At 46.5% G+C, this 1153433-nt stretch overlaps 1 protein-coding gene across 1 annotated transcript; it reads right to left on the minus strand.

Moving 5' to 3' along the window:
* Window positions 1–6987: 6987 nt before the first annotated feature.
* Window positions 6988–890200, minus strand: SPO11 (SPO11 initiator of meiotic double strand breaks). The gene is made up of 13 exons (XM_069201619.1): window positions 890142–890200; window positions 889105–889218; window positions 866121–866209; window positions 705748–705814; window positions 635664–635772; window positions 556720–556806; window positions 500211–500247; window positions 486025–486134; window positions 402491–402590; window positions 367943–367980; window positions 123365–123441; window positions 113974–114085; window positions 6988–7186 (listed from the first exon to the last, which is right to left on the minus strand). The coding sequence occupies exons 1-13, from the start codon at window positions 890198–890200 to the stop codon at window positions 7067–7069; spliced, it is 1119 nt and encodes a 372-aa protein (XP_069057720.1). The 3' UTR covers window positions 6988–7066.
* Between the last annotated feature and the right edge of the window lie 263233 nt (window positions 890201–1153433).

Consider the following 1153433-nt stretch of genomic DNA (forward strand, 5'->3'; position numbering starts at 1 on the left):
AGGTTTAGAGGAGTCTGCTCCCACGGAGGTGGGTGATTCTGGTGATATCAGCAAGAGAGCAAAAGCCTCTGTTAATATAGTAGCCTTCATATTTATTTTGAAGGCAGGCATGTTAGGTTGGTGCGTATGGTATGGGTAGAGCGAGGCCCAGGAATCTCTCTCTGTGCTCCTTCTATTTGAATCACACGAGGACAGTGTGTAGCAGAAGCTTCTGTTAATAAAATCAAGAACTTGCACGTTTTGAAAAACGGAAAGAAATAGTTTAAACCTTATTCCTTGTGCCACTGAGAGTAACTACATTTTCACTGAGCCAGTTCTCAGGTTGCAAATAAGGGAAGCATTAGCAAAATTAACTACTTTACATTCCTTGTTCAGCATTTAATCTTGCCTCCTTGAAAAACCAGGCCACCCAATTATCCAGCGTGTGATGTGGTCGCCATGGTGTTAATATAACTAGTTATTGCATGTGTTCATCCATAAGCTAGTTTAAGCAAACAAACAATATTCGTGTAAGCGTACACAGGCTGTGTTCTCTTTTTAAAAATGTTTTATTTAACAATTGCTCATTTGACAGTACAGTGGCGAAGAAAACAGTGCGAAATAGTGTAGATTGACTGACTGACTGACACAAAGTACAACCATTGCATAAATATTAGGATATAATATAACAAGGAACGTACTGACAGTTTGGAAACTGCTCCTCCCACAAGAAATGTAAACACAGGGATGACAGAATATTAGGAGTCGCAACAGTCCCACCCATTAAACAAACCCCGGTAGCTGTGCTACCCACTCCACACATTTTCCCATTTGTGAGGGCAGCATCTGCTGAGGTATAAAGTGTGTTCAGGCTGCTGGCAACAATCTAGGTCTGCTTCACAGTCATCCACACATGGGTGGAGAGACGGCACCCTAAGTCAATGCAGTATTGCGTGTGGCAACAGCCGCTGCTAGCACCAGCCAGATTCTTGGCTATCTGGACCAAGACACTCCAGGCCTGTAACCCATACCATTTTTCTCAATTCCCCCGCTCCCCAAATGCCTTGGATTACAGGGCATCCCGCAGGACATGAAAGTAGGTTCCCTCCTAGCCACATTCTTTCAAGCATAAAGAAGTAGCTGCTCTCCCCATTTGGTGTAGTTGAGGTCTGGAAAAGTATGTTCTATGTAGTATCTAACTGAACTAATCTAAAATGATTGCATATTGCAACTTCTCTGGGACCGTGGCCTCTACCCAGTCATCATCCTCAAGAACTCCTAGGTCTCTTTCTCTTGAGACCTTCAGGGGCTCTAGGGGACCTGGGGAGTTGTACACTATTTTCCTGTACATAGTGGAAATGGCTTTATCCGTCAGGGGATCGGACAGTAGATGGTCTTCCAATAGGGCAGCTGAAGGCAAATGTTCTCCCTCTACGATATGACCCCACAGAGCATGACCCATCTGCTGGTGTTGGAATCGCTCAGAGTCTCCCATTTCATACTCTCATTGAAGGGTCTTAGAGGACACGTATGTCTGCTCCCTCCACACATCGACCAAAAGGTCAAGATCAATCAACACCCATTTTGTAAAATCCTCTGAGGCCTCCCACCTCACCCAAGAGTTTGCTGTCCCATAGTGCGGTCATTTCCATCAGCTTACCCTCTCAGCTCAAGTACTAAGTAGCCTCTCTCCACGCCCTCACCACTCTGAGTGTGCGGGCAAATCTCCATCTTGCCTCCTGCGAGAAAAGAGAGGGGGTAGCTTAGTGCCCACAGCCATTCCGTCTACATGTTAGGAAGGCAAAATAGAAACCTGTGACTCTACCCCACTTTTTCCTTCACGAGCTAAATGGAACTCAAAGTTTTTAACTTGACCTAAACAAGAGGTACTGAGGTTTTGTCTGGAGTTGGGGAGTGGGAAAAGCACCATGTCCTAATTCCGCTCAGACGGTCGAGGGAGTAAATAGGAGCTTTTTGGCCCATCCGTGGTGGTTGAGGCCTTTTATAACTGATGTCCTAGAGCCTGACAATGAGCTCTGAGCAACTGGGCCAAGTACCCCTTCAGTACTTGTCTCTCAGTGGTAGCACAGGCTCATGTAGTCAAAAGCTTCTTGTGGAAGCGGTAGATACAAGGTTAGCACATGCCCAAGACTCCAAGTACACCCAGCAATCCCAATACATTATTTTCCAGTCAGATAACTTGCTTATAAGTAAAAAATAGTATTTATAAATAAACACAAAGTGAAATACGGCACACCACAAATAATATATGCAGTAGGTTTAAGGAAGGTAGCCTAGCGTTATCTGGGTCAGCTCTCGAGTTTGACTTTCCTATCAGGGAATTGTGGTTATTCCCTATTCATGCGAGGCAATACTCAGACAGGGCCCTCCGAGAAAATTCTAGTCTTAGAAGTTTCACAATGGCATTTAGAAAGTCATGTGTCCCCTCACCGTAGTGCTTCTGTTCAATCAACAAGGTCCCCCAGAGGGTTGACAACCTATAAGTCTTATGTGCTGAAGTTCAGAGTCCATGTGCACGTAGTCAGCCTGTCAAGGCTGCAGACATCCATGCTGCTTCTCTGGTCCTGCAGTATGTCTCTATCCCCGAGTCTAGCGACAAGTTTCAGGTACTTTAGGTTTGGGTGGTTTAATTAATGCAACCAGCAACTTCTTTGCTGCACAATGCCTCGAGGCCAACAGTGCCTTCAGATTTCCATGCTGCACGTGGCTACAGCTCCATTCTCTGTACAGTGGCATGTCAGTTTATCCGCCATTAACCTTCTCCATAGCCCTCACCTGCATACAGGGGTTGCATACACAGCACTCAAGGTGGTGTCTATCTTCCAGTCACAACACTACACAGGGCAACATCCCTAGCCTCCTCAAAGCACTGCAATATTGGGACGGTCCTTAAAATTAACTGTGCCCCCCCCCCACCCCCCACACCTGACATATGTGGGTTTGGAATAATGCACATGTGCAAACGGGCCAATCAGTACAGCGATCCAAATGGACCAGAATCTCACACTTGACTCCCAGGATCCACTTGGCAGGAACCCCTCTGGACTTCACTCACTGCAGGCAGTCTCCTTCTCAGAGGGTCCTCTGGTCTCGGGTAAGGCAGAAGCTGGTGTTTCATGGCAAGTGACGTCCCCTCAACAAGTAGGAGACTAGCAGACCTGCAGTCCCCGGTCCTAGACATAAAAGGCAGAAGTTGTGCTGAGTTTTTCTGCGCTGATGTACAGCTTCAGTTTGGTAGTCTTGTGAGGCTCAAGCTCCCCCTTTTATAATCCATTTTCAGACATAAATGGAATTTAGCAACTGTGGCTTTGAAGTTTGTGTCATGTGGGCTGGCCACTTTGAAGCTCCCTCTCTTCTGTATTATCCATCCTCTTCAGAACAGTGTATCACAGCAGTGGTTTCTCCAAACTTAGTGGTCCCAAAACACAGGCCATTGGAGTCACTACTAGATCATACCTGGATGTCAACCTCACTGATATGTTTATCAAAAGGTTAAAAAGGCCTCCTTACAAAGTCCTACAAGCATGCTCTTCCTGTAGGCCCCCAGCATGGTAACAAACCCAAACCATGCAGCTCAGAATGCAACCCAGATTCAGCACCACCCCCTATGTAGCAGAAGTGATGCCCTCATGACCTGCACCTTCTTGGAGTCTATCCTTTCCTGCAAACTGCTTTCTTCTGGTCATTGCAAATCAGGAATGGTTACAGTATCATCCTAGGGCTAACGTGGGGGCTGTTCACTGGTCAACACACCTGATGTGGTCCGAGCCATAATGACGTCTGGTCCTGATACCAAGCAAGGGGCAATCAAATCACTGCCCAAAAGACAACCAGTACCTTGCTTTTCCTTCACCCCAACACTGACCATGGTTGCCTTGCGATTGAGCTAAATCTAAACTCTGGCAAGTAGGCCAAGGCTGAGTTAAGCATAGACTAGTGGGACTTAACATAAATTAACCAATAGGCCTAACCCCAGTGACAAGTAATGAGGCCTGTTCACTCTAATAAGCATTATTACCTAAAACACTATGCTCGTGCTTCTTCACTCCCAGTGAAGGCAATAGCCTTCCACCACGTGGCATAACCATAGTCTGTGGATAGCCCTAGGTCATGGTGCACATGTAAGATCTATGTTCACTCATGACAAAAAATCAGCACATAAGATCAAGATACCACTGCTGCTGGGGCTCTCAGGGCATGGGTAAGGGTCTATTAACTTGTGAGACACTTTTCTGTCCCTACAAAGGATAGACCTGATAAAGGCTCATTATCTTTAGGGGACCAAATTTGTCCACCTCTGATGGACAACTAGTTTTTACATGCAGTACACAGGATTCTCTTCCTCCTGTAAAAACTTAAGCTTACTCGCCATGTAATGATTATATGAGAGATAGCTTCAGGCATGAGCGATGTTGAAAAGACTCATCGTCTCAAAATGAGGCAATGAACATCTCAAAGGAAGCAGGAATACCCCATTAAACTTATATGCCTAAACTAGTTGCCTTGCAGATGTCTGAACTATAACTGTTAATAAGGCAGGGAAGACTTTGGGTACACAAATCAAAACACATCTTCGATCTTATACAGGATCAGGGCTTAGACCACTTACCGAAAAACGTCAGGTAGGGTTGTAATATTTTACCCCTTTAAGAGATACAAATGGAACCAAGCAGCCTCTCATACATGGTAAATCAGTGAAGGGTTATGGTGGCAGGTTAAAATACCCACTTTAAGTAGTAACCAGCTGTTCTTCATACTGGAATTGTTTTGTGTGTGAAAAGGAAGTTCCTGGCTGGGGTAAAACCATGTCTCCAGAAAATTTATACTTCGATTTGTTATTGGATTGTGATCTCATAAAAAGTATCACTTAAGTCTTGTAATAAGATACAGTTTTTAATTTCTGTGTGGTTGATTGGTGTTTAATTCATCCTATTTTTTTTGGCATTCCTTGAATTAATACGCAGTGGGCCAAGTAGTGTTTTTCTTGTGCAACTAAAAACTCCTCATAAACTATATAAAATATGTCAAAAAGTGTAGCAGAAGTTCAGTTGAAATTACACATCTCAATATACAAACACCTACTTTTACTGGGATTCCTGATTCTAATTTAGAAAGGGCCTATGTATATGTCCTCAATCAATCTCTGACTCATACACTTCAGATCTATGGTTTCTTAGCCTATTACATTAGCACCAAACTGCCACATCCATTCAAAGACACATTCCCTCTGAGCCATGCCTATGAATAATTGACACAAGATTCACTATTTCTATATTTAACCCAAAATCCCAGACTATTTTTCCAGAATTGAGGCTTACTGCTTCAGTCCTTCATAGCACTGGCTAATCTCTAACATAACAACTTCAACGCTCACTTTCTATTTTTGCTTCCTCTTCTGCCAGTCTCAAACTATTTAATGTTTCTACCACATATCAATAAAGAGCCTTGTCCCAAAATATTATAACACAACAGAACTAGTTTTGTTTTAAGGCACAATCACTTGGATAAAACCATCACAAAAACTCATTGCGTATCCTAGTCATCAATAGCAATGTAAGACAAGAATCCTAACTCAACAGAAAACTGTTAACCAAAGCAGTTTCACTAAGATTCTAACTACACTATTCACTTCTTCAAATTTATTCTGCATAACTGCAAAGCAGTGGGTAAATACCAACTTAAAATTTCAGATTCAATTCAGGCCAACAACACTGACCTATAACCTGAAGCGTCAAACATTTCCTTAATGGAGCAGGCTTATCCAGTAACTTGCACAACCAGCTGTTAAATGCCGTAATAATGAACCTCACTACTGACCGGAAACCATAAAATTCATATAGTGCCTTTAAAAGGAACACCATATGCAACAGCTCAATTAATTTCTGGCACCAAAAAAATCAGAACACATTTCTCCCATCCTAATTACTCTCAAATGGCTTTATATATAAACCCGGAGTTTTTAAAATGGCCTGTATACAACACAAAACTAGTACTGCAAAAAGCTACTGTCTGATAAATTCTCTACCTCAGAGCTCCCCAAACACTCAGAATTTCCTCGGTGTGAAGTGGGTCCTCGCTAAATATCTTTAACAAGATTAGTAACATCCTGAAAAACTAGGTGGCCTTTGAAGCGCAAGTGTCTGTGCTAGGGTACTGTGGGGATAATTTTGTATAGCATAGGGTGTTTTTGGGCACCATTCTTGTTAGTTCACAGATCACATCCTTCAGGAGATCTAAAAACTTTCATACCTTAGTGGACTTATGTTTTAAATGTCAGTTCATTAGTTCACAGAAATAAATGTATTGTAATAATAATAGTTTAACTGTTAGTCTAGTATTTGGTGTAGTTAATCTTTGTTTATTGAGGGCTTATGATCAGATCATTTGTGCCCATTTTATCCACAATTGCATTAAACCAGTTGTTCAGCGGATTATTAAAAAATTCCTTGCTACGATTGAGTTTTTAATATTCTTTAGAATGCATATTTTCATATTTCATTGTTATTATGGCACTTTTCTAAATACTAAAAGTAAAAAACACTTTTGAAAATGAAACTAAAGAAATAGTCTGGTAGACAGATAGAAACTCTGCGTGAGCATGAGAAAATTGTGGCTTACCCCTAGAAGATGTTATTATTTGACAGGTATCCAGGCTAAATGCTACCGTTTATTTATGTGCAGATACCTTTTTCCTGCACTTCACCACACACTTTTATTTTCTCCATTTCTTTCTTTAGAAGTTTTTCCCACGCTCTACCAACTGACAACAGAGGGGTACTTTACAAGCTCACAGAGAAAATTAATAAACATGTGCATTGCTTCGTGATGGTGAACTTCATCAACACTCTCATGAAAAAGAAGTTGGAACTCTCTAGGATTTTTTATTTTGTTTTATATTCCCATGTCAGGATAATGCAAGATGAAACATTTTGAAGCATTTTCAACTTTATTTCAAAGATAACAGGATACACATTTATTTTTTCTCATCATTTCATAAATCTGGTGAAGCAAAAATAATTCCATGCAGTTTTTGCAAAGTAAGTTTACCTCAGACCAAAATGCATGTTTAAAGCCACCCACCAAATTGTAATTTGTTTGGCAGATACACTCTAGTGAGATAATCTGATGACAGGGCGGTCAGCGCTTGTATTTCTGCCTTCGTTTTGGAAGCTGACATTAGGTCCATCTGCAAAATAGCAATCCCACAAATTAGACAATACTGTTTTTTCAAGTGTTAACACCTAACATCTAACAAGGAAATAATGACATTTAGTGATTAATTATTTCACTATAGACGTTTAAGTTACACAGTAGAATACAGGTTTAACTAACTAATATAACAAGAAATGAAAATGATTCGTAAGGCCTGTATTTCTAAACTCCTGTCGATCTTCTCTTTAAATTAGTTTCAAACCTCACCCGTAAAAGGTACAGTTAAACAGAGAAAAATAATAATAGAAACAGAAAAACACATACTTTTATGATTGCAAGAAATAATCAAAATAGAAAGGGACACATATATGAACGTCAATGTATAAATTACTCAAGTTTAGGTAGGTGACAGTAGAGAGGTTTCAAGTTTGACACCTGAAGGTGGATCTTAGTAGTGGTGATGTGGTCACACTGGTCCTCAATCCAGTTTGCAACAGCATGGGAAAGTCCATGTATTTGAGATGAATGCAGAGAAAGTATATTCCAGGTAGATTCTACGTTGGAGCCCAAATTACACTGGGTTTTAATCAGTGCTCCTGAGGATGACGTGGTACTTTTTGAAACGTTAAAGCCCCACATTTATACAAAAAACAATGTTTTAACAGAACAACAGGTTTGGAAAACTGATTTCAAATAAACTGTGTGAAAGGAGTTTGACTGCCCTTCACTCAGATTCTTTATTTAGATATATTGCGAAAGCAGTAATACACATAATTCCTTAGTCAAAGCATGCAAAGTAGTATTCATTATTGAAAGCAGCAGACAACTGGAGCATTATGACCTTAGTGGGTCCGTGGAAACAGTTTCCAACCCAACAATGTTTGTGAGTTTGGCCTTTCTCTAGCTGGTGTGAGAAGACCACCACTTGATCGCAGATAGAATAGTAACAAAGCTAAGATAGTATAACAATGGCATAACCTTTGAACATTTTTCACTATTGCAGCAATCTCCAAACCACCTCAATGCCACTGGTGATAATGGAACTTTTCTCTTTTAAACAATAAAGTATGTTTCTTTGACTTTATGAAATTTGGGAATATTTTTTCCCAAGGCAGTTTACTATGTAAATGGAGATGTGCATTATGCAAATTTGAAAATATATAAAAAAAATTTAAGACTACTAGAAAAGGAAAATATATTTACAAATAAATCTTATATTCCATAATTGTTATATTTTGGAATCCACAAGCAGTAGAACATCTCTATGTACAGATACTGGACAACATATTTGTGAATTTGGAAAATATGTTAAAATAAATAAACATTCCAAGTAAGGTATACTTTTCAGGTTTTTGTTTGCTTTTGAAAATTGCAGACACCACACTGAGTCAATAATAAAGCACATTTTACTGAAAACACCATTTGTAATCATTTTTTTAAACTGGATTTTTTAAAAGTTGAAATGTACTCTAAAGAAAGCTGTCAACATAAAGCAACACTGACACTGCACCTTTATGAATTCCAGAAGTTTCCACTTTCACACAATGCCTGAAAGTCAGTCAGACAGTTTGAAGTAAAATAGTGAGAGTATGTGAACCAACTCAAATGTACTACTATGTTTTTTAGTCCACATAATGGTGGGAGCTGGGTATCTGCAGAGTCCGAGAGAATACCCATGTTGAAGAACTAGGATTACAGGTATCTATCTTTTTGTTATCAAATGTGAGTTTCTCTCTGATAGCCATAAACAGCACAATAGAGAAGCATGCATATAAGAAACTGAGGCTGAAAGGTGGCAACCAAAACATAGAATAGAGAAACAGCCAAAACTATTTGAAAAGGTTTCAGAGGATTTACCCTCATGGTATCTGTCTTGGACTTACAAATCAGTATAATAAAGTTAATCAAAGGTATGAACCGTCCTTCAAATAGTTCCCCTACAAATATCTGGATTAGGGAAATTCTTTATGATAGCAACTGTAACTACTTTGCCTGTGGCATATTAAGCCTTTGGCTTCCCAGGCAAAAGTCTGTAGGCTTTTTCTTTAGGAAGTGCAAATATATAAAATACTATGTTAAAACGCTTAGGTGGCATGGCTGTTAACCCCATGTGGCTTATTGGCACAAGTTACTTGATCACATGTTGTCTGCACAAGATGGAATAGAAGTTAGACATGACACAAGGTATCTTTTTGAATTGCAACAAATATTTTCTCCTTTCTTCACTAACCTCCTACTGTCTAATATATGAAAACTCCTCTTCGCTAGGTAAGAAAACTTAGGAACATTTTAAAAAGAAATCACCTAATTGTAATTGAAATCTCAGATAATTTTAGGGAGATAATCAGTACCGTCATTCCGGACAGTTTTATGAATGTCTTAGACCAGTCAATCAAAAGAGGTTTCATGCTCAGATAGGGTCTCTGGAAACCTGGATGACCACTCCCAGGGTTTTGTGTGTTCTATAATGATAAACGCGTTAATGTGTTATATTCCCCAGGAAATGAAGATGTTGGACAGAAATATGTTGCTTAGCACTCAGTGTAGTTCTTCCATGAGTTGATCTGTGTTCCTTCTCTACAGGAGTGGGCTAAACCACTGTAGACACAGTTTGGCATGCCTAGCTGGCTTAACCCCTCCCCCCTCCTAAAAGGACTCTGGATTTGATTAGCCCATTTTTGTTAAGGTAATACATCACAGTAGAGTTATCTGATTCACGAAAGATGGATGCTGATGAGATCGGTGGAAGAAAGAATTTGAAAGTTCGGTGAACTGCCCTTAGTTTCAACATGTTGATGTGACAATTTTCTTCTGGCGGAGCCCACTTCCCTGTTAAGGAGCCCACATGCACTCCACAAATTTTCTATTGATGCACCATCACTAAGGTTTGCATTGAAGAAGGTTTGTAAAAAGGAACTCACTGAAGCATGTTCTCCCTCGTGCACCCACATGACTGTGAATGAATCAAGTTATTGTTTTGTTAAGTTCTATCAAGCTCTCTATGTCTGCAACCACTGATCTTCCCAGACTCTCTTGAATTTGTTGCATGTGTAATCTGACATTGGGTCCTATGACAAGGCAGGAGGCCCTGCAGCCAAGAAGAGAGGAAACTTCTCTGACTGTCAGATATAGTCTTCTTCAAAAGTTAACTAATTTCTGGTTTAATAAGTCTGCCCTCCCAAGAAAATTTGTTTTTTGATTGTGTCTACTGCCAGCCACTCCAAAGCATTGGATAATGGTTCAGTTGATCTAAAGATTAGGTCTGGTAGTCTGACAGTTGTCTGGAGGTCCCGCTGCAGCTTGAATGGTAAGTTGACAACAGTCTTCTGGATATGGGTACACGAAGATGCACTTTTGCCAGTGGGTGATCACTACAACTGTCACGTACGAAGTGAATGCTCAGGGAGCAGACTTAAGAGTGTAAGGAAGAAATTTGTTCTAGTCATGAGAGTCCCCTTATCATAATCTTACTACTGTGAATTCAGCATTTAGAGATCTTGTAGATCGATTGAGACTATCCAGTCTTCCTGGTGTAGAAAATGTGAACAAGGGCGAGCATTCTGAACTTTCTACCTTATGAGCCATTTGTTGGAATATTTTGGATGTAGAATGAGACCTGACTTGTGTTTGGTTCTTATAGAAAGTGAAGATACTCTTTTCCTCCAATGTTTCCAAACATTTTCATCGGATCAGATGCTTTCTGCACCAGTGTATTCAACAGAATCAGCTTTGATAATGTTGATGATATACTGAGTACCGGATCTAGTATCTAGTATTTTGCTTGCAGTAAACGCCTGATGAAGAAAAGTATTTGCCGGGCCTAAAAAATAACTGCAGGTGCCCCCCTCTGGAAGCCACCTGCTCAAATTCAGCACTGGTGGGAGCACTGTTGCCCACTTTTGTACCTCTTAAACTGAACCTTTGGAATCTCCTTCTGTATTTCAACTCCTTTGATTGAGTGTGTTGCCCTCGATTTTCATGCATTGTATTTACCAAAATAAAGACATAGCTAGGATCTTCTTTTGTGTTTGGTCGGCAAGAAACATAAGCCAAAGCCTGCAGAAGCAACTCTTAAGAAGACCATTCACAGTGGCCTTGAGTTGATATGACTGTTGAATCTTTTGCACACTAATGAATTGGTCTGACGTGATCATTCATTCCTTGAGCAGTTCCTTGAAATCCTGTTGTGGAAAAAGGTTCCACAAACTTGCCATGGTATTCCATTGTGCACTCTTGTAGCTACCCAAAGTGGCAGAAGAGCTGACTGAACTGATGGAGGTGGCTGATGCTTGGACCACTTTTCCTTAAATAGTTGATCTTCATGCTCTTTCTCTGCAGGACAGAATCAGTGGAACATACCCCTTGTATCTCTCCTTAGCTGACATTTTCATATGCATTCCATTGGTTTAATGGAGAAAGGGGAAGGTCAGGCATCTTTGCCTATCTGGAGGGTGATGAGACGCTGGAGATTTTCAGGAAGGCAACTCCTTTCCAGATTCCTTGTAATATTGTCACTCCTGATAGTGAAATCAGGTGTAGTGTTCTTTCATCTGTTTCTTTCAGTGATAGCCTCCCAGAATGTTACTCCAGTGCATTTTATAACTATATTCCAATCTGTCATCTCTCCTGACTGTGGAGAGGGGAGAACATTCAGTGATAAAGGAGGAACGAATAAGAGGCTGAACTCTTACAGAAAAGAGAGACCCACAGAGTACTGCAAAATCTGTGAGTCTTCTACAGGTGGACTGGGGGGGAGCACTTCAACTGTGGGAGTCTTCATGCCCTAGAGAACTAGAAATGGTCTTGATTCTTTTCCACGATTAGACACGGGGTGATGCGTTATAACCCTGAGATGCTCAGTGTTCCAAAGGCAGACTCCTACAAGACACTGAGGCAATGAGTGATTAGCCCCAAAACAACATATATATCAAATGCCTCAATGTCTAGTGTCGCAGTGTGAATATTTCAACATTTCGTGCCTTAAATTGGACTAACAATGGGAGCCTTGATTGTATGAAGGAAGGACAGTGGCTCTGCATATGGTCAAACCTGGTCACGTCTATGGCACGTATGGAAAAAACTTGCTTCCTCTCCCTGAAGGAGTTGGTCGACTGAAATGGAACGTGGCCTACCCATCTATACCTGCTTCATTCTCTCTGTTCTTTATCTTTCTATATTGCATCTCTATGTGAATCTTAGACTTCATTATGGAGTAAGAATCTGATGGGCAGATAACATGTGAAAGTTATTTTTCTAGGACTCCTCAGCTGCCCTTAACAGAAGGACATTTATCAAAGACAGCAGGTAGGGTAACTGATGAATCAGATTTAGAAAATGTAACACCTAGGGAAAAAAAGGCACCAACCTCTATAAAAATTGGAAATCTACCAAGCAGGCATATAAAATGGAGTGAAAATACGTTGCCGAGTTAGTTATAATTATTTTTCCCAGTGCTCAAAATCAAACAGTGACACCAACAACATTTTCTCCGCAACACAATCAGAAATACTGTGTATCTTTACATATAACTGTCTCAGGTAATATCACTCCACAGACGTGTTGCAGGAATATAAAAGCAGTATCAATGATTATTTATCTTGATGTACAAACTCATTTTTTGTTGTAAGAAGTTATTTACCCACTGTTGCCAAACACGCTGGTGTCTGCTTACACGAAGCATTTACTAACATTTTCACAGAATACCGTCTTAACTTATAGCAAGATTCTTTTCATTTTTAGGTCAGGCATTAGCCAAGCTACTTTGAGGTCACTAAAATCATATGTATATAGTGTATATTTACTTATGGGGGCTTTATGCCAGCCTTATTGATCTACTGATCTTTCATTGTCGTTCACATTCTGCCCACTACAGCATACAGCATGGGGCGATGTGTCAGACCGCTTCAGGCATTGACTAACTTTGCTGTGATTGAGACATTCTGCCCTTTCACACATCCACACACAAAATAGGGCTCTTCAGTGCCAAGCACTACTATTACAATGTGGGCTTTTTGAGACCCAAAAATATTTTTGATTTTAGCCATCGCTTTTTAGGGTCGAGTCTGCGTTGCATGCGTATCGCAGCAAGACGATTTAGTGTTTATAAAAGGGCTCGGAGCCCTGTCGACCTCACGTCCGTGTTTTTCATTGGTTCGTGGGCTTGCCTATTAAAATCTGCTTGCTTTCATTAGTCTAAGGCATGCCTGCGTCATGCCTTTTCCAGTGGCTAGCCCTCCTCGAGCACATCGACCAAGTACAGAAAATATGCGAGGCTCGCTGTTTTCTGTCCGGCTCGTGGGCTACTTTTTCTCTAATTTACTAGCGCGATTTCGCTTGGCAGAAGTCGAGCGCTTTACATAGTTAATTGCACTTTTCCGGGTTACGTGCATAAATGCACTTTTGCCGATAGGTGAAAAGTCAGGTTATGAGTTTACAACACTATCACTATTGTTTAAATTGAGGCGAACTCGGCAGCCTCCACAACCATGTTTTCCAAAAACCACGATAAAACAAGCAAAACCAAAAGACTGCCGGCCAACACCAGTCCACTTGTCTTTGCTAATGCTTATTTTCAAGCTAACTATAAAGTGTAACTAATTAGCCACAAAGGTATTGTGTGCGTAAATGAACCCCATTACAGACTAAACACAAGTAGTTTTAGCTGTCGAAATTGTTTCTGAAAATATTGTATTTAGAAAGTTCAAACTAGAAAAACTATATAATATCTACAAATAACGCACAAAATAATCTGCATCTGCAGTCTCATTATAGGACAATAACACAATGCGTAGGTACAGACAACCTTCAGTGAAATCATTGTAGCTCTGTTGACTTTCTACATTAAAGGCATAAAGTATTCAATGCCCGTACCAATTTTTATCATCTTACATCAAAGAATCAAATTATTTTGGTAATTTTGTCTATTAGAGGGCGTTCATCTGTTAGATGCAACAAATCTTGCATGAAAGTATACCAAGTCAACAGCCCGTTCAGCGTCAGTCCGGATAATTCACATGTGTGTTTCCTCAGCAGTTTAGGATCCCTTTACATCTGCAGCCCAATACTGTATAGTCGCCGGGTTCCCCAATAGCCAATTAATTGCTATCCCACTTATAGAAAATAATAATCTAAAACACTACAGCTTTCTTCTTTTGTCTTTTTTTTGGTTCTAAATGGTGAAACCCTGATTTAACAGATTTCCGAATCATCTATAATGTCATATCCAACTTCAAGCGCTATATCTTCCCAAAATCGGTACATCCTGTGGCAGATCTATGTTAAATGAAAAAATATATTTTCCAGAGTACATCATCTGAGATATTGTGCTGACTTATTAGGGCCTATTTTGTCCAAGGTGAGCGGGCCATTATTTTTCCACAGACATGTTTGTACATGTATAACACCTATCTCTTGTCTTGTCTTGATGAAGATCCCAGAGGTCAAAACTTTTGACTTGCATAGAGTTTAAACCATTCTTTACGATCCTTTTCAGACCACAATATCCGAGACTGCCAAGTCTACACACTATTGTTTTGCTATCATCCGAATTATGGAACCTTTATCTAAATCAAGTCTCTAGGACCTGCTGTATCTTTTACTTGTACCTTTAAATGTGTATAAAAGTGGCAAAAGGTTTCACCACAAAAAAATCAGCTCACCCACAAACCAATTGTGGGCTTTCTTCATCCGATGAGCCATCACTGGGAACAATTTTTGAATATGAGAGCAGATAATACCAGAGTTTGGGAAAATTATCCACTTCAGCAAAAGAAATACATTAGAATAACCCATCACAAAGGTGCACTAAATGCAGTTTTACAGTATATTTATTCATGGCGTGCAATGTCTTTTTTCTGAGTAAAAATATAATATGAGGACTTTCTCCAAAAGTTTACAAAGAGAACATGTGAAGAAATAAAAAAAACTGAGTAAACATAATGGAACACATAACTTCTAGAAAGTCTCTTTGACTACCTATCAGTGGCATTCACAGCGCTTCGATACAGAATTACAAAACCAACAATAGTTAATCAGGACTAAGTCAGCAGCAGCTTCTCCACTATGGCAGAGGAGCGTCGCACTTGAGCTAGCAGCATGGGAGCAACATTAGGATTGGCCACAGGGCAGACTGGGAGCCTGTGCCTGCCGTGAGTGGAGCCAGAAGAGCGGCGATGCAGAGGGCGTCGGGTAAGGTTTTTTTTTTTTCTCCTATTTTTCTTGTCTTCATGTTTTGTGCCCCCGCCCCGCCACTTTGCCCGACAGCAGCTGCCCATGGACTAGGCGGCTAGAAAAAAGTTCAAATCAAATCTTTTTGTGCTGGTATATAAAGGTTAATGGTGAATAATCCCTGCTCTGCATTCTCCTCTTGAATAGAGTAATTTTCTCTCCAAACTCACAGTTTTGCGCAAAGCATTTCAATAACAATGTATACCTGATGGTGGAAACTTCTTTAGTGACTGCTGATGCCTTCCTGATGCTCATAAGGTGCAAATTTAAATGCACAGCCTGTAAGACATTTCTAGGCCTCCAGACCTGCACTTGTATGCGTTCCTGGTTCTTGCGATTAGCTATTGTTAGATCACTTTTGTTTCCAGCCGTTTCCTTCAGGGTCCTTGAAGCATTGTTGCACACGCTTTTTGTAAAAATTCAAGACAATCTACTGTACCACAAGTTTCAGTGGAGCTCACAAACATTTACTTGTTATCTTGCCAATTCTCTAGTGCAGTGGTTCCCAACCTGTGGTCCTGGGACTCCTGAGGGTCTGCATAGCCTTCTCCGGGAGTCCCGTGACTGCTTAGAATATTTCAAGATGTTAACGGATTAATAAAGTGTATATAAATAGTGTGTCTAAATGTAAAACTGAAAATTTTAAAAACATATTGTAAATGTCAAGGACTTTGAAATTAGAGGCTAAAAATTAAATTAGTATCCTCAGATTGATATGTTGGAGGAGTGCAGGTGCATCAAACAGAAAATACTAAGCATGGACTATGTGTGGCTTCAAATGAATTTAGAAAAGCTCCAACCTTCCTATTAAAATAACATTTTTTATGCTTTTTATTTAAATTTGTTTGCTAATCAAATACAATTTGTTATTTTTTGTGTTTGTGTTTGATGGAAGGCATGTTTCTGTATTTTTGTGTATTGTTTTGCGCTTTAAAACATCAACAATGTTTTGACCGGTGTCCCAGGATTCCAGTAATTACTCAATATGTGGGGGGTCCCCAGATTCTCATAATGATTCAGTGCGGGTCCATGGGTTCCAGTAATGATAAAGTGGGGGTCCACAGAAGTCAAAAGACTAAGAACCACTGCCCTAGTAAATATGGTTTTAATCAGAACTTAACATGACCAGGGTGGGTCCCTGTGAAGTTGCCAACTATGCTATGTTGTTGGGCTTTAGTTCTTGTTTTAATCATGAATTGCCAGTGATTGTGGGGAGAAATACAGGACAGAGAACTTGGCCATATCTATGTACGAACTGGTAGCTGGGTGTTGGCACTTTCAATGCTAAGAAAGTATCCCTTTTCGAAAAGTTACTGCAAACGTGATACAGCAGTCAGCAGGCATCCTGTGGGCACATTCCTTGCTATCCCAGGCATTTGTAGCTAAACTCTCTTAGTTTCTTCTTGGTTGCTGTTATTTCAAGACCGCTGCTGGTTAATATATATCAAAATGGCAGTCTTTGTGTTTGCCAGGCCCAAACCTTCCCTTTTAATACATGTAAGGCACCACTAAGATTGGCCCTAGGTAGGGTGCAGTGCATTTAAAAGGTAGGACATATATGGGTGTGTTTTACATGTCCTGATAGTCAAATACACCCCAATTTGTTTTACAATTTTGCAAGGCCTATCTCTCCCATAGCATGGGCATTGCCTTTAAATACCTTTTAGGTGTAATTTCCCACTTGGAGCAGATGTAGATATGGAGTCTCTGGGCTGACAATTTAAAAATACATCTTTTGGTAAAGTTGGTTTTAGATTATAAGTATGAAAATGTCACTTTTAGAAAGAGGTCATTTTCTTGCTTAACCATTCTGTGACTCTGCCTGGCTGTTGAATACATGTCTGGTCAGAATGCCAGTTGGGCTGTTTGTGAATCCACTCTAGACAGTAACACAAAGGGATCTGAGGTGTGTCCTACATAACCTGATCGGTGTTCCTGGACTAGAGTGGAGGGATAAGCTGACTCTTACACCTGAATAGTGTTGTGCCTGTCCTTACAGAATACAGTCTCCAACCCCCTGGAGTGTGTCTGGGTCCAGGACAGGGCCAGGCAGCGTTTGTGTACTGCAAAGTCTTTCCTTTGAAGTTTGCCTACTTCAAAGGCAGAAATGAATATAAGTTTTGGACTGCTGACCCAACAACTTGAGAACACTTCTGGAACAATAGGAACCTCTGCCCAGGAGAAGAGCTGAAGAGCTGTGAGGAGGAGTACTGCCCCTTTGCTGTGTGTGCTTTGCAGGGTTGGCCGCTTCTGCTTTGGAGAGGACAAAGACTGGACTTTGCTGTGTATCCTGCTTGTGAAGTTTCTCCAAGAGATTGGACTGAGCTTGCCTCCTGTTAAGAAGTTTCAGGGACTTCACCTACCAGTCTCTGGGTTCTCGTGCTCAGGACCCTGACTCGCCATGTGGTACCCATCCTAGTTCCTGGGCCCTTGGGAGTGAATGCTGACCTAAAAGCATGAAGAAACAGATACACCGACTCCGAATAACTGCAGAAATGGTGCCACTGCCCAACTCCGAGCCACTGCCTGTACCAAAGCTGTGGTCCCCGCTGGAGTGCGACAAATGTGACTGACCCCGCAGGCCCAACGCCTCTGTAGCACCTCTGATTTCCCACTACATCATGGATCCACAGTGCCATGTCACTGACATTCATGACACCCGACTCAGCCGCAGCTGTAGTGACTCCTAGTCTGTTTTAATGGGATAACAGGAGTTAGATTAGCCTCTGGCTTGCAGACCCGTGCCCCCGTCACTAGTAACTTTTAACCTACTTAGCTTGCTCTGTCTTAGCCTATTTAATTATTTAACTCTTCTAAGATAACTGCCTTGTTTATAGCTAGGCCACTTGTTATGCTTTGCATTATCAGTGCCACTGCACTAAGGCGTCAAAATCAAGCAACAAAGACAAACAAACAGTAGGTGTTCACACTTAGGGATTTTCCCTCTCTATACTTTCGAGGGATTGTTTATATTAATTGCCGTTCAAAGCATGTCTGTTATCTATTGTTTGGGAACACACCTACATCAGGGGTCTTGGTAGATCTGTATAAATACATCGCACTTTAGACAGATGATCAGAGGGATTCCGACCAGAGGGCATCACCACCATCGCTGATATCGATGCTGCACGTCGTCTTGACGCTGACCCAGTCTTCGTGTCCCTGCGGTGTCTGAGATAGAGACCTCATTCCAAGGTAACAAGGGTTGGGGGCTCCTCTCATGGACATGGCATTGGCGGATTAGGTTTAGAAAACCCAGCTCTCCTTTAGGTAGGAGGTTAGGCCTCTCACATTAGGGTATTAGGGCATATTACATCTTGTATGTCTTTCTTATGTATTGCAAGATGGTGGGGGTCTTTGTAATAATGACTCTCGTCTTCACAATTCTGTTTCTTGCAATATTCATTATCCTAATCATTGCAGCCCATGCAACATATGACAAACTGCAGCTGTGTTATAAATAAAAACTATTGAAACTTTACTGCTTCTTTGTCATTGCCTGTGTTTGTATGAGACATGATATATCTGTGAGAAAGGGGTAATTTCTGTTTAACCGCGACACTCCCTGACATGTCTTATTCTCGAGTCCATGCGTAAAGGCTGCCACAAATCACCTTTTACTATTGTGTTTCTAGTGAGGTGTTGCTCGTGAGCCGGTAAGGTTGGAACAACAGTTGCGACTTGTTGTAGGATAGGCATAGTCGCCTACAAGCAAAAGTACTGTCATAGTTTAACCAGCAGTCTTGCCTAAAGCAAGAGTCCAAACTACGGTATGGCGCCACGAACGATGGTGTTTAGGCACTAATTTACGGTACCCCGACTATCACTGTATCACAGACAACAGGTACCCTAAGTACCATTATACGGAGACGTCCGTGGTCTTTGGGAAATTCCTCCTCAGCTGAAAAGGTAACACCTGTTTAAGCTATAGGTTGTTCGAGCTCAAACTAATAAAAGGACTTATACTCCCCATTTTGGTGTTCGGTTTTCTAAACAACAATGGCTGCTGCCATTGATATTCCTGAAAATGCTAGATATGCACTAACACAACATTTATTAACGCATGGCCTCACAGATGAGGGCGGGGATGTTACTCGTATAATAGAAGCTAATGAAGCATACCAAACAGAAACATTTTACTGTTGGGTCACCTTTCCTGAGGTAGACCAAAGAACACATACATTTCACACACATGAAATTGCAAACGTACCTCCACGGTACCAAGCATACCAGTATCATGAAATATCGCTCACATACCAAGAGTACCAGAACTGGTTTGAAGGCGCCCTTCCACATGTACTACAAAGAGTGATGCTATGTCCCTTAAGCAATGACAGACCAACGTGGCTTATGTTTGCCACATACACACCTCACCCATGCATACAAAATATGCCAATAGCAGATCTGCGAGATTTATATAATGAATTAGTGACATGATATAGACGATTAGCACCGCCAGCACCTGGTGGTTACCAATTGGCTACTGGGATTTAGCCCACAAACAGTGCATACTATCATGGGTAAAGTACCCGCGGAACGGGGAAAAATAGCATTCTGGATTGCCCAGAAAACTAATCAGCTGGAAGCTGTGTTTCCCCATACGAGACCACAGGAAAAACATAGTCTGCTCACTATGTGCTTGCCCTTTGGGATGGTTCCCTCGTTGGATGACTGCGCCACATGGGGTACAGTCTTCACTGCCATATACACTACCACAAATGGTACCCCGACACTTGCCAATTTACCGGAAGTGTTAAAACAAATACAGAATGAGCACGGGGCTGCACCAGCCTTGGATTTGGAGATGAAATTAATGCGGAACTTTGACACGGTCTCCTCAATAATACTCAGTAACATTAAAGGGGAAGCAGTAGCACTGGCAATATGCCAGCCTCTCCGGGAAACTCCACACCAGGAACCAAGAAAGACAGCTACCGAAAATTATTTCCGATACCTTTACTAGTATAGGGCAGGATAGTCTGGGAGCCAAGCCAAAGAAATTGGAGTTGCAAGGTACCACCCATAAGGAAAGAGGGCCCTAAGAAGCGCTGGGACAAACAAAAAGATTTTAAAGATAGAAGAAATAAGAGAGCTGATTCTCCACACCCGGAGAACTCCGAATGGAGATACAATCTCAGAAATAGGGGGAACATTAAAACTCCAGACAGATATACTGATTCACGCCCCTCTCATTCTTTTCAGGACCCACCGGATAGACGTAGCGAGAGAGGGGGCCGTCCAGATCGACGTCCTGAATACGTGAAACAAATGAAAAACTAGCCGCAGTCTACCGTTAAAAAAGAAGAAAAGACTCAGCAAAAGCCACAGTTTAAAAAGAAAAAAGTGGCAGCACTGACAGCTAAAAATGCCAGTATACTTGAGAACACTGTTGAGGAACAAGACGTGGGCAGTGACTCTGTTAGACAGCGCGCCAGAAGTCACGATATGTCGCCAGAGTCTGAAAGATCATCTGGATGCGACAGCAACTAGCGATTACGTCGCAGTTGAAATGGCGGATGGCCGCGTTCTCCCCCCGATAGGGTTTATGATTTAAAAATTCAGATAGAGAGAGACGTGGAGCGCACTATTAGTGTAATATTTGGCGATGAACTTACTAGTGATATCCTATTGGCCGAAAGAGACTGGCCACCTGAACACGTCTGCAAGCTCCTGCATGGGGAAGATGTCATTTTGCCTTCTTTCTCCAATCTTGTTCTGGAAGCAGCAAAAGAAGCCTATGCTGCTGAATGGGCCTTAGCGCAGGCACCTGCGCTATACCGCAATCATGTAGGTTGGGACAAGGAGTCTCCTTGTCATATTATTCCCGTTAGGTCTACGCCCCAACCGCAGCCACAATATCCTGTAAAACAAGAAGCAAAAGCTCCAGTGAGGGAGATCCTCACCCAACTTAAGTACCAGGGAGTAATTGCCCGTTGCAAAGCCAGACCATTCATACAGAATAGTCATGATTATAGACATTTAAATAGTCATACACGCACATATGCTATGCAAAATTCACATAGCACAGCACTAATAAACAATATAGTGCATACAAAATATAAAACAACATTAGACATATCTAATGGCTTTTTCTGCCAGAACTTAGCACACGAAAGTTGGGACCTGAGTGCATTCTAATTTGGCTCTCAGAACGCTTTTGTTGTTTACCTCAAGGCTATAAAAACAGCCAGGGGCTATTTTCAGCCCGTGTAACATCAATATTGCATGATATTGATTCCGAGGCGTTATCCTACATGGATGACATATATTTCACAGACGGCGACCTCGACATTCATCTTGCAAGGGTCGATCTGATAATTTTGGGATTTGCAGACCTCGGTTACAAATTCAACTTTAAGAAAAGCAAGATCGCCTTTCTCAGCATATTATTCCTGGGATATGAGCTATCAAACGAGGGAAAGAGCCTGGCCCGCACTTTCTAGAAAAATGTGCTCAACTGCATCCTCCTAACACACTTAAGAAATTACAGTCATTAATAGGTTTCTTTAATTTTGGCAGAACATACATTCCAGATTATGCACAATGTATCAAGCCACTTTATGACTTTGTTCTGCCCAATTTTTCTAGCAGACACTGGACAATTGAACACACCCGCATCCTTACGGAAATGCAACAGGACATGCTAGAAACTAAACATTTACACACACGTGATAATAAAACAAATTTTGTCAACAGAATAATTGCTGGTGCCATTGGATTTACTTATGTCACCTTCAATGAGGGTGACAGGGTACCTATAGCATATAAATAACATTTATACTCCAATGCAGAACAGCGTTTTGCACCTACAGAAAAGATTCTGACAGCAGTTCAGATGGCCGTCATAAAAGAGAGGCCACTTGCCGAGGGGAAACTTATTGTTGTTGTCTCCCCGGTGCCGGCCTTAGAGGCTGTCACCAAAGGAAGCGTTCCTAACGCTATAGCATTACATCCACGTTGGATTCAATGGGCAACGTCTCTTACTGCCACTGATGTCGATTACATTTTTGATCCAAAACTTCAGCCACAAGAGTTTCTCCACTACGAACAAGAGTACCCCGCTCCTCTAAATATCTTGCCACTAGACAGATACCATACTGTCACATACACTGACGGTTCAGCACAACCGGCTGTAGGTACTAAACATCAATACTCTGCAGCTTGCGCAGCCGTGAGCGGAGTGATGGAAGATGGAGTCTTCCACCCACACAATACCTACATGCAGGCCTTAGGGGACTGCACAGCCCAGTTGGCTGAACTTAAAGTCCTTATACTAGCGCTCAAACATACAGAGCCAGGAAGCCTGACTTTAATAGTCTGTGACTCATATTACAGAGTTCAGTCATACAATGATTATCTCAATCATTGGAAGCTGAACGGGTTTAGAGACTCTAAAGGGAAAACCATTAAACACAAAATATTGTGGGGGAGGGTGGCTGATCTTAAGGATAAGCTACCGCGTGTCCATGTAGTACATACATTGGGCTACCAACGTGTAGGAGTACACGTTACTGGCAATACATTGGCTGATGATGCGGCCAAAGCAGCAGCAGCTACGGCTTTTGTGGCTGCAGTGACTCGTTCGCAAACAAGATTGGATAATGAACTACTGACTGCCGTGAAAGCTTTGGCTGCAGGCAAGCCCCTTCCGAAGGGATACCCTACAAACTATACTTACCATATCAGTGCACAGAATGTTGCCTACGCAGCAATTCCTGGGGTTGGAGATCGAGTGATCCCCAACGAAGACCAGAGATTAGATCTATTAAAAGCTTGCATGAGGGTGTCGCTTCTGCACATACTGGTATATCGGCAACGATAACACTCTTACAGAAATGCTTCTGGTGGCCTGGTCCAAGCAGACGAACAAAAAACTTTGTCCTTTGCTGTCACATTTGCCAGCAGATAAAGGGCTCTGATATCAAACGCCCACCGCAGACATCCCTCTTAGCGTTCAACAGGCCACTACAGTGTGTGTACCTGGATCATTGTGGTCCCTTACAGCCTGATGGTGCATACAAATACATACTAGTTGCTGTAGATTCTTGTTCTAGATTCCTGTGGGTATGGCAACAGCGGTCGGCTGACGCTCAGACTGTTATAAAAGACTTGCTGAACATTATCGGTACATATGCGGTTGCAGCATTCCATTCGGACCAGGGCCCTGCATTTGCCTCTAAGGCATTCAGGGACACCATGGGGACGATGGGTGTTGAACTCCATTACTCCTCACCATACCATCCCGAGGAAAATTCGGTCGTGGAGAAGCGGAATCGTGATCTAAAGCAGTCCTTAACAGCTCGAGTATTAAGTTCAAGCCGCAGTTGGTTACATCACCTATATGGGGTCCAGAGAGCACTGAATAATCTGCCAAGACGGTCCTTGGGGGGACGCACTCCATATGAGGTTCTCTTTGGGATACCTATGTATGTCCCAGATCTTGATGCCTCTGGTATGTTGGCAGCAGAAACACCATTTGACATGAATGAACGTCTCACTGTTTTACAGGAGCTTCAGCAATTTTGTGATGATAAATCATCTGCAAGTGCTGCCACCTTAGGAATAAGGGATTTAGCAAAAACTTTGACTGGCTGGATTCCTAAAGTTTGGGATCTGGTTTGTGAGAAGATCGCTGTGAAGAAGGAATTCGATCCATCACACAGAGCACCTGTACCGGTCTTGGGAATTCAAGGTACCAGGACTGTCATCTTACCACCGCTGTCTGGCTCTCGAACGAACAGATTTATCTCCATCGATGACATCAAATTACACCATGTGGCCGATCCTTCACAGTAGACCAAGAGGTCCCTTGGGTGGTTCCAGATCCCCTCTCACTATCCAACAGGACATACATCTACATAGTACGATGAACAACACTACTACGGACTATGCAACAATGTCCAATGCTGTTCCAGATACCTCCTCGACCATCAGGAGGGCAGAAAATGAACTCTTGCTAGTTCCTGTCACCACTTCAGTGACCACTCCTGTCCAAGATTTGGCTGTTTTTTACACAAACACATCACAGACTAGTGACACCGTCTACCAAGAGCCTCCACATGAAGTGGACCAAAGTACAGACAGTGCACCAGCTCCCGTGTTTGCAGAGACTACCTCTGGCTATTTTGTTGACATTGATGACTTTTCTTCAGATTCATCCTCTACTGTGATTGACAATGTTTCAACAAGAAGTAAGCTGTATCAATGGCTTAAAAGGGACTATTTAATATACCCATTGAACTATTTATGGTTCTGTTTGACATTTTTTGCATTATTTTTATGGATTGGCTTTGTGACTGTTTTCTTTTTGCTCATAAATGGTCACTATATTTCTGATTGCACCTCTGTTGAGCTTGTTGATGAAGTTTTAACTCCATATCATTTCTCACATAAGGGCCAAAGAGACTTGTCCCCTGTAAATGTTACAGCAATACCAATTTCTGATGGAATTGTGTGGGACAAAGTTCCATTTGATATATACGGGCCTACAGAAATTATTCAAATACCATATGTGTTCAAATTTTCTATGACAGATGTAATTACACCTGATGTTGTCTCTGATGATTGGGATGTCCAAACAGTTGATTCCATGCTCTCCGAAATGAAGGACTATTCTGCATTTGAAAGTGATGATGTATATGAACATACAATTAATTATAGGGAAATGTTCTGCTATAATAATTGGGGACATTACTACCTACACCGTGCCACTAGATACAGGCCAGTATTAAACTACACACAGTGGGAGCACTGTTATACACCACCGGTGGGGAGCCCAAAATACTATAGTGATAAATTTACATATTTTTCTGGGCATGACACAAAAAAAAGCAGAGTTGTATTATTTTAAAATACCTCCAGCACAAATTAGAAAACTTTTCCTAACTGACACAAAATGGATTTATTCAGATCCCTTTGTTTCCCGGCTCGCAGTTGAAGGTTATGAATACTGGAAGATCACTATTGACTTGAAAAGTGTATGGGGAACGCAAGATTGGCAGATACAGGATAGGGAAGCTTTATTTCGAGCATGCCTGATTCCAGTGCAAATGATTTTCTTAAATGACACTATTCAGCAGACATCCTGTCTGGGGTTAGCAAAAGTTAGACATGAATACACCCAGTATCCCCACTCCGGCAAGGTTTAAAGATTGGCAATATTTCCTTAATATCACTGGGGAAAAGCTGGATGCAATGGTCAAGGCTGGTACCTATAATTCTTCACTTTCCAGTCCCGGCGGGTGGTTAATATGGCCCACTGACACTGAGTGTCAAATGAGTTTTTTTTAACTCTTCAGAGGGTTTTTCAATTAACAGGCCAGACCCTCGCTTTGTGTCAGGTCAACATACAGGTATAGTTACGACATACAGTGTGGGTGAACTGTGCCAGCAATGGGTACAGACCAACACGTTAGCCGCAGTTAAGAAACACTGGAACACCCTCTCTGAAGATGTAGACTTGGAGGATTTTCTGCTGGGTCCTATAAAACAGCACTCGAAAAGGTACTATATGCTATGTACAATGAAATTTGGAAACTTTCACAGATTGAGGCTGCTGCGCGTTTAAGGCAAATGGATAAGGAAAATTTAGAAAAGGCTTTAGCAGTTGTCGACAACGGCATGAATACTCTGTCCAACAGAATTTATTAACTATCAAATATAGTGTTGTCTGCTATTGATATCACTCAGACAGACTTGTCCCGGTTATATCATGGGCGAACACAGCTATGTTCCATCATGCAGCTGGGTTGGACTTTACAGACACTGAAAAATGGCCGTATTTCATGGAAGTATATTAACAGGAGTGAATTCTTCACTGCTTTTAATTTTTACAGTGAACAACAGACAATGGCTAAAAGGGAGGCTAGTTTCACCATGCTTCACGTAGAAAAGTTAGATAAGTTGCCCTTCAAGGAAGCAGAGAGTCCTTCAACTATCTGGCTCTTACATGGCTAATTATTTTACCCATTTCAACCTTTCGTTTCTCAAGCTGCCTGAAACATCTTGCATTGGGGAGGTACGAGCAACTAGGAGATAGCTATATTAAGGAAGAGTTGGAGTTGCCCTTTGACTATAAATGTATGAACGGCGACACAGAGGTCTTTCTTAGCGGAAGCGAATGTGAGACTGCTGTTAGTCATTCCATGATATGTAAGCAGGTGTCCCTTCACGGTCTTTGCAATGCGGGGGCCGCGAACCTGGCCTGTTTGCTGAACGGTACTCATGTCCCTGTGATTCGCCCAGTATTTCATGTACTTTCCAATGGAAGTTATGTGGTACTGAACGATCAAAGTTGTTGCGGCATGCGGCCAGAAACTGCTCACGCAATCTCGGTCTTGAAGGTCGTTACGTGTTGTGGACATGTTTTGGTCCCCCCAACACGAGAGATAAAAGTATCTGACATGTGGCCCCACATAGATACTATTAATGTGAACTATGACAAGCTGTGCAGGCTAAAGGTGCTATTGTTTAAAAAACAGGTCACCTTGACATCCGCAAAGGAGACGTATGCTCTCCAGATTGCGAGATCATCAGCTGAGATACAATCCCTATTAAATACCAACTTCCCCAAGCACTTTGGAGAACTGGTATCCAGAATATTCAATGCTTTAAGCACCACTGGGATTGTTCATTTCCTTAAGGCTGTCGGGTCTGGTTTCGTGTTCGTCTTCCAGACTGTCTTAGGAGTCATCCTGTCAGCCATCCACTCGCTCTTTTGAGATGTGTTTGGTGGCTTTCCTATTATTTTGGCTTTGATTGGCAGACTACTACTGCTATTTCTTCTAATTCGCAGTGGTTGTTTCTTTCCAGCTACGCAGAGCAAAGGAGCCGCTCCCACCAACTCCACTGTGCTGTCAACGCATGGTTCGGATCTTCAGTGCAGCCTTGCTGGTGGAACTGGAGCATTACTGGTCATTGTCTTTTCGGCCCCTTCTCTGGTGCGTATAACCAGTTTTCTACTGCATATGGTGCCTCTTTGAACATCTGCCTATAGTCTGCCTTGCTGTTGCACCGACATCTCCTGTGGACCACACACTGCTAATGTCCCCGATGAGGGTTCATACACGGTCATGCCCCTTGAGACTGAGGTTGCTCCGCGAGGCCACCTATGAGCCTTCCGTTTTGAGATCTACCATGGACGATGGCACTGCAACGAATTATCCACCCAGCACTCGATTTAACATCAGATGATGTTGACTCATTTTTTAGGTCCTTGGTTGGTGACTTCGATGACACTCTTCAAGCTCATGCGTACAGCAAATAATCTGATGAAATGACTTGCCATTCCCGATGAAAAATTATGCATTTAAATTGACTTGCTTTGGCACGCTGTGCTCGTCATTGTTGACATTAACATCTCTGTATGTATTTTAACTGTTTTATTCCTTTTTTAACACATTTTTATGATTTTTTAGCTAGTTTTTATGCTTTTAGCTTCTTTTTTTTTAGTTCAGAGAAATTTTAGCATTTGGGTTTCTGTACCTTCGTCATACCTATTACGGCAATGGGGAGTTTATAGTTATGCCACTTGTTATGCTTTGCATTATCAGTGCCACCACGCTAAGGCGTCAAAATCAAGCAACAAAGACAAACAAACAGTAGGTGTTCACACTTAGGGATTTTCCCTCTCTATACTTTCTAGGGATTGTTTATATTAATTGCCGTCCCTGGCATGTCTGTTATCTATTGTTTGGGAACACACCTACGTCAGGGGTCCTGGTAGATCTGTATAAATACATCGCACTTTAGACAGATTATTAGAGGGATTCCGACCAGAGGGCATCACCACCATCGCTGATATCTATGCTGCACATCGTCTTGACGCTGACCCAGTCTTCGTGTCCCTACGGAGTCTGAGATAGAGACCTCATTCCAAGGTAATGAGGGTTGGGGGCTCCTCTCATGGACATGGCATTGGCAGATTAGGTTTAGCAAACCCAGCTCTCCTTTAGGTAGGAGGTTAGGCCTCTCACATTAGGGTATTAGGGCATATTACATCTCGTATATATTTCTTATGTATTGCAAGATGGTGGGGGTCTTTGTAATAATGACTCTCATCTTCACAATTCTGTTTCTTGCAATATTCATTATCCTAATCATTGCAGCCCATGCAACATATCACAAACTGCAGTTGTGTTAAATAAAAACTTTTGAAACTTTACTGCTTCTTTGTCATTGCCTGTGTTTGTATGAGACATGATATATCTGTGAGAAAGGGGTAATCTCCGTTTAACCACGACACTCCCTGAGATGTCTTATTCTCGAGTCCATGCGTAAAAGCTGCCACAGATCACCTTTTACTATTGTGTTTCTGGTCAGGTGCTGCTAGTGAGCCGGTAAGGTTGGGACAACAGTTGCGGCTTGTTGTAGGTTTGGCATAGTCGTCTACAAGCAAAAGTACTGTCATCCTTTAACCAGCAGTCTTGCCTAAAGCAAGAGTCCAAACTACGACACAGCGCCCGTGGCCTCGTGGTGTGACCACTACCCTGAGAGGACACCCCATCATGTCTTGATCCACCAGGATTCATCAAACCCACAGGATCGTAAGGAACCAATGCCTCATCACTGACACCGCATCACATCCCCTGGTAGCATTAAGGAAACACCGCCGCACGGGCTCAGGTGATGGCTCATGTCCCTGAGTCTGTGCAACGTCTTTGTTTCTTTGTTTTCAAAGGCACTGTACCTAGGAGTCCGTGTGACTCCGTGACTGGCTCGCACTCCCTCGTGAGTGGCGTCTGACTCTTGGGAATGACTATCATCGACGTCATGATAGCCCCAGTTGAAGCTATTGTGTTTCTAAGTGTTTTTATTGGGATTTAATCTCTTAAAATTCATATTTTTGCTTGTGTTTGTTGTATTTTTGTTGTTTTGGTCTTGTTTTACTTAGATAAATATTGGCTATTTTTCTAAACTGGTGTGGTATCTATTTGTGGTGTTTTCACAGTGGTACTACTGTGTGTGCGTACAAATACTTAACACATTGCCTCTGATCTAAGACTGACTGCTCGTGCCAAGCTACCAAGGGGGTGAGCAGGGGTTATTTTAGGAGTGAGACTCCCTTACCGTGACTAGAGTGACGGTCCCTTCTTGAACAAGGTGCAAACTGACCGCCAACTAGAGACCCCATTTCTAACTGGTACACACGTGATTTGCAGTTGAAGAGAAATATTGCTTCAGTCAGCATCTAAAGTTTTAGTATTGTTCAAGAGGATCACTTCAGAACTACATGTAAAGTCACCCGTTTTTTTAGGACATAATTAGAAAATTGATGATTGGCCCTTTTTCTAAGTGGTTATTTGTACAACAGCCCAATGATCCCCTCAAATGGGTTATTCTGGGATAAGGAACTAGTCCCTATGGCAACTATTAGTTTGTCTTTGTTTTGTGATAGTTAATGTTCATCCTGTTTGCTTCAATTGAATCCCTTCTCCACACAATGCCACTGCCGGTACTCTCCTACTTGCGTATTTCTGTTTTTCTGCCTGGTCCTGAATCTGCCAACCTCGTACTGTGGGTGCAACTCTGGAATGTATTATATTCTTACAGTCCTTCATATTGTCTTCTTCATTGGCTTCAATTGACACTCAGGACGCTTGAAGGGGATTCCAAACATCTTATCCTTTCAATATTGCCAGAAGGTACCTTGCCAATTATCCCATATTAATGTTCCCTTTTATCCAATTGAAGCACATTTTTAAGAATAAGCATCTCATAGTTAAAGGATATATGCTACTCAGTCCCTGTTCTGTAAAACCTGATCTTGTTTGGAAACAGATGTCTAAAATATTTCAATAAGATGCCACGGCTATTACAAAACCTTGTACCCACTGTCACCAATGCCTGGCAGATACAAAAGAGCTTTTCACATTCCTTGTGATGAACCAGTTTGGTTAAATACGAGACCCAAGATTGCATCACATACCACCCATTGCAAGGTCCGTACCTACTTCACTAAACGAAACATTAGCAAGTAAACCTACGTAGTGGGTGCTGTTTCAGTGTGTAATGGATCCATTTAAGTTATGGTATCATTCGCTCAGTGTCAGCATTAAATCCAATTCCAAAAATGTCCAATCTTTGCTACATACTGGAACAAGGAAATATATTCAATATGAAATTGGGGAGAGCACTGAACTTGGTTACATGGGGAGGCTGGTATTAAAAAACATATTTTACTGGTTCACACTCTCCAACCTTCCCAGTACTCCACTACTGGTGCGGGGTGCATCTCATGGTGAGATTTTGTGATAGTGCTCTCAGGAAATGCCACTGTGTTCGGACCGCAGGCGTTTTAAATGCAGTGCCCGGCACCAGCCTATTTTGGAACAGTACCCCTGAACACACTCACCGGCTCGTAAAACAGCGGATACATCTGTACCCCACGTTCCATTTGCTTGTACAGCTTACGCCCGACCCCGACAGAGGTGGATAAAACCCTTATGTAAACAGCTGGGTACTTAAAGACATTCCTCTGCTCTCAGAATTATAACAACGGACTCTCGCCCTCGGTTTGCTTCCTCAGTAGCTACATTTCAGGGACGCATGTGGACCATAAGAAGAAGGCCGATCCTTTCATAGCCGAAACAAGGGCGACTTTGGACTTGCACTTTTTTGTCTCATTGCAAGACTCCTTCTGCCTCTTCCGCTACTATTTTGTCGACTTAACTATGTATGATTATCTGTTTTATGTATTTAATTATGCTTGCTTGCCCAAATGACGTAAATATTTTTTATGGTTGATTCTATGCACTTCCACCATAGGCTGTACTGTGGTTTTAGCTCTTTTAAATTTGACCAACAAGATGTTATTTTATCCTATGATTTTATTTCTTGATTTCCGAAATAAAGTTTTTTGAACTGGAACAGTAGTAAAACAAGGATTAGCTGTCACGTCATGTTGTTCCACGGCTAAAACTTTTTGTCCACTTCCCCACATGGAGTGCTTGACATGGTGCTGTCTGCTCACGCCAGGTTTTTGTATATCACTCATTACCTGAATTTAGTTTTTCCTAAATTAGCTTACTGTTTACAGCTAAAAGAGTAATGCCAGAAAGAGAGTGTGAGGGTTTCCACTGGGCCTTGGGTCAGTAGTTGGCTATGGGGCAGTTTCTTTTGTGGATAGCTGGCTCAGGCATAAGATACTATTTAATACAATGATTTAGTTACTCCTTCTGTACACTTGTCTCATAAGGGGCCGTGATAGCAAGCAGTCCAGAATTACTCCAGAGAGGTGTTAGAAGGATTTATGCACCGATACATATGAAACAGTGATCCCACACAATATACTCAGTGTCATATTCATAGATTTTAATGAGACTAGGAGAATGAACCATGAGACGGCATTGTGGAATGAAATCCCGAAAAGGCATTCAGCGACTAGCAGTCCTTACACTCCCAATACATGTATATTGATGTCTCCGCGTGTGCAAAGTGCCTCCAAATAACATAAGTGTCCCTGGGAAGTGATAATGGAAAGTTTGGCTTCACATAAGAAACTCTATCAATGCTATAATTAGTAGCTTAGTTCTGTATGGACTGGTTTTCTTCAGAGCGTTTTAGAAACTCCCCGTATTTAAATACTATCAACAATCCCAGTTGTTGTGCTCTAAAATTCTTGTTAAATGATATGATGTGATAGGTGGCATGCTCATTCTTACGCTTCTCAAGGAACAGATTCTCTACACAGATTCCATTGCGGGGCAAGGATAGCGCGGTACACTAAAATAACAGCGAATTTATTTTTCTCATAAAAGAGTAGAGGCAACCCCTGCTGATAACTGAATGCCGCGACTTTTAAAAATAAGGCTGAGATTCTCAAAGCTGTAAGGCAACACAGCTCAGCACCCAAAGATGCTGCGCTGCTGTTGTGTAACAGAGAGGGAGCAGTAGAGCGCCATCTTCACATAGAAATTGCACTCTGCTCCCTTCTCCCTAGAGCAGGCGCAGATTTGTGCTGCTGTGTGCCACGCGCACACCTTAGCGCCTTAGTGTTAGGGGGTGTGTGTGAGTCTAGAGTAGGTTTTGTACAGGAAAGATATCTTTCCTGTACAATATACTATGCTAGACAAGTTTACAGCTGTTCCTACTTTGTATGTGTGCTGTACAGAGCAGCACACATGCAAAGTCGGAAAAGCATAGAGAAATGAAAACATTTCTCTGATTAACACCTGCTTTCGAAAGGCTTTAATTGTTGGCCCTAAACCCTGTCTACTAAAGTTAGGAGCTAGGGTTCTGTGTGAAATAGCATGGGTGGTTGCATGGGAAAGCAGATGTACCACCCATGTTACGCCCTAGTTAGGCAAAGTAATGCAAAGCAGTGTTTCGCGCTGCTTTGCATTACTTTTCCATACAAACCAACACAAATACCAATTTGCACTGGTTTGCAAATCCCTGAAAAAGTCTTAGCATCGGTATAGCGTTGAAAAAGTCATGTTAACCTGACACTAAAGCTTTGCGAATCTGGCCGTTAGCCTTCAGAATGTACCTATTGTCTAGGGGTGAAGAATGGCGAATTTCAAATACAACAGCATCCTCTAGTGGGCACTGAATGAAAATACATAATTTCTACTATAGAGGCTTATGCTGGCCTATTTATTGGCTTAGAATGCTAGTCATACTAGTGTTTAATAACACTTAGGAAACGATTGTAGCAAATCTAATCATACTTTGGCATTTTTTTTCTCCAAAATTCTCGTCCTCTATGATTACATATATTTATTCATGATTTTACCACACTACCAACGATGTCTGAATGCGTATGTGCGTGTTAAATTACATTTCTAGTTGCTTTTGTAGCACAAAAAGCACTTGTTTAAAAACCCACATTACATGCAGAAAGGGTTTTCGTTCATGGCTTCGACCTTTTTACTTGAACCCTGTATTTTATCCATCAGGAGCCTTATTAGGGCATAATTTCTATTAAAGACAGATGTTGGCTCATTAACCCCTAGGTATGACAGTGCATTCAAAATAAGGACAGACCAAAACTGTTCTTAAAAAACAAAAGTTAAAGAAAAGGTAAAAATGATGAGGGATTGATGAAGCAGAAAATGAAGGTTTTGATTTATTTACGCTTAAACGTAGTGCTGCAATAATCATGTGTGACTTTAACCGAACTAATAAAGATTGTACGGGGACAAAATGTGCCCTCAGAGTAGTTTGCCATCATTTATACGCGAGCTTTATATAACGTGGTGTATTAGAATTGCACTAATCCGACATAATCATAAACGTGTGCTACGATTTGCTTGTTTGAATTGCTTTAGCTTAGCATGACTTTAGCGGAGGCTTTGGCCTAGTTGCCCGGTCTCACGGTTTAGGTGCTCGTATTTTTCCACTGTGCTAATAAACGTGTATTTTTGCTTGAAGCTGTACTTTTCCACAGAAACTGTTCACATGCTTATCTTAAGGTTTCGTGCCAGCCTGGCATATTTTCTCCTTACTTCAAGGTCGATTTGCAGGTGCGGACAATGGAGGCTCTGAAAGTGAGCTAATTGGTAGACAATGTTGCAACTTGCGTACCCATCTCCAAGGATAATGTATGCTTAAGTAAAGGCTTGAGAACTGTTGTTTTTGATTGGTCAATTTGAAGCTAACCTATGAACCCTCCAATGGAAGACCCTACTGGACTTGAACTGTTGTCTATAAAAACCAGGTGCACGAGAGGAAACTCTCTCTATCATCGGACATCCCGCCATTTTGACTTCGTAGCTATTATGGCCCACTTTGCTGCGACGCCATTTTGAAAGAGACTTTGATTCTTTCTCTAATCGAGAGAAAGAGACTTTAAATGATTCTGGCCCTAGAGACTTTAACTTTGATTTGATCCCTTTGCATGAAGTAGTAGTTTTACCTTGCCGCCGTGAGGCAACTGCCCCGTCCACCCCTGCCCCTTTTCCCCGTCCTATGCTGATTGAAACGGTACCCATGATGACCGAAGAACGGTACCTGTGAGACGAAGACTTCCTTGTATGCTGATCGTAATTGGTAAATATGAAAGGAAATTGTAAAATTGCATTGTGTTTCTTTAAGGTAACCAACTGCTGATTTTGATAAGGTCCCTAGTTAGGAGTTTTTTTTTCTAAATTAATGTTGCTAAATTGTTTTTGCATGAAGTCCCACATGCAGATGCTAATTTGAGGTTAGACGAGGATTCCATATGTCGCACGATGCAATTTGAGATCTTGTTATGCTGACTAAATGTATGCGATTAGTTCATTACAGATTATCGTATTAGTGATTTGCATTGCTACTATCGAATGCCTTGTGATTCAAATGCTTCATAGATTGCACTTGTTTCGCCGATATGGACAGCTATTAATGTTCATTTATGTTTATCATTTGGTGTTGAGACACATTTACATTGTGCTAGCTTTGTTAATATAGGGAAATAAAATTAACTAACTTTGCAATAAACTGGTGTGGTTATTCCTGACTGAAAGGTCAGGGTTCGCCGAAATGTATTCTGGATTAATTGTCAAGTGTTATGTTGAACAAGGTATTGCTTATGTTCGTTATTGATTATTTGATTTGACTCAATTAATCGATTAAGAGTACAGAGAGTTCCCACTTAGTCAAAAGATTCATCGGCCTAAAGAGCGTCCGAACACAGGTAAAATTATTAGTATGGACCGCTCTATCAGTAGATGGTAGCAGAGGACGGTTTAGTCTTTTGGGACCTTGTACTCTTAAAGTACATGGTGTTGAATTAACGGTTACGCCTTTTTGAGACCCCATTCGAGAAGTTGAATTAGATTTTTCTTGAGTAAAACAGATTGACGGAATGATGATGGGCTAGGTCCACCGCGACTTTCCCGGGATCTCGGAGCTTGCGAATGGAGAGAACGGAGGCGTGGAAACAGCGTTGGCGGTACTAGTGATGGTGTGAGTGAAGTTAGGGTTTTGCGCTTGCACAGCTTATTGCCGCAGGGTGTGTGAAAAGGCTGCGAGGATCTTTCTTTTTAGGGAATAGCGGAGGTGCGACTCCGAGTGTAGAAGTAGAGAAGTCGTCGAACTTCATAGAAATAGCGGAGGTGCGGCTCCGAGTGTGAGAGTAGGGAAGTCGTCGAACTTCATGTGCGTGTGGCGCTTTGTGCATAAAAAGGTCCACGTGGTTGTTGTTGTTGAGACGGGCCCTGCGAGGTCAAGAGACTCCGGAGTATGTTGATCCATGTTGTGGTCTGGGCGGTTTAGTAGGTTGATCGGGCGTGGTCAACGAGTCGGTACGTGTGTTAGGGAGTGAAAGGAACTTCGACTTCGGGCTTTGACAAGATTCTAAGTGCACTAGAATGGGTCATTGACAAGTTGAGAGTAGGTCTGCGGGTCAGATTTGCTTGCGAACGTGGGGACTGAGAAAGACGGAATAGCGGCCGAGGCTAGTGAAAAGTCCCTAAGGTCCTGAAGCGATTGTGTTACCCTTCCTGTAGTAAACCGACAGATCTGTTTTATTTTTTTTGGTAGCTCGCAGTATATGCAAGAAGTTGTTACGAAAAGAGGTGAATGAAGGAGGACTAGCCGCGAGGCTTTGTCAGCCGCAGTGTGTGAGTGTGACGTCACTAGGAGCCGCGCTGGGATAGGTTGGTTGCAGAGAAGGGTCGCGCACGGATTGGACGCAGTCCGTGGGACTCGATTGGAAGGGGAAAGGCAAGCGAAGAGTATTCCGGGAATTAAAGTCACCCATTGATTACAAACTTTGTGAAATGAAAGATGAGAAAATGAAATTCTTTAAAGCATTCAGGAGTGCGATGAAGGGGGAGTCTTACATTAAAGCGAGCGTAGGAGAGGAGACGCCGCCCGAGGGTACACCAGCTTACATTGTAATGGAAGAGAAGGGAGTAGCTCCGTGCCTTTGGCTAAAGCAATGGCACAAACTGACAGAGAAACATGGGAGCGTAGCGTTCCCGATACATGGGACATTCAATATAAGGATTCTAGAGAATTTGAGATTCACGATGTACGACATGAAGGTGCCTCCAAGGCCAGCCCAGTTTGAGGCTCTAGCGATTTGGGAACTAATGGCCAGACAGCAACAGCAGAAGAAGTTCGAGACCAGGATGAGAAAGGTAGAAAAGACACTAGCGGACGCTAGGTGGGATAATGCACAGAAGGTGTGGAGGTCAGATGTATTGCAGGGGATAAAATTGTTTCCAGCAATTACTAAGGAAGAAGAGGAGACAGGTAAGAAAGCTACCTGTAAGACGGACAGGAAGTGTTCCAAGGATAGAGAGGACGAGGAAAAGTTGAGAAGAGAAGAGGAGTTAGAGGATGAGGAGTTGATAATGCAATTGCTGAACGACGGTCCACCACCTTATGCGGAGGATGGACAAGGTTCAAGTACCAGTTCTGCCCCTCCGGCACCGGTACAGAACTGTGAAACTCAGAGTTCAGGAGCAGCATCGGGATCTAAGGACCCGAGTTTACTGTTCACCCCGCAGATACCGCAGGTTAGGAGAATATATCCAGATGTGCCCATGTTGAAACCAGCAGAAAATTATCAGCCGCAGATGCCAGGGTACTACAGCAGTGACAACAGTGGAGGGATGATTATAGATCCAATTGTAAGGGGAGTACAGAATGGTCACAACCCAACAATGGCACAAGCTGAATCAACTCAGTTTTTGATGCCCCAAAAGCAGATGCAGGGGGGAACAGCACATGCTCAAATGACGGGGAGTCAGATGGGCATGCCGGCAATGATGACCCATGGTGTGGGAATGAACATGCCTCAGAACATGGGAAATGGACAAAACCCAGATGCGATATCGCTACCAATTACTGTAGGTCCACCGGTACCTCTGTATAGTCAGCCTAACTTAGGTATGAGCGGTCAGGGATCAATGCTGCAGAATGGGACAGAAAGAAGGTGCATAGAAAACACTCCAGGGATAACTCCGATAGCGGCTCAGCCAAATGGATCTGGGTCCTTGATGGAGTTTAGTCCCATATGTGCTCAGTCAACACTGGTGAGGTCGAGCCCCCCACTGATAATACTTCTAACATCGAATACTGAAAAGTTGCCGCAACCATCAATGGCAGTCGATGTGAATGCTACGCTGATGGGGTTGAATGCACAACAGCTGACACAGTGGTTCAACAGTCTGAATTCCACAAAAAGCTCAGCCGGTGGGAAGGGAGAAGATTATATGAATAGGATGAGGCTGAACATGGAAGCACAAGAATTGGTGGAAGGGACTATGGGTGTGAATAGGTTAGAGTCCTACTCGGAAGAAGAGCTGAGGTATCTATGTCCAAAGATTACGAAGGAAGTGAACAAGGTACATAAAAGTTTGCAGGAAGTAGCTGACAGAAACGGGGTCGACATAGACAAGATGAAACACTTGAGCAGAAGCTACAGGTTGGATTTTGGGGCCACAGATTTTGAACACATGAGGTCAGCAGGCATGAAGGCACACCTTAGAGAACTGCTGCAGAGTGCACAAGTGTGGAGGTGCTTAGACAAGTGGGAAAGCAGGTGGGTAAAGAGGAAGGAAAAGAGGAGGGACAGTGCTACAGAGCATAATGAGAAAAGACCACAAAGCAGCGAGACAGTAACCATGTTACCAATGAGGGAGACAGCAGGGGGAAAATTAATACATGTACCATGGCACAGAAGTGATATTCAGTCTTTTACGGATGATTTTCCAAAACTGAGAGAGAAGCCGATTGAATGGTATCAGCAGACTGATAGGTTTGTGAAGCTTGCAAAATGTCTCTGGGAAGATCTGAATACTCTCTTTGAGATTGTGGTTCCGGCAGATTTGTGGGAGGATTGCAAAAGAGCTGTAGGTTGGCCGACAAGTGAACCAGAGAGAGACAAGGAGACGGGTGCACCATCACCTATGGTGATGAGCTTGTACTACAAGGTGATTGAGCATTTGAAGACGAAGGTTGCCGCGAAAAATGTGGACTGGCAGAAGATCGATCGAACGGCCCAAGAGGCTAAAGAGTCGATTCATAGTTACTATGAGAGGTTGTTGAAGGCGTTCAAGAACTACAGTGGCACAGAGACAATAGAGGCGAAGGACATGCTTCATTTTGTGTTTCGATTTGTGGAAGGGCTGAGACCAGAGATAAGTCAGATGATAAAGTCGCATTTGATTTGCTGGCATTCTAAACCGATTGACGAAGTCTTGACTTATGCGAAATACTGTAGCGACGAAATTGAAGTGAAACAGAAAAGGTTGAAAGAGAAGGTGATGATGATGCAGCTTAAGGCAGCTCAGACAGGTCTGCAAGGTTTGCAAGGGATGCAAGGGTTCCAACAGCAGGTACCGCAACCGCAGCCGCAGTTGCAGGGAAATATGGCGTTTCAGCCACAGGCCAGAGGCAGAGGCAGAGGAGGTTTTGTGAATAATGGTCCGGATTTGAACACTGTTGTGACGGGTGTGCAGGCAATGAAGAAGGTGATGCCGTGTCACGTGTGCGGAATTGTAGGTCATTGGAAACGCGAGTGCCCGATGGTGGTGCAGGAAGGTGCAGGTGCAGGTGTTGGTCAGCAAAACAATGATGTCAATGCACTTCAGACAATGAGGGGACCGAAAATGAGAGGTCCAAGCCCAAATTTTCAGACTGTAAATCAGTTGCAGGGGTTACAACCTATGCAGCCGCAGCAGATGCAGATGCCTCGTATGCAGATGCAGATGCCTCGTATGCAGATGACGCAAATGCAGCCAATGCAACAGCAGTTACCTATGGTACCTAATCAGCAAATGCAATTACCCTTGGCACCAATGAGTCGGCAGCAAGTGATGGTTCCTCCACAGGTCTCGGGTCAGGTAATGAGTGCAAATGGCACAGTACAACAGTTCCCATTACACAGTGAGAGTGGAATAAACAATGTATGGGAGAGTGAAAGTTCAGAAGAAGAAGGAGATTGTGTGCTTGCAGCATCCCTGGAAGTTGATCAAAAGGGTCCGTACGTAGAGGGAAGAGTAATGGATCATCGTGTCTCATTCTTGGTTGACATGGGAGCCACACGTTCAACTGTTAAGAGCAGTGAAGTACCAAATTTGCCACTCTCAGGGAGGACAGTTCAAGTGGTGGGAGTAGCAAACAGGCATCTGACGAACCCAATAACAGATCCGGTACCAGTCAGCATCGGTAACTATCAAGGGGTACATCAGTTTGTGGTATGTGACTCAAGCCCGATAGCACTGTTAGGAAGAGACCTATTGTGCAAATTGGGTTGTTCGATTATGTGTTCGAACGAAGGAATAACAATCCAGACGAGCAGTGATGGGGAAGAAGAGGACAGTGTAGAGGGGGATGAGATGGAAACTGTAGATGAAGAGTATCCTCTGATTTGTCTTTTCCCGATGATAACTGAAGAAGATATTCCAGCCGAATTACGGGAGACAGTCGGAAAAGAAGTGTGGGACATGACAGGGAAAGAGGTGGGATTGATGAAAGGAGTGGAACCAGTGAAAGTGACTGTAAAGCCCAATGCGATCTTTCCCCAGACCCCACAATACCACATGCCACAAGACACCCTCATGAAAGTTGCCCAACTCATTGACGAATTTGTAAAACAAGGAGTACTGAAAGAGGTGTTAAGCAGTCCATGTAATTCACCAATAATGGGACTAATAAAGCCAAGTGGGAAGGTCCGACTTGTGCAGGACTTGAGGAAAATAAATGACATCATAGTCAAATGTTGCCCAGTAGTACCGAATCCAGCTGTGATAATGTTTCAAATTCCCTGCGATGCCGAGTGGTTCTCAGTCATCGACTTGTCACAAGCATTCTTCTCTGTGCCTCTTCATGAGGACAGCCAATTCCTCTTTTGTTTCAAATTCTTAGACAGAGTGTACAGTTGGTGTCGAATTCCTCAAGGGTTTTCTGAGTCACCGTCAATATTCAATCAGATTCTAAAGAAAGATTTGGAAGCATTAGAATTGCCGTTTGAGTCAACTCTAGTACAGTACATTGATGACTTACTGGTTGCATCAAAGACAGAAAGTGGCTGCACAGCCGATACCATTGCTCTGTTGAACCATTTGGGAAGGAATGGACATAAGGTGTCTCCTTCCAAATTGCAGTTCTGTCAGAAGAAAGTGAAATACTTGGGTCACCAAATAGAGAAAGGGTCACGGAGAATAATGAAGGAAAGAATAACAAGTGTACTTCAAATGAGTCCACCAAAGACAAGGAGGGAGGTGAGGAAGTTTTTGGGAATGGTGGGCTACTGTCACCAGTGGATTCCCAACTTCTCGACTCTAGCAAAACCTTTACTGAAACTGACCCAGAAGGATGCTTTGGATCAAATTGAGTTGAAAGGAGATGAGATGGATGCTTTTGTTGAACTGAAAGAGTGCATGTGCAGGGCTCCAGCTTTAGGTATGCCTGATTACACAAAGCCTTTCACATTGTTTTGCCATGAACGTGATGCATGTTCTTTGTCTGTCTTGACTCAAGCCCATGGTGGCGTAAACAGACCAGTAGCGTATTTTTCAGCTACTTTGGATCCGGTTGCAGCAGCACTCCCAGGGTGTTTGCGCGCCGTAGCAGCAGTTGGTATCAGCCTCACTCAGAGTGAAGGAATAGTGATGGGACACCCAGTAACAGTCATGGTCACTCACTCAGTTGAGATACTTTTGACCCGCTCCCGAACGCAGCACATGACTGGAGCAAGACTCACAAGGTATGAAACGATAATTCTGGGCTCACCGAACGTGCAGCTGAAAAGGTGCACTACGTTGAATCCAGCAACCTTGCTCCCTGGAGAAAATGCTGAAATTGAGAACGCTGAAGACGTCGAGCATGACTGCCTTCAGGTGACTGAATTTTGCACAAAACCTCGACCGGACATTAAGGATACTAAGCTTGATGAAAATGACCAAATTCTTTTTGTTGATGGTTCATGTCTAAGAGACGGGATGGGGATTTTGAAAGCAGGATATGCTGTATGTACTGTAACAGGTGTCTTGGAAGCGGGATGGCTTCAAGGAGTCTATTCTGCACAAGTAGCAGAACTTGTAGCCCTTACCAGAGCATGTCAACTGTCTGCATTGATGAAAGTCACCATTTACACTGATAGTCAATACGGGTTTGGGATTGTGCATGACTTTGGACAACTATGGTCACAGAGAGGTTTCCTGACTTCTTCAGGATCCCCAGTGAAGAATGGGGAAAGGATAAGGGAATTGTTACACGCTCTTCAAGTGCCAGCAGAAGTTGCAGTGGTAAAGTGCAGTGCTCACACGAAAGGACAGGACTATGTTTCTCTGGGAAATGCATATGCGGATCAAGTCGCAAGATTTTGTGCCTTGAATTGTATATTACTCAGAGATGAATGGAATTCGATAAGTGAACCAGAACTCGAACCAGCTGAAGCATTTGCCTTGAAGGTCGTAGATACAATAGATGAACTAAAAGCATTACAGAATAATGTCAGGGAGGATGAAAGAGATTCCTGGATTAAATCACAATGTATAAAAAGACCAGATGAGTTATGGGTTTCAAATGAGGGAAAATTTGTTTTGCCAAACAGTCTCTTATCACAGCTTGCGCGGTTCTATCATGGGCAAGCTCACCTAGGGAGAGATGCCATGATAAGATTGTTCAAAACTGATTGGTTTAACCCCAGATTTCGTCAAGCTGCAGAAGCAGTTTGCCATCGATGTGTCATTTGCCAGCAGATGAACCCAGGAAAGGGAACAGTTGTGAACGCGAGCCACATTGGTAGGGCAAGCGGGCCTTTTAGTCGTATGCAGATGGACTTCATTGAGATGCCTGTGCATGGAGGTCTGAAGTACGTGTTGGTGATTGTGTGCATTTTTAGTCACTGGATTGAGGCATACCCCACACGTAGAAATGACAGCCTTACAGTTGCAAAGCTATTGTTGAGAGAGTTGATACCACGTTTCGGATTCCCGATCTCTTTAGAATCAGATAGGGGAAGTCACTTCAATAACGAGGTGATAAAGTTACTCTGCGAAGCGCTGAACATTGAGCAAAGGCTGCATTGTAGCTATCGCCCTGAAGCATCAGGACTGGTGGAGCAGATGAATGGTACACTGAAATCAAGAATGGTGAAAATATGTGCATCGACAAATTTGAAATGGCCTGACGCATTGCCCTTAGTGCTAATGTCAATGAGAAACACCCCTGATAGAAAGACTGGATTGTCTCCGCACGAAATTCTCATGGGCAGGGCTATGAGACTTCCTGCAGTTCCTGCAAACGCGCTTTTGAATATTACAGATGATATGGTGTTAGATTACTGCTAGGGTCTGGCTGACGTGGTTCGCTCTTTCTCTCACCAGGTGGAAGCGACCACCTTGCCACCGATTCAAGGTCCAGGACACGCACTGAAAGCAGGTGACTGGGTCGTGGTAAAGAAGCACGTGAGAAAGTCGTGTCTGGAACCCCGTTGGAAAGGCCCTTTCCAAGTGATCCTGACGACAACTACCGCTGTGAAGTGTGCGGGGGTTCCCAACTGGATCCACGCCAGTCACACAAAGAAGGTGTTGTGTCCCACAGATGAGGAAGTTGAAGCGCTGAAACTGCCAGTGCCTGATAAAACAGTGCTGAGTGCTGAAACAGAACAAAACAGAACTGAAAGCGAACAGGCAGAAGCAGGAGAGAGAGGGATATTATTGGAGGGCGAAGAGTCCGACTCACTTGGGGAAGACCAAGGAGAAAGTTCAGACAGCGACGAAGAAGCTGAAGGTGACAAAGAGCCTGAAGCAGCTGAAGGTGGCAAAGAACCTGAAGCAGCTGAAAGTGATACAGAGCCTGACGAAAGTAACGGTGACGAAGGGCTCGAAAAAGGTGAAAAAGCAGGAGAGCCTGATCAGAGGAGGGCTTTCCCAGAAGCAGACGATACAGAAAAAGAAAAAGAGAACGTGATTGATTCCCCAGAAGGAGGGGACAAGGCAGGACAGAACGAAAAGGTTCAAGCCTCCACAGAAAAGGTCGCAGGTCCATCAAATGGACATGGTGCAAAGAGGAGACTAAGTATATCACCAGTAAAACAAAGGACCGAAGAAGGTTTGAACGACGGAGAAAGGCCAAAAGTGAAAGAGAAAAGAAAGGAAGTGTCTGTCGTGGTACCAACCTCAAGTGAAGAAAAAGACTTGACAAAAGAGGAAAGTACCAGCGAAGCAGAATCGAAAAGAGAAGCAAAATTGAAAAGGAAAAGGATACCGAACAGGAGATATTCCGGTCCTGAATGGGCATATGCAGTCAATGATGATTGGACTGACAAGTTTGTGTCTCTAAGCATCGAGAACGAAGAAGAGGAAGAGATACCAATAGAAAAGAAAAGTTTTATGGACAGTGTTGATTGAAAGGGTGATAAATGACATTGCTTGCTACAATCTAACGTGAAACAAACAACCAGCTGAGACATTGCTAAACCGGATGAGACATTTGCTAAACTGATAAAGACTGAGTTATTGCCGAAATTGAGACAAATGCTGCTAACCGATAAGTGACTGGCCTCTTGAAGAAAACTGTGTGAACATTGTGCTCGTTCAGCTTCGTAACTGAATTGCTAAATAGTTTCATTTATAGGTGCTTCTAGCTCTCTGATTCTATACAGATCATGACGCGAAACAATAGAAAGAAATATTGTAAATATGTGTGTATAGGCTTGATAATTGCATGTGTACTAATAATAATGGCAATTGTACTCGGAATGCATGGTAAGACTGAGAATGAGAGGATTGATGCTTCTACTTTTGCTCCTGTTACTGTCACTGAACTAACCGCATTGAAGAAACTAGCATTGGATGAGAGGCTCTTGCACGATAAGAAAGAGCTTTCGTATAACGTTTTCTATCGCTTGCTAACACAATATGTTGAGACTATGGATGCGAAAGATTGTTATGTGTGTACACAGATACCGACATCAGTGAAGGAAGGGGTGACATATCACCACATGCCTCTTACATACGGGATTACATGTAGTATAGTAATGTCTAGGTTTTATGGTCAAACTAACATACAGTATTTTTATTCAAATTATGATGTTACTTTTGCTTATGTTCCTATAATAGCGCAGCTAAGCCAGATCGCTAAGGATTGGGATGCTAAGATAATGAGGGAATTTTTCGAGCCAATGCAACCTTTTGAAACGGCTCACGCTCATAGGGAAAACCTTACCTGCTCGCTCTCTGCAGTAGAGATAAGCTTTTTAGATCGCACAGATGATAGAAGGGCACAAATGAATGCGAAATTAGAAAAAGAGCTACATAAGAGGGCTTCAGTAGATAATTATGATTTTGCTGCAATAAAGACACAAGGGAAAATAGCTTTAGATGCTTGGCATGTAGGGAAATTTTGTATATATCGAGGTGAATCTTATTACGACAATATTTTTGTAGGAGCGAGTGAGTGTAAACATACGTTTATTTTTAAGGCCAAATGGACATTCATGATGAACGGACTTGACCCTGTCATTCCAGGTGTATATTACATTTGTGGGTATAATGCCTATTATCGTCTTCCAAAGGGATGGTGGGGGAGATGTTATTTGGGTATAGTATTCCCAAAGGTTTATCAACTGGATGACATATCGATGATTCAAAAGACATCTGGATCCCATCGTATCCAGAAAAGAGAGACCGCGGCTGCTGTGGTAGGAGATATATTTGGAGCCATGATTCCTTCACTGGGAGTTGTGTTGAATTCCATCAAGATAAGAAAGTTGTCTACTATAGTGGATAACATGTTGACAAAGTTTTCAGGTGCTATAATACTGATAGATGCTGAACTTGCAGCGGAAAGGGCTATGACTCTTCAAAATAGGCTTGCTTTAGACATCCTTTTAGCAAAGGATGGTGGTGTTTGCAAAATGCTTGGTGCGCGACACTGTTGTACCTATATACCTGACAATAGTGTGAAAATTAAAACTATGCTTGCTAATCTAACAAAAGAAAGTGCAGATTTGAAGGAATTGAAAGAACCAGGAGTGTGGGAGAAGGTTGGAAAGGGACTTGCTTCAGTGGGACATTGGATTGGGGGAATTTGGAATGGGATACTATTGAAAATAATAGAAGGAATATTAATAGTAATAATTTGTATATTTGGAATTTGGGGAATAAAAAGGGGAATAATAATGATTATGGAAAGAATTAAAAGAAGAAAAGAAGAGAAAATAATGAAAAGAATGGCAGAAGAATACAAAGCGAAAACTAGGGGAACCAAAAGGAAAAGAGAACTGACAGAATTTTAATGGAATAAAATTTGTGGGCATAATTTGGTGTGATGACAAGTAGTCATCAGAGGAGGGATTGATGAAGCAGAAAATGAAGGTTTTGATTTATTTACGCTTAAACGTAGTGCTGCAATAATCATGTGTGACTTTAACCGAACTAATAAAGATTGTACGGGGACAAAATGTGCCCTCAGAGTAGTTTGCCATCATTTATACGCGAGCTTTATATAACGTGGTGTATTAGAATTGCACTAATCCGACATAATCATAAACGTGTGCTACGATTTGCTTGTTTGAATTGCTTTAGCTTAGCATGACTTTAGCGGAGGCTTTGGCCTAGTTGCCCGGTCTCACGGTTTAGGTGCTCGTATTTTTCCACTGTGCTAATAAACGTGTATTTTTGCTTGAAGCTGTACTTTTCCACAGAAACTGTTCACATGCTTATCTTAAGGTTTCGTGCCAGCCTGGCATATTTTCTCCTTACTTCAAGGTCGATTTGCAGGTACGGACAATGGAGGCTCTGAAAGTGAGCTAATTGGTAGACAATGTTGCAACTTGCGTACCCATCTCCAAGGATAATGTATGCTTAAGTAAAGGCTTGAGAACTGTTGTTTTTGATTGGTCAATTTGAAGCTAACCTATGAACCCTCCAATGGAAGACCCTACTGGACTTGAACTGTTGTCTATAAAAACCAGGTGCACGAGAGGAAACTCTCTCTATCATCGGCCATCCCGCCATTTTGACTTCGTAGCTATTATGGCCCACTTCGCTGCGACGCCATTTTGAAAGAGACTTTGATTCTTTCTCTAATCGAGAGAAAGAGACTTTAAATGATTCTGGCCCTAGAGACTTTAACTTTGATTTGATCCCTTTGCATGAAGTAGTAGTTTTACCTTGCCGCCGTGAGGCAACTGCCCCGTCCACCCCTGCCCCTTTGCCCCGTCCTATGCTGATTGAAACGGTACCCATGATGACCGAAGAACGGTACCTGTGAGACGAAGACTTCCTTGTATGCTGATCGTAATTGGTAAATATGAAAGGAAATTGTAAAATTGCATTGTGTTTCTTTAAGGTAACCAACTGCTGATTTTGATAAGATCCCTAGTTAGGAGTTTTTTTTTCTAAATTAATGTTGCTAAATTGTTTTTGCATGAAGTCCCACATGCAGATGCTAATTTGAGGTTAGACGAGGATTCCATATGTCGCACGATGCAATTTGAGATCTTGTTATGCTGACTAAATGTATGCGATTAGTTCATTACAGATTATCGTATTAGTGATTTGCATTGCTACTATCGAATGCCTTGTGATTCAAATGCTTCATAGATTGCACTTGTTTCGCGGATATGGACAGCTATTAATGTTCATTTATGTTTATCATTTGGTGTTGAGACACATTTACATTGTGCTAGCTTTGTTAATATAGGGAAATAAAATTAACTAACTTTGCAATAAACTGGTGTGGTTATTCCTGACTGAAAGGTCAGGGTTCGCCGAAATGTATTCTGGATTAATTGTCAAGTGTTATGTTGAACAAGGTATTGCTTATGTTCGTTATTGATTATTTGATTTGACTCAATTAATCGATTAAGAGTACAGAGAGTTCCCACTTAGTCAAAAGATTCATCGGCCTAAAGAGCGTCCGAACACAGGTAAAATTATTAGTACGGACCGCTCTATCAGGATCTCTAGTTGCCATCTTAGTACAAAAGCCCAAAAGACCAGAATTTCAAAAGTTAAGGAGTAACAGTTACCTATTTCCCACCCCAGCTAAATTAACTACAAAAACAACACAATTTACCATGTAGCTCACAACCACCATCTCTACCACCAACGCACGCAGACCCTACAAAATGCTTTCTTAGCCTGCTGGATGAGGAACACAATATAGAAAAACAACACTATTGTGACCCTCATACAATTAATATCAACACCAATGACACACCTGCAAGTTTAAAATATACTGAAAACTCCTCTACAAAACAAAATCACACCACCACCAATACATAATCTCTAAACTGCCTCCCCATAAATGCTCAATCACTCTCTAAAACAAGAACCACATCTACAACCTACTCACTGACACATAACCTGACTTACCCTTCATAACTGAATCATGCTTGGGAGATGACATGGCCCAGTGTTGCATGGAGTCGTTCCTCCAGGCTTTCAAACCATCACACAAAACATTATAGGCAAAAAAGGAGGAGGACTAGCTGTTATAATCAAACAAGCAATACATCTCAGCAAAAACAGACGACATCTCCATACAAGGTTGTGAGGCCCGCCTCACCAGATGCAACCCAACACTAACTTCCTCCTGTAACTTCCTCTTCCTTTACAGACCACCACATAGCAATTCTAAATTCCCCTGCACATTTCTAGACACAGTTGCAAACCTTCTAACACTATACTCTAACCTATGCATCCTTGGGGACCTAAACATTTGGTTTGACAAACCAAATATTACCCATCCAATAGCTATCATCACTGGCCTCCTCACATTGAACCTACATCAGATTATACACAATCCCACTCACATCCCTGGACACATCCTAGATGTAATTTTAGCAAACCTAGAACTAGTTACTGTTCAAAGCATCACACCAGTCACATAAGCAGACCACCATTTGGTTAAATTCCAACATAAAACACCACACATCAACACACCCAAGACCTCCTTATGTACATCAACCCATCAACCATGGAACAAACTTAATTTTGAACACTTAAAAACACAATTAACAGCCAACACAGATCTCAAAACATTAAATTCTGTTAATTTTTTTGCAAGTGGCTACAGGATGCTTTCGGTATCCTAACACAACTAAGAAAAGCTAAACAGGAGAAAAGAAAACAAGCACCTTGGAGAAATACAGAACTAAAAGACATAAAAAAAAACAAATCAGAAGGCTTCAACAAACCTGGCTCAAATCAAACAACATTCAAGACAAACTTCAGGTACGCAAACTTACCAGAATATACAAATCAACAATCAAAAATGCTATAAAAAAAAAAGGCACTACTCGGACAGAATTCAAAATGCTTTATCTGCAAATAAAGAATTTTATAAAATTCTCAACGAATTTGGCAAACATGAATGCATGGAAGGAACTAATTCCATTGCTCAAGATTTGGCAGACTAACTGGCAAGTCATTATACAACCAAGGCAAATACACTGGTCTCCTATTTAAAACAAAGGAACCACCAGGTCCAACCCATTTCCCAAAATTCCCTCCAGGAATAAGCCAACCCATCCTCTGCACTGCTTCAAACAAATATCACAAAGTGAATTAATGGATCTGGTCAAAAGCAAGCAGGCCTTCTGGTTGCCCTTCTGACCCTTGTCCATCACACATCTTCAGGGAATATTTTTTTATCTACCTCTGCTGCCACTCCCAGTAAGAAGAATCATCAATATTTCTTTAACTACGGGAATTTTTCCCGAAGATCTTAAAAAGGCATACATACACCCGTAATTAAAGAAAACAAACCTGGACACGAAGGACCTCAACAACTACAGTCCGAATACAAATGGTACTTTCCTGGGCAAACTGACAGAAAGAGCAGCTTAATCCCAGATGTCACACTTCATTGAAGATAGCTCCATACTTTCAGACTACCAAACTGGATTCTGCTCAGGAAGAGGCACTAAATCTGCCCTCATCGCCGTATGGGATGACTTTAAAAACACAACAGACTGCAAAGGAGTTGCTGCACTTCTTCTCCTGGACCTCTCTGCTTCCTTTGACACAGTTGACCATGACAATCTAATACAAAGATCCTGCAAAGCTGGTATAGAGGGGACTGCTCTTGATTGGATCACACCCTACCTTCAAAACAGATCTAATGTCATCCATATTTCCCCTTTCTCATCCAAACGCAGGGGTCCCTCAAGACTCAATCATGTCACCTGTGCTTTTCAACATCTCCTTGATGTAATTACCTGCAATGATCAGTGAATTTTAACTCACATGCTACAACTTGGCAGATGACACACAAATACTCCTTAAACTGGAATACCCCAAAGTCATTGCAAACTCACAAATCTTCATTTGCCTCAGAGCCGTTGATCAGTGGATGACAAGGAGCCATCTCAAACTGAATGCTTCCAAAACAGAAACTCTGCGCCTGGCCTGCTGATCTGGGACCACCTCCTAAACTATCTAAGGAAGTAAGAAACCTTGGAATTACCATGGACTGCAAGTTAATAGTTAATATTGAATGCTCAAGTGGACAAATTAGCAAGATCAAGCTTCCTCACCATGAAAACTCTGTGACGCATCTTCTCCCACCTCGGATTTCCACACAAGTTGCAGGCTACTATCTCTCTTGAACTATCTAAACGGGACTACACACCCACAAAGCAATACATGGAACAGGACCACTTTTCATCAGGAATAAAATCACCAAATACATTGAACAAAGAAACCTCCTCTCAAGGTTGGTGCCCCGCCACAATACACCGCCATACAAGAAAAGACAATAGGTGGCACATCTTTCTGTGTTCAAGTGGCCAAACTATGGAATTCATTACCCCTCAAATATAAGATCCACTGATAACTATATTATCTGCAGAACACTACTCATGAGTTGGCTCTTTCCTACATAACCACCATGCTAAAAAAGGTAATGGACTGCATATCTCCATGCATGTAAACAGGATAAAGTCTGATTATGTGTATGTATCCAGATATGTTTATTTCTTTGTACAAATATGTATAATAATGATTTTATCTTAAAATATATACATACTCGTTTAACAAATGTATACAAATGTATACTCGTATAACAAATGTACTTTAACAAATGTATATTTTCTTTCAATTAAATGTATATATGTATGTATTTGTAGGTGTAGGTGAATGTTTGTGTGTGTGTATATATATATATTATTGCTATGTGTATGTTTCGATGTATATATATATATATATGTGTGTGTGTGTATATATATATATTATTCTACACTTGACATGTTCATAGGTCACTGCATAGTTTCTATTTAGGTTGCTCGATTAGATTCTTATGAGTCTCCGTTTTTATTTTAGCTATCACAATAGGTAAATATTATCTTAACTATTTATCTACAAGCATTTCACTATTGAAATATTAAGGAAAGATAAAATGCTGTTATAAAAGTACACAAATAAATTAACCTCAAATACTGTAACTCTTGAAAGTCTGTGTTTATACGATACAACTTTAAATCTCAATATATTATATTCCTTACACATTTATTCCCTTGATTATGTAATCATCTATCTATATGTTTACTACTCTAACCCTACTGTACAAGAGAAATTTACTCTCTCAAAAGCTTTACTCTGTCTGACCATCAATCACCCTATACCACTATCAATCTATCTTCTATCTCCACTCTCTTACTCATCCCAAACACATTCTACTACAATTATCTCCAAAATAACCCTTCCCAGGCTCTTCCCTCCTTTACCCCTCCTGGCTCACCCAAAACCGCAGTTTACGACTGTGAACTCCCAAACAACCCTACTAAATTATCCTTCATTTCTCTCTCCTTTGACTCATCACAAACACCATTTAACCTCTATGATCGCCTTACTACCTTTCTACAGACTCTTACATCCTCCACCTCTCTTTAACTCACCCCAAACCTCATTTTACTATTATGATCTCCCATTTAACACTTTTGGATTTTTCTCTCCTATATCCCTCAATTATTTTATTCAAATTAATTGGCAGATTCACGTGTACTTGGCTCAAATTAACTCTTACCTCCTCATACTAATATGAATACCATACTCATATTTCCCTATACTAATCCACCACTAGAACTTGGGTTCTGGAATAGCGTGCTACTCGCCGAAAGCCGCACTGACAAGAAAACAGGGGAGGCACCCGTCCAGGACAGCTATCGCAACTTTGGAGGCACTGAGTGAAAGACTCGGAGGTATTCAGTGGAGCAGCCCCTTCACCGAATCAACGGGGAGCGGGGCCCGCCGACACAGTGAACAGTCGGCTCCAATGACAGGAGAGCCCTCTGTGCATACTTGAGTCTTTCTCGAGTCCCCAGCCGCCTGACTGCTGCCTGTCACCCAGCTGTTGTTTGGACTCCTGGATCCGGATCCGAGGTGGGAGCCTCCACACCCCTGCCTCCCTCCAGGCTTGAGGGCAGCCTGTCTCGCTGGAATCCAGCAGAGGCCTCCCTCCCGGCACCAGCTTCCTGGCCGCTTGGGGGCCTCCTCTTCCGTGCGTTCTCCACTGGGGGCTACTCCTCGTCCCCTCCTTCCTCAGTGAGCAGAGTGTGGACCGACGTCGGAGCGGCTGCTCCCCACCCCTCATCGAACAGAGTGCGGATGGACACCGGAGCAGCTGGGGAGGGATTCGTTTTTCGCCTTGCTCTTTTCCCGCCACACATTGTTCTTCGAAGGCCTTCCAGACCGCCTTCGGAAAGCGTGCTCTCCATTGCACTAATTTACCGGAGGACACCCACCCCAAACTTACAACGGAGTGGCTGGAGGGCAGTCAATTCTGTCCTGCCCCGGCCTGCCACTCACAGACTCCAAGACACTTTCAAGGAGCGCGCCCCAACACTGGAGGACGCCCTCACGCAGGGGATCAAGTTGAGAAACGTGCCCTCCTCTGCTCCCCCTCACTGGAGGACACCCTCCCCACCTCTAACTACCCCAATTTAACATCCTCATCCTGACCCTATAATCAACACTATAGCAAGACCAATCTCTGACCAACCAACCAAAAAAAAAAAAAAAAATTCCTTTCGGAGCCCCTTACATCCCAGTCGGGCATCCACTAATCTGGTCCCTCTCATTCCTTTCTCCTTTCCCCCGCCCCCACCTCCTTATTCTGCCTCCATAGCTCCCAGACAGACACTACAAACGCATCCAACCTACCCTACCAATAACCCCCACCCCCAACTATAAAAACCTAAGATGTTGATCCCCGCAGAACCCACTAACTTACCCATCTCCAGCTTTCCAAACCCGTGGTCCAAACTCTTTCTCCATATCCCTCCCCAACAACCTCTCTCCCACGGCGCTTAAAAACTTTAAGCACAAACTGATCAGGCAACACCGTGAGCTGCTAACTGCGGACACCTACATCAATGCCCATAAAGGTCCTAAAAGGACAGATCTTATCTTCTTCACTAAACGCCCAGCTAGATGGAACACTTTCCTTACCAGCTACCTCCTCACGTCCAAATCCACCAATATCCCCTATGGCTGCAAACTCACAATCCCCAGCTCACCCACATTCCAGGGGAATGCCATTATCTCCATCTTCAGAAACTGAACCATCATGATACAAGCCAATGACACTAACCTCTGGGCTTTTGAATCCATAATTCCCCACACTAAAGCCATCTCACAACCTCTATCCCCCAACACACGAGCCCCCCTAAGATCCCCAACCTCATAGAATTACACTCTACCCCCACTACCAACTCCCCCTCCAACACAACCCTCAACACCCCCTCCCCTCCAAAGGACAATCTCTACTACCTGAACGGCTCACTCCTTGTCACAAACACTTCTCCCCCTGACCCAGCCCCCAACTCCCTATACCCAACAACCATCAATCCCAACATCCTGAAAGGCTCACAAGCCTACACCACCACAATCCACTTGCACAAAACCACCCCTCTCCCTGAACCAATCCAAGATTCCCCCAGAACAGCTCCCTTTCCCAACCCCCCTCTCCTGGCTCACACAAACAGACAAGACTCAACTAACTGTAGAGACACCCATGTTCTGCCCACATCCTATGTCACATCTAATGCAGCCCGATGCCAATACTAACTACTCTACTGCTGTCTCCTCCCACATACCACCCAAAGACTTAGAGAACCATCAACCCCAATTGCTTCAGACCCCACACAGTAGGAAGCACATCACCCGCACCCCCCCTCCAATTTCACTCTCACATCTAAAATTAACGAACCGCTCACCAACCTAGAATCCCAACTAGAGACCATCATACAGAGCATCAACATGATAGCGAGAAGCCTTAACCCGCTTCGTTTCTGCACCCCCCCGATCCAGACCCACACTGTAGTCCCTGAGATAACTTCCCCCCAGAGTCTTAACTGGCCCTCTAGGCCCTACCACCTCAACGCCCATAGGCCAAAAAGAACAATCTTTCCACTGTCACACATTGAAGCGATAAAACTTGCCCAGTCTTACAACTCGCCCTTGCCCATACCTAACCCCCCATCCAATATCCAGGTCCTCACAGGTCTAGGCCAAAATCTCACACCCTCAACCTCACCCAGGCCTCCAGCCCACCTTGTCAACATCCCCCTGATCCCTTCTACTCTAGACCGCAAGGTCTATCAGCAAACAAACTGTATGCTCATTAACTGCAGATCAGCAGTTAAACATGTTGTGGATCTAGCTGATGCCATCCTTAATCACAACATTGACATTGCCTTCATCACAGAGACTTGGCTGACCGAACACCCTCAACCGATCATGGATACCCTTGTTCCGCCAGGTTTCTCAATTACCAACAAAGATAGAAAAGACCGCCATGGGGGGAGGCATTGCCATCATTCACATAAATAATATAAAAATAGAGATAAAAGACACATTCAGCTACAACTCATGTGAACATCTCAATGCCTCCATCAGGATGAGTGACAATTCTGATGTAACCTTCCACCTACTCTACCACCCCCCAGGCAACTCCCTAACTTTTGGGGCTCACCTAGCTGACCTAATAACGCACTGCTCCCTCTCATGCCCCAATTTCATCATCCTTGGTGACCTCAACCTCCAATGGAATGACGATAATAATGCTCTTATCCAATCCTTAAATGACCTTCTACATAGCAAAGACCTTGCCCAGCACTGCAAGGGCCGAACCCACGCCAAAGGAGCTGCACTAGATGCAATTATAGCTCAAAAAGATTCACTCACGATCGACGATAATCTTCCTGTCGACTGGTCAGACCATCACATTATTCTATTCCATCTTAATAAAACTCCCCAACACACCAACCACTCACAAAATACATTCAAATGGAAAAGAAACATTGACCAAATCCCATTAACAACCCTCAAAGAAAAAAATCATCTCCCTACTACTGCCCTCATCGGCCAACCTCTCAACTACTGAGTTAACCGCCCAGTACAACACAACTATTACTAACATACGCACCAAAAGTGAGAAACACACCATCCAGAGCCTGGTTGAACAATGATCTTAATTCATAAAGAAGAAAGCTAAGAGCAGCCGAAAGACTCTGGAGATCCGACCCTTCAACAACCCCCCTTAAACAACTCAGAAGGGAACGGAGAAAATACAAAAAACACATAACCAATGAAAAAAAATCCTTCTTACGCAATGCTCTAGACAGAGCCAGAAACCATCCAAAGGAGCTCTTCAACATCATCAAACAACAAACTACCAAACCTCCCCTAACCCCCCCGCCTGCAACCAAAGACACTTGTGATAATTTTGCGAACTTCTTCAATGACAAAATCATCAAGATTGAGCTTTCCCTTGAACCAAATACTCCACCAAACACAGTCTCTCCCGCCTAGCAAAAACAAAAATATCCATTGCCTACCTCCTCTAACAACTTGCCTTTTAGAACTGAAGTCTATCACCCTAACCACAAGCAAACGTCAACTCCCACTAGCTGGGTAGCCTTCCACCCACTCCTGGCGACGGATATCTCCAAACTTTTGTCCAGGTCCAAAGCATCCTCTCATCTGGCAGACCCCCTCACATCCTCCCTGGCAAAAAAACTCCACCAGTCCCTCACCCCTATCTGGACCAAGATCATCAACAGCTCCCTGCAAACCAGTGGGATTCCTGACTGCCTCAAATTGGGTCAAATCACACCAATACTAAAGAAACCAGGAGCTGACCTGAACAACCTTCACAACTACAGACCAGTCTCCAACCTACCCTTCCTTGCCAAAACTCTTAAGAGATGTGTTCTCCATCAACTAACCCAACACACAGATAACAACAACCTTCTTAACCCTCTACAATCAAGTTTCAGGAAAGATTGTAGCACAGAAACAGCCATTCTCAACATAGTAGATGCCTTTGCAACTCCCTTGACGCTGACCGATGCTGCCTTCTGATTCTCCTAGACCCAACAGCGGCCTGCGACAATGTTGATCACAAGCTCCTTCTGGACTCCCTCTAAAAGAGATTTGGCATATAAGGTACAATCATCGGCTAGTTTTCTTCCTTCCTACAAAACCGAACGCAACAAGTAAAAATAAATAACATGACATTGCCCACCTCAATAATCACCAGAGGAGTCCCCCAAGGATCCGTCCTCTCACCCACACTCTTCAACATCTACATTGACCCACTCACTACCATCCTCAGCCGAGCCAACATCCCCTTCCATCTTTATACCGCTGATACTCAAGTTTACATGGAAATATCCTCTATAGAAGACATACACCACCTGAACAGCACCCTTAAAGAAGTTCAATGTTGGCTATCCCACAACCACCTGAAACTCAACCAGGATAAGACGGAAATACTCCTCCTCTCAAAAATGAATCAACTCCCCCAGATGCAAGAATGGCTGAAATCCATCAGTGCTCTCAAAAGCAATCTTACCCCTACGAACACAGTCAAGTCACTGGGAATCACTCTAGACACCAACCTGACTATGCAGGACCATACCAAGAAGAACGCCAACAATGTTTTCCACAACCTAAAACTGCTGAACAAAATCAAATCTTTAATTCCCCAAGACGATCTCAAACAGGCCACACAAGCACTTGTGCTCTCCACACTAGGCTATGGGATCTCCATCCTCACCGGCACGGCCAAAACCCAACTTGCCCCCATGAGGTCCACCCTCCATGCAGCCACCAGATTGGTGACTGTAATGAAAAAATATGACCTGCCCTGAAGAGTCTATAATGGCTCCCAATTGAAGCCCGCTGCTTCAAGTTCAGAACTGCCTGCCTAACTCATAAAGCCCTTCACACCGGGAAACCAGAATACCTTGCCAGTAAACTCCTGAAAGCAGGTCAAACAAGAACACTAAGAAGCTCAAATACCTTCCTCCTCATCCTGCCCAAAACCCAGAAGCATAAAACTCGGATATGCTCATTCTTAAGCAACGCCCCTAAAATTTGGAACTCCATACCAGTCGACATCAGATCCAACCCTTCCCGCCAGATCTTCAAGAAGCAACTAAAATAATTCCTCCTCAACCAACCTTCACTTCAAAAAGGATCCTGAACCCCCACCCCACCACCGCCAGTACTCTATCTCTTTTGACCCTGTGAAACCTACATGTATAACTGTCTCTTTGAACTTGTTTGCCCATTAACTATACTGTTGTAAAGCGCTCTGATACCCTCGGGTCTTGTCTAACTGTCTAAATGAATAAATAAATAAGCGCTACATAAATACAATCATAATTACAATTACAACTTAACCTTAACACTCCCCAAGATCTGGGCACAGCTTGTGAATGGCAGAAATGAGATGCAAATGGGAGATGTAATGAGGATGTTCATGTATGCGTAAAAGTGTACATGATAGTTAGTTGCTAGAGTGACACTGAGCGTAACAGTAATTGCAGAATTTATTTTTTGTTCAGTAGAAATGTATTGCCTTTTAAAGACTACACTGGTTGTTGTGTTATTATGGTCAGCAGTTGTTATCCTATGTTGTAACTTCCTATTTACATGTGTGGTATAATAGTACACTGTGTACTGCATGTAGATATTACATAGTTTAGTTCTTCCAGATTTGGTTAACATCCATATATAATGAGTATAGATTAAATTCTGATTCTAGAGTTTGTAGATTCTGTAATGTGGTATTTTCAGTTAGACATTATTTATATTGGTGTGTCTTACTGACATTTCATGATGTTGCCTTTCTGCATTTGAATTGCTTCATTTTGAATCATTACAGATATAGGCCCTCATCACAACCCACCAAGGTTTTACTGCCGAGCAGCCACCTATGCAGCTGCAATCCCGCCGGCTGCATTATGACATCCCCGCTGGGCCGGCGGGCAGAAACATGAGGTCCATAGTTTAAAAAAAAATATTTTTATTAAGGTTTCGTTCGAGAAAACAAAGCTTCCTGAGGAAAGCAACAAATAAGCATTCTCAAAAACAAAATGCAGAAGGAGACACCAAGACAAAATGCGTTTTTCTAAAGATACTCTCAATAGAATAGTCCCCTCTAGTGGCAAAAAGTATATGGAACTGGAACTTGGGAAGAGATGGGTCTGGAGACGGTGAAATGATACTACGTTCTGAGCTGTGTGGTACATGGTGAGGCAGTCACACAAGTTTAAATCGCAAGAGTGAGTGGGAGAACTGGCCCGTTGTGTGGGTATGGCGTCAGTGTGTGCAAGGGAGAGGCGTAGTGGTTGTGCACAGAAGACTAGGTGGGTCATGTATAGCGCTTGATGGTATCACAGGTGGTGGGCTTGCAGAGTATAGGTATCAAGGCTATGAATTCCGAAGGTAGATCATCTAGGGACGTAAAGTGGAGGGACTGTGCCAGGAGTGCTTCCCATTCCAAGGAATTGGGATGTCTGCAAATGTGGGGTGTCTCGTCATAACAGTTCCTTCCAGCATACCTCATTTCCGTACTGTGCCCTGCCAGGCCAACAACTGTGAAGCAGAAGTGGCACCGTTATAGATACAGTTAATGGTAGTGGACATTGTACACTATGTTATTTTGAGTGTGAAACTATGTTTGACATTGGTAAGTGTTAGACATGTCATCTTTGACGTGGGTTCCCTGTCTATTTGCCTCTTCTTCCTGTGTTTCTGACTGTGTGCTGAACGACAGTGTTTTTGCTGGTTTTTAATTCTCTGGGCAGATAACCACTGCTGACCAGTGCTAAAGTGCAAGTGCTGTCTGTCTAAACTGTATGTGTAATTGGTTTTTCCATGATTGGCATATTTTGATTTACTAGGAGATCCCTAGTAAAGTGCATTAGAGGTGCCCTGGACCTGCAAATCAAATCCTACTAGTGGGTCTGCAGCACTGATTGTGCCACCCACATGAGTAGTCCTGTAAACATGGCTCAGACCTGTCACTGCAGTGTCTGTGGGTGCAGTTTTAATCTGTCAATTCGTCCTGGTATGTGTACCCACTTGCCAGGCCCAAACCTTCCATTTTTGTACATGTAAAGCACCCCTAAGGAAGGCCCTTGAGCAGGGTACGGTGTATGTTAAAGGTAGGACATGTCCTTACAGTGAAATACTGCCAAATTCGTTTTTCACTGTTGCAAGGCCTATCTCTCTCATGGGTTACCATGAGGACTGCCTTTTAATATCTTTTAAGTGAAGTGTCTCATTGGGAGCAGATAGAGATGAGGAGTTTGGGATCTCTGAACTCACAATTTAAAAATACATCTTTTGGTAAAGTTGTTTTTTAGATTGTCAGTTTGAATATGCCACTTTTAGAAAGAGGGCATGTTAGAAATGGAGTCTCTAGCTGGCAGTCAGTTTGCTCCCTCTCAAAGTAGAGACCCTCACTCTAATCAGGATAAGAGGGATACCTGCTCAGATAACCCCTGCTCACCCCCTTGGCATGAGCAGTCAGACATCTCAGAAGCAATGTCTAAAGCACTTGTACATAACACACATTAATAAATGAAAACACTACAGAAGGACACCACACCAGTTTTAGAAAAATAGCCAATATTTCTCTATATAAAAAAAGACCAAATCCAATAAAAATCAAACATACAGCAATAAAGATATGAATTCTGCAAGATTTACTCAAAAATACAGTTCCTTTAGGTCAATAGCTCTACCTGGGGCTATCATGGCATCATGATCAACAAAACCAACAGTTCAGGCCGGCCACGGCATCGCGGGCCAGCTATGGTGTCAGGAAGACCCGCAAACAGTACCTTTGGAATTGCAGGGCGGCGTGTTCCTCGTGGTGAGTTCTGGAGAGCATTGTTGCTGGCATTGCTGTGTTGGTTCCGGAGTCAGTGCGGAAGTCATAGGGCCCTTGAGGACACATACGGTGCAGATTGAACTCCGGACTGATGAAGTCAGGAGCGCTGGCGGGGATAGCGTCTGGCTGCAGTGCAAAGCTGGACGGTGCGACGTGGGGCGCCCACAGGACATGGTGCAGGCAGCAGCTCAGTAATGGCATCCAGCGGTGTTGGTGAGACCAGGACTGCGGTGCGAAGCGGGGAGGTGCGACATGTGGTGTCACCAGGTCATGGTGCAGGCAGCTGCGTCATGGTTGCTGAAGCACTGTCGTTGGTAGGCCCAAGCCGGCGGGGAGGGATGGTGCTTCTTGACCCTCATGAGCGTGTCTACAGACCATGGTGCAGGCAGGGATGCCTCGTGATGACACTGGAGTCCATGGTGCTGGTGTTGGTGGACCTGGGCTGCAGTGCAGGACGGGACGGCGCTTTGCGTACCCCATGAGCGTGTCCACAGGCCACGGTGCAGGCAGCGGCACTGGTGTCATCAGGAGCGCCATCATTGGGGATGCCCAGGCTACGGTGTGAGCAAGGCAATGCTGGAGCACGGGGCCCACAGGTCGCAGTACGAGCAGCGACTCAGTGAAGTCGTTTAATGACAGCGTCGGTGAGTCCAGGGTCACGGTGCGAAGCGGGCAGGGTGGCTCCGTGCAACATCAGCAGGTCACGGTGCAAGCCAGCGGCGTCACAGTGGGTTCTCCTCTTGAACAGCACAAACCACACAGTTCCCAGTGCTGCAGGTCAAGGAAACTGAAGTCTTTGGTGCCTCTGAGACTTCCAACAGGATGCAAGCTCTACTCCAAGCCCTTGGAAAACTTTCTCAAGCAGGACCCACAGCAAAGTTCCCCCTTTGCACTCTTTTCAGGCAGAAGCAGCAACTGCAGGCCAGTCCAGCAAAGCAACACAGCAAAGGAACAGTATTCCTCCTTCAGCTCTTCACCTGAGCAGAGGTTGCTGTTTATTCCAGAAAGGTTCGACAAGTCTGGGGTTTTGGGTCCAATACTTATAGCCTTTTCTGCCTTTAAAGTTGGAAAACTTCAAAGCAAAGTCTCAAGTATTTGCAAGATCCTTCCTTGTCCAGGCCAGGTCCCAGACACACACCAGTGGGTAGGAGACTGCATTGTGTGAGGGCAGGCACAGTCTTTCAGGTGCAAGCGACCACTGCTCCCTCCACTCTAGCTCAGATGGCTCATCAGGCTACGCAGGCTACACCCCAGCTCCCTTTGTGTCACAGTCTAGAGGAGAGGTGTAAACAGCCCAACTGTCGAACTGACCCAGTCGGGCAATCCACAAACAGGCAGAGTCACAGAATGGTTTAAGCAAGAAAATGCCTACTTTCTAAAAGTGGCATTTTCAAACTCACAATCCAAAAACTAACCTCACTAAAAGATGTACTTTTAAATGGTGAGTTCAGAGACCCTAAACTCCATATTTCGATGTGCTCTCAAAGGGAAGTTGCACTTTAAAGTTATTTAAAGGCAGCCCCCATGTTAACCTATGAGAGAGATAGGCCCTGCAACAGTGAAACCCGAATTTGGCAGTATTTCACTTTTAGGGCCTGTAAAACACCAGTACATGCCCTACCTTTTAAATACACTGCACCCTACCCATGGGCCTACCTAGGGCCTACCTTAGGGATGCCTTAAGTGTATCAAAAGGGAAGGTTTCGGCCTGGCAAGTGGGTACACTTGCCAGGTCGAACTGGCAGTTTAAAACTAAACACACAGACATTGCAGTGGCAGGTCTTTGCCATATTTTCAGAGCTACTTATGTGAGTGGCACAATTAGTGCTGCAGGCCCACTAGTAGCATTTGATTTACAGGCCCTGGGCACATCTAGTGCACTTTACTAGGCACTTACCGGTAAATAAAATATGCCAATCCTGGATAAACCAATCAACAGTACCAGTTACATAGGGTGCACTTGCCCTTTAGCACCTCCGGAGAGGTGGAAGCTCAGCTGCGGCCCATCGGGCCCAAAGAGGAGGGTGCAGATGCAGCGAGGGGGTGAGGCGGGGTACCTGCCCTACTCGCCCCCTGAAGTCACCAGAGTATCCCAGCGGCAGCTCCACTGATGGAAGGAGGTGAGGTGCTGCCGACACAGGGACAGCGAAGAGCATGCTGCAACCCAGTTTCTGTGGATGTGTTGCGGGCATTGTGGGGTGACAAGACCGTGAGAGGAAGGTGCGGCAGAGCTGGGCGGACACCCCGCCTGTGCCTTGGCGCACCTGAGGTGATCCGGAACAGTCCCTGAGGCTGGGACTGCCGCTCCCGCCATTGGAGGCTCTAGTGGGGACCCGCCAGGGGCCTGAATGGGGCGGTGATAAAAGCGGCATTGTGCTGAAGCGGCTGAGCTGGCTCCCAGAGAATGGGCCTTGCAGACCCCACTCCTCACCCCAGGTGAAGACACGGCCTACCTGTGGGAGTGCGACGGAGTGATCGTGACACTCCTGTTGCGACCACGCGGAACGAGGGGGTCTGAGGGAGACACCCATCTGTGACTCCCGCAGACATCTGCCCAAGAGGCAGTGGGCGAGGCAGGAAGATACAGCGAACAAGGAACCGATCGCTGAGACGATGAGCAGTATTCTTTGCTGCAGGGGTGCACAATCTCACATAGGACTAGCTTATGAACTGTGAGCAGTTACGAACACTATTCTACAGGGCCACATCATGGCAATAATGAGACTGCTTACCACGGAGTTAGTTTGCTAATTCCAGAAGCGCCGGGACAGCCAAGGCCCTGGACTTAACTATCACTCTCACACTGAAGTATGAGTTCACATGGCATGATATGGCTGTTAGCCACCCAATGCCAGAGGCTACTCCCACAATAAGTGACTCGTGCCCGCATTAAGATTTCACACCACTGTAACACTGTGTAAGATCAGACGAGCCCATACTGTTACTGACATCTGGAGAAATCCTAGCTGATGGCCATACATTAGGGAACAAGAGTCTGATAAGTCTGGGCACATATGCTGAGCTGACCTCTAGGCAGTGTGTTGTTCAGAATTTTGGACCAGGGCCCATACCCTCCAGTTGGAGCCACAGCAGTGAATGTCTCCCCGCCATACTAGCTCGACCGCCACACATGCAGATCAGATGGGGAACCCTAAAAACACAAGGCCGACTGCCCTGGCGATGGACAGCTCGGCGGCAGTGTCATTGTCATTAGACGACACTACTCATGCCCTGCAGCGTCTAGATTCTACCCTTCACATCCATTCCTCCCAAGTCGAGAGAATTTTGCAGGCCACACTAGACACTAAAATATCACTGGAATCCGGATTGATGCAGTGGCGCAGGACGTTAACCTACTCCAGGCAGACCATCATAAATTATCTGATAGGGTGGAGGAAGCAGAGTCTGCGGTGGCAACACTGCACGCATCTGTCCAGGACCTACAAACACAGATGAAGCAATTAACCACGGAAGTATCAACACTACAACAGAGGGTGGAAGATGCAGAGGGGCAACAACATCTGCTTCATGGGGTTCCCAGAGAGGGTAGAGGACCCCAGTGCGGAGCTGTTTCTGGAACAATGGTTGACGTCCACAGTGCTTCAAGATAAAATCCCGAAATTCTTTTCAACAGAGCCAGCCCACAGAATTCCAGGAAGGCCACCACCACTGGGTGCCCCTCCCGGGTCAATGATAGCCCACCTCTTCAATTACCGTGATAGAGACTTGATACTCCAACGCTTTCGCACACATGGATAGTGGAAATTTGAGGATGCAACCATTACCACCTATCCAGACTTCACAGCGGAGGTTAGGAAAAAAGGAACTCATTCTTCGTAGTCAAACAACGGCTCTGGGATAATAACATAAAATATGCATTGCTTATCCTCGTGAGGCTATGCGTAATCAATGATGCAAAAACACACATCTTTGCAACTCCTGAGGATTCTTGGACATGGCTTCATGCTAAGGGCCTATCCCAGCCCTCTAACGAGGAAGAAACAGTGGTACAGTGGTTATCTCCGAGGCCCAAACAAAAGCACTGCATGGGCTCCAGAACTGGTGCTACCAGGGAGCAGGCTGTGGAAGAGCGAGCAAAGGCACTGCTCGAGGCCACACAGCTCACATCGAACCCTTTTGCTACACTTCAAATGCCGTCAGAATCTAACTCTGAACAAGGAGATCACAGTGATTCAGCGGATACCTGCAATAAACCAATTTTTACCTCCTGTTCGGCTGAGGACTTATAATCATGATCAGGTCCAACAGGAGCAAATGGAGGACTATAACGGGTGTGCAGATACCTAGGGGTATGCATTGATCATACACGACGCCTTGTATGGACCAGAATATCTGGAATGGCAGACGGTAGGGGAACCGCGCTGCTGCTCATTTGATGAAGGAACTGCCTACTCCATGCTGGGTTACCTAGGTGGGGCGACTGAAGCCCATAGGCCAGGCTTACCGCCCAGGGTCCCTCTTGGTGGCAGGGGGCTAGGATCGAACACATATCACTTTTGCAAATGAAGATGACTGCCAAATATATGCAGCACTCTACATGCCAGATAAAGGATGCAAGCCAGTTCTTGGTGCCCCCACACGAAACTTACCATATGGAATTGTTCTACTTCACATATGTTTACTGTCTGCATCACCGATACGGATCAGTGGATGATCGTTGCCATAATGTGCTCTGTTTAGGCACACTGCCACTTCTGTTTGTTTTTTATATTGTTGTTATGAGTACAAGACCACACAATGCTATGGGAAAGAGGGGCGCAAGGGCGAGATCTGAATAGGGTGGAGTTATCAGACATACCACACACACATTCAACACAGACAGCAGGGTAGAGTATTCAGTTATTTACCCATCTAAGTGGCACAATCTCACATGAGTACCCAAACCACACCATCTCTCCCTAATTATAATATCATCACATGGAATGTGCGGGGAATGGCATCCTCATCCAAGCAACACCGCATACAAACATACCTAAAGCGTCAGAAGGTACAAAGGTACAAATAGCCGTGCTCCAAGAAACACACCTAACGGAGACTGGACTCTCTAAGCTCAATAGCAACTAGAGAGGGCAGACATATGGCACCACTGTATCTGCATTTTTCCGGGGGTGATAAGATGGGTGGCACCCAGCATCCCGAATGTGCCGGAACGCACTCAAAGAGACCCTAATGGTAGGTACGTGATCACAGAAGGCTTACTAGATGGAACGCCGCTGACCCTGGTGGGTATATAGGCTCCCAATTCCAACCATGGGGAATTCTTGAGTAGGATGACACCTGGCCTGTTCTGCGACCCATCAGAGACCGTTCTTTGGGGAGGGGATTTTAACTGTGTCCCCAACATAATCACGGACAGGATGCACCCACCATTACAAGGGGCAATGTGCAGGAAGACCTCCCAGGTATTCAAAAATTGGTGTATGGTAGGGTACTTCATGACATGTGGCGAGCGGGCCAACTGCTGAACAGCAAGTACTCTTTCTACTCCCTGGTCCACGACCTACATACCAGAATAGATTTTTTTCCTAGGGCCCAAGGCGTTATTACAGAGGAGAACGGAACCCGAATAATTAGCTCGCACCATATCTGAACCTTGCCCGTTGAAGATGAATCTACAGTAGGGTAGATGACTTACACGGGTCCCGACCTCGCGATTGTAGGTAAGGTAGAGACACTGACAGACCCTCCCTTTCACCAAGAATTTGCCACATGTATTTCCACATACTTTACACAAAATCATAAATCCACACTTCTTCGGGCTACTGAATGAGATGCACATAAAGTGGTGGTGTGTGGGTAGTGCCCTACTGCATCTGCAGGAGGTCCGCCGGGAATTACACCGGGAAGTGGCTGCACTAGAGGTTAAGCTTTGTGCAGCTGAGATAGCTGTAGCTAATAAAACAGCCAACCTGGACCTCCTTCGGGGCTTACGCGAACAGCATAAGGAGGCCGATGCGAGACTGTGCAAACATGACTAGCGAGACTATATGATGCGACAATATGCCGAAGGTGATCGATAATGCCGATTATTGGCATGGCTAGTAAAGAAGGCCCCTCGTCACACTCCCATTTGGGCAATTTAGCTAGACAACGGTGATGTGCTCACTACACAGGCTGACATTAATTGAGCATTCAAAAATTACTACTTATCATTATATTCGGTTGCCGAGCCACTGTCATCAACACAGGTATCCGCTTTTTTTTACCCTATTTCCCTATCCCAAATATGCATATCCCATAAAGAGGACTTAGACGCACCAATCAGGATGGAGGAAATTCACGCTGCTATAACCCAATAGACCCATAACAAAGCCCCTGGGATCAACGGCTTGCCGGTGGAGTACTACTTGTCATACTCATCCCATCTACTACCAACTATGCTTGAGAAGTACGCCGAGGCGTACTCGTCCAGTAAACTTCCATAGACACTATGGCCCTCATTACAACATTGGCAGTAAAAAGCCGCTTACCGCTGTGCAGAAGACCGCCAACACACCGCCGCGGCCGCGGAAATCCGCCACAGCTATTATGACCCACAGCACGGAATCCGCAAAAATTCAGACACCCACAGAACTTCGCCACACCAAAGGTCAGTGATAAAATGGCGAAAACAAATCCTCCACCGTCACACCAACAGAAATACGCCCACACTATCACAACACACAAATCCACGCGGCGGTCTTTCAACCGCGGTATTCCATTGGCGGTACACTGCGCTCAAAATACACACACATATACAAAACACAGCCACATTGGACAATTCAAAATACACTCACCTGATGCACATAGACACACCACTCCCACACACCCAATACAATATAAAACACACACCCACATCACCCACAAACCCCTATGACAAAAATACCGAAAGAAGGCCAGAGAGAGACACTACAAACTACTACCAAGCATCCACAGGCACACCATACCATCACCCACATAACTTCCACGCACCTCACACAACACACCACTACATATCAGCACACTTATCACCACACACACCACCCCACACATCACCCACACCACCCCATGGCACGACAAAGACACCCCAGATTGTCGGAGGAGGAGCTCAGGGTCATCCAGAGCCACAGCTATTCGGAGCACAGGTGCAGCACACCTCCATAGCTAGGAAGATGGAGCTATGGCGAAGAATAGTGGACAGGGTCAACGCAGTGGGACAGCACCCAAGAAATCCAGATGACATCAGGAAGAGGTGGAACGACCAACGGGGGAAGGTGCGTTCCGTGGTTTCAAGACACCACCTTGCGGTTCAGCGGACTGGCGGCGGAACCCCACCTCCTCCCCCACAACTTACAACATGGGAGGAGCAGGTCTTGGCTATACTGCATCCTGAGGGCCTCGCAGGAGTAGATGGAGGAATGGACTCTGGTAAGTAAAATCTTAACTATTACATCCCCCACCCTACCTGCATCACATACCCCCACCCTCACCCCCATCACTCCAACTCCTCAAAAATGTCCCAATTTCACAAACGACCCATCCCAACACCAAGCCCTGCATGCAATCCCAAAGCACCCATCACCAAAGCATGCCCACTGCACATACACATACACCCCCCTAAACCATCATCACACAAGGTCCCACACAGGAATACAAGCACTGGAGTACACGGTCACCCACCCATTGCACACCATGGCACACAAAGATGTAATAAACATGCTTTTATACCCCTGCAGGACCCCTACCCAACGTCACCGGACAGGAGGGTCCACACATGTCCACACCACCAACAGAAGAGGCCCACAGTGATGACAGCAGCTCTGTCCAACTGGATCTAGATGACCAGCCCGGCCCATCGGGGACCTCAGGACAGTCGGTTCCCATCACACAGTCACAGGCCACTACAGGGCTTCCACCCTCTGGAAACACCAGCACCTCACCCACCCAGCTGGCCCATACCTCTGACCCAAGGACACGTCAAGCAGCAGTGTGTCCACCACTACAGGGAACCCAGGCTAACCCACCACCCCAACAACAACAGGGACCTGGGGCCAGTGGTAGTAGGCACACGGTCCAGGGGACGGAGGCCTAGGAACACACAGGAACTGGGATAGCTGCTGTGCGACAGGGGGAGGACAAGCCAAGGGAAACCACTCTACACAAGGCCCTCTCCTCCATCATGGGAGCCTACCACCACTCCCAGGAGACGATGGCAACGGTACTGGCCAAGTTTCAGGAGACCCAGCACCTGCAGGAGGAACAGTACTTGGGCTTCAGAGAGGAACTCAGAACCATCAATTCCACCCTGGGCACCATCGTAGGGGTGCTGAAGGAAGTATTTAACACCAGGAGGGACACTGTGGCACAACAACGGGCCCCTGACACTAGCATGGAAGATGAACTGCCCACCACCTCCGCCGGCGCTAGTGGACAGGACTCCCCGCCATAGGACCACCACACCAGCACCCCACCCCCTGCAAACGGAGAACCACCCCGCAAACGGTCCCTATGATCCAGGACAAAGACAGAGAACGATGCCAAGACCCCCGCCAAGAAATGAGGCCACCCTGAATGTCATCTTTCTGTCCCACTTTGTCACCCTGTCCATCCTCAAACTGCCCCAGCTCCACTTCCTATGCCCATTTGGGCAATGCACCTGTGAGACTAATAGACTGGACTCTGCCATGGACATTCCTCCACCATCACCCCTGACCATTTTACAACCCCCTCCAATATTTAGCACTTAAATAAACACCCTTGACGCACAAAACATTCTGGAGTCAGTCTGTGATTTCAAAATAGTGTATTAGCAAATACAGTGACAAAATGCTCTTACAATTGTAATGTCAACATACCTATGTCACACAGCTCTAGTCCACGAGGAAACAAAGCAGATGTCACACAGTGGGACCCACATCTGTGAAATCGTAAGGGAAAGTGACAACTCAGTTACCATACACTGGGTGAAAACGACAGACAGTAGAGAGGTAGTAGTGTTAAAGTACATGTAGTAGGCAGGTCTGTACCTTACCTATGTCTCTCTGGAAATATTGCAGGATCACTGAGTTCCTGTTGTCCATGTCCTCTTCTTCTGCTTCCTCGTCTTCACTGTCCACAGGCTCCACAGCTGCAACAACACCACCATCTGGACCATCCTCCTGCAGAAAAGGCACCTGTCGTCGCAAAGCTAAGTTGTGAAGCATACAGCAGGCCACGATGATCTGGCACACCTTCTTTGGTGAGTAGAATAGGGATCCACCTGTCATATGGAGGCACCTGAACCTGGCCTTCAGGAGGCCGAAGGTCCGTTCGATAATCCGCTGAGTTCACCCATGGGCCTCATTGTAGCGTTCCTCTGCCCTTGTCCTGGGATTCCTCACTGTGGTCAGTAGCCATGACAGGTTGGGGTAACCAGAGTCACCTGCAAATGGCGAGGGACAACTGTTAGACACACACTAACCTGTAGGGATATCCCCAGACCCAGACAACCATTCCCACTGTCTTCCTTCCAGGTGCTCACCTAATAGCCACACACAGTGCCTCTGGAGTTGCCCCATCACATAAGGGATGCTGCTATTCCGCAGTATGTAGGCGTCATGCACTGAGCCAGGGAACTTGGCATTCACATGGGAGATGTACTGGTCTGCCAAACACACCATCTGCACATTCATGGAATGATAACTCTTCCGGTTTCTGTACACCTGTTCACTCCTGCGGGGGGACCAAAGCCACATGTGTCCCATCAATGGCACCTATGATGTTGGGTATATGTCCCAGAGCATAGAAATCACCTTTCACTGTAGGCAAATCCTCCACCTGAGGGAAAACAATGTAGCTCCGCATGTGTTTCAACAGGGCAGACAACACTCTGGACAACACGTTGGAAAACATAGGCTGGGACATCCCTGATGCTTTGGCCACTGTTGTTTGAAATGACCCACTTGCAAGGAAATGGAGCATTGACAGCACCTGCACTTGAGGGGGGATTCCTGCGGGATGGCGGATAGCTGACATCAGGTCTGGCTCCAGCTGGGTACACAGTTCATGGATTGTGGCACGGTCAAGCCTGTAGGTGATGATCACGTCTTTCCTCCATTGTCGACAAATCCACCAGCGGTCTGTACACCGGAGGATGCCGCCATCTCCTCACATGTCCCAGCGGACGGTGCCTATGAAGGACAAAAGCGAGCACAGAGACAATCAACTCAGAGGTACGTACCCACAGCTTACACAGAACACAGATCCTAATCCGAAAAGTGGCCTGTATGTGTGTTGAGTCTAGGCCTAGGTATGTGTGATGCAGTTAAAAATTAAGCCATGTGGGCCCCTCAAATGGCTGCTGCCTGACCTGTAAAGTGGGACAATGGGATGTGAGATAACTGCGCTGGCGTTGTACACCGTCGCGGTAGGCTGTTGAAGACAGCGGCGCAATGCTGCATTGGTTAACATTGGACCCTAGGGGTTCCAGGAGCCAATGATGATGTACGCTGACGGTGACGGTACGCACTGCCGCGGACGTGACCGCCATTTTCTATCTGTTCAATCACTCGATACCTGATCTTCGACAGGAGAGGACCTACACTGCAAGTGCTGCTGTGACCTCAGTCTGGAAGAGACAATGGCTCGAGTGTCTGGGGAAAGGGCCCCTGCCTTCAGCATGGAGGAGTTGGAAAAACTCGTGGATGGGGTCCTCCCCCCGTACACGCTACTCTACGGTCCTCCAGACAAACAGGTAAGTACACTGGGAGCATGCTGTATGGGCTATGTCTGAGTGGAGTGGGGTGGATGAAAGATGGGGGGGGAGATTGAGGCGTGCATGAAACGACGATGAATGCATGTGCCACATGGCAAGGGTAGGGATGGGAGCCAATGACTTGACGGTGCAGTTGGTAATAAAGTTTCTCTTCCCCCTGTACGATTCATGTAGGTCAGTGTCCACCAGAAAAAAGATGTTTGGCGTGCCATCGCCAAGGACGTCCGGACCCTGGGGGTCTACCACAGACGGAGAACCTACTGCCGGAAAAGATGGGAGGACATTCGCCGCTGGAGCAAGAAGACGGCAGAGGGTCAGCTGGGGATGGCCTCCCAACGTGGGAGGGGTGCCTGTCGCACCATGACCCTGCTGATGTTCAGGATCCTGGTGGTGGCATACCCGGAGTTGGATGGGCGCTTGAGGGCATCACAGCAGCCAAAAGGGGGTGAGTACACTCATCCTGCTGATTTTGCACGCAGTGGAGGTGTCTGGGTGGGGGAGGTGGGCTGTGGGTTTTCCTAGGCCAGGGCGAGTTTAGTAGGCAAGCTCCCTCCGTAAGGCAGGCCATGTGGCAACCCACCCCACCTCTGCAGAGTGCCAAGTACACCTAGTCATGCCCCTGTGTCATCCATAATGTCATCCATAGCCTTGTAGGCCATTTCCCAGGGATTGAACAGTGGAGCCCAAAAGCGCGGCGTAGTGCAGGGGGCTTCTGTGTCTGTCGTGTCAGCCAACGGTAGCGGTAATGCATGCACTCAACATGTCTTTCTTCTGTCGTCGTCCCCCTTTTTGTGGTCTCCCTGTTCTTGTGTGCATTAGCATCATCAGGCGGAGGAGCAGTGGCACCGGAGCACGAGGGAGCTGCATCCCACATGGCCCTGGAGGGCGACACTACGGACTCAGAGTTCACCAGTGGGACGGAGGGTTAGGGGAGCTCCACGGTGGGGACAGGAGCTGACACCAGCGACACGGACGCGTCCTCTGATGGGAGCTCCCTTGTGGTGGCGGCAATATCTGTGCCCCCCGCATCTACAGGTACAGCCGCCACCCCCCCTACCAGCACCGCCCTCCCAGCAGCCCCCAGCCTTTGCCCCGTGCCCGCTCACCCAGGAGGGTGGGCATCACCTTCGCCCCAGGCACCTCAGGCCCTGTCCCAGTCACCCCTGCTGCCCTCAGTGAGGAGGCCATTGACCTCCTCAGGTCCCTCACTGTTGGGCAGTCTACCATTTCGAATGCCATCCAAGGTGTCGAAAGGCAGTTGCAACAAACAAATGCATTCCTGGAGGGCATTCATTCTGGTCAGGCGGCCCTTCACCGAGCTTTTCAGACTCTGGCCTCAGCACTGATGGCAGCCATTGTCCCCGTTTCTAGCCTCCCCCCTCCAACTTCCTCTACCCAGACCCAATCCCCTGTACCCCAGCCTATCCCAAGCACACCTTCAGACCAGCATGCACACATGTCAACACACAAGGGAAGCTCAGGCAAACATAAGCACCACACATCCCACAGGCACTCACTCAAACATCACACACATGCAGACACACCAACATCCACTGCCTCCACTGTGTCCCCCTCCTCCTCATCTCCCTCCAAGTCTCGTCTACACTCACACCTGCATGCACTACATCTACAGCCACTACTGCCATCACCAGCACACACACCACCACACCCCGCTCACGTGCAGTCACCACCCCCACTACCATTCACACGTCCCCTGTGTCCTCTCCCAGTGTGTCTGTGATGCCACCTCCCAAGATACACAAACGCAGGCACACACCCACCCAACAGCCATCCACCTCACGACAGCCTCCTGCGCATGCACCTTCCCCCAAAGTCACCAAACGAACACCTCCTACAACCACAACCTCTTCCTCCACTCCCAAACCCCCTCCAGCTACCCGTCCCAGTGTCTCCCAAAAACTTTTCCTGTCCAACCTTGACCTCTTTCCCACACCTCCCCCACCCCGTCCGTCTCCTAGGGTCCGACTCTCCAGGTCCCAACCTAGCACCTCAGCCACAACATCTCCGGGACCAGTTGTGCCTGTAGTCACTGGAATCTGGAGTGCACCGGCCACCAGGGCTGCCAGTGTGGCACGGAGCCACAGCACGGACAGTCCCCCACCTGTCAAGCATCAAAAGTTGGCCAGTGCCCGGCGGGAGAGGGAGAAGACTCCAGCCACCAAAGCTGCTCCCAGGTGTCCCGGTGGGAGTGTGGAGTCAGCTGCAACACCTTCCAAGGTGGGGAAGGGCCACAAGAAACCCAGCAAGTCTGGGAAGAGCAGGACGGCGGAGAAGACCGCCATCATAGCCGCTGCCCAGAAGGTCACTGCCAGCATCTGCCCTGCTGCCCAAGAGGCCACTGCCATCATCCCCGCTGCCCAGGAGGCCACCACCATCATCCCCGCTACCCAGGAAGCCATCGCCATCATCCCCACTGCCCAGGAGGCCACGCCGGCACAAGCCCCGCTGAGCTAGAGAGGACCGCTAGCACAAGCCCCGCTGGGCTAGAGAGGACTGCCAGCACAAGCCCCGCTGGGCTAGAGAGGACCGCCAGCACAAGCCCCGCTGGGCTAGAGAGGACTGCCAGCACAAGCCCCGCTGAACAGGGAACCGCCGCTACAAGCACTGCTGAACAGGACACCGCCGCTACAAGCACCTCTGAAAGGGCACCGCCGCCTCAAGCACCGCTGAACAGGGCACCTTCCCTACAAGCACCGCTGAACAGGGCACCGCTGCCTCAAGTACCGCTGAAAAGGGCACCGCCGCCTAAAGCTCCACTGAACAGGGCACCGCCACTGCAAGCACCGCTGAACAGGGCACCGCCACTACAAGCACCGCTGAACAGGGCACCGCCGTCTCAAGCACCGCTGAACAGGGCACCGCTGCCACAAGCACCGCTGAACAGGGCACCGCAGCTACAAGCACGGCTGAACAGGGCACCGACGCTACAAGCACGGCTGAACAGGGCACCCTGTGCCGCTACAAGCCTGGGTGAACAGGACACCCGGTGCCGCTACAAGCACGGCTGAACATGGCACCGCCGCTACAAGCACCGCTGAACAGGGCACCACCGCTACAAGCACCGCTGAACAGGGCACCGCCGCCAGAAGCACCGCTGGCCCATGAGCGGCAAGGGCACTGACACTACTGAGTCCGTCACGAGCAGGATGAAGCACTCTGTACACTGTTCGCCCTCCAGAACCAGTGGAGACTGTCATCCACTACCTCTGCCCTTAGCAGGATGAAGCACTCTGGGCACCATGCCCCCTCCAGAACCAGTGGAACCTGTCATCCACTACCTCTGTCCTTAGCAGGATGAAGCACTCTGGGCACCATGCCCCCTGCAGAACCAGTGGAGACTGTCATCCACTACCTCTGTCCTTAGCAGGATGAAGCACTCTAGGCACCATGCCCCCTTCAGAACCAGTGGAGACTGTTATCCACTTGAGAGACTGTGGCTTTGCACTCACCAGGTTGAACAGTGGGCAACCCACCCACTGTATAGACTTGAGAGACTGTGGCTTTGCACTCCCCAGGATGGAACAGTGGGCAACCCACCCATTGTATAGACTTGAGAGACTGTGGCTTTGCACTCCCCAGGATTGAACAGTGGGCAACCCACCCACTGTAAAGACTTGACAGACTGTGGCTTTGCACTCCCCAGGATGGAACAGTGGGCAACCCACCCACTGTATAGACTTGAGAGACTGTGGCTTTGCACTCCCCAGGATTGAGCAGTGGGCATGTCCCTCTCATGGATTTGGCGTCATGCACTCAACCGGTTTAGGTGCCCCCCTTTCTCTCCCACTGAGGTGCCTGTTTTCTTGCTCTCTGATACCCCTGCAGTGTTCTCTCCGTCGTGGTCGGGGATCTTGTGTGGGCTTCGCCCATACCGTGTGGGCCCTGTGTTCCACAGACTCCATTGGAGCACTACCTGGACTACTAAGCTTGGTGTATATTTTGTTTATGGTGTATATATATATTTTTGAGAACTTGATTTTAATATGTTACAATGGTTACACTCATTTCCTTTTGTCTTTGCATTCTTCCGGGGTGTGGGATTGAGGGGGTGTAACTGTAATGTATCATGCTGTATTGGTGTGTGTGTTGTCTTGGGTGAGCGTGGGGGTGTTACGTGTTGCGTGTGTCCCTGTTTTTCCCTCCCCCCTCCCCTGTGTCGTAGGTGCAGTACTCACCGTTGTCTTCGCCGCCGGCGTTCGTGCTCCTGGTAGAGGAGCAAGAAGATAAGGACTGGTAGGATGTGCAGCTCTGGTTCCATGGCGTCCGGATTCCTCGTGGGGTGTGTAGAGGTGAGCGTTTTCCCTTCGAGATCCTGTTTCCGCCTTGTTTTTGTCCGCGGTGATTCCGCCCCGGAAAAGGTGGCGGATTGGTAGGTTGTGATACTGTGGGCGGTACTTTGTCTTCCGCCTGTCTGTTGGCGGTGACCGCCAAGCTGTTTGTCTGTACCGCCATGGCGGTCGGAGTGTTAAAGTGGCAGTTTCCGCCACAGTCGTAATTCCAATTTTTTTACCGCCGGCCTGTTGGCGGTCTTACCGCCGCTTTAACACCGTCCGCCAGGGTTGTAATGACCACCTATGTGAGGACCTCATTGTAGTCAGATCAAAACCCGGCCACGACCACCTAGATGTGAAATCCTACAGACCTCTTTCCATACTAAATTTGGATTGTAAAATCCTGGGGATACTCCTGACTTGATACACTAGGGTCAATCGGGCTTTATTCCTGGACTTAACACTTTTTTCAATATTAGAAGACTGCTCCGACTTCTTCACAACATGCCTATAACAACAGCGGGAGGGTTGCTGTTTCGCTTGGTATTGAAAAAGCATTTGATACGCTCAGTTAGGATAATTTATTTACAATTCTAAGACGCATGGGATTCGGGACTGGATTTCTGACATGGGTGAGGGTCGGATACTCTGACACGATAGCTTGTGTCAAAACAGGCAACATTATATCAGACAGCTTCCCTTTCCGTAGGGGTACTCGACAGGGCTGCCTGCTCTCACCATTACTGTTCGCATTGGCGATGGAACCGTTAGCGGCCCATCTGAGATAGAAAGTGGAACACTTGGGGATTCATGAGTCCCGAAGTTTTCATATATCACTTTATGCAGACAATACCTTAATTTACTTATGAGACTATGTAATGGCTGCCCCTGAGGTAATGTCCCTATTGGACACCTTCGGAACAATATTGGGACTGAAGGTCAACTGGTCATATTCCTGCATTTTCCCCATGTCTTCTGTTCCCCCGGGCGCCCAGCTGACACTGCCCCATTATTGATTACGTTGGTGTCACACTACATTTAAATATCTTGGAGTGCAGATATATCACTCCCTGCAAGACTTGAGAGAGTGCTATCTGGATCGGGCGGTAAGAGGTATTCGTGGCTCACTCCCCTTTTGGTGCTCGCTCCCGCTTTCACCAATGGGAAGAGTGGCCATAGCCAACATGCTTGTTCTCCGTAGCCTATTATACTATTTTGCAGCATTACCAATTGTTCTTCCAAAGTCCCTTTTTCAAACGTTAAATAGTTTACAAACTGAATTACTCTGTGGGAAGAGTAGGCAAAGGGTGGCCCTGAACACGACACAGCGTCTCATTGACAGGGGAGGTCTAGGCATGCCTAATCTCGAGCTCTACTATGACGCAGCACAGCTGCAATGGCGGCTGCAGTGGCTGAGTCCCAGAACCCAGATAAAGCATATGTGACAGACTTCCATGGAACGACCCCAGTGTATACCTGGTTGACAGACATGACATGCCCTACCACGTGCGGATCTCTACTATTAAATACGGCCAGATCCTGCTGGCACAGATACATACACAATACCTCTATACACATACTCTATTCCCTATTAATACCTATAGCGCAACTACCAGGGGCTCCAGATATGTTGAGACACCATGACATGGCTCCGTGGACGACTGCTAAACTTATGATGGTGGGCGACTTTTTTGCAGAAAGTACACTGCAGATGTTTTAAGAACTTAGAGAATTTAACGGCCTCCAGGCAGGATTATTTTTTTTCATATTGTGCGATCAAGTGACTTATGGAGAAATGGCAAATCGGAACCAATAACATTGCAAGTACTTACAATGATATTGTCTGACCAGGGGACCAGTAAAGCAATCTCTATATTATACACTGCCTTAAACATAACACACTGTACGGGGGTGGAAAACGCCCTCTGCCCCAGGGCTCATGGGCATCTGCATTGGCTGGGGTTGAAGGTGTATCACGCAACCCCAGGCTTCGATTCAGCCAATTAAATTACTTATACCAAGCTTACCTGTCCCCTTCTTGCATTAAACATATGTTCCCAATGTCTGATCCTAAGTGCCCAAGATGCGGCCTGTGCGAGGCCAGCTTTTACCACATGCTATGGGAATGCCCCCGCTACAGTCGTCCTGGTGTCAGGTGACAGAGACTACAGCTGACATAACAGATCACACTTTAACACCCACACCGAATCCTGTTTAGTGGGGCTATGATACAGGAAGCGCAGAGACAAACACCTACACAGATTTATAGACATGGCGTTTACTACTTTTAAATGCCTTATTGCCATGAGCTGGAAGGCGCCTTCGCCCCGGACATCACCAGATGGCTACATTCCCTGCTACAGCTAGCACTAGCAGAGGCGGAGGCACTAAAAGCACTTCTACCTTGGGGATTAGCATTAAGGGGTAGTGACAAATGGAACACATTGATCGTCAGACTAGAAGCCAAAAACGACACTCGACCTCCATGAACAAAAAATACTACTACACCCTCATCTATAAGTGATATTCTTTCTGCCGCCCTTAAAAGAATACTGAGACTCTGACCCCCTAAAAGACCCTTATAATGGTACTCTTCGCCCAGTGGTATCATAATGGGAAACATTCTCCGCACAAGGGAGCCTCCCGCAACCAGGATCAACTCAACATATGGCCCCATGACTTTGGCTACCACATATCCGCATCCACACTGACTTATATATCATCTCTTCTGCATGTAAGCTAGGTTGGAAAATACCTCACTACTGTGGTTCCTTGATTATACATGCTAGCAATGGATCCTCACTCTATAAACTGTGTAAGATGTTTTCATGTCTATAGACGCGCCAGGGATATAATGTGTATAATAATTGGGTCATGTTCCCATGGTCATTATGTCTAACCTGCTGTGTTCCCCCATGGTCCCATCCCCCAACCCCCTTGAGTCTCACATAATTGGTTTAAGAGCGATGCAAATGTAATTGTGCGGCTTCTGTTATTTATTTTCCCAACTCGTTATTTTTCTGTTTAATTTTTCTTACTGTCTTTTGTTGTTTGCATCAAGTGCATTATAACTCTCAATAATTTTTTTTTAAAAAAACATTCTGTGCCTCTGCCTGCCTGTGGAATCCACATCTGGGTCAGACTGACAGTTGGGCTCTAGACAGTGACACAACGGGAGCTAGGGTGTTGGCTGCATATCCTGATGAGTCTCCTGGGCTTGAGTGGGGAAGGAGGAGCTGACACTTACACCTGAAAGGCTGTGCCTATCCTCATACAATGTAGTCCCCAACCCCCTGGTGTGTGTCTGAAACCAGGCCTGGGCAAGGCAGGATCTTGTGAACAACAGAGACTTTCCTCTGAAGTTTGCCTACTTCAAAAGCAGAAAAGAGTATGAGTAGTGGACCCAAAACCCTAGACTTTTAGATTACTTCTGGATCAAGAGGAACCTCTGCCAAGGAGAAGAGCTGAAGAGCTGGAGAAGGCTTACTGCCTCTGCCTGTGAGTGTGCTTTGCTGGGTTGGCCTGCAGTTGCTGCTTCTGCCTTTGAGAGGACAAAGACAGAATTTTGCTGTGCTTTCCTGCTCGTCAAGTGTTTCCAAGGCTTGAACTGAGCATGCCTCCTTGTAACAGTGGGCCAGATGATAATAAGGACTCAGATGCTTGAGTAAGTGTGAAACCGTGAGTTTATTTATAGTTCTTATACTCTTTAGTTTTGCCAATAGTGTAGGGGTGGTGTGCTTCTTCCCATAGAGTGACTCTTCTCTCTCTTTTCCCAGGTCCCCTCTTGACCGGTGAAGATGTTCTGCAGTACTCCCCAGCCATACCGGAAAGAGGAGCGAAAAGGAAGGTGAGTCAGGGTTATATAGGTTGACAGTCTTAGCTGGAGTAGATAGGAGGGGAAGAGAGAGAGAGAAAAGAAGAGAGAGAGAGAGAGAGAGATCACCCTAGTGTGCAAGTAGTATTATATAAGAGTGAGTGTGCAAAGTCACCTCCTTGTACTTCACCCAGTGAATATCTCTTGTTTCACGTGCTGTTTATAGTACTTTGTTTGTAGGACATTTTATAATTCCCTGCCTTTTCTTTTATCCCCCCTCGTCTCCTCCCTGCTCCCTCCAAGCCTCTCCCCTCGCCCCTCTCGTACCGCCCCCCCCTCCTTCTGTAACCCTCGCGTTTCTTAAGAACACTGTCCTTTAAAAAGGACCGTACCTTTGTTAGCCACGTCCCTCCTGGGGCGTGGCGGTCTGCTCGTGTATCTCCGTTCTCTTCGGTTCCCTGCTGGTCGGCTGCTTTCTTGAGAACCGCGCTGTTCCCGTTCCTGCTGCCGTCGTGGTTCGTCTTCCTTTCCTCGTCCTCCGTGCACTCTCCTTCCTCCTCTCGTCCTGTACCCTCGGCGTCTTCTTCGTCGTCCATGTACGTCCCTCTGGGATGTCCGTCCTCTCTTTTAGGTCTGTCGGGAACCCGGATATCCGGGTTCCCGAGGGAGGTTCCGGCATCTCTGTTGCCAGGCAACAGGGCAAGCCGTCTTCCTTGCTGCGAACGCCGCGCAGCAGACGCCATTCGGAGGCGTCATGAGACGGGTTCCCCGACAACCGGCTACACCCCTGTTCTGAAGTGTCAGGGTCATCAAAGACTTCCTCTGCCAGCACCTGGACTCTCTTGCTGAGACTCCTACCCTGCCAAGTGTTGCCTAACCCACTCCCTGGGCCCTTGAAAGGAGAAGCTGGTGGAACTAAGACTGAAATTCACTCACAGAAGCCATGTGGGAGAAAAATCAACGAAGCGCCTGCTTTGCATCTGAAAAATCGAATGTACCACCTGCATCGTGGCTGGAAAATCAATGCAACACCTGCTTGTGGCTGCCAAAATTGATGCATCACCCACTCAGCGCAGCTCTTCACCAGTGTGCACCAGAATTTCACACGCATTGTCGCTGGGTGTCAAAACCACAGTGACCTGCATGGACCCGAGGTTGCCCATCCAGAAATTGACGCATTGCTCTATTCTGCGGGAGAGAAAAACAACGCATCGCCTACCCGACCGGAGATGAAATGACGCACGGCCTCACGTGCGAGTAAGGAATTGATGCATTGCTGACTTTCCTGATGCATGCTCGCCCGTATGCCTTTATTTTTTTACTCAAAACAGGTACTTTGTGTAAAAAAAACACATCCATTGATTCCTATGGATTAACACTCTTTTTTATTTAAAAAAGTCATGACTTTGCTTGTATATGTTGGATCTTTGTTGTTTTGGTCTTGTTTGATTTAGATAAATATTTGCTATTTTTTTTAACTGGTGTGTGACTTTTGTGGTGTTTTCACAGTTTTACTGTGTGTGTTGGTACAAATACTGTACACATTGCCTATCACATAATCCTGATTGCTAGTGCCAAGCTATCAAGGAGGTGAGCAGGGGTTCTCTCAGGAGTATAACTCCCTTACTCTGACTAGAGTCAGGGTTCTTGCATGGACTAGGACAAACTGACTGCCATCCAGAGACCCCATTTCTAGCACTGGTGATCAGCAGAGAGGATAGAACATGAATTTGTACTTGACATTTTGGCCCTCATTACAACCCTGGCGGTTGGTGTAAAAATGGCAGTAATACCGCCAACAGGCTGGCAGTAATTACCGCCAAATTATGACCATGGCGGATAGATCTCATATAGACAGCCACTTTACCACACTGATCAACAGGGCGGAAACAACAGGCACCACTGCAGTAGCCACCTACAGCCAGGCGGAAGTCAATGTTCCGCCCACCGTATTAAGAAATGGCAATCCGCCACCTTATCCGGGGGGGTACCAACAACATCAAAAGCCTGGCGGAAACTGAGCTCAGAAGGGAAAGAACTCACCATTGGAGACACAGGGAACAACCACGCCACCATAGAGCCCGAGCTGCATGTCTTCCCCATGCTCTTCTACGTGCTGCTCCACCACGAACACCAACAATGGCGAAGACGACGGTGAGTACAGCCGCCTAGCACACAAGGGAGGAGGGGAGGAAAAAGAGAGTGTCATACATACGCACAACACACATCCGACAAACACACACCATACACACAACCAGATGCACAAGAAAACAAGTTATTCCCCCAAAATCGTCTAAATAATGCAAGGATAAAATGAATTTACTAAAGTGAGTATAATAATATCAACATAGTATAAAAATAACTTAGCCAGTGTTACAGATATTTACAATTGTACAGTTCAATGGACACTGCCCAGTCCTCAGTTTGTGTGGGCTACATGGCCACAGGTCAAAGTTCAAGGTCCCACTTGTCACCTGCATGAACACAGAGAGAACACTGCAGGGGCATCAGTTGGATAAATAGGCAGGCACCTCAGGGGACCGGGGATGGAGGGGCACCTCAGCCAGGAGAGGGGATACAAGACCACTGGTTCTGGAGGGGGCAACATGCCCTGTGCTTGGTCCTGAGGAGTTCAAGGCCACAGTCTCCGAGTGGGTGACTTGCCCACATGCTCTGGAGGGGGCAACATGCCATGTGCTTGGTCCTGGGGAGTGCAAGGCCACGGTCTCTCAAGTGGGTGACTTGCCCACATGCTCTGGAGGGGGCAATATGCCCTGTGCTTGGTCCTGGGGAGTGCAAGGCCACAGTCTCTCAAGTAGTTGACTTGCCCACATGCTCTGGAGGGGGCACTGTGCCCTGTGCTCATGATCCTGGGGTTGGTGGGTGTCTTACCCACTGGTTCTGGAGGGGGAATGTGCCCTGCTCTTGATCCTGAGGAGGCTGCGGTTGGTGGGTGTCTTACCCACTGGTTCTGGAGGGGGCATCGTGCCCTGTGCTCTAGATCCTGGGGAGGCTGGGGTTGGTGGATGTCTTACCCGATGGTTCTGGAGGGGGCATTGTGCCCTGTGCTCTTGATCCTGAGGAGGCTGCGGTTGGTGGGTGACTTGCCCACATGCTCTGGAGGGGGCAACATGCCATGTGCTTGGTCCTGGGGAGTGCAAGGCCACGGTCTCTCAAGTGGGTGACTTGCCCACATGCTCTGGAGGGGGCAATATGCCCTGTGCTTGTCCTGGGGAGTGCAAGGCCACAGTCTCTCAAGTAGTTGACTTGCCCACATGCTCTGGAGGGGGCACTGTGCCCTGTGCTCATGATCCTGGGGTTGGTGGGTGTCTTACCCACTGGTTCTGGAGGGGGCATGTGCCCTGCTCTTGATCCTGAGGAGGCTGCGGTTGGTGGGTGTCTTACCCACTGGTTCTGGAGGGGGCATCGTGCCCTGTGCTCTAGATCCTGGGGAGGCTGGGGTTGGTGGATGTCTTACCCGATGGTTCTGGAGGGGGCATTGTGCCCTGTGCTCTTGATCCCAGGAAGTACAATGTCACAGTCTCTCACACAGGTGTCATACCCACTCGATTTGCAGGGGCCAGGCCGCACAGCAACCCATGGAGGCAGGACTACATACCGTCCGCTGGCAGTGATGGCTGCTCAGTGGTGGTAGTGGTGCTGCTGCTGCTGGTGGGGGGAGGCTCTAGTCCATCCCCTGCACCCTCGGATGGCTGCCCACTGCTGTTGGTGGTGCTGCTGCTGGTGGGGGGAGGCTCCAGCCCATCCCCTGCAGCCTCGGGTGGCTGCATAACCATGGTTGGTGGAGAGGGCTCGTCAGAGTTCCTACCCCAGGCCCCTTGTCCTTCCTGCCTGCTGGTGCTGGCTCCTTGGTCTTCCTGGCAGCAGCTGGGGCAGGCTCCTTGGTCTCCTGGCAGCAGCCAGGCAGACTCCTTGGTCTTCCTAGCAGCAGCTGGGGCAGGCTCCTTGGGCTTCCTGGCAGCAGCTGGGGCAGGCTCTTTAAGCTTGAAGCTGCCTGGTGCAGGCTTCTTCACCCTCAGGACATGTGCCCTGGATCCTTTCCTACCACGAGTGGGTGTGGTGACTACTGGGCTCGTGGACTGGGTGGCTGAGGTACTTGGCTGGGTTTTTGCCACCCTGGCCAGATGTGCAGGACAAGGGGAGGGGTAGGGAAGAGGCCAAGATGGCCAAGGAAAAGCTTTTTAGGGACATTGGGGTGGGAAGAGGGAGAAGGTTTGGGAGTGGAGGAAGAGGGAGTGGTTGTAGGAGGTGTCTGTCTGCTGATTTTGGGTGCAGGTGCATGGGCTGGATGCTGTTGTGAGGTGGGTGGCTGTTGGGTGTCTGAGTGCTTGCGTTTGTGTACTTTAGGAGAGGGGGACAGACCCAGTGGTAGAGGACACACAGGACGTGTGCATGGCTGTTGTGGAGGTGTCTGCCAGTTGGGTGTGTGTTCTGCTAGGTGTGGTGGTGATGCTGGTAGTGGATGAGGGTGTAGTGCATGCAGGTGTGAGTATAGATGGAACTGGGAGAGAGGTGGATGAGGAGGAGGAGAGAGAGAGACAGTGGTATGCCTGCATCTGGATGGTGTTTGTGTGAGTGCCTGTGGGATGATGTGTGGTGCTTGTGTTTGCTTGTGCCACTCTTGTGTGTGGTCTTGTGTGCATGCTTGTCTGCCTGTGTGCTTGGGATAGGTTGGGGTTGAGGGGAATGGGATTTGGAAGAGGAAGTTGAAGGGGGGAGGGTGGAAACAGGGACAATGGCTGCCATCAGAGAGGAGGGCAGTGTCTGGATTGATCTCTATTGGGCTGCCAAGCCAGTGTGAATGCCCTCCAGGAATGCATTAGTCTGTTGCATCTGGGCTGCCAGCCCCTGGATGGCATTCACAATGGTTGACTGCCCTACAGAGATGGATTTCGGGAGGTCAATAGCCTCCTCATGCAGGGCTGCAGGGTTCATTGGGGCAGGGCCTAAGGTACCTGGGGCGAAGGAGATGCCCACCCTCCTGGGTGATCGGGCACGGACAACTCGATGAGGGGCTGCTGGGAGGGTGGTGCTGGTACGGGGTGGCTGCTGTACCTGTAGCTGGGGTGGTCACAGAGGAGTCCGCCACCACTAGGGAGCTTCCATCGGAGGAGGTATCTGTGTCTGAACTGTCCCCTCCAGTCTCCGCAGTGGTGCTCCCCTCACCCTCCGTCCCACTGGTGCCCTCAGCATCGGTGGATGCAGCTCCCTCCATCGCCGGTGCCTCTGCTCCACTGCCAGATGATGCTAATGCACATAAGGACCGGGTGACAAAACAAAAAGGGGGGGGGGGACAAAAGATACACTTGGTCAATGGCTGCACCAACACCACCGTTGGTGTACACAGCACACTCACACACAGGGTACAGGCCTACGCACTATGCATTGCACTACCAGTGATATTGCTAGCCACCAAGGCATAGGGAGAGGCACACACCGGCAAATCCAGCACACCTTGGACCCACGCAGCCTTGACCAGTAGTGGTTGCCTACGAGCTAGGTAGCAGGATTATCCCTTCTGGAGCCTTGCCACCAGGGGACCTATGCTGCAATGTCAAGCCTGGCCTAGGGGCACCCACTGACACACATCCCCCACCCGGATACCACCCTACCAGGTGTAAATTGTAATGATCGGCACTGTACTCACCCCGTTGTGGCTGCTGTGATGCCCTCAAGCGCCCATCCAGCTCAGGATAGGCAACCGCCATTATGCAGGGCATCGGGGGGTCAGGGTTCGACGGGCACCCCTTCCTCGTTGGGAGGTCATCCCCAGCTGGGCCTCCGCTGTCTTCCGTTCCCAGCGTCTCAGGTCCTCCCACCGTTTCCGACAGTGGGTGCTTTGCCTGCCATAGACCCCCAGGGTCCACACGTCCTTGGCGATAGCACGCCATATACCCTTCTTTTGATGGGCGCTGACCTGCAGATGGAATACACACAGAAAAACAGTATTAGTCAGACAGTCCTGCCTGTTACACTTATGGCCCACCATACCCCTTCACATCGCCATTTACACACACATGGCCCAGCACACAACCTGTATGCCCCCTAGGGGACATCCACCTACCCCCCCCACATGATGCCTTCACACACCACTCCATGCATTCATGCCACATGCATTGTGCCAACAGTGTACTCACCTGTTGGTCTGGAGGCCCATACAGCAGTCCATACCGGGGTAGGATCCCATCCACCAGTCTCTCCAACTCCGCCGAAGTGAAGGCAGGGGCTCTTTCCCCAGTCACACGGGCCATGGCAGGTTCCAGACACAGGTCACAGCAGCACATGCAGTGGAGGTCCTCTCCTGTTAAAGGTCAAGTAGCAAGTGAGGAATATGATAGAAAATGGCTGTCACGTCCATGGCAGTGCATACCGCCACTGACGGCGTACATCACCATTGGCCACTGTACCCCATAGGGCCCAATGTAAACAAATTAGGAGTTGCACGGCGGTTCCCGACCGCCTCCCGCAACGGTGCACAACGTAAGCGGAATTACCTCACTTCCACCTGTCCCTCCACACAGGACAGGAGGACGCCATTACGGGGGTGGGGGGGCAGGCCCTGGATAATTACTGCGTCACTGTTTAAATTTTGACATACAGGACAATTCTCACTGACCCATTACAATTTGACAGCATGCATCGTACTGTTGTTGCCCCATTGTTCAGTTTGTGACCGGCTCCTCACTCTTTTGTCCCTTAGATTGCTACCGCTGCGGATGAATAGGAGATGGAAACATACCCCTGTGTACAGAACCCTGATGGACTTAGAAACAGTGGAGGACAGGCACATCATCCTCACCTATAGACTTGACAGGGCCAAAACCACAGAGCTGTGTGCCCAATTGGAGCCTGACCTGACATCTGCTATCCGTTACCCCACTGGGATCCCCCCTCTTGTGCAAGTTCTATCAGTGCTCCATTTCCTGGCAACTGGTTCTTTCCAAGTGACAGTGGGTTTGGCAGCAGGAATGTCACAGCGAATGTTCTCAATTGTGCTGACCAGAGTGTTGTCTGCCCTGATTAAACACATGTGCATCTACATTGTATTTCCCCAGGTGGAAGATTTGGCCACAGTGAAGGCTGACTTCTATGCAATGGGACATATCCCCAACATAATTGGTGTGATTGATGGAACACATATTGCATTTGTCCCCCCGTCAAAATGAACAGGTTTACAGAAATCGTGAGAGTTTTCACTCCATTAATGTACACATGGTGTGCTTGGCGGACCAGTACATCTCCCATGTCAATGCTAAGAATCCTGGGTCGGTTTCTTTGTCCTGAGGAATAGCAGCATCCCAAATGTGATGGCCCAACTACAGAGGCACAGGGTGTGGCTAATAGGTGAGCACTGGTCCCCACCCAGTATATGTTGGTATATGGGTTTAGTGTGGGCCATATGGGATAGTGTGTGGCTAAATGTTGTCCCTCAATTTTTGGAGGTGACTCTGGTTATCCCAACTTATCATGCTTACAGACCCCTTTCATATGTGCTCATTTACTGTGCAGTTGAATTGCAATGTTTGTACATGGTTAAACGTATACATATTTAAAAAATGTGATATACTCCATACTTCTATTTTTTTCAAGGGTGTATATACTGAAGTGCTAAGATATTAAGGGGCAAGTGCAATGGGATGGGGTAATGATGGAGGAAATTCCAGGGTATAGTTCCAGTCTGTAGCACAGGTGCATTGTCCATGGGTCAATAAACAAAGGGATAGGGAGGATTATTGGTCCAGTGTATAGCCTCCCAGTAGCTATGTAAATAAAGATAATACACTGTTCCAGTTGACGAAGGAAAGGATACTAAGCAGGGAGTCCTAATCTTTAGGAGCAAAAACCTCACACACCCAAAAGGGTGTCATGCTTCATCATCGGAGTTGCTCCTCGTCAGACTGGCACTGCAATGTCTGACGGGCACCACCCCAAACGGGGGGGCTCTTTGCCGGAGATCTTAATAGATGATGCCACAACCCTACATAAGAGCGTGAGGGGAGGAGATCAAAAAAAGGTGAAAAAAATTTAAGATTGACTCTCTGAATCCAGAAAAAATTATCTATTTAATAGTCTGCACGGAGATCAGAGGCCAAGATTAAAAATAGTGAGAGTGAAACAGAGATAATGGTCAATCACTCTATGATAAAAAAGAGAAGAGAGGGCGAGGGATTTCCAAGCCATCCCTCGTCAGGGTCAACATGTTTCGCGTCGCTAGTGGCCCAGATGGGTCCGGTGACGCTTCTTCAGGACCAATTAGCTATATGTATCTCCTAATCATAAATACCATGGATAATTACACACTGAAATTGTCAGTACAAGAGTATCCAGTCACTTACACTAGTATGTGGAGGAAATACTATTCCTATCTGTTGCCCTGTAATACAGAAGTTAAAACAGGTGAAGTATCAATAAATATATATATATAGTGACATATTCATCATCATCAAAAAAAGGGAAAGGATGGTAACTGACTAACGGTGGGGGCACAGTGACAGTGGTAACACGTGACTGTGCAAGTGCATGCACAAAAGTAAGGGCAAGCTTACCATCCCCGTTTGAGGAACGCGCTACATGGGACAACTCGGACCAGTCATCAGGTTCAAAACTTGTCTGGAGTGAAAGTTTGAAAAATGGTGAAATAAAAATACACCAATTAGTAACAGGTATGTTCTACATGTATAAAGTACCCAACATCCATGTAAAAACGAGACACACATACTAGAAATGTTGCTGTAAACACATATTGAGGTTCTACATAACAGACAGCTAGTGAGCAGAGAACAGTATCCGTCACTTAGAAGTGACCCTCAAGAGGTATACAGTTAGACAAGAGTATAGCTATCATACTCAAAAAATTACACAAAATAAGGTAACAGGTGTCCTAAAAGCGGGGCTCAATAAAAACCAATGCTCGGCCAGCTCGAGTCTGAGTAGCGGAGCGTTATGTTGCCAGGATAAAACGGAGTAGGTAAAGAGGAGCACTTACTAGTTGTGGGTGCTCCTGGCTGCGAGCGACCTACCCGGGTCCGCGTCTCCCGTCAGGATGGGGAGGCGCGGGGAAGCCTGGTTAAGAGGGCGCCAGAGCCGGAAGTCGGACTTACGAGACTCGGAAAATTAAACGAGTCACGTGGTACTTCGGGATATGTGATAAAGAGTGAAAACAAACTCACGTATCGGAGCCCCAGAATAATAAACATCAAAAACTGACTCATAGATTAGGATTTACGAGACTCTGGAAAGTAAACGAGTCACGTGGTATGTCGGGATTTGTGATGAAAAGTGAAAATAGACTCGCGTATCGGAGTCCTAGAATAATAGACATCAAAAACGGACTCTTAGAGTAGTCGAGAGTCAACTTAATGAAACTAAGAAGGGGGACTTCAGGCTAATGGACAAAGCTGGTCCAAGGGATGTCATCAATAAGACCACTGATGTGAGTGCGCAATTTAAACACCCAATGTTGTTCTAACTCAAAAAGAGAATTAGTATTAATATGTGAGTTGGTTTGGAGAACGACCCACCACATGTCGTCTGGTCTGTGTTTGACCTCCAGAAAGTGCATGCTCAATTTTGTGGAAGCGCGGCCATATCTAATGTTGCTGCGATGTTCATTGATGCGTAGTTTAACCGCGCCTGTGGTCATCCCCACATATTGTAGTCCGCAGGGGCAGGTGAAGTCCCCCTTCTTAGTTTCATTAAGTTGTCTATTTCTACTCCTTCCACCCATCTGTATTTCATTGACATTTTTTGCTAATCTTTGTTGACATTGTCCTCTGATTGAGATGAGGTTGACTATACCTCTCCCTGTATTTAATTGACAGTTTTTTGTTAATCTTTGTTGACATTGCCCTTTGATTGAGATGAGGTCGACTAGACCTTTCCCTTCTCTATGTAATCATATCAGTGATGATTACTTTTGACTCTCGACTACTCTAAGAGTCTGTTTTTGATGTTTATTATTCTAGGACTCCGGTACGCGAGTCTGTTTTCACTTTTCATCACAAATCCCGATGTACCACGTGACTCGTTTACTTTCCCGAGTCTCGTAAATCCTACTCTATGAGTCAGTTTTTGATGTTTATTATTCTGGGGCTCCGATACGCGAGTCTGTTTTCACTCTTTATCACATATCCCGAAGTACCACGTGGCTCGTTTACTTTTCCGAGTCTCGTAAGTCCGACTTCTGGCTCTGGCGCCCTCTTAACCAGGCTTTCCCGCGCCTCCCCATCCTGACGGGAGACGCGGACCTGGGTAGGTCGCTCACAGCCAGGAGCACCCACAACTAGTAAGAGCTCCTCTTTACCTACTCCGTTTTATCCTGGCAACATAACGCTCCGCTACTCAGACTCGAGCTGGCCGAGCATTGGTTTTGATTGAGCCCCGCTTTTAGGACACCTGTTACCTTATTTTGTGTCGTTTTTTGAGTATGATAGCTATACTCTTGTCTAACTGTATACCTCTTGAGGGTCACTTCTAAGTGACGGACCCTGTTCTCTGCTCACTAGCTGTCTGTTATGTAGAACCTCAATATGTGTTTACAGCGACATTTCAAGTATGTGTGTCTCGTTTTTACATGGATGTTGGGTACTTTATACATGAAGAACATACCTGTTACTAATTGGTGTATTTTTATTGCACCATTTTTCAAACTTTCACTCCAGACACGTTTTGAACCTGATGACTGGTCCGAGTTGTCCCATGTAGCGCGTTCCTCAAACGGGGATGGTAAGCTTGCCCTTACTTTTGTGCATGCACTTGCACAGTCACGTGTTACCACTGTCACTGTGCCCCCACCGTTAGTCAGTTACCATCCTTTCCCTTTTTTTGATGATGATGAATATTTCACTATATATATACTGTATATTTATTGATACTTCACCTGTTTTAACTTCTGTTTTACAGGGCAACAGATAGGAATAGTATTTCCTCCACATACTAGTGTAAGTGACTGGATACTCTTGTACTGACAATTTCAGTGTGTAATTATCCATGGTATTTATGATTAGGAGATACATATAGCTAATTGGTCCTGAAGAAGCGTCACCGGACCCATCTGGGCCACTAGCGACGCGAAACATGTTGACCCTGACGAGGGATGGCTTGGAAATCCCTCACCCTCTCTTCTCTTTTTTATCATAGAGTGATTGACCATTATCTCTGTTTCACTCTCACTATTTTTAATCTTGGCCTCTGATCTCCGTGCAGACTATTAAATAGATCATTTTTTCTGGATTCAGAGAGTCAATCTTAAATCTTTTTCACCTTTTTTTTTATCTCCTCCCCTCACGCTGTTATGTAGGGTTGTGGCATCATCTATTAAGATCTCCGGCAAAGAGCCCCCCCGTTTGGGGTGGTGCCCGTCAGACATTGCAGTGCCAGTCTGATGAGGAGCAACTCCGATGATGAAGCATGACACCCTTTTGGGTGTGTGAGGTTTTTGCTCCTAAAGATTAGGACTCCCTGCTTAGTATCCTTTCCTTCGTCAACTGGAACAGTGTATTATCTTTATTTGCATTGTCCATGGGGACATAGGAAGGGGAGAAATGGCAGTTCAAAGTGGACAGAGTGACAGAGTGGGACACAACGGTGACAATCAGGGGAGTCTTATTTTCTCGCGGGGGTCGTGGCAATAGTCTCTGGCTTCTGCCTGGATCGCAGGGAACGTTTGCAGGGTGGTTCTCCTTCTGCACAGGGAGGGGTGCTGGTGGCCTGTGAGTCCTGTGGCAGGGCCTCCTGTCCACTAGCGGCAGCCGAGATGGAAGGCGGTTCAGATGTCTGGCTAAGGGCAAGGGCCTGCTGTTGTGATACTGCCTCCCTCGTAATATTGGCCATGTCTGCCAGCACCCCTGCTATGGAGACCAGGGTGGTGTTGATGGCCTGCAAATCCTCCCTGAGCCCCTGGTACTGTCCCTCCTGCAGCCACCTGTTCTCCTGCACATTGTCCAGGATCTGGTGCATCGTGTCATGGGTTTGTGATGTGCCCTGGGGCCCTGTAGAGGTGGACACACTGCTGATTGACATGTCCTGGGGACAGAGGTGTGGGTACGCTGAGTGGGTGCTGTGGTGGTGTTTCCAGATGGGGGAGGCTCTGTGGTTGTCTGTGACTGGGCTTGGGTAACCAACTGTCCAGAGGTCCCTGATGGGCCAGGTTGGTCATCCAGATCCAGGCAACCAGAATTGCTGTCATCACTGCGGGCCTCTTCAGTTGGAGGACTGGATATTGCTGGCACCTCCTCTCTCCAGTGACATTGGCTGGGATACCTGTGGGGATGTAAAAAATGTGTTATTTTTTCTGTATGTGACATATTGTGTATTGGTGGCTTGCCCTCTTTGGTTGTATTTGCCCTGGCAGCTTTCACTTGTGTAACTTGGTATGTGGTGAGCTAGCTGATTCTCTCTAGTGTCATGCTTTAGTGATAGGTTTCCATGCAGGGCTGCATGTGATGTCCATGTATTGGTAGGGCATGCATGGCTTGGCATTGGGATGAGTGAGATGTGATGGTGGGGTGTGTGGGGGTGGTAGAGTGATGGGAGTGAGGGTGAGGGTTTGTGATGGCATGCAGGTAGGGGGGGTGATAATATTAGAGAGTTGACTTACCAGAGTCCAGCCCTCCTCCTACTCCGGTCAGGCCCTCAGGATGCATGATTGCCAAGGCTTGCTCCTCCCATGCTGTGAGCTGCGGGGGAGGAGGTGGGGGTCCACCACCAGTCCTCTGTATAGCGAGTTGGTGTCTTGCTGCAATGAAACGTACCTTCCCCCGTAGATAGTTCTACCTCTTCATGATGTCATCCCTAGTTCTTGGGTGCTGTCCCACGGCATTGACCCTGTCCACGATTCGCTACCATAGCTCATCTTCCTAGCTATAGATCTCTGCTGCACCTGTGCTCCAAATATCTGTGGCTCTACCCTTCTGATTTCCTCCACCATGACCCTTAGCTCCTCCTCTGAGAATCTGGGGTGTCATTGTGGTGCCATGGGTGTTGTGTGAATTGTGTAGGTGAGGGTGTGTAGGGTGATGTGTCGGGGTGTGTGATGTGGGGTGTGTGGGTGGTGTATAGGTTTAGGTAGTGTGTGGCTCTGGTTTTGTCTGTGGTCGTGGTGTCTGTCTCGTGCCAATGGTTTGTATTCGTAAAGGGTTGTGGGTAATCTGTGTGTGTGTGTTTTATAGTGGTGTGGGTGTGGTGTGTGTATGGGTGTCAGGTGTGTGTGGTTTACTGCCTTTGAATGTCCGCCGTGTTGATTTGTGGGTCATAATGTGATGGGCGTTGTTCTGTTATCGTAACGGTGTGGGTTTGGACACACAGCCAGTTTATCACTGACCTTTAGTCTGGCGGGTTTGTGTCTGTGGCTGAATTCTGACGGACTGATGTGGGTGTGTCATAATATAGTGAACAGGTATCCGCCGCCGCAGTGGTATGTTGGCGGCAGTCAGCGTGGTGGTAAGTGGGATTTACCGCCAATGTCATAATGAGGGCCACAGTGATTGGTGTACACTACTCTTTTCAGTGCAGATCATTACGTGACCACATACTCCTTGTTTTTCCTCTCCTTGGATTTTTCTGCTTCTTTTTTGGTTCTTTTTCTTTGGAATTTCTCTGCCCTTTTGGGCCTCTTGCATCTTTATTGAATCTCACCCACAAGCAAGTCTCAATCTGGGGATGCACCAGCTGTTGCTACAAAAATTGCGTTTGAGTTGGAGAAACTGGAGGAGTATACAGTGGCTCAGCTTCAACAATTTTTGCAAAGAACTTTCCTGCCCAATCAAAAGCTCTGCAGGGAGGAGGAGCTGCAAAAGGCGCTGAGGGCCTAGTTGGCAGCTAAGGAGGATGGGTGACACACAGAGGAGGAGAATGTAAATGAGGAGGTGGAGAGCAAACATGGTGTTGTGTTGGGTAACTCTGATCTGCCTTGGGGGAAGGCCTCCAGGGCAAGCAGGAGTGTTTCTTTCAAAGGTCTGACCCCTTAGGAGTTGCAGGACAGACAAGAAGAGAGAATGCACCAATTTGAGTTTGAGAAACTTAAAGTAGGACTGGAAGAGAAAAGATTATCCATGGAAGAGAAAAATATGCTTTTGGCTCATGTGTTAAGTTTGAGAGAGCTGGACCAAATCAGCCAGTCCAGCAGAGATAGTGGCAGGAATACCACAGTGAAGCCGGACAGGGGGGTACACATCCCAAAAGATTTAGTGAAGGATTACAAAAGGTAGGATGACATATACCTGTGGTTTAAGGGGTACGAGTCAGCTCTCCACATGAACAAGGTCCCAGAGGTACACAGGGTGGAGGGTCTTTAGAAGCACTTTGAGGCAGAGGGGAGTGACACCCTGACATCCTTAAGGGATTCTCAGGGGCTCACTTATTCTATCATGAAGGATACCCTACTCACCAGGTATGGTCTCACCCCTGTGCAGTACAAAGGAAAGTTTAGCTCCTATAATAAAAAGAATCCCAAACTTGATAAGAATGTGTAGATTTGTTCTGCAGGTCACTGGGTAGTTGGGTGAAGGCCAGTAAGGTAGCAACTTATGGGGGGCTGTACAATTTGATTGCATGGGAGCAATTGTATGGTCTTTGTTTTCCAGAGCTGCACCCGCATCTAATTGACAGCAATCTGACTGACCCCAGGAAGGTTTCCCAGGAAGCAGACTGGTGGGAGAACACCAGGGTCCAAAAGAGGTATGGGGAGACTCTGCCAAGGGTGGGCAGGGTCCCCATCAGAAGAAGTCGGGGATAATGGTAAACAGGAGAGTTCTCTAAAAAGCCCAAACCTAGTTTCCAGGGTAAGGATTCCCAGCCCGCAGGTGAGAAGAAACCATGGATTTCTACTGGGAAACCTTCAGAGAAGGGTCCCTGCAAATGTTATGCATGTGATCAGGTGGGTCACATGAGGGGGGACACCAAATGTCCCAAGTGGTCACAAGCACCCACTGGTGCTCAGCAACAGGGTTTGGCCAGTGTAGCGCTTGAGGAAGAGTTGGCTCCAGGAGAAGGGTGGGAGCCAGCCGAGATGACCCTTGTCTCACTAGGGGACAGTGAGGTGGTCCAGAGGACTCTAGTGCCTGATAATACCAAGAAGTACAGGCAGTGGGTGACCATCAATGGACAGAGAGTGGAGGACCTGAGAGACACAAGAGCCAGTGTGACTAATGTGAGGTGTCACCTGGTGTCTGAAGAGCAAGTAGTTTCCATGAACGTCACCAAGTAGTTGCAGTAGACAACTCAGAGTGCCTGTGTAAGGTGGCACAGGTTCCCTTTGAGTAAATGGTAGGGTCTCAGGTTCCTTGAGTGTAGCTGTGAGTCCAACCATGCCTTTTGATTGTCTTCTAGGCAATGACCTGGAGGATTCCCTTGGAGTGAGGTGGAACGCCGGTCACACTTGGAGATGTTGGGTCTGCCTGGGTAGACGTGTGTGACCACCCAGTCTATGGCAGCCCGTCAGAGTGGCTCAGGTGTCTGCCAGAAAGAGGAAGGGCAAGGGGCATAGGAAATCTACCCCAGAACTTCCCACGGTCTTGGAGGAGGCTGAACCTGAGGGGGATGCCCAGGAGTCTAAAGGGGAACAAGTGGCTGAACTGGGGGAGGTGCCCGAGCTGACCCATAGACAGCAGGATGGGGGTCCCACCAGGGAAGAATTCTGTGAGGCACAGAAGACATGCCCTACTCTAGAGGTTCTGTGGTTACAGACTGCAGACCAGGCATCTGGCACAGTCTGGATCACAATGGATCTATTGGGAGGATCGCCTCCTGTATAGTGAGCCTAAGATTGCTGAGTCTGGGGCAGCACGTGTGCTGGTGGTACCCGAGTGCTTCAGAACCTCCCTTCTGGGTCTGGCTCATGATGTGCCTTTAGGAGGACATTCTGGGCAGGGCAAGACCTTTGAGAGGCTTGTCACCCACTTTTACTGGCCCCAAATGCGCAGACACATTGGCTATTTTTCTAAAATGGTGTTGTGTCACTTTGGTGGTGTTTTCACTGTACTACTGTGTGTATTGGTATAAATACTGTACACATTGCATTTGTGATAAGCCTGACTGCTTTTACCAAGCTACCAAGGAGGTGAGAAGGGTTTGTCATAGGAGTGCAACTTCCTTACCCTGACCAGAGTGAGGGTCCCTGCTTGGACAGAGTGCAAATTGACTGCCAAACAGAGACCCCATTTCTAACAGTAAGCTTGTGTGGAAAGGATGAGAATTAGGGAAGAGATAAGATAGGCGCCTCTGAATTTCTGGTCTTTTTAGGTTGTGTTCTGCAGTCAACATTGTCCTCTTGTCAATCTTAACTTGCCTTGATCAGAATAAAATAGCTCTGTCATTTATGACAACCCCTGGCACAAGTCTACTCTTGAATAACAATCAATAACTAAAATAAACGGTGTTATTAGTTGTGAAGTATGTGGGTCTTTCAAAAATAAGAATACTGAACCTTCCGTTTACTGGGAACCAAGTACTCAATTATAGCCCTTTACTCTTGCAAGGTAATGAGGCCGAGAAGTCCAAGACCTTCTCATGGGAGTTGGCGTGGGTTAGTACCCCAGTCTGCAGTCATGCAACAAACATCACCCAATAAATCATTGTTCAGTCGGTGCTTTTATTTATAAATATGAACAGTTCTTTATTATGCACACATTACTCAATACTACTCATAAATGAAGAAGTTACTTATCTTCATAAGGCTCTTTCTGGTTGAGATCTAACCACAGAATGCTCATCTTTTAATTTTCCCTTGGCTATCACACTGGATCTGGAAAACCTTCAACAGTACCCCTTTGTGCTGGCAAGTGGCACCAGCGTCTCCACATTGACACTGCTCCGAGCCGGACGTGACATGCACAGGCCCAAATAGGCACCACCATGATCACTTTCTGACTCTGCCACCATTGCAGAGACAGAACCAAACTCAGATAAATTGTGACCAGTGTGCAGCTCTCTAGGTTGGAATCTTACTAGGTGAAAGAGCTGAGTTCACAGAATGGGAGGATGGTATGAAAGGGTCCGTGAGGAATATGTAGTTACATACAGTCTCTACCAGAAAGAAGGTTACCAAAGTTAAGTAACTTGTTGTTGTGATAGAGACTCCTAAACATAGATTCACCACCTTTTGAATAGACACCAAAGCTTTACCTTCCTGGAGGTGAGTCTGTGAACTGACTCAAACTAAAAAGTCCTGAAGAACCGAGCAGGGAAGATGCCTTTCCCGCCAGACCTGACTGTTTAGACAATAGTGCCTCATGAACGTGTGGAGTGACACCCACTTAGCAGTCTGACAAATGTTCACCTTGCACGCCAACGCAGTGGTAGCAGCCTTGGCTCCGGTAGAATGAACAAGCAGATCTTAAGGGGGCTGCTTTTGGGCAAGTGCTTAGCACTTCTTAGTGCAGAGTGCAATCCAGTGAACAAGGGTCCTTTTCTTCACAGACTTGCCTCTCTTTTCTCCAGTGAATCTGAAAAAGAGTTGATGGTCCATTCTGCGGTCTTTGGTACAATCAATGTAAAAGACGAACACCGTTTTTGGATCCAGACTGCAATCTCACCTCCTTGCCGGAAGAGTGATGCTCTGATCAACAACCTTCGCTCAGAAGGAGACTCAAGTACACAGAACCAGATGGTCTGGGTAGCAAGTGTTTGACAGGGCTTGTAACTTGTGCACAAGACAGACTGTCTTGAGAGTAAGGCGCCAGAGAGAACAGCTGTGTAGAGGATCAAAGGGCGCATACGTGAGTAATTTAAATCTCATTAGGGCATACCAAATGGAGAAGGGAGAAACATATTGTAATCCCATATTATAATAAGGATGGATGATCCTCTATCAGCCACACATGGCCAACAGTGAGTGAGCGTGGTCCACAACTGACAGCTGGTCTGCAGGGCTCACAAGGCAAACAGTGAGTAAGCGCAGTCCACAACTGACGGCTGGTCTGCAGTTCGCACGAGGCAAACAGTGAGCGAGTGCAGTCCACAGGAGACAGGTGAGATCTCAAGAGTATTTATGCACTGGTGATCTCAGCACAATCACAAGTTTACAATAAAAGGTAGGGCAGTCTTCCAACTCCCAAATGTTCATGGGGAGTAGAGATCCTGAATCCCCAAAATAGCAGGCTGTTGAGTTGGGTGTTGAGGTCTCCGCAAGGTAATTACATTCAAAATTGGTTAATGAAGTACCAATCCTAGATGAGGTTATAGTTGCCCATCCCACCCTCATTGCCAAATGTGAAGTCCAAGAAAGAGCGTAGAGCAGTTTAGTAGAAGTACTTCCAAGTTTATTAAGTACAGCATCAGCAGAGATCTCGTCCACCTTCAAATCCCAGCAACTGACTCTGAATCACTACACGTTCCACCCTGGAAACCACCCAACATTTTAGGTCCTTAGATCACCCCTTTGATACAGGACACCACATCAGGCCCCATCTACTCCCTAAGAGAACAGGGCCACATCCCATATACGTTGACTCTCAAAACCCACTCGGTACACTGGAAGTGCTTCAGAGCAGTGTGAAGTGATTTAGGGCACGGTGGAGCCTTCACCTGACACACCCCAGCCTCAGACAACTCCAGAGTTTCCAAGTGATCAAGCTGGAGATCATCTAAGCTCTCTTAGCTCCCTCTATGAAGTTTGATAGGTCACGCTGGAGACACACATTGTTGCTTTCCTCTTTACTCAGCTCAGGAGCAGACCTTTGAAGCTGAATCAGTGCCTGGTCATCCAGGATTTTCAAGGGGGCACCAAGGCTTTCTTCCTCGACGGTGGGATACTTTCAGTATACCAGGTAGGAGTCTGCCAAGGCAGAACCCTGCACAGCCTGTATTACCAACAACCTAGTCACAATCCTGAAAAGATGTCCCTATCTCCAATTCAGTCTGATTCTCAAGTTCCCCCTGCTTTTAAAGCGAGAACCACCCAGCCAACAGGCTATGCCACTGCAGGCTCTCCTCATTATCAGGGATCTCTGCTCCTTGTCCTTAGGATCTGACTGCTTGGGGCCTCTTTCACTGGACACTTGGCTGAGCAACACCACTGCCTTCACCTAATCATCTGGCAACACAGTCTCAAGGATAACGTCCTTTAATGAACACAAGTAGTCACCTAGCCTACCTGCTGCCTCAAGGTCCACAACCAACCCATCTGAGCAATCAAAGTCCCTTCCTAACCTCCACAAGGCAAGTCAACAGCCCCCCCTAAGGAACGCACAACACTTACTAACCTCTCTCCTTACTACCTATGGGCTACAGCTACACTTCAGGGACCACTCCATCACTAAGCCTCCCATTGAGATGGGTCTTACTTGGTCAGCTCCACTCTCCAGTAGCTCACTTATGGAGAACTCTTGGCCTGCTACAATTTCTTGCACACCCCTTGTAGAAATAGTTAACCTCTAAGGTCACCACTGGACCTCTCAGGACTCCCACACCCCACTAAGCCAACCAATTCTGTGACATTGGCCTGCACCAATTGTGGGAAAATCTTGGCAAAACAATTGCACTCCCAGCTCAATTTGTCCACCACAGGTGTAATAGTTTTCTTAATTTTCTGGAAACTAGGGGATCCCACCACTGGTATCAAGGTCAGGAATTCAAGGATGATGAATGGGGGACAGCATGTAGGTACCATGGGAGGTCGCTTATTGGGCTGAAATCCATCTGGTTCAGCTGAGATTAATTCATCTGGCCTATTTTGCCCACACAGGGCTATGCACAATGAGTACAACAGACACTGGCCAGAGAGGTGACCAATGGGGCACTCTGCTACACACAATCTGGGAGTTTCTGAGACTGAAGTGGCTCTGGTCAAGCATACAGCACAGTATTTCCTTGGTAGTGGGAGACCCTCTGGTGCTCATCCTCCAGTCAATCTCCTTAATAATCTGAGGAGAAGTGGCCCTCGACAGAAACACACTCCCCCTTTAGAGCACAGCAAGATGTGACATAATACCTTACTTGGTAGAGTGGAGGCCCCGTCATTGTAGGAATGGAGGTCTAATATGGAGTGGTGCAGACAGGCTGAGGAACCTATCTACCAAGAAAGGGGATGCCCCCAACATTTGCAAAGATCTGGGGCCAATGAGAGGGCCATGAAGGGACATATCGCAGGAGACCAGACAACAGGACTCAGATGAGTGACTGGCTCTGTACTGCTGGTAGAAGATTGGGAGCGGAGTGACCCCTGACCGGTTTTGGCCAGGTGAACACTCCCCGCGCGCACAGCACCACCGAGCCGTGCCCGTGTCTCCCCCACCCCACCCTCGCTGCTCCAAGGGATCGAGGCCTTCTTGGACCCGATCCTCCCAGGTAAGCGCCTGTGTGCTTTTCTATTTTATTTTCCTTTTTCTCTCTTCCTTGTATTCTGTGCTTCTTTATTCTGTGCCTTGCTAATCTCTTTGCCTTTTGACTTTTTTCCCTGTTTTTCTTAACTCCTGGTATTTCATCTGTTGCGCCTTTCTATTTCCCCGTTTTTCCCACTCAGCTCTCCCCTCCTGCCGCTGTGTCCCTGCGGCCCGCCCCCCTCACATCCCCATTCGCCCACGCCTCCTGCCTCCCAGCTGCTCCTCCCTCACCCTCCCCTTCTTAATGGCGGTCGCTGCGCGACTGCGCAGCGGGTGCGCGCAGCGGGCGCGCCTCTGGTGCGCCGGAGGCGCTAGAGGCAAGCCCGTCGGCACCTGTCTGCGCCTTGACCGCGCCCAGCTCCAGAACCCCTGGACGCCACAACAGCCATACCACCAGATTTCACTACAGCGCCAGCACCCTCGTCGCACTCAACACCGGTCGAGGCACCACCTGCTTCCAGGCCGCCCCAAAACGAAGTCACGGACCCTTCTCCTGCCGCACCTGTAGCTTCACCTGCGACAGAGCCGCCAAACATCCCAGGACCGGATCCAACAACCTCCACTGCATACTTCTCAATTTCCGCTCTGCACGCAAGCATGCCATCGAGCTCTGGGACCTGCTCAACACCACCACCCCGACGTAACCTTCCTGACGAAACCTGGTGGAACGACTCCTCGGCGCCGGACATCGCCATAGCCATCCCGGATGACTACAAGATCTCCAGCAGGGATCGCGCCAACAGAATCGGAGGAGGCATAGCCGTCGTCCACAAGGCCACCCTCGAGGTCCACACCCACCTGGATGACACCCTCAAGTCCGCCGAACACCTGCACTTCCGAATCCACACCGACCCTAACACCACCCTCGAAGGAGCGCTCATCTACAGACCCCCCGGACCCAGAGCACCGTTCAGCAACGTTATCGCCAATCTCGCCAGCACCCACGCACTCGCCTCCACAGATTACATCCTCCTTGGTGACCTAAACTTCCACCTTGAGAACAACAACGACGCCAACTCCACCTCCCTGATCGACAACCTCACCAACCTCGGTCTCAGACAATTTGTCACCGCACCCACCCATGCCGCCGGCCACACCACCGAACTCCACTGGACCGACCACCACTGCATCCACTTCACCTTCAAGAAACATACCAAACACCACCACACCGAGCAACCACCCCGTCGACGCTGGAGCAAAATCACCGAACATCAGCTGACCAACCCCCTAGCCCAGAGACCTCCTGCCGACCCCACCGACCCTAACAACGCAGCCCACAACGTCAGGCAATGGATCAACGACTGCGCCAACCACCTCGCACCACTCAAAAAACCCTCCAACAACCAAACCAGCAAAAAAGCCACCTGGTTCACCAACGACCTCCAAGCGCAACTGCCGGAAACTCAAGAAGAAATGGCTCCATGAACGCACAGCCACACAGCACTCAAGGATGCCACACGCAAACATCACCAATTCCTCAGGCTGGCCAAGAGATCCTCCTTCAAAATCCGCCTGGAGAACAACGCACACAACAGCAAAGAGCTCTTCAACATTGTGAAGGAACTCTCCTACCCCAGCGCCATCACCAACGACATCCCACCCTCCCAAGAACTGTGCGACGTACTGGCCACCGCTTTCCACTGAAAGATCACCGACATCCACGACAGCTTCAACACCCCGACCACCCCTACAACGCCAATCTCCTCCTCCACGAACCCCACCCGCACCAACCGCCTGACCTCATGGACCACCGTCAACGACGACGAGACACGCAAGACCATAAACTCCATCCACTCAGGATCACCATCAGACCCGTGCCCACACCACATATACAACAAAGCTGATAGAGCCTTCGCACCCCAACTAAGGAATGTCATCAACATCTCCTTCGAAACAGCGAGATTCCCGGAAAGCTGGAAGCACGCCAAAATCAACACAATTTTTAAAAAACCAAAGGCGGCCCCCAAGGACCTCAAGAATTTCCAGCCCATCTCACTGCTCCCTTTCCTGGCGAAGGTCATCGAGAAAATCGTTAGCACACAACTGATCCGCCACATCAAAGACAACAATATCCTCGACCCCTCCCAGTCTGGATTCAGATGGAACCACAGCACCGAGACCGCCCTTCTCACCGCCACAGACGACATCAGAAGCTAACTCGACAATGGCGAAACATCAGCCCTCATCCTCCTAGACCTGTCAGTCGCCTACGACACGGTCTGCCACCACACTCTGAAAATTCGCCTCCACGAAGCTGGAATCCAAGGGAAAGCCCTCAACTGGACCACATCCTTCCTCTCCGGCAGAACCCAGAGACTCCGCCTCCCTCCCTTACAATCCGAAGCCACCAACATCATCTGCGGCGTACCCCAGGGTTCATCCCTCAGCCCGACGCTGTTCAATATCTACATGGCCCCACTCGCACAAGTGGCCCGCCAACACAACCTCAACATCATCTCCTACGCCGACGACACCCAACTCATCCTCTACCTCACCAAGGACCCACACACCGCCAAAACCAACCTTCACGAGGGTATGAAAGCCATCGCCGACTGGATGAGAGGAAGCCGTCTGAAACTGAACTCGGACAAGACGGAGATCCTCATCCTAGGGCCCACCCCCTCCGCCTGGGATGACTTGGGATGACTTGTGGTGGCCAACCTCACTGGGTGCCCCACCGGCACCAACCAACCACGCACGTAACCTTGGCTTCATCCTTGACTCTTCCCTCTCCATGTCAAAACAGGTCAACTCCATCTCATCCTCCTGCTACAACACCCTCCGCATGCTTCGCAGGATCTACAAGTAGATCCTGACCGAAACAAGAAAAACAGTGACACAGGCACTCGTCAGCAGCAGGCTTGACTACGGCAACGTACTCTACGCAGGCATCCCGTCCAAGCACCTGCAACGCCTCCAACGCATCCAAAACGCCTCTGCCCAACTAATCCTCAACGTATTCCGCCGCAACCACATCACCCCCCACCTGAGAAACCTCCACCGGCTCCCCGTCAACCGGAGGATCACCTCCATCTCCTCACCCACGCACACAAACCACTCCACAACACCAGGCCAGCCTACCTGAACAGCAGACTCAACTTCTACACCCGACCCGACAACTCCGCTCCTCCAACCTCGCCCTCGCCACTGTCCCCCGCATCCAACAAATTTCCTCTGGCGGCAGATCCTTCTCCTACCTCGCCGCCAAGACCTGGAACACCCTCCCGACCAACCTCAGAAAGACCCAAGACCTGCTCATCTTCAGAAGACACCTCAAGACCTGGCTCTTTGAGCAGCAGCCCCCCCCCCACCCCCAGCACTTATTGACCTTTGCGGGTATGTAGTGCGCTCTACAAGTATTATGATTGATTGATTGATAGAGTACTCATGAGCGAGGTGCCACAGGGATTTGCTATGAAGAATTGACTTTCTCCTGTTATGAGATCAGTGTATGCCATGTCCACAACTCTTTTTAAATGCTCACCCGCCGCAGCATGAGGGTTTGGTATGACTGTTGCTTTCATCACATTATTGTTGGTTAAGATAATGCTTAATTAATAGATATGAAAGAAAAACAATTTAAGAAATCTGGGTCGAAGTGTCCCACAGTGGATACTGAGCCCCAAATGCTGTAATTATCACACCCTCACAGGTTTCCACTTTTCGATTTTGGCTAGCCAGACCTGCTGAGAAAAACCTGTAAAAAAGGCAAAACATTCTGAATTTGGTGTTTTAAATATTGATTCTGCTTGTAATGCCTCATCCTGAAGTTAAAACTCAGGATAGGATGTATTTCCCACACGTGGTAAATACCTCACAATGAAGTAACAGTATTTAACAAATGCAGTAAATACCCCACTCTATTCCACCCAACTAGTAATCGCAACCTCAGTAGACAGCAACGCAACAAGCATTTCTTTAAAATTTGCTGTCCAGCCAGTGTTTTTTCTTTTAAAAAGAAAATGCACTTTATAATTAGGGCTCCCGGTTCTATGGTATCTATTTTTTTTAACATTTCTGTCTCTATTTATCCATATTTATTTTTTGGCCATTCCATTGGTATACATCCATATTTATTTTGTGTTTTGAGAATAAATGGAGTCATAAAATGGCATGTTTCCACATTTATTTAATTGATGAACATGCGCTCAAACATCAATGCCTGTCTTGTTTTAGCAAGTAAAACAGCCAAATATAACAAAACACAAGACCCACAGGTAAATCAATCAATCAGGATTCTTACAGAGTGCTGCTAATCACCGGTTCGGATCTCAAGGCGCTGGGGGTACTGCAGCTCAGTTGAAGTGCTGGATGGCCAGTTCAGTTGAAGAGCCAGGTCTTGAGGTCCTTTCTGAATGGAGGCAGAGAGGGAGATTGCCTGAGATGAAGAGGAAGAGAGTTCCAAGTCTTAGTGGCAAGGTAGGAGAGGGATTATCCTCCAGCTGTGGTTTTTCAGATCCGTGTGATGGTGGCCAGGGCCAGGTGAGTGGAGTGGGGTTGTCTGGTGGGCCTTTGGAAGGCGAGGAGGTGGTTAACATATGCAGGTCCGATGTGGTCTTGTAGGCGTGTGTGACAAGCTTGAAGGTGATTCTTTAGTTGTACGGGAGCCAGTGAAACAGTGGCATTCTGGATTCTTTGCAGCTTCTTTTGGTGCTTCTGGGAGGTTCCAGCTTAGAGTGCATTGCCGTAGTCGAGCTTGCTGCTGACGAGCGCCTGGGTGACTGTTCTTCTGGATGCGGCGAGGATCCACTTGAAGATCTTTCGGAGCAGGAGGAGCATGTGGAAACAGGAGGACGAGGCGGTCTTGACCTGGTGGTTTAAAGAGAGCGAGGAGTCGAGGATGATGCAGAGGTTGCGTGCGTGGTCGCTCGTGGGGGGGGCTCCGAGCACTGCAGGCCACCAGGAGTCACCCCAGGTGGAGAGACTGGTGCCCAAAATGAGAACTTCTGTCTTGTCAGAGTTGAGCTTAAGGCTGCTGTATTTTATCCAGCCGGCAACTGACTTCATCCCGTTGTGGAAGTAGTTCTTTGCGACTGTAGGATCATCGGTGAGGGAGAGGATCAGCTAAATGTTGTCAGCGAAGGAGACTATGTTGAGTCAGTGGTTTCTGACGATGTCTAGTGGGGCCATGTAGATGTTGAAGAGAGTGGGGCTCGGGGAGGAGTCCTAGGGGGACACCCAAGCTTATCTCTGTAGGTTCAGATGTGAATGGTGGGAACCTGACTCCCTGGGTTCGGCCAGTGAGGAAGGAAAGGATCCATTCGAGGGCTTTGCCGTGAATGCTGGCGTCGTGGAGTCTTGCGCAGAGGGTTTGGTGGGGGGCAGTGTTGAAGGCGGCCGAGCGGTCCAGGAGGATGAGGGCTGTGGTTTCACCTTGGTAAAGGAGATTGCAGATGTCGACTGTTGGGGCGAGGAGAGTTGCTTCTGAAGCCGGATTGGGAGGGATCCAGGACGTGGCTGGTCTCAATGAATTAGGTGAGTTGGATGTTGATGGCTTTCTTGATGACTTTGGCCGGGAAGGGGAGCAGAGAAATGGGTCCGTAGTTCTTGAGGTCCTTCAGGTCTGCGGAGGGTTTGATCAGCGGGGCTTGATCTCTGTGTGTTTCCAGTCTTCAGGGAAGGTGGTGGTCTTGATGGAGCAGTTGATGGTGCAGTAGAACTAGGGAATTATGGTGTCACTGGCTCAGTTGAAGATGGGATGGGGGTTCGAGGGGATTTCGGAGTGGATGGTCTTCATGGTCTGTAGGGTGTCGTCAGTGGTGAGGGTGGTCCAGTGAGTCAGGGTCGGCTGGGATCCGGAACCTTTGAGTGCAGTAGTTGCCGGTGGAGGTGGTGGGTCCAGTGTTGGGAAGCTGTCATAGATGTCGGAGATTTTGCGATAGAAGAAGGTGGCAAGGTTGTCACGAAGGGCTTCGGATGGGGGGATGTCTGTAGTGTCAGTGGTGAGTTTGTTGAATCCTTTGATCACAGTGAAGAGTTCCTTTCTGTTGTGTGCATTGGCATTGATTTGTTCTCATATCAGGGTTTTCTTCGTGGCTCTGATGAGACGATGGTGTACTGTGACTGCAGTTTTGAAGGCTGCACGGATTCACTGCTGTGGGGTAGGGCTGGGGGTGTCTGTAGACGAGGGCCACGTAGGGTGATGTTCGGGTTGGTCTGGATCTGGAAGTGGAGGTGTTCCATGTCGGGTGTGTGGTTGTCAGTGCTGTTAGTGAGGGTGTTCTTGTGTACAATGGCGATGCCCCCTGGTCGGTTGGCACAGTCCTTGTGGACGATATTGTAGCCGTCGGGGATGGCTGTGGTGAGGTCCGGTGCAGAGTTGGGGTTTAGCCAGGCTTCCGTGAGGGATGTGACGTTGGGGTGGTGGAGTCAAGCAGCTCCCAGATGTCCACAGAGTGTTTCTTGAGGGAGCGTGTATTAAGCAAGATGCAACTGAGGTGGTCTTGCCTGGTTCTTGGGTGCCATGTGGTTGGTGAGGCTGATGTGCGGTGGCAGGAGAAGGCGCAGTTGCGGCAGACGAAAGGTCTTTGGGTGTTGCTCGGTGATGCAAGGTGGCAGGCAGTGTTTCGTTTGGTGTTGTGGGAGTGGAGGAAGATGGCGTTGTAGTGTTGAGGTGTGCGGGGACCAGGGTCCCTGGCGCTGGGCAAGGTCCAGGCACGGATAGGCACAGATGGGCTTGCCTTTTGCGTGCCTTTGGCATGTCCCCTGTGCACAGCCACCATTAAGTAGTGATGGTGGAGGTGGGAGGTGCTGGTCAGCGGGTCAACTGGGATACGGGAGTCAGCAAGCAGCGCTGGGAGGGGGGCGGGCTGCAGGGGCAGGCAAGGGCGAGAAGCGCAATGGGGAGAGAGTGGCGAAAAAGAGCACAGTAGAGAAATACAAATAAGAGAAATACAAGGGAAATAGCACAGCAAGGTAAATACAGTAAAAAGATAAATACAGGAAAAATAACAGAAAGGCAGGAGAACGGAGACAGAGTCAGACAAAACTCACCACTGGACCACCAGGGATGAGGTGCAAGCAGGAGCCTACGGGTGGAGGAGGATCTCGAACTCTACAACAGGAGCGCAGGGGTGTACACATTTACCAGGTGGAGCTGCGCAGCGGGGGGCAGCACACGCTGACAAGGTCAGTGAGGTAAATATTAACATGATATACAAATATATATCACGACATGCCTGAATTTAAGGAAATTTCACCTTGTTTTGTTTTAGCTCCCCATGCTGTCTATCTGCTCAACTGTTTAGAATTCATGAAGGACAATATTGAGAGTCACTCAAAAGGAGCAACATTTTCTGTATTTACCCACTTTTGAAAATTAACACAGACAAAATATTGTTTTCTGCTTGTTTTTATCTGTAAAAATTTGTAAAAACGGAAAACTGGGAACCTTATTTATAATGCACACCCATAAATACTACAAACAAATTAATCCAAATTTAGAACAGCAGGTGAAGATACCTATGCTGACACCCACTAAAGTGCCTCAGAATCGAAAGGGGGATTCGTAAACCAAGGCACTACAGATCAGGCAGCCCCTTAGAAGTTCCCTGGACCCCTTGTGCTACTGGCACCTTTACCAGTCTGCACCCCAGCAAGCCCTGAACCCTAAAATCACATCCAGAAAATCCTCCCTCTGACACAGGTATTCCACACCTGTAAGGAAAGCAGGGTGGTGGTCTGTGCCACCTGATTTTACCTGGACACTCCACTCATCAATCTGTGCGACATGCTGGTCATCCATTAACACCCCTCTGCAGCAAGATATTGCAGAATGCGACACATGAAACTGCTTCTCCTCTGAATTGATTCTGTATGGGTTCCATAAGGTCGAACATCTCATTATGGTAAAGCTGCCGAGAACTTCCTGCTTGTTATTGCAAATTGTGCGCAGGGGGAAGATGCTAGCTGTCACATTTTCTCCAGTCTCATGTTTAAGAGTGGGGGGTAAAAGATGCCTTGAATAGCAGCCAGCTAGTCTCTCCTTTTTTGGAATTCTGAACCTTGACCCAGGTCAACTATCACCTGTCCTTTGACTTGTTCTTCCCAATGGTGCAGGGCACTGGAGGAGGGATTTAGGGGCGCTGACAACGTTCCCATCTGCCTTGTCGCTATTGTGAACAGGGTGTAGAGACATCCATATGTCTTCTTAGGCCACATATTGACTTGGGCATCAGATAATGTGACAGCTGGCTCCCTTCTCAGCCCTTTGTTCATTAACCCGAAGAGAGTGCCAAGGCAGCTGTGCACCAGCCCCAGACGTGTTCTTTGGGAGGAAGAAGGTAGTCTGGATCATCGGACAGCTGTCACCTGTCCCAGACCTACATGGCTACAAAAAAAGTACTAATCAAGGAGGACTGGGGCAGTGAAAATTCGCCCCAGATCACTGTTCAGTGCTGACTGTTCGCCTTCATGCTACATTTTTTTAGAGCTGTCTACTGACCCATTTCCTTGTTTGTCATTGCAAGTAGAACATCCAGGTACCTGTCACCTGTCTTGGGACTGACTGGGCCATGAAATGTAGCAGACTAAGGAGAAGAGGGGCAAGTGGCACCTATGACAGCTACCTTCTGACTTACCAAACAGGTTGCAGGATCCGCTGGCGTGATTGTGGACACCCGAGTACTGCAGCTCTCCCTTTTCTTTTGTTGGGCCACTTGAAAAGTGTGCTCCAGTGGCCCAGACAGTGTAATCTGCACAGATAGAAAGGTGGAAATGGACAACAGGGAGATGCAGAGAGACTAAAGGGGTTTGGGGGTCCAATTATTTTTTTTATATATTTTGTCACCCATGATATAATGCTTTATTTCTCTACCTGCGTTAATCCAGTCACTAATGTTCAAAGAGCCTGAGAGGTAGCAACGGAAGCCAGCAGTATAAATCAGAAAAATAAACTTTGAAAGAAAGGAATGCACAAGGGGGGCACTAAACAGCACTCTTTTTGGTTGGTAGCCTTTAGTATGTCCCTGGGTGTCCATTTTAACAGGCTATGTCAATGAGTATCTGTATTTCACATTATGTTCCTGAGTGTCTGAAGATGTACCTTTCTGTCTAAAGGTGTACCAAAGAGTCACAAGAAGTGTTCATGGGTTCTGATCTTGTTCAGATCAGATGCATGGATGCCTGATTGTCTGTCAAGGTCTAATAGCACTTATAGGATGTCTATTGATGTGCAGAGATGATTAATATTATGTATTAGTGCCTAAATGTCTGTGTGGGTGTTTGATGGTGTGATAAGGGCCTGACTATGGATATGGTGCACTTGGGTGTTTAGTCCCGTACACTTGTGTGCATTGGCAAGTATAGGTCATCTGATATTGTGCATAGATGTAGGATTATGTTTGTTGTTGTGTGAGAAATATGAGTGGTCAGTGACTTCTGATATTATTGGAGTATGATGGTATCCATGGATGGCTGTTGGCGCTGCTGGATGTTTGGTAGTGAGGTGGTATTTGATAGTTTGTTGTTATCTAATGGTGTGTATGGGTTTCTATACGCTCGGGTGTCTGCATGCAAACATGTCTGACAGTGAGCATGGCATCAGATGTTATGTGTGGACATCTGAAAGTGTACACACATCTGATAATGCACGTGCATGTGTGTGTGTCTAATCAGTGTGCAAGGGCATCTGGTTAGTGTGTAGTAACGTCTGACAGTGGTTGCGTGAAGGTGGGAGTGCAGGCATCTGATAGTAGAAGGTTTTTGCGTATTATGGAGTGTGTGTGTCTCGTCATATGATGGTATAATGCTGCTGGTGTGAGGTGGTATACCCATGTGTCTGTGTGCACAGGTGTCTGATGGTGTATGTGCAAGTGTTAAAGTGTGCATGAGTGTTTGGTTATGTGTGTTGGTCTGTCTCAGTGAATAATGGTATGCATCATGTTGGATTGCAAATGCAATTATACATCATTTACTACCAAGGACAAGGTGTTCAGGTGTTTATGGTGGGTAGCACACTACTCTGGAACTCCAGGTCAGTTGATAATCCAGCACTTATTAGCTATTGATGGTTATTGTTGCTTTTAGGGATTTCTCTCCTGCCCTCAAAAAACTGTTCCATGCATTCCCCCATTTACATCCTGGTAATAGGAGGTAGGTATGATCATTAGTGTGAGTTAATGCAAAAGGAAGGTGTGACAAGTAGATAGGCTACAGAGGGTTAGACCTTGTTTAATTTCAAGAAATGGTTACATAGAAAGAGAGGTATAACCAGTTTCAGAAATATAGTAGTGATTAAGACTGCCAAGGCATGCACCAGAGTGGGTGCACTCATGGACAGTATGGCATGTAGAGGTTGGATGGTAAGGAGAGGGTCACTCAATAGAAAGGAAGGACTGAGAGCTTCAGTAGTTTTAATTCAGGTTCAGTTGTCATGGAAGTTTTTCAGCATATAGTAGGAGTAGGCTTTTTTTTAGCTTACATGCGTTCTAAGGTTGTAGCAATGTAACTAAGAAGGGTTGATAGTGTTACCTGTAGGTAAGTGCTATAAGTTATTGTATCTTCGGTTGTTCTGTTTGGCAGGCAATTGTGTTTAACAGTTTATTCTTTGATAGATTCATTAATAGCAAAGATAGATTTCATTCTTTACCACTTCATATTTGGCTTGTTCTAATGTGAGGTACTGCATTATGTGGTATTTCCAGTTACCTAGTCCTTTAGGTTTGTCAGGTAACCTTTTGTGGTTTTGATAATCTCTGTGATTTGCATCAATCATTCTGCTATGTATTTGTTTGAAACAGACTCATTGGTGGTAGATTTTTAGGGGACCTGGTTCTCTCTGTAAGGGGTTTGTATTTTCTCAAATTGCTCCAATCTTTTATGTAGTCAATTAATTCCTTAATATGATATAGCTGTCATGTTTCATATTTCCTAATTCTGCCTTGCTCAAATTCATTTTGTACTTTTTATGCAAGCTTCTTGTGTAAATCTATACTAAATTATTCTGTTAAATCCTCAACCTTATCATGAGCCTCATTACACAGCTCACTGCTTAATATCTCAATTCATCTGAATTTTATGTCAGCAACCTTTTAGTGTCAATTATACCTTAACTATTTCTCCAAATTCATTTTCAAATTAGCAATTTTAATTTCTCTCTTCTCTAGTGGTTGTGTAGTAGCTACAGTTTCAATGTCAGAGACAACTGAACAGTTCCAAACCTACTAACACCAGATAAAACTTGCAATGCACTCTTAGGGCAAAGCACTTGCAGTACTAAGCGCTGTTTGTTGGGTACTAATGCCTGGTTTGCCCACAGCCTTAGTAGCTACTGGTGGTCTTTTTGTCTGAGCACCAGCTATATATAAGGAGGAGGTCTAAAACTCAGAAGATCATTTCGAAACATATCCTATTCACCTGAATCAATTTCTTCACCTCGTTTTTGATTTTCACTTTTATATTTGACAATTTCACTTTTGTCTGATTCATTATCTATTGCAGGAAACACTTTAGCACCTTGCATTGCGTCCTTTCTCCAAGCCGTTTTATGAATGCCCTACGTGAATTCTAACCCCTGACTCAAGGAATATCTAAACTGTTTTTTATTTTCTTTCCCTTCTTTTTCATGGCCACTCAATCCCATACTTTTAATACTTCAAATTGAGTACGTTTGGTTGCGGTTTTCACTCACCCACTTCATGTCTTAAGAAATCAAGCTTTCTAGTATTCAAACTACCCCTTAAAAGGCATTGCATGTCCTTATCGCCAGAAGTGAACTCCTGCCAACCTTTAACCACACACACGTATAGAGCCCAACATTTGTCATCATTTCAAATGCAGGAGAACCTTCGGGAGAAATCTTTTCACCCTCCATAACAGGAACGCCAAGAGCTTTAGGCTTTTTTCAATACAGCACGCATTTTTCTCTCTCAAAATAAATCCCCAAAACTCACAAAATAAACAAACGTACAAACAACGAATCTACGGCAAAGGTTAACCAAATACAGCACGACTCGCATCGACAACCAACCAATGGCAGTGCAACTCCTAATGACTTCTTACCAATTTCAGTGTCAAACAGCCAGTTGCGGTGTGACTCTCCCGTGAACAGAAAATCTTTCGCCACCACAGATACACAAATGAACAAACAAAGCCTTGCCTGTTCAAACTGAATAGAAGAAAGAAACTATAAATTGGTGAATAACAATTCTGCAACCAATAGACACAGAACCAGTACCTCCGTGGCACCAGTCAATCACAATATTCACACCAAGGGATATTCCAGACCTGCGGTAGGCCACCCCTGATTAGCATGTTTACTCCAGTGCACCAAAGAATAACCAAACAGTAATTCGAGTTAAACACATTCAATCAACGGTGGAAATTCTTATTAATACAGAAATATAGAAAAAAAACCTCGGTGTGTATGTGGTGCCTCATAAAACACACTATCCTGCTGACAAGTTAAACAATATATTTGAATTCTCGAACTATGACGAACCTAATCACCTTAATCCACAAAAAGTATAACATTCAACAGCTTCTTCGTTGTGTATGCAATTCAATTCTTCAAAACAGCAAAACAAATACAATGAGGAATATCAATTTCTAGCTCACAGCTACGACACAAACATAACAATAACATTTATTAAAGCAGCTAGTGAGCCACACATTAATAATGCATAACCAAGAACCTCACATGCAGTATAAGTCATAATGCTACACAAACACACATTCTCAAACTATAAATCCCATAATGCATCCCATAATGCATCAGTAACGTACCAAACCCACTCTCAATTACTCAGCATTCACTCCACCCTAATGATACTATTAATCTCTTCACTCAGGAACAGATTTGGAACACCGCAAATTAATAAACCAATTTACGGGCTCCTGGGGAATATGGACAAAATCTAGTACAGAACAATTAGCTCAGAAGAGATTGCTTATCGTATCTATTATCACTTACACCAAGATAGTTGGCATGTTGTTGCTTAGATATTCTGTATGACAGTGGTGCATATGTATTTTGCAGAGGTCTGGGATGGTGTTAACCTCAAACTGTTCCAGACACAAGATTCAAAAGAGCATTTCAAAATAAAGTCAGTAAAAAAGGACTGACTCAAAGGGGAGTTTAAGAGCAGAAAAGTAGGAAAAATCATGAAGACTTATTCAGACTTAAAGTCTAATAAAGAAAATTGAAAAACGCAAATGCAGCAGAAATCTCATTTCAGTGTAAGTGCATAGAAATCAATTGCCATGAAGGCTCAGAAATAATGCAATAATGAGCAAAAATCAGGCATATAGACCAAGTCGCAAATATACAGCAAATCAATAAAAAAAATCAGGCCACATTCCTAGTGAAGACCCAAAATATCACACTCATCCCCAGATTCAAGGGTTTATATGAACATTTTCAGGATAGGAAATATTGAAACTGGAAAGGCAGCGTGATATGAGCATTATAAGCAAAAATCACAAATACTATTTTAGATAATGGCACATAAGCCTGCCATCTAAAACCTAACCCACTATGTGAATATTAATTTGCTCCTTCTGACCTAATATCATCCTGAGCTGTTAGAACAAACTAGTTACATAAACATCAGAAAACAATCATGAATTAATGAATGCAATACAGTGTGCCAGCAGAAAGATTCTTAAAAGTAACAATAAGCATTGGCAATGCCAATATGTTTGGATTTGAATGAATGCTGTATGGTAATGTAAAGCATTACAAGTAATTAGAATGGGAACAAATCTGTATTTGTCCGGAAGCAAATAACTGTAGAATAAAATTGGTGGAGGCTAATAGGTATATTGGCAGTTTGACTGTCAAGCCAGACCTAAAAAACAATGTAGGTTGATGACTGCCCTCCCATCTGTGCTTCTGTCAGAGAATTAATAAAGACACTTTAAAAGCACTACTGTGTAATATTTGTGCCCCCTAAAAGTTCAAGATCAGGAGGCTGGATAAATGAACAGAATGATCATAGCTGTGTGGAGAGCAAGCACTTTTTTGGAGGAAGCACCCAAATGAAAGCATGTACTCCTCATTCCCAAGATGTGGACTGAGCCAAAGGCCCTCTCCTGGTGATTTTCATAATTGTCTGGCAACAGCTGCACTGTCAAGCCATACCATAAAAAGGCTTCCTCTAGGAGGTTCTCCAAGAATAATACATTATACAAAATAACAGTACGCATCTTGCTGCATGTGGTATACATCTACAAAGTATAGACACAGAATAAATATCCTGATTTGGCAAGCAGCCGTTTTAAGCAAAGATGGAGAGGAAACTTAATTGAGGCCTTGATAGACTAAGCCAGAAAACACACTAAAACAGCTCTATGTCAGTAAAAGTGTGTGACTTCAATGTATAAAATGAAAGGGTTTTATTGCACAAATACAGTGCAATATGGAAAACGTCCACACATATCTGACTAGCATTGCCACACTGGTTCATATGGAATGCTCCTTCTGGGTTCAGCGCAGGCCATTCTGACATAGGGAGCCACATGATGTAATGGCAGCAGAGAACGTTTTGACAAAAGCTCCCAGATGATATTAACAGACTCCTTCCACACAGGTGAGATGAGAAAGAGGAATTAGATTAATCCATCTTTCCAAAAGAAGGAAAAGAGGGCTGTAACAATGACTCAAACAATCAGAGACACAGTTACCTAAGAACAAGTCATGCATCATAACACACATGTCCTGTGTCAATATGTCATGCAAACGTAGCAAATAAGATTTATCAGGCAGCATTAGCAGTCCAAAACCACCTGTCTCTGCACTATAAAACAGAATAACACAGCCTCCAGTTCAAGGCATCCTATAAGTCCACGAAAGGGAATGTGGCTTCACAATCTGAATCACTACAGCAGGACCCAGACAATTGATCTTTACTATTTGAAATAAGTGTGTTGATTCCGAGTGCAATATTTCATTCAGTATTCAACTTACGAATTAATACCACAATTGCATAGGCCTACGAAAATTATAAATTCTTTTATATACTTAGGGAAGAGTGCTTCAGAGGTACCATGTACAAATACTTGTAGTTTCTATCCTGATTAGTTTAGAACTCAGCGGGACTGCAGCGAAAGACTTTGTTCTGAGCCCTTTAAAGCATTCATTACAAAATGGGGCAGAAAAGGATATGGTATTTCAAAGTTCAGTCATAGTTCCGCCTCATAAATGCAACAATCCAAGAGACCACTATAAGCTAATTGGTGTTAAAGTCTTTCTATTTAGCCAACTAGATGTTAAAGATATCATTTTAAGAGTAATGAAAATCATCTTAAACCATTCTGAGACAAGAGATCAACAACTTAAAAGGCTTGATTAGAAGCAAAATGAAACAAAATTGTATGATAAAATACTAATATACATACTTCTTTCTTCCATAGAGGTTGACAGGAAATATAAGGCCTCTTCTGCAGGCTGGCAAGCTTTTTCTCATCCAGCGGACTCAAGGGAATTAAAGCATCCTTCGGTATATTCAGCCTAAACAGCAGATACATATTCCAAACATTAATGCGGAAAAACGAAGTAAGCAACAATGATTGCACTGTTCACCCAGTTTTTTTAATGAATCTCTATAACTTTATTGTTATGAACTATTATGAGGGACACACATGGTAAGTCTACTAGGCAGCTTAAAAATGTGACATGAATATATCTATTTATGCCCTGATCATAATCAGATTTTATTACAAGATCAAAGACTCATTCTATGCTTTCTTAACCTACTAGTTTTATTATAACATCCTACTTACTACTTTTCTTACAGCAGCAACAATATCACAAACAACTACAGCCCATTTTTATACTTTTTGACGCAAACCTGCATTAGGGTATTGTGCCGGCTAGCGCCATTCCAGGACACAAGCCGGGTGCCATATTTAAGGAATGGCGCAAGCCGGTGCTAAGGCCCGGTTAGTGTCAAAATACATGACACTAACCGGCTAGGGTAGATGTGGGGAAGACTGGGGGTTGTGCAGGAAAGAATGGCGCTAGTCAGGTTAGAGTCAATAAAATGACTCTAACGTGACTAGCGTAATTGTTTTGACGCACAACCCCCCATGGACATGACTCCTGTCTTAGGGGGTGATTCTAACCCTGACGGGCGGCGGAGGCCGCCCGCCAGAGTTCCCCCCTCCAGAACACCGCTCCGCGGTCATAAGACCGCTGCGGTGATTCTGGCTTTTGCACTGGGCTGGCGGGCGGCCGCCAAAAGGCCGCCCGCCAGCCCAGTGCAAAAGAGCCTTCCCACGAGGACGCCGGCTCAGAATTGAGCCGGCGGAGTGGGAAGGTGCGACGGGTGCAGTGGCACCCGTCGCGTATTTCAGTGTCTGCAATGCAGACACTGAAATACAATGTGGGGCCCTCTTATTGGGGCCCCTGCAGTGCCCATGCCATTGCATGGGCACTGCAGGGGCCCCCAGGGGCCCCACGACAACCCATACCGCCATCCTGTTCCTGGCGGGAGAACCGCCAGGAACAGGATGGCGGTATGGGCTGTCAGAATCCCCCATGGCGGCGCAGCAAGCTGCGCCGCCATGGGGGATTCCCAGGGCAGCGGAAAACCGGCGGGAGACCGCCGGTTTTCCACTTCTGACCGCGGCAAAACCGCCGCGGTCAGAATGCCCTGCGGGGCACCGCCAGCCTGTTGGCGGTGCTCCCGCCGACCCTGGCCCCGGCGGTAAGGAACCGCCAGGGTCAGAATCAGGCCCTTAGTAAAGACAGGAGTCATGCCCCCAGCCCAAGACTTATGTCCCCTGGGCATGGCCATTGGGCACAGTGCCATGTAGGGGGGCCCAAGTTAGCCCCCCCATGGTACTTTGAAAATAAAATTAGAAATACCTACCTGGACTTACCTGGGATGCGTTCCTCCATCCTTAGGTGTACTCCAGGTGTGGGTGTGGATGGGTGGGGTGTCCCTGGGGGCAGGGAAGGCACCTGTGGGCTGTTTCCATGGTCTGTGACCATGGAAAAAGGCCCACAGGTCCCCTACCGCCTGCCCTGACCCAGGCATTAAATAATGGTGCTAAGGAGGCTAAGCGCCATTATTTAAGGCCCTCCTCCCATGCGTGATTTTTGCACGGGAGGATAAATAAGGCGCTAGGGCCTTTGAGTCATTTTTTGCCCGGCAACGCCTACCTTGAATCTCATTGATGCAAGGGAGTTTTCCGCAGGCAAAAAATGACTTTAACTCCAATATTTTGGTGCTAGACATGTCTAGTGCCAAAATATAAATATGGAGTTAAGTTTGCATCGGATTTGCATCAACAAAATAGCGCAAATCCGGCACAAACAGAGTATAAATATGCCTGTACATGTTCAGCAAGCACTGGGTCACAAGTTATAGGTTGAGGGGAAGTGAAGCCACCAATCAGTCAAGAGCTTAGTCTGCATAAAGCAGCCACCAAGAAGTAACAGACGAATTTCTTGCTGCTCACCATTAGGTATATGCCATATCACTCCTGTCTGTATTTTACTGTTACTGATTTTTTTTAATGCGTTTGTTATGCATATTGATAAAGTATTAGGCTTAATTGGGCTGCATTTCCCACAGTTTGTTTCTCATGGATTTTGTTGCTACATATTTAGATGGATTTTGAGGCCTTTCCCCACAGTGCTCGCACTACTGGCACACTATATTCAATGCACTCCCACATTGTTTTAAGGCATGACATTATCACAACAATGACCACCATTCATTGCTATTGTAGAATATATTCAGCACTGTATTATTTTACTAATTATAGGGCCCATTACTACCCTTAGGCCTTTCTGGCTTGCACCTGGGACATCTGTTCATTTCTTTCTGTTGAAGCATTGACGAACATCCTTTCAAGGGGAATGGTTGATAGTATTGTGCGTGCAGACATGAGATTGTTTGGTGCATATCATAACCAGTAAAACTGAAAACTATAGCTTGCATCGAATCTCTGAACACTGGATTAAAATATATGTAATTGTGTGAATACTGCTGCAGTTGGTTTTTGTGTAAATTTGAGATCACGAGGACAACAGTAGTTATGAAGGGCCTAGTATTTTTCACGTTTCTGAATATGAAGAGGAAGGGCTCATGAAACATAACATACATTCTTTCCTCTACATTTCTGTTTTAAAGTTCATGGGTTATTATATTGGCTCCTGGATGTGTGCAGTAACTGACAACCTGACTTTCACCTTCTACTAGAAGCAGGCTGGGCACATCCCATTCTGAAGGTGTGCACTCTTTTGGTGTGTCTGGCTGTGTAGCCAGATAAATTCAGACCTCAACCACAAGAGGTAAATATTCTTGAAATCTAAAATGTGCATTCTCATAACATTCAGGAGTCTTCTATACAATTGACTACTGGCTCTGTCGGTGTAGTGATTATTGGTTCTCCAACACTTAGGGCCTGATTACGATCTCTGCAGCATTGCCACTGAGACTGCCAAAATGGCACTGATGAGGTGCCTGTCACCCCGGGAGCCCTAGCCTCTGTTATATTACGATGTTTCCACCAGGCTGACTGGCAGAAACCGTTGCATTATGACTTTTCTGGCAGTCAGCCTGGTGGAAACAGTGCAGTGTGGCATTGGCCTCAGGTCCAAAGGTCATGGGCAGTGCAGTGGCCCTCCTTTCCCCCCAGCACTGCCCTTCCTCTAGCCTTTTCATGGCAGGTACACTTAGTCAGTCCATTGTCCCGCATATCTGGAGATAGATTTCAAAATGAAGAAAATGCCTAATGTTTTTATGGGAATTATTTCTATGCTCCAAATGTACGAAATGATGATAATCAAAATTATGATAGCACTGACTCAGATAATGATTATACAATGATTCCAATACTTTTGCTTTGGTACTGGCCTGTCAAAAAGACAAAAGATGCCCTCCTCTTCATCCCTAATGAGCTGAGTATCCAAGAACCAGTGTCCGTTGCGCCAGATGTCAAAGTTAACCATGTATTTAAGTAATCTTCTTATCAGCTCCCCAGTTCCACTGCTGCCCTTGTATTAGATACTCAAATGGTTACCATTTTCACCAAACATGGGAGGATCCACTTGTGGCCTAATGGTTAAGGTGTAAGACTCTAAATCTGCAGGTTAATAGTTTGAGTCCTGGCATCTCCATGGCATTTACTTGTTTCATTACAAAGTATGTTAAGGTTCAATTAAACAAGTAAAAGTTAATTTGTTTCAGTGGTCCAAAGAAGTGTATGGAGCTGGCCGCTGTCTCCTGCCAGCACAATAATTTAGATGTGGTGGATTCCGTTACTAAGACTTTAGAACTCGCAGAACATGCCATAGCAGACTTGGCATTCAGTAAACTGTCTTCTCTAACTGGAATCAATGATCTTTGTGTTTTGCTGTTAAGGCCAAAGTGGCTATTTTTCTGGAAAGTCGCAAAAACTAGGTGCTTAAGATTTTGATTACAAATTGAGATTACTTGCAAGTGAAGACTGGTCCCTTAAACAAGAAAAGATGATGTAGTGGCAAGACCATTTAGCTGCTTGTAATAACTACCATTTTTGTAGGCCCACAGATCTAGTCTTAGATTCATTTCAGTCTGTAGGGATAAGGTCTTTGGAGTATTCAGTTCTCAACTGTTGGGACATGATCTGTAAATGAATTATAAGTGCATGTCAATAGCTAGATGTTTTGCAGGCTCCTCTGGCATTTGATTTCACCAAGGAAAACGCACATTTCACTGTACATTTGAGGATAGACAACATTTCCATAGTCCAATACATAAACAATCATGGAGACCCCAACACTAAAACCCTGGTAGAGTTAGCAATGGCATGTTACGAATTCCCCATCAAACATTTTCAGTTAAGGTAAAATGTCTACCTACATTCAATTGGCGATAGGTTGGCACTGCATGGACATTAATGAGAGAAGACTTCATCCAGTAGTTTTACAATCAATGACTCATTATTGATGCCTGTTGCCAATAGATTTTTGTCTCATGTTTGAACTCATAATTGCCCCACCTGTACGGAATCCTCTTGCTAAAGACATGTTCTTGCAAGATTAGACACATTTACACTTTCCATTATTTCTCATGATTTCTAGGTGATTGGCTTGGATTCTTAGACAGAAGGCCCTGGTGGCTCTAGTTTCCCGCCTCTGTATAGTTTAGACCTGGTTCTAATAACTCCTCAAAATGGCCATACATATTCCTGTATAGCTCCCATTTCACCCTCACTATTTCTAAGATCCCACCAGCAAGAGTCATGATCTATTTCTGTACACAAATCTACAGTTGATGGCTTCAAAATGTTCTAGTATTCTCATTGACTGATTGGCCTTTTACTTCAGTTCATAGTCTCAAATAATCTTTCTGGGTCTAGAATACCTTCAAAATGTATAAGAAAGCTTTCTAGGCTTGGACTTGGTAGTGTGTGGAAAAGAATCACTACCTAATTTTAGCAAAGGTCCCTTCAGTTCTGAATTTCCTTCCCTCATTGGGATCTCATGGGAAGTCATTCAGGGCTTTAAATATTTACAAGTTGTAAGGAAATGCCTCCTTGGCATGGTTACCCCCTGACTTTTTGCCTTTTCTGATGCTATGTTTTGATTTGAAAGTGTGCTGAGGCCTGCTAACCAGGCCCCAGCACCAGTGTTCTTTCCCTAACCTGTACTTTTGTTTACACAATTGGCACACCCTGGCATCCAGGTAAGTCCATTGTAACTGGTACCCCTGGTACCAAGGGCCCTGATGCCAGGGAAGGTCTCTAAGGGCTGCAGCATATGTTATGCCACCCTGGGGACCCCTCACTCAGCACAGACACACTGCTTGCCAGCTTGTGTGTGCTGGTGAGGACCAAACGAGTAAGTCGACATGGCACTCCCATCAGGGTGCCATGCCAACCTCACACTGCCTATGCAGTATAGATAAGTCACCCCTCTAGCAGGCCTTACAGCCCTAAGGCAGGGTGCACTATACCATAGGTGAGGGCACCAGTGCATGAGCACTGTGCCCCTACAGTGTCTAAGCAAAACCTTAGACATTGTAAGTGCAGGGTAGCCATAAGAGTATATGGTCTGGGAGTCTGTCATACACGAACTCCACAGCACCATAATGGCTACATTGAAAACTGGGAAGTTTGGTATCAAACTTCTCAGCACAATAAATGCACACTGATGCCAGTGTACATTCTATTGTAAAATACACCCCAGAGGGCACCTTAGCCAACTACCCGTGTAGGCTGACTGGTTTTAGCAGCCTGCCACACTCGAGATGTTGTTGGCCACATGGGGAGAGTGCCTTTGTCACTCTGTGGCTAGTAACAAAGCGTGCACTGGGTGGAGATGCATATCAACTCCCCCTTGCAGGTGCTGTAACACCTGGCGGTGAGCCTCAAAGGCTCACCCCCTTTGTTCCAGCACCACAGGGCTTTCCAGCTAGTGGAGTTGCCCGCCCCCTCCGGCCACGGCCCCACTTTTGGCGGCAAGGCCGGAGGAGATAATGAGAAAAACATGGAGGAGTCACTGACCAGTCAGGACAGCCCCTAAGGCAACCTGAGCTGAAGTGACTCTGACTTTTAGGAATCCTCCATCTTGCAGATGGAGGATCCCCCCAATAGGGATAGGAATGTGACCCCCTCCCCTTGGGAGGAGGCACAAAGAGGGTGTAGCCACTCTCAGGGCTAGTAGCCATTGGCTACTGCCCTCCCTGACCTAAACACCCCCCTAAATTCTGTATTTAGGGGCTCCCCTGAACCTAGGAACTCAGATTCCTGCAACCTCAGAAGAAGAGGACTGCTGAGCTGAAAAACCCTGCAGAGAAGACGGAGACACCAACTGCTTTGGCCCCAGCTCTACCGGCCTGTCTCCCCTCTTCGGAAGAAAACTGCTCCAGCGACGCTTTCCCCAGGACCAGTGACCTCTGAATCCTCAGAGGACTGCCCTGCTCTAAAAGGACCAAGAAACTCCCGAGAACAGCGGCCCTGTTCACCCAAGACTGCAACTTTGTTTCCAAAGAAGCAACTTAAAGACAACTGCATTTCCCGCCAGAAGCGTGAGACTTGCAACTCTGCACCCGACGCCCCCGGCTCGACTTGTGGAGAAACAACACTTCAGGGAGGACTCCCCGGCGACTCCGAGACTGTGAGTAACCAAAGTTGTCCCCCCTGAGCCCCCACAGCGACGCCTGCAGAGGGAATCCCGAGGCTCCCCCTGACCGCGACTGCCTGACTCTCAGATCCCGACGCCTGGAAAAGACCCTGCACCCGCAGCCCCCAGGACCTGAAGGATCGGAACTCCAGTGCAGGAGTGACCCCCAGGAGGCCCTCTCCCTTGCCCAGGTGGTGGCTACCCCGAGGAGCACCCCCCTTGCCTGCCTGCATCGCTGAAGAGACCCCTTGGTCTCCCATTGATTCCAATTGAAAACCCGACGTGTGTTTGCACACTGCACCCGGCCGCCCCCGTGCTGCTGAGGGTGTACTTTCTGTGCTAACTTGTGTCCCCCCCAGTGCCCTACAAAACCCCCCTGGTCTGCCCTCCGAAGACGCGGGTACTTACCTGCTGGCAGACTGGAACCGGGGCACCCCTTTCTCCATTGAAGCCTATGTGTTTTGGGCACCACTTTGAACTCTGCACCTGACCGGCTCTGAGCTGCTGGTGTGGTAACTTTGGGGTTGCTCTGAGCCCCCAACGGTGGGCTACCTTGGACCCAAACTTGAACCCCGTAGGTGGTTTACTTACCTGCAAGAACTAACAATTACTTACCTCCCCTAGGAACTGTGAAAATTGCACTGTCTAGTTTTAAAATAGCTATATGTGTTTTATTTGAAAAGTATATATGCTATTGTGATTATTCAAAGTTCCTAAAGTACTTACCTGCAATACCTTTCATGCAAAGTATTACATGTAGAATTTGAACCTGTGGTTCTTAAAATAAACTAAGAAAATATATTTTTCTATACAAAAACCTATTGGCCTGGAATTGTCTCTGAGTGTGTGTTCCTCATTTATTGCCTGTGTGTATGTACAACAAATGCTTAACACTACTCCTTTGATAAGCCTACTGCTCGCCACACTACCACAAAATAGAGCATTAGTATTATCTCTTTTTGCCACTATCTTACCTCTAAGGGGAACCCTTGGACTCTGTGCATACTATTCCTTACTTTGAAATAGTGCATACAGAGCCAACTTCCTACACAAGTCATCTATTCTTCTGGTCTTGATCATTTGAGGACAAAAACAAAGGAAAACAGGCTTTAGTCTGTAAATTGCTGATGTATATCTGATATTCCACCCTCTAAACTCTGTTATTTCTCATTATGGAAGATAATCCTTATTTCCCTTTTCATCCAAGGTCCTACGTACTGTGCTTTAAATTATAAACTCAAAGCTACTGACTTAAGAAAGTCCTCTCCCTCCTCCTTTGTTAATTTGTCTAAAAAAAAGAAAAGCTTCGGTATCTACTCTTACTTTAGTTCGATGAGCTAGGGCTACGTCTTTAGCAAGGAAAGATACAAAAACCTCTGGTGCACATTCCAATTGAGCCTCTTTGGCTGAAAGTAGGTTAGAGTAGATCTGATTGGTCCAGGATATCAATATTCAGGATATTTTATTGCAACCAATGGTTGTGCCTATTTGGCAGTAGTGAAAACGTTGCTAAAGAAGCATAATATGCCCCTTCTGTCTTGTAATAAGATGCAGATTTTCCTTGTTAGAGCAGTGGAGGAAAATCATGATTTTCATAGAGGCAAATATTATCCCTCAACTGTCTATATTATGTCAGATATTTTGTTTCCCTCCCATTAACTTTTATAGTCTAAAAACGTTCTTCGTTATTTCTTTCAGCTTCAATTTCTACAACTTCTGGTTCTTCCTAAGGCTGCATCTATAGAGGACACATTTGAAACTCAGGCTTGAAGATGCTTGTAAATTCCTGACAAGTTATCTAGTGTTTCAAAAAATTACGGGTTCTAATATTTCTGTTGGATTCCTTCTGCTGTTCTTCTTTTTCATGTACGGAGTTTAAATTGTCTTTCAATTACAAAAGAGGCTGTTACCTCCTGGTGACTGTTATGTATAGCCTATGCTCATGGCTGACCGATGGGATCACCTCCCCTCAACCTGTAGTTTGTGAGGGTGTGCTGGGAAGGGATCCTATAAAAAGGTATCAAGTTAAGAAAACATAATATTTGCCTCAGTGTCTTTAACAAAATCATGCATTTCCTTCATTATTCTGGGTATGAAAAAAATGCATTAACATTTATCCCATGAGGTAGGACAGTGGTTACGGGCCCACCCCACATAAAACACATTGTTAGCTGAATTTATGAAGATGGGTGGTCAGCTTTCTTAAAACTGTGAACGCATCATAGTCCTTTGAGGAATACCACAAATGATGTATGGCTCTTGGCATTGGATTAAGTTTACAACATTGATGCTCAGAACTTAGGTCAAAAAGGTAGAGGAGGGAGTAGATGCTACCAGAAAAAGAGAGGGTGGGGGTTCTTGTTCAAATTCAAAGCAGGTGGTGCATCTCAAACTGTAGTGAGCAAATCCCAATATGTAAGTCAGGGGGAGGAAAACATATCAGCATATACTAGATCGTACCCAACAATGCGTTTGGACGATGCAAATGTTAGAATTTCATTGCTTCAAAAGGTTCAGAATCTGAATTATTCAATAAAAGGCTGTACTGTCGGTATTGGGCTGCTGTGAAATAACAACCGATAAACATGTTTACTTTGTACATACATATACCAAAGCTTTATCATTTAGCAACTTCTGCAGTGCGTGTCCAAATTCAACAGAAACATGTACCTGACTATGTCTGAGGGAAGAAGGCCAATCCATCGTATGGCTGGAACAGTGAGACTATAAGCTTCAAAGGACATCGACTAGAATATAAAGACAAAAACACACTTTGAAATTTCACTTGACTAAATTGTCCATGATTCAGTAATATAGCATTCCAAGTGACATCTAATTACAGCAAACGAACAGATCACACCAGCTTTTTTTGAGGGGAGGCAATCAGCATTGCAAAAGGGAAAAAAGCATATTTGTCGATGCTGGAAAACAACAGAACAGTAGAGCACTGTCAAAAAAGAGAAAGAATAACGGCATGTATGTGTGCAAGTGCCATCAGCGTCATGTCGCTACAGGTGCCTAACATGGTGATGTATATGTGTGCATGAATCATCACGCATGTGCAGGCATACAGATGATCTGATGCAAACAACTGTTGGGTCGCGCTATGTGCAAACGCGCCCACTGAAATAAAGACTCAGCGCCAGAGTGCGTTATAAACCGAGTCCTTTATTTCCAACTCTCTCTCACTCGAATGCCCCTTCCTGCCTTTCGCCTCCCCTCTTATGCCCTCCCCCCTGTCGTCATGGTGCAATCCATCTTGCACCTTTGGTATAGGGGTGAGTTCCAACTTTCCCCTTTCTGGTCCCTCTCTGTGGTGTTGACCGCTTCCGGCGTCAATACTACATCCCTTCCCAACGGGGAAGAGAGTGAGAACAAACGGAAAACTCTTAACAGAACTTTAAAACAGAACCTAGAACGGTGGCCACTGGTAGGCCTGAGACATCACTTGAATTGTCACCTCTGAAAATCAGTCACATGTGGAAATCAGCATACAGCCTTGATGGGTCAGGGTTGTGTTTTAGCATGTATCTTCCTCTGCCAGTCCGCCCTGACGTTTGGGCTCTTTCCTCGTTTGGGTCAGACGTTCTAGATCCTGCCCCCTGGGTCTGCCCTCGTTCCGGTGATGGCTGATCTGCCTGTCTCTCCTGGCTGCTTCCTATTCCTTCTCCTGTTGTACTTCACTCGTCGGTCTCTGTGTCTGATTCCGCCCTCTCCTCGGCACTGCTCCTGTCTCCCTCCTTGGGTGTCTCCTGGGGCAGATGTTTGAACAACGCTAAATTTCGGGTTACAGTTTCTGGTCCTCGCCGGGCTGTCACCATGGTGCCTTTCACTGCAGTCACGGTCCATGGTCGTGCCTCAAAAGGAAGACGGAACTTGCTGCCTGGGTGGCGATCTTTGACCAGAACCCTATCACCCACTTGCACCCTCGTTTCTAGTGTTCTTTTCTGGAAGGCATACTTGTTTGCTGCGCTTCTCCTTGTGTTGACGTATTGGGAGGTGGGGTTTTCGCCCTCCAGGACGGGTGATGCGGGATGGCGTCCATCACGTTCTGCCAAAACAGAGCTGACTGGGAGTGGCTCCTGTGGTGGCGTGTGGTGTTACCCTGTACTCCCTTAGAAATGTGTAAATGGCCTTTTCCGTGTTTTCTGCTTTTGCCACTGCAATTCGGATGACTTTGTTCAGTGTTCTTACAAATCTTTCCACCTCCCCATTTGCTTGCGGCCATCGGGTGTGATGCGTCTGTGTTTGGTGTTCATTGATGCTAGAAATTCGTCCCACTCATGGCTGTTGAATGGGGGCCCGTTATCTGTGCGTATCGCTCCAAAGAACCCGTGAGTAGCCATGAGCTTTTCAAATTTGGGAATGACGGTGTGTGCGGAAGTTGACTGCACTATTTCTACCTCAGGATAGCGTGAACAGTCATCGACCGCAATGATCATGTGTGAACCATCTGGCAGATGTCCAAAATCTGCGCTCACTGTTTGCCATGGTGCTGACGGTCATTGTTCTGTTATAATAGGTGCTGGGGGGTCAGGGTTGCCGCTAGCTTGGCAGACAAGGCACCTTTTCACTGTGTCTTCGACCATTTTATCAAGACCCGGGAACCAGACTTTGTTCCTGAGGCGGTCTTTTGATTTGAAGATTCCCTGGTGTGCCCCGTGGGCAAGGGACACTGCTCGGGTAGTGAGGCTGGATGACATCATGAGGCGGAGACCCCTTAGCAGACAGCCTTCTTCAGTCACGGAAAGTTCTTGGCGCACATTGAATAGGGCGTGTAGGCAGGCTTGAGCTTGTTGCGTGCGGAACGGATCTGGCCGCTGGAGTGGTCTCCATTCCCCTGTGCGGGTGGCTGTTATGGCCAGCTGTAGGCATTCGTCTTCTTCAGTCGCTGTCACTACCTCGCTGAATGGTATGGGTAGAGGCCGTGCTCGTTCTACTACCAACCTCACGTATTCTTCCATTTCCCGGGCTTCTTCTACTTCCTGTGACGTAGCCGGCCGTGCGTGTCTGGATAGGAAGTCTGCCGGGTTTTTTGTGCCGGGTTGGTAGATGAGCGTGAAATCGTACTCCTGTAGCTGCAGGATCCACTTCTCGATTCTGGGTGGGGGTTTGGAGGAAGATCCTTTGAATAGGGGCAGTAGGGGCTTGTGGTCGGTCACGACAGAAAACGGCTTGCCATATAGGTAGAGATGAAAATGGATGACGATAGCCTCACGTTCGATTTGTGAGTATCTTTGCTCTGTTGGTGTGAGCGTGCGGCTGGCAAAAGCAATGGGGGCCCACTCTCCACAGTCCTGTTTCTGTGTTAGCACTGCCCCAAGGCCAGTGGGGCTGACGTCGACCACAAGTTGTGATTGTCGCTGGGGGTCAAAAAACGCTGACGTGGTGTCAGCCGACAGTGCCTTTTTGGTGGCTTGAAAAGCCGCTTCTTGTTCCTCGCCCCACATCCATGGTTGATTCGCCTGTGTGAGTTGCCTCAAAGGTCCTGTGATGTCAGCTAAGTTTTTCATGAACCGCCCACAGTATGTGACCATGCCCAGGAAACTCCTGACTCCTGTCACCGTTGTTGGCGCTGGGGCTTCTTGGATGTCTTTGACTTTCTGGGGGTCCGGTCCTACTCCATGCTTTGAGAAGTGATATCCGAAGAAACATATTTCTTCTTTGAGGAAATCGCATTTGTCCTTGTGAAGAGTCAGTCCCTGTTTTTGTAGCCTGGCGAATACGGCTCACAGTCGTTTTAGATGTGTTTCCATGTTTGGTGCGTGAACTAAAATGTCATCACTTACATTCAGGACCCCTGGGAGTCCCTGCAGGACTTCTTTGATGACGTGTTGGAAAACTTCTGCGGCGCTTGATATGCCAAAATTAAGTCTTTTGTATCGCCACAACCTGTTATGAGTGGAAAATGTGGTTATGGGTCTGGATTCGGGGTGCAGCATGATCTGATGGTAGCCTGACCGAAGGTCCATTTTGGAAAACCAGCAGGATCCTGTCAGCTCACTGAGGATGTCGTCGATCGTAGGAGTGAGGTGCCGTTCTCGTTTTATTGCCAGATTGGGCATGCGCATGTCAACGCATATCCGGACCGCGTCAGGCTGTTTGGGTTTCTTCGCGACCACAATTGGGGATACCCATGGTGTTGGAACCGTGACCTTCTCAATGATACCCGCTTGTTCCAGCATGTGGAGTTCGCGTTCCACTTTGGGGCGAAGGTGAAACGCAACGCGGCAATGTCTGAGTGCTGTTGGGGTGATGGATTCATCGATATGAAGCTGTAGCGGGGGGCCCTTCAGGCAGCCGAAGCCTTCAAACAGGGTCCTGAATTCTTGCGTGAGTTGGTGGAGGGCATTCGCGTGGATGCTAAAAGCAAAATGCACTAACTCCAGATCTTGGACAGTTTGGCTGCCTAACAGGAATCCGGTGCCGTCTTTGGAGACGTAGATCTTTGTGGCTTTTCTGGTGTCCTCGTGGGAGATCTCTGTGGTGAATGTTCCTGCTATCACTAGAGGACGGCTGTTTCCGAAGGCGAACACCTGTACGTTGGTGGGTTTTAGCGGCGGCAGTGGCTTGGGTAGGTTTTTATATATGTCCATGGCCATCAGATGGATTGATGCTCCGGTGTCTACTAGTGCCGATATGGGTGACCCTTGGATCGTGACTGGACATGTGGGTAGGCGTCGGCCCCCAACAGCGTGTATGATGTGCACCACGTGTGAGTCGTTGTCCATGTCGCTATCCGAATCTGGATCCAGTGCAGTTTGGACCATTTTGACTGTTTTCTTCGGACCAGTGGTTGTCTGTTTGTGTGAAGACCTGCAAACTTTGGCAAAATGGTTTAATTTCCCGCATGCGCTGCATATTTTGCCCCAGGCCGGGCAGGTCATTGGGTGTGGTGCTGGGCCTCCGCACCATTTGCATGATCTGTTCTTGGGTCTCCCTTTATAGGTGTCTTTTTGTCGTGACATGTCTGTTGCTACAGCATTGGCTGCTTCCACCTTCGGTTGGGCTGCAGGGGTCTGTTCCATATGCGCTGCTCGGGCCTGTGAGAGTTCCTGTGATCACCCAAGTGTGAGGATGTCCTTCATTTGCATATTCGGTTGCTGCAGGACGCGTTCTCGAAGTTTTGATGATGAGCATCCCTGAATGAATTGTGCCCTGATTTTGTCCTCTTCATCGGGCAGTGTGCAAGTGCTGGCTAGTTCTTTAAGCCTAGCGTAGAAGACGTCCACGGACTCGTCGGTGACTTGTCTGGCTTAGCGCAGGAGGAACCTCTCATAGTCCGGATTCGCATATGGTTCGAAATGTGCTGTGATTGCTGCTTTTAGAGTTTCATATGTTCGTGGCCTCGCTTCTGTGACCGACTTGAACATTTTGTGTATGTCTGCTCCTCCGATGTGGAGAAGGAGGGGCCTCCTCCTTTCTGGTTGCACACCAAGTGCTTCGAAATATGTTTCAAGGCGCTCCACCCAGACCTTCCACCTTGCTGCTTGGGTGGGGGGTGCGCCTGTGACTGTGAAAGGCTCTAGTGGTGGAATGCCGGCCATGGATCTGGTGTAGAGAATGTCTTGCTTGGCAATGAAAAAAACCACAAGCTTCGTAGCACCTGTGTTTTATTGTGAGCCTTGCTTTCCTTGCAGTAAGTCTTTACTCACGACAGCTTCCAGACACCTTTTTTTTTGTTTGACTCCCTTGTTCTAAATCATGTGCAGGTGTTTACTTTCTGTGTTGTAGGGCTTTTCTTTTTCCCCTTTTTTTTTTTTTTTTTCTGCAGGTGTGCGCAGCGGAGTCTCCAGTGTTCTTTTGGTGTACTGTAAAGTCCAAGTATGTCCTCTTTATATATATTTTTTTTTGTTGGCTGCAGACTGTGATGTGTACTTTTATTAATTTTGTTTGTTGTTTTTTTTTTCTTTTTGCAGATTTGCGCAGCGGAGCCTACCGGTATTTAGTTTCTTTTTTCTCTCGCATGCGTTGCGAGGATTTGTTTCCTATGCAGACCTGCGCAGCGGAGCTGGTGTGCGCGCAACGGCCGTTGCGGGCGTGTCAGGTAAGGCCCTCTCAGCCGCACGTGCACGCCGGATTTCCCTTGTCCTGAGTCAAGGAGACGCTGCTGCCAGGGCTCACACGTGCGCTGGTGCAGCAGAACACCGCTTACCGTGGTCCCGGCGTGATGGTGTGGCTCGGTGGAGGTGCGGCAGGGCTTAGTGCGTGCGGCAGTGCGCCGGGACTCCAGCAGCCAAATTCGCCGCGGGAGAAGACGGCCGCAGGTGATTTCTGCCTCTTGAGAGGTAGGCTCGGGGTCAGCAGGCTCAGTCTTGGGTGGTCCGAGGTAGTCGTCACCACTCTCGTCGCCAATTGTTGGGTCGCGCTATGTGCAAACGTGCCCACTGAAATAAAGACTCAGCGCCAGAGTGCGTTATAAACTGAGTCCTTTATTTCCAACTCACTCGAATGCCCCTTCCCGCCTTTCGCCTCCCCTCTTATGCCCTCTCCCCTGTCGTCATGGTGCAATCCATCTTGCACCTTTGGTATAGGGGTGAGTTCCAACTTTCCCCTTCCTGGTCCCTCTCTGTGGTGTTGACCGCTTCCGGCGTCAACACTACAACGACAATTTGTCTTTATTGATTTACCGCTCCAAATGACAGACCTCAATCTTGGGGGGGTACATAAAAGGGAATAAGTTGAATGTGTGCTAAAGTGCGTTTTTAAAGAAGCAGCCCACCCACAAACTTTGCACGCGGGGGCCTCCAGGAGAGGGATAAAAACTGCAAAAAGGCGCAGTGGACGTGTCGGGGTGGTTTGTAGCAATGGCGCAGCAGGGGAGTGTGGAGGGAAATTGAGCTAAGCAGCAAGATTAACAGGGAAGGAGGTGGGGGTGGGCAAGGAAGGAAGTAGGGGGTTAAATTTCACAAAATTATGACAAATACGCCAAGGGAGGTGTGAAGGGAAGGAACGGACAAGCTAGTGGCTGAGAGGGCAACATTAATAGCATAGGGTGGGAATGGAACAGGGAAGCAGCACAGCAAAGAGGAAGAAAAAAAACACATGCACTCCCATGGAGTATCAAAGACAAAAAAGCATTTGCACTGCAATAGGTTTTATTTACTTGAGTTGGCGCTATTGGCATCGTCAATTTATAACTGGACTACTTTTGCCACATTAATTAGTCAACCATGACGCATATTTGAGTCCTTTCTGCAATTCTCATCAAATTTTTTTTGCTTGCTTAAGTCCTGTTCTAACCTCTGCCTCACGGCCAAAGAATTTATGGCGGTATTTCCACATCCCACTTCGCTACTGACATAGAAAGCACTGGTAACTCCACAGGTGCAGCAAACACATTGTCCCCTTGACGTGTTCCTTCTGTCAGGTCTTGAGGGCGCTAGAACTTAGGAATGCAAGCTGGACACCGCTTCCTTTGTGTGCTGGGGAAAGGCAGTTATGAGGGGGAACACAGAACACTCCAGGATAGGGCAACATACTGACCGCGTAAGTGATCTATAGGTTTATTTACAGTCGGAGTAGGTGTTTCACCTCAAAACATATGAAAAAAAAGCAACAGTGCCTTCAAGTCCCATTAAATCCAGCCGTTCAACAAGCAATGGCGAAGGGAGTATGGAAGTACTTGTGCATACCCAGGCACAATAAATGAAAAGTCTTAAATAAATTGTTCTAAAACTTCTACTGTTTTTTTTCTTCCATTCTAGCTTTGGGAGATAAACACTTCACTGGGAAAATGAACAGAATGCAGCGCTTGCTTGCTTTCGGTCGGATGTAATGCGATCACCTGCCTAGAAAATTCCTCTTCTGAATAATAGAAACCATAGTGTCACCCTCACAGGTAACCAACTACCAAACCTCCAGTGCACACGAAATAAAGCAGCCCCTTCCTAAAACGGATTTCATTGAATTTCTAAGGGCAACCCTGCCTTCTCTTTTAGGTGTGTGGTCTCCACCCTAAATCCTTAGCAATGCTGGCAGTACACTTCCACTGTGTGGGAAGGCCTGCATTTCAATGCATGTTCTTTACCTGCACTATCATGCATGCAAATACGGGTTAGTAATGAAGAGACTCCTTTGCACGTCTCCTGTGCAGTTCTGCCGAGGAGAGCAGCATGCCGGAGCCAATATAGACTGAGAACAAAACACCAAAGCTCTGCCATTTCTGTTTCAACCCGAGTGACAAAAATTCATAGCAGCATTGCTGAAATGCACAAGCCCTCATAAACTTGTCACATTTGGAAAACAAAAGCATCGTTCAATGTTCTGAATTAGATTTTTTAGTTTTGGCATGTGTTTTCGGATTTTGAAGGAGCTCCCATATTTACTAAGTTAGGATTAATCCCTGCCCACACTCAGAAACTGGAGAATCACATGGTTTGCAGCTACCACAAGCATTACATTTAGACCACCAAAGAACATCAATGCATTACAGAAAATGTGCCGAGTTGAAATAAAATATCCAATGATAGATTAAATTATGTAGCTAAATTTGAATATCTGCCCATTAACAAAGGAATCTGACAAGTCAGTTACAACTGAGCACATCGCAGACCTGACACAACATCATCAGGCAGATATGATTCACTGGACCACAACAATGTGCCATTAGGGTCTCTGCTGTACAGGAGCAACCCGAGAGCGACTTATACATGCATCACAAAATAGACTGCTCGCTAAAGGACACAAAATAGCATCTGCCACTAGGTGGGACCCTGGAGAACAACATGAAATAGAATCCTTTCTACAGGTGCATCCAAACACACCTAATAGGCTCTGCTGTGTAAGAGACAAGACTCTAATGCCTTATGAAGCACAAAAAATATCCTGCGACTGGTCCACAACAAGAAGTCCTCTCCGGTCATACAGTAACATATCATCATAGCTGAAACTCGACACAACTACATCTGAAATGTAAAGCCGGCAGCAAATAATTTTTGTATAGCAGTGATACATGTCAATACACACCCTACTCGGAGACCACATATAAGAAAGGACGATATTTGACAAGTTCCATTCTCCAACACACATGCGCATATAGTTAGTCTGAGCTCTTAGAGGAAAGTACTTAACAGCCACAGCTCCAGTCTAGGTGCAGAACAGGCCATGCCAACAATGTCATAATAAACAGTGCCACAAGCACTATAATTTGGGGTTGTTTTCACAACAAATGACTGATTTATTGTTGACTCTTTTCCCTAACCTGTTATTAACACATTCTGACTTGTCCTGGCTCCACTCTGCAACTTTTTCTTTACAGAGGGAAAAATTATACTTTTGGGTCAGAGCTTGTACCTAAAGTATTCCAACAACAATAGTATACAGTGGTATATCCTGCCTGCACCATCTGATATTACCTTCCGCAACAGATGAGAAAGACGACAAGCAACGGCAAAGGAAAAGAGACGGCCTCATCTTGACGTCACCACGCATGATGTGTGGCAGCCATTTTAAATTGGGAGACTATACATTAAATATTGTAACATAGCCATTTTCTCTACACATCGGCAGCACGTAAGAAAATTGATTTTAACATAGTGGTGGTCATGATTGTCTTTGCACTGCGGCGGTAGGGGACGGAAACAGGCGCCTTCATAAAACAGCCTCTAACATTTGACCTCGGACTTTGAGTGCACAGCACATGTGACCAGAGAAGAACATGATTTAGAGTACTGTTAACAGAAACAGACTGGAGCCAGTAAACAACATCCAGCGCTCTGGTCAAATGCTATTAGCCTAAGAAAAATGTAGTCCATAATCACATGCTACATTGGCACAAGTGGAACGGTATAAGTACTGAGGCCATGCTCCAGGGGAGTGTACAACTGTGGAAAAGGTGGGACAAAGAGCAAGGATTGACCACTAGCAAGCAAGGATTTTTTAAGGACACTGAAACAAAAAAAACAGTGAAGAAGGAGCGAGCCCATAAAGAAGTATAGAAGTATATACTAAAGTACACAGAAGAGGTCTCGAATACTCAATCTAAAAAGTGGTTTCCTGAATGTAAGCAGAGAAAGGATGCAAATTGTCAAATCAAAAGGATGGTTCAGAAGCAGTTCTCCGGGGAGGGACAAACACATCTTGAGGAAGGGAAGCCATTGAATAAAATGCAAACAAGTCAGATTCAATGGCCTAGACATAGTTTATTAGGTTCCTCCTCCACTATATCATAGCTAGCACCAGTGCGTAATTTGAGACAGTGGTTTCTGGTGCGAAGTACCAGCATTTAGTTTTGAGGGCTAGCACTTATTTTTCTGCCTCAAGCATTTACTGCGATAAAAAGCCTTAGATGGGAAAGACAGAGGAAGAGAAAAATGAAAAGGCTTCACAAAGGAAGAAAGCAGAATGCTGCAAGAGTGAGCTGAAAGGGCAGGCAGTGGTTGTACATGGATTAAAGAGGTCTGAGATGGCTTCACGATTACGCTGCCTCAGTATTCCATGCTCGCACAGTTAAATGCAGCTGCCACGTGTTTCAGAGGAGTGCTGTGGGCACCGGCATGTTTTTATTTACAAATTAAGCACTGACTAACACCCAATATTAAATACACTTAAAGGCACTGGCATGAGCCTGTTGCTGTTGTGTGGGATAAATAATGAAGGAGTCGGCCTAGCCGAATAATGGAGTGGTACGGATACTGAATTAGGATACAGGAAACAATGTTGAACCACTATTTGATTGGCTGTAAGTGAAGTGTAATCAAGAAGCATGGGAAGTTATTGATTACACTGGTTGCAGGTTCGTAACAAATCCTTCTTCACTATACAGCCAGGTGTGTCTTTTTTTAACTTCTGCCAATTTGTGTATGTGTAGGTATGTATAAGATATTTTGTATTGTGTACTTTTTTTGCTTAATGCATTTTTAGTGTGTTAGAAGAGGATTGGTGCTTTACCGGCACAGTGCTCCAGGGGCTCGTCTGCTCAACCGGGGCTTGGGGGTCCGCACGTCTGGGGTTCCTTACGGCAGCAAGTGGCGCACTCCTTTCGCAACTCAGCCCCTCTGATTGCTGTGTGAGAAGGCATTTGCCTTCAAGCTGCGTACTCCACCGGCATTCTAGCCCTTCCACCTAGAGTGTGAGAAGGCCTTTGCTTCATGATCCAGCCTCTCCTCACGGCTTTCCCACTCACACCTACGACACTGCAAGAAGTGTAAGATTGGAGTTTAGCCGGCACAGCGCACTGGGGGACGCAGCCGTCGTAGCGGAGAATTGAGTGCACAGAGGAACAGCAGGCAGCTGGAGGCTGTTGTTGGTTGTCGCTGGATGCCCATTAAGTTGGGCTAGGCTGGGTCAGCTGGTAAAGAAGTTGTTGAAATTGGTAAAGAGGGTGATGACTGTGTGAGATTGACCCTGTTTGCCTCGCTCGAGCCGCAAATCTCCTGTAGTAGCCTTTTTGTGCCCCTAGCGGGGGTAGCCTTTATGATGCCCATGAAGAAGCTCCGCTCAGGCCGTCTGCTACCAGGGAGATCCTGCTTAAAAACCAAATCCAACCCCTTACGGAATAAGGCTAATCCCGCCCTTTCGCTGAAGGGTCAGTCGCAGAAGCAACTATTTACCTTTTGGGGAAAAGAGAACATCTTAATACAGGAAACAAAAGACAAAGTCCTCCCCATCGCAATTCCGGATATTGAGGCCCCTGGAGGGCCTCCAAGGGAGCCCCCAGGGGAGCTCTCAAGGGGGTCTTATCAGGCAGAAGTCAGCCAGATAGGAGGATCTAAGACCTTGGAACAGGGCATTTTATCGTCCCTTGCGGAGACTGCAAAGACAGATCAGCCCGCCTGGAGCCTGATGGGGCCGCAGCATTGTCTCTCCTCCACATCAGCCTGGCAAGTCAGTTCTTTCACTCAAGCCGTCCTGGCTCCGATAAGTCCTCAGGAAAGTGGCGCCATTTCATCAACAGCGTCGGTTGTGATTGGTCCCTGTGACTTCACGCTGGCGGATCTGGATCCAAATCTATTTCAGAGATACGGCCCCCAAGGTTAAGGATCTCTCGCCTGCATCTGTGGTGTCCAGGTCAAAGTGCTTGCCGACTTCAACTGGCCTGGAGCTGTTTAATAGTACTCCCTTGTTACAAGACTCACTATACATCCATTCTCACTTGTCTGCAACACCAGCTTCAGAAGTAAGTGGAATTCAGTCTATCCAACCCCCTGAATCAGAGGTTAGGCTTTCAGCCTCTCTGTTTAACCTGGAAAACATTCTTGCCTCAATTTTAAAGCTCCTGGAGAAATTTGTAGGGGGTTCAGACTGCATTCTCGACTCCGTAACAGCAATTTTAGCGGAGTTGACTAAAGATAAAAAGGTGGCCGAACTTTTAGATCCTATTCAGCCCAACGCTCCTTCTTAGCAACTTTTCAAAGATCAGAGGCCTTCGTGGGTGCCCCCTAGGGCATCCCAAAGGGAGCGCACGTGCAAGGACGTTTGTACTCAAGCTGGAAACGCCCAATGCAACCAGTCTAGTGAGGCAAAGTCACTGCCAGGAAGCCAGATGGACTTTATTCGATTCATCTTTGATCCTCTTACTCTGATGGGTAATTACGCTGTACAGTGTAACCAGTCCCCTTTGAAGGTATTCCCCATCTTTGAAAGAGCTGTTCATCAAAAGAGTGGGCCTATAATTTCCCCCACAATGTTACTCTTGGGAGATGAACCTAAGATGGGAAATATTGCTCAAGGCAGAAGAAAACCTAAGAGATCGAAGAAACTAAATCGACGGATTAGTAGAAAAAAAAGAAGGAAAATACTTTTCCCCGATGTGATAACTGATGGGACTATTGCCCCCCGAGTTTGTGCAGATCAACATATGAAGCAATCCTGTCTGCCCTCTCCGCGATGGCCCAATATGTCTAAAAGGGGGCCGGAAAGTGAGCCTAAAACTGACCTCTCTATCACGCCAACCTTCAATCCAACTGCCTTTCCATTCTTGCATTCCAGACAGGAGGCCATTTCTAATGTTGCCTCCTTCCCTTTGCCTAGGGAAGGGGTACCTTTAACAGGTTATAATATGGACTCTCAGATAGTAGACTTTTTTCCCATCTTTGATGCTGATTTCATCCTAAATAGGTCCACTTTGTTAAGATGCCTCTCAGAATCCAGTTATTTGAAACACATTACTAGCTATGATATTGACCTTGTTTCTTTATTGATGATTAATGGTGGTTTCAGGGCTAGCGCCTTTCGCTCTTTGCAAGTGGCTTACCTGGTCCTCTCCCACGCTGATTTTCTACAGTGTCAGGGGATTGATGTGCTCCCGCTCTTGTCCCGTACATGTTTTGGCAGGGGAAAAGGATGTGACTAAGGGCCCTAACACCCCAATCCCCTGACCACTTTGAAGGGTCTGATTTTACTATGTACAGACCTAGATTAGATTTACAGGCACTTAAAGTCTCCCTCACAGAGAGGATAGACAGGTGTTACTGCAGGAGATACGTCCAGTATCTAATCACCCAGCCACTTATTTCGAGGAAGATTGGGGTTGGCTTCTGGGTGACCCTCCTCAAGAGCGGGGGCCCAGGGACCCACTCCATTCATCTTCCTAACAGAGGACTCAAAATAATTTCCTGGAATGCAGCTGGGGTAAAATTTAGCAGGGAAAAATTATCTTATCTTAACACCCTTAAACCGGACCTAATTTGCTTACAGGAGACTTGGTCAGACACAGACTTATTGTGGGACAATTTTTTTGTCATTGACTGTAAGGCCACTTCGTCACAAAGGGGTCATGCTAAAGGGGGGTAGCTTGCCTACTGTCTAACACACACAAATGGGATTATTCCTGCAACAAAGACCCCAGTTACCTCTTCATGGCCTTATCCATTCAATTGCAGATTACCGCTCGAGGCCCCACTACATTGTTACTAATTAATGTCTATGTGCCCCCAGAGGCAGTTTATGATTCATTGTTACATAGGGTTTTTGCCTTTATTGAGGACGCCCTAGATACTCAGCTCCCTCTATTGATTGTACTAATGGGATACCTACACTGTAAAATCTCCAACTTTGTTTTATGTCAAATGCATGAAGTTGAAAGAGAAATAGTGCTTCGTATTCCAGCTTGTGTCTTCCCCCCTTTAATTAAAACCAACAAAAGAGGTCAACTTCTCCTCAGCCTTCTTAAAAAAATTACTGTATTATCGCCAAGGGCAGGCCCACCTCGGACTCTCCCACCTCCTTTACGCATATATCCCCGGGTGGAATGGCCATTTTAGATTATTTAGTTTTTTAATATTCATCATATTGTTTATTAGAAGATTTTAGGATTATAAATACCCCCTATAGTGAACACAATTTGCTTTTTATCTCTCTTGAAACGTCCATATTGTCACTAGACTCATGGAAGTCTAATGGGTTTACCCAGAGTTTTACTAATAAGACAGGGAAGTCCCAGTGGAACTTAAAGAGAGTGACAGGTGTTTTGGCGATATTAGCACCCGTGGTTGCCAATTTGATTAGTTGGGAGGGGATGGAATTGTTATATTTCTCTATTCTCTTGAAGCAATTGGTAGTTAACACATCGTCCAGAGGGCAAAAAGTAGTTCGGAAAACCATCCCCGTGCACTGCTTGATTTAAATGGAGAAATAAATAACCTGGTTAGGGCCCAGTATTTAGTTTTCTCTGAGGAAAGGATTCAGCTCTGGGAAGCTGCTACAAAGGGCCAAGCAAGGCGCTTTTGGGCTTTAGTGGGTGAAGGTTGTGGGTCGAGAATTCGTCTCCCCCCCTGTCGTGATCACTGAAGCCCGTTGGTCTGAATTTATCGCATCCCTATACCCTTCAAATGGGGTCGTTCCATTTCAGCCCCCTGAATATTCAGCTGCATATACTCCTTTTCCTCGGTCAATAAAAGAGATCGACTGTGCTATCCGTGATATGCGCTCTTCCACTGAAATGGGCCCTGATGAAGTTCTTATATCAGTTATAAAACAAGATAGGAGTTCTTGGTGTAAGATCTTGCATGTGGTCTTTAATAGATGTTACCTTTCTAGATGTATTCCTCTCTCATGGGTTGGTAGTTTCATTGTACCCTTATTTAAAAAGGGCGACCAATCCTGTCCTGATAATTATCGTCAGATTGCCCTCCTTGATGCGGTGGGAAAATTTTTCACCAAATGTCTGCTTTCTAGACTAACGTCTTGGGCAGAAGAGAATAATATCATCCCCTTGGAACAATCTGGATTTAGGCGCAAACATAGCAACCTGGATAATATCGCTGTACTACAAAATATGTAAAACTGAGCGGTGTATACTACCTTCATAGAATTTTCCAGTGCTTTTGATAAAGTAGATAGAGAGATCTATTATGGGCTAAGCTATGCAGTCTGGGGTTACCTATATCCCTCCTTGAGTTAGTAATAGCTCTCCACTCCAATACCTGGTGTAGAATCCTCTTGGGGGTGATAGAGGTCTATCCCATAAGATATTTATGTCCAACAGGTTGAAACAGGGTTGCCTATTGGCTCCTTTGCTTTTTTCCCCTTTGTATATCAGATCTCTCCTCTGTTTTGTCCCATGGAAAGAGTTTTCCTCCGCTATTGGGTGGGCACCCAATTTGGCTGTCTACTATATGCTGACGACATTATAATTCTTGATTTAACCCCTAAAGGCCTATAGAATCGCTTGCAGTTACTATCAAAATATTCTGACTCACATTATTTAAAGATCAAAGTTACTAAAAGTAAGGTTCTCTGTTTTGTGGGGGGGGGAAAAGATGACTTTTCCAGATTACCATTGGACATTGGGTAAGCAAAACTTAGAAATTGTGAAATCTTATCCCTTCTTAGGGACAATAGTCAGCGGGAACCTTAGTGATGTTTCCCATATTGCTTCTATTGTCTGTTAATACAGCAGTTTCTGTGGCGGCTTTAAGGTTGGAAATGGGGCTTAGAAGCACATATATCCAAGGATTAGCGGGGGTTGTTCGATTGGCGGCCTCAATTCTAAAGAGCGAGGAAAACTCCATAAGATCAATATTAAAGAAAGAACTCCTTTTAGACAATGGTAAGGTCAAATATGACTTTTGTAAGAACTTTTCCAATGCCCTTGTAAGGCTGGACTTGGAGTATAGCCAGGTCCTTGAACTCTCTTCTTGGCATTTGAAAGTTATCTTGAAGAAAGCAACATGGGCTTTGAGCTTCCGTTTAGATCTTGAGAGCTGTAAAACAAAAAGTTATTTTGGGAATATAGTCAATTCTCTAGTAATAACAAAATCGCAACCTTACATCATATGGAACATTCCTCATGGTGTCAGGCATTTCTGGATGTTGCTTCGCCAGGGATTGCTCCCCTGGATACATAATATTGGCAAATGGCACGGAACATCAAAAGAGTGTAACTTTTGTTTGGCAGAATCTCAAGACCTAATCCACGTATTATTCGTTTGTCCATCCCTTACCTCTCTCTGGCGTAAATGGCTAAAACCAATCTGTCTTCAGCTCTCTTTGTTGTTGGTGCGTGAGTTCCTTCGAGCCTTGTTCGATCCTCCCAACGGAAGATTCTGTTTCAAAATATTTATTTTTTAAAATGTTTTTTAAATTTATTGTAAGAGCACTCGCTGTATAGCAAGTCGTGTGGTAAGGCCTAATAATATGTCTATTGCCTTAACTTGCCTATAATAACATTATCATTATGGGGCAGAGAAATCTATGCACCTCATGATAAAACGCGAAAAGTTGTTTTGAGTCCTTGAAAATCTTTGTTCCCCGTACATGTATACAACTGTAATATTATGGTTAGACAGGCTCTGTTGAAGTTAGTCGGCGTAGGTATCTTTGATATTCCTCTTTTCTACATATGGTGTTTTACTTATACTTAATCACTCTACACCATGCAGTTATGTATAGCGGGTATTGCTCTTGAAGCCTTAAGTATATATTTTTTCTCTTTTTTTTAAATTACTTATATCTGAAATTTTAATTGTACTGATGTGAGTATCCACATTTTCTTCTCCCTCTGTGCTATTATTTTAGTAATGTAGCATGTAATTACAAGGTTGGAAGACATCATGGAACATTGTGATACAATTTTTAACTATATACATTTTTTTTTCATGTTTTCAATTTGTTTTTAGATGAAAACAGTAATAATGACTATAGTTCTGTTGTATGATGTATTTTATGTGGACCTCAGCAGAGTTCCAAATCATAAATAAAAGTGAATTGAATAGTGTGTATTGTTGAGTGAGGTTTTCCTTTCAGTACGTATTTGTGAAGACAAATAAAACCATAGCTGAAGAGAAAAATTGCACAAAGCATTGAAGTAGGGTTACAAATATGTATTTAAAAAAAAATCTTAAACCATGACTCAAAGTACATACACTTTAATGTAACAGTCGTGAACTAAAAGCAACGTAGGGGTGAGGAGCTTAAAGAAGTGTGAAGGAAATTGGTGTAAAGCTGATGAGCAAACAATGGATGAGCAAAGCAGGGGAGGGCCATGAAAGGAAATCAAAGAAAGGTCCAAACTGGGGGGGGGGGGGGGGCGTGGGGAACAAAACTGACAACAGGGAATAGCAACTAGAGGATGAGTTCACAGGAACAAATGAGTAGGTGAAGGATATCAAAGAAATTGGTAGGAGGCAACTGAGAAGAGGAGAAGGTCAGGAGGTGTAAAGTAGAAAGAAACCGAGGAGGGAAGAAAAGATGACAGAAGGTAATGTGGCAGAGTGCAGAGCAGCAGAAGAGCGGGCAGGCAATATTAACAAAATATAGAATAAAGCGAGGCGGTTGAGCGGGAACCGAAGTAGTGTGATTAAACAAATTTGTATATCCTGGGGAGAGAAAGTAACAGAGAATTGGGGGGTAAAGATGAAAGAAAGTGAGCTATGGAACGAAAGACAATGAAAAGAAATATGGAAAAATGCAGGGCTAACAGGCAACAAAGGAGCGGAGAAGAAGATGAAAGAGACAGAAGTGTATTGAAAGATGGACGTTCTGGCAAGGAACACTTAAACAAAAATTCAACATAACCGAGGGAGCCGGGTGAAACAAGAACTGCATTGCTCTAATAGCTCGTAAGCATAACCGATTAATAGTCAATAGGGACAGTTGAAAAATATGCGCATAGTTTCAAAAGACAAAGAAATGTGCAACCGAATGGTGTAAATAGAAATATGTGCAGTAGGTGGCAATATGTGTCCAAATGAAACAAGTGTATTGATGTTTGCTATGTGTGGTTTTTACATGGCGAAGCAATAAACAACTTTCTTGCTGTTTTAGCTATAAAGTTGTTTATTTCCAAGACTTTTAGCAATGGCAACCACACATTACGCTGCTTTGAACGTAAGAACCGCTGTGAAATGAGTCATCTCGCAGATGTGTCGCACCTTGGCAGCTAATTACGAGTTATTATATGAAAGATGCCGATCTCCCAGTGTTGCGGGTATAATTATAGCCAAGCAGCCTCAGAAAGCAAGGGTGGAGCGGGGAGTAAACATTAAATAAAAGGATTGTGTGTGTGTGTGTGTGTGTGTGTATGAGGTGGGGGTGGAGACGTGGGGACCCATATTAAACGCAATGGTTTGTTCCAGTTTCAGGATGCACGAGGGGAGGAATCATTAAAGAATGGATGGAGGAGACGGAAATGAATGGAGGAATCACAGTGACGTAACAAAGGCTCCCGCGTTGTGGTGGGTGGGAGAGGTGAGCTCCAGGGGGTATGGCCCTGACTGGTTCCCGGGGAGGGGGGACCCCCTAAGGTACTTTGCAGACTGCCCCCCCCCCCCCCCCCCCCCAAGTTTCGTTACGCCTCTGAGGAGTCATGCACCAGGGAAAGGGTATGAGAGAAACCACGTTGTTGCTACAGAAAGCAAAGAGGGAGCGTGGAGTAAGCATTAAAGCGAGCACGGAGACGAGACACATGAATGGAGGAGCAGGAACAGGAGAGGGATAGGACAGAAATAATGGAAGCTGTGAGGATCGGGGAGGCTGTGTGAAAAGGGGAATACAAGTGAATTGAGCAAAATGAATGGAGAAGCAGAGAGGGAGTGAAACATTTTGCGGACAGAAAATAAGAAATGCAGTCGAGGGGAGTAAACGTGAACAAATAATACACTGTGGTACAACAACTGAGAACAGAGGGATCAAAACGCGTATATGAAAACAAACAATGAGGGAAGCAATGAAGTAATAAGCAGGTGCAAGAAAGATGTAAGAGAACAAAGAGGGGATGAGATCTGAGGGTATATCTGACATGCAACGCTAAAGATAAACTTACGTTAGAGAACGCAAGGAAACACACAGCACCGCCATGAAGTTCTGAAAATAAAATAAAACAAGCATTGGCAGAGCCAATAGGTCTCTCCTACGTAGGAGCTAGTGTGTTTGCCAATCTCTTTTAGCAATGTGTTAGAGCAGCACGGCTGCTGTGCACAGCCACAGGAGGGTTGAGGCGGCAGGGTAGAAGCAACACGGACAAGGGTCAAAGTGGGAGGGAGAGAAAAAACACAGCAAGGGGGGTGTGAGTGAGAGTACAATATGAATAACAATCATTTGCAATGCAGTGGGTCTTGTGTTTGCTCGAGTTAGAGCTCTTGGCTTTGTAAATTCCTAACTGTACTTTTCTTGCAACATAAATTGAATATGAATACTGACACACTTGACATAAGCAAGTCAATGCAAAGCGCCATGGCCGCCACCCGCATGAGTGCAAAGGAGAGACACAAAAGGGAAAAGAAGTTTGCTCACAGTCAAACTTATTGGCAAAAGTGCAATTATCCATGTAACAGGGTCAGTCCCTAAGGCGGTAACAAAACTGCCCCAAAGCAGGAAAAATGTAAAGCATTTATCAATGTCATCAAAGGATTTTTGAAATGCAAGCCCACAAACAAGTGAAAGTTATGGGTGTGATTAAAATTCCATATAGATATTAACAACATGTCGGAAAAGCAGCACTTGCACACTGTAATGCTCGACCTAAAAAGGGGTGGGAATGGAAGAAGCAACATGGGCAAGGGGGGAGCGGAAATAGCAACGTGGACAATGGGGGTGAGAAGGGAAGAAGCAACATGGACATGGGTCGGAGGGAAAGAATCAATACAGACAACGGGTGGGTGAGAGGAAGAAGAAACAACCCAAACAAGGGCAACAGGTGAAGAAGAAAAAAGGAGTACCTCAATCACAGTGCGATCAGTGGACAGACACTAAATCAAGACGAAGCAATCATTACTTGGTCCGTGCTCCCTAGAAAGAAGAGAAAGTGAAGCCGAAAAGTGCTAGCCAATTAGGAGGCAGCAAAAGAAGAGTGGCAACAAAACCACTGAATAGCAAGCAATGGGCGGACACCAACCCCTTCATAGTAGACAATGGCGGTCATTCTGACCGCGGCGGGCGGCGGTCACCGCCAAATGGCCGCTCTGCGGTCAGAAGACCGCGGATGCCATTCTGGCTTTCCCGCTAGGCCGGCGGGCGACCACCAAAAGGGCGCCCGCCGGCCCAGCGGGAAAGACCCTGCAACAAGGAAGCCGCCTCCGAATGGAGCCGGCGGAGTTGCAGGGGTGCGACGGGTGCAGTTGCACCCGTCGCGATTTTCACTGTCTGCAAAGCAGACAGTGAAAATCTTTATGGGGCCCTGTTAGGGGACCCCTGCACTGCCCATGCAAGTGGCATGGGCAGTGCAGGGGCCCCCAGGGGCCCCACGACACCCGTTCGCACCATCCTGTTTCTGGCGGTGTAAATCGCCAGAAACAGGCTGGCGGGAAGGGGGTCGGAATCCCCATGGCGGTGCTGCAAGCAGCGCCGCCATGGAGGATTCACCGGGCCAGGGGAAAACCGGCGGGAAACCGCCGGATCCCCTTTTCTGCCGCGGTCAGAATGGCCCTGGAAGCACCGCCAGCCTGTTGGCGCTGCTTCCGTGGTCCCCGGCCCTGGCGGTCATGGACCGCCAGGGTCGGAATGACTCCCAATATCTTTTGCAAGTGGCAGCGCATGCACAGTGTCTTTCTTAGGCAAGTCCTAGAAAGTAGTTCACTGAAAGTTAGCAGTTTAAGGATGCAAGTCATCAAGAGGAAGGAAGGCCTTTGAACAACAATCAATGAAATGAGATTGACAAGAAAGCCAACCAATGATAAGGAGTGGGTTAGCTGCAAGTCCATTGTAAGGTTTGGTATTGATTATAATGTGTTCAACAACAGACAGCTAAAAGCAGTTTGTGAGACCGAACAAAAGTATACATTTTTTGTACCTAAGTCCAGCGTGTTAAAATTTGTTTCTTGTTTTAAATAAAATGACAGGAACATTGCAAAATATATTAAAAATGACAAGAACAATGCAATATATGTTTGTTTTTCTAGCAAAATCGTCTATTTCGAATCAACGGAAAAAATGCAGTCAGGAAATTTCAACTAAAAACATGGAGGCTTTTCAAGTAGGTAATCTGTCAGTGAGAGTAATTTTGAAAGGCCTGGTATACTGCCTCCCCTGCTAAAGGGCAAGGCAGCAGATGTCGTTATAATTGGTGAAAAAAAACAATTATGTTACAAGGTCCTGGGGGTATTTTCATCAAGCCCCGGTTTTACACTAAGGTCAAAGCTTTCAGGGAATTGAGCGTGGAATTGCAGCACCAGTAATTATTTATTGGCTCATGCCTTATAAGAAGCATGGCATTTTTCTGGCAGGAAAATAAATGGAGACATGCCTAACCTAAATAAAGCAAGTTAAGAATAGACGTGACACCTATGGCATGTAAAATGCTCTCCTTTCAAGTGCAGTGTTGATATATAATCCCGCAATTCTATGGGACAAAGTACAAACTAACGGTTCAAACCAGGATTTAGGCATTTTCAAGTAGCACATGGAAACTCGCACAGCCTGGCCTGTAAATCTATTTTGAGGTGTGGCCATATTTTCCAGAACAAGCGACAGCAAGGAGATTTATGTAGCCAATCTTCTGTCAAATTCAAATCAGCTTAATTTTAGGGGAGGTAGAAACGGAAAAACATTTAAACGCGGTAACGTCCAAATTGGTTTATATGCAACTGGGATGTACAACCTTGTTTGTTTAGTTACAGTGAGGATGAAATCTTCGTTCACACCCCACAATTGCGCTGAGTAGAGAGGTAACACCCCTGCTTCTCGGGAGCGTAATGTAGGGGGAGGTGGCAAGGGAAGGTTCGGGGTGTCTCATCCGCCTAATAAATTAAATCTAAATTTAAAATCGAGTTATGGGCGCCCAGTCTAGTCGGGTTTCATATCGGGTGAACAGCACGGAGAAGGTTTCCTATCAAGGATGCATGCTCGGGGTGCCAATGACAACCTCCTAGGGTCACTGCACAAAAAACATGGTGCTGGCTCTGGGTTCATAGCACTGCCCTGTTTGTTATTGCACACCAAGCAGCCAAGGGTCAGGTCTGCCACGAGTCTGCATGCTGAAGGTCGGAGGCGCCAAAGAGGAGAAACAACGCGACCTCTGAAGGGATGGCAGGAATTTCCGTTTGCGAGCTGATAGGAGGATCGGATAAATTAAAACAAACTGATAAACAACACTGTTGCTGGAGATACAATAACGCATTGCCTCTGTGAACAAGAATATTGTTACTAATAAAAGTACATGGATTTATTTCTGAAAACGTACACGATTGCCGACTCTTTTACACACACACACACTCTCTCTCTCTCTCACTCACTCACTCTCTATCTCCCTCTCTCTCTCGGCCCTCATCTTGGTGAGCTGTATCAGTCAGATGGAAGCCTATAACTTGCAGGTGACAGTTTCTTATGCCTGTATTCAATACATCCATCTGTTTATTGATAACTTTTTTCAAAGGTCGTTTTCGTAACAAACTGATGCCTCAATTCTTTCGCAGGTCTGAGGGATTGGAAAATGCTGATTACATTTCAGGATAATGTCCACCCTCCTACTGATATCTCTAACACCCCCTTGAAACATTTACCTGCTTTAAATTGCTAATTTCCATCTCTTCAGCCATACGCCACTCTTTGTAACACCATCTTCTTCAATTGGGAATGCTCATGGCCACTACAATTATGCTATTCTGCGGCCGCAGTTTTTTTACGCATTATTATAGATTTGCCTGATTTGCTACATAATCCATCACGTGCTGCATAATATGCAGATTTTAACAAAACATGTTTGTTTCAATTTAAAATGGATCGAAAGTTCCCAAAAAACACGGAGACGTGTTCACACCCAGGAGAAGGCCCTTAGCCATGGTTAAGTCGTTATTTTTCAGTTATTTATTTCTGTATTTGGTTGTTAAACTGGTAGTCATGAGATTAACTGTTTGCCCAGGCAGTGCTACAATGTGTAAAAATAATGAAGTAATACTATCAAAAATATGCGGCAATATGCCACATAATTTTCCTTTTATGCTGCAGAATTTAGTCAACCTTGAGCTTAATTTGGTGCTTTCCTGCTGTATACTTATAGAAGTCCAGGGTATGCTGCTGCGTTTGTTGGGAAATCTCAGATTTACACCCACTACATCACAAGGACAAAGCTAAATCCAAGCTAATTCTTGGAGAACAGTGATGGCTGTGTCACCATTTTGTAAACCACTGTGTGGTCAATGTAACTTAATTTCTCATTATAGTGTCTTGTGCGTTAGCGATGACAGGACCCTTTTGATTCCTGATGGACTCTGTAGAACTGTGACCGATGACAGGTCCCTTCTGATTCCTGATGGACTCCGTAGAACTGTGACATAAGTGATGTTGGACTTTTTTACTTTGCAGAGTCATCTCCAATCTTTGGCCTCCTGCCTCCTATTTGATTCTGACCTGTTGTTGTTGGCTTTAGGACTCTGGGCACTTTACCACTGCTATCCAGTGCTAAAGTGCAAGTGCTTCTATGTAAAATGTATGTGTAATTGGCTCTCCATGACTGGCATATTTGATTTACTATAAGTCCCTAGTAAAGTGCACGAGAGCTGCCCAGGGCCTGCAAATCAAATGCTACTAGTGGGCCTGCAGCACTGGTTGTGCCACCCACATTAGTAGCCCTGTAAACATTGCTCAGACCTGCCACTGCAGTGTCAGTGTGTGCAGTTTTTAACTGCCAATTCAACTTGGCAAGTGTACCCGCTTACCAGGCCTAAACCTTACCTTTTCTTACATGTAAGTCACCCCTAAGCTAGGCCCTAGGTAGCCCCATGGGCAGGGTGCAGTGTATGCTTAAGGTAGGACATATACTAATGTGTTTTATATTTTCTGACATTAAAATACTGCCAAATTCGCTTTTCACTGTTGCAAGGCCTATATCTCTCATAGGTTACCATGGGGGATACCTTTAAATATGATTAAAGTGTGGATTCCCTTTGGGAGCAGATGGACATGTGGAGTTTGGGGTCTCTGAACTCACAATTTAAAAATACATCTTTTAGTAAAGTTGGTTTTGAGATTGTGTGCTTGAAAATGCCACTTTTAGAAAGTAGGCATTTTCTTGCTTAAACCATTCTGTGACTCTGCCTGTTTGTGGATTCCCTGTCTGGGTTAGTTTGACAGTGGGGCTGTTTGCATCTCTCTCTAGACAGTGACACAAAGGGAGCTGGGGTGTAGCCTTGATACCCTGATGAGCCATCTGTGCTAGGAGGGAGGGGAGGAGTGGCCACTTACACCGGAAAGGGCTGTGCCTGCCCTCACACAATGCAGTCTCCAACCCCCCAGTATGAGTCTGCGGCCTGGGCAAGGCAGGATCTCCTAAACAAGAGAGACTTTACTTTGAAGTAGGCCTGCTTCAAAGACAGAAATGGGTATGAGGAGGGCACCCAAACCCCTAAACATTAGATCACTTCTGGAAATCAAGAGGAACCTCTGCCAAGGAGAAGAGCTGAAGAGCCGAGAAGAAGTGCTGCCCTGCCTGTGACTGTGCTTTGTGGAGCTATCCTGCAGTTGCTGCTTCTGCCTGTGGAAGGGGACAAAGACAGGACTTTGCTGTCCATTCCTGCTTGTGAAGAAATCTCCAAGGGCTTGACCTGAGCTTGCCTCCTGTGAATGAAGTCTCAGGGCCATCCAAGACTTCCCCTGCCAGAACCTGGACTCTCTGCAGAGACTCCTGCCCTGCCAAGTGGTGCCCTATCCAGTTCCTGGGCCCTTGAAAGGTGAAGCTGGGAGACCAAGAGTGAAAATCCATGCACAGACTGTCCTGCAGGAAAATATTTGTGGCTGAGAAACAACACGCCACCAGCTTTGCAGCTGACATCTACGCTCCACCTGCATCGCAGCTAGAAGATCGATGCAACGCGGCTGGAGAAACGACGTGCAACACCCGCTGACGGAGGCTGTTAACATAGCAACCCTACATAGTGCGGTTTTCAAATACCATGCCACCGGATTTTTGAGGTAAACCTTGCTGGGCACGGAAAAACGAAGCAAAGCCTGCCTGGGCCCGAGGTGCTTGTCCGGATCGACACATCGCTCTCTTGCTGAGCGGAAAAATGACGCACGCCGACCCGACCAGAGGAGGAACAACGCACAGTCTCGCTTGCGAGTGAGAAATCAACGCATTGCTGGCCTTTTCTGATGCACACTCGCCCGTGCGGTGTTATTTTGATGCAACCCAGGTACTTTTTCAAGTTAACAGTGTTAGCACTGTTTTCTAAGTATTTAAGGCCCTCATTACAACCCTGGTGGTCAAAGACCGCCAGGGCTGTTTCGTCAGAAGCACCGCCAACAGGCTGGTGGTGCTTCCCATGGAATTACGACCGCGGTGGAAGCACCGCGGTCACACCGCCGGGACCGACGGTGTGAACGCCACTTTGGTCCCAGTGGTTGTAATCCCCCAGGGCAGCGCTGCTTGCAGCGCTGCCCAGGGGATTACGAGTCCCCCTCCCGCCAGCCTTCTCATGGCGGTATGAACCGCCATGAAAGGGCTGGCGGAAAGGGGAGTCGTGGGGCCCCCTGCCACGGCCCCATGGAGCTTTTCACTGTCTGCATAGCAGACAGTGAAGAGCACGACGGGTGCAACTGCACCCATCGCACCGCCGCAACACAGCTGGCTCCATTTGGAGCCGGCTCCCGTGTTGCGGCCGTCATCCCCGCTGGGGCGGCGGGCAGAAACTAGGTTTCCAGCCCAGCGGGGATCACGAAATGGCCACCGCTGGAGTGTGGCCGCATTGGCGGCGCCGCCTGCCAAATTTGTAATGAGGGCCTAAGTCTCTTTTAGTTTTTTAATTCATAACTTGGTTTGTGTATGGTGGAATTTTGTCGTTTTGTTCTTGTTTTGTTTAGATAAATATTACCTATTTTTCTAAACCTGTGTCGTGTCATTTTGTAGTGTTTTCACTGAGTTACTGTGTGTGTTTGTACAAATACTTTACACCTAGGCTCTGAAGATAAGCCTGCCTGCCTGTGCCAAGCTACCAAGTGGGTGGGTGGGGGTTAACTGAGGGTGATTCTCCTTTACCCTGACTAGAGTGAGGGTCCTTGCTTGGACAGGGGGTAACCTGACTGCCAGCCAAAGACCCAATTTTTAAGAAGTGATAAGGGGTGGTGAACAGAAGAATGTTGAGTTTGCATGCAGAGGAATAAAGACGTGTAAGATGAAGCTCCGTGTGTGGCAGTGTCATTTACGAGTACCCCAGATGGGGAGGACTCTACAACTGTCAACGAGATAGGGGATACGTATAATCCGAAGAACCAAAAGTGCTTGCCCAGAAAGTATGCTGTGGTCAAGCAAACTGCTTGTGCGTGCTACACATGCCTCAGTCAAAGTTTAGCATATGTGGAGTGAAAGCACCACTCCAGCCAGTGACAAGTTTTCAAAGAAGACAAATACCCTACAGAGAAATTTGTATATCATTTTTCAGGAACCTGCTGGTGAGGCCATGAAAGAGGTACCACGCCACAACGCAACACAGAGCTATAAGATACATTGAATAATAACTATAAATGCAGTGATCACCTGGTACAAAGAAGTGCTAGAAGCAGCGATAGTTGAATGTAAATAAATGCTAAAGGCAGGGAAAACCAGGTGGATTACATACAATACAAAGAGGCGAGAAGGATGAAGAACCCATCCAAATAACAAAGACACTACTCACTGCTAAAGAAGAAGACAGAACTTCCCAGCCAGAGAGAGGGTGCAACAAGCCAGGTGGTAACAAGGGGCTAGTGTGTGTTGAAGGTACCAATACAAGCAGACAGGAGATGGTATTGGAGAGAAGAACCCCGCTTTCAACATCAGTAAGTTCCACAAATGGTTATAATGCTTAAAAACACTACTTCCATTCAATACAGCTAAAGACAAAATATTACTGACAGCTGGACTGCCTAGACAAACCTGCCTAGACAAACCTTTTGATGATTTCACTGACGCACTGGAAGAAACAGACAACAAAAAGATTGTCAAGTACCTCAAGAATCTTGCCCAGAAGGAGTAAAAGAAGTAATAAAGAAAAATACCACATGTTGATGAAGTCTCATACAGTCAAATCAAAGGTGCTCAGAATCTCAAAATGTTGATTAAGAACGATATATTTTCACTCAAGATAGACAAAGCGCTGTTGAAACAATCAATGAATTTGTTGAGAGATTTGATACACTCATCAAACACTGTGAAGTTCAATGAATTCAATGATAAAACACACACCCACATCACCCACAAACCCCCACGACAACAAATTCAGAAAGAAGGCCAGAGAGAGACACCACCAGCAAGTACAATAGCTTCCACAGGCACATAACACCATCACCCACACAACTTTCATGCACCTCACACAACACACCACTACATATCACCACACTTATCACCACACACTCCACCCCACACATCACATACACCACCCCATGGCACGTCAAAGACACCCCTGGTTCTCGGAGGAGGAGCTCAGGGTCATGGTGGAGGAAATCGTACGGGTAGAGCCACAGCTATTCGGAGCACAGGTGCAGCACACCTCAATTGCAAGGAAGATGTATCTATGGCGAAGAATAGTGGACAGGGTCAACGCAGTGGGACAACACCCAAGAAATCGGGAGGACATCAGGAAAAGGTGGAATGACCTACGGGGGAAGGTGCGTTTCGTGATCTCAAGACACCACCTGGCGTTTCAGCGGACTGGCGGCGGAACCCCACCTCCTCCCTCACAAATAACAACATGGGAGGAGCAGGTCTTGGCGATTCTGCATCCTGAGGGCCTCGCAGGAGTAGGTGGAGGAATGGACTCTGGTAAGTCAAAGCTTTACTATTACATCCCCCACCCTACCTGCATGCTATCACATACCCCCACCCTCGCCCTCACCCCCATCACTCCAACTCCTCACAAATGTCCCAATATCACAAACCACCCATCCCAACACCAAGCCCTGCATGCAACACCAAAGCATGGACAACCATCACCAAAGCATACCCACTGCACAAACCCATACACCCCCCTAAACCATTATCACAGAAGGTCCCACACAAGAATGGAAGCACTGGGGTACAGGGTGACCCACCCATTGCAAACCATGGCACACAGAGATGCAATAATCATGCCTTTCCACCCCTGCAGGACCCCTACCCAACGTCACCAGACAGGAGGGCCCAGACATGTCCACTCCACCCACAGAAGAGGCCCACAGTGATGACAGCAGCTCTGTCCAACTGGATCTAGATGACCAGCCTGGGCCATCAGGGACCTCTGGACAGGCGGTTCCCCTCACACAGGCACAGGCCACCACACACCTTCCCCCCTCTGGAAACACCAGCACAGCACCCACCCAGCGGGCCCATACCTCCGTCCCCAGGAAACGTCAATCAGCTGTGTGTCCACCACTACAGGGAACCCAGGATAACCGACCACCCCAACAACAACAGGGACCTGGGGGCAGTGGCAGTGGGCACACGGTCCAGGGTACGGAGGCCCAGGAACACAGGGGAACTGGGAGGGCTGCCGTGTGACAGGGGGCGGACAGGCCAAGGGAACCCACTCTCCACGAGGCCCTCTCCTCCATCATGGAAGCATACCACCACTCCCAGGACACGATGGCAACGGTACTGGTAAAGTTTCAGGAGACCCAGCGCATGCAGGAAGAACAGTATATGGGCTTCAGGGAGGAACTCAGAACCATCAGCTCCACCCTGGGCACCATCGTAGGGGTGCTGAAGGAAGTACTCAACACCAGGAGGGACACTGTGGCACTACAAGGGGACCCTGACACTAGCATGGACGATGAACTGCCCACCACCTCCGCCGGCGCTAGTGGACAGGATGCCCTGCCACAGGACCACCACACCAGCACCCCACCCCCTGCAGACGGAGAATCACCCCGCAAACCGTCCCTGAGATCCAGGAACAAGACAGAGAACAATGCCAAGACCCCCGCCAAGAAATGAGACCACCCTGATTGTCATCCTACTGTCCCACTTTGTCACCCTGTCCATAATTAAACTGCCCCAGCTCCACTTCCTATGCCCATATGTGCAATGCACCTGTGAGACTAATAGACTGGACTCTGCCATGGACACTTCTCCGCCATCACCATTCACTATTTAACTTCCCCCCTCCAATATTTTGCATTTAAATAAACACACCTAAAGCACAAAATGTTCTGGAGTCTGTCTGTGATTTCGAAATACTGTATTTGCAATTACAGTGACAAAATGTTTTTGAAATAGTAATGTCAACATACCTATGTCACACAGTTCTAGTCCATGAGGAATTTAAGCAGATGTCACACAGTGGGACCCACATCTGTGAAACCGTAAGGGAAAGTGACAACTCAGTGACCATACACTGGGTGAAAACGACAGACAGGAGAGAGGAGTAGTGTAAAAGTACATGTAGTAGGCAGGATTGTATTCTTACCTGTGTTTCACTGGAAATATTGCTGGATCACTGAGTCCCTGTTCTGCATGGCTTCTTCCTCTGCTTCATCCTCATCATTGTCCACAGGCTCCACAGCTGCCACAACACCGCCATCTGGACCATCCTCCTGCAGAAAAGGCACCTGTCGTCGCAAAGCCAAGTTGTGAAGCATATAGCAGGCCACGATGATCTGGCACACCTTCTTTGGTGAGTAGAATAGGGATCCACCTGTCATGTCGAGGCACCTGAACCTGGCCTTCAGGAGGCCGAAGATCCACTGGATCACCCTCCTAGTTTGCCCATGGGCCTCATTGTAGCGTCCCTCTGCCCTGGTCCTGGGATTCCTCACTGGGGTCAGTAGCCATGACAGGTTGGGGTAACCAGAGTCACCTGCAAATGGCGAGGGACAACTGTTAGACACACACTAACCTGTAGGGATATACCCAGACAACCATTCCCACTGTCTTGATTCCAGGTGCTCACCTAATAGCCACACACGGTGCCTCTGGAGTTGACCCATCACATAAGGGATGCTGCTATTCCGCAGCATGTAGGCGTCATGCACTGAGCCAGGGAACATGGCATTGACATGGGAGATGTACTGGTCTGCCAAACATACAATCTGTACATTCATAGAATGATAACTCTTCCGGTTTCTGTACACCTGTTCACTCCTGTGTGTCGGGGACCAAAGCCACATGGGTCCCATCAATGGCACTTATGATGTTGGGGATATGTCCCAGGGCATAGAAATCACCTTTCACTGTAGGCAAATCCTCCACCTGAGGGAAAACGATGTAGCTCTGCATGTGTTTCAGAAGGGCAGACAACACTCTGGACAATAGTTGGAAAACATAGGCTGGGACATCCCTGATGCCATGGCCACAGTTCTTTGAAAAGACCCACTTGCAAGGAAATGGAGTACTGACAGCACCTGCACTTGAGGGGGGATTCCTGTGGGATGGCGGATTGCTGACATCAGGTCTGGCTCCAACTGGGTACACAGTTCCTGGACTGTGGCACGGTCAAACCTGTAGGTGATTATCAAGTGTCGCTCCTCCATTGTTGACAGGTCCACCAACGGTCAGAACACCGGAGGATGCCGCCATCTCCTCACATGTCCCAGCGGACGGTGCCTATGAAGGACAACAGCGAGCACAGAGTCAAACAACTCAGAGGTACGTACCCACAGTTTACACAGAACACCAATCATACACAAAAGGTGGCCTGTATGTGTGTTGAGACTAGGCCTAGGTATGTGTGACGCAGTTGAAAATGAGGCCATGTGGGCCCCTGAAATGGCGGCTGCCTGACCTCTAAAGTGGGACAATGGGATGTGAGGTAACTGCACTGGCGTTGTACACCGTCGCGGTAGGCGGTCGGAGACCGCGGCGCAATGCTGCATTGGTTAACATTGGACGATATGGGTCCCAGGAGCCAATGGCGATGTACGCCGGCGGTGATGGTACGCACAGCCGCGGACGTGACCGCCATTTTCTATCTGTTCAATCACTCGATACCTGATCTTCGACAGGAGAGGACCTACACTGCAAGTGCTGCTGTGACCTCGGTCTGGAAGAGACAATTGCTCGTGCGTCTGTGGAAAGGGCCCCTGCCTTCACATCGGAGGAGTTGAAGAAGCTTGTGGATGGGGTCCTACACACTACTCTACGGTCCTCCAGACAAAGAGGTAAGTACACAGGGAGCATGTTGTATGGGCTATGGCTGTGTGGAGAGGGCTGGATGTAAGAAGGAAGGGGGCAGAGTGCTGCGTGCATGAAAGACGGTGAATGCATGTGCCACATGGCAAGGGTAGGGATGGGGGCCAATCACTTTGACGGTGCAGTTCGTAATGACTTCTCTTCTTCCCCTGTACATTTCATGTAGGTCAGCGCCCACCAGAAGAAAGATATATGGCGTGCCATCGCCAAGGACGTCCGGACCCTGGGGGTCTACCACAGACGGAGCACTCACTGCCGGAAAAGATGGGAGGACATTCGCCGCTGGAGCAAGAAGACGGCGGAGGATCAGCTGGGGATAGCCTCCCAACGTGGGAGGGGTACCCGTCGCACCATGACCCCCCTGATGTTCAGGATCCTGGCGGTGGCCTACCCGGAGTTGGATGGGCGCTTGAGGGCATCACAGCAGACACAAGGGGGTGAGTATACTCTCATTCTGCTCACTTTGCGTGCAGTGGAGTTGTCTGGGTGGGGGAGGAGGGCTGTGGGTTTCCCTAGGCCAGGGCGAGTTCCGTAGGCAAGGCCCCTCCGTAAGGCAGGCCATGTGGCACCCCAGCCCACCTCTGTAGAGTGCCAAGTACAGCTATTCATGCCCCTGTGTTATCTATGTGTGCAGATGTCGTCCATACGCCTGTAGGCCATTTCCCAGTAATTGAAAAGTGGAGCCCAAGAGCGCGGCGTAGTGCAGGGGGCTTCTGTGTCTGTCTTGTCCGCCAACAGTAGCAGTAATCCATGCACTCAACATGTCTTTCTTCTGTCGTTCCCCCCCCCTTATTGTGTTCTCCCTGTTCTTGTGTGCATTAGCATCATCAGGCGGAGGAGCAGTGGCACCGGAGCACGAAGGAGCTGCATCCCACATGGCCCTGGGGGGCGAGACTCCTCTGATGGGAGCTCCCTTGTGGTGGCTGCAACATCTGTGCCCCCCGCATCTACAGGTACAGCCACCCCCCCCACCAGCACCGCCCTCCCAGCAGCCCCTATGCCTTTGCCCCGTACCCGCTCACCCAGGAGGGTGGGCAACACATTCGCCCCAGGCACCTCAGGCCCTGCCCCAGTCACCCCTGCTCCCCTCAGTGAGGAGGCTATTGACCTCCTCAGGTCCCTCACTGTTGGGCAGTCTACCATTTTGAATGCCATCCAGGGTGTAGAAAGGCAATTGCAACAAACTAATGCATTCCTGGAGTGCATTCATTCTGGTCAGGCGGCCCTTCACCGAGCTTTTCAAACTCTGGCCTCAGCACTGATGGCAGCCATTGTCCCTGTCTCTAGCCTCCCCCCTCCAACTTACTCCACCCAGACCCAATCCCCTGTACCCCAGCCTATCCCAAGCACACCTTCAGACCAGCCTGCACACACGTCAACACACAAGGGAAGCTCAGGCAAACATAAGCACCACACATCCCACAGGCACTCACGCAAGCAACACACACATGCAGACACACCAACATCCACTGCCTCCACTGTGTCCCCCTCCTCGTTGTCTCCCTCCTCCCTCCCAGTCTCGTCTACACTCACACCTGCATGCACTACCGCTACAGCCACTACGTCCCTCACCAGCACACCCACCAGCACACCCTGCTCACGTGCAGTCACCACCCCACTACCATTCACACGTCCCCTGTGTCCTCACCCAGTGTGTCTGTGACGCCCCCTCCCAAGGTACACAAACGCAGCCACACACCCACCCAACAGCCATCCACCTCACAACAGCCTCCAGCACATGCACCTGCACCCAAAGTCACCAAACGTACACCTCCTACTACCACCACCTCTTCCTCCACTCCCAAACCCCCTCCAGCTACCCATCCCAGTGTGTCCAAGAAACTGTTCCTGTCCACCCTTGACCTCTTTCCCACACCTCCGCCACCCAGTCCATCTCATAGGTCCCGAAGTAGCACCTCAGCCACAACATCTCCGGGACTAGTGGTGTCTGTAGTCATGGGTATGTGGAGTGTACCAGCCACCAGGACAGCCAGTGATGCACGGAGCCACAGCACAGCCAGTCCCCCACCTGTGAAGCATCAGAAGTTGGCCAGTGCCCGGCGGGAGAGGGGGAAGACTCCAGCCACCAAAGCCACTCCCAGGGGTCCCGTGGGAGTGTGGAGTCAGCTGTCACACCTCCCAAGGTGGTGAAGGGCCACAAGAAACCCGGCAAGTCTGGGAAGAGCTGCACGGCGGAGAAGACCGCCAAGATCCCCGCTGTCCAGGAGGCCACCGCCAGCCCCAGCCCAGCTGCCCAGATGGCCACTGCCAGCCCCAGCCCAGCTGCCCAGGAGGCCACCGCCAGCCCCAGCCCAGCTGCCCAGGAGGGCACCGCCAGCCCCAGCCCAGCTGCCCAGGAAGGCACCGCCAGCCCCAGCCCAGCTGCCCAGGAGGCCACCGCCAGCCCCAGCCTAGCTGCCCAGGAGGCCACTGCCAGCCCCAGCCCAGCTGCCCAGGAGGGCACCGCCAGCCCCAGCCAACCTGCCCAGGAGGGCACCGCCAGCCCCAGCCCAGCTGCCCAGGAGGCCACCGCCAGCCCCAGCTGATCCGTGAAGGACCGCCAGCACAAGCCCCGCTGGGCCATGAAGGACCGCCAACTCAAGCACCACTGAACAGGGCACCGCCAGCACAAGCACCGCTGAACAGGGCACTGCCAGCACAAGCCCCTCTGGGCCATGAAGGACGGCCAACTCAAGAACCGCAGAACAGGGCACTGCCAGCACAAGGACCGCTGAACAGGGCACCGCCAGCACAATCACCGCTGAACAGGGCACCGCCAGCACAAGCACCGCTGGGCCATGAAGGACCGCCAGCACAAGCACCGCTGGGCCATGAAGGACCACCAACTCAAGGACCGCTGAACAGGGCACCGCCAGCACAAGCACGGCTAGGCCATGAAGGACCGCCAGCACAAGCACCGCTGGGCCATGAAGGACCACCAACTCAAGTACCGCTAGCCCATGAGCGGCAGGGGCACTGACACAACTGGGTCCATCACGGAGTGAGTGATGCACTCTGGGCACCAGTCCCCCACCAGAACCAGTGGAGAGATCCATCCACTACCTCTGTCCTTCACAGGATGAAGCACTCTGGGCACCAGTCCCCCTCCAGAACCAGTGGAGAGATCCATCCACTACCTCTGTCCTTCACAGGATGAAGCACTCTGGGCACCAGTCCCCCTCCAGAACCAGTGGAGAAATCCATCCACTACCTCTGTCCTTCACAGGATGAATCACTCTGGGCACCAGTCCCCCTCCAGAACCAGTGGAGACATCCATCCACTACCTCAGTCCTTGGCAGGATGAAGAACTATGGGCACCAGTCCCCCTCCAGAACCAGTGGAGACTGTTATCCACTTGAGAAACTGTGGCTTTGCACTCCCCAGGATGTAACAGTGGGCAACCCACCCACTGTAGAGACTTGAGAGACTGTGGCTTTGCACTCCCCAGGAATGAACAGTGGGCAAACCACCCACTGTAGAGACTTGAGAGACTGTGGCTTTGCAAGCCCCAGGATTGAACAGTGGGCATTGAGCCCCCTCGTGGCTCTGGCGTCGTACACTCATCCGGCTGAGGTTCTCCCCCTTCCCTTCCCCCTGAGGTGCCTGTTGTATTTCTATCTGATGCCCCTGCAGTGTTCTCTCTGTTTTGATCGAGTGTCGAGTGTGGGCCTCACCCATGCATTTTGGGCCCAGTGGTCCACGGACTATAAATGGTGCAATACCTGGACTTGTATTATTGGTGTATATATTTGTTTATGGTGTATATATATTTTGGAGTACTGGATTTTAATAGATTACAATTGTTAAATCATTTCCTTTTGTCTTTGCATTCTTCCAGGGGGCTTCAGGGGTGTAAATGTAATGTATCAACATGTATTAGTGTGTGTGTTGTAGTGGGTAGGGGTGTTGCGTGTGTGTGTCCCTGTTTTTGCCTTCCCCCTCCCCTGTGTCATAGGTGCAGTACTCACCGTGGTCTTCGCCGCCGGCGTTCGTGCTCCTGGTAGAGGAGCAGGAAGACTGTTGCAGGTAGAATTTGGAGTTCCGGTTCCATGGTGTTCTCGTTCCTCGTGGGGTATGTAGAGGTGAGCTTTTTTCCTTGGGGATTCCTGTTTCCGCCGTGTTTTTATCCGCGATGAATCCGCCCCGGAAAAGGTGGTGGATTAGCCTGTCATAATAGTGTGGGCGGTACATTGTCTCTCGTCTGTCAGTTGGCGGTGACCGCCGCGCTGTTTGTTTGTACCGCGGTGGCGGTCGGAGTGTTAAAGTGGCTGTCTTTGTTGGCGGTTTCCGCCACGGTTGTAATTGCAATTTTGTTACCGCCGGCCTGTTGCTGGTCTTACCGCTGCTTTAACACCGTCCGCCAGGGTTATAATGACCACCTGAGTCCTTGTGCCCTCTTGCACATGTTGAACATCATGTGTTAAGCCCTGCAATGCCTTCGGGTCAGGATCCTGTTGTAGCTTTATATATTATTATAAAATGACACCCGACTGAGTGCATTCACATTCTGGGGGGGCATGTCCAATCAGTGACCCAAGACAGTGACAAAATGTACTAACATCATGTCACTGCTGCCAAGAAACAGCCAGCCCCACAGGAAACTCCTAGTACGGCAGATGGCATGGCAGGCTGCTCAGCAGAGTACTTTATATTGCAGCCGTGACGGTCTGGCAGTCTCACCCCCAAACTCATATTCTGACCCTTAGTCTGGAGCGAGTACTCATGACTGCCAGAGCTGAGGAATGTGCAGATCGAGAAGCTGCTGACATGGAGACCAGAGGATCCCACAGGGAGTCAGTCATGAACATGAAATGTAAGCAAAAACACAAGGCTGGAGGGCACAAGGTGATGTCTCAAGAGAAAAATAAACTGTGCTTCAGATGCAGATTTTCTTTTCTATATAAAGGTAAATGTCCCACCATTGGACACATATGCACGGGCTTTGGGAAAGAGAACCATTTTGTAATGGTTTGCAAGGTGGAAGAAAAACAAAGTGCGCCACGCTGAGAACACAAAATGGATGCCTGAACATTCCAGAAGCGACGTTCTACACAAGCCCACAATGCAAAGCAGCAACATCAGTTGAGGCAAATCGACAATATAAGTCAATCATATTCTAAATCTTCATCCAAGAGTTCTTCATTTTCAGTGTCAAGTGACAGAGAGCAAGATGGTTGTGCAATGTCATTGTTTACTTCAGAAAATGTGTGCATGTCAGATTGGCTGCATTCATTACACTAAAGATAAATGGCTGCTCCATACCTTTTACTGTTGAGAGTGGTGGGTCGATAAACATTATGCTTTCTTCTAAGGAGAAATACAATGAGCTATCTCTGTTGCCCCGTCTCACTCGAAGACCATAGGGTATACATGGGCTGCATCAATGCCATTAAAGAGTCAAGGTTCATACGTAGCTACCATGAAACAGAAAAAGACATAGGGCCAGATGTATCAAAGCTTTTTCGCATTCCCAAACGGTGCGAATGCCCGTTTGCGAATGCAAAAAGTCATTTCAGAAGGTATCAAAGGCATTCTGAAAGCAATTTGAAGGAATCTCTAAAATAGTGATTCCTTAAAATTGCGACCCTGTTTAGAGAGTCGCAAATTGCGACTCTCTAAATAAGAAATCGCAAATAAAGTATCCTTATTTGCGATTTCTAAAGCACATTTAAGAAGCAATCCCTTAATGCGAATTGGGCATTAAGGAATCGCTATTTACCACCAAGTTGAACTTGGTGGTAACCATGTGAAAATTTTAAAAATGCATTTGAAATGCATTTTTTAAATTTGCATGTAAAGCACACATGCCCTTTTGGCAGGTGTGCACCTTCCATGTTGTAAAAAAATATTTTGGGGTGCAGCAGAGGGGGTCTAAGGCCCCCAGCAACCTAGACTTTGCATTTCCAAAAATTGCGAATTCCAGTTAGGAATTAGCAATTTGGAACATGCTAAATATTTGCAAATATGGGCCAACAGGCCCATAGATGCGAATGGGGGCTGTATCGCAATTTGCGATTCGGTAATAGCATTTGCGATTGTTAGGAAATCGCTATTACCGAATTGCAAATATGATATATTGCATTTTGCGAATCAGAAATAGCGATTTCTTAAAAATCGCTATTTCCGACTCGCAAAATGCATTCTTGATGCATCTGGCCCAAAGTTACAAGCACCGTTTCACGTACTTCAAGGTACTGCGTCAAGTGCCTGTTTACTCAGTTTTAATACTTCTGCTGACATCGGACTGATATCAGTGAATTACAACATGAATGCTCATCACAAAATAGTAAAGTCAATTCCCTTCATTGTTTCATGGATTGGAAAAACTTAAGACCATGAAATTGAAACTGCATATCAATGAGGACGTTTGTCCTGCTGTCAAAGACATAGATGAATTGCATTTTATTTACAAGAAGTCATTGAGAAAGAGCTTAAAACATTACTAAAGGATGATATCATTGAGCGATCTACTGGTCCAACTCCATTGGTTTCACCCATAGTGGTACTACCCAAAAGGGACTGTGAAGGAGCTGTACTCATCTGTGTTGATATGCGTCAAGCTAACAAGGCAATTGAAAGAGAACGACATTCCGGTCCGCACGTTACTGACATGATCACAGTTAAATGGTGCCAAAGTGTTCTTTTGTCTTGGTCAGAACAAAGGATATCATCAATTGGAACTTGAAGAAAAGGGCAGGTAAATACTACCTTTTACCATGGTCTAAGACCAATGTGGTGGTCTGACTGCCAAATTTACAACCCTGGTGGTCGGACCGGCAGGGAATCGCCAGCTCCACCAGGATCTTGGATCCTGGCGGTGGCAGAGGCAAGCAGCGCTGGTCTGGGGATTATAACCTCATTCTCCACCAGCGGTTTCAGGGCTATAGCGCCGCCATGAAAAGACTGGCAGAGAACAGGTGTAGGGGGCCACATTCTTTGGCCATATTTTTTCTGATGGGGGTATGACGTAGAATGCAGCTAAAGCACAAGCCTTGTCAGCCACCAATCCCCCACAAGATGTTCCCTGTCACGTTCATTCCTTGGCATGACCAGTTTGTGTTTTAGATATATATGTGACTTTACATACGTTGCCACAATAAGTGCTCCCTTAAGAGACTTAAATAAAAAGAAATGTTCTGTTTTACTGGTCACTCAAATGCGAACAACATTTTAAGAAAATCAAACATGCAATTGAAAACACCACTGAAATTGCTTACTTTGATATGAAGCTACACCCAGAGGTTGTTGCTGATCAAGCCCGGTCGGGTTGGGTGTGATCCTTGCCTAACACCATGGGTACCTACCCAAACCCTGCTGACTACTTTCTTTGAGTGCCAGTACATTGTGGTGGTACCCCTCTGAAGCAGCTAAAGCCTACATTAACTTAATGGTAAAGCCAAACATCCCTGCTGCTACTTCTTTCAAACAAATGATTACTGCAACAAGCAAAGCCAGTGATGTGTTATTATTGAAGGACATTATTGCACATCAGTCCAGGAAACAACACACATGACCTCTCACACTTAACAGCGAACGTCAGAAGTTCAAGAATGTAAAAGATGAACTGCCCATTACTGAAGAAGGTATTGGCTTACAAGGTTCCAGAATTCTCATAACAGAGTGTTTGCAATAATAAAAAATTTGAAGTAGCCCATGAAGGATATCATGGAATTGTTGCCACTAAATAGGCTCTCCTAGACCGAGTTTGGATTCCTCATCTCGATTAGAGTTGAAAAAAATTGAAGGCCTGTCATTTGTGCAATTGTTTATCTCCCAAAGTCACTCAACATACCTTGAACATGTCAGATTTACAAAGACATGTATAGGAGAGGCTTGCTGTTGATTTCTTTGGTCCTCTTGACAATGGCTAACACCTGATGGTTATTATGGATGAATACTCCCATTTTCCACTAGTAGAAGAGCTCTCATCTATTACTCAAGAAAAAAATAATTGAGGGATTAGATGGCATTTTTGCAATATGTGGTGTTCCTCTAATCCTAAAGTCTGACAATGATCCGTCTTTCAACAGTCAAGAATTTTGAGTCTTTAATACTCATCTCAACGTGAAGCATCAGAAAATCACACCTCTTTGGCCACAAGCAAATGGTGTTGTTGAATGTTTTATCAGCACACTTAAAAAGACTGTTCAGCGTTCTAAATTGGAGAAGCTTAATCTGAAGTCAGCTCTCCATGCCACTCTTCAAGCACATCAGGTGACTCCTCATTCAACAACAGGTGAAAGTCCTGGCACACAGATGTTTTGGGAGAGCCCTGATGACCAAGTTACCACAATGGACCAAAAGGAGATCTACAAAAGATGGTAAACATCACAAAAAGACTTGGGTCATAAACAAAAGATGACAGTGTATGCTGACAAATGTTGATGGGCCAAGAACATTACTTTCAATAAAGGAGATCGAGTATCGGTGTGACAACCGAGAAAAAGTAAGTCTGATACCTCCTTTGATGCTGAACTGTTTGACGTTGTGACTAACAAGGAACAAATGGTGACTGCTGACCGTCCTGGAAAGTCAATTACGTGAAATTCTTCGCACATCAAACATGTGTCTCATCATTCATCAGTTCCCAATGTCAGAGATGAGACTGGTTGTTTGTGTCTACAGAGCGCCCTCTGCCTGCATCTGTCCTTACATCACCAGCATCAGTCATGGACTCTTCTCTGTTCTCTTCCCAGCCTTAGAGGACACAATCTGGTTGTTTAATCAGAGATACAACTCTACTTTTTGAAGAATAGTAATATATGTGTTTATGTTTATAAAATAAAAGTTGTATTTTTGTATTTAACAACGGGGGAGCTATACGGGGTCATTATGTGTTTGGCGGTCTTTTGGAAAGACCGCCATGGTGAAGGCCACCAAAAGACCGTCATGTTGTCAGTAATCCGACCGCCGTATTGAGAGTTGTACTGTGAAGTCCGCCAAAAAACAGACAAATTTCAAAACCGCCAGAACACTAGAGGACAGAAAAGATGCGGTTCCACCACCGGCTCTGCCAGCCTGACAAAATTCCACCCACCAAATTACAATCCACAAATCACCACTGCAGATCTTCCATGGCGGAAAACTATTGGCGGTCTGAAACGCGGCGGTCTCAACTCACTTCTGTCAGAACACAACACCACATTGGATAGTTTGAATACCCTACACCTGACACACATCCACACAGCAGACATACCTACTCACTGCACTATATAACACACCCCTTCACAACCCACAGTCCTTTGCATCCAGAACGCAATACACATACACTGAGGAGCCTAAAAGGTAAGATTTTGTGCTTGTACACTATAGGCACACATACACATTTCACTCCGCACACACCCCACATCAGCACAACAATCATAATACACACAAAACAGCGCACACAATCCGCTACAACCGTCACCCACTCATATCGCAGCACCCACACCTCACCATTTACCAACAACTGCACCCTTACACTCACAACACCCACACATACGGTCTACACAACCACTACTATGTCCCTACAAAAACAGGCATGTTTCACTGATGACGAGTTGAGTGTCATGGTGGATGAAATAGTAAGGGTAGAGCCACACCTATTCAGAGCACAGGCCCAACAAACATCTATTACCAGGAAAATTGAGTTGTGGCAAAGAATAGTCAACAGGGTTAATTCTGTAGGTAGTCAACCATGCACAAGGCGGGACATCAGGAAGAGGTGGAACGACCTACGGGGAAAGGTGCGTTCCATGACATCCAGGCACCAGCTGGCAGTAATGAAGACTGATGGTGGGCCCCACCTCCTCCCCCTACTTTCACATCTTGGGAGGTCAAGGTCTTGGACATACTGCATTCTGAGGGCCTGACAGGCATACCTGGGGATCTGGAGTCTGGTAAGTACCAACAACATTAATGTCACACAATTGTCTTGTCCTGCATGCTCCCTCATCACCTAAACCCACCCTAATGACCTATTTTACTCACTATGGGGGTCATTACAACCTCAGCGGTCTTTTTACAAGACCGCCGAGGGACCGATGTCCTGAAGACCGCCAGTGGTGGCGGTTTTCCGCTCGGCGTATTATGACTGTTGGCAGCTCTACGTCGTTTTTCTGACGGAGAGCCGCCAACAGCCATAGTGACGGCCGGCGGGGAAGTGGAGGTTGCTCCACCTCCACCGCCACGCCAACAGAACACCGCCCAGCGAATCACGTCCTGTTCTGTTGGCGGTGTTGTGTCGGCGGAGCTGCCCCCATGGCTCCCGTCCCCTCCCGGAGGATCGACAGAACAGGTAAGTAGCTCGTCCGTTAGGGGAGGAGGGTGGGGGGTGTTGTGTGTCGTGTGTTGTGTGGGTGCATGGGGGTGTGCATGGGTGTATGTAGAGGGGGGTGTGAGTGCGTGTATGCTTACGGGGTGTTGCGTGTTTTGGGAATGAGTGCGTGTATGTCTGTGGGTATGTCTGTATGGATATGTGCATGTATGTTTGAATGTGGGTGTGCGTGTCTGACTGTGTATGTGGATGTTGGCATGTATGTCGGTGTGTGTCCGTGTATGTGTGTTGGTGGTGCCTGCGTGCATGTTGGGTGTGTTTGTGTAAGGTAATGTCGGGGTCGGGGTGGGGAGGGGGATCCTGCCACCTTTGTGGGGTGGCAGGAGTGGTCGGGGGTGTAGGGGGGGGAGTCGGGGAGGGGGTGGGCGGTGGGGGAGCCCCCTATCAGTGCCAGTTAAGGAATTCCCTGGCACTGATAGTGCTTACCGCCATGGATTTCATGGCGGTTCCTACCGCTGGAAATCCACGGCGGTAAGCCGGGTCAAAATACCGGCGGCGGTATTGTCACGACCGCTGGGCTAGAGACCCAGGTCTCCAGCCCAGCGGTCGTCTCCGCCCTGGCGGGCGGAACGGAGAAGCGGCGGATGACCATGGCGGTAACCGCCATGGTCATAATCCTCAAAAAAAGACCGCCAGCTTGTTGGCGGTCTTACCGCCGCTTTAACACCGTCCACCAGGGTTGTAATGACCCCCTATATCTCTCTCTAAATCACCTAATGTCTCTCTCTGGCATGCCACTTCTTCACTAAGCACAACTGCCCTCACAGCACTTGGAAATGGCACATTAACATGGCCATATCTCTTCTGATGGGGGGTATGGCTAATCGTATCACTACCACTCCCAGAATGCATTAGCCCACCATTGTGAAAACCTGGAATGTGCAAAAAAAATCACATGTAATGCATGTACAACTAATTTACTAGCTACAACATCTAGATTGCTCTAGTGTGGGACAGTACATGCAATGGCAGCAATGCAATGGCTCACTCACAATAGCAACCAAAGCAAAAGACTGCTATAGCTGAGGGACCATTCATAATGGCCACGGATCAAATATCCCAAGCCAGAAAGATACTGACCTGGGCTAGAAAGTCAGATGGATGAGTCAATGCACATGCATTACATCCAGATACAGGTCTAGGTCCCTTGCATATTCACCTACTATTTTCCTACAAGGACACCATTGTGCAGAGTGCAGCTCTGATGTGTTCCAACTAACAAGCCTGACTTTTCACTAGGTAACAGAGATGAACAGTCATGTCAATAATCAGAAAATATCAGATCCCACCTGCAGTGCAATATGTACCAACCTAGTCTAACAACTCTTAACATTGAGTATGGAAATCAAGTCACAGAGTTATATGTACATCTATGGTATGCTGTGCAGCAGCTGTCAAAGTCATTGCAGTGAATCATGTTAAGGCAAAGTCTGCATCTCATACAAATGCTATAAAACACCTATTTTAACCTGAACTCTGTGTCTCATTCCCTTCAGAGGTAACCTTGCCATTGCAACCATGGAGAGGATATCAGATACTGTCACTGCCCCTTTGTATAAAGGCCCCATTGAGGACAACACATTTGAATGTCTGGACACATACAAACAACCTGGCTCATCTGGGACACCTGGTCAGTCAACAACTCACAGCCTCACCCTGCCCACATCAACTCCTACCAACCCTGTTACATCGACACCACAAGCAACCATTTGCCCCCAAACCTGGGTCATAAGGACTGTATCAGCTATTGTGTGCCCCACAGTACAGGTACCTGAGTCAAACCTTGCCACCCCTGACAATGATGGACCTGCAACCACTGGGAGTGGGCACACTAAGCCAGGGACACAGGCACAAGGGGATAGGGTATGTGGGAGGGATGCTGTGGCCCAGAGGATGGGCCCTCAAAGGGATACAACTGACCAGGAAACCATCTCCCAAGTCTTGAGAGCCTACCAAAGTTCCAAAGATAGGATGGGCAAAGTCATCACCATGTTGGGGGAAAATCAAAGACTGCAGAGGGACCACCACCAGGAAGTCATGCAGCAGTGGCAGGCACAAAATGGCCACATGGCTACCATAGCTGGGGTGCTGAGGGACATCAATCCCACCCTGATTACTTTTTCAATACAACATCTGGCCCCTTCTACTAGCAGTGAAACATCGGCCCCTTCAACATCTGCGGCTGCTAGTGGAATGGAGGCCCTGCCAGGGGAAGGTCATGCATCAGACACCCTTCCCTCTGTAGCTGAAGCACCCCCCATAAGCAAGGAAGTCCACCCAGACATCCATCAGGAGCAGATGCCAAGACCAAACCCACTGCCAGGAAGTGAACCTCTCCTGATTAGTCCCCCTTGTGTACCACAGATATATCCTGTTGACTGTTAGGAAACCTAACTCTATTTTCCCATGGTATAATGAAACTGGACTTGTGTTACCAACTAGTGAAGAAGCTACCCTGATTAAACCATCCACCATGACTTCACCCATCACTTTTATGTTCATTGATTTTACGATCATTGCTACAGATTTCCTTTTGATATGCACAATAAATCACACTTAAACACAGGTCCTGTGTATGTGTCCTTTATCATTCATGTACAATAGGTTTGCAGGCCGACTCTGGTGTAGTCATCTCCCCCTATATTAAACAGCCATTGTAATGGAAATCAAACTGGGAAGCCATCAGCAGGAGATTCATTACAACAGAAATGTTACCAGACAAATGTCAAAAAGGTTGAAATCCAGTTCTACACAAATGTATAGTTAGTATTGCAGTCAGTACATAGAGCACGTCTGAGAGTACCATCAGGATGTATGCTAAGGTGTCAGACAATTCAAATACACAGGATACAGAAGTCAGGGTTAGTGTGCCCCTGCCTCCAAGGCAGGTCCACACTGATAGGTCCTCTGTATCAGCTGGTATAGGCTCATCACATACCTATACCATAGCTTCTAAATCACATATCCCATGGAACATGCAAAGATGATAACTGAGGTACCCAGTACTGAAACAGTTCACTAACACTGGCCGCATTCCTGTAGCATTGTCACTCACTTATGTCAGTCTACAGTGACATGCACGTGGACTGAAAAGTAACAATACAATGACAGCTAGGTCCAATGTGGCTCACAAGTACTCTACCCACTGTGAAGCAAGAGGCTATGATCCAACCTTTACACATGTGCCAGACACTTGTCCAGACACACAATACACCATTTGACATCCTCCTCTACCCAAAAGGTTAAAGAAATGGTAAAAGCATTTTCCACCCCAGTGTTATGAGTGTGTAACAATCAAGGCTACAACCCACTTAAACAACCCTAGTATTACCAGGTTTCAGTCATGTGCACTTCTCATGGCTGTCAGCAATTCCTATCTGCTTCTGACACAGTATTTCTTAAGCCAAGGTTGCTTGGCCAACCAGGGTCAAAGCAAATCTGTGAGTGGATGGGAAAAAGGATTGGACATAGCACAAAACATTCCTCACATCAGAAAAGTCATTTCCAGAAGTGTAAGTTTGCATCTGCTGTATCAATACATGAGACTACAAAACACTCTGTCCTGTGCACAATACAAACTTTCAGTCTGTATTCACAACTCACTCATAGGCATTGGAGCTCACTACACCCCCACAGATGATGCAAGAAAGGAGGTGTGATGCTAGCAATCTATATCTGGTTGTACAATTACATCACAACAATAGGTCTACTTCACATACCTGTCTGTTAGTTGAAGTATAGATTGATGAGATCTGCCCTAGAGTTTCCTGCTTCATCTTCCTCTGGCTCTTCATCACTTGGTATATCAGCATTTCTACCCACAAGTTCAGGTGCCTCACCCTCTTCTGCTATCAATGGTAGGAGACGTCTCAGGGCTAGATGACAGAGAATGCAGCAGGCAACTATTGTTTGACATACCTTGTGGGGCGAATAGAGGAGGGCTCCTCCAGATACGTCCAAACACCTAAATCTTGCATTCAGGAGCTCAAACGTCTGCTGAACTACACACCTTGTCCTCCCAGGGGCCTTATTGTAGCAGACTTCCCCTGGCGTGGTTGGGTACCTCACTGGTGTCAACAGCTAAGGATGGCTTGGATAGCCCGAGTCACCTGTGAACACAATGTGAGAACAACACAAACGTATGTGTGACATGCTGTAGTGTGATGGCAGGAGACATAAATCACAATCACGCATTTCAATGATAACTTACCAACCAGCTAGGCCGTCTCTGTGTAGGATCGTGTAATTAGCAGTGGGATATGGCTGTTTCGTATAATGAAGGAATCATGCACTGCACCTGGATACTTGGCTGTGACCTGTGAGATGTACTGGTCTGCCAGACATATCTCCTGAACATTGATTGAGTTGTAGTTTTTCCTGTTCCTATACACCTGCCTGGGAGGGACCAAGGCTACATGGGTTCCATCAATGGCTCCTACCACATGTGGAATGTGTCCCATCTCATAAAAGTTTGCCTTCACACCAGCCAAATCTGCTCGATGGTGAAATGTGATGTAGCTGTCCAGGAGTTTCAACAATGCACACAGTACATCCTTCAAAACCAGACTGAACACATGGCTGATACATCCCTGCTGTTAGAGCCACTGTATTCTGAAAGGACCCTGTGGCCAGGAAGTGTAGCACTGACAAGACTTCAACGATGGGAGGTATGCAACAGGGATTGCAAATGGCAGGCATCAAATCTGGGTCCAACTGAATACAAAGATCCATGATGGTATGACGATTCAGATGATGTGTCTGAATACCATGTCTTTCCCCCATGGTGTGCAGGTCTACTAGTGGATGCTACACTGGTGGTTGTCTTACTCTCCTCATGGAAGGGTAACTATGTTAAAACATTTAAACGTAGTATGAGAAATCAGGAATGCACACATCAAGTACAGCTAATTACATTCCTGACACTTAATAGCTGTAGACGATGGCTACTACGGCTGACATATACAGTATTGCACGTAGCTATACATCTCATTACACCCTCTTTGGTGCACATTGCCTACTACAACAATGGGATAGAACTTATGAAATTAACTGTCACTGTCAATGTGTGTGAGATTAATCTGTTATACATGATTCACGCATATTGTTCGACTTCATCGACATTTCCCTAACAAATAGGAACATCTGAGTAGCTGTACATAGCTATCAACACATGTTCTCAAACAAAACAGCATTTACAGCACAGATGCACAAAAAGTTACTCAAACATAAGTGCAGTACATACAGATGTACAGCACAAAAGGGTGTTAAGTAAATGAAGCACATTAGGAAACACTTCCATGCATGAAATGTGCTCAAAATGGCAGGTGCCTGACCTACTGTAGTGGACAGGTGGTAGTGACTTAAGTCCACCGGCGGAAGTCGTCATGGCGTTAGGCGGTCAAAACCGTGGTGTAACTGGTCATTGAACAACATTGCTGCCTTTGGTGGACTTGGGCTACTGGCGATGCTAGCGGTGACAGTCATGTACATGGTGGCCGTGACCACAATCTTCTGCAGTATTGCTCACTTGACTCCTGACACTGCTGCCAGCTAGACCTCCACAACCTGAGCTGCTGTTTACTGCCTCTGGGAGCTATCATGCCACATCCTACAGGTGATAGGGCCCCTGCCTTCACCCCTGAAGAGCTGGAGAAGCTAGTGGAGGAGGTCCTACCCCTGTATGAACAGCTATATGGTGCACCAGAGGAGCAGGTGAGTCCAATGTCATACCAATGTGTGGTAGGTGTGATGTTTGATGGTGTACCGCTAATGTAAACTTGTAAAGATGTTGATGCATGCAGATAGTATATTGTGACAGCGTGTAAGCTGAGAGGATGGGAATGTGTGCCAACTTGCTGTGACGGATGTGTACTCACCACTCCTGTTAGTATGGTGCATGTGCACATGACTTCCTCCTTTTGTCTGTGTCATCAATGCAGGTTAACGCCCCTCAGAAGAGGGGGATATGGCATGCTATCACCAAGCAAGTGTGGAACCTAGGGGTCCACAGCCAGAAGAGCACCCACTGTAGGAAGCAGTGGGATGACCTGAGACGCTGGGCCCAGATGACCGCCAAGGCCCAGTTGGGGATGTCCTCCCAATGGTGGAGGGGTGCGCGTCAGACTCTAACCGTCCTAATGGCCCTCATTTTGGCAATGGCCTACCCTGAGGTTGATAGGCGTTTGAGGGCAGCCCTGCAGCCACAAAGGGTTAAGTACAGACATAACCCATGTACTTTCCCCTGATTGTTTGGCCTATTCTGTCTCAGCACTGCAGCTGTGACAATGTTGTAGGTGTTACAGGTATGTTGACTACTGGGAATACATGGTACTCCATTTGCCAAAATACAAACAGATATGTGGCCTTTAGATTGTGCATGGAAACATGTGAATCACCTGTGTCCAGCAAAATGTATGATTGCATGTGGAGATGTGTCCAGCAAAATGTATGATTGCATGTGGACATGTGTGACTCTACTCTGACGTATATGTCTGTAACCTGCTGTGTCATCCTTCTCACCTAGTGTCCCCAGGTCCAATCTTCCAAATGGTGTGTTATGTAGCTCTAAGGTGTCAGACGACTCTTATTTCAATAGATCTGCTCTGTGTGCAACATTGTGTCTGCCATATTAGTTAGAGGGCCTGATCCTGTGTCCTGAGACAGTTGAAGACGTCATGTGAGGCAGACATCCAAATCAGGCTATTGGTATGACCAATATAGTACTGTCCCTATGAAGTTTGAGGAGATGCCCCTATTGTCATGACATATTCATACAATGGGGTGTGTGAAGTTTGAAAAGGATGGACATCCCACAATGGGGGACTCATGTTGTCTATTAGCCCTTAACATTGCTTGGCATTGCATTGACATGTGGACAAATAACTTGTTTCCCAATGTGTTTGTTGGAGAGAAGGCAAGTGGCTAGGCTGATTGACCATTGCCCATCTGCATTGTCCATGCTAGACATCCCAATGCCATACCTATAAGCGTGCTACATATGGCATTTGCTGCCTACATCATGTCTCAATTGATATTTCTTGGCTGATCATATATTGTAGGCCATTTTTTTCCTAAACTTACCTTAGCTGATATGAGGCTGTTTGGACAGGTTTGGTTTTGGCTCTGCTCATATTAGCCTGATTTAATGGGGTACCAGAAGTTCCATATCACATACACCTGTTGTTGTTGTGGGATATGTTGTCAGTAAAGTAGCTGTTGTATAGGTGAATGTGTCATTAATGGGTGCATTGGTTTTCAGCGGTGTAAGTGTTTATTCAGTACTTAGCTAATCAGAATCACACCAGGACAGCTGCAAGTGATGTAGGTATACTCATGTTGTCATGTAGAGGCTCTGAATCAGCATGTCAGGTGGAATGTTAGGAGCCCTCCTAGCACATTGCATAATGTCCATAGTTGCGTTGCTGTTACTATGCTCTCTGTGATTGTTTGTGGATGAATCATGTGTGCTAGGTAGCCCCCAATTGCAGTACATAGATTTGTTGTGTATTTGACAATGTCTCTGAATAGTGACTGCAGAAAACCCTGAAAAATCTCTTACTAGTGTTTACATAGCTGTTTTCCATACATGGAATGTCAAAGTGAGATGGCCACTGTATGAGTCTGCCACATGTTGTGTATTCATCACATAATGTTACCATTGTGTGAATTATGTCCAGAATGATCAGCTAGGCATGTTATTGTAAGGCAAGGTGCTGTGTAAAATATGAAGTGAGATGACTTTCTTTTCATGAAACATGACTTTTGTTGATGGACTGGGTATGTGTGGAGTTCAAGTAGGAATGATATTGTGTTATCTGTCACCTGCATTTCCTTAGACTGGTATGATGATGGACAGTGATGAGCTGCATGAGGATGAAATCTTTGCTTTAGCCAGTACATGATGAGCATAATGGCTTAAAGTTACAGGTGATTTGACGGGATGGTCAAATAGTGCTCAAATAGTTGGCTTATAATGTCGGCGAGACAGATGACAAATGGGGTAGTTGGAAGTATCATATTTTGACATGATGTAAGCTTTGAAGGGTTTTTACCTGTGTCTTTCCTAGCAGGAAATGTATGCCTACCGTTGTGCATGTTGTAATGTGTGTGTGTGTGTGTGAAGAATGTGATGACCCTCACTCTCACTCTCTGTTTATGTGCATCAGCAGGTGAAAGAGACAGGGCACAGGCGAGTGGGGAAGATGCCGACCCTGGGACCCCCAACTGCGAGGGACCCAATTGCCGGAGGGCGAGGGGAGTGCCATGGGATACACAGGATTGACATCATCATCCTTGGAATCCTCCTCCAGTGGATACTCCCTGACAGTGGTGGACCCATCTGGGAGCACCCCAGCACTATCATTGTCCGCCATCCCCTATTTACCACTGCCCTCCCTGCAGCTCCCCACCCAGTTGGCCGTGCCCGCTCACCCAAGAGGGTGGGCATCTCCTTTGTTGCAAGCACCTCTGCACCTGTCCCTGTCAGCCCTCAATAAGGAAGCTATTGACCTCATAAGGTCGATCTCTGTGGGTCAGTCGACCACCTTGAATGTCATCCAGGGACTTGCAACTCAATTCCAACAGAGGAATGTGTTCCTGGAGGGCATTCACAGGGCACTGGCTGGCCTACAGAGAACCTTTCAGGGTCTGGTCTCCACACTGACAGCATCACATACACAACACCAGACACACAGATCCAGCCACTACACCTATCTTACCCACAGGCATTACAACAGCAGACCTTCAGACATCCACCCCAGTCACCAAATCTAAGGACACCACAACCACAGCTATGCCTACTTGCAGCACATCCACCATCCCTGCAGTCACCAACCCAACAGATAGTCACCCATCCACCATGGCATCTCCCACCACCTCCATCCCCCTCCTCCCAAGACACATAAATACCCACACTCACCCACCCAACAGACACCCACCACCCACAAGCATATCTCGCACAAATATGCACCCAAAACATCCACAACACCTCAGACAACCACCCCCTCTCCCTCCACACACAAATCTTTTTGCCATGACTGTCCCTGTGTGTCAAAGAAATCTCACCTCTCGGAGTTTGCCATTTTCCCTACACCTCTCCCACCCCATGATACCCCTAAATGTTCTGTGGCCATCCCCAAGTCTGGCCCTTTCACCTCCAAGACCTCCCTGTTACCCCCTGCAAGTACCCAAACCTCTCTACTGCCAAGAAGTCAACCCCTCCCAAGAGTACCCAACCCTCCCCTAAGCTTCGACCTAAGCTTCCCTCTCCCAAGCCAAAACCCAAAGATCCCTCTCCCAATCCAAAGCCCAACCCCCCTTCACCACCCCCAATTCCTGAGGCGCCTGCCTGCCCCCTTGATGGCCCTACTTGTGGAGGTTACATGGTAGTCTGGAGTCAAGTTGGGAGCTGGATGAAAGTACCATCTTGCCTGGCATGTTACCCCTATATTTCACTGTAAGTATGTTGTTTTAGTCCTTGTGTCACTGGGACCCTGCCAGGCAGGGCCCCAGTGCTCATAGTATGTGCCCTGTATGTGTTCCCTGTGTGGTGCCTAACTGTATCACTGAGGCTCTGCTAACCAGAACCTCAGTGTTTATGCTCTCTCTGCTTTCCAAATTTGTCACTACAGGCTAGTGACTAAATTTACCAATTCACATTGGCATACTGGTACACCCATATAATTCCCTTGTATATATACTGAGGTACCCAGGGTATTGGGGTTCCAGGAGATCCCTACGGGCTGCAGCATTTCTTTTGCCACCCATAGGGAGCTCTGACAATTCTTACACAGGGCTGCCTCTGCAGCCTGCGTGAAATAACGTCCATGTTATTTCGCAGTCATTTACCACTGCACATAAGTAACTTATAAGTCACCTATTTGTCTAACCTTCACCTGGTGAAGGTTGGGTGCAAAGTTACTTAGTGTGTGGGCACCCTGGCACTAGCCAAGGTGCCCCCACATTGTTCAGGGCAAATTCCCCGGACTTTGTGAGTGCGGGGACACCATTACACGCGTGCACTATACATAGGTCACTACCTATGTGTAGCGTCACAATGGTAACTCCGAACATGGCCATGTAACATGTCTAAGATCATGGAATTGTCACCTCAATACCATTCTGGTATTAGGGGGACAATCCCATGATCCCCCGGGTCTCTAGCACAGAACCCGGGTACTGCCAAACTGCCTTTCCGGGGTTTCCACTGCAGCTGCTACTGCTGCCAACCCCTCAGACAGGTTTCTGCCCTCCTGGGGTCCAGGCAGTCCTGGCCCAGGGAGGCAGAACAAAGGATTTAGTCTGAGAGAGGGTGTTAATAGGTGTGAGGGGTTGGGGAGGAGTAGCCTCCCCCAGCCTCTGGAAATGTTTGATGGGCACAGATGGTGCCCATCTCTGCATAAGCCAGTCTACACCGGTTCAGGGATCCCCCAGCCTTGCTCTGGCACGAAACTGGACAAAGGAAATGGGAGTGACCACTCCCCTGACCAGTAACTCCCAGGGGAGGTGCCCAAAGCTCCTCCAGTGTGTCCCAGACCTCTGCCATCTTGGAAACAGAGGTGTGGGGGCACACTGGACTGCTCTGAGTGGCCAGTGCCAGCAGTTGACGTCAGAGGCTCCTTCTGACAGGCTCTTCCCTCTCTTGGTAGCCAATCCTCTTTCCTTGGTAGCCAAACCTCCTTTTCTGGCTATTTAGGGTCTCTGCTTTGGGGCATTCTTCAGATAACGAATGCAAGAGCCCACCAGAGTTCCTCTGCATCTCCCTCTTTGACTTCTACCAAGGATCGACCGCTGACTGGTCCAGGACGCCTGCAAAACCGCAACAAAGTAGCAAGACGACTACCAGCAACATTGTAGCGCCTAATCCTGCCGGCTTTCTCGACTGTTTCCAGGTGGTGCATGCTCTGGGGGTAGCCTGCCTCCACCCTGCACCAGAAGCTCCGAAGGAATCTCCTGTGGGTCGACGGAATCTTCCCCCTGCTAACGCAGGCACCAAAAGACTGCATCACTGGTCCTCTGGGTCCCCTCTCATCCTGACGAGCGTGGTCCCTGGAACACAGCAACTCTGTCCAAGTGACTCCCACAGTCCAGTGACTCTTCAGTCCAAGTTTGGTGGAGGTAAGTTCTTGCCTCCCCACGCTAGACTGCAAAGCTGTGTACCGTGTGATTTGCAGCTGCTCCAGCTCCTGTGCATTCTTCCAGGATTTCCTTCGTGCACAGCCTAGCCTAGGTCCCCAGCACTCCGTCCTGCAGTGCTCAACCCTCTGAGTTGGCCTCCAACGTCGTGGGACCCTCTTCTGCAACTTCGTGTGGACTCCGGTTCACTATTCTTCTAAGTGCCTGTTGGGGTACTTCTGCGGGTGCTGCCTGCTTTTGTGAGGGCTCTCTGAGTTGCTGAGTGCCCCTCTATCTCCTCCTCCAAGGGGCGACATCCTGGTCCTTCCTGGTCCTCAGCAGTACCCAAAAACCTCTACCACAACCCTTGAAGCTAGCAAGGCTTGTTTGTGGTATTTCTGCGTGGGAACACCTCTGCAAGCTTCATCACAGCGTGGGACATCTGTCTTCCAAAGGAGAAGTTCCTAGTCCTCTTCTTTCTTGCAGAATTCCAAGCTTCTTCCATCCAGAGGCAGCTTCCTTGCACCTTCATCCGGGGTTTCCTGGGCTCCTGCCCCCCCTGGACACTGTCACGACTTTTGGACTTGGTCCCCTTGCAGGTCCTCAGGTGTGTAAATTCGTTGTCAGTGCACTGCTGGTGTTTGTTGTTCTTGCAGAATCCCACTTTCACGACTATTGTGCTCTCTTGGGTAGTAGGTGTACTTTACTCCTACTTTTCTGGGTCTTGGGGTGGGTTATCTTGGACACCCTGACTGTTTTCTTACAGTCCCAGCGACCCTCTACAAGCTCACATAGATCTGGGGTCCATTCGTGATTCGCATTCCACTTATGGAGTATATAGTTTGTGTTGCCCCTATACCTATGCATGCCTATTGCAACCTATTGTAATTCTACACTGTTTGCATTACTTTTCTGACTCTTACTTACCTGATTTTGGTTTGTGTACATATAACTTGTGTATATTACTTACCTTCTTACTGAGGGTACTCACTGAGATACTTGTGGCATATTGTCATAAAAATAAAGTACCTTTATTTTTAGTAACTCTAAGTATTGTGTTTTCTTATGATATTGTCCATATGATATAAGTGGTATAGTAGGAGCTTTGTATGTCTCCTAGTTCAGTCTAAGCTGCTAGAAACACCTCTATTCGATTAGTAAGGGATAACTGGACCTGGCACAAGGTGTAAGTACCTTTGGTACCCACTACAAGCCAGGCCAGCCTCCTACAGGAGCACACACATGTGCTTTGTGTGCATGTTGCACATTATTTTCTTGGACTGGCCTCTGGCCTTGGACATTTTAACAATATTTATATAAATATATATTTGGACCAACCTGTTGTTGGTTTCAAAATTGCATCTTTGTCCTGCATTTATTTTATTAGGGTAGCTTTTGTCTTGGGTGGCATTGTTGGTGTGTGAGCATTTGTGTGCCAGTGGTGGTGTGCTACCTGTTTTGTCTTGGCAGCATGTGTGGTTGTGTGCACAACATTTGTCCCCCAGTGATGGGCGTGTGTTGTGTGATGGCATGTGTATGTTGGGGACATGTTGTTGTGATGGTAGTGAGTGGTTCTTGTGTTGACATGTGTTAGTTGCAGTGTTGTGTGCCTTTGTGTGGTTGGACTGTGTGCATGAGTGTGTATGGAGATTGGTATGTCAGATATGTTGTGATGTGTGTTTGCGGGGTATGTTGTATGCTGCATTGTATCGTTGTATGATAGTGTGTGTTCGTTCCTTGGTGGTGGTACGTAGTGTTGTATGTATGATTTGTCAAGGGGTACTGTGGGTGCTTGCCAGTGCTTTGCTAGTGTTACAATTGTAGTGTAGTAGTGTCATTTGGTGGTGTTGTGTGGTGTCATGAGTGACTGTGCTGGCGCTGTGTATCGGGGTTGGTGTGTGTTTTTGACTTGTGTGTGCATGTGTGAAGGCCCTAATATGTGTACTATGTATGTGCAGTGTGTATGTGACTGTGAGTGTGTGTGTCATTGTAAGGTTATGTGTGTGTGTCGCCCTCGTTACCCGTACCTGATTTTTGTTTTCTGTGCGCGTAGGTACTTTGACATTTTACAACAGTGGCAGGTAAGTGTGTGTACTCATAGTTGGTGTCGTCATCGCTGGTTCCAAAGTCTTTGGGTGAGCAGGAACAGTGGGAAGACGTTTAGTTCTGGTTCCATGGCAGCTCCAGACGAGTATCGCTTCCTGAAGGTGAGTGTCTCCTTTTATACAGTGGGTTTCTGCCTGGGTTTCCGTGGTGGTGACCGCGGGAGAAACTATGGCGGTGTACAGCCCCGTAATCTGTCCGGCAGAAACATGGTCTCCGCCGGCCTACAGGTAGCTACCGTCGTCCGTGGCGGCCAGTCTGCACTAGTGATGGTTTGGCTGTATTCTGTTGGGAATTCCGGCATGGTCATAATTTGGCGGTCATCTCTGCCAGCCTGTTGGCGGTACGAGTCCCAAGGGGAACATTGCTGTCCTAAGACCGCCAAACTCGTAATGACCCTTATAGTGTTTTGTGAGTTAGAAATAACAGGACCCTTTTGGTTTCTGATGGACTTCGATAACTGATAGTGTGGTGGGTAGATTTAATGTTAAGAATGTTGAGCTTGCGCTTGCATGCAGAGGAATAAAGACCTGTAAGACAAAGCTCTGTGTGTGACATGTTCATTTACAAGCACCCAGCCTGGGGAGGAGGCTGCACTGATTGACCAGAGGCAGGTTTAACCTAATAGAGAAATACGTTTGGTCCAATTTATGGGCATATTTGTAAATCTGCATATACATGTTTAGGCAATCGTATGACGCAGATTTCGGAATATCGGGAATTCCCAAAAGTTTCCAGCAGAACTTCTAGAAGCCTGTGACAGTCACAGTTTTGCGGGGAAACTCCTTGAAATGTTTTGTTAATCCTATGCACAATTATAAGATTTGTACAACTGAGCATGGGGAAATGCCATCAAGCTAGTGAAACCCCTTCACCAACACTCTCACTAATTTTGTGGGAATTCCTTGCCATTCCTGTCAGGGATAGCGATTTACTTATGCCGTTCACAGAAATAAATTTCACAGTCCACTTCCAGGGTGAGAAGGAGGCATGAAATGTTTGTGAATGCCCATAACATGTAATGTTTCTCCATCGTCTGATAATATTATTCATGGGAACATGGTTTTACAAGTGCAATTCCACCTTTTATGAATTTCGTGCAGTCATAAACCAAGCCATATTCTAAGGGTAAATTGATATTACACCGACTACGTTGTTGTGGCTTCAGCCAGTCAGCTTGGAATCAAGTTGGAATTCTATTGTGGAGCGCCTATTTGTATTTGAAAGCCATTTCTGTTATCTGTGTATGTTGTATCGCTTTCACAATGATTACAAAGTGTCTGGTGGGAACATAACTACATATCAAATGTTATAATATTGTATTAGCATTAGTGAATAATCCTGCATCTCTCTTTTTTGACATCTAGTTACCAACTCTTTATTTGTTCTATATGGTTGGGTCCGGTGGGGACATACATGAACTGTAGTTTCTTTATTTTGCACATCTTTATTCTTTGGTTCCCTGTTTCTTGAAAATATGATTTATTTTTTTCCAGAACTCTACAGTCTTCCACCAAGTAAAAGGGGATCCTTTTGAGATACAGAGAATGGCTGGCTTGATGTTGTCGATCTACTGTTACGATTATCAGGATACAGCCCGAATCCAGGTTTTACAAAGAAAGAGTGCTGTCGAATCAGCTTTTTAAAATCCAGAAACAGGCTGAAAATATGGTTTATTGGCTGTTTGCAGCTCTGTTGCAGGCATTGAGTCGTAAGGGCATGCATTTACTTAAATTAATTTCGACTTTGGAAACATAGTCAACACTGAGCTTTCTGATGAACAGATTCAGATGCCTCCCATATTATATAACATAGTTACTTAACTTCAGCAATACCCTTTCTGGTGGATAATCTAGTTACATGCTCATTACTCACCTTTTGAATATTCTCCAGACGTCAGACTACAACATAAAACTTTAAATAGTTGTCCTGTAATTATAGGTGGTGGCTCAGATCTGGGCTCCAACCCTTGGATGAAACAGCACAGATATTTCAGAGAAGTAAAAGGAACCACTCATTGCACTGAAATCAGCTCCTCATCCTTTTTTCCACACCTTCGGAGGCAGAGATGAGGCCTGCAGTACACCGAAAGCCGTTTGAGACTTTATTCAATACTGAATGTACAGTTCTTGGTCTCCCCCACCCCCCACCCCCACCCCGACTCCCTCCCCTACACCCCCCACCACCCCTGCCACCCCCCAAAAGTGGCAGGGCCCCCCTCCCCAGCCGACCCCTGACATTACCTTACACATACACACCCGACACGCACGCAGGCACCACCAACACACATACACGCACACACACCGACATACATGCCAACATCCACACACACAGTCAGACACGTACACCCACATTCACACATTCACGCACACATCCACACAGACATACCTACAGACATACACGCACTCATTCCCAGAACACGCAACACCCCGCAAGCATACACGCACTCACACCCCCTACATACACAGACGCACACCCCCATGCACCCACACAACACCCCCACGCCCCCTCCCCTAACAGACGATCGACTTACCTGTTCCGTCGATCCGCCAGGAGGGGACGGGAGCCATGGGGGCAGCTCCGCCAACACCAGACCGCCAACAGAACACGCTGCGCAGAATCACAGGACGTGATCAGCTGGGCGGTGTTCTGTTGGCGTGGCGGTGGAGGTGGAGCATCCTCCACTTCCCCGCCGCCCGCAAGTATGGCTGTTGGAGGCTCTCTGTCGGAAATACGACGGAGGGCAGCCAACGGTCATAATACGCCGAGTGGTCTTCCGCACGGCAGTCCCTCGGCGGTCTTGTTAAAAGACCGCCGAGGTTGTAATGACCACCATTATTCTGATAATTTCATGCAAGTACGAGAAACAATACACTTGGCAGAGGGCTGCCAATGTTATCCTTCCGAAATACACAAATACATCTTAGAGATGTTGAGATAAAGTCATCTTAACCATAATACCACCCAAAGCACACGACATTGCATCATATTTTATCTCTAGCTAGAAAATTCCTCGAAAAACCAAAGCTTAACAGGCTAGAAAACAGGTAATTTGTCATTCAGGACAATGGAAAAGAACGGGAAAGCCTCTTGCACGCCAATCCATTGACATAATAAACAAGAAACAGCTATAAATAGATATAACTTATTTCACTCTCAAATTAACCAGCATTAACCATTAGTACACTAAGCAATTCTCAACTGTCTATGGTAACATGTAACGTACAGCTAATGAATGGGAAATCAAGAACTGTACAGTGAGGGAATAACAGTTAATAAAGTGGTATGTTGCCATACAATGTGATGACTTAGCATATGTTTCCTTGCAACACATGGCCTGAACCTCTGTACATCAGCAAGAACACTTCATTAATCCTACAAACACAAAGAGCAAGATGTATGAGATGCGAATGACATCCATCAAAGTCATCCTATATAGGTTTGTAAAAGGGGTCCTTTGACATTGAAATGCTCATCAAATCTGACCTTTCCATTAGAATTGAACTGGATATACCTTTAAGGGAGACGAAAGAGGTTAGCCATTTTGTTCTACTTGTGCATATTTTAGTCACATCGGCATGATGAATGCCTGTATACGAAGTCTAAGAAGTGGTCTGCGGGGATGGAGTGGGCTGCTACTATGGACAACGCCTACCACCGTTTACTGCTGACAATGTTGCCTCTGCATCCTTAATTAAGAGCAGGAACGCAACAAAACGTAAGAAATGGGACCCAAACAGCTGCATCTGGTATCGCCCTGCTCAGCCACTACTCTCCCCAAAATCTCCATATAAAGACAACCTCCCCCCGAAAAAATATTTATTTTCTAACAGTACAGAAAAACCCTCGGCTGCTATGCAGCTGCTCTAGGGTTACTGGTCATTTACTGGGCGCCAAAAAGGCATGTCCACAATATTTGAGCTGTCGGTTACAAGTCACTGTTAGCAGGTCTTTCGGTGAAATAAAAGCAGCGATGTCTACAACTGCCTGAAAACATTACATTTTCATACGGAAGACCAAAGGCTAAAAAAGTGTCCTAGAGCCATGGAGCCATATTGAAACAGTTGCACGAGGGAGCAGCACACACATACTACCCGCGCAACACTGGGCACTAAAGCAATCACAGAACCTTCGTAGCTTGATTAGCAAAAGTAATTCACCGCTTCTAATTCATGACACACTGTAGTGGCATCATGTGAGAAATCAGCAGGGCCTGGTAAACAAATATTGGGGTTTTACATAGGCCATTCCTTTCCACTCGAAATAATGTTGGTGTTTATATTGCACTTCGGAACCAATAAGAATTCTGAAAGTTCTAAAGACTACTGAGTTTAATTATTTTACCTGACTCGTATTAAACTGTGACAAACACAGGCACTATAACAATATTGCTAACAAGAAGGTGTATTTACAATGCATCTCACATGACTTTGGCAGTTAACACTTGCGTGCTGGTGCCTTGCCCCTCTGAACGGGCTTTAAACCATCTACATGAAGCTTCGATGTATGGTAAGTGTAAGGGTGGCAGCCCACCTCCGTCCCCCACGGAGCTCTGAGTGTGGAAGCTGAGAGACTGAAAACTGCAGAGCGGAGGGTGACGAAGGGGTCTGACTGCCAAAGCGTGACACTCACTGCCCTCTTAGCAGCCCCGGGCGGCAGTACTGCACCGAGGTAGGCTGTTGGAGCATGAGAAATCTAGACTGCCTGATCCCTTTGCATGCAAGGTGCTCTGGAGGGAGGGGGAGGGCCTGAGGGGGCAGCACAAGGCCGCGCGCAGTGGTTAGGAAATAGCCCAGGTGGCTCTAGACAGTAGAAAGCACCTCCGGAGCTGCTGCGCAGAATATTAAGACCCGTCAGACCTGGGGAGTCTTCATAACGAGTATACCTTATAGCATACATGCAGATCACAATGGTCACCAACGATATGCCGATGCCTCAGGCCTAGGAGTTGGCAAAGCCACCCAACGAGCATTTAAAATGCCAATGGGTGTCGCGTTTGCTCGAGTTGAAGCTATTATTGTTGTAAACTAGAGGACGCCAGACAATGTATATGTGCAGCGGCGGCCGCCGCAAATCTCAAGGGGAGGTTGTTGGTGGGTGTGGATGAGGACGGGGAAAATTTACAACAAGCATTTGAAATGCAATAGTCTTGTGTTTGCTCGAGTTAGAGCTCATAGCGTTTTAAATTACTGACTGGACTTTTATTGCCACACAGACTGAAAATAACAAGAGGAAGAGAGCGAGAGCGAGCTGGCCCTGGAAAAGCCCCTCTCTGATGTTGGTTTATGTTTACAGAGGGAGCTGGTGGGGAGGAGGGACTGAACACACACCCACAGTGCAAGGCAAAAAGGCCAATACTGAAAGAAAAAGTCCCCTTCAGAAGAGATAAACAGGACATAGCGTAATTACACAGTACTTTGTGCTGCTCCCAAAGTGAAAAAAAGCAGGACAAAGAGGCAGAACTGACCACTAGCAAGCAAGGATTTTTGAAGGACACTGCAACTAACAAATCAAAATGCTGGAACTCACTCTATTGTATACTTTAGTATACAGCAGGCTGAACGCTAACACTCGACCTAAAAATCATCTGGATTCTGTCACTACAAAAACACAGGCCCTATTATGATCCTAGCTGTGCAATCTCGTTTCCTCTGTATTGGAATGAGGAGATGAATAGAAGGTCAGTAGAGTGATGCACTGACAAGTAAAGCAAAGTAATGACCTTCGGAAGAAAAGAGTCTAAGGTCCAGAAAAAAAAGTAGTAAACAGAGGAAGAACAAAGCCTGCTGTCTGAGGAGAGTAACTCTGGATTCGCATTGAGGGCATGCAGAAAAAGAATTAACATCAGTAGGAAGTGTTGGTCGTTTATAGAGCTCCCTGATGTTATATCAGGACGTGTGTGTGGAACCGGCCCCAAACACCACCTAACAGTGCAAGAGAGCTACTTCTGGATCCAGTCTGTTGCCTCAGCAAGAGTCAAAAAGTGAAGGATCCATAAAAAATAAAAAATGTATACACTATTATCTGATGCTTGTAAGGGGCATGAAACAATAGGGCTTATAAGCTGTGGATCAGTGTGATATCGGGGAGTTGATAGGTCACTTAGGTGAAAGTTTCTTCGAAGTCCATAATATCAACATATTAGTTCCGGCACTTCTCGAAAGACCTCCTATACTTTTACTAACTGTACCACCCTAGTAGAGAACCCAGCTTTCAATGTCACTCTGTAGCAACAATTTTCAACATAATTTTTATTGGACATTGCCAAAAATTCTCATCACAGTTGTGTTGGGCAGCTCAGCTATTGATATCTGCACTTTTCAGTAGGAAAGACTCCCCTACAGGCTATTCATATATTTTTTTTGACATTTTTCAGTGAAGCAGCCATTTCTCGATGGGGCTACCATGTTTTCATTGGAACTTACTAATTCATTGAATGCTACATATTGCAGTGGCTGTACCAGCACTTCTCTTCAGAACTGCTATACATGAAACAATAACAGTTTTATGTAATATGTTATACTTCATTTAACCATCTTTAAGTGCTATGAAATAACAGATGTTACTATTACCTAATTTGTGTTCTGTTTGCTGTATTAGGAGGGATGGATTAACCTTCATAGAAAGGTTAAATGAGCTGAGCTATGTTTAGCACTTTAGGGCTTCAAAGTAGCTCCGGAGAGCTGTACATCACTTTTTCTAGGCACATTCATAGATACATCTGTGAAGTAAAATGCTCCTGGGTTGTGCACCATATCTGAATATTTGAGAACATGAATAATTAGCTTACATTTTAAAAAAGTTCACTTGGTTACAGTACCCCTTGAACCATTTGAGAAATATACACCTCGGATGCCACTTGTCGCCTTACTTAAACATTAGGCTCGGACTTATCATGGTCGCTATTTTACTATGGACTGTTACTTGCTCTTGCTACATTTAGTTGTGGCTGATTTCATACAAACTCATAGATATTTTAATTACAAGTTTTGTGATATTTACAACTCTTACTTAGGTAACCTTGAAAAAGGCACAAATGTGATGAAACACGTGTTGGCTGTGATTGTGGAATCATGTTCATCTTGCCACATTGACGTCCATATGAACAATAAATAGATCAGAGTACAACTGAACTCAGTTGCCTGACTTTGTCACTATGGACTGCTTGGGAGTGCTGCGGTATTTCTAGAATCACCATTTGAGGGCTAATTGGACAAGGTGGCACGACTTATTTGCTTCGAAGTATGTGGGGTCATAATTCATCATATTCTAGGTCTGCATTTAGATTCCACTCCAGCCTTGTTTGTCCTATACGTTTCACTGATGAATGTAATACACTTACACATTATGAATATAATGATAATGATTAGTATGAGAAGTAGTATTTGTATAATTACTACTTTAAAATGCTCAGATACCACTCTTAAAGTTAGTGCAGGTAGATCAGGAAAACTTCTCAAGGCCAGGCCTGGCTAGGCCAAGCCGCGATCAAGGTAGGGAAGCCGCATCCCCAAAGCAAGGGGTCACCCTACAAATAGTGCCTAGTATATCCAACAAAGAAGTTAGCTGGCGAGGGGGAAGAAAGAAGGTCAGACAAGAAGTGGAAGTGGATATGGAAGTAGTAGAAGAATCAAGAGAGCAAAGTAGTGGAGGAGAGAATATTATTAAGAGATCAGAAAGAAGGAGGGGGTGTAGAGAAGTAGTTAATACAACCTGCCCAGTGAAGAGCGGGGTCTTATTGTCTTCCATAGGCACTGTGAATAAAAAAGAGCAGGAAAGTTTTGATGGGAGTAAAGGAAGGTGGATATATTTGGCACCTTGGAAAGGAGAAACTGGGAGGAAACGCCTAACGAAGTTAAAACCATTAAATCGTTCCCGTCTGTTAGAAGTTATGGCCTTGTGCCCAAGCCTATGTGAGATTCTGTCAGATGATATAAAACAAATAGGATTTATATTAAGCCCGGAGGGGGAAGAGGTGACTAAAGCACTTTTTTATTCTGACTACACTAGGCGAGTGGTATTACAAGCAGAGGCGGAGCTGATGAAAGAGGATATAAGAGTAGTGCAGGGAAACGTGACAAAAGACGTGATACACGATAGGCGTGCCCTTAGATGCCATGCAGGTATGCTCCCAAATCAAGTCCAATGTAATCTGTCTCATAATAAAAATCGCAGTAGGCATGTGGATGGAAACAATGGTAGTTTAAGTGTAACCGTAGCTTCAGAATGTAACGACCTACAATGGAGGAATTGCTTTGAACCCTTTGTAAAGCCCCGCGATGAGTATAGTAGGGGTGAGTTGAGTGATGTGGACTAGGAATTAAGCCCCGCGCACAGCCAATTTGTTTTATCCTGGAATCTGGGAGGCTATAAAAAACATTTAAAACAAGAGCGGTTTAAAGGAGAGCTTGAAGAGTATGATGTAATGTGTTTCCAAGAAACTTGGCTGTGCGAGGATCTGGAACCAGTAGATGGTTTCATGGGGCTGTCTAGGGGAGCAATTCGGCAAGGGCCAGGACGCGCATCAGGGGGACTAATAACCCTAGCCTATACCAGAATTGCGAGTAAGTTCACAGAAATAAAAACTAAATGTCATTGGCTATTGGCAGGCCAGGTAGATCTCTACAATGTAATAGGTGGCGCTAAACAGCTTCTGATACTCAATGTTTATAAACAACCGGGGAACGTGTTCGATTATAATATACAGCGTGGGCTGTTCGAGGAAGATCTGGAACTATTATGCACCGGTAACGCTGGCTGTCTGACTTTAATGTTGGGAGATTTTAATCATAAACTTGATCCCAATGGCAGTGACAATTTATATAAGGAGTTACTGGCAGCAGAACAAATCCCTAGAAGTATCTTTCCAAATGTAGAATGTTCTGCTCGTGATTTGTCCTTAGCAAGAACATTAAGATCCTTGGGCATGTTTTGCCTAAATGGGCGTATGAAGAACGATCGTCTGGCCAAAAAGACCTTTCAAACAGGTAATCAGGAATGCCCTATTGATTATGCTTTTGTAAACACCTGGTTCTTTGGAGAAGTGCAAAATTTTGAGGTTGGGGATACAGAGGGCAGTGATCATTGGCCGCTCCAAATAACAATACGTTCAGCCGATAAAATTCAAAAAGAAAGGGAAAAGGCACTGATAGCGTTGGTTGAGTAGCCCCGTAGGGTAATAACCCGACTAACAGATAGCAGTCTAGAAGTACTTAATAATTTGATTATAAACTATCCCATTCTTAATATGGAAGGAGAGCCAAATGACATATTCAAAGGCTATAATAAGGGTATTGCGTTAATGGTCAATTGCCTTAAACGTAAATTTAAAAATACCTCAAGAGGAAGGGAGAACCATATATGATGAATAATAGTAAAATATGGTTTAATCAGGAATGTAGACAGACGTAGGAAGCAGATGATGCGAAGATTGCTAAGGGATTATAAGAATAGACCCTCCTTTGTTAAAGAAGAGAACCTTCATCAAGCAAAACAGGATTATAAGATGCTGATAAGACAGAGGAAACGAGAATATGTTAATAAAAATTGGGATGTAATGATGGAGGTGATTAAAACACGGAATATTAGGGGTTTTTGGCAATTGGTAAAGGAGGGGAAAAAGATAGGAGCAATGCAGTGTTTGGTTGGTGAAGAAGACTGGTATAAATATTTGTCTTCAGTTTATAAAGGTACTGAGGAGGTAGAAGGCTATGGTATTTCCAGGAAGCTTGGTGAGAAGATAAGATTAGCTTTTGTCCCACAGAAAATAAAATAAAATATTGCAGCTTTGAAATTAACTAAAGCAGGAGGCCCAGACATCCTCCCAGCATTAATAATAAAAAAGAATATTGATTGGTGGACAAAATTCTTCTATGTTACGTTTTGTAAAATTCTTGATCATGGCCTCTTTCCAGAGAATTGGAAGGGTGCCATGATAAGACCGATTTACAAAAAGGAGGATCCAACTAACCCAAAAAACTATCGGCTGATAAGTTTATTAGACGTATGGGAAAAGGTTTTCACAAAGCTATTGCTGGGGTCAATCAAAGAATGGGCAGACGATAAAGATAAAGATACCAGCAGAGCAAAGTGGATTCAAGGAAGGCCATTTGACAATTGACCACTGCTTCAGTCTGTGGGCCTTAGCAAAAAAATCAGTTGAATTGCGAGGAAGTCTATTTTGCTGCTTTGTGGACTTTCGTGCAGCATTTGATCTGGTAGACAGGAAATTGTTATGGGATATGTTAAAACAGCTAGGAATTGATTTGGATATACTATTTCTTCTCCAGGGCCTGCACTCACAAAATTGGGCCCAAGTAATTTTAGATACGAGTGGCTCACTTTCAAAAAGGATCCCCATAATGAATGGTCTCCGTCAAGGTTGTGTGTTGGCCCCAATTTTATTCTCATTATTCTTGGCAGATTTGCCAGGGTTGTAACAGAAGGCTAATGGGCTAAGCCCAAAAATGGATGTTGTGCATGTTTCTTGCCTACTATATGCTGATGATTTAGTGATAATGGATATGACAGAATCAGGGCTGCAAAGGAAGCTGGAGATGTTCTACTCCTACTGTCAAAGAAAATAATTGGTAGTTAATATGGAGAAAACGAAAATAATGTCAATAGGCAAAGAGAAAAGCACATTTAATTACACTCTAGGGGGAGAAAAACTAGAGAAGGTAAAAGAATATAAATATCTGGGCTTATGGTTCAACTCACAATTAAGATGGAAAGTTCATACTGAAACCTTAAAAAACAATGCCTTATCTTCAGTCTGGGGATTAAAACAAGTTAATAGTAAATATGGAGGTCCTTATCTCCAGCCGGTTATCTCTGCTTTTAATGCTATGGTTCGCCCCCAATTTCAGTATGGGGTGGAAGTTCTAACTTTCTCGGGGAAGCTAAATTGGGAAATAGAAGAAAGCATTTCCGTAAAGCGCATGCTTTCACTGCCTCCCTCTAGTATGTTACAAGCCATAAGAGCAGAATGTCAAATGACGGCGTGGACTTATCTGGGCCTACGAGCCGCACTGAAGTTCTGGTTAAGCATAACAGATGAAGGGTACTGTAAAATCGCGAGACTGTGTAAGAAAGAAATAATAATAAGTGAGTTACATTGGGCATCACAAGTGAGAGGACGGTTAAAAAATATCTGCATCCTCCTAGGTTTACCTGATAACCAATGGTGTGGTGTGCAAATTTCGAAGCACAATTTAAGAATAATACCGAAGGAAAGAGCAAGAGAATTAGACCTGAAGTACTTAGAAAGTAAAATATCAACCCAGGCTATGATAGCTGGATGGAGGAATCCGGAAAATGTCCCATATATAGAGGCCCTACCTAATTCAAGACTAAGAAATTTAATGTTACAGTTCCGAATTGGGCTGAACCCTGGATATATGGATCCCAAAGCAAAAGTGTTTCTTAAGGATAGCAAGGGTCTATGCACATGTGGCTTACAACAGAAATATACAATGCAACACTTACTTGTGGATTGTCAATGGTTTTTAGGAGTGCGCAGGAAGTTTTTAAAAACAATTTTTAAGGAATATAATATTACTAATAGGGACCAAGCGCTTAGGCTACTTATTGATATGAGATTTTTTAATGTAACTTGTGCACTGGGCCTATTTCTAAATGACTTAAGAAGGGAAATATTCAGATTCATTGGGGTTGATAGAAGGTAGGGTACGATGCGAAATGTAGTGCTTTTAATACTATAATTGATTATTATTATATTGGCTGACAGTATTTTAGAAAATTTGCCATGCTAGGTGAAGGCAAGAAATAAAATGGAGAGCACTTTATATTGGAAACAAATAAGCACTTTATGATAAAGTAAGGCATGGAGCTCTTTTAGAGCTGTATAGGGGAAAAATTGGTTGGCATGTTGCACTTTATGAAACCATAGGAACTTGAATTATGGAGGAAGTAAAAGGAAAGAAGAGCCTGATTATTCTAAAATTGCATTGGTTAATGGCATTCCAGATAACCTCGCTATGCACAACAAGGCAAGAAATAAAACGTGGAGCATTCTAAGTTGTGAAATTGCATTTAGGAGATCGCAAGGACCAGAGTCTAATCCGAACTGTATGTGGGATAATTTAAATTGGTATGCTGCACTTTTAGGAATTGTAAGAACTTGAATTTTAATCAAATGAATTATGTGACTAGAGTTGGTTATAAGAATTAGAATGGTACAAGAACTTTGTGTGCTATGTAATATGTAATTGTAATTCTATTGTTTTTATACTTTTAAGGCTTATGCCAAATAAAATAAATTTTTGACTGACACTCTTAAATTAGTTATTTAATCTAAATTATTATTTATTGTTTACATTGATCATATAACAATAAACATTACAAATACATACAGAAAGAGAAATTGCAGAATAATATGTTACTAAGAAAAAATGAATTTAACCAATGAAAAAATAATCATAACTGACAAACATGTTGTATAGGAAATTGGATGTCAAAATAATAAATTATAAAACACTTTCATACTGTATATAATGTAATGAGTAACACAAACATCAACAACAATACTAATAATAATGACAATAATAATAACAATTATTATTATTATTATTACTATTGTCTTTATATTTATCATTATAAACAGGACACATCTGTTAACTCAATGTAACAGAATAAATTAATAGAGTTGTTATATCAATAAATTAATCATGAAGTTGCAACAACATGGTTTATAATAGTTCCAATTATAGAAATGGTCCCCAACTTCGTTTTGATAGATGATCAAAAGGCTCTCCTTTGCTAAGACCTATATTGTAATTAAACAAGGGGAATATTTGCTGCTGCAGAAATATTGACTTTAAAGTGCAGAGCATGTCTTGCACTGCAGCTTGCTTTCTGTGAAATAAAGTTTGGACAGGTAAATTAAAGTGTGGCCTACCAGCTCTACTTGTTAAGGGATCTATTCATGGATGACAAATAAAATGTGTGTGGCCTGCCTTTCTAGCTCCCTAACGCCCCACCCTCCAACCAGGTCCCATGCATTACTAAAGCTGAGCACATCAAGTCTATGCTTTGACATTTGTACTGATTTCCTGTTGATTGATGTTTAAATTGTTGTTTCCTGTTCAACAAAACTCTAATCTCTTGTGGTATCACTTTAATAGCTAATCTTAAGGCAGAAGATGTGGTAGATATTATATGTTGTTTCTCTATAATATACTCTCTCCTCTTCTATATAATATACTGTCTCCTCAGCAGCAGCAAAGGTATTGTTATATTTGTTATGTCAGAGCTGGTAAATCAAATGCCTTGCTTGGCAGGTTGGATAGACAGCTCCTATGAGCAAAAGAGTCAGTAGTGATCTGCATAAGGAAGGCCTCTAGTTATTGTGACACAGTTTGTGAAGAACAATGGGATATAATGCTACTTTGAGCAACTACTAATGGTTTACACTATTTATAAGCATTCTTCCCATCACTTTCTGAGTGTTAGATTTATTGCCCCAAGTGTCTACGGGTAGACCCAGACAAAGGTCCCTGGCCCCAGGATCACTGTGTTGCTGCTTCTAAGCTGGGTAAGTGCCTATTCTGATCATTCACTAATTGTTGGCCAATATCAATCTTCATTTTGCTGTTTCGTGAACATTTTATTATTTTCTACTGCTATTGCACTACAGTCGTCTTTCTAGTACACTGCCTTGGCTTTTCCTTTCCTTCTTTTCTGGCCCACCTGCGGTTCTTCCTACATCTCTGCACCTCTGTCCTTACTTTTGAGGCTGCCTTCTTCCCTTCTTTTGCAGCTGTGTTTCTACTATGGACTTCCTTATCCTGTTTGGTTACATTTGTTTGCTTTATAGTTCAGCATCACTTGTGTCCACTTCCTGGAATGGCACCCTTGCCCTTGCTGTGCTATGTACCCAGCTTCTCTTCTATGCATCTTGCTTCTGTCCTTGACATCTCTCGCCCATCACAGCACCAGAGGCACCACGTCAAGGATAGAGCATGGAGGAAGACTTTCCTCCAATAATGGTTTCGATTTCACCAGGAAAAGCTTTACCAGCTGGCTTGAAAAGTCCGAATGAAATACCTTGAATGCTGAACTATTAGCAGAAAGGTGGGTATAGCTTCTCAAATTTAATTTTGATCTTTGCTTTTTTCCAATGTACCAGCAGAGATCCATGGAAGGGCTCTAATTGAGCCCTCAAATTAAATTAAAAAGCATCTTTGGTGTCAATGTGACCTAATTCATACACCCCCAATAAAGTGTACTAGGAGATCGGGGCTGAGAACAAGCATGTTGGAGGGTGTGCATTCCACAATATCATAAGCAGTACACCCTTCTTTATTAGGTTGCAAATGCTGCTGACATATCTGTGGCAGACTTCAGTGGTAAGTCTAGAAGTCTCCTCTTATGGGGCAAGATTCTTTCAAAGAATATTTCTATCTTTTACCACCCATGAAGACTGCTCAGAAGACCTCAATCACAAGTGTTTCACACATTGCATAATCTTGGTTTGGTCAAAGTTAGGGATTTGACCTGATTATGGACTTGAGAAAATTAATGATCAATACTATAGTCTCAAAAGTATCCAGACATCAAACATATTGTGGGACATATCAAGGATACGTGTACTGTTTGTATTTTTTAAAAATCTGGAAGTTTAAACTACTTGAATATCATTATGTGTAATGTCAGGTGTTTGTTAAAATATTTTAATTTATAGTACTATTAATTTTTCATGCATATGTTAATGATGTTACTTATTAATTTGCAAATTCATTTTCTTTTGGAATAGTTTCTTGTGCTAATTGTGGAATACATTTTGCTAATGCATAACAAGTTGTCGGGTTTGTACGGGAATTGGGTGGGAGGAGTTTCCAATTTCTGAAATTATTCTGGATAATTAAGAAATGATTAAAATTGCTTAATTAAATACATCTTAAAATGTATTTAATTTATTAAATGATAAAATATATATATATCTTGTTAATATAATGGGATGTTGGGCTTGTAAGTGAAATAGGGTATGTTTTAATTATTTAACTTAATAGATGTATTTGGGACTAATACATTTTTTAACAATAAATGTAATTATTTTATGAGTATAGTATGGAAATTAAGGTGACAGTTGTGCATTTTATAAAACATTGTTAGCAAATATAAATGGCTATTTAAACAGTAAATAAATATAATTTATTATTTATTTTAAAATGTAAACACATTTGAAAAAATAGCTTTGGCAAGAGTTGTGTGTTGGCCCCAATTTTATTCTCATTATTCTTGGCAGATTTGCCAGGGTTGTAACAGAAGGCTAATGGGCTAAGCCCAAAAATGGATGTTGTGCATGTTTCTTGCCTACTATATGCTGATGATTTAGTGATAATGGATATGACAGAATCAGGGCTGCAAAGGAAGCTGGAGATGTTCTACTCCTACTGTCAAAGAAAATAATTGGTAGTTAATATGGAGAAAACGAAAATAATGTCAATAGGCAAAGAGAAAAGCACATTTAATTACACTCTAGGGGGAGAAAATCTAGAGAAGGTAAAAGAATATAAATATCTGGGCTTATGGTTCAACTCACAATTAAGATGGAAAGTTCATACTGAAACCTTTAAAAACAAAGCCTTATCTTCAGTCTGGGGATTAAAACAATTTAATAGTAAATATGGAGGTCCTTATCTCCAGCCGGTTATCTCTGCTTTTAATGCTATGGTTCGCCCCCAATTTCAGTATGGGGTGGAAGTTCTAACTTTTCTCGGGGAAGCTAAATTGGGAAATAGAAGAAAGCATTTCCGTAAAGCGCATGCTTTCACTGCCTCCCTCTAGTATGTTACAAGCCATAAGAGCAGAATGTCAAATGACGGCGTGGACTTATCTGGGCCTACGAGCGGCACTGAAGTTCTGGTTAAGCATAACAGATGAAGGGTAAAGTAAAATCGCGAGACTGTGTAAGAAAGAAATAATAATAAGTGAGTTACATTGGGCATCACAAGTGAGAGGACGGTTAAAAAAGATCTGCATCCTCCTAGGTTTACCTGATAACCAATGGTGTGGTGTGCAAATTTCGAAGCACAATTTAAGAATAATACCGAAGGAAAGAGCAAGAGAATTAGACCTGAAGTACTTAGAAAGTAAAATATCAACCCAGGCTATGATAGCTGGATGGAGGAATCCAGAAAATTTCCCATATATAGAGGCCCTACCTAATTCAAGACTAAGAAATCTAATGTTACAGTTCCGAATTGGGCTGAACCCTGGATATATGGATCCCAAAGCAAAAGTGTTTCTTAAGGATAGCAAGGGTCTATGCACATGTGGCTTACAACAGAAATATACAATGCAACACTTACTTGTGGATTGTCAATGGATTTTAGGAGTGCGCAGGAAGTTTTCAAAACCAATTTTTAAGGAATATAATATTACTAATAGGGACCAAGCGCTTAGGCTACTTATTGATATGAGATTTTTTAATGTAACTTGTGCACTGGGCCTATTTCTAAATGACTTAAGAAGGGAAATATTCAGATTCATAGGGGTTGATAGAAGGTAGGGTACGATGCAAAATGTAGTGCTTTAAATACTATAATTGATTATTATTATATTGGCTGACAGTATTTTAGAAAATTTGCCATGCTAGGTGAAGGCAAGAAATACAATGGAGAGCACTTTATATTGGAAACAAATAAGCACTTTATGATAAAGTAAGGCATGGAGCTCTTTTAGAGCTGTATAGGGGAAAAATTGGTTGGCATGTTGCACTTTATGAAACCATAAGAACTTGAATTATGGAGGAAGTAAAAGGAAAGAAGAGCCTGATTATTCTAAAATTGCATTGGTTGATGGCATTCCAGATAACCTCGCTATGCACAACAAGGCAAGAAATAAAACGTGGAGCATTCTAAGTTGTGAAATTGCATTTAGGAGATCGCAAGGACCAGAGTCTAATCCGAACTGTATGTGGGATAATTTAAATTGGCATGCTGCACTTTTAGGAATTGTAAGAACTTGAATTTTAATCAAATGAATTATGTGACTAGAGTTGGTTATAAGAATTAGAATGGTATAAGAACTTTGTGTGCTATGTAATATGTAATTGTAATTTTATTGTTTTTATACTTTTAAGGCTTATGCCAAATAAAATAAATTTTTGACTGACACTCTTAAATTAGTTATTTAATCTAAATTATTATTTATTGTTTACATTGATCATATAACAATAAACATTACAAATACATACAGAAAGAGAAATTGTAGAATAATATGTTACTAAGAAAAAATGAATTTAACCAATGATAAAATAATCATAACTGACAAACATGTTGTATAGGAAATTGGATGTCAAAATAATAAATTATAAAACACTTTCATACTGTATATAATGTAATGAGTAACACAAACATCAACAACAACAATACTAATAATAATGACAATAATAATACCAACAATTATTATTATTATTATTACTATTGTCTTTATATTTATCATTATAAACAGGACACATCTGTTAACTCAATGTAACAGAATAAATTAATAGAGTTGTTATATCAATAAATTAATCATGAAGTTGCAACAACATGGTTTATAATAGTTCCAATTATAGAAATGGTCCCCAACTTCGTTTTGGTAGATGATCAAAAGGCTCTCCTTTGCTAAGACCTATATTGTAATTAAACAAGGGGAATATTTGCTGCTGTAGAAATATTGACTTTAAAGTGCAGAGCATGTGTTGCACTGCAGCTTGCTTTCTGTGAAATAAAGTTTGGACAGGTAAATTAAAGCGTGGCCTACCAGCTCTACTTGTTAAGGGATCTATTCATGGATGACAAATAAAATGTGTGTGGCCTGCCTTTCTAGCTCCCTAACGCCCCACCCTCCAACCAGGTCCCATGCATTACTAAAGCTGAGCACATCAAGTCTATGCTTTGACATTTGTACTGATTTCCTGTTGATTGTTGTTTAAATTGTTGTTTCCTGTTCAACAAAACTCTAATCTCTTGTGGTATCACTTTAATAGCTAATCTTAAGGCAGAAGATGTGGTAGATATTATATGTAGTTTCTCTATAATATACTCTCTCCTCTTCTATATAATAGACTGTCTCCTCAGCAGTAGCAAAGGTATTGTTATATTTGTTATGTCAGAGCTGGTAAATCAAATGCCTTGCTTGGCAGGTTGGATAGACAGCTCCTATGAGCAAAAGAGTCAGTAGTGATCTGCATAAGGAAGGCCTCTAGTTATTGTGACACAGTTTGTGAAGAACAATGGGATATAATGCTACTTTGAGCAACTACTAATGGTTTACACTATTTATAAGCATTCTTCCCATCACTTTTTGAGTGTTAGATTTATTGCCCCAAGTGTCTACGGGTAGACCCAGACAAAGGTCCCTGGCCCCAGGATCACTGTGTTGCTGCTTCTAAGCTGGGTAAGTGCCTATTCTGATCATTCACTAATTGTTGGCCAATATCAATCTTCATTTTGCTGTTTCGTGAACATTTTATTATTTTCTACTGCTATTGCACTACAATCGTCTTTCTAGTACACTGCCTTGGCTTTTCCTTTCCTTCTTTTCTGGCCCACCTGCGGTTCTTCCTACATCTCTGCACCTCTGTCCTTACTTTTGAGGCTGCCTTCTTCCATTCTTTTGCAGCTGTGTTTCTACTATGGATTTCTTTATCCTGTTTGGTTACATTTGTTTGCTTTATAGTTCAGCATCACTTGTGTCCACTTCCTGGAATGGCACCCTGTGCCCTTGCTGTGCTATGTACCCAGCTTCTCTGCTATGCATCTTGCTTCTGTCCTTGACATCTCTCGCCCATCACAGCACCAGAGGCACTACGTCAAGGATAGAGCATGGAGGAAGGCTTTCCTCCAATAATGGTTTTGATTTCACCAGGAAAAGCTTTACCAGCTGGCTTGAAAAGTCTGAATGAAATACCTTGAATGCTGAACTATTAGCAGAAAGGTGGGTATAGCTTCTCAAATTTAATTTTGATCTTTGCTTTTTTCCAATGTACCAGCAGAGATCCATGGAAGGGCTCTAATTGAGCCCTCAAATTAAATTAAAAAGCATCTTTGGTGTCAATGTGACCTAATTCATACACCCCCAATAAAGTGTACTAGGAGATCGGGGCTGAGAACAAGCATGTTGGAGGGTGTGCATTCCACAATATCATAAGCAGTACACCCTTCTTTATTAGGTTGCAAATGCTGCTGACATATCTGTGGCAGACTTCAGTGGTAAGTCTAGAAGTCTCCTCTTATGGGGCAAGATTCTTTCAAAGAATATTTCTATCTTTTACCACCCATGAAGACTGCTCAGAAGACCTCAATCACAAGTGTTTCACACATTGCATAATCTTGGTTTGGTCAAAGTTAGGGATTTGACCTGATTATGGACTTGAGAAAATTAATGATCAATACTATAGTCTCAAAAGTATCCAGACATCAAACATATTGTGGGACATATCAAGGATACGTGTACTGTTTGTATTTTCTACAAATCTGGAAGTTTAAACTACTTGAATATCATTATGTGTAATGGCAGGTGTTTGTTAAAATATTTTAATTTATAGTACTATTAATTTTTCATGCATATGTTAATGATGTTACTTATTAATTTGCAAATTCATTTTCTTTTGGAATAGTTTCTTGTGCTAATTGTGGAATAAATTTTGCTAATGCATAACAAGTTGTCGGGTTTGTACGGGAATTGGGTGGGAGGAGTTTTCAATTTTTGAAATTATTCTGGATAATTAAGAAATGATTAAAATTGATTAATTAAATACATCTTAAAATGTATTTAATTTATTAAATGATAAAATATATATATATCTTGTTAATATAATGGGATGTTGGGCTTGTAAGTGAAATAGGGTATGTTTTAATTATTTAACTTAATAGATGTATTTGGGACTAATACATTTTTTAACAATAAATTTAATTATTTTATGAGAATAGTATGGAAATTAAGGTGACAGTTGTGCATTTTATAAAAAAATGTTAGCAAATATAAATGGCTATTTAAACAGTAGATAAATATAATTTATTATTTATTTTAAAATGTAAACACATTTGAAAAAATAGCTTTGGCAAGAGTTGTGAGGTTTAGGGTAGATTTGTGTAAGTAGCGTACTTAATTATATATTTAAAAAAAAACAATTGTAATAATTCTATTTACGATACCAATATATTGTTTAAAAAGTTTTTAAACTTTGAATTCACTTAATGAAACACTAATAATACGTAGACGCCTTAAAATTACGATAGTTGCCCTGTGGGAATGGGTCCATCTCAGTAGTCCAAGGCTATGACACGATTCTAAAGTTAATAATCTTGTGGGTTTACTAAAAAATAATATATTTACAAAAACATAAAGATTAATTAATAAATCAAATCCAAACAAAAGCCCAAAAGATCACTGTCCCTCCTCCAAAATAACATGTTCATTATAATGCTTTGGGACAGAGGGCACACATATTTTTCTAGCATCACATTACAAAGAGGTGTTGAATTCAAAATGTTTCAATCATAACAACACATCAATCTATTGTTTGGTACAATACACCTAGCACCTCTAACTTTCTAAAGCATCCTATTGGTTAAAGCTATCTATATTTAATAGAGTAGATGAATTCATGCTTTAGGAAATGAAGGAATACAATAGCTTGTTCAACTACTGCGGAGCTTGGGTAAGTAATGTTGAACTTGTAACAGAAACATATCCTTCCCTTTGGAGAGAAGTACACATTATTGTACATTTGTATTGAGTCAAACCATGACTGAGGCTGTACTTTCATTTTTTGTAATGAAATTGAGAAAGACACATGCACATGGAAGGCCCAAACACCATTTTTTTCCGAAGTATTTCATGAATGATTGTCAATGCAGCCTTGTATGGCCTAATTATGCTAACCAACCCATGCCAAAGTTAATCATTATTTTCCAGAAAATTAAAACTTGTCTGCAGCCCCCCTCTGATAATTAATTACTAATTATCCCCCTATGCTACTATCACATTTCTTTCATCATTCTTGATTTTGTCAATTTATTTTCCTGTAAAGCTTTCGTGTTATCATACATTCTGGCTTTTATCTCCTATCTCATCAAGAGCAATCTTATATTTGTTCACCAGTGCTGTAGTTTTTTTCTTCTTATACCTTCCATTTTAACTAAGACCCAAAATGCAAATTGCTTCTGCACGCTTAAATATTAGGATGTTCATTATAAACATCTATTGTACTGTTTGTACAAGTGAAATCAAAACATTAACCTTTTCGGTGCGGCGTCGGCCACTGGCCGACGCCCACACACCCTCCCAGGTGCGGGTCACGACCAGTGGCCGACACCAGGAAGGGTATTAATAAATCCTCGGGTGCGTCGCACCCGAGGATTTATTTATTTTTTTAAAACTTCCCCGGGAGACACGGAAGCTTCTGTGTCTCCCCCCGCCCCCCACCCGCCCCTTTGTCGCGCTGACGTTTCAAAGGTGTTTTCCCCATCAAAGCAGGAAGCAGCCTTGCGGCCGCTTCCTGCTTTGATGGGGAAAACGGCCTTTCCCACGTTCGGGAAGGCCTCGTAAGAAAGGGGAGAGTCTCCCCTTTCTTACGAGGCCTTCCTGAAAGTGTTTCCTGGCCCCCAGTCGCAGGTTTAAAAATAAATAAATAAATAAATAAAATAAAATGACAGGGGGTCGCCCGTGGGCAGGGTGACCACCTGTGGGGGCAATATTTTTTTTATAGATGTTGTAGGGTTTCCCTGGGGGCCATTTTGGCCCCCAAGGAAACCATACAACAACTAAAAAAAATAGATGTATATATAGATCTATATATATCTATGTAGATAGATATATCTAGGTACATGGATATATCTATAGATATATCTATGTAGATATATATATATATATATAAAGGTAGATCTATATCAATCAAAGAGATTTATAAAGCGCGCTACTCACCCGTGAGGGTCTCAAGGCGCTGGGGGGGGGACGGGGGGAGTGAAAGGGGCTGGGAGGTTCACTGTTCGAAAAGCCAGGTTTTGAGGCCCTTCCTGAAAAGAAGTAGGTTTTGGGTCTTGCGAAGGTGGGTTGTGAGGGCGTTCCAGGTTTTGGGTGCAAGGTAGGAGAAGGATCTGCCCCCTGTGGTGGTGTGTTTGATGCGGGGGACAGAGGCGAGAGAGAGGTCAGCTGAGCGGACGTTTCGTGTGGGGGTGTGGAAGGTGACTCTCGTTGAGGTAGGTAGGGCCTGTGTTGTGGAGTGATTTGTGTGCGAGGATGAGGATCTTGAAGGTGATCCTTTTGTCAATGGGGAGCCAGTGGAGGGATTTGAGGTGTGGAGAGATGTGTTCGTGTCGGCGGAGGTCGAGGATGAGTCGTGCTGCTGAGTTCTGGATGCGTGTAGTTTGCGCTTGAGTTTTAGAGTGGTGCCGGCGTAGAGGGCGTTTCCGTAATCAAGCCTGCTGCTGATGAGTGCGTGAGTGACAGTTTTTCTGGTCTCTGTGGGGATCCATTTGAATGTTTTTCAGTATACGGAGTGTGTTGAAGCATGAGGAGGTAAGAGCGTTGATTTGTTGGGTCATCGAGAGGGAGGAGTCTAGGATGATGCTGAGGTTGCGTGCGTGGTTGGCGGGGGTGGGTGCAGGGCCTAGCGTGGTGGGCCACCATGAGGGGTCCCAGGTGTTTTTGTGTGGGCCAAAGAGGATTATTTCGGTTTTGCTTGAGTTGAGTTTCAGGTGGTTGGCTGTCATATATATATCACTTTTGTCAATATGTGTGTGGTTTCCCTGGGGGGAAAAGGGTCCGACTTGTCTAGTGGCAGTTTTAGTGCCATAAAGAAGCGCAGAAGGTTTATATGCCTACTGCAAAGAGCAAATCTGTATTTTATGTAAATAGCTGAGTACATTAGTAAAGTCTATGGAGAGATGAAGGGCACTTTTGCTGGGTGGTAATGAGGGAATCCGAGGAGGAGGGAGTGGGAGCACCAATAATGATTGTTGGACTGGGCGCAGGAGGTGCTAAAGACTGTGATGAATGGTATGTGACAAGGTGTTTTTTGAGTGTCTTGAAAGTACGTGCTGATTGAGGGAAGAAGCGCAGGTGAGGTGGCCTCTACTGTTGCACGTATCTCACACACACCATCGATTTTGTGACTGTCTACGTAGGCTAGTGTTTTAGAGCAACAGTTTAGCCAATAGTAGAGACGGCATCTTGATGGATGACTGCTGCCTGCACTCGGGTTATAGAGGACCGCTCTGACATAGGATCAGAGACTGAGACATCAGATACTGAGACAGCATCTGAGGGATAGGACAATGGCGCAGACTCTGGGAGTGATTTTTCAGTCAGAGGAGTCCCATTCGATAACTCCTCTTCCAGTACATTATGAGGGAGGTGATGAGGACAGTCCTGCAGGCAAGCTGTTCGTGCAACTGGGTAATAGTGGGTTAGGCCAACCCAGAGAGCAGGTGAATGCGGCGGCAAGCAGAGAGAGAGTGCTCTCTTGGGAGCTCCCCAATTTAGTACAGCCCCAAATTCCACCACCCAAATTATATTGTGGAGACATCAAAATTGTCTATGGCAAAACAAACTGGTTTTGTAAGACAGGCACCTGTGTTTTTGGTCCTGGATTCGGCGGCCATATAGAGAAACACACTAAACCCAAATATTTCTGGAAACTAGACATTCGGGGGAGTCCACAGAGGTGTGACTTGTGTGAATTCCCCAAAGTTTTCTTACCCAGAATACCCTGCAAAGCTGAAATGTTGAAAAAAAAACTCTATTTTTCTCGCATTTCTGTCACACAAACTACAGGAATATGCTGGGATCCACAACAATAAAAACACTACCCCACTTGAGTGCCTACACCTAGTGCCTGTGTCAGGAATGGATCACCCCAGGGTCAACAGCTGCCTCACGTAAGGACCAACATTGACCGTTGTGTGATCTATTCCTGTCGTAGGCACCAGGCCTAACCACACAAGTGAGGTATCATATTTATCGGGAGACTTGGGGGAACGCTGGGAGAAGGAAATTTGTGGCTCCTCTCAGATTCCAGAACTTTCTGTCACCGAAATGTGAGGAAAACGTGTTATTTTAGCCACATTTTGAGGTTTGCAAAGGATTCTGGGTAACAGAACCTGGTCCAAGCCCCACAAGTCACCTCATCTTGGATTCCCCTGGGTTTCTAGTTTTCAAAAATGTGCTGGTTTGCTAGGTTTCCCCAGGTGCCGACTGAGCTAGAGGCCAAAATCCACAGGTAGGCACTGTTTTCTATGAAAAAATGTGATGTGTCCACGTTGTGTTTTGGGGCATTTCCTGTCGCGGGCGCTAGGCCTACCCACACAAGTGAGGTATCATTTTTATCGGGAGACTTGGGGGAAGGCTGGGTGGAAGGAAATTTGTGGCTCCTCTCAGATTCCAGAACTTTCTGTCACCGAAATGTGAGGAAAACTTGTTTTTTTAGCCACTTTTTGAGGTTTGCAAAGGATTCTGCGTAACAGAACTTGGTCTGAGCCTCGCAAGTCACCCCTCCTTGGATTCCCCTAGGTCTCTAGTTTTCAGAAATGCACAGGTTTGGTAGGTTTCCCTAGGTGCCGGCTGAGCTAGAGGCCAAAATCTACAGGTAGGCACTTCGCAAAAAACACCTCTGTTTTCTTCCAAAAATTTGGATGTGTCCACGTTGCGCTTTGGGGTGTTTCCTGTCGCGGGCGCTAGGCCTACCCACACAAGTGAGGTATCATTTTTATCGGGAGACTTGGGGGAACGCTGGGTGGAAGGAAATTTGAGGCTCCTCTCAGATTCCAGAACTTTCTGTCACCGAAATGTGAGGAAAACTTGTTTTTTTAGCCACTTTTTGAGGTTTGCAAAGGATTCTGGGTAACAGAACCTGGTCCGAGGCCCGCAAGTCACCCCTCCTTGGATTCCCCTAGGTCTCTAGTTTTCAGAAATGCACAGGTTTGGTAGGTTTCCCTAGGTGCCGGCTGAGCTAGAGGCCAAAATCTACAGGTGGGCACTTCGCAAAAAACACCTCTGTTTTCTTCCAAAGATTTGGATGTGTCCACGTTGCGCTTTGGGGCGTTTCCTGTCGCAGGCGCTAGGCCTACCCACACAAGTGAGGTATCATTTTTATCGGGAGACTTGGGGGAACGCTGGGTGGAAGGAAATTTGTGGCTCCTCTCAGATTCCAGAACTTTCTGTCACCGAAATGTGAGGAAAACTTGTTTTTTTAGCCACTTTTTGAGGTTTGCAAAGGATTCTGGGTAACAGAACCTGGTCCGAGCCCCGCAAGTCACCCCTCCTTGGATTCCCCTAGGTCTCTAGTTTTCAGAAATGCACAGGTTTGCTAGGTTTCCCTAGGTGCCGGCTAAGCTAGAGGCCAAAATCTACAGGTAGGCACTTCGCAAAAAACACCTCTGTTTTCTTCCAAAAATTTGTATGTGTCCACGTTGCGCTTTGGGGCGTTTCCTGTCGCAGGCGCTAGGCCTACCCACACAAGTGAGGTATCATTTTCATCGGGAGACTTGGGGGAACGCTGGGTGGAAGAAAATTTGAGGCTCCTCTCAGATTCCAGAACTTTCTGTCACCGAAATGTGAGGAAAACTTGTTTTTTTAGCCACTTTTTGAGGTTTGCAAAGGATTCTGGGTAACAGAACCTGGTCCGAGTCCCGCAAGTCACCCCTCCTTGGATTCCCCTAGGTCTCTAGTTTTCAGAAATGCACAGGTTTGGTAGGTTTCCCTAGGTGCCGGCTGAGCTAGAGGCCAAAATCTACAGGTGGGCACTTCGCAAAAAACACCTCTGTTTTCTTCCAAAAATTTGGATGTGTCCACGTTGCGCTTTGGGGCGTTTCCTGTCGCGGGCGCTAGACCTACCCACACAAGTGAGGTATCATTTGTATCGGGAGACTTGGGGGAACACTGGGTGGAAGGAAATTTGAGGCTCCTCTCAGATTCCAGAACTTTCTGTCACCGAAATGTGAGGAAAACTTGTTTTTTTAGCCACTTTTTGAGGTTTGCAAAGGATTCTGGGTAACATAACCTGGTCAGAGCCCCACGAGTCACCCCATCTTGGATTCCCCTAGGTCTCTAGTTTTCAAAAATGCACAGGTTTGGTAGGTTTCCCTATGGGCCGGCTGAGCTAGAGGCCAAAATCTACAGGTAGGCACTTTGGAAAAAACAGCTGTGTTTTGTATAAAAAAAATAGGATGTGTCCATGTTGTGTTTTGGGGCATTTCCTGTCGCGGGCACTAGGCCTACCCACACAAGTGAGGTATCATTTTTATCGGGAGACTTGGGGGAACATAGAATAGCAAAACAAGTGCTATTGCCCCTTATCTTTCTCTACATTTTTTCCTTCCAAATATAAGAGAGTGTGTAAAAAAGACGTCTATTTGTGAAATGCCCTGCAATTCACATGCTAGTATGGGCACCTCGGAATTCAGCGATGTGCAAATAACCACTGCTCCTCAAAACCTTATCTTGATCCCATTTTGGAAATGCAAAGGTTTTCTTGATACCTCTTTTTCACTCTTCATATTTCAGCAAATGAATTGCTGCATACCCAGTATAGAATGAAAACCAACTGCAGGGTGCAGCTCATTTATTGGCTCTGGGTACCTAGGGTTCTTGATGAACCTACAAGCCCTTTATATCCCTGCAACCAGAAGAGTCCAGCAGACAAAACGGTATATTGCTTTCAGAAATCTGACATTGCAGGAAAAAGTTACAGAGTAAAACATAAAGAAAAATGGCTGTTGTTTTCAGCTCAATTTCAATATTTTTTTATTTCAGCTGTTATTTTCTGTAGGAAAACCTTGTAGGATCTACACAAATGACCCCTTGCTGAATTCAGAATTTTGTCTAGTTTTCAGAAATGTTTAGCATTCCGGGATCCAGCATTCGTTTCACACCCATTCCTGTCACTAACTGGAAGGAGGCTGAAAGCACCAAATATAGTAAAAATGGGGTATGTCCCAGTAAAAATGCCAAATTTGTGTGGAAAAATGTGGTTTTCTGATTCAAGTCTGCCCGTTCCTGAAAGGTGGGAAGATAGTGATTTCAGCACCAGAAACCCTTTGTTGATGGCATTTTCAGGGAAAAAACCACAAGCCTTCTTCGGCAGCCCTTTTGTCCCATTTTTTGGGAAAAAACTAAATTTTCACTGTATTTTGGCTATTTTCTTGGTCTCCTCCAGGGGAAACCACAAACTCTGGGTACCATTAGAATCCCTAGGATGTTGGAAAAAAAGGACGCAAATTTGGCGTGGTTAGCTTATGTGGACAAAAAGTTATGAAGCCCTAAGCGCGAACTACCCCAAATAGCCAAAAAAGGGCTCAGCACTGGGGGGGAAAAGGCCCAGCAGCTAAGGGGTTAAACACATCTAGCGCTTGTTGACATATGTTCTCTCTTTACTCTTCCATGATGCACTTCACTCAGTTCACTCAAAGTATTCATGTCATAAACAGTTGGAAACACTAATGCCAAATAACAAGAATATATCAAACCTTGTGGATGTGTAAAATAAGCAGTCTTATTGAAATGTAATAGATGCCCTTCAAATAATATTTAAACTACCTAACATGTAAAAGCTATCTATAATGTACATATGAGCAGACTCCCTATTTGCTGCTTGCTACAACTGGTTTCTCAATCTGACTTCATTTCATTTGTATTTAACCCAAATACTTCCTTCTTCCTCTTTCAAAACTCTAAGGCCAGGATGTCTTCCCTCACATTTGACCTCATTTCTTCTGATCTTTCCAATTTTTTGTTCGATTATTTCTTATATTCTAAAAGAAAACTACACTCAAATTAATTCACGTACACACAGTTTTTGAGTTACTGTTCTCAGAGTTAGTACCATACAATTTTAGAGAAATCCTAAAAAGTTCAGACATTTCAAATCTTTTAATATCCAGGTAGTCTATCTACTGACAAATTACAATCTATGTAATATTATTCTAAGTAATTGTGGTGCATGATGAATGGATAGAAGACATAACATGAATACAGTAGCTTAGAGGTAACTGTACATAAGTAACACTTTCTGAAACTGCAGTAGGCAAATGAGTACAAACATAACAATCAGACAAAATCATTATAGCTCTATACCTTTTTAGTAAATTTACATAAGAATTTTCTACAAACTCTTCACTGTAACAATCTTTATGATTAACTTATGATTTTTAGTATTATTTTCGTAGTAGAACATTGAGCTATTATTTAGGGCTGATAGATATTCAGCAGGGGCGTATAAATATACAATGTGAACAGTGTGACAGTCTTTCCCAAATGAAATGGGGTCACCACCTTTGGGAGGAAAGAGACACGGTTGCGAAGCACCACTTTGTCAAGAAACACCGTAAAATAGGGAGGATTGGATAATAAAGCCTGCAGCTCAGTCATCCTCTGGGTAGATGTTATAGCCACCAGAAAGGCTGTTTTGATGGTGAGAAGCCTGAGGGGACAATTATGAATTGGCTCAAAAGGAGCACAAGTAAAGACCAGATTCATGTCCCACTGAGGCATAATGAAGGGCGAGGGTGGGAACACATGTACAAGCTCTTTAAAGAGCCTATTTACAATAAGCAGGGCCACTGAATTTATGCTGCAGAAGAGGGCCACATTATGGGGCAGGGTCAAGTAAATTATGAATCAAGAAAAGGCAAATTATGCAGCACAATGCATCAAATTTTGGTGTAGTATTACTACATTATTTGGTCATTTTAAAACTTGGTAACACTGTCTGGGCCTTGGTTGCACCGCATTAGTACCAATTTAATGCCCAAATATAACAATAAACAACAGAATAGTGACAAGTCCAGCTTTGTGAAGGGCCTTCCACCACACAACAACATGTCACTGTATTTTTAGTAACTTCTGAACCGTTTCAGATGGAAACCATTTTTTTTGTTAAAATCTGCAGATTATGCGGCAGATGATGGATTATACAGCAAATGCAGCATATCTCTAATCATGCAAAAATCGTTGCAGACGCACAATCGCACAATATCAGTGGTCCTGACAATAGGGGACTTAAATAAAAGGGTTGGTCAGACAGCTGCAGAAAAGTGTATAGAGCCAACAGAAAGCCCTTAAGAGTGCCCAGAGCAGAGCCTTGCTGGGCAAGGGCAAGTACGAAAAGAAGAACATCAGAGAGAGAAGCAGAAAGAGGGTCAATAGATTTTTCTGTACAATATTTTACACATCTTTGCCATTGTAGGCCTATCCCGCTTTGGTGGAGGAACATCTGGCTGCCAGAATAACATTACAGGCTTTGGGAGGAAGGTCAAAGGCTGTCAACTGTCCCCGCTCAATCTCCACGCATGAAGGCGTAGAGTTGACAGGTTCGGCTGTAGGACCCTTCCCTGTTGTTGCAACATAAGATCCTCCCAAAGGGGCAGCCTGATCGAAGGGTCGATGCTCATTTTCAGAAGCTCGTGATACCAGACTCTCCATGCGTAGTCTGGAGCCACAAGGATGCCTTGGGCCAAGTCATTCCTGATCCTCCTTAGATCCCTGGGCAGAAGTGGCATGGGCTGAAAGTCATTGAGGAGGCCTAAACTCCACTCAAGACGAAAAGCATCTCGGAGTGACTGCTACCTTGGAAACTCCATTCTGCAAACCTGCTGACATTGCACTTTCTCTGTGGATGCAAACAGATCTAACCAAGGCTCTTCCTACTGCTGAAAGAGTCCCTGCGCCACCTCTGAAACGGAGATACCACTCATGATCCAATAGGCATCAACGACTGAGTTCATCCGCAATGGCATTCAGAGAACCTGCCAGGTGTTGAACCAACAGGGTTATGACCTGCTGTTCCAGCCATGTCCACAGATGCAGGGCCTCTTGACAAAGGGTACACAACCCTACACCACCCTGCTTGTTGCAGACCCACATTGCGGTGGTGTTGTCCGTGAACACCTGCACTACCTTCCCCTTGACAGAGGTTGCATATGCCATCTGGCATGATTCACCAACAGGAAGAAAGGAGGCCATGAGGCCCAGCAGCCTTAGAGTCAGTCTCACTGAAACCCAGGCTAGAAGCCAAAACATCGGTATCATAGCCTGAATATCCTGTCATCGCTGCTCAGGAGGATAAGGCCAAAACTAAACTGTGTCCAGAACAGGTCAAATGAAAGGGAAATTCTGAGCGGGAGTCAAGTGTGACTTCGGCATGCTTATAGTGAAGCCCAGCGAATGCAGACTGTTCGCCGTAGCCTGAAGGTGTGAGACGACAGCCTGGGGCAAAGTCGCTGTCAAAAACCAGTCATTGAGATAGGGAAAGACTAAAATCCCTAGCCTCAGCAGATGAGGTGAGACCATTGTCATCACGTCGGTGAATACCGAGGGGCACCAGTAAGGTCAAACGGAAGCACAGTAAACTGAAAGTGATCATGGCCTACCTGGAACTGCAAATAACTATTAAGGGGGTGAATAATGAGTATTAGGCGCTCTTACTCACAAAATCATTGGCTCCAAAAATATTATGCCACACGGTGCCAAATACCAGGGTTACACCCTCTAAATCCCCCTACATGATAACGTATGTTATCCCAGTTACTCTATGTGTATTAGCACACATAAACACAAATTGTTTGAGAATATTTATAATCTTCAAAAGTAACTAAACTCTTTTACAAGACATCTGTACATTAGCAATTATACATAATTACAAACTATGAATTTTCTCCTGATGGCAAAGTTTCAAATTATTAAATTATAAATTTTAAATAATCAAGTCCTCCACGAATTTGCAAGTCCATCATAAATCAAAGTTTAAACGATCCGAATTTACTCCATTCATCCAATATGGTCCTTTGCATAAAGTTGCCACTTCCCGTTCATCCAACTCCGTCAACACGTGTTTCATCCGTGGCGTACCCCTGGATTTCATCAGGACTTCCTTCCAAACTATAATGGGATGTTGAATATATAGATCAGTGCTCCCTGTTATTTCCAAAATCTTCCATGTATCTAGCCAATTATCTGTATCCTCAAACTTTGTTGAGGATCCAGATAATTGGCTAGATATATATTCAACATATTGGATGAATGGAGATGATGGGCTGGGCCTCCTCCAGGATCTGTGGCAGCATTTGCGCAACTGTATCCCATAAGGTGAGCGAGAAACGGCCCAATAAGCATGAGGTGTTCATTGACCTCAATGCCTGGCTGTTGGAAGAAAACATCTTCTTTCCAAGTGCATCCAGCCTCTTGGATTCCCTATCTGGGGGTCCAGAAGGGAACATGGCATGGGAAGCTGAGGCTTGGACTATCAAGCTCTCAGGGGTGGGGTTTTGGGTGGCAAAACTAAGATCACTGAGTGCTGGGTGATTGTGGCAGGCAATTGTCCTGTTTAAACTTTATAGGAGCCCCTGTACAGGGCTTGGACCAGGTCCCAACTGGACATCAGTAAGTGCCTCATTGAAGGGCAATAGGTGTTCAGAGGATGAAGCCCTAGGTTAAAGCACTTCTGTCAAGAGGTTGGTCTTGACAGCCACCGAAGGCAGTTCGAGGGCAAAGGACCTCCGCTGCCCTCTTCACCACCATTCCATACGAATCTCACTCCTCTGTAACCACGGTAGGGGCAGAGAGCAAGCTAGAAAGCTTCCCCATTTCTTTGAACACCAAGGAACATTGCAAACATATCTCCCCTAATTGGGGACATAAAACGCAATACAACTCTAAGGGAATACTATCTGGCCCTTCCGCTTTACCCAGGGCTAGAGACTTCAGTGCCTCTTTCAATTCTTTGGGGGTAGTAGGCTGATATAGCAAGTTCTGTTCTTCTTCCCCTAAGCCTGCCTTGTGAATTGTTTCCAAAAAATCTTGGAACTGTTCGGGGGAGGAGATATCTCTTCCCTGCTGGGGTCTGAACAGCATTGCTTAAAGAACCTGATGATCTCCCCAGGGTATTAACCTGGCATCCCTCTCTGTCCATTATAACCTCAATCCCTTTTTTTGTCTCTTTTTGCCTCTTAGGCCAAGAATCTACCTGTATTTCCCCTATACTCATAGCTCTTGGCCATATAGATTTGATGTTTCTGAGCTGCCTCCTTGCTGTAATACCCATAAATCTTAGCCTTTGTCACTGCAATCTTTTTTTAAACCTCTTCATTATCCTCCCCTATCTCTATCACCTTGATATGCTGTAGCTCCATAGTTGACAACCTTTTATGGAGGTCCTGAGCATCCCTGCTCAGGGTTTCGCCCCTTATCCCTGCCTTTAATGAGTCCCACACTATATTACCCATGGTGGTTTTTCTGTTTATTGCTAAAAAGTCTCTAATGCAAGCTCTCATGTGTTCGGCGTATTTGAGGCTCAAAAGTAGCTTCCTATCGAAAGTTCAGGTCCTTTCTGATTTAACCGCATCCTCCACCACAATCTGCAATACTAAAGGATTATGATCAGAGAAACCCCTCTGGTATCTTTCAGTGTCTTCCGTCGCCTGCCAAACTTGCTGAGCTCAAGAACTAATCTAGACGGAATAGCTTTCAGTGAGGATAAGACAAAAAAAAGTTTTGGATCAAGAGATTTCTCTCTGTCCCACACATCTAAAAGCCATCAGCTGTTTAACCATGTTACATACAATGTTTTCTGCCTATAGACTGTGCCTTTTGCCCCTGTTTACTCCTGACCTCCATATGCAGATTAAAGTCACCACACATTACTAGGAAAGTCAGCCAGGATGATAACTCTAAATGTAGAAAAAACACCGTGTTCAGGTTGTCCTTATTAGAACAATATAGTGTGCACAGAGTAAAAGGGCCCCCTCCCATCTGAAACTTTAGAGTTACCTACCTTTGTAGCTTACCCACAGACTTCTGAGTCACTGAACAACCATTTCTTCAAGCTAACATTGCTACCCCTTTGGTGGTAGACCCCTGTGTTGTGCAACCAGGTTGGAGTTGGAGCAAGTTGGTGACCGGGTGACCGTGTAAGGACGGTCGATTTTGGCCTTCCTCTCTGCTACAGCCTGTCCAGGGAAGTGCCTGGTTGAATGACCTCCCTCCTATCTGGAGATGATCTGGGATGCATTGCATCAGGTTGTTGGAAGATTTCAGGGGTTAGAGTGGCAGGACTATTAAGAGGGGTGAAGGTGTTGCTCTGGGTTCTCACTGCTCGAGCGGCTGGAGGAAGAAGGCAACACCAAAGGGTGGTGTTGCAGTGACAATCATGATGGGTCCAAAAGCTACTGGTATGTTGAAGTCCCAAGCAGGCAATCTAAGTAGAGGCAGGGCAGGACGAGCGGAGCCCTGTATGCGGGAGAGCACCGCAGGAGTCATAACTGTGGAAAAAACTGACAGGAAAGGCATTGTGGGTAGGCTGGAGGCCCTTGGCACAACAGCAGCAGAGTTCTTCAGGAGACCCAGCAGGGCACACGGCCTAACAGCAGCTGACAAGGCAAAGGAACTTCCTCATGGCACTCTATCTCTGAGCATCGTGACCGGCACCAGCCAACTGACTGCCCCTTATGACACCTCACAGCCACTTCAGAACACTGTAAACAAACAAAAATTAGACCAACCTAATAATAAACTCTGGTGAGAATCATCCAAACTTCATACACACATAAATATTTCGAGCCATAAACTAATAAAGCTCACAGGTTTATTAAATCAGCCAATTTGTTACCATTCATTGACAAAACACATTTTTATAAATGTTCATCTATTACAATATGATCTAGCAAATTAGAAAATGTTTTACATTCAACTAAAATAGCATGATGAACAACAGTAGTATCAGAATATCATGACACAAAGAATACAAAAAAGACAAAAAATACCCTATCACCCAAATCACTCACAGGATCTCACTCACAATCCACAACCTTACCACTCATATTAGACCCAGAATCCAAATCAATAAAACCCAATATTTGTTAGAGGCCAGCAAAAACACATTACCATCCTGACACAATAGGCAGTGCTGGGAATATTCACATACTATAACTGATGTGCTGGCAAACCCATTCAATCTACCTTTTAGGCCTCCTTCATCCCATACTCTCAGTGGGCAGAGAAAAGTCAATTTCATCTAATTTCAACAAACAAAAAATAATGATTCAAGCATTAGAGTGTTATTCAAGGATTATAGTGTTGACATCAAGGAACAAGAGAACTACAAAATAAATGTTTTCATGATAGTATGTATGGTGTGGTTTTCCACATCCTGGAGTGCAGACTCACGTTTTGATGAAGACCAAAGTTGCGGAACACCTTCTTCATTGTGCAAAAATATAAAAACAAGGGGCGGGGGGAAAAGGGGTTTATCCACCCAGCATTTAACTGAAACAAATTTGTAACAATGAAAAAAAAGCAACAAGGCTGGAATCAGAAAAAAGATAAACAAAAAAACTTGTTTTATAAACTATAATGTACTCGATAACAACCACCCTTTACCAGTTCAATCAACTAACAAAAACATGGTGCTCAGGACAAACCTCCACCAAGAAAATCAGATATCTGTGTCAGTGTCCCAGATGGACAAAGTTGCTCCAGTGAGGAAACAAACACATAAAGAAAAATACACATAATAAGAAAGAAAGAAAGTTATTCACGTACCATATTTATATTCACAACAAAACATGCATCTAATGGATTGCAGAAGTCGGTGCCATAGTCCACGTAGTCCACATAGTGGAAGCATACAGAGAGACATACTCCAAGACACCACAAGTGCTGATCTCCACAGGGGCTAACAAAAATATATTCATACCATTTATGCCAGGCACAGGGGCCTCTTGCCTCAAATGTATTTACAGTAGAAAAGCTGCTACCAACGACCCGTGGGAAGGTAAAAACCCCTGCCAGCGACAGGGATATCTGCTGCAAATATATGCAAAGAAGAATTTTTAAAAAACAATTTGAGTCCACACATACCATCAAGAATACTAAAAGAGACAGATGGACCTGCTACGGGGGACTCATTTCACAGCAAAATCAGAAAGGCCATCAGGCAAAGAAGAATAGTATCCCTCACAAAGAACTACTGGAGGAGATGACGATTGAGTCCCCCAAACTCCTCATCCAATGAGTACCAGACTAAGAGAGTCCAGACTGATAATAAGGATCGCAGAAAAAGATCTTGCAGGTTGATTTGTCCCCAGAGCACAGTAACTAATCTCTGCAAAGAGAAATGGACAATGATGCCTATAGAACTTATATCTTAATTTGCAAATCCCCTACTGCACCAAATAAGGTCTACAGTCCTTTCCCTAGGCATTCACAGGGTATAGCCCCCCAAAAAAACAGATATACATACCTATGGAGGAAACCCAGAGAGTGACACAGCCCTATCAGAAAAAAACACTTGTGATACAATCGCTCACCCCTTCTCTTACCTATCAGTTGGGCGTGCTATGTGACCAGCTAGAGACAACATCCAACATTATCCATCTAAGCCTACAGCGTGAAAAAAGCGCCATAATATACACAGTAATTTGCATATGGTACACCGAGTACAGTCGGAAATGACGTATTGGGCCTCAAGGTTGGTGGGCCAAACTTAAGAAGGTCATAGATAAGTAAAACCTTATCTACCATAGTAATTACAATGAATATGAAGCGGTTCATGTCCCAGTTAGAAAAAACTAGCGTATGGCCATACCTGCCCAGGATAGGAAGAAGCTACAGAAGAATCATGACATCATGGTTCAACCATGCAATGGAGGTAGAGGTATTGTTCTCCTCAATACTCATTCTTATGAGGAGAAAATGAAACAAATATTTAGTGTTCCCAAGCCCTATGGCTTGGTAAGAGGATACCCCGTAAAGGGAGTGGCCAATAAGATCATTTTCATCACGGAAGCGGCCTTTAGGCCCTTAGGAATATCCTTCCAAGTACATTGATGTCTTTCTCAAAACATGCCTTTATTAAGGACACAGGACATATTGGCCCTCATTCTGACCTTGGCGGTCTTTTCGCAAGACCGCCGAGTTACCGCCGCGGTGAAGACCGCCGACCGCGGCGGTATGCCGCTGTGCGCATTCTGACCGCTGGGAGCGTTCCGCCGGAAAACCGCCAGCAGCCACACTGGCGGTCGGCGGGAAAGTGGAGACTGGTCAACCTCCACCGCCACGCCAGCAGAACACCGCCCACAGAATTACGACCCACATTTCTGTGTGGCGGTCTTCTGTTGGCGGTCTTCTGTTGGCGGTCACCTCCCCATGGCTCCCGTCGCCTCCCGGAGGACCAACGCACAAGGTAAGTTGACCGTCCGTGAGGGGAGGGGGTGGGGGGGTGTTGTGTGATGTGGGCGTGCATGGGGGTGTGCGTGTGAGTGTGTAGAGGGAGTGTGTGAGTGCGTGTATGCGGGCGGGGGGTGCTGCTGTGTCTATGGGTAATGTGTGCTGTTCGGCAGGTGCGCATGTCTGCATGTATGTGTGCGGGTGTGTGTCCCCGTTGTGTATGTGTGTGTAGGGGGTGTGTATATGTGCATGTTGGGGGTGTGTGCATGTCGGGGTGCATGTATGTGCATGTCGGGGTGGGGGTGGGGAGGGGGTTCGTACCACCTCTGGGGGGTGGCAGGGGGGTGGAGGGTGTGGGGGGAGGACTCGGGTGGGTAGTGGGGGGTGGGGGAGACCCCTATCAGTGCCAGGGAAGGAATTCCCTGGCCCCGATAGTGCTTACCGCCATGGTTCGCACGGCGGTTCCCGCCCGCAAGAAACCGCGGCGGTAGGCAGGGTCATAATACCCTTGGCGGTCTTGGGACGACCGCCGGGCCGGAGTGCGCAAACTCCAGCCCCGCGGTCATGACCGCCGCGGCGGTCGGAGTGGAGAAGTGGCGGTCGGTCGCGGCGGGGACCGCCGCGGTCAGAATGCCATTTTTAATACCGCCGGTCTGTTCGCGGTCCGACCGCCGTCTCTCCGCCGACCGCCAGGGTCAGAATGAGGGCCATTATGTCAAAGCTGGAAGGAAGGAAATTTGACTCCCAGTCACAGATCTTGATTACCATGGACACAGAGGCGTTATATACCAACATCCCTCAACAGCAAGCCCTGGATGCGGTCAGAGTCATTCTTGACAGAACAGGGCATGTTGAACTTCATGAGATCATAATTCAATGCCTCAAGATAGTCCTAAATGAGAATTTCTTTGAGTTTGATGGTAACCTGTACCAACAGACAAAATTAGTTAGTATGGGTGCCACCTGTGCCCCAACTGTGGCAAATGTATATATGGGGCTATTTGACGAGAAACATATACACAAAGAAGTTGCTCTTTTCTATGAGAACATCCTGCAATGGTCTAGATGTACTGATGACATATTCTTTATATGGGAAGGTGAGGAAGGCCAATTTAATGAATTTTGTGCATGGATTAACCTGTGTGAAACCAAATTGCGGTTTACTACCAATATGAGCAGGGAGAAGGTTGAATTTCTGGACATCTAGATTGAAGATCGAAATTATCTAATTCAGGTCTGACTATACACAGAGCCTACATCGAGGAACACCCTCCTCCGCTTTGATAATTTTCACCCACGGTGCCAGAAACAGAGTGTCACATTCAGCCTGTTCCTACATTTACATAGGAACTGTACCAACATGCAAGATTTTCTTAAAAATGCTGATATCCTACAGAACAAACTACTAGCTAGCGGATACCCAAGACATTTGGTGCATGATTCCTTAAAGTGCGCTAGATGATATAGCAGAGATAGCATGTTTCAAGAAAGACATAGGAACAACAAAGAAAAACTGGTATGTGTGGTGCAACATTCAAATCTTAAACACATGATCACACAGCTAATCAACTCACAATTGAACATTTTGAATAAAGCCTCCAGCAACAAGAAGATGCCAAGACCTATGTTTGCATTCAAAAGTAATCATAATCTAACAAACATTCTAGTTAAGTCTAACCTTCCAAGGAGTGAATACTTCCTTCAGAAATCCATCAGTGGACAAAACCCTACTGTTGGCAACAATAAGTATGGCACACGTAAACCAACGTGGCACAAAGGGGAAAGTAAAAAAATATTCTCTGTGAAAAGAGATCATCAAATTTGGTCTATCTTATCTGGTGCCCTTGCCAACTGGACTATGTGGGAGAAATTGGCCAGGAATTCAAGACAAGGTACAGTGTAGATAAATCTGCTATACGCAACAAAAGAATAGGAGCACATCTTGTGGACCATTGGATACAGATGCAGCATACTGAGCTAGATATTTCTAGAATTATACTTGAAAAGATTAAACCAGCAAGAGGACAAGATGAAACTAAACTACATAAGAAGATAGGGGTATTTTGGATTTTCACCTTGGATGCACATAAACAAAGCCTTTCAGTGGGAAAATGTGATCATCCGATTTCTTGTAGCCATCGGAAGGCCTAGTTTTGGGTAAGACATGTTCTTTCTCTTGATGTACCTAAGAGGCTGGTGTTATTAACTGTTCTGTTTTTAGGTTGTTGCTGTATATTCAGGTTTGCAGATTTAGGAGTAGGGCTATTGCATCAGATTGTTGTCGGTCCAGGGGAATACCTTTCCCCCTCGTTGTTGGTCTGTCCTCTACACATGGCATTTCTTCAGAATTTGTGGCCATTTAGGGGATCCTCCTGTGTATGGTTTATATGACATGCATTTATTATTGGGATGCAGCTTATTTTATATAAGTGAATTGGCAATCAAGGGACCTTTGGGTGTCGGTACTGGATTCCATTTTTAACATACTGCTACTGTATGGCATCTCAAATGTAGTATTTTCAGCTGTGCTTCTAGAGGCTAAGGCCCTCATTATGACCCTGGCGTTCGGTGATAAAGTGGCAGTAATACCTCCAAAAGGCTGGTGGTAACTACAGCCAAATTATGACGGAAAGATCTCAGAAAGACAGCCAATGTACCACACCGACCACCAGGGCGGAAATAACAGGCACCATGGCGGTAGCCGCCTACAGCCAGGCGGAAGTCAAAGTTCTGCCCACCAAATTATGACCAGACAATCCGCCACCTTTTCCTGGGTTGTACCAACAACTTCAAAAGCCTGATTGAAACACTGCACAGAAGAGAAAGGACTCACCATTGAAGACACAGGGAAGAACCTGTCCGCCATGGCACCAGAACTGCAAGTGTTCCCGATGATATTCTACGTCCTGCTCCACCACGAACACCAACGTTGGCGAATACGACGACGGTGAGTACAGCCGCCTAGCACACAAGGGGGGGGGAGGAAAACGAGAGTAACACACACACACAACATACACACAACCAGCTGCCCAAGAAAACAAGTGAATCCCCCTAAATTGGATGAATAATGCAAGTACTACAGGAATTGACTAAAGTGACTATAATAAGATCAACACAGTATAAATAATAAATATGCCAATGCAACAGATATGTACAAATGTACAAAAAAGGGACAATGCTCAGACCTCAGTTTGCGTGGCCACATGGCGCAGGGGAAAGGCCAAGGCCCACCTGCTACCTACATCAATACGGAGAGAACACTGCAGGGGCATCAGATGGCAAATAGCCAGTCACCTCAGGGGGAGGGGGGAACCTCAGCAGGAGGCAGAAACAAGACCACGTGTTCTGGGAGAGCAACATGTCCTGTGCTTTCTCCTGGGGAGTGCAAGGCCACAGTCTCTCAGGTGGGTGACTTGCCCACTGGTTCTGGAGGGGGCAACATGCTCTGTGCTTGGTCCTGGGGAGTGCAAGGCCACAGTCTCTCAAGTGGGCGTCTTTCCCACTAGTTCTTGAGGGGCAACATTCACTGTGCTTGGTCCTGGGGAGTGCTAGGCCACAGTCTCTCAAGTGGGTGCCTTTCACACTGGTTCTGAAGGGGGCAACATGCCCTGTGCTTGGCCCTGGGGAGTGCAAGACCACAGTCTCTCAAGTGGGTGAATACCCCACTGGTTCTGGAGGGGACAGCCCGCACAGCAACCCATGGAGCTTGAACCATATTGCGTCTGCCGGTGGTGACGGCTTCACAGGGTTTGGTTGTGGAGGTAGTGGGAGGCTCCTGCTCAGCCCCTGCACCCTGCGATGCCTGCACTGTGGTGGTGGTGGAGGTGGTGGGAGGCTCCTGCTCTGCCCCTGCACCCTGCGATGCTTGCACTGTGGTGGTGGTGGAGGTAGTGGGAGGCTCCTGCTCAGCCCCTGCACCCTGCAATGTCTGCCCTGTGGTGGTGGTGGAGGTAGTGGGAGGCTCCTGCTCAACATCTGCACCCTGCGAGGGCTGCACTGTGGTGGTGTTTGAAGTAGTGGGAGGCTTCCACTCAGCCCCTGTACCCTGTGATGGCTTCACTCTGGTGGTGGTTGAAGTAGTGGGAGGCTCCTGCTCAGCCCCTGCACTCACTGATGGCTGCACAACCATGGTTGGTGGTGGGGGCTCTGTGACAGCTGCTGGTGCAGGCTCCTTCCCCTTGTTGCTTGCTGGTGCAGGCTCCTTCCCCTTGCTGCTGGCTGGTGCAGGCTCCTTTCCCTACTTGCTTGCTGGTGCAGGCGCCTTCCCATTTCTGTTTGCTGGTGCAGGCTCCTTCCCCTTTCTGCTCACTGGTGCATGCTCCTTCCCCTTCTTGCTTGCTGGTTGCGGCTCCGTCCCATTAAGGATTTGTGGCCTGGAATCCTTCCCACCATGAGTAGGTGCAGATGGAAGTGGTTCCATGGACTGTGTGGATGAGGTCCTTGGCTGGGTTCTTGATACCCTGGCACACATGTAGGACGGGGGGAGAGGGGGAGAGAAGAGGTAAATGGTGGAAAGGAAAAGCTTCTTAGCGACATTGGGGCAGGAAGAGGGAGAAGTGATGGGAGTGGAGGATGAGGGAGTGGATTGTTGGAGATGTTTGTCTGCTGGATTTGGGTGCACGTGCATGGGCTGTATGCTGTTGTGAGGTGGATGGCTGTTGGGTGTCTGAGTGCTTGCGTTTGTGTACCTTAGGAGGGGAGGGGGACAGACACGGTGGGAAAGGACACAGGGGACGTGTGCATGGATGTTGTGGAGCATTCTGCCAGTGAGATGTGTGTTCTGCTTGGTGTAGTGATGATCCAGGGTGAGTGTGGATATAGCTGGGTGGGAGGTGTAGGTGGAGGAAGAGGGGGAGACATTGGAAATAGTGGATGTTGGTGTGTCTGCAACTGGATGGTGTTTGTGTGAGTGCCTGTGGGATGAAGTGTGGTGCTTGTGTTTGCCTGTGCCACTACTGGGTGTTGTCCTGTGTGCATGCTCATCTGGCTGTGTGCTTGGGATGGGTTAGTGTTGAGGAGAATGGGACTGGGAAGTGAAAGTTGGAGGGGGGACAATGGCTTCCATCAGAGAGGATGCCAGAGCCTGATTTGATCTTTGTTGAGCCGCAAATCCAGTGTGAATGCCCTCCAGGAATGCATTAGATTGTCGCATCTGGGCTGGTAGCCCCTGGATGGTATTCTCAATGGTTGACTGCCCAACAGAGATGGATCTCAGGAGGTCACTAGCCTCCTCACTCAGGGCAGCAGGGTTCACTGGGGCACAGCCTGAGGTTCCAGGGGTGAAGGAGATGCCCACCCTCCTGGGTGAGCGGGCACGGGCAACTCGCTGAGGGGCTGCTGGGAGGGCGGTGCTGGTACTGGGAGTGGGGGCTGTACCTGTAGCTGGGGTGGTCACAGAGGTGTCAGCCACCACCAGGGAGCTGTATTGTTCCCTCCAGTTTCCGCCGTGGTGCTCCCCTCGCCCTCCGTCCCACTGGTGTCCTCAGAGTCTGTGGACTCTGCCTCCTGGGTCCTGTGGGATGCAGCTCCCTCCGTCGCCGGTGCCTCTGCTCCTCGGCCAGATGATGCTAATGAACATAAGGACAGGATGACAAAACAAGAAAGGAGGGGGAGAGAGACAAAGGAATCACTTGGTCAATGACTACACCAACACCACCGTTGGTGTACACAGCACCCTCACACACAGGGAACAGGCCTGCACAATATGAATTGCACTACCAGTGATATTGCTAGCCACCAAGGCATGAGGAGGAGCACACACCACCAACTGCAGCACACCTGGGACCCACGCAGCCCAGCCCAGTAGTGGATGCTAACAAGCTAGGTAGCTATAATTTTCTAATCAGACCCCTAGCCACCAGAGGACCTATGCTGCTATGGGCACCCAAGGACACCCACCCACCACCCGGATACCACCCCACCAGGCGTAAGCTGTAATGATAGCCACTGTACTCACCCCCTTGTGGCTGCTGTGTTGCCCTCAAGCGCTGTTTTGCTTTCACTAATGACCGAGCTGAAAACAATCTCTGGAATGCACTTCTTAGTGTAAAGAAGAGATTTATTATTACTTCACCACGAGGTTCTTGAGAGAGGAGATTAGTAGGTTGGAGGCACACTTTTAAAAGTAGCCACAGCAATGAAAGGAAAATATATCAAAGTGATTTTCAATTGTAATGTACACAGCAAATATATGTGATTATATTATAGCATAACTTCAAAGCAAATAATAAAAGTCAAAATTCATCACCGTAGTAGGGCCCACCAAATGCTTCATCTTTCTCATGCCAGCAAGAAGAACGACTCCTGTTCAACTGCAAGAAAGAGATTTTCCACCCCCACAGGACACGTCAGGCAGCTGGTACCCGCTCCTGACTGAAGTCTCGGAATTCCACGCTACTGAACAGAGTCATCTTTTTTATATCTTTGAATAGAGAACTTTCTAGAAAGCCCTCCCCCTTAGAGAAGAATTATATTACAAAAATGCTGGCTACTGTAGGTCAGAGTTGGAAAAAAAAAACAAGCGTTGAAGGTTGGCCAGGTCTCCAAGGCCCGTTCCTTTCCCAAGGCCTACTAGAGAAAAACAGAAAATATGTGCTCCGTTATCAAGCTAGGGTTCGGTGGGAGAAAAACACAAGCTTAGTTCACCATGTGGAAAAACACAGCTCATCTGCAATGTCTCAACTGCAATGTCTAACGCCTCCATAAAGCCAATAGGCAGCTAAACTGAATACAAAATGTGTAATGCCACGTTAAAGCCAATAGGCAGCTAAACTGAATACAAAATGTAATGTCTAATACCACGTTAAAGCCAATAGGCAGCTAAACCGAATATATATTGTAATGTGCTACTGGTGAACATTGAATAACTAATATGTGCAGTGGTGAAGCACAAAGTCAGTGGTCAAACATAATTAATGGCATAACAAGCACCCATCCAGCTCTGGATAGGCTGCCGCGAGTATGCAGGCCATCACGGGGGTAAGGGTTCAACGGGCACCCCTTCCTTGTTCGGAGGCCATCCCCAGCTGGGCCTCCACGGTCTTCCGTGCCCTGCGTATCAATTCCTCCCACTGTTTGCGACAGTGAGTGCTCGGCCTGTCATTTAACCCCAGGGTCTGCACCTCCTTGGCGATGGCACGCCATATACCCTTCTTTTGATGGGGGCTGACCTGCAGAGGCAAGACAGACAGGAGAACACCATTAGACAAACAGTCCAGCCTGTCACACACATGGCCCACCATAACCTTTCCATCACCATTGGCACATACATAGCCCAGCTCACAACATGTACACCGCCAACAGATAATCCCCCCTTACACAATGCATTCACACACATATCCATGCATCCATGCCACATGCATCGTTCCCACAGTGAACACACCTGTTGGTCTGGAGGCCGATACAACAATATCCTGGTCCTGGTCCTGGTCAGTGCACTGCTCCGCCTCCTGTGGCTCCACCTTGTAAGTAGAGCCCTTTCCCTGGCTCCTCTGAACTCCTGACCCCCGTAAGGAGTTCAATGTCCTCCTCCACCACCAGGCTTCTGTCTGCGCATGATCCCTGGTGTCTAGTGGGAGAGCTCGGCTTTCTTACTAGGCTATCTTCTGCCTCTCTTCTCTCTTCCTCTGCTTTCCTCTCTGTTCTGCTTTACTTCTGTCCCTTTGTGCTTCTTTTGCTTCACGGTACACTCTTCCTCATTTTTCTCTCACTCTGCTCTCTCTCTCTCACTTTCGTTCTCCCCCCTCTCTCTCTCCATCGCCGCTGCTGCCCCTGCAACCCCATCTCCTCCCCTCTCTCTCGTGCTGCACTCCCTCCGCTGGTGCACCTGTGGCCCGCCCCTTTTTGTGGCTCCGTCCCCTTTTTAGCCCCTGCTCCCACCTACCAGCTGTCCTTTCCTGTCCCCCACCTCCCCACTTAATGGTGGCCGATGTGCGGCTGTGCTGCTGGCGCACCAAAGGCAAGCCCGTCCGCGCCTGTTCTGCACCAGCACCAGAACCTCTGGCTCACATCCCCCTCACCACTGCCACGCACATCTCCATTACGACGCTGCCACCCTCCGCGTCCTCAACACCGGCAGTTGTCCCGCCTGCCTTCAAGCCTCCCCAAGGCCACCCACGGACCCTTCTCCTGCTGGAACTGCACCTTCACCAGCCTCCACGCCAACGACCCACCCACCAAGGCAGGGAGCAACCATCTCAGATGTATCCTCCTCAACTCCCGCTCTGTCCACAAGCACGCAGTAGAGCTCTGGAATCTACTCGACTCAGCCTCCCCAGACGTTGCCTTCCTGACCGAGACCTGGATGAACCCCTCCTCAGTGCCTGACATCGCCATAGCCATCCCGGACGGTTACAAGATCACCCGCAGGGACCGCTCCAACAAACCAGGAGGAGGTATCGCCATCATCCACAAGAACACCCTCAGGATCACGACCAGCCCTGAAGACACCCTCAGCACCGCCGAACACCTGCACTTCCAGTTCCACACTGACCCAAACACCACCCTCCGAGGGACCCTCGTCTACAGGCCCCCGGCCCCTGACAGCAGCTCAGCGACTCCATCACCGACATTATCAGCATGCACGCTCTTGCATCCACTGACTACATACTCCTAGGGCACTTAAACTTCCACCTCAAGAACACCAATGACAACAACACTCCAACCTCGGCCTCAAACTGCTCGTCACAACACCGACCCACTCCACAAGACACACACTCAACCCTATTTTCTCCACCAGCAATCACGTCTCCTTCAGCCACACCACTGAACTCCACTGGACAGATCACCACTGCATCCACCTCTACTTCAAGAAACCCACAACACACCACCACCCACAACGGATCGCCAACCGCAACTGGAACAAGGTCACCGAAGACCAACTTACAGCGACCCTCTCCCGGAACCCACCCATCAACACCACTGTCACTGATGTAGCTGCCCGCAGCTTCAGGCAATGGGTCGACACCTGTGCCAATACTCTTGCCCCAATCAAGAATCCCTCCAAAAGACGTACCGATAGGAAGTCCTGGTTTACCACTGAACTCCACGAATCTAAGCAAACCTGCTGAAGACTCGAAAAAAAGTGCTGCCAAGATCAGACTCTGGACAACCACACAGCCTTCAAAAACAGCAGACACCACCAACTTATCCGAGCCGCCAAGAGAACCGCCTTCAAAGACTGAATCAACAACAACGCACACAGCCACAAGGAGCTCTTCAACGCTGTAAAGTAACTCTCCAACCCCAGCTCCAATGTCAACGACATCCCGCCATCCCAAGATCTCTGCGACTCCCTAGCCTCCTACTTCCACTGTAAGATTGCAGACATCCAAAACAGCTTCAGCACCCAGACCCCCCTGGCAACCACCAACACCAAAGATTCACCTACAACCAACCTCCTGCTCTCCTGGACCCCCGTCAATGACAAAAACACCATCGAAATTATGAACACCATGCACTCCGGCTCTCCATCTGACGTCTGCCCTCAACACATCCTCAACAAATCAAACTCCGTCAACTCACCCCAACAACGGAAGATCATCAGCAGCTCCTTCGAGACCGCCACCTTCCAGGAGAGCTGAAAACACGCCGAGATCAATCCCGTCCTCAAAAAAACAAAGGTGGACCTGAAGGACTCAAGAACTTCCGGCCTATCTCCCTGCTCCCATTCCCGGCAAAAGTCATCGAGAAGGCTGTCAATAGACAACTAACCCCCTTCCTCGAGGCGAACTGCACCCTGGACACTTCCCAATCCGGATGCTGCAGCAACCACAGTACCGAAACCGCCCTCATCGCCGCCACCGACGACATCAGAACCATACTGGACAATGGCGAAACCGCAGCACTAATCCTCCAAGACCTCTTTGCCACAATCGACACCGTCTGCCACCACACCCTACGCTCATGCCTCAGCAATGCAGGAATCCGCAACAGAGCCCTGGACTGGGTCACCTCCTTTCTCACCGCCAAAACCCAGAGAGTCCGCCTCCCCCCATTTCACTAGAAGGCCACTGAAAAAATCTGCAGCGTACCCCAGGATTCTTCCCTCAGCCTAACCCTCTTCAACATCTACATGGCCTGGCTCGCTAACATCGCCCGATCCCACAACCTTAACATCATCTCATACGCCAACGGCACCCAGCTGATCCTCTCCCTCACCAAGTACTCCACCTAGACCAACCTTCATGAAGGAATGAAGGCCATCACTGAATGGATGAAGAGCAGCTGCCTCAAATTCAATTCCGACAAGACGGAAGTCCTCATCTTTGGCTCCACCCCCTCCGCATGGGATGACTTCAGGTAACCTACCACTCTCGGAGCTGCTCCAACTCCCACCGACCACGCACACAACCTAGGATTCATCATGGATGCCTCATTATCCATGACCCAGCAAGTCAATGCCATCTCCTCCTCCTGCTTCAACATCCTCCACATGCTCTGAAAGATCTACAAATGGATACCCACCAAAACCAGAAGAACAGTCACCCAAGCCCTTGTAACCAGCAAACTGGACTAAGGCAATGCTCTCTATGCAGGAACCATGGCCAAACTCCAGAAGAGGCTGCAATGCATCCAGAACGCCTCCGCACGCCTCACCCAGGACAAACCACGCTACTGCCACATCACAGACCACATGAGAAACCTGCACTGGCTCCCAGTCAACAATAGAATCACCTTCAAACTCCTCACCAACGCTCACAAAGCACTGCACAACACCGGATCAGAATACCTCAACTGATGGCTCTCCTTCTACAACCCAAACCCGGCATCTCTACTCTGTAGATCTCGCCCTCGTAACCGTCCCACGCATCCGCAGAACTACAACTGGCGGTAAATCATTCTTGCACCTCGCCGCAGAACGTGGAATACTCTTCCCACCCACTTGCGCCAAACCAAAGATCTCCTTACCTTCAGGAAACTTCTCAAGACCTGGCTGTTCGAGCAGTAGCAGCACCGCTCCCCGCCCTTCTCCCCCCAAACCACCTCTTCAGCGCCTTGAGACCCTCATGGGTGAGTAGTGTGCTTTACAAATTCCTGATTTATTGATTGATACAGAAGTCAGTACTGGGATAGGACCCCATCCTCCAGTCGCCCCAACTCCTCCGAAGTGAAGGCTGGGGTCCTTTCCCCGGTCACACGGGCCATGGTAGGTTCCAGACACAGGTCGCAGCAGCACATGCAGTGTAGGTCCTCTCTTATGGAAGGTCAGGTAACAAGTGAGGAATATGATAGAAAATGGCGCTCACGTCTGCGGCGGTGCCTACCGTCACCGCCGGCGTAGATCACAATTGGCCACTGTAACTCATAGGGCCCAATATTAACCAATGAGGATTTGCACGGCGGTTCCCGACCGCCTCCCACCAATGCACACAACGTCAGCGGAATTACTGCACTTCCAACTGTCCCTCCACACAGGACAGGTGGACGCCATTTCAGGGGATGGGGGGAGCCCTATTGAATAATGCTGCGTCACAGGAGAAATAGGCACATACTGGACAAATCACACTGACCCATTACATGTTCACAGAATGCAAACTACTCTTGTGGCTCAATTGTTCAGTTTGTGACAGGCTCCTCAGTCTTTTGTCCCATAGATTCCTACTGCTGAAGATGAATAGGAGATGGAGACATACCCCCGTGTACAGACCCCTGGTGGACTTGGCTACACTGGAGGACAGGCACATAATACTCACCTATAGACTGGACAGAGTCACAATCGCAGAGATGTGTGCCCAATTGGAGCCTGGCCTGATATCTGCTATCCGTCTCCCCGCTGGGATCCCCCCTCTTGTACAAGTGCTATCAGTACTCCATTTCCTGGTAACTGGTTCTTTCCAAGTGACAATGGGTTTGGCAGCAGGAATGTCACAGCCAATGTTCTCAATAGTGCTGACAAGAGTGTTGTCTGCCCTGATAAAACACATGTGCAGCTAGATTGCATTCCCCCAGGTTGAGGATTTGGCCATTGTGAAGGCCGGGTTTTATGCAATGGAACATATCCCCCATATAACTGGGGCGATTGATGGAACACATATTGCATTTGTCCCCCCCCTGCCAGAATGAACAGGTGTTCAGGAATCGTAAGAGTTTCTACTCCATGAATGTGCAGGTGGTGTGCTTGGCAGACCAGTACATCTCCCACGTCAATGCTAAGTATCCTGGGTCGATGCATGATGTCTTTGTCCTAAGGAATAGCAGCATTCCAAACATGATGGCCCAATGACAGAGGCACAGGGGGTGGCTTATAGGTGAGCCCTGGTTCCCACCCAGTATATGTTGGTGTATGGGTATGGTGTGGGCAATATAGGATAGTGTGTGGCTAAATTGTTGTCCTTCAATTATTGCAAGTGACTCTGGTTACCCAAACCTATCATGGCTGCTGACCCCTGTGAGGAATGCAAGACAAGGGCAGAAGAACGTTATAATGATGTGGCCTGTGAGTCCTGTGGCAGGGCCTCCTGGCCACTAGCGGAGGCAGAAGTGGATGCCTGTTCAGATGACTGGTTAGTGGCAGGGGCCCGCTGGTGTGAGACTGCCTACCTCATAATGTTGGCCATGTATACCAGCACCCCTGCTATGGAGATCAGGGTGTTGTTGATGGCCTGCAAGCCCTTCCTGATCCCCTGGTATTGACCCTCCTGCAGCCTCCCGTTCTCCTGTACATCGTCCAGGATCTGTCCCATCGTGTCCTGGGAATGTTGGTAGGCTCCCAGGATCTCAGATAGTGCCTCCTGGAGAGTCGGTTCCTTGGGCCTGTCCTTCCCCTGGCGCACAGCACTCCTCCCAGTTTCCCTGTTGGCCTGTGCCTCTGTCCCCTGAACCTGTGCCCACTGCCACTGACCCCAGGTGCCTGATTGTCTTGTGTGCAAGGTGTGGCCTGGGGTCCCTGTACAGGTAGACACCCTGCTGATTGACGTGTCCTGGGGACAGAGGTGTGGGTACTCTGGGTGGGTGCTGTGGTGGTGTTTCCTAGAGGGGGAGCCCCTGTGGTGGTGTGTGACTGGGCCTGGGCAACCAGCTGTCCAGTGGTCTCTGATGGGCCAAGTAGGTCGTCCAGTTCCTGAAGTCCAGAGTTACTGTCATCACTGACAGCCTCTTCAGTTGGGGGACTGGATAGTGCTGGTACCTCCTCGCCGGTGACATTGGCTGCGGTACCTGTGGGGATGTAAATGATGTGTTATGGTTAATGTGTATGACATATTGTATATCCCTGGCTCCCCCTCTGTGGTTAATTTTGCCCTGCCAGCTTTCACTTTTGCATGTTAGTGTATGGTGGGATTGTTAGTTCTCTATGCTGTGCAAGCTTTAGTGATGGGTGTCCATGCATGGCTGTGAGGGGTGTCCATGCATTGGTACAGCATGCAGGGCTTGGCATTGGGATGAGTGGGTTGTGATGGTGGGGTGTGTGGGATGTAGTGGAATGATGGGAGTGAGAGTGAGGGTATGTGATGGCATGCAGGTATGGGGGTGATAATAGTAGGGAGCACCCTGCCTGCAAAAAGTAAAAAGAGTCCCTGCTGATGATGGGCTAAACCCAGAAACACGTGTACAGGGATATACAGCACTTGCTGCACCTACGGAGGTGAAAGACGTTATTACTTTTTGAATGGACTACGAATTCGACTGCATTTACCATGATGCTTTGGGGTCATTCTTTGTTGCTGGAGTGTAGGCAGTATGTTCCCTTTCTTTGAAACTTTCTTTTTGATGGCTCCCTGGAGCCAACGCTGACGAGCCTTGGGAGGCACCTGTGCACCATAAGTGGTACTTAAATCCGAGAAGACACTTGGCGGCATTTCAAGCGAGCCCTTATACCATGCTGCTCCCTGCTGGATGACGGGCTAAACCCAGAAACACGTGCACAAGGATATACAGCACTTGCTGCACCTACGGATGTGAAAGACTTGATTACTTTTTGACTGGAAAATGAATTTGACTGCATTTACCATGATGCTTTGGGGTCATACTTTTTGCTGCAGTGTAGGCAGTGTGCTCCCTTTCTTTGAAACTGTCTTATTGACGGCTCCCTTGAGCCACGGCTGACGAGCCTTGGGAGGCACTTGTGCGCCATGAGTGGTACTTAAACCAGAGAAGACATTTGGCGGCAGTTCAAGCAAGCCCCTATACCATGCTGCTCCCTGTTGATCAAATCAAATCAAATCATTAGCATTTATAAAGCGCGCTACTCACCCGTGCGGGTCTCAAGGCGCTAGGGGGGAAAGGGGGGGTTATCGCTGCTCGAACAGCCAAGTCTTTAGGAGTCTCCGGAAAGCGGAGTGGTCCTGGGTGGTCCTGAGGCTGGTGGGGAGGGAGTTCCAGGTCTTGGCCGCCAGGAAGGAGAAAGATCTCCCACCCGCCGTGGAGCGGCGGGTGCGAGGGACGGCAGCAAGTGCGAGGCCAGCGGAGCGGAGGGGGCGGGTGGGGAAGTAGAAGCTGAGGCGTCTGTTGAGGTATTCCGGTCCCTTGTTGTGGAGGGCTTTGTGTGCGTGGGTGAGAAGACGGAAGGTGATCCTTTTGCTGACTGGGAGCCAATGCAGGTGTCTCAGGTGTGCGGAGATGTGGCTGTTGCGGGGTACGTCGAGGATGAGGCGGGCCGAGGCGTTTTGGATGCGTTGCAGGCGGTTTTGGAGTATGGCGGTGGTCCCGGCGTAGAGGGTGTTGCCGTAGTCCAGGCGACTCGTGACAAGGGCGTGGGTCACGGTTTTTCTGGTGTCGGCGGGGATCCAGCGGAAGATCTTGCGGAGCATGCGGAGAGTGAGGAAGCAGGCGGAGGACACGGCGTTGACTTGCTTGGTCATGGTGAGAAGAGGGTCCAAGATGAAGCCGAGGTTGCGGGCGTGGTCTGCGGGGGTCGGTGCGGTGCCGAGGGCCGTGGGCCACCAGGAGTCGTCCCAGGCGGACGGGGTGTTGCCGAGGATGAGGACTTCCGTTTTTTCAGAGTTCAGCTTTAGGCGGCTGAGCCTCATCCAATCTGCGACGTCCTTCATACCCTCTTGTAGGTTGGTCTTGGCGCTGGCGGGGTCCTTGGTGAGGGAGAGTACAAGTTGGGTGTCGTCGGCGTAGGAGGTGATGATGATGTCGTGCTTGCGTACGATGTCGGCGAGGGGGCTCATGTAGACATTGAAGAGTGTCGGGCTGAGCGATGAGCCTTGAGGTACGCCGCAGATGATCTTGGTGGGTTCTGAGCGAAACGGAGGGAGGTAAACTCTTTGGGAGCGGTTAGCGAGGACGAGGCGATCCAGTCCAGGGCCTGGCCTTGGATCCCGGTGGAGCGTAGGCGGGTGATTAGGGTGCGGTGACAGACGGTGTCAAAGGCAGCCGAGAGGTCGAGGAGAATGAGGGCGACTGTTTCACCGTTGTCCATCAGGGTTCTGATGTTGTCTGTGACTGAGATGAGGGCGGTTTCCGTGCTGTGGTTGGTTCGGAATCCGGTTTGTGAAGGGTCGAGCAGGTTGTTGTCTTCCAGGAAGGTGGTCAGCTGTTTGTTGACGGTCTTTTCTATTACCTTGGCTGGGAAAGGTAGAAGAGAGATGGGGCGGAAGTTTTTCAGGTCGCTTGGGTCAGCCGTAGGTTTCTTTAGTAGGGCGTTGACTTCAGCGTGCTTCCAGCATTCGGGGAAGGTAGCAGAAGAAAAAGAAGAGTTGATGACGGTCTGGAGGTGCGGGGCGATGATGTCGTCGGCTTTGTTAAAGATGAAGTGCGGGCAGGGGTCCGAAGGGGCGCCGGAGTGGATAGAGTTCATGATGGATTTGGTTTCTTCCGTGTTGATGTGGGTCCAGTTGTTGAGGGTGATGTCCGGGGAAGCGGGTTCAGTGGTGTATAGTTGGGTCTGGTGTCCGAAGCTGTCGTGGAGGTCGCTGATCTTGCGATGGAAGAAAGTGGCGAGGGATTCGCACAAATCCTGTGAGGGCGTGACGGCGTTGGCGCTGGCGCTGGGGTTGGAGAACTCTTTGACGATGCTGAAGAGTTCTCTGCTGTTGTGGCTGTTTTTGTCTAGTCTGTCGGTGAAAAAGTTCCTTTTGGCAGTGCGGATCAGGTGGTGGTGTTCGCGTGTAGCGTTCTTGAGGGCGGTCATGTTGTCAGCGGTGTGGTCCTTGCGCCAGGCCTTCTCAAGGGCACGACAAGTTTTCTTTGATTCTTTGAGGGTGTCAGAGAACCAGAGAGGTTTTTTGGTGTTGGTCTGTCGATGCGTGCGTTTGAGGGGAGCAAGGTTGTCAGCGCAGTTGGAGATCCAGTTTGTGAGGTTGAGAGCTGCGTCGTTGGGGTCGGTGGTGAGGGTGGGTTGGTTGGCGGCGAGAGCGGAGAAGAGTTGCTCTTCAGGGATCTTGTTCCACTGTCGACGAGGGATGGGTTGAGTGCGGAGGTGGGAGGTCTCGCGTCGGAATGTGAAGTGGACGCAGCTGTGGTCGGTCCAGTGTAGGGCAGAGGTGTGGCTGAAGAAGACGTGTTTGCTGGCGGAGAAGATAGGGTCGAGCGTGTGTCCGGCGATGTGGGTGGCGGTGTTCACCAGTTGTTTGAGGCCGAGGTTGGCGAGGTTGTCGAGCAGGGTGGTGGTGTTGGGGTCGTTGTTTTGTTCCAGATGGAAGTTGAGGTCGCCTAGGAGGATGTAGTCCGGTGAGGCGAGGGCGTGCGGGGAGATGAAGTCGGCGATGGCGTCGCTGAAAGAGGCGCGAGGTCCGGGAGGACGGTAGACGAGGGATCCTCTGAGGGTGGTCCTTGGGTCGGTGCGAATCTGAAAATGCAGGTGTTCAGCGGCGAGGGGGGGGTCTTCGGTGGAGGTGGTGACGCTGATGGAGTCTTTGAAGATGATGGCGACACCTCCTCCTACTTGGTTGGTGCGGTCTTTTCTGGAGATCTTGTAGCCTTCGGGGATGGCGGGTAGCGATGTCTGGAGCAGAGGAGGCGTTCATCCATGTCTCCGTGATGAAGGCGACGTCCGGGGCTGTGGAGTCCAGGAGGTCCCAAAGTTCAACGGTGTGCTTGTGGACGGAACGAGCGTTGACCAGGATGCACTTGAGGTGGTTGATGGCGCGTGGGCTTGTGGTCGTGGTAGTTGCGTGGTGGAAGATGCGTTTGCAGGAGTTGCAGGCGAAGGGTCCATGGGTGCGTTTGGGGTGAGCTAGGAAGCAGGTTTTGGAGCGCCCTGGGTTCAGGGCGTGGAGGGTGGTGGGGTCGTAGCGGATCAGCGGGGCTTGGGGGAGCTGGGGACCAGGGGTCGTGGCGCTGGGCGCGGGCCAGGCGCGGACGGGCGCAGACGGGCTTGCCTCTGGCGCGCCTCCGGCGCGCCAGCGGCGTGCCCGCTGCGCGCGCCCGCTGCGCAGTCGCGCAGCGGCCTCCATAAGAGGTAGGAGGGGGGGGGAGGGGTCAGCTGGGGGCGAATGGGAGCTGGGGGGCGGGGGCGTGCAGGAGGTCGCGGCGGGAAAGCGCGAGGGAGGGGGGGGACAGGTAGAGTGAGAGGAGCTGGGGGAGGGGGTATAGGGTGGAGGAGGGTGAGTGTTAGGAGGTTTGGAGATTAGGGAGAGAGATAGGAGTAGGGTTGTGAAGATAGGGGAGGGGGGTTGTAGAGGTGGGTGAGGGAGAGAGGTAGAGTGAGAGGATAGGGAGATAGGTAGTAGAGGGGGTGGCGGGAGGGGGGGAGAGATAGAGAAATAGATAGAGAAAATAGATAGAGAAGTCGATAGATAGGGAAATAGATAGATAGACAGATAGGTAGGTAGGAGGAGGTGGAGAGTGGGGGAGTTAGATAGTGAGATAGGGAGCTAGAGAGATAGGAAGATAGGAGGAGTGAGGGAGGTAGATAGCGAACGGGTTAGCTAGGGGTGAGAGAGGGGGAGGCGAGTGAGGGAGGGGGATGAGGAAGGAGCAGGAGGGCAGGCTCGGGGGAAGAAGACGGAGGAGGTAGAAGAGCCGAAGACAGGAGAACAGAAGACAGAAGAACAGAAGACAGAAGAACAGAAGACCGGAAGAGCAGAAGACAGAAGAACAGAAGAACAGAAGACAGAAGCACAGAAGATCGGAAGAGCAGAAGAACAGAGAAGAACAGAGAAGAACACAGAAGAACACAGAAGAACACAGAAGAACACAGAAGAACCGAGAAGAAGAACACAGAAGCACAGAGAAGAACAGAGAAGAAGAACACAGAAGACCGGAAGAACACAGAAGAACAGAAGGGAAGAACAGAAGAACAGAAGGGAAGAACAGAAGAACACAGAAGAAGATTGCAGAGGGGGAGCGAGGAGGAAGAGACAGAGAGGAGGAAAAGAAGCAGGAGCAGGAGAGAAGGTGAGTGGCGCGGGGCAGGGCGAGGGGCTGGGAGGAGGGGGGTACTTACAGTTAGGTGGGTCTCAGGAACACAGGAACTCGGGAACTTGGAGGAGCTGCAGCGGCAGGGGGAGCGACCTACCCTTGGGTCAAGGGTCGCTACCACTGTCGCGCAGCGGCCGCCATAAGAGGTAGGAGGGGGGGGGGAGGGGTCAGCTGGGGGCGAATGGGAGCTGGGGGGCGGGGGCGTGCAGGAGGTCGCGGCGGGAAAGCGCGAGGGAGGGGGGGGGGACAGGTAGAGTGAGAGGAGCTGGGGGAGGGGGTTTAGGGTGGAGGAGGGTGAGTGTTAGGAGGTTTGGAGATTAGGGAGAGAGATAGGAGTAGGGTTGTGAAGATAGGGGAGGGGGGGTTGTAGAGGTGGGTGAGGGAGAGAGGTAGAGTGAGAGGATAGGGAGATAGGTAGTAGAGGGGGTGGCGGGAGGGGGGGAGAGATAGAGAAATAGATAGAGAAAATAGATAGAGAAGTCGATAGATAGGGAAATAGATAGATAGACAGATAGGTAGGTAGGAGGAGGTGGAGAGTGGGGGAGTTAGATAGTGAGATAGGGAGCTAGAGAGATAGGAAGATAGGAGGAGTGAGGGAGGTAGATAGCGAACGGGTTAGCTAGGGGTGAGAGAGGGGGAGGCGAGTGAGGGAGGGGGATGAGGAAGGAGCAGGAGGGCAGGCTCGGGGGAAGAAGACGGAGGAGGTAGAAGAGCCGAAGACAGGAGAACAGAAGACAGAAGAACAGAAGACAGAAGAACAGAAGACAGAAGAACAGAAGACCGGAAGGGCAGAAGACAGAAGAACAGAAGAACAGAAGACAGAAGCACAGAAGATCGGAAGAGCAGAAGAACAGAGAAGAACAGAGAAGAACAGAGAAGAACACAGAAGAACAGAGAAGAACACAGAAGAACACAGAAGAACACAGAAGAACACAGAAGAACCGAGAAGAAGAACACAGAAGCACAGAGAAGAACAGAGAAGAAGAACACAGAAGACCGGAAGAACACAGAAGAACAGAAGGGAAGAACAGAAGAACAGAAGGGAAGAACAGAAGAACACAGAAGAAGATTGCAGAGGGGGAGCGAGGAGGAAGAGACAGAGAGGAGGAAAAGAAGCAGGAGCAGGAGAGAAGGTGAGTGGCGCGGGGCAGGGCGAGGGGCTGGGAGGAGGGGGGTACTTACAGTTAGGTGGGTCTCAGGAACACAGGAACTCGGGAACTTGGAGGAGCTGCAGCGGCAGGGGGAGCGACCTACCCTTGGGTCAAGGGTCGCTACCACTGTCGCGCAGCGGCCGCCATAAGAGGTAGGAGGGGGGGGGGAGGGGTCAGCTGGGGGCGAATGGGAGCTGGGGGGCGGGGGCGTGCAGGAGGTCGCGGCGGGAAAGCGCGAGGGAGGGGGGGGGGACAGGTAGAGTGAGAGGAGCTGGGGGAGGGGGTTTAGGGTGGAGGAGGGTGAGTGTTAGGAGGTTTGGAGATTAGGGAGAGAGATAGGAGTAGGGTTGTGAAGATAGGGGAGGGGGGGTTGTAGAGGTGGGTGAGGGAGAGAGGTAGAGTGAGAGGATAGGGAGATAGGTAGTAGAGGGGGTGGCGGGAGGGGGGGAGAGATAGAGAAATAGATAGAGAAAATAGATAGAGAAGTCGATAGATAGGGAAATAGATAGATAGACAGATAGGTAGGTAGGAGGAGGTGGAGAGTGGGGGAGTTAGATAGTGAGATAGGGAGCTAGAGAGATAGGAAGATAGGAGGAGTGAGGGAGGTAGATAGCGAACGGGTTAGCTAGGGGTGAGAGAGGGGGAGGCGAGTGAGGGAGGGGGATGAGGAAGGAGCAGGAGGGCAGGCTCGGGGGAAGAAGACGGAGGAGGTAGAAGAGCCGAAGACAGGAGAACAGAAGACAGAAGAACAGAAGACAGAAGAACAGAAGACAGAAGAACAGAAGACCGGAAGGGCAGAAGACAGAAGAACAGAAGAACAGAAGACAGAAGCACAGAAGATCGGAAGAGCAGAAGAACAGAGAAGAACAGAGAAGAACAGAGAAGAACACAGAAGAACAGAGAAGAACACAGAAGAACACAGAAGAACACAGAAGAACACAGAAGAACCGAGAAGAAGAACACAGAAGCACAGAGAAGAACAGAGAAGAAGAACACAGAAGACCGGAAGAACACAGAAGAACAGAAGGGAAGAACAGAAGAACAGAAGGGAAGAACAGAAGAACACAGAAGAAGATTGCAGAGGGGGAGCGAGGAGGAAGAGACAGAGAGGAGGAAAAGAAGCAGGAGCAGGAGAGAAGGTGAGTGGCGCGGCGCAGGGCGAGGGGCTGGGAGGAGGGGGGTACTTACAGTTAGGTGGGTCTCAGGAACACAGGAACTCGGGAACTTGGAGGAGCTGCAGCGGCAGGGGGAGCGACCTACCCTTGGGTCAAGGGTCGCTACCACTGTCGCGCAGCGGCCGCCATAAGAGGTAGGAGGGGGGGGGGGGGGGGGTCAGCTGGGGGCGAATGGGAGCTGGGGGGCGGGGGCGTGCAGGAGGTCGCGGCGGGAAAGCGCGAGGGAGGGGGGGGGACAGGTAGAGTGAGAGGAGCTGGGGGAGGGGGTTTAGGGTGGAGGAGGGTGAGTGTTAGGAGGTTTGGAGATTAGGGAGAGAGATAGGAGTAGGGTTGTGAAGATAGGGGAGGGGGGGTTGTAGAGGTGGGTGAGGGAGAGAGGTAGAGTGAGAGGATAGGGAGATAGGTAGTAGAGGGGGTGGCGGGAGGGGGGGAGAGATAGAGAAATAGATAGAGAAAATAGATAGAGAAGTCGATAGGGAAATAGATAGATAGACAGATAGGTAGGTAGGAGGAGGTGGAGAGTGGGGGAGTTAGATAGTGAGATAGGGAGCTAGAGAGATAGGAAGATAGGAGGAGTGAGGGAGGTAGATAGCGAACGGGTTAGCTAGGGGTGAGAGAGGGGGAGGCGAGTGAGGGAGGGGGATGAGGAAGGAGCAGGAGGGCAGGCTCGGGGGAAGAAGACGGAGGAGGTAGAAGAGCCGAAGACAGGAGAACAGAAGACAGAAGAACAGAAGACAGAAGAACAGAAGACAGAAGAACAGAAGACCGGAAGGGCAGAAGACAGAAGAACAGAAGAACAGAAGACAGAAGCACAGAAGATCGGAAGAGCAGAAGAACAGAGAAGAACAGAGAAGAACAGAGAAGAACACAGAAGAACAGAGAAGAACACAGAAGAACACAGAAGAACACAGAAGAACACAGAAGAACCGAGAAGAAGAACACAGAAGCACAGAGAAGAACAGAGAAGAAGAACACAGAAGACCGGAAGAACACAGAAGAACAGAAGGGAAGAACAGAAGAACAGAAGGGAAGAACAGAAGAACACAGAAGAAGATTGCAGAGGGGGAGCGAGGAGGAAGAGACAGAGAGGAGGAAAAGAAGCAGGAGCAGGAGAGAAGGTGAGTGGCGCGGGGCAGGGCGAGGGGCTGGGAGGAGGGGGGTACTTACAGTTAGGTGGGTCTCAGGAACACAGGAACTCGGGAACTTGGAGGAGCTGCAGCGGCAGGGGGAGCGACCTACCCTTGGGTCAAGGGTCGCTACCACTGTCGCGCAGCGGCCGCCATAAGAGGTAGGAGGGGGGGGGAGGGGTCAGCTGGGGGCGAATGGGAGCTGGGGGGCGGGGGCGTGCAGGAGGTCGCGGCGGGAAAGCGCGAGGGAGGGGGGGGGACAGGTAGAGTGAGAGGAGCTGGGGGAGGGGGTTTAGGGTGGAGGAGGGTGAGTGTTAGGAGGTTTGGAGATTAGGGAGAGAGATAGGAGTAGGGTTGTGAAGATAGGGGAGGGGGGGTTGTAGAGGTGGGTGAGGGAGAGAGGTAGAGTGAGAGGATAGGGAGATAGGTAGTAGAGGGGGTGGCGGGAGGGGGGGAGAGATAGAGAAATAGATAGAGAAAATAGATAGAGAAGTCGATAGATAGGGAAATAGATAGATAGACAGATAGGTAGGTAGGAGGAGGTGGAGAGTGGGGGAGTTAGATAGTGAGATAGGGAGCTAGAGAGATAGGAAGATAGGAGGAGTGAGGGAGGTAGATAGCGAACGGGTTAGCTAGGGGTGAGAGAGGGGGAGGCGAGTGAGGGAGGGGGATGAGGAAGGAGCAGGAGGGCAGGCTCGGGGGAAGAAGACGGAGGAGGTAGAAGAGCCGAAGACAGGAGAACAGAAGACAGAAGAACAGAAGACAGAAGAACAGAAGACAGAAGAACAGAAGACCAGAAGGGCAGAAGACAGAAGAACAGAAGAACAGAAGACAGAAGCACAGAAGATCGGAAGAGCAGAAGAACAGAGAAGAACAGAGAAGAACAGAGAAGAACACAGAAGAACAGAGAAGAACACAGAAGAACACAGAAGAACACAGAAGAACACAGAAGAACCGAGAAGAAGAACACAGAAGCACAGAGAAGAACAGAGAAGAAGAACACAGAAGACCGGAAGAACACAGAAGAACAGAAGGGAAGAACAGAAGAACAGAAGGGAAGAACAGAAGAACACAGAAGAAGATTGCAGAGGGGGAGCGAGGAGGAAGAGACAGAGAGGAGGAAAAGAAGCAGGAGCAGGAGAGAAGGTGAGTGGCGCGGCGCAGGGCGAGGGGCTGGGAGGAGGGGGGTACTTACAGTTAGGTGGGTCTCAGGAACACAGGAACTCGGGAACTTGGAGGAGCTGCAGCGGCAGGGGGAGCGACCTACCCTTGGGTCAAGGGTCGCTACCACTGTCGCGCAGCGGCCGCCATAAGAGGTAGGAGGGGGGGGGGAGGGGTCAGCTGGGGGCGAATGGGAGCTGGGGGGCGGGGGCGTGCAGGAGGTCGCGGCGGGAAAGCGCGAGGGAGGGGGGGGGACAGGTAGAGTGAGAGAAGCTGGGGGAGGGGGTTTAGGGTGGAGGAGGGTGAGTGTTAGGAGGTTTGGAGATTAGGGAGAGAGATAGGAGTAGGGTTGTGAAGATAGGGGAGGGGGGGTTGTAGAGCTGGGTGAGGGAGAGAGGTAGAGTGAGAGGATAGGGAGATAGGTAGTAGAGGGGGTGGCGGGAGGGGGGGAGAGATAGAGAAATAGATAGAGAAAATAGATAGAGAAGTCGATAGATAGGGAAATAGATAGATAGACAGATAGGTAGGTAGGAGGAGGTGGAGAGTGGGGGAGTTAGATAGTGAGATAGGGAGCTAGAGAGATAGGAAGATAGGAGGAGTGAGGGAGGTAGATAGCGAACGGGTTAGCTAGGGGTGAGAGAGGGGGAGGCGAGTGAGGGAGGGGGATGAGGAAGGAGCAGGAGGGCAGGCTCGGGGGAAGAAGACGGAGGAGGTAGAAGAGCCGAAGACAGGAGAACAGAAGACAGAAGAACAGAAGACAGAAGAACAGAAGACAGAAGAACAGAAGACCGGAAGGGCAGAAGACAGAAGAACAGAAGAACAGAAGACAGAAGCACAGAAGATCGGAAAAGCAGAAGAACAGAGAAGAACAGAGAAGAACAGAGAAGAACACAGAAGAACAGAGAAGAACACAGAAGAACACAGAAGAACACAGAAGAACCGAGAAGAAGAACACAGAAGCACAGAGAAGAACAGAGAAGAAGAACACAGAAGACCGGAAGAACACAGAAGAACAGAAGGGAAGAACAGAAGAACAGAAGGGAAGAACGAAGAACACAGAAGAAGATTGCAGAGGGGGAGCGAGGAGGAAGAGACAGAGAGGAGGAAAAGAAGCAGGAGCAGGAGAGAAGGTGAGTGGCGCGGGGCAGGGCGAGGGGCTGGGAGGAGGGGGGTACTTACAGTTAGGTGGGTCTCAGGAACACAGGAACTCGGGAACTTGGAGGAGCTGCAGCGGCAGGGGGAGCGACCTACCCTTGGGTCAAGGGTCGCTACCACTGTCGCGCAGCGGCCGCCATAAGAGGTAGGAGGGGGGGGGAGGGGTCAGCTGGGGGCGAATGGGAGCTGGGGGGCGGGGGCGTGCAGGAGGTCGCGGCGGGAAAGCGCGAGGGAGGGGGGGGACAGGTAGAGTGAGAGGAGCTGGGGGAGGGGGTTTAGGGTGGAGGAGGGTGAGTGTTAGGAGGTTTGGAGATTAGGGAGAGAGATAGGAGTAGGGTTGTGAAGATAGGGGAGGGGGGGTTGTAGAGGTGGGTGAGGGAGAGAGGTAGAGTGAGAGGATAGGGAGATAGGTAGTAGAGGGGGTGGCGGGAGGGGGGGAGAGATAGAGAAATAGATAGAGAAAATAGATAGAGAAGTCGATAGATAGGGAAATAGATAGATAGACAGATAGGTAGGTAGGAGGAGGTGGAGAGTGGGGGAGTTAGATAGTGAGATAGGGAGCTAGAGAGATAGGAAGATAGGAGGAGTGAGGGAGGTAGATAGCGAACGGGTTAGCTAGGGGTGAGAGAGGGGGAGGCGAGTGAGGGAGGGGGATGAGGAAGGAGCAGGAGGGAAGGCTCGGGGGAAGAAGACGGAGGAGGTAGAAGAGCCGAAGACAGGAGAACAGAAGACAGAAGAACAGAAGACAGAAGAACAGAAGACAGAAGAACAGAAGACCGGAAGGGCAGAAGACAGAAGAACAGAAGAACAGAAGACAGAAGCACAGAAGATCGGAAGAGCAGAAGAACAGAGAAGAACAGAGAAGAACAGAGAAGAACACAGAAGAACAGAGAAGAACACAGAAGAACACAGAAGAACACAGAAGAACCGAGAAGAAGAACACAGAAGCACAGAGAAGAACATAGAAGAAGAACACAGAAGACCGGAAGAACACAGAAGAACAGAAGGGAAGAACAGAAGAACAGAAGGGAAGAACAGAAGAACACAGAAGAAGATTGCAGAGGGGGAGCGAGGAGGAAGAGACAGAGAGGAGGAAAAGAAGCAGGAGCAGGAGAGAAGGTGAGTGGCGCGGGGCAGGGCGAGGGGCTGGGAGGAGGGGGGTACTTACAGTTAGGTGGGTCTCAGGAACACAGGAACTCGGGAACTTGGAGGAGCTGCAGCGGCAGGGGGAGCGACCTACCCTTGGGTCAAGGGTCGCTACCACTGTCGCGCAGCGGCCGCCATAAGAGGTAGGAGGGGGGGGGGAGGGGTCAGCTGGGGGCGAATGGGAGCTGGGGGGCGGGGGCGTGCAGGAGGTCGCGGCGGGAAAGCGCGAGGGAGGGGGGGGGGACAGGTAGAGTGAGAGGAGCTGGGGGAGGGGGTTTAGGGTGGAGGAGGGTGAGTGTTAGGAGGTTTGGAGATTAGGGAGAGAGATAGGAGTAGGGTTGTGAAGATAGGGGAGGGGGGGTTGTAGAGGTGGGTGAGGGAGAGAGGTAGAGTGAGAGGATAGGGAGATAGGTAGTAGAGGGGGTGGCGGGAGGGGGGGAGAGATAGAGAAATAGATAGAGAAAATAGATAGAGAAGTCGATAGATAGGGAAATAGATAGATAGACAGATAGGTAGGTAGGAGGAGGTGGAGAGTGGGGGAGTTAGATAGTGAGATAGGGAGCTAGAGAGATAGGAAGATAGGAGGAGTGAGGGAGGTAGATAGCGAACGGGTTAGCTAGGGGTGAGAGAGGGGGAGGCGAGTGAGGGAGGGGGATGAGGAAGGAGCAGGAGGGAAGGCTCGGGGGAAGAAGACGGAGGAGGTAGAAGAGCCGAAGACAGGAGAACAGAAGACAGAAGAACAGAAGACAGAAGAACAGAAGACAGAAGAACAGAAGACCGGAAGGGCAGAAGACAGAAGAACAGAAGAACAGAAGACAGAAGCACAGAAGATCGGAAGAGCAGAAGAACAGAGAAGAACAGAGAAGAACAGAGAAGAACACAGAAGAACAGAGAAGAACACAGAAGAACACAGAAGAACACAGAAGAACCGAGAAGAAGAACACAGAAGCACAGAGAAGAACAGAGAAGAAGAACACAGAAGACCGGAAGAACACAGAAGAACAGAAGGGAAGAACAGAAGAACAGAAGGGAAGAACAGAAGAACACAGAAGAAGATTGCAGAGGGGGAGCGAGGAGGAAGAGACAGAGAGGAGGAAAAGAAGCAGGAGCAGGAGAGAAGGTGAGTGGCGCGGGGCAGGGCGAGGGGCTGGGAGGAGGGGGGTACTTACAGTTAGGTGGGTCTCAGGAACACAGGAACTCGGGAACTTGGAGGAGCTGCAGCGGCAGGGGGAGCGACCTACCCTTGGGTCAAGGGTCGCTACCACTGTCGCGCAGCGGCCGCCATAAGAGGTAGGAGGGGGGGGGAGGGGTCAGCTGGGGGCGAATGGGAGCTGGGGGGCGGGGGCGTGCAGGAGGTCGCGGCGGGAAAGCGCGAGGGAGGGGGGGGGACAGGTAGAGTGAGAGGAGCTGGGGGAGGGGGTTTAGGGTGGAGGAGGGTGAGTGTTAGGAGGTTTGGAGATTAGGGAGAGAGATAGGAGTAGGGTTGTGAAGATAGGGGAGGGGGGGTTGTAGAGGTGGGTGAGGGAGAGAGGTAGAGTGAGAGGATAGGGAGATAGGTAGTAGAGGGGGTGGCGGGAGGGGGGGAGAGATAGAGAAATAGATAGAGAAAATAGATAGAGAAGTCGATAGATAGGGAAATAGATAGATAGACAGATAGGTAGGTAGGAGGAGGTGGAGAGTGGGGGAGTTAGATAGTGAGATAGGGAGCTAGAGAGATAGGAAGATAGGAGGAGTGAGGGAGGTAGATAGCGAACGGGTTAGCTAGGGGTGAGAGAGGGGGAGGCGAGTGAGGGAGGGGGATGAGGAAGGAGCAGGAGGGAAGGCTCGGGGGAAGAAGACGGAGGAGGTAGAAGAGCCGAAGACAGGAGAACAGAAGACAGAAGAACAGAAGACAGAAGAACAGAAGACAGAAGAACAGAAGACCGGAAGGGCAGAAGACAGAAGAACAGAAGAACAGAAGACAGAAGCACAGAAGATCGGAAGAGCAGAAGAACAGAGAAGAACAGAGAAGAACAGAGAAGAACACAGAAGAACAGAGAAGAACACAGAAGAACACAGAAGAACACAGAAGAACCGAGAAGAAGAACACAGAAGCACAGAGAAGAACAGAGAAGAAGAACACAGAAGACCGGAAGAACACAGAAGAACAGAAGGGAAGAACAGAAGAACAGAAGGGAAGAACAGAAGAACACAGAAGAAGATTGCAGAGGGGGAGCGAGGAGGAAGAGACAGAGAGGAGGAAAAGAAGCAGGAGCAGGAGAGAAGGTGAGTGGCGCGGGGCAGGGCGAGGGGCTGGGAGGAGGGGGGTACTTACAGTTAGGTGGGTCTCAGGAACACAGGAACTCGGGAACTTGGAGGAGCTGCAGCGGCAGGGGGAGCGACCTACCCTTGGGTCAAGGGTCGCTACCACTGTCGCGCAGCGGCCGCCATAAGAGGTAGGAGGGGGGGGGGAGGGGTCAGCTGGGGGCGAATGGGAGCTGGGGGGCGGGGGCGTGCAGGAGGTCGCGGCGGGAAAGCGCGAGGGAGGGGGGGGGACAGGTAGAGTGAGAGGAGCTGGGGGAGGGAGTTTAGGGTGGAGGAGGGTGAGTGTTAGGAGGTTTGGAGATTAGGGAGAGAGATAGGAGTAGGGTTGTGAAGATAGGGGAGGGGGGGTTGTAGAGGTGGGTGAGGGAGAGAGGTAGAGTGAGAGGATAGGGAGATAGGTAGTAGAGGGGGTGGCGGGAGGGGGGGAGAGATAGAGAAATAGATAGAGAAAATAGATAGAGAAGTCGATAGATAGGGAAATAGATAGATAGACAGATAGGTAGGTAGGAGGAGGTGGAGAGTGGGGGAGTTAGATAGTGAGATAGGGAGCTAGAGAGATAGGAAGATAGGAGGAGTGAGGGAGGTAGATAGCGAACGGGTTAGCTAGGGGTGAGAGAGGGGGAGGCGAGTGAGGGAGGGGGATGAGGAAGGAGCAGGAGGGCAGGCTCGGGGGAAGAAGACGGAGGAGGTAGAAGAGCCGAAGACAGGAGAACAGAAGACAGAAGAACAGAAGACAGAAGAACAGAAGACAGAAGAACAGAAGACCGGAAGGGCAGAAGACAGAAGAACAGAAGAACAGAAGACAGAAGCACAGAAGATCGGAAGAGCAGAAGAACAGAGAAGAACAGAGAAGAACAGAGAAGAACAGAGAAGAACACAGAAGAACACAGAAGAACACAGAAGAACCGAGAAGAAGAACACAGAAGCACGTAGAAGAACAGAGAAGAAGAACACAGAAGACCGGAAGAACACAGAAGAACAGAAGGGAAGAACAGAAGAACAGAAGGGAAGAACAGAAGAACACAGAAGAAGATTGCAGAGGGGGAGCGAGGAGGAAGAGACAGAGAGGAGGAAAAGAAGCAGGAGCAGGAGAGAAGGTGAGTGGCGCGGGGCAGGGCGAGGGGCTGGGAGGAGGGGGGTACTTACAGTTAGGTGGGTCTCAGGAACACAGGAACTCGGGAACTTGGAGGAGCTGCAGCGGCAGGGGGAGCGACCTACCCTTGGGTCAAGGGTCGCTACCACTGTCGCGCAGCGGCCGCCATAAGAGGTAGGAGGGGGGGGGAGGGGTCAGCTGGGGGCGAATGGGAGCTGGGGGGCGGGGGCGTGCAGGAGGTCGCGGCGGGAAAGCGCGAGGGAGGGGGGGACAGGTAGAGTGAGAGGAGCTGGGGGAGGGGGTTTAGGGTGGAGGAGGGTGAGTGTTAGGAGGTTTGGAGATTAGGGAGAGAGATAGGAGTAGGGTTGTGAAGATAGGGGAGGGGGGGTTGTAGAGGTGGGTGAGGGAGAGAGGTAGAGTGAGAGGATAGGGAGATAGGTAGTAGAGGGGGTGGCGGGAGGGGGGGAGAGATAGAGAAATAGATAGAGAAAATAGATAGAGAAGTCGATAGATAGGGAAATAGATAGATAGACAGATAGGTAGGTAGGAGGAGGTGGAGAGTGGGGGAGTTAGATAGTGAGATAGGGAGCTAGAGAGATAGGAAGATAGGAGGAGTGAGGGAGGTAGATAGCGAACGGGTTAGCTAGGGGTGAGAGAGGGGGAGGCGAGTGAGGGAGGGGGATGAGGAAGGAGCAGGAGGGCAGGCTCGGGGGAAGAAGACGGAGGAGGTAGAAGAGCCGAAGACAGGAGAACAGAAGACAGAAGAACAGAAGACAGAAGAACAGAAGACAGAAGAACAGAAGACCGGAAGGGCAGAAGACAGAAGAACAGAAGAACAGAAGACAGAAGCACAGAAGATCGGAAGAGCAGAAGAACAGAGAAGAACAGAGAAGAACAGAGAAGAACACAGAAGAACAGAGAAGAACACAGAAGAACACAGAAGAACACAGAAGAACCGAGAAGAAGAACACAGAAGCACAGAGAAGAACAGAGAAGAAGAACACAGAAGACCGGAAGAACACAGAAGAACAGAAGGGAAGAACAGAAGAACAGAAGGGAAGAACAGAAGAACACAGAAGAAGATTGCAGAGGGGGAGCGAGGAGGAAGAGACAGAGAGGAGGAAAAGAAGCAGGAGCAGGAGAGAAGGTGAGTGGCGCGGGGCAGGGCGAGGGGCTGGGAGGAGGGGGGTACTTACAGTTAGGTGGGTCTCAGGAACACAGGAACTCGGGAACTTGGAGGAGCTGCAGCGGCAGGGGGAGCGACCTACCCTTGGGTCAAGGGTCGCTACCACTGTCGCGCAGCGGCCGCCATAAGAGGTAGGAGGGGGGGGGAGGGGTCAGCTGGGGGCGAATGGGAGCTGGGGGGCGGGGGCGTGCAGGAGGTCGCGGCGGGAAAGCGCGAGGGAGGGGGGGGGACAGGTAGAGTGAGAGGAGCTGGGGGAGGGGGTTTAGGGTGGAGGAGGGTGAGTGTTAGGAGGTTTGGAGATTAGGGAGAGAGATAGGAGTAGGGTTGTGAAGATAGGGGAGGGGGGGTTGTAGAGGTGGGTGAGGGAGAGAGGTAGAGTGCGAGGATAGGGAGATAGGTAGTAGAGGGGGTGGCGGGAGGGGGGGAGAGATAGAGAAAATAGATAGAGAAGTCGATAGATAGGGAAATAGATAGATAGACAGATAGGTAGGTAGGAGGAGGTGGAGAGTGGGGGAGTTAGATAGTGAGATAGGGAGCTAGAGAGATAGGAAGATAGGAGGAGTGAGGGAGGTAGATAGCGAACGGGTTAGCTAGGGGTGAGAGAGGGGGAGGCGAGTGAGGGAGGGGGATGAGGAAGGAGCAGGAGGGCAGGCTCGGGGGAAGAAGACGGAGGAGGTAGAAGAGCCGAAGACAGGAGAACAGAAGACAGAAGAACAGAAGACAGAAGAACAGAAGACAGAAGAACAGAAGACCGGAAGGGCAGAAGACAGAAGAACAGAAGAACAGAAGACAGAAGCACAGAAGATCGGAAGAGCAGAAGAACAGAGAAGAACAGAGAAGAACACAGAAGAACAGAGAAGAACACAGAAGAACACAGAAGAACACAGAAGAACACAGAAGAACCGAGAAGAAGAACACAGAAGCACAGAGAAGAACAGAGAAGAAGAACACAGAAGACCGGAAGAACACAGAAGAACAGAAGGGAAGAACAGAAGAACAGAAGGGAAGAACAGAAGAACACAGAAGAAGATTGCAGAGGGGGAGCGAGGAGGAAGAGACAGAGAGGAGGAAAAGAAGCAGGAGCAGGAGAGAAGGTGAGTGGCGCGGGGCAGGGCGAGGGGCTGGGAGGAGGGGGGTACTTACAGTTAGGTGGGTCTCAGGAACACAGGAACTCGGGAACTTGGAGGAGCTGCAGCGGCAGGGGGAGCGACCTACCCTTGGGTCAAGGGTCGCTACCACTGTCGCGCAGCGGCCGCCATAAGAGGTAGGAGGGGGGGGGAGGGGTCAGCTGGGGGCGAATGGGAGCTGGGGGGCGGGGGCGTGCAGGAGGTCGCGGCGGGAAAGCGCGAGGGAGGGGGGGGGACAGGTAGAGTGAGAGGAGCTGGGGGAGGGGGTTTAGGGTGGAGGAGGGTGAGTGTTAGGAGGTTTGGAGATTAGGGAGAGAGATAGGAGTAGGGTTGTGAAGGGAGGGGGGGTTGTAGAGGTGGGTGAGGGAGAGAGGTAGAGTGAGAGGATAGGGAGATAGGTAGTAGAGGGGGTGGCGGGAGGGGGGGAGAGATAGAGAAATAGATAGAGAAAATAGATAGAGAAGTCGATAGATAGGGAAATAGATAGATAGACAGATAGGTAGGTAGGAGGAGGTGGAGAGTGGGGGAGTTAGATAGTGAGATAGGGAGCTAGAGAGATAGGAAGATAGGAGGAGTGAGGGAGGTAGATAGCGAACGGGTTAGCTAGGGGTGAGAGAGGGGGAGGCGAGTGAGGGAGGGGGATGAGGAAGGAGCAGGAGGGCAGGCTCGGGGGAAGAAGACGGAGGAGGTAGAAGAGCCGAAGACAGGAGAACAGAAGACAGAAGAACAGAAGACAGAAGAACAGAAGACCGGAAGGGCAGAAGACAGAAGAACAGAAGAACAGAAGACAGAAGCACAGAAGATCGGAAGAGCAGAAGAACAGAGAAGAACAGAGAAGAACAGAGAAGAACACAGAAGAACAGAGAAGAACACAGAAGAACACAGAAGAACACAGAAGAACACAGAAGAACCGAGAAGAAGAACACAGAAGCACAGAGAAGAACAGAGAAGAAGAACACAGAAGACCGGAAGAACACAGAAGAACAGAAGGGAAGAACAGAAGAACAGAAGGGAAGAACAGAAGAACACAGAAGAAGATTGCAGAGGGGGAGCGAGGAGGAAGAGACAGAGAGGAGGAAAAGAAGCAGGAGCAGGAGAGAAGGTGAGTGGCGCGGGGCAGGGCGAGGGGCTGGGAGGAGGGGGGTACTTACAGTTAGGTGGGTCTCAGGAACACAGGAACTCGGGAACTTGGAGGAGCTGCAGCGGCAGGGGGAGCGACCTACCCTTGGGTCAAGGGTCGCTCCCCTTGGGTCAAGGGTTGATGACAGGCTAAACCCAGAAACACGTGTACAGGAATATACAGCAGTTGCTGCACCTACGGAGGTGAAAGACTTTGTTACTTTTTGAATGGACTACGAATTCAACTGCTTTTACCATGATGCTTTGGGGGCCATACTTTGTTGCTGGGGTGTAGGCAGTGTGCTCCCTTTCTTTGAAACTGTCTTATTGATGGCTCCCTTGAGCCACAGCTGATAAGCCTTGGGAGGCACCTGTGCGCCATGAGTGGTACATAAACCCGAGAAGACATTTGGTGGCATTTCAAGCAAGCACCCATACCATGCAGCTCCCTGTTGATGACGGGCTAAACCCAGAAACATATGTACAGGGATATACAGCACTTGCTGCACCTACAGAGGTAAAAGACTTTATTACTTTTTGAATGGACTACGACTTCGACTGCATTTACCATGATGCTTTGGGGTCATACTTTGTTGCTGGAGTGTAGGCAGTGTGCTCCCTTTCTTTGAACCAGTTTATAGTCTGTCAGAATACACTGAATTTAAATGGAAGGTGCTTGGCAGCACAAGTTGTAAGCTATTAGATATATATTGTGGTTTGGGTGCTGAGTAATACTTTCACAAGTATTGGTGAATTCAGAACCCTAGTAGGGTGATAGACAGGGAAACAAAATGTGTGGAACAGCAATGCATTTTTCAGGATCGGGGTACAGGAGGAGGGCACACTACCATCAATGGACTGATGCAAGGTCCAATTGCTTCACAAGGGTGGTGGGTGGGTTGTGCAGGAGGTAGAGGGGGGAAAGGAGGGTGGGGGGTGAGAAAGAGGGGATGGGAAGGGAGGTGTGAGGTTGGAAAATGGATTACTGAAATCAGACACAGAAGGAAGATGGCTAATCCCTCACTGAATGATCTTTTATGGCTGAGGAGGAACTATTGAAAATATTGGGAGGGTGCGTGTACAGAAAACCTCTTAAGATACATTAGAACCATTTGGGCTAGCTCAGAGCTGAAACAATTTCCCAATAGATTGAATGCTGGGTAGCCTTGTACCAAATAACAAGCTTCGGGTCTGAATGATAAAAACAAAAGAGGAAGGGTGGAGGAGAATGCTGTTAGAAGAACTAGGGTATATTTGTTGATCTACTTGATGCAATCTCTATAGCTGAGTTTGAACGTGATAATTTATTCATGCTTTTTTTATTTTCTTTGTCAGCGCTCTCTTTTAGTGTTTCAACTAGTTTTTCACCAGCTTTTTTCTATCCTTTTTGCAACAGCCTGCTTCTTTCTTTTCCACGTTCAGGAAAATCACCTTGAATCAAACTTCTATCTTCAGTTTCATTTGCTTGATCCGCTTTAGTTTCATCCGTTTCTTGGGCTTGTACAGTTTACAAGTGGTGCACTTTGATTTGATCTTTGGGTTTTCTGAGTTATTTTTTCTTCTTCTTGAACTATTTGTACTCCACCCCTTTGTCCCCATAGATACATGCAGCAAACTTAAGTCAATGTGTCAAAGTCCGGGGGTTTGAATGTGGACTAGCAGTTGAATATTCATCTACATCATTGCTGATTTAATATCAGAAGAGATTTTCTCTCTTTCCTGCAATTTATTCTACCTCTGTTCCTTCGCTCACTATTCTAATTCCTTTGTCTCTGGTTAATTTGTCGTAAGCTAATGGTTCGCAAGGTGTTTTATTTATACAATTATAGAAGAATAAGATTGTATTGAACAATTATTAGGGGATTATTAGAGGATGATACAACAGGACCTTATTCTCTTCTCTCTCTCTCTTTTTTGTTTCTGTTTGAATATAAATAATTTTTTCTTAAGATAATTTTTTCTTATGTCGACGTTTTTATTTTTATTTTGTCTGAGTTTGGTTTTCATCTATATCACTTTCCCCCGTTTCTATCCGGGAATCAGGCACATTATAATACATAGGTTTTATTGTGATTTGCACGTAGTTGAAGGGTGGGTTAGTACACATTAAATCTGACACACTAGAGTATATACGAACTTAGATATGATCTGCTTAAGTGAGTGCGTCTGAGACATATAAAAGCATTAGATTTGAATAATAAAAATACTTATAATGCTTAAACAGTTAGGCCCTCATCATGACCCTGGCAGTTGGTGATAAAGTCGCGGTAATACCGCCAACAGGCGGGCGGTAACTACTGCCAAATTATGACCATGGCGGTGACAGCCAATGTACCACAACGACCGCCAGGGTGGAAACAGCTGTCACCATGGTGGTAGCCGCCTACAGCCAGGCGGAAGACAAAGTTCCGCCCACCATATTATGACAACACAATCTGCCACCTTTTCCGGGGCGGTACCAATACCATCAAAAGTCTGGCGGAAACAGAGCACAGAAGTCAAAGGACTCACCATTGGGGATACAGGAAAGAACCAGGCCGCCATGGAACCAGAACTGCAAGTCTTCCCGATGACCTTCTACGTCATGCTCCACCACGAACACCAACGACGGTGAGTACAGCTGCCTAGCACACAAGGGAGGGGTGGAGGAAAATGAGAGAGACACACACACGCACAACACACACACACACCCACACACACACACACACAACCAGCTGCACAAGAAAACAATTTGTCCCCGATAGTCATCTGAATAATGCAAGGACAACAGGAATTGACTAAAGTGATTGCAATAAGATTAACATCAAAATACTAAGTCGATGTGGCAATTCAACAGATATGTACAAATGTACAAAAAAGGGACACTGCCCAGTCCATAGTTCATAGGGACCACATGGCCACAGGGCAAAGTCCAAGGCCCCACTCGATTCCTCCACCAATACAGAGAGAACACTGCAAGGGCATCAGTTGGCAAATGGGCAGTCACCTCGGGGGGCACCTCAGCCTGATACGGAAACAAGACCACTGGTTCTGGAGGGGGCAACATGCCCTGTGCTTGGTCCTGGGGAGTGCAAGGCCACAGTCTCTCAGGTGGGTGTCTTTCGCACTGGTTCTGGAGGGGGCAACATGCCCTGTGCTTGGTCCTCGGGAGTGCAAGGCCTCAGTCTCTGGAGTAGGTATCTTTCCCACTTGTTCTGGAGGGGGCAACATGTCCTGTGCTTGGTCCTGGGGAGTGCAAGACCTCAGTCTCTGGAGTAGGTGTCTTTCCCACTGGTTCTGGAGGGGGCAACGTGCCCTGTGCTTGGTCTTGGGGAGTGCAAGGCCACAGTCTCTCGAGTGTATGAATTCCTATTGGTTCTGGTGGGGGTAGACTGCACAGCAGCCCATGGAGGCTGGACTATATGGTGTCCGCTGGCGGTGACGGCTACACTGTGGTGGTGGTTGTTGTAGGCTCCTGCTCAGCCCCTGCACCCTCCGATGGCTGCACTGTGGTGGTGGTTGCTTGAGGCTCCTGCTCAGCCCCTGCAACCTCCAATGGCTGCACTGTGGTGGTGGTTGTTTGAGGCTCCTGTTAGCCCCTGCACCCTCCAATGGCTGCACTGTGGTGCTGGTTGTTGGAGGCTCCTACACAGCCCCTGCATCTTCCAATAGCTGCACTGTGGTGGTGGTTGTTGGAGGCTCCTGCTCATCCCCTGCACCCTGCGATGGCTGCACTATGGTGATGGTTGTTGGAAGCTCCTGGTCAGCCCCTGCACCCTCCGGGGGCTGCACTGTGGGGGTGGTTATTGGAGGCTCCTTCTCAGCCCCTGCATTCCCTGACAGCTGTACACCCACGGCTGTTGGTGGGGGCTCTGTGACAGCTTCTGAAGCAGGCTCCTTCCCCTTCTTGGTGGCTGGTGCAGGCTCCTTCCCCTTCAGTATTAGTGGCCTGGAATCCCTTCCACCACGAGTAGGTGCTGCTGATACTGGTCCCATGGACTGTTTGGCTGAGGTGCTTGGCTGGGTCCTTGACACCCTGGCCATAGGTGAAGGACAGGGGGAGGTGTAGGGAAGAGGTCAATGGTGGAAAGGAAGGGTTTTTTAGGGACATAGGGGCAGGAAGAGGGAGGAGTAATGAAAGTGGAGAATTAGGAAGTGGTTGTTGGAGGTGTTTGTCTGTTGGATTTGGGTGCAGGTGCATGGGCTGTATGCTGTTGTGAGGTGGATGGCTGTTGGGTGTCTGAGTGCTTGCGTTTGTGTACTTTAGGAGGGGGGACAGACACGGTGGGAGAGGACACAGGGGACGTGTGCATGGATGTTGTGGAGGTGTCTGCCAGTGAGGTGTGTGTTCTGCTTGGTGTGGGGTAGATGCAGGTAGTGGCTGATGATGTAGTGCAGGCACGTGTGAGTGTGGACGTAACTGGGTGGGAGGTGGAGGAGGAGCAGGAGGGGGAGACAGTGGAAATGGTGGATGTTGTTGTGTCTGCAAATGAATGTTGTTTGTGTGAGTGCCTGTGGGATGAAGTGAGGTGCTTGTGTTTGCCTGTGACACTCTTGGGTGTTGTCTTGTGTGCATGCTTGTCTGGCTGTGTGCTTGGGATGGGTTGGGATCGAGAAGAATGGGACTGGGAAGTGGTAGTTGGAGGGGGAATGGTAGAAACAGGGACAATGGCTGCCATCACAGAGGAGGCCAGAGCCTGGATCGATCTCTGCTGGGCCGCCAATCCACCGTGAATGCCCTCCAGGAATGCATTAGATTGCTGCATTTGGGCTACCAGCCCCTGGATGGCATTCACAATGGTTGACTGCCCTACAGAGATGGATCTCAGGAGGTCAAATCCTCCTCACTCAGGGCAGCAGGACTGACTTGGGCAGGCCTGAGGTGCCTAGGGTGCTTGAGATGCCCACCCTCCTGGTTGAGCGGGCACGGGCAACCCGCTGAGGGGCTGCTGGGAGTGCAGTGCTGGTACGGGAGGTGGGGTGGTCACAGAAGTGTCCGCCACCACCAGGGAGCTCCCATCGGAGGAGGTATCAGAGTCTGTCTTATCCCCTCCAGTCTCCATCGTGGTGCCCTCCTCGCCCTCCGTCCTACTGGTGCCCTCAGCGTCTGTGGACTCTGCCTCCAGGGTCCTGTGGGATGCAGCTCCCTCTGTCACCGCAGCCTCTGCTCCTCCGCCAGATGATGCTAATGCACATAAGGACAGGATGACAAAATAAGAAAGGGGGGAAGAGAGACAAAGGATCAATGACTGCACCAACACCAAAGTTGGCGTACACAGCACCCTCGCATACAGAGTACAGGCCTACGTACTATGCATTGCACTACCAGTGATATTGCTAGCCACCAAGGCATGAGGAGGAGCACACACCGCCAACTGAAGCACACCTGGGACCCACGCAGCCCTGACCAGTAGTGGATGCTAACAAGCTAGGTAGGCAGTATTTCCCCTTCAGACCCTTATCCACCAGAGGACCTATGCTACTATGTCTGGCCTGGCCTAGGGGTACCCACTGACACACAACCACCACCCGAATACCACCCTTCCAGTCGTGAGCTTCATTGATGGCCACTCTACTCACCCCCTTGATGCTGCTGTGATGCCCTAAAGCACCCATCCAGCTCAGGATAGGCCACGGGCAGTATGCGGGCCAAGTGGGGGGGGTCAGGGTCCATTCCGACAATGGGTGCTCTGCCTGCCACAGACCCCCAGCGTCCGCACTTCCTTGGCGATGGCACGCCATGTTCCGTTCTTTTGATGGGCGCTGACCTGCAGAGTCAATACAGACAGGAGAACACCATTAGACAAACAGTCCAGTCAGTAACACGAATGGCCCGCCGTACCCGTTTCCATCACCACTGGCACACACATAGCCCAGCACACAACATGTGCCCAGCAAGGAGGACATCCCTCCCCCTTACATGATGCCTTCACACACAACTCCATGCATTCATGTCACATGCATCGTGCCCACAGTGCACTCACCTGTTGGTCTGGAGGCCCATATAGCAGTCCGTACTGGGATAGGACCCCATCCACCAGTCTCTCCAATTTCTCAGCAGTGAAGGCTGGGGCCATGGTAGGTTCCAGACACAGGTCACCGCAGCACCTCCAGTGTAGGTCCTCTCCTATAAAAAGGTCAGGAAACAAGTGAGGAATTAGATAGAAAATGGCGGTCACGTCTGCGGCGGGGCATACCGTCACCGCCGGTATAGATCACCACTGACCACTGTACCCCATAGGGCCCAATAATAACCAATGAGGATTTGCATGGTGGTTCCCGACCGCCTACCGCCATGGCGCACAACATCAGGGCATTACCTAACTTCCACCTGTCCCTCCACAAAGGACAGGCGGATGCCATTTCCGGTGGGGGGGAGCAGGCCTATAGAATAATGCTGCGTCACAGGATAAATAAACACATACTTCACTAATTACACTGTCCCATAACATGTTTACAAATTACAGACTTCTGTTTGGCTCCTTTGTTTAGTTTGTGACAGCATCCTCACTCTTTTGTCCATTAGATACGTACCGCTACGGATGAATAGGAGATGGAGACATACCCCGTATACAGACACTTGGTGGACTTGGCTACACTGGGGGACAGGCACATTACCCTCACCTATAGACTGGACAGGGGCACAATCACAGAGCTGTGTGCCCAATTAGAGCCTGACCTGATATCTGATATCCGCCACCCCACTGGGGTCCCCCCTCTTATGCAAATGCTATCAGTTCTCCAGTTCCTGGAAACTGGTTCTTTCCAAGTGACGGTGGGTTTGGCAGCAAAAATGTCACAGGCAATGTTCTCAATAGTGCTGACAAGAGTGTTGTCTGCCCTGATAAAACACATGAGCAGCTACATTTGCATTCCCCCAGGTTGAGGATTTGGTCACTGTGAAGGCCGGGGTTTATGCAATGGGACATACCCCCAATATAATTCGGGCAGGTGACGGAACACATATTGCATTTGTCCCCCCCCACCAGAATGAACAGGTGTTCAGGAATCATAAGAGTTTCCACTCAATGAATGTGCAGATGGTGTGCTTGGCGGACCAGTGCATCTCCCACGTCAATGCTAAGTACCCTGGGTTGGTGCATGATGCCTTTGTCCTGAGGAATAGCAGCACAGGGTGTGGCTAATAGGTGAGCCCCAGTTCCCGCCCAGTATATGTTGGTGTATGAATATGGTGTGGGCCATATACGATAGTGTATGGCTAAATGTTGTCCCTCAATATTTGCAGGTGGCTCTGGTTACCCAAACCTATCATGGCGGCTGACTCCTGTGAGGAATGCCAGGACAAAGGCAGAAGAACGTTATAATGAGGCACATGGGCAAACCAGAAGGATCATTGAAAGGATCTTTGGCCTCCTGAAGGCCAGGTTCTGGTGCCTCCATCTGGCAGGTGGATCCCTGTGCTACTCACCCAAGAAGGTCTGCCAGATGGTCGTGGCATGCTGCATTTTGCACAACCAGGCCCTCAGATGCCATGTACCTTTTCTGCAGGAGGAGGAGACTGGACTTGTCCCTGTGGCAGCAGTGGACCCTGTGGAGAGTGAGGATGAGGAGGCAGAGGATGAGGATGTGGACAACAGAACATCTGTGATCCGTCAGCACTTCCAATGACACACAGGTGAGACAGTGCAACATTACATTTCAATAACTTTGATTGTATTCTGTGTGGCATTGGCATGCTGGTATTTCCCACTTCTATGCCCATTTACTGTTACCGCTGGCTATTCATTTTGCAGATGGTGGTGATTTAACAAATACCCCTGGTGTGATCTCAATAGCCAGCTACAGGTCATTGATTCTATGCTCATTCTATGTGCAGTTCATTTGCAATGGTTGTACCTGTTTCAATCAATACATATTTGAAATACATGACATATTCGAAAACGATTTATATCAAAGGGTGTATACTGTAGTACTAATATTGAGAGGGGAAAGTTCAATGGGATGGGATGATGATGGAGGAAAGTCCAGGGTATTGTTCCAGTCTGTTCGTAGCACAGGTGCAGTGTCCAAGGGGACACAGGAAGGTGAGCAATGGCAGTTCAAGGTGGACAAGGTGACTGTGTAGAACACACAGGGGACAATCAGGAGAGTCTCATTTCCTGTCGGGGGTCTTGGCAAGTGTCTCTGGCTTTGTCTGGATCGCACAGAATGTTTGTGGGGTGGTTCACCTTTTGCAGGGGTCGGGGTGCTGGTGGCCTGTGGGTCCTGTGGCGGGACCTCTTGGCCACTAGCGTCAGTGGAAGTGGAAGCCTTTTCAGATGACTGGCTCGTGGCAGGGGCCCGCTGGTGTGACACTGCCTCCCTCATAATGTTGGCCATGTCTGCCAGCACCCCTGCTATGGAGATCAGGGTGTTGTTGATGGCCTACAAGTCCTCCCTGATCCCCTGATACTATCCATCCTGCAGCGGCCTGTTCTCCTGCACGTTGTCTAGGATCTGGCCCATTTGTACTGGGAATATTGATAGGCTCCCAGGATCTCAGAGAGAACCTTCTGGAGAGTCAGTTCCCTGCTCCTGTCCTCCCCCTGGTGCACAGCAGTCCTCCCAGTGTCCCTGTAGGCCTGTGCCTCTGTCCCCTAAACGGTGTTCCCACTGCCACTGACCCCCTGTCCCTGATTGTCTTGGGGCTGAGGTGTGGCCTGGGGTCCCTGTACAGATGGGCACACTGTTAATTGACGTGTCCTGGGGACAGAGGTTTGGGTACTCTGGGTGGATGTTGTGGTGTTGTGTCCTGATGGGGGAGACTCTGTGGTGGTCTGTGACTGGGCTTATCTAACTAGCTGTCTAGTGGTCCCTGATGGGCCAGCTATATCATCCAGATCCTAAAGACCAGAGTTACTGTCATCACTGTGGACCTCTTCTGTTGGGGGACTGGATAGTGCTGGCACCTCCTCTCCAGTGACATTGGCTGGGGTACCTGTGGGGATGTAAATGATGTATTATGCTTAATGTGTATGACATATTGTACATCCCTGGCTTCCCCTCTATGGTTGGTGTTGCCCTGCCAGCTTTTACTTGTGTATGTTGGTGTATGGTGTGATTGTTAGTTTCCCTATGCTGTGCATGCTTTAGTGTTGAGTGTCCACGCAGGGCTGTGAGAGGTGTCCATGCATTGGTACAGCATGCAGGGCTAGGCATTGGGATTATTCTGATGTGATGGTGGATTGTGTGGCATGGAGTGGAGTGACGGGAGTGAGGGTGAGGTATGAGATGGCATGCAGGTATGCAGGGGGATAATTGTTGAAAGTTGATCTACCAGAGTTCAGTCCTCCTCCGACTCCGGCCAGGCCCTCAGGATGCAGTATTGCCAAGACTTGCTCCTCCCATGCTGTGAGTTGTGGGGGAGGAGGTGGGGGTCCACTGCAAGTCCTCTGGAAAGCGAGCTGGTGTCTTGCTGCAATGGAACGTACCTTCCCCCGTAGGTCGTTCCACCTCTTCCTGATGTCGTCCCTTGTTCTAGGGTGCTGTCCCACCGCACTGACCCTGTCCTTGATTCTCCGCCATAGCTCCATCTTCCTGGCTATTGATATTTGCTGCACCTTTGCTCCAAATAACTGTGGCTATACCCTGACGATTTCCTCCACCATGACCCTTAATTCCTCCTCAGTGAAACGGGGGTGCCTTTGTGGTGCAATGGGTATTATGTGATGTGTGTAGGTGAGGGTGTGTTGGGTAATGTGTTGGGGTGTGTGAAGTGGGGTATGTAAGGGATGTATGGGTGTATGTGGTGTGTGTGTGTAGTGATCTTGGTGTCAGTCTCGTGCCAATGATTTGTATTCTTAAGGGGTTGTGGGTAATGTGGGTGTGTGTTTTAGAGTGGTGTGGATTTGTGGGTGTGGTGTGTGTATGGGTGTCAGGTTTATGTTGTTTAAATTGGCCAATGTGGTGTTGTTTTGTCTGTGGGTGTCCATTGTGAGCGCGGCGGTACATACCACCAATGGTTTACTGCCGTTGAATGTCCGCCGTGGTGATTCGTGGGTCATAATGTAATGGGCATTGTTCTGTTGGCGGAACGGTGTGGTTTTTTTTACCGCCACTTTAGCACTGACCTTTGGTCTGACTGATTTGCATCTGTGGCAGTATTCTGTCGGATTGGTGTCTGTGTGTCATAATATGGTGAACAGATATCCCCCGCTGCCGCTGTAAGTTGGAAGCCATCAGCGTGGTGGTAAGCGGGATTTACCTCCAGGGTCGTGTTGAGGGCCTATATATATTTTTTAAAGTAGTGAATCTTAAATATCTTAGTATATAAAATTAATATAACGTAAATTACATAAATTCCACAAATACTTAATACTGAATATAAATATACACCCCCTTCTCTGTCTAATTTTACCTATGAGCAAATGCTGGGAATAGCTGGTGTGATACAGGGGAGTGCTAAGCTGCAAAGCCATGTTTCAGTGACTACTCTAATTTGGGACCATAGGAAGAAATTAGATCCCATATTTCAATGGAGTGCTTCGCCATGGATCTAATATTGCAAACAAGGCTGTCAATCTTCGCAAAGTTGCTATTTTGAGGGGGAGCAATAGTGCTGCCATACTTCTTTGGAGCCTTCAGAGGGAGTATTATAGAGGGCCTAGGATGCAGGTGAGTTAGGCTCTTTTCCTTACTAAACCCCAATAAGTTCTCTGTAGCTGTGCAGGAAAACCTGTACTAGTTACAGGTTGCCAGCCCCTCCAAGGTTGGAAAAGGTTAAGTGCAGGAAAATGGAACGCTCGTACATCTCCTGTTAATCTGTTTTACTTGAGAGGAGGAGTATGTCAATAACGCCTTCTTGGCAATCATATCAAAGGCAGCAGCCTGAGAAAACTAAGACTAAAACACAGCAGTGGTACTGGCATCATGCAAGCCTGGATGACTCCAAACAGACTTGCCCAGCGGCACTTCAACTGCATGAGTCTGCTGCGAGTCCGTGCCTTGCCGCTGCTCAAAAAAGTGCTGGTGTTTGTGAGAGGCCCAAAAAGTCTAGACCGCTGAACTGCCTGAAATAGCGGTGGTCCAATTGCCCAAAAAACAACAGGAAGTAGGAAAAACCACAGACCAAAAACTCCCAGCAAAAAAACAGCCAAAGCCGACAGCAAACAAGCAAGGGCGCCCAAAGGAAGAATGCGGGTAAAGCGCAGAAGTGTGTGAGTAAAAGCTTCAAAGCAGCTAAAATTAATGTCAGCAGATAAAAGTTAAACAATTACAATCAGTGCATAGATAAAATCAACAAAATCGCTAATTTTGTGCAGACCTTACTGTGTGGAATCACATCTTTCTGGAATCCATTTTGGGCCTGCTAGACCCTATGACACCTGATGACAAAAAAGGCCCGTTTGGCTGAACGACTAATGACCTAGATTAATTATGTCATTTTTATTTTCTTACTTGCTCGGAACGCATTATGTTGCAAGGCTCGTTATCAGAACAGACTCCATGAAAGTAACAATGCCTGCTAGCTGAAGCAATCTTTCTTTAGAAATGTACCATCCTGTTTACGTGCAGTTCACAGTTCTGTAGAAAAATGTTCCATGCAAAGTTAGTCACGTAGGACATACTCTGTAATTTCTCATCTAAGCTTTATCTTACTGTATATGGTGCTTGATCGATAATTGACAGTGACACCTCCTTCAATGTTAAAAAAATGACCATACTTCAGTGTCTAGAACCAATGAAATGCGAGAACACGACTTGTGGTTTTCCTAGAATAATATGTAATGCATTACTTCCTTTTGACAGACTGCTCGGACTTGGCCTCTCAAGTTGTCAGTCTCCGTGTACACGTAATAAATTATTTTGTCTTTACCTCGAGAGCAGACTGATCTTGGGCTTTTGGTTCCTGAGCTGGGAATTAGCAGGCTTCTACAACTGTGCCTTAGCAGTGCTGTGTGTCCATGCCATGCTGCTGCTTAAATTCCAGTGTTTCTGAGAGGTCCAGAAATTCTAAACCTCCGATCTGGCCAAAATGGTGGCGGTCTAATGGCCCAAGAAAGAACAGGAAATAGGGAAAACCAAAGACCAGTCTCTCTCAGCAATGAAACGGCCGAAGCAGGTGGCACACTGCAGAGAGAAGGAGCCTGAAGTAAGAATTCAGGAAAATGCAGAAGTGCATGAGCAAAAGCTTCAAAACTGATAACATTATCAGCAACAAATCAAAGCTCACGTTAAACAGTTACAATCAATTCATAGATAAAATCTCTAAAATCGCTACTTTTGTGCAGCTGTTACTATGGCTAAGCAGCACAGCGAGACACCGTGCTGCTGCTTAAATGCTGGTGTTTGTGAGAGGCCCAGAAAGTCTAGGTTGCTGACCTTCCCAAAATGGCGGTTGTCTAATGGCCCAAAAAAGAACAGGACGTAAGGAAAACCAAAGACCAAGCTCTCTCCGCAACAAACCGACCGAAGCTAGCAGCAGAGCAAGGGTGCCTGAAGGATGAATGTGGGTAAAGTGCAAAAGTGTGTGAGTAAAAACTTAAAAACAGCCAAAATTATTGTTAGTAGATAAAAGATCAAGGTTAACAATTACAATCAGTTCATAGATAAAATCTCTAAAATCGCTAATTTTATGGCTGTGTTTTCAAATATCAAGGCACCGCTGCTGCAACTTTATCTAATATGGAAGCAACTACGAAATAAATTCCTTTGCATTGTCATACTGTTGCATACGAACAGAAGTGATCACCCTTCTTTTTCACAAGAGAATAAATTAAACACTTTCTCATAGTCAGACATTTCTAAAGTTGGCCTCTACGAAAAGCAAGTTTAGCTCCTCAAATGCTTGCATTCTTTCTTCATTCAAGTCACCAGATCAGAGTTATCATTGTGCATCAGTCTGTGTAGAGGCTTCGCAATCTATGAAAAGTTTGAATTCCACAGGCAACAGTATCCAACCATTCCAAGGAACATCCTCGTGTCTCTCTGTGTTGTTGCTGGTTCCATTCTCAAAACAGAAAGATACACTATTTAGACACCTCCCACATTCACTTTTAATTTTATGTCCCAAAAAAACCAACGGCTTTCTGACAAAATTGCATCTTTGTAGGGGAAACTAAATGCCCATTTTCAGCCAATTGATTCCATAATGCAATGGTGTCCAACTTGTAACCCTATTTGTTTATGCTCCAATCATCAATGTATTGAACCAACACTAAGACACAAGGCAATTTTAAAGATTCTAGTATTTATACTTTTTTAGCGCCGAATTTGCGCTGCTTTTTGACGCAAAACAGCGCAAACCTACAAAATACAATGGTATTTTGCAAGTTTGCGCCATTTTTGCGTCAAAAAACGACGCAAATGCGGTGCAAAAAAAGTATAAATACGGGCCCTAGATCTTATTTGACTATTTGGGAGAATATTGAAGGACTTTCTGTATACCTTTGCAGGATCCTGGCTCAAACTAGAACTCTTTCTTAATTTTAAATACAAAAGATATTGACTATCCTTATGAATAGGAATGGAGAAATTGCTTAGTAAAAATCAATCATTGCAAACCATTCTAAACCTAATGGAATTCATGAAATTTGCAAAACAATTACTGCTGGATTTGGTTCCACATGTCAGCATAGAACAACTATCGCATTTATTTTTCTTAAATTTGTAACTATACTTCAGTTCCCTTTCGATTTGAGCAAGTCATTGTAGGTGCATTACATGGACTCCCTAAAACCTTTTTTAAAACGCCTTGTGCACCATCTTTTAAATCACCGGTGTAATCCTTTCCTCAACTTCACAAAAAAGCCTTTATTGGGGAAGTTTGGAAACTGCATCTGGTTTTACTGTATTCTGAACTTTTAATCAGGCTAATCAGTTTTCCTGTGAAATCCCAAATTTCTCTTTTCACTGTCTTAAATCTGGAGGAAGTCCCTGTTTGTGAGAACTGGGAACATACCAATTTTTGTGTCTGTTGATTTAGGCCCTCATTTTGAACATGGCGGGTTGGTCTGCCATGCCGGCATTGGCGGCTGCCATGCCGGCATTGGCGACTGAAACCGCCAGCCGGCTTGGCGGGCCAACCCACCACATTACGAACATGGTGAGGGCTGCCATCGGCAGCCCTCACTCACCGCCAGGCTTCCACCATCAGGCAATCTGGCGGTGAGTGGAAACACAATCCGACAGGGTAGCTTGAGCTAATGTTTCCTGATCCACCAGCCTTTCTGTGGCGGGTTATCCCGCCAGGGAAAGGCTGGCGGAGGGGGTGCCCATGCACTGCCCATGCACTTTGCATGGGCAGTGCAGGGACCCCGGTGCAGTGCCCCGTCGCGCAGGTCACTGCCCGATTTTCGAGCAGTGATCTGCGCTACTGCACCCGCCGCACAGAGGCATTGTCGGCGGCTCCGTCCACCAGCCCACAGAAAGGATCATTATTTGGCCGGTGGGGATCTGGGGTCACTGGCGTTCAGTGTGTTGACCGCCAGCATGAACACGGTGGTTGTTACCGCTGTGTTCATAATGACCACCTTAATTTTGAAATCAACAGACATCAGATCATTTGTTGCAATTCAATAAATTACACAATTCGACTTGCGTAACAGATCCCAACTATATTGATTTACTGGTCTTTTTCACTAATAATAAATTGATGCTTATTTGTATCTATGTCTGTTTGTACAGAAACATTTGCTGACAACTTATTTATCACTTGTTTCTTTGAAATGCCTACTGCTTGCACTTGTTTTCCTGAGAGTGGTATGTTTGGACCTTCCATTGGTGTAGCACCTGTATCATCTTAAAATTATACTGGACGTCGATTCACTTCTCTTTCTAGAAATGAGCATTAGGGTCTACCTCTAGGACTACACCAAGCATACAATATTCCTCCCTCCTCAAGCACTGTCATTGTGTCTGATTCAGTCCGTAAGGAACTCCATGTGTCTCTGCAAATTGAGTAAAGCGTTACTAACTACTGATTGTTGTATTTGGGGTTGAGCTAGAGTTTTGCTGAAATTTAAAGTTCTGTGGAAATCCCATTACATTAGTCTGTATCTGAGGTTGTAGAACTGCAGTTGAAGGCATAATTCCATTTAACTGCTTTGTATTTTGCAAGTTTTGCATAGGTGCCGGGTTGGGTTCAGACTACTGAATGTGTCAATCTGTGCCATTGGATTCATATTCTGCTGCATGGGATTAATTTGAGGGCACCATTTATTTTCAGTTCACAATTGTTTTAGAGTAAATCTACAATTTCTTTTCCAATGGTTTTCTTTACCACAACAGTGACAAACTCCAGATTTCATCTATTATTCCCATTGTTATTAAAACATCTACCTATATCTCAAAAACCATTTTATCCACCTCCAGGAGAATCATGAAATTGTATATCAGGAGCCTGAAAATGTCTTGACAACCTTTCTGAAAGAACTGAGTCTGTGTCAGCATTAACTTCTCTTTAGTTGACTTGTTTTTCAAATCAACATTTCACATATGTAAGTATTTCGTTCAACTACTTTGCTTACTAAAACATCTTACTCTGCTGAATCTGGGAACGCAACTCCGGGTGCAAACCCAGCACAAAAATTGAAAACAAATCCCATTGGTCCTTCCTTTGATGGGTCATCTATTCCACTGTGCCCCCTGTAAATCTGCATGAATCATCATAATATGCATGAACTGACTTATCTGCTTTTTGTGTTGATCTCATATTTTTTGACCAATTAACCATTTTTTCTAGTACCTTTCCTTTTAAATGCTCAATTACTTGAACAAATCTTGGCATGGTAATTGGTGAGGGCTTGTAACTTGGACTATCTTTATGATGTTCTTCCTCTGGACATATTACAACATTTTTACATTCATTCTATAAATCTTAAGGCACAATAACTAAAAGCAGTACATCCAAATCACTGCACAGCACTTTTGAAAACAGCCATAATGCTATCCATTTCTGTGTACCATCCTATCCATTTCTGTGTACCATTTTCAGGTTCCTCTCTAAGTTTTGGAAAGAAGTTTGTAAAATTCATAAGATTCTGTCTCTTGGAAGTGACGGGTACATGAGCCCCTCCATTCACTTGTCTCAATGGGAACTCTCTTTCAACAATCCCACATCCAGAAGCACTCATGACTTTTCAAATTTTGTATTTCTGTCCCATTTCTCACTGCAGTCATCATTGTGCTTTTTCATATTCTCCCATTCTGTAATTAAATATATAATTTCTCAATTTTTTCTTCTCATTCTTATTTCATAAGTTTCTCGAATTCTCCTTTTAGTAAGACTCACACCCATTTCCTTGGTCATTCTTGCAAGTTTTTCATATTCACGACAAGTTTGTTTACCTCTTTCCCTGTTTGCAACTTCAAAAATACCATTTCAACAAAAGTCAATTTTACAATTTTACAATAATTAAATATCTCAATCTACAAATTCTTTTAATTCTACTCTATGTTTTGAAGCATTAGTTTTCAAACCCTTGTCTCACTGTTTGAAGATTCATTAGCCTAAATCAGCTTCCTTTTCACTTTATTAACTCAACTCAGGATCTTGAATCAGAACTTGGTTCTCATTACAAGGTGGTGGTCTTGACACAATCAATAAATCATCCATAAATGCATCTTCTTCCTCAAACTCACTCTCTCATGCATCAATCTGACATTTTAACAAGCTCTTATGTGCTTTATCATTAGCTAGATAATCCCATTCATTCAGTGTGCTAAACTGTGCAGGTTTAGGTTAAGATTTTATTTAAAACCAAAACTTACCTCATATAATCAAGTTTCTTCACTTCAAACATACTATGTTCAAGAAATTGCAGATTTTATTTAATCATATGCAGTAGTTTTGTGCTATTCTTTAAGCTACAAAGAAGTATGCAGTTCCCTAATGTATGCACCATATGCACATGTCAAAAATAAAAACTATGTTTGTCACTGTCAGAAATGAAAATAAGTTAATGTTACGCATGTTTGCTCAATAAGTTTGTCAGCAATCAATTACTAATCATTTAAAAATGATGCCAGGACAAAGTTAGTGAAAATAAATGATATTTAATCAAAGAATAAGATATGTCTCTCATGAGTAAATCAGATAAATTAAAAAGGGGAATCGTCCATGAACCTGGGGACTTCGGGCCCAGAACATGCCTCCTAAGTAACCTGCCTACTACAACCTCCTCAGTATGGGGCATCTAGTGGAAGGGGCAGGGTAGCCACCTGAACAATGTTTCTTGGGAGGGGCAGGTTTGGATTTCTTTGGGGGTCAGGGCCAGTTACTCAGTAAAGGAGGGTAGAGGAGTGTAAGGGGTGGGAGAGGATGGAGTTTGGGAGGTAGAGGGAGCTGGAGTGGGTTTGTTTGTCTGTCTGTTGTGCAGGTGCATGTGGGTCTTGTGTATGTGGTGCATGTATGGGTGTGTGTCTTGGAAGTTGTGTGGTGTTTGGGTGAGTGTGTGCGTTTGTGTGTGGTGGATGTTGGGGTGTGTGTACTTTTGTGTGATTGTGCATGTTTGAATGTGTGTGATTTTGTAGGTGTTCTGTATTCAGCTGATTGTGAACGTGTGCGTCTGGTGGGTGTTGTTTTGCGTGTAGGTGTGTATCACTGTATGTGTGGATGAGTGTGATGTAGATGTGGATGTTGTTGTTGTGAATGTGGGTGTGCTGGTAGTTGTGGATGTGCTGGTGGTTGGGGTTGTTGTGGTAGTGGTGGGGTGCATGTGTCTGTGGTGGTGGGTGCTGTGGTTGTAAGTGTGAGGGTAGTGCCTGTGGTGGTGTGTACTGTGGTTGTGGTGGTGGGTGTTGTGGTGCCTGTGGGTAGAATGTTAGAAGTACGTGTCTGTTGGATGAGTGTATGCTTGTGTTTCATGGTGTATTTATGTGTAGGTGTGCTGCTTTTGTCTGTTGGAGGGGGTGCATGCAAGGAAGTGAGTGAGCTTAGGATTGGGGTTGGAGGTGGATTTTGGGATGTGGAAGGAACAGGCGTAGGGGCACAAGGTGGGGCCGGTTGGGGCCGGTTGGGGAGCTGCAGTCAGTGCAGAGGCTAACTCTGCAAGCAATCCCTGTAAGCCAGACATGGACTATGAAGGACATACAGGAATACAACCATCTATTGCATTTGGGAACTAAGCCCCTGGATGCCATTCACAATCACTGTCTGGCTTACAGAGATGCTGCATAAGAGGTCAATAGTCTCTTCACGAGCGCAGCTGGGGAGTCAGGGCAGGGTGGGAGGTATCTGCGGCAAAGGAGACCCCAAACCGTTTGGTGGGGGGGGGGGTTGGCCAACTGGACAGGGGAGGAGCAAGAAGGAGGGTGGAGGTTTGAATGTGGGTGGCGGAAAAGAAAGCGGATGGGACAGGTCCTGTTGGGTCCACCACCACCAGGAACTTGTGTTCTTGGGGGCATCTTAAGAAGATGTAGAGGTGGTGGCATCTGTGGCAATCCCCTCACTCTCCGTGCCACTGTGTCTGTCTGTGTCTGATGATTCTGTGCCTGAAGCACAGCGGCCAGCTGCTTTCCTGCCTTCATGGCCAATATCTCCTTCGCCTGCTCCTGATGATGCTGAAAAGACATAGTCAACATTTTAGTATATCTGGGCAATTAACATTGTTTCCGAAATTCATTAAGACAACATTTCACAATTCCATTGTTCCACCTGCTGGAAGGTGTTAAAACTTAGGGATACTTCACCATTACCCCATGCATGTGGGGAACAGAACTTGGACCCATCTGCCCACAGCTTTGCAAATTACCTTCATTACTCCCATCGCACTTAGATCATTTCTATTAAACACTTTAAATTTCTCATGGAATTGTACATTACCTCTGAATGGGTCAGATAGGTTGTTTTGAATAGTGAAGTCATGTCACAAAATTAAAAATCAAGCAAGAAAGCTTTGTAACATGCACATTGTCCATCTGCAGAAGTCTCTTTCAATAATTCATTTCCTTTAATGTTAATTCATCATCTGGACAAAACAAAGAACACAAAAATGTTGTTTGGGGTACAGGTAACTCTGTCACCACTGTGTGCACATTCCTGTCTGTTTCAATTAAGAATATTTGCCTACTAAACTCATGATTGTTGAAATAGACTGGCTCACAAGCACATTTGTGAAGGAGAAAGGCTTCATGCCAATCTGTTACTGCCAACTTCTTGAAGTTTATCAAATGTCTTTGCTAAAAAATGTTGCCATTGTACTCATGTTCCTAGTCGTTTTTGACCAGAGCTCAATATTGTTTGAACAACTCACCAATGTGAAGTCAGAAACAAACACTATATCATAAGTACTTTGCATGGCATGTTACCTATTATAAGGGCAATATTACCTGCTCAGAATTGTTGTGGAGCATAACACCTTACAGAATCCTCAGTTGGGGTCTGTGTGGTACAACTGTCCCTCATAACAAAGACAAAAACCAGGTACCTTTTTGTTCTTAGGCAGCCATGTGTCTGTTCAAAACAGTCCTTTGGTTGTGAAAAGGAATCTAGTTGCATCCTTTAACACAAGATAGAAAACACATCATCATACACCTTGTGCAAAACTTTCAGCTTCCTCTTGTGCCTTAGATGTGTGTCATCCTTTATTTTGATCCCATGAATCACTGCTGTAACAAAAAATAGTTAAATAACAATAAGAACTCAATAACTAACCTACCCACTTGCTGCTGCTGTTGGGTTCTCAACTGCCCATCAGGGTCCAGATAGGCCACCGTAAGTATGCGGGCCATTAGAGGGTCAGGGTGCAAAGCATGCACTTCCCACTTTGGGAAGACTGGATGAGCTGGACTTCAGTTGACTTGCAGATCTAGCATTGTAGTTCCTCCCACCTTTTGCAACAGTGAATGCTGTGTGGCTTGTAGCCCCCCATGGCCTGCACCTTCTTGGAGATGGCCTTCCATATCTCCCTCTTCTGATGGGTGTTGACCTGTATGGATATGAAAAAAGAAATACAAATATGTTTTGTAAGGTTTAGTCTGTATTGATGTGACACAATTTTGTAACATCTCTCACAAGCATTTCTAAAAAGTTAGTACAGATTATTTACCATCATTTTAATTTTCCTTGGAAATACTAATTTATAGTGACCTGTTGGGTACCCTCAATATTTCCAATGTCCTCATGTTACAAATCCAGGCCACAAACATCATCTAGGCCAGAGGTCTATAACATGTCCTTTAGTGGGAGCTACTTCTTAGCAGTGCAACTCATTGTGAGCTTCTGAAGTCTTAACAACTTGTACACAATTAGCGCACACACCTATGCACAGCTACATTGGCTTAATGCCTAATGTTTTAGAGCCAGATACTATGGGTTGAACCACATACAACGACCAAGAGCAGTATGAAAGGGCTGCCCTGTGTGTCAGTGATAGCATGGTTTTTGGTGATGTTTGAACAAGTGTGTATAGGAAAGGGACATACTTGCATGGGTGACTGACAGCCTGTGTCATATGTCCTTGCAGCTCAGAATACTACTTTCCCTATATGTGGCACCATTAAAGGAGTACAACATACAGATACTAATTTTTTTGAAAATGGGAAAAATTTAAAGCGAAAAAATACAATATCCATAACTTGAAAAGTTTTTCTTGCACTTTACGTTTCTCTCATTTCATCATAGAACCGTGTTTTCACATATACATATGGTACAGTGTCTACTGGCCACTGGAAGTAAGGGACATGCAATTTGTAAATTATGAAAATATGTTTCCTGCCAATTTATTGAACCTGACTACACTCCAATCACAACATTTCACTTAGGAACTAAAAGGGACACATTAGCATGTGTATTTGTTTAAAAAAAAAGTTATTTAGAAATGAATTTCCCATTCAAATATGTACCTGTTCCTCTGGGTTCCCATACAGCTGACTGCACAGGGACAGGACCTCATTGGTGAGGTGTTACAACTCAGATGAGACGTTAGGGGCCCGTCACCTGCTTTGCCCTGCATCCTGGCTCCCAGTGATCGATAACAGCAGCAAAAGTGGAGTAGGTCATGTTGGCTGCAGGGTCAGGAGTAAAGTACTTGTACATGAAGTAAGCGGTAGTCGACAGAGATGGACTCACAAATGTTATCCCATGGCTCTGTCCGTCATGGAGTGTTACACCTACTACGCTGTCAACGTCTGTTGGCGGCCATCAGATTACAAATGCCCTGACGGCAAAGTCAGGTGGCCACAATTTTAGGTTGTGAACCAGTGTATTTCTAAGTGTTAAGTGCGTCACCACCACTCAAAATGGTGGCTAGTTTGTTTACCAATGTAAAATTCACACAACAATGTTTTTTTGATACATTGAACACATTATACTGTAATGTGTTACTGTTTTTAAAATCGATAGTGAAGCAGTATATTTTGTACTTCAGTTGATGGAATTTTAGATTATTTTTTTAAAAATATCGTGTAAATAATACATTTGAAATTTTAAAAATAGACATGTAAAAACTGTTATTCTAAGTTGCAACATCAATACAAAATTGATGTGACTATATATGTCACAAAAACATATGTAATTTTACAGTGATATGAGATGTGTGTTGATTATCAAAGTATTGCATGACCACTTTAAGTAAAAATGTATTTTTCTTAAATGCAGATTTATGAACCCAGGGAGGGGTAGAAGATGACAGCCTCAAGTGTTCAGACCTTTTCCATACCTTGCCATCATGGAAGAAACAGACATTATAAAAAAATCAGATTGAATAGGCAAACTATTCTGGTGTTCTGGTTGTATGTCATAAGCTGGAGCCGGATCTTCTGCCTCACAATAGGAATCCCGCAGCAATAACATCAATAGTGAAACTCATGACAGTACTCCACATTGTGGCCACAGGATCCTTCCAATACACTGTGGCAGTATCTGGAGAAATGTCACAACCAACTTTCAGTAGTGTGCTACAAGTATACCTTTTTTCAGCGATGAGACACATCAATAGCTTAATCCAGATTCCACGACATGAAGATTTTGCAAATGTGAAGGGACATTTTTATGCTTTGGGTGGCATCCCACATGTAATTGGAGCCATTGATGGCACACATATTGGCTTGGTGCTACCACACACTGGGAAAAAGGTCTACCGCAATCTAAAGAACTCTGATTCAATCAATGTGCAAGTTGTCTCCTTACCAGATTTCTACATCACATGCATTTGTGCCCATTTCCCAGAGTCAACACATTATGCCTATGTACTAAGGAACAGCACCATACCCCTACAAATGTCACAACTTGAACCTGAGAGGGCCTGACTTGTTGTTAAGTACAATTTGACAAGAGGATAATTTGCTTTATTTATAGTTTAGGAATGTTCAATGGGATTATAATTTACTGCTCAATGTATTTTATATTTCATATAGGAGGCGCAGCTTATCCTAACTGACCATGGTTGTTGGCACTGCTGAGGAATAATTCCACTTTAATGAGATTCATGGAAAAACACAGATGCCAGTGGAGGGGACTTTTGGGTTCCTGAAGGCCAGATTTTGCTGTCTGGATAAGACTGGTTGCATGACATAGCCCTGTGATGGAACATCTCGTACATCGCAGAGGATGGAGATCATGAAGATCCACCAGGAGAGGATATTGAAATGGCAAATTAAGATGACAGCGGTGAGGAGAAATCAATTGGAGTATGTCAACATGTCATTGGCCACTTCTTCACATGAGTGTAAGTATCTTTTTACATAATGATACATTCACTGTCAGAACAACTGACAGTTGATGAGCATACTAGTCTGTGCTGAAAATATTGTAGGAATGGGTGAGTCTGGAGAATTCTTGAGAAAGGATACATTGACTACTGTGATCATGTACATTGGTTTATCTTTGACTGATCAAAGATATTGTGTTCTCATATATTACCATTTGCAAGGTGTCTATTTTGTCAGGAAAATAGATTATTAGTTTTTGCTCTTTTGTTTTAGGATTCTTCACCTTCATACTATTTGTACATTTCAAGGTTGTGACATTTGCTGTTATATGCTGCTGTTGCAAAGTACAAAAGGAAAATGTCTTGATCCTGTGAAAGACGCACATTCTTTGGATGTACATATCTTGTACAAAGACAACTAGCACATTGATTTTTCAGAAGTTGTTGGTATTGCATTAGCCTTGTTTTCTGTTGTATGTTGCCACCAAAGCAGTATTGTATTCTCATCTCCATGCACATTTGCTAAATCCTCATTCAGTGTTACATGTATGAGACTGTTGATGTTCCTCATCATTGTCGGATGAACGTCTTGTAGCACACCACTTTATGTTGGTTGTGACATTTCACCAGATACTGCCACGGTGTATTGGATTGATCCAGTGTCAACAAAGGGTAGTCCTGCCATGATTTTACTATTGGTGTTGTTGATGTGGGATTCCTCTTGTGAGTCACGATTTCTGGGTCTAGCTGATTATATGAATCAAGATTAGTTTGCCTATTGAATATTTTTTGTTGTGTCAAATTCCTTTCTTCCATGGTGTCAAGATATGGAACTGTACTTGTAATGATGGCACTGACGATTTGGTTCATGCCAAAATTGTACGTTATTTTCCTTAAGTTTGACCAACAGATCTATTGGAAAAGGATGGAACTGATACATCAAGATTTGTGCTGATACTAATTATGTTACATGTTTAGAAAGGGAGAAGTATGACCTAAATGGAGCAATTTGTTACAAAGTATCTTTCTGTTTTTTAAAGTAAAAATAATTTACAAATTATACCACAAGAAACACAACACCAGTCTTTGAATTTGTGTGCTAAATTTTAATTTTACAAACACACATCAACTCAAACAGGATGCAAACAATATACACATGATAACCAAAAACAGTCAGTCAAGGTAAATAAAACTATTTTTGTAGAAGCGAAATTGTTTGAAGTCCAATTTAAAGAATACTACTGTCCTCAAAAAGGTAAATGTGTTCAGAAATAGTGTACAGAGTGAATGGTAGACACATTGGAGGAAATTAGGTTCTATGGCCCTCATTACAACGTTGGCGGTAAAACCCGCTTACTGCCGTGCAGAAGACCGCCAACACACCGCTGCGACGGCGGAATTCCACTACAGATATTACGACCCTCAGCTTGGAATCCGCCAAAATCCAGACACCCACACAAGTCCGCCACACCAAAGGTCAGTGATAAACTGGCGATAACAAAACCTCCACCATCACGCCAACAGGAATACGCCCACACTATCACGACCCACGAATCCACGCGGCGGTCTTTCAACTGCGATATTCCATTGGCGGTACACACCGCCGTGCTCAAAATAAACACACATTTACAAAACACAACCACATTGGACCAATTGAAATACACACACCTAATACACATTCACACACCACTCCCACACACCCAATCCAATATGAAACACACACCCACATCACCCACAAACCCTTACTACCAAAATTTAGAAAGAAGGCCAGAGAGAGACACCACCGGAAACAACACTATCATCCACAGGCACACAACACCATCACTCACGCACCATCCACGCACCTCAGACAACACACACAAACACATCCCCTCACACATCACAACCGACACCATCTCACACATCACCCACACCACATCATGGCACCTCAACAACACCCCAGGTTCTCTGAGGGGGAGCTCAGGGTCATGGTGGAGGAAATCGTCCGGGTAGAGCCACAGCTATTTGGATCACAGGTGCAGCACACCTCCATTGCTAGGAAGATGGAGCTATGGCGCAGAATCGATGACAGGGTCAATGCAGTGGAACAGCATCCAAGAACACGGAATGACATCAGGAAGAGGTGGAACAACCTACGGGGGAAGGTGCGTTCCGCGGTCTCAAGACACCAGATTGCAGTACAGAGGACTGGCGGCGGACCCCCACCTCCTCCCCCACAACTAACAAAATGGGAGGAGCAAGTCTTGGCTATACTGCATCCTGAGAGCCTCGCGGGAGTAGCAGGAGAAATGGACTCTGGTAAGTCAACTCTTAACTATTACCTCCCCCACCCTACCTGTATGCTATCACATACCTCCACCCTCACCCCCATCACCTCACAAATGTCCCACTATCACAACCCACCCATCCCAACACCAAGCCCTGCATGCAACACCAAAGCATGGACACCCATCACCAAAGAATGTCCACAACAGATACCCACACAGACCCCAAACCAATTATCACACAAGGTCCTAGACAAGAATGCAAGCACTGGAGAACAGGGTCACTCACCCATTGCACACAATGGCACACACAGATGCAATAATCATGCCTTTACACCCCTGCAGGACCCCAACCCAACATCACCGGACAGAAGGTTCCAGACATGTCCACTACCCCACAGAAGAGGCCCACAGTGATGACAGCAGCTCTCTCCAACTGGATCAAGATGACCAGCCCGGCCCATCCGGGACCTCGGGACAGTCAGTTCCCCTGACACTGGCACATTCCACCACAGAGCCTCCCCCCTCAGGAAACACCAGCACAGCACCCACCCAGCGGGCCCATCCCTCTGTCCCCAGAACACGTCAATCAGCAGTGTTTCCACCACTACAGGGAACCCAGGCAAACCCACCACCCCAAGAAAATCAGGGACCTGGGGACAGTGGCAGTGGGCACACGGTTCAGGGGACAGAGGCACAGGAAAACAGGGGAACTGGGAGGACAGCTGTGCGACAGGAGGAGGACAGGCCCAGGGAACCCACTCTCCACGAGGCCCTCTCCAACATCATGGGAGCGTACCATCATTCCCAGGAGACGATGGCAACGGTACTGGCCAACTTTCAGGAGAGACAGAGGCTGCAGGAGGAACACTATCTGGGGATTAGGGAGGAACTAAAGTCCATCAACACCACCCTGGTCACCATTGTAGGGGTGCTGAAGGACCTTGTCAACACCAGGAGGGACACTGTGGCACAACAAGGGGCCCCTGACACTAGCCTGGATGATGAACAGCCCACCACCCCCGCCGGTGCTAGTGGACAGGAGGCACCGCCACAGGACCACGACACCAGCACCCCACCCCCTGCAGATGGAGAACCACCCCGCAAACGGTCCCTGAGATCCAGGAACAAGACAGAGAACAATGCCAAGACCCCCGCCAGGAAATGAGACCCCCTTGAATGTCATCCTTCTGTCCCACTTTGTCACCTTGTCCATCTTTAAACTGCCCTAGCTCCACTTCCTATGCCCCTTTGGACAATGCACCTGTGAAACAAATAGACTGGACTCTGCCATGAATATTCCTCCACCATCACCCCAGCCCATTTTACAACCCCCTCCACTTATTAGCACAGGAATAAACACCCTTGAATCACAAAACAATCTGAAGTCAGTCTGTGCTTTCACAAATGTGTATTTGCAATAACTATGGAATATAGCAATGTCAATTTTCTTGTCAACATACCGATGTAACACAGCTCTAGTCCATGAGCTAATATAGCAGAGGTCACACAGTGGGACCCACATCTGTTAAATGGAAAGGCAAAGTGACAAGTCAGGGCCCATACACTGGGTAAAAGTGACAGACTTATGATAGGTCAAACAATTGTATGAGATGTGTGAGGCAGTGATATCTTCTTACCTGTGTCTCACTGGAAGTATTGCTGGATAACGTTGTCTCTGTTGTCGATATCGTCTTCTTCTGCCTCCTCTTCTTAAAAGTCCACAGGCTTCATAGCTGCCACAAGACCTCCATCTGGACCAGCCTCCTGCAGAAAAGGCACCTGTCGTCGCAAAGCCAGGTTATGCAGCATACAGCTGGCCATGATGATCTGGCACACCTTCTTTGGTTAGTAGTAGAGAGAACCACCTGTCATATGGAGGCACCGTAACCTGACCTTCAGGAGGCCGAAGGTCCGTTCGATCGCCCTCCTAGTTCGCCCATGTGCCTCATTGTAGCGTTCCTCTGCCCTTGTCCTGGGATTTCTCACTGGGGTCAGTAGCCATGACAGGTTGGGGTACCCAGACTCACCTTCAAATGTCGAGCGACAACTGTTAGACACACACTAACCCGTAGGGACAACCACAGACCCAGACAACTATTCACAGGGTATAGAGTCCTTGTCCTCACCTATTAGCCACACACGGTGCCTCTGGAGTTGCCCCATCACATAAGGGATGCTGCTATTCCTCATAATGTAAGCGTCATGCACTGAGCCAGGAAATTTGGCATTCACATGCGAGATGTACTGGTCGGCCAAACACACCATCTGCACATTCATAGAATGGTAACTCTTCCGGTTTCTGTACACCTGTTCACTCCTGTGAGGGGGTACCAAGGACACATGTGTCCCATCAATGGCACCTATGATGTTGGGGATATGTCCCAGGGCATAGAAGTCACCTTTCACTGTAGGCAAATCCTCCACCTGAGGGAAAACAATGTAGCTGCGCATGTGTTTCAGCAGGGCAGACAACACTCTGGACAACACGTTTGAGAACATTGGCTGGGACATCCCTGATGCAATGGCCACTGTAGTTTGAAAAGATCCACTTGCCAGGAAATGGAGTACTGACAGGACCTGCACTAGAGGGGGGATCCCTGTGGGATGGCAGATTGCTGACATCAGGTCTGGCTCCAACTGGGCACACAGTTCATGGATTATTGCACAATCAAGTATGTAGGTGACTATTACATGTCTCTCTTCCATTGTCGACAGGTCCACCAGTGGTCTGTACACCGGAGGATGCCGCCATCTCATCACCTGCCCAGGTGGACGTGCCCTATGGAGGAGAACATCGAGCATAGAGTCAGCCAACACTGAGGTATTGCAAAATGTCATTTGCACACATTTGTTAATCCGCAATGTGCCTGTTACTGTGTGTATGCAAGTCCTAGATAGGTGTGGCGCAGTTATTATTAATGCCATGTGGCCCCCCTGAAATGGCGGCTGCCTGACCTGTAAGGTGGGACAAGGGGATATGAGGTAACTGCGCAGGCGTTCTACACCGTTGCGGTAGGTGGTCGAAGACCGCGGCGCAATCCTGCATTGGTTAACATTGGACCCTATGGGTCCCAGGAGCCAATGACGATGTACGCCGGCAGTGACGGTACACACCGCCGCGGACATGACTGCCATTTTCTATCTGTACACTCACTTGATACCTGACCTTCAACAGGAGAGGACCTACACTGCAAGTGCTCCTGTGACCTCTGGAAGCTACGATGGTTCATGTGTCTGGGGAAAGCGCCCCTGCCTTCCCTTCGGAGGAGTTGGAGAAGTTAGTGGATGGGGTCCTCCCCCAGTACACGCTACTCTACGGTGCTCCAGACACCCAGGTGAGTACACTGTGAGCATGCTGCATGGGCAATGCCTGTTTGGAGTGGTGTGGATGGAAGATACATGGGGGGGACTGAGCCCTGCATGAGTAGACGGTGAGTGTATGTGCATCAGGGCAAGTGTGGGAACGTGGGCCAATGACTGTGACGGTCCGGACGGTTAGAATTTTTCCTTTTCCCCTGTACTGTTCCTGTAGCTCAGCGCCCACCTGAAGAAGGATATTTGGCGTGCCATCGCCAAGGACGTCTGGACCCTGGGGGTCCACCACAGACAGAGCACCCACTGTCGGAAAAGATGGGAGGACATTCACCACTGGAGCAAGAAGACGGCGGAGGCCCAGCTGGGGATGGCCTCCCAACGTGGGAGGGGTGCCCGTCGCACCATGACCCCCTCCGATGTTTCTGGTTCCTGGCGGTGGCGTATCCGGAGTTGGATGGACGCTTGAGGGCATCACAGCAGCCACAAGGGGGTGAGTAGAGTCACATCCATCTGATTCTGCATGCATTACGAGGTGTCTGGGTGGTGGAGGTGGGCAGTGGGTTACCCTAGGCCAGGGTGAGCTTTGTAGGCAAGGTCCCTTTGTGAGACAGGCTATGTGGCACCCCAAGCACACCAGTGGTAAGAGCCATCTACACCTAGTCAGGCTCCTGTGAATTCCATGTGTGCAGCAATCGGGCATAGGCCTTGTACCCCATGGCCCTGTGAATAATCTAGGAACTATAAGTGCATAGCGTAGTGCAGAGGGCTGCTGTGTCTGTAGTGTCCGCCAACGGTAGTGGTATTGCATGCACTGAACATGTCTTTCTTCTGTCTCCTCCCCCTTTTCTTTGTGGTCTCCCTGTTCTTGTGTGCAATAGCATCATCAGGCGGAGGAGCAGTGACACCCGAGCAGGAGGGAGCTGCATCCCACTTGGCCCTGGAGGGCGAGACAACTGAGTCTGAAGCCATCAGTGGGAAGGAGGGCGAGGGGAGCTCCACAGCGGGGACAGGAGGTGACAGCAGCGACAGCGACTCCTCCTCTAATGGGAGCTCCGTTGCGGTGGCGGGCCCCTCTGTGCCCCCTGCATCAACAGGTACAGCCGCCACCCCCCCTACCAGCATCGCCCTCCCAGCAGCCCCTCAGCGTGTGTCCTGTGGCCGCTCACCCAGGAGAGTGTACATCTACTTCGACCCAGGCACCTCCGGCCCTGCCCCAGTCAGCCCTGCAGCCCTCAGTAAGGAGGCTATTGACCTCCTGAGATCCCTCACTGTTGGGCAAGCTACCATTCTGAATGCCATCAAGGGTGTCGAGAGGCATTTGCAACAAACAAATGCATACCTGGAGAACATTCATTCTGGCCAGGCAGCCCAATAGAGAACATTTCAGGCTCTGGCCTCAGCACTGATGGCAACCATTGTCCCTGTGTCCAGCCTCCCCCCTCCAACCTCCTCCACCCAGACCCAATCCCCTGTACCTCAGCCTATCCCAAGCACACCATTAGACCAGCATGCACACACATCAACACACAAGGGTGGCTCAGGCAAACATAAGCACCACACATCCCACAGGCACTCACACAAGCATCATACCCATGCAGACATACCAACATCCACTGCCTCCACTGTGTCCCCCTCCTCTACGTCCTCCTCCTCCCTCCCTGTCTCGTCTCCATTCACACCTGCATGCACTACATCTTCAGCCACTACCTCCATCACCAGCACGCCCATCACCACACAGCGCTCACGTGCACTCACCACCCCCACTACCATTCACACATCCCCTGTGTCCTCTACCAGTGTGTCTGTGAGTCCTCCTCTCAAAGTTCACAAGCGCAGGCACACACCCACCCAACAGCCATCCACCTCACAACAGCCTCCAGCCCATGCACCTTCACCCAAATTCAGCAAACGTACACCTCCTACAACCACTACCTCTTCCTCCACTCCCAAACCCACTCCATCTACCCGTCCCAGTGTGTCTAAAAAACGTTTTGGCTAATATTGACCTCTTCCCTACACCTCCCCCCTCTCCGTCCCCTAGGGCCAGGCTTTCCAGGTCCCAACCCAGCACCTCGGCCACCACATCACCAGGCACAGTGGTGCCAGCAACTGCGGGCTATTGGAGTGCACCAACCAACAGGGCTGCCAGTGTGCCACTGAGCGAGGGCAAGGACATTCCGCCACCTGAAAAAGTTAAAAAGTTGCCCACATCCCGGAGGGAGAGGCAGAAAACACCTGCCACCTAGGGTTCAGGGAAAACGAAAGGGGATAGTGGCAAGACAGCTGCGCCACCATCCAAGGTGGGTAAGGGCCAGAAAATAAAGGGCAGGTCAGAAGAGGGCATGGAGGCACCGACAATGGGACCAGTGTCACACTTTCTGTCCATGTCGATGCCAACCTGTACGGCGGAGAAGACCGCCACCTGCACTGCCACCTGCACCGCCACTAGCACCGCTGTCATTGAGGCCGCCGCCAGCACTGCAGTCACTGAGCCCGCCACCACAGAGCCCGCCGCCAGCACTGCAGTCACTGAGCCCGCCACCAGCACCGTCGCCACAGAGCCCGCCACCAGCACCGCAGTCACTGAGCCCACCACCAGCACCACTGTCACTGAGCCCGACACCAGCACCACCGCCACAGAGGCCGCTACCAGCACCGCCGGCACCGATGCCACAGAGCCCTCCGCCAGTACCGCTGCCACAGAGCCCGCCACCAGCACCGCTGTCACAGAGCCCGCCGCAAGCACCACTGCCAAAGAGGGCACTGCAAGCACCGCTGCCACAGAGGCCGCCACCTGCACCGCTGCCACAGAGGCCGCCACCTGCACTGCCACAACTGACCCCACCGCAAGCACCGCCAGTAACCCCGCGACATCTTGAGCCAGTGGCATCACCGCAGACATCCCCAGTGGTCAGTCGTCCGAGGCTGGTGGTCAGTTCCAGGAGCCTGGGCAGCTTCCATGATGCACCACCTTCAGTGGAGAAAGGCATCCACTACCTCAGTCCTTGGCAGGATGAAGCACTCTGGGCACAAATCCCCCTCCAGAACCAGTGGAGTATCACATCCACTACCTCAGTCCTTGGCAGGATGAAGCACTATGGGCACAAAGCCCCCTCCAGAACCAGTGGAGAAAGGCATCCACTACCTCAGTCCTTGGCAGGATGAAGCACTCTGGGCACAAAGCCCCCTCCAGAACTAGTGGAGACTGTTATCCACTTGAGAGACTGTGGCTTTGCACTCCCCAGGATGAAGCAGTGGGCAAACCACCCACTGGAGAGACTTGAGAGACTGTGGCTTTGCAATCCCCAGGATAAAGCAGTGGGCAAACCACCCACTGGAGAGACTTGAGAGACTGTGGCTTTGCACTCCCCAGGATAAAGCAGTGGGCAAACCACCCACTGTAGAGACTTGAGAGACTGTGGCGTTGCACTCCCCAGGATGCAGCAGTGGGCAAACCACCCACTGGAGAGACATGAGAGACTGTGGCTTTGCACTCCCCAGGATAAAGCAGTGGGCAAACCACCCACTGGAGAGACTTGAGAGACTGCGTCTTTGCATTCTCCAGGATACAGCATGGGCATGGAGCCACCTCGTGGAGCAGTGGTGTCGTGCATTCATCAGGCTGAGGTGCCCCCCCTCTCCCCCTCCCCCTGAGGTGCCTGTTTCATTTCGATCGGATGCCCCGCAGTGTTCTCTCCGTTTGAAGTCTGGTATCATGTGTGGGCCGCGCCCATGCATTTTGGGCCCAGTTGTCCACGGACAATAATTGGTGCACTATCCGGACTTGTGTAGTTGGTGTACATAATTGTATATACTGTATTTCGAGTTTTGACTACTGGATTTTTCATGATTACAATCGTTCAACTCATTTCCTTTTGTCCTTGCGTTCTTCCAGGGCGGTGGGGGGGCTTGTATATGTAATGTTGCGCCATGTAGTTGTGTGTATGTTGTAGTGGGTGAGGGTGGGGGTGTTGCGTGTTGCTTATGTGTGGCACTCTCTTTTCCCTCCCCCTCCCCTGTGTTGTAGGTGCAGTACTCACCGTGGTCGTCGGCGCTGTCTTTGGTGCTCCTGATGGAGGAGCAGGAAGACCATCGCAGGGAGTATCTGGAGTTCTGGCTCCATGGCGTCCTGGTTCCTCGTGGGGTGTGGACAGGTGAGTGTTTTCCCTTCCAAGTCCTGTTTCCGCCGTGTTTTTGTTCGCGTTGGTTCCGCCCCGGAAAAGGTGGCGGATTGGCATCTTGTGATAGGGTAGGCGGTACATTGTCGTCTGCCTGTCTGTTGGCGGTGACCGCAGCAGTGTTTGTTTCTACAGTCGTGGCAGTCGGAGTGTTAAAGTGGCTGTCTATGTTGGCGGGTTCCACCGTGGTCATGATTCCATTTTTTTTACTGCCGGCCTGTTGGTGGTCTTACCGCCACTTTAACACCGACCGCCAGGGTTGTAATGAGGGCCTATGCCTCTTTGTGGCGGTGGCGGAGGTCTTGCCATCCTCTCCTGGTGGTCTGGGTGAGCGTCCCCTCCTGGTGGGGGGGAAGAGGAGTGATCCACAGTTGCCGGGACTAAGTTAGTTGCAGGTGTTTCTGCATGTGTCAGGGCCTCCCCTTCTATGATTGAGGAAGTTGTAGTGAAGCCAGATGTTGTAGGGCAACAGGTAGGGGTAGATGTTGCTAGGAAAGCCCTGCACATATGGTGGTAAATGTCAAACAGCACCACAGTCAGGGAGCTCATATTGGAATTGTGATTCTGCATTTCTAAAATGTTCTCCCTCCACAACTGCTCTATGTCCCGGAACTCTGTAAGGAGCTGGGCCATTATGTTTTGGACTGATGTATGGCTCCTAAGACTTGGTCAGTGGTGATCTGGGTGACAGTGTACCCAGTGGCCTAACTATGCTGACCTACAGATTCTTCCCCCACCCCACTGAACTGTTCCCTTGACCCAGTGTGGCCCTTCCCACTGGGTCCTGGCTGAAATGAAGGCGTGGTGTTGGTGTTGCCTCAAAAGCAGCCAAGAGGGGGAGGGTTTCAAGATTGGTGTGATATTACTTTGGACACAGGAAGTTAAGGTATCCATTGGCGGAGATGTTGTATCAGCTGGGGTGAGAGGTGTAGGTGTGGGCCGAGTGAGACTAACTGGAGCTATCTGCCCAGACAGACCAGATGGACCAGGCAGCTCACCATCATCTGGACTTAAAGGAGTGCAATCCTCACTGCAGGCTTCATCCTGGTCTGGAGTCGTGGTATTCTCTGTGGCTGATGATTGGCCACGTACTCTGGGTGGAGGTTCTAATATGAATCACAAGAAAATCATATTGTAAGAGTCCGGATTATCAATTAAATGACTCTTGAGCTACATATGAAGCAACCTGAAAGGAAATAATTTTACAAATAATGGTATATTTAGACCTTTCAGTGTTGTGCTGTGGCAGTTTACAAACAAATTAGAAATTACACTCATGCAAACTTAAAGTAAAACACCTCCAAAGAAATGTCCTGGAAAGTAATGCTTACACTGAAAGGGTATGTGTGATATACCACACAGTCAACCCACCTCAGCGAAAAGTAGAAATGTGAAGGAAACCATTCCAAGGCCTAGATGCTAAAATCAGACTATCATATGACTTGGTAAGATTTCTGACATTAGTCATCATATCAACTTTGCTAGGCACATTTAATATCATTACAAAGCAGGTTCTGCATGCAACATGACTTGTAAGAAAACTCTTACATCAACATACTTTGATTTGTGAGTACAATTGCACCAATTCAATGTTCTAACAAGCAAGAGGTAGGGAATGTGCCAGAAGATGATGAAGCCTGTATGACAAGGCTCTCAGGCGAAGGGTGTTGGGTAAGGAAATTTGGGTCATTTGGGGCCGGCCGATGGCGGTGGGCAATCATCCTATTTACAGGAACCCCTGTGCTGGGTTTGGACCAGGTCCCCAGTAGGACGTCCGTAAGGTCTTCATTGAAGGAAAGAAGGGGTTCCAAGTTGGAAGCCCCAGGCTGAAACATTTCGGTCAGAAGGTTAGGCCTGACCTCCATAGAAGGAAGCTCTAGGTTTAAAACCTCATCAGCCCTTCTCACCACCATAGAATATGACGCTCCCTACGGGGAGAAAACATGCCAGTGTCAGTGGAGGTGTCCAACCCACTGGCATCACCCAACTCCGGTACCCAGTCCAGTTCAAGCTGGTCTTCTATAGGGTCCAGTAACCCCTCTGCACTATCCCCCTATCCATACCCATAGGAATAGAGTTCAGGATCAACCCTGGGCACAGTAGAAAACGGAATCGGCGTCAAGTGACGTTGTTCCAGCTCGGGGTTGTCTGGAATTAATATAGGGTCGATGTCGATTGTGGGCCCAATTGGCACCCGGGAGTGTCGATGTCTGACCCGATGCCGGGAAAGGTCGTGTTGGCAAGACCGGCGTTGGGGCGGATGCGGAAGCAGATCCTGAGGTGCCTTCCAGAGTCGGGACCGAAGTTGCCGACTTGGAATCCGAGGGGGGCCTCACCGACTCCCCTGGACCTGGCGCATGGCCTCATAGAACTCTTTAAGTTGGGCAGAGGTAGCACGGGCTCCTTGAAATTTGGGGAGGCGCAGAGCGGACCCAGACTGAGGCTCCGTAGATGGAGGCCTAGAGCGTCAACGCTCTTAGCGTGTTGTGCTGTGCGAGCGACGGGGCAAAGTCGAAGAACGTTTCGCCTTCTTCATCTTCTTCTTCTTACCCAAATGTCCAGATGACTCGGACGACGATGAATGGTGGTGACTCTGCGACTTGTCTCCTGACCTTCATCAACGACGCGGAGTCGAGTGTCGGGCCACCATGAGCTTCAGGGACCACTCGCTCAAACCTTTCGGGTTCATGGACCAACACTCGGAGCACGACTTTGGGTCATGGTCACGCTTCAAACACCAGAGGCACACAAGGTGCGGATCCGTCACCAACATCATGTGGTGACAGGAGTTGTAGGGTTTAAATCCGGTTTTACTGGACATCTTGTGACGCAAACCAAAAATCGCCAAAAATGAATTCGACAAAATGTCGTAGTTAGTCAAAAAATGACTGGGGTAGCTCTGCATATGCTGTTGCGGAAAGAAAATAACTGACATCAGCACGCCAGAGTGTCGCCTATATATGACCGCAACGTCATCATGGCGACCACAACACCAAAGATACCCATGGAGTCGACCGACGCCACTTAACGGCGCATAGGGGTACTGCTCGAAGAAAAATTCTCCAGATCCAGTCTGACGCCTCGTGAAATTCTAAAGTAAGGAATCTGCAACCAGAAGTCTCTATCAGAAATTACCAACACTTTGAATGTTGTTTAGACGTACACATATATACAAAAGAATACCATTTGTGAAATAAGGTGATAGCTGAAGAAACACTTACAATCACCATACCTTCATGTTCTGATGTACGGAAGTTGGAACATGTTTTCTTAAGTAGAACAAAATACATTCAGTCAAACAAGCAAATGCAAAAACTTATCAATGAGGAACAACACACATACTGACTATCCATATTGCCCAGTAGTGAAACAAGAGATAGTACCGTACTGCTAGTATTTTGATGATGACATTAGATTTGTACATTTTAAATTTTGTTTTACAAAGGTGGAAGTCAAGTTCAAGTTTATTTCGGTTAAAATTTTCATCCATAAAACCACACAATGAAACAGCTACATTGTTAAATGCAAAATCCACATGATTAAAAACTACAATAAAAACAATCAACATACTCCAGAAGCCACAGTAGCCCCCCTCTATGCAAAGCCTGGGACTTCACACTAAACATGTATAACCATAAAACACCAAAAACTCATCCTCATTCTTCTCCCTTTTGCTTGTGCATATTGTTCTAAGTCACAAAATTACTGAAAATTGTAGCGACTGTAAATGCAGCAAGGTCAGTTTTGCCTGCACAAAACCCTTTTTTCTAATCAGAGCCCAAATATACTATTTCCTTAAAGTGCTATAATGCTCACAGAAAACGGTAAAGTGCAAAGTATCCTGGCTGTAAAAGTTATCACAGGAGCATGGCCTCTGCTCATCCCTATCAATTTGCCTATCTTATTCTGCCAGAAGCCAATACAGCCCATCTAGCCTAAAAGGAGTCCATAAAAAGCGATAGTGGACTTAGGTCACTCCCTATAAAAAAGACTGTATACCATTCACAGTCATAATAAGGCTATATTACATAATCGTGGGTTTTTGCAATTCATCCCCTTCTCATTTTATCCTTGCCATGGTCAAAAACAGTTTTTTTTATCCACAGGCCTTCCTATTTATAAATTCGCTCCGGGGCCGCAAAGAACGTTGGGAAACCTTTACATTCCAAAGATTCTTTAATGTAACATAGCCATGGTATGCTAAGACCATTTTGCAAAGCAAGTCAACGTTTAATAAAGGCTCGATTTAACTCTAACTTGGAGCTAGCCCATACTTTTAACCACATTACTACTGGAGAGACAGCTAACATATCTGTGATGTAAACCAGACCCAATTCCTCATGTGAGGCAAATGTAGGAGCCGATAGTCTTTTTATGAAGGCATTCTCTACCCTCAATAAATCACTGTAGTCCTCATAACCCCATATCCCATTGCCATAGCGAGCTATCGCCAGGCATTTAGCAATGTACGCCTTCCTCATGACTTGCGGAAGTCTGGACCCCAGCTTGGCTGCAAAATCAAAGATGGGGGACATCGATCTAGGAAGATAATTTCTTCTCATCCTTCTTTGAGGGGTCCACATCCTCTGATCGCCAAAGATGACCCCCAGGGAAGGGAAGGTGGAGACTCTAGTTATCTCCTCATTGCCCCCAAAATAACACTTATAAGATTTTTGGTGTTTACAAAGGACCATTGTATGAGGCTTGGAAAATTTAGTCTCTATGTCGAGAGATGCCATGAAAGAAATACGGGAGTCCAAAATTGTTTCAAGCTCCACCACAGTCCGTGCTATAAGGGCCTTGGCATCGGCGTACTTTAGAGCGGGGATGTACCTTACCCCAACCTGAGGATTACTAGGGGTGGCTGTAAGAAAATGGCTCCCTGTTGCAGTTACCCCCCACTTTTTGCCTGATACTGATGCTGAATTGACTGAGAAGTGTGCTGGGACCCTGCTAACCAGGCCCCAGCACCAGTGTTCTTTCACCTAAAATGTACCATTGTTTCCACAATTGGCACACCCCTGGCACACAGATAAGTCCCTTGTAAAAGGTACCAGTGGTACCAAGGGCCCTGTGACCAGGGAAGGTCCCTAAGGGCTGCAGCATATGTTGTGCCACCCTAACGGACCCCTCACCTAACACATGCACACTGCCATTGCAGATTGTGTGTGTTGGTGGGGAGAAAAAGGCAAAGTCGACATGGCATCCCCCTCAGGATGCCATGCACACAAAATACTGCCTGTGGCATAGGTAAGTCACCCCTTTAGCAGGCCTTACAGCCCAAAGGCAGGGTGCACTATACCACAGGTGAGGGCATAGCTGCATGAGCAATATGCCCCTACAGTGTCTAAGTCTATTCTTAGACATTGTAAGTACAGTTGTGGCCATATTAAGTATATGGTCTGGGAGTTTGTCAAAAACGAACTCCACAGCTCCATAATGGCTACACTGAATACTGGGAAGTTTGGTATCAAACTTCTCAGAATAATAAACCCACACTGATGCCAGTGTTGGATTTATTTAAAAAATGCACACAGAGGGCATCTTAGAGATGCCCCCTGTATTTTACCCAATTGTTCAGTGCAGGACTGACTGGTCTGTGCCAGCCTGCTGCTGAGAGACGAGTTTCTGACCCCATGTGGTGAGGGCCTTTGTGCTCTCTGAGGACAGAAACAAAAGCCTGCTCTGGGTGGAGTTGCTTCACACTTCACCCCTGCAGGAACTGTAACACCTAGCAGTGAGCCTCAAAGGATCAGGCTTCGTGTTACAATGCCCCAGGGCACTCCAGCTAGTGGAGATGCCCGCCCCCTGGACACAGCCCCCACTTTTGGCGGCAAGTCCGGGGGAGATAATGAGAAAAACAAGGAGGAGTCACCCACCAGTCAGGACAGCCCCTAAGGTGTCCTGAGCTGAGATGAGCCCTGCCTTTAGAAATCCTCCATCTTGACTTTGGAAGATTCCCCCAATAGGAGTAGGGATGTTCCCCCCTCCCCTCAGGGAGGAGACACAAAGAGGGTGTAGCCACCCTCAAGGACAGTAGACATTGGCTACTGCCCTCCCAGACCTAAACACACCTCTAAATTCAGTATTTAGGTGCTCACCAGAACCTAGGAAACTAGATTCCTGCAACCTGAAGACGAAGAAGGACTGCTGACCTGAAAGCCCTGCAGAGAAGACGGAGACACCAACTGCTTTGGCCCCAGCCCTTACAGCCTGTCTCCCCACTTCAAGAAAAACTGCAACAGCGACATGTCCCCCAGGGTCCAGCGACCTCTGAGGCCTCAGAGGACTACCCTGCATCTAAATGGACCAAGAACTCCAGAGGACAGCAGCCCTGTTCCAAAGAAACCAAAGCGTGCAACAAAGAAACAACTTTAAAAGGACTCCACGTTTCCCGCCGGAAGCGTGAGACCTTCCACTCTGCACCCGACGCCCCCGGCTCGACCTGCGGAGAAACAACACTACAGGGAGGACTCCCCAGCAGCTGCGAGCCCGTGAGTAGCCAGAGTTGACCCCCTGAGCTCCCACAGTGACGTCTGCAGAGGGAATCCAGAGGCTCCCCCTGACCACAACTGCCTGCTTCCAAGAATCCGACGCCTGGTAAAGGCACTGCACCCGCAGCCCCCAGGACCTGAAGGATCCGACCTCCAGTGCAGAAGCGGCCCCCAGGTGGCCCTCTCCCTTGCTCAGGAGGTGGCTACCCCGAGGAGCCCCCCCCACCCCCCTTGCCTGCCTGCTTCGCTGAAGAGACCCCTGGGTCTCCCTTTGAAACCTATTGCAAACCCGACGCCTGTTTGCACTCTGCACCCGGCCGCCCCGTGCCGCTGAGGGTGTACTTTCTGTGCTGACTTGTGTCCCCCCCGGTGCCCTACAAAACCCCCCTGGTCTGCCCTCCGATGTCGCGTGTACTTACCTGCTGGCAGACTAGAACCGGGGCACCCCCTTCTCCATTGAAGCCTATGCGTTTTGGGCACCACTTTGACCTCTGCACCTGACCGGCCCTGAGCTGCTGGTGTGGTAACTTTGGGGTTGCCCTGAACCCCCAACGGTGGGCTACCTTGGACCCAACTTTGAACCCTGTAGGTGGTTTACTTACCTGCAAAACTAACAAATACTTACCTCCCCCAGGAACTGTTGAAATGTGCACTGTGTCTAGTTTTAAAATAGCTTATTGCCATTTTTGCCAAAACTGTACATGCTATTTTGCTGATTCAAAGTTCCTATGATACCTAAGTGAAGTACCTTTCATTTGAAGTATTGATTGTAAATCTTGAACCTGTGGTTCTTAAAATAAACTAAGGAAATATATTTTTCTAGATAAAAACCTATTGTCTTGGAATTGTCTTTGAGTGTGTGTTCCTCATTTATTGCCTGTGTGTATGTACAACAAATGCTTAACACTACCCTCTGATAAGCCTACTGCTCGACCACACTACCACAAAATAGAGCATTAGAATTACCTCTTTTTGCCACTATCTTACCTCTAAGGGGAACCCTTGGACTCTGTGCATGCTATTTCTTACTTTGAAATAGTACATACAGAGCCAACTTCCTACAGTGGCTAAACACAAATTTAGGCACAGTTTATAATATATTGGGTGAACAAAAAGAGGGCCAAAATGCAACCCTGACTAACACCTTTGTGAATTCCAACTGGCGAAGTCCCAATGTCTTACCTTCATCCCTGCCCTTGGCTTTTGTTCCCATATCGGTTGATAAAAAAAACCGAAAGGGAGGGCAATGATGCCAGGCCGTTTCGGCCCCCCTATCAGGTACAGGTGTTTCTCAGTAATTGAATGTCTGAAATTCAGGACTACACAAACTCTTGCAAAGGACTTCTCCCCCATCCCTACCCAACCCACCCGTCTGGTCATGTCTTCACGTACACCCCCCAGCATGCCCCCCTTGTGGAACACCAATGCACAGCTTTTTTAATTAGTTCACAAGTAGACTCCTGCCCACCACTTGGCATGGGAGGAACCTTCGTCAATACAGCCACATAAGGAATAGAGTCTGGTGGGAGATGGAGTCTAACAACTGACGGGCTAGGTTGGACATCAGTTGGCGGTTGTATCGCCCCATTCTTCGGCCCTTGGCTACTGGAACCTCCAACCTGATTGGGCACTGCTGATATTGGAGGTTCCCCAAGGGTAAAGGTTGGGAGGATCTCACCCTGTTTCGAGATAGGGGCTGTCCCCTGTGATAGCCTCTATTATAGAGTGCGATTTCTCACCCACATTTGAATTTGGCCCTGAGGACCCTAGAATCCTTGAATCCCCCACTTGGCTCAACCTGGGTTCAGCATCAGTCAAAGTAGAAAAAGTGTTTGGAGCTTCAATGACCCTCCCCTCTCTTTTAGTAGCCCACAAACATATTTTATAGATGAGCTCCAACCGTGACTCAATACAAGCCAATTTGGCTTATATAGGATTCAAATGAGACTTAGGGGGTCATTCTAACCCTGGCAGTCCGCGACCGCCAGGGTTAAAATGACGGAAGCACCGCCAACAGGTTGGCGATGCTTCCCTGCCCATTCTGACCGCAGCGGTAAAGCCGCGGTCAGAAAAGGGGATCCGGCGGTTTCCCACCGGATTTCCCCTGTCTGGGCTGAATCTCCATGGCGGCGCTGCAAGCAGCGCCGCCATGGAGATTCCGACCCCCTTCCCGCCACCCTGTTTCTGGCGGTTTTTACCCCCAGCAACAGGATGGCGGGAACGGGTGTCGTGGGGCCCCCTAACAGGGCCCCAGCATGATTTTCACTGTCTGCTTAGCAGACAGTGAAAATCGCGGCGGGTGCAACTGCACCCGTCGCACCCCTGCAATACCGCCGGCTCCATTCGGAGCCGGCTTCTGGGTTGCAGGGCCTTTCCCTCTGGGCCGGCGGGCGCTCCCTTGGCGGCCGCCCGCCGGCCCAGCGGGAAAGCCAGAATGGCCTCCACGGTCTTTTGACCGCGGAGTGGCCAAGTGGCGGTTCCCGCTTGGCGGGCGGCGACCGCCGCCCGTCAATGTAGGAATGACCCCCTTAATTGCTAAATCGAGCCAATGAGTCTGTTCTTCAACATCCAACCTCCCAGCTGACCATCTATCCCTGTCTTTGATTTTTTCCCTCCGTTTTGGTGGAAAACATATTATCAACCAATAACAAGAGCAAACAATACATTTGTGTGTCTTGTGCCATTGAGAAGTGTAACTTACTAGTCTCCACTACACCAGAGATTCCAGGCAAGACTTCAAGATGTAGGTTGTAGGTTCTGCAAGACCTTCTTCACCCAGGGAAAAAGAATTGTAATGGGGGGCTAGAAGAACCACCAGTAGTCCTCTCGGCCTCCAGGTGACGGCTGGAGGTGAGGGAATGCACTCTCCTCAGCAAGTCAATCCACCACTTACTAATTTCCTCCCGTGTGCACATTGTTTCAACTATTCTGGCAAACACTTGCTTTTTCTGAGATATGGATGCATTTTGTACTTGGGCTCCAAACATTTGAGGCTCTACTCTGATAATTTAATCCACAATGGCTGACAATTCCTGCTCTGTAAAATGTGGATTCCTCCTCTCAGCCATAGTGAGAAACTAGAAATAAATGAAATAGTGGTCAAAAAGTTGATTAAAGACTTAAAAATTAAACCAACGAAAAACGAACAGAGGGAGAAAAAAAACCTGACTCCTCAGTGGCAACTTCTGCAGCAAAATGGTGTTCTGCAGTGGAATAGCAAAGGACAATGATCTGAAATGGAGTGTGTTTCATAGTGCGGTATCTAGGTGTGCACAGTTAGCCAATATAGATCAGGTGTGTGCTACTAGCATTCATCCAATAGCCACAGCCATTGTGCAATGTTGAGTGGGTCCCTCGATGGACTCCCCCCATCAGGAATCTGCCGCCAGGACAACGCCAGCACAGATGTTAAACCTAAATATGCTAGGTGCAATCTCGCCTCCCTAACGGCGACGGAGCACTGATAGCCCGCTTACACTGTAGACTCAACTTCAGCTGTCAAAGATCTAAATACAGGGGTCAGAGGTGTGCCAGCTCGATGGAGTACTTGGAACCGCTGGGACGAGGGGATTCCAGTCAAGATCTAAGCCAGGCCCTTATTCTATTTACTTGATTTCTGCTTAATATTATGTTATTTATGATCCTTCATGGCAATTCACTGCTAAGTATTCATTCCGGTTCAGTGGGATTGGTCCTAGTTTAGCATTTTTGTATTTTCTGGACTTTAAACTGTAATAAATCTTCATGGATTTCCTACAGTTTCTAAACTTGAGCTCTCTTTTTGAGTTTGTCTTTTGTTATTGACTGTATTCTGAAATGCTGTTCTGAATTTTCTCTTTAGAATGCATTATCTCATAGACTTTGAGGTTAAGACCGCCCTGACGCCCACAACTTGAGAATGCCACTGACATGCAGATTATCTAAGTAGTAGCGTGCCCACATAAGCAATCACCAAACAAAACACACGTCACAAAACACACACCGGAAGTACCTATTACAAATTCACAAAATCAAAGTTTTGGACTACCTCTACATGGACTTTGGATATACTCCAAATGTCTCCAGACTTCTGCAACTCGACAACCAAAAATTTCCACTAATTAGCTCCTTTAAATAAAGAGCTCAATCCCCACACGGGCCAACAAAAACTGCTGATGCTTTAATTAAGAATGAAAGAGTCATTATGTGGGACTGGGACTATCTGAGTCTCTCATAGACTTAGTCCAATGCTATTACTAAATCTTGTACATGACAAGATTCTAAAGTTGATAACTTCATGGGTTTATTGAAAAATAGTATTATTACAGAAAGCAAATGATTGATAAATAAATAAATAAATCTTCAAAATTGACTTTCCTTCTAAGTAACACGTCTTTTATAATGTTTTAGGGATAGTAGGCTCAAACATTCATAGCATGATATCACATAGAAGGGTTTGATTAAACTTTTTCATTAAGAACAATCAATTATTGTTTTTAGTTGGAACATCACAACTAGACACTCCTACTTCCTAAAGCTTTTTATTAGTTAAAGTGGTACATGTTTAATTAAGGAGATGAAATCATACATTTTGAAACAGGAATACAATAACTATTCAACTACAAACAGTGTTAATTGACCGTGAACGTGGAACAGAAACACATCCTTCTCTCTAGAGAGAGGAACAAATTAGTATACATTTGCTTAACACAGAGACCTGGGTTGAAGCTGATTCTCTGAAATAGAGAAAGACACATGCATGTTGAAAGCTCATACACATAAAATAAACATGCACTTTTCTGCAGCATTTCTTTAATGATTGTCACTGTGGACTGGTGCAACCTAGTTATGCTAGCTGAGGCATGCTTAAATTAATCTTTATTTTCAAGCACATCAAACCCACTAACATAAGAATATTAAATTTGCCCTCCTCCTCATAAAATATACTTCCTCAATGAAAGAGGGGTTGGGATAGTAAAAATGAACCTACACCACCCCAATATACACGCCTTTTTCCAATTGAAATTGTGATTGGAGTTAGAATACTTAATCTACATCACCCAAATATATGCATTTTTCCTAAATGTGTGGGTTTGAAGTTAGAATACTAAATCTACATGCCCCACCACCGCTGGGACAAAGCATTTCTCAATAAATGTGTGGTATGAGTTACAATATTACAATATTAGATCTGACCTTCATAAATGTATGCATTTTCCCTATTGAAAGAAAGTTTGGAGTTAGAATTATACATCTGACTCCACCACCACCCAAAAACACTTTCCACAATGAAAGAACGATTGGAGTTAGAATAGTAAATCTAGCCTCCATAATTATATTTCATAAGACAATGAGGCAGTATAATATGCAACATCCCTTTAATCACTGTCATGCAGTAGCGTTGACAGGTGACATAATAAAGGCAACAAATGCCACTGGTATTATATAAGACTCTGTGAGGGGACCTTCACTCTCTCATTGCTGTTCCTGGCTACAGATAAGAGGTGTCATCAGCTCTATCCCTTGAAGCCTCTTTCTCTGTTTCATACTTCATTTTGTCATGCTCTTTATTTATCCTTTTTGTTCTTAACCTTTCACGACTAACTAAACTTAATAATGTGTTTCATTACTTCTTCAATCATTTTGTTTTCTCTACCCAGTTTATCCCTCTGCTTTTGCCATCCGATAATCTTTCTTTCTTACTCCTTTACTGTTGCAAATCCATAACATTTTCATTACTTGCTTGAGGCTTTTTTATTTCACTACCCTTATTGCACTTCAATAACTCCCAACGTTCCCCCCTGAGCCACTGTGCCCTTTGAATTTTATACTTACCTTTGCCTGGATTAAGTGAAATTACAAGCCATTGTCCCCCTCTACACATGTGCCAGAGAGTGTGTTTAGCCACTCATTGCAACATTCTGCCTCCTTCTTTTTTGGCCAATGTACAGCCATCTGCATCTATGACACATGGCATGCAGGCTATCTTATTACTTTGTGTTGTTTACAACCTATTGAGAAATAACTCGGAGCAGTTTCTTTGCTGGAAGCACAACTTCCATCATGTCTTTCAATTCATCCTGTATTTCACTAATTTCTTAGAGTCAGTAGGGCATTCCTACCACCTCCCATGTAGGTACTCCACCTCTGACCTGACTAGCTCCAGCCTTACACTATTTCACCTGTTCACCTGGGTAATTTATGAGACATCTGGCCTTATTATTATAGACTATATATATATATATATATATATATATATATATGTATATATGTATATATATATATATATATATATATATATATCAATCACCAAAATGCCAGAAACCCGAAGCTGCTTAACTAATGGCGGTCCAGACGTGGATCCAGCTCTCCACCAATATACACGCAATTCCTCCAAAATTGTAGACGAATGCCCGGACAACAAGTAGAGGTCAAAAAGTCACTTTAATTCAAAATTGCCTCCTCTCAATACAACACGTTTCAGCCGAAGCCTTTCCTTTTCTATCTCCTTTGCCTGATCTATCTTTGTGCCTTTCTGACCTGCTCTGCTGCCATTATTTCTCTGTGCTGTGTTACTTAAAAGGCTTTGCTGCAGTTTTTCCGTTAAATCATTCATTTGCGTAGTCAATTAAGGTATAATATACCAGTATAGCTTACACTCTAGAGGAAACTCAATGACCTCCACATGTTTTGTGACATGCTCTGTTGCTGCACTTGCATATTGTCATGCTTACCTGGGCGGCTTTTCAGCAAGGACTCTATTACATCACATAACCATATCTGAAACCACGTCGCTGGCCAGACTTATTTGGACTTCCCTTAGTTAATGACAGAAGGCCCTCTGTGACATCAATATGCTTAAATCAATAAATCATGAGAATGATAAAATCACAATTGCAGTGGCAGTTGGTGGTCAATTACATTCGAGGGGTGCAAAACACATACACAAAAAAATAATCATAACACACTACTATAACTACACATAACACTACTATAACTACACATAACACCCTACTATAACTACACATACACACTGATATAAATATATAAAAAAAATCACTTACCTTAATTGATGTCCTACAACATGTCCCCATTGTTCTGCAGCATGTCCTCTGGGTGCGAAGCCCACTGCCAACTCTCTCTTCCAATCAAGACGCTGTTTTCATGTGCTTAATTAGCATGAAAAAAGCGTCTTGATTGGTTGGAGCAGGTCGGCTCCTGGTTCTAAAAGGCACTGTAGGCCTGTGCCAGCTCTCCAACCAGCTGCCCAAGACAGTTGGGTTGGAGAGGTTTGATTTGCCCATGTTGGTTTGCCGTAGCAAGGAAGCTGGCCAAACCAAAATGAGCATTTCAAACTGAAGTGGCCACTCCTCACTGATGCCAATCATTGGCAGCAGTGACGCACTGGCCCTGCCCTGCCTTCGCACTCCGTTTGCTGGCAGAAAGCATTAAAAAAAATGGTAATAAAATCATTTTCTTACCATTTTATTTTTGATGCTTTCTGCACAGCAGTCAGGGAGGGGGAGAGACGCTCCTCTGCTCCCACAAAGGAACCACCTCTGCACATTTGTATGTTTATAGAATTTACCACCATTGGTGCTATACTAGTGAACCAAATCAATTCAACTTAATTGCCACCGCTTTAATCTGTTTATAAAAATGTCTCTTGCATTTGCTGCCAACGACTGTAGAAGTAGGAGAGGACTCTCATATAATGTGTTTAGGCCCGCATTACAACCCTGGTGGTAAATGCCGCCTACCACCGTGCCAACGGCCACCAAGATACCGTGACCGCGGCGGTAATCCGCCACCATGACCCACACAGAGAATACCGCCACAATACAGACACCAACACAAGTCCGCAACACAAAAGGTCAGTGATAAACTGGCAATAGCAAAACCCACACCATTACGCCAACAGTAATACGCCCACAGTATCACGACACACGAATCATTGTGGCAGTCTTTCAACCGTGGCAAAACATTGGCGGTACACACCACCGCACTCAAAATGCACACACACTTACAAAACCCCACCACATTGGACAATTCAAAATACACACACACCACACCGTCACACTCATACCACTATAAAACACCCACCCACAACCCCTTACAACGAAAAAAAAGAGACCAAGCATAGATAGACAAGCAAAGAGCACCCACTCAATCAGAGGCACAGAACACCATCACCCATACACCATCCATGCACATCAGAGTATAATCCCCAACACATCACCCCACACATCACCACGCACATCCACACACATATCACTCACACCACATCCATGGCACCCCAAAGACACCCCAGGTTTTCAGAGGATGAGCTAAGGGTAATAGTGGAGGAAATCATCCGGGTAGAGCCACAGCTATTCGGATCACAGGTGCGGCAGACGTCCATTGCAAGGAAGATGGAGCTATGGCAGTGAATCTTCGACAGGGTCAACGCCGTGGGACAGCACCCCAGAACAAGGGATGACATCAGGACCTGGGGTCAGTGGCAGTGGGCACATGGTTCAGGGGACAGAGGCACAGGAAATCAGGAAATCTGGGAGGACTGCTGTGTGACAAGGGGAGGACAGGCCCCGGGAAACGACCCTCCACGAGGCACTCTCAAACATCATGGGAGCATACCACCATTCCCAGGAGACCATGGCACGGTACTGGCCAAGTTACAGGAGACCCAGTGGCTGCAGGAGGGACAGTACCTGGGGATCAGGGAGGACCTAACTAAAATATACACCATCCTGGTCACCATTGCAGATGTGCTGGCTGACATGGGCAAGACCATGAGGCAGGCAGTGGCACAACAAAGGGCCCCTGACACTAGCCAAACCGAGGAACAGCCTTCCACCTCCTCCCGCACCAGTGGACAGGAGGCACAGCCACAGGAACAACAGGCCACCAGCTCCCCTCCCCCTGCAGAAGGATAACCACCCCGCCAACGGTCCCTGCGATCCAGGCAGAAGACAAAGAATATTGCCAAGACCCCCACCAGGAAATAAGACTCTCCTGATTGTCACCCTTCTGTCCCAGTATATCACCCTGTCCACCTTGAACTGCCATTGCTCCACTTCCAATGCCCCATTGGACAATTTATACCAATAGACTGGACTCTACCCTGGACCTTCCTCCACCATCACCCCAGCCCCTTGCACTTACCCCATACTAATTTGCACAAAAAATAAACACCCTTGAACTATAAACCATACTGGAGTCAGTGTAATGATTAGAAAGATGTATTCTTACAACATTCTCAAACCATTGCAACGTCTATGTTCAGTGAAATATACCACAGGATGACAGTTGGTGGGCAGCAGTACATATAGCAGTAGCCAGAATGGGGTACACAGATCTGAAAATAGAGAATCCAAAGGGAACAGTCAGTGTCAATAGACAGAGGGTAAGAGGCTGCCATGTACAATGTCCAAAAGTTGACTGAAATGTAAAGTTGAGTTACAGTCTCTTACCTGTGTATCACTGGAAGTACTGCTGTATAATTGTTCTGTTGTCTACATCTACTTCATCTGCCCCCTCTTCCTCACTGTCCACAGGATCCACCACTGCCACAAGACAATCTCCAGGCTCATCCTCCTGCAGAAAAGGCACCTGGCGTCTCAAGGCCAGGTTGTGCAACATACAGCATGCCACGATGATCTGGCCCACCTTCTTGGGTGAGTAGTACAGGGATCCACCAGTCAGATGGAGGCACCAGAACCTGGCCTCAATGTAACGTCCCTCTGCCCTTGTCCATGGATTCCTCACTGGGGTCAGTAGCCATGAGAGGTTGGGGTAACCAGAGTCACCTGTAAATATCGAGGGACAACTGTTAGACACACACTACCCCTTAGGGACAACCCCATACTCAGACCCCAAATTATACTGTGTGGGGACCATGGGCTCACCTATTAGCCACACCCGGTGCCTCTGGAGTTGCCCCATCACATAAGGGATGCTGCTATTCCTCAAGATATAGGTGTCATGCACTGAGCCAGGATATTTGGCATTCACATGGGAGATGTACTGGTCCGCAAAACACACCATTTGCACATTCATCGAATGATACCCTTTTCTATTCCTGTAGACCTGTTCATTTCTACGGGGGGAACAAATGCCACATGTGTACCATCAATGGTACCAATGATGTTGGGGATATGTCCAAGGGCATAGAAGGATAAGTTACTTACCTGTAAATCCTAGTTCTCTTCCAGGGGTATCCTCATCAATGTCATAAACATTGGATATTCCCGCCCTTGTGCGGGGACCCCGGAGCATATATAAAATACACACATATTATACATGTGTAAAACAGCAATGCAGACTATAATCATAAACAGGCTAAAATGCTTTATTTCTATGAAGTTTTTTTTTTTTTTAATATAATCACAATAGAGAATAAATATCTACCCAAGCCCCCAAAACTGGGCTTAGGAAAGTAAGCAGCAGTAAACACTAGAGAAAAAGAGAAAAAACTACATTGAAAAACAATGGAGCATTCTTAGCCAATAGGCTGCATGCAGGTTAACACAGGAGAACCATAAAAACTTTGGCACCGTGCCTTTAAGACCCTGAGCACCTCCAGTATCCCACCATGCCTCAGGGGTGAAGGAAAGGTGGCAGTTGGTTCACAGTTAGGTCAGTACTTTTTTACGGTGACAATCTGTGTAACTGATTCGAAAGACAGTCTGTCCTGCACTTCTAGGAGACGTGAGTCCGGGGAGGAGGGTGGGTTGTTTATGACTTTGATGAGGATACCCCTGGAAGAGAACTAGGATTTACAGGTAAGTAACTTATCCTTCTCTTCCAGGGGATCCTCATCAATAGTCATAAACATTGAATAGATTAGCAAGCCCATCCCTAAACTCTGCGGACTGTCTAATAGAAGTGCAGGAATAGATACATATTATGCAAATAAATTTCTCAGAGAGGTCTGCCCCACTTGGGCATCCGCTCTTGCATCTGAGTCCAAACAGTAATGTCTAGTAAACGTATGTACAGACTTCCATGTAGCAGCCTTACAAATCTCAGATATTGGAACATTGTTAAGGAGGGCAGCAGTAGCCGCTTTTCCCCTTGTGGAATGCGCTTTAGGCCTAGCTAGTAATTGTTTATTAGCCAGCTGGTAAGTATTAACAATACAAGACACTATCCATCTTGATATAGTTCGTTTAGATGCTGCCTCTCCTGTCCTCAAATGACCATAATTCACAAACAAGCGGTTGGAATGTCTAATCGATTTTGTTTTATCCAAATAAAATTTCAGCACTCTTTTCAAGTCTAAGGAGTGCAATGCTTTCTCTGCCAGAGTCTCCGGATTGGGAAAGAAAGTCGGTAAAGACATAGTCTGATTGATATGGAATTCTGACACCACTTTCGGAAGGAAAGATGGGTGAGTTCGCAGAACCACTCTATTGTCGTGAAAAACCGTGTACGGTTCTTTGGAAGACAAAGCCTGAATTTCGCTGACCCTCCTCGCTGAAGTAATGGCCACCAAAAAAGCCGTCTTCCACGTAAGGTGTTGTTAAGAGGCCTTGTGTATAGGTTCAAAAGGAGGGCCCATAAGTTTTGCCAATACTATGTTCAGTTCCCATGGAGGAGATGGTCTCCGAATGGGCGGAAAAACTTTTTTCAAACCTTCTAAGAAATCCTTGACTACAGGTTTCGTAAAGAAGGATTCCTGAGAAGGTGACTTACGATAGGCTGTAATGGCAGACAAATGTACCTTAATAGATGATACCTGCAGACCGGACTTTGCCAGATGAAGTAAATAGGACAGTATGACATCCTCCTGAGCCCGTATGGGATTCTGACCTTGTTGACAGCACCATATGTAGAATCTCTTCCACTTAAAAGCGTAAGAACGCCGCGTGGAAGGTCGTTTGGACTCTATCAAGATGTTCATGCACTCCTGTGAGAGCCCTAGGTGCCCATACTGTAGGAATTCAGGAGCCATGCTGTTAAGCTCAGAGAGGGTAGGTTGGGATGTAGAATCCTGCCCTCCATTCTGCTCAGAAGATCCGGTCTGCACGGCAGCCTCCTGTGAGGTTTTTCCGATAGGTTGAGGAGATCTGTGTACCAGAATTGACGGGGCCATTGTGGAGCTATGAGAATCATTCTGGTTCTGGATCTGTAAAGTTTGTTGATCACTGCCGATATGAGGGGAATCGGTGGAAAGGCGTAGAGAAATATCCCTGACCAGTCGATCAACAGGGCATTCCCTCGAGATCCCGGACGATAGAACCTGGATGCGAAGTCTGGGCATTTCTTGTTTACTTCGTCTGCGAAGAGATCCAATTGAGGTCGACCCCATTGAGCGAAGATGTATTCGACGACTTCGCCGTGTAGGACCCAATCGTGTGCGTCCTCTAGGTGTCTGCTCAGGAAATCTGCTTCCACGTTTTGTTGTCCTGGCAGGTGAACCGCTGTAAGTGACATTCCTCTGGCCAGGAGCCAATGCCATATCGTTTGGAACTCTCGAGAAAGGGGTAGGGATCTCGTTCCCCCCTGTTTGTTCAAATAATACATCGTGGTTGTATTGTCCGTTTGTATCAGGAGAGTTTTCCCCTGAATTAATGGTGTGAAAGACTTGAGAGCCAGATGGACCGCTCTGAGTTCCAGCAGATTGATGTGGTACTGCTTTTCCTTGTCTGACCACAGGCCCTGAGCTTGAAGGGGACCCAGATGAGCCCCCCATCCCTGAAGAGACGCATCCGTTACCAGAGTGTCGGATGGAACTACCTGGTGAAACGGAGCACCTACTGACAGGTGAGGTCTGTGCATCCACCATTTCAACGACTGAAGTGCCGCTGTCGGTAGTCGCACTCTGTCCTCCCAGCGACCTGTCCTTTGGCTCCATTTGCTCTCCAATGCCTCTTGGAGGGCCTCATGTGCAGTCTGGCATTTGGGACAATGAAAATGCATGATGCCATGGAGCCCAGCAGCGATGTCACCTGACGTGCCGTAGGTGCGTTGGCTTTCAACAGGTCCTGACACTTCCTGTCTATTGAGGATAGTCATTCCACTGAAGGATACACTCTTTGGAGTTCTGTGTTTAATATAGCTCCCAGGTAGTGGAGGTTCTGTGCTGGAATCAAGGTTGACTTTTGGTAATTGACCTGAAGACCTAGAGACTCGCAAACCCTGAGCACAGAAGAAGCCTTCAGTAACCAGTCGTCTAGGTATGGGTAGATGAATATCTTTTGTTTCGAAGATGTGCCGCTATCACCGCCATACATTTCGAGAAGACGCATGGGGCAGATTTCAGGCCAAATGGTAGAACTCTGAACTGATAGTGCTGTGACGCTACTTGGAAGCGCAAGAATTTCCGATGCTTGGGAGCTATAGGGATGTGAAAATATGCATCCTGCAGGTCGATGGAGCACATCCAGTCTCCCTGATGTAGTTGAGGGAAAATCTGGTGAAGCGCTAGCATCCTGAACTTCTGTTTTCTTATGTATTTGTTCAGCAGCCCTAAGTCCAGAATTGGTCTGAAAACGCCCTCTCGGCCCTTTTTCGCCACCAGAAAATAACGGGAGTAAACCCCCTTTCCTCTGTGCGCAGGTGGAACCCTTTCTATAGAATTCTTTTGTAAGAGGGCGAGAGCCTCTTTGCGCAGCAGGCTGAGATGAGATGGATTGCATTTGGTTGGTGGCAAGTGTGGTGGAGGCTGTTTGAAAAGAAGATAGTAGCCATTTTCGACAATATTGAGCACCCATTTGTCTCTTGTGATAGAGTGCCACTCGTGAAAATAACCTGCAATACTTCCCCCCACCGGAGTGGTGTACAGTGTCGAGGGAAGCGAGATCTCATTGTTTGGCCGGCGCTTTCGGTGTGGACTGCTGAGGTCTACTTGACCCTCGCTCCCTTGTGTTCCTTCGCTGAAAAAGAGGGCGTCCCTGCCGTTGTTGTGGCCTTTGGGACCAGTGAGGGGTTTGAACCCTCTGCTGGAAAGGGCGCCTGTCATAAGGCCTATACCTTCTCCTGAAATCTTTCTTCCTTTCCAGGCCTACTGCCCTCATGGTGTCCACCTCGGTCTTCATGCGGGCCATTTCCTCGTCTGCATGGGTACCGAACAGCGAGTTCCCGGCGAATGGGAGATTCAGGATGCGCTGTTGTGCTTCTTGCTTCAAACCAGTCAGTCTCAGCCAGGAAGACCTTCTTGCACAGATTCCATGTGCGTACCCATGTGCAGCTAAATCCGCACCATCTGCCGCCGCGCTGATAACCTGGTTGGATACCAGGCATCCCTCCTGCAGGATCTCTTGAAAATCTTGTCTGTCTTCTCTGGGCAATTTCTCTGTGAATCTATTGAGGGAGTCCCACAGAGAACGGTCATACCTGCCCAGGAGTGCAGAAGCACTGGAGACTTTCATTGCCGAAGCCGCCGTACCGCACATCTTTCTCCCCAGAAACTCTAGATGCCTGCTCTCTTTATCCGGGGGGACGGTGGAGGATGATGCCACCGAGTGGGTTTTTCGGGCTGCGGCCAATATTACAGAGTCCGGTGGCGGATCCTTTCTTAGGAACAAAGGGTCTTGTTCGGGAGCCTTATATTTTTTCAGAATCCTAGCCGGGGCAGATTTGAGTGTGGCTGGGGCCAGAAAGGTGTCCATGGTTGGCTGCAACAAACCAGGCACTAGAGGCAGTAGCTTTTTTGATGCTGATCTATAATGCAGAGTCTCAAAGATGACTGACGAGGAGGTAGATGGCTCTGGAACCTCTATGTTTAATTTCTGCGCTCCCCTTAACAGCACCTCGTTAAACGTGGTAATGTCATCCACTGGTGAGACCCTAGCAGGTGGAGAATCTGTTAGGGTGGGGGAGTAACGCCCGACAGATGATCCTGACGACGACCAAGAGGGTGATCTTCTTCGTGAACGAGACCTGGATCGCCGTTGAGAACGAGACCTGCTGCGAGACGCTGTAGCAGAGCGCCCAGGCCTCGCGGTCGGTTGACGAGGAGCAGAACGAACCCGTCCTGCCCTTGCTGTCGGTGATGGCGTTCTTGGAAGGGAGGCAGTAGGCGAGTACATTCGCGAATACTGCGAATCCGGGGAGGCCGCTGGTCTGTTAAGGCTCTCTAGCCATCTTGGAGATAGGTTGATGGGCGAAACATGCCCAGATGATGCCGCTCTTGAACGAGATGAGTCGCTCGGTATGGAGACCACGGGAGATGGTGCGGCCTTGTCTGCTGGCGGGGGGCGATGTTCTACTCCCTGCGGGACAGGTAAAACTTGTGTCGACGTCGACGGCTGTGTCGACGTCGAAGGGCGCCCCATCGGTTGCTCTTGCCTCGACGTTGAGTGTCTTGACGTTGAGTGTCTCGACGTTGAGTGTCTCGACATCGAACGGCGATCTTTGGACCTCGACCTACTCGCCGTCGTGTGCCTCAACGTGGAGCGGTGGGAGGTCGACGGCTTATGTCTCTCATGCCGTTGTGGCAATAGCGACGTCGTGTCTCTTGACGTCGGGGGGCGAACGGCCTTTGGGGGCGACCGGGCACGCCGGCGATGTCTCGACGTCGATCGGCTGGCTGCCGTCGACGGAGATCTGCCCCTGCGATGTTGTTCCCTCAACACCGTCTCCTTCGACGTCGGGTGGGTCGCCGTCGACGGCGATCTATGCCGGTGAGACGGTGGGACCGACGACGTCGACGGGGAACAAACAGGTACTTTCCTACCTGCTGACGTCGACCTAGCCATTCTCTCCTGAGAATGGCCTGCTGGATGCCTGGGAAGTGAAGAGGACGATGTTTTCTGCCTCTCATGAAGCCCATGTAGCCTGGTCTTTTCTCTGTCCTTCAGAGTCCTCTTTGACATATTCTTGCAGTGCTTACAAGTGTCAGGGCAGTGAATCTGAGGCAGGCACACAATACAAAGAGAGTGTGGGTCTGACTGGGCCTTCTTCTTCCCACAAGAAGGGCATTTGACAAAAAGTGAAGGCATTTTTCTGTCAGGAAAAAACTGCCAAACACAGACAAAGATGTTATCTGTCGAATGAAACAGGAAAAAACGCTTTTTAAAGGATTTTTCTGAGAAAAAACTCAGAAAAACTGAGAGCTCAATGCTCCAGGATCCTCTCAGAAGAAGCCGGAAAAAAGAACTGACCTAACTGTGAACCAACTGCCACCTTTCCTTCACCCCTGAGGCATGGTGGGATACTGGAGGTGCTCAGGGTCTTAAAGGCACGGTGCCAAAGTTTTTATGGTTCTCCTGTGTTAACCTGCATGCAGCCTATTGGCTAAGAATGCTCCATTGTTTTTCAATGTAGTTTTTTCTCTTTTTCTCTAGTGTTTACTGCTGCTTACTTTCCTAAGCCCAGTTTTGGGGGCTTGGGTAGATATTTATTCTCTATTGTGATTATATATAAAAAAAAAAAAAAAAAAACCTTCATAGAAATAAAGCATTTTAGCCTGTTTATGATTATAGTCTGCATTGCAGTTTTACACATGTATAATATGTGTGTATTTCATATATGCTCCGGGGTCCCCGCACAAGGGCGGGAATATTCAATGTTTATGACTATTGATGAGGATCCCCTGGAAGAGAAGTCAGCTTTCACTGTGGCCAAATCATCCACCTGGGGGAACACGATGTAGCTGCGCATGTGCTTCAGCAGGGCAGACAACACTCTGGCCAACACGTTGGAGAACATTGGCTGAGACATCCCTGATGCAATGGCCACTGTTGTTTGAAAGGAACCACTTGCCAGGAAATGGAGCACTGACAGAACCTGCACTAGAGGGGGTATTCCTGTGGGCTGACGGATAGCTGACATCAGGTCTGGATCCAATTGAGCACACAGTTCTTGGATTGTGGCACGATCAAGTCTGTATGTGATGATAATGTGTCTGTCCTCCATTGTCGACATGTCCACCAGGGGTCTGTACACCGGAGGGTGCCGCCATCTCATCATCTGCCTCAGGGGTTGTAGCCGTTGGAGGAGAACGGTGAGCAGAAGTTCATATTTCCACATAGATGGCACAACTGTTTTTGAATGTATGTCACAGAAGCAGTGTGTGAAGTCGAGAGTCAGTAGATGTGCCAATATGTGTTGTGACGCAGCTAGGTGCCATGCCATGTGCCCCCCTGAAATGGCAGCTGCCTGACCTGTGAGGAGGGACAAGGGGAAATGAGGTAAGTGCGCTGGCGTTGTGCTGCGACGCGGCAGGCGGACAATAACCGCCACGCAACTTCGCATTGGTTATCATTGGGCCCTATGGCTCCCAGAAGCCAATGGCGATGTACGCCGGCGGTGACGGTACGCACCGTTGCGGACATCACTGCCATTTTCTAGCTATTGACTCACTTGCTACCTGACCTTCAACAGGCGAGGACCTACACTGCCTGTGCTGCTTTGACCTGGGTCTGGAAGCGACAATGGCTCATATGTCTTGGGAAAGGGCCCTGACTTCACTGCGGAGGAGTTGGAGAAAGTGGTGGATGGGGTCCTCCCCCAGTACACGTTACTCTACGGTCCTCCAGACAAACACGTGAGTACACTGTGAGCATGATATGTGGGCAATGCCTGTTTGGAGTGGTGTGGATGTAAGCCACATGTTGGGGGTTGCTAAGGCGCCCTGGCCTGAGTGCTCCATGAGAGGTGGTCAGTGTATGTGTGTCAGGGCATGGATGGGAACTGGTGGGCAATGAGTATGACCGTCCGGATGGGTGAGTAATTACAATTTCCGCACAGCAGCCACAAGGGGGTGAGTACAGAGTCTCAAAACTGACTTTGCGCGCTTTAGGAGCTAGCAGGGTAGGGGATGGGTGCAGTGGGCGCCCCTAGGCCAGGGCGACCATGGCAGGGTAGGTCCCTTGTGTGCAGGCTCTGAAGCACTCCTACCCCAATGGTACAAGTGGCTAACTACTACTGGGTAGGGTCCTGTGGGTGTCAGGTGTGCAGATGCTGGCGTTAGGCATTGTACCCCATGGGCTGGTGACTACCTTAGTGACTGGTTGGGCATGGCATAGTGCATAGGGCTGCTCCCTGTGTGTTGTGTCCGCCAACTGTGGTGTTGTTGCTGGCATTAATCAAGTGTATGCTCTGTCTCCCCCCCTTTTTGTCAGCCTGTCCTTGTGTGCATTAGCATCATCTGGAGGAGGAGCAGAGGCATGGCGACATAGGGAGCTGCATCCCACATGGGCCTGGAAGCCGAATCCAACGAGGGTGAAGGCACCAGTGGGATGGAGGGCGAGGGGAGCTCCACGACGGCGACAGGAGGGGGAGACCAGTGACAGCGACTCCTCCTCCGATGGAAGCTCGCTGGCGGTGGCGGACACCTCTGTGCCCACCCCAACAACAGGTACAGCCGCTACCCCCCACCAGTACCGCTCCCCCAACAGCCCCTCAGCGTGTTTCCCATGCCCGCTCACCCAGGAAGGTGGGCATTTCCTTTGCCCCAGGCACCTCAGGCCCTGCCCCAGTCAGCCCTGCTGCCCTCAGTGAGGAGACTATTAACCTCCTGAGTTCCCTCTCTGTTGGGCAGTCAACCATTCTGAATGCCATCCAGGGTGTCAAGAGGCATTTGCAACAAACAAATGCATACCTAGAGGGCATTCATTCTGGCGTGGCGGCCCAACAGAGAGCATTTCAGGCTCTGGCCTCAGCACTGATGGCAGCCATTGTCCCTGTGTCCAGCCTCCCCCCTCCAACTTCCACTACCCAGTCCCAATCCCCTCTACCTCACCCTATCCCAAGCACACTTTCAGACCAGCATGCACACAAATCAACACATAAAAGTGTCTCAGGAAAACAGAAGCACCACACATCATCACACAGGCACTCACACAAGCACCAAACCCATTCAAACATACCAACATCCACTTCCTCCACTGTGTCCCCCTTCTCCTCCTCGTCCACCTCCCTCCCAGTAGTGTCTCCACTCACACCTGCATGCACTAGATCATCAGCCACTACCTCCATCACCAGCACACCAATCACAACATACCCCTCACAAGCAGTCACCACCGACACAACCATGCACACGTCCCCTGTGTCCTCTCCCAGTGTGTCTGTGAGTCCTCCTCCCAAAGTACACAAACGCAGGCACACACCCACTCAACAGCCATCCATCTCAAAACAGCATCCAGCTCATCCACCTTCACCCAAACTCAGCAGACGTACACCTCCTACAACCACTACCTCTTCCTCCACTCCCAAACCCCCTCCATCTTCCCGTCCCAGTGTGTCTAAAAAACGTTTCCTGGCTAACATTGACCTTTACCCTACACCTCCCCTCCCCCGTCCTTCCCCTAGGGCCAGGTGTCAAGATCCCTGGCCAGCACCTCAGCCACTAACTCGGCGTCCGCTGTGGTACCTGCAAGTCCCAGAGGATCAAAGGGGGCACCCGTCAGGGCTGGCAGTGTGCCACCGACAAATGCAAAGGACCAACCGATTCTGCCACCTGCCAAGGTGAAGACGAGACCAGCATGCAGCGTGGACAAGACGCACGACCCACCCAGCAAGGCCTCATCCAAAAAACAAGAGGACACTGCCAAGGTCCCAACAGTGTCTGCCAAAGTGGGGAAGGGAATAAAAACCCAAAGACAAGGCAATTCAGGGCTTGGAGCCTCCAGGTCAGGGACTAGTGACCACCATTAGTCCTGACAGCCCAGCAACCTGTACTGCGGAAAGCACCGCCGGAAGCACTGCCACCTGCACCGCCATCTGCACCGCCATCTGCACCGCCACCTGCACCGCCACTGCCACAACAACAGTCAGCAGCATCATTCCCAGTGGGCAGCCGTCCGAGGCTGCTGAAGACGGCCTGGTGCCTCCCTCTACTACTAGCAGCACCTGCACCACAGCCAGCACCGGCAGCATCTCTGCTGCAGACACCGCCACAGGCACCGCCACCATATGCACCACCACATGCCCAGCCGGTACCACTACATCGGTCCTCAGTAGCATCCCCAGTGGGCAGCCGTCCGAGGCTGCAGGAGATGGCCTGGACCCTGCACCCACCACTTGAAGCAACCCCACCAGCACTGGCACTACCAGCAGATTGCAGCCTAAGTCGCCGCAGGATGGAGTCTGGCTCTGCCTCCATGGAGTATCATGCTACCTGTTCCATGCACATCTCGTGCCTCAGCCACTCAGGTGAGGGAATGTGACCTGCCACACCCCAGGTGCAGCATCACTGGGTACAAGGTCCACTCCAGAACTAGTGGAGATATGCATCCACTCCCCCTATCCTTGGCAGGATGAAGCAGAATGGGCACAAGGCCCCATCCAGAACCAGTGGAGATATGCATCCATTGCCCCCTCCAGGAGCAGTGGTGTAGTACCCTCTTCCGTCTGAGGTGCCCCCCCTCCCCTTCTCCCTGAGGTGCCTGTGTGGTTTCGACCTGATGCCCCTGCAGTGTTCTCTCCGTTTTGAGGCAGGAGTCAAGTGTGGGCTTCGCCCATGTTTTTTTGGTACACTGGTCCACGGACATTTGCATTGGACAGAGTACGGCCCTCTATACATATTGTAAATAGTTGTATATACTGTTGTTTACAATCGTTAACTTTATCTGCATTTTCTAAATATCACTTATTTCACTCAATTCCTTTTGTCCTTGCGTTCTTCCAGGGTGTTACAGGGTGTAAATGTAATGTTGCTGCATGTGTTTGTGTGTATGGTGTTGTGGGTGTGGGTGTTGCGTGTTGTGTGTGTGTGTGTGTCACTCTCTTTCCCCCCCCCCCCGTCCCCTGTGTGCTAGGTGCAGTACTCACCGTGGTCGTTGCCGCCGCCTTCTTTGATATTCCTGGTGTATTAGCAGATACACTAGCATCTGCAGGATCTGTAGTTCGGGGTCCATGGCATCCTGGTTCTTCATTGAGTGTCGAAAGGTGAGTGTTTCTCCTTCAGTGTAGTGTTTCCACTGTGCTTTTGATGTCATTTGTACCGCCCCGGAAAAGCTGGCAGATTGGTGCCTTTTAATACGGTGGGCGGTACATTGTCTTCCGCCTGTCTGTTGGCGGTGTTTCCGCAGTGTTTGTTGCTACCGCCCTGGCTTTCGGTGTGTTAAAGTGGCTGTCTATGTTGGCAGTTCCCGCTGTGGTCGTGATCCCATTTTTTTTTACCACCGGCCTGTTGGCGGTATTACCGCCACTTTATCACAAACCGCCAGGGTTGTAATGAGGGCCTTAGTTTTTTATTTGTGAGTTTAGTCATAAAGATTTAATGGGTGTTTGATTCGCCGCACAATAGGCAAATGTACTATTTAATGGTCACATATTACTTGTCACAAATGGCAATGTGGGTGTGCTATACCCTTAATAGTTTTCAGGTCGGTGGTTGGGCCAGGAGTTGGACAGATCTGTGTGGTGTTAACTTCCAGTCACGAGGCAATGTGACCCAGAGACAAGGTTCAAAACAGCATTTCCGAATGCAGTGAAATAAAAAAAAGATTGACTCAAAAATTGAGTTCTAGAGTGGCATTTAGACATTTTTATAAGATTTATTACAAAATTAAAAAGAGTACAATATAGAGATGGTAAAGTGCAGATGCACCCAATCTCATTTAAATGCATGAAATCATTGCCACGACGGCTCTCAGTAATAAAAAAAAGTCTCAAATGTGCAGAACAATCTGTAAGAAATTGGGTGACATCCCTAGTAGAGACCAAAACAATCAGGCTCATTCCCAAATGCAAGGGTTTATATAGCCATTTTCTTCATAGGGGCGCGTTAGCTCTGCAAACTCATCTGGTTGTGAGCAAAGAATGACATTTTCAACAAATTAGTTTACAGAATTGTAAATCATCACATAACTCTACCACTCTAGCACCAACACGTTATATGAATATTGATTCAGCCACTCAGACTTAATGTTATCCAGAAATGTCAGCACAAATTAGTTACATAAATAACAGTGAACCACTGTGAATAAATGCAATAGAGTGTGCTAGTGGAAGATCTGTGAAAAACTGTAACCGAGCTAGAGGCCCTTCTTTAAGAACAGTGTCATTGGAAATAAACAAACATACATCTTATTTGACTGTGCAGCAGAAATATGAATAGAGAATAAACATAATACGGTGACATCCATTTTGAATAAGATGACTTTGAGGCCCAACTGAGGCCTCGTTAGCATAAAACAGGATAACACACTAACTGGTAGTAGCAAATTAATTTCAACTGCAAATGTTTTTGAGTGTAAATGAATTTCTCTGAACACTATTAATAATGAACCTTTTAAATAAAAAAGCAAAAATTTGTCATCAACTTCCCCCCTCTAATTATTTTATCATTACTAAAACACCAAATTATTACAATACAGTCTGCATCACTTTCTGTTTCTTGTCTCTCAATTCGTCTTCCATCTTAAGCTGATTATAGATTTAAGGCCTGATTTAGAGTGTGGCGGACAGGTTACTTTGTCACAAACTTGATGGATATCCCGTTCGCCTTATTACAATTTTCATAGCATATTATGGAATCATAATAAAGGGGACAGGATATTCGTCATGTTTGTGATGGAGTAACCCCGTTCGCCAAACTCTAAATCGGGCCCTATGTCTCTGGTGTCTCCTTCCACCGCTATCTCACACCTTTTTCTCTTGATGGTCTCCTTCTTTTTACACCCACAATCTAGACTCAATTTATTAATGATTAATTGAGACAATTAAACAAAAGAAATAGATGCATTGCAAAATTTAATACAATCATTATAGGGGGTTAGTTGGACCCTCAGCATGCCCCCTCCAAAACTGTTAAATCACTCAACAAACATCCTAAAGACCTTTCCAATATCACCAACTTAGGAATCCTTGATTCCCATGACCCATACTCATTAGAAGCTTTGACTTCTAAAAAATATTAGTTATCTTATATAAATATTTTTTCTTTTCTTGTTTATTTTTATTTTTTAGTCTTCATATCACCAAAGACGGTACCAGCATTCAAAGAGACTTAAACTCATGTATTCATCCATCACTTATATCCTCAAATGGGGTTACTTACAATGGACGTGGGTGTAATCAACCCACCTCCCATGCAGTTCGAGAATTTCTAGGTTCTAATCAATGAAAAGATTTACTTGGCGTTACCAAAGATCATTGCGCTATTGGGCCATTTTTCAACAGCTGCCATATCTTAGCCACTTTCTTATTGGAACATTTCTAACCACTCAGAGTATATTGGAGGAGTCTTCCTTATCCAGTCTTACAAATTCCCTTCCAAACCAGCAGAGTCAGATAGAACAACAGACAGAGTCCGTGGTTCAATGATGAGGGAACCTCCACATCTTCATTTTCAAGTGTAACAGATATAATCAGAGAAGGGGTTACCTTAATTTCCTGGTGCATGATTTGTGTTATTGTCTTTCCCACATTGTTATAGAACCTTTCTATCCTAGGGCACTCCACAAATATTTTAGCAAAGAGACTAAGGGCCTGATTTAGTGTTTGGCGAATGGGTTACTCCATCACAAGTGTGACAGATATGCTGTCCGCTGTATTACGATTTCTATAGGTTAAAATGGAATTGTAGTACAGCGGACAAGATATCCGTCACGTTTGTGATGGAGTAATCCAATCCGACAAACTCTAAATCACGTCCTAACTATGGTAATGGGGACACTGATTCATGAAGACCCAGAAAGGCTTTCTTCCGGGGGAACTATGCATGAATTAACACACAGACTATTTGGCACAATAAACCTAGTGACAATGTATAAGAGGCCTCTTCCTGCAATAATGACAGATGCAACAAAAACCTTTGAAGGAGTGAATTGGAACTTTCCTGAGACAGTTCTCATGCATAATATAGGGAGGATTTCTGTAGGTTAGTACAATTAATATACAGCTTCCCCAAAGGAAAATGTTTTACTTAATGCTAGCCTTACTGAGTATGTTATATCTAGGGTAGGAGACAGGTGCGGCAGGTGTGCCCACTATCCAATTTGTATATAGAACCACTAGCAAAAAAACTGAGAAGGATGAAAAACATCGTAGTAAGCTGGGTTCTGATTGTAGCACCACCCCATTTTTTGGCCTGGTGTTAGTATGTTTTGGACTGTAGTGCACTGCGATCCTGCTAACCAGGACCCAAGTGCCAGTGTTCTCACCCCTAAATATGATTACTGGTAAATATTTTACCCCCACAATTTGCATACTGGTGCACCAATGTAAATCTCTAGTATATGGTACTTAGGTACCCAGGGTATTGGTACACCAGGGGCCACCCATGGGCTGTAGCATGTATTGTGCCACCCATGGGGGCCCATGTAAACTGAGTCTGCAGCCCTGCCATTGCAGCCTGTTTGAAATGGCGCATACACCCTTTCACCACCAAACCTGGTCAATGCACTTAGACATTATAAATCACCCCTCTAGTAGGCTCTTCAGCACAAGGGCAGGGTGCATGTCTCTAGGTGCGAGGGTACCGCTGCATGAGCAGGGTGCCCCTACAGACCGTAGCCTCATTCCTGGACTCTGTAAGTGCGGGTAAGCCATCTTAAGGTATGTAGTGGACACTGGCCAACACAAGTGGTCCAACTACATAATGGCTTCTCCAAACCTAGGCATGTTTGGTTTCAAACATGTTGGATTCCAGTAACTACACTGATTCTAGTGTTAATTGCATGATACCATGTACTCTGGGGGTTCCTTAGAGGATCCCCCAGTTCTGCCTGTGCAGACTTACGGGGTCCAGCTGCCAGCACACACTGCTGCTGACCCCAGACACTGCTCTGCCCTCCTGATGGTGATCCAGGCTCAAGGCAGAGAGGCAGACCACATGATTTCCTGCAAGGGAGAGGTGTGGCCACCTCCCCCTGTATATTAGGTGTCTAAGGGCTGGTGTGAGGTGGCCTCTGAGCACCACCAGACTTCTTTGAAGGGCACATTTGGTGCACCCCTTGCATAATCCTGTTTGTACCAGTTCAGGAACCCCTGTATCCCGCTCTGGTGCGAAATTGCACAAAGGACAGGGGAGTGACTACCCCCCTGTCCAGCTCCTCCCCTAGAGAGGTGCACAGAGGTTTGCAAGGTGGCCACTTGATTCTGTTATCTTGGAAACAGGATGTGCAGATGCCCCAGGGAGCGTCTGACTGGTTAGGCCAGGTGGCTGATGTCCCTGACACCCTCTGATAGGTGGGTCACTTCAGAGAGTAACCAACCCCCTTTTAGGGTTACTTAAGGGCTCTCCGTGGGTGGGTCCTCAGATTCATTGAGCAAAACTCTCCAAGGAACTCTCTGCAAGACATCTTCTGCTCCTGGCCTCTGGAACTGCTGCTGGTCTGCTTTAGAACCGAAACACGTCTGCTTCTGGTGGGAAGGCTCCTATTGCAACATTGTTTCTCTGGATCCTGCAAGAATTCTGCAACATCCAAGGCTGTGCATCCTCCATGGTCAAAAGGACTCTGTCTGCACCTGGAAGCACAAAGGAGTCTTACTTAGAGTAATGGAGTCACTCTCCTGTATCCGCGGGCACCTCAAGACAACGTCAACCGGCTGGTGGGGGTCTGCTGTCCACGGCATCTGAAGATCCTGCTTCACAGGTGGTGAGTCTGTGGCCTCATCTCGGTCTTGCTTGTCTTCTGACCAACTTGGGAGACTGTGGGCCCCTGCTCCTGCCACTAGACTGAAACCCCTGTGCACCACGACTGTTGCAATTGCCAAGGCATGTTAACTCTTCCTCAAGTAGATCTTCAGGCGCCAACAGCACTCTGCAACTCGAAGATCAGCCCCTGTCCTTCAACTCCAGCGATGTGGAACTTCTGTTTTGTCGTGCTTGTACGGCCTCCCTATGACTCCCTGTATCCATCGCCTGTGGGTCACTTGTGGGGGTTCCATTGACCTCTGTTGGCCTTCCTGCGCGCTAAGGGCAAGCCCTGATTCCACCTCAGTGGTACAGTCTCCTGAAACTTGCTTGTCCCCAAAACTTTGCAAACACTTTTTCAGCTCCTGCTTGCACTTCCCTGTGCTTGTTGATAACCTGGTTGGTCACTGACCCTCCTGCAATCCGGCAACTGTCGAGGGACAGATCATAGGTGACTTGTGGGATCTTTTGCAGCTCATGGACCCTGCAGCTGGATTATTTTCCTTCACTGACTTGCAGGAACTTCACTTTCAGGAGGGTTGGTGTTGTCACCTGCACCACCTGGGCACCTCCAATGGTGCTGGACTCTGTCCCCTTCCTCTGCAGGTCCTCCACACTGGAATACATCCCTGGGTTCCCCCTGCCTGGTCCACAAGTCATGACAGTAGCTGGACAGTCTGAGGCATCCACTGACTTTAGAGAGAGTTCTTTCTCCTCTCTGCATCCTGATCCCTGGTGTAGGTACTCCGGTCTTCAGGATATCCTGATGCGGGGGCACTCTCCAACCTTCCTCTTGTCTACTGGTTCCTCGGACCCACTGGAAAGGGTCCTGAATCCCACAAACTCCAACCACAACTCTCTGTGTTGACCTATGGGACGACTGGGTGCATAACTACCTAGCACCAGATCGCTAGGGACACTTACCGTACTTACCTCTAGTGTTTCTATCTACCCGTAGCTAACTACCACACTTACCTTGGTTGGGTTCACTATTTCACATTCCACTTTTTAAGTATATGGTTTGGCCCTCGCATAGGGCCTTGTATATTTGTATGCAATTTCTGTTGGTTAATTTGTGTATCTATTGTGTGCATATATCTCCAAAGGCACATTTACCAATGCTAGTCTAGTAGGAGTGCTATAATAAAGTATCCTTTATTTTTGCAAAACTTGTGTGTTTCTTTCTTGTGAGTGAGTTACTGTCTGACTACTGTGGTATTGAAAGTGCTTTACATTCCTAATGGAGAAGTGTGGAACAATGGTTAGAGCAGCAGATCCTGGTGTAGAGATCTGGTCCGGGACCATGGTTCAATTCCCGCCTTGGTGGGTCTTGGGCTCAATTCCCTTGGACCAGATACCTCTCGCCTTGGTGCCTAATTAATAGGTCCCACTCTGAGTAATATCTTTCTTAATCTCCACAATGGCCCTGACAGCACTTGGATGCCTGGCTTCACCCTATGGGTTCCCCAGGAGTGGGCGCCTCACAGGGAAAAGCCAGGAGGTGTTCCACAGCAGTATGTGTACAGCACCACGAGACCCTAACGGGTGGGTAGTGCGCTATACAAGTGCAAAGTTTACATTTATTCCTCCTTCAGTTGCTCACCTCAGCTATCCCTAGAGAGCTTTTGCTATCTGGACACCTTTTCACTATCACTAAGGGTTGCCTGGATTCTGTAGATGGTGCCACACTAAAGGTGTACACCATGGACTAAGCCAGCCTCCTACAAGCATCATACCATTTTCTTGTCAAGGAAGGGATGGAAAAATAGCTTTACATGCAGACAATCTGATGATACACTCAGCAGATTTGGGAAAGTCTAAGCTTGTCATAGAATATGTGGTTTGAATGTTTGGGAAATTGTCAGGATATTCTTTAACCAAATCTAAGACAGAGATAATGACCTGTAATATGAATCTGGGTAGTGCTCTAATACAGAAAGAGATGAGATACTTAGACATCGGACTAGATCAGGTCATAAATGAGACAGAACTAAATTTTAACAAAGATATGGCAGAATCTGAGAAATGTTTGAAAAAATGACAGGATCTCTTATTGATAGCAGAGTAAATTTGATTAAAAAAGTGGCAATCTTGCTGAAATTCACTTTTCTGTTTAATTGCATCTCCTTGACGCTTAAATAAACATCTAATTAGGAAAATGCATGGTAAAATCAATTCAGTTTTGAGGGCCTCTAAAGAAGCAAGAATATCTTGGAGGAAATTGCAGAGGAAAAGGGATAAATGAGGTATAGCGGTACCTGATTTTCAAATCTACTGTTGGGCACTCCAGTTTAAGCAATATAGAATGCTACCTGGAGACCTGAACGATAGAGATAGGATGTCTGATGCTAGTGAAATTAAGACATCTAAAGAACAGTGGCTTTCATTTCCTCTATAAGTTTGGATCACTCCAGCTTTTTTCAGGAAATAAGGTTAAAGATTATTTGAGCTACTGCCAAGCTATGGTTTGTGGCATTCAATATTAAAGTGATCTGGTTCTAATCTGAAACTTACCAGACACACCAGAGTATATGAAGGACAAACTTGCAGTACCTCTGAAACAAATAGGGGTGCGGGGTTGGCACAGGGGTGGTACGGTGCATGCTCAGGAGGACCTGATCATTAAAGCCTGTGGAAGACTATTGAAATATAAGTATCATCAATTGAGCAAATGGTGTAATGTAAAAGAGCACATAGGAAAACAGGCCAGCAGAATTGAATTGGAGCTACAATATACCACTACAAGGAAAAAAGGTAACCAAATAGTAATGGTTAATAATGGAAGCAGCAGAAGGTGATGATTATTACACTACCTCATGAACTGTGGGAAACGTACTTGCCAACATTTGATATAGAGAATAATTGGCAAGTATTTATGTGCACTCTAGATAAGGCAGTTAAAGCTGGGAGCTTACTGGACGCTGCTGAAGTTGCAGAAAATTGCAAACAATAAAAATACCAAGTGTTACAAATGCCAGGTTGGGAAAGCAGGGGGCTTGATTAGGCACTAATAACAGTACTTTTATCCAGGCTGAAAGTACAGCACTCTATCACATTTAAAACCCTAAAGACTCCGCCCTCCTTTGCAAAAAGGATATGTAGCACATGCCGTTTCTGCATAATTATCGCACACATAGCAATTAATTCATTATTTATCTAGGTTAATGTATTAGCAGTGTTAGAAGCAAAGATGTCTATAAGCATAGATAATCTAATTTTCACATCATTCATAGCCACTCCAAAAGATGAAATCATAGCTCCTTAACACATCCAGCAAAATTTGTTCAAATCCATGTTTCCCTCTCTTCAAACCACGAGCATCATTCATCTCATTAACATTGTAAATTTTTAGGAAGACCGAAGATGAGTAACAACTGCCCATCCAGTTTCGTGACAGACTAATATAGGCAGTCTTTCCACATACATAATAAATTTGTCTATTTATTGGTTCTTCCCCAACTAGAAATTCACCACTAACAGCATAACTCCTTTTCACATTCAATATTTCTAACAAACTCCATTCACCTAACTCTTACAGGTTCATGACACTTTCATTATTTCTGTCATGCTCCATGCTCAGTCCTGGATGGAAATTCTAATTTCTAAATATCTATTTAATCTCAATTTATTTTCTAATCTTGTTCTCATCAATCAATGTTCTCTAATCGTCCACTTTCCTCTCATTATATTCTTTAAAAAATTGAAATTCCTCTTTACTTATACCACAAACATATTTAATTTTAGTTTATTTAGTATTTAAGATAGGTTGTGCAACAATTTTAGGTATTTAGAATAGGTCACCGAATACCCAGAATTTTTTAAAACAGGAAGTTCATCCTGTGAAATGTTGATGTACTTAAGATATGACAATGGAAAGTCTTGCCTATTAAATGTAGTAACAAAACATTACAAGCCTAACTGTATGAGAACAGCAGTTGAAAGTATGCTGCTCGCCAGCAGAAGAGGGAAGAAAAGTACACCCAAAACAACTCCCTATACCCATGACAAATCCCTCCAATAAATTACCATAGATATTTTCTCTGTTACTATTCACTAATCTATCACGACATTTTAATGTCGTGTTCTACTTTGTTATGTGCATATGTTAATTCAACCTGTCAAGGGGAGTCATTTCTAAACTGAGAAATTAGACACAACATTAGGCTAATTAACACTGTAAATATTACTATTAGTTTAACCACGCTACACTTTGTACATCATTTTCTGCATGCCATCTTCTACAGAAATCAAAAACAAAAATTAAAAAAATCAAAATCAGGAATCTAAAATCATAATATAGGACAATAAAATCAATATTGGACTTTTAAGACCTCTTTTTGTGATTCAGTTCATATAGATTCAACATTCTGTTGTTGTCTGGATACTTTCAAAAACAACAGCAGTTTCTTGCAATGTTCAAATTCTCAGTTTCAAAATCATCAGGATTTTTGCAAAATTCAAGGTGGCTCCTCTTCATTTTTAGGTTTGTCTTAGAAGATGCATTAATAACAGTACATTGGACAGAATATTTCCACATCTGATTCTTCTTCTTTGCCGTGGATTAAATATAGGTCCACTCAGGTGATGTGTACTTTCTATTCTGGATTCTTCTTCTTGTTGGGCTCTTTGCAATTGTCAATTCACTGTCACTATTCTCTGAATCGATTTTAATTGTCTCTGGTTCTTCTTTGGCTGATTCTAACTCTGATTCTTCTAGTGTTATACTTTACTGGTTCTTTTCATTGCTTCAGTCCACTTATCTTCTTGAAGCAATCTCTCGGCTATTGTAAGTTCACTTGTGAATCACTGTGGGTTCAAGAGTTCCATATTTTCAGTTTGACTTCCTTCACATACTGGATCAGAGATTCTTTTTTTTGTTCATGACTTTGCAACAATTCTTCACTCTGATTCCTAAACTGAACCCGAGTCCCAGTACCTTCACTTCTCTCCCCTCTGAATCTACACAGTGAACTTGACCTTGACTCTGTGAATTATTTGTTGTTGTCACCACTTCTTCATCCACATTCTTCACTTTTGTCTTGTGAGCTACATAGATCCACTGAAGGGTTCAGGCACACTTAATAGCAGTGTTTTCTGCAAGCACAACTGGATGTGGCCCCTTCCATCTCAACTCCAAATAATTTTCTTGATCAGCATCCAGACTCCGGGTTGCAGTGCTTGGCCATGAGTTTCATCTGTCAGTGGATTTCCCAAATTCACCTGATGAGAGACATTTCACCACATCAGCCAGACATTTGTAGCAATCCAAAGCAATATCATCATTTATTGATCCAAGTGTTGAGGAATAGATATATGCAACTCTCATGGACGAGAAAATCATTTTTCCTGGTGTACTTCTAATGCTCATAATAACAAGAGAAAGAGCATCAGGCCACTTACGACTTGTGGCAACACACCTTGGCCAGCATAGATTTGATTGATTGTGAATGATGTAACTAAAATAGAACCTTTGCTAAACATGGGGAGCAGAGCCAAATTTATAAAAAGAGTTCCACAATCTGTCTCAGTGGCAGTAGGCAGGCCAAACTGTGGTATTAACTCCCTCACCAGGAGTTTGGCAACAGTCATGCTGTCACTTCACCTGGTTGGATAGGCTTCAACCCATTTAGAAAACAAGCAGACAGTCATAAGAATGTATTTGAGCAAATTGTAAATGGGCACCTCTATGAAGTCTACTTCAAGGCCCTGATTGCCAGATGGGCGGTTAATTTCGACCCATGCATAAACACCTGTTGATGCATGGGTTGGAATTGGGAGTTGTTAGGTATTTAACGCATCCGATAATTATAGGATGACTTAAATAACTCAACTATTGATAAAAGGGGCAAACCATACAGTATTTACTGTATCATATGGATTTTGGTGTGTTAAGCACCAAAATCTGCATGTTATTCCCCAACAACACATAATAGGTGGTACTTATCAAACTGGATAAATAAGGTGCCCCGTGCTATCATTATTTATCATGTGAGATAAATACCACCTATACTTGTAATATGGACCTAAGTCTAGTAAACAGGCCTTATGATTCACCTATGTGACTCGTGACAACAACTGTTCGCTTCCCTGATTATTCTGCTGACAAGTAATGAATCTCTGGCATAAATCTTTTGCTACACTTCTGAATGTTGTATCTTGCTAGTTTTGTCTGAAAGTCTTGGCCTTGCCATCTCTTTCCCACGTAACTCCAGCCATTCAAATACTCTGTCATGGACTGTAACATATAATCTTGAAAGACCTATTGATGATTTGAGGATACACATATATTGTTACGTTTTTTCTTACAACCAGTCAATTTCTATCTTTTCTTGCTATCCTCTGGTACTTCCTCCTGCTGCTCTTGTAGCTCTCTCAATGCTATCAGCATTGGATACACGAAGAAACAACTGACATTATTTACATCACTATCAGTCTTTACATCAGGCTCACATTCACGTTGTTCAGGTTCTTGTACTTGTTTCTGCTCATTTGAACTTACAGATGCGCCTTCCACTGCACAATACTTAGCCACCTGATCTGAATAACTGTTTTCATATTCAGACGTATGGACTATACACTTCACTGTTCAAATTTGTCTACTTTGTTGAATTGTTTCAAATAAAACTAAAATATATGAACAGTTCCTAATGGGAGTACCAGAGGTTCCCATAAAGCCCTTTGTGACTACAACTTCTCAAAATTATGCACCACTCCGAATCCATATTAGCTTTCTGTGTAAATTGTTACACTCAATTCAATTGCTATACAGCAAACTCTTGTCATAACAGTCAACTGTGACATTTGTGTTGACGTTACGTCAGACAAGTATGATGCTTCAATGATTTTGGATATGGAGCAAACTGCATAGGTGGATTTCAGCATTTATTGATGAGACAAGAACCACCCACAAACAAAGTTAGATCAGCCATTTCAGGAGGAACATCTGTGATATTTGATCTTGACTTAGTACATAACTCTGTTACATTAACACAATTGCAGTGTTTATCATCATCTTCCCCATTGTCTAGAATCTGCAGCTGTCACAAGATTTAAGGTATTGCATCTCTTAATCAAAATGTTTTCCACTGCCAGTATTGTTTGCTAATACTTTGAGAGGCGCTGACAAATGCTGAGTTTTTATAAAGATTTATTTTCAAAATAAGGCATTCTGAGTGGAGGTGCACTGCAAAGATTTTCTCTGAGTTCTCGGAAGGCCTTCATGCATTTACCATCAAATGGTATCGGATCCTTGATATTACTCTGAGCAAGCCTCACTTAAGGCTTCTCAATGAGGAAAACTTTGGGATCTACTGACAACAGTGTTGGCTGCTTCTCCTGTCCATCCTGTAGGCCAGTTCATCTCCTGGAAGGTGCATCCAGTGATTGACCAAAATTAGCTGGGATACCCATTAATATTTCCATTTGTCAGGAAAAGCTATTCCCCCATCATACCAACCCCTTGTCAACTTCTAGAGCACTATGCAATGGGTCCCCCCTCCCAAAGGTGCTTATATGCTTTACTAGCTATGGCTTTGAAGTGGGACTTTGCCACCGGTACGGTGTGTTTTGAAACGTGGTAGGGCCATTATTTTAAAGAGGGCCACTTTGGCTATCAAGGAGAGAGGTAGGGTTTTCCAATGTGTCACATCTCTTCGCAGACACTGTAGCAAGGGTTCGAGGTTATGGGCATAAAACACATCTGGGTCTCTTGTGACAAATATGCCCAAGTAGCAGAACGCCTCCACCACCACTTGAGCCTTGCAGCTATCAGGGAGGGTCAGAGGCTCTCCAGGGAGGAGGAGGACATAGATCAGAGATTTATATCAATTAATTGTGTACCTGGAGTATCTAAGATATGTTGCCAGTATATGCATTATTTTATTAAGTGTGGATGGGGGATCAGCCACATAGAGCAGGATGTCATCTGCATAAAGGGAGATCCGGTCCTTTCAGTCAGCGGTCCGTCTCAGTACCCTAACCAAGGCATCTCTATGAACCCATGCCACCAGCAGGTCCAATATCAAGGCTGAGTACCTCTCTGAAGAGGTGCAAAAAAAAGGGATCACACTACCTCACACTTGAGAAAAATGTTATCTTGGTAAATGCAGTCAGATTCGTTTTACATTAACAAAAGTAATCAAAGTCTTTCACCTTATTAGGTGCAGCAAGTGCTGTGTATCTCTGGACACGTGTTTCTGGGTTTCGCCCATCATTAGCAGAAAGCAGCATACTTTGTGGGGTTGCTTGAAATGCCTCCAAAAGTCTTCTCATGTATATGTACCACTCTGGCACACAGGTGCCTCACCGAAGCTCATCAGCCCGTTAGCTAACAGAAGCCGTCATTTGACAGAGTGCAAAAAAAAGGGAGCACAATGCCTCACACTCCAGCAAAAAGTTAACCGTAGGGCATCTTGGTAAGGGCAGTCATATTCGTTTTACATTAACAAAAGTAATCAAATTCTTTCACCTTAGTAGATGCAGCAAGTGCTGTGTATCTCTGGACACGTGTTTCTGGGTTTCGCCCATCATTAGCAGAAAGCAGCATACTTTGTGGGGTTGCTTGAAATGCCTCCAAAAGTCTTCTCATGTATATGTACCACTCTGGCACACAGGTGCCTCAACGAAGCTCATCAGCCCGTTAGCTAACAGAAGCCGTCATTCGACAGAGTGCAGAAAAAAGGGAGCACACTGCCTCACACTCCAGCAAAAAGTTAACCGTAGGGCATCTTGGTAAGGGCAGTGATATTCGTTTTACATTAACAAAAGTAATCAAAGTCTTTCACCTTAGTAGATGCAGCAAGTGCTGTGTATCTCTGGACACATGTTTCTAGGTTTCGCCCGTCATCAGCAGAGAGTGGGGTTGCTTGAAATGCCACCAAATGTCTTCTCAGGTTTATGAGCCACTTTGGCACACAGGTGCCTCACCAAAGCTCATCAGCCTATTAGCTTAAAGGAGCCGTCATTCGACAGTGCAAAAAAATGGGGGCACACTGCTTCACACTCCAGCAAAAAGTAAGCCCGAATGCATCTTGGTAAATGCAATCAGAATCGTTTTACATTAACAAAAGCAATCAAAGTCTTTCACCTTAGTAGGTACAGCAAGTGCTGTATATCTCTGGACACGTGTTTCTGGGCTTCGTCATCATCAGCAGAGAGCAGCATACTTTGTGGGGTTGCTTGAAATGTCACCAAAAGTCTTCTCAGGTTTATGTACCACTCTGGTGCACAGGTGCCTCAACAAAGCTCGTCACCCGGCTAGCTCAAGGGAGCCGTCATTCGAACCAGTGCAAAAAAAAAGGGAGCACACTCCCTCACATTCCAGAAAAAAGTTAGCCCCAATGCATCTTGCTAAATGCAGTCAGATTTGTTTTACATTAACAAAAGTAATCAAAGTTTTTCACCATAGTAGGTGCAGCAAGTGCTGTTTATCACTGGACACGTGTTTTTGGGTTTCACCCGTCATCAGCAGAGACCAAACTCCCTTGAGCTAACAGGCTGACGAGCATTTACCAAGATGCATTGGGGTTAACATTTTGCTGGAGTGTGAGGCATTGTGCTCCTTTTGTTTTGCACCTGTCTGAAGAGAAAACTGTGATGATATGCCCCCATTCACTGTCACTTGCGCCAGGGGACCGGAGTATAACAACTGGATCCAAGCAACAAAACTGGGGCCAAAACCCATCTTTTCTACGACTGCATACATAAAGAGCCATTCCACTGTGTCAAATGCCATTCGCCCGTCTACTGACAGTACGAGTGCGTTTTCACGGATCTCTGAAGCGCATCCCAGTATTCATCTTGAATTAAGCGCTGTGTTCCTACCTGGCATAAATCCAGACTGGTCCAGGTAAAACAGAGATCTGATCACCCCTCCAGCCTTGTGGCCAGCAGCTTCTCCAGAATTTTAACTTCTGCATTCAGCAGTGATATTGCGTTGCAGTCATCAGGCGGTTTATTTCCTTTGGGAATAACCACTATGCTCCCTAATTGCTGATCTTGGGGAAGCTGGCCGTTTTTGCGGCTTTTGAGAAACACATGCAAAGGGGGTGGGGCCATGCTGTCAGCTGTCAATTTAAAGATCTATTGGAAGGCCATGGGCCCATTGCCTTGCCCAATGCCAAGTTACAGATTGCCTGCACTCTCTGAGTCCATCAAGTCCTCTTCCAGGGCTTGTCTATCGTCTTGGGAGAGTTCGGGAATGCCAATGTTTGCGAGGAGTTCACAGCACTCCTCATTCATGGCTGTTTGTGTTGGGGAGTAGAGATGTGCATAACAATCTGCAAACACGTCTGCTATGCCTTGTCGTCTCTAATTGGTTCATCCCGTATGTCTCGAATTTTCAGGATTCAATGTTAAATGTGAAAAGCCTGAGAGGACAATTGGGAAGAGACTCAAAATGAACACACATGAGAAATGTCAGAACCAAATTCAAATTCCACTGGTGCATGATAAATGGTGATGGAGGAAACATGTGGGTAAGACCCTTAAGAAACCTACTAACAATAGGAGTTTTAAACAAAGACGGTTGGTCAGGTAACCTCAGAAATGCAAGAATAGAAGACAAATAACCTTTGATGATGCCCAAAGCAGAGCCCTGCTGCCCCAAAGAAAGAGGACCAGAGAGGGGGGTCAGCAGGCTTGTCATTGCACCATGCCACAGATTTATGTCAATGACAGGCATTTACCGTTTTGGTGGAGGGACGCCTAGCTGCCAAGATAACATTACATACTTTTAGTGGAAGATCAAAATCTGTCAAATGCCGCCAGTCAATCTCCACGCAAGAAGGCAGAGACTGGACAGGTTCTGGTAGAGAGTTCTCCCCTGCTGCTGCGACAGAAGATCCTCCTGAAGGGTCAGTCAGATCGGAGGATCGATGGCCATGCTCAATAGCTCTGAATACCAGATTCTTCCTGCCCAATCTGGAGACACTGGGGCACCCAAAGGAAGCGGGAACAACAACCACAACCTACTTCTTACTTCTAGCATAGGGATCTTCTCTATGGCTCCCTTGGCCAAAGGAACTGTAATAACCTTGCAGATTTGTGCCAGGTGATCCTCTGTCATCTGATTGGAGGATGGTGGCATTGATGGAGGGGTAGTCTCGGAGGGGAGGGAGTAGTCCCTTTGGACTATATTTATAACCCACGTGTCTGTTGTGATGGACTGCCAGTAGGGCAGGTGATGGTGATGGTGGATCTTGCCTCCAACTTGTCCCTTGTGGGAAAGGGTAAGACTAAGAAGGTTTGGAGACCTCTGAAAAGGGTGAGTTGGTGGACTGCCTAGACCACTGGTCCCTGATCCACAAGGACATTGAATTCCACTTCCCCGGCCAAACAGACGCTGGGATGCATGTGCAGCACAGAGGCCGGAGTGGAACGGATGTGGTTAGGCACCCCTTCTGTAGCCACGAATGGGGTGAAAAGCAGACTGAGGAGGGTGAGGGACAGCTGAGAGACCCAGAGACCTGGCCGTAGCCTGGGACTCCTTAAAGCGCTCTAATACTAAGGCTGCTTTGTCTCCGGAGAACCAGGTACCATCAAACGGCAGGTCCATAAGGGTGGATTGGACATCACCGGAAAAATCAGACGTCCTCAGCCAGATGTGGGACCTCATGGCCACTGTCAATGCAACTGATCTGCCTAGTGGGTTGGTCATTTCCAGCCTACATTGTGCTGTGATCTTTGTTGGATCTCTCCAATCAGCAACAGCATGGAATAGAATTGCCCGGGCCTTCTCTGGGACTTATGGCAGCACCTGCACACAACTGTGTCCCATAAAACATGGTTGTAGCAGCCAAAAATGCATGCAGTGTTCACAGACCGCAATGCCAGGCTGGAGGAAGAAAACAAATTCTTCCTAAGCTGATCCAGCCTCTTGGATTCCTGTTCGGGTTTGTGGAAGGGTGTGCACTCCGGAACACGGAGGCTTGAATAACTAAGCTCTGGGGGATTGAATGTTGCATCAGGAAAACAGGGTCATTTGTAGCGGGTCTATGGCGGCGGGCGATTGTCCAGTTCACTGGAGCCCCTGTGCTGGGTTTTGACCAGGTGCCAGAAGGACATCTGTTAAGGGCTTCAAAAAAGGGCAAAAGGGGTTCAGAGGGGGAAGCTCTAGGCTGAAGCACCTCCATCAGGAGGTTAGTCCTGACTGCCACCAAAGGCAGCTCGAGGCCCAGGACCTCAGCCGCTCTTTGCACCACCATTGAGAAGGACGCTCTCTCTTCCATAGCCATGGGAGTGGGAGAAAGCATGCCAGTGCCAGGGAAAGTATCCAGACCACTGGCCTCACCCAGGTCCGTTCACCAGTCCATGGGATCTTCTAGCTGGTATTCCAAAGGGTCCAGTGACCCTTCCCAATCCTCACCGTAAGATTAAGGATCAGGATCTGACCTAGGGAGCAAGGTCTCTGTCAAAGTCAGGTTCATCGTCCGCAATGAGGATGGGGTTGACAGCACCCAAGGGCACGGGAGGCGTCAGAAACGTTAACGTCGGAACTGGCATCAGGGAAATTCGAGGTGGTACGACAAATGCCGGTTCAGATCCAGGAACGGATACATGCGGGCCCCCTGGAGCCTAGGCCGAAGCCTCCGGTGCGAAACCAGAGGGGGCCCCTGCCAACCCTGCAGGGTCAGAGGGCACTTCAACCGAATCATACTCCCCAAATATGAGGTGCACGGCCTAATAAAACTTTTGGAGTTGGGCATGGTTCACTCTGGGGAACTCTATGCAGTGTGGAGCCGACCCAGGCGCAGGCACCCATGACAGAGGCCTGGAATGACGACACTCCTTTGACCTCATCTCATCGGCAGACGGACTGACTGAAGTCAAAGAACGCTTATTCTTCTTCAACTTGTTTTTGTGCCTTGACTTACCCGACCGTCCTGAGGACTTGGAGTAGGGAGATGAAGAATAGGGGCTGCAAACCTGTTCTGAGGACCTTCCACTTGACTGAGATCGGGAGTGACAAGGAGCCGAGCACATCAATGAGCCTTAGGGACCTCTCTTTCTCAAAGCTTTCGGATTCAGGGCCCGGCACTTGGAGCACGACTTTGGGTCATGGACGCACTCCTGGCACCAGGGTACAGATCTGTCATGAACATCACCTGATGATAGGATCCGTAGGGCTTGAATCCAGTCATATGTTACGACGTCCCGACGCACAGGGAGTGTAGACACTCAAAAATCTTCTACATAAAGTCGAAAAAGGCCAGTCAAAAAGTGACTGAGGGGTTTTGGATCTGTGTTAGCTGGCACAGAAGGAAAAGAACTGATGTCAGAGCATCAGGGTGGCACCTATATTGGTCCCATGACGTCATATTCGGCGCACACAATGCCAACAAAGGATGCAGAGCCGACTGATGCCACCAGATGGCAGGCAGGGGTAATGCTGAAGAAAAATCTTCAGATCTAGACTGATGCCAGTGGGAAATTTTAAGGTAAGGAATCTACAACTAGAAGTCTCTATCTGATAACAGAATTTAATGGTGAAGTCAGATTTTTTAAAATAAATGTTAAGGAAATGTCGCGCCGCTGTGCGCGGTATGAGCCGAACATTCGGCTCGGGCTGCGCTACGTGGGTTAAAGACACGCCGCGTCCCCAGCCTGCTCTGCACCTTACGAGGCCCCAAATTGGGCATGGGGCCTCGTTCTTTTTTAGCGCACCGTGCTCCCAGGCAGGTCTGACCCCCCACTCACCTGTTCTCTTCTTCTTCTTCTTTTTCTGTCATCTTGTTGTGCCTTCCTTTATGTTTTTCTACCTTTCCCATATTACCTTTCTCTTCCCAGCATTCCTTGTTCCCTACTCTCTATGGCTCCTAGTCCATTCTGTTCTATGTGTTTTTCCCTATCTAAGATGGTGTCTTTGTACTTCCTGTTGGTCGCTTCCTGTTTGTTGGTATTTAAAGGCTGTGATTCTTTCTCTCCTTGCGCTGCAACACTTTCTGCTTGGATGGTGTCTTCGCTCCTGCTTCCTTATATTCCTGTGCTGATTCTCGTTGGTTCCAGTGTATTTTCCTGCATTTTGCTCCTGCTGTTACCTATTCTTTTTGTTCCTGTTGCAGGAACCTATCTTTTGGAGGTTTTTTCCCCTTTCAGGGTTTTTACCCTCTGGCACTTCTTCTGAGGGACACTGCCTGCTCTTGGCATACTCATTGCCTGCAGCACCGGGGCTACCAGAAAGAGTCGCCCCTACCTGGGCCAAGGCTGAACATTTAAGAACAAGATCCACGCCACTCGTTCTGCGGACTCCAGGTTAAAGCAGCACGTAAGTCGTGACAGGAAAGGTAACTTTTAGAAATATTGTGCAATGCCAAACTGCTCTGTCGTAGGTCTTCAAAAGAATTCACTACCCACCAAAGTCAGCCATAAAAACAATTATACCCTCCAAAAATTCCAAAATTAATTCCAGCTTCTTCCTAAGAAAAATATGTACTAATTTGGCTCCTGGTGAGATAAGTAAGTGAATCTTGGTTTCAGGAAAATTAAGAAGTGGTTTGTTTACTGGAACCTGGGAATATGTGTACACTGAGATTTACAGCCACTCTGCTTGACTTCAATTTTCATATCATCAAATTAGGAATTCTTTCCGTAACTTTATTCCCAGTGAGACTGATCACTTTTTCATATAGCCCTCACTGTGAATTGGCCGATGGACCAAATACATGAGAAAGATTAAATACAATAATACTACATTGGTCAAAACATGCAATCATAATCACAGGTCTTTGACAGATGCAAACTTTAGGAAAATTCATCAATTTGCATAGTGGATGGTCTATCATATCCCTGCATATCTTCAGATATGTAATCAAAGAATCTCAGACTGTTGGTCTAGATGACAAGGTTATGGAGATTGAATATTTATGATTTAGGCCTCCTCAGCTCCCCAAGAATACTGTATTGGCATTTTCAGCCTTGCTGCGTATATAAAAGCAAAGCTGACACAAACAAACCCTTTCAGACCTTGCTACATGTCGCTGAATGTGATTGTCAGTTTGCCCCTTGCTATGCTACAGGATCATTTGAGGAGAAGGAGGAGGAGGAGGAGGAGGAAGATCTTTAGACAAAGGATAAACCTCTTTGGGATGTTCAGCCAAGATGTCTTGATCAGATACCATTTTCTCACTGATGTTATCTCAGAGATGGTTTGTGAGTGGAAGCAGGATCTTGAGTGAGTGACCTCCCGCTCCCACGCCATCCCAGCCTTTGTCAAGATCTTAGCTACAGGGTCATTCCAGAGGGTCACAGGTGACCTTGTGGGCATCTCTCAGGTAACCCAGTCCCCATGCCTGCACCAGGTACTGAGCTGCATCAATAGGAATGGCCATCAACACATACGAATGCCCTATACACTGGCCAGAAGGCAAAGGGTAGCTAGGGATTGCTCCCTCATTTCCCGCTTCCCATGTGTGATGGGTGCAATTTATTGCACTCATGTTATGTTATGTCTTTTATAAAGCGCATGGCTACCCAAAGGCCTCCTAGTGCTGATAGCAGACCTCAGAGAGATAGTCTAGTGGTTATACTCTGAATAGCCAAGTTTTAAGTAGTCGACGAAAGGAAGATTTATGGCTAGTAAGGCGGACGGGGAGAGGCAGTAAGTTCCATAACTTGGCTCCAAGGTAGGCCATGGAACTTCTGCCCCATCTGTTTTTTATTACTCTGGGAACTAAGGCTAAAGCTGCTGATGAGGACCTAAGCTGTCTGTTGGGCCTATAGAAGGAAGCCAATGCCCTTAGAAGAGGGGGGCTTCTATTATGTAAGGCCCTATGGACACAACACAAGGTTTTAAACTTTATGCATTGTTCCACAGGTAGCCAATGGAGGGAGGATATAGCTGCTTTGGCTGAGATATGTCTCTGTTTGGTTAAATGAAGACACACAGAGGCATTTTGCACAACCTGCAGCTTTCTAGTCACATATTTCGGGGAGCTGAGATATAATGCATTGCCATAATCTGATCTGGAAATGATAAGGGCCTGAATAATGAGTCTTTTTGTAACAAATGGAAGAACTTTAAAAACCTTCCTTAAGAGCCTAAGACAAGACAAGTGGAAGAGATCTTATCAACATGATGCTCTATGGTAAGTCGTGGGTTGAGCAAGACTCCTGGGCTCTTAATATTATCCTTGGGGGAGGCAGATTTTCCAAGGATTCCAAAATAGAAGGATTGAACCCCAATCCAGGGCTGTATCCTACCCCACCACCGCCAAAAATAAAATTCCACGCTGCTCTCCTCGACACCGCCAACTGGATGACAACTAACCACCTCAAGCTTAACTCCAACAAAACCGAGATCATCATCTTCGGCCCCAACAAAACCATATGGGACGACTCCTGGTGGCCCACCGCCCTAGGCCCCGCACCCACTCCCGCAAACCACGCACGCAACCTCGGCATCATACTGGACCCCTCCCTCTCCATAACACAACAAATCAATGCACTAACCTCCTCCTGCTTCCACACACTCCGCACTCTAAAAAAATCAGAGACCAGGAAGACAGTCACCCATGCACTCATCAGCAGCAGACTTGACTACGGCAACGCCCTCTACGCCGGCACCACACTCAAACTCAAACGCAAACTCCAGAGAATCCAGAACACAGCCGCACGCCTCGTCCTTGGCCTCCCCTGCCACAAACGAATCTCACCACACCTCAAATCTCTTCACTGGCTCCCCATTGACAAGAGAATCACTTTCAAGATCCTCATCCACGCACACAAATCCCTCCACAACACCGGCCCGACCTACCTCAACGAAAGAGTGAACTTCCACACTCCCACCCGTAACCTCCGATCAGCTGACCTCACACTAGCTACAGTCCCCCGCATCCATCGAACCACCACAGGAGGCAGGTCCTTCTCCTACCACGCCCCCACAACCTGGAACTCCCTCCCCACCAACCTCCGCAAAACCAAAGACCTCCTACTCTTCAGAAAAAACCTCAAGACATGGCTGTTCGAACATTACCCCCCCTTCTCCCACCCCACTAGCGCCTTGAGACCTTCACGGGTGAGTAGCGCGCTCTATAATTTGTTTTGATTGATTGATTGATTAATATCATTACTTCGGTCTTGTCTTCATTAAGCATAAGCTTACATTCTGACATCCATCCTGCTCACCGCCTGGAAACATAAGGCGAGCGACGAACAGTTGGGGCTAGAGTTGGTGAACAATGATACTACAAGCTGACTGTCGTCTGCATAGGACACCACCGAAATACCAAAAGGCTTCACTATCTCTGCAAGAGGGGACGTATAAATGTTGAATAGTGTCGGACTAAGCGACGAACCTTGTGGCACTTCACAACTTCTCCTAACATACCTGGAGAGAAAAGACAGGTCCAGTACCTGAAACGATCTGCCCTCCAAAAAAGAGCCGATCCATCCAAAAGCCCTTCCCGAGATTCCGACCTCCCTCAATCTCAGGAGTAATATATCATGATCAACAGTGTCAAAGGCGGCACTAAGGTCAAGAAGAATAAAAGCCATTGCAATCCCATGATCGAGCCACCTTCTGGCCTCGCCCGTGACTGCAATCAGGGCCGATTCTGTGCTGTGAAGGGATGTAAATCCCATCTGAGTGGGATGAAGGATATTATCTTCAAGAAAACTTGAAAGTTGGGAGTCAACATGCTTTTTGATTATTTTAGAGAAGGCTGGCAGCAGAGAAATATGCCTGTAGTTGTTTAAATGAGCTACATCCAAGATAGGCTTTCTAAGCAGGGGTATAACTATGGCATGTTTCCATTGTTTCGGCTCTCCAGCCACCTCACCACATTGCACACATCTTCTGCAACAGACACCACTGGCACTCCATCAACATGCAGGGTGTCTGTGACGCCAGGGGTAGCTTCATTGATGTGCGTGCAGTATTCCCAGGCAGTATCCATGACAGCTATGTATTCCACAGGTCACCTCTTGCCCGGCGGATGGCAGCGGGAGAATTTGGCAACATATGGCTACTGGGTAAGTACCAAGCACCACACAAGTATGAGATGTGTAATTGTGTCTGACAGACAGCTGATCCCATCCCACATTCATGTCCCAAACAGAAACAGCATGAACCACCTCATTCAGCATGTCCTATATGGATTCATGAGGGACATTTTTCAAATATCACTCCTTTTCCTTCCTCAGGTGATGCTGCAACCACTGTACCTCAGCAGAGGTACAATAAGGCACACAGACGAAAACAAGCCATCACTGAACACAGTTTTGAGCTCATGAAGTCAAGATTCAGAAGTCTTGACTGTACAAGGGGGTGCTGCTGTACTCTCCTCAAGCTGTGTGCAAGATTATAGTAGCCTGTTCTGTATTGCACAAAATAGCATTAAATCGTGGCTTACACATACCTCGGGACTCTCAGCTATGTCAGAATCCGAGCAAGAGGGGCATTGAACAAAACAGAGGGCAGGGTATGCAGGTGTGTGACCAGCTAGTTGACACTTTTTTCACCTGAGCAACATGTCTTGTCATGGTCTTTATGTGGGTTGCAGACTGCTGTCAATGATGACTGGTGGACATTAAACATTCTGTCTGCATATGCCATCCTGAGACTACTTTGTGAATCATACTTGATGTCTGTATAGAACAGCTGTCCCCAAGAGTCAGAAGATTGTCTGTACATGTTATCATGTGCACATGTCATGGACTAGCGTGTCAAACTTCAATTAAGGCCTCACGGGCTCTGGGGATCAAAGCTCAGCATGTGTGAGACCTCCCTGAATCGTGTCACAAGAGGCCCCTGATTCATAAAGAGCATTGTCCATTGGGGTGAAGGTGCCACATCAGAGGGTGTGTCCCTGTAACCAAAGTGGGTCTTCCTGCCATGAGAGACTGCAGTGTAGTGATTGTAACCCAGTTGCAATGATTGAGGGGCCACTGCCAGTAGTGCATATGTGGTGGTCATGTTCTGACAGGCCAGGGTGGCACTGGGCCTTTGTCTCAGGCAGTGGAGGGGAGGGGGCAGGTCTCGTTATGGTGTTTTGTTTCAGAACTGGCATGCCAATATGTGAAACCAGTTCAAAATTGGCAATCCTGCATGATCCACATACTTGAACTTACAGTTTCTGTATTGGGGCGGGGGTGACAAAGTCAGGGCTGCAATGGCTTCCCAGTCGTTCACTGTACATCTGCCCCTTGGGGTACTTAGTACTGTGTATCCAGGGATTGACATCTCAACCTGAGCCTGGATTGGTGGTACAGCAGAGTTTCCCAAGATGTAAGATTTGTTTACCACAAGCAGCATAATGAAATGCAAAGTGCAAAACTGTGCTGGGAAGTCCTCTAGTGTAAAGTGTAACCACAAAACATTCCATTCCTGCCTCAGTATACATGCCCTTCCTACACGCTTGCAGGTGCCTCAATTGATATTCACATGTTTTTTTTTTTGGGAAGATTACCATTCTTATTACAGTGCCAAGGCCCGGAAGTAGATCCTACACTCCGTATGTGAAGCGTGTGTTCCGGGTGCTGATGATCTCCTCTTGAGGCATAGAATCTGTCTCTGGACCAGAACCCAATGATACTCAACAGGAAGTTACACAGAGGAAACGCAAGGCAGAAACTCCCCGACAGGAACTTGCAGGCAGCCATTTTCTAGTCATTCTGAGTCATCCTCCGCTACAGACAGGATCCTCTTCCTTCCCGCTGCTCAGTCCACCCTTACTGCCCCCAACATGGCTGAGGGAGTTGAGGAGAGGGCATCCTCCTTTCGGTGAAAGGGAAATTGACATCTTTGTGGGGGGTGCTAGACAACTACTCTCAGCTTTATTGGGGCCCTGAGGACCAGCTGAGCAATGCAGTACACACCAGGATCTGGGAGCAGATTGTGCAGCGCTGCAGTGCAGTGCAGTGGGCATATACCACTGGTGGGCCAGACTGTGCCACAAGTGCTGGGAGGACCTGAACTGTTGGGCCCAAGAACTTTTTGGGCAGTCCTCCCAGCCCGACGTGCACTGGTCCACCTCACACCAATGTACCAAGAAGGTCCTGAGCACAGCCTGGCAGACCCTCTATGCTCAGTTGAAGGAGTTAGAGCAGCAGAGATCTGGTCAGTGCATTTCCTCCATGCTGTGTCTGGAAGCATGATGTGAGTGGTAAAAAAAGCTGTACAAACATGTCTTACACTTCACCATGTACAGAATATGGGCATTTGCTGCAGCAGTCATAATGTCAATGCCCCATGGAATCACATTGGAAGCACTGACCAAAGTGCATTCTAGGACTTCTAGTGTGATGGACAACACAGGGATAATAGCCATCATTCATGCTTTCATGTGAAGAAATGCAATGCATCCACCAGGACTGGTGAAGCAAAGGCCTTATCACTGCTGGGTGCAATGCCAAAAGTATGGTCCAGACAATGCTCCCATCATTGATTTGGCTGGACCCAGTGCAGGATGCCTAACCAGGGGTTGGAGGTGGGATGGTGCAGGTAGATGTGTTTGGCTCCTCTCCATGCATTAACTGTGAAGGATTTTGCATCATTTTGAGTATCCCCTCCATCATCTTCATAGCCAATCCATGGTGTCTTGCACTCTCATCCCTCTGTATGACCACGATGTCATTCAGCCTCTTCCGCATGTCTTGCCAGGCTCTATCCATTGTCTCCAACACCTGGGTCATTTTGTGCACCATCTGTGGGAGTTGCCGCATGTCCTGCAATAAGGGAGACATGTCAGACAGTGTAGCCCCTATGTCACAAAGATCCTGCTTCACATCTGACTGCTGCAGGAAACAAATCTCCCCCCCACTCTCCGACATGTATATCTGCCAGCCCTCTCTGCCTGAGACGCCCTCGGATACAAACAGCAGGTTCACATGCGGGGGTGGTGCCAAGTGGGAGGTTGTGAGGAGTAGATTTGTGCCTAGGGGCTCTCTGCTCCTCTCCAGGGCTGGCGTGTCCCTCAGATGTTGGAGAGAAGGCCTGGGAGACACTGTCAGAGTAGGAGTGTGTAGGGGAACCAACATGTCTGACCTGGATGTGAGGGCTGTTAAAAGGGGAGCTATTGGTTGGGGTTTGTGGTGATGGGCAATCCTCTGGGTTTAGAATGAGGCACCATGCCAAACACAGCAAATGTGGGCTTTGTTTGTGAGCTGCATGGGCCAAATGGAATGGTTAGGGTATTGGTCTTCACATTAATAGGATTCAGCCCCTGATCTCACTCCTTCTCTACTTCCTCCTCCTCCTCCCCCTCCTGTTCTGTCCTGGAAGGTGACAAGGCAACTTGGAAGAGGAGTGGGTTTGTTAGTCAGATTTCCCGGCGCCCATCACTATTAGTTGCTCCATCATCTGTACTCAGATCTTCGTCATGACTACCTGTGAGACAGAGGGCCTGATTCTAACTTTGGAGGACGGTGTTAAACCGTCCCAAAAGTGGCGGATATACCACCTACCGTATTACGAGTTCCATAGGATATAATGGACTCGTAATACGGTAGGTGGTATATCCGCCACTTTTGGGACGGTTTAACACCGTCCTCCAAAGTTAGAATCAGGCCCAGAGTTTGCAACAGGCTAAGTATGTGGCTTACAACATGATGCGGTGCAACACAGGTATTGGTCATAATATGTCTTCAATTAAATGGATGATCCACATGTGACCTGGTTTGTGTGCCCCTACATGTGATAGCTCACACTGTGGCATTGAGGTGTTCAATGCAGATGTGAAATGCCTAAGCAAACTCACCAGCTCCAACCACAGGTATGTGTGGTACTGAGATCCCCCTACATGTCAGCTTCTGGACCGGGCTCCTTGAGTGCGTAGCAGAAGAACTGGTCTATGATCCAGGAGCTTTGGAGAGAGGTGACACTATGATTACTATTCTCCATGTATTAAATGTGATTATGCACCCCTGACATAAGCATCACTAATCTTTTAGGGTACATTTTGCACCTCAACTACAGGAGAGATCCAAAAATGGCAATATCTGCTCATCTGCTTCCACAAGGAATTGGTTCCTGTTCAAGGGTGGAGAATCAATAGGTTACCGCTCCATATGGCACACTTACCTGATGGACGGATGCAGTGAGTTTGACTGCTGCAGCCAGGATGTCTGCTCATCCCCTGGATGGTATCATCCTTATCACTGATGTTGTCCTGGCAGCAGCTGCAATGTAACATACATATCCATTACTGATAGCAAAGGATGATGGTGATGACTTCACATGTAAATGTAAGAGATATGGACCAGTGATCTACAAGCTACACCAAGGCCCAGATCAACCATGTTTCTCACTTATAGGCAAACATGTAATTGGACTTCACTGAGGGCTGTAGGACGGGAATGCTTTGGATACCTCTGGACACACCTACATCTTCATTAGCATCATGCATCCTAAGTATGATAGGTGCAAATTTGTAAAGGAGTCTTCCAAAACATTAAGAGCTGGGCAATGTTTTCGCATCAGATTTTGTAATTACATTCACAGACATGTTTGATATATACAATTATCACCCAAGGTATGGGTAACATTTATTTATCCCCCCCAACAGGACAACGTTGCCAATTATGGACTGTGAGGGCAGCTATCTCTGCTGTGCACTTTCCCTTTGGCTTGTGATTCAAATGTACGTGTACAACCTCATGTTCTGTTACCTGACACTGTACACAGTCGTGTCAGCACAAATCCTGTGGTCCTTTACACAGAGGTTTAATCATTTGTGATATTGTTGACAAAGAGAGATTGACAGTATTTAAGGTGTCCACATCTTGCTTAAGTGGATAATCTGGGCTGTGCCCCAGCTTTACTGTTTTCACGATTTGCTGTTCAACCACTAGAGTCACCCCTCACCAACAACATCACTTTATCAGTTGTTTCCTGGCCTCTTGTCAGCAAATATACATGTCAGAAAATTAGGAACAGTTTGTGACTCCACCTCTTCTTGATGGACTTGGGGAAAACTTAATGAGCCCCTCAAGGCCCTGGAGGATAACTCTTTGTGGAACTCAAGCTGCACACACCAGTAAATCATGTCTATGAGGCCACAGCAGGCCAATTTGCATGGTTTGAAGTGGCCTACGTGGAGTGTGTCAGGGGTGGACCAATCACTGTGTTGCCTCACTTTCCACTTGAATGACATCCCATGAACAACAGGAACATTTGTGACAGGTCCCCAGAGTGACATAGCCATGTATACCTGGGAGGGCACATACACCTTACACCCTGTGAGGTGAGTCATTGTGACTTGTCATATGTAGAACTTCAGCACTGACCCACGCAAAAATCAACCTACATGAGAGTCCATATGAACCCTTAGGCAGGTAATGTACACAATCATATTCAGTAGACATATCATTTGCCAACATGTCAGGTTGGCTTGTGGCATTCTGTTATGAGCCATATATGAGCATATGGAGATGAGTGACAACAGTGGCACTGAAAAGACACCATATACCTCTGACATTTACGACACAGTTAAGGAGCAAAAGCTTTTTGTGAAGCCATTTTCATGTATCCTTACCAGTGTCTCACATCCGCCCAGTGTGTGGTGCCTGACCAGAAGTCACACCCATACATGTTGCAAAGGTCACTGCAGATTGCACCTTTCTGGACAACGTCACAGGGCCTAAATGATATGTGTGTGTTCAGTTAACATAGTAGTTGACACATGATACACAAGCAAACATAGGGGCTGATTCTAACCCCGGCGGTCTTCGACCGCCGGGGCGAGGGTCGGCGGGAGCACCGCCGACAGGCCGGCGGTGCCCCGCAGGGCATTCTGACCGCGGCACTTTGGCCGCGGTCAGAAAGGGTAAACCTGCGGTCTCCCGCCGGTTTACCGCTGCCCTCAGAATCCCCCATGGCGGCGCAGCTTGCTGCGCCGCCATGAGGGATTCTGACCCCCCCTACCGCCATCCTGTTCATGGCTGGAAAGCCGCCATGAACAGGATGGCGGTAGGGGGGGTCGCGGGGCCCCTGGGGGCCCCTGCCGTGCCCATGCCAATGGCATGGGCACGGCAGGGGCCCCCGTAAGAGGGCCCCGCAAGGTATTTCAGTGTCTGCCTTGCAGACACTGAAATACGCGACGGGTGCTACTGCACCCGTCGCACCTTCCCACTCCGCCGGCTCGATTACGAGCCGGCATCCTCGTGGGAAGGGAGTTTTTCCCTGGGCTGGCGGGCGGTCTTTTGGAGACCGCCCGCCAGCCCAGGGAAAAACTCATAATACCCTCCGCGGTCTTCTGACCGCGGAGCGGTATTATGGGGGCGGAATTCTGGCGGGCGGCCTCCGCCGCCCGCCAGAATTAGAATCACCCCCATAATGTACTTGACAGGTTTGACACAGTTCATGCATTTCATGTACATTAACTATGAATTTGGACGGTAACCATGTACGGGAGAATGCCCTCTCCTAGCCATATTTATGTACCAGTTTGTGCTGATGATATAGGATGTTGTGCTTTATGAAGTTGCCTCCCTAATGGTGCAAGGACCTTTGCTCCAGTGTGTGATTGTTCTTTGGCTGTATGTGAGAACAGAGCAGAAAGGATATTTGATTATGTGCAACCTGTGACATGACTACATATTTGCATCTACATGCCAACATCATTGGTAAATGTATGAGCGACCTTATCTATTACCATTCACCAGTGTGAGGAGTATGAGGCAGCAGTGATTGGCTCACTGTTTGGGACTGAGGTACTGTACATGTCTATTGCCACCACAACGGATTCTGGTACTTGTAGTGTAATGGACTAGCTGAGACGCATGAGGGGCAGAGTCACCATGCAGATAGCACTTATTTGGGACACCATTCATGGTTACAGTTAGTGAGTATCAGAAACATTAGTCATTCGGTGCCATTGTTAGTTACATTGAAAAATACCTGGCACCACACTGTGGTCATCAGTCACAAGTGGGGTGAGTCGGAGGCAGGCTCCAGTTTGTGCACCTTGGAGAGCCCTGGCCACCTCTATCCTGGTGTACTTCTCTTTCACCCTCCTCTTCTCATCCTGCCACTTCTTCTTGATGTCATTCACAGTTCGAATGTCCTCTCCCAATGCAGTGACTACCATGGCCAACTGCTGCTATAAAGCTGCCTTCTGTGAGGAACTACTGCTGTAGGGTTGGAGGCCATGCAGTCTCTTGAAGTTCCTCACAATAAATTTCAGGATTATGGTGGTCTCCTCCTCTATGTAGTTTTGTTTTCCCACATAGTGGGCAGCATGGCTTTACGATATGCAGCATAGACAGGCACAGTATGTTTCTTGGGAAACCCGAGCCTTGCTTGAGTGCTGCTTTTACCTGGTTTTTGGATCTGGGTTGCAGGTGGGTTTGATTTTGTGCAAGTGCATGTGATTACACTGATTACGGCTGTGGTCCGGATGATCTGGCCCAAGTGCGGATGATCCAGCCCGAATGCGCATGACACGCTCCGTGTGCGGATGATCCGGCCCGAGAGCAGATGATCTGCCCCAGGTGCAGATGATCCGCCTCAAGTGCGGACGTAAAGTTACTACTCGTAACTTACCTTTGTGAATACCAAGAAGTCGTAAAGTTACACTTTTGGTCTTAACTTAGACCAAAAGTGTAAGTTTACCTTTGTGAATCTGGCCCATGCTTTCTATTAGCACGGATCATCCATGGGAATTGTGCATTTTTATTGAGATGTCTTTATCTTCTATAAGCCATTTCTTGATACTTTGAAATTGAATTGTTAGTATCTTAAATATTACATTACATAGTGTGTATACCACTAGGAAGTCTAATAAAAATAAATAAAAAGGATCATAAAGTGGGATTGGAGTTAGAATATTTACTTTAAATACAAAAAACATGTTTTGTTATCTAAACAACTGTTTTGGATTTTGTAGTATTTTAAATATACAGGTTTAGTATTGTCTTCCAAATTGACAGGCCTTCAAGTCAAATCCCTGGGCCAGTTGAGCATACAGACACTGATAGTTCTCCAGCAACTGATTATTTAGCTCCTGTAGGTACTCTGACACCTCACCGTCCAATCTAAAGAAGCTAATTTCAGCATACACAGCACAATGGACTTGACCAACAATAAAGAAAAGTCCTCAAGTCTCAGGAGACAAAAAATGCAGAACGGTCACTACACATTCCCTTTTTAGCTCCATAGGTCGGCTGGCAAGATCAGAAAGGCTACCTGACAGTGGATTCCACCAAGGGGCTTCCTCAGGCTCAAGCGATACTTTCCATGGCCTGAAGGCTGCGGCTCCTGATGTCGTGTAGGATAAATGAAGACAAGCCAGCTGTTCCTATATTATCTTCACAAATTCAATATGCCACCAATGCCCTGAGCCTAGGTAATCAGTGTGCCAGCCTTCATCAGCTCAGAACCTGTCCAAATCCTTATAGTGTATTGGCAGTTTTTTAACAGTCAAGATGGCTCAAAGGCTCAAATAATAGAGGGCTCATGAGCTAAAATTCGGGTACCTGCCCTTCAGCCTGAAGGAGGGCTGGGCTCTGTATCAGAAAAATACATTCAAGCGAAATCCTGCAGTTCTCAGGTATCCTCGGTGTCAACTTCTTCAACCAAGGCCAAGTCTACCACAGTTTCCCATAGCAACACTGTTAAACATATGGGGGCAAACTTAAAAGAATCTGGCGCATGAGTACTGATGCGTCAGACTTCTTGCGCACTCCAACCGTCACCCAACGACACCATGGATGAGTCATATTTACAATACGGTGCACCATGGCACAAGTTAGGCCAATAGAGTCAAATTTTGTTATACTATTGTGGCGCTTTGCTGCATTAGTGTCAAAAATGTCGCCACTAGTGCAGCAAAGGGCAAGGAGGCCCATTGATTAAAATAGGTGTGTCACTTTAATGTCTGCTTTGTAAATATGGTGCTGCGATTTTTGCCTTGTTGAGCCACATCAGCATAAAAAAGTACACTAATGTGGTGCAAGGGGGTGCCAGGACCTTGTAAATCTGGCACCTGATATTTGAGGCAGAATGTGAACAATGAATAGAGAAACTTGAGGCAGACTTTCTGGTCAAGGCAGATCGTAAATTCCCCTATTTCTATATTCTCCCAAACATTCATAAATGGACTAGAACACTGACAGACCATCCCATTGTGTTTGGCATTGGTCCCATGCTTGAGCCCCTTTTCACTTTTTGAGACCACATTTTATGACCCTTGGTAGTGAAAATGCTATCCTTTGTAAAGTTTACAAAGGAAGTATACAACTTCTCCCACCATCAGTATTATCTAAGACTTATTGACCTTCTGGAAAGCCGTTAAAACCAGGCTCTTCAATTAACTTTAATCCTCAGATCTTATCCTTTAATTGCATCAGGGGCCAGTTCCAGGAGACTGTGCATTGACAGTGCGTTGCCAACAAATAGCCTAAAATTTAAAATAAAGGGTAAATAAAAATAAATGTACTGAATATCCTTACAGATGTGCAATTTGTCAGTTTGACTGACTTATTGATCACTTAACTTGTAGCAGCCCTATATACTTGCATGTCCAAAGATGCTACCCTGACAGGTATTGAAGAACTTCCTAAATTAGAAAGTTGGGTCCACATAACTCCCAATCACTTTGGCATGGAATGTGCTACATTGGCCCTTAAAATATTTTTTTTTCATTTGTGCAGACTTTATAATATCGAATACAGTGAATTTCAATGGGTAGCACAATAGTCCTCAGCTTGGAATCTTGTATATTTATATTTTGAGATCAAATGAACAAGTTACTTACCTTCTGTAGTGCCTTATCTGGAACAGACTCAAGCCACAGCATACTGTACTGTAGAATACTCCCAAGGTATCAGACTGGATCCAGAAAATCTTGAGCATTACAACTGCATGCCAGTAGGTGGTGTAGTTGGACTCTATGTCAGCTTTGTCCATGCCAGAAGTGTAATGCGCGGTGCCTATAGAGGTGCCACACCAGCCTGCAGACATCGGTTTCTTTTTGCAACTTTCTATGCCAGAAGCACAGAGCCACAAAGAACGCTGATGCACTGGTATGCAGTGCTGAGGGCTTCAGAAGGGTAGCTCTATACAGACATCGGTTTGCAAAGCAGGCTTGATGGAAGGGTAGGTAAAGAGCCTGAGCCTAGATAGAGTATTAACCAGATAAGGCGTTACCAAAGATGAGTAAGTTTTTCCTCTGATAGAGGCTTCTAGCCACAGATTACTTACCTTAGAAAAGATGCCTAAGCAGAGGTGGATCTGCAAGTAGATTACACCAAAATGTCCTGCAGGACTGAACGAGAAAAATGCAAATCACAACAGACCTGACTGTCCAGACAGTAATCTTTGGTAAATGTGCGCAGTGATGCCCATGTTGCTCCCTGACAGATGTCCAGGACAGGGACTCCGCAAGCTGCGGAAGTGGTTGCATTATTTGCTCTGGTGAAATAAGCATGCAAGCGCTCAGGGTGGTTGCTTTTGATCAGTCCGTAACGGATTTTTATGCAGATCACTATCTATTGTGAGGTGGTTCATTTCTGCACAGCCTTTCCCTTCTTCTCCAGTCATACCCAACGAACAGCTGATTGTCCACTAAGAACTCTTTGGTACAATCAAGGTAGAATGACAATGCTCTTTTCAGATGCAGGTGGTGGAGTCTCTTCCCTTCTTTAGAAGAGTGAGGCAGAGTAAAGAAAGTAGGCAAGGTGATTTTCTGGCGCAGGTCATCAGAACCCATTTTTTTGGATAGAAAGTTGTGTAATGAGGGTGCACTGGCAGTGCTTGTAGTTCAATGACCCTCCTAGCCGATGTTATGGCCACCAGAAAAGCCATTTTGATGGTGAGTAGGTGAATCGGGCAGTTGGCTGACAACCTTTAGAAGTGCTGAGAGCAGTGCCCTGCTGGGCCAGAGAAACAGAAAACAATAAAACATAGGAGATAGGTGCAGAAAGAAGGTCAGTTTCTTGGATGCACACCATATCACAAATGTGTCCCAATGGCAGGTGTATACTATCTTGGTGGAGAGATGCCTGCCAGCCAGAATAACATCAGAGACTTCAGGAGGAAGGTCATAAGCTGTCACCCTCACACTGTCCAGGTCTGTGCCAACTCACACTGTCTAGGCCTGCACCACCCAACAATGGTTTCCTCTTATTTAAGGGGAAGGCTTGGTCACCAACCCAGAATTATTAGGGAAGTATAGTCTAAAAGCTATGGATTATTTACTGGTGTATCCTTTTGACAATGTAAGTAATAGCAGTTATCCTTGTTGGGACTACACTGCTTTCAAGTTGTGATTCTCCGCTGCAGAGTTTAATTGCAGGATAGTACAGCCTTGTTTTAGATGGGGTCTTCCTTCCCAGGGTTAGGGTAAGCCAAGCGAAAGTGCTTGTGTGTGCATTCCTTTTTAACTCATAAGTGTGCTGTGTTGCATGATGTGCTATATCCAGATATGGAGATTCTTAGGGTTTGAAATGGAATAATGTTCCTCTGAGCATATTGCATGGAATGTCCTGCTGTTTGTTTAGCAAAACAGTTTGCTCAAGTGCACAAAGGGAAGCTCCTAGATTTAAAACCAGCTCTAGAAATGGACTCATGGCAATGACTAGGCTTACCTAATAGACTATAATAGACTAGTCATTTGCTCTTGCAGCAATGGACTTTACATCTGATCTGATATGTTTCAATTCTCCTTTTCACTTGGGGTTTACCTTTTTTTTTCCCCTTCACATTGAGATCCTGTGTTGCTTTTCCTGGGTGATGGAGCAACTTGTGGGGGACAAGGGGTTGGGGATGCAGCTCTTCTCTAACCATTTTCTAGAAGGAATTACAACGCATACATTTGAAGAAGGGTTTACAGACTCCATCCACCAGTGAGCTGGAGTGTTGAAACAGAAGCAGCACAGGACAAAATGTGCTGTAAAGTTAGCAGTGAACAATTATGACTGACAATTTAGAATTGTCACCCTTAAAATTAAGGGTCTTAACGCTCGTCGTAAGCAGCCAACAGTTAAGTCAGAAATAAGACACCTAAAGCCGTACTTTGTCTGCTTACAGGAGATCAGAATTTTGTCCAAAGAAAGATGTATCCTAACATATCTCAAGTAAAAAACATCCTTTTTACCTATCAAAATGCTTCAGTTAAGGGTTTAGCCATACATCAACCCAAGCATGAGTTCCAAATAATTTTGAATACGATTGACCCAGGTGGTTATTGAAGGTTGCTTAAAATAAGAACTAGTCCTGATTTGTGCTCAAGATAAAACTGCATCACACATACACCTGAAAGGCCTGGGGTTTGCTAGCAAGCCTCTTTTCTTTGATTTGCCTGTGCATTATTGCCTGGTATTTGAACCGCATTACTTGCCTGATTCTGAATACTACCAACACACAATGACTCCCAAGGATGTACCATGTTTGACAAGCTGTAGCAGCACCTATTGAGGAATCTGGCCTGGTTGATCCTTTGTGGGACAAAAACCCACAAAAAATCAATTTACATATCTCATGAATGTCACCTAATAAAGCCAAAATCGTTCTGAGATGGCTTGTGGTTGCTTCTGGAGGGGACCTCACTTGGCAGTCCAAGATGGGCTGTTCCATGAAGAGCTGGGGAAGTACTTCATTGTATAATGCGGGCCCCTGTCTAGAGTGGCACAGGGGCCAAAACCAAAAGGTTGGAATGCTGCTCAGAGCAATTGCCAATGGTTTAGACTACTTGTAAGCATTCCTTCTATCATCTTTGGTGTGTTTGATGCAGCATCCTATGTGGCCGAGGATATGCCTAGACCTGGGACCTCGCTATGCCAAAGGATCCAAGCTGTATGTCACTGATAGGGCCAAACCAGTTGCTTGTGGACCCTACTGGAAAGGACGTGCCTGGCAGTTCAGGATTGTCTGTTCCCATTATGGAAAGGAGCAGTACTGGTTGCATAAAGAAGGATTCCATCTAGAGTGGGCAGTGGAGGAAAAACAATGAGTTGGAAAGCTACCCAGAGTGACTGGCAGTTGCTTAGACTTTTTTGCAAACATTCCTCAATCACTTCAGTGTCTGCCAACAAAATTGCCCAGCGTTTTCCACTCATTCAGATACTAATTCCTTCATGCAACCTTTGAGAAGTGAATATAACAGTTTTGCAGAGTTTGGATGTTGTTTTTGTATGTAGAACATATGAGCAACCATGGACTTGGTGACATGAAGGAGAATCGTGAAAGGCTTGCAGATCTCTATGCTCTGAACAGTCTAGTGATAGGCAGTAGTGTATTCCCACACAAAAAAATACACAAGGCAACACAGGTGTTACTAGACCATTCAAGAGATAATTAGATCAAATATATCTGCAGTGTCAGAAAGTTTCTGAGGTCCACGCAGGAACGTGAGAGTGATGAGAGGGATGGACGTGGCATCAGTCCATCAGCTGGTTGTGGCCAGGCTAAAGCTAAAGCTGAAGAAATCATGGATAGAAGCGACACACCAACACCACCCTACTCCAAGCTACACAGAAACAGAGTGAATACTATGTCACTCTCAGTAACAAGTTTTGAACCCTGAAGGAATTAGAGGATGTTAGAAATGGGGTCTTTGGTTGGCAATCAGGTTACCCCCTGTCCAAGCAAGGACTCTCACTCTAGTCAGGATAAGTCACACACAATCCAAATTATCCTGTGCCCACCCTAGGGCTGATTGGTACTGAGCAGTCAGGCTTAACTTAGAAGACAATGTGTAAAGTATTTGTGCAATAACTCATGCAATAACAAAGTAGAACACCACAAAAATACACCACACAGGGTTTAGAAAAATATATAATATTTATCTGATAAGATGCAGGTCAAAATGATCAAGATGCAATAGGTATATGTTTAAATATCACTGAAAAAAATGATGTAAAGTGTCTTCAGTCTCTTAAAAAGCAACAAGTATCTCTTGCAAGCACAAAGTACCAGGTTTGCGTTCAAATTCTCCAGAAGGGACCGAAGAGGAGGCAATGCGTGGAAAACAGGGAGGTGTGCGTCAATTTCTCCGGCCACACACAGACGATGTGTTGTTTATTTCCCACGCAGGGAAGTCTTTGCGTCGATTTCAAGAGCTCTGAATTGGATCCTTTTCGGGTTGCGGGGTTTCAGACTCCCCGGGGACGGTGCGTTGAAATCCGGTGCTTGCAGGATGAAGTCACAGGGGCTGCGTCGATCCGGTGGGCGATGCGTGGAAATTTCTATTGCTCGGCAGGCGCTGCATCGATTCCTTTCAGGAAGTCGGGCTGCGTTGTTCCAGCTTGGCTTTGCGTCGATCAAGTGGGCCGCGCGTCAAATTTACAGTTGCTACGCTGGCACTGCGTTGATCTTCTCCTTGCGACGTCAGTCTGCTTCGTTCGGGTTCAGTAATTTTCTCACCTCGATGCAGGCTGTGCGTCGTTTCTTACAGGTTGTGCATCGATTTTTGCCACACAAGGAGTTCTTTTGCAGGAATGAAGTCTTTTTGGTCCTGAGACTTCAGGGAACAGGAGGCAAGCTCTATCCAAGCCCTTGGAGAGCACTTCTCAGCACAACCAGAGAGCAGCAAGGCAGCAGGGCAACAGCAGGGCAGCAGTCCTTTCATAAAAGCAGTCAGGTGAGTCCTTTGGGCAGCCAGGCACTTCTTCTTGCAGGTTCTGGTTCAGGCTCTCTTCTCCAGGAAGTGTCTGAGTTGCTAGGGACAGAGACCCTTCTTAAATACCCAAATGTGCCTTTGAAGTGGGGGAGACTTCAAAGAGTGGATTAGAAGTGCACAAGGTCCCCTTTCAGTTCCATCTTGTCTGCCAGGGTCCCAGTAGGGGGTATGGCAGCCCTTTGTGTGAGGGCAGACTACTGTCCTTTGACATGTAAGTGTCAGGCCCTACCAGCCCAGGAAAACACATTCAATATGCAGATGTGTGCAATTGTGACTGAGCATCCTGTGTTTGGGGTTTGTCTGAGTGAATGCACATGGGAGCTGTCAACTAAACCTAGCCAGGCGTGGATTGTTAGGCACAGAAGGATTTAAGTGCAGAGAAATGCTCACTTTCTAAAAGTGGCATTTCTAAAATAGTAATATTAAATCCAACTTCACCAGTCAGCAGGATTTTATATTACCATTCTGGCCATACTAAATATGACCTTGTTACTCCTTTCAGATCAGAAGCTACCACTCAAACAGTATATGAGGGTAGCCCTAATGTTAGCCTATGAAAGGAGCAGGCCTCACAGCTGTGTAAATCGAATTTAGGAGCTTTACAATACCAGGACATGTACACTACACAGGTACATGTCCTGCATTTTGTCTACACAGCATCCTGCCCTATGGGATACCTAGGGCCTACCTTAATGATGACTTATATGTAGAAAAAGGGGATTTTTAGGCTTGGTATGTACTTTTAAATGCCAAGCCGAATTGGCAGTAAAACTGCACACACAGGCCTTGCAATGGCACGTCTGGGACATGGTTAAGGGGCTACTTTAGTGGGTGGCACAATCGGTGCTGCATGGCCACTAGTAGCATTGAATCTACAGGCCCTGGGCACATATAGTGCACTTTACTAGGAACTTATAAGTAAATTAAATAAGCCAATTGGGTATGATCCAATGTCACCATGTTTTAAGGGAGAGAGCACATGCACTTTAGCACTGGTTAGCAGTGGTAATGTGCGCAGAGTCCTAAAACCTGCAAAGACAGTGTCCAAAAAGTAAAGGGAGGCAGGCAAAAAGTTAGAGGTGACCAACCTAAGGCTGTCAGCTCTAACATGTGTCCCACCTAGCTGAAAGTGGGGAGAGTTACCCAACCTCCTGGGAGCTCTCATCGCTAAGGCGGAAGTATCTGGAGACACCATCAGCATTGGTGTGATCAATCCCCGGGTGATGCTCCACCATAAAGTCCATCCCCTGTAAGGAATTGGACCACCTCAAAAGTTTAGGATTCTCGCCCCTCATCTGCATGAGCCATCTGAGGGGCCTGTGGTCTGTCTGAACCCGGACGTGAGTTCCAAACAGGAATGGTCTCAGCTTCTTCAGTGTGCAGACCACAGCAAATGCTTCTCTCTCAAAAGCACTCCACCTCTGTTCCCGTGATAATAGTCTTCTGCTAATAAAGACTACTGGTTGGTCTAAGCCCTCCTCATTTAGCTGTGCTAGAACAGCCCCTATGCCATGCTCTGAAGCGTCTGTCTGCACAATAAATTCCTAGGAGTAGTCAGGGGCTTGAGCACAGGGGCCGTGCACATGGCTTCCTTCAGGGAGTCAAAGGCTTTCTTACAAGCCTCTGCCCAATTCACCAACCTAGGTTGCTTTTTGTTTGTGAGTTCTGTCAAGGGTGACACAATGGTTCCACAGCCCTTGACAAATCTATTGTAATATCCTGTGAGCCCTAAGAAGGGTCTCACCTCTGTTTGGGGTCCAGGTGGTTGCCAGGCCTTGATAGTTTCAATTTTGGCCGGCCCGGAGGGGCTTCACCTTGCCACCACCTACTAGGTGTCCCAAGTACACCATGGAACCCTGCCCAATCTGACAATTACTGGCCTTGATGGTCAGGCCTGCCTGTTACAGGGCCTGAAGCACCTCCTTGAGGTGGAGCAGGTGTTCCTCCCAGCTGGAACTATAGATGGCTATGTCGTCTAGGCAGGCTGCGCAGAAGGCATCATTGCCAGCCAGGACCCCGTTAACCAACTGTTGAAAGGTAGCAGGGGCATTTTTCAATCCAAAGGGCATTACCCTGAACTGGTTATGGCCCGTAGAAGTGGAGAAAGCGGATCTCTCTCTTGAGACACTTTAGTCAAGATCATCTGCCATTCCCCTGACGAGAGGTCAAAGGCACTGAGGAACTTGGCAGCGCTGAGCCTGTCTACAAGCTCATCAGCTCTGGAGATGGGGTGAGCATCTGTCTTCGTGACAGAGTTTAGACCCCGGTATTCCACACAGAACCTAAGTTCTGGCTTGGCACAGGGAACAGCAGCCTTGGGAACCAACACCACTGGGCTGGACCAGGGACTGCTGGACTTCTCTATCACCCCAAGAGCCAGCATCTTGGAAACTTCATCCTAGATACTGGACCTCACTTTGTCTGACACCTTGTAAATTTTATTCTTCACAGGTGGACTGGCTCCTGTGTCAATTTCATGGACCAACAAGTGTGTGAGTCCAGTAGTGAGGGAGAACAGGGAAGAGAACTGCTCCAACAACTCGTAGCAGTCTCCCCTCTGATCTAGAGTCAGGGAGTCAGATAGATTGGCACCGTCCACTGACCCATCACCTTCTTCGGCAGAGAGGAGGTTGGGGAGAGGCTCTCTCTCCTCCTCCATGCCCACATCTGTCACAAGGAGCATACTGACCTCATACCTCTCAAAATAAGGCTTCCGCCGGTTGTGGTGGAGAACCCTGTGGGGGTGCCTAGGGGTCTTGAGGTCCACTAGGTAAGTGGCCTCCCCCTTCCACTTCTTAATTTCAAATGGGCAAGTCCAGAGGTCCTGGAGAGCTATAGGCTCTACTGGCTCCATCACCCAAACTTTGTCACCAGGTGAGAATTCAACCCGAGTGGTCTTCCGGTCATACCACTCATTCATCACCTCTTGATTGGCCTCGAGGTTGCTCTTGGCCTGCTTCCAGAAGCGCTGTGTCTGGTTACGGAGGGCCAGCATGTAACTGACCACATCCTGGGGAGGTTTCATGGGAGCTTTCTCCCATCCCTCCTTCACTATGCCTAGTGGTCCCCTAACAGGGTGGCCATAGAGAAGTTCAAAGGGGCTGAACCCCACCCGTTTCTGGGGCACCTCCCTATAAGCAAAGAGAAGCCATGGCAAGAGGACGTCCCACTTATGCCTCATGGCCTCAGGTAGGCCAGTGATCAGGCCTTTTAGGGTCTTGTGAATCTCTCATCAAGCCCACTGGATTGAGGATGGTAAGGGTTGGTAAACCGGTAGGTTACCCCACACTCATCCCACATGGACTTCATGCATGCTGACATGAAGTTTGTGCCTCTGTCAGACACAACCTCCTTTGGGAACCCCACACGGGTAAATATTCCCATCAGAGCTCTTGTCACCACTGGTGCAGTCACTGTCCTTAGAGGGCTTGCCTCTGGATAGCGAGTGGTATGGTCCAACAACACCAGGATAAACCTGTTGCCTAAGGCGGTTTTGCGGTCCAAGGGACCAATTACATCGATGCCCACTCTTTCAAAGGGGGTGCCAACAACGGGGAGTGGGATCAGGGGTGCCTTAAGCCTTTTCCCTGTCTTCCCACTAGCCTGGCAGGTGGGTAAGCCTTACAGAAGCTATCTGATGCTACCCGCATTCTAGGCCAATGGAAGTGGGTGACAAGCCTGGCAAAGGTCTTGTCTTGGCCCAAATGTCCAGCCAGGGGGAGGTCGTGAGCCAGACCCAGTAGGAAGAACCGGTGACACTGGGGGATCACCAGCACATGTGCTGCCCCAGCGGCTGGTACCTTAGGCTCACTGTATAGAAGATCATTCTGCCAATACGTGTGGTGATCGCCAGAGGCTTCACCTGCTGCTTGGGCTGAGGCCTGTTGCCTCAGACCCTCAAGAGTGGGGCACTCCTTATGCGCTTTGCAGAAGTCCTCCCTGGTTGGCCCACCCTCTACTTGCCAGCCAGCAAGTTCAGGAAGGTTACCCAGGTCGGCAAAATCCTCCCCAGTTGGCTCAGGGGCCTCCTCTTCTGGGACCCCGTCCACCACCGTGGGAATATTTGGGGCTCGTTTCCCGCGCCCCTTGCCCTTTCTATGGGCAGCTGTCTGGGCCATTGTTCCAGGCTCCTGACGCCCTTGACTCCCTTCCCGGGCAGCCATGGACCCTGTGGTCATGCAGACCCACTCAGGCAAACCTAACATCTCCAGGTGGGATCTGAGCTCTATCTACTTCCAGACAGTATGCTCAAGATCATTGTCTAACAGACATTCTACAGGCATGGCAGGACTCACAGCTACCTTTAGAGTACCAGAGACCCCCCCACTCAAAGGGAACCAGAGCCACCGACAGGTGACTCTCGCGATTGTCAGCGATTATGACCTGGTGAAATGTATTACGGATGATTTGCTCTGCTGACACCAGCTGACCCTTGACTGTAGTCATACTGGCTCCTGTGTCACGCACAGCCTCCACCCTTTTCCCATCAATGGTGACCCACTGCCTATACTTGGAAGTATTAGCAGCCACATGGGCTTTTGGCACCATTTTCTTATCTCCCAGGGAGACCAGTGACACCTCTATCTGCTCCGCAAAGCTAACTGGGACTGTCTCTCCCCCAAGCGCTACACTAGCCAACCTGGGTGTCTGCCGTCCAGTGGGGGCTATGCCCTCTTGAGACACTGGGAGTCGTCCTTAGAGTGTCCATGTTTGAAGCACTCTAAGCATTTGGAGATAAGTTTCCCTTGCTTTTTATCAAAGTATCCTGCCTTTTTCTCAAACTCAGATTGGGACTGGGTACTGGGGAATTGTTTTGGGGACCTTTGGAGAACTCCTTATGTTTAAGTTTTCCCCCCTCTTTCTTTTTTTGGGAACCCTGACCACCTTTGTGAGTGTCCCCCAGGTACCTTTTGTGGACACTCTGGTGCTGACCCAGAGGTCAGCCTCCTCAGCAAGCTTCCTAGGATCAGTCAGCTTACTGTCTATTAAGTGCTGGTGCAACTCTGTAAAACAGATACTGAGCATATCAGAATCAAATCATACAATCCTGTGTAATCATTTACTTTGCTGCCCTGTACCCATCCATTCAGTGCCTTATTGGAGAAATCAAAAACAGTCTACCCAAGTTTGTGTGGAGAGTTTGGTGCTGGCCCTGAACCTCGGACGGTATTTCTCAAGAGTCAGCTCAAACTTGGCAAGTAAAGCAGCTTTCATGGGTGCATATACATTTTGTTCTTTTGGATCTAGTGTAAGAAGTGTGTCCCTCCCCACTACTGGTATATAAAACCACAAGGCCGCCCCCCATTGCTCCTCAGAGACCACATGAGCCCTTAATGCAACTTCATAAGCAGCCAATCACTAATCAATGTCATCTCCCACCACATAACTTGGCACTACACTTTTGGGTATACAAACCTTCTTTTCCTCAACAGATCATGCATGTATGCTGCCACCATCACTGCTGGACTCAGACTGCCTCACCTTGATATCGAGCTCTTTGAGACTCAGTTCATGAGCCAACAAAAGTTTATTTTCAGCTGCAGCATCACATCTTCTTTCCTCTGCTGCTCTTTCTTTAGCTTTCCTTTCCTCTGCCTCCATGTTTAACTTTGTCAGTTGCAATTGAAATTCTCGCTTCTCCTTCCTTCCCTCTGTGGTCAGGCCATGGCTAGAGATGCTTCTCCCTGGTTTGGCAGGGGGCACCATCACAGTGGTAACATCCTCCACTACTGGCAAAAAATCCTCTGAGGGGCCATCCTTTGGATCCTCCGCTTCAACATTCTCATCAGAATGGGCTTTTGCCTGGGCCCTCAGCGCCTTTTGGTATTCCTTCTTTCTGGAGGCACCTGGGTAGGTACTCCCATGTCCATAATTGATTATATATTAGCCTCCTATAATATTGCTCAGTCAGTAGAGGATATGAGAGTCATGAATACATCCTTTAGTGATCACAAAATTCGTATTCTTTCGTTAAAAGTGCAGTTTTCCCCTATAGATTCTTGGAATTCCCTGGGCAAAACTATTAGCTTTTGTGGGAAAACAGGTAGAATTTTTTGTACTCTTGCTAAAATGTCTTCTATAAAAAAAAAGCTGTTGAATCTGTAGTAAGAGATGGAGTCGTATGGAAAGTCGATCCCCTAAATTATTTCTCTAAATTTATTGAATATATAACCCGAAGTGTTAAATATCATTGTCCAAAGCTGCGACAAAAGAAAGTAAGCCAATCCATTTTATTATTAAATAGAGAAATTAATAAATTGGTAAGAAGACAGAATGAAGGGGAGTCTACGGATAGGAGCAAGAGACTATCTTTATTAAAAAGAAGAAGAGCATGCGTGAAGTTAGGCATAAAGAGGAAAAAGGAGGATCAGATGGGGATAGCAGTGAGGGAAGCAGCGATGACAAAAAATCCACGCAAATGTTTGGATACCATTGCTAAAGCCTGTGGAAGGTGTAAATCGTCCAGCGCCCTTCCTATAGCCTAGGTGGATTGGAAGAATTATATATTGGCTCTATATGCAGAAAATGAGGTGAGAGAGCCATGGGAAATGGATTGGAGTAAAAAAAATAGCTCTGATGAGAATTGTTGGGGTCCCCCCTCTGTGTCTGAAATTGAAGTGTTCATTAGGACAATGAGGAATTCCAGAGCTATGGGCCCAGATGAGGTCCCGATGGCTTTAATTAAACTTGAATCTCTGGGCAAAAATCCTCCATCCGGTTTTCCGTGCCTGCTACCTAAAAAGTGGAGTTCCAGACTCCTGGACAGGGAGTGTTATTGTCCCATTATATAAAAAGGGTGATAAATCCCTGCCCGGAAATTATCGTCAAATTGCAATACTGGATGCAACTGGCAAGATTTTTGCAAAAAGTATTTTAGTACATTTAACTTCCTGGGTCGAGGACAATGAAATGCTTGCCCTGGAACAAGCAGGTTTTAGAAAGGAACATAGTACCCTGGACAATATTTTATTGTTGCATACGATAAATTAAAAATATGTTCAGATAAGGGAGGGAACAGTATATGCAGCGTTTACTGATTTCTCTATGGCGTTCGACAGAGTGGACAGGAAAATACTGTGGAAAAAACTATATGAGCTGGGAGTCCCCCAAACCTGCTATGCTTGATTATAGCTTTGCACTCCTCTACCTGGTGTACTCCCATATCCTTGCAGAACCCTTTCAGCTGGTTGACAGTATATGTCTTCAGCTTGGCTTGGTGAAAATTTTCAGCTCCTGCTTGAGACCCAGCCACAGACATGTTGAACTGAGGATTTAGTGAAACTCAGGCTGAATTCGAAATTGCAGAAAAAGATAAAAAAATCAACTTGACCTTAAACTGTGGGTAGATAGTGAACACTTAGCTATTTTATGTCACTGCACAAATACAAGTCCTATCCCACCGCTGCCACCAATTTTAGAAATGGGGTCTTTGGTTGGCAGTCAGGTTACCCCCTGTCCAAGCAAGGACCCTCACTCTAGTCAGGGTAAGTCACACACAATCCAAATTATCCAGTGCCCACCCTCAGGTAGCTTGGCACTGATCAGCCAGGCTTAACTTAGAAGGCAATGTGTAAAGTATTTGTGCAATAAATCATGCAATAACACAGTAGAACACCACAAAAATACACCACACAGCGTTTTGAAAAATATGTAATATTTATCTGATAAGATACAGGTCAAAACGATCAAGATGCAATAAGTATACGTTGAAATATCACTGTAAAAAATGATATAAAGTGTCTTTAGTCTCTTAAATAGCAACAAGTGTCTCTTGCAAGCACAAAGTACCTGGTTTGCATTGAAATTCTCCGCAAGGGACCGCAGAGGAGGAGATGCGTGGAAAACGGGGAGGTGTGTGCTTATTTCTCCGGCCGTACACAGACGATGTGTCATTTATTTTCCATGCAGGGAAGACTTTGCGTTGATTTCTGGCATGTGGACTTGGATCCTCTCTTTGGATTGTGGGATTTTTGGACACCCCGCGGACGATGCGTTGAAATCTGGCGCTTGCAGGACAAAGTCACAGGGGCTGCGCCAATCCTGTGGACGATGCATGGAAATTTCTACCGCACCTCAGGCTCTGCGTCGATTCCTTCAGGAAGTAAGGCTGTGGCGTTCTGGCTCGGCTTTTTGTCGATCCATTGGCCCGTGCGTCAAATTTACGGTCGCTTCGCTGGCGCTTCGTCGATCCTCTCCTTGTGAAGTCGGGCAGCGTCGTTCCTGTTTAGCATGCAGTGATTTTCTCACCGCAATGCAGGCTGTGCGTCATTTCTTGCATGCTGTGCGTCGATTTTTGCCACACAAGGAGTTCTTTTGCAGGAATGAAGTCTTTTTAGTCCTGAAACTTCAGGGAACAGGAGGCAAGCTCTATCCAAGCACTTGGAGACACTTCTCAGCACAGCCAGAGAGCAGCAAGGCAGCAGGGCAACAGCAGGGCAGCAGTCCTTTGCAGAAAAGCAGTCAGGTGAGTCCTTTGGGCTGCCAGGCAGTTCTTTTTGGAAGGTTACAGGTTCTGGTTCAGGTTCTCTTCTCCAGGTGGTGTCTGAGTTGGTAGGGTCAGAGACCCTGCTTAAACACCCAAATGTGCCTTTGAAGTGGGGGAGACTTCAAAGAGTGGCTTAGAAGTGCACAAGGTCCCCCTTCAGTTCTGTCCTGTCTGGCAAGGTCCCAGTAGGGGGTGTGCCGGTCCTTTGTGTGAGGGCAGGCTACTGTCCTTTGACATGTAAGTGTCAGGCCCTCCACCCTCCCAGCCCAGGAAAACCCATGCAATATGCAGATGTATGAAAGTGTGACTGGACATCCTGTGTTTGGGGTTTGTCTGAGTGAATGCACAAGGGGGCTGTCAACTAAACCTAGCCAGACGTGGACTGTAAGGCACAGAAGGATTTAAGTGCAGAGAAATGCTCACTTTCTAAAAGTGGCATTACTAAAATAGTAATATTAAATCCAACTTCGCCTGTCAGCAGGATTTTGTATTACCATTCCGGCCATACTAAATATGACCTTGTTACTCCTTTCAGATCAGAGGCTACCACTCAAACAGTGTATGAGGGTAGCCCTAATGTTAGCCTATGAAAGGAGCAGGCCTCACAGCAGTGTAAAACGAATTTATGAGTTGTACACTACCAGGGCATGTAAACTACATAGGTACATGTCCTGCCTTTTGTCTACACAGCACCTTTCCCTATTGGATATCTAGGGCCTACCTCAGGGGTGACTTATATGTAGAAAAAGGGGAGATTTAGGGCTTGGCAAGTACTTTTAAATGCCAAGTCAAATTGGCAATGAAACCTCACACACAGGCCTTGCAATGGCAGGCCTGAGACATGGTTAAGGGGCTACTTAAGTGGGTGGCACAATCAGTGCTGCAGGCCCACTAGTACCATTTAATCTACAGGACCTGGGCACATATAGTGCACTTTACTAGGGACTTATAAGTAAATTAATTAAGCCAATTGGGTATGATCCAATGTCACCATGTTTTAAGGGATAGAGTTTATGCACTTTAGCACTGGTTAGCAGTGGTAAAGTGAGCAGAGTCCTAAAACCAGCAAAAACAGTGTCCACAAAATGGAGGGTGGCAAGCAAAAAGTTAGGGGTGACCACCCTAAGGCTGTAAGGTCTAACAGAGGACAATAGATATCCAGTAGAAAGTCAATGGGAGAAGATCAAAGAAACAGTGTTATCAACCTCTCAGAAGGTACTGGGTCCCAAGAAGGAAAGGATTTCCACCAGCTCTGTCTGTAAATTCCAAGCAAGAAAGGAAAAGAAATATGCAGTCAACACCAGCCGAACAAGAGAAGAGAAAGCAAAAGCTCAAGTCAAATACACCGAAACCAACAAGGAAGCAAAGAGAAGCTTAAGAGCAGACAATTGAAAAATTATCAATGGTCTTGCCACAGAAGCTCAGAAAACAGGAAGCCTTGGAAACTTGAAAGAACTCTACAACATAACAAGGACACTTTCTGGCAGATACAGAAAGCCAGAAAGACCTGTTAAAGACAAAGCTGGGAAGACAATCATAGTTAATGAAGGCCAACAACTAAGATAAGTGGAGCATATTGAAGACCTCCTGAACCACCCCATGCTGCATTCTCCATCAGACATATAGCCAGCTGACAAGGACTCTCCAATCAACTACAGCAGACCATCCAAGGGAGAAATAAGGCAAGCCATGAAGCATCTGAGAAATGGGAAGACAGCAGGACCTGACAACATTCAAGCAGAGGCATTGAAGGCAGACTTGGAAACATCAGTACACATGCTTTATCCAAAGTTTGGAAAAATATGGGAAGAGGAAGAAAATTAGGGCCAGATGTAGCAAAAAAGCAATTTGCGACTTGCAAATTGCGAGTCCTTGAGACTCGCAATTTGCAAGTCGCAAATTGCTATGCAGTACGGTGTCTCAGACACCGTCTGCAACTCGCAATGGGGTCGCAATGACCCACCTCATGAATATTCATGAGGTGGGTCGCAAATTGCGGCCCCATTGCGAGTATAGGCACTCGCTAACATGGAGGCCTGCTGACGTCAGCAGGCCTCCATGTTAGCGACCTGCCTTTTCAATAAAGCATTTTTTTTTTTTTTAAATGTAGCCCGTTTTCCCTAAGGGAAAACGAGCTGCATTTAAAAAAAATCCGAAACCTTTTGTTTCGTTTTTTTCAGGGCAGGGAGTGGTCCCTTGGACCACTCCCTGCCCTGAAAAAATATTTTGGGGTCCAGTCTCAAACTGGAAGGGGTCCCATGGGGACCCCTTCCAATTTGCGAGTGGGTTACCATCCACTTGAAGTGGATGGTAACTGCGACTCCATTTGCGAATTGCATACCACTGCGACTCGCAAATAGGAAGGGAACACCCCTTCCTATTTGCGATTCGGAAATGCATTTTGCGAGTCAGTAACGACTCACAAAATGCATTTCTGCATAGGAAACACGCATTTGCGAGTCGCAAACGGCAGATTTTGCCGTTTGCGACTCGCAAAGTGTTTCCTACATCTGGCCCTTAGTTACTTACCTGTAACTGCAGTTCTCCAGTATTGGTATCTTTCATAGATTCACATGCTTGAATCATCCCCATCGTCGATGGTGGGAGCCTCACGGTAAACTTAAATACATAAAGCAGTAAGTCAGTAAAAGTAAAACCAGTAGGCCCCAGTAGGCCTCATAGGGTATTTTACAGTCTATCCACTTTGTTTTGTGAAAAGACCCAAACTTCCGTATCAACCAATCAGGATTCAGCCCCTCCCAAACACTCCCAACAGAGGCTGTATTCCCTCAGATTTTCTAGTAGGAGTGTGAAGTTTAATATCTGTATAATAGGGGAGCCTCTGAGGGGAGGAGGGTGGGTCGCATGTGAATCTATGAAAGATACCAATACTGGAGAACTGCAGTTACAGGTAAGTAACTAATTTTCTTCTCCAGCATTGGATCTTTCATAGATTTACATGCTTGAATCAGAATAACGAGCAGTAATGTCTTCTTAATTAGTGAATTACACTGACTGTAATTTTATCGTAATTTTATAAGTGATCTGAGTCACATTAGTTCAGCTTTGTACATCCACTTATATATCTATCTATCTATCTATATATATATATATATATATATATATATATATATATATATATATATATATATATATATATATATATATATATATATATATAAATAACCATAGATATCTCAATAGAAGAGCAAAAGAAAAGCTGCGTGGCAGAAAGTTTTGACACAATCTGTTTTGTTATTGTTTTGAGGTCTAGGACCTGTTAACACAATATAACAAAAGCGAATAATCTGAAGCACATCATTAGAGTAAAACACACTGATATAAAATTAGATATTAACTAGACTAAGAACCGATATCGAACATACCTTGAGTGTGGTGGTGGGATGTGTAAGAGGCTCACCTTAACGAAATAGATGCCTCAGCACTGCCTGTCCCACTGCTGTATCGACGTTGTTAGTTTCCTCGAGGCAGTAATGCCTCGTAAATGTATGTTGGCTGGACAATGTTGCTGCTCTACAGATGCTATGTAGTGGTACACCTGCAAAGAGTGCAGCCGAAGTGGCTACCGATCTTGTAGAGTGGGCTCTCACCTTGGTGTGGAGCGGTTTTCCTGCTTTTGAATGGCAGAATTGAATTGCCAGGCCAATCCATCTTGCTATAGTCTGTTTGGACACCGCGTGCCCCTTTCTTGTTCTGCCAAATGCTATAAATAATTGATCAGACTGGCGGATGGCCTGAGTTTTCTGTAGATAAAATTTTAAACATCTTTTAATATCAAGGGAATGTAATTTATTTTCGGCTACTGTTTGCGGATTTGGAAAAAAGGTTTTTAGGATGACTGGTTCATTCAAGTGAAACGTTGAGGGAACTTTCGGGATGAATTTAGGATTTGTTCGCAGGATCACACCTGAGTTTGTGAATTGGAGGAAAGGCTGTTTGACAGTGAAAGCCTGAATGTCGCTGACTCTTTTGGCGGAAGTAAGAGCTATTAGTAACGCTGTCTTCCATGAAATGAATTTTAGATCAGCTTTGTGGATCGGCTCAAAAGGAGCTTTCATGAGCTGCATCAACACAACATTCAGGGACCATAATGGCGGAGGTTTTCTAACTGGCGGGAAGACCCGAAAAAGGCCCTTCATGAATTGCTTGACAATTCTTGTGGAACACAATGAGACTCTGTGTGGTGATCTGCGGTATCTGGAGATTGCTGCCAGATGTACCCGAATGGAGGAATATGCAAGTCCTGATTTTGCCAGGAGCAGGAGATATGGAAGTACCTGTTCTGGAGGAGAGGACAAAGGATGTATATCTTCTGCTGCACACCATATACAAAAACGTTTCCATTTAAGTTTATAGGTTTTGTTGGTAGTGTCAGCCCTAGCTTTTGCCAAGATGTCTCTACACTCCGGGGAAATTTTGAGATTCAAGTATTCATTGTATTCAGGAGCCAAGCTGACAAAAGAAGAGACGACAGATCTGGGTGTCTGACTTGTCCCTGGTGCATCGTTAAAAGAGTCGGACTCTGTCTGAGTCGTAGATGTGGCCGTTCGGAGAGCATGAGGAGCTCCGTGTACCAGACTTCTCTGGGCCATCTGGGAGCTATGAGCAGAAGGCGACACCCCTCTGACTTCAGTTTGTTGATGACTCTCGGGATGAGCGGGATCGGAGGAAAAGCGTAGGCATAGACTCCGGACCATCTCATCGAAAACGCATTCCCCCACGAATATTTTTGGGGAAGCCAACTTGCGCAGAACTGGCATTTCTTGTTCTCAAGAGTGGCAAATAGGTCTAGGTTCGGTTTGCCCCATAGTAGAAAAAGGCTGTTGAGAGTTTTTTGGTCTAGCTCCCACTCGTGTAAGGAATCACTGTCCTGCTCAGGGTGTCTGCTAGAACATTGGTTTGTCCTGGCACATGCTCCGCTTTGAATGAAATATTGTGCTTGATGGCCCATGTCCAGATTTGCTGTGCTAGCTGCAAGAGTTGTAGGGATCTCGTGCCTCCTTGCTTGTTTAGATAAAACATGCTGGTTGTGTTGTATGTCCTGATTAATATGCTTGAATTTTGTATCTTTGGCAAGAAAGCTTTTAGAGCTAAGAGTATTGCCTTGAGTTCTAGGTAATTGATGTGGAGCTGACCCTCTTTCGCATTCCAGGTTCCGCTGATTTGCAGGTCCTGGCAGTGTGCACCCCATCCTTCGAGAGAGGCATCCGTTGTTACTATGTAACCTGGTGCTTGAAGAAGGAATGACAGTCTGTTTGACAAATTGTTTAGAGTCGCCCACCACCTCATGGTGTTCTTCATTAGAGGCGTTATGCGAATCTTGTCTTCGAAGGAACCGTTGATCTGGGTCCATTGTATGTCCAATTGCTCTTGCAGGGGTCGCATATGGAGCCTGCAATCTGGGACTAGCGGAATGCATGATGATATCATCCCGAACAATGATTTGTAGATGCAGACTGAAACAAACTTTTTTCTGGAGAGCCTGTCTGCCAAGGAGGTTAACTTTTGTTTCCTCTCGTGAGATGGGTACGCTTTGTTGCGGACTGTGTCTAGTATTGCTCCCAAGAAACTTAATACCTGTTTGGGGTGGAGCTGAGATTTCTGGTAGTTGACTACAAACCCCAGGCTGTGTAACAATTGAAGGCAATAGGAGATATGACTTGTTACTTGCGACTTTGAGGGTGCCTTTATAAGCCAGTCGTCCAGGTAAGGGAATACCTGGATACCTGACTGGCGGAGATGTGCTGCCACCGGAGCCAACATTTTTGTGAAGATTCTGGGGGCTGATTTGAGACCGAATGGGAGAACCCGGAATTGGAGGTGCATACTTCCCAATCTGAACCTTAGGAATTTGCGATGGTTGCGATATATGGGGATATGAAAATAAGCATCCTGGAGGTCTAGGGATGCCATCAGATCTCCAGCATTTAACAGACGCAGGATGTCTTGCAGTGTTACCATCCTGAACGACTGTTTCTTTAGAAACTTGTTTAGTGCTCTCAAGTCCAGGATGGGGCGCCAGTCTCCTGAGGGTTTCATTAGAAGGAAAAAACAGGAGTAGAATCCTCTGTTCTTTTGAGATAAAGGGACTGGTTCTATCGCTCCTTTTCTCAGCATCACTCTTACTTCCTTGAGGAGTTGGTTCATCCTCGGAGGCGGTGGGCCCGATGGAGGAACAATTGGTGGTGTTTGTGTGAATTCCAGAGTATGACCTCTGGCCACTACATCGAGTACCCATCTGTCCGATGTTATAGCCTTCCATTGGCAGAAATAGGAAGTGATGCGACCTCCGACCCTCGATGTAGGTGGGTGGGGAAGCGTTGAGATGACCGGCGGGTCATTGTTTTCTGCCTGTATCTCTTCCTCAGGCAGCTCCTCTTCCTCTAGCTGGATGTTTGTAAGTTGCGGCTGGTGGTAATCTATAATGCTGCTGTTGCTGGTGGTACAGATGTCGTGATCCTGTGGAGGAAGACTGATATTGGGATCTGTATTGTTGGTATCCGCCTCGAAAAGAATAATTTCCTCTACCCCTTGCACCACGAAAAGGTTGTTTTTTATATTGCAGGGTACCTAAGGATTTTGCCGTATCGGTATCCGTTTTGATAGCCTGCAGCATGTAGTCGACATGTTTACCAAACAAACTTTCTCCATCAAAAGGCATGTCGAGAACACGACTCTGGACTTCCGGTCTGAATGAAGTAGCCTTAAGCCATCCTTGCCTGAGCAGGACTGCTGCGCCAGCTAATTGTCTGAAGCCAGTGAGAGAAATGTCTATTGCGCTGTCTATAATCTCCGCGGAGACCCTTTCTCCCTCCTGCAAGACCTTTTTTGCTTCCACCATGACATCTTCTGGCAGTAGATATAAAAAGGCAGACATGTCTGCCCACATCTGGCGATCGTACCTTCCCAGGATGGCGAGGGAGTTAGCCGCCTTAACTGTGACCGCTGCAACAGAGGAAAATTTCTTGCCGATATTGTCTAATCTCCTCCCTTCCTTGTCTGGGGGAGACGCTATAGGTGCGGAGGGGTTTTTGGAACGTCGCTGAGCCGCCTGTGATATAACAGAATCAGGTTTTGGCTGCGAGACTAGACAGGCCGGAGAATCATCTGGGGCCTTGTACTTTTTCTCCAGCCTTGGCATTTGTGAAGGCACTGTTGCCGGATTTTTCATTGCCTTCAAACCCTCCTGCCATAAGAAATCTACAATGGGTATAGCTCTTACCGATCTCTTTGATGGCTCTTTGAAGTCGTCCAAAAAACATTCGGTTTCATGAGAAACAATTGCAAGGCCAAAACGTTTTGCCGCTCTCTCTATTAAATTATGGAAACCTCCTATGTCCTCCGGAGGAGAATCTACCGGACCTGCTGGTGGTGGAGATGGTGTGGGGACGAGATAATCATCCCATTCACTAGCCGCCGAATCTCTTAGCTCACCCTCTTCCCTTTCGTCGTCTGACGAGGGGTGAGCTTCCTGAGTTTGGCTAGTTACCGATATGCTAGCCTGTGGTGTTTCCGAAAGATTAGTAGCCTGAGTTTGCCGAGGTGTCTGGTAGCTCTCAGGTCTAGGTGGCGTGGACTGAGTTGATGGTGGAAACCTTTTATAGTAGTCATTCAACATATATTGTAGATCTGCTACTAGTGTGCTAGGCATAGCGAGGGGCGATGGTTGTTCTGCCTGTGGATAGGATGGTGAGGCATAACTAGGCTGGTAATTCTGATCCTCCTCATCATCAAACTCTTTGCATTTGACATTGAGTTGGGACGGGCTACTAGCTGCCCCAAAACATTCCGTCATTTTGAGAGTATGCATCATCGTCATCATCATCTAAAAGATGCTGTGGTGGGTATGGCAACACTTTACTTGGTGAGGTATGCATTCGCAGAATATTAGACTCCTTGTCCCCCATGTTAATAAGTGAAAGGGGTAAGAACCTGGTGGAGTCGTCCTGATGATAGGAGGAATGGTGCGGCGAAGTATCCAGGTAGGTGGATGGCTTATACACTGTTAGTGCTGTGGACGATATGATCGTCGACAGTTCCCTCGTCGACGGTTCCCTCGTCGTCCGTTCCCTCATCTATGGTTCTCTCGTCGATGACTCTCTCGTCGACGGTTCCGTCATTGACGGCGTCTTCGCTGACGGGTCCTTCGTCGACGGGTCCTTCGTCGATGGTCCCTTCGTCGACAGGCCCTTTATGGACGACGGTTGTTTCGTCGACGTATCTTTTGTAGGTGCCGTCGTCAGCGGTGCCTTTTTAAACCTCAATGAGAGGTGCTTCATAGATGGGAGTGCCCTAGTCGATTGGTGAACCCAGGAGGTCTCCGTCGTCGACAATGTGGTTGCTGACGAAGCTTTCTTAAAAAATTTTGCCGTAATTATCGTCGTCGATGATAACGGCGACGACGTCATAATCATCGGCGAGACCGGTGTTGTGAACGTCGACGACACTGTAGTAGATGTTACCGTAGACACCGTCGTCGACGGGGTGGTCGTCGACGGTTGTTTTTTCGCTGAAGAGACTTTTTCTGGCTCTTTTTGCGGTGACAGAGACAGGGATGCCTTTTTTGAGGTGCTTTTTCGATGCAAAGGCGTAGTAGGTTCTGAATGAACCTTTTTTGGCAAATGTTTCAATGTCTCTGAGTGGGAAACATCCTTTTTTGCCTCAGTAGAGACTTGTTTTGCCTTTTTGGGCACCTTCCTTGGTGGTTCATCAGACACTCTACTTCTCTCACCTGTTCTTTTCTGAGGGCGAGAAGTCTGTGATGACGCTTTGCTGTCGTCTGAGGAAGGATGTTCTATGGCTTTCTGTTTTTGCAGCCATAAGAGAAGTCTAACCTCACGGTCCTTGAGGGTTTTTTGACTAAAGGTGCAACAGATTTTGCAGTCTCTCACCTTGTGGTCTGGATGGAGGCAGTAGATACACTTCTTGTGGGGGTCATCAACATGCAGTCTCTTCTTCCCACAATTGTCACAGTCTCTGAACAGACGCTTCTTTGTCTTTTCAGACATGGTAAAGCTGTGGAGCTAGTTTCCTGAGAGAAAACAATCTTCAGTCAGAAATAAGGAAAAAACTGAGCAGAGCTCAGGGAGACTCCCTTCACACGACGTGCGGTAGAAAATCTGAGGGAATTCAGCCTCTGTTGGGAGTGTTTGGGAGGGGCTGAATCCTGATTGGTTGATACGGAAGTTTGGGTCTTTTCACAAAACAAAGTGGATAGACTGTAAAATACCCTTTGAGGCCTACTGGGGCCTACTGGTTTTACTTTTACTGACTTACTGCTTTATATATTCAAGTTTACCGTGAGGCTCCCACCTCGACGACGGGGATGATTCAAGCATGTGAATCTATGAAAGATCCAATGCTGGAGAGAATGTGCTATCAGACTGAAAGGAGGGTTACCTCATCAAGATCACCAAGAAAGATGACCTAAGTAACTACACTAACTACAGAGGTGTAACTATCAACCCCAGGCAAACCGTTCATCAGACTCATCCCGAACAGAAAGAAGATCCTAGTTGATCAGCAAGTTGGCTTCTGCAAAGAGAGATCCTGCACAGACCAGATTGCAACACTGTGCATCATCATTGAGCAGTTGATGGAATGGAACTCCCTCTTCTACGTCAAATTCATTGACTATGAGAATGCATTCAGCAACGTTATCCTGATCCTGAAGGCTAACATGGCCAGCACAACTACAATCACTCTTGAAGATGATTCACTGGAAGAGTTTAAGGCTGTCACCTCACTGGGCAGTGTAAAGCAACCTTTGACCTGCTATTGAGGTCAGGAGAAGCTCCCCGTGCCGCACAGCTCCACCAGTTGTGCCTGCGTCCCTCTCCCCGCCCTCGCAACTTCTACTGCAAGTTGGAGGTCATCCTCCACCCGCAAGCTCCCACCTGCGCCTCATCTCTGGTGGTTAGTGGTGCCGTAAGTATTGTCTGTCTGTTTGCCTTGTGTCTGTTTTTCACAGCTTTTACTGTTTCACTGTTTTCTTGCTCTCTTTCTCTGTTGTGCATTTTTGTGCCTATTTTGCTGCTTTTCCTGCATCTCTCACCTTCTCCCCCTGTGGTTTTCCCACCGCTGCGTCCTCTGCGGCCCGCCCCCTTGCGCACCTATTTGTGCTTCCCTCCCGCTTCCTAGCTGCTCTTCCCTCCCACCTCCCCCTCTCAATGGTGGCACCCAGCACCAGACCCCCTGGCCTACGCGACCCCCCCCTGCACCCGATGCCACTACGACACCAATGCCCTCCACGCCCTCAACACCGGCTGTTCTACCACCTGCTTCCAGGTCTCACTAAGGCTCACCCACGGACCCTTCTCCTGCTGTAGCTGCAGCTTCTCCACTCTCCGAGCCACCACCTCACCCGCCAGAACAGGACACAACCACCTCAGATGCATCCTCCTCAACACCCGCTCCGTCCACAAGCATGCCATCGAACTCTGGGACCTTCTCGTCTCCTCCTCCCCGGACATCGCCTTCCTGACAGAGACCTGGTTGAACCCATCCTCAGCACCCGACATCGCCATAGCCATCCCAGACGGTCACAAGATCACCCGCAGAGACGGTACCAACAGACCGGGAGGAGAGATCGCCATCATCCACAGGAACACAATCAGAATCTCACCCAACACCGAAGACACCCTCAGCACTGCCGAACAAATGCACTTCCAAATCCACATCGATCCCAAGACCACCCTCAGGGGTACCCTCATCTACAAACCCACCGGAACTCGACCTCAGTACAGTGACTCCATTGCCGACATCATCAGGACTCAGGCCGTTGCATCTACAGACTACATCCTCCTCGGAGACCTGACCTTCCACCTCGAAAACACCAATGACAGCAATTCCACTGCCCTACTTGACAACCTCGCTAACCTCAGACTCAATCACCCACTCCGCCGGACACACGCTTGACCCCATCTTCTCTGCCAGCAGCCACATCGCCTTCAGCCACACCACCGAACTCCAGTGGACCAACCACCGTTGCGTCCACTTCACCTTCATTAAACCCAGTACTCACTACCACCCGCAACCAATCCCCCGCCTCAGCTGGAACAACATCACCAACGACCGGCTGATCTCCACCCTCACCCGAGCCCCACCAGCTTACACCACTGATGCCGACACAGCCGCCCGCAACCTCAGGCAATAGATCGACGACTGCGCCAACACTCTCGGCCCGATCAAGAAACCCTCTTACAACCGTGCCATCAGAAAAGCCACCTGGTTCACCACCGACCTCCAGACCTCCAAACAGGCCTGCCGAAAACTCGAGAGGAAGTTGCACCAGGAACAGACAGGAATAGACACCAGCCACCCACACTGCCCTCAAGAACACCATCTGCAAGCACCACCAGCTCATCCGGACCACCAAGAGATCCTCCTTCAAGGAACGTATCGACAACAACGCACACAACAGCAAAGAGTTCATCAACATCGTGAAGGAACTCTCCAACCGCAGCTCCAGCACCAACGACATCCCACCTTCGCAAGACCTCTGCGACTCCCTCGCCACCCCTCTTTCTACGCAAGAGCACAGACATCCATGACAGCTTCAACAACAAGACCCCACAAGCAGCCACCAACACCTCCGACTCATTGCACTCCAACCACACCAACCTCCTGCTCTCCTGGACACACGTCACTGACGCTGACACCACCAAAGTAATGAACAACATTCATTCCGGCTCTCCATCTGACCCCTGCCCGCACTACATCGAAAACAGAGTGAGCTCCATCATCGCCCCCCCACCACTCCGTATGATCATCAATAGCTCCTTCGAGACCGCCACCTTCCCGGAAAGCTAGAAGCAAGCCGAGATCAACACCTTACTCAAGAAACCCAAGGCGGACCTTAAGGACCTCAAAACTATCGGCCCATCTCCCTGCTTCCGTTCCCGGCAAAGGTTCTCTAGAAGATCGTCAACAGGCAACTAACCCACCACCTGGAGGCAAACAACACCCTGGACCTGTCCCAATCTGGCTTTCGCAGCAATCACAACACCGAGACCGCCCTCATCGCTGCCACCGATGACATCCGGACCCTACTGGACAAAGGCGAAACCGCAGCCCTCATCCTCCTTGACCTCTCAGCCGCCTTTGACACCGTCTGCCACCACACCCTGCGCACACGTCTCCACGACGCAGGGATCCGCGACAAGGCCTTGGACTGGATCACCTCCTTCCTCTCCGACAGAACACAGAGAGTCCGCCTCCCTCCATTCCTATCTGAAGCCACCAAGACCATCTGCGGCGTACCACAGGGCTCCTCCCTCAGCCAGACACTCCTCAACGTCTACAAGGGACCGCTCGCCAAAATCATCCAATCTCACAACCTCAACATCTTCTCTTACGGCGACGACACCCAGCTGATCCTCTCCCTCACCAAGGACCCCGCCACCGCCAAAACCAACCTCCTCGAAGGTATGAAGCCCATCGCCAAATGGATGAAGAACAGTTGCTGAAAACTAAGCTCAGGAAAGACAGAGGTCCTCATCCTCGGCCCCACCCCCCTCCGCTTGGGATGCCTCCTGGTGGCCGCCCATGCTGGGAGCCACACCAATGCCCACCAACCACGCCCGCAACCTGGGTTTCATCCTTGACTCATCGCTCTCCATGACCCAACAAGTCAACGCCGTCTCCTCCTCCTGCTTCAACACCCTCCGCATGCTCTGCAAAATCTACATGTGGATCCCTACCGAAACCAGAAGAACGGCTACCCAGGCCCTCATCAGCAACGCTCTCTACGCGGGAACCACGGCGGCTCTCCAGAAAAGACTGCAACGGATTCAGATTGCCCCTGCACGCCTCATCCTCAACATCCCCCACCACAGCCACATCAAGGCCCACCTGAGAGACCTGCACTGGCTCCCTGTCAACAAAAGGATCACATTCGAACTCCTAACCCACACCCACAAAGCACTCCACAACGCTGGCCCAGCATACCTCAATGATCGTCTCACCTTCTACACCCCAAACCGTCAGCTCCGGTCCGCCGACCTCACCCTCGCCACTGTCCCACACATCCACAAGACAACAACCGGCAGCAGATCTTTCTCCTAACTCGCTGCCAAGACCTGGAACACCCTCCTCATCTGCCTACGTCAGACCAAGGACCTACTGACCTTCAGGACACCTGGCTGTTCAAGCAGTAGCAGCTCCCCCCTCTCCACAAGTGCCTTGAGACCCTCAAGTGTGAGTAGCGCTCTGTACAAATGCAATGATTGATTGATTGATATACAAGCAGGGTGGAACAGACTCCGAAATCCAGGAAAAAAATCTGCAAAGCAAAGGCTGCCTTCATTCAGCTAAAGAAGAGCTGGAGCTACAAGGACCTAGCACTCCAACCCAAGATCAGGCTTTTGAACACCAAAGTAAAATTGGTCCTTCTGTATGGAGCAGAAACATGGAGGACAACAGTGACCACCGCCAACAAAGTCCAGACCTTAATCAACACTTGTCTAAGGAAAATGCTCTAAATCCACTAGCCAAACACCATCAGCAACCTTGACCTATGGCAGCAGACTTTCCAGGTCCCTGCTCCTGATGAAATCATGAGCTGGGTAGGTCACACGCTCTGCAAGCCTGCATTAAACACCACCAGGCAAGCCCTCACCTGGAACCCTCAAGGAAGAAGGCCAAAAAACACCTGGCATTGAGGCCTCGAGGCTGACTGCCAGCACGTGGGTTACACCTGGAATCAGACTGAATGAAAAGCTCAGGACAGAGATGGCTTGAGAGTTCTGGTTGATGGCCTACACCCCAGGAGGGGTAGTGGGCATAAGCAAGTAAGTGAGTGTTTTTTTACAAAAAGATCTCCAACAATCTTGAATTTTGTTTTCTGATCGCAGCGTTGAGCGAATGTCTTGATGGCTTGTCTACAATTTATAGCTCCAACTAATGTACTGTTAGGAATCTGCATTGCTTCATATTTAAAAGTGGATCTTTCACTTACAGTATATACACTTATACATATATTGTAATGAAATGGTGATATTATGCAATTTGTTAATCTTCCTAATGCTCTTTCAAAAATAAAATCAGTACTAAGAGGAGAACAAGGTGGCACAATCTTGCTGACTTCAGCTTGGTTATCTACTTTAGGTCTCTCACCAAAGTACTCCCAGCGCTCTTCAAAATTTCCAAACCAAAGGGTGAATCATGAATCTGTTCAGCATTCTCTTAATGCACCAATGCCCTGTTAAACTAGCTCAGCTCTTCAAACCAACTACTGAAGTTCTCCACAGTCTCAGATTCCTGATGAACTTTGAGAAGATCTTATGGACTCAAACTCAGGTCATGGAGTTCTTGGGGCTATCAACAAACTTGCTTTCCTTCACACTCAAACCCAGGTAGATGAAGGTCACTCAGATTATGAGAGAACTAAGTAGTCTCTTGGTATTTCCATGAACATCTAAATAAAGCTGGGCAAAATGGCCACAGCACACAGATAGTATAGTCCAATAGTGTGGCAGGGATGAGTGTCCCTTATCTTATGTTGCTATGATGCAAAGTTGAAAGGAGTCTCAAGTCCTGTTTGTAGAGGGTGTCTTTTATTTGTAGATACTGGAAATCATTGTGTCATCAGCGTGATACAGCCAACACGTGTTTCGTCACACCAGTGACTTTATCAAGGCTGGGCCAGCCGGCCAGGAAGGTGCGTAACGAAGGTAAGTAATGAGGGAGCCGCGTGATCAGTTGAATGGGCTCAGGGACGTCAGTGGTGACTTCTTAGAGTAGAACTAATGAGAATATGGTTGAGTGAGAGAACCTGAATGCAGACCCTGGTAAGCCTGTGGTCGGAACCTGAAATGGCGAGGAGACGTGTGTCAACAAGCTATCTTGGACGCGGCTCCCTCATTACTTACCTTCGTTACGCACCTTCCTGGCCGGCTGGCCCAGCCTTGATAAAGTCACTGGTGTGACGAAACACGTGTTGGCTGTATCACGCTGATGACACAATGATTTCCAGTATCTACAAATAAAAGACACCCTCTACAAACAGGACTTGAGACTCCTTTCAACTTTGCATCATAGCAACATAAGATAAGGGACACTCATCCCTGCCACACTATTGGACTATACTATCTGTGTGCTGTGGCCATTTTGCCCAATTTTGTCTTCGGGTATTCCAATACCCTTCTTGGTGCCTACCGGGTAGTAAGGCACTGGGCCAGTTTGCACCTGATCTTGCGGTTACTTTGATACTTGTCTAAAGTTATTGTTTTACTGCCTAGATGTGCGGCGCCTTTCACCCTTACTACCCTATTGTGCGTTGCCTAAGGCATCTAAATAAAGCTGACTTGATCAAGCTGACCTGGGTGCCTCGATTCAAGTGATCGTTCAAGTGCCCATTTAAGTATCAACTCCTACATAGCTGGAAGATGGATCATCTCTGCAGAAGGTCTTTCTGCTTGGCCCTATTTACCTAAACTAGGATTGCAAGCATGAGTCACCTTACAGTTAGCTAATATGGAAGCCAGGGACAGCAAACCAATGTTGGGACCACGCCACACTTCCTCATAGAGTCCAATGTGAGCAGGGCAGGTTGGGGTACAAGTATGAACAGCATAAATATAAGAGGTATTGGGTGATGCAGAATGATAGCTGTAGGTCAACTCCCTGGAGGATTTAGCCAGCATATTTGTTTTTTAGAGGCTAGCCAAAAGACATCCCACCACAGCATCTATCTCAGGACTGACAATGTGTCTTCCATGAAATATATATCAGCTTGGCGGCAAAGTGAAACATCTTGACAGATCTCTCAAAGGACCACTATCTGAACAACAACGTAGCTGTCTTCTCTAAATACCCTTCTGTTGTTCCAACTCGACAGCAGAGTAGCTCCTTAAACACCTGAGGGTCTACAATTGACTGAATAGTGGACCTTCCAGTATTCCAGGAGGTCAGTTTGCTTTTTTGTCCCCTGGAGATATGCCTTGATCTCTGCCTTTGAAAGTAACTAATGGAGGTCACGGACTACAGGGTGATAAGGTCAAATTGTCTATATGTGATGATCGGTTCTGGCTCTTTAGTGAAATATTGCTTTGAGGAGTAAAGCACTGATTGAAGAGCACCCACTAATATTACATTTTCAAAGTATAGCCTGGAAACAGTGAGAACGTGAATTGCTATATTTGGATGTTCAGCACACAAACAAGTTTTTTTTTGTGGGGGGGAGTGCAGTTAGAAATGTGCAGGTTTTCCAATATAGAAGTGAGGTACAGGAACTAGAGAGGGCCTGGATGAAGGCCACTGAATTTTAGAGTGAATTATAGGATGAAGTTTACAGCTCTGTGAAGGCGTAACGAGAAGAAACTCTGATTTGTGGGTTGGACAGCAGGTAATGTTCTGATGTCATGTTCTAGAAATTTTTCGTGCAATGGTAAAAAGATAGGCATAAAAATAATGACAAAATGATAGTGCCTAAAAATTAGTATACTTTATTTAGGACTGGAAACGTTCAATGACATTTACAGAGGCAAATGAAATTGACTACTGTATAATATGCGAATCTGTTCCCTGAAAAATATTTTTTATTATTTTCAAACAACACCCTTAAACAGTATTAGCAATGGTTACTTTGTAGTGCCTGTCTTAGAAATGTTTCATAAGTTAACACTGCTCAAGATAACATAAATCGTTCTACTTACCAAAGATCCATACTTGTAAATGCACATGATTTCTATACCTAGTTTGAAAAACAAAACATAGAATATTTTTGTTGTACACCTGCATGTCATCTCCAACTTTCTAAGTGTCTCATTCAAGGCACTCTCATTTAAGTGAACAATACTGATTTAAAATCACATTAAAACAATCAGCTTGATACATTTTGAAAACTAATAAATGCATTTAATAGGCAAGTAATTGAATAGTCCAGAAACCTTTACCTTTCCCCTTGCCTAATGTAATGTCATCATCATTGCTGAAAACCCACACAAATAAATGGATCAGTATGGCCACACAAATATAGACGCAGACATAGTATAAAAATTACATTACATTTCGATTGAACCTTTTGCACAAATTGGATTGCAGTTAAGGTTGAGGAGTCACTACCCTATAGGAAAGACCTTTGGAAGGCTTATAACTCTTTGCCCAGTGACCTTGGAGCATCATATCTCCCAAAGGGCAAGATTACCCAATTTAAATTTCTTTACAATATTTGAGGACGATTGACCCCAGGGGGTTGGATGGGAGGGAATTTGTATTGGGAGAACCAAGGGCGTGTTTGTCTTTTCAATAAGCCAGTGTTTTTCTGCCAGGTAGATTACACTCTGTTTGATTTGCCAGTACAAGATGGTGTCAAACAGCCTTCTTCACGATTGCTGACATCTCTCAACAATATTCAATGCACTTTACATCGCCTTTTTTCCAGACAAGCAGGTTCTTTGAACATCTACATCTTCCTTTCCTAAAATTGTGATGCAGTTTCACGTTGGACAGATCATTCCCTAGCCAGTGTTCTATTCTCCACCTCACCCCTCTACGGAGGAGGAAAGACCACCATTTAGACCCCAAAAGAGCACTGAGTTCCTACATCCATCGTACCCAAAAACAATGTGTGGGTGATCAGCTCTTGGTGGGATTCACTAAAGTGAAAAAAGGCAAGGCCATGCAGAAGAGAACTATCTCCCTGTGGATCATGCCCTGATTAGGTTGGAACAAAAAGTAGCTACAGATAAACTGCATGCTCATTCTGCCAGGGCCAAAGCTGCTTGGCACATGAGCCTCCCGCAATATGTTTACGAAGCACTATTGCCTAGACAGCAGGTCATCTGCTCAAAGGGGAATTTTGCTTGCTCAGGTAGCACAGGTCTTTCGGGTTTTTGAATCCAGTCACAAAACCCTCCAGCAAATAGGTACTGCTTTGGGATCAATTCGAAAGGTGAGGAATCTGCGTCTAGAAGTCTCTATCAGAAGAACAGGTCTTTCTGGTAGAGATTCTATCTAAACCCAGATTTCTCACCAACACTCCCATCATCCCTGTTTTGTTATTGGACTCTATCCGTTAATAAGATCCCAATTAGGAATCTGCACAGTAATCACAATCAATTTGCCACTGGGCTTCTGTGTCTCAGGGAGTGGACAGCCTCGAAAGCAACTGATATCACTATGCAGGGGTGGTGCCTTTATAGGCTTGCAAGTCATTTCCGGAGCAGGCCAGTGTCAGTGTAGTGCCACACAGCGCCACCTACCAGCACAGCAAGGTACTACTGAAAAGTTTGATGCATGTGAAATATACAAAAGGTGAGGAATCTGCAGCTAGAAGTCGCTATCAGAAGTTACATTTGTTTACACATACTATTATTATTTTATTTTAATTTCAAAAGAGCCATACAGTTCGAGAAGGATAATGTCAAGTTATGGTGTGTCTGTAATAATTGTTAGTGATGTACTATAACAGTTATCATACTGTGTACACGATATTGCCAGGTCTCACAATAACATGAAGCATTCTGTGATCTCTCTGGATCGCAGGAATAACCTATTTCTTACTCATTATAGAGCAAATTCCACGATGAAGGATAATACGGGCCAAGCACACCAGAACTTCATGTATTAGAGAAAATGTGGGCAACACGTGCAGCAATCATATTCCCAGAACACCATTTAAAACAAGTTTTATGTGATTGATCCAGTGCACAGTACTTCATCAAATTAATCAGTTACAGAGCTTTATGCAGTTTCGAAATGTTCAGTATGAAGATAAGTGGTGCCTGAGGCGTGTGCGGCCGGAGGGATTTGGTTGGACTCATGTTCCCCCCAAATATTTAAACGCAAATCAGCCCAAACATTCAGATTTTTTAATTATTAACCAGGACCAACAATCGTTTGTACGAATCTCATCATTCAGAATGTAAACGTCCCGAATTCTGTGGGTTTTTTTCAAATCAAAGCTCACAACGCCAGAAAAATTCGTCCATTATTTAAGCCCAGCTTGAAAGAAAATCCTGCCCCTAAACAAAATTTTGTAGTCAGGTCTGAAAATTACATATGTTTGTACCGAATCTATTCACAGACGTCAGCTTCACAAATGCTGCACAAGGACTGTATTGTGGAATTTGAAAGATGAAATCGTGCATGTTTTCAACAAATATAAAACACATGGCTTTAAAAGAAATCAGGCTTCTCTTCCCCGGACAGACAATGCAATGTTAAAATGTCAATTAGAGCACTGGTTAAATCAAAGGCAAGCTGTTCCATCCTCAAGATCCTGACAATGAGAGGTTATGGCAACGCTATTTGGCTTTGAATTATGCAACGCACTAATGCGTTTAAACATTTGTTTTGCTTTTTTTGAAGAAGTGCTGGGGGGGAGAGGGGGGGGGGTAGTAGTGATACCCTGGAGCGAAGTCTACAAAGTGAGAAGGCATGTTAGCCTGCGCGAGTTTCGAGCTAGGCCAGAACACTTGGCTGGAAATGGATCGCCCTCTGTTTCATCTCAGTCTATGCTAGACATACCGATAAGGCTCTGTTCTTCTCGATAATGGGAGGAAAACTGTTTTCGTTGATTGCACCTATTTTCGCCCTAGATTAGATTAAAAACTGTCACTCGGTAGTACATGCTTTGCATTGTTTGAATTTTCTAAATGTGCTTCATCAGACACCAGGGAACAAGGTTTTGGCAAGATGTCCAGTTCTCAATAGAATCATGTATTATTTTGACTAGCTTTCAAAGTTGCAATCAGATGCTTAGTCCTTTGCACTAGTAGATATACCTTTTCTATTTCTGTGCAAATTAAAGTGCCAATTTAAGGCCTGGCTTCTGCTCTAGTTTTCAGTGGACATATGTCTTAAATAGTTGACGAACATGGGTAATGGTATTTTACCACGTTCAACAGTTAAAGTGCCTCTTTTTCTGAAAACGTAGCAGCATTTGTTGCATCTCTAAAGCAATTAAGAAGGAGAATAAAATAACATACCACAGAATAAAAGGGTCTCTAGGTGCCTGACGTATTAATTTTAGTCTGCACTGTACAGCACGTTTGAGAGCAGTAGATGAGATGTTGAATAAAAATGAACATCTTGTATAAGACAGTGAAATTTGATTTGGAATTATGATGCAAATTCTTTAAAAAGGATAACCTAAAGCAAATCTGTAATATATAATGTGGAATTATGTTGCAAACTGACTTAATTTTTTTTATACATAACAGCTATTAAGTAATCTAAAGTATTTTTGAATTCAGGCACAAGGATGTGTTCAAATTTATATGTGTTGTCCAACCTCCCAAAGTCAAACTATGCATTTCTGAGGGCCATAAAGGACAAACTGAATGAATTGTAGAGATGAATATGCATAAAACACGCTGGACTCCAGCACTTTATAAAACCCCATGCATTGAAATACAGCACTTTGGGTCTCATGTATGGGGAAGTCATGCAGTGCAGCATAGCAAGTCACCTTGCTGCACTGCACTGTGAGACGAAAGGGCAGGAATGCATCGTATTTAAAGCACTGCAGCACATCCCTGTTCCTTCCCATGCGCTGGCGCGCAATGGGCCGCCTGGCACCAGCACAGGCACCCTTGCACTATGGGATGGTTGTGAAGTCACACAGAACCGGGATGTATATAAAGGGGTTGCAGCATACAAGGGAGAGAGGTAAAAATCAATTACGCTTTTATGGAGTCGAATGGAGTGGCTACAAGTTAGCCAATCAAAAGGATTATAAATAGTGTAACTCCAGGGGACGGACAAACAGAAGAAAAGGAAGGCAATACATCCAAACAATCAAATGACAATGACAATAAATTCAACCAATAATAAGCATTGGGAGGTCTGTAAACCACATTTACTTACTGCTTATCACTTTTTCCTTTTAGAAAAACATATCAGAAGAAGGGAAAGTTAGTTCTCGTTTTCCTTGTTCAAACTGCCCTCATGCTTGGTGACTGCCTTTCACCCTGGCCATAAGTTAACTGTGATAACTTATTACAGTTGAGCACCTATGTAATTTATTACAGGCGACTAGGTCCATTACAAATCGTATGTAATAAGGAAATTAGAGGCACACTTTTATACAAGTATTGTAGGCTTCCAACTATTACACTTCCATACCACTGAACTCCGTTGTTCCAGTCCTGAGCTAATCAGACTTGCTAACTCACAAGGTACTCTTCACATCCGCATATGGTGAAGAGTCAATATCGCATGGTGAAGGTGATCTGGAAACCTTACAGATTTTAAGAGGAACCCATACACTCTAATAAAATTCCTTGTACGTTTGTCAACCTTCCTAAAACATGGCAGGCGGCATCATAAGCCTTTGAATATTTACGGAAGCCTCTAAATTCGCTCACTTTCAATGGCTGCCCCTCCCCCATTTACCATCATGACTCTTTAGTGACAGGTTCAAAGCACACTACAAGGTCCCACCGTCTCTCTGACACGGTAACCTTTTTTATAAGGACAACAGGTGCATATGTTTCCTTTTACAAATCCTTGTTTTCAAAAAGGTCAATCGGTGAAATGTGTCTACATCAAGATTAGCACTCCTAGAAAGAAACGATTTGTCCCATAAAAGCAAAAGATTTTAATGGAGATGTTCCAGTGACATGGGGTCATCTCTTGCCTCGAGGAATAGTGATCACATCGTGAGGTTGCTACCAGCATCTGTGAACTGCAGGGATGTTGACCACACCAGTATTTCAGGCGCAGTACTCATCGGCCTGAGGCAAACCAGGTAAAGAAGAATGGAGAGAACCAGTCAGCGAGCAGCTAAGAAGCATGTGGCGATACATCCCAAGAAACTTGCTCTAATGAGCAATGCAGACAAATAGCAGCTTTGTGCTGCCAAAAGATTCTGGCAGTGTTAGAGCAGAAGGGTCGTGGTGGAGGTTTTCGAAGCTGAAAAATTCCTCGGTGGAACAGAACATGTGTCTTTTGACATACGTGTGTCTTGTGATCAAGGGCTGTGTCACAAGTTTTGGCAGCAGAGAGGAGTGGTGTTGTTTTCTTTCATTTGACACACACTGCCCCAGCTAACGTTCATCTGATGGGCTGGAGGACACATGGAGACACCAGGACTGTAGTGCCCTGAGTGCACATACAACAAATAGTAACCACACTCTTTATTAGTGTTCTGGTACAGAGTAAAGCTCATGGGCATTTGAGTGTGAAATGGGTCATCTACCTGCTCGCAGACTACTAGGCTTTTGAATTGTGTGGAGCAAATTGGTTGCTCTGTGCCTTTAAAGCCACATAGACTGCAGCATCCATCTTGGGTGGCAGAGCGGTTGTTCACATACGGGGTTTTGACAGGGGTTTAGCTATGAGTGGGGCAGCTAGTGCAGTGGCACCGGGCCCAGAGGGGCAAGCTGAGGTTATTTTGTAAAACCGACTGCTCTGATTTTTTGGGAGAGTCTGCCCAGGAGCCTTGCTCAATGCTTACTCTTTTTAGGTCGATCCCGCAAGCCCTCTGACGCGTTGTAATCTATCTCTGGGCTTTTAACCACGTTCACCACACTGTAGCATTATCCAATCACAAAGCAACTGATGTGCCTGCAGGTAGAATATTGTCGGTATGAACAGCGTTTTGGATCAAATTGTAACCATGGTGGACCTGGAAAGGAAAGAGATGCTTGTCTAGTGAAAAAGCGAGAGAGACAGTGGCTCATAGCTTGGCTGCCTCTCCGAACTTAGCCGCCTTCGAACCAGACCCAGGCTGCGCATGTTACTTAGGTCCATGCCCGAGAGTGATGGGGCTGCAGTAACTTCTAATTTTATGGCATTACAGTTAAAGCATACAACAGAGGTTTTGTGTTTGGTCTAAGTGGGTCTTAGCACACAGAGCCGTTATAAAATAACTGGCTCAGTTTTCTCTGTAGGAAATAAGGACATTTCGAAAGAGTATTTAAAAATGACTTTCATTCACTATGACTGTAGTTTAAAATACATTTATTTATGATAACTGATAGGAAGAGGACCTACGAGACGAGTGCTATTGTAAAAAGAAGGGGCCGAAGGACAGCAGAAGAGGAAAGTGACGGGGTGTGAGGGAAACATGGAACTGGTGGGTGTGAGAGAGGAAGAGTATAGAGTGAAAGTGTTTGAGAATTGATAAAACTGAGTCAGGATAAGGGAAACAAGCATTTGCAATGCAACTGGTCTCACATTTGCTCGAGTTAGAGCTATTAGCATCGTAAACTCCTAACCGGACATTTCTGGCCACACAAATTAAAAGAAAAAACGAAGCGCGATCGCACTATGGAAAATGCGGTGCAATCGCGCTGAAATTGAAAACGGAAAAACAGAGTACGATCGCGCTATGTAAACCCCAGCACGATCATGCTGCGTGGAAAATAAAAGGATAAAGTAGTCTGGAAACCATGCTGAAAACATGGAGCCTCGTATGTTTTCAGTAGTTTGCCGGTGCTGTGTAGGTGGGCTAAACACTGGAAAAGGTATGACATATGCATTCCTTTCACAAATGAAAGCAAGCGGATTTTAAAAGGCAAGCCCACGAACCAATGAAAGTGACTGACGTGACATGGGCGTGGTTAGAAGCCCAAAGAGAAATTACTGCAGGGGACGGAGTGCTTTGCGCTCGCCCCTGAAAAACACAAAACAAAGTGATAGGCTGAGAGCTAAGAAATTAAATGAAAGTTTGAGAGAGTTAAACAACTGAGTTAAAGGTGAGAGAGGTTAGGAGTACAGAGTGATGAGGTGAGAAAAAAGGAGAGACCTGAGAGGTAGTTTTCAAACAGCTAGCAGATGAAGATCATAAGGTAGAAGGATGGGATGAGAGAGACAGAGTATAGGTGGATGAGGTGAGAGACAATGTGGCAACTGATAGGGTGAGAGTGAGGAAAATAAATGAGTTAAAGTACACGAATGAAGGGAAGTACTGAGTGATAGATGAGAGAGAGATAGACGAACAGAGACATAGGATGAAGGGAATCCCACTGAGTAATAATGCGAGCGAGAATGAGAAGGGAAGAGATCATTGATAGAGAGTAAGCTTATGAGATGGGAAGAATGAGAAAAGAGAACAAAACACTTTAAGAAGGGTGAAAGAGCTGAGAAGATCACACATAGTTACACTGACATAAGGATGCTATAATTGCAAAAAAAGGAAAATAATGCAGTAAGAGCAAAAAGGGAAGCATACATGCAGTGATGAGTGGAGGAGTCAACGTTTGCAGGTAGAAGGCAGGAATGAGAGTGGCATCATGGGTGAAAAAGGATGACGAAGTCGTGGAAGAAATGTGAACGTATGGAGATAGGCATGAGAAGAGAATGGTGAGAAGAAAGGATGTGATGGGAAGTAAAAGAGGAGATAGGTGAAGATGAGAGCAGACCAAAGCTAGATGAAGACGTTTGTGAGTTAAAGATAGAAGCTGGGGGTGTTATGAGACTGAGGGAAGAGGAGGACGAAAGTAAGCGTGCAGTGTGTTGTAAGCCGGAAGGGCCAGATGTTCCTGAGAGAGGATGAACAATCTGTTTGAAGGTGATGATACTTTTTATTGAACTAACTCAAGTGATACATTTTTGGCAGAGTTGCACCTGTAATCAGTGTAGTGGGCACAGTGGCCCAGGGGTGTGTGAGTAGCCCATGGCACCAAAATGTTGGCTGTTTTTTACTAGGTAGTTGCAGAGTGTAGGAGAGCCTATTTCCCTTGCTTGCAACAGGGCCTGAGAGAGCTTTTGTGTGTTAAAACCAAAATGTGCATTAACATCAGTCGCCCAGCATCTCACTTCACAGGTATATTCTGAAATAGAGTCACTTTAATTGAAACAAAATTATTACGATATGTTAAAGTGTTTTTTCCTGGCTTAGGCTTTCTAAGCCTCAGTTACGCCTTCATGCCATCTTGTTCATAATGGTTGTTGTATTCACATGATGTTCATTGTTTGTTTATATTTATCGCATGACACTACATGCAGCAAGATGTGTATTTTTAATTTCTGTATTTGATTTCTCTAAGAGCTCGATAGAGGAAGCTTTTTGTTACATTCTTCATGATTGTTGCTGCATGCATAATGTATTGCATTCATTCACAACTGTTCTCTGTTGATTATGTAACTAGTTTATTATAACATCTCCAGATGAAATTAGGTCAGAAGGGCCACAACCAATTCATGTGTTGGGTTAGTGCTAAGGTGATAAGTTTATGTGATTTTTTTAAATGTGAAAACGTGATTTGTTGAAGCAATGATCATGCTGACTTTGCAGATCCTGTAATAATCTATGCAAGAAAACTGTACATACACCATTGCCTTTGGGAGTGGGCCAGACCTTTTCAAGATCTTTCCTGAGCCTCTAGGATTGCTGTACTAGTTCTTACTGATTTTGTTGCACACTTGAGACACTTGATTTTTGCCCATTATATTATTATCTGTGTTTGGTCTTGTTCATATCAGATTACTTCTATGGGATTCAATGAGTTACTGATACATCCGCATTTCATATTTTCTGTATTGTACATTTAAATTTTGTAATAAACCTTCATTGCTTGATAATTTCAGAAACTGCTTCTTCAAGTCTGCCATTTCTTATTGATTGTATTTTGAAAATACTGTTTTGCATCTGGTCTGTAGGGACACATTGCTTCACAGTCTTTGAAGTTAACACAGTCCCAGATCCCCCAATGATAGTCTGCACCACTGTCATGCAGCTCTCCTAGGACCCTAAATACCCACGGAACCTTGGCAACCTTGCTACACCAGTGGTTTCTGCTAGGCCAGGAATCATTGGCTATGATGTTGACTGAACCAAACAGGGCATCATTTTCTTTCTTGATTGTCCTCTTGATCAGAGTTAGCTCCATTTTAAATGCATGACTATGTGAAAGATCATTGGAGTTTGCATTGAGGCTCACTCTTGACTCATGCTGGATGAGGCGGCACACCACTTAAAATATGAAGCCTCCGATAATCTGCATCCCCACCTCCTTGTTGTGGTGACTGACAGTGCATGTGAAAGCTATTTCCCATAATCTAGGTTGTAGGTTGTGGACTCATCTTCATGGTGGTAGGCCTGGCACAGTTCAAGGCACTTACACATATGTTTTTTTGCTGGGGGTTGAAATGCACCTACTGTGCTACTGCTGCTTTTTCATAGTTTTCTTTATCACCTGTCTCAAGGAGGTTGAGGAATATTTTATAGATCTCAGTTACATAGTGTTGTAACAATGATCATTCCACACACTCATTTCAGTTGTTGCTTTGAAGAAGTTCTTGAGGGGTCTTTTAATGGATGCACCAATGCAAGGCCCCACTTGTGTTGAAGAAGGAGCAGACATGATGTGGCATTTGAGTGACCTTCCTTGTGGCTGAGCACCATGCCTTGGGTCACATCACCTGTTATGGCAATGCAGGGGCAAAGCATCATGGAGCCAGCAGTGGTCATCCCTTGCTACTGAGTTATCTTGAGTACCCTCTCTGGTAAGGCCATCGGGATGCTATGCTTGGCAAGCATTTTGCAAATACAACACAAAGTAACCACAATAGTTCTGATGTGAACGGAAGCCTGTGCATGCCCAATCCTCATGTTATTTGCCTCTATCCTGGCTATTGCTTCAGAGCAGTGCTGCAAAGCAGTGTCACCTTGCTGTTTATTTTCAGGCAGTTGCACCCTGACAGTGGTGTAATGTAAAATCGTAGGACCCGCCCACCCTCCTCCCTAGCAAATGTGAAGAGTGACACAGGAGTCTAACATATCTTACATATTCATTGGTTTTGGGCAGAATGGAGGCACTTGAAATATTGGAATGTCCCTGATTCGTTCAGGACCCCCTGAATGGCAGGGGGTGCAAGGGACTGCTGAGGGGCCAAGTTTGATTTTGTTGCCCTACGGCTTAAAAAAGCTTATCTTCTGTATAGGCCAGTGAATGATCCATTCTTTTGTCACCCAAGAATCATGAGTACAGGAGGCCATATATTCTGGGTTATTGATTGAGGGGAAGCTACCATAGATGATAAGGCTACGTGCAGGTATGCCATGCTTTGCCTAACACGCACACAGACTTACTTCAGCATTCAGCATTCAGATTCCAATGCCAATACCTAAAGCAGATCGAAAAGACAAGATGGTTGGTGAAGTTGCTGAGTGGAATTGGGATATGACTTTTGGAGAAGTGAGGCTGTTAAAATAGGTATATTGCTTGAATGGTTTTACAGAAATACGCCTGTGCTATCAGTTTTATCTATATCCACCATGACATGCCTGGACTTTGTGCATATATCCATGATTGAGTGGTCTATGAACTGAGTACAAATGGGTCTCTCAGCCACCCTCACTTAAACCATAACAGACATGATCTGCCAACTAAGCTGTAGAAGAGCATGCCTATGTCCACGGTCTCCAAAAACTCTGCCTACTCTTGATGTCCTTTGCTGGCTCTGCCAGGAGAATCGCTGAAAAATTGAGAATAACTAGCATCAAGGGATGTGCTTGTCACTTACTTGGGGAGTGGAGCATTTGTTAGGACTTGTCCCCCACTGCGGACTGCAGCCCCACCTGTTGACCTGCTGCAGTGTGCACAGACACCCTGAGCAACACTGGAGGAAGGCAGGGTAGGTGCATGTGTACACAAGAGTGACAGCCTCAAGCTGGAGCACCTACTGCCACTTCTATCAGGTAACCCCTGCACCTTTGAAATAGTGCTCATCAGACATTGGGACACTTTTGGCTTTAGGACAAGCTTTGAGTTTTATGTTTTTCCTCTAGTACCTGTCACAGAACCCTTTACCCTTGGGCACATTCAGTTTTGTGATATAAAGTTTTGGTACAAGAAATACTCTCTTGTTTTTATAAATGATAAGCACTGGGTTGGATAATTATTAGATAATCGTTATTGAAGGTTATTTGGTACCAGTTGAGTTCTGAGACTCTTCCCCACTACACTACCTTCCTGAAAAGCACTGGACTGCTTGCCCCACTACTTTAGAGGTCATGTACTGAAAGGGTGTGCCTGCAGTTCTGGTTGCTGTCTTACAGTGGGACAATAGTGCTAAAAGGCTGCAGTTGTGGCCCAGAAGACCCTGTTAGTCCCAAGGCCTCTGAACAGACAATGAAAGAGGCAAACGAAAAGGATTTTGCAGTGGTTAATAACAAGCAAGGTGGGTTGTTGACAAGACCATCAAGCTGCTGTTAAGGCCCTGGTGCCTATAAGGAATGTGAGGTGCAAGGGAACACAGGCTATAGTATACCCAAGCAATCCTAAAGGGGCCTGTTGCCAGGCAGAAGGAAAGACAGATACAAGAGGACAGAATTAATTGTGACAGCACAACTATCCGCCATGACAACAGTTGGTTGATGCCGAGTTTAAACATTCCAAAGGTCTGCTAGAAAAGCAAACTGGCCTGCGCACATGATCCCTTTTGGAGATATTCTAGTCACACAGGGAAATCTGTGGTAAGCCACCAGGCTATTGAGGTAACAAGGGTTGTACATCTTAACGTTATGATATATGCCAGTAGGATATCGATAAAATGATAATGAGAAAGTTACAGGGGCAATGTAATTTTAGGGAGCAGTGTATTACTCTTGGGGTGTTACCAATAGACCACTAGCATAACTGGGCATAAGGCTGGTGGAGCGAAAAATGATTTTTCTGGACAATGCAGGATGTTTGGAAGGGGGAACAGAGTGTCCAGAAAGCCGGCTAAGTGCTACTGTGTTGAAGACAGCACACACGGGGGAATGTATGAGGCAAGATAACAGGTACTTGTGTGATTTGTAACCCCATCAACTGTAGCAAAGGGTTGGAGTATAGTAAGGGCAAGGAGGTGTTAGAGGAATCTGAGGAATAGGGCAATATTGTGAGTGATTAGACGTACGAACAGGTTACACAGGGAATATGATAGTTAGATAAAAGAAAAGAGGTTAAGGACTCTGAGAGTACCAGACCACAGCAAGCGGATAAAGCAGTTTGAAAAGGGAAGGCATGAGATGGGGATAAAGAAAGGGGACTCCAAAGAGTTTGGGGTCGAATGAGGTAAACCATTGAAGGTAGGTAAGGGAGTGAAGAAAGCATACAGGTTACGATGGAGCGAGATGGAGAAAAGATAGAAAAGCAAGGACCTAAGAGAATATGAAACAGGGGAGGAATAAATGGAGGAGAACAGAGGTTGATGTAGCTCTCCTAAAAAGTATAATGGAAAAGATTAAAGCAAGTAGTATGATTAAACATCAGGATGGTAAATGAAGTAAGGAAAAGATGTCCAGGAAGACTGTCAGAAGTTACACTAGGATGTGGTACTACAAAAAAGACCCAAGAACATGAAAACGAAGGCAAGTAATAAGAGACATAAGAATTAGAGTGATAGGGAAGAGAGAGAGAGCAGTACTTTGGGTTGGATTTCACAAGTGGACAAGGAAGAAGAAGGAACAAAGAAGGTGAGGTAAGTGTTATTATAATAGATGAAGTAGCAGTTGGAAGGGTTCACGGAGAACAAACAGACAAAGAAAAAGTAGAGGCAAGCACATTAAGATGGATAAAGAGGATATAGGCAAGTGGGGACATACTTGGACAAAGGGCAATATGTAAAGTGAAATTGCTGCAATAGTTAACAATGTTTGGCACCACTGTTATAATTTGATGAGGGGGAAGAAGATATACTTGAACATGTCTAAAAGTAATTTAGGAATAAGGTCCTCAAACTGCAATACTTTTTCTAATTTTATTATTGTCTGGAAGAGAGAGGAGAAATGAGCGTCACAGTCTAGTAAACATTGTACGAACCCTCAAAAAGAAACCAACCAGAGAAAGTTGCAAAGGAACTTTATGAAATGAAGACCTTGTCAGGGCATCATAACATATTTTGCAGGGTGAAAGACTTTACCTGACTGCTGGTTTACAACAGATTGTGGAAGAGATTAAGCCGCTCTCAGAACATGAAGCTTGCAACGAATTCTATGTCAATGACAAAAGAATAAGGAAATGGGGGAATTAACCCAACCATAACCTTGGCCACGGTTTACTAGCTGAACTGTATGGCAAGAGAGGTAGTCCCTATGCAACCTGCTCTGTGTATGGAGGCGCAGGGAGGATCATACAGAAGAAGAAGGGACATCACTTGGACCTTAACACATGCCAGTGCAGTGTAAGAGCTGGAAATCGTTTACTTCACCAATATAGCCAGAGAGGAGTTTCCCATGCTGGGACAAGATGCAACAATTCAACGTCTGAGTCAAAGCAATTTGGGCAAGATGAATAGCGTTTAAAAAAGAAAAACGGAGAAGGGCACAAAGCTTGGAACACGGCAGGAGGCAAAGAAATGACAGCAACAAGTATCAGTGAGTGAGGTCCAAGGACTATATACTTCAATACCTAGTACAGTGGATAGAGAAAGCTTTGGAAAGGTACTTGGCAAACGAGGGGCCAGATTTTCAGTTATAATGGTTTATGGCTGGCCTTTGTATCCCTTGTAAGTGCATTTTAGAATCCTATTAGTCAAGAAACTTACACTTGGGAAAGAGCAACCAATGGCATTGGTTGGGAAGATAGAAGGATACTTTTTTTAAGCATTGAGAGCATTTCGAGGAAAGACCAGTGCAGCTTTTCAAAGTGTTGCCTTTAACAACTTTGTTAAATAATTGTTTTGCATTCTTACAGATTCTTGTAAGGATGGTAAAAGTCCCTCCTTTCACCTATATAATCTTGTGGATTTTACCGCTACAGGGTGGCGATGCGCCTTTAGGAAAACTGCTTACCCATGAGTTGCACAGTTAAGTAGGCAGTGATGGGACGCTTAAAATGCACCTGGAGTGGTTAAGTAATAATCAGGGTGTAATAGGGAGAAGTTGCACATCATCTGCACGATCCTTTTTATGGATTTCCACTAGGAACGCCCTTTTCATGCTGTTTGGCTACAGAGTGGTAAAGCGAGGTGCAATAAAAATTTCACGCGATTCTCCATGGGCGGTAGGCAGGATCTAGAGGTTTCTAATAACTTCCTGAGGGGTCGTAACAGGATCTTTTGTGGAGCGGCGATAAGAGCAGCCGCAATGACTTCAAAAAGTACAAAGATGTAGCTGGTAGCATTGACGTAGGATCAGTTTTGGGCAGGCGGTAGTGCACCACGAAATGATACGAACCAAGGAAGGGTGGTGAGGGTCTGATAAGCAACATTCATTTCATGGAGATGTTCCTCTCTTTAAGTGTTAGTGCTGAACTGGGAAAACAGAACACTCTATGGAGACATTTCCCACTGGTTGGAAATATTCCTCATCTGTTTTTATTGGATGAAAATACTGTTAATCAGCAGTGATATCAGGCCTGTAATTTTTGTGAATAAGGTAATTTATATATAAAAACTTAAGTGAACGTGAAAACATACATTTACACACGTTTATGGCAGTTAGGGCCTGATTTTTGAAACGTTTATCAAAAAAATGATGCAAAGGTGGCGCTAACTTTTCATAAATCAGGCCCTTAGTGCAAAGGATGCAGTGCTTGCTGTTGTGCAGTGTAATATGTACATTATTTATAAGATAAACAGAACGGAAAGCTAAAAAACAGCAACAGGTTGCTATATAAACCGTTTACAGCATTACAATCTGCTAGCACTGCATGCCTACGTTTTGACCCTCTGGGGTCAAAAATAGGACAGAATCTTCTTCAGAAAACTCATCTATTAATAGGCATAATTATTTATGTAACCGAGCGTTCCTGAACGCAGTGCCATTATTGTGCTTTACAGGGAACTTAACAAGAGTTACATAAGTATGAGAAGTGAGCAACATATCAGTGCACACAAGGATGCAACAATGTAGAATGATGAATAGGAGATAATACAATTGTTGCAGGTGATTAAAAATACATTGATCTGCCACTCCAAGGTCACTCCAAGGCAGGCTCTGTGTTGCCTTGGAGATTTATTTTTGGTTCGAGTCTGAAGAGATGCCTTTCTCCCATTGGAACCACAGCCTGGCGCCTAAAGAGCAATTCTTGAGAAGTAGTGACATTTCGAGCACCAGCAGGGGAAGCTTATTTGCTTTCAGCAGCATCTCTTTGAACAAGAACACTCGCTGCAAGTGAGTGAAACCGTGTTTAGGACCAAATACATATTTCAAGACCAACGTTCACTCTAAAAGATTTTATTTTTTGGGTTATGTGCTGGAACCAAAGGCATGGCTGCCATACAGCGAAGCATCCTAAAGGTACTATTATACTTTATATTTGTCCAAAAAGTGCTTTAGGAGTGAAAAAGGTCCTCAAATCATTTTTTGCGCCACTCCTGCTTCATACAACAGATTGGTTTCATTTTTGTGCCATTTTGATTATTCAGGTGGGAATTTTATTGTGTTGATTTCCTGACATTAATTTTAGTTTGGGTGCCACCATTCACACCCCACTAGCTCATTCTCTGTAAAAAGCTGCCTAAACTTGGACACCGTTTAAGGTTCGCCATGGGTCGCAGCTCTAAATGGAGTATAACGAGCTGGAATATGACCATATCTGGTAGATAAGATAAGTAAAAAACTGCTTTCAAATGTATGTTCTACGCATGCTTGAGGGTGAGAGTGTGTTTATGTGAGAGAGTGTGCTTATCTAAATGTCTGTGTACGTGTAAACGTGTGTATGAGTCAAAGTGAAGGTCAAAGGGCATGGCGTGCGATGTCACTTTCGGTACCCCTGGCATTTGGTGAATTGGCATCTATGAGCATGCATATGCCAAGCTACCAAGGTTAAACCCAGGATTACTTAAAGAAACCTGCTTTTATTTTTAGGCACTATATTGTTTAGTTATGGCGAGATGGCCAAAGCGCACATCCAAACTAACGTTGCTCTCAAGCCTAGTGAGCATCCTATATTAGTGATTTAACTTGGTGTACTGAGGGTCGGCAAACTAGTAGTGGCTAGAAGGAACAGCTGTAGAGAATCTGGTTTGAAAACTGAGGAAGGTTACCTTCTGTTACACCTTATTTGGTAGAGAAATATCTAGTTGTAGATTCTTTACTTTAGAATTTCCCCCCAGGCGTTTGTCAGGATCCGTAGATTTTTCTTGAGAAATATCCCTGCACGCCGTTAGGTGGTGTCGATCGGCTCCGCATTCGTCTTCGTCTGTGCCGGATAAGAATGACTTCAAGGGTCCTATATAGGCACTACCCAGACACGCTGGCGTCAGTTTCTTTTCACGACTTTTCATACCAGAAGCACAGAGCAATGAAGAACACTGACTACTGGTGCATCAAAACTAGGGCCCTGATAGGGAAGTCCCTGTTCCTAGAAATCAGTTCACAGAGCGAGTAGGTTGGGTGGGTCGGTGAGAAATCAGCAACTAAAAATTGTCTCAACCAGATAAGGCGTTATCGAAGGTAAGTAACTTGTTCATCTGACAGAGACATCTAGTTGCAGATTCCTTACCTCAGAACAGATACCCAAGCAATACCATTCCCCAAGGAGGGTCTGCGAACCAAGATCACCCCAGAAAGTCCTGCATGACCGAACGGACAGAGTGCCCATTCCTCCAGACCTGACTGTCCAGGAAGCAGTGTTTGGTAAATGTGTGTAGGGAAGTCCACGTTGCTGCCTCACAGATGTCCAGGACTGGAACTCTGCATGCTAACGCAGTGATTGTAGCTTTAGCTCTGGTAGAATGAGCAAGCAAGTCCTGAGGGGGATGCTACTTTGCCAATGCATAGTACATTTTAATGCAGAGTACGAACCATCTGGAGATGGCTCTCTTCTGCACTGCCCAACATTTCTTCGCACCCACATAATCAACAAAGAGTTGATCATCCACCTGGAAATCTTTGGTATGATCAAGGTAGGGCCCAAACGCTCTTTTTGGGTCCAGGCGGTAGAGTCTTTCCTCTACCTTAGAAAGATGTGGGGTGCATAAAAAGAAAGCAAGGTGATGGAGTGGCCTACATGAAAGGGCGTAACCACTTTCGGAAGAAAAAATGCCTGTGTGCGAAGCACCAATTTGTCAGGATAGATGGAAACGTAGGGTGGCTTATTTGATAATGCCTGCAGCTCACTAATCTTGGGGGCAGATGTAATGGCCACAAAGAAGGCTGTTTTCAAAGTGAGAAGACTTAGAGGACAACTATGAGAGGCTCGAAAGGAGCACACATCAGGAATATCAGAACCAAATTCAAGTCCCATTGGGGCACAATGAAGGGGTAAGGAGGAAACATATGAGTAAGGCCCTTAAGGACCCTATTTACAATAGGGGATTTAAACAAAGAAGGCAGATCAGGCAGCCGTAAGAAAGCAGAGATTGCAGATAAATCACCTTTGAGAGTGCCTAAAAGCAGAGCCCTACAGACTTGCCTGTGCACCATGCCACAAATTTCTTCCAATGATAGGTGAATACCATTTTGGTGGAGGGATGCCTGGCTGCTAAGATAGTGTTACAGACTTCGAGGGGAAGGTCAAAAGCTGTCAACTGCTGCCGATTAATATCCACGCAAGAAGGCAGAGACTGGATAGGTTCGGGTGAAGAAACCCTCCCCTGCTGCTGCGACAGAGATCCTCTAGAAAGGGCAGTCTGATCGGAGGATCGATGGCCAGACTCAATAGCTCGGGATACCAGACTCTTTGTGCCCAATCTAGAGCCATAAGGTTTACTTAGGCCATGTCATTCTCGATTTTCTTGAGAGCTTTGGGCACAAGTGGTGTGGGTGGAAAGGCCTGAGCTCCACTCAAGACGAAAAGCGTTGATGAGCTGGAGCCACCTTGGAAACTCCAACACGCAATATTGCTCACATTGCATGTTCTCTGTGGAGGCAAACAGATCTAACCAAGGCTCTCCCCACTTCTAAAAGATACTTTCACCTCCTCTGGATGGAGACACCATTTGTGATCGACTAAGCATTGTCAGTTGAGTTCGCCTAATCTGACATTCAGAGAGCCCTCCAGATCTTGAACCAGGAGAGATATGCCCTGCTGTTCCAGCTGCGTACAAAGGCGCATAGCCTCTTGGCAAAGGGTCCACAACCTCATTCTCACTGCTTGTTACTTGTTTCAGTGCCATATGGCTGTTGGGTTGTCCGTGAACACCAGCACTACCTTCCCTTTGAGAGGGAGAAGAAATGCTTTCAATGCTAGTCTGATCGCCCAGAGCACCAATAGATTGATAGAAGTCTAGACTCCGCTGGAGACCAGATACCTCTGATGTCTGCTTCTCCCAGGTGGGCGTCCTATCCCAGGAGTGACATATTTGTCACTACTGTCATATCTGGATGAGGAAGGGAGAGGGATATGCCTCTGTCCCAATCGCAGTTTGTTAGCCACCACTACAGAGCTCACACAGTTCCCTCTGCGATTGTGATCATGTTGGAAAGATTCCTCTGATGCTGCACCCAGTGGAACTTCAGGTCCCACTGAAGAGCCCACATATGCCACCTGGCATCGGTCACCAGCAGGATGCAGGAGGGCATGCGGCCCAGCAGCCTCAGAGTCAATTTTACCGAAATCCAGGATAGAGGTGGAACCATCAGTATCATAGCCTGAATAACCTGGACTCGCTGCTTAGGAGGATAAGCCCGAAACTGCACTGTGTCCAGGAAAGCTCAAATGAAAAGGTGCATCTCAGAGGGAGTCAGGTGTGAGTTTAGCATGTTTATAGTGAAACCTAGTAAATGCAGGGAGGTAGCTGTAGTCTGGAGGTAGGAGACAACAGTGTGGGCCGAGCCTGCCTTCCACAGCCAGTCATTGATAACTGGAACTTCTGATCTGCGCAGATGAGTTGTGATCATCGCAGTCACCGAGGTGAACACCCGTGTGGTGCTGGTAAGGCCAGAAGGGAGCACGGTGAACTGAAAGTGCTTGTGGCCCACTGTGAACCACAAGTAACATCTGTGGGCAGGCAGGGCGGGAAGTGTCCTGCAAGTCCAACCCTACCATCCATTCTCCTGGAACCAGGGCAGATAGAACCTGAGCCAGAGTGAGCATTTTGAACTTCTCCTTCTTGAGGAAGAGATTGGGGGACCGGAGGTCTAGGATACGGCAGCCGCCCTTGTCCTTTTTAGGCACCAGAAAGCAGTGGGAATAACAACCACAACCTACTTTTGGCACCTGCACCCTTTTTATGGCTCCCCTGGCCAAGAAAGCCATAATCTGCACATGGAGAAGCAACAAGTGATCCTCCGCCATACGATCGTAGCATGGTGGCATGGATGGAGGGATAGTCTCAAAGGGGATGGGATAGTCCCTTCGGACTCTCTGCAAAGCCCACCTGTCTGAGGTGATGGATTGCCAGCGAAGCAGGTAATAGAAAATCCTGCCTCCGACTGGTCCTTGGTGGGGAATCGTCAGATTAGGGAGGTTTGGAGGCAGCTGCAGAGGGGCAGGCGGGCAGGGAGCTGGCTGGACCAGATAACCAAGCTCTCGGGGAAGTGTGCTGCATCCGTAATGCTGGGTCAAATAGGGCAGGTAGATGGTGGCGGGCAATAGTTCAGTTCACAGGAGTCCCTGTGCTGGATTTGGAACTGGTACCCAGCAGGACATCAGTAAGGGCTTCATTAAAGGGCAGCAGGGATTCAGAGGATGAAGACTCTGTGAGGAGGTTAGTCCTGACTGCCACTGAAGGCAGCTTAAGGTCTAGAACCTCAACTGTTCTTCACACCACCAAGGGATAGGACGCTCCCTCCTCTGTAGCCACGGTAGGGGAAGAAGGCATGCTAGTATCAGGGGAAGTATCCAGTCCACTGGCTTCACCCAGATCCGTACACCAGTCCATAGGGTTTACCTGTAGCTGGTATTCTAGAGGGTCCTGCGACCCCTCCCATTCCTCACCGTACCCCAACCCATAAGAATGAGGGTCAGGATCCAACACGAGGGTTATGCCCCTGTCAAAATCGGAATCGGCGTTTCACTACACCTGCCCATCCTGTATTAGAGTCGACAGTGAGGATGGGGTCAACGCCACCTGGGAGCACGAGTGTCGTTGGGAGCGTCAGCGTTGGAACCGGCGTTGGGGAAGGTCAAAGTAGTACCACCGACACCAGTTCGGATCCAGGAATGGATCCATGGGTGCCCACCAGAGCCAAGGCCAAAGCTGCCAGCACAAACCCAAGGGGGCCCTTCCCGACACCATGGGGCCTGAGGGCGCTTTAGCAGGGTCAGACTGCCCAAAAATGAGGTGTCTGGTACCATAAATCTCTCTGAGTTTGGCAGGGGTCGCTCTGGCTCCCAGACACTCAGGGTGGTGCAGAGTTGACCCAGACGCAGGCTCTGAGGATGGAGGCCTAGAACACCGAAGCACCTTTTCCCTCGTTCATCGGTCGACGGGGGGAAATTGAAGAACCTTTGTTCTTCTTCAACTTCTTCTTGTGCCTTGATTTACCCAACCGTCCCGGGGACTTGGAGTGGGACGATGATGAATGGAGGCTCTGCACTGTTCTCGGGACTTTCCTAGCGAATTAGATCAGGAGCGATGCAGAGCAGAGCCTTGGGCCGCAAGGAGCTTTAGGGACCATTCCCTCAAAGCTTTCGGATTCATGGCCAGGCACTCAGAACACCACTTCGGGTTGTGGTCGCACTCCAGACACCACAGGCACTTGAGGTGCTGATCCGTCATGGACATTGCCCAACGACAGGATCCTCAGGGCTTGACCCCGGTCTTTTCAGAAGACACCCTCAACGCACCAGGAATATCAACACTCATAAAACTTCGAAAAAAAGTAAAAAAATATCAGTCAAAAAACTACTGAGGGGTAGCTCTTTTTTAGATCAGCACTAGGCTAGTGTCAAACGAAAAGAACTGACGTCAGCGTGCCGGTGCCACCGATATAGGACCCACAACATCATATCCGGTGCAAACGATGCCGTACGCAGAGCAGATAGACGCCACCTAGCAGTGTGCAGGTGTACAGCTCGAGAAAATTCTCTGGATCCAGACTGGTGCCTAGGGGGAAATTCTAAGGTAAGGAACATGCAACTAGATCTCTCTATCAGATGAGAGGATGTTTGTCAGCAATATAAAAACTGTTTTGTCAGGATTGTATCATATAAAACTGATCAGTCAGGTAAAGGGCTATAGTGGTCTTTGACACTTTTCTAGAATCTGAATCAATACATCAGTGTCTTGTACAGGTGTAACAGACCTTCAGGTTGCTCCTTTGCTAATTTCAGAAACTGGAGTATTCCTCAGATTTGAAGCAGTCCCCTCTTTCCCCTTGGTGGATGAGTCTTGGGTCTACCGAGTAATGCTTCATTAGAGTTGTGATAGCAAAGGAAAATGACACAAGAAACTATCCACCTGGCCAGTGATTGTTTTGATTTGCCAAATCAAGTCAACAATGGACCCAAGTTGACAAATAATTGCTTGGACTATTAGAAGTCTTTGGTCATACCTAGATGAAACTTTAATACTCTTCTCTTGTTAATTGTGTGGAGGGACCTTTCTGCCAGAGAAGAGAGATTCTTGAAAAACATTGGTAAAGTAATGATCTGATTATCCTAAAAATTCAAAGCCACCTCAGGGAGGAATTTTGGGTGAGTCCTTATTCTCCAGAATTGGATCTTTCATAGATTCATATGCTTGAATCATTCCCTGTCGTCAAATTGGGAGTCCCTTGGTATCCTTGTAAGCAGTATGCATTAGTATAATATGCTGTAACGGGAATGCAAAGTTAAACCTAATACCTATCTATGCTCTTTTTAAAAAAAGGATCAAAGTTCACCAATGACCAATCAGGCGACAGCACCCTTTAGAACCATCACTACAGAGGCTCTAGTTCCTCATATTTTCTACTGCACGTCGTGTGATGGGAGTCTCCCTGAGTTCTGCTCAGTTTTCTCTTCAAAACAGTTATTTTCAGGAAGATTCTTCTCAGGTCAGATTTAAATTTTATCGTGTTTCAAACTCAAATTCTCTGACCGTGTCAGAATATCCAAAAAAGGGCCCATTTAAGTCTTGTAAAACCTTTGGCAAAAAGAGATTTCACTCAAAGGACCTTCATAGAGAGTGTATTTACTGTCTCTATTCAGAGCATAAAGTCAAAAATTGTAAGATCTGTTGCACATTCTCCCAGAAACCCCGAAGGACAGGGAGAGAAGACTACTGCTGTGGTTACAGAGACTTAAATCTAAGGAACACCCAGTCTCTAAGGAAGATAGTGATGGATTTTCAAAGACTGAAAGATACCACAAGAGAGGCAGATCACAGGAAGACGAGCCTTCAGAACACACGGGAAAGGCCCTTAAAAAGTTTCACCATCTGCAGTCTAAAAAATCTGAGATATTCCTCTAAGATCTCTTCAGAGCCCTCCACATCAGCAGTAAAGGGAGTTTCCCTTAGAAAAATATCAAAATCACTTCCTTTGTCAAAAGAGGTTACGTCTGTCAAAAAATCAAGAAATGTTACTACCATCAACGACATCCACCACGACAACATTGACTTTTACCAAGGCGGCATGATAATCTCCTCATTGCCACTAGCATCGACGACCATCATCTCCTACAAAATAACATAAACGGGACCGTCCATGAAGAAAGCACCTGTGCCTCCAATGTACAAAAGCCCATCTAAAAAGTAAATGACCTCGATGATGCCAAAACCACTGACGTCAACTCACTTGTAAACAAGCAAACAGACAACACTTCTACCACTGCCGTCAACAACAGCCCAGTCAACAACAGCATAGTCGAGGACACCACAGTTGGCAATAGTATTGCTGACGACCACAACATCAACACCGATTTCCTAAATGAAAATCACTGTTACTGCTGGCAAAATAAACAATCATTGTTGGTGACAAAACCATCTAAATCACTGTTGACAGAGACACTAAAGACACCTCTAAGATTCTTAATTCCTACGTCAAGCATGTCACTCTCTGGCGTATCCCCTGAGGAGGTTATAATTCCGGAACGCACGTCACCAAGCAAAATTACTCTGTTCCTACCAGCTCATCTCTTAGAAGAGGATTTAGATGATGAAGGGCCTTTCACATTGGTACACAGCCCATCAGAATTATAGGTTAAATACCAAGATGATGAGTAGAATGATGACCACCATTCTCAGGATGATTCATATATGGGTGAACACACACAAAAGCAACATTAAGGTTACTCTCTGTAAGGTCACCAGGAGCTAACAGTCCAAATGCCACAATACTTGAAATTCAATCTTCAAGCCACGTTCCAAGATTATTACAACCGCTTCCTTGAACCTGCTCCATCTGCACCTCCATCGCACTTTCAAACACCCATAAGGTCACCGCCTCAAGCGCCACTCACTTGGCCTACAACACTGCCTTTATCAGTGCCCCCATTGTCTATGCTACAATTGGCAGGTCCACCAGCAGATGACCATAATAACTCAGAAGAGGAACAAGAAGAAGAAGGTGAAATAAGAGATCAAACATCAACTACTACTGACTATGATGATTACATTATGCTTCCACCATCACCAACTCTACCACCTCCAGTAGACTCACCACCAGACAATGTAGGTGTTTTTCATAATATAATGGAACGTGCAGTGAAGAGATTCCAATTTACCTTAACCTCCAAGCAGTCAGTCTACTTCTTATATGATTTTAAGGAGCCCATAAAAAAGTCAGTAAAGGCAATACCCATAATAGATTTAATCTGGCAAGAGGGTATTCGCACAATGAAAAATCCAGCCACTATGTCAGCAGTCATGCCGAGACTGGACAAAAAATACAAAGCACCAGACGATGCACCAGCATGCTTAGTGGGTCCCCCCAAGCCATACTCTATTATAAGTCAAGCAGCTCAAAGGCACTCCAAAAACCCTTCCACACCTATCAATACACCATCAGATAAAAGTGGGCGCCGCCTTGATTCCATCGGGATCAATTCTCAAGTATGGCAGGACTCACAGTTTGTGCACCTAATTCACTGGCAATTCTAGCAAAATCCAACAGACAAATGTGGTTGAATATGTCACAATTTATAGATCCTCTGCCAGATGTCATAGCCCGGGAACACACCCTCAAATTCATTAACAAGCCACCAAATCTCACACCCAAAGACCACCAGCTCTACGTCTAAAACAGCTACTGATGGAGGTTTCTCTTATGTGAAGAAAGGGACAATAGAAAGGGTTCCAAAGTCTCAAAAGGGAATGGGCTTCTCATCAAGAAGTCAAGAGACTGCACCTGATCTTGGATCTTTGGAAACTAACAAAGTATGTAAAAAAGCAATAATTTCAAATAGTCACCTTACAAGATATCTTACACCTTTTAAACCATGGGGACCACATGACATCTTTTGACCTTCAGGATGCATATTTCCACATCCCCATTCATCCCAAGCATCGAAAGTACTTACGATTCCAGGTATGCAGCACCCACTTCCAGTTCAAAGTACTCCCTTTCGTGTTAAAGTCAGCTCCACGAATATTCACCAAATGTCTTGTGCTGGTGGCAGTCCATCTAAGAGAAAGAGGAGTCCAAATATTCCCATATTTGGTGACTGGTTAACAAAAACCACAACATCTCACAAAGCCACAGCACATACGAACATACGTCTTGCGTTGTTCAAGAAATTAGGTCTCACAACGAACATTCAGAAGTCATCTCTCACTCCGGAGACAAAGTTAACCTTCCTCGGTGTAGTTCTAAACACCAACACAAACAAAGCTTCTGCCTTCTTGGAAAGACTGCAGATTATCCGGCAATTGCCCAAAAACTCACCAAAAGAAGGTCCATTTCAGTTTGGATGTACAAGTTGCTCCTGGGGAGGCTATCCCCCTGCATACCCCTACTCCCAAATTGAAGACTTCACATGCAGCCACTGCAGGAAGAACTACACAAGCAGTGGAAACAATCACAGGGATCTTTCAACTACATAATTAAAATTACCCCGATTATGGTTTCGTCCATGCAACAGTGGGCTCAGAAGGGCACTATCTCAAAAGGACTAGCAATTCTACCACCAGTAGCAGACTTTGTTATTACAACAGACGTGTCCCATCAGGGATGGGGCACTCATCTCCAGGATCTCCCAAACAGTGGAAAATGTTCATCCTCCAAAAAGAGGATGCACATAAATCATCTGAAACTAAAGGCCATAGCTCAAGCACTGTGCTCGTTCCTTCCAAGAGTCGCAGGGTCATCAGTACTCATCAGAATGAACATCACCACCAGCATGCACTATTAAAACAAACAGGGAGGAACAAGATCATCCGTCCTGACACACCAGGCTCAGGAAATCTGGAAGTGGGCCATACAGATCAAGATATCATTGAGAGCGGAGCATTTGCCAGGGGCATCAAATGTGCTAGCAGACACATTAAGCAAGTTGACTTCAACTTGCCACGATTGGGAGTTAGACCCCCAACTTCTGCAAAACATCTTCAGTCAATGGGGCACACCTTGGCTTGACCTATTTGCAACCAGCAGCAACCGCAAATGCCAGTTTATGCAAGCTGGCATCACCAGAAAGGATCATGAGGGAATGCATTTTTGATTTGATGGTTGAAAATATTTTCTTATGCTTTACCCAATTCCTCTAATCCAGCAGATAATAAGAAAAATTAAGCGAGAACCATGCAGCATCATCCTCATTGCTCCCAGATAGCCTAGACAAGTCTGGTACACAGAACTACTCCTACTGTCGGAGCAATCCCACATACAACTGTCACCCAGTATGACATTGTTAACAATGAACAAGCGCCAGATCTCACATCCCAATACGACGTCTCAACTTTTATTGGCCTGGCTCCTGAATTTCATGAGTTCGAACACCTAAACTTTTCCACTGTTTGCAGAAAAATTCTGGCTAAGGCAAGAACGGACTCCACCAACAAGTCATATAAGCTGAAGTGGAAGCATTTCTGTATTTGGTGCCAAATAAGTTTACACCCATTCTCTTTAACTCCTGAGCAGATTTTACCATATCTACTGCATCTAGCCAACTCTGGTCATGCACATTCATCCATAAAAGTACATCTAGCAGCAATGTCCGGCAAATCACACTCTCTTTGGTCCTCAAGGAGCATCAAACAGTTCATGAAAAGGCTTTTGAGGGTTTTCCCTCTGATGAAAGAACCACTGCATGCTTGGCATTTCAATATTGTATTGAGCCAGTTAAATGAAAGCCCATTCGAACCAGCCCACAGGGAAGACTTAAAATATCTCACTTGGAAAACGGCATTACTACTAGCACTTACATCAGTTAGAAGGGTTTGGTAACTACAAGCCTTTACTAACAAAGAACCTTTCATTCAGTTCAAGAAAGACAGTGTTGTCCTCAGAACTAAGCCTAAATTCATACCTAAAATACCAGTGGATTGTCATCCTGAGGAACCCATTATCCTAAAGACATTTTTTCCAAATCCACAAACAATGGCAGAACAACCTCTGCCCACACTAGATATAAAAAGGTGCATCAACTTCTATTTACACAGAACACAACAATTTTACAAATCAGAACAGTTATTTGTAACATTTGGTAATTTAAGAAAGGGATTTTCAGCCTCCAAGTCCACTATCACAAAGTGGTTTGCACACACCATGCTATTCTGCCACGTACAAGCAGGAATATTGTTGATGCATAGAGTGAAGGCCCATCCTACAAGTGTTATATCTACATCCACAGCCCTTTGCCATTGTATCCATTCCGCAGATCTGCAGAGCAGCATCATGGTCCAGCAGACACACCTTCACCCAGCATTCCTGTCTAGTCGAGGCTAGCAAGTCAGATGCTGCAGAGGGGCAAGCTGTTTTACGTCAACTCTTCCAATAAGGTGAGCCATATTATAATTCTTTTTTCCCACCAAACCCGATTCCTGTTGATATCACTGTTATTTACATTGCACACTGCTAACTATTCTGATTCAAGCATTTGAATCTATGAAAGATCAAATTCTGGAGAAGAAAATAAGTTACTTACCTGTAATTGTAGCTCTCCAGTAGTGGTACCTTTCATAGATTCATATGCGCCTCAACCTTCTTCCCATAGAGGCTCCCCTTATTGCTCTTTGCTTCTACCTCACCACTGTGTGGGAAAATCTGAGGTACTGGAGCCTCTGTGGTGAGGGTTCTGAAGGGTGCTGTCGTCTGATTAGTCATTTGCTAACTTTTTTGAAAAAGGACATAGATTGGTTATTAAGCTGAACTTTGAATTCCCTTTACAGCCTATTATAATAATGCATACCGCTTATTAGGATAACGTGGGACTCCCACGTCGATGACGGTGAATTATTCAAGCATGTGAATCAATGAAAGATATCAATACTGGAGAACTCCATTTACAGGTAAGTAACTTATTTTCTTCCTGCCCTTCAAAGATGGCCTTGAAGTAAGATTACATTTCTCGCCCTGATGCTTTATGTATGTAATATTAAATATTCTCCTGCCACTCCAGATCAGTGTGTTCTTAGAATTTTAATTCTTGGCGCTGTTTTTAGATCATACCTGGCTTAATCACCATTTTAAAATTGCACTTGATTTTACCTGCATCTTGCACTTTATTCCTTTTCGGCACAGAGTACAACTGTTGCGTATCTAGTTGTTTTTCCAGTCCATGCTCTAACTGCATGGGGATATTCTTATTGCCATCTTGTTGGGATATAGTGAGGCATCATTTTTAGTTGTGCTCTTGTCCATTTGTCCAGCCATACTTTTCAATGAAGGCTGGCACCCAGATGCACCTTCAAAGAAGGATAGTATTCAGATTACAGTTTTCACCCCAATGCTTTAAGTTGATTTTCCATTATCAGCTTAGTTATGTATGAAATCCTCTCCTGCCACTCGAGATCAGTACTTTCTTAGATTTTGTATTCTAGGCACTGTTAGTATATCATACTTAGGCACCGTTTGCTTTTAAACTGCATTTAGCACTTTATGTAACCTCCATCTTGCACTTTGTTCCTGTTCTGCACAGAGTACAATTGTTGTATATCTAGTTGCTCCCCGACCCAAGCTCCAATTGCAGGGGGAGATTCTGTTCCCATCTTGTTGGGACATTGTGAAGTACCACTGTCAATTACGTTCTAGTTTATTTGTCCAGTCACACTGTTTATTGAAGGCAGGGGCGTAGATGTATTCAGCAGGCGCAGCACTGGCACACTGAGAGCACACCAAATGCAAGCCCATCTTTTCCTGTCTGCTCCAGGAGTCAGGAACCCTGGTTCTCCTCGACAAGGTGGCATCACCTACTCTCTTCAAGTGTAACTTCACTCTTATAGATGATATGAATATTCATTTGGGTGATATGCATTGTTCACAAGTTGCTAATTTACTACAAAACGTAGCCACAATCCAATTGACACAAATAGTGAAATCTTTCACATTTAAGAAGTGTCATCTCCTAAATCTGAATGTACCTCAGATTTATACCTGCTATAGTCAGACCATTTTGTGGTCCCGATCTTGGAATCTTTCTCAAATTCCTTTCAGCCCCTCCATGTCTAGTATTGGTAGACACTGATTCAAAGTGGATCCTAGTGAATTTAATTGTCTATTAACTCACGAGGCCAGAATCTGGAAGAATGCAATAGAAACTAGTTGGATTGGATCACTTCTGTGTTATTTTACTTGTGATCATCTGGGCCTTGCGGTCAGGAGGCTTGGCCATTGGTTTGACATCCTTAAGCAAAAGAAGGAATGCAAAATCCTAGACCAAAAGTGGAGGAAGACCTATGACTCTTGCAGTAAACATGAATATAGAAAAGCAACCTAAAAGTATCACTACGCCATTAGCAAAATGTGAGCAACATTTCTGGCCAAAAAATTGACAATGCAGGTAACTCAGTATGAGAAGTGTTTACAGTCATTAAATCTTTGACCAACAGATGGAGCGGCTAAAAATCTGGTAGTGAAGCATTCACTGTCTCACTGATATGGCTATATTTTTTCCCAAGACAATATAGGATATATACGCCTCCTTTCTTGGTCAATCTATAAAATTCTTGCCTTGTCTTCAAACTTTTCCAGCAGCCTCTATCTTGCACCCTGCAGACCTAAAGACTGCATTGCAGCATAGGGATATGCACTTCAGTAAAACCTTCTCCTTATTTAGCTTTTTGGGGGCTTCCATCAATTGTCCAAAAAAGAGGATAACTATGTCTTGTGTGTAATTCAGTTGGATGTGGCCTGTGTCATAGATGACCTTTTCTTAACTAAGTAAATAGCCTCTTGCTTGTCCTCTTCATATTTGACTTGTCAGTGGCCTCCGGCACAATACTCCAAAGGGCTTTGGTAGTTTGCTTGAGCCCTGTGAGATTAGTGAAGAGGGCTAGCCCCTTCATTCATGTATGTTATTATTTTCATAGCACAAATATAACCACACAGAGTCATTGTGACAAATACACCTACTTCCACACAGTTTTCACCACACCACAGAAAGCAATAGTTTAACATGTTCTTTAATGAAATTATTTAATTCGTGAATGTAGGAGGCTGGACTGGCTTGTAGTGAGTACCAAGGGGTACTTACACCTTGCACCAGGCCCAATTATCCCTTATTGGTGTATAGGGTGTCTAGCAGCATAGGCTGATAGATAATGGTAGCTTAGCAGAGCAGCTTAGGCTGAACTAGGAGACAAGTGAAGCTCCTTCATTACCACTAGTGTCATATGCACAATATCATAAGAAAACACAATACACAGATGTACTAAAAATAAAGGTACTTTATTTTTATGACAATATGCCAAAAGTATCTCAGTGAGTACCCTCAGTATGAGGCTAGCAAATATACACAAGATATATGTACACAATACCAAAATATGCAGTAATAGTATTAGAAAACAGTGCAAACAATGTATGGTTACAATAGGATGCAATGGGGACACATAGGGATAGGGGCAACACAAACCATATACTCCAAAAGTGGAATGCGAACCACGAATGGACCCCAAACCTATGTGACCTTGTAGAGGGTCGCTGGGACTATTAGAAAATAGTAAGGGTTAGAAAAATAGCCCACCCCAAGACCCTGAAAAGTGAGTGCAAAGTGCACTAAAGTTCCCCAAAGGACATAGAAGTCGTGATAGGGGAATTCTGCAGGAAAGACACAAACCAGCAATGCAACAACGATGGATTTCCAGTCGAGGGTACCTGTAGAACAAGGGGACCAAGTCCAAAAGTCACAAGCAAGTCGGAGATGGGCAGATGCCCAGGAAATGCCAGCTGTGGGTGCAAAGAAGCTGCTACTGGACAGTAGAAGCTGAAGGTTCTGCAGGAACGACAAGGGCTAGAGACTTCCCCTTTGGAGGATGGAAAAACAGCCACAACAGCAGAGAACTCTTCAGCATCGTCAAGGAGTTCTCCAACCACAGCGCCAACACCAACGCCGTCACGCCCTCACAGGATCTGTGCGAATCCCTCGCCACTTTCTTCCATCGCAAGATCAGCGACCTCCACGACAGCTTCGGACACCAGACCCAACCAAACACCACAGAACCCACATCCCCGACCATCACCCTCAACAACTGGACCAACATCAGCACGGAAGAAACCAAATCCATCATGAACTCTATCCACTCCGGCGCCCCTTCGGACCCCTGCCCGCACTTCATCTTTAACAAAGCCGACGACATCATCGCCCCGCACCTCCAGACCGTCATCAACTCTTCTTTTTCTTCTGCTACCTTCCCCGAATGCTGGAAACACGCCGAAGTCAACGCCCTACTAAAGAAACCTACGGCTGACCCGAGCGACCTGAAAAACTTCCGCCCCATCTCCCTTCTGCCTTTCCCAGCCAAAGTAATAGAGAAGACCGTCAACAAACAGCTGACCACCTTCCTGGAAGACAACAACCTGCTCGACCCCTCACAGACCGGATTCCGAACCAACCACAGCACTGAAACCGCCCTCATCTCAGTCACGGACGACATCAGAACCCTGATGGACAACGGTGAAACAGTCGCCCTCATTCTTCTCGACCTCTCGGCTGCCTTTGACACCGTCTGTCACCGCACCCTAATCACCCGCCTCTGCTCCACCAGGATCCAAGACCAGGCCCTGGACTGGATCGCCTCCTTCCTCGCAAACCGCTCCCAAAGAGTCTACCTCCCTCCGTTTCGCTCAGAACCCACTGAGATCATCTGCGGCGTACCTCAAGGCTCATCACTCAGCCCGACACTCTTCAATGTCTACATGAGCCCCCTCGCCAACATCGTACGCAAGCACGACATCATCATCACCTCCTACGCCGACGACACCCAACTTATACTCTCCCTCACCAAGGACCCCGCCAGCGCCAAGACCAACCTACAAGAGGGTATGAAGGACATCGCAGATTGGATGAGGCTCAGCCGCCTAAAGCTGAACTCTGAAAAAACGGAAGTCCTCATCCTCGGCAACACCCCGTCCGCCTGGGACGACTCCTGGTGGCCCATGGCCCTCGGCACCGCACCAACCCCCGCAGACCACGCCCGCAACCTCGGCTTCATCTTGGACCCTCTTCTCACCATGACCAAGCAAGTCAACACCGTGTCCTCCGCCTGCTTCCTCACCCTCCGCATGCTCCGCAAGATCTTCCGCTGGATCCCCGCCGACACCAGAAAAACCGTGACCCACGCCCTCGTCGCGAGCCGCCTGGACTACGGCAACACCCTCTACGCTGGGACCACAGCCAAACTCCAAAATCGCCTACAACGCATTCAAAACGCCTCGGCCCGCCTCATCCTCGACGTACCCCGCAGCAGCCACATCTCCGCACACCTGAGACACCTGCATTGGCTCCCAGTCAGCAAAAGGATCACCTTCCGACTTCTCACCCACGCACACAAAGCCCTCCACGACAAGGGACCGGAATACCTCAACAGACGCCTCAACTTCTACGTCCCCACCCGCCCCCTCCGCTCCTCTGGCTTCGCACTCGCCGCCGTCCCTCGCATCCGACGCTCCACGGCGGGTGGGAGATCTTTCTCCTTCCTGGCGGCCAAGACCTGGAACTCCCTCCCCACCAGCCTCAGGACCACCCAGGACCACTCCGCTTTCCGGAGACTCCTAAAGACCTGGCTGTTCGAGCAGCGATAACCACCCCCTTTGTCCCTAGCACCTTGAGACCCGCACGGGTGAGTAGCGCGCTTTATAAATGCTAATGATTTGATTTGATTTGATCCCCCATGCCGTGGAGAGTCGTGCAGAAGTGTTTTCCTGAAGAAAGACCGCCAACAAGCCTTGCTAGCTGCAAATCGTGCGGTTAGGGTTTTTGGATGCTGCTGTGGCCCAGGAGGGACCAGGATGTCGCCAATTGCGTCTGGGGACAGAGGGGGCGTCGAGCAAGACAAGGAGCCCTCTCAAAAGCAGGTAGCACCCGCAGAAGTGCCAGAACAGGCACTACAAAGTGGAGAGAAACAGTGCTCACCCGAAGTCGCACAAAGGAGTCCCACGTCGCCGGAGGACTACTTAGGAGGTCGTGCAATGCAGATTAGAGTGCCGTGGACCCAGGCTGGACTGTGCACAAAGGATTTCTGCCGGAAGTGCACAGAGGCCGGAGTAGCTGCAAAAGTCGCGGTTCCCAGCACTGCAGTCTGGCGTGGGGAGGCAAGGACTTACCTCCACCAAACTTGGACTGAAGAGTCACTGGACTGTGGGAGTCACTTGGACACAGTTGCTGGATTCAAGGGACCTCGCTCGTTGTGCTGAGAGGAGACCCAGGGTACCGGTGATGCAGTTCTTTGGTGCCTGCGGTTGCAGGGGGACGATTCCGTCGACCCACGGGAGATTTCTTCGGAGCTTCTAGTGCAGAGAGGAGGCAGACTACCTCCACAGCATGCACCACCAGGAAAACAGTCGAGAAGGCGGCAGGATCAGCGTTACAGAGTTGCAGTAATCGTCTTTGCTACTTTGTTGCAGTATTGCAGGCTTCCAGCGCGGTCAGCAGTCGATTCCTTGGCAGAAGGTGAAGAGAGAGATGCAGTGGAACTCGGATGAGCTCTTGCATTCGTTATCTAAGGAATCCCCAGAGACAGAGACCCTAAATAGCCTGAAAAGAGGGTTTGGCTACCTAGGAGAGAGGATAGGCTAGCAACACCTGAAGGAGCCTATCAGAAGGAGTCTCTGACGTCACCTGGTGGCACTGGCCACTCAGAGCAGTCCAGTGTGCCAGCAGCACCTCTGTTTCCAAGTTGGCAGAGGTCTAGAGCACACTGGAGGAGCTCTGGGCACCTCCCAGGGGAGGTGCAGGTCAGGGGAGTGGTCACTCCCCTTTCCTTTGTCCAGTTTCGCGCCAGAGCAGGGCTAAGGGGTCCCTGAACCGGTGTAGACTGGCTTATGCAGAAATGGGCACCATGTGTGCCCATGAAAGCATTTCCAGAGGCTGGGGGAGGCTACTCCTTCCCTGCCTTCACACCATTTTCCAAAGGGAGAGGGTGTAACACCCTCTCTCAGAGGAAGTCCTTTGTTCTGCCATCCTGGGCCAAGCCTGGCTGGACCCCAGGAGGGCAGAAACCTGTCTGAGGGGTTGGCAGCAGCAGCAGCTGCAGCGAAACCCCAGGAAAGGCAGTTTGGCAGTACCAGGGTCTGTGCTACAGACCACTGGGATAATGGGATTGTGCCAACTATGCCAGGATGGCATAGAGGGGGCAATTCCATGATCATAGACATGTTACATGGCAATATTCGGAGTTACCGTTGTGAAGCTACATATAGGTAGTGACCTATATGTAGTGCACCCGTGTAAGGGTGTCCCCGCACTCACAAAGTCCGGGGAATTGGCCCTGAACAATGTGGGGGCACCTTGGCTAGTGCCAGGGTGCCCTCACACTAAGTAACTTTGCACCTAACCTTTACCAGGTAAAGGTTAGACATATAGGTGACTTATAAGTTACTTAAGTGCAGTGTAAAATGGCTGTGAAATAACGTGGATGTTATTTCACTCAGGCTGCAGTGGCAGGCCTGTGTAAGAATTGTCAGAGCTCCCTATGGGTGGCAAAAGAAATGCTGCAGCCCATAGGGATCTCCTGTAACCCCAAATACCCTGGGTACCTTAGTACCATATATTAGGGGATTATAAGGGTGTTCCAGTAAGCCAATGTAAATTGGTAAAATTGGTCACTAGCCTGTTAGTGAAAATTTGAAAGAAATGAGAGAGCATAACCACTGAGGTTCTGGTTAGCAGAGCCTCAGTGAGACAGTTAGTCATAACACAGGTAACACATTCAGGCACACTTATGAGCACTGGGGCCCTGGCTGGCAGGGTCCCAGTGACACATACAACTAAAACAACATATATACAGTGAAAAATGGGGGTAACATGCCAGGCAAGATGGTACTTTCCTACAGTGAATCAGTTATTTTGACCTTAAAATAAAGGATGCTATACTTGGAAAACGTGCAAGTTCACACACGATGCTCGACAAGAACTTACCATGTGGATCGGCATCCACAAGTGTGAAAATTGGTGTGTGGAACGTGTCCCAGAGCTTTCTAATTAACAGTCTTGTGTTTAGATCCGGCACTCCTTTCCCCTGGCAAAATAAATAACAATATATACTCATGACTCGAATTAAAATGAAAACTAGATCACTGAAAATAAAGGCGAGTTACATGCAATAGTTGCTGGGAAGAGAGTAACTGATAGCCTGGGTGGTGGCTCAACAATCCGTGGGGACGGTGAAACCTGCCCTTCCAATTGCCCCTCAGTGAACCATCTGACATACATAACGATCCTTGCCAGGTTAGTAGGGATTTTTGTCAAAAGTGTGCTGACCAGCACTGATGAAACACTTTCCGAAAAGCATAAGCCCCCTTTGCCAGCGTGGATTTGGTTTTGGAAAAAACAATATCCCTGCCACGGAACACATCGGAACATTCTTTTCTCGTCCCAGAACAGCCATTCTTCGCGGCACTGCCCAGCGTAAATAAAAGCAGAAATGGAAGCCGCTGCATGTACAGGACGGGAAATCAGACACATAGGTCCTGCAGCCGCTGGCCCACCACAAAAGAGCTTTCATCAGCTGAAAATGTCAGCCTGTAACCTCTCACAAAGATCAGCATAAAACAGGAGAATGCAGCTGTCTTTTAAAGACAAGCACTGGCAAAGCCAATAGGACTTGTGTTGGAAGCTGGCCCTCTGCTTTGTCAATGCTTGTTTTGTTTTGTCATGGTCTTAGCAAAACCTTATTAATGAGGAAGTCGCAGGGCCCTCATAAAGCTAAAGAAATACCTAAAAGCAAAAATAGTTCCCATAAGTTCATGGCACTTAAGGAAACTACGTTGTGTGTGAATGTGTTTCTTGTGAAAAGGCAGAAGGCAGCCACTCACAGTGAACTTAGCCAATGGCTAAAGTAGGTTGACCCACTGCACCATACTGCATGGGTAGTGGGTGAAATTCAATGTGAATTTCACGACAGCAGATGAATGGATGAAAACGTCTGGTTGCAAACCACTATAAGTATGCCATATATGTGTAATATTAGTAAAAGCAGGAGGTATTGACAACACCTCCCTGCACAACACGAGAGAACTCTTCACTGTAATCAACAAATTCACCAATCTTCCCTCTGAAGCCACGAACATCCCCCCAGCGCAAGACCATCCACAGCTGGTCCACGCTCACCACAGAAGAGACTGAAATCATCATGAACAGCATTCACTCCGGAGCTCCAACAGACCCTGTCCTCACCACATCTACAACAGAGCCAGTGCATTCATTGCCCCCGAACTCTGCAAGATGCTAAACTGCTCCATCACAACAGCCACCTTCCTCGAAGGAAACACGCCAAAGTCCGCCCCTCCTGAAGAGACCCACAGCCAACCCATCAGAACTTCCGACCCATCTCGCTGCTACCATACCCAGCCAAAGTCCTGGAAAAAGCCTTAAACTTGCAACAGCTCCTCGAGGACAACAACTCTCTGGATACCTCTCAGTCTGGATTCCGCCGCAACCACAGCACGGAGATAGTACTTCTTGAAGCCACCAATGACATCCGCACATACCTCGACCGCAGACACACAGCAGCACTCATACTCCTCGACCTCTTAGCAGCCTTTGACATGGTCTCCCACAGCACTTTATGCACCAAACGCCATGACACAGGAATCAGAAGAAAATCCTTGCAATGAATCCACTCCTTCCTCACCAGAACACAGAGAGTCAGGCTCCTACCCTTCATATCCAAACCAACAGAAGCCAGCTGCGGAGTTCCTCAGGGATCCTCCCTGAGCCCAACACTCTTCAACATAGACAAGGCTCCGCTGGCAGCTATCGTCAGAGACCACGAAATGAACATCGTGTCATACGCAGATGACACACAACTCCTCATATCCCCCCCTGAAGACCCGGACAGAGCTAAGAGGAACTTTCACACCGGAATGAAAGCCGTCGCTGCCTGGCTGAGGGGAGCTACCTCAACCTCAACTCAGACAAGACTGAGCTCATCATCTTTAGAAACTCCACCTCAGCCTGGGACGACTCCTGGGGGTTCACATCACTCAGCGCACCACCTACTCTGACTGACCATGCCCAGAACCTAGGAATCATCCTCGACTCCTCCCTATCAATGACCGACAGGTAAACGCAGTCACCTCTTCCTGCTGGCATGCCCTCCAACAACTCCACAAAATCTTCAACTGGATCCGGGTCGACCGCCACAAAGCAATCACCCACGCCCTAGTTACTAGCAAGCTCGACTACGGCAACGCACTCTATGCCAGCACCACACCAAAGAACATCAGGAAACTACAACTCATCCAAAATGCTGCCGCAAGACTCGTTCTGAACCTCCCTTCCAAGAACACATCTCCCAAAACCTGAGAACCCTCCACTGGCTCCCAGTAGCAAAGCGAATCAACTTCAAATTACTCAACCACACCTACAAGGCCCTGCACAACATTGGACCGGCCTACCTGAACCATCGCATCTCCTTCCATAACCCCGCCAGACCCCTCCATTCTGCCCATTAGGGCCTAGCTACCATCCCACGCAACCGGAATACCACAGCTGGAGGAAGATCTTTCGCATACCTCGCAGCCAAGAGCTGGAACAACCTGCCCACACACCTCAGACAAAGCTCATCTCTCACCATCTTCAGGAAGAACCTCAAAACATGGCTCTTCGAATGAGGCCCAGACGCACCACCAGCGCCTTGAGACCCTCACGGGTGAGTAGTTGCGCTTTACAAAAACTGATTGATTGATTGATAGTGACTAACCGCAAACCTAACAAAAATCAGAAACTTCAGAAGAAGGACTGCTTCTGTAAGCAACACCATCCTTCATTTGAAATGGGAAATACAAACATTTATTTACTCGAACACATGGTGACCTATTCACAAAACGCATTTTATAGAATGTTTAGCATTACTAAAGTAGTACTACTAAAGTACCACAAAATGCTGTTTCCAAATCTACCAGCGTAAATCCCCACCTCCACCTCTCCTACCTTGGGGATATTCTCACACATGTAAGTTGACTAATTAATTGTAAATGTGGAAGGGACCAGAAGGAGTGGCTGAGAAAAAGGAGCATGTTTGCTATTAAATAGGGAAAGAATTGGGCAGGTGTAAGGTAAGGAGCGGCTTGGAGGTTTAAGGAGGGGTTAGGGAAGAATTAACATCCACCAATAAAATATTATGTCAATTTCTGTCCACAAGCTGAATATCTAAAGTTACTACAACTAAAAAGGGACCTAAAACAGCTGTAAATTATTCCAGTTTCAGAGCCTGAGTAAGTCTAGCTAACTACCAGTACTGCAACACCATCCGCTAGAAAATGATGGGGGTATCTAAAACCCTACAGGAAATAATGTTAAATTAAATTATTTAAAATAGTTAAACATATAGGCCCTCATTACAACCTCTCTGCCGCCCGCCAAGGTTGAACCGCCGAGCGGCCGCCTATGCGGCTGCAAACCTGCCGGCTGCATTACAACATCCCCGCTGGGCCGGTGGACAGAAACAGAGTTTCCGCCCTCCAGCCCAGCAGGGATGTCGGCCGTAACATTGCAGCCGGCTCCTGATGTGTTGCTGTGCAGACAGTGAAAAGCAGGGTGGGGCTGTGCCTGGGGGCCCCTGCACTGCCCATGCCAAGTGCATGTGCAGTGCAGGGGCCCCCAGGGGCCCCACGACTCCCCTTCCAGCCAGCCTTTCCATGGCGGTCTCTACCGCCATGGACAGGCTGGCGGGAAGGGGAGTCATAATCCCCAGGGCAGCGCTGCCCTGGCGGATTATAACCGCCGGGACAACGATGGCGGGAAACCGCCGGTCCCGGCGGTGTGACCGCGGTGCTACCGCCGCAGTCATAATATGGCAATTTGTACCGCCAGTCTGTTGGCGGTACGATCGCCAAAACAACCCTGGCGGTCTTTGACCCCCAGGGTTGTAATGAGGGCCATAGATATATATTAAATAAATATTATTGGATTTTAAAAGAGCCTAAACATAAAACATTCATTATTTAATTATAAAATATTGAAATAGCCTTTCCTAATATAAAGCAAACTTTTTTACTTTTGCCTACATTTTACCATAGGGAGACTCTATAGTCAGGATGGAGAACCCCCTATGGTAAAGTATAAGGACAATTAAAAAAAGTACATAACATTTTATAATAATTTAGGGCCTGATTACAATTTTGGTGGCCAGACCGCCATGTTAGCGGTCCCAAAAAGAGCTCTTCGGTTGCGGTCCCTAGTACGACATAAAACGATGTACACAGGAAGAACCGCTGCCCGACAAGCAAAAAAAGGCAAACCGCCAGCTGCGCGGTGTTCTGCTATGTAGGTGGTCCGACCTCCAGAGCTGTCAGTGCCATGGGTAACCACAGAGCTTATTACGAACAAACATTTGTCGCAGCGGCCCCCTTGAGCTGGCTGACTGCCGCAGTCAGTGCTCAGCAATGTAACAGAAAAGTGCCTATTGGCTGGATACAAAAACAACACAGCTGACACACGTTGGCCCAGAGCACACACCTGCAAAGCACACTATATAACACACCCCTTCACAGACCACAATCCTTTGCATTTCCCCTGCACTCTGAAGAACACTGACCACCATTTCATCATTTTAAAATAGATCAGGCACCCTGTTATTTTTTTCCAACATCCCATTTAAGACCCTGCACACTTTTGTCCATCCACTTCTATTTCACTTCCCCTGTTAAGTAAGACCCTGTCACCCACTTTAGTTATCCACCATGTCACATGCCAGAAATCCCAATTTTTCTGAAGCTGGGTTAAAAGTCATGGTGGAAGAAATCATAAGAGTAGAGCCACAATTGTTTGGAGCCCAAGTCCAGCATACTCCTCTCAGCAGGAAAATCGCCAGAGTGATTGCTCTAGGCACCACCCTGAACATAAATGAGGACATTAGGAAGAGGTGGAACGACCTGAGGTCAAAGGTCCGTTCCCTGGCCTCCAGGCAGCGGTTGGAGGTCAACAAAACTGGCAGTGGTCCTCACAGTGCCCCATTAAGACTCTTCCTCAGGAAGGAGAAGGTCTTGGCCATCCTGCACCCTGAGGGCTTGGAAAGAAAACCTGAGGGAGTGGAGTCTGGTAAGTTACAACACAAAACCTGTTGCAAAACTGCAATGGCCTGCATGCTCACAGCTCAGCTTTTGCCACTGTCTTGTTCATGTATTGGCCAACATCCAATACTCAGAGTATCTGATATGTAACACTGTCAGTGTGTATAGTTGGACTCAACATCACGGCTACCAAGGCCCATCACATGCGGTAAGTCGAAATGGTGCCTGTAAGTCTTATAATATCAAAACAAATTCATGTTATGTCTCAACATGTAAATGTATGCTCAAACCCAAATGCAGTCCGCACACAGCTATGTAATACCCAAAATATGGCTGGTGTGTGTGTGTGTAGTAGCAGGAGTGTCCTGACTGCAACTCCCAGCAGGCCTTGTGTCTGTAAAACCACAAGCCCAATGTTCACTTACCCAATTACTCCTGTTTGTTATCTCTCAATTGAAGTGCACTCACCTGGGAAGATACCATTTGTATAGTGTGTGTAGTAGAGGAAGTGACCTGACTGCAACTCACAGGAGGCCCTGTTTCAGTAACTTCAACCACCAGCCCACTGTACACTTGCCCAAACATCCCTGTTTGTTAACTCTCAAATGAAGTGTACTCACCTGGGAGAATACCATTTGTCAAGTGTGGGAAGTAGAGGGAGTGATCTGACTGCTAAGGCCAGGAGGCCCTGTTTCTGTACCTCCAACCACCAGCCCAGTATTCACTTGCCCAATTACCCCTGTGTATTAACTCTCAATTTCTACCCACCTGTGAGTGAGCAATATACAGATCATGTTTAACTAAGACATGTGCCAGTCTAGCTAGCTCCTTCGTGACCTGATACCCAGGATTACCCTATTGGGACAGGAATGACACCTTACCATGTGTGTATACCATGTGTTCCTAAGGCCTTAAACTGCATCACCAGATTAGTAGAGGCAGCAAACACATTGACACAACACTGCACACATGATGACTGCAGATACAGATACAACAAAGTTCTATGTTTGCCTCTATCTCACTGAACTAGGCCTCAAAATGGACAAAGGCACATGTGGATTCTACACTGTGTTGGCTTCACTGTTGGTAAGTTGTCATTTACAGTCCCTCATCCAAAGTGCAACTGATCTGCACATCTCATGAGCTGGTTGAGTCTAATAGTTTAGGCAAGCTTTGCATGTCATGTCAAATACTTCAATGGCATAGTATCATTGCACAAAAGGCTATCCTACAACTTACGAATGTGAAATGCCTCTGCTTACTGTAACACAAAAGCTGTGGAGGTTGATGTCACACCAGTAACAATGTACTTACTTCATCAGCGGGTTGAGCTAACACTGGGCACACTGAGGCCACCCAACAGACTCCCACTCGCCCTATGTCCTCCCGGATGAAGCCCTCAGTGATGACAACACTCCTGGACTTGTGGATGTAACGGACAGTCCTGAGCCACCCAACCTGTGTACCTAGCATAGTTTCCACCATCTTGTGCCCCCACCCAGTCCTGGATCCTGAGGTTGAACTTGACACTGACGCTGAGGTTCCGAGACCCATTTTGAAAGGGCATTCCAGTGCCAAAGGCAGAGGCTCGTGGGGGCAGGGTGCGTGGGAGGGATATTGTGAGACAGTGTGGTGAGGCCACTGGGGCTGCCGTCGGCCAGACACCATCAGCCACATCCTGTGGGTCTACCAGGAGTCCCAAGGAGTGATGGATGGGCCAGGTTCTGACTGAATTCCGGGATATTAAGCAGCTGCAGAGGGTCATGGATGGCAGACAAAATGGATGTCCTCAATGACAACAGGGGCAACGTAACAGGGGTGCTGATGGAAATCAACACCACCCTGAGCAGGGCTCTCCTCCCACCATCTACTCCTTGCTGTGTGACAACTACATCACAGCCAAGTACATCTGCAGCACCCACAGGAAGAGAGGCCCTGCCAGAGGCACAACCAGCCTCAGACACCTCTTCTTGTGCAGCACCTGACCCCCTGACTCGCAAACAGGGATGTCCAGCAAAGAATCAAGGACATGTGGATGGCAAAACACCCAACACTGCCAGCAAGTGACCTCTTCCATAAAGTCCTGCTTTGTGTGCCACACATTCACTCTGTTGACTTATCCTGAACAACTTTCCACTTCCAATGGAGGAGTACTCTGGACTTTGGACTTCCAATGGTGTGGCATCTACTCCAATGATTTTATCCACCATGACTGACCCCTTCAATTCACTTTTGTTTTCACTTATGTCCAAAAATTCAAAATGTTTGTGCACTGAAATAAATACATCCATCATAGAACTCATTGTCTGCTGCCTTTAATTTCACATTTAACTATGTGATATCTAAGACCATATGAACCATAAGATGCAGACACAAACTACTTGTGTAAGCTGGGGCATGGAGCATGTACACAACTTCAGGATTACAACCATTACACACCAGCACATAAAAACAAGTGTCTTGTTGCAGAAGAGATCTTGTCACTCTGTTCAGCACATAGACTGTTAAGATGTCAATAACTATGAAAGTGGAACATTACCATAGCAGACTGTGTAGACCACAAAATATAATGGTACAGACATCCATGACAATGTAGTAATGGAGTTATCAGACAGTGTCCTGTTACATAGGTAAAAATTGGAAATGGTTGATGTTATCAGCTGGGGCCAGATGACCTGTCTCTCAAAAAGAACACCCAACAGATGGCAGTACGACAGTATATGATGAAAGGGGCATTACACTCCAGTGCTTCTGCTTCTGGTGGTATGACATAATGAACTATCAGTGATGTTCCACAGGCACTTTGGCCAACAATGATCAAACACATGAACAGCTACACACAGGTCATAACAAAAGACTGCTTAGCCAATGTGAAGGGGGACTGACATGAGAGTGTCCTATCACAACATTTTCACTCACCACATGATGGCACACATGATGCATCATGGCCACCACATAACAATAAACAAGTCCAACTGAGTCTTTTGCACTACCATCTCATCAATGTGCTAACTGTCTTGACACAAGTCGTCTAGACCCAAAGTCTGTGAGAATTATTCCCAGGGAAAACCCATGTCCACTTTATATGTCCCAACAGCACGATGTACCTGTCAATGGCACAACTCGGAAATACCCAAATGAAGATCTCAGGTTGAAGGTACCTGAACAAAGAACAAATAAAGGAGTAGAGTCATGAAAGCACACACATGACACACGTCACATAGCAAACATCTGGACAACAACGTAATTCAGAAAAATCAGGCACAAACAATGCAAAAGCATCAAAATGTGATTGCGTCAAAAGCTTGCTCATCAAACATACCTTTGCATATTTTGCATGAGATCCATAGATACTTCACACGTCATCACAACTACAGTTCATTGTACTGTCAAAGTCATGACATCTCATAAAATACTTACACTCATGAGAAGAAGCTGTTGATAAGATCTTATTCCAAGTCAGTTCCTTCCTCTTCACCTCTTCATCTTCATTTGGCATTGCAGGATTCTGGCCCGGTGGCACCTCAGGCTCCCCCTCTTCTGGGATGTAAGGGATATTAATCCACAGAGCAATGTTAAGGAACATGCAGCAAGCCAGAATGATGTGACACATATACCATGGTGAGTAGAGAAGGGCTCCCCCAGTCTTGTCCAAACAGCAAAGTCAAACCATCAGGAGCCTAAAAACCTGCTCCACTGCCAGTCATGTTCTTCCATAGGCCTCATTGAAGCAGACTTCCCCTGGCGTAGCTGGATTCCTCAGCGATGTTAACAACTGAGGACGGTTTGCGTATGCTGAGCACCTGACATTACTCACCCAAAATCAGGGCAGATGTGACTTCCCAACCAGCCAGGCCCTTTCTGGTTGCAGTTGAGACATCAGCTAAAGTATGGTGCTATTCTGCATTACAAAGGAATCATGGGCTGATCCAGGGAACTGGGCGGAAACATTTGAGATATAGAGATCTGACAAACAGACAACTTGCACATTCATAGAATGGAAGTTCTTCCTGTTTCAATAGACTTGTTGACTGGCTTGCGGTGGCACCAATGGCCACTGTATTTTGGAAGGATCCTGTGGCCAGGAAGTGTAATAAATCCATGAATCTCACAATGGGCGGTAAGCATGTTAGATCAGTGTTTTTAGCCATTATATCGGGTTCCAACAGATGACATAAATTCACAATAGTTTGCCAATTCAGATGGAACAGTTTTATTATTTGACGTCCTTACATTGTTTGAAGGTCTCTAGCAGTGGATGGTAGACTGGAGTTTGTCACCTCCTCCCGCTCCCAGGGTACCTATTTTTGCCATCAGATGAGTTGGAGCATTACTAAATGTGTAAACACATACATACATGAAGTATACAACAAAAGTCCATGTGACAATGCAGAAATGACTGGAATAGAATAATTCCCATTAAACATCCAAACTGTGTACTACTCAAGGCCCAAATGTGACCCTCATGGCTATCTTCACATGTGTGCACAACATGGATTTTGGCATCATTCAACTATCTGCTTCTTATGTGCCCCTCTAAATTTGATGGTCCATTCATACCTTCAGATATACCGTCACCAGTGGTGAACCAGGAACTGCAGTTTTATGCCATCTGTGACCAGCAACACACTACACTGTTGATTGTGCAGTAGAAACCAACACATCAAGGCTGCTTTGGGATGTTGGTGCTGATCATACACATATATTTGTGTTGGGATGCATTTTTCAAGGCCCACAACTGTATTTCAAATTGCCAAAATGGTGGATGTCTGACCTATTGCACTGGCAGTAGAAACTGCCGGCGGCGTAAGTCATCCGTGCAGTCGGCATTTTCATCAGCAGCACACACAGACATAGTCTAACGTTGTTGCCTGTGGCAGTCGTGGGCCAATGGCTGTGACCGTCGGCAGTGATGGCCACTTATGTGGCGTACAGTTACGCCACATTTTGCAAATTCACTCACTTGACTCCTGACTGCCATCAACAGCTCCACCACTTCAGCTGCTGTGTGCTGCATCTGGGAGCAATCATGCCATAGCCAACAGGTGAAAGAGTCCCTGCCTTCTCTCCAGGCGACCTGGAGGAGCTTGTGGATGAGGTCCTTCCCCAGTATGGTCAGCTCTGTGGCTCACCAGAAGAGCAGGAAAGAACTTCATAGGCACGTTTGACTCTGTTCAACACCATTCTTTCCCTCCTCACAGGCTACAATGTGCTCCTGTGTGCCAGTTAGACTTCTTGTGTGCCTGTTGTCACATTTTGTGTGGCATCAATGGGATGTACGTGGTGCAGGTAGTGGATGAAATTACTCTATGTATTGCATATTCACACTGTGTTGTATGATGTGTTTTGAGGCCTAGATCATCCTTGTGTTACATTCATATATCTACAGTCATATACGGACACATCAATGAATATGATCGTTGTAAATGTCAAATGACATTTATGTGCATGACAGGATGAGCTGTGCGTGTATACTGGTGAATCATTTGAGGATCTTGTAAGCAATGTGTATAGTGCCACAGATCATTCATCCCCCCTCTGGCCTTGCACACTGTTGTAAGAGAGGCATATAATAACTGACTGTGCCCCTCAGAATGCCACACAAGCCACAGGCCACATTAATGATGGCTACATGATGTACTGTCATGCATGGAAGTGTTGGAAATGTGAGTGCCATGTAGGCGCTGTACGCTTATCCTGCAGAGACCTGGGCAGAGACTAGGGCCTGTCAAATGTATATCCCAGTAAGGGACATAGTCCAGGCTGGGATAGAGGTACTCTGGCAATGCAACTGTGGCACTGTGACCACTCCCTGTAGACCTGCAGATCCTGGCATGTGGCCAATCTGAGGCTCCAGTGGCAAAATGTGCCCTGAATGCACCTGTCCATTGACTAGATTAAGAATGGGGTAAATCCCTGAACCAGTGTATATGTGCATTCTGCATGATTGTCAATGTGTGCCATTGACTTATGACAGGTTCCTTACTCCCACAGCTCTGTTGCCACCTTCACATAAGCCATATTTGTCCAGTACAGGTGTACTGCACAATTGACAAACTTACAATGCAGATAGAGTGTAGATTCCAGGGAGGCCATGACATGTGACTCAGTAGCTTGGTTACATGGCAGAAATTAGACCAAACATACCTTTGTATGTTGGATGCCATCTTTGTAGGTTTGCCACATATGGTCAAAAGTGTGTTCTGTGGTACAGGTGCATGTCACACAAACCCACCATGAAGTGGCATGTGTCTTCATTGGGTAGGCCACTTGTCCACACATGCACAGGGAAGAGAGTCACAGTGCCCACCATAGCAGCCATTGCAGGGTCACTCAAATATTAGGGAGAAGTCTGTACTATGGTAGTTGCCCACAGGGACTGTATGCAGTGAGTCAATGCTGCAGAATGTAAATGGGTCTGTCCAGTCAGCCCAACCAGTTTACCCTTCAGAAGGCCACAATGGTATGTAGTATCTCATTGTGACTCACTCACAGTACATGTTGCTTGAGCCTGGGTTACCTGATGTCAGTAGGTATGCTTAGTCAGTGTAGGCCATGAGAAGGGTAGTGGGTTAGTCTGCAGGTGACTCCAAAAGTGTGTAGTCATGTCCCAATAATTATCAGCATGTGAGTTTTACACGTGTGGTGTGTTGACCAGTTTAAAATTTTGTGCTTGATGTTTCTGACATGTGTGTGACACAACATTTGAGCACAAACCTGTGTTTGTAACCTTTTGATTTGTCTCTTGCATCCATCAACGCCCATGAGAAGAAGGGGATTTGGAGAGCCATCGCCCAGAAGGTGCAGACCCTGGGGGCTTCGTAGTCAACAGAGCATCCACTGTCGGAAGAGGTGGAAGGACCTGGAATGCTGGGCCTGGAAGATCGCTGATGTCTAGCTGGGGCTGTCCTCCCAATGTGGGCGGGGCGCACAACAGAACCTGACCCCATAATAGCCTGCATTCTGGTGGTGGCCTACCTGGAGCTTGATGGGAATTTGAAGGGAGCATATTGCTGCAAGGGGGTGAGTCTAGAGCATATTCCTGCCTGTAACATTGCCAGGTTTGTGTGTTAGGTTCTGCCATTTCCCCCCTCAAGACTGGGGATGGGTCATGTGTGACATACAAGATGAGTAACTGTTTGTGTAGACAAGAACGATGGTGCATGCTGATGTGCCTTGCCTATTAGCTGAGTGACCGAGGAAACAACAGAGTACAGTCGACAACAAATTTACTCCCAGGGCCAACACATGGCTGAGCACAGTGATCAATCAGGTCATGTTGTTTGTTGCTGTGAGTGTAATTTGTACACAACAGTCCACTACTCTTCAGTGTGACAGTCCAAACAAAATTAAGTAATAAGTCACTGCCCTCAGCCATGTGTTTGCTCAATTGAGTATATTGGCAACTGTTCCCCAGAGGCCACATGTCTTCAGTGTGTCACGAGTGCTGGTGCCTCACTACTGTCTGTCAAATGAATGCGACCATCATACATGTGACAGCATACATTGCTCTTTGGGTGCAATCACAGAACAATACTTTCCTTTGGTAAGTGAGGAATGTCCATTGACTTGATTTTAGTGACATCACTGTTGCCATCATTCCTTGTGCCTACATGTTAGCATGTGTTCCTTTCACTTTTGCCAAATCATTTTCATTGATGTTTCATGCATGGTCTACCCATCGTCATGGGATGACGTCTGAATTCCCTCACATATGTGTGCATGCCAACATGTGCTTGGAATTGGACATATGTCATGGGGCTACAGTTGATTTGGTGCCGCAGACAGGAGTGTGCCACCATTGGTTGATGGCTCACACATACCCTCACCAGTCTTTGCATGTTATTGGGTATGTACAACCACAGTAGCAATGAAAGACATGACAGATAGGACTACAATATTTGCACACAATGTGCATTTTGATGCCATTGATGTGGAATCATGAAGCAAAGTGCTCTGTACATGCGAAGCGGGAGAGGTTCATTACCTAAGTGTTGGCATGCATTACGAAGAGACTTGTAGTTATGTGGGAGTCATATGTGGTTGTATACAACAATTAATCTGTGTTTGCATGACAAAAACGTAGACAGGGCTTTCGCTTCCCATTGGGCAACATGTTGAGGGCCTTCTACAAGTATTTGAGAATCCCTGGAGCTCTCCAACATTCAAACGACTATTGGCTTCTACTGATGCAATCAGAGTATGTTATTGTCAGGAGTTGTAATCACTGGGGCTACCTGATTCATTGTGTTGTGGATTTTGTAGACATAAATCCCTGCCATTTACACAATTTGGCAGCATTGCCAGCAACACAAGAAAAAAAGCCTGCTGCTCTCCACTGATGAAGGCCTAAACCCAGAAACATGTGTCTAGAGCTATACAGAACTAACTGCACCCACTAAGGTGAAAAACTACAGAATACAGATGAAGTAAGCACACATTTGTACTGAATTTACCATATTGCAATGGGGCAAACGGCATGCTGGAGTTTGAGGCAGCGTGCTCCCAACTGTTTCCTGTTTAAAAGGGCTCCCTTGAGCCAGCAACCTGAGGAGCTTTGGTTGATGCACCTGTGTGCCAGTGAGTGGTACTGAGACCTGAGAGGACTTTGGCAGCATTTCCAGCAACCCCAGAAAAAAAGCCTGCTGCTCTCTACCGATGAAGGACTAAACCCAGAAACACGTGACTAGAGAAATACAACACTAGCTGCACCCTCTACGGTGAAAAACTACAGATAACTGATGAAGTAAGCACACATTTGTACTGCATTTACCATAGTGCAATGGTGCAAACTACATGCTGGTGTGGGAGGCAGTGTGCTCCCAACTGTTTCCTGTTTAAAAAGGTTCCCTTGAGCCAGCAAGCTGACAAGCTTTGGTTGATGCACCTGTGTGCCAGTGAGTGGTACTGAGACCTGAGAGGACTTTGACAGCATTTCCAGCAACCCCAGAAAAAAAGCCTGCTGCTCTCTACTGATGAAGGACTAAATCCAGAAACACGTCTAGAGAAATACAGCACTAGCTGCACCCACTAAGGTAAAAACTACAGACTACATATGAAGTAAGCACACATTTTTACTGCATTTACATAAAGCAATGGGGCAAACTGCATGCTCGAGTGTGAGACAGTGTGCTCTCAATTGTTTCCTGTTTTGCACAATTTGTCTCAAGTGTAAATTTCCATGCAATATGTGTTTTCTATCTGAGCAACATTAGTACAACCTCCATGACTCCATTAGAACTTTACACATAGTGAAGTGAGCATTGCTGATTTGTTTCCAGTGTGGCATGGGTATTTCCATGTCACCTTCTTGAGGCAACTGTACTTCTGTCAGCAACATGGCTCGAGTTTTTACCATCATTTCTTCATGATGTTTATATTGGGTATGTGAAGATTAGCTGGATGCATGACCTTGTGTGGGATCTGTTTAAATCCACTTAATATTGCACTACTATTGTATGACAACATGTAACTGAGGAATGCTACATGAGGGAAACCATTGAAGGTGATAAGGTCTCCTACTTGTTCAATGGGTACTGTGATTGCACAACTTTCACTTGTGCAATTGGAGTTGTCTGTGACTCCTAAATTCCTAATTTCCTGTGGCCAACTGTTGACAGTTCATGTAGCATGCATGCATATGGTGTTGCAAATGTTGGAGCTACTTTGGCAAAGCTTGTTGCTGGGGGGTACTATACGTCATGGTAATGTTTGTGAATCACAGTTGTTCAAGTGGGATCAGGAAAATGCAGTGACCCTATTTCTCTTTGTAACTTCAGCATCACCCCAGGTTAGCGAAGGAGACAGGGCGGAACCAAGTGGGGAAGCATCTGGCCATGGCACCTCCAGTAATGACACCACTGACATGGAGGAACCAGGTGGTCGGGAGGGTGAGGGGAGTGCCATGGAAGACATAGGATTGACCGCATCATCTTCTGATTCTACCTCCAGTGGTCACTCCCTAGTGGTGGCGGACGCATCACAACCTGCTCCTGGTCCATCCTTCCCCGGTTCCATTGGCACCCACTTTGTTTCTCCCCACCCAGTTGTCCATGCCCGCTCACCCAAGAGGGTGGACGTCTCCCTTGCCCCACGTACCACACCCGCTGCCCCGGTTACCCCTGCTGCCCTGAGTGAGGAGGCTATTGACCTCCTGAAGAGTGTATCTGTGGGTCAGACTGCCATTCTGAGTGCATCCAGGTGCAGGACAGCCAGATGGTTGTGTACCTGGAAGGTATTCATAGTGCCATGTCTGGCATACAGAGATCTTTTCAGGCTCTGGCCTTCTCACTGATGGCAGCCATCCACCCCTCACAATCCCCCCCACCAACTCTATCTTCCCAATTCAAATTCACTGTTCCCCCCACTATCCCAAGCACACAGACACATCTCCACGTACCAACCTCAACACACACAAGCAGCACACATAAACTCAAGCACCACAAGACCCAACAGTCACTCACAGACACCACAACAACCACTATTCCCACAGACACCCCCACCCACCAACACCCCGCAACCACCAAACCAACAGACAACACCCAGTAAAACACCCACCCCACCCACCATATACCCAGATAACACCTTACAACCCACAGACCCATACACCGCAGACACCATAGCCCCAGACACCGCCCCAACACAGACAGGCACAGCCACCACATCCACCATGCCCCCAGATACCACCCTAACACCTACAAACACAGCCACCACATCTACCATACCCCCAGACACCACCCCAACACCCGCACACATCCACCACTCCCACATCTCACAGCACCTCCATCTCACAGTCCCCTAAGACATACAAACAACCACGCTCACATACGTAACAGACACCACCCAAACTCAAGCATACTTCACACATGCACACACTAAAAGCATCAACACCAACAGGCAAGATGACCACCCCCTCAACCTCCAACCCTTTCTGAAGACCCTATCCATTTTCCAAAGGAAAGTTTCCTTTTTGGCCTTGCCCTTTCCCCTGTGCCCTCCACCTCTTCCAAAACCAAAAGGACCCCACCCACATTCCAACCCATCCCTTCCACATCCAAGTCCTCCCCTGTCACACCTGCCCCCCTGCAAGCACCCACACCCCTCCCACCCCAAAGAAGAAGATCACCACTCCTAAGAAGACCACCTCTCCTAATAAAAAGCCCAGCCCTAACCCAATCCCACCCATCCCAAATCTGACCCCACCCAAGCATGATCCCTGAGGTGTCTGCATGCCCATTTGATGCGCCTTCCTGTGGAGGTTTCTGGCACTGGTTGAAGTCAAGCTGGAGCACAATACTGTGATTGGACAATCATTTGGACTGGCCAACAGCCTTTGCTCTTCAGCATTTACTATTAATAAACCCAAGTCATTGTCTTTTGGGTACGCATTTATACTGCCGTTACTTTTTTACCTTTTTGTTGTTCCTGAGTAATTTGTGTTGTATGTTTCCAGTAGTGTGTGTGCACCCTGATTGCTGTTTCATTGTGTTGCCATGTGAATGATATGTGTGGGTCCATTACAGGGATGTTGCATGGAAGGGGTGTTTATGTTAAATGACGCATCCATAAATATGTGTCTTCAGTCTCTTGACAGTCCTTGGCATGTGTGCAATGTGAGGGTGTTACTCTAATTTTGTGTGATGTTGATGTGATGCTGATGTTGTGTGACACAATGTTCTGTACACTTCACTGTCCCTGACACTGTGATGAGCAGATATGTGTCTTTGTGCCACATCTCTTCACTGGTTCTGGAGGGGGCCTTGTGCCCAGTCTGCTTCATCCTGCCAAGGAAAGTGATAGTGGATGCATCTCTCCACTGGTTCTGGAGGGGGCTGTGTGCCCAGTGATGCTGCACCTGTGGTGTGGCAGTTCACATTCCCTCACCTGGGTGTCTGAGGCACGAGATGTGCAGGGTACAGGTAGCATGATACTCCATGCAGGCAGAGCCAGACTCCATCCTGCGGCGACGTAGGCTGCAAAATACTGGTAGTGCCAGTACTGGTGGTGGTGCCTCAAGTGGTGGGTGCAGGGTCCAGGACGTCTCCTGCAGCCTCGGACGGCTGCCCACTGTGGTTGCTGCTGATGTCTGATGTCTGATGTAGTGGCACCGTCTGGGCATGTGGTGGTGCATATGTCGGTGCAGGTGGCAGTGCCTGCGGTGGTGTCTGCAGCAGAGATGCTGCCGGTGCTGGCCGTGGTGCAGGTGCTGGTAGTTGTGGAGGGAGACACCAGGCTGTCTTCAGCAGCCTCAGACGGCTGCCCACTGGAGATAATACTGCTGACTGTCGTTGTGGCAGCGGCGGTGCAGGGGGCGGTGCAGATGGCGGTGCAGATGGTGGTGCAGATGGCGGTGCAGGTGGCGGTGGTTGCGGCGGTGCTTACCGTGGTACAGGTTGCTGGCCTGTCAGTACAAATGGTGGTCACCAGTCCCTCACCTGGAGGCTCCGAGCCCTGAAGTGCCTTGCCATTGCTTTTTTTTTACCTTCCCCACCTTGGCAGACGCTGCTGGGACCTTGCCACTGTCCTCTTGTTGTTTTGATGAGGCCTTGCTGGGTGGGTCGTGCGTCTTCTCTGTGCTGCATACTGGGCCCTTCTTAACCTTGGCAGGTGGCAGAGTCGGAAGCTCTTTTGCAGTGGTAGGTGGCACACTTCCAGCCCTGACTGGTGCCCCCTTCGATCCTCTTGGACTTGCAGGGACCACAGCGGATGCCGAGTTGGTGGCTGAGGTGCTAGCCTGGGATACAGACATCCTGGCCCTAGGGGAAGGATGGGTGGGGGGAGGCGTAGGGAAGAGGTCAACGTTAGCCAGGAAAAGTTTTATAGACACACTGGAACGGGAAGATGGAAGGGGTGTGGGAGTGGAGGAAGAGGTAGTGGTTGTAGGAGGTGTACGCCTGCTGAGTTTGGGTGAAGGTGCATGGGCTGGAGGCTGTTGTGAGGTGGATGGCTGTTGGGCAGGTGGATGCTTGCATTTGTGTACTTTGGGAGGAGGGCTGACAGACACACTTAGAGAGGACACAGGGGACGTGTGCATGGTTGTGGGGGTGGTGACTGCTCGTGAGGGGTGTGTTGTGATGGGCGTGCTGGTGATGGAGGTAGTGGATGAAGATGTAGTGCATGCAGGTGTGAGTGGAGACGAGACTGGGAGGGGGTGGATTCAGAGAAGGAGGGGGACACGGTGGAGGCAGTGGATGTTGCTGTATCTGCATGGGCATGGTGCTTGTGTGAGGGCCTGTGAGATGAGGTGTGGTGCTTTTGTTTGCCTGAGCCACTTTTGTGTGTTGATTTTGGTGAATGTTGGTCTGGAGGTGTGCTTGTTATGGCTGGGGTTGAGGGGATTGGGACTGGGTAGAGGAAGTTGGAGGGGGGAGGCTAGACAAAGGGACAATGGCTGCCATCAGTGGTGAGGCCAGAGCCTGAAATGCTCTCTGTTGGGCTGCCACGCCAGAGTGAATGCCCTCCAGGTATGCATTTGTTTGTTGCAAATGCCTCTCGACACCCTGGATGGCATTCAGAATGGCTGATTGCCCAAAAGTGAGGCATCTCAGGAGGTTAATAGCCTCCTCACTGAGGGCAGCAGGGCTGACTGGGGCAGGGCCTGAGGTGCCTGGGACAAAGGAGATACCCACCCTACTGGGTGAGCGGGCACGGGAAACACGCTGAGAGGATGCTGGGAGGGCGGTGCTGGTGGGGGGGTGGCAGCGGTACCTGTTGTTGGGGTGGGCGCAGGGGTGTCCGCCACCACCAGGGAGCTTCCATTGAAGGAGGAATTGCTGTCACTGGTATCCCCTCCTGTCCCTGTCGTGGAGCTCCCCTCGCCCTCAGTCCCACTGGTGCCTTCACCCTCAGTGGAATCGCCCTCATGGGCCATATGGGATACAGCTCCCTCCGTCGCCGGTGCCTCTGCTCCTCCGCCAGATGATGCTAATGCACACAAGGACAGGGTGACAAAACAAAAAGGAGGGGGGGGAGACAGAGGACCACACACAGGGAGCAGCCCTATGCACTAGGCAATGCCCAACCAGTCACTAAGGTAGTCACCAGCCCATGGGGTACAATGCCTAAAGCCAGCATCTGCACACCTGACACCCACAGGACCCTGCCCAGAAGTAGTTGGCCACTTGGGCCATTGGGGTAGGAGTGCTTCAGAGCCTGCACACAAGGGACCTACCCTGCCATGATAGTCCTGGTCTTGGGGCACCCACAGCCCACATCCCCCACCCAGCTAGAGCCTAAAGCACGCAAAGTCAGGATTCAGAATCTGCACTCACCCCCTTGTGGCTGCTGTGATGCCCTCAAGCGCCCATCCAAAACCGGGTAGGCCACCGCTAGGATGCGTAACATCAGTGGGGTCATGGTGCGACGGGCACCCTTTCCACGTTGGGAGGCCAGCCCCAGCTGGGCCTCCACCGCCTTCTTGGTCCAGCGGCGCAGGTCCTCCCTTCTCTTGCGGCAGTGGGTGCTCTGCCTGTGATAGACCCCCTGGGTCCGCACCTCCTTGGCGATGGCACACCGAATACCCTTTTTCTGGTGGGCGCTGACCTAGAGGGAATAGACAGCGGAAAATGTAACTACCCACCCGTCCGGACCATCATACTCATTGCCCACCAGTTCCCACCTATGCCCTGACGCACATACACTGACCACCTCTCATGCAGCATTCTGCTCAGGACATCTTAGCACCCCCCATCATGTGGCTTACATTCACACCACTCCAAACAGGCACTGCCCACAAATCATGCTCACAGTGTATTCACTTGTTTGTCTGGAGGACCGTAGAGTAACGTGTACTGGGGGAGGACCCCATCCACCAGTTTCTCCAACTCCTGCGCAGTGAAGGCAGGGGCCCTTTTCCCAGACACTCTAGCTATTGTCTCTTCCAGACTCAGGTCACAGCAGCACTTGCATTGTAGGTCCTTTCCTGTTGATGGTCAGGTAGCAAGTGAGTGAATAGCTAGAAAATGGCAGTGACGTCCGCGGCGGTGGGTACCGTCACTGCCAGCATACATCGCCATTGGCTCCTGGGACACATAGGGCCCAATGATAACCAATGTGGAGTTGCGCAGCGGTCATCAACCGCCTACCGCGATGCAGCACAATACCAGCGCAGTTACCTAATTTCCCCTTGTCCCTCCTCACAGGTCAGGCATCCGCCATTTCAGGGGGGCACATGGCATGGCACCTAGCTGCGTCACAGCACATATTGGCACATCTATTGACTCTCAAATTCACACACTGCTTCTGTGACATTGAATCAAACACAGTTGTGCCATCTCCATGGAACATGGCCTTCTGCTCACCGTTCTCCTCCATAGGCTACAACCGCTGAGGCAGATGATGAGATGGCGGCATCCTCCGGTGACAGACCCCTGGTGGACCTGTCGACAATGGAGGACAGACACATTATCATCACATACAGACTTGATCGTGCCCCAATCCAAGAACTGTGTGCCCAATTGGAGCCAGACCTGATGTCAGCTATCCGCCAGCCCACAGGTATCCCCCCTCTAGTGCAGGTCGTGTCAGTGCTCCATTTCCTGGCAAGTGGTTCCTTTCAAACAACAGTGCCCATGGCATCAGGGATGTCTCAGCCAATGTTCTCCAACTTGCTGACCAGAGTGTTGTCAGCCCTGCTGAAACACATGCACAGCTACATCGTCTTCCTCCAGGTGGAGGATTTGGCCACAGTGAAAGCTGACTTCTATGCCCTGGGACATATCCCCAACATCATTGGTGCTACTGGTGGTACACATGTGGCATTTGTCCCCCCGCAGAAATGAACAGATCTACAGGAATAGAAAAAGCTATCATTCGATGAATGTGCAAATGGTGTGTTTGGCAGACCAGTACATCTCCCATGTGAAAGCCAAATACCCTGGCTCAGTGCATGACGCCTATGTCTTGAGGAATAGCAGCATTCCTTATGTGATGGGGCAACTCCAGAGGCACGGGTGTGGCTATTAGGTGAGCCCATGGTCCCCACGCAGTATAAGTTGGGGTCTGAGTATGGGGTTGTCCCTAAGGTGTGTATCTAACAGTTGTCCCTCGATATTTACAGGTGACTCTGGTTACCCCAACCTCTCATGGCTCCTGACCCCAGTGAGGAATCCATTGACAAGGGCAGAGGAACATTACAATCAGGCACATGGGCGAACATGGAGGATTATTGAGAGGACCTTCGGCCTCCTGAAGGCCAGGTTCCGGTGCCTCCATCTGACTGGTGGATCCCTGTACTACTCACCCAAGAAGGTGTGCCAGATCATTGTGGAATGCTGTACGTTGCACAACCTGGCCTTGAGACGCCAGGTGCCTTTTCAGCTGGAGGATAAGCCTGGTGATGGTCTTGTGGCAGCGGTGGTTCCTGTGGACAGTGAGGAAGAGGAGGCAGATGAAGAAGATGTGCACAACAGAACAAACATTATACAGCACTACTTCCTGTGACACACAGGTAAGAGACTGTAACTCAACTTCACATTTCAGTATACTTTTGGACATTGTACATGGCTGCCTCTTACCCTCTGACACTGACTGTTCCCTTTGGATTCCCTTTTTTCATGTATGTGTACCCCATTCTGTAGCCTGCTATTGTACTGCTGCCCACCAACTGTCATCCTCTGGTATAATTATTTGAATTTAGACGATGCAATGCTTTGAGAATGTTGTAAGAATACATCTTTCCAATCATTACACTGACTCCAGTATGGTTTATAATTCAAGGGTGTTTATTTTTTGTGCTAAATAGTATGGGGGTAAGTGCAAGGGGATGGGGTGATGGTGGAGGAAGGGCCAGGGTAGAGTCCAGTCTCTTGGTATCACAGGTGCATTGTCCAATGGGGGATAGGAAGGGGCATAATTGCAGTTCAAGGTGGGCAGGGCGACAGAGTGGGACAGAAGGGTAACAATCAGGAGAGTCTTATTTCCTGGCGGGGTCTTGGCAATGTTCTCTGTCTTGTGCCTGGATCGCAGGGACCGTTTGCGGGGTGGTTCTCCTTCTGCAGGGGGTGGGGTGTGTCGGGGCCTCCTGTCTACTAGCACCAGCGGAGGTGGAAGGCTGTTCCTCGGTTTGGCTAGTGTCAGGGGCCCTTTGTTGTGCCACTGCCTCCCTCATGGTCTTGCCCATGTCAGCCAACACCCCTGCTATGGTGACCAGGATGGTGTAGATTTTGGTGAGGTCCTCCCTGATCCCCAGGTACTGCCCCTCCTGCAGCCGCTGGGTCTCCTGTAACTTGGCCAGTACCGTGCCTATGGTCTCCTGGGAATGGTGGTACACTCCCATGATGTTTGTGAATGCCTCGTGGAGGGTCGGTTCCCTGGGCCTGTCCTCCACCTGTCGCACAGCAGTCCTCCCAGCTTCCCTGTTGTGCTGTGCCTCTGTCCCCTGAACCGTGTGCCCACTGCAACTGACCCCAGGTCCCTGATCATCCTGGGTTTGTAGGGTTGCCTGGGGTCCCTGTAGTGGTGGACACACTGCTGATTGACGTGTCCTGGGTACAGAGGTATCGGCCCACTAAGTGGGTGCTGTGCTGGTGTTTCCTGAGGGGGGAGGCTCTGTGGTGGTTTGGAACTGTGGCAGGGGAACCGACTGTCAAGGGGTCCCTGATGGGCCAGGTTGGTCATCGTGATCCAGGCGTGCAGAGCTGCTGTCATCACTGTAGGCCTCTTCTGGGGGGGGCGTCCTCTCCGGTGACGTTGGGTAGGGGTCCTGTTGGGATGCAAATGCATTGTTATTGTATCTGTGTGTGCCATCTTGTGCAATGGGTGTGTTTCCCTGTATAATTGTGCTTTCCCTGTTGCTTTGGCCTTGTGTGAGTTGTGATTATGTGGCCTGGGTGAGTCTCTCTACTGGGCATGCTGTGGTGATGGGTGTCCATGCATGTCTGTGATGGGTGTCCATGCATTGCTGTTGCATGCAGGGCTTGGTATTGGGATGGGTGGGTTGTGATAGTGGAATATATGTGAGTTGGTGGAGTGATGTGTGTGAGGGAAAGGGTGGGGGTATGTGATGGCATGCAGGTAGAGTGGGGGGATAAAGTAGTTAAGGCTTGACTTACCAGAGTCCAGTCCTGCTGCTACTCCTGCGGGGCCCTCAGGATGCATGATCGCCAAGACTTGCTCCTCCCATGTAGTTCGTTGTGGGGGGGGAGATGGGGATCCACCGCCAGTCCTCTGTACAGCAATCTGATGTCTTGAAACCACGGAATACACCTTCCCCCTTAGGTTGTTCCATCTCTTCCTGATGTCATCCCTGGTTCTTGGGTGCTGTCCCACAGCGTTGGCCCTGTCGACGATTCTCCGCCATAGCTCCATCTTCCTTGCAATGAATGTCTGCTGCACCTGTGATCCGAATAGTTGTGGCTCTACCGGATGATTTCCTCCACCATGACCCTTAACTCCTCCTCAGAAAACCTCCGGTGTCTTTGGGGTGCCATGGATGTGGTGTGAGTGATATATGTGTGGATGTGCGAGGTGATGCGTGGGGTGATGTGTCAGGCTGTATACTGTGATGTGTGGAGGGTGTAGGGGTGATGGTGTTCCGTGCCTCTGATTGAGTGCGTACTCTTTGCTTGTCTCTCTGTGCTTGGTCTCTTTTTTTTGTTGTAAGGGATTGTGGGTAATGTGGGTGTGTGTTTTAGAGTGGTATGAGTGTGAAGGGGTGGTGTGTGTAAATGTGTCAGGTGTGTGTAGTTTGAATTGTCCAATGTGGTGGTGTCTTGTAAGTGTGTGTGTATTTTGAGTGCGGCGGTGTGTACCGCCAATGGTTTACCGCGGTTGAAAGACCGCTGCGTTGATTCGTAGGTCGTGATACTGTGGGCATATTCCTGTTGGCATAACGGTGGGTTTTGCTATCAACAGTTTATCACTGACCTTTGGTCTGGCGGACCTGTGTGGGTGTCTGTACAGTAGCGGTATTCTATGTGAGGGTCATAATACCTGTGGCAGATTACCGCCGCGGTAACCGTATGTTGGCGGCCGTCAGCACAGCGGTAGGCGGCATTTACCGCCAGGGTTGTAATGAGGGCCATAATGTAGAAAATACAAAAAGACTACAACACTATTAATTTAATTTTGAATTAAATCTTTAAGTAAGTGTAAATAAAAAAATAACCTAAAGTGAAAAATATTTACTAAAAGTGATGAATAGAAGTAATCAAGAATAATCAAAAATATTTTAATAAAAAAGAATATTACATTATTTATAAATGCAAAACAAATTGTTAATTCTTTTTAGAATTCAATTATAAATCAGTTTTTTTTAGAAATGTTTTACATTAATTTATATTTCAGTGATATTTGCCGTATAATCCAACAAGAACACAGGCACTCCAGATCTGCTCGTTCAGTGATGCTTTAATCAAAAATGTGATTTGGCCACAACTCAGACTTGATCACGGGTTGGTTTGTAATACACACCAGGCAGTTGACTAATGCAGGCATAAACATAAACAATGCCAGTGAGTATGGCGATGTAATCCTGAGAGACATTTTTCCATCCCACAGTGGTTCAGGAGGTAGATTTAGCTTGTAGACAATGTCAAAGGTACTTCACACGCTACTCGTGTTTATAATTGCATGAAATTATAAGATAATTAACTATATATTATTTCACAATTTTATCCATGATCAAGGTCAGCTGGCTTATACAGCAAATATCATTGATTTATATTATGAGGGTTCCTCACACTCTGGACACGCACAGGCAATCTAAGGGACAAACGCCTACTTGGGCACCTTTGTTGATGTATTTATATTCTTAACTATTTCAAATAAATCAATTTAATGTAACATTATCTCCTATGGGGTTTTATTTGAATCCCCAACCTCCATTATTTATTATGGGAGGGTGTTCTAGTAGCAGCTGGTGGCAATGCATGGCGCAGGACTTACTGCTTTTTTTTTGGCAGTATTACCTTCCATTTGTACATTTAGCTCCACACTCTTTTTCAGGGGGTGAAGACATGCAAGTCTACACTTTTGAGTATTCTGATAGTCTGATTTCGGGAAAAGCTCAAAGTTGTAAGGTTATTCAAAAGTGGAAGAATAACTAGCACATGTAAATTACTCACAGGTGTTAATTACCTTTGTGAACAGTCCCGGGTCTGTCAATTTATATTGGTTGAGAGCTCCATTGAAGACAATTGAGCTGCACCACCATATGTGAACTGGTATGTGCCCGCTGTTCTCAACATTTCAATATCCTAACACAGAGCATCTGCATTTCTTTTTTCCCTGCCTCTCGAAAATACATTATTTAGGCAGAGGAAAGTGAAAGTCAGAGGCCGTGCAGGAGGACACACACAGCTTTCACCCTTCCTGCCTCCTGTAGTTCAGTATCACTAGGGCTTCAGAAGGAGGAAAGGGTGTTCCTCAGTTTACAGATGGGACCCTGCACACTCTGTTAGTTGTAGAACATTTACAGTAAAAGCTGCAAACAAAGGCTTCAGAGCCCAAGGGGAATTTCAACCCCCTCGGGCTCCATGGGGCCTCTGCTTTACTAATTAGAACATTCTGCCGTTATGGGATGGAATGTTCTGAAAGCTTTATAGCCTGCCATAGCTGGGCTAAACCAGCCATTAAAGTCCCACTCCGTGTACAAGCCTTTTACTGGAGTGGGCCTTTAACAGCTGGTACAGCACACTATGGCGGTCTATAAAGCTAGATTCTCTGAGCATTTTCAAGGAGAGCACACACCCAATGCCATATTTTTATTCATGCATTATCCGGTAATATCTTGGTGAGAAAGTAAAGGTTGCATGAATTATAATTCTAGCTATAAAACAATGCTACAGAAAACAGGTGCATAAGCAATTAATCAATATGTGTTGTAAGTCTAAAAATATGGGAATTTGGGAACAGTAAGTCAGAATTTACTATTGCTATTGACATAGAGCAGTGTTCAGTTCAATGACAATAGAAGCCCAACTCAAATGAACCAAAGATGGAATCATATTTCTGAAAGCCATGCAGTCAGGCTGCTCAAGAACATGCAACATAGGGATCACTTAAAGGGTTAACTCAATGTGGCAGATGCAGGGTGGGGAGGTGTAAAGTAGTCACTATTATCTAATAAAACAACCTCTCACCCCTTGGACTGTCTAGCTCCTTCCATACTTGTTATTCTCCATCGTTTTTCTCTGCCAAACCTAATGCTGAAAAGTAACTTATGCCAAAAAGTATCTTGACCCTCAGAAAGTTTAGAAGAAAAAAACACAATCTGGAGTAAAAGAGTAATAAAAAAGTTACTTACCTAGAGTAATGCTATTTCTGGTGTATACTTTATCTTTCTGCACGTTCCCAACCTTACGAATATACTTCAGGCGCCAGACTGGATCTGAAAACTCTTGACCCCTGCTCTAGCCCTCCAGCATCGACAGGCGGTGCCTCGCGGTTCCAACTATGGCTGTATTCACCCGTGACATTGGCTTACATAAGGTGCCAACTAGCATGCTAGCATCTACTTCTTAAACTTTTCCAATGCCCTATCAATGCATGCAAAGAAGATTCAAGAGAGCTTCTGAAAGAGCCAAATACAGCAATGACAAATCTGCATATGCTGTAACTTTATTATGGTGAGGAATCAGTGTGAAGATGTAGTACCCACTAGAAATAGTGTACCCTAAGGTAAGTAACTTGTTCTAATGAAGAATACTTCTTCCAGCACAGTTCCAAAGCAATGCCTCTCAGGGGGGTGGGCCAGAGCCAGCTCGTCCCTACACGTGATTTCACACTATAGCCATCTGATGTCCTTCCAGTGACACCTGCAATTTAGCCCAGGGGGCCGCACTACCACTTCTAGTAACCCAAGTGGCAGGGTAGCTGCTCAGCGCCATTTTCATGCCTGGAGGCACATTTAAAGAACGCAGTGATCCCGCTGCCTGGGACAGCTGCAATTCAGCCCAGAGGGCTGCACTATCACTTCCGGCAGCCCAAGAGGCAAGGGAGCCGTTCACTGTCATTTCCGCACCCAAAGGAGCATTTAAATTACGCCCCGATCCCGCTGTGTGGAGGAAGGCTGGGCCAAGAGCGGGCCCATCTGCGCCCGTCCGCGTCCGTACAAGGCCGGGCTGTGCCTGCTCTCTTAGCCTGTAGACTTGGATGCTGTTACCTTTCTGGTAAGATTTTTTGTGTAGAATATCCATAGGGGAAAAGAAAGCAGAACCAAACAGGGACTGGCACGAACATTAAACACCCCAGCACTGCTAATGTGATTACAAACTATATCACTTATGCAATGGGAAAATTAAATTAAGAGATTGTTAATTCTGAAGCAAGACTTGTGGCCACCAAAAGTGCTCTGCAAGGAGCCTTTGTAGAAACAAGTACAGAAGTTGCCAATTTGATTAACTGAACCAGAATTGCTAGAGGATGGTACTTCTGGTGCAGACTGTATACCAATTTTACATCCACCTACATCAATAGATCTAACAGGGAGAACAGAACCACTGATTAGTGGAGATGATTTGACTCCTCCCCACACAAGAAGAAGAGAAGTAGGCAGATAATGAAACCCAACCTAGCAAACTTATCAAAGTCCTCCAACTCTAGTGGAGGGAAGACAATAACTGGAGAGGATGGAGCGTCGATTACACCAACCATTCATCACTGTCCAGTACCAAAGAGTATGAAGACTCTGCTCAAGAGGTTACATAATAAGTTAGATAATACAGAATCTAAAATATTGTTAGAAATCAAAGAAATAAAAGATAGTGTGAGCAAGATCGAAGAATCCGTCAATGTAGTGATTGGTGATAAAAGTATTGCCTTTGGGGTTTATACAGCTCCGAACAAGAATCTAGCAGATAAAGGCATTCAGAACACCACTATGGTTGGGAATTCAAACTTAAAAACACTAGAAACTTAAAAAATAGGCAATAGAAATGACCGAATACCACACAAGGGAATTTCTTCAATTTACTGCACCAATAAGAAATCAAGAGACACAAAATAGATCTAAATCATGGATGGGAGAGTGTGAACAGAGGGATACCCCCAAAGGATCTCTTAAATCTACCTTCAGATGCAACCCAATACATAATCGTATTTATAAACGTACCTAAACTAAGATCAAATACTGTGGAGTCCTGGTTAGACTTGCGTAATATAGTTGTACACTGGATGTCGATGAAAATATGTGCGTCTAATGTCCTGTACCAGGAGATTTTATTCGCGAGACAAGTCCAGTGGGTGGGGTATTTGAAAAAAGAAGAGGAAGATTGCATTGTGGTTAATTTTTGTTATACCCCATTTGTGAAAAACCTTCTACTAGATCTACTTAAAATGCAACAAATTTGCCTAGCTATAAAGAGAAAGATTATGGCTGTTCCCCTAGGGTTTTTTTTACAGACCATTGAGCAACGCCAGCGTGAGACAGCCAGGCGGTATAAGAGAATCAGCTAGTAATCTGGATGATTCTGATAACCTAGAATGCTTCAATTGATATACCACCTGAGCAAAAGCAAGGAATTGTACTGACAGAAGGGGGCATAAAGAGAAAGAGGGTGTCCTCCCTAGATGAAATCTCTTACACGACAGAAGAACTGACAACTAATATTTCTTTGTATGACAGTCCTGTTGATAGTTCCTGGAGGGCCCCAACAAGTGATGTAATTACTCTTATGTCATGGAATATAGCAGGGGTAAAAAGTAAACTAGGTAATAAAGAATGGCATACAATTTTTGCCTCTTCACATATAATTTGCCTACAAAAGACATGGGACCCTTTTATGTTGAAGGATACTCCACATTTGCCACATCAGCTTCTCCCTCACCTAGTGGGAGAGCTAAAGGGAGACTAGCCGTGTTGGTTTCAACATTAACACTGTCCATTTTGGTAAAATCCTTCTCTAGTTTTACATGTGTTTTTAAGCAACATCACACCTTTGTATACCCTGTTATGGGTAGGAGATTTTAATATTGGGGTATGTCAGATTCCTATTGAGAAAGCATGTGGATATATGGATGATCGGGGAAACACTCAATCTCGTTTCCCACATGACAATTATGGAGCTGCCTTGAACAAAATGATATTTAAACATGAGTTGGAATTGATAGATCAAGAGGGGTCCTCAGAAAAAGAGAGAATTCCAACGTTTAGGGCGGAGGGCATTCTTCAATTATTGATCATATATTAATTTTAAAGAAAAGTGTCCCCACGATTGACCTACTTAGGATTGTGCCCACTATTTTTAGTGATCACCATCCTTGCAAATTACATAGAGACCAGGTGAATCATATAAACCAGGTGAACGATTAGCAACAAAGGAAAAATTGAGTTAGTTTAAGGTGGACTGGCATAAATGAAGAAAAATGTATGCAGAAAATTGTTACTGGGCATTAAAAATCAATCTTAGTATGTACTGAATTCAACCAGTGTCCACAGGAAATTCTAGTGTCTTTCTGTAAGATCAGTAAGGCCATCTCAGGAAGCTTGAAATTGAGGCCTAAAAATACAGGGAAAAAAACAGGGCTGGTTCAACCGTAATTGCTCACAACCAAGTCAAGAACGTAAGCAAGCGCTCCAGACCAAGCCCAGAAATAAAGAGGTAGTCATCATTAAGCGCTCCAATTCTAAACTTGCATTGGAGAATAGAAAGGCCTAATTGAGGGCAAGGGCATGGGAAAATCTTGAGCAAGCAGCGTTTTTGTGGGATAATACTTTATTTTGGAAAACTGTTAACCAGCCATTCCTGAAAGACACAGATATCCCTGAAATTGCTGCACATGTACAATTGTCTGACTGGCTTTCTCATTTTGGTATGATTTTTAATCCCGATAACCTGGCTATGCATTCTTTGAACACTGAAGTAATTGAGATTAGGCCACCCTACCTAAAAGCAATTAGCTTAGGAGAAGTAAGATCTGCCCTTAAGAAAATGGTTATAAGGGAAGGTACCTGGCCTTGATGGGGTCCCAGTAGACGCCTATATGACATATATTGATCTATGGTGTTCTATACTGACCCAAGTATATGTGGCAGCGGTAAAAGGGTATATATTAACCTTATAGATGGAAAGTATAATCGTGCCTATTTTCAAAAAGGGAAATAGGGGCGACCCTAAAAGTTATCAACCTATCTCCCTTCTAGATTCTTCGGTTAAATTACTAGGGAGAACACTCCTAGAAAGGCTGAAGGTTTGGGTAACCGATAACCAGATACTCACAGAGACACAACTTGCATTGAGGCCTGAGGTTGGCACCCTAGAACAATGTATTAACCTCAACTTAATAGTAAGTAAATATACAATAGCTAAAAAAGGTCACGTATTTTTATGTTTTGCAGACCTTAGCAGTGCTTTTGATCTGGTCAATCATGCAAAATTGTGGAAAGTCTTGACAGACCTGGGTGCTCCCTTAGACATAATAATATTTTTGCCACAATTATATAGCTACCTAACAGCTCGGGTGCAGCAAGGGACAAATAGAGAATGTACACCAGGCTTTAGGATTGGTGAGAGGTATTCAACAGGGGTGTGTACTAGCTCCACTTTTATTCTCTCTTTACATAAAATCAATGGATGCCTATTTTTGACAGTCAGTAACTGATGTACCAAAAATAGGAAACCGCCCGGTCACAGTCCTCCTGTACGCAGATGATGCGGTCCCATTATCACAGACCGCTAGTGGTCTTCAACGACTGATTGAGGGCTTTATAGAATTTATGGAGAATTGAGATATGCACTTGAATCTAGGTAAAACTGTTGTAAAGACCTGTGGATCAGGAAAGGCTAGCAAGAAAACATATACCAATAAAGGTCAAAAATGTGAGTAGGTGAATGGCTTTACATATCTGGGTGTACATTTCTCTAATTTGGGCCTTTGGAATCGGCACCTAGAAATAGTAAAAATGAAATATGTAAGAGCAATGGAGGCCATATTTAGGTTCTCAAAGAAAATTGGTAATAAGCCCAACAGGGAAATTTAGCAGATCTATAGAAGCGAAGCAGTAAATAGCGTCATGTATGGCTCTGTCCTGTAGGGCTCATTACTTGAGATGCAATCTCTACAAGCAATGGAGATTAAATCTCTGCAGACTACTTGTTGTGCCAAATACAACCTCATCATATATGGTACACAAGGAACTGGGATGTTTCTATTTAGAAGATTCCGTGCGCATAAATGCATTATTGGCATTGCACGGCGTTTGGTCTAAAGAATGGACTAGGTTCACAAAGGTGATTATTATAGATTGTCTAGCTCTAGAACATAGAGATAAAGGGCCAGATGTATGAAGCACAAATCGGCACATTTGCGACTTGAAAAATGCTTTTTGGGATGTACAAAGCACAAACTGCAATTCGGTAACTTGTTACCGAATCTCAGTTTGGGTTTTGCGATTCGGTATTAGGAAGGGGCGTGTCAAGGGCGTCCCTTCCTAATATCGAATCCAAATGGTAAGTATGATTGTTTTGTGACTGCGAATGCGGTCACAAAACAATCGCAGTTAGCACCAGTTTCAAACTGGTGCTAACCCATTCGCAAACGGGAAGAGGTCCCCATGGGAATGGCAGTGAAAATGAAGCTTTTAATTATTTATGTAAACTGGACACCGAAGACATTTGCTGTGCAGTTACAAAATGTATTGCCTGTGCTATAAAACGTAGGAAAATGTATATGCATTTGGAAAATCTATGCTATGAGAATGAGTAATGGCTCATTTGCACAAATTAGGAACTCATATCTGTTTATTGTCAGTGTCTGTTTTTAATGCAGTTTTTCTTTTAATTATTGTCTATATTGGGTATCGAAAGTATTTTGGATAAGCCACGGTATACGGACATGCAGTACAAAGATACCTGGCGAATGGACTTTTTATTGCATTGTACTCTTTTAATTGTATATCTTTTATGGATTGATATCCGAATAAAGATTGATTTGATTTGAATAGTACAGAAGAACAAAGGAAATCATGTGACAAAGCTCTGGCAAAGTACTCGTCACTGTATATTTGGGAATTTGTGATGTGAGGAAACATAGCTTTGTAAATGTGTGCAGGGATGATGAAGTTGCCATAAAGCTGATGTAAACCAACCGGACGCCTCCGGAGAGAGCTGAGGGAGTTACCCTGGCTCTGATGAATTTGACACAAATACCATCCGGAGATTCTTTCTTTGCTAAGGCACAGTAGATGTTAATACAAATGGGGATCCAACGCAAAATTGTGCCATTTGTCACCTAAATGCCCTTCTTGGCTGCAGCTAAACTGACAAATAATTGGTTGCCCACTGTGTCTTATTGAGTATGGTTGATGTAGTAAGATACCCCATGCCAGGGTTCCAGTCTGTGTAGTCGATCCTCTTCAAGGGCTGCGATAAGAAGGAGAGAAGATCAATGGGTAGACAATGGATTGACTGAAACTACTTCCGGTAAGAAGAAAGGACAAGTAAGTAGAACAAGTTTTTCCATGTCGAAAACTGTCAAAAGTCGTCATAACAAATGTGCCTGAAGTTCACAGATCTTTTTGACTTAAGTTATTGCTACCAAGGAGGCAATTGTTAACGTCAGATTGAGTAACTGTTCATTAGCTCGATTGGGGAAGCAATAAAGAGAACAAAACTGGCCTGGTGTTGCTTTTTTATGTCCCAATATAAAACCTAGCTTTTAGAGACATGTTGCCCAAGCAACAATCGTTATACGGCATGAACATCCAGGATTTTAAGGCTATTGCTTGGGCTGTGTTATTCACTGGCCATCATTTGAATTTCATCAAGTACACATGTACATCTGTTCCATCAGTCTTGAACTTTGAAAGGTCCTTTCCTGTTTTACCTCAGTTGTTCACAGAAAAAATCTATGCATTTTAAAAATAACCGAAGACAGAATAAATAAATGCCTTGACATTTTGGCTCATCAACACCTAGTGTGTAAGAAGAATCATCAATAACTTTTTAACTACAGGAACTTTTCCTGAAGACCTGAAAAAGGAATACATACGTCCGTTATTAAAGAAAACAAACCTTGTCCCGCAGGACCCCAACAACTATAGACACAATCACAAATGGACTTTTCCTGAGCAAACTGATAGAAAGAGCAGCATTCGCTCAGGAGTCACAATTCATTGAAGACAATTCCATACTTTCAGACTACCAAACTGGATTCCGCCCAGGAAGAGGCACTGAATCGACACTCATAGCAATCTGGGATGATCTTAAAAACACAGTTGACTGCAAATGAGTTGCTGCACTACTTCTCTCGGACCTCTCGGATGCCTTTGATACTGTTGACCATGACACTCTAATTCAAAGACACCACGAAGCCGGCGTAGAAGGGACTGCTCTCGACTGGATTACATCCTACATTAAAAACAGGACTAATATTATCTATTCTCCCCCCTTCTCATCTAAACCCTACATCACAAAAGCAGGGGTCCCCCAACGATCAATCATCTCACCTTTGCTTTTCAACATCTACATGATGTCATTACCAGAACTGATCAATGCTTTTCAACTCACATGCTGAAACTCTGCAGATGACATACAAATACTACTTAAATTGGAAAGCCCCAAGACATTGAAAACTCACAAATCTTCAGTTGCCTCTAAGCCGTTGATCCGTGGATGACTTGGAGCCATCTCAAACTAAATGCTTCCAAAACGGAAATACTCACATGTGGTGACTGGAAAAATTATGCCCAACTATGCGCCTGGCCTGATGATCTCAGACCACCTCCTCAAGTATCCAAAGAAGTTAAAAATCTTGGAATTACCATGGACTCCAAGTTAACAATGAATGCCCAAGTGGACAAATTAGAACGATCATGCTTCATCACCTGAAAGACTCTGTGATGCATCTTTCCCCACCTCAGACTTTCCACACAAGGTGCAGGCTACTATCTCTCTTGCACTATCTCTTGTACTATCCAAACTGGATTATAATAATGGCATCTACCATGGATCATCTCTATCTATTATGAAAAAACTACAACGTATTCAAAACTCCACTGCCAGGCTACTATTACATGTAAAGCCACAAGCCCACATCTCCCCTGCCTTGAGAGCACGACACTGCCTACCCGTTGCCAGAAGACCCACCTTCAAGCTGCTTTGTATCACCCCCAAAGCTATACATGGAAGAGGACCGCTTTTTATAAGAAACGAAATGACCAAATACATTCAACAAAGAAACTTCCACTCAAGATTGGCACCCCGCCTTAGAACACCACCATACAAGAAAAATACAGTAGGTGGGACATCCTTCTATGTTCAAGCAGCCAAACTATTGAATTCATTACCCCAAAATATAAGATCAATAGATAACTATCTTCCCTTCAGAAGACTACTCAAGAGTTGTCTCTTTCCTTCATAAGCACCACATTCAAAAAGCAATGGACTGCATATTCCTGTATTCTAGGTATGTATAGTTCTTTAGGAAATATGTATTGTTACTATGTCATAATAATACATTATAAACATAGGCCCTCATTACAACATTGGCGGTAAATCCCGCTTACCGCCGGTCAGAAGACCGCCAACACACAGCCGCGGAATTCCGCCACAGCTATTACGACCCACAGCTTGGAATCCTCCAAAATCTCGACACCCACACAAGTCCGCCACACCAAAGGTCAGTGATAAACTGGCGATAACAAAACCTCTACCGTAATGCCAACAGGAATACACCCACACTATCACGACCCACGAATCCACGCGACGGTCTTTCAACCGCGGTAAACCATTGATGGTACACACTGCAGCGCTCAAAATACACACACATTTACAAAACACAACTACATTGGACAAATCGAAATACACACACATCACCCACAAACCCTTACTACCAAAAATGTTGACGAAGGCCAGAAAGACAGCACAGCAAAGACAACACCACCATACAGAGGCACACGACACCATCACACATACATATCCACGCACAAAACACCACACACCCCTAAACATCACCCCACACATCACAAAACACACCACTCACACCTCACCACCCCATGGCACCGCAAAGACACCCCAGATTTTCTGAGGAGGAGCTCAGGGTCATGGTGGAGGATATCATCCGGGTAGAGCCACAGCTATTCGGATCACAGGTGCAGCACACCACCATAGCTAGGAAGATGGAGCTATGGCGCAGAATCGTGGACAGGGTCAACGCAGTGGGACAGCACCCAAGAACACGGGATGACATCAAGAAGAGGTGGAACGACCTACAGGGGAAGGTACGTTCTGTGGTCTCAAGACACCACATCGCGGTTCAGACGACTGGCGGCGGACCTCCACCTCCTCCCCCACAACTTACAACATGGGAGGAGTAGGTCTTGACTATACTGCATCCTGAGGGCCTCGCAGGAGTAGCTGGAGGAATGGACTCTGGTAAGTATAATCTTGCACTACTTCATCCCCCACCCTACCTGCATGCTATCACATACCCCCACCCTCGCTCTCACCCCCATCACTCCAACTCCTCACAGATGTCCCATTAACACAAACCACACATCCCAACACCAAGCCCTGCATGTAACAACAAAGCATGGACACCCATCACAAATGCATGTCCACTGCACATACCCACACAGACCCCTAAACAATTAGCACACAAGGTCCTACACAGGAATGCAAGCACTGGGGTACAGGGTCACCCACTCATTGCACACCATGGCACACACAGATACTAAAACTATGCCTTTATACCCCTGCAGGACCCCTACCCAACGTCACCGGACAGGAGGTTCCAGACATGCCCACTCCACCCACAGAAGAGGCCCACAGTGATGACAGCAGCTCTGTCCAACTGGATCTAGATGACCAGCCCGGCCCATCTGGGACCCCGGGACAGTCGGTTCCCCTCACACTGGCACAAGCCACAACAGAGCCTCCCCCCTCAAGAAACACCAGCACAGCACCCACCCAGCGGGCCCATACCTCTGTCCCCAGGACACGTCAATCAGCAGTGTGTCCACCACTACAGGGAACCCAGGCTAACCCACCACCCCAAGAACAGCAGGGACCTGGGGGCAGTAGCAGTGGGCACATGGTTCAGGGGACAGAGGCCCAGGAACACAGGGGAACTGGGAGGTCTGCTGTGCGACAGGGGGAGGACAGGCCCAGGGAACCCACTCTCCACAAGGCCCTCTCCAACATCATGGGAGCCTACCACCATTCCCAGGAGACTATGGCAACGGTACTCGCCAAGTTTCAGGAGACCCAGCGGCTGCAGGAGGAACAGTATATGGGGTTCAGGGAGGAACTCAAATTAATCAATACCACCCTGGACACCATTGTAGGGGTGCTGAAGGAACTCGTGAACACCAGGAAGGACACTGTGGCACAACAAAGGGGCCCTGACACTGGCCTGGACCATGAACTGCCCACCACCTCTGCCGGCGCTAGTGGACAGCGGTCCCTGAGATCCAGGACAAAGACAGAGAACAATGGCAAGACCCCCGCCAAGAAATGAAACCACCCTGAATGTCATCCTCTGTCCCCCTTTGTCACACTGTCCATCCTTAAACTGCCCCAGCTCCACTACCTATGCCCCTTTGGACAATGCACCTCTGAAACAAATAGACTGGACTCTGCCATGGACATTCCTCCACCATCACCCCTGACCATTTTACAACCCCCTCCACTATTGAGCACGTAAATAAACACCCTTAAAGCACAAAACTATCTGGAGTCAGTCTGTGTTTTCACAAATGTGTATTTGCAATAACTGAGGAAAACAGCAATATCCATTGTATTGTCAACATACCTATGTCACACAGCTCTAGTCCATGAGGAAACATAGCAGAGGTCACACAGTGGGACCCACATCCGTGAAAGGGAAAGTGACAAATCAGTTCCCATACACTGGGTGAAAGTGACAGACAGATGAGAGGTAGAACAAGTGTATCAGATGTAGCAGGCAGTGATGTCTTCTTACCTGTGTCTCACTGGAAGTATTGATGAATCACTGTGTTTCTGTTGTCGATATCCACTTCTTCTGCTTCCTCGTCTTCACTGTCCACAGGCTCCATAGCTGCCACAAGACCTCCTTCAGGACCATCCTCCTGCAGAAAAGGCACCTGTCGTCGCAAAGCTCAGTTGTGCAGCATACAGCAGGCCACGATGATCTGGCACACCTTCTTTGGTGAGTAGTAGAGGGAACCACCCGTCAGGAGGCACCTGAACCTGGCCTTCAGGAGGCCGAAGGTCCTCTCTATAACCCTCCTAGTTCGCCCATGTGACTCATTGTAGTGTTCCTCTGCCCTTGTCCTAGGATTCCTCACTGGGGTCAGTAGCCATGACAGGTTGGGGTAGCCAGAGTCACCTGCAAATGTCGAGGGACAACTGTTAGACACACACTAACCCTTAGGGACAACCCCAGACCCAGATACCTAGTCACACTGTATAGGGTCCATGTCCTCACCTAATAGCCACACACAGTGCCTCTGGAGTTGCTACATCACATAAGGGATGCTGCTATTCCTCAGAATGTAAGCGTCATGCACTGAGCCAGGAAACCTGGTGTTCACATGGGAGATGTACTTGTCTGCCAAACACACCATCTACACATTCATTGAATGGTAACTCTTCCGGTTTCTGTACACCTGTTCACTCCTGCGGGTGGGTACCAAGGCCACATGTGTCCCATCAATGGCACCTATGATGTTGGGGATATGTCCAAGGGCAAAGAAGTCGCCTTTCACTGTAGGCAAATCCTCCACCTGAGGGAACATGATGTAGCTGCGCATGTGTTTCAGCAGGGCAGACAACACTCTGTACAACACGTTTGAGAACATTGGCTGGGACATCCCTAATGCTATGGCCACTGTCGTCTGAAAAGACCCACTTGCCAGGAAATGGAGTACTGATAGCACCTGCACTAGAGGGGTGATACCTGTGGGATGGCGGATAGCTGACATCAGGTCAGGCTACAACTGGTCACACAGTTCATGGATTGTGGCACGGTCCAGTCTGTAGGTGACAATTCCATGTCGCTCTTCCATTGTCGACAGGTCCACCAGCGGTCTGTACACCGGAGGATGCCGCCATCTCCCCACCTGCCCCAGCAGACATGCTCTATGGAGGAGAAAAGCGAGCAGAGGGTCAGCCAACAATGAGGTACGAAAACATAACTTTTTGCACACATTTTTCAATCCGTTATGTGCCTGTTTTAGTGTGTATGCAAGGCCTAGATATGTGTGACGCATTTAAAAATAATGCCATGTGGCCCCCTGAAATGGCAGATGCCTGACCTGTGAGGTGGGACAATGGGATATGAGGTAACTGCGCTGGGGTTGTACATCGTCGCGGTAGGCAGTTGAAGACCGCAGCGCAATCCAGCATTGGTTAACATTGGGCCCTATGGGTCCCAGGAGCAAATGACGATGTACGCCGGCGGTGACGGTACGCACCGCTGCGGACGTGACCGCCATTTTCTGTCTGTTCACTCACTTGATACCTGATCTTCGACAGGAGAGGACCTACACTGCAAGTGATGCTGTGACCTCAGTCTGGAAGCGACGATGGCTCATGTGTCTGGGGAAAGGGCCCCTGCCTTCACCACGGAGGAGTTGGAGAAACTAGTGGATGGGGTCCTCCCCCAGTACACGCTACTCTACGGTCCTCCAGACATACAGGTAAGTACACTGTGAGCATGCTGTATGGGCAATGCCTGTGTGGAGTGGTGTGGATGGAAGATAGGGGGGGGAGAATGAGGCGTGCATGAAACGACGGTGAGTGCATGTGCCTCATGGCACGGATAGGAACGCGGGCCAATGACTGTGACGGTCCAGACGGTTACATCTTCTCCTTTTCCCCTGTACTATTCCTGTAGGTCAGCGCCCAGCAGAGGAAGGATATTTGGCGTGCCATCGCCAAGGACGTCCGGACCCTGGGGGTCCACCACAGACGGAGCACCGACTGCCGGAAAAGATGGGAGGACATTCGCCGCTGGAGCAAGAAGACGGCGGAGGCCCAGCTGGGGATGGCCTCCCAACGTGGGAGGGGTGCCCGTCGCACCATGACCCCAATGATGTTCCGGATCCTGGCAGTGGCCTATCCGGAGTTGGATGAGCGCTTGAGGGCATCACAGCAGCCACAAGGGGGTGAGTACACTCTCATTCAGCTGACTCTGCACGCATTATGAGGTGTCTGGGTGGGGGAGGTGGGCAGTGGGTTCCCCTAGGCCAGGACAAGCTTGGTAGGCAAGGTCCCTTGAGAGGCAGGTTCAGTGGAACCCCAACCCCACTAGTGGTTAGTGCCATCTACACCTAGTCAGGCTCCTGTGACTTCCATGTGTGCAGCACTCGGGCTTAGGCCTTGTACCCCATGTCCCTGTGATTAATTAGGGAACTGTCAGTGCATGGCGTAGTGCAGAGGGCTGCTGTGTCTGTAGTGTCCGCCAATGGTAGTGGTATTGCATGCACTGAAAATGTCTTTCTTCTTTCCTTCCCCCCCTTTTTGTGGTCTCCCCGTTCTTGTGTGCATTAGCATCATCAGGCTGAGGAGCTGTGCCACTGGAGCAGGAGGGAGCTGCATCCCACATGGCCCTGGAGGGCGAGACAACGGAGTCTGAAGCCACCAGTGGGACGGAGGGCGAGGGGAGCTCCACGGCGGGGAGAGGAGCTGAGACCAGCGACACAGACTCCTCCTCTGATGGGAGCTCCCTTGTGGTGGTGGGCCCCTCTGTGCCCCTCGCATCTACAGGTACAGCCGCCACCCCCCCCCCAACCAGCACCGTCCTCCCAGCAGCCCCTCAGCATGTGCCCCGTGGCCGCTCACCCAGGAGGGTGGGCATCTCCTTCGACCCCAGGCACCTCAGCCCCTGCCCCTGTCAGACCTGCTGCCCTCAGTGAGGAGGCCATTGACCTCCTCAGATCCCTCACTGTTGGGCAGTCTACCATTCTGAATGCCATCCAGGGTGTAGAGAGGCAGTTGCAACAGACAAATGCATACCTGGAGGGCATTTATTCTGGTCAGGCAGCACAACAGCAAGCTTTTCAGACTCTGGCCTCAGCACTGATGGCAGCCATTGTCCCTGTGGCCAGCCTCCCCCCTCCAACTTCCTCCACCCAGCCCCAATCCCCAGTACCTCAGCCTATCCCAAGCACACCATCACACCAGCATGCACACACCTCACCTCACCACACAAGGGTAGCTCTGGCAAACATAAGCACCACACATCCCACAAGCACTCACACAAGCATCATCCCCCTGCACACATACCAACATCCACTGCCTCCACTGTGTCCCCCTCCTCCACATCTCCCTCCTCCCTCCCTGTGACGTCTCCACTCACACCTGCATGCACTACATCTTCAGCCACTACGTCCATCACCAGCACACCCATCACCACACACCGCTCACGTGCACTCACCACCCCCACTACCATTCACACATCCCCTGTGTCCTCTCCCAGTGTGTCTGTGAGCCCACCTCCCAAGGTACACAAACGCAGTCATACACCCACCCAACAGCCATCCGCCTCACGACAGCCTCCAGCCCATGCACCTTTACCCAAAGTCAGCAAACGTACACCTCCTACAACCACTACCTCTTCCTCCACTCCCAAACCCCCTCCATCTACCCGTCCCAGTGTGTCTAAAAAACTTTTCCTGTCAAACCTTGACCTCTTCCCCTCACCTCCCCCACCCCTTCCGTCCCCTAGGGCACGCATTTCCAGGTCCCAACCCAGCACCTCAGCCACCACATCACCGGGAACAGTGGTGCCAGCATTAAGCGGCTTCTGGAGTGCGCCAAGCAGCAGGGCAGCCAGTGTGCCAAGGAGCCAGACCACGGACAGTCCCCCACCTCAGAAACATAAGAAGTTGGCCACTGCCCGGAGGGAGAAGGGCAAAACACCTGCCACCAAGGCCTCTCCCAGGACTACAGTTGGGAGTGGGAAGACAGCTGCGCCACCATCCAAGCTGGGGAAGGGGCACAGGAAGAAAGGGAGGTCGCCGCCAACCTGCACGGCAGACAAGACCGCCACCAGCCCCGCTGCCAAGGACACCGCCGCCACCAGCCTCGCGTCCCAGGACACCGCCGCCACCAGCACCGTGTTCCAGGACACCGCCTCCACCAGCCCCGCTGCCAAGGACACCGCCGCCACCTGCACACCGCATCCCAGGACACCACCGCCACCAGCCCCGCTGCCAAGGACACCGCCGCCACCAGCACCACTGCCAAGGACACCGCCGCCACCAGCCCTGCTGCCAAGGGCACAGCCGCCACCAGCCCTGCTGACAAGGACACCGCCACCACCAGCACCGCGTCCCAGGACACCGCCTCCACCAGCACGCTCACTGAGCCACCCACCTGCACCGCAGGCCAATGAGCGCCGCAGGCACCACCGCTACTGAGGCCGCCACAAGCAGGATGAAGAACTCTGGGCACCAAGCCCCCTCCAGAACCAGTGGAGATTCACATTCACTACCTCAGTCCTGGATGAAGCACTCTGGGCACAAGGCCCCCTCCAGTACCAGTGGAGATTCACATCCACTACCTTAGTCCTTGGCAGGATGAAGCACTCTGGGCACAAAGCCCCCTCCAAAACCAGTGGACACTGTTATTCACTTGTGAGACTGTGGCTTTGCACTCCCCAGGAAGCAGCAGTGGGCAAACCACCCACTGTAAAGACTTGTGAGACTGTGGCTTTGCACTCCCCAGGATAGACCAGCGGGCAAACCACCCACTGGAAAGACTTGTCAGACTGTGGCTTTGCACTCCCCAGGAATCATCAATGGGCATGGAGCCCCCTCGTGGATTTGGCGTCATGCACTTGTCCGGCTGAGGTGCCCCCCGTTCCCTTCCTCCTGAGGTGCCTGTTTTATTTCTATCTGATGCCCCTGCAGTGATCTCTCCATTTTGATTGGGTATGGAGTGTGGGCTTCGCCCATGCTTTTTGGGCCCAGTGGTCCACGGACTATGTATGTGCAGTACATGGACTTCAATTCTTGGTGTATATATTTGTTAATAGTTGTATACATATTTTTAAGTATTGGATTTTTATTGATTACAATCGTTCAACTCATTTCCTTTTGTCCTTGCATTCTTCCGGGGTGTTTGGGGGTGTAAATCTAATGTGTCAACATGTATTTGTGTGTGTGTAGTAGTGGGTGAGGGTGGGGGTGTTGCGGGTGCGTGTGTGTGTCACTCTCTTTTCCCTCCCCCCCTCTCCTGTGTCGTAGGTGCAGTACTCACCGTGGTCTTCGCCGCCGGTGTTTGTGCTCCTGGTAGAGGAGCAGGAAGACAATGGCAGGGAGAATATGGAGCTCTAGCTCCATGCGTCCTGGTTCCTCGTGGGGTGTTTAGAGGTGAGCGTTTTCCCTTCCAAGTCCTGTTTCCGCCGTGTTTTTGTTCGCGGTGAATCCGCCCCGGAAAAGGTGGCAGATTGGCCTGTCAAGATACAGTGGGCGGTACATTGTCTTCTGCCTGACTGTTGGCGGTGACCGCCATGCTGTTTGTTTTTACCGCCGTGGCGGTCGGAGTGTTATAGTGGCTGTCTATGTTGGCAGTTTCCGCCACGATCGTGATTCAGTTTTTTTTTCTGCTGGCCTGTTGGTGGTTTTACCGCTGCTTTAACACTGACCGCCAGGGTTGTAATGAGGGCCATACTCTTTAAGCCTGTTTAACCAATGTATATTTAGTCATGGTTTTGACATTGAAGCTCTTACTGTCATACAGATTCTTCCTCCCAACACGTTTCAGCCGTAGCCTTGTTCACAGATATATATATATATATATATATATATATATATAAAACTCTCAAACAAGTACCGGAAAGCAGGTGCTTCATACAGCGGTCCTGGAAGGGCTCCGAGAGGCCCTAATATATCCTCCAACACTCCCTTAGATATCAGGAGAACCAGGACACCTCCAATGTGAAAATTTAAATTTATTTCAGCACAAACATCCAACGCGTTTCGGCAACAGCCTTACTCATAATTATGTGTATATTATTCAATGCTTAACATTGTTATACTAGATACTTATGAATCCCTGCTTTCGTTTTTATATCACACTGATCAAATGTTTTATTATCATAAGCGATTTGCTATTAAAAAATTGAGGAAAGATAATTAAATGTAAGATAAGTACACTTTTTAACTAACTTCAAATATTACAACTCTTGAAAGTTTGAGTTTATACAATACTACTTTTCTTCTCATATTATTATACCCATTATTGTATTCCCTTACTATGTATTTACATATCCATTTATTTATTACTCTAGTCCTACTGTACTAGAGAAAAATTAAATAAAAATAAATACAAATAAATCTATAAATAAAATTCAAATTATAAATAAATTAAAGTAAACAAATAATGATAAAGAAAGAAAAGAAAAATTAAAAGAAAATAATAAAAGAAAATGATATATATATATATATATATATATAAAATAATAAATATAAATTTACTCTCTTGTAAGTTTCACTCCTTTGACTCATCCAAAACCCCTCCTGCTACTTTGATCTCCTTAACCCTTTCCAAAGGCTCTTTCTTCCTCCATCTCTCCTTTACTCATCCCAAGCCCCATCCTATTATTATAAACTCCCAATAACACTTCTGGATCCTCTATCCCTTCATTACTCTAGTCAATGCAACTAACAAACCCACATATCCTCTGCTCAAATAACTCATAATAATACTAATACTGTACTCATATTTCCCTATACTAATCCACCACTAATAAATACCTCTTGGGTTCCAGAGTAGCGCACTTCGACACCTCATCAGGGGTAGTAGGTGCTATCTAAATTCTATTACAATTACAATCACAATATCCAGGATACCTTGACATCAGCAGTTACATGAAAAGAAGATTTAGACAATCACAGTCAGCGAAAGCATCTGCTCCTTCACTATCAAAGGTGCACTCTAAGGCAGACACTAAACCATTTACAACCAGAGTTTATGCCATGCACTTTGGCCATCATTATGAGTGGCCCAATGGGGGATATGTTATTTTTCAGCCTGATAAAAACTGATACCCCGAGCATCAGTTTTTATCGGACAGATAATATACCTCCTATCACAAGCTTTCCCCACTGAAATGGGGAAAAACATGCAGATTTTGCTGCTTTCCATACTAAAATATGAATATACCGGTATTTACCATGCATTTCCATCTGCTAAGTTCTAACACTTTGAACCTGTCAGATTCACCTGGAGAAAATATGCAGGGAATGAGGTAATAAAGCAAATTTCAAAGCTGAGCTCTATGCAAAATCTGCCACTCATTTTGAGAATCAGATTGTGATGAATTTCCTGACCAAGGTTATTTCTAATGCAGTAAATGAGAAAAATATACACACTTGTTATAAAATTCATGTTTCATAAAATTTCATGCATGTCCTGGATAAATACCCAAGTATTCAGTTTCTAGCTATTATTCGGTCTCTCAGCTACATGAAAAGCATCTCTGGGTGAGAGCCGCCTTGGAAACTCCAGAACTGCTGACATTGCCTGTTCTCAGTGGTGGAGAACAGATTCAACCAAGGCTCTCTCCACTACCAAAACAGACCTTGGACAACCTTTGGATGCAGACGCCATTAGTAATCCTCTAGGCATCTTTGGCTGAGTTTGTCCACCCTGGTATTCAGGAAGCCCACCAGGTTCTGATCCACCAGGGAAATGACCGAATGAAGGGTCCACTGCCCCATCCTGCCCTGTTTGTGGCAGAACCACATGGCAGTGGTGTTCTCCGTGAACACCTGCACCAGTCTTCTCTTGATGAAAGGAAGAAAGGCTTTTAATGTCAAGGGGATCGCCAAAGCTCCATCAGGTTATGTGAACCTTGGATTATGCCAGAGACCAGAGTTGTCTGAGCTCCACCTCTCCCAGATGGCCACCCCAACCCAGATGTTACGCATAAATCACTACAGTTAACTCTGACTGAGGAAGGTAGAGAGATCTGCCACTGACCCAATCGCGGTACGTTAGCCACCACTGCAAGTCCTTTGCTGTTAACTCTGTGATCCGAACCATGTCGGAGAGATTCCTCTGATGCTGCGCCCACTGGGCCTTCAGGTTCTACTGCAGAGCCCGCAAATGCCAGCGGGCATGTGTCCCTGGGAGGCTATGATGCCAAAAAGCCTCAAAGTCAGTCTCACCAAAATCCAGGATACAGGCTGAAACATTGGTATCATAGCCTGAATATCCTGGACTCGCCACTTGGGAGGATAGGCCAGAAACTGCACCGTGTCCAGAACAACTCTGATAAAAGGGAGTGTCTGAGAGGGAGTCAGGTGTGACTTCAACCTGTTGATAGGGAACCCTAGTGAGTGCAGGAGGTTCCCCATAGTCTAAAGGTGGGAGACCGCTACCTGGGATGTGCCCTCCTTCAACAACCAGTTGTCAAGGTAGGGAAAGATAGAAATCCCTGATCTTCGCCGATGAGCTGCAGCCACTGCCACCACCTTGGTGAACAACCAAGGGGTGCTGCTAAGGCCAACAGGGAGCACAGTGAACTGAAAATGCACATGGCTCACTGTGAACTGCAGATAGCATCTGTTGACAGGCAGGGCAGTTATGTGGGAAAAAGTGTCCTACAATTTCAATGCGACCATCCAGTCACCCGGAGGCAGGGCAGGCAAAATTTGGGCAAGCCTGATCATTCTGAATTTCTCCTTCTTCAAGAAGCGGTTGAGAAGACGCAGATCTAGCATAGAAGGAAGTCCTTCTTTAGCATCAGAAAGTATCAGAAATAGCAGGCACAGCCTACTTCTGATGCAGGAACCCTGTCTATAGCTCACTTGGCCAAGGAGCCTGCACTTTTTGATGGAGCAAGGAGAGATGGTCCTCCATCAGCTAATCGTAAGTCAGTGCAATGGGTGGGCTGGATGTTATAAAGGGGAGGGAGAAGCCCCTCTGCGCTATCTAGAGTACCCAATTGTCTGATGTTAATGACCGCTAGTGGGCATGGGGATGAAATATCCTGCCTCCCACTCGGTGCCCATAATGGTCTGAGGGTGGACTAAAGAGATTTTGAGGCCAAAGCTGTCGGAGAGAGAGGTGGACTGACCTGACCACTGGCTGTCTGTCCTACATGGTATGTGGGTTCAGCACCCTAGACCACGAAAAGGCTGGGAAGCCTGCTGGCCGTGGTGGCTGGGAGGGTATAGGCGCTGTTGGAGACCACTTCCATAGCCACAAAAGGGGCGGAAGGCAGATTGGTGTTGATGAGGGGCATAAACAAGCCAAAGGGCCTGGCTGTATATCTGCTGTCTTTGAAGCATACCAGTGCCGAATTCGCCTTGTCTCCAAATAGGCGCGAGTCATCAAAGGGCATGTCCATCAGGGAAGTCTGGACATCTCCCAAAAAACTAGATGTTCTCAGCCTGGCTTGGTGCCGCAAGGCCACCGATGATGAAATTGCTCTGCCTATTGAGTTGACTGTGTGAAGTCCACATCTGATGGAAAACTTTTTGGCATCTCTCCAGTCGGCAACTGCCCGAGAAAGTATGGCCCGTGCCTCCTACGAGACCATAGGCAGCACTTGCGCAACCATACCCCATAGTGTATGGGACTAATGGCCCAATAGACATGCAGTGCTCACCAATGGCAGTGCCAGGCTGGTGAAAGAGAACATTTACTTACTGAAGGTGTCCAGCCTTTTGGATTCCACTGTCCGTGGAGTGCTAGGGAACACACAAGTTTGAATGCAGGTTGAAGATGGTTGGACATCCAGGCTCTCCAGGGTAGGGTGCTGGGTAAGGAAACTGAGATCCTAAGGAGGGGGTGATAGTAGCAGGTAATCGTCCTATTCACAGGATCCCCTATGCAGGGCTTGACCTGGCCCCCAAGTAGGACATCTGTAAGGGCTTGATTAAAAGGGAGTAAGAGTTCTGAGGGGAAGACTCCTAACTTAAGTACCTCAGGCAAAATTTTAGTTTTGACTTCCATTGAGGGAAGGTTAAGGTTGTGAACCTCAGCCTCCCTGTGCACCACCATAGCAAAAGAGGCTCCATCCTCTATAGCCAGAGAAGGAGGGCAAAACAGGTAAAGTGTCTGATCCACTGGCCTCACCCAGTTCCTCAAATCAGCTCTCGTCCTCAACTGAGTTCTGTCCATACGGGCCCACAGACCCCTCCAAAACGTCTCACTATCCTGGCCTATCCATGTTTTTTCATCTATCCATGAAATAAGGCACTGGCTCCACTCCAGGGAGGGTCCGCGGTAAGCCCATCCAGCTCCTTGTCGAGTCAGATATGGCAATGGAGGTAGTGCCGCCTAGATAGGGGGTGCCAAGGAAGGTCTCGGTTGCGCCAGCAGCTCCGCTCCAGATTCAGTGATGGAGCATTGTGGCCCGACTGGCACCAAGGGCGATCTCTTTGGCATTGCTAAGTTGGTCGTAACTATCATACTGTGTTGAAAATTGCCACTATATAAATATGCAAATGATTTAACTAGACCCAATAGATATAAAAGGGTATTATGAACCCAGCTCACATAGTGCTAGATGCAGCCCAAATGGCTTTCTATAATCTTTATAATTAAATTGGAATAGAAGGTGGACAGCATTACGTTACAGGTAGCTATCTCTTTGCTTGCATCACAGACTACCCACATAACCCAATACTTTAAGTGATTTTCCAGTCTTGAAATGTTTATGGAAAATCGGTTACCTCAGAGGGGTAGTGTACACTAAACAAGGTATTTTCATTGAAGTCTCATCTGTAAACCTATCTTGAACACTTCAAGGCAGTTTTGGTAAAATACTTTAAGCACAGTTGTATTCAAGATGTGAAGTTCAGCTATCACTTGCTATGTTCCTGAACTAATGTCTTCAATTACAGGTGGGAATCTGGGAAAGGTTATCTAGAACAAGTGACCCTATGCTTCATGATGTGACAGGTATAAGATGCTTCTCTAATTATGGCTGCAATGATTTGTTTTGGCCCTGGCAGAGCCTAAATAACAAGTTACTTACCTTTAGAATAACTCTTTTTGGTGGCTACTATATCTAATTGCTTATCCCTCATTGCTCTATTGTGCGGCTCTGTGTTCGTTCTATGCTGCCCGGAAGTGATAGAGTAGAGCTGCGAAAATATGTGCCATCCCTGCATGCTGACATCAGTTTCTAGTAAGTCTTTTCATTTTCTGTGCCCTCAGCTCCATAGTGCAAACAATCATTGGTTACAGTGTAATGAGAACTAACTTTGGATTTTCTAGATGTTAAACAGAGGTTACTTCACAGAATGGTGAGGTAGGAGGGTAGTGATATATTTGAAATTAGAGTATGGAAGAGAAAGCACACTACCAAATATAAGGAACTTGTTCTTTCGATGGATACTTCTAATTGCAGATTTCTTGCCTTAGAATAACAACAAACCAGTACCATCCCAAAGTGTAGGTTCTGTGGACAGGGCTCAACACAAAATGTCTTGGACCACCAAGCCAGCAAAGTGTCCTTCCCACTCGGCCTGGCTGTGAAGGCCATAGCGCTTCATGAAGTATGCACAGACACCCACATAGTGGCATAGCAGATATAATATAAAAAATATGCACTCCTTACATCAACTCAGTGATAGAGGCCTACGCCCTGCTAGAATTGGCACTCAGAACTTTCAGATACTGCTTTTAAGTCAGCGTGTGGTAGAGGACTAGTCACCTCATAAAAGGTCCTCCCTGCGCTGCATTCCCCTTCTTTTCTCAAGAGAACCCTATAAAAGTTTTTCACCCACTTTGTGATCTTTGGGAAGCTCAATGTAAAAGCTTAAAGTCCTTTTGGGATCCCATCGACAGAGCTTCTCCTCCCCCTTCAAGTGGTAAGGAGGCACAAAGGACACTGGTAGAGTAATGGATTGTGCACCAGTTAAGGGAGTCACAAATTTTTATAAGAAAGTTGCCTGAACCGTCAGCACCAACTTGCCCCAAAAAATCATGGTGTAGGGGGGTCGCACCAACAGTGCCTATAGTTCACTCACATGATCAGCCTATGTAATCACAATGAGGATGACAGTCTTCAAGGTCAGGGGATACAGAGAGCAGCTTTTCATGGATTCATGACACATGAGGAGTGTTCAGACGAATTTAAGGTCTTGCTGTGGGATAACAAACTACTTGGAAGGGAACATGTCTGCCAAAGCTGTAATAAATCTCCTCACAGCAAGTGACCTAAACAAGAATGGTTGGTCTAGCAAATATAAAAAGGTCAGAAGGACCAACCAAAAAAACCTTTACAATGCCCACTGCAAGGCCTGGCTGGGCTAAAGACAAAACAAAGAAAAGGAAACCCAACTACTTTCTCTGTAACTGGTCGGTGTCCCAGGCATCAAACCAGGTTACAAGCTTGTTCCATCTCACTTATAAACTGAGGGGTGCCTGGCAGCAATAATGACATCCACCACTTCAGGTGGCAAATCAAACGCAGTCAATTGCTCACACTCAATCTCCTTGCATGGAGGTGTAAACTTCATAGGTTTGGATAGAGTATCATGCCCTATTGCTGAGAAAATGAGGTCCACCCAAAGCAGTAGCCTGATAAGAGACCAGATGCTCGTGCTCAGGAGTTTTGGATACCTCACTATCCCTGCTTAATACGGGGGTTTTAGGGCCTAGTCATTTTTGGCCTTCAGATCTCGGGGAGACATAGGGGGTCATTCTGACTTTGCCAAAGTTCCACCGTCAGAATACCGCTGCGCGGTCAAAAGACCGCCGTGGTAATTCTGAGTTTCCCGCTGGGCGGGCGGGCGACCGCCAGAAGGCCGCCCGCCCAGCGGGAAATCCCCTTCCACGAGGATGCCGGCTCCGAATGGAGCCGGCGGAGTGGAAAGGGTGCGACGGGTGCAGTTTCACCCGTCGCGATTTTCAGTGTCTGCTATGCAGACACTGAAAATCTTGGAGGGGCCCTGATAGGGGGCCCCTGCAGTGCCCATGCCATTGGCATGGGCACTGCAGGGGCCTCCAGGGGCCCCACGACACCCGTTACCGCCAGCCAGGTTCTGGCGGTCAAAACCGCCAGAACCAGGCTGGCGGTAAGGGGGTCGGAATCCCCATGGCGGCGCTGCCTGCAGCGCCGCCATGGAGGATTCCTCAGGCCAGGGGAAAACCGGCGGGAAACCGCCTGTTTCCCTTTTCTGACCGCGGCTTTACCGCCGCGGTCAGAATTGGCCTGGATGCACCGCCAGCCTGTTGGCGGTGCATCCGCGGTCCCCGGCCCTGGCGGTCCATGACCGCCAGGGTCGGAATGACCCCCATAGTGGCAGGAAGGCGTATTTGAGTCCTTTGTTCCATTCCAACCAAAATGAACCTCCTAATAAGGGTTATTGCAGAAACTCAAATGTGCACAGCTATGCACCCTGTGCATTCTCGGCAGAGGTAAGCAGATCTAGCCAGGGTTCCCCCACAGGTAAAAGACATGCTATGCCACCTTGGGATGTAAACACCAGTCATGAACTGTCAGATGATATCTACTCAGTTTTTTCACTCTGGAATTCGGGACCTTGCCAGTTGCTAGTGACCCAAAAGTTGCCCTGGCTCTCCAGCCACCCCCAGAGACAAAAAGCATCCTAGCACTGGAACCAGGACCCCACTCCACCCTACTTTTTGCAGAACCTCATGGTGGTGGTGGTGTTGTCCATGAGTACCTACACCAGCTTGCCCTTGATGGATGTCAGAAACGCCTTCAGTGCCAGATGAATGCCCTACAGCTCCAGTAGGCTGGAGAGGTCACCCTGTACTAAAGACTAGGGTCCTCGGATCACCACCTTGCCCAGGTGTCCCCCCAACCCAGTAGTTATGAGTCTGTCACCACCATCAGCTCTAGGAGGGAAAGGGAAAGGGGTCTGCAGCAGGACACATGGTGCTTGACTAGCCACTGCAGAGCTTAAATCGTCTCCTCCAAGACCTAAATGGTGTAGGAAAGGATACCTTGATGCTGGAACCACTGGAATTATTGGTTCAACCATGGAGCTTGCATGTTCATGATATACTGTATAAACATTTTGGCCCATATTTATACCTTTTTAGCACCGCATTGGCGTAATGTTTTGACGCAAAAGCAGCGCAAACTTACAAAATACAATTACATTTTGTAAGTTTGCACCACTTTTGCGTAAATAAATGATGCAAATGCGGCGCTAAAAAATTATAAAAATGGGCCTTAACTTACAGAGAGGCAGTTGACCCAAGCCTCACCCATAAAATGTCAAAGTTTACCACCAAACTAAAGTAATTATAGGAAACTTACACAAAGTAGAAAGGGGAATAACAGGGTTTAGCAGGGCCTCCATGTGCCAGTTGCCAAAGTTAACAAGGAAGAGTGCATGACGGTAAGAGGCCAAGAAGACTCAGATCAGCCCTCACCTTGATCCAGAAGTAGGTCTGAAAGATCAGGATGATAGAAAATTGTCCTGGACATGTGCTGTTGGGGAAAAGCCCTGAACTCCACTGTGTCCAAGATCACATCGATAAATGGAAGCTACTGTGAGGACCTCTGTTAGGATTTTGACTTGTTTGCACAGAAAATCAACAATGTCAAGAGTTCTGCCATCGCCTGCATTTCACACATTTCACCCTGTCCTTATTTTGATATATTTTTGGAACAAATACTTTGCAATGTGGTCTCTTTTCCTAAGTATTTATTTCTACAACTAGAATTTTGGGAGTGTTATATATGTGAATTCCTAATTATAGGAATGTTTCTATAACTAGATTTCTTTGGTGTTGCACCTGTCTTTTGCAGTTTCATGGGAGACTTCAAGTATGGTCTTTAACCTGTTCTGTGCCTTGGACGAGATGATCTCGTCCAAGGCTACAGTTCCCCTGTGCCTTGGACGAGATCATCTTGTCCATGGCACAGGGGAACTTGGGGGAGCGCTACCTCGCCCCCACGTGCACCCCTCTTCCCCCACCCCTACCACCCCCCCTGTGACGTCAGCGCGCGAGCGCGCGCTGATTAGTCACAGGGGCCTCCCCCATCACGCTGGAAGCAGAGCTTCCAGCGCGATTGAAAGAGAAATGCTAAGCATTTCTCTTTCAATCACGTGGGGGAGGCCCGGAGGGGCTTCAAAGGGAAGGAAATGTATTTCCTTCCCTTTGAAGTCTCTCCGAGGGTTTCAAAAGCCGGATTGCTTGCAATTAGGCCTATTATTAGGCCGATCTGCCCCCAGGGGGGGCAGAAACCTATAGGCGCCAGGGCAAATTTTTTTTATGTGTTTTTTTTTTTGTTTGTTTGTTTTTTTCGAGATGGGGAGCGACCCATCAGGCAAGGGTCGCTCCCCTGGGGGGCAAATTGTATTTAGGCCATTTCTACCCCCCTTGGGGGCAGATTGGCCGAATTTAGGTCAAGGGGGCAGAAACCACTAGGCACCTGGGATTTGTTTTTTGGCGCCAATGTCACGCAGGGGGAGCGACCCCGTAGGCAGGGGTCTCTCCCGGAGGGGGGTTGGGGGGGCAAATTTAATTTAGGCCATTTCTGCCCCCCCCTGGGGGCAGATAGGTCTATTATTAGGCCGATCTGCCCCGGGGGGGGCAGAAACCTCTAGGCGCCAGGGCAATTTTTTTTTTGTTTGTTTGTTTTTTTAGAGATGGGTAGCGACCAATCAGGCAAGGGTTGCTGCCCTCGGTGGCAAATTGTATTTAGGCCATTTCTGCCCCCCTTGGGAGCAGATTGGCTGATTGTAGGTCAATCTGCCCCCAAGGGGGCAGAAACCACTAGGCACCTAGGATTTGTTTTTTGGCGCCAATGTCACGCAGGGGGAGCGACCCCGTAGGCAAGGGTCGCTCCCGGGGGGGGGGTCGGGGGGGCAAATTTATTTTAGGCCATTTCTGCCCCCCCTGGGGGGGCAGAAACCTCTAGGCGCCAAGGGAATTTTTTTTTAAATGTTTTTTTTTTTTGTTTGTTTGTTTTTTTAGAGATGGGGAGCGACCCATCAGGCAGGGGTCGCTCCCCTGGGGGGCAAATTGTATTTAGACCATTTCTGCCCCCCTTGGGGCAGATTGACCGATTTTAGGGCCCAAGGGGGCAGAAACCACTAGGCACCGGGGATTTGTTTTTTGGCGCCAATGTCACGCAGGGGGAGCGACCCCGTAGGCAAGGGTCGTTCCCGGGGAGGGGGGGTATGGGGGGGATCAAATTTATTTTAGGGCATTTCTGCCCCCCCCCCCTCCCGGGGCCAGCTGAGCTAGCGGCCAAACTCCACAGGTAGGCACTTTGCAAAAAACACCTCTGTTTTCTGTGAAAAAATATGTTGTGTCCACGTTGTGTTTTGGGCCATTTCCTTTTGTGGGTGCTAGGCCTACCCACAGAAGTGAGGTACCATTTTTATCGAGAGACTTAGGGGAACACTGGGTGGAAGGAAATTTGTGGCTCCTCTCAGATTCCAGAACTTTCTGCCACAGAAATGTGAGGAACATGTGTTTTTTTAGCCAAATTTTGAGGTTTGCAAAGGATTCTGGGTAACAGAACCTGGTCCGAGCCCCACAAGTCACCCCATCTTGGATTCCCCTAGGTCTCTAGTTTTCAAAAATGCACAGGGTTGGTAGGTTTCCCTAGGTGCCGGCTGAGCTACAGACCAAAATCCACAGGTAGGCACTGTTTTCTTTCAAAAATTTGGATGTGTCCACGTTGCGCTTTGGGGCGTTTCCTGTTGCGGGCGCTAGGCCTACCCACACAAGTGAGGTATCATTTTTATCGGGAGACTTGGGGGAACGCTGGGTGGAAGGAAATTTGTGGCTCCTCTCAGATTCCAGAACTTTCTGCCACAGAAATGTGAGGAACATGTGTTTTTTTAGCCAAATTTTGAGGTTTGCAAAGGATTCTGGGTAACAGAACCTGGTCCGAGCACCACGAGTCACCCCATCTTGGATTCCCCTAGGTCTCTAGTTTTCAGAAATGCACAGGTTTGGTAGGTTTCCCTAGGTGCCGGCTGAGCTAGAGGCCCAAATCTACAGGTAGGCACTTCGCAAAAAACACCTCGGTTTTCTTTAAAAAATTTGGATGTGTCCACGTTGCGCTTTGGGGCGTTTCCTGTCGCGGGCGCTAGGCCTCCCCACACAAGTGAGGTATCATTTTTATCGGGAGACTTGGGGGAACGCTGGGTGGAAGGAAATTTGTGGCTCCTCTCAGATTCCAGAACTTTCTGCCACAGAAATGTGTGGAACATGTGTTTTTTTAGCCAAATTTTGAGGTTTGCAAAGGATTCTGGGTAACAGAACCTGGTCCGAGCCCCGCAAGTCACCCCATCTTGGATTCCCCTAGGTCTCTAGTTTTCAGAAATGCACAGGTTTGGTAGGTTTCCCTGGGTGCCGGCTGAGCTAGAGGCCAAAATCTACAGGTAGGCACTTCGCAAAAAACACCTCTGTTTTCTTTCAAAAAATGTGGATGTGTCCACGTTGCGCTTCGGGGCGTTTCCTGTCGCGGGCGGTAGGCCTACCCACACAAGTGAAGTATAATTTTTATCGGGAGACTTGGGGGAACGCTGGGTAGAAGGAAATTTGTGGCTCCTCTTCAGATTCCAGAACTTTCTGCCACAGAAACGTGAGGAACATGTGTTTTTTTAGCCAAATTTTGAGGTTTGCAAAGGATTCTGGGTAACAGAACCTGGTCCGAGCCCCGCAAGTCCCCCCTCCTTGGATTCCCCTAGGTCTCTAGTTTTCAGAAATGCACAGGTTTGGTAGGTTTCCCTAGGTGCCGGCTGAGCTAGAGGCCAAAATCTACAGGTAGGCACTTCGCAAAAAACACCTCTGTTTTCTTTCAAAAATGCTGATGTGTCCACGTTGCGCTTTGGGGCGTTTCCTGTCGCGGGCGCTAGGCCTACCCACACAAGTGAGGTATCATTTTTATCGGGAGACTTGGGGGAACGCTGGGTGGAAGGAAATTTGTGGCTCCTCTCAGATTCCAGAACTTTCTGCCACAGAAATGTGAGGAACTTGTGTTTTTTTAGCCAAATTTTGAGGTTTGCAAAGGATTCTGGGTAACAGAACCTGGTCCGAGCCCCACAAGTCACCCCATCTTGGATTCCCCTAGGTCTCTAGTTTTCAAAAATGCACAGGGTTGGTAGGTTTCCCTAGGTGCCGGCTGAGCTACAGGCCAAAATCCACAGGTAGGCACTGTTTTCTTTCAAAAATTTGGATGTGTCCACGTTGCGCTTTGGGGCGTTTCCTGTCGCGGGCGCTAGGCCTACCCACACAAGTGAGGTATCATTTTTATCGGGAGACTTGGGGGAACGCTGGGTGGAAGGAAATTTGTGGCTCCTCTCAGATTCCAGAACTTTCTGCCACAGAAATGTGAGGAACATGTGTTTTTTTAGCCAAATTTTGAGGTTTGCAAAGGATTCTGGGTAACAGAACCTGGTCCGAGCACCACAAGTCACCCCATCTTGGATTCCCCTAGGTCTCTAGTTTTCAGAAATGCACAGGTTTGGTAGGTTTCCCTAGGTGCCGGCTGAGCTAGAGGCCCAAATCTACAGGTAGGCACTTCGCAAAAAACACCTCGGTTTTCTTTAAAAAATTTGGATGTGTCCACGTTGCGCTTTGGGGCGATTCCTGTCGCGGGCGCTAGGCCTACCCACACAAGTGAGGTATCATTTTTATCGGGAGACTTGGGGGAACGCTGGGTGGAAGGAAATTTGTGGCTCCTCTCAGATTCCAGAACTTTCTGCCACAGAAATGTGAGGAACATGTGTTTTTTTAGCCAAATTTTGAGGTTTGCAAAGGATTCTGGGTAACAGAACCTGGTCCGAGCCCCGCAAGTCACCCCATCTTGGATTCCCCTAGGTCTCTAGTTTTCAGAAATGCACAGGTTTGGTAGGTTTCCCTGGGTGCCGGCTGAGCTAGAGGCCAAAATCTACAGGTAGGCACTTCGCAAAAAACACCTCTGTTTTCTTTAAAAAAATTTGGATGTGTCCACGTTGCGCTTTGGGGCGTTTCCTGTCGCGGGCGGTAGGCCTACCCACACAAGTGAGGTATCATTTTTATCGGGAGACTTGGGGGAACGCTGGGTAGAAGGAAATTTGTGGCTCCTCTTCAGATTCCAGAACTTTCTGCCACAGAAATGTGAGGAACATGTGTTTTTTTTGCCAAATTTTGAGGTTTGCAAAGGATTCTGGGTAACAGAACCTGGTCCGAGCACCACAAGTCACCCCATCTTGGATTCCCCTAGGTCTCTAGTTTTCAGAAATGCACAGGTTTGGTAGGTTTCCCTAGGTGCCGGCTGAGCTAGAGGCCCAAATCTACAGGTAGGCACTTCGCAAAAAACACCTCGGTTTTCTTTAAAAAATTTGGATGTGTCCACGTTGCGCTTTGGGGTGTTTCCTGTCGCGGGCGCTAGGCCTACCCACACAAGTGAGGTATCATTTTTATCGGGAGACTTGGGGGAACGCTGGGTGGAAGGAAATTTGTGGCTCCTCTCATATTCCAGAACTTTCTGCCACAGAAATGTGAGGAACATGTGTTTTTTTAGCCAAATTTTGAGGTTTGCAAAGGATTCTGGGTAACAGAACCTGGTCCGAGCCCCGCAAGTCACCCCATCTTGGATTCCCCTAGGTCTCTAGTTTTCAGAAATGCACAGGTTTGGTAGGTTTCCCTGGGTGCCGGCTGAGCTAGAGGCCAAAATCTACAGGTAGGCACTTCGCAAAAAACACCTCTGTTTTCTTTAAAAAAATGTGGATGTGTCCACGTTGCGCTTTGGGGCGTTTCCTGTCGCGGGCGCTAGGCCTACCCACACAAGTGAGGTATCATTTTTATCGGGAGACTTGGGGGAACGCTGGGTAGAAGGAAATTTGTGGCTCCTCTTCAGATTCCAGAACTTTCTGCCACAGAAATGTGAGGAACATGTGTTTTTTTAGCCAAATTTTGAGGTTTGCAAAGGATTCTGGGTAACAGAACCTGGTCCAAGCCCCGCAAGTCACCCCTCCTTGTATTCCCCTAGGTCTCTACGTTTCAGAAATGCACAGGTGTGATAGGTTTCCCTAGGTGCCGGCTGAGCTAGAGGCCAAAATCTACAGGTAGGCACTTCGCAAAAAACACCTCTGTTTTCTTTCAAAAAATTGGATGTGTCCACGTTGTGCTTTGGGGCGTTTCCTGTCACGGGCGCTAGGCCTACCCACACAAGTGAGGTATCATTTTTATCGGGAGACTTGGGGGAACGCTGGGTGGAAGGAAATTTGTGGCTCCTCTCAGATTCCAGAACTTTCTGCCACAGAAATGTGAGGAACGTGTTTTTTTAGCCAAATTTTGAGGTTTGCAAAGGATTCTGGGTAACAGAACCTGGTCCGAGCCCCGCAAGTCACCCCATCTTGGATTCCCCTAGGTCTCTAGTTTTCAGAAATGCACAGGTTTGGTAGGTTTCCCTAGGTGCCGTCTGAGCTAGAGGCCAAAATCTACAGATAGGCACTTCGCAAAAAACACCTCTGTTTTCTTTCAAAAATTTGGATGTGTCCACGTTGCGCTTTGGGGAGTTTTCTGTCGCGGGCGCTAGGCCTACCCACACAAGTGAGGTATCATTTTTATCGGGAGACTTGGGGGAACATAGATTAGCAAAACAAGTGTTATTGCCCCTTGTCTTTCTCTACATTTTTTCGTTCCAAATATAGGAGAGTGTGTAAAAAAGACATCTATTTGAGAAATGCCCTGTAATTCACATGCTAGTATGGTCACCCCGGAATTCAGAGATGTGCAAATAACCACTGCTCCTCAACACTTTATCTTGTGCCCTTTTTGGAAATACAAAGGTTTTCTTGATAGCAATTTTTTACTCTTTATATTTCAGCAAATGAATTGCTGTATACCCGGTATAGAATGAAAACGCACTGCAGGGTGCAGCTCATTTATTGGCTCTGGGTTCCTCGGGTTCTTGATGAACCTACAAGCCCTATATATCCCCGCAACCAGAGGAGTCCAGCAGACGTAACGGTATATTGCTTTCGATAATCTGACATTGCAGGGAAAAGTTACAGAGTAAAACGTAGAGAAACATTTATGTTTTTTTCACCTCAATTTCAATATTTTTCTTTTTCAGTTGTTATTTTCTGTAGGAAACCCTTGTAGGATCTACACAAATGACCCCTTGCTGAATTCAGAATTTTGTCTACTTTACAGAAATGTTTAGGTTTCTGGGATCCAGCATTGGTTTCATGCCCATTTCTGTCACTGACTGGAAGGAGGCTGAAAGCACAAAAAATTGCAAAAATGGGGTATGTCCCAGTAAAATGCCAAAATTGTGTTGAAAAATTGGGTTTTCTGATTCAAGTCTGCCTGTTCCTGAAAGCTGGGAAGCTGCTGAGTTTAGCACCGCAAACCCTTTGTTGATGCCATTTTCAGGGGAAAAACCACAAGCCTTCTTCTGCAGCCACTTTTCCCAATTGTTTTGAAAAAAACGAAATTTTCCCTGTATTTTGGCCAATTTCTTGGCCTCTTTCAGGGGAACCCACAAAGTCTGGGTACCTCTAGAATCCCTAGGATGTTGGAAAACAAGGACGCAAATTTGGCTTGGTTAGCTTATGTGGACAAAAAGTTATGAGGGCCTAAGCGCGAACTGCCCCAAATAGGCAAAAAAAGGCCTGGCACAGGAGGGGGAAAAGGCCTGGCAGCGAAGGGGTTAAAGGATCAGATATGTCGAATTTTGTTATAAATCTATTTGAGCTATGAAGGACAACAAGGGCCTGTAAGAAAAATGGTTACCTACCTGTAACTGTAGTTCTCCAGTATTTGTATCTTTTATAGATTTACATGCTTGAATCATTCTTTCTAACCTTGAACTGAAAAAATGCTTTTTGGCATCTCAGATATGCTAACTAGATGTGTATGTACATAGTTTAGTTTTTTCTCCAAAATTGGATCTTTTATAGATTCATGTGCTTGAACCATTAATTATATAGCCTATCTATGTCCTTTTAAAAAAAGGATCAAAGTGAAAACCATAGCCAGTCAGGCGACAACACCCTCTAGAAAACTCTCAAGAGAGGCAGATTCCCTCAGATTATTTAGCACAAGTGTACGATTGTAGTAATAAAGAAAAGTGGAGCGTGGGTAGCATGTGAATCTATAAAAGATACCAATACTGGAGAACTACAGTTACAGGTAAGTAGCCAATTTTCTTCTCCAGTATGGGATCTTTTGAGATTTACATGTTTGAATCAGAATACTCAGCAGTAAATCACAGTTAATAAGGAGAAATTCAGACATGCATATATATGTGTGTGTGTGGGTATATATATATATATATATATATATATATATATATATATATAAAATATTATATATTAATATTATATATAAAATATAAAAACACACATGTGCATAACTATACAGCAATATATAGTGGATGGTGGGAAACAGAGGTATTAGAGGCTTAACCTATCAGAACAGGTTCCGCAGTACTGCTTGTCCCACAGCCGCATCCGTCTTGTGCAGACTCATCAAGGCAATAAGGTTTTGTAAAAGAATGCCTGTTAGACCATGTTGCTGCTCAGCAGATGTGTTGGATAGACATACCGGCAAACAGAGCAGTGGAAGTTGAAAGAACCCTGGTGGAATGGGCCTTAAATTTGCTTCTCAGTGGTTTTTCTGCTTGTTTGTGACAAAATTGAATGGTGGATGAAAACCATCTGGCATTGGTCTGTTTAGAAACTGGGTGACCCTGTCTGAGGTTACTGTATGCCACAAATAATTGATCCCCTGTGCAAATGTGGTGGGTTCTGTGCATATAGGATTTGAGACATATTTTGATGCCCAAAGAGTGTAATGACTTCTACACAATGGTTTGTGTATTTGTGGAGAATGTTCGTAGCACTACAGGCTCATTTAAGTAGAAGTTCAAAGGTGTCTTTGGTATAAACCTGGGATTGGTCCGAAGAATTACTTTATCAGATTTAAATTGAAGGAAAGGTTCTTTTATGCTGAAAGCCTGGATGTCACTAACTCTTTTGGCAGATGCGAGAGCTAGAAGAAGTGCTGTTTTCAAAGTGAGGTATTGCATATTAGTTTTGCAAATGGGCTCAAATGGACCTTTCATGAGTTGCCCTAAAACCACATTCAGTTGCCATGATGGTGGAGGTGTCTTAACCGGGGAATATGTTCTGAATTGACCTTTTAGGAATTGTTTTATGCTTCTAGTGGACCACAAAGGCTGAGCATCACTGGAACAACTAAATCTGGAAATTGCTGCCAGATGTACTCTGATGGAGAAATGGGTTAGTTTGGATTTTGCTAGATGTAGTAAATACAGCAGAATTTGTTTGGGTAATGAAGACAAAGGATGGATGTTGTGATCTGCACACCAGATCCAAAAGCGCTTCCATTTGCATTTGTATGTTATCAGAGTGGTCTCTGTCCTTGCTTTCATCAGTATTTACCTACAGTCTGTAGAAATGTGTAGCCTGTCAAACTCATTGAACTCAGGAGGCAGGCTGATAAGTGTAGCAATGTCGGGTTGGGATGACGGACCTGGCCCTGGCTGATTGTCAGCAGTGTTGGTATTGGTTTCAGCTGAACGTGAGGTTGTTCGCACAGGAGCAGGAGGTCCATGAACCAAAACTGTCTGGGCCACCATGGAGCAATGAAGAGGACTCAGCAGGGTTCTCTCTTCATTTTCCTGAGAAAACTTTGGATCAATGGGACTGGGGAAAAAGCATAAGCATAGATTCCTGGCCATCTCATAGAAAATGTGTTCCCCCACCATCCTTCCTGGTAATGCCAACTTGTGAAGAATAAGCATTCTGTCAGAGTCACCAGATCCTCGGGGTCTGTGCACATTCCCAAGACAGCTCCAATACTCTGATTAGATTTACAGAGTCTAGGAGAGTTCAAGTGAGAAAAAGGGGATTAGGAAGGGAACAGCTGGGAAGGAGACCTGTGGGTGGCAAAAGGTTAAAACACACATCATCAAAATTACATCTCAAGAAATCAGTACTCAGCTATGACGCTAGCATTGTCATTCTGAAAACATGAACAACCTAAGAATAGACTTAGGATGACTAGACTTCAAGATGACTGAATACCTGTAAAGGAATCAAGACAGGTTAAATGAAACTTTCAAATTCAAGTACTTCTTTTAGCATAAGTATCAGGAAACAATCTGCATAAGTTCTGAACCATCATATAATTCTTATTTAAAGAATACACATCAGGAACACACAACATTTCATCTAGAACTCTGGCCTTTCTTTTGCTCTCTCAAAATGAATATCACAACATAGATTCAAGGAATAAATCATGCGACTTGTCAACTCGAATACTTCCAAATAAATGCCTTAGAATGGTAGCGCACAATGAATAACATGAATTAAGCATGAGGAAAGAATTGCGCGTCTTGTAGATTTGAAAACCACCATATAACTGTCAAGGAATGGTAGCGCACTATGAATAACATGAATTAAGCACGAGGAAAGGAATTGCACGTCTTGCCGATGTAACTGCCAAGGAATGGTGGCGCACAATGAATATCATGAATTAAAACACAAGGTAAGAATCGCACGTCTTGCCGATTCAAATGCCACCATGAAACTGCCAAGAAATGGAAGCGCACAAGGAATATCATGAATTAGATACAAGGAAAGAATCGCACGTCTTGCCGATTCGAATGCCACCATGAAACTGCCAAGGAATGGTAGCGCACAATGAATAACAGGAGTTAAACACAAGGAAAGAATTGCGCGTCTTGCCAATTCGAATTCCACCATGAAACTGCCAAGGAATGGTAGCGTACAATGAATATCAAAGGTTAAATCACCAGGAAGCGAATCGCACGTCTTGCCGATTCGAGGAACAGCATGCAAATGCCAAGAAAAATCCAAACGCACATTCACACGCGCTAAAGTCCCATTACTTATCATGCAAAGATTAAGGCCAAAAACTCGAGCGTAATTAATAACGGAGTCGGGGGCCCAGCCTGACCTCCGTCTTACCGCCCTAACCAAGAATCACCCAGCCGAGTGAAAGGGCGAGGCCTGGAAGATCAAAGTAGGTCACCGGAACAGGAGCTCATGAAGTTGCTGCTGCTCAGCACCAGGACCTCTGAATAGTGAGCACGTGGAGCTGGGCTGGCTCCCTTTTATAGAGTCTTGGCCCAGCCCACAACCACACCCAGGCATTCTGCAGGGAAAACTTCTAGAAGGCCCTGGAAAGGGACCACACCCTGACACACTCTGAAAGCCTGCAGCAATACATTGCAAATGAACAGTATTTATAAACAGCTTAAAAATAAGTCTTCAGGATTGAACTCTGCAATGCAAAAGGTTAAACAACAACATATCAGCACAATGCATAAATTACATTATCTTGAGAGTGCTGGGTTTTTGCATTCCAGTCGCCCATAGAGCGCACACTGTCCTGGTGTTGACACATTCCTTGTTCTCCCTAGTCGCAAACAGGTCTAAGTCTGGTTTGCCCCAACAATGGAATAAGTTGTCCAGAGTGCGTTGGTTGAGCTCCCACTCATGGGAAGTAACGTTGGTCCTGCTTAACAAGTCTGCAAGGATGTTGGCTACGCGGGGTACATGTTCCGCTTTGAGTATTACGTGAAGTTGTAGAGCCCAGTTCCAGATCTCTATGCTTGAAGAGATAGCACTGGCAAGTGAGTTCCTACCTGCTTATTGATATGGAATATGCTGGTGGTATTGTCTGTTCGAATGAGCACTGATGAGTGTGCTATCTTAGGGAGAAAAGATCTTAACACCAAAGCCATGGCCCTCAGCTCCAGCAGATTTATGTGCAGTTTAATTTTGTTGGAATCCCATTTGCTGCTGATCATAACATCTTGCAGATGGGCCCCCCAACCTTCCAGCGACACATCTGTCATTATCACATTTTCAGGAACTAGTGCCAAAAAAGAGAGACCGTCGGTTAAGTTGGATGGTTGCGTTCACCACATCATGGCTTGTGCGATTGTTGGAGTGATGTGAATGTAGTCCTCAAATGATCCTTGAGTCTATAGCCACTGCTTGTCCAACTCCTCTTAGTGTGGCTGCATTCGCAGATGACAATTCGGAATGAGATGAATGCACGAAGAAAGCGTTCTGAGGAGCGATTTGCATTTGCTGACAGAGAATGACTTTCTTGTGGATTAAGTTCTTCACTAGCTGCTGAATATGTATGTGTCTGTCCTGTGAGGTGAATGTCTTGTTTTGGAGTGTGTCCAAAAATGCTCTTAGAAATGTCAAAGTTGTTGTCGGGGTCAAGTGAGATTTTTGAAAGTTGATTGCAAGGCCTAGTCTGTGGAATATGGTTGGAGAGGTTAATGTGTCCTGTACTGTCTGCTGGTATGTCAGTGCTTTTATCAGCCAGTCATCCAGGTATGGAAAGACCTGAACACCACTCTGTCTGAGATAAGCCAACACTGGAGCTAATACTTTGTTGATGATGCGAGCTGCTGATTTCAGCCTGAATGGAAGGAAAGTAAAGTGGTAGTGTGTGCCGGCTACCCTGAATTGCATAAATCTGTGGTGTCTTGGGTGGATTGATACATGAAAATATGCATCCTGAAGGTCTAAGGCTGTCATATGGTCCCTGGACTGGGAGGCTGAAGGATATCCTGGAGCGTCACCAAGCGGAAAGATTGTTTCTCTAGGAATTTGTTTAACTTGCGGACATCTAGAATAGGGCACCAATCTTCTGAATTCTTGAGAATGAGGAAGATACAAGTGTGAAACCCCATTCCCCTCTTTGGTTTGGGGACTATTTCTATCACCCCTTTCTGTAGCATAGTGGATACCTCCATGAGGAGTTGCTTCAAGTGTGGAGGGTGTATTCCCTTTGGTGGGGTATTGGGTGGCATTTTGATGAATTCTATGGTATGCGATGAGATTGAGTACCCACTTCTATGATGTTATGAGGGACCATTGATGGAAATTGTGTGAAATCTGACCCGCCAATGGGGAGGGCGAGTTCAGTAGGGTACATAGCATTTTGGATGGGTCACTCCTTTCTGTTGGAATCCCTGCCTCTGGAAGAACGCTTTCCTCTGGTTGTGTGTTTCTATGCAGCTATTGATGGCTGCCTATAAGTTTGTTGTTGTGGATATTGTTGACAGTACTGTGACTGGCCAGTTTGGTATTGGTTTCTGTAGGGTTGATAAGCACACTTTTAGCAATATGTTCCTCTTTCCATAGCTTCTCGAAATGGCTGTTTCCGAAACTGAAGAATTCCCAGGGAATAAGCAGTGTCTGTATCAGTTTTGATGGGCTGGAGTGCCTCGTCCACATGCTTACCAGACAAAGGCTCACCATCAAAGTGTAAGTCTAATATTTTGCTTTGGACCTCCAGGCAAAAAATACGTGGTTTTTAGCCATCCCTGTCTACGTAAGGCCACCGCACCAGCTAGTTGTCTGAATCCTGTCGCTGAGATATCAGTGGCACAATCTAGGATCTCAGCTGACGTTCTTTCTCCTTCTTAGAGGGTCTTACAGGCATCTACCATGGCATCTTGAGGTAACAGCTCAATGAATGTTGATAAGTCTGCCCACATCTGGCGGTCGTAGCAGCCTAATATTGACAGAGAGTTTTCCACCCTAACTGTCTTGGCTGCCATGGAAGAGAACCGTTTCCTGATATTATCGAGCCTTCGACCATCCCTGTCAGGAGGTGCTAATAGAAGTAAATTTTAAAAACTGAGCTGAATTCAGGGAGACGCCGATCACACTGCGTGTGGTAGAAAATCTGAGGGAATCTGCCTCTCTTAGAAGCATTCTAGAGGGTGCTGTTGCCTGACTGGCTAAGGTTTTCACTTCGGTCATTTTTAAAAAGGACATAGAAAGGCTATACATTTCCATTTGTTTTATTTTTATTTTATTATCATGACATGGAACTCCTAATAGATCCACATGAATACAAATTCAAATACAAAACCCTAAAAATTCCCCATAATAAATTACATATTTCATAAAAGAGCGATAAGAAAATAAATAAAAACATAATACACTAGTTCATTAATTAAAACACCAAATTCAGAATATCTGCAAAAATGATTGAAAGAATTTAAAAATCTTATAACAAAATCTTTCATTGTGGGGGGAGTAACATAAATTAAATGCCTCTCTATGAGTTCTAATATTAAGCTGCAAAAAAGGGGTTTCAACCAAAATTTCCTACGAACTGTGAGAGCCGGGCAAACAAATAAGACATGTGTAAGAGACTGTACCCCTCCTTGACATAGATCACAAATGCTACTGGAGCCATCCCACCGTGAAGAGAGATCTTTCAATGGTAATCTATTTAATCTAAGCAACATACACTACACTTCACCCCATGGTTTAAATTCCAGGTCAAGTAGGGTTGCACCATTTTCATGGTTACTGAGGAAGTTAATTTCTCTAAACCTCTTCTCCATATCCATCAAAAAGCCTTTAGACCATGATGCTTCCTTCAGATTTTTTTTAATGATACATAGGGAATTGAAGGGCAGAGCTCCAAGTGTAACTCTAGTAGTTGAGTAGCTTTGATGTAATTTCCCAGTTGCAGTTGCAGTTGCAGTTGCGGCAGGAATGAACCAAAATGAAAAGGGGAGACCGGCACCAGGTGGGCAGAAGCGGGAATCCCGACCGACTCTTAATCCTCTCCCCTCCTGCTGCGAGCTTCAGTTCAAGGATTTCAGGGCTTCCGCTGCTAAGCCGATTCCAGCCCGACAATAGTAAATAGTCAATAGTCAATAATCAATAGTCACAATAATTACGGTGCCTTCGTAGGTAAAAGACCACAGACGACGATGAAGTCAGTTAGAGACACTGGAGATCGTTGAAGGGAAAAGCACCTTTTAGGACTCCTGTGAGTCAATAGGAGTCAGTAGGGGTCAAAAGAAGTGCAGGGTAGTTAGAGCACGATGAGCACTATGAGGCAGTTCGATAGGTAAGTGACCGAAGGGGGGTGGGAGAGAGACCCCTCTCCCCTTCTCCCTTTTACCCCCTTACCTCAGCCACAAAAGTAGTTGAGTAGCTTTGATGTAATTTCTAAAAAAACAAACAGATTTTTCCCTCAGACTGCTAAAAATCTCACTATATGCCAGATTTCTCAATGTACCATCTTCACTGTGCATGAGGTCGTGCGCACTTCTTATTACTGCCACAAGGCCTTGCACAAAGAAGTTCCTAATGCTAAATTCAAGGTGTAATGCAGCCCTTGAGACTGCATGATTACAAGAGACCATGCGTTTCAGAATGCGGCCTTCCGTCTTGTCCAAAAATCCCATTTAGTTGTATCAATACACTCTATTGCATATAATAGTCGCTGGGATCTTAACCCTGCAGGCTGATAGTAAATGGGCAAAATGGCGCTTACCATTTGCCTTATAAAAAGCTGAAAGGCCTTAGGCTAATGACAGGGCCTTGTTGGTATTCTGACGTATGTGATCAGAATCTTTTATTGAAGCCGAAAAGATCTTACCTAAAAACTGGTATGCTGTTTGCTGTCCCAGTTTATGTTGACCTATTACCCAGGGAAACAAGACTTTTCTTCTACAAATCTTCCCGGAGAAGCAGACCACCTGTGACTTAGCTGTAATAATTTTCAGGTAGTGCATCTCTGAGTAACTTTTCAAAGCAGCCAGACAATGGTTTAGGCCTTTTGGGGGTAAGGTCATACACTACTAGATCATCCGCATACATCAGACACACAATTGGCCGGCCCCCCACTGCAGGGGCATCTCTGGAGGAGTTCCTGAAGCTTAGAGGTAAGTCATGGATATAAAGGGAGAAAAGTAATGGGGCCAGTATGCAACCTTGTTTTAAGCCATTTTTTGTTAATACCTTTGAAGATAGTCCCTGTTCTCCGCCCATTAAGATTTTACACCAGGTTGATGAGTATAGGGCAATCACCAATTGCAGGAGGCCAGATGGGACTCCTAGATCTTGGAGTTTTTTCCACAGTATTCCCCTCTCCACTCTGTCAAATGCTGTGGAGTAATTGATAAATGCTGCATACAATATAACTCCCCTAGTCTGGACATACTTATCAATTATAGTTTGCATAATCAAGATATTATCTAGGGTATTATGGGCTTTTCTAAAGCCTTCCTGTTCCACTGGTAAAATACCCTTTTCCTCTACCCAATCCGTCAATTGTATGAGGATACTTTTTGCAAATATCTTTCCTGTAGCGTCTAATAAAGCAATTTATCTATAATTTGACGGGATTGATCTATCTCCCTTTTTATGTAAAGGGATTATTATACTACCTGTCCATAATTCTGGGACGGTGCCATAGGCATAATTTAGTCCAAAAACCAGTTGAAGTAATTTTGCCCAGAGCAAGGGCTCCCTTTTAATTAGGGTCATTGGGATCTCATCAGGGCCCATGGCGCCTGAAGAACGCATTGATATTATGATCCCTTCTAGTTCTATCACTGTTGGTGTCCCTGTATCACCCCTTTCTCCACCTCTATTTAATACTATCTCCTTTCTCCCCATATCAGCACCCTGATGTTCAGCGAATAGTTCTTGGACATAGAATTTCCATACTTCCTCTGCTATGGGGGCGGCCGCTAAGTTTTTGCGATTTCCGCACCCCTCCGATATGATAGTCCAGAATAATCTGGTGTTTCTCTTTACGGCCGCTTCCTTCAATGCCACCCAATTCTGGTCCTCTTTTTCTTTTTCAAATTGTCAGTTTCAGCCTCGAACTTCTTCTCTTTAATTTTGTTATTTCCCTACTCATCTCCTTAGACTTGTACTCCAGAGGTTGACGTATTAACTTGTTAATTACTCGATTGAAGTTCAAAATAGGGAGCTGATCATTATCTACTCTTGTTAAATTACGCTCCGGCTTCTTATGCGCTGTTCCTTATCAACTTGGGAAATTGTATTAGTGCATCTTTCCCCCACACCTCCAGATTTCCTGTGATATTCTCCAGCAGTGGCTTAATCGATGGTATTTTTACTGTCGACCAAGACATTCTCCTATTTCTTCCCATACTACTTACGTTTACACCTTTTAAAGACCACAAATCTGTTGCCCCTAGCTTCAGGCATAAGGAGAGCCTTAAGATTCACTATATGGAGTGTCAAATACCTCCATACCCCCCACCTTTTGAGCCAGGTTATATGAAGCACAGATGTAGTTTATTATAGAGTTATTCTTAAATGACTTATGGGTGTGAGCTGCGGGAGAACCAATACTATAGCGCCCATTAAGAATGATACAGCTGCAAGCCCTTAGGCCTTTCAACAAGGAAATGCATCTTTTATCTGTCCTAATTCTAGGAGGGAACTTAATAGCTGGGATATTAAGCAATTTTTCTCTGTCTTGGTTACTAAAAGCGTAAACCGTAGTGTTAGAAACTTTGCAGTTTAAGTCCCCCATCATAATTAAATTGACGGGATTTCCTATAGCGCAAATTTGTACAAAGAGTTGTTGAAGTGAAACGTCCCATTCTTTTTCAGGAGGGATATACACATTTATAATAGTTACAGGTATTTTCTCACTCTTCTCCCCTCTAAGATGTACTTGTACTATTTGGCAAAAAGTTGTAGACTCGGGAAGACTGACATATTCCCAGTTATATCTGTTAGTTAGAAGCACGGCTATTCCCCCTTTAGCATGCCCTTTTTTTTAAGGGAGTCCTTTTTTGCTTAAGACCTTGTAACCTGGACAGATAAAATCATTTAGACACCAAGTTTCTTGAATACAAATCAAATCAACCCTTATGGAACACACAACTTGTACTTTACATTGATCTTTCCCTAGACCTGCAATATTCCAGGAAGCCAGGGTAGGGCCAGAGCTAAAAACAAGGCTGATTCAACTTCTCCCTCGGCTTAGGTCTGTTCAATACCCCCACTAGCCAATTCCAATTTTCTTGAATGGCACCATAGCCCTGCGATTTGGGCCCTTCCACCACGTTCACTATCCTTATACCTTGGTGTAAAGAAACTTGGACACTTTCTCCTAAGGTGGAAAAAGATTTCCCCCCCCCCATTCATGGCTAAATTTATAGGATCAGATCCTCGAGTCTTAGACGGCCCACCCAAAAACAATGACTTCTCTCTGACTGGGATCACATCTATTCCTCTACGTTGTAACTGGACACTATTATCCAATAGTAATTTCACAGTAGTTTTGGAATAAAACCAAACCTTTACCTGGCTCCTACCTTTACTGTGGTCAGGAAAGACCCTCACAATATCAGAACTTTCAATTAATTGAGCTCATCTATTTCCAAGAAACATGATAGTATGAATGATCGATTTATGCACACATTTGAGTCAAATATAGCCAAGAATTCCAAATAGTCAGGTAAGTCGGTCTGCCCATCAGGGGCCATATCCCCTCTGAGTTTTCTCCCATACTCTGAAAACTGGCTCCCGGTTGAGGCCCCTTATGCACGTTATAGGCCAATTCAGTCAGGAACATGATGGAAGAGTCGGGTCTTACACGTGAGATCACTGGAGTCACTGGTTCATCCGTCTGAGCCAGGACTTGTGCTTGTCCAACTACAAACGCACCCTCAGTCTTATTCAGAGAATTCTTCAAAGGGAGGCCCAGTTTCATAGTGTCCGTATATTCCAACTGTTCTCTCTCTTCGAACTTAACCTTCCGTTCTTTTTTTTTGTTGTAATTCTCCGATTTCTTTTCTTTCCTGACTTTTTCCCTCTTATTTTGGATATAGTACTGGCCTGCCCCACATCGGTCTATTTGATCACTTTGCTCTACTCGCTCCACCTGTTTTATAAGTAGGAGATCTTTGGGAAGAAAGATTGGGAATGGTACTGTACTGGGGGTAGGGACCATTTCCTTGGACTGGGCGATGTGGTCCAGTGGAATAGTATTTTGAATTGAAAGAGAATTAGTAAACAAATGGTCCAAAGAATATATCTCGTTCTCTTCCCAGGCATGATTTACTATCTTAGAGTCTCCTTTGTCCACCTGTGGTGTCCCAGTTTGAGTTCCTCTATCGAGGAGAGCGGGTCTCTCACCTTCAATCTTCAGATCCTCAGTACTTGTATACTGCTGGTTAATACCATTTACGTTCAGACCCAAGCTTTTAGTTGCTTCTTTTTTAGATGACGTAATCCACTATGTCAGGGAATAGCTCATATTTTGATTTACTAGTAAAGCTTTTAAAATAGAAACCAGAATATATTGAATTTTTTACCAATTTCTCCAAAAGTTCCAGGATGGATGATAATATTCTTTCAAGGCACTTGAGAGACTCGGAGAAAACTACGTGTTGTGAAAGTGGACACCCTAGATCAGTGGTAGCAGATGGAGTTAAATATGGAGTTAAATCAGAAAGAAAATGATCCGAAGGTTTACTACTGAATAGTTTTAGCAAGGGTGAGACAATATTAGAGTGTGCTTCTGCGGGAGTCATTGGTATAATTTAGGGTGCTACTCTACAGCTAAGGCCCTCATCCTCATCCAGAACTATATCAGGGAGGGTAAAATCTGTAACTTTAACCTGACTTATCCCCCCCACAATAGGCCCCGCAGGCCCGTCCTTAGCAGTAGAGCCCTCACCTTCCAAAACATTCAAATCATTATTCTGAGTAGGGCCTAAAGGAGACAGAATAATGACGCCAGGTGTGTTTTCTTCCATAACCACTATTTTCTCCCAAGGCTCCTTCGACAGGAATAGTAGGATGGAATTCAGACTTTTTATATTTACTTGTTGCGCCCCTTTGTTTCTCAGGAGGTTTGATTTAGTTTTTTAACATGCCCGGTTAAGGAAGGACCTACTCCTCCTTGTGTGTTTAGACGTCATTCTGTTGGTGCTGTTCTCAATCACCCTCTTGCTACAAAATGTCTCTGATACACCGTTCTCTCACAATATAGGTGATGTCCAGTAAAGTAAAGTAGTACCACCAGTATACCACCAGATGTACCACCCGATCCCAGTTGCAGTTGCAGTTGCAGTTGCGGCAGGAATGAACCAAAATGAAAAGGGGAGACCGGCACCAGGTGGGCAGAAGCGGGAATCCCGACCGACTCTTAATCCTCTCCCCTCCTGCTGCGAGCTTCAGTTCAAGGATTTCAGGGCTTCCGCTGCTAAGCCGATTCCAGCCCAACAATAGTAAATAGTCAATAGTCAATAATCAATAGTCACAATAATTACGGTGCCTTCGTAGGTAAAAGACCACAGACGACGATGAAGTCAGTTAGAGACACTGGAGATCGTTGAAGGGAAAAGCACCTTTTAGGACTCCTGTGAGTCAATAGGAGTCAGTAGGGGTCAGTAGGGCTCAGTAGGGGTCAAAAGAAGTGCAGGGTAGTTAGAGCACGATGAGCACTATGAGGCAGTTCGATAGGTAAGTGACCGAAGGGGGGTGGGAGAGAGACCCCTCTCCCCTTCTCCCTTTTACCCCCTTACCTCAGCCATAAAAGTCAAGCCAGCTTCCACGCTCCCTCACTTGTTCCTTCAAGCCCAATGGCCTCCAAACGATCTCCTCCTCCCTCCTTCCTTTTCCTTCTCCTTTCTCCTTCAGTCTTCTGCTCCCCCGCACTGCAGCACTGCCGGACTGCTCACCTCGCTTCACCAATGTGCGCAGGTTTCACGACCCCCAACTCGGCTTACTCGGCTCAGCTCCTGAGCTCCAACACACAACGCACCCCAAATTCAAGGCCCGCAGCCTCTCCCGGCTCGGGACTCAGGGTCTCAGGACTCAGAGCTCAGGCCCAAAGTCCAAGATAAGGGGGGACCGTCCTGAAAACTTTGTCCGCCGTCAAGCACCAGGTAGCCCAGCGGGATCCACAACAAGGGGGGAGAGACTCCAGAAAAGCCTCGTCCGCCGTCCGCCTTCAGGGACCCTAACCCGGCACCTGGATCCCAGCACCCGGCCGCAGGAGAAACCCAGTGGGGCCCAACAGCAACAGCAAATCCCCAATGGTGGCAGCGGCTGTGGCGCACGCCGTCGAGGACGAAACGAACCAGAAACCGGAATAAGGGAGAGCAACGTACTGCACATCTAATGCACCTCAAGTTTGATGTGCAGCCCAGATTGGGCAATTTGTAGTCTATACAGTCAATGGTTCATCGCCTTTGGGGCCTATTCTAGTAATACACATTGTTTTATTATAGTACTGTGGGACTCTCACTTCGACGGCAGGGAATGATTCAAGTATGTGAATCTATTAAAGATCCAATACTGGAGAAATAAACTGTGTACATACACATCTAGCTAGTGTATCTGAGATGCCAAATAGCAATTTTTCAGTTCAAGGTTAGAAAGACCAATTTTCGAAACCTTATCAATCAGCTTTCTTGATAATATCTTAGCCAATTCACATTTCAAGCTTCATAAAGACGCTCTACAAAACAGATAATTTATTCGAAAAACTGCAATAATGTAAATGAACCAAATTAACCAAATGTTCTGTTGATTATGGAAGTCATTATTTCAGGTTTTTTCAGTGTCATGTGTACACCTGGAGAGCATGGAAAGAGTGCAGACATCCATGCCTAGCTCCTCTCTTAGTGGAGATTAATCAGTTTACAAATGATTCCAGATTATGGTAGCATTCAGGCTTTCATACAGAGACAGTACTGCTTGTACAATTTCTATTATGATTGTTTTAGGTATATTATGATCTAAAGATATTCAAACTGTGCAAAACAAAAGATCTTTTCTACATTAAAAAGGATCGCCATGAAGGGATGGAGACAAGTCAAATCAAATTCAAGGAAAGCTATGGAAGTTCAAATATTTTTCAATAGCCCTGCAAAAAACACTTTGCTGATCGATATGTATGAGAGCTGGTTAGTTTATCTGTAGCTGTGGAAAATGATTTTTAAGATATTTTGCTGCCTGTATTTAGAAGTGATACTGGCATGCATAATTTATACATAATTTAAAAAGAGTAGGGTAGTTCTCAGGTTCAGTAAATATAATAATTACTGCATCTTGTCTTCTCTCAGGGGTACAACCTTTCCCATTATTTCGGATTAAAATTGATACCACCTTTTCAGAGCTATACCTGCAGGCTCGAAATAAAGCAGAATGGTAAATTCTAAATGTTTTTATGCTCTCATGGGACTTGCAGATAATTCTATGTTATAAAATATGGTGACGTTGATTATTTTGTGTAATGCAAAAGTTTATGCAAGGAGATCACCGGTTTTGCTAAATTAATTTATTTCCTCATGAAAAGGAGTTAATTTAAACGATAAATTATCACAAACACTTTGAGCATTTCTAATTCTTTCAATAGTTCTTTCTTGATGCACATCTATTTGTGTCGTAAAATTTATTTTTTTCCTTCAAGTGGTCCAAATACAGACTCAGTTCCTCCTTTTCCTTATGGTCTTTGTGGCTGCTGCGTATAGCGTACTCCATTATAATTCCCCTCAAGAAGGCTTTATGTGCAACCCCTTCTTGAACACATGCATAGTTTCCAACTTCCCTTAAATAATTTTGACAAATATTACTTTATGTAAACTATGAAGTAGGCATCCACCAATAGTGCCCTGTCCTCAGTCCAGGATCTAACACTGTACTTTCTGCAGCAATCCTACTTTAATGGTTATCATCATGTGATCCCCTAGGCTTCTAGGAAAACCCTTGATCTGGCACAGTTTCTGGTCCAATTCTTTTTAAATAAAAAAATAGCTAATCTTCTAATACAAGTGACATGTAGATAGAAAGTCTGAGCTCAGAAGCATTTAGGAACATTTCTTCCTCCAAAGTTCTACCCCAGGTAAAGTGATGCTTGTAGAACACGTTACTTACCATTGGTAACATCTGTATCTAGCCAGAGATTCCTCACCTTAGAATATTCCCCAGGAATCATAATGGATCCAGAAAATCTTGAGCAGTACCTCTGCATGCCATTAGGCGACATCTGAGGCTCAGTTCTGACACTGGCCACTCCAAATTTGATGTGCACAGTGCCTATTGAGGCACCACCTCAGCATGCACACTTAGTTTATTTTGTGATTATCTCCACCACCAACAATGTAGAGTTACGTCAGAAGGTGTCTTACCAGTGCTGCAGAGTCTAGAGGGATCTTTCAGGTGAAAAGCCCAGTTTACAGAACTGGGTGGATAGGAGGGACAGTGAAGAATCTTCAGTTAGATAGAGTCTCTACCGGAAAAAACTTTACCAACAATAAATAACTTGTTCTTCTGAAACAAACTTCTAACAGCAGTTTCCTCACCTTAGAGAATAGATACCAAACCAATATCATCCCAGAAGCAGATCAGCGGGATGGTTGAAGCCAAAAAGTCCTGGAGGAGCGAATGGACCAAAATGCCCTTCTCAACCAACCTTATTGTCCAGACAGTAGTGTTTAGTAATTGTATGGTGTTATGCCCATGTAGCAGCCCAAACGATATCCAGGATAGGCACTTTGGCCCTTATCATGAGTTTGGCGGAAACCGGACCACCACGCCGGTGGTGCAGACCGCCATATTACGACTAGGGCGGTGAACCTAACGCAACACAACTAACTTTCCGCCAGTGCAGTAGGATCACCGTTGTTGGCGGTAGCCATCTCCAGGCCAGTGGGAAACAATTCACTGCCCACCATATTACGAGTCAGCAGATTGCCAGGATTTCCGAGGCGGTCCAACCACCACGAAAAGCCTGGCGGAAACCAAAAGTATAAAAGGAGACACTCACCTTCAGGTTCACAGATGCGTCTGCGGCTGCCTTGGAAAATGAACTGCAAGTCTTCCCAGAGATGTATCTGACCATACACCTTCAGGACCAGCAACGTCGATGAAGACAACAACCGTAAGTACCCCCGCCTAGAACACGCTGGAGGGAAAGGCAGCATTGCACAATCACACACAACACACTCACCCAGCATTGACAGCAAAAGCCACACACAAACAAACGTACTGTACCAGCACACACATCTACACACACGCACACACAAAATACATAAATGCAATCGCTAAATACACACACCACCCAAACACACACATGCTATACACACAGCACAATGCACACGCACATCACCAACACAGTCATACACATCCATACACAAGCATGATGGGGTGGCATGGTGAGCAAAAGAACAATGGATTAAACCCAGATCTGTGACTGGGGGTGAGTGTTTGCATTGTTCAGCACTCCGTCCATCATCCTTTTGTGTTGCTAAAGTTGCCCTAAGTGGGAAGGGTATGCCTAGACGTGGGTCCCTTGCTCACTGTGCCACTGGATTCAAGCTAGCCTGGCTGATGAAGGGTGATACCCTGAAACCGGTCCCAGGATGCTTGTTTCCAGTCCAGGGAGGACCTGGCTTGGCAGTTCTGGTGGACTGTTTCCATGAGGAACAGGGTCAAGACTGATTTGCGTATGGCTGGGTCCAAACTGGGGTTGCATAGAGAGCAAAAGAATGATGGATTAAACCCAGATCTGGGACTGGGGGTGAGTGTTTGCATTGTTCAGCACTCTGTCTGTCATCCTTTTGTGTTGCTAAAGTTGCCCTAAGTGGGAAGGGTATGCCAAGACGTGGGTCCCTTGCTCACTGTGCCACTGGATTCAAGCTAGCCTCACTGATGAAGGGTGATACCCTGAAACCGGTCCCAGGGTGCTTGTTTCCGGTCCAGGGAGGACCTGGCCTGGCAGTTTTGGGCTGGACTGTTCCCATGAGGAACAGGGTCAAGACTGATTTGCATATGGCTGGGTCCAAACTGGAGTGGCATGGTGAGCAAAAGAACAATGGATTAAACTCAGATCTGTGACTGGGGGTGAGTGTTTGCATTGTTCAGCAATCCGTCCATCATCCTTTTGTGTTGCTAATTTTGGTAGGCTCCCAGGATCTCGGAGAGAGCCTCGTGGAGAGTTGGTTCCCTGGTCTTGTCCTCCCCCTGGCGCAGTGTCCCTGTTGATCTGTGTCTCTGTCCCCTGAATGGTGTGCCCACTGCCACTGACCCAAGGTCCCTGGCTGTCTTGGGTATGAAGTGTGTCCTGGGGTCCCTGTACAGGTGGACGCACTGCTGATTGACATGTCCTGGGGACAGAGGTGTGGGTACACTGGGTGGGTGCGGTGGTGTTGGATCCTGATGGGGCTGGCTCTGTGCTGGACTGTGAGTGGGCTGGGGTGACCAGCTGTCCAGTGGTCTCTGATGGGCCAGTTAGGTCCTCCAAATCCTGAAGTCCAGAGTTCCTGTCATCACTGGGGGCATCTTCTGTTGGGGGCCTGGATAGTTGTGGCACCTCCTCTCCTCTGACATTGGCTGGGGTACCTGTGGGGATGTAAGTGCTGTATTATGCTTCATGTCTGTGACATATTGTAAATCCCTGGCTTCCGCTCTATCGTTGGTGTTGCCCTGCCACCTTTTGCTTGTGTATGGTGATGTATTGTGTCATTGTTAGTTCCCCTATGCTGTGCATGCTTGGGTGATGGGTGTCCATGCAGGGCTGGGAGGGCTGTCCATGCACTGGTATAGCATGCAGGGCTTGGCATTGGGGTTAGTCATATGGGTAGGTGCAGGATGTGGAATGGAGTGGAGTGATGGGATTGAGGGTGAGGGTGTGAGATGGCATGCAGGTATGGGAGGTGATAAGTGGTAATTGTTGACTTACCAGTGTCCAGTCCTCTGGCTACTCCAGTGAGTCCCTCAGGATGCAGTAATGGCAAGACTTTGTCCTCCCATGCTGTGAGCTGTGGGGGAGGAGGTAGGGGTCCACCACCAGTCATCTGTATGATGTTGCCGGTGCCTTGCTGCTATGGAACGCCCCTCCCCCCGTAGGTCCTTCCACCTCTTCCTGATATGGTTCCTTGTTCTTGGATGCTGTCCCACAGCGTTCACCCTGTCCACGATTCTCCGCCATAGCTCCATCTTCCTTGCAATGGATATCTGCTGAACCTGGGCTCCAAACATCTGTGGCTCTACCCTGACAATTTCCTCCACCATAACCCTTAACTCCTCATCAGTGAAACGAGGGTGCGTTTATGGGGACATGGGTTGGGAGTTGGGTGGTGTGTGTTGGGGAGAGTGTGTTGAGTAATGTGGTGGGTGTGTGATGTGGGGTGCGGAGGGATGTATGGGTGTAAGAGGTGTGTGTCTAGTTGTCTCTGTACTGTTTGTGTCAATCTTCTAGCAGTAATTGTTGTTCGTAAAGGGTTGTGGGTAATGTGGGTGTGTGTTTTATGTGGTGTGGGTGTGTGTGTGTGTGGTGGTGTGTGTCTGGGTGTCTGGTGTGTGTCTTTAGTATTGGCCAATGTGGTGTTGTTTTGTATGTGGGTGTCCATTCTGAGCGCGGAGGTATGTACCGCCAATGGTTTACCGCTGTTGGATGTCCACTGTTGTGATTCGTGGGTCATAATGTGATGGGCGTTGTTCTGTTGGCGTAACGGTGTGGGTGTTGGGACCGCCACTTTATCACTGACATTTGGGATGGCGGATTTGTGTATGTGGCTGTATTCTGTCGGATTGGTGTGTGTGTGTCATATTATGGCGAACGGATATTCACCACCGTGGCGGTATGTTGGCAGCCGTCACCACGGCAGTAAGCAGGACTTATTGCCAATGTCATAATGAGGGCCATAGTGTTTGTTGGTTGCCCAAACACAAGCAAAATCCAGAGCCAATAACTGAGCTGCAACTTACAATGATTTTTCATTGTGTACTGACCATGATTGACTGGCACCATTGGAAACCTACACCCCCCATGCTTTTCCGGAAACTAGACAACCATGGCATTGCTTAAGTTTTCTTGAGCTGAATGCCAGGAAAACTTCAAACTTTGACTAAAAAAGGGGACTTTCTTCAGATTTCCGTAAGGTACAGTTCCAGAATCCGCAGGGATTCACAACATTTCTACCCTCCAGCCTTCCCACATTTCGGATAAAAACATTTGTGTGGGTGGACCAATCACCAGCGTGAGGAACCGGACAAAACATTTGGTTATAGTTTTGGTTTGTACCATGCGTACGTTAGGTCTATCCAAACATGGGAGGCAGCATTTCAATAGCGAGGAATGGGAACGCTTGGTAGGATGACTTTGGACTTTGACTGTAAGGGCCTGCATTTCGGTAACATACATTTTGACCCATACTTTGACATTCATAGAACCATGCTGAGATTCAGCACACCACACCACCTTGGCTTCCCCTGGGTCTCTAGGGTTCAGACATACCAAGGAATGGTAGGGTTCCATGGTTGCTGGCTGATCCAGAACCCAAACAGGGATATCAATAGACCATAAAAGCGATAGGGAAATAGGGATTTCTCTGGACTTAGATTTGGCTTATGGGCTACTGGAGAAGTGTCAATCTCCCCCTCCCCCGCTCATTCTTGATCTCCCTGGAAGCAGAAATACTGTCTGGTGCAGAGGTGTGGGGACTGATGCCAAGATGATCCAGCCACCCCCCCAAAACCACCCCGAACACAATTACTTTACTCACATTTTTCCCAGCAAGTATAGTGGGCTTTCACCCCTCTGGAGGGGTAGAATAGGATGTTTAGCACCTACCTGCTCATGGGGGTTAGAATGACCACTAGCCCCTCAAGAAAACAAAGTGAGAAACAGATTTGGTGTGTGGTTTGCCCTTCTTGGTACTGCACCTCATCGCCCACCCAAGCAGCAGGTAGTTTTTCTCCCACCTGGGGAAAGTAGAATGGTGTATTAACCCCCTTTGCTAGTTCTTATGTTAAAACAACACCCCAAATCATCCAAATGTTCTCTCACTTACCACGGTGAGGCTCAAGGCCCCTGGGTGGAAGAACGATTGCTGGGTCCTGATGCCTGATGCCTGGTTGAATAGGTGGAGACAAGACCCAGTGCTAAGATGGGATGTCCCATCATATTTATCGCTGGTGTCCAGTGGTGGTGCCCTCTCCAAAGGGCAAGGGTAAATTGAGGGTTACCTCACCATCGGCCCTCCGGAAGCAGACTGGTGGTGACTTTAAGGTTTTAAGATAAACCTTAGTGTCTAATGGTCTATCTGTCCCCTTGTGAAGGGCAGATTGAGAGTTAGCCACCTAATGTGCCCCGAGTGTTAGAAAGACTGTTGTTTCCTTTAGGGATGAGGCCAGATGAGATGCCAGGGCGAGCCACTCCAAACAACTGTTTTTCTTTTTTTAAAGATAATCTCTGGTGTCTACTGGGCTACCTGCCCCCACCCCTCTTTGAAGGGCATATGTGGGACAAACCCTCAATCTGCATTTTAGTGGGAACAAAATGACTGTTGGGGCTGGTAGGGGATAGGGGCATGGACCGACCAATGCCAGGACAAGCTATCCATACCCCAATGTTTGTAAATGTTTATTTGGCTTTAGTGCAATTTATGTCCATCTGAGGGGCGGACTAGGGTAAACCACCGCTCACCCTCTTCAGGGATGCAGTAAACCTGAATTTCTTTTTTTTTAGAGGGGTACTTGAGCATGCCATAGGGGCAGCTTCACTTACCTGATGCCTAGTGGGTGGATCCCTGCTTGAGGATGACCCTCCTGCTGCGAACACCAAGTAGGGATCCACTAGGTAGAGGTAAAGCTAGAAAAGGGACAGTGTCCCATTTTCCACTGTACCTTTCCCACTTTGATTGGCACTTGTGGGGCTGAGTCCTTATCTAATGACACCGACTGCATGCACTTTCATCCTGAATGACATCAGCATGTGATGTACACTGATGATGCACAGAGTGGGGAAAAAGTTATCTCGAGATTAGAGAGCTCTTGAATTTTAAGATTATTTTTTAGAAAGAAAATACTTCAGGTGTGAACACCTGAGGAATTTTTACTCCTTACTCCGAGAGTAGGACGTTCACTTTCTCTACATTAGAGAGACACTGTGTAGGAAAGAAAATCTTCTGCAGTAGAACGTCATGAGTGGCTGCACTCACCTCTTCAATGGATATCCTATTTCCTTTAAACATACGATATGGAATGGGGTAATTGAGAAAACAGCTACCCTGAAATACAGGTTTTTTGAGTCGATGAAGATACTCTGGAGATATCAATAGTGCTTATTTTATTATATGTGACATAGGTTTCTTGTGGGAAGAAATATCTATATTGGAATCATGAACTATGTAAAATGGCCACACTAGTTTTTAGGGTCGAGCCTGCGTTGCATGCGCTCGCGCATGCGTATTGCAGTAAGACACTTTAGTGTTTAGAAAAGGGCTCGGAGCCCTGTCAACGTCACGTCCGTGTTTTTCATTGGTTCGTGGGCTTGCCTATTAAAATCTGCTTGCTTTCATTAGTCTAAGGCATGCATACGTCATGACTTTTCCGGTGGCTAGCCCTCCTCGAGCACATCGACCAAGTACAGAAAACATGCGAGGCTCGCTGTTTTCTGTCCGGCTCGTGGACTACTTTTTCTCTAATTTACTAGCGCGATTTCGCTTGGCAGAAGTCGAGCGATTTACATAGTTAATTGCACTTTTGCCGATAGGTGAAAAGTCGGGTTAGGAGTTTACAACGCTATCAGCTCTAACATGAGCAAACGCGAGACCCGTTGCATTGCAAATGCTTGTTTTTGTTTACTTTAATGGCAAAAGCCAGGCACATTCCAAGAAACCATGAATCTTTTAGCCATTTTGTGGCATGATCAATCTTGATCATCTAGGATCTGCGTAGTGGGTGATAATGCCTATACAGAATTGACTTATTAATATGTAAAAGAGATGTTTTGACCTAACTGAATTGTTTGACAGATCGAATTACATTTTTTACACTGGACTTCTACGGGCTGTGGATTTTCTATCAAGAATTGAATACATCAGTTCACATTCTGCTACAACAAAAAATAAAATAAAAGACAGGACGTTGTTGTCTATCATCTTCTTGGTCTTGTACCAGAACTGCCCAAATGCTATCCCTGTAAGTGTCTATCAGCAAGTCCATATTGATACTTTTGCCAACTTCAACGTGTTCAACCATGATTGAGATAGACATTGATGCAAGAGGCAGTGGTGACATTTTTGCTTTTCTTCCCTCCCTAATTTCCTCTTCCTGGATATATCCTCTGAACTAACAGGCACTATAACAATGGTAACTGAGGCCCAGACTTATACTTTTTGAGGCAAAACTGCGCTAACGCAGTTTTGCATCAAAATGTTTAGCGTCGGCTTGCGGCATTCTACAGCGCCAGCCGGGTGCCATATTTAAGGAATGGCGCAAGCTGGGATGAAGCTTGGGCTAGCGTAAAAAACAAAAAAGAGACGCTAGCTGGGGGGAGGTGGCAGTATGGGAAATGAGACTGTGCGACAGAAAATGACGGGAAGCTGGTTAATGGCTAAAATAACACCAGTAACCAGCCTAACGTCATTTCCTGACGCACAACCTCCCAAAAATGACTCCTGTCTTAGTAAAGACAGAAGCCATGCCCAAGACCCCAATGGACAGCGCAGGAGACCAGTGTCCCCTGGGCATGGCCTTTTCACCCAGTGTCAGGCCCCATGTAAGGCACTTAAAAAAATATATTTAAGAACACTTACCTTACTCACCTGGGATGGGGTCCCCCTTCCTTTGGTGTCTCTCTGGTGTGGGTGCGGGTGTTCCTGGAGCTTGGGTGGGTACCTGTGGGCCCATTCCATGGTGCTTGGCCATGGAAATAGGTCCACATGTACCCTAAAGCCTGGTCGGACCCAGGCATTAAATAATGACGTTAAGCAGGCTTAGCGTAATTATTTGGGTCTGACTCCTACCCGTGCATCATTTTTGCACGGGGATAAATATGGCGCTAAGGACTTAGCACAATTTTTTGGATCGGAATGCCTACCTTTCATCTCATTGACGAAAGGTAGGTTCACGCATCCTATAAATTATGCAAACTCCAATATTTTGACGCTAGACGTGTCTAGCGTGAAAATATAAATATGGAGTTAAGTTTGCAACATTTTAGCATCAAACAATATGATGTTAAAACAGCGCAACCACAGTATAAATATGCCCCAGAGTGTTTACTGGCAGCCTTACCAGTCTTTTTCATCTCCTTCGCTTTGAGCACTTATATCTTGCCATAAAGACTGATACATTCCCTATCTTTTTTGGACATTTTTAATAGGAAAATCACATTCTTTCACACAGCAATAAGCAGGTGTGAGATCACACAGACTTATGTGGATCAGTAGCAGCCTTCTTTCTTTCACAGGATTCGTGCTTCATGAATAGTGAAGGCCTGATGACAGGAAGAATCCTTGAAAATTGCCAAAACAACTCACACAACTTGTAAAGAGAAAAATATGTTAAGTGAAGTTAAAATTAAACGAATTCTGATCGAAACGCTGCATAAAAAGTGTAAAAGACTGGCAGGGAGTTCGACTAGCCCACTCACAAGAACCCTAAAAAAGAACTCACTTTGTCAGACAATTACCAGTAAAAGGCACCATGGTAATTGGAAGTCTCTGGACTCTTAAAGGTGCAAGGTGCTTTTTCACTCTTACAATGTATACCTATCAGCATGCTAAGTTCCTCTTTATTAAGACATGTTAGAGCAAAGGTTGTTGCAAGTGATGCAATGTGGCTTTGAGAGAAGGATTACTTATTTTTGTATTCATTAGACAGCCTATAAATGCATAACATTTTGCAAGAATAGATGTCTGTGATTTTTGGTCACACCAGCTTTTTGCCATGTCACAGTCTGATATATTGGAGGAAAGGTGCCCCAGATCCACCCTAGCAGGAAGTAGTTATTCAAACATTTATGACAATCCTGCAGAATAACCTATTATAGACTCTGATTGGGTAGGCACACTGTTAGGTATTTGATACTAAACTATGTTAACTGTCAAGAGATTGGTCATTGGAATCCTGGCACACCAGCCTCCCAATTCAGTAGAGGTCATGGTCTCCATTCCCCCTGGCAGAAGACTGCCTGCTGAATTTAAAGATCTCTTCCATTCAGGTAGGAGCAACATGCCTTCAATGAAGTCATCAGTGAGGCCGCTTTAAGCTGTTTCTTGAAAAGAGAAACTATTACCATGACGTGCAGGGTGCTTTCTTCTTGCGGGTGGGCGCTTGTACGAGTTTTCTCGACCCGGACCTGCTATGCGTCCCACAGCAGTTCTCTGTGGGGAAAACAACTCCACAGTGCCTCCTCCTCCTCCCTCTAAATATAGCAGGATTGCCATGGCTTTGACCTGAGACTCTTTGGCTAAAGCACTCAGATCACAGATTTATACCAGTGGAGCCAGCTGAGACTGCCCAGTGATCCTGCGACTCTAAGCAGAGAGTTAAAACTTCAGGTTTGGCTCAGCAGAAGCATGGCCAATTCATGGCAGTGCTCCCGTTCCACCAAACTCTGAATGACCCCACAGAGTCACAGTCTGGTGAGGTAATGTGACAGCTTCTGAAATGCCAGGTGAGTAAACTGGAAAAAATATTTGTGATACCAGTATATGAACAACAACCAGGTGTTCCTATCTAAAATATTAGCTCAACTCGTATTCTGTCACAGAAACGTGACTTCATAGATTTATTGTTTATTGCATCTTCCATTTGTCCTATGTATTAATTTACAGTATTAAATGAATACATAGTGTTCAGTGTGCTCCAAAGACCTCAATCTTTCAAAACTATGAAAACGTGATTTTTTACTGTCAAATGCATACATTGTTTTGGATAGATTACTCTAAAAGATATTTCATGGGGCAAAACGAAAGTGTTACGAAATATACCTCTTTTGCAATAGAATATATGTATTTAGATTGTTAATTGTGACATCTCCAAAGATTTGAGAAACGTACCGTTATGATTAAGCATGGAGATAATTTACTGCAGAAATCATCATCTAGAAGGCGCTGGAATGTAGCATCCTTTTCTATGATTAGTATAAACTTTGCATTAGAAGTCATATCTTTCACGTTAAGGTTTTGTGCAATAATAATTTCAGTCAATTCATATGTTAAGACATTGTCTTTTGTGCATCTAAATTTTGAACGTGAATTTTGCTAGACAATAGGTATGTAAGTCATTATTATGGTCAATTTAAACCATTGGTGAGGTTGACGGTCACCAAGAGTTTCACATTTGCCGAGATTTAGTGACTGTTTACATAGCAACAACAGACAGCGCAATATCAGACTTTCAATATCTTGGCCACAGGTTGTTTTATTTTCACATCATCTAATAACTAAAAATCTGTGGATGGTTTTACAGCCCTTCAGATGAGATCACATGCAATGTTGCTCCAGATGTTGCTTACATATTGAAATATTTGAAAGAGTGGGGAGGCAGAGAGTAGCCTTTCAAAGCACTACTTCACCCCCCTGAAGCCCTTATTACCATATTCTTCAAAACTATGTTGACATATCCCCTCTACCCAAAAGTGGCTGTGAACTTTTCTCCTACAGATATTACTGCAATGTTTTATTTCCCAATAAGAACATAAGTTACTTATCTGTAATTTAGTTCTTCAGTATTGGATCTTTTCATAGATTCTCATGCTTGAATCATGCCCCGTTGTCAAAGTGGGAGTCCCACGGTATAATTATAAAGCAGTACAGTATAATACACATAGCCTATAATGGCTAGAAAACACTCACTTCAGCAACTTTTCTACATTCAATTTTTAGAAATCACACTTCAGTCAATCAGGCAACAGCACTCTCTCGATCACTACCCATAGAGTCTTCATTCCTTCAGATTTTCAAGCACTAGTGTGAAAGATAATCCCTTAAGAATATGGGGAGCCTCTACGGAGAGGAGTGTAGATCACATGTGAATCTATGAAAGATGCCATTACTGGGAAACTACAGTTACAGGTAAGTAACATATTTTCTTCTCCGGTATTGGATCTATCATAGATTTACACGTTTGAATCAGGATAGCTAGCACATAGTAAACACAAACAATCATAAGTACAATGGCACAATTACGAATTGTGGTGTAATGGAATAGGAAAAGACTCATCTCATTCGAACTAATGGCGCAACACAGCTTGTCCCACAGCCGCATCACTCTGCTCTGACGACTCCAGGCAGTATTGTTGGGTGAATGTATGCGTGTTCTTCCATGTTGCTGTTCAACATATTTCCTCTAGAGACACAGCAGGGAATAGAGTGATCTTTGTAGAAACAACTCTAGTACAGTGTGCTTTTACTTTGTCTGTCAAATGTCTTCCAGCATAATTGTGACAAACCTGGATAGTAGATGAAACCCATCAGGCTACGATCGACTTAAAAACTGGAAAACCCTTGAAATGATTTCCACATGCTCTTCTAATTTTGTTTTGTCCAGTGCATATAGAATTTCGGGCATCTTTTAATGTTCAACATATATAATGATCTTTCAGATGCACTTTGAGGATTTGGAAAGAATATATTTAGGACAATATCTTTATTTAAATGAAAATCCATTGGGACTTTAGGAATAAATTTGTGATTGGTTTGGAGAACCACACTATTATCCTTGAACTACGTAAAAGGCTTTTTAATTGTGAAGGCCTGTATCTCGCTAACTTTGCTTAATAATGTCAGAGCCAATAAAATGCAATTTTCCATGTTAAAAATGTCCTATCTGTTTTGTGAATCAGTTTGAGCGGAGCCTTCACCAGATGTGCAAGCACTGTATTTAGCTGTCAAGATGGAGGAGGTTTCTTTATTGGAGGGAAGACTCTGAAAAACCTTTTAAGAAATTCTTTGATCACCCTACTATACCACAGGAAGGTTAATCAGTTGACCTTCTAAATCTTGAAATTGCAATTAACTGTACTTTATTTGAAGCACGGACCTGTTTTTGCCAAAAGTAACAGATAGGGTAGAATCTGTTCTGGTGGTATTAATATAGGGTGAATGTTCAATTTTTGGCACAATAAACAGAAACGCTTCCATTTCGGCTTATATATCCGATTTGTAGTATCATCTCTGGCTTTCGCAAGAATTTCTCTACAATCTTGAGGAATGTTCATACTCACAAACTAGTAATGAGGAACGCGGCCAACAAGTTCAAGGATGTTGGGTCCGGATGGGGTACTTGGTTGTGGTTCATTGTCTGTAATGTAGGTAGAGGTTTCAGTTGAATGTGGGTATTCTCCAATAGTGATAAAATCCACAGCAATTTGTACAAGTCTGAATCACTAATCTGGGTCATTTATATCAATATGGTGTCTAATGCTGAAGCTGTGGGAGGTGCCATTCCAGTTACTTGGCGAGGGGCAGAAATTATCCCTGTTTACAAGAAGAGCGACCCGAGTATTCCCTCAAATTATAGACTAATCAGCTTGATGTATAACCTGCAAAACGTTTTCGCATAGCAGGTTCTTGACAAGCTGCTAGCCTGGGTCCACTCTAATCGTTTAATAACTCCCTTCCAGGCTGGTTTTAGATCTAAGACCAGTACTTCTGACCAAGCATTTCATTTGGCTCTTCTTTATTTGAAATATGTGTTTCTCTCTAAACAGAACTTGTATGTGGCTTTCGTTGGTTTATGGACTGCTTTCTATCTTGTCCCTACGGAAAAGCTGCATGAGGTCTTATGTAGCATGGGAGCCCCAAGAAATGTGGTGCGTCTATTAGCACGGTTACCTGAGGACACTCAGGTGGGGCACCAAGGAGAAACGTACTGATCGCATTCCCATTCAACGTGGCGTCAGACAAGGTCGTGTTCTGGCGCCAACCTTGTTCACATTGTATATTAAGGAGGTGGTTAAATTTGTACTCACCTGTCAGAATGATGCACCCATTTTAAATAATAGGAAGACCCCCCATTTTACTTTTTGCCAATGATTCTTTTTTGATTTCCAAAACATCCAGTGGCTTTTAGACTCATTTAGGTAGGTTCTTAATGTCTTGTAGGTCTAGAGGGTTGGACCTGAATGTTGCTGAAACCAAGTTTATGGTTTTGAGTTTAGGTCATGTTAAAAACTGTTCTACTACTGTTAACAATGTTCCGCTTGAATGAGTCCGCTCCCTCGATTATTTGGGTGTTAGGGTATCTGACCAATTTTGCTGGGATAACCAGCTTTCTAAGAGTTCCCTTCTTATCCACCATAGGTCCCATGCTATTCTGCGCTTCTGCAGAGGCACAAGCTCAAGAGTTGTCTCCCTTTCATTGAAAGTTTACCAGGCAAAAGCTCAGAATGCAGCAATATTTGGAGCTGAAATATGGGGACACTATAATACTCAGTAAGCGACAGCAGCAGAAAGTTATTTTGTTAGATCGCTGCTTGCTTGCCCAGTCAGTACCCCATTGACCCCTATTTATTTCGAGCTAGGCTTAAATTAGATTTCTCATCTGGCTGTCTTGAGACCATTGGCATTTCGATTCCGGCTTTGGTCCACTGCAGAGTTATCTGACTACAGGGATTGTCTCAAGGATTTGTTGGAAAGACACAATGCACTAAGTTCCCTTGCTGCGGCACATCTTTCAGTGGCTAGACAAGGAAGGGCTAAGGTGCTGCTGGAATAATCGAAATGATATAACTAAAGTATTAGCTGTCACACTAAAGACTCGAGACTGGGCAGCAGTATGGGAAAACGATGTTTTATATACTAATCATGGGCGTCTTACTAAACAGTTTCTTGAATTTCAGCTGTTTCCCAATTTTGAGCATTTTTTTGGACTTTATTTCAAAGCCCTTTCTCAGGAGTCTCTATGTATGGTTTTGGCTGGGTAGTCTGCCTCTAATGTCTTTACAGTCTGCCTCTAATGTATTTTACTAATCTAACCATTGGGGAAATGGCTCAATGTCAGATAAATGTCCTGCTTGTGCTTCAGCATCTGAGACTATCAAGCATGTTTTGTTCTTTTGTCCTGCATATGCTGCCCCTCGCCATAGGTGGATTCATCCAATCTGTTTGAATTTGGGAGTGAGGCAGTATAAGGTAGCCTCCAGGATTTTGAAGAGTGACACTTCTAATGTTATTGTATTTGCTGTCTGCAAATTCCTTGAAGCTGTTTGGTATAGTTGGAAATTCTTTTTGGGGAATGATTGATATTCATCTGAACAAATTACCATAGATGTGTTTGTATTTAGCAATTTAACTGAATGATTTTAAAGATTTGCACGCGAGTTTTTGGGAAATATTTTTTATCTATTTATTATGATTTTAAGTGTGTTTTATCTTGTACACTTTGATGGTTTATTAATGACCGAATAAAGCTTGTTTGATGATGATGTTAGTTTTGTTGAAGAATTGATCAACGATTTCTACTGATTGATGGTAAGGCCTAGGCTGTTAAATAGTGTTAGACAGGCTCTAGTTGCTTTTATTGCCTGACAAGAAGATGGTGGTTTTATCATCCAATCGTCGAGCTATGGGAATACCTAAAAGCCCATCTGTCTTAAATTAGCTTCCACTGCGTCTAAACATTTTGTAAAAATAAAGGGAGCGGATTTCAGCCCAAAATGGAGAACCTTGAATTGGTAGTGAGTGCCAGCTACCCTGAATCCCAAGAACTTCTGAAGTTGTGGGGGAATGGGGATATGAAAGTACTCCTCCTATAGATCCAAAGGTGACATGTAATCCACGTGATTGAGTCGATGTAGGATGTCTTAAAGTGTAATCATGCAAAAGGATTGTTCTTAGGTATTCGTTTAGCTTCTGCAGATCCAAAATGAGTGACCATTCTTCTGTTTCCTTTTTAATTAATTAGAATTATGAATAGAAATCCATTCCTTTCTGAGAGTGAGGTACTCTTTCTATCGCTCCTTTGCTGAGCATGGTTAGTTTTTCCCGTTGGAGCAGATGTAGATGAGGCGAGGGTGCACCCTTCGAAGGAGAATTTGGTAGTCTTTGAGTGAATTCCAAAGTATGACCAGAGGTTATTAAATCCAAAACTACCTGTCTGATATTATCAATTACTACTGTTGTAAATTATTCGAGATGTTGGTTTCAACTGGTTGGTAGGTTAGAGAAGGTATAACTGGCACCATCAATTAATCACTGTTTTCGACCAGTGTCCCTTTCTTGAGAAGTTTGCTTCCTCCTCGGACCTTGTTTATTATAAACTGCTGTTGGCGGTTATCTAATTTGCAGTTGAGGATGTGAAGGCCGATAATGCTGTTAAAAGGGCTGATGTTGATATCTATATGGTTGATATCATCATCTGTATGAAAATAACCCTCTGCCTCTTGATCCTTGAAAAGGTATATTCCTCATCTGCAAGGTACCTGAAGAGTTTGTGGTATCCGTGTCTCCTTTAATCCCATGTAAGGATTCATCCATGTGCTTGCCAAGCACTGCTTCCCCATCATATGAATGTCCAATATTTTAATATGGATTTTCGGTTTCAACAATGTGTGGCTTTTAACCATGCTTGACTTCTGAGAACAGCAGCTCCTGCTGGCGAATACCTGTCAAAGTGATATTTATAGCACATTCTGTCATTTCTGAGGAAGTTCTTTCCCCTTCTTGCAGGATCTTTTTGCTTCTTCTTTTATGTCTTCCGGCAAGAGAGCTATGTATGCATCAATGATTGATTACCTTTGCCATAATGGTCAAAACTAGCTAATGAATTGGCGGCATGAACAGTTGTTGCTGACATAGTGGAAAAGCATTTTCCCATGTTGTCCAAGCGCAGGCCTTCTCTGTCAGGTGGAGTTGAGATGGGCGTGGACGGATTCTCGGATCAACGTGGAGCTACTTATGTTACTACAGAATCTGGTTTAGGATGACCAATCAAGCATGGCAGTGAGTTTTCTGGAACTTTATATTTTTTATCGAATCTAGGTAAAACCGAATAGTCTGTATCTGGGTTCTTCATAATTTTAACAGCTTCCTCCTAAATAAAATCTACTATAGGGGTTGCCTTTACTGATTTTTTAGCAGGTTCCTTAAAGTCATATAAAAAACAATTTGTTTGACAGTCAGTTGTAATTGAAACCTATTTGCAGCACTTTCCATCAAATTATGAAATCCTCTGATGTCATCAGGTGGAGAATCCACCTGTTGTGGTGCCAGCGAAGATGGTGCTGGAATTAGGTAATCATCCCCACTAATCGGGTATTGATTGATAGTCAAGGATTTCCCCGTCTTCTTTATCCTTATCCTCTGCCTCAGGTGGCACTGTAATTTTCAAAGTTGGTGTTCTTTTGGGAGAGGCATAGGTAATGCACATGGATTGCACAGAGTAGGGTCTGTATTTGAGGGGATTTCGGTGGTTGCATTGGCTGTGATGGAGATGCAGCCTTTGTAGGTTATCTCCTGTAATAATCTTGCAGCATACCTTGGAGTTCTTGTACTAAAGTTAATGCCACTTGAACCATGCTCGCTTGATGTTGATGGTAATCTTAATGTTGGAATTGGTCTATATATTGAGGAGATTTCTCAATATATTGTCATGGTACTGAGGAATAATAATCGTCATAGTATTCATCCCCTTCCTGGTACTTAACATTCAGTTCAAAAGGACTATGGGCCGTTCTAATTGATCCTCCATCATCCAAGCTCTCTTCATCTTGTAAATGGCTTGGCAGGAGAGGAGAAACTTTGCTCAGGATGGATGCCCCACATATAAAGTGTCTGGATGTAGTTTTTCTCTCATCAACGATGTTGTCTATGATCCAACTGTATTTTTTTATCATCGGCGGAGACTTATTTCCTGTTGCCAGGAGCATTGTTGATGGTTTCTTCATCGACAGTGCTACTATTGTGAACAGTGTCATCGGCAGCAGTGCCATCGTTGATGGTGTCATTATTTGTTGACAAAGTTGTTGTCATCTGTGTGGATAGCGGCGTCTTCATTGTCAGTGTTAATGACAGAGTTGTTGTCAACGATGATGTCAATAACATTGTTGTTGTCATTAACGGCAACAATTTTGAGGTGATTTACCAGTCACCATCGACAGCACTGAGAATGGTTTCTTCCAATGAAATGCCAAACTAGGGGAGGGAGGGAGCGGTAGGCTGTTTGTATTTTTTCTGAGGAGCCTTTCTCCTTTTTCTGTATGGAAGGGTGCTCTCCCGATGTCCTTTGTTGTCTTGAAGACTCATGATGGGTTTTTTAATGCTGTGTTTGGTGACTCTGAAGACCTCTGATAATGTGAGCTTTCTCTATTTCATGACTTCATTTTGTTTAGGAATCCTCACTATCCTCCTCAAAAAATCAAAGCTTCCTTACATTTTAATTTGTGGAGCCATGGGAATAGCTTCCCCTCTCTATCTTTAGGAGTCTCAGAAGAAAAAGTATAGCATATTTTACTGTCCTTTACTTTCTGTGAAGGATGTAGGCAATAAATACACTCCTTATGTGGGTCTTCTGAGTGAAGTCTTTCTTCCCATAAGTTCCACAAGGTCTGAAAAGTCCTTTCTTTGTTGATTCTGACATTGTGAGTAGTCAGATCTTTGCAGGTGCAGGTTAGAACTGTCTTTTCTGATGAATAATCCTCTAGAATGAGAAAAAAACTGGTATTAGACTGAACAGAGCTTGGGTAGACTCCTATCACACGACGTGAAGTAGAAATTTTGAGGGGATGAAGCCCTTATGTATAGTGTTCTAGAAGTTGCTGTCATCTGATTAGCTGAAGTTTGTTTTTTAATAAATGAATGTGGATAAGTTACTAAAGTGAATTTTTCTAGCAAGTATAGGCTATCTGTATGAGAAACATCCGGAACAACAACTCCGAAACCACGAAGTCGTGAAAAACGAAAGTGAAACAACGCTTTCGTTTTCCACGACTTCCTGGTTTTCGTACCTTAACCACGCATGTCTGAACCACGTCCATGCGTGGTTAAGGTACAGAAGAAGGGAGTCAGAGTCGACATGATGAAGGAGGAGGTAAGTTGGGCTGGGACTGGGGCTAGTTTTTTTGGGGGGGTGGGGGGCTCGGGTGGTTAGGGTTTAGGGGGAGTGGGGTCAGGGTTTAGGTTTAAGGGGTGGGTTGGGGATTGGGGTGTTTAGGTTTTAGGGGAGGGGGTTGGGGTTGAGGTAATTTTGGGGGTGGGGTTTAGGGTAGTTGTGGGGATGGGGGGTCGTGCTAATTTTTGGGGGTGGGAGGCTAGGGGGGAAGCATGCTGGAACCGTGCATGCTGATCACTAATGCCTTTACCAGGAATGCGTTTACAATGAGAATTTGTTGTAAAGGCATTCGTGCTAAAGGCATTAGTGATAAGAACAAGGTCGTTGTTCGGACCTCCATGTTGAGCCATGGGTGCTTGAAGCACTCGTGGTTCCGACATATAACCATCTGTAGTGTACTGTACTGATTTATAATTATACCGTGGGACTCCTACATCGATGATGGGGAATGATTCAAGCATGTTAATTCTGTGAAAGATGCCAGTAAGGAGAACTACAGTTACAGGTAAGTAACTTATTTCCTTATTGGGAAATAAAACATTGCATCAAAATCTGTAAATGAAAAGTTCACGACCACTGGTCAGGTAAAGGGTAGACGTCAACCTAGTTTGGAGGAATGTGGTATGAGGGCTTCAGGGGTGTGAAGTAGTGCTTTCAAACGCCTATGAAAGATCCAATACTGCAAAAATCATTTACATTGCTCTTTTTATTCCACAGTCAAATAGCCAGCATCTCCTCTTCGTAAATGGCTTCATTCAGCCCCCTCTTTGGATGGTGGGAGGTATGCTGAAGCTAAAAAAAATTGTTTAGATTGTTTTATATTATACATTTTAGAGACTTGAAACTTAATATCCATTTATATTCACTCAGCAGTTTTTGTATCTTATTTCAATATTCAGTAACTCAACTACCCCATATCAAAATCAGATATTAGAGTAGAGCTAGATTAACATCAAAGACATGGGTCCTTCTCATTCAAGCCCTTAAATTCAACAAGTTGCTGTGAGGCTTGAAAATTCAACGGTTTAGCATCTGTACGTGTTATTAAAAACACACAACTGAAGTGTACTTGAAGGATTGCGTACTAAAGTTCACTGTTGTCTTAAACCATATTTTCATAGGAAACACCCGGATATGGCTTTGCTTCTTGGATGAATCCCCAAAGCGTACACAATATGTTCCATTGGCAATATGTTCTATATTTTCATATACCATTTCCTATACATGGTGGTCTGACATTTCTCATGCCATTCATTATCGTCTATTGCTAGCATTTTTATACACAACATTCCTTTTCTAAATCCCCATAAAGAGGTTTGTATCTCCCACTTCACCCCCGCAAATAAATTGCTCAAAGGGTCATCTCAAAAGTCTGTTCTAAAATATTCCTGAAATCGGGTTCCTCAGCTGCTGACGGAAGTGTTTTATTTTTAGACACTTATCAAATGTGCAGCAAGTCACCTTTTCCTAGCATTGGATCCAACATTGTCAGTTTCATTATGTTTTGAGTGCAATACCAACTATGAAGGATGTTAAGAAATTACTTTATGGCACACATACACAGCTGAGAAAGAATCCTATTGTGCATGCTGTCCCATTCTGGGAGGAATATAATCCTACTCACATCTGGCTCCCAACTATTTATACAGTTCCCTCTAGTTTTTCAGCGCTAGTCAGTGGAAGGTAAGGGGCCAGTAGTAAAGGCAAAGTAAGTTATCTAGTTCATTCCCTTCTTCTGAGATGAGTGTGAGACCAATTATCACTGATTTTTCGGTAATTAGTTTAAAAAGTGATACCATGGAAGAGCACTGGATTTCCATAGGCAACGACTGGGAGAAAGGGTTTGGTTAAAGGAGTATGTTGCCGGCAAATAACACATCACATATGATAATTTGTTCTTCTTTCCCTATTTCTATACTCTTTCTGAGTGTGTTGTTCTTAATCTTAATATTTGCTGCCTCTACTGCCATTGCAAACAGCAGAGGGGATAAGTAGCGCCCTGGCTTGGTGTCCCTCACTAAACAGAAGGGGCGTGTAAGCATACAGAATACTAGTGCTCTTGCCAGGGCAGATACATCATTTTCCAGACTCTATTTGCTGATATCGAGCCCCACCCCCTTCTGATCATAATGTTCAGCACGAAAGTCAAAATGAAAGGCCTTTTTTTAGGCCAGGAAGATAAGCACCACAGACCACGATAGTCATCTGGTGGCAATGTATATCAAATGAGCATTTTTCTACTTTTAATGTAAGCAAGCCTGTTTTTGATGACGCCTACTTGATCTTGATAAGTTATGGAAGGATTGATTGTAGTCGGAAATTCAGACTTTTTGGTAAAAAATATTCACATCTACATTAATCAGGTCTGTAGGTCTAAATGATGTGCACTGACAAAGACAACAGGTCTCCCCAATAAGGCCTTTAGGATTTGGCAATGATTTTTAGTCATGCTGTACAGTCAGATCTGTGTGACACAAGTGAGGTTCTACATTTGCCCCACCAAAGTAAATCACTATATTGTGCTTGGAAAAATGTTCAGCTTTAATATTTCTTTCACCCTTTCTATCATTAGGCCACGTGATGTCTCAGGCCCTTAGGTTGGTATCCGGCTTGTCAGGTCTAATTCTGTTTGGGGCATGAGATGCCTAAGGAACGCCAGCTCACGCATCCAGTGCAACAGGCGCTATCTTGGAATCTTCCTTTAATATATTTTTAAATAGTATGTCAGGAGATCTGACAGGCAAAGCACAGTTCCGTCCAAAGATTAGAAATATAATTTGTACACGGACTACACCTAACCCCACCTGAGCCAAGTATGGACCATCCCCATACAAGACTATTGGTTCTAGACAGATATAAGATGGAAGAGGTTTCCTGTAACAATACCTCCTGACTAAAGGCAGCAAACCTGCTTTCCCAGGTCAAAACGAATTCAGTCTTCATAATGTCCCTGCTCAAAAACAATGCTTTGTTATAATGCAGTGGAATCTGCTTGTACTTTGGCTGGCATGACCTACTGCTCGTGCTCTTAAAGTAGGATAAGGACTGAAAACCTCAAGCCTGTGACTTGTTTTCGTAAGAGGATATTTGCCAGGGACAGGACCTTACCAGAATATGAATTTCCCATGTGATCAGTTTTAGCTTCTGGAAGAAACACTGCAGTGACTCCAATAATAACAGCCTAGATAGAGGTGGCCTCAAGTATTTAAATCACCCAGGGCCATGGACACCCTGCATCCCAGCTACAGAGAACTTCCCCAGAAGTGAATGTGCATCAGAGGTAACATAGATGCAGAACCAAACTCCAGTCATCTACCTTTTGCCCCTAGAAGGTGCCTTGTTTCCATTTGCCCCACCAGCAACTGAAAGTCTTCATTGTGATTAGAAGGATCCAAAGTAAGGGTTCCTAATGCTTGCCACCTGAAAGAGAGTGTGCCCCTGTAACCCACAAAAACAAACAACCAGTCATATAGCAAAAGACTGGAACATGTGTGCCCCTAACTGGTGTTCTGTCCAGTGATTGTACCCAGTGCACCTTTATGCCCAACTTCCACACCCTCCTGGTCCCATTAAAAAGCTCAACAAAATAATTGCTATGACACAGAGTGGGAGGCTTAACTTAGTGTAATGTGTAAAGTATTTATGCAGTACCACAACTGAACGTGATAGAGTGTGAGTCATATCCATCAGTCAGGGTCATCCCAGTAAAAGATTTTACCTTCCAACTTTGGCCTTAATTTAAGACACCCAGGATCACAGGAGAGACACTTAGAGGCTCAGCAGGCCAACATCAGGGTCCAATCAAGGTACAGTTGTCACTGGAGAGCTGGGCACTTCCAGAGAAAGGCCTCTTGCAGCGTGATATTGTCCTGTACCCACAAAGGAGGTCAGCCAACTGACCCTCTGAGTCTATTTCTTTGCCCAGAGTAGAAGAGGGAGCACGTACAGTTCTCTTTTGATCTTACGCCAGTTGAGAAACTGTTCTGAAGAGGGTGCATGCGGGTGCCACATTTATGCCTGGCACTAAGTAGGTAGTGGGTGGGGATGACTCCTGGCCCCTCCCTAATCATTGGGGTAACATTTCCCAGGCCCTGACCTACCTACTTTTGGAGTAGTTCCAGTCTGCCTTATTGATATCATACCCAAAATGCAATCTGTAAGATACATTCTAAGATGGCAGATGTCTTCTGCCTCACTAAACTTGGGATCTGAGGCTGGAGGTCTGAGTAGATGGTATAGTGTGGTAATTCTAGTGCCCTCCAACACAAAACTAAATCCAGTTAGAAGCAAGCACCGTACCACAAAAAAACATAGACAGAAGTCCAGTAGCACAAAAGCAGGGTCCTTCAAAAACCAGTTGCCTCGGCATCCTGTTCTCTCCCTTTCAAGTGACAAGTCAGATTTGACACTGGGTTGCCAAAAGGAGGCCCACAACCACCGCCCTGCACAATCTGTGGAGCTCAGAGGAGTCAGCTCTGCTAATTCACAACAGTCAGCCTATTGTTTGTGCCTGAGAAGCATTCCACACCTATTTAAGGCTGAGCACAGGGTGAGAGCTGGCAGAGGCTTCTTCTAATTAGCCATCTGATAGTTCCGGCAGGTAAATGACAACTTTTTAAAACTTACTTTTCCGCTATCTTTACTAAGAATCTGACTTCACCGTTGAGTTGTAGTTTTAATAACTGTTAAAAATAGTAGCTTTATTTTTTTCTGTCTGTTCCCTTTCCTGAGTTATCAGTATTAGTATTGCCTACGTAGGGCAGTTAGGCTTGCCACAGTGAAAAAGCACCTAGGTCCTGTCTATGCAAGGACATGATAACATCTGTTTCTACATATCCCATTTTGAATACCATGCACTCTGCCTTGAGGGCTACAAGGCCTACATGGGATAACTTACTAATATTTAAAAGGGACGTTTTTACCTGTCAAAAAAGTGTTATTTGAACAGGTCACACTGTAGCTCCTGAAATCATGTTTGCCCTGCTACTCTATTGGATGGCACATTAGGTGCTGTAGTACACATTTAACTTCCAATCTTCCTGGCTGCACTTTCTATTAATGCAACCATTTTAATAGGGGGAGCACAGACACTCTACTCCTGTTGAGTAGGGGCAAAGTGTACAGAGTTCGAAAGGGAGTAAAAATATAATGTCCAGCAAAAGGTGAAAAATCTGACTTGACCATGCACAAAAGGCAAAACTCCTACAGGCTCAACCCGTTGCCTTACAGTATGCAACACAGTCACTAAGGGCCTGATTTAGGGATTTGGCAGAAGGGTTATTCCATCATAATGTTTATAATGGGATTTAGATTTCGGCGGACAGGATATCCATCACTGTTGTGACGGAGTAACCCTTCCGCCAATATCTAAATCAGGCCCTAAGTGCTAACTGTTGCTGTTAGCAGCTGTGTAGCAGATATCACATCAAACTGTCGTAGAGAACTGGCTTTCGCTTTAAAAGGGTATGTAAATGGTCTTCCTGGCCCTGAGGTCGTGCTAGTGGTAACTCACAAGAGTAGGTGCAATCCTCTCTGTCATTGGAGCTCTCAGGCACCCCTCTTGGACTGGGTGCAAGTACATAGATCCTGCACCACTAACTACAATGAAAGAATTACCACACAAACCTTCTAAGTCATTTTAGAAGGGGCCGGGTATATCCACTCTCCACAAGATAGATATTTGCGCTTTTTGTCAACGGATGTAATTTTATAAGAAAAAATAAATAATAATTGCTCATTCATACATAGTGCATGAATTATTTCTTAGGCTACTTTAGACCATGTTTTGACCACATTCAAAGTGCATCAAAAAGAAAGATAGCAACAGCACTTCCATTCAATCCGTGGAACCATATATATTTTTTAAGGAGACTACCAGATAGGCTTGCAATTGTGATGCGTGTTTCGAAAAACGACAACCCCGGTTCTTATCTTTGATAAATACAAATGAACGCCTGGTTATTAAAAGCCTTCTCTGTATGTCATACTCCATATTACATTTCACAAATCAACTGAAGGGCACATATTCCAAGATACATTTGATCTTAAGCCAAAGTCAGTATTTATAATTCAGTGATCCTGCAGAGCTATTTTAAACGAATAGGAAACGATTAAGACAATATTGTTCAGCATTGAATTTTCGTTGTTTTTATACTTCCCTTCCAAGCACAACCAGACACCAGTCAAAGGATACTTTTAATTCCATTAACATTGGATGGCACAAGTACTGCCTAAAACAACAAATCAAAACATGTGGAATTAGTAGAGGTACATCAACTGATTTATTTAAAAATAGCAGAATTAAGCAATTATTCCTAAACAGTCGTTAATCTTCCTGAGAGGCATCCACCCACACTCCACAGCCGCGATTCTATCCACCCAAGCAGCAATACTGTATCGCTGGGTTGAAATACACAGAATGCAGTAAATACGTTTTTTAAATGTTCTTAACGTATGATATTTATCAGTTATACAACACGAATGAATCTAAAATTTAACTAACAGTTTGGACTTTTAATACGTGTGTACACTGAAAGAAAGTTGATGTTTCTTTTTTTTTTTACTATTGTGTATCGCACGTTTTACCATTCAGCACAGGCAGTGAGGCCGAGCTGAGTAGAGGATAATTTTGAAGGCTTTGTTAAAATGTGCACCGACGTTGATATTATGTACATCAAATGGAATGTTTTAGATTGAAATTGATTGATATTGATGCAAAAGAATATATACTTCACAAAAATGGCCCAAAGTCTGAGGGAAAAAAGTTTCTGAGGACACATTTTTGGGGAGCGTCTCTCAAGAAAATAAAAAAGGTGAGTTTGATGCTACTGTTTTGTTTTTCTGTTCGAACGTGCTTCAATAAATATATCTAAAACTGTACCATACGTGACACAAGGAGTGGCTATACAGAGAATAAGTATTTTAAATGGTATAAGGAAGGATTACAAATAAATGGCAGTTTAATAAATATTGAATAAAGCAATGGAAAAAACTATGGTGATCTGTAAGTACGACCATTAACTATGCTCTTCTGTGCGAAAAGGAAACATGAAAAACTAGGAAGGTTAAAACATATATAGCTGATGAAGGTACACATAAATCAACATGGCATGTTATCCCTGTTAGGGCCAGGTGACTAAAAAGCAAAAAATCACAACTTTTGCAAAGATAACTCTAACCCACAATGGATTTGAGGATAAACCCGATACGGACTTTCAAATAGATGTAGCAGACGTAATCCCTGATGCAATTAGATAAGAAAAAAGTTTACGTTCATTAGGAGAGAGAGAGATTTAATCCATTCTACCACTGTGCCTACAGGTTAGATTAAATGAAGATAAACTTTGCTTTGCAGGAAGAATTCCACAAATCTTCCCGGAATTCAAACCACAAAATAGTTACGTATCCAGGGTTGAGGTAAATAATTATCAACCTCGTTGCATCTCCAACATATGGGTGAATCTAATAACTTATCTTTAAATTCATGTTAAGGGGTTCAAAGTGTAAGATTAATCAGGGAAAAGTTGGTTTGTGGTATAGTGGTGAAAAGAAGTAGTCTAATATTGGAACAAAATACCATACTAAATTCATCAACAGATTGGTTGGCATAAGTGAGTGACGACCACTTAGATTGTATATTGTAATTACTAACAGTGTTCGGATCTCTACCAAATCTGTAAACCATTGAAGAGATTTGACCAGTTAAATCAGAAGCTGATAACTTCCCCATTACCAGCACAGAATTTCAAATCTGAACAATACTTGAAATGAAAACAGATGCTTCCAACTGCAAAAAATTAAAGCAGTACACAGGGAACACATAAAATCCTGCACTTATTTTATAAAAGTCGAAAAAGTAGGATTGATTTCATGTTCACAACTCAGAAAATGCTCCATGAGGTGCCAGTCTTGCCAATATAAAGCCTGATTTACAAAGGAAAGTGTCACTTTTGAGTAAGTTTACACTTTTGAGTAAGTTCATTACTTTTCAGTATTCACAAACTGCACTTCTGCAGTAACTTATACTTCTGTAGTATCTTACACTTTGATAGTAAGTCCAGCTCTACACATGGCCAACTACCAGTGCTGCAGGCAGCACCCTCCCATAGAAAGTATTGAAGGTAGGGACTTAAAATAAAACCCGATAAGAAATAGAGTTAAACATTATATTAAAAAAGAGTACATTTTATTATTTAATTAAATAATAAATATGTGCTACGTATATATTTTTAACAGTACTTTATAATTTTTTTAATAATTTAATTTAAACAATATTATAATCAGTGATGCATCACTTTTTCCTATTTTGTAAGTGTCAACATGATAGTATATGTTCAGGCTTTGATAACATGTATGTTTACATGTACAAACATATAAAAAACTCAATGTATTCTTACTGGTAGGGAGCTATTGCAAAAACATAAATATCACACATCGATGTAAAATTTCTATAAATTATATTTAATTATGGTTTATCAAAAGTTTTATCTTCACATTCTTATTTCGGATCATAGTACGATTATTCTTCAATTAAATTGAATAAACAGTTGTCAAAATTACAAGAACTTACAGCAAGATAATTGAGTTAGCAGATGTCCAGTTCACTTTAGTTAGCAGTTGTCAGGATTAGAAAAACTTTTAGCCAACACATGTTTTGCGGCAACACAAGCTGCATCTTCAGAGCATTTTCTTAGGCAAAATTTAAGTGATATATGGTTGCAAACATGGTTGTCTGCTCATGGTGAATGTAAGGGTACATAAAATGTTTCATAGTTTCTTGACTCTTGCACTCATGATTTCTTGAGGTTTTTTTTAGAGCTTCCTACCGTGATATATAGTACTCTGCGTTGTGGCTGCAGCAACCTCAGTTTGCATCCGAGTCATGGCATCTTCCAGCTGTAGGAAACTCTCAAGAAATCATAAGAGCAATAATCAAGAAATTGTGGACCCATCCAGGAGGCAAAAATGTATCTGTTTTTATCGACGCAGCAGATCTGCGTAAGATGATAAAAAAAAACACTGCTCCCACTTGTTTTAAAAGTCAGCTCCTAGAAGAGCCCATGGCTCAGGGGCTTAAGTGGAGAGAGCATGTGGCCTCCCTCCGAGCCTTCTTTAGGCCCCAGGCACCCCATCCCCAGGACCGCTTTTTAATTACATTAGGAGAGGACATGCAACACACTCCCTGAGCCCTTCCTCCAGGGCCTTTGTGTTAAAGTGGAAGGGGGACATGTGACCACCCCTGCCCCCTTCTGAGTCTTTTTACGTTCTGGGGACACCACCAACTATGGAAAATTATTTTATTTTGGGTGATGGCCCCAGGCATCTCATCCCCCTTTTTTTGTGGGGACGGGGACTTGTCAGGCCAACATCAGCAGATGTCCACACAAGATCAAATAATCCGAAAGCTTTTTTTTTTACGCAGGACTTCTGCAGGAGACCCATTGGATTCAGCTGCACTAGATTGTGATATTTATTAAATATTAGTTTCACTAATGAATATACAACTAGCTTTCTGCCAAATGAGGAGTAATTCTGGTCAGCACTTTTTCCTGTATGTAATTTTTCCTACGGAAATTGCATGTGGAAAAGTATTCTGGGACCACCCCCTTTTCTCCACCCCTGCTTGACAGACCACCCCAAAACTTCCAGAAAGGAGCTGAGGTGGCTGTTTGGTTTTGTGAAAGTGCCACATCTATTAGCCAAACAAAAATCGCTATTCCTATTGTCAACACTAAATCATGAATAACTATACAGTGGCTATTGCCACAATGCAAAATATGTCTGCATGGGGTTGTGGGTGTGTGTGTGGGTGTAAATATGTTCTATTCTACATCAATAAATTCAACAGTGTCAGTCATAAATCAGGCACAAAGTGAATTGACGGCACAGGCAAATGAAAGTGATGACTTAAACATGCACTTGGCATGAACGTAACCTTACAGCATACTGCACAACTGAAAAACAGATGCCCAGATGTTGACAAAACAAGGATTTGTGCACATGCACTGTGCAAGCAGCCCCATAAAATTGTTCCTGCCAATTACATGGACATGGCAGTTGGCCTACTTTTCATTATTTCTAATGTTGAACAGATAGTTTAAATGATGGGGCCAACAGGCACTTTGTGCTGTTGGGTGACCCAGAGCTAGGCCATCCTCCAACCGTTTATCTGATGGATCTTTTTTTTGTCAAAATGAGAAGTGAAGGTGGTTAGCATTAGACAAACAATTGTATTAATAGTGTAACTTGATTGGTTACACAATGAGGACTAAGAATCAGAATTACAGTTAAGGAGTTTTATAACAAGTTGACAGCCACATTAATATAAGCCCATCTCAATAACATGCTGTAAACGTACAAGATAACAACAGGATAGCCAAACCACCTGAAGAGGTTTAGGCAAATCAGCAGGAGGCAAACCAGAAGTTCAGTTACAGCAATACTGAAAATTAGCCATACAAACTGGTGCTCAGAGAAGAGTCTCCAATCCTCTCTCCTAAACATTAGTAATGTCTAAAATCATCTAATTTAGTATCTAAATCAATCAAGAGTAACTAATAAAAAAAATCTTAAAAAATAGGAAATGCTGAAAAAGTAGAAAAATATATATATGCGCATGCATAAACAGGAAGGTGTCAGCGTTTCAGAAGCGCGGTCAAGAGCCTTCTGGAAAGGGATAAGTGTTAGCCTAAGCCACACTTAGCAAAGGGTAACTATAAACAGGACAAGGGGGAAAGCATAGAGGTCTGCACCTCTCAACGTCCAAAGAATTAGTGGCCCATATCAACTTTTAAGAACACTAGTTAATGCCACATGAATCTTCTAAGTAACACCCCTCGTTCACGCCTTAAGGGGTTCAATTGTCTTTCCATTCTCATGTTATAAGATGCAAAATTTTCAGATTCTCCCAGACCGGTCCTAAGAACAATGTCGACCTTGAGTATCTGAAAATCCTTGATACATTACTGAATGGGGACTGACAGTTAACATTCTGTCTCTCCGTGTTCTTTGTCGAGGTCCTTTCCTAAGGCTCTCTATCGCTAGTACAGTGTTAAATCTATTCTCAAGCTAACAATCTATGTGAATGCACCAACAAAGAAAAGACACACAAGCAGAAATGGAAAACAATATTTAATGCCAAAAGAAATACTGGCCTAGTCATATGAAGTTTAAATGTATAATTCAATGGTGTACATCTAATATGTGTCATTGGTGCACATATAACTACAAATAAATGAACATGTCAGTACATAAACTCAAATTAAATTCATGCTACAGTTTTAGGTAAATGCAATGCAACTTTGAATACCTGAAAATAAATGCAACTAAGAAATACACTACAATATTCAAATGTAAGCCATTAGTACACATGTTTACATAAATCATTCTCTTTTCTGAAGTAAATATATTTCAACAGAGTAAGGCTGATCTTATTTATTCAATCCTTGAAGACCATATTTCTTGTAAGAAGGTTAAGGCACACAGAATATGTGAATTTCTAGTTCTACAGTGAATACACTTCAGTACTAGGGTCAAGTGCAGCACTTTACATAAATAACTTTAGAACACACAAATATGTAGTGGTAAGTACACATATATATTGCATATTTATAACTTCTAAGGATGGAGCCAAAATCACGTTGTTCCATTGGTGAGGGGTAGTTTTAACATCTGCCGTACACACGGGTTAGGATAATAGGCAGGATCATTTCACAGAGGGTGTGGTTCATATTCTAGCCATGCAGGAAGAGTCTGCATGCTGTCCTATTTTGATACCTGGGCTTGACTTAAACAAAACCATTTGCAGTGAAATTCTGGAGGTTAGTACAACAATTGAGACCCCTGCTTTCAGGAAAATTCCCTCTTGAAAAGTAATTAGTGAGAGACTAATTTTAAAAAAGTATTGCTACTCAGTTAGTTCACGTACTTAAGCCAAGTATTGCTATGCTCTAGGGAATTCAGCTTCTTAGGAATCAATGTAAATTTGTAGGCTTTGACAAATATATAGTAGAATCATATGCAGCATACATAAGGGCATCCACAGGTGTGTACACATATGCACATAAAGTTATGCCATTTGTGTGACAATGCTGTGTGCTTGCATTCCTCCAAGGCTCAAAGTTGGGGTTCTGGTCGAGATAAGTGCATTGCTGGTGGAGGTTCCCAGAATTTGCCTTTTGGTAGATGGGGGCTTTCATGATGTTATGAACACTGAGAAAGAAAGGTAAGGTGTGCATTCACACCCTGAAACTTTTCCCAGAACTCTAGCTAAGTTTGCCACTGCCATAACTTGGATATTTGATGTTTTAATCATATGGCAGAGAAGGATAAGTTACTTACCTGTAAATCCTAGTTCTCTTCCAGGGGTATCCTCATCAAAGTCATAAACATTGAATATTCCCACCCTTGTGCGGGGACCCCGGAGCATATATAAAATATATACACATTATACATGTGTAACAAACAGTCATGCAGGCTATCATGTTAAAAACAGGCTAAAATGCTTTATTTCTATGAAGTTTTTTTTTATTTTTTTTATTAAATACTACAATAGAGCCTAAATAAGTACCCAAGCTCCTAAAACTAGGCTTGGGGAAGTAAGCAGTAGCAAACTCTAGTTAAAAAAGTAGAGAAAACTGCATTGAAAAACAATGAAGCATTCTTAGCCAATAGGCTGCATGTAGGTTAACACAGGAGAACCATAAAAACTTTGGCACTGTGCCTTTAAGACCCTGAGCACCTCCAGTATCCCACCATGCCTCAGGGGTGAAGGAAAGGTGACAGTTGGTTCACAGTTAGGTCAGTTCTTTTTACGGTGACAATTTGTATAATTGAATCAAAATACTGTCTGTCCTGCACTTCCAGTAGACGTGTGTCCGGGGAGGAGGGTGGGTTGTTTATGACTTTGATGAGGATACCCCTGGAAAAGAACTAGGATTTACAGGTAAGTAGCTTATCCTTCTCTTCCAGGGGATCCTCATCAATAGTCATAAACATTGAATAGATTAGCAAGCCCATCCCTAAACCCAGCGGACTGTCCGATAGAAGTGCAGGAATAGACATGTCTTACGCAAATAAATTCCTTAGAGAGGCCTGCCCCACTTGGGCATCCGCTCTTGCATCTGAGTCTAAACAATAATGTCTTGTAAAAGTATGGACAGACTTCCATGTAGCAGCCTTACAAATCTCAGATATAGGAACATTGTTAAGGAGAGCAGCAGTAGCCGCTTTTCCCCTTGTGGAATGCGCTCTAGGCCGCGCTAGCAATTGTCTATTAGCTAGCTGGTAAGTATTAACAATACAAGAAACTATCCATCTTGATATTGTTCGCTTAGATGCTGCTTCTCCTGTCCTTAAATGACCATAGTTCACAAACAAGCGGTTAGAGTGTCTAATCGATTTTGTCTTGTCCAGATAAAATTTCAGCACTCTTTTAAAGTCTAATGAGTGCAATGCTTTCTCAGCCGGAGTTTCCGGATTGGGAAAGAACGTCGGTAAAGTTATGGTCTGATTAATATGGAATTCTGACACCACCTTAGGAAGGAAAGATGGGTGAGTTCGTAGAACTACTCTATTGTCATGAAAAACCGTGTACGGTTCTTTTGCAGACAAGGCCCGGATCTCACTGACCCTCCTCGCTGAAGTAATGGCCACCAGAAAAGCCGTTTTCCACGTAAGGTGTTGTAAGGAGGCCTTATGGATAGGCTCGAAAGGAGGGCCCATAAGTTTTGCTAGGACTATGGGGGTCATTCTGACCCTGGCGGCCGGTGGCCGCCAGGGCCACCAACCACGGGAGCACCGCCAACAGGCTGGCGGTGCTCCCACGAGCATTCTGACCGCGGCGGTTCAGCCGCGGTCAGAAACGGAAAGTCGGCGGTCTCCCGCCGACTTCCCGCTGCTCGGGGGAATCCTCCATGGCTGCGGAGCGCGCTCCGCAGCCATGGGGATTCTGACACCCCCTACCGCCATCCTGTTCCTGGGGGGTCTCCCGCCAGGAACAGGATGGCGGTAGGGGGTGCCGCAGGGCCCCTGGGGGCACCTGCAGTGCCCATGCCAATGGCATGGGCACTGCAGGGGCCCCCGTAAGAGGGCCCCACTGTGTATTTCAGTGTCTGCAATGCAGACACTGAAATACGCGACGGGTGCAAACTGCACCCGTCGCACCCCTGCAACTACGCCGGCTCAATTCTGAGCCGGCGTCCTCGTTGCAGGGGCATTTCCTCTGGGCCGGCGGGCGCTCTTTTGGAGAGCGCCCGCCGGCCCAGAGGAAATGTCTGAATGGCCGCCGCGGTCTTATGACCGCGGTGCGGTCATTTGGCGGCTCCCTCCAGGCGGGCGGCGCCTGCCGCCCGCCAGGCTCAGAATGAGCCCCTATGTTCAGTTCCCACGGAGGAGAAGGCCTCCGAATTGGCGGAAAAACTTTCTTCAAACCTTCTAAGAAATCCTTGACTACAGGTTTCGTAAAGAAGGATTCCTGAGAAGGTGACTTGCGATAGGCAGTAATAGCAGACAAATGTACCTTAATAGATGGTACCTGCAGACCGGATTTTGCTAGGTGAAGCAAATAGGACAGTATGACGTCCTCCTGCGCCCGTATGGGATTATGGCCTTGCTGACAGCACCATATGTAGAATCTCTTCCACTTAAAAGCGTAGGAACGCCGCGTGGAAGGCCGTTTGGACTCTTTCAAGATGTTCATGCACTCCTGCGAGAGTCCTAGGTGCCCATACTGCAGGAATTCAGGAGCCATGCTGTTAAGCTCAGAGAGGGTAGGTTGGGATGCAGAATCCTGCCCTCCATTCTGCTCAGAAGATCCGGTCTGCACGGCAGCCTCCTGTGAGGTTTTTCCGACAGGTTGAGGAGATCCGTGTACCAGAATTGTCGAGGCCATTGTGGCGCTATAAGAATCATTCTGGTCCTGGATCCGTAAAGTTTGCTGATCACTGGCGGAATGAGGGGAATCGGCGGAAAAGCGTAAAGAAATGTCCCTGACCAGTCGATCAACAGGGCATTCCCTCGAGATCCCGGACGGTAGAACCTGGATGCGAAGTCTGGGCATTTCCTGTTTACATCGTCTGCAAAGAGGTCCAGTTGAGGCCAACCCCATTGCGCGAAGATGTATTCTGCGACTTCGTCGTGCAGGACCCAATCGTGAACGTCCTCCAGGTGTCTGCTTAGAAAGTCTGCTTCTACGTTCTGCTGACCTGGCAGGTGAACTGCTGTGATTGACATTCCTCTGGCCAGGAGCCAATGCCATATCGCTGACTCTTGTGAAAGGGGTAGGGATCTCGTTCCCCCTTGTTTGTTCAAGTAATACATCGTGGTTGTATTGTCCGACTGTATCAATAGAGTTTTCCCCTGAATTAGCGGTGTGAAAGACTTGAGAGCCAGATGGACCGCTCTGAGTTCTAGCAGATTGATGTGGTACTGCTTCTCCTTGTCTGACCACAGACCCTGCGCTTGAAAAGGACCCAGATGAGCCCCCCATCCCTGAAGAGACGCATCCGTTACCAGAGTGTCGGATGGAAGTACCTGGTGAAACGGAGCGCCCAATGACAGGTGAGGTCTGTGCATCCACCATCTCAATGACTGAAGTGCTACCTCCGGTAGCCGCATTGTGTCTTCCCAGCGACCTGTTCTTTGGCTCCAATTGGCCTCCAATGCCTCTTGGAGGGGTCTCATGTGGAGTCTGGCATTTGGGACAATAAAGATGCACGATGCCATGGAGCCCAGTAGTGATGTCACCTGACGTGCCGTAGGTGCGCTGGCTCTCAACAGGTCCTGGCACTTCTTGTTTATTGAGGACAGTCGTTCCTCCGAAGGATACACTTTTTGTAGTTCTGTGTTTATGATAGCTCCTAGGTAGTGAAGACTCTGCGTTGGAGTCAAGGTTGACTTCTGGTAATTGACCTGAAAACCTAGAGCTTCGCAAACTCCTAGTACAATGTCCTGATGGCTTCTCGCCTGCTCCGGAGAAGAAGCCTTTAGTAGCCAGTCGTCTAGGTATGGATATATGTATATCCTTTGTCTTCGTAGATGCGCCGCCACCACTGCCATACATTTCGAGAAAACTCTTGGAGCAGATTTCAGGCCAAAGGGTAGAACCCTGAACTGGTAATGCTGTAACGCTACTCGAAAGCGCAGGAATTTTCGATGCTTTGGAGCTATTGGGATGTGGAAATACGCATCCTGCAGGTCGATGGAGCACATCCAGTCTCCCTGATGCAGTTGAGGGAAAATTTGGTGAAGCGCTAGCATTCTGAACTTCTGCTTTCTTAGGTGTTTGTTCAGCAGTCTTAGATCCAGGATTGGCCTGAAAACGCCCTCTTGACCCTTCTTTGCTACTAGAAAGTAACGGGAGTAGACCCCCTTTCCTCTGTGGAGGCTGCTTGAAAAGGAGAGAATAGCCATGTTCGACAATATTGAGCACCCATTTGTCTCTTGTGATAGAGTGCCACTCGTGAAGATGAGCAATAATACTTCCCCCCACCGGAGTGGTGTACAGTGTCGAGGGAAGCGAGACTTCATTGCTTAGTGGGTGCTTTTGGAGTGGACTGTTGAGGTCTGCTTGACCCTCGCTCCCTTGTGTTTCTTTGCTGAAACAGAGGGCGTCCCTGTCGTTGCTGAGACCTTTGCGACCAATGAGGGGTTTGAACCCTCTGTTGGAAAGGGCGTCTATCGTACGGTCTGTACCTCCGCCTGAAATCTTTCCTTCTTTCGAGGCCTACCGCCTTCATGGTATCCACCTCGGTCTTCATGCGGGCCATCTCTTCGTCTGCATGGGCACCGAATAGAGAATTCCTGGCAAATGGGAGATTCAGGATACGTTGTTGTGCCTCCTGTTTCAAGCCAGTGAGCCTCAGCCAGGAAGATCTCCTCGCACAGATACCATGTGCGTACCCATGAGCCGCCAAATCCGCCCCATCCGCTGCCGCGCTGATAACTTGGTTAGATACCAGGCATCCTTCCTGTAGAATCTCTTGGAAATCTTGCCTGTCTTCTCTGGGCAGTTTTTCTGTAAATCTACTGAGGGAATCCCACAGAGAACGATCGTACCTGCCCAGGAGCGCAGACGCACTAGAGACCTTCATTGCTGAAGCCGCTGTCCCGCACGTCTTTCTTCCCAGAGAGTCTAAATGTCTGCTCTCTTTATCCGGGGGTACCGTGGATGAAGATGCCACCGAGTGGGTCTTTCGGGCGGCAGCTATGATCACTGAGTCTGGTGGCGGATCCTTCCTAAGGAACAAAGGGTCTTGCTCTGGAGCCTTGTACTTTTTAAGAATCCGAGCCGGGGCAGACTTAAGCGAGGCTGGGGCCAGAAAAGTGTCCATGGTCGGCTGCAACAAACCAGGCACTAGAGGCAGCAACTTTTTCGACGCTGATCTCTGTTGTAGCGTCTCAAAGATGATTGATGAGGAGGTAGACGGTTCTGGAACCTCTATATTGAGTTTCTGCGCTCCTCTTAGCAACACCTCGTTGAAAGTGGTTATGTCATCCACTGGTGAGACTCTAGCAGGTGGTGAATCTGTAAGAGTAGGTGAGTAACGCCCGACAGAAGAACCTGATGAAGACCAAGAGGGTGATCTTCTTGAGCGCGACCTGGATCTCCGTTGAGAGCGAGATCTGCTGCGGGACGCTGTAGCCGAGCGCCTAGACCTCGCGGTCGGCTGTCGAGGAGCTGAACGAGCCCGTTCTGCCCCGGCTGTCGGCGATGGCGTTCTTGGCGGGGAGGCAGTGGGTGAATACATTCGCGAATATTGCGAATCTGGGGAGGCCGCTGGTCTGTTGAGGCTCTCCAGCCATCTCGGAGATAGGTTGATGGGCGAGACATGCCCAGGAGATGCTCTTGACCGAGAAGAGTCGCTCGGTATGGAGACCACTGGAGACGGAGCCTTGTCTGGCGAGGGGCGATGTTCTGCTCCCTGTTGGACAGGTAAAACCTGCGTCGACGTCGATGGCTGTTTCGACGTCGAAGGACGCCCAGTCGGTCGGTCCTGCCTCGACGTTGATTGCCTCGACGTTGATTGCCTTGACGTCGAATGGCGTTCCTTGGACCTCGACCTGCTCGCCGTCGTGTGCCTCGACGTGGAGCGATGGGAGGTTGACGGCGGATGTTTCTCGTGCCGTCGTGGAGATCTCGACGCCGTGTGTCCTGACGTCGGGGGGCACACAGCCTTTGCCGGCGACCGGGCATGCCGGCGATGGCTCGACGTCGATCGGCGGGCTGCCGTCGACGGAGACCTGCCCCTGCTCTGATGTTCCCTCGACGCCGTTCCCTTCGACGTCGGGAGCGTCGCCGTCGACGGCGATCTATGCCGGTGAGGCGGTGGTAGCGACGACGTCGACGGTGAACAAACAGGTATTTTCCTACCTGTCGACGTCGACCGGGCCATTCTCTCCTGAGAATGGCCTTCTGGATGCCTGGGGAGTGAGGAGGATGTGTTCTTTTCCTCTCCTGAAGCCCATGAAGTCGGATCTTCTCTCTGTTCTTACAGTACTTACAAGTGTCAGGGCAGTGACTCTGAGGCAGGCACACTATGCACAGAGAGTGGGGATCTGACTGGGCCTTCTTCTTCCCACAAGCAGGGCATTTGACAAAAAGAGAAGGCATTTTTCTGTCAGAAAAAACCTTCCCTGCTCAGACAAAGATGTTACTTGTCGAGTGAAAAGTGAAAAAACGCTTTTTTAAAGAATTTTTCTGAGGAAAACTCAGAAAAACTGAGAGCTCAATGCTCCAGGATCCTCTCAGAAGAAGCCGGAAAAAAGAACTGACCTAACTGTGAACCAACTGTCACCTTTCCTTCACCCCTGAGGCATGGTGGGATACTGGAGGTGCTCAGGGTCTTAAAGGCACAGTGCCAAAGTGTTTATGGTTCTCCTGTGTTAAACTACATGCAGCCTATTGGCTAAGAATGCTTCATTGTTTTTCAATGCAGTTTCCTCTATTTTTTCACTAGAGTTTGCTACTGCTTACTTCCCCAAGCCTAGTTTTAGGAGCTTGGGTACTTATTTAGGCTCTATTGTAGTATTTAATAAAAAAAATAAAAAAAATAAAAAACTTCATAGAAATAAAGCATTTTAGCCGGTTTTTAACATGATAGCCTGCATGACTGTTTGTTACACATGTATAATGTGTATATATTTTATATATGCTCCGGGGTCCCCGCACAAGGGCGGGAATATTCAATGTTTATGACTATTGATGAGGATCCCCTGGAAGAGAAAGAATATTAAGCCTTCAGGAGTGTATGGCACCTTGTTTCAGAATATATTACTTATTTACTTTCAGACCACTTACCACTGTTCTTGGTCAGGGAGACCTACATAAAGAAAGGAATGAAATATGCAGGCAAGATTCATGAGACCTTAAATATCATAAGGTTTTTTCTTGCTGCAGTGACTACTCTAATAAAGGCTATGGAGACTCGTCATTCTCCCTCAAAGAAGCATATTGGAGGGTCAATTGGGCCAAGTCAGATCCACAAGAAAATCATGAGAGAGTGCTCAATCAGGTATCTGTGGTATGTAGAACTAGTGGAGAAAATGGTGAGGCCAATGACTGCAAGCCTAAATGAATGGTGACTGCTGAAGAAACTCATTAAAAAACAGAGAGACTGTTCCAGAAGCTTCCAGGGGGCACTGTATGGAACATATAAGGTGTAGTAAACAGGAATGCAATCCCATGAAACTGATAGTATGGGAGATGAATCCGTTCAATGCATAAGAAAATTACAGCGCACACACTGCCAGAAAGTTAATGCCAAAATGCATAGAACATGAAAGTTCAGAACTTACTATAAGACTCTACACAGTTCAGTGAATGGGCTGATAATTCAGTCGTACAGGTGGCAGGAAAACTCCGCCCCAAATTGCTTCAACCTTTTAATGGAGTTCTGCGTATCCTGACATGAATATACCACTACTGTTCTCATAAACGAAAAGGCAAAGCCGAAGACCAAGACCAGTCATATCACCTCACCTCCCTTCTAAATGTGGAGACCAAGATATTAGCCAAAATACAGGTGAACAGGCAGCTCTCTCCCTAGCCTCATCACTAGTACACCAAGATCAACCAGGTTTATATCTCACAAAGCCATCTGGTTGAATAAATGAAGACTTAGTAACAGACTGCCTGGACTTTTCACATTCCTGGAGGACCCCTCACAATATGGTCTCTGGATGGCAAAAGTCCTTTGACTTCATTGAGAGTAGTTGGGACTTGAAAATGATGGGTGTTGGGCCTTTTTTGTTTCCTGTCTTACCCTACTGTATAGCAGCCCAACTGACACAGATAGTGTAACTAAGCACACCACTGCCAGTCTGATCCAATTTGGAGAAGGAGACCCAGTCAAGACTGCCCTCTCTCTTCCCACTGCTGTTGCCTTAATATTAGAGCCACTGGACTCCTGGGTGACAGCAGATTTACGGATGAAGGAATTCCTGTGAGTGCATGGCTGTGTGGACTTAAATCACCATATGTGGACAATATTGTTTAAGTCATAGAAAACCTAAATATCTCCATTATGGTGTAGCTGGAGATATTTAATCTTTATGGCAGATACTCAGGAATGGACATTGAGTACAAAGCTCCACTCTTTTGCCAGAAAAATGCAGGGCATGAGACCCCCCAAAGAAAATATACCAGAATGGTTATTTCTGTATTTAGGAGTCGAGATCACCAAAGACTAGACTAGCTTTTAGGAATGTAACCTGTCTCCACTACAGTAGGCATTATGTGGTGATGCAGAATACTGGGGGAAACTCCATTGGTCAACTCCTGGCAAGACTACACTGTTCAAAGTGATTTGCGTACCAGTATTTTTAGTTATGCTACAGAATACTACATTTGGGATCCTGCAACCTTCTTCCACCAGGTAGAAACTATGCTTGGAACGTTGTCTTTTGAACCCAGAAACCCACACTTTCCACGCTTTTAACTATATTACTTGACTTCATTCTAGGTGGCTTCTCTAGCAGTTCTGACTGACTAGTTATATTAAACACTGGAGGAACCTTCCATAAAAGGTTACACAGCCTTGGCCTTGCCTCAAACAACAGCCACAGTGGCTAGCGCACCAGCCATCATGCATGACAAGATCAGTTGGATGGAGGGACAAAAATGAAAAAAAAAACTACAGTCTGTGTGGGAATTGATCTGGGTGAGGTGGTAGAAAAGAAGACGCAGAGAGATTGTGACATTATACACATTTAAGCTGCCGACTTCGGAGTTAGATGAACCAGGTTCGAGTCTCAGCGTTGATTCTGGGCAAATCACTTAGGCCCTCATTACGACTTTGTCGGTCTCATCATAACACCGCCGTGGTGGCGGCTGCCAAAAGACCGCCATGTTGGCGATCATCCAACCGCCGTATTAACAGTAAAACAGTGATGACTGCCAAAATACAGAAAAAAATCCGACACCGCCAGGACACTGGAGGATGGGAAAGAGGCTGTTCCACCACCAGCTCTGCCAGCCTGACAACTTTTCACCCACCACATTATGATCCACAAATCGCCAAAGCAGTCCTTCCATGGCAGAAAACCATTGGCAGAGCAAACTGCCGCGTTCAGACACTCACCTCAAACAGAACACCACACCATATTGGGTGGTTTGAATACCTCACACCTGACACGCATACACACACCAGACACACCTACTCACTGCACTATATAACACCCCCCACAAACCCACAATCCTTTGTAACAAAAACGACATTCACATACACTGAGGAACCAAAACCTAGTGAGTAAGCACTTGTACACCATGGGCACATATACACTACCCACTCAGCACACACCACACAACTGCACAAACAACACAATACACACATCACGACTACACACAAACACCACAACCAAACATCACACAACCAAACACCCCCACCCCACCAAGCACCCTTACACACACAGCACCCACACTCACCTAGAACACAACCACCACCATGTCCTGCCAAAGCACCCATGCTTCACAGATGATGAGTTAAGGGTCATGGTCGATGAAATTGTCAGGGTAGAGCCACAACTATTTGGAGCACAGGTCCAGCAAACATCCATTGCCAGGAAAATTGAGTCATTGCAGAGAATTGTCAACAGGGTCAACTCAGCAGGCAGCCAACCACGCACAAGGGGCAACATAAGGAAGAGGTGGAACGACCTACAGGGAAGGTGCATTCCATGACATCGGGACACCAAACTGCCGTGCAAAAGACCGGCGGTGGGCCCCCACCTCCTCCACCCGAGTTCACATCGTGGGAGGAGAAGGTCCTGGACATACTGTTTTCAGAGGGCCTGACTGGAAAACCCAGAGGACTGGACTCTGGTAAGTAACTACCACTTCCGCTGGCACTATTTACTCCTGTCCAGCATGCTTCCTCACCACCCAAACAATCCCCAATTCACTCTATCTCCCACTACACCTCCCACCTAATCACCTAATGCCCCTCTCCTGCCTGCCACATTAGCATCCAGCCTCAGTGCCCACATAGTCCCTGGCAAGTGCATGGATAGCAGTGCCAATATCAATCACTATGACTCCCATAATGCACTAGCCCATCTACAGGAAAACCTGCTAGGTACACTTCACAGCACAATTTTTGCATGTATGATTACTGCACTAGCTACACCAACTGGATGCTTCGACTGAGGACCACTGCACGGTAATAACAGCAATGCAATGGCACAACACAATGGCAAACAAGGCCAGGCACAGCCACAGCACTGCACTAAACCAAATGGCCACTTAACCAGATGTGCAACCCTGAAATGGGCTGAGCATGGGCTAAAAAGTAAGAAGGTAAATCCCATGCACCAAATGCACAACAGGACAAGTTACCATGCATACACACATACCCTCCTCCCACTTGGATCCCATGCTGTAATGTACAACCATCCCCACTCACATCTAGCAAGCCTGATTTACCAAGAGCAAACAGGGCACACCTGCCATGTGAACCATCGCACACGACCTGATCCCACCCACCAAAAGCTACCAATCTAGATTGACACCAATCCCCAATAGAGCAGTGTACACATGTCTCATTTCACTATCCACAAACAATGTATGCAGTGCTGCATCTTTCATTGCCATTGCTAGGAATCATGTCAAAACACTGTATGCATCAGACAAAGAGACCACCAATCACACCTCACCAATCACTCTCTCACTCCATCCACAGGTACCCCTACCACTGCCACCTTGAAGAGGATGCCAGAGACAGACAGCCCTCCTCAGGATGAAGGCCCCAGTGAGGACAACGCCTCGGGATGTCTAGACATTGACAATTTTCCTGGCCCATCTAGGATACCTGGTCAGTCCACCACTCCCTGCCTCACCCTGCCCACATCAACCCCCCCACTACCCTGTGGCATCAACAGCACAGGCAACCCTTCGTCCCCAAGCCTGCGTCCCAAGGACAGTTCAATCAATAGTGTGCCCCACAGTACAGGGACCTGAGTTGACCCCTCACACCCAAGACAACGAAGTACCTGGTGACACTGGGAGTGGGCACACCATGCCAGGGGCACAGGGGGATAGGACGCATGGGAGGGAACCTGTGGGCCAGAGGATGGGGTCCCCAAGGGAATCAACTGACCAGGAAACCATCTCCCAAGTCCTGGGAGCATACCAACACTCCCAGGGCAGGATGGGCCAGCTAATCACCATGGTGGAGGAAAACCAAAGGCTGCAGAGGGAATACCACCAGGAGGTCATGCAGCAGTGGCAGGCCCACAATGCCACCATGGCCTCAATTGCTCAGGGACCTGAATATCATCCTGCTGCTTCTTCCTCCCACCAGCAGGCCTCTTCCACTAGCCACATAGCAACTGAGCCATCCACTTATGCCGCAGGTAGTAGAATGGAGGCCCTGCCAGGGGAACCACTGGCCTGGCACTCCTCCCTCTGTAGCTGAAGCCCCCCGCAAATGTGTACATCCATCCAGACATCTGGCTGGAGAAGATGCCTAGACAAAACCCACTGCCAGGAAGTGAAACTCTCATGATTTGTCTCCCTTGTGTGCCACTGTGACACCCTGTTGACTGTTCAATGACATTACTCCATTTTTCCTTGGCCCTTGGCCCAGGCACTACCTACAGCTGTGTCACCTACTCTGATTATTAAAACTATCATGACCCCACTCATCACCTGTTTGTCACTGTATGCACCATTTATTGGATTCTCAAATGTCCCCTGTATGCCCAATAAACACTACTGTTCACAGCAACTGCTTATGGGTCTTTAATTGAACATGTACAATTGTTATGACAGCAGCAATGTGATGTGAATATACCCCACTAAACCAACAGGCAGTGTAATGGACAGCAGAAGAAGGCCTCCTCTGCAGGAGACACAGTACAACAGATATGTCCCTGGGCATATGTAAGGAATTCATAGTCCAGGCACACACTACAGTAAAATCACTCATCCAACCTGCAAAATAGACCATGACACAGAGTTACATCAGGATAGAAGGCATGGTGCCACACAAAGCGCATATGCAGTACACAGTTGTCCAGCCCAGTGTAGATAGCCACTAAAGCAGTGCAGAACAGATGATACTTCTACATCCCCAGTCACAGGAAACACATGACAATACAATGTAACTGCCATCTGTCATGTGCAAATCACCATTCTGTATACAGTTGCCAAAAGCTAATGAGCATGAATGTGTCAAGCCATAGGTAGCAAAGGCAATGATAAACAGATCACAGTCAGTGGGTAGAAATACATTAGGAATGGATAATGCAGGACACATAGCTCAACACAGGTCTGTCCATAGGAGATGCGAAACTGGCAACCTGCAGTGAGAACACATGTTAGATAAGTTACATGTCAACTCAGTACCTTACATTCAAGCACTCACCTCCAACAACAGACACACATAGGAATAGGGACACAATACAATACCTCTGATAAAACTAATCAGGAGGACCATTGTCAGCAATCAATGTGGACACAACAAAACTTCCTCATATGCCACAACATCACTACCCATGTCTGCATCACCAGCCACTGGTCCAAATGGGGGAATCCGATGTAGCTGTCTAGGTGTTTCAAGAAAGCACACAGTACATCCTTCAACACAAGACTGAACATGGAATGTGACATCCCTGCTGTCAAGCCCACTGTATTCTGACAGCTCTGACAGGATGTGTACCGTTGGAGGAATGGCATAGGGATTGCGTATGGCAGGTATGAGATCAGGCTCCAACTGGCCACATAGATCCATGATAGTCTAACAAATCAGACAATAGGTCTGGATGATATTCCTGTCCTCCAGGGTTGCGAGGTCAACTAGTGGTCAGTACACAGGTGCATGTCTCAATCTCCTCATGGCACGGTTCCTAGGATAGAGAGGAGAAAATGTACATAATAATGAGTACTTCACACATGTAAGCAGTACATGGCATCGTCATACATACCGAATACTTCAGACATGCGTCACGCTGCTGACACATACCATTATGGGCAAGCTGAAGTGTCACAGTAACATGTATGTCACATGTACAGGCTAAACTATGATGGCACAACCGAGGCCTACTCCGCACTTTGCATTTAAAATGTGTATGACACTCTTATTTAGGGACTGCAAGGCATGATATGTGCACAAAATGGCATCCGCCTAGCCTGTTGCACAGGACAGTTGGAAGTGACCTAAGTCCACCGGCGTATGTCATCATTGAGGTAGGCGATTGCAACCGCCGTATAACTTCTCATTGGTTAACATTGCTGCCTCTGGGGAACTGGGGGCAATGGTGATCACCGCCGGTGGTGACCGTTCCTGTACTCGGCGGTCGTGACCGCCATTTTTTGCAGCCTTGCTCACTTGACTCCTGACACTCTTGCAAGCAAGACCTCCACGAGCTGAGCTGCTGTGTCTTGTCTCTGGGAGCCATAATGTCACCTCCTCCAGGTGATAGGGCCCAAGCCTTCACCACAGAAAAGCTGGTGAATCTCATGGACGGGGTCCTAACCCTTTATGGACAGCTGTATGGGGCACCAGAGGAACAGGTGAGCCCAATGCCATAGTCATGTGTGATGAGGGTGTGTGTGATGGTGTAAGGGGTAAGTGTACTGGGGAGAGAGTACATGCTTGCAGGGGGCATGGGTTAGAGGCCTGTGAGCTGAGAAGGAGGGTATGTGTGTGCACTTGGTGAGTCAGATATGTTTTGTCCACTGCTGTTGGTATGGAGCATGTGTACCTGACTTTTTCCTTCTGTCTGTGTCATCCATGGAGGTGAACGCCCATCAGAAAAAAAGGGATCTGGCGACCCATCGTCAAGCAAGTGCAGACCTGGGGGTCCACAGCTGGTGGAGCACCCACTGCAGAAAGCGGTGGGAGGACCTGAGAAGCTGGGCCCGGAAGACCACGGGCTGTGGATGTCCTCCCAGCGAGGAAGGGGTGTCTGTCAGAGCCTGATCCCCCCCAATGGTACGCATATTGGCAGTGGCCTACCCTATGGTGGATGGGTGTTTGAGGGCAGCCTGGCAGATACAAGGGGGTGAGTACAGCCTGGATCCTGGCACTTGGTTGGGCTTAAAAAAGATACTGTGCCTCATTGCAGGCAAAGTGACATTGTTGTAATGACATCCTGTGTATCATCTATTGGAAATGGGTTTTATGCATAGGTAGATAGTAGATGTGTTGGCATGCATTACTGGAAGTGGTTGTACATCTCCCATTAAAATACCTCTCCATGTCTGAAATGTGCAGATGCTCATATGACATTGCCACATGTGTGAAACCATCTTGCCTATGCAAAGGATATCTGTATTTGTATCACCCTAAGCTTTGAGTACCACTAGCTTCAACTGACTTCATTAGTAGCTCTGAGGTGTCACTCCACTCTCGTCTGTGTAGCATACCTGTATATGCTACTGTGTGACTCTAGTTTTCTCACAGGGACTGACTACATCATGTACCGGGAATGTTTTTGACTGATTGCCGGGCTGCCATCTAAGTTCCGCTACAGATATGGCCTTCATGGGGCAAGATCATTGATTTGATAGTTGATTTGTCATATATAGGTGAACTGCTGACTATAGGGAATGTGGAGTTAGGCTAACTGGGAAACTGATACATGTACCATTGATGAGGTCTGGTTACAGACATAATGCATTCCTAGATGCAATACTTACGGGGGAAATCATTGTTATACCAATGGAATGGTAGTAGAGGTGGTTGGTGCCTTGACAGGTCTCCTGTATGTCAGCATGGTGTGAGATGGATGACAATGGCCTAGCAATTGATCTGCTACATTGCCGAGTTACTGCCCACATCATGTCCTAATGGCGAGATGGGAGCACATCTGATGGACTGGGACTTTTCTGCTTGCTTTGGCCAAGCTGCAGTGGCAGATTAGGAGTGGCTGGCCTATTGCATGTCACAGGGCATGCAGATGTGATTCTAATATTGCAGTAAGTCTCCCCCGGCTGAGTCACGTAGTAGTGGGATGTGTAAGTGGTGTACAGGCAGTGGTGCTGGTCCATTTATGCTTAATGAATCCTGACATTTACCCTCTAAGATGTGGGTTGTCTTACCTCTGTGACAGGTTTTGTTATTTTTTTGCACAGTCTGACAGGAATGACTGCATGTGTGGTTGTATTGTAGGTGTACCATGATGTAACATGTGTGTACCTGAAGCAGATCTGGTGTGACACTGCACTCAGTAATTGAGTACGGATGTGTCATATGTGCTGTAAGGGACTTATTAGATCCACTTTGCAGTATGATCAGTTGTGATATATATGTGTTTGGTGTCTGCTGATCTGGCTGTATGATTTGGTCAGACAATTCTAATATCTATACCACAGACTCTCACTTTACACAAGATGTCAACTGTTTGGTTGTCTGACTTGAAATGGACAAATAAGTGTTGATTTTCATATTGGCATCACAGTACATAGTGTTTGGTCTTGCATATAATGTGACAGGCTGGTGCAGTGTAGCCTGTGAGAGGAGTAGTCTTTAATGTTATGGATATGTAACATAGGGCATGGTCTGACCATGTGTTGTTATAGTAGTGGTCAGAAGTGTTTCGTTCAGACAGCTGGATAGCCAGTGGGTGATAGGGGCATGGTGAAGTCTGATGTGTATTCAGGCATACTTTTTATCGTGCATCCAGAGCATGCTGTGCCAGCAGAAATGGCTTTGGTAGTCATCATGTGGATGACTCCAGTTGTGCTGTCCAACTTAGGTATTGATGCAGGAGTGAGGGTTGCAATATAGGTGTGGATAGTAGGGACATGTTGTGACATGATGAGGGTAATGTATAATGGCACCTGTGATGGCCTAGCCAGGATAAATATTGTCACAGAAGCGCTTGTTGACCAGTGTGTATGAGAGCTATATGTTAACCCATTTTCCCCTATCTCTCTCCCTGTCTCTCCCTCCCTAACTCTCTATTTGTGTGCAACAGCATCGTCAGGAGAAGGGGCCCAGGCGAGTGGGGAAGCAGCAGCCCACGGGACCCACGAAGCTGGAACCAGTGAGACCGAGGGACCCAGTGAGACGGAGGGCGAGGGAGTGCCATGGGGGAGACTGTGTCTACCACCTCTTCTTTGGAAATCTTCCTCCAGCGGACACTCCCTGGTGGTGGCATACCCATCTGCGACCACCCCAGCACCATCATTTTCCGCCACCCTGCTTACTAGCACCGCCCTCCCTGTAGCTCCCCACCCAGTTGCCAGTGCCCGCACAACCAGGAGGGTGCACATCTCCTTTGCCACAGGCACCTCTGACCCTGTCCCAGTCAGCCCTGCAGCCCTCAGTGAGGAGATTTTTGACCTCCTGAGGTCAATCTCTGTGGGTCTGTCTACCATCGCGATTGCCATCCAGGGACTAGCACCTCCAGTCAACATAATCAACTCCTCTTTTGACTCCGCTACCTACCCAAACCCCTGGAAGCACGCAGAAATCACTGCTCTCCTAAAAAAACACAAAGACGACCCAGAGGTCCTCTCCAACTATCGCCCCATCTCCCTCCTCCCTTTCCCCGCCAAGGTCGCCGAGAAACTAGACAAACGCCCGCCTATCCCACTTTCTCGAGGAAAACAACACTCTTGACCCCTCACAATCCGGGTTCCGCAAGAACCACAGCACGGAAACCACCCGCATCACATGTACTGACGACATCAGGACCAGAGTCGACAAAGGCGAGACCGTCGCACTCATCCTCCTGGACCTCTCCGCAGCCTTTGACACTGTCTGTCACCACACACTCCCCACACGTCTCCACAACACAGGAATTCACCACAAAGCCTTAGACTGGCTCACCTCCTTCCTCACCGACCGGACCCAAAGAGTCCGCCTTCCACCTTTCCACTCCACCGCTACCAAATTATCTGTGGAGTCCCCCAAGGGTCCTCCCGCAGCCCCACACTCTTCAACATTTACATGATCCACCTAGCCAACTTCCTCTAACCACACGGAATCACTATCCTCTCCTACGCAGATGACACCCAACTCATCCTCTCCCTCATGCTGCTCTCCTCAACACCGCCAACTGGATGACAACTAACTACCTCAAGCTTGACTCCAACAAAACCGAAATCATCATCTTCGGCCCCAACAAAACCATATGGGACGACTCCTGGTGGCCCACCGCCCTAGGCCCCGCACCCACCCCCGCAAACCACGCACGCAACCTCAGCATCATCCTGGACCCCTCCCTCTCCATGACAAAGCAAATCAATGCACTAACCTCCTCCTGCTTCCACACACTCCGCACACTGAAAAAACCTTCAAATGGATTCCCCCAGAGACCAGGAAGACAGTCACCCATGCACTCATCAGGAGCAGACTAGACTACAGTAACACCCTCTACGCCGGCACCACACTCAAACTCAAACACAAACTCCAGAGAATCCAGAACAAAGCTGCACGCCTCGTCCTTGGCCTCCCCTGCCACAAACGAATCTCACCGCACCTCAAATCGCTTCACTGGCTCCCCATAGACAAGAGAATCACTTTCAAGATCCTCATCCACGCACACAAATCCCTCCACAACACCAGCCCAACCTACCTCAATGAAAGAGTGAACTTCCACACTCCCACCCGCAACCTCTGATCAGCTGACCTCGCACTAGCTACAGTCCCCCGCATCCAACAAACCACCACAGGAGGCAGGGCCTTCTGTTACCTCGCCCCATAACCTGGAACTCCCTCCCCACCAACCTCCGCAAAGCCAAAGACCTCCTGCTCTTCAGAAAAAACCTCAAGACATGGCTGTTCAAATAGTAACCCCCCCTCACCACCCCCACAAGCGCCTTGAGACCCTCACGGGTAAGTAGCGCGCTCTATACATTTTTTTGATTGATTGATTGAAGTCCAACAGAGCAATGCATTCCTGGAAGGCATTCACAGTGCCCTGGTTGTCCTCCAGAGGTTCTTTCAGGCTCTGGTCTCCTCACTGATGGCAGCCAGTGTCCCTTTGTCAACCGTCCCCCCTTCACCTACCTCTTCCCAATCCCAAACCCCTCTCCCCAAATCCATGAAAAACACACACACACTTGTCTGTGCATCTACCTCAACAGACAAGCTTACCATTGACAAACACAAAACCCACAACTGGCATGCACACAAACAACACCCAGCTGCAGACACGACAATATCCACTACATACACTGACACTCCCATCACCCCCTCCTTCACAGACACTACACCTGACACAACTGCAGCCACCACACCATCATTTGCGGATCCAACCACAACACCTGTCTTACTCACAGTCACCACAATATTAGACCCGTAGACATCTAGCCCAGTCACCATATCCGCACCCACCACAAACACTGATACCCCCACACGCAGCACATGTACCACACCTGCAGACAGCACCCCAACAAACAGTCACCCATCTGGCATGGCATCTCCCTGCACCTCCTCCCCTTCGCCTCCCAAAACAACGAAATGCCCGCAGTCACCCACCCAACAGACATCCAGCACCCACATTCATGCCACACATTTGCACCCAAACCAACACATATTACTACCACTCCCTCTCCCTCCAATTCCAAACCCTTTAGCCATGACCGCCCTGTGTGTAAAAAAAACTTTCCTCTCAGAGTTTTCCTTGTTCCCTACTCCTCTCCCACCCCGTGATACCCCCAAGCATTCTCTTCCCTTTCCATGTCCGGCCCTTCCACTTCCAAGTCCTCCCTTGCCCACCTCCCCTTCTAGTGCCCATGCCCCTCCCCCAGCCAAAAAGTCGACCCCTCCCAAGCTCAGTCCCAAGGACCCCCCTCCCAAACCCAGGCCCAAGGACCCACCTCCCAAACACAAGCCCAAACCCCCCAACCCCCCAACCCCCACACACACCAACCCTAATCTCTGAAGTGCCTGCCTGCCCCCTTGATGCCCCTACCATGTGGAGGTCATTATGCAGTCAGGAGTCAAGTTGGGGCTGTATTTGGTGCCATCTGTGCCTTTGGCACTTCGGACTGGCCATTGGCCTCTTATTTGTTTATCATTTTATATGATATATAATTATTTATTAATACATCTGGACCAACATTTGTTGGATTCGATGTTTACATAGTGGTCCTGCTTTTCTTTCTACATGGCAGTTTGGTGTTTGCAGACTTTGGTTTGTGCATATGTGACATGTGTGTGTTGGTTTTGCCAGCTGTTGTGCCTGGGCTGCATGTGTGGGTGTGGCCCTTCCATTTGTCCCGCTGTCATTTCTGTGTAATGTGTTTCAGATATGATTGTGTTGTTACATGCACGTGTGTGTATTGCCGTCGCCTGCTGTCCCGGATGTGTATGTTGTATATGCGTTTGTAGTTTGGCTCTATCCTCCAGTGTGAGGTAGGTGTGTGTACTCACGGTTGTTGTCTTCGTTGCCGACCTGGTTCAGGAGTCGTTGTACGAGCAGAAGCAGTGGGAGGACTTCCAGTTCAGGTTCCATGTGGTTCCAGTCAGGTATGTATTACAGAAGGTGAGTGTCTCCTTTTATAGAGTTTGCCTTCACCAGGGTTTTTGTGGTGGTGCGACCGCGGCAGAAACCTTGGTGGTGTGCACCCTCATCATATGTCAGGTGAAAACATGGTCCCCGCCGGCCAGAAGGTGCATCTTACAGTACGTGACAGCATGTCCGCACTGGCAGTACTGGCAGTTGTTTGGCTGTGCTCTGTTGGGATGACAGACCGCCATGCTCTTAGTTTGGTGGTCTTCACTGCCGGGCCGTTGGCGATATGACCGCTGCCACCAACATGGTGGTCCTGGGACCACCAAACTCGTAATGATCGCCTAATGTCTTTCTTGCCTACAATTCAGTGCCTTGAGACCCTCACAGGTGATTTGCTGTGCTTTACAAATTCTGGATGTATTTATTTATTTATAGTTCTGGTGGTATAAAATCCTTTTCTTTGAACCCCAGATAGCATTTGAATCAGTCTATATGATTCAGCTTAATACTTAGCGGTCCGACACGCCCAGAATAGCCATAAACTAGTCTGGTCCAACATCCAGGATCACTCACTAGTGGAGCCCAATTACTCAGTGGGATGGGACTGTGTCCGCAATATGCAGAATCATTTATAATAATAATGTACAGCAGGGTCTGTTGAGATTTCTAAAGTCTTAGGACACATGCAGTCAATTATTGGGATGAGGTAGTACGACATCCAAGGGAAGTAATCACTCATTCTAATTTTAGAGTCACCCAACTCAATGTCCTATACAAAATATACTAGCACAGGCCAAGACTCCACTGGAATGGGTGAGGTGGGTAGCCCAAACGACATGCAGTATAGGACGGGTCAGAGTACTGACGTCTAGAAAATTTAGGAATGATCTAATATTCACACATTTTAGACAAGTGAGGTTTAAAGATGGTGCCGTTCTGCAAACTTCACTACTGCGAAGGAAACCACTAAAATGGTAGCTCTGTTCAAATCAGAGAGGTCTCCAATCCCCTCCAGCCAGGCGAGTAACTTTTAATACAACAAATGGTCCCTCGCCCCACAGGAGGGTGAGCAAAACATTTGCCAAGGCCTAAATAACATGGTCTAGTGGAAGGTCATAAAAAAATCAATATTCAAAGGGCTGTAATATCTCAAAAGGTTGGAACTGGTAGGGCTCTTTTGGGGGATGCCTGAAGTACACTAGTGATTGAGATTTTCTGTTAGAGAACATTGATAGGCTGGATGAGAAGGACATTCTGCTAAAAATAGTTAAATTTGTGCTATAAAATCTCTTATCTGATATGTTTTCGTTAGGATAGGATGGAAGTATTGTATTGGACTCTGCATTCTAATGCCATTGTAAATGGGTGAATATTTTGTAACCAATCTTTTTGTGACCTTACCAGGCATTTCCGGAACTCTTTCCCCTATCTTTTAGTATCTTTATCAGTTATTCTTTCATTTTTGAAGTGCCTTAACGTTTTGCTGTTTATTTGCCCTTCAGAGCCTTTCAGAGCCCGATCTCATTTTAGGTCATGCTGACTGCCATTTGTCTGTTCTTTGGGTTGTAGTAGTTCATTTTTTAGATTTATGTAAATTTTAACCCTAGGTGTTTTTCCTGGCTACGATTTTCTAATGACTATTTTAGATTAACATGAAATGTTCAATGCTAGGATGGATTTGTGGGTACGTTCTGCGTTTTAATAAGGAAGTCAATGCCAGGTCATATTTTGACTTAAGAGAAAGTGATAAAAATCAGGGTCGCAGGAGAAAATGCAGTGGACAGCTCTTACCGTTAATGTAAGCCTATCTCCAGCTTGCAGGATAAATACATGTTGCTTACAATTCCTGATGGCTCAAAAACATATGTTGCTAGGGCTAGCGCAGAACATGTGTGACACACCAGAAAGGGAATACTAACCATCTGAAATGTCAATGTAAATGGTAAGCCAGGGACAATCAGTAGAAGTCCCCGGGCTGGCATTCATCTAATCCCTGTAGCAACAAGCAGTGGCAAAGGCAATAGGTCTTGGCAATCCGAAATCTATTTGCTCTTTCAATGTCAGTGTCTATTAGCCATGTTGAATAGCAGCATGACTGCTGCTCAGCATGGCTGAAAATCATTTTAGAAAGCGCTATGACCAGCCTGTGCTGTATAAAGCAAATAGAGTGTGAAAGAATATGGTCTGCAATATTATGTTTTCGGATGCTAGAGGGGACCGCTACACTACAATGCTGCTCTAAAAAAAAAGCAGGACTGAAGGCCACGAGAAGCAACAAACAAGAAGAAAATGTTACTTAACTGTAACTACAGTACTCCAGTATCCTTCATAGATTCACAAGCTTGAATCATCCCCCTCATCGTAGAGGGAGTCCCATGGTATCTTTAATAAAGCAGTAGATGAACTACCACAGGCTATAAGGCAATGGATAGTCACTGCTATAGCCTATCTGTGTTCTACTTAAAAAAGGACCAAACTTGAAATATGACCAATCAAGTGACAGCACCTTCTAGAAAATACCCAAGAGAGGCTGTGTACCTCAGATTTTCAAGCACAAGTGCGACAAGCAGTATCTCTAGCGATATGAAGGAAGCTTCTAAGGGAAGGAGGGTGGGTAGCATGTGAATCTATGATAGATACCAATACTGGAGAACTGTAGTTACAGGTAAGTAACTCATTTTATTCTCCAGTATTGCATCTTTCATAGGTTCACATGCTTGAATCAGAATAGCAAGCAGCTATTGTAAGTAAACATTGCAGTAATATAATTACCCTTAGAGGATAGTGGGTAACAATTTAACAGATTTCTACACAATTAAAGAATATTACTGTATGCAAATAATGCAACCATAATTTACACAGGAACATAATGCAAAGTAACATATGAAAGTAATAAAACACCTCTTTGAACAGAGGTCTACCTTATTGGAAGAGATGACGTAACTCTGCCTATCCTACCACTGCATCACTACGGTGTGCAGATTCCAGGCAGTAGTGCTATGTGAAAGTGTGAGTGCTCTTCCATTGACGAGTCGGGAGCGGTTTCCGGATCACCTTGCGAGACTGCGCAGAGTTTTGCCATCTTCTATGCGAGGCTATATGAGGAGCGCCCCAGGTGGAGAAGGAGGCCCCTGTGCTATAAGAAGTGTCCTTCCCAAGAATCTAGGTGACAGACAGGCGGGACCTCGATGAGCCCATAAACCTCGAGGAAATTGGAGCCGCTATATCCGAGTTGGCCGCGGGTAAGACCCCAGGCCCTGATGGGTTCCCAGCTGAGTTCTACAGCAAGTTTCGTGATACTCTTGCCCCTCATTTGCTTGCCATGTTTGAGGAGGCGGAGAGGACAAGGGGTTTCCCCCCCGGGGCTCGACCAGGCCACCATTGTGGTGATTCCCAAGACGAATCCCCCATCGAAGAGTTGCTCCGCGTACCGCCCCATCTCACTTCTGAAAACAGAGATTAAGATACTGTCCACAGTTCTAGCCGCTAGGTTGAGGAGAGTGTTGACCTCACTGATACACCAGGATCAATGTGGTTTTATGCCAGCTAGGAGTACTAGGCATTGTATTAGGCGACTGCATGTGGCTCAGGCCAACCGGGCCCTCTTGACCTCTCCAGTGGCACTCCTTCTTGTGGACTTTGAAAAGGCGTTCGACATGGTGGACTGGTCCTACCTTCAAGGGGTGCTGACAAGTGCTGGGTTTGGTTGCGGCTCTGTGCGCTGGTGAAGCTCCTCTGCTCTAATCCTATGGCCCGGGTGCAGGTGAACAGGGTGGTATCGGATCAGTTTCCGATCTGCAGGGGAACCCGCCAGGGCTGTCCCCTGTCTCTGCTTCTGTTCACGCTAGCGATGGAATTGTTGGCGAAGCGAAAAAGGGAAGACCCCTGATTGATGGGTGGGCTTGGCCCACTGGGAGGGAAGACTGCATTGTGTTATATGCAGACAATGTACTCGTGTTCTTAGCTAATCCGGCTAACAGTGGACCTCGGGTGATGCAGCTCTTGGGACTGTTTGCTGAGAACTCAGGTCTAATAGTTAACCCCAGTAAATCTCTCTCTTGGTTCCGCTGAGCCCCGCCAGGGACTACTATGATTGGCCGCACGATATTCTCATCCGACGCAGTAGTTTCCGGTATCTCGGGGTGCACATAGTGCTATTACCCGAGTTGGCATGGTCTCTTAACGTGATGCCCTTAACTCGAAGAGTCAGGGAGGACCTCCAGTGTTAGCGGTCACTGCCTCTCAACATCCTGGGCCGGATTGCGTTATATATGCTTCAGAACTTTCCCTACTGTATTCCCAGGTGGTGATTCAGGGAGATGGAGGCAGCTGCGCTGCGGTTCCTCTGGCACAGCTCACGCCCCCGGCTAGCTCTCTGTACCTGTCAGGGTGATGTATATGAGGAGGGTTTAGGGATGTCTAACCTCTGTCTTCACTACCTCGCGATGCATCTATTGGTTGTCAACGACTGGTTGGCGGGGGTTGGTCGGATCCCGCGTATCAGTTGGAACTCTTAATGATAGGCTTTCCTGGTCTAATGGGGATGCTGTACGGTGACCCCCTGCCACGTAAAATCCCGGAAGTGACTAGGGTGGTGCTGACTGGGTGGGGGGCCGCACTGCGGGCGACGGGGTGGTGGTGCCGCCTCACTCAACAGACGCTGCTGTGGCAGTGACTATGGCTATGGGAGGTCTTGGTGCTCCAGGGGTTCCATCAATGGGATCTCATAGATATTTCCCAGCTGGGTGATGTCTGGGCGGGTTCCCATATGCTGTCCTTCCAGGAGCTTCAGCAGCAGTTCGAGCTTAATCAGTCCCAGTTTCATAAGTATCGGCAACTCCAACATGCCTTGCAGGCGCACATTCGGCGGGGACTGTTCTCCCTGAGTTTAGCCATGTAGAAGCCAAGATAATGATGGGCGCACTGTGTAAAGGGGGGGTGTCGTGTATCTATCGCTCATTAGTCACTAACACAACTCAGATGCTTGATAAGCTCCAAGAGCGATGGGAGCAGTGGGTGGGTCCGATGGAGGATGGGGACTGGAGAAACGCGTTAATGGCCCCACGGACACTGACCATGACCTCCCGTCTCTGGGTGGTGCAGACCTACTTTCTCCATACGGCATACCTCACTCCTGGCAGGATGCATTGTGCGGGCCTCCGGCCCGAGGCTAATTGCCCTTGTTGTGCAAGCCCTAGTGCAGACTTTTTTCACATGGTGTGGACTTGCCTCCATATAGCCACTTACTGGCGGGCGGTGGTAAAAGAGATCTCAGGAGTTGTACAGGTGGAGGTTGAGGTTGCTCCGCTCCCTATTTTACTGGGAGTTCTTGAAGGGGTGGGCTCCAGCAGAGCACACCGGTCATTTGTGGGGACGGCCTGCTTGGTGGCCAAAAGAGACATTGCAGCGAACTGGAAGATGGAGACTGCCCCCGCGATGGCGAAGTGGCGCCAAGGGGTAGACTGGTGCACCCAGCAAGAGAAGTTAGTTTACGAAGCGAGAGGCTTTCCTGCCAAGTATAAAAGAGTGTGGGGGAGGTGGATGGGGACTTGGGAGGACTGTGCAACGGGCATTGCTTCATTATAGGGAGAATCTGCGCTGTGTCTATGACGATCACAATGGTTCCTGAACGTATACCAGTGTTATAAGCTTTGGATGTGTGCAGTTTGTTCTCCTGATTGTACTAGTGACCTGTTGGGTTTTTCGCTGTTCTATATAAAACTAATAAAAATGGTTTATAGAAGAAAAAAAAAATCACCCAGGCAGGGGGATCAATTTGTAATCAGGATCATCATGAACGATTTCCCTTATGTCTTCATAGCAGTTTATGTTTTGGCATAACTATTTCTCTTACAACAGAAGCTGTACGTGATATTTGAATTATTATGTAATATTTGGTCTTGTTGAGTCTATTGCTTTAACAGATGATTCTTTATTTTGTAATCAAGTATACAAAACATTGTCAAAAATGGTTAAATCTGGCATGGATTAGAGGAGCCAAGAGATTTAGAATTATTCTGCAAGCCCAAAATATCGGTGTGCAGCACTTGTGTCATCAAAAGGATTGCTGCTTATAAAAGATAGATGCTAAGCCATTGTCACATACTTTAGGAGTCACTTGTGTCTTTGTTGGTAAAAAGTCTTGGCCTTCTGTGGCTGACAATTCACAATCAGGATAATACGAATTTCAACGTTTTCAATTTAAGAAAATATTATTTACAGAAGTATAGGCCATGCCATTTGGCTATGTCATTGCTTAAGCTTCTCAGCAAAAAAAACGCAATTACCAATAATGGCAAGCATAAGGCTAAGATGGTAACACTACAGAAAGTGTTACCTCGCGGTCAGCTTCCCTGCGTGTGGTTTAAAGCAATGGACAGGTTACTGGGGGACGTGATTTGGGACAGTGAGCCCCGTCAGGTGTCCCTTGAGTCCCTCAGGTGGCCCACACAGAGGCCGGGGCACATAGCGCTCCAGACATGAAGGTGTACTATCTGGCAGCCCAGTTTCAATGGGTGGGCAGGTGCTTGACCATGCCTAGTCTGGTGTTCGGACCTGCTGCAACTGCTTCAGAAGGCTCTGATCCATTTTCTCTAGCAGAAAGGCCTGTTCTTGGAGGGGCTGTAGTGCTGCAATCCATTGCACATGATAAAACACAATGTTTCTGAGGTTTTAATATTTGCAGAACTTGGCCGCTCTTAAGGGAACCTAGATGTCTTGGAGCGGCTGGGAAGTCAGTCATAGTAGCTAATTACATGAGCAAATATCTTATGTACTGCCACCGGGCAGTAGAGAAGAACACAAACCCACTCACTTGTTCAGTGGATGATGATGTCTTTTTGTATCACTTGGTCAAGACTGTTGTGCAGGTGCACGTTTGTAAAATGTTTCTCGTGTAACTATGACCTTTCATAAAAGATTGGTGAAGGCCTCCTCCAAGGCCAATGATGTGGTCAATAGAGACCAGGCTTAAAATTATACAAAGTTATTTCATAACACTGGCCACAACATCGACTAGACACATTAGTGAGATTCAGTCTCTTTAAGTGTCAGACCCATTCTGATGAACCAGTGAGACAATCAGATCAGATGCATTAGCGAGGTGCCCTCTCCTCTCGTGTCAGACCCATTCATCTGGCTCCAACAGCAAAATGTGATTTTGAGACCCAATTTGACCTTAGTTCTAAAAGCGTTCCCATTGTTCCAAATGAACGTGTATATTTTTCTCTCAAAATTTGTTGCATATTGCCATGTCTCCTCAGTCACAACCTTGTTGTCACATAGGTTTTGTGGTAGTCAGAACTCAGGAGCTGTGTCACAAAGATCAACTGTTTCTGACTTGTGAAGGCAATGATGCTGTTTGATTATAAGGTTTAGGCATCATAGGTAGATGCATAATGTCAGGAAGCAGACACTGCAACATTGTACATTTCTGCTTTGTCATTTTTAGACTGTACTTGAACTTGAACTGCACTACCTTAGATTGCCAAAACTCTGCTACCAATGTGAACTACTGAAGTATTGCAAAGTCTTCTTAAGGGAGTTCTGTACAACCTTAATGCCCAGGTCTAAGGCACCCAATGCTGCTCCCCTTCCACTCCATAAATGAGTCTAGATGTCTCTAGGATCTACCCACAAAGATAAGAACCCAATTTTTTCAATGAACGGAGCTGGAGAGACAATACATATGCGTATTGGAGGTTAATATTCCACATATGATGCTCATACATGTAAGTGCAGATCAGCTGCACAAATATTTGAATGAACAACTCTAGATTCCGTGTTCTGTTTAGTACTCAGATGACAGGCGGTGGCCTACCTAAGGGTGCTCTTGTTCCCCTTGTTTGGGCAGTAAAAGACTACAAGCGGCTGCATGGTACAAACAAGGCCTGGAATGGGGAAGAGGTGCAGTGTGTATAAATCAAACACAATTATTATTCTAACAAAACTTTCTTTCGCTCTTGTGTAGACATCCACATTGTAAAGCTTTGTCCCAATGAACATTGATCTTACACACACAGAGAGATGAGAGGTCTAACCTCCACAATTCCTCCCAAAGTCACAACAGTGAGAACAACAGGTGTGGAGATAAAAAGAGAAAACTGTCAACCACAACCTCTTTGCTTGTGGTCCTATCAGGATCCTCTAGGGTAATTCATGAATACAGTCATATTGGAGCATATGTTGGGGATTCCTCCTTATGGAATAGGTGGTATCATACACATAATAGTGTCAGGCTTCATCATCGGACATCTGTCCCCACCTTGGTAGGAGAATGCCACCCGGGCGGTCTCAACCTCGTGGTTAGATACACCTAGAGGGAGTTCTTAGGTAAAGTTATTCTGTATAATACAGGGATCCAGTCATCTTTTAAAATTACCTAACTGATAACCAGTGTTGATTACACCTTTAAAAGTGGTGCCCGTTGGTTAGGATATCAACAAAAATTGGGTGGTTTGTGTGAGTATAATGACTCACTCCGTCAAAACAATTACTTAGACAACATGTTTCAGCCCTCACGCTGAGCTATAACTGGTCAGAGGCATTCTTCAGGGCCAAAGATCCCTATCTGTACATCACTGAGGTGGATCCTATTCTATCCTACTACTAAAAAAATATACTTCACATCCAAAATACTCAAGTCCTACCTGAGTGTTATTGAAAGGTTGAAGTTACCTATACATAAAGGGAAACAAAATACATTAAACCTGCTCCTTCATAGGAAGTGCTCTATTTCTAGCATGCACTAGTGATTAATTACGTAAACACATCTAGTGATAGAACACAGCAACCCACTGCAAACAAAGGTGCCAAATTGCATGCCACATGCAGGTCTTCATTCTTGCGGATGTGGTGCCTATCACTGTTACTCATTACATCCACTCATCCTTATAGTATATGGGGATGCTCATACTCTTACCCTAAACTTAAGGGCTTCCGGTCCCTGTTTTCACATTTAGACACTTGAAAAAGACTAGTAACCACTAACCATGGCAGAAGGGATGTCATATGATGACGAGGAGGTTTTGGCCATCTTGTCAGCACCCTCACTATTAGGAGACATCACACTATCTAAAACAATGTCCCAACTGGGAGATTGGAATGCCCTGGTGAAATTAAAAAGAGGACAGGTGAACACTGTTCTGCACTGGGCAGTACTGACTGAATACCTACAAAGCAATGTGGCTCTAAATGGGATCATTGTTACCAATGAACCCCACATTTTCTTAGATGACACAGAATTCAGGAAAGATTGGTCGATTATCACATGGAAATGTACACAGGATTGGTTGATCCTTATTATAAAAACGTCAAAAAGACTCTGAATCCCTATTGATCGAAATAAAAACCAGTGAGAACAATTTAAAGTAAGGATTAACCACGCAGTCCTATCAGAAGAAATTACAAGAAACTAGCAGAACTATAAATGAATTTAGGGACTATTTGACCCAGCAAAAAATCTCCAAGTTTCAAAAAGATCTTCACAAGTTCTCCCATGAAAAGCTCTACCCTTATACTAAGAATGACTACGTGCCTAAATCAACTGCCTCCTCTGATTTATTATCAGGGAAGAGCACAATGTCAGACTCTGACAGTGATTCCTATCAGGTCACCTGACAAAGAAGAGGGCGAAGAGGCTCCCAGTGGATCCGCTGGAACCAGCTACCCATGAAGGGGCCATTTCCCCCAATAAATAAGAAAAACTGGGGGTGGACACCACACTATGGGCCACCACCCCAACACAACACAGCTATGCAACCCCCATCCCTTGGACATACACCAATAACCCTTTTTTAGAAAGAGGCCGGGGAAGGGACACAGTGAAAATTAAAGGGGTGAGTTGGAAATCCAGAGAGGATACACACAAAGACGACCTGACAAAAGAGAATGCTCCCTGCACAAGCAAGATGTGACAATTAGAGAGAACATTGTCATGCATCTGAGTAATCGGAGCTTAGGTGATGTAGAAATGGTGGTATTAAACAAGGGATTAGACTTTGTCCCAACCCCCAAAATAGACGTTTTTGATTTAAGAACCGAAGTATCTGAGTTCTTTAAGAAAGTCTGACTCAAACATTCTTCTGGGAACATCCGATGGCTATCGCTGATGATTGCAAGAACACTGGCCTGCGTCTCAAGTCTACCTTTTTCCCCCGAATAGTCTAATAAGATTGACAACCTACAAAGTACACAATTAAAACATTTTCACAACACCAGCACAAAGGAAATGGCAGGCTTACAACGCCTAACACTAGACAAAGATATTGCCATTAAACCAGCAGATAAAGGTGTGGCAACTGTTGTAATGCCACGATTAATGTATCGGGACGAATGCTAACGATTATTCAAAGACTCCTGCAACTATAAGAAGTTAGCTAGAGATCCTACCCCTGAGATTCAGGAAGAGATTGCATTCTTGGTCTCGAAAGGCCGTGACAATGAATGGATCACCAAACACGAATCAGCCTTTCTTGTCCAAACTAATCCTAAAACACCATGGCCTATGTTTATACTTGAATCTTAGGGAGAATGTAAAAATATGGGCCCATATTTATACTTTTGTGTGCCGCAATTGCGTAATTTTTAGATGCAAAAGAGGTGCAAACTTACCAAATACAATTATATTTTGTAGGTGTGCACCGCTTTAGCGTTACAAAATGATGCAACACATAAAAGTATAAATATGGGCCCATATTTTTACATTCTCCCTAAGATTCACAAATGAAGAACCCCTACCCCGGGCAGACCCATTGTCTCAGGTATACGGTCTGTTTTAGAACCACTGTCACAGTTTTCTGACTTTTTCCTCCAACCCTTTATCAAGATGATGCCAACCTATTTACAGGATACTAAAGGAGTCCTGAAACTTCTACAGGGGATGTACTATGATAAAGAAACAGAACTACCTTTTACCTTGGATTTAGAATCCCTGGATACCTCAGGAAGCTACCCTTGGAGTTATAGAGGAACTCCTGGAGAACACAAAGTGGGAATCAATAACCCCTCCAAAGTTTATACTGGATCTGGCTTGCCTGACACTGACTAGTAATTACTTTGAATTTGAGGAGGAATACTTCCTGCGGGTGCATGGAACATCGATGGGCACTACATTTGTCCCAAGCTTGGCATGTCTCTATGTCAAGTCCTTTGAGAGACAGTACGTGTTCCACCCTTCCAATCCGTTCCTGAAACTAATCAAACTACGGAAACATTACATTGATGACATACTACTCATATGGGTGGGCATGGGAAATGAGGCATTGTTATTCACCAAGTGGCTCAATGCCCTGAATCAATGCCTACGATTCACCATGACCATAGAGGGCACAGATCTACCCTACCTTGATCTTCTTATTCAGGAAAAGGTGGGTATCTGGAAACACGAGTTTACTACAAACCAACAGATGGGAACAACCTACTCCAACTTGACAGTTTCCACCCATAAACCCTAAAAGAGAATTTACCAGTTGGTCAGTTCCTACGACTAAGACGGAACTGTTCCAACCTAACGGACTATACCAAACATGCCAAAAGACTTTCCAACAAACTGATCGAAAAGAACAACCCTAATCACCTTGTAAGGAAAGCTGATATGAGGGCATGTAATAATTACAGGCAGCAACAATTGGAATCCTTTCAAAAACCCAAGAAGAAAAGATTAATTTGTGTCTCAACTTGTCTCAATCCTTTGTCCAATAAAGTACAAAAGGTTATCAGGGATGACTGGAAAATACTGTCATCGGGAGGACTTCCTTTCCAGCAACCAATACTTGCCTTTAGGAAAGCAAAAAGCATCCGAGACAGAATAGTCCACACACGACCTCGGGACAAGGCACCAACGGTCACGCAATCTACATTATGGCATTTACCACCACCACCATGCCACCACCCATGTGGGAAAGGCAGTGTATGCCAATTCACAAAAAAGAAGACAAACCGAGACCTGGGTTTATATACCCCCTGGGATTTGAGGACATTTACTAACTGTAATAGCAAGAACATGGTCTGTCATTAGCTGTTCTTGCAAACTAAAGTACATCGGCATGACAACTAAAAGGGTGGGTACACACATCTGTGAGCATAGGAACACGATACAATGTAGATGAGACTCAAGTAAACTAACCAGCCACTACATCATGAATAATCACACGGCAGACGATATGGAATGGTATATCATTGACGAATTAAGAGAAACAAGAGCTGATGTGAGCCAACTGCTTCTACGACACAAGCAGAGATGGGCATGGCGTTTACAAACACACAGATATTGGTTGAACGACAAAATACAATGGTCAATGTTACAGCAGTAGGTTCAGAGTCACTAAAAAAAATAATGACTAAGTTGGGCCTATTAGCACATCTAGCAGAGAACATAGGGCAACAATACAGCAATTTTTCTTATCATCAAGACTATTATAGAAATGTGCCATAGCCCAATTCTTCCCACCCTCTCAAGATAAAAACACACAAATACCAACTCCCACCCGCACCCCCCAATAATATATATAAAAAACCCTAACCCCCAACAACCTTATCACTGAGCAGACTAAGGTCCCAGAACAAGGTCCAGGGGCCTGTTACTAAGATGCGGTTCCAAGTGTGGTCATGCCTGCTAAAAGATGGGATGTTCTAGTGATTCCCAGTGAAATTAATGGATGTAAGCAGATCATTGACATACCCGCAACACAATGGGACGAATTGCGGCCAGCGCGCATGCGCATGGTAAATGAGGACTGAAATGGGACCACAAATCCCATCAGCCCTTATGCCGACTATGCGCGGGTGATGCACATGCCGTGTGTCTGGGAGAAACGCCACAGATGAACTAAGTGCAGGGAACACGGGGGACCAGATCTCGGCGTGTTTTGCCCACAGTAGGGATGGGAGGAGATTGTAAAAGGTGCTAACACGATGATGCACCATTTTACGAAATAAGTATGTGTGGGTGGGCCAGCTTGGGGACCAAATTTCAACATGCTTGCCCACAGCAGGGATCCTGTACACACCGACACGCTGCCAGTAGTAGCCGGGTGTAGTTTATGTTATTTCCGCAAGAGTTACACAGTGGACAGGCATTTCTGCCCCTCCCATTTTGGTACTATTCTCTGGATAGACAGTTGGAAATAGAATATGAGACATACCTCCTATGAGCCAACGGAGGGATGCATGGCAAAATACCCGATAGCCCATAACGTATATCTCTAGTATAGGTAGACTGAATAGCTTGAGAGTTTCTCTATTCACACAATCAAGCAATGAGCTGATTGCTTACTCCTGGGCTTCACAGGGGACAGAGTGGGGTGGATCAGCTCCTGAGGATCTGTTATTCTTCCCTCCACAGTGTGTGCCTACAAGGGGCATCACCCCCACCCCAGACCAGGGGCCTGCAGCCCTTAAGTTTAGGGTAAGAGTACGAACATCCTCATAAGCTATGAGGATGAGTGGACGTAATGAGTAACAACGATGGGCACCGCATACGCAATAATGAAGACCTGCATGTTTTGCAAAATCACTTGTAGCATGCAATTTAGGACCTTTGTTTGCAGTGGGTTGCTGTGTTCTTTCATTAGACGGGTTTACGTAATCAATCACTAGTGCATGCTAGAAATAGAGCACTTCCTATGAAGGAACTGGTTTAATGTATTCTGTTTCCCTTTCCCTTTATGTATAGGTAACTTCAACCTTTCAATAGCACTCGGATAGGCCTTGAGTTTTTTGGATGTGAAGTATATTTTCTCAGTAGTAGGACAGAATAGGATCCACCTCACTGATGTACAGATAAGTTTCTCTAGCCCTGAAGAATGCCCCTGACCAGTTATGGCTCAGCGTGAGGGTTGAAACACGTTGGCCTAAATGATTGTTTTGACAGACTGAGTCATTCTACTCACACAAACTGTCCAATTTTGTTTTTATCCTTACCAACAGACACCACTATTAAAGGTGTGATCAGAAAATAAGTTACTTACCTGTAACTATAGTTCTCCAGTATTGGAATCTTTCATAGATTCATTTGCTTGAATCATTCCCCGTCGCGAGATGGGAGTCCCCGATACCTTAAAAAAGACAATGTCCCAAAGACATAACATCTATAACAAAGAAATTCTCTTCATTTTAACAACCCATCCAAGTCTTTATGTAAAAAGAATTAAACTTGAACCTCAGCCAATCAGAGAATACCACCCTTTAGAACCCTCCTGAGAGAAGCTCCAGCACCTCAGATTTTCTAAGCACTAGTGTACCAATCGATGATTAAACATATGATATGCAAAGGTGAGCTTCTCCTGGGAGGCGGATGGGTCGCATGTGAATCTATGAAAGATTCCAATACTGGAGAACTATAGTTACAAGTAAGTAACTTATTTTCTTACTCCATTATTGCAACTTTCATAGATTCACATGCTTGAATCAGACTAAAAAGCAGTATCCTAAGCACATTGCATTAAACGTACATCCACAAACCCCTCAATCAGAGATTGTAGAACTGATCTTAATAGCATGAAAACATTATGGGGGTCATTACAACATTGGCGGTAAAAGCCGCTTACCGCTGTGCAGAAGACCGCCAACACACCGCCACGGCCGCGGAATTCCGCCACGGTCATTATGACCCATAGCTCGGAATCCGCCAAAATCCAGACACCCACACAAGTCCGCCACACCAAAGGTCAGTGATAAACTGGCGAAAACAAAACCTCCACTGTCATGCCAACAGGAATACGCCCACACTATCACGACCCACGAATCCACGCAGCGGTCTTTCAACCGGAGTATTCCATTGGCGGTACACACCGCAGTGCTCAAAATACACACACTCTGACAAAACACATTGGACAAATCGAAATACACACACCTGATACACATACACACACCACTCCCACACACTCAATACAATATAAACACACACCCACATCACCCACAAACCCTTACGTCAACAACTGCGACAGAAGGCCAGAGAGAGCCACCACCAGAAAGAACAATAGCATCCACAGGCACCCTACACCATCACTCACACAACATCCAAGCACCTCACACAACACACCTCTAAATATCACCCCACACATCACAACACACACCACCCTCACATCACCCACACTACCCCATGGCCCCGCAAAGACACCCCAGGTTCTCTGAGGAGGAGCTCAGGGTCTTGGTGGAGAAAATCATCCGGGTAGAGCCATAGCTATTCGGATCACAGATGCAGCACACCACCATAGCTAGGAAGATGGTGCTATGGCGAAGAATCGTGGACAGGGTCAAAGCAGTGGGACAGCACCCAAGAACTAGGGATGACATCAGGAAGAGGTGGAACGACCTACGGGGGAAGGTGCGTTCCGTTGTCTCAAGACACCACATCGCGGTTCAGAGGACTGCCGGCGGACCCCCACCTCCTCTCCCAGAACTCACTACATGGGAGGAGCAGGTCTTGGCTATACTGCATCCTGAGGGCCTCACAGGAGTAGCTGGAGGAATGGACTCTGGTAAGTCAAACCCTTAACTACTTCACCCCACACCCACCTGCATGCTATCACATGCCCCCACCCTCGCCCTCACCCACATCACTCCAACTCCTCACATATGTCCCAATATCACAAACCACACATCCCAAACCCAAGCCCTGCATGTAACACCAAAGCATGGACACCCATCACCAAAGCAAGTCCACTGCACATACCCATACACCCCCTTAAACCATTATCACACAAGGTCCTACACAGCGATGCAAGCACTGGGGTACAAGGTCACCCACCCATTGCACACCATGGTACACACACATGCAATAATCATGCCTTTACACCCCTGCAGGACCCCTACCTAACGTCACCGGACAGAAGGGTCAAGGATTGTCCACTCCACCCACAGAAGAGGCCCAAAGTGATGACAGCTGCTAAGTCCAACGGGATCAAGATGACCAGCCCGGCCCATCTGGGACCTTGGGACAGTCGGTTCCCCTCACAATGGCACAGGCCACTACAGAGCTTCCCCCCTCTGGAAACACCAGCACAGCACCCACCCAGCGGGCCATACCTCTGTCCCCAGGAGACGTCAATCAGCAGTGTGTCCACCACTACAGGGAACCCAGGCTAACCAACCACCCCAACAACACCAGGGACCTGGGGGCAGTGGCAGTGGGCACATGGTTCAGGGGACAGAGGCCCAGGGACACAGGGGAACTGGGAGGGCTGCAGTGCGACAGGGGGAGGACAGGCCCAGGGAACCCACTCTCCACGAGGCCCTCTACAACATCATGGGAGCCTACCACCGTTCCCAGGAGACGATGGCAACGGTACTGGCCAAGTTTCAGGAGACCCAGCGGCTGCAGGAGGAACAGTATTTAGGCTTCAGGGAGGAACTCAAATCCATCAATTCTACCCTGGGCACCATTGTAGGGGTGCTGAAGGAACTCATCAACACCAGGAGGGACACTGTGGCACAACAAGGGGTCCCTGACACTAGCCTGGACGATGAACAGCCCACCACCTCCGCCGGCGCTAGTGGAGAGGAGGCACTGCCACAGGACCACGACACCAGCACCCCACCCCCTGCAGATGGAGAACCACCCCGCAAGCGGTCCCTGAGATCCAGGACAAAGACAGAGAACAATGCCAAGACCCTCCAGAAATGAGACCACCCTGATTGTCATCCTTCTGTCCCACTTTGTCACCCTGTCCATACTTAAACTGACCCAGCTCCACTTCATATGCCCCTTTGGACAATACACCTGTGAGACTAATAGACAGGACTCTGTCATGGACATTCCTCCACCATCACCCCTGACCATTTTACAACCCCCTCAACTATTTAGAACTTAAATAAACACCCTTATATCACAAAACAATCAGGAGTCTATCTGTGCTCCCGAAAATGTGTATTAGCAATAACAGTGGCAAAATGCTATATCAACTGTAATGTCAACATACCTATGTCACACAGCTCTAGTCCATGCGGAAACAAAGCAGATGTCACACAGTGGGACCCACATCTGTGAAATCGTAAGGGAAAGTGACAACTCAGTGACCATACACTGGGTGAAAATGACAGACAGATGAGAGGTAGTAGAATTAAATCAGATGTAGCAGGCAGTGTTATCTTCTTACCTGTGTCTCACTGGAAGTATTGCTGGATCACCGTGTTCCTGTTGTCTATGTCCTCTTCTTCTGTTTCCTCGTCTTCTCTGTCCACAGGCTCCACAGCTGCCACAACACCTCCATCTGCAGAAAAGGCACCTGTCATAGCAAAGCCAAGTTGTGAAGCATACAGCAGGCCACGATGATCTGGCATACCTTCTTTGGTGAGTAGAATAGGGAACCACCTGTCATATGAAGGCACCGGAACCTGGCCTTCAGGAGGCCGGAGGTCTGCTCTATAATCCTCCTAGTTCGCCCACGGGCCTCATTATAGCGTTCCTCTGCCCTTGTCCTGGGATTCCTCACAGGGGTCAGTAGCCATGACAGGTTGGGGTAACCAGAGTCACCTGCAAATGGCGAGGGACAACTGTTAGACACACACTAACTCATAGGGACATCCCCAGACCCAGACACCTAGTCACACTGTATTGGGTCCATGTCCTCACCTAATAGCCACACATGGTGCCTCTGGAGTTGCCCTATCACATAAGGGATGCTGCTATTCCGTAGATTATAAGCATCATGCACTGAGCCAGGAAATTTGGCATTCACATGGGAGATGTACTGGTCGGCCAAACACACCATCTGAACATTCATAGATTGGTAACTCTTCCGGATTCTGTACACCTGTTCACTCCTGCGGGGGGGACCAAGGCCACATGTGTCCCATCAATGGCACCTATGATGTTGGGGATATGTCCTAGGGCATAGAAGTCACCTTTTACTGTAGGCAAATCCTCCACCTGAGGAAAAACGATTTAGCTCCACATGTGTTTCAGCAGGGCAGATAACACTCTGGACAGCACGTTGGAAAACATAGGCTGGGTCATTCCTGATGCTATGGCCACTGTAGTTTGAAAAGACCAACTTGCTAGGAAATGGAGTACTGACAGCACCTGCACGTTAGGGGAGATTCCTGTGGGATGGAGGATGGCTGACATCAGGTCTGGCTCCCACTGGGCACACTGTTCCAGGATTGTGGTACGATCAAGTCTGTAGGTGATGATCACATGTTGCTCCTCCATTGTCGACAGGTCCACCAGCAGTATGTACACCGGAGGATGCCGCCATCTCCTCACCTGCCCCAGCGGACGTTGCCTATGGAGGAGAACAGCAAGAAGAGAGTCAACCAACTCTGAGGTACGTAAACACAGCTTAATGGGAAAATATTTGCTAATCGACATATAGCTGTATTAGTGTTTAAGCAAAGCCTAGATATGTGTGACGCAGTACAAAATAATGCCATGTGGGCCCTTGAAATGGCGGCTGCCTGACCTGTAAAGTGGGACAAGGGGATATTAGGTAACTGCGCTGGCGTTGTACACCGTCGCGGTAGGCGGTCAAAGACCGCGGCACTATCCTGCATTGGTTAACATTGGACCCTATGGGTCCCAGGAGCCAATGACGATGTACGCCGGCGGTGACAGTACGCACCGCCGCGGACGTGACCGCCATTTTCTCTCTTTTCAATCACTTGATACCTGATCCCCGACAGGAGGGGACCTACACTGCAAGTGCTGCTGTGACCTCAGTCTGGAAGAGACAATGGCTCGTGTGTCTGGGGAAAGGGCCCCTGCCTTCAGCACGGAGGAGTTGGAGAAACTAGTGGATGGGGTCCTTCCCCAGTACACGCTACTCTACGTCCTCCAGACAAACAGGTGAGTACACTGCGAGCATGCTGTATGGGCAATGCCTGTTTGGAGTGGTGTGGATGAAAGATAGGGGGGAATGAGGTGTGCATGAAACGACGGTGAGTGCATGTGCGTCATGGCTAGGGTAGGGATATGGGCCAATGACTGTGAAGGTGCGGACGGTTATATCTTCTCCTTTTCCCCTGTACTATTCCTGTAGGTCAGCGCCCACCAGAAGAAGGACATTTGGCGTGCCATCGCCAAGGAAGTCCGGACCCTGGGGGTCTACCACAGACGGAGCACCCACTGCTGGAAAAGATGGGAGGACATTCGCCGCTGGAGCAAGAAGACGGCGGAGGCCCAGCTAGGGATGGCCTCCCAACGTGGGAGAGGCGCCCGTCGCACCATGACCCCACTGATGTTCAGGATCCTGGCGGTGGCGTACCCGGAGTTGGATGGGCGCTTGAGGGCATCACAGCAGCCACAAGCGGGTGAGTACACTCTCATTTTGCTGATTCAGCGCGCATTGTAGGTGTCTGGGTGGGGATGGTGGGCTGTGGGTTCCCCTAGGACAGGTCGAGTTTAGTAGGCAAGGTCCCTTCTTAAGGCAGGCCCTGTGGCACTCCACCCCACCTGTGTACAAAGCCAACTACACCTAGTCAGGCTCCTGTGACATCCATGTGTGCAGCAATTGGCATAGCATTGTAACCCATGTCCCTGGGATTGATTAGGGAACTTCAAGTGCACAGCGTAGTGCAGGGGGCTTCTGTGTCTGTAGTGTCCACCAACGGTAGCGGTATTGCATGCACTCAACATGTCTTTCTTCTGTCTCCCCCCCCCCTTTTTGTGGTCTCCCTGTTCTTGTGTGCATTAGCATCATCAGGCGGAGGAGCAGTGGCACCGGAGCAGGAGGGAGCTGCATCTCACATGGCCCTAGAGGGCGACACAACGGAGTCTGAATTCACCAGTGGGACAGAGGGCGAGGGGAGATCCACGGCGGGGACAGGAGCTGAGACCAGCGATACGGACTCCTCCTCTGATGTGAGCTCCCTTGGGGTGGTGGGCCCATCTGTGCCCCCCGCATCTACAGGTACAGCCGCCACTCCCCCCCTACCAGCAGCCCCTCAGCGTGTTTCCTGTGCCCGCTCACCCAGGAGGGTGGGCATCTCCTTCGCCCGAGGCACCTCAGCCCCTGCCCCTGTCACCCCTGCTGCCCTCAGTGAGGAATCTACCATTTTGAATGTCAACCAGGGTGTAGAGAGGCAGTTGCAACAAACCAATGCATACCTGGAGGGCATTCATTCTGGTCAGGCAGCCCAACAGCAAGCTTTTCAGACTCTGGCCTCAGCACTGATGGCAGCCATTGTCCCTGTCTGTAGCCCCCCCCCCCAACTTCCTCCACCCAGACCCAAACCCCTGTACCTCAAGCACACCATCAGACCAGCATGCACACACCTCAACACACAAGGGAAGTTCTGGCACACATAAGCACCACACATCCCACAGGCACTCACGCAAGCATCATAGACATGCAGACACACCAACAGCCACTGCCTCCACTGTGTCCCCCTCCTCCTCGTCTCCCTCCTCCCTCCCTGTCTCGTCTCCACTCACACCTGCATGCACTACATCGTCAGCCACTACGTCCATCACCAGCACACCCACCACCACACCCCGCTCACGTGCACTCACCACCCCCACTACCATTCACACATCCCCTGTGTCCTCTCCCAGTGTGTCTGTGGGACCACCTCCCAAGGTACACAAACGCAGCCACACACCCACCCAACAGCCATCTACCTCACGACAGCATCCAGCCCATGCACCTTCACCCAAAGTCACCAAACGTACACCTCCTACAACCACTACCTCTTCCTCCACTCCCAAACCCCCTCAATCTACCCACCCCAGTGTTCCCCAAAACGTTTCCTGTGCAACCTTGACCTCTTTCCCTCACCTCCCCTACCCCTTCAGTCTCCTATGGCCCGCCTCTCCAGGTCCAAACCCAGCATCTCAGCCACAACATCTGCGGGACCAGTGGTGCCAGTAGTAACCGGTTTCTGCAGTGTGCCAGGCAGCAGGGCAGCCAGTGTGGCAAGGAGCCAGAGCACGGACAGTCCCCCACCTGTAAAGCACAAAAAGTTGGCCAGTGACCGGCAGGAGAGAGGAAAGAAATCTGCCACCAAAGCCGCTCCCAGGGGCACAGTTGGGAGTGTGGCGACAGCTGCGCCACCATCCAAGGTGGGGAAGGGGCACAGTAAAACCGGCAAGTTTGGGAAAACCTGCACGGCGGACAAGACCGCCACCAGCACCACTGCCCAGGACACCGCCGCCACCATCACCGCTGCCCAGGACACCGCCGCCACCAGCACCGCTGCCAAGGACACCGTCGCCACCAGCACCGCTGCCCAGGACACCGCCGCCACCAGCACCGCTGATCAGGACACCGCCGCAACAAGCACCGCCGGCCAGTGAGCGCCAATGATTCTGACGCTGCTGAGGCCACCACGAGCAGGATGAAGCACTCTGGGCACCAAGCCCCCTCCAGAACCAGTGGAGAATGACATCCACTACCTCTGTCCTTGTCAGGATGAAGCACTCTGGGCACCAAGCCCCCTCCAGAACCAGTGGAGAATGACATCCACTACCTCTGTCCTTGGCAGGATGAAGCACTCTGGGCACAAAGCTGGATAAAGGCATCCACTTGAGAGACTGTGGCTTTGCACTCCCCAGGACTGAACAGTGGGCAAACCACCCACTGTAGAGACTTGGGAGACTGTGGCTTTGCACTCCCCAGGATGGAACAGTGAGCAAACCACCCACTGGAGAGATTTGAGAGACTGTGGCTTTGCACTCCCCAGGATTGAACAGTGGGCAAACCACCCACTGGAGAGACTTGAGAGACTGTGGCTTTGCACTCCCCAGGATGGAACAGTGGGCAGCCCTCCCACTGTAGAGACTTGAGAGACTGTGGCTTTGCACTCCCCAGGATGGAACAGTGGGCAACCCACCCACTGTAGAGACTTGAGAGACTGTGGCTTTGCACTCCCCAGGATTGCACAGTGGGCAACCCACCCACTGTAGAGACTTGTGAGACTGTGGCTTTGCACTCCCCAGGATGGAACAGTGGGCAACCCACTCACTGTAGAGACTTGAGAGACTGTGGCTTTGCACTCCCCAGGATTGCACAGTGGGCAACCCACCCACTGTAGAGACTTGAGAGACTGTGGCTTTGCACTCCCCAGGATGGAACAGTGGGAAACCCACCGACTGTAGAGACTTGAGAGACTGTGGCTTTGCACTCCCCAGGATTGCACAGTGGGCAACCCACCCACTGTAGAGACTTGAGAGACTGTGGCTTTGCACTCCCCAGGATGGAACAGTGGGCAACCCACCCACTGTAGAGACTTGAGAGACTGTGGCTTTGCACTCCCCAGGATTGCAGGGTGGGCAACCCACCCACTGTAGAGACTTGAGAGACTGTGGATTTGCACTCCCCAGGATGGAACAGTGGGCATGTGGCTCTCTCGTGGATTTAGTGTCGTGCACTCAACCGGCTGAGGTGCCCCCCCTTTCCCTCCCCCTGAGGTGCCTGTTTTATTGGTATCTGATGCCCCTGCAGTGTTCTCTCCGTCATGGTCGGGGATCATGTGTGGGCCTCGCCCATACCGTGGGGGCCCAGTGTTCCACGGACTTAATTGGAGCACTACTATGCTTGGTATATATTTTGTACATGGTGTGTATATATATATATATATATATATATATATATATATATATATATATATATATATATTGGCCTACTTGATTTTAATATATTACAATGGTTACACTCATTTTCTATTGTCTTTGCATTCTTCCGGGGGGGTTGGGAGGTGTAACTGTGATGTATCAATATGTATTAGTGTGTGTTGTAGTGGGTGAGGGTGGGGGTGTTGCGTGCGTGTGTCCCTGTTTTTTCCCTCCCCCCTCCCCTGTGTCGTAGGTGCAGTACTCACCGTGGTCTTCGCCGCCGCTGTTCGTGCTCCTGGTAGAGGGGCAGGAAGACAATCGCAGGGAGAATTTGGAGTTCCGGGTCCATGGTGTCCTCGTTCCTCGTGGGGTGTGTAGAGGTGAGCGTTTTCCCTTTGAAATCCTGTTTCGGCTGTGTTTTTATCCGCGGTGAATCCACCCCGGAAAAGGTGGCGGATTGGCCTGTTGTGATACTGTGGGCGGTACTTTGTCCTCCGCCTGTCTGTTGGCGGTGACCGCCGCGCTGTCTGTTTGTACCACTGTGGCGGTCGGAGTGTTAAAGTGGCTGTCTTTGTTGGCGGTTTCCACCACGGTCGTAATTGAAATTTTTTTACCACCGGCCTGTTGGCGGTCTTACCGCCGCTTTAACACCGACCGCCAGGGTTGTAATGACCACCATAATCCCCTAAATTTTGATAAACACTCATATCCTATGGTATAAGGAAAACATGTAAATATAGCAAAGCAAATGCAAAACATGCAATGTGCGAAGAAGAAAAATGGATGGAGGGAGGCAATATGAGCTCACTGTTACTGGAACAGATGCCGCAGGACCGCCTGACCAACCGCTGCATCTCCCTTAGGAATGGCATCCAGACAATAGTGTCTGGTAAAGGTGTGAGTTGTCTTCCAGGTGGCTGCTCTGCAAATGTCCTACGGGTGTACACCTGCAAACAGTGCCATGGACGCCAAGAGAGTCCTCTTCGAATGCAAACTCACTGAGGATTCTAAAGGTTTTCCAGCTGCTTGGTGGCAAACGTTTATAGCTGCTACTATCCATCTGGCTATACTTCGTTTAGAAAGGGCCTGCTCCGAGGTTCCGCTGACTTTTCCATCAGTGGAGAGCCTGGATCATCCGAGGAGTCACACTAATCAGATCCTCAAATGAGTTGTCTCTCTGTATCCACTGTAGATCTAACTCTTCCTGCAGTGGACGCATTGTTAGGCGACAAATTGGGGCTAACTGTATGCAAGAAGACATCATCCCCAGAAGCGACTTGTAAGTGCGTACAGAAAGAGACTTTTTTCTTTGCACCTTGTCTGCCAAGGAAAGAAGTTTCATCTGTCTCTCTATTGACGGAAAAGCTTTGTCTCTTATGGTGTCAATCTTCACACCTAGGAAGGTTGTTACCCTCATAGGTAAGATGTTTGACTTGTTGTGATTCAGAGTGAGACCCAGCTCGTCGAATAATGCTATGCAAGCTGTTGTTGACTCGTGAGCTGCTTGAAACAACCGCGCCTTGATGAGGCAATCGTCTAAGTAGGGAAACATTTGAATTTTTTTCTTTCTTAGGAAAGCCGCTACCGGAGCCAGGCACTTTGTAAAGATCCTGGGGGCGGACTTAAGCCGAATGGAAGGACTTTGAATTGGAAATGGCTGCCGGCTACCACAAAACGTAGATACTTCCTGTGGGCAAGTAAAATTGGAATATGGAAGTATGCGTCCTGGAGATCCAGAGACGTCATATAATCTCTGTGGTTCATGCGGAGAAGAATATCTTGTAATGTGACCATGCAAACGGTTTGGCGTTTGAGGTACTTGTTTAGGCCCCTGAGATCTAGAATGGGACACCAAGATTCCCAGTTCTTGCGAACCGGGAAAAATTGGGAGTAAAAACTGTTGCCCTTCTCTGAAGAAGGAACTCTCTCTCTATTGCCCCCTTTCTGAGCATGGACACAACCTCCAGCCGGAATTGTTTTAGATGCTTTTGCACAAAGGTCTGAGGAGAACAAGAAGGTTGGCGTTGAACAAATTCTAAAGTATGGCCAAATCGAACAATGTTTAAAACCTACTGGTCTGATGTAATCTGGTGCCACTTCTTGGAAAAGTGAAATATCCTTCCTCCTGCCTTCCTGCTGTGAGGCAAAGGTGTAGCTGGAGCCTGGAAGTTGTCACTGATGTCTGGTTGTCTCCTTACCCTGACGCGATCTTCCTCTAGGAATATAACGCCTGAGGTGGTTGCCTTTGAGTATATTGCGGCCAAAAGTGTTGTGTAGCGTCAGAGGGGTAGAGAAAGGACTGGTAACCCCCTCGATAAGTCGAGACTCCCCGACCTCTGGCAGCGCGAAATGGAACCTTTTTAAATTGAAGGGTCCCTAAAGACTTTGCGGTATCAGTATCTGTTTGAATAGCCTGCAAGGCTTCATCTACATGCTTACCAAATAAAGCTTCTCCGTCAAAAGGGAGGTCCAACACCTTGTTCTGAACCTCCGGACGGAAGGATGTTGCTCTTAACCAGCCCTGACATCTCAGAACTGCTCCGCCAGCTAGTTGTCGAAAAGCTGTTGTTGCAATGTCCATAGCACAGTCAATCACTTCAGCCGAGGTGCGCTCACCCTCCAAGAGAATCTTTTTTATCTCTGCCTTACATTCCTCCGAGACGTGATCCATGTATGGGGCAATATCCACCCACAATTGTCTGTCGTACCTCCCCAGGATTGCTAGCGAATTTGCTGCCCTCACTATGAGGCCAGACATAGAAGAAAAAAGTTTGCCACTGTTGTCTAACCTTCTACCCTCTCTGTCCAGGTCGGCTGAGAGTGGCGTTGATGGATTTTTAGACCGCCTCTGCGCTGCCTGGGTTATAACTGAGTCTGGTTTTGGGTGACCGACAAGACACGCTGGAGCGTCTTCCGAGGCCTTATACTTTTTGTCTAACCTGGGCAAGACTGCCTTTACCGTAGCCGGGTTTTTCATCACCTTTAGACCTTCCTCCCAGATGTAACCAACAATAAGTATGGAACAAACACTCTTCTGGTACGGCTCTTTGAAGTCATATAAAAAACGGTCCATCTGTTTGGACGACATGGGTATGCCAAATCTCTATGCCGCCCTCTCAAGCAAATTGTGGAAACCTCCAATATCTCCAGGGGAGAGTCCACAGGGGTAGGCAACGGAGACGATGTTGTCGGCAATATATAATTGTCCCAATCCGAGTTGTCTTGCAATTCCCCTTCTTCCCTTTCTTCATCCGAAGAGTCCGCTACTTGTATGAAGGACCTTTGTGGGGTACTTCTGGCTGATCTAGGGGATGCTCTAGGCTGTGGCAGAGTAGTGGCTGGTATGGATGGAGGAGGTGCCGTCTGTATGTCAGGTTGCGGCACTGACGGGGAATCTCTGTTTGTAATCTGACAGCATAGACTGCAGGTCAGATATAAGGGAAGTCAGAACACAAACCATGTCCTCTGGAATATAGGTCTGCTGCCGCTGAGGAGAATAATACTGGTGATAATATTCCTCATCATCCTCCTGGTATTTTACGTTCAGCTGCGAGGGAGTATGGGCTGTCCTGAATGGCCCATCATCATCTGAATCCTCTTCTAAGAGATGGGTCGGGACTAATGGAGTGATCTTACTTGGGGATGTAGCTCCTGGAGTAATATTTCCCCACAGAGACGCAGACTGCTTCTTTTTGTGCTTTGTCGACGGTGTCAACGACGGCACCATCGACGGTGTCGACGACAGTACCACCAACAAGGTCGTCGACGGGGTCGTCTCCGACAATCCAAGTTCTCCCGTCGACGATGTTGTTGACAACGCCATAGATGAAGGTATCTTGTCCGTCGACGGGGTCGTCGTCGGAACCATCGTCGTCGATGTTCTGATCTTCAGCGTCGACATTCCTGATTTTGTTATCATCGTCGTGGACGTCGTCGACGATGAGGAAGAAGTCACCATTCCCAGAGAGGTTACCGTCGTCGTTGTCACCGCCGACGAGGCTAACCCTGTACGTACTCGTCGACGACAGAGTCGACGACGATGATCTCGTCGATGGTGGAATCGTCACCAACGGTCTATCTTCAGAGGTTGAGGACGGTTCTCTAAACATTGTCAACACCTTTGGAGGGGGTGTGGAAGGCCCTGAGGAGGATTTTGAGACCTCCTTTTAATGTTGAAGGCCGATGACTGGAGTTAGAAGAGAATCTTTTCTCCTTAGGTGAAGATGATAGACTGCGGCCTTCACCAGACCCCTGTGAGGTCTTTTTCAAAGTCTTTGAGGGTTTTCTTGAACCCTTTTCAGATTGAGGTGATCTATGCCTCTTTTGAGACTTCCTTTAAGACCATGAAGACTCTTTATTGTCAGAGTCTGAGACAGTGTTTTTTCTTGTCTTCAGTTTTTGGAGCCAAAGCAACAGCCTCCCCTATCTATCTTTCAAAGTCTTTGAAGAAAAGGTACGACATACCTTACAATCAGCAGCAGAGTGTTCAGGGTAAAGGCAATATATACACTCTGTATGAGGGTCCTCTGAATGGAGCCTTTTCTTTCCACAAGCACTGCAGGCTCTGAAGATACTTTTCCTCTCTCTGTCTGACATCCTGCTGTTATATCAGGTTCCAGAAGGTAGAAGTGTGTATCAGAGACACCCTATAGCAAAAGGAATTCCAATAAATTCAGAAAATCTTCTCTCACAAGAATAAACTGAGCAGAGCTCAGAGGAGACTCCCGGGCACAACGTGCAGTAGAAAATCTGAGGTGCTGGAGCTTCTCCCAGGAGGGTTCTAAAGGGTGGTACTCTCTGATTGGCTGAGGTTCAAGTTTGGTTCTTTTTACATAAAGACTTGGATTGGTTGTTAAAATGAAGAGAATGTCTTAGTTATAGATGTTATGTCTTTGGGACATTGGGGGTCATTCTGACCCTGGTGGTAATTACCGCCATGGCGGAGGTTGGCGGTAGCACCGCCAACAGGCTGGCGGTGCTCCGCCGGGCATTCTGACCGCCGCGGCCAGAAGCAGAAAGCCGGCGGTGTACCGCCGACTTTCCGCTGCCCATGGGAATCCGCCATGGCGGCGCAGCTTGCTGCGCCGCCATGGGGATTCTGACACCCCATACCGCCATCCTGTTCCTGGCGGTTCGCCCGCCAGGAACAGGATGGCGGTATGGGGTGTTGTGGGGCCCCTGGGGGCCCCTGCAGTGCCCATGCCACAAAGAATTTCAGTGTCTGCTTTGCAGACACTGAAATTCGCGACGGGTGCAATTGCACCCGTCGCACCTTCCCACTCCGCCGGCTCCATTCTGAGCCAGCTTCCTCGTGGGAAGGGTGTTTCCCGCTGGGCTGGCGGGCGGACTTTCGGCGGTCGCCCGCCAGCCCAGTGGGAAAGCCAGAATGACCGCCGCGGCCTTTTGACCGCGGAGCGGTCTTTCGGCGGGAACCGCTTGGCGGGCGGCGACCGCCGACCGCCGCGGTCAGAATCACCCCCATTGTCTTTTTTAAGGTACCGGGGACTCCCATCTCGACAACGGGGAATGAATCTATGAAAGTTCCAATACTGGAGTACAAAATGGTTATCCATGTTAGGTCATTTTAAAAGATGACTGGATCCCTATATTATCCAGAATAACTTTATCTAAGAACTCCCTCTGGGTGTATCTACCCACGAGGTTGAGACCACCTGGGTGGCATTGTCCTGCCAAGGTGAGGACAGATGTCCGATGATGAAGCCTGACACTATTATGTGGATGATACCATCTATTCCATAAGGAGGGATCCCCAACATAGGTTCCAATCTGACAGTCTTCGCGATTTACCCTGAAAGGATGGATACTGATAGGATCACAACCTAAGAGGTTGTGGTTGACAGTTTTCTCTTTTTTCCTCCACACCTGTTGTGTTCACCAATGAACTTTCAGACACCAGTTCACTTTTTTTATGTAATTTTCTCTATAAGGTCGGAAAAGTTGTGTTTTTATGGTGTACATGGGTATAAAAAAGGAAGACCAAATTGTGATGCACTTATCTGCAGGCTGATCTCTGATAAAATCTGATTAGTCTGTTTCATCAACAACCTTTGTCTTTAAGAATTTTAAGAATTATAATTGTATTCACCTATGAAGTGAATCAACTACAACAGTGTACAAGACAGAGAGAATTGCACTGAGCAGAACCACAGATGTATCCCATCCCAAGCATGCCAGGCTCCCATGCCATGGATAGGACCAACAATTTTGCTTGCCACTCTTTCTTGTTAACGCATAGTACCTAAGACATTGGTACAAGGCTGGTGCATGGTTGCCCATCCCCATTTCCTGCTTTCTTGTTTTGCATCCGCCATGTGAATGAGAACTTTACTGAAACATGCTGTGCACTTGGATCTCACCTGACTCTTCCAAATGAGCTTCCACTTATACTTTCATAATATTTGTAATCCAATATGTCTTTTATATTGTGCCATGAAAAACGGAATAGATGTATGTTATTTGGGTTTTTACAAACTTTACTATCCAGAGTTTATGCATAGACACACAAGGATGGCCATTTTTAAACCTGTTATTGAACTTGTATGGCCAGGTTGTAGTGCCATGAACTCTGCAGTTAATACTGCATCTCTTAGCAGTAATGGTACACTTACATCTCCAGGGCCGTGGTAGCATGCACAACGTAAACCAACTCAGATGTTAATAACACTTTAAAACAGCAGGATGTCAGCAGACTTCTTTAGTCATAAAGCTGAGACTAGGACGATCATTACGACCCTGGCGGTCAGAGACCACCAGGGATAATGTGGCATCCGTACTGCCAACAGGCTGGCGGTACGGGGAGCCGTATTACGACCGCGGCGGTAGTGCCGCGGTCGCACCGCCGGGGCCGGCGGTTTCCCGCCGTTTTAGCCCCAGCGGTGATAATCCGCCAGGGCAGCGCTGCCCTGGGGATTATGACCACCCTACCGCCAGCCTGTTTCTGCCGGTTTGCACCGCCAGGAAGAGGCTGGCGGTAAGGGGTGTCCTGTGGCCCCTGGGGCCCCCTGCACTGCCCATGCCACTGGCATGGGCAGTGCAGGGGCCCCCTAACAGGGCCCCGGGCAGCTTTTCACTGTCTGCATAGCCGGCTCCTATGTTGCGACCTCATCCCCGCTGGGCCGGCGGGCATAAACTTGGTTTGCGCCCGCCGGCCCAGCGGGGATGTAGTAATGGGGTCCGTAGGAGTGTGGCCGCATTGGCGGCCGCACGGCAGTTACCGCTTGGCGGGCGGCTACTGCCGCCCGCCAAGCTCGTAATGACCCCCTATATCTATAGATCGAGTGGCTGGATACCAGGTAAATAGGTTTATGGGAACTGCTAGGAAAGTAAACATCGAGAGTAAGATACAACCTATCTACTGTTTTAAATACATATTTCCTTTTTTCTTTCAGGGACTGTAAAATGTTGATGTGCTCTAAAAACTTAAATGCTGGCATGTGGAACAAAATGTATTAGTGCACTCAGCTTCACATCTCAGGGTCTGATTTAGGTGTTGGTGGTTGCACCACCAAGCCACGTCGGGCGGGGACCAGAAAATACTGCCATGGTGATGGTCTTCCAAGCGCCGCATATAGATGTAACAGTTCTGCTGGCAGTCTGAATGGTGGCAGTTCACTGACAGTGGGAGATGGCAGCAGGACTCTATGGACTTCATACAATGGCAGGGGCTATGGAAGAGAGGTAAGGGATACACACACACAGGTGTAAAATAACTGTAACATGTATATGTCTCCAGTGCTCCCCACCTCTTGTGTAGTGCCCACCCAAAGTACATTGGCAATGCAATGTCCCCACCTTGGAGTTCGTCAACGTGGGGGGGAGCGGTCTTGTTTTCTCTGTGGGTCGGTGGCAGCAGCGATGACAGGTGTTACCCGGTCCGGTCCAGTCAAAGACTGTGGGTGAAATGGAAATAATTGGAGTTTTCACCCCCTTCCCCTCCAGTCCGACAAGTAAGAAGTTGAGGTCAGACCCCCACTTTTTTCTTGGCAGTAAGGCACATCTGAATCTGCATGGCGGGAAGGCTGCCAGAGGTCCCGCAAGCATCCCCTTTTCCCACCATTCGCGCTGGTGGTGTTTCTTGGCAAAGACGGCAGTTTGAATGCGGGTTTTAATCTATGGGACCGCCAGTATTTAAATACAGTGATGAGACCGTTGTTGCAGGGGGATGAGTTTCAAGTCAAAAAGTCGACTGACGGCAGGACCGTTACCACCAACATCTAAATTAGGTCCTTATTCAAGAACACATTTCTACACTATATAAGAGAAAGATTACATTTTTAAGGCATCTTACCGTTGAATAACAGTTACAATTTACTTTAGTCCCATCTTCCTCAGAATAGCACAAATCTCCCGCAATGCAACCTTTGGAGGTAGACAGCTGGTGGAAAAAAAATAAAAGTTGCAATGGTGAAGAAAAATGTAAATGGAAAGCAGGGAGAACTAGTCAATTTAAGTATTTTGTAGATCAGTCAACATCATACTTATTCTGACTGGACTATCCTTTTATTTCATTTGTGAGTTACACATACTCATCTGTTCTTCAGGAAACTCCCACAAAAGGCAGTGTCTGAGCAACCTGCTCCCTGATTGGCTACTGTGCAGAACAATTTTTTTTTACTGTAAATGGGTTTTCAGATATTTTGACTCCTTTGCAAACATCTTTGATAATTCAATGGGAGGCACATCTGTAATACATGGAGAAGGACCAGTAATATCACCAATCTCCCTTTAGTGATCTGTAATGCATTGCTGCATGAAAATACATGAGTTAATGGGTGGCAGAAATTATGTTTCCACTCGTTAATCATTGAGTCACTGATCCAATAACGAATATAGTGGGCTACTCAGATTCTGGAAATGGTATAAAAGTTGCAAACTTTCCAAGAAAGTTGAAGTTATTGATCCACCACAGCCTCTATAAGTTTAGCAATGTTATCACTTTGGAAATCAGGTAAATTGTACCCAGCTCAGAAGGATTCAGAAAGGGTTTCCTCAAGAGAGATGGTATTGGAGTCTTTTCACAGAGTAACTGCAAATAGCTTGTTGTTCCTGATACGACCATTAAAGAGAGTGTTTGGCAGGAATTTACCCTGTGTGGCTCTGCAAGCATCCCTACTATAAGTTACCCAACTGCAAATGTCCATGATAATCCTGCTCTTTGTACAAAAAAGATGAGGAAAAGAGGACAGTGTAGCCCCACAGGCTCCCATTAAGTGATTGTACAAGCAGCGTCTGCTCCTTTAAGGGCCCAGAGATCACCAGTATCCCATCATGCCCAGCAGGTGGCAGCTACTTCAGCTCTTTATGACAAGATGTGGCAATATTAATTAGGTCCAATTATCGTCTCTGTCGTCTCCACCGAGGGGCAAGAGGGTTGATATGACTTTGAGATTCTCCCTGAAACAGAAGTTGGATTACAGGTAAGAAATCATTCCTTCTCTCTCTCTCTCAAGGGATCTCCATTGATAGTCATAAAAAATGAATAGAATAGCAAAACCATCCTCACCAAGAGCGGTGGAACAGACTGAGGAGACCAATCGACTGAGGAGACCAATCGACCAAATCAAGCAAATACATTCCTTAGGTAGGCCTAACGAACTCGAGCATCTGTTTTAGCATCTCACTCCAAACAGTAATGTTTGGTAAGTGTATGAACAGATCTTTATTTAGATGCTTTACAGATTTCAGCTATAGGGACATTTCTCATTACAGAAGCAGTAGTCGCTTTCCCTCTTGTGGAGTGAGCGTTAGGTCTACTGGACAGAACCGTTTTTGCTTCATGATAACATCAGATAATACAAAGTACTATTCATTGGTACTGACTAGTCCATAGTTTACAAACAATTAGCCCAACTTTTATATATCTCTTGTCTTGTCCTGTCTAGACAAAACTTTAAAACTCACCCAACATCTAGTGAGTGGAAAGCCTTTTCAGCAGGTGTTGGAGAATGCTGGAAGAAAGTTAGCAAGGAAACCGTCTGATTGACCTGAAAGTCCCAAATGTCTTTGGGTAGGAATTTTGGGTGAGTCCTCATCACTACGTTACTGGAATGAAAAATGATATATAGTTGGTGGGAACACAGTGTCTGAATTTTGCTAATCCTATGTTCTGATGTGATCGGTACAAGGAAAACAGTCTTCAAAGAGAGATGTAATGACAATTTGTGAACGGGCTCAAAATGGGCCTGCATGAGAGAACTGTATTGAGCTTCCAGGGAGAAGATGGACGCATTTTGGGAGGGAAAACCTTCTTCAACCCTTCTAAAAAATCCTTGATAATAGGGATTTAAAGAAAAGGAGGGTTGTGAAGTACATTTCTGTAAGTAGTAAGAGCTACCAAATAAACTTTTATGGAAGAAAATTGTAAGCCAGATTTGGCTAAATGAAGTAAGTATGGAGGGATGACATCTTCTTAGCAGGTTGGTGGATCCAAGTTCTTTTTGGTACACCAAGGGCCAGATGTAACAAGCTTCCAGTTTGCATTTCTTAAATAGCGAACTTTAAGAAATCGCTATTTGAGAAATGGGATGTAGGAAAACTACGATTTGGTAATAGCAATTTCTTAAAAATCGCAATCGCTATTAGCGAATTGTAATTAGGAATGGGATTCTAAGGGCCTGTAGGCCCATAGGTGTGAATGGTTTTGCATTTCCAAATTTGTGACTTCCTGTTAGGAATTTGCAAATTAGGTAATGCAAATCCCAGGGTGCTGGGGGCCTAAGGCCCCCTCTGATGCACTCCTAAAAATATTTGTGGACATGTAAAGCCCTAGGGTCATGTGTGCGCTACATGTCATTTTTAAAAATGCATTTTTAATGCATTTTTAAAATTTGCACATGCTTACCACCAAACTTCCATTTGTGGTAATTGCATTTCCTATATGCCAAATTCGCATTTAGGAAATGCATGATACATGTGCACTGGTAATCACAAATAGGTATTTCCTATTTGCAATTACCTATCCCTAAATGGAGTCGCCATTGCAGGGAATCGCTATTTTAGTGATTCCTTGAAATTGCACTGCGAATACCTTTCATACATTCTGAAAGACATTTTTGCATTCGCAAATGGTGGAATTTTGTGATTCGCACCATTTGTGAACGCAAAAAGCTTTGATACGTCTGGCCCCAAATGCTAAGTCTCGTCCATTAGAATTAATAGGCTGAACGCATTGACAGTTGTTTTGCCTCTTTTAGAATGTTCATTAATTCTTGTGGAAGGTTCAGATGCCCATACCGAACTAGCTCAGGAGCCATGCTGCCAAACTCAAGGAGGAAAGATTGGAGGGAACCATCTGACCTCTGAATTTTGTGAGAAGATCTGGTCTGCACAGCAGCTTGAGATGTGGATGCTCCGGTGATGAGGGTCCGTGAACCAGCTCTGACGTAACCGCTCTGGAGCAATCAAGATCATTCTGGCCCTCGAGTAAGACAGTTTGATGAAAACTGACAAGGGCAATCGGAGGAAAGGCATATAGAAATTTGCTGGACCACTGGTTCCATAGGGCATTCCCCAGTGTTCCTGGTTCACAGTACCTCGAGGTGAAGCCTGTGCATTTTATTTTTCTGTGTTGGCGAATAAGTAGATGTGAGGAGATCCTCACATTCTAAAGATGGTGTGCATGACTTTCTTGAGAATGACCCATTTATGGTTTTCTTGTCAGACTCTGCTAAGGGAGTTTCCTTGAACATTTCAGAAACCTGGGAGATAAGTTACAGTTCTCTGCAAGTCTCTGGCTATTAGCCACTTCCAAATTGTTGGGACTTCAAGAGATAAAGCTCTGGACCTCGTTCCGCCCCGCTTGTTTTGGAAGTACATAGTTGTCGTGTTGTCTCTCTGAACAAGCAGGGATTGCATCTTGAAAGACAGAAGAAAAGTCTTCAACACTAGATGGACTGTGCAGAGCTTGAGGAGGTTGATGTGATAGGTCATCTCTCTCTGAGACCTTTTTCCTCGGATTTGTAGGTGATCTATGTTTGCTCCCCAACCGAGTAACAAGTCATCTGTTATTATGACTTGGGAAGGAATATCCTAATGAAATGGCATCCCTTGAAGCAGATTTGTCAGAGAGCACCACCATTTTAGGGCCTGCTTTGCTTTGGGGAGGACTGTAATCTTGTCCACCCAATTGCTCGTAAGTTGGTCCCACAGATCTTAGAGGCATTCCTGGAGAGGACGCATGTATTCAGAGTCAGAAAGATACACAACGACATTGAGCTAGGAAGAGAGGACACTGTTCTCACTGTGGGGTGGAATACTTTCATGAGAGAGTGATGCTTTGGACAGATTGATAACAGTCTCTCTTCCGAAGGACACACTCTTGCCTGGATGGTGTCGATGGAGGCCCCAAAGCAATGCAGTCTTTGGACTGGAGTAGAGATTGATTTGGCGTGATAGATATGCAGCCTCAATTGTTAGAGAAGATTGCTGGTCAACTGGCAATGATGCCTGGAGTAGCGCAAATGATGGCAAAATCTGGATCAAGATTGTAGCGGAGAAGGCAGAGGCCTCAGAAAAGTAGCTTCCACAGGCTGTGGTATTGGACGAGGCATTGGCACTGTTGGTGGAGAAGATGCAGGAGGAGAAATTGGAGGAGGCCGAAGAGGTATGGAGGTGGAGATAAAGGCAGAGGAGTAGGAGAGTAATAAGTAGGAGAGTCTGGCAGTAGTATAGGAGAGGACAGAGAATACACCCTGGAGTAATCAGAGTCCATGGATGTTGGTTTGCATCTCTGCCTTGATTTGTTAGCCTTTTCTGCAGATTTAGATGGTCTCAATGTCGACACACTCCCTGACTTCGACTTTCGCCTATGTCTCATCATCGATCTTCCTTGATGTCGAGACACTCCACGACTTTGAAGTCCTTCTGTGCTTCGACGGTGTAGTAACCTTCAATGTCAACCTACCACTTCTAGATGTCGACCCTCATCTCCTTTTCGACGTGGACCCAGCCCTCAATGATGAACAAGTTGGTATGGTACCTTGCCTCGACTTTGAACCTATGAATGTTGACCTGGAACAACATCGTATTTGGGCTGTGCTACTCTTTTTGGATCTCCCACACCTACTGTCCTAGTTGGAATGTGGCAGATCCCCGGTAGAAGACTGACCCTCTCCTCGCTCTCTCGATGTCCCACCTCCAGACTGCGCTTCCTGGTCCTTGCGTCGCTTCTATGTGCCATGGAGGCAAATCTTCTCCCTTTCCCTCAAGGTACATATGGAAAGCTTTCTGCAGCATGGACATCTGCCAGGAACATGGCTCTCAGGAAGGCAGATGATGCAGGTGCCATGAGGGTCTGACATGCCCTTTTTTCTTCCACAGACAGGGCACTTTTCAAATAAAAATGGCATTCTATTTGACTAAGGAAAAAAATGTTCTGTCAAAAAAAGCAGTAAATCAAATGGACTATTTGGTAAAAGAAAAAGCCAAAAAGACTGAGCTCACTGCTCTAAACGCCTGTCACCAAAGAACTGAAGCGAATGCCACCTGCTGGGCATGATGGGGTACTGGTGGAAAGATATTTAAGCATTATATATATATATATATATATATATATATATATATATATATATATATATATATATATATATATATATATATATATATAAAATTACTTTTTTTAAATCAATCTGAAGAAATTGGCCATTATAGCCTTCCGTATGGGCTACACAATGCTCTTGTCTCAAGCTTATCTACAGGCCTTCCTGAAGAAAGGCAAGCATCCACATTTAAGAAGATATATTGTAAAGAAGTCCTCCGGGATCCCTGCAAGTGGGACGGAACTATTCAGTGCTTATGACTCTCAATGGAGATCCCCTGAGAGTGGAATGTCTATGTATCGTGACTGAAATTCCTGCAATGATTATTCATAAAATATTCCATATTTTGATGATCAAATACAAAATGGTCCTCTAGTGTCAGTCAAAACAGGTCTCAGTGTAGTTGAAGACATCTCCATGGCTAAGAGCTAAGAGTTTTCTTTAAAACACTGAGTAATTTAATTCAGACTCTGACAAAACACAAAAACAAAGAATACACATATTTGAAATATCAGGAGGACATAAAGGTGGTCAATACAACCCTGGCGGTCGGTGTTAAAGCGGAATCATGACCGTGGTGGAAACCGCCAACATAGACAGCCACTTTAACACTCCGACCGCCACAGCGGTACAAACAAACAGCATGGCGGTCACTGCCAACAGACAGGCGGAGGACAACGTACCGCCCACAGTATCACAACCTACCAATCCGCCACCTTTTCCGGGGCGGATTCACCGCGAACAAAAACACGGCGGAAACAGGACTTCGAAGGGAAAACACTCACCTCAACACACCCCACGAGGAATCCGGACGCCATGGAACCCAAGCTCCAGATCCTGCCAGCCCTTATCTTCTTCCTCCTCTACCAGGAACACGAATGCCGGCGGCGAAGACGACGGTGAGTACTGCACCTATGACACAGGGAAGGGGGAGGGAAAAAACAGGGACACACACACGCAACACCCCCACCCTCACCCACTACAACACACACACTAATACAGCATGATACATTACAGTTACACCCCCCAAACTCCCCAGAAGAATGCAAAGACAAAAGGAAATGAGTGTAACCATTGTAATATATTAAAATCCAGTACGCAAAAAATATATATACACCATAAACAAATATATACACCAAGAATAGTAGTCCAGGTAGTGCTCCATTGAAGTCCGTGGAACACTGGGCCCACACGGCATGGGCGAGGCCCACACTCAAATCCCCGAACGCTGCAGGGGCATCAGATAGCAATAAAACAGGCACCTCAGGGGGAAGAGAAAGGGAGGATACCTCAGCCAGTTGAGTGCACGATGCCAAATCCACGAGGGGGCCACATGCCCACTGTTCAATCCTGGGGAGTGCAAAGCCACAGTCTCTCAAGTCCCTACAGTGGGTGGGTTGCCCACTGTTCCATCCTGGGGAGTCCAAAGCCACAGTCTCTCAAGTCTCTACAGTAGGTGGGTTGCCCACTGTTCAATCATGGGGAGTGTAAAGCCACAGTCTCTCAAGTGGATAACAGTCTCCACTGGTTCTGGAGCGGGCCTTGTGCCCAGAGTGCTTCATCCTGCCAAGGACTGAGGTAGTGGATGTCAATCTCCACTGGTTCTGGAGGGGGCCTTGTGCCCAGAGTGCTTCATCCTGCCAAGGACTGAGGTAGTGGATGTCATTCTCCACTGGTTCTGGAGGGGGCCTTGTGCCCAGAGTGCTTCATCCTGCCAAGGACTGAGGTAGTGTATGTATCTCTCCACTGGTTCTGGAGGGGGCTTGTGCCCAGAGTGCTTCATCCTGCCAGGGACTGAGGTACTGGATGTATCTCTCCGCTGGTTCTGGAGGGGGGCCTTGTGCCCAGAGTGCTTCATCCTACTCGTGACGAACTCAGTAGCGTCAGTGCCCTTGGCGCTCATGGGCCAGCGGTGCTTGTTGCGGCGGTGTCCTTGGCAGCGTTGCTTGTGGCTGCAGTGTCCTGTTCAGCAGTGCTTGTTGCGGCGGTGCAATTGGCAGCGGTGCTCTTGGCGGCAGTGTCCTGTTCAGCTGTGCTTGTTGCGGCGGTGTCCTGGGCAGCAGTGCTTGTGGCGGTAGTGTCCTGTTCAGCGGTGCTTGTGGCGGCGGGGTCCTTGGCAGTGACTCAGCTGCTGGCGGTCCTTTATGGCCCTGCGGGGCTGGTGCTGGCGGTCCTGTCCTGGGCAGCTGGGCTGGTGCCGGCGGTCATGTCCTGGGCAGCTGAGCTGGTGCTGGCGGTCCTGTCCTGGGCAGCTGGGCTGGTGCTGGCGGTGGCCTCCTGGGCTGCCGGAATGATGACGGTGGCCTTCTGGGCAGCGGAATGATGGCGGTGGCCTCCTGGGTAGCGGGGATGATAGCGGTGGCCTCCTGTACAGCAGGACTGGTGCTGGCGGTGGCCTCCTGGGCAGCGGGGATTATGGCGGTGGCCTCCTGGGCAGCGGGAATGATGGCGGTGGCCTCTTGGGCAGCGGGGATGATGGCGGTCTTCTCCGCCATGCTGCTCTTCCCAGACTTGCTGAGTTTCTTGTGCCCCTTCCCCACCTTGGAAGGTGTCGCAGCTGACTCCACACTCCCACCTGTACCCCTGGGAGCGGCTTTGGTGGCTGGAGTCTTCCCCTTCTCCCGCCGGGCACTGGCCAAATATTGATGCTTGACAGGTGGGTGACTGTCCGTGCTGTGGCTCCATGCCACACTGGCTGCCCTGCTGCCCGGTGCACTCCAGATTCCGGTGACTTCAGACACCACTGGTCCCGGAGATGTTGTGGCTGAGGTGCTAGGTTGGGACCCGGAGAGTCGGGCCCTAGGAGACTGACGGGGTGGGGGAGGTGAGGGAAAGAGGTCAAGGGTGGACAGGAAAAGTTTCTTGGGAACACTGGGACGGGTAGCTGGAGGGGGTTTGGGAGTGGAGGAAGAGGTTGTGGTTGTAGGAGGTGTTCGTTTGGTGACTTTGGGTAAAGGTGCATGCGCTGGAGGCTGTCGTGAGGTGGATGGCTGTTGGGTGGGTGTGTGGCTGCGTTTGTGTATCTTGGGAGGTGGCGTCACAGACACACTGGGAGAGGACACAGGGGATGTGTGAATGGTAGTGGGGGTGGTGACTACACATGAGCGGGTGTGGTGGTGGGTGTGCTGGTGATGGAAGTAGTGGCTGTAGATGTAGTGCATGCAGGTGTGAGTGTAGACGAGACTGGGAGGGAGGAGGGAGACGAGGAGGAAGGGGACACAGTGGAGGCAGTGGATGTTGGTGTGTCTGCATGTGTGTGATGCTTGCGTGAGTGCCTGTGGGATGTGTGGTGCTTATGTTTGCCAGAGCTTCCCTTGTGTGTTGACGTGTGTGCATGCTGGTTTGAAGGTGTGCTTGGGATAGGCTGAGGTAGAGGGGATTGGGTCTGGGTGGAGGAAGTTGGAGGGGGAGGCTAGAGACAGGGACAATAGCTGCAATCAGTGCTGAGGCCAGAGTCTGAAAAGCTCGCTGAAGGGCCGCCTGACTAGAATGAATGCCCTCCCGGAATGCATTTGTTTCTTGCAACTGCCCTTCTCCACCCTGGATGGCATTCAAAATGGTAGACTGCCCAACAGTGAGGGGCCAGAGGAGGTCAATGGCCTCCTCACTGAGGGCAGCAGGTCTGACTGTGGCAGGGCCTGAGGTGCCTGGGGCGAAGGTGATGCCCACCCTCCTGTATGAGCGGGCACGGGGCAAAGGCTGAGGGGCTGCTGGGAGGGCGGTGCTGGTAGGATAGGTGGCGTCTATACCTGTAGATGCGGGGGGCACAGATGTGGCCGCCACCACAAGGGAGCTCCCATCAGAGGACGAGTCCGTATCACTGGTCTCAGCTCCTGTCCCCTCCGTGGAGCTCCCCTCACCCTCCGTCCCGCTGGTGAAATCGGAGTCCATAGTCTCACCCTCCAGGGCCATGTGGGATGCAGCTCCCTCCTGCTCCGGTGCCACTGCTCCTCCGCCTTATGATGCTAATGCACACAAGAACAGGGAGACCACAAAAAAGGGGGGAAGAAAGAAGAAAGACATGTTGAGTGCATGCATTACCGCTACCATCGGCGGACAAGACAAACACAGAAGCCCCCTGCACTACGCCGCGCACTTGGGGACCACTGTTCAATCCCTGGGACATGTACTACAAGGCTATGGCCAACATCTGCATACATGGATGCCACAGGAGCCTGACTAGGTGTACTTGGCACTGTAACCGGGTGGGGTGCCACAGGGTCTGCCAGAACAAGGGGACCTACCTAGCACACTCACCCTGGCCTAGGGAAATGCACAGCCCACCTCCCCACCCAGACACCTCCACTGTGTGCAAAATCAGCAGAATGAGAGTGTACTCACACCCTTGTGGCTGCTGTGATGCCCTCAAGCGCCCATCCAACTCCGGGTACGCCACCACCAGGATCCTGAACATCAGGGGGGGTCATGGTGCGACGGGCACCCCTCCCACGTTGGGAGGCCATCCCCAGCTGGGCCTCCGCCGTCTTCTTGCTCCAGCGGCGAATGTCCTCCCATCTTTTCCGGCAGTGGGTGCTCCGTCTGTGGTAGACCACCAGGGTCCGGACTTCCTTGGCGATGGCACGCCAAATATCCTTCTTCTGGTGGGTGCTGACCTACAGGAATAGTCCAGGGGAAAAGGAGAAGATATAACCGTCTGCACCGTCACAGTCATTGGCCCCCTTCCCTAGCCTTGCCATGTGGCACATGCACTCACCGTCGTTTCATGCACGCCTCAATCTCCCCCCCATCTTTCATCCACCCCACTCCACATAGGCATAGCCCATACAGCATGCTCCCAGTGTACTTACCTGTTTGTCTGGAGGACCGTAGAGTAGCGTGTACTGGGGGAGGACCCCATCCACGAGTTTCTCCAACTCCTCCGATGTGAAGGCAGGGGCCCTTTCCCCAGACGCACGAGCCATTGTCTCTTCCAGACCGAGGTCACAGCAGCACTTGCAGTGTAGGTCCTCTCCTGTCGAAGATCAGGTATTGAGTGATTGAACGGATAGAAAATGGCAGTCACGTCCGCGGCGGTGCGTACCTTCACCGCCGGCGTACATCTTCATTGGCTCCTGGGATCCATAGGGTCCAATGTTAACCAATGAAGAATTGCGCTGCAGTCTTCAACCGCCTACCGCGACGGTGTACAACGCCAGCGCAGTTACCTCACATCCCATTGTCCCACTTTACAGGTCAGGCAGCTGCCATTTCAGGGGCCCACATGGCTTAATTTTTAACTGCGTCACACATACCTAGGCCTTGCCTCAACACTCATACAGGCCAAATTTCGGATTATGATTCGTGTTCTGTGTAAACTGTGGGTACATACCTCTGAGTTGCTTGACTCTGTGCTCGTTGTTGTCCTTCATAGGCACCGTCCGTTGGGACATGTGAGGAGATGGCAACATCCTTCGGTGTACAGACGGCTGGTGGACCTGTCGACAATTGAGGAAAGATATGTGATCATCACCTTCAGGCTTGATCGTGCCACAATCCTGGAACTGTGTGCCCAGCTGGAGCCAGACCTGATGTCAGCTATCCGCCATCCCACAGGAATCCCCCCTCTAGTGCAGGTGCTGTCAGTACTCCATTTCTTTGCAAGTGGGTCATTTCAAACAACAGTGGCAATAGCATCAGGGATGTCCCAGCCTATGGCCCTCATTACAACATTGGCAGTAAAAGCCGGCTACCGCCGTGCAGATGACCGCCAACACACCGCCGCGGCCACGGAAAACCGCCACAGCTATTATGACCCACATTTCGGAATCCGCCAAAATTCAGACACCCACACAAGTCCGCCACACCAAAGGTCAGTGATAAACTGGCGATAGCAAAACCTCCACCGTCACGCCAACAGAAATACACCTACACTATCACGACACACGAATCCACGCGGCGGTCTTTCAACCGTGGTATTCCATTGGCGGTACACACCGCCGCGCTCAAAATACACACACTCTTACAAAACACAGCCACATTGGACAATTCCAAATACATACACCTGATACACACAGCACACCACTCCCACACACCCATTACAATATAAAACACACACCCACATCACCCACAAACCCATACGACAAACATTCCTGAAAGAAGGCCAGAGAGAGACATCACCAGCAAGAACAACAGCATCCACAGGCACACAACACCATCACCCACACAACTTTCACGCACCTCACACAACACACCACTACATCTCACCACACTTATCACCACACACTCCACCCCACACATCACCTACACCACCCCATGGCACGGCAAAGACACCCCAGGTTCTCGGAGGAGGAGCTCAGGGTCATGGTGGAGGAAATCGTCCGGGTAGAGCCACAGCTATTCGCAGCAGAGGTGCAGCACACATCCATAGCTAGGAAGAGGGAGCTATGGCGCAGAATAGTGGACAGGGTCAACGCAGTGGGACAGCACCCAAGAAATCGGGAGGACATCAGGAAGAGGTGGAACGACCTACGGGTGAAAGTGCGTTCCGTGGTCTCAAGACACCACCTGGCGGTTCAGCGGACTGGCAGCGGACCCCCACCTCCTCACCCACAACTAACAACAGGTCTTGGTGATTCTGCATCCTGAGGGCCTCGCAGGAGTAGGTGGAGGAATGGACTCTGGTAAAACAAAGACAAAGATTTGCTATTACACCCCCCACCCTACCTGCATGCTATCACATACCCCCACCCTCACCCCCAGCACCCCAACTCCTCACATATGTCCCAACATCACAACCCACACATCCCAACACCAAGCCCTGCATGCAACAACAAAGCATGGACACCCATCACCAAAGCATGCCCACTGCACATACCCATACACCCCCCTAAACCATCATCACACAAGGTCCCACACAGGAATGCTAGCACTGAGGTACACGGTCACCCACCCATTGCACACCATTACACACACAGATTTAATAAACATCCTTTCATACCCCTGCAGGACCCCTAACCAACGTCACTGGACAGGAGGGTCCACACATGTCCACACCACCAACAGAAGAGGCCCACAGTGATGACAGCACCTCTGTCCAACTGGATCTAGATGACCAGCCCGGACCATCGGGGACCTCTGGACAGTCGGTTCCACAGGCCAGGCCACCACAGACCTTCCCCCCTCTGGAAACACCAGCAAAGCACTCACCCAGCGGGGCCATACCTCCGTTCCCAGGACACGTCAATCAGCTGTGTGTCCACCACTACAGGGAACCCAGGATAACCTACCACCCCAACAACAACTGGGACCTGGGGGCAGTGGTAGTGGGCACACGGTCCAGGGGACGGAGGCCCAGGAACACAGGGGAACTGGGAGGGCTGCTGTGCGACAGGGGGCGGTGAGGCCAAGGGAACTCACTCTCCACGAGGCCCTCTCCTCCATCATGGAGCCTACCACCACTCCCAGGAGACGATGGCAACGGTACTGGCCAAGTTTCAGGAGACCCAGCGTATGCAGGAGGAACAGTATTTGGGCTTCAGGGAGGAACTCAGAACCATCAGCTCCACCCTGGGCACCATCGTAGGGGTGCTGAAGGAAGTACTCAACACCAGGAGGGACACTGTGGCACTACAAGGGGCCCCTGACACTAGCATGGACGATGAACTGCCCACCACCTCCGCAAGCGCTAGTGGACAGGACGCCCCGCCACAGGACCACCACACCAGCACCCCACCCCCTGCAGAGGGAGAACCACCTCGCAAACGGTCCCTGAGATCCAGGAACAAGACAGAGAACGATGCCAAGACCCCCGCCAAGAAATGAGACCACCCTGATTGTTATCCTACTGTCCCACTTTGTCACCCTGTCCATAATTAAACTGCCCCAGCTCCACTTCCTATGCCCATATGGGCAATGCACCTGTGAGACTAATAGACTGGACTCTGCCATGGACACTTCTCCGCCATCACCCCTCACCATTTCACTACCCCCTCCAATATTGAGCATTTAAATAAACACACCTAAAGCACAAAATGATCTGGAGTCTGTCTGTGATTTCGAAATAGTGTATTAGCAATTACAGTGACAAAATGTTTTTGAAATAGTAATGTCAACATACCTATGTCACACAGCTCTAGTCCATGAGGAATCTAAGCAGATGTCACACAGTGGGACCCACATCTGTGAAATCGTAAGTGAAAGTGAAAACTCAGTGACCATTCACTGGGTGAAAACGACAGGAGAGAGGTAGTAGTGTCTAAGTACATGTAGTAGGCAGGTTTGTATTCCTACCTGTGTCTCACTGGAAATATTGCAGGATCACTGAGTCCCTGTTGTGAATGTCTTCTTCCTCTGCTTCCTCCTCATCACTGTCCACAGGCTCCACAGCCGCAACAACACCGCCATCTGGACCATCCTCCTGCAGAAAAGGCACCTGGCGTCGCAAAGCCAAGTTATGAAGCATACAGCAGGCCACGATGATCTGGCACACCTTCTTTGGTGAGTAGAATAGGGATCCACCTGTCATATGGAGGCACCTGAACCTGGCCTTCAGGAGGCCGAAGGTCCGCTCGATCACCGTCCTAGTTCGCCCATGAGCCTCATTGTAGCGTTCCTCTGCCCTTGTCCTGGGATTCCTCACTGGTGTCAGTAGCCATGACAGGTTGGGGTAACCAGAGTCACCTGCAAATGGCGAGGGGCAACTGTTAGACACACACTAACCTGAAGGGATAACCCCAGACCCAGACAACCATTCCCACTGACTTGCTTCCAGGTGCTCACCTAATAGCCACACACGGTGCCTCTGGAGTTGACCCATCACATAAGGGATGCTGCTATTCCGCAGGATGTAGGCGTCATGCACTAAGCCAGGGAAAATGGCATTCACATGGGAGATGTACTGGTCTGCCAAACATACCATCTGCACATTCATAGAATGATAACTCTTCCGGTTTCTGTACACCTGTTCACTCCTGTGGGGGGGACCAAAGCCACATGGGTCCCATCAATGGCACATATGATGTTGGGGATATGTCCCAGGGCATAGAAATCACTTTTCACTGTAGGCAAATCCTCCACCTGAGGGAAAACGATGTAGCTCCGCATGTGTTTCAGAAGGGCAGACAACACTCTGGACAATACGTTGGAAAACAAAGGCTCGGACATCCCTGATGCCATGGCCACAGTTGTTTGAAATGACCCACTTGCAAGGAAATGGAGCACTGACAGCACCTGCACTTGAGGGGGGATTCCTGTGGGATGGCGGATTGCTGACATCAGGTCTGGCTCCAACTGGGTACACAGTTCCTGCATTGTGGCACGGTCAAGCCTGTAGGTGATTATCAAATGTCGCTCCTCCATTGTCGACAGGTCCACCAACGGTCGGTACACCGGAGGATGCCACCCTCTCCTCACATGTCCCAGCGGACGGTGCCTATGAAGGACAACAGCGAGCACAGAGTCAAACAACTCAGAGGTACGTACCCACAGTTTTTGCCCAGAACACCAATCATACCCAAAAGGTGGCCTGTATGTGTGTTAAGTCTAGGCCTAGGTATGTGTGATGCAGTTGAAAATGAAGCCATGTGGGCCACTGAAATGGCAGCTGCCTGACCTCTAAAGTGGGACAATGGGATGTGAGGTAACTGCGCTGGCGTTGTACACCGTCGCGGTATGCGGTCCAGGACCGCGGCACAATGCTGCATTGGTTAACATTGGACCCTATGGGTCCCAGGAGCCAATGACGATGTACGCCGGCGGTGACGGTACGCACTGCCGCGGACGTGACCGCCATTTTCTATCTGTTCAATCACTCAATACCTGATCTTCGACAGGAGAGGACCTACACTGCAAGTGCTGCTGTGACCTCGGTCTGGAAGAGACAATGGCTCGTGCGTCTGGGGAAAGGGCCCCTGCCTTCACATCGGAGGAGTTGGAGAAGCTCGTGGATGGGGTCCTCCCCCAGTACACGCTACTCTACGGTCCTCCAGACAAACAGGTAAGTACACAGGGAGCATGTTGTATGGGCTATGCCTGTGTGGAGAGGGCTGGATGTAAGAAGGAAGGGGGCAGAGTGCTGCGTGCATGAAAGACGGTGAATGCAAGTGCCACATGGCAAGGGAAGGGATGGGGGCCAATCACTTTGATGGTGCAGTTGGTAATGACTTCTCTTCTTCCCCTGTACATTTCATATAGGTCAGCGCCCACCAGAAGAAAGATATTTGGCGTGCCATCGTCAAGGACGTCCGAACCCTCTGGGTCTACCACAGACGGAGCACCAACTGCCGGAAAAGATGAGAGGACATTCGCCGCTGGAGCAAGAAGACGGCGGAGGCTCAGCTGGGGATGGCCTCCCAACGTGGGAGGGGTGCCCGTCGCACCATGACCCCCCTGATGTTCAGGATCCTGGCGGTGGCCTACCAGGAGTTGGATGGGCGCTTGAGGGCATCACAGCAGACACAAGGGGGTGAGTACACTCTCATTCTGCTGAGTTTACGCGCAATGGAGGTGTCTGGGGGGAGGGGGGCTGGGCGTTTCCGTAGGCCAGGGCGAGTTTCGTAGGCAAGGCCCTTCCGTAAGGCAGGCCATGTGGCACCCCACCCCACCTCTGTAGAGTGCCAAGTACAGCTATTCATGCCCCTGTGTCATCTATGTGTGCAGATGTCGTCCATAGGCTTGTAGGCCATTTCCCAGGAATTGAACAGTGGAGCCCAAGAGCACGGCGTAGTGCAGGGGGCTTCTGTGTCTGTCGTGTCCGCCAACGGTAGCGGTAATCCATGCACTCAACATGTCTTTCTTCTGTTGCCCCCCCACTTTTTGTGGTCTCCCTGTTGTTGTGTGCATTAGCATCATCAGGTGGAGGAGCAGTGGCACCGAAGCACAAGGAAGCTGCATCCCACATGGCCCTGGAGGGCGAGACTACGGATTCGGAAATCACCAGTGGGACGGAGGGCGAGGGGAGCTCCACGGCGGGGACAGGAGCTGACACCAGCGACACGGACTCGTCCTCTGATGGTAGCTCCCTTGTGGTGGCGGCAACATCTGTGCCCCCGCATCTACAGGTACAGCTGCCACCCCCCCTACCAGCACCGCCCTCCCAGCAGCCCCTCAGCCTTCGCCCCGTGCCCGCTCACCCAGGACGGTGGGCATCACCTTCCCCCCAGGCACTTCAGGCCCTGCCCCAGTCACCCCTGCTGCCCTCAGTGAGGAGGCCATTGACCTCCTCAGGTCCCTCCCTGTTGGGCAGCCTACCATTTTGAATGCCATCCAGGGTGTAGAAAGGCAGTTGCAACAAACTAATGCATTCCTGGAGGGCATTCATTCTGGTCAGGCGGCCCTTCACCGAGCTTTTCAAACTCTGGCCTCAGCACTGATGGCAGCCATTGTCCCCGTCTCTAGCATCCCCCCTCCAACTTCTTCCATCCAGACCCAATCCCCTGTACCTCTGCCTATCCCAAGCACACCATCAGACCAGCCTGCACACACCTCAACACACAAGGGAAGCTCAGGCAAACATAAGCACCACACATCCCACAGGCACTCACACAAGCAACACACACATGCAGACACACCAACATCCACTGCCTCCACTGTGTCCCCCTCCTCCTCGTCTCCCTCCTCCCTCCCAGTCTTGTCCACACTCACACCTGCATGCACTACCTCTACAGCCACTACGTCCCTCTCCAGCACACCCACCACCACACTCCGCTCACGTGCAGTCACCACCCCCACTACCATTCACACGTCCCCTGTGTCCTCTCCCAGTGTGTCTGTGACGCCCCCTCCCACGATACACAAACGCAGGCACACACCCACCCCACAGCCGTCCACCTCACGACAGCCTCCAGCGCATGCACCTTCACCCAAAGTCAGCAAACGAACACCTCCTACAACCACCACCTCTTCCTCCACTCCCAAACCCCCTCCAGCTACCCGTCCCAGTGTGTCCAAAAAACTTTTCCTGTCCACCCTTGACCTTTTTCCCACACCTCCCCCACCCCGTCCATCTCATAGGTCCCGAAGTAGCACCTCAGCCAAAACATCTCCGGGACCAGTGGTGCCTGTAGTCACCGGTATGTGGAGTGCACCGGCCACCAGGACAGCCAGTGTGGCACGGAGCCACAGCACAGACAGTCCCCCACCTGTGAAGCATCAGAAGTTGGCCAGTGCCCGGCAGGAGAGGGGCAAGACTCCACCCACCAAATCCGCTCCCAGGGGTCCTGGTGGGAGTGTGGAGTCAGCTGTGACACCTTCCAAGGTGGGGAAGGGCCACAAGAAACCCGGCAAGTCTGGGAAGAGCTGCACGGCGGAGAAGACCGCCATCATCCCCGCTGCCCAGGAGGCCACCGTCAGCCCCAGGCCAGCTGCCCAGGAGGCCACCGCCAGCACCAGCCCTGCTGCCCAGGAGACCACCGCGAGCCCCAGCCCAGCTGCCCAGGAGGCCACCACCAGCCCCAGCCCTGCTGCCCAGGAGGCCACCGCAAGCCCCGCTGCCCAGGAGGCCACCGCCAGCCCCAGCACAGCTGCACAGGAGGCCACCGCCAGCCCCAGAACAGCTGCAGAGGAGGCCACCGCCAGCACAAGCCCCGCTTGGCCATGAAGGACCGCCAGCACCAGCCCCGCTGGGCCATGAAGGACCGCCAGCAAAAGCCCTGCTGGGCCATGAAGGACCGCCGTCTCAAGCCCCGCTGAACAGGGCACCGCCAACTCAAGCACCGCTGAACAGGGCACCGCCAACTCAAGCACCGCTAGCCAATGAGTGGCAGGGGCACTGAAGCAACTGGGTCCGTCACGGGGTGAGTGATGCACATCCATCCACTACCTCTGTCCTTCACAGGATGAAGCACTCTGGGCACCAGTCCCCCTCCAGAACCAGTGGAGACATCCATCCACTACCTCTGTCCTTCACAGGATGAAGCACTCTGGGCACCAGTCCCCCGCCAGAACCAGTGGAGAGATCCATCCACTACCTCTGTCCTTCAGAGGATGAAGCACTCTGGGCACCAGTCCCCCTCCAGAACCAGTGGAGACATCCATCCACTACCTCTGTCCTTCACAGGATGAAGCACTCTGGGCACCAGTCCCCCTCCAGAACCAGTGGAGAGATCCATCCACTACCTCTGTCCTAAACAGGATGAAGCACTCTGGGCACCAGTCCTCCTCCAGAACCAGTGGAGACATCCATCCACTACCCCTGTCCTAAACAGGATGAAGCACTCTGGGCACCAGTCCCCCTCCAGAACCAGTGGAGAGATCCATCCACTACCTCTGTCCTTCACAGGATGAAGCACTCTGGGCACCAGTCCCCCTCCAGAACCAGTGGAGACATCCCCCTTTCCCTCCCCCTGAGGTGCCTGTTTAGTTGCTGTCTGATGCCCCTGCAGTGTTCTCTCCGTCATGGTCGGGGATCTTGTGTGGGCCTCGCCCATACCGTGTGGTCCCTGTGTTCCACTGACTTTCTTTGTGCAGTACCTGGACTACTATGCCCGGTATATATTTTGTACATGGTGTATATATATATATATATTTCTGCCTACTTGTTTGTAATATATTCTGATGGTTACACTCATTTTCTTTGGTCTTTGCATTCTTCCGGGGGGCTTGGGGGGTGTAACTGTGATGTATTGATATGCATTAGTGTGTGTGTTGTAGTGGGTGAGGGTGGGGGTGTTGTTTGTGTGTGTCCCTGTTTTTTGCCTCTCCCCTCCCCTGTGTCGTAGGTGCAGTACTCACCGTGGTCTTCGCCGCCGGCGTTCGTGCTCCTGGTAGAGGAGCAGGAAGACTATCGCAGGTAGGATTTGGAGTTCCGGTTCCATGGTGCCCTCGTTCCTCGTGGAGTGTGTAGAGGTGAGCGTTTTCCCTTCGAAATTCCTGTTTCTGCCGTGTTTTTATCCGCAGTGAATCCGCCCCGGAAAAGGTGGCGGATTGCCCTGTCATAATAGTGTGGGTGGTACTTTGTCCTCCGCCTGTCTGTTGGCGGTGTCCGCCGCGCTGTTTGCTTGTACCGCCGTGGCGGTCGGAGTGTTTAAGTGGCTGTCTTTGTTGCCGGTTTCTGCCACGGTAGTAATTGCAATTTTTTTACAGCCGGCCTGTTGGCGATCTTACCGCTGCTTTAACACCGTCCGCCAGGGTTGTAATGACCACCTATGTTTTCCAACGTGTCGTCCAGAGTGTTGTCTGCCCTGCTGAAACACATGCGGAGCTACATCGTTTTCCCTCAGGTAGAGGATTTGCCTACAGTGAAAGGTGACTTCTATGCCCTGGGACATATCCCCAACATCATAGGTGCCATTGATTGGACACATGTGGCTTTGGTACCCCCCGCAGGAGTGAACAGGTGAACAGAAACCGGAAGAGTTATCATTCCATGAATGTGCAGATGGTGTGTTTGGCAGACCAGTACATCTCCCATGTGAATGCCAAATTCCCTGGCTCAGTGCATGACGCTTACATCCTGCGGAATAGCAGCATCCCTTATGTGATGGGTCAACTCCAGAGGCACTGTGTGTAGCTATTAGGTGAGGACCTGGAAGCAAGTCAGTGGGAATGGTTGTCTGGGTCTCGGGATATCCCTACAGGTTCGTGTGTGTCTAATAGTTGCCCTCGCCATTTGCAGGTGACTCTGGTTAACCCAACCTGTCATGGCTACTGACCCCAGTGAGGAATCCCAGGACAAGGGCAGAGGAACGCTACAATGAGGCCCATGGGCGAACTCAGCGGATTATAGAGCGGACCTTCAGCCTCCTGAAGGCCAGGTTCTGGTGCCGCCATATGACAGGTAGATCCCTATTCTACTCACCAAAGAAGCTGTGCCAGATCATCGTGGCCTGCTGTATGCTTCACAACTTAGCTTTGCGACGACAGGTGCCTTTTCTGCAGGAGGATGGTCCAGATGGCGGTGTTGTGGCAGCTGTGGAGCCTGTGGACAGTGAAGACGAGGAAGCAGAAGAAGAGGACATAGACAACAGGAAGTCGGTTATCCTGCAATACTTCCAGTGAGGCACAGGTAAGAATACAAACCTGCCTACTACATGTACTTTAACACTACTACCTCTCTACTGTCTGTTGTTTTCACCCAGTGTATGGTCACTGAGTTTTCATTTTCCCTTACGATTTCACAGATGTGGGTCCCACTGTGTGACATCTGCTTTGTTTCCTCATGGACTAGAGCTGTGTGACGTAGGTATGTTGACATTACATTTGAAAGAGCATTTTGTCACTGTAATTGCTAATACACTATTTCGTAATCACAGACAGACTCCAGATTGTTTTGTGCTTTAAGGGTGTTTATTTAAGTGCTCAAGATTGGGGGAGGTTGTAAAATGGTGAGGGGTGATGGTGGAGGAATGTCCACGGCAGAGTCCAGTCTATTAGTCTCACAGGTGCATTGCCCAAATGGGCATAGGAAGTGGAGCTGGGGCAGTTTGAGGATGGACAGGGTGACAAAGTGGGACAGTAGAATGACATTCAGGGTGGTCTCATTTCTTGGTGGGGGTCTTGGCATCGTTCTCTGTCTTTGTCCTGGATCTCAGGGACCGTTTTCGGGGTGGTTCTCCCTCTGCAGGGGGTGGGGTGCTGGTGTGGTGGTCCTGTGGCGGTGCCTACTGTCCACTAGCGCCGGCGGAGGTGGTGGGCAGTTCATCGTCCAGGCTAGTGTTGGGGGCCCCTTGTTGTGCCACAGTGTCCCTCCTGGTGTGGAGAACTTCCTTCAGCACCCCTACGATGGTGCCCAGGGTGGAATTGATGGATCTGAGTTCCTCCCTGAAGCCCAAATACTGTTCCTCCTGCAGGCGCTGGGTCTCCTGAAACTTGGCCAGTACCGTTGCCACCGTCTCCTGGGAATGGTGGTAGGATCCCATGATATTGGAGAGGGCCTCGTGGAGAGTGGGTTCCCTTGGCCTGTCCTCCCCCTGTCGCACAGCAGCCCTCCCAGTTCCCCTGTGTTCCTGTGCCTTCGTCCCCTGGACTGTGTGCCCACTACCACTGCCCCCAGGTCCCTGTTGTTGTTGGGGTGGTGGGTTAGCCTGGGTTCCCTGTAGTGGTGGACACACTGCTGATTGACGTGTCCTAGGGACAGAGGTATGGGCACGGTGGGTGGGTGCTGTGCTGGTGTTTCCAGAGGGGGGAAGCACTGTGGTGGCCTGTGACTGTGTGAGGGGAACCGACTGTCCAGAGGTCCCCGATGGGCCGGGCTGGTCATCTAGATCCAGTTGGACAGAGGTGCTGTCATCACTGTGGGCCTCTTCTGTTGGTGGTGTGGACATGTGTGGAGCCTCCTGTCCGGTGACGTTGTGTAGGGGTCCTGCAGGGGTATAAAAGGATGTTTATTACATCTGTGTGTGCCATGGTGTGCAATGGGTGGGTGACCGTGTACCCCAGTGCTTGCATTCCTGTGTGGGTCCTTGTTTGATGGTGGTTCAGGGGGGTGTATGGGTGTGTGCAGTGGCCATGCTTTGGTGATGGGTGTCCATGCTTTGTTGTTGCATGCAGGGCTTGGTGTTAGGGTGTGTGGTTTGTGATGTTGGCACATTTGTGAGGAGTTGGAGTGATGGGGGTGAAGGTGAGGGTGGGGGTATGTGATAGCATGCAAGTAGGGTGGGGGATGTAATAGTTAAGATTTGAATTACAGAGTCCATTCCTCCATCTACTCCTGCGAGGCCCTCAGGATGCAGAATCGTCAAGACTTGCTCCTCCCATGTTGTTAGTTGTGGGGGAGGAGGTGGGGGTCCGCTGCCAGTCCTATGAACCGCAAGGTGGTGTCTTGAGACCACGGAACGCACCTTCCCCCGTAGGTCGCTCCACCTCTTCCTGATGTCATCCCTATTTCTTGGGTGCTGTCCCACTGCGTTGACCCTCTCCACTATTCTTCGCCATAGCTCCATCTCCCTAGCTATGGAGGTGTGCTGCACCTGTGATCCGAATAGCTGTGGCTCTACCCGGACAATTTCCTCCACCATGACCCTGAGCTCCTCCTCAGAGAACATGGGGTGTCTTTGCCGTGCCATGGGGTGGTGTGGGTGATGTTTGGGGTGGTGTGTGTAGTGATAAGTGGGGTGATATTTAGTGGTGTGCTGTGTGAGGTGGGTGGAAGTTATGTGGGTGATGGTATTGTGTGCCTGTGGATGCTTGGTAGTTGTTTGTAGTGTCTCTCTCTGGCCTTCTCTCGGTAATTTGGTAGTAGGGGTTTGTGGGTGATGTGGGTGTGTGTTTTATATTGTATTGGGTGTGTGGGAGTGGTGTGTGTATGTGTATCAGGTGTGTGTATTTTGAATTGTCCAATGTTGTTGTGTTTTGTAAATGTGTGTGTATTTTGAGCGCGGCGATGTGTACCGCCAATGGAATACCGCGGTTGAAAGACATCCGCGTGGATTCGTGTGTCGTGATAGTGTGGGCGTATTTCTGTTGGCGTGACGGTGGAGGTTTTGTTTTCGCCAGTTTATCACTGACCTTTGGTGTGGCGGACTTGTGTGGGTGTCTCAATTTTGGTGGATTCCGAGCAGTGGGTCATAATGACCGTGGCGGAATTCCGCTGCCGCGGCGGTGTGTTGGCAGTCTTCTGCACAGCGGTAAGCAGCTTTTACCGCCAATGTTGTAATGAGGGCCAAAATTGGTAAATGAATGTACTAAACACTCCTTTGGCAATGTCACTGGTTATCTTTGCTAATACTTGATGTATCGATATTAAATGTTTGTAAATCCAAGGAAACCTGGAGCCTCTTTAACATTAGTAGGTGATGTCAAGTCCATAGTAGCTGAAATCATATTGGACTCCATATAGGCCAAAAGAATTCAATCTAAATCCATGATACGTAACTTCCTGCTTCTCAAATTCAATTTAGTCAGGTTTGCAAGGCCAATTATGTTGCTGAAGACTTGACAACACCACGTTTACATGCCCTTGATGTTCTCCAAAGGTTTTTGAAAGCACTGGAATATCATTCTAAAAGCACAGTATACGGCGAGTAAAGAAATCAAAGATTATTGAATCCATGAAGCACTGAAAGATGGCAGGAGCTTTGCCCACACTCCATATGATATTCAAAATGTCTGAATGGGGGGCTGAAAGCCATTTTTGATTCATCACCTATCTTTATGTGTAACAAATGACAGGCACCTTCTAAATCTAGACTTATCATCTAAGATGTCCTTTATTACAGGCAAAGAATATTTACTGTTGACTGTGATCTGAAGTAAACTTCTAAAATCAATACACGGTTGAAAATCGTGATCTTTCTAGGGTACAAAGAACACAGTTGCCACAGGAGGTGATAGAAGATTGCAAAATTTAATGATCATGCAAAATCTCCTGCAAATGAGCCTTTAGTACCTGTTTTTTTGTTAGGAATACGTCAGTCCAAAAGGAAAGATAGAGGTAAGTTCAAATGGTATGACACAACCATTTTACCTATGAGGGAGCTAAGACAAACCATAAGCTTAGCAAAAACTGGAGAAACACGCATTTACAATGCATCAGGTCTCGCGTTTGCTCGTGTTAGAGCCGATCGCGTTGTAAACTCCTAACCCGACTTTTCACCTATCGGGCAAAAGTGCATTTATGCACGTAACCCGAAAAAGTGAAATCAAGTAGGTAAAGTGCTCGACTTCTGCCAAGCGAGATCGGGCTCGTAAATTAGTTTAAAAAAAAGTCCACCAGCCCGATGGAAAACAGCAAGCCTCGCATGTTTTCTGTACTTGGTCGCTGCGCTCGAGGAGGGCTAGCCACCGGAAAAGGCATGACCTATGCGTGCCTTCGACTAATGAAAGCAAGCCGATTTAATTAGGGAAGCCCACGAACCAATAAAAAGCACTGACGTGAAGTTGACAGGGCTCAGAGCCCTTTTCTAAATACTAAAGAGTCTCCCTGCTATACGCATGCGCGAGCACATGCAAAGCAGGCTCGACCCTAAAAAGGCTAGCCACTAGTTATTTGGATGTGGTGTTCTTTTTCTCATTACTTGATCAGGAATAACATCCAGAGCATAACACTATAACAATGACCATAACAAAGCTGTGTTGACAAAAATAGTTTTAAAGCTGACCAACTTATATGTGGATTATGCCTCTTTAGCCAAGGAATTCCAAATTTGAAATGTAAATGAGAGGGGCAATAATGTCAAAGGAAACCACTTCTATATGATCCCAAATTAAAATTGCACAGCAATAGAGACCTTCTCAATCAGACCTGAAGTTCCTGGCGAGCCATACACATCTGCAATCACTTTAACCACTGATGTGCAGGTGTTGGCCAATGGGCGACACCTGCACACCCTACCCCGGTGCATCTGTCAGGCAGCGTCCGACACTGGGGAGGGCTAAAAGGGATTTTCCATTGCTTGCACCGGAAGGTTGCTTTTTTTTTTTAAGTGCCTGGAAGAAGTTGAATGGCTTCTGCATCTGTCCCCGCCCCCCTCCAGCCCAACTGTGATGACATAACACTTTTCCCACCGGAGCAGTCAGAAGACAAATGTAGGTGTTCTCTCCTTCTTCAATGGGGGAAAACGGCCCAAAAAGGCCTCCCCATGTTTGAGGGAGGACTTATTTAAAAGCAGAGTCTCTCCTTTTCACTGATGCCTTCCTGAAACAGTTTCCTGTAGACCCACTAGACACCAGGGACAGCATTTGCCTGGTCGGCCCTTGTAGTGCACGGGCTGACTTCCCTTGAGTGTATAATACTTCTATAAAAATAAAAGTATGTGGTTTTGCGTCAGAGGCACGATTTTGCCCCCTAGAAATAAGGAAACAATGAAACTGACCAGGGCGTCTGCCCTCGTGGTAGCCCATCCCCGGCTCAGACCATATTATAAAAAATTAAAAGGTGCTATTCTCGTGGGGGCTTGATGTGCTTCCAGGGGAATAAATATTTATGAAATAAATGTAATTGTCAAGGATTCAGCCATCCTTGTTCACGGGCCGAACCCCTTGAGCCTCAATATTTTTTTTTAAAGTGTGGATTTTTTTTGGAGCCACATATTTTAAATAAAAAAGAAGGTAGAGGGTTGACCCCATCACATAGTTCGAACCCCTTATGGGTCAACATGAATATTGATAGTGCCCCCCACATGGTGATAACATATTTCTAAAACACAAATGTATACTGCATATGCCACATAAGTCTACTATCTGCAGATTATGCAGCAGATAGTAGATTTGTGTGGCATATGCAGTATTTATGTCTTCACGCAGTGAAAGGGACTGCGCAAAGGTTGATTGCTCATCTTTCACTTACTTATTTCTGCATTTGGTTGTTATTCTGGTGCTAATGAGTCAAAATGAGATAATATTAACATGTTTACAAATCATATAAATAATCAATACTTTTTTTAAAAAGTGCTGCATTATGCCACATACTTTAATCAACTCTTTCTGATAATTTGGTGCTCTTTGCATAATTCCAGTGACCTGGGTGATAGCAATGTGAGGATTCACAAGGAGCACGCCTGCACACAAAGTTGCACAGGCTACTATGTGGACGTGTGTTTTTTTAGATCAGAGGTAGATTTGTAGCTTCCGGAAATTACTTTTATACCAGCAGTGGCCAAGCATATCGGCCAACAATAAAGTGTTGCACAATGCATGAGAAAAGTATGCTGTGGAATTTAGTATGTGGTATTGTGAAGTAATACTTTGTCTTCTTTGTCTTTTTTAGTGCCTTTGGAGAATCTGCAGGTTCAGGAATGAAGATAAGGTAAGTTACTTTGTCTTTAGTTACTGTTGCTCACCTCTCTCACGTGCACACCCACCAACTGTTTTAGAACAACAATTCTGCCTTCTACGTAGGATAGTGTTTTAGAAGGACTGTTTTAGCCAGTAGCACGCATTATATCTTGGTGGATGACTGCTGCCCGGGCCCCAACTCGGGTTATGGAGGAAAGCTCTGAGGCAAGATCTGAGACAGCAGATATTGAGACTGCACCTGAGGGACAGGAAAATGATTTTTCAGTCGCCAGAGTTCCATCTGACGACTAATCCTCCAGTGATTTTGAAGAACATGATGACGACATTAGTGCTGTCCCTGTGCAGGGGGACGACCGTAGCAGGTTAGACCATCCCAGACAGCAGGCACATGCTGCAGCATGCACAGTCGCAGTGCTCTCTTAGTAGCCCCCCAATTGAGGTCAGTCCCAAATTCCACCTTCTATTGGTGGCGCTGGATGTAAAGTCGATACTACCAATTTCTTGCCAAATCACTATGTCCATCTCTTTTTGGATCTTGACTTCCTTGAGCGAATTGTGCAGCAAACAAATTTGCATCTGGAACAATTTCTGAGGGAGCATGGAGGCACTCTAGAGCCTCGTTCTAGGGTACACCAGTGGACTTCCAATTCGCTTGAGGAGTTGAAGGTATTTTTGGGCCTTGCACTCAAAATGGAAACCTACCTTGCAGTCATACTGGTCTACTTGCATGATTTGGGTAAGCCCCATCTTCGCACCTTACATGTGCAGAGATAGATTTTTGGTATTGCAACATATGCTGCATTTTAATTACAATTATACTACATTGCCCCAAGACCATACAGACCATGAGAGGTTGTAGAAAATTCATCTTTTCATGGAACATTTGTCTCCCAGGTCTCCAGAGATTTATGCTTCTGGAAAAAATATAGCCACTGATGAGTCCTTGATCCTTTACAAAGGCCGGCTGCTATTCAGGCAATACATTTGCGAGCAAAAGAGCTTGCCACGGCATCAAGTTGTACATGCTGTGTTAGAGCTCTACAGGCCGTGTGTACAGCTTGAGAAAGTATATAGGGAAGGACTCCACTCTAAACCCTGTAGGTTGCCCCCCCATGCTAAGAGTCACAGGAACAATTCTATGGCAGCTTGTTCAGCCACTCATTCACAAAGGTTTTAACCTTTATGTGGACAATCTCTATACAGGAGTAGAGCTTTTCAGTGAGCTGTACAAAGCTGGCACTCTGGCACATGGTACATTTTTTTGTGGCTGCAAAGAATTCCTGCAGGAGCTTATTTGTAAGAAGCTCCACAGCACTGCATTGTGTTCCAGCAAATGTTTTGTAGTCAAGTTCTATGATAGGCATGATGTGTATGCGATCACTATAGTTCATGATGAGAGCACTAACCCGTCACGGTTTGAGGTCAGATGGCAGCCTCTACTCCATATGCTCTGGAGGACGTAGCAAGGCTGCAGGATCAACACTTTGCATATTGCATTTATGAAACAGCTAAAAAAACTAAACTGTGTTGTCATTGTTGAGTCTACTAATAAGCAGGGAAAGAGGCAGGAGAGTCTTGTTTATTGTCTCCACTGCCCATCTCAGCCACTTCTGTGTTTTCCTACTTGATTTATGTTGTACCATACAAAAGTGAAGTATTGGGTGAATGACTGAGGTGGAGCTGCCGTTAGGTAAACCTTTTAATGGCTGAACATGGATACCTACCTTCCGTAGGCCACTACTTCACTGGGCAAGCAGCTGCAGAATTCTAGTTCCTCTACTTGAGGAAATCATGGACTTCCCTATGGCCTGCTCAACACTTTTATCCATCGTCAGAATGTTATAGGTATTCTGTTTGCTGATTAACAAGTGCATTATAGTCCCCACAATGCACATGATGGTGGATGAAATATAAGCCATGTTGTCGCTGAGTACCCAGTGTGGCAAATTTTTAAAGCTTGACTAGATTTTGAAGTACTTTTTGGAGAATTTATGTATACAGTCTAAGGACCACCCTTATTACCCACGAGAACCAGAGTAAGTGTAATAAGTAATACAAATGTGGCAGTGGCATGACATAATGCAAAGGTGCACTTTTCCTGAGTAATCCACTTACCTCTACGAGATTGTCTAAGGAACCAAGCGGCCCGTTTTGCATTGTTGACTTCGCCTAGGAATACTTTTGTATGTGCAAATGTGACCACTTTCTCCACCCAATCCAAAGGTGTACTTTTTCTGATTAATTTGTTTAACCCACCCGCATTGTCTGACTAACCGAGTGCCCTGGTATACACTGTAGACTCTGACTTGAAGTATTCTAGCACGAATTGCTTAGAAGATGCCTCATTGAAGGTCCCAAGAATCCACCATTTCTAGGGATGTTTAGTCAGACAATTTGTGTTCTCATGAGACCTGCAGACTACCTACAGGTCGAAATGTCAACATCGGCTTCCTAAGTTCTTTTCAACACATGTTATGTTTCACCAGCAGAGAACATATATGAACAGGCAGGATCTTCCCTCCTGTTTGTTTGATATAAAATCCTAGTACACCTTGGGATCTGTTCAGCATCTTGTTCTATTTTTTTGTATAAATACTTGTCCACCTTTTGAGCATTGCGTCGTCTGCAGTAATTTGGATATATAAGAAAATGTATATTATCCTTATATTAAAGATGTTAAAACAATCCTCATAGAAGATATTGGCCCTCATTACAACATTGGCGGAAAATCCCGCTTACCGCCGTGCAGAAGTCTGCCAACACAACGCTGAGGCGGTGAAATTCGGCTACAGCTATTACAACCCACAGCTCGGAATCTGCCAAAATCCAGACACCCACACAAGTCCGCCACACCAAAGGTCAGTGATAAACTGGTGATAACAAAACCTCCACCTTCACACCAACAGGAATACGCTCACACTAGCACAACCCACGAATCCACGCGGATGTCTTTCAATCATGGTATTCCATTGGCGGTACACACCGCCGTGCTCAAAATACACACATATTTACAACACACAACCACATTGGACAATTCGAAATACACACACCTGATACACATACACACACCACTCCCACACACCCAATACAATGTAAAACACACACCCACATCACCCACAAACCCTTACTACCAAAATTGAGAAAGAAGGCCAGAGAGAGACACCACCATCAACAACAATAGCATCCACAGGCACGCAACGCCATCACTCACACTCCATCCACGCACCTCAGACAACACACACAAACACATCCCCTCACACATCACAACCGACACCACCTTACACATCACCCACACCACATCATGGCACCTCAACGACACACCAGGTTCTCTGAGGAGGAGCTCAGGGTCATGGTGGAGGAAATCGTCCAGGTAGAGCCACAGCTATTCGGATCACAGGTGTAGCACACCTCCAATGCTAGGAAGATGGAGATATGGCGCAGAATCGTCGACAGGGTCAACGTAGTGGGACAGCATCCAAGAACTAGGGATGACATAAGGAAGAGGTGGAATGACCTACGGGGGAAGGTGTGTTCCGTGGTCTCAAGATACCAGATTGCAGTACAGAGGACTGGCGGCGGACCCCCACCTCCTCCCCCACAACTAACAACATGGGAGAAGCAAGTCTTGGCTATACTGCATCCTATGGACCTTGCAGGAGTAGCAGGAGGAATGGACTCTGGTAAGGCAAATCTTTACTACCTCATCCCCCCCACCCTACCTGCATGCTATCACATACCCCCACCCTCACCCTCACCCCCATCACTCCAACACCTCACAAATGTCCCACTATCACAACCCACACATCCCAACACCAAGCCCTGCATGCAACACCAAAGCATGGACACTCATCACCAAAGCATGTCCACAACAGATACCCACACAGACCCCAAACCAATTATCACACAAGGTCCTAGACAAGAATGTAAGCACTGGAGTATAGGGTCACTCACCCGTTGCACACGATGGCACACACAGATGCAATAATTATGCCTTTACACCCCTGTGGGACCCCTACCCAACGTCACCGGACAGGAGGTTCCAGACATGTCCACTCCCCCCACAGAAGAGGCCCACAGTGATGACAGCAGCTCTGTCCAACTGGATCAAGATGACCAGCCCAGCCCATCTGGGACTTCCGGACAGTCGGTTCCCCTGACACTGGCAAAAGCCACCACAGAGCCTCCCCCCTCAGGAAACACCAGCACAGCACCCACCCAGCGGGCCCATCCCTCAGTCCCCAGGACACGTCAAGCAGCAGTGTGACCACCAATACAGGGAACCCAGGCAAACCCACCACCCCAAAAAAATCAGGGACCGGGGGGCAGTGGCAGTGGGAACACGGTTCAGGGGACAGAGGCACAGGAAAACAGGGGAACTGGGAGGACTGCTGTGAGACAGGGGGAGGACCGGCCCAGGGAACCCACTCTCCATGAGGCACTCCCCAACATCATGGGAGCGTGCCATCATTCCCAGGAGATGATAGCAACGGTACTGGCCAACTTTCAGGAGAACCAGCGGCTGCAGGAGGAACACTATCTGGGGATCAGGGAGGAACTCAAGTCCATCAACACCACCCTGGTCACCATTGTAGGGGTGTTGAAGGAGTTTGTCAACACCAGGAGGGACAATGTGGCCCAACAAGGGACCCCTGACACTAGCCTGGATGATGAACAGCCCACCACCTCCGCCGGCACTAGTGGACAGGAGGCACCGCCACAGGACAAAGACACTAGCACCCCACCCCCTGCAGATGGAGAACCACCCCGCAAACAGTCCCTGAGATCCAGGACAAGACAGAGAACAATGCCAAGACCGCTGCCAGGAAATGAGACCCCCCTAATGTCATCCTTCTGTCCCACTTTGTCACACTGTCCATCCATCAACTGCCCTAGCTCCACTTCCTATGCCCCTTTGGACAATGCACCTGTGAAATGAATAGACTGGACTCTGCCATGGACATTCCTCCATCATCACCCCTGCCCATTTTACAACCCCCTCCACTTATTTGCACAGAAATAAACATCCTTGAATCACAAAACAATCTGGAGTCAGTCTGTGCTTTCACAAATGTGTATTTACAATAACTATGGAACATAGCAATGTCAATTTTATTGTCAACATACCGATGTAACACAGCTCTAGTCCATGAGGTAATATAGCAGAGGTCACACAGTGGGACCCACATCTGTTAAATGTAAAGGCAAAGTGACAAGTCAGGGTCCATACACTAGGTAAAAGTGACAGATTTATGATAGGTCAAACAATTGTATGAGATGTGTGAGGCAGTGATATCTTCTTACATCTGTCTCACTGGAAGTATTGCTGGATAACGACGTTTCTGTTGTTGATATCATCTTCTTCTGCCTCCTCTTCTTCACAGTCCACAGGCTCCACAGCTGCCACAAGACCTACAGCTGGACCATCCTCCTGCAGAAAAGGCACCTGTCGCTGCAAAGCCAGGTTGTGCAGCATACAGCAGGCCACGATGATCTGGCACACCTTCTTTGGTGAGTAGTAGAGAGAACCACCTGTCATATGGAGGCACTGGAACCTGGCCTTCAGGAGGCCGAAGGTTCTTTCTATAATCCTCCTAGTTCGCCCATGTGCCTCATTGTAGCGTTCCTCTGCCCTTGTCCTGGGATTCCTCACTGGGGTCAGTAGCCATGACAGATTGGGGTACCCAGAGTCACCTGCAAATGTCGAGGGACACTGTTAAACACACACTAATCCGTAGGAACAACCCCAGACAACTATTCACAGGGTATAGGGTCCTTGTCCTCACCTATTAGCCACACATGGTGCCTCTGGAGTTTCCCCATCACATAAGGGATGCTGCTATTCCTCAGAATGTAAGCGTCATGCACTAAGCCAGGAAACTTGGCATTCACATGGGAAATGTACTGGTCGGCCAAACACACCATCTGCACATTCATAGAATGGTAGCTCTTCCAGTTTCTGTACACCTGTTTACTACTGCGGGGGGCCACCAAGGCCACATGTGTCCCATCAATGGCACCTATGATGTTGGGGATATGTCCCAGGGCATGGAAGTCACCTTTCACTGTAGGCAATTCCTCCACCTGAGGGAAAACTATGTAGCTGCGCATGTGTTTCAGCAGGGCAGACAACACTCTGGACAAGACGTTAGAGAACGTTGGCTGGGACATCCCTGATGCAATGGCCACTGTAGTTTGAAAAGACCCACTTGCCAGGAAATGGAGTACTGACAGGACCTGTACTAGAGGGGGGATTCCTGTGGGATGGCGGATAGCTGACATCAGGTCTGGCTCCAACTGGGCACACAGTTCATGGATTGTTGCACGATCAAGTCTGTAGGTGACTATTACGTGTCTCTCTTCCATTGTCGACAGGTCCACCAGCGGCCTCTACACCGGAGGATGCTGCCATCTCATCACCTGCCCCAGCAGACGTGCCCTATGTAGGAGAACAGCGAGCAGAAAGTCAGCCAACACTGAGGTATTGCAAAATGTCATTTGCACAAATTTCTAAATCGGCAATGTGCCTGTTACTGTGTGTGTGCAAGGCCTAGATAGGTATGACGCAGTTATTATTAATGCCATGTGGCCCCCTGAAATGGCGGCTGCCTGACCTGTAAGGTGGGACAAGGGGATATGAGGTAACTGTGCTGGCGTTCTACACTGTCGCGGTAGGCGGTCGAAGGCCACGGCGCAATCCTGTATTGTTTAACATTGGACCCTATGGGTCCCAGGAGCCATTGACGATGTACGCCGGCCGTGACGGTACGCACTGCCACAGACGTGACCGCCATTTTCTATCTGTACACTCACTTGATACCTGACCTGCAACAGGAGAGGACCTACACTGCAAGTGCTGCTGTGACCTCAGTCTGGAAGCGACGATGGCTCATGTGTCTGGGGAAAGGGCCCCTGCCTTCACTTTTGAGGAGTTGGAGAAGTTAGTGGATGGGGTCTTCCCCTAGTACACGCTACTCTACGGTCCTCCAGACAAACAGGTGAGTACACTGAGAGCATACTGCATGGGCAATGCCTGTTTGGAGTGGTGTGGATGGAAGATACATGGGGGGGAACTGAGCCCTGCATGAGCGGACCGTGAGTGTATGTGCGTCAGGGCAACGGTGGGAAGGTGGGCCAATGACGGTGACGGTCCGGATGGTTAAAGTTTTTCCTTGTCCCCTGCACTATTCCTGTAGGTCAGCACCCACCAGAAGAAGGATATTTGGTGTGCCATTGCCGAGGACGTCCGGGGGTCCACACAGACGGAGCACCCACTGTCGGTAAAGATGGGAGGGCATTCGCCGCTGGAGCAAGAAGACGGCGGAGGCCCAGTTGGGGATGGCCTCCCAACGTAGGAGGGGTGCCCGTCGCACCATGACCCCCCTGATGTTCCGGATCCTGGCGGTGGCGTATTCAGAGTTAGATGGGCACTTGAGGGCATCACAGCAGCCACAAGGGGGTGAGTACAGTCACATCCATCTGACTCTGCACGCATTACGAGGTGTCTGGGTGGGGGAGGTGGGCAGTGGGTTCCCCTAGGCCAGGGCGAGCTTTGTTGGCAAGGTCGCTTTGTGGGGCAACCTATGTGGCACCCCAACCCCACCAGTGGTAAGAGCCATCTACACCTAGTCAGGCTCCTGTGACTTCCATGTGTGCAGCAATCGGGCATAGGCCTTGTACCCCATGGCCCTGTGAATAATCTAGGAACTATAAGTGCATGGCGTAGTGCAGAGGGCTGCTGTGTCTGTAGTGTCTGCCAACTGTAGTGGTATTGCATGCACTGAACATGTCTTTCTTCTGTCTTTCTCCCCCCCTTTTTGTGGTCTCCCTGTTCTTGTGTGCAATAGCATCATCAGGGCCGCCAGTGTGCCACGGAGCGAGGGCAAGGACATTCCGCCACCTGCAATAGTAAAAAAGTTGCCCACATCCCAGAGGGAGAAGCAGAAAACACCTTCCACCAAGGGCTCAGGGAAAACGAAAGGGGATGGTGGCAAGAGAGCTGCGCCACCATCCAAGGTGGGGAAGGGCCAGAAAATAAAGGGCAGGTCAGGAGAGGGCATGGTGGCACGACAATTGGACCAGTGTCACACCTTCTGTCCACGCTGACGCCAACCTGTACGGCAGAGAAGACCGCCACCTGCACAGCCACCCGCACTGCCACCAGCACCGCTGTCATTGAGCCCGCCACCAGCACCGCAGTCACTGAGCCCGCCACCAGCACCGCCGCCACAGAGCCCGCCGCCAGCCCCGATGCCACAGTGGCCGCCGCCAGCCCCGATGTCACAGAGCCCACCGCCAGCACCACTGCCACAGAGCCCGCTGCCAGCACTGCCGCGACTGACCCCGCCGCAGGCACCGCCAGCGGGCCCGCGACATCCTGAGCCTGTGGCACCACCTCAGATATGGCTACCATCCCCAGTCGTCAGTCTTCCGAGGCTGGTGGTCAGTTCCAGGAGCCTGGGCAGCTTCCATGATGCACAACTTTCAGTGGAGAAAGGCATTCACTGCCTCAGTCCTTGGCAGGATGAAGCACTCTGGGCGTCAAGCCCCCTCCAGAACTAGTGGAGTATCACATCCACTACCTCAGTCCTTGGCAGGATGAAGCACTCTGGGCACAAAGCCCCCTCCAGAACCAGTGGAGAAAGGCATCAACTACCTCAGTCCTTGGCAGGATGAAGCACTCTGGGCACAATGCCCCCTCCAGAACCAGTGGAGAAAGACATACACTACCTCAGTCCTTGGCAGGATGAAGCACTCTGGGCACCAAGCCCCCTCCAGAACCAGTGGAGTATCACATACACTACTTCAGTCCTTGGCAGGATGAAGCACTCTGGGCACAAAGCCCCCTCCAGAACCAGTGGGGAAAGGCAACCACTACCTCAGTCATTGGCAGGATGAAGCACTCTGGGCACAATGCCCCCTCCAGAACCAGTGGAGAAAGGCATTCACTACATCAGTCCTTGGCAGGATGAAGCACTCTGGGCACCAAGCCCCCTCCAGAACCAGTGGAGAAAGGCATCCACTACCTCAGTCCTTGGCAGGATGAAGCACTCTGGGCACAATGCCCACTCCAGAACCAGTGGAGAAAGACATCCACTATCCACGTCCTTGGCAGGATGAAGCACTCTGGGCACAATGCCCACTCCAGAACCAGTGGAGAAAGACATCCACTATCCACGTCCTTGGCAGGATGAAGCACTCTGGGCACAAAGCCCTCTCCAGAACCAGTGGAGAAAGGCATCCACTACCTCAGTCCTTGGCAGGATGAAGCACTCTGGGCACAAAGCCCCCTTCAAAACCAGTGGAGACTGTTATCCACTTGAGAGACTGTGGCTTTGCACTCCCCAGGATAAAGCAGTGGGCAAACCACCCACTGGAGAGACTTGAGAGACTGTGGCTTTGCACTCCCCGGGATAAAGCAGTGGGCAAACCACCCACTGGAGAGACTTGAGAGACTGTGGCTTTGCACTCCCCAGGATAAAGCAGTGGGCAAACCACCCACTCGAGAGACTTGAGATACTGTGGCTTTGCACTTCCCCAGGATAAAGCTGTGGGCAAACCACCCACTGGAGAGACTTGAGAGACTGTGGCTTTGCACTCCCCATGATACAGCAGTGGGCAACCCACCCACTGGAGAGACTTGAGAGACTGTGGCTTTGCACTCCCCAGGATAAAGCAGTGGGCAAATCACCCACTGGAGAGACTTGAGAGACTGTGGCTTTGCACTCCCCAGGATACAGCAGTGGGCATGGATCCCCCTCGTGGAGTAGTGGCGTCGTGCATTCATCAGGCTGAGGTGCCCCCCCTCCCCTGAGGTGCCTGTTTCATTTTGATCTGATGCCCCTGCAGTGTTCTCTCCGTTTGAAGTCTGGTGTCATATGTGGGCCTCACCCATGCATTTTGGGACTCTGATCCAAGGTCGATGTTTGAGTAATATCCGGACATGTGTAGTTGGTGTACATATTTGTATATACTGATTTTTGAAATTGCACTATCTGATTTTTATTGATTACATTTGTTCAAATCAATTCCTTTTGTCCTTGCGTTATTGAAGGGGGGTCTGGGGGTAAATGTAATGTTGCTGCATGTATTTGTGTGTATGTTGTAGTGGGTGAGGGTGGGGGTGTTGCTTGTTGCGTGTGTGTGTCACTCTCTTTTCCCTCCCCCCTCCCCTGTGTTGTAGGTGCAGTACTCACAGTGGTCGTCGCCGCCGTCCTTGGTGCTCCTGATAGAGGAGCAGGAAGAACATCGCAGGGAGTATCTGGAGTTCTGGCTCCATGGCGTCCTAGTTCCTCGTGGTGTGTGGAGAGGTGAGTGTTTTCCCTTCCAAGTCCTGTTTCCGCCGTATTTTTGTTTGCGTTGGTTCCACCGCGGAAAAGGTGGCGGATTGCCGGGTTCTGATAGGGTGGGCGGTACATTGTCTTCCGCCTGTCTGTTGGTGGTGACCGCTGCGCTGTTTGTTTCTACCGCCGTGGCGGTCGGAGTGTTAAAGTGGCTGTCTATGTTGGCGGTTTCCGCCATGGTCGTGATTCAATTTTTTTTACCACCGGCCTGTTGGCGGTCTTACCGCTGCTTTAACACTGACCACCAGGGATGTAATGAGGGCCATTGTGTCTTGTATCATACCAAGTGTTTTTGAAACAGAGTACACGTGAGTAATTGAGTTTTCACACTTTCAAAGCAAAAGAGGAAGTGTCAGTAAGTGAGTTCCACAGGACATTTGTTTAGCTTATTACTGAAGGGAACTTAGGCAGTATTCCCCAGCATGTTTGCCTTAGTTTCAACAGTAGATATGGTCACTGGGGTTTAGGAATGAGGCCTCGAAAGGCATACTCAGACACCCCCAACTCGAAGGACTGGAAGGAGTTTGATTTAGCACAGTGAGTACACTAAAGGCTGATGAAAGACACATTTCCTTGAGCTTCAAGTAGCTGGGGACGAAAGGCCTTAATATAGGTTAATTTGGCAAGTATGCAGGATTAGTAAGGACTCTGATGAGGAGACAGAGGCATGACCAGGTAAGAAAATCCTATGGTAGGTGTGCTTTTACAAGGATATTGCATAGGTACAAGGTAAATAGTAAAGGTAGTACTGAAACACATGCCATCACTTCATCTTCACCTACAAATTAAAACCCAGTGGGGCCACACTCGCCCCAATACTAAATTACTCCCTCACTCATCTAAGCAGATGACTCCAAACCATACAAAACACAGCAGACAGCCTCCTTCCCCAACCTCCCAACATGCAGCACCTGAAACAGCTTTATTGACTCCCAATCCAAAGCTCTTTTAAAAATCTTGACACACACATTCAAAGTCTTACACAGCACTGGTCAGCATACCTCAATAGGGCCTTAGATTTCGGAAACCTTCCAGACACCTTTGCTCAGCGTAGGCTGAACCAGAGCAAGGAGAACAGACTTCTGCTAATTGGCCCTAAAAGGGTAGATTATTGCATTCTGCACAAAGCTCAACAAATGGCTCTTCTACTAGGTTACTCCATAGATCACCCCTGACTGCTCTTGCATTGGCGACGGGAAACCCTCTTGGGTAATGGGGCATGTTACAAAAAATTCATACTATTACAGGGAACTCTGCACCCAACGCTTCACATATGTGCAAAATGTTTGTCCTGCTTGCCATGTTCATCCTCCGTAGATGTTCAGTCTGCTGTATGATAAGTGCAGAACAGTCACAGCACTGCACATAACGGTGGATGGGAAATATGCTACTTTCTCAAAGACTACTGTGTATGTTAAAAACTACAGTTCTTCATAGTTTATGATGTTCTCTTTAGGGAACATTGACAGTATTCTACAGCATGTTTGCCTTAGTTTAAAAAGGTAGATATGCTAACTCAGTTTGAGGAATGAAGCCTTGGAGGCATACACGGGCACTCCCAACTTGCATCCACAGACTCAAAAGATTGGATTTACCACAGTGAGTGTGCTAAAGACCATGCAAGACATGTCTTTCTGAGCCTCATTAGTAAAGGTTCACAAGGCATGTGTTCGGTAATGTTCATAATGAAGAGGTGGTAAAAATGTAGGCTTACCATTTTTTCATTTGTGAAAGTTGTGGATGCATCAACTGTCAACATGTTTGAACATAAATGGGGATTCCGTCCTGTGGCATATGAGTGTGATCGACCCATGCATGGCGGCAGTATGTTGATGTGACTGCACTAATCTGTTGGATTGGGCTCACGGACAGTTGTATGAAAGTCTTGTGTGTGGTGCTTGAAAGGCATGTGAATGGATGATAAAGGGCTTGGTGCCTTGACATTGAATTACGGCTCACCTTCACAAGTCTTGGTTTTAATATTCAGATACTTTTTAAAGTATTTTTTTAAGCTAACATTTCTGGAGGTGCTAAAACCATCAAGGTTAAGTGATAGATTAACTTTAAAAAATGAGCACCAGATTTATATCTTTGGTGGTAAGTATTCTCTGTCGCAATGGCAACAGAGTATCTTTAACCATGAAGATAATGGTCTGGCCACTGATATATATGTGGACAGTGCACTGGTGTAACCATGGGAAAGACTACTTCATTTTTGTCATGGCTGCATCCCTCCCATGTCCCGACTGAGTCAGGGCTTTCTGCAGCTGACCTCTGTGTGCACCCACCTAATTAGACAAGCAGACATCAAGGTCAGTTATTACTGCCCATCACCACCATAACTGTCTAATGCCCCCTTTGCCATGGGAGATAACTCCCAAGGTATGAGGGGCTTTTGTTTAAAAAAAAAAAATACAACTTCCAAATCCTTCTTTTTTAAATATAAAAAACAAAAATTGATGGATGGTTCCGCCATATTGATGAGTAGTACGACAAACATAAAAGGCATTGATAGAAAACTTCTCTTTCTGCAGCTCCTGACAATGTTTTTGAATTGACCGCCAGCTTGGTGGTCATTTATAGATTTGGCAGGTGGAGTAGTCTCAGCATGGCAGACGTTAGTTTCTCCACCCGGCTGACGGAGTCTTCTTTATCAGCCAAAAAATGTAAATATGTCTGTTACTAGGAACTTCTTGTTCCATTGTGGGTAGCTGTGGACTTTGGGCCCGAGCTCAGTCGGCACCTAGGCGAACCTGTACATTTTTGAAAACTAGACAACCAGGGAAGTCCAGGGGTGCATGACTTGCATGGCTCTCACCAAGTAATATTACCTAGAATCCCTTTCAAATGTCAAACATTGATAAGGAACATACCTTTTCATCACATTTCTATAAAAGAAAGTCATGGAATCTATGGGAAGCCACAGTTTTCCTACCACCCCGAGTTCCCACATGTGTCCTGATAAGAACTGTGCCCCACATGTGTGGGTGGCCCAAAAGAAAACAACACAAAAGACCCTAAATCACTATGTTGAGAGATAAGCAATAGGGGTAGGTGCTGTATTTGGGACCGTGACATGTCGCCACCCATGAAAACCTACAAACCACACACATTTTTTAAAACAGGACAAACAAGGGAGTCTTGGTTGGTGTGCCACAAGGTGTTCTTACCCACAATGATCTGCAAACTTCAAACTCTGACTGAAATCACACACTTTTCTTCCATTTCTGTGATGGAAACTTCCGGAATCCACAGAAATCGACGAAATCCTACCATTCCGCATTACCCCACTTGTGCCAAAATAAATAGTGCCCCACTTGTGTGGCTGGGCTTAGTGCCCTCAATAGGAACATCTCAAACCATGGTTAACAGGAGCCCTCACCAGGGGACTCACATTGGCCTTGGTCTGATCCATTTCTGTCACATACTCTAGGCCTTCCACTCACCTGCGGTACCATTCTTATCAGGAGACTTGGAGGAATGCAGGTGGAAGGAAGTTTATGGTCCCTGCAGATTCCAGAACATTTCATCAGAGAAATTTGAAAAAAATATGTTTTATAGTTAAAGTTTGAGGTCTGCAGGGGATTCTGAGTCAAAAAGCCTGGTGAGAGCGATACAAGTCAGCCAATTCTGGATACCCCTAGTTGTCTAGTTTTCAAAAATGTACAGGTTTCATAGGTTTCCAGAGGTGACGGCTGAGCTAGGGTGCAAAATCTACAGCTACCCACATTGGCAAAAAAGATCAGTTTTTAGTTGAAAAATGTGAGCTTTGGGCAGTTTCCTGTTGTGGGCACAAGGCCTAACCACACAAGTGAGGTATAATTTTTATTGGGAGACTTGGGAGGAGGCTAGGTTGATTGGAAGTTTGTGGCTTCCCGCAGATTGTGGAACTTTCCATCAGAGAAATGTGAGGAATATATGTTCTTTTTAGTCAAAGTTAGAGGTTTGCAAGACATTCTAGGTCATAAAACTTGATGAGAGCCACGCAAGTCAGCCACGTTGGATACCCCTATATGTCTAGTTTTCAAGAATGTATGGATTTGGTGAGTATCCCTAGGTGCCGGCGGAGCTACGGTGAAAATCTACAGCACTCACATTGGAAAAAAGGGACAGATTTCAGTGGAAAAATCTGATGGTCCATGTTGCGGTTAGGGCTATTTCCTGTTGTGGGCAATAGGCCCCAAGTCTCCCAATAAAAGCGAGGTACTATTTTTATCAGGAGACGTAGGGGAATACTGGGTGGACAGAGTTTGTGGCTCCCTACAGATTTCAGAACTTTCCATCACAGAAATGTGAGGAAAATGTGTTTTTAGTCAAAGTTTGAGGTTTGCAAGGGATTCTGGGTCATAAAACCTGGTGAGAGCCAACCAGAGTCACCACCTATGGGTCTACGTTTCAAAAATGTACTTTTGCTAGGTTTCCCTTGGTGAGGGCTGAGTTAGGGCTCAAAATCTAGAGCTACCCACATTGGAAAAAAGTGTAGGAACAGATTAGACTATGGTGGGTACCTTGACACGCATATTTATATGGAACATTAGGGGGTTAAACTCGTATGTGAAGCCCTATAGAGTGCATACATACCTTCGGCGGCTTGGCGTAAATATTGCTCTCCTGCAGGAGACTCATTTGGTTGAGAATGAAGCACAAAAAGTGCAGAAAAAGTGGAGGGGGCAACTATATTCCGCAACGTATTCCTCCTACGCTAGAGGGGTTTCCGTCTTGGTGGCCCCTGGGACTCCCTTTGTACTACAAAGTCTAAAAGCAGGTGTGCAAGGACGTTACATATTTCTTCATGGCTTACTTGACGGCCGTGAGATCTGTCTGTTGAATATCTACGCCCCTAACACGGGTGATGCGGGATTCTATCATCAGATACAACAGGAATTAATATAATTTACAGGGATACCCATTCTGTGGGCGGAGGACTTTAATTGGGTCCTCGATGGAGAGCTAGATAGAGACCCCCCAAAGTTGAATACGAAAGCGCATATGACTGCCAAACTGAGAAACGTTATGCGGAATCTCCACTTTGTGGATGTGTGTAGAGAAATGCACCCCTCGGCTAGAGTGTTTTCGTGTTACGCGCACACCCATGGGGCTTACAGCCGTCTGGACAGAGTTCTTCTAGCCAATGATGGCTCCCTAGACATTTGCTGAGTTGTTTATCAGGCCTGGTTTTTGTCAGACCATGCCCCCCTCCTTCTAGAGTGTGAGACGCACATGCCCAGGCCAGCGATCCTCCTATGGCATTTGCGCCCAGACTTACTAAGTGATCCGGAATATATAAAAGATCTCCAGGATGTGCTAGCTGGATACTTTCATACGAACTGGGGTACGGCAGGGAGCCGAGGCTTAGAGTGGGAGGCACTGAAAGTTGTTATTAGAGGGGAAAGCCTTAGTAAAACATATGGAATTAGGCAGCGTCTGGAGCGGGAGCTCACGAGGCAAGAGGAGGAGTTGACTACTCTACAGCTTTAAGTTGATAATGGCGACACTTCGGAGGCGGATTTCCAGGAGGTGAGAGGTAGAATTGTGGACCTCTAGGATAGGCTAGAGAATTATGTCTGCCGGAACTATAGGCAGCGACTATTCCGGGAAGGAGACCGTTCTGGGCATATGCTGGCTTGGCTTCTCCAGCGAGAGAGGCCAGTCCCCGTTATTCAGTTGCTCCGCTGCTCCTTTGGGGAAAGGATTTAAGGGCAGCTAAGGGTGAATGTGCACCAGCGTGAGCACTTGCAAGTTATTATGCCGCACCACGGAGTGCGGGTGAGACCCAGATTCAGATGTACCTGAATGGTCTCCGGTTACCTCGCCTTACGACAGCCCAGGCGGAGGAATTGGAGGGAGAGGTTTCATTGGACGAGGTGTTGAGTGGTATGGCGACTGGGAAAGCACCCGGTCTGGACGGGCTGCTGGTCGAATTTTATCATACATATTCTGCTGTGCTTCTTCCTTGACTGTTGGAAATACTCCATGAGGCATGAGGGGAGGGTCTGCTACCGGTGCGTATGCGAGAAGTTATGCTACCAAAGCCAGGAAAGGAGGTTGACAACCCCAGCTCATATAGGCCGTTATCCATGCTGAATGTTGATGTTAAACTACTCGCTAAAGTGTTGGCCTCTCGGTTGAGTAGAGTGGTGACGCATTTAGTGCAGAGGGATCAATGCAGTTTTGTGCCGGGGAGGGGAACTCATATGAACATATGGCGCTCATTGCATGTGCTTCATGAGACTCGAGGCTCTGCGTTCCCCGCAGCACTTGTGGCTTTAGATATGGAAAAAGCATTTGACACCCTGTCATGGGACTACCTATGGGAGGTGTTGCACAGGATGGGCATCGGTCCTGTCTTCTTATCCTGGGTGTGTCTTTTGTACTCGGCGCTCCAGGCGAGAGTGCGTACAGGGGCGATTGTGTCAGACTCCTTTTTGATTGAACGCAGCACACAGCAAGGTTGCCCCCTGTCGCCGCTGCTGTTCGCGTTGGCCATAGGACCACTAGCTATTCAACTACAGACTGGCTTGGATGGTTAGGGTATCCAGGTGGGGGCGAGCATGCACATAATCTCATTGTACGCAGATGATGCGCCAGTGTACGTATTGGAGCCTGAACAGGCGGTCCCCCTCTTGTTGGGAATGATGGATGATTCAGGCAGTTGTTGGGTTTACGCGTTAACAGACACAAAACAGTGTTGTTCAGTTGCCCCAATTGGGCTTAACCTGGGAGACTGAGTCCTTTTCATATTTAGGCATCCGAGTTGCTCATTGTAGTAGTATGTTCTTTCTAAACTCCTACCTTTTCCCTAAAACCCTGCAGTTTTTGTAGATATTTCCCCATCAACCCGTGGTCTCTCCAACATTTCCTCGCATAGCCCTCACATCAAGCTACCCAGTAATTTGAGTGATCTTTAGTGTACCTAATAAAATCCACTGAGTCTAAGTTTATCTGGTGCTATTAACACCACTCAGTTATGCATTTTTGTGGAATAACATGCAGAATTTGGTGTTCTTCGCTCAAAAATCGGTCTGTTCAGGTAAAGAAAGCATTATTTTTTACTGATTAATATTGACATGTTTGACCTGGCAATAATTAGCATAAAACACATAACTGGAATATGTGTGGTAACAGTAGTGTCTGTACAAATTGTAATGAACCAGGCTGCTCATAACGACAGCCTGAATAGTAAATGTATATATGTGGAGATCTCCCCGTAGAAAAGATAGGGGAGTTGGCGGGAGAGATATCCACATGTAAGGTTGTGGATTGCATTTTGTAGAAAGTAGTACTACCGTGGTACTACTTTACATACAACAAAATTCAGTTTGTGAACTGGACCCACAGACATTTATTTGAGGATTGTGAAGCAAACCCCTACTGAGAGACAGAAGAATATAGGGTGCAGGAGACTATTAAGGCCAAGGGAACCATGGAAGATCTTGAGGGGAAGATTCAACATTTAATTGGTCTTGTCTCCACACGAGTAGGCCATATTGGATTCTGTTAAAACTCTCATGTTTCAATTATCTTCCCTATCCAACATGGGTACCATTTGCATTCACTTTCTGTTCTGGGATAGGGGTAGTTGTGACAGAATAAGAGGGTTCCAGTCAGTGTGTGCTTGGCAAATTTGACTGTTGTTTTTTTTTTCTTGCTTATGTTTGCAACTGATCTTCCTCTGTGCACTGTATGTGTTTTCCTCTACTTCCACCATGCGCTCCTCCAGTGTTTGAGTTTGTGTACTGCCTGTTTTGTTATAATGCATTTGCCTTCTACCATTACTTTGCTACTTAGGTTGTCTGAGCCTGAAACTGCCTCTGCTTCCTTCATTACCCTTTGGGAGAAGAGGAGAGCTGAGTACATGTGCTGATCGTGTCTACAACTCTGTGCTCCAAAATGCTATATCATTATATCACCAGTAACCACATTTTTTAACCTTCTGCTCTTTTCTTGTTATAGCTTTCCTACTTCAGTGGCTGGCATCTAATTGCCTCTCCTTTTCTATTGTTTTGTTCCTTTCTTTTCCTGAAGTCCCTACATCAGAGTTTGTTTATATCAGTCCCAGCCTAAAGCACAACTGGTGCAAAGGGTAAGCAGAGGGGGCCTGTCTGTCCTCTTGGTTTGTCTGATTCGTGACAGCTAGTCCTGATCAATCATACCACAGGTGACACAATTCATCGATGCAGTTATTAACAAACTTTTCTTCTTTTATTCTCATGACAATCTGTAAAAAGAACAAATGGTTATCAGTAATATTCATAGGATATCTAATTAAGAGAAGTCAAGGTACTCCTGTCTTCTCAGAAGACTGAGCCCTTCCAGCATTCATATGAGATCCTTTAGCATAGGCTGAATCATATGTCCAGCACTATTACAATACAGACACAGCCGAGCCTTTCACCAGTGCTCATTTTTACTTTCGGTCAAAGGTCCCAACAAAGCTCCTTCTTTGCAGGCTTGTCTCTAGCAAATTAGTCCAATAAAATCTCGGTTTGAACAGACAGGGCTACTCTGGAGAAATTAGAATAACTTTCTCTGAGCGTACTTATTTAACTTAATTCCTCTTGTAATCTTTGTTCAATCAACAGCACTAGCTCAATAAGTTCAGGAAATTAAGAGGATTTTCAAACGGATAGATTCACTCTTAATTTCTCCATTCAACCCACATCAAAAGAGTCACCTGAGCTCTTTCAACCCACATAGTTTCAGCTGACAACTGATGAATACAACTCACTGTTGCTGTCCCCTTACTACTTACCAATACCTGCGGAAGTGAAAGCAGTCCACCCAGGTCCCAGTCTACCACCCCCCAACACTCGACCAATCTCACAAGTGTGAGAGAGTGTCATCCTGGGCAAGAGGAGGCTGGAGAGAGAGAGTTCAACGAGGTATAGGGTGCTAAAGAATAGGAAAGCGAGAGGAAAGTAAAGGGTGCTGAGGAATAGGAAATAAGGAGGTAAAGGACGAGATGTGGGCAGGGATACTATACCACAACAGCAGGGCAAACAACTTTCTCTAACCACCTGAAGAGTTAGAAGCCAAGCAAGGATTTGAAGGAGAGATGCGAAATATTCTGCTGCTTCTCACACTACCTGCTAGTCCCTGTGAGTCTTCCGAGTACTGCAGAACTACCGCCTCGTTCCGTTTCAGGAACAAGGAAACATCCAGACTGTCATCCACAGAATGAGTTGCGCTGAGTTTCCAGAAATGTGCCTACGCGGTTATGTACCACCGCTGAAGGTTTGTCTTTTATATTAGCATGCAAGCAGCATGATTCCCAATAGTCACATAAATCAATATTTCTATACTGTCTCGTTGGACAATGCTTTTCAGGAGAACACTTCAAAGTCAGAATGTTCAACATTTTGTTGAATGCTAATAAGAAGGTGTCAGTCAGGAATCACTGGCAGAAATTCTTGAGAATAGCTTGATTCAAAGACATTTTGATCTCCTGAGGTCCACAGGGTGTTATAGAAAATACAATAAGAAGTGTGGTAAATGGAGATGATAATGGGTGGCATGACACTGGAGCTGGGGCACAGAGGGATTAGGCAAGACTTCTGAGTCATTTCAGTCATGGGTCCAATCAGTGCAAGGGTTGGAGAGATCGTCAGAACTTACAGGGAAATATGAAGAGCCACGTTGTAAGTTGCCAGTTGTCTTGCAACTGCTTAGTCTTTTGGTTCCTGAGTCGTCCACTCACCCTGTGCTGCACTTTTGTTTTGTTTTCCCTTGTAAATTATGAACTTACCTACTTTTTTGCATTGCTTTGCTTTCAGACTCAGCAGTTCCCAATGGAGCAGGCTCAAGACTGATTTCCATATGACTGGGTCCAAACAGAGGTGGCATGGTGTGCAAAATAACAACAGACTGGGAGGAGGCACTAAGTAATTAGCAGCGACTGAGATTAATTCAAGTATTTCAGCCATCATTTTTTTGTACACACAACTACCAGAACTAGTTACTTGCCTGGGCATCCTCCAGTTCTACCTGGCTGTCTCCTCAAGTGTTCAGAGTTCTCTGAGTTGCAGAAGGGATTCCTGGTACTCTTTTGGCTCGTTACTGGCAATCTTCTTGCAAGACCTGGAGCTCTGCGTCATACCTGGGGTCAGTGGATCTTGGCCTAAAAAGGTTTACCTGTTAATCGCACTTACCTGAGACAGCTTAGTCACCACAAAGAGTCACAACCTGTGTTCTTTTTTCTCAATCGTACCCCCCATTTTCATCAAAAGAGAACACTGACTTCTGAGTCAAATTCCAAACTCCCTTTAGGTAGGGAGATTTGGGGAATAGCATCAAGATTCCACACCTTGTTTCTTTTAAACATGCACAGCGCGCACAGTGTCATAAGACTGCAAACAAGCACTTGAATGTAGAACTAGAGAGTTGTCTAAGCCAATGCAGTTAGAGTAAAGGAACTAATCAGGCAACCCACTTTGACAAGATTTTGACTGAACAGTGAAGGGTGAGAGGGAACCTTAAGAGAAACTCAAAATTCGCTGAACTTCACTATACCTCAAGACAAACATAGAGCACTTGAGTAGACTACTTGGGAGATGCTTTAGCCCAGAATTCTTAAGGAGCAGTTCTTTTAACTCTTGAACTTGGCCTTGAATGGGTCAAAGCTAAGAAGTGGCACTTTGTCTATTAGTAGCAGTGTCTACTGGTGGCACAATCTATCAAAGACTGAATGTTAACAAGTTTTGTTGAGTCCACTTTTGGAAGGCCAAAGGAAAGGGCAACTCCCCACATTAGCCTTGGAGCCATCATGCACAGAATAATGTATGTGAATGATATCAAGTGTCTCAGTTAGGAAAAACAATTAAAAGGGTAAAAATGGGTAAAAAAACTGCTTGGCAATCACTGTAGCTCTTTACTGAAAATGAAGATTAATAATGAAGTAGTCTGAAAAAATAAACTATTACTCACATCACGAAAGAGAAAAAGAGCCAAGCATAATATCCTAAACTAGAATCCAGTATAAAGCTCTGACTGCTAGAAGCCAAAATCAGGTCCAAAATAGTTATTAAGGGTGAAGAAGATGAAAAATAAGGGAACAAGGGCCATATGTACAAAAGCATTTTGCCATAGACACAGAATGGGTAAAACCCTTTGATACCCCTTGTCCCAAATGATTTGTGACACACCAATGAAATACCTCTTTATACACCATTCAAACACTACATCACAGGCAAAGACTCAACTTCATCTTGGACTGGCAACCTTGCATAACATTGGGGGACAGACCACCACCTTGGAAATGGTAGTTTATAAAGTATGTCTACAACACCCTGTCCTGGAAGTCATGATGACTTGTTTGACAAATGAATAACCCAAGTAAGCCATCCTTTGCCAAGCGCTGAATTATGCAGTCCACCATCCCTGAAGTTCCAGGCAGGTCGCTGAACAATCCTCTGGGTGACCACGAGGGCAGCAACAAGGATACATGTTGTAAGGGTACAAACATGTGCTGCCAAACAGCATGGTGCGTTCCTTCCTCGCCAGAAAGCGTGGTCGTCTATTGTAAGGTTGTGTCACAAATGCAACAGGAATACACTCTGGATTCTCCCTCATAAAAAGTTGTTAGACCTGACAGCCTTAGTGTGGTCATCCCCCAACTTTTTGCCTGCCTCCGTCCACTTTTCTGACACTGCTTTTGCTGGTTTTAAAACTCTGCGCACTTTACCACTGCTAACCAGTGCTAAAGTGCACATGCTCTCTCCCTTAAACATGGTAATGTTGGTTCATTCCCAACTGGGATATTTGATTTACTTGTAAGTCCCTAGTAAAGCGAACTACAAGTGCACAGGGCCTGTAAATTGAATGCTACTAGTGGGCCTGCAGCACTGATTGTGCCTCCCACATGAGTAGCCCCGTAACCATGTCTCAGGCCTGCCATTGCAAGGCCTGTGGGTTCAGTTTCACTGCCACTTCGACTTGACTTGGCATTTAAAAGTAATTGCTAAGCCTTTAACTCCCCTTTTTCTACATATAGGTCACCACTAAGGTAGGCCCTAGGTACCCCATATGGCAGGGTGCTATGTAGATAAAAGGCAGAACATGTACCTTTGTGTTTAATATGTGCTGGTAGTGGAAAACCCCTAAATTTGTTTTCCCCGGTTGTGAGGCCTACTTCTTTTACAGGACAGCATTAGGGCTACCCTCATATACTATGTGAGTGGTAGATTCTGATCAGAAAGGGGTAACCAGGTTATATTTGGTATGGTCAGAATGGAAATGCAAAACCCTGCTTATTGGTGAAGTTGGATTTTATATTACTATTTTAGAAATGCACTTTTAGAAAGTAAGCATTTCTCTGCACTTAAACTCCATCTGTGCCATACAGCCTGTCTCCAATCCACGTCTGGGCTGGGCTGGTTGACAGCTCCCTTGTGTATTTCATCCAGACGACCACAAACACAGGTTACTCAATCACACCTGCACTCATCTGCATAGTGAAAGGGTCTTCCTGGGCTGGAAGGGTGGAGGGCCTGACACATTACAACTTGTACTTATTGAATCTTTATCGTTTTGACCTTAATTTAACCAGATAAATATCTTATATTTTACTAAACCTGTGTGGTGTATTTTTGTGGTGTTTTCACTGTGTTACTGTATGATTTATTGCACAAAATAGAAATAAGAATGTGAGAGAAAGACTAATTGCTTACGACAGTTATGATCACTTGCTGGGTTGGTAGCTTTGATCACTCACTCAATATCATTCAGGATATGGTTCAAAGGGGGGAATTTTATTTTTGTGGCTTCCACCCTAGTTGAAAGTCCCACATTGATAACAGTGTGCTTAAAAGTAGGCAAAGCGCTCTGTCCCTGATGTAATCTCTCTGTGGCCTTGTAACCACGCCCATGTCAAGCCCATTAGTTTGGTTGGTTTGTGGGCTTGCCTTTTAAAATTCACTTGATTTAATTAGTGAAAGGTATGCATTCGTCCGGCCAACTACTGAAAACATATGAGGCTCGATGTTTTCAGTATGGTTTCTGGACTAGTTTTTCTCTTTATTTCATAGGCAGCGCAATCTTGCTGGGCAGTAGTCGAGCGCTCTGCATGACATCGACCCTTTTTACATGGATATTTGCACTTTTGACGGTTATATGGATAGTTGCACTTTTGCCAGTTACATGGATAATTGCATTTTTGCCAATATATTTCACTGCGAGCGAACTTCTGTTTCCTTTTGTGTGTTTGCTTCGCTCTCATGGTGGCTGTCGGCTCGCTTATGTGAAACTGTTTTACTTTTCAGTTTATGTGGCAAGAAAAGTCCGGTTAGGAGTTTACAATGCTAATAACTTTAACTCAAGCAAACGCGAGATCCATTGCATTGCAAATGCTTGTTTAATTTAGTTGCCACCTATTGCTGGAGAGTACCACGGTTATAGTTGGGGTGGCTGTGTATGCACAATTCTATTCAGTATTGCACAATTAGGCCCGAATTTAAGAAAGGTGGTGCTGCATCCAATGCAGCACCACTTTTCTTGCGCCCCTTTAATATAAGGTGCACCATGGTGCAGGGTTGGGGAAATAACATCAACATTTTTGACGCTATTGATGTACTGCGCAGGATTAGCACCAAAATGTTGGCATGAATCCTGCAGAGTATATAGGGAACCATTGAAAACAATGGTATGCCCCCTTTTAATGCCTGCTCTGTGCAGGCGTTAAAGATAGCTGCTAAAAACTGTGCAGTGGAATCTCTGAGATTCCACTGCGCCATTTTTGCAGTCCCCCTATCAGGGGAATGTCCACCTTACATACATTATGCCTGGCGCAGGCATAATGTGGTGCAAGGGCTTACAAAGTGGGGCAAGGCATGCATTGTCCCACTTTGTAAATAGGAAGCAGTGAATTTGGCCTCGTTGGGCCACATTAGTGCCATTGAAAATTATGCTAAGGTGACGCAAGGATACAAGGATGGGTGGGCCCCAGTTTCCAAGGCAAACAGCTTGTGACTTGTACTAAAAGCACTGCAGAAAAACTGTGTTAGCTACTCAGTATCTCCATGTGGCGTGATGAGCTGTTATATCGTTCACAATGAAGTGTGTAGCCTAGTGGTTCTGCTGCAAGAGGAATGTGGCCAAGCTCACTATTGGCTCTAAATAAAAACGTCTGGCTGGGAGGCTGCTGATAAAAGATGAATCGTCTCTGCTCACGTCAGATGGCGGGCAGGGGCCATGATGATAGGTAGATTTGGCAGCAAGATCTAGTAGTATCTGTAAAGTTATATTGACTATCACTGTTGTCTTGTCAGCGCCAAAAGGGCTCTTGGAAAAATATGATGAGGTATACAAAAATCTGTTGGCATGAAATACCATATTACCGCATTTAATACTACTCACAATATCAGCCTCAAAAGAATGAAAATCTGAATTAGCCCGGAAGAAAGTGAGAACTGCCACCTTTAGGTTATAAGCCAATTGATAGGGTCCTCTCGTAGTTCTGAGTCAGACAGAATTCCTTACTCACTACCATTCTTCCATCCTTTCAATAACCTTAGGGATGTGACATAGAAGTTTCAATGAGAGACTGAAAACATGAGATATCTTCTTTCCAAATATACCTTTCATATTTTGTCAACTAACAAATAACGTTGGTAGCCAACCATATGTGTATCGCATTATGGATCATATATTTCAGCCTATAGGGAATATGAATCTTTCAGTTTAATTTGTATCTATCACTGTTTGAAATGATCCTGTATTAGTAAGAGTTTTGCAACAATTATTAGTAACTAAAGTCACAAAGTGTATTTAAGTGATTAGTTTGAAATGTGTTTTTGGAGCAGTACGTAATTTCCTTTGAGTGCACCACCTTTTACATTTGTAGGAAAAATATGGGAGCGCGTGAACGTGTTTATTGTATTGCACACCTTTTCAAAACTGTCATGTCCGAGGACCCTAGTGGCTAATACATTTCTTCAGAGGAATCCAAAATATGTGGAGGGGAAACAACCCTTGTTTCTTCCAGCTCTATGGATCTTCATGGAATGTCAACTGATAACAACCGAATATCCATGTGTTAAACACGGCCACACACCTCTAACCTGTATTGTGGAATTACATTTTCTCTGTGCCCAATGGCTCAACTTCTATCTACTCTCCTTTGATTCTTCAGTCGTCTTCACCTGTTTCCCAAGCTCATGTTTCCCTTTTAACCACCTCTTTATTTCTCTTTGTATTGCTTTTTACCTTTCTCTCATCCCTCTCTCTAGCTCACCACAATCTATCTGACATCGCTCATTTCTCTCTCTGCATCACAACCCTCTCTACCCCTCCTCTTTCTTAATGCATAACCTATCAGTTTACCTTAACTCTCCCCCTGCCCTCTCTTTCTCCTCTGTTCATTCTTCCTCGCATCTCTTCATACTTTACTACTTCCATGTTGCTTCTCTTTCACTACCTCTGCCTCTTTGTCTCTATAATGATTTCCTCTCTCTCCTATCATTCCGTACCTCACCCTTTTTTATCTCTCCCTGTCTACCTCATTTCCCTCTCTACATCACCTCTCTTAACCACTGTCTTTATATATTTCTTTATCTTACCGCTATCTCTACCTCATCACTCTCTCTTCCTACCTCAGTATCAGTCTCACTGACCTTTCTCTACGTCAGCTGTGGCTCTATGTTACATTTTTGTGCCTACACCTCACCTCTCTTTCTGTACCTGATTTGTTATTTCACCCTTCTCCCTATTCATAACTCTCTCTCTACCTTGCCTCTCTCTGTTCTTCTCCTGCTACCTCTCGTCTCTCCTTCCACCTCTCTTTTTCTACTTCTCACGTTCCTCGCCTCTCTTTCTACATTACCTCCAGGTCTACTTCACACTTCAGTATACCCCTTTCGTCCCTCTCTCTCCTTTACAATTACTTCTCCCTATCTGTATCCATATTGACGACACTTAGAAGCTTACCTATCTTTTTATATCTCTTTGTTTACCTGTCACTTCCAATTTCTTCCTCTTTTTGCCTTTATTTCTGGTTACCTCACCTTTCACTCTTTAGCTTACATCTCTCCGTTTATCTCCTATCGCTCATCTCTAACTCCCTTCTCCCTCTGCATCACCTCTCTTGCCATACCATTGTCTTAATCAGTGTGTCCTTCTCATGTTTCCTGCCATTCCATTTCTCTTACTAAGCAAAGGAATACGCCATTTCTTAGTCTTACAACAAAGAGGAGAGCAGCAAGAAGGCAAGAGAAGAAAACTATCAAATTTAGATCAAAGGAACAACGAGAAAATCCTTGGAGCAGCGCCCTCATTTTTGCTGCTGCTGCGAGAATGCCACTTGTGATGAGGATTTATCTGTGATTATGAATATCAAGCGATTAATGCTACAATTCAATATTTTTGCATCATGAAGGCTTACATTAGCCAGAAATAGGTAATATATTTGAAAGTGGTTCCAAACTGGGGCCCCCAAAATACGTTTTGCGCAGAGCTCCAGTAACCCTTCAGATGTCACTAAGACTGACCCTGCTCTGAAGAGAAGGGATACACTATTGGAGCAAACGACGTCAGGCTAGTTCCAGAAATGTGTCAGTGCAATCAACATTCACTGTTTGGAAACTGATTATATGAGAGGGACTGAAACGTTCCAAAGATGTTCCTTTCAGAAATTCGCACAGACCGAAGAGGTGGCATTCTGCAGAGTGTCTGGGAATTATTGTGAGGCAGGCCTAGTGTACCTGACAACCAGTATCCCAGGAATGAGGAGATATTACCTGGAAGCCTGCATCTATCACTGAAGAAGAGCAGTGGAACAGAGCCTTGGTATGGAGCGCACAAGACTGGCTGACAGCAGGGATTGAAGGGCATACCACCGGGAAGAAGACTGCCTAGAGAAGAAGCCCAGCTGCGATGTCCAAGAGGAGGGTACAGCCCAGGAGTATAGATTGACAAGGGGGCATCTGAGGAGCCGACCACAGTGCCAGGGTGGGTCTCCTTGCATCCCCTTAATTGAATTTGGTGTGCTGCACCAAAGAGACTCACAACACCGTGACCATTGCCCGTGGTCACCCTGACAAGGGGAACAGCACAAACCAAGTGTATTGCTGAATAGACCCTCCCTGCATCCCCATAATCAAATCTGGCACACTACACCAAAGCGAAGAGAGTGTGGCCCTTGCTCATGCCACCATGACAAGGGGGTTCTCAGAAGTTGCTCTGAGTGGTAAAGTGGGTCCCCCTGTATCTCTATTAGAGCATCTGGTGCACTGCATAGATGAGAAGCAAGAGAGCATGCAATACAGAGTAACCATATTGCCCATGGTCGCCCTCCACTAGTAGGCCATCACAGGAGCCGACCTGAGTGATGGAGGCTCATCTTCCTTTGACCCACCGTGGACTGGTGCGGCGCAGCAACAAAGAAGAACTCTGTTGTGGTCTCCTTGTGCCTGAGAATTGGTGACTCAAGCTGATAATACCTATGACCTCAGACCCCCAAAACCGATGACCTCACTGAGAATTTGAGGGTGGGTCTTAACATTTGAGTGGGAGGGTTTTGCACTTAGTTTGTCTGCACTTTTTAGGGTTCCTGGTGCAGCTGTAGTTCGGCTGCAACATCTGGACCTTCCCCAGCATCTTCAGAAAAGAGACAGAGCTGGTCTGCCTAGAATACACCAAGGCCAGTACATCAGCCAGATCCCTCTATCACAAGAGCAGGTGAACCAGAACTGATTTGGGTACGAAAACCTACAAAGGAGACAGAAGCCTAATTGATGAATGAACTGAAATTGAATGCACTGCCCAAAAGGCTCTCCCCACGGTCATAGATACATCATTAATTTGTACACTTTGTAAGTTAGAGCTTTTTTGCTGTGGAACCTTGTGACCCTATTTATATCCTATTTCTGTTGTAAAAGTAAGCTGTAGTGAATCCTAGTTTGTTTTAATGGGATAACAGGAGTTAGCTTAGCCTCTGGCTTGCAGACTCGTACCCCCATCAACTAGTGACTTTTAACCTACTTAGCTTGCTCTGTCTTAGCCCATTTAATTATTTAATTCATACAAGATGGCTGCCTTGTTTATAGTTATGCCACTTGTTATGCTTTGCATTATCAGTGCCACCGCGCTAAGGCGTCAAGATCAAGCAATAAAGACAAACAAACAGTAGGTGTTCACACTTAGGGATTTTCCCTCTCTATACTTTCGAGGGATTGTTTATAATAATTGCCGTCCCAAGCATGTCTGTTAGCTATTGTTTGGGAACACACCTACGAGAGGGGTCCTGGTAGATCTGTATAAATACATCGCACTTTAGACAGATAATCAGAGGGATTCCGACCAGAGGGCATCGCCACCATCGCTGATATCGATGCTGCACGTCGTCTTGATGCTGACGCAGTCTTCGTGTCCCTGCGGAGTCCGAGATAGAGACCTCATTCCAAGGTAACGAGCGTTGGGGGCTCCTCTCATGGACATGGCATTGGCAGATTAGGTTTAGCAAACCCAGCTCTCCTTTAGGTAGGAAGTTAGGCCTCTCACATTAGGACATTAGGGCATATCACATCTCGTATGTCTTTTACATGCATTGCAAGATGGTGGGGGTCTTTATAATAATGACTCTCCTCTTCACAATTCTGTTTCTTGCATTATTCGTTATCCTAATCATTGCAGCCCATGCAACATATCGCAAATTGCAGTTGTGTTAAATAAAAACTATTGAAACTTTACTGCATCTTTGTCATTGCCTGTGTTTATATGAGACATGATGTAGGAAAGTACCATCTTGACTGACATGTTACCCCCATATTTCACTGTATATATGTTGTTTTAGTCTATGTTTCACTGGGACCCTGCCAGACAAGGCCCCAGTGCTCATAAGTATGTGCCCTGTATGTGTTCCCTATGTGATGCCTAACTGTCTCACTGAGGCTCTGCTAACCAGAACCTCAGTGGTTATGCTCTCTCTGTTTTCCAAATTTGTCACTAACAGGCTAGTGACTAAATGTATCAATTCACATTGGCATACTGGTACACCCATATAATTCCCTTGTATATGGTACTGAGGTACCCAGGGTATTGGGGTTCCAGGAGATCCCCATGGGCTGCAGCATTTCTTTTGCCACCCATAGGGAGCTCTGAGAATTCTTACACAGGCCAGCCACTGCAGCCTGAGTGAAATAACGTCCACGTTATTTCACAGCCATTTACCACTGCACATAAGTAACTTGTAAGTCACCTATATGTCTAACCTTCACTTAGTGAAGGTTGGGTGCCAAGTTACTTAGTGTGTGGGCACCCTGGCACTAGCCAAGGTGCCCCCACATCATTCAGGGCAAATTCCCCGGACTTTGTGAGTGCGGGGACACCATTACACATGAACACTATACAAAGGTCACTACCTATGTATAGCGTCACAATGGTAACTCCGAATATGGCCAGGTAACATGTCTAAGATCATGAAATTGTCACCCCAATACCCTTCTGGTATTGGGGGGACAATTCCATGGTCCCCCGGGTCTCTATCACAGAACCCCGGGTACTTCCAAACAGCCTTTCGGGGGTTTCCACTGCAACTGCTTCTGCTGCCAACCCCTCAGACAGGTTTCTGCTCTCCTGGGGTCCAGGCAGCCCTGGCCCAGGAAGGCAGAATAAAGGATTTCCTCTGAGAGAGGGTGTTACACCCTCTCCCTTTGGAAATAGGTGTGAAGGGCTGGGGGGGAGTAGCCTCCCCCAGCCTCTGGTAATGCTTTGATGCACACAGATGGTGCCTATCTCTGCATAAGCCAGTCTACACCGGCTCAGGGATCCCCCAACCCTGCTCTGGCGCGAAACTGGACAAAGGAAAGGGGAGTGACTACTCCCCTGACCAGTACCTCCCAGGGGAGGTGCCCAGAGCTCCTCCAGTGTGTCCCAGACCTCTGCCATCTTGGAAACAGAGGTGTTGGGGGCACACTGGACTGCTCTGAGTGGCCAGTGCCAGCAGGTGACGTCAGAGGCTCCTTCTGATAGGCTCTTACCTCTCTTGGTAGCCAGTCCTCCTAACCTGATAGCCAAAACTCCTTTTCTGGCTATTTAGGGTCTCTGCTTTGGGGAATTCTTCAGATAACGAATGCAAGAGCTCACCAGAGTTCCTCTGCATCTCCCTCTTCACCTTCTACCATGGATTGACCGCTGACTGCTACAGGACGCCTGAAAAACCGCAACAAAGTCGCAAGACGACTACCAGGAACATTGTAGCGCCTAATCCTGCCGGCTTTCTCGATTGTTTCCTGGTGGTGCATGCTCTGGGGGTAGCCTGCCTTCACCCTGCACCAGAAGCTCCGAAGAAATCTCCCGTGGGTCGACGGAATCTTGCCCCTGCTAACGCAGTCACCAAAAGACTGCAACACTGGTCCTCTGGTTTCCCTCTCATTCTGACGAGCGTGGTCCCTGGAACATAGCAACTCTGTTCAAGTGACTCCCACAGTCCTGTGACTCTTCAGTCCAAGTTTGGTAGAGGTAAGTGCATATGATATAAGTGGTATAGTAGGAGCTTTGCATGTCTCCTAGTTCAGCCTAAGCTGCTTTGCCATAGCTACCTTCTATCAGTCTAAGCTGCTAGAAACACCTCTTCTACACTAATAAGGGATAACTGGACCTGGCACAAGGTGTAAGTACCTCTGGTACCCACTACAAGCCAGGCCAGCCTCCTACATTGGTTGTGCAGCGGTGGGATAAGTACTTGTAACTACTTACCACTTTATCATTGTGTACTTTTCATAAGAGAATCATATACAAAACAGTTCAGTGTATGTACACTTAAACCAAAAAGTTATGCTTTTCTCCTCTAAAACGTTTTACAAAGTTCTGAAAAGTTTCCTAAAACTTCTAAAAGTTTTCTAAAAGTTAGAAAAAGGTTTTTTCTCTGTTCTTTAAAAAAGTTCTGAAACTTTTTCTTCCTTCTCACTATCTCTAAACCTTTTGCTATCATGTCTGTGGTAGATTCAGCTCTTAAAACTGTCAATACAACTTATGACAATTTGAATTACAAGAGCCTAAGGAGTCTCTGCTTAGATAGAGGTTTAGTTATAGGAAAGAACCCTACAAAAGAGTTTCTGTTTAACATGCTTATTTTAAATGATGAGTCCCAAGCAGGCCCATCAGATGAGAGGTTAATAGAGGCTTCCCAGTCTGACTCAGAGGAACACCTTGAGGAGGGTGGGGAGGGTTCTGAAGAGGGTCTGCCCTTTAGCAGGACACCCAGTAATGTTGGTAGTAATGGAGGCTCCCATCACAGTAGGGCAGTCTTTATTCCTAGAGGCCAAGCTTCTAGGGTTCAGTCAGTTAGGGACAGATCACCCTCTGTAGTTTCCAACTTGTCTTCTGTGTCAAAGCATTCCCAAACCACCCACCCTCCCTGAGGATAACTTGTTAGAAAGGGAACTCAAAACGTTGAGGGTTGAAGAGACCAGACTGAAACTTAAACAGCAACAGCTGGCCTTAGATAGGGAATCCCTAGACATTGAGAAGGAAAGACAGAGGTTGGGGTTAGGACCCCATGGTGGCAGCTGCAGTATTCCTGATAGTAATCCTGTTAGAGAGCATGATTCCAGGAATCTGCACAAGATAGTCCCCCCCTACAAGGAGGGGGATGACATCAATAAGTGGTTTGCTGCACTTGAGAGGGCCTGTATGGTACAGGGGGTCCCTCAAAGGCAGTGGGCTGCTATTTTGTGGCTATCTTTCACTGGAAAGGGTAGGGATAGGCTCCTTACTGTTAGAGAAAGTAAAGCTAACAAATTTTACAGTTTTGAAGGATGCACTCTTGGATGGATTTGGCTTAACCACTAAACAATACAGGATGAAGTTCAGAGACACCAGACAAGAGTCCTCACAAGACTGGACAGACTTTGTGGACTGTTCAGTGAAGGCCTTGGAGGGGTGGTTACATGGCAGTAAAGTATCTGACTATGAAAGCCTGTATAATCTTGTTCTGAGAGAGCATATTCTGAATAACTGTGTGTCTGACTTGTTACACCAATACCTAGTGGACCCGGATCTGACCTCTCCCCAAGAATTGGGAAAGAAGGCAGACAAGTGGGTCAGAACAAGCGTGAACAGAAAAGTTCATACAGGGGGTGACAAGGATGGCAAGAAGAAGGATGGTAAGTCTTCTGACAAGGGTGGGGACAAAAGTAAAACTGAGTCTTCATCAGGCCCACAAAAATCCTCTGATGGGGGTGGTGGGTCCAAATCCTCTTCCAATAATCAACCTAAAAAGCCTTGGTGTTATTTGTGTAAAGTCAAAGGCCATTGGGCAACTGATTCCAGTTGTCCAAAGAAAAACACCAAACCTCCCACTACCACAACCCCTGCTGCAAATTCTAGTACCCCTAGTAATAGCAGTGGTGGTGGGAAACCTACAAATAGCCAATCCAAGAGTGTAGCTGGGCTCACTATTGACAATGTAGTTGGGGTTGGTCTTGTTGGGGAGACCACAGAGGCTGTTTTAGTCTCTGAAGGTGCCATTGATTTGGCCACCTTGGTTGCTTGTCCCCTTAATATGGATATGTATAAGCAACTTCCCCTAATAAATGGTGTTGAGGTTCAGGCCTACCGGGACACAGGTGCCAGTGTTCCTATGGTCATAGAGAAACTACTCCACCCTGAACAACACCTACTTGGTCAGCAGTACCAAGTGACAGAGGGTTATAACAACACTCTTAGCCAACATGGCTGTTGTGAATCTCAACTGGGGGGGTTACTGTAGGAGGCTGGCCTGGCTTGTAGTGGGTACCAGAGGTACTTACACCTTGTACCAGGTCTAGTTATCCCTTATTAGTGTAGAAGAGGTGTCTCTAGCAGCTTAGGCTGATAGAAGGTAGCTATGGCAAAGCAGCGTAGGCTAAACTAGGAGACACGTAAAGCTCCTACTATACCACTGGTGTCATATGCACAATATCATAAGAAAACACAATACACAGAAGTACTAAAAATAAAGGTACTTTATTTTTATGACAATATGCCAAAAGTATCTCAGTGAGCACCCTCAGTATGAGGATAATATACACAAGATATATCTACACAAACCAAAATTAGGGAAGTAATAGCAAGAAAAGTAATGCAAACAGTGTAGAATTACAGTAGATTGCAATAGGAGCACATAGGTATAGGGGCAACACAAACCATATACTCCAAAAGTGGAATGCGAACCACGAATGGACCCCAAACCTATGTGAGCTTGTAGAGGGTCGCTGGGACTGTAAGAAAACAGTGAGGGTTAGAAAAATAGCCCACCCCAAGACCCTGAAAGGTAGGTGTAAAGTGCACCTACTACCCCCAGAGAGCACAGAAGTCGTGATAGGGGGTTTCTGCAGGAAGAACAAACACCAGCAATGCAACAACAGTGGATTTCCAGGCCTGAGTACCTGTAAGACAAGGGGACCAAGTCCAATAGTCGCGACAGTGTCGAGAGTGGGCAGGAGCCCAGGAAATGCCAGCTGAGGGTGCAAGGAAGCTGCCACCAGATGGAAGAAGCTTGGTGTTCTGCAAGAAAGAAGAGAGCTAGGGACTTCTCCTTTGGAAGACGGATGTCCCACGTCGCGATGCAGCTTGCAGAGGTGTTCCCACACAGAAAGACAGCAAACAAGCCTTCCTAGCTGCAAGGGTTGCGGTACAGGTTTTTGGGTGCCGCTGTGGCCCAGGAGGGACCGGGATGTCACCGCTTGGAGGAGGAGACAGAGGGTGCGCCCAGCAACTCAGGGAGCCCTCACAGAAGCAGGCAGCACCCGCAGAAGTACCTGAACAGGCCCTGGGAAGTAAAGTGAACCGGAGTCCATGCGGAGTCACAAAAGGGAGTCCCACGACGCCGGAGGACAACTCAGAAGGTTGTGCACTGCAGGATAGAGTGTCGGGACCCAGGCTTGGCTGTGCACGAAGGAAATCCTGGAAGAGTGCCCAGGAGCCAGAGTAGCTCCAAATCACGTGGTACCCAGCAATGCAGTCTAGCGTGGGGAGGCAAGGATTTACCACCACCAAACTTGGACTGAAGAGTCACTGGACTGTGGGAGTCACTTGGACAGAATTGCTGAGTTCCAGGGACCACGCTCGTCATGCTGAGAGGGGACCCAGAGGACCAGTGATGCAGTCTTTTGGTGCCTGCGGTTGCAGGGGGAAGATTCCGTCGACCTACGGGAGATTTCTTCAGAGCTCCTGGTGCAGAGAGGAGGCAGGCTACCCCCAGAGCATGCACCACCTGGAAACAGTCGAGAAAGCCGGCAGGATGAAGCAATACAAGGTTGCTAGTAGTCGTCTTGCTACTTTGTTGCAGTTTTGCAGGCGTCCTGAGCAGTCAGCGGTCGATCCTTTGGTAGAAGGTGAAAAGGGAGATGCAGAGGAACTCTGATGAGCTCTTGCATTTGTTATCTCCAGAATTCCCCAAAGCAGAGACCCTAAATATCCAGAAAAGGAGGTTTGGCTACCAAGGAAGGAGGATTGGCTACCAAGAGAGGTAAGAGCCTATCAGAAGGAGCCTCTGACGTCACCTGCTGGCACTGGCCACTCAGAGCAGTCCAGTGTGCCACAGACACCTCTGTTTCCAAGATGGCAGAGGTCTGGGACACACTGGAGGAGCTCTGGGCACCTCCCCTGGGAGGTGCAGGTCAGGGGGGTGGTCACTCCCCTTTTCTTTGTCCAGTTTTGCGCCAGAGCAGGGCTGGGGGATCCCTAAACCGGTGTAGACTGGCTTATGCAGAGATGGGCACCATCTGTGCCCATCAAAGCATTTCCAGAGGCTGGGGGAGGCTACTCCTCCCCAGCCTTCACACCTATTTCCAAAGGGAGAGGGTGTTACACCCTCTCTCAGAGGAAATCCTTTGTTCTGCCTTCCTGGGCCAGGGCTGCCTGGACACCAGGAGGGCAGAAACCTGTCTGAGGGGTTGGCAGCAGCAGCAGCTGCAGTCGAGACCCCGGAAAGGCAGTTTGGCAGTACCCGAGTACTATGCTAGAGACCCAGGGGATCATGGAATTGTCCCCCCAATGCAGAACCCGGGTACTGCCAAACTGCCTTTCCGGGGTTTCCACTGCAGCTGCTGCTGCTGCCAACCCCTCAGACAGGTTTCTGCTCTCCTGGGGTCCAGGCAGCCCTGGCCCAGGAAGGCAGAACAAAGGATTTCCTCTGAGAGAGGGTGTTACACCCTCTCCCTTTGGAAATAGGTGTGAAGGGCTGGGAGGAGTAGCCTCCCCCAGCCTCTGGAAATGCTTTGATGGGCACAGATGGTGCCCATCTCTGCATAAGCCAGTCTACACCGTTTCAGGGATCCCCCAGCCCTGCTCTGGCGTGAAACTGGACAAAGGAAAGGGGAGTGACCACTTCCCTGACCAGTACCTCCCAGGGGAGGTGCCAAGAGCTCCTCCTGTGTGTCCCAGACGTCTGCCATCTTGGAAACAGAGGTGTTGGGGGCACACTGGTCTGCTCTGAGTGGCCAGTGCCAGCAGGTGATGTCAGAGGCTCCTTCTGATCGGCTCTTACCTCTCTTGGTAGCCAATCCTCCTAACCTGGTAGCCAAACCTCCTTTTCTGGCTATTTAGGGTCTCTGCTTTGGGGAATTCTTCAGATAATGAATGCAAGAGCTCACCAGAGTTCCTCTGCATCTCCCTCTTCACCTTCTACCAAGGATCGACCGCTGACTGCTCCAGGACGCCTGCAAAACCGCAACAAAGTAGCAAGACGACTACCAGCAACATTGTAGCGCCTAATCCTGCCGGCTTTCTCGACTGTTTCCTGGTGGTGCATGCTCTGGGTGTAGCCTGCCTTCACCCTGCACCAGAAGCTCCGAAGAAATCTCCCGTGGGTCGACGGAATCTTCCCCCTGCTAACGCAGGCACCAAAAGACTGCAACACTAGTCCTCTGGGTCCCCTCTCATCCTGACGAGCGTGGTCCCTGCAACACAGCAACTCTGTCCAAGTGACTCCCACAGTCCAGTGACTCTTCAGTCCAAGTTTGGTAGAGGTAAGTCCTTGCCTCCCCACACTAGACTGCAAAGCTGTGTACCGCGTGATTTGCAGCTGCTCCGGCTCCTGTGCACTCATCCAGGACTTCCTTCATGCACTGCCAAGCATGGGTCCCTAGCACCCCGTCCTGCAGTGCACAACCTTCTGAGTTGTCCTCTGGCATTGTGGAGCTCCCTTTTGTAACTTTGCGTGGACTCTGGTTCACTCTTCTTCCAAGTGCCTGTTGGGGTACTTCTGTGGGTGCTGTCTGCTTCTGTGAGGGCTCTCTGAGTTGCTGAGTGCCCCCTAAGTCTCCTCCTGCAAAAGGCGACATCCTGGTCCTTCCTGGTCCTCAGCAGCACCCACAAATCTCAACCGTGACCCTTGCAGCTAGCAAGGCTTGTTTGCGGTCTTTCTGCGTGGGAACACCTCTGCAAGCTTCATCGCGACGTGGGAAATCTGTCTTCCAAAGGAGAAGTTCCTAGTCCTCTTCTTTCTTGCAGAACTCCAAGCTTCTTCTAACCGGTGGCAGCTTCCTTGCACCTTCAGCTGGCATTTCCTGGGCTCCTGCCCCCCCATGACACTGTTGCGACAATGGTACTTGGTCCCCTTGTCTTACAGGTACTCAGGTCCGGAAATCCATTGTCAGTGCACTGCTGGTGTGTGTTCTTCTTGCAGAATCCCCCTATCACGACTTCTGTGCTCTCTGGGGGTAGTAGGTGTACTTTACTCCTACTTTTCAAGGTCTTGGGGTGGGGTATTTTTCTAACCCTCACTGTTTTCTTACAGTCCCAGCGACCCTCTACAACCTTGCATAGGTCTGGGGTCCATTCGTGGTTCGCATTCCACTTTTGGAGTATATGGTTTGTGTTGCCCCTATCCCTATGTGCTCCTATTGCAACCTATTGTAATTCTACACTGTTTGCATTACTTTTCTTGCTCTTACTTACCTAATTTTGGTTTGTGTACATATAACTTGTGTATCGTACTTACCTTCTACCTGAGGGTACTCACTGAGATTCTTTTGGCATATTGTCATAAAAATAAAGTACCTTTATTTTTAGTAACTCTGTGTCTTATGTTTTCTTATGATATTGTGCATATGATATAAGTGGTATAGTAGGAGCTTTGCATGTCTCCTAGTTCAGCCTAAGCTGCTTTGCCATAGCTACCTTTTATCAGTCTAAGCTGCTAGAAACACCTCTTCTACACTAATAAGGGATAACTGGACCTGGCACAAGGTGTAAGTACCTCTGGTACCCACTACAAGCCAGGCCAGCCTCCTACACATGATATATCTGTGAGAAAGGGGTAATCTCCGTTTAACCACAACACTCCCTGAGATGTCTTATTCTTGAGTCCACGTGTAGAGGCTGCCACAAATCACCTTTTACTATTGTGTTTCTGGTGAGATGCTGCTAGTGAGCCAGTAAGGTTGCGACTTGTTGTAGGATAGGCATAGTCACCTAGAAACAAAAGTACTGTCATCCTTAAACCAGCAGTCTTGCCTACAGCAAGAGTCCAACCTACGACATGGCGCCACCAATGATGGTGTTTAGGCACTCATTTACAGATACCCCGACTATCACTGTCTCACAGACACCAGGTACCCTAAGTACCTTTATACGTAGACGTCTGTGGTCCTTGGGAAATTCCTCCTCAGCTGATTAAGCTGTAGGTTGTTCGCGCTCGAACTCATAAAAGGACTTCTACTCCCCATTTTGGTGTTCTGTTTTTCTAAACAAAAATGGCTGCCGCCATTGACATTCCTGAAAATGCAAGACAAGCTCTAACGCAACATTTATTAACGCATGGACTTACAGATGAGGGCGGGGATGTTACTCTTATAATAGAAGCTAATGAAGTATACCAAACAGAAACATTTTATTGTTGGGTCACCTTTCCTGAGGTGGACCAGAGAACACATACGTTCCACACATATGAAATTGCGAACGTACCTCCACGGTACCGAGCATACCAGTATCATGAAATATCACTCACATACCAAGAGCACCAAAACTGGTTTGAAGGCACCCTACCACATGTATTACAATGAGTGAGGCTAGGTCCCTTAAGTAATGACGGACCAACATGGCCTTTGTTTGCCACATACACACCTCACCCAGACATACAAAATATGACGATAGCAGATCTGCGAGATTTATATAATGAATTAGTGACATTATATAGACGACTAGTTCAGTTCGTAACTTTGAACACCGTACCAGCGCATCCAGCACTGCCAGCACCTGGTGGTTACCAATTGCCTACTGGGATTAATCCACAAACAGTGCATACTATCATGGGTAAAATACCCACAGAACGGGAAAAAATACTGTTCTGGATTGCCCAGAAAACTAATCAGCTGGAAGCTGTGTTTCCCCATATGGGACCACAGGAAAAATATAGACTGCTCACTATGTGCTTGCCCTTTGGGATGGTTCCCTCAGTGGATGACTGTGCCACATGGGGTACAGTCTTCGCTGCTATATACACTACTGCACATTGTACTCCGACACTTGCTAATTTACCTGAAGTGTTAAAACAAATACAGAAAGAGCACGGGGCTGCACCAGCCTTGGATTTGGGGATGAAATTAATGCGTAACTTTGACGCGGTTTCTTCAATAATACTCAGTAATATTAAAGGGGAAGCGGTAGCACTGGCAATACGCCAGCGTCTCTGGGAAACTCCACACCAGAAACAGGAGAGACAGCTACCGAAAATTATTTCCGATACCTATACGAGTATAGGGCAGGATAGTTTGGGAGCCAAGCCAAATAAATTGGAGTTACAAGGTACCACCCATAAGGAGGGTACAAAGCAGGCACAAGTAGGCCCTAAGAAGTGCTGGGGCAAACAAAAAGATTTCAAAGGTAGAAGAAATAAGAGAGCTGATTCGCCACACCCGGAGAACTCCGAAAGGATATACAATCTCAGAAATAGGGAGAACATTAAAACTCCAGACAGATATACTGATTCACGTCCCTCTCGTTCCTTTCAGGACGCACCGGATAGACGTAGCGAGAGAGGGGGCCGTCCAGATCGACGTCCTGAATAAGTAAAACAAAAGAAAGACTCGGCACAGTCTACCATTAAAAAAGAAGAGAAGACTCCTCAGCAAAAGCCACAGTTTAAAAAGAAAAAGGTGTCAGCACTGACAGCTAAAATTGCCAGTATACTTGAGAACACTGTTGAGGAACAAGGCGTGGGCAGTTACTCTGTTAGACAGCGCAGCAGAGGTCACAATATGTCACCAGAGTCTGAAAGATCATCTGGATGCGACAGCAACTAACGATTTTATCGCAGCTGAAACTGCGGACGGCCACGTTCTCCCACCCGACAGGGTTTATGATTTAAAAATTCAGATAGAGGGAGACGTGTGATATTTTGGGATTAACTTACTAGTGATATCCTACTGGCCAAAAGAGACTGGCCACCGGAGCACGTCCGTAAGCTCCCGCATGGGGAAGATGTCATTTTGCCTTCTTTCTCCGATCTTGTTCCGGAAGGAGAAAAGGAAGCCTATGCAGCTGAATGGGCTTTAGCGCAGGCACCCACGTTATATCACAATCATGTAGGTTGGGACAAGGAGTCTCCTTGTCATTTTATTTCCGTTAGGTCTATACCCCAACCGCAGCCACAATATCCTGTCAAACATGAAGCGAAAGCTCCGGTGAGGGAAATTCTCACCCAGCTTGAGTACCAGGGAGTAATAGAGCCCTGTACATCTGCAATGAATAACCTGTTATTCCCCGTTGCAAAGCCAGACCATTCATACAGAATAGTCATTGATTATAGACATTTAAATAGTCATACATGCACATATGCTATACAAAACTCACATAGCACCGCACTAATAAACAATATAGTGCGTAAAAAATATAAAAGAACATTAGACATATCTAATGGCTTTTGCTGCCAGAACTTAGCACACGAAAGTCGGGACCTGAGTGCATTCTCATTTGGCTCTCAGAAACGCTTTTGTCGTTTACCTCCAGGCTATAAAAACAGCCCGGGGTTATTTTCAGCCCGTGTAACGTCAATATTACATGATATTGATTCTGAGGCATTATCCTACGTGGATGACATAAATCTCACAGATGACGACCTCGACATTCATCTTGCAAGGGTCGATCGGATTATTTTGGGATTTGCAGACCTCGGTTACAAATTTAACTTTAAAAAAAGCAAGATCGCCTTTCTCAGTGTACTGTTCCTGAGATATGAGCTATCAAATAAGGGGAAGAGCCTGGCCCACACTTTCTAGAGAAATGTGCTCAACTGCACCCTCCTAACACACTTAAGAAACTACAGTCATTACTAGGTTTCTTTAATTTTGTCAGAACATACATTCCAGATTATGCACAACGTATCCAGCCACTTTATGACTTGGTTCAGCCCAAATTTTCTAGCAGAAACTGGACAGTCAAACACACATGCATCCTTAGGGAAATGCAACAGGACATGCTAGAAGCCAAACACTTCCACACATGTGACAATAAAACAAATTTGGTCATCAGAATAATTGCTGGTGCCATTGGACTTACTTATGTCACCTTCAATGAGGGTGACACGGTTCCCATAGCATATAAATCACATTTATACTCTAATGCAAAACAGCGTTTTGCACCTACAGAAAAGATTCTGACGGCAGTTCAGATGGCCGTCATAAGAGAGAGGCCACTTGCCCAGGGGAAACATATTATTGTTGTATCCCCGGTGCCGGCCTTAGCTGCTGTCACCAAAGCAAGCGTTCCTAACGCTAAAGCATTACATCCGCGTTGGATTCAATGGGCAACGTCTCTGACCGCCACTTATGTTGATTACATTTTTGATCCAAAACTTCAGACACAAGAGTTTCTCCAGTACATACAAAAGTACCCTGCTCCTCTAAATATCTTGCCACTAGACAGATACCATACTGTCATATACACTGATGGTTCAGCACAACCGGCTGTAGGTACTAAACATCAATACTCAGCAGCTAGCGCAGCCGTGAGCCGAGTGATGGAAGATGGAGTCTTCCTCCCTAACAATACCTACACGCAGATCTTAGGGGACTGCACAGCTCAGTTGGCTGAACTTAAAGCTCTTATACTAGCGCTCGAACACACAGATCCAGGAAGCCTGACTTTAATAGTCTGCGACTCATACTACTGCGTCCATTCATACAATGATTACCTTAATCATTGGAAGCTGAACGGGTTTAGAGATTCAAAAGGGAACACCATTAAACACAAAATATTGTGGGGGAGGGTGGCTGATCTTAAGGAGAAGCTACCGTGTGTCCATGTAGTATATTCATTGGGCCAACAATGTGTAGGAATACACGTTACTGGCAATATATTGGCTGACGAAGCGGCCAAAGCAGCAGTAGCTACAGCTTCTGTGGCTGCAGTGACTTATTCACAAACGAGATTGGATAATGAAATACTGACTACCGTGAAAGCTTTGGCTGCAGGCAAGGCCCTGTCAAAGGGATACCCTACAAATTATACTTACCATATCAGTGCACCAAATGTTGCTTATGCAACAATTCCTGGGGTTGGAGATTGTGTGATCCCCAACGAAGACCAGAGATTAGATCTAGTAAAAGCAGCGCATGAGGGTGTCGCTTCTGCACATGCTGGTATATCGGCCACGATAACACTCTTACAGAAATGCTTCTGGTGGCCTGGTCTATGCAGACAGACAAAGAAATATGTCCTTTGTTGTGACATTTGCCAGCAGATAAAGGGCCCTAATTTCAAACACCCACTGCAGACATCCCTCTTAGTGTGCAACAGGCCACTACAGTGTGTGTACCTGGACCATTGTGGTCCCTTACAGCCGGATGGTGCATACAAATATATTCTAGTCGCTGTAGATTCTTGTTCTAGATTCCTGTGGGTATGACAACAGCGGTCGGCTGACGCTCAAACGGTTATAAAAGACTTGCTGATCTTTATCGGTACATATGCGGTTGCAGCATTCCATTCGGACCAGGGTCCTGCATTTGCCTCTAAGGCATTCAGGGACACCAAGGGGAAGATAGGTGTTGAACTCCATTACTCCTCACCCTACCATCCAGAGGGAAATTCGGTCATGGAGAGGCAGAATCGTGATCTAAAGCAGTCCTTAACAGCTTGAGTATTAGGTTCAGGCCGCAGTTGGTTACATCACCTATATGGGGTCCAGAGAGCACTGAATAATCTGCCAAGACGGTCCTTGGGGGGACGCCCTCCTTATCAGGTTCACTTTGGGATAACGATGTATGTCCCAGATCTTTATGCCTCTGGTATGGTGGCAGCAGAAAAACCACTTGACATAAATGAACGTCTCACTGTCTTACAGGAGCTTCAGCAATTTCGTGATGATAAATAATCTACAAGTGCTGCCACCATAGGAATAAGGGATTTAGCGAAAACTTCGACTGGTTGGATTCCTAAAGTTGGGGATCTGGTTCGCTGTGAAGAAGGAATTCGGTCCATCGTACAGAGCACCTGTACCGGTCTTGGGAATTCAAGGTACCAGGACTGTCGTCTTACCACCACTGTCTGGCTCTCGAACAAACAGATTTATCTCCATTGATGACATCAAACTACACCATTGCGGCCGATCCTTCACAGTAGACCAAGAGGTCCCTTGGGTGGTTCCCGATCCCCTCTCACTACCCAACAGAACATACGTCTACACAGTAGGATGAACAACACCACTACGGACTATGCAACAATGTCCAGCGCTGTTCCGGATACCTCCTCGACCATGGGGAAGGCGGAAAAGGAACTCTTGCCAGTTCCAGTCACCACTTCAGTGACCACTCCTGTCCAAGATTTGGCTGTTTTTTACACAAACACCTCACAGACTGTTGATACTGTCTACCAAGAGCCTCCACGTTAAGTGGACCTAAGTACAGATAATGCACCGGCTCCCGTGTTTGCAGAGACTACCTCTGGCTATTTCATTGATATTGATGACTTTTCTTCAGACTCATCTACTACTGTGATTGACAATGTTTCAACAAGAAGTAATCTATATCAATGGCTTAAAAACAACTATTTGATATACCCATGGAACCATTTATGGTTCTGTTTGACATTTTCAGTATTATTTTTATGGATTGCTTTTGTGACTGTTTTCTTTTTGCTCATAAATTGTCACTATATTCCTGATCGCTCCTCTGTTGAGCCTGTTGTTGAAGTTTTAACTCCATATCATTCTTCACATAAGGTCCGAAGAGACTTGTCCCTTGTAAAAGTTACAGCAATACCGATTTCTGATGGGATTGTGTGGGACAAAGTTCCCTTTCATATATACGGGCCTACAGAGAGTATACAAATACCATACGTTTTCAAAATATCTATGACAGATGTAATTACACCTGATGTTGTCTCTGATGATTGGGATGTCCAAACAGTTGATTCCATGCTAACTGAAATGAAGGACTATTCCGCTTTTGAAAGTGATGATGTACATGAACATACAATGAATTATGGGGAAATGTTCTGCTATAACAATTGAGGACATTACTACCTACACCGTGCCACTAGATACAGGCCAGTATTAAACTACACACAGTGGGAACACTGTTCTATGCCACCAGTGAGGAGCCCAAAATATTATAGTGATAAATTTACATATTTCTCTGGGCATGACACAAAAAAAGCAGAGTCATATTATTTTAAAATACCTCCAGCACAAATTAGGAAAAGTTTGCTAACTGACACAAAACTGATTTATTCAGATCCCTTTGTTTCCCGGCTCGCAGTTGAAGGTTACGAATACTGGAAGAGCACTATTGACTTGAAAAGTGTATGGGGAACACAAGATTGGCAGATACAGGGTAGGGAAGTTTTATTTCGAGCATGCCTGATTCCTGTGCAAATGATTTACTTAAATTATACTATTCAGCAGACGTCATGTCTGGGGTTAGCAATAATTAAAGACATGAATACGCCCAGTATCCCCACTCCGGCAAGGTTTAAAGATTGGCAATATTTCCTTAATATCACCGGGGAAAGGCTAGATGCAATGGTTAAGGCTGGAACCTATAATTCTTCACTTTCCAGTCCCGGCGGGTGGTTAATATGGCCCACTTACACTAATGAGTGTCAAGCACTTTTCTTAAACACTTCAGGTTTTTTTTCAAATAACAGGCCAGACCCTCGCTTTATATCAGGTCAACATACAGGTAAAATTACGACAGACAGTGTGGGTAAACTGTGCCAGCAATAGGTACAGACTAACACATTAGCTGCAGTTAAGAAACATCTGAACACTCTTTCTGAAGATGTAGACTTGCAGGATTTTCTGCTGGGTCCTAGAAAACAGCGCTCGAAAAGGTTCCTATATGTTATGTACAATTTACAATGTGCATTACAATGTAAATTTGGAAACTTTCACAGATTGAGGCAGCTGCGCGTTTAAGGCAATTGGATAAGGAAAATTTAGAGAAGGCTTTAGCAGTTGCCGACAACGGCATGAATACTTTGTCCAACAGGATCTATTCACTATCAAATATGGTGTTGTCTGCTATTGATATCACTCAGACAGACTTGTCCCGGTTATATCATGGACAGACACAGCTACATTCCATCATGAAGCTGGGTTGAACTTTACAGACACTGAAAAATGGCCGTATTCCATGGAAGTACATTAACAGGAGTGAACTCTTCACTGCTTTTAATTTTTCCAGAGAACAACAGACAATGGCTAAAAGAGATGCTAGTTTCACCATGCTTCACGTAGAAAAACTAGATAAGTTGCCCTTCACAGTAGCAGAGAGTCCTTCAACTATCTGGCTCTTACATGGCATAATTAATTTACCCATTTCGACCTTTCGTTTCTCAAACTGCCTGAAACATCTTGCAGTGGGAAAGTACGAGCAACTAGGAGATAGCTATATTAAGGAAGAATGGGAGTTGCCCTTTGATTATAAATGTTTGAATGGCGAAACAGAGGTCTTTCTTAGCGGAAGCGAATGTGAGACTGCTGTTAGTCATTCAATGATATGTAAGCAGGTGTCCCTTCACGGTCTTTGCAATGCGGGGGGTCGCAAACTTGGCCTGTTTACTGAAGGGTACTCCCGTCCCTTTGATTCACCTTGTATTTCATGTACTTTCCAATGGAAGTTATGTGGTACTGAACAATCGAAGTTGTTGCGGCATGTGACCAGGAATTGCCTACTCAATCTCGGTCTTGAAGGTCGTTATGTGTTGTGGACATGTTTTATTCCCCCCCACACGAGAGATAAAAGTATCTGACATGTGGCCCCACATAGATACTAATAACGTGAACTATGACCTAGCTGAGTAGGCTAAAGGCGCTATTGTTTCAAAAACAGGTCGCCTTGACATCCGCAAAAGAGATGTATGCTCTCCAGATTGCGAGATCATCAGCCGAGATACAATCCCTATTAAATACCAACTTCCCCAAGCACTTTGGAGAGCTGGTATCCAGAATATTCAATGCTTCGAGCACTACCGGGATTGTCCATTTCTTTAAGGCTGTCGGTCTGGTTTCGTGTCCACCTTCCAGACTGTCTTCGGAGTCACCCTGACGGCCATCCATTCGCTCTTTTCAAGTGTGTTTGGTGGCTTTCCAATTATTTTGGCTTTGTTTGACGGACTACTACTGCTATTTCTTCTGATTCACAGTGGTTGTTTCTTTCCAGCTACGCAGAGCAATGGAGGCGCTCCCACCAACTCCGCTGTGCCGTGAACTTATGGTTCGGATCGTCGGTGCACCCCTGCTGGTGGAACTGGAGCATGACTGGTCGTTGTCATTTCGGCCCCTTCTCTGGTACGTACAACCAGTTTTCCGCTGCATATGGTGCATCTTTGAACATCTGCCTATGGTCTGTCTTGCTGTTGTACCGACATCTCCTGTGGACCACGAACTGCTGATGTCCCCGATGAGGGTTCATACACGGTCATGCCCCTTGACACTGAGGTTGCTCCGCGAGGCCACCTATGTGCCTTCTGTTTTGAGATCTACCATGGATGACGGCACTGCAACGGATTACTTTACACCAGAAAGTACGGCTCACTACTGCTCTGTGGATCCATTTGTCCGCCCAGCACTCGACTTAACATTAGATGATGTGGACTCATTTTTGAGGTCCTTGGTTGGTGACTTTGATGACACTCTTCGAGATCACGCGTACAGCAAATAATTTGATGAATTGGCTTGTCATTCCCGATTAAAATTATGCATTTAAATTAACTTGCTTTGGAACGCTGTGCTTGTCGTGGTTGACATTAACATCTCTGTATGTATTTTAGCTGAACTGGTTTTATTCCTTTTTTAACATATTTTAAAGAGTTTTTTTAGCTAGTTTTTATGCTTTTAGCTTTTTATTCAGTGCAATTTTAGCATTTGGGTTCCTATACCTTCGTCATACCTGTTACGGCAATGGGGAGGGTGTAGTGAATCCTAGTTTGTTTTAATGGGATAACAGGAGTTAGCTTAGCCTCTGCTTGCAGACTCGTGCCCCTATCACCTAGTGACTTTTAACCTATTTAGCTTGCTCTGTATTAGACCATTTAATTATTTAATTCATCCAAGATGGCTTCCTTATTTATAGTTAGGCCACTTGTTATGCTTTTCATTATCAGTGCCACTGCGCTAAGGCGTCAAGATCAAGCAATAAAGACAAACAAACAGTAGGTGTTCACACTTAGGGATTTTCCCTCTCTATACTTTCAAGGGATTGTTTATAATAATTGCCGTCCCAAGCATGTCTGTTATCTATTGTTTGGGAACACACCTACGTCAGGGGTCTTGGTAGATCTGTATAAATACATTGCACTTTAGACAGATTATCAGAGGGATTCTGACCAGATGGCATCACCACCATCACTGATATCAATGCTGTACGTCGTCTTGACGCAGACCCAGTCTTCGTGTCCCTGCGGAGTCTGAGATAGAGACCTCATTCCAAGGTAACGAGGGTTGGGGGCTCCTCTCATGGACATGGCATTGGCAGATTAGGTTTAACAAACCCAGCTCTCCTTTAGGTAGGAGGTTAGGCCTATCACATTAGGGTATTAGGGCATATTACACCTCGTATGTCTGTTACACGCATTGCAAGATGGTGGGGGCCTTTGTAATAATGACTCTCGTCTTCACAATTCTGTTTCTTGCATTATTCATTATCCTAATCATTGCAGCCCATGCAACATATCGCAAATTGCAGTTGTGTTAAATAAAAACTATTGAAACTTTACTGCATCTTTGTCATTGCCTGTGTTTGTATGAGACATGATATATCTGTGAGAAAGGGGTAATCTCCGTTTAACCACGACACTCCCTGAGATGTCTTATTCTTGAGTCCATGCGTAAAGGCTGCCACAAATCACCTTTTACTATTTTGTTTCTGGTGAGGTGCTGCTAGTGAGCCAGTAAGGTTGGGACAACAGTTGCGACTTGTTGTAGGATAGGCATAGTCGCCTACAAACAAAAGTACGGTCATCCTTAAACCAGCAGTCTTGCCTAGAGCAAGAGTCCAAACTACGACAAAGCTTTAGATTGGACAGTCTTTTTATTAATTGGGTGATTAGGTCCTGAGTCTCCAGCCCTCACACTACCTTCTTGAGAAGTCTTAGACTGCGCGTCCCGCTACCCTGAGAATGCAGCACCAAAAGGATATAGCTAGTATTCAGTTTCAGTGCTGCAGTAGATTAGGTAACACAGTAATAAAAGGCCCCTCCCACCTCATCCGTAGGCCCAGTAGCCCCTGCCTAAGTTGCCCAAGGACTCGAGAGGAAGGTAGCAATAGAAGCATTGCAAGTATCTTGAAACTCCAGAGTTTTTAAAACCATATATTTCACCAGTTAACAGAGGTCAAAAGTGACCTGCTGAATAACATGCAAGAATCAGCGTGAGATCATCGATTCCTGCATGTTATTCCCTATTTTTCAGGGCAACCTTGTAATGGCCAGATGTTCCTGTAATCTACAAGTAGGGATACTCGGGTATATATGCAGTTCCATATGCGGGAACACCAGTGCCCAGCTCCTCTGCAATGGCAGGGGAGCGGCGCCCACTGGCTAAGAGCAAGCAGCTAATAAATAAAAAAATATTTCGTTTTATTTTTCAGCTGCTGGCTCAGTTGTTCCAAACCTTGCCTGGAAGGTATTGAGCTGACCGGCAGAGACTTAGACAGCCCCTGATCAAGATATTGGGTAACTTATAAACTCCGCATATCTGCATCTCCTCTATCAACCACCGGAGGGTCATCAACCACCATCCCAGGGCTCGGGAGCAGGGAACGACTGCTGTGACCACCCAGTCTTTCTCAATCACCATCTTCACACAAACTGGGCAACGACAAGTCCGGATCCATTTACAATTACATTTCCAGTTCCATTTCCCTTTCCCCAACAGCCATGCAGAATGCTTTAAAAAATGAAATGTTTCTCGTTATGGTCTCCTGTTTCCTTTTTGCAGTAACCATAGTGCCCTTCACGGCACTCACCACCCATGGGTCTTTTTCAAAAGGCAGCAGAAACTTGTTTCCACTTCTTCTATTGCGCACTTGAACATAGTCCCCCACACAGATGTCCCGCTTCTTTACTCTTCACTTTCTTGACATCCTGTCATTTTCGCATTCCCGATTGGACAGTGCCTCTTTTACTCGATCATGAAGTTCAGAGGGTGCTTGCACATGAGGAATAGTTTCTCGAACTTGTCGATTCATGCACAATGAGCTAGGAGTCTTTCCCGACGATAGTCCCTCAAAAATCCATATATCGCACAGTCAACATTATGACCACCAGCTACTGTAAACCGCAACACCTTGTTGAGAGTTCTCATGAAGTGTTCTACTTCTCCATTGGCCTGAGGCCAACAAGGAGTGATTGTTTTGTGAATGATTCCTCGTGATCGTACGTACTCAGCAAACTCCTACTAAAGAATGGCAGTCCATTATCTGTGCGTATTTCCTGGATCAACCCATGGGTGGCCATGATGTTTTTGAATGAAGGGATGATCTGAGAAGCAGTAAGGGACTCTACAATTTCCACTTCCGGATATTTGGAGAAATCGTCCATCACTACCAGCATGTGACGACCATCTGACAAACTTCCAAAACTAGCGTTGGCCTGAAACCACAGGATTGTATTTATGACCTCAGTAATGACAGGTGGGGGACTCTCAGCGGGAACAACTGCTTGACACATCGCACACTGCCAAACTGCATGTTCCACTTAATCGTCAAGCCCAGGAAACCATACCTTGCTTCTCAACTTTGACTCTGTCTTGACCATTCCTTGGTGCGATCAGTGTTCCAGCTCCACTACTGACTTCTGCAAAGAGACAGGAATTACCAATCTGGGTCCTCTCAACAAACATCCTTCGGGAGATATGGCCAGCTCAGTCCGGAATTCATGCAATGAGGACAACATCATTCGAGCCTGCCCCATCCTAAGAGCCACATTTTGAAGAACAGTGTGCCACTTTCCAGACTCCACGGCTGACCTCACGATCTGTAAATACTCATCACCATCTGTAGCCACTATGATTTGATCAATGGAAATAGGTAAGGGACGAGATCTTTCTACCACCAGCCTCACATACTCTTCAACTTCATTCGCATCAGCAATCTCTCGAGGAGTAGCTGGTCGGGCATGTCTTGACAGGTAATCGACCGGGTTAAGAGAGCCATGTCAGTATACCACTTGAAAACGATAATCCTACAACTGCAGAATCCACTTTTCTATTTGTGGAGGGGCTTTGGAGGAAGATCCATTAAACAATGGTATTAATGGCTTATAATTAGTATGCACTATGAACGACTGTCCATATAGGTAGAGATGGAAACGCCTGCAGCCCCAATGCACCGCAATGGCCTCCTTCTCAAATTGACAATAGCACTGTTCAGTCTCTGTCAACGCATGGCTGGCATAAGCCACCAGAGCCCACTCTCCATCTGATTGTCTCTGCGCCAACACTGCTCCCAAACCAGTGGGGCTGGCATCAACAAATAACTCCGACTCTTTATGGGGATCAAAATACACCAGCGTAGTGTAATCTGACAATGGTGACTTGGTGGCTTGGAACGAAGCATCTTGTTCAGGTCCCCACTCCCATACCCCATTGGCCTTTATCAGGTCTCTGGGCAGGGATCTCAGGGCTGTTAATCTTTTGATGAAATGCCCGCAATAGTTTATTATGCCCAGATAACTACGAACGCCAGACACATTGGTGGGAGCTGCTGATTGAATGTCTTAGCTCCTGTCTTAACTCCTTTCCCAGAGAAAAGATACTCAAAACTGCCCCTTCAGTTTGTAAGAAGGCACACTTGTCTCTGTGAAGTGTAAGACCATTTTCTTGAAGCCTTTGGAATGTCACTCGAAGACAGTGCAGATGTAGTTCTATGGTGGGAGCGTGCACTAGAATGTCATCACTTGCGTTGAATACTCCGGGTAGACCAGCAAGCACCCCCCAAATAGTGTCCTGAAAAACTTCCACTGCGCTGGAGATTCCAAAACTCAAACGCTTGTACCTTCTGAGACCCACATGAGTGGAGAAAGTAGTTATGCCTCTAAAGTCAGGATGTAGCATGGGATGATAGTATCCAGTGTGCAGATCCATCTTCAAGAACCATTGTGATCCTGCCATCTCCGCAACGATGTCATCCACGGTAGGTGTCAAACGACGTTCTCCCTTAATGATGACATTCTGCAGGTGCATGTCGACACAGATCCTCACCTCTCCTGGCTGTTTGGGTTTCCGTGCAATTACGATTGGTAATACCCAGGGCATGGGACCATCAACCTTCTCAATTATGTCAGCCTGCTCAAGCTTTCTGAGCTCTTCTTCCACCTTCGGACGCAGATGGAATGCTACGCGGCGGTGTTTTAATGCCACCGGCTGGATGGATTTATCAATATGCAACCGTATCACACGGTCTTTTAGGCAACCAATCCCCTCAAAAAGATGCCCAAATTCGGTTAGTAAGCTCTCCACCATTCCGAGGTGCACACTGAAAGCAAATAATACAAGGTTGAGTTGCTCAGCCGTTCTGCAGCTCAATACCATGTCAGATCCAGTCTTTGCCACAAACACCCTGGTGTGCACTGAACTCTCCTCATGGGACAAAGTGGTTGTGAAAACCCCCGCTAATAGCAGCGGTTGCGACGACCCAAATGCATATACTGGAGTCAATGTTGGCTGTAGCTGAAGTTGAATGGAAAGAGTTTTCAATAGTGACTGCGCCAGTATGTTAATTGAGGCACCAGCATCAATTAGTGCCTGAATTTTATGTCCTGCAAGAGAGATGGAACATTGTGGTATTCGCTTTCGAGGATACGCTTCAGGCTGCAGAGCATGTATCACATGGACAGTCCCTTCTTCCTCTTCATCGTCATCCAGATCGTCGTCTGGATGACACTACATGAACAGTTTTAGATTTCTGGGACTTTGAACATACCGCTGAACGACAAACCTTGGCAAAATGATTCATCTTATTGCAGCTTGAACATTTCTTGCCTTGGGCCGGACATACACCTTGATGAAGGAAAGGGCCACCACACAAAAAGCAAGTTTGTGAGCTTGTGGCCACCTTTTGCCGACTTTTCTTCTTCTCCCTGGCTGTTGTGGTGATAGCATTCACATGTTCAACCTTGACCAGAGTCTGCAGCGCTGCTTCCATATGGGCTGCCCGTACTTTTGACAGTCCTTTGGATCAGCCCATTGTGAGAATATTTGCCATAGACATACCAGGTACTTGTAGCTGCTGTTGGGACTCAGTGCTTCCTTCCAGGAACAGAAACAGCAGGTAAGGGCGCGAGGGAACAGGCACCTGCTTGTCGCCAATTTGTTGAGTTCCTGTTATATTATTCTCAGGCCTAACAGTGATTGTACCAGCAGGATTGGACACAACACACAGACAGCGGTAATAGAATACTGGCCACAAGCGAAGCTCCCTTGGCCTCTTTATTACTGCTGGTTCACTTCACCGGACGGACCATATATTAATACACTTGCGTGCATAATGGCCTGACCCACGGCAAACGTAACAGAGTGCAAGGCGGATAGCAGCGTTGGGAAAGGTAAGGTTTTTTTTTGTTTTTTTAATTTAACCTCCCTCCCCTCAGGTTCTCCCCTCTTGAAATTGACGGTGGCCGCTCCTGCTAGTGCCTTAAACAGGCTTCAAGAACCTCACATAAACGCTCGGAAAAGTTGATGAGTAACTTTTTCTTTGTTGATCAGTACCGACTTTGCTCATTAACGGAGACTACAAAACAAATATGGCTCAATTTAGATTGCACACAATAATTTAGTTAGCATAGCAGAGGTACCAACAAGAAAGAAAAGAGGGCACTGAAGGAAACAACTATCTAAACAAAACTGAGAACATAAACAATATCAAAGATGTGTGTATAAACTAGTCTGGAAGAACGTCCGTCTTTTTTAACTGTTATACCATCCCATTGGTTTTATTTCTGCCGCACGCCATTTACATCAAAAGTTTCAAAAAAGATAAAAAGAAACATTTATCTTTTTATAGGCAATAACCACGGGGTGACACTACTCCACCTCTGGCTCACCATATAATAAGTAGACATTAAGTTACGTAATGCAGAGGTTTATGTAAGTGCTGCAAGAGTCAGGTCATTCTTAGCCAGGTCAAACAATAACTCACACGGTGGAATGAAATAAGCAGATGGCCCACCCCCATGCCTACCCAAATGAAAATATTCTTAACTTTTATTATAATGTACCACTGCTCCTTGCCTTAAGGTGAAAAAAAGCTTTTCTATTTAAGAGAGAAACACTTTGGAGATTTAGATGACATAGCAGAACACAGCCATTTTACAAATAGAATGCAGCAACTTACAACGTGCAGACTTCTCCTGGGTATTTTCAACATACAAGAAATGTCATTGACAATGTTGTCCACAACACTTTGGGTGCCAAATAACTGCACATCCCTGTAATAAATGTCTCTGTTGGGAAACAAGTACATAACGATTCATTTGCTTTATTTTTCTCATAAACAGAGTAACAATTTCATATTTTTTTGGAATACATCAAAGTGCAAGCGACTTCAGAAAATGTCACCAATAAACTATCAACAAGATGAAATAAGACCTTTTTCGCAATGTGCACCTAGGCGTGTGGTCATCTTGGTTTTAACCGAGCATGCTATTTATGTATATAGTTATAGAGGCCTGCAGTCTGCCCATTACTGAGCCAAAACTAAAACAAACAACAATGCACTATTTATTAAGGGGTGAAACATAGTGTGCTAAATGACAGTATTCTCTTCTCCCTAAGACACAGCTTAAATATGAAAGGACATGGAACAAGCTATGACAATCACTGCTCATGCTGCTGCAGAACGAGGATCACGGTATGTGGCAATCAATTCACCCCAATTGCGACTGTTACAACACTCTGGGAATCAGGGTAGGGTACCGATATTCCGTGTTTGAATTATGGCCAATGCCATGCTTCTTTGCCATTGGCTAAGATCCACACTGTTCTGCGGTTTCTTTCTTCCAAATATATTGTAACTTTAGTGAACATGTTTCTACCTCCTTTCGTGTTTCCTCTTACTCCTGCTTAATAAGAGCCTACTGCCAGAACCAATAGCTGAGGAGAAACTGAACTCCCATAAATAGTCTGACCAGGATCACACCCAGTGCGCAGCAATGTTAGGAACATATGATCTGATTGAGCTCAAAGCTGTTTCTGGGTAAGATTCTCCAAATTATGCAGTAGATAACGGAGCACACTGCAAATGTGGCAAATTCAAATGTGTGCAGAAAAACTCTGCAGCTCCACAATTACATTTCCAGTGTAATATTTGTAGTGTCTCTTTGCTAGTGGGAGCTTACAAGTGGAATTGTGTTTATTTTCATAAATAATTTTCACGAGTTGCTTTTATTGTTTTCTGCACTCTGAATCAAATTTTTCGTGTTTCACTGATCAATTATTTTGTTGGTTCCAACTATCAAGCTGGACACGAGGGACTGGGATCGTTCGAAACCTGTGAGGTTTTCTCTTCTGAATCTCAACAGCATCTATATTAATAATAAAAAGTGTTTCTTTCATGAGTAGTGAGCAGGAAAATGTCACGATCTGGCTGGGGCAAGTGACATGGAAGACTTTACATAAAATGCGAAATGTCTTAATACCGAATGCAGGTGCTTCCCTATTTTCTCTCTATAACACTTGTTCCCGTTTTTTTGTGAAAATAATGTTTTTCTAAAGTTTCTGTTGTAGTTTACAGCTTTATGGAACATTATTAGATCATAAGTTCCACTGTCACCAAGGAGGACCGCGTCAGTTGGATCTCTATTGGCTGGCTGAGAAGACTCTCTGTATGTCTGGTGCAAGAAGATTAAACTCACATAAACTGCTGACAAGTGAGCGTCATCCTTAACAATAATTTGGCAACGAGTGCCAGCTTCAGTAGACAGCAGGCCACTACTACAGGGGATGTTGGAGAGTACCTGTGTGTGAAAATAAAAAGAAGGAACTGTGTGCTATTACTTCAACAATTCCACAGAAAGTCAGAAGAAAGCATCATATAATATTGTGCTGATGTTAGGATTGTGGAAATGCTGATTACTCCCGGGGACGTTTTTCATTGCTGGTTTATTCCAATAAAGCAGAGGACCGGTCATTGTTATAGTTACACTTATCTGAAGAAACTGTAACTCGTGCTGTAGTAACTTTAGGTCGGGGGCAGCTCCTCAGCTAAGGCAGAGGAGTGTCACCCCACTGGATTGTCGGGAGAGGAAAAATAAAATTATAATAACGCAATGTTATTATAATATTATTTTTCCTGGGTAAGGGGTGTGACTGGGCTGGAGGGAGGGGGCCGGAGGAGGGCTTTTGCTGCACATGTCTGTTTGGCCTGTCCTGTTGGCCTGGCCAAACAGACATGCACACTTTGCATGTTCTCTACCCGGCTGTATTGCACAGCCGAGTGGAAAACATGCCCAGGCTTCCACTCCCAGTCTGAGCAGCGACGCAACTGCTCAGACCAATCACAACGCTGCTGTCATCCTGGTGACAGCTGCATCAGGATGGGCTGGGATCCTGTGTAAACCATGAAGAGGACGAGGACGGAGGGGAGACAAACACGTCTCCTCAGAAGGTAAGTTCTTTTTAAAAAAATGTATTCCCCTGCACCCAGTCTGCCCTGCCACCGCCCGCTGAGTGTCAGCCACCACTGCTTTAGGCCACAAGTTATAGCTTCCTAATATATAAATGCAACTGTGGGGAAATAACTTGGACTCATCCTGTCATTTACCATCAGTTTACATCAACGCAAGAACTCATTCATGAGCCAAAGTGCAAGTACAGACAACAGCATGGCAATTGTAAGCATGGCCAACAGCGTCACGAACACAGAACTCTTCAGAAACTGCTGAGGCTATACAAACTTTGAGCACATATAAATGAAATTACTCACCTTCATGTGAATGACACTGCCGCTGGTGATTGATGCAATACAGATGATCAGTTAGAGCTTACTCACAGTCAGACCGGCTGTCCCACAGACTAACTCCACCCAATGTTTGTTGAAATAAAGAAAAGGCCAACATAATCTTACTAGTTTACATTGTACCTAATACTGTTACCTGGTGATTAATACAATTCCTATAAAATGTAGAACTTGCATTGCACTAATATCCATAGTCCATTATGGATAGTAACCATTCTGTCAATCACCCTCCACACTTTTATCTAATCATGGTCCTCCCTCAATTGAGTGGGAGGAGTGGATTGAACATCCTGAAAACTACCTAGCAGGCTTGAATGGTCAGAACATCAGTCAATAAAGGAAAATGACTTTGTTATGAAATGCCTTGGGCAAGGAGGGGCGGCACATACTTAACCATCTACCTACAACGTTTGATAACTAAGGACAGACTACTCAGGATGTGTATAAAATAGACAAAAAACAGCTTGAAACAATATTTGCCAATGCTGTAAATATTGCATTGACTAGCCACAAATTGTTTACAAAGCCTCAAAGACTGAATGAATGAGAGTGGGAATTTGTTTCACCTAAGAGAATTGGCAATAAATGACAATGTAGCGTCAATTTGTTGCAGTTACAGAGGTACTTTGACAGATCAATACATAGTTCAATGTTTTGGTAATATGATACAAGAAAGATTGAGGGCAGTGAAAAACTGAACATTAAAAGAGGTCACAGAAATTCACAAAATATTTGAAGAGTCAAGTGTATGCATGAAAAAAATGACACTGGTGCATGCAGTAAAGAAGGCTAAGCTGCTGTAACTGGTCATAGTTGTGATGATAGTATAGAAATGCTGTAGCTGTTGTGTAAAAGAAAATGCAGGTGGGGGTAGGGTAGAAATAACAAGACAAGGGGAGTTGAAAGGGGTTTCAAATTTGCAAAATTCTGCAATAGGTGTGGAAGTACGTATCACAATTTGGAATCAAAAAAAAGTTTTTCATTGAACAAGGATTGTAGGGAAATACGTGAAAAGGGGTAATTTTGCAAGAATGTGTAGTTTAAAAAACAAAAGTAATGTAGGATTTATTGACAAAGGCAAATATACAAAAATAGTATTAATTATAAGCAGGTTTGAAGAACATCCTGGAAGAAAGAGTAGAACAAAGGCTAAATTAATCTGCAATGGTCAAAGTAGGAATTTTGCAGTAGGCAGTAGAAGAGTTGTGGTGAGGATATAGAGAAGGTCCATTGCAGAACCTAAAGGCAATAGTCCCATGGCTTATCAAGGTAGTAATATCAATGTGTTGGCACACATTTGGGCTGAGACAGAATTTAACAACAGGAAAGTAAAAAGGAAAATATATGTGGGAAAATCAGGACCTCCAAAACTTGATTGGGTTAATCACTATGACCTCAATATAATTATAAATCCAAGGGCTAAAGATCAAATAAGGGTGATGGTGGCACAGATGTCGAAGAGATTGAGAATAATGGCAAAGATGTTTTTGAATGGAAATTAGGAACATTAAGAGAATATGTTCACAAAATCATACTGAATGAATGGGCTCTATGGTAAATCATTGTAATGGGACTAGGAGAATCCTCCTCATAATCAGGAAAAAGAAGAGACAGATGTTGAAAAACACGGTGAAGGAGTACATAACTGTCCCTGCAGTATCTACTCACTGGGTATTTCCAATAGTTATAATGAAATAATCAGATGGAAAACTAAAGATCGCATTATTAATCAAAATATTGTTGTTGTCAGTTTTCCACTGCCTAACATTGAGGAAATGGTCCTAATGTTAAAAGGAGAAAAGTACTTTTCTATAGCTAGATCAAGAAAACTCACAGCCTTTGTAACAACCGAAGATGTTTATCAATTTGAGCATTACCATTTGCATTTGCCTCAACTATAAGTATATTCCACTGTACGATGACTGCCATAATTAAAGATCAGGAACAAATTGTTTTATACCAAGATGACATATTAATTTTTTGGAAGACAGTGGAGGAACACAATTTGATACTGAAACAAGTTTTGGACACATTGAGTAGAGGATTGATGACATTGCGGGAAGGTAAATGTCAAGTTTTTAAAGGTAGAAGTAGAGTACCTAGGATACACCATTTGTGAAAAAGTTATCAGATCTAAACATTATTTTCCAGAAGCCAGAAAAGGGTGCTCATGGACTCCAAGACAAAGATGAACTCAGGTCATTTATTGGCCTTGTGCAATATTATGCAAAGCCTGTAAAGATTTTTTCATGATTGAGTTTTTAAAAACTCTATTGAGGAATGAAAAACATTTAAATGGTAAGACAACTCATTTGAATTAGTGAAAGGAGAAATAGTTAATGCAAAAATGTTGCCTGTCTGCTTTTGATGACAAAAAAAGAACGTGTGTAACAGTGGATGCAACTAGGGAGGAAATTGTGGTGGTTTTGTCTCAGTTCAAAGGTAGTTTGGAAAAGACTGTTGCTTTTGCCTGTTCTTCTCTGACAGAATCTGAACGTACTTACTCCACCACAGGGAGGGAAGCATTAGCTACATCATAGGCTATTGATTATTTCAGGATATATGAGCGTGGGATGTTGAAGTGGTTATCACACAGATCACAATACTCTATTCCGAGTGTTACTGCCAGAAACAACCAGCAATGTGCCAGCTCGATTATCTACACCAATGTCACAGTTGGAAATCTGACAATATAAGATGATATATGTTGTTGGATGGAATAACAAGCAAGTGGATTGCTTATGGAGGTTACCTTTGACATATGTATTAGACACAATTAATGATGACTTTGGTGAGGTGGTAACTAGTGTGGAATATGTGGTAGTGGAGTGTAATTTGTCAATTACCAAGGAAGTTAAATGTTTGTTGAAGAATGGATATTCAATAGAGAAAAATGTAAGAGTAGGGGTCAGACCATTTTGTAAAGTATTAGATGACTTGTCCCTAAAAGGGGGAAAAATATGCTAATGCTTGGATGAAGGTTTATAACCTCTTATATTTTGAGGTAGAGAGTCTATGAGCCTGTGCATCAAAGACATTCACGCACAAAGGACATTTGGGGCAACCTATTCAAAATGGGGTGACCTAGAATATGTCATGAAGTTACAAAATAGATGCGGGAGTGTAGTGCATGTAAGGAACGAGAGAAAGGTTAAGGGTTGGTGAAGGTTTTGATGTTCACACACGATTTGGTTCAACCCTGAAAAAACGTGAATGAACTTTATAGGTCCTATATATGCTTTTCTGCATAATTTGAGATTTGTCTTAATCCTGGTGGATGTGCATACTAGATAGCTAGCAGTTGAGTTCATGAATGACATAACCACTGCTAGCACTATCAAAGTGAATAGAATCTTTTTTTGCCAGCGATGGTATACCATCATATGGAATGGTTTCTTACCTGTAACTCCAGTTCTCTCGTAGGGCTATTTCCATGATAGTCATAAGCACTGAATAGTTCTGCGCGCCTGCGGGGACCCCGGAGCACTGATGTGAAGCATATTCTTAAGTGCAGATACCAGCCCTTTGAAAAAGGTCTGTCAAAAACCACTTAAGAATAACACTGTGCAGCCTATGTGAACAGCTACACAGGCCAAATTGTTGAAAAGAAAGCAGCTGCAGTGTAAATTCACGTTCAAACACCTATTTATTGTAGAAATGTAATAAAAAATACATTCTCATACTTTATTTACACCTCTCATGAGAATAAAACAATGCAGGGCAGTGTAGCCCGTAGGCTGCCATTATACAGAATGTAAATAGAGCTGTGCCTTTAAGAAAGTAAAGTCTTCCTGTATCCCATCATGCACAGCAAAAGGCAGTTGCCTCAGTTCTTTTTGAAGGCTTGTAACCTGATATGAAGGAAAAAAACATTTGCTGGAGTACCAACCTCGATACTACTATGGCAACTTTTTCTATGTCAACTCCACCGGGGAGGAGGGAGGCTTGCTTATGACTATCATGGAAATACCCCTACGAGAGAACTGGAGTTACAGGTAACTTTCTCTCCTTCTCTCGCAGGGGATTTCCATGTATAGTCATAAGCACTGAATAGACTAGCAAGCCCATCCCCATAACCGCGGTGGAGTAGACAGAATAATACTGAAAAAACATGAATCATGCAAATCAATTCTTAAGCGAGGCCTGTCCAACCTGCGCATCTGCCCTAGGGCCTGTATCAAGGCAGTAATGCTGTGTAAAGGTATGGACCGATTTCCAAGTGGCTGCCTTGCATATCACTGCCAAAGGGATATTTCTCATTAAGGCAGCAGTAGCTGCCTTCCCTCCAGTAGAATGGGCTTTTGGCTTGCCACCAAGAGATTTGTTCGCTAACTGATAACACAACAGTATACATGAAACAATCCACCTGGATAATGATTGCTTAGGCGTGCCCAACCCTGTTCTAACCATAGTTAACAAAGAGCTTCTGTGATTTACGCAAGCATTTTGTCCCGTCCAAGTAAAATTTCAAAACCCTCTTTACATCCAGAGAATTCAGAGTTCTCTCGGCAGGGGTAGTTGGATTTTGAAAGAAAGTCGGTAATGAAATGGTTTGGTTCACATGAAAGTCGGAAACGACTTTTGGTAAAAATGTTGGATGTATCCTCATCACTACTTTCACAGAATGAAAGGCCGTGTAGTTTTCTTGAGCGCAAAGGGCCTGGATTTCGCTGACCCTACGCGCTGATGTGATTGCAAACAGAAAGGCAGTTTTCCACGTGAGATGTTGAAGTGATGCTTTATGTATTGGCTCGAACGGAGGTAGCATGAGACGCGATAGGACAACATTCAGTTCCCATGGAGGAGATGGCCTCCTAATGGGAGGGAAAACCTTTTTTAAGCCCTCCAGGAAGTCCTTGATAATTGGGATCCTAAAAAAGGAGGTTTGAGAGGGGCTCTTTCTATATGCCGTTAGAGCCGCCAAGTGCACTTTTAGTGATGTCAATTGTAAACCAGATTTTGCCAAACTTAGCAAGTATGGCAGGATAGCTTCCTCTCCACAGGATACCGGGTCAACGTTGTTGTCCAAACACCACACACAGAATCTTTTCCACTTGCATGCATAAGCCGATCGTGTGGAAGGGCGCTTTGCTTCTCTTAGGATTTCCATACAGTCCTGAGGTAGGTTCAAGTGTCCATATTGCACTAACTCAGGAGCCATGCTGCCAAACTCAACGATGAGAGGTTGGGATGAGATATCTGCCCTCTGAACTTCGTGAGAAGGTCCAGACGATGAGGCAGTCTGAGTGACCGGTGCAGAAGGTCTGGAAACCACCATTGGCGTGGCCATTCTGGAGCAATTAGAATCATTTTGGATTGAGCATTGGATAGATTCTGGAGGACTGCCGGTATCAGGGGAAGCGGTGGAAAGGCGTAAAGAAATGCTCCTGACCAGCTTATCCACAGGGCATTCCCCAGTGTCCCTGGATGGTAATATCTGGAGGCGAAGCTTTGGCATTTTTTGTTTTCTGGGGTTGCGAATAGGTCTATAGAGGGGGTACCCCATAGTGCGAAAATGGAACGAACAACGTCGTCGTGTAATACCCATTCGTGGTTCTCGTCCATTACGCGGCTGAGAGCATCCGCTTGAACATTCTGCCTGCCCGGCAGATGCGTTGCCACTAGCGACAGGTTCCTGGCTAGAAGCCAATGCCAGATTGTCTGAGCCTCTCTGGATAATATCCTGGACCTGGTGCCTCCTTGTTTGTTTACGTAATCCATGGTGGCCACGTTGTCTGTCTGGAGGAGGAGAGTTTCAGTTTTCAGAGAAGGTAGGAAGGCCTTGAGCGCAAGATGGACTGCGCGAAGCTCCAGCAGGTTGATATGATAGAGACTCTCTCTCTGTGACCACTTGCCTTGGACTCGAAGATGATCCATGTGCGCTCCCCATCTGAGCAGCGATGCATCTGTTACGATGGTTTGAGCTGGAGGCTGTTGATGGAAAGGAATCCCCACCAAGAGATTGTTGGGTGAACACCACCACTTGAGGGACTGTAAGGCGTGGGGGGAAAGAAGGACTCTGCTCTCCCAATCGTCCATCAGTTGACACCATTGGTCCTCCAGGCACTCCTGTAAGGGTCTCATATGGAGGCGAGCATTGGGAAAGAGGTGGATACACAACGCCATCGAGCCCAGTAGAGAGGCTATTACTCTTGCAGTGGTCTGTGGTGTTCTCTCTAGTTGCTTGCACTTTTGGAGAATCGATAATCGTTGTTCCTCCGAAGGAAACATCTTTCCTTGATTGGTATCTATAATGGCCCCTAAGTAATGCAGCCTCTGAACAGGCGTTGCTGTGGACTTGAGAAGATTGACTTGAAGACCGAGATTCTAGAGCAGTTGTTGAGTCCAGTTGAAATGTTGTTGGGCCTCTAGATAGTTGGAGGCCTTTATGAGCCAATCGTCTAGATAGGGGTAGACAAATATTCGATGCTTCCTCAAATGGGCGGCTACCACCGCCCTGCATTTGGAAAAAGTTCTTGGCGCTGATTTGAGGCCAAAGGGTAGAACCACAAATAGGTAATGGCTTTTGCCGACGTTGAACCTTAGGAATTTTAGATGTTTCTTGCTCACCGGAATGTGAAAATAAGCGTTGCGAAGGTCTATCGCACAGAGCCAGTCGCCCTGATGAAGTTGCGGGTAAATTTGGTGCAAGGATAGCATCCTGAATTTCTCTTTGCGAATCCACTTGTTTGCTGTCCATAGGTCTAGAATGGGACGAAACTCTTGTTTGTCCTTCTTTGGCACTAAAAAATACCTCAAATAAATCCCTTTCCCGCGTTGGTTGATCGGGACGGGCTCTATTGCTCTTTTTTGTAATAGAATATCTACTTCTAACTGAAGAGCTTCGAGGTGGTGGCTGGCTGGTTTGGGTGGAACAGATGGAGGAGGATTGATGAATCTGAGAGCGTAACCATTTCGCACAATATTCAATACCCAGGCGTCTGATGTGATGCATAGCCACTCGTCCAGATGACTTGAGATACTTCCCCCTACCGGAGTGGGTAACGGAGGAGGGGGAAGCGAAGATTCAGGGCTTAGACGCGGGAGCCTGGCGAGTTGCCTGAGTTTGCGGCGTGGAACGACCCCTTGTCGACTTTCGCCGTGTCGAGAAGGCCCTTGGCTGCTGCTGTTGCTGCTGGGGACGTGAGGACATCCAGTGTGGTGCCTGATACCTGTGGGTGAATAGCCTTCGCTGGTAGGGACGGAATACTTTTCGTTGTTCCTTTGGGCGTTCGATGCCTACCGCTTTTAAAGTGTCTAGCTCAGAGTTCATTCTTGACATTTCGTCATCGGCATGAGAGCCGAACAAGGTGGAGCCTGAGAATGGTAAATTCTGAATCCTCTGTTGTGCCTCTGGTTTGAGAGATGTCAATCGCAACCATGCGTGTCGTCTTAAAGCTACTCCATGAGCGTAGTTATGTGCCGACAGCACCAAAGAATCAGCAGCAGCGCTTATCACCTGGTTGGAAACCATGGCACCCTCACCCACGACCTCCAAGAAATCTTCCCTTTTGTCCTTGAGTAAGTGCTCCGCAAACTGCAGCATAGAGTCCCAAAGAGCACGATCATATCTTCCTAATAAAGCAGTGGCACTGGCTGCTTTCATTGTGATGGCTGCGGTAGAGCATACTTTTCGGCCTGCAGCATTGATCTTTCTGCTCTCCTTATCCGGAGGCGAGGAGGAAGACAGTGATGTAGAGTGTAACTTCTTTGCCGCTACTATAACCACCGAGTCCGGCACCGGGTCCGATCTTAGGAATAGAGGGTCTTGCTCCGGTGGGCAATACTTTTTAATAAGTCTGGAAGGAGCAGATTTCGTTGTGGCCGGTGTCAGAAAAATATCCATTGCCGGTTCAAGAAGACCCGGAACCAGTGGAAGTAAAGGTCTTGAAGATGTCCTCTGGTGTAAAGTCTCAAAAATCACTGAGGTCGATGGGGCGGGTACCGCAAGCAGGATATTTAGTTTGGTCACCCTGCGCACTAGGGCCTCTTGGAAGGTACTCACGTCATCTATGGGGGACACTCTCGGGGACGGTGAGTCCGACAGGGTTGGAGAGTAGTCCCTTGTAGACGAAGAAGAATGTCTATGACGTGAATGCGAGGATCTCTGAATTGACTCATGTCGTTGGTGCCGAGAGGAAGACGAACGTCTACAGGAATGTCTGGAATGTCTTATGGATTCCGCTGGAGTCATCGGAACAGACTCTGAAGGGCGGCCGGAAGAGGAGCCGCAGGTGTTACTGGTGTCTGCGGCGACGGCGGCTGTTGAGGAGAGAGCTGAGGCGAAGCCGGAAGTAGGATGAGTGAGGCCGAGGATTCTGAAGTGGTATAAACCCTTCTAGGCCTCTTTGACTGTCGCCTCGACGTCGACACACTCCTCGACGTCGAAGTACGGTGACGGCGGGTGCCTCTTGACGTTGATTCCTCTCGACAACGACCTTTCTCGACGTCGATGTGATGACGGCGACCGTCTTTGACGGCGAGCACTCTCCCTCGACGCCGTTCGTCCTCGTCGCGTCGACGGCGACCCAGACCAAGATCTTCTCGACGGCGAGCGTCCACACCGTCTCGACGGCGAAACAGCTGCCGACGTCGAGCGATGCCTCTTTCTCGACGGTGAGCCGGTCCTCGACGGCGAGCATGTCGGCGCCGTTCCAGGCCTCGACGTCGATGCCCTCGACGTCGTCGGAGACCTATGCCGTTTATGAGCAGGTCTGGCAGAAGTAGCAGAGGAAACAGGGTGAGCCCTGGTACAAGACTGACCTTCTCCTCGCTCTGTGGCAGATTGACCACTTCTTCTCCTGTCCTCTCTTGCCTGAAGTCGAATTTTCTCCCTGTCATGAAGGGTTCTTCTGGAGAAAGTTCTACAGATGTCACAGGAGTCAGGCTTGTGGCTGGATGGAAGGCAAATTATACAGACCTGGTGTGGATCTGTTTTAGCCTTTTTTCTGCCACAAGAAGGACATTTATCAAAAAGTGAAGGCATTCTAAAATAGAAAAACCTTAAATTTCTGTCAGAATTTGACAGAAAAGGTTAGCAAATGTTCACTCAATATTAAAAACGTCGAGTGAAATTGAAATCCAAAAGGTTTTAATTGAATTTTCTGTCAAAAAAGCTTTGTGAAGTAGAGCTCAATGCTTCAGGGTCCTGTCAGAAGGAGCCGGAAAAAAGAACTGAGGCAACTGCCTTTTGCTGTGCATGATGGGATACAGGAAGACTTTACTTTCTTAAAGGCACAGCTCTATTTACATTCTGTATAATGGCAGCCTATGGGCTACACTGCCCTGCATTGTTTTATTCTCATGAGAGGTGTAAATAAAGTATGAGAATGTATTTTTTATTACATTTCTACAATAAATAGGTGTTTGAACGTGAATTTACACTGCAGCTGCTTTCTTTTCAACAATTTGGCCTGTGTAGCTGTTCACATAGGCTGCACAGTGTTATTCTTAAGTGGTTTTTGACAGACCTTTTTCAAAGGGCTGGTATCTGCACTTAAGAATATGCTTCACATCAGTGCTCTGGGGTCCCCGCAGGCGCGCAGAACTATTCAGTGCTTATGACTATACATGGAAATCCCCTACGAGAGAACTAGTTCCAGACAATGGGACACACTGAACTTCAAAAGATATTAAATAGTTTTTGAAGCAAGCGGGTGAGAGACTTTCTAAAACTGCAATATACTTTTCATAATCGAATGGTATTCCTATGCTCAAAGGTGTTATTGAAATGATGTGAAGAGTGGGTTGAATGCGGAAACAGTTACAGAAACGAACTGTTTGTATATGGCCATGGGTCAGACATCCTTCTTTATGATGAGGGGTCCAGAAGGTCAGACCAAGTTGACCTCCCCATGGTTGAAAGAAATTGCTGAAAGGAGATTTCGAGTGAGGCCAATGGAATTTACAATGATGGGGGTTGGGCGCAGGTAGGAGATTGGGTGAATGTGAAGTCTGGACAGATTGGTATGGGCTGATCTAAATTTAAAGCCCCGTTTAAGGTTGTGTAACTGAGTGAAAATTACATTAAGCTACAAAATGGTCTGTGGTAGAATAGGTAGAAAGTAACTTTTTATCAAATATGACATTTGAATGATGAAATTCAAGGTAATGGAAAGAATACTGAAAGTTGTGAAGGAGCCAGTATGATAACTTATGATGAGTGTTTCAGGAGAGTGGCAGAGCTCTAAGACATGCAAATTTGTGCTGGAGATGGGCAGTAAACTAGGACTGATTATCTTACGTGTCGGTCTGAGAGTGACCTGAAGAGGTACAAACAAGCAAGAGTGAAGAGGGCTGTAATAGGATTACTGACTATGGCCCTCATTATGACCCTGGCGGACTGCGGTATTATGGAGAAAAGTACTGCCAACAGGCTGGCAGTACTTCTCCCCATAATATGACATTGGCGGTTTGGCTCCAGCCAAATCACCAATGTACCACTCTATCTGCAACGGTAGTAACAGGTGCCGGGCTGGAGACTTTGGTCTCCAGCCCGGCAGCCGTCACTAGTCCGCTCGCAGGAATATGACACCCCCTACAGCCATGGCTTCTGTGGCCTCCTTATCGCCACGAAACCATGGCGGTAGGCACTATCAGTGACAGGGAATTCCTTCCCTTTCACTGTTAGGGGTCTTCCCCACCCCCCCAGATGTTTCCCCACCCCTCCTCCCTCTCCAGAGCCACCCCCTCAAAATACATGCACCTTCATGCACCATCACACACACTCATTCACACTTATACCCTCATGCTCCCGCGCATGCATTAATCCATTCACACACACATCCAAACACACTGACATACAAACAAGCACACACGCATTCACACAACACAACATACATGCACTCACACATCCACACATGCACACACATACCACATGCATCGCACACCCGTATTCACTCACACACAGACATACAAACAACACCCCCCTCCCCTTTCAGAGCACCCGACTTACCTGATTTCAGGGATTCCTCTGGCAGGAGACGGGACGGGGCCCTGCTGCCAGCAGCCGCGTCCACCAGCAGAACGCCGCCAGGCTGTATCGTCTGCGGGGGTCTACTGGCATGGCGTTGCTGCTGGCAGCAGCGCCACCTTACCGCCGTCCGCGACCATGACCGTAGCCGGAATTTCACCATCCTTCTATCGTATTCCAGCTACGGTCATAATATGGCGGTCAGCTGGTAGCCACCGCGACGGTCTTTTGGCAGCCGTCGCCATGGCGGCAGGTGGTTTTTACCGCCACCATCATAACGAGGGCCTATGTGTGGTATGGTAGTTATTGAGGGTGGAAGTATTTAAGATAAAATGTCATCATTACATGACATACATATTCTTTACCATCTCGTTATGTTTTTATAGTTTTGTTGCTCCATACTATATTCGGTTTATCGTTAGGTTAACAAGTGTTCTGATAAATTTTCGTAATTTTTTTTTCTCCATATATTTCAATTATATAGATTTGAAGGGAGAAAATATATCTATTGCAATTGATACCTTTAGAAAACATGATTACATCAGGAGTTCCACTGTTTTCAAAGTGGGCCTCTTCAGTTGGAGGTCTGCTGGCTGGCTGAGGAGACTCCCTGTGCGGCTGGTCCAAGAAGAATAAACTCTCATAAACTACTGATACGTGAGCGTCTTCCTTATAAAAGTTTCACAGGTTCTGCTTTCGTGGAAAGAAATTCACCAATGGTACAAATTCAGTACAGCTTCATGGTCTGCTAGCTGAACAACATCCAATGTTTGTATTAGACGGCCTGAAACACGACTTATCTTGGTAGATCTGCCTCAGACTTTTCAAATAACTTCTGTCTTTCAGTTAGAGTGTATGTACAGGTTCACTAAGCTTAAGTCAAGTATAGGAAATTAGAGTCTGGCAATAGAGAACCAAAAATGTAATGGATTCTTTCCATTCAAATTTCAGTAATGGAAAAAAAACAATCTTCAACAAGTTTGCAAAGTTGCCAGATCTGATTAAATGATTGTTAAAGAATAAGTCATATTCTGTTCAACAGATTTCAAATATATTTATTGTAAGCTATCTACTTAAACCACAAAAAGAAAACAGTCCTACTTAAAGTATGGACACAACATTACAAATCCATAAGCTCAATAAAACATTATAAATGAAAGTAAATAACAAATCTCAAAGTTTGGAAACCTGCCAGTTCAAGTAATGAAGCAACTTTAAATCCTTCCCCATACAACACACACACCACACAGCATTTCAATTCTGAACTTCTATATTGATGCAGGAATAAACATTAATGTATGCATTAACATTTATTTATAAATACCATTTTGCATTACAGACTAAATATGATAAAGTTCCCACAGTCTGTGATAGATAAAACATAATATTTAAGTCATTATTATTACAAATATTTCAAATAATGAGAGCAATATTTTAGAAATGCGTTAACAATGGGGGTGTTGCCGGCAGGATGCCCGATCACAGAACTAAACTGAATCTCCCGGCCTGTGAAATTTCTCCTTCATAATCCTGGCACTTTGCCACAACAGTTTGCCATAGTTTGGATGGTGTTAGCACGTCAGACTTTAATAAGTAAACTTACAAGGGAGACGTGAATAGGCCGATGGACCTTTTGACTGCGCTTCGGGTTTTTCCCACCATGAACCCTGTACTAATACAAATCAATAGCCATAACAGTCAATGATATTCAACAATCAATAGAAGTCAGCTATTTCCACACACCATGACCTTGCGGCCATAAATAACCACACCTTTATGTAAAAGTTAAAATGTTTATTTCCCTATATTAACAATGCTAATGTCATGTAACTAAATCTCAAAATCAAATGATAAACATACAGAAACAACACTGGCTGACCAAAGCGGTGAAAGAATCGAAATCTAATCAAAGCTTGAGCTACTACACATTCTAAAGTTACAGTACAAATTATTAGCGAGAATAACTGCGCAAATGAAATAACGTACATTTAGATTCAGCAAAGAAAAGACATCAACTGTTATTACATGTAGCGAACTTCATCAGTTTAGAACAGCATGTTTGGACTTCATGCAAAAGAATTTAGTCATCACAAATTTGGAAAAACATCTAACTATGACTCTATCAAAATAGCGGTTGGTACCTAGAAACAAAAGCAAGTAGACATGACAATCAGTACATCGTATACCTCTCCTCAATATGGTTCAGCAAGCTGTGACAGTATTCATCAATAGTACATCAGTTCGGTCAGCAAGGCATCAGGATTCAGCATTAAATTTCAGGAAAAGCAAAGTCTCTTTAAGTCGTAAAGTTGGGCACGTTTCTTGTCAGGAAAAATTGGACAAAAATGAGGTGTCTCCTCCCAGTGCAGTCCGGCTAAGTTAGATTTCCTAAAACTATTTCCTATGTCCCTATTGGTTAAAGAATCACATGTTTGCATTCATCTAATAAAACTAAAACCCTAAATCTAAACTTCTACTAGCATATGGTTCACATGTCGATAATTGGCTCCTGTTCCCATCGTTTGGCTCGTCAGGTATCAATATTGTTGCAGCTCATGCTCCAGTCAGTGCAACCATTGTCTTCTGTCGTACACACTATTTTAAAAATTGTTTCACTAGCAAGTACATCATCTTCTTGCAAGCAGTTCTCATGAGAAAGACTATCAGCTACGAGAACTTGGTCAGCACAGTGGAAAACCACAATTGAATTCTTTAGACAGACATTTTATAAGTCGATTAAGAAATGCAGTTTGACATTAGGCCGTGCAACTAGGCCAAGACCTCGCTAAGTAGAGGCCTACGATTAATAGAGCTAATACATAATGCATAACCCTTAATATGACATATTACTACATTAATCAAACATAAGCTCAACATTTTACATGAATAAGCCATTAATAAGTACACTTTGTGAACACTGACGGCCACTCTGGTGGGTGCATCTTCAAATGCGTGCATTATTTTTCCGTACATTAATTCTTTTCTTTGGAAATCTCCAGAATACATGAATAATCATTAGTTAATTCAGGGTTAACAATGGCCTTGCCAGCGGGAGGTGTCACAGCATCATTGGAGCCTCTTTGGAGGAGGCTCAGAGTTCTAGAACTGCTGAAGGCACAGAGTGCGCACACCACAACAGAAAAGCAAACAAAAAAGATAATGGCTGCACTGAGGTGTGTGAGCGCTGACCGCGGGACTCCTGTAATAGAGACTAGATTGTTGGGGATGAGGTTGGAGTGAGGAGTGCCTCCCCCGTGAGCTGTCCGTGGCCTGGCAAATGAGCCCAGGGTGTAGTGGCAGTAGGCGGTGTGGCTGCTGTGCCACTCGATCTGCGGTTGACTGCAGCACCCTGGCTAGCATAATGCCAGGGAGCGAGAAGGTGGTAGAGTGTCAGAAAAGTACTGGTGTAATTGGAGACCAGCAGGAGATTGATAGGTATGGGCGGATGAGCTGGCAATGCCTGCTGATCAGTGAGGACGTATGGGAGCCTCCTGATTGGATGCACTGGGGGACACTGTGAGTCAGCAATGTCCTGACTGGAGTTGACTTAGGTGGAATGTGGTTGATGTTGTCCTCTGTGGAGCCAGGACACACTGAAGCACCAGACATGAGTAAATAGATGCATGATTGTATGAGGCGGAAGATCTGCTTGGAGGCTGGTGATGAAGGAATCCTTCCGATCGGCAAGGCAGATACTGTTGAGGGGTCTGTATATGGAGGTGGGGGACCCTCTATCCCCAGGGGACCTATGGTGAAAAGTTCAGCAGTGGGAGCATTTGTTGGGACCCTGAGGTGGGTAACACAACGTACCAGTGAGAGGGCGCATGCCTGCTCTATCTGTGTGAAGCTGGGCCCCACTTAGTGCATTGTGACGCCCAGTTTCTAGAGCACAGGGAGGAGTTGTACCCCTCTTGCCCTAGAATGTGCCTCACTGTGTGATTATTGTGAAAGTTGGTGAACAGCACTGGGGAAGGGCAGGATTGCACAAGCTCTTAGCCTGACCCACTCCTGTGAAGTGGAAAGAAGGATTACTTTTGTCTTGACGGTGAACATGGTGCAGAGGGGCACCCAACAAACAAAAATTGACCAATACACAGCCTTTAGACCAGAGAGTGTCTAAGCGGCAAAGCAAGCAAGGGGGGGCTCCAGGACCAACAGGGCCCCACAGGCGCTAAGACCCTGGCATCTGGCGATGGATGCATCAAGCACTAACATGCAGGCTACAATCAACTCAATATCACTAGATGTGAACTTATTGCATGTTGACTTGAGAAAAGTAGCGACTGAACAACACATGAATATTCTGCAGCAGTAGATTATGACCCTCAGAACAACGGTTGCCAGTCTTTGTATGTGAACTGCTGACTTGCAAAAAGTAGCCAAGCGGTCCTTGGCAACTGAACAGCAAGTGAATACACTGCAGCACAATGGTTGCCAGTCTCACGTTGTAAACACTGAAACTAGAAACTCAAGTCGAGGACGTGGGAGCAATCTTGGCAATGCAATCTCCATTTCTTGGAGTTTCCTGAGGGTACAGAGGGAAAGCTTCCAGAGCTCCACCTTGAAGACTAGGTCAGGACGAAGCTGCCCGTGGCCCACATGTCCCTGTCTTTGACGATGAGCAAGCCCCCAGGGGTCTGGCACCAGTTCCTCCGCGTGGAGGGTTACCAAGAACAATGATTGCAAAAATTCTCAACTACAGAGATAGGGATGCTTTCATGAAGGAAGTCCAGCAGTCTAGGGACCCTGCCTTTGAGGACCGCACTATCTGGATCTTTCCGGATTACAAACTACGAGTGCAGCAGCTGCAACAAAAATTTGGGAGAGTCAAACAAAAGCTAAAGGCAATGGGCCTAAACTACATGCTTCTGTATCCAGCAAAGCTGAAAATACTATTCGAGGGGCACTCTCACTTTTTCACTAAAGAAAAAGACATATGGGAATGGTTGAAGATTTGGGGAAACGGTCAGCTCCCAACGCCTGCCCCTGGTGAGTCTCCCGCTTGGTCAAATAGGAAACGGCTGAACAGATGGTCAGGGAGATGACGTGGCAGGGTTCACCAAGAATAATTATTGCAAACATTCTCAACTACAGGGATTGGGACGCTATATTGAAGGAAGTCCGTCAGTCTGAGGGCCCTGCCTTTAAGGACCGTACTATCTGGATCTTTCCAGAATACACACAGCGAGTGCAGTAGCTGCAACAAATATTTGGGAGTGTCAAACGAAAGCTATAGGCAATAAGCCTAAACTACATGATACTACCGAGTGACGCTCTCACATTTTCACTAAAGCAGAAGACATGTGGGAATGGTTGGAGATTTGGGGAGAAGGTCAGCTCCCAACACCGGTCCCTGGGCAGTCTCACGCTTGTTCATATAGGAAATGGCTGAACAGATCCTTAGGGATACAACGTGGCAAAGGTAGAAGAGTGTTGCACACTGAAACCTGCATTGTGGCATGTCAGGATGGCAAATTAGACTTGGAGAGCCAACAGTCTGGACGGGAGGAAGGAAGGGACTTGATGGGGGGTGCTCACAACCACAAACTTTGGTCAAAGTGGATCAAATGCAGTGGAAGATACACCGGAGCTGAGCTGGGACATAAGGATAGGCCCTGTATGTGAATAAAACCTTATACTGCAGGGGCAGCTGGAGACTGTGGACCCAATTTATTGCACGGACTGTAAGTACTACACTGTTGCTGATGCAGATGGTGCTGTGGACGTCATGGCTCAAGATGGGTAATCTGATGTAACAGTATATATGATGTGATCTACTGTGACAAAAGCCATGTTGTGATAATGTTTGATCTGCGGAGCAGATTGCTGTGAGAGGGTGAGTGAAGGAACTGCCCGTCTCCCTTTTTTGTTGTGTGTTTTTTGGGAGAGAGTTAAGTGAGGTGTCTATTTGGGGGTGTGAGGTGTGCAGTGACCCCACTGGGCGAGTATGTGGAGACTGCAGCAGAGGGTCAATCGGGGTCAGAATATGCCACGAGCCGATCACCTGATGGTTTGATCTGCAGCATATCTCGTCCCCATAATACAATTTAAGTTACTAAGGGGAAGAAGGTCAATTAGTTCCTTCTACATGCTGCAAGTGACATGCACACAGTATCATAAGCTGAGGAAGGCTGCTGGGGTGTCAGAGTTCGCCGGGACACTCGGGCGTGGGGAGTAGGGGGTTGCTCTGAGATGGTAGGAAGGCGGGGACTCGTGTTAAAATAACATAGGAGGGCACATTTGTATGGTTACTTGTAATGTACGAGGCTTGAACACTTGTTAAACGATGCAGAGTGAATTCATACTTGGGAGAATTGGGTATAAAAAAGCGAAGTAACAAGAAATGCATTTATTGGGGTACTAAGCGCTGAAACTGTAGAAGAAATGAGGGGCCAGTTTACTCCTCCCCTTATTTGAGCTATGCTAGGGAGGCCCTGATTTGAATGGCACCACATATCTCTTTCCAACTTCACTGTTTAAAAGCAGACATAGAGGGGAGGTGAGTCTTGGTGTATAGTACATTGGATGGGGTGGAAATGTGTCTTCTCAAGGTGTATGTACATAATGTTGAAGATGGGGAATTATTAGGTACACTGGAGGGGGTGGTGTTCCCATAAGTGGGGTCTACCAATCATCCGGGCTGGAGACTTCAACTATATATTAGATGGCCGTTGGATAGTCACCCCCATAAAATGAGTACAAAGGCCATCATGACAGCCAAAGTCCAAGAGACAACTGAACGGGTGAACTGAAGGGACATACGGAGGGAGCTCCACCGAAGCGTCAGAGAATTTTCCTGTTATACCCCACCTTGGTGGCAGTGGACATCGCATTTAAAGTACAGAGTGCACAATACCTGGTGCGGTCCCTACTGGCCCATGTGCCACTGATGTTGGAATATGGGCTGGGAGGGTAGCGACCTAGAATACCCTTATGACGACTGTGTCCTGAAGTGTTGCAGGACCCCGTTTCCAGAGAGGAGATCCAGGAGGTGCTGACAGGCTTTTGTGAGAACAACTGGAACTCAACAGCACTTCATAGTATGGAGTGGGTGCACTGAAGGTGGTGAAGGGGAGAGATCCTCTAGAAGTGTTGGGTTACTAAGTGCAGGCTGGAACAGGACATGCTAAAGGGGGAAGGAGGGCTGACCTGACTGCAACAGCATGCATGTGAATTGGGGGATAGGAGTATGGAACAAATTGCTTTTCAGTGCAGGGTGGGAGAGACGTGAGATCGGCTGGACTGCCATATGAGGCGGGAGCATAGACAACGTCACAGGGAAAGGAACAAGTCAGGAGAGGCCCCCTCGTTGGTTTTGACCATACTTTGATCAGACAGAAACACTGTAGGTGTCCAATGTGGAATAAACATTGTTAAGGGACCAACTGGTGGGTGTGTACAAGGAGCGTGTTGCAGATTCATTGAATGTAATTATGGGCTGCCTGGACCAGGTTTACATTCCCAGACTTGCGGGTGGAGGAATTGTCAGCTGCCATACAAGATGAACGAGTTACTTACCTTCGGTAGCGACTTTTCTGGTGGATACATTTGGGCTTTCATTTGGCCCAGACAATTACTCTGTCCACATTTTATCCTCCGCCTCATCCTTCAAAGGAAGAAGAGAGACTACATCGCTTGGACCCCACGAGGGCGTTAAGTTTTTACATAGACAGTACGAAGGATTTCAGGCTGGAGGATCAGCTTTTCATCGGATACGTGGGAAAGAGGAGAGGAAAGGCAGTCCACAAGAGAACACTCTCCAGGTGGGTTGTTCTTTGCATTAAAATGTGTTACTCTTTGGCAAAGAAGGATCCTCCTGATGGTATTAGAGCTCATTCCACCAGAGCTAAGTCGGCCACTTCGGCCTTGGCCAGAGGTGTTCCTGTGGTCGACATCTGCAAGGCCGCAACTTGGTCGTCCCTTCACACTTTTGCGAAACATTACTGTTTGGACTCTGAGGTCAGAAGGGACGCCCATTTTGCACGGTCAGTGCTGCAGGATTTCTTGGTTTGACCATTCAGGCACCCACCACCGAGCGCGGTACTGCTTTGGGACTCTATTCATTAGGTGAGGAATCCACAGGTAGTTGTATCCATCAGAAGAACGAGTTACTTACCTTCGGTAGCGACTTTTCTGGTGGATACATTAGCTACCTGTGGATTCCTCACGTTCCCACCCGCCTCCCTTTACCTGTTTGGTCTAACCAAGTAATTCTTGAGTGTGCTCCTCTTGGCTTTGAGGATTGGTATAGATTATGTATATATGTGCATTTGTATATATCTATATATATATATATATATATATATATTTAGTTTATATATTTATTTACTTGTTTAAAAAAAAAAAAAAGAAAAAAAAAAAAAAGAATTTTATTAAATTAGTGGTCCATCTTCTCGAAATGATGTGTTGTTTACAATGTCATGAAATATTGCTATTGTCTTTCATCTCATTGGATTATTGTTCTCAGGCACGTAAAAAATGTTGGTACTGACGTCGGCACGTCGGCGAGGACCTCTTATTGCCTGTATGATGTCAGATGGTGTCGCGTGGGCAAATGTGACGTCCTCGTCGACGTGCAGAAGCTAGGAAGAAGATTTCCGTTGAATGCTGGCGCAGTGGGAGTATTCATTAGGTGGGGAATCCACAGGTAGTTGTATCCATCAGAAATGGCTTGTGGCAAGATCTCTGGCCCTGAAGGACTCGCAGGGGACTATTATCGGACCTAGTCTGCTTCATTCAACTATTGGAGACGTTACCTCAGTCTATGCAAGAAACCATGACTGTAATGAACCCTAAGCACAACAAAGACCTGAAGGACCCGGGATCCCATAGACTACTGTCAATGCAGGACTTGACACAAAAATATTTTCAAAACTATTGATGAGTTGTGACTGATCTGGTTGATGAAGACCAATGTGGGTTCATGCTGGGTCAGGGAACACCCCTCTGTACTGTGTGTGATGCACACACAGTACAGAAGGATGATATGGAAGAAACCCTTGTTGAGTTGGACACTGAAAAAAGTTTGATACTCTGAGCTCGGAATATCTGTGGGAGGTACTGAAACGAATGGGGCAGGGGCTGTTTTTTTTGTCCTGGGTGTTCTACACTGGACGCACCATGAGGGTTCGAACTGGGGACTTGGGGCAGATTTATGAAAAGTGGTGCTGCACCTAGTACTGTGCAGCTTTTCTTGCGCCCCTTAGTGCCCCACTAACGACACCATGGTAGTGCCGTATTTAAAATACGATGCACCATGGCTGTAGTTAGGGTGACTAGCGTCATAATTTTTTACGCTAGTCTCCCGCTTGGCAGGATTAGCATACAAAATGATTAGGCTAATCCTGCAAAGCACCCAGAGGCCCATTGTAATCAATGTTTAATGCCTGCACTTAGCAGGCATTAAAAAATGCAGATAAAAGGGGTGCAAAGGAATCTTTACGGACCCCCAAGTGAAAGAACGGCCCCCTGGCAAACATTATGTTAGGCGCAGGTATAATGTGACGCAAGGGGTTACAAAGTGGCGCAATGCAAGCATTGCGCCAATTTGTAAACTTGGTGCTGTGTTTTTTCCCTTCCGACACCACATTAGCGGAAAAAATATGACGCTAATGTGGCAATGGAACGGCGTAAGGCTAGCATAAATCTGGCCCTTAGTGTCAGAAATCAACCACAAAGGGAGAGGCACACGACAGGGCCGCCCCTTGTCCTCAATCCTCTTCTCATGGGGCGATGGAACCACTGGTTATAAGTCAGCGACAAGGAGAATGGAGTGTACAGGTAGGAAATAGCATGCATATTATTTCGAGGTATGCTACCATCACACTCATTTATTTGAACCATCCTGAGCACTCGGCGATGGTGCTGCTGAAGATTAAAGAGGAATTGGAAATGGCATCCAAGCACAAGACAGTTTTATTCACTCTGGCTGGGTTGGCAGATGAGGCACCAATAGATATTCCTAAGACTTAGCTCCCTTCGAAAACTCAAAAGTTCGGGTACTTTGGTAGTCAAATATTGCACACTCTGAGTCACCAATACGAATTTAATACGGGTTGAGTCATCGAAACTTTGAGCTCTTCCTTTAGATTTTGTTATACTCTGCTGGTTTTAGTGATGGGTGGCCTTGAATAAAATGGTGATCCAGTCCACATGTCTCTATGTACTACAGAATTCCTTTTGTGGAATACCAAGATCCACGTTTGCAGAACTGAATAGCCTCCTGGTGTCTTTGGTCTGAGCGGGCAAGAGAAGTAGGGTTCAACTGGATATCCTAAAGCTGGAAACTCGCAAAGGCTGGTTGGGCCTCTTGATCTGCAGTTGCACTATAAGGCTGTGTTACGATAATATGCTGTGTTATAGTGTGCAAAAGGCAATATTGGGGAAAAAAGCTGCTGGCAGGGGAGGTGGAACAGGATGACCTTCTAACATTTCTAATGAGCAGCACTGGGGTGCCCATGTGTAGTGCGACCGGTGGCAGACGTTTGGGAATTTGTGGACCCCCGAATGCTAGACTGCTCCCTATCTGGGGCTGAAACCCTTTCAATGTTTACAGTCATTGAAGAACATGGTTCAATGGAAGGAGGGTGGTTCCAACACGGTATAGGATCTCTATCTAAATAATGCTGTCATTGCTATGTGTGAGGTGAGGACTCTATTCCAGGTAGAACTGGGAAAGGTTTGCCAATATGCCAAACTTTCCCATACTGTCTGGGAGATCTGGACCGCTTTCCGGACACAGCCAGATGACTCGAAAACCCTAATTTTATTATTAGACACTGGATCCAGCAGAGGCCTTATATCCCCTCTTTATGTGGTGCTGAAAACAGACAGACGTCTAGATATGGTAGAAGTTCATAACAGATGGAATACGGACTTGGACGAACAGCTTACAGATGATGATTGGAAATGAGCATGCGCCAAAGTAAAAGAAACTGCTATCAATGCGTGGTGTAAGCCTACGCAGTTCTACTATCTTACTCCGCAGTACATACATGGAATATTTCAGCTCGGTCTGAGGTCTTCCCCAGGTTTAGCGGGATCTTGGGACGCATTTTACATATGACTTGGAGCTGCCAAGGGTTAGGAGCCTATTGGGCACAGATAGTACAGTAACTAAGTCAGTAATATTTTATCTACAGTGCAGTAACTTCAAGGAATCACTAGTACACAGATAGAGCTAGCAGTCCGACACTGTCTACTTGGTCATCTGCCGCACCGGAAAAAAAGGAGGAAGATGGGGCATAGGTTTGCTTTACTGGGGTTGGGATTAGCAAAAAGGTGTATAGCTATCCATTTGTAGTGACGGTTTTCACATTCTTGAATGCCTCACGCTATGGTTCTTCTCGCGTATGTGAGGATGACGGAGTGGCATTCGAGAATGGAGAGATCGGCGGTTAGCACGTTGGCTAGCACTGCACGTCTCCTTATGTAAATGTAATAAATACAGATAAAATCCACCAAGTCTCTACGTCGCATCTCTACAGAATTGGCGACGAGCTTGGAACTCACCTGCGACGTTAGAGAAACAGTGTGGACGCTGACTTGAAGATCGCCTTCTGACGAGGATCAAGGTTCGGTGAGGATCGGCTTCCGGGGAAGTACGAAAGAATCCAACTGGTGGGGACACCTTGTGGTGAGCATTGGGACACACAACATCCTGCTCCTGTGGAAAGGCCTTTCACAACAATTGTTGTGTATGCGTCTGTGTTTCCTTGACATCCAGTATTGCTACGTCAATCTGACGTGCATCGCGTCACCAATTTGGATTGGGCATCGCGCCGCCATTTTGGATCGGGCAAAAAGGCACGTCAATTCGTCATTTTGAATCTGATATCGTCGTTTTAAACACTGGATCTTGGAAACTCAACATTTTCTAATATTGAGTACCTACTGAAAAAAAATAAAAAAAGAAAAAAAGAAATATAACCTATAACAACGTATAAATATATATTTTAGTAAGGAGACTTAAGGAGACTGTGCAGTGACAACATGGCTTCGGGCAATCTATGGAATCTTACACCTCCCCAACCATTTATATCTGTTTCTGGCACACCTACTTTGAAATGGGAGGAGTGGTGTGAATACTTCAAGAATTATATTTCTGCAATTGATGACGAAGAAGAACTTTCTGCGGAGAAAAAGTACAAAATTCTTCTATATTGTTTAGGGCCTGGAGGTCTGAAGGTTTTCAAAAACATCAATAAAAAACCAAGACAAGAAGGACAAGGAGACTTGTATAGTAACGCGCTTGAGGATTTGGATAATTACTACAGGCCCAGGGTCTGCGTGGCACTGGATCATTATAAATTCTTCCATGTTAAACAAGGGAAGGACGAACCTGTGGAGGATTATGTTGCTGCCTTAAAAAATTTAGCAATCAATTGCAAATTCGGCATTTTGCACAATGAGCTAATTCGAGATCAGATTGTCATGCAGGCGTCCAACTTGAGTATTCAAGACAACCTATGGGATAAAGGAGAGAGCTTGTTGCAAGAAGTTATAGATATTGTGAAAAGGGCAGAATTGACTGGAAGGTGTGCCAAGGAAGTTCTAAATTAAAATAAAAGTGATGAGAGTATCGTTGCAAGAGTGAAACGGAAAAGAACATCTTTTGAGCATAAAAATAAATGGCTAGGGAAACCAGAAGCAGAACAGAAGAATCATAAACCAGATGAAAGAAAGAAGTGTTACAGATGCGGCAGTTATGACCATTTGGCAAACGACAAGTTGTGCCCAGCTAAGAAGCAGAAGTGTTCGAGATGCGGTGTCATGGGACATTTTCAAAGAGTTTGTCAGAAGAAAATGGCAAGCAACAGCAGGGTGTTAGAATTGGAAGACTCCAACTCATCTGATGAAGAAGTTTTGAATATGTGTGTTTTATGTGCAGACACTGCTGATGAACACACAAATGAACACACCGTTTTGTGCATAAGAGAAGAAGAAAAGAAAAGGAATAAAAGACCAACGTGTGAAATAAATTTGGGGAGGGTGACCTTATGTATTGTTGTAGATTCAGGGTCTCCCTATACTATTGTTAATAGGAATGTTTGGGAAAATAATTTTAAACACATTGTGGGTGAGCAGTTATGTGCGCCAGACATAACAATTAAGACATTTACTAGCAAAGTAATTGAATTGTTGGGGTTCAAGGAGTTGAAATTTCAATACAAAGATAGAGTGACAGTAGGAAAATATTATGTGGCTGCAACAGGTCCCTCTGTTTTGGGTTGGTTTGACCAAGGTAAATTAGGCATTGTTTTAGATCCTAACAATCCGGAACCGGTTTTAACTGTACAAACGGAAATGGATATTAGCAAGTTAGTTTTGAAAAAATATCCGAGAGTATTTTCTGGGCGAATTGGTAAGATGAAGGGGTTCATGCAGCTTATTCATTTGAAAGACAATGTTGCGCCACAGGTGCACAAAGTGAGAAACATTCCTGTTCCTCTGAAAGAGAGTGTTAAGGTGAAATTGGATAAACTACAGGAAGAGAAAATCCTAGAACCCATAGAATCGTCTGAGTGGGTTGCTCCATTGGTGGTAGTAAGAAAGGCTAATGGAAATTTACGACTATGCATAGACTTGAGGGATCTTAATAAGAATATACTAGTGGATCAATTTCCTTTGCCTCATATTAATGAGATGCTGGCTCGCACAAGGGGCATGAAATGGTTTTCTTCCATTGATTTGAAAGCGCCCTATCATCAGGTACGATTGCATCCAAACAGCAGGAATTTGACTGCTTTTGTTACACCCTTCAGGTGTTAGAGGTTCAGACGGGTGCCATTTGGCGTCAGCGGCTGCAATGTTCCAAAGACTAATGAACTCAATTTTGGAAGGAATTGATAATGTCATGGTGTTTCAAGATGAAATTCTCATACTGGGAAAATCGAAAGAAAATCATGATTAAACGCTATTACAGGTTTGCAATGTTTTAGATGAGAAAGGTTTGACAGCGGAATTCAGCAAGTGCAAATTTTCATGTGATCATGTCAATTATTTGGGACATGTAGTGTCTGCTGATGGCATTAAACCTAAGGAGGCTTTAGTATCAGCAATAAGTAAGGGGCCCAATCCCCAAAACAAGGATGAGGTTCGTGCTTTTCTAGGGTTAGTAGAATTCTACTCAAAATTTGTTACAAAATTCTCGACTAAAACGTATTGTTTAAGACAATTGCTCAAAATAAGGAACAAATTTGAGTGGACGGAAATGTGTCAGAATGCTTTTGAGGTGTTAAAATATGATATTTGTAATGCACCTCCATTACGAGGTTTTGATTTGAATCTTAAGTGTATTATCACCACAGATGCTAGCTGTAAAGGCATTGGAGCAGTTCTGGCACAGGTAAACATGGAGGGTAATGAGGATACTATTGCTTTCGCGTCACGCTCATTGACTCCGACTGAAGAGAAGTATTCAGTTATTGAGCGTGAGGCACTTGCATGTGTGTGGGCGTTGGAATATTTCAGACAGTATGTGTGGGGCACTACGGTCACTTTAAGATGTGACCACAAACCGTTAGTGAAGGTTTTAACCATGAAGGGGTTGTACAAAGCTTCTCCTAGGTTGGCAAGATTATCAGTTTGTTTGTTTGAATATAATTGCATTGTACAATATTTGCCTGGTGTTAAAAACATTGTTGCAGATTTTCTAAGCCGCATGCCTTTACCAACCAAAAATAAGGAAGATTACATAAATGAAGATGTGTGGGTGGCTATTGTGGAAGAAGGTGTGTGCCGAGGCATTACACGCAATGATTGGAAATTAGCACAAGAGGGTGATGAGGTGCTAAGAGATTTGAGTGTTGCAATTACGAAGGGATGGCCATTAAAAAAAATGATTAAGGCAGCCTTGCTACCTTTCTGGGAAGTAATGGATGAGCTGTCCAGGGAAGATGGTTTGATTCTCAGAAGTGGGAAAGTTATACCTCCCGTTGCATTAAGAGAGAAAATCCTTGAAATATGTCATGAAGGCATAGATAAGGATGCAGAGAGAATTGTTAGAAACTGTCTTTCTTGTGAGAATGCTGATAAGACGCAAGTAGTTTTGAGCCCATCTTTACATCCCATTCCTTGTCCCAATATGGCTTGGGAAAGAGTAGGTATAGATATCATGGGGCCTATTGGTGAGAATGAAAGGTTCCTACTTGTTATGGTGGATCATTTTTCAAAATGGCCGGAGGTGAGTATTGTACAAAAAGCTGATGCAGTTAGTATCATTAGATTTATGGATGAAATATTTGTGAGAGAAGGCTTACCGAAATGTATTGTGTCGGACAATGGTTCGCAATTCGTATCTTCTATTTTCCAAGATTATATTAGAAGGAATGGTATTCAGCATAGGACTAATTCGTTATATCATCACGCGGGTAATGGGTCTGTGGAGAGATTCAACCGAGTACTTAAAGGTATGATTCAATTGTCTAGTTGTAACCAATTAGTGTGGGAAACATAATTGTGGAAAACCCTATGGGCATTTAGGGTTACCACATGTATGAGTACTAATGCTAGCCCGTTTGAGCTCATGAGAGGAAGGACACCTATGTCGAAGGAAAATGTGGGATGGCTAAAAGTTGCCAAAAGAGTGGAATTGAGTCCGGAAGAGGTGAAGAAGAATATTGAAAGGGCTCAGGATAAATACAAAAGATATTTTGATGACGTCCACAAGAGTAAAGAAATCAAATTATGTGTTGGAGATGTAGCGAGGGTTAAAACCAGTAAGCACACAGGTAAATGTCAAAGTAGATTTTTATCTCCCCTGAGAGTAGAGGCAGTGTATAATAATTCTGTAAAGTTAAGTGATGGCAAAATACGGCACTTGGCCGTGTTGTCGTTGTGTAAAAGGACAAGTGTCAACACGAGAAAAGGGGGTGTTCGGGATGGTCAGAATTGCAAGGAATGGTTGGAAGATGAGAGGAATGAGGAGGAATGTTTGAATCAAGGTGAGAGGAGTGAGCAGGAATGTTTGAATCAACATAAGAACGTTCCTAGTGGTCCTAGTAATGCAGACGACTTGCCTGCGTCTACGTCTTCTTATAATGCCTGTGGATCACAGGGTGTTCTTAGTAGGAATGAGAAATGGAGTAGTTCTGGCAGAAGAATCATTAAACCTAAAAGATTGGAAGATTATTATTCTTAAAGATATGTTTTAATAACTTATGTTTTAAATGATCTTTTATTTTATTGTTCGAAGTGAAGTACTTTCATATGTATGATATGTTTGGTTTTATTGGTGTTACTGTTTTTTTATATATTGTAAAAGCTGAAGATATGTAGTGACGGTTTTCACATTCTTGAATGCCTCACGCTATGGTTCTTCTCGCGTATGTGAGGATGACGGAGTGGCATTCGAGAATGGAGAGATCGGCGGTTAGCCCGTTGGCTAGCACTGCGCGTCTCCTTATGTAAATGTAATAAATACAGATAAAATACACCAAGTCTCTACGTCGCATCTTTACACCATTGGACTAGACCTGAGCCTCCGACGGTACAAAAATGGCTAGCAGATCTGCAGAAATGGCTTGTAGCAGAAGAGCGCAGGCTGAAAATGGTGAGAACTTACGTGAATTAGGAACTAGATCTAGAGCTATGGGGAGAGATGGTGGAGCAGAGGAAGATAGTGGAACTGACAGTGATCACTAGCCTGTGCCCTCTGGAGGTGGATTGAGGGCCTTTTGAGTGGCGGTATACCCATGATGTCATCTGTGTAGAAAGTTGGGGCACAGTGAGGGAGTGTTTCGGCAGGAACTTATGTTGCAGGAGAGGTCTGCCGGGCCTGCAGTTCTGGACATGATGGGGTATGTACGTTTACAGTATAAGTATGTAGTGTGAGTGAATAACAGCTCTCTGTGCCGGCTGGAAAGGGAAGCTGATGGAACTGTGTACTCCAACTGTAAAGAAATGCTGTTATGTTTACACTTTTAGCATGTTGCTGTTGTGTATGTTTTTCTGAAAACTGAATTAAAAAGTTTAAAAAAATGAAATGCATTAACAACTAAAATCCAATTTGTTAACACAAACATTTAAAAAGGGGTCCACACGGGGCTAACTACCACTTCTGATCATGGCTCGAGGGGCCTTGTTCAACACTGTGGTTTTACCATTCTTTTTATATGTAATAAATGTCTCAATTTCCAGAGATTAGAGTTTTAGTATATTTTTAGGGTCTGGCCTTTGGCTAAATGTACACAGTCAGTGATTGGATCTTCAAAGACTTGGTTACCCAGCGTATAGCCACATTAGTATGTTGACGCCATGCTCTCAAAAATATCACATGGCTCTAACGTATTACCAATAGCAGGGCTTATAGGTCCCCGGGTGTTGGGTCTCGAGGGCTTGGAATCTGACACACATCTCCAAGGTCGGGATATATGGTCTGGAGGGCATATTACATTCTTCAATCATTTAGCAACTAAGTTCCTTCCACACAGATCCCAGTTTTTTTTAGGTATGTACAACCACACCATGCACTCTCAAAATATGGACATGCACTGAAGAAATCCACAAATGTAATCCAATTTAAGCTAAGGTAGTGACTGGAACAGTTAACTGAGAAGGGACTTTCACACATATGTAGATCCTTGGTGGGGGATTCTCCAGCACCCTTTTAAACCTTGCAGGCTAGATGGCAATATGACACAGGCCCCCTTGATGACGACTAGTAGGAAGCCAAAATGGAAGCTAGATGCCTGATTATATATGCTAAACTACAACTAATTCCGTTTAAATATTTCAGCCCGGTATACTCTAACCCAGTCAAACTTTCGAACATGGGTTGATGGAGAGATCATAATTCTCCCAGGAGCTAGGCAGTGCAGATTACTTCCTTTCATATGATGTGGGCCTGCCCAGTCATCACCATATATTGGGCTAACATAGACAGTGCTCTGAGTGAAACTGTAGGATACACCATAACATCATACCCTAAGCATACTGTTCTGGGCATTGACGGGAAGAAGCTGACACCATATTGGCCGCTGGCTAGCGGCTGTTGGCTTGATGGTAGCAAAACAAGATGTTGCTAGGAAATGGATTGCTTCCATTCCCCCTGCTGTGGAGAAATAGACTCGGGGAATGGGCATTTGTGCAGCAGCTGTAAAAACTTTTTTATGCAGCAAACGGCTGTCCACGCAAGCACCATAAAATATAGGATACCTGGCGGTATCACTAGTCAGTGTACTACTGGCTGGGAGAAATGAGGAGAGGGCTGAGGTGGTGTGAACTAAGTATGGCTTTCTTGCTAGTCTTTGCTTACGGTATTAGGACTGAGCTGGGAGGAACAGTGTTCGTAGTTTTGTAAAAAAACAATAAAAACGAATTATAATAAAGCAATGAGCATCCAAGCTAAAAACAGGAAGACTTCACACCCTTTCTAAAGAGATAGGAGGCATGGGTTCCCAATCCTCTGGCACGTGCTCCAGAGTTTAGAAGCGATACAAAACCCCAGAGGGCTTGATCATATACACTCTGATATGGACATGGACGTGCGGGATTATGGTGCCCAGATAAAAGGCAAGGAGCTAAACATTTAGGTAACTTGCAAGATGCACTGGAGAAATTACATAGCCATCATTAAATATTGGTATGAAAAAAATGGAGTCTCCTACTTCAGGTCCTCTGTATGACGGGAGAGGTGGCAACAGGAAGGACATTGAACGGCAGCGGCTGTTGGCAGCACAGACGTTTTTTAGCTTTATGGAACAAACGGACTCTCCATCTCAATGGAATGCTGAGGGTTAGCATTTTGTATAGGGTACAAGGAGGTCCGAGAAGAAATCAAAGGCTAAAGCTGAAAGAGACGGGAATACAACTAATGTAAAAAGCTGAACGGATGTAGATCATTTAATTATCACTTCACATCCACAAATAAAACGTTATGCTGTTTTATCTCAATTTAATAGTTGGTGCACTTGTAAACGCTCAGACCCATTCACAAACTGCATTTTGTAGTGTCTTTTGTATTGCCACACTAGTACTGTAAGTGCACTAAAAATACTATAAACAAACCTCCATGCGGAGTTTCAGTTTCCTGCTCTCCTTTCTTTTATCTCTACGGAGACCTAAGCCAACAAGCATTGGCAAAGCCAATAGGTTTCACCTATGCCAAATTATTAACGTTGTCAATGTTTTTACATATCGCACAGCAGTTGAGCTGCTGTCCAACACTGCTTAAAAGAAAAACAACTCGCACAACAGTTGAGCTGCTGTACAAAATTGCTTAAAATAAAAAAATGCTATAACGCGTAGAACATTGTCAGTGTCAAAGCGCATTGTTCTTTTTTTTTTACTTGAAAATAAAATAGGAAGGAAACGAGGCGCCTAGCAATAAATGCGTTATCAATTAAAGTGATGGGCTCGGAGCTTATTTAAAAACCACTCAGTGCGTGTAAGTTACGGTGTGAGAGGGCGACCTGCCTGCACGCCCTGCATTACATTTTAAGTGCGCTGGCAATGCCTGCTAATGCATGGACACGCTGTACACAATAATATAGCACTTCTGCCTGGGAAGGCTGTTTATTATGATGGATGGGGGCTGTAACTCTGCATACATCTTAACCACTTCGCTACCAGGCCTTTTCCCCCTCAGGTGCTGATCCTTTTTTTGCTATTTGAGGTAGTTGGTGTCTAGGGCCTCATACCTTTTTGTCCACATAAGCTATCCACGACAAATTTGCATCCTTTTTTCCTACATCCTAGGGATTCTAAAGATACCCAGAGTTTGTGGGGTCCCCTGGAGAAGACCAAGAAATCAGCCAAATTACAGCAAATTTGTTTTTTTTCTTCAGAAAAATGGGAAAAAGTGCTGCAGAAGAAATCATGTGTTTTTTCCCTGTAAATGACATCAACAAATTGTTAGCAGTGCTAAAATTACCATCTTCCCAGCTTTCAGGAACAGGCAGACTTGAATCAGAAAACCACATTTTTCAATGCAATTTTGGCATTTTACTGAGACATACCCCATTATTACTATTTTTTGTGCTTTCAACCTCCTTCCAGTTAGTGACAGAAATGGTGGATCCTGGACAGCTAAACATTTCTGAAAAGTAGACAAAATTCTGAATTCAGCAAGGGGTCATTTGTGTTGATCCTTCAAGGTTTTCCTATAGAAGGTAACAACTAAAATAAAAAAATATTCGAATTGGAGTAAAAAAAGAGCTATTTCTGTCCATGTTTTCTTATATAACTTTTTCCATTTGTGGCACATATTTGAAGGCAATATACGTCTGCTGGACTCTTTTGGTTGCAGGGATATATAGGGCTTGTAGGTTCATTAAGAACCCTAGGTACCTAGAGCCAATAAATGAGCTGCGCCTTGCAATTCGTTTTTATAGTATACCGGGTATACAGCACTTCATTTGGTGAAATATAAAGAATGAAAAATAGGTATTAAGGAAACCTTTGTATTTTCAAAATGGGCACAAGATAAGGTGTTGAGAAGCAGTGGTTATTTGCACATCTCTGAAATCCGGGGTCCCCATACTAGCATGTGAATTACAGGGCTTTTCTCAAATAGACTTTTTTTTTTTACACACTGTCTTACATTTGGAAGGAAAAATGTAGAGAAAGAAAAGGGGCAATAACCCTTGTTCTTCTATTCTGTGTTCCCCCAAGGCTCCCGATAAAAATGGTACATCACTTGTGTGGGTAGGCTTAGTGCATGTGACAGGAAATGCAACATGGACACATCACATTTTTACATTGAAATCTGACGTGTTTTTCAGAAAGTGCCTGACTGTGGATTTTGGCCTATGACTCAGCAGGTACCTAGGGAAACCTAGCAAACCTGTGCATTTTTGCAAACAAGACACCTAGGGAAACCTAGGATGGGGTGACTTGTAGGGCTCTCACCAGGTTCTGTTACCCAGAATCATTTGCAAACCTCGAAATTTGGCAAAAAACACCCTTTCCCCACATTTTGGTGATGGAGAGTTCTGAAATCTGAGGGGAGGCACAAACTTCCTTCAACTCAGCATTCCCCCAAGTCTACTGATAAAAATTGTACCTCACTTGTGTGGGTAAGCCTTGTGCAAGCGACAGGAAATGCCCCAAAAAACAACGTGGACACATCACAGTTTCCCAAAGACAACTGACCTGTTATCTGCAAAGTGCCTAGCTGTGAATTTTGGCTTGTAGCTCAGCCAGCACCTAGGGAAACCTAGGAAACCTATAAAATTTTAAAAACTAGACACCTAGGGCAATTCACAAGGGGGTGACCTGTGGGGGTCTCACCAGGTTCGTTTGCAGACCTCAAAATGTGTCTAAAAAAACACTTTTCCCTCACATTTCGGTGCTGCAAAGTTCTGGAATCTAAGAGGAGCAACAAACTTCCTTCCACCGAACATTCCCCTAAGTCTCCCGATAAAAATGGTACGTCACTTGTGATGGTAGGCCTAGTGCCCGTGACAGGAAATGCCCCAAAACGCAACATGGACACATCAAATTTTTACATTGAAAACCGATGTGTTTTTTGGAAAGTGCCTAGCTGTGGATTTTGGCCTCTAGCTCAGCCGGCACCTAAGAAAACCTACTAAACCTGTGCATTTTTTAAAACTAGACACCTAGGGCAACCCAGGAAGGGTTAACTTGTGGCGCTCTCACCAGGTTCTGTTACCAAGAATACTTTGCAATCCTCAAAATGTGGCAAACAGAACCACTTTTTCCTCTCATGTCGGTAATAGAAGGTTCTGGAATCCGAGAGGAGACACAAATTTCCTTTCACCCAGCATTCCCATAGGTCTCCCAATAAAAATGGTACCTCACGTGTGTGGGTAGGCCTAGTTTCCCCGATAGGAACTGCCCCAAAACACAACATGGACACATCAAAATGATCTATTACAAAACTACCTGTTTTTGCAAGGGGGGCACCTGTGCTTTTCGTCCTGGGCTCAGCAGCCATCTAGGGAAACCTACCAAACGCAGACATTTCTGAAAACTAGACACCTGAGGGAGTCCAGGGAGGTGTGACTTGCGCGGATCTCCCAGTGTTTTCTTATCCAGAATCCTCAGCAAGCCTCAAATTTAGCTAAAAAAATCAAATTTTCCTTACATTTCTGTGTGAGGTCACCGCACCAGCACAAATTTCCACCACCCATGGTTCCCCTCAGTCTCCCGATAAAAATGATACCTCAATTGTGTAGGTGGGCCAAGTGCCTGTGACAGGGAAGGGCCAAAAACATGTGGACATTGAGAGGGAACCAAAGCGGGTCCAAAAGGGCAGTTTGGAAAAAAATGTTTTAAGGCTGACAAGTGGGTAAGAATTTTTATTGGTATAGCTGCGACTATGCTGGGTGGTAGGAATTTTGTGGATTCCATCAGATTCTGGATGGCTCCATCACAAAAATGTAGGGAAAATGCATGATTTCAAACAAAGTTGGAGGTTTGAATGGCATTGTGGGTAAGAAAATGGTGTGGGGTGCATGTGAAGCACACCACCCTGGACTCACCCAGATGTTTAGTTTTCAGATGTGTATAGGTCTGGTAGATTTTTCTAGGTGGCACTGTCCCAAAGTCCAAAAAGAGCAGCTGCTCACCATTCCAAGTGGGATGAGATTGAGAGGTAGCCATGCTCCCTTGGCCCAAATGTAAAATCAAGCTCCCAAATAGTCAAATATCTTCTTGCTTGCCGTTGGGATGAGATCCTTTAGTTTACAAGGGGGGGCTGAAAGACTGTAACCCGCTTCAGTTGGGGTGGGGGGGCATAACTATGTGCATACTGGTTGGCAGCTCCTACCCCTATATTTTTTTAAAAATTCCCTGGCATCTAGTAGGCTTTCTGCCCCCCGGGGAGTAGAACAGGAGTAATTGTCCCATCTGCGCACCGGTAGGCAGGACAACTTTTTACCCATTTATTTGGGGAGGGGTTTGCCATACCCCCAACCCTCTATTTAAAAAAAAATACATTCTTCCCTGGTGTCCAGTGGGCTTACTGCCCCCTTTGGGGGTAGAAGGATCTAATAAAAATAGGTAGACCTTTTCCCAAGGGGGGCAGAAATGGCCAACAGTAATGTGCCCCCATTGGGAGCGATCCTTGCCCAAGGGGCTGTCCCCCCAAACAAAACACACACACACACCAATCCCTGGTGCGTAAGTGGTTTCTGCCTCCCTTGGGGGCAGATTGGCCTAATAAAAGGAGTCCGATCTGCCCCAAGGGGGACAGAAATGGCCTAATGTAATAAGCCCCCCCGGGGAGTGACCCTTGTCTAAGGGGTCACTCCCCTTATGAAATTATTTATATAAAAAAAATCCTGGTGTCTAGTGATTTCTGCCTCCCCTTGGGGACAGATTGGCCTAATAAAAATAGGTTGATATGCCCCCAATGGGGGCAGAAATGGCATAAAAAAATACCCCCCCCCCTTGGGCAGCAACCCTTGCCAAAGGGGCTGCTCCTCTCATGTCATAAACAAACAAAAAACTCCCTGGTGTCTATGGGCATTCCTGTAGCACAATTGCTTTATGATCGTGCTCTAGGAATGCTCAGAGCGACATAAAAGGAAAGGAAAAGCCTTTCCTTTCCTTTCATGCCTCTCTGACCTGCCTCCTTCCCCCATCCAAGGAGAAACAAATCATTTTCTTCTTGGTCGCGATGGAAGCGACCTCTGATGAGGTCAGCACGCAATCGTGTGCTGTTGTCATCAGATGGCACTGGGTGTCAGGGGGTGCAGGGAAAGCACTTCCCCTGCCATCCTTCCCCATGGGAAGGGGGCTGAAGGCCCACAGGGGGAGGGCTAGTGATAAACTGAAGGAACTACCACCCATACCGTTATGCTACCAAAACAACGCTCTCCAAATAATGACCCACGAATCATCACAGCGGACACTCAACAATGGTAAACCAATGGCGGTGAACACCAACGCAGCGGAAATGGCCACCCAAAAACAAAACAAGACAACATTGGCCAGAACAAAAACCCACACCTGACACAAATAAAAACACCCCACACACCCACCAACCGCACTATAAAACACACACCCACATCACCCACAAACCTCTGCAAACACGACAGGACGGCTACACTTTGCGAGGACAATCCAAAAGAGAACTGCACACACATCACAACTACGAATTCCACCAACAGGCACCACACACCCCTCCACATCACACATCACCCCTGCACAACCTGCACACCCCACCAAACAACACCCATGTCTCCACAAAGTCATCCCTGTTTCACCGATGAGGAGTTGCGGGTCATGGTTGTGGAAATAGTCAGGGTTGATCCACGGCTGTTTGGAGCATAGGTCCAGCAGATATCCATTGTCAGGAAGATGGAGCTTTGGCGGAAGATCGTGGACAGGGTGAATGCAGTGAGACAGCATCCATGAACAAGGGACGACATAGGGAAAAGGTGGAACAGGAGATACAGCACAGGCAGCAGTGCAAGCACCCTCACAGAGAAGGTACAATGCAAGTTTCCCTTACACACCGCAGATCCAGTACAGGCAGCAGTGCAATCTTCACTCACATATAATAGCATAGGCAGCAGCACTAGGCGAGACCTAAAAATGTGCTTTGTACAAAGTGTATCCATGGTTTAAGAGTAAATCTGAGACAGTACTAAAGTCACTAAAAATAAACCTACAGTCTACATATTAATTTGTGGCATGAACATTGAAATAAAATACTGCACGGTGGGCAGCAGTCAAACATTTGCATGAATATGGCTGCTAGGTACGTTATCAATTCCAGGTAAACACCTCACCTCCAAATGTCCCCTGAAGTGGACATCTGCTGGCTCTGCATAAAAAAGTATTGACATATTACTTCTGCTTCTACAACCACCTATCTGAGCGTAGGAATCAACTAGTCACATGCACAGAGAACTCGCAGGGGTCAGTCTTGGTGCCATGATCTGACAACAAAGTCAGCTCATAAACACAGATATAAGTGCACAAGAAATGGTGGTCTTGGGAAAAAAAGACTAAAACAGATCCACGCATACTCTGGTCAGAAACCCGAATCTGAAGGATAGTATGTTCCTTACTAAATTTAAACAAAAAAGCCATCTAATACAAACACAGGTAAGTTCTTAACACTGCAGAGCATTCGCGTGTCATGAATTCCTACACTTAATACCATGACAAGAAAATGGCCAAAGGCAAACTGTCAGAAACAGACACAGTAGAACTAACGGAAAGAAGAGAAATAACAGCACATGCAAGTAAATAAGATTAATCGCGCTAAAATAGGATGCATCGCCTTTCTGTGTGATTACGAGATGTAATTGTAATTGGGCTACTCAGCACTCTGGTACTGAAAATATAAGAGGGTTGAGTGCAGTGCTACTAGAACCTTTCTAACGAATATAAAATCCAAAGTAATCATACATTAAATATGTAGGCGCCACAAAGCCAAAAATACTCTGCCAATGGTAAGATGCCAAAGTGGAAAGACACAGTGACACATGATCTGCCCTAGAGAAAGGTAAGGTTCGCACCTCCGTGCAAAACTTGAGCATCCTCAGACAACTCCCTATTTAGATTGCAGATAAAAAAAAAAAAACTTTTTTTAAAAACACTGTTTCCTTTACTGGATTACAAAAACATATTTTGCCACAAAGCGTGTGAAAGACTTGAGTGCCATTTCTGGAATATCTTTTGACATCAATACAGTACCATCAAAAATATATAGTCAATTTACATAAACTCCACAAGCAAATTATGATGGAAAACATTAAAAACGCCCTAGAACTGCCAAACTTTTGAATCAGAGTCCAAAGAAAAGTTAAAAACAAGGACCCCGGTTTCTCACAGCCGTCTAGAATTTGACGGAGGAGTAACTTATGCTCCCACATCCTCAGATGGCGTACAAAGGTGGATGAACTAAAACCACTGACTCTATGTTTCGGCCAGAGCTGAGGACTCTGGAGCTATGGAACGCAGGTTCAAATCTTGGCGCTGGCTCAACATCCTGTGATTCCAGGCTAATTACTTAATCCAGACTTGCTACCAAAAATAAAAAAGTGTCCTTGTATAATGTTATCGGGAATCATATAATGCTCTGTAATACCTTTGTGTCAAGGTTATGCTCTTAAAAGTGACAATAAAAATACCTCCATGAGTGCTAACAAACAAAAGCGTTCAAATCAAGCATGGCAGTGAGTGAAGTGGCTGCTGTTGTGACACAAACTTAAAAAAATAGCGTGCACAAAGGAACCTAAATTAAACAAGCTTTTGGGGGCAGGGATACACGAGCACCCTAAAGCGCTGATACCCCTACAGTTTCCAAAGGGAAGTTTAGACAGCACTACAGCCAAAACAGTTGAATGGAAATATATCAAATTTGGTTGAAGGTAAGATCTTTATCCAGAAAGTGCATTATGGGTAAGAAAACCTCATAGGATCCACATAAGGCACACCACCATGGACTCCCCTGGTTGTCTAGTTTTTTAAAATGTCAGTGGTTCGTAGGTTTGCATCGGTGGCGCACCAGCACAGCCCCAAATACAGCAGCTACTCCTATTGCTTATCGCTCAATGTATCGCTTTAGAGTCTACTGTGTCCTTCTCGCTTGGCCCTCTCATACACACAGTGGGGTGCCATTCTTATCGAGAGACATGTGGGAACTCAGGGTGGTAGGAAATGTGTGGCTCCCTGCAGATTCCAGATTTTTTCCATTACAGAAATGTGAGGAAATGTGTGTTTCATTTCAAAGTTTGATATTTGCAAGGGCTTCTGCGTAAAATTACCTGATCAGAGCCACACAATTCATGCCCCTTCGACTTCCCTAGTTGTCTAGTTTTAAAAAATGTGCAGGTTTTCTAGGTTTACCTAGGTGCCAGCTGAGCTAGGGCCCAAAATCCACAGCCACCCACACTGCCAAAAAAAAAGATGTTTTTGACTGCATAAATGTGATGTGTCTATGTTACGGTTTTAGCATTTTGCAATTGTGGGCGCTAGGGCCACCCACAAAAATTGGGTTTAGCTGTTTATGTGGAGATACGTAGAAATGTTGGTTGGTTGTCAATTTGTGGATCTCAACAGTTTCTAAAAATGTCAACACAAAATATACATAAATGAGTAATCTTAGCCATGTTTGCACTTTATGTTTTTTGTCTGGCATTTTGGGAAAGTGAACAGAATCAATACAAGTTACACCATGCTGGGAACCTCTGCGTGTTTAGATTGCAAAAAAAAGCGAGGAGTTCTTAATAAGGGCATGATTTTCATTTTGGCTGACAGAGAAGATTCCGTCCCCCTAGCAGAGGACTTAACGTCTGTCATACTGAGCCTACTCTGCCCGCCAAATTTATAAATGACTGCCAAGCTGTTGGTCAGTTCAAAAACACTTGCAGGAGCCAACATCATGGCAGTTGCTGTCAATGCCTTTTTATGTTTGACGCACTGCTCCATCAATATGATAAAGCCATTCATTGATTTTTTGTATTTTCAAAACCAAAATCCTCAAGTCCGATGTTGTTTTTGAAAAAAAAAAATCCCCTCTCACCATAGGAGTTGTCTGTCAAGGCAAGGGTGGGCATTAGACAGTTTTCACTGCCTCATACCACCATGGTTTTACAGGTGGTGAGAGGCAATGAAAACTGACTTAAATGTCCGCATATCTAATTCTGACATAGAGGTCAGCCACAGCTGGCCCTTACTCAGTCGGGATGTGGCAGGGGTGCAACCATGCAGGAGATGGCATAATCTTTCCCTTGTTTACAACAATGATCCATTTGCATATATATCTGGGCATGCAGACCATTATCTTCATAGTAAGTATCCTTATCGCACAGATATAAATCTGGTACTCATTTTTTAAGGTTTGGTTGGTTTTAGCACCTCCAGAAGTGCTAGCTTCAAGGCACCAATAAGTATCACAGTATCTGAATACTGAAACCAAGACTAATGAAGGTGAGCCATAAAGCAACATCAAGGCACCAACCGCTTTATGGTCCAATCCACACCACTCACGCACCACACACAAGAGTTTCTTACCGCTGGCCGTGGGCCTTGTCAAACAGATCAGTGCACTCATACCAACATACCACCGCTATTTACTGGCCCATCACATTCATATGCCACTGGACTGGATTCTCCATTCAAGACAACCTCTCAACAAGTAATCAACCACATTTCACACAAACACACCACAAACAAACCTCTATAAACTAATTTCCAGACATCTTGATGGTTGGTGCATTCACAACCTTCACAAATGAAGAAACAGTTTGACTACATTTTTACCACCTGTTAAATACCTGCCCCCATTCTGAGCATTAGCAAACAAAGGCCAAATTAACTTTAAAGTAATGGCTCCCATTCATCCACAAGAGGCACAGAAAGACATGTTTTAAATGAGTCTACCACCCATTCACTGTGGTATATCTAACTCCGTCCAATTTGTGGATTCAACTTGGGGGTGCCTGAAAATGTCTTTGAGGCCTACGCTCATTGAACTGAGTGAATATACCTAACTTTGAAACTAAAACAAACATGCTTGGGAATATTGCTTAAGTTCCCTAAAGTAATAAACCAAACAAATGGTAGGAGTGGGAATCATCCACACTTCTATTTTTGCTTTGAAAGTGTGAAAATTCAGTTAGTAACTTGTGTCCTAACAAAGAGTTTTGCAAAAGGGTACAAGACGCAATATCTTTTCTGATGATGATTTTCACATTTTTAGTAAAAGGAAAACTACATTTCAATATGTATCAAACCTAGTGCAGACAATGCAGTGCTCAGACAGTGAACACATATATATACAACAAAATACAACAAGACACTGAACGTATCCCAAGATTGTATAGAATTTATATCAAACAAACATAGGAGGAGATCCTGTCTGTTCATATATGGTATCGCCTGGCAAATTATAACACGTTGTGAAAGAAAGTTGGGGGATGTCAATGTTTCCACCCATAGTTACTTTTCTGATCTCATCAGGACAGCTGTCACCTTAGTAGACTTCCCTAGAAACTGTGTAATCTTGGGACAATCAATAAGGAATCCTCCAAGCAATAGGTCCAAGAATACTTCAAATCAGAGTCTACAATGTATCCTGGGCTGCTCAGTTAGTTGGACAGTCCAGGTGGGTAAACAAATTATTCTAGAGAAGTACTCCTTTGTATTGGTGGAAAAAGTGATCACACATACACAAACAAGAGTATTCCGAGACAAAGCCAACAATGCAAAACAGAGCCGCTCAGTTCCTTAGACAGCCCCACAGAGGTAATTGAATTACTCAGGCAACGCACACGGCATTGTGTCATGCCGCTGCCATGATCTGCAATAATGTTGGTGGCATGACATAACACCAAAGTGTGCTTTTCCTGATTTAGGTTGCATGTAACAAGTTTAGAATCAAAAATGTTCATGCCAGGTGGCAAAGAAAACAATCCCACACTGTGGAGTCCTTCAATTTTATCCTCCAAGCCATCTCTCTTCTTCTTCCTCTTACAAAGGCTCAGGGTCAACTTCTTCAGTCGCTGCAGTTCTCCAACACCTAGAAGGTGGCTTTTGAACCGAAGATTTTCTCTCTTGCAAAGAGCACAACCTTTACCTTTGAATTGGAATCGGGATAGAGGGCATAAACTAAGCCAATGACAAGCTGTTTTACAAAAGCTAAAGGACTGCTATACTCAATACAACATCAGTACCCATATGCAAACACAACCTACAGTTACAATATTAACACATTAAAACACATAACTAGCTATCAAACCCCGGATCCATATTTTAATTACAAAATACATTTTTGGTGTAGTTTAAAAACTTTATGGAGGTACTGGGGTAATATTGATGACCTGCTATTGAAAGCGGCATGGGAGCCGAGGTAAGTTTGAAAAAATTTAAATTAATTTTTTATTATTATGCAACCCCACCATACTCCTCATCCTCCCCACCATGCGCGTCGCCCCGCCCCCAGGAATCGCCACAAGCCGCGATTGCCCTGCATGCCAGTAGATGCTGTTGTTCAGTTCCGAGTCAGCATTGTCGGAGTCAACCGGAAGTGACTTGTGTTTGACGTCACTTACTTTTGCGATTTTCCATGGCAGGAGCATCGAGCCACGATGAGAACTGACTACTGATGTGAAAAGGACACCTTTTCTTCACTTCTCTTGCAGGGGTGCCTTCCCTCTGGGGCCTGATGCCTCAGACAAGAACACAGAAATGACCAGTTAGTAGGTGCTCTATCTGTATGTGAGACCCTCTATCTGTATGTGAGACCCTCTCTTTCACTTCCTTCTCTTTCCTTCTGACAGTTCTTCTGTTCTTTTCGTTTTCCTTAGTACTTCAGCTCTCCTTGCTATCTTTGGCCCCTGCGTAATTATACCTCCAGCCGTCCTTTCTTTTCTATCTGTTTCCTCTCACTTGCTCAACTAACTTAAATAGTCGTCAATAAATAACACAACTTAAATTTATGTTCCACAGCTTTAATAGAACCCTCCACCCTCTGCCAAGACGCCTTTGCCACTCCCATATGTCGGAAACCACCTGGTCAAGCCACACTCCCGGGTGAGTGTGGCTGGGGTCAGGGGCCTCTCCAGTCTCACTGGCACATGGGAGACACTGCTGCTGAAGTAGGTGCCTTCTGGCGCTGGAATCCCCTGCTATCTCAGGCACTTTTGGGTCCTTCGACCATCAGCTCGACCTTCTGCTCCCTTGGTTTCCACTTCTCGATGGAGACTGCAACTCCTTGACCGTCTCCTTCTTCCACCAAAAGCGGTTGGGGATTTGGTCGGCTTGCTTCCTCTCTGGCAGCATCTCTTCCATTTCTCTTTGGTTCTCTCCTCCTCCTCTCAGCACTGACATTTTTCAATTCCATTCTCTGTGCCTGACTTCTGTATTTCTTTCTCGCGTACCACCTCCTGTTGAGAAAATGTGAGTCTGTTGTCTGTGTTTACTATTTATCCTGTCTTAGTGTCAGTCTTTTGTTACCTCCAACATGGCTTTGTTTTCTTTCTTTTGCCCAGGGAGGAGCGGGACAGACTCTGAGCAGGCTGTTGATGGGTCAACCGGTAAGTACATAATCCCATTGGGTTCCTGTATCCCAACCACCTCACATGCTGCAAGACCAATTACATAAGAAAGTGCTTCAGGACCGAACAGGCAAAGTGTTCGTCACTGCAGACCTGACCGTTCAGGCTGTAGTGCTGGTGAACATATGCAGTGAAGCCCACATTGCTACATGTCAGATATCAAGCACCAGGCGCAGTGGTTGCAGCCTTGACTCTGGTGGAGTGAGCCCGCAGACCCTCAGGGAGGTGCTTCTTGGTCAATGTGTAGCAGATCCTAGTGCATAGAACGATCCATCTCAAGATGGTTAGTTTCTGCAACACCTTCCCTACATAGCTCATGAAGAGTTGATCATACACCCAGAATTCTTATGTGTAGATCAGGCAGAACAACAATGCTTTTTTTGGGTCGAGATGGTGGAGTCTCTCCTCCTCTTTAGAGGGATGAGGCATAGCAAAGGAGGTAGGCAGGATGATGTTCTGTCTTACATGGAAGGGAGTCACAACATTTGGAAGGAAGGAAGCATGTGTCCAGAGAACCAGCTTGTCTGGGTAAAAAGTGGCATTACAAAGGATGTGCATAGAGGGCTTGCAATTCACTGTCCCTCCTGGCTGATGTTATGGTAACTAAAAAAGGCAGTTTGATGGTTAATAGCCGAAAAGGGCAATTGCACAGGGGTTCAAATGGTGCACATATGAAAAGGGTGAGGAACAGGTTTAGGTCCTACTGAGGCATGATGAATGCCATTGAGTGAAACACTGCTGAAGGCCTTTAAGGAACCTAGCCACAACTGGTGGCATAAAGAGAGAAGGTTGGGCCGGCATCCGCAAAAATGCTGAGATAGCAGAGAAATAACTTTTAACTGTGCCCATAGCAAAGCCCTGCTGGGCCAAAGATAAAGTAAACAAGAGAACCTTGGATAAAGGTGCAATAAAGGGGTCAATGCTGGGATAAGCACACCATTCCACAAACTTATCCCAACATCAGGCATATACCAACTTGGTGGTGGGCCACCTGGCTGCCAGAATAACATTACAGACTTTGGGAGGAAGGTCGAAAGCTGTCAACTATTGCCGCTCAATCTCCAAACATGAAGGTTGAGAATGGGCAGGTTCATTTGTAGGATCCTCTCCTGTTGCGGCGACAGAAGGTCCTCTCGAAGAGCTCAGAATACGAGACTTCCTGTGCCTAAACTGGGCCCACAAGGATTACTTAGACCCGGTTGTTCCTGATCTTCTAGAGATCTCTGGGCAGGAGTGGTATTGGCAGAAAGGCATACAAGAGGCTGGAGCTCCACTCGAGACGAAAAGCATTTCTTAGCCAGAGTTGCCTTGGACACTCCAGCACACAAAACTAGTGACATTGCACGCTCTCAGCAGTGGCGAACAGATCTAACTAAAGTTCTCCCCACTGTTGAAAGAGACCTTGCACCACCTCTGGATGTAGACGCCTTTTGAGATCCGCTTGGAATCATCAGCTGAGTTTGTCCACTCTGGCATTCAGAGATCCCGTCCGGTGCTGAACCACCAGGGAAATGTCCTGACATTCCTGCCATGCCCAGAGGCCAGGGCCTCTTGACAGAGGGTCCATGAACCCATCCTGCACCGTTTGTTGCAGTACCACATGGCAGTGGTGTTGTGAATGGAAATCTTCACCAGTCTTTCCTCTGATTGAAGGAAGAGAGGCTTTCAATGCCAAGCAAATTGCCCAAAGCTCTGACCAGAGTCTTCTGATCTCCACCTCTCTCATATGGCAGCCCCAGCCTAGAAGTGTCGCATCTGTCACTATAGTCAGCTGTGGTTGAGTTAGGGAGAGGGGTCTTTCACTGACCCAGTCAAGGTTTGTTAGCCACCACTGTGGATCCTTTGCAGTTCTCTCTGAGATCTGGACCATGTCAGAGAGATTGCCCTGATGATGTGCTCACTAGGACTTGAGGTTCCATTGTAGAGCCCGCATATTCTAAGGAACATGTATCACAAGCAGGAGGCCATGAGGCCCAGCCTCAGGGTCATTCTCACTGAATTACAAAATAGAGGCTAAAAAATCAGTAGCATAGCCTGAATATCCTGGACTCACAATTCTGGAGGATAAGCCCGAAACCACACAGTGTCCAGAACAGCTCCAATAAAAGGGAGTGTCTAAGAGGGAGTTAGGTATGACTTTGACACACAGAAAGTGAACCCCAGTAATTGCAGAAGATTTTTCATAGTCTGGAGAGGGGAGACGACTCTCTGAGCCCGCCTTCAACAACCGATTATCGAGGTAGAGAAAGACTGAAACCTCTGACCTCTGCAGTTGAGCAGCAAGTATCGCCATCACTTCTGTGAACACCCGCTGGGCGCTAGTAAAGCCAAAAGGCAGCATGGCAAATTGAAAGTGCTCTTGGCCCACCGCGAACCGCAAGTAACTTCTGTAAGCAGACAGGATGGGGATGTGGAAATATGTGTCCTGCAAGTCCAACGTCACCACCCAGTCTCCCAGGCAGACGGAATGTGGATAAGCATGAGCATTTTGAAATTCTCCTTTTTCAAGAAGAGGTTGAGAAGACACGGGTCTAGGGCCGGATAAAGTCCTTTGTCCTTCTTCTGCATCAGAAAGTAGTGGAAATAGCAACCATGACCTACCTCTGATGCAAGCATTCTCTCTATGGCTCCCTGGGCAAAGAGGGCCTGTACTTTGTGACGGAGTAAGGAGAGATGATCTTCTATAAGCCAATTGTAAGTGGGTGACATGAGTGGTAGGTAGTTACAGAGGGGATGGAGTAGCCCCTTTGGATAATCTGTAGGACCCAGTGGCCTAATGTCACTGTCTGCCAGTGGGGCAGGTGATGGCATATTCCGCCTCCCACAGGGTGCCCACGATGGTCGGAGTGTAAAATAAGGAGGCTTGGAAGCAGCGGCTGCTGGCAGGGGGGACAGGAGGTGGTGGACTGACCTGACCACAGGTCAGTTGTCCAATGTTGTCTATGGGACCCGCACCCTTGTCCACAAGAGGCTGGGAAGCCTTTTGGCCGTGGTGGCATGAAGGTAATGGGCATGGCTGGAGAGCCTCTCCATGGCCATGAAAGAGGCAGAAGGTGGATTGGGTTCAGCGAGGGGCTGTAGACAAACACAAGGAACTGGCCTTAGCTATGCTCTCCTTAAAGTGCTCCAGCGCTGAATCTGACTTTTCTCTAAAAAAGGAGACAGCCACCAAAGAGCATGTCCATGAGGGAAGCCTGGACATCTCCTGAAAAGCCAGTCATTCTCAGCCAGGCGTTCTGCCATAAGGGTACACCTATGACATCACTCTGCTCAACGAGTCGGCCGTTCCAAATCCACCCATTATGGTGTACCTGTGCTGCATTTTGTCCATCAACAATAGCCTGGTAAGTATAGCTCGGGCCTCCCCCAAGACCATAGGCAGCACTTACGCAGCCGGGTCCCATACCGTATGGGAATAATGGCGCAATAGGCATGCAATATTTCTCTGAGCGCAGTGCTAGGCTGGCTGAAGAGAACATTCTCTTGCTGAAGTTATCCCCATCTGGTGGAGTGGTAGGGAAAGCGCCAGGATTCATTCTGGACATGGAAGTTTGGACCACCAAGCTTTCCTCAGTGGGATGCTCGGTAAGGAAAAGGGGCTATGACTGTGGGCAAGGGCTTGTATCAGACACCGAGCAGTATGTCTGTAAGGGCTGCATTGAAGAGCATAGAGAAATAGGGGTTCTTAAGGAGAGATTCTTGGTTGAAGGCCCTCTGTCAAGACACTTGTCTTGACTGCCTGTGTGGGCAACTGAATGCCCAAGATCTTAGCCGCCCTACGCACTTCCATCGCAAAAGAAGCTCCCTCATTCATAGCCATGGTAAGGAGGAGAAACCAGACCAATGTAAAGTGAGTGGTCTAACCCACTGGCCTCTGCCAGTTCCTTCTACCAGTTGTTATGTTCTTCAGCTGGGAGCTGGTAACCTTAAGAGTCCATAGATCTCCCCTATTAGTGTTCCTCTCCAGACCTATCAAACAAATAAGGTACTGGCTCTGCTCCGGGAAGCATAAACCCAGGTCTGCGTTGAAGTCGGCGTCAGATGACGCCCATCTGGCTCCATGTCGGAATCAGGAATGGCAATGGAGATGGCACCCTTTAGGGGTGTCAGAGGCACGAGGGGCATCAGCACTGAAACGGACGCTGAGCAAGGCTCAATCTCTTCAATGGCTCCGGTCTGGGTTTGGCAAAGGATCCATGGGGCCTGTCTGTCACTGACATTTCACTGTGACAAGCTCCACATTCTTTGAAACCAGCTAGTTTTATGGGTGACGTACCCTCTCACCAGGAGGAAACTTCTCAAAAAACAGTCTGACAAAATATTGGGGAAAAACTGTCAAAAAGTGACTAAGGGTTAGCTCAGACCGGATTAGTGTTATCTGGCGTGGAAAGGAAACAACTGATTTCAGCACGCCGGGGTGAAAACTAAATGGGTACCATGCATGTCACTTCTGGCACAGGCGGCGCAGAGCCAAACAACGCCATCTACCGGCATGCAGAAGTACTGCTTGAAAATCTTCCGAAACCAGTCTGACGCATGGGGATATTCTAAGGCAAGGAATGATGATTCTTATAGGTTACTGCATAAAGAATCACGATTTAAATAACTGCAAGGAGACTAGCTTTATTCATAAATATTTTATTCGCTCCCTCGGAGCAGCACTTTAAAAATTCCAAAGTAGAACACAACTACATCGTAATAAGAATAGAATTCTGAAGTCCATAAATCCTTCTGTCCTCCATATTTTTCCTTTTTTGTTTCTGTTCATCAACATTATACTTTTCTACATGTCTCACTCGTTATTTTTCTACTGATCTGAAAAACAAAACACTTAAATGTATCTTTTTTTCGTTTATGAAATAAAGCACAAACCACTTTCCACCAAGTAAAACCTTGGAGGGTGTGGTGGGAAAAAGCTAGCCCCCTTGTCTTAAATAAAATTGTGATTCTCTATGCAGCAAACATATAAGAATTGTAATTTTGTGGCAAGACAGGAGGCTAACAATAAACATGTTCAACATTTCTCAAAGCACAATGAGAGACAGCTCTATAGGCTTAAAATAAAAGTTAATTTTCTAAATCTGTCAGCATCAGATCAATCTGCTGCTTTTATAATTTCATCCAATCTTCCACGAGTCATAAATGCTTTACTTACCATATGCACCCCTTGCCAACGGAGCTGAAAATTTTGTCAAATCAATCCTTGCTTCCTTCATAGTACACTCAACCTACCTTGCAGTAGTTGCATTCATAGCAGCTTGAAAAATGGTTTCACATATGACTTCAATAACTGAGCTACTCGAGCACTTCTCTTCTCCAGCATTCTGCACTCATACTCCGTAATACATTTCACAACTCACTATTTAAGTGAAATATCCAAAAATGGGTAGAAAATGGAACTGGACACAGTCTTTGTTCTCTTCCATGTCTTGAACAATACCCCTAGTGGCTGATAAAAACTGTTTGAAATCTCCAAAGCTCATACATCTGAAACTTTTCTAAAAGATGTTAAACACAGGAGAGCTGCCAATTTCCAAGAACGTTCTGTTACCTATAAAATGTAGTAAATGCCCATTATTGAAACAGTTTCAAAGTCAAATCCACATCTCAAAGGTATTGCTACCTAGGCCTCGAACATCTCTTTAATTTTAGCCCTTTCATCATTCTACAAACGAGGAGACTTCTTCCAATCCAAAGCCCCTGAACCAAAGAATTTCCTGTCGCTACTGCTGAATAATAACAATTTACAGTTTTGTATGAAAGAAACTTATCAAAAAGCTCATCCAAATAATTGCCATCTCTATTTTATCAGCCTCCACGGGATCCAAATCCCTAGCCACGCATCAAAGTAACCATACTCCCCAAGCACTTCTGTATCTCTTCTTAGTTCCTGGGGCCCATGACTCATTGAGTACCTGAAGCACATTCCGAAATCTTTGTGAATCTTCCAGATTTACCCTAAAACTTTCCAAATTTAGAAGGTTGAGCAAACGCAATAGAATTAGTGGGTGCTCTCCCTCTTCTGCTCCTTCTTTCCTTGATAATTCCAAATAAGGTCTCTCTATCACCATCTCCAAAGCTGTCAGGAACCATGCCAGCGTTTTCCAAAAAGGTGTCATCAACACTATCTGACATTTCTGTTTCCTGCAATGGAGCAAACCTATCTGAACCAATGAAAAAGGAGGAATCGCATACCCTTTTTTCCCTGTCCAGGCCTCATAAATGCATCTACAGCCATTGCTCCTGGATCCGGTCTCCAGCTGTAATAGTCTTTCAAGTGAAACGTCAACTTGGATGCAAAATGATACACATCTAACAGGCCAAACAAATGCACTGTTTTCCAGAATCAATTTCCTCCTACTTCCAGTCACTGAAATCTGTCTGGTTCCTCAAATTCCAATGTGCCATAAAACTGTGATGTCCTGGAAAATATTCTGCTCTCAAAAAATGTTGTGTTCCAAGCAAAACTTCCACAATTCTACGGCTAAGTCTGCCAGTCTTTTTGATCTGCTCTTACCTAGTTTGTTGATGTAAGTCATAGCTGTTATGCTGTCTATTTTCAATAACACAGACATTCCCTGCAGTTGCTTGAGATTGAAAAGTGCAAAGAAACCTGCCTTCATTTCTAAACAATTGATGTTCCTTCCTCTCCAACATACTCCTCACTCCACCTGTTTCTTGACTTAAGCAAATTGCCCCTAGCTGGACAAACTGGCCTCTGTCTCTAGAACAAAATCTCACTTTGTTCCAAAAATTGCACAACCATTCCATGCTTCCAAATTCTTCAGCCATCACTGCATCTCTTCCATTGCCTCCACACTTAGCTGAATTTTGTTTCCATACCTAAGCGTCTCGCTAGAGCAGATCTCTTTAGTCTCTGCAAAGCCCTATAATACAATTGACCTGGGAAAACAGCCTGAATTGAAGAAGAAAGTAGACCAATCACATGTGCCAAATCTCTCTTAGAATTATAAACTCTTCCTTTAGAACTTTCATTATCTCTCCTCTTACCTTCTTTATTCTCCTCACTGGAAGTTGCAGCTGGCACTTAACTGTATTCACAACAAAACATAAGAGTTCTAAAGCCCAGCTTGGAATAAATACAGACTTTTCCACATTCACTATAAATTCTAGTGATTCCAGAAGATCCCTTACTATACTCCAATCTTTCTTAAAAATGTCCAAACATTGGTCCAATACTAGAATATTGTCTAGATATATGTTCAGCCTTGTACCCCACTGTCTTAAATAACCTGCTACTGGTCGCATTACATTTGTAAAATACTAAGGGGCTGAATATAGACCAAATGGAAGACACTGAATTGGAACAACTGTCCCTTCCATCTGAACTGTAATAACCTTTGGCTTTCCGAATGATTGGAATAGTGAACTATGCATCGTTGACATCCTATTACACCATCTAATCGCCTTCCAACAACATGTCTCTTAAAGGATGGACACCCTCAATCTTCAAATGACTGTAAATTACAAATTGATTCAAGTATCTCACACTTATTACTAGTCTCCATCCTTTGACCTTTTTTTTACTAAAAAAGGATACTTACATAACCTATTTTGTTTTCCGCTATCTGTACAATTGCTTCACCTCTTCTGTTTCAATATCTTCCAATTTTCTTTGAAAAATAAATTCCCTTGGTTCTTTCCTCTGATGAGGCTCTAAATCTGATGATGCTTTAAATCAATCTGATAACCTTTCACCATAGATATGACCTATGGATCGTTAGTAATCTCTCTCCACTTTTCTACAAACCATCTCAGTCTTTCCCGAACTCTTTGTTGGATAGAACCAAAAACTGTCCTCATACTCACCCATGTTTGTGGATGAACTTTGGCCTTGACCTCCTGCTCTAGTAACTCAAGATCCACCTTCTCTCCCTTTGCGATGATGGAAATCTGAGAATTGCTATAAAATTCTCGACTTTGGAAACCACCTTGGTAATCCTGAAATGAGGGAATTATAATATCAACAGCCAGGAGGTTGCCCTCTCTTCCCTGCCCTACCATAAAAAATGTTCCCTGAGAATACTTTCTTCATAGAAAATTGCGCCTTGTCTAGGCTTGTGAAAGTTTGTAACTACTTTCCAATATTTTAAACTATTCCTTCACCGAATGGAAGGCCTTTTGGCTCCTCTGATATTTCTTTAACTGCAAACCCCCCTCAATTTGGGGTTTATACGCATCAAAATGGTTTTCCTCCTTTCAGCTAGCAAACTACCATTGGCATTGCCTATTAAACACAGCTCTTTGACACCAACCTCTTAACAAATGTGTATTTACATCTGTTCCCTTGATATATGCTTCTTCAACTAAGTCACAAATTCTTGCCACTGGGCCAACAATATGCAAGACTTTGGGGGTGATTCTGACCTTGGCGGTCTTTTCGCAAGACCGCCGAGTTACCGCTGCGGTAAAGACCGCCGTCCGCGGCGGTATGCCGCGGCGCGTATTCCGACCGCTGGGAGCGTTCCGCCGGAAAACCGCCAGCAGCCACACTGGCGGTCGGCGGGAAAGTGGAGACTGGTCAACCTCCACCGCCACGCCAGCAGAACACCGCCCACAGAATTACGACCCACATTTCTGTGTGGCGGTCTTCTGTTGGCGGTCACGTCCCTATGGCTCCTGTCGCCTCCCGGAGGACCAACGCAAGGTAAGTTGATCGTCCGTGAGGGGAGGGGGGGGGGTGTTGTGTGCGTGCATGGGGGTGTGTAGAGGGGGTGTGTGAGTGCGTGCATGCGGGCGGGGGGTGCTGCTGTGCCTATGGGCAATGTGTGTAGTTCGGCGGGTGCGCATGTTGGCATGTATGTGTGCGGGTATGTGCCCCCGTTGTGTATTTGTGTGTTTAGGGGGTGTGCATATGTGCATGTTGGGGGTGCGTGCATGTCGGGGTGCGTGTATGTGCATGTCGGGGTGGGGGGGGCAGGGGTTTTGTAACATCTCTGGGGGGTGGCAGGGGGTGGAGGGTGTGGGGGGGGGACTCGTGGGGAGTAGTGGGGGGTGGGGGAGACCCCTATCAGTGCCAGGGATGGAATTCCCTGGCCCCGATAGTGCCTACCGCCATGGTTCGCATGGCGGTTCCCGACCGCCAAAAACCGCGGCGGTAAGCAGGGTCATGATGCGGTTGGCGGTCTTGGGTCGACCGCCGGGCCGGAGTGCGCAAACTCCAGCCCGTCGGTCATGACCGCCGTGGCGGTCGGAGTGGGAAAGTGGCGGTCGATCGCGGCGGTGACCGCCGCGGTCAGAATGCCATTTTTTGGACCGCCGGTCTGTTCGCGGTCCGACCGCCGCCTCTCCGCCGACCGCCGGGGTTAGAATCACCCCCTTTGTCCGGATAGGACACAAGGGTCTTCTTCAAACCCTTCCTTGGGCCTTTAGCAATTTAAAATAAATAAGTAATGATTTCTGGGTCTATATTGTGACTCATAGTAACCTTATCATCTATAATGGGGCGAACATTCTGATCTCATTACATTTCATTCTTCTTTCTGTAATGGCTTTCTCAGACATAATTTTTTTTAATTTGCCACAAGACCAAGTAGCCACCACTCTTTACTTCTAGGGTGTCTCAATTCTATGGGATCAAACAACTTTTCACCCATTGCATCTAAAACCATACTTTTTTTTCTTTCTGTCTGTAATTCTCACTGATATCCTCATCCATCCCATCTTTATAATTCAAATCTAAAATATATTCATCATCATCTTATCTATCATCAGAGTTTTCAAAATCATAAAGTTTCTTTTGGCTCACACAATGCGTCGCCCGCACCAAAAATGGCAGTGCATCGCATGAAGCATCTTAGTGTTTAATAAAGCACTTAGAAAAAGGAGCTTGAGCTCTGCAATGAGCCTTTGATGTCAAAACGGCTCAAAAGGCAAGTACGCCAGTTTCCAAATAACGGTTCAAAAACCTTTAATTCAAGAATGTTTAAAAGGAATCTTATCATTTAAACTTTTATACCCACAATTAAAACCTAAAACTATATCTAGCTATACACACAATAAAATAAATTAGACGATTTAGGACAAACACATCTCCTACATTTAAAAAGTAATGCCTATAAACCCATAAATTAGGTTTGATCAAACACAAATATACAAATATAAACTGTAAATAGTACTGTTTAAAATTAGAATGCTATTGTTCAAACAATACTGTAGAGTACTTATCTGCTCAGAAGCAGCAAACAAAAGAGGAAGAATATAGAGGACAGGTGGATTTAAAGCACTTGAGAGTTCTATTTTTATTATGATGTAGTTATGTTCTACTTTGGAACATTTAAATTGCTGCCCAGCGGGAGTGAATCAAAGATTTATGCATAATGCTAGCCTCCTGGCTTGCCATAAAATATACAGCTAGAAGCCTCTATCAGATATAGGAAATTATTCTAGCTAGCACGTTCACAAAAATGGGTACAAAGGTGCACAAGTTATAGTAAGTTTTGGGTGGCACATTAATTATTCGAACGTTAAGTTTTGAACCCCTCTATCTCTCATATAGGGTCAAGATACTTGTATCCTATCCTCTTATGTCATTTTTTTAATTGTTTTTCCTCCACCCCAACCTGATACGAGAAAGAAAATGGCAGCTGCAACTCTTCTCTTAGGTTGCAGCCAGCCAATCATGACCTTGCTTTTCGCCAGGATCCAAGGATCCCCCACAGGTGGGTCAAAGGATCTACATCCCTGGATATTTATAATATTTTTTTCTTTAATAACTCCAAGATCACTGAATGGATTTTCACCAAGTGACTAAAAGAGGTCTTTCTTGACTAAGATCTAGCTTTCTGCCAAATTTGGTGTAATTCTGTTCAGTGGTTCGGGCTGTAGTCGTGTCTAAAATCCCTATGGGAAATTGAATGGTGAAACGTGTTTGGGACCCTCCCTTTTTCTTGGCCCGGCTTGACGGATCACTCTCAAACTGAAGTGACCAGGACACTAGTTTTGAAAATGTCATGAAGAGCCTTCCAACGATAGATAGATAGATAGATAGATAGATAGATAGATAGATAGATAGATAGATAGATAGATAGATAGATAGATAGATAGATAGATAGATAGATAGATAGATAGATAGATAGATAAACACAGCAGGCAACAGCATCTTGAAAGCTAATAGCTTTATTAATTTTTTAGTGACAGAAAACATACCATACAATGTGACCCTAAGAACTCATAAAATATGCAGTAATGAGGACTTGTTTTATAAAGAACAGTGGTAAAAATGTTGAAAGATTGTAGGCTAGAGGTTAAAGACAATCCATAGTAAACACTGCAGTAGAAAAGGCTAAGAGAAGTAACAGGGAGAAGTTATTATTTGGGCCGAAACAGACTAAGAAATAAAAGTCAGTGGGAGTAATTCTATGTAAAGGCCACAGGTGATGGTTTTGCTTTTCTTTCCTCCCTTAATTTCTCCTCCAACAGCCATGCCAAGTTCAAATTTTTCACAAACTACATTTCCCATAACCTTTTCGGAACTATACAAAAACAAGGCAATAACAGACAATATAAATAATAGTCCTTTTCCCCTCTTTCCTCGCGGCCCCTGCAGCCACAGATAAGTGTTCCCAGTATATCTTGCTTGGGGACTGGGTTATTTGATTTTACTGGCACTGTTTTTCCTATTTGCATATCCATTAGCATTTGGTACTGTTGATGACGAGTGGCGCGGGAATGCTCCTTACAAGCAGGGACACTCCTTACAAGCCAGTGTCAGGTAGGTTTCCGTCATTGCATGCTGTGTGTGTGGATCGGTCTTCTGGCTGATCAAGGGCACTCTTGCTCCTAATTGGAGTTTCTCACAGAACGACACGCAAATTCTCTGGGACTGGCATATGTACGACTCAGCAGGATTTCCTCTTTGCCTCACAGCAACGTGCTGACCATGAAGCCTTGATCCCTAGTCCTCTTGTCCCAGAGTCTGATGCCCTGAACAAGGATCTGTATCACGTATCCTTCTCCAAGCCTCACATGCACCGCACAGGTTATATAAAATAGCACACAGGAGATACACCGACTCAGGAGCTATTTAACCCTCCAGAGCTATATAGGGTGTAGTGTGTCCCTGCGCTGGAACCCAGATAGCATCCATTGGCCCCCCGTACTAGCTTGTGGCACAGCCAACCTGCATTCCTGATGCACAAGTCTCAGGAGTCCTACATCGAAGAGGAATTCATGCAGTACCTCTTATGGAGTGATTACTTTTTTAAGGAGGTGCATGCCTCTACGTATAAGTTTGAAGCAGTTGCATCCCGTTGAGAAGTAACTCATGCACCTAGCTCGAGGCTGCCAAGAACCCCTCTTCACAAGGAAGGGCCTTCCTAGGTCAGATGCGACCCCACCACCTTAAGGGATTTCAAGGCCCACCCCACCATATAAGGCGTAGGGCTGGAGGAAGCGTTCTTAAGGCATCGACCTAGATGCCTCTGATAAGCTAAAATGTTCTTTCCTCTCCTGCCAGGACCCTAAAGTTGGGCTACCTTCTGCGTCCCTTAACCTAGACACACCGGTGAGCCTTCCAAGAGAAACGTCCACTCAATTACGCTGATTCCCAGGGATGGTGACAACTCTCTGCCAGACTTGTATGGTGACACCGGGCATGCCCGGCCCTGTCGCTCCTCACCGGCATTCCCATGAAGTGTGATGCCTTGGGCAAAAACCCTGAAAACCCTAACTCTGATATGCTAAACCGATATGATATCCTTCACCCTCGTTTTTTAGATTGTATTCCAGGGAGAAGGTAGCTGCGTATGTAGCAGCTCAGCTGCATACGACGCTTGATAGGAAAATTCACAACCGATTGAGAGTGAGGTGTTCCCGCCCATCCCAGGAAGCCAAAGTGATGCTCATGCCCAAGATCGATGCAAAAATGGCCACCTTCCTGGCCAAATAAATCCATGACCCAAAGAAAGGCATTGACCACTTCTGGTGGTCATATAAGTATGAATTTCTTGATATCTCCAGTCTGCTAACAAAAATCCTAGACATGACAGAAGAGGCAAAAAAATCAGGCTCCTTGATACTCCCAGACATCTTTTCCAGATGGGCACAGATGGTAGTTATTTTCCTTGGCAACTCCAATTAGGCTAAGTTAAGTTAATATCTCATCAAGGTTGACACCAAGCTGGGAACCTGTCCACTTCACAAGCGGGTTCAATAGCAGAAGGGGGTCTCTTCATAAAAACTATAGCTACAGAAGTTTGTGGTGCCCTTTACCAGCTTTGACGAGGCTTAAGGCTCAATGAAAAGGATTTTCACCCAGAAGGTTTTCGCACGGACAGGCCAATGTAAGGGTGCTCAGCCATTTGCTTCCCTCATTTAGCCCCTGTCAGAGGTCAAGGTGCATGTTAAAGTCAGTGGCAGGATCCTGCCAGGTGCGGAGGCTTCTTCCCCTCCAGAGGATTCTGGGGTTCCTAAGCCACTTCTGTGGTGGCTCCAACCAAACCACCTCTTCTGGTGACTGTCCTTTCTTCTTCCCACAAAGATGGAAAGTCGTCTGTCAAACTTCCTTCCCAGCTAAGGGGCCCTGACATTCGAAACCTGGGTGTTACAAACACTACAAGGTTTCACAGGTTTCAAAGTTTCATAGGAAAGGTTTCCACACAGAGTTCTGTGGGTCCCCACCCATCCCCCTCATCATAGGTTCCTGCAATTTTCTTGGTGTCTCCAAACCTATGAGCTCACAACACTGCTGTTTGCCCTGTCCTCGACCCCGTAGTGCTTCAGCACAGTACTTTGGTCAGTGATGGAGTACCTCCGCTCACACAGGACACACCTTATCGTCTACCTGGACAATAGTCTACTGTTGCACCAAGGTTCCCAGACGCTTACAGAACATCTTCAGTGACGGTATCCCTCCTGGAGCATCTGGGTTTCGTCATCAAGAGACCATGGGCTCAGAACAGTGCGGACAGGTTACTACATCACAACGGTGATGGATATCCCATCTGCCGAAATCTAAATCCCATAGAATATAATGGGATTTATTTTTCGGCAGATGGGATAGCTGTCACCGTTGGGATGCAGTAACCCGTCTGCCGAGTTCTAAATCAGGGACCAAGTCGCTTCTGTCTCTTCACCAACAAGTGACTTTCCTAGGGTTTGTGGCAGACTCACTACAAGCAACTCTCAGTCTTCTGCCCAGGAAAATGAGGAAGACCAGACAAGAATTGCACAAATCTCTGGCCAGGAAGCAGACCTCTCTACACCAGATCAACTGACTCATTGGACTCCTGTCGTCATCCATTCAGACCTTATTTTGAGGTCCAGTTGATACAGGGCCCTCCAACACCTAAAAGTGCACCATCTCAGGAAGGGCCTCACTCAATCCCAGAAAGTAAACTTGTCGGCGGAAGCCACAGAAGATGGGCTGGTGGCTGTCGAACGTAGACAATGGAACTGCAGGGTCATATTCTGGTCCAGTCCAGATTTGGACCAGATGTACAAACCTTTTTTCATTTGCAAATGGACAAATTTGCAGAATCGGGCCTTTAGCGAACATAAAAAGTCATTTTTATATGTACAACAAGACCAAATTGCAATTGGGTAACCTGTCACCCAATCACAATTTGGGATTGCAAATTGGTATTTAGATGGGAAGTGTTTAGGGCATGCCTTCCTAATAACGATTCACACTGGTATGTACAAACCTTTTTGCCACCGAAATGCAGTCGAAAACATTCCCATTTTACTACCAATTCAAACTTAATGGCAACCCACTTGGAAATGGCAAGGGGTCCCTAAGCAACCCCTTCCTCTTTGAGCATTGTGGTAAAAATATTTTTTAACAGCAGGCAGTGGCCCGCAGACCACTGCCTAGTCTTAAACAATGTAAAGAAAACTTTTCATTTTTTCTCTGAAACACATCTGGTTTTCCATCAAAGAAAACAGACTGCTTTTCAAAAAAAGAAAGATTGCTTTTTTAAAAAGCAATCACAGACACTGTGGTCTCCTGACCCCACCAGGCCACCATTCCTGTGATTTTTGCGATTCACAATTGATTGCAAACTCCGATCCACCTCATTACTATTCTTGAGGCAGGTCTATTTGCAGCACACTGAGAATTGCGAAGAGTGTGAAACACAATTTAGTACATTTGTGTTTGTGATCACTAAATAGTGATTCACAAAAATGTGCTATTTGGAAATCACAAACACAAATGTTAGTAAACATGGACCTTAGTTATCAAATCTGATGCCATCAAAGAAGGTTGGGGAGCGTGGTGTGTAGACTTGTCCACAGGAGGAAAATGGTTGTGTCCAAAAAGACGTCTATACATAATTTGTCTCGAACTCCTGATGGGTTTAATAATGGTCTAATGTTAGACCGAGGACAGAATGCAATCAAAGGTACTTTTCTTTTGAAAACTGACAATATTGCGAAGGTGCGATATATCAACGACCTGGGGGGCACAAAATCCAAAGCCCTTATGGACCTATCCAGAAATGTCTGGGAATTCTGCCTCAAGAAGAATTTTTGGGTGAGGGTGGAGTACCTGCCAGCAGTCTCCAACGAAGTAGAGGACAGGCTGTCAGGTCTTCTGTGGGACACGAGTGCATAGAAATTACACCCAACAGTGTTCAGTTAGCTGGTCGCCTGCTGTGGTCTGTCCACGACGGACCTGTTTGTGTTGAGGCTGGACCATCTACTTCCCAGATTCTTCAGCAATAAGATGGACCCACATATGGGGGCAACAGACGCCTTCCTTCAGGACTGGACCAAGGATATGTATATAGCCCCTTCTCAATGCTGACATGTCTATCAGCACAGGAGAGGAGATCTAGTGGTGGTGACTGATCTGCAGATCACAGGTATGCTATCCAGTTCCGATGGAACTTTCCTGTGATTCTACACTCTGTCTATCCCATCTCCCATATCTTCTCTGGGATCTGTTAGGCAACACGCACCACCTGGTGATGGGGAGCATGTCACATTTTATGGCCAGATAGCAAGTCCCTAGCTTTTTTGGACATGCTCAGTCATTCCCCCCAAAAACATGCGACAACACAACTAAATATTATAAGTCAGCAAGGCTGCGATGATTGGTTTGGTGCGTGCAGAGGGACTTGGATCCTATGGAGTTGGGCATTGTCCATATCCTGAATTTTCTTGCCAGAGTCGCAGGTCAGGGCATGGCTTACCAGCTGGTAAATAATTTTCACTCAGGTATATCGACGGGCCACTGCCCAATTGATGGTCACCCAGAGGGATATCTTCCACTGGTTCGAAAGCTCAAGGGGAGTCCGCCTCTCCCCCAAGATACCTAGAACCAAGATACTTGCTTTGTAACTTATTCCTGTCTTGTTAGAGCAATACATATTTGTCACAAAATGAACTGTCTGCCATGATCTTATGTTTGGTGTCATGCAGAAGGGTTTCAGATGTTAGAGCCCTGGAAACAGGTAGAGTTTTTACACCTGAAGGAGCTACTTTCAATATTTATAAATGGATAAAATGTGATTTCAGAGTGATTTCTTATTCAGCTTTTAGGGCTTTCATGAAGCTGTGTGTGGTGAGGTGTAGTAAGGCGTACAAAAGTATGATGGAAGATATTCGGCCAGTGGGCGAGAAACAATTGATGCTCTCCATCAGGAAGTCTTACAGTCTTGTTCCCTACAATTACTGGTTAGGTATCATGGTTTATGCATGAAGTATGGATTAACACAAAGACATTTGGGGCATATTCAGCAAGAGGTGCCATAGCATGGATTTTGCAACATTAGTGGTCAGTAAACTATGAACTCGATAATCCTCACCTGTGATACTGCTATATAATTAAACATTCCCTAATTGATGTACCAGAAGGATTCCATGTTATTAAGGACATAGAGGCGAGGATTATCCCTCCCAGCCAAAACTGACCTTTTCCATTCTGGATGATATGAAGATATACTGCTGGTAATCAGTAAGTAATTCTGTGATGATTGCTTACGAGAATTGCACTGTGTTGGGTAAAATGTATGATGTAACAAGTTCATACAGTGTTTTCTGTGACACAATTTACGATGTTGGATATGTTACCTGATAGTTCATTATGTGCACTGTATTCGGTCTACACAGAGAAATAACAGGAGTTGTAATGGTTCACTTTAAGACACAAATCTGCTAAACAGGACTAGACAGGGACGAAGCATTGGCACTGAGAAGGACTATTATGGACATTGCCTAGTGTGATTAGCTACTGTGCTGGTTTATTCATAGTTCCCAAACATTTCTGTGAAATGTAGTTTGAACATGACTTGGCTGGTCTAGGAGAAATTAACCCATTGGGTGCCATGGAAGTAATGGTTATGTCCTCATTTGCACCGCTCGGGTGCCGAGGATGTAACCATTACATCCTGCTGTGGGCCCTCTGTGGAAGCGCTAGCGCTCCTCCGATGGCCTGGCACCCCTTCCCATGGGTAGGGATAGAAGGGGAATTGCTTCCCCTTCCACTCCTGACACCCACAGTGACGTCTGATGACGTCAGCGTGCGATCGCTCGCTGACCTCATCAGAGGCCGCCCCCAACACAGCAGATTGGAAGAAAAATGCAAAAGCATTTCTCTTCCGATCACATGCTGGCGGGAGAGGCATCAAAGGAAAGGAAAGGCTGTGATGGTGAAGCGATCGGGCTGCAAAAATGCCCACTAGACACCAGGGATGCTATTTTTTTATTTATTTATGCACAAGGGGAGCGGCCCCTTGGGCAAGGACCGCTCCCCAGGGTGGCAATTTTTAATTAGGCCTTTTCTGCCCCGTCTGGGGGGCCGATTTGCCCCCGGGGGGGGCAGAAACCCATAGACACCAGGGATCAATTTTTATTCTTTTCTTTTATGGTTTACCGGTGGGAAGCGACCCCTTAGGCAGGGGGGCGCTCAGGTGGGGGGGGAGGGCAAATCGTAGATCAGCCTGTTTTTATTAGGACAATCTGCCCCCAAGGGCAGAAACCACTAGACACCAGTGATTTTTTTTGTTTTAGGTCAGTTTCACGCAAGGGGAGTGACCCCTTATGCAAGAGTCACTCCCCTGGGGGATGGGCAAATTTATTTTATGCCATCTGTCCCCCCTTGGGGACAGATCTGTCTATTTCAATTAGGCCAATCTGTCCCCAGAGGTAGCAGAAACCACTAGGCACCAGGGATTTTCTTATTTTTTTTGTACAGATAGGGAGCGACCCCTTATGCAAGGGTCGCCCCCCTGGGGAGCAATTTTATTTTAGGCCATTTCTGCCCCCCCCCCCCCCCCCCCCCAACTCATTAGACACCACGGATTTTTTTTTGCACCAATTTCAAACAAGGGGAGCGACTCCTCAGGCAAGGGTCGTTCCCCTATGGGGCAAATTTATGTTAGGCCATTTCTGCCCCCAGCCTATTTCTATTAGGCCAATTTGCCCCAAGGGGGGCAGAAACCACGTAGGCACCACGGATTGGTGTGTGTGTTTTGTTTGGGAGGGCAGCCCCTTGGGCAAGGGTCGCTCCCCATGGGGGCACATTACAGGTGGCCGGTAGATCAGCCTATATTTGTAAGGCCCATCTGCCCCCAAGTGGAACAGAAAGCCCACCAGAGACCAGGGAAGATTTATTTTTCAAGAAAAGAGGGTACAAATGAATGGGGACAAAGTTGTTCTGCCCACCGGTGGGCAGATGGGGCAAGTACCCCCGATCCACTTCCCTTGGGGGGGGTGGTAGAAAGCTTACTAGGTGCCAGGGAATTAAAAAAAACAGTAGGGTGGTGGCTACCAAACAGTATGGGATGGTTATGCTGTGATTCCACGCAGAAATATGTGGAAATTGCGATTTTTTAGCTAAATTTGGGGTTTGCTGAATATTCTGGGTAAGGAAACACTGGGGGATCCACGCAAGTCACACCTCCCTCGGGTGTCTAGTTTTCTGAAATGTTTGGGTTTAGTAGGTTTCCCTAGATGGCTGCTAAGCCTAGGACCAAAAACGCAGGTGCCCCCTGCAAAAACTGGTAGTTTTGTGTCTGATCATTTTGATGTGTCCACATAGTGTTTTGGGGCATTTCATGTCGCGGGCACTAGGCCTACCCACACAAGTGAGGTACCATTTTTATCAGGAGACCTGGGGGAAGGCTGGGTAGACAGACGTTTGGGACTCCCCTCAGGTTCCAGAAGTTTGCAGCACCGAAATGTGAGGAAAAGGTGGGTTTTTTTTGCCAAATATTGAGGTTTGCTAAAGATCCTGGGTAACAGAACCTGGTGAGAGCACCACACGTTACCCCATCATGGGATCCCGTAGGTGTCTACTTTTAGGAAATGTCCAGGTTTCCTAGGTTTTCCTAGGAGCTGGCTGAGCTAAAGGCCAAAATCCACTTTGCAAAAAACAGGTCAATTTTCTCAGGGAAAATGTGATGTGTCCATGTTGTGTTTTGGGGCACTTCCTGTTGTGGCCACTAGGCCTACCCACACAAGTGAGGTACCTCTTTCATCGGGAGACTTGGGGGAATGTTGGGTGGAAGGAAATTTGTGGCTCCTCTCAGATTCCAGAACTTTCTGTCACCGACATGTGTGGAAAAAGTGTTTTTTTCCCAAATGTTGAGGTTTGCAAAGGATTCTGGGTGAATCTGGTGAGAGCCCAACAAGTCACCCCATCTTGGATTCCCTAAGGTGTCTAGTTTTCAAAAGTGCACAGGTTTGGTAGGTTTCCTTAGGTGCTGGCAGAGCTGGAGGCCAAAATTCACAGCTAGGCACTTTGCAAAAAAAAAGGTCTGTTTTCTTTGGGAAAATGTGATGTGTCCATGTTGTGTTTTGGGGCATTTCTTGTCGCGGGCACTAGGTATACCCACACAAGAGAGTTACCATTTTGATCAGGAGAGTGGGGGGATGCTGGGTGGAAGGAAATTTGTGGCTCCTCTCAGATTCCAGAGCTTTCTGTCACCATAGTGTGAGGAAAAAATGATTTCTGTGCCGCATTTTGAGGTTTGCAAAGGATTCTGGACAACAGAAACTGGTGAGAGCCCAACAGGTCATCCCATCCTGGATTCCCCTATGTGTCTAGGTTTGAAAAATGCAGATGTTTGGTAGGTTTCCCTAGGTGCCGGTTGAGCTACAGGCCAAAATCCACAGCTAGGCACTTTCCAAAAAACATATCAGATTTCTATGTAAAAATGTGATGTGTCCATGTTGCATTTCCTGTCGTGGGCATTAGGTCTACCCACACAAGTGAGGTACAGTTTTTATCGGGAAACTTGGGGGAACACAGAATAGCAGAACAAGTGTTATTGCCCCTCGTCATTCTCTACATTTTTTCCTTCCAAAGGTAAGACAGTGTGTAAAAAAGACGTCTAGTTGATAAATGCTCTGTAATTCACATGCTAGTATGGGGACCCCGGAATTCAGAGATGTGCAAATAACCAGTGCTTCTCAACACCTTACCTATTTTCACTCTTTATATTTCAGCAAATGAATTGCTGTAAACCCGTTATACAATGAAAACCCATTGCAAGGTGCAGCTCCTTATTGGCCAAGGGTACCTAGAGTTCTTGATGAACCCACAAGCTCTATATATCCCTGCAGCCACATGAATCCAGCAAACGGAACGGTATATTGCTTTTGAAAATTTGACTTTGCAGGAAAAAGTTACAGAGTAAAACGTCGTGAAAAATGGCTGTTTTTTTCACATCAATTTTAATCTTTTTTTATTTCAGCTGTTATTTTCTGTAGGAAAACCTTGTAGGATCAACACAAATGACCCCTTGCTGAATTCAGAATGTTGTCTACTTTTTAGAAATGTTTAGCTGTCCGGGAGCCAGCATTGGTTTCACGCCTATTGCTGTCACTAACTAGAAAGAGGCTAAAAGCACAAAAAAAGCAAAAATGGGGTATGTCCCAGTAAAATGCAAAAATTGTGTTGAAAAATGTGGTTTTCTGATTCAAGTCTGCCTGTTCCTGAGAGCTGGGAAGATGGTGATTTTAGCACTGCAATCCCCTTGTTGATGCCATTTTCAGGGAAAATACCACAAGCCTTCTTCTGCAGCCCTTTTCCCATTTTTCTTTTAAAAAACGAAATGTTCGCTGTATTTTGGCTAATTTTTTGGTCTCCTCCAGGGGCACCCACAAACTCTGGGTACCTCTAGAATCCCTAGGATGTTGGAAAAAAAAAATTGCCGTGGGTAGCTTATGTGGACAAAACTTTTTGAGGGCCAAAGTGCAAACCGCCCTGAATAGCCAAAAAAAGGCCTGGCACCTGAGGGGGAAATGGCCTGGCGGCTAAGGAGTTAAAGGAGAAAGAAAAGCATAACCCCTGCCTTAGTGTCCTTAGTGTCCTTAGTAGAATTGAAATTTTCCGCTATGTTAGCTAGGAAACTTTTCATTATTGCCAATTGTACTCAGCATCAAAATGTAAGAACAATCATGGACAGGCACTGGCAATGTCACAGCCAGTGAAAGGACCAGAACACCAACAATAACAAATAGTAAAGTACTATTGTTAAAAGACAGAGTGGAGCATAGTGATCTTGCAACAAAAAGACCAGAATATCCAAAGGGGATGTATGGTTTCATGTGTTACAAAAGCTTGTAAACATAGTGTAGACGGCAAAGAATATTTAATAGCTTTCTCGAACAATTAGAAAAATGAAAATCTAACATGTAATACCAATCATGATGCATATATTGATATGCCCATGTTCAAAGAGGTACATACAGAGAACTATTTTGCAGGCACACAAAAGAATTTTCCAACATATACGGGCAAAAAGAAATCAAGATACAAATTACCCTGTAGCATGCCACCTTGAAAACAGGCATGATGGTCTATTATTTGTACAGGCAATGAACCGATGAATGTTTATGAGATACCTAATTACAATAGTTGCCAATTCTTTTGTAACAGATTTTTGGTAACAATTTTAATAATAACTGTGAATGTGTGTTTGTTGAAATTCATTCAGGGATGTTACTTCTTGAATGATGAGACATATAATTCATAAAGAAATATTTTTAGATGTAATTTGATGATTATAAAACAATGAGTTACATAGGTGTAACACAAAAAAGACTTGTGTGTGGTAACACTAAAGATGTTTTCTATGTCTATAGGATGATGACACTGGTTGAATAGTATAAATAATGCAAGTGAAAACGTGGCTACTCACTGTGGACAGGGCTTAGTGTTGCCAGAAGGCACAGAGTTATTTAAGAATAAAAATATTTGCAGCACATATATGCAGCATGAGCAGAGTACTTGACCTGCACCAGGCCCTGCTCCAAACTGCAGGTTGATCTGCACCCACGCCGTACACCAAACCAGCTGTGGGCAGCTAATCACCACTGTGAATGGCATTCAGCTGTGTGTATGCAGACCCTGCTACTAAACTATCACTGGGTGTCAACTCCTACCAAACAAGCCTTTCGGCTGTGCGTAGCATGTGTTATCATTTTTTGTTTTTAATATAAAATAATGTTTTCCTATTTTCATTAATTCAATTCAACTAAATTAATTCATTTAGTTTTTTCCTGCCCCTAAAATTACTACTGGTAGATTTGTGCACCTAAAATAACAGCTGGTGGTTCCAAATGTTCATGAAAATCACTATTCCTGTGCTTAGAACCTTCTTTAAGTTGAAGCCTACTAGACAGAGCATCTGTCTGGTCTTCTAAAGACTTCTTGGACACATTCTGAAAGCTTCCCTGGGAATGCATTATACCCACTGCTACCCACTGGCTTTGTTTCTTTGTAAATCAACGTTGCTGAATTTATGTGTTTTAAACCTTCAAACTTGAGTTAGTCCCTCCCATGGAGACTAGCCTGTTCACCACTGCTCCTTGCACTCTTCCATGGGTGCTTGCTTTCTGTGAACAGGCCTTTACATTTTGTTCTTATCTTGTTACATTTGCTGTGCATTCAAAAACAGAGGTCAAATGTCAGGCTCTGTCTTCTGAGTGAGCTTGGTGTTTAGTTTTTCTTCTCTGGCTTAAAAATGAGAGGATTTATGTGACAATAAATAAACTGTGAAGACATTTCAGAATACATCATAATTAGGAAAGCACAATTTAAGCACTTTTTTTGTAATTCTGATGTGTGGTGGTAACAAATATTTGAATACGATTTATACACGAGTTGATGCCATTTCCACACATTATCGTTGGTGCTCTGCATAATTTTATCAGTAAAACTGTGTGTCTGCGCAAATGTAATGGTCATTTCAATTGAAAATGAATGGTCTGTATTGGTAGTGCACTACCACACTGTGCATATTTCACGCCACGCCACTCTACACCACTCCACTCTAAAACACTCTACTCAACTCTATGCCACCCTCACCCCTCCAGTATATGCCACTGTATGACATGCCACTCCATGACACTTCTCTCTGCAACATGCCCCTTCACGTCACTCCACTCCATTCAATGCCACTCCACTCTACAACATGCCACTCCATTTTACTCTGAGCCACTCCACTCTATGACGCACCACTCTACTCTGTCACATGCCACTCCACTCTGCCCTTGAGAATCCTCCATGGCGGAGGGGATTCTGACACCCCCTACCGCCATCCTGTTCCTGGCGGGTCTCCCGCCAGGAACAGGATGGCAGTAGGGGGTGCCGCGGGGCCCCCGTAAGAGGGCCCCATGAAGAATTTCAGTGTCTGCTTTGCAGACACTGAAATTCGCGACGGGTGCAACTGCACCCGTCGCACCTTCCCACTCCGCCGGCTCCATTCTGAGCCGGCGTCCTTGTGGGAAGGGTGTTTCCCGCTGGGCTGGCGGGCGGACTTTCGGCGGTCGCCCGCCAGCCCAGTGGGAAACCCAGAATGACCGCCGCGGTCTTTTGACCGCGGTACGGTCTTCTGCCGGTTCCCGGTGGCGGGCGGCTACCGCCACCCGCCAAGCTTAGAATCACCCCCTCTATCTCTTGACACTCTGACACTCTATTCACTCAATGCCTCACCACTCTATGACACCTTAGTCCAGTATACGCTACGCGACTCCACTCTACTCCATTCCACTCCACTCAAAAGTATGACACTTTATGCCACTCTGACACTCCACTCTACGCCCATCCACTCTATAATGCTAATCTGCTCTATGCCACTCCACTATACAACACTTTGCTATACTTTAAAACACTCTTAGACACTTTACCCCACTCCATGCAACTGTCTCTGTACCACTGCACACCACTTCACCCCATGCTACGCTACAACACATTACTCACTCTACTCCACTGATCCACTCTACGCTACTCCACTCTAAGCCACTCTACACCACTCCACTCTACAACACTATTCCCCACTCTGTCGCTCCATTCTATGACACTACTCCACTCTATGCCACTCTACAACAGTTCATTCTACGACACTCCATTCTATGCCACTCTACTCCACTCTATGCCACTACACTCTACAGCACAGCACTCTACTCCACTTTATGGCACTTTATGTCACTTCACTCTATGAAACTCCTCCACTCTACACCACTTCACTCTACGACACTTTACTCCACTCTACTCCCTTCCATTCTACTGCACTATATGACACTCTACTCCTTCCACAATACTATATGGCACTCCATTCTACACCACACCGGGACACTTTACGCCACTCCAGACACTCAATGTCACTCCACTCCACTCCATGCCATTCTATGCCACTCCACGACACTCAATGCCATTCCATGACACTCTACACCACTCCACACAATTCCACTCTACTCCATTCAACGACACTGCACTTCACTCCACTCTCCTCTATGCCACTAACTATTAGCTAAACTGAACAGCAGCTACTCTGGTTAATAACAAGGCTAAAACACATTGGCTAAACCGATAGCTATTGCATAGGTGAGACTTACTGGCATCGTCAATGCTTGTTTGGGTTTCTGGGTGTGTGTTCCATGTTGTCTCCTCTGTGTGCTTCTCAGTCAGGCACCACTCATTGTACAAAATGGCTGTGAAACTTTTTTTCCTTTATCAAAACTTTTGGGCCAGTGCTGAAATTTAATATGGTTAAAAACAATTTCAGCCCCGTCCCACAAATCACATTTGTGAAAAAATTCAAAATGTTGTTGATACGAGTTAGGAGTCATGATTTGCGATTTAAAACGGCAGAGAGATACAAAAGTGTTAACCCTTTTAAGCAGTGCTTAATTTGTAAATAAAGAGATGCGGGTGCTCAAAGCCCTTCTCTTAAACACGAGGCTGATGTAATTAAATCTGCCAGCACTGAATACTGAGGCAGCGTAATCCTGAAGCCATCTCGGACCTCTTCAATGCATTACGGCCACCCCTGCCCCTTCAGCTCATCCTGCAACTTTCTACTTTCTCCCTTTATGACGCTTTTTAGTTTTTCCTTCTTCCGTCTTTCCCATATGTGTCTTTTGCTCGTAGCAAATGCTTGAGGCAGAAGAATAAGCCCCGGCCCTCACAAATAAGTGCCGGTGCTCAGCACCGGAAACAACAAGCACAAATTCAGCACTGCTTTTAAGACAGCATTTAATCACGTAAATAAATGCATTAATATTCCGTAAAGCTTAATGATTACAAAACAATTACCTCTTAGTTGCGTAGGTATTTTTCTGCACCATCTTGTAAATTATGGATAGCATTTTAAGAATGAGAGCTGTAACACAAAACATGCCAGTCCCATGAATTATGGCACGAGAGAAACATTAAGCTCACCAGACACTGATTTTGGAAGTAATTTAGATTTATGTTGGCATTGTATGCAATGCATTCTTTAGTGCTATGAACCTCGATAATAAATGTGTCTAAAATAGTGTGTTTGGAATAAATGATTTGTTCACCTAAAATGTATTAGCTTGCCAAATCGCATTTCCCACTAAATTATTACAGCATGGGTAAAAGATGAAGCAAAGTCTCAGTGTATTTTATACATCCATCGTAAATCACTTAATGGTGAAGCTGATTTATTTTACAGATCTTTATTGTAATCTCATGTCCATGTAAAAAGTAAAGGCTATTTAGAACATTCAAGACTAAACGCTACCTACGTGCAATTCAAGTTCCCAATCATGGTATTTTAACCGCCATGGCCGGAGCAGCAAGTAACCGCAGTGTCCGATACAGCTGTGTAGAAACCAGTGAAATGTAGAATATTTGCCACGTAAGGAAGGGGGCCCTGTGGGGTTATTCTCATTACACCACAGGTATACCTCTCATCGAGGGTAAAAGTATGTTTCTTGTAAACTAGCCAGAGCCATTGACAAACCAAGAAGTAAGGCCATCTTCCTAACAAAAGTAGACTGTTTACTGACCATAGCGCTTAGATGATACCTTACTGGGGGAGGGGCCACTTTAGTGGCGCTGGAAGACCAGAGAGGGGCGGGCACGAGAAGGGAGGAGTAAAGTGGGTAGTGATGATAGTCCAACACATCATAGGGAGACAGTCTCTGAAGTCAAAGGTCTTGTTCAGCCTCTGCCCGATTCTCCACCGTAACTGTCTTATCTACAATCCATTCACCATGGATATAGAACCAGTGACATGGAATGTAGATAGCAGATCGCATCCCCAAAACATCTTTCCCCTCATATAATGGAGGCAATACATGAATCTCACATTTTTCATAAATCATATAAGAGTTTTTCATTATAAAAATGCAAACTTTACATAACACTTTAACCTCAGAAAACATAACATAAACACAATACATAGATAACAACAGTGTTTCCTAAACAATGTATATCCTATACCTTTTCACCCTGGTAAAATGGACAGGTCACCATACTCCTCAACAACATACTCATATCGTACTTTGTCCATTACACATCTCGATATCTAGCTGGCTTTACCACCACTTGTTTGATTCTGCGTGGTGTTGACTAGGTGGCCTTTATTCTACTTGATTCATTCTCTTGGAGCTCAACACCTTCATTTCTTAGTTCCACATCAAGACCTCCATCTCTTGGCTTCACTTTCACAACTCTGTTCCTGTTCCGCCATTCAAGTCCTTTTATGAAAACAGCTTTTTTAGAGACTGCGTCAACCTTTTCTGGGGACCTAAATTTAGACTTCCCTTTACAGGCATGAATGGGATCTTTCACTCCCACCAAATCACCAACTTTGATCACACATCTTTCTTCTTAAACCCCGTGCCGGAGGTCATACTCTTTTTTCCTGAAACATCCTTAATCGGGCCGTATCAAATCAAATCAAATCATTAACATTTATAAAGCGCGCTACTCAACCGTGCGGGTCTCAAGGCGCTAGGGGAAAAGGGGGGGGGTTACTGCTGCTCGAAAAGCCAGGTTTTTAGGAGTCTCCGGAATGCGGAGTGGTCCTGGGTGGTCCTGAGGCTGGTAGGGAGGGAGTTCCAGGTCTTGGCTGCCAGGAAGGAGAAAGACCTCCCACCCGCCGTGGAGCGGCGGATGCGAGGGACGGCAGCGAGCGCGAGGCCAGAGGAACGGAGGAGGCGGGTGGGGACGTAGAAGCTGAGGCGTCGGTTGAGGTATTCCGGTCACTTGTTGTGGAGGGCTTTGTGTGTGTCGGTGAGAAGTCGAAAGGTGATCCTTTTGCTGACTGGGAGCCAATGCAGGTGTCTCAGGTGTGAGGAGATGTGGCTGTTGCGGGGTACGTCGAGGATGAGGCGGGCCGAAGCGTTTTGAATGCGTTGCAGGTGATTTTGGAGTTTGGCGGTGGTCCCAGCGGAGAGGGTGTTGCCGTAGTCCAGGCGGCTCGTGACGAGGGCGTGGGTCACGGTTTTTCTAGTGTCGGCAGGGATCCAGCGGAAGATCTTGCGGAGCTTGCGGAGGGTGAGGAAGCAGGCGGAGGACACGGCGTTGACTTGCTTGGTCATGGTAAGAAGGGGGTCCAAGATGAAGCCGAGGTTGTGGGCGTGGTCTGTGGGGGTCGGTGCGGTGCTGAGGGCCGTGGGCCACCAGGAGTCGTCCCAGGTGGACGGGGTGTTGCCGAGGATGAGGACTTCCGTTTTGTCAGAGTTCAGCTTTAGGCGGCTGAGCCTCATCCAATCTGCGACGTCCTTCATCCCCTCTTGTAGGTTGGTCTTCAATCAATCAATCATAGTATTTATAAAGCGCGCTATGTACCCGTTAGGGTTTCGAGGCGCTGAGGTGGGGGGGGGGGTGGAGAGGCTGTTTAGCGGTCGAAGAGCCAGGTCTTGAGGAGCCTTCTGAATGTGACAGGAGAAAGGTCCTTTAGTGAGCTTCGGGGATGCCCGGAAGCATTCAGTGGAGGGCCCGGGGTTGAGGGCGCGGAGCTCTTCGGCCGAGAAGTGGGCGCGGGAGGCGCGAGGACCAGGGGGGGTGGCGCTGGGCGCGGTCCAGGTCTTGGCGCTGGCGGGGTCCTTTGTGAGGGAGAGTATAAGTTGGGTGTCGTCGGCGTAGGAGGTGATGATGATGTCGTGCTTGCGTACGATGTTGGCGAGGGGGCTCATGTAGACATTGAAGAGTGTCGGGCTGAGCGATGAGCCTTGAGGTACGCCGCAGATGATCTCGGTGGGGTCGGAGCGAAACGGTGGGAGATAAACTCTTTGGGAACGGTTTGAGAGGAAGGAGGCGATCCAGTCCAGGGCCTGGCCTTGGATCCCGGTGGAGCGGAGGCGGGTGATTAGGGTGCGGTGACAGACGGTGTCGAAGGCAGCCGAGAGGTCGAGGAGGATGAGGGCGACTGTTTCACCGTTGTCCATCAGGGTTCTGATGTCATCTGTGACTGAGATGAGGGCGGTTTCCGTGCTGTGGTTGGTTCGGAATCCGGTTTGTGAAGGGTCGAGCAGGTTGTTGTTTTCCAGGAAGGTGGTCAGCTGTTTGTTGACGGTCTTCTCTATTACCTTGGCTGGGAAAGGCAGGAGAGAGATGGGGCGGAATCTTGGCGTATGATCTTGTCAAGCGGACTGCACTTGGTCAGATCTCTGTTGGTATTCCTTCAACCATGCGGGACACAATAAAGATGCTGGAGCTCTCCCTCTTATAACTTCAAAGGGACTTTTTCCTGTAACAGCACTGGGACGTGCCTGATAGGACCAAAGCATACTATAACTGCTTTGAGCACACCAATCTTAAACTGCTCACTGTATATATTCTACTAATGTGTGATTAATTTTCTCTACTAGACCAGGGGTGATACAACGCTATGCGTTTGTGTTCAATAGCATTGTTCTGTAAAAACTCTCTCATTTCCCTTGAAATTAATTGTACCCCATTATCTGAAACAATTTCCTTTGGGAATCCTTCTTTCAAAAATAATTTTTAGGAACTTTATAAGTGCAGATGTGTTGGGCCCATCCATAAAATTTGCTTCCCACCACTTACTTTAGTAATCTACTACGACGATGGCAAACTTTCTTTTCCAAGGTAAAATGTTGAACAGGCCTATAAAATCTATTGGCAACTTTGTCCATGGACCCTCCGGTAAGCTCCATGGCTGAAGAGGCATGGTTTCTGTCTTTATACATTTGTCACTGTTAGCACATTTCACACATGCATTTCCACTTGTGACAATTTCTGTGTCCATGCTCGGCCACCATTAGCCTTCCCTAAATTTCCTTTTAGTGATGGTCTGTCCTAGGTGTCCCTCATTACCACTCAAAATTATTTTAGCCCTTATTCCACTGCGGGGGAACAAACTTATCACCCCTCATTAACATTCCATTCCTTTCCACCGATAACGCATCTGCTGCCTTGGCATATGCTTGGATCCCTTTAAGCAAGGCTTTCTCCTTGGGCCATCCTCTTTAATATACTTCTAACAAGTTCGATATCCACATCTTCAAACATTCTTGCATTCCACTCAACTTCAGAGAATGCATTTCCTTGGCAAATATCTATAGTAGCTATAAAGCATTTTTCATCCTCCTCCTCCCAATCTAATGATCTTTTGTCAATATTGATAGGAGAGCATGATAAATAATCTGCTCTGATATTTTTACCACCCAGTATATATTCAGTGTTGAAATCATATTATAACAGTTTTAAGCTTATTCTGGCTAACTTGGGTGTGTGGTCCTTGATAACTGTACCACTAAGTATATTCACCAATGGTTTGTGATCTGTTTTAAGAGTAAATCTCCTTCCCGATATGAAACATTTAAAACATTTCACCGCTCAACAACACACCAATAATTATTTTTCTACAACAGATGAAGCAAAACCTAGGGGTCACCTCATTTCCAATCTTGTTTTTTTGGGCAAGAGTGGCCCCCAAACCACCGTTACTCGCATCTACAGTTATGATGCATTCTTCTGCAGGATCAAATGGCGCCAATATTCCTGCTGACACAATGTCATCTTTAAGGGCAACAAATTCTGTGTGGCATGAGTCATTCCATACAAATGTCTTCCTTTTCTTTAGAAGTTCTCTCAAACATGCAGTTTTGGTGGAAAATGTTGTATACGTTTGCTGTAAAACTCACAGAGTCAAGGAATGATGCCACCTCGCCCTTACATTTGACTTCAAGAGCTTTGCTTCCTTTAGCGATCACATTTTTTCAAATTGGCTGCCATTACATGTTTTTAACCTCTTTAGTACACAATGCATAGGTTTATCATGACTTACTAAGGTGGTCATTATGAACATAGCGGTGTGGTCTGCCATGCCGGTGGTGGTGGGAAATTCCGCCTGCCAGCATGGCGGGCCACACCGCCACATAATGAACTGATGGAGGGCCGCTATAGGCGGCCCTCACTCACCCCCAGGCAGCCTGACGGCGGTCGGCATCATCATCCGACAGGGCAGCGGTGCTGCCCCTTGGATAATGATCCCTCAGGCACCATCCTTTCCCTGGTAAGTTTCCCTGCCTGGGAAAGGCTGGCGGAAGGGTTGCACCGGGGCAACCCTGGGAGCCCCTGCACTGCCCATGCACTTGGCATGGGCAGTGCAGAGGCCCCTGTGAAGTGTCCCATCGCGTAGGTCACTGCCCAATTTTCGGGCAGTGATCTGCGCTACGGGTGCAGCTGCACCCACCGCACAGAGGCATTGGCGGCAGCTCTATGTGGAGCCGCTGTCAATGTCCCGGCCAGGCATTCCTGTGGGCTGGCGGGCGGAAACAATGTTTCCGCCCGCCAGCCCACAGGAGGGTTCTTTATACGGCCGGCAGGGTTCCGGGGGTGCTGGCGGTCAGTAGTAAGACCGCCAGCATGAACACAGCAGTTTTGACCACCATGTTCAAAATAAGGGCCTAAGTCTTCACTGCCCAAAAGATTGTCATCTTGGAACGTTAACACCCCTCTGATTCCCTTGAGAACATTTTCCAGAACTCCTTGGAACACAGAAGCAGCAGATGCCAAACCAAAAGGCATCCTTTTGAATTGGAGCGTTCCAATTGGTGATACAAATGTCGTGATATGCTTAGAAGACTCATCCAATTCAATCTGATGATATGCAGACACCAAGTCAATTTTACTAAATACTACTGTCCGATCTACATTCCATTCACAATGGAGATAGAACTAGTGACATTGAATGTAGACAGCAGATCACATCACCACATGAAGCTATGTGGATATCAGGTGTGTATGTATATATTTTGGTATGGTTTGTAGGCATGTGAATGTGTACATCATGGTGTGCATTTTTAGGTGTATGGTTTTGCATATGTTCACAAGTATGCATGATGATTTATATATGTAACATTATATACATGCAACATTGTGATGTGCACCTGCATCTATGAGGGTCAGACCTGCCATTCACATGGTGCCACCATTTAAAAAACTGTTTCATAATTCATCAGAAGGCCATCCGGTTAAGACTCACATTCACACAGTGACCAGCAGCATGGGTTGGAAAGCCTTGCACAAACTAGGGGCCTGATTGAGAAGTCGGCAGATGCAGAGGGGAATACTCTGTCACAAACATGACGGATATCCCGTCCGCCGTATTATGATCCCATTCTATTCTATGGGGATCGTAATACAGCAGGCAGGGTATCTGTCACATTTGTGATGGAGTATTCCCTCTGCCGACTTCTAAATTAGGACCTAAGTTTCAAGTGATGAATGCTCTGCAGGGCTTAGCTTCACTTAAAACCTCTCCATAACAGGGAAGGAGGCTCCAGATGAGCTCCTTTCTTCTGTGGGGGAGAGTTAGTGTGGTTGTTTAGGCAGTGCAGCGGTCAACGCCACTCTCTCTATTTCCCAATTAATCAGAGGTAGAAGTGGTTGAGATTAGAGGGGCACAACTTTCCCATACTTATGAAAACCCATTCCCCTACATTTTATACAAAGACAATCGTCCCAGGGCGATTAATTCCGAATGACATTCTGTGAATCATCGGTGCTGTGAAACTGAAGCCTGGGAAGACAACTAAACAAGTCTTCCTGCCAGGGTGCCTGCTGCCTGAAAATTGTTTAAATGTGCCCTATGGGTTAATCTGCAAATACAAAGGGTGCTTGGGAACTGGCTTTAACTGATCGAATCACTGGAAGCTTTGTGATGACAACGATTTATTATTTTTGAGTGGTAGTGCAAAGAGTTACTAACTGAGCTGAGAAGTATGTGCTTTTAATAGTAATTGTATTTATATAGTGCTTACTACTCCTGGAGGTGTTGAAAGGACACTATTGTAAAAACAATTGCATTATGTACAATCTTGGTATTACTAATATTTATATTTTGGAAAGACCCTTTTAATTTAAACCCTTTTGCACATTTTGTAGCAGTCTATCTTATACTACATATTAACAGTGCTTTTGTCACAGGCTGTGAGTTCATATCACTAAAAATACACAAGTCACTACTCTCAACTGCACCAACAGAGGTTAACTTCTGTGGCTTTCTGGTTACACACAGACCTCTGCAGTGTACTATAGTGTATTTCCGACAGCTTTTTAATCTACTTTTCATTTAAACTGCACATTATTTTATACATAGCTTCCTGACAGTGAAAGACCAAAAAAACTTTACAGAATATTTTGTTTTTGTAGCCACACCTTTGACCCCCACCCCTACTGTCACTGACCCTGCACCCCACTGCATGCAGCATCACAGTTCCCATACTTTTTATGTCACACCCTACAAGACCAGATCAATTAATCAATCAATTGAACACTGCATTCAACTGGATCTTGTCAGCCGCCGATACCATAGGCCCCCTCAAGTTCACCACCAACAGGAAACCCATGAAGCAAGCCAAGTGGTTCACCACAGACCTCCTAACCCTCAAACACCACTGCAGGAAACTAGAGCGACACTGGTGCAGCCAGAAGACCTGCACCAACCTCGACTCTTTCAGGTCCGCCCTCAAAAGTTATCATCACAGTATCAGAGAGACCAAGAAAGAAGCTTTTACAACCCGCATTGAGGCCAGCACCAATCACGCTTAAGAATTATTCAGGGTCGTCAGAGATTTCTCCTGCCCATTTCCCACAGAGAACACAATCCAACCCTCCAAAGCCCTCTGCAACACACTCTGACTTCATTCACCAAAAGATCGCCTACATCTACAGCAACTTTGAGCCCCAGCCCACTGACCTCGACCACCCCTGCACCCCAACCCACACCTCCCTTCCTTACCCACCGGATCTCCGAATGGAAATAGTTCTCCACTGAAGACATCATGGCCTCCATCCACTCTGGATACTCCACTGACCCCTGCCCACACTGCCTCAACAACCTAGAAAGAGTAGTAATTGGAGCCTCCCTCACAGAAATCCTCAACTCCTCCATCGTGGAGACGTTGGGAGCACGCTGAGGTCAAGCCCCTCCTTAAGAAGCCCTAAGCTGACCCTAACGAGCTCAAGAACTACCACCCTATCTCGCTACTTCCTTTCCCCGTCAAAGTCTTGGAAAAGGCCATCACCCAACTTCTAACAGACTTCCTGGAAGAAAACAGCCTGCTCGACCCATCCCAATCCGGTTTCCGGCGCAACCACAGTACTGAGACTGCACCGATCACAGCAATCGATGACATCAGACACCTCCTCGACCTAGAAGAAACAGTGGTCCTCAGCCTCCTTGTTCTATCGGCAACCTTCAACACTGTCTCCCACCACACCCTCAGCAGAATACTCCACAGCATTGGCATCCAACACAACGCACTCCACCGGCTCACCTCCCACCTATCTGGCCGAATGCAGGGGATCCTCCTTCCCCCCTTCATCTCCACACCCAAAAATATCATCTGCGGTATTCCCCAGGGCTCCTGCCTCAGCCCCACCCTCTTCAACACCTACATGACTCCACTGGCCCACATTGCACGCAACCACAGCTTTAATATCATCAGGAGATGACATCCAGCTCATCCTTACCCCTCACTGACGATGCCTCCACCACACAAATACATTTCCAAAATACCATGACTGAAGTCGCTGCCTGGATGAGGACCAACTGCCTGAAGCTAAATTCTGACAAGACAGAGATCCTCATCTTCAGAAACAAGGCCTCCCTGTGGGACAACCCATGGTGGCCCACCGCTCTAGGCCCCCTCCCACTCTACCAACCAAGCACGCAACCTCGGCATCACCCTGAGCATCCTGCTCACCATGAAACAACAGATCAATGCTGTCTCCTCTTCCTGCTTTCACATTATCCGCATGCTCCGGAAGATCTTCTGATGGATCTGCATCGCAAACAGGAAGACAGTCACCAAGGCCCTCTTCTCCAGCACCTCGACCACAGCAATGCACTCTATGCAGGAACCCCGACGCAGCTCTTGAACTGCCTCCAGACCGTCCAGAACGCAGCAGCAGGACTCGTTTTTGAACTCCCCAGAAGAACAAGCATCTCTCCCCACCTCAGAGCCCTCTAATGGCTCCCTGTCCAGCAAAGGTGCCACTTCAAGCTCCTCCTAAAAGGCTCTCCACGACGTTGGACCGGTCTAAATCAACAAACGGATCAAATTCCACTGACATACAAGAGAGCTCCACTCAGCCAACTTCGCCCTAGCCTATGTCCCCCGCATCCATTGGGAACGCGTGGGAGGCCACTCCTTCTCCCACATTGCTACCAAGTCCTGGAACAACCTCACTCTCCATCTGTACACCTCCCATTCCCAAGAAGACTTCAGAAGACAGCTCAAGACATTGCTTTTCGACCTCCATCACCAGCCGGCCAACGCTTGAGGATTCCCCCCAGCACCTGGAGACCCCCCAGGTTGACATGTTTGTGCTCTAAAAATATCCATGATCGATTGATAAACCATTCTTCCATGAGCCCCCTATCTGTTAACAGGCCTTTACATATTGTTCTTATCTTGTCACATTTGCTGTGCATTCAAACACCGAGGTCAAATGTAAGGCACTGTCTTCCAAGGGCGCTTATTTACTTTTCTTTCTCTGACTTCAAAGGGAGGGGATTTTGTGTGCCAATCTTGCTGGATACTGGGGGTAGGAAAGAGTTTTTTTTCTTGCACATGACAACATTTAAAGTAACTGTGTACATATTCCACGATATATAAGAATTAGGAACACAAATTAAGCACGTATTTGTTATTTCTGAAGTGTGTTGGAAACAACTACTTTAATATGATCAAAATAAATCATTACATTAAGTGATGCAACTTCCTCACATTTTTGTTGGTGCACTGTATAGTTTTATTGGTATAACTGTATGTTTGTGCAAATGTAATTGTCATTTCAATTGAAAATCTGTTCTCTGTAATGGCAGTGCAGCCCCATACTAAGCATACTCTTCTCCATGCCACTCCACTCTACTCTACATCACTGCACTCTACTATGCACCACTCCACTTTACACCATTCCATGCCACTGCACTATGCACCACTCCACTCTACGCCAGTGCACTCTATGCCACTTCATGCTGTGCATCTCTACTCTACCCTGTACCACTCTACTCTATGCCAATGCACACCACCAATCTACTCTGCACAACTGCACTCTTTGCCACAGTACTATACGGCACTTTGCAACACTGCACTCTGCGTCACTGCACTTTACTCTGTAACGCTCAACTCTATACCCCTGCACTGTACGCCCATCCACTGTATACCGCTCAAATCTATTCTGATTCACTGCACATTTTGCCACTGAATTCTACACCACTTTACCCTATGCCATTACACTCTTTGCCACTCTATGTAAATGCATTCTACCATGCACCACTCCACTCTACATACTTCACTCTTCTCTGAAACAGTCTACTTTATGCCACTGCACTCTACGCCACTCTACTTCACTCTATGTCACTCTACTCTATGCCACTGCACTCTACGTCACTCTACTCTCAACCACTGCACTCTACAAAACTGCACTCTATGCCACTGTACTCTACTCTGCATCACTGTACTATACACCACTGCTCTCTATGGCACTCTACTCCACTCTATGCCACTGCACTCTGACACTCTACTCTGCAACACTGCATTCTCCGCTACTGGACTCATCGCCTCTCTACTCTGCACTAATCCACTCTGCGCTTCTCCACTCTACACTACTGCACTCTACGGCTCTATACTCTACTCTGCACCACTCTATGGTACTCTACTCTGCACCACTCTACGCCACTGCACTCTATGCCGCTCAACTCCACTCTGCACTCTACACCACAGCACTCTATGCCACTCAACTATACTCTGCACTACTGCCTCTATCCTCAGCATCACTCTACTCTATGCCACTGCACTCTATGTCACTCTTCTCTGCGCCACTCTACTCTACGCCACTCCACTCTGCACCATTTAACTCTGCACCACTCTAGTCTGCAACACTCCACTCTGCACCACTGCACTCTACTATGCACTACTCTAATTTACACCACTGCATTCTATGACAAAGTATTATATGCCACTGTATTCAATGCCACTACACTCACTGCCACTGCACTCTACACCACTAAACTCTGCAACATTCTACAGCGATGCACTCTACACCAGTCCACTCTACTCTATGCCACTCAAGTGTATGCCACTCTACGTGACTTCACACTATGCTACCCCAAAACATGACACTCTCTGCCATTCCTCGTTATAACACTCTACTCTTCACTGTTCCACTCTACAACTCTCCACACCACTCTACTCTATGTCACTAACTTTTAGCCATGCCGAACAGCACCCACACTGTGTACAACATGGCTGAAACATATTGAAAAGTCAATAGCTCTTGCATAGACGAGACTTATTAGCTTTTCCAATGCTTGTTGTTTATACACTTTGAACGCTGTATACAACCGTAGGGTGAAAATTATTCTAAGGTTGGTGTCAGGAGATGATTGTGTCATTGCTTGTGGCTAGCCAGTTCAGTAAGAAGAGAGAAAGACCTGCTAGTAGAGTATCACATAAAAAGACATCATTGACTAGGAGGAAAAAGGCAAGACCTGGGCAGGGTTGGAGGAGATATAGGATAGAACTATGGAAGGTGGAGCTGAGAGGGACCGTTGGCAGTATAACCTGAGACAAAGAACTAATCAGATATGTCCTCTCAGTCGGCGGGTTAGAGCGGGTTCTTCCTGCTGACTTTAAATAGCAGCAGCGGGAAACAGTCATTGACCTGCTGTGTTGTAGAGATCCTTCTCCGCTTTGTTTGTTCACCATTAGCATTTCTGCAACTTTGTTATTTTTTTCCTTTCCTTTTCATGTTTCTAATCTGTTGGACTGTGAATTTTACAAACTCACTAAAAGTATCTGGTGATTTTGCTTTGCTGTACTGGCGGCTGCCTCCTGTGCTCCTGAATTCAGAGATGGTCTCTTGATAATCTCTGGTTCTCTTACATGCCCTGACAGAGAGATTAGTGGAATATTGTCAGGAACTATCTTTCAAATCTTACCCCTTGGTTTGAGCCAGCTTCCCATTCCAAAGCTAAGATCAAGTCATGTTCAAGCTTTGGTAGCCCAAATCTCTCTTGTGGAAACTGAGGAGGTTGTGAAATCATTGGCTAATGGGAAGGCCTGCAGTGAAGATGGCCTGTCACCTGAGATCCATAAGAAATTTTCACTAGTTTTAAACCCTAAGTTATTAAAATTTGGCAACTATATTATAGAAGGGGGCAAGGTTCCAGCTTAGTTTTGTACTGCAATAGTGGTCAGCTTCCTGAAAAAGGATACAAATAAGGAAAATGTAAATTTGTATAGACCCCTTTGCCTTTTGAACGTTGACTATAAGTTCATCTACAAAAATTCTGGCAAATCGTATGAGTAGGATTATAGGTTCTATTGTGCATTCGGATCAGGGTGGTTTTGTCTCTGGCACACAGCTTTTATCCATTACAAACTTTCGGATTGACGCCCTAGTTATCCACAATAACGAGTTCCTGTTCAGGTTCTTTTATTAGATGCATAAAATGCATTTGCCTTTCTGTGTTGGGAAAACCTCTGTTATTCTTAGGGAGTTTGGATTCCCTAACAAATGTGTTCATATTTTATCTCGACTATAAAAATAGGCAACAGCCCAAATAATTATCAACTGTAGCAATACTGGCTCTTGGTAGGTAGAAGAGGAACGTGGCAAGGATGTCCCCTGTCACCTATACTTTTCACCCTTTTTATAGAGCCCTTAGCTATAGCTGTTCCAACTGATACAAGCCTAGTGCAATCCATAAGTGGGATGTCTAACATCAAGTTATATACTGATGATATAGCTTTATTTTTAAAACCAGATGCAGAAGGGTTTTTCAAGGGTACCAAATATTGGGTGGGCATTTTATTATGTAACTGCACACTCAACACTTTACTTTTAGAATTTCACCACCTAGTCGATCCGAGGCCTATGCGATATTTATGTGTATATGTCATGGAGAACATCAATGATTTATATAGACTGAATTACTCCCCTTTGATTAGTAAGATCAAGGTGCTTTTTGCAAAATGGACTAACCTACTTCTCTCAATAATGGGTAGTGTTGCTTTGATTCAAATGTCAATCTTACCTTTGTGCAATTTCTTGTTTGCCGCTATCCATTGTGCTCTTCAGATTAAGTTCTTCAAAGAATTGGAGGGGATGTTTTCCTCCTTTATTTGGGTCGATAAATGCCTAGATAGACGCCAGATACATTATGTAGGCTAGTGAAAGAGAATATTACTTTGTGAATTTTGCACATGCTTCCCATAAGACCTCAGAAATGAATTGGATGGATAACCTTTTTTTAAACCTGATTTTTCCCCGAGTATGAGATTGATGATTTTCAACGCCTCACATCAACACCTATAAGATTAGATTTAAGACTCTAGATGGTCCCTAAAATGCACTATCTGATAGAGACTTCTAGTTGCAGATTCCATACCTTAGGATCTCCCCCTGGTGTCAGACTGGATCCAGAGATTTTTCTTGGAGCAGTACCCTTGCTCGCCGTCAGGTGGCGTTGGTCAACTCTGCATTCGTCATTGGTGTTGTGGTCGCTGTAATGATGTCTCAGTCGTACATAGGCATCACCCCAGTGCGCTAACAACAGTTCGTTTTCTTTCAGCGCCACGAGCAGATCCGTAGAAGAGCTACCCTTAGTACATTTTTGACTAGCTTCGACCTTTTTGTCATTATTTTTTTATTTTTGGTGCGTCGAGGATGTCACAGAAGACTGGGTTAAAACCGTGTGACTCCTGACACTGAATGATGTCGGTGATGGATCCACACATTGTGTGTTTGTGGTGTCTGGAGCGTGACCACGACCTGAAGTCGTACTCCAAGTGCCAGGCCATGAAGCTGAAGGCTTTAAGGGAGCAGTCCCTGAAGCTCATGGCAGCCCGGCGCTCAACCCCACATTGCTACCGGTCTCATTTGAGAGGAAGGTCTGGAGACAGCTCGCGGAGTCATCACCACTCTTCGTCGATCCCATTCTAAATCTTCGGGACACTTGGGTCATAAGAAGAAGTCAAAGAAGGTCAAACGTTCTTTGACTTCGCCCCGTCGTTCGGCCGATGCCATGCGGGAGGAGCGTCAACGCTCTAGACCTCCATCTGCGGAGCCTACTTCAATTTCGATGGGGTCTTCTCACCCCAGTTTAGATTCTGACCCATTTTACTATGGGTATGAATATGGGGAAGGTTTGGAGAGGTCATTCGACGCTCTGGAACACCAATTTGACAATCCTGACATGGACTGGGCACATGAATTGGGCAAGGCTAGTGGTCTGGATACTTCTCCAAATGCTGACATGCCTTCTCCCTCTACTGTGGATATGGCAGAGGTCTTATTCTATGGTGATCAGAAGGGCAGCCGAGGTCCTTGGCCTCGAGCTCCCTTCTGTGGTGGTCAGGACTAACCTCCTGACTGAGGTGCTTCAGCCTGGGGCTTCCACTTCAGAACCACTTTTACTCTTCAATGAAGCCCTCACAGATGTCTTTTTGGGTACCTGATCCAGATCCACCACAGGTGCTCCTGTGAATAGGACAGCCGCCCGCTGCCATCGGCCTGCGCTAAACGACCCTAAATTCCTGTCCCAACATCCTGCGCCTGAGAGCCTTGTCATCCAGGCTTTTTCTTCCTCTGGGGCATTCCTATCCACTTCCCCAGATCAAAAAGACTGGATCAACTTGGGAAGAGTCTGGCATTGCAGTCCGTGAACACCGCATTCCTTTTTGGCTGCTACACCCATTCATTGTGGGTTGCGGTCAGACAGGTATTGCAGCAGGTCCCGGAGGAGGCCCGGCCCATCATCTCCCAAGCTGTTGCTGATGGGAGGGATGCGGCTAAGTTCACGATTTGTTGTGGGCTGGACACAACCGACTCACTGGTCAGATCGGTTGCATCAATGTTGGCCTTGAGGCGCCATGCCTGGTTGAGAACGTCTGGTTTTACGGGAGATGTCCAGCAGTCTCTCATGGACATGCCCTTTGATGGCACATGTCTCTTCGGAGACAAAGTGGACTCGGCGCTTGAGAGGTTGAAGGAGTCCCGGGCTACAGTTCGGTCCCTTGGCCTCACGGCTGCCCCTTGCCCAACACAGCCTCTAAACCCTCCTAGTCCGTTACACCACCTCAGACCAGTTAGGGGCAGAATACACTCTCACCTGCCCCACTGGGAATCCATCACGACGGACAGGTGGGTTTTGCAAACCGACGATAGGGGCAACTCCCTCCCTTTCGGCCATGCCTCCATCATACGGGCACTTACCAGAGCAAAATCTGGCACTTCTCCACAAGGAATTTGCGGCTCTCTTGGCCAAGGGGTCCGTGCTCCAGAAATAGGTTGTGGTTGTTATTCCCGCTACTTTCTGGTGCCCAAAAATGACAAGGACCTACGTCCTATCTTAGACCTTCAGCCCCACAATCTCTTCCTCAAGAAGGAGAAGTTCAAAATGCTCACTCTGGCTCAGGTCCTGTCTGCCTTGGACCCAGGAGACTGGATGGTAACGTTGGACTTGCAGGACGCTTACTTCCATATACCCGTCTTGCCTGCCTACAGACGATACTTGCGATTTGTGATTGTTCACAAGCACTTTCAATTTACTATGCTCATCTTCGGCCTTAACAGCGCCCCCGCGGGTCTTCACGAAAGTGATGGCTGTGGTTGCAGCTCATCTGCACAGGTCAGGGGTTTCAGTCTTCCCCTATCTCAACAACTGGCTGTTGAAGCCATACATACCCCAGAAAGTCGTCTCCCACCTTCAGACTACCGCAAACCTTTTGCACTCACGGAGGTTCACTATAACCATGTCGGAATCACACATGACTCCTTCTCTGACGTTCCCTTTTATCGGAGCTGTTCTGGACACAGTGCAGGTTTGGGTCTATCCTACCAAAAAACGAGTCCAGGATATTTAGGCTATGATTCAGATGTTTGCGCCTCTATCTTAGTTTTTGGTGAGAATGACTCTGAAGTTTCTGGGTCTCATGCCCTCCTGTATCCTGCCGGTGACACATGCCACCTGGCATATGCGAGCTCTACAGTGGGACCCGAAGTTCCAGTGGGCGCAGCAACAGGGAAATCTCTCCAACATGGTCCAGATCCCAGAGGGAACTGTGAAAGACCTGCAGTGGTGGCTGTGGAATCATGATTAGGTCATCAGCAGATCCTTCTCCCTTTCCCAACCAGATCTTATGGTAATGACAGATGCATCACTCCTGGGATGGGGCGGTCACATGGGCGAGGCGGAGATCAGAGGTCTCTGGTCTCCTGCGGAGTACGGACTTCACATCAATCTTTTGGAGCTCCAGGCAATCAGGCTTGTATTGAAAGCATTTCTTCCCTCTATAAAAGGGAAAGTTGTGCAAGTGTTCACAGACAACACTACCACCATTTGGTACTGCAACAAGCAGGGCGGATTGGGGTCATGGACTCTGTCAAGAGGCTCTGCGCCTCTGGATGTGGCTGGAACATCAGGGCATAATCCTGGTAGTTTAACATTTGGTGGGCTCTTTAAACACCAGAGCAGACAAACTCAGCCATCGATGCACAGCCTATCACGAATAGTGTCTCCATCTGGAGGTGGCGCAAGGCCTCTTTCAGCAGGGGGGAGAGCTTTGGTTAGATCTGTTTGCCTCTGCAGAGATCACGCAATGTCAACTGTTTTGCAAGTTGGAGTTTCCAAGGCGGCACTCACTCGACAACGCTTTTCATCTCAAGTGAAACTCAGGCTTCCTTTATGCCTTCCAGCCTATACCACTTCTTTCCAGAGTTCTGAAGAAGATCAAAAGTGTCCAGGTCCAAGTAATCTTGCGGCTCCGGACTGGATACGAAGAGTATGGTATCCAAAGCTACTGAGCAAGGCTACATATCCTCCGATCAGACTGCCCCTTTGAGGGGACCTTCTGTCGCAGCAGCAAGGGACAGTTCTCCACCCGAACCTGTCCAGGCTTCACCTTTTTGATTGAGCGGCGGCAGCTGACAGCTTTCAACCTGCCGACCGAAGTCTGTGATGTTATTCTGGCAGCTAGGAGTCCCTCCGCCAAAACAGTATACGCCTGTCGTTGGCAAAAATTTGTGGCATAGTGTACGAATAAGTCAGTTGATCCCCTTTCTGCACCTCTTTCTGATGTTCTCTTGTTCATTCTTTCTTTGGCCCAGCAGGGCTCTGCTTTGGGCACCCTTAAAGGTTACTTTTCGGCTATTTCAGCCTTTCTTAGATTGCCAGATCAACCTTCCCTATTCAAGTCTCCCATTGTTCGAAGGTTCCTTAAGGGACTCACCCATTTGTTTCCTCTGACCCCGTTCAGTATGCCCCAGTGGGACATGAAAATGGTCCTAACTTACTTTATGTGTGCCCCTTTTGAGCCGCTGCACAATTGTCCCTTCATCTCCTAACAATCAAGACTGCTATTTTTATTGCCATCACCTCTGCTCGCAGAGTAAGTGAGCTTCCAGGTCTTTCTTCCAAGCAACCATTTTTGTCTGTCCACCCTGACAAAGTGGTGCTCTGTACAAGGGCCTCCTTCCTTCCTAAGGTTCAAAAGACAAACGCAATAGTGACTTCATTTAGCTGCACATCCCTCCAGTTCCTTCAAATTAAAATGTACCTATTTGTGGTGCTCAAACACTATAGCAAATCTGTTGCCACCATGTGTAAACTGGAATCAGTACAGTTTAATCAGGAGTGTAACAACTACAAGGTATGAAGAAAAAATATATCCATCTAGAAAATCTTCGCAAACAAGAATTGTCAGGCTGGTGGGATTTCACAGTACTTAGGAAATACATAACAGATAAAAAAGTACCACGGGGATTGAGAGTAGTCATATTTCCTTCATTTCATGACTTATCACCAAAACATATGTCAGATTGGGAACAATTAATCTTCGAGGCGTCCAAGGGTATGATGTTAATATTAATAGAACATGCAGAAGAAAGGAGAGAAAATCTGTTGAAAGAAATATGAGATTTGGAATTAGAGATCCTAGCTCTAAATTTACCAGTGGTGAAAGTTAAAAATGACAAGATCCTAAAAGAGGACTTGGATAAACATCAACTATATATAAAGAGCTAAAAAATTTCAAAAATACAAAGGTATGACAGGGATTATGAAAATGAACGAATTTACACCTTTGCAAGGAAATTTGATGGTACTGCAACTATATTTTCTAATAGTGATAACGCAAAGCCAAAGACGTATTGGGGAGTGAGTACGAATTTTTCATTACGTCAGGTGAATCAGAGGGGATGGTCAATCAAGTGATAATGTAAGTGTGACCTCAAAAAGTGATCAAATGGCTTCTTCAAGTTTCTCACAAGAGGCCAAATGATAGCGATTGGGAAACAAAGAAAACTTTCACAGCAGATCGCTCCAAAACAAAAAGGAGAACACGTAGGGGCAAAACGAAAGGGAGACATCGAGGGAAATTCAGCTATAGGGGTACAAACCAGGTCTGCCAAGACCAAAATTCAGAGCAATTGACAACAATGTGTCTTCAGGATGGGAAAGCAAGTGGTAACATTATCCAAGATGAGAATATTTCTACTGTGAACTTATATGATTGTACATTATCAGAGGAACAAATGTATTGGGCAAAGGATTAGGATTTTGTTTTTCACGTTACTGCAATACAACAGAAGTCCAGATAGATCTGTTTAAATTTCTGCGACAACTAAAGCTTAAAAAATGCTTTTGTGAAAAGACCAATAGACATACATAGACTCTATGGAAACACTACCTACTAGAGACATTGAGGCTATTCAGATCTTGCTTTCTTTGGACAGTACAGACAATAGCGATTTAGACAGACAACTGATAGAAGATCTAAGATTTAGACAAGATCTAACCCGTAATAGTGGATTTAAACCCAAATTCAAATTTACACCTGTTTTGCCCACTGATAATTTCATAGATACTTTTGGCAAGTTGGTTAAGGAGGACCTAAATGGATTAGACAAAAAGATCAGAAAGGGTAGATCATACATAACATAACTCAAAAAGAAGAACTAGCTTTAAAAGACTTATGTCATAATCAGATGTTGGCCGTAAAGGAGGCGGATAAGAGAGGTAACATAGTCATTTTAAATAGATCTGACTGTAAACTAAATCAATCGGAAATTGGCAGATACAACATCTTATATAAAATTGAAAGATAATCCAATGAACATAATTGTTCAAAAACTGGGCACCCTTCTACACATATGGCAGGAACAATGTTTAATTTCTGATCTAGAATGCAGGTATATATTAATCATAAACTCCAAAGCACCATGTCTATATACAATACCTAAGATACATAAGAACAATACATCACCTCCTGGAAGACCTATTATATCAGGTATTGGTGCACCCACTGAAAGGCGTTCTGAGTATATTGACAGCTACTTACAACCAATTGTCAAAAATGTACCTTCATATTTCACTTTCATGTGAAACTAGAAGCTATAGCATGTCCTCAAACTTTATACATGTATACCTAAAATCAAGGGTTTGGAAGCAGTACGTCATTTCCTCTCCAATCGTTCAGCTTCACATCTGGAACATACAGATATGCTGTTACAAATGATTGACTTCATATTGGAACATACAGATATGCTGTTACAAATGATTGACTTCATATTGGAAAACAATGTTTTCATCCATGAAGGCAAATGGTTTCGTCAAGCCCAAGGAGTAGCTATGGTCTCACGATTTTCCCCGTTGTATGCAAACTTGTATATGGGTTTATTTGAAGGGACACATATCTGGCAAAAAGGCCCTCCGAATCTGACTGAGCATATCTTCTTTTGGGTGAGATATATTGGTGATATATTATTGATTTGGACGGGATCAGAGTCATTACTGTTGGAATTCTGTAATTATTTTAACAGAAATGATTTTAACATACAGATGATGTATGAATATAGCAAAGGTTGTATACCTTTTTTGAATTTGGAATTTTTTAATAAAGGAAATACAGTCCAAACAAAAGTTTACCGCAAACCTCCTGCATGCAAACAGTTCCCATTCTAAGACTCAGATATCGGCCATTCCTTTTGGCAACATGACTAGGATGAAAAGGAACTGTAGTGAAACAGAATCATGTGAGACTGAGTCGAATCATTTGGAGAATAGATTTCTTCAAAGAGGCTACTCGAAACAAATTTAAGCAGCAGCCAGGAATAAGATCAACAAAATATCAAGAGCACCACTATTGAGAGCACATATTAAGTCAAAAGCTAAATTATCACAGAAATCAGTATGGTTTTGTACACCTTATAGTCAAAATAGTCAAGATATGTATACAATTCTGTGTAAACATTGGAACATCCTACGTACAGACTGTACCTTGTCACACATATTACCCTCTAAACCTAAAATGATTCATAGGAGGGGTAGAACAATTAGAGATTTGGTCTGTAACAGCTATTAACCTCCAATTAAGGAGAGCACAGAAACTTGGATCCCAATCAAACCTTGTGGATTTTATAAATGCATCCACTCTAACATGTGTAACATAGCTCTACACAAAACTCTTGATTTCAGTTTCAATGGGAGCAATAGATATAAAGTTGAGACTTTCATAAACTGCAACACAAAATATGTTGTCTGCATACTGCTATGAGAATGTCGTGAACTTTATGTGGGTAGTACCATCAGGCCCCTCAAAGAGAGAATTCAGGAGCACATGCGATCATTACGGAACAATGACCTCTCTTCCCCCATAGTATGCCACATTAGGAGATTCAAGTGATAAAATATGTGGGCATTAGTCATACTCCTGTACACCCTAGAGGTGGCGATAGAACGATGGAATTGAGGAGAAACGAGGCAAGATGGATAATCAGACTCAAAACTATAGAATTTGGCATGAATATAGATGATGAAATGCATCATTTTTTATAAATGTGTATCAAATAATAAAAAATATGATATGGGTGTACCATATGGATATATACTTGAGTTAACAAAACATGGTTGTTATAACCAATGAATGGATGCACATAATGGTTACCAGTGATTATATCTCAATTGTCTCTAGTCATTTAGAATGTTTAGATGGTTTTAATTTAAAATTAGAGATTATTAGATAAGTACAATTAATTCAGAATATAGTTTTGATTCTTCATGTCATGAAATTATAGACTTCTACATGTCAGCATCTTCCTCTATATGTATTTATAGGATGATATCCTTAATTCACTTTTTCCATTTCTTTCTACAGTATATGCACTGGGTGATACATTTTCATTCTTTATCCACCTCTTCAGTTTTTAAGTAACAATTAATACAAAAATTAAATACAACTTACATATTTAATTTAAACATATGTAGCAGTTTCTATGAACAGGTATTGATCAATTATTGTATAATTAGAATATAGGGTGGATAACATAATGGACGGAGATTTGAACTGCGAATATTACCTAATTATTGCCTTCTTGAATATGGCGATCGATTACATGGTGAAATTGTTTGAGCTCTTGTTTTGATAGGCAAGCTTGCGAAGATTAACGGTACGTGTTAAAATTGATATCTCAGCCATGCAACTAAATCAAGTGAGTTATGCCTTGTTGTGGCTGTTTTTCTTTTGTTTGGTTTTGGGTCTCACGTAACATGAGGGACTTGCAGGGGAATGAAAATTTGGAGAAATTACTCCAAAAAATCAGAGTCTACATTCTATGAGCCACATACTTTTTTTTATTAAAAAGGAGGAATATTATAATATTCCTTTGATTTGAAAGTGTTTTTGCAACATATTAGACAAAGAATTCTGATCTCTCTTCACATGATAGAATATCTCTATGTGAGATGTGCCTCTAACAAGGTGGCTGCCGTTTTTACCGTAGTAGTGCTTGGGTTATTTGACTATTTGATAGTTCACGAACCGCGCTTGGATTGGTCAGTTTGCCCTTTAAATGGCCTTGTCTGAATTGATTTGAGTATGTTTGCATGTACTGTGTACTTTTTGTGGGGCATCAGACGAAACACAGGTAAGAATATTGCAATAACAGTGCAAAACAGTTGTTAAAAAGTTTTCAGTCTCCCCAGCGGATTAAAGAGTGCTTGGCTAAGTTTACTAAAATGTACGATACGGGATTTCGCTAAACATCATCCATTCTTAACTGAACATAAGTGAGATCGTCTTTTATTCATGCTTGAAATTCTTCGCTTTGCAAGATGATATAATCAATTTAGGGTGGCCGACCCTCTATGGGTATGCTATGAAGAGACACATGCATAGCGAGATGTTGAATGGACATGGGCTTTGTCGTAAAATTAAAAATGATATAGCAGGTGTAGCTTGCAGTGGAGACTCATATATGATATCAATATACAGAGATAGCTTTGATCTTGTTTTCTGGGATACTAAAATATATTGGACCGAAGCATGTATTTTGGACACAGCTCAGTTGGATAAACTATGAACAAACACGTTATTATCTATTAACCTTCCAGAATTTAGCATTTACAACCTCTGGTGTTTTGCTATAATATTTATTTGGGTGTTCTTTGTCGTTTACTTTGTTTAGATGTGCACAAGCTAAGCACTTATAATGTAGATCACTATTGGAGTCTGAAAACCCCTGTTTGGGTAAATATGGAACTCAACGTTGTGTCAAATTAGGATATTGAAAAAAAAAATTGAGAAAACTCAAAAGTTTTTTTCATGTGCAATGTGTGGGCACTTATTCTGTGACACATATAGCTTGGAATATGCAAAATTTTGAATAATTCTCGTCTTTTCCTTTTAGCTTTGGGTTCTACTGAAATTGAGATACATTAATGAATAGAAAAAAGGTAAATCTAGAATTATTATTACATGGGATACTATAGTTTCACTACAGCTTTTCTCTCTCACGCCAGTATATTAACATTAACAAAGCATGTTTTATGTAATATGGGATCACTAAGGGTTGCTTTTCTAATTATTATCTATATCTTTCCTATATGGACACATGGGTGTTGGAGCATTTCTCTACATATGTCTTTTTCACATCTGTTTCTCACTGTGATCTTGGGACACAAAGGTATTATAGGATAATAAATAGGATAATGGATTGCAATGTGATTTTCACATTTGGGAATCTAAATATCAAAGGTCTTAGTAACTATTTGTGAGTTAGTAGGTACATGGAACAGGTGGTGTAATTTCATTCTCTTCTTATGTTGATACCCCATCAGCCTTGATAAAGTCCTGGAATGTGACAAAACATGTGTCGGCTGAAATTTTATAGACTGAAGATATACATTCATTGCCTGAGAATCTACAATGATTGAATATCTAAGTTCTACTGTTGAATGGAATTCTATACAAACGGATATTTATTTTCCAAACTTTGAAAAATCATGTATGAAATTGTATAAATTATGGATCTGACAACTCATTCAATGCGTTTTTGTAAAAAATAAACATTGTCAAAGATGGTAACAACTAAAAAAGTTATACACCCATTTGTCTTTGCATTTGACTCTTTTACCAATTCTCCTATCTAATATACTTACTCAATGTAACTAGCCAAGTGGCTATAACTACTATTATATTTTGAAGTAAAAGAATGGAGTTATCGTGTGCTCCACTATTTTTTGTTTCTTCCTTCCTAAGGTTGTTATGCCTTTTCACGTAGGCCAATCCATCACTTTGCTAACTTTTTACGCACCCCACATCCCTCTCATGAAGAGGAGAGAGTCCACCGTTTGTATCCAAAAAGAACGTTGGCGTTCTTCCTCAATTGTTCTAGTGATTTCCAGGTGGACGATCAACTCTTTCTTGGATATGTGGGTGCAAAGAAAGGGAAGGCAGTGCAGAAGCGTACAATCTCCCAAATGGTCCTGCTCTGCATCAAATTGTGCTATGCTTTGGCAAAGAAGCAACCTCCTGAGGGCTTGCGTCCTCACTCCACCAGAGCAACTGCTGCCACCACAGCGTTAGCACGTAGAGTTCCTGTCCTGCATACCTATCAGGCAACAACTTGGGCATACCTGCACACGTTAACTAATCATTACTGCCTGGAACGTCAGGTCTGCAGAGATGCCTACTTTGGCCATTCGTCCTGCAGGACTTTCTAGTATGATCTTGGTTCGTAGCCCACCACTTCTATGGTGAAGAATCTGCAACCAGAAGCCTCTATCAGATGAACAAGTTACTTACCTCCGGTAAGGATTTATCTGGTAGAGATATATTCTAGTTGCAGAGTTCTTACCGACCCACCCACCCTCCCCTCAATTTGAATTGATTTCTAGGGACAGGGATTCCCTTTTTAGGGCCAAAGTTCTGGCACACCATTCTCAGTGTTCTTCTTGGCTCTGCTCTACTAGCATGAAAGGTTGTGAAAAGAAGCTGACAGTGCACTGGGGTGGCACCTACGTACAACCGCAACATCATCACACCAACCACAAAGCATGCGGAGTTGACCAATGCCACCTGATGGCGCCCAAGGGTACTGCTCGAAGAAAAATCTCCAGATCCAGTCTGAAACCGGGGGCAAATTCTAAGGTAAGGAATCTGCAACCAGATAAATCGTTGCTGAGCGTAAATAACGTGTTTGTTCAAACATAACGGTATTCTTGTATTTATGGAGTTACTTATCTGGCAGATATCTACATTGGGGATCAGCCGCTGTTAGATAAGAATGACGTTTCTAGATCGGAGAGTAATGGGTTTCGAAAGATTTTTGACTTTCTTAACATTGATGTTTGGAAGGAGTGGACTAAAGTGGAATATTCTATTAGACATTTTGAATTATGGATACACTGGTCCTTTATTAGGATAAGACATTTTCATAATCATTTAGTTCCTAACAGAATTTTGACAGTTCTTGATCTGGTGGAGTATCTGAAGAAACCAGAACCTGAAGATCCATTAGTTGCTGGGTTTCTATCCTTAGACAAAAGAAGGCCAATGAGCTATACCTGAAGGCCCGGGATAAGTGGCAGTCTGAGGAAGAACTTCATATCTCACCAGAGACCTGGATTAAGATAAATTGTGTTAATTTTTCGCTAATGAAAGAAGGGAATTTTCGTTGAATGCAATTTTATGCAAAATGACTACTTTATAGAACCCATGCTTTTTTGCATAAAATCAACCCTCACATACCAGAAAGTTGTTTTAGGTGTTCATTGGAGAGGGGGGAAGGGTGAGGCTGATTGTACCCACATCATTCTGGGCTCTTCAAAAATAGATAATTTCTGGGCAGAGACCCAGAAGTAATGCTGTCGCACATTAGCGTTAGAAAGGTCAATAGATGGCCAGACAGAGGTTTTGGGGTATTCGCCTGACGTTGATATTGCACCCGATAAAAAAACAAAAAAAACAATTGTTTATTATGGTATTATTAGCTAGATCAATAATTCTCCAATATTGGCGCTCAGAAGTGATTCCGACATGCCAACAATAGTGATCTCAAATGTTAAAAATTAGGAGCTAGAACATTGTTATGCGTTAAGGTCAGGATCTCACAACAAATGCCAGAGTTTGGTGGGGTGCTTGGATCGATGTAGTGATAAAGGCAGATTTCCCCCCTTTAAGGTGCAAAAGATATAATATTGATGAAGAAATGTGGGATTCTGGCAAATATGCAATATGAGATTATTTATTATTTTTTGGATGCATCTTTCATATGTTTTTTGTGGAAATTGTTTTTTTACCCTGATGCATTGTTTTATTGAGTATCTCATTTGAAGGTGGTATAAACTCTTCCAATAAAAAAAGGTCTGACTCTTGGACAAATCTTGACAGTTGTTTGAGCATTTGTGTATGGCAAGTGAAATGCAAATACATTTCTGCTGTTTTCTAGGGTCGGAGTGAGGATGAATGGGTGAATGGGGCGGAGGGGGGTGAGCGTCATTAAGGGTAGTACACTTACTTCCAGTCTACTGATAGGGGGTGTCTGAGGTGTATACAGTAGGTTGTGGTGATGGTTCAGCTGCTCTGCATAATGTAGTGTTAGGTAGGAGTGGTAAGGGGATGTGAAGTGATGCTAATAAACCACTGCTGGGCAAAAAAAATTGTACTGTCACATTTTCCTGTTTCACATGCTACCTACAAATCGCGTCATGTTACCCACACTGTACACTGAGGCCTGTGGTCAAACACATCCTACTACAAAATTAGGACTACAAGTAACAAAATGGAAAGAAAAAACTCAGATGAAGGAGCCAGTCACACATGGAGCCGAGGAAGAGTGAACAGGAGAGGGCAGCTAGTTGGTGATGGGTAAAAATAGTGCAGCCACACCTCCCATTTTATTCACAAGAATGGATAAAAGGGGCAGAGAGAAGTGGGGACAATGTGGAGTCTGTGCATGTTAGACAAAATACAGTCACAATTCGGCTTCTTTGCTAGACTGAAGGAACGAGGGAGATGCAAACGACAGGAGAGCGGGGAGTGATTGAGTGTGCAGTCATATCATCTGCCCAATCAAACAGGAGAAAGGTGGGAATGTTGGTGTGGCATGTATGTATCTGTTTATTGGTACGGTGTATGTGTAGTTGTATACGTGCCTGTTAGCTTATATGTATATTTGTACATCATGGATGCAAAGGAAAAAACAATTCATACTCGAAGCAGGCAGTACAACGGAAGCAGAGTTTAAGCTACTCTGCTAGGCCTTCACTTCGTATTTACTGTACCTTACCAGATGTATGCAGTATGCTTCTGCAGACTTGCAAAGCTGGGGCAGGCGGGGATTGCGATGGTTGCACCTGCGAACCTCAACCACAATCTCATAGTGTGAGGAAGTGGTGGGGACTTGGAGGGGGATGGCCTCGAGGTGAGAAGCATCTGAGAGGTACTTTTGCCCTACCTCGGCCCGAAACCCCTCCTCTTGAAAAGAAAAACAAAAGCTTGCTGAAGCTTTTGCGATGTCCTGGGATGTTTTCACATCCATTAATGGACATCGGCAGTTGAAAGCATGTACATCAGTTCACCATAATGCCAGGAGTAGCGGAAGTGAAATCACATGCCATTTTACCTTTTCTTTCATTCATACATGCTTACACATACACACACATTCACACATACACACACTTTCTCTCACTTAAACACTCTCACCCACAATCATGCACACAACATATATTTAAAAAACATGTTTTGCTTACCTTAGCTGCTAAGGAGGAACATATTCCAGCTAACTGTAATCCATTCTTATTACAGTAATAATGAATGGTCAAATATTATTCACTATTACAGTAATACATAAAAATTGACAGAAAATAGGGAACGTGGAGACGCAACCAATGTCCAAAGGGACAAGCTGCACTTGCATTCCCGGGACGGATTTTGCCATCTCTGAGCCCGGGGTTACAAAAGCAGTGTCAGGAATCGCAAGGAGAAAGCCAGAGGTCACAGCTGCGACCCCTGGCAACCCCTAAATTATATCAATGGTTAAAAGCCTCCGAAAATGAGCCAAAAGCCATTGTTTACAGTAGTTTTCAGCTTGTTTCCCCTGCCACAGTTTGATATTGATGGGAGCCAATATCGTATGTCACACAGTGGCACCGTGTGAAAGGCCAGATGGAGTTTGGACTGAAGCCAGCACCATGATATGTTAATGGCAGAACAGAAGGGAGAATTCTGTGATCTGCCATATGCCAGAATGTGGAAATGAAAGCAAAGATATGGATTTATGTTTTTCGCTAGCTCATGTTTGAAGGTGAGTGTTTCAAACCACAGCAGCTCTCAGCACAGTAGTAGGGACTGTTATGAGCCAAGTTTAGAAGTTCGGTGGGCAGGGCAATGATGCCACAGAGCAAAGCTGCAGCAGCAGACAGACACCATCTTTAGTGTGTTTTTTTAACCTTGTTTCACATTTTCAGTTTCATCTCCTAGTTCCGCACTGATGAGAGACAGCAACACTGCAGATGCCAGAAAGGGAGACGAGCAAGTGGGAAGGAGATTGAGCGCATTTACACACCTCTAGCCTGCACTCTACTGCCCACAGCCTCTCTTTGTCTGTGCGTGTTGGAAGATGGCAGTGGAGGACGGAGAAGTCTCCTGATGCCCCAGAGAGACTATATTACATTGGGGGGACCCGCGGAGAAAGAGACTCGCTCTAGTCTCTCCGCGGGTCTTTTTGGGACTGCAGGAAGTGGCGCGGGTGCGCCAGGATTGGAGGACAGGTAAGTAGGGGTGTGGTTTTAGGTTTAAGTTAAAAGGGGGTGGAGGGGTGGGGTCGGCCTCTTTCCAGGCCGACTATAGAGGGAGAAGGGTTCTTAAGGGAGCAGCGAGGCTAGGGATCCAGCGTGAGCCTAGGCCTAGTCAGGTACGAGTTAGCGTGGAGGCGGGGACTGGTTCTTCACTTCCCCGGTTGGGTTATTACGGGTGGGGAAGGTGGACGCCTCCCAGTGCCGGAGCGCAGGGGCCGGGCAGGGAGAATAGTGGGCGGCGGCCCAGCAACAATTTTGCCGGCATACTCGGACTCGGCCGCGCCCCCCGGGTGCGCCCTCTTTATGTCTCTGGGGACACGGAGGCTGTTTCTAGCCCCAACGCGGAGCAGGATCGGGCAGGCGCGCAGAGGCCTGCTTGAAAGGCCGCGGTTCCCCCGGCGCAGTACGCCGGAGCTGTTTTAACACGTGGCCGCGAGGCGGCAGAAAACTCGGGGGATTTTAGTGCCCCCCCCCGGTACACAATTACCGGCACAGGCACCGGAGGAGCCACGCGATTAGGCGCACAGGGGCAGGGCACAACCAAGCTAGGCCCCAGGGCCACACAGCCTGCAGCGCCTGGGCGGGCCCTGCTTATATCGTAAGGGGATCAAGAAGACATCAGGTAGGGGGGTTTGACGCATGGGGAAAAGGGGCGAGGGGGCCACAAGTGAGGTTTTAGGCCCACAACAGAGGGGGCCCACACACATATATATATATATAAAAAAATAAAAAAAATCAGGGTTTTCAACTAGGGAGGCGGCAAGGGCGGGGTATTTAAGGGAAATGGCTAACATTCACGATGCGGAGGCTGTCAGGGCAGCGCTCCGGGTACTGGGCGAGGCCGGACAGGTGGACTTGCTCAGGCCCGGGGTATTAGACCAGGCCTGGGTGGGCATGACACGTCCAACGCGGCCCGCATCAAGCGGTGTAGCGGCGGCAATTGCAGCATGCGAATCGCAGGATTCAGAGGGGGACAAAGATGAAGTCCCAGTGAGACAAGAACAGGCTTCAGAGGTGCGGCCAGGGACTCCTAACACTTTTAGCCCACTAATGTTTGGAGGGGAGACTCAGGGCACACAGGACCCGGGCACAGGTGACGCAGGAATGGGCTGCACAGGCCCGCCAAGCGGGAGGCCCTCAGGCAGAGTTGGGGATGGCATGGCAGGGCAAGCCCTTGGGCAACAAGGGGACGGGACCGAGCAGCCAGTGCCGGGGCCCAGTGGGATACAGACCCCATTGGACTTGTCATGCCCCAAGAACGGGTCTACATTACTGTAGGAAAGTACCATCTTGCCTGGCATGTTACCCCCACTTTTCACTGTATATATGTTGTTTTAGTTGTATGTGTCACTGGGACCCTGGCAGCCAGGGCCCCAGTGCTCATAAGTGTGCCTGAATGTGTTACCTGTGTAGTGACTAACTGTCTCACTGAGGCTCTGCTAATCAGAACCTCAGTGGTTATGCTCTCTCATTTCTTTCAAATTGTCACTAACAGGCTAGTGACCAATTTTACCAATTTACATTGGCTTACTGGAACACCCTTATAATTCCCTAGTATATGGTACTGAGGTACCCAGGGTATTGGGGTTCCAGGAGATCCCTATGGGCTGCAGCATTTCTTTTGCCACCCATAGGGAGCTCTGACAATTCTTACACAGGCCTGCCACTGCAGCCTGAGTGAAATAACGTCCACGTTATTTCACAGCCATTTTACACTGCACTTAAGTAACTTATAAGTCACCTATCTTTCCAACCTTTACCTGGTAAAGGTTAGGTGCAAAGTTACTTAGTGTGAGGGCACCCTGGCACTAGCCAAGGTGCCCCCACATTGTTCAGGGCCAATTCCCCGGACTTTGTGAGTGCTGTGACACCATTACACGTGTGCACTACATTTAGGTCACTATCTATATGTAGCTTCACAATGGTAACTCCGAATATGGCCATGTAACATGTCTATGATCATGGAATTGCACCCTCTATGCCATCCTGGCATAGTTGGCGCAATCCCATGATCCCAGTGGTCTGTAGCACAGACCCTGGTACTGCCAAACTGCCTTTCCTGGGGTTTCACTGCAGCTGCTGCTGCTGCCAACCCCTCAGACAGGTTTCTGCCCTCCTGGGGTCCAGCCAGGCCTGGCCCAGGATGGCAGAACAAAGGACTTCCTCTGAGAGAGGGTGTTACACCCTCTCCCTTTGGAAAATGGTGTGAAGGCAGGGGAGGAGTAGCCTCCCCCAGCCTCTGGAAATGCTTTCATGGGCACATTTGGTGCCCATTTCTGCATAAGCCAGTCTACACCGGTTCAGGGACCCCTTAGCCCTGCTCTGGCGCGAAACTGGACAAAGGAAAGGGGAGTGACCACTCCCCTGACCTGCACCTCCCCTGGGAGGTGTCCAGAGCTCCTCCAGTGTGCTCCAGACCTCTGCCATCTTGGAAACAGAGGTGCTGCTGGCACACTGGACTGCTCTGAGTGGCCAGTGCCACCAGGTGACGTCAGAGACTCCTTCTGATAGGCTCCTTCAGGTGTTGCTAGCCTATCCTCTCTCCTAGGTAGCCAAACCCTCTTTTCTGGCTATTTAGGGTCTCTGTCTCTGGGGAAACTTTAGATAACGAATGCAAGAGCTCATCCGAGTTCCTCTGCATCTCTCTCTTCACCTTCTGCCAAGGAATCGACTGCTGACCGCGCTGGAAGCCTGCAAAACTGCAACATAGTAGCAAAGACGACTACTGCAACTCTGTAACGCTGATCCTGCCGCCTTCTCGACTGTTTTCCTGGTGGTGCATGCTGTGGGGGTAGTCTGCCTCCTCTCTGCACTAGAAGCTCCAAAGAAATCTCCAGTGGGTCGACGGAATCGTCCCCCTGCAACCGCAGGCACCAAAGAACTGCATCACCGGTCCCCTGGGTCTCCTCTCAGCACGACGAGCGAGGTCCCTTGAATCCAGCAACTCTGTCCAAGTGACTCCCACAGTCCAGTGACTCTTCAGTCCAAGTTTGGTGGAGGTGAGTCCTTGCCTCCCCACGCCAGACTGCATTGCTGGGAACCGCGACTTTTGCAGCTACTCCGGCCTCCGTGCACTCCCGGCGGAAATCCTTTGTGCACAGTCCAGCCTGGGTCCACGGCACTCTAACCTGCATTGCACGACCTCCTAAGTTGTTCTCCGGCGACGTGGGACTCCTTTGTGCGACTTCGGGTGAGCACCGTTTCACGCATCTTCGTAGTGCCTGTTTCTGGCACTTCGGTGGGTGCTGCCTGCTGCTGAGAGGGCTCCTTGTCTTGCTCGATGCCCCCTCTGTCCCCTGACTCAATTGGCGACATCCTGGTCCCTCCTGGGCCACAGCAGCATCCAAAAACCCTTACCGCACGATTTGCAGCCAGCAAGGCTTGTTGGCAGTCTTTCGGCGGGAAAACACTTCTGCACGACTCTCCACGGTGTGAGGGATCCGTCCTCCAAAGGGGAAGTCTCTAGCCCTTGTCGTTCCTGCAGAAACCTAAGCTTCTACTGTCCAGTAGCAGCTTCTTTGCACCCACAGCTGGCATTTCCTGGGCATCTGCCCATCTCCGACTTGCTTGTGACTTTTGGACTTGGTCCCCTTGTTCCAGCGACCCTCTACAAGGTCACATAGGTTTGGGGTTCATTCGTGGTTCGCATTCCACTTTTGGAGTATATGGTTTGTGTTGCCCCTATCCCTATGTGTCTCCATTGCATCCTATTGTAACTATACATTGTTTGCACTGTTTTCTAATACTATTACTGCATATTTTGGTATTGTGTATATATATCTTGTGTATATTTGCTATCCTCATACTGAGGGTACACTCTGAGATACTTTGGCATATTGTCATAAAAATAAAGTACCTTTATTTTTAGTATAACTGTGTATTGTGTTTTCTTATGATATTGTGCATATGACACTAGGTGGTACTGTAGGAGCTTCACTCGTCTCCTAGTTCAGCCTAAGCTGCTCTGCTAAGCTACCATTATCTATCAGCCTATGCTGCTAGACACCCTATACACTAATAAGGGATAACTGGGCCTGGTGCAAGGTGCAAGTACCCCTAGGTACTCACTACAAGCCAGTCCAGCCTCCTACAATTACCCAGGGGTCACGGGCCACCAGCCAAGAAAAGAGGCAAATACATTGGGAGACCCAGAGGAGGGGCAGGCCGGGCCAAACCTGCACCGCGCCAGGTGAAGTTAACCAAGCAGCAGGCCAGGGATGAGGCCTCGGCGGGGGGGTTGCCCGGACCCATCACACAGGCAACATGGGACCAGACAGAATCATGGGACCTGGAAGAGAGAATTCGCGAGCAGCACAGGGCCGTGGCGGAAACGGAGGCCAGGTGGGCGCAATTATGCAAGGACAGGGAGGAGCGGGGGAGGCGCCACGAGGATAACATGAAGGCCAGAGAAGTCATGGACATGAGGGGGGTACAGACAGCAGGGGCCAGAGCAGAAAGCTGGGTTTGGATACCGCAGACAGGAGAGGGTAGGGTTCAGGAGGCCGGTGCGGCCGAAGGGCAGTTTGGCTTGGAAAGCCCAAGTGGTTCAGGCGGCCACGTGGGGAGAAGCAGTACAATGTCAACGTCAGAGGTTGGCAAGAAAAAGGGGGCACCAACGGGGCGCAATACGGCCCAAGCGCGTTGGTACGAAGCAATAGAGGGGTCTGCGGCGGCCTTCTCTACACCGCGGGAGCGGGGGCACCATCAAGATGGCGGACGCCATGTGGGGCAAAGTACAACAGAACCGCCGGCAACCAAAGCACAAGGGTATATGGAAAACAAAGGAGGTTGGGTAGGCGAAGAGGAGTTGGAATTGGATTATGACGAGGATGAGGGAGATTGGGAAGATGGAGAAATACGTGACGAAGAAGTGAGCGGGGTCAAGAAGGGGGGGGGTTGGGGGGTGCAAGTGCTTTTGTTTTTCAGGATGACGTCATGGCCGAAGGGCCGTCAGGTTTAAGGCTAACAAGGCCATGACAATGACAAGGCGAACACCGCGCTATGTGGAGGAACCAATTGGAGGTAAGGGGAGATGGTGGTCAGTCTGGGGTGATGGGGGAGTGGCTAACAAGGTGACACGCACGAGCAGATCCATAGGCGTGGGAGATGGGTCAGTGTTAGATAGCCCGGGGGAGGTCGTAGCACAGAAGGGCGACATGAACAAGGACAAGGAGACGGCATCCACCAGTGTCACAACGGCGGTTAGCTCGCCCGCAGGGGAGGGCAAGAACGCAGAGGATAAAGAAGGGGGAGCTCACAAAAAGCGTCTTCCGTACATGGTTTTGGCCATGCCTTTAGGGTCACATATTGCGGAGAAAACCAAGGCGAGGATATGGAAGCACGAATACGTAGATGTTTTCAAATTACTACGAGGGGCGGGATATACTACAAAAACACAGGCAGGTAACACAGGGGCTTGTTGGAATTTCTACAAGGGTTTCTGTTCAAGGGCTCGGTGTAGGTTCAAACATGATTGCTCCAAGTGCGGGGGCCGTCATCTGGTCATACAATGTTTCTCCCTCAATAGCCCAGCGGAGCAATGGAGGGCGACAAGAGGAAGAGGCTCACAAGGAGCTCCTGCGCCAAAAGGGGCCTACGCCAGTTAGATTAGAAGTTTTGTTGCCATGGCTGCACAGGTACCCGGACAAGAATAGGGCCAGACAATTGGAATGGGGTTTTCGAGAAGGTTTTAGGGTAGGGTATCAAGGTCCTCGGCAGAGGCGATGGGCAGACAATTTGCGGTCTGCAAAAGAACAGCCGCAAGTAATACATGACAAGATAGACAAAGAGGTAGCACTTGGGAGAATAGCGGGTCCATTCCTTGACTGGCCAACGGATCATTTGATGATATCCCCATTAGGGGTAGTACCCAAAAAAGCGCCAGGCGAGTTTCGTCTTATACATCATCTGTCATGGCCAGAGGGGGCGTCAGTAAACGATTTTATCGCGCAAGAAGATACCCAGGTAATTTACGCGTCAGTGGATGATGCAGTGAAATTGGTATTGAGGTGCGGGTTCAAAGCGGAGATGGCAAAATGTGACATACAGTCAGCCTTTCGTCTGTTACCAATTCATCCAGCAGATTTTGACCTGCTAGGCATGCAGTTAGATGGGGTCATATATGTGGACAGGGTTCTACCTATGGGTTGCGCGGTATCATGCGCGCTATTCGAAACTTTCAGTACCTTTCTACAGTGGGTCTTTGTGAAAACAAGTGGCCACAAGGCGGTGACACACTATCTGGATGATTTTTTGTTTGTGGGGGAAGCCGCATCTGGGACATGTGGGCAGGCCTTGGCAGCCTTTCAGAGACTAATGCAGCAGACAGGAGTGCCATTGGCAACGGAAAAGACAGAGGGCCCGCTGTCAATCATGACCTTTTTGGGCATAGAACTAGATGCGGAGCTAATGGTGGCAAGATTGCCAGCGTCAAAAGTGAAGGAAATACTAGAATGCCTAGCATCTGTGCGAACTCTGCACAAAATGGAGTTACGGACTGCACAAAACTATTAGGCTATCTCAACTTTGCGTGTAGAGTAGTGAGGGGAGGACGTGCCTTTTGTAGACGACTCGGACTGTCCATGTCAGGGGCAGTGTTACCTCACCGTAGGATAAGAGTTTCTGTGGCCCTGAGGGAGGATATCAGGGTATGGGAAGTGTTCCTAAAGAAATTTAATGGGGTACCCATGTCTTTTGGAGATGCGGACACAGTATGGCAAGTTCAAATATTTTCAGATGCGGCAGGTGCGTCTGGTTTTGGCATTTACTGGGACGGGAGGTGGTGCGCAGAGACATGGCCCCGGCAGTGGTTACAACAGGGGAGGAGCATTGCGTTCCTAGAGTTCTTTCCATTGTTGGTGGCACTGGCAGTCTGGGGACGGGAACTGGCCAACAGGACGGTGGTTTTTCCAGGTGGACAATATGACGGTAGTAGAATTGGTAAACAGACAGAGAGCCAGAGACCTAAGAGTTTTGCGTTTGTTACGTCAATTTATGCGTCAATGTTTATCTCTCAATGTTATCTTTAAAGCTGCACACATACCAGGGGTATACAACGAGATTGCAGACTCCCTATCTCGTTCACAGTGGCAGCGTTTTCGTGACCTGGCGCCAGGAGCGGAGCAGACCAAGACTACGGTCCCGGCAGACATTTGGTAGTGGGGGGGCGTGATGATCTCGGGGCTGGTGGAGATGTCTTTAGCAGTCTCTACGCGGCGAAGTTACAGGCTTGCATGGTTGGATTTTCAATCTTTTGAAGAGTTTAAGGGCAATTTCTGGGCCCAGGGGTCTGAGCTTTTGGAAGCACGGGCCTTACGCTTCGTGCTGTTTTTGATTAAGGAAGGGCTATCCCCGGCCACGATAGGCGGGAAACTAGCAGGTGTCTCATTTTATGGGAAGCTCTTCTTTGGTACGGACCCGGCACGGAATGATTTATTAGGGAAAATGTTGAAAAGATGGGGCAGGGTCAGGGCCGGGGAGGGAAGTAAGGCAAGAGAGCCCATTACTTTCGAGATACTGAAAGAACTGTTGCATGTTTTGCCGGTATGTTGCACGGATGAGCACGAATTAGGACTGTTTAGGTTGTGCATGGTCTGGAGGTTTTTCGGGGCATTCAGGGTATTTGAATTGTTGGGCATAGGCAGGGAGTGCGGTGTGAAGGAGAGGGAAGTCTGCATGCAGCAAGGGAGGTTGGGCATATGGCTCAGAAAGTCCAAGACGGACCAGTTAGGAAAAGGAAAGTGGGTATGGTTGGAGGAAGGAGGCGATGATCTAGCATGCCCAGTGAAAGAGTGGAGGATTTTCAAACAGAGGTGGGGAAAGGCTGGGGAAGCAGGGGTGTTTGTGCATGCCTCAGGCAAGAAACTCAATAGCTATCAGTTGTTGCAGGTTTTGAGGATGGCTCTGGGCCGGACTGGTCGGCAGGCAGGGGATTTTGGAACGCATTCCTTTAGGGTCAGGGCAGCAACAGCAGCAGCTCATTTAGGTGGGTTGGGCTAAGATTAAAGCAATAGGAAGATGGAAATCCAGATGCTGCGAGCGCTATGTTAGGCCCTAATGGAACCCAGGTTGGGGGGGGGGGGTGTTAGAAGTGTATCACAGTTGTTATAGTGTTTTTTCTTTACAGGGTGCGTGGCCGGACCAAGGAACGATAAGACGGTGACTTGGCTGGTCGACCTTTCATTTGTACATTGGGCGGCAAAATTCGCTGAAAAACAGATCTACAGTAGATCAATGTGACTGCCCAGCAGACACCACGAAGTGCGTTGGTGGGGAAAGAGCGGAATGAGGTGGGGGAGTTTACTCCCATTCATCACAGGGAATTTGCCGCAGTGGGGATGCCCGGATTTGTTGCTGATACACTTGGGAGAAAATGATCTGGTGAGTCAATCAGGGCTCACATTGATACAATTTACGCAGAAAGATTTGGAGCTATTGAAGCGGAAACTGTGCGGGACATGTCTGGTATGGACAGAATTTATACCCAGGCGGGTATGGAGAGGGGCAATCAATCACGGAGCCATTGAACGGGCTCGGAAAAAGTTGAATAGGGCAATGAGGGTATTTTGCTGGGCCCAAGGGATTAAGGTGCTGAGGCACCAGGATATTAAGGAGCAAGAGGGGACATTGTTCAGAGATGATGGAGTACATTTATCGCAATTGAGAAATGCGTATTATTTGATGGGTTTGAGGCTGATGCTAGAGAATTTATGGGGGGAGAATCTGTGGATCAGGGAATGAGAAGGAATCAGTGCGGCAAACGGGGGTTTGCCGGGTGGGGCAGCAAAACGCCACATGGGTTTTCCTGGGTGGCAGGAAATGGGGGAGGGGGGAGAGCCAGATGCGGGCTTGTTCCCCCCTTCCAAGGGGAAAAATGAGGTGAAGGATCAGAATGGGGGGGTGGAGTGTTAACAAACAAGGAGGGCATGAAAGGAATAGGGGAGTGTCTAGGGGAGGGGATTTGAAGAGAGCTATTGGAAGAGAAGGAAGGGCATAAGGAAGCTTTTAAGTTAAAGTTGGGCAAGAGGGATTTCATACAGTTCAAAGTTGTTGATGTTTGATGTTAAATCCTGTCCTAAATAAATGACCTTTTATACTAGACATGAGTGTCAATGTATGTTTGTCCCAATGGGGGGGCCCGCAGAGAGAGAGACTCGCTCTAGTCTCTCCGCGGGTCTTTTCGGGACTGCAGGAAGTGGCGCGGGTGCGCCAGGATTGGAGGACAGGTAAGTAGGGGTGGGGTTTTAGGTTTAGGTTAAAAGGGGGTGGAGGGGTGGGGTCGGCCTCTTTCCAGGCCGACTATAGAGGGAGAAGGGTTCTTGACCACCCGCCCGCCCTGCAGAGAACGAAGGCAGCAGGGAAAGGGTTGTTAGGGATAGGGTGTGACTAAGTAGGCAGGGATAGTTTTGACGTCAGTTAGGACAGGTGTGGTTCACAGGGGTCGGCAGGAAATGGGGGAGGGGGGAGAGCCAGATGCAGGCTTGTTCCCCCCTTCCAAGGGGAAAATGAGGTGAAGGATCAGAATGGGGGGGTGGAGTGTTTACAAACAAGGAGGGCATGAAAGGAATAGGGGAGTGTCTAGGGGAGGGGATTTGAAGAGAGCTATTGGAAGAGAAGGAAGGGCATAAGGAAGCTTTTAAGTTAAAGTTGGGCAAGAGAGATTTCATACAGTTCAAAGTTGTTGATGTTTGATGTTAAATCCTGTCCTAAATAAATGACCTTTTACACTAGACATGAGTGTCAATGTATATTTGTCCCGATTGAGTGCGTCCCAGTGGAGATTCTTCGGGAGACGGGAACAACAGCCCTCATTAGCATCGACTGCAGGGAGTATTGAAACAGGCCATATAAACACATTGTTGCAGGTGGGGTTTCCGTAGGTCAGCTCCCTCGCTCATTGGTGCTAGAGGCCATGTTACATACCAGTTGATAGCAGAGCAGAGGAAGTGGAACCACTTTTAAGCAGACAAACACAAATGCAGCCCAATCAAGTCCTGTTTTAAGGAAACCAACAAATAAGCAGAATGAAAGCCCCTTTCACAGTAGTACTTTTACATTTCTTTTTATGGTGATCGCATAAGATATGGGGACAGCTGCACTTTCAAGACACACATAACAAGCATAGGTAAATGCACTAGGTTTTGCAATGTGATTAATATTATTTTTTTTGTTGTAAGATTTAGCTTGGTGAGCAGTTGTGCAAAATAAGTTACTCAACTCCATAAAAGTGTTATGACTTGTTTTCTGAGAAAGCCAATATATTGTGCAGTAACTAGTGGTAATGTAATGAGGGAGATAAGGTAAAGGGCGGAGGACAAAGAAAAAAACATGCGGCAGAGAAGCACGCTAGATATTAGTTTCCTTCCCAAAAAAGAACAGCTGGTATTATGCAACACGTAAAAAAACAAATTGACAAAGCCAATAGATCTCGCATTCGTAAAAAATATTGGCTTTGCCAATCATTGAATTAAAATGTTGAGAACACAAGGCCAAGACAGCTCTTAGTATTCACACTGATGAGTGCCAGATCACCTAGATGGCTGCGTATGCTTACCTCACTAAGCTAGCTTAATATTGCTTTATAAGACGATTAAGCCTACGCATGTTGGAGAGCTACATCCAGCTGCTTTAAGCTGGTTTCATCGCAGCATTCTTATGGTGATATTGAACCCTGGTCATTATTGTGTATTATAAGCGCCACCCAACAACAATATACACATTTCACAATTTCCTCCAAAAGGTATTTAACTAGCATTACATGTCTTAAAAGTGGTGTGGGTGCTCTCTTAAGTTTGGCAACAGAATGAATGAAGAAGGAGGCCTCCCATTTAGTCGGTGTGGTCTGGGGTGGAGGGCACAAGTGGGTTTGATATTTATGGGGTATAAGGAGGGTGTAATGGAGGTGGGATCCCAACTGCTCCACTTTGCTGTTACCACTGTCTACCACTTGTCTCCTAGTCTTCCACCCAGAGCGGACAGACTGTACACCCATCCTTGTTTTATGGTTTTGAAGCTCGAATGAAATATCAAACAGGGGCTGAAATAAAAACACATCCCAGCGGGAAGAAATATAGTCTGTGTAGCTGTACAATAGCGGTGCTCACCTCCCCACACATCTGGACCTTGTTGATGTCAGCAGAAATGCCATGTCCTTAAGTCAGGCCTGAGCACGGACCTACTCCAAGAACTGCCATTCCTAACAGAAAACCTTGGGAAGGTGTCACATGAAAACAGTTTCTTTTCCTGCCTGTGGCTAAGCAGCGGCAGGGCAGCTATTTAAAAATATGACAATTTCACAGTATTAAGGCACTTATAGATCCCAACATCCTTGGCTTGTGAAATGCACACATGCTTACTTTTGTTGACCCGTAACCAATTCGAGCTTCGTCATGTTATTAAGTGGGACGCCTGATAAGAGCAGGCTTCCGCTTCACGGCATTGAGGATCGCAGAACAAAGTCATAAAAACAGCAATCCCTTTGGCACGAGGATTTCAAAACAACCAGCAACATGTCTTCAGGTTAATTGCAAGATGAGAGTGTCAGTACCTCGGACTAAACCATCTAGCTGAACTGCTACAGTTAACACCTCTTGTGTGTAGTAGGGCTATACGGGTAATACATTCATGTTACAGACAATAAATACAGACGTGATTGCCAGCTTGAGAAAAGTAGCTCTTTAAAGTGTGTGTCCATGACACACTTAGGGCTTAGAAAGCTAATGTTTTGAATGGTTATGTTAACAGTGTGGTCAAGATAGCCATATTATTTTCAGACCTAATTTTCTGAGTTGTACCTTGACATCAGTCATGCTAATAATATAGAGAATTGAAATGAAATGTTCCTTTCTCCGAAAAGGTGCAGGACTATGTGCGTTGATCAGATCTAGAAGTCATCCACCCTCAGACAAATCAGGCTTGGAAAGAAATAAAATGACAACGTTTGCCTTTGTTCAAAGAGCATCTATTGCAGAAGCATTGCTTGTGTTTTGGAGTGATGATATTAGAAGATAGGAGTTCCCCCTCCCCTTTCCCTAGAAAATCATTGGAAGAGGAATTTTAAAAATACAAATGATGTGGGACAGACAAGATGACTTATTGTTAAAGGGACATGCCAAGGTACCCCTCTCTGACTGCAGACCTCATGGCTTTCTGAGTCTGGAGTGATATTACATGGCTTTGCATGTAAATGTAAGTGTAAATGTAAATAAGGAATTCTAATAACTGGTAACCAAATACAGTAACCATAACACTGATAACGTGTAGTTAGTGGTTAGGGACTGGGCTGATATAACGGAAAGATTGGAATGTGTGATGTAAAATGTTTGAGGTATTTGTAATGCTCACCTTGTTTTATATTATGACTTAACGATCATGTCATCTTACTCATACATTACATTTATGTATGAATAGTGCATGATAAATAACCTTTTTTTGTAAAATGCCAACACGTGTGTGTCTGATATTTCTGTGGGCCAGGGTTGTATCACTCCTAACACTCTTTATATGACCTTAATTCGTGGTGGTGAGGAGAAGGTAAACCATTGTTATTCTTCTTGGGGCTTAGGTGTGCCCTCCAGAGACATTGGGTTCACAACTATTGCTTTGTAATACATTTAAACATTCGTGCCTCCTGCAGTAGATCCATCAAAAGCCAGTTAGTATTAGGTAGATGGCAGCTGACAGAGGTTAGGAGGTAGGTCTCACACCATGGTGTGGACTCTTCTGCATGTTCAACTTTAGTATGACCCACCATGCAGTGACCCAAACAAACAAACTTCACTTTCATCTGAGATAGAAGTTGACAAATTCCCTAAATCATTGGGACAGCCCCAACGGGACACTTCAGTAGGAATTACCATCCACCAACACCAAACGTGGTTCAGGAATCCAATCCCTCTTTGAAGTATCTCCAGTAGGAAGAAGCAGACCTGCGGATTAAAGTCTATACAAACACTGAGTACTTTCTTTCAAGAGTTTGAAAAATACTAATACTGTTTTCACACACCGGGAATTACCAATAATGGGTGTTTTGGTCATTCAGGAATGGGATTCTAGAGTATGCCAGCATGCACCCTCAGATTCCCTAAGAACTTACCTGGAAATTTCTTCCAGAATTGCCATCACCACACCTGATTACTTAAGGTGGTATCCAATTTTTTTGTCACTTTTCCACCTGGTAATTTCACCACCTTTCAGCTTGCGAAACGGTTAAGGGGATCCTGAGAGTGGTATTCCTGCATTTTCTGTAATATCTGATTCATCCAGTAAAACTGTTGCACGCCAAAAAAGGAATTAAATCAAAGTAGTAAAGGCCCCAATTAAATGGTAACCAAAGCTAAATATATGGTCTTCATCTCTGAAATGCATATTTTTTCATTGCTCATAATGGGTAGGATACAGGGAGTTCCTGAAATTCAGGATTGCCAGCAAACACAGCCAATACAGCATGTTTTCCTTCACTCCAAAGTGAGACCTCAGAGCATTTTTAAAATTCATCAATCTGGTTGCAGCTATTTTAGAGGGTATATGTTTAACCTGCTCAGTGAAAGCTTCATTGAGATGTGCAGGTGACCTCAGGTCTTTCACAATATCCATGACTTCAAATCCTGGAATGTAAAGAACCAGTCATGTGTACTCAATGAATTCAATGCCTAGGAGCATTGCAACACAAAGTATGCAACAGGGTCTCATTTGCAAGACAGACTATTGTTCATGTAGCTCAAGTGCCATCACCTCTAAACAGTGCTTCATGTAACAGCTGATAGACATCCTCTGTACTAGGCTTGATGCCACTGTACATGTTCCTCATAGCAGACTTCAGGGTAAAGATGAAACCTCTCCATAGGTCATTGGTGCAAGACCTCTGGAGGATTAGGATGGCATGATTCTGATAAGCTGGATACATGTGCAGTGCCTATTGTGGTGTATGAAAATAGAAACCTGCTGAAGGGGTTATTCTTATGCCATCCTTCTATGAGAGAAAATAGAATACCAGACTCATTGTTAGAAGTCTGAAGTGCCAATAAGAATGATCCTAAGATATTAGGGTGATTAGTTTCCAAGGACTAATAGTCTCTTATCTACATATGGGAGTTAAGAGCAAGCCATCTCACTTTCAAACCCTTCCTTTTAGTGATCAAATTAAGTTCCCTCTTCCTCTATAAAGGCACTACCACCGACATCAATGTTATGAACACACATGGAAAAATAAGAGCCAGGGTCTTTTCTGGGAAAACTAACTCTTCTGGCTGTTAGTGAGTACAATCATCATATTTGCAGATGTTCAGAACTCAAAGGAGGACACCCTTGGCAGATACCCACTAAAACATCACTAGCGGACGGTCAATGATTAAATTCTCTCTGATGTATTCTAAGCATGAGTCATCCAGCTACTGAGCCATATACTACAGTTATAGTTCAAGGTTTCCAGAAACTCAGACCCTTGGGAATGCTTTTTTGGCAAACTGGTCAAAGGCCTTATTTTTCTTATCCTATTACTTCTGAGGCTAACATGATCCTGATTCTCCAACAATGGTCCTTCCAGAAGTGGTACCGGAACCTTTTGTAGTTGCTCACTCATCTGTGCAAATGTTATGCACGGCACATCTTGTCACCAGAATGTCAAGTAAAATTTTCCATATCAGCCTTTCTCCACTAAATTTAGCCACCAATTTACACTACGTCCCTGTGAGCCTTTCAGATGACTGCTTAGCCATTGTGACAGAACACAAACATCGTTACACAAGATGCTTGTACACTTTTAAGAGGAAGAGGTTCTACATCTGGTATGGAGGCAATAGGCAGACCTGAGAATTAACTACGATGAAAACAGTGATAACTTGCCTTTTTACCTGGCTGAAATTCGGACTACAGTTTACTCTACTAAGATACATTTAACGGCCAATAATGAGTATCATTTGTATACTGAGGCACCTTTTCGCTGGGTTCCAGTGGGTAAAGATTTTCTAGAAGGTCTCAGGAAACTTTGTCCTCCTGTTAGAAAACCTTCTTCTTCATAGACATGTCAAAGTTAATTGGTCTTCCTTTTGAGCCGAAGAAAAAAGACAGATCTATAATTTATGCATCACTTATCTTTTCTTCCCCAAATAATTCATGATTTCAGCATCAATCTGATGATTTTTCCACCGACCTTCTTACCAACCTTTTCCTCTGTCGGAACCTTCTTTGCACACATTGACTATGCAGAGAGTTATCCTTTATTACTTATAACCAAAGATATCTGCAAGGTCAACCTGTTTTCATTATTTGTAGAGCTGTCCAGATGTAGCTAACATAATCTAACCAATTATAGTTAGATGGCATAGTCTGTTGCATCATAATCTCCTTTAAAAAGGCCAATAGGACCTAACATGGTGGACCTATGAGCAAGTCCACAAGAGGAAAAGCAGTAATATATTGTCAGGGCATGGAGACAAGTTCATATGGTTGCTAAGCATTGTTTATGTATTCATCAAGGATTTTATATAGCAGTATGTGTAACCGTCAGTAACAGAGTGCTCGCAGATGCAAATTACAGTTAATTGTTCGGGTAGGGTAAGTAGCCATGTACAATATTATTCAACAACATACTTTTCCACGTCAATACCAAGTGAAAGGGAAGTTTGAAAAGTTCACTTTTTATTACTGTCTAGAATCTCAACTGTTAATGCTCTGAAGTTTGAGTTGTTTGTTCTTCTAGCCTACTTTTTTTAAATATCAAAAAGAAACCTGTGATGGAGAAGAACAAGTTACTTACTTGTTTTCTTAATACCCCATCTTTAGTATTCTCTCTAAAGTCCCATTTTCAGATCTTTTTCAATCGGTCCTCCTTCATAAAAGAATAGTCAAACAATGATAGGGCAGCAACACGAGTTCTTAATTTGTAATGCTGAGCTTTTCATGTTTGTGCACCCTAAATATAGGAGTATTTTTCCTGCTTTCTTTAAAAAAAAAAAAAAAAAAAGGCATGTTCTCAGTCATGTAATCAGTTATATCAGAAATTTGGTTGATTATGTTTTTAGGTTTCGCGTGCATTGCACTTGCACTGTGCTTGTGAAATCTATTGGTAATGCACATCCCACCGCCTTGCTTTTCATTGGATCCTGTCCTTGTCACTTACTTTTTCCCCGTTTCTATTGGCTGTAGCATGAGATTTCCTGTCCTTCCTTGTGTATTTGCTTTTATTTAGTGTCCCGAAACCCAAGTACTATTTTCATCTGCTTCGTGGGACTTTTTTTAAAGCTTTTGTCTGCACAGCGCTTGAGCTCTGCTTGTTCACATACTCTCCCCGGCTGCATGCATTTCAAGTGACCTTGTTTTCAATTTTGTATTGTTTCTCCTCCTTCCTTTACCGTATCTCCCCGTGCATTTAAAGCGTGCTTGTCGGCTGTGTTAACGGTCACATGACCATCGGCGGTGGGGACCCTTATGTGGCGGCAGCTTCAAGTGCTCATTTCAATTCAGTAGCAGCCAAAACTGAACTTATAGACACGCCCTTCTTTCGAGCATCTCTTACATGCACCCATTAGTACAGGAGAAGGACAAACATTCAACGCATGCCATCTGCGCTCTCACCCTCCTCCCACTCCTTGGCTAGTCTAACTCCCTTCCTAATTAAACCAGCACTGTTCGTTTGCCAAGATGGCATCCTTGGCTTATACGCTCCCTTATTTAATTACTACTAGCCGTGCTCGATCATAGTATGATGTCTGGTGGTTTATTATTTCCTCAGCTCATGTCACAGTCCCTCCCCTTGTAAACGGCAATCTCGCGATGGCCACCCTCGCTTGTATTTTAATTTCCGGCGTATGGATTTCCCACAGCAGATTTCGGACCGTATGTGTATCATGAAATACAGTGAGGCCTACCTTCTGCGCAGGCTCTGGGCAGACTGAACACTGGCATTCACTTTTGCAAAAATGTCTTTCCCCTCGCAGTTGTTATACTAAAATCCAAATCGTAAGTAGTTGCTTGTTTTTTTAACTTTTGCAGTCCCAGCCCCTTTCCCTCTCTCCAGCATTCCGCTCTGATATTTCATCAGTCCCCACTCTTCTAATGCTGTCTCGTTTCCCCACCCCCTCCTCCCACTATATGTAGTTTATTGTCTCCCACACCTCTGTTGTTTCCCCAACCCTCACTCTCTTCCCGCTGTTCGTTGTCTCCACACTCCCTGCCCTCATCCTTCTGTCTGTTGTCCCACACCCCACTCTTGTGTTGCTTGCCCCCTTCCTGGCCCCCTCCGCTGTTTGTATGTTTGTTTTTTTACATATCCTCTTGTCTTGCACAAACAGCTGCTATGGTGTCAGTGAAGCTGCACTGTGTTTTGCCCCAGTGTTGTCCTCCATGAACATGGGCCATAGGCTTCAGTACCAAGTCACAATGTTTCATTTCCGAAATTCCCCACTCTGGACAGTGCAGAGAATCCCCTAGACCACTTTCTACAGTATCTTGTTATTTTTGGAGCCTATAATAATTCTGCTAAAGAATTTAGAAGTCGCACGAAGTAGAGACCTCATGGGTTCCTTTTATGGAGTTGTTGTCTAGTACCTCATATCAGTGATGGTGTCAAACATATCAAATGGAGTTTTGGGGAATTCGAAGGTGACTGACCATAACTCTCATTAGACTTCAAACTCACTACAGATTGAAATTCTTCAAAATACAGATACGTTGGAGGCACTGTAAGAGTAAGCAACCAATATGTCTCTTTTGTTTGGTAATTGGTAAGATTTACAAAACTAGAAAAGTAAGCGTATGACAGAAATGTATAGTCATAGGAAAACATTATCCAGGTGACATTAACAGGGCTAGTCTTCTATAACAAAACTAGGGACTCCATTTGTCAATCCCTAATGTGACATTTGTACATGGGCTCAAATGGTGAGTTAAAGAAGAGAAATAGTGCCGTATTTATGTAGCAGATTGGCAAAAGGGCTCTAGTAGCCCATATGGTTCCTTTAGGTCTTCTCCGTGTAATGCACATTCTCTACACATTTGCCCTGACGCAGAGAGATTCACAGAGAAAACAAAAAGCATGCATCCGATGCAATGCTTGCATTAATCTCAGCTACTGGTAATTATTCTGGGTAAAAAAAAAAAAAAACAATGGCCTTCTTCACATGATAGTTCGTGGGCCAGGGAATGCAGAGGTCCTCTAACAAATTTGATTTTTGTGTCAGTTAAACTTTAAATAGCATACATGGAGGTATAAATAGCAAAGTGGACGTAGCGTAGTTAGTCTTTCAGATACAATCTAAACAAATGGATACATTGTTTTTCAGGTTTTTACGTGAATGAGAGAAGGTTGGAATACGTGTTGAGATATTCAAATAGATGGTTCAGGAGCCTTGGAGCTAAGTATGAAAATGCTTGAGCTAAGGTCTCTGATGTATTTACTTTCTTCTGGGAAGTCTTTTCCCTCCCATTATGAGTGGCTTATCTATCAAATAGCTAAGGTGACTTTAATCTAATGCTCTGTAGGTGATGCATCCCATTTGAAAGCGAATTCTGGTGGAGAGATTGAGCCAATGTAGCTACTTCATAGAAGGTATGACGGTCAGATATCCTGCCACTTTTGACAAGTCGGGTTGCATTATTTGGAATGGCTTTGGGAGGACCAGAACTGTTTTAGGAAGGGGGCCAGCATTACATTTCTACCATCTATATGTTAGAGAACATGGGTCTTGTTTTTTTCTCTAGTCTGCGGGAGGATTGGAAGTTTGCATTTTCTGAGACGTTCATGATGGAATGAGGCAGTTTTGGTAACATTGATGAGTTATGCCATGGACACTTTATGGTCAACACTGAATAAGCAGGGGTTTAGTTGTTAGGACTAAGGTATTTGAGAATCCTTGGCAAATGAGATTTAAAAGCCACGTTTGGACTACAAGCGATGGTTCATGGTAATAGAAGAGAATGGATTCACATTTTTAGGTACTAAGCTTTAGAGTGAATTAGCTCACCCATTCATATTTTCCATGATGTCTTTTAGGTAAGGACAGAGGTTGTCTCCTCCATTCAAATTTTCCATTAAATCTTTTAGGTAAGGACTGCCAGAAGGTTTTGGTATTTTAAGACAAAGTTGGGTGTCATTACTGAACTTATGTATGGTAAGCACATGGGTATGCTGCTTTGTGCCAAGTGGGACTATGCAAACATTACACAGAATAATGTAGACAATTGGGTCTTGTGGTGCGCTGCAGCTGAGCGGCAGGAGATAAGCTCTGTGGGAGTCATTTTTTATGAATTTTGATACTGTTGTGATGGAGAATGAGAACCATTTCACCTGGTCTTAATTCCTATTCTGGTGAAAGGATGTCTAGTATGGTGTTATGCTCAAAAGATTAAAATACTTCTGATCCATCTAATAGTACGAAAAGACAGACAGTCCATTGCATCAGCATGCTTAAGGAATCATGAAGTATTTGGTAGATAGCCATCCAAGTGTTACATTTTGGTCAATATCCAAATTGGTAAGACTGCAGAAGGATAGTAGTGGATGTATGGGAGGTTAATTGTAGAGGAGTAGCTTTTTCCAAGAGTTGAGAGACTAGTCTTCCCCTATTTTAAAGGAAGACAGCATGTCTTCTTCTAGAGATTAATTTGTCATTTTGATGACTAGGAAAGAAATAACATAGGCACCCAGTCTGTTTAAGTTTGCTGGAATGTGGTGTAGAAAGCTGGCTATCTATGTAGTCTACCCATGTAAGGGGATACTATGCAGGGTGACCCTTATTGTCTGACAGAGGTTCAAATAATAACAATAAAAGAGAACAGTGTAAAGCGTTTATTGCACACACAGATCCAATAAGCGTGACCCACACTCAATAAACAAATCCAACATTAATTTATAAAAATAACTCTTATGTTTACATTAATTTAGATACCAAGATCATCAGAATCTCGTAAGTACTTGTCAAGATATGAATTTTTATATGTTTCAAAAGTTGCAATAGTGCAACTTAAGAGCAGTAAAGTTATCCTATAGGGGAAAAAACATGTATTGCATTTGGCCACTTGTCAGGACTGTTCTTCAGGACTTAAGGTGAGTACAGGGCAAGGTCTAAGGCCACACCGACAGATCACCTCAGGGGGCTCTAGTGCTTTTGGTTGCAGAGGCGTGTCACATCGTTGGGCGTCCAATTCACTTCAATGGTGATCCAGTTGAAAAGAGCTGCAAACGTGGACCAGTGGACAGGCTGGGGGAACCTACAGGGGGGCTCAACCCTTAAGATGCTCAGGCACATAGGAACACCATCGATCCACGTTGCCTTGGGTTGGTGGCTTGGGTACAGTGGTGTCTTTTGGCATCCGGTTTGTGTGCTGGAGTCACTTGCAGTAGGAGGGGGGGCCTGCAGAAAGAGGATGCAGGCAGCGACTGGAAGTCCAGTCTGGCCAGCCCCAAGACTGGGGTCAGATCTTGTGGGTTTCAGGACCCCATGGGCACCGTCACCTACCTCAGGCTCCGGCTGTGGGGGCGCATGTACAGAGGCATTTTGAGGTGTGGGTTGGCGGCAGTTAAGGTCTCACTCTTAGTCTTGGGTTCTGCAGAAGGGGGGCAAGCAGGTCAGCTGGACTACTTTTGATGTGGGTTTAACTGCCCAGGAAGACCATTGATGTGCAGGTTGGTTTTCCTCAGCGTTGGTGCAGTTCTGCTGTGGGCTCCCGCAGGGTGCTCTGCTCAAGCCACGGTGCGAGCTGCGGGCATTTTCCGGACCGCAGGGCTCGCCGTGGCCCTTTTTCCCATCTGTGGACCACATTATTGCCCGGGGAGTGGTCGTAGGCCCAGGGTTTTGCATCAGCCCTCGCCATGTTCAACGCACGGCATTGGTGTTCGTCACAGGATGTCTGTGCCCCCCCCCCTTCACTTACCTAGTGTCCTGTTCTAGGGCTCTTTTCTTTCTTTCCTTTTTTTTTTTTCTTTTTCCTAGTGGGGCCATATTCTCTCCTTCCCAGCATGCCATTCTTCTTGTCTTTTCCCTGCATGCATCTGTTTCCCTTTCTAATATGGTGCCTTCTTCTGCCTTATTCAATAGCCCCGGCTGGTTTTTCTCTGATTCCAGTTTTTGTTAATGTTTGTTTCCAGCTTTTTCAACCTCGGCCAGAGCAGGACCTGCAAGAATCGAGGTCCCACTTAAGCTCCATCTGTCAAAGTAAGTAAGCGAAAGGTGGACCGTGACAGATTGCAACGCCCAAAACCCCAGTTTTGGTCAAGAATCATAGAAGACACTTTGAAGGTTGCTGAGGAAACAAGCCAAACGTTACTCCTGACCATCCAACAACAAGCCCAGGAACTGCAACAGTTGTGAACTCAAAATCCAGCTTTACGACAAGCCTTGGTCTCCAGAACCACAGATGTCCCCACCATCTCTGCAACTATACCTCGTTTTTGGGGGATCCCAACAAATTACAAGAATTCCTTAATTCCCTGACAGTTTATTTTGCATTTCGAACTTCGCAATTTGTGCAAGATAAGACTGAAGGAGCTTGGGCGACGCTTTTGGTAGCCACAAATGATTCCCGATTGTCTGACTATATCGCCTTTGTTGCTGCCTTTAAGGAAATGTTTGAACGTCCTGGACTTGAGTCCTCCAGAAGAAGCCTTATGTGACATCCAGCAGGGCAGTCAGGACGTCTTACAATATATCATACGTTTCAGACAATTGGCAGCTGAAACCACTTGGGTAGAATATACACTTGTTACCCTTTTTCAGAGGGTTCTTTGGGATGCAATAAAGGACAAACTAGTACACTCCGCTAGAGTGCAAGACATCAAGGGTTTAATGGACTTAGCACTCTCCATAGAATATCGCCTTAATGAACGTAGGATCGAGAAAAAAATTAGTTGTGTACCATCCCATTCAGGAACCCCACGTACCATCACTCACCGACTCGATCTGAGTCTCCAGGAATTATCGGCACAGCTCGTGGACCCTTAACTGCTAGTGAATGTGAAACCAGACGACAGAAAGGACTGAAGCCCTCATTATGACATTGGCGGTAAATCCCGCTTACCACCTCGCTGACGGCCACCAACTTACCGCCGCGGTGGCGGATATCCGTTCACCATATTATGACACACACACACACCAATCCGACTGACCAAAGATCAGTGCAAAAGTGTTGTTCCCAAAACCCATACCGTTACGCCAACAAAACAACGCCCATCACATTATGACCCACGGATCACCATGGCGGACATTCAGTGGCGGTAAACCATTTGCTGTACATACCGCCGCGCTCAGAATGAACACCCACATACAAAACAACACCACATTGGCCAATACTAAAAACACACACCTGACACCCATACATACACCACACCCATACCACTATAAAACACACACCCACAGTACTCACAACCCCTTACGAACAACAATTGCCACCCGGAGACTGAGAAGAAGAGCACAGAGACAACTAGACACACATACCACTTACACTCATACATCCCTCATGCACTCCATATCACACACCCCACCACATTACCCAACACACCCTCACCAACACACATCACACAACACCCATGGCACCACAAAGACACACCTGTTTCACTGAGTAATAGTTAAGGGTCATGGTGGAGGAAATTGTCAGGGTAGAGCCACAGCTGTGCAGAGCACAGGTACAGCAGATATCCATTGCAAGGAAAGTGGAGCTATGGCAAAGAATTGTGCACAGGGTCAACAACGTGGGACAGCACCCAAGAACAAGGGACGACATCAGGAAGAGGTGGAACGACCTGCGGGGAAAGGTACGTTTCATAGCAGCAAGACACCAGCTTGCCATGTAGAGGACTGGCGGTGGAGCCCCATCTCCTCCCCACAGCTCACTTCATGGGAGGAGCAAGTACTGGCAATAGTGCATCCTGAGGGACTCACTGGAGTAGCCGGAGGACTGGACACTGGTAAGTCAATGTTTACTACCTATCACCCCCAATACCTGCATGCCATCTCACACCCACACCCTCCCTCCCATCACTCCACTCCATCCCATACACTGCACCTACACATCTCACTATCGCCAATGCCAAGCCCTGCATGCCATACCAATGCATGGACACCCCTCCCAGGCCTGCATGGACACCCGTCACTAATGCGTGCACAGCATAGGGAAACTAACAATCCCACAATACATCACCATACACAAACAAAAGCTGGCAGGGTAACACCAAACATAGAGGGGAAGCTAGGGAAGTACAAATGTCATACACTTGAAGCATAATACATAATTTACATACCCACAGGTACACCAGCCAATGTCAGTCGACAGGAGGTGCTACCACTATCCAGTCCCCCAACAGAAGAGGCCCCCAGTGATGACAGCAACTCTGGACTTCAGGATCTGGAGGACGTACCTGGCCCATCAGGGACCACTGGACAGTCGGTCACCCAAGCCCATCCACAGACCACCACAGAGCCTCCCCCATTTGGAACCAACACCACAGCACCCACCCAGCGTACCCACACCTCTGTCCCCAGGATACATCAATCAGCAGTGTGCCCACCTGTACAGGGACCCCAGGCCACACCCTCGCCCACAAGTCAATCGGGGACCTAGGGTCAGTGGCAGTGGGCACACCATTTAGGGGACAGAGGCACTGGCGAATAGGAACACTGGGAGGACTTCTATGTAACCAGGGGGAGGACAGGACAATGGAACTGACTCTCCAGGAGGCACTCTCCGACATCCTGGGAGCCTACCAACATTCCCAGGACACGATGGGCCAGATCCTTGACAACATGCAGGGGAACAGGCTGCAGGAGGGACAGTATCAGGGGATCAGGGAGGACTTGCAGGCCATTAACAACACCCTGATTTCCATAGCAGGGGTGCTGGCAGACATGGCCAACATCATGAGGGAGGCAACAGCACACCAGCGGGCCCCTACCACTAGCCAGTCAAGTGAACAGCCCTCCACTTCCGCTGCCGCTAGCGGCCAGGAGGCCACAGGACCCACAGGCCACCAGCACCCCTCCCCCTACAGAAGGTTAACCACCCTCCAAACGTTCCCTGGGACCCAGACAGAAGCCAGAAACACTTGCCAAGATCACCACCAGGAAATGAGGCTCTCTTGATTGTCCCCCTTGTGTCCCACACCGTCACCTTGTCCACCTTAAACTGCCATTACTCCCCACCTGTGCTACAAACAGACTGGAACAATACCCTGGACTTTCCTCCTTAATCACCCCATTCCATTGCACTTTCCCCTCAATATCTTAGTACTACAATAAACACCCTTGGACAAACTTCGACTTCTAGTATTTCACGTATTGCAAACTTGTATTCATTGAAACAGCTACATCCATTGCAAATTAACTGTACATAGTGAGAGCGTAGAATGAATGACCTGTTGCTGGCTGTTGTGATCACATCAAGACATTGTTGTTATATCACCAACATCTGTAAAATGACAATACATAGGTGACAGTAAGTAGAGGAAACAAGTGGGTAATGCCAGCATGCCAATGCCACACAGAATACAACAATATTCAAAGAAATGTGAAGTTTCACTGTCTCAGCTGTGTGTCATTGGAAGTACTGACGGATTACTAATGTTCTGTTGTCCACATCCTCCTCTTCCTCCTCATCCTCACTGTCCTCAGGGTCCACTGCTGCCACAGGGGCATCTCCAGTCTCCTCCTCCTGCAGAAAAGGTGCATGGCGTCTGAGGGCCAGGTTGTGCAACATGCAGCATGCCAGTACTATCTGGCAGACCTTTTTAGGTGAGTAGCACAGGGATCCAACTGTCAGATGGAGGCACCTGAACCTGGCCTTCAGGAGGCTGAAGGTTCTCTCAATTATCCTTCTAGTTCACCCATCTGCCTCATTATAACATTCTTCTTCCCTTTTCCTGGCATTCCTCACAGGGGTCAGCAGCCACAATAGGTTTGGGTAATCAGAGTCACCTGCAAAAATTGCGGGACAACATCTAGCCATACACTATCCTGTTTGGCCAACAACATAAACATACAACAACATGCACCAGATGGGGATCAAGGCTCACCGGTAAGCCACACCCTGTGCCTCTGTAGTTGGGCCATCACATTTGGGATGCTGCTATTCCTAAGGACAAAGGCATCATGCACCTACCCAGGATACTCGGCATTGACGTGGGAGATGTACTGGTCCGCCAGGCACACCATCTGCACATTCATGGAGTGGAAACTCTTACGATTTCTGTACACCTGTTCATTCTGCCGGGGGAGGGCAAACGCAATATGTGTACCGTCAATCGCCCCAATTATATTTGGGACTATGTCCCATTGCATAAAATCCGGCCTTCACCGTGACCAAATCTTCCACATGGGGGAAAGCAATGTAGCTGCACACATGTTTTACCAGGGCAGACAACACTCTTGCCAGCACGATTGAGAACATTGGCTGTGACATTCCTGCTGCCAAACCCACTGTCACTTGGAAAGAACCAGTTGCCAGGAAATGGAGCACTGCTAGAACCTGCACAAGAAGGGGGATCCCAGTGGGATGACGGATAGCTAAGATCAGGTCAGGCTCCAGTTGGGCACACAGCTCTGTGATTGTGTCCCTGTCCAGTCTATAGTTGAGTATTATGTGCCTGTCCTTCAGTGTAGCTAAGTCCACGAGTGGTCGGTACACAGGGGTATGTCTCCATCTCCTATTCATCTGCAGCGGTAGGTATCTAAGGGACACAAGAGTGAGTAGGCTGTCACAATTTGAACAACTATACCACAACAGCAGTCCACATCGTGCAATCATGTTTTGGGTCATGTTATGTGCCTATTCATCCTGTGAACAGCAATTATCAATAGGCCTGTCCCCCCTGAAATGGCAACCGCCTGTCCCGTGTGTAGGGACAGGTGGAAGTGAGGTAATTCAGCCAACGTTGTGCGCCGTGGCAGTAGGCGGTCGTGAACCACCGTACAATTCCTCATTGGATAATATTGGGCCCTACGGGGTACAGTGGCCAATGGGGATGTACACCGGCGGTGACAGTATACACCGCCGCGAACGTGATCGCCATTTTATTTCTCAATCATCACTTGTTTCCTGACCTTCCACAGAAGAATACCTACACTGCATGTACTGCTGTGACCTGTGTCTGGAACCTACCATGGCCTGTGTGACTGGGGAAAGGGCCCAAGCCTTCACTTCTGAGGAGTTGGAGCGACTGCTCGATGGGGTCCTACCCCAGAACGGACTGCTGTATGGGCCTCCAGACCAACAGGTGAGCACACTGTGGGCACGATGCATGTGGCATGAATGCATGGAGATGTGTGTGAAGGCATTGTGTAAGGGTAGGCGGGGTAGGGTATTTTATCTTGGTGGTGTACATGCTGTGAGCTGGCCTATGTGTGTTGCAATGGTGACGGGATCGGGTATGTTAGGCCATGTGTGATACAGGCTGGACTGTTTGTTTAATGGAGTTCTCCTGTATGTATTACCTCTGCAGGTCTGCGCCCATCAAAAGAAGGGATTATAGCATGCCATCGCTAAGGAGGTGCGGACTCCGGGGGACTATGGCAGGCGGAGCACCCACAGTCGCAAACGGTGGTAGGACCTGAGACGCTGGGCACGGAAGACCGCGGAGACCTAGCTCGGGATGGCCTTCCAACGAGGAAGGGGTGGCCGTTGGACCCTGACCCCCCTGATGGCCCGCATACTGGCGGTGGCCTACCCTGAGCTGGATGGGCATTTGAGGGCATCACAGCAGCCACAAGGGGGTGAGTACAGTGGGTATAATTACAACTTATGACTGGTGGGGTGGTATCCTGGTGGTGGTTGTGTGTTAGTGGGTGCCCCTAAGGCCAGGCCAAACATAGTGGCATGGTTCCTGTCAACGGTAATGGTTGCCTGGCAAATACAGGTAACCTAGCTTGTTAGTATTCACTTCTAGGCAGGGCTGCGTGGGTCCCAGGTGTGCTGCAGTTGGCGGTGTGTGCTCCTTTCCATGCCTTGGTGACTAGCCATTTCAATGGTAGTGCAATTCATAGTGCGTAGGCCTGTTTCCTGTGTGTGAGGGTGCTGTGTACACCAAGGGTGGTGTTGGTGTAGTCATTGACCCAGAGTATCCTTTGTCTCTCTCCCCCCTTTCTTGTTTTGTCATCCTGTCCTCATGTGCATTAGCATCATCTGGTGGAGGAGCAGAGGCACCAGCGACAGAGGGAGGTGCATCACACAGGACCCTGGAGGCACAGTCCACCGACGCCGAGGGAACCAGTGGGACGGAGGGTGAGGGGAGCACCACGACGGAGACTTGAGGGGACAACACATACTCAGATACCTCCTCTGATGGGAGCTCCCTTGTGGTGACGGACACCTCTGTGACAACCCGAGCAGCAGGTAGAGCCACCACCCCTGTACCAGCACCGCCCTCCCAGTAGCCCCTCAGCGAGTTGCCTGTGCTAGGTCACCCAGGAGAGTGGGCATTTCCTTCACCCCAGGCACCTCAGGCCCTGCCCCAGTGAGCCCTGCTGCCCTGAGTGAGGAGGCTCTTGACCTCCTGAGATCCATCTCTGTAGGGCAGTCAACCATTGTGAATGCCAACCAGGGGCTGGCATCCCAGATGCAGCAATGCAATGCATTCCTGGAGGGCATTCATGGTGGATTGGCGGCCCAGCAGAGATCGATTCAGACTATGGCCTCTTCTCTGATGGCAGCCATTGACCCTGTTTCAAGCGTCCCCACTCCAACTCCCACTTCCCAGTCCCACTCCCCTCAGCCCCAACCCATCCCAGGCACACAGACAGATGAGCATGTACACAAGGCAACACACAAGAGTGGCACAGGCAAACACAAGAACCACGCTTCATCACACAGGCACTCACACAAACACCATTCAGATGCAGACACGACAACATTCACTGTCTCCACTGTCTCCACCTCCTCCTCCACATCCCACCCAGTTACGTCCACACTCACACCTGCATGCACTACATCAACATCCACTACCAGAATCACCACACCAAGCAGAACACACACCTCACTGGCAGACACCTCCGCAACATCCATGCATGCGTCCCATGTGTCCTCTCCCACCGTGTCTGTCCCCCCTCCTAAAGGACACAAACGCAAGCACTCAGCCATCCACCTCACATCAGCATACAGCCCATGCACCTTCACTGAAATCCAGCAGACAAACACCTCCAACAACCACTTCCTCATCCTCCACTCCCATTACTCCTCCCTCCTCCCGCCCCAATGACCCGAAAAAGCTTTTCCTTTCCCAAATTGACCTCTTCCCTACTCCCTGTCCTACACTTATGGGCAGGGTATCAAGGACACAGCCCAGCACCTCAGCCAAAGAGTCCACGAGGACAGTGGTAGCACCACCTACTCATGGTGGTAAGGATACAAGGCCTACGACACTGAAGGGTAAGGAGCCAGCACCACCAGGGATGAAAGGGAAGAGTCCTGCACCAACTGTGAGGAAGGGGAAGGAGCCTACACCAGCTGTGAAGAAGGGGAAGGAGCTTGCACCAGCTGTGAGGATGGGGAAGGAGACTACACCAGCTGTGAGGAAAGGGGAAGGAGCCTACTCCAGCTGTGAGGAAGGAGAAGGAGCCTTCATCAGCTGTGAAGAAGGGGAAGGAGCCTGCACCACCAGGCAGAGAGTGGTAGAGCCCATCCACCCCTGCCAGGAGGGGGAAGGGATCCCTGAGCCATGAACAGGAGGAGAAGAGGCACTCTACGCCAGCAGAAACTGTCAGGCTAACACCGCCACCACCACCACCACCTGTCACAGGGCCCCCACTGCCAGCTGTGAATGTGCAGCCATCAGTGAATGCAGGGGCTGCCCAGGAGCCTCAAGGCCAACCACCACCACCATGCAGCCATCAGTGAGTGCAGGGGCTGCCCAGGAGCCTTCCCCAACCACCACCACCACGCAGCCATCACCACCGACGAACGCTATGTAGTCCACCCTCCAGGGGCTACTGTGCAGGCTGCCCCCTCCAGAACAAGTGGACAAGTCACCCACTTGAGAGACTGTGGCCTTGCACTCCCCAGGACAAAGCAATGGGCATGTTGCCCCCTCCAGAACCAGTGGGCAAGTCACCCACTTGAGAGACTGTGGCCTTGCACTCCCCAGGACAAAGCAATGGGCATGTTGCCCCCTCCAGAACCAGTGGGCAAGTCACCCACTTGAGAGACTGTGGCCTTGCACTCCCCAGGACAAAGCAATGGGCATGTTGCCCCCTCCAGAACCAGTGGGCAAGTCACCCACTTGAGAGACTGTGGCCTTGCACTCCCCAGGACAAAGCAATGGGCATGTTGCCCCCTCCAGAACCAGTGGGCAAGTCACCCACTTAAGAGACTGTGGCCTTGCACTCCCCAGGACAAAGCAATGGGCATGTTGCCCCCTCCAGAACCAGTGGGCAAGACACCCACTTGAGAGACTGTGGCCTTTCACTTTCCAGGAAAAAGCAATGGGCATGTTGCCCCCTTAAGAACCAGTGGGCAAGTCACCCACTTGAGAGACTGTGGCCTTGCACTTCTTAGGACAAAGCAATGGGCATGTTGCCCCCTCCAGAACCAGTGGGCAAGTCACCCACTTGAAAGACTGTGGCCTTGCACTCCCCAGGACACAGCAATGGGCATGTTGCCCCCTCCAGAACCAGTGGGCAAGACACCCACTTGAGAGACTGTGGCCTTGCACTCCCCAGGACAAAGCAATAGGCATGTTGCCCCTTCCAGAACCAGTGGGCTTGTTCCCGCATCTGGCTGAGGTGCCTGCCTATTTGCAAACTGATGCCCCTGCAGTGTTCTATCTGGATGTGCTCAGGATTCGAACTGAGCCTTAGACTGTTCCCTGTGGCCATGTGGGCCCTTTGAACTTTGGACTGGTAAGTGTCCCTTTTTGTACGTTTGTATATATCTCTTTCATTGCCAAATCGAATTATTAATTTTGATGTTGATCTGATTACAATCACTTTAGTCAATTCCTGTTGTCCTTGCATTATTCTGCTGATTTTCGGGGACAAATTGTTTTTGTAGTGCAGCTGGTTGTGTGTATGGTGTGTCGCGTGTGTGTCATGCGTGTGTGTGTGTGTCACTCTCGTTTTTCTCCCTCCCTCCCTTGTGTGCTAGGCGGCTCTACATACCGTCATCGTCTTCGTCGGCGTTGGTGCTCCAGGTGGAGCATAACGTTAAAGATCATCGGGAAAACTTGCAGTTCGGGATCCATGGCGGCGTGGTACTTCCCTGCGTCTCCAATGGTGAGTCCTTTCACTTCTGAGCTCTGTTTCTGCCAGACTTCTGTTGGTGTTGGTACCACCCCGGAAAAGGTGGCAGTTTGCAGGGTCAAAATATGCTGGGCGGTTCTTTGTCTCCCGCCTGGCTGTGGGTGGCTACCACGGTGGTGACTATTGTTTCCGCTGTGGCAGTTGGTGTGGCACATTGAGTGTCTATGGGAGATATCACCGCCATGGTCATAATTTGCCAGTACTTACCGCCAGCCTGTTGGCGGTAGTACCGCCACTTTATCACCCACCACCAGGGTCGTAATGCGGGCCTGTGTCTTTACTGTGGTGCTCCTGGTCATTTGATTTGTACATGTCCCATTCGTCCTTCGAAGTCTTCGGGAAACACCAACGCCTGTCCTCTGTGAGCAGGAAAGGGATGGGATTTTCTGAGATACCTTCTATTTGCTCATCCAAAGAAGAAATAACATCCCTCTTTCTTTTGCTCATAACAATGCAGTTACCTGACGGTCGGGATGAGAGAGCATTAGCATTGTTGGATTGTGGAGCCAGTGGACTATACCTTGATGAGACATGGGCTATGGAAAAGAAAATCCCTTGGATACCTAAGGACATACCGGAGCAGGTTCATACAGTTGATGGATCCCTTCTAGCTTCTGGACCTGTCACTAATACTACTCCTACCTTATGTTTACGTTTTGGGAAACATCAGGAATATGTTTCCTTTGATCTGATTTCTTCACTGAATCATGTCCTAATTTTAGGTATACCCTGGTTAACACAACACAATCCCTATATCAATTGGGAAACCCAAACTATTTCGCTTTCTTCCCAATTATGTCAACATCATTGCTTTTCATCAGGAACATACTGGTCACCAAAGGGAATGCTTTTGACACCACAAGAAGTGGGTTGTTCCATCATCTCTATCCAAGGGATACCCAGTCATTACCTGGAATATGAAGACGTATTTCAGAAACCCGAAAGACCAGTGCTGCCACCACTCAGAGAATATGATTGTGCCATTCCCTTAGAAACTGGTACGGTAGTACCCTTTTGGAGAATGTACTCACTTACTGAGCCCGAAAAGAAGATACTCAAGGAATTTCTGGAAGAAAACCTACAGAGCGGGTTGATTGCTCCTTATTTTTCACCCGCTGGGGCTCCCTTCTTTTTCGTGCCAAAGAAGACGATGGATCTAAGTCCCTGTATAGACTTTCGCAGGCTCAATAAGATCACCATAAATGACCGGTATCTTCTGCCCCTCATAAAAGATATTCTAGAAGCAGTAATAGGAGCAAAAAATGTACTTTAAGTTAGATCTTAGGGGAGCCTACCATCTTCTAAGAATACAAGAAAGTGACGAACGGAAAAACGCTTTTCACACCCCTTTTCGTCATTATGAATATTGTGTAATGCCCTCTGGCCTAACCAACACTCCCTCTGTTTTTCAAAGGTTTATGGACTCAGTGTTTTCTGACCTTTTAAATCAAACAGTGGTTATATACCTAGATGATATCTTAATATATTCCAATCATCCAGAACATCATACTATGCATGTACCTCAAGTTCTAGAAAGACTACAACACCAACTATTTTGAAAACAAGAGAAATGTGAATTTGACAAAACTGAGGTGAAATATTTGGGGTACCATATCAACCAAGTTGGTATTGCCATGGACCCAGACAAGGTTCAAGCCATTCTATACTGGCCTCCCCCTCTTCTATCAAAGAAACCCAGTGTTTTTTAGTATTGGCCAATTTTTATTGTCAATTCATAGCAGATTTCGCCCAGCAGACTAGTCATATCACGTGAACTCTTAAGAAATAGAGTCTATGGAACGGCGTTTGTTGGACAGAAGTTGCAGAAACCGCATTTCAAGGCCTAAAGCATGCCTTTAAGCAAGCGCCAATATTACAGCACCCTGATACCACCAAGCAATTTATGGTTATCACTGATGCTTCAGAGAGTGCAATAGGGACCGCACTACTACAAAAGCAAAGTGATGATGGATTAGAACATCCATTTTTTTATCTATCCCATACATTATCTGATTCAGAGCGTAATTACTGTGTTTTGGAATGAGAACTGCTTGCCTTAAAGACAGACTGTAATGAATGAAGACAATTCCTCATGGGTTCAAGGGAAACCTTTGAGGTAAGAACAGACCATCGAAACTTACAGTGTCTATGTAATTTCTAATGCCGGAACAGTCGCCAAGCCTGATTGGCCTTCTTTTTTTGTCAATTTGACTTTTACATAACTTACATACCTGGTTCCCAAAATATTTTGGCAGACACCTTGTCACGACGTTATCCTGAAAGTATCGATCCTCTACTTGAACCAGATAGAATTACTGGACTAGTACAATCTTTTCTTGATAATGTGAAGTCTGAGTATTCAACCCTCTCTAGAATTGAAATGAATAACTTACATCCAAATCTACGTAAAGTTAAAGGATACTACTATCATAAGGGATGCATTGTTCCTCCCTACTATGATGGTCCCAACAGAAGCACTACAGATTTGAAACAATTCTCCTATTGCCGGTCATCGTGGTATCAAAGCCACCCAAGAACTATTCCTTCGCTCCTCTTGGTGGCACACGCTTAAGACAGACACTGAAAGCTATGTGTCTTCTTGTTCCATCTGTGCAAAAAACAAGATACCTCATACCAAACCAGCAGGACAGCTTCGGCCTTTACCCGTTCCACCAGCTCCTTGGCATACTGTGTCCACCGATTTCATGTGTTTCTTACCTCCCTCAGCAGGAAATCGAGTTATAATGGTGACAGTTGACTCATTTAGTAAGATGGCTCATTTTACTACATTAAAGAAACTACCCACTGCAAAAGAGTTGAGTCAAATCTTTATACAGGAGATCTTTCGCCTTGGCGGTCTCCCTTAAGTCATTGTCTCAGACCGCAGCCCCAATACATTTCAGGCTTTTGGAAGCATTTTTGCAAAACACTACATATCGATGTGGCCTTGTCATCTGGTTATCATCCACAAACTAATGGACAAACATAACGCCTGAACGAAGGACCTGAACAATATTTTTTGCAATGCTACAGAAAGCAACTGGTCTATGTACTTACCACTCGTGGAATTCTCATATAATAACGCAGTACATAGTGCTTCAAAGGTCACTCTTTTTTTTGTTGCTCTTATGGTTTTCATCCTAAATCCTTTCCTGCTACCGTCATCTACACTTCCTGCTATCACATCATTTACTGGAAGACTACCTACTATCCAAAGTATTATACATTCCAATCTCCTAGCTACCAAACTACAAATGAAAAAGATGGCTGATAAGCGACAATGTGATGGCCTGTCTTATCAAGTTAGAGACAAGGTCTGGCTTTCTTCCAAATTTTTGCCTCTTCGTCTGTCACAAAACAAGATCAAGGCCCGTTAGAATGGACCATTCCTGATTCTTCAAGAAGTCAATCCAGCGTCATTCCGTCTTTGTTTACCTCAAACTTGGAGGATACATCCTATGTTTCATGTGTCTCAGTTGAAGCCCTAAGTGCCTGATCCTTTTCATAGACAATTCTCCTGCCCCCCTCCTCATTTGGTGGATGACGTGCCCGAATACGAGGTCCAGGAAATATGTGACTCTCAGATTTTCTGAAGACGTCTCCAGTTTCTCATTCACTGGAAGGGCTATCCTCTTAGCGAATGTTCCTGGGAAGACGCCTCTTCTGTTCATGCGCCTCTCTTGGTTTGTCATTTTTTCTGTCTTTTTCCGGGCAATCCATGGGCTTCGGGGGAGGGGGCCTACTGTCATGCTGCTGGCTCCTGCAGCATCCTCTGCTCGAGCTGTGGTGGGACCCTTTTTCCCAGCCGCGGCCCACATTTTTGCCCGCGGCGCGGTCGGAGGCCCAGGGTTGTGCGTCAGGTTTTGCCACGTTCAATGCGCGGCATGGGTGTTTGCCACGGGATGTCTGTGCCCCCTCTCCCCGGCCCTTCACTTACCTGGTGCCCTGTTCTAGGGCTCTTTTCTTTCTTTCCTTTTTTCTTTTTTCCTTTTTCCTAGTGGGGCCATAGTCTCTCCTTCCCAGCTTGCCATTCTTCTTGTCTTTTTCCTGATTGCATCTGTTTCCCTTTCTAATATGGTGCCTTCTTCTGCCTTGTTCGATTGTCTCGTTCCCAATCCAAGATAGCGTTCTTGCTTCTTCCTGCATGTCACTTCCTTCTAAAGGGTATATAAGGGGTCAGATTCTTATTCTCTTTGCGTTGCAACACTTCCTTTGGTGGTGATCACGCTCTATGGTTTTACTCTGATTCCAGTTTTTGTTCCTGTTTTTTCCAGCTTTTCCAGTTATTCTGTTCTTGGCGTTGGAATTCTGATTTTTCATGTGTCCTTTTTTCTTCTGTTCCAGGGAGTTCCTGTTAAAGGGGTTTTTCTTCTGGGACTCCTTCTGGAGGGCACGGACTGTTGTGGCATACCACTGCCAGCAGCACCGTAGCTACCAGAAAGGATCGCCCCTACCTCGGCCAGAGCAGGACCTGCAAGAATCGAGGTCGCACTTTAGCTCCATCTGACAAAGGCAGTAAGTGAAAGGTAGGCCGTGACAGGTGCCCAGACTGGACACAAGCAGCCTTGGCTGTTACAAGGGGTCCAGTACATTGGGTGTTGGTGCTGTGCAGCTCAGGTCGGTCCTGGCATCCCCACACTTGGAGGCAGGGTGGATCTGACCTGTAGGAGCATGGTAACCTCCTCCTCGGCGGCTACTGCATCAGTAGTGCCAGTAAGTGGCAGGAAGGTGAACCAGACTTTACCTCTTTGGTGCCTGCAGCTGCAGAGGAGTAGCTCCTCTACTCCAAGGGAGATTCTCTGGTGATTAACGAACACTGGCAGACCTCTGGGTTTATTGAAGTTTGCGCAGCAACAGGACAATTCTGTTTCTTCTACGACTGGTGGGGGCAGCAGACAGGCTGGCAAGGTTGGAGCCAAGTCAGTTGTTGCTCCTTTGTTCTCAGGTCAGCACTCTTTTTTGTCCACACCTTCTCTTTGTCTGTTGAAATCTGAAGTCCTGGTATCGAGGGGATGGTCCCTAAATATTCAATTTAGGGGCGTTAAGGGGTGTGAAGGCTACTAGCCAATGGGCTACTTACCCTGGGGTCACTACACCCTCTAGATGACCACTTCCTTTGGAAAGTGGACATCACCATGTCCCAGAATTCCTAATCCTGCCACACACAGGATGGTGGAATTCCTAACTTCGTGTTCACCTCAGGCTAGTCACCCTAGAAGTGTGTCCAGCCTGGCAGTGCAACAAGCATTACCGCTTAGCTAACTTTCCCACCTGTCCTGGTGCCAAATGGGCCTCAGAGCAGGGGATTGCCTCTCCCAGGTCTAGAGGAAGCTGGGGATTGCATACCAAAGGAGGCAGGGACTTTGAAGACCCTGGCCTAGGTATGCAGATTTACTAACCATTCTGTTGGCGAAGGTGATAAGCACCCCTGCCAGAGCAGGCATTGTTTCTGACCTCAAAGAGCAAAGACTCTTACCTCCAGGAGTCAGAAACTTGTCTGTGGTGGCCAGCTGGTCAATACTAGTCAGCCAGCATACCAGAGGACTAGTAGATTTCAGGGGGCACCTCTAAGGTGTCCTCTGGGTGCATGTCATAATAAATCCAATACTGTCATCAGTACTGTATGGATTTATTGGGACAAGGTATTTGATAGCAAACACCACTATTTTTTCCATGTAGCCATCATGTAGTTGAGTCACTCGTGCTGACCAGTGTCTAGTACATGCTTTTAAGATGGCCTTTCACTTGCAATGTCTAGGAATAGAACTAGACATCACAGGGGCATATCTGTTCAGGCAGATATGTCCTCATATTTATTATAATGCACCCTACCTTAGGGCTCTTGAGGCCAGCTGTAGGGGTGACTTACATATAATGCATGCTGTGACTTTGGTATTGTACCCAATGTGTGTCCAATGTTGGGTTTTCACTCAGGGTTTGCACCCTGAGACGCAGTCTGCGATGGCAGGCTGGGTGGGGTCCATTACGGTGAAATAAGATATGGTGCAGCCCTTAGGGAGCCACTTCAATACCTATGTGCTAAGTACCAAGGGTACCATTTACTAGGGACTTACAGAGTACTAAAGTCATGTGCCAATTGTGAAACAATCAGACATACTTTTTTTTAAGGAAAGAGCACTGGCACTGAGGTCTGATTAGCAGGCCTCAGTGCACTGTCAGAGACGAAAATCAGCATCAAGTAGTTCTAAAAGGTGGCTTAAAGTGGGGGCATCTGCCCAGAAGAGCAGTTTCCTACATCGTTTTATCAAAAGATGGTGAATTAAGTGAGGCTATAATTCATGAGAGGAAGCCAGTTTCAAGTTACTTGATAGCCATTTTAGAATGGTTCTCTAAGGGCTAAAAAGTGCTGAGAGGGTGGATTGGAAGTCTCTTCTGAGTTCTAAGTACTTTTGGATCTTTCCCGAAAGAAGTTGGTAATGTTGATGACTATTGTGCACAAACTAGTTATTTGTGTATCTTGAGTAGGGCTGAAACAGTGTGTTATAGTTTGGAAGAGTGCCCCTGGATTATTCAGAGCTACCATAATCTATTTTATAAGTAGTTGGTCTTTCTGTGGCTAACCATGTCTTTGTGGGTTTACTTGCTTGCTAGATCTTGAGGTGAGTAAGAGGTTTGGTGTATTCTCCAAATAATTACTTTCTTGTTGTTCCTTTGCTGGTGCTGAGTTTCTTGTTTTATCTGGATGATGATGGATTTTCCCTGATATGTATTTTTATGTTGATCAAAGCGTCTCCGATAGTAATTAGAGTGGCTTCACTTTAATAAATGATAAGATCTTTAGTGGAAAAAGGGATGTTCCAGGATGTAAATCAATGTTTAACATCAGACAGTCAGACATGTTTCTTAGAGGCAGTACTGTAGTAGTATAAAATCTTTTTTCAGTTGTGAAATCATAAAAGCAAACAGAACAATACATTGTATTAAAAATAAAAATAAAAATAAAATATGTATATACAGATTTACAAATCAGCGTTTAAAAGAACAATTTGCCACTTGCGTGAACAGTCTCAGCACATTACAAAATCATACTTATTGGGACATACCAATGCCAGGTATAGCAAGGTGGTAGTGATGAAGCAAAGTGCATATATGCATTAAAACTAGTATTTCCAACTTTTTTTAATAAATATAGCATACCCTAAACCTATGCACTATAAAATGCTGTGACCCTATTCAGTCAGGGACTAATGTGGCTCCAAGAAAAAGGTTGTATGAAACCAAATACAACAAATTAAAATGGCAGTAAAAAGAAACAAAATAACAGTGGAGAGGGCTGTATAAGTTACAGTAAAACTAATATCCCAGGGCCAGATGTAGCAAAGGGTTTTACCCATTTTGTGTCTATGGGAAAATGTGTTCGTACACATGGCCCCCAGTCATGTGGTTCGTACTTACAGTTATGTTCAGGTTCAACTGTAGCTATATACAGTTGTGGGCTGCAGATAACATATTTTTTAATGATATAATATCCAAGTCAGACTCAAAAGGGTACCATAGTGTCATCATATGTACATCTTTCACAATCAGTATGGGGAAGAACATTCAAACTAATCACTGCCAAAGTAACCAGAGTTTATACCTGGTAATTATTACTTATCCACAACTTTGCGCAGCCTAACTGAAGCTGAAATTAACCTATAAACTGTATGTAATACCAATTCAGTTTGTAGTTACTGGACATACAATAGTGCTGGCCTACACAATCTAATATTAAGGGTTCTAAGCAAAGGGGCCAGTATGGTTTTTCCTTGGAACCTTATATAAATCACAAAAAAGATAAAATGAAACTGTGACTTGGTTGTTTTAGAATCACAAGTGTTAGGAAAACAGCTTTTCCAACCCTCCTCAGAGTGACACAAAGAAAACACAAACACCAGGCAAGGTTCCAGAAGAGATGAAGGGGGTCATTCTGACTCCCGCCGGCCGCGGTAACCGCGGTGCCTGCGGGAGCCGCCAGAATACCGCTGCGCGGTCAGAAGACCGCCGCGGTTATTCTGTGTTTCCCGCTGGGCTGGCGGGCGACCGCCAGAAGGCCGCCCGCCAGCCCAGCGGGAAACCCCTTCCCACGAGGAAGCCGGCTCCGAATGCAGCAGGCGGAGTGGGAAGGGTGCGACGGGTGCAGTAGCACCCGTCGCGATTTTCAGTGTCTGCATGGCAGACACTGAAAATCTTTTAGGGGCCCTCTTACGGGGACCCCTGCAGTGCCCATGCCATTGGCATGGGCACTGCAGGGGCCCCCAGGGGCCCCACGACACCCCTCACCGCCATCCTGTTCCTGGCGGTCAAAACCGCCAGGAACAGGATGGCGTGAGGGGGTCGGAATCCCAATGGCGGCGCAGCAAGCTGCGCCGCCATGGTGGATTCCACAGGGCAGCGGAAAACCGGCGGGAGACCGCCGGTTTTCCGTCTCTGACCGCGGCGGTATGGCCTGTTGGCGGTGCTCCCGCGGTCCCCGGCCCTGGCGGTCATGCAGAATGACCGCCGAAGTGTTTGTTGAGATACCAGTGTTTATTCACAGGCCAAAGGCAGAACGCAGACAGACATTCCAGTGTTAAGACTTTGAAACATACTTCTTCTGCCCTGAGTTATTCTTGTAGGACCTCTATATATGTTGCAGAAAGTTCTGTCACAACAAACCCCTTGAAAGGGGACATGGTCCAAACACAGGCAAGCATATACAAAATAGAACAGGTGAACTGTCTGTAGGCAAAAGTAAGCTGTGACCTTGCTTGTGGGTTGGCCTGACGGGCTGAAGACAGTGCTAAACTTAACATGGCTTGATGAGATTTGTTTGCACAGCAAGGGAAGGTGTCAGAGAGTCCTGTGGGGAAGCCTTGGTGCAGAGCTGAAAATAGTAACTGAAGGATGGAGAACCCCTTTGTGAAGGAGAGGGGAGCAAATGAGTAAGCAGCTTGGCCAGGGACAGTAATAAATAGCTTAGTGGGATTCAGATAATACAGGAGAGAATTGGAACTTAAGTATGCTACCTATGCGGTATATACATATGAATATATATTTTTTCTCAATAAAACCCCCGTTTTGATATTATCATACACCATTGTAAAAATGTTGCAGATATCGAAAGGATGCTCTTACTATAGAATTGCTGGAGCACGGAGCAACAATAATGATTCAACACAAAAGTACCACTATTGCTATAAAGATACCAAATAGTGCTAGAACTAAACTCTTTAACCATCCTGTTGGTAGTGATGACCACAGCCGGGGTGAATCATCAGAATCTGTAATTGTCTCTGCTCCATGAAATATTTTAACTGCTTTCTTAATTTGGACCACATCCCTTGGTATGTTTCCACTTTCATTTAAAAAATAAAAGCAAGAGGAATTCAATAAAACGCCCAGTCCTACTTGTTGTAGTGTCAGGAGGTCAAGGGCAATTTTATGCTGAATAGTCATGTCAGCCACTGAATTTATTTACACCTCCAACTCTTGAAGTGCACCTCTTATGGCATAGAATACAATGGCTAGCTCTGCAGACATGTTAACAAGGGCCAATTCCAAATTACATACACCATATCCAGGAAATAATATACGTATTAGCTCAAAAATAAACCTTGTCTACCCTCCGGAATCGGTGTATGTATACCTCTTTTATACCTATGAGCGAAACTCCCCAAATTTAATGGCTCATGTGCTGCAATATGCGGCACAACTGAGATATTTGGTGTAAGATAAGAAATAGCACACATGCCTTTCTAATGTCTGGGAAGCACCTTGTATGCCTTAGTTCCACAAATGAAATACATACCATCCTGTAACTGTGTGTTCTCTGTGTGATATTTACTGGGAGAAGACCAACCCCCTCATGGAGAGAGTTCTTAAATTCATCACACCATTTGTATTCAATCCATGCAGAATTTTAGGAATAACCTTTGCCCTCAGTGCCATGTAAGAGCAGCGAGCTGACCATAAAGAATATTCAAATATTTTAGAAATTACATTTGGTGCAATGACGCAATAATTGTCTCACTCACTTAATAGATCATATAGAAGACCATCAGGTGTTATCAACAGTGGCTCTCCATGTATAGTGGTGTTCCAGTAATATAAAGTGTAGTTAAATTGTTTCCCTGGTACCTTGGGTGTCCAGATCCTACTTATTAACTGTCTGTCCCTCATATTCCAATTACCTATGGTATCATCAAATTCTCTTATGTTAGAGCACTTGCTACTTGCTAGATATCCTAAGTATCGGGAAGCTGGGTTACATCCTGAAACTTGATGTTTTATACAAACAGGAAATGCACTGTCCTTTGCATTGTTTTCCACCATAGGTAACACTGGGTATTCAGCTTGAATATTTGGCAGTATGGTACAATGTGGGTATCATCCAATCCTTCCTTCTCCACAATCTTAAGTTTCTTTTAATATAAGGCATCCTTTTCTTTGCTTGTAATTCTGTATAGGCACATGTGTCCTATGTAAGCCAATGGGGCCATTGGCGTGTTTGGATAATTCTTTACAAATCCAGCAATTTTCAAGACCTAAGACTTAGGCTACTTACTCATGTACTGCAATGAGGGGATGGTCAGTTGGTTGTCTAAATACAGGTAGTACTGTCAGGAATAAGGCGAGGCGCGGTCCAGGTCTCACCCGAAACTCCACTGCGCGACTCTGCAGCGCTTTATGCGCACTACTTGTTATCCCCTCTTGTTCCAAAGGTGACCATCAGCGTCGTCTGCCCTGTGGCAAAGCTCATAGAGCTGCAGGTTCAGGACATTGGTGGACAAGATGCACTTATCAGTGCTATTCTATGAAGGGACTATAATTCCTATGTTTTGTTGAGGCAGCAGCCATCTTGGGTTGTGGCAGGCCTATAAAGCCCAGCCACACCCAAGCATGTTGCTCACTATTTTGAAGACTTAGATGCAGCCAGACCTTGTGGGGGTTTCTCTGGAGAAGAGCAGAGTTCCTGAATGGCAGAGTGTCGTCCAACCAAAGTATCCTTGTTTCTATGGTGCATTCAAAAATGAGTAGGGCGTACTCGTAGCGGTAAGGCATTGCTGAATCCAAGTTTGGAGGAAGTCATTACTTCCAAAAAGGTAAAGCACCCCTTAGCATAACGAGCAAAGCGTTTCCAGTTAGTAGAGTACAGCAGCCTTGGCGCAACGATCAAAGGCATTTTAGAGCATAGATGTAAAGTGCTCTTTTGCACAGCTATTAAAAGTGTTTCATTCACAGATGTAAATCGCTCTTGGCACGACAATTCAGGCACTTCAGTTCATAGATGTAAAGTGCTCTTGGCACAGCAATTCAAGCACTTCAGTTCACAGATGCAAAGCTCTCTTGGCACAGCAATTAAACTGCTTCAGTTCATAGAGATAAAGGGATCTTGGCATGACAATTCAGGCACTTTGGTTCATAAATGTAAAGCGCTCTTGGCACGGCAATTAGGCTCTTCAGTTCACAGATGTAAAGCTCTCTTGGCACGACAATTCTGGCGCTTCAGTTCACAGATGTAAAGCGCTCTTGGCACAACAATTCAAGCCCTTCAGTTCACAGATGTAAAGCACTCTTGGCATAGCAATTCAAGTGCTTCAGTCCTCAGGTTTAAAGTGCTCTTGGCACGACAATCAAGGCGCTTCAATTCACAGGAGTAAAAGGTTCTTGGCACAACAATCTAAGTGATTCAGGCTACTTGAGTAAAAGCGCTTCCTGGTATTATTAAGTAAAGCGCTTCAAGTTCAATGAGTAAAACTTTTGGCATTTATTGTTGTGAATGTTAAAGTGTTTCTGGAGAAAAGCAAATAATAGTTTTCATTGTTCTTTAAAAAGCTTAAGATGTGAAAAGCATATTTAATTCTTTGAGATTTTCTAGGTCATGATCAAAGTCTTATGTTGTGAATTCAGAGATGTTACAGGATTGATATTCTGAGTGTAATCACAGTCCAAAGCTCTTGCCATCTCTTGTTTCTGAGGTCGTAGTTTATTCTTGTTCCATGTTTCAAAGAAGGGGCTTTGCCCTCATTTTAGGAGGGGTCTCCATCTGATATCTCGGAGACGCATTTAGACAAGAGTCTATTGATAAATTGCATTTCTATGAATGAGTAAATGCATATTTGTTTTAACCTTTTTCTTTTCAGATCTCTCTCCCCGCAGTTCCCTACCCTAATTCCCTTCCCCCCCACTGGCTTCACAATAACTCTGTGCTATAATAGCTTTCTGATGCCGGAAGGTGGGCCTTTTGTTCAGCGACGTGCAGATCCAGAGGAAAGCACACTGTGACAGAATAGTGAGCCCATGAGTTTTATACTTTCCTCTTGGTCTGTACGGGAGCTGCGCAAATGGCCACCCTAGATACCCTTATGCAAGTAGTCACTCAGATGCAAAGGGATTTGACAGACTCCAAACATGTTACAGCTTATTTAGTGAATAAAGTAACTCAGTTACAGAGTAAGGTAGATGGTTCTGAATCTGAGTCTGACCTACGCCTCCCGACCTACTAACATAGCTGTGAATTTTCTGACACAGATTCACTTAGCTGCACCAGAGAGGTTTTCTGGGGACCCCAATAAGGTTCCAATTTTTCTTACACAGGTCGAACTACATTTTACGTGTCGGCCTAGTGCCTTTCCGGACGCAGAATCTAGAATTGCATTCCTTATATAATATCTAAATGGTAATGCAGCTACTTGGGCAGTGCCATTAGTCCGATTAGACAGTCCTCTTTTATATAACTGGCGTCGTTTTGTAGAAGAATTCATAAAGGTTTTTGACAGACGAGCAATCCCTATGTCTGCAGACAAAGAACTACTAGAATACGTCAAGGAAATAAAGACCTGATAACGTATTTGTCACACTTCAACCGGTTAGTGGTGGAAACCGCTTGGCCTGAGGAAAAAAGGTCAGCAGTATTTTATCAAGGGCTACAAGACGAACTAAAAGATGTATTGGCCCAAGTTGAACCACAACCAGAAACTTGAACTGATTTAATTAATCTAACCCTACGGATAGATCACAGACTTTCTGAAAGAAAAGGAGTAAGGAAAAAATGGGAAAAAACAAACTGGCGAATGGAAAGATCCAGACACTTTCAGTTGTCTTCAGATTCTATGATAGAACCGATGGATATCGGAACTGTTCGCCCACCACTGACCAAAGAGGAGAAAGAAATGCGACAAAAAAATGGTCAGTGTCTGTATTGTGGGAAAAAGGGTCATTTTGTAAAAGAATGCCAAAAGAAACCCAAAGGCAAAATTGATCCAACAGTTGTGACAAAGAAAAAGTTAGCGGTTGCTTGGAAAATTAACAGGAAAACTAAAGTGCTCAAGAAGAAATGAAGGGGATCTCTTGGGCAAATTGAGAATCCCTTCAGTGTGCTCATGCACAAATCGTTATGTCAAACATTTCCGAATCTTAGTACAAATGACTGGGCGAGGCAAAAGACATAGGGTGTCATTCCAACCCTGGCGGTCGGTGTTAAAGCGGCGGCCAACCCGCCAACAGGCAGGCGGTCAAAAAAATTGAATTCTGACCCTGGCGGAAACCGCCAACACAGACCGCCACTTTAACACTCCGACCGCCGCGGCGGGACAAACAAACAGCGCGGCGGTGACCGCCAACAGACAGGCGGGAGACAATGTACCGCCCACCCTATCACAACTCACCAATCCGCCACCTTTTCCGGGGCGGGAGCCCCGCCAATAAAAACACGGCGGAAACAGATTACGAACGGGAAAACGCTCACCTCTACACACTCCACGAGGAATCTGGACAGCATGGAACCAGAACTACACATCCTACCAGCTATTGTCTACCTGCTCCTCCACCAGGAGCACGAACGCCGGCGCAGAAGACAACGGTGAGTACTGCACCTACGACACAGGGGAGGGGGGAGGAGAAAAGATTACGGGCACACACATACACGACACACCCACCCTCACCCACAACTACCTACACATCAATGCAGAGCAACAACTCAGAGTGACACCCCCCAAACCCCCGGAAGAATGCCAAGACAAAATAAAATGATCATGAAATTCAAATATATTGTAAGGCTAAGTAAAAAATTATTTCCAACATCTATAACTATATACACATATGTAAATTGTCCTGTCCAAATTGGGTTTCAGTCATTGTACGTGGGCCAATGGGCCTCAACACATGGGCAAAGCCCACATAGGAGACCCGAAACCATTGGAGAGAACACTGCAGGGGCATCAGATAGAAAAACTACAGGCACCTCAGGGGGAAGGGAAGGGGAGGCACCTCAGCCACATGAGTCCACAACGCCAGATCCACGAGGGGCCTCCATGGCCACTGTCCCATCCTGGGGAGTGCAAAGCCACAGTCTCACAAGTCTCTACAGTGGGTGGCTTGCCCACTGTTACATCCTGGGGAGTGCAAAGCCACAGTCTCACAAGTCTCTACGGTGGGTGGCTTGCCCACTGTTACATCCTGGGGAGTGCAAAGCCACAGTCTCACAAGTCTCTACAGTGGGTGGCTTGCCCACTGTGCCATCCTGGGGAGTGCAAAGCCACAGTCTCACAAGTCTCTACAGTGGGTGGCTTGCCCACTGTTACATCCTGGGGAGTGCAAAGCCACAGTCTCACAAGTCTCTACAGTGGGTGGGTTGCCCACTGTGCAATCCTGGGGAGTGCAAAGCCACAGTCTCACAAGTCTCTACAGTGGGTGGCTTGCCCACTGTTACATCCTGGGGAGTGCAAAGCCACAGTCTCTCAAGTGGATTACAGACTCCACTGGTACTGGAGGAGGCATGGTGCCCAGAGTGCATCGTGCAGCCCTGCCCGACACAGATCCGGGCCTGCCCCTTCTGCCAATGGGCCAGCGGTGCTTGACTTGAAGGGCCCAGCGGAGCGGTGCTTGAGATGAAGGGCCCAGCGGAGCGGTGCTTGTCTTGAAGGGCCCTGTTCTGCGGTTCTTGAGACGGCGGTGCCCTGTTCAGCGGTGCTTGTCTTGAAGGGCCCTGTTCAGCGGTGCTTGTCTTGAATGGCCCTGTTCAGCGGTTCTTGAGACGGCGGTGCCCTGTTCAGCGGTGCTTGTCTTGAAGGGCCCTGTTCAGCGGTTCTTGAGACGGTGGTGCCCTGTTCAGCGGTGCTTGTCTTGAAGGGTCCTGTTCAGCGGTTCTTGAGACGGCGGTGCCCTGTTCAGCGGTGCTTGTCTTGAAGGGCCCTGTTCAGCGGTGCTTGTCTTGAAGGGCCCTGTTCAGCGGTGCCTGTCTTCAAGGGCCCTGTTCAGCGGTTCTTGACGTGTCTCCAGGGCACCATATCCGGCCAATATATGGAGTTCACTCGCCATCCGACTTCTCGCTTGCGGGGCCCTCCTGTGCTGGAGTCCCGGGCCCGTGGGTGTCCTCCTTCACACCCGGAATGGGGCTGGTGGGGCCCTCCTGGGCAGCTCACCTGCTGCCGGACTTGTCGGCCGTGCTGCCCTTGCCATCCTTCCGTGATTCTCTGTGGCCCTTGCCTCCCTTTGTAGATGTGCCAGGTGGCACCCCATTTCCTGACGGTGCCAGGGTAGTGCCTTTGGAGGCTGCCGTCTCTGGCCTCTCACGCCGGGCCTTGCCTTTCTTGGATTTTTTCCCAGGGGGTGGGCTGGCTGTCCCTTTACTGCTGGCCGATGTAGCTGCCCTTGAAGGTGGTGGACTCCAATATCCTTGTACTATGGTCCTTGTAGGTCCAGGGGTTGTGGTGGCTGAGGTGCTGATTGGACTCTTACAAGATGGAGGGGGTGGGTCAGGTGATGGAAAGAGGTTAATTTTGGACAGGAAAAACTTTTTAGGAGCAGTGGGAAGGGTAGGTGCAGTGAGTATGGGAGTGGAGGAAGAGGATGTGGTTGTAGGAGAGTCAAGTGTGGTGTCTTTGGGTGCAGGTGCTTGTGACGGAGGCTGTTGTGAGGTGGATGGCTGTTGGGTGGGTGGCTGCCTGCGTTTGTGTGGTTTGGAAGAGGGGGTGACAGACACACTGGGAGAGGACACAGGGGACGTGTAAATGGCAGTGGGGGTGGTGACTGCACGTGTGCGGAGTGTTCTGGTGGATGTGCTGGTGATGGACGTAGTGGCTGATGATGTTATGCATGCAAGTGTGAGTGGAGACGTCACAGGGAGAGAGGAGGGAGACGAGGAGGAGGGGGACACAGAGGAGGCAGTGGCTGTTGGTATGTCTGCATGTGGCTGTTGCTTGTGTGAATGCTTGTGTGATGTGTGGTGCTTATGTCTGGATGAGCTGCCCTTGGGTGTTGAGGTGTGTGCAGGCTGGTCTGTAGGTGTGTCTGGCATAGGCAGAGGAACAGGGGAGTGGGACTGGGTGGAGGAAGTTGGAGGAGGGAGGCAGGAGACAGGGACAATGGCTGCCGTCAGTGCTGAGGCCAGAGCGTTGAACGATCGCTGATGGGCAGCCTGACCCGAATGAATGCCCTCCAGGTATGCATTGCTCCGGTGCACCTCCCTTTCTACCCCCTGGATGGCATTCAAAAGGGTAGACTGCCCAACAATGAACGTCCTGAGGGCAGCAGGGGTAACTGGGGCAGGGCCTGAGGTGCCTGGGGCGAAGGAGATGCCCGCCTTCGTGTGCGAGCGGGCACGGGGCGAACGCTGAGGGGCTGCTTGGAGGGCGGAGCTGGTGCGCTGGGTGGCGGCTGTACCTGTTGTTGCGGTGGGCACGGATGTTGCCGCCACCACAAGGGAGCTCCCTTCCGAGGACGTGTCTGTGTCGCTGATGTCTCCACGTGTCCCCGTTGTGGAGCTCCCCTCGCCCTCCGTCTCACTGGTGAACTCCGAGTCGGTTGCATGGCCCTCCAGGGCCATGTGAGATGCAGCTCTCTCGTGCTCCGATGCCACTTCTCCTCTGCCTGATGATGCTAATGCACACATGAACAGGAAGAGCAGCAAAAAAGGGGGGGGGGAAATAAAGACATGTTGAGTACATGCATTGGCAACACAGTTGGCGGAGAGGACAGACACAGAAGCCCCCTGCACTACGCTGCGCACTTGGGGTACACTACTCAATCATTGGGACTTGGCCTACAAGCCTATGGACGACAACTGCACACATAGGTGACACAGGGCGATGGATAGCTGTACTTGGCACCCTACAGAGGTGGGGGGCGGGGGCACAGGGCCATGCCTTACGGAGGGGCCTAGCCTACAGAAATCGCCCTGGCCTAGGGATACCCACAGCCCTCCTCCCCCACCCAGACACCTCCAATGCGCGCTAAGATAGCAGAATGTGCTGGTACTCACCCCCTTGTGTCTGCTGTGATGTCCTCACACGCCCATCCAAATCTGGGTAGGCCACCGCCAGGATCCGAGACATCAGGGGGGGTCAATTGACGAGTGGCACCCCTCCTACGTTGGGAGGCCATCCCCAGCAGAGCCTCCGCGGTCTTCCTGGTCCCGCGGCAGATGTCCTCCCACCTCTTGCGGCAGTGGGTGCCCCGTCTGTTGTGGACCCCCAGGGTCCGGACGTCCTTGGCGATGGCACGCCAAATGTCGATTTTCTGATGGGCGCTGACCTATGTCACATGTACAGGGGGAGAAATAACATTGTCATAATTTTCTGCATGCTCGATGTGAGTGGCCCCCCATCCCCACCCTTGCCATGTGGCACATGATCTCATCCGTCGTTTGATGCATGCCTCAATCGCTCCCCTCCCCACCATCTTTCATCCACCCGACTCAACACAGGCATTGCCCCCAAAGCATGCTCCCAGTGTACTTACCTGTTGGTCTGGAGGACCGTAGAGTAGCGCATACTGGGGGAGGACCCCATCCACGAGTTTCTCCAATTCTTCAGAAGTGAAGGCAGGGGCCCTTTTCCCCAGTCGCAGCAGCCATTGTATCTTCCAGACCGAGGTCACAGCAGCACTTTCAGTATAGGTCTTCTCCTGTGGATGATCAGGTCTCGAGTGATTAAGCAGATAGAAAATGGCGGTCACGTCCGCGGCGGTGCGTACCGCGACTGCCGGCGCACTTCGTCATTGGCTCCTGAAACGCATAGGGTTCAATGTTAACCAATGCGGCTTTGCGCCGTGGTCTTCGACCGCCTACCGCCACGGTGTGCCACGCCAGCGCATTGACCTCACATCCCATTGTCGCACTTCACAGGTCAGGCAGCCGCCATTTCAAGGGCCCACATGGCTTAATTTCTACTGCGTCACACATGCCTAGGCCTTGCATCGACACTCATACAAGCCATTCAATGCATAGAGAATCGTGTACTGTGCAAGCTGTGGGAACGTACCTGTGGGTTGATTGACTCTGTGCTCGCTGTTGTCCTTCCTAGGCACCGTCCGCTGGGACTTGCGAGGAGATGGATGAATGTTCCCGTGTACAGACCGCTGGTGGACCTGTCGACAATGGAGGAACGACATGTCATTCTGACATACAGGCTTGACCGAGCCACTATACAGGAACTGTGTGCCCAGCTGGAGCCAGACCTGATGTCATCCATCCGCCAACCCACAGGGATCCCCCCTCTAGTGCAGGTGCTGTCAGTACTCCATTTTTTGGCAAGTGGGTCATTTCAAACAACAGTGGCCATTTCATCAGGGATGTCTCAGCCTATGTTTTCAAAGGTGTTGTCCAGAGTGTTGTCTGCCCTGCTCAAACACATGCGGAGATACATCGTTTTCCCTGAGGTGGGGGATTTGCCTACAGTGAAGGGTGATTTCTATGCCCTTGGACATATTCCCAACATCATTGGTGCCATTGATGGGACACATGTGGCTTTGGTACCCCCCAGAGAAAGTGAACAGGTGTACAGGAACAGAAAAAGTTATCATTCCATGAATGTCCAGGTGGTCTGTTTGGCTGACCAGTACATCTCCCATGTAAATGCCAAGTTCCCTGGGTCAGTGCATGACGCGTACATCATGCGAAATAGCAGCATCCCTTATGTGATGGAACAACTACAGAGACACCGTGTGTGGCTAATTGGTGACTCAGGTTACCCCAACCTGTCGTGGTTACTGACCCAGTGAGGAATCCCAGGACAAGGGCAGAGGAACGGTACAATGAGGCACATGGGCGTACTAGGAGGGTGATCAAGCGGACCTTCGGCTTCCTGAAGGCCAGGTTTAGGTGCCTGCATATGACAGGTGGATCACTAATGTACTCACCAAAGAAGGTGTGCCAGATCATCGTGGCCTGCTGTATGCTTCACAACCTGGCTTTGCAACGCCAGGTGCCTTTTCTGCAGGAGGATGGTCCAGATGGTGGTGTTGTGGCAGCTGTGGAGCCTGCGGAGAGTGAAGAGGAGGAAGACGAAGAGGACAACACAGACAACAGGGACACAGTGATACAGCAGTATTTTCAATAACACACAGGTAAGAATCAACACCGGCATTTTACATTTACTTACATTCTCCTGCCTCTCTACTGTCTGTCCTTTTCACCCAGTGTATGCTAACAGAGTTGTGACTTTCCCTTCCAATTTCTGAGATGTGGGCCCACTGCGTGACCTCTGCTTTGTTTGCCCATGGACTACAGCTGTGTGACAGTGGTATGTTGTCATCACAATGTAACTGGTCATTTTGGCACGTTTATGTCTAATACATATTTTCAAAAATACAGGCAGACTCCAGATTATTTGTGTGCAATAAGTGTGTTTATTAAAGTGCTCAATTTTGGGACATGGTTGAAAATCGGTGATGGGTGATGGTGGAGGAATGTCCATGGCAGAGTCCAGATTCTCAGTCTCACAGGTGCATTGTCCATATGCCTGTGGAAGGTGGAGCAGGGGCAGTTTAAGGTTGGACAGGGTGACAATGTGGGACAGTGGGATGACATCAGGGGGTATCCTTTCCTGGCGGGGGTCTTGGCATCCTACTCTGTCTTCTTCCTAGATCTCAGGCCCCGCTTGCGGGGTGGTTCTTCTTCTGCAGGAGGTGGGGTTCTGGTGGCCGGTTGTTCCTGTGTCGGGGCCTCCTGTCCACTAGCGCCGGCGGAGGTAGTAGCCTGTTCCTGGTCCATGCTAGTGACAGGGGCACTTTGTGGTGCCACATGGTCCCGCAATGTGGTGACAATCTGGTTGAGAGCCACAACGATGGTGCCCATTGCGGAACTAATGTTTCTCAGTTCTTCCTTGAACCCCATAAACTGTTCCTCCTGCAGTACCTGGATCTCCTGGAACCTGGCCAGGACCGTCGCCATCGTCTCCTGGGAGTGGTGGTATGCTCCCATGATGGAGGTGAGGGCCTCGTGGAGAGTGGGTTCCCTGGGCCTGTCCCCCCCCCTGTCGCACAGCAGCCCTCCCAGTTCCCCTGTTTCCCTGGGCCTCTGTCCCATGGACCGTGTGCCCACTACCACTGCCCCCAGGTCCCTGTTGTTGTTGGGGTGGTGGGTTAACCTGGGTGCCCTGTAGTGGTGGACACACCGCTGACTGACGTGTCCTGGAGACAGAGGCATGGGCCCGCTGGGTGGGTGCTGTGCTGGTGTTCCCAGAGGGGGGTAGGTCTGCTGTAGCCTGTGGCTGTCTGAGGGAAACCGACTGTCCCGAGGTCCCCGATGGGCCAGGCTGGTCATCTGGGTCCAGGGAGACAGAGCTACTGTCATCACTGGGGGCCTCTTCTGGGGGTGGGATGGACATTTCTGGACCCTCCTGGGCGGTGTGGTGGCGTTCGGGTCCTGCAGGGGTATAAGAGTATGGTTATTGCTTCTGTGTGTGCCATAGCGTGCAATGGGTGGGTGCCCGTGTACCCCAGTGCTGGCATTCCTTTGTGGGGGCTGCTGTGACGGCGGTTTGCGGGGGAGATGAGTATGTGCAGTAGGCATGCTTAGGTGATGGCTATCGATGGTTTGCGGTGGCATGCAGGGTTTGGTGTTGGGATGGGTGGGTTGTGATGGTGAGACATTAGCAAGGAGGATGTGTGATGGTGGTGGGGGGGAGGGTGGGGGTATGAGTTGGCATGCTGGTGGGTGGGGGGGATGAAGTAGTTGAGATTAGACTTACCAGAGTCCATTCCTCCAGATACTCCTGCGAGGCCCTCAGGATGCAGGATGTTCAAGACCTGTTCCTCCCATGTTGTAAATTCTGGGGGTTGAGGTGGGGGTCCGCCGCCAGTCCTCTGCACCGCGATGTTGTGCCTGGATACCATGGAACGCACCTTCCCCCGTAGGTCGTTCCACCGCTCCTGATGTCGTCCCGATTTCGTGGATGCTGTCCCACAGCGTTGACCGTCCACTATTCTTTGCCATAGCTCCATCTTCCTGGCAATGGTGGTGTGCTGCACCTGTGTCCCGAAGAGCTGGGGCTCTACCCGAACTATTTCCTCCACCATGACCCTGAGTTCTGCGTCTGAGAACCTGGGGTGTCTTGGGGGTGCCATGGGGTGGTGTGGATGAGGTGTGGGGTGGTGTTTGCGGTGATGAGTGTGGTGAGAGTAGTGGTGTGTGGTGTTTTGTGCATGGTTGTTGTGTGGGTGATGGTGTAGTGTGCCTCTGTGTGATGGTGTTCTCTATTCTGTGCTGTCTCTCTCTGGGCTTCGTCTCTGATTTGTGGTCGTAGGGGTTTGTGGGTGATGTGGGTGTGTGTTTTATAGTTAATTGGGTGTGTGGGAGTGTTGTGTGTATGTGTCTCAGGTGTGTGTATTTCAAATTGTCCAATGTGGCTGTGTTTTGGAGCTGTATGTGTATTTTGAGCGCAGCGGTGTGTACCGCCAATGGAATACCGCGGTTGAAAGACCGCCACGTGGATTCGTGGGTCGTAATGGCATGGGCGTATTTCTGTTGGCGGGACGGTGGAGGTTTGGTCTTCGCCAGTTTAACGCTGGCCGTTGGTGTGGCGGACTTTTGTGGATGTCGGGTTTTTGGCGGTTTGCCTCTTGAGGGTCAGAATGACCGTGGCGGTTTACCGCGACCGCGGCGGTGTTGTGGCGACCTTCTGACCGGCGGTAAGCGCCTTTTACCGCCGAGGTCAGAATGACCCCCATAATGTTCAAGTTCTAATTGATTCGGGGGTAACAGGAAATTTTGGTCACCAACAAACTGCACTAAACCTGCATATACCGAGTGTCAAGAAAAAGGTTCCAGAAGTGGTGTATGCAGTTGATGGAAGTGAGTTGGCAGGAGGCCCCGTTACTAAACAAACCTCACGAATACAAATGATTTGCAAAGATGAAGAGAATCAGAACCACTGTGAGATAATTTGCTTTGATATAATCCAAGCACCTCAATATGGTTTTATTTTAGGAATGACGTGGTTAATGTTACAGAATCCATGCATAGACTGGCGCAAACAGGTTTTGCGTTTTTCTTCTTCTTCTTGTGCAAAGAAATGTTTTCAATCAAGACGAACCAAAGAAGGAAATCTTCAACACTCCATAGCTACTGCAGTTGAGAAGGAAATTGATTTACCATCATAGTATTCAGAATATACTGAAAAGAAAGCGAGCTCATTACCACCTCACAGGCCATACGATTGTCAGATCGACCTTGTACATGGCACCAATATACCAAATTGTAGGATTTATGCACTATCAGAAAAAGAAAATCAAGTCCTACGAGAATACCTTGATCAATGTTTAGCTAACAAGCTAATTCGGCCACCACGATCTCCAGCGGCTTCTCCACTGTTTTTCGTACCTAAAGCAAATGGCGATTTGAGGCCTTGTATTGACTTTAGAGCGATAAATAAGGTCACAGTTAAAAATAAATATCCACTACCTCTCATACCAGTCTTGTTAGATCAGATAAAATCCGCTGTCATTTATACTAAACTTGACTTACGAGGTGCTTATCACCTAGTTCGAATTTGAGTGGGTGATGAGTGGAAAACGGCTTTCAAGCCTCGTTATGGCCTCTTTGAGTATTTAGTGATGCCGTTTGGTCTGTGTAATGCCCCAGCAGACTTTCAATATTTCCTAAACGATGTTTTGAAAGAATATCTAGACATCTTTGTCATCGTTTATATTGATGATATTTTGATTTATTCAAACTCTGAAGATACACATGAAGCCCATGTTAAAAAAGTATTAAAAACTCTACAAAAACACAATGGCGGTCATTCTGACCGCGGCGGGCGGCGGTCACTGCCATTTGGCCGCTCCGCGGTCAAAAGACCGCGGAGGCCATTCTGGCTTTCCAGCTGGGCCGGCGGGCACCCGCCAAAGGAGCGCCCGCCGGCCCAGCGGGAAAGTCCCTGCAACAAAGAAGCCGGCTCCGAATGGAGCCGGCGGTGCTGGAGGGGTGCGACAGGTGCAGTTGCACCCGTCGCGATTTTCACAGTCTGCTAAGCAGACAGTGAAAATCATGCTGGGGCCCTGTTAGGGGGCTCCTGCACTGCCCATGTCAGTGGCATGGGCAGTGCAGGGGCCCCCAGGGGCCCCACGACACCCGTTCCCACCATCCTGTTCCTGGCCCGCCATGGAGATTCAGCCCAGACAGGCGAAATCTGGCGGGAAACCGCCGGATCCCCTTTTCTGACCGCGGCGGTCAGAATGGGCAGGAAAGCATCGCCAGCCTGTTGGCGGTGCTTTCCGTCGTTCACGCCCCTGGCGGATTTTACCGCCAGGGTCGGAATGACCCCCAATGTGTTTTGTAAGCTAAGTAAATGCGAATTCCATACCAAAGAAGTTGAATTTCTAGGAGTCATTTTAACACCTGACGGCATGCAGATGACTGAAAGAAAAATTCAAGCTGTTTCCGAATGGCCCACACCGAAATCACTACGTGATATTAATTGTTTTTTGGGTTTTGCAAATTTTTATCGATGCTTCATCCATCACTTCTCTCAAAAAGTGGCACCAATCACCAAATTGCTATGAAAAAAGTTCATCTTCAACTGGTCCCAAGGGACAGAGTAAGCATTTCAATATTTAAAAAAGGCTTTTACTACCGCTCCAATTATAGCTCACCCTAATATGGAAGAACCATTCATTGTGGAAGCTGATGCATCTGATGTTGCCGTTGGGGCCAACCTGTCTCAACATCATCGAGAAACTGGACAATTGCACCCCATAGCACATGCGTCAAGAAAATTGAATGAAGTAGAACAGAATTACACCATAGCAGAAAAAGAATTACTAGCAATTCGTAATGCTTTTAAAGAATGAAGACATTATCTGTGGGGAGCAAAACACACCCTAACTGTGTATTCTGATCATAGAAATTTACAATTTATGAGTTCTGCCAGACTTCTAACTCCAAGACAACTAAGATGGATGCTATTCTTTGCAGAATTTGATTTCATAGTGACTTTTATACCAGGAATAGATAATCGTAAGGCGATGCATTATCTATACAAGATTCTTCAATCACGCCTACTGAACAAAAATCCATGCCTATCATAACGCCTTCAAAAGTGTTGTGTTTAGTTGCTGCCGATTTTTTTTTTTATCTCATTCGTAATCATTTTCACATCACTAAGTGGCAAGAGTGGTTACAGCAAGACACCAAGAGATCTATTCAACAAGGCTTACCTCTACATGTATCTCGAGTATTTCTGCCTACTGAGGAGTTAAGAGAGACAGCTTTTAATTGGTTACACAAGCATCCTCTGGCAGGTCACCCAGGTCCTCAAAAAACCAAAGAACTCATGAAAAGGTTTTTTGATGGCCTACATTCGTTCACGACCGTAAGCAAATGCTACAATCAAGTGAAGTATGTGCAAGGTGCAAAAGCGAACATAACAAGCCCAGAGGTCTACTGATACCTCTACCCGTTCCCAAGCATCCATGGGAATACATCTCTATGGATTTTATTACTGGTCTTCTTCAAATAAAACAATTTACAACCATTTTAGTGGTAATAGACAGTCTTACCAACTATGCTAATTTCATTGCCTATAAAGGACTCCCAACTTCCGACACCTTAGCGACTATCATCTTAAAAGATATAAGCCCTCATTACGACCTTGACGGGCGGCTGAAGCCGCCCGCCAAGATCGGACCGCCGGGCGGCCGCCAATGCAGCTGCACCCCAGCCGCGGCCATTTGGAGAACCCCGCCGGCCCAGCGGGGATCTCGGCCGCAACACAGGAGCCGGCTCCAAATGGAGCCGGCGGTGTTGCGGCCGTGCGACGGGTGCAGTTGCAGCCGTCACGCTTTTCACTGTCTGCTATGCAGACAGTGAAAAGCTGCACGGGCCCTGTCAGGGGGCCCCTGCACTGCCCATGCCAGGTGAGGTGAACGTGAAAGTATTTCTGGAGATAAGCAAATCATAGTTTTCATTGTTCTTTGAACAGCTTAAGATGTGAAAAGCATATTTAATTCTTTGAGATTTTCTAGGTCATGATCAAAGTTTTATGTTGTGAATTCAGAGATGTTACAGGATTGATATTATGAGTGTAATCACAGTCCAAAGCTCTTGCCATCTCTTGTTTCTGAGGTCGTAGTTTATTCTTGTTCCATGTTTCAAAGAAGGGGCTTTGCCCTCATTTCAGAAGGGTTCTCCATCTGATATCTCGGAGACGCATTTAGTCAAGAGTCTATTGATAAGTTGCATTTCTATGAATGAGTAAATGCATATTTGTTTTAACCTTTTTCTTTTCAGATCTCTCTCCCTGCTGTTCCCTACTCTAATTCCTTTCCCCCGACTGGCTTCACCATAACTCTGTGCTATAAGAGCTTTCTGAGTTGGTGATGCCGGAAGGTGGGCCTTTTGTTCAGCGACATGCAGATCCCGAGGAAAGGATACTGTGAGGGTACACACAAAATTAAGGTGCTAAAAAATATTGTTTGTACTATGCGATGCATATTTTTCAAGAGTTATAGATATAGATATAAAGTCTTTCTGTTACTCAATTCTAAGACACCTTCTGTTAGTGTCAGTAAGGCAATGGCACACAGTGTGCTGTCCTCTGCTTCTCCTCCTGGTCCACAGTCATCCTATTCGGGAGTGGTTTCACGGACCTGCCATGTGGTGTCCTCTTCAATGTACTTTTTTGCAGGTACAACAATCACCTTTCTTTGAGACTACGTTGTGTGCTTCACTCAACAGCATCAGTTGGTGTCACTCTCCCTGCGACACTTGATGAGGGGCCCTCAGTGTGGCTCTTAGGAATGGTCTGGTTTGTCTACCCCTTTTATGGGATGTTGTGCTGCTCTACGGGTGGCAGGTGCTTATCCGTTACAGGCACTTCTATCTCAGTCGTTGTTGGTGCGGATCTGCACCTAGTGCAGTGAATACACTCAGGACGTCCCTGCACCTTGACCGCCTTCTGCGTCATCAGGAGCACGATGTGTGGTCCAGTCTACTAGAACTAAGAGGAACATCTTTTATGTTTCTCACCATGAACATGTCACCAGCTTTAAAAGGGTGTGTGGGTTCTGAAGACGGATGGGGCAAAGCTTCCTTCACCTGGAGACGGTGATATCTCAAGTCTGCTGACAAATTTATAGCATAGTCAGAAATGTTTTCATCTGTCTACAGCAGTGCTGCTTGAGATGCAGAGAAAGGCAACCTCAACCCCAAGGACATAGGCCACCCTATCAGTACCTCATTGGGGGACAAAAGAGTTCCTCTAGATGGAGTTGCCCTCATGGCATGCAGCACTAAAGGCAGAGCATCAGGCCATTTCAGGCCTGTTGCATCAATTGTCCTTGCTAATCTATCTTTTATTGTGGAGTTCATCCTCTCCACCTGTCCTGAACTTTGGGGGTGGTAAAGGGGCATGCAGTATTCATTCTATTCCTAAACATCCCCACATCATTTGCACAACTGCAGCCACAAATTCACCTTCTCTGTCGCTATTTATGCCCTGGGGGACCCCAAATCAGGGTATCTTTCATCAAGCATCGCACAACAGTTGCCGCCTCACTCTTCCTTGTAGGAAACACCTCCACCCATTTTGAAAATTGATCCATACACACCAGCAAATATTTGAATCCATTCACTGGGGGCATATAGACAAAATCAATGTGGACCCTGTGGTACTGGCAAGTAATCATGTGTAGTAGGGGATCGGCCTTTAGCATATTGGGCACAGACAAGACATTGGGAGCAGAATTGTGCAGTGAAAGCTGTTATCCCTGGTGCAAACCATTCCTGTTTAATTAACTTATTCATCCCTCCTCGTGCCATGTGAGTGGGTCCATGACAAGCCTTGAAAGGAACATAATGTGTGGAGCCCCAGGCCTCCCATCCTGGTGGACCCACAATCCCCTCAACATGTTGTTCACCTCCAGCATTCATCCACACTCTCCCCTCACCTGGTGTTGCAGACCCTTGTGCATCCTTCACATCAGCTAGCAAAAATTGTCTCTGATTGAGCTGAATTTTTGGAATGCTTTTTGCCATTTGGGGCACCATCTGTTCTAGCTGTGACGTGCTCTCTCTTGCAGCTGTCTTGGTATTAGCTCCTGTATGGTCCTCACACTTGATGACCGCTACGCTGTTAGGTAGTAGTATTGCTTTTAACAAGTTCTTTACTAAAGGGCCATTTTGAATGTGGCGCACTGCTGCTGTTATGAAACCATGATACTGCCACAGCTGGCCAAAATCATGGACAACTTCAAAGGCATAACGTGAGTTAGTGTAAATGTTAACAGTTTTCCCCTCAGCCAGAATGCATGCTCTTGTTACAGCATATGGCTCAGTTCACTAGGCAGATGTGCCAGGTGGCAGAGCTACACTTTCAATTATGGTGTCTACTGTTGTTATAGCATACCTGCTCTGTAATGAGTGTCTGTTAGTCTGCTGGAGGAACCAACAGTGTACCACTCTCTAACAGTGTCTGCTGTTAATCTGGTCTGGGTGTGGCATATGTTTCTACAACCTGAACACAATCACGGTCAGGAATCTCATCAGAATCATCTAGTGCAGGAAATAATGTTGCCAAATTAACAGGTGGGCATCTTTTAATGATGATATTAGTGTTAGACAACAACGTAACCTCATAACTTGTGCACCTGGCTGCCGAAAAATGCTGTGTTGCTGCTGACAACAACAACTGTACTGAATGTGGCATATAAGCATCACAATTGGAGCCATCCTCTCTGCCATCACAGTTGCTGCGGCTACTGCTCTCAAACAAGCCGGATGCCCAGTCACCCCTGAATGCAAAGCCACAGAGTAATATGCCACAAGCCTTTTTCCAGAGCCATGCTGCTATGTCAGCACACCATTTGCAATGCTATTTTGCTCGGACATATAGAGATGGAAGGGCAGTTTGTAATCAGGCAGCCCCAATGCTGGCACAGTACACAATGTCCCTTTCAGTTTATTGGAACAGTCTGCAAGTTCATTAGTCCATACATGTTGGGTGCATCTTGTAGTGTGCATTCCCTCAAAATCGCATCATAGACTCTGTACTCAGGGATCCACTGGTGGCAGTAGTTCGTCATCCCTAGGAAGGACATTATTTCTTTCTTGGTGGAAGGGAGGGGTTGCATGCTTTGAATCATTTATATTCTTATCAGGTGATATGCAGAGTGTACCTTTGGATAACACATAACGCAGGAAAGTCACCATTTTTTGGCAGAAATTTTGACAATGAGGCTTTGCATCCTCTGTCCTGGAGGTGGTTTAGCAGAGCTACAGTGTCTTTTTCACAGGCCTCAAGTGATGGAGATGCCATGAGGAGATCATCAGCGTACTGCAAGATGAAACTACCGCCTTCCAGGTGTAGGCTGTTCAGGTCTCTCTTTACTGCCTGTGCATAGACAGCGGGACTCTCTGTGAAGCCTTGGGCATGCCTTGTAAAAGTGTACTGGGTATCTTTTATTGTGATGGCAAAGAAGTACTCACTGTTTGGATGGACTCTAATACTGAAAAATGCAGAGGCGAGATATTATAACAGAAAAGTACTCTGCTTCTACAGGTATAGATCATAATATAGTATTGGTGTCAGCCACAACAGGTGCCAAGGGAACTACAATTTTGTTTATCTGGCATAAATCCTGTATGGATCTATACTGCCCTGTACTGCCCATGGAATTATTGGGCTATTACAGGGGCTTGTAGTCTTTTTAATTATACCCTGTCGTAAGAGAGACTCAATCACGTTTTATTCCCTCCTCTGCCTGAGGTGACAGTCTATACTGACGCACATAAGGTAGCTATGCATTTCCCTTAAGTGTCATTTTATGGGGAGGGCATGCTTTCAACAATTCTGCCTCATTTTTGTGTTTTGCCCAAACCTCTGAGTTCACTTGTTTTAGAAACTTAAAAACTGCAGCCCTGTCATTTCTGAGCAAACAAAACGTCCAACACCATCCTTCTCCATCGCCCAACACAGACACAACTCCCAAAGAAAATGTAAAATCCTTAGTTCTTGGTAAGTCCCTGAGATGTTTGACCATGGGGCTCAAATCTGTAGGGTTGAATCCTGGTGCTACAGCTATAGACATGTGTGGTTCCGAAGCTGGCACTTGAAATAACCTCTCCTCCTGTGGTCCCAGCTCAATGCCCACAGCACACTATTCTTTGTCTATACACACTGTATCCTCATGCAACTCCATTGCCCAGTAAAAATATTTGTCTGCCATGTAAGCATGCCATTCAGGCACCGGCCCTGTAAAAACTTATGCAGTACAGTGTACAGACCCAGGTACTAATTCCAACTGCACTAAATTAATCACAAAGTCACTCTCAATGTCAGAGGAGTATTTAAACAACTCTTGAAACATGTCATTGTAGAAATCTCCCTGTAACGGAGTCCATTGGTAGCATGTTGGAGAGAAAGACAAGACAGGGTTTGTACACAACACAGAACCCTCACTTAATTTGCAAGCAGTAAGAGCTCTATTAGCCAATTCTAACCTGTTCTCAGATACTTTTAAGTAAATCAAATTTTTTGAAAAATTAAATGTTGCATGCATTTTACTGAGGAGGTCTCTTCCTCGCACATTGATGGGTGCATCTGGTGACAGGAGAAACTGATGGGTCGTTGTGAAGAACAGAAACTGGTAGGGGTTCTGATAACTCTTCATGCATGAGCATTCCATTTACAGCTACAGTAGTTACCGTTTTGCCACTACTGGGACCAAACTTGTTTCTTACTGCTGATAGAGTTGCATCACTGTCTATGAGGAAATCAATATTCTTACCTCCTACCTTAATTGGGTACATGGGATTCCCCTCAGGTGTGTCTGATACCTTCATCATAAAGCACTGGGCTCATTGATTTTCTGCCGCTTGGGTCATGTCTAGCTCCGCGTGGTCCTAAGCTGATCCATGTTCCTGAAAAGGGTTCCTCAGGGAGTGCTGTGTTTGCTTGATGTCTCTAGGCATGGGTGGTGCTGATGGCTCGACCTCATCCCTGCCAAACCTGCCCATCCTGTTGTTTCTATAATTTCTCTCATATGTGTTATTTTTATTTCTTTTACCTCTATAACTTTTACAATTTTGGCACAGGTGCCCGTACCTTCAGTAAACATAACACTGATCCCTACTCTTGTCCCTTCTTTGGTATCCTTGTCCTTCATGCTGCATCCCCTGACAGTACATTCCCTCTGGCTCCTCCTCTCTTTGTACTTGCAGCAAGATCATCCCTTAATCATTTTTAGCTGTGTCCTTTTTACCTTGAAAATACCACCCCTTTCCATAGTTACCAGAAGCATGCACAACTCCTAATATCCTTTAGCAGATCAATCAGGGTGGCCCAGTTTACAACTATGGCCCACAGATGCTAAGAATCCATTCATAAGTGTCTGAGTAGCTAATACTTTATATGCCTCTGGCGTGCACTGTACCCCTGCACTATTATCCCATGCTTCATTGAACCTTACGATGTATCAGCCACGGACTCACCTGACGTCTGCAACGTGGCTGTGACTTGAGAAAATTCACCATGTTTCACTGCTAAGACATTGTGTCCCTGACAGACTCTAACCAATTCATCAATCTATTTTCTGTGACATTGGTATTATTAGTCAGTATTCTCCAATCTCTATCCTGTAGAATTTGGAACACACTCTTTACCAAAGACCATCTGCTACCATATCCCATTCTACATGTCTGGGAAGGGGGACATAGGCAATGCATATTTTATGAAGCTATACATAATATTTCACACTGGCTGTGAATGGGTCTAGCAAAACACAAACGCTGTGGGATAGCGTAACTAGATGGACGGAATGCGGAACCAATCAAACATTCACCCCCAGTCACAGATCTGGGTTTAATCCATCCATTATTTTGCTCACCATGCCACCCCAGTTTGAACCCAGCCATATGTAAATCAGTCTTGACCCTGTTCCTCGTGGGAACAGTCCAGCCCGAACTGCCAGGCCAGGTTCTCCCTGGACCGGAAACAAGCATCCTGCGACCAGTTTCAGGGTTTCATCCCTCATCAGCCAAGCTAGCTTGAATCCAGTGGCACAGTGAGCCCGGGACCCACGTCTAGGGCATCCTTAGTCATCTAAGCTGCTTCAGGGGGGTACATGGTTTTAACATTGCTGTCCCACGAACACTATTTTTGGTGCAGTTATTTTAGTGATTAATAGCACATCATCAATATATGAATTCCCCCCCTTTCCCTTTAGCTCAAGTGTGCCTGACCATATAATTATCAGCCGTTCTCTGTATTCTAACTTATCCAGAAGTTTATTAATGAAGCGTTGTACTTTCTCCCTATCAGTGTGCACCTCCTCCTGGAACATATCTGCCTCCCTCCTTAGGTGAGCTAACTGCTCACATTCCTCCTCATTGTTTTTCTTTTCTACACAACCTTAAATCCTCCCTTAGAACAAAAGTTGAAGTTGGGGCAGGGGTTTCAAAAGCAAAAAGCATGTCTCATCCAAATGATAGGTGTCTATTCAGGACTGGTGTTGTGTTACCATCTTCTCTGGGACTAGTTGGCATCTCAGATATCCTAGTTAAATCACCTTCTGGGAACATATGAAATAAGGGACACATGGTAAGGCTGGTTTTGGACCCAGTGCCTGCTTGTGTGTTTTATTTTTTGTACAGTGTATGTATGGGCCTGAAAGTGATGGGTAAATTGAAGCTGTTTGAGGAAGGGCTGAGAAATGAAGTGCAGGTAGAACAGGTCTGTGACTGGGGGTGAGTGTTTGAAAAGGTTTCAACACTCCGTCCATCATCCTTTTGTGTTGTTAAAGTTGCCCTAAGTGGGAAGGGTATGCCCAGACGTGGGTCCCTTGCTCACTGTGCCACTGGATTCAAGCTGATAAAGGATGATACCCTGAAACCGGTCCTAGGATGCTTGTTTCCGGTCCAGGGAGGACCTGGCCTGGCAGTTCGGGCAGGACTGTTCCCATGGGGAGCAGGGTCAAGACTGATTTGCATATGGCTGGGTCCAAATTGGGGTGGCATGGTCAGCAAATGAACAATGGATTAAACCCAGATCTGTGACTGGGGGTGAGTGTTTGAAAAGTTTCAACACTCTGTCCATCATCCTTTTGTGTTGCAGGCAGAACAGGCCCTGCAGATTGGATGCTTTGCTCCAGTGTCAGGGGACTGCTATTATTATTGTCTCTGCCTATGATCCAGGAATTGAATTCACTATTCACATCCAATCTCTGTATTTTTCTTTCTTCTTCCGTTAACAACAGGATGTCCTACTCAGTTAATGTACTACCAGCTATTTGCTCACTTGCTGCTCCTTCCTAAAGGCTTGGAGGCGTTAAACAGTTTCGTCAATTTATTTATGTCAATATACACTTTACTGTGAGTTCAAATACAAAGCAGAGCAGCTGCCCTTCTAGAAGTAGTGGCATTTGGTATTGCTTTAACTCTGTCTACATCAGCTGTCGTCAAGCTACAGTGGTTATGTAGTGACACAAAATGCTGCTCTGTTTGCTTATAGTTACTTAATTCTAGTAAACATTGGCTATGTGTTGTGGATCAATCCTTTCCTAGTTCTAGCTCATTTTTATTATTATATTTTTCGCACTCCCTGTTCACCACTGCTACTGCAGAACAGTCTCTGGCCTCTGTGGAGACATTTTCATGGCCTTTCCTTTTTGAAAGGAGACCATTCTTTTTAGCAATTGAAAGCCACTGCTGCAAGCAATCGCTTAAATAGTGTGAATCCCATGATGGGTCACCCCATAATTCTATAGTCTCTGTCAAGTGTTCAATATCATCCATCGGCAAAGAACCAAATCTAGGACACCTCACATTATTCCCTTTCCAAGTCCTGACTGGCATGCAGAAAGGTGTTACATGTTCCAAACAATTTGTATCTTCTAGAACGTGAGCTGCCGGGGTATCTGGTGGTAAGTTAAAACCTTTATTTCCTGTTAGCTGTTTAAAAACGTTTTAGTCTATTTCAACTTTCCGCTTCCCACAATAGCACCAAAGGCATTAGCCACTATCGATCTAACTTATTGATACATAAAAAAACTCTCTGTTTTCTTCTCAGTCCCCTGTTTAGTCACCAGCGACATTTGTATTTATACCTCAGTCCACCAGTTTTACTACCAGCTATATCCTAAGTGTTGAAAGGCCATGACAACAAGGTATTTAGTTCTCTTACCGTTGGTGACATCTCATGCATCCCACTTCTGATGCCATTTGTTAGGGAAGCTACTTTTCCATCCCCCCCCACCCACCTCAGAGTGATGGAAAGAAAAGAAAAACACCAGGCAAGGCTCTGGAACAGATGAAAGGTTTCAGGGGTACCAGTGTTTATTGGCATGCCAAGGTAGACACACATTCCAGTGTTACACCTTTGAAACAATCTTCTTCTGCATTGAGTTATTCTTGAAGGGCCTATATATATGTTAGAAAGTGTGATCACAGCAAAACCCCGAAAAGTGGCACAGTCCAAATATGGGTAAGCATATACAAAATAGAATTGCTACGTACACACAAACTACAAGACCACAAAGTAAAAGTATACATAATGGAGTGAGTGCAAAAGCAAGAGAACAGACAACAGGTGGACTATTTGTAGACAAAAGGAAACTGTGACCTTGCTTGTGGGTTGGCCTGATGGGCTAAACGTAATGTGTGAGACAGAACTAAACTTAATATGGCTTGGAGAGGTTTGTTTGCACAGCTGGCAGAGGTGTCAGAGAGGTCAGCGGGGAAGCCTTGGTGCGGAGCTGAAATAGTAATGTGAAGGAGGGGGTACCACTCTGTGAAGAAGAGAGGAGCACATGAGCAAGCAGCTTGGTCAGGGACAGGAATAGATAGCTTAGTGGGATTCAGATAATGCAGGAAAGAATTGGAACTTAAGTGTGGTATCTATATGGTACATACGTATGGATATACAATGTTTCCCAACAACAAGGGCAGCCAGTGAGATCTTTGTCACAGCAGGCATGTGATGGATAGGAGACCAGCAGATGGGCCATCCTGAGGTGAAATTTTACCAAGTAATATCTTTGTTTGATAGGAATGATAAGCAGATAGGTTTCTATACTGATGGTCATTCTCAATGGGGCTTAAGCCTCTAGTAGCCTTTTGCCACGCCTCGTACCTCTTTATTGGTTGCCATACAAGCAAGGAGTTCCCTTTTAATGAGTGCTTTAAAGTGGCTCGCTAAAGTCTGAGGGCTGTAAAATAAATCATGGCGACCAGTTAAATACAGCTGCTACTTTACATGCTGTAACCACTGAATATGGCATGCCTTATCTAGGGACAGGCAGTCTGTAATCACTGCTTTGTTGAGTGTGGTTTCTGGTCTGCACCAGATGTAAAACCAAAGTATTGTTGGGTTATCTTGCTTATGTCCTTCAGGTGTTTTAGGCCCAATTCGTCATGACATATAATGGCAGGTACACTCTGAGGTAGACTGAAAAGTTTCCACACAAAGTTATTTTCGTCAGTTTCTAGTGATGTCTGTTTGCAATAATCGCAAATGGCTACCCCATAGGAGGCAGTCATAATGCCTCTGGCTTTATTGATGTTAAGTATTGCCTCAAGCGGGGAAGATCCCAATTTCTTAGCAAACTTAAATATTGACGCCCTATTTTGATCAAGGTGTGTGCATCTTACTTCTATAAGGTGTTTCCATGTGCACTTATTATTATCAAAAGGGATCCCGAGATATGTGAAGGTCGATACTGTCTGTAATTTGGTACCGCTGATCTGTAATGCCCTCACCTTTCTTTTGGGTCGAACACATATCATATTGTGTGGAGTTTCCTTAGCTCAGGGCAGTCTGCAGGGCAGTCCCCTTGTAATATTTGTAGGCACAGGCAAAGTTTAAATTACACCAGTGTAATTTGTGTCATTTGGGAAATTTACGTCATGTTGCATAACTACGCCACCGTTCATAGCAAAATTATAGCACAGAAGTGTGGGAGTAACAAACAACCTGAACATAAGAGGCTATTATGTACTGCAATTGTGTTTAACACTCTGTTTGTGCACAAAATGTGTCCTCACATGCAAAATTGACACAGTAGCTCATTTGAATCTAAACTATTGCACTAAATGAGGCATACTTTCCTGAAATTTCACGTAATTATGCAAAAGCAAAACTGCACAAATTTCACACACTCCTATATTTTTGGCGATTTGGACTGACCCTCGTTATGGAGCATTGGTGTAATGAGGTGGAAGAGAAGTGAATAATGATGCATCACATTGAATCCGAAGGACTGCTTTAATGTAGTGATAATTTTAGGGGAGATTATAAGGTTTGTTGTAGTTCTGTAGAGAACATAGTTTTATAGGAAGGTCCAGCAGAGAGCAAATTTGTTTTTGATGGAGTACTGCATTCAATGGAATGAAGGACGTGAGATCATTTAAATGTTTACCGAAAACAAAATCATGAACATGTAAATGGTATGAAAGCCAGTTTTATTTCAGTCTGTTTTGTTTGTTCTATCCGTGTGCAATAGACAGTAATCTTCTGGAACATGGATATCAGGCGAAGTGGAAGTATTTATACACATTTCGATGAAAAAAAGAAAAGGCCTCGGGCATGAACATCAATTCACCAAAATGCCAGGGGTAGCGGAAGTGATGTCACACATGATCTTCAAATCCACTCATGCACACATGCTTATACATTCACAATTGCACACACTCTATAATCTAAACGCACTCACCCTGAAGCACGCACACAGCATACATTTAAAAGCATTTTTTGCTTACCTCACCTGTGTTAGCGCTTCTGACCTTACTAAGTAAACTTACAAGTGGACGCGAATAGGTCGATAAACCTTTTCACTCGCAATTATGATGTTCTTACCATAGCTCCAGTACATAATCAATAATCAATGCACAGTAGTCAATAGTCATTAGCAAGCAACAAACATCAATAAGCAATGAAGTCAGTAATTGTCACGCACCATGACCTATCAGTCATGAATAACCACACCTTTAGTAAACGTTAGAGTAGTTATTTCCCTATATTAACAATGCTAAAGTCATGTAGATTAAGCTCAATATCAAATGAAACACATACAGAAACAATACTGGCTGTCCAAAGCGGCAAAAGAAACATAATCTAATCAAAGGTTGAACTACAACACATTCTAAAGTTATGGTGCAAATCAGTAACAAAGTCAACTGCGTCAATGTGATTACATACATTACGTTTAGCAGATACATTCATCAACCATTAATCCCAGTTATCATGATTTCATTAGTAAGGATCCTTAACTAACATCAGATTAGCATCAGCATGTTGGGCTTCATGCAAAACAATTTAGGAACACAAATTTGGAAAAACATCTAACTATGGCTATATCAAAACAGTGCATTTGGTACCTGAAAATAAAAAGCAAATGGATAATAATCAACAGTCTGAGTTATAATACCTATCCTCAGTGGGGATCAGCAAGCAGAGTCAGTCTTCAACCTCAGGACATCAGCCGATCAGCAAGGCATCAGGATTCAGCATCAAAGTTCAGAGAGCGCAAAGTCTCTATGCATTAAAGTTAAGCATGTCTCTTGTCAAGGCACATAATGTACAAGAATAAGCTTTTCGACCAGCAAGGAAATGGGCAACGGCAAAATGCAAGAGCAGAATGTCTGGCTAAATAAAAATGCTGCTTTCTTCTCAGTGTAGTCCTGTTAAGTCAAAACTACTAAAATTATTTCCCAACTCCCTATTGGTCAGTTAATCACATGTTAACACTTTGTCCAATAAAACTAAAACTTCAAATCTATGAATTCTAATATTACTCCGGTCACATGTGTTTGATTGGTTTGTCTTGCAATGTCCTCATCATCCAGCTTGTCAGGTAAAAATATTGTTGCAGCTTCCACTCTAGTTAGTATCTCCATTGTTCTCCTCCTGAGAAAATCAGTCTCACACACATTACACATAAAATGTTACATCTAGCAGGAACAACATCTTCTAGCAGTCGGTTCTCATGCGAAAGCTTCAGTTCTGAGCACATTTATACAATACAATAGAAATCACAGTTTAACTCTCTACGACAGTCATTTTATTAAACGTAAAGAAATACAGCTTTGACATGAGGCCTGGCAAGTAGGCCATGACACTCACTAAGTTAAGGCCTACAATTAATAAAACTAAAGTTTACTGCATAACCCTTAATATGATGCACTACTACATTAATATATGCTCAATATTTTCATATTATGAAATCATTGATTAGTACATTTCGTTGACATTGGTGGCCATTCATTGTGATCACATTTTCAAGGGCGGGCATTATTTTTATACATTATTATATTTTTTACACAAACGTATTATTCAGAATACATCAATACTCACTAATAATTTTTAATAAAACACCTGCGCTAGCACCTGTGAGGGAGGGTCTAATTCAGTTAATTGTACTCCTTTTTTATTACAGTAATAGCGAATAATTAAACATTATTCACTATCAGTGTAATGAAAAAAATTTGAGAAAAAAAAGACAAAAAGAAGCCCCAACCAATGTTCATAAGAACGTACTGCCACTGTGTTTCTGATGCTGCTTTTGCAACCTCTGAAGCCCAGTGGTCGCGAGAGGCAAGCCAGGGGTTGCAGTAATAATATTGCAATTTTACACTTGTGCTCTAGAGCTGACCAAACATTTTTTAAAGTACTTTAGACAGGTGCCTAACTCGAACAGATTGTCACTGGGTGAGAGACGAGGTGGAGTATTAGAGAGGGAGGGACCTCAAAAGAGGTGAAGCTAAGAGTTTATAAATGCCTTGGTAGCTATAAACAGGCATTAGCGCTTTGACAACCTCTGGTTTGGTGCGCTCCACCAAGTTTCGAATACATAAATCCCCAAAAAAGCTGCTACTCATATCCTGGGGAGATTTTAAAAACATGAAATGCAGCATACCTCTGCAGAACCTCCAGCCATGAGCTGAGAACTCTGTTTGGGGATTTCTAGCTCACTCTGGGTGCACTGTGTGATATCAGCACTTCAGCGGCTGACAGTGTGAAGAGGGCCAATATTATGTGACACAAACTTCAGTGAGTAAGAGTGTAATTAAGTGTGACACACACTGTCACATGAGTGAGTTAGCAGGCTTGATTTTAATGAGGTGGGGTAAGAGTAATTGGTTTTAAATTGGACCAAGTTATCAGAATGGATGTCCTGTTATGGTTTTCATGAAGCGTGTGTACATCTTTGTATGGTCTGAATGACAGGATTGGGTGGTTTATGGTTTTAGTGATGCACAACTTGCTGAATAAAAAAACTAAAAGGTAGTAGTACAGTGAGCATAAACAAGGGTTGGAAAAAGGTGCAGCAAGCATAACAAAGCGTTGTTTTTGGGTCAGATATGGTGCAATTAAACTGAGGAAGTTCAGGGAAATATCTGAGCATAAGCAACATAAAACAAATGTTTTACATTTTAAGAGAATCATAAAGCCTTGTAGTTGCTCGTCATATATCACTTAGGGACCGATTTAATATTTGGAGGACGTAATGATCTCCGTTGGCTTGGTGGAGGAATTAACGTCCGCCAGGTTGAGACTACCCCACCTGCCAAATTTGCAGGTGGTCATTTCTAAATCATCGTCTGGAACCACTGTCAAGACGGTTCCGGTCAATGCTTAGAACGTTTAGTGGACGGTTCCATCAACATGGTGGAGCCACCCAGCAAACCTATTTTTATTTCATTTTTTAAAATAAAATCCCGAAATGGGATTGTCTTTCCTGTGGCCTATGCCCTTTTATTTTGTTACATGCTTCATTTCAATTATCCATTTGAATTCAATTTAACATAACTGGCTTTTTAGCAGGGATGTTTTATTTTTCTTATCATCTGGTATTCTGCGAAAGTGTTGTTATTGCTTTTCTTGCACAGCATTTAACTGAGTACCTCTGCCCAAGGCTGCTCAAGGACTGTACATGATAATCTACCACAAGAGCATGCAGCAAGTCGCAACATTCAGACACATGAGCAAGCTAGGCCTGTTTCTCAGAACACAACATGTTTTATTATAAAAACATCACACAGGCCAAAGAAGGTTAGAGAGGTAATTCCAGCCAGAGGATCCATCCTCTGCTGTATGCCATTTCATTGCCATGTTGCTGACCTCAGCCCCATCTCTACAACCAACCGTGGGCAGACCCCTGCTTTTCAGGTATGGGGGCAGGTGTTGCTTCCATGGACAAAGTACGGGCAGGGAAAACGGCTAACACTGCCATGATATTGTGAAGTTGCTAGGAAGTGTTGGTAAGAATTCCAATACGCTGGGATTGTTTATCTGCTTTTCACTCTTGGTAACAATTCTGATTGTGCTATGATTCATCTTTCTAATAATAGCAACACATGCTTTTTATCATAGATTGCAGTCTTTTCAATAAATGCACTGAAACCTGTCATGAATCTCTTTGTCTGCCTTTGTATGTGTGTGAGACCTATGCTAATGAGAGAAAAGGGCAGAATCTGCCAACCACAACTTCCCTGAGGAGTCATAGAGTGTCATGTCTCAGGCTGCTACAAATCACCTTTACTTCTAGGTTTGGGTGAGGTGGTGTAAGCAAGCTGAAAGGGCTAGGCCGAAAGCTACCAGATGGTGTGGGACAGTCCCTACACGCGGTGGTGCGGCAGTCTTGCCCCCATGACAAGAGGCCATACGACATTGCGCCACCAACGTTGGAAAGGCACTAATTTTACAGGTCATCTGAGAATCTCTTTCTCACACATTACCTGATACGGAGGCGTCAGTGGTGTTAGGGAAAAAACCTCCTCAGCTAAAAAGGGAGTACCTATCTTAGGCTGTAGGTTGTTCAAGCTTGAATCTTAAAAGGCTCCCCCACATTGGTGTTCCCAACTTTGATCCCTATATTTTGATATGGAACAACCAGTAAACATTCCCAAAAAATTGTAGACAACCCATCACATAGTTTCTTTTAGCTAATGGTGGGAATCAGGGTGTGTAAGATACGTTCATGGTTGAGGCACACAACGGATACAGACAGAAATATTCTAGGCATGGGTCACCTTTCCTGCAATTAGCCAAGAACACCATGATTGATTTGAATACGCCCTCCCACATGTTATATAGCCAGTTAGGCTAGGTCCCCTAAGCAATGATGGATCTACATGACCAACATGGCTACATATACACCACATCCTAATGTGCAAGCTATGCAAGCAACTAATGATCTCATAGCTATGTATAGACATGTAATACATTTTGTAATGCGCACTTTAAATATCACCCCAGTGAGGGCTGCTCCAGGTATAAACCAATTTGCCGTTACAGGGCTAAATCCACAAACCGCCCATTCTATAATGGAAAACGCGCCCACTGATCCGGAGAAGATTCCATTCTGGATTGAACAAAAACCAAATCAGCTGGAATCCCAAGATAAACATAAAATTCTCACAACGTGCTTGCCTTTTGGAATGGTTCCCTCAATAGATTGTGCCACTCGGGGAACAGTCTTTGCTGCAATATATACCAGTACACATGGTACATTGACACTTGCAAATCTTTCGAAAGTGTTGAAGCTAATACAAAATGAACATGGGCAGCTCCGGCCCTAGACTTGGGGATGAAATGGATGTGCAATTTTGACACAGTCTGCTCAGTTATTTTAAGTAACATTAGAGGGAAGGCAGCAGCATGGGCAATATGCCAGCGGCTCCAGGAGATTCCTCAACGGGATCAGGACGCAAGCTGCCAAAGATTATTTCTGAAACTTATACTAGTACAGGTTAATTAAGGCCAGACCAACTAAACCACAACTACAAAGTACTTCCGGAAAGGAAGGTACTAAGAAGGCACAAGACAGCTCTAAAAAATGCAGGGATAAACAAAAATAAAATAAAGAAGAAGAAGCCAAAGAGGAGAATCACCACAACCGCAGACCTCAGAGAAAAGATACAATCTTAGAAATAGGAAAACTTTAAAAACACTTGCCAGATACCAATATACTGACAGTCGCTCATCTAGTTCCTTCTAGGACACATTGGATTAACAGAGTGAGAGAGGAGGGCGGCCTGAAAATCAAAGTAAGTGAAGCCCAAAAAAAACTCACAATGTTCTTCAGAAACATTTACTAAAAAGGAAGAGAAACTTTCACACCAAAAGCCACAAAAACGGCTGCAGCTCTTTCAGTCAAACATGGCAAAAATATTGAGAACACTAATGAAGAACAGGACGTGGGCAGATCTAGACAGTGCAGCAGAAGTCATGACATGTCACCAAAATCTTATAGATCTTATGTATGTGACACCGACTAACAACTTCTAGGATGTCAAAACAGCGGATAGGCGCAACTCCCTATTCTCAGAGTTTACAAACTAAACATACTGAATGAGGGGGACATAGAGCGCACTATTAAAGTTATCATCTTCTAGAGAAGATTAGCGCTAAATTATTACATTTTATTGGCAGAAAAAGAATGGCAACCTGAACTTGCCTGCGTGCTCCAACATGGGGAAGATCCCATTTTGTCTTCTTTCTTGGTCCTTGTTCCAGATACCGTCAAAGAGGCTCATGCCACAGACTGGGAATTGGTGTACGCACATCGCTGTACCACAACTATGTAGGGTGGGATAGACATTTCCCCTACCACTTTAGTTCTACAAGATCTACACCACAGATCCAACTTTCATACACGGATAAACATGAGGGTAAGGCACCAGTGAGAGAAATTCTCACACAACTTGAGTACCAAGGAGTAATCAAACACTACGTCTCTTCAATGATTAAGCCTTTATTTTCCCTAGGAAACCTGACCATTCATATAGAATAGTGGTAGACTATAGACACTTAAGCATTCACACACATTTGCAATACAGAATGCACATTGCACAGCATTTATTAACAACATAGTGTGCAAAAAAATGCAAAACAACCTTGAATATTTCCACTGTTTTTTTTCTGTCCAAATCTAGCGCCTGAAAGTCCGGATTTAAGCACCTTTACAATGCTTGGCTACCAAAGGAAACTTTGCTGTTTGCGAAAAGGGTATCAGAACATTCCAGGATTGTTTTTTACCTGTGTGACATCAGCATTACATGATAATGATTCTGAGGCGTTGTCCCATGTGGTTGATATCTATCTTACAGATGACAACCACTATGCCAACATAGCAGAGTTGATTGCATTGTTTTGGGATTTGCCACCCAGGGCTATAAATTTACCTTTAGGAAAACCAAAATTGCTTGTCTTAGTTTCCTATTTTTAGATTATGAATTATCAAATGAGGGCATTCATTAATGGGCTTTTTTAACCTTGGCAGAACTTAAAATCCTGAATATGTGCAACGCATAAAACTTCTTTATGACTTAATGAGTCCAGATTTCTCAAGCTAACATTGTACACTTGAAAAAAACACACATTCTCAGAGCATTACAACAAGACATGCTTGGAGCAAAACATTTACACACACATAACAACAGAAAAAACTTGCCCATCAAAGTCATTCCTGGTGCCATGGGCTTCACGGTGTCACCCGCATGAGGATGACACAGTATCCATAACATGCAAATCATAATTGTACTCCAATGCAGATGTTAATTATGTTTTTGACCCAAGAATTCTTTCAATATGAACTTGAGTATCCCATGTCCACTAAGCAGGCCCTAGGGAACTGCAGACACAACTTGCAAAGCTTAAGGCTATAATTTTGGCACTGGAGCACATGGATACTGAACTTTATACTTGGAATGTGTGTGATTTGTACTACTGTTTCTAGTCCTTGAATGAATACTTACACTACTGGCACCTAAACGGGTTCAAAAGGGAACACAATCAAACGTAAAGTCTTGTCGGGGAGGGTAGCGGATCTTAAAGATAGACTACCAAAAGTTAATGCATTGGGCCATCAAAGTGTAGGAATACATATTGTAGGAAAAACTTTGGCAGATGAAGCTGCTAAATCTGCAGTTGATGCTACTGCAATTACTTATTCTCAGACGAGAAAGGATGATGAAACACTAGCTGCTGTGAAAGCCTCAACTGAGGGCAGGCCTTTTCCAAAAGCATACCCTGCAAAATATTCCTACTACTAAAGTGCCCAAAACATCGCATTTATGACAAATCTAGGGATGGGTGATCGTGTGATCCCCAACCAAGACCCGAGATTAGATCTTATCAAAGCAGCTCATGAGGGTGTTGCTTCAGCCCATGCTGGTGTGGCGGCTACCATCACTCATTTGCAAAATCGCTATTGGTAGCCAAATCTATACAAGCAGACCAAACAGTATGTCCTTTGCTGTGACCTCTGCCAACAAATTAAAGGGACCACCATAAAATGCCCAGAGCAGACATCCCTCTTAGTTTCAAACAAACAACTACAATGTATGTACCTGGACCATTGTGGTCCCTTACAACCTAATGGTGCATACAAATACATCTTAGTCACTGTAGATTCATGCTCTAGATTGCTGTGGGTATTGCCACAACGATCAGCTGACTCTCAAACTGCATTAAGGATTTGCAAGTCTTCATCGGCACATATGCAGATGCAGCATTCCACTCAGATCATGGCCCTGCTTTTGCTTCCAGAGCATTCAGGGACACTGTTGGACCTGGCTTTTTTGACAGGGTCATCCCCAAACTTTTTGCCTCCTTCCTCCTATTTTGTCTGACCTGTTCTTGTTGGCTTTTGAACTCTGGGCACTTTACCACTGCTGACCAGTGCTAAAGTGCATATGCTCTCTGTATAAATTGTACTGTTGATTGGTTTATCCATGATTGGCTATTTGATCTACTTGTAAGACCCTAGTAGAGTGCACTATATGTGCCTAGCGCCTGTAGATTAAATGCTACTAGCGGGCCTGCAGCACTGGTTGTGCCACCCACTTAAGTAGCCCCTTCACCTTGTCTCAGGCCTACCATTGCAAGGCGTGTGTGCAGTTTCACTGCCACTTCGACTTGGCATTTAAAAGTACTTGCCAAGCCTAGAACTCCCCTTTTTCTGCATATAAGTCACCCCTAATGTGTGCCCTAGGTAACCCCTGGAGCAGGGTGCTGTGTGGGTAAAAGGCAGGACATGTACCTGTGTAGTTTATATGTCCTGGTAGTGTAAAACTCCTAAATTTGTTTTTACAGTACTGTGAGGCCTGCTCCTTTCATAGGCTAACATTGGGGCTGCCCTCATACATTGTTGAAGTGGCAGCTGCTGATCTGAAAGGAGCAGGAAGGTCATATTTAGTATAGCCAGAATGGTAATACAAAATCCTGCTAACTGGTGAAGTCGGATTTAATATTACTATTCTAGAAATGCCACTTTTAGAAAGTGAGCATTTCTTTGCACTTAAATCTTTCTGTGCCTTCAATCCACGTCTGGCTAGGTTTAGTTGACAGCTCCTTGTGCATTCACTCAGACACACCCCAAACACAGGGTACTCAGCCTCACTTGCATACATCTGCATTTTGAAGGGGTCTTCCTGGGCTGGGAGGGTGGAGGGCCTACCCTCACACAAAGGACTGCCACACCCCCTACTGGGACCCTGGCAGACAGGATTGAACTGAAAGGGGACCTGGTGCATTTCTTAGTCACTCTTTGAAGTCGCCCCACTTCAAAGGCACAATTTAGTATAAAACAGGGCCTCTGCCCTACCTCATCAGACACTTGCTGGAGAAGAAACCTGAACCAGAAACTACATCCTGCCAAGAAGAACTGCCTGGCTGCTCAAAGGACTCACCTGTCTGCTTTCTACAATGGACTGCTGCCTTGCTGTTGGCCTGCTGCCTTGCTGAACTCGTCTGGCTGTAAAAGTGCTCTCCAAGGGCTTGGATAGAGCTTGCCTCCTGTTCCCTGAAGTCTCAGGACCAAAAAGACTTCTCTTTTTCATTTGGACTCTTCGTGCGCCGGAAAATTTCGACGCACAGCTTGCTCCACGGCGAGAAAATCGCTACACACCGACGCTGCTCGACGCGACGCCTACGGGACGGCCAGAACTTTGACGCACGGGCTCGCATGGACAACGCCGCCCGACTTCCAGAGGGGAAATCGACGCAACGCCTGTGTGAGAAAGACAATTCCATGCACAGCCTTGCGGAACAACGCGCAGCCGGAAAACAAGCCGAAGAATCCACGCACAGACCCTGGGACATCTGGTAATCCCGCGATCTATAGAAGGAGACGGTCCGCGTGCTGGAAAACGACTCACGTCTTCCCCGTGTGAAAAATAACGACGCAAGTCCGTGTGTGAAGGGGCGCAACCGACGCACACACCATTTTTCCTCCTGTAGAAAAACGCATGTCTCCCCGCGTGAAAAATAATGATGCAAGTCAGTGTGTGAAGGGGCGTAACCGACGCACACACCATTTTTCCACTCATCTCCTCTTCTGCGGCCCTCTGCAGAGATTTTCCACTCCAAACCAGGTACTTTGTGCTTGAAAGAGACTTTGTTTGCTTTTTAAAGACTTAAGACACTTCATATCACTTTTTAGTGATATCTTTACAAATTCATATTGCATCTTTGATCGTTTTGACCTGCAAATACCCAGATAAATATTATATATTTTTCTAAACACTGTGTGGTGTATGTTTGTGGTGCTATTTTATGTTATTGTATGATTTATTGCACAAATGCTTTACACTTTCCCTTCTAAGTTAAGCCTGACTGCTCGTGCCAAGCTACAAGAGAGTGGGCACAGGATAATTTGGATTGTGTGTGACTTACCCTGACTATAGTGAGGGTTCTTGCTTGGACAGAGGGTAACCTGACTGCCAACCAAAAACCCCATTTCTAACATGGCAAGGATGGGTGTTCAACTCCATTTCTCGTCTCCATACCATCCCAAGGGAAATTCAGTTGTGGAGCGGCAGAACTGAAACATAAAGCAATCCTTAACAGTAAGAGTATTAGAATCTGGTAATAGTTGGTTTTACCACCTCTAAACAACCTGCCCAGAAGTTCCTTGGGACAACATACCCCTTATTTGGGATGCCTATGCATGTCTTAGATCTCAATGGCCCTGGTGTGGTGGCAGCAGAAACACCTGTTGACATAAATAGATGTGACACTGTTTTACAGGAAACACAACAATTCTGTTATGAAAATTAATCTGCATATTCAGCCACCTTGGGAATGAGGGATTTACCAACAACATCTACCAGTTGGATTCATTCCTAACGTTGGGGATCTAGTGCTTGAAAAAAATTGATGTAAAGAAGAAATTTGGCCCATCATATCATGCACCAGTTCCAGGCCTGGGAATACACAGTACCAGAACTGTCATTCTACCAACGCTGCCTGGTTCTAAAGAAAACCACTTTGCTTCAACTGACAACATCAAATTGCATCATGTGGCCTATCCTGCACAGTAGCCCAAGAGGATTCCTGGGCAGTTCCCTTGCCTCTTGTCATAGTTGGGCTCTCGCTCCTTAGCGAGGCTGCTGGTTTAGGGGTGACAGCACTTTTGTTTGTAGGTGACTCAGTCACTCCTAAAACAAGTTGCAAATGTCAGCCCAACTCCCAGCTCAGAAGCAGCACCTCACTGAAACTCAGACAGTGAAGGTGTTTTCTGGAGCCTTACGCATGGATTCTCGACTGCGACTTCTCAGAGGAGTCGTGGTGGAATGGAAGTTACCCTTTTCTCTCCTTAGCAACAAGTCTCATACACACAAAGACAATGAAAGAAATGCAGGATAGTTTTCAATATAGTTACTGAAAAGACTGCAATCTACGATAAAATGCAAGTGCTGCAATGATTAGGATAATGAACAGTAACTGAAGCAGAATTGTGAAGATGAGTGTTATGAATATAAACTCCCCCACAATAAACATGAGATATTAAATTTCTAACCAGGAAAGCCTAATTCTGTACCCAGCATGAGTTCAAAATCTACATAAAAACAAAGCTAAAAATATACCAAGATGTATAATGTCAACCATGACAAGCAAGGCAGACCAAATACAAGACAAATTTCTAAAAGGCGATTTGGTGTTACATTTTATATTTTTCAAAAAGCCATTGGTCAAATTCATTCAACAATAGGTATGGTTGTGTAGAAGGTCTCAGAAGTCATAAAATGGAAGTGCATCCAGGAAGGACTCCACATCCGCAGATGTCAGATTGATTACAGGAGTGGCTAGAAGGATCCATGGAACTGAAGTGTGCAGATGCCTCAGATGCAGGATCAACCGTGTAGGCAGCACCATCCATAGTGCCAGATGCCGTCAGAGCCACGTAGTTCCCAAGTGGTGGCTCATAAGTGGCCTCGCGAATCAACCTCATTTTCACGGGGCACAACTGTGAATGTCCCCTCATCGGGAACATCAGCAGTTCCTTGACCACAGCAGGCACTGACTATATAACAAGACACACCAAAGGTAGACAATCGAAGAGGCACCAGGTGCAATTAAAGATTGGTTGCAAGCACGACAGGACTGGTTGAAATGACAATGACCAATCATGCTCCAGTCCTTGCAGCAACAGAGTGCCAAAGTACTGCATCATGCAATCACGACACAGCTGGGCTGCTGGCAGCCCTATCACTCCACTTACCTGAGAAAGCATAAGCACAATCAGCACCAAAGTTATAGGAAATCCGCAAAACACCCTCGAAAAGAGTGAATGGATAGCTTAAGGAATGACTCCGAAGATGGTCTGGATGGTGGTAACAAATCCAGACCCACCAGCCTTAAAGAAGTCTACAATCCCTGCAATGCTTGAGGCGTTGAAAATTCAGCAGAAAATCTCTCCAAAGTGCTTGGGGAAGTTGGTATTTAACAAGGATTGTATCTCAGCTGATGATCTCACAATCTGGAGAGCATACGTCTCTTGTTTTTGGAACAGTACAGCCTTTAGTCTGCTCAGCTTGTCAACATTTACATTAGTAGTATCAATGTGAGACCACATTGTTGCTACTTTTATCTCCTGTGGGGGCGGGGAATAAAACATGTCCACAATAAGTTACAATTTGAGAAACTTAAATTGCGCTGGCAATTTCTGGTCTCATTCTGCAGGATCTCTGATTGTTCAGGACCATATAACTTCCATTAGAAAGTGTATGAAATGCTGGAGGAATCAAGGGCACAGGAGTAACCTGAAAGCATGCCAAGTTTGCGACTTCCGCATCGCAGAAAACATAAAGTGACACCTGCTTGCAAATCATTAAATGACTAACAGTAGTCTCACATTCGCTTCTGCTCAGAAAGACCTCTGTTTCTTTGTTCAGACATTTGAACTCAAAAGGCAACTCCCACTCTTCTTTTATATAGCTATCTCCTAGCCACTCGTATCTGCCCACAGCAAAATGTTTCAAACACTTTGTGAAACGAAAGGTGGAAATTGCCAGATTTATAACCCTACGTATTAATCATACTGTTGATGGCATCTCTGCTACAGTGAAAGGCAGCTTTTCTAACTTTCATATGTTAAGCATGGTGTAACTTGCTTCCTGTTTATCCATTATTAGTTGCTCCCTGGAAAAAATTAAAAGCAGCAAACAAGTTACTACTGTTTATGGGTCTCCAAGGGATGGGGCCATTTTTCAGAATCAGCAATGTCCAACCCAACTGCATGATGTCACGCAGCTGATTTTGCCCATGTTGTAAGAGGGACATGTCATTCTGAATGATATCAATCGCAGAAGACACAATATTATTAAGTGTGTATATTCTGTTAGACAGAGTATTCATACCATTATCGACAACAGCTAAAGCATTTTCCATATTTTCCTTATATATCTGCCTTAAATGTGCAGTCGCTTCCATTTGAGAAAGCTTCTAGAACTCATTGATTATGGCATACAATAATTGTTTAGAGCGGAGCTTTCTTGGGCCTAGCAAGAAATCCTGGAAGTCTACTTCCTATGATAGGAGCCTAAGATGATCTTTAAGCTGCTAAGGTGTTAGTGCATAACAATTGTTGGCACAGTTTTCCCACACTGTGTGTAGTAACTATACCAGAGTGTTGACCCGAGACATAGCAAGGACCTGGCTGGCTAATCTTGAAACCCCCTGAAGAATTAACAAAACATGCCTGAGACCCATTTGTATCCAAAGGCCACAATAACCACCTGTGGGTATTTGATAGTGTAGAACTAAATGTACCATTCTGAACCCAAACATTTAGTTCTTCCTATGTGATATTTAGGAATGTTTGCCAATCTGTGAATTTGGCTGGTGTGGGGATACTGGTTGCATTAAATTCCTTTATTTTTGCTAACCCTAAACAGGATGTTTGTTGAATATAAAAATATCAATTGGACAGGAATAATGCATGCTCTAAACAAAGCTTCCCTACCCTGAATTTGCCAATCTTGTGTTCCCCATACACTTTTCACATCAATAGTGCTCTTCCAGTATTCATAACCTTCAACAGCAAGCTGCGAAACAAAGGAATCTGAATCGATTAATTTGGTATTGGTTAGCAAAATCTTCAGCATTTTAGAAGGTGATAATTTAAAATAACATGACCTTACATTTATAGTGTCATGCCCAGAAAAATATGCAAACGTATCTACATATGTTTTGGGGCTCCCCACAAGTGTAGTTGAACAGTGATTCCATTTCGTATAAATAAATACTGCTCTATGTCTAGTTACTCGGTGCAGAAAGTAATGTTCCCAGTGATGATAACAGAACAATTCCAATAATTTTCTGTGTTCATCACTTTGAAACACAGTATAGTACGGACAGTATAGAATCAATTGTTTCAACATCCCAGTCATCAGAAACAACACTAGGTGTAATTACATCAATCATTGACATTTTAAATACATAAGGAATTTGGATAACTTCAGTAGGCCCATATATATATCACATGGTACTTATCCCAAACAATCTCATAAGGAATTGGTATTGCTGAAATGTTCACAAGGGACAAGTCTCTTCGGGCCTTATGTGAGGAAAGATATGCCGTTAGAACTACATCCACTGGCTCGACAGAAGAGCGTTCAGGAAGATAATGACCATTTATCAAGACCACAAAACCACCCATAACAGAAAGGCAAGCAATGTCAACAGTATCCACAGATAATGCCATGGATAAATCAAATAGTTCTTTTTAAGCCATATGTACAGATTACATGTCTTTGAAACAGTTTCAGTTGCATACGTAGATGAAGTCGTAGAAAAGTCATCTTGGACGATGAAGTAACCAGAAGCAGTCTGTGTAAACACAGGAGCTGGTGCATTGCTGGTAAATGGATCCACTTCGCGTGGAGGTTCATAGTAAAAGATGTTGTCAGTTTGTGTTGAATTGAGGTAATAAACAGCCACATCTTGGACAGTTCTTGTTGGTGAAGTGGTAACAGGTATCAGCCGAAGCTCATTCTCTACCCTCCCCATGCTCAAGGAGGCATTTGTAGCATTATTGTATATGCTGGTGTATTCAGAAGTGTTGTTGTTTCTTCTTTGAAGGGGTATTTCCTGTTGGGTAGTGAGAGGGGACTAGGAGCTACGCAAGGGACCTTGGGGTCTCCTGTGCAGGATCGGACACATGGTGCAATTTGATGTTGTCAATGGAGACAAATCTGTTCCGTTTGGAACCTGGCAGCAGTGGTGGAATGACAGTTCTGGTTCCTTGAATCCTCAGGACTGGAATCGGTGCTCTGTAAGATGGGCCAAATTCCTTCTTAACAGCAATCTTCTCACGAACCAGATCCCCATCTTCAGGAATCAAGGCTGTAGAAGTTGTTGGCAAATTATTCCTAAGGTTGAGGCACTGGCAGATGAATTATCATCACAAAATTGTTAAAGCTCCTGCAAGACAGTGAGACGTTCATTTATGTCAAAAGGTGTGCCTGCCGCCACCATAATGGAGCCATCTACCTCTGGGATGTATACAGGTATCCCAAAGAGGACCTCATCAGGAGTGCCACCCCCCAAGGAACTTCTTGGCAGATTATCTGGTGTTCTCTGGACCACATATAGATGAAGTCAACTGCAGCCTGAACCTTATACTCTTGCTGTTAAGTACTACTTTAGGTCACAATTCCTCCTCTCCACAATAAAATTGCCCTTGGGATGATACGGAGAGAGTAATGGAGTTGAACACCCATCGTCCTCATCATGTCCTTGAATCCCCCAGAGGCAAAAGCAGGGCCCAGTCCGAGTGGAATGGTGCAACCGCATCTGTACTGATAAAGACCAGCAAGTCTTTTATAACAGTTTGAGCATCAGCGGACCACTGTGGCCATACCCACAGGAATCTAGAACAAGAATCAACAGCGACAAAGATGTATTTGTATGCACCATCAAGTTGTAAGAGAACACAATGGTCCAGGTACACACATTGTAGTGGTCTATTGGACACTAAGGGGGTCATTCTAACTCTGGCGGGCGGCGGAGGCCACCCGCCAGAGTTCCCCCCTCCAGAATACCGCACCGCGGTCAGGAGACCGCTGCGGTTATTCTGTGTTTCCCGCTGGGCTGGCGGGCGACCGCCAGAAGGCCGCCCGCCAGCCCAGCGGGAAACCCCCTTCCCACGAGGAAGCCGGCTCCGAATGGAGCCGGCGGAGTGGGAAGGTGCGACGGGTGCAGTTGCACCCGTCGCCTATTTCAGTGTCTGCTGAGCAGACACTGAAATACTTTGTGGGGCCCTCTTACGGGGGCCCCTGCAGTGCCCATGCCATTGGCATGGGCATTGCAGGGGCCCCCAGGGGCCCCACGACACCCCTTACCGCCATCCTGTTCCTGGCGGGTGAACCGCCAGGAACAGGATGGCGGTATGGGGTGTCTGAATCCCCATGGCGGCGCAGCAAGCTGCGCCGCCATGGAGGATTCAGCAGGGCAGCGGAAAACCGGCGGGAGACCGCCGGTTTTCCTGTTCTGACCGCGGCCAAACCGCCGCGGTCAGAATGCCCTGCGGGGCACCGCCAGCCTGTTGGCAGTGCTCCTGCCGACCCTGGCCCCAGCGGTCAAGGACCGCCGGGGTCAGAATGACCCCCTAAGAGTGATGTCTGCGGTGGGTGTTTGATGTTGGAGCCCTTTGTTTGCTGGCAAATGTCGCAACAAAGGACATGTTGCTTGGTCTGCCTGTATAGACCCGGCCACCAGAAGCGTTTCTGTATAAGGGATATTGTTGCCGCGATACCAGCATGAGCAGATGCGACACCCTCATGCACTACTTTGATGAAATCTAATCTCTGATCTTAGTTGGGTATCACTTGATCTCCCAGCCCAGGAATTGTCACAAAGGCAACATTGTGTGCACTGATATGGTAGGAATATTCTGTAGGGTATGCTTTTGGAAGAGGTTTGCCCTCAGTTTAAGCTTTCACAGCAGCCAGGGTCTCATAATCCAATCTTGTGTGAGAACAAGTCACTGCAGTAACAAAAGCCGTAGCTACTACGTATTTGGCCCCTTTATCAGCCAAAGTGTTTCCTACAACCGGTACTTCTACACACTGATGGTCCAGTGTATGTACTACATGAGCATCTGGTAGCTTATCTCTTAGACCAGTCACCCTCGCCCACAGAGTTCTGTGTTTTATGGTGCTCCCCTTTGAGTCTCTGAACCTGTTCAACATCAATGATTGAGATAATCATTGTAGGACTGGACACTGAACTACGAATCACACACAATCAATGTGAGCTTTTCTGGATCCATATGTTCCAGTGCCAAGATTAGAGCTTTAAGCTCAGCTAGCTGAGCTATGCAGTCCCCAGGGTCTGCATGTAGGTATGGTGAGGGTCGAATACACCATCCTTCATCACTCTGCTAACAGCTGTGCAAGTGGTGGAGAATTGATGTTTTTGTACCTACAGCTGGCTGTGCTGAACCATCAGTGTAAATGGCAATTTGGTATCTGTCAAGTGGCAAGATGTTATTAGGTGAGGGGTGCTCCTGTTCATACTCGAGAAATTTTAGTGTTTGAAGTTTTGGGTCAAAGATGTCAACATCAGTGGCAGTCAGGGAGGTTGTCCACTGAATTCAACGTGGATGTAATTCTTTAGCGTTGGAAACACTTGCTTTGGTGACAGCCTCTAAGGCTGGCACCGGGGTAACAACAATAATGCGTTTCCCTTGGGTAAGTGGCCTCTCCTTAATGACATCCACCTGTACAGCAGTTAGAATCTTTTCTGTTGCTGAAAAGCGTTGTTCTGCGTTAGAGTATCAATGTGATTTGTATGCTATGTGCACCGTGTCGCCTTCATTAAAGGTGATATAGGTGAACCCAATGGCACCAGCAATTATTCTGATGACCAAATTTGTTTTGTAAACCCAGATCTGTGACTGGGGATGAATGTTTGATTGGTTCCACATTCCATCCATCATTGTGTTGTAAAATGTTTTGCTCCTAGCATGTCTTGCTGCAATCCTCTAAGGATGCACGTGTGTTCAACTGTCAAGTGTCTGCTTGAGAACTCTGGGTAAATTAAATCATAGAGTAGTTTTATGCGTTGTGCACAATCTGGAATGTAAGTTCTGCCAAATTAAAGAAACCAAGTAATGACTATAGTTTCTTGATGGTATTTGGTGGTTGAAGTTGAGCACATTTTTCTAAGAAGTGCGGAGCCAAGCTCTTGCCTTCATCTGATAGCTCATATCCCAGGACCAATACACTGAGAAAGGCTATTCTAGTTTTTTTTAAATTAAATTTGTAGCAAAGGGCTGCAAACCCTAAAACGATCCGATCAACCCTGGCAAGATCAATGTTGAGGTCCTCATCTGTGACATTGATGTTTCAACTGAGGACAATGTCTCTGGATCAGTATCATGCAATATTGATGCTACACGGGCTGAGAACAAACCGGGGCTCTTCTTATAGTCCTGGGGCAAATGGAAAAAATGTTTTTGTGAGCCAAATGAGAATACACTTAGGTCCTGACTCACATGCTCTAAGTTTAGGCAGAAAAACCCATTGGAAATATCCAAGGTTGTTTTGTATTTCTTACATACTATGTTGTTAATTAGTGCAGTGCTGTGTGCATTTTGTATTGCGTATGTGCGTGTATAATTGTTTAGGTGTCTGTTATGTAAGACTATTCCAGATGAATGGTCTGGTTTTGCAACAGGGAGTAACAGGTTATTCATTGCAGAGACACAGGGCTCAATTACTCCCTGGTACTCGAGCTGAGTGAGGATTTTGTTCACTGGTGCTTTAGCCCCGTGTTTAAAAGGATATTGTGGCTGAGGTGTAGACCTGATAGGTATTATATGGCCAGAGGAATCCTTGTCCCACCCTACGTTGTTGAGGTACAGCAGGGCACCTGCACCAAAGCCCAGTCAACAGCATAGGCTTCTTTTATTGCAAATGGAACAAGATCTCAGAAAGAAGGCCAAATGACAACTTTTCCATGTGAGAGCTTACGAACACACTCAGGTGGCCAGTCTCTTTCTGCCAATAGCATATCACAATTAAGTTCTTCCCAAAAAATTACACTAATAGTGCACCCTATATCTCCCTCAATTTGGATATTTAAATCATTAACCCTGTCGGGTGGGAGAATGCACCCGTCCGAAGTCTCGGCTACAAGAAAGTCGTCAGTTGCTGTCACATACAGATGATCTTCCAGACACTTGCACCATATTGTGACTTCTGTCATGCTGTCCAGCAGGGTCACTGACCAAATCTTCCTCAGCATTGTTCTCAAGTTAGCTGGCATGTTTTATTGAAATGGCTGGCATTTATTTCTTTTTAAATTGTGGCTTTTGTGTTGGGGATTTGTCTTCTTTCTTGTCTGAAGACCGCTGTGAGCCTTTCTTCTGTTTCACGTACTCAGTGCATTGCTCTGACCGGCCCACTCTCTCACTCCGTCCATCTGGCGTGTCCTGAAAGTAACAAGAGGGACGTGTATCCGTTTATCTGTCAGGAGCCTTTAAAGTTTCTCTATTATGCGTGGTAGTATAAATTGCAGTGAAAACTATACCCCATGTGGTGCAGTTGTCCACTGAGGGAACCATTCGAATGGCAAGCACTTTGTGAGAATTCTATGTGTATCTTGGGCTCCCGTATGGGAAAACATTACTTCCATCTGGTTAGTTTTTTGTGCTATCCAGACCAGAATCTTCACACGTTCCAGTTTGTGGGTTAATCCCAGTAACGGCCAATTGGTGACCAGCTGATGCAGCCCGTGCTGGGGCGGTATTCAAAGTTTGCATAGAGAACTGTACCAGTCTTCTGTAAAGTGCTACTAGTTCATCATAAAGTGTGAGTACATCAGCTATTTGCATTGCCTGTACGCCAGGATGCGGTGTATATGTGGCAAACATGGGCCACGTTGGTCCGTCATTAGTTAAGGGGCCTAATCTCACGGATTGTATTACTTGTGGAGGGCGCCACTGAACCAATTTTGATGTTCTTGATAGGAAAGCGGTATCTCTAAATACCAGTAAGCCTGGTACCGCTGCGGTACATGCGCTATTTTATATGTGTGAAATGTATGTGTTGTGTCATCTTCTTCAGGAAAGGTGACCCAGGAATAGAATGTTTCTGTTTGGTAAGCTTCATGAGCTTCCACTATAAATGTGGCATCTCCGCACTCATCTGTTAATCCATGGGCTTCTAAATGTAGTTTTAATGTGTGTCTGACATTCTCTGAAATGTCTATGGCATTAGCCATGTTGAATAATGTGTACAGAGAAGGAACACCAGATGGGGAAAAATCCTTTAAGGGTTAAAGCTTGAACATCCTACAGCCTAATTAGGTGCTCCCTATTCAGCTGAGGATTACCCCTAAGACCGTGGACGTCTCTGTATAATGGTACTTAGGGTACCATGTGAGAGACACAGATACTCAGATATACGTAAATTAGTGCCAAAACACTATCGCTGGTCGTGCCATGTCATAGTTGGACTCTTGCTCCTTCCTCAGATTTCTGTTTTAGGGGTGACAGCACTTTTGTTTGTAGGTGACTGAGTCACTCCTACAAAAAGTCGCAACTGTTGGCTCAACCCTCCCAGCTCACAAGCAGTACCTCACCGCAGCTCAGACAGCAAAGGTGATTTCTGGCAGCCTTACGCTTCGACTTTGGATTGCGACTTTTCAGGGGAGTCGTGGTGGAATGGAAGTTACCCTTTTCTCTCGTTAGCAACAAGTCTCGTACACAGAAAGGCAATGAAAGAGATGCAGGCGAGTTTTCAATATATTAATTGAAAAAACTTCAATCTACGATAAAATGCATGTGCTGCAATGAGTAGGATAATGAATAGTAATAGAAGCAGAATTGTGAAGATGAGAGTTGTGAATATAAAAAACCCCATCATCTTACAATAACCATGAGATACAAAATTCTTAACCAAGAAAGCCTAATTCTCTACCCTAGTGAGAGCTAGGTATGATAAACCTAATCTGTCAGTCTCATGTCCTTGAGAAGTGCCCCCCAGCCCTCGTTACCTTGGAATGAGGTTTCTAGGTCACACTCCGTGGTGCCACAAAGATTGAGTTCTGCAACAAGGTGACATGCAGCATAGATGGCATCTGGAAGGAACCCCTCTAATGACCTTATCCATGTGAGGTGTATTTATACAGATCATGTAGGATCCCTGACGCAGGTATGTTCCTAAACAACTGATAATGTGGCAAACGTATTGTCAGCAATTGCATAAACAATCCCTAACAAGTGTGCATGATGTTACCATCACAGGTAAGTTGGAAAGGGACATGATGACAATAACTATGTGTATCACTGTTAGTGACACAGATAATAACACCTTCTCAGAATGGCACTGATAATGAAAATCAAAACATTTCTTATAAAATAGTGAAAGCTAAAAGAAATAATCAAATAAATGAAATAAAACAGCGCATGCTAAATAGGTAAAAGGTCACTAGGTGAGGAGGCATAGGCCTGCAAGCCAAAGGGAGGGCGGAAAATTAACTTTTGTTATTCCAGTTGTTATTCCAGTCACCGCTTCATCAACAAGAAATGTCCAAGATGTAGATTTCGACTATGCCAATGCAACATAAATGGATGGCATTGTTTATTATGAACCACCACCATTGGGTACATTTACAAGTTCTGCACCGGCTCCAGATTTTGCACAGACTGAGTCTGGTTATTTTGCTGACATTGATGATTTTTCTTCGAATTCTTCAGCATCAGCAACTACACTTGTATCAAGAGCTTGTAAGCTTTACAACTGTCTTAAAAACAATTACTTAGTTTGTCCATGGTACTATCAATGGATACTATTGACATTGCTTGCTTTTCTACTTTGGATTGATTTTGTCATTGTTTTCTTTCCACTGATAAAGGGTCACTATCTTCCTGAACGCTCTGTTGTTGAACTGATGGATGCGCTTTTAATACTTTAACTTTCATGCTTAACGTCCAAAAGAGTCTTGTCCCTTGTGAACATTTCAGCTGTTCCAATTCCTGATGGGATTGTTTGGGATAAATTATCATATGCTATCTGTGACCCAGCTGAAGAGTTTGAAATTCCATATGTTTTCAAAGTATCTATGAATAATATTATTACACCCGGGGTTGTATCTGATGACTGGGGTGTAAAAACTGTTGATTCTATGCTTTCTGAGCTTGAATATTACACTGTATTTGAAAGTGAAGATGTCTGCATGACAACAGCGAATTATGAGGAAATGTTCCGTTATCATTATGGAGATTACTTTCTGCACCGAGCTGGTACCCCAAGTTTAGTTTACAATTAAACACAGTGGGAACATTGTCCAATTCCACCGGTGGGGAGTTCTAAAACATATGTAGACAAGTTTGCATATTTTTCTGGGCATGATGGTGAGAATGCTGAGTCATATTATTTCAAAATAATTCTAAAGCAAGAAAAATATTGGTAACTGACACCAACTTAATTTATTCAGATTCTTTTGTCTCCCAGCTGGTTACTGAAGGTTATACATTTTAGAAGAGAACAATTGATTTAACAAGTGTTTGGGTGAGCATGAGCTTGGCAAATACAGAGTAAGAAAGCTTTAATTAGAGCATGCCAAATCCTTTGCAAATTATATTTTTAAATAACACCGTTCAGCAAACAACTTGCCTTGGGTTAGCAAAAATAAAGGAGCTGAATGTGCCCAGTATTCTTAACACTGCAAAATTTGACAATTGGCAAAAAGCTTTAAATGTCACAGAAGAATAGCTCAATAATTGGGTTCAAAATGGTACCTTTAATTCCTCACTTTCATGTCCGAAGGGTGGTTTTTGTGTCCAGAGGACACAAATGGTTGTCATGCGTGTTTTGTAAACTCCACACAGGGTTTTAGAGCAAATCAAACAAACCCTTGTTACATTGCAGCTCAATACTCAGGGATCGTCACAACACATAGGGCCTCATTTTGACCCTGGCAGTCTGAAGACCACCAGGACCACGGTGGCGGTCTCACCGCCAACGGTGAAGACCGCCACATTACGAGTGTGGCGGGTTGGCCTCTGCCAACCCGCCACTTCCCCACTTGTATCGCCAGGGCAGTTAGACAGCCAGGCCGGAGATCAGCATCTCTGAACTGGCAGTCCACTGAAGACTGCTGGTGGCCTCACAAGTCACCTTTCCGCCAGTGTTTCTGCAGCAGTAGCACCACCACGAAAACCCTGGCAGAAAGGCTACCAGTGACAGGAAATTTGTTTCCTGTCACCGGCAGACGACTCTCCCAACCACCCCCTGCTATCCCAATAACATCCCTACCCCACCCTTCCATACCAGCACCCCCCCCACTCCATACTATCACCCCCTACCCCCCCTCCAGAGCAGCACCCCCCTCCCCGGATACACACACACAACCACACACACCCCGCATCCACTCATTCACCAACACTTACATACATGCATTCACACACACACATCCGTACACATATTCACTCACACGCATCCATACACACATTCACTTACATGCATCCATACACGCATTCACTCACACGCATCCATACACACATTCACACACACGCATCCATACACGCATTCACACACACGCATTCACACAAACATTCCAACATGCACTCACTTCTATAATCATACATGCATTCAAACACCCATACACACATGCATACACACACATTCAAACACCCATACACACATGCATACACACACGCATGCACACTTCCATTCACACACGCACCCAACACCCCTCACCCACGCACACACACACAACACCCCCCCTCCCCTGTCGGACAATCGGTATACCTTGTCCGACGAGGAGGTCGTCTGGCAGAGAACGGGAACAGGCACTTCCACCACTGGCAGTGCCTTGCCATCTGGACTCCGCCAGGCCGTATTACAGGTAGTAATACGGCTGGTGGAGTCCTTTTGGCAGGGCGGGCCGGTGGTGGAACCGCCCCTGCGCCTCCAACCACCAGCACGACTACTGGAGGATTTCCGCCCAAATTGTGGCCGAAATCCTTCAGTACTTGTAACATGGCGGTCGGAAGATGTGTGAGAGTTACCTTTCAATTACAAATATTTGAATGGCGGGACGGAGCTATTTCTTAGCGGAAGAGAATGCAAAACTTCTGTTAGTCATTCTATGATTTGTATATAGGTGTCCTTGCACAGCACATACAATGCAGCTTCACTTTCTGAAGGGTACTTCTGTTTCTTTGATTCTCCTACTTTTTTAGATACTTTTAAATGGAAGATATTTGATATTGAGTGATGAAGGCTGCTGTGGGTTTAAACCTGGAATCGCCTATGTGATTTTGGCTTCCCAAATTGTAATTTGCTGTGTCGATTTGTTATTTCCTCTCACACAAAATATAAAAGTAGCAGAATTGTGGCCTCACATTGCTACTTCAAATGCAAATTTTCACAAGCTGAGCAGACTGAAGGCTCTTTTGTTTCAAAAACATATGGCTCTGATATCAGCCAAAGAGATCTATGACCTCCAAATAGCAAACTCATCTGCAGAAATACAGTCTCTATTAAATACCAACCTCCCCAAAAATGTTGCGGAATTGGTAAGCAGGATTTTTAAAGCATCTAATACTGCTGGAATTGTGCACTTTGTTAAGGCTTTTGGTTCTGGATTGGTTAGCACCTTCCAGATTGTATTTATAGTTATAGCTTCAGCCATCCACTCATTTTTTTGTGTGTCTTTGGTGGATTCCCTATAACTTTGGCACTGATTGGCAGTATCCTGCTGTTGCTATTTTTGATTTGCAATGGCTGTCCCACCTCAACAAAGCGGAGTGAAGGAGCTCCCACCAGCCCACCTGTGTCGTGATCACATGATGCAGTATTTCGGCTTCACTGTTGGAGGAACTGGAATTCAATTGGTCATTGTCATTCAGCCCAAATCTCCCTTCAGTGTGCCAATTTTCCGTTGCCTGTGGTGCTTCTTCTAATGCGCACCAAAGGTGTGTCTTGCAGTGCAGCCTGTGCTTTCTTTGGACATGTATCAGTTAATGTTCCCGATGAGGGTTCATGTCCATTGAGTCAGCGTTTGTTACGCAAGGTATCCTATGAGGCACCCCTTGTGGATATCATGGCTCCTTCTACATCTGGCACTGCATTGAATACAGCCACCTCAGCTGGGTCTATGGCTGAGGCACCTGTATGTGTGCTCCATGGATCTGTCATCTAATGAGATGGTCAACTTATCGCCTGCCAAAGTGGGGTCCTAACTGGCTTCAATCTCCATTGATGACATTGAAGATTTCCTGCAGGACCATCACTATTGCTGAATTAGTCCTTTTGCATTGTTTTATTTTCAAATTCTAAATTGCCTTTTTAATTTGGTCTGTCTATTGGCCTGTCATGCTTGTCAACTTCGACATTTTATCTCTTTTACTGTACATTTAGGCCCGTATTTATACTTTTTGACGCTAAACTGCGCTAACGCAGTTTAGCGTCAAAAAATTTTGCGCCGGCTAACGCCATTCTGAAGCACCATGCGGGCGCCGTATTTATTGAATGGCGTTAGCCGGCGCAAGCAGACCGGCGCTGCCTGGTGTGCGTGGAAAAAAACCACGTACACCAGGCAGCGCCGGCGTTGGGAAAAATGGCGCTAGGGCGTCTTAAAAATGGTGCAAGTCAGGTTGACGCAAAAAATCGCCTCCACCCGATTTGCGCCATTTTTAACGACGCCCAGACGCCATTTACATGACTCCTGTCTTAGTAGAGACAGGAGTCATGCCCCCTTGCCCAATGGCCATGCCCAGGGGACTTATGTCCCCTGGGCATGGTCATTGGGCATTGAGGCATGTAGGGGGGCACAAATCAGGCCCCCCTATGCCAAAAAAAAATATTTAAAAAATATATATATATACTTACCTGAACTTACCTGAATGTCCCTGGGGTGGGTCCCTCCAGCCTTGGGTGTCCTCCTGGGGTGGGCAAGGGTGGCAGGGGGGGTCCCTGGGGGCATGGGAGGGCAGCTGTGGGCTCATTTTGAGCCCACAGGTCCCTTAACGCCTGCCCTGACCCAGGCGTTAAAAAGTGGCGCAAATGCGGGGTTTTCTGCCCCGCCAACTCCCGGGCGTGATTTTTGCCCGGGAGTATAAATACGACGCATTTGTGTCGCAGTCATTTTTTTGGACGGGAACGACTACCTTGCATCTCATTAACGCAAGGAAGGCGTTCACGCTAAAAAATGACGCTCTTTCCTCATACTTTGGCGCTAGACGCGTCTAGCGCCAAAGTATAAATATGGCGTTAGTTTTGCGCCGAATTTGCGTCGAAAAAAAAGACGCTAATTCGGCACAAACGGAGTATAAATATGCCCCTTAGTATGCTTTTAGTATTATAGTTTTAGAGTATAGTTATTTTTTGGACCTGAGCCCTGCACCTTTGTCCCAACAACAGGGAGGGTGTTGTGAGTTCATTTTAGAGCCTTGCACACATATTTCAGCTATGCCCTTTTACCTAGCTACATGCTTCATTTCAAAACTGGATTTTTAGTGGGGATGTTTCTGCAAACGTTTTGTTATTGCTTTTCTTGCACAACATTTCACTGTGTACCTCTGCCCAAGGCTGCTCAAGGAATGTATATGGTAATCTATCCTGTAGTGGTGCCACAAGAGTGCCCAGCAAGCCCTGACATGCAGACACATGATCACGTCAGGCTGTTTCTCAGAAAACACGTTTTAATATAAAAGCATCGCACAGTGCAAAGAAGATAAGAGAGATCATTCCAACCAGAGGATCCATCTTATGCTACATGCCACTTCATTGCCACGTTGCTGACCTCAGACCTGCCTCTATAGCTAACTGACGAGACGGCCGGCAGGCCCCTGCTTTTCAGGTATAGGGGTAGGTGTTCCTTCCATGAATTAAGTGGGGGTGGAGAAAAGGATTAACATTGCCATGTTCTTGCGTAGATGCTAGGAAGTGTGGGTAGGGATTTTTAGGCACATGTTTATTCCAATATGCTGGGGTTGTATATCTACTTTTCACTTTTGGTAACAATTCTGGTAGTGCTATGATTAATCTTTCTAATAATAATAGAAACTAATGCCTGTTATCATAGATTGCACTCTTTTCGATAAATGCATTTAAAACTGTCCTGCATCTCTTTGTCTGCCTATGTTTGTGTGAGAAATCCCACACAAAAGGGGTCCCTGCCACAATTAGGAGAGTGATTCAGGGATAAACGTCCAAAAGAGCAAAACACTCTCCTTTTAGAATACCAAAAACAAAAATGAAAACAGATACAATCCAAAATCTATAACAACCACCTTTAATGGAAAAAAATAATATTCAAAACAAACAAAACATACCCTCCTACAATCAATTCATGAACAAATCGATTCTATTCACTGTAAATTATACAAAAATCATCAACAACACAACATCGATATACAAATACACAGACTAAGATCAAGACAAACATTCAACGCCACACTCTAGGCAAACCCTGACATACAAATATAACAAATATTCAACATACAACATAAATGTTTTGATAAATATAACATATATCACTTATTACTACAATATAACAATCCATATGTGGCAGATATATATTTATGCATTATATTAACAGAATCAAAAATCTCTGTCTATAATAAATCCTTCATATAGATCTTAAACAAGTTCTTTTAGAAATCAAAAAAACTCCTTAGTTCTTGAAGGTAGCACAAGATGCCAGTGCTGCCAGTTCTCCAAATGACTGGAATTCAATGTTCTATCAAAGGTTCAATATACATAACGTTCTCCATAATCAATTTTGGTAATCCAATGCCATAATCAACTTTGGTATTCCATTGCCAGTGCTGCCAGTTCTCCAAATGATTGGAATTCAATGTTCTATCAAAGGATCAATATACATAACATTCTCCATAATCAACTTTGGTACAACAATGCCATAATCAACTTTGGTATTCCATTGTCTTGAAGTTCAATAACTTAATCCAATCATCTTTCAAGTTATTGGAGAGACTGAATCCCTGTCCACCACTCGCAGTAGTTCCGACAATCTTGGAAAACTCTACCTCGGAGAAACTAAGGGCCAGATGTAGGTAGGTTTCATTTTGCGAGTTGCAAATTGCGAGTCCCAGCAACTCACAATTTGCAACTCGCAAAATGAATTGCAGAAAGGTGTCTCAGACTCTGAATATTAATGAGGTGGGTCGCAGTTTGCGACCCCATAGCGAGTCTAGGCCCTCACAGGGATGGTGGCCTGCTGGAGACAGCAGACCACCATGTCTGTGACTGCTTTTAAATAAAGCAGTTTCTTTTTTTTCTTTTTGCAGCCCGTTTTCCTTAAAGGAAAACGAGCTGCAAAAAGAAAAAATACCGAAACCATTTAGTTTCGTTTTTTTCAGAGTAGGCAGTGGTCCATAGGACCACTGCCTGGTCTGAAAAAGTTCTTTTTTTTGCATTCACAAAGGGGAAAGGGTCCCATGGGGGCCCCTTCCCTTTTGCGAATGAGTTACCATCCACTTCACTTTCGCGGTCACACATCAACTCTACATCGCGATGCGGTCGCAAATAGGAAGGGAACACCCCTTCCTATTTGCGAGTCGGAATCACATTTTGAAAGTCGGTACCGACTCGCAAAATGTGACTCTGCATCGCGGAAGGCCTTTTGCGCCTCGTGAACTGCGTTTTTAGCCGTTTGCGAGGCGCAAAAGGCTACCTACATCTGGCCCTTAAGGTCTTGATGCTCTCCATAGGCACACAAATCAAACAAATACAAAATCAAAATGTGAAAAAAGATAAATATACAGGTGAAAATGCCCACACCCAAGAAGGAAATAGGTATGCACATCAACTAATAAAGTCAATTCGAGCAAAACAATATTCCCCTCCAGTAAATTACTGTAAATTGAAGAAAACACACACAAAAGGGGTCCCTGCCACAATTAGGAGAGTGATTCAGGGATATAAGTCCAAAAAGATCAAAACACTCTCCTTTTAGAATACCAAAAACAAAAATGAAAACAGATACAATCCAAAAAAATGTTTGTGTGAGACCGATGCTAAGGAGAGAAACGGGCAGGATCTGCCAACCACTACTTCCCTGAGGAGTCATAGAGTGTCATGCGTGAGGCTGTGCAAATCACCTTTACTTCTAGGTTTGGGTGAGGTGCTGCTAGCAAGCTGAAAAGGTTAAGTCGATAGCTACCAGATGGCGTAGGATTGACTCAGTCCCCAACACGCGGTGGTGCTGCTGCCCGAAAACAGCAGTCTTGTCCCCATCACAAGAGTCCTGTGACAGGAGCGCTTTGTCCTGAAATGTACTGTGTTATGTACTTTCAGTTTACTATATGGTGCAAAGACTATTTTATCAGTTGAGAACACAAGGACTGTCATACCCATGTCGGGCAATCAAATCCTTCTATGCATGTCTTGTACATCTACCTAATCACTTGGCACGTTAGTGGTATTGATATAAAACAGTGTGCTAATGTCTTATATCAACTCAGAGAGATTGGCATCTATGCACATCTGCCGTTTGTGTGACCTAGTAAGAGCTTACGAGTGTAAGAAGTACATGTCTCGTGAGTATTCTACATGTGAGGCATATGCTGTCATATGAGAGGGGCAAAGATATGCTCAGTTTGTGTCAATGAGGTATTGGTGGTGCTGCATAAGCATTATAGAGTACAGCATGTAGGATGATAAGCAGATTCAGCTGATACTCATGGATAATATGGATACCATTGGAAAACACTAATTCCCTTTTACGTAACTTTACTTTTTTTTTAAGATTTGGAAAATGGCCACTCCCTTATTGCTTTTTTCTTTACTAATTCTTATCTTTGCCCCATTATAGCATTTGTTCATTTTAGATTAATGATTATATTTCTAAATTATGGTTTCTGCATGTACACAAATTAACAGTGTGTTCCAAGGAGGAAAGTCTCAAGTGCTCTACCACTATCACTGGAGACTACTCGCAGGAGTGGGATAGAAGTTGCCTCAGTGACCTGCTTCTAATAATAGATTTAATAAGTTTTTAGAGGCGCAGAACCATTTTGATATATGCCATGGTCAATTCTTGAAATATAAAAGAATTATTAAAGCAATGAAAAATACATGGTTTACATTCCTCAGATACCTTTTGTTCCCTATATGCTCTGTGGTGTACTCGATTTGCCATCTGCCTGTAAATTCAGTTCTCAATAATACAGAGCACTTAGAACAGACAATTCAAACATCCTCTTAAACCTGCAGAGCGCTTAGAAAAAAGTTTGAGCTGCAGAGACAAAATTTAAGGTTTGGGCTGAATCTTTCACACAGATCAGGAATCGACTTATATGTGCTATGTTCGTTATTAACCGATTCAGCATTCTACACTGCACATACAAGAACCCCACAATGCCACCCAATACTGACCCTATTAAAAGCAGAGTAGATCCTAAAGTTGGAGCACCACAAGCAACGTTACTGCGTGTGACTGGATTGCCCCAGGGTATTCTCTTTCTGAGGGTGTCAAACGTGGCCCTGAAAGAACTACTCGTTGGTAATAGTACCCTTTAAAAAAAAATAATTTCACAAGAAAACAGATTCCTTATCACTCTTACTGCATAAGAGAGCAGCCATAATGTTGAGGCAAAGTGGCCTGAGTGTGGATGCACTGCTGAGATATTGAGGAAAGGATGGCGGCAGAGGAACTACATTTGTGGTTTCCTAGGAAGGATGACAAGATTATGGATATTCAGGTGGACAGGAAGATGCTTTTTCTCATTTACTGTACCATGTGGACCAATTGCTTCCTTGATCCACAGTGGATAGATTGCAGTTGCGACTGGCGACTGGGCAAAGTGGGGGGGCATGGCCGGGGAATAAAACAATCAAATACAAAAATGTAAAAAAACTTACCTGAACCTCGCCGCCACACCGCTGCTCTCTGTCACACTCCAGGCACAGGCTCCCAGCCTGCCCTGCGGCCAATCATGATGTAGCTCAGAGCAGCATTACGATTGGCTGGAGCACCCTGGCTGAGCACTCCAATCAGGCTAAGAGCCTGGGCCTGCTCTCTCAAACCCGGCTTCACAGTGCTGGGTCTCCCTCAGTGCTAGTAACCCACATGGCCCCGCCCGTTTAAAAATAAAACGATAATAAACATTGTTTATTATTGTTTTTTTTCTTAAAGTTTGCAGCTCCTGCTTCTGGTGGGGATGAGGGGTGGGCGACGCTCCTCTGCCATAGCGGAGGAGCCGTCCCCGATAGATTGAAAGATATGATGGCTTCTTCAAAATTCAACTTATGTCCCCCTTGTTAAAGACACACTTCAGGACTCTCTGATATACAGACTTATTGCAAGCCAGTTAATCTGCACAAATAATCATTGAAAGTCTCAAAAAAGCATTGGGTCCATTTGAAGAAGGCCCTGATGGAACACACTATTTGGGACCTTTTGTGGCTCCTAAGGAAAGGCAGACCACCAGTAGCCTATGTATCTGAGGTCACACATCAATACGAGAGATTTGGAATGAGACATTATGCATGGAGATTCCAACATTTCCTCATGCAACTAGTAAAACAAACATGGAATCTTGGCTATGTTTATTCATTATGGTGCGATGCCGCCTGTACAGGGCTGTAGTACAGAGGGAGCTATCTGTGCTGCTTTATATACTACAACACCTGGCCCACCCTCTTTGGCAGTATTATCATATATTTTAAAACAAGTATAAAATAAACATGGCACCACAGTGCAGGTTCATTTTAGTGTTATGTTAAAAGGTAACTTTCAAATTATGTATTCGACAGTTCTTTGTAACGCTTGGGGGAGGCAGTTTTTTTTGGCCATTTATCAGCGTCTGGCTATTGTTCTTGAAACACGATTCTAAACGTGAACTGCCTAAAATTATTTTAGAACTATACATATTCATAGGTGGAAATACTGCAGCTACTTACTGTCAAAGTCAAAACTCAAATCTAAGACTGAGTCTAGCAATCAAGCGGGGGGGGGGGGGGGGGGGGAGGTGATAAAGTCTCGCCACAACATGTGATTCCTCATCTGAGTGAACCAAAGGTACCGGCTCAATATCCATTAAACCAGAGTTGGAGTGCGATCTACAGGCAATCCTGGATCATTTCAGTGTCAGGGTGTAACAGCGGCATGTCAGTCAATTATGAACAAGCCTCTTTTCCGGATTTGAAACTAGAAACGTCTGATAGATTCATACTGGCCTATAGAAATTTGAACTCACACCCATGTTCACATGTGGTACAAAATGTAGACAGCACTGGAATAATGACCATTTTAATTAGGAAAAAAACAAATAAACTTGAACATTCCTAACAAATTATTTACCCACAAGCTGTAAATGATTGTGGCATATCCTTTCCCAAGTTAAAGGCTCTAATAGATATGATCCCCCCTTTGAGCCAACTGGATGCCTGTGATTTCTATGAACATCCAGCAGCAGATACCTCGACAGGGCTGGCGCCCCCTCACTTGTCTGGACCCTGAAGTTTATAGGGTGGGTGCCATGCTGGATAATACAGGGGCAGAAATACTTTTGCTTAGTTGGAATATAGCAGGACTTTCCTCTAAATTTAAGAAGGGCACCTGGTAAAGTTTTTAAAACGGTTACCATTTGATTTGTCTTCAAGAAACTTGAGAGTGGGAGAATGTTTTCCATCTTGAAGGCTATAAAATATATTTTACTCCAGCAATTCAGTCAGCTACAGGTTGTGCCAAAGGGAGCATGATTATTTTTGTACCTGTTAGGATTAATCGGTGGGTTATCGCAGCAATACACTGTCTTTGGCTCGCATTTCTGGGGTCCCTGAGTTAGGTGATGATACATTTTTATAATGCAAAAACTTGGTCCCTGAATATCTCTTGCATTCACAGCTTGTCCATATTTATGGTTTCTTTAAGACGTCAGCTGAAGGGGAGGCCCACAAATTTGATGTTGGTTGGGACCTTTAATGTATATACATGTAGGTTGGGGAACCTTGGTGGTTTGGCCCCCGATTAGCAGGTTTTGACTAAGGAATAGTTTCTTACCTGTAACTCCAGTTCTCTTGTAGGGATATTTCTATGATAATCATAAGTGCTGAATAGTACCGCCAGCCTGCGGTGACCCCGAGGCACTTTTTCCAATACAACTTCTCAAGTGTCCATGTTCGCCTTACTTCAGGAAGGCCTGCCAAGTCACTTACGAATGTCCATATGCAGGCTTATAGGAAAGGCTACAGTGTCCAAAATTCTTCATCCAGTTTGCTTTTAAAAGGGACACATTTGAGACACATGCCTTCAAATGCCTGAATGAGATGAAAAATTTGCCGGAAAAATTCCTTCACAAACCTTTTTACATTTCAAAACAATGATGAAGGAGTGCAGGGCAATGTAGCCCATAGGCTGCCATTATTAATGAAGAAAAAGGAGACTGTGACTTTAAAAACAGCCAGTCCTCCAGTATCCCATCATGCCTATAGAGAGGCAGTTACCTCAGTTCTTTTTGTAGGCAGTCCTAGCTGAGAGTAATGATAAACCTGAGATATTAATCTGTCTACTCCACCAGGGAGGAGGGAGGGTTGCTTATCACTATCATGGAAATACCCCTACAAGAGAACTGGAGTTACAGGTAAGAAACTATTCCTTCTCTCGTAGGGGATTTCCATCTATAGTCATAAGCGTTGAATAGAATAGCAAGCCCATCCCATAAACCGTGAAGGAGTAGACAGAACAATAATGAAATACACTTTCAAGCAAAGAGGTTCCTGAGAGAAGCCTGTCCTACTTGAGCATCTGCCCTGGCATCGGAGTCAAGACAATAATGCTTAGTGAAGGCGTGAATAGACATCCAAGTAGCAGCTCTACAGGTGTCTGCTAAGGGAACATTCCTCATTGATGCTTTCGTTGCAGACTTTCCTCTGGTAGAATGTGCTTTTGGTCTGCCAGCTAGGGTTTTGCTAGCTAGTCGGTAGCAAAATAGGATACAGGACACAATCCATCTAGATACTGATTGTTTCGAGGTGGCCAGATCGGTGTGAACCGGTCCATAATTAGCAAACAATTGTGGAGATTTTCAAAGAGAACTGGTCTTAAATTTACATCTAGAGAATGGAGAGCCCTCTCTGCTGGAGTAGATGGGTTTTGAAAGAAATTTGGCAAGTAAATCGATTGGTTGACATGAAAGTCAGATATAACCTTAGGCAAGAATTTAGGATGTGTTTCCATCACTACCTTGGAGGAGTGGAATACTGTGTAAGGCTCGTGGGCACAGAGAACCTGAATCTCGCTAACCCTTCGTGTTGATGTGATTGCCACAAAGATAGCAGTTTTCCAAGTTAGTTGTTGAAGCGATGCTTTGTGTATCGGCTCAAAAGAATTTTGCACAAGGCGCGAAAGGACCACATTAAGCTCCCATCGTGGAGAAGCGAGCCTAACTGGAGGAAAGACCTTCTTTAACCATTCTAGGAAATCTTTGATGACTGGAATCCTAAAGAAAGAGGTTTGCGAAGGACCTTTTCTGTATGCAGTCAGTGCTGCCAGAGGGACCTTAATTGAAGAGAGTTGCAGACCAGATTGAGCCAAATGTATGGAAGAATGACATCTTCCTGGCAAGATGTAGGGTCTATCCTTTTAGAGGAACACAAGATGCAGAATCTCTTCCATTTGAAGGAATATGCCATACGGGTAGATGGACGCTTTGCCTCTTTTAGGATTTCCATATAATCCTGTGGAAGATTCAGGTGTCTATACTGTACTAAATCAGGAGCCATGCTGCCAAATTCAAGAAGGAGAGATTGGGGTATCTCATCTGCCCTCCGAACTTTGTCAAGAGGTCCAGCCTGCATGGCAGTCTGAGATGTGGACGGAGTCACCGGTGAAGAAGGTCCAGGAACCACCACTGCCTCTGCCTCTCTGGTGCAATGAGGATCATTCTGGCTGAAGTCATGGAGATTTGGAGAAGGACTGCTGGGCTCAGTGGAATTGGTGGAAAGGCGTACAGATATTTGTTTTGACCAGTCTAGCCACAGAGCATTCCCCAACGATTTTGGATGGTAAAACCTGGCGGCGAAGTTGCTGCATTTTCTGTTTTCCTCTATGGCGAAGTGGTCGATAGAAGGTGTGCCCCACAAACGGACGATATCCTGAATGACATCTTTGTTGAGCACCCACTCGTGGTTCTCTTCGAGAACTCTGCTGAGGGCATCTGCTTGTACATTCTGAGCGCCTGGAAGGTGAGTTGACACTATGTTCAACCTCCTGGCTAGGAGCCAGTGCCATATTGTCTGGGACTCTTGAGACAAGACTCTGGATCTGGTGCCCCCCTGCTTGTTCAGGTAATACATGGTGGTTGTATTGTCTGTCTGGACAAGCAAGGTGTCGGTGGTGAATGACAGGAGAAATGCCTTGAGAGCTAGGTGCACCGCACGAAGCTCGAGGAGACTGATGTGGTATGACGACTCTTTGGGAGACCAGAGGCCTTGTGTTTGTAGGTGACCCATATGGGCTCCCCATCCGAGGAGAGAGGCATCTGTCACGATTGTCTGTGCTGGAGGCTGTGGATGGAAAGGCATCCCTTTTAGGAGATTGGTTGGAGAACACCACCAAGCGAGGGATCTTATTGCGTGGGTGGACAGAAGAATTCAGTCTTCCCAGTTTCCAGACAGTTGATTCCATTGGTCCTCCAGGCACTTCTAAAGAGGTCGCATGTGGAGGCAAACGTTGGGTGCAGGAGGGCATGGAGCTGAGAAGTGAGGAGACTGTGCGCACTGCTAGGCGATGCATAGTTTGGAGTGCACGACACTTCTGGAGAATGGATAAGCATTGTTCCTTCATAGGACACACGTTTGCCTGTAGTGTGTCTATGGTAGCTCCCAAGTAGTGCAACTTCTGGACAGGATCTGTGGTAGACTTGAGATAGTTGACATGAAGCCCTGGCCGATAAAGGAGATCGCATGTCCACTCAAAATGCAGTTGGGCTTCTGCACGGGTGGGTGCTTTGATTAGTCAGTCTTCCAGATATAGATAGATGAAGATCCGATGTCTTCGGAGATGTGCTGCCACCTCAGCCATGCATATGGAAAAAGTTTTGGGTGCTGACTTGAGACTGAATGGTAGGACGGTGTATTGGAAGTGATCTTGTCCCACAACAAACCTCAGGAACTTCCGATGCTTTTTCACGATGGGGATATGAAAGTAGGCATTGTGTAGGTCTACTGAGCAAAGCCAGTCCCCTTGATGAATCTGGGGGTATATCTGGTGTAAGGCCAGCATAATGAAATTTTCCTTTCAGATCCATTAGTTGGCAATCTTCAGGTCTAGAATGGGTGTGAACTCTTTCATGTCCTTTTTTGGAACGAGAAAATACGTCGAGTAAATGTCTTTTCCCCGCTGGTTGAGGGGAACGGGTTCCACTGCTTTCTTTTCGAAGAGGATGGAAACTTCCGCCTTTAGAAGGCCGAGATGAGAAGTGGTGGATTTCGGCAGAATGCATGGGGGCGGAGTGGAAAACCTGAGACAATATCCATTCTGTACAATGTTCAAGACCCAAGCGTCTGTTGTAATTCGTTGCCACTCTGCCAGGCAATTGGTGACGCTTCCCCCCACCGGAGTGGGTAAAGGACTCGGGGGAAGGAACTTTCAGGGTTTTGAGGCTGAAGGTTGTCAAGAACTCTGATTGGGCTGATGTGTCATTCGTCCTCTCTGTGGTTTTTGAGGAGGCTGGTAAGATCTTTGGAACTGCTGGTGAGGTCTTGCAGGGAGCTACTGAGGGGTTTGAACCCTCTGTGTAGAATAGCGAGGTTGGAAAGGTCGGAAGGGCCTTTGTTGTTCTTTGGGTTTTTCAAGACCCACTGCCTTCAATGTGTCCACCTCAGCCTTCATCCTTGCCATCTCATCGTCGGAGTGAAAGCCAAATAGAGTGGACCTCGAAAATGTCAGGTTCAGAATGCGCTGCTGAGCATCTGGCTTCAGTGATGTTAGACGCAGCCATGAATGTCTCCTTAGCGTTACTCTGTGGCAGTATGTATGCGCAGAGAGCAAGGAAGAGTCTGCTGCTGCACTAATGATCTGGTTAGAGACCATGGCACCCTCTTAGACGATCTCCAATAAATCCTCCCTATGATCTCTCAGGAGGTGTTCTGCAAACTGAAGTAGGGAATACCACAAGGCCCTATCATATCTGCCCAAGAGGGCTGTTGCGCTTGCCATCTTCATGGAGGACGTGGCCGAACTACAGACTTTGCGGCCTGTTGGATCCAGTTTCTTACTCTTTTTATCAGGAGGAGAGGTAGCGTGGATTTGCGGGCAGCCAGTATTACCACTGAATCAGGTGGAGGGTCGGAATGCAAAAACAAAGGTTCTTCCTCTGGAGGACAATACTTTTTCCGTAGTCTGGAGGGAGCAGACTTAGTCGTAGCCAGCATAAAGAAGACTTCCATAGCAGGTTCTAGAAGGCCAGGTACCAGAGGTAGCAAAGGGCTGGCGGCTATGTGCTGTTGGAGAGTCTCAAATATAATCGAAGTAGATGGAGTAGGGACAGCCATCGGAATGTTGAGTTTTGTTGCACCTCGTACCAGAATTTCATGAAAGGTATTGATATCATCAACTGGTGAGCAACGAGGAGGAGGTAAATCTGGTAATGTAGGTGAGTAATCTCTGGTAGAGGACGAGGAATCTCTCTGATGGGCACATAATCTTGATCTATGTCTAGATCTGTGGCGGGTATGTCTTGACCTTGAGCAGCCTGATGACTGATGGCCATGACGAGAACGGTGGCGCAATGTTGAGCGTGGTCTGGGAGCTGGGGCACTGATAGGCACTTGAGGCACCAGAAGTGGCTTGGGTGGCGCGAGGAACCAGAGCAGCCGACCGACCGCAGCCGACTTCGTGAAGGTTGAAGAGGAGGCATAGCAGCTGGTGGAAGAGAGGTATGAGGAGAAGGCGAAGAAAGGAAGAAGCACCAGAGAAGGGGAATGGTGCGAATCTGATGATGAACAGATCCTTCTCCGTTTCTGTCTCCTCGACATCGAGGGACTCATCGACGTCGATCTTTCTCTCTGACGTCTAGGTGTCGACGTTGAGTGGGACCTCGACGTCGAACTGCGACGTCCGCATTTTCACCTCAACATCGATTCCAACGACGTTGATATGCTCCTCGACGTCGTGTGTCGTGGAGTCTGCGACGTCGTGCGGTGTCTTGACGTCGAGCGGCGATGCTAGTGCGATGGCGAACCAGAATTCGACAGCAAGCATGTCGGCACTGTACCTCCTCTCGACGTCCGTTTCCTCAATGTCGACCGGGACCGTAAGCATTTTCTAACAGAAGAACGCCTCTCAGACCTCCCACATCCACTGGAGGCTGAGGGAAGAGCTCTGGTGGAAGACTGACCTTCCCCTCGCTCAGAGGTCCCACTGGCTTCCTGGCGTCGCCTCTCTGCTCTCCCTTGAAGGTGAATCTTCTCCTTGTCTCGCAGGGTATGTCTGGTACAAGATTTGCAGATGTTACAGGAGGCAGGAATGTGTGTAGACAACAGCCTGATGATATAGACCTCGTGAGAGTCTGTTTTGGCCTTTTTTCTGCTACATCGTGGACATTTGTCAAAAAAAGAAGGCATTTTTACTGGAAAAAAAGGGCTTAATTCCAGTCAGGAAAAGACAAAAGTCAAGAAAGAAAGTCAAAAGACGTAGAGAGAAGTAGTTGTCACTGAAATATTCACTGTATTTTAGAAGAAAAAACCTTAATAGGTCAAGCTCAATACTCCAGGGTCCTGTCAGCAGGAGCCAGAAAAAAGAACTGAGGTAACTGCCTCTCTCTAGGTATGATGGGGTACTGGAGGACTGGCTGTTCTTAAGGTCACAGTCTCCTTTTTCTTCATTAATAATGGCAGCCTATGGGCTACACTGCCCTGCACTCCTTCATCACTGTTTTGCAATATAGAAAGGTTTGTGAAGGATTTTTTCTGCAACATTTTTCAACTCATTCAGTCATTTGAAGGCATGTGTCTCAAATTTGTCCCTTTTTAAAGCAAACTGGATGAAGAATTTTGGACACTGTAGCCTTTCCTCTAGGCTGCATATGGACATTCTTAAGTGACTTGGCAGGCCTTCATGAAGTAAGGCGAACATGGACACTTAAGAAGTTATATTGGAAAAAGTGCTCCGGGGTCCCCGCAGGCGGGCGGAACTATTTAATGCTTATGACTATACATGGAAATCCCCTACAAGAGAACAACATTTTGTGGCGGTGTTGTACGATACAAGGGCTCCATTTGGAACACACTCATGAAAGCACAGAATTAATGTCACTGTTGAATGATTATACTCTTGTGCATGCCCTAGATATGCTTACAGTGCCTCGGGGAGGGACATTTGTTCCAACCGACAAAGGGAAAGGTTGCTTCTCTATTATTGATTATATTTTTGTTTCACAAATGATATTTCACGTAATCATCAACTTTGACATTCTTCGTCATCCTCTCAGCGACCCCAAACCCCAGTGCTGAAGATGAGGGGCCCCAGGTCGGCAGTAAAAAATATTCTATTCCAGCAAGTTGCCCCCCAAATTCAGATTCAGAACCAGGGGAGACACTTAAAGTGGTCTTTAGTGGAGCCAGATTATTTCATATCATCTCTATTTCACAGCTGTATAAATGATGTGGCAACTTGTTTTGTGCCAATATCCGCCGACGAAGACCTCTTAACCGCTTTTTCAGCTACTGCAGCCCAGGCCAGCGCCCTTCTCACTGTTGATTGTACTAGACCTCTTAACTAGTCCCCGAAATGGCTTGACCCCAGTTCCTCGCAGGCCTTGTGTAATTTGAAAAATGCTCTTAAAGCATCGCCCAGAGATAGGGATAATGTGAGAATATGTCAGCGTATATATATATAAAAATGAGCTTAAAAGCAGGAAGTCGGATTTAAGGGGCAGGAATTGCTACAATTTAGCACAATTAAAAACAGTGCAATGTTTTGGGGAATCCTCAAACAACCCAGCTCTGACCAGGAGAATGCACCTAGTATATATTTTCCTTTGACAATACTGCTATTTCATTGAGGAAAAAAGATGAGACAGCTACACCTGTTATTGAAAATCTTGGTGAGGAAATCGAAGAAGGGAGTCTCAACCCAGACTCGGGTAAGTCCTAAATAGTTGCCCTTCTTGTGTTGGACAATGTGCAGTTGTTTCAGAGTAACCCCTTTTTGGGTGATCATCCCCAGTTGTTAATTTTTTTTGCAATTCACCTGCTGGTGTCCTTGAACTCTTACAGTGGGACACTCCTATCTGGTGCCCAGTGTACGCACTCTGAGCCCTAAAGTATATAAAAAGTGGCTGTAAACCTAATGGCACTTATAACTTTCATGTGAGATCAAATTATATGCTGCAGAAATACACATTAATGGCATGGAAAGTTAAATGTCACTTCTGAATTGCTGCACTTGTTGTGCCATCCATTACAGTGGAAGTGAACTCTACCTTTAGTCCTACCCTGTGTAGCATCAACGCAAAAGCCTGAACCCTTTCTGTAGACCTGTCAAAATCACTTTTTTGACCTGTAGGAAAAACTAATAAATAAGTCACTTCTAAGCGGGCCTTGCTGCTAACAAGGAAGGGGGCATGATATGTAAGAGTTGAACATGTGTGACATAGGAAATGGCATGTTTGCTCAACGACTGGGCACACTGTCACAGATCAGACTATAGGGGTCATTACAACATTGGCGTTAAAAGCTGCTTACCGCCGTGCGGAATTCCGCCACGGTCATTATGACCCACAGCTCGGAATCCACCAAAATTTAGAAACCCATACAAGTCCGCCACACCAAAGGTCAGTGATAAACTGGCGAAAACAAAACCTCCACTGTCACACCAACAGGAATACGCGAACACTATCATGACCCACGAATCCACGCGGCGGTCTTTCAACCGTGGTATTTCATTGGCGGTACACACCGCCACGCTCAAAATACACACACATTTACAAAACACTACCACATTGGACAAATCGAAATACACACACCTGATACACATAAACACACCACTCCCACACACCCAATACAATATAAAACACACACCCACATCACCCACAAACCCCTACGACCAAAATCCCGATAGAAGGCCAGAGAGAGACACCACAATCTACAACCAAACATCCACCGGCACACAATACCATCACCCACATAACATCCACGCACCTCACACAACACACCACTAAACATCACCCCACATATCACAACACACACCACACATCACCCACACCACCCCATGGCACAGCAAAGACACCCCAGGTTCTCTGAGGAGGAGTTCAGGGTCATGGTGGAGGAAATCAACCGGGTAGAGCCACAGCTATTCGGATCACAGGTGCAGCACACCTCCATAGCTAGGAAGATGGAGCTATGGCAAAAAATCGTGGACAGGGCCAACGCAGTGGGACAGCACCCAAGAAATAGGGATGACATCAGCAAGAGGTGGAACGACCTACGGGAGAAGGTGCATTCCGTGGTCTCAAGACACCAACTTGCAGTTCAGAGGACTGGCAGCGGACCCCCATCTCTTCCCCCACAACTAACAACATGGGAGGAGCAAGTCTTGGCTATTCTGCATCCTGAGGGCCTCGCAGGAGTAGCTGGAGGAATGGACTCTGGTAAGTCAAAGCTTTACTACTATATCCCCCACCCTACCTGCATGCCATCACATACCCCCACCCTCGCGCTCACCCCCATCACTCCAACTCCTCACAAATGTCCCAATATCACAAACCACACATCCCAACACCAAGCCCTGCATGCAACAACAAAGCATGGACACCCATCACCAATGCATGGCCACTGCACATACCCATACACCTCCCTAAACCATCATCACAGAAGGTCCCACACAGGAATGCAAGCACTGGGGTACACGGTCACCCACCCATTGCACACCATGGCACACACATATGCAATAACCATGCTTTTACACCCCTGCAGGACCCCTACCCAACGTCACCGCAGAGGAGGGTCCAGACATGTCCACACCACCAACAGAAAAGGCCCACAGTGATGACAGCAGCTCTGTCCAACTGGATCTAGACGACCAGCCCGGCCCATCTGGGACCTCAGGACAGTCGGTTCCCTCCTCTGGAAACACCAGCACAGCACCCACCCATCGGGCCCATACCTCTGTCCCCAGGACACGTCAAGCAGCAGTGTGTCCACCACTACAGGGAACCCAGGCTAACCCACCACCCCAACAACAACAGGGACCTGGGGGCAGTGGCAGTGGGCACACCGTTCAGGAGACAGAATTCCAGGGAAACAGGGGAACTAGGAGGGCTGCTGTGCGACAGGGGGAGGACAGGCCCAGGGAACCCACTCTCCACGAGGCCCTCTCCAACATCATGGGAGCCTACCATCATTCCCAGGAGACGATGGCAACGGTACTGGCCAAGTTTCAGGAGACCCAGCGGCTGCAGGAGGAACAGTATTTGGGCTTCATATATATACACCAATAATATTAGTCCAAGATATTCCACCCTTAAAGTCCATGGACCACTGGGCCCACAATGCATTGGCGAGGCCCACACAAGATACCCGAACAAGACGGAGAGAACACTGCAGGGGCATCAGATAGAAATAAAATAGGAACCTCAGGGGGAAGGGAAAGGGTGGGCACCTCAGACGGTTGACGGCACAACACCAAATCCACAAGGGGGCCCCATGCCCACTGTTCAATCCTGTGGAGTGCAAAGCCACAGTCTCTCAAGTCTCTACAGTGGGTGGCTTGCCCACTGTTACATCCTGGGGAGTGCAAAGCCACAGTCTCTCAAGTCTAACAAGTGGGTGGCTTGCCCACTGTTACATCCTGGGGAGTGCAAAGCCACAGTCTCTCAACTCTCTACAGTGGGTGGGTTGCCCACTGTGCCATCCTGGGGAGTGCAAAGACACATCTTCGCAAGTAGATGCAGTTCTCTACTGGTACTGGGTGGGACTGGTGCCCAGACTGGATGAGTCTCCCCGTGAAAGTACATGTCCTATCACAGTCCCAGCGGCACATGGGAGAACGATGCCTGATGTGCCGGACTATTCATACCCACACGAACAGTTAGGAGCGCACCTGCCTGACATCCCAGCAATTAATCTGCCCCATTGCATCATGGTAGATGTAGTATCTTCAAAAAATGAACTCCATTAATTTTTAAATATTTCACCTTTAAGTAGGTACAGCCTTTACTGTGCATCTCTGGACACATGTGTTTCTGGGTTAGTCCCTTCTTCAGCCGAGAACATATTTGCGGGGTGCTGGGACTGCTGCCATAAATCCCCCGGTTTCAGTACCTCTTTCCTGGCATGCTGGTGCCTGCTCCAGAGCTCGTCAGCCCAGTAGCTCAAGGGAGCCTTTAAAGTCACAAACAGTTAGGAGCGCACCTGCCTGACATCCCAGCAATTAATCTGCCCCATTGCATCATGGTAGATGTAGTATCTTCAAAAAACGAACTCCATTAATTTTTAAATATTTCACCTTTAAGTAGGTACAGCCTTTACTGTGCATCTCTGGACACATGTGTTTCTGGGTTAGTCCCTTCTTCAGCAGAGAACATATTTGCGGGGTGCTGGGAATGCTGCCATAAATCCCCCGGTTTCAGTACCTCTTTCCTGGCATGCTGGTGCCTGCTCCAGAGCTCGTCAGCCCAGTAGCTCAAGGGAGCCTTTAAAGTCACAAACAGTTAGGAGCGCACCTGCCTGACATCCCAGCAATTAATCTGCCCCATTGCATCATGGTAGATGTAGTATCTTCAAAAAACGAACTCCATTAATTTTTAAATATTTCACCTTTAAGTAGGTACAGCCTTTACTGTGCATCTCTGGACACATGTGTTTCTGGGTTAGTCCCTTCTTCAGCAGAGAACATATTTGCGGGGTGCTGGGAATGCTGCCATAAATCCCCCGGTTTCAGTACCTCTTTCCTGGCATGCTGGTGCCTGCTCCAGAGCTCGTCAGCCCAGTAGCTCAAGGGAGCCTTTAAAGTCACAAACAGTTAGGAGCGCACCTGCCTGACATCCCAGCAATTAATCTGCCCCATTGCATCATGGTAGATGTAGTATCTTCAAAAAACGAACTCCATTAATTTTTAAATATTTCACCTTTAAGTAGGTACAGCCTTTACTGTGCATCTCTGGACACATGTGTTTCTGGGTTAGTCCCTTCTTCAGCAGAGAACATATTTGCGGGGTGCTGGGAATGCTGCCATAAATCCCCCGGTTTCAGTACCTCTTTCCTGGCATGCTGGTGCCTGCTCCAGAGCTCGTCAGCCCAGTAGCTCAAGGGAGCCTTTAAAGTCACAAACAGTTAGGAGCGCACCTGCCTGACATCCAGCTCTGGAGCAGGCACCAGCATGCCAGGGAAGAGGTACTGAAACCGGGGGATTTATGGCAGCATTCCCAGCACCCCGCAAATATGTTCTCTGCTGAAGAAGGGATTAACCCAGAAACACATGTGTCCAGAGATGCACAGTAAAGGCTGTACCTACTTAAAGGTGAAATATTTAAAAATTAATGGAGTTCGTTTTTTGAAGATACTACATCTACCATGATGCAATGGGGCAGATTAATTGCTGGGATGTCAGGCAGGTGCGCTCCTAACTGTTTGTGACTTTAAAGGCTCCCTTGAGCTACTGGGCTGACGAGCTCTGGAGCAGGCACCAGCATGCCAGGGAAGAGGTACTGAAACCGGGGGATTTATGGCAGCATTCCCAGCACCCCGCAAATATGTTCTCTGCTGAAGAAGGGATTAACCCAGAAACACATGTGTCCAGAGATGCACAGTAAAGGCTGTACCTACTTAAAGGTGAAATATTTAAAAATTAATGGAGTTCGTTTTTTGAAGATACTACATCTACCATGATGCAATGGGGCAGATTAATTGCTGGGATGTCAGGCAGGTGCGCTCCTAACTGTTTGTGACTTTAAAGGCTCCCTTGAGCTACTGGGCTGACGAGCTCTGGAGCAGGCACCAGCATGCCAGGGAAGAGGTACTGAAACCGGGGGATTTATGGCAGCATTCCCAGCACCCCGCAAATATGTTCTCTGCTGAAGAAGGGATTAACCCAGAAACACATGTGTCCAGAGATGCACAGTAAAGGCTGTACCTACTTAAAGGTGAAATATTTAAAAATTAATGGAGTTCGTTTTTTGAAGATACTACATCTACCATGATGCAATGGGGCAGATTAATTGCTGGGATGTCAGGCAGGTGCGCTCCTAACTGTTTGTGACTTTAAAGGCTCCCTTGAGCTACTGGGCTGACGAGCTCTGGAGCAGGCACCAGCATGCCAGGGAAGAGGTACTGAAACCGGGGGATTTATGGCAGCATTCCCAGCACCCCGCAAATATGTTCTCTGCTGAAGAAGGGATTAACCCAGAAACACATGTGTCCAGAGATGCACAGTAAAGGCTGTACCTACTTAAAGGTGAAATATTTAAAAATTAATGGAGTTCGTTTTTTGAAGATACTACATCTACCATGATGCAATGGGGCAGATTAATTGCTGGGATGTCAGGCAGGTGCGCTCCTAACTGTTTGTGACTTTAAAGGCTCCCTTGAGCTACTGGGCTGACGAGCTCTGGAGCAGGCACCAGCATGCCAGGGAAGAGGTACTGAAACCGGGGGATTTATGGCAGCATTCCCAGCACCCCGCAAATATGTTCTCTGCTGAAGAAGGGATTAACCCAGAAACACATGTGTCCAGAGATCACAGTAAAGGCTGTACCTACTTAAAGGTGAAATATTTAAAAATTAATGGAGTTCGTTTTTTGAAGATACTACATCTACCATGATGCAATGGGGCAGATTAATTGCTGGGATGTCAGGCAGGTGCGCTCCTAACTGTTTGTGACTTTAAAGGCTCCCTTGAGCTACTGGGCTGACGAGCTCTGGAGCAGGCACCAGCATGCCAGGGAAGAGGTACTGAAACCGGGGGATTTATGGCAGCATTCCCAGCACCCCGCAAATATGTTCTCTGCTGAAGAAGGGATTAACCCAGAAACACATGTGTCCAGAGATGCACAGTAAAGGCTGTACCTACTTAAAGGTGAAATATTTAAAAATTAATGGAGTTCGTTTTTTGAAGATACTACATCTACCATGATGCAATGGGGCAGATTAATTGCTGGGATGTCAGGCAGGTGCGCTCCTAACTGTTTGTGACTTTAAAGGCTCCCTTGAGCTACTGGGCTGACGAGCTCTGGAGCAGGCACCAGCATGCCAGGGAAGAGGTACTGAAACCGGGGGATTTATGGCAGCATTCCCAGCACCCCGCAAATATGTTCTCTGCTGAAGAAGGGATTAACCCAGAAACACATGTGTCCAGAGATGCACAGTAAAGGCTGTACCTACTTAAAGGTGAAATATTTAAAAATTAATGGAGTTCGTTTTTTGAAGATACTACATCTACCATGATGCAATGGGGCAGATTAATTGCTGGGATGTCAGGCAGGTGCGCTCCTAACTGTTTGTGACTTTAAAGGCTCCCTTGAGCTACTGGGCTGACGAGCTCTGGAGCAGGCACCAGCATGCCAGGGAAGAGGTACTGAAACCGGGGGATTTATGGCAGCATTCCCAGCACCCCGCAAATATGTTCTCTGCTGAAGAAGGGATTAACCCAGAAACACATGTGTCCAGAGATGCACAGTAAAGGCTGTACCTACTTAAAGGTGAAATATTTAAAAATTAATGGAGTTCGTTTTTTGAAGATACTACATCTACCATGATGCAATGGGGCAGATTAATTGCTGGGATGTCAGGCAGGTGCGCTCCTAACTGTTTGTGACTTTAAAGGCTCCCTTGAGCTACTGGGCTGACGAGCTCTGGAGCAGGCACCAGCATGCCAGGGAAGAGGTACTGAAACCGGGGGATTTATGGCAGCATTCCCAGCACCCCGCAAATATGTTCTCTGCTGAAGAAGGGATTAACCCAGAAACACATGTGTCCAGAGATGCACAGTAAAGGCTGTACCTACTTAAAGGTGAAATATTTAAAAATTAATGGAGTTCGTTTTTTGAAGATACTACATCTACCATGATGCAATGGGGCAGATTAATTGCTGGGATGTCAGGCAGGTGCGCTCCTAACTGTTTGTGACTTTAAAGGCTCCCTTGAGCTACTGGGCTGACGAGCTCTGGAGCAGGCACCAGCATGCCAGGGAAGAGGTACTGAAACCGGGGGATTTATGGCAGCATTCCCAGCACCCCGCAAATATGTTCTCTGCTGAAGAAGGGATTAACCCAGAAACACATGTGTCCAGAGATGCACAGTAAAGGCTGTACCTACTTAAAGGTGAAATATTTAAAAATTAATGGAGTTCGTTTTTTGAAGATACTACATCTACCATGATGCAATGGGGCAGATTAATTGCTGGGAAGTCAGGCATGTGCGCTCCTATCTGTTTGTGACTTTAAAGGCTCCCTTGAGCTACTGGGCTGACGAGCTCTGGAGCAGGCACCAGCATGCCAGGGAAGAGGTACTGAAACCGGGGGATTTATGGCAGCATTCCCAGCACCCCGCAAATATGTTCTCTGCTGAAGAAGGGATTAACCCAGAAACACATGTGTCCAGAGATGCACAGTAAAGGCTGTACCTACTTAAAGGTGAAATATTTAAAAATTAATGGAGTTTGTTTTTTGAAGATACTACATCTACCATGATGCAATGGGGCAGATTAATTGCTGGGATGTCAGGCAGGTGCGCTCCTAACTGTTTGTGACTTTAAAGGCTCCCTTGAGCTACTGGGCTGACGAGCTCTGGAGCAGGCACCAGCATGCCAGGGAAGAGGTACTGAAACCGGGGGATTTATGGCAGCATTCCCAGCACCCCGCAAATATGTTCTCTGCTGAAGAAGGGATTAACCCAGAAACACATGTGTCCAGAGATGCACAGTAAAGGCTGTACCTACTTAAAGGTGAAATATTTAAAAATTAATGGAGTTCGTTTTTTGAAGATACTACATCTACCATGATGCAATGGGGCAGATTAATTGCTGGGATGTCAGGCAGGTGCGCTCCTAACTGTTTGTGACTTTAAAGGCTCCCTTGAGCTACTGGGCTGACGAGCTCTGGAGCAGGCACCAGCATGCCAGGGAAGAGGTACTGAAACCGGGGGATTTATGGCAGCATTCCCAGCACCCCGCAAATATGTTCTCTGCTGAAGAAGGGATTAACCCAGAAACACATGTGTCCAGAGATGCACAGTAAAGGCTGTACCTACTTAAAGGTGAAATATTTAAAAATTAATGGAGTTCGTTTTTTGAAGATACTACATCTACCATGATGCAATGGGGCAGATTAATTGCTGGGATGTCAGGCAGGTGCGCTCCTAACTGTTTGTGACTTTAAAGGCTCCCTTGAGCTACTGGGCTGACGAGCTCTGGAGCAGGCACCAGCATGCCAGGGAAGAGGTACTGAAACCGGGGGATTTATGGCAGCATTCCCAGCACCCCGCAAATATGTTCTCTGCTGAAGAAGGGATTAACCCAGAAACACATGTGTCCAGAGATGCACAGTAAAGGCTGTACCTACTTAAAGGTGAAATATTTAAAAATTAATGGAGTTCGTTTTTTGAAGATACTACATCTACCATGATGCAATGGGGCAGATTAATTGCTGGGATGTCAGGCAGGTGCGCTCCTAACTGTTTGTGACTTTAAAGGCTCCCTTGAGCTACTGGGCTGACGAGCTCTGGAGCAGGCACCAGCATGCCAGGGAAGAGGTACTGAAACCGGGGGATTTATGGCAGCATTCCCAGCACCCCGCAAATATGTTCTCTGCTGAAGAAGGGATTAACCCAGAAACCCATGTGTCCACAGATGCACAGTAAAGGCTGTACCTACTTAAAGGTGAAATATTTAAAAATTAATGGAGTTCGTTTTTTGAAGATACTACATCTACCATGATGCAATGGGGCAGATTAATTGCTGGGATGTCAGGCAGGTGCGCTCCTAACTGTTTGTGACTTTAAAGGCTCCCTTGAGCTACTGGGCTGACGAGCTCTGGAGCAGGCACCAGCATGCCAGGGAAGAGGTACTGAAACCGGGGGATTTATGGCAGCATTCCCAGCACCCCGCAAATATGTTCTCTGCTGAAGAAGGGATTAACCCAGAAACACATGTGTCCAGAGATGCACAGTAAAGGCTGTACCTACTTAAAGGTGAAATATTTAAAAATTAATGGAGTTCGTTTTTTGAAGATACTACATCTACCATGATGCAATGGGGCAGATTAATTGCTGGGAAGTCAGGCAGGTGCGCTCCTATCTGTTTGTGACTTTAAAGGCTCCCTTGAGCTACTGGGCTGACGAGCTCTGGAGCAGGCACCAGCATGCCAGGGAAGAGGTACTGAAACCGGGGGATTTATGGCAGCATTCCCAGCACCCCGCAAATATGTTCTCTGCTGAAGAAGGGATTAACCCAGAAACACATGTGTCCAGAGATGCACAGTAAAGGCTGTACCTACTTAAAGGTGAAATATTTAAAAATTAATGGAGTTTGTTTTTTGAAGATACTACATCTACCATGATGCAATGGGGCAGATTAATTGCTGGGATGTCAGGCAGGTGCGCTCCTAACTGTTTGTGACTTTAAAGGCTCCCTTGAGCTACTGGGCTGACGAGCTCTGGAGCAGGCACCAGCATGCCAGGGAAGAGGTACTGAAACCGGGGGATTTATGGCAGCATTCCCAGCACCCCGCAAATATGTTCTCTGCTGAAGAAGGGATTAACCCAGAAACACATGTGTCCAGAGATGCACAGTAAAGGCTGTACCTACTTAAAGGTGAAATATTTAAAAATTAATGGAGTTCGTTTTTTGAAGATACTACATCTACCATGATGCAATGGGGCAGATTAATTGCTGGGATGTCAGGCAGGTGCGCTCCTAACTGTTTGTGACTTTAAAGGCTCCCTTGAGCTACTGGGCTGACGAGCTCTGGAGCAGGCACCAGCATGCCAGGGAAGAGGTACTGAAACCGGGGGATTTATGGCAGCATTCCCAGCACCCCGCAAATATGTTCTCTGCTGAAGAAGGGATTAACCCAGAAACACATGTGTCCAGAGATGCACAGTAAAGGCTGTACCTACTTAAAGGTGAAATATTTAAAAATTAATGGAGTTCGTTTTTTGAAGATACTACATCTACCATGATGCAATGGGGCAGATTAATTGCTGGGATGTCAGGCAGGTGCGCTCCTAACTGTTTGTGACTTTAAAGGCTCCCTTGAGCTACTGGGCTGACGAGCTCTGGAGCAGGCACCAGCATGCCAGGGAAGAGGTACTGAAACCGGGGGATTTATGGCAGCATTCCCAGCACCCCGCAAATATGTTCTCTGCTGAAGAAGGGATTAACCCAGAAACACATGTGTCCAGAGATGCACAGTAAAGGCTGTACCTACTTAAAGGTGAAATATTTAAAAATTAATGGAGTTCGTTTTTTGAAGATACTACATCTACCATGATGCAATGGGGCAGATTAATTGCTGGGATGTCAGGCAGGTGCGCTCCTAACTGTTTGTGACTTTAAAGGCTCCCTTGAGCTACTGGGCTGACGAGCTCTGGAGCAGGCACCAGCATGCCAGGGAAGAGGTACTGAAACCGGGGGATTTATGGCAGCATTCCCAGCACCCCGCAAATATGTTCTCTGCTGAAGAAGGGATTAACCCAGAAACACATGTGTCCAGAGATGCACAGTAAAGGCTGTACCTACTTAAAGGTGAAATATTTAAAAATTAATGGCGTTCGTTTTTTGAAGATACTACATCTACCATGATGCAATGGGGCAGATTAATTGCTGGGATGTCAGGCAGGTGCGCTCCTAACTGTTTGTGACTTTAAAGGCTCCCTTGAGCTACTGGGCTGACGAGCTCTGGAGCAGGCACCAGCATGCCAGGGAAGAGGTACTGAAACCGGGGGATTTATGGCAGCATTCCCAGCACCCCGCAAATATGTTCTCTGCTGAAGAAGGGATTAACCCAGAAACACATGTGTCCAGAGATGCACAGTAAAGGCTGTACCTACTTAAAGGTGAAATATTTAAAAATTAATGGAGTTCGTTTTTTGAAGATACTACATCTACCATGATGCAATGGGGCAGATTAATTGCTGGGATGTCAGGCAGGTGCGCTCCTAACTGTTTGTGACTTTAAAGGCTCCCTTGAGCTACTGGGCTGACGAGCTCTGGAGCAGGCACCAGCATGCCAGGGAAGAGGTACTGAAACCGGGGGATTTATGGCAGCATTCCCAGCACCCCGCAAATATGTTCTCTGCTGAAGAAGGGATTAACCCAGAAACACATGTGTCCAGAGATGCACAGTAAAGGCTGTACCTACTTAAAGGTGAAATATTTAAAAATTAATGGAGTTCGTTTTTTGAAGATACTACATCTACCATGATGCAATGGGGCAGATTAATTGCTGGGATGTCAGGCAGGTGCGCTCCTAACTGTTTGTGACTTTAAAGGCTCCCTTAAGCTACTGGGCTGACGAGCTCTGGAGCAGGCACCAGCATGCCAGGGAAGAGGTACTGAAACCGGGGGATTTATGGCAGCATTCCCAGCACCCCGCAAATATGTTCTCTGCTGAAGAAGGGATTAACCCAGAAACACATGTGTCCAGAGATGCACAGTAAAGGCTGTACCTACTTAAAGGTGAAATATTTAAAAATTAATGGAGTTCGTTTTTTGAAGATACTACATCTACCATGATGCAATGGGGCAGATTAATTGCTGGGATGTCAGGCAGGTGCGCTCCTAACTGTTTGTGACTTTAAAGGCTCCCTTGAGCTACTGGGCTGACGAGCTCTGGAGCAGGCACCAGCATGCCAGGGAAGAGGTACTGAAACCGGGGGATTTATGGCAGCATTCCCAGCACCCCGCAAATATGTTCTCTGCTGAAGAAGGGATTAACCCAGAAACACATGTGTCCAGAGATGCACAGTAAAGGCTGTACCTACTTAAAGGTGAAATATTTAAAAATTAATGGAGTTCGTTTTTTGAAGATACTACATCTACCATGATGCAATGGGGCAGATTAATTGCTGGGATGTCAGGCAGGTGCGCTCCTAACTGTTTGTGACTTTAAAGGCTCCCTTGAGCTACTGGGCTGACGAGCTCTGGAGCAGGCACCAGCATGCCAGGGAAGAGGTACTGAAACCGGGGGATTTATGGCAGCATTCCCAGCACCCCGCAAATATGTTCTCTGCTGAAGAAGGGATTAACCCAGAAACACATGTGTCCAGAGATGCACAGTAAAGGCTGTACCTACTTAAAGGTGAAATATTTAAAAATTAATGGAGTTCGTTTTTTGAAGATACTACATCTACCATGATGCAATGGGGCAGATTAATTGCTGGGATGTCAGGCAGGTGCGCTCCTAACTGTTTGTGACTTTAAAGGCTCCCTTGAGCTACTGGGCTGACGAGCTCTGGAGCAGGCACCAGCATGCCAGGGAAGAGGTACTGAAACCGGGGGATTTATGGCAGCATTCCCAGCACCCCGCAAATATGTTCTCTGCTGAAGAAGGGATTAACCCAGAAACACATGTGTCCAGAGATGCACAGTAAAGGCTGTACCTACTTAAAGGTGAAATATTTAAAAATTAATGGAGTTCGTTTTTTGAAGATACTACATCTACCATGATGCAATGGGGCAGATTAATTGCTGGGATGTCAGGCAGGTGCGCTCCTAACTGTTTATTCATACCCACACGGTCTTTGCCCTGTTCAGCTGTGCTTTGCCATGGCAGTCTTTGCCCTGTTCAGCGGTCTTCACCATGGCAGTCTTGGTCTTGTTCAGCGGTGCTTTGCCATGGCGGTCTTTGCCCTGTTCAGCGGTCTTGACCATGGCAATCTTGGCCTTGTTCAGCGGTGCTTTGCCATGGCGGTCTTTGCCCTGTTCAGCGGTCTTCACCATGGCGGTCTTGGCCTTGTTCAGCGGTGCTTTGCCATGGCTGGCTATGGACTGTTCAGCGGTCTTCACCATGGCGGTCTTTGCCCTGTTCAGCGGTCTTCCCCATGGCGGTCTTGGCCTTGTTCAGCGGTGCTTTGCCATGGCTGGCTATGGACTGTTCAGCGGTGCTTTGCCATGGCAGTCTTTGCCCTGTTCAGTGGTCTTCACCATGGCAGTCTTGGCCTTGTTCAGCGGTGCTTTGCCATGGCTGGCTATGGACAGTTCAGCGGTCTTCACCATGGCGGTCTTTGCCCTGTTCAGCGGTCTTCACCATGGCGGTCTTGGCCTTGTTCAGCGGTGCTTTGCCATGGCGGTTCTGGTACGGATATTGGTGTGTGGCATGACGATCTCCACAATGGACATTGGTGTGTGGCATGACGATCTCCACACTGGACATTGTTGTGTGGCATGACGATCTCCAAACTGGACGTTGGTGTGTGGCTTGACGTTCCATCATTGCCCAGCGGGGCTGTGGGATTCTGGACCCTCATGGGCTGTGACTCCGGCGGTGGCGGTGGTCTCCTGACCAGTAACGATACTTGGGCCCTCCTGGGCTATGACTCTGGCGGTGGTCTCCTGACCAGTTACGATACTTGAGCCCTCCTGGGCTGTGACTCCGGCGGTGGCGGTGGTCTCCTGACCAGTAACGATACTTGGGCCCTCCTGGGCTATGACTCTGGCGGTGGCGGTGGTCTCCTGACCAGTAACGATACTTGGGCCCTCCTGGGCTATGACTCTGGCGGTTGTCTCCTGACCAGTTACGATACTTGAACCCTCCTGGGCTGTGACTCCGGCGGTGGCGGTGGTCTCCTGACCAGTAACGATACTTGAGCCCTCCTGGGCTATGACTCTGGCCGTGGCGGTGGTCTCCTGACCAGTAACGATACTTGGGCCCTCCTGGGCTATGACTCTGGCGGTGGTCTCCTGACCAGTTACGATACTTGAGCCCTCCTGGGCTATGACTCTGGCGGTGGCGGTGGTCTCCTGACCAATTACGATACTTGAGCCCTCCTGGGCTATGACTCTGGCGGAGGTCTCTGGACCAGTGACGACGGTGCTGGCGGTTGTGTCTGGACCGCCGGAAATGATGGCGCACTTCTCCGCTGTGACACTCACAACAGGTTGGGGAGACTTCCTCGGGACCTTCCCCACCTTCTTTTGAGTTACAGATGACTCACCAATCGCCTTGGATCCCATTTCACTGTTTGTCCCACCAGGAGTCTTGACCCGGTCCCGTCGTCCACGCTCCAATTTCAGAGCCTTTACAGGGGGTGGGCTGACAGTGCCTTGGCTTCGGGTCCTACTGCCTGCCCTGGTGGACGGGGCACTCCAAAAACCTGGTACACGCACCACTGGTACTGGAGGCTTTTTGGCTGAGGCGCTACGACGGGACTGATGAATTGGAGGGGGGGGTGGGGGCAAAAAGGTCAATTTGACATAGGGACAGTTTCTGACGTACACTGGGATGGGTAGCTGGAGGGGCTCTGGGAGTGGAGGGGAAGAGGAGGTGGTTGTAGGAGGTGTCACTTTAGCTGTTTTGGGTGCAGGTGCAGGTACTGGAGGCTGTCGTGAGGTGGATGGATGTTGGGTGAGTGATTGCCGGCGTTTGTGTACTTTGGGAGGGGGCGTCACAGACACACTGGGAGAGGACACAGGGGATGTGTATATGGCAGTGGAGGTGGTGAGTGCAGGTGAGCGGCTTGTGGTGCTGGGTGTCCGGCTGCGAGTCCTAGTGCCTGTAGATGTGGTGCATGCAGGTGTGTGTGTAGACGACACTGGGAGGGAGGAGGGAGAAGAGGAGGAGGGGGACACAGTGGAGACAGTGGATGTTGCTGTGTCTGTATGGGTCTGATGCTTGTGTGAGTGCCTGTGGTGTGTGTGGTGCCTATGTTCGCTTGAGCTACTTGAGTGTGTTGACTTGTGTGCATGCTGGTCTGTAGGTGTGCTTGGGATGGGCTGGGGTACAGGGGATTGGGTCTGGGTGGAGGAAGCTGGAGGGGGGAGGCTGGACACAGGGACAATGGCTGCCATCAGTGCTGTGGCCAGAGATTGCAGGGTTCGCTGAAGGACAGCCTGACCAGAATGAATGCCTTCCAGGAATGCATTACCATGTTTCAACTCTCGTTCTACACCCTGGATGGCATTCACAATGGTAGACTGCCCAACAGTGAGTGACCTGAGGAGGTCAATGGCCTCCTCACTGAGGGCAACAGGGGTGACTGGGGCAGGGCCTGAGGTGCCTGGGGCGAAGGTGATGCCCACCCTCCTGGGTGAGCGGGCACGGGGCGAACGCTGAGGGGCTGCTGGGAGGGTGGTGCTGGTAGGGGAGGTGGCGGCTGTACCTGTAGAAGTGGGGCGCACAGATGGTGCCGCCACCACAGGGGAGCTCCCATCGGCGGACGAGTCCGTGTCGCTGTTTGGTGATCCTGTGGCCGTCGTGAAGCTCCCCTCGCCCTCCGTCCCACTGGTGAATTCAGAGTCTGTGGTGTGGCCCTCCATGGCCATGTGGGATGCAGCTCCCTCGTGCTCCGGTGCCACTGTACCTCCGCCTGTTGATGCTGATGTACAGAAGGACAGGGAGAGCAGAAAAAGGGTGGAGACAGAAGAAAGAGAGTTTTAGTGCATGGCATACCGCTACCGTTGGCGGACAAGACAAACGCAGAAGCCCCCTGCATTACGCCGTGCTCCTGCCCTCTGCACATGCAATTTCTAGGATATGGCCTACATGGCAATGGTAGGAATTTGCCCACATGGATGGCAAAGGGGCAACTATACATCAATTTGCCTTTTTTTTGAGCTGGGGTAGAGTGCCACATGGCCTACATAACGGAGGGGCCTTGCCTACCTAACTCGCCCTGGCCTAGGGACACCCACAGCCCACCACCCCCACCCAGACAGCTCCACTGCACGCAAAGTCCATAGGATGAGGTTGTACTCACCCCCTTGTGTCTGCTGTGATGTCCTTAAGTGCCCATCCAACTCCAGGTAGGCCACCGCCAGGATCCGGAACATCAGGGGGGTCATGGTGCGACGGGCACCCCTCCCACATTGGGAGGCCATCCCCAGCTGAGCCTCCGCCGTCTTCTTGCTGCAGCGGCGAATGTCCTCCCATCTCTTCCGGCAGTGGGTGCCCCGTCTCTGGTGGGCCCCCAGGGTCCGGACTTCCTTGGCGATGGCACGCCAAATGTCCCTCTTCTGGTGGGCGCTGACCTACATGACATGCACAAGGAAAGAGGAACAGTCATTACCTACAGCACCGTCGTTGTAATTGGCCCCCTCCCAACTCTATCCCTGTGGCCCATTCATCCCCATGCATGTTCTATGTACTCTTCCCCCTTCCCTCATCCACCCAGCCCTGTCCACCCAGGCCTAGCCCATACAATGTGCTCCCTGAGTACTAACCTGTTGGTCTGGAGGACCGTAGAGTAGCGTATACTGGGGGAGGACCCCATCCACAAGTTTCTCCAACTCCTGTGCAGTGAAGGCAGGGGCCCTTTCCCCAGACGCAGCAGCCATCGTCGCTTCCAGACCGAGGTCACAGCAGCACTAGCAGTGTAGGTCCTCTCCTGTCGAAGGTCAGGTATCTAGTGATGGAAGAGATAGAAAATGGTGGTGACGTCCACGGCGGTGACGTCCGCAGCGGTGCGCATCATCACCGCCAGCGCACCTGTTCATTGGCTCCTAGGACCCATATGGTCCAATGCTAACCAATGCAGCATTGCGCCACGCTCCGCGACCGCCTACCGCAACGGTGTCCAACGCCAGCGCAGTTACCCCACAATTCCATTGTCCCAGTTTAGAGGTCAGGCAGCCACCATTTCAGGGGCCCACATGGCTTCAATTACTACTGCGTCACACATACCGAGGCCTACACTCAAAACCTTTCCCGGATGGGTTAATTGTCTGGTGTAGTCTTGTGTGTGACTGTGGGTACATACCTGGAGGAATGCTGACAGTTTTTTCGCTGTTGCCCTTCTTAGGCACCGTCAGTTGGGACATATTGGAAGATGGCAGAATCCGCCGGTGTACCGACCGCTGGTGGACCTGTTGACAATGGAAGAGCGACATGTCATCGTGACCTACCGGTTTGACCGTTCCACAATCCGGGAACTATGTAGCCAGTTGGAGCCAGACCTGAAGTCACCAATCAGCCATCCGACTGGAATCCCCCCTCTAGTGCAGGTGCTGTCAGTGTTCCATTTCTTTGCAAGTGGGTCTTTTCAGACAACAGTGGCCATGGCATCAGGGATGTCCCAGCCTATGTTTTCCAACGTGTTGTCCAGAGTGTTGTCTGCCCTGCTGAAACACGTAAGGAGATACATCATTTTCCCTGAGGTGGCGGATTTGCCTACAGTGAAAGGTGACTTCTATGCCCTTGGACATATCCCCAACGTCATAGGTGCCATTGATGGGACCCATGTAGCTCTGGTTCCCCCCCACAGGAATGAACAGGTGTACAGGAACCGGAAGAGTTATCATTCCATGAATGTCCAGATGGTCTGTTTGGCAGACCAGTACATCTCGCAGGTAAATGCAATGTTCCCTGGCTCAGTGCATGATGCCTACATCCTGCGGAATAGCAGCATCCCTGATATGATGGGTGAACTCTAGAGGCACCGTGTATGGCTATTGGGGGACTCTGGTTACCCCAACCTGTCCTGGCTACTGACCCCTGTGAGGAATCCCAGGACCAGAGCAGAGGAACGGTACAATGAGGCCCATGGGCGGACTAGGAGGGTGATCGAGCGTACCTTCGGCCTCCTGTAGGCCCGGTTCAGGTGCCTCCATATGACAGGTGGGTCCCTATTCTACTCACCGAAGAAGGTGTGCGACATCATCATCGCCTGCTCCATGCTCCATAACTTGGCATTGTGACGCCAGGTGCCTTTTCTGCAGGAGGATGATCCAGATGACGGTGTTGTTGCAGCGGGTGAGCCTGTGAAGCCTGTGGACAGTGATAAGGAGGAAGCTGATGAAGATGAAAACGACAACAGGGAGTCAGTCATACAGCAATATTTTCAATGAGACACAGGTGAGTACAATTTCATGTTTCACATTATATTACATTTCACACGTCTACCTCTATCCTCTACCTACATATCACTCCCTATTTGGTAACTGAGTTGTTCCCTTCCATTTCAGTTTCAGTAATGTGGTAACCTACGTGTCAACAGCTTGCACCCTTGAAAGGTTTGTGATGTGTGACACTGGTATGTTGACCTTCCAATGGGTAACCTTTTTTAACACTGTAATTGACAATACAAAGTTCACAATCATTGACTGACTCCAATATTATTGAGGTTTCAACGGTGTTTATTGAAGTGCATAAAAATATAGGGGGGTTGTGAAATGGGGAGAGGTCATGGTGGAAGAATGTCCATGGCAGAGTCCTGTCTATTAGTCTCACAGGTACATTGCACATCTGGCCATTGGAAGTGGAGCTGGGGCAGTTCCAATCTGGACAGGGTAACAAAGTGGGACAGTGGGGGGACAATCAGGGTGGTCTTATTTCCTGGCGGGGGTCTTGCCATCTTGCTCTGTCCTGTTCCTGGATCTCAGGGCCCGCTTTCGTGGTGGTTGTCCGTCTGCAGGGGGTGGGGTGCTGGTGTGGTGGTCCTGTGGCGGGCATCCTGTCCACTAGCGCCGGCGGAGGTGGTGGGCATTTCATCATCCTGGCTAGTGTCAGGGGCCCCTTGGAGTGCCACGGTGTCCCTCAATGTCTTTTGAATGTCCATCAGCACCCCTACGATGGTGCCCAGGGCGGAGGCGATGGTCCTGAGCTCCTCCCTGAACCCCAAATACTGCTCCTCCTGCAGATGCAGGGTCTCCTGCAACTTGTCCAGGACTGTTGCCATCGTCTCCTGGGAGTGGTGGTATGCTCCCATGATGGAGGATAGGGCCTCGTGGAGAGTGGGTTCCCTCGGCCTGTCCTCCCTCTGTCGCACAGCAGCCCACCCAGTTCCCCGGTGTTCCTGTGCCTCCGTCCCCTGGACCATGTGCCCACTACCACTGCCCCCAGGTCCCTGTTGTTGTTGGGGTGGTGGGTTACCCTGGGTGCCCTGTAGTGGTGGACACACCGCTGATTGACCTGTCCTGGGTAGGGAGGTATGGGCCCGCTGGGTGGGTGCTGTGCTGGTGTTCCCAGAGGGTGGAAGCTCGGTGTTGGGCTGTGGCTGGGCAAGGGGAACCGACTGTCCTGAGGCCCACGATGGTCATCAAGATCCAGTAGGGCAGAGCTGCTGTCGTCACTGTGGGCCTCTTCTGGGGGTGGAGTGGTGTTGTCTGGACCCTCTGGTGTGGTGACGTTCCTTCGGGTTCCTGCGGGGGTATAAGTACATGATTATTGCATGTGAGTGTTTCATGGTGTGCAATGGTTGGATGTGCGTGAACCCCAGTGCAGGCATTCCTGTGTGGGGGCTTGTGTGGTGATGGTTGGGGGGTGTTGTGGGTCTGTGCAGTGGGCATGCTTTAGTGATGGGTGTCCATGCTTAGTTGTGTCATGCAGGTCTTGGGGTTGGGATGGGTGGTTGGTGTTATGGGTAGATTAGTGAGGAGTTAGGGTGATAGGGGAGGGTGTGAGGGTGGGGGTGTGTGATAGCATGCAGGTAGGGTGGGGGATATGATAGTGAAGATTTGACTTACCAGTGTCCGTTCCTCCAACGACTCCTGCAAGGCCCTCAGGATGCAAGATGGACAAGACTTGCTCCTCCCATGTTGTTAGTTGTGGGGGAGGAGGTGGGGGTCCGCCGCCAGTCCGCTGTACCGCGATGTGGTGCCTGGATACCGTGGAACGCACCTTCCCCCGTAGGTCGTTCCACCTCTTCCTGATGTCCTCCCTATTTCTTGGATGCTGTCCCACAGCGTTGACCCTGTTGACTATTCTTTGCCATAGCTCCATCTTCCTGGCTATGGATGTGTACTGTACCTGTGAGCCAAATAGCTGTGGCTCTACCCTGATGATTTCCTCCACCATGACCCTGAGCTCCTCCTCGGAGAAGCGGGGGTGTCTTTGGCGTGACATGGGGTGGTGTGTGTGATGTGTGGGGTGGTGTATGTGTTGATGAGTGTGGGTGAGTGTAGTGGTATGTGGTGTTTTGTGCGTGGATGTTGTGTGGGTGATGGTGTAGTGTGCCTCTGTGTGATGGTGTTATCTATTCTGTGCTGTCTCTCTCTGGCCTTCGTCTCTAATTTGTGGTCGTAGGGGTTTGTGGGTGATGTGGGTGTGTGTTTTATATTGTGTTGGGTGTGTGGGAGTGGTGTGTGTATGTGTATCAGGTGTGTGTATTTGGAATTGTCCAATGTGGCTGTGTTTTGGAGATGTGTGTGTATTTTGAGCGCGGCGGTGAGTACCGCCAATGGAATACCGCGGTTGAAAGACCGCCGCGTGGATTCGTGGGTCGTAATAGCATGGGCGTGTTTCTGTTGGCGTGGAGGTGGAGGATTTGTTTCCGCATATTTATCGCTGACCTTTGGTGTGGCGGACTTGTGTGGGTGTCTGAATTTCGGCGGATTCCGTGATGTGTGTCATAATAGCTGTGGCGGTCTCCCGCCGCCGCCGCGGTGTATTGGCGGTCTTCTGCACTGCGGTAAGCGGCTTTTACCGCCAATGTTGTAATGACCACCTATGTCATTGCACCTCAGGCTCCGGTTTAGATCTTCCCTTGTGTTGGACAGTGTGTCACTGCCCCTCAGAGAGGGTTCAGATCTACCTTCAGTTGGACAGTGTGTCACTGACCCTTAGAGAGGGTTCAGGTCTACCCTTGTGTTGGATAATGTGTCACTGCCCCTCAGAGAGGATTCAGGGCTGCTCTTGTGTTGGACAGTGTGTCACTGCCCCTCAGACAGGGTTCAAGTCTAACCATGTGTTGGACAGTGTGCACTGCACCACAGGCTCAGAGACAGATCAGGGCTACTGTTGCGTTGGTCCGTGTGCCATTGTGCCTCAGAGAGGGTCAACTCTAATCTTGTGTTGGACAGTGTGTCACTGCCCCTTGTGTCACTGCCCCTCAGAGAGGGTTCAGGGCTGCCCCTGTGTTGGATGGGGTGTCACTGCCCCTCAGAGTGGGTTCAAGTCTATCTTTGTGTAGATAGTGTGCCACTGCCTCTCAGAGAGGGTTCAGATCTAGCCATGTGTTGGACAGTGTGTCACTGCCCCCTCAGACTCAGAGAGGGTTCAGGTCTGCCCATGTGTTGGACCGTGTGTCACTGCACGTACAACTCAGAGAGGGGTCAGGTGTACCCTTAGTTTGGACAGAGTGTCACTGCCCCTCAGAGAGGGTTCAGGTCTACCCTTGTGTTGGGCGGTGTGTCATTGCACCTGAGGCTTAGAGAAGGGTCAGGTGTAGCGTTGTGTTGGACAGTGTCATTCTACCTCTAGATTTGAGAGGTTCAGATCTGATTTACTGCACCATTACTTAAAATCATTACAATCTATAAAAAGCCTTCCTATGCTGATAAAAAAAACACTAGAGTAAAGGTAAAAACACATACATGATAAATCATACTATAAAAACAGAAGTAACGTCCATTTGAGCTTTAAAACCTGACATCGCGAGAGGAGTCGTAACTAAGTGGGCAGTCATTGTGAAAGTTCTATCCACGAGCAGTCCCTTAGTGGTTGTTGAGGGGTTAGCAATGTTACTGCTGCTTTCATGAACTTCATGGAGCGAGCTGCCACTTGCACCAATTCCTCTTTAGCAGCATCCAGGGCTCATTGGCAAGCCAGAACATTTAAAATACCCCAAAGAGGCCGCAGTAGGAACTTTCTTAGTGGAATAATTTCCTCGTAAATGCATTGCACTTGGGTCAAAGACTCTTCACTCTTAGCTCAAAGGTGACATTGCCTATCCTCCTTCGCCGAGTTCCTCTGCACATACCAATATGCTTTCAAGGGGACAGCCCAAAGTGCCAGTACATTATTTGTCATTTTATAGTTGGATTAATGGGCAAGGACAAATAGAGCAGCAGAGACCCTGGCTCATACAACATCGAAGCCAGTCTACCATGCCTCAAGTTTTTCACTGCATATGCATCTTGCTCTGCTGAGATTAGTCTAGCTTGTTTGATCAACAGTTTGGCTGCCATGGGTGCCAGAATCCTGCTTGTCCAAACTGTGCATGCTTCTTAACCATTCAGGGCTTGGATGAGAAACCTATGCCAGTTTGTTTGCGGCTTACTTATTCATTTCCAGATGGACTTTTTGAGCATGTGGTCCCTCGCCTGCGTGGCTTTTGAACTGTAAACTAGAAACTGGCTTTTAATAGCCGTTGCTGTGAGATTAATCCAAACTATAGCCGGATCTGAACTTGCGAAATGCAGTTTGGGAGCAAAAACAAATTCTTCAGTAGCAAGATGAATGTGCTCTATCTAGTTTTTCCCACGACACGCTGTCAAGTGCTGTCTCGAAGTCAATAAACCCCGCATTGAGGGCCCTTCCCTTAGCTGTCATTTCATCTTAAATCAAATGGGCAACACAAATTAAATTGTCTTTAATATAGCAGCCCTTTTGGAACCCCGTTTGAGAAAGGGGTATCAACTTCCTTTCTTCTGCCGAAGCCTTAAGGTCTCAGTTTAATATACTGCCATAGCATTTCTCTTCAACATCCAATAGTGTGATCAGTCGAAAGTTGCCCGGGCATGCACATAAATCTTTTTTAATGAACTGGTACCAGGAGTGCACCTCTCCAAGTGCGGAGGCTGAGGTGGAGTGTGAAAAATCGAACTTGGTTTTTACTTTAGATGAAGTAAGACAGGGTATTAAGGGCCCCACAAGGAATAAGGCACCAAGCCCTGACAGGATCCCTACAAATTTGTTTGTTTCACACAATGAGTTCTGGGCGCCTTTGTTAACATTGGTGATGAATATAGTGGTGAGGATGGGCTCACCGCCTTCCTGGTCTTTATCCACCATCGTTCCAGTATTCAAGAGGTGCGACAAGAGCAGGTCAAAGTGTTACAGGCCTATTTCCCGCCTCAACTCAGTAGTAGGAGAACTGGGGAGAGTGATACTGGACAGGATGCATTCGTGGGTGGAAGAAAACAATATAATGTAAGGGTGCCGATACAGATTCCACCAGGGGACGTCTACCACGCACCAGTGTTTGAATCTTTTTATGGTAGCTACTACATACAATATAACTCATTCAGAGACCATGTATCTTACATTCATTGACTTAACGGCCAAGTAAATCAGGACTAACTGTGGAATATCTTGCATGAAATGGGGGTTGACCCAAATATTGTCTATTTTCTGTCAGATCTTCACTCAGATACTGGGGCTTGATGAGATACCCAGCGGGTTTGGCTTGCTTTGCAAGTTTCAAAATGAGACGTGGGGTGAGACAGGGGTGCATCCTCGCCCCATTCCTGTTTTCTTTATACTTGAACGGGCTGGAAAAGGCATTAGTGGATGCTAAATCGGATTGCCCACTAATTGGCCGCCATCCCCTGCTGGCATTGTTACACGCGGATGATGCAGTCGTGATGACAACAACCGTAAATGGTCTGCAAACGTTATTGAATGCTTTTGATAAATTTATGGGGGACTTGAATTTAACAAACCTTCAAAAGATAAAACCTTCACTTTAAAAGGTTCCCCTTTAGCTAAAATTGAGAGTTTCCCCTATTTGGGAGTCCAGTTTGATTCCAAACTATGCAGAAAACCTTTGAGGGAGGCAAAGACAAAGGGTTTTAGAAAGTCTATAGGGGCCATCTTCAGTTTTGCGGCAAGGTTGGGCAGCAGACCGTTAAAAGCATTAACAAAAATCTACGAAGCTAAGTGTATATCAAAGTTTTTGTATGGGAGTGATATATGAGGGTATCTTCACTCTTGGGGACTACAGATTGAGGAGAACACATTTTTAAGCTGTATATTATGTGTTACCCAATGTATGTCAATATTTGCTCTACATGAGGAGTTATGGGTCAAGTACCTGAGCGATTTTATCATGCTGCGCCAGCTGATGCCCTGGATTAGGTGTGGTCCAAGGGTTGGCCATAAACAGCTTAATAATGCAATACTGTGTACAGATGAACTATGCCCTCAAGATTCCATGGTTAAAGTATGTGAAGGAAATCTTTACAAAGTTAGGAAGGGCACGGATTTCCCTTCATCAAGAAGGTATTGTTAAGGAAGTTCTGAAGTGGGCCAAAGGCTCCCCTAGGGAAAGGGCATTATCGCTCAGGGAAGAGGCTGAGTTGGTTAAACCCTCTGTTCGCTGTTATGTTTTGATATCCACTACATGGGATATCGAGCCTTACCTAATGATGGTGAAAACAATAGGGACAGACGACTATTAACTTGCCTAAGGTTAAACCTGTTGCATTTGCCTTTAGCTTCCCCAAGGGGATGTTATGATTTTAACCAGTTGGGGCCTGGTAGTTGTGATGATAAGTCACCCCAGGACACTTTACATTTTATGCAGTGTTACAAATTTTCTCCAAAGGATTAGATACATTGTTTCCCTGCTTAAGGGGTGTGATTTTAGGCAAGTCGGGACAGATCTTTTATATTTACAAATGTTCTTAGGGGCTTGGGTGATTGCTAATGTGAGCAAATCACATTGTTAATCACTGCTAAGCTCATTAAGCACACTACGGAAGATGTTAGCTAATAGTTTTTATAATTGTTTTTATATTTTATTGTTTCTAATAATCTGTATTAATTATATTTACTATATATTGTATTTACTGCTGTCTTTTATGGTTTCAAATTTGTAACCGAATAAAGAAAGAAAGAAAGAATTAGGAAAAATCAAATACACTTGGACATTTCTAATAGATTATTTAGCCAAAATATATCTTCCGCACACAGTTTTCTGACTGCCTTTACATTCAGTGGTCCTCAGTATAATCAGACAAGACTCACACAGGGGTATAGAAATAGCCTGGGATTATCTACAACATAGAATAATGGAGCTCTTACAAGAATATCATGAAGTGTTGCAGTATAGTGGTGACCTATGCATAAAAGGAGACCTGAATGTGCATCTACAGATGTTGAATTTCATAGTAATTATCCTAAATAGACTTGGATATAAAATAAACTATCACAAATCAAATAATGCATACTTTGATGTAATCTTTTTTAGAATTTAAATTATCCATTGAAGGCAAAGATTGGTACTCCATTTCTTTCAGAAATGTGATACCTTAAAGTTGCCAAATACTCTAAGAAAGTTAGACTCCCTTATGGAGTTCTTGAATCTTGGAAGAGATTATTTGCAACACTGTTCTAACTGAGTGAATCCCTTATATGATTTGATGATGGTCACCATTTCAGGAAAGAATTGGGTGGGCAAGCAAACAGCTATTTCACACACACTTTAAAAGGACATGCTAGAGACAAAGGTTTTTCAAACAGGACAACAAGAGAAACCTAGTCATTATTGTTGATCCTAACATTTCAACCAACATCTATGTTGTTTATAATGAACGACAAATGACCTCCATAGTGTACAATTAATATTTATAATCAACTACAGAGAAATAATTCACACAAAAGAACAAATGCTCCCTGGCTGTGCAAACACCCATTTTGAAGGGGTGTCCTCTTGCACAGGGAACATTATCATAGTTTCCCCTATACCTATACTTGAGGAAGCTATAAAAGCAAGTATCTCTAACACGTGTGCACCACATCTGACTTGATGCAATATGCCTCAATGCAAAATTAATAATTTCAGTATGATCCCACAGTCAGAACACAGGCATTACTACAATATCAACAGACTAACCTGCAAAATCCACAAATATCACTACACATGAGCATAAGAGTGTGTTCTATACTGACTGCTCTGGACAGCTCGTGTGTAGTACTACATAAAAATATTCTGCGGCTTGTGTTGCATTGCAGGTAGTCCATCAGGATGGCAACTTCAAAGCCCTACATACTCACATTAAACTGTGTTGTACTGCAGGTATTCTATTAAGATGACGACTTCAAAGCCCTACATACTCATATTAAGACTTTAGGTGACTCAACCGCACAACAACAGCTGAGATAAATACCCCTGTTCCTAGCAATCTAAAGGCAGATCTATTAGGTCTTACACTCTTTGCGGATTCAACATTCTGGGTTTGATTCACAAAGGTAAACCTAGACCTGAAGTCTACCTTTAGATATGAAGTCTAACTTTAGACCTAAAGTCTAGCTTTAAACCTGGAGTCTAACTTTACACCTGAAGTCTACGTTTAGGTCTAAACTTAGACTTTAGGTTTAAATTTAGATTTCAGGTCTAAAGTTAGACTTCATATCTAAACTTAGATGTCAGGTTCAAACTTAGAATTTAGGTCTAAACTTAGGCTTTATGTCCAAGTTTACCTTTGTGAATCGACCCTGTGTTTTTTTAACCCTTATGATGATTTCCACTTGTGTGTTCTTCAGGAAACGCCTGAAGGCCTTCTTTGTTCTACATCTTCTGGGTCCCCTGGAGCCAGATAGTGAGCACCTACAAGTAATTTGATTATATTGGAGCATACAACAAATTCAATATTCATTCAACTTACCAAATCTATGTGCTGACTTTGGACAATCACTTCTTACTCTTCTAGTAGTGCAATGAGGGATCATATGAAGACCCACGGACTCTGTAAACCTGGTATACAAACATGTTAATGGTTATAATCATAACCCAGTATAGGGGAATTATTGGTAAAATAATGGTAATAAAGCCCTTCCTGTAATACTGCTGTGCTATCATTCAGAAAAAAGGCAACAGAGACACATACTGTTTCTAATTTAAATTAGGCTGATAAATCTGGCAGTAGTTTCTTTGCACATGATGTTAAGTTGGTGATTTATGGTGTGGTAGAAAAGCTAGAGAATTAGGAAAAAAGTTAGTTACCTGTAACTACAGTCCCCCAGCACTGATATCTTTCACAGAACCACATGCCTGAAGCATTTCGCTCTGTCCAGGTGGGAGTCCCACAGTGATTACTCATTAGCATTACAGTCTGTTTTCCTTGTAAGTACACTAAAAACTGTTTTGTGTCACAAACTACAACAACTCACTTGAAAAGAGCCAAAGGTGAGAGAAAACTGAGCTCCATTGCCACTAAAGGCCACCGTACCTCAAATTATCAGCAGTTAAAGCATGAATGGAGAACAATACCTCTGATTGGAATGGGGGTTGAACATGTTTGCAGGATTTCCCTTGATCTTGCTGATTAATGTGGGGCGAGGGAAAGCAATGAACAAATGTATGCAAAAGCCTTGTACTATAAGATTGAAAATGAATCACCTTTCGATTTCGGATACCACTGTCTTTTTATAAAGTATTAACATTTTTTGTTCTGCTTTAATGCCGAAGAGATGTGTGTCGGTAGACCACATTTCCGGAATATCACCTATGACAGGTACTGGTAAAACTTTCACTTGTGACTGACATTGGGCGTTCTGTCAAGTGTGTCCACCCACATGTTATTGATTCTAGGCAAATATTCTACAGTCAATAAAAATGCAGTGACATCGCTCAGATTTTAAATTGTGGTGACTCCTCCAAGAGTGTTGTTAGCTTGTTGTAATGCTATCTGTATTTAACCACCGATTCGATCTTGACCACTGACTCCATTTTGTTCTTCGCTTAGCTTCAAATGCCGTCACATCCATGGCACAGGTATTTTTCCATGCACAGTTTGTTTTCTACATTGAACGTGTTTTCGCTCTTCTCACCCGAGAAGGGAACACATAGTGATAAGAGTGTAGCAGGATGAGAATGGTTATAGCAGAGAAAGGTACAGCTCTGTCTTAAGAATGCACATTGGGATCTGGTAAGTTCTTTTGTGTGTTTTCAACACAGACCAAGTACAGCCAGCGCCTGAATTTCACAACTTACTCGATGGGAGGGGGAAGGTTACCAGAATCTGTTTTACGGTATATAAGGTAAGGAAGGTTGGCACTGAGGTAGAAGGAACTCACTGTGAGGGTGGATGCACTGCTCATGAGTCCCACTGGGGAATGTTTCTCCTGTCTCAGCTGTCCAGGGTTCCACAGCTTGACGCTGGTAAGGACAAGGATGATGTTGGATTCGATCCCAATGGTATTGCATTTTTAATTCTTAATTATCTAGCTTTGCTGTGTGCATGCATAAATATATATATTCACTGTATACATTTAAATTTTTGATGTATTGCACTTTTTTCTGCTTATTATTAAACTGCTGTGATGATTTTAGTACCTGCACGTGTTTTGCTGCGTTCAAGGTAAATGCTCACATTAATATTTTTGTATGTTCTCATTTGAGATATGGGAAGTTCCTCAATAAATTAATTACTCAGTCTAATAGTGCTGCATTCTTTGCATTATTTAGCTTAGTTTCCTCTTAGTTTGAAGCTAAGCAGAACACTTTTACAAAACGCTACTTCCATATTGTCTATCCTCAGGGCACTGAAGAGTTGGCCAGCCCTGTGAGGAATGACTGTAACCCCCTCCTGACAGCTTTGAAGTTGAGAATATTGATGTGGAGCAGCCATTCTCTTTGAGAACAATGTCCTCTTGCCTCTAAGTCCAGTAACTGGATGCCCCACTCCCCCAGTGATGCACAGGTTCTCATTACAAAGTGAACTGGGAGATGCTGCAAATACAAGCTTGAATCTGTATTGTACTGTATTATATTGGAATGTTTCCTCAGTGGCCATATATTTTGTGAATATCACAGATACTGACTTGAGGTTGAAGGGCAGCTAATTACTTGCAGGATCTGGAGTGCTTGGGGTGTGTGGGAATGGGGAAATATGTGTCCTGATAATCCAGTGCTAAGTAACTACTCAACATGCTGGAACTGCTCCAACACCTTCTGCCGAGTGACCATAAGTGTGGACTGCCTTATAGGTATTGGTCAAGCTATCTTCGATCCAATATGGGATGTCACACTTCTGATCTCTTTTGCACAAGGGATAATTTGAAAAATAAGCCTGAACAGCTCTTCTTTGTCAAACACTGAAATGATTTCTGTTTGTAACAACTGCAAATGTTGGGAAGCAATTTCTGTGCCCAGACCAGGTGGAGGTCTTTGAACACATCTGAAGCTTTCCCATGACAAACTACATACAGAAATGACTTGTGTGACTTAAATTCCACCCACTGTCAATAAAAAATGACATTTTCTCACTACTTGGCCTGGAGGAGAGGACAAGGCAGAAGGAGAAGTCGGAGTCTGCAGGCTGTCACTGTTGTCTCGAAAATTCCTCATAGATTGATAGTACGCAAGTTGCCTGCAGGACTGCTGCTTGGACTATGATGTGTAAGTGGTAGATAGTTGTTGAAGTATGTATTCAGAAAGGAAATGCTGGTTTCTGTGACTGTTATTTTTAAAACCTATGCAGTTTTTAAGTGCTTTTCTAGGTAGGAAAACCTCTGCCTTCAGCATAATAAAAGGAAGGTTGCCTTCTGTGCTGCAGGGTATCATGAGATGAACAATAGGATTTTACAATTTATTGGTGTTACAGACTTGTTGACATGCCTTCTGAAACAGGTGTTCTCTATTGAAAGCCTGATGTACCAGCCATTTATCAAAACTCTGTTGTAAAATGGCTTTTACCTTTAGTTTCTTATTTTCTGCTACCAGATCTAAATATAGAGCCATGGTTATGCACATCTACGTGTCAGGGCGTCTAACAATCACTAAGGCATCAGTCACTTTGATGAGAGTAGCCAACCTTGTGAATATCTACTGTCCAGAGGAATCCATCATCCTTCCTCTTCTATTATGTGAATCTGTACATGAAAAAGTAAGGTTGTGCTTGCGTAAGTGGCGCTAAATTATCCCCAGGTGTCAGAATGGATCCGGAAGATTACTTGTGAGCAGTGCCTCTTTGCATCCGGAGGGGGCATAGTTCGGATCCCCATGGCGTTGTCGGCATCATCTGCATAGGAAGTGCTCTTCACCATGCCTATAACGACACCACCTAGGTGCGCTGACATCAGTTTCTTTTTGCAACTTTCCACGTCTGGAGTGCAGAGCCACAAAGAACTCTGACCACTGGTGTGGTAAACTAGTGCCCTAATAGGATAATAGCCCTGTACCTGGTAATCCATTTTTAGAGTGGGGAGGATGGGAAGGTCATTCAGGAATCCAAAGCTAGATATAGGCGGTCATTATGAACATGGCGGGAACCTGCCATATAATGGACAAAAGACCCAACCCCGCCAAACATTCCCACACCACCACTCCCCGCCAGGAACCTGTCAGCTGGAATACTGTCCCACCCTACCCCGCCACCGCCAAACACACCCACATCCCGCCCTCCAAATAATAATGCACAAATCACCTCAGCGGACAGTGGAGGCCGGACGACCATTGGCGGCTGCGACCGCCACGGGCGGCAAGTGGGCCCAACAGCAACCAGTGCACACATTAGCTAGGCTAAGCACCCACACACCTGACACACATCCCGAACACCATAAAACACTCCCAGACACACCCCACAATCCCTTGCAAGGAAACCAGGACCAGAAGACGGAGAGCACCAGAGCCAGACAGAGAATGCCAGCAGACAGGACACGCATAGCGACCCACACAGGAGCACCCAAACACCGTCCCCAGTCCCAACGCCATCCACCACCCTCACCATGTCCCCCCCAAAAAATCCACGCTTCACCGAAAGGGAGCTAAGGACCATGGTGGACGAGATCCTAAAAGTGGAGCCACAAATATTCGGGTCCGAGGTGCAGCACACACCCATCGCCCGGAAAATGGAGCTGTGGCAGACCATTGTCAACAGGGTGAATGCAGTGGGACATCATCCACGCACCAGGGACGACATCCGCAAGAGATGGAACGACCTGCGGGGGAAGGTCCGGGCCATGGCATCCAGGCACCACATCGCTGTGCAGAAGACTGGGGGAGGACCGCCACCCACACCACCCGGCTAGACCGACTGGGAGGAGAAGGTACTCGCCATCCTGCACCCAGAGGGACTCACTGGACTCACTGGCGGAATGGACTCCGGTAAGTCGTCTACATTTACCCCATATACACCATACCTGTAATGCATGCACCACCCCACCCACACCCACCTAGACCCACATCCCTCCCAGCCATTACCCACCACATCCACCACCCTGCATCACCCACAACTCACTAACAGGCCCACATCACTCCCGCTGTGCACAGCCACCCACCCCTGCACGTACCCACAATGGAATAATAACCCCCACCACAATGTAACGCCACCACTGCCATTAAATGCAATTTCCACCTCACAAAGGCACCCCTGAAGGCCACTGAAAGGCACACTAGCACTAAATTGCACAGTAGAGTCCACCTCTAACCCTCCTGCATATGTAACGAACATTCCTATGTCCCCCAACAGGCACCACCACCCATGCAACTCCAATGGAGGGGACAAGGAGTGCCACAGCATTCCAGGGAGACAGAGGCATATCACAGGACACTGGTGAAGGATCCCTGGACACTGATGAGCAGGTAGGCCCCTCACACAGCTCTGGATGCTCACCATGCAGCAGCCTGACCCAGGAAAACACTGTCACCCCTAACACCCAGTCAAGACTAGCAGGCCAGGGGAGGCGTGCCCACATCAGTGGACCCAGGGCACAAACAGGTGGAACACAGCAACAGAGGCCAGTCTCCCACCCCCAACATGAAGGAAGACGAGGGCCCCAGTACTAGTGGCACATCAAGACCTGCGCAGGGGACACAGGCACAGGGGCCCAGGCCAAGGTCAAGTGCCCCAGTGGGTCAGGGGGTAGGGCACCGGATAGATGCAGCAGCCCAGGACGTCATTGCAGAGGTATTGGGGGCATCAAACATACCCAAGACAGGTTGGCACAGATTGTAACCACCCTGGAGCAAAGTCAGAGGATGCAGCTGGAACACCACCAACAGGCCATGGAGTAGTGGAAAGAACACAATGCCACAATGGCTACCATTGCTGAAGCACTGCTGCAGTTGGTCAACAAACCCTCAGACACCCACACCGGACAACAGGCCCCCACAACAGCCCAGGACAACCAGCAACAGTTGTCCCAAGCAGCTGAAACAGCACAAGAAATACCCTCCCAGGAATCACAAGGGCCAACCATGTCACCCCAAGTAGCTCCACAGCAGGTGCCCAAAATTAGTCTCAGGCCAAGATATGGCACTGGAAACCCAGCTAAGAACAAGCCCCCTTCCAACAATTGACACTGCTACTACTGCCAAACAACCATCCCACCCATTCACCAACTGCACTTAGCTGAGGGCTAAATAAAGTACTAAACAACAAATAGGACCCACCTATGTTATCAACCAGGCCTGCCACCAAGTCGGTTTTGAGGACACCCAACCATTACGACTTCCATCACTGTACATAGCACATTTCACTGTATTCCACCAATAAACAACATATCTCACCTGTAACACTGTCCCCTGTCTTCAATGTTGAACAAAGTGGAGTAATGATGCCACAGGCAGGGATAAACTTTATTGTCAAATTGTGCATGGTGGTGGTACAGTGTGTTTCAAAATAGCCAACAAGGGAATGCATATATTGTCTGTCTGTCCCATGCTGAAGAGGTCCATGACTTGCATATTATGACCAATTCCCCCTAGCTGACATGGCACACTTACAGTCTCAGTCACTAACCACATATACAGGCTGAAGTCCCAGACAGGTATTGGAAGTAGAGTTGTATCAGTTGGTTTCTGGAATTGACATCTTCCCCTTCCTCATCCTCACCATCACTCTCCTCACCTCTCTAAGGTAACAGATCAGGACCTATAGCACTCTCCACCTCCAAAAGGGGGATTGAATGTCTCACTGCCATGTTGTGCAGCATGCAGCACGCCACGACTATCCTACACACCTTTTCAGGCCCATAGGCCAGGGAACCCCCAGAGATGTGTAGGCACCTGAATCTAGCCTTCAGGAGACCTATAGTACGCTCTATCACCCGCCTAGTATGTCCATGGGCCTCATTGTATCTCCTCTCTGCATCCGTCCTGGGATTCCTCACTGGTGTCAGGAGCCAACGCAAGTTTGGATTGCCAGAATCACCTAGAGAAATGGTCAATACAGAGTCGTCATTGGAATGTCCTTAGTCTGACAGGCTGTTTTTCTGCAATGTGTCAGTTAGTGACAGACACACTTACCTATGATCCACCCTCTGCCCTCTTGGAGTTGGTCCATCTTTTGTGGCACAATACTGTTCCTCAAAACAAATGAATCATGGACTGAACCCGGAAACATGGCATTCGCATGGGATATGTAGTGGTCTGCAGTACATACCATTTGGATGTTCATGGAGTGAAAGTTCTTCCTGTTTCTGTACACCTGTTCACTCACTCTTGGGGGGGATGATCAGTATGTGGGTTCCATCGATGGCACCAATAACATGGGGAATGTTTGCAAAGGCATAGAAGTCTGACTTGATGGCATGGAGCTCAGCACTTTGTGGGAATCGCACATAGGATTTCAGATGTTGTACAAATGTATTCAGAAATCTTGTCAGTACCTGGCTGAACATTGGTTGTGAGAGACCAGCACCCATGCCCACTGTCACTTGAAAAGAGCCTGTGGCCAGAAAATGTAGTGTGGAGAGCACCTGCACCTCAGTTGGAATGGCATGCTGATTACAATTTCCAGGAGTCAGTGCAGGATCCAGTAATGCACATAGGTCCTGAATAGTTGCACGTGTGAGTCTGTAAGTGATAATGATCTGACGCTCCACCATGGTCCCCAAATCCACAAGTGGTCGGTACACAGATGGTGCCCTTCCTCGCCACAAGGGTCGGTACCTGTGAGGGGTAAGAACAAGGAATCATGTGCACACATACACTGGCATATTTGCCAAACACATTCACTGCATTCTTCATAGTAGTGTCTGCACAATAACTGCAACCTGACAGATGTACATTGACATGACTAAGAGGGAACGGAGTAAATCATGTGTGATTATATACTCTATAGATATAGATATAGGTGCTTCATATGGCTAGTAGGCCCAGCATTGTGAGTAATTTGAATTTCAAGATGCGTAGGTGATAGCAAAATGTCTGCCCAATGTAGTTCTGCCCCCTTCGTTGTGGAAGTGACCTAAGACCGCTAGTGGTTGACGTCACAGCGTACAGCGGTGTTGACTGCTGTTCGCACCCTCATAGGCTAACATGGATGCCAATTGGGGAATCCTGGCGTATCATGATCGCCGCCGGCGGTGACAGTGCATTCTGCCGCGGAACGTACGCGCGTTCGTCATCGTGTGATCACTTGACTCCCTGATCCTGTGCGGACAAGTACTCCACTCTGTGTACTGCTGTAGCCTGCCTCTGGCTATGGATGTTCCACGCGGTGCAGTGGAAAGGGCCCTGGCCTTCACCCAGGAAGAACTGGAGAAACTGGTGGAAGGGGTCCTGCCCCTGTACGGGAGACTCTACGGCCGGTCAGAGGTACAGGTGAGTCCGGGTTTGGGGGGCACTGTGTGTGTAATGGATGGAGTGGATTGCTCAGATGTTCGCTCCTGTGAGCCAGGATGGGGCTTGGTGCATGGAATGATGCATGCCACTGTCCCGCATGTGTGGGAGTACTGTCTGTCCTATGTCTAACAATCAGCCAGCTATTGCCATTGTGCAGGTGCCTGACCTCTGTGTTTCTTCTCTGTGTCTCCCTACTAGGTCAGCGCCCACCAGAAGAGGGCACATTGGCATGCCATCACCAAGGAGGTACGGACCCTGGGGGTCTACAACCGGCGGAGCACCCACTGTCGAAAGAGGTGGGAGGACCTGCGGTGCTGGGCGCGGAAGATCAGTGAGGCCCAGCTGGGGAAGTCCTCCCAACGTGGTAGGGGTGCCCGTCGGGCACTGACCCCCCTCATGCGAAGGATCCTGACGGTGGCTTACCCAGACCTGGATGGGCGCTTGAAGGCTGCACAGCAGTCACAAGGGGGTGAGTACTCACAGCCCATACTTCAGCCTGGAAGGATGAGTGTGTGTGCGATAGGGCTCATGGTGCTTAGAGAAGGGTTTTTGACTGGTGTCCAGCCACTGTCTGCTCCCCAAAGGGTGTAGGGGTGTCCCTGTCAGGTTTCACCTACCTCAGCTTCAATGCAATGACAGGATATGGGTGTAGGTCTGTATACTGCTCTGTAGTCAGAGCCATGGTCATGGTCCTAGTGCATGGTGCTGCCTGTTGGGTGTGTCTGCTGGGTAGGTGTATGTCTGGCCATTGTGTATCAGCATTCAGCTACTTACAAGTGTCTCTCCTGTTTTGTCTTCCCATCCCTGTTCTCTTTTGTCTGTCTGGTACAGCATCAACATCAGGCGAGGGAGCTGAGGCACCGGATAGTGGGTAGACAGCAGCCCACGGATCTTCTGAGGCAGAGACAACGGATGCCTAGGGGACCAGTGGGTGGGAGGGCGAGGGGACTTCCACGGTGAGGCTACTACCACAGGGGTTAGTGGCTCTGAAACCTCCTCCGATGGGGGGTCCTCTGGCGGTGGCAGACACCAGTGGACAAATCACGACCGTGAGATCTTCCGCCACCACCCATACCATCAGTGCCCTCCCTTCTGCTCCCCACCGAGTTGCACGTGCCCGCCCACCCAGAAAGGTGGGCGTCTCCTTCGACCCAATCACCTCTTCCCCTGCCCCAGTCAGCCCTGCTGCACTCACAGAGGAGGCTATTGACCTCCTGCGAACCATCTCTGTAGGGCAGACAACCATCGTCAATGCCATCCAGGGGCTAGCATCAGAGGTGCAGCAGACTAATGCCTATCTGGATGGCATTCACGGTGCCATGTCTGCCTTACAGAGATCTTTTCAGGCTCTGGCCTCCTCATGGACGGCAGCCAGTTTCCCTGGCCATTCCGTCCCCCCTCCACCCTCCTCTACCCCTTCCAGCACCCCACTCACTTCACCCGTCCAAGGCACACATTCAGACACGCAGTCAAGCACATCAAAACACAAGAAACACACTTCCAAACACAAGCACCACACATCCCACCACAAGAATTCACACAGCCAACAGACACCTGCACACACAACAACGTTCACTTCCCCGAGTGTCCCCGCCTCTTCCGCATCCCTGTCTGTCCTTTCTACATGCACACCCTCATGCACTGCACCTTCACTCACTGTCACTGCTCCTCTTCCGGCACTCACCACAATAGCAGACAGCCGTACATGCACCCCATACACCACACAGGCACTCACCACCTCCACTGTAGTTGACACATGCAGCACACTCACCCGACTTGCAGACACCCACCCAACATACATCCACACTTGCTGTCTGTCTTCTCCCACTGTGTCCACCCCCCACCTCCCAAAACATTAAAACGCACCAAGACACCCACCCATCAGACATCCACCACACCACAGCATACTGAGCAGTCACCGGCACCCACCTCACGCACACCTACACCCCATACATCAACTCCCTCTGCCTCCACGCCCATGCCCTCATCCACACCCACCCCAATTGCTCCCCAAAAACTTTTCCTCTCCCGCATAGACCTGTTTGAACCCACTGGCCCACCCCGTCTTGTCCTGAAACATGCCCACCTCCTTGCCCTTTCCGCTCCTTCCACATCGCAGCCCACCCGGTCCAGCCTTCCCATTCCTGTGCCCCTTCTCCAGTTAAGAAGAAGGCCCGCTCAGAGCCTAAAGCATCCTGCTCCGCCCGAGCCAAACAGCCCCCACCCCCTTCAAAGGAGAAGCCCACCCCCTCCAACCTCCTCACGCAAGTCTAAGTCCCACCCCGTCGTAAATCCCCACCCCGCCCCCATTCCGTGAGGTGCCTGGATCCCCCTATGGTGCCCTGTTGAATGGAGTACCCAGCACTTGTGGGAGTCAGGTGTGGCCAGTTGTGACCAAGGACAACTGACTGTTTATGGACTGGCCATTGGCCCTGTTAGCATCATTTAGCTCACTGAGCTACTGAATAAAGTTTCTGTGTGGCCTGTGTTTGGGCTGCACACCCTGGTGTTTGTTTAAATAATTTATGGCTGTGGTGCTATTGTAAAACCACACAAAGCACCTATTACGTGGCCAAGTTCCAGTGGCCTTCAGTTGGGTACGTCTCTCTTGGTGTGGGGTGTCTGACTATTGCTGCTGGGAAGGGTTGGGGGGAATTGCGGGGTGGGTGGAGTAGGTGGGTATGTAACTTTGCCCTTTCTTCCCTTGTTTTGTAGGTTGCGGTACTTACCATCGTCGTCTCCGTGTATATATATGGCAAGGAGCAAGGAGCAAGGCTGGCATGATCTGCAGCTCTCTGTCCATGGCTGCCGCTGCACGTTTTGTTGACCTCCGGTGGGTGTTTCCTTCTATTTCTTTCTTTTACGCCTGGCTTTGTGTGGCGGTGGTTCCCGCCCCGGAACTAGCGGCGGAATGGTGGTTCATAATTTGATGGGCGGGTTGGGCCTTTCCGACGGCCTGTGGGCGGTCTCTGCCGTCGTCAGCGGGACTCCTTTCCTGGCGGTGGGTTGTGCGCGGGATGCGTGAGTTTCATGTGGTTCATTATTTGGCGGTCTGGACCGCGCCTCTGTTGGCGGTTTCTACCGCCACTGCCGGTGGTGCAGAACGGACCGCCATGTTCATAATAAGGGCCATAGTCTCAACAGATAAGGCATTAAATAACTTGTTCATCTGAAAGAGACTGCTAGTCACATATTTGTTACCTTAGAATCGATACCCAAACAATACCACCCCCAGAGGTGGTTCCGGGGATCAATTACAGATGAAGAATTCCCTCAGGGCCTAATGGGGCAAAATGCCCATCCCGAAAGACCTGGCTGTCCAGGCAGTAGTTTTTGGTGAATGTGTGCAATGAGGCCCACATTGATGTATGGAACTCTGCGTGGTAACGCAGTGGTCGCAGTTATTTCTCTGGTGGAATGAGCTTGCAGGCTACCTTTTGGCCAGTGTGTAGCAGATTATAATGCAGTGTAAGACCCACCTGGAGATGGTCCATTTCTGCACTGCCCATCCTTTCTTCCCTCTGACATACCTCTCAAAGAGTTGGTCATCCACCCGGAATTCTTTTGTGGGGTCAATGTAGAATAGCAACCCTCTTTTTAGGTCCAGACGGTGGAGTCGCTCCTCTAATTTAGAGGGATGTGGAGGAGCATAAAAAGGCAAAGTTATAGACTGGCCTACGTGAAATGAAGTGACCACTTTAGGTAGAAAGGAGGACCTTGTGGAAAGCACTAGGATTTCAGGATGGATGCTTGGATGATAAAGTCTGAAGCTTGCTGACTCTTCGGGCAGATGTTATCACGAGGAAGCCAGTATTGATATTAAGGAGCCAGAGGGGACAATTATGAAGTGGCTCAAAGGGAGCACACATAAAATAAGTTAACACAAGATTAAGGTCCCATCGAAGCATGATAAATGGCAAAGGAGGAAAGAGATAAAAGAGACGTTTTAGAAACCTATGTACAATAGGGGACTTGAAGAGGGATGGCTAGCCAGGCAACCGCAAAGAAGCATAGATAGCAGAGGGATAGCCTTTAAGAGTGCTCAGGGCAGACCTCCACTGAGCAAGTGAAAGAAGAAAATGAAGGACTTGACAAAGAGTGGCAGAAAGGAAATCAATTTGTTTTTCTGCACACCTTGCCACACATTTTTTCCAATGGCAGGCATATACCGTCATGGTAGAGGGAAGCCTGGCTGCCACAATGACATCACGTGCTTTGAGAGGAACGCTGAAAGCTGTCAACTGTCGCTGCTCAATGTCAATGCAAGAAGGCATAGACTGGACAGGTTCGGGTAGAGAACTTGTGGCTTTGCTCAAGAGCTTGGGATACCAAATTCTACGTGTCCAGTCCAGAGCCCCACAGATGACTTGGGCCCGGTCATGCTCGATCTTGAAAAATCTGGCCAGGTGCGGTATTGGAAGCAAGGCATATAGAAGCCCTGAGCTGAATTCGAGATGAAAAGCATCTCCAATGCAAGAGCTGCCCTGGATACTCCAGCGTGCAAACCTGCTGACATTGCACTTTTCAGTAGAGGAAAACAGATCTAACCAAGGCTCTCCCAATTGCTGAAAAAGGCCCGTGCCACCTCTTGGTGAAGATGGTATTCAATACCCGTCAGGCGTCATCAGCTGAGTTTGTCCGCCCTGGCATTCCGTGAACCCGCCAGGTGATGAACCACAAGGGATATGCCCTGATGTTCCAGCCATGTCCAGAGATATAGGGCCTCTTGACAAAGAGTCCATGACCTCACCTGGCACTGTTTATTGAAGTACAAAATGGCAGTGGTGCTGTACATGAACACCTGCACTAACTTTCCCTTGATGGAAGGTAGACTTTCATTGCCACCCGGATCGCTTGGAGTTGATGTGTAGCCCAGATTCCTCTGGAGACAAGAGGGCTCTGATGCTCACCTCTCCCAGATGGCCACCCCAACCAAGGAGTGATCCAACTGTCACTACTGTCAGATCGTTTTGGGAAAGGGAGAAGCGTCTGCCACTGACCAAAGAGTGGTTCGTTAGCCACCACTGCAGATCTTTCGCAGCTTCCTCTGAGATCTGGATCATGTCAAAGAGAGTCCCAACTGGAACTTCAAGTCCCACTGTAGAGCCAACATATACCAACATGCATGTGCTACTAGGAGAATGTAGGAGGCGAGGAGTCCCAAAAGCATCAAGGTTTGTCTCACCCTAATCCAAGACAGAAGCTAAAACATCAGTATCACAGCCTAAATATCCTGAACTTGCCACTTTGAAGGACAGGCCCGAAACTGCACCGTGTTCAGAACTGCTCTGATTAAAGGGAGAGTCTGAGAGGGAGTCAGGTGTGACTTTGGCACAACGAAAGGGAACCCCAGCAAATGCAAGAGGTCCACCATAGAGTGGAAGTGCGAGACAATAGCCTGGGGCAAGCACGTCTTGAACAACCAGTTGTCAAAATAGGAGAAGACCGGCACCACTGATCTCTGCAGATGAGCTGCAACCACTGCTATCATCTTGGTGAACACCTGAGGGGCACTGGTAAGGCCAAAAGGGAGCACAGTGAATTGAAAATGCTCTTGGCTTACAGTGAACCGCAGGTAAGGCCTGTGGGCATGCTGGATGGGAATGTGGAAGTAGGTATCCTGCAAGTCCAACACTAACATCCAGTCTCCTAGGTCCAGTGCCGGCTAGACCTGAGCTAATGTGAGCATTTTGAAATTCTCCATCTTGAGAAAGTGAGGGGGCATAAGTCTAAGACAAAGGCATATATCCTTTTTTCTGCACCAAAATGTCGCAGGAATAGCAACCATAACATACTTCTGGCTTTTGCACCCTCTTTATGGCCCCCTTGGCCAAGACAGCTGTGACTTCCTGGCAGAGGTGCCTTAATGCCACTGCCGATTAAACTACTCTGCCTATTGAGTCGGTTGTATCAAGTCAACAACACATGGTAACTTAATTTGATATCTCCCGTCCGTGACAGCATGTGAGAGTACAGCTGGGCCTCTTACAGGACCATTGGCTGCACCTGTGTAACCGTGTCTCACTAAGCATGAGAGTAGCAGACCAAAAGGCATGCAATGTTCAACAACCACAATGCCAGGCTGGTGAAGAAAACATCTTCTTCTCCGAAGTGTCCAGCTTCTTGGATTCCCTATCCAGGGATGCAGTAGGGAATGTGCCAGGATTCACATGGGATGTACAGGCTTGGACCAACAATCTCTTTAGAGTAGGGTGTTGGGTGAGAATGTTTGGGTCACCTGGAGCAGGGAGGTAGCTGAGGGCAATCGTTTTGCTCACAGGAGCCCCTGTGCTGGGTTTGGACCATACTCCCAAAAGGACATCGGAGAGGGCTTAGTTGAACAGAAATAGTGATTCCGAGGGGGAGACTCCTGGTTGCAGTACCTCCGTCAAGAGATTAGTCTTGACTTCCACAGAGGGTAGGCTGAGGTTCAGGACCAAGATCCTCGCACCAGTCCATGTTAGGGTCATCAAGGTGCTGGTATTCCTCAGGGTCCAGCGACCCTTCCCAGTCTTCACTGAGTCCTAGCCAGTAGGAATGAGACCAATGCTCTGGCCTGGAGGATATGGCTCCACTCTGCCCCATAGGTGGCATTGGTCAATGCTCTTTCGGCTCTGTGTCAGAGTCGAGAATGAGAAATGGGGTGGTAGAGAAGGTCGACATGGTACAACCAGCATCAGCCCGGATTCAGGAATGGATCCAAGGGGCTCTATTGGTGTTGAGGCCGGTGCCATTGCTGCAGAACCAGAAGGGGCCACTTCCGAACCCTTGGAACCCAAAGGTGCGCAGGAGGGAACAGGCCACCCAAATATGTGGCGTATGGCCTCAATTAATTCTTCTAACTGGGTAGAGGTTACTCCGGCTCCCGGACATTTGGTGAGATGTGAAGACGACCGAGGTGCTGGCTCAACTGTGGAGCCAGACCTTGATGCACGACGCTGTCTTGTCTTGTCGTTCGACAGATGAAGAAAGTCTCTTTTCAACTACTTCTTTTGTTCTGGTAGTGCGACTTACCCAAGTGGCCCGATGACTTTCAGTGCAACAGAGATCTTGCTCTCGACCAGGATCTGGATCATCGCAGTGCTGCACCTCGAGCAGCCAGGAGGTTGAAGGATTGCTTTCTCAAGGCCTTGAGGTTCATGGCGCGGCAATGGGCGCTGGCCTTCAGGTTGTGGTTGCACTAGAGGCACCAAAAGCAAAAAGGTGAGGATCCATCACCAACACTGATTTTTGACAGCTGTGGCAGGGCTTGAAGGTGGCCTTTCTGGAGGACATCCCTGCCACACTAGGTGGAAAACACCTCAAAAAGAGTCAACAAACTGTAAAACAAAAGTTAGTCAAAAAATGACTAGGGGTAGCTCTTCCCCAGATCTGCGCTGACTGGCGCAGAAAGAAAAGAACTATCATCACTGAGTTTGGGTGGCACCTATATAGGCACCACATACATCATTTCCAGCTTGGACAATGCCACCTGGTGCTGAAGTACGCACCTACTGGTGCACAGGGATATTGTTCATGAAAAATGCCCACTTCCACATTCCAATTGCAAGAAAACATTGGAAGTTTCTCTACGAGCGAAATCTACACTGACAGCAGCAGGGGACAGCTCTTAGGTTAGCCTTGTGAAAGGGACATTATTCTCTATTTTGGGTGCCTTGTCACGCTTATTTTATTGTTTTTATTGTCTATGTATTGTTATTAGAGACTTTGCACCACTGGTCCGTGTTTAGTGGCCGTGAGTGCAAAGACACTTAAGTGTTTTAATTATACCCTCTTCTCCCTTTGGGATTATTAGAGGGCATTCCTTTTGTTTCTTGCCTGAATTAGATCGCACTGTTTTTTTTAATGGTTGCCATTTCTACTCCTTATCTCTGGCATGGTCACGGCCGCCATTTTGGAGGTCAGTGGTTTAGCTGCTAACCCTCTGGATTAACATAAACCCGGCGATGCGGCGGATGGGCAAGCCCGTCTGCGCCCGTCCGCACCAGACCGGGTCTGGGGCCAGTATCCCTGCCCATTTTAGCACCGATAATATAGTATATGATGCCAAATTTCTTCACTTATGCAGATTAGCCCAGCCAGATAGTGAAAGACATCTACAGGAAGACCCACAGAATATTTCCACACCCGCTCAGCCTCAGAAAGAGTCGGTAAACACGCTGTTTTTGGCAAATTGCAGATCCTTAATGGCCCATAAATTAGATATCAATCTTCTGCTAAGCACGCAGAGACCCACAGTATTGTTCTTGACAGAGACTTGGCTCCATGAAGGCTCAGGGCCAGATGTGGCGCTGGCCCTGCCTAGCGATTATATAATAACAGGGCTAGACAGAGCTTCAGGGAAAGGGGTGGGATTGCCATTATTTTTAGGGACAGGTCAGGGTTTCCACTAGCCCCCTATTCTCCCTTATTGTGAGAGCGTGTCCTTTTCTATTCTCTTAAATCTGCATTACACCTTCTCCGGGGGCCCTAATATACCGTCCCCCTGGCCCAGCACAACACTTATTAGAGGCCCTCCCTGAGAAAGTTGCTGAATTAATTTGCACTAGACCTAATTTTACAATCCTTGGGGATTTTAATATTCATGCAGAAATTCCAGACAACGCAGCAGCCAAAGGCCTTCTAGCTGATATGAAGGCCTTAGATTCAGTCAATTGATTAGTGGACCCACCCATAATATAGCGCATACGATCGAACTTGTCTTTAGTAACATAACTGATCTAACTGCCTTACCCCCACCCCCTTAGCCTGGTCAGACAATATGCTAATCACTCTGAATCTCAGCACCAAATATCCAGCCAATCCATCCCAAATTACAGCCCAACCATATAGGCGCTGGCATTCGCTAAACGCGAGGAATGGATTGGCGTCTTAGAGAATTCCAAACCAGTCCTAAACGGAAATATAGCTGACTCAGTAGAAGTTTTCAATAAATGTATCATTAATAGTTTGGACGTTACGCTCCCTTGTACATCAAGGCGGGCCGGCAGTCGGAAAAAAGGGCCCCCTGGTTTTCCACGCATCTTCATTCACTAAAAAGAGACTGCAGACGCTTAGAAAGGAAATGGAGGAAATCCTTGACATCCCGCTGAAAGACTATTATAGGGAGGCCATCAAACAGTTTCATGTGGTAATTAAAACCACACAACGCACCGATTATGCGGCCAAAATAGAGCAGACAGCTAATTCCCCTAAAGAAATCTTCAGCATACTAAAAGAAATTGTATGCCCTCATGTTCAAATCATAGACATAGAAGCTTCCTCCAAACAGAGGTGGTCATTATGTACATGGTGGTGTGGCCCACCATGCCGGCGGTGGTGGGTAAAACCACCAGCTGGCATGGCAGGCCACACTGCCACATAATGAACACTATGAGGGCTGCTGGAGGTCAGTAGTTTGACCGCCAGCATGAACACGGCGGTTTTGACCGCTGTGTTCATAATGAGGGCCATAGTAATGAGCTAGGCACCTTTTTCCCCCAAAAAATATCAGACATCTACTCAGGCTTTCCTACAGAGCCATCCAGCCCTCAGGAGGTTAGCCTGCAAAATACTGGGGATACAGTGAATCTGGCAAAGATTCCTCCTCTCTCTTCAGCAACAACTTCATCATTATTGAGCATGCTGAAATCTGGATCACCTTTAGATCCTGCGCCCCTGTCTATCCTAGTCCAAGGAGCGCCAACAATAGTCCCCATTCTGACCGATCTACTGAATCTGTCATTGACCACTAGCTCCTTTCCCCCTCAGTGGAAGCACGCAATTATTAAGCCGCTGCTCAAGAAACCCAATCTGGATCTGTATGTTTTAAACAATTACAGACCCATCTCAATGCTGCCAACCTTCACTAAGACCCTTGAAAAACATGTCAACACTTATCTTTCCACCTTTTTGGAAGACAACCATATTCTTCATCCTTCTCAGATGGGATTTAGGCCCGCTCACAGTACAGAGCCAGCCCTGATAGAAGCTACGGAAGAAATCAGGAGGCGACTAGACCAGGGAATGGTCTCTGCAATTGTGCTCCTTGATCTCAGTTCCGCCTTTGATACAGTAGACCACATTATTTTACTCCGTAGAATGAGAGAAATTGGAGTTACAGGGCATGACTTAAACTGGTTCACTGAGTTCTTAGATGCAAGATCCTTCCAGGCCTTTGAACGGGCCTTCTACTCAGATACTTTCAAGAGCCTCCGGGGAGTCCCACAGGGCTCATCTTTAAGCCCTATGCTATTTAACATGTATATGCTACCACTGGCTAGGATAGTAGAACCATATGGCCTCTTGCTGATATCTTATGCAGATGATACTCTGCTGATAGTTTAATTCTCCACCTCTTACGAATCTGTTGCTAAAAAATAATACTTCAGAGTGGCATTCAGGCACTACCAGTACAAAGGGTGCCCAAAACATTTTGGAAATGTATGGCGGTAGTTGCTGCGCACCTGAGGAGAAAGAACATATTCGTCTACCCATACTTGGACAACTGGATGAATAAAAGCACCTCCGCAGCACTTACGCAACAGCATTATCAGTCCTGCCTCGAAACTCTACAAAGGCTGGGTCTACAGGTCGATGAAAAAAAAGTCTACACAACTACTGACTCAAAGAATACATCACCTGGGAGAGGCTCTGAATACAAACCACGCAAAAGTGTATCCTTTAAGTTATCCTCAATCAACATGAAATTCTGCTCTCTCCTCCGCACCCCTAGTTCATCAGCCAGACAAGTAGCATCACTACTGGGGTCAATGGCCTCTTGCATCTTTATCGTACCCAATGCTAGACTGCACATGAGACCGCTACAACAAGCACTGGAAGATCAGTGGTCTCAGTGTTCCAACCTATGGGACAGCAGAGTAGTCAACACAAAAGAAGCCAAGCAGTCACTCAAATGGTGGATGCAGAGCCAGCACTTGCAGATAGGACTGCCTTTTCACCAGGAACTCCCTACACAGACTCTGGTCACTGACTCTTCCCTAGAGGGTCTGGAGAGCTCACATGGGGTCTCTGCAAGTTCAAGACTTGTGGTCAGACAAGGAACAGCTATATCACATAAACATGCTGAAACTCAGGGCAGTCCATCTAGCGCTAAATTCTTTCTATCCATCCATAAAGATGAGCTCTATGTTCATTCAAACAGACAACACGACCACAATGCCTTACCTAAACAAACAGGGAGGGACTCCCTCATGTCCCCTATCACTGTAGGCACAAGCCATCTGAAAATGGCTACTAGCCAGAGACATAAGAATTCTGGCTGTTCACCTACCAGGATCTTTGAACACCCAAGCAGACTCCTGAAGTTGCACCTTCACAGAGGCTCACAAATGGGTTCTAAACGAGGACTTTGCTAAAGCTTTTTTTCAAGCATGAGAACAACCACAAATAGACCTGTTTGCAGACAAAACAAACACAAAATGCCCAGATTTCAGATCCAGGTTCTACTGACCAGGAAAAAATGGGAATGCCCTTTTGATAAGCTGGTCACGGACTTTTCTGTATGCATTTTCCCCATTTCTCTGATATCGACGGTCATCTACAAGTTCTACAAAGCAGGGACCAGAATGATCCTAATAGCTCCAGAATGGCCCCAAAAGTGGTGGTACACAGACCTTCTCCATCTGTCGGAAAGACCACACAGGAGACTGCTGTGCAGACTGAATTTCATCCACAAGCTCAAAGGGAAGATATTCTATCCCAACCTTCCCTTGCTGAGCTTGACAGCATGGCTCCTGAATTCCTGCACTACGGTCATCTAGGACTCTCTCAGGGATGCATTAACATTCTAAAAGGATCAAAACGACCATCTACTAGATGTTCTTATTCCTTTAAATGGAAAAGATTTTACATGTGGTGTCTACAGAATGATTACCATCCAATTCTGAGTCAAGAGGATGTTATATTACCCCACCTCCTCCATCTAGCAAAATTGGGGTTACAGTTCTCTTCTATTAAGGCACACTTGTCAGCAATTACTGCTTATAGAAATCCTTCCTCCCAAATGGCATTCTTTGAAGTATCTGTAGTGAAAGATTTTCTAGAGGGTCCAAAGAAGGTGTTCCCTCCTGTACGTTCCCACTCTCCTCCTTGGGAATTGAAAGTGGTACCTACTCAAAACTTATGGGTCTACCTTTTGAACCAATACATAAGGCTTCCTTACACCATCTCACTTGAAAAACTGCTTTTCTAGTAGCAATTACTTCGGCGCGCAGAGTCAGTGAGATTCAGTCTCTCTGTGCCAAAGAATTCCTACACTGTTTTGACTCATCCCAGATTCCTCAAGGTGGTATCAGAATTCCACATTAACCAGACAATTTTACTTCCTACGTTCATTCCTAATCCGTACACTCCTGTGGAAGGAGCATTAACTCTCTGGATCTCAAAAGAGTACTGAATTTTACCTGGATAAAACTAAAGACATTACACAGCCTGATCGTCTGTTCGTAAACTATGGCCATATGAGGATGGGCACTGCCTCCTCTAAACCAACCATCTGCAGATGGATAGTTTCTTGCATTATGATTACTTACCAGTTGGCCAACAACCAATTGCTTGCCAGGCCAAAGCCCACCCTATAAGGGGCAAGCGGGCAACAGCAGCCTTACTAAATAATGTCTCTATTTCTGACATTTGCAAAGCTGCTACTTGGAGATTGGTGCATACCTTCACAAGGATTACTGTCTAGATTCAGATACTAAGACAGACACCCAAATAGGGCAAGCCTCCTTAAGATCTTAAAATCTGCTTTGTTCATTAAAGTATATATTGGTGTTCGCCCTTGATTCGTGTTTGGGAGGGACTTGCTATTCTATTCAGTGCTTATGACTATCAATGAGGGTCCCCTGGAAGAGAAGGATAAATTGCTTAACTGTAATCCTAGTTCTCTTCCAGGGGAATCCTCATCAAAGTCATAAGCAACCCGCCCTCCTCCCTGGACGAATCTTACATGCAGCACTATATACTTACCTATAGCTTAGTCTTCATGTCACTGTAAAAAAGTACTGACATAAATGTCACCTAACAGTCACCTCTGGGGGATGATGGGATACAGGAGGTCCTGGAGGTCTTAAAGACATGGTGCCATTTTTCTTTGTTATGCTTTTAAATAAAGCCTATTGGCATTTGGATTTCTTTGCAGTTTTGGCTTTAATAAAAGTTCTGGCTTTTGCACGCTATACTCTCTCTCTTCTGTTTCACAGAAATGCTTAAGTCTGGTAAGAGATTAAAGAAAAATCTAATGTAAGTGGCATTTGTAGCCTTTACAGTAGGCTGCATAGATGTTATCTATATATATGTGTGTGTGTGTATATATATATATATATATATATATATATATATATCATATGTATTTATATATATATTTGATATACTTTCAGGGGGCCTTGCACGTGGGTGGGAATATTCAGTGCATATGACACAATTGCTAACTTCAAAAAGATTTATTCCATGTGACTAACAGAATTTTTGGGCTTCATTTTGTCACCTCAAGGAGCTGCTGTTGGTCGGATGGGCGTGCAGTAACAGGCAGGCTTATTCCTACTTGGAAAAATGTTATTATAATCTTTATTTAATTTGTAAAGGTAATTAATTAAATATTTACTCAGTTGGCTGACTAAATGTTTGGCAGGGAACACTTTGGTCCATTGGAGAGGTAAATACCTTTCTATTTCTAAAATATTTGTTTATTGCTCTCCGATCCTATTGAATGATGATGATAGTTAATCTTTTAGTCTCAATCTCAATACATCCAATCAAGCATTAGGCAGAGTATTGTCCCAAGGTCACCAATGAAAGGGACATATGAATTCAGTAGAGTACTACTAGAGGAAATGAACTAAAACTGAATGCAACTTGCAATATGAGTCGCTTTCATGAAATAGCATCATCATCTCCTTGTTATCAAATATCCCATGACATGGGGCCTGATTAATATGCTGGTGGTAAGGACACTTTGTGGCAATGGCACAGGAGCATCTGTACTGCCCACATAATGGTCGGCCTGCCTAATTAAAATGCAAGCATAACATAGGTTTGGCTACAGCACTGGCTACTCCATCAATGTCACAGCCAAACCTTTCACATGGCCCGACGGAATAAGGGCTGTCAGAGAAATGGCTATAGTTCCGCCCACCCAATAAGGATTGGTGGTGAGGGACAGTAAAATGCTAAAAATGCTCCCCCGCCACGGGAGAGGAATACCTTGGCAAGGGGGACATTGCATTTTTAATTTTCAAAAAGAAAGTTCTGTTTCAGGATTTTCTTGGTGAAAAAAAAATAGTTTGTTGAAGGGCTGTGTCATGCTGACGCAGCCCTCAACCAAACAGTGAAATGCATTGGCGGGCACTGCCATGACAGGAACCACCGTGAAGGAGGTTCCTGCCAATGCATTATAATTGACCAACTGCTTGGAGATCATTTATAAATTTGGCAGCCAGACCCTCTGCCTTGGGGATGGAGTATTTACTATGTTCTATTGAAAAAATTACGAGCCATCCTCCAAATAATAAATAAGGCACTGAGTTTGTAACTACCAGCCCTAGATCAGTCCTTCCATTGCTTACTGAGAAAGTTTCCAGACAGGAATCTTGTTAGAGTCTAGGTGACCGTATGGAGACTGGCTGTCACTTCTTATTCAGATTCAGATTCAGATTTCCTACTTATAATTTATTGCTTTTGAAATTCAAATCCATATACTGTAAGAGCTTCTGTTATTCTAATCACAATAAGTTGCACAGTGAAGCTGGCAATGTGGCAGGCTGTAGGTTTCCAAGCCATCGTTAGACAAATTCAATACATTGTTATACATCTCCTACATGCACATACTAACATACTGCATTTACTGTGCACAAAATCACTCTACCAGCACTTGGGGATGGTGTGGTTTTGATTCTAAGAAACAACTGTAGTAAATGAGGAGTATGGTTGTAAAGAAACATGGTCACTATTATTATTATATTGAACATAGCTGTCCCTAATTCAACATGATATACAGTGCTAGATGTCCAAACAAGAAGACTTAACATTTTGAGCAAGAGGGAGAGAAAAAAATGAAGTCAGCAATAATGAAAAGTTCTTACTCAACATTTCCCCAGTTCGATCGGTTAAACAAGGTGAGGCAGGGCGCTTCGTTTCGGGACAAGCTTGCGACAACATCCAAGATTAAATTTTCTATTGCCAGAAGAACCTGAGAACTAAAACACAGATATTTTTAAAGCTGTGAAATTTGGAGCTTTCCATCAGCCAGCATAGGTAAACCAGATTTGACAAGATAATGTCAATTTTGTTGTTTTCATATTTTGCATATAAATGGATTCTCCACTGACCGCACAATAATCAAATCATATCAATTCAAAGTGCTTCATTTGAATGATATACACTACATTAACATACATTCTACTTCAACAAGTAAATAAAATACAGACATCTTTCAATTACTCTCAAAACATAATAAGCCAGTCAAGAGGACTTAATTTCCCATCATCCAGTTGCATACAAAGTGACACAAATGCATTTCCTGTCTCCCATCTGCATAGAATGTGACATCACTGGATTTGCCATCATCCATCTGCACAGGAAGTGGCATCACTGGTTTCCCGCCAAAACAGTCTTTAAAAGAAGCCAAGCAAGGGAGCTTCATTTCCCATTATCCATCTGCATAGGAAATCACACCACTGCACTTTCCTTCATCTATCTGCACAGTTAGTGACATCACCGGATTCCTGTCTTCTCCTTACTTCAATCAACCCTTCAGGAAGTCCCTTCACTAGGGCATTCCCAGCAAAGTATGGATACTGTCAAGAGAAATGCCTTTTTGGGCCTGTTAGGGCCTGGAAACGCCTTGAGACAGAACCTCTGTTCCAGAGAAACTTACATGGTAACATAAATGTATGTGCATCACCAGAACCTCATACTGCCAATCCCCACAGTTACACCTAGATGTAGATGACCCAAACACTCACACATCATTTGCACAACACATAAACCCAACCTTGTATACACCCTCCTAATTACCATACAACATCAAACTACAGAATACAGATCACAATTCATTCTTATCAGTGCCCACTATGCAGTGCTCCACACACCAGACATCGTACAACTTATCACCTATTACAAGCTTGACACTCTCTTCAAAACAGAAGAAACATGGTTCATACCCACATCTTCGCACATCCTACACGCCTTTCTTCCCACAAGCTACAGCATCCATCCTGTGAACTGCACACATAAGAAGAAATTAGGCCTCAACCAGTTACTGCACTCTAGGCTAGCAAGTAACTCAACTCCATGGAGCTGCTGATATGCAATTTCCCTCTACCTATAATGCAGATCCCCTCCTTTATTTCATCTACAGGCTTCCCGGAGAGAACAAGGACTTCATTGATGAAATTTCAGATCTCCTCGCCACTTCATCCATTTACACAGGCCTACACCACCCTCTTGGGTAACTTCTACCTCTCAGAAAACACAACCTGAAAAAAACACAAGAGATACCCTCCCCATCAATACACTCCATAACTCAAAGTGTTACAGCATATCACACAACCAACGCACTCCAAAAGCCATATTCTGAACTATGTCTCAAAATAGGAGTGAAGTTAGGGCTGAATAAATTGGATCCGTCACTCCGGAGGTCAGGAAGATTTTTCTGTGGGAGCATCTATAGCAGATTCAGGGATACACACTCCCTATATCAATCACTGTCAACCTAAAGTATCCCTAGACCATTCAACAAACCTTACGGGCAATAATGTCAGAGGCCTAACCTCGATTGTTCTTTTCCAGAAAAGATTTATTTTCTTTTTTGTGTCCCTCACCCACTCTAGTAGTGGCATGCTTTATCATTTGGTTCACGGGAGCCCCTAAAAGCCAGGATGAGCGCTACTGACTTGCAGGAGCTCTTACAAAGAACCTAACCTAACAGGACTAACCTAACAGGACTAAAGATTAAAAATACCTTTCTGTTCACAAAGGTATCCTTTAATTATGGTGACAGTAGGTATGGTTTAATCAAAAAGTGATCTGGGGTACTCTAGGATATTATGGTCCTATGACCTTTAAATAAATGCCTCAACATGTTTTAGCCCATGCAAAGGCCTATAGGGTCCAGGGCTTTCATCGGGACATCTACTTCAATATTGACCCCTGCCAGTGATGTAAAACCACTTAAGTGAGTAACAGACCATGCATAATGTATTAAAAGTAAATGTAATGAGTTAATTCTTCACTCGCCTGTAAATCAAGAGAAGCACGATTGTGGTCCCTGTCTATGGTAACCGCTGGGCTTTTCTGGGAGAACAAGGGGGCGTGTCTCTGTAGTCACACAGTCATCAAGGGGAAACACAGCTATTTGCATCTATCTGGACCTCACACCCCACCGCCTCACTGCCGCTGCTAATGAGCGCCCCCTTAGGGGAAAGCTACATGCTGCACCATGTCCCATCCAGGGCCTGAAGATATATGATCACATCACTCCCACCCTGATGGAACTCCATTAACTCCTGTTTACAAAGCTATCACAACCAGAACCCTCCCTTATCTGGCAGGGAAGCTTAGCATCCTCAGTGGATCTAAAGAGACCTGCAGCCAGGGCACCATCAGGCTGCAGACTAAGAAATGTAAAAAAAAAAAAAAAGACTGAAGACCTTTTCCATCTATGCACCTAGGATCCATCACCGTACACATCAAGACTGCCCCAATGTTTCTCCAGTTTAAAAAAGAGTTGAAGAGTCACCTCTTTAAAGAAAACTACATCACAGTGCATTAAACATCCTGAACCCACATCTATCTCCTCTTACTTGCTAACTTTATGCTTTGTTTTTGTACAGCACTCCGCTATCTTTTGGCTAGCTTTGAGATAGAGAAATACCATATTCACACATACATACATACATATCACTGCACACAACCTCTTCCAATCCAAAAAAAAGGGCCTGCACTCCAAGTTGGAAGGTAATCCATATCTTCAATGCACCAGGTTGCATAGCACAAAATCCATAAATTCATATGCCGAGCGACATAACAAATATCCAAACTTGTGAAAGAGACGCGTTTTGGCTGGTAGAACAGACTTTCTCAATCTTAACATCGCCACTTTGGTTGCTCTTAAATGCCTGATAATCACTAGTCACAGAAGAAATGTTGTTACAATTACCACATTGCAGTCATTAAAAATACCAGTCTTTCCCAAACGCCGCTTTTTCTTAGAAGTTTTTCTAAACATTTTACTTTTAATAGGAAATGTCAACTAGTTTATCTAAAGAATCTTGTTTTACCACCTTTATTTTTTCAATGACTGCAGCAAAATGTTCAAATATGACTCTAACTGGACTAGAAGGGAATGTTGCAATATATTGTTTGTAACCGGGGTACAGTAAGAAGCATTTAGGGCCTGATTTATACTTTTTGGTGCCGCTTTTGTGTCATTTTTTTTACTCAAAAGCAGCGCAAACTTACAAAATGCAATTCAGGGACATATTTATACTCTGTTTGCCCCAAATTAGCGTCATTTTTATTTACTCTAATTCGGTGCAAAACCACCTCTATATTTATACTTTGGCGCTAGACCCATCTAGCGCCACATTTATGGAGTTAAAGTCATTTTTTGGACGTGGAAATCTACCTTGCCTTAATGAGATGCAAGGTAGGCGTTCCTGTGCAAAAAATTATTCTATGGCCTTAATGCCATATTTATACCGCTGTGCAAAAATGGTGCACGTGAGGGAGGAGTGGTCAAAAGCTTGCTTTGCCCCATTATTTAACGCCTGGGGCAGGGCAGGCATTAGGGGACCTGTGGGCCTATTTCCATGGTGGAGCACCATGGAATAAGCCCACAGGTGCTCTCCCCAGGCCCCAGGGACACCTACACCAGAAAGACTGCGGAGGATGGGGGACCCCAACCCAGTTAAGTACAGGTAGGTATTTAATTTTATTTTTTGAAGTGCCACAAGGGGCCCTGAAATGGGACATACATGGCACAGGGTGCAATGGCCATGCCCAGGGGACCCTTGTCCCCTGTGCTGGCCACTGGGATGGTGGGCATGACTCCTGTCTTTCCTAAGGTAGTAGTCATGTGGCATGGTAGGTTTAGCACCCTAAAATGACACTAATCTGGTTACAGTCTCTAACCTGCCTAACATCATTTTTTGGTGCAAAATCCCCTTCTTCCATACCACCAGCCTCACCCGACTAACATCATTTTTATTGACACTAGCCTACCCTTTGCACCGGCTTGCACCATTCCATAAATATAGTGGTACAAGCCGGTGCTAAACTTTTTGGTGCAAAACTGCGTTAGTGCAGTTTTGCACCAAAAAGTATAAATCAGGGCCTGAATTTTGTAAGTTTGTGCCGCTTTTGTGTAAAAAAATGACGCAAATGCAGCGCTAAAAAAGTATAAATCAGGCCCTTAATCTTTCCACTGCCATCCACAATGGAGCTCGTGTAGCAGGTGCTTTATAACACCCTCCGCTGGGATAGTATTCATTTTTGTCTGCAGTCAACATTCTTTTTCATATTTAATTCAACATCCTAACTGTATTCCTACTTAATTCATTTTTCTTTCATATTTTCATAGAAGGAAAATTTTGCTAGGAAGTGCTATCCTCTCCATCAACAGTGATTAGAGAGTCAGAGTTAAAATGTGAGCCAAAACCTTTGTTCTGTACTTCTAAGTCAGTAGGTGTATAAAGGGATTCTACTAATTCCTTAGAAGATTTTACCCAGCCATGCCCCTCCCCCAAAACCTGATGACAACCAATGACAATTCTAAACGCAACTCTGTTTAACGTGCCCCGTTTTCAAACGATATATTACAACATTCCCTTCTAGTCCAGTTAGAAGTAACAGCTGCACATTACAGTCAGAAAGTTGGAAACCAGTAAATCTAAATTGGGGTTGATTCACTATACTTTCAAAGACGCTTTAAATGGTAACTCTGCCCACTGGCAGGATTTAAAAAAATCCAATGCAGATTATTTTCCACTCAGGTGAATGTATTTTATGGGGTTAGACGCTACATACTAGTTTGTATACAACACATTCTTTATATTATAAAATCGTGTAACCTTTCGCTGCCACAAAACAATGTGCTTCACCAGCATCTGGCTATCGCTGATTTATGATTTCGTAGATAACAGGCAACAATTTAAGACAAGTATGTTCATACGTTTTCTGCATGACTGCATGGCCGCATAACACCACTCAAAAGTAAAAGATTGGCAATAACTCTTCAGTGACACCATCAGATATGAAAGCAGCTGCGCTTTTAAATCAAATAGTTGATCTGTTTCCCAGGTGATTCATTATTTCACCAGATGATGTAATATTGGCTTTGGCTGTATAGGGTTACAAGTAAGGAGTGCAAACACTTCCTGCTGCTGCAAATCAACCTTCTTGAGCCCTGATAGATTAAATGAATGCAGACGAGGCTTAAGGGGAGGAATCCGAACGCTTGTTCATCTGAAAAAGATAACCGCGCCGCAGAAGGTAGCCCTGGTAAAACTGCTGACTTCCCCAGTTTGACTGAGTTATCTAGCAGGAAGAGTGGGTCACCAAAGGCCTGGCCTACAGGCGTGCGACAGACTTCCGCCACTCCTGTGATAGTACACCACAGTCCTGTCAACAAGGACATCTGATGAAGGACTGTAATGCCTCTGCTTCTATTTTAAGTTCTGTCTAGATTTGTTTCAGGAAGAGGAATGTATAAAAAGGCCCACTTTCCTTCAACTAAGAACACAAAACTATTCATCTTCGAAAAGGGAGCCAGACCTCTTTGGATGTTCTCTGGCCAGTAATGATGCAACATTTCTCATCTTTTTTAGGTCGAGCCTAGCAGGCACAAGTGCTGCTTTTCGATCTTATCTAATTTATTCTGTGTGCTTTAACCACCCCCATTGTAGGAAACTGCCCTCTTTCTTGGCATAGTTACCCCCACTTTCTGCCTGTTGTAAGTGTGCTTGACTATGTGTTCACTGGCATCCTGCTAACCAGGACCCCAGTGATTATGCTCTCTCCTCTAAATTTGGTTGATACAAATTTTTCTTCCCACAATTGGCATACTGGTACCCCCTTGAAAGTCCCTAGTATATGGTACCTAGGGTACTCAGGGCATTGGGGTTCAGGGGATCCCTATGGGCTGCAGCAGTTATTCTGCCACCCATAGGGAGCCCATGCAAAGGGTTCTGCACACCTGCCATTGCGTTCTGCATGAAATGGGTGCATACACACGTTTTCACTAGAGGTCACTACACCAGGGGCCAGATGTACGAACCGTTTTTGCATGGCGCAAACTGCGAAAATCGCAGTTTACGCCATGCAAAACGGCCATTGCGATGCACATACCCATTTTGCGAGTCGGTACCGACTCGGAAAATGGGAATGCGTCTTGCAAATAAGAAGGGGGTTCCCTTCCTATTTGCACTCGCACCGCGATGCAGAATTGCTTTGTGACCGCGAAAGCGGTCGCAAAGCAATTTGCAGTCGCACCCACTTGAAGTGGGTGCTAACTCATTCACAAAAGGGAAGGGGTGTTTTTTCAGAGCAGGCAGTGGTCCAATGGACCACTGCCTACTCTGAAAAAACAAAAAGAAATGGTTTAATTTTTTCTTTTGTAATGCAACTAGATTTCCTTTAAGGAAAACGGGCTGCATTAAAAAAAAAAAGCTTTATTGAAAAAGCAGTCACAGACATGGAGGTCTGCTGTCTTCAGCAGGCCACCATCCCTGTGAGTGCAGGGAATCACAAGGGGGTCCCAAATTGCTATTCGTAGAAGGTGTCTGAGACACGATTCTGCATACGAATTTGCAAATCGGGAATTGTGAGTCTCACCGACTCGCAATTTCCAATTCGCAAATTCGTATATTGCTACATCTGGCCCCAGGTCACTATAAGTCACCCCTTTGGTAGGCCCCCTCAGACCAGAGGGCAGGGTGCAGGTACGTATGTGTGAGGGCACCCCTGCACTAGCAGAGGTGCCCCCAAAATCTCCAGATCCATTTTCTTGGACTTTGGGAGTGTGGGGATGCCATTTTACATGTGTACTGGACCATAGGTCCCTACTTATATCCAGCTACATAATGGTAACTCCAAACCTGGGCATGTTTAGTATCAAACATGTCGGAATCATACGTCAATACTGTTGCACGTATTGGAAGTATGATCCCATGCACTCTGGGGGCTCCTTAGAGGACCACCAGCATTGTTATCACCAGTCTTACAGGGTTTTCCGGGCAGTCCAACTGCTGCCACCCCTCAGACAGGTTTTAGCACTCCTGCTGCTTGATATGATCAAGCCCTGGAAGGCAGAACAAAGGATTTCCTTTGGGAGAGGGAGGTAACACCCTCTCCCTTTGGAAACAGGTGTGACTGGCTTGGGAGGGGTAGCCTCCCCAAGCCACTGGTTTGCTTTGAAGGGCCCATTTGGTGCCCTCTGTGCATAAACCAGTCCACAACGGTTCAGGGACCCCCAGCTCCTGCTCTGGTACAAAACTGGACAATAGAAAGGAGAGTGACCACCCCCCTGTCCATCACCACCCCAGGGGTGGTGCCCAGAGCTCCTCCAGAGGGTCCCTGGGATCTGCCATCTTGTTTCCAAGGTTGGCAGGGACCTCTGGGAGCAGCTGAGTGGCCAGGACAGGCAGGTGAGGTCAGAGCCCCGTCCTGATAGGTGCTTACCTAGTTAGGTGACAAATCCACCTTTCAGGGCTATTTAGGGACTCTCTCTGGGGTGGGTCCTCAGATTCTGCTTGCATGATTCCAGCAGGACTCGTCTGCAACCTCTGCTTCAACGTCTGGCCTCCAGAACTGTGACTGGAACCTCCAGGACCTGACAAGCTGCTTCCAAGAAGAAAGGACTCTTCAGCAACATTGTTTCTAGGGCTCCTGCCAGCTTCGCAACAATTTAATCACTGCGGGTCCTCAGATGACTGCAACTCTTTAGCCTGGACAAGAAGAAGGAATTTTCCTTGGAGTGCAGGAGTCACTCCCTTGCAACCGCAGGCACCTATGAGAAGCAACGACTGACCTGGTGGATCCCCTCTACTGCTGAGCTGCGTGGATCCTGCATCACGGGTGGTGGTCTGGAGTGGTCCTCTTGGTCCTCTCTGCCAGCTGTCCAACTTTGGTGGAGGTAAGCCTTTGCCTTCCCCTGCAGGACAGTACCCCACATTTACAGCATCTCTTGCAGCTGCCAAGGCTTGTTTGCAACTCCTCCAAGGGATCTTCACGTGATGTGTAGCTCCTGCCTCCAGCACTCCATCCTGCAATTCACAGCCTCCTGCATGGTTCTCCTGCGGCGTGGGATACACTTTTGTAGTGCTGCGTGTGCTCCTTCTGCGACTCCTGTGTCCCCGTTCTGTGGGACTCTTGTGGGTGCTGCCTTTGCTCCTGGGGACTCCCCCTCCTGGGTTGAGTCCTCCTGGGCCTTGCTGGTTCCTGGCAGCACCTCTTTTCCACGAATCACAAATTTGCCTTTGCCAAGGCTTGTTGGTGGAAATCTTGCACCACCCCTCTCCCGCACCTCTGCAATCTTCCTTCCAGCATGGGACATCTTCTGCATCCTACAGGAACTCTTTATCGGCTCCAGTGCTGCAGTGCTGACCTGTTCTTCATCACTGTAGACCAACTCCTGCATCCACAGCTGGGTGGGTAGTTCCTCCTACCCCTCCTGGACTCCACTGTGACTCTTGGACTTGGTCCCCTCTCTCCACAGGTTTTCTTTCTTCAGGAATCCAACGCTGGTTTTCTTGCAGTCTTCTCTGGGTGTCTTCTTTTTCTTCTTTTCACCTTTTTGTGTGGTTTGGGGAAAATCCAGTGATTTACTCCTGCATTCCTGGTCGCTGGGGGGTACGGTGTTACTTACCTTTGTAGTTTTCTAGTACTCCCCTCTACACATTTTACTTACCTAGGTGGGGTACCTTGTTCACATTCCATTTTTTTAGTATATGGTTTGTGCTCCCCCTAGGGTCACTATTGGTTTTTACTATTTGCACTGTTTTCTAACCTTTTCTATGCCTGTTTCTGATTACTTGTGTATATATTCAGTTTATTACTTACCTTCTAAGGATGGGTTACCTGTCTAGTATTTTGTGGTGATTTGTTCAAAAAATAAAGTACCTTTTTTGTACAACTGAGTGTTTTCTTTCATGTATGTAAGTGCTGTGTGACTACAGTGGCATTCATGAGCTTTGCATGTTTCCTAAATAAGCTTTGGCTGCTCATCCACAGCTACCGCTAGAGAGCCTGGCTTCTAGACACTGCCTACACTTCACTAAAAGGGGATACCTGGACCTGGTATAAGGTGTAAGTACCATAGGAACCCATCACACATCAGGCCACCTTCCTACACCCAGCATTTTAATTTGTTCCTGCGCATGCCTTTCGAAAATCCCTTGATGTCGTTGGTAAATGCTTTACATTTGTCCTGCCTTGAGGCTGTTTTGTTACCGCCATGGAGACTGACCCTGTTACATATATTACTGCAAGATCGGCCAAAGAGCTTCAGGTTTGTGCACTATTTTTTCTTTTGCCTCACCGTTTTGCTCATGGTGGTATTTCGTTTCTTTGTCTTCCTTGGTTTCGGGCATCTTGACATCTCTTTGCAATGTCTGCGGGGTCTTTTTTTGTTGTTGCAGTTTTATGTAGTGCAAACTCAACACAACAGTATTGGAGCCCTTTATCTTTTTTGCAGTTTTATATAGCGGGAACTCAATACAAAGGTATTACAATGCTTTACATGAGCACAGGATACATTACACAAGAACACATTCATTTTTAGCAGCAAGGGGAGATTAAGTGATTTGGCTAGAATCACAGGATGTTGAGCCGGCACAGAGACTCGAACAGTGTTCCCCATCTCCAAAGTCGACAGCTCTGGCCCTTACACCATATTCTCTTCCCTAGGGTTCTTTGTCTGGTGTGTGTTGGGGCAGTGTAGGAATAACACATTTTTTTATATAGTGCTTGGTAATACACGTTCTGCCATTTCATAGCACTGCAAAGCAGGTGCCATTCCTAAAAGAATTGCTATAATTTATTTGCACCAAGCAGAAATGAAGAGATGAAAAAACTGTCAGGATTGTAATCTGTCACATTCTCCGTCTGTCAAGACCTCTGCAGTGGGTGCATTAACCAACTGACTTAAGGAGAGCTTAAACTAGGTGATAGCTTGTGATCTTGATAACCTCCGGAGGGTCACCAACCAAGCACATAGATTAGTTCTAGGCAAGAAGATAGCTAAAGGTGTTGTCTCCAAAATGGTGCAAAACGAGTTGTGACTCCAGACCCAAGCACTCCCCGGCCTCAAGCTTGATGACAAAAAACACCCAGCCTTTGGTTGTAAATTGGGCCTCTTCAAATAGAGTTCAGTTACGCAAACTCGATACAAAGGTATTACAGCACTTTACATGAGCACTGTGTTTCCCAGCTCCAAGGATGGTAGCTCTGGCCCTTATTCCACATCCTCTCCCCTAGGGTCCTTTGCTTGGTGCGTGTTGGGGCAGTCTGGGAAAAACTCATTTTCTTTAAATATAGCACTTGGTAATAGAGTTGCTGCCATTTCATAGTGCTGCAAAGCAGGTGCCATTCTTAACAAAATCTCTGTAATTCATTTGCAGTTAAGCTGCCTCTTCTGTTATTCTCTTTTGTATACAGTCAATGTTTTTAAAAGTTAGGCTGGTATTGCCAATGTAGAGGAATCATTTATTTAAAACTTTAACACAGAAAAAATATGAGTCTGCCCCCTTTTCTTTGCTCCTAACTCTTTTGACTCCCTCATTCTCCGGGTTAAATGCCACAAAGGTGCCTCCTTGTGGCTTGTTTGGTGCCACAGAAGTTTGGGTAAACACACTAAAAAGGGTTGCATCTCTAGGGTATCACAGCCAGTCTGTAAGAATGAGGCAAAAACACTCCCAATATGTTGGCCTTGCTGTGTCCTTTCTTCTGCATCGACAGGCCTAGGAGGGTTACTGTGGCACCTGGCATATATCCACTACACTCCAAACTAAAACACATTGGTAAAAGACATTGGCCACCTTTATAAAATTGGACCACCAGATTATGACCACAGTCGGTGAACAGGCTGCAAAGCGGCCCGTTCACCGCCTGTACCGCCAGGGCGGTCGGACCACCAGGGCGAAGATGGACCACCTTCACCCCGGTGATCCACCATAGACCGCCAACGGTATTTAGAGCCTCCTTTCCACCAGGGATTCCCTTGCAGCAACACCGCCAGGAAATCCCTTGCAGAAAGGATACTGGCAACAGGAATTTATATTTCCTGTTCCTAGTATGCAACTCCCCCAGCCCCTACCACATAGCCATGGCCCCCCTATGCCCCTAGAGACCCCCACCCCCCACCCCATCCAAGCATGCAAATACCACACACACAAACACACACATGCAATGACAAATTCACACACTCATACATACACACACATACACTCGCACACACCCCTACCACCCCTGCATCCATTCACGCACCCACACAGACACTCACAATCACACACATACACAAGCACAAACAACACCCCCCCAATCACACAAACACACACCCCCATGCACGCGCACACCACTCATCACCTCCTCTCCCCTATCGGGCGGGCACTTACCTTTTCACAGTGGTCATCCGGGAAGAGACGGGATCCTTGAGGCCTGCTCCGCCACCAGCGCCCCATCACCACAACACCGCCACCACCTGTTTCCAACCCATAACAGGCGTGGTAGTGTTGTGATGACATCACGGTGCAAGCGGAGCAGCCTCCACTGCACCGCCGACCGCCAGTAAGGCTGCTGGCAGCTCTCCACCCAAATTCTGAGCAGTCTTGTGGCTGGTGGGACTTCGTGGAAGTCATAATGAGGGCCATTGCCAATTACAACACCAACAGCTCTAAGGCTCACAAATGTGAGACCTATTGCATTGCAAATGCTTGTTGTTCTTTGAAGGGTGTCTTGGATGACAAAAAGTATTCTGAATCAATGTAGACTACTAAACTAACAAATGTTGTGTTTTGGCCAGACAAGCATTAACACTAGGCTGTCTCTTTAGTGAGTTATGTTCTCAGTCCACTTTTCCAGTCACTTCCCTTCAGGTTTATTTAGTGTTAACCATGATTTTCGGATACCCAAACAGTCAGTGCAGCAATGCCACATTAATGGTAAGACAGAGGTAACCAAACCTTGGGTAGCATAACAGCAACGAAATAGGGATATGCACGATGGATTAAACAGGTTTGTTTGGACAACGCCAGGAGCAAACTCCTCTATATCAATGGGATAAAAGATATTTCAAAAGACGTACATCAATGTTTCTTCTGGCCTCGAGTGACAAGCTACATCATGCTTGCGGTCTTGACTTCCATATATCTATATTTGCTTTCCTGAGTTGTGTTGTGCATTCCATCCACTGCACATCTCTTCTGCTCTGTTTGTCACTCAGCGTATGTTTGTGTAACATACGCTGCTTTAATGTGAATGCATCTCTTTGCATATCTCATTTCTTATTTGTGTCTGCATTTACAGCGGAATATCTTGAATATTGTTGCACAACTCTCTGAGAGAGAAGAAAGAACTGGGCTTAGCTAACAGAGAAATCAAGCAGATATATTTTAGAAGTGGTTATTCACCAAAGCTGACACAAATCTGAAGTGGACTGATAACCTCTTTAGAAGTGATATTCAAGATTTGACAGGGCCTACAGTTGTTCATGAATTAATCCTAAAACACTGTCATGGTTGTGACTGCTGGCATTCACACCAGAGGCTGCTTTGTGTGTTCATGATCTGCCCCTTGTAGCACTGTCTTTGTTTGATGCAGAGAGAAATAACAACAGTTTATCACAATACTTTCCACAACCAGGAGAGAGGCTTCTCAAGGCGTGGAGGCAGAGGTGCAAGTGTAAAGAACAGGAGAATTACAAGGAGACTTGAGCCTTTCCCTGCCCAGAGGAAATCTCCTACTTCCCTCCATTTTGTAATACAAAGACAGATAAAGTTGTCTTTAAGGGGTTTAAGTGGATAAACCACATCCAATCCAGGGGCTGTAACAAAAGGGAAAAAAGTTACATTTTTAGAAACAGTAGTGCTCACCAGTGGTCACATGTGAAGAAATTCCATAACAAAGAGCCAGAAAGTGACAAGGCTTGAACACAATTTACTGCCAGGGATGGATACTTGTGGACGGCTACAGAAAATGAGACATCCAAGTATGAACACAGCAAAACAATCCACAGACGTCCCAATACCAATGGATTTAAAGAACAAGTTACTTACCCAGGGTAACAAATTATCTGGTGGAGACATATTCTAGTTTCAGATTCCTTACCTTAGAATTTTCCCCATGGGTCAGACTGGATCTGGAGATTTTTCTTCAAGCAGTACCCTTGTGCGCCGTCATGTGGTGTTGGTTGACTCTGCGTTTGTCGTTTGCGTTGTGGTCACCGTGATGATGTTGAGGTCGTATATAGGCACCACACCAGCGCGCTGATGTCAGTTTCTTTTCACAACTTTCCATGCCAGAATTGCAGAGCCATGAAGAACACTGATCCTGGTGCATCAGAACTAGGGCCCTGAAGAGGGAGATGTCCCTGTACCTAGAAATCAGTTCGCAGAGCGTAGGAGGATGGGTCGGTCGGTATGGAGTGTGCAATTAGAATATGTCTATAGCAGGTAATTCGTTACCGAAGGTAAGTAACTTGTTCATCTGACAGAGACTTCTAGTTGTAGATCCATTATCTTAGCATAAATACCCAAGCAATACCACCCCCGGAGGAGGGTCTGCAAACTAAGATTATACTAAAAAGTCCTGAAGGACCGAATGATCAAAGTAGCTGTCCCTGCGGACCTGACCTTCCAGGCAGTAGTGTTTAGTGAACATATGTAGGGACACCCTCATTGCTGCCTGGCAGTGGTTGTTGCAGTTGCTCAAGAGCACTGAAACCCTAAGGGGGTTGCTTCTTAGCCAAAGCGCAGCACATTTTGATGCAGAGAACAACCTATCTAGAGATGGTCCTTCCGGCCTTTCTTTACACCTACGTAACCAAGAGTTGATTGTTCACCTGAAAGTCTTTGGTACAATTAAGGTAGAACGCCAATGCTCTCTTTGGATCCAGGCGGTGGAGTCTCTCCTCCTCACAAGAAGGATGTGGGGGTGACTAAACTGGTCAAGCCCTACATGAGAGAACTTCACCACTATTGGTAGGAAAGAGGCCCTGGTACGAAGCACCACTTTGTCAGGATGCACAGTGATAAAGGATGTCTTTGAAGACAGAGCATGCAGATCACTCAGTCTACGTGCAGAGGTGATGGCTACAAGAAAGGCTGTTTTTCAAGAGATAAGGCAAAGAGGACAATTATGAATGTGCTCAAAAGGAGCACACAGGAGGAAAGTGAGTACCAGGTTCAAATCCCACTGGAGCATTATGAACTGGGTAGGTGGATACATGTGGGTAAAGCCTTTGAGGAATCTCCAAACAATAGGAGATTTAAACAAGGATTGCTAATCAGGTAGCCTAAAGAAAGCAGAGATGGCAGAGAGATAACCCTTAAGGGTGCCCAAAGCAGAGCCCTGTTGGGCACAATAGAGTACAAACAAAAGAACCGCAGACAGGGAATCACCAGACAAACAAGTTACTTACCTTCGATAACGCCTTTCCTGGTGGATACACTAGCTACCTGTGGATTCCTCACCTAAAGAATTTTCCCCATGCGCCAGCATCCGATGGAAATTTTTCTTCTAGCTCTGCACGTCAACGATGACGTCACAATTGTCCGACTCCCACGCGACGCCGTATGACGTCATCCAGGCAATAAGAGGTCCTCGTTGACGTGCAGACGTCAGTTATCACCATTTTTTACGTGGATTTGAGGCGAACAGGTGAACATTGACACTACATATGTGACATGAACACATCAATCAAACTTATATACCATCATTTAATTCATCGAATAAGAAACATAACGAGTAGAAATAAACATCCTACTGTATACAGTTCTACACTATGAAACATATCTATATTTCTACATATAAATATACAAATATATATATATATATATATATATATATATATACATAAACAAATATATACACATATATAAATCATTGCATCAGTATATACATATCAACAACATACAGATGCTCACCCAAGGATATCTTGGTAAGACCAACCAGGAAACGGGGAGGCAGGTGGGACTGTGAGGAATCCACAGGTAGCTAGTGCATCCACCAGAAAAGGCATTACCGAAGGTAAGTAACTTGTTCTTCTTTTGGATACAACTACCTGTGGATTCCTCACCTAAAGAATAGAGTCCCAAAGCAGTACCGCACTCGGTGGTGGGTGCCTGAATGGTCAAACTAAGAAATCCTGCAGCACTGACCGTGCAAAATGGCCATCCCTCCGGACTTCAGAATCCAAAGAATAATGTTTAGCAAACGTGTGGAGGGATGCCCAAGTTGCGGCCTAGCAGATGTCAACCACAGGAACACCTCTAGCTAAGGCCGAGGAGGCCGCCTTAGCCCTGGTGGAAAAGGCTCTTAACCCTACAGGAGGTTCCTTCTTTGCTAGAGAATAACACAATTTGATGCAAAGAACGATCCACCTGGAAAGCGTTCTCTTGTGGACAGCTTTGCCTTTCCTCTTCCCCACGTAACCGACGAAGAGCTGATCGACCTGTCTGAACTCTCTTGTCCTGTCGATGAAGAAGCTCAATGCTCTTCTTGGATCTAGTTGGTGTAGTCTCTCTTCCTCCTTCGATGGATGAGGTGGAGGATAGAAGGAAGAAAGTGTGATGGACTGTCCTAAATGAAAGGGTGTAACAAACTTCAGGAAGAAAGCCGCCTTGGTCCTTAACACCACCTTGCCCCTATAAAAGGAAGTATATGGGGGTTCCACACTAAGAGCCTGGAGTTCACTCACCCTCCTAGCTGACGTAATGGCAACTAGAAAAACAGTTTTTAAAACTAAAAACCTCAAGGGACATGAATGTATCGGTTCAAACGGTGAGGCCATCAGAAAAGCTAATACTAAGTTCAAATCCCACTGCGGCATAAGGAATGGAGTGGGCGGAAACTTGTTAATGAGGCCCTTAATGAACCTCAAAACTATTGGGGACTTAAACAAAGAGCGTTGGTCTGGAAGGCACAGAAAGGGTGACAGCGCAGACAAATAACCCTTAACAGTTGCAACTGTACAACCCCTCTACGCTAAGGATAACGCAAATGACAAAATGTCAGATAAGTGGGCACGTAAGGGATCAATTTGATTCTCTCCACACCAAGTCACAAATTTAGCCCACCTGTTTGCATAGATAGATTTGGTGGAGTGTCGCCTGGCCGATAATATAACGTCCACCACCTCAGGTGGGAGAGAAAAAGTACTCAGATTGCCCCGTTCAATCTCCAGGCATGTAGGTGCAGGCTCTGGAGGTGGGGGTGTAGAACCTGCCCTTGTGACTGAGAGAGGAGGTCTGCCCTGTGAGGGAGACGGAGCGGAAGGCACAGAGAGAGTTGAAGAAGGTCTGAATACCACACCCTTCTTGGCCAATCCGGAACTATTAAGATGACTTGGGCCCGGTCTTGGCGAATCTTCCTCAGGACCCGAGGAATCAAGGGTATGGGGGGAAACGCGTAAAGCAACTGACTTTTCCAGGACATCTGAAACGCGTCCCCCAAAGCTCCTTGCACCGGACCCTGGAGGCTGCAGAACGACAGGCTGTGCGTGTTATCCCGAGTAGCAAACAGATCCACCTGAGGAAACCTCCACATCCGGAAGATGCAAAGGACCAGGTCTAGATGAACGCGCCACTCGTGATCAGTCGAGATGCGCCGACTGAGACTGTCCGCAATCACGTTGAACACTCCGGCCAAATGATTTGCTACCAAGCAAATCCGATGGTCCTGTGCCCAGGACCAGAGTCGCAGAGCTTCTCTGCAGAGAAGGTACGACCCCACTCCTCCCTGCTTGTTTATATACCACATCGCGGCAGTGTTGTCTGTTAGGACTTGAACCGACCGACCACGAAGGGAGGGGAGGAAGACCTTGAGAGCCAGACGTATCGGCCGCAATTCCAACAGATTGATGTAAAACCTCTGTTCCACTGGAGACCAATGACCTTTGACCTCCAGGTCCCCCAGATGAGCTCCCCACCCTAGAGTGGGGGCATCCGTTATCACTGTGGCCACTGGAGGTGGCAACGAGAACGGCTTTCCTTGAGAAAGGTTGCCGACCGCAGCCCACCATTGAAGATCTGCTGCAGCGTCTCTGGAGATGCTTATCGATTCCTCGAGATCCCCTTTGTGTTGAAACCACTGCCTGCGGAGGCACCACTGAAGAGCCCGCATGTGCCAGTGTGCATGAGTGACCAACAGAATGCAAGAAGCAAACAGACCGAGCAGACGAAGGACCGTGAGGACTGGAACGACCGCCCCATTCTGGAACATTTTAATCAGTGCCTGAATGTCTTGTATCCGCTGCGGCGGAGGAAAGGCCCGATTCAATGTTGTGTCCAGTACTGCCCCTATGAACAGGAGGCGTTGAAAGGGCTCCAGGTGAGATTTGGGCACGTTCACCGAAAAGCCCAGATCAAACAACATCTGAGTTGTCAACTGCAGGTGACGCCGCAGGAGCTCCGGAGACTTGGCTTTGATCAACCAATCATCCAGGTAAGGGAATACTGCTATCCCCCTCCTTCTGAGCTCTGCTGCAACCACCGCCATCACCTTCGTGAAGGCTCGAGGTGCCGAAGTAAGACCAAACAGAAGGACCGCAAAATGATAGTGTTGCGACCCCACCTCAAACCGGAGATACTTCCTGTGCAACTTGAGGATCGGAATATGAAAGTAAGCATCCTGCAAGTCGACAGACACCATCCAATCCCCTTCATTCAATGCCAAAAGAACCTGTGCTAGGGTCAGCATTTTGAACTTTTCCAGCTTGAGGAACCAATTCAAAATCCTCAGGTCCAGGATTGGCCTCAATCGACCATCCTTTCTGGGGATCAGGAAATATCTTTAATAACAGCCCTGACCCCTCTCCTGCTCTGAAACCAACTCTACTGCACCTTTCGACAAAAGGACTAGAACTTCTTGTTGTAATAAAAGAAGATGGTCTTCCGAACAGAAGGATGGGCAGGGAGGGATGGGAGGGTGAAACTCCTAAAAGGGAAGAGTATAACCTTTCCCCACAATATTGGTGACCCAGGAGTCCGATGTTATTGACTCCCACATGTAGAGAAACTGAGACAGTCCCCCCCTACAGGAGATGCACGCAAAGGGAGTGATGGAGGACTAAGGCTGCTTTCCCTGCTGCACCCCTCTGGAGGAAGAGGAAGAGGCAGAGTGCTGCTGCTGGGTGGACCCTCTGGTACGAACCCTACCCCTGCCCCTAAATGATCTATAGGGGTGAGCAGAAGTAGGTTGCTGTCCTGCTGCCTGGAATCTCCCCCGAAAGGAAGAGCCACGCCCAAACCCCCTAAACCTTCTAAACGATCTCAAGGGAGTAGAGGTGGAAGCTTGCAAGCCCAAGGATCTTGCCGTGGCCCTACTCTCTTTGAACCGCTCCAAGGCGGAGTCAGCTTTTGTCCCAAACAGTTTATCCCCATCAAAGGGCAGATTGAGTAGGGTTGTCTGCACATCTGGAGAGAATCCTGAAGACCTTAGCCAGGCATGCCGTCTTGTCGCTATGGATGTGCCCATAGCCCTGGCCACAGAGTCCGATGTGTCAAGCCCAGATTGGATAACCTGGGTCGCCGTTGCCTGAGCGTCCGCCAAAAGGCTAAGAACCTCCTGAGGCAATCCAGAGGGTGTCTTGGGCTTGTCCATCAGAGCATAGATGCACCTGCCCAGGACAGAGGTAGCATTTGTTGACTTAAGGGCCATGCTGCATGAAGAGAACGCCTTTTTAGCAGATTGGTCCATTCTCTTGGATTCCCTGTCCGAAGGAACCCCTGGAAAAGATCCTGGAGCATAACGGGAGGAGCATGAAGCCTGCATCACCAAACTCTCTGGAGTCAGATGTCTGGACAAGAACGCTGGATCTCCAGGAGCCCCACGATACCTCCTCGCAACAGACCTATTTACTGCTGTTGAAGTCACAGGCTTCTTCCACACCTCCATTGTTGGGTCAATGAGCGCCTCATTAAAAGGAAGAAGCAGCTCTGCCACTGCTGAAGAAGGGTGTAAAACCTCTGTAAGAATGTTAGTCTTTACATCAGCAGCTGGAAGAGGAAGGTCAAGAAAATCCGCTGCCTTCCTGACCACTAAATGGAAAGAGGCAGCCTCTTCGGTGTACTCCCCCGGAGATGCCAATTCCCAAACCACTAGCAGTGTCCAAGCCCTGCAGGTCTCCCAGGGGCTCCACAATCTCACCCTCTTCCAAGAGCTGCTTCTCATACTCCTGCTCCTCAAGCAGCCTCAGAGCCAATCTCCTGGAGCGGAGCCTGGCCTCTATCCTTGGCGTCGGTAAGCTGTCCGCCAATGCCGAAGACCTCGAACGGCATTGATCCTCGGATTCATCCGACACCGGATCCATCGGCGCCATGGGCTTCTTCAGCGTCGATGGAGGTTGTGGCAAACTCATCGGCGCCGGGGCAGCAGATTTTGTCGGCGTTACAGGCCTTCTAGGCGACGCCATTGGTACCGGCGCCGAACCAGCACTTCCCGTAGGAAGGAAAGGCATGAAGGGCGTCGGCCTGTACAGAGCCGGAACACCCATGTCAAACGCCAAAGGGCCCGAAGGTCCCGAGTGACCACCTCCCGGAGCCATGGTGGCGAAGATGTTAAACATCGCATTAAGAAATGCGTCAGGGTCTGTGCCTGGTGCCGGAAACACCGGATATCCCTGCGGAGCCAGCGCCTGAGGCGACGCCGGCGTCGGTTCGGGCATCTCCGTCTGCGCCGGTGAGACTGCCGGATCCTGGTGAGGATCGACTTCAAAGACAGACAGCGGAGACGTCCGTAGAAGTATGAGTCGTCCGAAGCGGAGGTGTTACAGTCGGACTAACTTCCCATGTTGGTCGGCGTCAATCTGACGGCGACCTCGGGTGGGACCGGTCCTTACTTGATCGACGTTGTGAATCATGCCGGCGTTGGGAGTCTCGATGACGCCTGTGCGATTTCGACGACTTAGAAGAAGACCTACGACGATGATGCCTCTCCTTCTTCTTTGATTTTGCCAAGAATAACCTGGCCTCCCGCTCCTTGAGAGCCTTCGGATTCATGCGCTGGCATGAACCGCACGCTTTGACCTCATGGTCAGAGCTCAGACACCACAAACAATTTTCATGTGGGTCTGTGACCGACATTCGGCCGCCACACTCCCTACAAGGTTTAAAACCCGACTTTTGTGGCTGAGACATTGTAACACATAAAGTGAAACAGTAGCTCCCTGGTAGCCTCGAAGAAAAAAACGTTACTCGAAGGCACGGAAAAAAGGGAACTGACGTCTGCACGTCAAAGAGGACCTCCTATTGCCTGGATGATGTCATACAGCGTTGCGTGGGAGTCGGGCAATTGTGATGTCATCGTCGACGTGCAGAGCTAGAAGAAAAATTTCCGCCGGATACTGGCGCATGGGGAAAATTCTTTAGTTGAGGAATCCACAGGTAGTTGTTTCCATCAGAATTGTTGGTACATCATGCCACAAATGTATTCCAACGACAGGCATATAGCGTTTTGGTGGAGGAAGGCCTGGCTGCCAAGATAACATCACAGACTTTAGGCGGAAGGTCAAAGGCTGTCAATTGCCCCTGCTCAATCTCCACACTATTCGGCAAGAAGGTACAAACTGGACAGGTTCAGGTGGACAACCATTCCCTGCTGCTGCGACAGAAGATCCTCCAAAGAGGCAGTCTGAGTGGAGAAACAATGGCCATGCTCCGAAGGTCGGAATACCTTGCTCTTCGTGCCCAGTCCGGAGCCACAAGAATGACTTGGGCCCGGTCGTTCTTGATCTTCTTGAGAACTCTGGGAAGAAGTGGTATTGGCAGAAAGACGTACAGGAGGCCTGAGTACTACTCAAGATGAAAAATATTGGAGAGTGAGTGCCACTTTGGAAACTCCAATACGCAAAACAGCTGACATTGCTCGTTCTCTGCGGAGGCAAACAAATCTAACCAAGGCTCTCCCCACTGCTGAAAATACGTTGTGCCACTTCTGGATGGAGATGCTATTTGTGATCGACCATGCATTGACAGCTGAGTTCCTCTGCTCTGGCATTCAGAGAGCCCGCCAGATGTTGAACCACCAGGGATATGCCCTGATGTACACCCACGTCCAGAGACGCAGGGAATCTTGACAAAAGGTCCATGACCCCACCATACCCTGTCTGTTGCAGTACCACATGGTGATGGTGATGTCCGTGAACACCTTTATCACTTGCCCTTTTAGAGAGGGAAGGAACGCTTTCAATGCAAGTCTGATTGCCCTGAGCTCCAGTGGAGCCCAGTCTCTGCCACAGACCAGATACCTCTCATCTCCGTCTCACACATGTGGCCGGCCCATCCCAAGAGTGACACATCTTTGACTACTGTTAGATCTGGTTAGGGAAGGGAGAAGGATCTGCCTTTGACCCAATTATGGTTCGAAAGCCACCACTGTAGATCTTGTGCAGTTCCCACTGAGATCTGTACCATGTTGGAGATATTCCCCTGAATCTGCGCCCACTGCAACTTGAGGTCCCACTGCAAAGCCTGTATATGCCATCTGACATGAGTGACAAACAGGATGCAGGAGGCCATGAGGCCCAGCAGCCTCAGAGTCAATCTCTCCGAAACCCAGGACACGGGCTGAAACATCGGTATCATAGCCTGTTTATCTTCGATACGCCACTCGGGAGGATAGGCCCGAAACTGCACTGTGTCCAAACAGCTTTGATGAAAGATAGCATCTGAGAGGGAGTCAGGTGTGACTCTGACACGTTTATAATGAACGCCAGTGAATGCAGGAGATTCCCCAAGGTCTGGAGGTGGGAGACGATAGCCTGGGGCGAGCCCGCCTTCAACAGCCGGTCATTGAGGTAGGGGAAGAATGAAACCCCTAGCCAGCGCAGATGAGCTGCGACCACTGCCATCACTTTCATGAACACCCGAGGGGCCAAGGGGGAGCACTGTGAACTGAAAGTACTCGTGACCTACCACAAACCCCAAGTAACATCTGTGGGCAGGCAGGACGGGAATATGAAAATAGGCGTCCTGGAAGTCCAATGCTACCATCCAGTCTCCAGGGTCCAGGGCAGATAGGATCTAAGCCAGAGTGAGCATTTTGAACTTCTGCTTCCTGAGGAAGAGATTTAGGGACTGGAGGTCAAGGATAAGGCAGAGGTTCTTGCCCTTTTTTGGCACCAGAAAGTAGTGGGTATAACAACCACGACCTACTTCTTTCACAGGGGCCATCTCTGTGGCTCCCCTGGCCAAGAGAGCTGTAACTTCATTGCAGAGAAGAGCCAAGTGATCCTCTGTCATCCAATTGTAGGATGGTGGCATGGCTAAAGGGGTAGTCTTAAAGGGAAGGAGTAGCTCCTTTGGACAATTTGCAAAACCTACCTGTCTTTCATGATGGATTCCCAGTGGGGCAGGTGACGGAGAATCCTGTGTCCAACTGGTCTGTGATGTAGCGACAGACTAATACGTTTTGGATGCTGCAACATGGGGGAGTTGGGTGGGTTACTGAGCTGACCGCTGGCTCACTGATCCATGGGAGTTTGGATCCTGCATCCTCATCCACACTGAGGCTGGGTAGCATGCGCGGCACGGTGGGACGAAGAAAATGGACGTGGTTGGGTGCCCCTTCTGTAACAACTAAAGGGGCAAAAAGCAGACTGAAGGGGACGAGGAACAGCTGCAAGGCCAAGGGACTGAGCCGTAGACCGTGTCTCCTTAAAGCGCTTGAACGCTGAGTCCAATTTGTCTCTGAAGAGACAGGTGCCACTGATGAGCATGTTCATAAGTGATTTCTGGACATCCCCTGAGAAGCCAGATATCCTCAACCAAGCACAGTGCCATAGGGCCATTGTCAAGGCAACCAATCTCTGCCTAGTCAATCGGTTGTGTCCAGCCTACAACGAATCGTGAACTTGGCTGCAACCCTGCCGTCAGAAACAACTTGGGAAAGAATAGCTCTGTGCTCCTCCGGGACCTGTGGTAGCACCTGCGTGGCCATATCCCATGAAGTATGGGCATAGCGGCCCAAAAGGCATGCAGTGTTCACAGACCACAATGCCAGACTGGAGGAAGAGAACATTTGCTTCCCAAGTTGGTCCATTCGTTTTGATTCCCTGTCCGGGGGTGAGGAAAGAATGCGCTACAAGAGGAAGAAGCCTGAATGACCAAAATCTCAGGCATAGGACGTTGGATCAGGAATTTAGGGTCATTAGGTGCAGGCCTATAGTGGCGGGCGATTGTCCTTTTAACAGCAGCCCCTGTGCTTGGTTTAGACCACGCACCCAGCAGGACATAATTGAGGGCTTCAATGAAGGGCAAAAGGGGTTCCGACGTGGAAGCCCCAGGCTGAGCACGTCAGTCAGGAGATTAGTCCTGATAGCCACGGAAAGGCAACTTGAGGTCCAGGACCTCAGCTGCTCTTATCACCACCTTTGAATATGAGGCTCTCTCCTCTGTTGCCATGGTAGAGGGAGAAAGCATGACAGTGTCAGGGGAGGTGTCAAGACCACTGGCTTCACCTAACTCCTGAGAGCAGTCTACATCAGGGCCAACTAGACAGTAATCCAAACGGTCAAGCAACCCTGCCATACTCTCACTGTACCCATACCCATAGGAATAAGGGTCAGGATCCAATCTGGAGAATGAGATCCCCATCGAAGTTGGAATCGGCGTTGGGCAATGTCATTCCAGTTCCGGGTCAGAGTCGGGAATCAGAATGACGTTTACATCGATTAGGGGCCCGACCAACGTCGGAAGCGCCGACTTCAGTACCGGCGTCAGAGAAGGTTGCAAAGGCACAACCAGCATCGGCTCAGATCTGGCAATGGATCCTGGGGTGCCCTCCCGAGCCAAGGCGAAGCCACCGGCTGCAGAACTTGAGCGGGACCTCGTTGACTCTACTGGGCCTTAAGGCATCACAAGAGGGTAGGACTGCCCAAAGATGAGATGCTTGGCCTCATAAAACTTTGAGAGTTGGACAGGAGTGACTCCGGCTCCCAGAAACTCTGGGAGGTGCGGAGCCGACCCAGAAACAGGCTCTGAGGACAGAGGCCTAGAACGAAGACACTCCTCCTACGTCACATCGTCCAAGTGACGGGATGAAGTAAAAAAACATTTGTTCTTCTTCGACTTCTTTTTCTTGTGACCCGAATGTCTCAACAATTTGGAGTGGGACGAGGACGAGTGGTGATGGCTTCGCGAATGGTGTTATGACCTTCTTCTCGAGTGAGACTGGGAACGATGCAGAGCCACACACCGGATGTCATTGAGCTTTAGGGACCACTCTCTCAAAGCCTTTGGGTTCATGGCTCAGCACTTGGAGCATGAATTCGGGTCATGATCGCACTGCTGGCATCACAAGCACATAAGGTGCGAATCCATCACCAACATCATGCGGTGACAGCAGACACACGGCTTGAATCCGGTCTTCCGGGACAACATGTTGAGGCACAGGTGGTCAAAAAAGTTCGACAAAACCTCAAAAAGTCAGTCAAAAAATGACTGAGGGTAGCTTTTCTCTGGATCTGCGCATAGGCTAGCGTGGAAAGAAAAGAAATAGAGTCAGCGCGCTGGGGTGGCGCCTATATACAACTGTTACATCATCACCACCACGCCAACAACGGATGTGGAGTCGACCAACCCCACTTGACGGCATGGAAGGGCACTGCTCAAAGAAAAATCTCCGGATCCAGTCTGACGCCTGGTATGAATTGTAAGGTAAGGAATCTGCAAGTAGAAGTCTCTATCAGATTTATCCTTACACGTGCTCAGTTTCAAAGGTACCAAATGCACTCTTCTTCCTCTGCCGGTGCACACTGACTAACTAAAATCATTTCTTTCATATTAAAATTTGTTCTAACTAAGTGGTTTAGAAAAACAATTAGTGAGAAAGCAAACATCTAAAAAGGAAACAGGTGAGAAAAACTAGAGCAGAGTTTGGTATAGGGATACCCTTACACCAAGATTTAGAGTTGGGATTAGAGTTGTAAAAAATGTATCTTATGTAGATTCAAGCCAGTTGATACAGGTTAATGTACTATTTAGAGACACTGGTATTTTAAAACAATTTGCATTGAACTAGTTCATGAATCTACTAAAATAATCTAAAGTTGCAGTCTTCTAATGTGCAGGAATCTATCCAATGTGCCCTCCATAGTGTCCAAGTTATCAATGTTCAACTGATTCTCTTATTAAAATATTGAAGCCTTCTTGATTCCGGGAGCCCATAGGTGTTGTTCCCTGAGATAGGGAGGTGGAAGTCACAGTGGGTGCAACATGCAGAACAGTAGCAAGTTTAAATGTTTTTGTCTTGTGAGAAGTCCTCCTTTGAACCTGTTGAGACATGATTGAGAGATGTTGTATAGCACCTGACACAACAAAAATGTGTTTTTAGATCACTGCTCAAACTTCAAGGGGAAGGGGTGGAACACTTTGAACAATGGGGGGCATTTTCAGAACCTGGATCAAACTGTCTTGTAAAGGGTTCTCTTTGCTGTTGTTATATGCTGAATACTATGGGGAGCATTTTTATAGACAATATATAGTCAGTCGTGCATTTTAAGGCATACTCAATAACACTGATCTCAATTGAATATCCTTTAGTGGGATTTAAGGATTCTCCATCAAGAAATTTTAGCAGAATGATCAGTAAAATCTACATTTAAATGCATATTGGGCCAGCAGACCAAGTAGGATGTGGAATTTCAGAACAATAAATGACAAATAGTGCATTTCAAAATGCACTGGGCCAGTAGAATTGGTCTTAATATATTGGGACTTAAAAAATACAATATATTTAGGCATATTTCCACAAAGCTGATTTTTCAAAATTTGTAGAAAAATGGTACAGTTTAAATGCACTTGTTTTGTCATTGTTCCATTCACAACGTTTTTCTCAGTATACAACTGGGATATGTTAGACTACAAGCAACCACTCTCTTGCCTTCCTTTGGAGGATGCCTTATGCCCAGGAACTGCAACTCACAAAACAGTGAACCTAAATTAAGAGGTACTACATGATAATCCTGAGCTCCATTTCCCCTCAAATACTCAATGTTTTGAGACACTCGGTTCTACTTCTTTGAAATGCTTCTGTAATTTGGAAATACTTTGGTGTTAACTTCACATGGAGTGTTGGAACTGAGCCTTGTTTGGCCATTTCCTAGTGTGGCACTGTCCTGCCAGCTGCTGATTCTGGGGCCCATCAATACAGTGGCAAGATCAGAAATCAACCCTAGTTCAAAGGCGCTTTGGTTCATACACATTTTCTTCCAGCTAGATTATGAGGATTTAATGGAAGTCTGTTGAGGAACACAAGGTGGATGAGGGGGTTCAACTGTGAATTGCCATTTGTGGTGAAAGACTGTGAGAAGTCTCTTTCACTTTGACATTTGAAGTATATAGCAGCACAGAATCAATAACCAAGTGTGTAATGTATACATACATACATATTGTTATCAGGAGAGTTTTGAAAAATAATACTTTCTAGAAATATGCACCAACAGTTCATGGGAGAAAAAATGTTTTAACTTAAAATTTTACATCTGTGGGATGTAACTTAATATTTTACAGATGGTGTTGTGCATATTTTTAATTGGAATCCTTGCATCGGGCGAAAGGATCAGGAAATATTTCATCTTGGGGTAATGTTCGGTAGAAGCATAAAAATGTATTCATAGAACAACGGTAAGCTTGCTTCCAATAGGTTGATGTGTGCTAAGTCAGAACATTTAAGAAAACAATTTTGGGTAAACAATACTAAGGAGCACCTAGTTGATTCACTCCCACTCCCTAAACAACAGTAAAGAGACCTAATGCCTAACCTTGATGCCCTCTCTGCTCTCCTAGGATCTCAATGATTCCTTGAAGACTCCATCTTCAGCAGAGGGCACAAGGTGAAAGGTTAGTGCGCACACTGCATCATATTTTGGGACACGACCCAGGCTGCGTCCAGACATGTCTATTAAAATCAATCCCTACTGAAAATCATAAGGGAGTTTGGTGTCCAGGCTTTCTTCCTACTATCATTCCGCAAATCCTAGAGGACAGCATTAAAAAAGTTACTGGTTGCCCTCCCAGCTTACTCTCTGCCCTCTTGATCCCTCGATCTGTATTAGACCTATACCATGGTCACGCAGGAACCTAATGAATAAGTGGAGGAAGAACAAATTACGTACTTCCCAACTGATGAGAATTTTTTCCATATTATGGATGCATCTATATATAAGGTAGTGTCTCAACTGGTGGCGCCCTTGGAGAAGAAAGTCCTCCAGAGAGCCTCTCAGGGCCAACAACCCCTCACTCCGGGGGACGACACCTCTGGGCCTCTGGCCACCCCACCACTAGGGAAGCCGTCTCCCAACACAGACGCCAAACATGCAGACGACCTTGGTGTCGATCTTGACACATTTGCTCACCTTAAGGCTTTCCTGGACTCCCATAATCCCGGCCAGGCTTCTCTCCTGCCCGGTACTTCTGGGGACCCTCCCTTTTTCCCCTTCTCCTGACCTCTTGGACCCAAAATGCCAAAGATGGTGATGGCGAAACCACTAGACTTTGGCCTCCTTCAGGCAAATCCCCTGCTCCTGTGGGAGACCCCAAACAGGATAAGGTCCCAAACTCAGACATGCTGGACCCAGATGCCTTATTGTATCAGTTTTTCATGAAATGGTTCTAAGCACCCAAAGTAGGCTTCTTACATGGCGGGCCGGCTATGTAAACCTCTGGATAAAGAGGTCTGTAACTGCCCCAGGGCAGAGTGCCCTTGGTCTCCATTGCAGGGCAAAGTTGCCTTGACCCCTGAAATCGATGGCAGAATGGCCACCTTCTTGGCAAACTTTGTAAGGGCTCCTAAAAAAGGGATAGATTGTTCCTGGCGCTCATGTCAGGATAAGCTATTGGATGCTGTAGGGCGTCTATATAAAATCTTTGCTTTGGCCGAGGACGCTAAGTCAGCCAGCTACCTTATCTCATCAGAGGCACAGTCAGGTTGGGCTCAATGAGCCATAATTTTCCTGGGGAACGCCAATTGTGCAATTTCCATGAAACGTCATATTTACCTTTGATAAAAATAGATCCTAAGTTGGGGGAACTGGCAATGTCTAAGGCAGGTCCCATACCTTCAGTTCTCTGGATAAGGCCCAAACATCTATCAAGAGAATTTCTACAAGCTTTGGGGGTACAGCAGAGCAGTGGCAGGACCCCTCAAATTTCACCAATTTCTACCTCACCAGGAACTAACATTCCCAATGAGGTTCCAGAGGCAACAATTTCTTTAATTCTGCCCATGAGTGTACAACCCCTCTCGGGGGTCAAACTTGGGGGCAAACTATCAGAATTCTTTCACAAGTGGGAAACCCTGACGTCAGACAACTAGGTTTACTAGTCAGTAAGGGGCTTTCTGATAGAATTTTATGGCTCGCAGTTTCAACTACAGAGGCCCTAAACCCTAAAAAAAATTCCCAGCCCAAACAGCTCTGGTGGACTCGAGATCACTCAGCTACTAGGGAAAGGAGCGATTGTCCATTACGGACAACATACTTTGGATTTCTCCGCAATTTCTTTTAAGTGGAAAAGAAGGATGGGGGCCAATGGAAATTCAACCAAAGGAAATTCAACCAATGGCTAGTCTTTCACCACTTCAAAATGGAGGGCATCCACCTCCGCTACGGTTTACTACAACCAAACAACTGGATGGTGCACCTGGATTTAAAGGAGTTCCCATCTTCCCTCCCCACAGATGTTTCCTTCAATTTCAATGGCAGTCTCAGATCTTCGAGTTCACATCCCTTCTTTTCAGCATATCTTCCGCACCTTGGTGTTTCACCAAGCTATTGTAACCGGTGGTCGAAAACCTGCGAGCCCGAAGAATTCTGCTTGTTGTCTACCTGGATGAAATCCTTCTTATGGACCAATGCCCAGGATGACTATCAAACCACCTCCAGACAACTATCAGTCTTCTGGAGTCGCTTGGTTTTGTGGTCAATGAGACAAAGTCGTCCCTGGTGCCATTTCAAACCTTACAGTTTCTAGGTATCATGGTGATCTCCATCAAGGCCACGCTGAGTCTCCCGTCCCCGAAACTCTCCAAGATCAGACATGAACTAGGACCCTGGCCAGACCCACCATCACTCTCTGACACCTTTCCCAAATTGCATGTCTTCTGTCCTTGTCATACAGGCCATATTTCCAGGCCCCCGCACTATCTCGCCTTACAACACCTCAATACCTCCCATTTGCAACAAGGTCTCACATTTTCACAGTCCGTTCCAACCTCTGAGGAGGCCAAAGAGGAATTGCAGTGGTGGATTTCCCATAATGAAGCGTGGAATGGCAGAGGCATCTTTGGCTCCCAGCCCGACTTTGTGACAGAGATGTAGAGATTCAGGCTGGGGAGCCCGATGTGGGGAATTCTACACAGGAGGAAAATAGTCTTCCGCAGAGCAACCTTTTGTTTATGGCTGGTTCTTTTTCCATGAAATGTTGGACCAAGAAAAAGGCGCAATGCTGCATCCTCCTCAAGATGGACAATGTGGCTGCAGTCCGCTACATCAACCACTTCATAGGGACGAGATCGAAATCCCTTTCCGACCTCACCCAGAGTTTTTGGTCCTAATTCCTGGCCCATCAAATTGCAGTGATGGCGGGGCACCTGCCGGGCGTTCCAATCAAGTAGCGATTGGCAATCAGAACACTAACAAGATGCAAGCCTGTGAAAACTACACTCTCCTGTGTTTCGCAATATTGAATCCTTATGGGGTCATTTTAAAAAGGATCTATTTGCCTCCCGGCTAGACCATCAACTGGACCGGTACTGCAGCTGGAGACCGGATCCCAGTGCAGTGGCGACAGATGCGTTTCTCCAAGATTGCAGTCGAGAGAAGGGGTATGCATTTCCCCCTTTGCTATGATCATGAGAGTTTCCACACAGGTTCGGAGACAACAGGCAAACCTGGTAACTGTCACTCTGGTCTGGAGGTCTCAAGATTGATTTCCAGTTCTGATGGTATTTCTTGGGATTTTCCAATCCATCTACCCCGGCTTCCCTATCTCCTCCTGGATCCCCAGAAGAACCCTCATTGCCTGGTCCTGGAGGACTCCCTCCATTTCATGGCATGGAGTATTACCGGGAATGCTGGAAAGTCCCAGGCATTTCAGGAGAAGCTGCTTCCCTGCTCGCCAAGGCCAGGTCGGAGGGCACCAATAAACGATACCGCTCACCCTGGGTTCGATGGATGGGTGGGTGTGATCAATGACAGGCTGACCCCATGGGGGAAGACCTTGTCCATATCCTGAATTTCTTAGCTTCATTAGCCTCAGCCGTTTTGGCATATAGGTCTATTAATACCCTCCGATCTGCCATCTTGGCAGGCAACTCTCCGGTGGATGGCAATTGGGTAGGAGAACATCCTTTAGTATGTAAACTTTTTGGGAGCATCAGGCTGTCCCCTCCTCCCGAACCATGATATACTACACTTTGGGATGTTAATAAGATCTCACGCTTCTTTAAATCTTGGTCTTCGAATACGTATCTGTCAAGGAAACGGATGTCGCCGAAATTAGCTACCCGGCTGTGTCATGTATCTTGCCACAGAGACTCGGATGTGAGAGCCCTGGACTTAACAGGTAGGGTATTCACTCCAGAGGGAGTGACTTTTCATTTCTCTAGAAGAACAAAATGCAACTCAAGAATTGTGTTAGACCTGGCATCCTTGGTGTAGTTTCCCCTGTCTTTTTGCCTCTGCTTCCTTATTTCTGACTGTGCTGGATTTAATTTTTGCTGGTTTTTGGTATTCTGGGCACTTTACCACTGGTGACCAGTGCTAAAGTACAAGCGGTCTCTGTGTAAAATATGATTATGATTAGTTATCCTGACTGTCCTATTTGATTTACTAGTAAGTCCCTAGTTAAGTGCGCTGGAGGTGCCCAGGGCCTGGAAATCAAATGCTACTAGTGGGCCTGCAGCACTGATTGTGCCATCCACATGAGTAGCCCTGTAAACATGTCTCAGACGTGCTATTGCACTATCCGTGTGTGCAGTTCTGCACTGCCAATTCGACCTGAAAAGAGTACCCACTTGCCAGGCCCAAAGCTTCCCTTTTACTACATGTACTTCACCCCTAAGGAAGGCCCAAGGTAGCCCCAAGGGCAGGTTGCAGTGTATTTAAAAAGCAGGGCATGCGCTGGGGTGTTTTACAAGTCCTTGTCGTGAAATACTGCCAAATCCGGTTTTCGCTATAGCAAAGCCTACTTCTCCCGTAGGTAACATGGGGACTGCCTTTAAATATCTTTTAAGTTAAGTTTTCCATTGGGAGCAGAGAGAGATATGGAGTGTGGTGTCTCTGAATTCACAATTTAAAAATACATCCTTTGGAAAGTTGTTTTTTAGATTGTCTATTTCAAAATGCCACTTTTAGAAAGTGGCTATTTTCTTGCTTAACCATTCTCTGTTATGAGCACCCCTTTTTGAGCGGGTGGAAATTGACATTGTTGGGTCTCTGGACCCCTAGACTGCCATGGGCAACAGTTTTATCCTGGTCTTAGTGGACCATACCACCGTACCCGGAGGCCAGCTCTCTGAGGTCAGTGACAGCCACCATGGTGGGCCGGGCATTGATGGGGATTTTTACTCAAATGGGATTTACCTAGGAGCTGGTATCTAACCGGGGTACAAACTTCATATCTATATATATTATGTCTCATGGGAAGGAATGTGGGGTAACCTACAAGTTCACTACTCATTACCAATGGGTTGGTTAAAAGGTTCAACAGCACCCTGAAAGGCATGATTATGGGTCTGTCAGAACCCATGAGGAGTAAGTGGGACGTCCTGTTGCCATGCCTTCTCTTTTCTTAAAGGGGGGAACCACATAAGGAACTTGGTTTTAGCCCCTTTGTGCTGCTGTATAGGCACCCTTTGAGAGGACCTCTGAGGCTGGTGAAAGAAGGCTTTCTTCCAGTAGGCTATCCCAGCACGTATTTAGCTATATGCTGGTCTTCAGAAACAGACTGCACGCTTCAGGAAACTCTCTCAGGTGAACCTAGAAGCAAGCCAGGAGGATATGAAACAATGGTATGTCCAGAATACCACTCAGATTGTGTTCCAGCCTGGCCAGAAAGTGTGGGTCATGGCCCCAGTGGAGCCTCGTGCTCTCCAGGACAAGTGGACTGGGCCTTTTGAGGTAGTGGAGTGCGACAGTAATGTCACCTATCTGGTGGACTTGCAAACTCCCAGGAACCTTTTGAGGCTCCTACATGTGAACCTCCTCAAACCACATTTTGAGAGGTCTGGACTGACTATGCTCTTGGCAACAGATGATGGAAAGGAGGAGAAGAGTGAACCTCTTCCTGACCTCCTGTCTGCCCAAAAGAAAAATGGGTCTGTGGAGGGTGTAAACCTCTCCTCAACACTGACCCTGGATCAGCAGAGGGTCTGTCACCAGTTACTGGGAAAGTTTGCCTCTCTGTTTTCCTCGACCCCTGGCATCACCAATCTGTGTACCCATGATGTGGACACTGGGGCAGTCCACCCGTGAAACATAAAATCTACAGGGTGACTGACAAGGTCAGAGCCAGCATCAAGGATGAGGTCTCCAAGATGCTAGCATTAATGGTGATAGAATTCTCAAGCAGTCCTTGGGCGAGCCCAGTGTTCTTTGTCCCAAAGGCTGCTGCCACAGGTGCCACTCTGGAACTTAGGTTCAGTGTGGACTACCGTGGACTCAACGCCATCACTAAGAATGACACCACCCCATCCCCAGAGCTGATGACCTCATAGATCGGCTAAGAACTGCCAAGTTCCTCAGCACGTTTGACTTAACGTCTGGGTTCTGGCAGATTGCCTTGACCGATGGGGCCAAAGAGAGGTCAGCATTTTCAACACCAGAGGGGTACTACCAGTTCCCCTGGGTTGGGTTGAAGAATACCCCTGCCACCTTTCAGAAGTTGGTCAGCCAGGTTTTGGCTGGGCTGTAGGATTTCAGCACCACCTACATGGATGACACTGCAGTGCTCAGCTCCAGTTGGGAGGATCACCTGAATCACCTCTGCAAAGTGTTGGAACCCCTGCAGAAGGAAGGCCTCACTATTAAGGCCAGTAAGGGCCAAATAGGGCAGGGTCCTGTGGTTTACCTGGAACACCCGGTGGGGAGTGGCCATGTGGCACCCCTACAACCCATAATTAATGCTATTCTGGCTTGGGAACCCACCAAGACCCAGACAGAGGTGAGAGCCTTCCTAGGTCTCACCGGTTACTACAGGAGATTTGTCAAGGGGTATAGCACCATTTTTGCCCCCTTGACAGAGCTAACTTCCAGGAAGCAGCCCAAGAAAGTGATCAGGTGTGAGGCTTGTCAGACAGCTTTTGATGCCCCGAAGAGAGCCATGTGCACTGCTCCTGTGCTGAAGGTACCCGACTTCTCCAAGGAATTAGTTGAGCAGACTGACGCTTGAGAAGATAGGTGTGGGGGCATTTCTAGCACAGCTAAACAAAGAGGGCCTAGACCACCCTGTGGCCCTTATTAGTAGGAGGTTACTCCCCTGGGAACAAAAGTGGAGCTCAATTGATTGAGAAGCTTTTGCCGTGGTCTGGGCACTGAAGAAGCTAAGACCCTACTTGTTTGGGACTCAATTCAGAGTTCAGACAGACCACTGCCCACTCAGATGTGAGGGGGACAACCCAAAACTGTTGAGGTGGTCCATCTCCCTACAGGGAATGGAGTTTGTTCTGGAACGCCGCCCTGGGCCAATGCTGATGGTCTGTCCAGATTCTTCCACCTTAGTGATGAGAACTCCCAAGAGGTTGGGTAGTTCTCCCTACTTTCAGCTAGGTGGGGACATGTGTTAGACCTGACATCCTTGGCGTGGTTTCCCCTGTGTTTTTGCCTCTGCTTTCTGGATTTAGTTTTTGCTGGTTTTTGGTACTTTGGGCACTTTACCATTGCAAGTGCAAGTGCTCCCTGTGTATATTGTGACTATGATCGGTTATCCCTGCTTGGCCTATTTAATTTACTAGTAGGTGCCTACTAAAGTGCACTAGAGGTACCCAGGGCCTGTAAATCAAATGCTACTACTGGGCCTCCAGCACTGATTGTGCTACCCACACAAGTAACCCTGTAAACATGTCTCAGACCAGGCAACGTAGTGTCTGTATTTGCAGTTCTGCACTGCCAGTTTGACCTGGCAAGCATAACCACTTGCCGGGCCCGAACCTTTCCTTTTACTCCATGTAAGTAACCCCTAAAGTAGGCCTTGGGTAGCCCCTTGGTCAGTATGCAGTGTATTTCAAAACCAGGAAATGTACTGGTGTGTTTGTTGTACATATCCTGGTAACGAATTACTGCCAAATGCAGCGTTCACCATAGCAGGGCCTATCTCTCCCCTAGGATAACATGGGGATTGCCTTTAAATATCTTTTAAGTGCAGTTTCCCATTGGGAACAGATAGAGATTTGGAGTTTGGGGTCTCTGAACTCACGATTTAAAAATACATCTTTTGGTAAAGTTGGTTTTAAGATTGACTGTTTGAAAATGCCACAGTCAGAAAGCGGGCATTTTCTCACTTAACCATTCTGTGCCTCTGCTTGGCTGCTGAATCCATGTCTGGTTCAGACTGACAGTTGGGCTGTTTGTGAATTCCCTCTGGACAGTGACACAAAGGGAGATGAGGTATGTCCGGCATATCCTAGTGAATCTTCCTGGGCTAGAGTGGGAGGGAGGAGCTCTCATTTGCACTTGAAAGGGCTGTGTCTATCCCCACATAAGATATTCTCCAACCCCCTAGAGTGTGGCTGGGGCAGGGCAAGGAAGAGGCAGGGTCTTGTGCACTATGAGATGTCCTTTGAAGTTTGCCTACTTCAAAGCAGAAATGAGTATACGGCTTAGACTGCTGAACCCACAACTTTAAAACACTTCTGGATCAAGAGGAGCCTCTGCCAAGGAGAAGAGCTGAAGAGCTTTGAGGAGGAGTACTGCTGCTTTGCTGTGTGTGCTTTCCTGGGTTGGCCTGCAGTTGCTGCTTCTGCCTTAGAGAGGACAAAGACTGGACTTTGCTGTGTATCCTGCTTATGAAGATTCTCCAAGGGCTTGGAGTGAGCTTGCCTCCTGTTAAGAAGTCTCAGGGAGATCAAAGACTTAGGCCCTCATTCCGAGTAAGACGGTAACCTGACCATCACACCTGATCACGAGTGTGGCAGTTTGGCCTGTGCCAAACCCCTACTTACCCGTTCCTACCGCCAGGGCGGTTGGACCAGCCGGGCCGGAGATGAGTATCTCCGACCCGGCAGGCCACCCAATACTGCCGGACGTTTCATGAGTCCCCTACCACCAGGGATTTCGTGGCAGTAGCACTGCCACGAAATCCCTGGTGGAAAGGCTACTGGCGACAGGAATTTGCATTCCTGTTGCCGGTAGATGACTCCCCCACCCCCAATCACAGAAGTGAACCCCCCTGCTCCCCATACTTACCCCCACCTGGCATACATGCATGCACCCACATGCACCCACACCCTGACACACACTCACTCGCACTCACAACACCCCCACTAACACACACTCACTACATTCACCCCCCATTGACACGCATACACACTCCATCCCCACCCCCTCCTTTTCTCTACATACATACACAACCAACCCCCACCTGTGTCTACATGCATGCACACTCGCACCCTGTCCCTACATTCACATTCACCCACACACACATCACCATCACCACATTCACACACAGACACCCATCCCAACCCCCCATTCAGGACACGAATACACACACTCACACACTCACACCTCCCTCCCCTTCCGGAGGACACTTAACTCATCCGACGAGGTGCTCCTTCCTTGAGGGATCGGGACCTGGTGCTCCCACTGTTGGCAGCATCCCCGCCATCAGGACACCGTCAGGCCGTATTATAGATATTAAAGGTGTAATACGGTGGCCAGCGTCCTACTGGAGGGGCCGGGCCAGTGGTGGAACCACCCCTGCGCCTCTGACCGCCAGCACGACTACTGAAGGATTTCCGCCCAAATTGTGGTGGAAATCCTGCAGTACTCGTAATATGGCATTCGGAAGACCACCAGCACTGGTGGTCTTCTGGCACCCCGACTTCGGCAGTATTAGGAAAAGACTGCAGAAGTCGGAATGACCACCTTAATCTGCCAGCACCCGACTTGCCCAGTGGTGCCACATCTAGTCCTTAGGCTGCTAGAAAGAGAAGCTGGCAGAACATGAGGGACAATCCACACACCGGAGCTGAGCTGCAGAAAAATCCACACAGCGCCTGCATGGCAGCTGAAAAATCGACACAGCGCAGTAAAATCGATGTATTGCCAGCTCAGTGCTGATTCATTGCTGCCAAGCATCAGAATTTTCCACGCATCTTCCCTGGGCATCAAAATCTTCAACATTATTTAACAGTCCCGAAGCTGCTTGACTGGAAACCAACACTTTGTCTACCCAGCGGAGAAAGGATTGACGCACTGTCTCACTTGCAAGTACGGAAAGGACAATTTGCATGCTTTTTGATGCACGCTCGCCTGTGCAGCTTAATTTTTGACGCCTACCAGGTACTTCATGCTGAAACAACACATAAATTGATTCTTATGTATTAAGACTCTTTTTACTTTGAAATTTGATATCTTTACTTATGTATGTTGGATTTTTGTAATTTTGGTCTTGTTTGATTTAGATAAATATTGTCTATTCTTCTAAACTGCTGTGGAGTCCTTTTGTGGTGCTTTCACTGTGTTACTGTATGTGTTTGTGCAAATACTTTACAAATTGCCTCTGAGATAAGCCTGACCGCTTATGCCAAGCTACCAAGGGGGTGATCAGTGGTTATTTGAACTGAGTATCTCCATTACCCTGACTAGAGTGAGGTTCCATTTTGGACAGGGTGTAAACTGACTGCTAACTAGAGACTCCATTTCTAACAAATTGATTCCTATCCTGTGTTTGCAAATACCCCGAAGTTGTGTGTTGTCAGGGTAATAAAAGTCTCAGAGAATATAATGGTAGAGCTCCGTCCCCCAGGGAAAAGACAGCTGCTAATTGCTCCCACAAAACCCTATAAGGAAGTTTCCTCTCCTACCCTTGCCACGTGAGTTCGCTGGGCCACACAGGTCCTGGCATCACCATTTCGACCTTCGGAGCTCATTCAGTCAGGGGGGCCGTGGCATCCAAGGCTTTTTCTGCAAGAGCCCATTTACAGGATATTCTTAATGCAGCAGACTGGTCTTCGGACTCTACATTCAAGAAGTTATATTTTAAATCAGTCCAATACCTGGCATCAATGGTGATGAAAAAGCTTTAAACTACTCTAATCACCAACATCAGTCCAGACATGGAATGGAAAATTTCCTAGCTATAGTAACATAAAGTTTCAAGTCTATTAAGGTGACAGAGGCGAGGAGTAGCGTATCAGAGTATATATCTCACCCACCCTATATAGAATGTTTACATAATGTTATGGTCCTGGTCAGACATTCAATGAATTACAAGTAGATATGGATTATTTGTTAATGGACCTTTTACCCTTAAGCTGACACTTGCATCTTTCTTTTCAATGAGCAATGTTATGCCTAAGATGTCTACATACACCTCTTAGGAGTCAGGATGTTCATCTCGTTCTGTTTCTCAGGGACGAATTCCAATAAACAAGAATGAATCACACTTACATCGGTTGTGTTCGCAGGAAGAAAGAGGGTGAAAGAGAGTCCACAGAGGATCGTGAAGGGCACGCTGATCAGGGATTGGTTGACCTGTTGAACCTTTGATATCTTTCCCAAAGCTTCATGGGAAATGATGTTTAATGTTAAAGTATGTTATATGTGCTTTCTAATGGCTGCTGGTGAATGAAAGTGAAGGGAGAAAAGCCTAATCCTCACCTCTGTAGAATTAAAACTTTCTGTTATGATAGCTAGAAAATTTGTAATGAATTGGGACTACGTTCCATTACATTGTATTTTTTTGTCACCCACCATGCCATCAAAGACAAGAATGAGAAATATGTATTCCTTAGTCCTGCTGAAATAGGAATATTCTAGGCCACACAATGCCAGGAACCCTATGAATGGGAGCACAAGTATACGTAAACCAGTTTTGTCTTATGTGGGCCTCAGCAGTAGTCTGCAGATTGAGTCCTATAGCAAATTGAGCATAGTACCCAGGTGTGGGCACACCCATCGCTCTTTGAGCGTCACACCAAAGAAAGCAAAAACGTGATGGATGGAAAGCTTAAATTAATCTCAGCCACTGGTTAGAGCCACATTCTAGTCCATTAGTTTTGCCCACCATGTGCCCTCAGACAGAAACCAGCAATATGCAAATCAGCATTGGTGCTGGTCCAATTTTGCATTGCTGCAAATGACGGGTGCTGTACTTAACTAATTGATATCCATTTTTTCAATCTAAGAAAGATGACAGTTTGAGACACTCCTACTGGAATTCAACATTTTTGCTGGTTGTGTGTAGATGTCTGCAGTTCGTTCAATAATGCTCCAAATTACTAATATATGCAGTTGCCTTTTATAAGCATTAAACAGAATGGAACATTATTTTTCCTTGATGTCAAAATTCAATATATCCTTTGTGCATTTTGGGCCTCATGTTTTGGAGATTGTACCGCCAACAGGCTGGCGGTACAATCTCGCAGATTACGACGGGACCTGCGGTTTACCGCCATGGTTGTCCTGGCGGTTTTAATCCGCCAGGGCAGCGCTGCTTGCAGCGCATCCCAGGGGATTACGAGTCCCCTTCCCCCCATCCTGACCATGGCGGTAGAGACCGCCATGGAAAGGCTGGCGGGAAGGGGAGTCGCAGGCCCCTGGGGGCCCCTGCACTGCCCATGCACTTGGCATGGGCAGTGCAGGGGCCCCCAGGCACAGCCCCACACTGCTTTTCAAGCACGACAGGTGCAACTGCACCCGTCGCACGGCCGCAACACCGCCGGCTCCATTAGGAGCCGGCTCCCATGTTGCGGCCAACATCCCCGCTGGGCCGGCGGGGATGTCAAAATGGGCACGGCGGTTACACCTTGGCAGGCGGCAAGGTTGTAATGAGGCCCTTTACGTTTAAATAGTGTTGAACAATATCTATGTCATTACAACACTGAGAAAATATAAGAAAAAATGCTATTAAAATGCATGTTATACGCTAATATACTACATTAACTTTATAGACTTTTATGGAGGTCAAAATCCTTCTGGGATGGCACTGTCTATCTTTTAACTCCCATTTGATGGGTACGTATTGTAACTCTTTGGTCAGAGAGAAAGTGTTGCTTGGAACCCTGCTGTTATTTGTTGGTGAGTGTGGGCTGCGATATTGTCATTGTATTTATATAGCGCTTACTATCCCTGCCCAGGTATAGTTTCAGCTTTGACTCATTTAGCCTTTTCACTATGAATAGTGAGTCACATCTCTGTATTACTGACACAAAACAATTATGTAATACAATAATAACATGCATTTGTAATTCCTGAGACAAGAAGGCAGCAGAGTTTGTATTAGGCAAATGAGAAACACAGAGTAATGTCAGGGCTGCAACTGTCCTTGTAGGAATACTTTGTTGTTGTGGCTGAAGGTCAGGGCAGCAACCCCAGCCCTGTCAGTCCAGCCCACACAACAAGACGTGAGTAGAGGAGGCTTCCTCAATTCCCTGGGCAAAATGGCTCCTTTTTTGCAGAGACCCTTTTTGTTTATACGTCCAAGGAGTACTGTGGCTTACAAATATTACTAGACCTACCAACAAAGTCTTAAAATTAAAAAACTATTTTTTGATGTATTCAGCACCTTCCACATCAAAACAAGGTTGTGTGGAAAGGACCTTTCCCAAATGCAAAAGCATCACTAGCAACAATTAAATAAAAATGTTTGAGTCCAGCTTTCATACTGTAGTGTAGCCATTTTTAATGTATCTTTCTGCGCGTTTGCTTAAAGTATTAGGCCTCTGTGCACTTTGTCCTAGATGCATTTTATTTAGCCTCGCACTGTTATTTTACAATAACCAGTTTCACTGTCTTGTTTTATTTTCTTCTGTCACACTGTTTAGCTTACATCAGCACTGGAGTTCTCAAACAATACATTCTTGCTCGCTTTGTGCTTCAGTCAAGGATACAGTCTGGTACATTGCCGATAGACGTGGTAGAAGTTTAGTCTTTAGGGTTCGTAGAAAGTACACATTCTTACGTAGGGACGTTTCTTAGAACACCGGCGTGTTAGTTATAAAAACATTTCCTAGTCCTGGTACACGTAAGAGGGAGATTCCGACCAGGAACCCACAACTAGACGCTGACTGCCCTGTTGCAGATGCTGATCCCGATCACAGGCCTTTGCTCAGGTATGAGGGTCGATGTCCTCCCGGGGGAACCCGAAAGGCAGGCTTAGAGCTTAACATGCTGTGCTCAAAATAGAACTTAGAAGAGAGAACGTAATCTAGTTGCACTATGATAGCATTATTCTTATGTTTCACTCTCCTCGTTACTATTTCAATCCTACTGTGTTGTATGGTTCTGGTTATAGCGGCTCACGCCTTGTTATCTATAATGCAGTCGTTTTATTAAACCAATCTTTAAAACTCAAACTGCCTTTGTCAATTATATATGAGACCACATTGTGTATGAGAGAACTGGTTGGGATCTGAGTGACCACGACTTCCCTGGGAAGCACTAAGATGTCATGTGCTCGGCTGCCCAATTGTCTCTTCCTTTTGGGAGAGATAAGGCACTGCTAGTTAGCCGGAGCTCAACCCGGATTTGGGGTGGCAAGGGTCCTTCACCGTGGGTTAGACTTAGTCCCACACACTGTGAACGATCTTGCCGCCCAAAAATCCAGTAGTCTCATTAGGATAATGAGAGCCTACGTGACATGGCGCCGCCAACGATTGGTCTGGCTCTAATTTTCGGGTCCACCAGTCTCTCTTGGTCTCATATATTATAATGATCCCTCAGTTCCTTTAACAGAGACGTCCATGGCACTGAGGACTTCCACCACCGCGATATAGGTAAGCCTAAATATAGCGGATGGTTGTTCAAGCTTGAACTTTAAAAGGAAAGACCCTGTTTTGGTGTGCCTTCTCTGAACCATCACTGTTTTTCTAATGGCAAACCCCCAGGTAAAACAAATAGCTCTTAATATGAGACAGCCGCTCACAGCACATTTGCTTGCACATGGTCTTACGATCCAGGGTGGCCCAGTCACGTTTGTGGTGGCTGCCCATGCAGCCTATAGAACGGAACTTTTCTACTCCTGGGTCACATTTCCAGCAGTTGATAGGAATACAAATACATTTCATACATATACGGTTGCGAACGCGCCTGGCCAGTACAGGGCGTACGCATACCTAGAGATACCTCTATCTTATCAAGAACATAATAATTGGCTTGATGGCGCCCTACCCCATACAATATTGCCAGTAAGGTTAGGTCCACTGAGTAATGATGGTCCGACCTGGCCTTTAGTGGCCCCATTTACACCACATCCTTCGGTTGCAAATATGCCGGTGGCTGAAGTTCGTCGTTTATATACAGACATAACGGCTACATATAGACGCTTAGTACAATTTGTGATGCAGACACTAAATACAAACCCAGCGCGTGCTGCTCCAGCACAACGACATGCAGTAGCTCCAGGTATAAACCCACCGACTGTATACTCTATAGTGGGTAAAGTTCCAGCAAAGCGGGAGGAGACTCCATTTTGGCCGGCACAAAAAATTAATACATTGGAGGCGGTATTTCCCCATGCGGGACCTCAGGACAAACATAGAATATTAACTATGTGTTTACCATTCAGCATGGTTCCCACAGTGGAACATTGTAATACATGGGGCACGGTGTTTGCCGCGCTCTATACAACGGCACACCAACCTTGGCCAACCTACCGGAAGTGCTTAAACAGATTCAGGATGAATATTGGGCTGCCCCAGCTTTAGATTTAGGAATGCAACTGATGGGCAATTTTGCCAAGGTCTCTTCAATAATACTATGTAATCTTAAAGGGGAGGCAGTTGCGCTTGCAGTGCGTATGCGTCTTCGTGACGTCCCGCAAATAGATCAGGAACAGGAACTGCCTAAAATAATAGTGGAAACATATTCCAGTATCGGTCGAGATAGCCTAGGGGCTGGACCGTAAAAACCACAGTTTCAAGGAAAAATTCGTAAAGACAATGCTAAACAGCAACCTGAGGGTAATAAGAAGCGCTGGGAGAAAAAACAACAGACACCTAAAAAAGAAAGGGGAGAATCTCCGCGTACGGAGACCCCGCAGAATAGGTATAATCTCAGAAACAGGGATAATTTGAAGACACCTGATAGATATCAATACACTGATACAGGCCAATCTCGTTCCTTTCAGGACTCATCGGAAAAGAGAAATGAGAGAGGTGGCCGGTCAGAGCGGAGAACAGAGTACGTGAAACCAAGACAGGAATCACAACGCTCTTCGGAGGTTTCTGTCAAGAAGGAAGAGAAACCGATACAACAAAAACAACAGTTTAAAAAGAAAAAGGTGGCGGCAGTCTCAGTTAGACATGCCACACAGGAAGAGAGTTCTCTTGAAGAACAAGACATGGGCACTAGCACTGCTAGACAGCACGGCAGAGGTCACAATAGTTCGCCGGAATCTTCTAGAGCATCTAGATGTGAAAGCAACTGATGACTTCATACAAATTGAAACAGCAGATATGCGTGTCTCTGAACCCGATAGGGTGTATACAGTGACTTACAATTGGAAGGAGACATTGAACGCACTATAAACGCAATCTTTTGGGATCGTGTAGTCAAGATATATGACATTTTGCTGGCTGAACAGGTTTGGCCGCCTGACTTTGCTCGCACCTGCCCAGTTGGGGAGGAGGTTATTAAACCTTCGTTCACACCACTTGTTCCAGGGGAACTCGCAGAGTCCTATTGCATCAAATGGGCTCTAGCACAAGCACCTGCCCTATATAGAATTCACATAGGGTAGGATAGGGATTCTCCATATCATGTAATTCCGATTAAAGGTGAACCTCAGCCACAACCGCAGTATCCAATAAAACATGAAGCAAGGGCACCGGTGAGGGAAATACTTACACAACTAGAATACCAGGGAGTAATTGAACCCTGTGTCTCACCAATGAATAATCCCTTATTTCCTGTAGCTAAACCGGACCATTCATATAGAATAGTGTTAGACTACAGACATTTGAACGGACATACACATACATATGTTATACAAAATTCACATAGCGCCGCACTGATGAACAACATTGTGCGAAAAAAATATAAAACGACTTTAGACATCTCGAATGGATTCTTCTGCCAGAATATAGCACCCGAAAGCAGGGATCTCACAAGCTTTAGTGCGTTAGGCTCCCAGGAAAAATTCTGTTGTTTGCCTCAGGGGTATAAGAATAGCCCGGGACTGTTTGCGGCTCGTGTGATTGCAATTTTACACGAGTTGGACCCTGAAGCATTGTCATATGTAGATGATATATCTCATGGATGACGAGTTACTACAACATTTAAGACGGGTAGCCCGCATTGTTGTAGGGTTTGCCAAAATTGGCTACAAATTTAATTCCCAAAAATCTAAAATTGCCTTCCTTAGCATCATATTCCTGGGATATGAGTTGTCGAATGAAGGTAAGAGCCTAGCACCACAATTTTTAGAAAAGTGTGCACAATTGCAACCACCTAATACGATTAAGAAACTCCAATCATTGTTGGGCTTTCTAAATTTTGGCAGAACTTACATTCCTGATTATGCTACACGCATAAAACCTTTATACGAATTAATTTGTCCTGATTTTTCAGGCAAATTCTGGACAATTGAACATACACATACTCTTCGGGAGTTACAAGCAGATCTCCTAGCTGCAAAACATTTACATACACGGGACTATAAGACGCATTTGGTCATCATGGTGATAGCTGGGGCCATTGGGTTTACGTATGTCACATTTAACGAAGGTGAGACAGTCCCGATTGGATACAAGTCCCACTTGTATTCGGCTGCTGAACAACAATTCGCACCAACAGAGAAAATTCTCACTGCTGTACAGATGGCTGTTATTAAGGAACGACCTCTTGCCCAGGGTAAACGCATTATAGTCATTTCCCCTATTCCGGCCCTAGAGGCTGTTACAAAAGCGAGCGTTGCTAACGCAAAAGCACTACACCCTCGATGGATACAATGGGCTACATCTTTAACAGCCACTGATGTAGATTACATTTTTTACCCAAAGTTACAAACTCAGGAACTTCTGCAATATGAAGTTGAATATCCAGTTCCCGCTGACACGTTGCCTATTGATCAATATCAAGTAGTCATGTATACCGATGGCTCTGCGCAACCGGCGGTGGGGACAAAACACCAATATTCTGCTGCATGTGCAGTAGTGGCGGCCATATGGAGGGGGAGAAATTCTGCCCCCAACATACTTATACACATACATTAGGGGATTGTACGGCACAATTGGCTGAGCTGAAAGCTCTATTGATGGCATTAGAACATACGGATCGGACACAGTTCACACTGATTGTTTGTGATTCGTATTATTGTGTCCAGTCTTTTAATGAATACCTACATTACTGGCGCTTGAATGGGTTCACAGATTCAAAAGGTAACACCATAAAACACAGACTGCTGTGGGGGGAAGGTAGCAGACCTGAAGGAGACGCTACCGAAAGTCCATGTTGTACATACTCTTGGACACCAGCGCGTTGGAATACACGTTGCTGGGAATACTTTGGCTGATGAAGCCGCAAAGTCGGCAGTGGCAGTTGCCACTGTAGTCGCAGTGACTCGTTCGAGTTCCAAACCAGACACAGAGATTCTGGCTGCCATAAAAGCTATGGTTGATGGCACGCCTTATCCTAAAGGATTTCCTAATAAATACCAATACTATATGGGAAGTATGCTGAACGCTGAAGTTAAAATTCCAGGCATAGGCGTACGCAAGATCCCCAATAAAGTCGTAAGACCACAAGTGATAAATGCAGCGCATGAAGGAGTGGCATCTGCACATGCTGGCGTGGCCGCCACAATTTCGCTATTACAGGCCCGTTAATGGTGGCCTGGTCTCTATAAAGAGACAAAGCAGTATTTCCTTTGTTGTGACATCTGTCAACAAATTAAAGTTTCAACTGCCAGGCGCCCGCCGCAGACACCCCTCTTAATATCAAACAGACCATTACAATGTGTGTACTTGGATCATTGTGGTCCGCTAACACCGGATAGTGCATACAAATATATACTAGTCGCTGTTGATTCTTGCTCCAGATTTGTGTGGGTGTGGCCACAGCGCTCGGCTGACGCTCGAACTGTTATTAAAGATTTGCGTGTCTTTGTCGGTACATATGCAGTTGTGGCATTCTATTCAGACCAGGGCCCTGCTTTTGCCTCAAGGGCATTCAGGGACACCATGGCTTCATTGGGGGTGCAGCTCCAGTTCTCGTCTCCATTTCATCCAGAGGGAAATTCTGTTGTGGAGCGATTAAACTGCGATTTAAAGCAATCCTTAACAGCCAGAGTATTAGGTACGGGTCGTAGTTGGCTAACCCACCTGTATGGAGTTCAGAGAGCACTAAATAACTTGCCTAGAAGGTCCCTGGGGGGTCGTACTTCATATGAGTGCCTGTTCAGAACATGAATGTTTGTTCCGGATCTTGATGGTCCTGGTGTGGAGGCAGCGGAAACGCCTTTTGACATAAATGATCGTGTTCCGTGAAGATAACTCTTCTAAAAGTGCTGCCTCCACAGGAATTAAGGATGTACCAGTAACACCTACTGGTTGGATCCCCTGAGTTGGGGATCTTGTGCGTGAAAAGGTCGCAGTGAAAAAAGAATTTGGCCCTTCTTATCGAGCACCAGTCCCTGTGTTGGGGATACACGGAACGAGAACTGTAATTTTACCACCGTTGCCAGGGGCCAAAGAAAATCGCTTTGTTTCTATTGACAATGTCAAGTTACAACATGTGGCCGATTCTGCACAGCAGACCAAGAGGAACGTCCAGTAGTTCCCAAATCCCTCTCACTACTGGGGAAGATGTTTCGCTTCAAGTTATATATACCAACACTGTTGCCTCTCTGAGCTTGGGGAGGGTGGATGAAGATCTCGCTTTAGTTCCACTGACAAGTAACTTAGAAACATTTGATCGAGTCACCATGACTACTGACGTTGCGGATGGTGATATCTACAGTGTACCACCGCGAGAAACACCGACTCCTCCTTTGATTACGGCGACACCTTTTGCACGAACTACCTCTGGGTACTTTGCCAACAACAACTATGGTCTATCGGACTTGTTTGACTCTTCGATTACTGACCCAGGTCCACGTAAGCTGATGTGTTGGCTTAAAGATACGTATTTTGTTTTTCCTTGGAACTATCTGTGGCTCTTATTGACTATGTCAGCATTTTTTCTCTGGATAGGGTTTGTCATTACCTTTTTTCTGTTAATGCATGGTCATTTTCTTCCTGAGAGATCAGCGGTTGAAAAGGTGGAGGAGGTGTTAAAGCCACATTTTTCATCACATAAGGTTCGAAGAGACTTGTCCTTTGTGAACATTTCTGCAGTGCCAATTCCGGATGGGATTGTGTGGGATAAAGTAATGTTTGATATATACGGTCCCACTGAGATAATTCAAATACCATATGTCCTAAAGTAATCTATGAATGATATAGTAATACCAGGCATTGTATCTGATGATTGGGATGTGAAGACAGTTGATTCCATGATGACTGAATTACAATATTATACTGTCTATGAAAATGAAGATGTTTACCAGTTTAAAGACAATTATGGTGACATGTTTTGCTTTCATTATTATGGGCACCATTTTATACATAAAGCAAGTAGTCCAAAAACGATATTTGACTATACGCAATGGGAGCATTGCCCAACTCCCCCGCAAGGGAGTTCCAAAACTTATTCTGACAAGTTTACGTATTTTTCTGGGCATCATCAAATGAATGCTAAGTCATATTATTTTAAGTTAACTCCGTCTAAAGATAAGCAAATGTTGTTGACTAATAAGAAAATCATATACTCAGATTCCTTTGTTTCCCGACTGTCGATTGAAGGTTATGAATATTGGTCAAATAATATTGATTTGAAAAGTGTTTGGGGAACAAAACATTGGCAGACTGTCAGAGTCACCGGATCCTCGGGGTCTGTGCACGTTCCCAACATGTCCACGACTGAACAGCTCCAAGCCTCTGATAGATAAATCACAGACACTGAGAGTTCAAGAGGGGAAGAGGGGATTTCATCTTTCTTCCTTTTTCCTTGTCTCTACCTATCCGCTTTGCCTTCTCCTATCAGTTGTCACCTTCTCTATTTCCTTCTCCCCCTATTTTGTTGCTCTGCCCTTGTGTGGGTATTTATTTTGCACATTACACTCTGCCCCCGTTGTTCCCTCTCTCCGTCTCTCCACCTCTACCCCTTTCTGCCATTCCCTCCCCTCTTTTTTTCTTTTTTCTTTTTCTCCCCCTCTGTCTCCGCATTCCCATTCCCATTTTTTGTTTCCCCCTGTTGTTTTCCTTTTTCTTTTTTCCCTCCCCCCCTTTCTCCTTCAGGCTCCAGCCAGCCTCCCCCTCCCCTCTCCCCTTCCCACTCCTTCCCTCCCCCTTGTTTCTTTCCCCCTTCTTCTTCTTTTTTCTTTTTTCCCCCGCCCAGTATTTCCCCAGCATAGTTCCCCGCGTAACCAGCGGAGCGCTGGGTCTCTTCAATGGGACTCTCTTTCCCAGAGTCCCCCGGCCTTGCCTGGCGCGCCGCACCTCTGCGACGCGTCATAACTAGGCGCCCGACCGCGCCCACCACACAGGGCGTGGTCGGAGCCCCTACCTCGCACCACTTTTGACACGTCCGTCCTTTGGACGCGGCCTTCTCGAGCTGCGGGACTCTCTTTCCCATGAGTCCCGCGGCCCAGCACTACGCACCACACATCCAATGGCGCGTCACCTGCAGGCGCCCGACCGAGCCCTCCCCGGAGGACGCGGTCGGAACACTGGTCGTCTCACCATTCTGACGCATGGGTCCCTCGGGGCTAGCCACACCGGAACCTCGTTTTCTTAATTACGATCTTGATTGCATGCCGACACCTGCCCTGCACTCATTGGCTCTGACCTCTCTCACCACCATAAATACCGGGCCAGCCATCCACTCAATACCAGAGTGGTCTGGCACCGGCATGCAGGTACTCTCCACGGTAATCCCTTTGGAGTGGTAAGTTTGTTTCTTCATGGTGTTTTGGATTTTTTCCTTGTTCCTGCCCCAGAGACATCCTCTCTGGCCAACAGCCCTTGTCTCCACCTTTCCTTATTTTTGTTCCAATACAACCAAACCCCTCATCTTTCTCCCCCCCCCTTTTTTCTCACTTTACTTATATCTTTTCTTCCTTTCATTTCCTTTCCTTTCTTCTTCCTTTTTTCTTTTCCCCTTTTCTTCTTTTCTTTTTTTCTCTCTTTTTTATTTTCCCATTCTTTAGCTTTTCCTGGTTTTATTCCGCCCTTTTTTTCTTCTTTCTCTTTTTTCTTTTCTCTCTTCCCCTTCCCCCATTCTTCTTTTTTTTCCCCTCCCTCCCTTCTTCCTTGATCTTCCTCTTTGTTTCCCCCTGTTAACTCTTCATCTCCTCAGAGTGTGACTACAAGGGAATACCCCTCCCCCGGCGCTACCCAGACCAGAGGCTAGTCGCCCTTTACCCCGGGGTAAGTCACTAGTGCATGTGTGTGTGATTGTGTCTTCACCTTTCCCATATATTTTCACTTTATGTTTGCTGTGTTGTGTGCAGTGGTGTGCCACCTCTCACCCTTATTAATGTGTGGTTTATTTATCAGCCATTACAGTCCTACCACACCAAGAACCACCTGTTCAGGTAGGCCCTTTATGATTCAATTTGAGCACCTCACTTATTGTTAGTGCTCCGGTATCCTAGACCCTGACGAATGCCCCTGACCTACCAGCACTTTGAGAGGGCAGAAACATGTTGGTCATACGTATTCCTTTTTAGACTCTAAGAGACATTATTCTCCAGTGAGCCTCCTCCCCTGTTATTAATCTTACCAACATGCATCCCCATTAAAACTTAACTAGCAGCAATTGGTGACATGTATGGTAATTTTATCTCCACCTCATCTGGATCCCTGTAATTTATCCAGCCAGTTTAATTTCAGCACTCCCTCTGGTTCTTTTAACCAAGAGGTTGAGTCCGCCCAAGTAGTACCATTTTACTTGGGTGGGGCTAGGTGGTCAAATGATGAAGCAAGACACTATTATGTGTGTGAGACCACCTAGTCCGTAAGGGAACTCCCCCTTCTGCCTCCCCCCCCCCAGGACAACACAGCTCTACGTCCCTGAGACACTCTCCATTCATGCTTTCTCCATTTCGTATTTCAAAGCGACCAAGTTGATACCGCTTATTGAGGGAACACTGATCCAGCTCCACCCTCAACCCCTACTACCCCGCACCCTTAGTGGTTATAGGGATTAGGAAGGGAACAGCTGGGAAGGAGACCTGTAGTAAGAAAAAGGTTAGAACACACAATATGAAAACTATGGCCCTCATTCGGACCTTGGCGGGCGGCGGAGGCCGCCTGCCAAAGTCCCGCCGTCAGGTTACCGTTCCGCGGTCGAAAGACCGGGGCGGTAATTCTGACTTTCCCGCTGGGCTGGCGGGCGGCCGCCTTCAGGCCGCCCGCCAGCCCAGCGGGAAAGAGGCTTCCACGATGAAGCCGGCTCGGAATCGAGCCGGCGGAGTGGAAGCTGTGCGACGGGTGCAGTTGCACCCGTCGCGTATTTCACTGTCTGCGCAGCAGACAGTGAAATACATTTAGGGGCCCTCTTACGGGGGCCCCTGCAGTGCCCATGCCATTGGCATGGGCACTGCTGGGGCCCCCAGGGGCCCTGCGACCCCCCCTACCGCCATCCGGTTCCCGGCGGGAGAACCGCCGGGAACTGGATGGCGGTAGGGGGGGGTCGGAATCCCCTCGGCGGCGCAGCTAGCTGCGCCGCCTTGGAGGATTCCAATGGGCGGCGGTACACTGGCGGGAGACCGCCAGTGTTGCCGGTCCGACCGCGGCTTTACCGCCGCGGTCGGAATGCACATTGGAGCACCGCCGGCCTGTCGGCGGTGCTCCCGCGGTCCTCCAACCCGGCGGTCATGGACCGCCAGGGTTGGAATGACCACCTATATCTCCTGAAATCAATCCTAGAGTATGATTCTAAGGCTAGTCACTCTGAAAACATGAACAATCTAAGAGTTAAGTTTAAAATGACTAAGTTTCAAGATGGCCGGATACCTGTAGGGGAATCAAGAGGAATTAAATGAAAACTTTCTTATTCGAGTACTTTCCTTTACATCAGAATCAGAAAAAACATTCGGACTAAATTTTAAACCAGTCATATAAATCCTGTTTTGAGAATGTATACTAGGACCATACAATATTGCATCTAGAAACTCTGGCCTTCTGTGTACTCTTAAAATGTTTCAACACAAATTGTGCATATTGCAGATATATATATATATATATATATATATATATATATATATATATATATATATATATATATTAAACACCATAAAAGGATTATGCACCATGAATAGCACAATATGGATTCAGGAAACAAATCACATAACTTGTCAACTCGAATATTACATAATAACAACATGAATTAAACTCAAGGAGAGAATCGTGCGTCTTGCCAATTCGAGTGCTACCATGTAAAATAGCAAGAAATGGTAGCATGCAATGAATATCAAAGTCAAATCATCATTAATCGAATCGAGCATCTTGCCGATTCCTAAAACACAATGTAAATGTCAAGGAATAACAGCTCACAATAAATAACAAGATCAAAGTACAATGAAACGAATCGCGCTTCTTTTGCCGATGTAAGCCACCATGTAAAATGTCAAGAAATGGTAGCACGCAATGAACAACAAAGTTAAACGCTCATGAAACGAGTTGTGCGTCTTGCCAATTCGTAAAACATCATGTAAATGTCAAGAAATAGTAGCGCGCAATGGACAACAATGTTTAAACACCATAAAACGAATTGCGTGTCTTGCCGATTCTTAAGCCACCATGTAAATGTCAAGAAATAGTAGCGCGCAATGAATAACAAAGTCAAACCTTTATGAAATAAATCACGCGTCTTGCCTATTTGTAAACTACCATATAAATGTCAAGAAATGGTAGCGCGCAAGTAATCTGTTACTCATTTAAGAATTTAAACCAAGAATATGAAAATTCTAAATAACGGTGTCGGGACAGTCCAACCACCATCTTACCACCTGGAACAATAATCACCAATCAAGGATTAGGGCAGAAGACTGGAAGATCCAAATAGGCCGCCGGGACAGGAGCTCAGGAAGAAGCTGCTGCTTAGCACCGGGACCTCTGAATAGTGAGCACTGGGAGTTGGGCTGGCTCTCTTTTATAGAGTCTTGGCCCAGCCCAGAACCACGCTCAGGCATGTTGCAGGGAAAGTCTCTGGAAGGCCCTGGAAAGGGGCCACACCCTAACACACTCTGAAAACCTGCAGCAATACATTGCAAAGGAACAGTATTTGTAAGCATATTAAAAATAAGTTTTCAGGATTGAACTCTGCAATGCAAAAGGTTAAACCACAACATATCAGCACAATGCATAAATTACTTTGTTTTGAGAGTGTTGGTTTTTTGCATTTTAGTCGCCAATAGAGTGCGTACTGCTCTGGTGTTGACACAGACAAAGGGTAGAGAATGAAAATGTCACTTACCCAGTGTACATCTGTTCGTGGCATCAGTCGCTGAGATTCACATGGTATGCATGAGCTCGCCATCTGGTGTTGGGTCGGAGTGTTACAAGTTGTTTTTCTTCGAAGAAGTGTTTTCGAGTCACGGGACCGAGTGACTCCTCCTTCTGTGCTCATTGCGCATGGGCGTCGACTCCATCTTCGATTGTTTTCCCCGCAGAGGGTGAGGTAGGAGTTGTACTATAGTAATAGTGCCCGCGCAATGAAAAATGTAAGTATGTACCTATTAAAGGATTAAATAATATATATACAAATGTACAAAATTGAAGGTAACTTCTGAACTGCTACAGGCTTCCGGGGAGGTGGGTGGGTCCATGTGAATCTCAGCGACTGATGCCACGAACAGATGTACACTGGGTAAGTGACATTTTCAGTTCGATGGCATCTGTCGATGTAGATACACATGGTATGCATAGACTAGTAAGCAGTTAGTTCCCCATAAGCGGTGGTTTAGCCTGTAGGAGTAGAAGTTGTCTGAAATAGAGTTCTTAATACAGCTTGACCTACTGTAGCTTGTTGTGCGGATAGCACATCTATACAGTAGTGTTTGGTGAATGTGTGAGGCGTAGACCAAGTGGCTGCCTTACATATTTCCTGCATTGGGATGTTTCCTAAAAAGGCCATTGAAGCACCTTTTTTCCTTGTTGAATGTGCCCTGGGAGTAATGGGCAGTTGTCTTTTTGCTTTAAGGTAGCAGATTTGGATGCATTTAACTATCCATCTGGCTATACCTTGTTTTGATATTGGGTTACCTGCATGAGGTTTTTGGAATGCAATAAATAGCTGTTTAGTTTTTCTGATGTTTTTTGTTCTGTCAATGTAGTACATTAATGCTCTTTTGACATCTAATGTATGTAGTGCTCTTTCAGCCACAGAATCTGGCTGTGGGAAAAAAACTGGTAGTTCTACCGTTTGATTTAGATGGAATGGTGAAATAACTTTGGGTAAAAATTTTGGATTAGGTCGTAGGACGACCTTATTTTTATGTATTTGTATAAAAGGCTCTTGTGTTGTGAACGCTTGAATTTCACTTACTCTTCTTAGAGATGTAATGGCGATGAGAAAGGCAACTTTCCAGGTTAGGAATTGTATTCCGCAAGAGTGCATGGGTTCGAAAGGTGGGCCCATGAGTCTTGTTAGAACCACGTTTAGGTTCCATGAAGGAACAGGTGGTATTCTTGGTGGTATAATTCTTTTAAGCCCTTCTATGAATGCTTTGATAACTGGTATCCTATACAAGGAAGTTGAATATGTAGTTTGCAGGTATGCAGATATTGCTGCAAGGTGTATTTTAATAGAAGAGAAGGCTAGCTTTGCTTTTTGTAAATGGAGCAAGTAATTTACTATATGTTTTGGAGTTGCGTGTAGTGGTTGTATCTGATTATGATGGCAGTACCAAACAAATCTTTTCCACTTACTTGCGTAGCAGTGTCTAGTGGATGGCCTTCTGGCCTGCTTTATGACTTCCATACACTCTTGGCTAAGTTGTAAGTGTCCGAATTCTAGGATTTCAGGAGCCAGATTGCTAGATTCAGCGATGCTGGGTCCGGGTGTCTGATCTGTTGGTTGTGTTGCGTTAACAGATCTGGTTTGTTGGGCAGTTTGATGTGTGGTACTACAGACAGATCTAGCAGTGTTGTGTACCAGGGTTGTCTTGCCCACGTTGGTGCTATTAAAATGAGTTTGAGTTTGTTTTGACTCAATTTGTTTACTAGGTAAGGAAGGAGAGGGAGAGGAGGAAAAGCGTAAGCAAATATTCCTGACCAGTTCATCCATAGGGCATTGCCTTGGGATTGCTTGTGTGGGTATCTGGACGCGAAGTTTTGGCATTTTGCGTTCTCTTTTGTTGCAAATAAGTCTATTTGTGGTGTTCCCCAGAGTGTGAAGTAGGTGTTCAGAATCTGTGGGTGGATTTCCCATTCGTGGACTTGCTGGTGATCTCGAGAGAGATTGTCTGCTAGCTGATTCTGGATCCCCAGAATAAACTGTGCTATTAGACCAATTTGATGGTGGATTGCCCACTTCCATATTTTTTGAGCTAACAAGCTTAACTGCGTTGAATGTGTTCCTCCTTGTTTGTTTAGATAATACATCGTTGTCATGTTGTCTGTTTTGACAAGGATGTATTTGTGGGTTATGATTGGTTGGAAAGCTTTTAGTGCTTGAAAAACTGCTAATAATTCTAGATGATTTATATGCAGTTTTGTTTGATGTATGTTCCATTGTCCTCTTATGTTGTGTTGATTGAGATGTGCTCCCCACCCTGTCATGGAAGCATCTGTTGTTATTACGTACTGTGGCACTGGGTCTTGGAAAGGCCGCCCTATGTTTAAATTTATACTGTTCCACCATAGAAGCGAGAGGTAAGTTTGGCGGTCTAGCAACACCAGATCTAGAAGGTGACCCTGTGCTTGAGACCACTGTGAGGCTAGGCACTGTTGTAAGGGCCTCATGTGCAGTCTTGCGTTTGGGACAATGGCTATGCATGAGGACATCATGCCTAGGAGCTGTAGTATTGTTCTTGCTTGTATTGTTCGGTTTGGAGACATGTGTTGAATGACTCTGTTGAAATTGTGGATCCTTTGTGGAGTTGGCGTTGCTACTCCTTTTGTCGTGTCTATTATGGCTCCTAGATATTGCTGTACTTTGCTTGGCAGAATGTTTGATTTTGCAAAGTTGACGGTGAACCCTAGTTTGTAGAGGGTTTGTATGACTTGATTTGTGTGGTTTGAGCATTGTGTGAGCGAACTGGTTTTGATTAGCCAGTCGTCTAGATACGGGAACACATGTATTTGCTGCCTTCTGATGTGTGCAGCGACTACTGCTAGGCATTTTGTGAATACTCTTGGAGCGGTTGTTAAACCAAAAGGCAATACTTTGAATTGGTAATGTATTCCTTTGAATACAAACCTTAGATATTTCCTGTGTGATTGATGTATTGGTATATGGAAATATGCGTCCTTGAGGTCTAGGGTTGTCATGTAGTTGTGTTTTTTGAGCAATGGTAACACTTCTTGTAGTGTGACCATGTGAAAGTGGTCTGATTTGATGAATGTGTTTACTACTCTGAGGTCTAGAATCGGTCTCAGTGTTTCGTCCTTTTTTGGTATCAAGAAGTACAGTGAATAAACTCCTGTGTTTATTTGTGTGCTTGGTACTAATTCTATTGCATTTTTTTGCAGTAGTGCTTGAACTTCTATCTCTAGAAGCTGTGAATGGTATTTTGATAAATTTTGTGATTTTGGTGGTATGTCTGGAGGGAATTGCAGGAATTCTATGCAATAACCATGTTGGATAATTGCTAGGACCCATGTGTCTGTAGTTATTTTGTCCCATGCTTCGTAATATTGACGTATCCTCCCCCCCACTGGTGTTGTGTGGGAGGGGTGAGTGACGTGTGAGTCACTGCTTGTTGGTAGTGGTTTTGGGGCTTTGAAATCTTCCTCTATTCCTAGGGAATTGCCCCCCTCTATACTGGCCCCGAAAACCTCCCCTGTACTGTCCCTGGTAGGTGGGCGGTGCGGACTGTGAGGTGCTAGCTTGTGTGGCCTGACCCCGAAACCCTCCTCTAAAAGGTGTTTTGCGGAAGGTGTTATAAGATCCTCTGCTCTGCGGGGAGTAGAGTGCGCCCATGGCCTTGGCAGTGTCAGTGTCCTTCTTGAGCTTTTCTATGGCTGTGTCGACCTCCGGACCGAACAGAAGTTTTTCGTTTACTGGCATGTTAAGCACTGCCTGCTGAATTTCTGGCTTGAATCCAGACGTTCTGAGCCATGCGTGCCTAAGGATGGTAACCGACGTATTAATGGTCCTTGCGGCCGTGTCTGCTGCATCCATGGAGGAGCGTATTTGATTGTTGGAAATGTTTTGACCCTCCTCAACAACCTGTTTTGCTCTTTTTTGCAGATCTTTTGGGAGATGTTCAATGAGATGCTGCATCTCATCCCAGTGGGCTCTGTCGTATCGCACTAGCAGCGCTTGTGAATTTGCGATGCGCCACTGGTTTGCTGCTTGGACAGCAACCCTCTTCCCGGCTGCATCGAACTTCCTGCTTTCTTTATCTGGGGGAGGTGCATCCCCAGAAGTGTGTGAATTTGCCCGTTTTCTGGCAGCCCCTACCACCACAGAATCTGGTGGCAACTGAGAGGTGATGAATACAGGGTCCGTAGGAGGCGCCTTATACTTTTTGTCCACCCTAGGCGTCACTGCCCTACTTTTAACTGGCTCCTTGAAAATGTCCTTTGCATGGCGTAGCATGCCTGGGAGCATCGGCAGGCTTTGGTAGGAGCTGTGGGTTGAAGAGAGGGTGTTAAATAAAAAATCATCCTCTACTTGTTCCGAGTGTAGTTCTACATTATCGAATAGTGCTGCTCTAGCCACCACTTGTGAGTAGGCTGTGCTGTCTTCCGGTGGTGATGGCCTAGTTGGGTATGTGTCTGGGCTGTTATCAGACACTGGTGCGTCGTACAAGTCCCACGCATCCTGATCTTGGTCATCGTGGCTCATGGCGGTGTGAGCTGGCGAATGTGACGGGGTGTAAGTTGGCGAAGCAGGAGTTACAGGTGGAGGCGAGGGAGGAGGTGTTACCTTTTGTGCTGTTTGTTGCTGAGGAGTAAACTGAGGCGTTCTCTTTCGTTTGACAGGTGGAAGGGTACTGATCTTCCCAGTCCCCTGCTGAATAAAGATACGCTTTTGCGTGTGATCCACGTCAGTGGATTGCAGTTCTTGTTCAAATCTATGTTTCTTCATTTGTGAAGACATAGAATGCTCTTCAGTATAGGAGCCTGAAACAGGGTCTGATGTCGCTTTTTTCGGCTCCGAAAACCCTGTTGATTGTTTTTTCGGCTCCGAGGTAACCTTCCTCTTTTTCTGGGCCGAAAATTCTTGGCCTCTATGGTCTTCGGCGCCACTGTCTCGGCGTCGATCTGTGTCGACACCGAACTCTCGGTGTCGATGCTTTTGTTTAGCACTCTCTCGGTCCCGAGGAGGCTGCGTGCCGGTGTCTCGACCGAAGTCGGACGATCTCGACACTGAATGGGCCTTTTTCGGTGCCGATTTTTGGTCACCGAGAATTTGGGTGGAGCCATGGCCGGTTGGCAGTGGCGTCCCCTGGGCCTTCTTTCCTTTTTTAAGTTCTGATCTCGACGTCTTACTCACAGTTTTTTTAGAGTGTAGCTCGTCGGAGTCTGAATCCTGGATGGAAAAGGATTCCTCCTGTTCCTCTTCTGTCTCGAACTGTCGACGCTCCTTTGGCGTGGACGCCATCTGCAGTCTCCTCGCTCGACAGTCGCGCAGAGTTTTTCGGGACCGGAACGCCCGACAGGCCTCACAGGATTCTTCGCTGTGCTCGGGTGACAGGCACAGGTTACAGACCGAGTGTAGGTCCGTATAAGGATATTTGTTGTGGCATTCGGGGCAGAATCGAAACGGGGTCCGTTCCATCGGCGTTGTTCTCCACGCGGTCGGGCCGACTAGGCCCCGACGGGGTGCCGAAATCTACCCCGAAGGGCACCGAAGCGCTTCGATGTTCAACGCGTCGTCGTATGTGTCTATCTTGAACCGGATCGCAACGATACCGTCGAAAATCTTCCGTTTTCAGCTATCTTTCCGTTCCGAAACCCGGAGCGACAGGAACACGTCCGAACCCGATGGCGGAAAGAAAACAATCGAAGATGGAGTCGACGCCCATGCGCAATGAGCACAGAAGGAGGAGTCACTCGGTCCCGTGACTCGAAAACACTTCTTCGAAGAAAAACAACTTGTAACACTCCGACCCAACACCAGATGGCGAGCTCATGCATACCATGTGTATCTACAGCGACAGATGCCATCGAACACATTGTTTAGAGCATGTCTAATTTCCGTCCAAATGATTTTTTTTTATGAAACAGTACAACCGACTAGCTGTTTGGGCTTAGCAACGATTAGAGAATTGAACATGCCTGTCCCTACAAAGATTGATAACTGGCAGAAATACATAAATGCCACTTTTAGTGAGCTTACAGACTGGGTCCAGAATGGTACATTTAACACTACATTGACACGTCCGGGCGGGTGGTTATTGTGGCCTATAGACACCAATGGATGTCATCAACGTTTTGTCACCTCCTCGGGAGGTTTCAGGACAAGTCGGGCAGACCCTCGCTATATATCACCAGAACATGCTGAATTACTACATATAGTGTGGGAAAATTGTGCCAACAATGGTTAAAATCATCCTCACTAGATGCAGTCAAGACACATCTCACTCTCCTGTCTAATAATACTGACTTGCAAGATTTTTTGTCAGGCCCGAAGACACCAAGTAGGAAGCGTTTCTTGTACGAAGTGTGCAATGAAATATGGAAACTTTCCCAGCAGGAGGCTGCAGCCCGGTTAAGGCAGATAGATCAGGAAATTTTAAAAAGGCATTAGCTGTTGTGGATAATGGAATTCACACCTTGTCTGACCGAATATATACGATTAACAACATTGTTTCTTCTGCTATAGACATTATACGATCTGATATGTCTACTTTATATCATGGACAAAGTCAGACCCAGTCCATTATGCAGTTGGGTTGGACGCTTCAGACATTGAAGGTGGGTCGCGTTCCGTGGCAGCACATCAGTGCCAGGGAGATATTTTTTTCCTTTAATTTAACGTGACAACAACAACTAATGGCTAAAAAGGAGGCGACTTATGTCATGCTTAACATTGAAAAATTAGAAAGATTGCCTTTTACCGTGGCCAAGATTCCCTCAGCAGAGTGGTTGATACACTGGGTTATTAATCTGCCTATTTCTCCATTACAATTCACTTCTTGTTTGAGACATGTTCCGGTAGGCAGATATGAAAAGCTAGGTGATAGTTACATCCATGAGGTGTGGGAGCTTCCCTTCTTGCACAAATGCCTCAATGGCATGAAAGAGGTCTTTCTTAGCGGTAGTGAATGTGAGACTTCAGTCAGCCATTCGATGATTTGTAAGTAGCTGTCCCTGCATGGGGCGTGTAATGCCTCAGTTGCAAATTTGGCTTGCTATTTGAAGGTAGTTCCAGTCCCCTTGATTAAACCCAAGTTCCAGGTGCTTTCAAACAGCAGCTACGTCCTCCTCAATAGTGAAGACTGTTGTGGCATGCGGGCCGGAATAGTTTACGTTGTTTCGGTCACCAAGGTCGTTACTTGCTGCGGGAATGTGTTGGTTCCCCCCACTAAATTAAGGGAGGTAGCGGATATATGGCCTCACATTGCTACTTCCAAGGTGAAGTTCGACAAGTTAAGTAGACTAAAGGCTTTATTGTTTCAAAAGCATGTGGCCCTTACATCTGCACGCGAGACCTACGCACTTCAGGTGGCAAGGTCATCAGCAGAAATACAGACCCTGTTAAATACAAGCTTTCCGAGCCACTTTGGTGAACTCGTGGGATGTATATTTAATGCGTACAGCACGGCTGGATTAGCACATTTTTTCAAAGCCGTTGGTGTTTGTTTCGTTCACACCTTCTCTTCCATATTCGGTGTAATACCTTCGGCTATTCATTCAATTTTCGGAAGCATTTTTGGGTGATTTCTGATAACTTTGGCTTTATTAGCCGGCATTTTGCTGTTGCTGTTGTTTTTCCGCAATGGCTGTCCCACCGCAATAAGGACGAATGTGGGCGCTCCGATCAGTGCAGCTGTGTCGTGAACGCATGATGCAGCACTTTGGAGCAACACTCCTGGAACATTTGGGGTGTGACTGGTCTCTGTCATTCAGACCCATTTTGGATTGTGTGCAGTCCGTGTTTTGGTGCCGTTGGTACTCTTTTGAACATGCACTAGACGTCTGTCTCTCACAGCGACGCCCCCCAGTGGTTGATGCTGATCTGTTGATGTTCCCGATGAGGGCTCATTCCCAGACATGCGCGCTGCGGCTGTGTTTGCTTTGTGAGGCTGATTACGAGATACCCTTCCTGGAGGAAGTTGATATGAACTTGTTCACGGACTCTGTATGGGATGCCGCCTTGGTTGATACTGGGGCTTTGGAATACACCTGCTCTTTGATAGTCTTTGGCGTGGATTTTCCGGTCTTGTCATCTGCCGAAGTGGAGAACCTCCTGCTTTCCATGACCACTGCTTAAATTAGATCTGGTCTAAATTAACACTGTCACATGAATTTGGCTCTTAGCCGCATTCTTATTTCTAAATTGAGGATTAATGTGCTTTGGTGTCCTCTTGACTTGTTGAAATTCTGTAGGGTTTTAATTATTTTTTAGCTTAGGGCATTTTTAGCTTCAGCTTAAACCACTTTCTACTGACAAGGGGAGGGTGTAGTGTAGCCATTTTTAATGTAGCTTTCTGTGCGTTTGCTTAAAGTATTAGGCCTCTGTGCACTTTGTCCAGATGCATTTTATTTAGCCTTGCACTGTTATTTTACAATAACCAGTTTCACTGTCTTGTTTTATATTCTTCCATCACACTGTTTAGCTTACTTCAGCACTGGAGTTCTCAAACAATACATTCTTACTCGCTTTGTGCTTCAGTCAAGGATACAGTCTGGTACATTGCCGATAGACGTGGTAGAAGTTTAGTCTTTAGGGTTGCAGAAAGTACACATTCTTACGTAGGGACGTTTCTTAGAACACTGGCGTGTTAGTTATAAAAACACTTCCTAGTCCTAGTACACGTAAGAGGTAGATTCTGACCAGAAACCCACAACTAGACGCTGACTGCCCTGTTGCAGATGCTGATCCCGATCACAGGCCGTTGCTCAGGTATGAGAGTCGATGTCCTCCCGGGGGAACCTGAAAGGCAGGCTTAGAGCTTAACATGCTGTGCTCAAAATAGAACTTAGAAGAGAGAATGTAATCTAGTTGCACTATGATAGCATTATTCTTATGTTTCACTCTCCTCGTTACTATTTCAATCCTACTGTGTTGTATGGTTCTGGTTATTGCGGCTCACGCCTTGTTATATAAAATGCAGTCGTTTTATTAAACCGATCTTTAAAACTCAAACTGCCTTTGTCATTTATATATGAGACCACATTGTGTATGAGAGAACTGGTTGGGATCTGAGGGACCACGACTTCCCTGTGAAGCACTAAGAAGTCATGCGCTCAGCTGCCCAATTGTCTCTTCCCTTTGGGAGAGATAAGGCACTGCTAGTTAGCCAGAGCTCAACCCGGATTTGGGGTGGTCCTTCACCGTGGGTTAGACTTAGTCCCCCACACTGTGAACGATCTTGCCGCCCAAAAATCCAGTAGTCTCATTAGGACAATGAGAGCCTACGGGACAATACTATGTACTGTCATCCGACAATCGGTATAAAACAGGCCATTACTATAATCACATCGTCTTCTGCTCCTGCAGTATGGCTATCTAATAGCATGATAAAATTGGTCTCTGAAAGTATATATTTTTGGATGGTGAAGGGAAATTGCATAAAAGCCCATTCATGCTACACTTCATAGATATCATCAAACTGAAAATACCATAACAATGTAAGGGTCTGAAAGTAACGCTCTAGATGTTGGATGATGGATCCTGTTCTATGATAAATAGATTGGACATGTTAGGCCTGCAATATGAACATCTTCAGATTCTGTTATGACTGACACAAACATGTTTCCTTTGTTCTTTGCAGAAGACAAGCACTATCAGAACCAGTTTCTCCCAACAGGTTAAAAAGATCAGCACTCAAAGTGCACCCTACCTGCCTAACAGAGCAGCTGCTCATTTGAAATCAGATAGAATATATGTTTCACTAGCCCTCCTTTGGCAATGTCAGCAAGATCTGTGGTGCCAAAGATGGGAAGTTTACTGCTTCTAGCATAGACTTATTTAGATGGCTAATGCTATTGTTAGTTGGTTTCCTAGCTAAAAGGGCTGACCGCAAGCGCAGGTCAGATACACCAACCAGGTTTGTTCTGGTCAAGTATTTTGCCTTCTGACTGTCCTTAAGTCTATAGCATCAGTATAGCATCAGACAGCTCCAGACCCTCCACATTTTTCACTCAACAACACTGTCATTTCAGCATTGGCTGTATGTGTCAGATATACTATTGGTACACTGTCTACTGGCTACTGGTAGTCAGTGGCCTGTAGTTTGTGATGAAATAGGATTTGTGTGTTACATAGACACACATTACAGATTTTAGTGTGAGGTGACTTAACATTGCCATGCACAGACATTTCAGACATTCGTCATAAAAATCTGTCTCAGCTACATCATTCTGTCAATTCCAAGCCCAACACCACCCACATTACCATAAAGGCACCACAGATCCTGTGAACCAGAAAGGAAGAGGATACTCAGTTAGATGTTCAACAATCACACATGTACCTGTTCCTCTGGGGTTCCATAGAGTTGAGAGAACAGAATCTCGCTGGCAAAGAGCTGCAGCTCCTCTGGCGAGAAGGCAGGGGACCTGTCACTTGCTTTGCCCAGCATCCTGCCTCCCAGAGGTCAGTAACAGCAGCAAAAAACTTGGAGGCTGCAGTGTTAGGGAGACATGAGTGTTTTTTCACAATGCGGTGTACCAGTACACGGCGGACACAATCCGTGACAGAGACGGACACAGTCATTATCTTTTGTGCGTAGCCGTCACACAAGGTTAGCGTTACCACCTACTACGCGGTCAACTTCCACTGACAGCCACCGGGTAGCCAATGTATTGTGCGCATGGTTATGCAGCTGCAATTTTACGGTGTGAAGCAACAAATATATTATTTGCACATGATGACCGAAAAAGTCTAAATATGTATTTTGTAAGAGCTTAGTGGACCAAATATTTTATATCAATGTGTGTACATGTTTTACCTAATGACATTTCTAATGTTACCCAGAATTCTGATGTGTATTGACATTAAAAGTATGGAGTGACCATTTCACCTTCTCTTTTGTATTCCATACATACAGACGTCTGACCCGGCCCTGGGTAGGAAGCGACAGCTTCAGGTGTCCCGACCCTTCCCATACCTTGCCACCATGGAGAAAAGGAATGTCATCGAGCAAAATCATCTGAATAGGCTAACTATCTTGGTTTGTGTTCGCAGTTGGAGCCTGATCTCCTGCCTCACAATAGGAATCCAACAGCCATAACACCAATAGTAAAACTCATGGCAGTACTGCATTTTGTAGCCGCAGGCAGCTTTCAATACACTCTGGCAGTATCTGGGAGCATGTCCCAGCCAACATTCAGTGGTGTGCTACAGGAAGTCCTTGCTTACCTGGTGAAAAACATCAACAGCTACATCCAATTAGCTGCAGGATTTGGCCACCATGAAGGGAGAAAATTATGCTTTAGGTGAAATACCATACATTGGTGCCACCACACAACAGAGAACAGGTATACCATAAGCGGAAGAACTTCCATTTCATTAATTTGCAAGTTGTCTGCTTACCAGACGTGTACATCTCTACTTTGTGTGCCCTCTTTCCTGGGTCAACCCATGATTCATGCATACTACGGAACAGCAAAATACCCAAGAAGATGTCACAACTTGGACCAGAGAGGGCCTGGCTTGTTGGTAAATACAACATGACTTGCTGATCTTTTGCCTGATTCCTAGTTTAGGAAGGGACAATGGGTTGATATCTGACTGATCTGTTGATGTGCTGCTTCCGTGTAGGAGACGCAGCATATCCTAACCAACCGTGGTTACTGGCACTGCTGAGGAATCCAACAACACCAGAGTAAGTCTGCTTCAAAGAGGCCCATGGAAGAACACAGAGGCCAGTGGAGCGGGTTTTCGGGCTCCTGAAAGCTGGGTTTAGCTGCCTAGACAAGACCGGTAGAGTCTTCCTCTTCTCATCCGATAAGGTGTGCTAAATAACGGTTGCCTGCTGCCTCCATAACATCACCCTGAGGACAGACTTCCCTATAATTAAAGAGGGTGGCGCCCGTGATGAGCCCCTGGGTGAGGATGTTGAAATTCCCTATGAAGATGACAGTGGTGAAGAAGAAGGAGTTGACTTACGTCAAGATGTGATTGCCCACTTCTTCACCTGAGTGTAAGTATCTCTTTACAAATATTAAGCTTGAATGCCAGTACAACTTGTGCCCTGTGGTACATATCTGTTTGCTATGGTAATTTGTTAGGAATGGTCAGTGCAGGAAAGTTAACAGCTAAAATGATAGTGGATTAGTTTCCCTACACTGAGTTATGTGGTCATTGACATAGATGAACTGTGCTTGTGCTAAGTATGTGTGTCTTCGTGACTTTGCAAGTGATTTAAATTTATTATGTGGTAAAATTAATTTTGCCTTGTTATTTTGTTTCAGGGTCGTTCACCATGTCATCTACATTTGAACATTTCAACATTGTGACATTTGCTGTGATATGATGCTGTTTTGAAATACAAAGTGTACATGTGTTTATCCTGGGACAGACACCCACTTGAGATAGGCAGATCTTTTCCAAAGACAACGTGCACTCTGATAGCATGGAATTTCTTAAGATTGTATCTGACCTGTTTCCTGTGTGATGGTGCCATTAAGGCAATATGTGCCACTTGAGTTGCTTAAACCATGTGTGTATGTCAAGTGCTAGCATAATGTTCTCCCTTCACATTGGTTAAATCTTCACTTTACCTCAGAGGTAGGTGTTGATGTGTTTTATCATAGGTGATAGGACATTTTGTTAGCACATCACTGAATTGTGGATGTGTCATTGCACTAGATACTGCAACAGTGTCCTGTACTGGTCATGTGACCTCAAATGTTGTCACTGCCATGCTGTGGGCTATTGGTGTTATTGATCTAGGATTCCTTTTGTAAGGGCAGGATGTATGGCTCCAATTGAGGTCATGCATTAGTGATAGTTTGCCTATTTAATTTGTTCCCATTACATGTTCCCTTTCATCCATGATATCAAGGTAGTGAAGCAAATAAATCTGAATGTCACAGATATTGGGTTTAGGAGTGTTTTTTGTATCCCAGACTTAATTTCTAGAAGGACCTGTTTGTAACATTATTATGTTCCACATACATTCTCAGTCGAGCTGGTTTACTTTCAATAAATGTGTTGACACGTTTCCTCTTTGTAATTGCAACCTTTTTTCCTAAATGGTGGTTTAATAGTTTTCCCAGTCTGATGGTGGAAGATGGACACGACAAGGAAAAAACACAAGAGTGAGGTGAAATGAAATAAGATGAAATAAACTAAGAAGAGTCTATCATGGTAGATGGAAACACGGTAGTAGGGCCAAATATAGTTTGAAGTGCAATGTCCAAAATACTACTGTCCTTTGAAAAAGTACAGTCCACTGAGTGAATGCTAGGCACACAAGGAGGAAATTAGGTTTGGCGTCTCTTGGAGGTGGTGGTGTTGGTCTTGCCATCCTCTGCTGCTGGTCCAGATGACTGTTCCCCCTGGGGAGGAGGGGGCAGGTGCAGGGACTGGGGTGATAGGGGCAGGGTCATCCTGTGGCAGGGCCCTCGTCTGTGGCTGGCAGTAGTGTACTTCAGACCTCGCCCTTTACATTTTGGGATTGTTGGACTGATCCCAAGACTTGGTCAAGGGTGGTCTGGCTAACTAACACCCTAGTGGCTCCCTTGACTGGCTCACAGATTCCCTCGCACAACCCCTACCCCAACTAGCCTGTGCACTTGAAGTGCCCCCAAACCACTGCGTCCTGGCAGAACTGGAGGCTAAGTTGCTGGTGACTCAACAGTAGCCATGACTGGGGGGGCACAGGATTTGTGTGCTGGTTTTTGGTGCACAGGAAGTGGAGCAGTCCCTATGTTGAGGGCTTGTTCAAGATGTGGTGGGAAGTGTATCTGTGGCCTGGGTGTGACTCCCTGGAGCTGTGTGGCCAGACAGACCAGATGGATCAGCTTGCCCCTCATCATCGGGATTTGCAGCATTGGAGTCCTCACTGAAAGCTTTCTCCTCGGCTGGAGGGGAGGTGTCTTGGCTGGCAGATAATACTGCACTGGGCCGGGTGGCTGGGCTTGTGAAGGATACAGAGGATATGTGTTTAAAATATTGTTTGTGCATTTCATGTGTCTTTGTCTACAAAATGGCCAACCTAAAACCTACGGAGCGTGAGATTGACTGATTGGGCCTTTGTGTTACTTTAATTGTTTTACCCATGCAGCCTGACTTACACAGATGACAACTCCAGTACTGACCTTGTAGATATGTCCTGAAATGCCAAAGTGTTTGTTCAGAAATGCAGGTTACATGTGACAGACATTGAACCCAACACAGTGGTGAGTAGACTGGAGTACTGGACCATCCAAGGCCCACAGAGCTGCAAAACACTGGGTACAAAGTGGTTCATAAGGAGCATGATACTGTAATTGGTCATCATATGGACAGTGAATTTTAAATTGTGTGTGGCTACTGATTCTGTTCAGCATGCCACAAAACATTTTTGGATATCTTAGATTCAACAGATAATGATGTAAGCATTTTCATCAATTCAATGTAGCTATGAGCAGGTATCAACATGAGAAGTGATATTTTAATCCAGGGCATGACACGGTGACTGACTAATGCATTTGTTTTTTAAATGTGTGTGCATATGGAAGTAAAGAACAGTGGAACAACATTACATTCCATTATTGGTTTTCAGAGCCTCATGGTAGTTGTAGTCATCTGTTGACACCGTTGACTATACTTGTTTGAGCAATACATTAAACATTTCACTTTCAAAGGCTATCTTTTAGAGATGAAAACAGGTTTGCACCTGGTACACACAAATGGAAATAATGTCACTAGGAGAAAATGCAACTTAGGTACATCATATTCTCCTGTGAAAATGGATGTAGATTTGGACCTGTTTTTGTAAACACAACAACATACACTGATAGACAATAATGGGCAGAGCCCATGCGAGTGATGGTCCATGAGGATCTACGCACAATCTAACTATCCATATTGCATTATGTTAGAAGGAGAGCTACAGCTACACCCATGCTGCTGGTAATTGGCATAACACAACAGATTTTGTTTATTCAAATTTAATTATATCCATGTTGCTACAGTTGTTGCAGCATTCTAAAAGTCTACCTTAAAGGCAGGACTCCATTGGTGATTAGGGAGACATACATAGGACTGACTTACAAGTCTGCACTCCACCAGGCATTCCAGTTGAGCCTTCAGGATGGAGGATTTGCAGGACCTTCTCCTCCAAGGGAAAAAGTTGTAATGGGGAAGGGGGTAGGAGAACCACCATCAGTCCTCTGGGCCTCCAGCTAACACTTGGAGGCCAGTGAATGATCCTTCCCCTGCAGGTCGTTCCATCACTTCCTTATCTCCTCCTGTGTGCTCAGGTTGTTGGCCACTGCATTCCCCCTTCAAGTATTCTGGTCCATATCTGCCTTTTCTGGGAAATGGTAATATTTTGGACTTGTGCTCCAAATAGTTGTGGCTCTACTGATTTCATTCACCATGACAGACAATTCTCCCTCTGTAAAATGGGGATTTCTTCTCCCTCCCATTGTGAAATATAGCTTAACAAAACTAGTGCTAAAAAAATGAACGGTACTGCTAAAAATTTGATTTAACAAAAAAGACACAGAGGGAGAGGTAAACAGATTCAGAATACCTGACTCCTATGTTGTGGATTTGATGTATGTCTGGTCTTCTACAGAGGAATGGCAAAGGATCATGGTCTGAAATGGAGTGTGTCCTACAGTGTGTTTTACAGGTGTTCACAATTGTCCAGTTTGCAACATGTGTGGGCTAGTGGCATCCAACCAATGGCCAAGGCTGTGGTACTATACTGACAGGGTCCTGCGACTCCCGCTGAGAGGGACCTGCGGCTGACACATAGGCTGCACAATTGTGTGAACTGGATAGGCGGGATGCTGCCGTCAGGATGGCAGCAGAGTGTTGATCCTAGTCATTGGTGCCCGCCGCGTCGGCTACGGGATGCAGCTGACGTTACGGAATACACTCCGTCGTGGAGGTCTTTGGCTTAGCCACAATGCAGCTAAATACAACAGGTGGAAGACTGCCGATGTGACAGTCTTTTCAGGCCCGCTGACAACCAGGTTTGACGGTAAGGCCGCCAACATCGATCGAAATCAGACCCTTGGTACTTAGGGCTTCCTTCATGGGGCAGATGTCATCTGGTCAACATCATCAAGGGCCAATAAGGTATTCTTCCAGGAATGGGCATGTGATTCCACAGACTGTCCCCCCATTCCTCTCCTGGACTCAGTGCATACGTGTAGGGGTACGTTATAAGTTGCAAACCACTTAACTGTGAAATACCCCACACACAGCTACGCACTCGGTCTTCTGGCATGTGGACTCTTTAATGTGTCCTAAGCATGTCACAGTAGCTGCCACCATTTTCAATGGACTCAAAGGCCTTCTTGTCTCTCAGGCACAACTGTAGCTGGTTCCCCTCATGGGCCAGCATTCCTTTTTTCCTTCTCTAGAGTCAGGGTCAATTTCCTCCCCTCAGCAGCCATTTTTTTTTATCTTTCAAGGCTCAGGCAGCCAGCTGCCATGCCAGATTCCTCTCCATCTGTCTGATCTCCAGCTCTGATGGAGACAAGCTGTGGGAAGATACTCTGCTCCCTGTTCTGGACAATGAAGGTGAGGTTGTTCCCTGGAACACACAGCATACTGGCTATGAGGCCTCAACAGTGTCATTCACATTTTCCTCATCCATCTCGTCCTCCTCCTCCTGCTCCTGGGAGGTGGAATCCAACAGGCATATTTGCTCCCCAGCTATGAAGGCAATCTGAGAGGCTTCATCCTTGGATTTCACTGTCCAGCATTAGCCCACTGCTGAACTCCATAGTGAAAAATTGGATTATCCTTTGGGGTGGGTGACCTCAATGATTACCCACAATCTTTGTTGGGATGAACCCTTAAAGTCAACAAATTAACCTGAGCTCAACCCCTTATACCTATGGCAGAGAGCAGGCATGCTTAACTTTTGGCAATGTGTAAAGTATTTATGATGTTCAAAAACAGTTATAAAGCCGAAATGCAAAACAATAAAAGCCCCAGAAGGGATTCGAAAAATAAGTAACATTTAATCAACAAAATTATAAAACTCAAATAAGTGGAACAAAAGATATGAAGTTTTAAGTAGGAATAACACCAATAATCAAAGTATAAATTATAGTCAATGTTGCAGTAGACTGGTACACAGGCTCAATGAGACACATACCACCAACCACGATCATCCTGGTCAAAGGTTTGGCCTTTTGACCTTGTCCTTAAAGTGCCAATCCACCACAGGTGTAAACTTCTGAAGTTCATATGGACCTGAGAGGGACACAGCTTCTAATAAATCACACTCTTACAAGTGTAACAATTTAGAATATTCTATGCTATCCAAAAATATCATAGTGGTCTGGATGCGTTAGTTTTGCAATTTTTTTATATGTTTTGCAATGATAAATAATCTGGTACAATCACCTCAGAAATAGACAAGCAGCGCCACCCTGCGGGCGACTTTCACATGTGGTGGTGTTGAGAATTAAGTGCCAGTGCTGAGCACCAGCAAACATCGGTTTAAATTAAACATGGGGTGTTTAGTAGAAAAGAGACATTGCTCTTATAATAAATATCCTTGTCTTTAGAACAGCAATAACGTTGCTGAGACCTTGTCAACTGGTTCTCAAGGACATGTTGGTGCTAGTACAGACAATACAAATAAGCACTTTCCGAGAATGCAATGAAGGACTAACACTGTCTAGATAGGCGTAGATGAGTTGATTTTGGATTCTTTGACAGGATACATTTGGCAGACAAGTGCCGTCCATGATTTGAAAAGGTGCCCCTCCAGCCTCTGGAGGCTCTGGGGACCCCACACCTTGGACCAGCATAAATATTAAGGAGGAGGAAGGTGTGTGGCCCTTGCCTTGAGTCTCTAAAGCCCCTGGGAACCCCATCTCCTGGGGTGGTATAGCTATTAATGGGGTGGGGTGCAGCCTCCTATGTGAGTCTTTTTTTTAAGGGCATGGGAACCCCATCCCCAGAGCCGAATTATTGTTCTTGAGGAGGAGGCCATCTGCAACCCCCAAAGCTTTCGCAGGCCAAGGAACCCCGGGGCTTTTTTTTAAATTTTAGGTGAGGGGGGCATCTGGCCTCCCTCTTCAAGCACAAAAGCAGCCCCATTCCCTATCCCAGAGGCTCTGATTAAAGCAATGTCCCAGGGACCCCATCCACCAGGACACTGCTGTGTTCCCTGGCCGGGAGAGTGACAGGCAGGAATGTAAACTTTACTTAGAAAGAACAGAAGCAAATTTATGGAGCCAGCTCCTGCCAGGATCCACTATGTGTGCTAGCTGGGTAGCCAGCAGGGGCTGAGAGGGCCTTGGGACTCCCGTCACTGCCCCCATTGATTAGGCTGTTGTGGTTGCTCTGGGTAGGCACAAGGGCACCCTCTTTCATATAATACCCTCTTTCACATAATGGCCTGCTCCTGCTGACATCCCCTACGGCTGTTGGCTGAGGAGCCAGTAGGGGCTGCTGAGGCTTTGGGGCTCCCCTTGCGGCCCTCAACTTAAAAAAAAGGTGAGTGCCCTGGAGGAGCCTCAGTAGAAAAAAATGGCTGACTCCCACCATCATGTTGGCTGGGGAGCCGGAACTTAAAAAAACAAAGCCGTGGGTGCCCCATAAAAAGTATATATCTGAAAAAAAAAGAATTAGCAATGTGAGGAGGATCCACTCGTCTATGGCTTACTGCTCCATTCAAGGAGTGCCCCATTATGTCCTTCAAGGGTTTTTTATAATTATATCTTTCTGCCTGGTGGTGCCCTAAAACAGGCTGGGGCACCAGCGACCATTTCTTTAATGTTTTGGAGGGATGCAGTGAGTGCAGCAACCCACAGCAACATTTAAAATTGTAAGTCCCCTGGGTCATTGAATCCACAACCAGAGGAAAGCTTATTTTTTTAAAGCACTCCGAGCTGGGGCTCCATTTTCTTCAGCTGGAGTGCAGGAGCTGGAATGCAGGAACCTCTTGTGGTTGGTTCTATGGCTATACTTTGTGGGCAGTAAAATGTTCAAAAAAGACTCAAAGGCTTATGTAATGTTTTTTACAACAATGCCTTGTTGAAAGTATTTTGTGGCAATCACTATTGTTAAACATTGCAATGTGTGAATTTATGAAATATACGTTTGATTATAGATTATAGCTATTCTGGACTTTTTTGTCCAAGTCATCGGGTCTGTCTTATCTATGTTGATGTGCTGACCTCCTGATAAAGCCAAAAGGCCCATTGGTTTTTAAATTTTGATCATTTGACAAAGTCAGTAGTTCTGCCTTACTTAAGATGACACCCTTTATAAGGTTACATGACATAGTCAGCTGTGCGTGGTGGTGGGGGGGTACAGGCACTCACTGGGGACTGAGTGTAGGGCCTGGCCACATGCTAGGCCCTTTGACCAATGTCAGGCACACAACGTTGGACATCTTATTTTACATTAAACAAAATATAGAAATTCACTGAAAAAAACTAAGGTTAAAGTGACGTTATAGTTAGGAGTTGTACTAATATCTTACTTTACATTTTATAAGAACCTTAGATATTCACTGAAAAAATGAAAGGTAAAAGAGACGTTATATTTAGGTAAAATGTCATCTAAAACATACCATTTAAACAAACAAAACACTGGAATTCACCAGTTAGAGATTACTCAAGTAACTACAACTTGTGCCTCAAAATAAATGACTTGCTCTCTTGTCCTGCACTGCTAAATACCTCACATATTGCATCACTTATCACATGCTCTATGACATCATTATTAACATTACTATAACATCTGAAATGACATCATTGATAGCAACACTGCGCCTGACAAAGGGAGCAAGTTATAATTACCCGTAAAGCACTTGTTATAGTTAGTTGCGATAACTGTAACTGGGGCTGGTAAATTTCATTGGTTTTGTTTGTTTATAATGGTATATTTTAACTGACATTTTCACCTAATTATAACAATTCCATAAACTTTGGGGCATATTTATACTCTGTTTTCACCAAATTTGCGTATTTTTTTTTACGCACATTAGCGCACATCTAACTCCGTATTTATGTTTTGATGTCAGACACGTCTTGTGTCAAAATATTGGAGTTTGCACCATTATTTGGATGCGTGAACCTACCTTGCATCAATGAGATGCAAGGTAGGCGTTCCCATCCAAAAAATGGTGCTATCCCTATAGCCCTATATTTATCCCTCTGTGATAAAAAGACGCACGGGTGTCAGGAGGGGCTAAATAATGGTGCAAAGCTTGATTTGCACCATTATTTAATGCCTGGGTCAGACCACGCATTAGGGGACCTGTGGACCCATTTCCATGGTTAAAAACCATGGAAAGGGTCCACAGGTGCCATCCCCAAGCCCCAGCAACACCCCCACCCACACCAGAAGGACACCAGAGGATGGGGCACCCCATCCCAGGTAAGCAGGGTAAGTATTGGTAAGTTTTTTTTTATTTAATTTTTAAGTGCCATTGTGGGCTCTAACTTGGGGCCCCCTGCGTGGCCCAGGGTGCAATGACCAGGCCCAGGGCGACACTTGTCCCCTGTGCTGGCCATTGGGGTGGTGGGTATGACTCCTGTGTTTCCTAAGACAGGAGACCTGTTTTTGGTGGTTGTGCGACAGGAAATGGAAGTAGTCTGGTTAGAGGCACTTTTTTGCCTCTAACCAGACTAGCGTAATTTCCCAACGAACAACCCTCTCCTTCCCTACCGCCACCGCCACCCGGCTAGCATCTTTCTTGAAGACGCTAGCCCAAGTTTAGCGCTGGCTTGCACTATTCAATAAATGCGGTGCTCGGCTGGCGTTGTCAAATGACGCAAGCCGGCGCTAAACTTTTTGCTGCATAACTGCGTTAAAGTAGTTTTGCAGCAAAAACTATAAATATGAGCCTTTATCTTTTTTCTGTGAAATACATATATATATATATATATATATATATATGTATATATATATATATATATATTTATATCGATATATACATATTCAATGAAAAAAAACAAAGGTTACAAGGACATTATAGCTAGGAGATAGAATTAAAAAAACATAGAAATTCACTGAAAAAAACAACAACAAACAAGAGGGATGTTAGGCTCACATTTCACACATACAAAACCAGTGAAATTCAGCAGTTATAATGACCTCAACTACCTATAACTTGCACCTACGTAATGCACTGCTTATGACCTCACATATTACATAACTCATGGCATGGTCAGTGACATCACTGATGACATCACTGATGCATGGCTCACCCGCAAACCATATTACATCAGCTCCCGGGAAGGTAGCGGACCCCGGGGTTGGCGTGGGGTCATGTGCCCCCCCCCCCCATACATCTAAATATTCACCCCAGGGAGGTGGCGGTGCCCAGGGCTTTGACAAGCCCAGGAGGGGGGCCCCGTGCACCCCTCTCATTTTTTTAACAAATGCTCCTGGGACTTGGCCCACCCAGGAGCTTCATGAAAAGGGTGGGAAAACACATTTTTTTTGTTTTAAAACATCTGAAAATTCAAAGGATCCAGATCCACAGATTTTTCTGATGTTTAAAAAAAAATGTTTTTAAGCCCTGGTGCAGTCCCTCTGCGACCCCAGCACCTCTCGGACTTTTGTTTATGGAACGTGGCTGAAGCCGAGTCCCAAGATGGCTGCCAACATTTCCTGGTTGAAGTGTTGACAGCCAATCAGATATCTGCACTGGGACAGTCAGATCCGTGGAGGATCTGTGACCCTATATATCTATATTTTCAAAACTCTAATTTCTCCAATACTACCAAGCAGATTTACACCAATTCACAGAAAGCGTGCTTTCACAACCAAGATCTCGCTTTCTGCCAAATTTAGTGTAATTCCGTTCAGTGGTTTGGGCTGTAGTGCTATTCAAAATTTTGAAAAATCACATTGACATAGAATGGGGGAAAAGTGGTTTGCCCCCCACTTTTTCTCAGCCCCCACTTTTTCAGATCCCCCCGAAACTTTCAAGACAGCAGCTGAACTGACCAAAGTATAAGTTTTGAAAAATTCAAGTTATTGGTAAAACAAAAAAATGGTCCTAACTATAAATATCTAGTGGCAACGGTTTTTTTCAGAGAATATAAACCAATGGGTAAGTAAGGCACCATTATAGTTAGGTGAATATGTCATTGATAACATTAAAGTTTTGAACTAAAAAATGCACAGAAATTCACCAGTTATACTTAGCACCCACCATGCACTGCTTATGATCTCACATTTTACATCACTCATGACATGTTTTATGACATCAATGATGACATCTCAAATTACATCAGCCAATGAGTGCATTAGCTCACCTAACTATTATGTTACTTTAAATATTGATTTTTTTCAGGGAATTCCTATGTTTTTTAACAAGCAGTAATATTTTATCATACATAAAACCAAATGCCTGCTGCACATGGCCTTTAGTCGTGCACAGTAGGGGGTTGGCTAAAGCATCTATACAGGCCCTGATGCCAACCTACCCAGAGGCAGCAAAACCCCTCCCCACCCAAAAGGTAGCCAAACCAAAGCTGCACATGGCAGGTTTTTGGCCCTGAAGATCCTATTCTATGGCGCCCAATTTACTTATTTAGGGGAGGAGAGCATGTGGCCTCCCTCCACAAGGCATATTTAGACCGGGGACCCCATACCCTGGGATCCAATGTATTCATAAGAGGAGGGGGCTGGGTGGCCCGCTCCTGTGCTGTTGTCAGCCCTGAGTACCCTATCCCTGGAACCAAATTTAAATATTATAGGGAAGGGGAGTTCCTCGTGTCCACCTAACCACACTTAGCACCGGGGACCCATTCTACAGGTGCAAAATATTTTTGGAGAGGGCGGGCCACTTGAAAAGGCCCTGGAGTCCCCTTCCTTCTGGGCCACTACTTACATTTAAAGGGAGAGGGGGCTGCACACCTCCACCTCCTCGAGCTATTATAGACCCTTGGAAGCCCACCCCGAGGCCGAATTCAATTAGGGGAGGGGGGGTGCAGACCCCCTCGCAGAGTCATCATAGGCCCAAGGGAGATCACCCCTGGGACACAGCAGTTTCCTTGCCCGCACCAGAGCAGAGAGGCGAAACGTGTTTGCTTCCACTCGACTGGAGCATTTTCGAAACTCCAGCCAAATGGGAGTCCACAAAAAGTCTGCTCCCAACAGGCGGGAACGTTGAAAATGCTTGAAATTACTCGAAGTAGACTTCTGATCTGTTGTGATGTGGGCAGGGAAATATATCACAAAGAGAGCAGCCTAAATAGCTAGTCCCTCCAGGCGGTAGCAATATGTGGGCAGGGAAACAGAATACAAGTCAGCTCTCAGCCGAGGGGAGCACTTTTAAAGCTACTACCCTGTTTAAAGGTCATTTTAAAACCTGCCAGAGAGGGAGCAAACACAGGTTTCAAAACTCCTGTTTCCCAGGAATGGACTCCTGAGGACACAGCAAGTGAGCCAGCTCCAGATGATAGGGTCTCAGGGCATTTTCAAAGCATGCCACCAATACCCTTTCCGAAGAATTTTAGCCCCAGGGTGGCCTCCCCAAGGCTTATAATAACTCAGAGAGGTGGCAGCACAGCCTCCCTCCGCTTTTATGGTAAAGTTTGGCCCTCGTGTGGGGCTCCAGGGGCCTATAATGGCTGGAAGTTTCAGGGTGATTCATGAAGCAGGGGGCGAGAAAAGGGGATGGGTCTCAAAACACATTTTCGCTAAGCAATTTCCCATAGGGATTTTGAATAGACTACAGTCCGAATTTGGCAGAAGGCTAGATCTTGGTACAGAAAAACTCTTTTTGTATTTGGTGTAAATTCATTTAGTAGTTTAAAGAAATAATAAATTTGTATACCTAGGGATGAGGAGGGTCCGTGGAGATCTGAATGTCTCCCACCACTTCAACCAGGAAGTGGTGGTAGCCATCTTGGAGCTCTGGATCGTCCGAGTCCCAAGAAAAAAGACAAAAAAAGAAGAGGGCAGGGAAGGAACCCACCCAGGGCCAAAAACATTTTTTCTTTAATTTTGTCAGGAAACCACGGAGGATGTGTGAATGCCAGGAAAACTGGAAAAAAAGAGCAAGGGCAGTTGCCTACGCTTGCTTCTCCTTGTCTCCCCCTTTCCCCCCCTCCCCCGGTGGGCCCGGTCCCTAGGAGGGAAAGGGGAAGAATATGTTTTATATAAAGGGGGTGTGCACCACCATCCCTTCCCAGGCTGACAGGCCCCCATCCCCGGGGGCCCAGAGTTAAAATGGGATGGGAACTGCAAGGATGCCCTCCTGGGCCAATTTCAGCCCCGGGGACCCCTTCCCACAGGCCCTGGGGAAGGGAGGCCACGCAGCCCATCCCCCTGGGCCTGGCACGGATAGGAAGGAGAGAGGGGCCACGCCCCCTCCCAGAGCGGCCGGGCTCCTGCTATGCCCAGGGTGCCTACCCCGGGGACAAGGCGTGTCTGCTCATTCTTGGCTGGAGCGGTTTTAAAGCTGTAAATGTAAAGTGCTTCTGGCCTCTGGGAGCAGATTTTTTATCTTTTTTCCTGCCCACTGTGAAGTGGGCAAGGAAACAGATGAAAGGAAAGATTGCTCCCACCTTGAGTGAGCAGCATGTTTAGCTGCTCCCTGAGGGTGGGAGCATATCGGCTGCAGCTGGAAGTAGGGAGCTAGCTAAGGCCAAGAGGACATTCGGGCTCCACCTCCAGCCTCCATCAAAAAGGAAGCGGTTTCCCTGGGTGGCTCCAGGGCTCCCATCTGTTACTGGCTAGGCCACAAGGGCTGGAGTCCCTGGGGCCCACGGATCATGTGGCCATGCCCCAGAAGATAGCGTCCCTAGGTGGCGTGGGACCCTGTGGCCACCACCCCAAACATGAATTATATAGGCGCAGGGGGATGGTGACCTTGGGACTAATATTGGCCTGGGGAGGGGGGCTGCATGCCCCCCCCCTTTTTGATTATGTAGGAGGTGCCCTGGATTGGCAACAGGGAACATACCATTTACTGGATAGAATGCAGGGGATGGAGCATTGGGATCAATATTGGTCTGGGGAGGGGGATGCATGCCCTGTCCCCTTTTAAATATGCAGTGGGTGTCCTGGGTGGGATCCAGGGCACCCACCATTTATTGGCCGGGTCCCAGGGGAAAAAGTCCCTAGGCTGCTTGCCTCCCTCCTCATAAATATGCCCAGGAACTGGGAGATGGGGCCCTGGGGCCAAAATACGGCCCGGGGAGGGGACCACGTACTTCTGCCCTAAAAAATGTGGTGGGCCCTAGAGGATGGGTCCCTGAGGCTGGTATAGCCCCAGGTAGGGGAGCCGTGTCCCCCTCTCACAGGTTGGCTGCATGCAGTGGTTGGCCACATGCAAAACTGTCAAAATTCACTAAAAAAACAGGGACATTATACTCAGAAAATAGAATTAAAAAACCTTAGCAATTCACTAAAAAAAACTAAAGTTACAGGGACATTAGATAGAGAGATAGACAGACAGATAGATGGATAGATAGATAGATAGATAGATAGATAGATAGATAGATAGATAGATAGATAGATAGATAGATAGATAGATAGATAGATAGATAGATAGATAGATAGATAGATAGATAGATCGGTCTTCTAGTTACTGTTTTTGGGATTGCTGTATGCTCTTTGGATTCAACACGCAAGACAGAAGCAACCACTATTCAAGAACAAATCTACATCCTATATATACACTATTCATCTGAGAGACAATTTTACAATAGCATATTTAGAAATGTATAAAAAAAATTAACATCAACCCCTTGCTGTTGGAGATTAAAGTCTAAGCTACCATTCTAACTATTCTAAATAACTTTGTGTCCTCATGGAATATTTTGCTTAATGAACTCATCAATGGCACTACTATCAGCATCTGTTAGAGTAATCATTCAAAAAATGCAGATGCTTAAAACCAAGTTACAAAGAGAACTGAACTTTTAAAGAATAAAAAAAATTATTTTCAGATGGCACAATTACTACTTAGGATTGCAAAATGAGCCAGGTTATATAACTCATCTTTACCAATGCCACTTCATAAATCATTCTATTTTTTGAGATATTTTGACAATGTAAGTCTTGTGAGTAAACAGCATAAAAAGGGGTTTAGGTCAAGTTGTTTGGAGAGAGGAGCTTTTGTTAGTATGCAACTAAACTGCATTTGGTGGATCACAATTCTCCATAGTGTTCTTGCTAATTAAAGGATTATTTGAAATACAAAACATTACTTGGATAACATATAAGTGCAGTTTTATCTTTACCATTTTAACCCGAAATTGAATGGTACTGGTGGGTGGTAACTCCACACCCATAAACATGGTACAATGCAGTAGCACCAGCAAGTTCAAGGCAATTGAGTTACTAACCATGGAATGGGGATTAACTGTACAGACATATTTCTACCTTGTAATTCTGTCCTGAAGAAGATCAGTTTTTTTGTAGCTCTCCTCCCCCTTCTCTGAATCTTCCATTCCAGCCATAGAGTACATTAGCGCCACCTTGTGGTGGTCTATGAAACTGAAGAAATCCTTGCATATCCCAAAAGATGACATTCCTGAAAACATGAGAAGATTTAGAACAGAAGCAAACATGACAGACTATGTAAAAACATGTTTGCATCACACTACTAAACCAAGACTTGTACCTCATTTGTTTGCATATAAAGAAGGCCTACCTAAAAGGCGTCCTTGCATAATTTAATATGTTAGGTCCTACAGAAGCTTGAAAATGTACTGGTACAGGTGATGTGCCAATCATCACAATGAATGTATGGTCCCAAATCAAATGTGATGCACACTAGGAGTACTTCTAGAGTGAATGAAAAATCAGATCCTTAAAGCAGTTCAAGAATTATGATAGTCAAACAGTTGAATTATTTGGTATTCAAACCACTTTTTACTTTTGGAAACCCTTACTGGAAGTTCAACAACTGTACACAGGCCCATTCACAAGATGCTATCACTAAAATACTGAGTGCTGAAGAGTTTCAAAAGAAGACAAACTATAATAGTGATTACACAAAGAAATCAGATGGCTTATCAGTACCAAATAATGTCAAAATTTGCTTAGTTTTCACAAAATATTACAGAAAGAACACGATTGGCATAAAGTTGGGAGAGTCAAATTCATCCACTGTATCTCCCTTCCTTAATCTGAGTTACCTATATCAATAAAGAGCTCTTAAGGACACATATTGAGCTACCAATGTAACGCTTCATCATCATTCTTTACAGCCAGCCAATAGAAACTGAGCATTTCCACTTGGCTACTTTAAAGAAAATTGTCATCACGGAGGACTTGGCTGTCACAGATTACATCTCCTTCAAATTACCTGTGAAATCTTTTGCCAGCAGATTCAAGGTAGCCTGGATGATGAGGGGTGATACCCCGAAACCGGTCCCAGAATGCTTGTTTCTGGTCCATGGAGAACCAGGTTTGGCAGTTTGGGCTGGACTGTTTCCTTAGGTAGCTGGGTCAAGACTGATTTGAAAATGACTGGATCAAAACTGGGTGGCATGGTGGTAAAAAAAAATGATGGATTGGGATATGGCCCTGAGTGTTTGCCTGTGGCAGATATTATTTCAAGCATTACATACATCACCTTGTTGATTTTGCATTTGCTGGATTAAAAGAAAGGCATCACAGAAAAGAGGTGAAAATATATAGCTCTCCGTCCCTGAGGCAGCCAGTGCCCTAAAGAGGAGGTGCAGGTACGCAACAGACCACCAGTACAGCTATAGCAGAAACTTTTGCTAGCTACTGCGAGAGATTGTATTCGTCCTCTACAGCCATGTAAAGCACAAAGTGCTCAGACTTGCTGAAGGATACCTCTCTTCCAACATTATCAATGGAGGATCGTGAAGCCCTGGACCAGGACCTGATGGTGGAGGAACTGACCGGGGCTGCTCGCTCCCTTCAGTCGGGAAAGACACTGGGCCCAATGGCCTACCGGAATAGTTATACAATTGTTTTCTGGATAAAATTGAGAAGCATTTACTGTTTATGTCCCACGCAGCTAGAAAAGAAGGGATTCTCATCAAGGATCAACGTCTGGCCACGGTCATACTAGTTCCCAAACTCAGTAAGCCTTCCAAGGACTGCGGCTCATCCAGGCCTATCTCACTACTTAAATTTGAAGCCAAGGTCCTCGCTAAGGTGTTGGCCACCAGAGAGAGAGCAGTTATCTCTAAAATTGGGCACCCAAACCAGTCTGGATTTGTGCCTCACAGGGGGGTGAGACTCAACCTTTGTTGCCTTTATGACATACTGCACATCACCAAGGACCGTGGCCATGACGGGGCTGCACTACTATCCTTGGATGCCAGGATGGCATTCAACATTGTGGAATGGCCCTGCTTGTTTGCGGTGCTGGCCAGTAATGGCTTTGGCCTGAAGGTTCCTTGGGTGGGTCAAACTTCTGTATAATGACCGCTGGCCCAGTTGCGTGTTAATAATACCATGTCACGGACATTCACCCTGCAGAAGGGCATGAGTCAGGGCTGCTCACTGTTGCCCCAGATTTTTGCACTGGCTGTGTGGGTTCGGCAGGACCTGCTCATAGAAGGTATCCGGGTGGGCCAGGAGTGAGACGAATGAATATCCCTTTATGCAGACGATGTGAGGCTCTATGTCACCAAGCCGGAAAGGTCCACAGACTGAATCCTCCATATTTTTGGGATCTTCAGAGAGTACCGTGGATACTACATTAATTAGGAGAAATCACTGGTCTTCCCTTTATCGGATACAATGTTGAAACTGCCTCTTTGGTGTGAGGTGCCACTGACAATACAGGGCTTTAAACACCTGGGCATTTACATCGCCAGGGACCCGGATGTATTTCTTGAGAGGAATATCCTTTCACAGTTAGAGCATCTAAGTCGAGCCCAGCACTGCCGGACCCTCCTGCTGACCATAATGAGGCGGGCAGCCCTGTTTAAAATCATGTCCCTACTGCAGCAGCTGTGCATAATGTAAAACACACCGTACAAGTTCCCCTTTAATATTTTCATAAGATAGATACCAAACTACTTTAGGATGGGGCCGCTCGCGTATTGCCTTATGTAAGTTGCAAAGAGGTGTTTATGGGGGGCGGTTTGGAGTTCCCAAATATATTGCATTATTACTGGGCCTCACAGATAGTGACGATTAATGAGTGGACGTTTGCGAACTGAGAGGAACTGGCCTACAAACTCGACAGGTTGACAATGGGACGGGCTGGTTATCTAGCCACCCTATACCAAAAAAGACGGACCCGCACAATAGTGAGCACTTGGAGGGAGGCTACCAGGTTTCTCAGGAGGGAAGGTAAACTCTCAGACCTTACCCCACTCTGGACTAGTGATCTGCGGAGTGAGGTGGGGGCCTGAAGGGCTTCAGGAGATAGGCTCTGATCAGCATTGAGCACTTGGGTGATATTTGGAGGTACCAGACGTTCGTTACATTGGAAGCCTTGCAAGCAGAATTTAGCATGAGCAACATGGAGAAATTTCGCTATTTGCAGTTGGGACACATGCTGAAATGTCACATTGTAGAAGGGGAGCATTTATAACCAGCGGCCCCCTTGAGGATAGGTTGCTGACTGAGAGAGATGTGGACCTGCTGAAGGATGAGGAGTGGATTGAGGTGCTGCAGAATCCTAGGGAGGTGGCTATATTCACCTGCTTCGGGCTAATTCAACAGAAAGTTCTCCATTGAACATATTACTCATGCATGCTACTGCACCATATAGCAAGAGCCCAATCCCCATAGTTCCTTTAGGTCTGTGGACAGGAAGGGACCTTTTCTACATCCTATGGAGATGCTCATATATCTACTGGGCTGGAGGTCCCACTAGAAGCAAAAGGGGTCTTACTAAACATAAAAGAGGGGGTGTCATAGCCTAGGTGGCAGCGAATCTGATTGACATTAGTAGCAGCAGTGGCGAAGCGCAACATGGCTAGGGCCTCGGGGTTCTCCTACAACACCGCGAGTCCGGGACTGGGAGGAAGATATGGACTAGTGTCAGAGACCGGAACATGTTGTGTACACCAATAGGAACAGTCTGCAAAAATGGGAGAAGATCGGGGACATGAGAGAGCTGCAGGAAAGAGGGAGATTGCCAGGAATGGGGACAGTGTCCAATGGTCTCTTATGACGATGTCTTTAATAGTCAAGGATGATGATAACGATATTTGCTGTGGAATATTCGATCAACCTGTATTGTTACTGTATGTCATGTGGTGGCTCACTATTTTGTGCAACAGTCTAATATCCTACTGCTTACTGAGCGTTTCATTTATAAAAAGTTTTTTTTTTAAAAGAAAATATTTTTGTGTATTCTCACGTTTTGCCTCAAAACAACTGGGGTTAATTAATGTAAAAATATCAAATGTAAAAACAAATAAAATGTTTCTCATTTGATTTATTTGAGTGTAATCATTGTAGTTTGGCTGAATTGCACCAAAAAGTGCAAAAGACAATAAATACGGTCAGGGAAAGGTGTTGTCTTAAAGGTAATGCCTGCAAGAAAAGTGAAAGAGTAGAGGAAGGATGTAGGTGACTAGAAGAATATAGCAGACCTATTCTCCACCTCGCCCTCATGAAAAAATGAATTCTAATTTACAGAGAAATGTGGCACACATTCCCTCCACTCTTTAACCGGCTGTTGACCAGGCAGGAACATGACCGCTCCTTGATCCTAATAGACATATTGTTCACACCATTCTGCCACAGGGCCATTTCTAGTGTTTGTGGGGCCCAGGCAGATTAGGAACAAGCACGACCCCTATAATTTACATAAGATTTTTTTTTAATTTGTTTATTGCAACAAACATACAAATTAACATCCCAAATGCCACATTATGCCGCATACATTTATACACACAATAATAGATGAGTAAAGTGACTATACTCTCCTTCCCCGCTGCTACTATTGTTTGTACCTGGGTCTGTAACGACAAATAGTTGTATACTGGTGCCTATTCACCTTCCCACTGAGTCTTGATTTGCTTCTCTTCACTCTTTCCTATCTGTGGGACTCATCCCCACAGACTCGCAGCCCTGGGGAGCATACAAACTTCCCCCTCTGGTCCCACAGTTGGTCCCAAGGTTGACCCTTTAAGTAGATGCAAATGGTGTGCCCACTGGATTCAGGAGCAGATATGTATTTAGTGGCCCCAATATAAATCTTTAGGGCGGGAGCTGGAAGGCAATAACTTGGCATAGGTCTCCAGCTGATCTTTACAGTATAGCAAGGAAGATACCCAATCTTTAAATTTGGGCGGTAGTCCTGTTCCCCACCTACATGCCAATCTTTTTTTTTTGCCAGCAGGAGACTTAAGTCTGTGTATCTAAGATGTGTAACCTCCAGTACTCCCATGTAACCCAGCAGAGCTATCTGCAGTGTGAGCATTAGTGGTGTAGATATCATGAGGGACAGAGAAGTGCAGCACCTGGTGACATAGCCAAGCCAGGTGCAGGAACTCCGCACACTCTGCTCCACACCTCGCACAGCTGTCGTCTGGCCATAGGCCATATTTATGGAGATTCATAGATGTATAGATTAACCTGTGTCGGAATTTATAGTGTATGCTTCTCAATCTGCTGCATGTCTGTTGGCATCAATATACCCATTGTTTATCCGATAGTGGCATCTGTAACTCTCTATCCCATCCCTCCTGCACTCCCCCACTAGTTATTGGCTGTTCTTGCTGCACAGATTGGTAGAGCATTGACATTTATAATTTGCCTAAGATTTAACCTCACAGGAAGTGACATCACAGGAAGCAATATCAATTTACCATTTATTATTTGGCATTGTTGAAGCCACCTTGCAAGAAGCTATTTACCTAGTTTGGATATCAGTAAAATACTTAAAAATATAATTAAGTAGCCTAATAAAACATGTACATAAATTCAAAATCTCTATTAAGTGGAAATACATTAAATGAATTAAACTTAGTTATTGTTCTAGTGAATGGGCTGAATGAATATGTTATGCTAACCAGTCATCCTGGCACTAAGGGATTTCCAAAGTTGAGGTGCAGACTTTACTAATGTGGGGAATGCATAGTTTTAAGTGTTTTCCTAAAGGATTGGAGTTACACAGCTTAGGAGAGAGAGAGAGAGAGAGAGAGAGAGAGAGAGAGAGCTCCAGTCTTGCACAGCCAGAAAGGAGAAGGATCTGCTTCCACTCTGGGCCATCTAAACTTTTGTTGACACAGAGTATAGGATTCTTGAATGAACTTAAGAATTGTTGTAGATAGAACATTCTTAAAGAAATGTAAATGACAAATAGATAGTGTCTTACGGATAGAGGGTTTCAAACCAAAAATCCATCAGACAACAGAAACGAGGGAAGAAATGGCACACTGATGCAGAAGTCTCAGATGAGGAGCCTAGCACTGTTCTGAATGATTTGAAAGGTACTGAATGCAAGAAAGCCAAAATAGAGGGTATTTTAATAATCTAGTGAGAAGATAATTCGCAGTACAACAGCCTCTATGTAGTGAGAGGGGAGAAAAGGGACGATTTGGTATTGCTTATGGATGTAGTAAAAGCAAGTGGATGAAACTTAGTTAATCTCTTCTGAAAAAAAGAGAAGAGACTAGAAATTAATCCAAGTTTGTTTTGCTGACTCCACCAATGTGGGCAATTGACCCAGCTCCACTGCCACCAAAAAGAACACCATATGGTATGAGATGCTTTAAAAATGAGGACCCTTGTTTTGTCACTATAAGGTTTTAATGAGTGTGTTTTCATTCAGAAATCAACTGCCAGCATGAAAATCCAGCTACTTTCTTGGGCAGAGACTAGATTGTCCCTGAGGGAAATTATCATTTGGGTATCAATATGTACAAGATATCAGCAAGAAAACAAAGGACTGTATGAGTAGGGTTAACCGGGAATGATAAAGATTAAACAGCTCAAATGCAATAACTTCCACAAGTCAGAGGTTTAGTGCGTAACAGAAATAGGTGGTGAATAGATCATTTTAGATTTTCTAAAAATGACAGAGATAAGTCACACCGGAGGAATACCTTAAATTCCAGGTTGTACTAATTGATTTATAAGCACTGACTGGGAAACGTTCAAGTGTGGCACTAAGCTTTAGTAATATTAAAACTGGTCTAACTCCTTGATCAAGAGTCAACCCCTAATCATCTGACACAGCAGGAAATGCTACTTCAAACTCCTAGAGTTCTCAGAAGCCCACCAGCATGTTGTTAATGAGTAAATTACTTTTTATGAAAGAGATCTTGAAGTTGACTCCTTTTTTCTAGAATGTTTTAGACACAAAGATGTCCGACTAAATTGATAAGTTTTGAGCCTGCTAAAGATTTTTAGAGCATTTGTACCTACCTTAAAGACTCTTACTTTTTTGCTTTAACTTTCTTTTGTTCTGCCCATCTAACTTCAACCTCTCCCCTCCAGTCTCCCTCTGCCTTAACCTCTTACCGTATTTCCATGGTTCTGCTTTCCTCCATCCACCTCTCATCATTACTTTTCTCCCCAGTCTGTTTATGTTCCCTCGCTGGTTCTGTCTCTCATATCCACAAACTGTATCCATACACAGCTGTAAACTCGCCTTTCTCCCCCAGTCTCATAACTTCTTTCCTTGTTCTACTTCATTTGCATCCTCCTCTCCCCTTCCATCCTCCCAAAGCATCTTATCTTTTCTTGTTGGTTCTGACCCTCTTAAATCTACTTTCTCCTCCATGCTCTACTCTTTTTCTCACCTTTCCCTCAGACTCTTACTTCACAATATATATTCTGTCGCTCTTACATACATCTCTACATGTCCCCAGGTTCGTACTGTTTCTTACTGGTTCTGTCTTTTATATCTACTTCTCTTCTCAATGCTTTCTTTACACTACATTTCATTTCCTCGCCTGACCCTTAGAGTGCCCGTTGATTTTACTCCTCTTTCCACCACCTCTCACTAGTCGCTCTCTCTTCACCCTCCACTTAAGTCCTCTGCTGGTTCTGACTCTTAACTTCTCCCCATCATGTGTCAGCTTTCAGCCTTTCCTCTTCAGCTCTCACCTCTCACTCCAGCCTTGTACCTTTTTTGCTGGTCTGTCCCCATTAAATACATCTTTCACCTTTCACCACAAGTCTTTTAGCATGAGTCTCTGTTTCTGAAATCTTTTACATCCATCTTTTTCTTCCACAATCTACACTTCATCCTCCTCTCACCTCTTAATTTTCTCACAGATTTTGCTCAATTTTCAACCCCATCCCTCTTCCCTGCTGACACTTCATCTCTCATCCCTCCACAGCAGGGATGTGGAATTAAAATAGCCAAACACCCAGGACATATTGTTTGGGGTCCAGGACAACAAGTTTTCATGTTTATTTTGTTCTTGGGACACGCAGGCCCAACCTCTTGCAGTTCAAACCTTTTGGCTGCCAGTTTGCAGTACCACATTATGGATCAGGGAAGGGCACTGTCTGCAGTTATGCTAATGTTTTTGTCCACATGTTAATGCTGTTTGAACTTGTATTTGTGGTTCATTAATGGAAAGCCTTTATTATTAGGATCAGCAGTCTAAGAAAATGTTGTAAGCTAGGACTGCACGGCTGACAATGCTCCTAATATAAACATGTGTACACACATTTGCAAGGTTTAACAATATGAGGCTGCGTATATTGCTCCCAGAATGTTCACTGAAAAAATGCTAATATTTGCAGAAGCAAGATTGCTGTTTCTTTGCTTAAAAAAACATGTTCACAAAAAATGCAACTAGGAAAAAAACATTTAGCTAAACTACTGTGAAATTTTAGGTGCAATTTCTTTGAAGTAATATTTAGTAAAATGTGTTGATGAATGCTAGTATCTCCCCAAAAAAATATAATGGAAACAATGTAACCATTTTTAGCAAAGTTATGGGAAACGTGAAAATAAATCAACAGGCCAATAGGTCTAAAATTGGTGGTCAGCCTTTTGGTTTTGTCAAGGTGTATCTTGTTTTGACATGGTTTTTGCAAAACTTTATTGCTGTGTGACTATCATAACAAACATTGGCAAAAAGCTGAAATATTTTTAGTCCTCAAAAATCACATATTGCCACAGTTGTTCCTGACACCAACAAAGCTACCTTTTGCCAATATGCTCCTGGTGAAAGAGCAGAATGATGTCACTTATAGGGAAGCCAGCCAATACACAGAGACAAAGAATGTTATTTTAAAAACGGTCTTGGATAACCAATTAGGGGCAATATCCTTAAAGAAAATATATGTATATGTCCATCCAATAGTGCAGATATATGTCTTTCATGAATTCACAAGAATTTACAGAAGTAGACCAGGAAATCGCACTCCTACAACATATTTGTGAACACCATTTTAGCAGGAGAAAATCTGCATATGTAGATCTGTTGAGCTTCTACAAGTTCAGTTCCCCTCCAACCACTTTCCCCTAACATTTGAAGATGTTTTACTTCGGCCCTTGTCAGGAGTTAATTTCCAGCCTTTCTCAATATGGGTAAAGATTAGAGAAAAGCTGAGGGAAAGCCCTAAACCACGCAAGTTAGTGGATTTGCATGGACTCCAAAGGGCTTTACAGCTCTGGAACTATTGCTTGCCCCTATATCCAGCCTGAGAATTTAGATCTTCTGAAAGCTGGCAAAATGAGGGAATTGCAAGTTTTAGGATGCGCCCGGCATAATTAGAGAGGCTATTATTAGAGCTCTTGTACAATGAGATTGCTGCCATTATATGTTGCCTCACTACATGGCACCGAAGGGACAAGTGGATTTTTTTTACAGGACAATTTGATTTAGGCCGCAACATGTTCTATGGACAAGTAGATATTTTATCAAATTCAACACCAGTTTCTTTTCTCTGCTCTTTTCTCACTGATTCTGCTAAACAGCTACACCTCCCCTGCCTCTCTACCCAGCCTTTTACCTGTTCTTGTTGATTGTGCACTCTTACATCCACCTCTTACCCTTCCCTCTTTGAGCCACTTAAGTTCTGATGATTTTCCTTCTTTGTATTTCTACTGCTCCCATTCATGCACTACCTTGCACCTTTTATCTTTCCCTCCAGCCTCAATTTATTTAGCTGGTTCTGCACCCTTTAAATATACCTCTTGCTATCCTGTTTTATTCTTCATGTTTCATCTCTCCCCTACCTTTACCCTCCTCAACTGATTCTGACCCATAACATTCACCTTTTGTCTCCACATGCTAACCTTCACCACTCTTCTCCTCAGTATCTCATCTTGTTTTGCTTGTTCTCCTCCTTTACATGCACCTCTAACCTTCCACCGCCCCACTCTCCCCAATCCTTTTACAAGTGGTGGCTGGTGCTTGGGGATGCTAGACCACCAATGCCTAGTATCAGCAGGCACAAAAAGTAGCTGCTTTGAATAGCTTTGAAAGGCAAAAAGTATAAACACCCAAACTAACAGTCAGTCTGGGTATTTACTTTAATCAGTGCTATGATCCTTCCCGTACCCTTCACACATTCACAAGTCATAGAGAAGCTGTGCATGCCTATGAAACAAATGCATGTGAAACACAGAAACATACCTGGTCACTGAAACATAAAAGCATGCTTGGTCAGTGATGCATTTTAGCAGTGTCGCTAAAAGCTCTATCAGATGCCATGATTGAGTGCGGCTGTCTCAGTATCAGTTGGTCAGTTGGACTGTTTCCAGTGTGGTTCCTCTTGTCCATTTTACCCACCACAGGCCAGTTTGCCAGTTTTTTTTCCACACAAAAACCTTGGCATGCTGTGCAGGTGGTTACACAGTGTTTCAGCTTTCTTAGTCCACGACCACACTGTGTGAAAAATCCTAGAGCCAAGAATCACCTAGGATCATACAGTGTCACATTCCAGAGGAGACTGTCACAGCATGTTGGCTTTTTGAGTGTCCAATAACCCAGCCTTTTTGCAATTGCAAATAAAGCGTTATTCTCCATGTAGTAACCATGATAGCACATTGAGTTTATTTTAAAAGCTAGGACAATGGATCCGTGTGGTGTATTGGCACTTGTAGGAGACCGGGTAGGAAATAAGGTTTCAGAGGCTTGATATGGTGTGAAATGTTGGCTGTTTTTGTTTCAAGTTGTGCAAAAATAATGGACAAGTATACTGCAGGATTTTCTTCGCACGGGTACTGGTAGTGGCAGTAATGTAAGCTCCTGGATTTGTTCTGATCCTTAAAGTTCTAATCTTTCTCTTCTTTCTATTTCTGTTTTAGGCATACAGGTGCAGGCCAGGAGTAGTTACTACTGCCGGAGTCTTGTCACATGGGAACCAAAATAGAAAAGGAAAAATAAGTCCTGTGCTCAATATACCAGGAACGATTATGGGCATTCCCAGTTCACCCAGACAGCAGAAGTGAATACCTCAGTGAGTTGAAGTGATCCTATAGTCTCATTCAACAGATGGGAGTGGGAACAAACCTCACAAAGTAGAAGAGGTGCTTGTGACATCCCTCAAAGAACCTTTACAAATAAAGGACTGTTCACTCACCTGCCCACCTTAACAAACTATTCTCAAGGTGGGTAAGATTTGCTGAGTGCTTCTCTTCACTATAGAGATTTCAGTCTCCTCACTCATATGGAAAGAAAAATGTATCGAATTGAATTGAGGCTGGCAGCCCTATTTTCCCACCTTTTGTTGTTCTTTATCCGTATTGTGCACAAAAAACCTCATTAAGATAGTGCTCTCTTGTTTTTATGCCCCCCCTTTTTTCCTTTTCCAGCCCGGGTCACTCACCACGAGTGTCACGGTTCTCCAGAACCGTGGTGGGTGCCTTGGCTTCTCTGGCGGAGTCCCAGGCCTCTGCTTCAAACCACTCTTCTTGCTCCTCGTCTTCTTCCTCCTCTCTGCTCTGGTCATCTGCATCTTGTCCTGGCGCCGCCCTCCTCTCGTCTGCTTCTCCTCCTCGCTCTGCTCTTCCTTCATCTTCTTCTCGTCCTCGCTCTTTCTTTCCTGTGTTTCAGGTTCCTCCTTTCCCTTCTTTTATCTTGCAAGTTTTTTCTTCTTGCTCCTCTTTCCTGACGCCTTTGGCTTCTCCTTCTTCTCTACCCTTTGCTGCTCCCTGTCTTTATTGCTCTCTGTCCATCCTCTCTTTTTTTCTTCCGGGTCTTCCTTAGAGCTGGTCTTGTTATGAAAAATAGCATCCAGGGTCAGGGCTGATGTTTCCTCTAATTTATGTTTCATTTTGTTTTACAGATGTGGTGCCATGGATCCCTCCCCGGAAGTCTTAGGTATGTGTTGGGGATGGGTGGGGGTGACACCACAGCACTATTCTCCCATGTACCTCCTGTGCTGCAGTATTTCCTAATTCCGAGTTCGACCATAAATGTGTATTTTGCGCAGAACAGTGAGAGATGTCAGGATAATGTATTAATTTGATTGAACTACCTTAGACTGGCAATGTCTACCCTTGAGTAGGAACACATTTCTTGATCTAGGAATGCTTCAATTTCAAAGAAAAGTAAATGGGACAATTCCCATGAATTTTGAAATAAGCATTATATGCAAAGCAGGAATTTGACCCAAAAATAAATGTGTATCCAGGGGCTGGCATCCCAGATGAAGCAATGCAATGCATTCCTGGAGGGCATTCACAGTGGATTGGCGGCCCAACAGAGATTGATTCAGGATCTGGCCTCCTCTATGATGACAGCCATTGACCCTGTTTCTACCATCCCCCCTCCAACTACTACTTCCCAGTCCCACTCCCCTCAACCCCAACCCATCCCAGGCACACATACAGATGAGCATGCACACAAGGCAAAACACAAGAGTGGCACAGGCAAACACAAGCACCACACTTCATCACACAGGCACTCACACAGACACCATACAGTTGCAGACACGACAGCATCGACTGCCTCCACCTGCCTCCCAGTCATGTCCACACTCACACCTGCATGCACTACATCTACATCCACTAATCCACTATCAGCATCAACACACCAAGCAGAACACACACCTCACTGGCAGACACCTCCACAACAACCATGCATGCGTTCCCTGTGTCCTCTCCCACCGTGTCTGTCCCCCCCCCAAAGGGCACAAACGAAAGCACTCAGACACCCAACAGCCATCCACCTCACATCAGCATACAGCCCATGCACCTGCACCCAAATCCAGCAGACATACACCTCCAACAACCACTCCCTCATCCTCCACTCCCATTACTCATCCCTCCTCCCGTCCCAACATCCCTAAAAAGCTTTTCCTTTCCCAAATTGACCTCTTCCCTACCCCTACCCCCATCCTGCACAGATGGGCAGGGTAGCAAGAACACAGCCCAGCACCTCAGCCAAACAGTCTACGGGGACAGTGGTAGCACCACCTACTCGTGGTGGTAAGGATACCAGACCTACAACATAGAAGGGGAAGGAGCCAAGACCGCCAGGGAAGAAAGGGAAGAGTCCTGCAACACCAGAGAAGAGTGTGAAGAGTCCTGCAAAAGCTGTGAAGAAGGGCCTGCACCAGCTGTGAAGAAGGAGAAGGAGCCTGCACCAGCTGCGAAGAAGGGGAAGGAGCCTGCACCACCAGGCAGAGAGGGAAAGAGCCCATCCACCCTTGTCAGGAAGGATAAGGGATCCACAACCCATGGACAGGAGGAGATGAGGCACTCTATGCCAGCGGAAGCTGTAAGACTAACACCGCTGCCACCACCAGCTGTCACAGGGCCCCCACCGCCAGCTGTGGAGTGCAGCCATCAGGGAGTGGAGGGGCTGGCCAGGAGGCTCCTCCAACCACCACCACAACGCAGCCATCAGTGAGTGCAGGGGCTGCCCAAGAGGCTCCTCCAACCACCACCACAATGCAGATATGGGACAGTGCAGGGGCTTCCCACAGTGCAGCCGTCACCACCGGTGGACGCCATGTAGGCCACCCTCCAGGGGCTGCTGTGCAGGCTGCCCCCTCCAGAACCAGTGGGAAAGCCACCCAGTCCAGAGACTGTGGCCTTGTACTCCGCAGGACAAATAATTGCCATGTTGCCCCCTCCAGAACCAGTGGGGAAAGTCACTCACTCCAGAGACTGTGGCTTTGCACTCCCCATGACAAAGCAATGGGCATGTGCCCCCTCCAGAACCAGTGGGAAAGTCACCCACTCCAGAGACTGTGGCCTTGCACTCCCCAGGACAAAGCAATGGGCATGTGCCCCCTCCAGAACCAGTGGGAAAGTCACCCACTCCAGAGACTGTGGCCTTGCACTCCCCAGGACAAAGCAATGGGCATGTTGCCCCTTCCAGAACCAGTGGACAAGTCATCCACTCCAGAGACTGTCGACTTGCACTCCCCAGGAGAAAGCAATGGGCATGCTGCCCCCTACAGAACCAGTGGGCAAGTCACCCACTCCAGAGACTGTGGCCTTGCACTCCCTAGGACAAAGCAATGGGCATGTTGCCCCCTTTACAACCAGCGGGCCAGTCACCCACTCCAGAGACTGTGGCCTTGCACTCCCCAGGACAAAGCAATGGGCATGTTGCCCCATCCAGAACCAATGGGGACGTTCCTGTATTCAGCTGAGGCGTCTCCCCACCCCCTGAGGTGCCTTCCAACTTGCAAAATGATGCCCCTGCAATGTTCTCTCTGACTGTGTCAGCAAACAGGTTTGACCTTGGATTGTGCCCTGTGGCCTTGTGTGCCCTCATGACTTTGGACTGGGCATTGGCCCTTTATGGACATTTGTATATATTTGGTTCGTGTGATGGATTTTGCTATGCTAATACATTGTCATTACTCCAGCATTATGGCCCGTGTTTTATTATGCTGTGTGGCTTGTGCGATTGGTTTACGTGTGCAGCTGGTTGTGTGTATGGTGTGTGTCACTCTTGTTGAGGGATTGTGGCCTTGCACTCCCCAGGACAACGCACACAGCATATTGCCCCCTCCAGAACCAGTGGGCAAGACACCCACTTGAGAGACTGTGGCCTTGCACTCCCCAGGACAAAGCAATGGGCACGTTGCCCCCTCCAGAACCAGTGGGTTTGTTCCCGCATCCAGCTGATGTGCCCCCACCTCCCCAGAGGTGCCTGACTTTTTGACAACTGATGCCCTTGCAGATGCCCCTGCAGTGTTCTATCCGGATTGGTGCAGGATTCGAGCTGGGCCTTGGACTGTGCCCTGTGGCCTATGAACTCGGCATTGTCCCTTTTTCATACAAGTGTACATTTCTGTTTCATGGCCAAATCAGATTGTTTTTATTGTTGGACTGATTACAATCACTTTCATAAATTCCTGTTGTCCTTGCATTATTCTGCAGATTTTCGCGGTCAAATTGTTTTTGTAATGCATTGGTTGTGTGTATGTCGGGTGTGTATGGTGCGTGTGTGTGTCACTCTCGTTTTCCTCCCACCCTCCCTGTGTGCTAGGCGCCTGTACTAACCATCGTCGTCTTCGTCAGCATTGGTGTTCCAGGTGGAGCATGACGTAGAAGATCATCGGGAAGACTTAAAGTTCGGGTTCCATGGCGGCGCGGTTCTTCCCTGTGTCTCCAATGGTGTGTCCTTTCACTTCTGAGCTCTGGTTACGCCAGAGTTTTGTTGTCGTTGATACCACCCCGGAAAAGGTGGCATTTGCAGTGTCTTCATATGGTGGGTGTTACTCTGTCTCCTGCCTGGCTGTCGACGGCTACCACCGCGCTGACTGTTGTTTCCGCCCTGGCGGTTGGTGTGGTACATTGGCTCTCTATGGGAGTTATCACCGCCATGGTCATAATTTAGCGGTACTTAACGCCAGCCTGTTGGCGGTATTACCGCCACTTCATCACTCACCGCCAGGGTTGTATTGAGGGCCATAATCTAAATTACTGTGATTCTCATAATGTTACACCTGACTGGGAATTTGGTTAAACTCTGTGCTTTCTGTAATTGAATCCAGAAATATAGCACAACAACTGACATATAACTAAAAACTGCCAGGAGTATTGGTGTTGTGAGTGGTTGCTTGATGTTTAACATAAATGAGTAACAACAATAAATTCTTCTACTTTCACCTCTCCAATATTTTGACCAATCCTTCACACTCTTTTGCACAGAATCACAACTTCAGCTAGAAAACTTGGGCGGTGATCTGTGTGCACTGCAGAGAGGCCATATATTGAAAGATCATGTATTCTGAACACCTTTTTGACCCACAGACAGGCAAAGTGAGAAAGTCGTACTGCCTTCAGCCTGAACTACAAAATGCTCATCCATAGCCTGTTATAAACTCCTGGAGGCATCTCAGTGCAAAGGGTACACCATACAAGAGCAATATACTACCAAACGAAATACAGAAAGACACATCCTGAAAATAGCTAACATTCCTAAGTAATTCAAGATTAAGTAAAGCATGTGAAATATAAACAGGAACTAAATTGTTCCCATGGATTACCCTAACATGCAGCATCGTACTGGGAGAGAAAATAGGCCCTTGCACGAAAAATAAAAGTGGCCCCCATTAGTGAATTAGATGCTGTACACGATTTTTACAAGGCATTGACGACTACATATATCAGTTTGGTGCAGGCAATGTTTGTATTAATCTACATCAACAGTAAAAACAGGTTCGCCAGACCATAAAGCTGGCAAACAAACAGATGAAGAGGCCTACATACTGAACTGGCAGATTAGCCCATCGGACGCTGCCTGACTGCCCTATAGACCAGACTGACTCTGATCATGTGCTACACGTTTATTTTTGAGACACTGGATCAGTGTTTTTGCAGGTAAAGTTAACGAGATGAGTATAAGGTCCTAAAGGGGCCTGTTTCAACGTCTGTTTAAATGACTGCCGGGTCCAAGTCTCGAGGGATCTAGCCCACTTAAAGCCGTGCTCCAGCCACTTCCCTGCTTCTGCTTCTCTGTCTACACCTCTTGTCTCATTGCTGTACTCACACCTATGTGCTCTCCAACCCTTCTCACTTTATTCTGATTCCCGTACCCATTTTATCCACCTCTCTGCTTCCTATTCCCTCATCCTAGGTGAGCAGTTTCCATTGTGATGCGATGTTATTCTTTTGTTGTGCGCCGTGCAGGATATTCTGCTTTTCATTCCTACGGAGAAGGGTGCACTTAAGACAAAAAAGGCACTTTAAGTACCTGCTTAATTGCTGTCGTCATCATGCAGATGCAGCGATTCGACCAAGAGAAAGAGAGCCAGCAGGGGAAACTGATAAAAAAAAGCAAATAAACCCTGAGTCGGGCCCCTGGGCCTCCAAACTCTGGAGTCGTTAAAGGTGCGGGGCCCGATGGCTGCCTGCAGGAGCGGGGCCTGGGAAGCTGCCCATGCCTTGGGCTGGTCTTGTGCTGTCGTGCTTCTGCCCACCATAACTGTCAACATCAGTGCTCCTTTATTGTTCTCTGCCATGTTTACAATTGTGGTCTCAATCCATGGAGTCTGGAAAGTCGAAATAAGGACCTGATGTCGATATTGGCAGACGAGTTGCTCTGTCACAACCATGACGGATCTCCCGTCCGTCAAAATCTAAATCCCATAGGATGTTATGGGATTTAGATTTCAACGGACGGGATATCCGGCACCGTTGTGATGGATTAACTAATCCACCAATATCTAAACCAGGCCCTAAACTGGAGCGGGTGGTAATACTGGTGTTGCCAAAACTGAAGCTATAGCGGCAGCAGTGGTGCTGCTTGGCCAGGCGGCAGCTGATTGCACCACAGTTGATTACGCTGCACCGACATTTAAAACAGAGAGAGATGGTGAGTGGTCAGAAGCGGTGCCTAAAGTCTGGAGCATTGTGGGACGGCTGCACTGCTACTGTGCCTGCTCAGCTCAGGGAGCCTAAACGAGCTTGGACTGCAGCAGAGCGTACTTGCTGGTCACAAAGAAGTATGGGCCTCTAGAGAACTGAAATTTTCAGGCACCACATGGTAGAAGGCAGATAAGGAACTGTACGAAAGAAGGGTGGAGACAGCGACATCAACATAGTTGGATAAGAAGGAAGGAAGATCTAAGTTCGGTGGAAGTCTGTAAAGCTTGTGGGAAATTAGTCATCTCGATGCCCTTACACTGACCACCTCAATTTAACGTTATATATAAGAAAGGGGTGTATAAGCTTTAAGAATGGGCCCTACTAAAGTTAAAATACAAAATGCACAAACACAAAAACAGAGAAGAGCGAGAGCAAAAGGGGTAGAGAACCAGAAATATACTGGGGAGTCAATGGAGCCGTATGGTACTGCAATTAATGACTCAATAAAGGGTTTAAAGAAGATCTTAAGTAGGCCCATCCCTTGAGCAATTCTGGTGGTTCCAACATTGTGTCAGTAAAAAAAATCCCTAAAAGATTTTGGGGAGAAGCATTTTAAAAAAGGCAGATACAAATGTACCTACCTCCATCAAGTGATATCAAAAATGAAGAAGAAACTTTAATGAGAGTATGGCATGTTTAGACCATGCACAAGATCAGATATCTATAAATGATCTAGTACTGAAAGGCAGCAATACATCCCTGACTGAACCACGATTGTCCTCCTCACCCTGGTTATGTTCACTAGTGACTAACATATTGAGACAGGAAAGGTTGATAGGGAATATGGGGCAGAAATGGGTTAGCATAGGGAAAAACTATGATTAGGGGGCAAAAACCAGTGATTTACTGGAGCAACGTTTTCATTTGGATAGGAATCGAACAGGAACATCTAAACAGCATTCTCCTATAAACTTGGAAATGTAATCTTCGCCAACATATTCAATGCTGGACATAATAAAAATAATGCAAAAACGCTGCATGATATCTGTGAAATTATAGTACTGAATAATTTATTTTAAATTCTTAGAAGATACAGCTGCAAGGTATAGCAGCAGAACTAAAACAAAAAATTATCATATGCTGACTTTAGAAAGACCAGTGGAAGAAAGCAAGAAAGGCATATTACAGGAAGACCAAGTGAGGGACATTGAAAGTACGTAAAAAAGGGAAGACATCTTTTCAGTATTGATTTTTCAATACAGGATATTGATCAAAAAACAAGTGGGAGACCACTATGTATAGAAAATATATACCACGTACACAGATGTTAAGTAGGGACCCAGTGAGAAATGTAAAAAAAAGGAATGGAGAGTGTAAACATCCTAAGGAAGGTGGCATAACATGTTAAAGTTCCGATAAGACAAAAGCATAGGATAGGGAACAGCATCTGAAAAGTAAAGCACCAAGTGGGATATGGGGATAAACAAACAGAAGACCCATTTACCAACAATAGATAAAATACAAGGTAAGCTTGGAAGAGAGGTAATAAGTGCAGAACAACAGGCCCAAAGTTTGCATGACTGGCCAAGCCAAAAGATATAGACTAAGCAGAGGCTAAGAAATACAGAGGAAAAGGATGTGAGGAAAGAGTAACTTCTAGAACAAAAGAAAAAGAGAGTTGGATAGAAAATGAATTATGAGAATACCTTGAGCCACTGGAAAGGGAAAAACATGTAAATTAGCTAGAAACGTAAACCATTTGAATTATATTCCCTCCCAAAATGCCCAAGCTTCAAAAGCAGTATCTTCAAAAGACATTAAACAAGTAGAATTTATGAGCAATAAAGCAGGAAAATAAATAAGAAAGGTATTATTCTTCGAAGATCTTGAAAAAAAAGAAGAAGAGATTTTAAAAGAAGGCAATAAGTTTGTGTCAGAAAGGGAAACAGCAAGAGTGCACTACAATTTGTGTAAAGCTTTATGAAGCATCATGCTGGCCTGGGGAAATATTTAGTGAAATTGAAAAAATGTGAAAATATGAGCAAGACTGGTGGGGAGCCGTAATAAAGGTTCAATGAGGGTGACCATTCCACCGGATAGCCTAGATGAATAAAGAAGTGTATGTGGAGAAGGGAACAATTATGTGAGCTTAGGATCACCTGTCTTAAGGGAATCTGGGGGTCTGAGTGATCTAGACTAGGATAAACGTTACTCACAGTGCCTGTTATTCAATTCTGAAATGTTTCTGGCTTTATAAAAATTTAGCATTTAGAAGTTTTAAAGAAAATTATAGAACCATAGGAGATTATAGTGGTCATTACAACCCTGGCGGGCGGTGATAAAGCAGTGGTAAGACCGCCAACAGGCCGGCGGCAAAACATTTGCTATTATGACCGTGGCGGAAATCGCCAACAAAGACAGCCACTTTAACACTCTGACCGCCACGGCGGTACAAACAAACAGCATGGCGGTCACCGCCAACAGACAGGCGGAGGACAATGTACCGCCCACACTATTATGACAGGCCAATCCGCCACCTTTCCGGGGTGGATTCACCGCGGATAAAAACACGGCGGAAACAGGAATTCCGAAGGAAAAACGCTCACCTCTACACACCCCACGAGGAACGAGGACACCATGGAGCTGGAACTCCAAATTCTACCTGCAATAGTCTTCCTGCTCCTCTACCAGGAGCACGAACGCCAGTGGCGAAGACCACGGTGAGTACTGCACCTGCGACACAAGGGAGGGCGAGGGAAAAAACAGTGAAACTCATACGCAGCACGCAACACCCCCACCCCCACCCACTACAACACACACACTAATGCATATCAATACATCACAGTTACACCTCCCAAGCCCCCCGGAAGAATGCAAAGACAATAGAAAATTAGTGTAACCATTGTAATATATTAAAAGCAAGTAGGCAGAAATATATATATACACCATGTACAAAATATATACCAAGCATAGTAGTCCAGGTAGTGCTCTCATTAAGTCCGTGGAACACTGGGACCACACAGTATGTGCGAGGCCCACACAAGATCCCCGACCATGACAGAGAGAACACTGCAGGGGCATCAGAGAGCAACTTAACAGGCACCTCAGGGGGAAGGAAAGGGAGGGCACCTCAGCCAGTTGAGTGCACGACGCCAAATCCACGATGGGGCCACATGCCCACTGTTCCATCCTGGGGAGTGCAAAGCCATAGTCTCTCAAGTCTATACAGTGGGTGGTTTGCTCACTGTTCCATCCTGGGGAGTGCAAAGCCACAGTCTCTCAAGTCTATACAGTGGGTGGTTTGCCCACTGTTCCATCCTGGGGAGTGCAAAGCCACAGTCTCTCAAGTGGATGACTGGTTCTGGGGGGCGGGGGGGCTTGTGCCCAGAGTGCTTCATCCTGCTAAGGACAGAGGTAGTGGATGGATCTCTCCACTGGTTCTGGAGGGGGCCTTGTGCCCAGAGTGCTTCATCCTGCTAAGGACAGAGGTAGTGGATGGATCTCTCCACTGGTTCTGGAGGGGGCATGGTGCCCAGAGTGGTTCATCCTGCTAAGGACAGAGGTAGTGGATGACATTCTCCACTGGTTCTGGAGGGGGCATGGTGCCCAGAGTGCTTCATTCACCCCGTGACGGACTCAGTAGCGTCAGTGCCCTTGCCGCTCATGGGCCAGCGGTGCTTGAGACGGCGGTGCCCTGTTCAGCGGTGCTTGAGACGGCGGTGCCCTGTTCAGCGGTGCTTGAGACGGCGGTCTCCATTGCAGGGACTCAGCTGCTGGCGGTCCTCAATGGCCCAGCAGGGCTTTTGCTGGCAGTCCTTCATGGCCCAGCGGGGCTTTTGCTGGCGGTCCTTCATGGCCCAGCCGGGCTTGTGCTGGCAGTCCTTCATGGCCCAGCGGGGCTTGTGCTGGAGGTCCTTCATGGCCCAGCTGGGCTGGTGCTGGCGGTGGCCTCCTGGGAAGCTGGGCTTGTGCTGGCGGTGGCCTCCTGGGCAGCTAGGCTGGTGCTGGCAGTGGCCTCCTGGGCAGCTGGGCTGGTGCTGGCGGTCCTGTCCTGGGCAGCTGGGCTGGTGCTGGCGGTCCTGTCCTGGGCAGCTGGGCTGGTGCTGGCGGTCCTGTCCTGGGCAGGTGGGCTTGTGCTGGCGGTCCTGTCCTGGGCAGCTGGGCTGGTGCTGGAGGTGGCCTCCTGGGCAGCTGGGATGATGGCGGTGGCCTCCTGGGCAGCGGGGATGATGGCCGTCTTCTCCGCCGTGCTGCTCCTCCCAGACTTGCCGGGCTTCCCCACCTTGGAAGGTGTCACAGCTGACTCCACACTCCCACCGGGACCCCTGGGAGCGGCTTTGGTGGCTGGAGTCTTCTCCCTCTCCCGCCGGACACTGGCCAACTTCTGATGCTTCACAGGTGGGGGACTGTCTGTGCTGTGGCTCCGTGCCACACTGGCTGCCCTGGTGGCCGGTGCACTCCAGATTCCAGTGACTACAGGCACCACTGGTCCCGGAGATCTTGTGGCTGAGGTGCTAGTTCGGGACCTAGGAGACAGACGGGGTGGGGGAGGTGTGGGAAAGAGGTCAAGGTTGGACAGGAAAAGTTTTTTCGACACACTGGGACGGGTAGCTGGAGGGGGTTTGGGAGTGGAGGAAGCTGTGGTGGTTGTAGGAGGTGTTATTTTGCTGACTTTGGGTGAAGGTGCAAGCGCTGGAGGCTGTCGTGAGGTGGATGGCTGTTGGGTAGGTGTGTGCCTGCGTTTGTGTATCTTGGGAGGGGGAGTCACAGACACACTGGGAGAGGACACAGGGGATGTGTGAATGGTAGTGGGGGTGGTGACTGCATGTGAGCGGGGCGTGGTGGTGGCTGTGCTGGAGAGGGACGTAGTGGCTGTAGAGGTAGTGCATGCAGGTGTGAGTGTAGACGAGGGAGGGAGGGAGGAGGGAGACGAGGAGGAGGAGGACAAAGTGGAGGCAGTGGATGTTGGTGTGTCTGCCTGTGTGTGATGCTTGCGTGAGTGCCTGTGGGATGTGTGGTGCTTATGTTTGCCTGAGCTTCCCTTGTGTGCTGACGTGTGTGCATGCTGGTCTGTAAGTGTGCGTGGGATAGGCTAAGGTAGAGGGGATTGGGTCTGGGTGGAGGAAGTTGGAGGGGGGAGGCTAGAGACAGGGACAATGGCTGCCATCAGTGCTGAGGCCAGAGTCTGAAAAGCTCGCTGAAGGGCCGCCTGACCAGAATGAATGCCCTCCAGGAATGCATTTTTTTGTTGCAACTACCTTTCTACACCCTGGATGGCATTCAAAATGGTAGACTGCCCAACAGTGAGGGACCTGAGGAGGTCAATGGCCTCCTCACCGAGGGCAGCAGGGGTGACTGGGGCAGGGCCTGAGGTGCCTGGGGCAAAGGTGATGCCCACCCTCCCGGGTGAGAGGGCACGGGGCGAAGGCTGAGGGGCTGCTGGGAGGGCAGTGCTGGAAGGGGGGATGGCGGCTGTACCTGTAGATGGGGGTGACACAGATGTTGCCGCCAACACAAGGGAGCTCCCATCAGAGGACGAGTCTGTGTCACTGGTCTCAGCTCCTGTCCCCGCCGTGGAGCTCCCCTCGCCCTCCGTTCCACTGGTGAAGTCCGATTCCGTAGTGTGGCCCTCCATGGCCATGTGGGATGCAGCCCCCTCGTACTCCGGTGCCACTGCTCCTCTGCCTGATGATGCTAATGCACACAAAATCAGGGAGCCCACAAATAGGGGGGGGGGAACGACAGAAGAAAGACATGTTGAGTGCATGCATTACCGCTACCGTTGGCAGACACGAGAGACACAGAAGCCCCCTGAACTACGCCGCGCTCTTGGGTTCCACTGTTCAATTCCTGGGAAATGGCCTACAAGGCTATGGATGACATCTGCACACACAGATGACACAGGGGCATGACTAGGTGTACTTGGCACTCTACAGAGGTGGGGTGCCACATGGCCTGCCTTACGGAGGGACCTTGCCTACGGAACTTGCCCTGGCCTAGGGAAACCCACAGCCCACCTCCCCCATCCAGACCCCTCCACTGCACGCATAGTCAGCAGAATGAGAGTGTACTCACCCCCTTGTTGCTGCTGTGATGCCCTCATGCGCCCATCCAGCTCCGGGTAGGCCACTGCCAGGATCCTGAACATCAGGGGGGTCATGGTGCGACGGGCACCCCTCCCACGTTGGGAGGCCATCCCCAGCTGAGCCTCCGCCGTCTTCTTGCTCCAGTGGCGAATGTCCTCCCAGCTTTTCCGGCAGTGGGTGCTCCGCCTGTGGTAGACCCCCAGGGTCCGGACGTCCTTGGCGATGGCACGCCAAATATGTTTTTTCTGGTGGGCGCTGACCTACATGAATTGTACAGGGGGAAGAGAAAGTTATTACCAACTGCACCGTCAAAGTGATTGGCCCCCATCCCTACCCTTGCCATGTGGCACATGCATTCACCGTTGTTTCATGCACACCGCACTCTCCCCCCTTCCTTCTTACATCCAGCCCTCTCCACACAGGCATAGCCCATACATCATGCTCCCAGTGTTCTTTATCTGTTTGTCTGGAGGACCGTAGAGTAGCGTGTACTGGGGGAGGACCCCATCCACGAGTTTCTCCAACTCCTCCGATGTGAAGGCAGGGGCCTTTTCCCCAGACACTCGAGCCATTGTCTCTTCCAGACCGAGGTCACAGCGGCACTTTCAGTGTAGGTCCTCTCCTGTCGAAGATCAGGTATCGAGTGATTGAACAGATAGAAATGGCGGTCACCTCCACGGCGGTGCGTACCGTCACCGCCGGCATACATCGTCATTGGCTCATGGGACCCATAGGGTCCAATATTAACCAATGCAGCATTGCGCCGCGGTCTTTGACCGCCTACCGCAACGATGTACAACGCCAGCACAGTTACCTCACATCCCATTGTCCCACTTTAGAGGTCAGGCAGCCGCCATTTCAGGGGCCCACATGGCTTCATTTTTAACTGCGTCACACATACCTAGGCCTAGACTCAACACACATACAGGCCACTTTTTGTGTATGAATGGTGTTCTGTGTAAACTGTGGGAACGTACCTCTGAGTTGTTTGACTCTGTGCTCGCTGTTGTCCTTCATAGGCACTGTCCGCTGGGACATGTGAGGAGATGGCGGCATCCTCCGGTGTACCGACTGTTGGTGGACCTGTCGACAACGGAGAAAAGACATGTGATTATCACATACAGGCTTGACCGTGCCACAATCCAGGAACTGTGTACCCAGTTGGAGCCAGACCTGATGTCAGCAATCCGCCATCCCACAGGAATCCCCCCTCAAGTGCAGGTGCTGTCAGTGCTCCATTTCCTTGAAAGTGGGTCATTTCAAACAACAGTGGCCATAGCATCAGGGATGTCCCAGCCTATGTTTTCCAACGTGTTGTCCAGAGTGTTGTCTGCCCTTCTGAAACACATGCGGAGCTACATCATTTTCCCTCAGGTGGAGGATTTGCCTACAGTGAAAGGTGATTTCTATGCTCTGGGACATATCCCCAAAATCATAGGTGCCATTGATGGGACCCATGTGGCTTTGGTCCCCCCCACAGGAGTGAACAGGTGTACAGAAACCGGAAGAGTTATCATTCGATGAATGTACAGATGGTATGTTTGGCCGACCAGTACATCTCCCATGTGAATGCCATGTTCCCTGGCTCAGTGCATGACGCCTACATCCTGCGGAATAGCAGCATCCCTTATGTGATGGTTCAACTCCAGAGGCACCGTGTGTGGCTATTAGGTGAGCACCTGGAAGCTAGTCAGTGGGAATGGTTGTCTGGGTCTGGGGATATCCCTACAGGTTAGTGCGTGTCTAACAGTTGTCCCTCGCCATTTTCAGGTGACTCTGGTTACCCCAACCTGTCATGGCTACTGACCCCAGTGAGGAATCCCAGGAAAAGGGCAGAGGAATGCTACAATGAGGCCCATGGGCGAACTAGGAGGGTGATCCAGCAGACCTTCGGCCTCCTGAAGGCCAGGTTCCGGTGCCTCCATATGATAGGTGGATCCCTATTCTACTCACCAAAGAAGGTGTGCCAGATCATCGTGGCCTGCTGTATGCTTCACAACTTGACTTTGAGACAACAGGTGCCTTTTCTGCAGGAGGATGGTCCAGATGGCGGTGTTGTGGCAGCTGTGGAGCCTGTGGACAGTGAAGACGAGGAAGCAGAGGAAGAAGACATGAACAACAGGGACTCAGTGATCCAGCAATATTTCCAGTGAGACACAAGTAAGAGTACAGACCTGCCTACTACATTTACTTAAACACTACTGCCTCTCTACTGTCTGTCGTTTTCACCCAGTGTATGGTCACTGAGTTGTCACTTTTCCTTATGATTTCACAGATGTGGGTCCCACTGTGTGACATCTGCTTTGATTCCTCATGGACTAGAGCTGTGTGACATAGGTATGTTGACATTACATTTGAATTAACATTTTGCCACTGTAATTGCTAATACACTATTTCAAAATCACAGACAGACTCCAGATTGTTTTGTGCTTTAAGTGTGTTTATTTAAGTGCTCAATATTGGAGGGAGTAGTAAAATGGTGAGGGGTGATGGTGGAGGAATGCCATGGCAGAGTCCAATCTATTAGTCTCACAGGTGCATTGTCCAAAGGGGCATAGGAAGTGGAGCTGGGGCAGCTTAAGTATGGACAGGGTGACAAAGTGGGACAGTAGGATGACAAACAGGGTGGTCTAATTTATTGGCGGGGTCTTGGCATCGTGCTCTATCTTGTTCCTGGATCTCAGGGACCATTTGCGAGGTGGTTCTCCCTCTGAAGGGGGTGGGGTGCTGGTCCTGTGGCAGGGCGTCCTGTCCACTAGCGCCGGCGGAGGTGGTGGGCAGTTCATCGTCCATGCTAGTGTCAGGGGACCCTTGTAGTGCCACAGTGTCCCTCCTGGTGTTGAGTACTTCCTTCAGCTCCCCTACGATGGTGCCCAAGGGTGGAGTTGATGGTTCTGAGTTCCTCCCTAAAGCCCATATACTGTTCCTCCTGCAGGCGCTGGGTCTCCTGAAACTTGGCCTGTACCGTTGCCATTGTCTCCTGGGAATGATGGTAAGCTCACATGATGGAGGAGAGGGGCTTGTGGAGAGTGGGTTCTCTTGGCCTGTCTGCCCCCAGTCGCACAGCAGCCCTCCCAGTTCCCCTGTGTTCTTGGGCCTCCGTCCCCTGGACCGTGTGCCCACTACCACTGCCCCCAGGTCCCTGTTGTTGTTGGGGTGGTGGGTTAGCCTTGGTTCCCTGTAGTGGTGGACACACAGCTGATTGACGTGTCCTGGGGACGGAGGTATGGTCCCGCTGGGTGGGTGTTGTGCTGGTGTTTCTTTGCAGCTGGTGCAGGCTCCATCCCCTTCAGTATTGTTGGTCTGGAATCCCTACCACCACGAGTAGGTGGTGCTACCAATGGGCCAGTGGACTATTTGGCTAAGGTGCTGGGCTGGGTCCTTGCTACCCTGCCTATACGTGCAGGACGGGGGGAGGTGTAGGGAAGAGGTCAATCGTGGAATGAAAAAGCTTTTTAGGTATGTTGGGGTGGGAAGAGGGAGGAGTAATGGGAGTGGAGGATGAGGGAGTGGTTGTTGGAGGTGTCTGTCTGATGGATTTGGGTGCAGGTGCATGGGCTGTATGCTGTTGTGAGGTGGATGGCTGTGGGGATCTGAGTGCTTGCATTTGTGTCCTTTTGGGGGGGACAGGCACGTTGGGAGAAGACACAGGGGATGCATGCATGTTGCGGAGGTGGCTGCCAGTGAGGTGTGTGTTCTGCTTGGTGTGGTGATGATGCTGGTAGTGGATATTGATGTAGTTCATGCAGGTGTGAGTGTAGACGTAACTGGGTGGGAGTTGGAGGAGGCCCTCCGTCCCACTGGTGCCCTCAGCGTCGGTATACTCTGCCTCCAGGGTCCTTTGGGATGCAGCTCCCTCTGTCACCGGTGCCTCTGCTCCTCTTCCAGATGATGCTAATGCATATAAGGGCAGGATGACAAAACAAGAAAGGGGGGGAGAGACAAAGCATACATAGTGTCAATGACTGCACCAACACCACCGTTGATGTACACAACCCTCACACATAGGGATCAGGCCTACACACTAGGCATGGCGCTACTTGTGAAATGGCTAGTCACCAAGGAATGAGGAGGGGCACACCGACAACTGCAGCACACCTGGGACCCACACAGCACTGCCCAGGAGTGAATACTAACAAGCTAGGTAAGCAGTATTTCACATTCAAATCCTTAGCCACCAGAGGACCTACGCTGCTATGTCTGGTCTGGTCTAGGGGCACCCAAGGACACACAACCACCACCCGGATACCACCACACCAGCAGTAAGTTGTAATGATAGCCACTGTGCTCACCCACTTGTGGCTGCTGTGATGCCCTCAAGTGCACAACCAGCCAGTATGCGGGCCATCGGGGGGAGGGTCAGGGTCCGACGTGCACCCCTTCCTGGTTGGGAGGCCATCCCCAGCTAGGCCTCCCCAGTCTTCCGTGCCCAGCGTCTCAGGTCCTCCCTCCTTTTCTGACAGTGGGTACTCCACCTGCCATAGATCCCCAGGGTATGCACCTCCTTGGCGATGGCACGCCATGTTCCGTTCTTTTGATGGGCGCTGACCTGCAGAGGCAATACAGACAGGGGTACACCATTAGACAAACTTTCCAGCTGGTCACACAAATGTCCCACCATACCCGTTTGCATCACCATTGGCACACACATAGCCCAGCCCACAAAATGTACACCGCCAAGAGGACATCCACCCACCACCCTTACACGAGGTCTTCACACATAACTCCAAGTATTCATGCCACATGTAACGTGCCCAAGGTGTACTCACCTGTTGGTCTGGAGGCCCATACAGCAGTTGCTAATGGGGAAGGACCCCATCCAGCAGTCGCTCCAAATCCTCAGGAGTGAAGCCTGGGGCCCTTTCCCCAGTCACACAGGCCATGGTAGGTTCCAGACACAGGTCACAGCAGCACATGCAGTGTAGGTCCTCTCCAATGGAAGGTCAGTAAACAAGTGAGGAATCAGATAGAAAATGGTAGTCACGTCTGCGGCGGTGCATACCGTCACCGCCGGCGTAGATCACCATTGGCCACTATACACAATAGGGCCCAATATTAACCAATGAGGAATTGCACGGCGGTTCACAACCGCCTACAGCCACAGCGCACAACATCAGCGGCATTACCTCACTTCCACCTGTCCCTACACACAGGACAGGCAGTCGCCATTTCAATGAACAGGCCTATCGATTATTGCTGCGTCACAGGATAAATAGGCACATATTTCACTAATTACACTGTAACCATAACATGTTTGCACATTGCAGACTGCTGTTGTGGCTCCATTGTTCAGTTTGTGACAGCCTACTCACCCTTGTGTCCCTTAGATACCTACCGCTGCGGCTGAATAGGAGATGGAGACATACCCCGGTGTACAGACCCCCGGTGGACTTGGCTACACTGGAGGACAGGCACATAATACCCACCTATTGACTGGACAGGGCCACAATCACAGAGCTGTGTGCCCAATTGGAGCCTGACCTGATATCTGCTATCCGTCACCCCACTGGGATCCCCCCTCTTCTGCAAGTTCTCCATTTCCTGGCAACTGGTTCTTTCCAAGTGACAGTGGGCTTGGCAGCAGGAATGTCACAGCCAATGTTCTCAAACGTGCTAACAAGAGTGTTGTTTGTCCTGATAGAACACATGTGCAGCTACACTGCTTTCCCCCAGGTTGAGGATTTGGCCACTGTGAAGGCCGGATTCTATGAAATGGGACATATCCCCAATATAATTGATGCGACTGACAGAACACATATTGCATTTGTACCTCCCCCCGCCAGATTGAACAGGTGTTCAGGAATCGTAAGGGATGTTCTCCCTCAATATTTGCAGGTGACTCTGGTTACCCAAACCTATCATGGCTGCTGACCCCTGTGAGGAATGCCAGGACAAGTTATAATGAGGCACATTGGAGAGCCAGAAGAATTGTTGAAAGGACCATTGGCCTCCTGAAGGCCAGGTTCAGGTGCCCCCAACTGACAGGTGGATCCCTGTGCTACTCACCCAAGAAGGTATGCCAGATAGTAGGGGCATGCTGCATGTTGTACAACCTGGCCCTCAGGCGCCATATACCTTTTCTGCAGGAGGAGGAGACTGGAGATGCCCCTGTGGCAGAAGTGGACAGTGAGGATGAGGAGGCAGATGTGGACAACAGAACATCAGTGATACGTCAGTACTTCCAATGACACACAGGTGAGACAGCGCAACTTCACATTTCTATGACTATTGGTGTATTCTGTGTGGCATTGCCATGCTGGCATTACCCACTTCTTTGCCCTACTAACTGTTACCTCTGGATATTCATTTTGTAGATGTTGGTGATATGACACATCCTCCTGATGTGATCACAACAGCCAGCTACAGGTCATTAATTCTATGCTCATTCTATGTACAGTTCACTAGCAATGGTTGTAGCTGTTGCAATCAATACAAATTTACAATATATGAAATACTAGTAGTCGAGTTTTATCCAAGGGTTTTTATTATAGTACTAAAGTATAGAGAGAAAAGTGCAATGGAATGGGATGATGATGGAGAATAGTCCAGGGTATTGTTCCAGTCTGTTTGTAGCACAGGTGCACTGTCCATGGGGACATAGGAAGAGGAGCACTGGCAGTTCAAGGTTGACAAGGTGACTGCATGGGACACAAGGGGGACAATCAGGAGATTCTCATTTCCTGGCAGTGGTCTTGGCAAGTGCCTCTGGCTTCTGTCTGGGCCGCAGGGAATGTTTGCAGGGTGGTTCACCTTCTGCAGGGAGAGGGGAGCTGGTGGCCTGTCGGTCCTGTGGCGGCGCCACCTGGCCACTAGCGGCAGTGGAAGTGGAGGGCAGTTCAGATGACTGGCTAATGGTAGGGGCCCACTGGTGTGCTGTTGTCTCCCTCATGATGTTGGCCATGTATGCCAGCACCCCTGCTATAGAGACCAGGGTGGTGTTAATGGCCTGCAAGTCCTCCCTGATCCCCTGATACTGTCCCTCCTGCAGCCGCCTATTCTCCTGCATGCAGTCTAGGATCTGGCCCATCGTGCCCTGGGAATGTTGGTAGGCTCCCAGGATCTCAGAGAGTGCCTCTTGGAGAGTCGGTTCCCTGGTCCTGTCCTGCTCCTGGTGCACAGCAGTCCTCCCAGTGTTCCTGTTGGCCTGTGCCTCTGTCCCCTGCACGGTGTGCCCACTGCCACTGACCCCAGGTCCCTGATTGTCTTGCATATGAGGTGTGGCCTGGGGTACCTGTTGATTGATGTATCCTGGGAGTGCTGGGTGGGTGCTGTGGTGTTGGGTCCTGATGGGGGAGGCTCTGTGGTAGTCTGTGACTGGGCTTGGGTCACCGACTGTCCAGTGGTCCCTGATGGGCCAGGTAGATTGTCCAGATCCTGAAGTCCAGATTTACTGTCATCACTGTGGGCTTCTTCTGTTGGGGGGCTGGATAGTGGTGGTACCTCCTCTCCAGTGACACTGGCTGGGGTACCTGTGGGGATGTAAATGATGTATTATGCTTCAGGTTTCAGACATTTGTACTTCTGTAGCTTCCCATCCATGGTTGTTGTTCCCCTGCCAGCATTTGCTTGTGTATGTTGGTGTATAGTGGTTATGATAGTTTCCCTCTGCTGTGCATGCTTTGGTGCTGAGTGTCCATGCAGGGCTGGGAGGGGTGTCCATGCATTGGTACAGCATGTAGGGCTAGTCATTGGAATTAGTGTGATGTGATGGTGGAGTGTGTGGGATGGAGTGGAGTGATGGGAGTGAGGGTGTGGGTGTGTGATGGCATGCAGGTGTGGGAGGTTGATAATTGTTAAAAATTGACTTACCAGTGTCCAGTCCTCCTCCAACTCCAGCCAGACCCTCAGGATGCAGTAATGCCAAGACTTGCTCCTCCCATGCAGTGCTATCGGGGAGGAGGTTGGGGTCCACCGCCAGTCCTCTGTATAGCGAGCGGGTGTCTTGCTGCTATGGAACGTACCTTGCCCCGTAGGTCGTTCCACCTCTTCCTGATGTCGTCCATTGTTCTTGGGTGCAGTCCCACAGCTTTGACCCTGTCCACAATTTTCCACCATAGCTCCATCTTCCATCTCGTATCTTCCTTGCTATTTATATCTGCTGCACCTGCGCTCCAAATAGCTGTGGCTCTACCCTGATGATTTCCTCCACCATGACCCCTAACTCCTCCTCAGTAAAACGGGGGTGCCTTTGTGGTGCCATGGTTGTTATGTGATGTGTGTTGGTGAGGGTGTGTTGGGTAGTGTTGGGTTATGTGATGTGGAGTGCATGAGGGGTGTATGGGTGTGAGTGGTGTGTGTTTCTAGCTGTCTCTGTGCTCTTCTTCTCACTCTAATGGTGGCAATAGTTGTTGGTAAAGGGCGGTGGGTAAGGTGGGTGTGTGTTTTATAGTGGTGTGGGTGTGGTGTGTGTATGGGTGTCAGGTGTGTGTTGTTTGAATTGGCCAATGTGGTGTTGTTTTGTCTGTGGGTGTCCATTCTGAGCATGGTGGTATGTACCGCCAATGGTTTACCACAGTTGAATGACTGCCGTTGTGATTCGTGGGTCATAGTGTGATGGGCATTGTTCTGTTGGCGTAACGGTGTGGGTTTTGGTACCGGCACTTTATCACTGACCCTTGGGCTGGAGAATTTGTGTATGTGGCTTTATTCTGTCAGATTGGTGTGTGTGTGTCATAATATGGTGAACGGATATTCGACAGTGCAGCGGTAAGTTGGCGGCCGTCAGTACGACGGTAAGCGGCATTTACTGCCAATGTCATAATGAGGGCCTAAGATCCAAATAAACAAATCTTTCGAACTTTGAAATACGGACAGCAAATAATACGAACATGAAAAGAAATCGAAAGTTAAAACAGTGTAAATTGTAATGTAACAATCAAAAGCATCTCCAATCAGAGAAAATCACACTTATAGTGGTTGCGATGAACTGCAATTCCCAAGAAGCGCTAGAACCTGAACTCTCAATGCAAAGCTCTTATGCAGGTGACTCCAACCAGTCATTCATGAGCTACCAGTAGCTCGCAGACACCATCAGAGTTCTCAACCATGAATTCATTTTTAAATAGGCACAGGGTCACATTTTCCTTTTAAAGTTAAGGGAAGGCTGTGTTTATTTTACATTATTACCATAAGGCTGCCGATTGCAGGTCCTGATTTTGAGCAGTGCTCAGTCACATTTATGACCCAGGAGGGTGGTGGCCTGGCAAGATGAAGGGTGATACCCTGAAACCGGTCGTAGGATGCTTCTTTCCGGTCCGGGGAGGACCTGGCTTGGCAGTTCGGGCAGGACGGTTCCCATGAGGAACAGGGTCAAGACTGATTTGCAAATGGCTGGGTCCAACCTGGGGTGGCATGGTGAGCAAAAGAACAATGGATTAAACCCAGATCTGTGACTGGGAGTGAGTGTTTGCATTGTTCAGCACTCAGTCCATCATCCTTTTGTGTTGCTAAGGCCTGGCAAGATGGCCGCAGGCCGTAGAGCTCACTATTCCTGGTAAGCCCCTCATTTATTCTTACTGATCCTGTGCTCTGGATCCTTAAATCGATCAGTGGAGGTGCAGGGGAGTGCAGCCCAGCAGTCCGGTTGCCTTGGACTGCTTGTTGCCATGTGCGGGCTGAGAAGCAGTGTAACGAATGAGGGGATTTAGTAGGCCGTAGCTGGCGTGGTCGTTTAATGCATCCAGGCCCTCCCTTGGACCGAGATGAGAGCGGGTGTCCCGGGTTGTGGGGGCAGACAGATAAGGTCCGCTGGAGTGGAGGATCACGCAGGTTTTGTGGTGACACCCCCTGAGGAAATAGGTGGGCCACAGAGAGATGCTGCTTGCTCACTGAGACAGGGCCGAGATGCGGTGACCGAGCCCTGTACTGCCATCTTTGGCAAGGCTGTGTGCCTTTTGAGATCCCTGCGGCAGCCAAGCATGGAGAGAGTTGCTGACAAGACCATGTCCACTCACCTGAATTCCAGGTTCCGCAGGAGCAAAGAGAATAAAACCCTCACCCCTAAACATTATTCTCTCGTATCTGAAATTAACAGGGAACGAGCGAATAGCCTCTGGGGGAAAGGAATAGGGAACAGGGATTTGGGAAGGGAAGAGAAACAAAACACTGGTTCACAAAGGAGCGTCACTGTTATTCTAAGAAAGTTGTCTCAGGGCTTGGCGCAGGAATTCTAAGACCAAAAAAAAAATCTAAAACAAAAGAACAAAAAATATCACAGCATCTTTCAGCAAAATAACAATAATTATTATCATTCGAATGGGCAAGCACTGAGTCTTTCAGAAAGTTACAATAATTATTAGTGCTCGATTACTCACAACAAAATCATTATAAATTCAAACGTATGAATTTGTCTTTTGTTATTCGGTTTCACACAATAGACTTGCTCCACAACAATCAGAATAAGTTCCCTCATTATGAACACGGTGGTGTTAACTGCCGTGTTCATGCTGGTGGTCATTTAACTGACCGCCAGCCCCCCTGTGACCCTGTGGCCGTTTAATGTACATTCTGCTGGTCCGGCAGGCGGAAACATTGTTTCTGTCTGCTGGCCCAGCGTAATGCATGGCCAGGACATTGCCGGCAGCTCCACATGGAGCTGCCGGCAAGGCCTCTGTGCGGCTGGTGCAGCTGCACCCGTCGCACATATCACTGCCCGATTTCCTGCGCGATGGGGCACTGCACAGGGGCCCCTGCACTGCGCATGACAAATGCATGGGCAGTGCAGGGGCCCCGGAGCCCCCCTTCCGCCATCTCCCAGCCAGGGAAAGGCTGGTGGCAGTAGGGATCATTATCCGAGGGGCAGCAGCGCTGCCCTGTCGGATAATGATTCCCTCCTCCGTCAGGCTGCCTGGCAGAGGCAGCCTGGCGGTGGAGGAGGGCAGCCTATGTTGGCCCTCCATGTGCTCTTTATATGGCGGTTCAGCCCGTCATGCGGGTGGCGGTCTTTGCACCCGCCGCCGGCATGGCGGGCTGAACCGCCGGGGATCATAATGACCCCCTAAATGTTTACGTTTACGTAGATATCGAGCAATGCTTTCAGGAGTTCACAACACTTAACTTCAATGGTACTTTTAAAAATACTTCTCAAGATGTCTTTGGAAAATAGTCCTGTATCACAAGTTTCTCAGCATCGACAAATGTCTTTCATAATGCACCAAAAGGTCACTAACCTCAAGATGGCGAAAACAGGGAGACGAGAGGGGAATTACTCACAAACCGACTTCTTCTGGAATGTTTTGATTATATGAGGAAGATGGAATACTGCTTATAAATTTTCCAGCCGCTGCAAAAGTAATCCGCTCCAGAGAGGGAAGCTCTGATGAAGCCTCACACTGAAAAGACGACTCCTGAAAGAATCACGGAACTCCAGCTAAACCGAGAACACCTGCGAACGAAGGAAGACTCGAAGCCAAGCACAGGAAACATGTTGACAGTTCTATTTATAGAGTGGTGTGCTGATGATGAGTCATCAGACACATGCTGGTGATGTGTCATCGATCATGAGGGTTGTGGATGCTGTGCTGGTGATGAGTCATCAGACACATGCTGGTGATGAGTCATCACACACTTCTGATGATTCATATGAAGGAATTCGATGTCTCCATAAACCGCTTGGCACACAGTTCACAAATGGGACAAAACTTGCTTTATATATATAAATATCAATTATATTATTATCAATATAAAAACATGCAATGTAATATTCGGTCTTTAGACGGAAGATCATTTTCCTCACAAGTTACAGGGAAGTGATGTGCTGTAAACACATTCATGACATGTTTCATCTTTTTTCATACATGCTGATTTATTTTGTGAGGAAGCAGCAAGAAGCGTGCATGTGTGAGCCCTAACAGTTGCCTCACTGTGGGATTGCCTGCATCGGCTGTGGGGGGTGGCGGAGACAAAGCTGGATGCCTGGAGCTGGCTGGGACCAGAGGGATTCCTCTGTGGGAGAGCTGCCTCCCTTTGAGGGCTGCGTCTGATGCCGGTGGCCATGTGCAGCTCTACTCAGGCTGCGGGAGCTGCTAGAGGATACTTGTGCTGTTCCAGCAGAGCCCAAGTTGCATCAAGAACTGGTGGACATGTTGGATGGGCGCTGCAGCCTTGTGTACCGGCACTGTGGTAGTTCATGGTGAAGGTGCACAGATGCCTAGACGCTGCTTTTCAGTAGGTCTCCACTGGCTGACAAGTATAGGGATGCCTAGGTGGACCTGCCTTTGCTAATTGCACACTTCTGGAATTGGTGCCTGGGGGTAGAGGAGCCTGTTCTTGCTTTTGTGCCTGCCTTTGTCTATTTCAGAGACCGATTGCGGGGGCCATGATGAGTGGTGTTCTTCTAGATTCGCACACAGTTACGATTCAGGAGGATGGCACTCTGCGGGTGGTAGCCACGCCTGCACGACAGTCTGATGGGGAGGTGTCTACAGTTAAGGAACTGCCTCCCACATTAACTGAGTTCCAGCTGCAGTTGACTGACATTGTGTCGGACACTAAACTTTCAGCTGTGTGACACTTGGTTGTTTTATGTCATCTTCGTTGGTGAATGGATCCAGTGTTCTATGGACTGTAACAGGAGCGGGGTCAACGCTGGGTACATGAGCTTGTCTATTCTGTTTAGGACTGACTGCTTTGGGATTAGGCTCCTATTAGCTGCTTCTGTGGGGGAATTATTGGGAGTGTTGGGATGATGTTCACCTTTTTGGTATTCTGTTATGTTGTGTTATGGTTTTTGGCCTACTCCAGGGCTCGCTGCTTGTCCACTGGGGCCCAGTGGGGTGTTGGTGGCTGCACTGGGACACTAAGTGGGGTATACTGGACAGGAGCTGGGACGGTGGGTGGTAGCTGGATTTCTTATCCCTACGAGGTAAGTGGGTTGTAGAGTGTTTCCTGGCACCCGGTGTGGGGTGGCTTATGTAACATGACTGTTCTACTATGTCTGTCCTGGGGTGGGGGTTATTTTATTGTTTTTCTTTGCTTTCTTGTTGGTTGAGCAGTATTCTATGCAGCACTTTGGGAAGATCATTCGGGTAATGCGGGCGAGGATTCAAGAGCTTTGAGCTATTGCAAGCATGGGTGGGAAGTTTCAGATATTTACCTGGAATGTCAGGAGTCTGAGGACATATGTTAAGAGGTATAGAGTCCTTTCATTTTTGAAACAGCATAGAGTAGACATAGCCTGCCTACAGCAGACACACCTCACAGATGGGGAGGGTGTAAATATGGCCAAGAAGTGGAAGGGAAAGCTGTTTTATTCTTCTTATTCGTCTAATGCCTCGTGGGTACTGCTGTTGGTGGCCCTTTGTGCCTAGCTACATGGCAGCTGTTCTACAGGGGGGGTACATACTGTTATACAGTAAATGGGATGGGAGTGCTCTTTCTGTCCTTAACATTTATGCACCTAACATCGATGATTCTTGATTTTACTTTAGGCTACAGGACTTGATGGGTTCTGAGGTTGATGGCCCTTTTATTTGGTTGGGAGACGTCAATGGTGCCTTGGATGGGGAGAGGGGCAGGTTCCCTCCTAGGGCTGACACAAAGCCACGTATGACTGCGTCATTAGGTGAAGTCATGTCCAATCTGGGATTGCTACATGCTTGGAGGGTTCAGAACATGGTTCAGAGATTATTTACTTGTCAATCACTTTCTCACCATACGTACAGTTGGCTGGATAGTATCCTGGTGGCTGAGTTCACGGTTGAGGAAGTTCTTGGAGTACTGAATTTGAACCATTTTATGTCAGATCATACCCCCGTGCTTGGTGTACTGGACTGGAGGGGTAGTGGTGTCCAGATGTACTGCCAGATACGGTTCGCAGGGATGCCTTAGTCCAGTCTGCTGCAGAATATTTTCAGTCTAACTGGGGCTCTGCCTTCTTCAAGATGGGTTGAGTGGGATGCCATGAAGGCTGTGATTCATGGGCATTGCTTGGGATTGAGATGTGGGGTGCGTAGGCAGCTAGTACGAGTTGCAAGTGGAGGATGGGGACCTGGTGGAATTACGGAAGGACGATTTGAATGATTCAGAGATCCACAGGGAGGAGTAGCGGATACACAGAAGTACAGCGAATAAATGGGATTGGTTGGATATGCATACGCTTACATAGCATAAGCAGTGGCTCCATGGAGAGGGTGATAAATCAGGCAGGATGCTCGCATGGTTACTCAAGAGGGAGAGGTCACTGCCCCTGGTGCTCCATTTGGAGGAACCTGATGGGGAGATTGTGTCTTTGAGTTCAGGATTGGTAGCAGCATTTCTCAGACATCTTGCGTGAGGGCTACATCTGCATGCTGTTGAAAATGAGGGGCGGGACTCTTCTAATCCTGCATCATACCGGCCTCTTACGATGATAGACACTGATATTAACATACTCTGTAAGCTGCTGGCCTGTTGTCTGAGACCAGTGGAGTTGGGCTTAGTACACGTTGATCAGTGTGGGTTCATTCCCAGGACATTGCACAATGATGAACTTGAAGTGCCTAGCACATGTCATGCATGAGGTTGAGGTACGGGAGGAGGAATTGGTGTTGGATTCCATTGATATTGAGAAGACATCTAACACTGTGGATTGGGGGTATCCTTTGGAGGTTATGAAGAACATGGGGGTTGGAACTCAGTTTAGAGCATGGATAAAATTGTTGTACAGTGGTCCTGGGGCAAGGGTGGGGGGTCAAAACAGATCCAAAGTGTTGAGAAACTGGACGTGGCACATGACAGGGGTGCCCTTTGTTGCCCTTGCTGGTTGCATTAGCTATGGAGACCTTGGCAGTAAAAAATTGCACGATGTTGGGTGATTGGGGGATCAAGGTGGGTCAATTCGATTTATGCTGATGATGCGATGTTTTACCTCAGTGAGCCTAATACGTCGGTTGCAACTTTGTTAGGGCTCCTTTTCGGAGTTTGGGGAGGTTTCGAGCTTCCATGTTAACAAGTAAAAGTTATTAGTATTTTCCCTGGCAGCTCTGGCTAGGGTGCCCCAGGGATTGGTTGCATGTCTTGAAGTTGCGATGGGAGGTGGAGAAGTTGCGTTATCTTGGTGTGATGGTGGTACCTATGCGTAAACAGTAGTTACGGTACAACGTTGAGAGGATTATTGTCTCCCTGTAGGCTTCTTTCCAGTTCAAGAACATACTACCATTGTTGTTGATAGGCAGGGTGGCGGTTTCTAAAAAAGTGTTTTCACCTCAAAGCCTCTATGTGATCCAGAATTCACTGTGCCCTCTGCCCAGGGTTTTTTTCTGCCATTTGAATTCACTTCTCACCTCGCTTATCTGGGCAGTAAAGCGATCTAGAGTGGCACAACTGACTCTGATGAGGGGGTAAGAGGATGGGGGACTTGGACACTGTGTCATATTTATAACTGAAAAATACAATTGTTTTTTATATGGAAGAATTTTAAAGTGAGGAAAAATATATCTATGAAACAATATGTCTTAATGTTGTTCTCCACGTTGAATTAAGTGAATTGCATCCTAATGCTTTATGAAACATGTTTCTTCACTTTAAATTCCCCCCATGTAAACAAATGGCTATATTTTTCTGTTATAAATATGAAACAGTTTCTCTGGCCACTGGGAGTAAGATGCCTCCTGTTTGTAAATGTAACACTTGGAAATAGGAGAAAATTTGAATGATGAGTTTTATGGAATCCATATCAGCATAAAGTTAATTCCTCAGTTAAATTTTCTCCCATTAAAAAGTTCACATTTACACAAGCAGGTCATTGTTGTTGAGGCTCACGCAACACTTCTTATATTCTTCCCAGAGCCTCTCTTAATGCCAGTCGATGGCTTACTGTAGACAAATTGGAGACTCTACGAGGGGGTGAGGCGGAGGGGTCCCTGGATAATTGAGGAGTCACTTAACTACATATGACTGCGTGCGATTTTGGATTCTTGGCAATTGTGGCTTTAAAAACGAATAAGATTATAGCATATTTGTGTTCTCCCAGACCTCATGGACTCTCTTTACCACTCTCATGGTGCTCAATCTCTGTAGTTGTTATTGTGGGGGTTTGGCCAGTAGAGGTAGCTGAACTCATTAAGCCCAATTCATTAGAGGTTCTCTTCGAAAGCTAAAGCCTAAATCCCTGTCTGAGTTTACAAACAAGAAACATTTAGCAATTTCAGGGATATTAAATCACAAGTAAGGCTCTATGATATGAATCTCACACTTGTGTTTCAAAACTGAGGAGGACACTTTGGAAGATATGGATGCAGGTTCTGATGCCTTCATCCTAAGGGGTGCATTGATAACTGCAACCCAGACTGCTTTAGGGAGGAGTTGAATGAGGTATTTACATTGTCACAGTACAGGAAGCTTGGGGGCCCCTCCAATAAGTAGCACAATATCAGGCATAGGTGTGACCCTGGGAGACTGAGGAAAATAGTGGGGTAAATCATGTGCATAACTGCCCAACGTTCAACCCTTTACAACAGCGCCAAGAAATGGGCATGTACCTCAATAAGGGGCATGTAGGTATAGGAGTGCCCCGTAGTGAGGAAGACACCCAGCGAACATCTCTCAGCCTAGATAGCAGCCAAAAGTCAAGGCAGCTAAGTAGGGCTGAGTCCAGGGTCGAATCATGGTCATAAATGAATAGGGGCTTGCTTTTGAACCACTGGAAACCTTCCCTTCTCCCTAATTGATGTTGCAGCTATCTAAGACAGACTACAAATCCCCCTCGAAGGATTTCTTTGCTAATAATGGGTTTGCAATCCTTTAGCAGAAATTAGGGATCTTACAAGCTCACAAGTACTGGCTATTACATCTTTACAAGAGCAGATGCCCAAGATAGATGATAAGATATCTCTCTTTTCGGAGCAGCTTGGAGAAGTTGAGCAAAAGGGCCCCGGATCTAGAGCATAATATGAGCAAGCAACTGAAATCAGCAGAGGTTGTGGGAAAGGAACGCTTCTCTCTTAGATGAATAAGAGAATCATTCATGACGGTCAAAGCTAAGATTTGTTGGCATTTCGGAGGGTGAAAAGGTCAGAAAGGGAGGGGTCAGTACTCTAGTCAAAACTCTGATTAAAAGGTATGTACTCACTGACTGCCCTACGATTAGTCTATTATGTGGGATCATCAGGTCCCGTTCCACATACCTCTGAATCCAAGCAGGTCTTATTGAATGCAATTCAACGGAAGGTGTTTGTATTAGAGGACTGTGTCAAGCTTCGGATATTTTCAGATATGCCCATGGCAGCAGCTCATCGTAGGACAGAATTCAAGGACATGATTGGTTTGTTTGAAGCGGTGGGGGCAAAAGCGGCTCTCTATCAGCAATCTAAGTTAAAAGTACTTTTCAAAGGCTGCTTTTGGGTATTCTTCTCCAGTATAGAGGCAAATGATTTATTAAATCAGATCCAAAATGGAGGAGGCCCTAGGGGTTGCTGACGTACCTTGATCTGTTTTGACAATGGTACACTACTATATTCTATGCATTGTCATAAGTCTGTCCAGTTGCTGAGCCCCCACTTTTTTTGGACAAGGGTGGGTGGAGGAGGAAGTGAGGGGGAGCGCTGGCAGACTCTAGGTGCTATTCCAGGGCACCCATATAGTGGGGGGCACAGGGAACTAGAGGGATTTGGTGGGGAAACTTCCCTCTAGCAGAAGGGGCCTCAAAGGTCTTTGGTTGTGTGATGGTGCTGGGTTTAAGGTATCTAGAAGGGTGGGGCAGGTCAGGGTCACAAGGAGAGGGGTAGGTAGTTTCATTAGGAAGGAGTATGGATAAAAATGGTAGTACTATGGTACAATATGAACTATCTGTCACAAACAGTATTAGAATTTTCCCTTTGGTGAGTTAAGAATGGTAAGGTCTTTTAAGATGATTTCTTACAACACAAAGGCCCCTATTTATTCTTTATGACGCAAAACTGTACAAATGCAGTTCTGTGTCAAAAAGTATAGCGCCGGCTTGCGTCATGCCAGAGCACCAGCCGGTTGCCAATTGTATGGAATCCCGCAAGCCGGTGCAAAGGGTGGGCAAGCATTAAAAAAAATTACGTTAGCCGGGTGAGGGTGGCGGTATGGGAGAAGGGGGGTTTGCACCAAAAAATTGCATTAGGTTGGTTAGAGTAAAAAGAAAAAACTTTAACCAGCCTAGCGTCATTTTCTGACGCAAAACCCTCCATACCACATGACTCAAGATTAGAAAAGACAGGAGTCATGCCCACCACCCCAGGTGCCAGCACAGGGACAAGGGTCCCCTGGGCATGGCCTTTGCACCCTGTGCCATGTAGGGGGCCCATACCGCGCCCCCAATGGCACTTTAGAAAAGTTTGAAAAATACTTACCTCTACTTACCCTACTTTCCTGGGATGGGGTCCCCCATCCTCTGGTGTCCTTCTGGTGTGGGTGGGGTGTTACTGGGGCTTGGGGAGGGCACCTGTGGACCTGTTCTATGGTGTCTGACCATGGAAATGGGTCCACAGATCCCCTAAGGCCTGGTCTGACCCAGGTGTTAAATAATTGTGTAAAGCGAGCTTTGCAGCATTATTTGGCCCCTCCTCAAACCCGTGCGTCATTTTAGCATGTGGATAAATATGGGGTTAGCATCATTTTTTAGATGGGAACGCCTACCTTGCATCTCATTGATGCAAGGTAGGTTCACGTATCTAAAAAATTATGCAAACTCCAATATTTTGACATTAGACATGTCTAATGTCAAAATATAAATATGGAGTAAAGTTTGCGCTGCATTTCCGTTAAAAAAAAATTACGCAAATGCGGCACAAAAAAGTATAAACATGGGCCAAAGTGGCTAGGCAATAGACGAATTTATGTGGCTACTGTCAGCTGGTTAAAATCGTTTAGTCCTAGTGTTATTTTCTGGAAAGAAACTTCCTTGAAATCAAACACTCCTAAACTGCCTATTCCTTTGTGGTTTTCTCATGCCTTTTTGTTCAAAGGTTCTGGGCTGGAGTGTACAGGGGTAACTTTTTTTCTAGATCCCTTATTTGGGTAATTGATATTATCAGGAGGGATAGCCAAAATCGTTGGCTATGAGTTGTTGCACGTTTAGATTACCAACGTATTAATTTTAATAACTATTATGGTCAAATTGAGGATGAGGTTCAGCCTCTTAAAGAAATATACTCAACTTTGATGGACATAAGAGGGCTAATTATTTTGGGAGGTGATTTTAATCTGCTGCAGAATCCTCTCCTGCATGCTTCCAGTAGGGATTAGAAACAAATAAAACACAAATCTGCGCTATCGGCCCGCACAATGGTGGGCCTCTGTAACATGGCTGCTAAGAGGGACATAGCACGTCACTGGAGCTCCCCGACTCCACCCTCAATGGCAGCGTGGCGTACAGCCATGGACTGGTGCACAAAAATTAAATAATCTATATATGAAGGACAGGATTGTCCTCAAAACATGGTAAAATGTGCGGTAAATTAAATTACCCTGGACTGATGTTGTAGTAGGATTGGATGGACATCTTGATCATAATTGTGTTAATACCATTTTGCACTTTACACATATATGGCTTCCATTAGCATGTTTGCTGTAAAAGTTTTAAAACTAATAAAATTGTTTTACATAAAAAACGCTCTGCTTCAGTACAACCATTCACTTGCCAGGAAAGAACTGCAGCTTGTCAGTGCCTTGAACTGGACATAGCAAAGCTTCTGGGGCGTAGCTATCAATGGTGCAGCAGATGCAGTGGCATTGGGCCCATGATGTGTGGGGTCTACTTTGCTTGGAGGCCTGAGGCAGACTTGCTTAACAAATGCAAATGTTTTGGATTGTGCATGTTTTCAGTGGAATAGTGTGAGATGCTTGCACCGCTGCTGCCTGGGTAGCACATTTTCCACATGAGAGGGGAAAACTTTCACTGCTCATTCTGTGTACATAAGAAAAGCTTTCACTACTGGTAGCTGTGCTGTACCCACTGAATGAGAGCAAAACCTGTACAATTAAGTGTCCTGTAAATATTTTCTGTGAGGCTTGTCGGTGTCTGTGCTGGGCTTGTTTTGTGAGCCAAAGAACTCTATACGGCTGTTGACTGGCTTGTAATGTTGTGAAGGGAGCTCCTAATTCTATCTCCTATTCTGTGCCTCAGGTTTCGCCTGTGACAACCTATGCACTACCACATACGCTCTACCTTACGAGAGCTATAGAGGCATATTTACACAGAAGTAGCGCAGCGCCAAAACTGTCAGCACAGCGCTGCGTCACTTCTGAAGTGCAGGGATATGACGTATTTACACCATATTGCAAGGGTGTCTGCTTTGAAGGGAATAATTGTTTATGTATAGGAATGTGTACCTTCCGGTGGAACACCCACAGCAACACACACTGCATGCCTCACTGTTGCAGAAAACTGTATCGGAGGGACCCATATTTTCAAGGCGGCATAAAGCCACAAAAAGTGGCTTAGCACCGCCTTGTAAATATGGCACACTACACAGAGTCACAAAAAGTGATGCTCCGATGGTGTTTGGAGGATGTAAATATGCTCCATAGTTTTCTATAGGGGCTTGGAGTCCGCCCACTGCTTATCATTTATGGGCTTTATTGTCACTCTGCTTGCTAATTGGGCAGCATTTCACTTCCTCTTCTTTAGTCTGCTGCATGGACCAAGTATTGTTTGCATCATACTGAGTAGGGTCCTTTCCTTCCACTGCTGATTCCTTGATTGCGGCATTATTTTCTTCTTTATAGCTAGCGCAGTCGGCCTTATCGCCTTTTCCCTTTCATCCCTCTTGTCTGCATGTAGCAGTGACTTTCTATAAACACTTGGGATCCATGTCTGCACACACTGGCCGATGTATTTAAAAAACACATTGAATGCATTGGTTTAATGCAGGACTGTACATTTCATAAATACCTGGGACTTCTGTCTACTAGCAGTAATGGCTGTTTTCCGTAAAGATGTGGGAACAAAGGATTTACAAAGCAGTTTTGTTTCAGTCCTCACCTATTGTACACTGAGCATTCAACAATGGACATGATGTTATAAACGCCAGGGCTCCCTGGCTGCATGCATCAGTTGTTTAGCATAAATACTTAGACCCAGCTTTATACTTTTTTATGCAAAACTGCTCTAACTCAGTTTTGCATGAAAAAGCATACCGCTGGCTAGCGCCAGTCCAAGATGCCGGCTGGGCATCATATTTATGGAATGACGGTAGCCAGCGGTAAGGCCCAGGTAGCATCATAAAAAAGGACGCTAGCTAGGTGGGGTAGGCGTAGGGGGAACAGGAAGTTGTGCGTCAAAGGATGACGCTAGTCTGGTTAGAGGCAAAAAAATGCCTCTAACCAGACTAGCGTTATTTTTTGATGTACAACCCCCATGGACATGACCCCTGTCTTAGTAAAGTCATGCCCACCACCCCAAAGTATAAATATGGAGCTAGGTTTGCGCCGAATTTGTGTAAAAAAAAAGGACACAAATTCAGCACAAACAGAGTATAAATCTGGGCCTTGAAATCTACAGATGCATGCTGTGTCTGATGTGTTTCCATAAACACCTGAGATCCATGAATACATCCATCAGTCATGTCTTTCCATTAACACATGGAATTTATTGCTGAACGCAAGTATTATCATAACCAGGTGGGTTATGCTGCTGGGTACAGTGGTGGTAGGGTTTCCATGAACACCTAAAATAAGTTGCAGTATGTTGCAGACACACCCATGGGCTCAAGTATGCAGTGGTGGATGTGTTTCAATAAACACTGTGAATCCATGGTTGTATGTGCATGCATGCAGCTGTGAGTGTATTTCACACACAGCTGTGAAGCTTGTTTGCATGTAGCAGTAGTTATGGTACCATACACACTTGGAAGACATCCCTCAAGCAGGGGTGTGTTTTCATAAGTGCAAAGGATCCCTGGCTGCATACAGCAGCGTGTTTCCACATGCATTTGAGATCTGTGGCTGTGTACTGTGGCATGTTCCTATAAATATTTCAAGGAATGATGTGAAGTGGACTACTGCCCTTCTGTTGTCAGTGTCCGCTTTGTCTCTTCCCTAATCCAGTTGTTTGTGTTATCCCTCACCCCAACCTGCGCTGCCAAAAGAAAAGAAAAGAAAAGTTCTATGCCGCGTTTTGTGCTTTTTAAATCGAGTGTAAGCGTATGGCCTCTTGTCTACTTTTAGTATACTTACTGTGGGTTTAAAGCCATTTCATTTGTTCGTTTCAGTCTCATTTAAAAATCCTTGCTTGCTAGTGGTCAGTCATGCCTCACTGTCCCTACTGTTTCTCTGTGGGAGCAGGGACCAACTATTGTACAATTACACTTTGTCCTATTTATCTCTTCTTTAGGAGATTTCTTTTTTGTTGTTTCCTACTCATGTTTGGTGAAGCTTCAGTTTTCATTTGAAGAGCATTCTTGCTCCTAGCTTATCTTCGCTGTAAACAAGGCTGTTATCTTGGTTACATTTACCCTTTTAGCCGAGTGTGTGGTCCCCAAGTCGTGGGAGGGAGAAGGCCCGCTTGTTTATTTAATTATTTGTTTTAACTTTCAAGGAATTACATGAATACTAGCTACATTACACAATGACATATTCATTTTTTGTAGGTACGGGGAGATTAAGAGATGTTGAGCGATGCCGTGACTTGAACCCGAGTCCTCAGTTCCAAAGTCAGCAGCTCTAGTCCTGGCGCCACACCTTCTCCCTGTTGAAGCATATGAGGCAATCCAGCCTCTTTAATTGTTGCAGCATGGCACACCACGCTTTATGTTTATAGATGGCGGCCACACCATTCGAATGTGCCCAAACCATGGGCTCCGGTCCATGGTTGCATACAAAAAAAAACACAAGTAAAAAAACATGCCAATTGCAACGCCAAGAACTCTAACTTTTAAAAAAGCGAGACCGCAGGATTCCGCATATTCGTCTTGGGATCACTGGGTTCGTCCGACCTCCAGTGCGATATTTGCGCTATTATACGGCACCGGAGGTCAGACGATCCCGGCAGTCACGGGAAGAATACCGCGGCCTTCCGCCATGGTGCTCTGCGAGAGTCAATCAATCAATCAATCATTAGATTTAAAAAGCGCGCTATGTACCCGTTAGGGTTTCAAGGCGCTGGGGGGGGGGGGGGCAGCTGCTATTGGTCGAAGAGCCAGGTCTTGAGGAGTCTCCTGAAGGTGAGGAGGTCCTGGGTCTGGCACAGGGGGGTCGGGAGGGAGTTCCAGGTCTTGGCGGCGAGGTAGGAGAAGGATCTGCCGCCGGAGGTCTTGCGTTAGAATCGGGGAACGATGGCGAGGGCGAGGTTGGCAGAGCGGAGTTGGCGGGAGGGGACGTAGAAGTTGAGTCTGTTGTTCAGGTAGGCGGGTCCGGCGTTGTGTAGTGCTTTGTGCACGTGGGTGAGGAATTTAAAGGTGATCCTCTTGTCCACGGGGAGCCAGTGGAGGTCCTTCAGGTGGTGGGAGATGTGGCATCGGCGGGGTATGTCGAGGATCAGGCGGGCGGATGCGTTCTGGATGCGTTGGAGTCGTTGGATGTCTTTTGCTGGGATGCCTGTGTAGAGTGCGTTGCCGTAGTCAAGTCTGCTACTGATGAGGGCCTGGGTCACCATTTTTCTGGTTTCCGTAGGGATCCACTTGTAGATTCTACAGAGCATGCGAAGGGTGTTGAAGCAGGAGGAGGAGACTGCGTTGACCTGTTTGGACATGGTGAGGGCAGAGTCGAGGATGAAGCCGAGGTTGCGTGCATGGTTGGCTGGAGTAGGGGGGGTCCCAGCACGGTGGGCCACCAGGAGTCGTCCCAGGCCGACGGGGTGTGTCCGAGGACGAGGACTTCCGTCTTGTCGGAGTTTAATTTCAGGCGGCTGTTTCTCATCCACTCGGCGCTGGAGTAGAGCAGCTGCTTTATTGGCATTGGAAGTATGACAATCCCAGCGGTTGCAAGTGTATTTTTTTTCAAATTAAAGCCTTATAGTTGCGGCTGCCGATACCACCTTGCCCACAATTGGCTGCTCGAAATTTAATTTAAAGCAGAGCTACCGCTCTCACATCTGGACGTTAATTACACTTCCGAGGTGACAGAAATGAAAAGTCCAATCCTAGCTCAGCAGACCGGGGCGACGGTGCTGAACACACATCAGGGTTGTACATAGTCTACACCAAGGTCCTGAGTGGGACAAGTGAACAAAGCCAGCTTGTGTTTCCTGGAAGAGTAATACTGCCAACACTTTGTAAGGGGGAAATTCAGCCCCGCAGACTTCTACATTTCTCTTTCACCAGATGACCAGCAAGGAAAACATGAAGCACTGGCTATGTTGGAACTTGCAGGCCTGTCAACAGTAAATACATAGGTGACCAGGCATTCTGGATTTGCCGGGACAGTCCAGATTTGTCACCAGCTGTCCCTGCAGATTTTAGTTAATTTAGCTTATGTCCCGGTTTAAAAAAAATGGTAAGAAGTGATTTTTTTTGTTTGTTTTCCAAACCAGAGATACTAAGCAGATGGTATCAGAAAGCAATTAAAATAACAGGCATTTCACTGGCTTTTAAAAAGTACCATTGATTTAAGTTCTTAGTGCATCTTCTGTAATTCTGTACTGATGAAAGCTGTGACTCCGTGTGCTCGGTTGAAGAAAACTTGCTGTCCTTTTTCTATTTTTGTTGAATGTTTTTGGCTTTGAAATTCTGGTCTCCCTATAAATACAGCAACCATATGTCGTGCTTGGGTCTTCACTCTGAGCATGCGTTAAAAGTGCCATAAAAAATGGCGCAAGGAAATCTCAGAGACTTCCTTGCGCCATTCCCCCCCCCCCAACGGGGGAACGTCCCCTTTGCATACATTATGCTTGGGCGCATGCATTGTGCCACTCTATAAATACGGCGCAGGGATTTCTGCCTTGTTGGGTCACATTAACATAAAACATTATAAAATAATGACACTACTGTGGTGCAAGGTGGCGCTAGGGGATTATAAATATGCCCCTAAGTGCCTTGCAAACCGTAGGGAGTCTCTGCCTCAATGTGGAGTTTTGTTATTACACTATTACTGTATGGGTTATTATGCCATTTTTTACATCTTATATTTGATAGGTTATGGTATACTGTCCGATAGTTTTTGAGTTGGGCTTGGGCTGCACTGTGGAGTGCTAAGGTTTTTCTTGTTTATTTTCAGACATGTTTTTTGGATAGCACGCTGCATCCCTGAACTGTTCAAATAGGGTATGTTCAGTTGTATGATGCCAAGGTTTGATAGGTTATGCTTGCCTTCTCTAATAAATAATGGGAATATTTAAATTTTTTGCTGCAGATAGAGGAAGAAGGTAAATGAAAGTGATTTAGTTATCTGCAGGGCCACTTGAATTATGTGGCAGAGAGGACCAAATTATGCTGCAGGGCTGACCAATTTATGTGGCAAGAAAAGTTCAGTTATGTATTTACATTTACAATGCCAATAGCGCTAACTCAAGCAAATGTGAGACCTACTGCATTGAAATTGCTTGTTTACCTTCTCATTCCCTGGACACTTTTTTAAATAACTTTTAGCCACACTGCTCAGCAGCCACACTTCTCTCCAACATGGCTGTAAGACTTGGCTTAGCCAATAGCTCTCACACAGGTTAGATCTATTGGCTTTGATAACTCTTGTTATGTACGTGACTGATGCTTGCGTTGCTGCCACCTATGCTGTGCTTCTTTTGAGTGCTAAGGAAGTTTGCAGCTCTCCCTTCTGCGCAGTAAATGCTTAGGGCGTGAGGGAAGCTTGCTGTGTTAGTGTTTTGGGTATGTTAGTGAAACTGGTCTCCTTGTGCCTACAATGTACTTGCTGTGGCTTTTACAGTAAAGCATGCATTGGATGTAGATGTAGGTGGGAGTATGTGTCACCCTTGTTTAAACAATCAATAAAACACATTTGAACTATAAAGTGTGTTGCATGACATGCTGAAATACAGCTGCAGCGGATGTAGATCCAAATGGCATCCGGAGGAACCATTATCCCCCAAAAGGCATTATGAATGATTTGAGACTTTTAGAATCAAGATAGAGAGCTACCTGGTGGTATGCTAATGAAAGGTAAAATACCTAAAAATCTTAGTGTTTTCTGTGAACCTGTCCCGGGTTCGTCTTAGGGCCTAGATCGGGTACCCATATTTTAACTCTTGGGCATATGGTGCGTGCCTTTAAGAAAAAAGCATACATATTTTATTTGCTTTTATTAATTTTATTACATTTGCTGATCTTGATCTTGACTTTCCAACCAACTGGGAGGACTGCCAGCAGAACAATAGGCAGACCCTTGCCTTCTTTTAGGTATGGTGTTGGGGCGCCTTTCATAGACCAGGAGGGGCAGAAGGGCTAACACTGCTATACTCTCATGTTAATTATTAAGGTGTAGGTAGGAATTCTTAGACTCACGTTTGTGTCAGGATGTTGGGACAGTTTATATGTTTCACTCTAATGGTCATAATCATCACTGTATTATGTTTCATCTTCCTAATCATCGCAGCTCATGTTTTTTGTCATAGAATACATTTTCTTCAATAAATACATTAAAACTTATTCTGCATTTCTTCATCTGCCTTCGCAAGTGTGAGATTTTGTGCAGCTCAGAGAAAGGGGTATGATCTGTTCCACCACGACTTCCATGAGGAGTCAGTGTCATGTCTCTAGGCTGCCACAAATCACCTTTGCTTTCTAGGTATGGGTGAGGTGTTGGTAGTTAGCCGGCGAGGTCAGGCTGACAGCTTCCACTGAGTCATGGGGGACTGACTCAGTTGCCCACACGTGGTGGCGCTGACTCCATAAACTTAGCAGTCTTAACCATATGATAAGAGTCCTACGACATGGCACCTCCAATGTTGGTCAGACACTAGTTTAACACATCTCCTGAGTAGCTCTATCTCTCGCATGCTAAATGCACCCTAATTACCTTATACTGAGATGTTCGTGGTATTAGAGAAATATCTTCCTAAGCTAAATAGGTAGTACCTATCTAAGGCTGTAGGTTGTTCAAGCTTGAGCTTTAAAAGCATTCCCCTAATTGGCGTTTTTATTTCTGAACTTATCATTCTACAATACGGCGTACCCTCAACAGCCAGAAAATCCAGTAACTATCAGACAACCTCTCACAAAACATCTATTAGTTCATGGACTCAATGAAGTGGGTGGGAATGTTACCATCATGGTAGAAGCACACAATATGTAGACAGCAGAAACATTCTATTCCTGGGTCACCTTTGCAGCAGTGGATGGACCAGAAACAAGTATCCTGGAACAGGTTTTGGGTTGTCACCCCACATCAGCCATGCTAGCTTGAATTCAGTGGTGCAGTAAGAATAGGACCTATGTCTGGGCATACCTTTCCCACTTAGGGTGACAAAAGCAAAAAGAACAGATTATGGACAGAAAGCTTAACAATGCAAACAATCACCCTCACTCACAGAGATCTGGGTTTAATCCATCATTTTTTGCCCACCACGCCACCCCAGTTTTGACCCAGTTATATACAAATCAGTCTTGAACCAGGTCCCCGTGGGAACAGTCTAGCTCGAAATGCCAGGCCAGGTCCTCCCTGGACCAGAAACACGCATCCTGGGACCGGCTTTGGGTATCACCCCTCACTGGCCAGGTTAGCTTGAATCCAGTGGAGCAGTGAACGCGGGACCCATGTCTGGGTATACCCTTCCCTCTCAGGGCAACAAAGACAACAGAACAGATGATGGACGGAATGCTTAACAATGCAAACAATCACCCCCAGTCACAGAGATCTGGGTTTAATCCATTGTTTTTTTTGCCCACCTTGCCACCCCAGTTTGGACCCAGCCATATGGAAATCAGTCTTGATTGATTGATGAGCCTCCTGCCTCGGTCCCCTGACCACGCTGCTGTTTGCGTATTCGAGGCCCTCCTCCACCCGCAGGCATCCTCCTGCGCCTCATCCCTGGGGTCTAGTGGGCTCTGACTAGCTTCACTTGACCCGTGTGCCGCTTTCCGCCGTCCCGTAAGTGTTTTTCGTTTTTCTCGCTTTTTTCAGCGCCTCGCCGCCGGCGCTTCTGCCCCCTTTGTGCCCCCCTGATTGCTGTCTCCCCGATCGTATATTGTGCCATTTTATTTTTTCTGATTGTGTGCTTTTCTTACTGTAACTGCTGTTTTTTGCTCGTTTTCAGTGTTTTTGCCCCTTGTGCGCTCCCCGCTCCCTGCCGCTGCCTCCCTGCGGCCCCGCCCCCCTCGCGGCCCCATTTGCCGCTCCCTCCCGCCTCCCGCCTCCCAGCTGCTCCTCCCTCCCCCCTCCCTTCTTAATGGCTGGCGCTGCGCGTCGCGAGTGAGCAACCTCTGACCTGTTTCAGGTCCTGAGCTCGCCCCCCACGATCGCAGCACCAACCTGCTGCCTCCTGCCTCGGTCCCCTAACCACGCTGCTGTTTGCGTGTTCGAGGCCCTCCTCCACCCGCAGGCATCCTCCTGCGCCTCATCCCTGGGGTCTAGTGGGCTCTGACTAGCTTCACTTGACCCGTGTGCCGCTTTCCGCCGTCCCGTAAGTGTTTTTCGTTTTTCTCGCTTTTTTCAGCGCCTCGCCGCCGGCGCTTCTGCCCCCTTTGTGCCCCCCTGATTGCTGTCTCCCCGATCGTATATTGTGCCATTTTGTTTTTTCTGATTGTGTGCTTTTCTTATTGTAACTGCTGTTTTTTGCTCGTTTTCAGTGTTTTTGCCCCTTGTGCGCTCCCCGCTCCCTGCCGCTGCCTCCCTGCGGCCCCGCCCCCCTCGCGACCCCATTTGCCGCTCCCTCCCGCCTCCCAGCTGCTCCTCCCTCCCCCCTCCCTTCTTAATGGCTGGCGCTGCGCGTCGCGAGTGAGTGACCTCTGACCTGTTTCAGGTCCTGAGCTCGCCCCCCACGACCGCAGCACCAACCTGCTGCCTCCTGCCTCGGTCCCCTGACCACGCTGCTGTTTGCGTGTTCGAGGCCCTCCTCCACCCGCAGGCACCCTCCTGCGCCTCATCCCTGGGGTCTAGTGGGCTCTGACTAGCTTCACTTGACCCGTGTGCCGCTTTCCGCCGTCCCGTAAGTGTTTTTCGTTTTTCTCGCTTTTTTCAGCACCTCGCCGCCGGCGCTTCTGCCCCCTTTGTGCCCCCCTGATTGCTGTCTCCCCGATCGTATATTGTGCCATTTTGTTTTTTCTGATTGTGTGCTTTTCTTATTGTAACTGCTGTTTTTTGCTCGTTTTCAGTGTTTTTGCCCCTTGTGCGCTCCCCGCTCCCTGCCGCTGCCTCCCTGCGGCCCCGCCCCCCTCACGCCCCCATTTGCCGCTCCCTCCCGCCTCCCAGCTGCTCCTCCCTCCCCCCTCCCTTCTTAATGGCTGGCGCTGCGCGTCGCGAGTGAGCGACCTCTGACCTGTTTCAGGTCCTGAGCTCGCCCCCCACGACCGCAGCACCAACCTGCTGCCTCCTGCCTCGGTCCCCTGACCACGCTGCTGTTTGCGTGTTCGAGGCCCTCCTCCACCCGCAGGCATCCTCCTGCGCCTCATCCCTGGGGTCTAGTGGGCTCTGACTAGCTTCACTTGACCCGTGTGCCGCTTTCCGCCGTCCCGTAAGTGTTTTTCGTTTTTCTCGCTTTTTTCAGCGCCTCGCCGCCGGCGCTTCTGCCCCCTTTGTGCCCCCCTGATTGCTGTCTCCCCGATCGTATATTGTGCCATTTTGTTTTTTCTGATTGTGTGCTTTTCTTATTGTAACTGCTGTTTTTTGCTCGTTTTCAGTGTTTTTGCCCCTTGTGCGCTCCCCGCTCCCTGCCGCTGCCTCCCTGCGGCCCCGCCCCCCTCGCGCCCCCATTTGCCGCTCCCTCCCGCCTCCCGCCTCCCAGCTGCTCCTCCCTCCCCCCTCCCTTCTTAATGGCTGGCGCTGCGCGTCCGCGCCGCTGGCGCGCCAGAGGCAAGCCCGTCTGCGCCCGTCCGCGCCTGGACCGCTCCCAGCGCCACACCCCCTGGCCCTTGCGCCCCCCGCATCCGCTACTCGATCAACGAACTCCGCGCCTTCAACCCCGGCCCCTCCACTGAATGCTACTGGGCATCCCCGAAGCACACTAAAGGACCTTTTTCCTGCCGTACCTGCAACTTCTCCTGCATCAGAACGACCAATCCAACTACGAAAACATCCAACCCCAACCACCTGAACTGCATCCTCATCAACACCCGCTCCGCACGGAAACACGCCATCGAGCTCTGGGATTTGCTCGACACCACTGCTCCTGACGTGGCTTTCCTGACCGAAACCTGGTGGAACGACTCCTCGTCTCCGGACATCGCCATCGCCATACCGGACGGATACAAAATCACCAGACGAGATCGAACCAACGGAATCGGCGGCGGAATAGCCATCGCTCACAAAGCTACCCTCAAAATCCACACCCACTCGGACGACACCCTCAGGACAGCCGAACACCTCCACTTCCAGATCCACACGGACCCCAACACGACCCTCAGAGGAACCCTCATTTACCGCCCTCCAGGACCAAGACCCCCCTTCAACGACACCATCGCCGACCTTGCAAGCACCCACGCCCTCGCTTCCCCGGATTACATCCTCCTGGGAGATCTGAACTACCATCTGGAAAATGCCAACGACGTCAACTCCGCGTCACTGACCTCCAACCTCCTCAACCTCGGTCTCCGCCAGCTAGTCAACACACCTACCCACATCGCCGGACACACCCTTGACCCCCTCTTCACCTCTAGCAACCACATTTCCTTCAGCCACACCTCCGAACTCCACTGGACTGACCATCACTGTGTCCATTTCACCTATAAGAAAACCACAGAGCAACACCGCATCCAGCTTCCTCCCCACCGCCGCTGGGGCAAAATCACCCAAGAACAACTGACCAACACCCTCGTCAACAACCTTCCACCCGACGCAATCGACCCGAGCACAGCCGCCATCAACCTCCATCAATGGATCCTCGACTGCGCCAACACTCTTGCCCCTCTCAAGAAACCCACCACCACCCAAGGAAAGAGAAAACCAGCCTGGTTCACAGACGATCTCACCACCTCCAAAAGCAACTGCCAGAAACTCAAAAAGAAATGGATCCAAGAACGCACACCCGACAACCTCGCCGCCCTCAAAAACGCCAACCGCGAACACCACCAACGGATCCGCACCGCCAAGCGCGCCCACTTCACCGAACGCATCAACAACAACGCCCACGACTGCAAAGAACTCTTCGGCATCGTGAAGGAACTCTCCAACCCGAAAGCCAACTCTAACGACATCCCGCCCTCCCAGAAACTCTGCGACGACCTCTCCACCTTCTTCCACCAGAAAATCACCACCATCCACGACAGCTTCATCACCGGTCCACCGCCAGACCCCACCCCCGACATCTCCTCCCGCGACTGCCGCCTCACCGCCTGGACCCACGTGGACGAGGCAGAAACCATAGCAACCATGAACACCATCCACTCAGGCTCCCCCACGGACCCCTGCCCCCATCATGTTTTCAACTCAGCAAACGCCACCATCGCTCCCGAACTCCGCAAGATCATCAACCTCTCCTTCACTTCTGCCACCTTCCCGGACAGCTGGAAACATGCAGAAATCCAACCCCTCCTCAAAAAACCCAAGGCTGACCCCAACGACCTCAAAAACTTCCGTCCGATCTCTCTCCTCCCTTTTCCAGCGAAAGTCATCGAGAAGATCGTCAACACTCAGCTCACCCACTTCCTCGAAGACAATTCCATCCTGGACCCCTCACAATCCGGATTCAGACGAAACCACAGCACTGAGACCGCCCTCCTCGCCACCACAGATGACATCAGACATCAAATGGACAACGGCGAAACCTCAGCCCTCATCCTCCTCGACCTATCAGCCGCTTTTGACACCGTCTGCCACCGCACCCTACTGACCCGCCTCCAGGAAGCCGACATCCAAGATAAAGCCCTCCACTGGATCTCATCCTTCCTCTCCGACAGAACGCAGAGAGTCCGTCTCTCCCCTTTCCGCTCCAAAGCCACCAACCTCATCTGCGGCGTCCCCCAAGGATCCTCCCTCAGCCCCACGTTGTTCAACATCTACATGGCCCCCCTCGCTCAACTGGCCCGCCAACATCATCTCAGCATCATCTCCTACGCCGACGATACCCAGCTCGTCCTCTCCCTGACCAAAGACCCGCTCACCGCCAAAACAAACCTCCACGAGGGACTAAAATCCATCGCCGATTGGATGAACAACAGTCGCCTGAAACTCAACTCCGACAAGACGGAAGTCCTCATCCTCGGACGCACTCCCTCGGCCTGGAACGACTCATGGTGGCCCTCCGTCCTCGGACCCCCACCCACCCCTGCCAGCCACGCAAGAAACCTCGGCTTCATCCTGGACTCCGCCCTCACCATGTCCAAACAGGTCAGCGCCGTCTCCTCCTCCTGTTTCAACACCCTCCGAATGCTCCGCAGAATTTTCAAGTGGATTCCAACAGAAACCAGAAAGACGGTGACCCAGGCCCTCGTCAGCAGCAGACTTGACTACGGCAACGCACTCTACACAGGCATCCCAACCAAAGACATCAAACGCCTCCAACGTATCCAAAATGCCTCCGCCCGACTGATCCTCAACATACCCCGCCGAAGTCACATCTCCCCTCACCTAAAGGAACTCCACTGGCTCCCGGTAGACAAGAGGATCACCTTCAAACTCCTGACCCACGCTCACAAGGCACTTCACAACACCGGACCCTCCTACCTCAACACCAGACTTCACTTCTACACCCCAACACGTCAACTCCGATCCGCCAACCTCGCCCTCGCCATCGTACCCCGAATCCAGCGCAAGACATCCGGCGGCAGATCCTTCTCCTTCCTCGCCGCCAAGACCTGGAACTCTCTCCCCACATCCCTTCACCAGACCCAGGACCTCCTCGCATTCAGAAGGCTCCTCAAGACCTGGCTCTTCGACCGATAAACCAGCAGCACTCCTCTCCCCCCCCCCCCCCCTCAGCGCCTCGAAACCCTGACGGGTACATAGCGCGCTTTATAAATACTATGATTGATTGATTGATTGATTGATTGAGTCTTGACCCTGCTCCCCATAGCAACAGTCCAGCCAGAAATGCCAGACCCGGTCCTACCTGAACCAGAAACAAGTCTCCTGGGATTGGTTTTGAGGTATCACCCCTCATCAGCCAGGCTAGCTTGTATCCAGAGAAGTAGTGAGCATGGGACCCATTTCTGGGCATAACCTTCCCACTTAGGGCTACAAAAGCAAAAAGAACAGATGATGAACAGAATGCTGAACAATGCAAACATTCACTCCCAGTCACAGAGATCTGGGTTTAATAATTTGTTTTCTTGCCCACCACGCCACCCCAATTTCGACCCAGCTATATGCAAATCAGTCTTGACTCTGCTCCTTAGGGGAACAATCCAGCTGGAATTTCCAGGCCCGGCTAGGTCCTAACCGTAGGAGAAACAAGTATCCTGCAACCGGTTTCAGAGTATCCCTTCTCATCAGCAAGGCTAGCTTGAATTCAGTAGCACAATGAGCATGGGACCAGTGTCTCAGCATACCCTTCCCACCTAGCGTGACAAAACCAAAAAGAACAGATGAGGGACGGAATGCTGAACAATGCAAACATTCAACCTCAGTTATAGAGATCTGAGTTTAGTCCATAGTTCTTTTGCCTAACAAAACGCCCTAATTTGAACCCAGACATGCAAATAAGTCTTGACTCTGCTCCTCATAGGAACACTGTAGGAAAGTACCATCTTGCCTGGCATGTTACCCCCATTTTTCACTGTATATATGTTGTTTTAGTTGTATGTGTCACTGGGACCCTGGTAACCCAGGGCCCCAGTGCTCATAAGTGTGCCTGTATGTGTTACCTGTGTAGTGACTAACTGTCTCACTGAGGCTCTGCTAATCAGAACCTCAGTGGTTATGCTCTCTCATTTCTTTCCAAATTGTCACTGACAGGCTAGTGACCATTTTTACCAATTTACATTGGCTTACTGGAACACCCTTATAATCCCCTAGTATATGGTACTGAGGTACCCAGGGTATTGGGGTTCCAGGAGATCCCTATGGGCTGCAGCATTTCTTTTGCCACCCATAGGGAGCTCTGACAATTCTTACACAGGCCTGCCACTGCAGCCTGAGTGAAATAACGTCCACGTTATTTCACAGCCATTTTACACTGCACTTAAGTAACTTATAAGTCACCTATATGTCTAACCTTTACCTGGTAAAGGTTAGGTGCAAAGTTACTTAGTGTGAGGGCACCCTGGCACTAGCCAAGGTGCCCCCACATTGTTCAGAGCCAACTCACTGAACTTTGTGAGTACGGGGACACCATTACACGCGTGCACTACATATAGGTCACTACCTATATGTAGCTTCACCATGGTAACTCCGAATATGGCCATGTAACATGTCTATGATCATGGAATTGCCCCCTCTATGCCATCCTGGCATTGTTGGTACAATTCCATAATCCCAGTGGTCTGTAGCACAGACCCTGGTACTGCCAAACTGCCCTTCCTGGGGTTTCTCTGCAGCTGCTGCTGCTGCCAACCCCTCAGACAGGCATCTGCCCTCCTGGGGTCCAGCCAGGCCTGGCCCAGGATGGCAGAACAAAGAACTTCCTCTGAGAGAGGGTGTGACACCCTCTCCCTTTGGAAAATGGTGTGAAGGCAGGGGAGGAGTAGCCTCCCCCAGCCTCTGGAAATGCTTTGTTGGGCACAGAGGTGCCCAATTCTGCATAAGCCAGTCTACACCGGTTCAGGGACCCCTTAGCCCCTGCTCTGGCGCGAAACTGGACAAAGGAAAGGGGAGTGACCACTCCCCTGACCTGCACCTCCCCTGGGAGGTGTCCAGAGCTCCTCCAGTGTGCTCCAGACCTCTGCCATCTTGGAAACAGAGGTGCTGCTGGCACACTGGACTGCTCTGAGTGGCCAGTGCCACCAGGTGACGTCAGAGACTCCTTGTGATAGGCTCCTTCAGGTGTTAGTAGCCTTTCCTCTCTCCTAGGTAGCCAAACCCTCTTTTCTGGCTATTTAGGGTCTCTGTCTCTGGGGAAACTTTAGATAACGAATGCATGAGCTCAGCCGAGTTCCTCTGCATCTCCCTCTTCACCTTCTGATAAGGAATCGACCGCTGACCGCGCTGGAAGCCTGCAAACCTGCAACATAGTAGCAAAGACGACTACTGCAACTCTGTAACGCTGATCCTGCCGCCTTCTCGACTGTTTTCCTGCTTGTGCATGCTGTGGGGGTAGTCTGCCTCCTCTCTGCACCAGAAGCTCCGAAGAAATCTCCCGTGGGTCGACGGAATCTACCCCCTGCAACCGCAGGCACCAAAAAGCTGCATTACCGGTCCCTTGGGTCTCCTCTCAGCACGACGAGCGAGGTCCCTCGAATCCAGCGACACCGTCCAAGTGACCCCCACAGTCCAGTGACTCTTCAGCCCAAGTTTGGTGGAGGTAAGTCCTTGCCTCACCTCGCTGGGCTGCATTGCTGGGAACCGCGACTTTGCAAGCTACTCCGGCCCCTGTGCACTTCCGGCGGAAATCCTTCGTGCACAGCCAAGCCTGGGTCCACGGCACTCTAACCTGCATTGCACGACTTTCTAAGTTGGTCTCCGGCGACGTGGGACTCCTTTGTGCAACTTCGGCAAGCACCGTGTCACGCATCCTCGTAGTGCCTGTTTCTGGCACTTCTCCGGGTGCTACCTGCTTCAGTGAGGGCTCCTTGTCTTGCTCGACGTCCCTTCTCTCTGCAGGTCCAATTTGCGACCTCCTGGTCCCTCCTGGGCCCCAGCAGCGTCCAAAAACGCCAAACGCACGATTTGCGTGTAGCAAGGCTTGTTGGCGTCCATCCGGCGGGAAAACACTTCTGCACGACTCTCCAAGGCGTGGGGGATCCATCCTCCAAAGGGGAAGTCTCTAGCCCTTGTCGTTCCTGCAGTATTCCCAGTTCTTCAGCCTAGTAAGAGCTTCTTTGCACCAACCGCTGGCATTTCTTGGGCATCTGCCCATCTCCGAGCTGCTTGTGACTTTTGGACTTGGTCCCCTTGTTCCACAGGTACCTTCAGACAGGAATCCATCGTTGTTGCATTGCTGATTTGTGTTTTCCTTGCATTCTCCCTCTAACACGACTATTTGGTCCTTAGGGGAACTTTGGTGCACTTTGCACTCACTTGTCAGGGTCTTGGGGAGGGTTATTTTTCTAACTCTCACTATTTTCTAATAGTCCCAGCGACCCTCTACAAGGTCACATAGGTTTGGGGTCCATTCGTGGTTCGCATTCCACTTCTGGAGTATATGGTTTGTGTTGCCCCTATCCCTATGTTTCCCCATTGCATCCTATTGTAACTATACATTGTTTGCACTGTTTTCTAAGACTATACTGCATATTTTTGCTATTGTGTATATATATCTTGTGTATATTTCCTATCCTCTTACTGAGGGTACACTCTAAGATACTTTGGCATATTGTCATAAAAATAAAGTACCTTTATTTTTAGTATAACTGTGTATTGTGTTTTCTTATGATATTGTGCATATGACACTAAGTGGTACTGTAGTAGCTTCACACGTCTCCTAGTTCAGCCTGAGCTGCTTTGCTAAGCTACCATTATCTATCAGCCTAAGCTGCTAGACACCCTATACACTAATAAGGGATAACTGGGCCTGGTGCAAGGTGCAAGTACCCCCTGGTACTCACTACAAGCCAGTCCAGCCTCCTACATTGGTTGTGCAGTGGTGGGATAAGTGCTTTGAGACTACTTACCACTCTTGTCATTGTACTTTTCATAAGAGAAAAATATACAAAACAAGGTCAGTGTATATACACATAGCCAAAAAGTTTTGCATTTCCTCTTTTCACTCTTTTCTAAGTGCTGAAAAGTACTTCTAAACTTTCAAAAAGTTCTTAAAAGTTTAAAAAGTTTTTTCTGTCTTTCCAAAAAGTTCTGAAAACTTTTTTCTCTTTGTCTATCACTTTAACTCTCTCTAAAAATGTCTGGCACAGGCCAAAAAGTTGAACTGTCCAAACTTGCATATGATCACCTTAGCTGGAAAGGAGCAAGGAGTCTCTGCATAGAGAGAGGTTTGAGTGTAGGGAAGAATCCTTCCTTAGAACTGTTAATTAATATGCTTAGAGTACAGGATAAGGCCATAAGTGCCCAATCTGTAGAAAAAGTAGCTAATGGTTCTCAATCTGATCCAGGGACTCCCCCAGGAAAAGGTTCAGGAAAGAAACTTCTCAGCCTGCCCATTACTAGACAGTCTAGCCTAGTTGGTACAGAGGTTGAATCACATCATACTGATGATGTGCTCTCACATTATACTGGTAGCCAAGCTGTTAGGGTGCCCTCTGTAAGGGACAGGTCTCCTTCTGTTCATTCCCATCATACCTCTGTATCTAGAAATGTCCCTCCCACCCACCCTGATGACAGATTGTTGGAAAGGGAGCTCAATAGATTGAGAGTGGAGCAAACCAGACTGAAGCTCAAGAAGCAACAGCTGGATTTGGATAGACAGTCTTTAGAAATAGAGAGGGAAAGACAGAAAATGGGTTTAGATACCCATGGTGGCAGCAGCAGTATTCCCCATAGTCATCCTGCAAAAGAGCATGATTCCAGGAATCTGCATAAGATAGTTCCCCCTTACAAGGAGGGGGATGACATTAACAAGTGGTTTGCTGCACTTGAGAGGGCCTGTGCTGTACAGGATGTCCCTCAAAGGCAGTGGGCTGCTATCCTATGGCTATCATTTACTGGAAAAGGTAGGGATAGGCTCCTTACTGTAAAAGAAAATGATGCTAACAATTTCCAAGTTCTTAAGAATGCACTCCTGGATGGTTATGGCTTAACCACTGAACAGTACAGGATCAAGTTCAGAGATACCAAAAAGGAGTCTTCACAAGACTGGGTTGATTTCATTGACCAGGCAGTGAAGGCCTTGGAGGGGTGGTTACATGGCAGTAAAGTTACTGATTATGACAGCCTGTATAACTTAATCCTGAGAGAGCATATTCTTAATAATTGTGTGTCTGATTTGTTGCACCAGTACTTGGTGGACTCTGATCTGACCTCTCCCCAAGAATTGGGAAAGAAGGCAGACAAATGGGTCAGAACAAGAGTGAACAGAAAAGTTCATACAGGGGGTGACAAAGATGGCAACAAAAAGAAGGATGGTAAGTCTTCTGACAAGGGTGGGGACAAATCTAAAAATGAGTCTTCATCAGGCCCACAAAAACACTCTGGTGGGGGTGGTGGGCCCAAACCCTCCTCTAATCAGAACAAGGAAAAGAAACCATGGTGCTATTTATGTAAGATAAAAGGCCATTGGACAACAGATCCCAGTTGTCCAAAGAAAGGCACCACAGCTCCTACCACTACAACCCCTACTGCTACACCTAGTGTCCCTACTAATAGCAGTGGTGGTGGGAGCAAACCTACTAATAGCCAATCCAAGGGAGTAGCTGGGCTCACTTTTGGTAATTTAGTTGGGGTTGGTCTGATTAGGGAGACCACAGAGGCTACTTTAGTCTCTGAAGGGGCTATTGACTTAGCCACTTTGGTTGCTTGCCCCCATAACTTGGAGAAGTACAAGCAACTAACCCTAATAAATGGTGTTGAGGTCCAGGCCTACAGGGACACAGGTGCCAGTGTCACAATGGTGATTGAGAAACTGGTGCACCCTGAACAACACATACTTGGACACCAGTACCAAGTAACCGATGCTCACAACATAACACAAAGCCACCCCATGGCTGTTGTAAATCTCAACTGGGGGGGGGTATCTGGTCCAAAGAAAGTTGTGGTAGCTTCAGATTTACCTGTAGACTGTCTATTAGGGAACGATTTGGAGACATCAGCTTGGTCAGATGTGGAGTTGGAGGCCCATGCAGCAATGCTGGGCATCCCAGGGCATATTTTTGCTTTGACAAGGGCTCAGGCCAAAAAGCAAAAAGGACAGGGAAGCTTGGATCCTGGAACAATGGACCAAGTGCTCCCTAAAGCTAGGGCTAGTAGAAGCAAACCACTTCCTACTATCCCTCCCTCTACAGTGGATTCTAATTCTGAGGAAGAAGAATTCCCTCCCTGTGCAGAACCTACACCAGAGGAGCTGGAAGCAGACACTGCTGAGCTTTTGGGTGAAGGGGGGCCTGCCAGAGAGGAGCTGAGTGTGGCACAGCAAACCTGTCCCACATTAGAGGGTCTCAGACAGCAAGCTGTCAAACAGGCTAATGGGGATATCAGTGACTCACACAGAGTTTACTGGGAGGACAACCTCTTGTACACTGAGCATAGGGATCCTAAACCTGGAGCTGCCAGGAGATTAGTGATTCCTCAGGAGTACAGAAAGTTCCTCCTAACACTGGCACATGACATTCCCTTAGCTGGGCACCTGGGTCAAATGAAAACTTGGGACAGATTGGTACCACTGTTTCATTGGCCTAGGATGTCTGAGGACACAAAAGAATTTTGTAAGTCCTGTGAAACCTGTCAAGCCAGTGGCAAGACAGGTGGCACTCCAAAGGCACCCCTTATCCCACTGCCTGTGGTTGGGGTTCCCTTTGAAAGGGTAGGGGTTGACATAGTTGGCCCCCTTGACCCTCCTACTGCTTCAGGCAATAGGTTTATCTTAGTGGTAGTGGACCATGCCACAAGGTATCCTGAAGCAATTCCTTTAAGGACCACTACAGCTCCTGCAGTGGCAAAGGCCCTCCTGGGAATATTTTCCAGGGTGGGCTTCCCAAAGGAAGTAGTATCAGACAGAGGAAGCAATTTCATGTCTGCATACTTAAAGGCCATGTGGAAGGAGTGTGGTGTAACTTACAAGTTCACAACACCCTATCATCCACAAACAAATGGACTGGTGGAGAGATTTAATAAAACTCTCAAAGGCATGATTATGGGACTCCCTGAAAAACTCCGCAGGAGATGGGATATCCTTCTACCATGCCTCCTTTTTGCCTACAGGGAGGTACCCCAGAAAGGAGTGGGCTTCAGCCCCTTTGAACTTCTTTTTGGACACCCTGTTAGGGGTCCACTCACACTTGTAAAGGAGGGTTGGGAACAACCTTTAAAAGCTCCTAAGCAGGATATTGTGGACTATGTACTTGGCCTCAGATCAAGGATGGCTGAGTACATGAAAAAGGCCAGTAAAAACCTTCAGGCCAGCCAAGAGCTCCAGAAGCAATGGCATGATCAGAAGGCTGTTTTGGTTCAGTACCAACCAGGGCAGAAAGTGTGGGTCTTGGAGCCTGTGGCCCCAAGAGCACTCCAAGATAAATGGAGTGGTCCACACACAATTGTTGAAAAGAAGGGTGAAGTCACCTATTTGGTTGACTTAGGCACTGCCAGGAGTCCCCTTAGGGTGCTCCATGTCAACCGCCTGAAACCCTACTATGACAGGGCTGATCTCACCCTGCTCATGGCAACAGATGAGGGACAGGAAGAAGACAGTGACCCTCTACCTGATCTCTTCTCTTCCACAGAACAAGATGCTCTTGTGGAAAGGGTAGTTTTGGCTGATTGTCTTACTGCTGAGCAGAAAGATAATTGCATAAATCTCCTAGGACAATTTTCAGAACTCTTCTCCATTGTGCCAGGCACCACTTCTTGGTGTGAGCACACTATAGATACTGGAGACAGTTTACCTGTCAAAAGTAAGATCTATAGGCAGCCTGACCATGTCAGGGACTGCATAAAGCAAGAAGTTCAGAAGATGTTGGAACTAGGAGTGGTTGAGCACTCTGACAGTCCATGGGCTTCTCCTGTGGTACTGGTACCAAAACCCAATTCTAAAGATGGAAAGAAGGAAATGAGGTTTTGTGTAGACTATAGAGGTCTCAACTTGGTAACCAAAACAGATGCTCACCCTATACCCAGGGCAGATGAGCTAATAGATACACTGGCATCTGCCAAGTATCTAAGCACTTTTGATTTGACTGCAGGGTATTGGCAGATCAAAATGTCAGAAGATGCTAAACCTAAGACTGCATTTTCTACCATTGGAGGACATTACCAGTTTACTGTAATGCCTTTTGGTTTGAAAAATGCACCTGCCACTTTTCAGAGGTTGGTGAACACAGTCCTGCAAGGGCTGGAAGCTTTCAGTGCAGCATATTTGGATGATATAGCTGTCTTTAGCTCCAGCTGGGATGATCACCTGGTCCACCTTTGGAAAGTTTTGGAGGCCCTGCAAAAGGCAGGCCTCACTATCAAGGCTTCAAAGTGCCAGATAGGGCAGGGAAAGGTGGTTTATCTGGGACACCTTGTTGGTGGGGAACAGATTGCACCACTTCAGGGGAAAATCCAAACTATTATTGATTGGATTCCCCCTACCACTCAGACTCAGGTGAGAGCCTTCCTAGGCCTCACTGGGTATTACAGGAGGTTCATTAAGAACTATGGCTCCATTGCAGCCCCTCTTAATGACCTCACATCCAAGAAAATGCCTAAAAAGGTATTATGGACAGCAAACTGTCAGAAAGCTTTTGAGGAGCTGAAGCAGGCCATGTGCTCTGCACCTGTCCTGAAAAGCCCTTGTTACTCTAAAAAATTCTATGTCCAAACTGATGCATCTGAATTAGGAGTAGGGGCAGTCCTATCACAACTTAATTCTGAGGGCCAGGATCAACCTGTTGCTTTTATTAGTAGAAGGTTGACCCCTAGAGAAAAGCGTTGGTCTGCCATTGAGAGGGAGGCCTTTGCTGTGGTCTGGGCTCTGAAGAAGTTGAGGCCATACCTGTTTGGCACTCACTTCATTGTTCAGACAGACCACAAACCTCTACTTTGGCTAAAACAAATGAAAGGTGAAAATCCTAAATTGTTGAGGTGGTCCATATCCCTACAGGGAATGGACTATACAGTGGAACATAGACCTGGGAGTAGCCACTCCAATGCAGATGGACTCTCCAGATATTTCCACTTAGACAATGAAGACTCATCAGGGAATGGCTAGTCTTATTGTCCTTCGTTTGGGGGGGGGTTGTGTAGGAAAGTACCATCTTGCCTGGCATGTTACCCCCATTTTTCACTGTATATATGTTGTTTTAGTTGTATGTGTCACTGGGACCCTGGTAACCCAGGGCCCCAGTGCTCATAAGTGTGCCTGTATGTGTTACCTGTGTAGTGACTAACTGTCTCACTGAGGCTCTGCTAATCAGAACCTCAGTGGTTATGCTCTCTCATTTCTTTCCAAATTGTCACTGACAGGCTAGTGACCATTTTTACCAATTTACATTGGCTTACTGGAACACCCTTATAATCCCCTAGTATATGGTACTGAGGTACCCAGGGTATTGGGGTTCCAGGAGATCCCTATGGGCTGCAGCATTTCTTTTGCCACCCATAGGGAGCTCTGACAATTCTTACACAGGCCTGCCACTGCAGCCTGAGTGAAATAACGTCCACGTTATTTCACAGCCATTTTACACTGCACTTAAGTAACTTATAAGTCACCTATATGTCTAACCTTTACCTGGTAAAGGTTAGGTGCAAAGTTACTTAGTGTGAGGGCACCCTGGCACTAGCCAAGGTGCCCCCACATTGTTCAGAGCCAACTCACTGAACTTTGTGAGTACGGGGACACCATTACACGCGTGCACTACATATAGGTCACTACCTATATGTAGCTTCACCATGGTAACTCCGAATATGGCCATGTAACATGTCTATGATCATGGAATTGCCCCCTCTATGCCATCCTGGCATTGTTGGTACAATTCCATAATCCCAGTGGTCTGTAGCACAGACCCTGGTACTGCCAAACTGCCCTTCCTGGGGTTTCTCTGCAGCTGCTGCTGCTGCCAACCCCTCAGACAGGCATCTGCCCTCCTGGGGTCCAGCCAGGCCTGGCCCAGGATGGCAGAACAAAGAACTTCCTCTGAGAGAGGGTGTGACACCCTCTCCCTTTGGAAAATGGTGTGAAGGCAGGGGAGGAGTAGCCTCCCCCAGCCTCTGGAAATGCTTTGTTGGGCACAGAGGTGCCCAATTCTGCATAAGCCAGTCTACACCGGTTCAGGGACCCCTTAGCCCCTGCTCTGGCGCGAAACTGGACAAAGGAAAGGGGAGTGACCACTCCCCTGACCTGCACCTCCCCTGGGAGGTGTCCAGAGCTCCTCCAGTGTGCTCCAGACCTCTGCCATCTTGGAAACAGAGGTGCTGCTGGCACACTGGACTGCTCTGAGTGGCCAGTGCCACCAGGTGACGTCAGAGACTCCTTGTGATAGGCTCCTTCAGGTGTTAGTAGCCTTTCCTCTCTCCTAGGTAGCCAAACCCTCTTTTCTGGCTATTTAGGGTCTCTGTCTCTGGGGAAACTTTAGATAACGAATGCATGAGCTCAGCCGAGTTCCTCTGCATCTCCCTCTTCACCTTCTGATAAGGAATCGACCGCTGACCGCGCTGGAAGCCTGCAAACCTGCAACATAGTAGCAAAGACGACTACTGCAACTCTGTAACGCTGATCCTGCCGCCTTCTCGACTGTTTTCCTGCTTGTGCATGCTGTGGGGGTAGTCTGCCTCCTCTCTGCACCAGAAGCTCCGAAGAAATCTCCCGTGGGTCGACGGAATCTACCCCCTGCAACCGCAGGCACCAAAAAGCTGCATTACCGGTCCCTTGGGTCTCCTCTCAGCACGACGAGCGAGGTCCCTCGAATCCAGCGACACCGTCCAAGTGACCCCCACAGTCCAGTGACTCTTCAGCCCAAGTTTGGTGGAGGTAAGTCCTTGCCTCACCTCGCTGGGCTGCATTGCTGGGAACCGCGACTTTGCAAGCTACTCCGGCCCCTGTGCACTTCCGGCGGAAATCCTTCGTGCACAGCCAAGCCTGGGTCCACGGCACTCTAACCTGCATTGCACGACTTTCTAAGTTGGTCTCCGGCGACGTGGGACTCCTTTGTGCAACTTCGGCAAGCACCGTGTCACGCATCCTCGTAGTGCCTGTTTCTGGCACTTCTCCGGGTGCTACCTGCTTCAGTGAGGGCTCCTTGTCTTGCTCGACGTCCCTTCTCTCTGCAGGTCCAATTTGCGACCTCCTGGTCCCTCCTGGGCCCCAGCAGCGTCCAAAAACGCCAAACGCACGATTTGCGTGTAGCAAGGCTTGTTGGCGTCCATCCGGCGGGAAAACACTTCTGCACGACTCTCCAAGGCGTGGGGGATCCATCCTCCAAAGGGGAAGTCTCTAGCCCTTGTCGTTCCTGCAGTATTCCCAGTTCTTCAGCCTAGTAAGAGCTTCTTTGCACCAACCGCTGGCATTTCTTGGGCATCTGCCCATCTCCGAGCTGCTTGTGACTTTTGGACTTGGTCCCCTTGTTCCACAGGTACCTTCAGACAGGAATCCATCGTTGTTGCATTGCTGATTTGTGTTTTCCTTGCATTCTCCCTCTAACACGACTATTTGGTCCTTAGGGGAACTTTGGTGCACTTTGCACTCACTTGTCAGGGTCTTGGGGAGGGTTATTTTTCTAACTCTCACTATTTTCTAATAGTCCCAGCGACCCTCTACAAGGTCACATAGGTTTGGGGTCCATTCGTGGTTCGCATTCCACTTCTGGAGTATATGGTTTGTGTTGCCCCTATCCCTATGTTTCCCCATTGCATCCTATTGTAACTATACATTGTTTGCACTGTTTTCTAAGACTATACTGCATATTTTTGCTATTGTGTATATATATCTTGTGTATATTTCCTATCCTCTTACTGAGGGTACACTCTAAGATACTTTGGCATATTGTCATAAAAATAAAGTACCTTTATTTTTAGTATAACTGTGTATTGTGTTTTCTTATGATATTGTGCATATGACACTAAGTGGTACTGTAGTAGCTTCACACGTCTCCTAGTTCAGCCTGAGCTGCTTTGCTAAGCTACCATTATCTATCAGCCTAAGCTGCTAGACACCCTATACACTAATAAGGGATAACTGGGCCTGGTGCAAGGTGCAAGTACCCCCTGGTACTCACTACAAGCCAGTCCAGCCTCCTACAAACACTCCTGCCCAAACTACCAAAACAGGTACTCCCTGGACTGGAAACAAGCACCCTGGGACCAGTTTTGGGGTATCACTCCTCATCAACCCGGCTAGCTTGAATCCAGTGGCTCAATAAGCAAGGACCCACATCTGGCATACCCTTCCCACTTAGGGCGACAAACACAAAAAGAAGAGATTGTGGACAGAATGCTGAACAATGCAAACATTCACCCCCTTTCACAGAGATATGGGACTAATCCATTGTTTTTTTGCCTACCTCATCAACCTAGCTCGGACCTAACCATATGCAAATTAGCCTTCACCCTGCTCCCCATGGGAGCAGTCCAGCCTGAATTGACAGGCCAGGTCCTCCCTGGACCAGCAACAAGCATCCTTGGACAGGTTTCAAGGTATCACCCCTCATCAGCCAGGCTAGCTTAAATACAGTGGCATAATGAGGACAGGGCACACGTCTGGGCCTACCCTTCCCACTTAGGGTGACAAAAACAAAAAGAATACATGATGGACAGAATGCTGAACAATGAAAACATTCATCCCCAGGCACAGAGATCTGGCTTTAATCAATTGTTTTTTTTGGCCATCATGGCACCCCAGTTTGGACCCAGCTATATGCAAATCAGTCTTGACCCTGCACCCCATTGGAACAGTCCAGCCTGAACTAACAGGCCAGGTCCTCCCTGGACCTGAAACAAGCATCCTGGGACTGGTTTCAGGGTATCACCCCTCATCAGCCAGGCAAGCTTGAATCCAGTGGTGCAGTGGGCAAGGGACCCATGTATGCACATACCTTTCCCACTTATGGCGACAAAAGCACAAAAAACAGATGATAGACAGAATGCTGAACAATGCAAACATTCACGCCCAGTCAGAGATCTGGGTTTAATTTATTGTTTTTATGCCCGCCCCATGACACAAATTTGGAGCTGGCCATATGAAAACCAGTATTTACCCTGCTCCCCATGGCAACAGTGCAGCCTGAACTGCCAGGCCAGGTCCTTCCTGGACCATAATAAAGCCTCCTGGTACTGGTTTCAGGGTAACACCCATCATCAGCCAGGCTAGCTTGAATCCAGAGACGCAGTGGGCAAGGGACCCATGTCTGGGCATCCCACTTAGAACAACAGAAGCAAAAAGAACAGATGATGAACAAAATGCTGAACAATGTAAACATTCACCCCCAATCACAGACATATGGGTTTAATACATTGTTTTTTTTGCCCACAACTCTACCACAGCTTGGACCCAGTCATATGCAAATCAGTCTTGACACTGCACCCCATGGGAACAGTCCAGCCCGAGCTGCCAGGCCAAGTCCTCCATGGACCGGAAACAATTATCCTTGAACCGGTTTCAGGGTATCACCCCTCATCAGTCAGGCTAGCTTGAATCCAGTGGTGCAGGTAGCACAAGATCCACGTCTGGGCATACCCTTCCCACTTAGGGTGACAAAAGCAAAAAGAACAGATGATGGAAAGAATGCTGAGCAATGCAAACATTCCCCCTCAGTCAAAGAGATCTGGATATAACTAATCATTTTTTTGCCCAATACGCAACCCAAGTTTGGACCCAGCAATATGTAAACCAGTCTTGACCCTGTTCCCCATGGCAAAAGCCCAGCCTGAACTGCCAGGCTAGGTCCTCCCAGGACTGGAAATAAGCCTCCTGTGGCTGGTTTCAGAGTATCACCACTCATCAGCCAGGCTAGCTTAAATCCATTAGCGCAGTTGAACATCAGACCCACGTCTGGGCATACCCTTCCCACTTAGGGTTACAAAAGCAAAAAGGACAGATAATGAACGCATTGCTGAACAATGCAAACATTCGCCTCCAGTCACAGAGATCTGGGTTTAATCCATAGTTTTTTTTTCCCACCAGTCCACCCCAGTTTGGACCCCGCAAATCAGTCTTGATCCTGCTCCCCATGGAGACAGTCCAGCACGAGCTACCAAGCCAGGTCCTCCATGTACCAGAAACAAGCATCCTGGAACCAGTTTCAGGATATCATCCCTCATCAGCCAGGAGCCTTGAATCCAGGGGTGCAGCGAGGACAGAATCCACTCTGGCCGTACTCTTCTCACTTAGGGCGACGAATGCAAAAAGAACAGATGATGGACAGAATGGTGAACAATGCAAACATTCACCCCCTTCCACAGAGATCTGAGTTTAACCCATTATTTTTTTCCCCACCTTGGTATCCCAGTTCGGACCTACCGATATGCAAATCAGACATGACCCTGCTTTCCACGGGAACAGTCCAGTCTGAAGTGCTAGGCCAGGTCCTCCCTGGATCAGAAACAAGCATCCTAGGACCGGTTTGGGTGTATCACCCCTCATCAGCCAGGCTAGCTTGAATACAGTGGTACATGGAGAGCAGGACAATGTCTGGGCACACCTTCCCCACTTAGGATGACAAAAGTAAAAAGAACGGATGACAGACGGAATGCAGAACAATACAAACATTCACCCCCATTCATAGATATCTGTGTTTAATCCATCGTTTTTTACCCACCACGGCACCCCAAATTGGACCCAGCCACAGTGAAATCAGTCTTGACGCTGTTCCGCATAGGAACAGTCCTGCCAGAACCGCCAGGGCAGGTCTTCCGTAGACCGGAAACAAGCATCCTGGGACTGGATTCATTGTATCACACCTCATCAGCCAGGCTACCTTGAATGTAGTGGCGCAGAGAGCATGGGACCAACGTCTGGGCATATCCTTCCCACTTAGGACCACAAAAGCAAAAAGAGCAGATGATGGACGGAATGCTGAAGAATGCAAACATTCACCCCCAGTCACAGAGATCTGTCTTTAAGCCGGTGTTTTTTTCCCACAAAGGCACCCCAGTTTGGACCCAGCATACGCCAATCAGTCTTGACCCTGCTACCTATGGGAACATTACAGTCTGAACGGACAGGCCAGGACTTCCTGGGACCAGAAACAAGCACCCTGGGACCAGTTTCGGGGTATCATCTCTCATCAGCCAGGCTAGCTTGACTGAAGTGGCGCAACAAGCACTGGACCCTCATCTGGGCAAACCATTCCCACTTAGGGCAACAAAAGTAAAAAGAACAGATGATGGACAGAATGCTGAATAAAGCAAATATTCATCCCCAGTCACAGAGATTTGGGTTTAATATGTTGTGTTTTTGCCCACCACCCCACCCCTCCCCAGTTTGGACACAGCCATATGTGAATCAGTCTTGACCCTGCTCTTCATGGGAACACTCCACCCCAAACTGACATACCAGGTCCTCCCTGGAATGGACACTAGCTTCCTGGGGCTGGCTTCGGGGTATCACACCTCATCAGCCTGGCTAACTTGAATCCACTGGCGTACAGCACACGGGACCCATGTCTGGGCATACCCTTCCCAGTTAGGGTGACAAAAGCATAAAGAACAGATGATGTACAGAATGCTGAACAATACAAACATTCACCCACTGTCACAGAGATCTGGCTTTAATCCATTGTTTTTTTCCCACAAAGCCACCCCAGTTTGGAGCCAGCTATATGCCAATCACTTTTGACCTTACACACCATTGGAACAGTCCAGCCCGCAATAACTGGACAGGTCCTCGCTGGACCAAAAACAAGCATCCTGGGACCAGTTTTGGCATATCATCCCGCATCAGCAGGCTAGCTTGAATCCAGTCACGCAGTGAGCACAGGACCCACGTCTGGGCATATCCTTCCCACTTAGGGTGACATAGGCAAAAAGAACAGATGATGGCCGGAATGCTAAACAATGCAAACATTCACCCCAGTCTTAGAGATCTGGGTTTAATCCATAGGGTTTTTACCCACCACATGAACCAAGATTGGACCCAGCCATATGCAAATCAGTCTTGAACCTGGTGCACATGGGAACAGTCCAGCCTGAACTGCCAGGCAAGGTCCTCCCTGGACTGGAAACCACCCTCCTGGTACTGGTTTTGAGCTATCACCCCTCATCAGCCAATCTCACTTAAATCCAGTGGCATATGGAGCACGGGAACCACATCTGGGAATACTCTTCCCATTTAGAGCGACCACTTAAAAAAAGAACAGATGATGGACGGAATGCTGATCAATGCAACAATGTATCCCATGTTGCAGAGAGCCGGGTTTAATCCATTGTTTTTTTGCCCACCTCGCCACCCCAGTTCGGACCTAACCATATGCAAATCAGTCTTGACCCTGCTCCCCATGGGAACAGTCGAGTCTGAACTGCCAGGCCAGGTCCACCCTGGACAAGAAACAAGCATCCTGGAACTACATTTGGGGTATTCCCCTCATCAACCAGGCTAGCATGAATACAGTGGCACAGTGAGCACAGGACCAATGTTTGGGTACGCCCTTCCCACTTAGGGCGACAAAAGCAAAAAGAACAGATGATGCACAAAATGTTGAAGAATGCAAACATTTACGACCAGTCACAGAGACCTGGGTTTTATCCATCATTTTTTTGCCCACCACGGCACCACAGTTTGGACCCAGCCATATGTAAATTAGTCTTGACCCTGCTAAAAAGGGAACAGTCCAGCCCAAACTGCCAGGCCAGGTCCTCCCTGTATCGGAAACAAGCATCCTTGGACCTGTTTCATGGTATCACCTCCTCATCCTCCATGCTAGCTTGAATCCAATAGTGCAGTGAGCACGGGACCCAAGTCTGGGTATTCTCTTCCCACTTAGCGCTATAAAAGCAAAAAGAACAGATGATGGATGGAATGCTGAACAATGCAAACATTCACCTCCAGTCACAGAGATCTGGGTTTAATCCATTGTTTTTTTTGCCAGCGATGGCACCCCAGTTTGGATCCACCCATTTGCAAATTAGTCCTGACCCTGCTTCCCATGGGAACAGTCCAGCCCGAACTGCCAAGCCAGGTCCTCCCTGGACTGGAAAGAAGCATCCTGGAACCAGTTTCAGGGTATCACGCTCATCAGCCAGTCTAGCTTGAATCCAGTGGCGCAGTGAGCAAAGGACCCACACCAGGGCATACCTTTCCCACTTAGGGCGACAAAAGCAAAAAGAACAGATGATGGACAGAACACTGAACAACACAAACATTCATCCCAAGTCACAGATATCTGGGTTTAACCCATAGTTTTTCTGCCCACTACGCCACCCAAGTTTGGATGAATTGAACCCAGATCTTTGTGAGTGGGGTTGAATATTTGCATTGTTCAGCACTGCTTCCATCATCTGTTCTTTTTGCAATTTACACATTGACCTCAATTCTATTAAGTAATCTTGAAGGGGAAGCAGTAGCTTTGTCAGTACGCCAGTGGCTACGGGATGTTCCTCAACAGGAAAAGGAACACAAGCTGCATAAAATTATCCCCCAGACTTATACTAGTTAAGTCGAGATAGTCTGGGAGCCAGACCAGGTAATCCACAATCACAAGGTAAATCAAGTAAGGATAATACCAACTAAGCATAAAAGGGGTCTAAAAATGCTGGGATAAACAGAAAACTAACAAGGAATAACAAAAGCTACGAGGAGAAACTGCGTTCGCAGACCTCAGAAAAACCTTATAACCTTAGAAATAAAGAAATTTTAAAAACTCCTGACAAGATATCAGTATACTGATAGTCACCCATATCGTTCCTTTCAGGACTCACTCGACAAACGCAGTGATAGCTGCGGGTAAATCAGGACTTTCTGCCAATTACCTTGCCTGTATTTTGGAGTCATTAGTGCATAAGATCTGCTAATCTCTAATGACAGTCTGTTAATGCCCGATCTGACACACAGCAGCTAAACCTCTCAAAGCAGCTATGTAGTTTACTACCTTTTCATTCATTTTGTGATCTTGAGAAACATTTGTGCATGTCAAACACAATGATGATTTTTTTCACAAAATTGTTTTCCATTTTTTAAAGTCTTTTGAGAGACATCTAAATGGCCATCATCATCTTAACATCCTTAACCCCCACTCAAGTAAGGCAAACCATAGAAAACCTTCCTATCTTGTACTGCTTTACGCAACCAAATAAATAATGGTCAGAAACAGAAATGGCTCAGATATATTTGATGGAGCCATTGCAAGACAAACAGAGACAAAACGTAAAGCAAAAAAGGAAAATGGTGACCAATATAAGTAGTAAAGAACAGTTACAGAGAGCAGATATACTTCTAGATAGACTTCATCAAAATATATACAATATAAATGTAATACTCAAAGTGGATGAGATAAGAGACATCTATTTACAATAAATCCAAGAATATGAGGTTATACAGTACTGACAACAGTGTTGACAATAATGACTTCCTCCAAAGAATGCTTATGTGTGAGTACACACGAGGATTGTAAATACTCTATTTCCGAATCAACTAGGGCAGACTGAGGTGGTGCGCTTACAGAATGTGCATATAGTAACCTATGTGCTGACAGATACATGTGCTTACAAATGACACGTAAACTAAATTACCTCTGTGTAGATCAATCACGGTTCCTCAGCGTTCCTCAGATTTAAATTTGCTGTCGCTTGAGGAGTGACTTCCACCCAGCGAGACAAAAATAGTAGGAACTCCCACCTCCCTACATCCCCCACACACAGGAACAGATGGGACTGCCAATTTACCTCAATACACTCTCTGACTCAGCAACCCGCATGATTGAGAGCGGTTGCCCATTCAGAAGATACGGAAGCTTAGGTTGACGGTGTGTGTACTCGAACCCCACGTCCCACAAAGGAAGAGCTGACAGGGCATGCAAGTTGTCTTACCGACCCCAATTCCAGGAAAGTTGGGAGCTATAACTGGTTCCTGGTCCACAAAGTCTACACAGTTGCTAGGGCAGGCAATATCACCCCACCTCCAGTGACAAAATTACCTCCTCAGAAGAACAGCATCTCCCACTACAGGGAGGAAGCTTCCTACACCTCCTTTCTGCTTTCCTGTTGACTACTTCTCAGCAGCAGCAAAAGTATTATGAAAGCTGCCTCCTGCCTTCATGATCTGCTGCTAGCTCTTACTAAATCACCTCAATTGTGGCAGAACATGTGGATTATTTGCCCCAGTACTCCAGCCGCACACTTAAGGCAACAACAGATTTGGTACGAACTCGAAGAACTCAGAATTAGCAGCAATAACCTTCACCATCTACCACAAAGAAAAGCATTATACAGGTAGACAGTGGTGCATCTGAGGTAGCAACATAGGCTGTTCCCTACATAGCATTCTATCCTCGTTGTCATTAAAGTAAATACAATAAAAACAGGTAGGAAGTTGAAATAATGTGCCTCCTGCTCTATTCTTCAGTCATCATTTACCAAACTCCATCTCACACCAACACTCTAAACGGGCTTCCCTACAACATTCTAAACAGCATTATTGGCACGGAACAACCCAAAGGCCCGATATAGGTAAACTTAAACTTTTGCTCTAGGTTTAGGCCAAAAGACTAAATTTATGACTTTTCGGTATTCACAAAGATAATTTACGAGTATTAACTTTACGTCTGCACTCTGGGCGGAATCTCTGCAATTGGTGCAGAATCTCCGACTCGAGTGTAATCTCCGCACCCGTAGTGTACTCCACACTAAGAGTGGAATCTCTGCAGTCAGAGCGGAAATTTTGCCACAAGTGCAGACATAAAGATATTACTTGTAACTTACCTTCGTGAATACCCAAAAGTCATGAACTTAGACTTTTTTGGCCTAAACGTAGACCAAAATTCTAAGTTTACTTTTGAGAAATGGGCCCCACATGTATAAGCAAAAGGGGAATGAGGATTGGTATGATATCACTTATTCTTATAATTTGTATATTTTTTTTTACCTCTGATAATTAACAATTTAATATAAAAGAGATGTGGCCACACCAGATGGCCGACAGGACACGTTCCTAAGAGGCTCCTGTCCGACCCCAGCATTATCCTTCATAATCCTGGCCTAATTACAGCTGCTGGCCACCGATAACTGCTGGGCACGGTCGTGCAACATCCCTGCACCCCGGTATTCAGCTGTAAGAGGCGGTGGGATGCCCCAGAGTGTGGCGGTGCAAGATGCCTTGTGGCAGGTCTGGGGCCTCCGGGTAGTGAGATCCAGAGCCTCCGGAGCCACGACTTGTTGGGCCCGCTGTGGTCCCTCACCTCTGGGGGATCCCTCTGTCAGATTGTCAGTGCCCTTCGATGCTGGAAGTGTGGGACATCAAGCTCCAGGCATGTTAATCTACAGAGGCAGGTGCATAGCCAAGGCTCCGTTGAAGACCAAGCCTCTCTTCCCTGCATGGCCCCACTATCAGCCGCGGTGGTCTGGGCTATGCGGTGAGGCTCAAGGGAAATCCACGGAGTGAGGTGCCTGTGAGGATATGGGTGATCACTAGCTGAGCTGGGGTTGAGTCGGTGGCCCCCTCTGCATCGACGGTCAGATCCAGGCAAGAAGGGCTACACTTGTGCTTGTTGACAGGCCTAAAAAAAAAATCATAAAAATATTACTGGACCTACAGGTCAAGTAACTTGAATAACTTACTCAACCTCACTGTAATATACTTCACCCTTAAATGGTTCTCAAATTGTGATCCTATGCAAATATTTTTCTTCATTCTCACATATGAATGCACCTTCAAATATGTGAGCTCAGCATTTCTGCCGTACAAAAAGACTCTTTTGCTTGATTAAATAGACTAAATGTTTGCTTAATGCATAATACAAATCTAGCCAACATATAGAGGACACATCATCCATCACTTGCCTCTTACTTAACTAATACCATTACCATCAGGGCAGGTGTGTTTCTCAATTTATGCTTAAACACTCACTTTTAATAAATATATTGCTGCAGCATGATGTGGTAGCCCACTGCCTTTATAGACAATACATTTCCAAGAAATGTCCAAAAACATTCCCACCAATTTGCAGCTTTACTGATAAAAGTATATAGTATATTAACATTAATCTGGGAAAACTGAGTTTCAGAAAACGTATTTATCCTCTGCACATCATCAAGTAAAGTGTTTGGATGTGTTTTCATTCTATTAAAATATTTTTCATCACACAGAAGTATACAAAATGGGCTTTCACAACTACTGAAATATATTTTGAAGTGTTTGTATAGTTGACATATTCATTTTTAGTTATAGTAGTTGTGTGTTAGGAAAAACATGACACCATACAGCATCTCCAAGAAGGGTGGGCATTGCCCCCCTGGACCACCTGGGCACCTCCGGTTGGTCTGGACTCTGTCCCCTCTTTCCTTAGGTCCTCTTCTTCAGGAATCCATGCCTGGGTTCCACCGACCTGGTCCACGGGTCACAACAACAGCTGGACAACTGAGGTCCCCATTGCCTTCAATGCGAGGTTCTGGCACAATTTCACCCCTATGCACCTTGGCTCCCTAGTGTAGATACTCCACAGTTCTGGGTATCCACGGGGGGACTATCCAACCTCCTTTATCCGAAGGGGTTTTCTCAGGGTCCTCTGGGAAGGTTCCTAAATCGCAAAAACTCCAACCGCAACTCCTACCTGCTTGCCTCTGGTGTTTTAATACTTCCCCAGTCCTAAGGATCATTGGGTGGTAGTGGGGGTTGGGAGTGATTCTCACATTCCATCTTTTAATATATGGTTTGGCCCCCCATGGGAGTCCATGGTATTTTATGCCTTTACTTGCCTGTTCTTAAGCATATTTATGTATGTTCATATCTCCAGTTAGGAGATATACCAAAGTTAGATCTAGAATGTGTTTTGAAATAAATATAACATAATTTTTTAAACACTGGTGAGGTTCTTTTCTGTGTGTATATCACTGACTAACCTGTGTGGCATTTGCAACTGCTTTACCACCTCCTGGATAAGCCTTTGCTGCTCTCCGCAGCCACCCTTTTGAGAACTCTGGTTATCTAGAACCTCCTACATTATTACTAAGGGTTGCCTGGGCTCAGTACAGGGTGCCTCACCTATAGGTGTACACCATATACTGAGCCAACCTTCTACAGGCCCCATGGACATCGGAGCCTCGACAGACAGTCCCTGGTGAGCAGCAGCAGTGTTGATAACTGCTAATCCCCCAAACATATGCCCCTTGGATTTCGCTGGCTTTGCTGGCACACCAAATCTCACATTCTGGGTAATACCATACACATCTGGACACTAGTAAAACTATTTGTGGCATTGGAGATGCGCTGTCTTTTCTATTTTGGACCATCCATGTTCTGGATGGGACTGCATCGTCGTTAGACTGCATTCTGCCCACTTTCATTTCGGCTCCGCCCTCGACTTTTAAAGACTCCTGCTTTGGTACTTGATAGAGGAGGGTTCCACAGAGGGCCATCATTGCATTCCGCTGGGTACGCAGATGGCTTCTTCACTTGGGGTGATATACTGCTGGATGAGGCCTGCTGTGGGGAAAGCACTTTACCTATTCAGCACTTAACTTAGTTGGCGGCCCAAGAGTTCTGATGCAAGGTACTGCTGAACCACTTTAAAACCCAGATGGAGAGGAACAAACAACCCGGGCCCCCACAGGGGAACACCATGGAGCAGTACACTACTCCAGTGACTGCCTTGCAGTGGCACACACCGCAGGCCACCGGCAGTGGGGACCAGTACCCAGGAGCTCTCCGCAGACAAACCCACAAAGGCAGAGATACTGGTGGCCATTCAGGGCTATAAGGTAGCCCTGGAGAACAAAATTGAAACTGTGGCCCTCGTGGTCAACCTGCTTGGTAGGGACCTCTGCAAGGTATCTGATACGGTCAGTGTACCAGAGGGTTCTACAGAGAAACACCAAGCTGGGGAGGCTACCTTGAGGAAGCAGATGGCCTCAGTCACATCCAAATTGGATGCACTGGGTGTGCAAATGGAAGACGCAGAGGGAAGGACATGCTGTTACAACGTGCACCTCCCGGGGTTCCCGGAATGGGTAGAGGGGGTGCTGCTGCACAATCTGGTGAACAATAGATCTGAAAAATCCTGAAACCCTGTGGATTGTCTCCTATGTTCACCATCAAGAGAGCGCATTAGGCGCTAGTGGCTCTGCCACACCCTGGGGCGCCACCATGGGCCATAATAGCCAGCAAATTGAATTACAAAGACAGGGACTGCATTCTCCGCATAGCCAGGGATACTGACATTGCCAGGTATGAGAACCAAAAGATTTCTATTTACCAAGACTAGACCACTAAAGTGCAGGGGGGCCGAAAAACATTCCTACAGGTCTAGACCAAGCTTTGTTCTATCAGCCTCAGCTACATGTTGTTGTATCCTGTCAGACTGAGGGTGTTGTTGGGGGGTAACTTTCACGATAATCCAGAAAATGTGTGGCGGTGGTTGGACTTACCCAGGGATAGAACAGGATCCTGGAGGTCTGGGACCCAGAGGTTCTGGTGGCGCCGGTGGTCCCACCTGGAGGGCAAGAGAGGAGATTGTGACTGGGAGTGGACAATCCTCTGGGAAGAGTAGTCCCATCAATGTGGTAATTCAGGATGATGGCATCATGGCTTTGGCCCCCTCGGAACAGCACCTGATGCCAGGAGAGACTATGGCCTTCATTATGACATTGACAGTAAATGCCACTTACCACCACGGTGACGGCCGCCAACATACCGCCGGGGTGGTGAATATCCGTTCGCCATATTATGATACACACACACACCCAATCGACACAATACTGCTACATACACAAATCCGCCAGCCCAAAGGTCAGTGGTAAAGTGTTGAGATGAACACCCATACTGTTACGCTAACAAAACAATGCCCACCACATTATGACCCACAAATCACCACAGAGGACATTCAATGGCAGTAAACCATTGGCGGTAAACACCGGCACACTCAGAATGGCCACCCAAATACAAAACAACACAACATTCGCCTAAACGAAAATCACACACCTGACACTGATACACACACCACACATACACACCCACAGCACTATAAAACACACACCCACATTACCCACAACCCTCTACGAACACCAATAATTGCCACAAGACTAACACAAAGACCAATGAGACAACTATACACACACACCACAAACACCCATCCATCCGTCACGCACCCCACATCCCACACCCCACCACTTCACTCAATACCCTCTGCACAACACACACCACACAACACCCATGTCCCCACTAAGGCACCCCCGTTTCACTAATGAGGAGTTGCGGGTCATGGTGGAGGAAATAGTCAGGGGAGAGCCACAGCTGTTTGGGGCACAGGTACAGCAAATATCCATTGCCAGGAAGATGGAGTTATGGCGGAGAATCGTGGACATTGTGAATGCCGTGGGACAGCATCCAAGAAGAAGGGACGACATCAGAAAAAGGTGGAACGATCTACAGGGGAAGGTACGTTCCATAGCAGCAAAGCACCAGCTCGCCATCCAGAGGACTAGCGGTGGACCCCCACCTCCTTTCCCACAGCTCACAGCATGGGAGGAGCAAGTCTTGGCAATACTGAATCCCGAGGGACTCACTGGAGTAGCCGGAGGACTGGACACTGGTGAGTCAATATTTTACTACTTATCACCCCCCATTCCTGCATGCCATCACAACCTCTCACCCTCACTCCCATCACTCCACTCCATTCCACACACTGCACCTACTCATCTGACTAACCCCAATGCCAAGACCTGCATGCTATACCAATGCATGGACAGCCCTCCCAGCCCTCCATGAACACCGTCACCAAAGTATGCACAAACTGGAGAACTAACAATGCCATAGCACATCACCATACACAAACAAAGGTGGCACGGCAACAGCAACTATGGAGGGGAAGGTAGGGATGTACAGTATGTCACAAACAAGAAGCATAATACATCCCTTACATTCCCACAGGTGCCCCAGCCTATGTCAGCAGCGAGGAGGTGCCACAACTATACAGTCCCCCAACAGAAGATGCCCCCAGTGATGACATTAACTCTGGACTTCAAGATCTGGATGAACTACCTGGCCCATCAGGAACCACAGGTCAGTCAGCCACCCCAGCCCACTCACAGTCTACCACAGAGCCTCCCCCATCAGTATCCAACACCACAGCACCCACCCAACGTCCCCACACCTCTGTCCCCAGGACATGTCAATCAGTAGTGTGCCCACGAGACAGGGAACCCAGTCCACACCTTACCACCAAGACAATCAGGGACCTAGGGTCGGTGGCAGTGGGCATACAGTTCAGGGGGGCAGAGGCACAGGGGAACAGGTACACTCGGAGGACCGCTGTGCGCCAGCGGGAGGACAGGCCCAGGGAACACTCTCACTAATGTCCTGGGTGCTTACCAACAATCCCAGGACAAGATGGGCCAGATCCTTACCAACATGCAGGGGAACAAGCGGCTGCAGGAGGAACACCATCAGGAGCTCAGGGACGATTTACAGGCCCTCAAACCACCATGGTCTCCATAGCAGGGGTGCTGGCAGATACAGCCAACATCATAAGGGAATGGACAGCACACCAGCGGGCCCCTACCACTAGCCAGTCTACTGACCAGCCCTCCACTTCCACTGCAGCTGGTGGGCAGGATGCTCTGCCACAGGACACACAGGCCACCAGCACCCCTCCTCCTGCAGAAGGTGAACCACCCCGCAAATGTTCCCTGCGACCCAGACAGAAGCCAGAGGCACTTGCCAAGACCAAGACCACCACCAGGAAATGAGATCCTCCTGAATGCCCCCTTGTGTCCCACTCTGTCACCTTGTCCACTTTGAACTGCCTTGGCTCCCCTTCCTATGGCCCCTTGGACACTGCAACTGTGCTACAAACAGACTGGAACAATACCCTGGACTTTCCTCTACCATCACCCCATTACACTGCACTTTTCCATCAATTATTTGCACTACAATTAACACCATTGAACACAACATAAGTGATGGTGTTTTATGTGAAGAAAATGTGAATTTATGGAAACTGTCACATCTTGTGCAAATTATCTGAACACTGTGATAACATACAATTAATTACCTGTAGCTGTCTGTAGTCATCACATCAGTACACAGTTGTCATATCACCAACATCTCCAAAATGAGAAGCCATAGGTGACAGTAGGTTGAGATTCAAAAGAAGCGAATGCCATCCTGCTACAACCACAAAGAAAACATCAATATTCAGAGGAATGGTCAGTTCCACTGTCTCACCTGTGTGTCATTGGAAGTATTGACGTGTAACTGATGTTCTGTTGCCCACATCCTGATTCTCTGCCTCCTCATCCTCACTGTCCTCAGGCTCCAATTGGGCACACAGCTCTGTGACTGTGGCCCTGCCCGGTCTCTAGGTGAGTATTATGTGCCTGTCCTCCAGTGTAGCCAAGTCCACAAAGGGTCTGTATACTGTGGCTTGTCTCCTCCTATTCATCCACAGTGGTAGGTATCTAAAGGACACAAGAGTGAGTAGGCTATAACAATTTGAACAATTACACTATCACCAGTGTACATTGAGCATTGATGTGATGGGAGAATGGGAATGTCAATGTGTGTGCAAATTTAGCAATGACGCAGTTACGGATTATCTGAATGTTGTCCACCAGCATTAAATGGCGACTGCCTGTCCTGTATCTAAGGACAGGTAGAAGTGAGGTAACTCCGCCGACGGTGGGCGTCATAGCAGAATGCAGTCTTGCACAGCAGTGCAATTCCTCATTGGCTAATATGGGGCTCTATTGAGTACAGTGGCCAATGGGGATCAGCCGTGGACATGACCACCATTTTCTATCTAAATCCTCACTAGATTCCTGACTTTCCACAGGACAACACCTGGATGTCTGGATCCTGCCATGACCTATGTCTGGATCCTGCCATGGCCCGTGTGACCAGGGAAAGGAGCCCAGTATGGACAGCTGTATGGGCCACCAGACCAACAGGTGAGTACACCTTGGGCATTTTTGGGGGGTGGAATGTCTGGTGGTAGTGTACATGGTGGGCACTGGGTGATGTGTGTGCCAATGGAGATGGAAATGGGATTTGTGGGCCATATGTGTGACAGGCTGGATTGTATGTGTAATGGTGTCCTCCTGTCTGTGTTTCCTCTGTAGGTTAGCGCCAATCAGAAGAAGGGGTTGTGCTGTGCCATCGCCAAGGCGGACCATGGGGGTCTACAGCAGGCGAAGCACCCACTGTAGGGTAAGGTGGAAGGACCTGAGCCGCTGGGCCCGGAAGACCACGGAGGCCCAACTGGGGATGGACTCCCAATGAGAACCTGACCCCCATGATGGCCCGTATACTGGTGGTGGCCTACTCAGAGCTGGATGGGCGTTTGAGGGCATCACAGGAGCCACAAGGGGGTGAGTACAGTGGGCGTTACAACTATAATTGGTAGGTGGCATGGGATCCTGGTGCTGGGTGTCAGTTAGTGGGTGCCCCTTAATCCCAGCTCAGACATTACAGCGGGATCCAGCTCAATGGTAATGGGTGTATTGCAAAATAAGGTAGCCTAGCTAGGTTGCATTCTATGTCTGACAGGGCTTAGTGGATCCCAGGAGGGGTGCAGTTGGCAGTGGTTGGCTCTCATCTTGCTGTGGTACCTAGACAATGGAATGCCAGTGCGATGCATGGTGCTCAATCCTGATCCCTGCATGTGGCGGTAATGTGTATGCCATCTGTGTTGTTGGTGCTGTAATTGACCCAGTGCTCCCTTTCTCTAACCCCTTTTTTCTTCTGTCATCCTGTCCATGTGTGCATTAGCATAATCTGGCGGAGGAGCAGAGGCACTGGCGACAGAGAGAGCACATCCCACAGAACCCAGGAGGCAGAGTCCTCCAACGCTGAGGCAACCAGTGGGACGGAGGGCGAGGGGAGCACCACGGCGGAGACAGGAGGTGACAACACTGACTCTGATTCCTCCTCCGATGGAAGGTCCCTGGTGGTGGCGGACACTTCTGGGACCACCCCAGCTACAGGTACAGACGCCACCCCCGTACCAGCATTGTACAAGCACCGCCCTCCCAGTAGCCCCTCAGTGAGTTGCCCGTGCCACTCACCCACGAGGGTGGGCATCTCCTTCGCGCCAGGCACCTCAGGCCCTGTCCCACTCAGCCCTGCTATCCTCAGTGAGGAGGCTATTGACCTCCTGAGATCCATCTCTGTAGGGCAGTCAACCATTGTGAATGCGATCCATGGGCTGGCATCCCAGATGCAGCAAAGCAATGCATTCCTGAAGGCATTCACGGTGGATTGGTGGCCCAACAGAGATCGTTCCAGGCTCAAGCCTCCTCTCTGATGGCAGCCATTGTCCCTGTTCCTACCGTCCCCCCTCCAACTACCACTTCTTAGTCCTAGTCTCCTCAACCCAAACCCATTCCATGCACACATACAGACAAGCCTACACACAAAACATCACAAAAGAGTGGCACAGACAATTACAGGCAGCACACTTCAGGCCACAAGCACTCACACAAACAGACAGTTGCACACACACAACAACATCCACTGCCTCCACTGTCTCCCCCTCCTCCACCCTCACAGTCACATCCGCACTCACACCTGCATGCACTACATCAACAGCCACCACAACCTGTTGGCGGTGTTACGTCCACTTCAACAGTCACCGCCATTGTCATAATGACAACCTATGCCTGCTCTTGAGGCTATGTTTATGCTGGATTATTCTGTGATCTGATATAATACTTCAGGATATGCTTATGTGTTGTGGCACTGCCTAACCACCCTTCCTTCCTAGTGCAGGGGGAGTTCTTCTTCCTTATGTTGTGAGTCAATGTGGATGAACACAATAGGGATTGATGAATCGGGGGGCTGCTTGGTTATGGTTTGGTATATCACACGGTGCCGGTCATGGAGTCATATGGACCCCTAGGTACATGACCTTTTGAAAACGAACATCGCACGGAGTCGGAAAGAGGCGCTGCTGTATTGCGTGCGGTGTCAGCCCCTTATGGCTTCCGCGGAAAGTGCCGTTGGTTCTGCGCTGTGAAGCAGGTGGAGGTGAGTCGTCGGTTATTTCCAGATGCAGCGGGAGATGATGTGGTGGCATCTGTGATGGGTCGATTCCATGTGAACAGGCGAGGTCGCTGGTCCATCAGGACGTGATGTGTCGATTTTACAGTCTCGGGATGATCCTGAGTGACATCAATGGAGTTGCAGCAACGTCGGACTTATGTTGCAGACTGCAGTCGTTGCATGCAGCGAGGTCCACAGAGCGGGAGGAGGCTGCAGTGTCGCTGGCATCGCTAACGTCGTTCCGGAGTCGCTGGAGTCGCAAACTAGTGAAAAGCTGGCAGTTGAAGTCTTTACTGTCTGTGAGACTTCAGAACAGGAGGCAACCTCAATCCAAGCCCTTAGAGAGCATTTTTTGGGGAAGGTAGAGTCCTTCCAGCACAGTCAGAGGCCAGCCAGGCAGCAGGGCAACAGCAGGCCAGCAGCCCTTTTCAACAAAGCAGTCCAGAGAGTCCTTTGGGCAGCCAGGCAGGTCTTCTGACAGAGTTCAGGTGCAGGTCCAGAAGTGTCTGGGTTGATGGGGTCAGAGACCCAGTTTATACACGCAAAATGCCTTTGAAGAGGAGGAGACTTCAAGGAGTGGTTTTGAAGTGCACAAGTTCCCCTTTCAGCCCAGTCCTGTCTGCCAGGGTCCCTCCGGGAGGCTATCAGACCTTTGTGTGATGGCAGGTGTAGGAAAGTACCATCTTGCCTGGCATGTTACCCCCATATTTCACTGTATATATGTTGTTTTAGTTGTATGTGTCACTGGGACCCTGCCAGCCATGGCCCCAGTGCTCATAAGTGTGCCCTGTATGTGCTACCTGTGTTATGACTAACTGTCTCACTGAGGCTCTGCTATCCAGAACCTCAGTGGTTATGCTCTCTCATTTCTTTCCAAATTGTCACTAACAGGCTAGTGACCAATTTCACCAATTTACATTGGCATACTGGAACACCCTTATAATTCCCTAGTATATGGTACTGAGGTACCCAGGGTATTGGGGTTCCAGGAGATCCCTATGGGCTGCAGCATTTCCTGTGCCACCCATAGGGAGATCTGACAATTCTTACACAGGCCTGCCAGTGCAGCCTGAGTGAAATAACGTCCACGTTATTTCACAGCCATTTACCACTGCACATAAGTAACTTATAAGTCACCTATATGTCTAACCTTTACCTGGTAAAGGTTGGGTGCTAAGTTACTTAGTGTGTGGGCACCCTGGCACTAGCCAAGGTGCTCCCACATTGTTCAGGGCAAATTCCCCAGACTTTGTGAGTGCGGGGACATCATTACACGCGTGCACTATACATATGTCACGACATATGTGTAGCGTCACAATGGTAACTCCGAACATGGCCATGTAACATGTCTAAGATCATGGAATTGTCACACCAATGCCATTCTGGCATTGGGGAGACAATTCCATGATCCCCTGAGTCTCTAGCTCAGACCCGGGTACTGACAAACTGCCTTTCCCGGGGTTTCACTGCAGCTGCTGCTGCTGCCAACCCCTCAGACAGGTTTCTGCCCTCCTGGGGTCCAGTCAGGCTTGGCCCAGGAAGGCAGAACAAAGGACTTCCTCAGAGAGAGGATGTTACACCCTCTCCCTTTGGAAAAAGGTGTCAGGGCTGGGGAGGAGTAGCCTCCCCCAGCTTCTGGAAATGCTTTGATAGGCACAGATGGTGCCCATCTCTGCATAAGCCAGTCTGCACCGGTTCAGGGATCCCTCAGCCCTGCTCTGGCGCGAAACTGGACAAAGGAAAGGGGAGTGACCACTCCCCTGACCTGCACCTCCCCTGGGAGGTGCCCAGAGCTCCTCCAGTGTGCTCCAGACCTCTGCCATCTTGGAAACAGAGGTGATGCTGGCACACTGGACTGCTCTGAGTGGCCAGTGCCAGCAGGTGACGTCAGAGACTCCTTCTGATAGGCTCCTTCAGGTGTTGCTAGCCTATCCTCTCTCCTAGGTAGCCAAACCTCCTTTTCTGGCTATTTAGGGTCTCTGCTTTGGGGAATTCCTTAGATAACGAATGCAAGAGCTCATCAGAGTTCCTCTGCATCTCTCTCTTCACCTTCTGCCAAGGAATCGACTGCTGACCGCGCTGGAAGCCTGCAAAACAGCAACAAAGTAGCAAAGACGACTACTGCGACCTTGTAACGCTGATCCTGCCGCCTTCTCGACTGTTTTCCTGGTGGTGCATGCTGTGGGGGTAGTCTGCCTCCTCTCTGCACTAGAAGCTCCGAAGAAATCTCCCGTGGGTCGACGGAATCTTCCCCCTGCAACCGCAGGCACCAAAGAACTGCATCACCGGTCCTCTGGGTCTCCTCTCAGCACGACGAGCGAGGTCCCTTGAACTCAGCAACTCTGTCCAAGTGACTCCCACAGTCCAGTGACTCTTCAGTCCAAGTTTGGTGGAGGTAAGTCCTTGCCTCCCCACGCTAGACTGCATTGCTGGGAACCGCGTGTTTTGCAGCTACTCCGGCTCCTGTGCACTCTTCCAGGATTTCCTTTGTGCACAGCCGAGCCTGAGTTGTCCTCCGGCGTTGTGGGACTCTCATTTGTGACTTCGGGTGAGCTCCGGTTCACTCCACTTCGTAGTGCCTGTTCCGGCACTTCTGCGGGTGCTGCTTTCTTCTGAGTGGGCTCTTTGTCTTGCTGGACGCCCCCTCTCTCTCCTCACGCCATTGGCGACATCCAAGTACCTCCTGGGCCACAGCAGCATCCAAAAACCCTTACTGCGACCCTTGCAGCTAGCAAGGCTTGTTTGCGGTCTTTCTGCACAGAAACACCTCTGCACGACTCTTCACGACGTGGGACATCCATCCTACAATGGGGAGGGTTTTCTAGCTCTTGTCGTTCTTGCAGAATCCACAGCTTCTACCTTCCGGTGGCAGCTTCTTTGCACCCACAGCTGGCATTTCCTGGGCATCTGCCCACTCCTGACTTGATCGTGACTTTTGGACTTGGTCCCCTTGTTCCACAGGTACTCTCGTCAGGAAATCCATCATTGTTGCATTGCTGGTGTTGGTCTTCCTTGCAGAATTCCCCTATCACGACTTCTGTGCTCTTTGGGGAACTTAGGTGCACTTTGCATCTACTTTTCAGGGTCTTGGGGTGGGCTATTTTTCTAACCCTCACTGTTTTCTTACAGTCCCAGCGACCCTCTACAAGGTCACATAGGTTTGGGGTCCATTCGTGATTCGCATTCCACTTCTAGAGTATATGGGTTGTGTTGCCCCTATCCCTATGTGCCCCCATTGCATTCTATTGTGACTATACATTGTTTGCACTGTTTTCTATTGCTATTACTGCATATTTTGGTATTGTGTACATATATCTTGTGTATATTTGCTATCCTCATACTGAGGGTACTCACTGAGATACTTTGGCATATTGTCATAAAAATAAAGTACCTTTATATTTAGTATATCTGTGTATTGGGTTTTCTTATGATATTGTGCATATGACACTAGTGGTACTGTAGGAGCTTCACTCGTCTCCTAGTTCAGCCTAAGCTGCTCTGCTAAGCTACCTTTTCTATCAGCCTAAGCTGCTAGACACCCCTCTACACTAATAAGGGATACCTGGGCCTGGTGTAAGGTGTAAGTACCCCTTGGTACTCACTACAAGCCAGTCCAGCCTCCTACATTGGTTGTGCAGCGGTGGGATAAGTACTTGCAACTACTTACCACTTTGCCATATTGTACTTTTCATAAGAGAAAAATATACAAAACAAGTTCAGTGTATGTACACCTAACCAAAATGTTTTGCTTTTCTTCTCTCACTTCTTTGCTAAGTGCTGAAAAGTACCTCTAAACTTTCAAAAAGTGCTTAAAAAGGTTTTTTTCTGTCCTTTAAAAAGTTCTGAAAAGTTTTTTTCCCACTTTTTCTGTCCCTTAAACACTTTCTATAATGTCTGGCACAGGTCAAACTGTTGATCTGACAAACTTGCTTATGATCACCTTAGCTGGAAAGGAGCAAGGAGTCTCTGCATTGAAAGAGGTTTAGGGGTAGGGAAGAATCCCTCTAGAGAACTATTGGTTAATATGCTCATTGAACAAGATAAGACCTTAGTTGGCACTTCTGTTGAGAAATTAGCTGATGGTTCCCAATCTGACCCTGGGGCACCCCTAGCAAAAGATTTAGAAGGGAACCTTCCCAACCTGCCCATTAGCAGGCCACCTAGCAATGCTGGTACTAATGTGAGTTCTCATCACAGTAGGAGTATTACTTCTGTTAGCCAGGTTGTTAGAGTGCCATCTGTTAGGGCCAGGTCTCCCTCTGTTCATTCTCACCATACTTCTGTGTCAAGGCATGCCCCTCCCACCCACCCTGATGACACAGTGTTAGAAAGGGAGCTCAATAGATTGAAAGTGGAAGAATCCAGACTGAAGCTCAAGAAGCAACAGCTGGATTTAGATAGGCAGTCCTTTGATTTAGAAAGAGAAAGACAGAGGTTGGGGTTAGGACCCCATGGTGGCAGCAGCAGTATTCCAAATAGTCATCCTGTAAAAGAGCATGATTCTAGGAATCTGCATAAGATAGTTCCCCCTTACAAGGAGGGGGATGACATTAACAAGTGGTTTGCTGCACTTGAGAGGGCCTGTGTTGTTCAGGAGGTCCCTCAAAGGCAGTGGGCGGCTATCCTATGGCTATCTTTCAGTGGAAAGGGTAGGGATAGGCTCCTTACTGTAAAGGAAAGTGATGCCAATAATTTCGCAGTTCTTAAGAATGCACTCCTTGATGGTTATGGCTTAACCACTGAACAGTACAGGATCAAGTTCAGAGAAACCAAAAAGGAGTCTTCACAAGACTGGGTAGACTTTGTTGACCATTCAGTGAAGGCCTTGGAGGGGTGGTTACATGGCAGTAAAGTTTCTGACTATGAAAGCCTGTATAACTTAATCCTGAGAGAGCATATTCTTAATAATTGTGTGTCTGATTTGTTACACCAGTACCTGGTAGACTCTGATCTGACCTCTCCCCAAGAATTGGGAAAGAAGGCAGACAAATGGGTCAGAACAAGGGTGAACAGAAAAGTTCATACAGGGAGTGACAAGGATGGCAAGAAGAAGGATGGTAAGTCTTCTGACAAGGGTGGGGACAAATCTAAAAATGAGTCTTCATCAGGCCCACAAAAACACTCTGGTGGGGGTGGTGGGCCCAAATCCTCTTCAAATCAAAACAAAGAAAATAAACGATGGTGCTATTTATGTAAAATAAAAGGCCATTGGACAACAGATCCCAGTTGTCCAAAGAAAAGCACCAAGCCTCCTACCACTACAACCCCTGCTGCTACACCTAGTGCCCCTAGTAATAGCAGTGGTGGTGAGAGCAAACCTACTAATAGCCAATCCAAGGGAGTAGCTGGGCTCACTTTTGGTAATTTAGTTGGGGTTGGTCTTGTTAGGGAGACCACAGAGGCTGTGTTAGTCTCTGAAGGGGCCATTGATTTGGCCACCTTGGTTGCTTGTCCCCTTAACATGGATAAGTACAAGCAACTTCCCCTAATAAATGGTGTTGAGGTTCAAGCCTACAGGGACACAGGTGCCAGTGTTACCATGATAATAGAGAAACTGGTCCACCCTGAACAACACCTACTTGGTCACCAGTACCAAGTGACTGATGCTCATAAAAACACTCTTAGCCACCCCATGGCTGTTGTGAATCTCAATTGGGGGGGGTTACTGGTCCAAAGAAAGTTGTGGTTTCCTCAGATTTACCTGTAGACTGTCTACTAGGGAACGATTTAGAGACATCAGCTTGGGCAGAAGTGGAGTTGGAGGCTCATGCAGCAATGCTTGGCATTCCAGGGCATATGTTTGCTTTGACCAGGGCTCAGGCCAAAAAGCAAAAAGGACAGGGTGGCTTGGATCCTGGAAGAATGGACCAAGTGCTCCCTAAAGCTAGGGTTAGTAAAGGTAAAAAACACTACCTACTATCCCTCCCTCTACAGTGGATTCAACTTCTGAGGAAGAAGAATTTCCACCCTGTGCAGAACCTACACCAGAGGAGCTGGAAGCAGACACTGCTGAGCTTTTTGGTGAAGGGGAGCCTGCCGGGGAGGAGCTGAGTGTGGCACAGCATACCTGTCCCACACTAGAGGGTCTAAGGCAGCAAGCTGTCAAACAAGCAAATGGGGATGTCAGTGACTCTCACAGAGTTTACTGGGAGGACAACCTCTTGTATATTGAAGCAAGGGATCCAAAACCTGGAGCTGCCAGGAGATTGGTGATTCCTCAGCAATACAGAGAGTTCCTCCTAACTCTAGCCCACGACATTCCCTTAGCTGGACATTTGGGGCAAATGAAAACTTGGGACAGGCTTGTCCCCTTGTTTCATTGGCCTAGAATGTCAGAGGAAACAAAGGAATTTGGTAAGTCCTGTGAAACCTGTCAAGCCAGTGGCAAAACAGGTGGCACTCCAAAGGCACCCCTTATTCCACTGCCTGTGGTTGGGGTTCCCTTTGAAAGGGTAGGGGTTGACATAGTTGGCCCCCTTGACCCTCCTACTGCTTCAGGCAATAGGTTTATCTTGGTGGTAGTGGACCATGCCACCAGATATCCTGAAGCAATTCCTCTAAGGACCACTACAGCTCCTGCAGTGGAAAAGGCCCTCCTGGGAATCTTTTCCAGGGTGGGCTTCCCAAAAGAGGTGGTATCAGACAGGGGAAGCAATTTCATGTCTGCTTACTTAAAGGCCATGTGGAAGGAATGCGGTGTGACATACAAGTTCACCACACCCTATCATCCACAAACAAATGGACTGGTTGAGAGGTTTAATAAAACTCTCAAAGGAATGATAATGGGACTCCCTGACAAGCTCCGCAGGAGATGGGATGTCCTGTTACCTTGCCTCCTTTTTGCTTACAGGGAGGTACCCCAAAAAGGAGTGGGCTTCAGCCCCTTTGAACTCCTATTTGGACACCCTGTAAGAGGTCCTCTAACACTTGTGAAGGAGGGTTGGGAACAACCTTTAAAAGATCCAAAGCAAGACATAGTGGACTATGTACTTGGCCTAAGATCTAGGATGGCTGAGCACATGAAAAAGGCCAGTAAAAACCTTCAGGCCAACCAAGAGCTCCAAAAGCAATGGCATGACCAGAAGGCTGTTTTGGTTCAGTACCACCCAGGGCAGAAAGTGTGGGTCTTGGAGCCTGTGGCCCCAAGAGCACTCCAAGACAAATGTAGTGGACCCCACATTATTGTTGAGAAAAAGGGTGAAGTCACCTACTTAGTTGACTTAGGCACTGCCAGGAGTCCCCTTAGGGTGCTCCATGTCAATCGCCTGAAACCCTACTATGACAGGGCTGATCTCACCCTGCTCATGGCAACAGATGAGGGATAGGAAGAAGAGAGTGACCCTCTCCCTGATCTCTTCTCTCCCACAGAACAAGATGCTCTAGTGGAAGGTGTAGTTTTGGCAGATTGTCTTACTGCTGAGCAGAAAGACCACTGCATAAATCTCCTAGGTCAGTTTTCTGAACTCTTTTCTACTGTGCCAGGCACCACTTCTTGGTGTGAGCACACTATAGATACTGGAGACAGCTTGCCTGTCAAAGTAAGATCTATAGGCAGCCTGACCATGTCAGAGACTGCATAAAACAAGAGGTGCAGAACATGCTTGAACTGGGAGTGGTTGAGCATTCTGAAAGTGCACGGGCTTCACCTGTGGTACTTGTACCAAAACCTCATTCCAAAGATGGTAAAAGGGAAATTAGATTTTGTGTTGACTATAGAGGTCTGAACCAGGTAACCAAAACTGATGCTCACCCTATACCCAGGGCAGATGAGCTAATAGATACACTGGCATCTGCCAAGTATCTAAGCACCTTTGATTTGACTGCAGGGTATTGGCAGATCAAGTTATCAGAGGATGCAAAAGCAAAAACTGCATTTTCAACCATTGGAGGCCATTACCAATTCACAGTAATGCCTTTTGGATTGAAAAAAGCACCTGCCACTTTTCAAAGGTTGGTGAACACAGTCCTGCAAGGGCTGGAAGCTTTTAGTGCAGCATATCTAGATGATATAGCTGTCTTTAGCTCCAGCTGGGATGATCACCTGGTCCACCTATGGAAAGTTTTGGAGGCCCTGCAAAAGGCAGGCCTCACTATCAAGGCTTCAAAGTGTCAGATAGGGCAGGGGAAAGTGGTTTACCTGGGACACCTGGTAGGTGGAGAACAGATTGCACCACTTCAGGGGAAAATCCAAACTATTATAGATTGGGTTCCCCCTACAACTCAGACTCAGGTGAGAGCCTTTTTAGGCCTCGCTGGGTACTACAGGAGGTTCATAAAGAACTATGGCTCCATTGCAGCCCCTCTTAATGACCTCACATCTAAGAAAATGCCTAAAAAGGTATTATGGACAGCAAACTGTCAGAAAGCTTTTGAGGAGCTGAAGCAGGCCATGTGCTCTGCACCTGTCCTGAAAAGCCCGTTAGTCCCAAAAATTCATTGTCCAAACTGATGCATCTGAATTAGGGGTAGGGGCAGTCTTATCACAACTTAATTCTGAGGGCCAGGATCAACCTGTTGCTTTTATCAGCAGGAGGTTGACCACTAGAGAGAAGCGTTGGTCTGCCATAGTGAGGGAGGCCTTTGCTGTGGTCTGGGCACTGAAGAAGTTGAGGCCATACCTGTTTGGCACTCACTTCATTGTTCAGACAGACCACAAACCTCTACTTTGGCTAAAACAAATGAAAGGTGAAAACCCTAAATTGTTGAGGTGGTCCATATCCCTACAGGGAATGGACTATACAGTGGAACATAGACCTGGGAGTACCCACTCCAATGCAGATGGACTCTCAGATATTTCCACTTAGACAATGAAGACTCATCAGGTCATGGCTAGTCTTATTGACCTTCATTTGGGGGGGGGCTGTGTAGGAAAGTACCATCTTGCCTGGCATGTTACCCCCATATTTCACTGTATATATGTTGTTTTAGTTGTATGTGTCACTGGGACCCTGCCAGCCAGGGCCCCAGTGCTCATAAGTGTGCCCTGTATGTGTTACCTGTGTTATGACTAACTGTCTCACTGAGGCTCTGCTATCCAGAACCTCAGTGGTTATGCTCTCTCATTTCTTTCCAAATTGTCACTAATAGGCTAGTGACCAATTTCACCAATTTACATTGGCATACTGGAACACCCTTATAATTCCCTAGTATATGGTACTGAGGTACCCAGGGTATTGGGGTTCCAGGAGATCCCTATGGGCTGCAGCATTTCCTGTGCCACCCATAGGGAGATCTGACAATTCTTACACAGGCCTGCCAGTGCAGCCTGAGTGAAATAACGTCCACGTTATTTCACAGCCATTTACCACTGCACATACGTAACTTATAAGTCACCTATATGTCTAACCTTTACCTGGTAAAGGTTGGGTGCTAAGTTACTTAGTGTGTGGGCACCCTGGCACTAGCCAAGGTGCCCCCACATGGTTCAGGGCCAATTCCCCGGACTTTGTGAGTGCGGGGACACCATTACACGCGTGCACTACATATAGGTCACTACCTATGTGTAGCTTCACAATGGTAACTCCGAATATGGCCATGTAACATGTCTAAGATCATGGAATTGCCCCACCAATGCCATCCTGGTATTGGGGAGACAATCCCATGATTCCCCTGGTCTCTAGCACAGACCCGGGTACTGCCAAACTGCCTTTCCCGGGGTTTCACTGCAGCTGCAGCTGCTGCCAACCCCTCAGACAGGTTTCTGCCCTCCTGGGGTCCAGCCAGGCTTGGCCCAGGAAGGCAGAACAAAGGACTTCCTCAGAGAGAGGGTGTTACACCCTCTCCCTTTGGAAAAAGGTGTCAGGGCTGGGGAGGAGTAGCCTCCCCCAGCCACTGGAAATGCTTTGATGGGCACAGATGGTGCCTATCTCTGCATAAGCCAGTCTGCACCGGTTCAGGGATCCCTCAGCCCTGCTCTGGCGCGAAACTGGACAAAGGAAAGGGGAGTGACCACTCCCCTGACCTGCACCTCCCTGGGAGGTGCCCAGAGCTCCTCCAGTGTGCTCCAGACCTCTGCCATCTTGGAAACAGAGGTGATGCTGGCACACTGGACTGCTCTGAGTGGCCAGTGCCAGCAGGTGACATCAGAGACTCCTTCTGACAGGCTCCTTCAGGTGTTGCTAGCCTATCCTCTCTCCTAGGTAGCCAAACCTCCTTTTCTGGCTATTTAGGGTCTCTGCTTTGTGGAATTCCTTAGATAACGAATGCAAGAGCTCATCAGAGTTCCTCTGCATCTCTCTCTTCACCTTCTGCCAAGGAATCGACTGCTGACCATGCTGGAAGCCAGCAAAACTGCAACAAAGTAGCAAAGATGACTATTGCGACCTTGTAACGCTGATCCTGCCGCCTTCTCGACTGTTTTCCTGGTGGTGCATGCTGTGGGGGTAGTCTGCCTCCTCTCTGCACTAGAAGCTCCGAAGAAATCTCCTGTGGGTCGACGGAATCTTCCCCCTGCAACCGCAGGCACCAAAGAACTGCATCACCGGTCCTCTGGGTCTCCTCTCAGCACGACGAGCGAGGTCCCTTGAACTCAGCAACTCTGTCCAAGTGACTCCCACAGTCCAGTGACTCTTCAGTCCAAGTTTGGTGGAGGTAAGTCCTTGCCTCCCCACGCTAGACTGCATTGCTGGGAACTGCGTGTTTTGCAGCTACTCTGGCTCCTGTGCACTCTTCCAGGATTTCCTTTGTGCACAGCCAAGCCTGGGTCCCCGGCACTGTAACCTGCAGTGCACAACCTCCTGAGTTGTTCTCCGGCGTTGTGGGACTCTCATTTGTGACTTCGGGTGAGCTCCGGTTCACTCCACTTCGTAGTGCCTGTTCCGGCACTTCTGCAGGTGCTGCTCGCTTCTGAGTGGGCTCTCTGTCTTGCTGGACGCCCCCTCTGTCTCCTCACGCAATTGGCGACATCCTGGTTCCTCCTGGGCCACAGCAGCATCCAAAAACCCTAACCGCGACCCTTGCAGCTAGCAAGGCTTGTTTGCGGTCTTTCTGCACGGCAACACCTCTGCACGACTCTTCACGACGTGGGACATCCATCCTCCAAAGGGGAAGTTTCCAGCCCTTGTCGTTCTTGCAGAATCCACAGCTTCTACCATCCAGTGGCAGCTTCTTTGCACCCACAGCTGGCATTTCCTGGGCATCTGCCCACTCCCGACTTGATCGTGACTTTTGGACTTGGTCCCCTTGTTCCACAGGTACTCTCGTCAGGAAATCCATCGTTGTTGCATTGCTGGTGTTGGTCTTCCTTGCAGAAATCCCTTATCACGACTTCTGTGCTCTTTGGGGAACTTAGGTGCACTTTGCACCCACTTTTCAGGGTCTTGGGGTGGGCTATTTTTCTAACCCTCACTGTTTTCTTACAGTCCCAGCGACCCTCTACAAGGTCACATAATTTTGGGGTTCATTCGTGATTCGCATTCCACTTCTAGAGTATATGGGTTGTGTTGCCCCTATCCCTATGTGCCCCCATTGCATTCTATTGTGACTATACATTGTTTGCACTGTTTTCTATTGCTATTACTGCATATTTTGGTATTGTGTACATATATCTTGTGTATATTTGTTATCCTCATACTGAGGGTACTCACTGAGATACTTTGGCATATTGTCATAAAAATAAAGTACCTTTATTTTTAGTATATCTGTGTATTGTGTTTTCTTATGATATTGTGCATATGACACTAGTGGTACTGTAGGAGCTTCACTCGTCTCCTAGTTCAGCCTAAGCTGCTCTGATAAGCTACCTTTTCTATCAGCCTAAGCTGCTAGACACCCCTCTACACTAATAAGGGATACCTGTGCAAGGTGTAAGTACCCCTTGGTACTCACTACAAGCCAGTCCAGCCTCCTACAGGAGGCCTCTGCCCTTTGAAATGTAAATATCCACCTTTCCAGCCCAGGAAGACCTATTCAGTATGCAGATGAATGCAGATGTGACTGAGTGTCCTGTGTTTGTGGGTGTCTGGGTGAAATGCACAAGAGAACTGTCAACCAGCACAGACCAGGCGTTGATTAGAGACAGGTTGTAAGGCACAGATGGTTTTAAAGCAGAGAAATGCCCACTTTCTAAAAGTGGCATTTCTAAAATAGTGATATACAATCCAACCTCTCCAATAAGTAGGATTTTGTATTACCATTCTGGCCATACTAAAAATAACCTGGTTACCCCTTTCAGATCAGAATCTACCCCTCACAAAGTATATACGAGCAGTGCTAATGCTACTCTATGAAAGGAGCAGGCCTCACAGTAGTGGAAAATAAATGTAGGAGTTTTTTGACTACCAGGACATATAAAACAATGTACATGCTTTGCCTTTTACCTACATAGCACCCTGCCCTATGGGTTACCTAGGGCCTGCCTTATGACATGTTTAGAAAAAGGGGAGGGTAAGGCTTGACAAGTACTTTTAAATGCCAAGACGAAGTGGCAGGGAAACTGCACACACAGGTCATGCAATGGCAGGTCTGAGACATGGTTAAAGGGCTACTTATGTGGGTGGCACAATCAGTGCTGCAGGCCCACTAGTAGCATATAATGTACAGGCCCGGGGCACATGCAGTGCACTTTTCTAGGGACTTTTAAGTAAATCAAATATGCTTATTGGTTATGAGCCAATGTTACCATGTTTAGGCGAGAGACCATATGCACTTTAGCACTGGTTAGAAGTGATAAAGTGTGCAGCATCCTAAAACCAGCAGAAAAAGTGTCAGAAAAGTGGAGGGAGGCAGACAAAAGGTTGGGGGATGACCACCCTAAGACTGTCAGGTCTAACATGTGTCCCCCCCAGATGAAAGTGGGGAAATCTACCAAACCCCTTTGGAGCTCTCATCACGAAGGATGAAGAATCAGGAGAGACCATCAGCATTGGCATGGTTAGTCCCCGATCGATGCTCCATCATAAAGTCTATTCCCTGTAGGGAGATGGAACACCTCAAGAGTTTAGGACTTTCAGCCCTCACCTGCATGAGCCGTTTGAGGGTCCTGTGGTCGGTCTGTGAGTCCCAAACAGGTATGGTCTCAGCTTCTTCAGTGCTCAGACCACAGCAAAAAATTCTGTTTCTATGGCACTCCACCTCTGTTCCCATTGTAATAACTTCCTACTAATGAAGGCTACTGGTTGGTCTAGGCCCTCCTCCTTTAGCTGTGCTAAGACCGCCCCTATGTCTGTCTGCATGCTGAACTCCTTGGAGTAATCAGGGGCCCTGAGCACGGGTGCTGTGCACATGGCTTTTTGACAAGCCTCTGTCCAGATCACCAACCTAGGCTGCTTTTTAGAAGTCAGATCAGTTAAGGGGACCACCATGGTGCCATAGACCTTAACAAATCTGCAGTAGTAACCGGTGAGGCCTAAGAAGGCTCTCACTTCTGTCTGAGTTCTAGGTGGTTGCTGGCCGTGATTGTGTCAATCTTGGCTTGGAAGTGCTGCACCTTGCCACCACCTAGTAGGTGTCCCACGTACACAACGGGACCCTGCCCAATGAACGAGTTACTTACCTTCGGTAACGACTTTTCTGGTGGATACATTAGCTACCCGTGGATTCCTCACCTAATGAATACTCGCATGGCGCCAGCATTCGACGGAAATCTTCTGCCTAGCTTCTGCACGTCGACGAGGACGTCACTTTTGCCCACGCGACGCCGTCTGACGTCATACAGGCAATAAGAGGTCCTCGCCGACGTGCCGACGTCAGTACCAACATTTTTTACGTGCCTGAGAACAATAATCCAATGCAATGAAAGATAAAGGCAACATCTCATAACATTGTAAACTACACATCTTTGCAAGAAGATGGCTATAGATTTAATAAAACCTCTTTTTATTTTTTTATTTTTTTTAAAACAATACATATATACACTAAATATGTTTATACAAAAATAAATATATACAAATATCCATATATACATAATCTATTGCAGTCCTAAAGACCAAGAGGAGCACACCCAAGGATTACTTGGTAAGACCAAAAAGGCAACAGGGAGGCGGGTGGGACCGTGAGGAATCCACAGGTAGCTAATGTATCCACCAGAAAAGTAGTTACCGAAGGTAAGTAACTCGTTCTTCTGATGGATACAACTACCTGTGGAATCCTCACCTAATGAATAGAGTCCCAAAGCAGTACCGCGCCCGGAGGTGGGTGCCTGAATGGTCAAACCAAGAAATCCTGCAGCACTGACCGTGCAAAATGGCCGTCCCTTCTAACCTCAGAGTCCAAGCAATAATGTTTCGCAAAAGTGTGAAGGGACGACCAAGTTGCGGCCTTGCAGATGTCGACCACAGGAACACCCCTAGCCAAGGCCGAAGTGGCCGACTTAGCCCTGGTGGAATGAGCTCTAATACCATCAGGAGGATCCTTCTTTGCTAAAGAGTAACAAATTTTAATGCAAAGAACAACCCACCTGGAGAGTGTTCTCTTGTGGACTGCCTTTCCTCTCCTCTTGCCCACGTATCCGATGAAAAGCTGATCATCCAGCCTGAAATCCTTCGTTCTGTCTATGAAGAAGCTTAACGCCCTCTTTGGGTCCAAGCGATGAAGTCTTTCTTCTTCCTTTGAAGGATGAGGCGGAGGATAGAACGTGGACAGAGTAATTGTCTGGGCCAAATGAAAGGGTGAAACAACCTTCAGAAGGAAAGCAGCCTTGGTCCTCAATACCACCTTATCCCCATAAAAAGTTGTATAAGGGGGTTTTACCGATAAAGCCTGCAACTCACTCACTCTCCTTGCAGATGTTATGGCCACCAGGAAAACTGTTTTAATAACTAAGAACCTTAAGGGGCAAGAAAGCATAGGCTCAAAAGGGGACCCCATAAGGAAAGTCAGGACCAAGGACAAATCCCATTGGGGCATAACGAAGGGTTTTGGAGGGTATTTATTCATAAGGCCCTTCAAGAATCTAAGTACTATAGGAGATTTAAATAACGATGGTTGGTCTGGAAGACAAATGAAGGCTGACAAGGCAGACAAGTAACCTTTAATAGTAGCCACTGAACAACCTTTCTGCCCTAAAGACAAAGCAAAAGATAAAACATCTGACATATGAGCACGTAAGGGATCAATCTGTCTCTCCCCACACCATACCACAAATTTAGACCACCTATTAGCGTAGATAGTTTTAGTGGAGTGTCGCCTGGCCGCTAAGAAAACATCCACTACATCAGGTGGGAGAGAGAAGGAACTCAGGTTGCCCCGTTCAATCTCCAGGCATGAAGGTGCAGGCTCTGGAGGTTGGGGTGTAAAACCTGCCCCTGCGACTGCGAGAGGAGGTCTGCCCTGAGAGGGAGACGGAGCGGAGGTCACATTGAGAGTTGAAGAAGGTCGGAATACCACACCCTCCTTGGCCAATCCGGAGCTATTAAAATGACTTGGGCCCGGTCTTGGCGAATTTTCCTCAATACTCGAGGAATCAAGGGTATGGGGGGAAACGCGTAAAGCAACTGGTCGCACCAGGTTCTCTGAAACGCATCCCCCAACGCCCCTTGCACCGGATACTGGAGGCTGCAGAATAACGGACAGTGCGAGTTCTCCCGGGTGGCAAACAGATCTATCCGAGGAACCCCCCACAACTGGAAGATCAGACAGACTTGATCTGGATGGAGACGCCACTCGTGGTCGGCCGAGAAATGGCGACTGAGACTGTCCGCACGTACATTCAAGACTTCGGCCAGATGATTTGCTACCAAGCAAATCTGATGGTCCTTTACCCAGGACCATAGTCGAAGAGCTTCTCTGCAGAGAAGGTACGACCCTACTCCTCCCTGCTTGTTTATATACCACATCGCGGTAGTATTGTCCGTCAGGACCTGAACCGACTGACCGCAAAGGGATGGGAGGAAGGCCTTGAGAGCCAGACGTACAGCCCGCAACTCCAACAGATTGATATGAAAAATCTGTTCCTCTGGAGACCAAAGCCCTTTGATCTCCAGATCCCCCAGATGAGCTCCCCACCCTAGAGTGGAAGCATCCGTTATGACCGTGATCACTGGTGGCGACTGCGTGAACGGCCTTCCTTGAGAAAGATTGTCGTCCGCAATCCACCACTTCAATTCCGTAGCAGCATCTCTGGAGATCTTGACAGAGCCTTCGAGATCTCCTTTGTGTTGAGACCACTGCCTTCGGAGGCATCACTGAAGAGCCCTCATGTGCCAGCGAGCATGCGTGACCAACAGTATGCAGGAGGCAAACAGGCCGAGCAGACGAAGGACCTTGAGGACTGGAACGACCGCTCCACTTCGAAACATTGGAACCAACTCCTGAATATCTTGAATCCGCTGAGGCGGAGGAAAGGCTTGATCCAATGTTGTATCCAGTACTGCCCCTATGAACAGGAGGCGTTGAGAGGGCTCTAGGTGAGACTTGGGCACATTCACCGAAAAGCCCAGATCGAACAACAACTGGGTTGTCTACTGTAGATGGTGCAACACAAGCTCCGGGGACTTGGCTTTGATCAACCAGTCATCTAGGTAAGGAAATACTGCTATCCCCTTCCTCCTGAGCTCTGCCGCAACCACCAACATCACCTTCGTGAAGACTCGAGGTGCTGAAGTAAGACCAAACGGGAGGACCGCAAACTGATAGTGCTGCGACCCCACCACAAAATGGAGATACTTCCTGTGCGACTTGAGAATCGGGATGTGAAAGTAAGCATCCTGCAAGTCGACAGACACCATCCAATCTCCCTTGTTCAACGCCAAAAGCACCTGAGCTAGGGTCAGCATCTTGAACTTTTCCTGTTTGAGGAACCAATTCAAAATCCTCAGGTCCAGGATTGGTCGCAATCAACCATCCTTCTTGGGAATCAGGAAGTACCTTGAGTAACAACCTTGACCCTTTTCCTGCTCTGGAACCAACTCCACCGCGCCCTTTGAAAGGAGGACTTGAACCTCCTACTCTAACAACAGGAGGTGTTCTTTCAAACAATAAGATGGGCGGGGCGGGATGGGGGGCGGAAACTCCCGAAAGGGAAGGGTGTAGCCTTTTCCCATAATGCTGGTAACCCAGGTGTCTGATGTGATAACTTCCCACTTGTGAAGAAAATGCAGTAACCTTAACCCTACAGGAGAGGAGTGAGTGGGAATTGGTGGAAGCCTAAGGCTGCTTCCCCTGCTGCTCCCCTCCAGAGGACGAGGAAGAGGCAGAGTGCTGCTGAGAGGCTCCCCTGGTACGGACCCTACCCCTCCCTCTAATTGATCTAAAGGTGAGAGAGGAGGTAGGTTGTTGGAATCTCCCCCGAAAGGAAGAGGAGGATGAGCCACGACCAAATCCTCGAAACCTCCTAAAAAACCTGGAGGAGGCAGAAGAAGCGGCTTGCAGTCCTAATGACTTGGCCGTGGCCCTGCTTTCTTTAAACCTCTCCAAGGCCGAATCCGCTTTGGCACCAAAAAGTTTGTCCCCATCAAACGGGAGGTCCAACAGGGTCGACTGCACGTCCGAAGAAAACCCTGAGTTGCGAAGCCAAGCCTGTCTCCTCGCAACCACCGCCGTGCCCATTGCTCTAGCCACTGAGTCAGTTGTATCCAACCCAGATTGGATAACCTGGGTTGCAGCAGCCTGAGCATCCGACACGATATTCAAGAGTCCTTGAGGAAGCTCCGTATGCGATGATGTTATCTCGTCCATAAGAGCATAGACGTACCTCCCCAAGATACATGTAGCGTTGGTGGACTTCAGCGCCATGCTACAAGATGAAAATATTTTCTTCGACTGTGAGTCCAACTTTTTGGAGTCTCTGTCCCCCGGCACTGTTGGAAAAGATCCAGGCGCAGATCTAGCAGAGCAGGAAGCCTGGACCACCAAGCTCTCCGGCGTAGGGTGTCTGGACAGAAAGCCAGGGTCAGATGGTGCAGCCCGATACCTCCTGGCCACAGATCTATTAACAGCAGAGGAAGATACCGGCTTCTTCCAGACCTCCAATACCGGTTCAAGCAAAGCCTCGTTGAATGGTAAAAGAGGCTCTGCCGCAGTAGAGGCCGGATGCAGGACCTCAGTTAGTAAATTTTGTTTCGCCTCAGCCACCGGCAAAGGCAGTTCAAGGAAGTTAGCCGCCTTCCTTACTACAGCATGAAAAGTGGCTGCCTCCTCAGTATACTCCCCTGGAGATAACAAGTCCCACTCAGGGGAAGTATCAAGGCCACTAGCTGTATCCAGTCCATGAAGACCTTCAGAATCCTCAATCTCACCTTCTTCCAGGACCCGTTGATATTCCTGTTCCTCCAAGAGACGGAGAGCACGTCTCCTAGAATGTAACCTTTTCTCAATACGCGACGTCGACATGGCGTCTGCCGAAGTTGAGGAACGGCGCCGATCGCCGGATCCATCCGACGCCATGTCAGGCGCCACAGGAAGCTTCGACGCCGAGCTAGGAGCCGGATGAAGAGAGGTGCGTCTCGGAGTCTCAGATGGTCCTGACGGGGTCACTGGTCGAAACCCCGAAGTCGATGGAGCTGAAGCCTCCGGGGCCAAAACCTCTGGAGCCACCGGAGCCGACACCGGCACCGAGCCCACATTCCCCAAGGGGAGAAAGGGCATGAAGGGTGCGGGCCGTAGCGGCGCCGGAGCACCCAAACTGAAAGCCAACGGGCCCGAAGGACCAGTCGGAGCTCTGCCTGGAGCCATCTGTTGGAAGATGGTGAACATCGCATTTAAAAATGCGGTATTATCGGCTCCAGGGGCCGGGAAAGCCGGATACTGGGGTGCCTGGATCGAAGGCAACCCCGATGCCGGCCTCGACGTCTGCGACGCCGGAGAGAACAGCTGAGGCTGTGGCACCTCAACCACTGAAGACGACTGCCCAGGCGAAGTCGGCGAAGCCGGAGAAGGCAACGGCGTCGATGGATGTGGAGTGACTGTGAGACTGACCTCCCAAGTCTTCCGACGCCGAGCCGACGGCGACCTCGATCGAGACCTCTCCTTGCTCGAATGGCGTTGTGAGTCCCGACGGCGCCGGGAGTCTCGATGACGCCGATGAGACCTCGGCGAGGAGGACTTTCTATGATGCCTCTTCTCCTTTCTCTTCGACTTCGCCATGAAGAGTTTGGCTTCACGCTCCTTCAGGGCTTTCGGATTCATGTGTTGGCATGAATCACATGTAGCTACGTCGTGGTCGGAACTTAAGCACCACAAGCAGTCCGAATGTGGGTCAGTAACAGATATCTTGCCCCCACACTCCCGACAGGGCTTGAAACCTGACTTCCTCTGAGACATAGTAACCTCAGAGAAAAAACACGCAGCAGAAAAACACACTGTAACTTCGAAAGCAACAGTAGCTCCCTCGAAGATAACCGTTTCGAATGGCACGGAAAAAAGGGAACTGACGTCGGCACGTCGTCGAGGACCTCTTATTGCCTGTATGACGTCAGACGGCGTCGCGTGGGCAAATGTGACGTCCTCGTCGACGTGCAGAAGCTAGGAAGAAGATTTCCGTCGAATGCTGGCGCCATGGGAGTATTCATTAGGTGAGGAATCCACAGGTAGTTGTATCCATCAGAACTGGCACTTACTGGCCTTGATTGTCAGGCATACCTGTTTTAGGGCCTGGAGTACCTCTTGGAGGTGAAGCAGGTATTCCCCCCTATCTGGCACTGTAGATGGCAAAGTCATCTAGATATGAGGCGCAGAACGTAACCTTAACAACTCAGACCCTGTTAACAAACCGTTGGAATGTAGCGGGGGCATTTTTCAAGCCAAAGGGCATTACCAGGAACTGGTAATGTCGCTTAGGTGTTGAAAATGTAGATCTCTCTTTGGCCCCCTCAGTCAAGGTGATCTTCAAGTATCCTGATGTTCAATCAGAGGTACTGAGGAATGTGGCAGCGCCTAGCCTGTCAACGAGCTCATCAGCTCGGGGATGGGTGAGCGTCAGTCTTAGTGACACAATTAAGATCCCGATATTCCACACAGAACCGAAGTTCTGGCTTGGTGCCCGGTGGGGCAACCTTTGGTACCAGCACCACAGGGTTGGAACAGGGACTGCTGGATGTCTCAATTACCCCTAGGAACTAGCATCTTAGCAATTTCACCCTTAGGGGATTCCTAGGGGACTGGATGTCTACTACGTAAGTGGCCATCCCTTACGTTCCTTGATCTCATATGGCCAGTCCAGCGATCCTGGAGAGGTCTAGACTCTACTAGCTCCATAACCCATACTTTGTCTCCAGGCTGAAACGCCACCAGGGTGGCCTTCTGCTTGTACCAGTGTTTCATAACCTCTTGACTGGCCTTGAGGTTGCTCTTGGCCTTTTTTCCAGAAGCGGTGCATCTGGTTGCGCAGGGCCAGCATGCAGCTGACCACACCCTAGGGGGGTTTCTTGGGAGCTTTCTCCAACCCCTCTTTGACAATGCTTAGGGGTCCCCTGGAAAGGGTACCCACAGAGAAGCTAAAAGGGACTGAACCCTACTCCTTTCTGAGGTACCTCCCTATAAGCAAAGAGAAGTCACGGCAAGAGAATTTCCCACTTACACCTCATGGCCTCAGGCAGGCCTGTGATCATGCCCTTCAAGGTCTTGTTGAATCTCTCAACGAGACCATTAGATTGAGGAATTATAGGGTGTGTTGAACTTGTAGGTCACCCTACACGCTTCCCACATGGACTTCATGTATGCAGAAATGAAGTTAATGCCTCTGTCAGACTCTGGCCCTCATTATGAACATGGCGGTCCGTTCCGCACCGCCGGCGGTGGCGGGAGAAACTCACCAACAGAGGAGCGGTCCGGACTGCCAAATAATGAACCAAACGAAACTCACGCATCCCGCACACCACCCACCACCAGGAAAGGAGTCCCGCTGACGACGGCAGAGACTGCCCATAGGCCGTTGGAAAGGCCCAACCCACCCATCAAATAATGAACCACCATTCCGCCGCCAGTTCCGGGGCGGGAACCACCGCCACACAAAGCCAGGCGGAAAAGAATCAAACAGAAGGAAACACTCACCGGAGGTAGACAAAACGTGCAGCGGCAGCCATGGACAGAGAGCTGCAGATCATGCCAGCCTTGCTCCTTGCCATATATCTACACGACTGAGTCCGCCGCCGACGGTAAGTACAACAATCTACAACTCAAGGGAGGAAAGGGCAAAGTTACATACCCACCCACACCACCCACCCCGCAAAGCCCCCCCAACCCTTCCCAGCAGCAATAGTCAGACACCACACACCAAGAGGTACATACCCGACCGAAGGCCACTGCAACTTGGCCATAGGACATACAATAGCACCACAGCCATAAATTATTTAAACAAACACCAGGTTGGAACTGCGTGCAGACCAAACACAGGCCACACAGAAACTTTATTCAGTAGCTCACTGAGCTAAATGATGATAACAGGGCCAATGGCCAGTCCATAAAAAGTCAATTTTCCTTGGCCACAACTGGCCACACCTGACTCCCACAAGTGCTGGGTACTCCACTCAACAGGGCACAATAGGGGGATCCAGGCACCTCACGGAATGGGGGCGGGGGTGGGGATTTACGATGTGGGTGGTACTTTGACTTGCGTGAGGTGGTTGGAGGGGGTGGGCTTCTCCTTTGAAGGGGGTGGGGGCTGTTTGGCTCGGCCGGAGCAGGATGCCTTAGGCTCTGAGCAGGCCTTCTTCTTAACTGGAGAAGGGGCACGGGAATGGGAAGGCTGGACCGGGGTGGGCTGCGATGTGGAAGGAGCGGAAAGGGCAAGGAGGTGGGCACGTTTCGGGACAAGATGGGGTGGGCCAGTGGGTTCGAACAGGTCTACACAGGAGAGGAAAAGTTTCTTGGGTGCAATTGGGGAGGGCGTGGATGAGGGCGTGGGAGTGGAGGCAGAGGGAGTTGATATATGGGTTGTAGGTGTGCGTGTAGTGGGTGCCGGCGACAGCTCAGTATGCTGTGGTGTGGTGGATGTCTGATGGGTGGGTGTTTTGGTGCGTTTGAGTGTTTTGGGAGGTGGGGGGTGGACAGAGTGGGAGAAGACAGACAGCTAATGTGGATGTATGTTGGGTGGGTGTCTGCAAGTCGGGTGAATGTGCTGCATGTGTCAACTACAGTGGAGGTGGTGAATGCAGGTGTGGTGTATGGGGTGCATGTATGGCTGTCTGCTATTGTGGTGAGTGCAGGAAGAGGAGCAGTAACAGTGAGTGAAGGTGCAGTGCATGAGGGTGTGCATGTAGAGGGGACAGACAGAGATGCGGAAGAGGCGGGCACACTGGAGGAAGTGGACATTGTTGTGTGTGCAGGTATCTGTTGGCTGTGTGAATGCTTGTGGTGGGAGGTGTGGTGCTTGTGTTTGGAAGTGTGTTTTTTGTGTGTTGATGTGCTTGACTGCGTGTCTGAATGTGTGCCTTCGACGGGTTGAAGGAAGTGGGCTGCTGGAAGGGGTAAAGGAGGTTGGGGGGGACGGAATGGCCAGGGAAACTGGCTACCATCCAAGAGGAGGCAAAGCCTGAAAAGATCTCTGTAGGGCAGACACAGCACCGTGAATGCCATCCAGATAGGCATTAGTCTGCTGCACCTCTGATGCTAGACCTTGGACGGCATTGACAATGGTTGTCTGCCCTACAGAGATGGTTCTCAGGAGGTCAATAGCCTCCTCTGTGAGGGCAGCAGGGCTGACTGGGGTAGCGGAGGAGGTGCCTGGGGCGAAGGAGACGCCCACCTTTCTGGGTGGGCGGGCACGGCCAACTCGGTGGGGAGCAGAAAGGAGGGTGCTGATGGTATGGGTGGTGGCGCAAGATCTCACGGTCGTCATTTGTCCACTAGTGTCCGCCACCGTCAGAGGACCCCCATCGGAGGAGGTTTCAGAGTCACTACCCCCTGTGGAAGTCCCCTCGCCCTCCCACCCACTGGTCCCCTGGGCGTCCGTTGTCTCTGCCTCCGAGGATCCGTGGGCCACTGTCTCCCCACTAACCGGTGCCTAAGCTCCCTTGCCTGATGTTTATGCTGTACCAGACACACAAAAGAGAACAGGGATGGGGAGACAAAACAGGAGAGACACTTGTAAGTAGCTGAATGCTGATACACAATGGCCAGACATACACCTACCCAGCAGACACACCCAACAGGCAGCACCGTGCACTAGGCCCATGACCATGGCCCTGACCGATGAACAGTATAGTGACCTACACCCATATCCTGTCATTGCATTGAAGCTGAGGTAGGTGAAACCTGAGAAGGACACCCCTACACCCTTTGGGGAGCAGACAGTAGCTGGACACCAGTCAAAAACCCTGCTCTAAGCACCATGAGCCCTATCGCACACACACTCATCCTTCCAGGCTGAAGTATAGGCTGTGAGTACTCACCCCCTTGTGACTGCTGTGCAGCCTTCAAGCGCCCATCCATCCTGGGTACGCCACCACCAGGATCCTTCGCATGGGGGGTGGGTCAGTGCCCGACAGCCACCCCTACCACGTTGGGAGGACTTCCCCAGCTGGGCCTCACTGATCTTCCGCGCCGCAGGTCCTCCCATCTCTTACGACAGTGGGTGTTCCGCCGATTGTAGACCCCCAGGGTCCGTACCTCCTTGGCAATGGCATGCCAATGTGCCCTCTTCTGGTGGGCGCTGACCTAGTAGGGAGACACAGAGAAGAAACACAGAGGTCAGGCGCCTGCACGATGGCAATAGCTGGCTGATTGTTAGACATAGGACAGACAGTACTCCCAGACACAGTGGCACGCAGCATTCCATGCACCAAGCCCGATCCTGGCTCACAGGAGCACACATCAGAGCAATCCACTCCATCCATTACACACACAGTGCCCCCCAAACCCGGACTCACCTGTACCTCTGGCCAGCCGTAGAGTCTGCCATACAGGGGCAGGACCCCTTCCACCAGTTTCTCCAGTCCTTCCTGGGTGAAGGCCAGGGCCCTTTACTCCTGCACCACGTGGAACATCCATAGCCAGAGGCAGGACACAGCAGTACACGGAGTAGAGTACTTGTCCGCACAGGATCAGGGAGTCAAGTGATCACACGATGGCGAACGCGGCGGAATGTACCGTCACTGCCGGCGGCGATCATGATACGCCAGGATTTCCCATTGGCATCCATGTTATCCAATGAGGGTGCAAACAGCGGTCAACACCGCTGTACACTGTGACGTCAACCGCTAGCAGTCTTAGGTCACTTCCACAATGAAGGGGCAGAACTACATTGGGCAGACATTTTGCCATCACCTACGCATCTTGAAATTCAATTTAGTCACAATGCTGGGCCTACTAGCCATATGAAGCACCTATGTGTCTATCCATAGAGTATATAAGCACACGTAATTTACTCCGTTCCCTCTTAGTGATGTCAATGTACATCTGTCAGGTTGCAGTTATTGTACAGACACTACTATGAAGAATGCAGTGAATGTGTTTAGAAAATATGCCAGTGTATGTGTGCACATGACTCCTTGTTCTTAACCCTCACAGGTACCGACCCATGTGGCGAGGAAGGGCACCATCTCTGTAAAGACCACTTGTGGATATGGGGACCATGGTGGAGAGTCAGATCATTATCACTTACAGACTCACACGTGCAACTATTCAGGACCTATGTGCATTTCTGGATCCTGCACTGACTCCCAGAAATCGTAATCAGCATGCCATTCCAACTGAGGTGCAGGTGCTCGCCGCACTCCATTTGCTGGCCACAGGCTCATTTCAAGTGACAGTGGGCATGGGTGCTGGTTTCTCACAGCCAATGTTCAGTCAGGTACTTACAAGATTTCTGAATGCAATTGTATAACATCTGCAATCCTATGTGCAATTCTCCCAAAGTGCTGAGCTCCCTGCCATCAAGTCAGACTTCTATGCCTTTGCAAACATTCCCCATGTTATTGGTGCCATCGATGGAACCCACATACCCATCATCCCCCCAAGAGTGAGTGAACAGGTGTACAGAAACAGGAAGAACTTTCACTCCATGAACATCCAATTGGTATGTACAGCAGACCAGTACATATTCCATGTGAATGCCATGTTTCCGGGTTCAGTCCATGATTCATTTGTTTGGAGGAACAGTAGTGTGCCACAAACGATGGAACAACTCCAAGAGGACAGAGGGTGGATCATAGGTAAGTGTGCCTGTCACTAACTGACACATTGCAGAAAAACAGCCTGTCAGACTAAGGACATTCTAATGATGACTCTGTATTGACCATTTCTCTAGGTGATTCTGGCTATCCAAACTTGCGTTGGCTCCTGACACCAGTGAGGAATCCCAGGACGGATGCAGAGAGGAAATACATATGGGGCCCATGGACGTACTAGGAGGGTGATAGAGCGTACTATAGGTCTCCTGAAGGCTAGATTCCGGCGCCTACATATCTCTGGGGGTTCCCTGGCCTATGGGCCTGATAAGGTGTGTAGGATAGTCATGGCGTGCTGCATGCTGCACAACGTGGCAGTGAGACATTCAATCCCCCTTTTGGAGGTGGAGGGTGCTATAGGTCCTGATCTGTTACCTCAGAGAGGTGAGGAGAGTGATGGTGAGGATGAGGAAGGGGAAGATGTCAATTCCAGAAACCAACTGATACAACTCTACTTCCAATAACTGTCTGTGACTTCAGCCTGTATATATGGTTAGTGACTGATACTGTCAGTGTGCCATGTCAACTAGGGGGAATTGGTCATGATATGCGAGTCATGGACCTCTTCAGCATGGTACAGACAGACAATATAAGCATTCCCTTCTTGACTATTTTGAAACACACTGTACCACCAGCATGCACAATTTGACAATAAAGTTTATCCCTGCCTTTTGCATCATTACTCCACTTTGTTCAACATTGAAGACAGGGGACAGTGTTACAGGTGAGATATGTTGTTTATATAGTGAAATGTGCTATGTACAGTGATGGAAGTCGTTATGGTTGGGTGTCATCAAAATCGACTTGGTGGCAGGCCTGTTTGATATCATAGATGGGTCCTATTTGTAGTTTAGTACATTATTTAGCCCTCAGCTATGTGCAGTTGGTGAATGGGTTGGATGGTTGCTTGGCAGTAGTAGCAGTGTCAATTACTGGAAGGGGGCTTGTTCTTAGCTGGGTTTCCAGTGGCATATCTTGGCCTGAGACTACCTTTGGGCGCCTGCTGTGGAGCTACTTGGGGTGACATGGTTGGCCCTTGTGATTCCTGGGAGGGTATTTCCTGTGCTGTTTCAGATGCTTGGGACAACTGCTGCTGGTTGTCCAGGGCTGTTGTGGGGGCCTCTTGTCCGGTGTGGGTGTCTGAGGGTTTGTTGGCCAATTGTAGCAATGCTCCAGCAATGGTGGCCATTGTGGCATCGTGTTCTTTCCACGGCTCCATGGCCTGTTGGTGGTGTTCCAGCTGCATCCTCTGACTTTGTTCCAGGGTGGTTACAATCTGTGCCAACCTGTCTTGGGTATGTTGGTATGCCCCCAATACCTCTGCAATGACGTCCTGGGCTGCTGCATCTATCTAGTGCCCTACCCCCTGACCCACTGGAGCACATGACCTTGCCCTGGCCCCCTGTGCCTGTGTCCCCTGCGCAGGTCTTGACGTGCCCCTAGTACTGGGGCCCTCGTCTTCCTGCATGTTTGGGGTGGGAGACTTTGGCCTCTGTTGCTGAGTTCCACCTGTTTGTGCCCTGGGTCCACTGGTGTGGGCATGCCTCCCCTGTTCTGCTGGTCTTGACTGGGTGTTCGGGGTGACAGTGTTTTCCTGGGTGGGGCTGCTGCATGGTGAGCATCCAGGGCTGTGTGAGGGGCCTGCCTTCTCATCAGTGTCCAGGGATCCTTCACCAGTGTCCTGTGATGTGCCTCTGTCTCCCTGGAATGTTGTGGCACTCCTTGTCCCCTCCATTAGGGTTGCATGGGTGGTGGTGCCTGTTGGGGGGCATAGAAATGATTGTTACATATGCAGGAGGGTTTGAGGTGGGCTATACTGTGCAATTTAGTGCTGGTGTGCCTTTCAGTGGCCTTCAGGGGTGCCTTTGTGAGGTGGACATTGCATTTAGTGGCAGTAGTGGGGTTACATTGTGGTGGGGGTTATTATTCCATTGTGGGTACGTGCAGGGGTGGGTGGCTGTGCACATCAGGAGTGATGTGGGCCAGGTAGTGAGTTGTGGGTGATGCAGGGTGGTGGATGTGGTGGGTAATGGCTAGGAGGGGTGTGGGTCTAGGTGGGTGTGGGTGGGGGGTGTGGTACATGCATTACAGGTATGGTGTATATGGGGTAAATGTAGACGACTTACCCGAGTCCGTTCCTCCACTGAGTTCAGTGAGTCCCTCTGTGTGCAGGATGGCGAGTACTTTCTCCTCCCAGTCGGTGTAGTCAGTGGTGTTGGTGGCGGTCCTCCCCCAGCCTTCTGCACTGCGATGTGGTGCCTGGATGCCATGGCCCGGACTTTCCCCCGCAGGTCATTCCATCTCTTGCGTATGTCATCCCTGGTGCAGGGATGGTGTCCCACTGCATTCACCCTGTTGACAATGGTCTGCCACAGCTCCATTTTCCGGGCGATGGGTGTGTGCTGCACCTCGGACCCGAATATTTGTGGCTCCACTTTTAGGATCTTGTCCACAATGGTCCTTAGCTCCATTTCGGTGAAGTGTGGATTTTTGGGGGGGGACATGGTGAGGGTGGTGCATAGAGTCGGGACTGGGGACGGTGTTTGGGTTCTCCTGTGTGGGTCGCTATGCGTGTCCTGTCTGCTGGCGTTCGCTGTCTGGCTCTGGTGCTCTCCGTCTTCTGGTCCTGGTTTCCTTGCAAGGCATTGTGGGGTGTGTCTGGGGATGTTTTATGGTGTTCTGGATGTGTGTCAGGTGTGTGGGTGCTAAGCCTAGCCAATGTGTGCACTGGTTGCTGTTGGGCCCAGTTGCCGCCCCTGGCGGTTGCAGCCGCCAATGGTCGTCTGGCCTCCATTGTCCGCTGAGGTGATTTGTGCATCATTATTTGGAGGGCGGGATGTGGGTGTGCTTGGCGGTGGTGGGTGGGGTGGGCTGGGATTCCCGCCGACAGGGTCCTGACGGGGAGTGGTGGTGTGGAAATGTGTGGAGGGTTGTGTTTTTTGTTCATTATATGGCGGGCTTCCATTCGCCGGCGGGATTCTGTTCACCGCCGCCACGGCGGTCGGCGGTCTTTCCCGCCATGTTCATAATGACCATCTCTATCTCCTAGTTCTAGTCACCACTGGTGCAGTCACCGTCCCCAGAGGACTGCCTCTGGGTAGCGGGTGGCATGGTCCACCAAAACCAGGATAAACCTGTTGCCTAGGGCAGTTTTGGGGTCCAATGGACCAATGACGTTGATGCCCACCCTTTCAAAGGGGGTGCCAACTATGGGAAATGGGATCAGGGGAGCCTTGAGCTTTTTCCCTGACGTTTCACTGGCCTGGCAAGTGGGGCAGGACCTACAGAATGTACCTGAGGCTGTTTATTTGTTTATTTGTGGCCAATAAAAGTGGGCAATAAGCCTGGCAAAGGTCTTGTCTTGCCCTAAATGTCTTGCCAGAGGTATGTCATGAGCCAGGCCGAGTAGGAAAGCCCGGCAACACTGGGGAACCACCAGCACACGTGCTGCACCAATACCCTGAACATAAGGCTCATTGTAAAGGAGATCATTCTCCCAGCAGATAAGGTGATCCCCAGAGGCTTCACCTGGTGCTTGGACTGAGGCCTGTTGCTTCAAGCCCTTAAGAGTAGGACACTTTTTCTGCGCCTTGCAGAATTCCTCCCTGGTTGGCCCACCTTCAACTTGCCAGCCTGCAAGCTCAGGTAAGTCACCCAGGACAGTAATGTCTTCCCCGGTTGGCTCAGGGGCCTCCTCCTCAGTGACGCAGTTAACCTCCACAGCAGGAATTTCTGGGACCTGTTTTCACGGACCCCTTCACAACGCTCTGGGCCATTCTTCTAGGCACCATACGCCATTGACTTCCCTCCCAGGCAGCCATGGACCTTATGGTCATGCAGACCTACTCAAGCAATCCCATCATCTCCAAGTGAGACCTTAGCTCTACCTCCCTCCAGATATTGAGCTCAAGGTCATTGCCTAACAGACAATCTACAGGCATGGCAGGAGTCACAGCTACTTTCAGAGTACCCCTCCCCCTACTCAAAAGGAACCAGTGCCACTGGTCGATGACGCTTGCGATTGTCGGCCACTATGACTTGGTGAAATGTGTCTGGCAGGACCTGCTCTGGCTGACACCAGCTGACCCCTGACAGTGATCATGCTGATTCCTGTGTCACGCAGAGCCTCCACCTGTTGTCCATTAATGGTGACCCACTGTCTATACTTGAAAGTATTAGCAGAAATGTGGGCTTTTGGCACCATCTCTGCATCCCCCATGGACACTAGGGTTACCTCTGTCTGTTCCTCAAAACTAACTGGGACTACCTTCTTGCCAAGCGCCATACTAGCCAACCCAGGTGTCTGCCCACCAATGGGGGCTGTGCCTTCTTTGGACATTTGGAGTCGCCCTTAGCATGACCATACTTGGAGCACTCTGCACATTGGGGTACAAACCTCCCTATCTTATGGTCAAAGAACCCCTTCTTTTTAGAATCAGACTGGGACTGGTTACACCTATTCCCGTGGGAATTATTTTGGGGGCTTTAGAGAACTCCTTATTTTTACGTTTTTCTCACCCCTCTTTCTTCTATTGGGAACCATGACCACCTTTGTAGGTGTCCTCCCAGATACCTTTTTGGACACTCTGGTGCTAGCCCAGAGGTCCGCCTCCTCAGCAAACTTCCTGGGATCAGTGAGCATACTGTCAACTAGGTGCTGGTGCAACTCTGTAAAAGAAATACTGAGCATATTTTCTCTCAGGATCAACCCCATGTAATCATGGACTTTACTTCCAGCACCCAACCATTCAGTGCCTTATTGGAAAAATCAATAAGATATAGTTGGAGAGCTTGCTACTGTCCCTGAATATTTGGCAATACTTTTCAGGGGTCAGTTAAAATTTGGGAATTAAACTGGCCTTCACAGGGGCATACTTGGTCTGGTCCCCTACCTCTAGTGTAAGAAGTGTTGGCACGTGTTTCCACAAGCCCCCCCCCATTGCTCTTCAGGAACCCCATGTGCCCTTAGTGCAACTTCATAAGCAGAAAAACATTTGTTAATGGCATCTCGTACCACATAACTTGGCACCAAATCTATGGGCATTCAAACCTTTTTGCCCCCAGAAGGTCCTGTATGTATGCTGCCACCATCACTGCTGGATTCAGACTGCCTACACTTGAACTCCAGCTCTTTTATACTCATTTCATGAGCTAGAAATAGTTTCTTTTCTGCCAAGGTTCTTTCAGCCTTCGTCTCCGCTCCTCCATTTGTAATCTGGAAAACTGCAGCCTGAATTCTCTCTCCTCTCTCCTTTCCTCTGCAGTCAGGCGGTGATTTGAGACACTGCTCTCTGGTTCCTCAGGGGGCACAAATTCAAGGGGGTCACCCCCCCCACTACTATTGATAGATCCTCAGGAGAGTCATCCACTTGCTCTTGTGAGCGGGCTTCTGCCTGGACCCTCAGCGCCTTTTGGTACTTCTCCTTCTTGGAGGCTCCATGGGTAGCTACCCCCATCCCTTTGCAGAAACCCTTCAGCTGGTTAACAGTATACGCCTCCAGGTTGGCTAGGTCGAACTCTCCAGCTCCACTTCTGGACTCAACCAGAGACATGATGTATAGGATACTAATTTAAAAAATCAAGCAGAAAATAATTGTAGAAAAAAGAAACAAACCATATTTATCTTTGACTGTGGATGGGTAGTGTACTGCTATGGCACTGGACAAACACAAGTCCTATCCTCACCGCTGATCACCAATGTTAGAAACATGGGCCCTCATTCCAAGTCTGGCGGGTGGCGGCCGCTACGTGGCAAAAAGACCGCTGCCGGCATTACAACCTTCCCGCTGGGCCGGAGGGCGCTAACCATGTTAGCGCCGGCCGGCCCAGCGGGAAGGAGGCCTGCAACACAGAAGCCGGCTCCGAATGGAGCTGGCGGTGTTGCGGCCGTGCGACGGGTGCAGTTGCACCCGTCGCGCTTTTCACTGTCTGCTAGGCAGACAGTGAAAAGCCGGCCGGAGCCCTGTTCGGGGGCCCCTGCACTGCCCATGCCAGTGGCCCCAAGACACCCGTTACCGCCAGCCTCTTCCTGGCGGTGACAACCGCCAGAAACAGGCTTGCGGTAAGGGGGTCAGAATCCCCATGGCAGCGCTGCTTGCAGCGCTGCCATGGTGGATTCGCCCAGCCGAGGCAAAAACGTCAGCCCCGGTTTTCTGACCCCGGCTTTACCGCCGCGGTCAGAATGGCCAATGAAGCACCGCCAGCCTGTTGGCGGTGCTTCCGTCATCCGCGACCCTGGCGGTCTACAGAATGACCGCCATGGTCTCTAGTTGGCAAAGGCATACATCCTTGTCCAAGTAGGGACCACAATCCTAGTCAGGGTAAGTCACAACACAATCCAAATTATCCTTTGCCCACCTTCCAGTAGCTTGGCACTGAGCAGTCAGGCTTAATTTAGAAGGCAACGTGTAAGGTATTTGTGCAGAACTTATACAATAGCACAGTGAAAACACCACAAAAAGACACCACATAGGTTTAGTAAAATATAGATTATTTATCTGAATAAAATCCTGTTGAAACAATGAAAATATAATATACACAAGCCAAAGTATGAATTTTTAAAGATTAAATCCAACTAATACGCCAAGAAAACACAATAGCTCCAACAATCCAACACCACCAGAGTTGGTCACAGAGTCACACTGCCCCCCCCCCCCCAGGCACAGTACTGTGAGAAAGTAGCCTCTTTCTAGCCTTGTTACCCCCACTTTTGGCCTGTTTGTGAGTATATGTCAGGGTGTTTTCACTGTCTCACTGGCATCCTGCTAGCCAGGGCCCAGTGCTCATAGTGAAAACCCTATGGTTTCAGTATGTTTGTTATGTGTCACTGGGACCCTGCTAGTCAGGATCCCAGTGCTCATAAGTTTGTGACCTATAGGTATGTGTTCCCTGTGTGATGCCTAACTGTCTCACTGAGGCTCTGCTAATCAGAACCTCAGTGGTTATGCTCTCTCTGTACAAATTGTCACTAACAGGCTAGTGACCAATTTTACCAATTTACATTGGCTTACTGGAACACCCTTATAATTCCCTAGTATATGGTACTGAGGTACCCAGGGTATTGGGGTTCCAGGAGATCCCTATGGGCTGCAGCATTTCTTTTGCCACCCATAGGGAGCTCTGACAATTCTTACACAGGCCTGCCACTGCAGCCTGAGTGAAATAACGTCCACGTTATTTCACAGCCATTTTACACTGCACTTAAGTAACTTATAAGTCACCTATATGTCTAACCTTTACCTGGTAAAGGTTGGGTGCTAAGTTACTTAGTGTGTGGGCACCCTGGCACTAGCCAAGGTGCCCCCACATTGTTCAGGGCCAATTCCCCGGACGTTGTGAGTGCGGGGACACCATTACACACGCGCACTACATATAGGTCACTACCTATATGTAGCTTCACAATGGTAACTCCGAATATGGCCATGTAATATGTCTATGATAATGGAATTGCCCCCTCTATACCATCCTGGCATAGTTGGCACAATCCCATGATCCCAGTGGCCTGTAGCACAGACCCTGGTACTGCCAAACTGCCTTTCCCGGGGTTTCACTGCAGCTGCTGCCAACCCCTCAGACAGGCATCTGCCCTCCTGGGGTCCAGCCAGGCCTGGCCCAGGATGGCAGAACAAAGGACTTCCTCTGAGAGAGGGTGTTACACCCTCTCCCTTTGGAAAATGGTGTGAAGGCAGGGGAGGAGTAGCCTCCCCCAGCCTCTGGAAATGCTTTCATGGGCACTTTTGGTGCCCATTTCTGCATAAGCCAGTCTACACCGGTTCAGGGACCCCTTAGCCCTGCTCTGGCGCGAAACTGGACAAAGGAAAGGGGAGTGACCACTCCCCTGACCTGCACCTCCCCTGGGAGGTGTCCAGAGCTCCTCCAGTGTGCTCCAGACCTCTGCCATCTTGGAAACAGAGGTGCTGCTGGCACACTGGACTGCTCTGAGTGGCCAGTGCCACCAGGTGACGTCAGAGACTCCTTCTGATAGGCTCCTTCAGGTGTTGCTAGCCTATCCTCTCTCCTAGGTAGCCAAACCCTCTTTTCTGGCTATTTAGGGTCTCTGTCTCTGGGGAAACTTTAGATAACGAATGCAAGAGCTCATCCGAGTTCCTCTGCATCTCTCTCTTCACTTTCTGCCAAGGAATCGACTGCTGACCGTGCTGGAAGCCTGCAAAACTGCAACATAGTAGCTAAGACGACTACTGCAACTCTGTAACGCTGATCCTGCCGCCTTCTCGACTGCATGCTGTGGGGGTAGTCTGCCTCCTCTCTGCACTAGAAGCTCCGAAGAAATCTCCTGTGGGTCGACGGAATCTTCCCCCTGCAACCGCAGGCACCAAAAAGCTGCATTACCGGTCCCTTGGGTCTCCTCTCAGCACGACGAGCGAGGTCCCTCGAATCCAGCAACTCTGTCCAAGGGACTCCCACAGTCCAGTGACTCTTCAGTCCAAGTTTGGTGGAGGTAAGTCCTTGCCTCCCCACGCCAGACTGCATTGCTGGGAACCGTGACTTTTGCAGCTACTCCGGCCTCCGTGCACTTCCGGCGGAAATCCTTTGTGCACAGTCCAGCCTGGGTCCACAGCACTCTAACCTGCATTGCACGACCTCCTAAGTTGTTCTCCGGCGACGTGGGACTCCTTTGTGCGACTTCGGGTGAGCACCGTTTCACGCATCCTCGTAGTGCCTGTTTCTGGCACTTCTCCGGGTGGTACGTGCTGCTGAGAGGCTCCTTGTCTTGCTCGACATCCCCTCTCTCTCCTGACGCAATTTGCGACATCCTGGTCCTTCCTGGGCCACAGCAGCATCCAAAAACGCTTACCGCACGATTTGCAGCTAGCAACGCTTGTTGGCGGTCTTTCGCCTGGAAAACACTTCTGCACGACTCTCCACGGCGTGAGGGATCCGTCCTCTAAAGGGGAAGTCTCTAGCCCTTGTCGTTCCTGCAGAAACCTAAGCTTCTACAGTCCAGTAGCAGCTTCTTTGCCCCCGCAGCTGGCATTTCCTGGGCATCTGCCCATCTCCGACTTGTTTGTGACTTTTGGACTTGGTCCCCTTGTTCCACAGGTACGCTCGACTGGAAATCCATCGTTGTTGCATTGCTGGTTTGTGTCTTTCCTGCAGTATTCCCCTATCACGACTTCTTTGTCCTTTGGGGAACTTTAGTGCACTTTGCACTCACTTTTCAGGGTCTTGGGGTGGGCTATTTTTCTAACCCTTACTATTTTCTAATAGTCCCAGCGACCCTCTACAAGGTCACATAGGTTTGGGGTCCATTCGTGGTTCGCATTCCACTTTTGGAGTATATGGTTTTTATTGCCCCTATCCCTATGTGTCTCCATTGCATCCTATTGTAACTATACATTGTTTGCACTGTTTTCTAAGACTATTACTGCATATTTTGGTATTGTGTATATATATCTTGTGTATATTTCCTATCCTCTCACTGAGGGTACACTCTGAGATACTTTGGCATATTGTCATAAAAATAAAGTACCTTTATTTTTAGTATAACTGTGTATTGTGTTTTCCTTATGATATTGTGCATATGACACTAAGTGGTACTGTAGGAGCTTCACTCGTCTCCTAGTTCAGCCTAAGCTGCTCTGCTAAGCTACCATTATCTATCAGCCTATGCTGCTAGACACCCTATACACTAATAAGGGATAACTGGGCCTGGTGCAAGGTGCAAGTACCCCTAGGTACTCACTACAAGCCAGTCCAGCCTCCTACATTGGTTGTGCAGCGGTGGGATAAGTGCTTTGAGACTACTTACCACTCTTGTCATTGTACTTTTCATAAGAGAAAAATATACAAAACAAGTTCAGTGTATATAAACAAAACCAAAAAGTTTTGCATTTCCTCTTTTCACTCTTTTCTAAGTGCTGAAAAGTACTTCTAACTTTCTAAAAAGTTCTAAAAAGTTTAAAAAGTTTTTTTCTGTCTTTCTAAAAGTCATGAAAACTTTTTTCTCTTTTTCTATCACTTTAACTCTCTCTAAAAATGTCTGGCACAGGCCAAAATGTTGATCTGTCCAAACTTGCATATGATCACCTTAGCTGGAAAGGAGCAAGGAGTCTCTGCATAGAGAGAGGTTTGAGTGTAGGGAAGAATCCTTCCTTGGAATTATTGCCTAACATGCTTAGAGAACAAGATAAGGCCAAAAGGGCCCCATCTGTTGAAAAAGTAGCTAATGGTTCCCAATCTGATCCAGGGACACCCCTAGGAAAAGATTCAGGAAAGAAACTTCAGAGCCTGCCCATTACTAGACAGTCTAGCATAGTTGGTACTGATGTTGAGTCACACCATACAGATAGTGTTGTCTCACATCATAGCAAGAGCATTCATTCTCACCACAGTAGAAGTGATGTTTCTGTTAACCAAGCTGTTAGGGTGCCCTCTGTAAGGGACAGGTCTCCTTCTGTCCATTCTCACCATACTTCTGTTTCAAGACATGTCCCTCCCACCCACCCTGATGACAGATTGTTAGAAAGGGAGCTCAAAAGATTGAGAGTGGAACAAACCAGACTGAAGCTCAAGAAGCAACAGCTGGATTTGGAGAGACAGACTTTAGAAGTAGAGAAGGAGAGACAGAAACTGGGTTTAGAAACCCATGGTGGCAGCAGCAGTATTCCCCATAGTCATCCTGCAAAAGAGCATGATTCCAGGAATCTGCATAAGATAGTTCCCCCTTATAAGGAGGGGGATGACATTAACAAGTGGTTTGCTGCACTTGAGAGGGCCTGTGCTGTACAGGATGTCCCTCAAAGGCAGTGGGCTGCTATCCTATGGCTATCATTTAGTGGAAAAGGTAGGGATAGGCTCCTTACTGTGAAAGAAAATGAAGCTAATGAATACAAAGTTCTTAAGAATGCACTCCTGGATGGTTATGGCTTAACCACTGAACAATACAGGATAAAGTTCAGAGAGACGAAAAAGGAGTCTTCACAAGACTGGGTTGATTTCATTGACCATTCAGTGAAGGCCTTGGAGGGGTGGTTACATGGCAGTAAAGTTACTGATTATGACAGCCTGTATAACTTAATCCTGAGAGAGCATATTCTTAATAATTGTGTGTCTGATTTGTTGCACCAGTACTTGGTGGACTCTGATCTGACCTCTCCCCAAGAATTGGGAAAGAAGGCAGACAAATGGGTCAGAACAAGGGTGAACAGAAAAGTTCATACAGGGGGTGACAAAGTGAACAATAAGAAGAAAGATGGTGAAAAATCTCAAGATAAGCATGGGGATAAGGGTAAAACCAAAGATCCCACTTCAAAACTTAAACACTCTTCAGGGGGTGGGGATAAAACTAATTCTTCCTCTTCTTCTCAACCTACACAATTTAAAAAGCCTTGGTGCTTTGTGTGTAAAAACAGAGGCCATAGGCCAGGGGATAAGTCCTGTCCAGGTAAACCCCCTGAGCCTACCACCACTAATACATCAAGCTCTAGTGCCCCTAGCAGTAGTGGTACTAGTGGTGGGACTGCTGGCAACAGTCAAGTTAAGGGTGTAGTTGGGTTCACTTATGGGTCCATAGTAGAAACTGGGGTAGTCAGTCCCAAGACAGTTTCTGTCACACCTAGTGGCATTGGCCTTGCCACACTGGCTGCTTGTCCCCTTACAATGGATAAGTACAGGCAGACAGTTTCAATAAATGGTGTTGAGGCCTTGGCCTACAGGGACACAGGTGCCAGTATCACTTTGGTGACTGAAAACCTAGTGCACCCTGATCAACACATCATTGGACAACAGTATAAGATTATTGATGTCCATAACTCCACTAACTTTCTTCCCTTAGCTATAATTCAGTTTAGTTGGGGTGGAGTTACTGGCCCTAAGCAGGTGGTGGTATCACCTAGCTTACCTGTAGACTGTCTCTTAGGTAATGACCTAGAGGCCTCAGGTTGGGCTGATGTAGTTTTATGCCCATGCAGCCATGCTGGGCATCCCAGAGGAATTGTTCCCTCTCATTTCTACTGAAATGAAAAAGCAAAGGAGAGAAGGCCTGAAAACTCAGGATCCCTCTCCATCAACAGGGTAAAAAGGGTATCACAGTATCCCCTAACCACCCTGCCATTCAGGATACCATTCCTGTGGTGGGAGAAACCTCTCCTGGGGTGGCACCTGTTCCAAGGGAAGCATCTGCTGGCAAAGCTGTACTACCTGAGGAAGAAGTACCTCTCTGTGGGATAACTAACATTGGTGAGAAAAAGAGCACCATTTTAGTTAACATGGAGCATCCCTCCAACCCTCCCAGAGAAAGTTTAGTGCAGAAACTCTGCACTGCCTCACAACACTTAGGACAGCATCCCTGCCCTAGTGTGGAGCTCATAGGACAGCATCCCTGCCCTGCTCCAACCCAAGAGAAACAGCATCCCTGTTCTCTCTTCCAGCCATATGGACAAAGTTTTTGCCCAGCTATGGCTTTTCTGAGACAGCATCCCTGTCTGGCATTTCCATCACTACAAATAGGTTCAGTGGACAATTCCCACTGCTCTAAACTAAAACTTACTGATAGAAACTCTGAAAATACATCTTCACATTGTTGCTTAGCTAAAAAACTTCAAACAGGGTGGTTTACATCCCCACAAGGAAGTAACCATATAGTGGATGATAAAGGGAGTAACCAGTCTATTGCAGAGCTACTCTCTACTTATCACCACTTAGACAATAAAGTCTCAACTGGCCAAGGTTAGCCTTATTGTCCTTCGTTTGGGGGGGGGGGGTTGTGTGAGAAAGTACCCTCTTTCTAGCCTTGTTACCCCCACTTTTGGCCTGTTTGTGAGTATATGTCAGGGTGTTTTCACTGTCTCACTGGTATCCTGCTAGCCAGGGCCCAGTGCTCATAGTGAAAACCCTATGGTTTCAGTATGTTTGTTATGTGTCACTGGGACCCTGCTAGTCAGGACCCCAGTGCTCATAAGTTTGTGACCTATAGGTATGTGTTCCCTGTGTGATGCCTAACTGTCTCACTGAGGCTCTGCTAATCAGAACCTCAGTGGTTATGCTCTCTCTGTACAAATTGTCACTAACAGGCTAGTGACCAATTTTACCAATTTACATTGGCTTACTGGAACACCCTTATAATTCCCTAGTATATGGTACTGAGGTACCCAGGGTATTGGGGTTCCAGGAGATCCCTATGGGCTGCAGCATTTCTTTTGCCACCCATAGGGAGCTCTGACAATTCTTACACAGGCCTGCCACTGCAGCCTGAGTGAAATAACGTCCACGTTATTTCACAGCCATTTTACACTGCACTTAAGTAACTTATAAGTCACCTATATGTCTAACCTTTACCTGGTAAAGGTTGGGTGCTAAGTTACTTAGTGTGTGGGCACCCTGGCACTAGCCAAGGTGCCCCCACATTGTTCAGGGCCAATTCCCCGGACGTTGTGAGTGCGGGGACACCATTACACGCGTGCAATACATATAGGTCACTACCTATATGTAGCTTCACAATGGTAACTCCGAATATGGCCATGTAATATGTCTATGATCATGGAATTGCCCCCTCTATACCATCCTGGCATAGTTGGCACAATCCCATGATCCCAGTGGCCTGTAGCACAGACCCTGGTACTGCCAAACTGCCTTTCCCGGGGTTTCACTGCAGCTGCTGCTGCTGCCAACCCCTCAGACAGGCATCTGCCCTCCTGGGGTCCAGCCAGGCCTGGCCCAGGATGGCAGAACAAAGGACTTCCTCTGAGAGAGGGTGTTACACCCTCTCCCTTTGGAAAATGGTGTGAAGGCAGGGGAGGAGTAGCCTCCCCCAGCCTCTGGAAATGCTTTCATGGGCACTTTTGGTGCCCATTTCTGCATAAGCCAGTCTACACCGGTTCAGGGACCCCTTAGCCCTGCTCTGGCGCGAAACTGGACAAAGGAAAGGGGAGTGACCACTCCCCTGACCTGCACCTCCCCTGGGAGGTGTCCAGAGCTCCTCCAGTGTGCTCCAGACCTCTGCCATCTTGGAAACAGAGGTGCTGCTGGCACACTGGACTGCTCTGAGTGGCCAGTGCCACCAGGTGACGTCAGAGACTCCTTCTGATAGGCTCCTTCAGGTGTTGCTAGCCTATCCTCTCTCCTAGGTAGCCAAACCCTCTTTTCTGGCTATTTAGGGTCTCTGTCTCTGGGGAAACTTTAGATAACGAATGCAAGAGCTCATCCGAGTTCCTCTGCATCTCTCTCTTCACCTTCTGCCAAGGAATCGACTGCTGACCGCGCTGGAAGCCTGCAAAACTGCAACATAGTAGCTAAGACGACTACTGCAACTCTGTAACGCTGATCCTGCCGCCTTCTCAACTGTTTTCCTGGTGGTGCATGCTGTGGGGGTAGTCTGCCTCCTCTCTGCACTAGAAGCTCCGAAGAAATCTCCCGTGGGTCGACGGAATCTTCCCCCTGCAACCGCAGGCACCAAAAAGCTGCATTACCGGTCCCTTGGGTCTCCTAACAGCACGACGAGCGAGGTCCCTCGAATCCAGCAACTCTGTCCAAGTGACTCCCACAGTCCAGTGACTCTTCAGTCCAAGTTTGGTGGAGGTAAGTCCTTGCCTCCCCACGCCAGACTGCATTGCTGGGAACCGCGACTTTTGCAGCTACTCCGGCCTCCGTGCACTTCTGGCGGAAATCCTTTGTGCACAGTCCAGCCTGGGTCCACGGCACTCTAACCTGCATTGCACGACCTCCTAAGTTGTTCTCCGGCGACGTGGGACTCCTTTGTGCGACTTCGGGTGAGCACTGTTTCACGCATCCTCGTAGTGCCTTTTTCTGGCACTTCTCCGGGTGCTACCTGCTGCTGAGAGGGCTCCTTGTCTTGCTCGACATCCCCTCTCTCTCCTGACGCAATTTGCGACATCCTGGTCCTTCCTGGGCCACAGCAGCATCCAAAAATGCTTACCGCACGATTTGCAGCTAGCAAGGCTTGTTGGCGGTCTTTCGGCGGGAAAACACTTCTGCACGACTCTCCACGGCGTGAGGGATCCGTCCTCTAAAGGGGAAGTCTCTAGCCCTTGTCGTTCCTGCAGAAACCTAAGCTTCTACAGTCCAGTAGCAGCTTCTTTGCACCCGCAGCTGGCATTTCCTGGGTATCTGCCCATCGCCGACTTGCTTGTGACTTTTGGACTTGGTCCCCTTGTTCCACAGGTACCCTCGACTGGAAATCCATCGTTGTTGCATTGCTGGTTTGTGTCTTTCCTGCAGTATTCCCCTATCATGACTTCTTTGTCCTTTGGGGAACTTTAGTGCACTTTGCACTCACTTTTCAGGGTCTTGGGGTGGGCTATTTTTCTAACCCTTACTATTTTCTAATAGTCCCAGCGACCCTCTACAAGGTTACATAGGTTTGGGGTCCATTCGTGGTTCGCATTCCACTTTTGGAGTATATGGTTTGTGTTGCCCCTATCCCTATGTGTCGCCATTGCATCCTATTGTAACTATACATTGTTTGCACTGTTTTCTAAGACTATTACTGCATATTTTTGTATTGTGTATATATATCTTGTGTATATTTCCTATCCTCTCACTGAGGGTACACTCTGAGATACTTTGGCATATTGTCATAAAAATAAAGTACCTTTATTTTTAGTATAACTGTGTATTGTGTTTTCTTATGATATTGTGCATATGACACTAAGTGGTACTGTAGGAGCTTCACTCGTCTCCTAGTTCAGCCTAAGCTGCTCTGCTAAGCTACCATTATCTATCAGCCTATGCTGCTAGACACCCTATACACTAATAAGGGATAACTGGGCCTGGTGCAAGGTGCAAGTACCCCTAGGTACTCACTACAAGCCAGTCCAGCCTCCTACAAGTACCTTTTGAAACTAAGAACAAGGACATCGTACAGAGTCGGAAAGAGGCATAGCTGGTGTTGGTGTGCCATCAGTCCCTTACGGCTTCCGAGGAAAGAGGCGTCAGTTCCGCACTGCATAGCAGGAGGAGGTTAGGCATCAGTTCCATCTGGATGCAAGGGGAGATGATGCGGCATTGTCTGTGATGCGTCGACTCCGTTCTACCCAGGGGGGTCGCTGATCTCAGTCCACCAGTATGTGATGTGTCAACTTCACAGTGTTGTGATGATCCTGAGTGACATCAGGAGAGTTGAGGCAACGTCGGACTTGCGTTGCAGGCCACAGCCATTGCGTACAGCGAGGTCCACAGAGCAGGAACAGGCTGTGGCATCACTGGCGTTGCTGAAGTCATTCCGGAGTTGGAAACTAGCAAAAACCTAGCACCTGAAGTCTTTGCTGTCCCTGAGACTTCACAACAGGAGGCAAGCTCAATCCAAGCTCTTGGAGAGCACTTTTTGGGGAAGGCAGAGTCCTTCCAGCACAGTCAGAGGCCAGCAAGGCAGGAGGGCAACATCAGGGCAGCAGTCCTTCTCAGCAAAGCAGTTCAGAGAGTCCTTTGAGCAGCCCGCACGGTCTTCTGGCAGATTTCAGCTGCAGGTCCAGAAGTGTCTGGTGTCGGTGGGATCAGAGACCCAGTTTATATACCACAAAATGCCTTTGAAGTGGAGGAGACTTCAAGGAGTGGTTTTGAAGTGCACAAGTTCCCCTTTCGGCCTAGTTCTGTCTGCCAGGATTCCTGTGGGGGGGGTTATAAGTCCTTTGTGTGAGGGCAGGCCACTGGCCTGTGAAATGTGTGTGTCAGGCCCTCCACCCTTCCAGCCCAGGAAGACCCATTCAGTATGCAGATGAATACAGATGTGACTGAGTGTCCTGTGTTTGTGGTTGTCTGGGTGAAATGCACAACGGATCTGTCAACCAGCACAGACCAGATGTAGATTTGCGACATGCTGTAAGGCACAGATGGTTTTTAAACGCAGAGAAATGCCCACTATCTAAAAGTGGAATCTAAATAAGTAATATAAAATCCAACCTCACCATGAAATAGGATTTTGTTTTACCATTCTGCCCATACTAAATATGACCTGGTTACGCCTTTCAGAACAGAATCTACCACTCACAAAGTATATGAGGGCAGTCCTAATGCTACTCTATGAAAGGAACAGGCCTCACAGTAATGGAAAACAAATTTAGGAGTTTTTTCACTACCAGGACATGTAAACCACATGTGGACATGCCCTGCCTTTTACCTACATAGCACCCTGCTTTTTGGGTTACCTAGGACACACCTTAGGAGTGACTTATATGTAGTAAAGGAGAGTTTAAGGCTTGGCGAGTACTTTTTGAAAGCCAAGTCGAAGTGGCAGTGAAACTGCACACACAGGCCTTGCAATGGCAGGCCGGAGACATAGTTAAGGGGCTACTTATGTGGGTGGCACAATCAGTGCTGCCCGCCCACTAGTAACATTTAATTTAAATGCCCTGGGCACACATAGTGCACTTTAATAGGGACTTATAAGTAAATCAAATATGCCAATTGGGTATGAGCCAATGTTGCAATGTTTAAGGGAGAGAGCATATGCACTTTAGTACTGGTTAGCAGTGGTAAAGTGTACCCTGAGTGAATCCTGAAACCAGCAAAAACAGTATCAGGTAAAAGTGGGGGCAGGGAAAAATTTGGGGGATCACCACCCTAAGGCTTTCAGGTCTAGTAATCGGTATCTACCCAAAAGGGATACTAAACCCAAGATGGTGGGTTTCCTTCAGGCAGTAATGCGTAATCTAGGTGTGCTGGATGGCTGGCATGCACTACATGCAGGAGGTCGCAAGTACACATGTCACCCACAGATGCTTAATACCTATCGTCGTCTACACCACTTTTCGGTGGTAGGACTTGATCATTCACAGTTAACTTTGGTGCACATTTGAAGTGGTTCCTCTGGGACATGCTCCTGTATCCTTGACTCTGTCCTGGGGAGTCACGCCTCACAGGATTAGAGCTGGCAAATACCCTCTGACCTCCTAACAGACTTAGGCCCTCATTATGACATTGGCGGTAAATTCCGCTTACTGCCACGGTGACGGCAGCCAACATACCACTGCCCAAAGGTCAGTGTTGAACTATTGGTAACAATACCCATACTGTTACGCCAACAAAACAACGTCTACTACATCATGACTCACGAATCACCACAGAGGACATTCAATGGCGGTAAACCATTGGCGGTACATACTGGCGCGCTCAGAATGGACACCCAAATACTAAACTGCACAACATTGGCCAATACCAAAAACACACACCTGACACTCATTCACACACAACACCCACCCGCTACAGCACTATAAAACACACACCGACATCACACACAACCCTTTACGAATACAAATTATTGCCAACAGACTGACACCAAGACCACTGCGACAACTAGACACACACACACCACATACACCCATATATCTCTCACGCTCCCCATTACGCAAACCCCACCACAATACCCAACACTCACACATTTACACACACCACACAGCACCTATGTCCCCATAAACGCACCCCCTGTTTCACAGATGAGGAGTTGAGGGTCATGGTGGAGGAAATAGTCAGGGTAGACCCACAGCTGTTTGGAGCACAGGTACAGCAAATATCCATTGCCAGGAAGATAGAGCTATGGCGGAGAATCGTGGACAGGGTAACGCTGTGGGACAGCATCCAAGAACAAGGGACAACATCAGGAAGAGGTGGAACGACCTACAGGGGAAGGTACGTTCCATAGCAACAAGCCACCAGCTCACCATACAGAGGACTGGACACTGGTGAGTCAACATTTACTACTTATCAACCTTCATACCTGCATGCCATCTCACACCCTCACTCCCATCGCTCTACTCCATCCCACATACTGCACCTACACCTATGACTAACCCCAAAGCCCAGCCCTGCATGTTGTACCAATGCATGAATAGCCCTCCCAGCCCTGCATGGACACCCATCACTAAAGCATGCACAGCATAGGGGAACTAGCAATCCCACAATACATCAATATACACAATCCTTGGTGGCAGGACAACAGCAATGATAGCGGGTAAGCTAGGGATATACAATATGTCACAGGCATGAAGCATAATACATCACTTACATCCCCACTGGTGCCCCAGCCAATGTCAGCGGAGAGGAGGTGCCACAACAAACCAGTCCCCCAACAGAAGATGCCCCCAGTGATGACAGTAACTCTGGAGTTTGATCTGGATCAACAACCTGGCCCATCAGGGACCACTGGACAGTTGGTCACCCCAGCCCACTCACAGTCCACCACAGAGCCTCCCCCACCCTTATCCAACACCACAGCACCCACCCAGCATCAATCAGCAGTGTGCCCACCTGTACAGGGACCCCAGTCCACACCTCTCCCCCAAGACTACCAGGGACCTGGAGTCAGTGGCAGGGAGCACGCCGTTCAGGGGACAGAGGCACAGGGGAACAGAGACACTGGGAGGACCGCTGTGCGCCAGGGGGAGGACAGGCCCAGGGAACCGACTCTCCAGGAGGCACTCACCAAGATCCTGGGGCCCTACCAACAATCCCAGGACACAGTGGGTCAGATCCTTGACAACATGCAGGCAAACAAGCAGCTGCAGGTGGAACACCATCAGGAGATCAGGGAGGACTTGCAGGCTCTCAACACCCCCATGATCTCCATAGCAGGGTTGCTGGCAGACATGGCCAACATCATGAGGGAATCAACAGCACACCAGTGGGCCCCTACCACTAGCCAGTCTATTGACCAGTCCACCACTTCCGCTGCAGCTAGTGGGCAGGAGACCCCGCACAGGACCCTATGTCATTGGAAGTACTGAGGTATAACTGATGTTCTGGTGTCCACATCCTCATCCTCTGCCTCCTCATCCTCACTGTCCTCAGGGTCCACTGCTGCCACAGGGACATCTCCAGTCTCCTCCTCCTACAGATAAGGCACATTTCGTCTGAGGGCCAGGTTGTGCAACATGCCCACTATGGACTTCTGTATGGGCCTCCAGACCAACAGGTGAGTAAACACTGGGCACAATGCATGTGGGAAGGATGCATGGAGATGTATGTGCAAGCACTGTGTAATGGAGAGGGGGGGATGTCTGGTGGTTGTATACATAGTGGGCGCCGGACGATGTGTGTGCCAATGGTGATGGAAACGAGATTGGTGGGCTATATGTGTGACGGGCTGAATTGCATGTGTAATGGTGTCCTGCTGTCTGCATTCCCTCTGCAGGTCAGCGCCCATCAAAAGACAGGGTTCTGGCGTGCCATCGCCAAGGACGTGTGGTCCCTGGGGGTCTACAGCAGGCGGAGCAGTCACGGCAGGAAACGGTGGGAGGACCTGAGACGGTGGTCACGGAAGACCGCAGAGACCCAGCTGGGGATGGCCTCAGAACGACAAAGGGGTGCCTGTCGGAACCTGACCTCACTGATGGCCCACATACTGGTGGTGGCCTACCTAGACCTGGATGGGCGCTTGAGGGCATCGCAGCAGCCACAATGGGTGAGTACAGTGGGCGTTACTACAATAAGTGGTAGGTGGCATGGGATCCGGGTGGTGCGTGTGAGTTAGTGGGTGCCCCTTAATGCCAGGTCAGACATTGCAGCGTGATCTAGCTCAAGGGTAATGGGTGTATGGAAAATGCAGGTAACCTAGCTCGTTTGCATTCCAAGTCAGTCAGGGCTTTGTGGGTCCCAGGAGGTGTGCAGTTGGTGGTGTGTGGCCCTCATCTTGGTGTGGCATTTAGCCAAATCAATGCCAGTGCAATGCATAGTGCTCAATCCTGATCCCTGTGTGTGACAGTGCGGTGTATGCCAACTGTGGTGTTGGTGTTGTAATTTACCCAGTGTTCCCTTTCTCTCTCACCCCCCCTTGTTTCTTCTGTCATCCTGTCCATGTGTGCATTAGCATCATCTGGCAGAGGAGCAGGGGCACTGGCAACAGAGGGAGCTGCATCCCACAGGACCCAGGAGGCACAGTCCATTGATGCCGAGGGAACCAGTGGGACGGAGGGCATGGGGAGCACCAAGGTGGGGACAGGAGGTAACAACACTGACTCAGATACCTCCTCTGATGGAAGCTCCCTGGTGGTGGCGGACACCTCTGTGACCACTCCAGCTGCAGGTACAGCTGCTACCCCGTACCAGCACCACCTACCCAGTAGCCCCTCACCACCGAGGAGGGTGGGCATCTCCTTCGTCCCAGGCACCTCAGGCCCTGCCCCAGTTAGCCCTGTCGCCCTGAGTGAGGAGCCTATTGACCTCCTGAGATCCATCTCTGTATGGCAGTCAACTATTGTGAATGCCATCCAAGGGCTGGCATCCCAGATGCAGCAATACAATGCATTCCTGGAGGGCATCCACAGTGGACTGGCGGCCCAACAGAGATCGATTAAGGCTCCGGCCTCCTCTCTTATGGCAGCCATTGTCCCTGTTCCTACCGTTCCCCCCTCCAACTACCACTTCCAGTCCCAGTCTCCCCAACCCCAACCCATCCCGTGCACACATACAGATGAGCATGCACACAAGACGACACACAAGAGTGGCACAGTCAAACACAGGCACCACACTTCAGTCCACAAGCACTCATGCAAACACCAGACAGTTGCACACACAACCACATCCACTGCCTCCACCTCCCTCACAGTCATGTCCACACTCACATCTGCATGCACTGCTTCAACAGCCACCACCAGCATCACCACACCAAGCAGCACACACACCTCAATGGCAGACACCTCCACAACATCCATGCATGGGCCCCCTGTGTCCCCTCCCACCCTGTCTGTCTCCCCCTTCTAAAGTCCACAAACGCAGACACCCAACAGCCATCCACCTCACATCAGCACACTATCCATGCACCCTCACCGAAGTCCAGCAGACGTCCTCCTCCAATAACCACTCCCTCAACCTCTACTCCCATCTCTCCTCCCTCATCCCGCCCCACCGTCCCTAAGAAGCTTTTCCTTGCCTAGCTTGACCTTTTCCCTACCCCTCCTTCCCCCATCCTGCCCGTAAGAGCAGGGTCCCAACGACCCAGCCCAGCACCTCAGCCAAACAGTGCATGGGGATAATGGAGGCACCTCCTAGTCATGGAGGCAAGACAGTGAAGGATCCCAATCCACCAGCCAGGAAAGGTAAAGATCCCACTCCAGCAGCCAGGAAGGGTAAGGATCCTACTCCACCAGCCAGGAAGGGTAAGGATCCCACTCCAGCAGCCAAGAAGGGTAAGGATCCCACTCTACCAGCCAGGAAGGTGAAGGATCCCACTCCATCAGCCAGGAAGGGGAAGGATCCCACTCCACCAGCCAGGAAGGGGAAGGAACCCTCACCTCCTGCCATGAAAGGGAAGAAGCCCTCACCTCCAGCTGAGACACCGCAGCCATCGCCTCCTGCAGAGGCTGGCAGGGTACCAACACCACCGCCAGTGGGCACGGGGCCCTCATCCCCTGCTGAGACATAATAGCCCTCACCTCCAGCAGAGGCTGCCCAGGAGGCACCTTTCACAGCTGAGACACAGCAGTCCTCACCTCCTGCAGAGGCTGCCCAGGAGACACCTTCACCAGTTGAGACACTGCAGCCCTCACCTCCAGCCGAGGCTTGCCAGGTACCACCACCACCACAACCAGTGGTCATGGAGCCCTCACCTCCAGCTGAGAGGGTGCAGCCCTCACCTCCAGCAGCAGAAGACATGAAGGCCACCTTCAAGGGACTGCTGTACAAGGAGCCCCCTCCAAAACCAGTGGGCAAGTTCCCCATCTCAGAGACTGCGACCTTGCACTCCCCAGGAAGGAGGAATGGGCATGGAGCCCCCTCCAGAACCAGTGGGCAAGTTCCCCACCTCAGTGACTGTGACCTTGCACTCCCCAGCAAGGAGAAATGGACATGAAGCCCCTTCCAGAACAAGTGGGCAAGTCCCCGACTTTGGCTGAGGTGACCCCCCCCCACCCTTCCCACTGAGGTGCCTGCCCACTTCAATGATGATGCCACTACACAGTTCTGTGAGGATGTTGTCAGGTAACAAGTTGGACATTGGACTGTGCCCTGTGAGCCTTAGTACTTTGGACTGGACATTGGCCCTTTGTGGACAATTGTACATATCTTTTTTGTTTTCAAATTGGTTTATATGGTGCTTTTGCCTTGCAAATACATTTTCAGTACTTCCGTCCTCTAGACCTTGTATTATTATGCCGTGCGTTGTGTGCCACTGGTTTACGTCTGCAGCTGGTTGTGTTTATGGTGTGCGTGTCTGGTGTGTGTCGTGCGTGTGTGTGTCACTCTCCTTTTCCTCCCTCCCTCCCTTGTGTGCTAGGCGGCTGTACTCACCGTCATTGTCTTTGTCGGCGTTGGTGTTCCAGGTGGAGCATGGCACGGAAGAGCATCAGGAGGACTTTCAGTTCTGGTTCCATGGCGGCATTGTTCTTCACTGTGTCTCTGATGGTGAGTCTTTGGGCTTCTGTGCAGTGTTTCCCCCAGGCTTTTGCTGGTGTTGGTTCCGTTGGAAATCGTGACGGACTGCAGTGTCATGATATGGTGGGCGGTACCTTGTCTTCCGCCTGGCTGTTGATGGCTACCACCGTGGTACGTGGTGTTAACGCCCTGCTGGATGGTGTGGTACATTGGCTGTCTATGGGAATTCTCATCGCCACGGTCTTAATTTGGCAGTAATTACCGCCAGCCTGTTGGCGGCATTTCTGCCACTTTATCACTCACCACCAAATTCATAATGACCACTTTAATGTGTCAGGACACACTGGAAACGTATTTGGAGAGCTAGCTAGAGCACCCTGTGCCATATCTTTAGACCACGGCTGCGATCTGGGAAAGGTGGTTCAGAAGGTTCTCTGCAGAGCCCCATTTGGCGGGGACCTTCAGTTGTGGGATCTTGTACCCTTTCGAGCCATAGAAACCGACATGTCAACAGAACAATGGAAGGCAGAGGGGTGTCACGTGTAGGGGGATCTATATCCTGCTGCGATTTTTATCACCTTCCAAGATTCTCAGGGCTCCTATGCGGTCAGCCCTGGCCAGTTTTAACATTAAGCCAAATTAAAGAGAGTTGCGAAGGAGTTGTGGACTGATTTCCCTGTGGCTCTCAGAAGTGGTAACTGTGTCGGGGGACAACACTTAATCACTCTATTTTATAGGGCTCTCAGGGGTGACGTGTGTAAGCAGCCACTTACAGCGCAAAGGGCCTGGGGAGCCCAATGCAGACACTGATTGGGCTCGCTCACTTACTCTGGTAGGCAAGGTGTTGTATAATAACAGGTTCAAGTTGCTTCACTTTCATTTTTTTCACTGCACCTCTAAAACACCTTATAAACTAAATAGAATGCATCCCTCTAGAAGCGCTAAATGTATGTGCCGTAGGGCAGTAAGTGCCAACCTTCCACATCAGGCTTGGGAATGTGTTGGGGTCCAAACCTTCTGGGGCAGGCAATACAGTTTATTGTGGAAGCCATCGGAATGGCGATTCCTCTAACATCGATCGCCTGTCTATTGGGTGTCATGGACAGACCTAGAGGACAGAAAATTCCCAACAAACCAGCCCAACTAGCTTTTTTTCTGCCAATACTTCATGTGGCCACCGGAGACCACTAGTAGCCCAGTGGCTGAGAGACCTAATGGAATGGGGGTAGTGGAAGAGCACCACTTTCGGCTGGCCCGCACTGAGGTGACCTCGGAAGAGATAATACTCTGGGCCCAACTACTTGAGAAGTTCATTGAGGATTGGGACTCAAGCACAGGTGCTAGCTCTGAGGCAGCGTGGTAAATGACATGTTTGATGTTTGCTGTGTTATGTATATGACGACCAGGCAAGTTTCTGTTGTAATTCTTTATTAATGTTTTGCTCAAGGACTTGGCTCATTTACCAAATTGTACTTACCATTGTATGCACCTCTCTGATGCTGTAACACCTGACATGTGGAAGGCACCACATTTGTGGTCATCAATACTTTGCACCTTTGGGATATTGTGTGTGATACTAAAACTCTTGCACTGTCTGTTTCTATTTTCTTGCTTTATCAAAACCAATAAAATACAGTTTAAAAAACAACTATTTAATATAAAAAAAAGATTTCCCAACTTGTGTTTATCTGCATGTATATGTAGTTTGAAGGGCATCTCTTTACAGAACTACTAGAACTTCTTAGCTGTTAAGAAGGCCATTGCAACTAGAAGTCTGGTGCGCCTCCTGCCTCCCCGTTCATCCATCAACCCCAATAATACCAGTTTGGGCTCTGCTACAATCCTCCTTCACACAACCTGCATTAGTGTATTGCTTATGTCCTGCCAGTTGGTTTGTAGTATGGGACAATCCCACATGGAGTGATAAAACGTACACACTGTGGATTTCATCTGAAGCAGTAAGGGTCAAGACACTTCTTCATTTTATTCAGTAATGTAGAGCTGTAGTAGACTCTTTAGAGGTATTTAGGTTACATAAGCCTTAGCCTAGAAGCCATTTCAACTCCGTCCCGTAGTTTTCCTCTAATGTGTCCACATTCGCACCATTTCTTCAATGCCTTCATGTGGTCTAATGTGTTCTTTACCAGTGTGTGGTAAATAGGAGTAATTCCATTTCTGTGCTATTCTTGTTTGGGTGACCTGTGCTTCTAGGCCATTTTGTTGGAGGGTCTGTGTTAAGGATAGAGATGCCTCTAGCGCATTAGCTGAGCAGTAGGTAGTGATAGAATTTTCTTGTGTGCATCTTGTGGGTGTCTCTTAGGTGATGAAATGTGCATAGGGTGTGCCCCCGCTGTAGCACAGACATTGACTAGCCGATAGAGATGTTTCCACTGTTTGCACGCCATGCCATTTTATCCACTGCAGTGCCAGATGTCAACATGATAGGGATGTGTGGGTTGCAGGGGAGAGATATGTGTACAATCTAGGTCCACAGAGTAAGTGGATTCTACCACGTTGCTCCACGATACGCACATACATGGCTATTGCTGGGTTGTTGTTTTTCAGGTGCAGTCAGTTGTTTATTTGATACTGTCTGACTGGCCCAGTAATAGAGATTTATATCCCCAATTCCTAGAACCCCCCATCACAAGGGCTGAAGTTGCATTTTGCAGAAGCAGATGCATGGTTGGTTTCCTGTCCAGAGGATCTTGAATAAGGCACTCTACCCACTATATTTAAAGGGAGAGCTTCTCTTGCATCTGTGTCATTTCATGTCCGGTTATGCAGCGTGGTGGTGATCAGGTCTTAAGCTTGCTGTTTTCCCTGGGCTATGTGCTAGCCTAAGTACCTACAGTGCTGATCTGCCCATTGTAATTGGGTTGTTGCCCGTATGTTCCTGTCAGTGGGACATAAGTGGATTTAGTCCAGTGGACAGTGAGACAAGGGGCATCGTCCTACAGCTGGAGCATGTTCATCCATCTAGGAAGGGAAGTCTCAGGGTCACTGATGTAGACCAGGATGTCGTCCACATACAATGATATCCTATTCTCAAGGCAGTTAGGCCCTCTAAAGCCACTAAGCAGTACTTCACATCTAATCCACTACTCTAGCGTTTCGATTATGTGGCCAAAAAGGAGAAGTAACAGTGGGCAACCCTGTCTGGTCCTGCGTTCAATCTGAAAGACTTGGAAGAGTTCTCTGTTCATTCTCATCCATGCCGATGGTCTGGAGTAGAGAACTGAAACATTTCTAAGGAAGATGAAGTTCATTTGCTCTAGCAAGTAGAACATGAACCAACGTCAGACGGAATCAAATGCCTTCTTGAGGTCTATTGAGACCAGCACTCTGAGATCCATGGCCTCTCTGGCCAGCAACAAAGCATTGTTCAGCTGTCTCAGGCAATGCTATGTACTGCCTCCAGGCATAAATCCACTCTGGTCTAGGTGGACCAGTCTTGAGCATTCTGACCAGTCAATTTGATAGGGCCTTGGTCTCTATATTAAGAAGGGAAATGGGCCTCAATGATTTGCATTGGTCAGGTGGTTTCTGTGGTTTAAGGATGACGGAGGCTCCTCAAACATCGTAATGCAGTTCTCCAAGCTCTAAGGCTTCAGTGTAGCTGTGGACCTCATGAAGAAATACTGAGTGTAGCCATTGGAGCCAGGTGTTTTCCCTGTGGGAAGTGAGTGGATTTGGACCGCTGTAAATGACTCCTCAAAGCTCTATCTATTTCAGTGATGTGTAGTAGGATCAGGTCCTCTACCATCAGGTGGATTCATTCCTGGTGCAGTTTTTGCTGCTCTGCGTAAAGGCAAGGGTAGTATAATGTAAATTCTCAGGCAATCGATTGGTTGTCTGTGATAGTGTGGCAACTGCGGAGTGTAATGCTGGGGACCAGCCCGAAGGCTTGTTCTCTGTTTGCCAAGCAGTGCAGTAGTTTCCCTGCCTTGTTTCTAACTTTGCATATTTTGTAATGCATCGCCACATGTACCCTCATGGCTGTGTATAGCAATTTATGTTGGAATGTCAGTCTCATCAGCTCTCGTTTGTGCTATTGTGTTTGTCTGGGGGTCTCATCAGTTCCCCTTCAGCCTCTGCTATCTCTATTTCTAGCATAACTATTTTGCACGCCTTTTGTGCTTTGCTGCCATTTGAAAAGATATAGCGTGTCCCCTCAGGACTGCCTTTAGTGCTTCGCTTAGGATAGTCAGGCTTATGATTTTGCTTTTGGTAATGTCTAGATAGTTCTCAATATGCTGTCACAGAAAGTCTGCAAATAGAGCATTTTGCAGCCACAAGGAGTTCAGCATCCACTACCCGAATTGCCCTTAGGTTGCTTGAGCGTTACTGTTATTGGGGCATGGTCAGACAGGGCCCAGGAGAGTATATATATGGAGCAGTTTATGTGTTAAAGCAAGTGTGTAGGTGTCAGTAGAAAGCATAAATAGGTCGTCAATCCTGAAGAAGGAACTATAGGGGTGGGAACAGAATGCAAATTCAATGGCTTAGACATATAGCAGACGTCAGGTGTCAGTAAGTCCCATCGAGTTGGCCCAGGTGTTCAGTATTGTGGATTTAGGGGTGCCTTTGGAGTTGGTGTAAGCCTCTGGGACCATTACTTAGTTGAATGCTCCTTCGACAATCGTGCATCCAGAGGTAGATTGTAACAAAATGTGTGCACCTGCATGGAGGGTGCTTTCTATTACTGTGTGGGAGGTGGGGCATAGACTGAGACAATGGTCCAGTGTGTCTCTCCCATGCGGCCTTTAATTATGGTGATTCTTCTGGGGGGTTAATGTGGTAAGTATTTGTGAGACGTAGTGCTAATTGTTTGTGAAGATGATTAGCGGTACCACTGGTTGTGTTTGTATTTCCGGTGTGGTATACTCTAGTGTATCTGCCTTAATAGAAGCCCGCAACATAGAAAGACAACGTAGTATTGATGATATCCAATGGACTGTTATTGCAATGGTCACCCTAGATCTCAGACAGCTTTCTATTGAATCCTATCTTGTACGGTGTGAGGCAAAATTCATTAAAAAATTTGATACAGCTAAGAGTGAACTGAATGATCATGATGAAGTTCTTGAGTTTTACTTGTCAGGTAGGTCTGGAGTATTCATGATGTTGTACAGTAAGAATTTTTGCAAAATTCCCAAAAACAATAATGATGTCTGTCAAAAAGATTGCTTGTGGAAACCTGGTTGTAGGAAATGTGTGGAGGCAGATCAGCACCTTTTGTAAGTAAAAGATAGGACTTACCCACACATTAAGAGCTGTGATATAATATATATTTCTTGAAAATGTTACCATATGGACAATGAAATAAGTGGAATGTATACAACTGTATCATAATTCAAATTTGAGGTCCTTTGCATGAACGTTTGTACAAACTTTTATCAAGCAGTACACAGAGACTATGCATGTAGCTAAAATTAAGTTGACCAAATAAGCGGAATGTGAAATAAGGCACACAGAAAGCCTTCTTTTTCAAAGTGTAAATACACTCTGGCATAGTATTTCTCTATGTTAGCGTCCTAATTTTAGAACATCGCCACTTACAAGTTTCAACTGAGAGAGGAAAAATGCAGGTTTATTAACATTTTTAGTGAGAGGAACAAATTCTATGTCAGGATCAGGCGCTTCGGATTATGCTTCTCTTTCATTTCACTACAAACACGGTCGTCAATAACAAAGTTAAAAAGTAAATGCTACAATATCCATGAGGCATGAACACCCTCTATACGACCTACCATTCAGGACCCATCAGTTCCTATGAGGTACACAAATCAGACAGTACTTCCTCTCTTTCTTTGCTGCTTACACAGCCAGCGATAAGTGCCACTCCCTCATTTTACAATGATATCTTTTATGATATATGTGATTTGTGTGGTGCGGAGTTTATTACACTCCGTAACATTGCCTTGTAGATTTCTTTTTCATTGTTTTGGTTTCGGTGCAGCACTCCTTGCCTTCAGGCACCCTTGTTTTTCTGTGACGTGTTTTCCTGTTGCCCTCCAAAGGTTTAATTAGCCCTTTCAGGATCAGCACGAGCACTAATGTTAGGTTCGGGACTGCTTGCCCTCTTTGATGTTAATTTAATTACCAGCGTAGAGCAGGAGCATGAATAGGGTGAGCGCTGCCTAGTGAGGAATAGTCCTTCTTTCCCTCTCGGCACTCCTGCATGTGCACAGCCTCTTAATTCCTTTTCGCTGTGGGTGTGCAAGCCTGGCTACCAGAAAGTTTATTGTCTGGAGCTCTTTGTGCTTCACACCCGGTTTTCCCCTCTTGTGCCTGACGGGGATGACATAATACTGCAGAACCTGCTCTAGGGGGTTATTGTAGGTGCCTCCCTCCACTGTGATTAGCTGGTTGGTGCAATTTGTGCTCCCTTTTGCACCTGGGGCCCCCACCTAAACATCACTGTGACCTCTACATAATGTACCTTTGCGCAAGAGCTCTGCGTTAGAAATATGATTCATCGTTATCCAGAGGATGATCAATATGAGGAATATGCTGAGGGGTCCTATAACCAACATATGGAAGAGCGCCTAGTGGAAGCTTTAGACTTCCATGTGCAAGAGTGGGTTAAGAAGGTGTTTGTAAGAGCTCTTCGTCCCTTTGTTCAACCCATTTTAAATTTTGGCATAAGGAAGTTTGGTGCAGGCCCAGGGTCCCCAGCCCCTGTAGCGGTTAATACATCAGAGCCTGCCCCCCCCTAAGGGAGCCCTTTGAAAAAACTATTGAGCCTGTCCTTCTTGATCACAGATACAGATCTTTCACGAACCAGGGAGCTACCACATCTAGTGAAGATCCTCAGAATACGAAAGACAATTCAACTTCATCTGACTCTGATGGCGATCCAGTAACTATACAAGCCAGTGGCAAATGAAAACTGAAATCTCGCAACACAGGGGGAGGGCCCTCCTCTGCTCAGAGTAAGAATTTGCATCTCAACCGTGATAATATGGTGCATCCTAGATCATCGGAATTGAACCCTTGTCAAGAGGTGGTCAACTATGTCCAGACACGACAAAGAAAAGGGTTTGAAAAAGAGGTATGCAATACTCTGCGATCAGAATGTCCTTAACCTTTGCTGCCTGGAAAGGTAACTGATACCCAGGAACTGGATCCAAGCATGGCCACCTTTCTTAAAACTATATGCTAGAGATTCAAAAAAAGGGCACTGACAGGTCTGTCGTGGTTGCCAGGACAAACTGCTGGATTTATCAGGACTTCTCACTAAAATCCTACATTTAGCATACCAAGCAAAAGAATCTCATGCAGCGGTAAACCCTGATGTTCTCCTGGGTGGTCTCAACAGGCTGTATGCCTTCCGGAGAACAGCAACTGCACCATTTTCATGTAACGGCGTAAGTCTCGACTTTTTCGGATTGATCCCAAATTGGCATTCTTCTGACGCTCAGCAATCTGCTAATGGGATTGCTCTGGGTGGCAGAGTGGGTTTGTTTGCTCACAATTGGCATCAAATCACGCAAGACGGTTTCCCCTACAATACAGTATCTTTATAGATCAGAAGATAACATCTCTTCTTCAAAAGAGGGTGATTGCCCAATCTCATCCTCACCCTGGGTGGCTTCATAAGTACAATATTTCTAGTTTAGGAGAAAGGCGGGGGCTATCACAAAGTACTCAATCTGCATCACTTCAATTCTTGGATTGTCTACAGACATTTTAAGATAGTGGGTATTCACCTTATAAGAGATTTATTGCAAGAAGGAGATTGGATGGTGGGTCTAGATCTCAAAGACGCATACCTGAAAATCCCTATTTTTGCCCCTCATTGCAGATTTCTTCAGTTTTTCTGGTGTAGCTAGTGCTACAAATTCGGTCTATCATCAGCCCTTCGGTGTTACACCAAGGTTATGCGCCCTGTAATCCAATGGCTCAGGGGGAAGGAAGTTTGTCTGATTGTTTAGCTGGACAACATCCTCATCATGGCCCAACAGCGACAGTTGGTTCTTCTCCATCTTTCTTGGACAATTCAGCTCCTTCAGGACTTCAGATTAAGGACTCAGATGAAAAATGTCATCTGATTCTTACCCAAAACTTAGATTTTCTGGGCTTTCAGATAGACTCTGTTTCAGTGCCACTCAAACTCCTGGTGACAGACTAGCCATTAAGAATGAGTTGAAGAAAGAATTGTCTGCTCCTTCGACTCTTCCATCCAGGCCATATTTCCGGGAACCTTACATTATTGGGCTCTACATCATCTGAAAATTCTTCATCTTCGTAGGGGTCTTTTATATTTGAAACAGATCTCTCTGTCTCAGGAGATCAGAGTGGAAATTCCATTGGTGGTTGACTCATATGGACGCTTTGAACGTGACAGGCGCCTTGGTTCCAGAGGTGGTCATAGAGTTGGACGCCTACAGATTGGGCTGGAATGCGAGATGTGGACAGGTGGAGACGGGGGGCAGATGGTCTTCGGAGGAAACCCAATATCATATTGACCGCCTGTAACTTCTTGCTGGTTTGTTTTCAGTGAAAACACTTTCTCCTCACAAGGTGAAAGTCTGTATCCTTCTGAAGATAGACAACCTTTCGGCAGTGAGATATATCAACAAGTTGGGAGATACCCGTTCCCGACTTTTGGCATAGACAGCCAAGGATTTCGGGTATTTATGCCTAAATCATCAGATTTCCGTAACAGCGGAATATATTCCAGACAAGGTGAATGCCATGGCAGGGTAGAGCTCTCTATTTCTTTGAGATTTAAGTGCCTGAAGACTACACCCATGTGTTTTACAGTTTCTGAATCATCTCTGGGGTCCCTGCACAATGGACATCTTTGCATCATGCCTGAACACTAATTTACCCGGTTTTACTGTTGGTGACCAGACCCTCTGGCAGAGAGCTCAAATGCTATTCTGCAATCCTGGATGGGCGATCTGAAGTATGCATTTCCCCCGTTCTTGATGATTCATAGAGTTCTTCCCTAAGTCCGTCAACAGTCGACGGAAATGATCTTAGTAACCCCATATTGGAAGGCACAATCATGGTTTCTTGTAGCGATGGCTCTGTGTTGTGCCTCGCCGGTTCAGATCATGTCAACCCTGGACCTTCTGTTAGATCTGATGAGGTTCCCCCATTTGCTGATTCAGGAGGGACAACTGTTGTTCATTGCATGGAGACTCTTGGGGGTTCTGAACAAGTCTCAGATTTTTTTGGGCCACACTAGGTTCTTTCTCTATCAATCCCTGACCTCTAGTACGCATAAGTGATATGCCTCAGCCTGGAAACAATGGATTGATTGGTGCAATTAACGGTGTGTGGATCCCGTGGGGACCACAGTGCAAACGATAGCCAGTTTTTTATCCCTATTAGCCTCTCAGGGTTTAGCATATAGAACAGTTAATAATTTTCGCTCTGCCATCTCAGCAAAGCATCCTTAGATGGATGGTAAACCAGTGAGTGAACACCCCATGATATGTCAACTTTTACGGGCGTATGCATGGTAAGACCTCCTCTTCCCAAAGACTCCACCCTTTGGGATGTTAATGTGGTACTAAAAATTTTGCAATCTGGGCCTGCAAATGAAGATCTTTCCAGAAAGACTTTATCGGTCAATCTGACTCTCTTGCTTTGTTTAAATTCTTGTCAAAGAGTGTCTAATGTAAGGGCCTGGGATATTGAAGGTAGAGTATTTTCTCCCACCGGAGTTTCTTTCTGAATTTCCAAGCGTACAAAATCCAATTCAAAATGTATCAGTCACCCAAGTTTTGTGGACAATTCCAAAATGTGTGTTGTCAAAAGTATTCAAGTTTATTAAGATGTAACTCATGTGTTGAATAGATAACAAGGTGGTCAATTGTTAATTTTGCCGCAAAAGCCTTTTGGTCCAGTTTCTTCTACTACTCTAGTGCATTGGGTCAGATGGATTTTAGGAGAGGCTAGTACTAATACTTCTGTTTTAGGGCTTATTCCATGAGAGGTTCTATAGCTTCTAAGGCCTTTTCTTTTGGGGTCTAGATCGGAAGATATCATGATTGCTTCTGAATGTTCATTGGATTCTACGTTCAAATAGTTATCATAAACCCATTGTTAATGTCGCATCTGGAGTGAATGCACAGCTTTCAACAAGCATAATCCAAAGCCTCCAGTCCTGACACAGAATTAAAAAAAAATTCTAGCATTCGTGTCAAAAATCTCCAATTCTAATAAGGACATGGAGGTGAAGATTATCTCACCCAGAGAGGTCAACCAATGTTTGTGCATTTCATGATAGTTACTATTAAACTGTAATGATTCTGATTTTCCCGCCTTCTGAATTGATGATTTGGAGTCATGAAGTCAGAATGTTACGACGATTCTTTCTCTTTTCAGACACAAAACCAGCTTAAGCTTTGGAGATTCGTCCTTTGAAGTGCTATGACAAGGGACACAGAGGTGTGCTTCGGAAGCTGTGCACCTGTTGCGCCAGTTATCTGGTTTTGGACTACAGTGGATGATGCGAGGACTATGGTTGCAAGTGTTTTGGACAATTGTTGTTCTTTAGTCAAGTTTATTCCAGAATATGATTTGTGGCCTTCCTAAGAACTGATAGGTCCTGATTGGTGGGTTATATAGAGGGTGTTTATGTCTCATGGGTAACGTAGTGTTTACTTTTTCACATTGTTATTGGCTGCTCCGTTTGCAGTAAAATGATTGAGAAGCATAATCCTCACCTCTGTGTCCTTAATAAAATTGAAAATTCTTGATGCGAATGCTAGAACATTTTTTATTCAAGGACCAGAAAGGCGCACAGAAAGAGCCTGACTGGAACTTTTCGTGTTCAGTATGGTATTCCCCTCATTCTCACCATATCTTACAATAATGGCAGGTTATTTAACCCATATAGCACGGTGAACACCACAACCACTGCACACCTAGTGAGCGTTTTCAAGATAAACAGATTCAAGCTGCAGGTCACACTGTCAAAACAGTGTGTCTCGAGAATTTTCTTTCCCTGACGTGTACTGCAAACAGGTTGGCTTCCACAAACCTGCAGAATCTGGTTGGACGAAAATGTGCTTTTGTGCAGCACATAAATGAAAAAATAATATGAGTGATTAGCAGGATACCATACTAATAAAATGGTAATTGACATCGAAATGATGTACTAAAATATAATTAGCTCATTAAAATTTTTAATTAGCTCAGAATTTAGAACGAGAATTTGGAATAAGAAATTTATAGTACATATGTGTCTTTATAGGGCATCTCAAGCCCCTGTGCTTTGTCCTGAGGAGGCCGGGGTTAATGAGCTAAAGCACGTTGATCACTATGGGGGTCATTCTTACTTTGGCGGGCGGCGGAGGCCGCCCGCCAAAGTAACCCCGTCAGAACACCGCACCGCGGTCGAAAGACCGCTGCGGTGATTCTGAGATTTGCCCTGGGCTGGCGGGCGGCCGCCAAAAGGCCGCCTGCCAGCCCAGGGCAAATCAACCTTCCCACGAGGACACCGGCTCAGAATTGAGCCGGCGTAGTGGGAAGGTGCGACGGGTGCTGTTGCACCCGTCGCGTATTTCAGTGTCTGCATAGCAGACACTGAAATACTTTGCGGGGCCCTCTTACGGGGGCCCCTGCAGTGCCCATGCCATTGGCATGGGCACTGCAGGGGCCCCGCGGCACCCCCTACCGCCATCCTGTTCATGGCGGGTTTCCCGCCATGAACAGGATGGCGGTAGGGGGTGTCTGAATCCCCATGGCGGCGGAGCGCGCTCCGCCGCCATGGAGGATTCAGAAGGGCAGCGGTAAACCGGCGGGTGACCGCCGGTTTACCCTTTCTGACCGCGGCTGAACCGCAGCGGTCAGAATGCCCTTCGGAGCACCGCCGGTCTGTCGGCGGTGCTCCCGTGGCCGGTGACCCTGGCGGTCACCGGCCGCCAGGGTCAGAATCAGGCCTTATATAACGAGGAGTTCCTAATTCCTTTATGACAAGGAACACTTTGATTGGTTCTAAATGTTGTTTTTTCACTGAAAATCAACACAACATTCCTCGACTTTGACCTGTCCTAGGAATTACAGGAACTACCTCCGGGTGAACTGTGAATTTTAAATGTTGTATGAAGACATCCCTTTTGGAAAAAAATAACAAGGAGTGCAATAGAAATGTAAACATAAGATGTCATAATAGTTTTGGAAATGTATTATATTATGATACCTACATGTTGATTTATGCAGACTGAGTTTGTGGAAGAATTATAGTGCGTTTCATCAATAGTGAGCAATGACATTATTTTTGTGCTCAAGTAAAATATAGTATCCTAGAAGGGACCCTTTTTCTTTTGTGGCAGACTGATGTCTATCGAGGCATTGTGTTTGTCAGGAGCGTATAGGTATGGTATGTGATGAGGATATCAAACCAAGAACTGAAAGCTGCCCTTGGCTTTCCCCCATTATCTACGGCTGCCTGCTGCCCTGCACGAGGTAAAGGAAACAGTAATGAATGTGCTTACAGCTTCGTTGACAAGGAACGGGCTCCCAGACTCCCTTGAAGGCGGAGGTTTGCGTTCGGAAGCTGTGGTACAATGAGACGGTCACCTCAGGCTTCCAGCCGTGGCCGCTGCTGCGCTAGACCTCGGGAGAAACCACTGCGGCGTGCACGGGGAGGCGACATGCACCTTTCCTTTTACCAGTTACATTATGATGGCAAGTTTATCTTTTACGTGCTTCAAAGCACAGGGCGTGCACGCAGTTTCGCAATGTGCTATTCTGGAAAGCTCTCACAACTCCACATACACACTTCTACAGCTGCATTTCGCCTAGTCCCAGTATGTAGAGTTGAGCGGATTATTTATTTTCAAGTCAGACGGCCTGGCTTGACGGTGGACGTTGCGTGTCTTAAAATCACGAGCTGCACTTTCGTGGCACGGATGTTACCTCACGTTACAAATATTTTCGTTTGACGTGGCAGGTGGAAACAACGAGAGGCAGAATTCGCCGAGGGTAAGATAGCAAGGGCTGTGTTTGGCACTTTGTTCACGATAAAGTTTGCTATACAAGCAGTTTGTTATTTATGCAACATTTTTAAATGTTTTGCGCATCTGTGAGCACTGAAATTATTACTAATAAATATTTTATGTAACGCGTCTGTCTATGTTAATTTATACACATCAGGACTTGTTTTAGGTCAATGAATCTTTGGGCCCAGTGGTAAGACACCGTAGGACGAGATAACTGATCGAAATATCAATCAATATGTCAATAACATTGTCAACATTTAACTCCAAAAGATCTCTTACTTTAAGCATTTAATAAACATTCCATGACCTTTCAGTCATGAATAACCACACTTTAATGAAGTTTTATGAGTTTTATTCCCTATTGATTACAATCTAGTAGCAAAGGCATCAATGAAGCCAGGAAGCATATAAGCACAGTCACAAGATGACAACCATAATAAGCTTTCAATAATGCATAGATCAGTAGCATAGATAATCAGATGGATATAAGCGAATCATAATATATTGAATGTTCTAAGATACTAGTTCAGCATAGCATCACGTCAGTCACATCGGTTTGTCAGTCAAAATGAATACCTCGTCTAACCTCTAATTAGCATTAGCATGTTGGGCTTCATGCAAAACAATTTGAACACAAATTTGGAAAACATCTAACTAAGGTCTCTAATCAAAACATACAGCAGTTGGTACCTAGAAAGAAAAGGCAAATAGATTCCGTTAGCATTATAATTACCCTCCTCGAGATAGGTCAGCATGCAGGATTAGTCTTCGTCCTCAGGACATCAGTTAGTTCACCATCAGTCTATCTAAATGAGAGGCAAGGGACACTCTCCTCATAAGGAGGAAAGTGTAATGGGGCAGTCTATGGGCTAGGATGATTTTGTCTAAGTCTCGAATCACCAAATAAAGTGACAGAGGTTCTGGATGCAATCGATATTATTCCCTACCTAATGCGTCTCGTCTCTCGTGTCATGAGTTTTTATCCCTTTTTCGTAATACATTCCCCCTAAATTCTATTGGTTAATAACTACACCCCACTATTGGTAAACAATCAAATTATACATTAAGTAATGCATTTGTCATTTCTTGATATTAGCTCGTCTTCTAATTGGTCTTCATAATCAACATCTCGTAGGTGGCATGTCCGGGGTTACTTCACCATCTTGGCACACGTCTCAGGTTAAAAGTTCTCTTCCCCTCGTCTCATTGTCCTTGGAAGTGTCCATGTTTGTTTCAAATCACATAATTGTGAGCTAAAAGCTACTAGCATACCAATGAGAACATTCCTTCATGTTACTAACAAGTACAGAAAGAACAATAGCTGAGTCATGGTCGTTTGCAAGTCTGCATACTGGAAAAGCAGAAAAGTACGCCTTTAAAATGAGAGTCTCACAGCTAGTTCGCGACTCATGCTAACTTAAGACATACGAGTTCTAGTGAATACAGTTTTGATCGTAATAATACATATAATCGAAGGATTATTATTATTAATTCAGCATTAGTGTTCACAAATGAGTAAATCACCATTTTTATTAATACATTTCAATTATTAGTTATTAATATTGCATTGTCAAATGTAAGTGTTTCACGTCTATAATATATATTATTTAAACTACGCTCTCTCACTGTGTTTTGAATCTGTATAGAAAATGAATTAACAGAGAAAATAAACTGTAACTTGGAAATGAGCCCACTTGAATGGCTATCATCTAATATGAAATGTTTTAATAAAAACGTATTGATGTTTATTCAGAACATATATAGATGTTGGATTTGTAAAAGTGTGTCATACTTACAATTAACCCCTTCGCTGCCAGACATTTTTCCCCTCCTGTGCCAAGCCTTTTTTTGGCTATTTGGGGCAGTTTGTGCTTAGGCCCTCATAACTTTTTGTTCACATAAGCTACCCACAGCCTTTTTTTTACCCAACATCCTAGGGATTCTAGAGGTACCCAGACTTTGTGTGTTCCCCTGAAGGAGACCAAGTAATTAGCCAAAATACAGCAAAAATTTCGTTTTTTTCAAAAAATAGGAAAAAAGGGCTGCAGATGAAGGCTCGTGGTTTTTCCCCTGAAAATGGCATCTACAAAGGGTTTGCGGTTGTAAAATCACCTTCTTCCCAGCTTTCAGGAACAGGCAGACTTGAATTAGAAAACCCAATTTTTCAACACAATTTTGACATTTTACTGGGACATACCCCATTTTTACTATTTTTTTGTGCTTTCAGCCTTCTTCCAGTTAGTGACAGAAATGGGTGAGAAACCAATGCCGGATCCCAGAAAGCTAAACATTTCTGACAAGTAGATACAATTCTGAATTCAGCAAGGGGTCAGTTGTGTAGATCCTACAAGTGTTTCCTACAGAAAATAACAGCTGAAATAAAAGAATATTGAAATTGAGGTAAAAAAAACAGCCATTTTTCTCCACGCTTTACTCTGTAACTTTTTCCTGTGATGCCAGATTTTTGAAAGCAATATACTGTTACGTCAGCTGGACTCCTCTGTTTGCGCGCATATATAGGGCTTGTAGGTTCATCAAGAACCCTAGGCACCCAGAGCCAATAAATGAGCTGCACCTTGCAATGGGTTTTCATTCTATACCGGGTATACAGCAATTCATTTGCTGAAATATAAAAAATTAAAAATAGGTATCAAGAAAACCTTTGTATTTCCAAAATGGCCACAAGATAAGGTGTTGAGAAGCAGTGGCTATTTGCACATCTCTGAATTCCGGGGTGCCCATACTAGCATGTGAATTACAGGGCATTTCTCAAATAGACGTCTTTTTTACACACTGTCTTACATTTGAAGGACAAAATGTAGAGAAAGACAAGGGGCAATAACACTTGTTTTGCTATTCTGTGTTCCCCCACGTCTGCCGATAAAAATGGTACCTCACTTGTGGGGGTAGGCCTTGCGCACGCGACAGGAAAAGCCCTAAAACACAACATGGACACATCACATTTTCACAAAGAAAACAGAGCTGTTTTTTGCAAAGTACCTAGCTGTGGATTTTGGCCTCTAGCTCAGCTGGCACCCAGGGAAACCTAGCAAACCTGCGCAGTTTTGAAAACTAGACACCTAGGGGAATCCAAGATGGGGTGACTTCTGGGGCTCTGACCAGATTCTGTTACCCAGAATCCCTTGCAAACCTCAAAATGTGGCCAAAAAAACACTTTTCCCTCTCATTTCGGTGACAGAAAGTTCTGGAATCAAAGAAGAGCCACAAATATCCTTCCACCCAGCATTCCCCCATGTCTCCCGATAAAAATGGTACCTCAAGTAGCCACACATTTCCTTCCACCCAGCGTTCCCCCAAGTCTCCCGATAAAAATGGTACCTCAAGTAGCCACACATTTCCTTCCACCCAGCGTTCCCCCAAGTCTCCCGATAAAAATGGTACCTCAAGTAGCCACAAATATCCTTCCACCCAGCATTCCCCCATGTCTCCCGATAAAAATGGTACCTCAAGTAGCCACACATTTCCTTCCACCCAGCGTTCCCCCAAGTCTCCCGATAAAAATGGTACCTCACTTGTGGGGGTAGGCCTAGCGCCCCCGACAGGAAAAGCCCCAAAACACAACATGGACACATCACATTTTCACAAAGAAATCAGAGCTGTTTTTTGCAAAGCGCCTAGCTGTGGATTTTGGCCTCTAGCTCAGCCGGCGCCTAGAGTTTTCTGCCCCCCCTCGGGGCAGATCGGCCTAATAACAATAGGCCAATCTGCCCCCAGGGGGGGACAGAAATGGCCTAAAATAAATGTGCCCCCCCCCCCGGGGAGCAACCCTTGCCTAAGGGGACGCTCCCCTTCCGTGAATTTGGGGTAAAAAATAAAACTCCCTGTTGTCTAGTGGTTTCTGCCCCCCTTGGCCTAAATATAATTTGCCCCCTAGGGAGCGACCGTTGCCTAAGGGGTCGCTCCCCAACTAAAAAACAAAACAAAAGAAACACACAAAAAAAAAAGATCCCTGGCGCCTAGTGGATTCTGCCTCCCCAGGGGCAGAAAAGGCCTTGAGAAATATTGCCCCCCTGGGGAGTGACCCTTGCCCAAGGGATCGCTCCCCTTATGCCAATTTCAAAGAAAAAATAAATCCCTGGTGTCTAGTGGGCATTTCAAAAGCCGATCGCTTTACAATTCAGCTTTTGAAATGCTCTGAGAGACTTCAAAGAGAAGGAAATTCCTTTCCTTCCCTTTGAAGCCTCTCAGGGCCCCATCACATGATCGGAAGAGAAATGCCTGGCATTTCTCTTCCGATCGTGGGGAAGTGGCCTCTGATGAGGTCAGCGCGCATTTGCTAGCTGATGTCATCGGACGTCACTGGGGCAGTCGGGGGGGGTCGGGGTGGAAGGGGAAGGGCTTCTCCTTCTATCCCTGCCTTGGGGGGTGGGATGGAAGCCCACAGAGGGAGCGCTAGCGCTCCCTCTGAGCTCAGTACCCAGGACGTAATGGGTACGTCCTCGGCACATGAGCACTGTGATGCGGGACGTAACCATTACGTCCGCGGCACAGAAGGGGTTAAGTGTAATGTATTTGCACCAATTAACTGTAGGCCTCAAGCTAGGGAGGTGTAGGCCTTAGTATTGCCAGGCCTCATATTAAAAATGCAATGTCAGACTAAAGTATGATCTCATGTTCAGAGAATAAAATAAATGTATTGTTCTAACTGAAGGTTGACCAAATCATAGCAGTAGCAAAATGTTTTCTTGTGAGGAAGTGTGTGTAGAAACCTGATGTTCTAAATTGTTACAAATGTTAACTGAAGTGTGCGAAAGCGATGTTCCCAGGAACTAACAATGAATGTACTGACGGAAGGACGAATGGATACTAAAAAGTTTTCTGACTAGTCGGATGATGTGCTTTGAAGGAGAGGAGCCAATCATCAACGTGTGAAAGACTGTTTAGTTTTATCTTAGATTTTAAATACTAATTTTATTGGACTAATGGCTATCGTGCGATTCTTTAACCAATGACAACGTGGGACAACTTTAACTTAACTTGACTGTACCGAGAGGTGTGAGCCATTCATCATTATTCATTCCTATACTACTGATGATGTGTACACGCCTTTGATTCTCTTACTTAGAGAATTTTGGGCCAGATGTATTAAGCGATTTTGCATTCGCAAACGGTGCGAATTGCAAAATTCGTCCGTTTGCGAATGCAAAAATGCCTTTCAGAATGTATGAAAGACATTCGCAGTGCAATTTTAAGGAATCGCTAAAATAGCGATTCCTTAAAATTGCGACCCCATTTAGAGAATCGCAAATTGCGATTCTCTAAATAGGAAATCGCAAATAAGGAATCCTTATTTGCGATTTCTTAAGCACATGTATCAAGCATTTCCTAAATGCGAATTGGGCATTTAGGAAATGCAACTACCACCAACAAAAGTTTGGTGGTAACCATGTGCAAATTTGAAAAATGCATTTTAAAGGCATGTGTGTGCTTCACATGTCCGTAAAAATATTTTTGGGGTGCAGCAGAGGGGGCCTTAGGCCCCTAGCACCCTGGGATTTGCATTTCCTAAATTGCTAATTCCTAACTGGAATTCGCAATTTAGGAAATGCAAAACCATTTGCAGCAGGCCCATAGGTGCAAATGGAGTTGGATTCTCTATTTGCGATTCGGTAATAGCATTTGCGAATTTTAAGAAATCGCTATTACCGAATTGCAAAAATCATACATATCATTTTGCATTTCGTAAATAGCGATTTCTTAAAATTTGCTATTTAAGAAATGCAATTTGGTTTTTTGATACATCTGGCCCTTTGATCTTTAATTTGTTTAGACTTCTGATGCTAAATGCTGCTTATCCTTAGACATCGCTTTCTAATGGTTCGGAGAGCTTAGAGTCCCCGATTCTGAACTATTCCCCTTCATATGTCCCCTTACCGATGCTGATCGAACTGATTTCCACCTGACGAAGATTATCACATCTTGGTAATCCATCCGGAAAGGTATAACAAATGCTAATGTCTTCCTTGTTGATTTGTCTTTTGTTTCTAGGTACCAACTGCTGCTTTTTAATAGAGCCATAGAGCTGTTTTCCAAATTAATGTTGACTAAAACATTTGCATGAAGCCTAATCATGCTGATGCTAATCTGAAGTTGTTGAGGACTCCTCCATCAAAGTAATCTGCTATTTGATGTTGCTCAATTGCTGAATTCAAATGTATGACAATCCCATTGCACAATTATTGCTATTGTTGGTTTGTACTTTGGCTTTTTGAGGGATTAGTTATTAATTCTTTAGTCAAGTTGAGATTCTTTAGAACATTTGGTCAACCCGTGTAGTTTTTATACAAAAATCATGAGGTTTTGAGATTAATTTACATGATGCTAGCATTGTTAATCTAGGGAAATAAAAATTCTAATTTATACTAAAGGTGTGGTTATTCATGGCCAAATGGGTCAGGGTGTGTGAAAGCTACAGACACCAAAGAATTTTATTGTTTGTTTTGATGATATTTATGACATGTATGGGCTTAGGGTATGAACATCTTAAACAAGTCAAAGGCCCATCGAACCTCTAACACGTCCCCTTATAATCTAACATTAATAAACCAAATAAGGTCAGATGCGCTCCCAGAAATGGTAGCAGTGTAGGATGGTTTGTCTCTTTAGGAGCACATAATTATGTTTACCAAATGGTTTGTCTCTTTAAGAGCACATCCTTAAGAACAGTTCATGGTTTGTGTCCTTAAGAGATCACCATAAGGTCCCCGTGCAAAGGATTAAGAAGTCAAAATTGATTTGCAGATTTGGGTGGGATTTTTAGACTGAATGATTCAAAGTGGTGAAAAGATGTGCCTCTAAAAGCCTAGGATAACTTTCCTGGAACCTTGGAGCTTGCCTATGCTTGTTTGAGGATACTCTCGGCATTCTAGTGACTGCGTGAATGGAATAGGGTTTTCGCGCTTGCACAGCTTAAGTATATTGCAGGTGAATTGTGATGTTTGTGAGGTTTGAGGGAGTTTGCATACCTCAAATGAAGCTGTTGAGGGAGTTTGCGTACTCCAAAGTGTGAGGGTAGGGAAGTCTTCGAACTTCATATGTGTGTGCTGCTTTGTGCAAAAAAATTGTCCATGTGGTTGTTGGTATACGGTCCCTGCGAGGTCTAAGACTCCGGAGTATTGAAAAAGTGTATGAGTCACTTGTTTTATGTTTTAATTTGCCTGTTTAGTAGGTCAATCGGGCGTGGTTGACAAACTCGAGAGTGTGTGTCGAAGTGAGTGAAAGGTCTTTTTGACTGAGATCTGGCAAGTCCTATATGCACCAGGACAGGCCCACTGATTAGATGAGAGTATAATTTGCTGTTCGAAATTTACTTGAGAATCTGGGAAACTGAGAAAGAAGGAGTAGCTGCTAGAGCGAAAAGGGGCCAGTGAAAAATCAGTAAGATTTCTGATGCGATTGTGCTACCTACATATAGAAAACAGACAAATTGGGTTTTGATTTTGTTTAGTGCTTGCAATAATTTTACATTTGTTTGGTGTGAATACGAGTTTAGGAGGACAAGCCGCAAGACTTTGTCCGCTGTTGGACATGTGAATGTGACGTAATTGGAGCCGCACTGGGATAGGTTAGTTAGTGAGAAGGGTTGCACATGGACTGGTGGACAACTGTGAAGTGCAAGTGGTTGAGAAGGTCGGCGAAAAGGATTTTGGGAACAAAAGTAACTCCCTGATTTGATTGAAAGTAGCGTAAATCTACAAAGATGAAATGTTATAAAGCTTTAAAGAGTCCCCTAAGGGGAGATGTTTATATTCCAGCGACAATAGGGGAAGTTACTCCACCAGAAGGTACACCCACATATGTTGTTTTCCAAGAGCAGGGTGCTGCGCCATGCCTTTGGTTAACACAGTGGTGCACAGTGACAGAAAAAGATGGGAGCCTAGCATTTCCTACACATGGAACATTTAATCTAAGGAGTTTAGAGAATTTGAGGAGGGTATTGTTCGATCTGAAACCCCCTTCACAACAATCACAGTTCCAAGCGTTAGCAACTTGGGAACTATTGTCTAGACAACACTAGCAGTTAAGATTTGAGAGAAGGATGAGAAAGGCTGAAAAGACACTGAGGATAGATGGGATAGTGATCTGAAATTTTGGAGATCAAATACTTTATAATGAATTAAGTTTTTGCCCGCAATTACACAAGACAATGAGAATGAAGTGAGAAGAAGGACAAGAAAGAGGGATAGAGGTCCTTCTGAGGGCAAACAGCAGAAATCAACAGGGTCTAGAAAGTGTTTGACTCTCAACAAAGACTCAGATGATGATGAGTGCTTTTTACAGTTATTGAGAAATCGTCCCCCACCATATGCAGTACACGAGAAAGGTTCAAACACTAGTGTAGACTCTACAGCACCAACACCAGTTGAACAGACTCAGAGTCAGAAACAGGGCAGTCCTAGTGGACCCACTACTCCAGCAATTCAAAATCCAATGCTACAGTCGAATATTCCCAGAATTTACGGGGATGTACCAATTATAGGTACTGCAACAAACCTGATAGTGCCGAGAGGACAAGTTCACCTGAAACCAACATTGGTTCAGATAGAGTCAACTCTGAACTTAATGCCTTCAATGCAGTCACAAACGATTCCAAGATATACTCCCATAACAGGATCACAGACAGAGATGTCTACACTGATTAGTCAGAGTACAGAAATAATGCACCCACAAGACTCCAACGTCATACCAAGACCAGATGCAGTATCAGTACCTATTACCATTGGTCCAGTCATACCATTGTTCTCACAGGGAAACAGTGACACTTGCGGACAGAGAGTCATGAACCAGAGCCTATCGGGAGAGAGGCTTGAAGAGATTGCCAGATAAATGTCCCCCATGAGACCGACACTTGATGGAGCAGGACTTAAGTCCTTACAGAGCCCCTCCAAATACTGAGGTGAGGTCATACTTAAGTCCTAACCTGAAATTAGTGACAACAGAGACTCCAAACCTAACTTTACAGCAGTTGCCAAATGCAAAGCCCAATATCATTTCATTACAAGGTTTGACGGCTCAACAATTAACTGAATGGTTGAAAAAGCTGAGTAGCTCTCGAGGTGACTCTAGTGGAGGGAACTACCTAAACTATACTAGGCTTGGGATGGAAGCAGAATAATTATTTGAAGGAACGATGGGGTAAACAGACTTGAGTCGTACACAGAAGATGGGCTGCGTTACTTGTGCCCATTAATTACAAAAAGAGTGGGCATGGTACATCAAAAATTGGCAGATATAGCAGATAAATATGATCTAGATATTGAGAAAACTAATCATTTGAAGAGAAGTAACAGGTTGAAATTTGACGCAAAATATTTGGAACACATGAGAACTCCAGGAATGAAAACACACCTTAGAGAATTGCTTCAAAGCATTCAAACATGGGGAGCATTAGAAAAGTGGGAAGGTAGATGGATGAAGAAAAGAGATAAAAGGAAATGGGCTTCTGAAAATCTACCTGCAAATATGCCACAGGCTGAGGAGCCAGTAAAAAATATTATCAATGAGAGAAATTCCCAGAGGGAACTTTGTCCATGTTCCTTGGAGCAGGAATGACATTCTGGGCCTGATTCTGAACCTGGCGGCCGGTGACCGCCAGGGTCACCGGCCACGGGAGCACCGCCGACAGACCGGCGGTGCTCCGAAGGGCATTCTGACCGCGGCGGTTCAGCCGCGGTCAGAAAGGGTAAACCGGCGGTCACCTGCCGGTTTACCGATGCCCTTCTGAATCCTCCATGGCGGCGGAGCGCGCTCCGCCGCCATGGGGATTCAGACACCCCCTACCGCCATCCTGTTCATGGCGGGAAAGCCGCCATGAACAGAATGGCGGTAGGGGGTGCCGCGGGGCCCCTGGGGGCCCCTGCAGTGCCCATGCCAATGGCATGGGCACTGCAGGGGCCCCCGTAAGAGGGCCCCGCAAAGTATTTCAGTGTCTGCTATGCAGACACTGAAATACGCGACGGGTGCAACAGCACCCGTCGCACCTTCCCACTACGCCGGCTCAATTCTGAGCCGGCGTCCTCGTGGGAAGGTTGATTTGCCCTGGGCTGGCGGGCGGCCTTTTGGCGGCCGCCCGCCAGCCCAGGGCAAATCTCAGAATCACCGCAGTGGTCTTTCGACCGCGGTGCGGTGTTCTGACGGGGTTACTTTGGCGGGCGGCCTCCGCCGCCCGCCAAAGTAAGAATTACCCCCTCTGTCATTTAACGATGATTACCCCAGACTGAGAGAGAAACCTGTAAAATGATACCAACAGGCATATATTCGTAAAGCTTGCAAAATTCCTATGGGAATACTTAAACACTCTTTTAGAGATAGTAGTCCCAGCATACTTATGGGTGGAATGCAAGAGGAGTGTAGATTGGCTGACAAAGGAGCCAGAGAGAGATCCAGCAACTGGTGCACCATCTCCTGAAGTAATGAAATATTACTATAAGGTGATCAAATTTTTGAAAACAAGTATTTTGCCCAAAAACATTGACTGACAGTGCATAGATAGGACAGCTCAGGAGGCCAAATAATCCATTAATGCCTATTATGAGAGATTGTTACAGGCGTTCAAACATTACAGTGGTACAGAAACAATTGAGCCGAAAGACACAATTCATTTTGTGTTTAAATTTGTTGAAGGACTGAGATTTGAAATTAGCCAGATGAGTAAGAGTCATTTGATTTGCTGGCAAGCAAAGCCGATTGATGAGGTGTTGCAATATGCAAAGTACTGTAGTGACGAGATTGAGGTGAAGCAGAGGAAGTTGAAAGAGAAGGTGATGGTGATTCAGATTAAAGCAGCACAAACAGGGTTACAGGGAAGTTTTCTACAACAGCAACAACAGGGAGATGTGCTGTTTCAAAATCAAGGCATAGTTAGAGGTTGTGGAGGAATGGGAAGTGTAAATCGTGGTCCTTATTTGAGCACGGTAGTAGTACAAGGCGAAGTGCAAGGAATGAAGAGAATGTTTCTGTGTCACGCTTGCAGAGGCCTCGGGCATTGGAAACTGGAATGCCCAATGGTAAGCCAGGGAGGTGCTATTCAGCAAATGAGTGATGTCAATTCTTTCCAAAATATGAGAGTACCAAGAATGAAGGGTCCAAATCCAAATGTCCAAAATAATATGAATCAGATGCAAGGTTTCCAGCCCATGCAGCAGGTGCAGTTGCCACAATTACAGCTACCCCAGATGCAACAGATGCAACCTCAAGTCCCAATGGTACCCAGACAGCAAATTCAAATACCTCAGGCCCCAATGGAGCAGCAGCAAGTGGTGCTTTCTCAGCTGGTGACAGGTCAAAGGATTAAACAGAATAACAACTAGGTACCCTAATTTCCTCTAAACAGTGAGAGTGGAATAAACAATGATTGGTTGAGTAACAGTTCGGATGATGAATAATGCGTGGTGGATGCATCACTAGAGGTAGATCAGAAAGGTTCTTATGTTAAAGGGAAGGAGATGGGTCACAAAGTCTCATTGAGCTACACGGTCTACAGTAAGAACTGCAGAGGTTCCAAACCTGCCTCTTTCACGAAAAACAGTCAGAATTGTAGGAGTTGCCAACCAATATTTGACCAACCCAATTACAGAACTAGTCCCAGTCAGAATTGGCAACTTTAGGGGATTACACAAATTTGTAGTTTGTGACTCAAGTCCTGTGTTCCTACTGGGAAGGGATTTGTTGTGCAAAACGAAATGTTGGATCACTTGCACAAACAATGGGATGGAAATTAAGACAAACAGTGATGATGAAGATGATTTACTCCCAGAAACAAATTGTGACACAGTGAATGAGGAGTACCCTCTGATTAGCTTCTTTCCATTTTTCAATGTGAGAGATCTTCCTTTCGATTTATAGGGAACTGTCAAGATGAAAGTTTGGGATTTTTCCAGAAAACATATTGGACTGATAAAAGCAGTCAAGCCAGTTAAAGTTACAGTCAAACCAAATGCAGTGTTTCCCCAGATTCTTCAGTGCCACATGACACAAGAGACAATTGAAGGTCTGGCACCAGTAATTGCAGAATTTGTAGACCAAGAAGTTTTGAAGGAGGTGTTAAGCAGCCCATGTAATTCACCAATAATGGGAATGTGCAAGCCATGTGGGAAGGAAATTTCAAATTGTTCAAGATTTGAGAAAAGTAAATGACATAGGCTTTTTCACCGCCATTTGGCCGCTCCCATTCTGGCTTTCCCGCTGGGCCGGCGGGTGCCCGCCAAAGGAGCGCCCGCTGGCCCAGCGGGAAAGGCCCTGCAACATAGAAGCCGGCTCCGAATGGAGCCGGCGGTGTTGCAGGGGTGCGACAGATGCAGTTGCACCCGTCGCGATTTTCACTGTCTGCTAAGCAGACAGTGAAAATCATGCTGGGGCCCTGTTAGGGGTCCCCTGCACTGCCCATGCCTTTGGCATGGGCAGTGCAGGGGCCCCCAGGGGCCCCATGACACCCGTTCCCGCCATCCTGTTCCTGGCGGTAAAAACCGCCAGAAACAGGGTGGCGGGAAGGGGGTCGGAATCTCCATGGCGGCGCTGCTTGCAGCGCCGCCATGGAGATTCAGCCCAGACAGGGGAAATCCGGCGGGAAACCGCCGGATCCCCTTTTCTGACCGCGGCTTTACCGCCGCGGTCAGAATGGGCAGGGAAGCACCGCCAGCCTGTTGGCGGTGCTTCCGTGGTCCTCCACCCTGGCGGTCGATGAAGGGTTGGAATGACCCCCATAGTGGTTAAGTGTTGCCTGGTGGTGCCCAACCCCGCAGTGATTATGTTTCAGATGCCGTGCAATGCTGAATGTTTCTCCGTAGTTGACCTGTCACAAGCATTCTTTTCTGTTCCTCTTCATGAGGATAGCCAATTTCTCTACTGTTTCAAATTCTTAAATCAAGTCTACTGTTGGTGTAGAATTCCTCAAGGGTTCTCAGAATCACCCTCCATTTTCAACCAGATCTTGAAAAGGAATCTAGAGCCACTGGAAATGCCTTTCCAAACGACATCAGTACAGTGCATTGATAACTTGTTAATTGCATCCAAAACAAAAGACTCATGCACGTACGATACTATTGCCTTGCTAAATCACTTATGGAAGAATGGTCATAATGTGTTCCCAGCTAAACTGCAGTGCTGCCAAAAAGAAGTGAGATACTTAGGACACCCAACTGAGAAAGGAATTCAGAAAATATCCAGAGAGAGGGCTGCAGCTATATTGCAAATGAATCCCCCAGCCACTCAGAGAGATGTTAGGATTTTCTTGGGAATGGTGATCTACTGCCACCAATGGATTCCAAAATTTTCAGTCATTTCAAAACTGTTGCAGAAGCTAACTCACAAAGAGGTTACTGATCCACTAGTGTTGGACCAAGCCTGTATGAAAGCCTTTACGGATTTGAAAGAGAGTCTGTGTCAAACCCAAGCTTTGGGTATGACTGATTACACGAAACCCTTTATGTTGGTTCTGTCATGAGCGTGATGCATGTTCTTTGTCTGTCTTGACTCAAGTACATGGCGGTGTAAATCGCCCAGTAGCATATTTTTCAGCTACTTTAATATCAGTTGCAGCAGCTTTACCAGGCTATCTGAGGTTGGTCGCAGCAGTTGAACAGAGCCTCACTCAGACTGAGAGCATTGTGATGGGACACCCTTTAACTATCATGGTCCCTCACTCAATTGCTCAATTGAAGTCTTACTCACTCGATCCAAGACCCAACACTTGACAAATGCCAGGTTGACTAGATAAGAAATGGCCATCCTGGGATCCCGAAATGAATCAACCAAAAGGTGTACATTGCTTAACCCAGCAACTTTGCTTTGAAACGAAAATGTTGAAATTGACACAATAGAGGAAATTGAACATGAATGTCTAGAAGTAACTGAATTGAGCACAAAACCAATGCCCAATATCAGAGATACTTTTTAGGAAGAGAATTACCAAATTGTCTTTGTTGATTTGTTGATGGCTCCTGCCTAAGAGATAACACTGGAGTATTGAGAGCAGGATATGCCGTGTGCACTATCTCTGGTATACTTGAAGCGTCCTGGCTTCAAGGAGTGTATTCCGTGCAAGTGGCAGAGTTGGTAGCTCTTTCTAGAGCGAGCCATGTTTCCGCACAGCTTAAAGTCACAATTTATACAGACAGTCAGTAAAGATTTGGAATAGTCCATGATTTTGGCCAATTGTGGGAAGTTTCCTGACCTTGTCGTGTTCACCAGTAAGGAATGGTTCGAGAATTTATGAGTTGTTACAAGCTATTCAGTTGCCCTAAAAGATTGCTTTGGTGAAATGCAATGCACACCTGAAATCTCAAGATTTCGTTCCAGTGGGAAATGGATATGCGGATCAAGTCGTAAGCTTTTGCGCTTTGAACTGTGTCTCGTTCAAAGATAAATGGGAACTGTTACCTGATGACAATGAAATGCACCCTAACAATGCTTTAAATGATGTAGATACCTTGGAAGAATTAAAAACGTTACAGGACAATGTCCCTAAAGATGAGAAAAGGGAACGGGTTAAAATGAAGTGCGTCAAGAGGGATGATGACATGTGGATCTCAGAAGAGGGAAGGGTGGTCTTGCCAAATAGTTTGCTAACCCCCATGGCTAGATATTATCATGGTCAACCTCATGTGGGAAGGGATGCGACGGTTCGCATTTTTAAACAATCATGGGTCAATCCAAAGTTTAGACAGGTTGCCGAGGCAATTTGCCATAGGTGTATTATTTGTCACAGATGAATGTGGGAAAAGGAACAGCGGTCAACATGGGCCACATTGGAAAAGCGGGAGGTCCATTTAGCAGAATGCAGATGGATTTCATTGAGATGCCTGTGTGCGGAGAATTGAGATATGTGTTGGTGATTGTGTGTATCCTTAGTCACTGGAATGAAGCTTATCCTACATGAAGAAATGACAGCTTCACAAGCAAAGTTATTGCTTAGGGAGATTATTCCACTTTTTGGGTTTCCGGTCTCTTTAGAATCAGATAGAGGAAGTCACTTCAACAATGAAATAATCAAATTGCTATGTTCAGCTTCAAACATCGAGCAGAAGCTGCACTGTAGTTACCGCCCTGAAGCCTCTGGACTTGCGAAACAAATAAATAGTACCTTGAAATCAAGAATGGCAAAAATGTGTTCGACCACGAATCTGAAATGGCCTGACGCACTACTGTTAGTTCTGATGTCAACGAGAAATACACCCGACAAGAAAACAGGACTGTCGCTGCATGAGATCCTCATTGGCAGAGCAGTGAGTTTGCAGGCGGTCCCTGCAACTGCTCTTGTGAACATTACAAATGATATGGTGTTGGACTACTGCAAAGGCCTGTCTGATGTGGTTCTCCCTTTCTCTCAACAGGTAGAAGCCACCACCCTGCAACCGTCTCAGGACCAAGGACACAACCTGAGAGCAGCGGACTGGGTTGTGATCAGAATGCACGTGAGGAAGTCGTGCTGGGAGCCTCGGTGGAAAGGCCTCTACCAGATAGTATTGATCACAACAACAGCTGTAAAGTGCGCTGGACTTCTGAACTGGATCCAAGCCAGCCACACCATGAATTTTTGTCTTTTTGTTTTGAGCGAGATAACCCCGGTCAATATTTTGGCACGTGAAGAAAACTGATGAACTGAATTGTTGCAAACTTGTAAACTGAGAAAAAAGAAGAGACTGTTGAAAATAACCAGAAAAGACTTTTTGATAACCTGTTTCGACAAGGTGCTAAACTGATGTTGGCAAACCTGCCTATTATTGACAAGGGTTCCGGGATAAAAACTGAAAGCTGTATAAAGTTGACGATTTTTGTTTTGATTTTTGCTGCATAGTTACACATTTTTCCCCACTTCTACTTTCTTATTCTTTACAGATCATGAGTAAGCATAGCAAGCAGGGTAGAAAGAATAGGTGCTGTAAATATATGGGCATTGGTTTGACAATTGTATGCATGATATAGTGTTTAGTGATGATTATAGGTTTGACTGTTCTTGATAGGAATGTGGCCACCATACCTCAGCTGTAGAGACAACTACAACGCTCTCAGAAATAGATAAGTTTAGGTTAGATGAGGAATATCTACATGTAGATGACACCCAAGGAAAGCTTTCTTCTAATATTTTCTATCGCTTATTGCGTGAGTATGTTGATACGATGGATGCAAGAGTGTACACATATTACTGCATCAGTCGAGGAAGAAGTTACCTATCATAGTTTACCCCTTACTTATGGCACAAGTTGTAGCCTGTTATTAACAAGATTTTATAACCAGGATTTTATACAATATTTCTATTCCAAATATGACATTGTGTTTTCGTTTCTCCCCGTAATTAGATACCTAATTAAATAGCTAAGGACAGTGACACAGTAATAGTGAGAGGTTTCTTTGAACCTACGTTAACATTTGGAAGGGTTTTTGCGCACCGCAATAATCTCACCTGCTTGCTGACACCAGTAGAGCACACAGAGGATAGAAGAAGGGCATTAAAGGTGAAAATAGACAAAGGGTTAGTGATAAAGACACCAGGAAATGATCATGCATTTAGTGCCATAAATACACAAGGAAAATGATCTTTAAATGCACAACACGTAGGAAAGCTTTGTGTATATAGACCTAAATCTAGAGTTGACAAGTTGTTTATGGGAACGAGTGAATGCAGGCATGTGTTTCTGTTTCAGGATAAATAGACATTCATGTTAAATGGACAAGATCCAGCGATTCTAGGACATTATTACGTATGTGGAACAAGGGCATATTACCGTCTTCCTAGAGGATGGTATGGCACATGTTATTTGGGAATAGTTTTCCCAAAGATGTAGCAACTTGAAGACATGAGCAAGATACCTAAAATGACCGAATTACATCATAAGAGACAAAGCGAGAATCCCATAGTCACAGCAATGATTCCTTCATTTGGGAGTTGCTTTGAATTCTATAAAGATTAGAAAGTTATCTACTATTGTTGATAACATGCTGACAGAGCATTCAGGAGAAATTATCCTAATGGATACAGAGATGGCTGCGGTAAGAGCTATGTCTCTTCAGAACCGCCTTGCGTTAGACATCATTTTAGCAAAGGAGGGCTGAGTTTGTAAATTGCTGAGCACACAGAATTGTTGCTCATATGTACATGATAACAGTAAAGAAATTAGAGGCCACATTAACAATCTAACCAAAGATAAAGCTGGCTTAAAAGTACTAACCGAACCAGGGTTATGGGAAAATATTGGCAAAGGAATTGCATCTATGAGGAATTGGCTTGGTAACCTGGGAAGAGGGATAATAATGAAAATAATACAAGTGATATTGATTGTTGTGATTTGCCTAATTGGGAGTATGGGGAATATGTAAATTATATCATGTGATTAAAATGAAGAAGATGAAGAATACTCAAAGGAGGTAAGAAATTAGAATGGGACAATTGTTTAGGGAAAATTTGAAAAGGGAAAGAAGAAAGAAAAATATAAAAGAGACCAAATTATGAAAAGAAAAAAAACATTTTTTTGGGGGGGGGGAAATGTAAGCGTGATGACATATTTAGTAATCAGAGGAGGAATTGTGAGCGCTGAAATTATTTCTAATAAATATTTCATATTCTGTATTTTGAATCTGCACAGAAAATGAATTAACATAGAAAATAACATGCATCTCGAAAATGTGTCCACTCGAATGGACGGCATCATATATGAAATGTTTTACTAAAAACGTATTAATGTTTATTCAGAACAAATATAAATGTAAAATTGGTAGTAGTGTGTCATACGTACAATGTAAATGCTATGTATTTGCTTAAATTAACTGTAGGCTTCAAGTTAGCGAGATCTGGCCTTAGTACTGCACAGCCTAATATTAAAAATATAATGACAGAATAAAGTATTATCTCATGTTCAGAGAATAATATAGATGTATTGTTCCACCTGAAGGTTGACCAAATCATAGCAGTAGCAAAATGTTTTCTCGAGAAGAAGTGTGTGTAGATACCTGATGTTCTAAACTGTTACAAATGTTAACTTGAAGTGTGAGAAAGGGATATTCCCAGGAACTAGCAATGGATGTACTAACGGAAAGACAGATGGATCCTAAAATGTTTCCTGACAAGTCAGACGATGTGCGCAGATTGTTTAGTTATATATTAGATTTGAAATACTAATTTCTTTTGACTAGTGGCTAACATACGATTCTTTGACCAGTGACAATGTGGGACAACTTTAACTTAAACTGACAGCACCAAGAGGTGTGAGTCAATAATCATTATTCATTCCTACACTACTGATGAGGTGTACGCGCCTTTGAATCTCTTACTTAGAGAATTTTGATCTTTACCTTTAATTTGTTTAGACGTCTGATACTAAATGCTGCTTATTCATAGACATTGCTTTCTGATGGTTTGGAGAGCTTAGAGTCCCTGATTCCCCTTCAAATGTCCCGTTGCCGATGCTGATCGAACTGATGTCCGCCTGGCGAAGATTATCACAGCTTGCTGATCCTTAAGGAAAGGTATAACAAATGCCAGTGTCTTTATTGTTTATTTGCCTTTTGTTTCTAGGTACCAATTGCTGCTTTTGATAAATGTTTTCCAAATTCATGTTGACTAAAACTTTTGCATGAAGACCAAACATGCTGATGACAATCTGAAGTTAGTAAGGACTCCTCCATCAAACTAATCTGCTATTTGATGTTACTCACTTGCTGGATTCAAATGTATGTAATTTCCATTGCGCAGTTATTACTATTGTTGGTTTGTAGTTTGGCTTTAGAGGGATTAGTTATTAATGCTTAAATCAAGTTGAGATTCTTTAGAAGATTTGGTCAACCAGGGTTGTTTTTATACATACATCATGTGGTTTTGAGATTAATTGACGTGATACTAGCATTGTTAATCTAGGGAAATAAAAATTCTAATTTATACTAAAGTTGTGGTTATTCGTGGCCAAATGGGTCATGGTGTGTGAGAGTTACTGATTCCAAAGAATTGTATTGTTTTTTTGATGATATTTATGGTATAGGGTGTGAACATCTTAAACGAGTCAAAAGGTCCATCGAACCTCTAACGCATCCCCTTATAATATAACATTAATAAACCAAATAAGGTCAGACGCGCTCTCAGAAACCCTCATAACAAATATAAAATTAACAATAGGTCTAAGAGGATCAAGAGAGTGCTACATTGAGTAACAATAAATATTCTACCAATTTAATTGTGAACTTGGGGTTAGCAATGAGTGAGGCGTGCCTGCGGATTGCTGGTGGCTTTACCAGTTCATAAACTGTAGCGCGTACATTCAAACTGTTCGAGGTGCACGGTGTGTCGCAAAGCTTTTATAAGCTAAAGCTGGGTCAGACTGGTCTACAGAGCGCTGGTCCGACAGTGTGTGTGCCGGTTTTTGGGCTGTGTTTGTGGGCCTTTTTTAAGGTCTGATGCAACACTTTGCAAAACACTTATACAGAGCGTATTTAAACATTAAAAACTGTGAAATTTCAAATGTTGGCCACTTTTTTTTACTTATTATTTTGGTGCCTGGGCTTGTTTTCTGTCTCAACTCCCGGTCCAACCCTGCATCATAAAGGTATATATTAACATAAATTTAGACTTTTTTCAACTTTAACCCAAGGGTATTAGAGCCCTTTACATGCACATCTGATTTGACGAGGGTGGATTCTTTTTTTGCTGTTTGTAGGCATTGGTTGATTAGGTGATTTGCACAGAATGTTGACAGCTTGGACTGAACATGATTTACCAATAAAAGATTGATGTGGACATTAGAGAACATATATCTCTTCTCTTTCCTGACAGCTTGCAGAACTCTCAACTTTCTCGAATTAGAAGTTCAGCTAGCCCGGGTGTTTAGGTGTTTGCTTTGCATTCTTAATATTTTAATCTACTTACTAAAAATCTTAGAAAGACAAACAAAGAAAAGACTTGGTGAGCTCCTAATGGAAAACCTAGGAGCACAGAGCTTGCAACTGCAATTGCAGAGTAACTTTTAGGATTTTAAAATAGGTTTACACCAGTTGTGGTATCAAGAGAATATAACTACTGTTATGCGCAAAAAAGGTTTGGTAGCAATATCAATGAAAAACAATTTAATACTTTTGTTTATGTTAAGTTCGACATACATCAAAACGGAGATGGATGTCAGTCGAGGTGACATAAGTAGTCTCCCTTAAACAAACAAGCCAAAGAAAAACCAAAGGAACTAAAGAAGAAAGGGGATATAAAAGGAAAGGTTAGAACTAACTACCCAGTATAACACGTGACATACCAATTTTTCACCAAAACTTAAGTCATAAGGGTCATATGTGAAAGTAAACTATTCAATAGCAAGTGTCATTAATGCATTGTATTTGAAGATCAAACTACAAAATGCAACATGTTTAGTAGAATTTACCCAGTGGGACTCCAAAGATGTATGGTTCTATGACATATTAATGCCCAATGTGTCAAGAGCAATAACATAGCAAGAAGTTGAAAACATTGCAGCCTTTATAGTAATCATATATTACCCACAACCACTGTTCTGTGAAACCACAAACTATCAAACTAATGAAGGTACTCACTTTCATCAGCTTAGAGTTGCTGTAAATTTAAGCGCCCAGATATTCAGTGGACCAATCAATCATAAGGTCACTGTAGAGCCACACATTTACTGTATATTAATAAAGTATTTACAGATTAAACTCAGCAAGAACACAGCAAGACTTACCAAAATCATCTATGTGGACATTCATCCCATCATAGAGTGGGTCAAAGCGGTGTCCTACACTGGTACCATATTTCAGTCAGGCTACACGTAGAAATAGTAGCACATAAATATATCGCAAAGGAAAGATCCGAGGGTCGCTAAAATGCCAAATGGGGTAGGGAGGAAAGCCTAGGATATGTCCTCCTATCTTGAACAAATATCACAACAAGGGATCCTAAGTAAAATGGGAGATTAGTTAGCACAACTCCACAACCATTTTTGTTTGTTTGTTAGATCCTTACACACACTATTAGTGTCATGCTTTATCATCGGATCTCATCCTGGTCCCTAAAAACCAGGGTGGGCTCAACCATATTCCAGGGGGCACTTTGAATCCTGCCGGGGTGTTTACAATTAGAAATACCTCAGAACACCTAGGTATCCTTTTATTTTTAGTGTTCCAGATATGATTAAAAAAGTAAGAGAGGGATGCCTGTGGAAATAATGGCCCTACACCCTAGATAAAAGTCGGCATATGTCAGCCCTAAGCAATAAGGCCAAAGGTACCAGGGCTTTCATTAGGACTAAATACATTTGGTGCCCTAGTATAATATCAATTTGAATATTCATTCAACCTTACCTTAATTCAGTCAGGACACACATGACACAGAAACAAATATAGCAAGCAAAGGACCGGATCATCATTCCCTAGGACATACTTGTCTTGGAGCCCTGAATTTACTTGATGTTATGCTGCATGGGAGGAGTGAGGGACATGTCAATGTAGTCACACAGTCCTTAAGGGTGACATGATACTGTTAGCACCTATTTGGGCCTTCTCTTCTCCTCGCTGTTTTTTGACCTTATGGTGATATTAACACGTAGAAATTGAGGACTTGGAACATTTCCCAGGTAAAACAACAGTGTAAGCAAGCTAATCACCACATATAAGTGGTCACCATATTTAGAGGGTCAAAGTCCATATGTATGTATTTCCTAACCCCTCCTATCACAAATTGTGATGTATGCTGACACCTACATTCTAACAGGCCTGCAAATTGAATCTTAGCACTATACGCAAAAAGTTGTTATTCAATGATCACAAATCCTGATGGGGCAGTCAATCCCCATTTGTATGGAGTCAGTGTAAAGGTAGATTTTAAAAAGGATATTTCACAAAAACAGTTTTTGTTTCCATATGCACCGCCAATATCAAATCAACTGAGTCCAACCATCAACCCAAGAGGGAAAGTTTATATTTCTCATACTGAATATTCTTAATGTGAAGTAGAGTTTTCAGATGAACAAAAACAAGTCATCATTTACACAAAACCAAGGGTGTTTCTTCACACATCCATTAATCATCAACCCAGTAAGGAGATATAATTATTATCCTACTGACTAGACCCTAGATAAAATATTCGATTTCAATGTATTCAGTTTTTCAGACATTGTCATACTCAATTCCAACAGCTCCTCTGGCTTTTTAGGTCCTCGAGATTCCAACCCAGAAGCAAAACAAATAAAGAAGGAGAGGTGGGGCCATCTGTGTCACCTCCCAGAGCTTTTATAGGCAGAGAGGACCCCATCCTTTTGGGCCATTTTTGTTTGAAAGGGGAGGGGGCTGCACATCACCACCTTGTGTCTTATCAGGTCCTGGGGACTCCATCCCCTTGGGCCAAAGCCAATTAAATAAGCAAAGGGTATGTGGCCTCCTTCCCTAAGCCTTTTTGGGCTCTGAGGACCTCATCCAGAGGCCAAATTCCATAAAAAGGGGAGCAGGTGCATTGTCTCCCTCTTTGAGCCTATCATGGCCCCGTGGACCCCATCCCCCAGGGCCTGCCCTTAATTTAGGTCAGTTTCAAGCTATACAGTGCTTCCACCGGGCAATAGCAATCTGTTGTTCTTTTTTCCTTGGCGGATCAGTGTGGGCAGGGAAACAGATCACAAGTCTGCTTCCAGCTAGGGGGAGCATTTTTAAAGCTTCTGCCCGCTGCAAGCGGACTTTGTGTGTGATCCTGTTAAGAAGGACATTTGAAAATGCTCCTGCCTGCTAGTAGTAAACATAAGGTCCTCTGCTAGCGCTGGTGCAGGCAGGGAAACCACTGTGTCCCAGGGATTGGCTCCCTAGTAAACAGCAAGTGAGTCGGCCCCAGGGGATGGGGTCACTGGGTTCATTAAAGACTCAGGGAGGAAGACCGCGTGGCACCCCTCCCCTTTAAATACTGTCACATCCTGGGGGTATGTGGTCTCTGTGTTTTTTAAGGCTGTGGGGGGACACAAGGCTCCCCCTTCCCTTAAAAATACTTTGGGCCCCAGGTGATGGCATCCCTAGAGCCAAAAAAGGCTGGAGGGAGGGGCACACGCCTTATCCCTTAAAAAATACTTTGACCCCTTCAGAATGGAGTCCCCAGTGCCGAAAATGTTGCGGGGGAGGGGAACTGCATGCCACTCACAGTAAAAAAATAGATTTGGCCCTGGGGAATAGAGTCCATGAAGTTGAAAACAGCAGTGAGAGGGTAGCCACGTGCCCCCATCCAGTTAAACATACCTGACCCTGGGGGATGGTGTCCTGGGGCCATAAATGGCCTGAGGAGGGGAGCCCTAGTGCAACCACTGTCCCCATATATATGTAAATAATGCTGACCTCCATTATTTTATTTATTTATTTTTGCACAATCCCGCGGGATCGCAGCAAAATTTGCTGTCTTTTTAAATTATTATTTTGGCCTAAGGGGTTCCTTCTGAGTCCCCCTCATCGGGCCTAGAGTGGCAGACTATCCTTACTTTTCCCCCTTACATTTTTATTTTTAAGTTCAGGATGGCAGACTAAGGCCGTCATTATGACCCTGGTGGTCTGAAGACCGCCAGGGCCACAGTAGCGGTCTCACCGCCGACAGGCCGGTGTGAAGACTACCACATTACGAATGTGGCGGGTTGGCCTCTGCCAACCCATCACATCCCCCACTTGTACGGCCAGGGTGGTTGGACAGCCGGGCCTGAGATTAGCATCGGCTTTCCACCAGGGTTTCCGCAACGGTAGCACCGGCATAAAAGCCCTGGCGGAAAGGCTACCGGTGACAGGAAATTTCTTTCGTGTCACAGGCATACGACTCCCCTAATCACCCCCTGCAATCCCAATACCCTCCATCCCCCTCCATACCAGCACCCCCTCACCTGCCCCCCTTCTAAAACAGCGCCCCCACCCCTTCCAGTACAGCGCCCACACTTCCCTACCCACATACGCGCACGCACACACCCACATGCACCCCGCATACACTCATTCACTCATGAGTGTATGCAGGGTGTGTGAACGAGTGTATGTGGGGTGTCCACATACACTCGTTCACACACCCTGCATACACTCATTCACCAACACATCCATACACGCATTCACACAAACATCCATACACGCATTCACACAAACATATCCATACACACATTCACACAAACATATCCATACCCGCATTCACACAGCCATTCCAACGTGCATAGACACATACATACACATATTCAAACACGTATGCATGCACGCATTCAAACATGCATACACACATACATTCAACCATGCATACACACATGCATAAACACATACATTGACGTGTGCAGACAACACCAGACAAAACCTACTCACACATGCGCACACAGCACCCCCCATCCCCCTCCCTTGTCGGACGATCGACTTCCCTTACCAGCAGGGAACGGGAACAGGTGCTTTCGCCACCAGCAGAGCCCCACCATCAGGACACCGCCAGGCCGTATTACAGGTCATAATACGGCAGATGGAGTCCTTTTGGTGGGGCAGGGCCAGTGGTGAAACCGTCCCGCTGCGCCTCCAACCGCCAGAATGACTACTGAAGGATTTCCACCCAAACTGTGGCGGAATTCCTTCAGTACTCGTAATATGGTGGTCGGACGACCACCAACACTGGCGGACTTCTGGCGCCCGATGCTTCGCCAGTCTTCTGAAAAGACTGTCGCAGTCATAATGAGAGCTTAAGTCCTGAGTCTTGTAATGGCTATCAGCAACATTTTTCTCAGGTTGCTGTCAGACAGACAGAGTGCTCGCTCCTGCTGGAGTCTAACTTCTGCTGGAGCGAGATGGTCCAAGGGGAAAAAAGCTCCGTCAGCCAATGAGAACAATCGATTTTTAAATTGGGAGACCCTCCAGACCCTTGTGGACCCAACCACCAGATACACAAGTATGTTTAAACCTAAATTTCTGAAAAAATACTGAACAGATTTACACCAAATCACAAAAGCCCAAAATCTGAGTACCAAGTCTAGCTTCCTACCAAGTTTGGTGTAATTTAGTTTTTGCTGTAGCGATTGTTAAAGAAGTCCATGAAATTTGATTGGGATTTAGGGACCCCTCTTGTTTCTTGGCCCCCGCTCTACTTGGCAAAAATATCACTTTTTTGGAAAGTTTTATGGAGGTTCGCCAAACGGTGTCAACGTTATTACCGACACAAACAACCCATTTCCTATAGAAATGCTCACCTAACTATACCTAGTGGTGACTGCCACTGGTGTGTGTGTGTGTGTGTGTATGTGTATGTATATATATATACAGGGAGTGCAGAATTATTAGGCAAATGAGTATTTTGACCACATCATCCTCTTTATGCATGTTGTCTTACTCCAAGCTGTATAGGCTCGAAAGCCTATTACCAATTAAGCATATTAGGTGATGTGCATCTCTGTAATGAGAAGGGGTGTGGTCTAATGACATCAACACCCTATATCAGGTGTGCATAATTATTAGGCAACTTCCTTTCCTTTGGCAAAATGGGTCAAAAGAAGGACTTGACAGGCTCAGAAAAGTCAAAAATAGTGAGATATCTTGCAGAGGGATGCAGCACTCTTAAAATTGCAAAGCTTCTGAAGCGTGATCATCGAACAATCAAGCATTTCATTCAAAATAGTCAACAGGGTCGCAAGAAGCGTGTGGAAAAACCAAGGCGCAAAATAACTGCCCATGAACTGAGAAAAGTCAAGCGTGCAGCTGCCACAATGCCACTTGCCACCAGTTTGGCCATATTTCAGAGCTGCAACATCACTGGAGTGCCCAAAAGCACAAGGTGTGCAATACTCAGAGACATGGCCAAGGTAAGAAAGGCTGAAAGACGACCACCACGGAACAAGACACACAAGCTGAAACGTCAAGACTGGGCCAAGAAATATCTCAAGACTGATTTTTCTAAGGTTTTATGGACTGATGAAATGAGAGTGATTCTTGATGGGCCAGATGGATGGGCCCGTGGCTGGATTGGTAAAGGGCAGAGAGCTCCAGTCCGACTCAGACGCCAGCAAGGTGGAGGTGGAGTACTGGTTTGGGCTGGTATCATCAAAGATGAGCTTGTGGGGCCTTTTCGGGTTGAGGATGGAGTCAAGCTCAACTCCCAGTCCTACTGCCAGTTCCTGGAAGACACCTACTTCAAGCAGTGGTACAGGAAGAAGTCTGCATCCTTCAAGAAAAACATGATTTTCATGCAGGACAATGCTCCATCACACGCGTCCAAGTACTCCACAGCGTGGCTGGCAAGAAAGGGTATAAAAGAAGGAAATCTAATGACATGGCCTCCTTGTTCACCTGATCTGTACCCCATTGAGAACCTGTGGTCCATCATCAAATGTGAGATTTACAAGGAGGGAAAACAGTACACCTCTCTGAACAGTGTCTGGGAGGCTGTGGTTGCTGCTGCACGCAATGTTGATGGTGAACAGATCAAAACACTGACAGAATCCATGGATGGCAGGCTTTTGAGTGTCCTTGCAAAGAAAGGTGGCTATATTGGTCACTGATTTGTTTTTGTTTTGTTTTTGAATGTCAGAAATGTATATTTGTGAATGTTGAGATGTTATATTGGTTTCACTGGTAATAATAAATAATTGAAATGGGTATATATTTGTTTTTTGTTAAGTTGCCTAATAATTATGCACAGTAATAGTCACCTGCACACACAGATATCCCCCTAACATAGCTAAAACTAAAAACAAACTAAAAACTACTTCCAAAAATATTCAGCTTTGATATTAATGAGTTTTTTGGGTTCATTGAGAACATGGTTGTTGTTCAATAATAAAATTAATCCTCAAAAATATATATATATATATATATATATATATATATATATATATATATATATATATATATATATATATATATATATATATATATGTGTATTTAATATACACACACACATATAGTTATAGAAAGGATTAACTTTTCCCATAGGCAAAGCATTTTTTGTTTTCCTAATAACCTTGGCGCAATTTTACGAATCTTGACAAAATTTTCAAACCTAGTATGCAGATTAGTTCAGTTGCTCTCTGGAAAGGTCTGCTTCTCTCTGGAAAGTTTGAAGGTGATTCATAAAGCAGGGGCTGAGAAAAAGGGGGTGGGGGTTCCAAAACACCTTTTCCCCATTTATTGTCTATGGGGATTTTGCAGTTTTTAAAAACATGGCTACAGCCCGACCCGCTGAACTGATTTACATCAAATTTGTCAGAAAGATAGATCTTGGTCTAGAAAGAGTGCTTTTTTGTAATTTCGTGTAAATCTGTTCAGTAGTTTCAAAGTAAAATATAGATATCTATGGATGTGGACCCTTTGTGGATCCTCCCTGGTGGTATCCGTGGATTCAAGGAAAAAGTAAGGCCCTGATTGGCGGGCCGGATCCTAAAAGGAAAGTTGAGACCGCCATTTTCTTTCTTGCTTGGCATGGGGGAGGGAAAAGTAAGTGGTAAAACATATAAGGCCCTCAAAGCAACCCCCAGTGTATTTTCGCGACGGGTCCGCGTATCTCAAGCACCATGAAAAAAAATACATCCACTAACACACCAAACCCTGCGGTGGTTGTATTAACGTATGCTAATTCTATTTTACTTTAAGTTTAAAAACCCATAGAATTTCACTCGAACAAACAGGTTACAGGGATGTTATAGTTAGGTTCACGTTTTACCCATACAGAGCTACTGATATTCAGCAGTTATCAATACACTTTTAGTTATACTTGTCTGAAAAAACTGTAAGTCATGCCTCAAGTAACTTTAGGCCACGAGTTATAGTGAATATTTTTGAAGCAGGCATTTCTCGATACCTTGTGGGGGGATTCTAGCGTGCTCAGCCATTCAGAATCATGCAGGGGCCCTTCTAAGCACTGATACCGTTTTATGACGCTTTGCCTCTATTTTAATGGTTTGGAGGCAGCCCACGTGTATACCTTTTTGTTTGACGGGTTGAGGCATGGCACAGGAGACATGGTATTAAACCTCTTGGCTGGTAATATGTTGATCAATGCACCACTGTTTATGATAAAGGTTACCGTTGACTTTTGGGACAATCAATGGATTTTATTACAATCTTGAGGCGGTGTCTAAATTAATTCAGTTGTTTAGTTTGATCATTTGGCCAAACGAACATGCACCTTGGTTGACATTATCACATTCATCTTCTTCACTAGTGCTTTATAATGAAATTGAGGTGCCTGTGTATTCTCACTTGGGTCATCACGCCTGAAATGAAATTGTGTGTCATTGTCTTCTGTCTTGACAGTGTGTAGATGCTCAGTTTCTTGTATTTGATCATCATTGTGTTTGGCTTTTTGCATCGCACCTGGTTGTCACTGCCTTTAGCTTTTCATTTTGTGTTGATGATGACTCTGTGTTATGGCGCGGTGCAGTATTTCTTCTTTCAGCTTTACCAACGGATTCCGGTGTGCTGTTCGAGTGATCTCCTCTGCAGGTCCACCCACTTCTTAGAGGGCTGTATTTGGGCTGAAGTGGGACTTTGACTCTACACCCACCAACTTTGAATTGCTTTTCATCGATATAGGTAAACGTGGCACGCAGAAGTATTGTTCTGTGTATTTGCAAACTCTGATGGAGAGCAGTCTCTGTTCTCCAGGGCACGTATCTCTTACTCATCCTCTTCAGCCTGGGAGCATGTAAAGGACCACACCACACAGGGAGCTCTATAACAGACGTCCTTATTTCTCAGCATCTGATCACACACTACTCTCAGATCACGTCCTAACCGTTAATAACCACACCCTCTGTGCAAGTTACGTAATTCCCCTCTGGAGTCTGTCTAAAACCGCAAGGGTCCTTTCGCACATAGTCTCACATACTTACATAGAGAATGGACTGTTATTTCTTTAAAACAAATTATATGTTCCCACGATAAAGCTGAAGAAGATGTTTTGTAGGGGTCCAGTGCAACTGATGGAAGGATTACAAGAAACCAAATTTCAACTGTATTTCCCTGTCCTGCAGTCCAGTGCTTCCAGTAATTCAGCCCAGCCTTCATGCTCACACGCCACCTGTAGGCGTGTTTGCCACTTGATACAGAGGCTTTCCACCACTGGTTGGGTGTAGAGGTGACGCATCAATTGGCAGTAGAGCCCAGACATCACACTTCGGAAACGGCCCCAGGTCCTGAGGTAAGCGACCGCAGGGGAGGGCTGGAGAGTCCGGGCATTGTGCCAAGGTGCCAGGTGAGGCAGTGACGCAGCTGAAGGTAGCGCCTCTACTGGGTGAAAGGGTGGTGAAGGGAGTGGATCCCTGCAGTGTGTCACTCTCCTCAGTTAAGCACTACTACACCAACGCACAGGCCAGTATTTTCCCATAGTGGTGTGTGGTCTTGCAAGCGGTAGTCAACTGAAAAGAGGCGGTGGGCTCTTGAACAGGATTTATCCATCGCCTGGAGCATCGGGTTCTGCAGTCCAGCTGTCGAGGTTTTATACCTGTAGAGTGGTTGAAAGTCTCATTGGCACCCAAGAATAGTGCATTCGATCATGACCCATAGCGGTGGGTCCAGGACATTGGGAAGCACGTAGACCAGTTGTGCCAAATGCAGCACCAGGGCATTGTGCTTCACAGTTGGGAGACCCCGTCCCTCGCATGAGCTATGGGCCATGATTCTATTGCCTGCTATCCAGGGTTAGGTCAAACTCCAAATAAAGGATCTGGTACCCTTGTCCACAGTGCTTAGGAGTGAGAGAGAGCTATGGGCAGTGGGAGCATGCCCAGGACATAGGTAAAACATGGGAGGATTACCACCCTGACCACCTGCATTCTGTCCCATAACGAGAGGCCCAGGTTGGACCACTTATTTTAGTCAGTCTGTCGACTTCTGTCTGCTTGTAACATTTGGCCACAAGCCAAGAGAAGTCATAAAAAGTGCATAGGTATGTTAAGACCCTTGACTACAGCTCAATGATCATGGAATATTATTTCAATGGACTTCATTGTTGATTTACCAGCTTCTGAGTCATGCAGCATTTTTCGGGAAGTAGTGGACTCATTCACCATATTAGAGCACTTCATTCCATTACCCACACGCCCAACATCTCAATAGCTGCAAAAACATTTCATAAAGAATATATTTTGTTTACATGGCCTGCCTAATACCATAATTTCAGATTGAAGCTCTCAGTTTACATCAAAGTTTAGGACAGCTAAAGTGCCATTTTTAGGTATCACAATTAATATCTCCAGTAGCTACCATCTGCAAACTGACGGACCGAGAGAGTGACTCAAACCATTGAACAATAGCTAAAGTGTTTTATCACTCAATATCAGACAATTGGGCACATTGGATTCCACAGGCCAGGTTCATGTACAATAGTTCTTTACATAGTTCTTTAAAGATGTTCCTCATTTTGTGTACCTATGGATTCTGTGTGCAAGCTCAAGTATCAGGTCACTCATCCAATTCCTTAATCCAAACCATAGGACAAATCTGTAGAGACACTGTGAACACCTAAAAAAAGCAAAAGGAACTTATAAAAAGTTTTCAGATGCACTTTGCTTGCCCACCCCTTATTATAAACAAGGAATCATACCTTGTATTTATCCCCACAATTCCTTCTTTTGTCTGAAGACTATGGAAAATTTAAACCCTGTTTTGTAGGTCCTTTTCCCATTTCGAAAATAATTAATCCAGTAGCTAACTGTACACCGCCACAAACAGCATTGTACCAGGTGAGGGTACCATCATGCTAAGGACACCTGCGTTCAAGAATTACCACTGTTGTGCGATGGCCAATACTGCGGTGTGCACATTTGAGACTTTTTTTGTATCTGCCTGCCAAGGCTTTGAAACATCCCGCTCTTGCTTTCTACCACACTTCTCCCAAATGCTTCTCCACTTAGTTCATGGTTCTCACAGCATGACAAGCCTGATCCAGGACTTGTAATGCTGTTAATCGCTATGTAACTGTCAGTCACCTTATAAGTGTGACAGAGGGTATGTCACTAGTTTTGGAGTGCTAACAGATATGCCCGGTATTAACTTAAATCCAGCAGTTCTACCACTAGAGGAGTACTGCAGTCACAAGCGAGCCTGTACTGGCAAACTCTATTAGGAACTTCAGTACCTTTCTCTTCCATATTGTGTCAGGAGCCTGCAGAAAGGTTTTTAGGATTGAAGCAAGTTAAACATTGTAGATTACATTGCTTAGGTGGAGAGGATTTCAGACAACTCAAACACAGCAGTTGAAGGCTGGAAAGGTGGAATATTGGTCTGCAGACACTGAGGGCAGACAATCAGGCTTGCAGAACCTGATACTTCAGCCGCTGCAAGAAACATCAGTGGTAGAACCGCAGTGTAGTGCAATTTCATTACAAGACCAGAGGCTACCATTATGCATTAAATTTAATTGCCACTCCTGCAGCACCTTTAAAGGATCTTCAAGCAAAACAATTCCAAACTAGACTCAATACACCGTAGTACAAAAATAGTCCAGTCACAGAACTCTCTCCTCTTTTAAATGCTGCTCCTGACGAGATACACATTCCTTGCAGTACTATTTTTTTACACTTAATTTTGAGTGCTTTAGGTAATATTGATTGTGTTTACTGTGATTTGGTGTATATTAAGGCTTCTAATTTATAGACGCTTGAGTAGTAGGTTAAAAATGTTAACAACTCAATGTTAAGAAGTAGATTATTCATTTGTTATACATTAAGATGAATGTTTGCCAATAATAGGATCGTAAGTAGGGGCGCTGGGGTAAAGTGTTTTACTAGCGTGTTTATTTTGGCAAGGTGATAAGTCTTGAACCCATCACTTCTAGTGCTGTGCAGTTTCCTCGCACATGCAGATAGTGATTTATTGCAGAGGCTTTTGATCTGGAGGATTCCACTGCTGGTTGCAGTGTGGCACTAGGTTGACGCTTGCTGTGATGTGTGCGTGAGCCTAAACGGCCTTTGGCTCAGGAGCGTATCGGTACAGCATTCTGACTGCAGGCTCACTGACTGGAGTAGTATAAAGACAAATTGGCTACTGAGATCTCATAAGATCATGGTGATCATACTGAATTGGGCATTTTTATATTGTTTACAATGGGAAATGATATTCCTTACTGAATAATACAGTTTGAGCTAACAGTGAATAATGATCATCAATCTAAGGCGAAAGAAGAGTTATACAAAGTGGTAGTGCATTATAGTATTTTAATAGAACAGGATTGTTTAATTAATTATTAGAGTTAGTATTACTAATTAGAGTGTTTTAAAGTTGTTAGAGTAGGATATTAGAATTATAGTTAGTTGTTATTATAGAAGCAGGACAAGGGTGTAGTTTTGAAATCTCGGGCTAAAGTGAATGAGGAAATTATCAAGACGCTCATTCAACAGGAAATGAGAGCACAAATAGGGAAACTGGACGGTATTCTTAAAGAAAAAAGAGGAAAGAGATGGCATCTTGTGAGGAGTGTTTCTGCTTGTCAGAGGAGATGAGACAGAAAGGTGGTAAAAACTGAGGAAATCAAAGCACTTGGAAAAGAGTGAGATAAATTAAAAACAGAGTGATGGTTTAAAATCTATAAAAAAGAAAGGTGTCCTTAGCGGCACACAGAGGAAAGGTGTCCGTCTCATCACCCAGAAAGTAAGTGTCCTTAGTGACACAAAAAAATGTAATTGTCTGATATAAAAAATGAGGTGAATGAATATGTCTTGGACATAACTCAAGATGATGATTTTGACATGGAATATAAGGAAATTGAGGGTTCACCTTCAAAAGAAGTTTTAAGAAATCCTCTAGGGGAAGAGATGTTTTCTCCTTTCAATATTACACATCCTCGTAGTAGTGTTTGTTGGTGAATGGAACATGTTGGAAAGTTTATCAAAAAATGGTTGAGGAAGGGAGACAGATATGGAAGGCAGAATGCTCAAGGCCTGTTATAGATTATAAAGTGTGTGTAACACCTAAATTAGATCCTGAAATAATCATTTTTTTATTCAGGATGGGTAGAGATCCACTTCAATGGCTGGAAAGTTCTCTAAAACAATGAAAGAATAAAGTTTTAGTCATTTTAGGTACATTAGCTCGCATTTTTGACTTGACAGAAGAGGCACATATCAACGAAACTGAGATGGATTTAGAATTATTACAAAGATGATGCCAATCAGCAATAATCCTATTGGGCAATGCAAATGCCAGAATAATGATTGCACAAAGTAAGTCTGTGCTAATGAAAATAAGTCCTAAGCGGGGTGACTTGGCAGACAGAAGTCCTAGCGAAGACGCCAAAGGTTTATTGTTCGGTGAAGGTTTAGTAAAAAGTTTAGGGAAATATGTGTCAACCTTCACAGCATTAGGCAAGGCTCAATTGAATATGATAAAGGCCTTTAGTAGAGGTGGTTTTGGAAGGGCCAGTATAGGCAGACTTTCCACTAGCTGGGGAATGCAAAGGTCCAAATATAACAGACAGTAAAAAAGATATGGTAAAGTTTATCATGTCTCAGCAGGATTCTGTCCAAGTAGAGGCAGAGATAGTCACACTGGATGAGCAAAAGGTTCGAGACAACATCAGAATTACCAAGGAAACCAAGGTAAGTATGGGGACTATAATTGGTTCTTTCCAAGAAAGGGTTGGAGGATGGTTAAACATTTTTGTGAATGAGTGGAAAAATATAACAAGGAATCCTTGGGTCCTAGAAACAGTTCAAGGTTTCGAAATAGAGTTTGTGGATCAACCATAGCAGGTGAATGAACAAAGAAAGATATGTATGAAAGAGGAGCAAATGCTAATAATAGATGCAAAAGTAGACTGTTGCAGAAAAAGGCGCAATAAAACAAGTAGAAGATTGTATGAAAGGTTTCTTAGGCACTCTGTTTTTGGTACAAACAAGAACAAAGGATGGAGACCAATCATAAATCTAAGGGAGTTGAACAAGTATTTGACAAGTCATTTAAAAAAGGAGGGATTCCATTGTTTGAGAGATATTTTAATGAAGGACGATTGGATAGTGAAGTTGGATTTGAAGCATGTATACTTCACTATTCGAATAGGGGTGAACAGTCAGAGGTTTCTGCAGTTCCGTTGAAGGAAAAGATTATATCCGTTCCTTTTTGATTGCCATCTGCCCCATGGTGCTTCATGAAGGTAATGAAAGTAGTGATGGCCTATGTGAGGAAAAAAGGAGTAAGGTTAGTAGTATATCTAGACGACATTTTGATTATGTGTCAAGACAAAGAACAGTTGAGAAAAGAGTTGAATATGGTGAAAGATATATTGGAAATTCTGTGTTTCTTTATAAATTCAGAGAAGACACATTTAGTTCCAGTGTAGAAGATGGAATTTTTAAGATTCAAAGTACACACTGTGAAAGTTATGCTTCAACTTCCAGAAGGGAAGATGAGAATGATTTGAAAGGAAATCTTGCATGGGTTAAAAAAGGATTTGTTTTCTTTGATAGACTTACCATGGATGATAGGCTTTGTTGTCTTCGTCTATTCAGCCAATTTTTCCAGGACCTTTACATTACCATGTGCTACAGAGAATAAAAAGAGAGGCATTAAGGAAAGGTTTGTGTTATGGATGTGAATTTGTACTTAACATTGTTTCAGTCCTGTTCTGGGAATAGGTATCTGGATTTGAAAAGACTTTCAGTTAAGATGGCTTCTTTACTCTGTTTAATATCCTGTAGAAGGGTCTCCAATGTGAGGGCTTTAGAGTTGAGTAACAAAATAATGGTCCAGACGGAGGATATTTTGAAATATGGAAAAGAGTGAGGACAATGTCAAAATTATGAACAATGTAAAAAATTGTGTGTAATTGAATGTTTGAACGAATACGAAAACAGAATGATGGAATATAGGAAAGATGGAGAGAATCAATTGTTGATCTTGTATGCAAAACCATATGGAGCTGTGAGTAACGTTACTATAGCGAGATGGATTAAATGAGCTATGGAGCAAGCAGGTATTGATATTCAACAATTTAATCCACACTCTGTAAGAGGTGCAATGGGTATTTTTATTGTGGTAATTTGTAAGAAATGTTGAAAGCTGCTGACTAGTCATACACAAGTACGTTTGCAAAACACTACATTAGACCAGTGAGGCACATGGCACATTTGGTGTTGAAGGTCTTTCAACATGCATAATGGTAGCCTCTGGTCTTGTAATGAAATAGCGATTGTGTATTGAACAGAGAATTTAGATTTCATTAAAGAAATGGAGGTTAATCTTATCCCTCCGGCCACTTCCCTTGTTAAAAAAAAATATATATATATATATCTATATATATATATATATATATATATATTGTGTCCAAAAATATAATTAACCGCATTCCAAAGTCAAGACTCCAGTGGAGTTGAAACGTGTTGGTGGTTGCTATTCTTATCAATAAATCTGCCTAAAGGAACTTTGGAGTCCGGTAAATTACTTTTTGGACACAAAATATCTTTTGAGGGTGGTCTCCTTTGTTACCAGCACCGGCAGCTGTGTGTGCCTTTAAGAAAATGACTCTGACCATTTGGATTATATATATATATATATATATATATATATATATATATATATATATATATATATATATATATAGTCAAAAAGTATGCACTGTAAATAATATTAACTAACCTCTTCCCCTTCACGTATATATATATATTCTGGGAGTCAGTGGAGCATCCGGTAGGACCTTTGCTGAGCAAATGGATCTCTGAATAGGGTTTTCAAAGTATTCCAGAGAGCACATATAATACTATGTTATTGTGTTTTTATTACGTATGTATCTACTTTCAGATTATCCACTTCACGAAGAACGATTGCAAGTGTCTTCCACTATGATCCTCTGATCTTGAGTATCAAGTGTCTTTCTCTTCATCCCGTCTCTTTACATCCATTTTCCATTAGGATGAGTGTGTTGACTGCAGCAAGCTTTTTTCAAGAGTCCAAGTTATTAGTCTCCATTGAGAGGAGCATTGGATAATTATAATCAGAGATCCAGTCATCCTGTTTCCCACTGGTTGATGGTGTTGACTGATTTTGACGCTCACCCAATGATATAGACTTAGATGTTAACCCTCAAAAGACACTGCAAAGATTCAGTGTAATCTTAGGGTCGCTAGACAGGAAATATTTATTTTAATCACTAACATAACAGAACTAGTAGCACAATGTGAAATACCAGTGCAGAAGACTTCTAATGTTGATTTTGGTTCCATTATTATGCATCCTATCACATAGGGACAAGTGCTTCTGCTACGGCTAGAGACATGGCCGCTCTTTTCTAAGGTGCCTTGGGCTACACCTTTACTTTACAATAATAGTTATAAACTTGCCAACTTACAGGAATTCATTAATCTTTTTTCTAAGATCTTTGACCGGAGGCAGACTGCACCTACAGCCCATATGAGCTTTTTGTCCTCATGCCCAGAGCAACAGAGAAATGGTAAGTTATAAGTAATTTCAGAAAGTTAGAGCAGAGGCTAACAATGTCTGAGGCAACAGCTATCGCTTTTTATAACAGACTTGAGTATGAACTCAAGATACTCTCTTCTGGTTGTTAATCAGCCCACCAAGTGTGGATTGTGAATTAGCACTCCAAATTCAGGCTCAACCGTGGTCAAGGCTTACTGAGAAGAAATTGGACTCTCAACAAGTTTTTCCTGCATAAACAAAGGAATCACAAAAGTGTGAAAGGCCTGGAAAGGAACCTGTGTTGTTTGGGTTCATAAGAAAGCCACAATGCAGAGAAGAAAGTGAGATTTGAAGGAGCTTTAAAGAAGAGAGGTCAAATGCTTGTATTATACAAAGGGGGGCACTTTGTGAAAAACTGTCCAGCGTTCCATGAAAATTAGAGTGTTTATCTGTGAAACCCCAGGTGAGATTCTGTAAGGGAACATTTTTGCTAGTAAGGGCTGATTTAGATTTTGTTGGACAGGTTAGTCCATCGCAACGGTGACGGATATCTCATCCACCGAAATCTAAATCCTATAGGAAATAATGTCATTTATATTTCGGCACACAGGATTTCTGTCTCCGTTGTTATGGAGTAACCCGTCCACCGAAATCTAAATCAGGCCCCAAGATGGCTGACTTTCATATTCTGTCAACTATTAGTATGTCCTTGGGGTCCTCAGAGACAGCAGCAGTGATTGACGGTGGTGCCATGGGTTGTTTCTCAGACACAGCACTTTTAGACTCAAAGTAGTCCCTTTTCAGGCAAACACTTGGGCCTGATTTAAGCTCTTGGCATGCCCATGTTCTTTCAGCGGTGCCACCATTGGTTCTGTTGGCAGAAAGTTTCCTCCAGCAGCCTGACAAAGTATTGGCTGTGAGAGTAGGCCACCACCCTGCCGACCCTATTTAAGAGGGATGGTCTGATACCCTTTCTTTCTGCCTGTCACTGCCAGGACAAACGGAATTTGTTTCCTATAAATAAATTTTCACTTTACAAGTTTTTAGAAAACAAAACGTTTGGTGAATGGACGTCAAAATCGATGGAGGCTGCTGCTGAACTGGCAGTAATCTCCAAATATGGCAATCCTCTGTCTATTAAAGTGGCGGACAGATGCAAACGACGAAACCCTAAATCAGGCCCTTAGGTTAAGTTAATTGTTTGCACTGATGAATGTCCTTAGTGTAACAACTCGGTAAGGATGCGGGAGGTGATAGGAACAGGCTCATACAAAACTATCACTTTACACCACTTAAGAGGTGTTGGCTGAGATGTGAGCGATCTCATTTACACTTCTCTGTTAAATATGATAAAGCAACAGCACACACCAATGGATCAGGCAATCTAACTATAATCACAAATGTACACAACAAGAGCAATCGCTATTCCTCTTTAACTCACCTGATGCTAGGTAGTAGGAGTTAGCAAACCCAGGAAGTGCCTGAGTCCTGCCTCAAGCTCAGGAGCACCTAGAGATGTTGAGTAATGAGCAAAAGTCTGAAATCTGGTGTGAAAGGTTGAAGGTACAAGCGGGAGCCTTCTGTGAAAGTAAAAATCGAGAAAGATAAAACTAGGTAATTTGGGAAAAACAAAACAAAAATGCAGGAAAGGCAAAATACAATGATAGAACTGAGCATAAGGAAACTGTGCAGCCTGTGCACTTGCCAGGTAACTAGTTCCTGCTAGCTGGCAGCTTAAATTGTTCTGGATGTAGTCTTCTGTTCTTGGAATCCGGGCGCCTCAGGTACATCAGCCCCAGTTGCTACAGGTCTTCCACAGCCTCCATTACTTTGGCCTCAATTTTTGTCCGTGTGTATTTGTATATTGTTCTTTCACCTGGTCTGTTCTGACCTCTGGTGTTAACCTGGCGAATCATGACAGTTTTTCCAACCCTGCACAGTCCAACAACTGTACTACTGGGTGGTTGGGAATCTGTTGTGGAACTTTTTGACCAATCAGAGAGTATGCACAAATATAGGTAGTCTTCTACGATCTATTTGTGGCATCATAACCACTCGACATTTTATAGATATAGAAGAAGACCCTTTCTGATTCATGAATCTAGGATTGCCTCAAACTTCCTCTTCTTGTTGACCTTGGTCCATGATTAATGGAGGAAGTCTGATCTTTTGATTTCCCTGATTTTAATCTAGACATATGAAATCATCATTTTTTCCAATAGCTGAAGCAGAATAGCTGCTGGACTCATCACTTTGACAACAGGAAAGGGACCTACAAAACTAGGAACAATTTTACAGGTCTCATGATACTGCTAGCACGCCTGGTCCTTAGTAAGTAAACTTACAAGGGGACGCGTATTGGCCGATTAACCTTTTGGATCGCATGGAGTATCCTAGCTATGTAGTAATCGATGAACATCAATTATCCATGTAATCAATCAACACCCACTAAGAGAATCATTAAGCATGAGACAATATATCGACTTTTGATGAATAACCACAACTTAATTATGTGTCTTATCAGTTTTATTTCCCCATTAGTTACAATACTAAGTCATGAGGTTAATTCAAACCTTATTCAATCAGCTCAGAATTAGTTCGTTAATGACCACCAATAACATAATCTAATCAGAACTTGAGAAAACATATGCTTGAATGCTTCAGCATAAGCCAACAAGGATGAATATAAAAGCATTAATAGCAGAGTTCAACAATCAGTTTGTCAACCATTTGTCACTGTCAACGTCACCCAAAGGAAAACCCTACCTAACCCAAATTAGCATTTAGCATGTGGGACTTCATGCAAAGACAATTTAGAACATGAATTTGGAAAATATTCAGCTAAGAGGAAAACTATTAATAGCGCAGTTGGTACCTTAAAGGAAAGGCACAAAAAGTTAATCAGTAACATTGTCATAGCTACCGATCCACAAAATGGATCAGCAACAAGTCAGTCTTTGACTTTAGGTCATCAATCGATCAGCAACACATCAAGCTCTCATGAGCATGAGCCCAATGACAGATTCTCGAATCTCGTCTTCTGACATCATCAATTAACTCCTCGCATCTGAAGTTTTAGCCCCTTGTGATGACTTTTTATTAGAATTTTCCAGTCTATCCCCCTAATTCCTAATTGGTCAGTCAATCAGCAGTTATGACTCTAACCTATAATATTAATCTTACAAGTCTATGAATTCTAATATTTCTCAGTTCCCAATTCGTTGATTGGTTCACTGTGGGTTGTCCTCATCATCCGGCTCATCAAGTATCAAAAAATGTTGCATCTTCTTCTCTAGTCAGTGTCTCTATTGTTTGAGTCCTGGGAAAGTACATCAAGTCTGCCTTACACCAAACTGTAACAATTTTAGTTTCATCATCTCCTGTCCATCGGTACATTGCAGAAAAATCTAGCTAAGCAGATTTTATTAATGTATGTAGTTCAGGGACA

This window comes from Pleurodeles waltl, chromosome 7 (genome assembly GCF_031143425.1).
Source record: "Pleurodeles waltl isolate 20211129_DDA chromosome 7, aPleWal1.hap1.20221129, whole genome shotgun sequence".
NCBI classification, from domain to species: domain Eukaryota; kingdom Metazoa; phylum Chordata; class Amphibia; order Caudata; family Salamandridae; genus Pleurodeles; species Pleurodeles waltl.

Bases quoted from the DNA above. Each gene is read 5' to 3' on its own strand.
- SPO11 (XM_069201619.1), bottom strand. From the start codon at position 890,200: ATGTGCGAAGATGTGGGTATGAACCATGTTTCTTCTGTTTTGAAGAGA. The intron at 486,135-500,210 runs GTATCCTTTGAC...TTAACGTGAAAG, and splicing joins CAATGTTAATGGAATTAAAA to ATATGACTTCTAATGCAAAG. The intron at 123,442-367,942 runs GTAAGTAGAACG...TTTATATTCTAG, and splicing joins TTTACAAGTATGGATCTTTG to TCGATGTCCTTTGAAGCTTA.